At 48.5% G+C, this 1153433-nt stretch overlaps 2 protein-coding genes and 1 pseudogene across 3 annotated transcripts; 2 read left to right on the top strand and 1 right to left on the bottom strand.

Moving 5' to 3' along the window:
• Positions 1 to 285116: 285116 nt before the first annotated feature.
• LOC146808634 (NACHT, LRR and PYD domains-containing protein 3-like) lies at positions 285117 to 1137181 on the bottom strand (annotated as a pseudogene). Its single transcript, XR_014968038.1, has 10 exons — positions 1136683 to 1137181; positions 1106598 to 1108125; positions 708665 to 708676; positions 638421 to 638440; positions 600593 to 600748; positions 525499 to 525669; positions 518946 to 519116; positions 425224 to 425397; positions 338863 to 339036; positions 285117 to 290161 (listed from the first exon to the last, which is right to left on the bottom strand). The product of XR_014968038.1 is annotated as an NACHT, LRR and PYD domains-containing protein 3-like (transcript).
• Positions 319495 to 320394, top strand: LOC146808636 (uncharacterized). The gene has a single exon (XM_085620676.1). The coding sequence runs from the start codon at positions 319495 to 319497 to the stop codon at positions 320392 to 320394; it is 900 nt and encodes a 299-aa protein (XP_085476802.1).
• LOC146808635 (uncharacterized) lies at positions 566411 to 571543 on the top strand. Its single transcript, XM_085620675.1, has 3 exons — positions 566411 to 567746; positions 570108 to 570182; positions 570812 to 571543. The coding sequence occupies exons 1-3, from the start codon at positions 566538 to 566540 to the stop codon at positions 571541 to 571543; spliced, it is 2016 nt and encodes a 671-aa protein (XP_085476801.1). The 5' UTR covers positions 566411 to 566537.
• Positions 1137182 to 1153433: the final 16252 nt, after the last annotated feature.

Raw genomic sequence — 1153433 nt, 5'->3', positions numbered from 1 at the left:
TCATCGAGCCCTCGGACAGTCCCTGGGCCAGTCCGGTTGTATTGGTCCCCAAAGCCGCTGCCCCCGGCACCGCACCTGAACTGAGATTCTGCGTCGACTACCGGGGCTTGAACGCTGTCACCCGGACCGACGCTCATCCGATCCCCCGAGCAGACGAGCTGATCGACCGGCTGGGGGCCGCCCGCTACCTCAGTATCTTCGACCTAACAGCGGGCTACTGGCAGATCGGCCTCACACCCAGGGCTCAGGAACGGTCAGCCTTCTCTACCCCCGATGGCCACTACCAATTCAAGGTCATGCCCTTCGGCATGAAGAATGCCCCCGCCACGTTTCAACGCCTCGTGAACCAGGTCTTGGCGGGGCTCGAAGAGTTCAGCGCTGCCTACCTGGACGATATCGCTGTATACAGCCGCCACTGGCCCGACCACCTCCGTCACCTCCAAGAGGTCCTACAGGCCCTCCAGCGGGCCGGCCTCACAATTAAGGCCGGAAAGTGCCAAATTGGCCAAGGGTCTGTGACCTACCTTGGGCACCAAGTGGGAAGCGGGCTGGTGGCCCCGCTACAACTTAAGATTGCTGCCATCCAGTCCTGGCAGCCCCCCGTCACCCAGACCGAGGTCCGAGCCTTCTTGGGGCTCACCGGCTACTATCGGCGGTTCGTGAAGGACTACGGCAGCATCGTGGGGCCCCTCACGGGTCTCACGTCCAAGAACCAACCGAAGCGGATTAACTGGACCCCCGATTGTCAAGCGGCCTTCGAGAAGCTGAAGGCCGCCCTGTGCACCGCCCCTGTGCTCCAGGCCCCCGATTACAGTCGGGAATTCGTGGTACAGACCGACGCCTCCGACCACGGCATCGGAGCCGTCCTTTCTCAGTTAAACCCCGAAGGTCATGACCAGCCGGTGGCCTTCATCAGTCGACGTCTCCTGGCCCGAGAACAGCGCTGGAGCACCATCGAGAGGGAGGCCTTCGCAGTGGTGTGGGCCCTCAAAAAGCTCCGGCCCTATCTCTTCGGTACCCACTTCCGGGTACAAACCGACCATCGACCCCTGCAGTGGCTGATGCAGATGCGGGGGGAGAACCCAAAACTCTTGGACTTCACTGTGGAGCACCGACCAGGCCAAGACCACGCCAACGCGGATGGCCTGTCCCGCTTTTTCCGCCTCGACGAAGAGAGTCCCCAAGGAGATGGGTGACTCTCCCCGCCTTCAGCTGGGGGGGACGCATGTTGGACAGGCCACACGAAGGGCTTGCTCCCTCCCCGCACGACAGGGCCCGAGCTCCGGCCCACCAGGCATAACCCACGAAAAGCACCTGTACCCCGTCTCCCGACGGATCTTCTGCCCTCGGACCTCTACTCATCACGGGGCCCAGCCCCACCGGCTCCCCCGGCCGGTTCAAGCCGCCATCTTGGGCCCTGCACCACGAGGCCGCGTGGCCTCGCCCCGACCCTAACCCCGGGCCTGGCCGGCCCCGACATCCCGGCACCACCATCCACCCGGGAGGTGAGCGGACCACTTGGCAGGTCAATGGGAGGACGAAGTGTCAAGAGCTCTTCCCCCGCCAGGTGCCGATCGCCTCCAGCTCCCCCAGGCGCTGGCTCCACCCCCTGCTGGGTGTCTGGACACCTTCATCCCGGGCCCTCCGACCTCCAAGTGCGAGGGTCCGGACATCAAAGGGCGCCTGCCCTATAACTGGGGCAACTCCGGAGCAGGAAGGCAGTTGTATCCTGGAGTCGAGAGACACCGAGAGAACTCAGCCTTGACGGACTACTGGCGCTGCCGTAGCCCGCTCTTGTGAACCATCGTCCTGCCTGCTGGCGCTGCCGCGGCCTTCTACAACATCCATCCTAGTCGGGACCTGCTGGCGCTGCCGCGGCCCGTTGTAACGACCATCCTCACTGGGACCTGCTGGCGCTGCCGCGGACCGTACATCGACCATCTTTCCGGGACCTGCTGGTGCTACCGCGGACCGTGTACCGACCATCTCCACCGGGACCTGCTGGCGCTGCCGCGGCCCGTACCAACTAAGCTCGAGGATTGTGAGCTAACCATCATCTCATCCAAACTACCTGACTGGTAGACAGACTGTCCCGCTACCCCTTACCCTGCTTTGAGAGACTTGAATCGAGGGGACCCCTGAGTCCAGACCTCCTTGTACCATTCAACCGTACCCTAAGAAGTGCTTATAAAGAACCCTGAACCTTATCCGTGTGTGGTATCTGTCTGTGGGGGGGAAGTTACTTGTCTGTACGATCGCTGGAGACGGCTCTCCCCGGAGACCTCTCCTCCTGACCCCGGCCGACCCTCCCGGTCCGTCTACCCTTTCTAACTACGACTTAGTCGGCACGCTCACTCAGGCCGTCCTTGTCTGTACAGGGGATATGGATATGTCCCCTGACGCCAGTCCCAATACTTTGGGCAAATACAGACAGACACCTTTGATCAATGGAAAAGTGGCTCAGGCCTACAGGGACACTTGTGCCAGTGTCACCATGGTGACGCCTAACTTTGTGGACCCTGGACAGATCATGCTAGGTACCAGTTACCTAGTGACCAATGCCAGCAACGTCACTACCAATCACAGTATGGCAGTTGTTGATTTCTCCTGGGGAGGGGTAAGTGGCCCGAAAAAGGTTGTGGTTAGTTCAGACCTCCCCGTAGAATGTCTGTTGGGCAATGATTTGGAAACGTCACAATGGTCAGAAGTGGAGCAGAGGACTCACATGGAGATGTTAGGCTTGCCAGCACATGTCCTTGCTGTGACCAGGTCACAGGCCAAAAGATGCCCCACTGAACAGGTGCTGGATCCTGGAAGAACGGACCAGACACCTTCCAAGAAAAGGAGCAGTAAGGGTAAGGCTTCGCCTTCCCCCTTGCCCCAGGTCGTGGATCAGGTCTCCGAGGAGGCTGACCTTAAAGAACTGAGGGAAACTGAGCCGCAAGAGCTTGAACCTGGTCAGGTTGAGTTTCTGGGCTCAGGGGGACCCTCCAGGGAAGACCTGGGGAAGGCACAGTTAGACTGCCCCTCACTTGAACCCCTCAGACAGCAGGCTGCTGCTGAGGCTGCAGAGAACGCCACAGGTACCCACAAAGTGTACTGGGACGATGGACTCCTGTACTCTGAGGCAAGAGACCCCAAACCTGGTGCGACCAGGAGGCTGGTCATCCCCTTGTCTCTGAGAGGTTTCCTTCTCACCTTGGCCCACGAGATTCCCCTTGCAGGTCACTTAGGCCAGAATAAGACTTGGGACAGAATTGTTCCACACTTTCACTGGCCCCACATGTCCGAAGATACGAAGGAGTTTTGCCGCTCCTGTGTCACTTGCCAAGCCAGTGGTAAGTCAGGTGGCACGACAAAGGCCCCCCTCATACCACTACCGGTGGTGGGGGTACCCTTTGAACGAGTGGGGATCGACATTGTCGGACCAATGGAACCCCAGACAGCATCAGGGCACAAGTTTATACTGGTGGTGGTGGACCACGCCACCAGGTATCCTGAAGCTATTCCCCTTAGGACCACTACAGCACCTGTGGTGGCACGGGCCCTACTTGGAGTGTTCTCCAGAGTGGGCTTCCCTAAGGAGGTCGTCTCAGACAGAGGTGCAAACTTCATGTCGGGATATCTGACTGCTATGTGGAAGGAATGTGGTGTCAACTACAAATTCACCACACCCTATCACCCACAATGCAATGGGCTTGTTGAGAGATTCAACAGGACCCTAAAAGGGATGATTCATGGACTACCTGAAAAGCTTCGGCAGAGATGGGATGTCCTGATACCCTGCCTCTTGTTCGCCTACAGAGAGGTCCCGCAGAAGGGGGTTGGCTACAGCCCTTTTGAGCTTCTGTTCGGACATCCTGTAAGGGGACCCCTTTGTTTGGTAAAGGAAGGATGGGAGAGACCTCTCAGAAAGCCGGCATCGAACATTGTGGACTATGTACTCGGTCTCCGCTCGCGGATGGCGGAATACATGGAAAAGGCGTCTAAAAACCTTGAGGCGAGCCAAGAATTACAGAAAGCTTGGCACGACCAAAAGGCTGTCCTGACTGTGTACCAGCCTGGACAGAAGGTGTGGGTGCTGGAGCCAGTGGCCCCAGCAGCACTCAAAGACAAATGGTCTGGGCCCCACACGATCATTGAGCAAAAGGGAGAGGTCACCTACCTGGTAGACCTGGGAACTCCCCGGAGCCCACACAGGGTGCTCCATGTAAACAGGCTCAAGGCATATGTCGACAGGGAGGGCATGGGCTTGCTCATGGCCACAGATGAGGGACAGGAGGAGGAGAGTGACCCTCTCCCGGACCTGCTCTCTCAGAACCCTGACGATGGATCGGTAGATGGTGTTGTCTTTTGTGGCAGCCTCTCTGGACATCAACAAAAGGACTGTAAACAGGTTCTTCAATCCTTTCGACATATGTTCTCTCTGACACCCAGTCAGACCAATTGGTGTACCCATGAGGTCGACACTGGGGACAGTCTACCCGTAAAGAGTAAAATCTATCGGCAACCTGATCACGTCAGAGACTGCATCAAGACGGAGGTGCAGAAAATGTTGGAGCTGGGAGTCATTGAACCCACGGACAGCCCCTGGGCTAGTCCCGTAGTGCTCGTGCCGAAACCTCACACCCAGGGCGGTAAGAAAGAGATGAGGTTTTGCGTGGACTACAGAGGTCTCAATGCAGTCACTAAGACTGACGCCCACCCGATACCAAGAGCAGACGAACTTATCGACCGGTTGGCCTCGGCCAACTACTTAAGTACGTTTGACCTGACAGCTGGGTATTGGCAAATCAGGTTAGCTGAGGAGGCCAAGCCCAAAACCGCATTTTCTACCCCGGGTGGGCATTATCAGTTCGTGGTAATGCCCTTTGGTTTGAAAAATGCACCTGCCACCTTCCAAAGGCTGGTGAATCGAGTTCTCACTGGGTTGGACGACTTCTGTGCGGCGTATCTGGACGATATCGCTGTCTTTAGCTCCACCTGGGAGGATCACCTGGTCCACCTAAGGAAAGTGTTAGAGGCCCTGCAGAAGGCAGGCCTCACTATCAAGGCCACCAAGTGCCAGATAGGGCAGACACAGGTTGTATACCTGGGCCACCTTGTAGGAGGGGGTCAGGTTCAACCGTTGGAGAGCAAAATACAGGCCATACAGGACTGGGCTCCTCCAACCACCCAGACTCAGGTTCGAGCTTTCTTGGGCCTGACTGGTTATTACCGGAAATTTGTCAGAAATTATGGATCCATTGTGACCCCGCTAAACGACCTGACAAGTAAAAAGATGCCAAAAAAAGTTCAGTGGACAGCGAGCTGTCAGAAGGCATTCGATGACCTAAAGCAGGCCAGGTGCACAGCACCTATCCTAAAGAGTCCAGACTACTCCAGACCATTCATTGTCCAAACAGACGCTTCGGAGCTGGGTGTGGGAGCTGTTCTATCGCAACTGAATTTTGATGGTCATGACCAGCCCATAGCTTTTATTAGCAGGAGGCTGAACCCCAGAGAGAAGAATTGGTCAGCTATTGAGAGGGAGGCCTTTGCTGTGGTTTGGGCCCTGAAGAAGTTGAGGCCATACTTGTTTGGCACTCACTTCAAGATTCAGACCGACCATAAGCCCCTCTTGTGGCTAAATCAAATGAAGGGTGAAAACCCCAAACTACTTAGGTGGTCCATTTCCCTACAGGGGATGGACTTCACAGTGGAGCATAGACCTGGCACTGATCATGGCAATGCAGATGGGCTCTCCAGGTATTTCCACTTAGAGCAAGAAGACTCACCTGGTCAAGGTTAGCTTATTGTCCCAAAGTTTGGGGGGGGGTCATGTAGGAGAGTAGGGTCTGCAATCCTATGATCACCCAGATTTTTTGCTTTTGCTTCATTGGTTTACGACTTTCCCCGGCTGTGGGCCTGCCAATCAGACCCACAGCCTAGCTGTTCTCTCTCGAAATTAACACACATGTACATTAGGTGCATCCACTAATTGGAACTGGGCCGCCTTGTCAGTCCCTGTCTCAGCATACCACAGGTATCCAGGGCATCGGTGTACCCAGGGCCTACCAGGGGCTGCAGCATGTATTATGCCACCCCTGGAATGGCCGCCCAAATCTGACACAACTGGCTGCACGACAGCTGGGGCCACGTGGTGTAATCACCCGTTGCTGTAGGTGTAGTATTCCTACACCTAACCCTAAAATGGACACATGGATTCCTATCAGTCACTCCTATGGCAGGCCTTATCAATCCTGAAGGCAGAGTGCGGGGAGTCATGTGGGATGGTGCTCTGGCGCGAGCTGAGCCCGTCGACGGCTTGCGGAACCAAGTCCTAATAGCCGTTCCATGGTGACGCGGGCCAACTATTTGCTAACTTCGGCATCGCATCACCTACACATGTCGAGTAAGGTGTCATACGAATTGGAATACGAACCCCTCGCTAGTTCTGGCGACGGGGTTAGCATTCCCCCCTTCTAGAGGGGCACGACATGGAAGTAACCCTGAACCCCGGTTAAAGTGACTCAAGCCTCAGCATCACAAAATGGATGCTGCCACCAGACACAAGTCTGACCTCCTGCTGCTGGGAGACCTTCCAGCGAAGGGAGTTTGGACAAAGGGTTTCCTGTCGAGGGCGGTGTTAGCACCATCCCAGACAGGGTTTGTGTATTCCAGGTAGGCAGGGCTGAAAGGAAGGTGATTGCAAGTGGCACCCCGGTGCTCACTGTGCATAGCCCGGCTCAGACCAGTTTCGGGGGCCCACCAGCCCCTGAGCTGGCGCGAAGCCGGACAAAGGATAGGGGTGTAACCACCCCCCTCCTGGCTCCACCCATAGGTAGAACCTAGTCACGGGCCAACCCCTTTTTCTTAGAATAAAGGTAGGAGCGAGTCCCCTTCCCAAATTGGATAATCAGATAATCGGATAACTCCGAATCACGAACCACTTTCCACGAAAGGAACTCTTGACTATTTCTGAAGACTCTCCCTTGTGGCTAAGGAGTAGCCACCCTGCACCAGCAGGCACCACCTAAGCGCTTGCGGTTTGCTGTAAGTCTCTCCTACGGATCAAGACTGCCCAGCTCGACGAGACCCGAGTCCCTGCCATCTCTGACCTTTTACCTGCCTCATCAGCCCAGCTGAGAGTCGTAGGTGTGACGAGACCCGCGGGACCGGCCATCTTCAGAACCTGCACGACGCTTATCTAGCACGCCCACCGAGGGACCCTCGAGTGAGTGCACCTAGGGTTTGAGAAGCCCTAACCCTGAGCAGCTCCAGCATCGAAGTCTGCCTCCCCAGCATCCCCGAGATCTGCGTGGGGGCCCTTCCGCTCCTTGCTGTTCACCGCGTTGTTCGACCACTGGCTGATCGGCTTGTGGCCCTCTTCACGACGCACCCCGATTGTTCATCACTAGTCTGGTTGCTCCAGACTGGCTCTTGCTCCCCTCCAACAGAGGAGTACCACGGACTCTCCTAGTCCACTCCAGACGCCATCTTGACTCCACCACGTGGGCTTGCCCCTGCCAAGATCCGCTGCCCCATTCCTGGGCCCAGCATCATCGACAGCAGACACCTTCGTGGGACAGCTCGCCCTCCATCCTGGTCGCCGCCGCGCCTCCTGGTCCGAGGAACAGCCGAGTCCGACGTCATCCACTCACCTGGTCGAGGTGACTTCAGCCGGTACCCTCCTGGTACCCACACGATCGCTGGCTAGCGGTTGAGAACTGAGTCCCCTCTGCTTTCAGGTTTTCCTTATCACCGATCCAGGCTTGGATCTCGCTGAATATCGACACTGGTCGCCTGCCAGCAACTCTTCTTTCAGGCTCCTGAGACTACAACGAGGACTTCCGACATCTTGCCGAACCTTCTACAGCCGCAGCCTCCGGGCTAGGTAACACGAGCATTTCGGTGCTCCATCGCAGGTTCGCTTTACAAGTGTCCAGTTCCTTTTTCGTTTAAGTCCCACTGATCGGATCACTCCGGAATCAGTAACTTTAGACTTTCTAACCTCTCCCCTTCCACTTGCAGTGTAATGGTTTCGTGCCCTCGGGCATTTGTGTAAATTGTGCAACCAGAAGTATTTTCCTAAGAGTTTTGTATTGTGCTTAGCTCCCTGACTCATAAAGAGCCAGGGTAGTCTTGTTATAAATAAATATCCTTTATTTTCATAACAACTTGTGTGGTGTCCTTTCACTTGGTGTTCAAGGGGTATATGTGATGGTAAACAGCTGGCTTAACACGCCCTCTAGAGTTTAGCCTAAGACTGCTCGTATCCACGCTACTAGGATAGCTGGTCTATAAGGTTGACTTACAACCAATCATCAATAAGGGTCGTTTGGAATGATACACAGTGATCACTAGAATAGTGAGCACTACATATCAGGCCAACTTCTCACACCCGCTACCTCAGCATCTTCGACCTAACAGCGGGCTACTGGCAGATCGGTCTCACACCCCGGGCTCAGGAACGGTCCGCCTTCTCTACCCCCGATGGCCACTACCACTTCAAGGTCATGCCCTTCGGCATGAAGAATGCCCCCGCTACTTTTCAACGTCTAGTGAACCAGGTCTTGGCGGGGCTCGAAGAGTTCAGCGCCGCCTACCTGGACGATATCGCTGTGTACAGCCGCCACTGGTCCGACCACCTCCTCCCCCTCCAAGAGGTCCTGCAGGCCCTCCAGCGGGCCGGCCTCACGATTAAGGCCGGAAAATGCCAAATTGGCCAAGGGTCCGTGACCTACCTCGGGCACCAGGTGGGAAGCGCGCTGGTGGCCCCGCTGCAACTTAAAATTGCTGCCATCCAGTCCTGGCAGCCCCCCGTCACCCAGACCGAGGTCCGAGCCTTCTTGGGGCTCACCGGCTACTACCGGCGGTTCGTGAGGGACTACGGCAGCATTGTGGGGCCCCTCACGGGTCTCACGTCCAAAAATCAGCCGAAGCGGATTAACTGGACCCCCGACTGTCAAGCGGCCTTCGAAAAGCTGAAGGCCGCCCTGTGCACCGCCCCTGTGCTCCAGGCCCCCGATTACAGTCGGGAATTCATTGTACAGACAGACGCCTCCGACCACGGCATCGGAGCGGTTCTTTCCCAACTGAACCCCGAGGGTGATGACCAGCCGGTGGCCTTCATCAGCAGACGTCTCCTGGCCCGAGAACAGCGCTGGAGCACAATCGAGAGGGAGGCCTTCGCAGTGGTGTGGGCCCTCAAAAAGCTCCGGCCCTATCTCTTCGGTACCCACTTCCGGGTACAAACCGACCATCGACCCCTGCAGTGGCTGATGCAGATGCGGGGGGAGAACCCAAAACTATTGCGCTGGTCCATCTCCCTGCAGGGAATGGACTTCACCGTGGAACATCGACCGGGCCAAGACCACGCCAACGCAGATGGCCTGTCACGCTTTTTCCGCCTCGACGAGGAGAGTCCCCAGGAAGATGGGTGACTCTCCCCGCCTTCAGCTGGGGGGGACGCATGTTGGACAGGCCACACGAAGGGCTTGCTCCCTCCCCGCATGACAGGGCCCAAGCCCCGGCCCGCCAGGCGTGACCCACAAGAATCACCCGCACCCCGTCTCCCGACGGAACTCCTGCCCCCGGACCTCCATGTATCACGGGACCGAGCCACCACCGGCTCCCCCGGCCGGATCAAGCCGCCATCTTGGGCCCTGCGCCACGAGGCCGCGTGGCCTCCACCCGACCCTAACCCTGGGCCTGGCCGGCCCCGACATCCCGGCACCACCATCCACCCAGGAGGTGAGCGGACCACTTGGCAGGTCAATGGGAGAACGAAGCGTCAAGGGCTCTCCCCCGCCAGGTGCCGATCGCCTCCAGCTCCCCCAGGCGCTGGCTCCACCCCCTGCTGGGTGTCTGGACACCTTCATCCCAGGCCCTCCGACCTCCAAGTGCAAGGGTCCGGACATCAAAGGGCGCCAGACCTATAACTAGGGCAGCTCCGGAGCAGGACGGCAGTTGTATCCTGGAGTCGAGAGACACCGAGAGAACTCAGCCTTGACGGACTACTGGCGCTGCCGTAGCCCTACCTTGTGAACTATCGTCCTGCCTGCTGGCGCTGCCGCGGCCTTCTGCAACACCCATCCTCGTCGGGACCTGCTGGCGCTGCCGCGGCCCGTTGTAACGACCATCTTCACCGGGACCTGCTGGCGCTGCCGCGGACCGTGTATCGACCATCTTCCCGGGACCTGCTGGCGCTGCCGCGGACCGTGTATCGACCATCTTCACCGGGACCTGCTGGCGCTGCCGCGGCCCGTCCCAGCTAGAACACCGAGCTCGAGGATTGTGAGCTATCCACCATACCATCTCAACTACCAGACTGGTAACCAGACTGTCCCGCTACCCCCTTTTCCCCATCTTGAGAGACTTGAATCGAGGGGACCCCTGAGTCCAGACCTCCTTGTACCATCTCATCGTACCTTAAGAAATTGCCTATAAAGAACGCTAAATCTTCTCCTTGTGTGGTGTCTGTCTGTGGGGGGGAAGTTATTTATCTGTACGATCGCTGGAGACGGCTCTCCCCGGAGACCTCTCCCCTTGTCCTCGGCCGACCCTCCCGGTCCGTCTAACACCGGGGCTCGGGCCCTGTCATGCGGGGAGGGAGCAAGCCCTTCATGTGGCCTGTCCAACATGCGTGCCCCCCAGCTGAAGGCGGGGAGAGTCACCCATCCTCTTGGGGACTCTCCTCGTCGAGGCGGAAAAAGCGTGACAGGCCATCCGCGTTGGCGTGGTCTTGGCCAGGTCGATGTTCCACAGTGAAGTCCATCCCCTGCAGGGAGATGGACCAACGCAATAGTTTGGGGTTTTCCCCCCGCATCTGCATTAGCCACTGCAGGGGCCGATGATCTGTTTGCACCCGGAAGTGGGTACCGAAGAGATAGGGCCGGAGCTTTTTGAGGGCCCACACCACTGCGAAGGCCTCCCTCTCGATGGTACTCCAGCGCTGTTCTCGGGCCAGGAGGCGTCTGCTGATGAAGGCCACGGTAAATAATTTAATTACCGGGACTTAATTTGATACAGAAACATAATAAAAATAGCTCAGTAAATAAGAGGCAGAATCCGTGGTATTAGAGGTTCGGAATGGGCTTTATTCCAATGGTCGATTCGAATCGGTTGCTCCAAGTTCCATCACCTCGAAGGTTCAGGAAGTGAAGTACATACGTTATTGATAATTAATCACTTTTATACAATAGGCATTACAGTGAAGCAAATGCAAGAGGCGTAACAATTGATAGTGTGGATAATACATTCATGCGTAGCAAAAAGTAGGCGTAACTGGGAGTGACTAGGGAACGTCATCAGGTGTGACGTCATAATAGGGTAGTTCCATGAAAGAATTTCGCAATGTCAGCAGAAATACTTGGCAGAAATGCACGCGCAGCAGCATGACGTGTGATTGACGTGCAACTAGGGGGTGAAGGGGACTTGACTTTTAGCTCTACATGTGGCGACAGAAGTCTGGAGGGTCAAGTCAACCTAATCCCAAATCATATCTAACATCCTATGTTTAAAGAACTATGTTATCCAAAAGAGAGGTCTCTTAGAGTAGAATCTTATTCTATACTGACTATACTGACTGTTAGTGCGTGTACAAGCGTCTAAGTGTCTACACTAGATGCGAGGGCGGAAATCTTCCATAGTAATAGGGCTATGAATTACTTGCATAAAGACAGAGAAGCCGGGCCTTTGCTCGGTAGCTGGGAGAATGTTTACTTAAACTACTAGACAGGAATGCATTGGGCAGGGAACGGAGCAGATAATTTCGAAGGTGAAATACAGTTTTTGGCAGGCAACAGGCTGATGTCAGGCTTCGTGAGCCGCGCAGGGAATGAGACAAAGTTCATGGTCACAGATGCAGGCTCAGACTGGAGCTTTCAGAGGCAGAAGACAAGAAAAGTTTGATGACAGAATCAGGGCCTACTTGCCTGGACTGTAAAATGGCATAAGTGAACCATATAAAGCCGGTGGCCTTTCATACTTAGGAATGGAATATCCGGCCTATTCCTGGCGGATCTGAAAGAGGACATGTTGACGGTGGACGCACATGTGTTTGCGTCTTCATAACTGGAACTGGAGGGAACATACATGTACTTATGATTCATACATGAAACCGTTGGGGTCCAAGATAGGGGACATAACTGATCAGAAAAATCCATATTTCCACATTCCCTCCTTGTCCCCTACTTGCCCGTTAAGAGATATCAATCTTCATCAATCCGTTGATCTGTTCATATAACATCATTTGTTCTTCTTTCTTCTTCCGTGATGAATGAAATCTTGGTGGTGGAATACACGATGTGGCACACAGACCACAGATCGCTGGTCCACATTGTAGACATAGACAGCAACTGAATAGTATGAGAAGGCCAATACCTAGGAAGGATAGGACCTTCCATCCAAAGGTAGATAATACACTCCAAAACCAACCGGACCAAGTCCAGGTGCCTGGGTTCTGGTGTATCTGGCTTACAATCTTATGAAGGCGAGTTATGGCTTTATATACAGATGGCGAATTTTCTGGTATGAAAATGCAACAGCTTGATCCGATGACCCTACAAGCTCCGCCCCTATCGGCCAGGATGACGTCAAGGACAAGACGATTTTGAAGCACAACAACCGCATAGCAGACTGCTCTTCTGTTAAACTGCCTAAGGCGGAAATAGTTTCGTTCACTACTGCTTCAAGGGTTCTAGTTAATCTACGTATCAGCTTACTATTAGTAACGGTACCTATATAGGGAAAGAGACCTTTATTGAAATCTGTGTATTTTTCCCATGCTGTTTCAGTGTAATCGACTATTGGGAGATCTCTCCTTTCTCTATTGTGCACTAAATGAGTATTTCTGTGATAATCAGGAGGAGCTAGAAAAACTGGTGGCAAAAGGAATCCAATGTAGCAAGTACCATCCCAATCTAGAGGCAAACGTACATATGCCGTCTGACCACATATGAAATAGGAATGGCGGGAAGCTCTAAATGTAGACTTGCCTTGATCACTAAATTCTACTACAGTGGTGCATCTACTATGGCCCATATGTATGGAACCATTCTTTCTTACACATAATTCACCTTTTACTGGAAATATTGACATAGCGGGCAAAATTGGAGTAGTTTCGGATTCGACATTTAGGATCATAAGATTAAGCGTAAAATTACCTAATCCATACACTTCATTTTCTAGATCAGTTCCTGTTCTCTGGGGAAGTCCCTCCTTGTTAGGGTAGCAGACTTTAAGTAAAACTAAGTTCAAATTTCCCCATACCCAGTTATCTTGATAAACTGCAGAATTCGAATCTAGAGAATTAATTAAACTAAACCATGCTCCACAGGAGCCGTTGTGTGTGAACGGGTATGGAAAGAGAGGTAGAATTCCTTTATAATTCTGATAGGGAGGGAGTCGGCCACATATCCAACAATTTGTAGCATTGCTAACCTGATGGGAATGATGTAACATACTAATAAACGTGTTATTGCGCAGCGCAAATCTATAAGACAACTCAAGCGGAGGTAATTCACTAAAAGAATGTTCAGCAGTAATATTATAAACATGTCTAGAAATAGGATAATATATGTGCAACAATATACTTGCAGTAATTATTAAAAGACTTAAGAAAAACAAAATTAATAACGTCACTGTGCAATGACTACGCAGTGATTTACAGTACGCATGTCGTTTCAACATTTTTCGGGTGTGTTCTCTATTCAGGTCTAAGGGATACATGTCAGAGACAATTCAACCGCTTCACCTTGGAGAGGACTTAAACAATCAAATTGCTTGACTGATTAGACCTGAGTTTTAGTTTATAATGTTCGGAATTACTCTTTTCAACAAAAGGAAGTTTTGAGTCAATGGGTGAAGACACACGAGGTGTGGTATTCACATCCGATGGTAGTCCATGAAATTTCTTGATATGACTTGAATGAATCCAGCCTTTCCTGCCCTCGATCTTCACGGCTGTCCTTGTGGTGAGCAAGACCAGCTGCGGTGACTTCCACCTAGGTTCCAGCTGAGTCTTTCGATCAAAGTTCCTCACCAGGACCAGGTCTCCCGGAACTACGTCATGGGGTTTCACCTCAGTGTTGTCAGGAAAAGCTGCAGCTACCTGTGAACGACAAGATTGTAGTGCAGACATCAAGGAAGCCAAGTAATCTGTCAGCATATTACAGTCAATATCAGTTATTTTGCGTGGTATGGGCGTCCCCCACATATTTGGTGGTCTGCCAAAGATCACCTCATACGGGGATAGCCCTGTTCGAGAGTGTGCTACCATTCTCATGTAAAAGAGTGCAACTGGTAATGCTACTACCCAGTCGACACCTTTCTCTCTGCATATTTTGGACAATCTAATTTTCAGGATCTGATTATGTCTTTCTACGAGACCTGCTGCCTCGGGGTGTCGGACACAGTGGAATTTCCACTGATAGCCTAACAAAAGTGAAACGTGTTTCATTAATTCGGATGAGAACGGCTGGCCGTTATCTGAGTAGACAACACGTGGTAAACCGTATCGTGGGAAGAATTCTCGAACCAACTGTTTGGCAGTAGTCGGGGCAGTGTAATCTGAAACCGGGTATGCCTCTGTCCAACGGGAAAGAGCACAGACAACTACGAGAACATATTTGAATCCTCGACATCGTTCCATCTGGATATAATCCATCTGGAGGACTTCAAAAGGGTGATCAGGAGGATGAAATCCACCCTGTTCTACGGGAACGCTTTTTCCTGGGTTGAACTGACAACAGATCATACAGGTACGAACTTTTTGTTTAGCTGCTGCTCGTAAATGTTTATTGAACCAAATGTGTTGAATGCTATCTAGCATAGCTTTTTCTCCTAGATGTGCTGGACTATGTACAGTGTTAATTATAACCTGGACCATTGAATCAGGAAGGAACCACACAGACTTTTCCTTCATCATCCATCCTTGATCCGTTTGGATCCCTCCTAATTCAGTCCATTTCTTTATTTCGTCTGGTGTAGCATGTGTCTGTATATCAATTACATCAAGAGTAGGATCTTTAATCGTCATACAATGTGTTGGCGTCGGGACTATTGTCTTTGTCATGTCGGATGTTTGAGTTTGAGCAGTCTGTTTAGCTGTTCTGTCAGCTAGGTCATTGCCTTGAGAAATGATATCAGTAACTTTCCTATGAGCTTTACATTTCATAATTGATATTGCAGTGGGTAGATGTATTGCATCTAATAAGGCATGAATGAGGGGTCCGTGCTGAATGTGGGCACCGTGAGAAGTTAAATAACCTCTCTCTCGCCACAGCACGCCGAAGTCATGTACAACTCCGAATGCATAACGTGAATCAGTGTATATGTTGACTTTTTTATTAGTGGCTTGAATACAGGCTTGTGTCAGAGCGATGAGCTCTGCGGCTTGAGCTGACAAGGTATTTATGCAATTTGTTTCAATGATTTCAGTATCTGTTGTGACTGCGTAAGCGGCCACTAACTCTCCTGTACTTGTTCTCATACATGAACCATCTACATACAACGTCAGGTCTGGGTCTGACAATGGGACATCCGTCAAGTCTTGTCTGGGTTTCGTCGTGATTGTAATAACTTCAATACAGTCATGAGCTAGTGGGTCTGTTCCGTTTACAGGTAAAAGTGTGGCAGGATTCAATGTACTACAACGTCTGATTTCTATGTGTGGCTGAAACAATGTTAATTCGTAACCAGTGAGTCTTGCTATAGTCAAGTGTTGTGTTTGTGTGCGGTTCAAGAGAACCTCTACTGCGTGTGGTACTTGTACTGTCAATTGGTGTCCTAACACTATGGCATCGCTTTGTCTGATTGCTAAAGCTGTTGCTGCCACTGATTTTAGGCATGCAGGCAGAGCCTGATTACGGGATCTAATGTACTAGAAAAATAAGCACATGGTTTATGTGATCCTGCTTGTTCCTGTGTGAGTACTGACAAGGCAGTACCTTCGCGTTCTGTAACAAAGAGTGTAAACTGTTTTCTGTAACACGGCGTTGCTAAAACGGGTGCTTGACATAAAGGTTTCTTTAGGCTTTCAAAAGCTTGTGTGTGTTCCTGAGTCCAAGGGAGAACAGTCGGTGTGGCTGCCTCCTGTGTGGTTAACTGAATGAGTGGTTTTGCTAGAAATGCGTACTGAGGGATCCACTGCCTACAATATGAAGTGAGGCCTATGAAAGCCCGCACCTCCTTTTGTGTCTTGGGTATTGGCATGTTAGCTATTAACTGAATGCGGTCGGGTGTAAGCTGCCTTCCCTCCTTGGACAGCGAGTGTCCAAGATAAACAACTCGCTGGACACAGAATTGCAGCTTAGAAGGGGACACCTTGTGCCCCTTTTCGGCTAGAAATTGTAAAACTGTCAGTGATGCTTTCTCACATTCGGGTTCACTTCTAGCGGTGATCAGCAGATCATCGACATATTGAAGCAAGGCAGTGTTAACTGGCATGTGGATACTGTCGAGTTCTCGTTTCAGTGCTTGGCTATAGATGCTGGGGCTTTCTGTAAATCCTTGAGGTGCGCGTGAGAATTTAAAGCTGCGTCCATTTAAACTAAATCCGAACAAGTATTGGCTTTCCGGATCTATTGGGACGCTGAAAAAGGCATTCTTGAGATCAATTACAGTAAAGAATGTTGCTTCGGAATCAATAGCTGTCAGTAATGACGAGATATCTGGGACCACAGGAAATTGTGGCACAATGCACTTGTTCAATTCGCGCAGATCAATAACCAATCGATATACTGGCGGGGCCTTCGGATCTGTTCGTTTAAGAATCGGAATTATCGGGGAATTACATACATTGGAGTCTGTTTCCACAACCACTCCTTGGGCAATGAGCTCGTCAATGATTTGCAGTAAAGCCACTACAGCATCTGGTGGTAACTTGTATTGTCGCATTCGTGGTAGTACCACTCCTGCCTTTAGTGTAACTCGATATGGTGTAATGTTCATGCAACCAACATCAGTAGGGCCTTGTGCCCATAGATGTGTAGGTAAAGTCCGCAGTCGGGGATCCATATCTCTAGACACATAGTGACCTTTAAAATCACGTAAAAACAATCTTACTCCCTCCGGAGAACAACATATTATAGCTCCTAGAGCTTTCAGTTTTTTTATACCTAACAAGTTTTCTGGACATGATTTAGTAAGCAATAAATCTGTAGTTCGGGTCAAAGGTCCTATCGTAAGTGGAAGAGGCTGTGATACTTCATTAACAATAGGTTTTCCTGAAAAACCAAGGGAAATATTCTGTGAGCCTGAGAGGGGTGCCCCTGGAACTTCACTACGTTTTAAGGTTGTTCGACTTGCCCCTGTATCGAGTAAAAATTTTCTGTCTTGGCCTAATAATTCACTGTGTACATAAGGTCCTTCTTGGTCTACAGGGACCTCGATAAGGGGTAAGTCAACTTCCCTCTCTAGGCTGGTTCATGCGTATCGTTGATAATCAGGATAGTCGTACTGTGCGGTCTGGTACAGTTGTCGTGTCGTAGTTTGTGTGGCGGCAACAGGCAGCGCTGGTGCAGCTGGCACAAACTGTATAGACTGTGGTGGAGCTGGCATGGACTGTGCATGCTGCGGGGCTCCTTGTTCATTCTGATCCTGTCTAAGTGGCCGTGGTCTTTCTTGTGTTTTACCTGTGGCGATATTACGCTTCAGGACTGGGCAATCGTGTATGTAATGACCTGGCTGTTTACAATAGTTGCATGTCCCTTTTACAGGACCTGCTGAATCACCGGAATGTGTCGTACCCTTTTTATGTCCTTCAGCTGGAACTGTCTGGGAGACTAGCATTTTCATTTTCGTGTCTTTCATGCGTCTTTGTTCATGTTCTTGTTCCTCTCTAATTCTATTGTGATGGTACTGTAACATTTGCAACATTTGTGATGGGGTGTTACCTTGCCAGGTACTCTCGAATTTTAATACTCTATTCTTCACTTGGGGCAAGGAATTTTCAACCAATTTTGTCACAAACAGATGTGGGTATGATTCGCTACTTGCTTTTATGCCACTATTTATACCAAAACATTTTTCAAATCGGGCATAGAAATCACTAGTGTCTTCATCTTGCTTCTGTTTACAGGCTGAAATTGTACCCCAATCTTCCTTTTTCGTAGTTAATAAACGCGGCAGTACCTGTACTAGTAAACCTGGTAGTGCTTTAGTTTTATCCCCAAGTCCTGCTCCTGCAGTTCGGGCCTTTTCTTCTGCTTCTAATGCTGACCATTCTATCTTCTGGTCTCCCACCTCCCACTCTTTTTCCTTGAGTTTTTCGTAAATGCCAGCAGGCATCAATACCTTTAATATTGTCATAATGTCGGGATAGGTATACTCTCCCATGAGTAACATGTCTTTAATTTCTCGGTGAAAACCCGCTGGGTCTTTGTCATGACTGGGTACCACTTTCTTCATTTGTAACAATTCTATTTTCGATATGGGCGTATATACAAATACACGTTTAAACTCATTGTCCTCGCCTTTTATTGGGTGTACTTCTCGTAAGGGATTCTGTCTGTCCATGTAATACGTTGTTCTTTCCTTGATGGGCAGTGAGACATGTTCTGGGCATACAAAAAGAATGTACTGCTTTCTTGATTCTAGTATTTCTTTAATTAATTTAGTACCTGAACCTCTCCATCTATTTGTGAGTAATTCAGTCAATATATCAGGTAAGGGACCAGGATCTGAATGCTGACTCTGATATAGTATAAGGAGTTGTTGAATCATATAAATCCCAGCTAAACGCTGTTCATCTGGGGCGAGATTCAAAAATGTGTGTGCTACTGTATCATCACCATACTTTCCGGGACTGTCAACCCATTGAACGGCTGACCTGGCTAATTCTTGTTCATCCATAGAATCGAGAAAATGATAACCCCTTCGTTCTCTGAGTAATTTGTCAGCGGCTTGGAACGAATGCTCGGGGGACCTTATATTTATTATAGGTGTTTGGAAATTCCTGTTATTATCTGGACATATCGGACGCATCGGGTCAATAAAACATCTAGTACTATTACAAGATCTTCCTCTACCTACGTAGGCTATGGTGTCTGACTGTCCTGTGGGCAGTCCTGATCCTTCCTCCTCGCTTTGTTCGAACTGGTCTACCGCTAATCTCTCTTCGTGTAGGCGTTCTATTTCTTTACGGATCTTTCGGCACATGGCTATTATACAATTTTGCTTATCATGTCTCCCTTCTGATATATTCTGGCTCCATCTGGTAAGAATCTGCATTGCTTCCGGGTCTACCCCCGGTCGGTCTTGATTTCTGATCACACAATTTATGAGGAAACGTAACAGTTCCCCCTGTATCTCCACCTTCTGGTATTCCATAGCTCTGTTAATACATTCTGAATCTCGCCCTGTTTGGACAAAATTGTATATATTATCTAGATGCGCAGTCATTCCTGGTATCTTCCCTAGATACACCGCGGCTCGTCTGATACGTAATGATGCCATGATCATTTCGTCCTCTTTGCCGGGCACAGGGTCATATCTACAATCTATAAGAAGTTCCTTAAGCGTGCGGGCATTTATGAGTTTGGGGGTACGTGAATGTGCTGACTCTTGAAAGGTAAGTTTATTTACTCTGGGTGGCGTAGAAAAAATGTTGGTAGCACCTCCCGTAGCCCCGTCTGGGGTATCGGGCGTGAAAGGATTCGTTGAACGCGATACAGCAACTATAGGTGTGGACACAGCTATAGAAGTAGCTGTAGGAACAGATGTAGAAACAGATGTGCTTGCCGGAACTTGTGTCAGGATTTGTTGCTGTAGAGATACAGATACTGGATCTTGGCGTTGAACCTCCCTGGCAGGCGGTCTATGTGGGGCGGGATTAGCGTACTCGGGAGCTGCGTCATCTAAATATGAGGAAAGAAAAATATCTTCTGCTGTTCTAGGATGCCCCTTAGGATGCATTTTTATCGGAAACAATGGGGGTGGCAAGTCTTTTGGTATTTCCGGAGTAGCCTTAGGTAATCCCTCGGCCAGGAGGGGATACATACCATTCATAAGGGCATTTCTTTGTCTGTCTACTTGTTCTGATTTCACTCGGGTACCTTCTTCAATTAATAGATTTTCTCGGACCTTATTTGAATTCTCTCTATTTTTCTCTTCCTGTCGGAGTGCTTTTTCTGTACGTCTATGAGATTCTTTACGCCATAACTCAATGGCGTCTTTCTGTGACTGTCTGACTTTCCTTTTCCATAACTCTTCCTCTACTTTCATGATGCACTCTGCATCCCAGGTCCCAGCTGCGGGCCACCTCTGACTTTCTGGTAATTCCTTAGTGTAGTCTACCCATAAATCAATAAATAATATAGCGTCTAAGCCATGTTTATGATACATGAAGTACCCTGGAGTGTCCCTAGGAGGAATAGGAACGGCTTCTTCGAGTACCCCTTTTCTAGTTGTGATCTGTCTTAATTTCGAAAAGAGCGGCATATTGAGAACTGATCTGATACTTGATCTTGAACAAACTTAATACAGTAAACACAATAATGAACAGTCATTCATACCACAATATGCAGAACGTATTTAAAACATTTAACATTTAACATTTAACCGAGCAACAATGATGATGACGATCTAAGGAAAACTTAATCACTAAACATAATACTCGACATTAACTGAATTAATCTGAATTTATATACTTGATATACTAGATATACTGCTAAACAGTACAGATACACTGCTGAAACAGTGCAGACCGGATTTGTGTACCCAAACCCGTCTTGACCGGCACAACCTATGTGCACGTCAGAACGCCTCCCCAGTAATGGTACTCACCGGGTAGCTCGGAAACGGAAGGCCTCGGAAACTGAACTGAACTTGAACCGGACTGGACTCGACTCGGGACTTCGGAAACTGGACTCGACTCGGGACTTCGGAAACTGGTGGGCCTCTGTATACCTCGGATCTTGCTCTCTCAGCTAGGCTCTGGTCGGGATACTTCGCACTTCTCACCGCCTCGTCTGGGTGTTGATCGCAGCCTCAGTCGCCCCCGCTTGACCGGAGGGAGATACAGGAAATCCTGCTGGTACGCGTTGTTGTCCGTCCAGCTGTGGCAGGAGACCGGGCCTGCAACGCACCGCCGGCGCGTGAGATGAGAAAGTGTCCCTGTTCGGGCGCCATTCATGTGGTAAATAATTTAATTACCGGGACTTAATTTGATACAGAAACATAATAAAAATAGCTCAGTAAATAAGAGGCAGAATCCGTGGTATTAGAGGTTCGGAATGGGCTTTATTCCAATGGTCGATTCGAATCGGTTGCTCCAAGTTCCATCACCTCGAAGGTTCAGGAAGTGAAGTACATACGTTATTGATAATTAATCACTTTTATACAATAGGCATTACAGTGAAGCAAATGCAAGAGGCGTAACAATTGATAGTGTGGATAATACATTCATGCGTAGAAAAAAGTAGGCGTAACTGGGAGTGACTAGGGAACGTCATCAGGTGTGACGTCATAATAGGGTGGTTCCATGAAAGAATTTCGCAATGTCAGCAGAAATACTTGGCAGAAATGCGCGCGCAGCAGCATGACGTGTGATTGACGTGCAACTAGGGGGTGAAGGGGACTTGACTTTTAGCTCTACATGTGGCGACAGAAGTCTGGAGGGTCAAGTCAACCTAATCCCAAATCATATCTAACATCCTATGTTTAAAGAACTATGTTATCCAAAAGAGAGGTCTCTTAGAGTAGAATCTTATTCTATACTGACTATACTGACTGTTAGTGCGTGTACAAGCGTCTAAGTGTCTACACTAGATGCGAGGGCGGAAATCTTCCATAGTAATAGGGCTATGAATTACTTGCATAAAGACAGAGAAGCCGGGCCTTTGCTCGGTAGCTGGGAGAATGTTTACTTAAACTACTAGACAGGAATGCATTGGGCAGGGAACGGAGCAGATAATTTCGAAGGTGAAATACAGTTTTTGGCAGGCAACAGGCTGATGTCAGGCTTCGTGAGCCGCGCAGGGAATGAGACAAAGTTCATGGTCACAGATGCAGGCTCAGACTGGAGCTTTCAGAGGCAGAAGGCAAGAAAAGTTTGATGACAGAATCAGGGCCTACTTGCCTGGACTGTAAAATGGCATAAGTGAACCATATAAAGCCGGTGGCCTTTCATACTTAGGAATGGAATATCCGGCCTATTCCTGGCGGATCTGAAAGAGGACATGTTGACGGTGGACGCACATGTGTTTGCGTCTTCATAACTGGAACTGGAGGGAACATACATGTACTTATGATTCATACATGAAACCGTTGGGGTCCAAGATAGGGGACATAACTGATCAGAAAAATCCATATTTCCACAGGTTGGTCAAGTCCCTCGGAGTTCAACTGGGAGAGGACCGCCCCGATGCCATGGTCGGAGGCATCTGTTTGTACGATGAATTCCCGCCTGTAGTCGGGGGCCTGGAGCACAGGGGCAGTGCACATGGCGGCCTTCAGCTTCTCGAAGGCCGCTTGACAGTCTGGGGTCCAGTTGACCTTCTTCGGGTGGTTTTTGGATGTGAGTTCTGTGAGGGGCCCCACAATGCTGCCATAGTCCCTCACGAACCGCCGGTAGTAGCCGGTGAGCCCCAAGAAGGCTCGGACCTCGGTCTGCGTGACTGGAGGCTGCCAGGACTGGATGGCAGCGATCTTGAGTTGTAGAGGGGCCACCAGACCGCTTCCCACCTGGTGTCCGAGATAGGTCACGGACCCCTGACCAATTTGGCACTTGCTGGCCTTGATTGTGAGGCCGGCCCGTTGGAGGGCCTGCAGTACCTCTCGGAGGTGGTGGAGGTGGTCGGACCAGTGGCGGCTGTACACAGTGATATCGTCCAGGTAGGCGGCGCTGAACTCCTCGAGTCCGGCCAAGACCTGGTTCACCAGTCGCTGAAAAGTAGCTGGGGCATTCTTCATGCCGAATGGCATGACTTTGAAGTGGTAGTGGCCATCGGGGGTGGAAAAGGCGGATCGTTCTTGGGCCCGGGGTGTGAGACCGATCTGCCAGTAGCCCGCTGTCAGGTCGAAGATGCTGAGGTAGCGGGCAGCCCCCATGCGGTCGATCAGTTCATCCGCTCGGGGGATGGGATGAGCGTCGGTTCTGGTGACAGCATTCAAGCCCCGATAGCCGACGCAGAATCGGAGCTCAGGAGGGGTGCCGGGGGCAGCAGCTTTGGGGACCAGCACGACCGGGCTGGCCCAGGGGCTGTCCGAGGGCTCGATGACCCCGAGCGTGAGCATCTTTGACACCTCCTCTTGGATGCAGGCCCGTACCCGATCTGGTACGCGGTACGCCCGATGTCTGACAGGGGGACTGTCCCCAGTGTCCATGTCGTGCAAGCACCAGGGGGTGACCCCTGGGGTGAGGGAAAACAGGGTCGCAAACTGCAGCAGGAGGTCCCGGCAGCCTTGGCGCTGTTCCGGGGTGAGGGCATCTGAGAGTCGGACCCCGTCCACGGAACCATCTGTCTCACGAGTCTTTAGGAGATCAGGGAGAGGCTCGGAGTCTTCTTCCGCTCCACTGTCTGTAGCCATCAGGAGGCTGAGCTCCGAGCGCACAAAGTGGGGTTTGAGTCTGTTGGCGTGGAGGACCCGGAGGGGGTTCCGTGGAGATTCCATGTCGATGAGATAGGTGACGGGGCTCTTGCGCTCGACCACTTTGAAGGGCCCCGTCCACTTGTCCTGCAAGGCACATGGTTCGGTGGGGGCCATCACCCACACTTGTTGTCCAGGTTCGAATTCGATGGAGGAGGCATTTTAATCGTACCATTTTTTCATGTCCTCCTGACTGGCCTCAAGGTTCGCTTTCGCCATTTCTCTGAATCGCCTGGTCTGATTGCGTAGGGTCAGGAGGTACTTGAAGACGTCTGGGGGGGTCTTTAGGGGGGCCATCTCCCAACCTTCTTTGACTAGGCTGAGGGGCCCCCGCACAGGGTGTCCGTACAAGAGTTCGAAAGGGCTGAAGCCGAGGGACTTCTGGGGGACTTCTCGATATGCGAAGAGGAGGCACGGAAGTAGCACATCCCACTGGCGACGGAGGGGCTCTTCCAACCCCCCAATCATTCCCTTGAGCGTGCGGTTGAACCGCTCGACTAGTCCATTTCCTTGAGGGTGATAGGGGTTCGTGAATCGGTAGGTGACCCCGCACTGTTGCCAGAGGGACTTCATATATTTTGAAATAAAGTTTGTGCCTCTGTCGCTGACGACTTCTCGGGGGAAGCCCACCCGGGAGAAGATCCCCATTAAGGCCCGGCCGACCACCGGGGCTGTTACAGTTCGCAGGGGAACAGCCTCGGGGTAGCGGGTGGCGTGGTCCACCAGTACCAGGATGAACCGATGTCCTTGTGCTGTACGGGGGTCCAGGGGCCCCACAATGTCTATTCCCACCCTCTCGAACGGGGTGGTGACAACTGGGAAGGGTTGCAGAGGTGCTTTAAGTTTGCGGCCGCTCTTCCCGCTGGCCTGGCACGTGGGGCAGGACCGGCAGTGGTGGAGGACGTCGTTCCTCATCTTTGGCCAGAAAAAGTGGGTCACCAGGCGACTGTAGGTTTTGTCCTGGCCCAGGTGTCCAGCCAGAGGGACATCGTGGGCCAAATTTAACAAGAAGTCTCTAAAACGGAGGGGCACCACCAGCACTCGACTGGCCCCTAACTCCGCGATTCTCTGTTCACTGTACAACAGGTCGTTGTCCCAATAGATCCAATGGGCTCCGGTGGTGTCCCCTGCGCTCTGGGCGAGGGCTTGCTGGCGGAGTCCCTCGAGGGAGGGACAGGTCTTCTGCTCTTGACGGAACTGTTCCTGGGTAGGCCCCCCTTCTTGACGCCACTGAGCCAGGTCGGGAAGGTCCTGGGGCTGAGCGAGCCCTTCGGGGGTTTGCTCTGGGGGGTCGGTATGGTCGGTGTCCTCTACTGGAGCGATTGGGGGAGGAGGTGCTGGCCATTCTGGTTCTTCTGGTCGGGGGATGGCACGGGCGGCCATGGACCGGGTGGTTACACACGCCCAGTCCGGGAGGCCCAACATCCCCAGGTGCTCTCTTCTTTCTACGGCGGCCCACGGGGAACTCTCAAGATCATTCCCTAGGAGACAGTCCACGGGGGCATCATCTCGGACCGTCACCTTCAACATGCCGGAGACTCCTCCCCATTCACAGGGGACACAGGCCATCCGACATAGACTCTCCGAATTGTCGGCTGAACGGACGGGGCAGAGAATGTTCGGCAGGATCTGTTCTGGGGTCACCAGGTGACAGCGGACGGCCGTCACACTGGCCCCCGTGTCGCGTAGTGCTTCGGCCCTGCGTCCATTAATGTTCACCCACTGACTATATTTTCTGGTGTTGGCGGGTAGGCGAGCCCGCGGGACCATGTCTCTTCCCCCTAGGCACGCTAGAATCATGGCGGCCGGTTCCCACTCTTGTTGTTCTTGTTCGCATTCTTCCTGTTCTTTGGAGATTTGTTCTCCCCCCAGGGCGGCGGCAGCTACCTGGCGGGGTCTCGGAGTTTGGTTCTGTGGACAGTTCGGGTCATTGGCGTAGTGGCCGACTCGCTGGCATCGGTGACACGTGACATTGGCTCGGAACCCCGGGCGCATCGGGGGGTTGCCCCGGCTGGCCGGGGGCGGGGTGCTGGCAGCGGGAGCGGCCGGGACGGTGTCTCTTCCTCGTCCCTGGCCTCCTCCTCCTCGGGGACGGTGCTGACCTTGGTTGTTCCGGTTCTGTTCGTGCGGCCCCCTCCGGCCTACTCGGGTGCTTTCCCACCGGTCAGCTTCGGCGGCGAGCTGCCGTGGGTCAGTCAATTTACTGTCGAGGAGGTGCTGCCTGAGCTCGACGAAGCAGTTGTTAGAGAGGTGCTCCCACACCATGAGATTAAAAAGTTGCTCGTAGGTCGTTACGTGGCTTCCCTTGATCCAACCCTCGAAGGCTCGGCTGAAATAGTTTACATATTCCACCCAAGTTGTACCCGGGATCCGGGTGCAGTCTCTGAACCTCTGGCGGTACATTTCGGGTGTGAGCCCATATCGGGTGAGGAGGGCAGCCTTCATGTGGTCATAGGATGTCATCAGATGGTCTGGGAGCTGTAACAGGGCATCGCGGCCTTCATTGACGAACCTCCCCCATAGACCGGCTCCCCAGTCACCTCGATCGATCCGGTGGGAGGTCTTGGCGATCTCGTAGGCCTTGAACCACTGTTGTATGTCGTCATCTCGGACATACTCTCGAACGACATCCTTGGGGATGTGGACTTTCTTTTCTGTCGCTCCTGGGGTGCGCGGTTGCTCGGGCACCCCCAGTTCTTTGTTCTGCTTCCGTAGGTCTATTTCTGCCAGTTTGCGCTCGTGTTCGTACGCTAATCTCTTTTCTTCGATCTCTCTCTGCCTCTGTTTTTCTTCCCGTTCTTCTCGGAGCCGCAGATGTTCTACGTTCAGTTTTTGTTCGGCTAATTTTAGTTCACCGTCCATTTTGAGCCGTGCCATTTCTAACTCATGTAGTCTGCTTTTTTCTCTCTCTTGGATCTCTTCCTGCGAGAGACCCGTTCTTCGCTCCTCGGGAGCCGTGGTGTTCCTCTCTGATGCTCCAATGTTTTGGTCCGGGGGCCTGGCGGCCCCGGTTTCTGCCCACGACTCAATGGCGTGCTTGAAATCGTCTTTAGTACTCAGACCGGTGGTAGCAATGCCTAGTTCAATGCAGAATTGTTTCAACTCACGATGGCTGTACTCTTCCAATTTCTCCATCTGGAATTTCTCGGTGGATCCGCTCTCTTTGGTTGTCATTGTGGTTTCGTCGTGGGGTGAGCTACTCTCTGTACGGTTACGCGTTGATTCGGATCGCGCCGCTGGCCACCAATGTTAGACGGACCGGGAGGGTCGGCCGAGGACAAGGGGAGAGGTCTCCGGGGAGAGCCGTCTCCAGCGATCGTACAGACGAATAACTTCCCCCCCCACAGATGTGCACCACACAATGATAAGGTTTAACGTTCTTTATAAGCAATCTTTAGGTACGATAGAATGGTACAAGGAGGTCAGGACTCAGGGGTCCCCTCGATTCTAGTCTCTCGGTTGGGAAAGGGGGTAGCGGGACAGTCTTGTTACCGATCGGGTAGATGCGATGATATGATGGATAGCTCACAATCCTCGAGCTCGGCGTTCTAGAGGGACGGGCCGCGGCAGCGCCGGCAGGTCCCGAGAGGATCGTAGGTAGCGACGGTCCGCGGCGACGCCAGCAGGTCAAGGTGAAGGTGGTAGTTACAACGGTCCGCGGCAGCGCCAGCAGGTCCCTACGAGGATGGTAGTTACAACGGTCCGTGGCAGCGCCAGCAGGTCCCGACGAGGATGAAGGATGCAGAAGGTTGCGGCAGCGCCAGCAGGCAGGACGATAGTTCGCAAGGCAGGGCTACGGCAGCGCCAGTAGTCCGTCAAGGATGAGTTCTTCACGGTGTCTCTCGACTCCAGGATACAACTGCCTTCATGCTCTGGAGCTGCCCCAGTTATAGGTCTGGCGCCCTTTGATGTCCGGACCCTCGCACTTGGAGGTCGGGAGGTCCGGGATGAGGGAGTCCAGACACCCAGCAGGGGGGTGGAGCCAGCGCCCGGGGAAGCTGGGGGGCGATCGGCACCTGGCGGGGGGAGAGCCATCGACACTTCTTTCTCCCATTGACCTGGCAAGTGGTCCGTTCACCTCCTGGGTGGATGGTGGTGCCGGGATGTCGGGCCCTGGCCAGGCCCAGGGTTAGGGTCGAGCTGAGGCCACGCGGCCTCGTGGTGCCGTGTCCAAGATGGCGGCAGGGCCGGGCGAGGGAGCCGGTAGTGGTTCGGCCCCATGGTACAGAGATGTCCGGGGGCAGGAGTCCCGTATGAGACGGGGTGCGGGTTGCTTCTGTGGGTAACACCTGGAGGGCCGGGGCTCGGGCCCTGTCATGCGGGGAGGGAGCAAGCCCTTCATGTGGCCTGTCCAACAAAAAGAAAAAGGGCAAATGGGGAGATGCAAATATAATGTGGCTGGGGAGGATGCTGAAGCTGGGGAATAGGGTTCAGGTCTAACGGGAGGCTCAACATCCTGTGATTGGTGAGAGGGAGGACGGGGGAGCAGGCAGAATGGAGCAATGAAGAGAATACGGCATTATGACTAGAGAGGCCGACTTTGAAGCTCTGGAACCACGTTTGAGCCTGAGCTCTGATACCTTCCGAGTGGGGGACAAAAGTAAAAACAAACATGCAGTCGCCAAACACGCAAAATGAAGGGACTAATGCTGCATTAACATGCAAGCACAGCAAACAGTAACAGAGCAGGAACCAAGAAATAAATAGTCCCCCAAGGAGAAGATCATTAGCCATGGCATAATGATACCGTACGAAGTACCTGTGCCATGGGAAGAATGAAAGAGAACAAGCATTGGCATAGCCAATAGGTCTCGCTTTTGGGACCTTATAAGTATTTAGATAGGCAGCACAATATCCTTTGTGCAACAACATTAACTGTTGCATGGTTAAACACTTATAAGGCACCAAAGGCGAGACCTATTGTCTATGCCAATCCTTTTTATTTATTTGTAAAGGACAAGCAGTGCGATCAGGCTCCGGCTGCCACTTAGAGGTAGACAGAGAGAGGTGTGGAGAGAGAGAGAGGTGTGGAGAGAGAGAGAGGTGTGGAGAGAGAGAGAGAGAGGTGTGGAGAGAGAGAGAGAGGGGTGTGGAGAGAGAGAGAGAGGGGTGTGGAGAGAGAGAGAGAGGGGTGTGGAGAGAGAGAGAGAGGGGTGTGGAGAGAGAGAGAGGGGTGTGGAGAGAGAGAGAGGTGTGGAGAGAGAGAGGTGTGGAGAGAGAGAGAGAGGGGTGTGGAGAGAGAGAGAGAGAGGTGTGGAGAGAGAGAGGTGTGGAGACAGAGAGAGGTGTGGAGAGAGGTGTGGAGAGAGAGAGAGGTGTAGAGAGAGAGAGGGGTGTAGAGAGAGAGAGGGGTGGAGAGAGAGGGGTGTAGAGAGAGAGGGGTGTGTAGAGCGAGAGAGGGGTGTGTAGAGAGAGAGAGAGAGAGAGGTGTGTAGAGAGAGAGGGGTGTGTAGAGAGAGAGAGAGAGAGAGGTGTGGAGAGAGAGAGAGAGAGGTGTGGAGAGAGGTGTGGAGAGAGAGAGGTGTAGAGAGAGGTGTAGAGAGAGAGAGGGGTGTAGAGAGAGAGAGGGGTGTAGAGAGAGAGGGGGGTGTAGAGAGAGAGGGGTGTGTAGAGAGAGAGGTGTGTAGAGAGAGAGAGAGAGAGAGAGAGAGACAGGTGTGTAGAGAGAGAGGTGTGTAGAGAGAGAGAGAGAGAGAGACAGGTGTGTAGAGAGAGAGACAGGTGTGTAGAGAGAGAGAGAGAGGTGTTTAGAGAGCGAGGTGTAGAGGTAGACATGGACTGCAGGAGAATTAATTTCCTTGGATGCTGGGAGGCAAAGCATCCCACTATAAGTTGCAGAACTCAGTTTGCTATTGTCCCCAGTGACTCAGCCATCATGCGTATTCTTTTACTCCTTGAGGCAAGCCTACGTTTTAGCATCTGCGAAATTTTCATTTTGGCTTTTTCCTGAAAATATGAAAGTTTACCTGGCATAAGGGAACGCTTTTTAAGTACTTACAAAGAAAAAAAAACTCTGAAAAAATAGCAGCCTGTTCTAGTGAGCACTAATCTAGGGCCACCTGAATGTACTTGCATGTGCGGACCGTTAATTGGATAAAATATGAAAACTCAGCTTCAGACGAAACTCTTAACCAGCACATGCAACATCCACACAGAATAGTAAGGAGCTGTGAACTATGACACGCCACGCCGAGGAGGCCCAGGGTGAAGATGCAACCTTTCTGCGGCCTTCTGGGCCTGTGCGCTGTTATTTTCAGAGGCCACTGGTGAACTTTGTGGAGTAAGACGATCCATTTCATAGCACCAGTCCTAGATAACACCAATATTAGTGTGTACAGGTTCTTCTCGGGACCGTAAGTCCAAGGTAATATTTACATTGGGTGTTCCATTAAACAAAGACAGCTGTACCCTTCCTCACACGTGGTTAAATATTAGAAAATGCCATACCAGCACCATAAGTGAAGGTGCCCTTTGTAGTATTCTCTGTACCCTCCCTCGTGAGGCTGACGTCAGCTAGGCACTCTTCAGAGGGAGGCAACTTCACATGCCAGTGCAAAGACACCACACACTGGGAAGCTCACACCCTGGGGAGTGGAGGAGGCAGGCTATAAACAAAAGGCATTCGACGTCCAGCGTGATAATCACATCACCACCAAGTTGGACCCTGGGCACAGTCCAGCCAAATTTTTAAAGCAAGAATGAACTTAACCATTCCCAGAGACACCCAGCTTCCAAGGCTGAAACTAGACGGAGGACAGGACAGAGGAAGACATAGGCTTAAAGTAATGAAACTTACTGGTAAGACTTAAACACTCATTCAGCTGAAAACGCTTGACTTTGACGACTGTTAACCAGTGGCAACATCTATGATCCATGGCTTGCCTCTACTACCCATTGAACTATGCACTGTCCTCTCAACCCCCTCTCTCAGGAGTCATGAAGGCAGCAGTGAAAACATAAATAACCCGGATCTCAGTGCCTGAATACTCTCTGTAGCTTCCACTTACTGCAGTTTCTTCAACTCTCAGAAGCACAAGCAGGAAGTGGGATAAGGGAGGGGGTGGCAAATGGTGATCACTTTCGCGGCAGTTTTGATGTTCTCAGTGGCCTCGCGGCTCACTGAGAACATCAAAGCCGCCGCGAAAGTGATCAGCAGGCAGACAAATGGTGCGCGCGCCCGGCGCACATGCACTGTAGTTGCCGGCCTGTTTGCACTTCCAAATCTCGCTTTCTATAGCTCTCGCCAGAGCAGCGCTAAAGCGCTGGCTCAGGCGAGACCTAAAAAGGAGAGACAAGGAGGCAGGACTGGCAACTAGCAAGGAAGGATTTTTAAAGGATGCTGAAATAGACAAATGAAAAGCAATGTCAAGCAATAGGTGGAGTTGAACTCCACTAGGCATATACAACAGGTTGCTATGTGACAGTGCAAACGCTGTCTAGGTTTGACCTAAAAAAGGGGTCATTTCAGATAATCAGTTTTATTACATGTTCGTTACTGCACTGTTCCAGTGGGAAAAAGTGTCACGCTGTGTGTCACACTTAAACAACTTAAATGTCTCACAGAAGCATACAAAATCATGGAAATGTCACACACAACGCAACTGAAAGCTTGGTAGCTATGCAAACCCCTTCAGGGCTTAATACAGCTCTTGTCTGATACACACTATCAGTACAGTGATGGGCAAGGCCGCAACTAGACCCAAATTTCGGGGAAGCTAAGACTCCCAATCACGGCCGGCTCGATCACTGGTGGTGGCCGTTATGGCAGTCTTTTGTGGCACTCTCCTCCCCCATATCCTAATTCTCCATGAATTCGCACACTACCACTCTCCAACAGTGCACCTCATCTCTCCATAGCCTTTCTCTGATGTACATTAAAATTTTTATAGTGCTACTCAGAGTTCACTTACACTAAGTTCTGTGAACTGCATGGTACACATTTTGTGCAGCAGGCACATTAACCCTCCGTGCTACCTTACGATAAGCCAAAAATCCAACTAAACAAAATTATGAACAATAATCACCAGAGTTATCTTGCTATTTTAAATGAGGCCTGAAAACGCCCTGATGCACAAGGATGTAGATGTGCTTTTAAACCAAAAATATTTTTTTAACACTGTGCCGCCCCCCCCCCCCCCAACCAAGGTCAACGCCAGCTGCGGCTTCACCAGTCGCACTGCCCTAAAGCCTGTCCTACTCCTAGCAATGGAGCAGGAGAAGCATTTCCAGAAAGGGGTGATATCTAACCTCATATCCATTATATGAGGAACAAGATCTATTTGAGTGTTGGGGTGTAATACTCCCCCTAAATTCCATCAAGCAAAACAAGTTCACAGATTTCTTGTAGATGATTTAAGGGAAAGTAGACTTCTCCCCTGAGAACTTTTTGAAACCTTTGGGATCAAATTTGCTAAAATAATACGAAGACCCTTATGGGCTTTAATGAAATATTTGAGTACTATCATGGTGCACAAGGTAAACCTGGCCTTTCCTTGGAGTAGATCTTGTTTTTTTCAAATATCTTAAGTCAGAAATGAGTTCTACTATACAAAGGTCTTCATTTGTTCATGAGTGAGCCCCTTATGCCAAGGAGTACATTCAATATGAGAGTGCCAGAATTTTACCATTGATACTTCAGCCACAGCCATGGGTACCACTGAAAGATCCCACTAATGTACAGGGCTCCGCATTTTGCCATTCACAGCCCCTATAAAAGGATTACAGGAAATCTAATAGCAAGAGTTACCTCAAATATCACTTCCAACATTTTGCTATAGATCCACCTCATATGCTAAGAATTATGTGCATTATATCAGTGCCTTCGGCCAGGTGTGGTGGCGCGTGTTCTGTGTATCTGCCCTGGGTACGGCTGGGCTAGTGGCTTTCTCAGTAAGACAGTTTGAGTCCCCACAGCCAATGATGGTGTCTTCATAGAAGAATGTTAGGGCCTGCAGTTTGCCATAGGTAACACCTCCCATCCATATTCTACTAGTGCCCTTGTCCATAAGGCAAGAATGAACTCCAGTATGCAAGACCAATAGCACACGTGCACACATAACACACATGCACTGAAACACACATTCTCTTTCACACACATTCCCACTAAATCTCTTGCACTCTTTCGTACATTTGTTCTCTGTCACATTCACACACAGACACCCCGCCACTCACACTTACGTGAGTCAATCTGCTTTTATTGTGTTAGAAAAGCTTGCCCTGCTGCTTCTGCTATACCTGCCTTGCCTCTTAGTGAAGCTTAATAAAAATATATTCTCTATTCAAAAATAATATGTTGCCTTTTCAATGTTTGTTACAAGTATTATGTGAATTAAAATGACACTTCCTTAAAATTGCTGTATGGGGTTTATATGGGTTTCACGTGTGGGTCAAGCAGTTACAGTATTGGAAATTGTTAGACGGACCGGGAGGGTCGGCCGAGGACAAGGGGAGAGGTCTCCGGGGAGAGCCGTCTCCAGCGGTCGTACAGATAAATAACTTCCCCCCCACAGACAGACACCACACAAGGAGAAGATTTAGCGTTCTTTTATAGGCAATTTCTTAAGGTACGATGAAATGGTACAAGGAGGTCTGGACGCAGGGGTCCCCTCGATTCGAGTCTCTCAGGTTGGGGAAAGGGGGTAGCGGGACAGTCTGGTTACCAGTCTGGTAGCTGAGATGGTATGGTGGATAGCTCACAATCCTCGAGCTCGGTGTTCTAGCTTGGACGGGCCGCGGCAGCGCCAGCAGGTCCCGGTGAAGATGGTCGATACACGGTCCGCGGCAGCGCCAGCAGGTCCCGGTGAAGAAGGTCGTTACACGGTCCGCGGCAGCGCCAGCAGGTCCCGATGAAGATGGTCGTTACACGGTCCGCGGCAGCGCCAGCAGGTCCCGATGAAGGTGATCGTTACAACGGTCCGCGGCAGCGCCAGCAGGTCCTGACGAGGTTGGATGTTGCAGAAGGCCGCGGCAGCGCCAGCAGGCAGGACGATAGTTCACAAGGCAGGGCTACGGCAGCGCCAGTAGTCCGTCAAGGATGAGTTCTCTCGGTGTCTCTCGACTCCAGGATACAACTGCCTTCCTGCTCTGGAGCTGCCCTAGTTATAGGTCTGGTGCCCTTTGATGTCCGGACCCTCGCACTTGGAGGTCGGGGGGTCCGGGATGAGGGTGTCCAGACACCCAGCAGGGGGTGGAGCCAGCGCCTGGGGGAGCTGGAGGGCGATCGGCACCTGGCGGGGGAGAGCCAATGACGCTTCTTTCTCCCATTGACCTGCCAAGTGGTCCGTTCACCTCCTGGGTGGATGGTGGTGCCGGGATGTCGGGGCCGGCCAGGCCCAGGGTTAGGGTCGGGTGGAGGCCACGCGGCCTCGTGGCGCAGGGCCCGAGATGGCGGCTGATCCGGCCGGGGGAGCCGGTGGTGGTTCGGTCCCGTGATACATGGAGGTCCGGGGGCAGGAGTTCCGTTGGGAGACGGGGTGCGGGTGATTCTTGTGGATAACACCTGGCGGGCCGGGGCTTGGGCCCTGTCATGCGGGGAGGGAGCAAGCCCTTCGTGTGGCCTGTCCAACAGAAATGAACATATCCACATTCTACCATGTAATATCACAGCATCCAACTGATCTCATGAAATGAGTGACTTCTTTGGCAACCATAGACTCTATCCAGTAACACTTTGCATTTTGGTTTTTGAGACTCAACTTAAAAACTACAAGTTCCAGATTGAAGCATAGTGGTGAATGGAAAGCCAGGAATGGCTGAAGGTCTCACACAATCCTCAATCCATCGCCATACCACAAAACCTCTGCCCTAGTCTCTCTCCTTGCTCCATCCCATATTTTCTGTCCACTCTCCCCTCTTGCACCAGCCTCGTTGTTGCTGATGTAATTTAGTAGGCACATAGAACTACGGAACGAGCAGGTATTCTGTGGGTGCCTTTGTAGAAATAAGTGCATATTCATGAGAGTTGTGTAATTTTTATGACTGCAGAGTAAGAGGTGTGCTCATATAAGTGCTGGGTGATGATGAATAGTGTGAGTGCAGCATGAGTGGTGCAAGTGTAGGGTGAAAAATGTGCCAATGTAAGGGTCGGGAGAGCTGTATGAATGCAATGTGAGACGAGGGCCCATGTGAGTGTTGGGTGACAGGAGTGCGTACAGAGTGGGAGGAGTGAGTACAGGCTGTTGTGAGCACTGTAAATGCAGGGTGAGTGGTGTGCCTGTGTGCAGTGCAGGGTGAGCAGCGAGAGTGAAGGGTGATCTGTGAGAATGACTGGTGAGTGCATGGTAAGAGGAGTTAGTGCAGAGTGTGTGGTGTGTCCCTATGAGTTGCGGCAGACTATGGTCCTTGTGTGCAGGCTGGATGAACAGAGCGCGTGTTGAATGCAGGCTGAGAGGTTTGTCTGTGTGAGTGAAGGGTGAGTGGAGGAAGTTCAGAGTGAATGGTGTGACTCCTGTCTGAGTGCTGTGCTTGTGTGCGTGGTGTGAGTACTGTGCAAATGTGAGTGAAGAGTGAGCCTATGTGAGTGCAAAGTGAGCAATGTGACAGTGTGAGAATTGGGTGAGAGGGAGTGACTGCCGGGTGAGTGATGTGACATATGAGTTTGGGTACGGGTGAGAGTGCATAGTGGGAGGAATTAATGCATGGTGAGTGATATGCATGTTTGAGTGAGATTGCAGAGTGAGCAGTGAGAGTGACAGGTGAGTGAAGTATCATTTGAGTGTAAGGTGAGCAGTGTGCTCATGTAAGTGCAGGGTATAAAGCGTGAGTGCATGTAGGCCAACAGCTTCAGCGTCATCTTCGCGATGCGGGGCGTCGCAGTGGCATGCCCTGACGATGTTAGTACTTTGATCAAGGGCTTGTGGTCTGTCCTCAATCGGAATCTCGTTACCCATAAGAACTGACGGAGCTTGCCCATGGCCCATACTACTGCTAGCATCTCCTTCTCTATGACGCTGTACTTTTGTTCCGTGGGAGACAGCGATCGGGATGCGAAGCTGAGGGTGGCTAAACCTCCACCTTCCAATTCCTGCATAAGGACTGCTCCCAGACCCCGGTCACTGGCATCTGTCGTCAGGATTGTCCCGGCTCGGGGATCATATCCGCTCAGCGGGACGGCCGTGCTGATGTCTGCTTTTATCCTGCGGAACTCCTCTTGTGTTTCCTCAGTCCACTCAAATTTGGTTTTGTTTCTTATTAGCTGTCTCAAGTGGTGCGTCTTTGTGGCGAAGTGGGGAACAAATTTGCTATAGAACTCCGCCATGCCTAGGAACGATCTTACGTCTTCCTTCGACTTGGGTGGCGGAGCATCACATATCGCCTTGGCATTGGACTGCTTGGGGGTGATCCCCTGGTCGCTGATCACATGCCCCAGGTACGTAACTGACATCATCCCAAACCGGCATTTCTCCCACTCCGCAGTGATTCCATTGTGTTCCAACACATGGAGGACGGTGGATAACTTGGTGTCGTGGTCCGCCTTGTCCTTCCCCATTATTAGGATGTCGTCTTGGAAGTATTGCACCCCCTTGATCTTGTGAAATAGCCTGTGCATTAGCTTCTGGAATACGGCTGCTGCCGATGCTAGCCCAAACGGCATTCGGCGGAATTGGTACCACCCAAAGGGGGTTATAAAGGAGGTCAGCTTCTTACTGGAGTGGTGTAGCGCAATCTGGTGGTAGGCTGACGTGAGATCGATTGTCGAAAACCACTTTATTCCTTTGGTGTTGGCCAGCATCTCATCTATCCGTGGCAAGGGAAACCTTTCAACTATGATGTTTTTGTTCAGCTCCCTCAAGTCCACAATCAACCTTATTTTTCCGTTAGGCTTCATGGCGACCAACAATGGGGCTAACCACTCTGCACTCGTGATCGGTTCTATGATGCCGTTTTCTTCCAGTCTGTGGAGCTCCTGTTGCACTTGGTCTCGGACTGCCAAGGGGATGTTCCTCACTTTATGACATACCGGTCGGGCGTCCCCTCTGAGCTCGATTCTGTGCGTGAATTTTGTCAGTCTTCCTACTCTGCCTCCAAATATGTTGGGAAATTCTGCTTTCAGCCTCCCCACTTCAGGTCGTTGTTCGTCGCTGGTCATTAAGACTTGGGTGGTGCCGCTTGGGTCCAACTGTATTCAAAGGTCGCCTTGGTCTACCCAACCTAGGACCGATGGACCTTTCTCCGCAAAGTACAGCTTGCAACTGGCGTGCCGCTCCTTAAATTTAAACTCCAAGAGCCGGTATCCCACCATTGGGATGGGTTCTCCTGTAAAGGTGACGGGGCGGGTGTCTGGGGGCTCCAAGTGGTCTCTAATGTGGCCCTTAAACTGTTCTTCCCAGACGCTGCGTTGTATGATGGTAAACGGGGAACCGGAGTCGGCTACCATCTGAATTTGTACCCCTCCAATCGCCAGGTCACACTGCGGTTTCTTCGATCGGTTGCAGTTTATCCCCATCACGTGTTCGTCTATGCATAGCACGCTGTCATCATCCTCTTCATTCCCCTCGTCTTCCTCCACCTCTTGTGCGACGTATTTGACTACTCTCATCTTCAGCTTGCAGCGACACACTTTCTCATAGGGACCGATTAGTCCACAGAACAAGCATTTGGCCTTAAACACCGGACAGCGCTTGTCGTGTGCTGCCGCATCTGTAGCACATGCCCTTGCTTTCCGTGACTGGTTTCTTCCCCTGAGGCGGCCTGGGTGACCACTTGGCCTGTGTCCTCGTGTCTCCTGTGGCTCCTTTGCCTCTCTCCGGCGGTTCAGCCTCTGTGACTTTGTTCACCATGGGTTTCGGGGTGGCTCCCTTCTTTGCCGCTTCCGCGCATCTCTTCGATAGCTCCGCCTTCTTCACCATGGCTATCACTTCCTTTAACGTTGCATCGCCATTGACCCACAATTTATCTTGGATCGCCGAGTTGGTGGTGTGCATGACAATTTGGTCTTTTATAAATTCGTCGTGCAACGTGCCGAACTTACAGGTGATGGCCAATTTCCTCAATGCCGAACGTATTCATCTATGGGCTCTCCTTCCGATTGTTTCCTCTGCTGGAAGTTATATCTATCAATAGACGTGCATACCGCTGGTCTGTAGTGCTTGTTTAAGTCGTCTATCGCGTGTTGGACGACATCATCGTCTGCTGCTTGCCTCGGCGTGGGGGCAATGTTCTGAAACACCCTGATTCCTTCCGGGCCCAGGTTGTGCAACAGGATCCTTCTTTTCCTTTTGCTGGGGAATGCTTCCCCCGCTCCGTCCTCCAGGGCTTCCATGTAATTCATAAAGTATTCCCTCCAATCCTTCCATTTCATAAACGGTTCTCCCGGTTTGGGCAGGAATGGAATTGGCGTCGTAAGTGAGGATGGTTGGGCACACATTGCCGCTCTTCTCTCTGGCGACTCGTCTTCCCCCCTTGGGCTGCCTGGTGCGCTCTGTCTCTGCTGGCGTGGGGGGCTGTGGTGTGTGGCTGCTCCAGCGCCACTGCCGCGCTCTGCCTGATCCGCCAGGGCCTCCCTAGTACTGCTTGTGTTGGCCCAGTGCGTGCTTAGGGTCGTTGCGTGTCGGGCGCCTCCCAAACGTGCCTTGTAAGGGCCTGCGCCTCCCGCGGCGGCCTGAGAGGTTCACGGTCCTCCCTTCCCCTGCTTGCCACATGGGTTGCTCTCCCCGCGATTCCGACACTCGCGCCACTTTCCTCTTATGTGCCTTCCCCCTTGACTGGGGTTCTTGCCTGTGGCTCTGGGGTTCCTCTGTGCAGTCCGACTTGTGTACCTCCCTGGGCGGTGCTCAAGCCCCACCCAGGCTTCTCCTCTGCCGCGCTCTCCCTCTGGCGTACCTGTTGTCTCCTTTTGCTGGCCACATGTGCTCCTGTGCAGGCTTATGGGGTTTCCCTGCGTCGTTCGCCGGTCCCAGCCCTCGTCGCCATTTGTAGAAGTTAGCTTGCAGGGCAATGACTGCAGGGACACACAGGTAAGTGATAATTTGTGCTTTCTTTATTCGCTATAACACGCTAATTACTATCGGAGGGAGAGCGCCGGAGGCCGTCTTGCCGGTGCACAGACTCGGCGCTAATGAGCCCCAAAATGGCCGCTGCGCGCCTACGTCATCGCTGTAATGTTGGCGCAACGGACCAAACCATTGCCCGAGGGTCCGTGCGCGTGTGTCAGGGTCACGCCCCCCCTGTAGCGTGGCCGGAGTTGGGTGAGCCCGACGTCCCCTCGGACGGCACGCACGAACACTAATAAAAAGCCCAGGGCGCTGGGCGTGGCAGGTTTTGCACTGACCACTAACGTAACACCTGTGTGCCGCAGTGATTGTTTCCTAGGCCCGAGGCCCGACATTACACGAGGTGGTCTCGCCACCCCATCGCGCGATGTCGAACCCACGCTCTTGCCCAAGGAGCGGTTCGTACCACCGGCTGTTGGCCCGGCCCCCGCGCTGCCTCTGGCCCCCCTGGACGCCCTGCGAGGTCCCCCACTGGCCTCACCTGTTTGGCTGGGCTCCCGGCGGCTTCCCCGGGCCCCGAAGACTGCCTCCTCCCTCTCCGGCAGCCTGCCTCTTCTGCGGAGCCTGCGTGCGCGGATCGTTGGGACCCGCCTGCTGACTCTCACGCATCTCGCGTGCAACACGTGGCCCGGACCTGCCGTTCCTCACGCATCTCGCGTGAGGCCCGTTTTTGCAGTTTGGGACGTCCCTGTTCGACCCTGCATACTCCCCAGCGGCCCCTGGCCCTCAGCTCGACCTACCTGCCCACGGACGACGGCAGGGAGATTGGTGTGCCTCCCCGCAGTGAGTCTGTGACGCCCCCCTGCAGCCGCCCTCGGCGACCATGGCCAACGTGCCCCCCCTGGAGCCCTTCGAAGTCACCGGCACCCCGACGTCTCAAGCCGCACGCTGGAAGAAATGGGTGGAACGTTTGGAGAACTACTTCGTGGCGGCAGACATCGCGGTTGTGCGGAGGCGTGCCATGCTGCTACACCTGGGAGGTGAGGCGATCCATGACATTTCAAAAGACGTGGTAGAAGGTGGGCCGCCCATGACTTACGCCACGCTGCGCGACGCCATCACGGCATACTTTGAACCGTTCGCAAGCGCGGACTATGAACGATTCCTGCTCCGCCAGGCCCGCCAACTCCCAGAAGAGTCGGTGGACGTCTTCTACGCCAGGCTGAAAAAGCTAGCCAGCACGTGCACGCTCCCCGATGCGGACGACGAGATCCGCGCACAGTTCATCCAAGGCTGCGCTTCGTCCAAACTCCGCGAAAGGGCGTTGGAGGCGGACAACATGCCCATGCGCGACATCCTCACGCTAGGGCGCCCGAAGGAACTGTCCAAGGCCAGAGCCGCGCACATGGAGCCGAAGCCGGCGGTCGCAATCAAAACGGAGCCGGTGTGCGCCCTCAAAACGGAGGTAGCCGACACTCGCACGAAGCATCCCCAGCGGAGAAGCCCGAGACCAGTACAGCCATCCCCCGGCCGAGCCTGTGTGTGGTGCGGAGGAGTGACACCGCACAGAGGAGCATGCCCGGCCCAAGGCAAAATCTGCAGCGCATGTGGCAAAGCCAACCACTTCGCGAGTGTATGCCTGTCCACGTCAAGAAAGAAGCAAGGAGGCCCGCCTGGGAGGGTAAGACAGCTGGCACCCCTACCCAGCACCTCCGCTAACAGCGACATGGATGACGACGACGAGGCGGATGTAGCTTCGGTGCATGTCGTGCGGATGCTCAACACCCTGGCAGCGACGCCGTCGACCGGACCCGTGTGCACAATCACGGTACAGGACCAGGCCATAACCGCTCTGATCGACACCGGTGCGTCAATCAACCTGATGGCTGCCAGTGTGTACCGGACGCTGAGGAGCGCACCGCCACTCCATCCAACGAGGGTGCAAGTGTACGCCTACGGCACCCATCGCCCCCTACGCCTGTGCGGGGCCTTCAGGACAGATCTGTCCCACGACACCACTCGGCTGCCAACCAAAATATATGTGTCGCAGGAAGGAACGGGATTCCTATTGGGGTGCCGAACAGCCCAAGACCTGGGCCTGATCCCCTTTGCACTCACCGTCCAAACCCGCAACCTGGACCACCTGGTGCAGGAGCATGCTGCCCTGTTTGAAGGAATCGGGTGCCTCAAAGGACCCGCCATACACCTCCACATTGACAGGACAGTCGCCCCGGTGGCCCTCCGGCACCGACGCATTGCGTTCCACCTACGACCCAAAGTGGAAGCAGAACTACGGACACTTGAGCAGGCAGGAATTATCGAACGGGTGAGCGGACCCACCCCATGGGTGTCACCCATCGTGGTGGCGAAGAAGCCGAAACAGCCGGATGCAGTGCGGATCTGCGTTGACATGCGCATCCCCAACCTGGCCATCAGGCGCGAGCGCCACCTGACGCCGACCATTGACGACATAGTTGGGGAGCTATCGGGCTCAAGATGGTTTTCAAAAATGGACCTGAGATCAGGGTATCACCAGATCCCCTTGCACCCAGACTCCCGCCCAATCACCACCTTCTCCACGCATGCCGGCCTCTGGCGCTACACCCGGCTCAACTTTGGGATATTGAGCGCAGCTGAGGTGTTCCAGAACATTATCCAGAATGTCCTGCAAGGGCTGGACGGCGTCTTAAACGTCAGTGACGACATTCTAGTCCACGCCCTGAAGTACTCCAATTTTTGAGACTCCAGAGGTGCTAGGGGTAGCACCCTATGACTTCGAGTACTTCCTGATGTGGTATTATAAAAGTCTGCATGTCTTGATAATATCACAAAGAACTTGGCAACAGAAGCTGAAATATGAAAAGACATCTTTATTAAACTCAAATGAGTGAGACTACGTCGCACAGAAGCCTTAGCAACTGAATGAGGCAGTCTGCAGAACGAAAACCAGTGTTCGCTTTTATAATGCATATTATGTTCTGGGCAACACCGCCCTTCTCTTGCAGTTGGTCATTCACATATTTTACTTCAAAGAACAAACAGAGTCATGATTGCAATCTCACATTTCAGTTCAGCCAGCCCGCAATTATTTACCGAGCAAGGCTCAGATCCCACATCTGACCCCAATAAACATGAGCATCTCCTGTTTTGAGAAACAGGCCATAAAGCAGGAACAAGCAGGTGCGAAAGTGATTAGCCGGAGGCTTGTGTGCGATGAAAGGACTTTATGGTGTGTCAAGCCCTGATGCTAATCACAGGTGGCCGGAGGAAGGGGAGCTCGTGAGACCGGACTGACCTGGGGCAGCGGAGACCAGCTGCCCAGGTCATGGAGAAGTCAAGCAGAAAGTACATGTATTCTAAAGGCCCGTACTTGCTTATGTGTTTGTCTATGTGAGGGCAACTTATTAAGATGGCCATCGATCCAAGATGGAACCCACGGAGTCAATGTATAATAACGTATACATAGTGCATTTGGCAATGGGACGTTATGCAATGCGCTTGTAAATACCGCATTGACCAATCGCGGTTTGCTAATACATGAATAAACAGGGGTAGGGCCCTGTCTCCTACGTGGTCCCAAATACCAAAGTACGACAGACCCTCCTTTTGCCCTTACATAGGCAATCACTATACTCATACTGATCTTAGTCTAGGTCTATATTCACCAGATCATCAAGATGTTGCTGATGGAGCAAAATCCTAGTACTTGGACTCTCTCTCTGGACAGGTCTCCTTGAACACGAAGAAGCACAAAGGCCACATATGGCAGGCCAAAAAAAAGGAATACCTCTATCTAGTGATGTTCACTATTAACTAGTGTCGATGCAGAAGCTGTATAGAAGAATCGCTTACGAATTCTAATCTTTTAACCTGCTCATGTTCAGGAAAAGGGTGAAAAGAGTGAAAAAAAGACATAGGTTGGGAAGCGGGTGCAGAAGTCAATTGGGTAGAGAAAAACAATCCCACCCATAAATGACAACGTCATGTTTAAAACCCCCTAGAAAACACGTTATTAAGAATATTTAGACAACGGGAGAAAGTAGCGACCACTATTACAAATGAAATATTTAGTAATATTTTAGGGCTCCTATACATTTTGTATGTTCAGGTGAAACAGTGGTGACCCTCATCAATGCTCTGAGGTGAAAAGGGGGCACCTTTCCACAGAAAATGCATTTTATTCTGCTTATACTAGACAATGCCAGCAAAACAACCAGTCTTCGGACACCTAGTCTATACAATCACACGGAAACCTCTTGTGAAACCACCTATGCTCAGAGTCCGTTCAAAAAGCCTCTCTGGCAGGCTTCTATTGTCCATCAAATCTTCTTCTGTTGTTTTCTTTTGCATGGGCCTCTTCATTCAAGCCTCACATGAGAAAAGAAAGTACTGCTTAGTTGGAGTGCCCTCCTGGCAAACACTCACAGCTCACGGTCTCAATGTTTCAAGGCAGTGCACCAATATCTTTCCTTTGCGGCAGGCACTACAGGTAGTGTGCTCTCCATTGATCAAGGGCACAGGTCATCTCATGCCGATTCCGGACCATTCTCAGGATCCAACACTCATCATTCGGTGTCAGAGGACGCTCAGGCTGCTCTTTCATGGGCACTGGAATGTAGTGCCTTCTGTCAATCTTGGATCCGCCGGTGCACTGCACTTCCATTGAGGCAAAGGAACAGAGGGGGTATGTGTGGCCAAAAACTCAGGCCAAGGGGCTCAAGGGACTGCACACTGTCAGAGGTTACCAGCACATGACAGGCGCTCTTGTGTACTGAAATTCTGGTTCTTGGCAAAACCAGCTCCTTCTTCCTTTCTGATGTTGAACGCCTTCTGATGAAGCAAGTGCGATGCTTTAAACAGTTCGTTGTATAACAAGGGGACTGTGAACAGGTGGCCTGCGGTCCTTCAAAGGAGTGGCCACACGCCATGGGATAATTTTGGTCCAGAATACACTGTCTTTCTTAGGAAGCAATACAAATAAAAAAAGGCAGTAGGCAAAACAGTGCCTCTAAGATTTTCAATTGGGTTTCCGTGTGAGAGCCTCCATCATCTAAGGGTAGATAACTACACGAGAATTCTATCTAAAATGGATGTCTTCACATATGGTGGCATGGTCTAATAGGGCAAACACATTTTTTTCTGAATGATTACATATAAGTGTTTCTAAATTCCTTATCCAGGACATTTCAATAGAGAAATCACATGGTACAGATTATCATAGGCATGTAGAAACCTTTCATATCAGGTGCACTAGGCAATACACAGGCTAATAGTCAGATATGAAAACAAAAGACAAGAACTAGAGGGTCCTGATATTTGCATGATTAGAACACATCTGATCCCACCAAAAATTAAAGCAGCAGGAACAAAAAGGGTAAGAACCACCTTAAAAAATAGACATTGAAAATTCGTCATGTTCAAAAGGGTAAACGCAAGATATCTCCTATTGGTATGAAAAACTTGTCTTACTATAATATTGAGTCAGTTAGCCAGGCTATCGCTACCCTGACAGTCAGGCTGGAAAACATTGCAGCAGGCCTAAGGAAAATTCTTGGAAACCAGTCTGGTCATACAAAAGGGAATTGTACATAATATGGGGGTTCCTGGTGCATCACTGCAGTCTGGAAGTATGTACCTGAACAATACACCTACAATAATAAATGGGCTGACTGATGAAAGGAATACGGAAAAGGGAATTGGAACTAGGACACAACTAAAATCCCCAATCACTAAGCATAATGCGACATTGGGCAGGGAAGAAACAAAAGCAATAAAAAATAAAAATCTATAAGAAGGACAATAATTTACTTGGGTGGTAGTCAGGCATGTGACATCACCAAGAGTACGGGTGATACACAAAAGGCCAAAGTCACATACGTTTTAACTCTACCGCTGGCGACTACACCATATACGGTAATCTTAGGTAATGTTCCAGTTCCTTCTGCAGGGAAAAATGAAAACCTAGTTTCCTTTTAAGAAGCAAAGGCCATATGCTACTTAGGAGACAGGACACCATTACCTAATGTAATATAGAAATTAAGCCACCTTGAGTCACAGATCTATAATTTCATCCTTAGGTTCAATCAAGGATACATAAATGTAGGGCTGCCTGTTCCTTTAAGGGAAGGGCAGTATAACGTGACAGGTGACAGGTGACATACTTTGATCCTGTAGATCTTTTAGTTTTCTTTAATACCATTATAGCCAATTTAGACATGCACTGGTAAAGTGCTGCCTCTCATGTTCACAGCATGAAAATATCATTAGCTGTGGAATTTAGTAACCAGAACAAGTTCAACCAACTATTGCGTAGCGATGGGCATCGTCATGACTATCCCCATGCAATATAGGTAAACTTGTAATAGCATAAAAAGCAGCAACAAAAACAACGAAAACATGCAAAAAATAATAAAAACGCACAAAACATCAAGCCATCAGATATACTTGCTGTATATCAAGCACAAAAAGCATAGACAAAACAATAGCATATGTAAAAAGCGGTGACACACAACACCATGTCATGTACTTTATGCACTGTAAAACTGCAACCCAAAACCCAATATTTGGGCCTGTTTAATTTGTCAGGTTTAAAATACTTACCCTCCTTTTTGACAGTAGATCACCAGGCAATGGAAATCTGCTGTCAAACATAACTCTACTGTTTCTCTTCTAACATACAGGACCAACAAGAACAATTCATGATAGAACCAAATACACAAAAATAAATTGCATTACTTAACTGTTACCCTCTTGTCAGTCCTTTCAACATCCAGCCACTCAAGTTTTACATTTCTGGAAATAAAAAAATCGTTACACTGACTCTCCATAGTAATTTGGCACCTACAATTTCCACTGTGAAAAAGAAGTTTTAATTGGCAATGCATTCTCACGTAGGCATGTAGCCTTAAAGAAATTTTAGAAAAAGGCTGCATCTTGTTTTTTATCTAAGACTTAATGAACACTTCGTTTTCTGTTAAATAAGAGCAACTATAGCAGGCATCATTCTATTTTCTTTTTTCTTTAGAGCACCAATGTATCAGCAAAGCATTCAACATAATGTTTGGACTTTCAAAGAAAATCCCTTTTCCCGGTGGAATTAAGTTCTTTAGTTTTAGTGATGCTATGGAGAAACCAGAAACCCCACCTTTAGAGGCCCGTGTAGCAAGGTCATTCTGCATTCCACAGAGGCAAGGCCCTAATTTAAAAGGTCATAAATGTCAACGTGGCAGCCTACTCATTGTTTACACTAAAGATAGCATCTCAGCAGCCTGACCGAGCCAGCCTCTGCAGCTCCCAACCCCCAGCTTCTGACACTTTGAATTCGTCAAAGCCAGAAGGCCTTCCTAATCCCTCCTAACTTGCAATAATTCGCTCTATATTGAAAAATAATTTCTCCTTTTTAGGCGCTAAAAAATTATCCCTATTCCCAGATTGTTAAACTACATGTACTGTGAAAAATTCACAAGACTTAATACCACACATACCAGTTTTTAGAATAAATGCTTGTTGTAATCCTATGCAATGGTATACATTTCATCAACCTTAAGTGAATTGTATTCACAATGAGTTTTGATATTTTCTTCATCATTTAGTCATTTGCCTTTATTCGAGCTCTGTTCGTCCCTTTTACATTAGCATATGAAACTCAGTGCCTCCCGCCAGGTAATCACAATATTTTCACCCCTACTGCTAGAACCTGCAATCTCATCTTTCCTCTCCTACTTACTCAAACCGGTACCATATTCCTCTTTATTCCCTTCGTCAATACAACCTTCCTCATGCTACTCTTCATGTCTTTATTACTCCCCTTCATCATCTCTCTTCCCTCCACGGCATTGTATTTTCCCAATTGTTCTTCTCCTTCCTACGTATTACCCAGTTCCTATAACCGTAGTTCTACATTTCTCCACCCCTCTATCATTACTCACTTCATCACGTACCTGCTCACAAACATCCTCTTTTTCCTTCATCAAAAAACAATTCTCCATTTCTCTTTCTCTATGTGGGTGCTAACTCCATTAAGGCCGTTTTTTATTAACATCAAATAGTTGCGGGTTGCGACACCATATTTTATTTAATTTCCCCAAGTTCTTAACAAGGTCTTGTTTGTCATAGCGTGTTCAGTAGTATTGTGACAGACACAGCTAAAGTTAGAACCTTCAACCCTGATATTAAAACAAGCCTTTGTACTGGCACATTGACTCATTGAATCATAAGAAGGCACAACCTGTAAATATATATCAAAACCTAAACGTATGCATTTACTGAAGCCTGGGACACTTTAAACAGCACTCTGAATGAAAGAAAATGCAATTGAAACAGTCTTTTTTACCCAAATTCGACTTTGATATTTTAAGCATTAAAAAATGAATATCCTACAATTTTCTTGCATAATATGCATTACCAGAATGTCTATTACATAACCCATGAGTCAGGCATTGGAAATAATAACTTATACTTTATAAAAATGAGCTTGTTTGCGCCTGCGCCAAGGGAAAATTGTACGCGCGAATGCTTGTCATTTTAGTGATGCAACACAACTTAAATCAAATTTTAATGCTAGGAGGTCATAGTATGAGTATTAAGCTTTATAAATATCAAAAAACGATTTTGAAAAGCACTTATTTTTTAAAATAATTTTTCCCATGATTAATAATTTTCTTTTAAAAAAATCCCAATTATTCGTTTGTGATAATCCCATGTATAAAAAACAAGCTGCATCCCTTGCCTATAATTTTGGACACGTTTACTCACAAGCCTAAGCGCATAAGCCGAATTTGAAACGCGCCACATTTTTGCGCCACTTTCATTTAAAAGGACGGTTCTGCAAAATTCCACCCGTGTTTAACTGCAGCTGAAAAGTTTGCCTGTGAACATTTAATAAACTGCATCTAAGGAAAATGCTGTAAATTTATTTACTTTTGCAAAAATAGATAATTTCGTTTTTGGGGCCTGATTTATATCTATCGAATGTGTTTCTAATTTTATCCTTTAAGCATTTAACTGCAGTTTTGTATATGTGCACAATTGCTCATTCTATAAATTAAAGAGCAACACATAGCTATTGTAGCACATCACATTGTTCATTTCTGGATTTTTGTTTTAAGTTTCTACTTGATATTAATTAACCAGCAAACTACTTAACAGACTGGAAACATCAGAAGACCCACAAACACATATTGAGCTCATTTCAGACATAAACAGAAAGGGGTCAAACAGACAATACAGCGCGCTTTAGCCATTTTTCATAAATAGCGCCGTCGCAATTTACTTACAGAAGTTGCACTAATGAAAAAAACCACAGACATTTAAACACACAGTTGACTTACAAATCAATACGCATGACAGAAAGAAAGAACAGCTCACAGACTATACTTGAAACAAACCATTTGCAAATACTGTTGTAGGTCATATTTACAAGCAACGCTTTTCAATAGTGTTCCAAAAGGCTGCATGAACAGCCCCACAGACAGATGCATGTCCAAGAAGTAGTGAATGCGCTCAATTCACTAGCTCTGCCTAGCAGAACACCACACAAAATCGTTGTGCATATCTTCATTCGTGAAACTGCGCAGAACGAAGGATCCTTGTTTTGTATTATGTCATATTTTAATTCCCTGGGGATACAAAATCACCAAGGAAGAAATATGTTTTTAAATCTAACCTATTTAGATATTTCCCACACTATGGTACCTTTCAAAACAAAAAGCAACACATTTATCCATGTGAGCTTACAAACAGGCATGCCAAAAATATTGCGGAAAACGCAAGTATTATAATCAAAACCAAATGGAGAAATATCTCCTCATTACCTGCCTACACAAATTGCAATTCGCATATCCAAACTTATACAAACCAAAAGCTACATTTCCAAATTTGCTAAGATCAGGCATCGTATAGCTCACTAATCTAGCTCCAAACTTCAAGGGCTTATCTCTACCAATAAACTCGCAAATATGCGAGACCCTCGGTTTTGGTAATTGCAATGACCAAATCAGAAACCAAGAAACCAACCCCTCGGCTTTGGTAATTGCGATAACCAAATTAAAGACCCAAAGAACCAAATTGACTGGGAGCGACCCACTTATACTTAATTCTTATTCTTAATAATCAAAAGGTTATCCAAATTCTAATTGTCAAGTTCTACATGCCCAAACGTCTTTTATAATACTCACGCCAATTGGGTTCTTTTTCTCACCTTTTGAGTGACATCATGTGGAGGATCAAAATCGGGAAGAGCAGAAATATACCGGACTACATAATCAAAGAATCTCCAGAATCCCTGTGCACAGAGTACCTTCTTGGTAGAATCCCGTTCTGTCCTTCCAGTAGATTTCAGTCTCCTGACCAGATCACTCCCACAGAAAGTCACTTCTTTGATGAGGCCCTAGCTGGTGGGCGCCAACTGAAGTACTCCAATTTTTGAGACTCCAGAGGTGCTAGGGGTAGCACCCTATGACTTCGAGTACTTCCTGATGTGGTATTATAAAAGTCTGCATGTCTTGATAATATCACAAAGAACTTGGCAACAGAAGCTGAAATATGAAAAGACATCTTTATTAAACTCAAATGAGTGAGACTACGTCGCACAGAAGCCTTAGCAACTGAATGAGGCAGTCTGCAGAACGAAAACCAGTGTTCGCTTTTATAATGCATATTATGTTCTGGGCAACACCGCCCTTCTCTTGCAGTTGGTCATTCACATATTTTACTTCAAAGAACAAACAGAGTCATGATTGCAATCTCACATTTCAGTTCAGCCAGCCCGCAATTATTTACCGAGCAAGGCTCAGATCCCACATCTGACCCCAATAAACATGAGCATCTCCTGTTTTGAGAAACAGGCCATAAAGCAGGAACAAGCAGGTGCGAAAGTGATTAGCCGGAGGCTTGTGTGCGATGAAAGGACTTTATGGTGTGTCAAGCCCTGATGCTAATCACAGGTGGCCGGAGGAAGGGGAGCTCGTGAGACCGGACTGACCTGGGGCAGCGGAGACCAGCTGCCCAGGTCATGGAGAAGTCAAGCAGAAAGTACATGTATTCTAAAGGCCCGTACTTGCTTATGTGTTTGTCTATGTGAGGGCAACTTATTAAGATGGCCATCGATCCAAGATGGAACCCACGGAGTCAATGTATAATAACGTATACATAGTGCATTTGGCAATGGGACGTTATGCAATGCGCTTGTAAATACCGCATTGACCAATCGCGGTTTGCTAATACATGAATAAACAGGGGTAGGGCCCTGTCTCCTACGTGGTCCCAAATACCAAAGTACGACAGCCCCCACCCTGGACGAACATATCCGACGCCTCCGAGCAGTGTTCTCCCGGCTTCAGGAGCGAGGCCTAACCCTCCACAGAGATAAATGCGATTTTCTGCGTAAAGACATTAGCTTTTTTGGGTACGGATTCTCCGACCAAGGGATAGGCCCGGATCCGGATAAGGTCAAGGACATCCACGCGGCCCCCGCGCCTACCTCCGTGACGGCTGTCCGCAGTTTTCTTGGGATGGTCACATACTGCGGGAGGTTCATCAGAGACCTGTCAGACCTCACCGGGCCCCTCCGCGACCTCACCAAAGCCTCCGCCACCTGGGAGTGGGGCCCGGCACAGCAAGAGTCATTCCAGAGAACCAAGGAGGCGCTCTCAGCCGACACCACCCTGGCGTACTTCGACCCCCGGCTCGAGTCACAACTCATAGTAGACGCCAGCCCGACAGGCCTAGGGGCCGTGCTAGCCCAGCAGCAGAGGTGTGGAGAGTGGGCCCCCGTCGTGTACGCAAGCAGAACCCTCACGCCCACGGAGCAGCGGTACTCGCAGATCGAGAAGGAGGCCATCGCTATCCTGTGGGGGTGCCGCCACTTCCACATTTACCTGTATGGACACCCGTTCGTGGTGATCACTGATCACAAACCCCTAGTCCCGCTGTTCCAAGGCTCCTCATCACGCCCTCCTCTGCGGATAGAGAAATGGGTACTCCAGCTCCAAGAATTCCAATTCACAGTGGAGTATCGACCAGGCGCCCGAAACCCAGCCGATTTCCTGTCCAGGCATGCCCGCCCGGCCACGGACGTGGAAGCCACGGAGGCGGCCGCCACAGAGGAGTATGTCCGGATGATCGTGGAAAGGTCCCGACCCCTGCCGATGTCACTAGAGGAGGTAGCGCTGGCTACCAAAGAGGACGACTGTCTCCAGATGGCCATCCGAGCGGTCGCGTCAGGAAACTGGAAGCCGCTCCAAAGCCCGTCGTCCTTTCGCACGCCCGAGGCTCAAGCATCACTGAAGGCGCTCTACCTCGTCAGGAACGAACTGTCGGTGTCCCCTGAAGGCTGTCTCCTGAGAGGCCCCTGCCTGGTGCTGCCTAGCAGACTCACCCAACAAGCGGCCCTCCTGGCGCATGGCGCTCACCAAGGCATCGTCAAATCAAAAAATCGCCTCAGGTGCAAGCTCTGGTTCCCGGGACTTGACAAGATGATAGAGGACACGGTCCAGCGGTGCCCGGTGTGCTTGGCGACCAGCCTACCCGACCCCCCAGCTCCCGTAATCACTGAAGAAGGCCCTACCTCACCGTGGGTACGAGCCAGCGCTGACTTCGGCAGCTTACCTGGAGGGCGATACATGCTGGTAGTGGTAGACGATTACTCGCGGTACCCCGAGGTAGAGATCGTTCCCTCAACAGCCGCAGCGGAAGTGATCCCCAAGCTGGAGAAGATCATGGCCACCCATGGACTCATAGGTGAGCTGCGCACGGACAACGGTCCACCGTTCAACGGCACTGAGCTGGCCGAGTACCTGCAATCCCACCGCATCAAGCACCGACGCATAACCCCGAGGTGGCCGCAAGCAAATGGAGAGGTTGAGAGACTGATGAGGACTCTAAACAAAACTATTCAGATCGCCCTAGCAGATGGCCTCAACGTGGAACTAGCCCTCTACCAATTCCTGCGCGAGTACCGGTTGACGCCTCACTGCACCACAGTGCCTGTGTCTGGGCCGAGCGATCCGGGACACCATCCCGCACCACCCCGTGTGGGAGTCGTCACCGGACCCACCCAACCGCTCCACAGAAAGCCGAACAAAGACTAACCAGGAAGCCTCCCGGAGGAGGAGAGCGGCGGACAGTACGATCCAAGTCGGCGATCGGGTACTAGTGAAGGACCGCCACCCCGGGGGAAAATTCCGCCTGCCCTTCGAGCTAGCCCCGTGGACTGTCACCAACGTCCAAGAGACCCTGGTCACGGCAGTCAGAGGAGGTGAAGAGGTCACTAGAAACGTATCGTTCTTCAAGAGAGTCCCGCATGAAGTGGAGGAAGACCTTCCGGAGATAGAAGACTACTACCCAACGCCGTCTCCCGGCCCTCGGAATCCCACAGGAGCTGATGAGCCACGTGGGGCGGAGAGTGCAGGAACGGGTTCTTCCACGCCAACGGGGAGAGAAGAGGTGCCACAAGGGGCGCCGAGCCGCCCGGACACGGTGGAGGCGGACAGTTCAGAGGACATGTTTCTCACCCCACCGGACGGGTGCAGCCAGAGCAAGTACTATCTACGCCCGTGCCCGCGACCATCCCAGAGGTACAGAGACTTTGTGGCCCGCTGTCAACCATTGGAGTGAGGGAAGGCTGCACCTCCACCAAAGCCAAGTAAGACTGTTCCTGTTTGTTTTTCCATGAGACTTTTAGAGACTGTTAAACTGTTGGGTCGCGCCAGGCGACATATTTAGTTTGTTTTCATTTCTGGGTAAAGGAGGAATGTAATGTTGGCGCAACGGACCAAACCATTGCCCGAGGGTCCGTGCGCGTGTGTCAGGGTCACGCCCCCCCTGTAGCGTGGCCGGAGTTGGGTGAGCCCGACGTCCCCTCGGACGGCACGCACGAACACTAATAAAAAGTCCAGGGCGCTGGGCGTGGCAGGTTTTGCACTGACCACTAACGTAACACCTGTGTGCCGCAGTGATTGTTTCCTAGGCCCGAGGCCCGACATTACAATCGCGTAGGTGCAACGACTAGACCGCAACTCTACAGCTTTTCGGCCGAAAACGCCCGCAAAAGCGGCGATAATTTTTTATCGCCCGCTTGTAAATATGCCACTTATTGTCAGGGGGGTGGGGGGGGGCTTTGCAGACTCCATAAACAAATGGCCTGTATTTTTCTCTGCGAAAGGTGGCATCCCTACTCCAGATGGCTTTTCACGAAATGCATTCTCCCACTGTAGCAGTAAAAATAAAATACAAAGAGGAAACGTGATGTCACAAGCTGTCTGCAGTTCGAAGCCATCCTGAGAGCAGGGTTGAAAACGTATTGCCGAGGGCGGCCCTCTGTCGGCAATCAGTAGAATTGCAGTCTTTAGTCTGAAGGAAATCTTGAATAGAGGCCCTGGAAAAGAAGATATGGTAAATACAACCTACCCATAATGCATTGTATGCAAGACCAACAGCCGCCACACCCAACGATAGCTGTCTATAAGCATTGAACATACATTTTGTATCTGTTTCTTACCAAATGCCTGCCTTAGAATTTCCTTTCTCACGCTCCAAATCTTTAAATAATGCCGCTCTAATTGTCTTCTGTAAACATTTTTATAGCTAAATTCTTTTTCAGAAATATGTCAAAATTCTTTCGCGTGTGTTCCGTAGTCAGCTGCACTCCGTGTGGCGCTGATGAGGGAACGCTTGTTGAATTTTTGTAGGGTCTCTTCTGTGAGATCTCAATACGGTTGTTGAAAGCAGATAGAAATGTGGAGACCGCCTCTTAGCTCTGTATCGGTTTAGTATAATGAGTGAACATGGGCCGATGGAGTTGTGCATTAGAAAGAATATTCAGCGCCTACATTAGGCCCAGGTAATCACGTACCAATCAAATCTACATTCCCTGTCTTAAGTATCACTGACGGTCGGAATGAGTCAACAGCAAAGTACTAATACAAGCGCAAGTATTTATTCCGTATAACAAGGCCCACAGTCAGCTGGGAGGATGTGTGACCAGAGCAACAGCTGGCTAAGGAATGCGTACGTCACACGTGACGCTGGTAAAATAGGAGGAGCAGAATATAAGTGACTAGGAGGGAACTGACGAATGGGAGACCAAGGGTAAATTTATGATATCAGCAACAACCGGCGATAATTATCGCTAAACGCACTTAGCGCTAGGATAATTATCGCCAGCTAACGTAGATTTTTATCACTGAGATAGCGTGCTATTAGCAACGCTTATCGCAAAAGCGATAAAAATCCTAGCGCTAACTGCCTAACGTGAGATTATCGCTGGAAACCCAGCGATAATCTCACGAAATGTGGCGTTAGCTTGTTAATAGGGCTTCACAAACTTAGCCATGATATCCAACTTCCATAGGATATCGTGGCTAAATCAGTACTGAGGCAGGCGTAAGGAAAGTAGCGATAACAGGGGTTATCGCTACTTTTCTTGCCGCTATGCTTCATAACGTGGGGCTTGATGATAGCTGTCATGTTAGGTGAGGAACGCCCACAAAGCTGGGCGTTAAGAATTCGTGCGCTAATGCAAGGTTTCACGCGTAAGCGTGATCTTGCTAATTAGGCGATAAAATTATCGCCGCTTTTCGGCCGAAAACGGTCGCAAAAGCGGCGATAATTTTCTATCGCCACCTTGTAGATATGCCCCTAAGCTTACTAGCACCTCATCTACAACATCTCCCTTCTTTTACAATGAAGACATTAATACATAACATACTCTACATGTTGGGAAAACGAGATAACCTTCTCGAACTGGTACATTTGCCTTCATACAAATCTGTACATGATGCATTACTTCCAACTGCAACTTTGCGATCTGTGACATCAACAATAGGTAAATTGGCATTCTGAGTACTAGGGTGAACTGTACCTTGTCCATTATATTCAATAAGATTTTCAGCACGGGTCTTAGAAAAAGGAATTGATTTACTATTGGTGAATGATTCAACAGTGGGTCCAACATTTAAGGATTGGTCACAAGTTCTAAGATCCGCACTTTCACTGGGGCACGAATCAAACCAAAAGTAACTTTCTTCTGAGTCCACCATTTCATATCTGGACTCAACCATAAGATCTTTCTGTCCATGTTTAAAATTGATGACTCCTCCACCGTAGCTTATGCAAGCAAACTGAACTATCTGAAACTTTCACATCTTCACACGGTTCATAGTACTTGGATTCTCCTTTCCGCCTAACAAAAGGCTTTTTGACAATAACCCAATCACCTTTGTGGATAACTTTAAAGGTAGCTCTATGAATTTTGTCATGGTATTCCTTCGACTTTAGTTGGTGCTCTAGGATTCGTTCTTTTACTCTAAGTTGGTCATCATTTAGTTCAACAAATTGAGGGGCATATCTAAAAGGACGTCAATAAATAGACGCAAAGCGCCCTTAGCGCTTTTCTATTTATCGCCATCTATCGCTTGATTATATCGACCTGTTAGCGCGTTATTTACAACGCGTTTCCCCAGGGCGATATAATTACCAGCGATAGCGAGGAGATCGCAGTTTTGCAGGGAACATCACTGGTTTTCCAGCGGTGTTCCCTGCAAAACGGCGATAATCTTGCTGATACGACCCACAGGGTCGTATCAGCACAATCCACCCCCATTATAGCTATGCCTAAGTGTGCATTTTGGTACAAAAGGGGGTGGTGATGGACGGAGCATCAGAACCAATCAAACACTCACACCCAGTCAACAGATCTGGGTTTGATCCATCCATGATGAACATCCATAAATTGGCAGGGTATGCTCAGACGTGAGTCCCTTGCTCACTTTGCCACTGGATTCAAGCAAGCCTGGCTGAAGACGGCTGAAATGCCAGAAACCGGTCCTAGGAAGCCTTTTTCCGGTCCAGGGAAGGCATGGCTTGGCAGTTCGGGCTGAACTGTTTCCATGAGGCACAGGGTCAGACTGATTTGCATTTGGCCATGTCTGAACTGGGGTAGCAGAGTGGGCTAAAGAACGGTGATGGATCAAACCCAGATCTGTTGGCTGGGTGTGAGTGTTTGATTGGTTCTGATGCTCCGTCCATCACCACCCCCTTTTGTACCACTTTGTTCGCCATAAGTTGGCAGGGTATGCTCAGACTTGAGTCCCTTGCTCACTTTGCCACGGGATTCAAGCAAGCCTGGCTGAAGACGGCTAAAATGCCAGAAACCGCTCCTAGGAAGCTTCTTTCCGTCCAGGGAAGGCATGGCTTGGCAGTTATGGCTGGGCTGTTCCCATGAGGCACAGGGTCAGACTGATTTGCATATGGCCATGTCTGAACTGGGGTGGCAGAGTGGGCTAAAGAACAGTTGTGAGAAGTTGGCCTGGTATATGATGTTCACTAGTTAAAGTAACCACCTTGTACCATGCCAAGCAACCCTTATGGTGTGGTTGTAAGTCAACCTTTTCGGACCAGCTGCCCTAGTGGTAGCGTAGGCTAAGCGGTCTTTCAGGCTAAACTCGTTTTGGCATGTTAAGCAGCTGTTTTACCATATGTAACCCCCCTTTATACCAATGAAAGGACATCACACAGATATATATTCAAAATATATATGTATTTATTACTCAAAGTATCCCCTAGACTCTTTATGAGCACAGGAGCACAAATCGTCAAACAAGAAAGTATTACAATATACAGAAGTTGCACTTTATATGGATAGGCCCTGGTGGGCACTAGAACCATATACTAAAATAGTGGTATAAGAACCACGAGCAGGAAAGGTAGAAGGCCTAGGGCCTCTAGAATCGCTGGACCTACAAGGAGCTAACTTTAGTTAGTGACCAGGAGGTCCACGGGTCGCGTGTGCAGTGAGGAAAGTTACACGCTGGCTCCCATAGGTTTGCAATGGGTGCGTAAAAGTTCAAAAGTTACTGCTAGAAGGGTCTTCTGGATGAACTACGAACTCAAGACTTGAAACACAGACATTAGAGATGTTACTCTACACTTGTGCACCGGAGTGCCAGCTTTACCTCACCCACAGGAAGCGGGTGCATAGGGCTCGAAGTGCGTCGGGTTTCGTCTATCTGTTCAATGGAGCCTAACGACAAAGATGCTGCAGGCGGTCGGTCCAGAAGAGATGCGGTGGATCCAAGGATGGATCGGAAGTGTAGAAGACCTGTAAGCAGAGGGGACAGTGTTCACAATCACTAGCCAGTGACCGGCGTGGCACCAGGTAGGTACCAGGCGATGTCGGGTGCAAACAGGTGAAGAGGTGTAGCTTGTCTCCGCAGCCACGTGGTCCCTGAAGGTCGACGACGTCCAGGGGTCGATTCACGAGCTGTCCCACGCAGGCTTGCTGTCGTCGGTGTCGGCAACTCAGAAGAAGCAAACAAGCCTTGGCAAACGCAGGAGTCGCAGGAAGGGAAGAAAGCTGGTTGTTCTGACCAGCAAGGTCAGAGGGGCTGCTCCTTTGGAGGGCAGCAGGGGCTAGTCTGGGGCAACCAGACCAGCGGTGTAGTTGTGTAGATAGGTCGCCAAAATGGCCACTAGCCAACGGGCCAGGGACCGGGCAGGCGCGTCGAGTTGCAAAGTGCAGAGGGGCCCCACGCAGATCGTGGAGATGCTGGAGGGCTCACCTTTGATGTTGGGCTTCTCAGGACCCAAGGCACAACTCGGAGGAAGCCTCTGTTGTCGCGCTTGCAGCTTGTCGAGTGTCTTCCAAGATGGCTGGCTCCACGTGTCTCGGTGCCTCCACGGGTTCCTTCTTTGCAGGGACTGTGGATCGGGCTGTGAGAGGTCTGGAGGTCCAGTTCTTGTTGGTCTCTGGGCTCGGGCTCCGGCAGGAGGCGGCGGCAAAGCAGACGTCGATTCGCTGGTTGGTGCTTGCGTTAGCAAGATGGTCACTCCCTGACCATAGGGGAGATTTCCTTCAGTCTTCTGTGCAGCAGAACGTCGAAGTTCCCGTCTTCTTCTTCTTTTCAAGTTGATTCCAGGATGTCTGAAGTCTTAGGACACAGCTCCTACCTTTAAGCGGATTCTAGGGGCCAGACTACCTGCTAGGTCCCTCCCTAAGGGTGGGACCAGGAAGGGGGGTGGTTACACCCCCAATCCTTTGTCCAGCTCGCCCCAGGTCCGGGGCTGCTGTGCCCCAGGACCGGTTTGAACTGGCATATGCACCGAGGCTCCTTGTGAGCCTCAGGCATGTCTGCTTCTATTCAAGCCCTACCTGACCAATACACAAAATCCTGTCTGGGGTGGTGCTGGCACCTCCCCTGGCAGGAAACCCTTTGTCCACGTCTCCCAAGCTGGAAGGACTCCCAGCAGCAGGAGGGCAGACTTGTGTCTGTGGTGGCAGCGTCCATTTTGTGGAGCTGAGGCTATGTCTGATTTTACTCGGGTTTCAGGATCTGTACATGTCGTGTCCCTCTAGAAGGGTGGAATGCTAACCCCGTCGCCAGAATTGGCGAGGGGTTAGTATTCCAATTCGTATGACACCTTACTCGACATGTTTTGATAGAGCCAAACCAAAGTTAGCATTTAACCGCGAGGTTCGTAATGCACTTAAGAGTATATGGTATGGCAATATCTGGAAACGGTAGAAGGAAGTTGTTCCGACCACTGCAGACAGGCTCAGCTCATGCCAGAGCACCATCTCACATAAAACCAAGCACTCTGCCTTCAGGATTGTTAAGGCCTGCCATAGGAGTGACTTATAGGTTAACATGTGTCCCATTTAAGGTTAGGTATAGGTATACTACACCTAAGTAAGAGGTGGATACACCAACTTACCCCAGCTGAGTGATCAGCCAGATGTGTCAAATTGCTAGGCCAGGCCAGGGGTGGCATAATACATGTTTCAGCCCCTGGTAGGCCTCATATACACCAATGCCCTGGGTACCTAGTGTACACTGGTACAGGGGCTCACAGGGTGATCCAGTTCCAATTGGTTATGCACCTAAAGTGCATAGTGTCAATTTAGTAGAGAGAACAGCAGGCTGGGGGTCTGATTAGCAGGCCCACAGCCTCAATATATTAAAAACCAGTGAAGCAAAAAGCAAAAATTTGGGGTGACCATAGGATAGCAGACCCTACTCTCCTACACAACCCCCCCCCCCCCCAAACGCAGGGACATTAAGCTAACCTTGACCAGTTGTGTCTTCATGTCCTAAGTGGAAGTACCTGGAGAGACCATCTGCATTCCCATGGTCAGTACCTGTCCGGTGCTCCACTGTAAAGTCCATCCCCTGTAGGGAAATGGACCACCTAAGCAGTTTGGGGTTTTCACCCTTCATCTGATTTAGCCACAAGAGGGGCTTATGGTCGGTCTGAATCTTGAAGTGAGTGCCAAACAAGTATGGCCTCAGCTTCTTCAGGGCCCACACCACAGCAAAGGCCTCCCTCTCAATAGCTGACCAATTCTTCTCTCTGGGGGTCAACCTTCTGCTAATAAAAGCAATGGGTTGGTCTTGACCATCTACATTAAGTTGTGACAGCAGATCTCCCACACCCAACTCAGAAGCATCTGTTTGGACAATAAACTCTTTGGAGTAGTCAGGACTTTTCAGGATAGGTGCAGAGCACATGGCCTTCTTCAGGTCTTCAAATGCCTTTTGACAGCTTACTGTCCACTGAACCTTTTTGGGCATCTTCTTGGATGTCAGATCATTAAGAGGAGTCACAATGGACCCATAGTTCTTAACAAACTTCCTGTAGTACCCAGTCAAGCCCAAGAAAGCTCGAACTTGAGTCTGGGTGGTGGGAGGAGACCGGTCCTTGATGGATTGTATCTTACTCTCCAGTGGTTGAACTTGGCCCCCACCTACAAGGTGGCCCAAGTACACAACCTTACTCTGCCCTATCTTGCACTTAGTAGCCTTGATAGTGAGGCCTGCCTTTTGCAGAGCCTCAAGTACCTTCTTCAGGTGGATCAGGTGATCCTCCCAGGTGGAGCTAAAGACAGCAATGTCATCAAGATATGCTGCACAAAAGTCATCCAACCCAGTAAGGACTTGATTCACCAACCTTTGGAAGGTGGCAGGTGCATTCTTCAGACCAAAGGGCATCACCACAAATTGGTAGTGCCCTCCTGGGGTTGAAAATGCTGTTTTGGCCTTAGACTCCTCAGCTAACCTGATTTGCCAATAGCCAGCTGTCAAATCAAATGTGCTCAAAAACTTAGCAGAAGCCAGTTTATCTATTTGAGCTCATCTGCCCTTGGAATAGGATGTGCGTCTGTCCTGGTGACAGCATTGGGTCCTCTGTAATCCACACAGAACCTCATCTCTCTCTTGCCATCTTTGGTGTGAGGTTTGGGGACCAGAACCACTGGGCTAGCCCAGAGGCTCTCTGAGGGCTCAATGACACCCAACTCCAGCATCTTGTGTACCTCAGTCTTTATACAGTCCCTGACATGGTCAGGTTGTCTGTAAAGTTTGTTCTTCACAGGAAGACTGTCACCAGTGTCCACCACATGGGTACACCAGTCAGTTTGACTAGGTATCAGTGAGAACATATGCTGAAATGATTGTAGAACTTGTCTACATTCAATCTGCTGATGCTCAGTGAGGTTGCCTCCAAGGGTCACTCCTTCAACTGAACCATCTTCAGGGTGCTGAGATAACAGGTCTGGGAGAGGGTCACTCTCTTCCTCCTGTCCCTCATCTGTAGCCATGAGCAAGCCCATGTCTGCCCTGTCAACATATGCCTTTAACCTGTTTACATGGAGTATCCTATGGGGACTCCTGGGAGTGCCTAGGTCCACCAAGTAGGTAACCTCTCCCTTCTTTTCCAGGATTGTATGGGGTCCCGACCATTTGTCTTGGAGTGCTGCTGGGGCCACTGGCTCCAACACCCATACCTTCTGTCCTGGCTGAAACTCAACCAATTTGGGAAAAAGGGGGTGGTGATGGACAGAGTTTCTGAATGATGCAGAATACTCTTACCAAGTCAAGAGATCATGGTTTTAATCCATCACCGTTTTTTAGCTCACTGCACCATCCCAGCTCAGAACCTGGCTACATGCAAATTAGTCTGTACCTGTCCCAGTGCATGATGGGAACAGGACAAACCAAACTACCAAGCCAATTCTTATACTGGGAAGGAAACAAGCTTCCGGGGACCGGTTTCTGGCATCACAGCCTTCGTCGGCCCGGCTTGCCTGAATCCTGATGGTGCAATGAGCAAGGGACTCACGTCTGAGCATACCCTCCCACACTGAGTGTGGTTAAAAACGATTTGGGAAAAAGGGGGTGGTGATGGACAGAGTTTCTGAATGATGCAGAATACTCTTACCAAGTCAAGAGATCATGGTTTTAATCCATCACCGTTTTTTAGCTCACTGCACCATCCCAGCTCAGAACCTGGCTACATGCAAATTAGTCTGTACCTGTCCCAGTGCATGATGGGAACAGGACAAACCAAACTACCAAGCCAATTCTTATACTGGGAAGGAAACAAGCTTCCGGGGACCGGTTTCTGGCATCACAGCCTTCGTCGGCCCGGCTTGCCTGAATCCTGATGGTGCAATGAGCAAGGGACTCACGTCTGAGCATACCCTCCCACACTGAGTGTGGTTAAAAACGATTTGGGAAAAAGGGGGTGGTGATGGACAGAGTTTCTGAATGATGCAGAATACTCTTACCAAGTCAAGAGATCATGGTTTTAATCCATCACCGTTTTTTAGCTCACTGCACCATCCCAGCTCAGAACCTGGCTACATGCAAATTAGTCTGTACCTGTCCCAGTGCATGATGGGAACAGGACAAACCAAACTACCAAGCCAATTCTTATACTGGGAAGGAAACAAGCTTCCGGGAAACTCAACCAAGACAGCCTTTTGGTCATGCCAAGCTTTCTGTAAGGCCTGGCTTGCCTCAAGGTTTTTGGATGCCTTCTCCATGTACTCAGCCATCCTGGAGCGGAGACCAAGTACATAGTCCACTATGTCTTGTTTAGGCTTTTTGAGAGGTAACTCCCATCCTTCCTTCACTAAACACAGTGGGCCTCTCACAGGGTGCCCAAACAACAATTCAAAGGGTCTGTACCCAACTCCTTTTTGTGGGACCTCTCTGTAAGCAAACAGAAGGCAGGGTAGAAGGATGTCCCATCTTCGCCTGAGCTTTTCAGGTAATCCTTTGATCATACCCTTTAGGGTCTTGTTGAATCTCTCAACAAGCCCATTGCATTGTGGGTGATAAGGGGTGGTGAACTTGTAGTTGACACCACATTCCTTCCACATAGCTGTCAAGTATCCTGACATGAAGTTGGTACCTCTGTCAGAGATTACCTCCTTAGGAAACCCAACTCTGGAGAAGACTCCAAGCAGGGCCCTGGCCACAACAGGAGCTGTTGTGGTCCTAAGGGGAATTGCCTCTGGATACCTGGTGGCATGATCCACTACCACCAGTATAAATCTGTGCCCAGATGCAGTGGGGGGATCCATGGGACCCACTATATCTATCCCCACTCTTTCAAAGGGAACCTCCACCACCGGTAGTGGTATTAGGGGGGCCTTTGTTGTGCCACCTGATTTGCCACTGGCTTGGCAGGTTACACAGGAGCGACAAAACTCCTTGGTATCTTCATTCATGTGAGGCCAGTGAAAGTGAGGGACAAGCCTGTCCCAAGTCTTGTTCTGGCCTAAGTGTCCTGCTAGAGGAATATCATGGGTCAAGGTAAGAAGGAAGCCCCTAAATTGCAGAGGTATAACCAACCTCCTGGTTGCACCAGGTTTTGGGTCTCTAGCCTCTGAATAAAGGAGCCCATCATCCCAATACACTTTATGGGTACCTTGAGCATTCCCAGCAGCCTCAGCAGCAGCCAGCTGTCTGAGGGGTTCAAGAGATGGACAGGATAACTGAGCCTGCCCCAAGTCTGCCCTAGAAGGTCCCCCTGTCCCCAGAAACTCAACCTGGTCAGGTTCAAGCTCTTCAGGGACAGTTCCTTCAAGGGTCTCAAGATCACCTTCCTGGGAAGTCTGATCATCACTTGTAGGCAGGGGGGAAGGCACAGCCTTAACCCTCCTGTTCTTCTTCTTGGTAAGTGCTTGGTCCATTGTTCCAGGATCCAATACCTGAGGTTCAGTGAGGCACTTTTTGGCCTGAGACCTGGTCACAGCAAGGACATGTGGTGATATACCTAACATCTCTGCATGTGTCCTGCACTCCACTTCTGACCATAGAGAACTTTCTAGGTCATTGCCCAACAAACATTCTACTGGGAGGTCTGCACTAACCACAACCCTTTTAAGGCCAGTTACCCCTCCCCATGAGAAGTTAACAACAGCCACACTATGTGAAGTAGTGGCATTGCTGGCATTGGTCACCAGGTAATTCTCACCTGGTATGTACTGTCCAGGATCCACAAAGCCTGGTGTCACCATAGTGACACTGGCACATGTGTCCCTGTAGGCTTGAGCCACTTTTGCATTAATCAATGGAGTCTGTCTGTACTTGCCCAGGTTACTGGGGCTCACAGTTAGGGACAATTCCATGTCCCCATCACAGATCAAGACTGCCTGTGTAAGGGTTCTGTCTAGGTCAGAATCTCCTTCAGTTCCCATAGTGATTCCCACTACACCCTTTGTCTGGGGACCAACACTGCTAACAGTACTACTGGGAGCAGGTGCCTTAGGGGCAACAGTGTTGGGGGCTCCACCCTTCTTACAATCACTAGTCCAGTGAGTTGTATTCTTGCAAGATTTGCACCAGGGTTTCTTTGGACCTTCTTTCTTCTTTCCTTTAGATTGTTGGGACCCACCCTCATTAGTATTAGTTTGGGGCCCTGTTGAAGACTTCTTGTCTTTTGATTTCTGATCACCACCCTTTTGGTCTGTTTTCTTCTGATCACCCCCTTGGCCCTGGTTCTGGTTATTTTGCTTAACCCTGGTTCTGACCCATTTGTCTGCCTTCTTTCCCAATTCTTGGGGAGAGGTCAGATCTGAGTCAACCAAGTGTTGATGCAGTTGCTGGTTTTGACAGTTGTTTAAAATATGTTCTCTCATCATCAAATTGTACAATCCTGTAAAATCTGAAACCTTACTTTCCAGCAACCAACCCTCCAAAGCCTTAGTGGCACATTCAACATATTCAGACCAGTCCTGAGTCTGTGTCTTCTGGGTATCTCTGAACATTAACCTGTACTGTTCAGTGGTTAAGCCTAACCCATCAACCAGGACACTCTTCAGGACTCTGTAGTTTCTGACATCTTCTTCTCTAACAGTGAGGAGTCTATCTCTGCCTCTACCTTCAAAGGAGAGCCATAAGATTGCTGCCCACTGGTCCTCAGGAACCTGCTGTACTTTGCAGGCTCTCTCAAGAGCAGTCATCCATTTGTGGATGTCATCCCCACTTTTGTAGGGGGGCACAACCTTGGACAGGTTCCCATTATCAAAGACCCTATCTTTGTCCTTTGGGACAATGCTGCCACCAGTGGGTGTAGACCCACTCTCTCTAGGTTGCCTAGCCTTGTTCAGTTTCTCTTCCATCAGAGCTACTTCTAGCTCCTGTCTCCTGATCCTCAGCTGAGCTTCCTGCATTCTGGCCTCATGCTCCCTTCTCTGAGAGCTGGTCATCCTTCTTCTGGACTGACCCTGAGATCCTCTAGAGGTTTGAGAGGCATTAGAGCCACCTGAGTGATTCCTCTGTCTCCCAGACCCCTTGTTAAGTCCACTGGGGAAATTTAATGGGGGGAACCCATTGTCATTCCCTAACAGCCTTAAGTTAGCTGTGCCAAGTATAACACTTGGCACTGGGCTATTTCTCCCATCAGAATCACTACTACTATCAGTATCCCTGTCATTCTCATCCTCTGTAGCCTGATTCTCATCTGAGGGGTGACTATCAGGAAGGGGCACTTCAGTAGCATCTTCAGAAGGAGGGCCTCCTGTTCCAGTCCCTAATGGGCCTAACTGGGAAGCTTTCTTGAGAGCTCTCTGATCTTCATCAGTTTGCAAGAGTTCTCTGAGTTCAGCAGAGGTACGGTTCCTGGGCTGTTTAAGGCCCCTGGAATTAGCCAACTGCCTGAGCTCATTTTGGTTTAGGGTAGCAAAGATGGATGGTGCCCTCTGGGGGTCACTCTCGACAGAGATGGGTACCTTGGTCCCCTCTGCCCCAGCCATTGCTCTTAAGTGTGGGTGGAAGTGTTGCAACTACCTACACTTGGGTTTTCCTACTAAACCTATCTAGTAGTTGTAGTCAGGGTGTGCTACTCCCTTTGCTCTACAACAACTAAGTTCAGTAGAACTTCAGTATATAACTAACTTGTTTTATATGTACCTAAAGGTACCTGTATGATCTTTCAATTGGTAACAAAGAGATTACAGAGGTAAAACACAGCAAGCTCAAATCCAACCGCTGCTCACCAATGTGAGAAGTTGGCCTGGTATATGATGTTCACTAGTTAAAGTGACCACCTTGTACCATGCCAAGCAACCCTTATGGTGTGGTTGTAAGTCAACCTTTTCGGACCAGCTGCCCCAGTGGTAGCGTAGGCTAAGCAGTCTTTCAGGCTAAACTCGTTTTGGCATGTCAAGCAGCTGTTTTACCATATGTAACCCCCCTTTATACCAATGAAAGGACACCACACAGATGTATATTCAAAATATATATGTATTTATTACTCAAAGTATCCCCTAGACTCTTTATGAGCACAGGAGCACAAATCGTCAAACAAGAAAGTATTACAATATACAGAAGTTGCACTTTATATGGATAGGCCCTGGTGGCCACTAGAACCATATACTAAAATAGTGGTATAAGAACCACGAGCAGGAAAGGTAGAAGACCTAGGGCCTCTAGAATCGCTGGGCCTACAAGGAGCTAACTTTATTTAGTGACCAGGAGGTCCACGGGTCGCGTGTGCAGTGAGGAAAGTTACATGCGGGCTCAAGACTTGAAACACAGACATTAGAGATGTTACTCTACACTTGTGCACCGGAGTGCCAGCTTTACCTCACCCACAGGAAGCGGGTGCATTGGGCTCAAAGTGCGTCGGGTTTCGTCTATCTGTTCAATGGAGCCTGACGACAAAGATGCTGCAGGCGGCCGGTCCAGAAGAGATGCGGTGGATCCAAGGATGGATCGGAAGTGTAGAAGACCTGTAAGCAGAGGGGACAGTGTTCACAATCACTAGCCAGTGACCGGCGTGGCACCAGGTAGGTACCAGGCGATGTCGGGTGCAAACAGGTGAAGAGGTGTAGCTTGTCTCCACAGCCACGTGGTCCCTGAAGGTCGACGACGTCCAGGAGTCAATTCACGAGCTGTCCCACGCAGGCTCTCGCTGTCGGCCGTGTCGGCGACTCAGAAGAAGCAAACAAGCCTTGGCAAAAGCAGGAGTCGCAGGAAGGGAAGAAAGCTGGTTGTTCTGACCAGCAAGGTCAGAGGGGCTGCTCCTTTGAAGGGCAGCAGGGGCGAGTCTGGGGCAACCAGACCAGCAGTGTAGTTGTGTAGATAGGTCGCCAAAATGGCCACTAGCCAACGGGCCAGGGACCGGGCAGGCGCGTCGAGTTGCAAAGTGCAGTGGGGCCCCACGCAGATCGTGGAGATGCTGGAGGGCTCAACTTTGGTGCAGATGCTGCTTGGATGTTGGGCTTCTCAGGACCCAACTCGGAGGGAGCCTCTGTTGTCGCGCTTGCAGCTTGTCGAGTGTCTTCCAAGATGGCTGGCTCCACGTGTCTCGGTGCCTCCACGGGTTCCTTCTTTGCAGGGACTGTGGATCGGGCTGTGAGAGGTCTGGAGGTCCAGTTCATGTTGGTCTCTGGGCTCGGGCTCCGGCAGGAGGTGGCGGCAAAGCAGACGTCGATTCGCTGGTTGGTGCTTGCGTTAGCAAGATGGTCACTCCCTGACCATAGGGGAGATTTCCTTCAGTCTTCTGTGCAGCAGAACGTCGAAGTTCCCGTCTTCTTCTTCTTTTCAAGTTGACTCCAGGATGTCTGAAGTCTTAGGACACAGCTCCTACCTTTAAGCGGATTCTAGGGGCCGGACTACCTGCTAGGTCCCTCCCTAAGGGTGGGACCAGGAAGGGGGGTGGTTACACCCCCAATCCTTTGTCCAGCTCGCCCCAGGTCCGGGGCTGGTGTGCCCCAGGACCGGATTGAACTGGCATATGCACCGTGGCTCCTTGTGAGCCTCAGGCATGTCTGGTTTCTCTCAAGCCCTACCTGACCAATACACAAAATCCTGTCTGGGGTGGTGCTCGCACCTCCCCTGGCAGGAAACCCTTTGTCCACGTCTCCCAAGCTGGAAGGACTCCCTTAAGACAAAATCCTAACTTAAGACTGTCTTAAGTCTGTCTTAAGTCTGTCTTAAGTTTGTCTTAAGTCTGTCTTAAGTCTGTCTTAAGTCTGTCTTGAGTCTGTCTTAAGTTTGTCTTAAGACAAACTTAAGACAAAATCCTAACTTCTGTGAATACCAAAAGTAGTAAGTTTAGGATTTTGTCTTAAGTTAGTTCTGTGAATCGGGCCCCAAGTCTTCCTTTGCACAGCTCTCCACAGGCACTCAGCTTCCTGCTCTGGCTTCCTATGGGCACAGACTGCAACATGGAAAGAGTTACTTCCTGGTTGTGAGGTCATCAGGCTGCTTCCAATGTGACTCGGTAAAATTGCGATCTCGCAAATTAGGATTTTGTCTTAAGTTAGTTCTGTGAATCGGCCCCAGGATCTTTAGCCGGTAAGTATAGGTTTATTTAAACTTTGCACACGATTGCATTGGGAGGGCGCCGGGGAACGCCATCACGTAGTGCGTGACAACTAGAGCGCGACGCTACTATCTGCGAGGCCTGTCGATCCCACCCAGCCCCTCCCCCCAAAAGCCACTCACTAACACCAGCCAGGAGCGCCACCTCAGCCTCAGAAACTGGGAGCTTGGCGTGCCTTTGAGTGCACCTTGCCGTGGTCCAGTTTAATTAAAATCAATCACTTTTACAGCTCTTTGCCTGGCGCCTGGGACAGCGTCACACTCTCCATAAAAGTGCAACTGCTGCGGGATCACAGGCAGAGGTCTTCTTTTCATGTGCAGGGTCTGCCAAGGGGCTCTGCGCAAAGCCGGTGCCATTATCGAGCGCTAAAACGGAGCGGGGCTAGATAACGCCAACTCTGTGGAAGACATGCTTTTTTTGCATGTATGTCAGTAATGCCTTTTTTTGCATGTGTGTCAGTAATGCTTTGAAGTGTGCTCCCTATTTAAGAGGCGCTGCTTTGAACCGAGCCTTTATTGGGCGTGACGGTAGCGCACAGTTTCAAACCGATCCCCTCGGATACCTATGGCGGTAACAGGTTACTTGGCACGGTATTTAAGATGCATTAGTTTACACCGAGCCTTTGGCGCAGGTATTGTTACCTGGTTGATGCGCGCCTCATATTTAAGACACACTGGAGCTTATTTACAAGCCCCTTGCACCACTCGTACCTCACTATCCCCATATTAAAAGTTACGCACTGTCAGCGAAAGGGGCTTGTAAATAACCCCCACTGTTTTAAACCGAGCCTATCATACGTATTGTGTTACTCGCTGATGTGCACACTTTATTTAAGGCGTGCTCTTTTACTCTCCCCTCTGTGACATGTATGGCGGTAAAACAGTTTTTTTTTTCGCTATTTAAGAAGCTTTCCTCTAAAACGTGCCTCAATGGTTCTTAAGTTACCCTTACGGGAGAGAGGCGCAGCGTCAGGGGCGGGTGTGTGCCATGTCTGCAGAGGGTATTATACAACAAGATGCATGAATATATCAAAGGAGGGTCAAAGGGAGGCCTTTTTACCGACCACTAGAAAACGAATCCCTTTACTTCTAAGACTAACACCACAACAAAGAAATCTAGGGTCAAATCAAAAAAGATCAAGCAATTCATACATGTAAATTGTCTACACATGAAACGTGAGTCCCATCAGCCACCAAAATAGCAGCCCACATAATTTTGGATTCGATAGCCCTGTCTGAGCCATCAGGACGAACAAGGCTGCAATCAGTGCGAGCACCTCTCTATACATCTTGAGATGAGGTGTCTATCCAGTGATAGTGTGGCTGACAAACATACACAATGGTGACAAAAAGCAGTGCAAAAAAACAATACATTTTTAAAGAGAGTGATGTTAAAAATGCCCAATGGAAAGAAAAACTATTTATTAATGTCTATCCATGTGGCAACAGTTAAAAACAGTGTAGACGCAGTTTTAACAAAATAACTGCATAAGTCCAAAAAATTAGGTCAACATGTTTCAGCCGATGATGACTATTAATCCGGCTTTCATCAGGACCAAACAGAACTCTTGCTACTGCTGTATAATGGTGTGAAATCAAATTTAAACTAAATTTAACCCCAGTGCAAACCAAGTGGATTATTACAAATATCAAACCTCTCCTTACGATTTGTTAGGGGAGCGTCTTAATTTTAATCCTAAATGGTAAGAAGCAAAAAGAAGGGAAAAAACGTACATTTGAAGACAAATTGCTTGATCAAACTTGGATTTATTAATCCACAATTTTTTTAATTTATTACAAATACATGTGAATATCATGAAATAAGGGGGAAAACCATGCTTACCCATCTATAGTTTGGGATACCGCCTCACCTCACCTGGCATCCTGCTCAGATAAGAGTGGCCCCGCTCTATATGAAAAGACAAGTGGTGCAAATCCTTTAATCAGCCTCTTGTCTGTGATTAAAAACCAATTCTACTCATCTCCTAATAGGCATCCTACCCAATGCCACGACTAAGTGTGAACTAAAAGAAGCCTAGTACACATCGTGATAGAGCTCATCATGTTACAACAGGCATACTGTACTATACATCGTAACCAGTCTACACAAAACTTCTGTAGTGTGAAAATCACGTAGGCTATACTAACTCGATAATCTTCATGGTAACATCAATCGGCAATGTCAAGGCTTGACTTCTCAACACTCTAGCGGTAAACATGCACCACGTGTTAAAAACCTCGTAACTCAGATAGATAGCAAACATGTATATTCAGAGAGACATTGGCAATACACTAACCTGTCCGTCGGTACCACGGAGCATTAGAGAGTAGGACGGGAAGGTGCAAACGCTCCGGTGTTGATGGTTGAAATACACTTCCGATGTCCGCATCGGAGTGTGACGTCATCCGAGAGCGACTGAGCATCATGGGATATGTAGTTCCCGAATCTCATAATTGTGAATGCCAGGGCGCTATCTATCCTTGTATTATCTCAAAGCGTGGCAATGTCTTAACTGATTGAGATCAAGTTGTGAAACCCGCATAGATACGTGTCAACACTTCAAAACAATTGGGAAGCAGAGGACCTTTAGTCATGAGGTGTCACATGGTGCGCGAAGATGGAAACGATCATGAGTAAACACATCCCTCGTTCCACGTTCCCATGCCAACGGAACTAGTGTTCGGTAACATGCCGTCACGGAAGGTGAGAACAGAATCATGAATCGGCACCTAGGACAGCGTGATCCTAATGAGTTTAGTTGAAATTAGGGTATTGCCCAGTACATACAGGTGAGTTCTGACTAAGCCTTCAAATACTAATGAAGTGAGGGATTATTGTAGTGGGGGATTATTGTATCTCAACACTGCTGGCAAAAGCCGACAATCTCATAAATATGTTTCCATAATGTGACTCTACATTACGGATCTTTTGATCGTGTATATCGGCTAAATCTGAGTCAGCTTAATACAGACTCATAACATCCCTACATGTATAAAGAAGGAGTACAAACCAACTGTACGTGTTGAATGAAGGTTGTCTTGGTAAATCAATAAGCTCTCACCAGAATATTGAAAGAATGCACTGACCATGCTCAACATCTGACAGCTTGTCCCCCATATATAGTTATTATGGGACGTCATTATAGTGCTGTCCAAGGAATATCATCATTTAACCCTTGTGCGTCAGTACGGAGTCTATAAATCCATTTCTGTTCCCTTTTGAACAAAAATTGTGAAATGTCACTCACATGAGCAGGTATGTATGGCTGTTCAAGAACCGACCACTTGAGATCTTCCGCTTTATGATTGAACATCAGAAAGTGATTAGTTAAGCGAGTGGCCTGTTTTTTGCACCGAATAGTGCTGTTATGTTCACTGATTCGTAGCTTCACTTTGCGTATCGTCATACCAACGTACCTCAATGAACAAGGACAAGTAATGATATAAATTACTTTTTCAGAATTGCAGTTCGTGTGCTTTTTCAGAACCCAAGGTCTAGGGGTTCCTATGTCGATCTGTTTCACATGTTGTGTTTGAGGGCAAACAGAGCAAGAACCACAAGGGAAGTGGCCTTGTACCGGAGGAAGGTTCCATAAGGTGTTAGTTTGAGTCAATGTACCATTTCTTGGTCTAGTGTGGACCAACATGTCCTTCAAATTAGAACCTCTCTTATATGAAAACAACGGACTAGGTACAGTGTCAGGCCCTATGTTAAGGATCCGCCAGTGTTTGCGTATACTTTTTTGCACTTTGTTCGTCATAGTGTTAAAAGTATGCACAAATGTCAGTCTGTTTAAACGTTGTTTCATCACTGGGGGTTCCAATAGAGCCTCTCGGTTGTTATTAGAGGCTCACTTCCACGCTTTTTTGACCAGTCGCATCGGGTAGTGACGATGTTTCAATTGCACTGACAAATTTTTTGCATGTTTGTGAAATTTGACAGGATCAGAACAATTCCTCTTGATACGTAGGAACTGGCCTACTGGCAAGTTTCTCTCAGTGCTCTAGGGTGATGACTTTCAACAGTGAGCAATGAGTGTCTTGCCATCGGCTTTTTATATAACTCACTGCCAAGAAATCCATCTTGGGGATATATATAGATGTCTAGAAAGGGAAGTCGTTCTTTTGTGAATTCAACTGTGAATTTTAAAAAGGTATTCTGATGGTTCAGCCATTGATGAAAAACTTGAATGTCAGACGCTGTACCTCTATAGATGACAAAAATATCATCTATATATCTTTTCCACAACAATATATTGTTGCGGAAAGGATTAGTGGAGGTCAAGATGTGATCTTGTTCAAACTTGTGGACATACAGGTTGGCTAGCGAAGGTGCAAAAATACTCCCCATAGAAGTTCCCGAGATTTGAAGATAAATGTCATCTTCAAACCTGAAAAGATTCTCAGTCATAGCCAACCGTGCGCATTCCAGAATGAATGACACTGGTGTAATAGTGTCCAAATCTTGTAATCTAGCTTCTAAGAGCTCACGTACAGTATCTAGAGTTTCTATTTGTGGAATCGAGGTATATAACGATTCTATGTCAAATGAGACAAGATAATCCACATTTACATCAAATGATGTTGTTGGTAATAGTCTCAGAATATCTTGTGTATCTTGCAAAAAAGTTGGCATCAATCTCACCATAGGTTTCAGGAGAAAGTCGACAAAGGTGGATAATGGCTCCAGAAGGGACCCTATCCCTGAAATTATTGGGCGTCCCAGTGGAGGTCTTTGTGGTTTGTGGATTTTCGGCAAAGTATAAAACTGAGGCATGATAGGAAATTTGGATATCAAAAAATCAGCCTCATTAGGTGTACTCCATCCCTCAGTTTTAGCTTCTTCAATCAAAGTACCAATCTCTCTGGTAAGCCTAGGAGTGGGGTCAGTCTTTAAGAGACGATAAGAGCGTGAGTCACCCAGCTGGCGTAGACATTCTTGTCGATAGGATAAAGTATCTTGAATAACAATCGCTCCCCCTTTATCAGCAGGTTTGATTGTGATATCTGTGTCATCTGACAAAGTTTGTAAGGCCTGTTTCTCATTGGTCGGTAGATTGTAGTGAGGTCTATCTTGTGAGTCACAAATCGCCTTGATATCATGGGTGACAGCTTTCTCAAACGTTAACACTTGCTCCGGTACAAGGTGATGTGGTGGATTGAACTTGGAAGGTAATTTCAATTTTAACATCGCAGTCTCATTCTCTTTATTTTTGAAGAAGAAATGCAGGCGAATTTTCCTAAAAGAACGCGCCAATTCGCATCTCATAAGAAAGGGATCCCCAAGATTAGTCGGTACAAATCCTAATCCTCTGTCTAGGACCTTATTCTCATCAGCAGTGAGGATGCGTGAGCTCAAATTTACAACTAGACTGTCGTGTTCGAGCTGGTGCTCGGCTGTTGTAAGCCCTTCCTGCTCCGTGTGTTCGGGGGAGGTGGGTCGCCTTCCCAATGGACAAACTGTTGTCCTCTTCTCCTGCCTCTGTTTCTGGTTCTGTTTCTTCCATGGCCTTGTTCTAAAAAAGCCTGGTTCCCAAAGAATTGAGTAGGAGGAGGAAAAGGTGTCATAGAGGGGTGATATTGTGGATAACCCCATGGTGTCGGGGGCCACCACGGGCCTGATTCTTGATAAGGACCATGTCTCCCTCTTCTTCGATTAGGCTTTGAGTGAATGCTCATGCCTTGATTGTACTGTGCATCATAGTTTGATAATTCTGAATCGCTTGACAATGTGTCTGACCCTGAAGAGGAGTAATTAGAACCAGTTTTTCTACCCCTCTTGTTGAATTCTGGTGCCACATATCCTTCTTTGGTGTAAGGGTAAACTTTCTCAAGCGAGAAAAGTGCCAAATCCTTCTTGAATTTTTCTATCTTGTTTAAAAGCATAGAGTCTTTATATTCTTTGTTGGATTTATTTGTTTCTTCTAGATTCTTTTTATACACAGTATTTGTGATGGTGGTTTGGATTTGGCCTTCTAACACTTGAATCTCAATAAGGATTGGGATGCCTATTAGGAGATGAGTAGAATTGGTTTTTAATCACAGACAAGAGGCTGATTAAAGGATTTGCACCACTTGTCTTTTCATATAGAGCGGGGCCACTCTTATCTGAGCAGGATGCCAGGTGAGGTGAGGCGGTCTCCCATACTATAGATGGGTAAGCATGGTTTTCCCCCTTATTTCATGATATTCACATGTATTTGCAATAAATTAAAAAAATTGTGGATTAATAAGTCCAAGTATGATCAAGCAATTTGTCTTCACGTGTACGTTTTTCCCTTCTTTTTGCTTCTTACTATTTAGGATTAAAATTAAGACGCTCCCCTAACAAATCGTAAGGAGAGGTTTGATATTTGTAATAATCCACTTGGTTTGCACTGGGGTTAAATTTAGTTTAAATTTGATTTCACACCATTATACAGCAGTAGCAAGAGTTCTGTTTGGTCCTGACGAAAGCCGGATTAATAGTCATCATCGGCTGAAACATGTTGACCTAATTTTTTGGATTATGCAGTTATTTTGTTAAAACTGCGTCTACACTGTTTTTAACTGTTGCCACATGGATAGACATTAATAAATAGTTTTTCTTTCCATTGGGCATTTTTAACATCACTCTCTTTAAAAATGTATTGTTTTTTTGCACTGCTTTTTGTCACCATTGTGTATGTTTGTCAGCCACACTATCACTGGATAGACACCTCATCTCAAGATGTATAGAGAGGTGCTCGCACTGATTGCAGCATTGTTCGTCCTGATGGCTCAGACAGGGCTATCGAATCCCAAATGATGTGGGCTGCTATTTTGGTGGCTGATGGGACTCACGTTTCATGTGTAGACAATTTACATGTATGAATTGCTTGATCTTTTTTGATTTGACCCTAGATTTCTTTGTTGTGGTATTATGTCTGCAGAGGGCACACACATTGAAGGCAGACACCAAGCGGTGCATAAACACACTTTCGACTTATAGTCCTTGCTTATGCGAAGTAAGTTTGGCAGTAAAACAGGCACAGTTACTGCCAGCTTGGCCTCTTGTAAGCAACGACTATAAGTACAAAGTGCATGTTTGCGCACCACTTGTAGGTTTTCTAAACACATAAAATAAAGGCATTTCCATTTACAATGCCAATATCTCAAACTCTCGCGAATGCGAGACCTATTGCATTGCAAATGCTTGTTTTGGCTGATGCCCACAACAAATACTAAAGAGAGGCAAATTTGAGGATTGAAACTCTGAGGACGGCATGCTGCTTTCATACTGTGTATCCTCCAGTTATCAAACCAGCAGGTCCTGGAACGGGACAGCTAGACAAAGGTGATACAGCAGTGTTTGTAAGGTGCACGCCTCACACGATGATATAGGTACCACGCAGCACACACATCAGCGTGGTGGGTAAGCTGTTGTGGGGGGTAGCGTGTCCTTTGTGATGGAACTTTAACCTTGAGGGGTGTTCCCTTTTCAGTGCACAAGAGGTGGGGGGAGGTGCGAGTAAGGCGCTAGAAAGGGCATATGTTTTAATTGTCCTGGATGCAACCCAAGGCATGTGGGAAGCTGTTGAGTCTCACCAGGGGAGAGTTGTGGCAATGTTTACTTTTGAGGGAGTTGGGGGGTGTTGATGCCACTGGAAAGTTTCGAATGCAAAGGCATATTCTTCCTGCAGTGGTGGTGTGACGCAAAAATGATGGACATAACTCTGCCCAATTCTATCCAAGGATGCAGTCTAGCATAAGCCTTATTGCCTGCCACTTCTCACCTGCCCAGCTCTGCCCCATTTTTCTATTGAGTAACCCAGTCTAGTGTGAGCCTGATTGCGGTTCACTGTCCAGATATGCCTCTTCTACCAGGGCTGCAGTGTAGCGCCAGCCTTATTGTCTGGCACTGCTCACCTGCCCAGCTCTGCCCCATTGCTCTACCCAGGACTGCAGTATAGCATCCTGACTGCCTGGCACTGCTCACCTCTACCTCATTCTACCATATCTGCAGTCTAGTGTGAGCCTGACCACCTGGCACTCTCCTCATCTGTCTCATTCTACCAGATCTGCAGTCTAGCATCCTGACTGCCTGGCACTGCTCACCTCTACCTCATTCTACCATATCTGCAGTCTAGTGTGAGCCTGACCACCTGGCACTATCCTCATCTGTCTCATTCTACCAGGTCTGCAGTCTAGCATCCTGGCCGCCTGGCACTGCCCACCTCTGCCACATTCTACCAGGTCTGCAGTCTAGCATTCTATCATGTCTGCAGTCTAGTGTGAGCCTAACCGCCTGGCACTGCCCACCTCAGCCGCACTCTACCCGGTCTGCAGTCTAGCATTCTATCATGTCTGCAGTATAGTGTGAGCCTAACCGCCTGGCACTGCCCACCTCTGCCTCACTCTACCCGGTCTGCAGTCTAGCATTCTATCATGTCTGCAGTCTAGTGTGAGCCTAACCGCCTGGCACTGCCCTCCTCTGCCTCATTCTATCTAGGCGTGCAGTCTAGCATCCTGGCAGCCTGACACTGCCCACCAGCCCTCCACTTGCGGAGCCACTGCTACTAAGCTGAGCAGATGATGACACTGGTTTAACCCAGCTGCGTGCTTTCGTTCAGCGAGCCCAGTTGTGTACTAGAGCGGGTGGAACATGTAAACACCTCACACGTGCTGCATTAGCATGTTAATGTGTGCCACCTCCCTGCTGTAGAAAAGGAACGCTCTGCTCTAATAGATGTACACAGGGAGAGCCGTCCAGACATGCCTCCAATGCCGCAGGCAGAACTCAGGGAAGAAGGAATTAGAAACACTGGCTTGCATTTAGAACCCCAACTAAAATATAGCCTGCTGCAGCTGAGACCATCCCTCCCTCCATGCTTGCCATAAAGCACCGCCCGCCCTGCACCAGGAGGTGAAATCAGGGCCCTACTACAGCTGGAGTGTTTTTACTAGGCCAAAGATAGCAATGGCATGACGCGATGCCACACTGCACACTCAAATCAAGGAGAGGGCAAGAAATATCTGCCCCCTCCTGCTCCTCCTCCTGAGCCGCGACAGTGTAATCACATAGCAAAAGGTATAGGAGCACTTTGTTAGTGCTTATAGCTCAGATCAGATGTAACTCTCACTTCACACTATTTGTCTGTGTAATTTACAAAACTTATATCTTCTTCACTGCACTATTTATCACTACTTTGAAGACGTCATAGGCCGGTCTCTTCCTCTGATATTTACAATTTACAATCTAACAAGCAGTCGAGAAGGCCCTTTATTCCAATGCTATAGTCCCCGCATTTACGAGAGTTTAAGCTATTAGTATTGTAAATGACAATGCCTTTTATTTATGTTTTAAAACCCAAAACATAAATAAAACGCATTGTCATTTACAATACCAATAGCTCAAACTCGCGTGAAAGTGAGACCTATTGCATTGCAAATGCTTGTTCTGTTTAGGGCCAGCATTGGCAGTATTGCTTTTCCCATTTGGCTCCACTCCTCACCACGATTTTGCACAGCTTTCTTCTCAACTTGCCGAAGTGTTAGTTGCAGCCTTTCACTCAAATTCAATTCATAGGAGCCCTCTTGAGTTCGATACAGGGCGAGGTCTTCCTTCCATCGAAAAGAATTCTCTGCTTCAGCTCCTTTTGCAGAATGTCCTAGCTCAAGTATCAGCCAGTCTACATGAACGAATTGAAGTGTAGGATCATATGGTAGCCACTGTGTTTACAGTTCCCTGGGCAAGGTTGTATTTGCGTCCATTACTCTGGCATCTGCACAAGTTCATCGCCGATCCAGTCCTGAACTTGGAGATACGTGTGCCAGTCTTCCAGATAGTAATCCAGGAGCTGCAGTGGGGGTTCCATACTTCCAACCTCTAGAAGTCGATGGTTATTCACCCTTCTGCTCCCAAGATCCGGATGACAGATGCGTATTCTCTGGGTTGGGATGCCACTTTGGATGCCCTTTCTGTACAGGCCCATTGTAGGGCATTGGAAGCAAACAGACCACCCACTTGGAGGGAGCTATTTGCAGTGGAGAGAGCGCCATGTAGAGGGGTTCAATGTCATGGTCTGCTCAGACAATACTGTGACTGCTGCGAACATCAATCATCAGGACAGTACACACAGCCAGTCTCTGAATCTGGGGGCATGTTCATTGGCTTAGTGGGCGGAGATCCATCTCCTCTATCAGCAAACCATATCAGAGGCTTGTCCAATACGACTTCTGATGTGCTCAGTCGCAAGTGTCTATGTTTTCCCACTCTGCAGCTGGCCAAGAGGACCTTTCAGATGATCTGTAGGAGGTCATGTCATCCAGCTGTGGATCTCTTCGCATCCAAGGAGGATGCACTACCCCCGTTGTTCTGTTCGAGAGTGAGTGAAATGGGGGCTTAAGGTGTGGCTGCATTGACTCTGTCATTGTCTCCTCTTCTCCTGTATACTTTTCCTCTTATTCAGAGGTTTCTGGGGAAGGTCAGGCAGGAGAGGAAGCACGTGGTTGCAGTTTTTCTCTTCTGGCCCCGGAGGTGTTGACTTCCTCTTTTGAATAGTCTTGCGGTGTTGCCTCCATGGAGTCTGCCCTGGATTCTTTCACAGCTGGAGTCTCTGGACCTTCCATCCCTGGTTCCTCTTACCCTCGCGGTTTGGAGGTTGAATGGAGAGCCTTAGAGAGGTAAGGCCTTTCCTCATGTGGCTTCAGGGGTACAGGGGTCCTGGGGATCTCGTCCTATTCTAGGCACTGGCTAATTTTCATAAGTGGTGAATGTCTCATAATGTGTCTTTTGTCACTTGCCCTACTAAAGTTTTTCCACAGTTCTTTTTGGGTCTGGAAAGGTTACTCTTTTTCCACTTTAAATGGTAAATGGGCGGCAATTCCAGCTTTCTGCGATTCTGTCAGTCTCTCTGCTGACGCAATTCTTTTGGTATCCCAATTGTTTCAGTCTTTCTTTCTCTTCTCTGCCTGTGCCTCCTCCTATTTCTTCAAGGGATCTTCCTTTGATTCTCAAGATTCTTCAGTTTCCACCTTTTGAACCTTTGGAAACAGTGGATGTTAAGTTTTTGTCTTTTAAATCTGCCTTTTTGGGGGCTATTACTTCGACCTCGTGCTTGAATGAACTCTCTACCTTATGCTGTTACCCACTTTTTCTTGGTTTTCTAGAGGATGCTGTTGTTTTATACTTGGATCACGTTTTCCTTCCTATGGTTCGATAACAATTTCACTCTTCTCAAGAATTGATTCTTCCTACTCTCTGTCCTTCTCCTTCTTCTGAGGAATATTGTTGCACTCTCTGGATGTTAAGCGTGCCTTATCTGTTTATATCGGTAGTTATGCTACCTAGCGGACTTCAGATTCATTGTTTGTAACTTTTTGTTTGACTGGACGTGGCAAGAAGGCATCTAAGGTTACCATTAGTTGGTGGATCAAAGATTCTATTAAAATGGCGTATCAGGGTGCTGTTCTCCCTGTTACTGCCACTGTGCAACTTGTTGCACTGGGGGGTTTCTGCTTCATGGTCAAAACTCAAGGGTGTCCTTTGGAGGAGATCTGCCCGGCTGCCACCTGGGCTAATGAGCACACGTTCATAAGACATTATTGGTTGAATTGTGTTTAAGCAGGATTTAAGTACTTTTGTTCTGCTGTGCTACAGATGTTCATTCCAGATAACACTGTTTAAACTCTATTTCTTTTTGTATTTCTGAAATAACATTAAATGCCTTGGGTGTGTATTTCCTTGTTATGGTTAACAAAAAACGGGGGAAGAAGAGGTTTTTACAGGTTAGGTTCACCCTCCATTTATACAACTATCAAAAAGAACCTGAATGAACAGGTCAAAAAGAGCCTAACCTGGGGGTGTGGGAAAAACAGTATGTTTCCCCTAGTCACCTGAAGAAAAAAAAAAAGGGCAAGACTGTGCCTTTCTTGAGTCCCCTCACTCACCAGGGTTTCCCCTTGGTGACATGCTTCATCATTGGGGTCCTCCCAGTCCTCTACGGACTGAGGCGTGCTGCAACTTGCGAAGTTACGTAGGAGCACTTAAAGCAAGTACTATGTGTAGTGCAAGTGTTGTGAAGTGGAGTGGGATAAAGTGATTTAAAATAAACAACTAGTGGGCCAAATATACTTTATTCTTGCTCCTAGTTGAGTAATTAAAAACGGGGTAATATGCTAGAGGCCCTAACTGTAATGAGTAAGTGTGCCTAGCATACAGTCAACTAGTTTCGAGCTTCCCCTAGCTCTTCCTCAGGACCACACCGGGACCAGCCCAGTGTGAGAAACCACTCCTAGAAGACCTAAATAAGGTGACAAAAATTGTGAGTGAAACGCTGCAACTAATAAGCATGCGTTAAAATACATACGTAAGTATACGTCAGGATATATCTGTTGGATACAAAAACACCATTAAGGAATCCAAGGCAACAGTATGCAACAATAAAATCAATAGTGATCACACTATACACCAGTGCAGGGTACATCCAGACTCCTTAACGTGCCGCTAAGTGGATGTTCAAAAAAGCATTAATAAAAGCTTCCATGCAGGCGCTGTGCTACAAGGTGGGTAAAAAGATTATATGAATGCAATTGCTGTTCATACGTCAAACAAACATTAAAAAACATGCATCTGACATAACAAATAACACAAACAAGACTGACAAAAGAGTAGACCATTACATACAATTTTAAAGGCAAATGATAAGCCTCATGGTCAGCGGAGGGGGTGTGGAAATCTCGTACACCTAGAGAAAAATATATACGAGTTGGTTAATGGGCTCACGTGTCTTAATCAAATAGGGTCCATGCCCTATGGTGAACCTTCACGATTTTGGAGGAGAAGCGAAAAACGAAGTTGGAGCGAGACTCGAGATCGCCGTCATATTGGTGAGCATGATCGGCTTCCCCCAGGGCTTGTCACTTACTTGTACGTCGAAATCCGCACTCAGGGAAACCTACTAGCGCCCAGCCTCTCGGACCGCATGTTGTTTGGTCAAGCGCGGCTGTCTAATTTCTAGTACCATTTCCGCATGGAAAGTAAGGGCGGACTAGGCCGTGTAGGTCCTTCCTGTGGTGGCCATGTTGGAATGGGAAGGATCGGGAAAATAATGCCCATTGAGGATTATTAGAAGACCTATTTTGATCGTTCAGAGGAATATATGAGGGAAATTGTAGTTTCACGCCGAAGTGAAGGCTACCATTAATTATGTGCCGACTTTGTGGATTTTCTACACAAATAGCCTTAATATAGAAAAAATAGTGCCTTTAGCCAGGTATATTGATGGGATATTCGATCTCGTGTGATCCTTTTTGGAACAATGAAATAAACGAGAGAGAAATAGTGGAAAAAAAGTGCCCATCATAAGTTTGGGAGAGGAAGGTTTCTTAGGGATATAGGAGAGTCTCGCCTCGAGAAGGATTATTTATCAATAAAGTTACAGTAATTCAAAATCTAGAAACCCAGGTAAATATGTTTTTTTATGAAAACTTTTGATTTTGGTTGCTAAGTAAAGTCTCATAATTTCAAAGAATCAAATAAATTGTCCCCATGGTATATCATCATTAAGACCATTGGTATCGGACCGCAATTTGAAAACCCAACGTTGCTCTTTTTCATGTAGTATCCTTTCAATGTTGGGATAGTTGTCAACGTGTTCAATAATGACCCACCTGAAGTCATTGGGTGTGTGGTGGTGTTCAAGGAAATGTGTGGTCATTTTTGTATTGTTTCTTTTACACCTGAAATTGCTTCGGTGTTCGGTCATTCTGGTGTTTGCCTTTCTAGTGGTCATGCCCACATAGTGGAGATTGCACACACAAGTGATGAGGTACACTACACCTGTCGTGTTGCAGTTTGTGAATGATCTCAGGTTCCATGTTGTACCATTGTTGTAAAGGACTGTTTTGGTCGTGGTGGTAAGATGGCACACACTGCAGTTGCCACATGGGTGGTGTCCTACTGGTAATGGATGGAGTAGGCGTACTGGTCCAGTGATTTTTGCTGTGTTGGGTCTGGTATGCACCAGGTAATTCCTCAAGTTTTTTGCTTTTTTATGGCTGAACATGGGTTTTTGTAGGTCCAGTCCTCCACTGTTCAGAATACGCCAGTGTTTTTTTATTATTTTGGTTACTTTGTCTGAGGCGATGTTAAATGTGGTAATACAGATCTGTCTTCTGAGATTCTTTTCTGTATCCTTGGGTTTATGTTCGAGGAGGGCTTCCCTGTTATTGTTCGATGCTCTTTTTTGTGCCGTCGACACTAGGTGTTGTGGGTACTGTCGTTGGACTAGTTTCAGTGAGAGGTCCTTGGCCTGGATCTTATAATCTTGTCGAGTAGTACAATTTCGTCTCAGGCGCAGGAATTGTCCAAATGGGAGATTGTTCTTCAGACTTCGCGGGTGGAAACTGTCATATGTTAGAAGGCAGTTTCTTGCGGTAGGTTTGAAATGTGTGGTTGTGATAAGGCGACCTTCCTGTGCTGATATATTCAGGTCAAGGAAAACCAGCTTAGACCTACTCATAGTGTAGGTGAATTTCAAAAAGGGGTCTTGTTGGTTCAACCAGAGTTGGAATAATTCAAAATCCGCATCATCCCCTTCCCAGATGAGAAACACGTCATCAATATACCTTTTCCATAATTTAATATGGTCGATATATGGATTGTTTTCATGGAGGATCTTATGTTTCTCCAGGTGGTGTACATAGAGTCCCGCTACGCTCGGCGCGAAGGTACTCCCCATGCTGGTACCGTGCGTTTGTTTATACAGGGATTGATTGAATTGAAAAAAGTTTTCAGTTAGAGCCAAACGACAACATTCAAGGACCACATGTCTGGGTGTGTGGTAATCCCAGTTATTGAGAAAGAGTACTTCCTCCAGAATATCTAATGTGTCTTTGTGTGGTAAACTTGTGTATAGACTCTCCACATCCAGACTGATAAGTATCCTAGTTGTGGGATCGAATTCTAGATTTTGTAATAGACAAAGGACAGCTTTTGTGTCCTGCAAGTATGTTTCTGTGGCTTGGACCAATGGTCGCAAAAAAGCATCCGCAAATTTGGACAGAGGTTCCAGGATTGAACCTATCCCTGACACTATAGGTCTGCCGGGGGGTGTCACCATAGATTTATGTATTTTGGGGATGGTGTAAAAATAAGGAATTACTGGTTTTTTGTTTTCCAAGAAATCTGCTTCCTTCTTGCTTATCCAATCATTGATCAGTGATTCCTCAACCAGATTTGCTATCTCTATCCGTAGACGTTCTGTGGGGTCACTTGCGATAGGTTGATAGTTTCTTGTATCAGCTAACAGTCGGAGACATTCTGTCTGGTAGTCTGAAGTGTTTTGTAAGACTATCGCTCCTCCTTTATCCGCTGGTTTGATAATGAGATTTTTTTCGTTAGAAAGTTGATGGATCGCCTCCTGTTCAGTTTTACTCGTGTTGTGATACACTCTTATAGTTTTAGCATCCATTTCAGTGATTTCTTTCATTACTGCTTTTTCAAAAGCAAGTAATTCAATGGGAAGACTATGAGGTGGAGGAGTAAAGGTGGATTTCTTGTGTAATCCTGTATCCGTCGTAGATGTGGTGTTAGGTTCTTTATCTCTGAAGAAGACCTCCAATTTGATCCTGCGAATGAATTCTTTTAATTCACAGATCAATTTGAATTTGTCCAGTGTTGCTGTTGGGACAAACCCAAGTCCCTTCTCTAAGACATTTTTTTGAGTAGGTGTCAGAGTGTGGTCAGACAGGTTGACTACTAGGCTTGGTTGCTGCTGGTTGATGGCATGTTCGGAGGACCCATGCTCCGTGTATGACTCCTCTCTGTTTCTAGGGGTTGGGCCCATTGTACTTGTTGGCCTCGTCTCGTTTTTCCTTTTTGCGGGGCTTTTCCTCTCCCTAAAAAAGACTGGTTTTTTCCTTGGTTCTTGGCTTCCTCCCAAAATGGGTAAGGTTGTTGTGGGTATGGTTGATGGCATGATATCCGAGCCAGTTTGATGTATTTGGCATCTTTCAAACCAATCTCAAACTCCGTCATGGTTTGGTGCTCATTATAAAAACAGCTACGCGTCTATCAGAGGAGATGAAAATTGGCATCCATGATCTGGAAATACGCCTTAAAACTTACCAAAGCACAGCAGAATTGAAAAAACGATTGGAAGAACTCAATAAAACCATGACGGAGTTTGAGATTGGTTTGAAAGATGCCAAATACATCAAACTGAAGAAAGACCAAAAGAATTTCACACAAGAAAAAGTGTATCCCTACATTAGGGACGACTATATTCCTTCAAATCGCAATCCAGGTTACAACACGGACAGCGATGGTTCAGACACTGGCTCGGATATCTCGGATCCAGGTAGCAACCACAACTCTAGCAACAGGAACAGACGATCAAGAGGAGGACGTTTTAGAAACAGGGGAGGACCAAGGTTTGGCTGGTCGCCATATCAAAACATTCCACCATTTGCTCCCCCACCTCAGTTTTTCTACGGACCACCTCCGTTTCATCAACCATACCCACAACAACCTTACCCATTTTGGGAGGAAGCCCAGAACCAAGGAAAAAACCAGTCTTTTTTAGGGAGAGGAAAAGCCCCGCAAAAAGGAAAAACGAGACGAGGCCAACAAGTACAATGGGCCCAACCCCTAGAAACAGAGAGGAGTCATACACGGAGCATGGGTCCTCCGAACATGCCATCAACCAGCAGCAACCAAGCCTAGTAGTCAACCTGTCTGACCACACTCTGACACCTACTCAAAAAAATGTCTTAGAGAAGGGACTTGGGTTTGTCCCAACAGCAACACTGGACAAATTCAAATTGATCTGTGAATTAAAAGAATTCATTCGCAGGATCAAATTGGAGGTCTTCTTCAGAGATAAAGAACCTAACACCACATCTACGACGGATACAGGATTACACAAGAAATCCACCTTTACTCCTCCACCTCATAGTCTTCCCATTGAATTACTTGCTTTTGAAAAAGCAGTAATGAAAGAAATCACTGAAATGGATGCTAAAACTATAAGAGTGTATCACAACACGAGTAAAACTGAACAGGAGGCGATCCATCAACTTTCTAACGAAAAAAATCTCATTATCAAACCAGCGGATAAAGGAGGAGCGATAGTCTTACAAAACACTTCAGACTACCAGACAGAATGTCTCCGACTGTTAGCTGATACAAGAAACTATCAACCTATCGCAAGTGACCCCACAGAACGTCTACGGATAGAGATAGCAAATCTGGTTGAGGAATCACTGATCAATGATTGGATAAGCAAGAAGGAAGCAGATTTCTTGGAAAACAAAAAACCAGTAATTCCTTATTTTTACACCATCCCCAAAATACATAAATCTATGGTGACACCCCCCGGCAGACCTATAGTGTCAGGGATAGGTTCAATCCTGGAACCTCTGTCCAAATTTGCGGATGCTTTTTTGCGACCATTGGTCCAAGCCACAGAAACATACTTGCAGGACACAAAAGCTGTCCTTTGTCTATTACAAAATCTAGAATTCGATCCCACAACTAGGATACTTATCAGTCTGGATGTGGAGAGTCTATACACAAGTTTACCACACAAAGACACATTAGATATTCTGGAGGAAGTACTCTTTCTCAATAACTGGGATTACCACACACCCAGACATGTGGTCCTTGAATGTTGTCGTTTGGCTCTAACTGAAAACTTTTTTCAATTCAATCAATCCCTGTATAAACAAACGCACGGTACCAGCATGGGGAGTACCTTCGCGCCGAGCGTAGCGGGACTCTATGTACACCACCTGGAGAAACATAAGATCCTCCATGAAAACAATCCATATATCGACCATATTAAATTATGGAAAAGGTATATTGATGACGTGTTTCTCATCTGGGAAGGGGATGATGCGGATTTTGAATTATTCCAACTCTGGTTGAACCAACAAGACCCCTTTTTGAAATTCACCTACACTATGAGTAGGTCTAAGCTGGTTTTCCTTGACCTGAATATATCAGCACAGGAAGGTCGCCTTATCACAACCACACATTTCAAACCTACCGCAAGAAACTGCCTTCTAACATATGACAGTTTCCACCCGCGAAGTCTGAAGAACAATCTCCCATTTGGACAATTCCTGCGCCTGAGACGAAATTGTACTACTCGACAAGATTATAAGATCCAGGCCAAGGACCTCTCACTGAAACTAGTCCAACGACAGTACCCACAACACCTAGTGTCGACGGCACAAAAAAGAGCATCGAACAATAACAGGGAAGCCCTCCTCGAACATAAACCCAAGGATACAGAAAAGAATCTCAGAAGACAGATCTGTATTACCACATTTAACATCGCCTCAGACAAAGTAACCAAAATAATAAAAAAACACTGGCGTATTCTGAACAGTGGAGGACTGGACCTACAAAAACCCATGTTCAGCCATAAAAAAGCAAAAAACTTGAGGAATTACCTGGTGCATACCAGACCCAACACAGCAAAAATCACTGGACCAGTACGCCTACTCCATCCATTACCAGTAGGACACCACCCATGTGGCAACTGCAGTGTGTGCCATCTTACCACCACGACCAAAACAGTCCTTTACAACAATGGTACAACATGGAACCTGAGATCATTCACAAACTGCAACACGACAGGTGTAGTGTACCTCATCACTTGTGTGTGCAATCTCCACTATGTGGGCATGACCACTAGAAAGGCAAACACCAGAATGACCGAACACCGAAGCAATTTCAGGTGTAAAAGAAACAATACAAAAATGACCACACATTTCCTTGAACACCACCACACACCCAATGACTTCAGGTGGGTCATTATTGAACACGTTGACAACTATCCCAACATTGAAAGGATACTACATGAAAAAGAGCAACGTTGGGTTTTCAAATTGCGGTCCGATACCAATGGTCTTAATGATGATATACCATGGGGACAATTTATTTGATTCTTTGAAATTATGAGACTTTACTTAGCAACCAAAATCAAAAGTTTTCATAAAAAAACATATTTACCTGGGTTTCTAGATTTTGAATTACTGTAACTTTATTGATAAATAATCCTTCTCGAGGCGAGACTCTCCTATATCCCTAAGAAACCTTCCTCTCCCAAACTTATGATGGGCACTTTTTTTCCACTATTTCTCTCTCGTTTATTTCATTGTTCCAAAAAGGATCACACGAGATCGAATATCCCATCAATATACCTGGCTAAAGGCACTATTTTTTCTATATTAAGGCTATTTGTGTAGAAAATCCACAAAGTCGGCACATAATTAATGGTAGCCTTCACTTCGGCGTGAAACTACAATTTCCCTCATATATTCCTCTGAACGATCAAAATAGGTCTTCTAATAATCCTCAATGGGCATTATTTTCCCGATCCTTCCCATTCCAACATGGCCACCACAGGAAGGACCTACACGGCCTAGTCCGCCCTTACTTTCCATGCGGAAATGGTACTAGAAATTAGACAGCCGCGCTTGACCAAACAACATGCGGTCCGAGAGGCTGGGCGCTAGTAGGTTTCCCTGAGTGCGGATTTCGACGTACAAGTAAGTGACAAGCCCTGGGGGAAGCCGATCATGCTCACCAATATGACGGCGATCTCGAGTCTCGCTCCAACTTCGTTTTTCGCTTCTCCTCCAAAATCGTGAAGGTTCACCATAGGGCATGGACCCTATTTGATTAAGACACGTGAGCCCATTAACCAACTCGTATATATTTTTCTCTAGGTGTACGAGATTTCCACACCCCCTCCGCTGACCATGAGGCTTATCATTTGCCTTTAAAATTGTATGTAATGGTCTACTCTTTTGTCAGTCTTGTTTGTGTTATTTGTTATGTCAGATGCATGTTTTTTAATGTTTGTTTGACGTATGAACAGCAATTGCATTCATATAATCTTTTTACCCACCTTGTAGCACAGCGCCTGCATGGAAGCTTTTATTAATGCTTTTTTGAACATCCACTTAGCGGCACGTTAAGGAGTCTGGATGTACCCTGCACTGGTGTATAGTGTGATCACTATTGATTTTATTGTTGCATACTGTTGCCTTGGATTCCTTAATGGTGTTTTTGTATCCAACAGATATATCCTGACGTATACTTACGTATGTATTTTAACGCATGCTTATTAGTTGCAGCGTTTCACTCACAATTTTTGTCACCTTATTTAGGTCTTCTAGGAGTGGTTTCTCACACTGGGCTGGTCCCGGTGTGGTCCTGAGGAAGAGCTAGGGGAAGCTCGAAACTAGTTGACTGTATGCTAGGCACACTTACTCATTACAGTTAGGGCCTCTAGCATATTACCCCGTTTTTAATTACTCAACTAGGAGCAAGAATAAAGTATATTTGGCCCACTAGTTGTTTATTTTAAATCACTTTATCCCACTCCACTTCACAACACTTGCACTACACATAGTACTTGCTTTAAGTGCTCCTACGTAACTTCGCAAGTTGCAGCACGCCTCAGTCCGTAGAGGACTGGGAGGACCCCAATGATGAAGCATGTCACCAAGGGGAAACCCTGGTGAGTGAGGGGACTCAAGAAAGGCACAGTCTTGCCCTTTTTTTTTTCTTCAGGTGACTAGGGGAAACATACTGTTTTTCCCACACCCCCAGGTTAGGCTCTTTTTGACCTGTTCATTCAGGTTCTTTTTGATATTTCCTTGTTATGTCAGCTTTTCTTGGTTTAGATGTGGGTGGTGATAAAGGCCTTCATCTGGAAATACCTTTACTTTGGTATATCTCATTAGTGATGACTGGGCCGGGGACAAGGGGCGTGGAGGTAATCCCCTGATTACTTACTGGTAATCTTCATTACTCCTAGTGATGCAGCTCAGATTTCATCTGGACTCAGGCATTACTTTATTTTTGTGTTTCAGACAGACTGCATTTTAAAATGGCACTTTTGCTGCATGCAAAGTGCAAACACATGACACATGAATGAGGCCTAGTCAAGATGCTTTCAGTCTAAAGTGCTTTCACGTAAAAGACATGCTCAATAAATTAGACAGCCGTGTTTAAATGTGAATAATTGGGGTTTAATCTCACTATAGAATGTACATTAATATAGAAAATGTGCTTTTGCACTTTCTGAACTAACGTGTTTTTGCAGTATAGAAAAACTTGTGATTACAGTTTCCTTTAAAAGGCTCATTGTGGCCTCTTTAGCCTTGAAGATAATAATGGAATGTGTGTTCTCTCCTCCCAGCTTCTTTTCCTTGTAATCTACATCCCCTGTTCCCGTCTCAAGAGACCCTGGCCTTGATGCATATTTAGACAATGCATGTTCAGTTCATGACACATCTTTCTTACAATGTGTATTAATTAATCAACCATGCACCACCACTACACGTGGGGCAAACGCATTTTGCATGAAAAGCTATTTAAAACAATAGAGCATATTGCTACGAGTATGTATTAATTGTTTGCGCTTTGAAAATTTGCATTGGTGCATGTTTATGCTATGTTGTACATTGCACATTTTGCATGTTGTGTACAAAGCATAGAAAAGCTGCTTTAACCCCTTGCATGCCCGCCCCTTTCCCCGCCCAGTGCCGCGCCTTTCATTAGCGGGCGGAGTTCATGACGAGCTGGACTCATCATGGGCACAGCGCCACCGCAGCCCATGACGAGTCCAGCTCGTCATGGGCACTGAAGGGGTTAAACTAATAGCTTTTGCTAGGTAATAACTAATACAGGGTACTAGTATGGAGGGAGGTAAACATAATGGGTTTTATGTCATAAATTAATATTCTTTTGTGTTTGTTTTGCTTTTGGGCCCACAATAAAATGGCTGCCTAGGAATCCAGAATGGCTTAGAATTGTTAGTAGTGTTCTGATTGAGAGACGCATGCGCAGAAGATTGTTCCAGATGCATGAACTGCCACGTGCCTCAAGTGAAGACACATGGGTCAAGCCCACGGTGATCTGCACACTCTTGTCATCGTGCCAATGTACCAGTGTTTGTGGGAGAGTGTCATCCCTGTGTGCGATGTGAAAGCAAGGCGGAAATAGACTGATACATTTTGTTCGCTTAAATGTTGCAATATTGTGTAATTATTGGTGGTGATACATATGAATGTATTAAGCCTTAACGCTTCCTTTGTTATGGGTTGGATTTGTAATGAGAACAGGATGATGAGACCCCTATGTCACCTGTGCTAACCAATCACAGTGCGAGTTTCTACTGAAACTGCAGCATTTTTAGTGTAGTTAAGCAAGAATTAGGTTATAAATAATGACCCCTTAGGGGCCGTGTCAGAAGAGGAGAGAGAGACTTTGAGAAGAAGCAGATATGACCAGACATCATTTGGGTTAGGTACGTGAACATCGCGGGTGCAGCCTGGGAGGAGATTGCGTCCGAGGAGACACAGGGGGAGGAGGGGGCCTTACTCATATTTTTCAGAGAAGTGTAGGCTGGCCTAGCACATCATATTTTTGGCAAGACCGATTACATTCTTCTGTGGTCTTGTCAAGGAGCAGCCTCTCTGTCAGACATAGAGGGGAGAGACACACAGATGAACAGACCTGCGAAGAGTGCGCAGCTGAGAGATCAGGACAGTTTTTTTTATCTTATGTATTTATTCCTCTTTATGGGAGATTTTTGCTAATTATTCATTATTGATTAGCCTTGCAAAACTCACTTTTGAATTATATTTTTCCTGAAACTCTTTAAAGAGTTCTGACTGACATAGAATTAGGGGTTTCCCTTCCTTTATGGAATGCTTTCTATGCAACCTATAATATGTTCTGTATTAATTCTATTTTTCCTATTTTTCAATTCTGTAACCTGATTGAAAATTGACTAATGAATAAAGAATCAGAGAAACTTAACTTTTAACTAGAAAATAAAATCCTTTAAAACTATTCACAACTCTCATTATTGGCTTAAATATTAATTGCATTTTGACTTTTCATGTTTATGTAAAGTCTCCTGAAGGTGATACACTGTGGCAAAGGTCCATCACCTTTAAAGCGGTAAACTAGAGGTAAATTATGTTTTGCATTTAAAAATTACAGAGAAATTACCGCTGAATCCCTAGTACTACTCGTCCTCGAACCAGTCGTACTCCCACCAACCTTCCCAGTATCAGGCCTTTATGGTGCTTGGTAATACAGGAAGTGCTCAGGTGAGGCTATGTTCTTATAGTCCTAGCGGAAGGGTTGGTGGGGTTAGTTAAGTGTTCAAGTTCAAATATCTTTATTCGATTGTAATCTTTACAATCATAAAAGTTCATTTCACAAACATACAATCATAAACATGTTTCAGAACTATACAGTTAAAAAAAGACAAAACATTCAAGTCTGTTGTGAGACAGCACAGTTATGAGACAAGATAAGTTACTAAATTATTATGACACCAGAACAGCAGACAGAATAAACCAGTTAAGAATATAAATAAATGTACAAAGTTAAAAATGATTAAAAAGTGCAATGATAGAAGCAGCATAATTAACCCTCCATACTTTTCCTGAAAATAATGGCTAGTTTCAGAAAACTGCATATAAACAAGGTACAGTCGCAGTTCAAAAGTTGAAGGTAATAGAGAGCTGGTTTAGTCTGTGTAAAATTTAAAACTTTCAGACAAGGCTTTAGATATAACTTCCGCGGTACTGTATAATAAGAACAAATAAATAAAAAGTGCTCCAAATCTTGCGGAGACTTCCCGTCGCAGCCGCAAGCAGGTAGCACTTGACCTCGATGGGCCCCTCTCGGTATTGCCAGCAGGAGGTGAAATAAATCGAAGCGGAACCGTGTCAGTAAATATCGTTCATAGCCGGACATAGGCCATGATAGATATGGTTCCATACTTAGACATGTTTTGAGCAGGGCATGTTTCCTAACACTGTCTTTCAATAGTTCGCCCTCTTCCCGGGCAAAATACCTAATAGATGAAAATGATTTTTTCACAAAAATAACATCAGCTCTAGTTATGGAGTTTGGGGCTGAGAACAAATCTGGCCGTCCCAATTCAGTGAGACGGTCGTTGATATATCTTAGCCACGGGACCTTGAACCTGCCATCCCAAGTTAAGGATTCTTTTAATATATCATGAGTGAGAGGTATGTCTTTGTTTAGCCAGGAGTTCAGCCAGCATAATAGGGGATTTACTGCTAATCTGTCACTAAGAAAAGGTACACCTAGCTCCTCATGTATCGAAAAATTTCCGGTTCCCCTTGGCAGCCTCAGAACCTTTAAAAAATTATTTTCTGCGATCTCCAGGGCTCGCGTCTGGCTATATCCCCAGAGCTCGCTGCCATAACAGGCAGTGGCAACGCTCTTGCCCATTTTTCTAGCAAACCCAAGTATGGCTGCGTTGGTGTGTGTTACCTCGCCCTTCTTTTTTACAACAGCTGGGCCCCAGGTTAATTTATCATCGAGGAGAACCCCGAGGTATGAGAAGGTTTTAGAGTTTGGGATTTTTTCGCCATTTATGGTGAAAGAATTAGGTTTTCGCGACCCATGGCCTATTTTCATGACATAAGACTTTGAATTATTAATGCTTAAGTCTCGAGACCTCATTAATCATAAAATGAGTTTAGAAGTAACTGCAGGCCGATTGCTGTCCTTGAAATAAGGACGGCGTCATCCGCATAGAGCAGAACTGGGACGCCTTTTCGGCCGACATAGGGGTAATCCGCTCCTGTTCTTATCAGGTAATCCTCCAGCTCATTAATGTACAAATTGAACAAAAATGGTGCTAGAATACACCCTTGGCGGACTCCCCGATTAATTCTAATGTCACCTGTCACTTTCAAGTCTTGAGTGTAACGGACATTAGCTCTTGTATCTGAATGCAAGTCAGCCAATACATAAATTAGATTCTGATCGACGCCCATCTGTAGCATGATGTCCCATAGTTTACCTCTGTCCACACAATCAAAAGTGGACGATAGGTCCATAAAAGCCATGTGAATGGTTCCCTGCCGGGCCAAAGTATATTTGCCTACAATCAAGTATAAGTTCAGGCATTGAGTTATTGTTGAGTGGCCAGGTCTGAAACCATATTGTATTGAGGAAATAACATTGTTCTCTGACGCCCATGTTGTTAGCCTATTCAAAATTACACCACCTACCACTTTTGCTACAGAATTAATTAGGGATATTGGCCTGTAGCATAGCGGACTACTACGGTCGCCCTTTTTAAACACAGGAACTATGGTTGATTGTCCCCATGACTTTGGGCATCCGGAAGTTACAGCTGCATTTATCACCTTTGTGAGAACAGGGGCCCATAACGAGATACAAGATTTAAAAAGGTCCGGAGGCAAGCCATCCGGGCCTGGTGCCTTATTACCAGTTAACCCTTGGATAGCCTTTTCTATTTCATTAACTGAAAAGCATAAAGAATTCCCATTTGGTATTAAAAAGTCATATACTGTCTGTTGTTCATCACTTTTAAAAATTGTACTAAAATGAGTAACCCAATCTTCCTCTGAAATGTTTGTGCCTAATGCAGTATCACTCGGGTTGTCAAACAAAGGTTTGTTGACGATTTCCCAAAATTTACTGCTATTGCCCAGAACTGAGGGATCAAGCAGGGACTCCCAGGTGTGGGCTTTTATTTCCTTTTTCCGATTATCAAGGATTTTTTTATATATCAAACGGAGGTTTTTGATATGACTTGGGTCTCTGGGTTTAATTTTTAATGCCTTTTTTAAATTTCTACTTGCCAAGGAGCATGTATGATCAAACCATTTGGGGTTGTTTTTAACTTGCCCCTTCACTGAGACTGATAACATCGACCCTACTATTGTCACTATACCTTCGAAAATAGCTAAAATTTGCTCTGGGGGCGTACATGTTGATACACAATCCATTAGATCCCTGCCACATGTCTTATTAATTTCTTTGTAGAAATTTTCTTGGTTTACCAAATGCCATTTCAGGCGACGTTTACCATTTATACATTTTAAAATACCCGCATCTTCACAGTGTTTTCGCTGTTCAAATACACCCCCGTTCAATTTAATAGAAAGGGGGTTGTGATCGCTGTAGATGCTTGTTTGGATGGTAAAACTAGAAGCCTGATTGATAAGGTCGGCAGATAATAGTATATGATCTATAAATGATCCAGGACCGGAGCCTTTGAATGTTGGAACATCATGGACTTTGGTCTCAGGGACCAGTGACATAGCTACGAACAAATTGTTTTCGTTTAGCAAATCGTTTAAATGTGACCCATGCCTAGTATGACGGAAGTGGAATCCATCCATGCTGTTACACCCCAGGACACCCATAGGGGTGTCTCGAGGGTTACCGCAGGGATGTACGTTAAAATCTCCTACAATCAATACATTACATGGCAATGTGTCTAGTTCTTCTTTCAACAAATCATTCAGCAACAGTATATTACACTCCCCTTGGCTATTTATAGCATTATAAAAGTTAACTAGAGTTAGAGCATGTTTGCCTCTCTTCAGTACAAGCATTTGAATGTTACAATTTACAGTTTGTTGGCTAGTTATGTCACACAAAAGAGCCAAATTAACAAAGATAGCAAGACCCCCCTTTGCTCTGCCACTAGCTGAGGGGGCTGCTGGCCTAAGGAAGCTTTGATATCCTTCAATGAAGGCATTATTTCCTTCCATCCATGTCTCTTGGAGACATATAATTGCATATTTTTTAACAAAAGCAAGCCAGGCAGAATCACATATTTTGTCAGCCAGGCCTGCTACGTTCCAGGAGACTAGACTCACGTTACAAACGTCATCGTTCTCTATATTAATTGCAACCTCGATGATGGTGGGATCTAATGTCTGATTTGGATGTTCAGTATTTATAGCTCCCGCAGTTTCTACTGTAGGAGGTTGTGGGTCTACATGGATTGGTTGGGAGTTAAAAGCTTCGGGCTGATAATGCAATGTACTAATGTGCTCAGAATCAACTGGCAGAAAAGAAACTGGCCCTAGAGCAGCTACGGCTTCAAGAGGAGATCAAGGAGAAGAGACGACACCGGGAGTTGGAGGAGAAGAAACTGACTCTTGAGCACGAGCGCAGTCTCAAGGAGCTCGAGATCAAGGCCAAGAACGGAGGGACCAACACCCCCAGTACTGGAGACACTCTACCGCCTTCCGAGACCAAGGTACATATCCCGAAAGAGGTCGTCAAGGAGTATTACAAGAATGACGACATCCAAAAATGGTTCAAGGCCTACGAGGTGGCCATGACCTCTCATCGGGTGCCCCGAAAAGACTGGGGCGCGGGCCTGTGGGGGCGGTTCCTGAGTGAGGGTCGAGACACGCTGCTCCAGCTGCCGGAGGAGGTGATGACCTCCTATGATCACATGAAGGAGGCCTTGCTCACCCGCTACGGGCTAACCGCGGAAATGTACCGCCAGCGTTTCAGAGACTGCAAGAAAATCCCGGGTACCACATGGGTGGAATATGTGGACTTTTTCAGCCGGGCCCTAGAAGGGTGGATCAAAGGGAGCAAAGTAACCACCTACGGGCAGTTAGTCGACCTCATCGTGTGGGAACATCTCTCCAACAATTGCTTTGTGGAACTAAGACAGCACCTCCTCGACAGCAAAATGACCGACCCACGAAAACTCGCCGTCGAGGCCGATCGATGGGTCAACTCCCGGATCCCCCGGAACTCAATGGGGGAGTACCAGAGGAACCCCACCGGACCCCCCCGCCAGCGCGGTGGAGGGGGAGGGCCGAACAGGAACCGAGACCCTCCCGCCGGGGCACCCGGGAGCCCCCCTCGAGGGCAACCGCAGCAACAACTCTCCCCGAGCCTAGCCCGAAGGGGGGCGCCCCCGGCCAGACCCGGACCACGGCCACCAGTGATCTGCTACGGCTGCCAACAAACCGGACACTATGCCAGCGATCCGGTCTGCCCCCTGAACCGAAGAAACGGGGCCGGCGGGCCCCCGCCCCGACAGCTGGCAGCCGCCGCCCTGGGAGAAGGGGAAGAGGAAGAGGAGACCCTCGACCGAGGAAACACTGAGTGGGAGCCGGCAGCCATGTCTCTGGTCTGCCTGGGTAGCCGAGAAATGGTACCCTGCACCCCCATCCCAATCAACACCCAGAAGTACCGGCAGCAGGTCACGGTCAATGGACAACGGGCCGAAGCCCTTCGTGACACAGGCGCCAGTATCACCGCTGTCCGCTGCCACCTGGTGACCCCTGAACAGATTCTACCGAATGTCCTGTGCCCCGTACGGACGGCCGACAACAGTGAAAGCCTGTGCCAGATGGCCCTGGTCCCCTTCGAGTGGGGAGGGGTGACGGGCCTGCTGAAGGTGACGGTGCGCGACGACGCCCCTGTCGACTGTCTCCTGGGGAACGATTTGGAGAGTTCCCCCTGGGCTCAAGTGGAGCGACAAGAGCACCTCTGCATGTTGGGACTGGCTGACTGGGCCTGCGCCATCACCCGGTCCATGACCGCCCGGGCCCCCCACTCCTCCTCGACCTCCGGGGCCGCCCAAGCCGAGGGGCTCGCACCCTCTCCCACCAGCAGCGAGGAGGAGGCAGACACCGACCCTGGACCCAGCGAATCCTCCCCCGAAGAGATGGCGTGCCCGAGCGCCCTACCAGAACTGACACAATGGCGAGATGAAGGGGGCCCCACCCGAGAGCAGTTCCAGCAAGAACAGCAGTCCTGTCCCTCTCTCGAGGGGGTCCGACAACAGGCGACCGCGCAAGCCAACGGTGACCAGACCGGCACCCACTGGGTCTACTGGGCCGAGGGCCTATTGTACAGTGAACAGAAGGTGGCAGAACTCGGGGCCAGCCGCGTGTTGGTGGTCCCCCTCGGCGTCCGGGAGTTCCTTCTCAACCTGGCACATGATGTGCCCCTCGCCGGACACTTGGGGCAGCAGTGCGGGGTCACATACAAGTTCACGACCCCCTATCACCCTCAGGGGAACGTACTGGTTGAGCGGTTCAACCGAACATTAAAAGGGATGATCCAGGGCCTGGAAGAGCCCCTCCGGCGGAGATGGGATGTTCTGCTGCCGTGCCTCCTGTTTGCCTATCGGGAGGTCCCGCAGAAATCCCTGGGGTTCAGCCCGTTCGAGTTATTGTATGGACACCCGGTCCGCGGACCGCTCAGCCTGGTCAAGGAGGGTTGGGAGATGAAGCCCCAAGGCGCCCCTCCTGACATCTACCGATACCTCCTGACTCTCCGGAATCAGACCCGCAAGTTCCGTGCCATGGCCGAAACCCACCTCGAGGCCAGCCAGGAGGACATAAAGCGGTGGTACGATCGGAACTCCTCGACCATAGAATTCGAACCCGGACAGAAAGTATGGGTCATGGCCCCGGTCGAACCCGGCGCCCTCCAGGACAAATGGACCGGGCCCTTCAAGGTAGTGGAGAAGAAAAGTCCCGTCACTTACCTGGTCGACCTGGAGTCCCCCCGGAACCCCCTCCGGGTCTTACATGCGAACAGGCTAAAACCCCACTTTGCCCGGACCGAACTGAGCCTGCTGCTGGCGACCGACGAGGGGGGCGAGGACGACTCCGAACCCCTGCCCGACCTGTTGCAGTCCAACATTCATGGCGGATCGATCGAAGGGGTCCAACTCGCCTCTTCCCTGACTCCGGAACAGCGCAACGACTGCCAGCGACTGCTGCGGGACTACGCAGCCCTCTTCTCGCTCACCCCGGGGGTGACCCACTGGTGCGTCCACGACGTCGACACTGGGGAGAGCCCCCCCGTGCGACACAGAGCCTACCGGGTGCCTGACCGAGTGCGGGCCTGCATCCAGGCCGAAGTAGCGAAGATGCTGGCCCTGGGGGTCATCGAACCCTCCGACTGCCCGTGGGCCAGCCCTGTCGTCCTGGTACCCAAGGCCGCAGCTCCCGGTCACCCCCCGGAGTTGCGATTCTGCGTGGACTACCGAGCCCTGAATGCAGTAACCAAGACAGACGCACACCCGATACCCCGGGCCGACGAACTCATCGACCGCCTAGGGGCCGCTCGCTACTTGAGCACGCTGGACCTCACCGCCGGGTACTGGCAAATCCAGCTCACCCCCGGCGCCCAAGAAAGATCCGCCTTTTCGACCCCGGATGGGCATTACCACTTTCGGGTGATGCCCTTCGGAATGAAGAACGCCCCGGCCACCTTCCAAAGACTGGTGAACACGGTTTTGGCCGGGCTTGAGGCCTTCAGCGCGGCCTACCTAGATGACATTGCCGTGTACAGCAACCACTGGGCCGAGCACCTCCCCCACCTGAAAGCCATCCTGGCCGCCCTCCAGCGGGCCGGGCTCACAATCAAGGCCAGCAAATGTCAAGTTGGCCACGGATCCGTGACCTACCTGGGCCATCAAGTGGGGAGCGGGCAGGTGGCCCCCCCTCCAAGCGAAGATAGATGCCATCCAGACCTGGGAACCCCCCACTACCCAGACCGCTGTCCGGGCCTTCCTGGGCCTCACCGGATACTACCAGCGGTTTATCCGGGACTATGGGAGCATTGTTGGCCCCCTCACAGAGTTAACGTCCAAAAAGCAGCCCAAGAAGGTACACTGGACACCCCGCTGCCAAACTGCCTTCGACACCCTAAAGACAGCCATGTGTACTGCTCCGGTGCTGCAAGCCCCGGACTACCAGAAGGAGTTCGTGGTACAGACGGACGCCTCCGAGTATGGGATCGGGGCCGTCCTATCCCAAGCCGACGAAAAGGGGCTCGACCGACCAGTGGCCTTCATCAGCCGACGACTACTGCCCCGAGAGCAACGCTGGAGCACTATTGAGTGTGAGGCCTTCGCTGTGGTGTGGGCCCTCAAGAAGCTCCGGCCCTACCTCTTTGGCACCCACTTCCGGGTCCAGACCGACCACCGGCCCTTGCGGTGGTTAATGCAAATGCGGGGCGAGAACCCCAAGCTGCTGCGGTGGTCCATCTCGCTACAAGGGATGGACTTTGACGTCGAACACCGGCCCGGCAATGACCACGCCGACGGCCTGTCCCGCTTCTTCCGCCTTGACGAGGAGAATCCCCAAGGAGATGGGTGACTCTCCATGCCTTCGGCTGGGGGGGACGCCTGTTGGACCCGGCCTCGTGGCGTGGTCCTTAACCCCCTGGATTGTGCCCGTTCCCCGCCCCGGCCTTCACGGGCCACCCGTCTGAACTGCACCAAGGCCCTTCACCCGGAGCTGCACGTGGTCGCATACTCCTCGTGGCTCCGCCATCTTGTTGGCATCCACGTCACACCGTGCACCAGCCAGCGCGACCCCGCTCAACCCGGCCTCGACCCCAGCGAAGCCCCGACATCGAGGCACCACGAACTGGCCAGGGGGTGCCGCAGGAACCATTCATCGCCCCCGGCGGAGGACAGTATCGATGGGACCCCCAACTGTCCTCCCCTCTCGAGGTGTGATCGCCCTGCAACTCCCTTGGGCCTGGCGCCTCTCCTGCTGGGCGTCTGGCCACCTCCACCCGGCCACTCCGCCCCCTCGGGCGCATAGGTCCAGACATCAAAGGGCTCCAGACCTATATCTGGGGCGACCCCACCACAGATCGGCAGTTGAATCCCGGAGTCGAGAGCCCTGCTGATTGAATCGCGGCTGACCCTACGGAGAAGAACTCTTGTCGGAACCATCACGAGCCCTGCTGACTGCGTCGCGGCTCCCTCTTGTGAACAATCTGAACCACCTGGAACATCGGAGCCCTGCTGACGCTGTCGCGGCCCAACCTCGCTGAAACCTTCCTCGGAGCCCTGCTGACTGCGTCGCGGCTCCCTCTTGTGAACAATCTGAACCACCTGGAACATCGGAGCCCTGCTGACGCTGTCGCGGCCCAACCTCGCTGAAACCTTCCTCGGAGCCCTGCTGGCGACGTCGCGGCTCGAGCTGAGCAGAAACCATCTTGAGAGCCCTGCGGATTGAATCGCGGCTCTCCACGAACTGTACGCCAGAGCCCTGCTGACGCCGTCGCGGCTCGACCCCTCCGAGATCGGAGGTCCTCCAGCTTGAGGATAAGAACTGGGCCCCAGGTACCCTCGTACCGCATTCCTGCCAAAGACTGTCCCGCTACCCCTACCCTTCCAAAGAGACATTGAGACTGTTGGTAGATCCCTCGATCCCTCCGTGTAAATATTGAACTCGTAACCTTTTATTGCTGATAAAGAATTGCTTGTCGTAAAGACAACCTCCTTGAGTCCTGTGTAGTGGTGTTACTGTGCTAGTACGTGATAGGGGAAGGATCTCTCAGGAGACTTCTCGGCAGCGCTCGGCTACTTCGTGCAGTGTGAGGGCTCCCCTTGGTGGTCTCGCCGACTCCTCGGGGTCCGCCTTCCAACAGAGGGGATCTCTTGATTCCACCCACCAAGGTGAGGTAAAATTTAATTGAATTGGCTCACAATAGCCATTTAGGTTCCAGCATGACCAAGAAATTGTTAAAAACTTATTATTGGTGGCCTGGATTGGACTCAGATGTTAATTTATTTGTGGATAGATGTGTAGTTTGCTTAAAGTCTGACAAACACTGGAAGCCCAAAGTTCAGGAAATGCAGTTAGTTCACATTCCTAAGTCTTCTTGGATCAAGATTGCTATAGATTTTGCTGGTCCATTTAACATTTTAGATCATGATTCAAAGTTTTTAACTGTGATGAGTGACTATTATAGTAAATGGATGTATATCAAATGTGTGACAACTATTGATTCTAAATGTGCTATTGAATTTTTGGAAAATTGTTTTTCCTTAGAAGGTCTTCCGCAAATATTAGTATCTGACAATGGTAAACAACTTACCTCTAAGAAAATGGTTGCATTTTTAAAACGCAATGGCATACAGCAGGAAAAAACTCCCTTTTACTCACCAAAATCCAATGGACAAGTTGAAAGAGTCAATCGTTTCCTAAAAGAAGGTATTCAACTCGCTTTAGCTTCTGGTTTTCCAGTGAAAGAATTCACCCAGGAGTGAGTTGATACATACAACAACACAATCAACAGTATAACTGGACATTCTCCATTTTTTCTCATGAGAGGCAGACACAGTATCACTAATATCACTCCCAAATTTGTTATGTCCAAAGGAGAAAGGGGCATATCATCAACAACCGGCGATAATTATCGCTAAGCGCACTTAGCGCTAGGATAATTATCGCCGGCTATCGCTTGATTTTATCGTGGAGATAGTGCGCTATCAGCAATGCTTACCTCCAGAGCGATAAAAATACCCGAGTTAGCTGCCAAATGTGCAATTATCCCTGGGATTCCAGCGATAATCGCACAACGTTTGGCGCTGCGTTGTTGATAGGGCAGGGCATGTTTAACCATGATATCCACCTTCCATTGGATTTCATGGCTAAGTCAAACTAAAAGCAGGCGTGAGGAAAGTAGCGATAACCGCAGTTAGCGCTACTTTTCTTATCGCTATACTTGTTAGCGTGCCTATTGATAATTGGAGAAATGTCGGTTAGCGACATTTCTCCAGATATTTTGGGAAGGAACGCCCACTTTGCATCTCATTAGAGATGCAAAGTGAAGCATAGGGAAAAACGGTGCTAACATGCGATTTTGCATGTTAGCCCCCTCTTGTTGATAGGGCGATAGTTTTATCTCCGCTTTTTTGGCTTTTAAAACCAAAAAAGCAGAGATTTAAGTCCTTGCTGATATGCACCAAAGTTCTCAGGGGCATATTTCCAAGGGCTTTATCTCCGCTTTTTTCACTTTTAAAGCCAAAAAAGCGGAGATAAAATTATCGATCTATTCACAAGAGGGTGCTAACATGCAGTAGCGCATGTTAGCACCCTTTTACACAACGCCTCTCTTTGCATCTCTAATGAGATTCAAATTGGGTGTCACTGGGCAGGACAACCTTGTAAATATCGCTGATGTGCACATCGCGATATTCATAAGGCTGCCAACGCATTTTAGCATACGTTAATTTTGGGCGAAAACCGCTGTTTTCGCCAGAAACTAATGTCTGCTAAAATGCAGACTTAGCGGTACAAAAGGGGGTGGTGATGTACGGAGCATCAGAACCAATCAAACACTCACACCTGGTCAACAGATCTGGGTTTGATCCATCACTGTTGTAGGAGAGTAGGGTCTGCTATCCTATGGTCACCCCAAATTTTTGCTTTTTGCTTCACTGGTTTTTGACATATTGAGGCTGTGGGCCTGATAATCGGACCCCCAGCCTGCTGTTCTCTCTACTAAATTGACACTATGCACTTTAGGTGCATAACCAATTGGAACTGGATCACCCTGTGAGCCCCTGTACCAGTGTACACTAGGTACCCAGGGCATTGGTGTATCTGAGGCCTACCAGGGGCTGAAGCATGTATTATGCCACCCCTGGCCTGGCCTAGCAATTTGACACAACTGGTTGATCACTCAGCTGGGGTAAGTTGGTGTATCCACCTCTTACTTAGGTGTAGTATACCTATACGTAACCTTAAATGGGACACATGTTAACCTATAAGTCACTCCTATGGCAGGCCTTAACAATCCTGAAGGCAGAGTGATTGGTTTTATGTGAGATGGTGCTCTGGCATGAGCTGAGCCTGTCTGTAGTGGTCGGAACAACTTCCTTCTACCGTTTCCAGATATTGCCATACCATATACTCTTAAGTGCATTACGAACCTCGCGGTTAAATGCTAACTTTGGTTTGGCTCTATCAAAACGTGTCGAGTAAGGTGTCATACGAATTGGAATACTAACCCCTCGCCAATTCTGGCGACGGGGTTAGCATTCCACCCTTCTAGAGGGACACGACATGTACAGATCCTGAAACCCGGGTAAAATCAGACATAGCCTCAGCTCCACAAAATGGACGCTGCCACCACAGACACAAGTCTGCCCTCCTGCTGCTGGGAGTCCTTCCAGCTTGGGAGACGTGGACAAAGGGTTTCCTGCCAGGGGAGGTGCGAGTACCACCGCAGACAGGATTTTGTGTATTGGTCAGGTAGGGCTTGAATAGAAACAGACATGCCTGAGGCTCACAAGGAGCCTCTGTGCGTATGCCAGTTCAAACCGGTCCTGGGGCACACCAGCCCCAGACCTGGGGCGAGCTGGATAAAGGATTAGGGGTGTAACCACCCCCCTTCCTGGTCCCACCCTTAGGGAGGGACCTAGCAGGTAGTCCGGCCCCTAGAATCCGCTTAAAGGTAGGAGCTGTGTCCTAAAACTTCAGACATCCTGGAATCAACTTGAAAAGAAGAAGAAGAAGGGAACTTCGACGTTCTGCTGCACAGAAGACTGAAGGAAATCTCCCCTATGGTCAGGGAGTGACCATCTTGCTAACGCAAGCACCAACCAGCGAATCGACGTCTGCTTTGCCGCCGCCTCCCGCCGGAGCCCGAGCCCAGAGACCGTCAAGAACTGGACCTCCAGACCTCTCACAGCCCGATCCACAGTCCCTGCAAAGAAGGAACCCGTGGAGGCACCGAGACACGTGGAGCCAGCCATCTTGGAAGACACTCGACAAGCTGCAAGTGCAACAACAGAGGCTCCCTCCGAGTTGTGCCTTGGTTCCTGAGAAGCCCAACATCCGAGCAGCATCTGCACCAAAGGTGAGCCCTCCAGCATCTCCACGATCTGCGTGGGGCCCCTCTGCACTTTGCAACTCGACGCACCTGCCCGGTCCCTGGCCCGTTGGCTATTGGCCATTTTTGCGACCTATCTACACAACTACGCTGCTGGTCTGGTTGCCCCAGACTGGCCCCTGCTGCCCTTCAAAGGAGCAGCCCCTCTGACCTTGCTGGTCAGAACAACCAGCTTTCTTCCCTTCCTGCAACTCCTGCTTTTGCCAAGGCTTGTTTGCTTTTTCTGAGTCGCCGACACCGCCGAAAGCGAGAGCCTGCGTGGTACAGCTCGTGAATCGACTCCTGGACGTCGTCGACCTTCAGGGACCACGTGGCTGCGGAGACAAGCTACACCTCTTCACCTGTTTGCACCCGACATCGCCTGGTACCTACCTGGTGCCACGCCGGTCACTGGCTAGTGATTGTGAACACTGTCCCCTCTGCTTACAGGTCTTCTACACTTCCGATCCATCCTTGGATCCCCCGCATCTCTTCTGGACCGGCCGCCTGCAGCATCTTTGTCGTCAGGCTCTATTGAACAGATAGACGAAACCCGACGCACTTTGAGCCCTATGCACCCGCTTCCTGTGGGTGAGGTAAAGCTGGAACTCCGGTGCACAAGTGTAGAGTAACATCTCTAATGTCTGTGTTTCAAGTCTTGAGTTCGTAGTTCATCCAGAAGACCCTTCTAGCAGTAACTTTTGAACTTTTACGCACCCATTGCAAACCTATGGGAGCCCACGTGTAACTTTCCTCACTGCACACGCGACCCGTGGACCTCCTGGTCACTAACTAAAGTTAGCTCCTTGTAGGCCCAGCGATTCTAGAGGCCCTAGGTCTTCTACCTTTCCTGCTCGTGGTTCTTATACCACTATTTTAGTATATGGTTCTAGTGGCCACCAGGGCCTATCCATATAAAGTGCAACTTCTGTATATTGTAATACTTTCTTGTTTGACAATTTGTGCTCCTGTGCTCATAAAGAGTCTAGGGGATACTTTGAGTAATAAATACATATATATTTTGAATATACATCTGTGTGGTGTCCTTTCATTGGTATAAAGGGGGGTTACATATGGTAAAACAGCTGCTTAACATGCCAAAACGAGTTTAGCCTGAAAGACTGCTTAGCCTACGCTACCACTAGGGCAACTGGTCCGAAAAGGTTGGCTTACAACCACACCATAAGGGTTGCTTGGCATGGTACAAGGTGGTCACTTTAACTATTGAACATCATATACCAGGCCAACTTCTCACATTGGTGAGCAGCGGTTGGATTTGAGCTTGCTGTGTTTTACTTCTGTAATCTCTTTGTTACCAATTGAAAGATCATACAGGTACCTTTAGGTATATATAAAACAAGTTAGTTATATACTTAAGTTCTACTGAACTTAGTTGTTGTAGAGCAAAGGGAGTAGCACACCCTGACTACAACTACTAGATAGGTTTAGTAGGAAAACCCAAGTGTAGGTAGTTGCAACACTTCCACCCACACTTAAGAGCAATGGCTGGGGCAGAGGGGACCAAGGTACCCATCTCTGTCGAGAGTGACCCCCAGAGGGCACCATCCATCTTTGCTACCCTAAACCAGAATGAGCTCAGGCAGTTGGCTAATTCCAGGGGCCTTAAACAGCCCAGGAACCCTACCTCTGCTGAACTCAGAGAACTCTTGCAAACTGATGAAGATCAGAGAGCTCTCAAGAAAGCTTCCCAGTTAGGCCCATTGTTAGACGGACCGGGAGGGTCGGCCGAGGACAAGGGGAGAGGTCTCCGGGGAGAGCCGTCTCCAGCGGTCGTACAGATAAATAACTTCCCCCCCACAGACAGACACCACACAAGGAGAAGATTTAGCGTTCTTTTATAGGCAATTTCTTAAGGTACGATGAAATGGTACAAGGAGGTCTGGGCGCAGGGGTCCCCTCGATTCGAGTCTCTCAGGTTGGGGAAAGGGGGTAGCGGGACAGTCTGGTTACCAGTCTGGTAGCTGAGATGGAATGGTGGATAGCTCACAATCCTCGAGCTCGGTGTTCTAGCTTGGACGGGCCGCGGCAGCGCCAGCAGGTCCCGGTGAAGATGGTCGATACACGGTCCGCGGCAGCGCCAGCAGGTCCCGGTGAAGATGGTCGTTACACGGTCCGCGGCAGCGCCAGCAGGTCCCGATGAAGGTGGTCGTTACAACGGTCCGCGGCAGCGCCAGCAGGTCCCGACGAGGTTGGATGTTGCAGAAGGCCGCGGCAGCGCCAGCAGGCAGGACGATAGTTCACAAGGCAGGGCTACGGCAGCGCCAGTAGTCCGTCAAGGCTGAGTTCTCTCGGTGTCTCTCGACTCCAGGATACAACTGCCTTCCTGCTCTGGAGCTGCCCTAGTTATAGGTCTGGCGCCCTTTGATGTCCGGACCCTCGCACTTGGAGGTCGGGGGGTCCGGCATGAGGGTGTCCAGACACCCAGCAGGGGGTGGAGCCAGCGCCAGGGGGAGCTGGAGGGCGATCGGCACCTGGCGGGGGAGAGCCCTTGACGCTTCGTTCTCCCATTGACCTGCCAAGTGGTCCGTTCACCTCCTGGGTGGATGGTGGTGCCGGGATGTCGGGGCCGGCCAGGCCCAGGGTTAGGGTCGGGTGGAGGCCACGCGGCCTCGTGGCGCAGGGCCCAAGATGGCGGCTGATCCGGCCGGGGGAGCCGGTGGTGGTTCGGTCCCGTGATACATGGAGGTCCGGGGGCAGGAGTTCCGTTGGGAGACGGGGTGCGGGTGATTCTTGTGGATAACACCTGGCGGGCCGGGGCTTGGGCCCTGTCATGCGGGGAGGGAGCAAGCCCTTAGTGTGGCCTGTCCAACATGCGTCCCCCCCAGCTGAAGGCGGGGAGAGTCACCCATCCTCTTGGGGACTCTCCTCGTCGAGGCGGAAAAAGCGTGACAGGCCATCTGCGTTGGCGTGGTCTTGGCCCGGTCGATGTTCCACGGTGAAGTCCATTCCCTGCAGGGAGATGGACCAGCGCAATAGTTTTGGGTTCTCCCCCCGCATCTGCATCAGCCACTGCAGGGGTCGATGGTTGGTTTGCACCCGGAAGTGGGTACCGAAGAGATAGGGCCGGAGCTTTTTGAGGGCCCACACTACTGCGAAGGCCTCCCTCTCGATTGTGCTCCAGCGCTGTTCTCGGGCCAGGAGGCGTCTGCTGATGAAGGCCACCGGCTGGTCACGACCCTCGGGGTTCAGCTGGGAAAGAACTGCCCCGATGCCGTGGTCGGAGGCGTCTGTCTGTACAATGAATTCCCGACTGTAATCGGGGGCCTGGAGCACAGGGGCGGTGCACAGGGCGGCCTTCAGCTTCTCGAAGGCCGCTTGACAGACGGGGGTCCAGTTAATCCGCTTCGGGTGGTTTTTGGACGTGAGACCCGTGAGGGGCCCCACAATGCTGCCGTAGTCCCTCACGAACCGCCGGTAGTAGCCGGTGAGCCCCAAGAAGGCTCGGACCTCGGTCTGGGTGACGGGGGGCTGCCAGGACTGGATGGCAGCAATTTTAAGTTGCAGCGGGGCCACCAGACCGCTTCCCACCTGGTGTCCGAGGTAGGTCACGGACCCTTGACCAATTTGGCACTTGCCGGCCTTAATCGTGAGGCCGGCCCGCTGGAGGGCCTGCAGGACCTCTTGGAGGTGGTGGAGGTGGTCGGACCAGTGGCGGCTGTACACAGCGATATCGTCCAGGTAGGCGGCGCTGAATTCTTCGAGCCCCGCCAATACCTGGTTCACTAGACGTTGAAAAGTAGCGGGGGCATTCTTCATGCCGAAGGGCATGACCTTGAAGTGGTAGTGGCCATCGGGGGTAGAGAAGGCGGACCGTTCCTGGGCCCGGGGTGTGAGACCGATCTGCCAGTAGCCCGCTGTTAGGTCGAAGATGCTGAGGTAGCGAGCGGCCCCCAGGCGGTCGATCAATTCATCCGCTCGGGGGATAGGATGAGCGTCGGTCCGGGTGACAGCGTTCAAGCCCCGATAGTCGACGCAGAATCGCAGTTCAGGAGTGGTGCCGGGGGCAGCGGCTTTGGGGACCAGTACGACCGGGCTGGCCCAGGGGCTGTCCGAGGGCTCGATGACCCCGAGCGTGAGCATCTTGGACACTTCCTCTTGGATGCAGGCCCGTACCCGATCTGGCACGCGGTAGGCCCGGTGTCGGATAGGGGGACTGTCCCCGGTGTCCACGTCGTGCAAGCACCAAGGGGTGATCCCTGGGGTGAGGGAGAACAGTGTAGCGAACCGCAGCAGGAGGTCCCGGCAGCCCTGGCGTTGCTCTGGGGTGAGGGCATCGGAGAGCCGGACCCCGTCCACGGAACCGTCGTTCTCCTGGGTCTTCAGGAGATCAGGGAGGGGCTCGGAGTCTTCCTCTGCCCCACTCTCTGTAGCCATCAGGAGGCTGAGTTCCGAGCGCACAAAGTGTGGTTTGAGTCTGTTGGTGTGGAGGACCCGGAGGGGGTTCCGGGAGGACTCCATGTCGATGAGGTAAGTGACGGGGCTCTTGCGTTCGACCAATTTGAAGGGCCCCGTCCACTTATCTTGCAAGGCACATGGTTCGGTGGGGGACATCACCCACACTTGTTGACCAGGTTCGAATTCGACGGAGGAGGCATTCTGATCGTACCATTTTTTCATGTCCTCCTGACTGGCCTCGAGGTTCGCTTTTGCCATCTCCCTGAAGCGCCGGGTCTGATTGCGTAGTGCCAGGAGGTACTTGAAGACGTCTGGAGGGGTCTTTAGGGGGGCCATCTCCCAACCTTCTTTGACTAGGCTGAGGGGCCCTCGCACAGGGTGCCCGTACAGGAGTTCGAAAGGGCTAAAGCCGAGGGACTTCTGGGGAACTTCTAGATAGGCGAAGAGGAGGCACAGGAGTAGTACATCCCACTGGCGACGGAGGGTTTCTTCCAATCCCCCAATCATCCCCTTGAGTGTGCGGTTGAATCGCTCCACTAGTCCGTTCCCTTGAGGGTGATAGGGGGTCGTGAATCGGTAGGTGACCCCGCACTGTTGCCAGAGGGACTTCATATATTTCGAGATAAAGTTTGTGCCTCGGTCGCTGACGACTTCTCGGGGGAAGCCCACCCGGGAGAAGATCCCCATTAGGGCCCGGCCGACCACCGGAGCTGTTACAGTTCGCAGGGGCACAGCCTCGGGGTAGTGGGTGGCGTGGTCCACCAGTACCAGGATGAACCGATGTCCTTGTGCCGTGCGGGGTTCAGGGGCCCCACAATGTCTATTCCTACCCTCTCGAACGGGGTGGTGACCACTGGGAAGGGTTGCTGAGGGGCTTTGAGCTTACGGCCGCTCTTCCCACTGGCCTGGCACGTGGGGCAGGACCGGCAGTGGTTAAGGACGTCGTTCCGCATCTTCGGACAGAAAAAGTGGGTCACTAGGCGACTGTAGGTTTTGTCCTGGCCCAGGTGTCCAGCCAGGGGAACATCGTGGGCCAAAGTTAGTAGGAAGTCTCTGAAACGGAGGGGTACCACCAGCACTCGACTGGCCCCTAACTCCGCGATTCTTTGTTCACTGTATAGCAGGTCGTTATCCCAATAGACCCAATGAGTTCCGGTGGAGTCCCCTGCGCTCTGGGCGCTGGCTTGCTGGCGGAGTCCCTCGAGGGAGGGGCAGGTCTTTTGCTCCTGGCGGAACTGTTCCTGGGTGGGCCCCCCTTCTTGACGCCACTGAGCCAGGCCGGGAAGGTCCTGGGGTTGAGCGACCCCTTCGGGCGTTGGCTCTGGGGGGTCGGCATCGTCGTTGTCCTCTACTGGGGCGACCGGGGGAGGAGGTGCTGGCCATTCTGGTTCTTCTGGTCGGGGGACGGCACGGGCGGCCATGGACCGGGTGGTTACGCAGGCCCAGTCCGGGAGGCCCAGCATCCCCAGGTGCTCTCTTCTTTCGACGGCGGCCCACGGGGAACTCTCAAGGTCATTCCCCAGGAGGCAGTCCACGGGGGCATCATCCCGGACCGTCACCTTCAACAGGCCGGAGACCCCTCCCCATTCGAAGGGGACGCCGGCCATTTGACACAGAGTTTCGGAATTGTCGGCTGAGCGGACGGGGCAGAGAATGTTCGGCAGGATCTGCTCGGGTTTCACCAGGTGACAGCGGACGGCCGTCACACTGGCCCCTGTGTCACGTAAGGCTTCGGCCCGACGCCCATTAATGTTCACCCACTGGCCATATTTCCGGGTGTTGGTGGGTAGGGGAGCCCGCGGGACCATGTCTTTTCCCCCTAGGCACGCTAGAACCATGGCGGCCGGTTCCCACTCTTGCTGGGCCGGCTCATATTCTTCCTGTTCCTCTGATATTTGTTCTTCCCCCAGGGCGGCGGCCGCTACCTGGCGGGGCTTTGGTGTTTGGTTCTGCGGGCAGCTCGGGTCATTGGCCTAGTGGCCGACTCGCTGGCATCGGTGGCACGTGACGTTGGCTCGGAACCCCGGGCGCATCGGGGGGTTGCCCCGGCCGGCCGGGGGCGGGGTGCTGGCCGCGGGTGTGGCCGGGATGGTGTCTCTCCCTCGCCCCTGGCCTCCTCCTCCTCCTCGGGGACGGTGCTTACCTTGGTTGTTTCGGTTTTGCTCGTGTGGTCCTCTCCGGCCCACTCGGGTGCTTTCCCATCGGTCAGCTTCGGCGGCGAGTTGCCGTGGGTCAGTCAATTTACTGTCGAGGAGGTGCTGCCTGAGCTCGACGAAGCAGATTAAAGAGTTGCTCGTAGGTCGTTACGTGGCTCCCCTTGATCCAACCCTCGAAGGCTCGGCTGAAATAGTTGACGTATTCCACCCAAGTTGTACCCGGGATCCGGGTGCAGTCTCGGAACCTCTGGCGGTACATTTCGGGTGTGAGCCCATAGCGGGTGAGGAGGGCAGCCTTCATGTGGTCATAGGATGACATCTGATGATCTGGGAGCTGCAGTAGGGCATCGCGGCCTTCGTTGACGAACCTCCCCCATAGGCCGGCTCCCCAATCACTCCGGTCGATCCGGTGGGAGGTCATGGCGATCTCGTAGGCTTTGAACCACTGTTGTATGTCGTCCTCTCGGACATACTCTCGGACAACATCCTTGGGGATGTGGACTTTCTTCTCGGTTGCTCCCGGGGTGTGCGGTCGCTCAGGCACCCCCGGTTCTTTATTCTGTTTCCGAAGTTCTATTTCCGCCAGTTTGCGTTCGTGTTCGAGTGTTATTCTTTTTTCTTCGAGCTCTCTCTGCCTCTGTTTTTCTTCCCGTTCTTCTCGGAGCCGCAGATGTTCTAGATTTAGTTTTTGCTCGGCTAATTTTAGTTCACCGTCCACCTTGAGTCGTGCCATTTCCAACTCATGTAATCTGGTTCTTTCTCTTTCTTGAATCTCTTCCTGCGAGAGGCCCGTCCCTCGCTCCTCGGGAGCCGTGGCGTTCCCCCCTGGTGCTACACCGTTTTGGTCGGAGGATCCGGCGACCCCGGTTTCCGCCCACGACTCAAGGGCGTGCTTCAAATCGTCTTTGGTGCTCAGGCCGGTGGTAGCAATGCCTAGTTCCATGCAGAATTGTTTAAGTTCGCGGTGGCTATATTCTTCCAATTTATCCATTTGGAATTTCTCGGTGGAACCGCTATCTTTGGCTGACATCGTGGTTTTGTCGTGGGGTGAGCTACTCTCTGTACGATTACGCGTTGATTCGGATCGCGCCGCTGGCCACCAATGTTAGACGGACCGGGAGGGTCGGCCGAGGACAAGGGGAGAGGTCTCCGGGGAGAGCCGTCTCGAGCGGTCGTACAGATAAATAACTTCCCCCCCACAGACAGACACCACACAAGGAGAAGATTTAGCGTTCTTTTATAGGCAATTTCTTAAGGTACGATGAAATGGTACAAGGAGGTCTGGACGCAGGGGCCCCTCGATTCGAGTCTCTCAGGTTGGGGAAAGGGGGTAGCGGGACAGTCTGGTTACCAGTCTGGTAGCTGAGATGGAATGGTGGATAGCTCACAATCCTCGAGCTCGGTGTTCTAGCTTGGACGGGCCGCGGCAGCGCCAGCAGGTCCCGGTGAAGATGGTCGATACACGGTCCGCGGCAGCACCAGCAGGTCCCGGTGAAGATGGTCGTTACACGGTCCGCGGCAGCGCCAGCAGGTCCCGATGAAGTGGTCGTTACAACGGTCCGCGGCAGCGCCAGCAGGTCCCGACGAGGTTGGATGTTGCAGAAGGCCGCGGCAGCGCCAGCAGGCAGGACGATAGTTCACAAGGCAGGGCTACGGCAGCGCCAGTAGTCCGTCAAGGCTGAGTTCTCTCGGTGTCTCTCGACTCCAGGATACAACTGCCTTCCTGCTCTGGAGCTGCCCTAGTTATAGGTCTGGCGCCCTTTGATGTCCGGACCCTCGCACTTGGAGGTCGGGGGGTCCGGGATGAGGGTGTCCAGACACCCAGCAGGGGGTGGAGCCAGCGCCTGGGGGAGCTGGAGGGCGATCGGCACCTAGCGGGGGAGAGCCCTTGACGCTTCTTTCTCCCATTGACCTGCCAAGTGGTCCGTTCACCTCCTGGGTGGATGGTGGTGCCGGGATGTCGGGGCTGGCCAGGCCCAGGGTTAGGGTCGGGTGGAGGCCACGCGGCCTCGTGGCGCAGGGCCCAAGATGGCGGCTGATCCGGCCGGGGGAGCCGGTGGTGGTTCGGTCCCGTGATACATGGAGGTCCGGGGGCAGGAGTTCCGTTGGGAGACGGGGTGCGGGTGATTCTTGTGGATAACACCTGGCGGGCCGGGGCTTGGGCCCTGTCATGCGGGGAGGGAGCAAGCCCTTCGTGTGGCCTGTCCAACACCCATTAGGGACTGGAACAGGAGGCCCTCCTTCTGAAGATGCTACTGAAGCACCCCTTCCTGATAGTCACCCCTCAGATGAGAATCAGGCTACAGAGGATGAGAATGACAGGGATAGTGATAGTAGTAGTGATTCTGATGGGAGAAATAGCCCAGTGCCAAGTGTTATACTTGGCACAGCTAACTTAAGGATGTTAGGGAATGACAATGGGTTCCCCCCATTAAATTTCCCCAGTGGACTTAACCAGGGGTCTGGGAGACAGAGGAATCACTCAGGTGGCTCTAATGCCTCTCAAACCTCTAGAGGATCTCAGGGTCAGTCCAGAAGAAGGATGACCAGCTCTCAGAGAAGGGAGCATGAGGCCAGAATGCAGGAAGCTCAGCTGAGGATCAGGAGACAGGAGCTAGAAGTAGCTCTGATGGAAGAGAAACTGAACAAGGCTAGGCAACCTAGAGAGAGTGGGTCTACACCCACTGGTGGCAGCATTGTCCCAAAGGACAAAGATAGGGTTTTTGATAATGGGAACCTGTCCAAGGTTGTGCCCCCCTACAAAAGTGGGGATGACATCCACAAATGGATGACTGCTCTTGAGAGAGCCTGCAAAGTACAGCAGGTTCCTGAGGACCAGTGGGCAGCAATCTTATGGCTCTCCTTTGAAGGTAGAGGCAGAGATAGACTCCTCACTGTTAGAGAAGAAGATGTCAGAAACTACAGAGTCTTGAAGAGTGTCCTGGTTGATGGGTTAGGCTTAACCACTGAACAGTACAGGTTAATGTTCAGAGATACTCAGAAGACACAGACTCAGGACTGGTCTGAATATGTTGAATGTGCCACTAAGGCTTTGGAGGGCTGGTTGCTGGGAAGTAAGGTTTCAGATTTTACAGGATTGTACAATTTGATGATGAGAGAACATATTTTAAACAACTGTCAAAACCAGCAACTGCATCAACACTTGGTTGACTCAGATCTGACCTCTCCCCAAGAATTGGGAAAGAAGGCAGACAAATGGGTCAGAACCAGGGTTAAGCAAAAGAACCAGAACCAGGGCCAAGGGGGTGATCAGAAGAAAACTGACCAAAAGGGTGGTGATCAGAAATCAAAAGACCAGAAGTCTTCAACAGGGCCCCAAACTAATACTAATGAGGGTGGGTCCCAACAATCTAAAGGAAAGAAGAAAGAAGGTCCAAAGAAACCCTGGTGCAAATCTTGCAAGAATACAACTCACTGGACTAGTGATTGTAAGAAGGGTGGAGCCCCCAACACTGTTGCCCCTAAGGCACCTGCTCCCAGTAGTACTGTTAGCAGTGTTGGTCCCCAGACAAAGGATGTAGTGGGAATCACTATGGGAACTGAAGGAGATTCTGACCTAGACAGAACCCTTACACAGGCAGTCTTGATCTGTGATGGGGACATGGAATTGTCCCTAACTGTGAGCCCCAGTAACCTGGGCAAGTACAGACAGACTCCATTGATTAATGCAAAAGTGGCTCAAGCCTACAGGGACACATGTGCCAGTGTCACTATCGTGACACCAGGCTTTGTGGATCCTGGACAGTACATACCAGGTGAGAATTACCTGGTGACCAATGCCAGCAATGCCACTACTTCACATAGTGTGGCTGTTGTTAACTTCTCATGGGGAGGGGTAACTGGCCTTAAAAGGGTTGTGGTTAGTGCAGACCTCCCAGTAGAATGTTTGTTGGGCAATGACCTAGAGAGTTCTCTATGGTCAGAAGTGGAGTACAGGACACATGCAGAGATGTTAGGTATATCACCACATGTCCTTGCTGTGACCAGGTCACAGGCCAAAAAGTGCCTCACTGAACCTCAGGTATTGGATCCTGGAACAATGGACCAAGCACCTACCAAGAAGAAGAACAGGAGGGTTAAGGCTGTGCATGTAGGAGAGTAGGGTCTGCAATCCTATGATCACCCAGATTTTTTGCTTTTGCTTCATTGGTTTACGACTTTCTCCGGCTGTGGGCCTGCCAATCAGACCCACAGCCTAGCTGTTCTCTCTCGAAATTAACACACATGTACATTAGGTGCATCCACTAATTGGAACTGGGCCGCCTTGTCAGTCCCTGTCTCAGCATACCACAGGTATCCAGGGCATCGGTGTACCCAGGGCCTACCAGGGGCTGCAGCATGTATTATGCCACCCCCGGATGGCCGCCCAAATCTGACACAACTGGCTGCACGACAGCTGGGGCAGCGTGGTGTAATCACCCGTTGCTATAGGTGTAGTATTCCTACACCTAACCCTAAGATGGACACATGGATTCCTATCAGTCACTCCTATGGCAGGCTTTATCAATCCTGAAGGCAGAGTGCAGGGAATCATGTGGGACGGTGCTCTGGCGCGAGCTGAGCCCGTCGACGGCTTGCGGAACCAAGTCCTAAATAGCCGTTCCATGGTGACGCGGGCCAACTACTTTAACATGCAGTATAATCCTTGCGGTTATTTGCTAACTTTGGCATCGCATCACCTACACATGTCGAGTAAGGTGTCATACGAATTGGGATGCGAACCCCTCGCCAGTTCTGGCGACGAGGTTAGCATTCCCCCCTTTTAGAGGGGCACGACATGGAAGTAACCTTGAACCCCGGTTAAAGTTGACTCAAGCCTCAGCATCACAAAATGGATGCTGCCACCAAACACAAGTCTGACCTCCTGCTGCTGGGAGACCTTCCAGCGAGGGGAGCTTGGACAAAGGGTTTCCTGTCGAGGGCGGTGTTAGCACCATCCCAGACAGGGTTTGTGTATCCCAGGTAGGCAGGGCTGAAAGGAAGGTGATTGCAAGTGGCACCCCGGTGCTCACTGTGTATAGCCCGGCTCAAACCAGTTTCGGGGGCACACCAGCCCCTGAGCCGGGGCGAAGCCGGACAAAGGATAGGGGTGTAACCACCCCCCTCCTGGCTCCACCCATAGGTAGGACCTAGTCACGGGCCAGCCCCTTTTCTTAGAATAAAGGTAGGAGCGAGTCCCCTTCCCAAATTGGATAATCAGATAATCGGATAATTCTGAATCTTGAACTACTTTCCACGAAAGGAACTCTTGACTATTTCTGAAGACTCTCCCTTGTGGCTAAGGAGTAGCCACCCTGCACCAGCAGGCACCACCTAAGCGCTTGCGGTTTGCTGTACGTCTCTCCTACGGATCAAGACTGCCCAGCTCAACGAGACCCGAGTTCCCTGCCATCTCTGACCTTTTACCTACATCATCAGCCCAGCTGAGAGTCGTAGGTGTGACGAGACCTGCGGGACCGGCTATCTTCAGAACCTGCACGACGCTTATCTAGCACGCCCACCGAGGGACCCTCGAGTGAGTGCACCTAGGGTTTGAGAAGCCCTAACCCTGAGCAGCTCCAGCACCGAAGTCTGCCTCCCCAGCATCCACGAGATCTGTGTGGGGGCCCTTCTGCTCCTTGCTGTTCACCGCGTTGTCCGACCACTTGCCGACCGGCTTGTGGCCCTCTTCACAACGCACCAAGATTATTTCATCACTAGTCTGGTTGCTCCAGACTGGCTCTTGCTCCCCTTCAACAGAGGAGTACCACGGACCCCCCTGGTCCACTCCAGACGCCATCTTGACTCCCCCGCTTGGGTTGCCACTGCCAAGATCCGCTGCCCCATTCCTGGGCCTAGCATCATTGACAGCAGACACCTTCGTGGGACAACTCGCCCTCCATCCTGGTCGCCGCCGCGCCTCCTGGTCCGAGGAACAGCCGAGTCCGACGTCATGCACTCACCTGGTCGAGGTGACTTCAGCCGGCACCCTCCTGGTGCCCACACGATCGCTGGCTAGCGGTTGAGAACTGAGTCCCCTCTGCTTTCAGGTTTCCTTCATCACCGATCCAGGCTTGGATCTCGCTGAACATCGTCACTGGTCGCCTGCCAGAAGTTTCTTCTTTCAGGCTCCTGAGACTACAATGAGGACTCCTGACACCTTGCCGAACTTCACGCAGCCGCAGCCTCTGGGCTAGGTAACTCGAGCATTTCGGTGCTCCATCGCAGGTTCGCTCTACAAGTGTCCAGTTCCTTTTTCGTTTAGTCCCACTGATCGGATCACTCCGGAATCAGTACCTCCAGACTCTAACCATTCGCATTTCACTGTTAGTGTAGATGGTTTCTCGTGCCCCTCGGGCATTTGTGTAAATTGTGCAACTGAAGTATTTTCCAAAGAGTTTTGTAGTGTGCTTAGCTCCCTGACTCATAAAGAGCCAGGGTAGTCTTGTTATAAATAAATATCCTTTTATTTTCCTAACAACTTGTGTGGTGTCCTTTCACTTGGTGTTCAAGGGGTATATGTGATGGTAAACAGCTGGCTTAACACGCCCTCTAGAGTTTAGCCTAAGACTGCTCGTATCCACGCTACTAGGATAGCTGGTCTATAAGGTTGACTTACAACCAATCATCAATAAGGGTCGTTTGGAATGATACACAGTGATCACTAGAATAGTGAGCACTACATATCAGGCCAACTTCTCACATTGGTGGCAGCGGTGGGATTTGAGCTTGCTGTTGTTTTACCACACACGTATCCTAAGAATATCGAAGTGAAAGATCACATAAGTACCCAGGTACATATAACTTAACTTAGAATACTCCGAGTTCTACTGAACCGGCTGTTGTAGTGTAACAGGGCTTAGCACACCCTGACTACAACTCTTAGCAAGGGATCAGTAGGTAAACCCATAGTGTAGGTAGGTGCATCACTTACACCTCACTAGAAAAGCATGTCGGTCCACGGAGAGTCGGCAGAGACTCCCTTAGTGGTCAGTGACCCTCCACAGGTCGTGTCACGATATGCAGCTCTTAGCTTCAAGGAGATGAGACAACTGTGTGCCTCCAGGAAGCTAAACCAGGGTTCTAACCCTACCATCGCAATACTGATAGGTCTCTTAGAGGCGTACGATGCTAGGAGGTCCTCTAACGCAGGCCCCCCCAGTGCTGATGGGAACATGCCTCCCTTAGAGGGAACCCTCGGTGACCCAGACCTCGACCTCCACACAGAGGAGGAGGACGAGGAAGAGTTATCAGGAGAAGAGGCAGACAAAGGTCCAGTGGTAGTCGGCAGGCTTACAAGGACCAACTTAAGCAGGCATGAGAATGGAACTGGGGGAGCCCCGGGCCCACGCTCAAGCAGGCCTAACCTTGGGAACGGACGAGCTAGGTCTCTCTCCAGAGGCTCTGGCAGATCGGTTCATACACATGTCTCTCAGGCATCTTCTCAGAGAGGAATGACGTCCCCTCAGAGAAGGGAGCATGAAGCGAAGATGAGGGAAGTCAATCTGAGGATCGAGCGGGAAGAACTTGCCCTCGCCAAAGAAAGACTTGCCCTGGCCCGAGAGCAGAAATTAAGTGGGTTAGATCCCACTGGTGGCAGCATTCTCAATAGAGAGAAAGACAGGGGTATAGACACTAGACACCTGAGTAAAATAGTGCCCCCCTTTAAACAAGGGGACGACATCCACAAGTGGATAACTGCTTTGGAGAGGGCCTGCACTGTCCAGTGCGTCCCCCCAAGTCAGTGGGCAGCTATACTGTGGCTTTCCTTTGAAGGTAAAGGAAGGGACAAGCTCCTCACTACGAGAGCTGAGGATGCTAACAACTACCAAGTCCTGAAGAACACACTGATTGATGGGTTCGGCTTAACCACGGAACAGTACCGGGTGCTGTTCCGGGACACCCAGAAAATTCAGTCTCAGGATTGGACTGACTTTGTCGATTGTGCCACTAAGGCTTTGGAAGGCTGGTTGCTGGGCAGCAAGGTTACTGATTACACAGGATTGTACAATCTTATCACGCGAGAACAGATTTTAAACAACTGTCAGAACCAATTGTTGCATCAGCACCTTGTCGACTCGGATCTGACCTCTCCCCAAGAATTGGGAAAGAAGGCAGACAGATGGGTCAGAACAAGGGTCAAGCAGAACCAGAATCAGAACCAGGGTGGTCAGAAGAAAGCAGACCAGAAGGGTAGTAACAAGAATGAACAAAATGACCAGAAGTCTTCGACAGGTCCCCAACAAACCAAAGAGGGTGGGGGTCAGGCTTCACAGAAGAAGAAGACTCAAGAAGGCCAGTCAAAAAGGTGGTGCCAATACTGTAAAAGTAAGACTCACTGGTTTAGTGAGTGCACCAAGAAAGGAGGGCAAACTCCTGCCACTGCAGCCCCTAAGGCACCTGCACCCCCTAGTACAGTCAGCAGTGGTAGTGCGCCTCCCAAGGCATTAGTTGGGTTAACCTTGGGAACCGAGGGGAGTGACGACTTAGTCGGCACGCTCACTCAGGCCGTCCTTGTCTGTACAGGGGATATGGATATGTCCCCTGATGCCAGTCCCAATACTTTGGGCAAATACAGACAGACACCTTTGATCAATGGAAAAGTGGCTCAGGCCTACAGGGACACTTGTGCCAGTGTCACCATGGTGACGCCTAACTTTGTGGACTCTGGACAGATCATGCTAGGTGCCGATTACCTAGTGACCAATGCCAGCAACGTCACTACCAATCACAGTATGGCAGTTGTTGATTTCTCCTGGGGAGGGGTAAATGGCCCGAAAAAGGTTGTGGTTAGTTCAGACCTCCCCGTAGAATGTCTGTTGGGCAATGATTTGGAAACGTCACAATGGTCAGAAGTGGAGCAGAGGACTCACATGGAAATGTTAGGCTTGCCAGCACATGTCCTTGCTGTGACCAGGTCACCGGCCAAAAGATGCCCCACTGAACAGGTGCTGGATCCTGGAAGAACGGACCAGACACCTTCCAAGAAAAGGAGCAGTAAGGGTAAGGCTTCGCCTTCCCCCTTGCCCCAGGTCGTGGATCAAGTCTCCGAGGAGGCTGACCTTAAAGAACTGAGGGAAACTGAGCCGCAAGAGCTTGAACCTGGTCAGGTTGAGTTTCTGGGCTCAGGGGGACCCTCCAGGGAAGACCTGGGGAAGGCACAGTTAGACTGCCCCTCACTTGAACCCCTCAGACAGCAGGCTGCTGCTGAGGCTGCAGGGAACGCCACAGGTACCCACAAAGTGTGATGGGACGATGGACTCCTGTACTCCGAGGCAAGAGACCCCAAACCTGGCGCGACCAGGCGGCTGGTCATCCCCTTGTCTCTGAGAGGTTTCCTCCTTACCTTGGCCCACGAGATTCCCCTTGCAGGTCACTTAGGCCAGAATAAGACTTGGGACAGAATTGTTCCACACTTTCACTGGCCCCACATGTCCGAAGATACGAAGGAGTTTTGCCGCTCCTGTGTCACTTGCCAAGCCAGTGGTAAGTCAGGTGGCACAACAAAGGCCCCCCTCATACCACTACCGGTGGTGGGGGTACCCTTTGAACGAGTGGGGATCGACATTGTCGGACCAATGGAACCCCAGACAGCATCAGGGCACAAGTTTATACTGGTGGTGGTGGACCACGCCACCAGGTATCCTGAAGCTATTCCCCTTAGGACCACTACAGCACCTGTGGTGGCACGGGCCCTACTTGGAGTGTTCTCCAGAGTGGGCTTCCCTAAGGAGGTCGTCTCAGACAGAGGTGCAAACTTCATGTCGGGATATCTGACTGCTATGTGGAAGGAGTGTGGTGTCAACTACAAGTTCACCACACCCTATCACCCACAATGCAATGGGCTTGTTGAGAGATTCAACAGGACCCTAAAAGGGATGATTCACGGACTACCTGAAAAGCTTCGGCGGAGATGGGATGTCCTGATACCCTGCCTCTTGTTCGCCTACAGAGAGGTCCCGCAGAAGGGGGTTGGCTACAGCCCTTTTGAGCTTCTGTTCGGACATCCTGTAAGGGGACCCCTTTGTTTGGTAAAGGAAGGATGGGAGAGACCTCTCAGAAAGCCGGCATCAAACATTGTGGACTATGTGCTCGGTCTCCGCTCGCGGATGGCGGAGTACATGGAAAAGGCATCTAAAAACCTTGAGGCGAGCCAAGAATTACAAAAAGCTTGGCACGACCAAAAGGCTGTCCTGACTGTGTACCAGCCTGGACAGAAGGTGTGGGTGCTGGAGCCAGTGGCCCCAGCAGCACTCAAAGACAAATGGTCTGGGCCCCACACGATCATTGAGCAAAAGGGAGAGGTCACCTACCTGGTAGACCTGGGAACTCCCCGGAGCCCCCACAGGGTGCTCCATGTAAACAGGCTCAAGGCATATGTCGACAGGGAGGGCATGGGCTTGCTCATGGCCACAGATGAGGGACAGGAGGAGGAGAGTGACCCTCTCCCGGACCTGCTCTCTCAGAACCCTGACGATGGGTCAGTAGATGGTGTTGTCTTTTGTGGCAGCCTCTCTGGACATCAACAAAAGGATTGTAAACAGGTTCTTCAATCCTTTCGACATATGTTCTCTCTGACACCCAGTCAGACCAATTGGTGTACCCATGAGGTCGACACTGGGGACAGTCTGCCCGTAAAGAGTAAAATCTATCGGCAACCTGATCATGTCAGAGACTGCATCAAGACAGAGGTGCAGAAAATGTTGGAGCTGGGAGTCATTGAACCCTCGGACAGCCCCTGGGCTAGTCCCGTAGTTCTCGTGCCGAAACCTCACACCCAGGGCGGTAAGAAAGAGATGAGGTTTTGCGTGGACTACAGAGGTCTCAATGCAGTCACTAAGACTGACGCCCACCCGATACCAAGAGCAGACGAACTTATCGACCGGTTGGCTTCGGCCAACTACTTAAGTACGTTTGACCTGACAGCTGGGTATTGGCAAATCAGGTTAGCTGAGGAGGCCAAGCCCAAAACAGCATTTTCTACCCCGGGTGGGCATTATCAGTTCGTGGTAATGCCCTTTGGTTTGAAAAATGCACCTGCCACCTTCCAAAGGCTGGTGAATCGAGTTCTCACTGGGTTGGACGACTTCTGTGCGGCGTATCTGGACGATATCGCTGTCTTTAGCTCCACCTGGGAGGATCACCTGGTCCACCTGAGGAAAGTGTTAGAGGCCCTGCAAAAGGCAGGCCTCACTATCAAGGCCACTAAGTGCCAGATAGGGCAGACACAGGTTGTATACCTGGGCCACCTTGTAGGTGGAGGCCAGGTTCAGCCATTGGAGAGCAAAATACAGGCCATCCAGGACTGGGCTCCTCCAACCACCCAGACTCAGGTTCGAGCTTTCTTGGGCCTGACTGGTTATTACCGGAAATTTGTCCGAAATTATGGATCCATTGTGACCCCGCTAAACGACCTGAGAAGTAAGAAGATGCCAAAAAAAGTTCAGTGGACAGCAAGCTGTCAGAAGGCATTCGATGACCTAAAGCAGGCCATGTGCACAGCACCTATCCTAAAGAGTCCAGACTACTCCAAACCATTCATTGTCCAAACAGACGCTTCGGAGCTGGGTGTGGGAGCTGTTCTATCTCAACTGAATTTTGATGGTCATGACCAGCCCATAGCTTTTATTAGCAGGAGGCTGACCCCTAGAGAGAAGAATTGGTCAGCCATTGAGAGGGAGGCCTTTGCTGTGGTTTGAGCCCTGAAGAGGTTGAGGCCATACTTGTTTGGCACTCACTTCAAGATTCAGACCGACCATAAGCCCCTCTTGTAGCTAAATCAAATGAAGGGTGAAAACCCCAAACTACTTAGGTGGTCCATTTCCCTACAGGGGATGGACTTCACAGTGGAGCATAGACCTGGCACTGATCATGGCAATGCAGATGGGCTCTCCAGGTATTTCCACTTAGAGCAAGAAGACTCACCTGGTCAAGGTTAGCTTATTGCCCCAAAGTTTGGGGGGGGGGTCATGTAGGAGAGTAGGGTCTGCAATCCTATGATCACCCAGATTTTTTGCTTTTGCTTCATTGGTTTACGACTTTCTCCGGCTGTGGGCCTGCCAATCAGACCCACAGCCTAGCTGTTCTCTCTCGAAATTAACACACATGTACATTAGGTGCATCCACTAATTGGAACTGGGCCGCCTTGTCAGTCCCTGTCTCAGCATACCACAGGTATCCAGGGCATTGGTGTACCCAGGGCCTACCAGGGGCTGCAGCATGTATTATGCCACCCCCGGATGGCCGCCCAAATCTGACACAACTGGCTGCACGACAGCTGGGGCAGCGTGGTGTAATCACCCGTTGCTATAGGTGTAGTATTCCTACACCTAACCCTAAGATGGACACATGGATTCCTATCAGTCACTCCTATGGCAGGCTTTATCAATCCTGAAGGCAGAGTGCAGAGAATCATGTGGGACGGTGCTCTGGCGCGAGCTGAGCCCGTCGACGGCTTGCGGAACCAAGTCCTAAATAGCCGTTCCATGGTGACGCGGGCCAACTACTTTAACATGCAGTACAATCCTTGCGGTTATTTGCTAACTTTGGCATCGCATCACCTACACATGTCGAGTAAGGTGTCATACGAATTGGGATGCGAACCCCTCGCCAGTTCTGGCGACGAGGTTAGCATTCCCCCCTTTTAGAGGGGCACGACATAGAAGTAACCTTGAACCCCGGTTAAAGTTGACTCAAGCCTCAGCATCACAAAATGGATGCTGCCACCAGACACAAGTCTGACCTCCTGCTGCTGGGAGACCTTCCAGCGAGGGGAGCTTGGACAAAGGGTTTCCTGTCGAGGGCGGTGTTAGCACCATCCCAGACAGGGGTTGTGTATCCCAGGTAGGCAGGGCTGAAAGGAAGGTGATTGCAAGTGGCACCCCGGTGCTCACTGTGCATAGCCCGGCTCAAACCAGTTTCGGGGGCACACCAGCCCCTGAGCCGGGGCGAAGCCGGACAAAGGATAGGGGTGTAACCACCCCCCTCCTGGCTCCACCCATAGGTAGGACCTAGTCACTGGCCAGCCCCTTTTCTTAGAATAAAGGTAGGAGCGAGTCCCCTTCCCAAATTGGATAATAAGATAATCGGATAATTCTGAATCTTGAACTACTTTCCACGAAAGGAACTCTTGACTATTTCTGAAGACTCTCCCTTGTGGCTAAGGAGTAGCCACCCTGCACCAGCAGGCACCACCTAAGCGCTTGCGGTTTGCTGTACGTCTCTCCTACGGATCAAGACTGCCCAGCTCGACGAGACCCGAGTTCCCTGCCATCTCTGACCTTTTACCTACATCATCAGCCCAGCTGAGAGTCGTAGGTGTGACGAGACCTGCGGGACCGGCTATCTTCAGAACCTGCACGACGCTTATCTAGCACGCCCACCGAGGGACCCTCGAGTGAGTGCACCTAGGGTTTGAGAAGCCCTAACCCTGAGCAGCTCCAGCACCGAAGTCTGCCTCCCCAGCATCCACGAGATCTGTGTGGGGGCCCTTCCGCTCCTTGCTGTTCACCGCGTTGTCCGACCACTTGCCGACCGGCTTGTGGCCCTCTTCACAACGCACCAAGATTATTTCATCACTAGTCTGGTTGCTCCAGACTGGCTCTTGCTCCCCTTCAACAGAGGAGTACCACGGACCCCCCTGGTCCACTCCAGACGCCATCTTGACTCCCCCGCTTGGGTTGCCACTGCCAAGATCCGCTGCCCCATTCCTGGGCCCAGCATCATCGACAGCAGACACCTTCGTGGGACAGCTCGCCCTCCATCCTGGTCGCCGCCGCGCCTCCTGGTCCGAGGAACAGCCGAGTCCGACGTCATCCACTCACCTGGTCGAGGTGACTGCAGCCGGCACCTTCCTGGTGCCCACACGATCGCTGGCTAGCGGTTGAGAACTGAGTCCCCTCTGCTTTCAGGTTTCCTTCATCACCGATCCAGGCTTGGATCTCGCTGAACATCGTCACTGGTCGCCTGCCAGCAACTTCTTCTTTCAGGCTCCTGAGACTACAACGAGGACTCCCGACACCTTGCCGAACTTCACGCAGCCGCAGCCTCTGGGCTAGGTAACTCGAGCATTTCGGTGCTCCATTGCAGGTTCGCTCTACAAGTGTCCAGTTCCTTTTTCGTTTAGTCCCACTGATCGGATCACTCCGGAATCAGTACCTCCAGACTCTAACCATTCGCATTTCACTGTTAGTGTAGATGGTTTCTCGTGCCCCTCGGGCATTTGTGTAAATTGTGCAACTGAAGTATTTTCCAAAGAGTTTTGTAGTGTGCTTAGCTCCCTGACTCATAAAGAGCCAGGGTAGTCTTGTTATAAATAAATATCCTTTTATTTTCCTAACAACTTGTGTGGTGTCCTTTCACTTGGTGTTCAAGGGGTATATGTGATGGTAAACAGCTGGCTTAACACGCCCTCTAGAGTTTAGCCTAAGACTGCTCGTATCCAAGCTACTAGGATAGCTGGTCTATAAGGTTGACTTACAACCAATCATCAATAAGGGTCGTTTGGAATGATACACAGTGATCACTAGAATAGTGAGCACTACATATCAGGCCAACTTCTCACAGTGCCTTCCCCCCTGCCTACAAGTGATGATCAGACTTCCCAGGAAGGTGATCTTGAGACCCTTGAAGGAACTGTCCCTGAAGAGCTTGAACCTGACCAGGTTGAGTTTCTGGGGACAGGGGGACCTTCAAGGGCTGACTTGAGGCAGGCTCAGTTATCCTGTCCCTCTCTTGAACCCCTCAGACAGCTGGCTGCTGCTGAGGCTGCTGGGAATGCTCAAGGTACCCATAAAGTGTATTGGGATGAAGGGCTCCTTTATTCAGAGGCTAGAGACCCCAAGCCTGGTGCAACCAGGAGGTTGGTTATACCTCTGCAATTTAGGGGCTTCCTTCTTACCTTGGCCCATGATATTCCTTTAGCAGGACACCTAGGCCAGAACAAGACTTGGGACAGGCTTGTCCCTCACTTTCACTGGCCTCACATGAATGAAGATACCAAGGAGTTTTGTCGCTCCTGTGTAACCTGCCAAGCCAGTGGCAAATCAGGTGGCACAACAAAGGCCCCCCTAATACCACTACCGGTGGTGGGGGTTCCCTTTGAAAGAGTGGGGATAGATATAGTGGGTCCCATGGATCCCCCCACTGCATCTGGGCACAGATTTATACTGGTGGTAGTGGATCATGCCACCAGGTATCCAGAGGCAATTCCCCTTAGGACCACAACAGCTCCTGTTGTGGCCAGGGCCCTGCTTGGAGTCTTCTCCAGAGTTGGGTTTCCTAAGGAGGTAATCTCTGACAGAGGTACCAACTTCATGTCAGGATACTTGACAGCTATGTGGAAGGAATGTGGTGTCAACTACAAGTTCACCACCCCTTATCACCCACAATGCAATGGGCTTGTTGAGAGATTCAACAAGACCCTAAAGGGTATGATCAAAGGATTACCTGAAAAGCTCAGGCGAAGATGGGACATCCTTCTACCCTGCCTTCTGTTTGCTTACAGAGAGGTCCCACAAAAAGGAGTTGGGTACAGCCCCTTTGAATTGTTGTTTGGGCACCCTGTGAGAGGCCCACTGTGTTTAGTGAAGGACGGATGGGAATTACCTCTCAAAAAGCCTAAACAAGACATAGTGGACTATGTACTTGGTCTCCGCTCCAGGATGGCTGAGTACATGGAGAAGGCATCCAAAAACCTTGAGGCAAGCCAGGCCTTACAGAAAGCTTGGCATGACCAAAAGGCTGTCTTGGTTGAGTTTCAGTCAGGACAGAAGGTATGGGTGTTGGAGCCAGTGGCCCCAGCAGCACTCCAAGACAAATGGTCGGGACCCCATACAATCCTGGAAAAGAATGGAGAGGTTACCTACTTGGTGGACCTAGGCACTCCCAGGAGTCCCCATAGGATACTCCATGTAAACAGGTTAAAGGCATATGTTGACAGGGCAGACATGGGCTTGCTCATGGCTACAGATGAGGGACAGGAGGAAGAGAGTGACCCTCTCCCAGACCTGTTATCTCAGCACCCTGAAGATGGTTCCGTTGAAGGAGTGACCCTTGGAGGCAACCTCACTGAGCATCAGCAGATTGAATGTAGACAAGTTCTACAATCATTTCAGCATATGTTCTCACTGATACCTAGTCAAACTGACTGGTGTACCCATGTGGTGGACACTGGTGACAGTCTTCCTGTGAAGAACAAACTTTACAGACAACCTGACCATGTCAGGGACTGTATAAAGACTGAGGTACACAAGATGCTGGAGTTGGGTGTCATTGAGCCCTCAGAGAGCCCCTGGGCTAGCCCAGTGGTTCTGGTCCCCAAACCTCACACCAAAGATGGCAAGAGAGAGATGAGGTTCTGTGTGGATTACAGAGGACCCAATGCTGTCACCAGGACAGACGCACATCCTATTCCAAGGGCAGATGAGCTCATAGATAAACTGGCTTCTGCTAAGTTTTTGAGCACATTTGATTTGACAGCTGGCTATTGGCAAATCAGGTTAGCTGAGGAGCCTAAGGCCAAAACAGCATTTTCAACCCCAGGAGGGCACTACCAATTTGTGGTGATGCCCTTTGTTCTGAAGAATGCACCTGCCACCTTCCAAAGGTTTGTAAATCAAGTCCTTACTGGGTTGGATGACTTTTGTGCAGCATATCTTGATGACATTGCTGTCTTTAGCTCCACCTGGGAGGATCACCTGATCCACCTGAAGAAGGTACTTGAGGCTCTGCAAAAGGCAGGCCTCACTATCAAGGCTACTAAGTGCCAGATAGGGCAGAGTAAGGTTGTGTACTTGGGCCACCTTGTAGGTGGGGGCCAAGTTCAACCACTGGAGAGTAAGATACAATCCATCAAGGACCGGTCTCCTCCCACCACCCAGACTCAAGTTCGAGCTTTCTTGGGCTTGACTGGGTACTAAAGGAAGTTTGTTAAGAACTATGGGTCCATTGTGACTCCTCTTAATGATCTGACATCCAAGAAGATGCCCCAAAAAGGTTCAGTGGACAGTAAGCTGTCAAAAGGCATTTGATGACCTGAAGAAGGCCATGTGCTCTGCACCTATCCTGAAAAGTCCTGACTACTCCAAAGAGTTTATTGTCCAAACAGATGCTTCCGAGTTGGATGTGGGAGCTGTGCTGTCACAACTTAATGTAGATGGTCAAGACCAACCCATTGCTTTTATTAGCAGAAGGTTGACCCCCAGAGAGAAGAATTGGTCAGCTATTGAGAGGGAGGCCTTTGCTGTGGTGTGGGCCCTGAAGAAGCTGAGGCCATATTTGTTTGGCACTCACTTCAAGATTCAGACCGACCATAAGCCCCTCTTGTGGCTAAATCAGATGAAGGGTGAAAACCCCAAACTGCTTAGGTGGTCCATTTCCCTACAGGGGATGGACTTTACAGTGGAGCACCGGCCAGGTACTGACCATGGGAATGCAGATGGTCTCTCCAGGTACTTCCACTTAGGACATGAAGACACAAATGGTCAAGGTTAGCTTAATGTCCCTGCGTTTGGGGGGGGGGGTTGTGTAGGAGAGTAGGGTCTGCTATCCTATGGTCACCCCAAATTTTTGCTTTTTGCTTCACTGGTTTTTGACATATTGAGGCTGTGTGCCTGCTAATCAGACCCCCAGCCTGCTGTTCTCTCTACTAAATTGACACTATGCACTTTAGGTGCATAACCAATTGGAACTGGATCACCCTGTGAGCCCCTGTACCAGTGTACAATAGGTACCCAGGGCATTGGTGTATCTGAGGCCTACGAGGGGCTGAAACATGTATTATGCCACCCCTGGCCTGGCCTAGCAATTTGACACATCTGGCTGATCACTCAGCTGGGGTAAGGTGGTGTATCCACCTCTTACTTAGGTGTAGTATACCTATACCTAACCTTAAATGGAACACATGTTAACCTATAAGTCACTCCTATGGCAGGCCTTAACAATCCTGAAGGCAGAGTGCTTGGTTTTATGTGAGATGGTGCTCTGGCATGAGCTGAGCCTGTCTGCAGTGGTCGGAACAACTTCCTTCTACCGTTTCCAGATATTGCCATACCATATACTCTTAAGTGCAGTACGAACCTCGCGGTTAAATGCTAACTTTGGTTTGGCTCTATCAAAACATGTCGAGTAAGGTGTCATACGAATTGGAATACTAACCCCTCGCCAATTGTGGTGACGGGGTTAGCATTCCACCCTTCTAGAGGGACACGACATGTACAGATCCTGAAACCCGGGTAAAATCAGACATAGCCTCAGCTCCACAAAATGGACGCTGCCACCCCAGACACAAGTCTGCCCTCCTGCTGCTGGGAGTCCTTCCAGCTTGGGAGACGTGGACAAAGGGTTTCCTGCCAGGGGAGGTGCCAGCACCACCCCAGACAGGATTTTGTGTATTGGTCAGGTAGGGCTTGAATAGAAGCAGACATGCCTGAGGCTCACAAGGAGCCTCGGTGCATATGCCAGTTCAAACCGGTCCTGGGGCACACCAGCCCCGGACCTGGGGCGAGCTGGACAAAGGATTGGGGGTGTAACCACCCCCCTTCCTGGTCCCACCCTTAGGGAGGGACCTAGCAGGTTGTCTGGCCCCTAGAATCCGCTTAAAGGTAGGAGCTGTGTCCTAAGACTTCAGACATCCTGGAATCAACTTGCAAAGAAGAAGAAGACGGGAACTTCGACGTTCTGCTGCACAGAAGACTGAAGGAAATCTCCCCTATGGTCAGGGAGTGACCATCTTGCTAACGCAAGCACCAACCAGCTAATCGATGTCTGCTTTGCCGCCGCCTCCTGCCGGAGCCCGAGCCCAGAGACCAACAAGAACTGGACCTTCAGACCTCTCACAGCCCGATCCACAGTCCCTGCAAAGAAGGAACCCGTGGAGGCACCGAGACACGTGGAGCCAGCCATCTTGGAAGACACTCGACAAGCTGCAAGCGCAACAACAGAGGCTCCCTCCGAGTTGTGCCTTGGGTCCTGAGAAGCCCAACATCCGAGCAGCATCTGCACCAAAGGTGAGCCCTCCAGCATCTCCACGATCTGCGTGGGGCCCCTCTGCACTTTGCAACTCGACGCGCCTGCCCGGTCCCTGGCCCGTTGGCTAGTGGCCATTTTGGTGACCTATCTACACAACTACGCTGCTGGTCTGGTTGCCCCAGACTGGCCCCTGCTGCCCTCCAAAGGAGCAGCCCCTCTGACCTTGCTGGTCAGAACAACCAGCTTTCTTCCCTTCCTGCGACTCCTGCTTTTGCCAAGGCTTGTTTGCTTCTTCTGAGTCGCCGACACTGCCGACAGCGAGAGCCTGCGTGGGACAGCTCGGGAATCGACCCCTAGACGTCGTCGACCTTCAGGGACCACGTGGCTGCGGAGACAAGCTACACCTCTTCACCTGTTTGCACCCGACATCGCCTGGTACCTAGCTGGTGCCACGCTGGTCACTGGCTAGTGATTGTGAACACTGTCCCCTCTGCTTACAGGTCTTCTACACTTCTGATCCATCCTTGGATCCACCGCATCTCTTCTGGACCGGCCGCCTGCAGCATCTTTGTCGTCAGGCTCCATTGAATAGATAGACGAAACCTGACGCACTTTGAGCCCTATGCACCCGCTTCCTGTGGGTGAGGTAAAGCTGGCACTCCGGTGCACAAGTGTAGAGTAACATCTCTAATGTCTGTGTTTCAAGTCTTGAGTTCGTAGTTCATCCAGAAGACCCTTCTAGCAGTAACTTTTGAACTTTTACGCACCCATTGCAAACCTATGGGAGCCTGCGCGTAACTTTCCTCACTGCACACGCGACCCGTGGACCTCCTGGTCACTAACTAAAGTTAGCTCCTTGTAGGCCCAGCGATTCTAGAGGCCCTAGGCCTTCTACCTTTCCTGCTCGTGGTTCTTATACCACTATTTTAGTATATGGTTCTAGTGGCCACCAGGGCCTATCCATATAAAGTGCAACTTCTGTATATTGTAATACTTTCTTGTTTGACGATTTGTGCTCCTGTGCTCATAAAGAGTCTAGGGGATACTTTGAGTAATAAATACATATATATTTTGAATATATATCTGTGTGATGTCCTTTCATTGGTATAAAGGGGGGTTACATATGGTAAAACAGCTGCTTAACATGCCAAAACGAGTTTAGCCTGAAAGACTGCTTAGCCTACGCTACCACTAGGGTAGCTGGTCCGAAAAGGTTGACTTACAACCACACCATAAGGGTTGCTTGGCATGGTACAAGGTGGTCACTTTAACTAGTGAGCATCATATACCAGGCCAACTTCTCACAACTGTTCTTTAGCCCACTCTGCCACCCCAGTTCAGACATGGCCATATGCAAATCAGTCTGACCCCGTGCCTCATGGGAACAGCCCAGTCATAACTGCCAAGCCATGCCTTCCCTGGACGGAAAGAAGCTTCCTAGGACCGGTTTCTGGCATTTTAGCCGTCTTCAGCCAGGCTTGCTTGAATCCAGTGGCAAAGTGAGCAAGGGACTCAAGTCTGAGCATACCCTGCCAACTTATGGCGAACAAAGTGGTACAAAAGGGGGTGGTGATGGACGGAGCATCAGAACCAATCAAACACTCACACCCAGCCAACAGATCTGGGTTTGATCCATCACCGTTCTTTAGCCCACTCTGCTACCCCAGTTCAGACATGGCCAAATGCAAATCAGTCTGACCCTGTGCCTCATGGGAACAGTCCAGCCCGAACTGCCAAGCCATGCCTTCCCTGGACCGGAAAAAAGGCTTCCTAGGACCGGTTTCTGGCATTTCAGCCGTCTTCAGCCAGGCTTGCTTGAATCCAGTGGCAAAGTGAGCAAGGGACTCACGTCTGAGCATACCCTGCCAACTTATGGCGAACAAAGCGGTACAAAAGGGGGTGGTGATGGACGGAGCATCAGAACCAATCAAACACTCACACCCAGCCAACAGATCTGGGTTTGATCCATCATCATGGATGGATCAAACCCAGATCTGTTGACTGGGTGTGAGTGTTTGATTGGTTCTGATGCTCCGTCCATCACCACCCCCTTTTGTACCAAAATGCACACTTAGGCATAGCTATAATGGGGGTGGATTGATCAGCACGATTATCGCCGTTTTGCAGAGAACACCGCTGGAAAACCAGTGATGTTCCCTGCAAAACTGCGATCTCCTCGCTATCGCTGGTAATTATATCGCCCTGGGGAAACGCGTTGTAAATAACGCGCTAACAGGTCAATATAATCAAGCGATAGATGGCGATAAATAGAAAAGCGCTAAGGGCGCTTTGCGTCTATTTATTGACGTCCTTTTAGATGTGCCCCTCAATTTGTTGAACTAAATGATGACCAACTTAGAGTAAAAGAACGAATCCTAGAGCACCAACTAAAGTCGAAGGAATACCATGACAAAATTCATAGAGCTACCTTTAAAGTTATCCACAAAGGTGATTGGGTTATTGTCAAAAAGCCTTTTGTTAGGCGGAAAGGAGAATCCAAGTACTATGAACCGTGTGAAGATGTGAAAGTTTCAGATAGTTCAGTTTGCTTGCATAAGCTACGGTGGAGGAGTCATCAATTTTAAACATGGACAGAAAGATCTTATGGTTGAGTCCAGATATGAAATGGTGGACTCAGAAGAAAGTTACTTTTGGTTTGATTCGTGCCCCAGTGAAAGTGCGGATCTTAGAACTTGTGACCAATCCTTAAATGTTGGACCCACTGTTGATGAATCATTCACCAATAGTAAATCAATTCCTTTTTCTAAGACCCGTGCTGAAAATCTTATTGAATATAATGGACAAGGTACAGTTCACACTAGTACTCAGAATGCCAATTTACCTATTGTTAATGTCACAGATCGCAAAGTTGCAGTTGGAAGTAATGCATCATGTACAGATTTGTATGAAGGCAAATGTACCAGTTCGAGAAGGTTATCTCGTTTTCCCAACATGTAGAGTATGTTATGTATTAATGTCTTCATTGTAAAAGAAGGGAGATGTTGTAGATGAGGTGCTAGTAAGCTTAGGGGCATATCTACAAGGTGGCGATAGAAAATTATCGCCGCTTTTGCGACCGTTTTCGGCCGAAAAGCGGCGATAATTTTATCGCCTAATTAGCAAGATCACGCTTACGCGTGAAACCTTGCATTAGTGCACGAATTCTTAACGCCCAGCTTTGTGGGCGTTCCTCACCTAACATGACAGCTATCATCAAGCCCCACGTTATGAAGCATAGCGGCAAGAAAAGTAGCGATAACCCCTGTTATCGCTACTTTCCTTACGCCTGCCTCAGTACTGATTTAGCCACGATATCCTATGGAAGTTGGATATCATGGCTAAGTTTGTGAGGCCCTATTAACAAGCTAACGCCACATTTCGTGAGATTATCGCTGGGTTTCCAGCGATAATCTCACGTTAGGCAGTTAGCGCTAGGATTTTTATCGCTTTTGCGATAAGCGTTGCTAATAGCACGCTATCTCAGTGATAAAAATCTACGTTAGCTGGCGATAATTATCCTAGCGCTAAGTGCGTTTAGCGATAATTATCGCCGGTTGTTGCTGATATGCCCCTTAGTGCTTCATAAATTTACCCTTGGTCTCCCATTTGTCAGTTCCCTCCTAGTCACTTATATTCTGCTCCTCCTATTTAACCAGCGTCACGTGTGACGTACGCATTCCTTAGCCAGCTGTTGCTCTGGTCACACATTCTCCCAGCTGACTGTGGGCCTTGTTATACGGAATAAATACTTACGCTTGTATTAGTACTTTGCTGTTGACTCATTCCGACCGTCAGTGATACTTAAGACAGGGAATGTAGATTTGATTGGTACGTGATTACCTGGGCCTAATGTAGGCGCTGAATATTCTTTCTAATGCACAACTCCATCGGCCCATGTTCACTCATTATACTAAACCGATAAAGAGCTAAGAGGCGGTCTCCACATTACTATCTGCTTTCAACAACCGGATTGAGATCTCTGCAGAAGAGACCCTACAAAAATTTTACAAGCGTTCCCTCATCAGCGCCGTGATTACCTGGGCCTAATGTAGGCGCTGAATATTCTTTCTAATGCACAACTCCATCGGCCCATGTTCACTCATTATACTAAACCGATAAAGAGCTAAGAGGCGGTCTCCACATTACTATCTGCTTTCAACAACCGGATTGAGATCTCTGCAGAAGAGACCCTACAAAAATTTTACAAGCGTTCCCTCATCAGCGCCACACGGAGTGCAGCTGACTACGGAACCAGATGCACAAGAATTATTAGCTATACATGAAAAAGAATTTACCTATAAACATGTTTACATAAGACAATTAGAGCGGCATTATTTATAGATTTCGAGCGTGAGAAAGGAAATTCTAAGGCAGGCATTTGGTAAAAAACAGATACAAAATGTATGTTCAATGCTTATAGACAGCTATCATTGGGTGTGGCGGCTGTTGTACTTGCATACAATGCATTATGGGTAGGTTGTATTTACCATATCTTCTTTTCCAGGGCCTCTATTCGAGTTTTCCTTCAGACTAAAGACTGCAATTCTACTGATTGCCGACAGAGGGCCGCCCTCGGCAATACGTTTTCAACCCTGCTCTCAGGATGGCTTCGAACTGCAGACAGCTTGTGACATCACGTTTCCTCTTTGTATTTTATTTTTACTGCTACAGTGGGAGAATGCATTTCGTGAAAAGCCATCTGGAGTAGGGATGCCACCTTTCGCAGAGAAAAATACAGGCCATTTGTTTATGGAGTCTGCAAAGCCCCCCCCACCCCCTGACAATAAGGGGCATATTTACAAGCGGGCGATAAAAAATTATCGCCGCTTTTGCGGCCGTTTTCGGCCGAAAAGCTGTAGAGTTGCGGTCTAGTCGTTGCACCTACGCGATGACGTAGGCTCGCAGCGGCCATTTTGGGGCTCATTAGCGCCGAGTCTGTGCACCCGCAAGACGGCCCCCGGCGCTCTCCCTCCGATAGTAATTAGCGTGTTATAGCGAATAAAGAAAGCTCAAATTATCACTTACCTGTGTGTCCCTGCAGTCATTGCCCCGCAAGCTAACTTCTACAAATGGCGACGAGGGCTGGGACCGACGAACGACGCGGGGAAACCCCATAAGCCTGCACAGGAGCACACGTGGCCAGCAAAAGGAGACAACAGGTACGCCGGAGGGAGAGCGCGGCAGAGGGGAAGCCTGGGTGGGGCTTGAGCACCGCCCAGGGAGGTACACAAGTCGGACTGCACAGAGAAACCCCAGAGCCACAGGCAAGAACCCAAGTCAAGGGGGAAGGCACAGAAGAGGAAAGTGGCGCGAGTGCCGGAATCGCGGGGAGAGCAACCCATGTGGCAAGCAGGGGAAGGGAGGCCCGTGAACCTCTCAGGCCGCCGCGGGAGGCGCAGGCCCTTACAAGGCACGTTTGGGAGGCGCCCGACACGCAACGACCCTAAGCACGCACTGGGCCAACACAAGCAGTACTAGGGAGGCCCTGGCGGATCAGGCAGAGCGCGGCAGTGGCGCTGGAGCAGCCACACACCACAGCCCCCCACGCCAGCAGAGACGGAGCGCACCAGGCAGCCCAAGGGGGGAAGACGAGTCGCCAGAGAGAAGAGCGGCAATGTGTGCCCAACCATCCTCACTTACGACGCCAATTCCATTCCTGCCCAAACCGGGAGAACCGTCGATGAAATGGGAGGATTGGAGGGAATACTTTATGAATTACATGGAAGCCCTGGAGGACGGAGCGGGGGAAGCATTCCCCAGCAAAAGGAAAAGAAGGATCCTGTTGCACAACCTGGGCCCGGAAGGAATCAGGGTGTTTCAGAACATTGCCCCCACGCCGAGGCAAGCAGCAGACGATGATGTCTTCCAACACGCGATAGACGACTTAAACAAGCACTACAGACCAGCGGTATGCACGTCTATTGATAGATATAACTTCCAGCAGAGGAAACAATCGGAAGGAGAGCCCATAGATGAATACGTGGCGGCATTGAGGAAATTGGCCATCACCTGTAAGTTCGGCACGTTGCACGACGAATTTATAAAAGACCAAATTGTCATGCACACCACCAACTCGGCGATCCAAGATAAATTGTGGGTCAATGGCGATGCAACGTTAAAGGAAGTGATAGCCATGGTGAAGAAGGCGGAGCTATCGAAGAGATGCGCGGAAGCGGCAAAGAAGGGAGCCACCCCGAAACCCATGGTGAACAAAGTCACAGAGGCTGAACCGCCGGAGAGAGGCAAAGGAGCAACAGGAGACACGAGGACACAGGCCAAGTGGTCACCCAGGCCGCCTCAGGGGAAGAAACCAGTCACGGAAAGCAAGGGCATGTGCTACAGATGCGGCAGCAGGTCGCACCCAGCACACGACAAGCGCTGTCCGGCGTTTAAGGCCAAATGCTTGTTCTGTGGACTAATCGGTCACTACGAGAAAGTGTTTCGCCACAAGCGGAAGATGAGAGCAGTCAAATACGTCGCACAAGAGGTGGAGGAAGACGAGGGGAATGAAGAGGATGATGACAGCGTGCTATGCATAGACGAACACGTGATGGGGATAAACTACAACCGATCGAAGAAACCGCAGTGTGACCTGGCGATTGGAGGGGTACAAATTCAGATGGTAGCCGACTCCGGTTCCCCGATTACCATCATACAACGCAGCGTCTGGGAAGAACAGTTTAAGGGCCACATTAGAGACCACTTGGAGCCCCCAGACATCCGCCCCGTCACCTTTACAGGAGAACCCATCCCAATGGTGGGATACCGGCTCTTGGAGTTTAAATTTAAGGAGCGGCACGCCAGTTGCAAGCTGTACGTTGCGGAGAAAGGTCCATCGGTCCTAGGTTGGGTAGACCAAGGCGACCTTTGAATACAGTTGGACCCAAGCGGCACCACCCAAGTCTTAATGACCAGCGACGAACAACGACCTGAAGTGGGGAGGCTCAAAGCAGAATTTCCCAACGTATTTGGAGGCAGAGTAGGAAGACTGACAAAATTCACGCACAGAATCGAGCTCAGAGGGGACGCCCGACCGGTATGTCATAAAGTGAGGAACATCCCCTTGGCAGTCCGAGACCAAGTGCAACAGGAGCTCCACAGACTGGAAGAAAACGGCATCATAGAACCGATCACGAGTGCAGAGTGGTTAGCCCCATTGGTGGTCGCCATGAAGCCTAACGGAAAAGTAAGGTTGATTGTGGACTTGAGGGAGCTGAACAAAAACATCATAGTTGAAAGGTTTCCCTTGCCACGGATAGATGAGATGCTGGCCAACACCAAAGGAATAAAGTGGTTTTCGACAATCGATCTCACATCGGCCTACCACCAGATTGCGCTACACCACTCCAGTAAGAAGCTGACCTCCTTTATAACCCCCTTTGGGTGCTACCAATTCCGCCGAATGCCGTTTGGGCTAGCATCGGCAGCAGCCGTATTCCAGAACCTAATGCACAGGCTATTTCGCAAGATCAAGGGGGTGCAATACTTCCAAGACGACATCCTAATAATGGGGAAGGACAAGGCGGACCACGACACCAAGTTATCCACCGTCCTCCATGTGTTGGAACGCAATGGAATCACTGCGGAGTGGGAGAAATGCCGGTTTGGGATGACGTCAGTTACGTACCTGGGGCATGTGATCAGCGACCAGGGGATCACACCCAAGCAGTCCAATGCCAAGGTGATATGTGATGCTCCGCCACCCAAGTCGAAGGAAGACGTAAGATCGTTCCTAGGCATGGCGGAGTTCTATAGCAAATTTGTTCCCCACTTCGCCACAAAGACGCACCACTTGAGACAGCTAATAAGAAACAAAACCAAATTTGAGTGGACTGAGGAAACACAAGAGGAGTTCCGCAGGATAAAAGCAGACATCAGCACGGCCGTCCCGCTGAGCGGATATGATCCCCGAGCCGGGACAATCCTGACGACGGATGCCAGTGACCGGGGTCTGGGAGCAGTCCTTATGCAGGAATTGGAAGGTGGAGGTTTAGCCACCCTCAGCTTCGCATCCCGATCGCTGTCTCCCACGGAACAAAAGTACAGCGTCATAGAGAAGGAGATGCTAGCAGTAGTATGGGCCATGGGCAAGCTCCGTCAGTTCTTATGGGTAACGAGATTCCGATTGAGGACAGACCACAAGCCCTTGATCAAAGTACTAACATCGTCAGGGCATGCCACTGCGACGCCCCGCATCGCGAAGATGACGCTGAAGCTGTTGGCCTACATGCACTCACGCTTTTTACCCTGCACTTACATGAGCACACTGCTCACCTTACACTCAAATGATACTTCACACACCTGTCACTCTCACTGCTCGCTCTGCAATCTCACTCAAACATGCATATCACTCACCATGCATTAATTCCTCCCACTATGCACTCTCACCCGTACCCAAACTCATATGTCACATCACTCACCCGGCAGTCACTCCCTCTCACCCAATTCTCACACTGTCACATTGCTCTCTTTGCACTCACATAGGCTCACTCTTCACTCACATTTGCACAGTACTCACACCACGCACACAAGCACAGCACTCAGACAGGAGTCACACCATTCACTCTGAACTTCCTCCTCTCACCCTTCACTCACACAGACAAACCTCTCAGCCTGCATTCAACACGCACTCTGTTCATCCAGCCTGCACACAAGGACCATAGTCTGCCGCAACTCATAGGGACACACCACACACTCTGCACTAACTCCTCTTACCATGCACTCACCAGTCATTCTCACAGATCACCCTTCACTCTCGCTGCTCACCCTGCACTGCACACAGGCACACCACTCACCCTGCATTTACAGTGCTCACAACAGCCTGTACTCACTCCTCCCACTCTGTACGCACTCCTGTCACCCAACACTCACATGGGCCCTCGTCTCACATTGCATTCATACAGCTCTCCCGACCCTTACATTGGCACATTTTTCACCCTACACTTGCACCACTCATGCTGCACTCACACTATTCATCATCACCCAGCACTTATATGAGCACACCTCTTACTCTGCAGTCATAAAAATTACACAACTCTCATGAATATGCACATATTTCTACAAAGGCACCCACAGAATACCTGCTCGTTCTGTAGTTCTATGTGCCTACTAAATTACATCAGCAACAACGAGGCTGGTGCAAGAGGGGAGAGTGGACAGAAAATATGGGATGGAGCAAGGAGAGAGACTAGGGCAGAGGTTTTGTGGTATGGCGATGGATTGAGGATTGTGTGAGACCTTCAGCCATTCCTGGCTTTCCATTCACCACTATGCTTCAATCTGGAACTTGTAGTTTTTAAGTTGGGTCTCAAAAACCAAAATGCAAAGTGTTACTGGATAGAGTCTATGGTTCACAAAGAAGTCAATCATTTCATGAGATCAGTTGGATGCTGTGATATTACATGGTAGAATGTGGATATGTTCATTTCTGTTGGACAGGCCACACGAAGGGCTTGCTCCCTCCCCGCATGACAGGGCCCAAGCCCCGGCCCGCCAGGTGTTATCCACAAGAATCACCCGCACCCCGTCTCCCAACGGAACTCCTGCCCCCGGACCTCCATGTATCACGGGACCGAACCACCACCGGCTCCCCCGGCCGGATCAGCCGCCATCTCGGGCCCTGCGCCACGAGGCCGCGTGGCCTCCACCCGACCCTAACCCTGGGCCTGGCCGGCCCCGACATCCCGGCACCACCATCCACCCAGGAGGTGAACGGACCACTTGGCAGGTCAATGGGAGAAAGAAGCGTCATTGGCTCTCCCCCGCCAGGTGCCGATCGCCCTCCAGCTCCCCCAGGCGCTGGCTCCACCCCCTGCTGGGTGTCTGGACACCCTCATCCCGGACCCCCCGACCTCCAAGTGCGAGGGTCCGGACATCAAAGGGCACCAGACCTATAACTAGGGCAGCTCCAGAGCAGGAAGGCAGTTGTATCCTGGAGTCGAGAGACACCGAGAGAACTCATCCTTGACGGACTACTGGCGCTGCCGTAGCCCTGCCTTGTGAACTATCGTCCTGCCTGCTGGCGCTGCCGCGGCCTTCTGCAACATCCAACCTCGTCGGGACCTGCTGGCGCTGCCGCGGACCGTTGTAACGATCACCTTCATCGGGACCTGCTGGCGCTGCCGCGGACCGTGTAACGACCATCTTCACCGGGATCTGCTGGCGCTGCCGCGGACCGTGTATCGACCATCTTCACCGGGACCTGCTGGCGCTGCCGCGGCCCGTCCAAGCTAGAACACCGAGCTCGAGGATTGTGAGCTATCCACCATACCATCTCAGCTACCAGACTGGTAACCAGACTGTCCCGCTACCCCCTTTCCCCAACCTGAGAGACTCGAATCGAGGGGACCCCTGCGTCCAGACCTCCTTGTACCATTTCATCGTACCTTAAGAAATTGCCTATAAAAGAACGCTAAATCTTCTCCTTGTGTGGTGTCTGTCTGTGGGGGGGAAGTTATTTATCTTTACGACCGCTGGAGACGGCTCTCCCCGGAGACCTCTCCCCTTGTCCTCGGCCGACCCTCCCGGTCCGTCTAACATTGGTGGCCAGCGGCGCGATCCGAATCAACGCGTAATCGTACAGAGAGTAGCTCACCCCACGACAAAACCACGATGTCAGCCAAAGATAGCGGTTCCACTGAGAAATTCCAAATGGATAAATTGGAAGAATATAGCCACCGCGAACTTAAACAATTCTGCATGGAACTAGGCATTGCTACCACCGGCCTGAGCACCAAAGACGATTTGAAGCACGCCCTTGAGTCGTGGGCGGAAACCGGGGTCGCCGGATCCTCCGACCAAAACGGTGTAGCACCAGAGGGGAACGCCACGGCTCCCGAGGAGCGAGGGACGGGCCTCTCGCAGGAAGAGATTCAAGAAAGAGAAAGAACCAGATTACATGAGTTGGAAATGGCACGACTCAAGATGGACGGTGAACTAAAATTAGCCGAGCAAAAACTAAATCTAGAACATCTGCGGCTCCGAGAAGAACGGGAAGAAAAACAGAGGCAGAGAGAGCTCGAAGAAAAAAGAATAACACTCGAACACGAATGCAAACTGGCGGAAATAGAACTTCGGAAACAGAATAAAGAACCGGGGATGCCTGAGCGACCGCACACCCCGGGAGCAACCGAGAAGAAAGTCCACATCCCCAAGGATGTTGTCCGAGAGTATGTCCGAGAGGACGACATACAACAGTGGTTCAAAGCCTACGAGATCGCCATGACCTCCCACCGGATCGACCGGAGTGATTGGGGAGCCGGCCTATGGGGGAGGTTCGTCAACGAAGACCGCGATGCCCTACTGCAGCTCCCAGATCATCAGATGTCATCCTATGACCACATGAAGGCTGCCCTCCTCACCCGCTATGGGCTCACACCCGAAATGTACCGCCAGAGGTTCCGAGACTGCACCCGGATCCCGGGTACAACTTGGGTGGAATACGTCAACTATTTCAGCCGAGCCTTCGAGGGTTGGATCAAGGGGAGCCACGTAACGACCTACGAGCAACTCTTTAATCTTATGGTGTGGGAGCACCTGTCGAACAACTGCTTCGTCGAGCTCAGGCAGCACCTCCTCGACAGTAAATTGACTGACCCACGGCAACTCGCCGCCGAAGCTGACCGATGGGAAAGCACCCGAGTGGGCCGGAGAGGACCACACGAGCAAAACCGAAACAACCAAGGTCAGCACCGTCCCCGAGGAGGAGGAGGAGGCCAGGGGCGAGGGAGAGACACCATCCCGGCCACTCCCGCGGCCAGCACCCCGCCCCCGGCCAGCCGGGGCAACCCCCCGATGCGCCCGGGGTTCCGAGCCAACGTCACGTGCCACCGATGCCAGCGAGTCGGCCACTACACCAATGACCCGAGCTGCCCGCAGAACCAAACACCAAAGCCCCGCGAGGTAGCTGCCGCCGCCCTGGGGGAAGAACAGATATCCGAGGAACAGGAAGAATAAGAGCCGGCCCAGCAAGAGTGGGAACCGGCCGCCATGGTTCTAGCGTGCCTAGGGGGAAAAGACATGGTCCCGCGGGCTCCCCTACACGCCAACACCCGGAAATATGGCCAGTGGGTGAACATTAATGGGCGTCGGGCCGAAGCCTTACGTGACACAGGGGCCAGTGTGACGGCCGTCCGCTGTCACCTGGTGAAACCCGAGCAGATCCTGCCGAACATTCTCTGCCCCGTCCGCTCAGCCGACAATTCCGAAAGTCTGTGTCAAATGGCCTGCGTCCCCTTCGAATGGGGAGGGGTCTCCGGCCTGTTGAAGGTGACGGTCCGGGATGATGCCCCCGTGGACTGCCTCCTGGGGAAGGACCTTGAGAGTTCCCCGTGGGCCGCCGTCGAAAGAAGAGAGCACCTGGGGATGCTGGGCCTCCCGGACTGGGCCTGCGTAACCACCCGGTCCATGGACGCCCGTGCCGTCCCCCGACCAGAAGAACCAGAATGGCCAGCACCTCCTCCCCCGGTCGCCCCAGTAGAGGACAACGACGATGCCGACCCCCCAGAGCCAACGCCCGAAGGGGTCGCTCAACCCCAGGACCTTCCCGGCCTGGCTCAGTGGCGTCAAGAAGGGGGGCCCACCCAGGAACAGTTCCGCCAGGAGCAAAAGACCTGCCCCTCCCTCGAGGGACTCCGCCAGCAAGCCAGCGCCCAGAGCGCAGGGGACTCCACCGGAACTCATTGGGTCTATTGGGATAACGACCTGCTATACAGTGAACAAAGAATTGCGGAGTTAGGGGCCAGTCGAGTGCTGGTGGTACCCCTCCGTTTCAGAGACTTCCTACTAACTTTGGCCCACGATGTTCCCCTGGCTGGACACCTGGGCCAGGACAAAACCTACAGTCACCTAGTGACCCACTTTTTCTGGCCGAAGTTGCGGAACAACGTCCTTAACCACTGCCGGTCCTGCCCCACGTGCCAGGCCAGTGGGAAGAGCGGTCATAAGCTCAAAGCCCCTCTGCAACCCTTCCCAGTGGTCACCACCCCGTTCGAGAAGGTAGGAATAGACATTGTGGGGCCCTTGGACCCCCGCACGGCACAAGGACATCGGTTCATCCTGGTACTGGTGGACCACGCCACCCGCTACCCCGAGGCTGTGCCCCTGCGAACTGTAACAGCTCCGGTGGTCGGCCGGGCCCTAATGGGGATCTTCTCCCGGGTGGGCTTCCCCCGAGAAGTCGTCAGCGACCGAGGCGCAAACTTTATCTCGAAATATATGAAGTCCCTCTGGCAACAGTGCGGGGTCACCTACCGATTCACGACCCCCTATCAACCTCAAGGGAACGGACTAGTGGAGCGATTTAACCGCACACTCAAGGGGATGATTGGGGGATTGGAAGAGCCCCTCCGTCGCCAGTGGGATGTACTACTCCCGTGCCTCCTCTTCGCCTATCGAGAAGTTCCCCAGAAGTCCCTCGGCTTTAGCCCTTTCGAACTCCTGTACGGGCACCCTGTGCGAGGGCCCCTCAGCCTAGTCAAAGAAGGTTGGGAGATGGCCCCCCTAAAGACCCCTCCAGACGTCTTCAAGTACCTCCTGGCACTACGCAATCAGACCCGGCGCTTCAGGGAGATGGCAAAAGCGAACCTCGAGGCCAGTCAGGAGGACATGAAAAAATGGTACGATCAGAATGCCTCCTCCGTCGAATTCGAACCTGGTCAACAAGTGTGGGTGATGTCCCCCACCGAACCATGTGCCTTGCAAGATAAGTGGACGGGGCCCTTCAAAGTGGTCGAACGCAAGAGCCCCGTCACTTACCTCATCGACATGGAGTCCCCCCGGAACCCCCTCCGGGTCCTCCACACCAACAGACTCAAACCACACTTTGTGCGCTCGGAACTCAGCCTCCTGATGGCTACAGACAGTAGGGCAGAGGAAGACTCCGAGCCCCTCCCTGATCTCCTGAAGACCCAGGAGAACGACGGTTCCGTGGACGGGGTCCGGCTCTCCGATGCCCTCACCCCAGAGCAACGCCAGGGCTGCCGGGACCTCCTGCTGCGGTTCGCTACACTGTTCTCCCTCACCCCAGGGATCACCCCTTGGTGCTTGCACGACGTGGACACCGGGGACAGTCCCCCTATCCGACACCGGGCCTACCGCGTGCCAGATCGGGCACGGGCCTGCATCCAAGAGGAAGTGTCCAAGATGCTCACGCTCGGGGTCATCGAGCCCTCGGACAGCCCCTGGGCCAGCCCGGTCGTACTGGTCCCCAAAGCCGCTGCCCCCGGCACCACTCCTGAACTGCGATTCTGCGTCGACTATCGGGGCTTGAACGCTGTCACCCGGACCGACGCTCATCCTATCCCCCGAGCGGATGAATTGATCGACCGCCTGGGGGCCGCTCGCTACCTCAGCATCTTCGACCTAACAGCGGGCTACTGGCAGATCGGTCTCACACCCCGGGCCCAGGAACGGTCCGCCTTCTCTACCCCCGATGGCCACTACCACTTCAAGGTCATGCCCTTCGGCATGAAGAATGCCCCCGCTACTTTTCAACGTCTAGTGAACCAGGTCTTGGCGGGGCTCGAAGAATTCAGCGCGGCCTACCTGGACGATATCGCTGTGTACAGCCGCCACTGGTCCGACCACCTCCACCACCTCCAAGAGGTCCTGCAGGCCCTCTAGCGGGCCGGCCTCACGATTAAGGCTGGCAAGTGCCAAATTGGTCAAGGGTCCGTGACCTACCTCGGACACCAGGTGGGAAGCGGTCTGGTGGCCCCGCTGCAACTTAAAATTGCTGCCATCCAGTCCTGGCAGCCCCCCGTCACCCAGACCGAGGTCCGAGCCTTCTTGGGGCTCACCGGCTACTACCGGCGGTTCGTGAGGGACTACGGCAGCATTGTGGGGCCCCTCACGGGTCTCACGTCCAAAAACCACCCGAAGCGGATTAACTGGACCCCCGACTGTCAAGCGGCCTTCTAGAAGCTGAAGGCCGCCCTGTGCACCGCCCCTGTGCTCCAGGCCCCCGATTACAGTCGGGAATTCATTGTACAGACAGACGCCTCCGACCACGGCATCGGGGCGGTTCTTTCCCAGCTGAACCCCGAGGGTCGTGACCAGCCGGTGGCCTTCATCAGCAGACGCCTCCTGGCCCGAGAACAGCGCTGGAGCACAATCGAGAGGGAGGCCTTCGCAGTAGTGTGGGCCCTCAAAAAGCTCCGGCCCTATCTCTTCGGTACCCACTTCCGGGTGCAAACCGACCATCGACCCCTGCAGTGGCCGATGCAGATGCGGGAGGAGAACCCAAAACTATTGCGCTGGTCCATCTCCCTGCAGGGAATGGACTTCACCGTGGAACATCGACCGGGCCAAGACCACGCCAACGCAGATGGCCTGTCACGCTTTTTCCGCCTCGACGAGGAGAGTCCCCAAGAGGATGGGTGACTCTCCCCGCCTTCAGCTGGGGGGACGCATGTTGGACAGGCCACACGAAGGGCTTGCTCCCTCCCCGCATGACAGGGCCCAAGCCCCGGCCCGCCAGGTGTTATCCACAAGAATCACCCGCACCCCGTCTCCCAACGGAACTCCTGCCCCCGGACCTCCATGTATCACGGGACCGAACCACCACCGGCTCCCCTGGCCGGATCAGCCGCCATCTCGGGCCCTGTGCCACGAGGCCGCGTGGCCTCCACCCGACCCTAACCCTGGGCCTGGCCGGCCCCGACATCCCGGCACCACCATCCACCCAGGAGGTGAACGGACCACTTGGCAGGTCAATGGGAGAAAGAAGCGTCAAGGGCTCTCCCCCGCCAGGTGCCGATCGCCCTCCAGCTCCCCCAGGCGCTGGCTCCACCCCCTGCTGGGTGTCTGGACACCCTCATCCCGGACCCCCCGACCTCCAAGTGCGAGGGTCCGGACATCAAAGGGCGCCAGACCTATAACTAGGGCAGCTCCAGAGCAGGAAGGCAGTTGTATCCTGGAGTCGAGAGACACCGAGAGAACTCAGCCTTGACGGACTACTGGCGCTGCCGTAGCCCTGCCTTGTGAACTATCGTCCTGCCTGCTGGCGCTGCCGTGGCCTTCTGCAACATCCAACCTCGTCGGGACCTGCTGGCGCTGCCGCGGACCGTTGTAACGACCACCTTCATCGGGACCTGCTGGCGCTGCCGCGGACCGTGTAACGACCTTCTTCACCGGGACCTGCTGGCGCTGCCGCGGACCGTGTATCGACCATCTTCACCGGGACCTGCTGGCGCTGCCGCGGCCCGTCCAAGCTAGAACACCGAGCTCGAGGATTGTGAGCTATCCACCATACCATCTCAGCTACCAGACTGGTAACCAGACTGTCCCGCTACCCCCTTTCCCCAACCTGAGAGACTCGAATCGAGGGGACCCCTGCGTCCAGACCTCCTTGTACCATTTCATCGTACCTTAAGAAATTGCCTATAAAAGAACGCTAAATCTTCTCCTTGTGTGGTGTCTGTCTGTGGGGGGGAAGTTATTTATCTGTACGACCGCTGGAGACGGCTCTCCCCGGAGACCTCTCCCCTTGTCCTCGGCCGACCCTCCCGGTCCGTCTAACAATTTCCAATACTGTAACTGCTTGACCCACACGTGAAACCCATATAAACCCCATACAGCAATTTTAAGGAAGTGTCATTTTAATTCACATAAGACTTGTAACAAACATTGAAAAGGCAACATATTATTTTTGAATAGAGAATATATTTTTATTAAGCTTCACTAAGAGGCAAGGCAGGTATAGCAGAAGCAGCAGGGCAAGCTTTTCTAACACAATAAAAGCAGATTGACTCATGTAAGTGTGAGTGGCGGGGTGTCTGTGTGTGAATGTGACAGAGTACAAATGTACGAAAGAGTGCAAGAGATTTAGTGGGAATGTGTGTGAAAGAGAATGTGTGTTTCAGTGCATGTGTGTTATGTGTGCACGTGTGCTATTGGTCTTGCATACTGGAGTTCATTCTTGCCTTATGGACAAGGGCACTAGTAGAATATGGATGGGAGGTGTTACCTATGGCAAACTGCAAGCCCTAACATTCTTCTATGAAGACACCATCATTGGCTGTGGGGACTCGAACTGTCTTACTGAGAAAGCCACTAGCCCAGCCGTACCCAGGGCAGATACACAGAACACGTGCCACCACACCTGGCCGAAGGCACTGATATAATGCACATAATTCTTAGCATATGAGGTGGATCTATAGCAAAATGTTGGAAGTGATATTTGAGGTAACTCTTGCTATTAGATTTCCTGTAATCCTTTTAAAGGGGCTGTGAATGGCAAAATGCGGAGCCCTGTATATTAGTGGGATCTTTCAGTGGTACCCATGGCTGTGGCTGAAGTATCAATGGTAAAATTCTGGCACTCTCATATTGAATGTACTCCTTGGCATAAGGGGCTCACTCATGAACAAATGAAGACCTTTGTATAGTAGAACTCATTTCTGACTTAAGATATTTGAAAAAAACAAGATCTACTCCAAGGAAAGGCCAGGTTTACCTTGTGCACCATGATAGTACTCAAAAATTTCATTAAAGCCCATAAGGGTCTTCGTATTTTTTTAGCAAATTTGATCCCAAAGGTTTCAAAAAGTTCTCAGGGGAGAAGTCTACTTTCCCTTAAATCATCTACAAGAAATCTGTGAACTTGTTTTGCTTGATGGAATTTAGGGGGAGTATTACACCCCAACACTCAAATAGATCTTGTTCCTCATATAATGGGTATGAGGTTAGATATCACCCCTTTCTGGAAATGCTTCTCCTGCTCCATTGCTAGGAGTAGGACAGGTTTTATGGCAGTGCGACTGGTGCAGCCGCAGCTGGCGTTGACCTTGGTGGAGGGGGGGGGGGGGCGGCACAGTGATAAAAAAATATTTTTGGTTTAAAAGCACATCTACATCCTTGTGCATCAGGGCGTTTTCAGGCCTCAATAAAAATATCAAGATAACTCTGGTGATTATTGTTCATAATTTTGTTTAGTTGGATTTTTGGCTCATCGTAAGGTAGCACGGAGGGTTAATGTGCCTGCTGCACAAAATGTGTACCATGCAGTTCACAGAACTTAGTGTAAGTGAACTCTGAGTAGCACTATAAAAATTTTAATGTACATCAGAGAAAGGCTATGGAGAGATGAGGTGCACTGTTGGAGAGTGGTAGATATGGGGGAGGAGAGTGCCACAAAAGACTGCCATAACGGCCACCACCAGTGATCGAGCCGGCCGTGATTGGGAGTCTTAGCTCCCCCGAAATTTGGGTCTAGTTGCGGCCCTGCCCATCACTGTACTGATAGCGTGTATCAGACAAGAGCTGTATTAAGCCCTGAAGGGGTTTGTATAGCTACCAAGCTTTCAGTTGCGTTGTGTGTGACATTTCCATGTTTTTGTATGCTTCTGTGAGACATTTAAGTTGTTTAAGTGTGACACACTGGAAGAGTGCAGTAACGAACATGTAATAAAGCTGATTATCTGAAATGACCCCCTTTTTAGGTCAAACCTAGACAGCGTTTGCACTGTCACATAGCGACCTGTTGTATATGCCTAGTGGAGTTCAACTCCACCTATTGCTTGCCATTGCTTTTCATTTGTCTATTTCAGCATCCTTTAAAAATCCTTCCTTGCTAGTGGCCAGTCGTGCCTCCTTGTCTCTCCTTTTTCTCTTTCATTCCTCCCATGGCACAGGTACTTCGTACGGTATCATTATGCCATGGCTATTGATCTTCTCCTTGGGGGGACTCTTTATTTCTTGGTTCCTGCTCTGTTACTGTTTGCTGTGCTTGCATGTTAATGCAGCATTAGTCCCTTCATTTTGCGTGTTTGGCGACTGCATGTTTGTTTTTACTTTTGTCCCCCACTCGGAAGGTATCAGAGCTCAGGCTCAAACGTGGTTCCAGAGCTTCAAAGTCGGCCTCTCTCGTCATAACGCCGTATCCTCTTCATTGCTCCATTCTGCCTGCTCCCCCGTCCTCCCTCTCACCAATCACAGGATGTTGAGCCTCCCGTTAGACTTGAACCCTATTCCCCAGCTTCAGCATCCTCCCCAGCCACATTATATTTACATCTCCACATTTGCACTTTTACTTTTTTTACTCTTTTTACAATTTTTAATAAAGACCGTCAGTATGGACTTTTTTTGGTAGGATATTAATTTGGTTTTTGGCTTCCTTAGGAGGGTAATTGGGTTTGTTTTGCTTTGCCAATGATAACGCCGATCAACGAATTGACTGTAGCTTTGATGTTTTAAATGAAGCATGCTGGAAAAAACGGTATAGTTCACTTTACACAAAGTTTCTGGAAGTCATGATTTCTGCACTCATTCCCATTTAGGGTGTTTTACTGACTTCGAGTATATATACTGCTCATGTATTATTTTACCAATTAAAGATGGCCAGCCGATTCTCCCTTGTTTCTAAAATCGTGTTGGAAAACAGCCTCTCCTCCGTCTGTACTTGCTTTTTTGTCGTTCAAAGGTGGCTGCCAAGTTTGAATATCTGCGTTGATACACTTGACCTTCCTTCATTTTGACGGTTGGTGGCGGTTGGTGGTGCTGACCGACTAGACTGAGTCTCGCTTCCTGTTTGTTCTTGCCCATCTATCCGCATACCTTACGGCGGCCGTAACACGATACTATCACAGCAATTGCAAGTAGAGAGACTCCAAGGCAGAACCCAAGGATTGATGGTGTGAAGTCTAATGTTGTTTCCGGGTACGTTACATTGTGGAGGGGCAGTCCTGTACAGTTGCACATTTTTCAAACAGGTCTTGCTTTTAAACTACAGTTCATAGTCTATGAGAGACTTATAATTTTCCGTCCCATGTGTTGTAACTGCGCTTGCTACCCTCTCACAAGGCATTCACGCTCCTTACAGGGATTAGCATGCTACTCCGGCCCGGACCCCAAGGTTAGTGGATTGATTAAGTCGTTATTGGTATTAATTGTGTGCTCTAAAGAAAAACAGTCTGTTTGTTTACTTCCGATTCTTTGTTGTCAATTAGTTGTAGTTAGGTGTGCCCATTAGTGAGTCAATGCAAAACAAACAGGTGGGTAAAAGGTGCCTTTTGTTACCATTGTATCAAAGCTGCTCGTCTCCTAGCTGCAAGCAGCGTTGTGCCGGAATTGCAAATATGTGTGGGAGAGTGTAAATTGCTCCCACCTTGATCAGCTTGGTAGGAGTGCGCTATAATCACCTGTAGTCTACACTCACATGTATTTGTTGCTACTAATGTATTAATGAAGATGATGGTCTGACACTTTTAAAAGTATCCTCATCAATTATAACAATTGATACGTGTGTTTCGAATGTAACTAATATGGATTGTGATATTTACATATTAATAATCCATTTAAAAGAGTCTTAAATGTGTTACAATGGTAGATAATCTATTAGTGTGCCTACAAAAATTTTAATGTATATGTGTGTAGAATGTGAATTGAAAAACTATATTAATATATCATAGATTAATTCGCATTGATATTTGTGTTAACAATTTCTAATGATCGTATTGAGAAAATACATTTAAATGTGTAATAGATATGTGCACATAATGTAACCTGTGCAGAAGTTAACTTAGCTTTACTTATGGACCCAAATTTCATTATACTTGAAGTTCACGTTTTCAGCTAACACTTGAATTTACCTGTCATTCTTTGCCGTAGAAATGTTATGTGCATTTGTGTTCCCAGTGCAGGTGGACAAGACTTCATAATTGAGAGAAAGAGTCACTGTTCTTAGTAGATAGTTAGATATGTGAAGAAAAAGTTGTTATATTCCCGGGGACAGAAAATCAAATCAAAAATATAGAATTGCACAAATATAAAGTTAAAAATATTGTGGGTCAGAAATATCGACAGACAAATTCTTGTGGTCAAGAATGTTGATTTTAGGTACATAATATCGAAGTTAAAAATATCTTAGTGTAAAATATCGTTCGCAAAAATATAGGGCACCATTACGATGCTGCACGCCACCGTAACGGTACATGGGACCAACTGCCAGAGGTGCGGTGGTCCCGCTGTGCCCTTTAGGATGCGACCGTCACCGTGGCGGTCGCATCCCGCATATAGAACATTGTGGCGGGCAGTGCTTCAGACAGCACCCGCCACAATGTTCAATATGCATGTTTTGCATTGGCATGCACAACGTGACAGGCACCGTGTGGTGCCTGCCACCTTGTGTATGCCAATGAAGGGGCACATAGGTACCCTCCAAGTGTAGCCCCCCAACCCCTCAACCCCCCGGGGACCCGTAACGGGCCCCCAAAGAAAACTCCACCGGCCTTTCCATGGCGGCAACGCCGCCATGGGAAGGCCTTTCTGAATGCCCATGATAATATTGATGGCGGTGCCTGCAAGGCACCGCCACCATATTGTCTCCCCTTCTGCCTGGCCGGCAATCCAACCGGCGGAAAATCAGTGGACTGTCTTTCGGTCCGCCGCGGTGCCCCTTGTCATGCTAATATGGCGGGGGGTGCAACAGGGGCTTTTGGCGGGCGGATCGCCACCACCGTGGATCACCACCGCCGGCCCGGCGGTGGCGATCCGCCCACAATAATAATGACCCCCTTAGTTGTTAAAAATATTGATTTCTTATTGTTATGTATGTTAGTATATATTTTATATGTATGTGATGTGTTTATTTTGCATAATAATTGTTTGTATTTTTAATATATGCGTAACATTTTTAATAGTTATTAATTTTGTTTTATTTTATTTTGCTATTTCTAGTTCTGTAGTGGGTTGAGGGTTTATAGGGGAATAGGGTGGGAAGTAATTTAATTATATAAAATGTATTGATCATTTTTAGTAGTTATTAATATTTTTTTATTTGAATTTTGCATTTTTCGTTCCGTAGTGGGTTGTGTGTTTATAGGGAAATAGGGTGGAAAGTAATTTAATTATATTAAATTCATTGAATATTTTTTATTTATTAATATTTGTTTAATTGAGATATTATAGTGTTAAATGTGCAAAGTAATGTATTATTAATTAATGAATAATTGGTTGTAAAATAATTTTAATTAGTGAATTGGTAATTAATAATTGAAATTATATAATAAATATTAGGGTGCCGATTCCAATCCTGTAAAACCCGGGTACGATTCGTCAAGCGTTTTCTCCGTACGACTCGTACCCGGGAAGTCCACCTTACAATCCACCAAGAACGATTCGTACAGAAATACCATTTCCGTACGATTCGTACAAAACACCACACGGCTAAAAAATACCTACGAGTATGATCCTGGACAGTGCGTACGCAACGTCCGTACGGAGTCAGGAAGCGTTTTATGGACCAGCAAGTACGATTCGTCCCTACGTCATTCCGCACAGCAATTTTTTTTACGGCAGCCAAAAACTCCCGGAAAACTGAGTCCGACGCAAAAACGGAGCCCCGGTACGCGACGGACAGCCATGGACCCCATCCTACATGTCATCCCGGACCTCTTAGCCTACGACCTGGTCACCGAACCTGACGCAGACGCCGCAGAAGGTAAGCACAACACCCAGGGGCCAAGGTGGGGTGAGGGGCAGGAAACATACCCCATACCCAAATTTAAACCTACAATATTGAGGACATACATTACCTCCAGGGTCTGGTCACTTCGGGGGGCGTGTCCTCCAATCCCGGCGTCCGGCAACATCGGAAGTGGACGTGTACGCGTACCCCTACGGCAACACTACAATAGTGAGATGCACCGTTCTCACACATCCATAGCCCGTACGGCCCGTATCACTATTGTAGTGGTGCCATAGGGGTATGCGTGGTACGGACCGTACACACGCCCTGAGAGCGTGTGTACGACCCGTAACATGCTTGTAGTGGTGCCGTAGGGGTACGCGTGGTACGGACAGTACACACGCCCTGAGAGCGTGTGTACGGCCCGTATCATGCTTGTAGTGGTGCCATAGGGGTGCATGTGGTCCAGCCCGTACACACGCCCTGAGAGCGTGTGTACGGCCTGTATCACGCTTGTAGTGGTGCCGTAGGGGTACGCGTGGTACGGCCCATACACACGCCCTGAGAGCGTGTGTACGGATCGTACCACGCGTAATACTACGGCACCACTACTATAGTGATACGGGTCGTACCCACACATCCATAGCGTGGTTACGGGCCGTATCACTATTGGATTTGGGCCGTAGGGGTACGCGTGGTACGGACCGCACACACCCTATTAATGCGGTGGTACGGTCCGTATCACGCGTACCCCTTCGGCACCAGTACATTTGGGATACAAGGCGTACTGTTAGATCCTACCCAATCCACATGTCCCATAAACCATTAGGGACAGCAGGAGTGTGTACTTTCCCACAAAATACTGGGAAGCAGCAGCTGACTGGAATCAGGCTTATAAGCGAGCAGTAATGACTCCCAGGTGCTTGGCTTTGTTTCCTGGTGCTTGAGCCACGCCTTGCTCCCTGATCCTGTGAAGTGGATGTTCGTAGCACTTCTTCTTCCTAGGGAACGAAGAAATCTTGCTTTCCTGAACCCTGAGGCTATCGAGTGCTAGTACGCACTGTTTCTCTTCATGGCCGGTATAAGACTGATACTGAAGCGCGAGGACGCGCTGCTTGTTTCCTCAGTTTATTATTTTTTTTGTTTGGTGCTTTATTGAGACCGCTAGCGCGAAGTAGCGCTGAACTCATGGTAATAGTTGCCCTGTCTCCTGCCTGAACGGATTACGCTCGGACGCAAGGACCCGTTGTTCTGGATTGATTTGTCTTCGTTCAGCGCGAGGTCGCGCTACCCTGATAGAAACGCCTTGGTGAATCTGGACTTTCATTGATTTATATTGTGGTGCTGAGTGGGAAGTTTATCGGCACAGTTCTATGGCAGTTCTACACGAGCTCAGAGGCGCCTTCATTTGAGTAGCTGCACATCAACCGCAAGTACTGTTTCATTTGCTGGATTCACGCATTGTGTTTTTTGGAACTCGCTTCTAAGTTTCCAAGTCGTGTGAATACTTGGTCTATGTAGAGACTGCGGAGCATTAGTTCTTGTGCTTCATTTCTTTATTGGGCTCACTTGTTTTATTAATTCGTTCTGATACCCACAGATATACTTGCACCTGGTTACTTTTCATGAGGATGGTTGGCATGACATTCCATGTCAATATTGTGGAACATACAAGTACTAACTATTGGTTATAGTTGGAACGTTTATCTTGTGACAATACTCAAAATTACAACTTCCTCTGGAGAGTATGTGTAAGTGAGAAAGTACACACAATTGCTTTATTAGAAGGATTGCCATATAGACATAGATGCAGTTATATTTCTAACCTGTACCCTACATATGTTTTCTGTCTTGCTACAGGTTGTCGTTTCACATTGACCATCTCCCCTACACAACCCACAAGAACCTTCCTGGTGGCTCATTCCGGTCTCCCCACTCCTCTGATATTACTCACCTCTTTAGCTGTTTACTTAGCTGGGGTGAGTGGTCTTTGGGGAGAGGAGAGACATCATCTTCGCTCCCGTGGATTCTGGCCTGCTCTGTTCTGAGACACTCACGGTCCTCACACTTACACACGCCACGAATGTTGGCCTACGGCCTGGTGTTGCATATTACCGTCATATTGGTGTGTGTGTAGGCCCAGGACAGCAGTGTACTGCACCAAGGTGGTGGGTGACTGCATAGGAATCCCAGCAGTGGTCAGACATGTGATGTGTGGGTGCATATCACTCCCAGCAGTGGTCAGACATGTGAGGGGTGGGTGCAGAGGACTACCAGCAGTGGACAGACATGTGAGGGGTGGGTGCAGTGGACTCCCAGCAGTGGACAGACATGTGAGGGGTGAGTACAGAGGACTCCCAGCAGTGGACTGAGACATGGGGGTGGGTGCAGAGGACTCCAGCAGTGGACAGACATATGGGGGTGGGTGCAGAGGACTCCCAGCAGTGGTCAGACATGGGAGGGGTGGGTGCATATCACTCCCAGCAGTGGACAGACATATGGGGGTGGGTGCAGAGGACTCCCAGCAGTGTTCAGACATGTGAGGGGTGGGTGCAGAGGACTCCCAGCAGTGGACAGAGACATGGGGGTGGGTGCAGAGGACTCCCAGCAGTGGACAGACATATGGGGGTGGGTGCAGAGGACTCCCAGCAGTGGACAGACATTTGAGGGGTGGGTGCAGAGGACTCCCAGCAGTGGACAGAGACATGGTGGTGGGTGCAGAGGACTCCCAGCAATGGACAGAGATATGGGGGTGGGTGCAGAGGACTCCCAGCAGTGGTCAGACATGTGAGGAGTGGGTGCAGAGGACTCCCAGCAGTGGACAGACATGTGAGGGGTGGGTGCAGAGGACTCCCAGCAGTGGACAGAGACATGGGGGTGGGTGCAGAGGACTCCCAGCAGTGGACGGAGACATGGGGGTGGGTGCAGAGGACTCCCAGTAGTGGACAGAGACATGGGGTTGGGTGCAGAGTACTCCCAGCAGTGGACAGACATGTGAGGGGTGGGTGCAGAGGACTCCCAGCAGTGGACAGAGACATGGGGGATGGTGCAGAGGACTCCCAGCAGTGGACACACATGTGAGCGGTGGGTACATATCACTCGCAGCAGTGGACAGACATGTGGGGGGTGGGTGCAGAGGACTCCCAGCAGTGGACAGAGACATGGGGGTGGGTGCATATCACTACCAGCAGTGGACAGACATATGAGGGGTGGGTGCAGAGGACTCCCAGCAGTGGACAGAGACATGGGGGTGGGTGCAGAGGATTCCCAGCAGAGGACAGACATATGGGGGTGGGTGCAGAGGACTCCCAGCAGTGGACAGAGTCATGGGGTGGGTGCAGAGGACTCCCAGCAATGGATAGACATATGGGGGTGGGTGCAGAGGACTCCCAGCAGTGGACAGACATGTGAGGGGTGGGTGCAGAGGACGCCCAGAAGTGGACAGAGACATGGGGGTGGGTGCAGAGGACTCCCAACAGTGGACAGAGACATGGGGGTGGGTGCAGAGGACTCCCAGCAGTGGACAGACATATGGAGGTGGGTGCAGAGGACTCCCAGCAGTGGTCAGATATGTGAGGGGTGGGTGCATATCACTCCCAGCAGTGGACAGACATGTGAGGGGTGGGTGCAGAGGACTCCCAGCAGTGGACAGAGACATGGGGGTGGGTGCATATCACTACCAGCAGTGGACAGACATATGAGGGGTGGGTGCAGAGGACTCCCAGCAGTGGACAGAGACATGGGGGTGGGTGCATATCACTCCCAGCAGTGGACAGACATGTGAGGGGTGGGTGCAGAGGACTCCCAGCAGTGGACAGAGACATGGGGGTGGGTGCATATCACTACCAGCAGTGGACAGACATATGAGGGGTGGGTGCAGAGGACTCCCAGCAGTGGACAGAGACATGGGTGGGTGTACATCATTATCAGATGACCACAACTCCATTTGTGTATGTACGCATCCCTAACTTTGGACTATGATGATAGTGCCATAACAACACATCACTGACAGCAGTGTCCCACTCCCAGGAGGATGGATGTCTTTCCCCCACTGCATGGCACACCACATGTGGGTGTGAGGACAAATAACACATGCATACCCACCCCTGGCAGATGCAGCACAATACACACACTGAGATCATGCCACAAGACTGTATAGTCATGTCACTGCCTACTAAACTAAGAGAGCCAAAGGGAACACACACAGTCATGCACCTCCCCGGACTGATAGGAATGTACAGGTGCTGGGCCAGCCACCAAGACGTTGTCTCTCATGGAAGGAATAGGGTGGAGTTCCCACAGATACAATGCCCACAATTGTGAGTCAGGTGCCCAAATACCCTGCAGAACAAGTACCATATGCATGCTAGGCCGGGATTACACACATGCATAGTGCTGAAAAAGGAGAATTTCTCCATGAAGGCATTTCAACATACTCAATACACAAGAACAGTGACTAGCAAGGATGGCACAGACGATGCAGCCGGAGACATTGCTGAGCAGGCATGGCCATAGTTGAAGGGATCCATCACCAACGAAGGAAATGTAGACACAGGTCAGCACAACAATTGTGCAACTCTTTGCAGTGAAGATGTCAGGTGCCACACAGGAAGGAACACTCCTTGGGACAATGTCTCAAAACAAAAATAACACACACTACCAATGATTTGTTGCAGAGACCTTGTGATGGCACGCAGATACCATGGTCCACCTCATGACCAGCAGACTACAACATTTCCCAGAACCACCCCTTACCACAACACCAACTCCTGGACCCTCAGCACCAACATCAATACCTGAAATGCAATAGTGTTCAAACAAAAACTAAATTGCTTTATTCAGCATAAACCAAAGTTTGTAAAAGAACACTATTTACAAAGGCCAATGGCCAGTCCATAATAGAAGTTCTTGGGGGACACATGGGCACACGCCTCCCCTAGCTTGCCTGCCCAGTAGAACCCTCAGGTTCGTCGACCGGGGGGGGGCATCATGTGTCGAAGGACCGGGCACCGCAGGGACAAGAGTGGGAAGGGTAGGTGTGGTGGGTGCAGGGCTGAACGTCTCCACCACAGGGGGTGGGGCAGCGCCAAATGTGCAGGTGAGCTCGGCACTGCACACTTCTGCCAGGCCCTGCACCGGAAGAAACACCAGGGCCAACGGAGGGGGGGGGGCTGAGGGATGGGGAGCAGCGCTCTTGGAGGAGGGGGTGTACATAGGGGGGACTCAACTCCCCTGCCCGGGGACTTCCTTGCCCGCTTGCGGGGTGGTGTCACAGTGGGGGTGAGGGCCAGCTCAGCCATGTAGACCTTTTTGGGTGACAGGTTGGCAGGGGAGCCAAGGGGAGTGCTTTTGGAGGGACAGGGTTGTGAGGCCTGCGGACTCAGACTGTGGCTGCGTGTATGTCTCTTTGCCCCAGACCCAGTGGGTGTGCCTACTTCCCCCGGAGTGTGCATGCCAGGAAGTGTGCGCATGCCCTTCCTTGGTGGTGTGCTGCCTGTGTCTGGTGGGGTGCGTGCTTGGGAATGCCTGGGTGTGCATGGGACAGGTATGGGAGAGGGAAATGGGGATGGGGTATGGGGGGAAGCGCTGCAGGAGACTCACTGCTGCCGTCAGGGAAGAGTCCATGGACCGCAGAAACCTGCGTTGGTCAGACATCGCTGCTGACATGCCCTCCATGAACGACACCATCTGTGTCAGCAGTGTGGTGTGGCCATGGAGGACATTCAGCACCGATGCCTGCCCAACCTGCAACCGCCGCAGCATGTCCACAGACTCTGCAGTGAGGGCAGCAGGGGTGACAGGGGCAGGGGGTGCGGTGCCTGGCACGAAGGAGACATGGTGGTGCTCAGCACGGACAGAAGGGACCGTAGCAACTGGGAGGGCGGTGATGGGAATGGAGGAGGCGGTGACAGATGTTGTACTGCTGCCAGGTGTTGTAGCAGCCTCCGCCCCCTCGATGAGGTCAGCCTCGGACCCGTCTGCATCGTAGTTGGTCTCGCCACCAGACAGGTCCTCTGACTGACTCCCCTCGCCCTCTGTGCCACTGGCTCCCGCAGACTCGTCAGCACTGGTGGCACTGGTGCTGGGTCCCTCCTCAAGGTCCGTGCTGGTTTCTCCCTCAGCTTCCAACGATGATTCTGTGGGCAAGTTGAAGATGCAGAAAAACATCAGTCACCTGTATACATCTGACACATGAGTACAAAAACAATAGGTCACAGTGCATATCAGGCAATGCATCATGAGTAACAGCTAGATTACTCCGCACATATGTAAGCCCTGTACTCCCCAGTTGGTAGACCCACCATGCCACTTGAACACAAGGAAAAACAGGACACACCAGCCCAAAATGTGAATGAGAAATACAATGAGAAGCTAGTGTCTGGGAACAGGTGAGCACAGCAATACAATGAAGTCATGCCACCTCTTGTTTACCTTGAAAGAAACAGTAGTGGTGCACCCAAGGCAAACTAACAGACCTCAATACTAAAGGTGTCCCCACACTCAGAGACCTGTAAGTACTTTGGAACACAAAACGCAAATATATGGTCCCTTGTGAATCTCAATACTTTACACAAAACACATGTTCAGAATGTGGGAATGTGCCATTTTGTGAACACAGCACACATGTGCCTGTATCAAAGATGTCTCCCGAGGAGGTGCACACAAAACTACATTTACCCAGTCATTGAAGAAGCTGGCAGCCTTATTTAAAGAAGCCACTGTTAGAAATAAAAGGTGTTGCAGAAAGTACATGTACATAGGCCCACGGAGGTCTTGATGACTTGACACTCGTAAGTTGGTATCACCAACAACCAAGGACTTACCCAAATTCCAGAACACTGTGGGAACATGTATATGTCGAATCCAAAAAAGTCATATTAGAACAGTGTCTTCTTTTAAAATGTGCCAGTGTATACCCTGAAAGTGTAAAGGTGGTTTGTTGTGCACCTCCTTGGGAGACATCTGTCATGCAGGCACATTATTGTTCTTAACAACAAAACCTTCAACTAAAGCATTAAACACATTTAGACCTGTTGACAAGTGTTGTGGGTGCCAAGGTACTATACTTTTAGACTAACAACTTGAACTATGTCAGTTGTCACATGGCCATCCGTTACCTGATGACACAGTTGGCAACACATCTGACCCACTGCCTGTCATGCTGGAGTGGCACACATGTCCAAAACCACGACAATGCATATGCTAATGTGCCTGCAATTGTGTTGTAAAAAGGCATACCTGCACTGAGGAGACACCCTCATGGCAAGCCAGAATGTCCACACAGATGTCAGCTCACACAGACCAAACTACGAAGCATCTGGAGCACACACTGGTGCAAAAATATGTATGAGCAGGAATCGTGTATTTAAACAATTGACACATGCTGCAAAGCACAAACATTAAACCCTGCACAACATCACTGGGTCACTGCACGTTTAGTCTCTGTCCAGCCAATTATCACACACAGGTCAGACCTGGCAAGGAGACATAAGGTATGCCCATGTAGGCCTCGCACGCACAAACCCCCCATACCTGAGCCAATGTGATTGAGACAGATCAAGAAGTGACACCTCTTAATCAGGATTAACAAAAATGTGCAGCTTGAATGCAAAAATGTACTCAACATGACCTCGTGAGGCTGGCAACACATATTTGTGACAAACAACCATCCACAGATAGTTGTGAATAGACACACAGGCACTGCCCAGTGTGAGTATGCACAGGCTAATGGGGTCTCCCTGTCCAGTGGACACATGTAGCACACTTTGGATAAATACAAATGAGGCCAGGGAACAATGTCACAGAGGCCAACCTATGCTGCACACACAGAGAATGGGCACAGTGTTAGATGACACACATGATTACGAGGCAAGGGTGTCTCCGGGGACTGTAGTGGGCACACTGCTCCTTGTTCCTGGAATGATCTGACTGTAACATGAGCAACCGTCCTGGCACTATGCATATCTCCCACTCATGCACATCATGTCTGAGGCCACAACATTGGTCATGCATGCTGCAAGTGTGTTCATTTTAAACCTCACAATCCTATGTTGAGACTCATCATCAGTGCCAACAAATATGGACCCCCAACAGAGTGAACAGGACAGGGCACAGGCAAGGTACCAACACATGTCACAGACCACCCTCCCACATGATGCAGAAAGCAATGTGCACTTTGAGTAACTGGCAGCCTAGATGACCAAGTGCAATTGTGATTACACACAGACCAGGGGACACATGTCAAGGAGGGGAAGGGATGAATAAGAGCACCGGTTGACTTTGGGGAACAGAATATGCACTGCACATATAAACCCTGGCAGTGTATCCAGGCTCCAGAGCACTTCCAAAAGCTGGGGACACACAACACAACAAACAGACAGGTACCTACCCCCTCCATGCTGCTGTCCCTCCTGTAACTGCCTATCCAGGTCAGGGAAGACCACCGCCAGGACACGCTTCATGTGGGGGGTCAGGCGACGGCGCCCGCCGTGGGGGCGTGGAGGTGAGAGCTCCAGCTGGACCACCGGGTCCAGCACCGGATGTCCTGCCACTGTTTTCTGACTTGGGCTAGGCACCGACTGCGATCCCCCACCGATCTCACGGCCCTGACGATCTACTTCCAGATCCCCCCCTTCTCGTAGGCAGTTACCTATGAGGATGACAAAGTGAGACAAAATCACTACACCTGCTCCATGTCACAGAGACACACATTTGAACATCTTTGATATGTTGAACAGGGCATAGGATGCTGCCAAGGAAGTGCATCTTACTGATATAGACACTGGCCTCTGTGGAAGCCCCAATGCACTACATGGCATTGAAAGTACACAGGTGGCAGGAGGGGTGCGACACACTCCCTGATCATGGCACATGCAACACCAGGCTGATGGACATCACCTCAAAGCAGTTACATGCCCCAGGCCACTGACACAACATCAGCAGAGTACACATACACACACAAGCACAGATCGATCACCTGCCATTGGCCACAGTGGATACAAACCTCACTCTGCACATGTGCCACTTGCCTGTGGGGTATCACAGGTGTCGGGCTAGGTCAGCAAGTCAGACATACAGCACGGCTTACTTCTCACATCATATGAGTAGAGCTGTTGCCTCCTCCATGCAGCTGTGGTGCAACACTTCACCTAGACACTCATCCACATGACAAGGGACATTCACACACATCAATGTCCAGGAGGGCATACACATCACTTGGACACTCACACCACAGGTCCACTCAACTCACACACATCTGCGGGTACAGTCACCTGTCACACCGGGGGAACCACTGAATCACCTCAGGACAATAGCCACAAATATGCCACCAAGGATTTGCCAGGATGAATGTGTCATGCACTATGCAGTGAATGTCACAGTAAGCACAATGCAAGTGAGGAGTGCACACAGGAACTACAACATGCTCTCCATGGGAAACATAAGCCTTTCCCCCCCTGGGACCCACTCTAAACAACATTGCATGTCTGTCACACCTGGACACAATGCCAGAAGTGACAGTCACAAAAAAGGTGTACAGTCAAAGGTAGTGGAGTCAGCACTCACCTGCACCCCTTGTCCCCCATACAGCTTTGGGTACTGTGGGAGGAGGACATCCAGCAATGCCTCATTCTCCTCAAGTGTGAATGGCTGGGCCCTCTCCACAGTCCGCGACATGGTGCCAGAGGTAGCAGAGACAGCAGCAGTGTGGTCGACAAGAAAGTTGTGCAGGCAAGTGCCCTCTCATGGGTTCTGGCTGACTTATCTCTGTCTTGCTGGGGGCTTTCATTTACAGGAGTACAGAGTAATTGGTCAGACTCATTTGCATCCTACGTTTCATCCAATCCCTTTAAACATACACCAATGACACAAATTTGCATGGTTCAAATTTTGAGCATCATAGCAAGGCAAACACCACTTTGCAACATTGTAATTTTTGGCCCAACTGACTTTTCAGGCCCACCTGATGGCCACATTGCAACTGAAATCTCTGTATCTATGACAACCAGCATGCATTTTGGGCCTAATACTTGTCCCCTATGTAATTTTTGAATCCAAAAAACATGTACGGTGTGTTTCACACGTACCCGTACACGTATGGCACCACTACAATAGTGATACGCACCGTACACACTCTCCGAGAGCATGTGTAAGGTCCGTATAACTATTGTAGTGGTGCCGTAGGAGTACGTGTGTGTACGGTCCGTACCATGCGTACTCCTAGGGCACCACATTAGTGATACGCACCGTACACACGCTCTCAGAGCGTGTGTACGGTCCGTATCACTATTGTAGTGGTGCTTTAGGAGTACGCGTGTGTACGGTCCATACCACGCGTACTCCTAGGGCACCACTACCACAGGGATACGGGCCGTACACACGCTCGGAGGCCTTGTGTACGGTCCATACCACGCGTACTCCTAGGGCACCACAATAGTGATACGCACCGTACACACGCTCTCAGAGTGTATGTACGGTCCGTATCACTATTGTAGTGGTGCCGTAGGAGTACGCATGTGTACTGTCCGTACCACGCATACTCCTAGGGCACCAATACCACAGTGATACGGGCCATACACACGCTCGGAGGGCATGTGTACGGTCCGTACCACGCGTACTCCTAGGGCACCACAATAGTGATACGCACCGTACACACGTTCTCAGAGCGTGTGTACGGACCATACCACGCGTACTCCTAGGGTACCACAATAGTGATACGCACCGTACACACGCGGGGTGTTTCACACGCTTACACTGGTGATAGGAGGCGCACACGAAAGGAATGGAGGTCTCCGACTCGCACAAGGCTGTACATCAAGTCATTGTCATTGCGGGATTTCATGTGCAGGGGCTACGTGTGTCATGCAGTGATATTGCACATGTCTTCTCATGTAGTTGCACAATTGATGTGTGATGACCTGTGTACACATGTCATGTGTGACTGGGCACTATGTGGCATAGTTCCCCTTCCACTTTGCACATGTGTGCCTGTAGTCCAAACGTGTCAAGCACAGCAACACTGGTATGGCACAGTCACCACCACCCGCAACTGTCCCCTGATGCCAGGGACAGGGACAGTAACAACTGACATTTCACGATCAGCGTGCCCCTATGTGACTATGTCATGTGTGTGTCATGTGTTCACATGAGCTTGCTGTTAGTGTTCTGTCAACTACATCTGCTGTTGCTGCATCCAACATGTGTCTGTGTGGAGATGGGCATCTACGCACACCATGCCACATGTGGATTTCCACGTAAGCAGGGTCTGTATGCATCGGACATGATATTTTCACATGAGGACATATCTGCGTCGTCTCAATGTCTGTGTTTTCAGTTTTCACGTGTGGCCCTTCATCGCAATGTGTTTGATCTGTACATTTGACATTCCATGTGACCTGTGCGTCTAGCTTGCCGTCAGCTGTCTGCATGAGATGACATCCTTTCAATGTAGCTATGTGGATGTATGTCACTCCTGTGATGTCTCTGGCTGTTCACTCAGACTGGCACCCAGCTTGTTTCAGGCCATGTCATGTATACTTGCAAAACCACGGGTGTATCTTGCTTTCTTGTAGGAGTATCACCAAGCTGGCATACGTGTCCTGGATGTATTGCACAGACCAGCCTCTGTATTTAGCTGATGTGTAGTAGCAGTTTAGCATGTGCTCTGTACAATGACATTGGTGTTGTTATGCTCTCAATCTTCGTTATTCAATACAATTTTCTGCAGGGCACCTCCTGTCCCACGACCAATGCCAGACTTGGCTGCCATGAGGGAACGTGACTGCATCCGACGTTACAGATTCACCCAACAGTTGATTGAGGACTTGACCGACAAGCTGGCACCACTCCTCCAACCGTGATACAGGTATCTGACTGCGCTGACCCCCAAGATGAAGGTGATGGCAGTCCTACATTTTTTTGCCACAGGTACGTTTCTATTCACCATAGCTGATGTTGGTGGCATGTCACAGACAATGTTCAGCTGTGTCCTGTGTGATGTTTTCGCAGCCATGTTGGAGCACCTTGATGAATTCATCAAATTTCCGACTCCTGTTTAGTAAATGACCATGTATGCATATAAAAATTCTTTGAGGTGACTTCTTGTGTGTCTGTCATTCCCAGGTTCTCGCGCATGTTGACTGCTCATGTCATCGTTGTTCTCCTGCTATTCCTCATGAGGATCGCAACATGTGCTGAATCAGCGTTCCATGCACGGACATGGGGAAATTTCATTTTGGGTAAGGATTGCAGCAAGGCAGTTTGGGGGTGGTACATGTTTGGAATGTGTGGGGAATGCTTCTGTGCATGTTGTGTTACCATGCATACATGGCTACTCACCATGGGGCATATGACATGTAGCATGACTCCCATGAATTGATAGTCACCCTTCGTGACAGTCATCTGTCATGGATTTTTGATTCTGATGAAGGCATCAATGTGTGTAAAACTTCCCTCTGAAACATACGGGATGCTACCTGTGGACATAGTGTGGGACATCCCCATAACAGGCTCAATGGGGAATTGAAGCCTCTCCATGTGCAGCAGGAGGTGTTTGGCTCCTCGCCTTAACTTGTGTGCCAGTTCATTGGGGTTTACAACATCCGTGTCACGAAGGGGGTGTCCAGCGTAGGTCCCACATGTTCAGTCAAATGACCTGTGTGTGTGTTCATATTGATGCATTTCCCTTAGTGTGAGTTTGAGTAATAAAGGTGTTCCTCACCCTTAAAAGTGCCTCAGCTCTGTCAATGCAGGCCTCTTGCCACTTTGCATGCGTCATCTCTGGCATAATTGTCAAAGATTGTGCATATGAGTGTATGTGTAGTTCGGAAACATGCATGTAGTTCTTCATGGATAATGATCTCTATTTAGCATGGAGTCCATGGTTGTGTATGTATTTTGGCAGGTTGCTCCCCACAACGGGCCCTCAACGCCTGCTGAGGGTGTGTCTCCTGTGCACAGCTTGCCCTTCTTTTTCCTGATCCTGTGTCAGTCATCTTTGGTGATTGTTCATCCATTTGCTCGGGGTCAGCCATGAGTAACCTGACACCCCTTCCTTTACGTACGCATGTTGCAGTTGTCCATTCTGACCTCCTTGTCTTTGTGTGCTACTTTCGGCCTAGTTTCCAGTACATGCCGCCTGCTGCTGCGGCCCCTGCGGCAAGGGCCCACCAAGTTCCCGGATTCTGCAACCCACATGCCTCCAAGATGCTCCTCCCTTCCTCCCTCCACCCATTCATTTGGCTGTCATCAGCTTGTCTGTGCCACTATTGCGGCCATGCCATGCCAAAGGCTGGACCGTCAGCGCATGCACCGGGAACATCGCACGAGTCTCATGTCCTTGCATGACCCACATCACACAATAGTCTCATGTTGCTGCCAAACAATGTCCAACTGAATATCAACCTCCTGCTCTCAGGCATACCCTAAGCGCACACACGACACCTTCGCATGCTGAGTGTGCAACTCCAACTGCCTACACAGCGCTGCCCCGCCTCCCAGGCCCTGTCACGCCAACCAGGTCATGTCCCTCCTACTCCACACTGGCTTCGTCCAACAGCACGCCATTGGACTCTGTTACCTCCTCAACACAACAGGGCCACACATCACCTTCATGACAGTGACCTTGAAGAAAACATCTTCAGCACACAACTTCCTCATTGCCATCTCAGACGGATACAAGAGCACCCGCAGGGATGGCACTAACAATCACGGTGGATGAATTGATATCCATTCACAAGTACGCACTCAGGGTCATAAATCCGGTTTGGCACAAACCCCTGCAAACACGCTGAGTAACACTCCTCTACAGATCTCCAGGACTACATCCACATTTCCGCTAAGCCATCAACACGTCCATCTTCATGCACGCCCTCACATCCACAGGATACATGTGGCTGTGGTACAGGAACTTCTGGCTGGAGGAGAACCACACCAGCATCCATAATTGGTCCATCCACATTAGCATCCACGTCTACCAGGTGAGCAGCTGAGCCAATCCCTTGCAACTTTCTACCACTGCAAGTTCATGGACATACACACCAGCCTTGGCACACAGAGGCAGACAGCACAATTATAAGTGGGACCAACCCTCCTCGCTTTTTGGACTTCCAACGGCAGGAAATACAACACCCGGCTCATGTGCAACATCCCCTGGGGACCTCCATCAGGCCCCTTCCCACACAACATCTCAACGACATCATTCCCATCCTTGTAGCCCCCGTCCAGCACGTCATGGATGTATCGTTGGAGTTAGCCACATTCCATGGTAGATATATGCATGCAGTGACCCTGGACCTTCTTAGACAACGGACGGCAGGAACGCAGGCTCTCAAGGAGCATCACCGTGCTTCCCTAGCCAGCAAATGTCATCAGGAAGACATTCAATGAGCACCTGACAAACTTCCTCCAGGCAAAGATCTCCAGGCAACCTGCACCAGACCATCTTCCACAGTAATCACACCACTGCAACCGTCATCATTGCCACCAACCACGGCAACTTTGCCCTGCTCAAAAATGGTGAGGCCACCCCCCCTTGATCTCTCCACAGCATTATACACGATGTGCTCACACACTGTCAGCTCACACATCTCCAACACTGGTATCCAGAGGATGGACCAGGATGAAATCACCAAGTGGCTCACCAGCAAGGCCATGGGAGTCGGACTCAAGCCTTAAGCATGTAGTACAGTGGCGTCATCTGGCACATGGCCCAGGGCTCATCTCTCAGCGTGTCAATCTTCAATGTGTCCATGACCCCCCTCTCCACCACCACATGCGCACACAACCTCATCATCATCTCGTATGCCATTGACAGCCAGCTGCTCCTCACCCTCACCAAAGACACAGCCATTGACAGTTCAAACCTTCAAGAAGGCATGAGGTCCGTTGATGAATGGCTGAACATCAGACACCTGAGGCTGGACTTGGCCAGGACTGAGGTCATCATCTGCGGATTGTCCCCTTACAGCTGGCTCAACTCCGTGCATCCAACCTTGCCCTGGCCACCATTCTTCACATCCACAGAACTCCAGCATGCAGGAGATGGTTCTCCCACCTGGCCATACATACCTGGGACTCCCTCCCCGGGAAACTCCACATGGGCCTCTACGCCTCTACGCCTTAATGATATTCTTCCAAATAGGTCTGTCCGCACAGTATTGCAAGCCCCCCCCTCAGCAGCTTGAGGCCATCACAGGTGAGTATTGCGCTCCATGTCTGTATTGGATGATACATTGTGACCCATGTGTGTCCTGTACCGAACTCAGATCCCAGGGTATGGATGGCTGGAGTTAGTTCAAAAATCAGGCATAGTTTGACATTTCCCCACACGTATGTTGTGGACTGATGCAAAATGACTGCAACATCTAATTAATAATAATTTGTTTTATTCGGGGTGGGGGGCGTGTTTTGTGGGAGAAAACAGTAGGTGCTATACAGTGTGCCTAGAATCAAAAGTTCACAGGGGGGGATGAGATCCTTCGCAGTTGAAGTCATCAGAGTCCAGTACACGGTGTTTGTCATCATTGGTCAGACTGTGACCAGCAAGTTCATGTGGCAGAGAATGTCAGTGAATGAAGTGATGCTGTTGCGCATGAAGGCCAGGTGCCAGGCCAGGTGACCTCGGAGATGTGGATGGCCCGCTACCTCTCACGGTCTTTTCCGTGGATGACCCACCTTCCTTGGGGGACCCTCAGAGGCAGGCCTTGACGATGCTTGGGAGGCTCCGTCGGACAAATCCTCCTCCTCCTCCCTCCCTGTGGATGATGTTGGTCTTCGCCTGGTGGCACAGGGAGGGTTGCCCATGTTGTCGGCGATCCGACAGAGTGAACGGCTTATGTCCGTTTGCACCGCCAGGAGCTCAGCCAGTCTTGCCTCCATCCGTCCTTGGTGTTGTTGTTGACTGGCATGTTGCTCGGCCTGCTGGTTCTTGATCTCTGTGAGGGTCTCCACTATCTGGCAGATGGCCCTGGTGTCACGCCGGTATGCGTCCATGATGTTGCGTACGTGAGACATACCGGTCCCTTCAGCTGGCTGGTCAGGTTCTCGCCTCCACCTGCCTCCACTCCCACCACCCCTGCCCACACGAGCCTGGCCTGCCGTTGTGCGCACATCGGGTCTACGGGACCCCTGAGGGATGGCAGTTGCGGGGTTGTCTGCGGGGTGGGTGCCAAGGTACTATACTATACTTTTAGACTAACAACTTGAATTATGTCAGTTGTCACATGGCCATCCGTTACCTGATGACACAGTTGGCAACACATCTGACCCACTGCCTGTCATGCTGGAGTGGCACACATGTCCAAAACCACGACAATGCATATGCTAATGTGCCTGCAATTGTGTTGTAAAAAGGCATACCTGCACTGAGGAGACACCCTCATGGCAAGCCAGAATGTCCACACAGATGTCAGCTCACACAGACCAAACTACGTAGCATCTGGAGCACACACTGGTGCAAAAATATGTATGAGCAGGAATCGTGTATTTAAACAATTGACACATGCTGCAAAGCACAAACATTAAACCCTGCACAACATCACTGGGTCACTGCACGTTTAGTCTCTGTCCAGCCAATTATCACACACAGGTCAGACCTGGCAAGGAGACATAAGGTATGCCCATGTAGGCCTCGCACGCACAAACCCCCCATACCTGAGCCAATGTGATTGAGACAGATCAAGAAGTGACACCTCTTAATCAGGATTAACAAAAATGTGCAGCTTGAATGCAAAAATGTACTCAACATGACCTCGTGAGGCTGGCAACACATATTTGTGACAAACAACCATCCACAGATAGTTGTGAATAGACACACAGGCACTGCCCAGTGTGAGTATGCACAGGCTAATGGGGTCTCCCTGTCCAGTGGACACATGTAGCACACTTTGGAAAAATACAAATGAGGCCAGGGAACAATGTCACAGAGGCCAACCTATGCTGCACACACAGAGAATGGGCACAGTGTTAGATGACACACATGATTACGAGGCAAGGGTGTCTCCGGGGACTGTAGTGGGCACACTGCTCCTTGTTCCTGGAATGATCTGACTGTAACATGAGCAACCGTCCTGGCACTATGCATATCTCCCACTCATGCACATCATGTCTGAGGCCACAACATTGGTCATGCATGCTGCAAGTGTGTTCATTTTAAACCTCACAATCCTATGTTGAGACTCATCATCAGTGCCAACAAATATGGACCCCCAACAGAGTGAACAGGACAGGGCACAGGCAAGGTACCAACACATGTCACAGACCACCCTCCCACATGATGCAGAAAGCAATGTGCACTTTGAGTAACTGGCAGCCTAGATGACCAAGTGCAATTGTGATTACACACAGACCAGGGGACACATGTCAAGGAGGGGAAGGGATGAATAAGAGCACCGGTTGACTTTGGGGAACAGAATATGCACTGCACATATAAACCCTGGCAGTGTATCCAGGCTCCAGAGCACTTCCAAAAGCTGGGGACACACAACACAACAAACAGACAGGTACCTACCCCCTCCATGCTGCTGTCCCTCCTGTAACTGCCTATCCAGGTCAGGGAAGACCACCGCCAGGACACGCTTCATGTGGGGGGTCAGGCGACGGCGCCCGCCGTGGGGGCGTGGAGGTGAGAGCTCCAGCTGGACCACCGGGTCCAGCACCGGATGTCCTGCCACTGTTTTCTGACTGGGGCTAGGCACCGACTGCGATCCCCCACCGATCTCACGGCCCTGACGATCTACTTCCAGATCCCCCCCTTCTCGTAGGCAGTTACCTGTGAGGATGACAAAGTGAGACAAAATCACTACACCTGCTCCATGTCACAGAGACACACATTTGAACATCTTTGATATGTTGAACAGGGCATAGGATGCTGCCAAGGAAGTGCATCTTACTGATATAGACACTGGCCTCTGTGGAAGCCCCAATGCACTACATGGCATTGAAAGTACACAGGTGGCAGGAGGGGTGCGACACACTCCCTGATCATGGCACATGCAACACCAGGCTGATGGACATCACCTCCAAGCAGTTACATGCCCCAGGCCACTGACACAACATCAGCAGAGTACACATACACACACAAGCACAGATCGATCACCTGCCATTGGCCACAGTGGATACAAACCTCACTCTGCACATGTGCCACTTGCCTGTGGGGTATCACAGGTGTCGGGCTAGGTCAGCAAGTCAGACATACAGCACGGCTTACTTCTCACATCATATGAGTAGAGCTGTTGCCTCCTCCATGCAGCTGTGGTGCAACACTTCACCTAGACACTCATCCACATGACAAGGGACATTCACACACATCAATGTCCAGGAGGGCATACACATCACTTGGACACTCACACCACAGGTCCACTCAACTCACACACATCTGCGGGTACAGTCACCTGTCACACCGGGGGAACCACTGAATCACCTCAGGACAATAGCCACAAATATGCCACCAAGGATTTGCCAGGATGAATGTGTCATGCACTATGCAGTGAATGTCACAGTAAGCACAATGCAAGTGAGGAGTGCACACAGGAACTACAACATGCTCTCCATGGGAAACATAAGCCTTTCCCCCCCTGGGACCCACTCTAAACAACATTGCATGTCTGTCACACCTGGACACAATGCCAGAAGTGACAGTCACAAAAAAGGTGTACAGTCAAAGGTAGTGGAGTCAGCACTCACCTGCACCCCTCGTCCCCCATACAGCTTTGGGTACTGTGGGAGGAGGACATCCAGCAATGCCTCATTCTCCTCAAGTGTGAATGGCTGGGCCCTCTCCACAGTCCGCGACATGGTGCCAGAGGTAGCAGAGACAGCAGCAGTGTGGTCGACAAGAAAGTTGTGCAGGCAAGTGCCCTCTCATGGGTTCTGGCTGACTTATCTCTGTCTTGCTGGGGGCTTTCATTTACAGGAGTACAGAGTAATTGGTCAGACTCATTTGCATCCTACGTTTCATCCAATCCCTTTAAACATACACCAATGACACAAATTTGCATGGTTCAAATTTTGAGCATCATAGCAAGGCAAACACCACTTTGCAACATTGTAATTTTTGGCCCAACTGACTTTTCAGGCCCACCTGATGGCCACATTGCAACTGAAATCTCTGTATCTATGACAACCAGCATGCATTTTGGGCCTAATACTTGTCCCCTATGTAATTTTTGAATCCAAAAAACATGTACGGTGTGTTTCACACGTACCCGTACACGTATGGCACCACTACAATAGTGATACGCACCGTACACACTCTCCGAGAGCATGTGTAAGGTCCGTATAACTATTGTAGTGGTGCCGTAGGAGTACGTGTGTGTACGGTCCGTACCATGCGTACTCCTAGGGCACCACATTAGTGATACGCACCGTACACACGCTCTCAGAGCGTGTGTACGGTCCGTATCACTATTGTAGTGGTGCTTTAGGAGTACGCGTGTGTACGGTCCATACCACGCGTACTCCTAGGGCACCACTACCACAGGGATACGGGCCGTACACACGCTCGGAGGCCTTGTGTACGGTCCATACCACGCGTACTCCTAGGGCACCACAATAGTGATACGCACCGTACACACGCTCTCAGAGTGTATGTACGGTCCGTATCACTATTGTAGTGGTGCCGTAGGAGTACGCATGTGTACTGTCCGTACCACGCATACTCCTAGGGCACCAATACCACAGTGATACGGGCCATACACACGCTCGGAGGGCATGTGTACGGTCCGTACCACGCGTACTCCTAGGGCACCACAATAGTGATACGCACCGTACACACGTTCTCAGAGCGTATGTACGGACCATACCACGCGTACTCCTAGGGTACCACAATAGTGATACGCACCGTACACACGCGGGGTGTTTCACACGCTTACACTGGTGATAGGAGGCGCACACGAAAGGAATGGAGGTCTCCGACTCGCACAAGGCTGTACATCAAGTCATTGTCATTGCGGGATTTCATGTGCAGGGGCTACGTGTGTCATGCAGTGATATTGCACATGTCTTCTCATGTAGTTGCACAATTGATGTGTGATGACCTGTGTACACATGTCATGTGTGACTGGGCACTATGTGGCATAGTTCCCCTTCCACTTTGCACATGTGTGCCTGTAGTCCAAACGTGTCAAGCACAGCAACACTGGTATGGCACAGTCACCACCACCCGCAACTGTCCCCTGATGCCAGGGACAGGGACAGTAACAACTGACATTTCACGATCAGCGTGCCCCTATGTGACTATGTCATGTGTGTGTCATGTGTTCACATGAGCTTGCTGTTAGTGTTCTGTCAACTACATCTGCTGTTGCTGCATCCAACATGTGTCTGTGTGGAGATGGGCATCTACGCACACCATGCCACATGTGGATTTCCACGTAAGCAGGGTCTGTATGCATCGGACATGATATTTTCACATGAGGACATATCTGCGTCGTCTCAATGTCTGTGTTTTCAGTTTTCACGTGTGGCCCTTCATCGCAATGTGCTTGATCTGTACATTTGACATTCCATGTGACCTGTGCGTCTAGCTTGCCGTCAGCTGTCTGCATGAGATGACATCCTTTCAATGTAGCTATGTGGATGTATGTCACTCCTGTGATGTCTCTGGCTGTTCACTCAGACTGGCACCCAGCTTGTTTCAGGCCATGTCATGTATACTTGCAAAACCACGGGTGTATCTTGCTTTCTTGTAGGAGTATCACCAAGCTGGCATACGTGTCCTGGATGTATTGCACAGACCAGCCTCTGTATTTAGCTGATGTGTAGTAGCAGTTTAGCATGTGCTCTGTACAATGACATTGGTGTTGTTATGCTCTCAATCTTCGTTATTCAATACAATTTTCTGCAGGGCACCTCCTGTCCCACGACCAATGCCAGACTTGGCTGCCATGAGGGAACGTGACTGCATCCGACGTTACAGATTCACCCAACAGTTGATTGAGGACTTGACCGACAAGCTGGCACCACTCCTCCAACCGTGATACAGGTATCTGACTGCGCTGACCCCCAAGATGAAGGTGATGGCAGTAGGCCTGGGCAAAAATTTCGTTCCGTTCGCGGAAATTGCGATAATTTGACATTTTTGCGTTCCGCGGAGAGCGCGAAAATGTCAAAAATTCCGGTTTCCGCAGCTTGGCGATAATTTGTTTCTTGCTCGCGCTGTAAAATGATACATTCTCGCGCGCGCGCGATCGCCTTACCTGAATCCCTGCGTTCGCCGACAAGTTGGCCGCGCCCGCAAGCAGCCACATGGGTAAGTTGGCGACCCGCAACCATGCAGAAAATCGCGCGAACATGCCGGAAAAAAACTTCCGCATCTTCGCGATATTTCTGCTTGTTTGCGATAATTTTAAACATTCTCGCGATAATTTGCGAAGGTTAATTCCGCAAATTCCGCCCACCCCTAGATGGCAGTCCTACATTTTTTTGCCACAGGTACGTTTCTATTCACCATAGCTGATGTTGGTGGCATGTCACAGACAATGTTCAGCTGTGTCCTGTGTGATGTTTTCGCAGCCATGTTGGAGCACCTTGATGAATTCATCAAATTTCCGACTCCTGTTTAGTAAATGACCATGTATGCATATAAAAATTCTTTGAGGTGACTTCTTGTGTGTCTGTCATTCCCAGGTTCTCGCGCATGTTGACTGCTCATGTCATCGTTGTTCTCCTGCTATTCCTCATGAGGATCGCAACATGTGCTGAATCAGCGTTCCATGCACGGACATGGGGAAATTTCATTTTGGGTAAGGATTGCAGCAAGGCAGTTTGGGGGTGGTACATGTTTGGAATGTGTGGGGAATGCTTCTGTGCATGTTGTGTTACCATGCATACATGGCTACTCACCATGGGGCATATGACATGTAGCATGACTCCCATGAATTGATAGTCACCCTTCGTGACAGTCATCTGTCATGGATTTTTGATTCTGATGAAGGCATCAATGTGTGTAAAACTTCCCTCTGAAACATACGGGATGCTACCTGTGGACATAGTGTGGGACATCCCCATAACAGGCTCAATGGGGAATTGAAGCCTCTCCATGTGCAGCAGGAGGTGTTTGGCTCCTCGCCTTAACTTGTGTGCCAGTTCATTGGGGTTTACAACATCCGTGTCACGAAGGGGGTGTCCAGCGTAGGTCCCACATGTTCAGTCAAATGACCTGTGTGTGTGTTCATATTGATGCATTTCCCTTAGTGTGAGTTTGAGTAATAAAGGTGTTCCTCACCCTTAAAAGTGCCTCAGCTCTGTCAATGCAGGCCTCTTGCCACTTTGCATGCGTCATCTCTGGCATAATTGTCAAAGATTGTGCATATGAGTGTATGTGTAGTTCGGAAACATGCATGTAGTTCTTCATGGATAATGATCTCTATTTAGCATGGAGTCCATGGTTGTGTATGTATTTTGGCAGGTTGCTCCCCACAACGGGCCCTCAACGCCTGCTGAGGGTGTGTCTCCTGTGCACAGCTTGCCCTTCTTTTTCCTGATCCTGTGTCAGTCATCTTTGGTGATTGTTCATCCATTTGCTCGGGGTCAGCCATGAGTAACCTGACACCCCTTCCTTTACGTACGCATGTTGCAGTTGTCCATTCTGACCTCCTTGTCTTTGTGTGCTACTTTCGGCCTAGTTTCCAGTACATGCCGCCTGCTGCTGCGGCCCCTGCGGCAAGGGCCCACCAAGTTCCCGGATTCTGCAACCCACATGCCTCCAAGATGCTCCTCCCTTCCTCCCTCCACCCATTCATTTGGCTGTCATCAGCTTGTCTGTGCCACTATTGCGGCCATGCCATGCCAAAGGCTGGACCGTCAGCGCATGCACCGGGAACATCGCACGAGTCTCATGTCCTTGCATGACCCACATCACACAATAGTCTCATGTTGCTGCCAAACAATGTCCAACTGAATATCAACCTCCTGCTCTCAGGCATACCCTAAGCGCACACACGACACCTTCGCATGCTGAGTGTGCAACTCCAACTGCCTACACAGCGCTGCCCCGCCTCCCAGGCCCTGTCACGCCAACCAGGTCATGTCCCTCCTACTCCACACTGGCTTCGTCCAACAGCACGCCATTGGACTCTGTTACCTCCTCAACACAACAGGGCCACACATCACCTTCATGACAGTGACCTTGAAGAAAACATCTTCAGCACACAACTTCCTCATTGCCATCTCAGACGGATACAAGAGCACCCGCAGGGATGGCACTAACAATCACGGTGGATGAATTGATATCCATTCACAAGTACGCACTCAGGGTCATAAATCCGGTTTGGCACAAAACCCCTGCAAACACGCTGAGTAACACTCCTCTACAGATCTCCAGGACTACATCCACATTTCCGCTAAGCCATCAACACGTCCATCTTCATGCACGCCCTCACATCCACAGGATACATGTGGCTGTGGTACAGGAACTTCTGGCTGGAGGAGAACCACACCAGCATCCATAATTGGTCCATCCACATTAGCATCCACGTCTACCAGGTGAGCAGCTGAGCCAATCCCTTGCAACTTTCTACCACTGCAAGTTCATGGACATACACACCAGCCTTGGCACACAGAGGCAGACAGCACAATTATAAGTGGGACCAACCCTCCTCGCTTTTTGGACTTCCAACGGCAGGAAATACAACACCCGGCTCATGTGCAACATCCCCTGGGGACCTCCATCAGGCCCCTTCCCACACAACATCTCAACGACATCATTCCCATCCTTGTAGCCCCCGTCCAGCACGTCATGGATGTATCGTTGGAGTTAGCCACATTCCATGGTAGATATATGCATGCAGTGACCCTGGACCTTCTTAGACAACGGACGGCAGGAACGCAGGCTCTCAAGGAGCATCACCGTGCTTCCCTAGCCAGCAAATGTCATCAGGAAGACATTCAATGAGCACCTGACAAACTTCCTCCAGGCAAAGATCTCCAGGCAACCTGCACCAGACCATCTTCCACAGTAATCACACCACTGCAACCGTCATCATTGCCACCAACCACGGCAACTTTGCCCTGCTCAAAAATGGTGAGGCCACCCCCCCTTGATCTCTCCACAGCATTATACACGATGTGCTCACACACTGTCAGCTCACACATCTCCAACACTGGTATCCAGAGGATGGACCAGGATGAAATCACCAAGTGGCTCACCAGCAAGGCCATGGGAGTCGGACTCAAGCCTTAAGCATGTAGTACAGTGGCGTCATCTGGCACATGGCCCAGGGCTCATCTCTCAGCGTGTCAATCTTCAATGTGTCCATGACCCCCCTCTCCACCACCACATGCGCACACAACCTCATCATCATCTCGTATGCCATTGACAGCCAGCTGCTCCTCACCCTCACCAAAGACACAGCCATTGACAGTTCAAACCTTCAAGAAGGCATGAGGTCCGTTGATGAATGGCTGAACATCAGACACCTGAGGCTGGACTTGGCCAGGACTGAGGTCATCATCTGCGGATTGTCCCCTTACAGCTGGCTCAACTCCGTGCATCCAACCTTGCCCTGGCCACCATTCTTCACATCCACAGAACTCCAGCATGCAGGAGATGGTTCTCCCACCTGGCCATACATACCTGGGACTCCCTCCCCGGGAAACTCCACATGGGCCTCTACGCCTCTACGCCTTAATGATATTCTTCCAAATAGGTCTGTCCGCACAGTATTGCAAGCCCCCCCCTCAGCAGCTTGAGGCCATCACAGGTGAGTATTGCGCTCCATGTCTGTATTGGATGATACATTGTGACCCATGTGTGTCCTGTACCGAACTCAGATCCCAGGGTATGGATGGCTGGAGTTAGTTCAAAAATCAGGCATAGTTTGACATTTCCCCACACGTATGTTGTGGACTGATGCAAAATGACTGCAACATCTAATTAATAATAATTTGTTTTATTCGGGGTGGGGGGCGTGTTTTGTGGGAGAAAACAGTAGGTGCTATACAGTGTGCCTAGAATCAAAAGTTCACAGGGGGGGATGAGATCCTTCGCAGTTGAAGTCATCAGAGTCCAGTACACGGTGTTTGTCATCATTGGTCAGACTGTGACCAGCAAGTTCATGTGGCAGAGAATGTCAGTGAATGAAGTGATGCTGTTGCGCATGAAGGCCAGGTGCCAGGCCAGGTGACCTCGGAGATGTGGATGGCCCGCTACCTCTCACGGTCTTTTCCGTGGATGACCCACCTTCCTTGGGGGACCCTCAGAGGCAGGCCTTGACGATGCTTGGGAGGCTCTGTCGGACAAATCCTCCTCCTCCTCCCTCCCTGTGGATGATGTTGGTCTTCGCCTGGTGGCACAGGGAGGGTTGCCCATGTTGTCGGCGATCCGACAGAGTGAACGGCTTATGTCCGTTTGCACCGCCAGGAGCTCAGCCAGTCTTGCCTCCATCCGTCCTTGGTGTTGTTGTTGACTGGCATGTTGCTCGGCCTGCTGGTTCTTGATCTCTGTGAGGGTCTCCACTATCTGGCAGATGGCCCTGGTGTCACGCCGGTATGCGTCCATGATGTTGCGTACGTGAGACATACCGGTCCCTTCAGCTGGCTGGTCAGGTTCTCGCCTCCACCTGCCTCCACTCCCACCACCCCTGCCCACACGAGCCTGGCCTGCCGTTGTGCGCACATCGGGTCTACGGGACCCCTGAGGGATGGCAGTTGCGGGGTTGTCTGCCTCCTCCTGGGTGCCCGGTGAACCATGTCCCTCCAGGTCAGACTGGCTCAGTAGTTCAGTGTGGGCAGGGCTCCTGGGTGTCTCCTGGGATGTGGCAGGAATGGGGGTGGTGGTTGGCACAGATGTTCCTGGCGCAGGTGCTGCAACAGCTTGGACACCAGAGGGTCCAGGTGGGTTGGGGTCATCCGCGGAGTGTTGCGAGGCGTCGCTGCCGGTGGGCTCAGGTTCCTCCCGAGCCTGGGACTGTGATTCTTCCCCCCCATTGTTGGGGGGAGATCCATGAGGTTGCCCTGTGTGTGAGAGAGGGACAATGTTAATGCTGTTTCATGCGACATCCATGTTTCATACATATTCAAGTTGGCACAGTTCCTCCAGGTAGTTGTATGTGCCTAGCATTCTCCTCAATGTTCACTTGTGGATGAGTATGTTGCGGTGGACAGATTGATATGTTCTCCTGAGTGTTAGACATGTAGATTTTTGTATTGGATGCTTCTTTGGCTAGGGATTGATCTTGTTGTGTCACATGTCCATTGTGAGGGTGGGTAAATCCATTGGCTGCCCCGGGGGTGTGTGCTTGTGTAAGGGGTGTGTGTGACGGTGCCTGCTGGTGGGTGTAGTGTGATTTGGCAGTGGGTCTCCCAGGTGATGTATCTGTCCCCCCATGGAGCATGCTGCCATGTCAGTGAGTGTGAATTCCTGTCCTAGATATCTGAGCTTGTTGTGTTGGTGTTTGAGTTTGCAGTGGTCATAGGAGGGCCTTGTGCTGCCTACAACAGGGCCAAGTGTCAGCTACCTTGTCAGTACTTTGCCAGTCCCTGTGCATTGAGCATGGTGCATGGGTATGTACCTGGGTCATATGGGCTGAGGGCAATGTTGTCTGATTCAGAGTAGAACAATGCGTTTTGTGAACCCCCCCCCCCAGCATCCCGGACATCCAGTCTTGGGTTAGTGCTTCGTGTAGGCTGGGACATGGCATGGCCTTGCTTTGTGAATGGAGCATCCACATGTTAGAGGCATGAGCGTTGATTTTGAGTGTGGTTGTGTCAGGTGAGGGCTTGGGGGTAGTTGTGTGCATTTTGTGTAGTTGGGGTGTGGATGCCTTCCCCCCATGTTCCATGAGTTGCTTGTGTACTCACCAGGCTCTGGAGGTCCTTGCAGTCTGTGTACTCCCACCGGCAGAAGCCTGGCCATCACCTTCTCCTCCCAGGGATGGTAATGTACCGGTCTGCGGGGCAGCCCACCTCCAGTGATGTTTCTCTGGGCGTAGTCCTCGTTCATTTTCCGCTTGACTGCCCTCCGCAGATCGTAGCACCTGGCTTGGCATTCGTTCCTGGTCCTTCTGATGGGTGCAACAGCATTCACCCTATCGATGATCCTCTGCCACAGGTGTGATTTTTCGGCTATGCTGGTCTGTCTGACGAATGTTCCAAAGAGCTGTGGCTCGACTCGGATGACTCCGTTGACAAGGATGTCCAGCTCCTCCCTTGTGAACTTTGGATTCTTGTCTGTGGGTATGGTGTGGGGTGAGGGTGTGGATGGTTGTGGGTGTGTGGGTGTGAATGTGAAGGTGTGTGTGGGAATGTGAAGAAGGGGTATGTGTGAAGGAGTTTATGTGAAGGTGTATATGTTAAGGTGTATGGGTGCAGTTGTTGTGGTGTGCTCTGTAGCTGCAGTGAGTCTGTTGCAAAGGCTCATGGTTTGTGTGTGTGGACCCTTTTTATTGGTCAATTTGTGGGTGGGCCTGAGTTTGAAATTTTGGTGGGTGTGTTATAAGAGGTGGTTGTCAGTTTGGGCCTCTGTTTGCGCGGTTTGGATGTGCCAGGTCAGTCATTTTGATGTATTTTCTACTGTAGACGTGTTTTGTGGTGTTGTGCGAGTCGAATTGACCCTCCTTGTGCTGTTTTACAGTGTCCTTGTTCAGTACGAGTCGTTTTCGCGTATGTAAGGTGCGTACATACGCGAGGTTGTTGTACCGTGCTCGCATACGCTATGTTGTTGTGAGGTCCGTACATACGCGATGCTGGGGGACTTTGCTGTGGTACGGTGCGTCCAAGTATGGGGCTGTGGTACGGTGCTGGGGTACGGTGCGTACATGTACAGGACTAGGGTACGGTGCTAGGGTACGGTGCGTACAAGTACGGGACTGGGGTACGGTGCTGGGGCACGGTGTGTCCAAGTACGGCTGGGGTATGGTGCTGGGGTACGGTGCGTACAAGTACGGTGCTGGGGTACGGTGCGGCCAAGTACGGGGCTGGGGTACGGAGCTGGGGCACGGTGTGTCCAAGTACGGCTGGGGTATGGTGCTGGGGTACGGTGCGTACAAGTACGGTGCTGGGGTACGGTGCGGCCAAGTACGGGGCTGGGGTACAGTGCGTCCAAGTACGGGGCTGGGGTATGGTGCTGGGGTATGGTGCATCCAAGTACGGTGCTGGGGTATGGTGCGTCCAAGTACGGTGCTGGGGTACGGTGCGTCCAAGTACGGGGTTGGGGTACGGGGCTGGGGTACGGTGCGGACATGGGGGGGACGGTGTTGACATACGGAGGGATGGTGCTGACATACGGAGGTACGTGCGGACATACGCGGGGGGAGGGGGACTGTACGACTCGTATCCCGGGCACAAGTTTATCCGGGATACGAGTGGTACAGAGTTCGCTCCGTACGGGACGTTTTACATACGCTTGTGTATTCGGGAGGGCGGTATGGATCGTACTTGTGCGCTCGGACTTCAGTTTTACGATTTGTACGTAAAACAGTCTGGGTACGTCTCATAGACCTTTTTCCGATACGATTCGTATGTATTTTTCACGTACGAATCGTACTTCACCGGTGGGACGGATACGAGTCGTACGGGAAAATATGTTTACCCGATCGGAATCGGCACCTAGGTGTGTATTATGGAGTTTATAAGTGTATAGAGTGGGAAGGGTGGGAAGTAATTTATTTTGAATTGGTGGATTAATAATTATTTGTTAATTAATTGTAATTAATTTATTAGTAATTAATTATGGTAATTGTGTAATTAATTTTAGGTGTGTGTTGTGTTTATAGGAGTAAACAGTAGTAAGTAATTTGTGTTTAATAAATTAATATATAGTTGTTAATTAATGTTAATTATTTAATATTTATTTTGTGTAATTTATTTTTTGTGTGTTGTTTTTATTTTCAAAGGGATGAAAGGTGGGCAATAAATACATTGTAATTATTTAATTATTAGTTTTAGATAGTAATAGTTTTACTGTTAAAAATAATATTTAATTGTGTTTTATTTTTTATAGTTTAATTTAGGTGTGTGTTGTGGATATTATAGTGTTAAAGCATGTGTACTCAATGAATTTATTTTTATAAATAATATATTTTTAATTGATTATTAATTATGTTAATTATGGAAATAAATGTAATAAAAAATGTTGAAGTGTTTTGTTACTGGTGTGGTGTTATAGGGTAAGAAATAAAATAAATACAATTATGATTTAAATATTTGTTTGTTAATATTTGCTATCTTTAATTTAATATTTTGTATATATTGTTTATGTAATAATTTTTGTTTTTTTAATTGTTTAAGTGTTATTAGTAATTTTCCCCCTCCGCTATCCAACACTTTCCCTACTGTTGCACTCACTTCAGTGGGAATAGTAATTTTTACCCCTCCGCTATCAAACATTTTCCCTACCGTTGCCCTCGTTGGAGTGCTAATAGTAATTTTTATCCCTCCGCTATCTAATACTTTCCCTACTGTTGCACTTATTTGAGCGGAATAGTAATTTTTGCCCCTCCGCTATCCAACACTTTAGCTACTGTTGCACTCACTGGAGAGGGAATAGTAATTTTGCCCCTCCGTTATCAAACATTTTCCCTACTGGTGCACTCACTGGAGTTGGAATAGTAAATTTACTTTCTCGGCTATCGAACGCTTACCCTACTTTTCCACTCAGAGGAGTGGGAATAGTAAGTATTACCCCTCCGCTATCCAACACTTTCCCTACATTTGCACTCTTTGAAGTGGGAATAGTCATTTTTGCCCCTCCGCCATCCAACATTTTCCCTACTTTTGCATTCACTGGAGTTGGAATAGTATATTGAGGGGCATATCAGCAAGGGCCGCGTGTTATATTCTGCTCCAAAGGTTGTCCACCAGGTGAGCAGCACTCGATCAGCAGCTTTGTTTATGATAGGCATGGACGAGGATCCGCTTGTAGAAGCCGCTCCGTGGTGGAATTGCCTGACGCGTTTCGAAGCTCCATATGCTTCTCTTCAGAGGCTTTAACGGAGACGGTGTGTGCGAACGCTGAACCTACTTCGCCATTTTCATATTGCACTCCCACCAATGGGAAGCTCGAATGAGACTGTGCATTGTGGGAAATATGGTCCGGATAGCACACAAATCTTGTCCTGTATGGACCCTGCAAGTGGACTCGTCCTCAATCCTGTTTGCCGCTGCTGGCCCACATTACTGACATGATGGTTACCATGTCAGGTGGCCCCTGTAACATTGCGGGGTGGTGCAAGCTCCGCGGCAGGACGGCCGCGTGTTACATTCTGCTCCAAAGGTTGTCCACCAGGTGAGCAGCACTCGATCAGCAGCTTTGTTTATGATAGGCATGGACGAGGATCCGCTTGTAGAAGCCGCTCCGTAGTGGAATTGCCTGACGCGTTTCGAAGCTCCATATGCTTCTCTTCAGAGGCTTTCGGAAGGAACGCCTACTTTGCATCTCATTAGAGATGCAAAGGGAGGAGGAGGGAAAAAGGGTGCTAACATGCGATTTTGCATGTTAGCACCCTCTTGTTGATAGGGCGATAGTTTTATCTCTGCTTTTTTGCCTTTTAAAGCCAAAAAAGCGGAGATAAAGCCTTTGCTGATATGCCCCTCAATATACTATTCTAACTCCAGTGAATGCAAAAGTAGGGAAAATGTTGGATGGCGGAGGGGCAAAAATGACTATTCCCACTTCAAAGAGTGCAAATGTAGGGAAAGTGTTGGATAGCAGAGGGGTAATACTTACTATTCCCACTCCTCTGAGTGGAAAAGTAGGGTAAGCGTTCGATAGCCGAGAAAGTAAATTTACTATTCCAACTCCAGTGAGTGCACCAGTAGGGAAAATGTTTGATAACGGAGGGGCAAAATTACTATTCCCTCTCCAGTGAGTGCAACAGTAGGTAAAGTGTTGGATAGCGGAGGGGCAAAAATTACTATTCCGCTCCAATAAGTGCAACAGTAGGGAAAGTATTAGATAGCGGAGGGATACAAATTACTATTAGCACTCCAACGAGGGCAACGGTAGGGAAAATGTTTGATAGCGGAGGGGTAAAAATTACTATTCCCACTGAAGTGAGTGCAACAGTAGGGAAAGTGTTGGATAGCGAAGGAGGAAAATTACTAATAACACTTAAACAATTTAAAAAACAAAAATTATTACAAAATTAGAAATGTTATAATATTAAATAAACAATATATACAAAATATAAAATTAAAGATAGCAAATATTAACAAACAAATATTTAAATCATAAATGTATTTATTTTATTTCTTACCCTATAACACCACACCAGTAACAAAACACTTCAACATTTTTTATTACATTTATTTCCATAATTAACATAATTAATAATCAATTAAAAATATATTATTTATAGAAATAAATTCATTGAGTACACATGCTTTAACACTATAATATCCACAACACACACCTAAATTAAACTATCAAAAATAAAACACAATTAAATATTATTTTTAACAGTAAAACTATTACTATCTAAAACTAATAATTAAATAATTACAATGTATTTATTGCCCACCTTTCATCCCTTTGAAAATAAAAACAAAACACAAAAAATAAATTACACAAAATAAATATTAAATAATTAACATTAATTAACAACTATATATTAATTTATTAAACACAAATTACTTACTACTGTTTACTCCTATAAACACAACACACACCTAAAATTAAGTACACAATTACCATAATTAATTACTAATAAATTAATTACAATTAATTAACAAATAATTATTAATCCACCAATTCGAAATAAATTACTTCCCACCCTTCCCACACTATACACTTATAAACTCCACAATACACACCTAGGTGCAGATTCCGATCGGGTAAAATATTTTCCCGTACGACTCGTATCCGTCCCACCGGTGAAGTACGATTCGTACGTGAAAAATACATACGAATCGTATCGGAAAAAGGTCTATGAGACGTACCCAGACTGTTTTACGTACAAATCGTAAAACTGAAGTCCGAGCTCACAAGTACGATCCATACCGCCCTCCCGAATACACAAGCGTATGTAAAACGTCCCGTACGGAGCGAACTCTGTACCACTCGTATCCCGGATAAACTTGTGCCCGGGATACGAGTCGTACAGTCCCCCTCCCCCTGCGTATGTCCGCACGTACCTCTGTATGTCAGCACCATCCCCCCGTATGTCAACACCGTCCCCCCCATGTCTGCACCGTACCCCAGCCCCGTACCCCAACCACGTACTTGGACGCACCGTACCCCAGCACCGTACTTGGACGCACCATACCCCAGCCCCATACCTGGATGCACCGTACCCCAGCACCGTACCCCTGCCCCATACTTGGACGCACCGCACCCCAGCACCATACTTGGATGCACCGTACCCCAGCACCGTACCACAGCCCCGTACTTGGACGCACTGTACCCCAGCCCCGTACTTGGATGCACCGGACCCCAGCACCGTACTTGTACGCACCGTACCCCAGCACCATACCCCAGCCGTACTTGGACACACCATGCCCCAGCTCCGTACCCCAGCCCCGTACTTGGACGCACTGTATCCCAGCACCGTACTTGTACGCACCGTCCCCAGCACCGTACCCCAGTCCCGTACTTGTACGCACCGTACCCTAGCACCGTACCCTAGTCCTGTACATGTACGCACCGTACCCCAGCACCGTACCACAGCCCCATACTTGGACGCACCGTACCACAGCAAAGTCCCCCAGCATCGCGTATGTACGGACCTCACAACTACATAGCGTATGCAAGCACGGTACAACAACCTCGCGTATGTACGCACCTTACATACGCGAAAACGACTCGTACTGAACAAGGACACTGTAAAACAGCACAAGGAGGGTCAATTCGACTCGCACAACACCACAAAACACGTCTACAGTAGAAAATACATCAAAATGACTGACCTGGCACATCCAAACCGCGCAAACAGAGGCCCAAACTGACAACCACCTCTTATAACACACCCACCAAAATTTCAAACTCAGGCCCACCCACAAATTGACCAATAAAAAGGGTCCACACACACAAACCATGAGCCTTTGCAACAGACTCACTGCAGCTACAGAGCACACCACAACAACTGCACCCATACACCTTACCATATACACCTTCACATAAACCCCTTCACACATACCCCTTCTTCACATTCCCACACACACCTTCACATTCACACCCACACACCCACAACCATCCACACCCTCACCCCACACCATACCCACAGACAAGAATCCAAAGTTCACAAGGGAGGAGCTGGACATCCTTGTCAACGGAGTCATCCGAGTCGAGCCACAGCTCTTTGGAACATTCGTCAGACAGACCAGCATAGCCGAAAAATCACACCTGTGGCAGAGGATCATCGATAGGGTGAATGCTGTTGCACCCATCAGAAGGACCAGGAACGAATGCCAAGCCAGGTGGTACGATCTGCGGAGGGCAGTCAAGTGGAAAATGAACGAGGACTACGCCCAGAGCAACATCACTGGAGGTGGGCTGCCCCGCAGACCGGTACATTACCATCCCTGGGAGGAGAAGGTGATGGCCAGGCTTCTGCCGGTGGGAGTACACGGACTGCAAGGACCTCCAGAGCCTGGTGAGTACACAAGCAACTCATGGAACATGGGGGGAATGGCATCCACACCCCAACTACACAAAATGCACACAACTACCCCCAAGCCCTCACCTGACACAACCACACTCAAAATCAACGCTCATGCCACTAACATGTGGATGCTCCATTCACAAAGCAAGGCCATGCCATGTCCCAGCCTACACGAAGCACTAACCCAAGACTGGATGTCCGGGATGCTGGGGGGGGGGGGGTTCACAAAACGCATTGTTCTACTCTGAATCAGACAACATTGCCCTCAGCCCATATGACCCAGGTACATACCCATGCACCATACTCAATGCACAGGGACTGGCAAAGTACTGACAAGGTAGCTGACACTTGGCCCTGCTGTAGGCAGCACAAGGCCCTCCTATGACCACTGCAAACTCAAACACCAACACAACAAGCTCAGATATCTAGGACAGGAATTCACACTCACTGACATGGCAGCATGCTCCATGGGGGGACAGATACATCACCTGGGAGACCCACTGCCAAATCACACTACACCCACCAGCAGGCACCGTCACACACACCCCTTACACAAGCACACACCCCCGGGGCAGCCAATGGATTTACCCACCCTCACAATGGACATGTGACACAACAAGATCAATCCCTAGCCAAAGAAGCATCCAATACAAAAATCTACATGTCTAACACTCAGGAGAATATATCAATCTGTCCACCGCAACATACTCATCCACAAGTGAACATTGAGGAGAATGCTAGGCACATACAACTACCTGGAGGAACTGTGCCAACTTGAATATGTATGAAACATGGATGTCGCATGAAACAGCATTAACATTGTCCCTCTCTCACACACAGGGCAACCTCATGGATCTCCCCCCAACAATGGGGGGGAAGAATCACAGTCCCAGGATCAGGAGGAACCGGAGCCCACCGGCAGCGACGCCTCTCAACACTCCGCGGATGACCCCAACCCACCTGGACCCTCTGGTGTCCAAGCCGTTGCAGCACCTGCGCCAGGAACATCTGTGCCAACCACCACCCCCATTCCTGCCACATCCCAGGAGACACCCAGGAGCCCTGCCCACACTGAACTACTGAGCCAGTCTGACCTGGAGGGACATAGTTCACCGGGCACCCAGGAGGAGGCAGACAACCCCGCAACTGCCATCCCTCAGGGGTCCCGTAGACCCGATGTGCCCACAACGGCAGGCCAGGCTCGTGTGGGCAGGGGTGGTGGGAGTGGAGGCAGGCGGAGGCGAGAACCTGACCAGCCAGCTGAAGGGACCGGTATGCATCAGTCCACAACATACGTGTGGGGAAATGTCAAACTATGCCTGATTTTTGAACTAACTCCAGCCATCCATACCCTGGGATCTGAGTTCGGTACAGGACACACATGGGTCACAATGTATCATCCAATACAGACATGGAGCCCAAAACTCACCTGTGATGGCCTCAAGCTGCTGAGGGGGGGGCTTGCAATACTGTGCGGACAGACCTATTTGGAAGAATATCATTAAGGCGTAGAGGCGTAGAGGCCCATGTGGAGTTTCCCAGGGAGGGAGTCCCAGGTATGTATGGCCAGGTGGGAGAACCATCTCCTGCATGCTGGAGTTCTGTGGATGTGAAGAATGGTGGCCAGGGCAAGGTTGGATGCACGGAGTTGAGCCAGCTGTAAGGGGACAATCCGCAGATGATGACCTCAGTCCTGGCCAAGTCCAGCCTCAGGTGTCTGATGTTCAGCCATTCATCAACGGACCTCATGCCTTCTTGAAGGTTTGAACTGTCAATGGCTGTGTCTTTGGTGAGGGTGAGGAGCAGCTGGCTGTCAATGGCATACGAGATGATGATGAGGTTGTGTGCGCATGTGGTGGTGGAGAGGGGGGTCATGGACACATTGAAGATTGACACGCTGAGAGATGAGCCCTGGGCCATGTGGCAGATGACGCCACTTTACTACATGCTTAAGGCTTGAGTCTGACTCCCATGGCCTTGCTGGTGAGCCACTTGGTGATTTCATCCTGGTCCATCCTCTGGATACCAGTGTTGGAGATGTGTGAGCTGACAGTGTGTGAGCACATTGTGTATAATGATGTGGAGAGATCAAGGGGGGTGGCCTCACCATTTTTGAGCAGGGCTAAGTTGCTGTGGTTGGTGGCAATGATGACGGTTGCAGTGGTGTGATTACTGTGGAAGATGGTCTGGTGCAGGTTGCCTGGAGATCTTTGCCTGGAGGAAGTTTGTCAGGTGCTCATTGAATGTCTTCCTGATGACATTTGCTGGCTAGGGAAGCACGGTGATGTTCCTTGAGAGCCAGCGTTCCTGCCGTCCGTTGTCTAAGAAGGTCCAGGGTCACTGCATGCCTCTATCTACCATGGAATGTGGCTAACTCCAACGATACATCCATGACGTGCTGGTCGGGGGCTACCAGGATGGGGAATGATGTGGTTGAGATGTTGTGTGGGAAGGGGCCTTATGGAGGTCCCCAGGGGATGTTGCACATGAGCCGGGTGTTGTATTTCCTGCCGTTGGAAGTCCAAAAAGCGAGGAGGGTTGGTCCCGCGTATAATTGTGCTGTCTGCCTCTGTGTGCCAAGGCTGGTGTGTATGTCCATGAGCTTGCAGTGGTAGAAAGTTGCAAGGGATTGGCTCAGCCTTGCAAGGGTGGGGTGTCTTTTGGATGGAGAGCTGATGTCAGTGCACTCACAATGCTGATGAGCTCTTTGATGTCGTGCGTTTTTTGGCCTCGGCCCCATCTGAAGGAGCTCCAATTGTCCTTGCTGATGATATGTTGATGGCTGTGTGTGCAGTTTTCCAGGGTTGTAAGGCCACTGATGGTTATTTGTGTTGCAAGCTGTGCACAAGAGTCCGGATAGACGTGTATGAGTCCAGTAGGTCTGCCTTGTCCCAGGTGGCTTAATTGTTGTTGTGCGTCACAGAAAAGTCCATCAATGTGGCTAGATTGTTGGATCAGTTGCTGATCCAGTGTGTGAGGTTGCAGGGTGTGGCGGTGGTGTTGATTCCTGTGTCTCACACAGCATGTCTGTGTTGACTTACATCAAGCATCGTTGGGGGATTGTTAGCGGGGTATGTGGCAGTGTGTTGCACGTCGTAGACGTGGATGCTAATGTGGATGGACCAATTATGGATGCTGGTGTGGTTCTCATCCAGCCAGAATTTCCTGTACCACAGCCACATGTATCCTGTGGATGTGAGGGCGTGCATGAAGATGGACGTGTTGATGGCTTAGCGGAAATGTGGATGTAGTCCTGGAGATCTGTAGAGGAGTGTTACTCAGCGTGTTTGCAGGGGTTTTGTGCCAAACCGGATTTATGACCCTGAGTGCGTACTTGTGAATGGATATCAATTCATCCTCTGTGATTGTTAGATGGCAATGAGGAAGTTGTGTGCTGAAGATGTTTTCTTCAAGGTCACTGTCATGAAGGCGATGTGTGGCCCTGTTGTGTTGAGGAGGTAACAGAGTCCAATGGCGTGCTGTTGGACGGAGCCAGTGTGGAGTAGGATGGACATGACCTGGTAGGTGTGACAGGGCCTGGGAGGCGGGGCAGCGCTGTGTAGGCAGTTGGAGTTGCACACTCAGCATGCGAAGGTGTCGTGTGTGTGCTTAGGGTATGCCTGAGAGCAGGAGGTTGATATTCAGTTGGACATTGTTTGGCAGCAACATGAGACTATTGTGTGATGTGGGTCATGCAAGGACATGAGGCTCGTGCGATGTTCCCGGTGCATGCGCTGACGTTCCAGCCTTTGGCACGGCGTGGCTGCAATAGTGGCATAGACAAGCTGATGACAGCCAAATGAATGGGAGGAGGGAGGAAGGGAGGAGCATCTTGGAGGCATGTGGGTTGCAGAATCTGGGAACTTGGTGGGCCCTTGCCACAGGGGCCGCAGCAGCAGGCGGCATGTACTGGAAACTAGGCCGAAAGTAGCACACAAAGACAAGGAGGTCAGAGAGCACAACTGCAACATGCATACGTAAAGGAAGGGGTGTCAGGTTACTCATGGCTGACCCCGAGCAAATGGATGAACAATCACCAAAGATGACTGACACAGGATCAGGAAAAAGAAGGGCAAGCTGCGCACAGGAGACACACCCTCAGCAGGCGTTGAGGGCCCGTTGTGGGGAGCAACCTGCCAAAATACATACACAACCATGGACTCCATGCTAAATAGAGATCATTATCCATGAAGAACTACATACATGTTTCCGAACTACACATACACTCATATGCACAATCTTTGACAATTATGCCAGAGATGACGCATGCAAAGTGGCAAGAGGCCTGCATTGACAGAGCTGAGGCTCTTTTAAGGGTGAGGAACACCACGCCACGTGACCAAGCCCTTCATCCTCCACGGGTGGATGTTCCTGCTCCTCTTGCTCCAGGATGAGTGCCACTGCCTTCTCCACTGCCATGTTGTGCAGCATGCAGCACACGATGAAGATGCAGCAGACCTTCTCCGGTGCATATGGGAGGGACCCGCCTGTCTTGTGAAGGCACCGGAATCAGCTCTTCAGGAGGCCAAACGTCCTCTCAATCACTCGCCTGGTCTGCCCGTGTGCATTGTTGTACCGGTGATCTGCCGCTGATCTTGGGTTGCGGAGAGGTGTCATCAGCCTTGACATGTAGGGATATCCAGAGTCCCCTACATGGAAACATCATGTAAATCATTGGTTCAGGAGATGCCGTAAAAGCCAAAGATACCGCAACACACAGGAGAAACAGAGTGTACCCACCAACAAAAAATGCTTGTTCATTGTGCAGCCGCAGCATCATTTGTGGCACCTTGCTATGCCTCATGATGTAGGCATCGTGTGCTGAGCCTGGAAAGCGTGCACAGACATGGGAAATCAGCATGTTAGCAAGACACACCACAAGGGCATTTATAGAGTGGTAATGTTTACGGTTGCGATAGGCTACCTCCTGTGCCTGTGGTGGTACCAAAGCCACTTGTGTCCCATCAATGGACACAATGACATGGGGCATCTCTCCCAGGGCATATAAATCACCCTTGACACCTGTCAACTCCTCAGGAGTCGGAAATTTGATGAATTCATCAAGGTGCTCCAACATGGCTGCCAAAACATCACGCAGGACACGGCTGAACATTGTCTGTGACATGCCACCAACATCAGCTATGGTGAATTGAAACGTACCTGTGGCAAAAAAATGTAGGACTGCCATCACCTTCATCTTGGGGGTCAGCGCAGTCAGATACCTGTATCGCGGTTGGAGGAGTGGTGCCAGCTTGTCGGTCAAGTCCTCAATCAACTGTTGGGTGAATCTGTAACGTCGGATGCAGTCACGTTCCCTCATGGCAGCCAAGTCTGGCATTGGTCGTGGGACAGGCGGTGCCCTGCAGAAAATTGTATTGAATAACGAAGATTGAGAGCATAACAACACCAATGTCATTGTACAGAGCACATGCTAAACTGCTACTACACATCAGCTAAATACAGAGTCTGGTCTGTGCAATACATCCAGGACACGTATGCCAGCTTGGTGATACTCCTACAAGAAAGCAAGATACACCCGCGGTTTTGCAAGTATACATGACATGGCCTGAAACAAGCTGGGTGCCAGTCTGAGTGAACAGCCAGAGACATCACAGGAGTGACATACATCCACATAGCTACATTGAAAGGATGTCATCTCATGCAGACAGCTGACGGCAAGCTAGACGCACAGGTCACATGGAATGTCAAATGTACAGATCAAACACATTGCGATGAAGGGCCACACGTGAAAACTGAAAACACAGACATTGAGACGACGCAGATATGTCCTCATGTGAAAATATGATGCCGATGCATACAGACCCTGCTTACGTGGAAATCCACATGTGGCATGGTGTGCGTAGATGCCCATCTCCACACAGACACATGTTGGATGCAGCAACAGCAGATGTAGTTGACAGAACACTAACAGCAAGCTCATGTGAACACAAGACACACACATGACATAGTCACATAGGGGCACGCTGATCGTGAAATGTCAGTTGTTACTGTCCCTGTCCCTGGCATCCGGGGACAGTTGCGGGTGGTGGTGACTGTGCCATACCAGTGTTGCTGTGCTTGACACGTTTGGACTACAGGCACACATGTGCAAAGTGTGAAGGGGAACTATGCCACATAGTGCCCCGTCACACATGACATGTGTACACAGGTTATCACACATCAATTGTGCAACTACATGAGAAGACATGTGCAATATCACTGCCTGAAACACCTAGCCCCTGCACATGAAATCCCGCAACGACAATGACTTGATGTACAGCCTTGTGCGAGTCGGAGACCTCCATTCCTTTCGTGTGCGCCTCCTATCACCAGTGTAAGCGTGTGAAACGCCCCGTACACACGCTCTCAGAGCGTGTGTACGGTGCGTATCACTATTGTGGTGCCCTAGGAGTACGCGTGGTATGGTCCGTACACACGCTCTGAGAACGTGTGTACGGTGCGTATCACTATTGTGGTGCCCTAGGAGTACGCGTGGTACGGACCGTACACATGCCCTCCGAGCATGTGTATGGCCCGTATCACTGTGGTAGTGGTGCCCTAGGAGTACGCGTGGTACGGACAGTACACACGCGTACTCCTACGGCACGACTACAATAGTGATACGGACCGTACATACACTCTGAGAGCGTGTGTACGGTGCGTATCACTATTGTGGTGCCCTAGGAGTACGCGTGGTATGGACCGTACACAAGGCCTCCGAGCGTGTGTACGGCCCGTATCACTGTGGTAGTGGTGCCCTAGGAGTACGCGTGGTATGGACCGTACACACGCGTACTCCTACGGCACCACTACAATAGTTATACGGACCTTACACATGCTCTCGGAGAGTGTGTACGGTGCGTATCACTATTGTACTGGTGCCATACGTGTACGGGTACGTGTGAAACACACCGTACATGTTTTTTGGATTCAAAAATTACATAGGGGACAAGTATTAGGCCCAAAATGCATGCTGGTTGTCATAGATACAGAGATTTCAGTTGCAATGTGGCCATCAGGTGGGCCTGAAAAGTCAGTTGGGCCAAAAATTACAATGTTGCAAAGTGGTGTTTGCCTTGCTATGATGCTCAAAATTTGAACCATGCAAATTCGTGTCATTGGTGTATGTTTAAAGGGATTGGATGAAACGTAGGATGCAAATGAGTCTGACCAATTACTCTGTACTCCTGTAAATGAAAGCCCCCAGCAAGACAGATATAAGTCAGCCAGAACCCATGAGAGGGCACTTGCCTGCACAAGTTTCCTGTCGACCACACTGCTGCTGTCTCTGCTACCTCTGGCACCATGTCGCGGACTGTGGAGAGGGCCCAGCCATTCACACTTGAGGAGAATAACGCATTGATGGATGTCCTCCTCCCACAGTACCCAACGCTGTATGGGGGACGAGGGGTGCAGGTGAGTGCTGCCTCCACTACCTTTGACTGTACACCTTTTTTGTGACTGTCACTTCTGGCATTGTGTCCAGGTGTGACAGACATGCAATGTTGTTTAGAGTGGGTCCCAGGGGGGGAAAGGCTTATGTCTCCCATGGAGAGCATGTTGTAGTTCCTGTGTGCACTCCTCACTTGCATTGTGCTTACTGTGACATTCACTGCATAGTGCATGACACATTCATCCTGGCAAATCCTTGGTGGCATATTTGTGGCTATTGTCCTGAGGTGATTCAGTGGTTCCCCCGGTGTGACAGGTGACTGTACCCGCAGATGTGTGTGAGTTGAGTGGACCTGTGGTGTGAGTGTCCAAGTGATGTGTATGCCCTCCTGGACATTGATGTGTGTGAATGTCCCTTGTCATGTGGATGAGTGTCTAGGTGAAGTGTTGCACCACAGCTGCATGGAGGAGGCAACAGCTCTACTCATATGATGTGAGAAGTAAGCCGTGCTGTATGTCTGACTTGCTGAGCTAGCCCGACACCTGTGATACCCCACAGGCAAGTGGCACATGTGCAGAGTGAGGTTTGTATCCACTGTGGCCAATGGCAGGTGATCGATCTGTGCTTGTGTGTGTATGTGTACTCTGCTGATGTTGTGTCAGTGGCCTGGGGCATGTAACTGCTTGGAGGTGATGTCCATCAGCCTGGTGTTGCATGTGCCATGATCAGGGAGTGTGTCGCACCCCTCCTGCCACCTGTGTACTTTCAATGCCATGTAGTGCATTGGGGCTTCCACAGTGGCCATTGTCTATATCAGTAAGATGCACTTTCTTGGCAGCATCCTATGCCCTGTTCAACATATCAAAGATGTTCAAATGTGTGTCTCTGTGACATGGAGCAGGTGTAGTGATTTTGTCTCACTTTGTCATCCTCACAGGTAACTACCTACGAGAAGGGGGGGATCTGGAAGTAGATCGTCAGGGCCGTGAGATCGGCGGGGGATCGCAGTCGGCGCCTAGCCCAAGTCAGAAAACGGTGGCAGGACATCCGGTGCTGGACCCGGTGGTCCAGCTGGAGCTCTCACCTCCACGCCCCCACGGCGGGCACCGTCGCCTGACCCCCCACATGAAGCGTGTCCTGGCGGTGGTCTTCCCTGACCTGGATAGGCAGTTACAGGAGAGACTGCAGCAAGGAGGGGGTAGGTACATGTCTGTTTTATGTGTTGTGTGTCACCAGCTTTTGGAAGTGCTCTGGAGCCTAGATACACTGCCATGGTTTATATGTGCAGTGCATTTTCTGTTCCCCAAAGTCAACCGGTGCTCTTATTCATCCTTTCCCCTCCTTGACATGTGTCCCCTGGTCTGTGTGTAATCACAATTGCACTTGGTCATCTAGGCTGCCAGTTACTCAAAGTGCACATTGCTTTCTGCATCATGTGGGAGGGTGGTCTGTGACATGTGTTGGTACCTTGCCTGTGCCCTGTCCTGTTCACTCTGTTGGGGGTCCATATTTGTTGGCACTGATGCTGAGTCTCAACATAGGATTGTGAGGTTTAAAATGAACACACTTGCAGCATGCATGACCAATGTTGTGGCCTCAGACATAATGTGCATGAGTGGGAGATATGCATCGTGCCAGGACGGTTGCTCATGTTACAGTCAGATCATTCCAGGAACAAGGAGCAGTGTGCCCACTACAGTCCCCGGAGACACCCTTGCCTCGTAATCATGTGTGTCATCCAACACTGTGCCCATTCTCTGTGTGTTCAGCATAGGTTGGCCTCTGTGACATTGTTCCCTGGCCTCATTTGTATTTATCCTAAGTGTGCTACATGTGTCCACTGGACAGGGAGACCCCATTAGCTTGTGCATACTCACACTGGGCAGTGCCTGTGTGTCTATTCACAACTATCTGTGGATGGTTGTTTGTCACAAATATGTGTTGCCAGCCTCACGAGGTCATGTTGAGTACATTTTTGCATTCAAGCTGCACATTTTTGTTAATCCTGATTAAGAGGTGTCACTTCTTGATCTGTCTCAATCACATTGGCTCAGGTATGGGGGGTTTGTGCGTGCGAGGCCTACATGGGCATACCTTATGTCTCCTTGCCAGGTCTGACCCGTGTGTGATAATTGGCTGGACAGAGACTAAACGTGCAGTGACCCAGTGATGTTGTGCAGGGTTTAATGTTTGTGCTTTGCAGCATGTGTCAATTGTTTAAATACACGATTCCTGCTCATACATATTTTTGCACCAGTGTGTGCTCCAGATGCTACGTAGTTTGGTCTGTGTGTGCTGACATCTGTGTGGACATTCTGGCTTGCCATGAGGGTGTCTCCTCAGTGCAGGTATGCCTTTTTACAACACAATTGCAGGCACATTAGCTTATGCATTGTCGTGGTTTTGGACATGTGTGCCACTCCAGCGTGACAGGCAGTGGGTCAGATGTGTTGCCAACTGTGTCATCAGGTAACGGATGGCCATGTGACAACTGACATAGATCAAGTTGTTAGTCTAAAAGTATAGTACCTTGGCACCCACAACACTTGTCAACAGGTCTAAATGTGTTTAATGCTTTAGTTTGAGGTTTTGTTGTTAAGAACAATAATGTGCCTGCATGACAGATGTCTCCCAAGGAGGTGCACAACAAACCACCTTTACACTTTCAGGGTATACACTGGCACATTTTAAAAGAAGACACTGTTCTAATATGACTTTTTTGGATTCGACATATACATGTTCCCACAGTGTTTTGGAATTTGGGTAAGTCCTTGGTTGTTGGTGATACCAACTTACGAGTGTCAAGTCATCAAGACCTCCGTGGGCCCATGTACATGTACTTTCTGCAACACCTTTTATTTCTAACAGTGGCTTCTTTAAATAAGGCTGCCAGCGACTGGGTAAATGTAGTTTTGTGTGCACCTCCTTGGGAGACATCTTTGATACAGGCACATGTGTGCTGTGTTCACAAAATGGCACATTCCCACATTCTAAACATGTGTTTTGTGTAAAGTATTGAGATTCACAAGGGACCATATATTTGCGTTTTGTGTTCCAAAGTACTTACAGGTCTCTGAGTGTGGGGACACCTTTAGTATTGAGGTCTGTTAGTTTGCCTTGGGTGCACCACTACTGTTTCTTTCAGGGTAAACAAGAGGTGGCATGACTTCATTGTATTGCTGTGCTCACCTGTTCCCAGACACTAGCTTCTTATTGTATTTCTCATTCACATTTTGGGCTGGTGTGTCCTGTTTTTCCTTGTGTTCAAGTGGCATGGTGGGTCTACCAACTGGGGAGTACAGGGCTTACATATGTGCGGAGTAATCTAGCTGTTACTCATGATGCATTGCCTGATATGCACTGTGACCTATTGTTTTTGTACTCATGTGTCAGATGTATACAGGTGACTGATGTTTTTCTGTATCTTCACCTTGCCCACAGAATCATCATTGGAAGCTGAGGGAGAAACCAGCACGGACCTTGAGGAGGGACCCAGCACCAGTGCCACCAGTGCTGACGAGTCTGCGGGAGCCAGTGGCACAGAGGGCGAGGGGAGTCAGTCAGAGGACCTGTCTGGTGGCGAGACCAACTACGACGCAGAAGGGTCCGAGGCTGACCTCATCGAGGGGGCGGAGGCTGCTACAACACCTGGCAGCAGCACAACATCTGTCACTGCCTCCTCCATTCCCATCACCGCCCTCCCAGTTGCTACGGTCCCTTCTGTCCGTGCTGAGCACCACCATGTCTCCTTCGTGCCAGGCACCGCACCCCCTGCCACTGTCACCCCTGCTGCCCTCAGTGAAGAGTCTGTGGACATACTGCGGCGGTTGCAGGTTGGGCAGGCATCGGTGCTGAATGTCCTCCATGACCACACCACACTGCTGACACAGATGGTGTCATTCATGGAGGGCATGTCAGCAGCGATGTCTGACCAACGCAGGTTTCTGCGGTCCATGGACTCTTCCCTGACAGCAGCAGTGACTCTCCTGCAGCGCTTCTCCCATACCCCATCCCCATTTCCCTCTCCCATACCTGTCCCATGCACACCCAGACATTCCCAAGCACGCACCCCACCAGACACAGGCAGCACACCACCAAGGAAGGGCAAACGCACACTTCCTGGCATGCACACTCCGGGGGAAGTAGGCACACCCACTGGGTCTGGGGCAAAGAGACATACACGCAGCCACAGTCTGAGTCCGCAGGCCTCACAACCCAGTCCCTCCAAAAGTACTCCCCTTGGCTCCCCTGCCAAACTGTCACCCAAAGAGGTCTACATGGCTGAGCTGGCCCTCACCCCCACTGTGACACCACCCTGCAAGCGGGCAAGGAAGTCCCCGGGCAGGGGAGTTGAGTCCCCCCCATGTACACCCCCTCCTCCAAGAGCGCTGCTCCCCATCCCTCACCCCCCCACCCCCTCCGTTGGCCCTGGTGTTTCTTCCGGTGCAGGGCCTGGCAGAAGTGTGCAGTGCCGAGCTCACCTGCACATTTGGCGCTGCCCCACCCCCTGTGGTGGAGATGTTCAGCCCTGCACCCACCACACCTACCCTTCCCACTCCTGTCCCTGCGGTGCCTGGTCCTTTCCCACAGGATGCCCCCCCCCCCCGGTCGACGAACCTGAGGGTTCTACTGGGCAGGCAAGCTAGGGGAGACGCGTGCCCATGTGTCCCCCAAGGACTTCTATTATGGACTGGCCATTGGCCTTTGTAAATAGTGTTCTTTTACACACTTTGGTTTATGCTGAATAAAGCAATTTAGTTTTTGTTTGAACACTATTGCATTTCAGGTATTGATGTTGGTGCTGAGGGTCCAGGAGTTGGTTTTTTGGTAAGGGGTTATGGTTCTGGGAAATGTTGTAGTCTGCTGGTCATGAGGTGGACCATGGTATCTGCGTGCCATCACAAGGTCTCTGCAACAAATCATTGGTAGTGTGTGTTATTTTTGTTTTGAGACATTGTCCCAAGGAGTGTTCCTTCCTGTGTGGCACCTGACATCTTCACTGCAAAGAGTTGCACAATTGTTGTGCTGACCTGTCTACATTTCCTTTGTTAGAGACGGATCCCTTCAACTATGGCCATGCCTGCTCAGCAATGTCTCCGGCTGCATCGTCTGTGCCATCCTTGCTAGTCACTGTTCTTGTGTATTGAGTATGTTGAAATGCCTTCATGGAGAAATTCTCCCTTTTCAGCACTATGCATGTGTGTAATCCCGGCCTAGCATGCATATGGTACTTGTTCTGCAGGGTATTTGGGCACCTGACTCACAATTGTGGGCATTGTATCTGTGGGAACTCCACCCTATTCCTTCCATGAGAGACAACGTCTTGGTGGCTGGCCCAGCACCTGTACATTCCTATCAGTCTGGGGATGTGCATGACAGTGTGTGTTCCCTTTGGCTCTCTTAGTTTAGTAGGCAGTGACATGACTATACAGTCTTGTGGCATGATCTAAGTGTGTGTATTGTGCTGCATCCGCCAGGGGTGGGTATGCATGTGTCATTTGTCCTCACACCCACATGTGGTGTGCCATGCAGTGGGGGAAAGACATCCATCCTCCTGGGAGTGGGACACTGCTGTCAGTGATGTGTTGTTATGGCACCATCATCATAGTCCAAAGTTAGGGATGCGTACATACACAAATGGAGTTGTGGTCATCTGATAATGATGTACACCCACCCATGTCTCTGTCCACTGCTGGGAGTCCTCTGCACCCACCTCCATGTATCTGTCCACTGCTGGGAGTCCTCTGCACCCACCCCCATATGTCTATCCACTGCTGGGAGTCCTCTGCACCCACCCCCATGTCTCTGTCCACTGCTGGGAGTCCTCTGCACCCACCCCTCATATGTCTGTCCACTGCTGGTAGTGATATGCACCCACCCCCATGTCTCTGTCCACTGCTGGGAGTCCTCTGCACCCACCCCCCACATGTCTATCCACTGCTGGGAGTGATATGCACCCACCCCTCACATATCTGACCACTGCTGGGAGTCCTCTGCACCCACCCCCATGTCTCTGTCTACTGCTGGGAGTCCTCTGCACCCACCCCCATGTCTCTGTCCACTGCTGGGAGTCCTCTGCACCCACCCCTCATATGTCTGTCCACTGCTGGGAGTGATATGCACCCACCCCCATGTCTCTGTCCACTGCTGGGAGTCCTCTGCACCCACCCCTCACATGTCTATCCACTGCTGGGAGTGATATGCACCCACCCCCATGTCTCTGTCCACTGCTGGGAGTCCTCTGCACCCACCCCTCACATGTCTTACCACTGCTGGGAGTGATATGCACCCACCCCTCACATATCTGACCACTGCTGGGAGTCCTCTGCACCCACCTCCATATGTCTGTCCACTGCTGGGAGTCCTCTGCACCCACCCCCATGTCTCTGTCCATTGCTGTGAGTCCTCTGCACCCACCCCCATGTCTCTGTCCACTGCTGGGAGTCCTCTGCACCCACCCCTCACATGTCTGTCCACTGCTGGGAGTCCTCTGCACCCACTCCTCACATGTCTGTCCACTGCTGGGAGTCCTCTGCACCCACCCCCATGTCTCTGTCCACTGCTGGGAGTCCTCTGCACCCACCCCTCACATGTCTGTCCACTGCTGGGAGTCCTCTGCACCCACCCCTCACATGTCTGACCACTGCTGAGAGTTCTCTGCACCCACCCCCATATGTCTGTCCACTGCTGGGAGTGATATTCACCCGCCCCTCACATGTCTGAACACTGCTGGGAGTCCTCTGCACCCACCCCCATATGTCTGTCCACTGCTGGGAGTGATATGCACCCCCCTACAATAGTGATACGGGCCGTACCAACGCTATGGATGTGTGAGAAAGGTGCGTCTCACTATTGTAGTGTGCCGTAGAGGTACGCGTACACGTCCACTTCCGATGCTGCCGGATGCCGGGATTGGAGGACACGCCCCCCGAAGTGACCAGACCCTGGAGGTAATGTATGTCCTCAATATTGTAGGTTTAAATTTGGGTATGGGGTATGTTTCCTGCCCCTCACCCCACCTTGGCCCCTGGGTGTTGTGCTCACCTTCTGCGGCGTCTGCGTCAGGTTCGGTGACCAGGTCGTAGGCTAAGAGGTTCGGGATGACATGTAGGATGGGGTCCATGGCTGTCCGTCGCGTACCGGGGCTCCGTTTTTGCGTCGGACTCAGTTTTCCGGGAGTTTTTGGCTGCCGTAAAAAAAATTGCTGTGCGGAATGACGTAGGGACGAATCGTACTTGCTCGTCCGTAAAACGCTGCCTGACTCCGTACGGACGTTGCGTACGCGCTGTCCAGGATCATACTCGTAGGTATTTTTTAGCCGTGTGGTGTTTTGTACGAATCGTACGAAAATGGTATTTCTGTACGAGTCGTTCTTGGTGGATTGTAAGGTGGACTTCCCGGGTACGAGTCGTACGGAGAAAACGCTCGACGAATCGTACCCGGGTTTTACAGGATTGGAATCGGCACCCTAATATTTATTATATAATTTCAATTATTAATTACCAATTCACTAATTAAAATTATTTTACAACCAAATATTCATTAATTATTAATACATTACTTTGCACGTTTAACACTATAATATCTCAATTAAACAAATATTAATAAATAAAAAATATTCAATGAATTTAATATAATTAAATTACTTTCCACCCTATTTCCCTATAAACACACAACCCACTACGGAACTAAAAATGCAAAATTCAAATAAAAAAATATTAATAACTACTAAAAATGATCAATACATTTTATATAATTAAATTACTTCCCACCCTATTCCCCTATAAACCCTCAACCCACTACAGAACTAGAAATAGCAAAATAAAATAAAACAAAATTGATAACTATTAAAAATATTACGCATATATTAAAAATACAAACAATTATTATGCAAAATAAACACATCACATACATATAAAATATATAATAACATACATAACAATAACAAATCAATATTTTTAACAACTAAGGGGGTCATTATTATTGTGGGCTGATCGCCACCGCCGGGCCGGCGGTGGTGATCCACGGTGGTGGCGATCCGCCCGCCAAAAGCCCCTGTTGCACCCCCCGCCATATTAGCATGACGAGGGGCACCGCGGCGGACCGAAAGACAGTCCACCGATTTTCCACCGGTTGGATTGCCGGCCAGGCAGAAGGGGAGTCAATATGGTGGCGGTGCCTTGCAGGCACCGCCATCAATATTATCATGGGCATTCAGAAAGGCCTTCCCATGGTTGCCGCCATGGAAAGGCCGGTGGAGTTTGCTTTGGGGGCCCGTTACGGGTCCCCGGGGGGTTGAGGGGTTGGGGGGCTACACTTGGAGGGTACCTATGTGCCCCTTCATTGGCATACACATGGTGGCAGGCACCACACGGTGCCTGTCACGTTGTGCATGCCAATGCAAAACATGCATATTGAACATTGTGGCGGGTGCTGTCTGAAGCACCGCCCGCCACAATGTTCTATATGCGGGATGCGACCGCCACGGTGACGGTCGCATCCTAAAGGACACAGCGGGACCACCGCACCTCTGGCGGTTGGTCCCATGTACCGTTACGGTGGCGTGCAGCATCGTAATGGTGCCCTATATTTTTGCGAACGATATTTTACACTAAGATATTTTTAACTTCGATATTACGTACCTAAAATCAATATTCTTGACCACAAGAATTTGTCTGTCGATATTTCTGACCCACAATATTTTTAACTTGATATTTGTGCAATTCTATATTTTTGATTTGATTTTCTGTCCCCGGGAATATAACAACTTTTTCTTCACATATCTAACTATCTACTAAGAACAGTGACTCTTTCTCTCAATTATGAAGTCTTGTCCACCTGCACTGGGAACACAAATGCACATAACATTTCTACGGCAAAGAATGACAGGTAAATTCAAGTGTTAGCTGAAAACGTGAACTTCAAGTATAATGAAATTCGGGTCCATAAGTAAAGCTAAGTTAACTTCTGCACAGGTCACATTATGTGCACATATCTATTACACATTTAAATGTATTTTCTCAACACGATCATTAGAAATTGTTAACGCAAATATCAATACAAATTATTCTATTATATATTAATATAGTTTTTCAATTCACATTCTACACACATATACATTAAAATTTTTGTAGGCACAGTAATAGATTATCTACCATTGTAACACATTTAAGACTTTTAAATGGATTATTAATATGTAAATATCACAATCCATATTAGTTACATTCGAAACACACGTATCAATTGTTATAATTGATGAGGATACTTTTAAAAGTGTCAGACCATCATCTTCATTAATACATTAGTAGCAACAAATACATGTGAGTGTAGACTACAGGTGATTATAGCGCACTCCTACCAAGCTGATCAAGGTGGGAGCAATTTACACTCTCCCACACATATTTGCAATTCCGGCACAACGCTGCTTGCAGCTAGGAGACGAGCAGGTTTGATACAATGGTAACAAAAGGCACCTTTTACCCACCTGTTTGTTTTGCATTGACTCACTAATGGGCACACCTAACTACAACTAATTGACAACAAAGAATCGGAAGTAAACAAACAGACTGTTTTTCTTTAGAGCACACAATTAATACCAATAACGACTTAATCAATCCACTAACCTTGTGGTCCGGGCCGGAATAGCATGCTAATCCCAGTAAGGAGCGTGAATGCCTTGTGAGAGGGTAGCAAGCGCAGTTACAACACATGAGACGGAAAATTATAAGTCTCTCATAGACTATGAACTGTAGTTTAAAAGCAAGACCTGTTTGAAAAATGTGCAACTGTACAGGACCGCCCCTCCACAATGTAACGTACCCGGAAACAACATTAGACTTCACACCATCAATCCTTGGGTTCTGCCTTGGAGTCTCTCTACTTGCAATTGCTGTGATAGTATCGTGTTACGGCCGCCGTAAGGTATGCGGATAGATGGGCAAGAACAAACAGGAAGCGAGACCCAGTCTAGTCGGTCAGCACCACCAACTGCCACCAACCGTCAAAATGAAGGAAGGTCAAGTGTATCAACGCAGATATTCAAACTTGTCAGCCACCTTTGAACGACAAAAAAGCAAGTACAGATGGAGGAGAGGCTGTTTTCCAACACGATTTTAGAAACAAGGGAGAATCGGCTGGCCATCTTTAATTGGTAAAATAATACATGAGCAGTATATATACTCGAAGTCAGTAAAACACCCTAAATGGGAATGAGTGCAGAAATCATGACTTCCAGAAACTTTGTGTAAAGTGAACTATACCGTTTTTTCCAGCATGCTTCATTTAAAACATCAAAGCTACAGTCAATTCGTTGATCGGCGTTATCAGTGGCAAAGCAAAATAAACCCAATCACCCTCCTAAGGAAGCCAAAAACCAAATTAATATCCTACCAAAAAAAGTCCATACTGACGGTGTTTATTAAAAATTGTAAAAAGAGTAAAAAAAGTAAAAGTGCAAATGTGGAGATGTAAATATAATGTGGCTGGGGAGGATGCTGAAGCTGGGGAATAGGGTTCAAGTCTAACGGGAGGCTCAACATCCTGTGATTGGTGAGAGGGAGGACGGGGGAGCAGGCAGAATGGAGCAATGAAGAGGATACGGCGTTATGACTAGAGAGGCCGACTTTGAAGCTCTGGAACCACGTTTGAGCCTGAGCTCTGATACCTTCCGAGTGGGGGACAAAAGTAAAAACAAACATGCAGTCGCCAAACACGCAAAATGAAGGGACTAATGCTGCATTAACATGCAAGCACAGCAAACAGTAACAGCGCAGGAACCAAGAAATAAATAGTCCCCCAAGGAGAAGATCAATAGCCATGGCATAATGATACCGTACGAAGTACCTGCGCCATGGGAAGAATGAAAGAGAAAAAGGAGAGACAAAGAGGCAGGACTGGCCACTAGCAAGGAAGGATTTTTAAAGGATACTGAAATAGACAAATGAAAAGCAATGGCAAGCAATAGGTGGAGTTGAACTCCACTAGGCATATACAACAGGTCGCTATGTGACAGTGCAAACGCTGTCTAGGTTTGACCTAAAAAGGGGGTCATTTCAGATAATCAGCTTTATTACATGCTCGTTACTGCACTCTTCCAGTGGGAAAAAGTGTCACGCTGTGTGTCACACTTAAACAACTTAAATGTCATACAGAAGCATACAAAAACATGGAAATGTCACTCACAAGGCAACTGAAAGCTTGGTAGCTATGCAAACCTCTTCTGGGCTTAATACAGCTCTTGTCTGATACACACTATCAGTACAGTGATGGGCAGGGCCGCAACTAGACCCAAACTTCGGGGGAGCTAGGACTTCCAATCACGGCCGGCTCGAGCACTGGTGGTGGCTGTTATGGCAGTCTTTTGTGGCACTCTTCTCTCCCATATCCTAATTCTCCATGAATTCCCTCACTACCACTCTCCAACAGTGCACCTCATCTCTCCATAGCCTCTCTCTGGCGTATATTCAAATTTCTATAGTGCTACTCAGAGTTCACTTACACAAAGCTCTGTGAACTGCTTGGTACACATTTTGTGCAGCAGGCACATTAACCCTCCGTGCTACCTTACGATGAGCCAAAAATCCAACTCAACAAAATTATGAACTCTCACTAGTAGGAACAATAATCACCAGAGTTATCTTGATATTTTAATTGAGGCCTGAAAACGCCCTGATGCACAAGGATGTAGATGTGCTTTTAAACCAAAAATATTTTTTTAACACTGTGCCAGCCACCCCCCCCCCCCCACCCCCCCCAACCAAGGTCAACGCCAGCTGCGGCTGCACCAGTCGCACTGCCCTAAAGCCTGTCCTACTCCTAGCTATGAAGCAGGAGAAGCATTTCCAGAAAGGGGTGATATCTAACCTCATACCCATTATATGAGGAACAAGATCTATTTGAGTGTTGGGGTGTAATACTCCCCTAAATTCCATCAATCAAAACAAGTTCACAAATTTCTTGTAGATGATTTAACGGAAAGTAGACTTCTCCCCTGAGAACTTTTTGAAACCTTTGGGATCAAATTTGCTAAAAAAACGAAGACCCTTATGGGCTTTAATGAAATATTTGAGTACTATCATGGTGCACAAGGTAAACCTGGCCTTTCCTTGGAGTAGATCTTGTTTTTTTCAAATATCTTAAGTCAGAAATGAGTTCTACTATACAAAGGTCTTCATTTGTTCATGAGTGAGCCCCTTATGCCAAGGAGTACATTCAATATGAGAGTGCCAGAATTTTACCATTGATACTTCAGCCACAGCCATGGGTACCACTGAAAGATCCCACTAATATACAGGGCTCCGCATTTTGCCATTCACACCCCCTATAAAAGGATTCTAGGAAATCTAATAGCATGAGTTACCTCAAATATCACTTCCAACATTTTGCTATAGATCCACCTCATATGCTAAGAATTATGTGCATTATATCAGGGCCTTCGGCCAGGTGTGGTGGCGCGTGTTCTGTGTATCTGCCCTGGGTACGGCTGGGCTAGTGGCTTTCTCAGTAAGACAGTTCGAGTCCCCACAGCCAATGATGGTGTCTTCATAGAAGAATGTTAGGGCCTGCAGTTTGCCATAGGTAACACCTCCCATCCATATTCTACTAGTGCCCTTGTCCATAAGGCAAGAATGAACTCCAGTATGCAAGACCAATAGCACACGTGCACACATAACACACATGCACTGAAACACACATTGTCTTTCACACACATTCCCACTAAATCTCTTGCACTCTTTCGTACATTTGTTCTCTGTCACATTCACACACAGACACCCCACCACTCACACTTACATGAGTCAATCTGCTTTTATTGTGTTAGAAAAGCTTGCCCTGCTGCTTCTGCTATACCTGCCTTGCCTCTTAGTGAAGCTTAATAAAAATATATTCTCTATTCAAAAATAATATGTTGCCTTTTCAATGTTTGTTACAAGTCTTATGTGAATTAAAATGACACTTCCTTAAAATTGCTGTACGGGGTTTATATGGGTTTCACGTGTGGGTCAAGCAGTTACAGTATTGGACATGAACATATCCGCATTCTACCAGGCAATATCACAGCATCCAACTGATCTCATGAAATGATTGACTTCTTTGGCAACCATAGACTCTATCCAGTAACACTTTGCATTTTGGTTTTTGAGACCCAACTTAAAAACTACAAGTTCCAGATTGAAGCATAGTGGTGAATGGAAAGCCAGGAAGGGCTGAAGGTCTCACACAATCCTCAATCCATCGCCATACCCCAAAACCTCTGCCCTAGTCTCTCTCCTTGCTCCATCCCATATTTTCTGTCCACTCTCCCCTCTTGCACCAGCCTCGTTGTTGCTGATGTAATTTAGTAGGCACATAGAACTACGGAACGAGCAGGTATTCTGTGGGTGCCTTTGTAGAAATAAGTGCATATTCATGAGAGTTGTGTAATTTTTATGACTGCAGAGTAAGAGGTGTGCTCATATAAGTGCTGGGTGATGATGAATAGTGTGAGTGCAGCATGAGTGGTGCAAGTGTAGGGTGAAAAATGTGCCAATGTAAGGGTCGGGAGAGCTGTATGAATGCAATGTGAGACGAGGGCCCATGTGAGTGTTGGGTGACAGGAGTGCGTACAGAGTGGGAGGAGTGAGTACAGGCTGTTGTGAGCACTGTAAATGCAGGGTGAGTGGTGTGCCTGTGTGCAGTGCAGGGTGAGCAGCGAGAGTGAAGGGTGATCTGTGAGAATGACTGGTGAGTGCATGGTAAGAGGAGTTAGTGCAGAGTGTGTGGTGTGTCCCTATGAGTTGCGGCAGACTATGGTCCTTGTGTGCAGGCTGGATGAACAGAGTGCCTGTTGAATGCAGGCTGAGAGGTTTGTCTGTGTGAGTGAAGGGTGAGAGGAGGAAGTTCATGGTGCATGGTGAGTGATATGCATGTTTGAGTGAGATTGCAGAGTGAGCAGTGAGAGTGACAGGTGAGTGAAGTATCATTTGAGTGTAAGGTGAGCAGTGTGCTCATGTAAGTGCAGGGTAAAAAGCGTGAGTGCATGGTGAGTGGTGTGAGCGCAGTGTGATCACTGTGGGTGCAGGGTGAGAGGTATGCTCATGTGTCCGCAGGGTAATTGGAGGGAGAACAGCGTGAGTTCACGGCAAGGGGCATATGTGCAGTGTGGTCACTGTGAGTTCAGGGTGAATGGTGTGCTTGTGTGAGCACAGGGTAAGAGAAGGATGAACGGTGTGAGTGCAGGGTAACAGCGTGAGTGCAGTGTGATCTCTGTAAGTGTAGCATGAGCGGTGAAAATGACAAGTGAGTGGAGTGTCATGTGGTTGCAGAGTGAATTATGTCCTCATGTGAGTACAGGGTAGGAGGAGGGTGAGGAGCGTGAGTGCAGTATGATCGCTTTGAGTGCAGGGTGAACATGAAAGTGAAGGGTGAGCATTGAGATTGAGGAGGGTGTTGTCTGAATGCAGGATGTATTCCCAGACACCTGGGGACATATGTACAAGCCATAAATCCACCAGAGCATCGCTTTTTCCAACACTCCTGGGCAGTGGTCGAAGTGGGGAAAAAAAAGTAGGGGAACTGTGGGCGGAGAATCAGAGGGCGTGAATAACCCGAGAATGGGGTCAGTGGGCGGAGTTAGAGGTGTGGCCAGGATTGGCAAAACATCCCAATCTTTAGTATTTGTTTGGAATTTCACTGACCAGTTACAGCCTATTATGTTTTGTAATTCAACCAATGGTTACACATGATTATTTAACGATTAATATGAGTTATTGACATTAAAATAAATTCACAAAGAGGGATATGTTTCTAATCACAGAATGTCCCAAATATGCTTAAAAATGGAAGCACAAGCCATTTATTTCTGAGCCATGTATTTTCTGCCGTCAGCAATATACACAGCAACAATCAATTTTACGTGTGTAAATCACTGTATAGGAAATGTTACATAAGACAAAGGACTACAAGATGTAGGAGTCACATGACAACCATATTAATAGGCAGTATAGTTTAATAGTGACTGATCTGGCGAAACAAAAACTCAGAATTTAAAAGTTAGTACTATGATTGGGGGTTCTCTTTAATAATCATAATTGATTTATATCCAAATGAACACTTTTTGCAACATCAGTATAATCAAAGGCTTAGGGAAAAACCATAAAGCTCTAGTTTATACCTTGCAGTTTGTATGCAGCTCTAAGATGCAAGTTAATAGCTCACTGTTCTTTGTTAGGATTTTAACTTATAAACTGCAAGTAGCAAAAGGATCTTACTGACAAAAGCAGTAACCCACTGACCTATTTACAATATGTGCACTTTGTGATGGGCATGGTACATTTGCTTTGCAGCAGGCACATTAACCCTCTGTGCTATCTTTTCCTGAGTCAAAACTTCCACTAGACAAAACTCCGATCTCTCTCTAAGAAGAAGTTTATTCGCCGGAGTTATCATGACATTTTTATTATTGCCGAAAATTGCTGTAGGCCAGGAAGGAGGCAGCAGGTGCTTTTAAAACCATAATTTACAACGCCCCCACTCAAAGTCAGCACCCGTTGCCGTCGCACCACCCTTGAGCCAGCTCTTCTCAGGGGTCCTGTGACCTCAGTGACAGTCACTGTTGCTCTAGGGTCTGCTACTTTGTAGGCCTGCCCGCAAGACTGGAGATGAACTTTCAGTATGGATTGTGGTGGGCAAGCCTTCAAGGTGAACCCACACTTGCCACTGCCAGGGTCCACCTACTGGTGCTAAGACACCAGGGCTTTTCCGTTTTTGCAGGGCCTTCTAAGGTCTAGTATGGCAATGTGCTCTCTCAGGAGAGTGGTCTGGGGGACTGTTCATGACGGCTGAACCTGGTTCCCTAGTTCTAAATTCGGCAGCTCTGCCCCCAGTGCTACATCCACTCCCTCACTGAACACAGTTAGACCTGGCACCATTGGCGTGGGTCACCCTTCCATTTTTGTCTGCGCCTCAATGTATTTTTGTGCTGGTGTTAGCTGCTCAGGGCACTGTGCCACTGCCATCCAGTGCCACAGTGCAAGTGCTCCCTATGGGAAAATGTATTATGTGAATTGACTTCCATGTTTGGCTTATTTGGTTTACTGTCAGTCCCTAGTAGAGTGCACCAGGGGTGCCGAGGGCTTGTATATCCAAATGCTGCTAGTGGGCTAGCAGCACTGGTTGTGCCACCCACAGAAGCAGCCTGGTAAAATGTGTCTAAGGTCTGCCATTGCAGAACCTGCATGCAGTCTGGTACTGTCATGCTGACTGCGCAAGTGTCCCCACTTGCCAGTCCCTAAACCTTCCCTTACCTTCATGTTAGTCATCCCTATGGTAGGCCCTAGGGCAGGGTGCATTGTAAGGATAAGGTAGGACATGCCCTGAAGTGTGTGGCATGTCCTAATAGTGAATTACAGCCATTTTCGTTTTTCACTCTTGTAAGGCTACCTGCTCTCCATAGGCCAGAATGGGCTGCTAGATTATAACACTGTATAATCCTAGCAGGCTCAGGAAGCATGGTAGAAATTCATGTTTAGTATGCCTGAACTCAGAATAATAAAATATATCTTTTAGTAACGTTTATTTTAATATCCTGTGTTTGCAAATGCTACTTTTAGAAAGTTAGCCTTTGCGTGCCTAACCATTTCAGTCCGCCTCTGCTGGGAGGGGCTGTCTTCTTTGTGTGTAGCTTGAGTGACAGGGCTGGGAAGTTCCAGGAGACAGGCTGGGGCTGCCAGGTGGTGAATAGAGAGATTACACCAGGATGGGTGGGAGGAGTGCACCTTGACTCTGAATAGGGCAGTGCTCTTCCACCACAATGCTGGCTCCACCCCCTGGGGAGCGTCTGATGTCTCTGCCCTGCCTGCTGAAAGGAGAAGCCAGAGTCCCAACAACAAAGTGCTCCTCAAAGTACTCCTCACTGAAAGGAACTGGACTGGGATTAGGCAAAGGCCCCCCTGGCCTGTAAAGACAAAAGAAACTTGGTATAAATGTAGGAGCCCTGCTCCTAAGAACTCAGATCCTGATTGAACCACGAAGGAACTCTGCCTGACCAGAAGGACCTGGAAGAAGCTGAAGGAGGAGTAACTTTCCCTAACCTGGGGGAAGGCCTGCAGTTGGTGCCTGGCTGAGAAAGGAGAGGAAAAGACTAAGAGAGACTTTGCAACTTTGTTTCAACAATCTCCAAGGGCTTGGAAGAGAGCTTGCCCCCTGAACTGAGTCCCAGGACCATTGGACTCATTTGCCTTCCAAAATTGAGTTGTCTGGACAATTCTTTCTTGTTTCCTGCTGGATTTGGCCCCCAGTACGACCCGTACCCCATCCGCCGCGAAGCCGTGTCTTTGACGTCCGGCACCGTGTGTCTACGCTGATTTAAAAGCGTTAGTACGCACCGTATCCCTCCCGGCCGCATCGCACCTAACCTTCCACGCCGATTCGAGTCGTACAGCCCTGGCTGCCTAATCCTGTATGCCGGACACAAGCTTCGTTGTCTCGCAGGTACGGTCCGTACGCTGCTAAACATACTGCACTGTGCCGTGCTCAGAGCCGAGAAGCCGCATGGCACCGATCCTCCCGGTACGCAGTACGGCTCTCCGAGAAGTGTCGCCGCCTATCCGCACCGAAGGTACGGCTCGAACGCCGAACGACACAGACTCTGCAAGCTGATCCGGGCCATCCGCAACGTATCCCTGAAGGTCCCGTACCAACGCCGCGTCCCGACGCCGCGACCCAACCAGCATCCGAATACGCTGCGGAGCTACGACCCGGACCCGTCGACTTGTCCCGCACTGTCCGTCGCGGACCCTACGAAACCAAGGTACTTTGTTCTGTTCGCCCCGCAGCATGCTCGTCACGGACCCTGGAGTCCGCAACGATTGTTAGACTCGTACTTTCTGTATTTTTACCGCCAGCGAGTCGCACATCCAGGTACGAACCGTACAGAGCCTTGAAAGAAGCGTACTTATGTGAAAGAAGCGTGTTTAACTAAAAGAAGCCTATTTTTGTGTTTTAGGCCTTTCCACAAGAACATAGAACTTTAAAATAATACTGTGGTCATTTTCTCGTTATTCTGGTCTTGTGCTAAGCCTTATATAAAGAAAGCTATTTTTATACAACCTTGATTGGTGTCCATTTGTGGTGTGTCATTGTATTACTGTATGTGTTCACAAATGCTTAACCTATGACGCCCTGAGAATAGTCTTGACTGCTTGCGCCACACTACCCAAAGGGTGGGCAGGGGTTATTTGAAAGGGTGATCCCCTTATCCTGACTTAGAAGTAAGAGTCCCTGCTTGTCACAAGTGCATACCTGTGCCAACCAGAGGTTCCCAATTCTAACATTGGTGGTCAGCGGTGGGATTTGAATTTGCATTTGTGATTCATGTACAGTGATTGAGTGAACGCCACATAGAGAGTTCAGACCGATAACGTAGCCACACAGTATTGATTTTTTTTTTCTGAAGAATCTCCACTTTAAGAAACCATGCCTAGCTCAGTTGATGGAGGCAGGGCGTCCTCTATATTCTCTGGGGTTGATGACATAGATTGGGATGAGAAGGCACTGATGAGGTGCACAAGCGAAGTTTTGAAAGGATACCTCTCCAAGTACAGAATTAACCAAACTGGATTGAAAACAAGGATCAGTACACAAAGGCACTGAGTGCCTGGTACGAATCCAAGTTCCCAGAGAATGTGCTGGAGGTGATCCCCCCAGAAGGTGCTCCTGAGCCTGGCAGAGGCCTGTCGCCAGAGGAGATGGCCGACAAGAGTGCTGCAAGAGCACATGAAGTGGAGATGGCAAAACTGCAAATGGAAATGGAAAGACAAAGGCTGGCCATGGAGCATGAGGTAAAAATGAGGGAGTTGGATCTCAAGGCCAAGAGTTTAGACAACTCTCCCTCTGGTGGCAGCAAATTAACAGAGTCAAGGGTGCACATTCCTAAAAGTTTGGTGAAAGAGTATTACAAGCAGGATGATATTGGGCAGTGGTTCAGGGCCTATGAAGTAGCCATGTCCTCCCACCGGGTCCCTGAGAGAGATTGGGGAGCGGGGTTGTGGGGAAGGTTCCTGAGTGAGGGACGGGACACACTGCTAGATCTTCCCTCTGATGTCACCACATCCTATCCACACATGAAGGAAGCTCTGATGACAAGGTATGGGTTAACTCCTGAATTGTACAGGCAGAGATTTAGGGAATGCACCAAGAAGCCTGGTACCACTTATGTAGAATATGTGACCTTTTTTTCCAGAGCGCTAGATGGTTGGGTAAAGGGTGGCAAAGTAAATGATTACCAAGGGCTGTTTGATCTAATTGCATGAGAGCACTTGTCTGATAATTGTTTTCCTGAGCTACGCCAGCACCTGATCGATAGCAAGCTAACTAACCCTAGGAAGCTTGCTGAGGAGGCGGACCGCTGGATCAGCACCAGGGTCCACAAAGGTCACGTGGGAGGCCCTGCCAAAGGTGGTCAGGGTCCCCAGCAGAAGAGTGGGGGGGACAAGGGTAAACAGAGGGAGTTCTACAGACGGCCCCAAAGTAATTACCAGGGGAACCAAGGGAAAGGTTCTCAGCCACCCCCACCCCCGAAGCAGACCGGGGCCCGACAGGTAACCCTGTTCAAAGAGGGCCCCCCAGATGTTACAAGTGTAACAACCTGGGTCACTATTCCATGGATCCCAAGTGCCCCATGTTTGGTAAACCAGCACCCCCTGGTGCTCCACCCCCCAGGCAGATGGCTAGTGTAACCTTTGGGAGGAAGGTAGATGTCCAAGGGGAGGGGGATCCTGTACAGATGACCCTAGTCTCATTAGGAGACAGTGAGATGGTCGCTGAGGCCCAACTGCCCCCCAATACTCAAAAGTATGGGCAGTGGGTGACCATAAATGGCAAAAGTGTGGGGGCTCTTAGAGATACAGGAGCCAGTGTGACTGCTGTCAAGCAACACCTGGTGTCTCAAGAGCAGGTGGTCCCACACGCATTCTGCCGTGTTGTCAACGCCGACAACACAGAGAGTCAGTGTCCAATGGCTCAGGTTCCCTTTGAGTGGGGGGGGGTCTCTGGTACTCTGCAAGTGGCTGTGAGAGCGGCCATGCCTGTTGATTGTCTGCTGGGTAATGATTTGGAGAGCTCCCTGCGGATGGTGGGTTTACCTGATTGGGCATGCGTGACCACCCGGTCAATGGCAGCCAGTAGGGGTGTTGAAGGGACCCTGGAGCCTGAGGGAGAGGCCCAGGTACCGGCTTTAGGGAGAGGGCGCGGGAGGCACGGGAAACCGGCTCCTGAAGTTCCCACGGCCCAGGAGGAAGCAGACCTTGAGGGGGATGCCCTGGAGCCTACCGGGAACAGATAGCATAACTGGGGGACCTGCCTGAGCTGACCTATTGGCAGCAAGAAGGAGGCCCCACCAGGGAGGAGTTCCGCAGGGAGCAGAAAGAGTGCCCCTCTCTAGAGAGTATGCGGCAGCAGGCTGCAGCCCAGGCCAATGGTGATCAGTCCAGTACTCACTTAATCTACTGGGAGAACGACCTCCTGTACTCAGAGCCTAAGGATGCTGAACCTGGGTCAGCCCGTGCGCTGGTGGTACCCCAGAAGTTCAGAGCCTTCCTACTGGGGCTGGCTCACGATGTGCCGTTAGCAGGGCATTTGGGGCAGGACAAGACCTTTAAAAGGCTTGTCACCCACTTTTATCGGCCCCAAATGCGCAGGAGTTCTGACACTCACTGCAGGACATGCCAGACTTGCCAGGCAAGTGGTAAGAGTGGAGGGAAGCTGAGGGTTCCACTCCAACCTTTCCCTGTGGTCAGTACCCCATTCCAGCGAGTGGGGATTGACATTGTGGGGCCACTGGACCCCAAGACAGCCATGGGCAACGGGTTTATCCTGGTCTTGGTGGACCCTGCCACCCGGTACCCTGAAGCCATCCCTCTAAGGACAGTGACGGCCCCCGTGGTGGGACGGGCACTGATGTGAATTTTCTCACAAGTAGTATTCCTTCTAGAGGTGGTGTCTGACAGGGGGACCAATTTCATATCCAAATATATGAAATCCTTTTGGCAAGAGTGTGGTGTGACGTACAAGTTCACCACCTGTCCGGAATTCCCTACCGCACATGAATTCCCTCCCACGATGCCAATTCCGTGAACCTGGTGCGCTTGGAGGAGAGCGGACTACAACTCCCAGAATGCCCTCCGGCAACAATTGCCTTATGCAACTCAAGAGTTCTGGTTACATAACTGTTACATAACACCAAGGGTAACGCCTAGTTTTCGTGTTATGCAACTCAAGAGTCATGGTTATACAACGCCGAGAGTACTACTTAAGGAGAAGATCACTGGGACTCAGCGTCGGATATTCTGATCTTTGCCGGCGTACCTGGTTGAGGTACACGGACCCGTTGGAGAGTTGAGCGGCGGAAGGAACATTCTAAGGAGCGGAGGAGAGGTGCTGGCGTGCGCTTCCTGCCCGTGTCCTGTCCTGTTTTGAGAGCCGTATTCAACGTCATTGGGCACAAGTACCGTTGGTAGAGCCGAAGCTCCCAACGGCCTGACAATTTGGAGAAAACGAGGTTGGTGCGAGCCGAAGCTCCCAACCCTCGTTACTTGGGTAAACACACGCTTAGAGCTAAGACGCTCGCCAGGAGGGGTTTCCGCGTCTTAGCCATCGACACTAGTAGGAGAACTGGGATAGGTAGAGCGGCTGCTCCCATCCATTCTCTGCTCCACCTTGGGTATCATTACGTAAACCCTGATACAAGAGACGCCCACTAGGAGGTGTTCCCAGCGTCTTTGTGTTGTGGCAGTTCTCTGGGGGATACTGGTAGAGCGGCTGTTCCCAGGTGGTAGAGAGCCCGGCCGGGTGACGCCCACGAGCCCCCCGTAAATTCCACAACCTTGAAACTACCCTTCACAGCGGTCGAGTGGCATTGTCGGCCACTGCTTAGCACTGTGCCCTCCGTTGGAGCATACCGGGTCCGGTGTGCATGCGGAGGACGGTTAGGAGAGCTGTGAATGGGTATCGTACTTTAACTGGTGATTCCAGTCCCTTTATTCTTTGTTGTCTGTATTTGTTTCTCCGTTTATTAAACCATCTTTAACCTCCATTGCTCTGGTCCGTCGTCTGTTTGTCCCAACCCCGAGAAAGCCAGGACGTTACATAATATCCGACCTCTTCCATAACTATCTCCTGGTTGGGCGAATGACATGGCCACGCTTGAGGATGTGTTGGCCGCCTTACCCACGATGCTCACCGCATCCAGACAGGAAACAGCAGACGTTAAGGCTAGAATGGACGCTCTGCAGCGCGATCCGCTACAGGCGGATGCCTCTCACACGGCCAAGGCTCCTGCGGTTGTGGTAGAGATGCCCGTAGCCATTCCTTTGGCAACACCAGAGAGGTACAGCGGAGACCCCAACACAGTGCAGGTGTTCCTCACTCAAGTAGCACTGCATCTGTCCTGCAAACCAAGGGCCTTTCCTACCAGCCAAGCCAGAGTGGTTTTTCTGATCTCGTATCTTGCTGGGAACGCGGCGCAATGGGCAGTCCCACTGGTGAGCAGGGACGACCCTATCCTATGTGATTGGGGAGCCTTCCGTGAGGAATTCTTGAAGGTGTTTGATCGAAGGGCGGACTCGTATACTGCCGATCGAGAGATGTTGGAGCTGAGGCAAGGCAACAATGATCTGGTGCAGTACCTTAATGCTTTTCGGAGGCTAGTGGCCGAAACCAAGTGGCCCATAGCCAAACAAACCGCGCTATTTCACCAGGGCTTGAGCGAAGAGCTCAAAGATGTGGTAGCACAAATCGACCCCCAACCCAAGACATGTGAGGGCTTGATCAACCTGGTGCTACGGCTGGACCATAGATTGAACGAAAGAAAGGGCAATCACAAGAGGAAAAGGAAAGCGCTGCCATCGTATGTTTCGATGGGTGGCCCTGAGACCAACTCCTCCACCAGGACGGAACCCATGGACATAGGAACTATAAGGGCGAGCCTTACAGCCACTGAAAAAGAATCACGCCGCAAGCAAGGCCTTTGCCTTTACTGCGGAAAAAAGGGGCACTATGTACGCGAGTGTCCAGCCAAGCCAAAAACCTCACGATACCGAGCTAACAAAACGGTGACAGCAGTGGTGGACGCACCGGGGGAAAACTGAGGGACTCCAGGTCTAGGGAAGGGGCATCTTGGAGTCACACCCACATCCCTTCCATGTCGAGCCAGAATCAAGAAGGGTGAAGACATTTGTTTATCACCTTACACGTAGGAGTGCAGGACCAATGGATACCTGTGGTAGCCATGGTTGATTCAGGAGCCACAGGCATGTTCATGGACTACAATGAAGCACGGAGACTGGGTCTCACTCTCCTTTCCAAACAGATACCAGAGGAGGTGTATGCAGTGGATGGGATACGTCTGGTGACCGGACCTATCGGACAGCACACAGGAGATATACCGGTGAGGTTCGGAAAACTGCATAACGAACGTATCGATTTTAGCATAATCAGAGCCCCGCAGTACGGGGTCATATTGGCTCCAAAAACATAACCCAACGGTGGATTGGTCTACGCATCGCATTGAGATGACTTCCCCGTTTTGTGAAAAAAGGTGCGGCATGCGGCAGGACCCCCACGAAGGTGAGGTAGGCGAAGGTCACACGGTCGCCACGGCAGCAGAAAAGGCCGTAACGCTGCCCAGAATGTATCGCAGTTTTGGGGACGTCTTCGATGAAGTCCGAGGGGAGGTGCTCCCTCCACATAGACCTTTCGACTGCCAAATCGACCTGGTTCCGGGGGCTAGCGTTCCCAGCGGCAGACTGTTTGCGCTCACAGAACCCGAAAACGTATATCTACGGGGATATTTGGATAAGTTACTAGGGCTGGGGTTCATCAGGCCGTCGAAATCCCCTGCCGCATCGCCTCTCTTTTTCATCCCGAAAGCGAATGGCGAATTGAGGGCCTGCGTGGACTTTAGGGCCTTGAACGCTATAACCATAAAAAAACGGTACCCTCTGCCTCTCATAAGCGTTCTCCTGGAACAGGTAAAAAAGGCCCAAATCTACACCAAGCTCGATCTCAAGGGGGCATACCATCTTGTGCGCATGAGGGACGGCGACGAATGGAAAACCGCATTTAAGACCAGGTTCGGGCTCTTTGAGTAACTCGTCATGCCGTTCGGACTATGCAATGCCCCTGCCGCCTTCCAATAGTTCCTCAATGAGGTGTTCCGGGAGGTATTAGATATCTACGTGGTTGTTTATATAGACGACATACTCATCTACTCCAACTCAGAGGAAGAACACGTACAGCACGTATCCGCGGTTCTCAAAAAACTGAGGGAGAACATGCTATACTGCAAACTCAGCAAATGTGACTTCCACGTCACATCAGTGGAATTCCTTGGGGTGATGCTGAGCCCCAACGGATAGGAGATGGCGGAACGCAAGATCAGAGCGGTGGAGGAGTGGCCGGTGCCCCGAGGAGTAAAGGAAGTCCAGAGCTTCATAGGCTTCGCCAACTTTTATAGGCGTTTTATTGAGGGGTTTTCTGGCTTGGTTGCCCCGATCACGCAACTACTAAGGAAGTCTCAGGAGTTTGTGTAGGGACCGGAAGCACAAAAAGCATTTTTGGCCCTCAAGAAGGCCTTCAGCACCGCCCCGGTGCTAGCTCACTCGGATCCGGAATTACCCTATGTGGTAGAAGCGGACGCCTCTGATGTGGCGCTGGGTGCCATTCTATCCCAGAGGAATGAGGTGTCGGGTTTGCTCCATCCTGTGGCATACATGTCTCGTAAATTGAACGACGCGGAACGCAATTACCATATTGCGGAGAAGGAACTTCTCGCAATAAAGGACGCATTTGCTGAGTGGAGGCATTTGTTAATGGGGGCCAGACACGTGGTTACAGTGTATCCGGACCACAGAAACCTCCAGTTTATGACAGCGGCGCGGCATTTGTCTCCCCGTCAAATGAGGTGGATGATCTTTTTCTCCGGTTTCAATTTCCATATCACATACCGACCCGGTACGGAGAACAGGAAAGCTGACGCGCGTTCGAGGCAATCGAATGCCAGGGATCCGCAGCCGGTTGCCGAACATTCCATCATCCCTCCAGGAGTTGTGATAGGGGTGATTCAACCACAGACGTTCCTCAGGGGGGTCCAGAAGGGGACCCATACCTTCCTGTGGCGGAGGTGGCTTCACAGTCACAAGGAGTGGCAGATGAAGGACGGGATTCCGGTGAAAGGACGATGTATGTTGTTACCCACGCCTAGGCTTCGAAAACAGGCCTTCACCTGGTGCCACGTGTCTCCCTGTGCCGGACATCTGGGTGTCGAAAAGACGGTAGCGAGCCTAGGACGGCAGTTCTGGTGGCCTGCCATGAGAACAGACATCCGGAATTGGTGTTCATCATGTACCGTTTGTGCATCCATGAAATCAGACCACAGAAGATCGCAAGGACTCCTCCAACCCCTTCCTACACCAACCAAACCCTGGGAAAACATATCCTTAGACTTCATTGTCGGGCTACCAAAGGACCAAGGAAAGACGGCCATACTGGTGGTAGTGGACTATCTCACGAAGATGGGGCACTTCATCGCTTGCAAACAGGTACCTTCGGCAGGAGAGCTGGCGTCGTTGTTATTGAAGAATGTAGTGAGACTACATGGCCTACCCAATGTGATCGTGTCGGACAGGGGATCTCAGTTCACAGCACACTTCTGGAAAACTTGGTGTTCGGCGTTACACGTCAAGTCTGCCTTGTCCACGAGTTATCACCCGCAGACTGACGGCCAGACGGAGCGCCTGAACCAGTCGCTCAAACAATATCTACGTTGTTTTGAAGAGCAAGGGAAGGATGAGTGGGTGGACCTACTTTGGATCGCGGGAATCGCGTACAACAACGCCACACATTGTTCCACCAAGGCCTCCCCTTTTTATTGTAACTATGGCCATCATCGCCGGTTCTTGCCGTTTCTGCACCCGGTCAGGGAAGACAAATTGCCGACAACCGCCAAGAGGGTGGCCCGCATCAAGGAGGCCTTGATGCGTTCTCGAGTTGCCCTGGAGGGGGCAAAAGCCACGTATAAAGCCTTTTCTGATAGGAGAAGAAGGCCTGGACCGGTCTACAAACCTGGAGATTACGTCTGGGTCTCTACACGGCACATGAGATTCAAGAAAAGTAGCGTGTTCCATCCCCGCTTCATGGGCCCCTATAGGATCCTTCGATGCATCAGCCCGGTGAACATGAAAGTGTGCCTGCCCCAGTCCCTGCGGATCCATCCCGTGTTCCACGTTTCCCTCTTGAAACCCGCAAACGCGGTGAGGCCTCGTACGCCGGTGTCGGTGAATGTGGATTCGGAGGTGGAGTACGAGGTGGCTGGTATCTTGGATTCCAAATGGAGCAGGGGCAAACTATGGTATCTGGTGGCATGGAAAGGGTACGGACCCGAGGAGCAGTCATGGGAACCTGCGGCGGGGGTTCACGCTCCTCGTCTGGTGTCGTCGTTCCATCGTTGATATCCTTCCTGTGCAGGTCCTGATGGGGGGCGCTGATGGGAGGGGGATGTACTGTCAGGAATTCTCTACCGCACATGAATTCCCTCCCACGATGCCAATTCCGTGAACCTGGTGCGCTTGGAGGAGAGCGGACTACAACTCCCAGAATGCCCTCCGGCAACAATTGCCTTATGCAACTCAAGAGTTCTGGTTACATAACGGTTACATAACACCAAGGGTAACGCCTAGTTTTCGTGTTATGCAACTCAAGAGTCATGGTTATACAACGCCGAGAGTACTACTTAAGGAGAAGATCACTGGGACTCGGCGTCGGATATTCTGATCTTTGCCGGTGTACCTGGTTGAGGTACACGGACCCGTTGGAGAGTTGAGCGGCGGAAGGAACATTCTAAGGAGCGGAGGAGAGGTGCTGGCGTGCGCTTCCTGCCCGTGTCCTGTCCCGTTTTGAGAGCCGTATTCAACGTCATTGGGCACAAGTACCGTTGGTAGAACCGAAGATCCCAACGGCCTGACAATTTGGAGAAAACGAGGTTGGTGCGAGCCGAAGCTCCCAACCCTCGTTACTTGGGTAAACACACGCTTAGAGCTAAGACGCTCGCCAGGAGGTGTTTCCGCGTCTTAGTCATCGACACTAGTAGGAGAACTGGGATAGGTAGAGCGGCTGCTCCCATCCATTCTCTGCTCCACCTTGGGTATCATTACGTAAACCCTGATACAAGAGACGCCCACTAGGAGGTGTTCCCAGCGTCTTTATGTTGTGGCAGTTCTCTGGGGGATACTGGTAGAGCGGCTGTTCCCAGGTGGTAGAGAGCCCGGCCGGGTGACTCCCACGAGCCCCCCGTAAATTCCACAACCTTGGAACTACCCTTCACAGCGGTCGAGTGGCATTGTCGGCCACTGCTTAGCACTGTGTCCTCCGTTGGAGCATACCGGGTCCGGTGTGCATGCGGAGGATGGTTAGGAGAGCTGTGAATGGGTATCGTACTTTAACTGGTGATTCCAGTCCCTTTATTCTTTGTTGTCTGTATTTGTTTCTCCGTTTATTAAACCATCTTTAACCTCCATTGCTCTGGTCCGTCGTCTGTTTGTCCCAACCCCGAGAAAGCCAGGACGTTACACCACCCCTTACCACCCCAAGGAAACGGGTTGGTTGAGCGATTCAACCGGACCCTAAAGGGCATGATTATGGGTCTTGAGGAACCCATGAGGCGTAAGTGGGACGTCTTCTTACCATGCCTTCTCTTTGCGTACCGTGAGGTGCCACAAAAGTCTCTGGGGTTCAGTCCCTTTGAGCTTTTGTATGGACACCCCATGCGAGGACCTCTTAGTCTGGTCAAGGAAGGCTGGGAGCAATCTCCCAGGAAACCTCCCCAGAATGCATACAGTTACATGCTGGCTTTCCGGAACCAGACTAGGCGTTTCAGGCAACTTGCTGAGGCAAACCTGGAAGCCAGCCAGGAGGAAATGAAACGGTGGTACGACCAGAATGCCACTCTGGTTGAGCTTCAACCTGGTCAAAAGGTGTGGGTCCTGGCCCCTGTGGAGCCTTATGCACTCCAGGACAAGTGGACAGGACCCTTTGAGATTGTGGAGCGCAAGAGTTCCGTCACCTACTTGGTGGACTTGCAGTTTCCTAGGAACCCCTTAAGGGTCCTACATGTCAATCGACTGAAGCCCCTCTTGGAGAGGTCCAAAGTGGGCATGCTCTTGGCCACCGTTGATGGGACGGAAGAGGAGTCCGAGCCTCTTCCTGACCTCTTGGTAGCCACAGAGCGAGACGGGTCAGTGGATGGAGTTAACCTCTCACCCACCCTGACCCCTGAGCAACAGGATGACTGCCGCCAGCTGCTGGGGCAGTTTCCTGACCTGTTCTCCCTGGTTCCTGGTATCACAGATTGGTGCGTCCATGATGTGGATACAGGAGACAGCTTACCTGTGAAGCACAAAGCTTACAGGGTAACTGACAGGGTCAGAGCCTGCATCAAAGAGGAGGTCTCAAAGATGCTTGCTCTAGGGGTGGTTGAGTCCTCCAGCAGTCCTTGGGCCAGCCCAGTGGTCTTGGTTCCAAAGGCTGCAGCGCCGGGTGCCACACCCGAACTCCAGTTCTGTGTGGACTACAGAGGACTCAACTCAGTCACGAAGACTGATGCGCACCCCATCCCCAGAGCTGACGAGCTCATCGATCGGTTAGGGGCTGCACGGTACCTCAGCACGTTTGATTTAACGTCTGGGTACTGGCAGATCGCCTTGACTGATGGGGCCAAAGAGAGGTCCGCATTCTCCACACCAGGTGGGCATTTCCAGTTCCGGGTTATGCCATTTGGGATGAAGAATGCCCCTGCCACCTTCCAGAGGTTGGTCAACCAGGTGTTGGCTGTGCTGACCGAGTTCAACGACGCATACCTGGATGACATCGCAGTGTTCAGTGGCACATGGAAAGAACACCTGCAACATCTCTGGGAAGTGTTGATGGCACTGCGCAAGGCAGGCCTCACGATCAAGGCAAGCAAGTGTCAGATCGGGCAGGGTTCAGTGGTGTACCAAGTGGGGAGCTGCCAGGTGGCGCCCCTCCAACCCAAGATTGAAACCATCCTGGCTTGGGAGCCCCCAAAGACCCAGATAGAGGTGAGGGCCTTTTTAGGACTCACAGGGTACTACAGGAGGTTTGTCAAGGGGTATGGCAGCATCGTTGCCCCTTGACAGAGCTGACTTCGAAGAAGCAGCCCAGAAAAGTGATATGGACTGACACCTGTCAGAAGGCCTTTGACACCCTGAAGACTGCCATGTGCACGGCGCCCGTGCTCTTGGCTCCTGACTTCTCCAAAGAATTCCTAGTGCAGACAGACGCATCAGAGCATGGTGTAGGGGCTGTTCTCTCACAGATGACTGAGGAGGGCTGGGACCAACCTGTAGCCTTCATAAGTAGGAGGCTACTTCCACGGGAACAAAGGTGGAGTGCGATAGAGCGAGAAGCATTTGCTGTAGTCTGGGCGCTGAAGAAGCTAAGACCCTACTTGTTTGGGTCTCACTTCCGGGTTCAGACCGACCACAGGCCCCTCAGATGGTTGATGCAAATGAGGGGTGAGAACCCGAAACTGTTGAGGTGGGCCATCTCCCTACAGGGTATGGACTTTACGGTGGAGCATCGCCCTGGCACAGATCACGCCAATGCTGACGGTCTGTCCAGGTTTTTCCGCCTTAGTGAAGAGGAACTCCCTGGGGTAGGGTAGTTCCCCCCACATTTCAGCTGGAGGGGACACGTGTTAGACCCGGCACCATTGGCGTGGGTCACCCTTCCATTTTTGTCTGTGCCTCAATGTATTTTTGTGCTGGTGTTAGCTGCTCAGGGCACTGTGCCACTGCCATCCAGTGCCACAGTGCAAGTGCTCCCTATGGGAAAATGTATTATGTGAATTGACTTCCATGTTTGGCTTACTTGGTTTACTGTCAGTCCCTAGTAGAGTGCACCAGGGGTGCCGAGGGCTTGTATATCCAAATGCTGCTAGTGGGCTTGCAGCACTGGTTGTGCCACCCACAGAAGCAGCCTGGTAAAATGTGTCTAAGGTCTGCCATTGCAGAACCTGCATGCAGTCTGGTACTGTCATGCTGACTGCGCAAGTGTCCCCACTTGCCAGTCCCTAAACCTTCCCTTACCTTCATGTTAGTCATCCCTATGGTAGGCCCTAGGGCAGGGTGCATTGTAAGGATAAGGTAGGACATGCCCTGAAGTGTGTGGCATGTCCTAATAGTGAATTACAGCCATTTTCGTTTTTCACTCTTGTAAGGCTACCTGCTCTCCATAGGCCAGAATGGGCTGCTAGATTATAACACTCTATGATCCTAGCAGGCTCAGGAAGCATGGTAGAAATTCATGTTTAGTATGCCTGAACTCAGAATAATAAAATACATCTTTTAGTAAAGTTTATTTTAATATCCTGGGTTTGCAAATGCTACTTTTAGAAAGTTAGCCTTTGTGTGCCTAACCATTTCAGTCCGCCTCTGCTGGGAGGGGCTGTCTTCTTTGTGTGTAGCTTGAGTGACAGGGCTGGGAAGTTCCAGGAGACAGGCTGGGGCTGCCAGGTGGTGAATAGAGAGATTACAGCAGGATGGGTGGGAGGAGTGCACCTTGACTCTGAATAGGGCAGTGCTCTGCCACCACAATGCTGGCTCCACCCCCTGGGGAGCGTCTGATGTCTCTGCCCTGCCTGCTGAAAGAAGAAGCCAGAGTCCCAACAACAAAGTGCTCCTCACTGAAAGGAACTGGACTGGGATTAGGCAAAGGCCCCCCTGGCCTGTAAAGACAAAAGAAACTTGGTATAAATGTAGGAGCCCTGCTCCTAAGAACTCAGATCCTGACTGAACCACGAAGAAACTCTGCCTGACTAGAAGGACCTGGAAGAAGCTGAAGGAGGAGTAACTTTCCCTGACCTGGGGGATTGGCCTGCAGTTGGTGCCTTGCTGAGAAAGGAGAGGAAAAGACTAAGAGAGACTTTGCAACTTTGTTTCAACAATCTCCAAGGGCTTGGAAGAGAGCTTGCCCCCTGAACTGAGTCCCAGGACCATTGTACTCATTTGCCTTCCAAAATTGAGTTGCCTGGACAATTCTTGCTTGTTTCCTGCTGGATTTGGCCCCCAGTACGACCCGTACCCCATCCGCCGCGAAGCCGTATCTTTGCCGCCCGGCACCGCGTGTCTACGCTGATTTAAAAGCGTTAGTACGCACCGTATCCCTCCCGGCCGCATCGCACCTAACCTTCCCCGCCGATTCGAGTCGTACAGCCCTGGCTGCCTAATCCTGTACGCTGAACACAAGCTTCGTTGTCTCGCAGGTACGGTCCGTACGCTGCTAAACGTACTGCACTGTGCCGTGCTCAGAGCCGAAAAGCCGCATCGCACCGATTCTCCTCGTACGCAGTACGGCTCGCCGAGAAGTGTCGCCGCCTATCCGCACCGAAGGTACGGCTCGAACGCCGAACGACACGGACTCTGCAAGCCGATCCGGGCCATCCACAACGTATGCCTGAAGGTCCCGTACCAAAGCCGCTTCCCGACTCCGCGACCCGACCAGCATCCGAATACGCTGCCGAGCTACGACCCGGACCCATCGACTTGTCCCGCACTGTCCGTCGCGGACCCTACGAAACCAAGGTACTTTGTTCTGTTCGCCCCGCAGCATGCACGTCACGAACCCCGGAGTCCGCAACGATTGTTAGACTCGTACTTTCTGTATTTTTACCGCCAGCGAGTCGCACATCCAGGTACGAACCGTACAGAGCCTTGAAAGAAGTGTACTGATGTGAAAGAAGCGTGTTTAACTAAAAGAAGCCTATTTTTGTGTTTTAGGCCTTTCCACAAGAACATTGAACTTTAAAATAATACTGTGGTCATTTTCTCGTTATTCTGGTCTTGTGCTCAGCCTTATATAAAGAAAGCTGTTTTTATACAACCTTGATTGGTGTCCATTTGTGGTGTGTTATTGTATTACTGTATGTTTTCACAAATGCTTAACCTTTGACGCCCTGAGAATAGTCTTGACTGCTTGCGCCACACTACCTAAAGGGTGAGCAGGGGTTATTTGAAAGGGTGATCCCCTTATCCTGACTTAGAAGTAAGAGTCCCTGCTTGTCACCGGTGCATACCTGTGCCAACCAGAGGTTCCCAATTCTAACAAACACCATACTGCCTTCAACTACAATCTAATTTGACCTGCTATAAACAACTGGTTGTGACTCAATTCAAAGTACGCACTCGGCAAGAGCAATATACTGCCTAAAGGAAAAAGTAACAACATCCTGGAAAAAGCAAACACTCATAGGGAATGAAAGATTAAATAAAGCATGTGAAATGTAAGCAGAAACAACATGGTGAACTTAACGCTTTTACATTTATACAGAAATCAACGAGTATTTTTTGCCTGAACACTACAGGGCCCAGAAAGGACCTATTTCAATGTCCACTGCTTATATGCTTACAAGACGTAAGCAGAATGGTTTAAAAAGACCACGGGGTAGATTATCAAGGACGGCGTTAAAAATTATCGCCGGTTTAGCGGCAGAAAACTGCGGCTAAAGCTGCGATAATGGGCTTGATAATATGCCCTTGAGAATTCCCATAGAAGCCCAGGTTCTGGTGTGAACCTGGGCTTCTATTGGAATTCTCTGCGGCATATTATCAAGCCCATTATCACCGCTTTAGCGGCAGTTTTCTGCCGCTAAACCGGCGATAATTTTTAACGCCATCCTTGATAATCTACCCCGTGGTCTTTTTAAACCATTCTGCTTACGTCTTGTAAGCATATAAGCAGTGGACATTGAAATAGGTCCTTTCTGGGCCCTGTAGTGTTCAAGCAAAAAATACTCGTTGATTTCTGTATAAATGCCCCCCAATTCGTGAACACAAAGCCGCCGTACACATTTTGTTTTCCAATCCACCCATCAACCAGGTATCGCAGTACCTCCAGGTTTGGCGCACTTCCCCACCAGGGAAAACAGCGCTTCAATGGCAAACTCAGAAAAAGTGACACTAATGTTTTTGGGGTTTGAATAAAACCAATCTGGCCACTTTAAGAACACTCCGTCTTGTTTTTTTATTGATTTTTCATATTATGAACCTTTTATTTCCCAGGCTGCACTTTGGAATAGAAAAATGTCAAAACGCCATTTCCAGCAAAAGTAGTTTTCTTTTTTGCATCCATTTCACAGGCGAACAAATGAAGGACAGAAAGAAAGAGGGTGAGAATCATTTCTTGAGTCATGGTTTTCGGTAAGTGAGGAGGTTAGACAGACAGAGAGAGGGAATAGGAGTAAGAAAGAGAGGGGGGCAGCGCCAGCGTCAGATCAGAAGTGGACACTGTCCTTGTCTCGTCTGGGCAGGAAGCAAGAGACGAGACCTTTTCCTTCCCTGCTCCCCACCCGTCCCTGAACAGCCACTAATGTCGAGCCTTCTCTAAGGCCTGTGGGTATTTCTGACGTCCCGGGACGCATGTTCAAAATAAAAAAGTAGGGGAACGGAAGCTATATAATTAAAGAATCAGGGGCACACTGTGCCCTGCCGTTCCCGCCCACTTCGACCACAGCTCCTGGGGCGTTAACTACTACCTTAAACACACCAACATTGAGACGCACAAACACGCGCATTCTTGCATACACAAACACGCACCAACACACGCATGCCTGTACACACAATGCGCACTCAGACACACAGGCACACGTGAACAGACACAAATGTAGACACACACAACTTTACTTTCAATTTTGAGAAGCAAGGGATCCCGTCTCCCGTCTCCCGGCTGAGGAGAGGACGCAACTGCTCATATTTAATATTCCTATCCGGAGCGTCCACATCTTCCATATCAGCGCTTCCATCTTTAGCTGGAGGCCTGCTTTCACGCGCGGCACTCTTGATGACTTTTATGGCCGACATTGCAATCCTGGTTCAAAAAGATAATCCAGCCTGGCTTTCATTGTTTTTGTCTGTCGGTTCTGTTTTATTTTTATTTTATTTTTTCTCACCTGCCTCGTGGCTCCAGCACTGTCTGGGTGGTAATATGCAGTCTGGCTGCTTTGCCACCCTCTGCTTTCGAGTCCCTGGCTGCCTGCAAATCCGATGTGCTGCCTGTCTCAAAGTAAAAATAGCGGGCGAAGAAGATACTCTCGGGCAGATCTATATCGGAGATGCGCCACTTTTACGCCGCCGTTGCATCACTTTTGTGACGCAGCGGCGGTGTAAACCCTGCGCCACGTTGCGCCATATTTACATCGTGACGCATCTATGGAGATGCGTCACGATGTAAAGCCCTGCGCCACGTAAAACCTGCGTCAGGTTTCACGTGGGCATGTCGACAGAGGGGGGGGCGTTCCGTCGCAGGAACGCCCCTGAAAAGTGACTCAGTCAAATCTATAAGATTTGACTGAGTCACTTTCCCAACGCTGATGCGCCAAAACCCTGCGCCTGCTTGAAGCAGGCGTAAGGCTTGACGCACCATGTTAGGGATAGGGTTGGTTGGAACAGTGCTGGAGTTGCGTCGCGCTTGCGACGCAACTGAAGCACTGCGCCAACCTTACGCCATTGGATGCGTCACGCGTCTGTTTATTCCTGCGCCATGATGCGCCGCATTATAAATGCGGCGCATCATGTGTGGTGCAAGGGTAAACTTGCGTGACGCATCATTCCTGGCGCATCCTTGCTGATTTGCAGGGATGCGCCAGGCAACATAAATCTGCCCCTTTGATTCTGCGCCGTGTGTCTTCAAAATATGTGAAGATCTACAGCGCAGACTTGATTTCTCGCTTGCCACCAATAGTCTCTCCCCCCATTTCCAACCTGCCACAGGGTGGGGTAAGTGACATCACTGACCCCACCCCACACTGTGAGGAGTTTGGAAAGGGTGGGATGAAAATGCTTTCAGTCCCTGATTGACATGGAGCCCCTGGCGCTGCAGGGCTTGAACCTGAAGCGCCCGGGGCTAACTTCATATCCACGTCCTCAGGGGGTGGAGCTAAGCCTAGGAGGCAATGATTTTGTTGAGCTCGTGACCTTACAATCTTCAGGACTGTGAGATCGTCCGCTCGGCAGAAGCGTTTTAAGGCAGATGTCAAGTGACAGTCTGCGCATGTGCCAACACTACGAGCAGAGTGCTACAGCACGAACACTGCTCCACTTAAAGAAGCTTTCTGAAGCTTGGGGTGAAAAGTAAAGGGGGCAGAGCCCCAAAGCCCAAGTCAGTGGACCGCCACTGGCCACAGCACCGAAACAGCCATCACTCACATAGTTGATGACGCGTTTACCCTACTTGACGAACGACTCCTGCCTATTAATCCTACTCGACCTGTCATCAGTCTTTGATACGGTCAAACATGACAACCTCCTGAGCCTTCTGGAACATAGGATGGGACTGTCTGGTGCAGTACTAAAAAGGTTTGCCTCATTTCTCCTTAATGGAACACAGAGAATTAAGTCCAACCAATCCCTCCCCCATCCCAGTCCCTGCACCCTGGGGGTGCCCCAAGGCTCCTCGCTTTCACCCACTCTTTTTAACCTATTCATTGAACTCCTCACCGCAATCCTCAAAGCAACTAACATCTAATACCACATGTATGCAAACAACACCCAGCTGTACATGAAAATCTCCTCGCCTGACGACATCAAGTCACTCAACGGAATCGCCCTGATAGGACCGGAGTCTTGCCTACTTGATTCTCTCCAAGAATCCTCTCAGGCCGCCAGGATCTTTTTATCTGCTAAATAGTGTAGAGGGGAGGAAATTCAATTTTCAATACACAATCACCAGAATCAAACCCTATGTCAAACAGTACCACTGACTCCGAATCTAAAATTCGTAAGATTTTATTACAACCAAAAATAACTGCACATACAGACACCTCAGCACAAGTTGAACAAGATAAATGGGCACTAGAACAAACGCAAGTCTACGTAAGAGTCTCATACGACTCAGAACAAAAAGAATAACCAGCTCCAGGAGCATAAGAAATGCAATGGTCAGTCCAATATCTACATTAGGAATCATTAGCCTAAAAAGAAAAACAGTTAGTCTATCCCTACTCTAGCTCTAAGGTGACGTCCATACTTAGCATTTCCTTCCCAGGCAAGAGAGTAAAAAGGTGTCAGAAGTGAAGACCTCCTTAGAAGTACATTCACTTAGTCAGAGCTCGCTCTAAGATGCTCCTTCTAGCTTTCCGTCTAATCCTCATCTGCTCAACCCTCGGGGCACTGTTCCTAATACAAAATCCCAAAAACGTAGAACACGCCCTTCGGCATACCTCTGCAGCCAGGTCTTCTTCCAGTACTTTTCCAGTGAAACTTGTACTTCATCCAATGATGGTTAGCTTGACCTTGGGTGCCAGGCACCTTCTTCGCTGAAAGTATCATCCGTAAATTCCAATGTACTCCCCTGTTAGCTTCTCGTACCATCCTAACTCCTAAAACAAAGACCTAGTCTCTCTAACGAGCTAAATGTCCTTGCACCTGCAACAGAAACATGGGAACGAGAAAGTTTCACTTCTCTAACATTTTCCATCCTCCTGAAACCCAAAGCCTTTACCAAGGGAAATCATTTTCGGACTACAACATCAGCTAACATAAGAAATGAACAGGCCTTTCTCTGTAAACGTATATGCGATCAGGCCTTTTCACTGTTAAACACATTACTAAATCACACATTAAGCATTAGTTCATTATTTTTTTAAACGTAAATAAGCAGGCTGCACGTGCAACTTTTAACATGGCACTTGTTTAACTAACACGTTGCATTACATAAATCAAACATTATGCATTTACGAAAATACATTTGCAATGGTCTACGACATTATTCTTCATGAGAAGCATGGTTACATTTCTAATCACCTCTATGTTAAACGATTCTAGTAATACAATTTCTATGTCACCTCTAAACTAAATCGATTAATATGTGGGCGCGGACTAGCACTGATTATGATGCACCCCTACAAATTTCAGAATAACTTGGCGCTCTATCAGTTCCCGCCTTTGATGACAAATGTCATCACACCATCACACAATCAATTCCTTTGGAGAAAGAACCGACCTAAACAGTACTTGTCGCCATCTTCCCCCGTCGGAATCTTTCCATATTCTTAATATTCTGGTACTGACTGTCCTGCAGTCGGGCCATTCGCATTTCACTCGCTCTAAGAGCTCTTTCAATTCGGTTTCCTCTGTACCACTTATAAGCTCTGATGAGACCCCACAAACAGATCACACAAACCACAACAATGATAAGGGGTTTTAGCACAAATCCAAGGAACCCTTTTCTAGGCCTGGGCCAAAATTCAGTTCCGCTTGCGGAAATTGCGATATTTTGGCATTTTCGCGTTCCGCAGAAAGCGCGAAAATGTAAAAATTTCCACAATCCGCATCTTACCGGTAATTTTTTTCTTGCTCACACTGTAAAAATATACATTCTTGCGTGCTCGCGATCGCCTTACCTGAATCCCCGCGTTCGCCGACAAGTTTTCTCGACCCGGTCGCGTTCTCCACGAGATGTTGGATGTTGGTAGCCATTTTGCGCTGTCTCGCGACAGTTCGCGCCCGCATTAACGTCATTTGTCGCGCGAACACGTCATTTGTCGCGCGATCACGTCTTTCTTCTCGCGATCATGCACCGCGAGAGTATGAGAGGATTGAGATCTCGAACACGTCATTCTCCACCGCGAGCTAGAGCGTGAGGACGTGGGCACGTCATATCGAACGCGAAAGGGAGAAAGAGACCCCAAACACGTTATATCCAACGCGACAGGGAGCGAGAGAACGCGATCAAGTCATTTTGGACACGCCATCGACATCCGGTGGAAGTAATGTGAAGCTCGAGAACTGGAACATGTAAAATTTTCAATTTGGAGAAGAATATCAGCTCTAGCAGCATGAAACCTTCTGCAAATGATGATTTGGATGAAAACAACTCCTCAGATTGACATTTGGCTTTCCTTTTTTGGTCTCGCATAGGGCAGCGCATGCGCTGCCTCTCCGAGGCATTAAGTAATTTGTAAATGTGTTGAATCTCCGCCTACTGCAGCTCTTTGTCAGTAATTGGTTCCTGAGCTTGTCTGTTTTAGTGTGTTGGTTTCTGACAGGCTAATGCCCTTTGTCGATCAGCCTTTACTTTTTTAAGAACGCCCACGCAGCACCGCCTAACTACAGTAAACATGCTTTATGTGGCATGAAGTGTTCCAGTTGGAACTCTTTTGTTTCTTTTCGTGGCTATTGCTGAAAGAGTTTGCTGTGTTTAGTTTGAGGCATTGGAATGAAGTGATTGGGTCAGTAGCGTGTTTTATTATTATAGCTGTGTTTACTTTGAATTGGGTCCATAGCGTGTTTTATTAGCTGTGTTTTCTTTGAGGCATTGGAATGGAGTGAATTGGCTCCGTACTTTTAGTGTACGATGGTCCGTTTCTGCTATTTATTTTGTTTTCATTTTTTTTTCAGAACAGTTGCACTGTTATTTAGCGCGTTTTACTTATGTAACTAGAAGGGTTTAGCTGTGTTATTTTGCTGCATTGGAATGGAGTGATTTGGCTCGTAATTTTAGTGTACGATGTTCCTTTTTCTGCTTTTTTGCTTATTTTTATTTATTTTCCCGGGAGAGTTGCATTGCTATTTAGCGCGTTTTGATTTATTTTCCCGGGAGTTTGGCTGTTTTTTTACTTTGTGGCATTGGAATGGAAAAGACCTTTCGCATCACTCTGTGTCTTCATTTGCATGTCTTTGAAGCTGGGAACGAAGAGATTACAATCTATACTGCCCATCTTAATGTACTTCATTATCTTGGCCTGGTTTCGGTTCTCAGCTGTCACAAACAAGTTGACGCTTGACACCATACCAGACTTTCTGTCTTCCGATTTTTTTCCCCTTTTCACACATTATTCCCAAATGAAGGGCGCTGCGAAGTGGCTGTGTGCGCGTAGCGTGGATGCGGGTAGGAAACCCTTGAATAATAGTGTACATGGGCGCAATGCTTCAGCCTCTTTTATAGTTGTCCCTTGTGCCTTTATGAATATATAACAAATGGCACACCATGTACTGACTTCGTAAGGATAGCAGGATGATTTGATGTGTGAATGAAGTCCCGTAAATATACGATCATACTTGATATCAGCAGCGAGCGTGAAGCGTGTTGATGTGTAAAATGGTATACATTTGCCCAAAACAAACATTTCTTATTTACAACTGCGCTCGTGTTATAAGGAACATCACTTTAGCCTTTGGTGCTGTTTTGTTGTTGTAACCACATGGGCTCACTGTTTTCGGGTGTTTTATACTTGCAAGCTCTATCTTTGTTAATCCCTCTCGAATCTCATCCCATGTTCTAAGTATGTAAAGACGGCAGGATGATTTCATGTTACAATTTCGTGCTGTAACTATACTATCGCAGCTGATGTTAGCAGTGAGCGTGAAAATTCATCATTTTGTAGACAAGCACGCCGTCGTGCATAAAACTCAGCATTTGTATTTGAAACTATGCTTGTCTTATAGTGTATATGGGCTCAGTGCTGCAGGCAGTTTTTTTAGTTGTAACTTCTGCCCTTATTAATTCTCAATAAATATCACATTATATTCCAAGTGTGTAAGGATAGCAGGATGAGCTGAGATAACAATTACGTGCTGACATTACACTATCACACCTGATGTAATCTGCGAGTTTTGCGAGCATTGGAATGGAGTGATTTGGGTCGTAATTACTATCGCAGCTGATGTTAGCAGCGAGCGTGAAAATTCGTGATTTTGTAGACAAGCACGGCGTCGTGCTTAAAACTCAGCATTTGTATTTGAAAATATGCTCGTCTTATAGTGTATATGTGCTCAGTTCTGCAGGCAGTTTTTTTAGTTGTAACTTCTGCCCTTATTAATTCTCAATAAATGTCACATTATATTCCAAGTGTGTAAGGATAGCAGGATGAGCTGAGATAACAATTACGAGCTGACATTATACTATCACACCTCATGTAATCTGCGAGTTTTGCGAGCATTGGAATAGAGTTATTTGGGTCGTAATTACTATTGCAGCTGATGTTAGCAGCGAGCGTGAAAATTCCTGATTTTGTAGACAAGCACGGCGTCGTGCTTAAAACTCAGCATTTGTATTTGCAAATATGCTCGTCTTATAGTGTATATGGGCTCAGTGCTGCAGGCAGTTTTTTTAGTTGTAACTTCTGCCCGTAAAAATTCTGAATAAATGTCACATTATATTCCAAGTGTGTAAGTATAGCAGGATGAGCTGAGATAACAAATACGTGCTGACATTACACTATCACACCTGATGTAATCTTGGAGTTTTGCGAGCATTGGAATGGAGTGATTTGGGTCCGTAGTTTTAGTGTACGATGGTCCATTTCTGCTATTTATTTTGTTTTAATTTATTTTTCGGGAAAAGTTGTACTGCTATTTAGGTCGTTGTATTTATTTTACTAGAAGGGTTTAGCTGTCTTTATTTTGCGGCATTGGAATGGAGTGATTTGGCTCGTAATTACTATCGCAGCTGATGTTAGCAGCGAGCGTGAAAATTTCTGATTTTGTAGACAAGCACGCCGTCGTGCTTAAAACTCAGCATTTGTATTTGAAAATATGTTTGTCTTATAGTGTATATGGGCTCAGTGCTGCAGGCAGTTTTTTTAGTTGTAACTTCTGCCCTTATTAATTCTCAATAAATGTCACATTATATTCCAAGTGTGTAAGGATAGAAGGATGAGCTGAGATAACAATTACGTGCGGACATTACATTATCACACCTGATGTAATCTTGGAGTCTTGCGAGCATTGGAATGGAGTGATTTGGGTCCGTAGTTTTAGTGTACGATAGCTCTAAAATTTACAAATGCGAGACCTGTTGCATTGTAAATGCTTGTTTGTGCAAGGAGTCCTTTTTTAAAAAGGTGGGGAGAGGGAGGAAGTGCCACAGAATCTCCAACTTCCTGTTCCTGTCCAGCAGGCTCCTCCCAGTGCTTTGTCCATCTCCTGCTCATTCTGCCTTTGGATTTGTAGCTGGAAAGATCACTCTTTTTGTCGGCTGCATCATTGCAATTGGATTTGAGGATTTTTCATTTGGATATTTTACAAGTAAGTGGTTGTTGTGTCTGTTTGATTGGGGGCATTGCAGTTGTTGTAACTACAATTTATTTTTGGTAACCATCATCATTCCTTTTTTTTAAAAATGTTGTGGGTAGTAGTATTCAGTAGTAGTCCCGAGCTAGTCATGGCCTCATGGGTGTGTGCATGATGAAGCAACTGTTCCTTTGGTGTTTTTTGAATGTATTTCATTTTCATGCATCATTTAGGGCCTGGATGGCATTGGAATTAGTTGGGAAATGTGTTTTTTTGGGGTGGGCTTTCTTTTGTTGGGCCTGGCCTTGTGGCTGGTGGCCATTTTGAAGCCTAGGCCTGCAAGCTTGCCTGGCCTTGTCTGCCAACAGGCCTGCTTTCATCCACTGCTACCAGAGCAGGTAGCCACAGCTTTATTAATCAAGTGTTTCTGTGTGGTCTGTTGAATTTAAACATCATTTAGGGCATGGATGGCATTGGATTGAGTTGGGAAGTGTGTTTTTTTGGGGTGGGCTTTCTGATGTTGTTGGGCCTGGCTATGTGGCTGGTGGCCATTTTGAAGCCCAGCCCTGCAAGCTTGCCTGGCCTTGTCTGCCAACAACTGGCCTGCTTTCATCCAGTAGGCTCAGAGGCTGAGCAGGTAGCCACGGCTGTATTAATCAAGTGTTTCTGAGTGGTCTGTTGAATTTAGACATCATTTAGGGCATGGATGGCATTGGATTGAGTTGGGGAAGTGTGTTTTTTTGCGGTGGGCTTTCTGATGTTGTTGGGCCTGGCCATGTGGCTGGTGGCCATTTTGAAGCCTAGGCCTGCAAGCTTGCCTGGCCTTGTCCGCCAACAACTGGCCTGCTTTCATCCACTAGGCTCAGAGGCTGAGCAGGTAGCCACAGCTGTATTAATCAAGTGTTTCTGTGTGGTCTGTTGAATTTAGACTTCATTTAGGGCATGGACGGCATTGGATTGAGTTGCCAAGTGTGTTTTTTTGGGGTGGGCTTTCTGTTGTTGTTCTGCCTTGTTATAACTTATCACATGGTACATTCCGGCCACCCCCACATTCCACTGTACAGTTGTAACGTTCAGAATGTTGACAGGGAGGCAGCCTTGGAATGTTGACGAGGTTGCCTTCACTTGATGTGCAGGCCAGTAAGCTGAGGATGCCGTTACCTTACATCTTAATAAAGAGAAACTATAAGAAAATAATAAGTGTCTACTTACTTCAGATGGCGACGAGGATGACCGGAGCTGTGACAGGGACAGTGCTGCATTCTCCCCTGTAGTAATTCTGACTTACTGGCATGAAGTGGAGCGGAAGAAAACTCATGGAAGAAGAAGGTTCTTCAGGTAGCTTCACTGCTGGCTTCGCATATGGTGAGGAGTAAAAACGGGGGAGTGACAGAATATAATTTACCCCAAGTGAAACCAGAAGAAATACAGAGGAGTAAGGACTTACAGTGGCGTCATACCACCACAGAATGTCGGTGCATTGGTGAATTGAGGTTGAAGAAGGCGAATTAAGGTCAGCCGTCAGCCTGGTTCAGTCCCGGGTGAATCGTTGAGTGGCACCGGCAATTTGATTACATCGAGGGTGTGAAGCGAGTGGCCATGTGAAACGGAGCGACAGGCATGGCATGTTTATGGTAGCGATCTCTGAGGCAGCGCTGGCAACGGAGGCAGCGCGGTGTGTGGCGAGCGCACTGAAGCACAATTTGGCCAAGCACCGTAGTGGCACAGCGGCATACAAGGGGGACATTCAGCGGTAATCGTACCCCCTCCTCCTGCTTTCTTTTCCCCCCCGTTCCTTGCCCGTGGTCTACGCAGCAGCTGCCAAGGTCCTCGTCCACACGGAGTTCGCTGCGCGACGATCGTCTTGAGCTTCATCTTGTGGTGAGAGGTCTCCGGGTTCGGCGGTACGTAGCGTGCTGAGTGCAGTAGCGGTGAAAGGACTGATAGGATATCCCTCTCATCTGGGAGCTGTGCGTGTTTAAGGGGGAAGAGACACGGACATTGCTGGCCGCAGGACTAGCGTTCACCTCAGGAGAAAGGAATCCATCGAAGGCACGTTTTTCCCTCAGGCTGCCACAGGAAGGACCCGTCGGAGCACATCAAGGGGAATGGTGGGAAATACACCAAACATAAAAAGAGGACTGTTGTGGTGAAACTAAGGTTAAAAAAAAAGTATGAGGAAGTGATTTCAGGCCACTGCAGGTTCAGGTTAATGCCTAGGTGGGAAAGGAAAGAAAAAAAAAGAGAAACATTCTTTGTGCTTAATCTATAATTACAGTACAGTACACTGGGTCTAACAGTAAATATTTGTTTGCCTGCACTTGGGATTACCATATTTTTCAACATCATGGCAGGTGCAGGGATGAGTCAGCCGCCTCCATTTCTAAATGAGCTGGGGGAGCCAGAAATACCATGGAAAAGATGGGTAGGCATTTTCAAGTCATATCTAATAGCTATAGGAGGTGGGAATTTTTCTAACCTAAGGAAGCAACACATTCTGTTGCATAATTTGGGTATACATGGTAGGAAAGTTTTTGAGGATATTACAGGTAGACAGGTGGATGATGAAGGGAGCGAAGAAGATGAGGGAGTGGATGTGTATGAATATACTTTAAGGAAACTAGAAGCACATTTTAAGGTGAAAATAAATGTTGTGTTGGAAAGACACAAATTCTTTAAAAGGGCACAAAGAAAGGAAGAAAAGGTGTCATCTTACATAGCAGTGTTGAGGGGCATGGCAGCGACGTGTGAGTTTGGGCCACTTACAGATTCACTCATTAGAGACCAATTAGTGAGATGCACAAATGAGGAGAAGGTTCAGGAAGAACTACTTACTAGAAATCCAGACTTGGAGGAAGCAATTAGCATAGCTAAGGGGCTGGAACATACTGCACAGTGCATGAGAGAAATGAAAGTATCAGGGGGAGCCACAGGAAAAGAAGCAGGGAAAGACAGCACTAATGGGGAGGCAGTATGTAAAGTTGAGAATAGAATCAAAGAGAACGTAGGTAATAGAGGGGAAGGTCTGAAGTGTTTTAGGTGCGGAAATCATAATCACTTAGCAAACAATTGGCGCTGTCCAGCCCGCAATGTGATATGCAGGAAGTGCAATAGGAAAGGACATTTTTCTAAAGTGTGTAATGTGAGTTCAAATAAGGTCCATGTAGTAGAAAACAGAGAGAGGGATGAAGAGGAAGAGAAAAATTACATTTTTCAGGTGGATGATGAAAGCAAGGATGAACAAACACAGTATCCCACATGCGAAATAGGTTTGGATGGGGAAAGGTTTAAAGTGTTTGCTGACTCATGTTCCCCATTCACCCTGGTTGATAAAGACAGGTTCAATGAGAAATTTGCCAATCACAATCTAATACTTGAAACAGCTGACATCGCTCCCATGGGCTACAATAGGGTACCTATACCACTGGAGGGGATGATAAGGATAATAATCTCATTCAAAGACAGGCACACAGTGGGGAAGGTATATGTGACAAAGGAGGGGTCCAGTTTATTGGGGTGGAAACACCAAAAGGAATTGGGTATTAAACTCGACCCAAACAACCAGGAGCAGGTGTTGTTGATTGACCCCCCTGTGGTGGGATCCGAATTAGTGGGAAAATTCCCCGAAGTGTTCAGTGACAAGTTGGGGGTACTAAAAAATTACATGCATAAGATTGAATTGAAGGAGGGAGCGATACCGGTGGTGCACAAAACACGGTCAATTCCTTTGCTTATGAGGGAACCCTTGAGACTTGAATTGAGGAAGCTGGTTGAGCAAGGGGTTATACAGGAGATAGAATGTGCGGCATGGTTGGCGCCCATTGTTATCACGAGCAAGGAGGGTGGAAAGAGCATCCGTCTATGTGTGGATCTCAGGACATTGAATGCCAACATTGTGGTGGACAGACACCCTTTACCCAGGATACATGAAATGTTGAGCACACTGCAAGGGGCAAAATTTTTCAGTGTTCTGGACCTCTCATCGGCCTACCACCAAATCAAACTCCATCCTGAATCACAACCATTGACAGCGTTCACCACTCCATTTGGCAACTACAAATTCTTAAGAATGCCCTTTGGGCTGGCATCCGCAGCATCGGCATTCCAAAGGGTGATGCAACATGTTTTGAAGGATTGTCCCAAGTCAATGTGCTTTCAGGACGACATTCTTATTTACGGAGCAAATGAGAAAGAACATAATCTTAATGCCGAAAGAGTACTGAACAGATTAAAGGAGGTAGGGTTTACCACGAAAGAGAGCAAATGCAAAGTGGGTGTAACCGCTGTGGATTACCTTGGGCATACCATTTCGGAGGAGGGGATAAAACGCAAAATCGATCTAGTAGAAGCGGTTCGAAGAGCACCCACGCCGTCAAACAAAGAGGAAGTGCTATCGTTCTTAGGCTTGGCGGAATACATGGCCAAATTCATTAAGAACTTTGCAATGTTAGCAAATCCCCTAAGAGAGATCTTGAGGAAAGACATTCCATTTGCGTGGGAGAAGAGTCAGGAACAGGCGTTTGAGAACATAAAGGAAGCTATTATGACAGCACCATAAATAGGCAACTTTGATGTTACAAAAGATACCATAATCACTACGGATGCAAGTGGTAAGGGCATAGGCGCCATGCTCTCGCAAAGGAGGGGCAGCGAGACTAAAGTGGTGGCGTTTGCATCAAGGTCGCTATCTGGCTCTGAGTCCAACTACTCTACGATAGAGAAGGAGGCATTGGCAGTGTATTGGGCGATTAGACATTTTAGCTTCTACGTGTGGGGTTTGCCATTTGAAGTGTGCACGGATCATAAACCCTTAATCTTCTTGTTCGGCAACAAAGTTATGGAAAACATGACCCCCCGCATTGCAAAATGGATTCTAGGATTGCAGTGCTACAACTTCAGGACAGTGTATGTTCCAGGCCAACAGAACAAAGTTGCAGACTTTTTATCAAGATCCCCAGTAGGAAGCCCTGAGGAGGAGGACAAGAACAGTGAAGGGGTCCTCGAGGTCAAACTCCCAGCAATGACAAGAAATCAGTGGGATTACCACACGGAACAAGATAGCACTCTCAACAAGGAAAAATAATGGGTAAACAAAGGATGGCCCATGAAATGCAAAACTCTTCCAGAAGACATTCAACCGTACTGGAATGTAAGAAATGAACTGTCCATAGAGGGTGGATACCTCCTCAAGTCGGGCAGAATAGTTCCACCAGAGGGATTAAGAGAACAGATCATGGACCTCGCACATGAGGGGCACCTGGGAAGGAGCCTATGCAAGGCGAGACTGAGGTCGGAATATTGGTTCCCTGGGATGGATACGCACATGGAGGACAAGGTGAAGGAGTGCTACGCATGTGGCGAAAGTGACAAAACAAGATGTATCAGGCGTGCTCCACTTAGTCCTGTGGAAGTCCCACGGTCCCCATGGGACAAATTGGGATTTGACATCACTGGCCCCATAAGAGCTAAGGGGCCACAGCAATGGTACATTCTTGTACTCATAGACTACTATTCAAACTGGATAACACACAAATTTGTGAGTAACATCAACACAAGATCGCTAATTGAATTTTTGAACGAAGTGTTCTCAAAGGAGGGCATTCCCTCCACCCTAATCACGGACAATGGCGTCCAATTGGTATCGGAGGAGATGAGGGAGTATCTTAAGGACATGTCAATAACACACATACGCACCCCATTGTACTGTCCTAAAGCTAACGGGAAAGTGGAGAGGGCTAACCGTATGCTGAAAGAGTGCATACAACTAGCAGTGAAAGCGGGGACTCCTATTGAGGGGGCGTTGAGAGACATGCTTTGGTCCTACCACACCACACCTAGCCTCTCCACAGGACATTCGCCGTTTGAACTATTGAGGGGGAGGAAGGCAGGTACAAAACTCTCCCCCAACTGGATGATCCCCAAGGAACCAGTGGTGATTGATCTAGAGGGGATCAGTAAGAGAATTGACAACAGACAAAAGAAGTATAAAGAGTGGTACGACAGAAAATGGGGGGTGCAAGAAAGAACTTTCAGAGAGGGACAAAAGGTGATGATCAGAAAACCTATGAACCTAGGGGGCAAAGAGGAGAGGTACTATGACCCCGGGAAAATAAGAGAGGTTAAAAGAAATGTGGTCATCCTGGAAGATGGCAAAAAATGGAGCATGGACCGGGTGGCCGTAGGTCCGAGGGAAACAGACCAAGAGGAAGATGTCAGGGATCTTGCCCAGAGTTCCCGTACAGAGGGGGCACAAAGGGGTAGAGAACTCAGGGATCGCAATCCCCCAAGGTGGCACAAGGAATTTCAAATGGGGTAAAGACTCTAATTCTCAAGTTGTTGGTTATGTTATGTGGGGATCCCCCTTTACATCATTTTGCCACACCGTGGCCTGTTGCTCTACTATTGTTACTCTTTGTGTTAGTATGTATCTCCTTTGAGGAGGGAGATGTGTTATAACTTATCACATGGTACATTCCGGCCACCCCCACATTCCACTGTACAGTTGTAACGTTCAGAATGTTGACAGGGAGGCAGCCTTGGAATGTTGACGAGGTTGCCTTCACTTGATGTGCAGGCCAGTAAGCTGAGGATGCAGTTACCTTACATCTTAATAAAGAGAAACTATAAGAAAATAATAAGTGTCTACTTACTTCAGGCCTGGCCATGTGGCTGGTGGCCATTTTGAAGACTAGGCCTGCAAGCTTGTCTGGCCTTGTCTGCCAATAACAGGCCTGCTTTCATCCAGTAGGTTCAGAGGCTGAGCAGGTAGCCACAGCTGTATTAATCAAGTGTTTCTGTGTGGTCTGTTGAATTTAGACATCATTTAGGGCATGGATGGCATTGGATTGAGTTGGCAAGTGTGTTTTTTTGGGTTGGGCTTTCTGATGTTGTTGGGCCTGGCCATGTGGCTGGTGGCCATTTTGAAGCCTAGGCCTGCAAGCTTGCCTGACCTTGTCTGCCAACAGGCCTGCTTTCATCCAGTAGGATCAGAGCAGGTAGCCACAGCTGTATTACTCAAGTGTTTCTGTGTGGTCTGTTGAATTTAGACATCATTTAGGGCATGGATGGCATTGGATTGAGTTGGCAAGTGTGTTTTTTTGGGGTGGGCTTTCTGATCTTGGTTGTTTTAAGGACGTGCTTTTGTTGTGTGTGTCTGGTGTGTGTTGGTGTGCAATGCATGCACCCTGCAGACCTTTTTGGGGCCTGTGAATGTTCGTATTTGCATTTTGTTGCATTAAAAAGGCAGAGCAGTGTGCTATAGCATGCATCCTTTACCTGGCTTTTATAGGCCTTTTGTCAGCTCCTGGTCTTTTCCAGGCCCCCTGCTTGTTTGTGATTTGTGAGTGTCCATGTAGCTGGTGGCCTTTTTTTGTGGTGGGAGTTATTAGTGTCCTGCTTTTGCCATATATGCCTGCATGGTTTTCCTATTGGCTATTTGGCTTACTGCTTCCATTCATCCACCCCCTTTGTCAGCAGCAGCTCCATGGATGCTGAGATGCTCAAATAATTTAATGGCAAATAGGGTAAACCCACTTCCATTACATTTTTATTTTGGTGGTTCTTATTAACTTTCCTATCCTTCCTGAGAGTGTAGTGTGTGATTGTACACAGTGGTATAACATAGCCCTTGTTGAAAAAAAGTCATAAATGGCTAGACTATATCTTTTGTTTGCACTAGTACAGTAGTAAGTAACTGAACCACAACAACAAATGCAACATTTCACTGATGTTCTTCTGTTAGCTTATTTGCTTTTAGGTGCACAAAAGCCAGAGGAGGAGGTGTCATCAGAATCACCAGGCTATCCGTTGTACGGCCAGCCAGCCAGAAGTCCTTCTGCGCATCACATCCATGTGTGCCCAGAACAGGAGTCTCCAATCGGTCGATCGCGAGCTACTGGTAGCTCGCAGGTGCCCTCTCAGTAGCTCGCGATCCGACTTCCACTTTAGTAGAGTATCATTGTCGTTTTGTTTGTTTTTTAGGTCTTTTGTAGATGCTTCTCTCCCGCTGTAGGAAGCACCTGCTATTTGAGCCTATCTGGGGCGGGGTGAAGTGGTGACGTCAGCCAGCTCATGGGCAGTGTTTGCTGCTCTCGGAGAATCACTATGTGCGCCTTTTGCTGCATGTCTCCCTTCTATGATCCTGTGCACTTTTGCGGCCGGAGCGGCAGCCTTGGAGGCATAATTGGATCTCCATGCTGAAATACAGGAGATGCAGTGTCAGCCACCTTAAGCAGAACCAGACAGACAGCAGGTATGTGGGCAAGAGGCGCTTTATTTTTTTTTCAATAGATGCCTGTGCATACCGTTATTCAAGGCATCTAAAATAAATAAAATATGAGCAGTACTTCGAACAAGTAAATGTGGACAGAATTCCTTCTGAATGGCTTTGGCTGTTGAAAGTATGTAGCTCTTGTTGAGGTAAATTGTTCATTTTTAGCTCTGCTTTGCGGCCTTATTCTTAGGGTGATAAGACTGAGCATACTTTCTCCCCACGTGACTTTCCGCAAGGAGAAACGGAAAATCCAGATTCCTCTCGGGCTCGAGATCGCGGGGTGCCTTTTCGCAGTCTGTCCTACTCCTGACACGAGACGGGGATTTTCTGAAAGTGTCTTGTCAGCATCTTTCATTTTGTCGGGCGTGGGTCTCCTCGCTATATTTTATTCATTATACCCTTTGTTATCGTTTAATAATTTCCCAAGCCGAAAGCTCAGATCTGCTGCTTGGTGGCTCTTTGCTACCAGATAAAGCAAACTTTTCTTATGAAACCAATCAGAGCACGAGGGAAAGGCCAGCTTGCTGTGATTCCTGAACAGCAGCTGAGGAGCAAACAGCGAGTCCGCGGCTGTCTTCGCGGCGGTCCTACCTTGGGATGCGATGTGCGGGGTCTGTGAGCGGAGGGGAGAAGAGAGCCCCAGTCGTTGGCAGTTCTGCCTCCCCTGGCTTTCATTGGACAGGCAGCGCCTCTCTGCTGGGATGCAGCAGCCTCTGGGTCTGGCTGGGCTCACATTCCCTCCCACCTCCTTCCACGGCCACATAGGAGAGCGAGCCTGTCAGTGAGCACAGGGAGAGAGGGGCTGGGGCAGGAGATGTCACCTCCAGTGAGAGACCACACCACCACCTGCTGCTGTGAACAAGGCATAGAAAGGCGGCAGAAGCAGATTTTACAGCATTAACACACGGCTGCGGGGTTCTAGTGCTCAAAGATTCCCTCCGCAACTTTAGGTTCCTGCCGCTGGCACGGCGTGCTAGAAATAATTCTTTTTCAGAATCCGAGCATGGAAACTGATGATTTGTTGGGTCATTCAGAAACATTTCTACCCACACTGTGGACTGTGCGCATGGCGCCCATTGATACAGATGAAATATGCACAGTGTGCTGTGTAGCATTCAGATCACTTTCCGATCTATGCTGGGTCGTGCAGGTACATTCTTAGAGTAACTATGCACGTTACAAATTGCTGTCATCATCTCTCGTGTGCATGTTCCTACCCAACCTTCCCCAGCATATCCTGGTTCCTGTAATCCAGTCCTGACCGGGCCCCTCAGACCCCGCCGTTCTGTTCTGTTGTGTGTCCTGCGCTGTTATTTCGAGGGCCTCCTGCTACTATAAAAATCCTGTGTGTAAAACACAAAAGCGATTCTTCCACCTCGCCTCCAGCTTATCAAATTCACATAAAGTACATTTAAATCTAGTTTTTGCATCACTCACCCATGCATGGTTTACGTAGGCTCCCAGGTGTAAATTGCTTCTGTCTTAACATATGCCTGGAATATACATTTTATGTGAATCTGGCACTTAAAGTCACCTGAAGCAGTGTGTATTTCTTCGAATCCTGCATCAAACCTGCTAAGGTAGTTATAAACGTATTTTGGTGCCATGCCCATTCTGTCTTTGGCCTTTCTGCTAAGGTAGCTTTTTCATTTACAGAGGCAAACACTTGCCTATTGGTTACTGGAAACCCTAGATACCAATTCATTTCACACAGGTTTTCCAAATGTTTAGAGAAGAGAATAAATAAACGTAGACTTTTTTTTTATCATTCAAACTCTTTGTATCCCTGTCCTGTACTATTGTTCCACCCAGTCCCTATGTTCTTTTTTTCTATTAACTGATAAGTATCACAATTAGTCTTTGGTATATTATTACACTCTGTTCCGGAATGGTTATGGAGCAGTTTATTATCAGATGATGTGGAGTGGATTCAGGATTTCCGGCATCCCAGGTTCACAGTTATATTTTAGTGACCATTTTATTGCTCAAGAACCAACTTTTATAATCAAGCTGGTGAGTTGTTTGAAAACATTTTACCAAATGAAATTGAAATATGATTTAAAGTAAAATTTGATTCTGCGCCCAGGACCAGAAATCCTTAAGCAATATAATATATTTATTTGCAGTAATGTACACTGTTTCTGTCCATTTATTATTTGATGGGCGGAAAGTGGAGCTATGAGAGTTCAAGACAAATGCACCGCGTTTCGAATAGGAAGCATTTCATACAGCTGTTTGTTCAGGACTCTGGTGAGTGTCCTGTGATCCACTGACCAGGATTTGAAGATTAAGAGGCATTTTTAGAAGTAATAGCTTTTAATCATGAAATAATCATGGACTCCCACCATCATTGATGACAATTCTATGATAATGAACTAAGTGGCAAGTCATGTGAACCATACATGTGGAATAGGTTATTATTATATGGAACACATTTATGGTCTGTTAGGAGAGAATTTGTACAGTGCAAACCCTGAACTCACGCATTTCAAGGTCTAGTCATGTGATTAAGTAGAAAAAGAAGGTATGATGTAATAAAATATTTGTATTGCAGCATTTGTTACTTTATACTGCTTACTACCCTGCAAGCCGATCCATGTGTTGGGTTTGTGGTGGGAAAGGCGTTGTCTTTATTTTGTGAGCCTATGTGGGAAGTGTTCCATGTTGTGCATGATGACCACCGAGGTTCGAATACCGAGTTATGGAACGTACTAGTTTGGTGGATGAAAAAATGTGAGAGACAGATGTGCAGGTTATAATTTTTAGTATGATTGCAGCTTTGAACAGCACTGCACGTCCATATGGTTTCTTATGGTTGTAGTCTTCTTAGCTGGTTATGGCAGAGGTCAGGAGTATGCAGTTTGTTGAAGAGGAAAGCCAGGACTTATACCGGGCTCTCTGGTTTCATATTGTGCATTACAGACACTAAATGGGTATCTGTTTATCCCTCGTCAATGAAGCTGCACGTGAAGAGACTTTGGGAACGATTCACAAGTTGCTTGGCCTTTAGTAGCTCACAATCATTTTCACGGATCAGAAGTAGCTCTAACTGCAGAAAAGGTTGGAGACCCCTGGCCCAGAACTTGTTGTGCATCTCTGCATCCTGCCTGACATCTGAAGAAGATGGCCCCAAAGAAAAGTACCGGGTCCAGTACCAAGAAAGTTGCCGGTGAGAAGAAGGAACAGAAAAAGGAAGTGCCATTAACCACGACTGGTGTGCCGGCCAATGTTTTTTTTTGGCACCAAAAAAGTTACGCCTGCAGCAGCGTTGTCCGGGAACCAAGCTGGGAGCAGCACCTCAGCACCAGCGGTCCAACCCCACCAACCTAGGCCCAAGGGCTTTAGTGTCGCAGAGGTAGCCAGTCTACTAACGAGCAGCGATGTTGAAATGTCATTATCGCAAAGTAGTACACAATCAACGCAGGCGGAAACTCAGAAGATAAGTGTGCAGCCGCAACAAGAACAGCAGCTGCCGCAACAATAACAGCAGCAGCCGCAACAAGAACAGCAGCTGCCGCAACAATAACAGCAGCAGCCGCAACAAGAACAGCAGCTGCCGCAACAATAACAGCAGCAGCCGCAACAAGAACAGCAGCTGCCGCAACAATAACAGAAGCAGCCGCAACAAGAACAGCAGCAGCCGCAACAAGAACAGCAGCAGCCGCAACAAGAACAGCAGCAGCCGCAACAAGGGCCCACCATAGTAGTTGTTGCTCCTGACGTAGGGACATTTCAGGAAATCGAGCATCCTGCAGACAAAGTGGAGCAAACCACTGTTTCCGAAGATCTATTGTCTTCCAGACCACCAGCAAGGAAATGGAGGCTTAGTCCATCATCTTCTTCTTCAAGCCCCGCTTCTGATGATCGTGATGCCACTTGGCATCCACCAGCTCAGTCTGAGAGTGATGCACGCCACGAGACAATGCTTCTGAAAAGGAATGTCCCAGAAAAACTTAGAGTTATGGAGGTAGATGTAGAAGAGGGGGGTGATGTTGATGAAGACGAGCCAGTCATCACGAACATCACTCCCGCTCCAAAGGGATTGAAGACCAACATTCTCACCCTATCCAGAAAGGCTGCTACTGAGCGGGATGTTGCACGGATATCACCAACACAGGTTACACCACCACTACCTCCAGCTGCCATATTTTCCAAGGCCCAGCAGGGACCTACATCCAGCTCAACCATCTCAGTAGGTAGTGGTAGTAAAAGTCACAGTGTAATTGCACAGGGTCACATTCCAAGCACACCCTCCAGTTCATCTGGTATTGAAAGTGGCACATCCAGCAGTGCCAGAAAGTTCTCCTCCCGAGTTTCTTTTCTGTTAGCACCAAGGAGGAGAACGTTGCTATATGCTCAATTTGTCGACAAGGTGTTCGGAGGGGTAAGCTTGGTACTAACTATGGTACCGGAGGCCAAGCAAGTCATCTCAGATTACACCACACTATCGTGTGGTAGAATCACCTACCTCAGTTAAAAGAAAGTAGAAAAACTCAACCCATTGAAGTTGGTCAGGAAGAATCAGGGAGCGATATTATTGCGGTGGAAGGTGAAGAAGAGGGAGCCTAAGTGGGTTAATGAAAACTACAGCACCACAAAGGAAAGTAATCCAGCCTACCATTGAGAGCATGCTTAGGTTGGAGGGGCAGTTCCAACGCAACCACCCAACGGCACGGTTGTACAATGCGAAGCTGGCTAAAATGTTAGCGCTGGACCTTCTCCCTTTTTCATTTGTGGAAGGGGTGGGTTTACTTGAATTTGTGTCGGCCATCTGCCCTAAATGGAAGGTTCCCAGCCGGTCCTATTTCGCAAGAATTGCTGTTCCGGCACTACATCATGATGTGCTGGAATTGGTTGGACAAGCTTTGCAGCAGAGTGCTGTTCACAATATCCACCTGACAACAGACACGTGGACCAGTTGCCAAGTCACAGATTACATGTGCATCACTGCACACTGGGTCTCTTTTGTGGGGGTTACAGATAAGCTATCTGCACGAGGTGCTGTTGACACAGCTGCGATTTTTAAAGGTACTCGGAAACATGCAACTGTAGCCATGTTCGCCATGGAGAAATCTCATACGGCTGTAAACATTTTGCAAGAGTTTCAAAGCAAGGTTTTTGAATGGCTGCACCTAAGAGGGCTTAGTATTGGTTTTGTTGCCACAGACAATGGCAGTAATGTACTTAACCCTTTCGATGCTTGTGACGGAGCGGTTCCTTCATGCGCGTCGGTCGCGCTGTGCGCATGACGGAACTGCTCCGTCACGCCCCGCCAGCGCAACGAACCTTCAGCACGGCGTGGAAATCCGCGCCGCGCTGAAGGGGTTAAGGCCATGGATCTTGGTTCCTATTTCAGGGTTCCGTGTTTGGCGCACTGCATAAACATTATAGTTCAAGAATTTCTGAAAAAAGAACCCATAATCAGCAACTTACTGGCCATCTGCCGAAGAATATGCACTCATTTCAGCCATTCTTTTAAAGCTTGGAAGCAGCTGAGGATCATTCAACGTGAATATAGGATGCCAGTCAAAGCACTCAACCAGAAGGTGGCAACACGTTGGAACTCAACGTATTACATGCTTGATCGTCTGTTTGAGCAGTACAGGCCACTCAATGAATATGTCTGGAAAAGAGGGGATGCTACTGTTAAAGGCATGAACCTTCAGATGGAGCTATGGAGCCTAATTAAATGCCTGACTGAGATGATGTGTTCTTTTGAGGTCTTCACACGTGAAGTCAGCCAGGAGGACTGTACAATGGGCCAAGCGACCCCATTATTGCAAATGCTAGAGCATCAGCTGAAGAAGGTTTCTGAATCATACAAAGGTGTAGAGGACAAAAGGCAAGCCCATGACTTGGTGGCGAGCTTAGCACGTCGCTTAGCTGAAAATACAAGGATAGAAAATAAAATGTTGTCACAAGAACATTACATTTGTGCCACAATTCTGGATCCATGTGCAAAATTTGGACAGAAGACATTCTTTGCTTTTTCAGAGATTGATGTTGCCCGCTACAAACTTGTATAGCTGAGGCAGCCAGTAAGTTGGAAAACGAACAGTTACTAATTAAAAGCCCGCAAGATCAACCCACAAGAAGTACTGCAGCAGGGCATGCAGGATCAAGTGCAACTTCGTCGGCTGAGGGCAGTGCGTTTGGATCACAACACTCACCATCACTATCGACAGCAGCAACAATAACTGGACCATTAGGCCCAGTAGAATCGTTAGGCGATTGGTATGTACAGTTAGGCATTAATAAGCACAGTGCTGATGCACAGAGAAAAGAGCCCAAAAGCTTACCAGCAGCACCCCTGAACATTGAGCGGATGGTCCAGGCCTATCTGGACGACCCAACAGAGGTGTACATTGATCAAAACCCATTGCAGTATTGGTATAGGAAAAGGTCTGAATGGCCACTGCTCAGCAGGCTGGCGATAAGCTATCTGGCTTGCCCTGTCGCAAGTGTCTCTTCTGAACGTGTTTTCAGTGCTGCTGGTTCCATTGTAACATTGAGAAGGACCAGTCTCTCGCCCAAAAACGTGGAGAGGTTAACAATGATCAAAATGAATCAGCACTTCATACCACCGAATTACACAATACATGAAGCAATGGAGGAAGATGAGGACAGCGGCTCAGGTGACGGAAGTAGTGTGTCACATGATTACCTATTACTGGCTGAACCCCCAGAGTTTGAGGACGAGCTATACTTCCCTGACAATTAGGCTTGCACTTACTGTCTTCCTCCCTTTTTTTCCCCTTTATTTGTGTGTCTGTCGTTCCGGTTACAAACTTGTGAATCACAACAAATCCATTACCACCGTCTTCTACTCTTCTTATTTAATATACAAGTTTCAGGTGTCTGCAATTTGACAGTACAGTCCTCCGAATACAGCTCCTCCGCTCCATCATACTGAATCTCCCGCCTAAATTTATTGCCCTCATGAATGATGATTGGATGATGGAAAATAGAAGAAAAAATTAAAACTTTCCTAGTCCCGCCAAAAGAAGTGGAGCATGAATCAGATGACTACTATAGCTATCCTCCTTTCAGAGCCGAGAGAGACTGCCCATTAACTGAAAATAAGATGGAACAGGTAATGATTGATGCCATGCATTGGACGCAGAGTCATAGACTGAGTGATGTTGTTGTGTTTGTTGTGCATGAAGTTATGTCATTGTGAACTAATCATCTTTCTACAGTACACACTAAACGTAACTCAAGGTGAATTTTCCCCTTCTTGCAAATAAGAAATTTGTACTTCTCCTGCAGCTTGATATATTGCTTTTAATTCAATACAGGAAGGGGACTCAATCTGCGCACTGAGTATGATTGACAACAGCACCGTCCATGATGATGATGGCGAAAAAGACGGCCCGTTAACTTAAGATGAGAAGGAACAGGTAATGACAATTAATGGCATGCATTGGACACCTGACTCTGAGCGATTGGTGTTTGTTTTTTCGTTGTTTGTTTGCTGTGTACGTAGTGAAGTCAAAGTGTACTAGTAGTCTATCTTTCTGTACACACTAAAGAGTGACTCAAGTCAATAATATTTCTACTCTTGTTGTGTAATAACAAAATTTTACTTCTACTGCAGGCCGATCTTCACAGTCAGTACAAGTATCGGAGATGATTGATGGAATAATAACAAGTCAGGAGGATGTTTCATGAGTGGCATAAAAGCCTAAAGATAAACACGTCAACAACAACCACAGCAGACCCAAATGTCTGTGTAGAATTGGAGTCGAGTGTAGCGGTGGGATGACTGCGGTGCATTGATTTACTAACTTAAACTGTAAAATGCTATGTTTGGAATGGAATCATGGATAATGTGCTTTGCCTTTGTCCAACTCTTTAAAAAAAAAAAAAGTACTCTAAACGTAGGTTGTGCTACTGCTAAGCAACGTGCCGTCAGGCCTGTCACTGTGGGCCTGCTCTCTCCTGTTGTTGTCGAAGGTCAATGCTGGAAACAGACTAGAGTAGAGATTGTGCATACATGCCGCCTCGGAACGTGTTCTTGTTGCACTACACCATAACTTGTGCATTTGTTTCAACTTTGTTTCTCAATATCCCCTTTGTTTTTACATCTACAATTACAGGCCGGGCCTTGCCCTATACTTGGGAAAACATTACAATGCACACTTACCTTACCAATAAATCGACATTTTTTTCCAGCTGGGCAGTGGCGAGTGGCGACACCCAAGATTGATGGACAAGAGGACCAAGAGGAATGCCGAGATGCAAATCCAGTCCACATTTTTGACCAGGATAGCACAGTAACAGTATCAACTTTCATCTTCTTTTAAATAATTTTATTCATTTTTTTGTCTACAATCTTTACAACAGTGTGTTCTTGTTGTTGTTATTATCATCATTAGGTTTGCTCTCTGTTTACGATTCTTCCCGACCAATATTTAAAATTTTTATTTGCTATCTGTAAAAGTATTAAGGCCGGAACAACAGAACAAGAAGTGTATGTAATCCGGGTCTCTCATCATCATGCATGCATTTCCTTTTTCTCCCTTAATATATGGATATGGTAGTCTTCAAAGATTGTCATTTGTTTGTCCATGCATACTGTTTTGCACTGTCAAACCTTTCCCCAAACCCCCTTCCCATCCATTCAACAAACCCTAACACTCTTCCCCCGGGCTGTGTGACTTATTGTCGAGGTGTGACTAAATTAAATGTACACCAATACTTAATCACACGCTTGCTGGGGTGGATGTGGCGAAAGCAACAGTACTTCAATTTCAAGGCAGAGCGATGATCTTCTTCTGCTTGCCCACCCATGAGCAGTATATTTTGAAGGTGATTTTATTTAACAAAGGAACATATACCTCAGCATTAATTGCCGGCATTGATTGGATTTGTTGTCATTCCTCATACACAGCACTAACTGTTACGCTGTAGGCCTAGTCAAGTGACCCGACACAACTATAGTTTGTAACTCTGTCTAGTAGGCTATCCGAACCACCATTATGTTTTGTTGTAAAATATTTTAGCATATTATTGTTGCTCGGTAAGTTCTGTACTGTACTTCATTCTACTACTCCTCGAACAGTCTCTCAAAGGCGATTGACTGTCTCATTAGCTGTTTTTGCAAATGCTGCTGCCCTGCCAGTGTCTACTACTACTATTATACTACCACCACCACCCCAATCATGGCATATTAGAAAAAGGAAACCATCTTCACCATGCAGCCATTGCTGTGCCTAAGTTAAACATCAAGCAAAGGTAAAAGAAGTTTGGGGGAGGCAGAATTAATAATGGACATGTTTTCAATGAATTCAATTTCACACACCCCTTTGAGTCTAGATAAAGAATGCATAGACTAGAGGAGAGACTGAAAGTACTAATAGGACAAGTCAATCAGTGAGGGGTGTCGCATCTAACTGTTTGTGTCTTACACGGTCAGCCAATTGTTTAAATCAAACACTGGCTATGGGCGGGCCTGCCCCAGCAAGGAAACAGTGTGATGTAAAACAGTAACCCCACCTACAAAACATTAACAACATTGCATGTAACGTAGAAAAATATATTTAATTGACCCTAACAAAAATAAACTAAAAACCCACAAAAGCTGACCCACCCCCTCCCTTACCCCAACCAATGTCTGAAGGAAAGTCCAGAAAATACTAGTCCGAAAAGCAAAAACCCAACGCCCAAACCAGTTCCCACCCACCCAAACAAGAATTAAAAAAGGAGCAGAAGACAGGGACTAAGGTGTGGGGCGGGATTGCAGGAGGACACGCATCTGCTCCTCTAAACGGGCGGTGCGGCGTCTGAGGGCGCGGCAGTTGCAGCCACAGTGGGGGGGCACCAGAGATGGCATTGCGGTGGCGGCAAGCAGCCGCCAGACGGTGGCGCCGTACCGCTGGAGGGCAGTGGCTGGGGCCCGGGGCACTGGAGGAGGCTTCAAGTGCTGCTGCAGTCTCCTCATCCTCCTCTGCCAAGACCACCAGCCGCCGGTATTCCCGCTGGATTGCCTCCAGCTTCCGGTGCGGTGCCTTGGCGGCTAACTCCTTCCGATTGACTTTGGAAGGAGTAGCTGTATATCAAAAAGAAAAAAACAAGACAATTGTAAAATATACTCTTAGAAAAACAGTAAGACAAGTTAATTATTTATACACATAGTGGCATGGTAGAGTAGCACTATAAAGCACTGTAGTACATAACATTTTATATCTCGCCCGTCCTTCTTCCTTCCACCCGTCTTTCACTTTTTAGTTGAACAGTGCACCAGGTGCTCTTCTCTATAAAACTTTCAAAGCGGAGTTGAAATCAGATAGATGAGGCCATTGGTTACTCAATACTCCCGCCCCTATGCCAATTAAAGGGTGTCTAGTCTAGTTCACTCTTCAAACGTTCACAACAACTCATATTTACTTAGGACATCGGATGGCGGGCCGACTTTGTCCGCCCGCCATCCTCACGCTAAAAAGGGTGGGGGTCCCGTGGGGACAATTAGGAGGATGCACCCGGCACAGTGGCGGGCGCATCCTGTTTTTTTTACATTCTGGTGGGCGGTGCCGAAAGCAATGCTAAAAATACATGTTGTGCTTTTCCAAGCACAACATGACAGGCCCTGCGCGGAGCCTGTCACGTTTTGCTTTGAAAGGCAGGGGGGTACCATAGCATAGGTACCCTCCATGGGGGCCCCCAAGCATACTCTGCATGCCTTTCCGTGGTGGCCGGCAATGCTGCCACGCAAAGGCATTCCAAAATGCAGAATAAATGGCTGGCGGTGTGTTCAGAGAGACACCACCACCATATTGAACCCTTTTCAGCTTGGTCGACATATGGGGGGTCTGACTCTTTTCTACAGGGATGGCGGGAGCTTTGCCCCTGCGGGGTTGGCAGTGACTACCACCGGCCCGGCGGGGGCAATCCGCCTGCCATCCTAATGGGGCCCTAAGTCTCAACAGTACAGTATACATACAGTACACCCTGGCAGTGAGTGTACTGTCAACAATAGTTAAGGATTATGAATCTAACTTACCACCGCCCGCCACTGGTGCTGGCACTCCCCCTACCACTCCATCGTCGGTATCGGCAGCAACTGCCGCATCCTCTCCCTCCGTGTCGCCTTTGCTGGCCCCGGCAATGGTGGTCAGTAGTGCGCCTAGAAAACATTACACATTTATTAGGCGTCATATACACCTCCCCCTATTGGTCAGTAGCAAGATTGAAAAATGAGTTAATAGTATATAACATACATCACTAGTACAAATCAGGTAGTAGTAGAGTAGACACTAATAGTTATATATGGTCCCACCTAGGGTCATTCTAGCCTTTGCTTAGTTAGCCAGAGCCATGCAACCATTTTACCTTTGTGTCTTTTATTTTTGCACATGTGACGTTACCTTGCAGCTTTTTGTATAAGACACCTTTGAGCCCACATGACCTGCCTCACACTGCTACTGTCTACGCGCTGCATACAAGCGGTCAACAAAAACATTAACAAGCCACTTTTTTATGAAGTACTGGTGTACTGTTAGTCCATATTACTTATCCATAAATGCTACACTTTTTGGCACGGCTGAGAAATCCTTGCAAGTTGCAATATACTAACGCGCACCATTTCATTTTTTGCATTACAGACAGAAGATTCCCTTCTACGAACCAGAGCTTTGCACAGCTTATGAATGATGCAACAACTACCAGTACTAGGTTCTTCTAAGGTGAGGGGTCCCTTCACTCACATCTTCATTTATAAATTTATATAAACTAAATTCCTAGGGGATGGTGGTGTTGCCTTCCACCACTGTTCAGTTAACATGATTTAATTCCCAACTGTAAGTAAGTGTAACAATGTTTATTCTTTTAATGTTATTGATTTTCCGGTTGGTGCTGCATTATATAATAGAACAATGTACAGAGCTTCTCAATTCAAAATAAACATTTTGAACTTACATAGACTTGGTGGTATTTGGTGTGGACTTACATGAGTGAGCAAAGTAAAGTAAGGGTGTGCATGTGCATTGCTTCCACAACTGAGAGGTTGGGTGTGTTATGTTCTGGGTTGTCTACTTGTTGGGTATTGTGGGGAGAGGGTTCGGAGACCTAATAGTTATGACAAGACAGTACTATAGTCGGGAAGGAGATTGTGGTGTGTTCTGAATTTCTAATTGAGGTGTGTGAGGAAGGTCCAACCTACCATGACCAACATCCTATTTTCTTGTGCAAAGGTCTGTATGTGCAAGATCCCTACAACAGTAGTAGTATGTCCTATAGGCTATCATCAAAATAGTAATACATCTGGTTGGGCATTTGTTGCTGTGAATTGTCAAAGCCTCATGATTAACGAAGACTCAAGATCAATAAGACTAGAAGTAGTACAAGAGGACGACCCAAAGGACTGGACTCAATGGCTAGAGCTACTGGTGAATCTGAGTTTTATTTACAACCTTTCAAATAAAGAGTGGCACTGGCCAACTGGGCAAGCTTAGCTACTACAGTACAGACAGACTGATAGTAGTAGTAGTACAGAGAGTCATCATAGCAGAGGCAGGGATAACAGGATTTTTGAAACCGTACGGATCGAAGGATAATTGTTGGTAAAAATTAGCATTGGGAAACGGAAACAATAGTTTGTGAAAAATATGGTGCAGTAAAAGTTATGGAATAAGAAATATTATTAAAAACAAGAAGACTTACTGGGGCCAGCAGAGGAGCCCTCGTTGGTGTCCTCCTGGTGGTCGTGTTCTCCCGCCGACTGCCCACTCCCTGTCTGCCTGCCCCTGGGTGCTGATGAAAAGGAAAGATATAAGAAAGAGACAAACATTGATGGATGGTGTCAAACTAATACAATATTTTTAAAGAACGGTCAAAAAACACTTATATAAACAACAATTACAATAACTAAATTGACCGATCTCATCTGGTCAACAAGTAGTATCGGGGGATTTGCGGATCGACTACTTAAGTTACTATTTAGATGGTTTCTCTCTGCCCTTTCCTTTCTACATTTTTTGAGGGAATGGGATAACTGGAGAAGCACTTTACACACACACAGACACGACATAGGTTTTTCCAAAGAATTGAGTGACATCAGACCCTATCGAGGCACAACAAAAATTTTGGCCGCTCATGAGAAATCAAAACTAGGTAGTTTTGAATTTGCAAGGGATACTGACGAAAGTGAGTTCACTCTGTTTATTTTGCTGGGCAGGTACTGTTTTGTGAACAATCTTTAATAGGGCCATCAGGTGCCAGAGAGTGTAAACACTTAGGGGCCGATTCTAATCCTGGAAAAAGGCTGTACGAATCGTTGTACGGAGCGTTTTCTGCGTACGACTCGTACCCGGTAAACTTTCCGTACAACCTAGGAAGTACGATTCGTACAGAAAGCCTCTTTCCGTACGAATCGTACAAAAGACCGTACGGGTAAAAAAAAAAAACGATTCTGATCCGGAAAAGCCTGTACGCGACGTCCGGATGTATTTAAGCAGCGGTTTCTGGCCCAGCAAGTACGATTCGTCCCTACGGCACTCCGTATGGCTCTTTTCTCACGGGAGTCAAAAACAGCCGTAAAAGCAGAGTCCTACAAACGGAGCCCCAGTACGCGACGTACACGCCACGCGTTGTGTATGTACGGTGCGTACCCCCAAATTGCGTATGTACGGTGCGTACATACGCGATGTTGTTGTAAGGTGTGTACATATGCATGGGGGGGCCTGTACGACTCGTACCCCTGTACGACTCGCACCCCGGGACCAACTTTTACCGGGAAACGAGTCGTGCAAAGTTCGCTTCGTAGCGGGTAAAGTCATTCCCTGTGTACAGGACGTTTTGCATACGAATCGTAAATCGGAAAGCCGGTCCGGATCATACTTGTACGGTCGGACTGTATTTTTAGGATTCGTACGGAAAAGTGTCCGCGTCCGTCTCGTACAACTTTTCCCGATCCGATTCATACGGATCGGGCCGATCCGTATGTATTTTTCCCCTACGAATCGTACTTCATGGGTCGGATGGGACTTGTACGTTTCGTACGGAAATAATTACGGATACGAGTCGTACGGAAAAAAAAAATACAGGATCGGGATCGACCCCTTACTAAGTAGTCCCGTCCTGAAGATCTTAAGTTCCTCGCTAGAGTAATTTAATGGCTTTCTGGCTGATCCAAATACAAATAACGGTTTGACAACCAGAGGGTCTGAGGGTAAATGTTTATAAAGACCGCACAGGGTTTGTTCCCCCAAAAAACTGAATCAAAAACCAAGTGAAACCCTGGGGTCTATCAAAAGTTTAGAGAGTGTGATAAGCTGCTACATCACTAATGGATCAAATGTGAAAATGAAATACCACCTAACGACGAAAATGGCCATATCCCTCCGGCTTCAGGCTCATTGAGGCACCGGTGTACCGACGGACAGAGCGGTGCACTTTTCCTGAGCAGTTGCCAGTGAGAGGTGGGCTGACTTACCCAGTACTCACGGGTGGTCTTCACCAATGATGCACTTATTATAAGAACATGGACCTAGAGTATCCTTTACTTGGGTTCTTTTGCACGCAGTAGCTGATTCTAGTCCTGATGAAAGCCGTGCCCGATTTGAGGCTCTATGGCTGAAACATGTTGACACATTTCACTATCACCACGGTCTAAATAATTGTTGACTGCCGTTGCACTATTATTTTACTTCTAGCCAAGCACGTACTACGAATAAATCTGTGCTTCACGCTCTTGAGCTAGTTTTAATCTCACTTACACCCAAAATTATAAATATCAAAAATACTTTCTTTTGCGCTGCACCCTCACTCATACCATCAGCTCGTCATTGTGGATTTAGTACACCTCAGTATTTTGACCAACAAAACATCCTTGAGCTCCTCCCTCACAGTAAGGGAGTTGCAGCCCCCAGAGGAATTAGGGGTTTCCTCTGGGATGGAGAATCCCAATGATGAAGCATGTCACCTCTGGTGAGTGAGGGATTTCGTCCTTTCTGGCTGATCCACCAGGGGTCGTAGCCCCTGGGCCCGGCCAGGCGCGGACGGGCGCAGACGGGCTTGCCTTAGGCGCGCCTTCGGTGTGCCAGCGGCGCGTCCGCTGCTTGGTCGCGTCATCGGCGTTTATGAAGCCGAGGGGATACGTGACCTGCACAGATGAGTTAGTGCAAAGGCTAGAGCGCTAACCTCCAAATTAAAATTTATCCCGGTAAAACAATGTGCAAAGTAGCAAGAATTAAAATTGCAATTTTAAAAGCCCCTCAGGAGCATTGGGCACAGCTCCAAAACAGTCCCCAACACAGTGCAATGAGTAATCAGAACTTCATGAAAATCGCAATACTGGCTCAAAGAGCGCCGCTGCGCGGTCGCGTCATCGGCGTTTATGAAGCCGAAGGGGACGTGACCTGCGCAGATGAGTTAGTGCAAAGGCTAGAGCGCTAACCTCCAAATAAAATTTATCCCGGTAAAACAATGTGCAAAGTAGCAAGAATTAAAATTACAATTTTAAAAGCCCCCCAAGAGCATTGAATACAGCTCCAAAACAGTCCCCAACACAGTGCAATGAGTAATCGGAACTTCATGAAAATCGCAATACCGGCTCAAAGGGTCAGAGTGTGGTTTTTGGCTGAAACGTTTGGACTTTGAATTACGAAAATTTATGACTGCTTGGAATTAAAAATAAAGAAGAAATGGAACAGTCAACAGTCTGATTGGACTTTTGTAGTTCTTGGTGCACCAAATGTGTGTTCTCGCTTTATGTGCCGGTTGAATCCCAAACATGAATTTTAAATGGTTGCATAACGTCCATCCAAACAATTTTTCTTCTCTCTCCACCTGATGCAGCACGATTATCAGCTTGGGTTATTCATAAAACTACCATACTAACCTGGGCCCATAAAAACATTCATACATGAGCTGATAATCACCGCTGATGATCTGGACTTTATATTCACCTTGTGATAAATTTTACCTTTACACCATTTCTTACCAACCCTTATCACCTTGGTTCTTAATTTCCTCTGGTCAATAGATCAGGTTGTTAGCAGAATAGGTAGAAATGTCATTTACCTTTATTTCATTGAATAACCACAGACTGTTCGATCAGTAGCCCCCCCCGCGCCTTGAGACACTCACGGGGATGTAGTGCGCTCTACAAAGTATTGATTGATTGAGACTCGAGAGAGTTTTAAAAGCTTTATCTATGCAATAATTTTGTGAGTCAGATACCAATACATGTCAAACACCAACTTCCTTAAGGAAAATGATCAAAAAGTAGAACATAAAACTTAATAAATCTCATGACGTTGGTACCTGAGAAGGGTGGAAAAGTAAACAGTACAAGGACATACCACACAGAATTATATTTACCTAGAATGGTGTGAGGACCAACCCCTGGCCAAGGAGCTTGAAAAGGGACTCCCGAGTAGTCAGGAGCCAACAGTTCAGGACAGGATAGGTGACCTCTTCTAAGTGCAACGCCAGCGCCGCACCCCTCTCTGGTACTATTCTCCTCGATTCTTCCCCCTTCTGGGCGGACAGATTCTTCTACTTCAGCAAGATCTCCGACTCTTCTCTCTCTCCAGCTCTCTTCTGTGGATTCTTGTTCAGAGTGCTCGAGCAGCGTCTCTGACCTCCGTGGCATTCACCGTCATCTGCTTCGGTGATGGGTCTGTGACAGGTCGGTGACAAGTCTGACAATCTACCTGACTGAGCCTACCTTAGTTATACTATTCTAAGTGTATGTACCACCCCCCAATGTTTCAATATTCGTGAATCCCCTACTTCTGATTGGACAATAGGATGTGGAGAGGTCATCACACCATACTATGTAAGGCACTTCTTTTGGTTCATTGTTCAATATTCCCGCCCCTTATTTCCCAACCACATTTCATATTAATTTCATCTACAATGTATAAAAATGTTGACTTCTTCTCCTTCCCCTCTCCGGGTCAAGAGGTGGTGTTCTCAGGCGCTTCTCTTGTTAAAGTGTCCTTTGGTGGGTTTCAATGTCACACTGCGGAGTTTGACAGAGTCCGGTGTGCTTGCGCATAACCATGCAAGATGGAGATTTCAGTCACCCTCCAGGCCCAAATACGAACTAATAACAAAGTTAGAGAAAAACATGTTAGAATACAAAAATAAATGAATGCACTGTATACCACTTATTCCTACTCTAATCCCTTTAATTTATTTTAACTATTGCATTAGCAGTTTAGTAAGACATGCAAGGTTTAGTTTAAGCATAGCATGTGCATTAGCATGTGAGGTTCAAGCGGCCATTTTAAATAATACTGCGCAGCTGCAAAGATTTCCCACCAAAGCGAAAGACGTCATATTACGTGGATGCAGTAGAGGCATGCGCAGAAGATTCCCGCACTTTCGGCAGCCATTTTAAGCCACTCGGATTACTTTTTAGTAAAAACACATTGTCAAGCTTCCCCTAGATTATGTAAAATGAAGTGTAATGCAATTATTAGTATCCACAAACAGGTTGGTTGCATTATTACATGTTATTCGAGAGGATTGCGTCCGAGCAAGTTTCTTACGTACGAAACCTTGCTCCATCAATCCCCTCTATGATGGCATTCTATGCCATCACTAATTGCTAGACCAGATGCCAACTTTAGCAATTTCCCCTTTCAATTTCTTCAATTCTTTTAGAATTTCCCTTTACTTTCCTCTTTTGAAAACCCTTCATTCTTTTGTAAATTTCTTTTTTTATCTCTTCAAGCTGAATTTCTTCATATTTTCGTTTCCTTCCTTTTTCATTCACTCCATACCACTCCATACCATTTTCTTTTCCTGCAGCATTTGCACCAAACCATTATTGTTAAGAATAATAAAGTTATTCCCATTATTGACATCAGTATTTCAGTTTCAGTTTCAAAAACTTTATTCGATCATTAGTTAATAATCATAAAAGTACTTACATACATAGGTATTAAAACATGAGGATTCAGCAGATTATAAAGTAAACACATGTTTAAAAAGGACTGCTTTTCCTCAGACATATCGATTTTAAAATATATACAGCAGTAAAAAAACAGATGTCCTGTGAATTAAGGCCAAATAAAAGCCCCATGGCCGAAACAATATTGGATACATTATATTTTCTAAAAAGCGGTTTCAGATATACTTTTCGAAGATGGAGATAGAGAGGGCATAGCAATAAAAAATGCTCCGTACTTTGCTTTGTAATCCCATCGCACGGACAGGGGGCAGTAGTATAAGTCTTCATTACAGGGTACGCAACAAGCAAATGAACAATCCCCATCCGTAATCTTGTCAATACATATTGGTGGGATCGGATGGTAACCAATTTAAGGTATCCTGGGAGCCCCATTTCTTCCTTAATATATCTGTCATAAAAAACATGTGAGGAGAACTGAGCAGTAGCTACGTTACGCTTTACCATGCTAGCCCTCAGAAATTCATGTTTAATCTCACTCTTCGAGATATCTAAAACACAAGAAGGGTTGTCACACACCGTAACGTTAAAAACATCATTAAATGTTCGGGTAATATAATTAAGCCAGGGGATGCGGGAACAGTTATCCATGTAAAGACAGTCTAAAATTATCTTTCTTGTGAAACCAGTCTGTTCCTTAGACCATATAGATCTCCATACTAACAGGGGTCTTAGTCTGATCAAGTCAGATAGATGTTCTAGACCAGCCTCCTGATGGATCAGCTTTGTTGAGGAAGAGGATGGTAAACAAAGGAGTTTTTTGACAAATTTGTTTTCCTCAACCTGGAGCATGTTGTTATTACAATGGCCCCACACTCCTGAACCATATAGGGCCAGAGCAACACATTTATGGCGATATAAGTACAACATATCTGGTATCCGTCTTGAGCCTAGCTTGGATGCAAATCTAAATAAGCCAAAAGAACACTTGGCCATTTTGGCTCTTACATTAATCATTTCGGGAGTCCACATCCCCCGACTATTAAAAGTGATACCCAAATAACAAAATTTGTCCACCACTTTTATAGTTTGGTCCATAACTGTAAACGGTCTTAGGTTCTTAATTTTCTTCCCACAGGGCATTATAAAAGTTTTTGAATTATTAATTTTTAATTTTCTCCCCTTAATAAAATCAGCAAATTTATTCATAAGTTTTTGCAACCCTAAGGGGGTTTGTGAGAGCAGAACCGCGTCATCCGCGTAGAGCAATATTGGGATGGACAAACCTCCAGCAGTCGGTGCATCTGCGTTGGTGGACCGTAGTTCCGACTCAATTGCGTTAATAAAAAGGGAGAAAAGGAGAGGTGCAAGGACGCATCCCTGCCTAATTCCGGATCCTATTTTAACACTAGAAGTACACTCCCCCGATTGCCCGTATCGAATCTTAGCTGTCAGATTCCTATAAAGTTGGGCCAAGAAATAGATAATATCTTGAGGGGCACCCATGTCCAACAAGGTTGACCACAGAAGACCATGGTCAACCAAGTCAAAGGCACTGGACAGGTCGGCAAAGCAAAGAAACTACGAGCCTTGCTTGGCTCGTGTATATTTGCATATAATAAGGTCTAGATTAATGCACTGTTCTATAGTGCCTAACCCCTTGCGAAATCCATACTGAGAGTCTGCGAGGATCCCTTTTTCTTCTACCCATTCCTCCAAACGACTCAATAATACCCTACTCATAATTTTTAGGGAAGCAGTAAGGAGAGAGATCGGGCGATAGTTTTTTGCCTCACCCCTCTCCCCTTTTTTATACACCGGGATAATAGTTGATTCTCCCCAGGTTTGTGGGGCTGCAATCATAGCAGCAGCATTAAAAACCTTTGTTAACAATGGGCTCCAGATGGAAATCTCGGCTTTATAAAGGTCCACGGGTACCCCGTCAGGGCCCGGCGCCTTTCCCCCCTTACTGGCCCGGATGGCAGCATCCACCTCTAAGACTGTAATATTAAGAGGTATGGGGATATAAGCCAAGGTTTCCCTATCCCCCCCTACCGCTAGTCCTTCGGGGTTAAAAATACTGATAAAATGAGACACCCATTGTTCCTCAGATACCTGGGCTGACATTACAGGAACTTCTTCATTTTGGAGGAAGGGACTATTGACAGTGGACCAGAAAAGCTTGGTATCCTTAAGATCCACTGACGAAGTAGAACCACAACAAACATAGGTCAAATACTGACATCAGTATTTGACCTATAGTACTTCTCCCTATGTTAGAAAACCATCTACCCAGAGGAAATACTATTTGTTAGTTTCTATAATACACTGTCAACTTTCAGGTTTTTTTTTCAAATTTGTGATATTTTTGACATATCTCCCAATTTCAACACTTTTATCTGGAATGTAGTTACAACAATGTTGGGCCTTCAACATTTTACAGACTCCGCCCTCTTTTGCCAATAATATTTCAACAGCAAGTCGATTTTGTAAAACCATAGATATTACCGCAACTAGTTAGTTATTGATCAATAAAAATCCCCCAGCAGTGTCAGTTGATAAGCAATCAACCACTAGATAATTTACAAATTCTTTGTGTATTCAGAATTACTCCCACTGAAGGTATCAATGCACTAAATATATCTCCTACAATTTCTGAAATACTAGCCCTTTTCTTGCGTTTGTCCATTATTTTCTTCATTGCTTCCATTGATTCTTTTAAATGATAAACTTTAGGGAATACTATTCCAAAATAGCAACTCCCATACCAGTGGTCAGGCAGCTTAAAGTAACCCTTGTTTCCACATAGATAATAAACTCCAGAAAATACTGGATCTGTTCCACCCTTTAGTCCCCATCCCCCTATTATCAGAAAATTGTGTTCACATTCACTGGAACCAATAAATATATTGTTATATTCTGATTTTAACCCACGAAGACAGATTTTCCCTTTCTTTTCAAGGTCCAGGGACATAGCAGCATGAGGCTTGCCAGTTGTAATAAGGTCTTCTTTCTCAGCCCACTTAGGTATCTGACGTTTCGGTTCAGAGGCCATTCTATGGAAATCATGTCTCCATTTCTCTACGAAATTCAAAAATATCTTTTCTTCTTCATGTAACTTCAGCTATATCTATTGTTTTCATTGTGAGAAAATATTCACCCATGAATTGTGAATCTCTACTGCTGAGGACGAGGTTCATGCTTTTCTATAGAGGAACTTCAGAAAAAATCACATCTATGTTAGAATAATAGTATTGTAACTTTCCAGTTCTATAAAATAAACTAGCTAAAATACTACATGAAATACCATGTGTCAATGGTAAATGATGATATGTTACTTCTGCTACAGATCTCGGCAATTTCATACATACATAGCAATCGCTAACTTCCACTGTTTCTACATAGTGCACTAACAGCTTAGCAAAAACCTTTAACTCTGTATCATTTTTATACACGCTGTGATATAAAGCTGTCTCATCTGGTGCTTCTAATTCTACTCTGTTTTGCTTAATATTAGTTACCTTTCCATGTGCTTTAGTGTCATTTAGTTTGTTTACAGTCATCAGATAGGGAATAGCTATTGTCAGTACTAACCATACTATAAGTAGTAGAAATATGCTACATATACATATTTTACAGCATCTCTTTACACAGTTTCGTTTCGGTTTTCCAGCAGCTCTATTGTCAGCCATTTTAGACTAAGAAGATTTCTCCCCTCTTTTGAAATTTTGTACAGAATACAACCTGGGGAATTATTTTCTTCAAGTTGGTCCCACTTCCTCGTCAATTCGATCAGCATTTTTCTTCATCACTATCTCCACTCTTTTCCAGATTCTCAAAAACTTCAAGAATCACATATGTCCATTCTGGACCCTTGAATTTATTATTCAGTCTTTTCAATCGTGGACTTCTCCTTCTTGGGGTTTCTGTGGACGGTCCAGATTGTCTGGTTACTTCATTTACTTGGTCAGGTTCTTCACTTACTGTCTTAAGGCGATATTTCAGTCTCTTGATAATACTAGGCCAATTATCACCTTTTCTGACTCTTTTAGCTTGCACTGTGCTTTCAGTTTCTGCAAGAGCTCTCTTGTTTTCATTGATTTGTGGCACAAGTTGATTATTTCCATCTTCTGAATTCCTCTCTATCTGACCTTGTCCAGGGCTTATTACCTTAGCCGTTTCTGCCTGGGTGTATTCTTCTTTTCTAATCTGACCCTGTTCAGGACTTTGTTTGATTTGGTCTTCTTCTTCTTCCTGAACTTGTTTTTCTTTTCCTAACTGATCCTGCCCAGGTCTTAAATTTTCTTGATTTTCTTCTGCCTGGGCGTTTTCTCTAGGGCCTATCTGTCCCGGATGTATGACGTTACAACGCGTGCTGTTACAACGTAACTTTTACAACGCAAGTGGAGTTACAACGCATGCTTTTACAACGCAAGTCTTTACATCGACTTGCACTAGATGGCGTGCTAACATTAGAAAAGTGTAATTTACTATTCCAACTCCAGTCCACGTAACAGTAGGGAAGGTGTTTGGATAGTAAACTACACTATTTGTAATGTTAACACGCCATCTAGCGCAAGTCTATGTAAAGACTTGCGTTGTAATGGCATGCGTTGTAAATGCACTTGAGTTGTAAAAGTTTCATTGTAATGGTAGTGCGTTGTAAAAGTTGCGTTGTAAAGGGTGTTCCCCATCTGTCCCTCCTCAGACTCGTGGGTTTTGCTTTTATTTTCTTCTGTCTGAGTAAATTGTTCTTTCCTTATCTGGTTCTGCTCAGGTTCGATATTAGCTTGATTTTCTGTAATCTGAGCGCGTTCTTCTATTCCTGCGTCGTCCTCACTCTCATCCTGTCTTTCTAATTGAGTTTGACTTCTTGTTTTCACAGTCATTTCAAGTATGTCCACTACTGGGATCCAGTCATCCTGACTACTACTAGGTTGTTCTTTTTCAGCTACTTCAGGATCTGTTACTCGTGATCCTTCAGCTGTACAACCATCAGCCGCCTCAACTGCTTGAGTTTGTTGTGGTTCTACTTCGTCAGCTGCTGGTACTCTCTTTGTATGGCTTACATGAATCCAATTAGGCAAGCCTGCCCATTTTACAGCTGTTGTTGTAACCAATGTAACCTGATGTGGCTTTTCCCACCTTGGTGCTAGGCACGATTCTCGAGTATGATTTTTCACAACTACCCAGTCACCGGGATTCAGATCATGAGCTTGGTTTCGCTGCCTGGCAACAGCGTCTTCCCCAACCTTGTGAGAGACAGAACGCACTTGGGCAGCCAACTCTTTGCAATACTCCAGTACCAAATCATCAGATATATTCAACAGCTTGTGTCCTGGAATACATGCTTGCCTCATTGCCCTTCCCACGAGTATTTCATGGGGACTCAAACCTGTATTTTTGTCTGTGATACTTCTGAGTCCCATCAGGACAAGAGGTAAAGCATCAGGCCACTCCAGTGGGATGGATGCACACACTTTTCTCAGTCTTGACTTGATTGTGCCATTCATTTGCTCTACCACTCCAGAAGCCTCTGGGCGGTATGCACAGTGCAGTTTTTGTTCAATTTTAAATGCTTCACAAATTAATCAAATTATTTCATTATTAAAATGATACCCTCTGTCTGATTCAATAGTTACTGGAAAACCGAATCGAGGTATGAGTTCCCTCAATAGGAGTTTGGCCACTGTCAAGCTGTCATTCCTTCTGGTCGGGTATGCTTCTACCCACTTTGAAAATAAACAAACTATGACAAGTACATATTTCAGTCCTCGACAAACAGGTAACTGAATAAAATCAATTTGAAGTCTTACAAATGGATCCTCTGCTTTCCCAATTCTTCCTGTGCTAACTACAGTTTTCCTGCCTGGGTTCATTTGTTGACAAGTTAAGAACCTCTGGCAAAGACTCTCTGCAACATTCCTGAACCTTGCATTGAACCAATCTTGTCTGAAAATTCTAACCATACCATCTCTACCTATGTGAGTATCTCACTGATACATCCTAGCCATGGGTGCAAGCATACAGTCTGGCAACACGGGTCTTCCATCCAGGTAAATCCACACACCATCATCAGCCCTTCTCTTACAACCTATTTTCTCCCACTCCTCCTTTTCTTTTATGTCTGCTTCATCTTGTAAGTCTTTCACTTCCTCCCATGTTCCTACGCCCTCAAGTAGCATAAGTTGGCAGCTGAGTATATATGCTTCAATTTTCTTGTTTACTGCTATTTTGTACTCAGCACAATGTTGGGCCACTTGGTCAGCATAACGATTACTGGCTGTCACCGGATCATTTCCTGATTGGTGAGCAGCGCATTTGACCACGGCTACTTCTTTTGGCAATTGACTTGCTTCAATCAATTATTTTACAAAATTCCCATTTTAATAGTGATTCCCGAAGAAGTCATGAAATCCCTCTGCTTCCAAAGCTGGCAAAAGTCATGCACATCCCCATAACCATACTGACTGTCAGTGTAAATGGTTACGCTCCAATTTTTCCCAATTTTACACGCTTTAATTAAAGCTATCAATTCAGCTACTTGTGCAGACTTGACTCCTGATAAATAGGATGACTTGACTATACCAGCCAATGAGCACACAGCATAAGCAGCATTCAATCCTCCTTCCTCATGGCGCACACATGAGCCATCTACGAACAACTCATGTTCTGCAATCTTTAAGGGTACTTCCTTTATGTCTGGACGGGGTTTGGTACTTAGTTCAGTGACGTTGAGACATTCATGATCAACTTCATCTTTTACTTCTTCATGATATGGATCTGGCAACAAGGTTGCTGGGTTTAGGAGAGTACATCTGACTATCGTTACATTCTTAGCCCCTAATATGACTCACTCATATTTAGTCAGTCGACTAGGAGTAAGGTACTGAGTTTGTGTTCTTGTCAACAGAATTACAACTGAATATGGGACGTACACCTTTACAGGATGTCCCATTACAATTGATTCACTTTGTTTCAGACTCCTCATGCACGTGGCAGCTACAGCTTTTAGACACCCTGGCAATGTAAATGCCATTGGGTCCAAAGTAGCAGAAAAATATGCCACAGGACGTCGCATTAGGCCATGTCTCTGTGTTAGAACTGAAAGTGCACAATTATCTCTCTCATCACAGAATAACGCAAATTCCTTTGAATATTCTCGCATACCAAGAGCAGATGCTTCACACAGTTTCGTAATTTTACAAAAGCTGCCATACTTTCATCATCCCACTCTACTGGATCTTTTGCTCGTTTCTAGGTCATCTGTATCAAAGGTTTAGTCAGTATTGCAAATCCCACAATCCACTGCCTGCAATAACCTATAACTCCAGGAAACATCCTTATTTCATTTTGGGTCTATGGTAACTGCATGTGTCTTATTATTTTTATTCTTTCTGAAGTCACTTTTCTGACCCCTCTTTCTATTTGGTGTCCCAAATATTTGACCGAATGTTTGCAAAATTGTAATTTCTCTGGGGACACTTTATGTCCACCTTTAGCCAGTAATGCAATTGAATCAGTAACACAGTCACTTCGAGTTTTTGATGCGAATAATAAGTCGTCAATGTATTGCACCAAAACCTATTGTCTGGGCAAAACCAGAGATTCAAGTCATTTTTAAAAAATTTGGTTAAAAATGGAAGGACTTTCAGTGTACCCTTGTAGAACACGATTCCAAAGGTAGACATGCTAATCAAATTTGAAAGAAAATAAAAATTGACTATCAGGATGCAATGGAATGGAGAAAAAGGCATGGCATAAATTGATTACAGTAAACTATCCTGCTGTCCATGGTATCTGGGATAGAATTACTGCTGGATTTGGCACTATCGGACAACATGGTATGGCAATCTTGTTAATGTTTCTCAAATCTTGAACCACCCTATATTTTGCGTTAGGTTTCTTTATACCAATAATGGGCGAATTACAAGGGCTACTCGTTATTTCTTTCAGAATACCTTGCTCAACCAATCGATCAATTTCTGCTGCAACACCAGCTTTAATTTCCGGGCTCATTTTGTATTGTCGAGTATTTGGATGGACTGCACCTTCTTTCACTGTTACCGTTATCGGGTCTTCTTTTACAGTTACTTTTACTGGGTCTACATTTGCCATTAATCTTACTTCCTTTCTGGTAAAATCCCACACGTCAGGATTTACAGTAGTTTGGACCTCATCTGGTAACTCGTTTGGTATCATCATGGAAAACAATTAATTTACTTCTGTTATCTGTTTAGCTAACATGATCTTGTATACTCCGTCTTCATCAGGGGTCTGAATTGCAACACCATCCGGAGTGCAAAATATAGTGCAGTTCATTTTGCACAATAGATCCCTTCCTAGCAAGTTCAGGGGACTTGAGTCGCACACCACAAACTTGTGCATCTCTCTGAAATTGCCAATATACACCTCCATTGGTTTTGTAATTGGGGTCCTAATTTGTTTATTAGAAACGCCCACTACTTGGATTGCTTCTCCCGAGAAGGCTAGGTTTGGGATGTCTGTTGGTCTCACAGTAGAACGGGTAGCACCAGCATCCAATAAGAAGGTGATGTCATTTCGTTTAACCTTACCATCTAAATATGGACCTGACTGATCTACCGGCAAGGATGCGCCAAGTACAGACTCCTCCTCCTCCCCTCTCAGGCACCGTCATTGTATATCATTTTCAAAAAACGAATCCTGCAAAAGAAACTGTGGTGTTACAGAATTTTTCTTACCACTTCCCTCCTGGAATCCGGTGTCCACACTGTACTTGGCTTGACTCACAAAATTTGGCTTAGAGGCAGGTGGCAATTGACTCTGTAGATTTACAACCTGCTGGGGTTGCCTCATTAACACCTCATTCTGTGTCTGCGGATTTAAATTTTGATTTTGGGTATTATTATTCTGTATAAGATTACACTCGTTTTTTCAATGCCCCAATTTTCCCCACCCGTGACAGGGAAACGTTTTCTTTGCCTCTTCTCTGCTCATTCGCCTTCTTGGTTTGCCCCCACGTTTTCCGCCTTGGCCTTGCCCTTTGCCTTGGTTTTCTGCCTGATTACTTAGCTGGAGTTCTTGTTGCTCTGCTAATTTAACTTGGGCCCACATTACCTTTTCTTCAAAATTCTTTTGTCTGTTGTCGATTTCGCCCCTGCAATACTTTACGTACTTGAGGATTTCATCTATAGGTTTTGCTTGCCAGCATAACATGTGCTGTTTAATCATTTTTGATATTTTCAACCATAACCCAGACACAAAACGATACACAAATTGTGTGATGTCCTTGTTTTCAATATTCTCAAACCCACTGTACTGCATGAGCACCTGTAAAAGACCTTCATAATATGCATGTACTGACTCATCATTTTCTTGTGTTGTTCTGTCTATTTTTATCCAATCACTTTCTTTTGGGGGAATCTTTACTTTCAGGAAAGTGATTACCTAATTATATTTTTTCAATACTTCAGCTGACGGGGCTCCTGTCTTTGCATCTCTTGGGTACTCATCATTAGGCCAAACTATCGTAATTTTACATTCTGCCCACAAATCAGCAGGAACAACTATGTCAAATAAACCATCTAAATCTTTCAACAAAACTTTTGAAACCTTCACAAACCTTTTGACTTGCCTCTACCATTCTACGGGTTTTTCTCTAAGCTTTGGGAAATCATTGGTAAAAGATAAAATATCATGTCAGGTCCATGGGACATGTACATAAACTCCTCCCGGAACTTCTCTCATTGGGCACAACCTTTCAACCTTTCCTGTCTCTTTCAGTAAATACTCAGATGTCGTTCGTTCTGCCTGTGTTTCTTCCTTTTTCTTTGTCCATCTTTTTTTCCATTTATCCAAATCTCCCCATTTTTGCAACAATGTTAACAATTCTTTTATCTGTAATTTCCTTCCTGACACATTCATGTTCTCTAAATCTTTATCAGAAAATTGTGCTCTATATAGTTTCAGCAATACTTTGGATTTCCCTATGTCGATGCCCATTTCTGAAGCCAAATTCATTAATTTCTCATGAAATATTTTTGTATTTCGGGTAATGCTTCTGCATATAAATAACAACTCTTCTTCGCTGAACGTATTTAATCTTTCTACTCCTACATTTGCAACTATCATTTCTTCTAATTCTACTCTTAATTAAAATATATCCAATACCTTTGGCTGAGATTTAGCCTTTTCAATTTCTCGTGTCCACCTTTCCATTTCTTCTGGGGTTACTACAGTAGCACTCTTCGTCCCTGTAGATGTTTCAATTTGTACCTCTTTTGAGCATCCTGGTGTGACTTTTCTGAATGAATCAATTATTGGCTCTCTTATTGGTAGATCCATTAAGGAAATTATTGACTCGCACTCACTTGTCTGATCATCAATTACTATATTTTCTTTCTTGGTTGTATAATCGGTGTAGTCAGGACAGGTGTTTAGGACAATTTTGCTTCTCCCCATATAAGGGAACAACGGGACCTATAGTCACTATTATTGTTAGTGCTTCAGGATTTGTGTTCAGCTGTGTTATTTTCTGAATTAACTCGCTTCTATTTTTAATAATTGCTTCTCTTTCTTTTTCATGAAATACCCTTTCCATTGTAGTTTCATGTACAACCTGCGGGACTAAAGATGTTTTCAGAATCGGTGCACTATGGGTAATTCTATTTAATTCTTCTTGATATGGTGGAGGATTTTTCATTAAAATATCTTCAAAATAATCATCTTCTGAATCTCTACTACCAGTCACTAAATGTTTTGTTTTCTCTGTACATTTACTTCCTGTCGATTTTCCTGTGGTTAATACAGGATATAGGGCCATATGTAGAAAGCAAAATTGCGATCGCAAACGCCGAAATTCGCAGAATTTCGGCGTTTGCGATCGCAATTTTGCTAAGTGGTATGTAGGAAGGCAAATCTGCGTGCAAAATAAGGAATCGCTAAATTTGCGATTTCTTATTTTGCAATTGCATTTAAGGAACCGCAAATTTTGCGATTCCTTAAATGCAATGTAAGAAGCACCAAAAAAGTGCAATTTGGCCTTAAGGAATCGCAAATTACCACCAACTACAGGTTGGTGGTAATTTGCGATTTCTTTCAAAAATGCATATTTTTTGCATTTTTCAAAGTGGCATGTGGTGCACACACATGTCCTTAGGGCATGTATGTGTGCCACATGTGCACCCATGCTCATTTCAGGGGTGCAACAGGGTGTCCTTTTGACACCCTGGCACACTTGAAATTGCATTCTCAATTTGCGATTCTCTAATTGAGAATCGCAAATTGAGAATGTCTTCCTATTCATTCCTATGGGCCTCTAGGCCCATAGGAATGAATGGGGAGGTATTCCTTAATAGCGAATTGCACTTTGCAATTCACAATTAAGGAATATGTAGGATTCGCAAAATTATTTGCTAATCCTACCTACATTCCGTTTTGCAATTCTCTAATTGCGATTCCCTAAAAATTGCAATTAGAGAATCGCAAAACACGTTCTACCTACATATGGCCCATAATCTTTCCACTATCATGGCTTGTCTCCATTGTTTCATCTGACTATCTCGAGTTTCTCGAGGAAATTTAGGATACATTTTACTCATGTTACTGCTACTTTGTGATCAGTCTCGCTCAAAGGCCTCAGTCTCCCATTCTTCTAAAGCTTCGTACAGGGTCAATCTAGGTCTTGGTTCTAACTCATTCATGCAAGTTCGTAAATTGTGTAAAATTCTCCCATTAAATGTTCCGTACTCAGGAAATGCTAATACTCCATCATCTTTTGTGTATTCTATCCAATTTTCTAGCCATACACAGGTGTGATAGCCTCTCTCTATCATCATGTATGCTGCAGGCGTTTTCGGGAGAGGAATAATAATTCCTTCTCTAGTTTTAATGGGTTTATCCTTTTTAAAATATTTTTTAATTTTCTGCATAAATGACATTTTTCTTTTTTCTCTGTACATTTTACTTGGATTCCCTCTAATATACTGTTCGTGGGCAAATCCTAAAAATCTTCTGTCTGGACGAGTCCCTATTATAGTTGGATCATGTCTCCACATACAAATCCCACTGTCTATTATTACCGGGACTTCTATTTTGGTGACTAATGTAAATGTAAATCCAGTATTTGTAAAGCGCACAGCTACCCGTAGGCATCCCGGCGCTTTGGGCCGTCAGGAAGATTAAGCGAGCTATTGCCCAGAGTTACATGGTGCTGGGCTGATCTGCCACCGGTGCCGGGGATCGAACCGTGATCCCCAGCGTCCGGTGTCAGTCGCCCTGGCCGCTGCGCCACACTTCTTCCCAATCTAATGATCGCTTTTACTCTAATGCTTTTCCAATACCAGCACGTCTTTTATTTCTGGTGACCAATCAACTTTTGTTTTGCTTATTCACCTTAACCAATGCTTGCGCTGCTTTTTTGTGACGTCAGTTTCACTCCTTTCACTCACCCCTCCTTTACAATTTTACCTCCGCTACACACCCGCTGTCTCATCAATCCCAGCGTGGCTCTGAGTGACGTCAGTGCAGCACCCGCGACTGACCCCTCCCTTGCAAGGTAATGTGAAACTCAATTTTTTTCAACTTGACTTACACATTTCATTAATTAACAACGTAATAACATTCGCTACTGTGCCTGATTTACTAAATTCAAAGAAAAGTCTATTTCTTTCACTGCAAGTAAAACTTTTCCTTTTACCCCTCACACACAATGAGTAAACCTCTTCCACTTACTCTTCACTCAAGCATCAAAGAACCTGCTACTCCTTCAGTATTACCCTTTCTAGGTGATATAAGGACAAAGTTTCACCAGCAAACTCCTTTGCTACCAACCACTCTCTCTTTTATACAAGAAAATAATCCCTAACCAGTGCTTCAAGTTCTACCTAGCTTTCCACACTTTCTTCATCAAGGCAAGTAACCTCACTGCAGAGTGGCTTCCGTTTACCACCCGCTATTCAATATTCCCGGAAATTTCTGGACAACATAAAACAATACATATGGATTTTGGTTAATACATAAATCAATTTCAATATACAGTTCTCTACCTAACTAAAACCTAACCATAGCTCTGCTACCAAGAAAAACGGATGCAGCACGATTATCAGCTTAGGTTATTCATAAAACTACCGTACTCACCGGGGCCCATAAAAACATTCATACATAAGCTGATAATCACCACTGATGATCTGGACTTTATATTCACCTTGTGATAAATTTATCTTTACACCATTTCTTACCAACCCTTATCACCTTGGTTCTTAATTTCCTCTGGTCAATAGATCAGGTTGTTAGCAGAATAGGTAGAAATGTCATTTACCTTTATTTCATTGAATAACCACAGACTGTTCGATCAGTAGCCCCCCCCCCGCGCCTTGAGACCCTCACGGGGATGTAGTGCGCTCTACAAAGTATTGATTGATTGAGACTCGAGAGAGTTTTAAAAGCTTTATCTATGCAATAATTTTGTGAGTCAGATACCAATACATGTCAAACACCAACTTCCTTAAGGAAAATGATCAAAAAGTAGAACATAAAACTTAATAAATCTCATGACGTTGGTACCTGAGAAGGGTGGAAAAGTAAACAGTACAAGGACATACCACACAGAATTATATTTACCTAGAATGGTGTGAGGACCAACCCCTGGCCAAGGAGCTTGAAAAGGGACTCCCGAGTAGTCAGGAGCCAACAGTTCAGGACAGGATAGGTGACCTCTTCTAAGTGCAACGCCAGCGCCGCACCCCTCTCTGGTACTATTCTCCTCGATTCTTCCCCCTTCTGGGCGGACAGATTCTTCTACTTCAGCAAGATCTCTGACTCTTCTCTCTCTCCAGCTCTCTTCTGTGGATTCTTGTTCAGAGTGCTCGAGCAGCGTCTCTGACCTCCGTGGCATTCACCGTCATCTGCTTCGGTGATGGGTCTGTGACAGGTCGGTGACAAGTCTGACAATCTACCTGACTGAGCCTACCTTAGTTATACTATTCTAAGTGTATGTACCACCCCCCAATGTTTCAATATTCGTGAATCCCCTACTTCTGATTGGACAATAGGATGTGGAGAGGTCATCACACCATACTATGTAAGGCACTTCTTTTAGTTCATTGTTCAATATTCCCGCCCCTTAATTTTACTTTCCCATTCTTTATTTCCCAACCACAATTCATATTAATTTCGTCTACAATGTATACAAATGTTGACTTCTTCTCCTTCCCCTCTCCGGGTCAAGAGGTGGTGTTCTCAGGCGCTTCTCTTGTTAAAGTGTCCTTTGGTGGGTTTCAATGTCACACTGCGGAGTTTGACAGAGTCCGGTGTGCTTGCGCATAACCATGCAAGATGGAGATTTCAGTCACCCTCCAGGCCCAAATACGAACTAATAACAAAGTTAGAGAAAAACATGTTAGAATACAAAAATAAATGAATGCACTGTATACCACTTATTCCTACTCTAATCCCTTGAATTTATTGTAACTATTGCATTAGCAGTTTAGTAAGACATGCAAGGTTTAGTTTAAGCATAGCATGTGCATTAGCATGTGAGGTTCAAGCGGCCATTTTAAATACTACTGCGCAGCTGCAAAGATTTTCCACCAAAGCGAAAGACGTCATATTACGTGGATGCAGTAGACGCATGCGCAGAAGATTCCCGCATTTTTGGCAGCCATTTTAAGCCACTCTGATTACTTGTTAATAAAAACACAATGTCAAGCTTCCCCTAGAATATGTAAAATGAAGTGTAATGCAATTATTAGTATTCAATCAATCAATCAGTCATTTGTAAAGCGCACTACATAGCCACAAGGGTCTCAAGGCGCTGGGGGAGGGGGGGTCCGCTACTGATCGAACAGCCAGGTCTTGAGCATCGTCCTGAAGGTCAGCAGGTCTTGGGTCCGTCGTAGGCTCAGTGGGAGGATGTTCCATGTCTTGGCGGCGAGGTGGAAGAAGGATCTCCCGTCGGTGGTTGTTCTTCGGATGCGCGGGACAGTGGCGAATGAGAGGTCGGCGGAGCGTAGCTGGTGGTTGGGGATGTAGAAGGAGAGCTGTCTGTTGAGGTAGGCTGGGCCGGTCTTGTGGAGTGCCTTGTGTGCGTGGATGAGGAGCTTGAAGGATATCCTCTTGCTGACGGGGAGCCAGTGCAAGTCCCTCATGTGGGGGGTGATGTGGCCATGGCATGGTAAGTCGAGGATCAGTCGCGCCGAGGCGTTTTGGATGCGTTGTAGTCGTGATGAGCTTGGTCAGGGCTCCCGCGTAGAGGGCGTTTCCGTAGTCGAGTCGACTGCTGACGAGGGCCTGGGTGACTGTCTTTCTTGTATCTGTTGGGATCCATCTTGCGGAGCATGCAGAGGGTGTTGAAGCAGGAGGAGGAGACGGCGTTGACCTGCTTGGTCATTGAGAGCGTTGAGTCGAGGATGATTCCCAGGTTACATGCGTGGTCGGTGGGTGTCGGGGCTGCTCCCAGTGTCGTCGACCACCAGGAGTCGTCCCCGGCTGAAGGGTTGGAGCTGAGGATGAGGACCTCCGTCTTGTCCGAGTTCAGCTTCAGACGCTTGATCTTCATCCAGTCGGCGGCGGCCTTCATTCCTTCGTGGAGGTTGGCTTTGGCGGCGATGGGGTCCTTGGTGAGGGAGATGATCAGTTGAATGTCGTCAGCGTAGAAGATTATGTTGAGGTCGTGCTGTGGGGCGGAGTGTGCGAGCGGGGCCATGTAAATGTTGAACAGTGACGGGCTGAGGGAGGATCCCTGGGGTATGCCGCAGATGATCTCGGAGGCTTCGGACCGGAATGGGGGGAGGCGGATGCTCTGGGTTCTGCTGGAGAGGAAGGAGGTGGTCCATTCCAGAGCCTTGTCTCGGATCTCTGCAGCATGGAAGCGCGCGCGTAGTGTTCGGTGACAGACATTTTGAAGGCGGCGGAGAGGTCCAGGAGGATGAGGGCTGTGGTTTCGCCATTGTCCAGCAGGGTCCTGATGTCGTCGGTGGCGGCAATGAGGGTGGTCTCGATGCTGTGGTTGCTGCGGAACCCTGACTGAGAAGGGTCCAGGATTCTGTTTTCTTCGAGGTATCGGGTTAGCTGTCTGTTGATGATTTTCTCGATGACCTTGGCCGGGAAGGGGAGCAGAGAGATTCGCCGGAAGTTCTTGAGGTCTCTTGGGTTAGTCTTGGGTTTTTTCAGTAGGGTGTTGATCTCGGCGTGTTTCCAGCTCTCTGGGAAGTTCGCGGTCTCGAGGGAGAGATTGATGACGTTGCGCAGGTGGAGTGCGATGGAGCTTCTTGCTTTGTTGAGGACGTGGTGCGGGAAGGGATCTGACGGAGAGCTGGAGTGGATTGTGCTCATGGTGTTGATGGTGTCATCGATGCTCACGCTGGCCCAGGCTAGCAGGGGGTCGTGGTCGATGGTGTGAGGAGGGTCTGTTGTGTTGCTGTCTGTTGGGTCAGTCTGGGTGTTGAAGCTGTCGTGGATGTCTGCTATCTTACGGCATTCACAAACATGTTGGTTACATTATTACATGTTATTTGATAGGACTGCATCCGAGCAAGTTTCTTACGTACGAAACCTTGCTCCATCACACCCCATCACGGTGTGTCTTTAGCTCTTATTGGTAAAGCCATATAGTGAAAGCTGTGCTTCCTGAATCCACATTCCATAATCTCTCATTCCAAAGAGCGCCCTTTAATAGCGCCTTAGTGCCCTCCACTCTCATAACAAAAAAGTTGAACTTTCCACTTCACTTAGAAAATCCTTGAACTTTCAAACATTTCACAGCATCCTCATCGGTGGCAGCTGCAGCAACGAATAGCGTCCCCACCAAAAGATGGTAAGTAAAAGCATGTTTGTTTGCATCTATTCTCACGCCCTCTCCATGTATCGTACCTCTGTTCAGCATAAAAGTGGTCCTCTTAATGCCCACTTAATGCAAAAAAAAACATGAAAGAAAAGAAGCCGCAGCTCTTCCTTTGTTATTTCGGGGCACAAGAGTATTGTGGAGGTCCTTGTTCTCGGATTCTAACATTGCATTGAGACGTCATCTTGACCAAGTAGAGAGTAATTCCTGACCCTCTTTACGTGATCCTTTTTACCTCCTGCCATAACATGCTCAGGCCACCAATACTTGTCTCCAGACTTGTGAGGGTGTATGCCCTTGTGAAGACCCGACCACAACTCATATCCATCTGGGTTGAAACGTCGATTTCTACACGATCAAATCTTTGATTTATTGCAATTACAAATGAGCCTTAACATTGAGTTAACTGTTGGCCTGTGGATATTTAGTGTGCACCATTTATCAATAAGTTTTTGTAGTTTTCCTGCTCATTTAGTATTTGTCTGAATCATATCACATCACCTTCATGAGCGCTGTGCCGCATAGCTCATCCTTAGGAACACCCTTGTGTGATATATGTACCGTTTATGAAAATAGATTATTTGTCATTTAAAATTATGTGCCTTTCTTACCTTTCTTTTCTTTCTGGGCACTATGAGGTCTAAGTTTAGACTCTTCTCCAATAATAATTCATTGTATCCAATTATTCCCCGACAGAATCATCTTACGATATATATGTTATGTTATGTTAATCGTTTTTATAAGGCGCACAGCTGCCCCAGCCAAGGGGCGTCCCGGCGCCTGATCAGGGACCACAACACAACAGATCGATGCTCGTAAGGGAAAAGGAGGGAATCAGTCAGCGGTTGGAAACAAAAAAGTTTTTATGGCGCGCCTAAAGGAAGTAAGGCTATTCAGGGCTCGAATTTGGACAGGGAGGGAATTCCATAATCCTGCTGCTAATACTCGAAAAGAGCGACCTCCCATCCTACTCAGTCTAAACCGTGTATTGACCGCCAGATGGAGAGATTCCGATCTAAGAGACCGCGTAGGAACATAGTAGGAGACAAGCTTAGCGAGGGCTGGAGGGGAGGAAAGCTTCAAGATTTTAAATGTCAGGCAGAGAGCCTTAAATTTAATTCTCTGTCTAACCGGCAGCCAGTGGAGAGAGGTCAAAACTGCAGAGACAGAGCACTGTCTAGGGAGGCCAACGATGGCTCGCGCCGCGGCATTCTGCACCCTTTGCAATCTAGTAGCCTCCGCCTGATTCACTCCGAGCAGCAGCGCACTCCCTATATAAACTTAAGCCCAGATTCTGAAGCTTACTGAGTTTACCCTCTGTATGTATAATACCTCTGTGCAGCAACATGTTATCGTTATCATAATCTTTCCCTTCTGGGTATCCCATCTTCACAGGTTAATTATTTGTTTTGAAGCTGCAAATATGGAATAAACATTAATAAATTAAATTAAATAATTCTGTGGAGTGTGCTAATCAAGCTTGCTTGAATATATTTTCAGTATTTAGTCATAATTGAATTCTCTGCCATAAATAATTGTTTCTTAGTTGTGAAAACAATTTCATAGAAGTTGATAATTTCATTTCTCATTTGTTATCATCGTGTAGAGGAAAGTTACACAGAAGAAAATAAGCAAGAGCCTCAGGCCTTCCTTCTGCTAATTGTTTATAGTGAAAGATTAAGAGATTACCCGATAACGGTTTATAAATTAGGAAGAGAACATGAAGGGCTAGAGAACAACTTTGTGTCAGAAGGCTGAGACGAGCCATGAAGAATTGCTTCACCTTTTTCTACTGAAGGTCAACAGGGCACATTTATTCTTCACCTGCTGGGCTTATCACCCTGCCTTCCAGCACCGATGAGAATAGCAGACGATGCTAGTATCTGGAACAGAAACTCCAGCATTCAAAGCAGGTGTGTGAATGTGACCATCGTTGAAACTTGAATTAGTCTGAGTTTAGCTTTGTTAGTCTTGAAATCCCCACCCCTGCAAATCACTCGTCACATGACGTCACATATTGCATTAGGTTAATAGTGCGTGGTTAAATAGATACCATTTGGGTTCACGTTGTGCAACCCACTGAGTTATCCCTGTAATGCGCAGGCCCTGTTTAGCATTTGAGACTCCATTTTTACTTTGTGTAATCCTAGTTAGACTACGTGGACTAGGCCCGAGGTAGGCCGCAAAATGTTCATGTTGCTTGCCTCAGCAGAATACTGCATTTCGTTATTATTTTCTGTCTTCCCTCCCAAGGCTGTTTTCTAATGTACTAATGTATATGCCATACGGTATGCCATACTTATCTAAGTGTGTAGTTTCTGCTCCCATGTTAGGAGACGCTGAGACCCAACACCGTGACCTTGGGCCCTGATAGTGTGTATCCATCAGGCGAGGTGTGAGCTCATCCCACTGTACCTGCATTGTTCTATGTTCAGCCTGGGCTGGTAGTTTTACACTGTGGGTGTGTTTGGGGGGTTATTGGAAGGATAATTATGTATTACTGACCGTTGGGGAGCCAGTCCCTCAGCGAACACCACAGGGTGTGGGTCAGACTGGGCTCTCTCTGCAGAGATATACTAATAAAGTAAGTTTGCATTCTCCACTGTCTGACCGACTCTTCTCTTGGGAAGGCATAGTAGGTGGTTGTGTATATAACCCGCGGGGCCCTAGAGGGCCCTGTCCTTCAGTTGGCGCCCAAACAGGGACTCTACCATTGGGTGTCCGAGTATCCGCCCGTACCCGGGTGTGGGTGGGACGGGGTTGCGTCTGGTCGGATGGGCAGATCAGGGTACCCTGCACGATAGAGTCTTGCCTGTCTGATCGGGCGGCTCCTCGTGTAGTGGACACCTCGGCTGGAGTCCTGAGAAGGAGAAACCCTGGATTTGACTGTTTGGTCCGGAGAGTCGGCAGTGGAGAATAACTTGACTTAACCTGAGTGCACCAGGTGAGTGATTTGATTCTTGGGAAAATGGCACATTCTTGAACGGCACGGGCTTGCGGGCAGTGTCTTGATACATTCTCTGACTGTCTTGTAACTTGAACGGCACAAGCCGACGGGCGGTGTGTCTTGTAACTTGAACGGCACAAGCCGACAGGCTGTGTGTCTTGAAACTTGAATGGCACAAGCCGACAGGCTGTGTGTCTTGTAACAGTCTGCGGGCTGTCTTCTCTTGGACTTGGTGGGTCTGCGGATCCTTGAGGGACACAGAGTGCTTGCCAGCGGTCTACCGGGCCAACTGGTGATTGGCTTTGTTCCCGAAAAGGTCTGGGACCGTTCACAGGTAATCTGCCAGACCAACTGGTAATTTTATTTGTTTTCGAAAAGGTCTGGGGCTGAGGCCTGTCCTCTTGTATCGGTACAGTCTTCGGGCTGTCTTGGGTGCAGTTTGCGAACTGCCTTGCTTTAATGACACGAGTCGATGGGCTGTGTCTTGGTTTAGTCTTCGGACTACCTTGGAAAAGACACAGAGTGTTTGTGAACAGCTGGCCTGGCCAACTGGAAATTTGGCCCGTGCTCGAAAAGGTCTGGGGCTGTTTGCAGACAATATGCCAAGCCAACTGGAAATTCGGTCTATGCTTGAAAAAGTCTGGGGCTAGAGCCTGTCTTCTTGAACTTGATACAGTCCACGGACAGTAGAGTGCGGTCTTCGGACTGCTTCGGTTTGGTTTTCAGACAGTTGGTTGGTTGGGGTTTTATCCGTCCTTTTGGGACAGTGTATGTGTCTTATGTTAAGATGCCTTGTTTAAGTAAATGTATGTGTTTTGGATGTCGATGTTGTTCTACCGATGCTCGATTGGAGGAGAATCAGCCTGCACCTCCGGAGGGTACCCCAAATTTCGATGTCTACGTCAAGCATGGCATTGGCCCTATTATGTTTAGCACACTGTTGCATAAGGATACAAGGGACAATACTGACCTGCAATGACCACCTATCGGCTCATTTGATGAACAAAAATTGGTTTTCTTGGAAGACAAATTGTTTGCTAAAAGAAGCAGGCAATCAATGTTTGATTCTCTGAGGGTGTGGCAAAAGGAAGCGAAACAACGGCATATGAGAGCAGAAAAGGAGGCTCAGAAGAGACAGACACAAACAATTACGCAGAAAGCAATGGCATATGAGAGAGAGAAGATGGAGAAAGGAATAGAATGTGAAGACAGAAAGTTTCGGTGACAGGCAGAGAAATGCTATGTTACCAGGGAAGGAAGATATGATTTTCTTGACGTGGTATTGGATTCTCACCCACCACCCACTTATGCACCTGAACGGATATATCCTACAGTCTCTGATGCCGCCCCCTCCGGCGCTCCTGTATCTAGTTCTATTGCTTCAGCCCCGGGTGCACTTGCCCTCCCCCCGCACATTCAGGCAGCCAGAGCGGGAGCTCTCTTGTACTTATCCCCTGTCTTGTCTAGTGATTCTGCTTCAGCCGCTACTCTCCCTTTCACCCCTGCAACGCTATCTCCACACGCAATGGTACCAGTCTCTGCATCTGCTCTTTCCTATTTGAATGTGACACCCCAGACATTGTTAAATGTGGATATGCCTGTGTGTGGGATGTTTGAATGGAATTGGGCAGCAGCGCAAGACCACATGGAGAAAGTACTGGTGCACTCTGCTGTGGGTACTCAGGAAAGGACGATGGTGGCGAATCAAGCGGCCCAGTGGGGTCGGAATGCGATTTATACTGTGGAAGATGTGTGGGGTGTGATGAAAGATTACGAGCCCTTTTGCAGCAGCTTGCTCTTAAGCACATGTCCACCACATTGATAGCATTGTAGGAACAGTGCTTTCGGACTGTTGCACCGCAGGTTATCTATGACATACGAGACTAAGTGTATGCTGCAGGTATGGCTCCGAATGAAGTTTTTAACAATGTGATGACATTAGTGGGTTATCAAGGCAGACTGCTCCAAAAGATTTCGACGGTGGGGGCGCAGCACCCTATGAGGGAAGTTCATCCCATATACCATCCCGAAATCCCAGAGCTGCACAACTCCACAGACACAGTAATTAGACAACGGTGGATGCTCGGCTTCAGGAACAGTGGGTCTATATTCCTTGGAAAAGGAGTGAGGTCCTGCCCTGAAAAGCCTGCTGCCGGACCCCAGAAAGAACCCCACTGCATATTACAAGGAGTTGACGGAGACGGCCTCCTCCACAGTCATGACGCTAGCTGACATAGAGTTATTTTTCGGCCTGTTGGTGCCGGTAGACACCTGGCGACAGGTGCATACACAGGATCATGCGCTGGAGCTGGAGGGCACATGGGAGGAGATAAGAACATGGGATAAGGTGCGCAAGCCCGGCGACAAGCTGAAGACAGAGTTGTTAGCATTACCAGGCCGGATTATAACATACAAGCACTCCCTTATCCCGCCGAAGAAAGTGGATAGGGTTAAGTTGTCTGCATGTCGCCAGAAAAAGGATGAGAGCGTATCAGATTTCTTTACTAGATTTGAGGGGGTGTTTATAGATTTTAGTGGTCAGGACTTGTCTTTGGACGGTGATGTTCATTTGTTTGTTAACAGGTTCGTCACTAATTTGCTTCCTGAGATTGCAACACGGTTGCAGGCTTCGGAAAGTACTTGGACGACAGCATCCCCGTTCGTGATTTTGAGTATGGCTCAGTATTATGAGCACAGAGAAAATGAGGATAAAGAGAAGGCGGAGAAAGGCGAAAGACTTGAAGACGAGGGTGCTGTTGCAGCAGGTTGCGAGGGGCAGAGGGAGGGGCTCGGGACCAGCCCAGAGACCACCTCACTTGAACAGGGGTGGGTCCGGTAGGGGCGGGGGTTCTGACGCACCAATTGGGTACAACCAATGTGCGCATTGTAAAAAGGAGGGGCACTGGCGGAATGAGTGCCCGGACTTGTGGCAGAAAGAAGCAGGGTACCCTGATCTGCCCATCCGACCAGACGCAACCCCGTCGCACTCACACCCGGGTACGGACGGATACTCGGACACCCAATGGTGGAGTCCCTGTTCGGGTGCCAACTGAATGCCACAGTTTTAGAGGACGGGGTGGAGGCGGAGGAGGTCGGAGAGGGATGTAGCCAGAGGATGCCTCACTGAATAGACAGAGTGGGAACTATTTTGATGACCCGCAGAGCAGGCAGTATTGCCATGAGGACTACGACATGGACGAGGTGACAGGGCTGTCTCACAGCTAGAACAGCCAGGGGCAGGGTGAGGGACCAGTTCCGGTGCCTGTTGATCAGTGCAGACCATTCGTCATGGCTGATTTGCATGGCACCACTAAGAAATTCCTAGTTGATACGGGGGCTATGAATAGCTCTGTTTCCCATTCGCAGCTTTCTCAGGTGTGCCAGTTGTTAGCCCCATTTCTAAACCTCTTACTTTGACTGTTGGGCCCTTTACAATTGACTCACCATTTTTGTTGACGACAAATTGTGGAGAAAATTTGATGGGACTGGATTTGTTAAAAACACTGCATGCAACGATATATTGCTTCCCAGACGGTGTTTTTATGACAATTGGGCCGAAGGTGGCCCATGTAAGACAATGCCTTTCAAAGGATGCACCCCTCCCGGCAGAATTTAAAGATGTACCACATACTCTGTGGGCAACAGGGTATACAGACGTGGGGTTGCTCCAGATGCCACCGGTCTCCATCCGTATCAAAGACAATGCTAAATTACCACACATTCCCCAGTATAAGATCTCCCAAGCAGGGAAGAAGGCCCTACTGCAAATTATAAAGGATTTGATTAAAACAGGTGTGGTTGAAGAGACAGTGTCTAATGTATGCAATAGTCCTAATCTTCCTAGCCTTAAAAAGGCCCCCTTGGACTCTTCTGATACTCATCCAGACGTGTACCGTTTTGTGATTGACCTGAGAGAGGTCAATAAGATTGTGATTCCTCAATACCCTGTGGTTCCAGACATTTCTGCGATTTTGACAATGATTCCCCCAATGGCAAAATGATTTTCTGTCATTGATTTAAAGAATGCTTTCTTCAGCATACCAATACATGCAAACAGCATGTCACTTTTTGGATTCGCAATAGCTGGTTGGAGTTTTAGATTCTCTCGTGCTCCACAAGGCTATACAGAAAGCCCTAGCATTCACAGTCTAGCCCTGAAAGACCAATTGGATTCCCTGGAGTTTCCCCCTGGTAATGTGCTGCTTCAGTATGTTGATGACCTTCTAGTGGCCTCAGACACTGAGGACGGTTGCAAAGAGCCCACAGTTAAATTACTACTACATTTGGCACATCACGGACACGAGATGTCCCATTCGAAATTCCAGTATTGTCGACAGGAGGTCACCTACTTAGGTCACCTACTGTCGAAGGAGAGTCGCAGACTACCACCTGAACGCATAGCTGCTATAACTAACATGGATGTTCCTAAGACCAAACGTGAGGTACGCACGTTTATTGGGATAACATCGTATTGTCGGCACTGGATTCTTAACTATTCCCTACTAACAAAACCCCTTCTTTACCTGAACACCAAAGCGTTGCATGATCCCCTACCCTGGACATCTGCATGCCCCCAAGCTTTTGAACAATTAAAAGTTGCGCTGTGCTCTGCTCCTGTGCTTGGCACCCTGATTACGAAAAGCCTTTTGTGCTTTACATGCATGAGTCAAACGGTTGCGTGCTTTCTGTTCTAACACAGGGTTTCCGTGGTAAGCAGAGACCCTGCGCTTACTTTTCTGCAATGCTCGATAACGTTGGCAGAGCTCTCCCGAGCTGTCTGAGAGCTGCTGCGGCAGCGGCAGTTTCTATCAGGCAATCGGCAGGGATCGTCCTTTATACTGATTTCACAGTAAAGGTACCCCATGCTGTAGATACGCTTTTGAATAAGACGAAGACACAGCACCTCACCAGTGCGCGTCTGACTGGATAGCAAGCCAAAGAGATGAGGGATGGTTTGTTATAAAGTTACACAGTCAATAGGTTGCAACATTTTCTGAAATTCACATCACTGGTAAATTGTGTAGCTACTATTCTGTTTATAAAAGTTACTACACTCATTGTGTGCACTTGGACAGGATTAGGACTTTAAAATAAATTGTCAAAATAGACCCATTGTTTCCTAGTGTTCTTGAGTGTGTCTTTCTAATATGAACGAGGGTTTGGATTCCTGTAATTATCTGTCGGGTACCCCACAAGACTTACTTTACTTGCGAAGTGATTCCGCAGAGACGACAGGAACACCCGTCCCTGCCCCCACCTGACCTCTCCCGGGATCAGGACCCAACAGGGATGAGATGGGCGCAAGGAAAGGAGCCAGAAAACGGGAATGAGGTGGGAATGCGTGGAAGGTGCTGCGCAGGATATCCCCGGGGCAACTGGAAAACAGAACAAGAATGAAATTAAGTAAGATTCCCTGTTTCCGCCCCTTATCAAGCCTTCCCTAAAACACACACAAGCGTTATCCTGCCAGGACTCACCGGTGTGTCTACTGCTCCAGGCCTTCAACTTGCTTAAGACGGATTTGAATACTCCAGGGGCGTTCCCCAGCATGGACCCCCTTGTGAAGGTTCGAGGAACTGATGGATGACTCGCTCCTGCGCTAGTCACTATAGAAGAAGGATTGCGCAAGGTTCTGACTCCCTATAACTTAAGAGGTGGCGCTTCTGCGCTGTTGGGAAAAGAGAAAACAAGCCTGTTGGTGTTTCCAGTGCGGAAACCAAAATACACAAGGTCAGCGCTCCAGCGCGGTGAGACGAAACAAAGTGATTGGCGCTCCAGCGCGGTAGCGAAGACAAACAATATCCGCTATTCAGCGCGGTGAACTAATACTCAAAAAGCTATAACAAGATATGCGCTCCAGCGCGGTGTACAGGAAACCGCAGGTGTTACCGCTACAGCGCGGTAACCCGGAACACAAGGTAACGCTCCTACGCGTTCAGCAACTGTAGACTGGTGCTCACACAACGGTAGGTAACAGGAATACTCCCACTCGACGTGAGCCTCTGGCGAAATCTGAAGCACAGAGCCGGCGGGAAGCGCCGGCTAAAAGCGTTTCCCCCGGAAGTGCTTCAGTGGTCTGCAAGAACTAGACCGGGGCTCGTCTTCCAACCGGAAGTGAGTCTCCCGGCAGTCTTGTGTGTGTTTTCAGGATGTCGGGGGAACGGCAACCGCTGTGACCCCGACATTATCCCTGTGATTTTTTATTGAATTGATTGTTACTTGAAACGCATCTCACCCCGGTGCTGCTCAGTGGGTTCCAGGCGGTTGCAGTCCAAGTGGGTTTCTATCTCGTGTTGTCACAGTGACAAAGTCCTCAGTACCAGGGGGTCTGGAAAGTCTATTTCTGTGCTGGGTTGTAGAGGGCCGAGAACATATCAATTGTTCAATGTGCCACGCTTCCACTACAGTCGAACATTATGTACCTCACAAACCCGTCCCATGTTGGACAAATCACAAAAAAGCAACCTTACAACAATGAGCTCCGAAGGGCTTCTAGGAACTTGAAGATAATTGTAGCACTTCATGACCTCTTCAGAGGCATGAAGTGCTATTTAAATACATTTCGACCATCCAGAAAGCACTTTTAGCCTTCCATGGCATTGGAAAGCGCTATAGAAATACCAATACAGTACAAATAATTCATGTTTATGTGCTGCCTGTAAACCAAATGTTTGTATTTTTGAACACATGAGGCCACATTTTGTTTTTAAAGGTTTGTTTATTGAATTTTCAGTAAGTGCAGATAACAGAGCATTGCAGACCCTTTAGTGCAGTCGATTCACAAGCAGAACATCTTCTATTTTACCCTTGCCCCCCCCCTCCCCCAGCCAGCCTTCCCTTTATTCGATAAACCTACATTTAGAAAAGTTTTAGATCTTTCAAGTGTGAAAGGATGAATGTAGGCAGCCTCCTTTACTCCCACTACCAGCATAACCCCCGACTTGGGCCCTGATAATAATGATTTGTGTGTTTTTTTATAAATGTCTCACATGTTCGTGGGGAACTAACGTGCTTGAAGAGCAACTTACATAGGGGCATATTTACAAGCAGGCGATAACAAATTATCGCCGCTTCTGCGGCCGTTTTCGGCTGAAAAGCAGCGATAATTTTATCGCCTAATTAGCAAGGTCACGCTAACGCGTGAAACCTTGCTTTAGCGTGGGAATTCCTAATGCCCAGCTTTGCATCTCTAATGAGATGCAAAGTGGGCGTTCCTGACCTAACATGACAGGAGAAATGTCGCTAAGCGACATTTCTCCTATCATCAAGCCCCACGCTATGAAGCATAGCGGCACGAAAAGTAGCGATAACACCTGTTATCGCTACTTTCCTTACACCTGCTTCAGGACTGACTTAGCCATGATATCCTATGGAAGGTGGATATCATGGCTAAGTTTGTGAGTCCCTATCAACAAGCTAACGCCACATTGCGTGAGATTATCGCTGGGTTTCCAGCGATAATCTCACGTTAGGCAGTTAGCATGAGGATTTTTATCGCTAAGGAGATAAGCGTTGCTAATAGCACTCAATCTCAGCGATAAAAATACACGCTAGCCGGCGATAATTATCCTCACGCTAAGAGCGCTGAGCGATAATTATCGCCGGGTGTTGCTGATATGCCCCATAGTCTTACTCATTCCTCGTTGAGGCTTCTGAGGCGTGATAGGGAGGGAACAGGCGAGCAGGACTGATTAACTGAGTGAGTGGAGGCCTGGAAGGATGGACAGGTAGGGGTCAGGTTAAGGGACAGATGACGGGGAGAGACTACAGCAAAGAGGGAGAGCCGGGAGTAGTGAGAACCACTGCAGCAAAGAGAGATGGACAAGAACAAGGGTGGAGGGGAAAAGACTAACAGTGCTGAAATCTGCTGCCCGAGGAATGAAAACCAAAGGGTTCCAGTGAGACGCAAAAGGAAAAGTAGTCCCAGGACAATAGCAACAGAAGACTACAACTCAACCAATCAAAACACTGCAAGACCAAAAGGCTCATTGTGCAGAACAAATACAAGAAAAGTGATGAAAGCCATCAAATCAGAACCAGGGAAGGTAAATAGACCAGAAATCAATACACTCAAGACCACGGGCCGATCCAAAGATCACTCAATTTATTATATTCTACTCAATAGGTCTTCAGCTGAAACTCTCTATTCATAACCTAAAAAGAGAATTACCTTTTCAACAAGGGCAGGTCTCAATACAGAGTGTGGTGACAGCCTGAGGCTGTGTCTGCCATGGAGAAAGCCATCTCCCCTGTCCTACAGCAGTCGGCCTCCTTTCCAAGCCTTATCCACCAGACCCTAATGGGCTTGTAGAGCAACAATGAGCGGAGTCTGAGTCACCAACGAAAACAGAAGAGAGACAACTGAAACAAGTTGGATTTCTTGCACATGCCCCTTACTGAGTGAGGCCCTCATCACAGTGAACACGTGTGAGGGCCGTTTTGGGGTCAGGCAGGTGAGTGAGAGCAATTCACGCCCAGCACTGCTCTCAGCTCAAAGCGTCAGCTCCGACCATGGCAGGTCCCCAGCAGAATGAATATATGTGGAGGTCGTTTGGAGTCACCAAAAGCTGTATTAACTCATTCTTTTGGTACTTGGACCAGGAAAGTCAGTTTGAAATTCTTATTTTTTATTGGGTTGCAGTGGTATATACCGTAAAATGTAACAATAACTTTGGGCACCCACTTTTGCTCAAAGCTCCACTGATCTCTAACTAGGTTCATGGTCTACAAGTACCTGTTCACGCACACACTGGAGCGATGATGTCTGCAAATTGTTCCTGACATAGATTTTGTGGGTCAAGGCTGATGTGGATGTAAGACTGGGAAGTGGATCAACTGGTCAATACAATGTGGGACAAACATATGATGAGGCCCAGATTGGCAAAGATGAGATTGAGAATGTTGCCTGTGGTGCGTCTAGGATGGGAGGGAGGCTGTTGTAAATATTCAATCAATTCTAAATTTTCTAGCATGCCACAAGATTTAAACTTGGCATTGCCTAAGTCAAGACTGAACTCCCTGTTAGTATATTTTTGCCAGATTTCATTTTAAGCAATAGCACATATTTCAATTGAAGGGGATGGCACTCGCCTGGATAAAGTCCTATCTCAGCGATCGCACACAAAGCGTCATATTACAGCCTTTTAAATCTGAAGATAAACCCCTCTGGTGTGGGGTACCGCAGGGCTTGGCACTGAGCGCTCTACCTTTTAATATCTATTTGGCTCCATTATGTGCTGTTATTTCGAAATGGGGAATAGAAACCATCTCCTATGCAGACGACACACAGTTGGTGTTTTCTTCTAAGGACCATACGGCAAACTCTTTTGAGAGGTCGAGGGGCTGCCTGTGTGACGTTTCCAGCTGGATGAATAATAATAAGCTAAAACTGATTGCAGAGAAAACCGAGGTCTTGTTTTTTGGCAAGAATCCCCCACCGACGCCTGGTCTATGGTGGCCGGAGGAAATGGGCTCCTCACCCTGTCCGACTTCTATGGCAAAAAATGTGGGCATAAAATGGGACTCTGATATGACATTTGCATCCCAAATATGGTCCATTACATCCACCTGCTTCAGAATTCTGAAGAGGCTGAGGAAATTTCTATATTTACTTCCTGAGAGTTGTCGAAAATTAGTTGGATGAGTGTCGTCTGACTTGGCATTTGTCAGCACACACATTAGCCAGGAGTTAACGCTTCGACTGGAGTGCATCTGAAACTGATGAGCTTATACAAGCTGGCTCATTTGGAATGAAAGCTGGTGCTCTGAATAGGGGGGCCGATATTGGCATTAACAAAGTGTGCTGGTTTTTGGAATTTCTTGGGGGAGCATAACCATGAAAAGTTACTTGGAGAGTTCTGTGGGTGTTACATGGGCTAAAGAGAAGCTCCAGAGATACAACCAGGATTATCTAGTAGACAAGCTCACCACATCTGGTGGGCCTCGGCACACCCACAGCCAGGACACCACCAGACAGCAGACGAAGACGTGTCCAAAGGGAAAACAAGACATCAGGCCTTTTTAATCCATGCACCCAGGATCTGGACCCTGTATCCATCCGGACCGTCTCAACGCTGATCCGATTTAGAAAAGAGCAGGAGACAAAACTCTTTAAAGCACCTTACATCACAATGCAATAACCGTCCACAACCCAGCTACCTCACCCTTCACTCATTGACTTTAGGCTTGTCTTTGACCCTTCACAGCGGTGTGCTGTCTTTAGGCTATGTTTGCGCTATAGAAATACTATATACACAAATATATATTGGGCTGTGCTCTCTTGTTCGGTAGACAAACTGAACATGAAAACTTGTTATTCTTGACCCCAAATAATATGTCCTAGACATTACGATATATCAATGCCACACCCCTGCAACGACCACACACACTCAAAAGACACCGCGCTCACAAAAATACTGCTCGTCAATCCCTGTGTGAATAGCAAAAAAAGGGTAAACTTACACCTTTGTGAATCAGGCCCTCAGTGTCCTGAGTGAGGGCTCAATGATGACGCACGCCACTGGAGTGTTCTAGTGAGCGAGAGTCCTTTTAAAAACAATAAAAGATTCCCAGGTGAGGAGAGGCGTCACCCTGCTTCCATTACTTTTTGATTTTATTGGTAGTTAAATGATCAAACAGTTGCCATATTTGAATGTCTTCATCTTAAATGTACATTTTTTATTGGTGAATTCTATTGTCAACAAGTGTTTTGCTGCATATTCTAATCGCTTTCCCAAGGCCACACGTCTGTGTCGGTTTCCACGCCGGAATGTAACTACGCAGGTAAAGTCAGTGATTCTGTCACCATCTAACTTACTCTGCTTTGTACAGAATCCTCTGTGAAATGCTTTGATACTTTCGGCCTTCATACGCACTTTAGAAAAACTCCCAAGAAATCAATAACACATAAAATAGTGATCGGCGTACAAAAAATTTAAAAATGAATCGTACACAAATAGCCATTTATTAACTAATAAGGGGCAGATTTATTAAGCCCTTGAGTTGCCCTTGTGTCAGGCAACACAAGGCAGCATAAGGGCCGAAGTGAGATTTATTAAGCCACGGAAAGCCACAGTGTGTGGCTTAATAAATCCAGAGTGACGCAAGATATCACAAATCGCTGCCTTGTGTTACTCTCCATTGGGAAGGCGTTCCATGGGGGGAACATTGGCGTTCCTGTGCATCCACCCATGGATTCTGGTGCATTCCCAGATATACAAAGACTCGTAAACCTGGGAATGCGTCAAAATAGTGAGCCCAGCCGACAGAGGAGTAACAAGGAGAAATGTCTTTATTCTCCTCGTTATTTCCTCTTTTGGGTGTAATTCATTCTGTGGCACACGTAGAAAGAGGACAATGCATTTAAGATTGTTTTTGTGCAATAAAGTGTCCCTTCCTGCACAAAAGCAATCCTACCTACAACTCAGTCACCCTGCACTATGGCACAGGGGTCCCTTCGTTGGCGCTAGGCTGCACTCAGTGCGCCAGCGCAGGGGGAGAGAGCAGGAATGCGTCGTATTGTGGTAGATACAGCGCATTTCTGCTCTGTCCCTGTCATGCAGCGCAGCAAACTGCCTCATTGCATTGTGTTGCATGACGTTTTGTTAAATATGCCCCTGACATCAATATCAGCATCACAATATCCATCTAATAGATTGATTAAGTGAAATCAACCAAACCACCAGTAAAGCAAAATAAATGTATTTAAACGTTGAGTTGATATCTGTGAGTTTGCAGCTCCTCTGATTCGTCACTCGAGTCTGAAAGAGAAACAAGTTACAATTACACAGAGGGAGAGGAAGAGTGTAAGAAACAAGTTACAATTACACAGAGGGAGAGGAAGAGTGTAAGAAACAAGTTACAATTACACGGAGGGAGAGCAAGAGTGTAAGAAACAAGTTACAATTACACGGAGGGAGAGCAAGAGTGTAAGAAACAAGTTACAATTACACGGAGGGAGAGGAAGTGTGTAAGAAACAAGTTACAATTACATGGAGGGAGAGGAAGAGTGTAAGAAGAAAGTTACAATTACAAGGAGGGAGAGCAAGAGTGTAAGAAACAAGTTACAATTACACGGAGGAAGAGGAAGAGTGTAAGAAACAAGTTACAATTACACGGAGGGAGAGGAAGAGTGTAAGAAACAAGTTACAATTACATGGAGGGAGAGGAAGAGTGTAAGAAACAAGTTACAATTACATGGAGGGAGAGGAAGAGTGTAAGAAACAAGTTACAATTACATGGAGGGAGAGGAAGAGTGTAAGAAACAAGTTACAATTACACGGAGGGAGAGGAAGTGTGTAAGAAACAAGTTACAATTACATGGAGGGAGAGGAAGAGTGTAAGAAGAAAGTTACAATTACAAGGAGGGAGAGCAAGAGTGTAAGAAACAAGTTACAATTGCATGGAGGGAGAGGAAGAGTGTAAGAAACAAGTTACAATTACACGGAGGGAGAGCAAGAGTGTAAGAAACAAGTTACAATTACACGGAGGGAGAGGAAGAGTGTAAGAAACAAGTTACAATTACACGGAGGGAGAGGAAGAGTGTAAGAAACAAGTTACAATTACATGGAGAGCAAGAGTGTAAGAAACAAGTTACAATTACATGGAGGGAGAGCAAGAGTGTAAGAAACAAGTTACAATTACACGGAGGGAAAGCAAGAGTGTAAGAAACAAGTTACAATTACACGGAGGGAGAGGAAAAGAGTGTAAGAAACAAGATACAATTACACGGAGGGAGAGGAAGAGTGTAAGAAACAAGTTACAATTACACGGAGGGAGAGGAAGAGTGTAAGAAACAAGTTACAATTACACGGAGGGAGAGGAAGAGTGTAAGAAACAAGTTACAATTACACGGAGGGAAAGCAAGAGTGTAAGAAACAAGTTACAATTACATAGAGGGAGAGCAAGAGTGTAAGAAACAAGTTACAATTACACGGAGGGAGAGGAAGAGTGTAAGAAACAAGTTACAATTACATGGAGGGAGAGCAAGAGTGTAAGAAACAAGTTACAATTACACGGAGGGAGAGGAAGAGTGTAAGAAACAAGTTACAATTACACGGAGGGAGAGCAAGAGTGTAAGAAACAAGTTACAATTACACGGAGGGAGAGGAAGAGTGTAAGAAACAAGTTACAATTACACGGAGGGAGAGGAAGAGTGTAAGAAACAAGTTACAATTACAAGGAGGGAGAGGAAGAGTGTAAGAAACAAGTTACAATTACACGGAGGGAGAGGAAGAGTGTAAGAAACATCTGATATCCGTAGCAAAATACATCATTTATTTTTTACTATTTTAAAAATATGTATTTCTCTGAATGCACCCAAAAAAGTCTCCACATTCTTTAGCTACGGCTGATTTTCATCATCTGGAATTCATCATCATCAAATGTTTTTTCAGCCAATCTTGACCCTCAAAGTGCATATAAACATTCTTAAAATTCATAACATTTATAAATCCATGTAAAGTGCAGTGTGCAAAACAAAGCTTATAACACGAAAGGTAATTTAAGCACAAAATATAGGAACGACGGGATAGTTGCTATCTCAGGAGGTTACACAACTTGTAACTGACAACAAAAACCTAAGTGTGGGTCCGCTCCGTTCACAGGGATGTTTGGATCCAACTCATAACCCAACATATTGTCCATCAAGATACATGAATAGATTCCATATCAATTAATTGTATGTCTGCTGTCTTAAATATTCTACCATTATCTCTTGTTGCCCAAGTAATCAATCAAAGTAGCCTAAAAACATGCAAAGTGGAATAAAACCATAAAATGCACCATTCACCTAGATAAACATGTCAGGAACTTCTAAAACTATCCATACCATTAAAATTCTGTGCATCAATAAAACCCCTTTTACTAAGAAAACATGCGGGCAACCTTAGGGTTCTCGATGTGACGGGAAATGAATGAATGTCGCCCTCAGTGGGTCCTACGGACACTGAAATATAATCTAAGCAGAATTGTAACATCCTTATAGCTGCTGGCCTCACGCCTTCTGGTTAACCACGCACAGTATAGGTATCTGCTCACAGCAGACACAATTGGCCGGGAAGTATTGTTCTGTATAATCCCTAAAGTGGGCAGATACTAGCAGGAACCCAGGTGAAGGCCAATAGGAAAAATCCATGTCGCCCTCACTGTTAAATATGCAGGGAAAAAAGTAGATGTTCTATATTCTCAAATGCCAGGCAATGACAAAATGGAAAATGTATATTAGAGGAATGTGGAAGTGACCATCTAGATGTAAAACTCTTCATGTGAAGTGTTCCATACCGAAGTCTCCTGTGCAATGTCTTTGCTAAAGGTGCACAAATTTCAGTAGAGATATCTCAAAGTGAGGTGATGGTTTATGCTCCAAATACTTTGAGGTAAGACTCCCCTCTGAGGTATTCACTTGAACCTAGCCCACAATGGAGGCACAATATGATTTTTTGAGAACAACCTTAGCCAAGGGGGGTAGAGACACTGGATCATTCCACCAACTTTCTTACCCTGCGGTTACCAGCCATTTTGTACATGACAGAGCTGAGGTATAGTATTGAGTGCACAAGATTTCAATATTTCAGAGAGAAATGCCTTATGTGAAGCTAATTCGTCAGTGGTCCATGTAGGAGAGTAGGATCTGCCTCTTGCAGTTACCCCCACTTTTTTGCTGATGTTTCACTTGTTTTCAACTTTAGTCTGGCTGGGGCCCTGCTATTCAGAACCCCAGCCTAGCTACTTCCTCTCTAAATTGATTGCCTGTACTTTGGGAACACTCCAGATTGGATTCTCGGGTAACCTTATGAGTCCCTAGTATATGGTACCTTAGGTACCAAGGGCATAGGTACCCCGAAGGCCTCTTAGGGGCTGCAGCACGTATTGTGCCACCCCTGAGAGGCCATCTAAACTGACACCAACAGTGTGCTACTGCCCACTGTGTAAGCTGGTGCTTGCACCACTTACAGAGATATAGTATCACTATATCTCATTTAAATCACTACTCACTTAAATCACTACACATATAAACCAATCAGTCACCTCTATAGCAGGCCTTATCGATCCTGAAGGAAGGGTGCTGGGTTTTGTGTGAGAGGGTGGCAATGATTGAGCAGAGCACTCCTGCAGCCTTCGGAATCTATCCTCCGGGGTTGTTAGTGATACAGCCAGACCATATACTTTTAAACGCCTTTAATCCTCGTGGTAAAATGCAACTTTGGAATGGCTGCTCCAAAACATGTTGTGTTTGGTGTCAAACACCTTGGAATCATGCCTCCACCCCAGGACTGGAGTGGGAGGCATGATTCCTCCCTTCCACGGTGACATGCGTGGGCTACTGGTATACCCGGTACCAGCTTTCCTTAGCCCTGGCATCACAAAATGGATGCTGCCACCTCAGACACAAGTCTGGCCTCCTGCTGCTAACAAAAACTCCGGCAGGGGAGGCCTGGATAATAGGTTTCCGGTCGTAGGGAGGTGTGACCACCTCCCAGACAGGCTTTAGTGTATTGGGGCTGGGTGGGAGCACTCTCAGAGTGCCTGAAAGTCTGCACTCGGGGCACATTTGGTGTCCCTGTGCATAGTCCAGTTCAAACCGGTTGCAGGGGCTACCTGCCCCTGCTCTGGCATGTAACTGGACAAAGGGAATGGGTGTAGCCACCCTTCTTCCCTGACCCTCCCATAGTAGGGTCCCCAGAGTTAATCCAACTCCTTCCTTGGGTATAAAGTAGGAACCCCTGGCTACAGGACTTTAGATTACACCTGGATGAAGCTCTGAAACTGAATCCTGGAACTTCAACGCTCTACTCAAGACTAGAGGATGGAAGAATCTCCCTTGGAGTCAAGGAGTGACTCCCCTGCTTGGCAGGCACCAACAATGCATCTCGACGGTTTGCAGCTCCGAAGCTCCTGAGCACTCCAAAGCACCCTGCAACACAGGAGATGGGTTCCCAAGGTCTGTGAAGTCGATCCATGCCCACAGCAAGTCTGAGGCCCGAATCCTTCCCCGAGACTGTGCAACCGAAACCCCTGGACACAGCAACGATTTGCAGATGCCTCAGCTTTCTGGCACTCCCCAAAGCTATGCTTCGGGTTACTTGTAGCCCTGACCCCGAGCAGCATTTGCACTGAAGATTGTGGGACTACACTACACGAATGTTCCATGGGCCTGATTTTCGTAATTGCTCCTGAGGTCCCCTCACGATCACTGGTCCGTCGACCGGTGGGATCTACGGTGGGCTTCCATTGTTGCCCTGATGCCCTCTCGAAGTAGGAGTCCCCTGGACCTTGCTGGTCCACACCAAAGCCTTTTTCTCCTTACTGCGTGGGTTGCGGTTGCCAAGGCTTGTTGGCTCCAATCCGTGAGCTTACACCTCAGCACATGACGCTCCTTCGTGGGACAGCTTGCCTGCAGCTCCTGACCATCTTCGGCGCTCCTGGTACTTGTGGCAGCAGAGGCAATCTTCACCTCTTCACGCCTGAAGCACCCGACACCGGTGGGCATTCGACTATCGTGCCCCTGGTCACTGGCTAGTGACCTAGACTCTGTCCCCTCTGCTTTCAGGTTCTTCACATCCACGATCCAGGCTTGGATCTCTTCAGACACTTCGCCTCTTCACGGCAGCAGAACTTTGCGCGGCCCAACACCAAAAGACACCTATGCACCCGGCTTCCCTGGGTGAGGTTACTCGAGTACTCCGGTGCTCCCGTGTGTGATGGCCCTAGAACCCCTTAAGTCTGAAGGGGTTTGCTCAAAGAACGATTCTAAGTGTCCTAAACCTTTAAAACTGCAACCGCGACTTTCGCATAGCATTGTACGTGCCTCGCGCCTGTGTTCACACACTGCACGCGTCTCCCGTGGGTCTCCTGTGTCACTACCTTGGGTGGTTCTGAAGAGTCCTAGCAATTCTACGTGCTCTAGGCACTGTGTCTAGTCAAGTCGTGCTTCTTATACCACTTATTTAGTATATGGTTTTGTCCGCCCCTGCGGCCTATTGTATAGTGTGCTAATTTACTGTTCGAAATAGATTGTAACGTGTGTTCTTCGATTTATAAAGAGATTAGTGGAGAGTATTTAGTAATAAATACATATATTTTACATATACTTGGTGTGGTTCTCCTTTCATTTGGTCGCTCACGAGATTATAGACTGGTAAAACAAGCTGCTTTACATTCCTTCAAGTCTTAGCCTGAAGGCTGCTCCCCATAGCTACCACTAGGATAGCTTTCACATAAGGTTGTTTTCAAACTATCATCAATAAAGTCGATTGGACTGGTGCAAGGTGCCCAAGAGAATAGTGGACAGCATATGCCAGGCCAACTTCTCACAGTCCATATTCGTACCCAGAAAAGAAAGTGGATCAGAACACCCAGAAGGCTCAACTCTGTGCAGCCCTATATCAAAGAACAATGGAATTAAGGGAGTGCCTTGCTGGAAATGAAAAAGTGTTCTAGCAAAATAATTTTCTGCAGCTGTTGATTTGGATGTATTTACATAACCCCGTGTCTCAGCCCCATAAAGGGCTGCTGACTGAACCTTCGCTCTTTAGATCTCCAGAGCTGGGGACACAGGTCTAGAGATTATTCTGCGTTGAAACTTTAAAAGGTGTCTTCCCTGAGGTGCAGAATAGATCGACTCTTCTCTATTAGTGACCCTCACAGTAATTGAACTACCTACCCTTACACCAAAATAGTCAAAGCTCTCCACTTTTTCCCGTTGTGTGGTATCTAAACAGATGTTTCCCTTGAAGGACCTGTGGGGGTTTAGGGCCATATATTTAGTTTTTGTAATATTAATTCCAAGGCCCTTGTGATCAGAATATTTTTTAAACTTGGAGAAAGGTTTCTCAATCAATCAATCAATCAGATAATTTGTAAAGCGCACTACATACCCGCAAGGGTTTCAATGCGCTGAAGGGTGGGGAGGAAGGGGGTGCTATTGCTACTGGTCGAACAGCCAGGTCTTGAGTTGTCTCCTGAAGGTTAGAAGGTCTTCGGTTTGTCGTAGGATGAGGGGGAGGGTGTTCCAGGTCTTGGCGGAGCGATGGGAGAAGGATTTGCCTTCGGCTGTGGTTCTACAGATGCGTGGGATGGTAGCCAGGGAGAGGTCTGCGGAGCGGAGTTTCCTGTTGGGTACATAGAAGGAGAGTCGACTGTTGAGATAGGCTGGGCCGGTCTTGTGGAGTGCCTTGTGTGCGTGGATCAGGAGCTTGAAGGAGATTCTTTTGTCGACAGGGAGCCAGTGCAGGTTTCTCAGGTGGGGGGTGATGTGGTCACGGCACGGGGCGTCGAGGATCAGGCGTACAGAGGCATTCTGGATTCTTTGCAGTCTGTTGATGAGCTTGGTCGGGGCTCCGGCGTAGAGGGCGTTTCCGTAGTCGAGTCTGCCACTGACGAGGGCCTGGGTGACTGTTTTCCTTGTGTCTGTCGGGATCCATCTGTAGATTTTGCGGAGCATACGGAGGGTGTTGAAGCAGGTGGAGGAGACAGCGTTGACTTGTTTGGTCATGGTGAGTTTCGAGTTGAGGATGACTCCCAGGTTGCGTGCGTGGTTGGTGGGTGCGGGTGGTGTCCCCAGTGATGCAGGCCACCAGGAGTCGTCCCATGCTGAGGGGTTGGGCCCGAGGATGAGGAACTCCGTCTTGTCTGTGTTCAGTTTAAGGCAGCTATTCTCCATCCAGTCGGCGACAGCCTTCATTCCCTGGTGGAGGTTGGATTTGGCAGTGACGGGGTCCTTGGTGAGCGAGAGGATCAGTTGCGTGTCGTCGGCGTAGAAGATTATGTTGAGGTCGTGATGTCAGGCGATGCGTGCGAGAAGCGCCATGTAGACATTGAACAGCGTCGGACTGAGGGAGGATCCCTGCAGGTCGCCGCAGATGATCTCGGAGGCTTTGGATCGGAATGGGGGGAGGCGGACTCTCTGGGTTCTGCCGGAGAGGAAGGAGGAGGTCCAGTCCAGGGCCTTGTCTTGGATCCCTGCGTCATGGAGTCGTGTGCGTAGTGTGCAGTGGCAGACGGTGTCGAAGGCAGCAGAGAGATCCAGGAGGATGAGGGCCGCTGTCTCGCCGTTGTCCAGTAGGATCCTGATGTCGTCTGTGGCCGCGATGAGGGCGGTCTTGGTGCTGTGGTTGCTGCGGGAACCTGACTGTGAGGGGTTCAGGATGCTGTTGTCTTCGAAGTAGCGGATGAGCTGGATGTTGACTATCTTCTCGATGACCTTAGCTGGGAACGGAAGCAGGGAGATGGGCCGGAAGTTTTTCAGTTTGCTCGGGTCCGCCTTGGGTTTCTTCAGGCATTCTTGATAAAAGAAGGGTGTTATCTGCAAAACAGGGATTAGGTCTAGAAAAATCATTCAATTTATGTGAGTCGTGGGAGCAGTCCAGCAAAACTGTGAAAAAATCATTAACGGAGAGAAAAGAGAACAGGGGCAAGAACACGCCTCGCTTAACCCCCTCTTTTCACTGGTACGTGCTCAGTGAGCCCCTCCTGTTATCTCCAGCGGACCTGGTCGTAATTGTTCTCACGAAGTCTGATGATGACCGACAATATCGAGGCAGGAACACTCATTTGTTTAAGCAATGCCCAGAGTAAGGATCTTGCACCAAATAAAAAGCTGACCACAGATCAATAAAAGCAGTTTACAAATGACCCTTAAGATTAATGACTTATTTCCATTCAATGAGTGGAAAGCGAAAGGTTCAGTCAATTGTACATAATTTTGCTCTATAACCTCTCGGAAAGGGGACAGGAAGTTACTGTTGAACATCCAGTCTTCAAGTTTATTCAAAACTTGTCTAGTGAAGGTCTTATGGCGATTATCCACTAGACCTATGTGTCTGTAGATCCCTGGAGTTGCTCTGTCCCCTTCTTTGTATATAGGAACATTTTCAGCCCCACCCCTTGAGTCAGGATCTCCGCCCCATTAATTATAGCATTATTATTATTTATTATTTATTATTTCTGATTTTGTATAGCGCCTGGTTACACTGTCAGTGTGTCCCCGCGCTGTCAGAAGAGCTAGTTGCTCCGTCAGATTTATATAAGAGCACCACAGCTGTGTATCATAAAGAAAGAGACCCCCAGGGGTCTTATCAGGGCCCAGGGCTTCACCTGGTGTTATCGTATCTATGGCAGCGTAAGTGATAGCCGTGGAAAGGAACTGAAATGTCTCAGACGCAGAACCTGGCAGCCTGGGAAAAGCATTAATATCAATCATCGGGTTAGCATCTGAAACAATTACAGGAAATGAGAGTCTCTCAAAGTGTGAAAACCTCTCTGAGGGTTGTATTGAATAGTCAATAGATTGACTGCCCTGTCTGCAAGCCTTAGCAATTATGTGCCAAAAGGTTGACACATCTTTGGTCCTTGAGGCCACCAAGAGATATCTCCACTCAGCCTCATCCCAGTCCCTTTTGCTTTTATTAAGGATGGGCCTGTAATCTGATCTGCTTTCTTAATAGTAAATTGAATACATGATTTAATTGCTTTAACAAGAGAAGATTTTGCTTTGCGACAATCACTATTAAACCATAAATGACATTTTTTACTATCAACCAAGGCTGAGGGTGGGGCATGAATTGGCTGTTGGAAGAACTTCCTTAGGTGGTCAAATAGTTGTCATGAATGTTACAACGAATGCCATATTGTTGAACCAAACTACGGATGTGACATGTAAATTAACAACAATAAAGTGCCTATGCAGAAAGAATCATAGCAGCATGTCATTGTTTCTAAAGAAGGCGATTGCACATAAAACGCACGCGCTGCATTCAAAGATTTGCAAACAGTACAAAGTCCGGTCAGTTCAAGAGATCCTCACGAATTAATGCATCACAGAAAAAAGGGCTGACCTTGAGATATAGCAAAGTGTTGGTGGGAAAACCCAACATGTTGTTGTAGGGATTCTGCACATACACAGAACTATGCACAAGAGAGCAGGACCTCAGAGAATGTAGTGTAGTTCCTATATCCCTAATAGGCTCTGCGCATTGGAATAATATACACTCTAGTTGTGGCATAGGACTGAGGTCAGTATGCCTCTATCGAGTACATTATACTTAATTACTTGTGTGTGTCAGCTAGCTCAGAGGTCACTAGAAACTTCTCGAATACACAAGAAGGGATTAGTTTCTGACAAACCGCATAAATATGACAACTTTGTTTCCCTTAGAATCGGAACAGTCTCAGAATTGTGGAAACAATAGATAACAGTTTCACTCAGTCAATCGTGCATGCTTCGTTTTTACAGAGTTTACACAGAAATAGGTAGACCGGCGTTTCAATAAAAAGGGTTTATTGAACAGTCTTATTTCTCGTGCAAGACATATGAACTGCTACAATAGTAAGACAGAATGCAAAGTATAATACGTACAGCGTTAGCAGTAAGATAAAATAATACTGCAATAGCATGGTTTGTAGCTATGACATATCTTCATAAAAATACATAGATAAATAACACAGGCTAAAATGTGAATACTCATCTGGTGCTTCTAGCTAGTTCTACCCCAGTGTACCTAACCTAAGTGGAGTACGAGGTAAGAAGAAGGTTCTGTTTTTCTATAGTCTAGTTCAGCTATAGTTTAGATTGGTGTCGCCAAGATTTGCCAAAAGTCCTTCTAGGTTCTAGTCTGCTCCATACCTTAGAATGAGAGAGGTTGGAATCTCTTTCCAGGTCTCGATCTATAACAACCAGCAAGGGGAGTTAGAAACACTGGAGCTGGATTCTCTGCGAGGAGGATGACAGCGTCTGGTCAGTGCATCAGGCGGGGACTTGACTTCCTTCCGAACTTGCCGTGGCGAGCCGTGCAAGTATACAGTAGAGCCGTGCCGTGGTTTGCCATGGCAAGTGAAGGTATATTTATACCTTGAAGGTGTTTAGGAATACCAGTATTGACGTTAAAGTCGGGCAGAGGAACGTCATGAATTAACCCCTAAGGAATAGATGTTCATGCATAATAAATGAGTTGTTGGAGAAATCAATAATCCAAGCAAGGGGAAGTCCTAAATGTTTAAGAGTCTGGTTTTTCAAAAACTCGACATGGATGGACGGATGTAGGTGGCAATGCCGGTATTCGGTTAGCATGGATAATGCCTAAATAAGGGTAGGATTTCTATGCCTATATAAGGGCAATGTGAATTGTGCCTATATAAGGGTGTAAATCGGGAAACCTATCCACTCCAGTATCGTATGAACGACATTACTAAATTCTAAACATGCTAAACATATCTAAAATATCGCTACACATGAATTGCTAGAAAACATTTCTAAAATACATTGTAAAAATGCATTAAAACTTTTGCTATGCATAAAAAATGCAATGGTGCTGTACATATTAAAGCAATATTTCATTCTAAGCATAAGTTTGCAGTGAATTCTAAATGAATGAACATAAATATATATACACACATGATGAAATGGCTCGTAAATACAGAAGAAAAAAGCCGAAACCATTTCATGGCAAGTTACATAAAACAATTGTTATTGACAAGGTGACATAATGTTTCTGAAAGTGTTTCAAAGAATTCTGTTCTCTATGAATAGTTCTACTATAAGCAGATTACTTTGCCAAAAAAGAAAAATTCAAATTTGGAAACAAAAAATTAATCATAGGAAAAAGTTCCAGGTTTAGTCTTTTGTTTTGAAAAATGAAGGCCAAATTGAGAGTCTTCCCGGTACACTGTGTGCTGAATCAAAAGTCAGTGTATGGGGATGGAGAAAACATGAAATCTTCTAATCCTGTAGACAAAAAGTCGTCTATCGTTGTAGGTGAAAGTTGGATTACCTCATTTAGAAGATTAACCGCACATAGATGAGGAGCATCGCCGTCAGCATTGGTCGCATCAGCAATGTTCGTATCGGATGTTACCTGCGTGCCTGTTTCCTCTCGTACCTCAGCAGTAGCAATTTGCGTCTGTGAGATCTCAATGAATGCCGTCATCAGGATTTGTAGCCGCTGGGGACAACACAGAGCATGGGCCGTTACTGGGTCCAGCAGAGTATCGATATCCATAGGCATGACTGATGGGAGTGTTAGACAGATGTATAGCACGTATTCTTCACCGCAAAGCAGGCAGCGTAGAACAGGTAAGATGCAATCTTGCCAGATTGGTCTGTATGACAGAAACCATGTGGTATTTAATTCTCGGAGATGAGGTAAACCTAAAATTTGGACGATGCGCTCACGACACTTCATCTCCAATAGAGCTCTCTCTATGGTGCTTGGAGTGGCGCTGGTGATTTGGCTTATCGTAGTAGTAGGAGCAAAAACAGGATCCCTGCAACGAGTGCTAAAAGTAGTGGCAGTCCGCCAAACACAGAGTGCACAAAGTTGGGATGTATTCCGAGGACAGCTTAAAAAGGTGCTAACAGTACTGAACACACGTTCGTAAATACATGTACTATACCACTCGTATCAGACATGTTTAAGATACGTTCCAACATTTCTGAGAACTGTATAGGGCAGTTTGTATTCAAAAGGGCTTGTATCTCGGCTGAAGTCCTTGCGACTTGTAGATCATAGGTTTCTTTGGCCGAGGTCAGAGGCAATGTTTGTTGTAAAAGAATGGCTTTCATTCTGCTTAGAGTATCAATTCATATAGAAGAGATGTTCAGTGAAGGCCATAAAGGCGACTCCCTGACTGTGTCTATTTGGGGAACAAGACTTGCATACAGCAAGTGACCCTGGATGTAACCGTTACTAGATATGGGATATCTGGCAACATGCCACAGCAGCTGTGATCATTCAACATAATGTAACTTCCATTCGAAAGTTGTCCAAACATTGGATTAATCACTGCAGCCGGGGAACCTTGCAGGTGGCAGGATAAGTTTGAAGTGGAACCGTCACAGGCCCTGTGTAAATTAATACCCTGGCATAGGAGAGAACCGCTTAGTGCGTTTTCACAGTTTGTACCGCTAAGAAACACTTCACGCCCCCCACTCCAACATCTGTGTGTGTAAGGTAAATCCCAGGATGTCTTTTTGTATCCTTTACCCAACCTTTCATATTTGCCTGCTTGTATATGTTTTAGGCAATACTGGTAAAATGGAAAGTTGTAACAGGCAGAGTCATTTTACCATGTATGATCCACTCAGTAGCTGGTTTTTCTGCCACTGTGAATGCTGATTTTTCCAGTTTTTCAATGCTCAGCACCGTGTAGTCTGCTCCCCTTTGTGCCAGTTTGATCTGTTTATCAGTAAGATTGAATTCTGAAAACAGTGACGTAGTGTTGATTAAACGCCAAGGCACATAGCCTGCATGCACGTTTTGTAGCGTCCAGCCTTATAGCATGATAAAACGTAGTTGAGACTGACCATGTTACAACATGAACAAGTCTTGTTCTATGATGTCTATGGCAGAAGACACAATGCTGTCCAATGAATATATCCTGGACGACAGAGTTGTTAACCCATTGTCTACTACAGCGAGAGATTTTTCTAAATTAATACGATCATTTTCTCGTATTCTTTCTGCAGTTTCTGCTTGGGTAACCTGCCATATTTCATTATAAGCAGCGTAGATACCGGCATATATGAAACGTTTTTGAAGTGGTTTTCTTGGTCATAGCAAGAATTCCCTAAGGTCTGCGCCTTTTTGAAGTAAAGTTAAGTGTTGTTTTACATCCTCTAGTGTAGCTTTCTGTGGCCAATCAAGGCAAAGTTTCCCTACACTGTATGTTGTTACTACCCCTGGTGTCTTTGAACATAGCGTGGTCGACATGTTTCGCGCCCCTGTGGCATTTCTGTCCATCTCTGGTTCGTACCCAGTTTTATCTATTCATTCTTTTTTTGATTATAGGACACATTCCGGGGCAAGGCGACTTTCCCCTGCCCCCACAAAACCCTGACACAGTATCCTTTTCTCCCTTCTTTTGTTGTCATTTTCTACCTAGGCAGTATCCAGGAGCAATCTTACTCTAACAAATTAGAGCATAGGGTTATTTAGGCCTTGGACGCCCGGATACACACTGTGGGTAATATCCCGCAGATCACACTCACTCACACTTCACGTTTCATTTGGTCCTGAGGAACCGCCACGGATCCGGCAGGATCACAGGGGCGTGAAACATGTCGACCACATTGTAGTTACCTTTGGGACATTGAATCCACCAAGGTAATACCTAACCTACGGGTTTTTTATCCTGTCAAGGGTGCCACCACCTTTTATTAAAAATATTCTTTGAGCAACCCTTAGACATTTTTAGAACTCACGTTGCACACACCACTGCACCACAATTGTTTTTAGGACCCATACCACACACCCGCATGCACCATACGGCGTTTTGTCTCAAAAGATCTCCGCCAAAGTGACCCTTCGGGGGACCCGTAGGGCATTGCAGCGCCGGCCCGACGAGGAGCAAAATGCCCGATGATGAAGCATGACACCTCCCGGGGTGTGTGAGGGCAACAAGAGACAAGCTCTGCTTTTCCCTTCGACACTTGGGTCTGTTTTAGCCTAGGACCCACTTTATATACCTTTTTTTCTCCTTCCTACTCTAATGGAACAGTGTCTCCTTATTTGATTGACATAGTTGATACACGGAGCACAGGCACTGGACCACAACTAGCTCCTGGTCCCCCCCCCTCTCTTCTCTAGATGTCTGTAAGAAGGCCAAAATTCCTTCTTGTCTGCGATCTTTTCTCTGACTAGATCACCAAGCTTTGGGATGCAGACAGGCCTTGCTGGGACATCCGGATTTTCCCCAGTGATGGTTGGCTTCAGGAACACGTCGCTTTTTTTCGATCTTAGTTCATTTAAGTCCTGTATAAGCCAAACGATCTTTGATATCAAATTTCTTATCTTCCACCACTGTGCCTTTCATGTCAAGGTCCGGTACCAACATTCTAGTCCCTAATAGAACCTCATATGGAGCAACACCCCCTAGAGAACTTCTTGGCAAATTATTTAATGAACATTGGACCCCATAAAGATGTTTGACCCACCCATCACCCGGACCGAATAACCTAGCTGTTATAGACTGCTTTATGTCCGTTTTTTTTCTTTCCACAACAGAATTTCCCTCAGGATGGAATGGAGAAGAATACCTCAATGCTATGCCCAAACTGGCCATGGCTTCTTTGTGAGATTGAGAGCTAAATGCAGGGCCCTGGTCAGAGTGTAGTGTGCCAATTGCGTATGTGCCGATAAAGACTCGCAAATCTTTTATAAGAGTTCGAGCGTCAGCCGAGCCCTGAGACCACATCCATAGGAACCTTGATTTAGTGTTTGTGGGATTGCATTAGTCCAAGAGGACGCCTGCTCATAGATAGTCTAATGCTGTCTAATAATGGTGTCTGAACTGGGCTGGCTATGTTGTTGTCAGGTGTCTGGTGGCGTTCTGTACTGCGATCTCTATTGCAGTCTATGCAGTTATTGATGAAGATATGAATCAGTGTATTCATTTCTGGCCACCAGTACATCTCTTTTAGTTTAAAAATTGTTTTTGAGATCCCCTGATTTGTCAGACCCTCTCCCAGATGAGCTTCGTAAATCAAAGCTGCTCTTCGTTCCATGTTTGGTATTACCCTATCCCCCACTCCAGGGATTCGAGCAAATGGAACGTTGTTCGCATAAATTATATAGGAGTATTTGAGTGGAAACTTTTTAGGTAACGCTGCACCGCTGCCTTTGCTTGAAGCATTGACAGCCAGTATTATTTCACTGTCTATTTTTGTTTTTGAACGTGTGATTGCAGCTACGGAAGCCGTTTGCACAGCCCCCTTCGCGGCTTCATCAGCCAATGAATTCCCTTCAACGTGAATGCCATCACGTTGATGACTCAGCATATGTATCACGTGAGTGTTTTGTAGTCCGTTTCACAACTGAACTACTTGTTCCCAAAGCAATTTGTGCTTGATTGTGCCACCTTTTGCATCTTTGAAACGATTTTGAAGCCAATTCTGTTAATATTCATTATAAGACTGAACACAGTAAAAGGAATCGCACACTATGAGTGTGGGGAATTCGCGATCCGTATTTTCAAGTTCCATTTTGAATGCTTGTAGTTCTGCTCGCTGAGCTGTACAATCTCCTAGAGATTGTGTTTTTTGTGCCCATTGGTCTGAATTTGCCATCGCGCATATGACCTTTAACGATCACGTATGCTTCATCATAAGCTTGCTTACCCCCCTTAGCGGGTTGTGCAGATCCGTCAGTATAAATTATAAATTCGTATTGATCAAGAGGGAGAATTTCAGCAGGCAGAGGACATTTGTGTTCGCATTGCAGTAATGTTTGTGTTTTCAAATAAGGATCAAAAACATATTCAACATCAGTTGCAGCAAGAGAATTAACCCATTGTATCCATCTCGGATGTCAATCTTTTGCATTCAGAATGCTAGCCTTTATAACTGCCTCTAGGGCTGGTACAGGAGTCGCGACCATAATGCGTTTCCCCTGTGCTAGGGCTCTTTCTTTTGCTACAGCGGTTTGAACAGCTGTCAGAATTTTTTCTGTAGAAGTGAATTTCTTTTCTGCTTGTGTATACAAGTGTGATTTGTATGCAATTGGTATTTTTTCACCTTCATTAAAAGTTAAGTAGGTGAATTCTGCATTGACCTGGAATGAATCGGATCACTAAGTTGCGTACGTTTATGCGTGTTTGTAAGTGTTTTGTTGCTAACATGTCAGCTTGAAGAAAACGCAGGATTTCTGTGTGTTCTTGTGTCCAATTTGTGATTTTGAAATCAGGTTTGATTAATTCGTAGAGAGGTTTAACCCTTTCTGCATAGTTTAGAATGTATGTTCTTCCAAAATTCAGGAAACCTAGAATCAACTAAGTTTTTCAGCGTTTTTGGAGGTTTGAGCAGCGCACACTTTTCTAAAAAGTTGGCTGCCAGGCTTTTGCCTTCACTTGATAGTTCATATCTTAGAAAAAGGACATTTAGATAGGCAATTCTTGATTTTTGGAAATTGAATTTATAACCCTCAGAGACGAAGCCCAATATAATGGTGTTCACCCTGTTCAAGTGCCTGTCCAGGCCATCGTCTGTCAGATAGAGAAGGAACATCTTCGGCAGTATAGAACTGGCTGTACGCAAGTATAGTATGCAAAGCGAAAAGTCAACGTGTAACTGACGCCAAGCATTGCCAATGACAGGCAACCGAAAGCATGATGTAAGGGTTCACGATACATTTGGAGTTGGACGGGTAGGTGTAGTGCCACAAGGCGAACAGCCACTATGGAGCACTATTACGAGAATCAGGACACTAGCACCAAGCGCCAGAATCAATGGTAATCCGCCGAAAGCGCTGGAAAAGATGGAATGAATAAAAGCTGGTATCACCCCCAAATATACCCTGAAAGGAAAAGACCAGGCCAGATCTCACACATTTAAAAAAGTGTGCTAGGCCCGTTGTGTCAGAAGCATTGAATATTTGGTGAATTAATTCCCCAAAATGTAGTGGGAGGTTAGTATTTAAAAGGGCCTGTATCTCACTCGAGGTCCGAGCCACCTGCAGTTGGAATGTTTCGCGTGCGTAAGTCAGGGCCACCTCCTGGTGGAATAATAGAGCTTTTAGTCTGCTCAACTTGTTGAACTCTGCTTTCAAAGTCGGATTGGAAGGCCAAAGTGAACTATCTCGAGAGTCACGTGGGGGATGGAAAAGGGACATTGCTGCAGTGTATTGTAGTTCCTATTTTCCCTAAATAGGTTCTGTGCTTTGAATAACATACACTATAGGTTTGGCATAGGACGAAGTCAGCATGCCCCTATCGCGTACACTAACCTTGTTTACCAGCTAGCTCACAGGGCCACTAGAAAGGTCTTGGAGGCCAGAAGGGAATAGCTTCTGGCAACCATATCACATACCAACCCTGACTCCTCAAAATCGTGGAAACAAGAGATAACGTTTCGCTTAGCTAATCGTGCATGCTTAGGTTTCTCAGAGTTACACAGAAATAACAGACGGGCGTTTCAATAAGTATTTATTGAACAGTCGTTTTTCTCGTGTAAGAGATATGTGCTGTTACAATCGTAAGACAGTATGCGAGATATAAAATGTCCAGCGTAATCAGCATAAAGAAATAGTATTGCTCTAACATTGTTCAATACTTATGGAAATACATTAGTATATGTAAAACAGATTGTTAAAAGTACGAGTACTCACCAGATGCGCTCCTAACTAGTTCTACCCGAATGTACCTACCCTACGTGTAGGACAGGTGAGAAGTAGGTGTGGTATTCTATAGGATAGTTATTCTATAGATTGTTATGCCAAGAATCCCTCTAGGTTCTAATCAGCTCCATACCTTAGAATGAGAGAGTTGTGGAATCTCTGCCCTGGTCTCAAAGTCTAACAGACCACGAGGGAAGTTAGAACGCTGGGAGCTGAAGTCTCTGCATGCAGGGATGACAGTGTCTCTGGTCAGTGCATTAGCGTGTCAGGCCGGGAATCTCGGGTTCCTCTGGAATCGAGGTCTCCTCTAATTTGCTTCAGCAGAGGGGGGAATATTTATACCAAACAGGTGCTAAGGTTTTCTGGTATTGACGTAATGTCGGACAGAGGAAGACGTCAGTAAGATGAGTTCTTGGAGAAATCAATAGTCCTGTGTTGGGGAAAATCCCTAGAGCTTAAGGGTCTGTTTCTAAGAACTCGTTGTGACGTTTGAGGTGGACGGATGTAGGTGAACGACCATGCCTGTATTTGGTGTGCGTGGCTCTTGCCTAAATAAGGACTGGGAAATATATGCCTAAATAAGGGTAACATGAGTTGTGCCTATATAATGGCATGTTTTAAGTAAAGCCGATATTAGGGCACCTATACGGGATACAACAGCAGCAGGTTACGCGCTGGGAAACAGTTACTAAGTACAGAATTCTGGCTTTTAAACCACAGCAGTCTTGACTGTTTAAAATAAGGTAACTGTGTAGTAACTTGGTCCAGACTGGTAATGGTATTTCAGTAGTATTTATTGAAGGAGTCATATGTCCAGTAGAAGAGCCCCACCAGGAGCAGCCAGCATGCTGCTCAGACCCATCATAACTGTCCCTTTCCAGTAGAGACACAACATTCTATATCACATCATCAAGCTGTAAGATTCTAGAGGCAGGGCATAAGATGAATAAAGATATACAGGCATAGACAGTAGTGTACAATACTACATACTGCCATTGGTAAGCAGAGTGAACATGGGAACGATGGCAGGCACTGGAGTCCTTCAAAGATAGCTAGCAAGATTGGGCGCTGACATATTGCAAGAGCCATGCAACTTAACGTGTTTGCACACAAGGGAGTGCCCTAAAGTGGAATCACAGTCCTCCCCAGTAAGAAAAACTTTTTTACCCTCGTGTAAGCAATGAAAAGTAAAAGGTAAAGACCATAGTTCATGCAGAAAAGCAATGCCTAAGGATTCATAGCGGCCAGCTGGAAAGTGTTGCATGCACGATTTAAACTGAAAAAGCGAGAGAGGTAAAGATATTACACCATGAATTAACCAAACTGCAGAATCCGTTTCGGCTACAGAGAATGGCAACGGTTCCAATTGTTCAATATGCAAGAGTGTATACACAGCATCCTTCATGGACATAGACTTTTGTTTATCAGATAAGTTGAAAGGCAAAAAAACAAAGCAGTAGCATTTTAATCGTCCCAAGGCACTTTACCCATTTTCAGTGTTTGAAGAGTCCAAGCAAATTGCATGACAGATCGCAACTGATGTTGACCATGATATAATATAGAAACATCACTCTGAACAATATCAATGACAGACGAAACAATATTATCTAATGTGTAAATGCGGGAAGAAAGTGTGTTGATACTATTGTCTACCACAGCAAGCACTTTTTCTAAATTAGCTTGATCAATTTGGTGCAGACTAAAGGCTGCTTCCATCTGTGAAAGTTTCCAAATTTCATTGTAAGCAGCATGAACAAATGTCTTGGCCCTCGGATTATGCTGTCCCAAGAGAAAATCATCCAAATCGATATCATCAGACAAAAGGGAAAGGTGTTGTTTCACAGGGGATAATGTGGAATGTTCTAACCATTGTTGGCACAGTTTACCCACAGAATATGTTGTAACAGAATGTTGAAGTGAATATCTAGGGTCAGGTCGAGATAAAATGAAACCATGCGTCAAAATATAAAAACGCAGTTGGCATGCATTAGCAGTATTAGGCCACACCAACCACCCGGATGGATCAAGGCTAGAGATATTAAAAGACTTGTTGACAAGCAAAGCTTGCAGTTCAACAATTGTGAAGTTCGCAAGAGCTTGCCAATCATCATATTCCACTAGGGACAGAATAGAGGGAGTATTCAAATTTTTAACAGAAGCTAGGCTGAAACAGGTAGTTTGGTAAATGTAATCATTTAAAAATAAAAGTTGACTGGGTATCAAGCAGGCACGATGTAATGCTTCAGTGCCCTGAATCTGCCAAGACCTAGTGCCCCAAATCGATTTCAAATCTATAGAGTCCTTCCATTGATCATAACCCTTTTTAGCCAACTCAGTTCTAAAAGAGTTGACGTAAACCAATTTAGTGTGAGTTAACATAAATTTAGTATGTTTAGATGTTTGAAGTTTAAAGAAATATGAACCTGGATTTTGAGGGTCATAATTTGTGAAATAAGTGAACTTATTCCTAAGTGTTTTAGAACTCCCTTCTATGGGAGTAGGACCGTGTTCCCAATGGGCATAATTAAACACAGGTCTTATTGAGTTTGTTTTATGTAAAAAATTATGGCCATAATGCTGATAGCAAAATAGGTCACCATAGTTGGCCCAATAGAAGTACAAATCTTCAATATTAAAAGCTGCATGGTACTTTAAATCAGAAAACAATGCATGAACAGCTTTAACATCCCAATCATCAGAATGTTTTGCAGAGGTAACCACATCTCCTAATGAGACGTGAAACAAATACGGAACTTTGATTTCCTCTGTCGGACCATGCACTTCGTAAGGAACCTTATCCCAGACGATGCCATCAGCAACAGGAAAAGCCAAAATGTTCACATGGGTATTGGCACGTTTCCTCACATGGGACGATGTATGAGGGGCCAAAGTTCCGTCTATCCGTCGAACCGCAGAACGTTCAGGGAGGTAATGACCATTGATGAGTAAAAAGAACACTGTCACAAATCCAATTGACATGAAGAGAAAAATCAGGATAATCACAAGCCAAACATAGGTCCAAGGGGGAACAAGGTAAGTCTCCTTTAACCATGAGTAAAGGATACAGAACTTGGATGGGGCAGCAGCCAAGCTGGATGTCGGGGAAGTGGGACTAGAAAAAACTGTAGTTTGGACATTGTTGTAGGCACTCAGGGAACGACCACGCAAAGGTGATGACACTGGATCAGCTAGATGTACCTGGAGTTTGGAAGTCAGCTCAATCTCGGATGTTACATCTGGTATTGTACAACGGACATCCATAGCAGAGGCTGTATGCTGAACATCAATTACGGTGTCCATCATAGGTGAAGATAGACGTGGGTTAACAGAGGACATATAGGTCAGAGAGGGCAATGAAATGGCATTGCTCTTAGACACAGGAGTAACACTATTCAGGATCGGCCAGATGGTGTAACTTGACATTGTCCACTGAAATGTATCTGTTGTCTTTGCGACCAGGCAAGGGTGATAAAATGACTGTACGAGTACCTTGCAGTCCAAGCACTGAAACAGGAGCATGATAAGAGGTACCGAATTCTTTCTTATTGTCGATCTTCTCACGCACCGGATCACCAACTTTAGGAAGACAGCCGGCAACTGGAATCAGTGCAGCAGGAACAGCAGAGGGCAAACTTTCAGAAGCAAGGGAATCACAAGTCTTTTGTAGTTCTTTTAACAGAGCAGAATGATTATCTACATCAAACGTTGCGGCAGCTGCCGCAATGTCCAGACCATCAAGGTCAGCAACATACATACGAATCCCAAAGAGCATTTCGTAAGGGGTCTGCCCACCCAGAGATCTTCGAGAGAGATTATTCAAAGCAAGTTGGACCCCATACAAGTGGGCCAGCCAGTTCCTGACAGTACCTAGGACTCTCGCTGTCAATGAGTGCTTTAAGTCTCGGTTCATTCGCTCCACAACTGAATTGCCCTCAGGCCGGTACGGACATGAAAACTGTACCCGGACCCCCAATGACTTCATCGCATCCTTGTAAGCCTTTGAGGCAATCACTGGACCTTCATCAGAATGGAAGGTTCCACAGGCAAACATCCCGATAAAGAAACGCAAATCCCTGATGACAGTTCGAGAGTCAGCACTGCGTTGTGGCCAGACCCAGAGGAATCGTGTGCAAGAATCAACTGCTACCAAAATGTATTTGTACGCAGTATTCGAACAAAGTGGACCGCAGTGATCAAGATAGATACAGCCAAAAGGTTTATTAGAAAAACACAGCTTAGTTTGTGGAGGACGTGGGACCGTAGAAGGCTTGATTTGTTGACAAACATCACAGCAAAGAACATAATTACGAGTCTGTTTATATAATCCACACCAAGGATACTGCGTGGAAAACAATCCTCTCCATAACCAGGTAACCTATTTAACCTCTTTGTAAATAATAATGTAAAATAAACCATTTTATATGGTGTAACTGGGTATATGAGGGAAGCTTGCACATGGATAAACCTTTGTCTCAACTTTGTCTCTTAAAATGGCTGCCTAACGGGAATTTCGAAGTGCGCATGCGTCTATGGCATGACGTCACTCTTTTTTGGTGGGAAACCTTTGCAGCTGTGCAGAAGCATCTAAGATGGCCGCTAACACTTGCGCACGGCCAGGCGCACGCTAGCTATGTTTTACTAATTGTCATTTATATTAATAAGCGCTAATGCTATGGAATTAATAGTTATATGGAGATGGAATAGAAACCAGCGGCATATTGTGATTGCATTTGTTTGTTATTCTGACATTTCTTCTCTTTGACTTTCCTATTAGTTCATAAACGGGCCTGAACCTGGGCAACCTATGCGAAATCACGTGCTTTATTTCATCATGCACAGTTGGTGAAGAAAATCGCCATCTTTGACCATCCCGCCTCCATCCAAGGCCAAGCCCGGCAGTACGCTGTGGGAACCAGGATGTGTCCGGCAAAGAACCCCAAGAATCTGCAACAATTTGTGCAACAGTTTAAAGCTTAATGCATGGGACATGGGTGGGAATAAAACTTGAAGAAACATTTTAAGGGGCAGGAGCCTTTAGACAATAAGGCTTTAGAATTATGTAGAAATTCATGTGGTGTGATGCTCATCTCTACCTTCCTTGTCCAATCAGAATTAGTGGTCCCACAAAGTTGAAACATTTGGGGGTGGTTCATAGGTGCAGAAAGAGTATAATAGATGTAGGTTTAGCCAATTAGTACACACCATCCCTATCTTCTTCCCGTATCCTGGCCACGTTGAGCAGAGAAGAGAGAGCAGAGAAGATGCATAGCCAAGCAGTATCGAGAATCCTGAGATCGAGGGAAAGGAATGCTGACCCTGAGGGAGAGAAGAGACCCTGAGACATCAATTTAGAGAACCTGAGAAGAGTCTAACGCTGGCGCTAGACTCAGAGAGAGAGAGAAGAATCTGTCCTCAGAGGGGAGTCTGTCCTGAGAATCCGTCCTGAGAGGGTAGTCTGTCCTGAGATCTGTCCTGAGAGTCCGTCCAGAGAGGGGAATATATCCTGAGGTCCGTCCTGAGAGTCCGTCCAGAGAGGGGAGTCTGTCCTGAGGTCCGTCCTAAGAGTCCGTCCAGAGAGGGGAGTCTGTCCTGATGTCCGTCCTGAGAGTCCGTCCAGAAAGGGGAGTCTGTCCTGAGGTCTGTCCTGGTATCCAGTCCAGTGGGCCACCTAAGTCGTCTATCCTGAGTCATGAGTCTGGGTTTGGAGATCCTGCTCGTCATCACCCCTGTGGGTTGCTGTCTATATATATATATATAGGTAAATATGAGCACACGCACACACACTGAATGCATATATTGTTGCATTTTAATCAAAGTTTTCCTTTCCAGGCGCTATTTTGGATGAATAAGAGTGCCTACTTTATGAATTTATCCCTGTTGATTTACATATTAAACCTCAGTATTGGGATTTTGTTATTTACACTATGCAAATTCTTATATAAAAATCTCTTAAACTTCTCGTGGTTGTGATTATTTAGTCAGACAGACAAGAGTAGCTCAAAATAAAGTCATTTGTCTTAAAATAGTTAATCGCTCTGATCCATGATAGAGATTCGGTAAGAACCTAATAAAGGTAAATTCACATTATTGATCAGCGCAGGTTCTCTGGTGCAAGGTGTTATGGGCCCGTAAGTGAAAATGAGTAAGTGAGGTGAAACTGGTGAACCACGCGTGCCATCACCACCAATAACGTTGCTGCAGAATAGTGACTGTTGTCGACACACCAGCATGTGCAGTCGCAATGCCTTCGTGTGCGGCCTTGATCAAATCAGGTCTGCGATCTAAGTTGGGAATCAGCCGATCCCCAACAGAAGGAATTGTAGCATAAGCAGCCTGTTCAGGAGACACGATGTAATGCTTCAGTGCCCTGAATCTGCCAAGACCTAGTGCCCCAAATCGATTTCAAATCTATAGAGTCCTTCCATTGATCATAACCCTTTTTAGCCAACTCAGTTCTAAAAGAGTTGACGTAAACCAATTTAGTGTGAGTTAACATAAATTTAGTATGTTTAGATGTTTGAAGTTTGAAGAAATATGAACCTGGATTTTGAGGGCCATAATTTGTGAAATAAGTGAACTTATTCCTAAGTGTTTTAGAACTCCCTTCTATGGGAGTAGGACCGTGTTCCCAATGGGCATAATTAAACACAGGTCTTATTGAGTTTGTCTTATGTAAAAAATTATGGCCATAATGCTGATAGCAAAATAGGTCACCATAGTTGGCCCAATAGAAGTACAAATCTTCAGTATTAAAAGCTGCATGGTACTTTAAATCAGAAAACAATGCATGAACAGCTTTAACATCCCAATCATCAGAATGTTTTGCAGAGGTAACCACATCTCCTAATGAGATGTGAAACAAATACGGAACTTTGATTTCCTCTGTCGGACCATGCACTTCGTAAGGAACCTCATCCCAGACGATGCCATCAGCAACAGGAAAAGCCAAAATGTTCACATGGGTATTGGCACGTTTCATCACATGGGACGATGTATAAGGGGCCAAAGTTCCATCTATCCGTCGAACCGCAGAACGTTCAGGGAGGTAATGACCATTGATGAGTAAAAAGAACACTGTCACAAATCCAATTGACATGAAGAGAAAAATCAGGATAATCACAAGCCAAACATAGGTCCAAGGGGGAACAAGGTAAGTCTCCTTTAACCATGAGTAAAGGATACAGAACTTGGATGGGACAGCAGCCAAGCTGGATGTCGGGGAAGTGGGACTAGAAAAAACTGTAGTTTGGACATTGTTGTAGGCACTCAGGGGACGACCACGCAAAGGTGATGACACTGGATCAGCTAGATGTACCTGGAGTTTGGAAGTCAGCTCAATCTCGGATGTTACATCTGGTATTGTACAACGGACATCCATAGCAGAGGCTGTATGCTGAACATCAATTACGGTGTCCATCATAGGTGAAGATAGACGTGGGTTAACCGAGGACATATAGGTCAGAGAGTGCAATGAAATGGCATTGCTCTTAGACACAGGAGTAACACTATTCAGGATCGGCCAGATGGTGTAACTTGACATTGTCCACTGAAATGTATCTGTTGTCTTTGCGACCAGGCAAGGGTGATAAAATGACTGTACGAGTACCTTGCAGTCCAAGCACTGAAACAGGAGCATGATAAGAGGTACCGAATTCTTTCTTATTGTCGATCTTCTCACGCACCAGATCACCAGCTTTAGGAAGACAGCCGGCAACTGGAATCAGTGCAGCAGGAACAGCAGAGGGCAAACTTTCAGAAGCAAGGGAATCACAAGTCTTTTGTAGTTCTTTTAACAGAGCAGAATGATTATCTACATCAAACGTTGCGGCAGCTGCCGCAATGTCCAGACCATCAAGGTCAGCAACATACATACGAATGCCAAAGAGCATTTCGTAAGGGGTCTGCCCACCCAGAGATCTTCGAGAGAGATTATTCAAAGCAAGTTGGACCCCATACAAGTGGGCCAGCCAGTTCCTGCCAGTACCTAGGACTCTCGCTGTCAATGAGTGCTTTAAGTCTCGGTTCATTCGCTCCACAACTGAATTGCCCTCAGGCCGGTACGGAGATGAAAACTGTACCCGGACCCCCAATGACTTCATCGCATCCTTGTAAGCCTTCGAGGCAATCACTGGACCTTCATCAGAATGGAAGGTTCCATAGGCAAACATCCCGATAAAGAAACGCAAATCCCTGATGACAGTTCGAGAGTCAGCACTGCGTTGTGGCCAGACCCAGAGGAATCGTGTGCAAGAATCAACTGCTACCAAAATGTATTTGTACGCAGTATTCGAACAAAGTGGACCGCAGTGATCAAGATAAATACAGCCAAAAGGTTTATTAGAAAAACACAGCTTAGTTTGTGGAGGACGTGGGACCGTAGAAGGCTTGATTTGTTGACAAACATCACAGCAAAGAACATAATTACGAGTCTGTTTATATAATCCACACCAAGGATACTGCGTGGAAAACAATCCTCTCCATAACCAGGTAACCTATTTAACCTCTTTGTAAATAATAATGTAAAATAAACCATTTTATATGGTTTAACTGGGTATATGAGGGAAGCTTGCACATGGATAAACCTTCGTCTCAACTTTGTCTCTTAAAATGGCTGCCTAACGGGAATTTCGAAGTGCGCATGCGTCTATGGCATGACGTCACTCTTTTTTGGTGGGAAACCTTTGCAGCTGCGCAGAAGCATCTAAGATGGCCGCTAACACTTGCGCACGGCCAGGCGCACGCTAGCTATGTTTTACTAATTGTCATTTATATTAATAAGTGCTAATGCTATGGAATTAATAGTTATATGGAGATGGAATAGAAACCAGCGGCATATTGTGATTGCATTTGTTTGTGATTCTGACATTTCTTCTCTTTGACTTTCCTATTAGTTCATAAACGGGCCTGAACCTGGCCAAGCTATGCGAAATCACGTGCTTTATTTCATCATGCACAGTTGGTGAAGAAAATCGCCATCTTTGACCATCCCGCCTCCATCCAAGGCCAAGCCCGGCAGTACGCTGTGGGAACCAGGATGTGTCCGGCAAAGAACCCCAAGAATCTGCAACAATTTGTGCAACAGTTTAAAGCTTAATGCATGGGACATGGGTGGGAATAAAACTTGAAGAAACATTTTAAGGGGCGGGAGCCTTTAGACAATAAGGCTTTAGAATTATGTAGAAATTCATGTGGTGTGATGCTCATCTCTACCTTCCTTGTCCAATCAGAATTAGTGGTCCCACAAAGTTGAAACATTTGGGGGTGGTTCATAGGTGCAGAAAGAGTATAATAGATGTAGGTTTAGCCAATTAGTACACACCATCCCTATCTTCTTCCCGTATCCTGGCTACGTTGAGCAGAGAAGAGAGAGCAGAGAAGACGCATAGCCAAGCAGTATCGAGAATCCTGAGATCGAGGGAAAGGAATGCTGACCCTGAGGGAGAGAAGAGACCCTGAGACATCAATTTAGAGAACCTGAGAAGAGGCTAACGCTGGCGCTAGACTCAGAGAGAGAGAGAAGAATCTGTCCTGAGAGGGGAGTCTGTCCTGAGAATCCGTCCTGAGAGGGTAGTCTGTCCTGAGATCCGTCCTGAGAGTCCGTCCAGAGAGGGGAATATATCCTGAGGTCCGTCCTGAGAGTCCGTCCAGAGAGGGGAGTCTGTCCTGAGGTCCGTCCTAAGAGTCCATCCAGAGAGGGGAGTCTGTCCTGATGTCCGTCCTGAGAGTCCGTCCAGAAAGGGGAGTCTGTCCTGAGGTCTGTCCTGGTATCCAGTCCAGTGGGCCACCTAAGTCGTCTATCCTGGGTATCTATCCTGAGTCATGAGTCTGGGTTTGGAGATCCTGCTCGTCATCACCCTTGTGGGTTGCTGTCTATATATATATATATAGGTAAATATGAGCACACGCACACACACTGAATGCATATATTGTTGCATTTTAATCAAAGTTTTCCTTTCCAGGCGCTATTTTGGATGAATAAGAGTGCCTACTTTATGAATTTATCCCTGTTGATTTACATATTAAACCTCAGTATTGGGATTTTGTTATTTACACTATGCAAATTCTTATATAAAAATCTCTTAAACTTCTCGTGGTTGTGATTATTTAGTCAGACAGAGAAGAGTAGCTCAAAATAAAGTCATTTGTCTTAAAATAGTTAATCGCTCTGATCCATGATAAAGATTCGGTAAGAACCTAATAAAGGTAAATTCACATTATTGATCAGCGCAGGTTCTCTGGTGCAAGGTGTTATGGGCCCGTAAGTGAAAATGAGTAAGTGAGGTGAAACTGGTGAACCACGCGCGCCATCACCACCAATAACGTTGCTGCAGAATAGTGACTGTTGTCGACACACCAGCATGTGCAGTCGCAATGCCTTCGTGTGCGGCCTTGATCAAATCAGGTCTGCGATCTAAGTTGGGAATCAGCCGATCCCCAACAGAAGGAATTGTAGCATAAGCAGCCTGTTCAGGAGCTATGTAGTAAGAGTATTTAGAAGGGAAACCTTGAGGATAAGGAGAGCCCTCCCTAGTTGCAGCAACTGCTGCCAAAATGTCATCATCTATTTTAAACTTGGCTCTAGTGACTGCTGCTACTTGTATTACATTTGCCATTTTACACGTTACACGTGCTAAACTGCATATTGACCTCGATTCCATGTGATGCTCTGGTCTTCCATTTTGTTGTATTGCATTTCCATTTTGTGCTACTTTGACCTGTAGTTACACTTCAGCAGTAACAAACATGTTTTTCATGTAAACCAGTACGAGCTGGTGCAAGACATACCTCGTGAGGTTATTTTGTGCCTTGAGCTTGTTTTTGTGCATTCTATGCTTATCTCTAGGACATAGGGAGGATGCGCTGTGCAAGGCTCTCCAAGGCCGGAGATAGGGAAAGGAATGTCTTTTGCCTCGGCGCACCCAAGCAGAATCTGGCCAGGTCTGTATGGGTGGGTCTGACACAGAGATGTGGCCAGCACCTATGATGGATAGATGGGCGAGAGCGCCTGCTAGAGGGTTCTCAAACGTGTTGATTTAACTATAAAAAGCAGTGTCCGTGAGGTGTAGCTCAGGAACTCAGTCTTGGCGTGGACGCACTCGCGGGACGACTTTGGTGCCCGGAGAGATTAGTTCCTGTGCCCCAGTCTCTACAGGGTTCCCGACTTGGTGTTTTCGGTGCTTGGCCAGGGATGTTGAAGACTCCGGTGCAGACGCAGCTGGTGAGGTGCTTTGTACATTAACTGTTTATATATCTACATTCCGGATCTCATATTTGTATATATATATAGTGTGGTGTATTCATTGTTTCACTTGGTGCCTAAGAACTTACTAGCTTCAGTGACTTATTGCCCTTGGCTACGATACTAATAAAGCTAATTTTACCTCCAGAGGAGTGTTGGAGTTTCTGTGTAAGTAAGTGGTGTGCGTAAGTTTAGATTACGCAAGTGGGAAAGGCAATACATTTTGGCGTAGTCGTGGCAGGATTCGTAAATTACGCGGGTAGGAACATGTTTAAAAAGACGAAAGGTGGTTTTGGTTCCTTGGCACCAAGTGAAATTCCTTTTGCCCCCAAGCAAATTCCTGGATGGGAGGCGACGCCATACTCCGTGCTGGCGCGTGAGTATTCTAAAAGCACCGGATTAAGTGAGAGCTGGTTTGACTGTTTGGGCGAAGCAACACCAGAAGATGTTTTAAATTGTTTACGGAAAGTGCCTGTCGAAAAAGGTAAAGAATTATATACAGTAAGCCGCAGAGGTTGGGCTCTGTTGCATGCCTACCATCAAGTTTTTGACAAATGCTTATCTCTGCAGCAGGAACAGTTGAGCTTAGAAAAACAACTCGTTGAAGCTAAGAATATGTCTACGATGCTTTCCTGTCAGAATAAGCTATTACAAGACAAATTAGAAACATATCACACTATAGCAGAACGGGCTGCAGTCCGTGTCGCTGAATACAGATACAAGAAAAGGAGGGGTCCGGGAGGGCCCGGGTATGCCGAAGGGGATCAACCGCCCGAGTCGGATGACAGCATTGCTGCAGCAACCAGATAACATCTGGACCTACTTGGCCGAGAATGTGCTGAACACTTCCCACTTCTGTATGAGAAATCTTCAGAGTATAGCTGATATGATATCCACTTGTCTTGTTGCCGTACCTACCCCTGCACGTGTGCTTCTGCACATCTTCAACCAAACTAACTTTGATGGGGTAGTGGAGGAAACTGGTGTTCAAACACATCTGAGTCTTTATGAGTACTGTCGTTTATGCCCGGAGCTTACAGATAATCTCTGGAGGAACATGACCAGTATTGTTACCTACAACATCACTACTGGAGACGTTTGCTATCAACTAACTTGTGACCCTGCCAAAATTGGCAAGTGTGGCCAATTGAAACTAGAGAAAAGCTCACAATTGACCACTGATCAACAAACATTATGTCAGTCACGACATGACAGCTTTTGCAGTAATGTTACGAATCATATGGTCTGTAATCATACAGTATTAACCGCTAGCCATGTTAACCATGTGAAATTATCGAAGGGATGGCTGTTCTCGTGTGGCAATATTTCATACACCTACATACCAGCTAATATAACTGGAGGACCTTGTGCCTTATCACGTTTAAGTCTTATGCTTTTTCCCATGCAGTCTATCACACATATTCGCTCCCCTAGAGCTGCTGTTCAATTACCTGAGGATTGTGATTCCAATATTGACATGCTTTCAAGGGCAGAGTTTACTAGTTTGGCTATTTCCATTGTAGGAGTGCCAGGACTGTCCGTTTATAATGCAAGAACTATTGCTAAGCTTGCCTGTTTAATTGCGAAGAAGCTCAATCATACTTCTGCCGCTTTAGCTTCAAGGAACGAGAAAAGCTGTTTTGCAAAATAGGGCAGCTGTGGATTATTTGTTGTTGAAACACAACCACGGTTGCGAGGACTTTGATGGACTCTGTTGTTTCAATTTATCTGATCATTCTACATCTATCCATGCACATATTAATGCTTTAAAAGATTTAGTGAAAGGGGTTACCCGAAATGTTGATCAAGGATGGTGAGATTGGTTGTTTGGGTGGCTACCTAATTTTGGACAGCTTCGTTATATCCTGGGTGTTATCGTAGTAATTATTTGTGTTTCTATTTCATTATGTTGTTGTATTCAATGTATTCCTAATCTTCTCTCCCTTCTTCGTCCCAGATCCATAGTATTTAGGCCAATGGGACATGATGGGTGAATCGAGGGTCAAGGGGTGGAATTTATTGCATTTGCCATTTTACACGTTACACGTGCTAAACTGCATATTGACCTCGATTCCATGTGATGCTCTGGTCTTCCATTTTGTTGTATTGCATTTCCATTTAGTGCTGCTTTGACCTGTAGTTACACTTTCACGTAAACCAGTACGAGCTGGTGCAAGACATACCTCGTGAGGTTATTTTGTGCCTTGAGCTTGTTTTTGTGCATTCTATGCTTATCTCTAGGACATAGGGAGGATGCGCTGTGCAAGGCTGTCCAAGGCCGGAGGTAGGGAAAGGAATGTCTTTTGCCTCGGCGCACCCAAGCAGAATCTGGCCAGGTCTGTATGGGTGGGTCTGAGGCAGAGATGTGGCCAGCACCTATGATGGATAGATGGGCGAGAACGCCTGCTAGAGGGTTCTCGAACGTGTTGATTTAACTATAAAAAGCGGTGTCTGTGAGGTGTAGCTCAGGAACTCAGTCTTGGAGTGGACGCACTCGCAGGACGACTTTGGTGCCCGGAGAGATTACTTCCTGTGCCCCAGTCTCTACAGGGTTCCCGACTTGGTGTTTTCGGTGCTTGGCCAGGGATGTTGAAGACTCCGGTGCAGACGCATCTGGTGAGGTGCTTTGTACATTAACTGTTTATATATCTACATTCCGCATCTCATATTTGTATATAAATATAGTGTGGTGTATTCATTGTTTCACTTGGTGCCTAAGAACTTACTAGCTTCAGCGACTTATTGCCCTTGGCTACGATACTAATAAAGCTAATTTTACCTCCAGAGGAGTGTTGGAGTTTCTGTGTAAGTAAGTGGTGTGCGTAAGTTTAGATTACGCAAGTGGGCAAGGCAATACACTACTGAATAAGTGGCTACGGCAGATTTCGCTGCTTCATCAGCCAAAGATTTGCCTAGAGCATGTGCTCCAATATGCTGATGACCAAGCGTATGAATTACAAGAGTGAGAGGCAGACACTGTTTAAGATCTGCAACTCGAACCCAAAGCGTTTTCTGCTTGATCGCGCTGCCTTTGGAATCACAATAGTCATTTTTAGACCAAAACAACAAGTTGTCATTGTAAGACTGTACACAGTAATAGGAATCGCACACAATTAGAGTATTCACATTAGGGTCAGCAAACTCGAGTGCGAGAACAAGAGCATGCAGCGCTGCCAATTCTGCAGCACAATCCCCTAGGCACTGTGTGTGAACAATAGAAACACTCCATCAACCATGGAACCAGCGGGCGTGGCTTAGCCGCGGAACGAAATGGCAGCCACTTGAGCGAGCTCCGTGAAACAACGACCGCTTTTAAATATCCGACTAACTGATCCGGTGCCTTTGGCCAGGAAAGGCAACCTGAACCTGCCCAGCAGCCGCAACACCAAAAGGCACACTCGATCGACCGCCGGACGGCAGAGAAACAGGGGTTTGGAATTGAGGCCTGTGATGCCCCAGAGGCCGGGAGCTGCCGCAGTGTGTGAGGTGGGCATGGCGAATTCAGATCCGGTCACAAGAGTACACGAGGCGGCGGAAGCAAGGGGGCTTGGGCCTTGGCCGGAGGAAACAACGGCCCTGACGTGGAATCCTGTGCCAGGAGGGTGCAGCATAGACCGGACTGCCCGCGGCTGTGGTGTAGATACACTGGCGAGGCCAGGAGTGTGGTGACCCGCGGAGCCCGCGGCAAGCAGCGGCAACGACAGAGGCCCCGGTCGGCAGCCTGACCCGGTGCCACTCTATGCTCCGGTGTGTCACCCGACCAGCAGAGGCAAGGTAGGAGACGGAGTGGGGGCCACTGTAGGTGATACATCAATGGCGGAGAGGGGGCTGGCATAGGAAAAAGACCCATATTGTCTGAGGGTGCAACTGTGAGGGCCTCCTGGAGCCCGTCTGAGGGGCTGGGATACTGTGGGAGAAACCACTGACCACTGCCCCTCCGCGGTTCCAGACAGACATGACCAGAGCGGAGACACAGGGAGCAGGTGACTGTAGGAGAGTAGGTTCTGCCTCTTGCAGTTACCCCTACTTTTTGCTGATGCTTCACTGGTTTTCGACTTTAGTCTGGCTGGGGCCTTGCTATTCAGAACCCCAGCCTAGCTGTTTCTTCTCTAAATTGATTACATGTACTTTAGGTACACTCCAGATTGGATTCTGTGGTACCCTAATGAGTCCCTAGTATATGGTATACCAGCTACCAAGGGCATAGGTACCCCAGGGGCCTCTCAGGGGCTGCAGCATGTATTATGCCACCCCTGGGAGCCCGTGCAAACTGACACCAACAGTGTGCTACTGCACGCTGTATAAGCTGGTGCTTGCACCACTTACAGAGATATAGCATGACTATATCGCACTTAAATTGTAGAAGCCATCTTTCTTTATGTGATACCAAATTCTGTAAGCCTCTAGGCCTTGTTAAGTTGACATGTCATTCAGCTTTAGTAGTGCAAGGCTTGCTCAAAACAGATACGTGGCAAAGGAAGATGCTCGCTTACGCACAGAACATTTCAGCATATCTCATTCCGCAATATGTTTCTGGTCATTATTATGATGTTGCAATTATTAACTGGAAAAGCACCAGACCTATATCTTACATTACAGTTGAAAGTCCCAGAAACTGCCCACTTGGGTCACGTGGTCAACAACAGTACATTTCGGACCTTAAAAGGTATAGCGCAGCGTAGACTCTTGCTAAATGGTCAAATTAACTATGCTTAATTTGTACCACGTATGTTATGATGCTACATCCTTTGTGGTTTGGGCCTATAAAGACTGTCAGACACGTCCCCTCTTCGGACATTCAGTGACTTTGCTGATGTCTCCGTGCCGCACGTTAATCCTCTGTTTGTTGGTCTCCAATAAACTTGCCTATATTTTGTGCTGACAGAGAGTCGTATGTGTGGTATTATTTCTTATTTCTTATTTCAGCTTCTACATTTGGTGGAGAATGCAGCGTCCAGACCACTGACGATTTCACGGACTGGCTGCTGGACTCCAGCTTCCACCAGGGTTCGGAGACCTGAGGTTCGATACATTTTACATTTGTCTTTCTCTCACCTCCGCCTCCCTTGGATGCTGCGGGACTGTCTGCCCGTAAGTTGACTTCATCTTGTCTCTGGTTCCTGCTTCTTTTCCCCTCTCTCAGCACATTTGTATGGTCCCCTGTTAACGGTCCTCCGTCGCTCTACGCTCTCCCTCTCCATCTGCCTTTCCTCTTCTCATGCCAGGGGTAATTTGCCTGTGCCCTGGCGATGTATATATGGTATGTTTCCCCAACTTGTGGGACATACCAATGGCTATAATTGCAGCTAAACTTATCACTTTCTTCTGTGCCCTTTTCGTGGCTCTAATTTATTTCTCGGTCTGTCATCATTCGATGAAGACTCTACTCCTGCCTAGCGTCTGTACTCGTTGACGGGTGCCGACAGGCTTTCTCCTCTGGTTCTGTGCGTGGCTCTTGATCTCTGACATTGCTGCTGGTCTCTGCCAGAATTCTTTACATGTGCAATTTTGCTCTATCATTCAGCACCTGGTCCGGATACCCTCCCCACCTGGCCAGTGACGGCGTCCTTCTGCGAGTTCCCTGCACGCAGTGACTCCCTGGTGCCAGGCAGCACCTAGCTGATGGCGTACCGAGGAGGGCGACCTACTGCACCCCCCTGTCTGGCCAGCAGAAAGTCCCCGGCTGATGGGGGTGAAGGACCTACACAGATTCTTCCCATTGACTGGAGCAGAGGTCGGTATGCTTTGCCAGAATCGACAGACACCGGTAAGTCTTGATTAGGGGTGTTGAATACTCCAGGTTGGGTTGTAGCGGGTAGCCCCTTGTTTTAGAGCTGTGGCAGTTTTGCTCCCAGGTTCAGGTGGTGGGGGTAATTGCAGCCCTGTCATTGCACATCCTACTTGTGCTGGAACGATATCGTGGAGGCTGGGGTCAGTTGGGCTGCTCCTCTTGTGATTGCAACAGTTTTTCAGGGCACCAGTTCTTAGGGTCCATGAACTCAGGTCTGAGTCCAGCTGACTCACCTCAGCGCCGCTGGACCCAGGTACCCAGTGGGGCGCTGCCTCCTACTGGACGCCAGAGGTGGTCTCCAGCTGTGCCCAGGGAGTTTCCTAGGCACAGAGAGGAGGGAGTATCAGTTGTCCTGTTGTCTGTTATTGTTGGGTTCCTTGCATTTTTCTATTGTTGTATTGTTATATGCCTCTCATATATTGTGGCAAAGTATAGTTAGGGTTGTAGAGTATTGTTAGTATCTGTCAGACATAATTTTTTCTTTTGGGTATTGCGAAGCTACATGACTGACATTTGACTCTGCAAACTGTCTGACAATATAATAAGCTCCCTTCCAATACTTACTGCCACCATACAAATGTCTCCTAACATTACCGCCCCTTTCCCATGCACTGGCAGGCTGGCTTATTAATATTTGCCGTATACTGTACAATACCTCCCTTTGCGTCTTGGTCCTGATGTCCTTAGAGCTACCAATAATAGTGTTCCTATTTCCCCTCTTACTATAACACTGCACATAGTCACAGCACACAGACTCTCAGACAGCGCTGCTGCGTACGGTCGCCAGAGTTCGTTTTATGTTCCATGTGTGCCTGAACTGTACGAAGAGTCACCATTCTGCACTATCTGCTTGATTGCCTGGGCCCCCTGGTGTACTCCAGGGTGCCTTCAATTCCGCCTAGCCGCCCCTCTCCGCCCGATTATGGGATAAACGGGAGATTGCAAGGAGACGGAAACACTAATCTTTCTTCTCAAATACTTTCCTGTCACTCTTTATTTCTGTCCATGGGACGCCAGTAATTAGCACCCACGACACCTTCTCTGGCTCCGACTTGTGAATGCTTTGGTGAACTTGCATCACTTGACCTGTCTGTCTGCATGACGAGTGGCTTCCCCTGCTCTTGTGACAGCTGGAGTGTGGCTGGAACAAGCACATGATGACGTTCGTTTACCCACTGTGCTGTCTATTCGTATTAGAGCGCGAAACTAGGGCGCGAAAACCACCCAGCTGTCTGGTGTGTCTGAATTGTCCCTGATCTGCAAGGCAGGTTAGCACTCGCGCCTCACACACGTTCCACTCTCATCTCTCACAATGGGAAACACACTAAGTAAAAATAATTTAGACAGCAGTCAGCCTGCACCCCCAAAAGACTCCCCGGCATACCATGTGGCTCTACGCCAAGGACTGCACTTCATACTATTCATACACAAGTCGCATGACCCGACAGCTAGAAGACCGGACTTACAATTTCCATGTCAGGGGACGTATGATATCAATAAGTTGTCATATTTGAGACAAATGTTGAAATTAAAAGGAAAAAAGATAAGGCCAGTAGAATGGGAATCATTTTTTGAGTGAGATCTGGTCCTCCGCGACATGCGCGCTACTAATGACGTAAAATCGAAGGTTCATAAAGAATTATTAGAGGTAAAGAACAAAGTTCTAAATGAAATAAGCAAGCAGAAAGAGAAAGAGAACTGGAGAAAAGTACAGATGGATGTGGTAGGGTTATACCCCTGCATCCAGGTAGAGACAGAAAAACAGGGAGGTAAGGAAGACAAGGCCGACGAGGACAGAGTCCTAGAAGACCTTCTATTGGGGGCGAATAAGATCCACAACAGTCTCACCCTCTGCTCCCACAGAAAAACCCCCTGAGCTAACTCCACAACAAAATACAGACGCTGTAGCTCTTACACGCAAGCTTACCACGGAACAGGCTAACAAGATAGACCTGGACACCGTCCAAGACATTGCTGTGCTGCAGCTAATGAGGACAGAGGCAGTCCACGCCGCCAGCGAATATAATGATAAGAAAAAAGAACTGCAGAGTCGATGTACACAAAGCCACATAACGCACCCAAAATTAATAGACCGCAAATAGCTACAACAATTCAGCGACACGTCAGCAGATGACACTATGTCATTAACTCAGTGGCAGGGCCTGGTTTGGGACGCTTGTACATATGTATTGCAGCCGGTCCATGACATTGGACTATTAGAACAAGCAATAACAGGGACTTCACAGCCTTACTAAAACAACTAGTGCTAACTCACAGGCTTCGCCCGCCCCACAAAGGAGACTATTGAAATGAGACACAAGTAAGTGCCAGGATTTACTACAACAGATGGTGGGAGGAACACTAGCAGTAGACGCCTTCACGCAACACCACAACAGATCATACTTAGAAAAGGTCCTGTCACTAGCACAAGCACAACTAATGGAAAAGAGCACCCAAGCACACAATGCTTATTTCCAGAGAGCAAAGAAAACAGGTCCAGATACTACAGGTGTAGTCCCACCGCTACCTGCACAATATGACTGGGACATAGCGAAGTTCAGCTTCACAGACTCGGACCTGCAAACATACAAAGAGGAAGACATGACAGACAGACTGCAATATGCGGTAGACAAATTGCAACAGTGGAAGCAGCTGTCGCACACATTTGCAGTGTTGGGAGAAGTACAGACCCTCACCCCTCACACGGGAACACCAGCACCATCTATGGCTGCCTCACCAGCACTAATAATGCCCCTTCGAGAAATACCACCTCCACCAGGTGGTAAAGATAACGAATTAGCATATGTCCATGTCCCCTGGTCTAGACAAGATATTATGGGCTGTACTAGAGACTTTCCCAAGCTCAGAGAAGAGCCAAGGAAATGGTACACTGAGCTAGACAGAATGGCGGCTTTGGGAGGACTGTTATGGAGAGATTTGGACACCTTATTTAATATAATAGTTCCAAAGGATCGGTGGGAAGATTGTAAAGGGAAAGTGGATTGGCCAAAAGGGGAGCCAGGAGATGAAGTAGATGAAAAGTACAAAGAAGTAGTGAAATATTTAAAAGAAAAAATACCAGAAGACAAGGTAGATTGGAACAAAATCACACACACTAAACAAGAAAAAGATGAGAGCGTGAAATCATATTTTGACCGCCTTCTGCAAATATATCAGCAAAACAGCGGGCTCAAAAACCCAATGGGAGAAGCCATGCCAGCGTTTGTCACCACCTTTGTCCAAGGTCTGAGGTCACCTATTGAAATACACCTGCAGGCATCGTTTGTCTGCTGGCAACAAGAACCTATTGAAAAGGTGCTGGCAGCAGCAAGATAATGCTCTGATTATCAGTCCAATGTACAAACAATGGAAGCAGAGAAGATAAAGAAAGAAAAAGTAAGGCTAATGGTAGCCCAAGAAAGGTTCTACACAAGCCAGCCAGGAAGGGGAAGGGTCCGAGGCAGGGGGAAGGGTGCAGGAAGACCACAGAATGTCAGGTCAGCTTCCCTACCGCCTCCAGGTACAGCTTGCTTCTACTATAAGGACCCCACCCACTGGAAAGCAGACTGCCCCATATTAAAAAAAAAAATGCTGAAGGCAGGCCCACACAGAATAGGGGACAGGACCAACAACAATACCAGCATAATACCCAGCGCACAGAGTGTAGAAACAATGAACAGCAGGGGTACATGTCCAACAACATGCCTCCAACACGGCAGGACTGGGCAGGGAGGGACGGGTGGGGACAGCAGGACAATAGCTTCCCAGCGCCACCCCTAGATCTATTCTAGGGATGCCCGAAAGTGGAAGACTGCCTAATAGCTCCAGCCATAGCAGTGGATGAATCAGGTCCATATGTAGAAGGGACAGTTTGGGGCAAAATTGTGACCTTCCTGATAGACACAGGAGCCCAAATATCAATGCTAAAGGCGTCAGTGACGCCAGAGGCACCACTTTTGGGAACAAAGGTTACGGCAGTCGGGATGACAGGACAACCTATAGATGAATATCTTACACAGCCACTACAACTAAGGGTGGGCACCATAATGGTCTACCACCAGTTTATCCTCAGCAGATTCTGCCCAGTGAATTAACTAGGAAGGATTTACTGTGTAAATTGCAATGCACAATACACTGCTCACCAACATGAGTCTTTCTAGAAAGCAGACCTAATGGTCTGATGCTACAAGCCTTCATGACCTGTACTGACCCCGTCATACCCTCAGAGCTGCGTAGCTGTGTGCCACCCCAAGTTTGGGCCACCAGCGCAAATTACGTAGGGCAGGTGTTAAATTACCCACCAGTTCAGATTAAATTGAAGCCTGGAGATCCCCTCCCGAAAGTGCCACAATACAAAACTTCAAAGGAAGGGGAAGAGGGTATAGCACCTGTAATACAGGACCTCCTGAAACGGTGAAAACTGAGGGAGTTACGATCTAGCCAATGCAATACACCAATACTCCCGATCAAGAAAGCATCTAAGGGACGGATAGGCCCCCGTATACCACTTCACACAAGACCTGAGGGCCCTGAATAAAATAGTAATACCTTCCTTCCCCGTGGTTCCAAACCCAGCAACAATATTGTCCAACATCCCAGTCACAGTCACACACTTCACAGTGCTGGATTTGAGATCCGCCTTCTTTACCATCCCCTTGCACCCAGACAGCCAGTATCTTTTCAGTTTGAGCTATAAGGGGAGGAGACTAACATGGATGAGGCCCCCACAAGGCTTTACAGAATACCGCTCCATCTTCATGAATGCTCTAAAGACGGACCTAGACCCCCTGGTACTAAAGGGAGGTTCAACTCTTATCCAGTACATAGATGATTTACTACTGGCCTCACCTTCAAGGGAGGCTTGCGTACAGGACACTATTGCTGTCCTGTGCCATCTAGCAATGAAAGGTTACAAGGTTTCCTCAAAGAAATTACAGTTCTGCCTCACAGCTGTGAGGTATCTAGGCCACGAACTGTCCGAAGGGACCAGGAGATTACTACCTGACAGGATATCAACCATCACCCACTTTCCCCGACCACGCACACAAAAAGAGGTTTGGGCAGTTCTGGGGGTGGCGGGATACTGTCGTCACTGGATCCCAAATTTCTCCCTCATTGCAAAGCGATTACAAACACTGACACACAAAGAGGTCCCGGACGTGGTACCTTGGCCACCGGATTGTGACAAGGCATTCAACAGACTCAAAAGCGAACTGAGTGGAGCCCCAGCGCTAGGCCTCCCAGATTACAGCAAAGATTTCCACCTGTTCTGCCATGAGAAGGGAGGGTGCTCACTGGGGGTACTAAGTCAAAAGCACGGATATTAATACCGCCCAGTGGCATACTACTCAGCCACACTAGACCCAGTGGCCTCTGCGCTCCTGCCTTGTCTTCGAGCTGTGGCTGCAGCAGCACTAGCAGTAGAACAGTCAGAGAGCATAGTGCTGGCATACACCATGATTTTGCACGTTCCCCATGCAGTGGACACACTACTCACGTCCACAAAGACTCAGCACCTGACAAATGCACGACTTACTAGGTATGGACTGATATTGCTAGCACCACACATTGTCATCAGGAGATGCATCACTTTGAACCCAGCATGCCTTTTGCCAACAGACCACGAGCTGGATGATCTAGAATGAGATGATGCCTTTCACGATTGTGTACTAGCCATTGACAGACACACGAAGGTGCGCCCAGACTTGAAAGACACACCACTTCCCGATGCACAAGGTGACTTGTTTGTAGATCGGTCATGTCTTCTGGATGAACTTTCATGGGTAGATGCACTACCACTAGCCCTGCTGGCAATGAGGAGCACACCAGATAGGGTAACAAAGCTCAGCCCCCACGAAATAGTATTTGGCCGCCCCATTAACATTGCAGGCCATATGTCCACAGCCCCACTATCAGTAACAGATGATCTGCTTTTATGTTATTGCAAGAAATTAACAGAGACTTTACGTTATCTTCACCGCCAGGTTCTGCAGGCTCTTCCAGAAGCAGCAACACCACCGCCACATGACCTGCAGCCTGGTGATTGGATCTGGGTAAAGGCCCACACCCGACGGCACTGCCTTCAGCCAAGGTGGAAAGGACCTCACCAGATTATCCTAACTACAGCGACAGCAGTCAAATGCCAAGGTTTGACATCTTGGATCCACAGCTTCCACACCAAGAAAGCAGCAGGACCGGACAGCAGAGAATCAGCACCACCAGCACCACCGATGACGTCTGAGGCACCTCACAGGTACAACCATCGATCCACCACGCATGACAAGACCAACGAGGAAATAAGAGGCAGACACCTGCTCGGGGCGGGCTAGGCCTCCAACAGAAAACAAAAGACACCAGAGGCAGTCACCTACTGCGCACAACAAGCCCAGGCCTCTGGGTATCCCCCCTCCACAGACGTCTGTACCAGCTGCCTTCCAAGGGAGTGCCAACTGTCATGTGCTAGTAACCTCTGACGGTACACCATCAAGGCACCAACGTTTTCTTCTAAATGGTTGACTGGTGTCTGCACCAATAGACCCCTAGGAGGTGCAGAGCCCGCTAGTTAGAGTTGCTGGTGATGCTCCAATAACACACATAGCGGTGCATCACCCGCTAGTTAAATATCAAAGACAAAAATTGGGAACATCAAAGAACTAAATTGAACGCTTGGTTAAGGGTATGCCAACACCTAAGTAGACCACATTTACGACAAATGCCAGCAAACAGATCTGGAAGGCTTAGGTCTATAAAGGTGAGAGTAGAAGAGTCACAACTAATAATTCATATAAGATTGTTGTGTCCTGGAAGAATCACTGCACATATAAACCTATCAGTCACCCCTATAGCAGGCCTTATCGATCCTGAAGGCAGGGTGCTGGCTTTTGTGTGAGAGGGTGCCCATGCATGAGCTTGGCCCCTCTGCAGCCTTAGGAATCTACACACATTCTGTCTCACAGACCTACACACATTCGGTCTCGCAGAGCTGCCTACTCTCTGTCTCACAGACCTACCCACATCCTGTCTCACAGACCTACAAACAATTTGTCTCAAATACCTTCACACATTTTGTCTCACAGACTTACCCACATTCTGTCTCAGAGACATATACATAGTCTGTTTCACATACCTACACATTCTGTAATACAGATCTACATGATTTAATCTCACAGACCTATACACATTCTTTCTCACAGACCTACACACAATTAGCCTCACAGACCTACACACATTCTGTCTAACAGACCTACTTGCATTCTGTATCACAGACCTATCAATCAATCAATCAATCAAGCCATTTATAAAGCGCACTACTCACCCGGAGGGTCTCAAAGCGCTTGTGGGGGGGGGGGGGGGTGCCGCTACTGCTCGAACAGCCAGGTCTTGAGCTTCTTCCTGAAGGAGAGGTGGTCTTGGGTCAGGCGCAGGTCGGTCAGGAGGGAGTTCCAGGACTTGGCGGCCAGGTAGGAGAAGGACCTTCCTCCTGTTGTCGCTCTTCGGATGCGGGGGACGGCGGCGAGGGCGTGGCTGGTTGATCGGAGATGGCGTTTGGGGGCGTAGAAGTTGAGGCGGTTGTTGAGGTAGCTCGGGCCTTGGTCGTGTAGGGCTTTGTGTGCGTGGGTGAGGAGACGGAAGGTGATTCTCTTGTTGACGGGGAGCCAGTGTAGGTCTCTCAGATGTCCGGAGATGTGGCTGCTTCGGGGGATGTCGAGGATGAGTCTGGCTGAGGCGTTCTGTATCCGCTGGAGTCTCTTCTGGAGCTTGGCGGTGGTTCCGGCGTAGAGGGCGTTGCCGTAGTCCAGTCGGCTGGTGACAAGGGCCTGGGTGACCGTCTTCCTGGTCTCGGTGGGGATCCACCGGAAGATCTTCCGTAGCATGCGCAGGATGTTGAAGCAGGATGAGGAGACGGCGTTGACTTGTCTGGTCATGGAGAGGGAGGAGTCCAGGATGAAGCCCAGGTTTCGTGCGTGGTCTGTCGGTTTGGGTGCGGTGCCCAGGGCGGGGGGCCACCAGGAGTCGTCCCAGGCGGAGGGCGAGGAGCCCAGGATGAGGACTTCCGTCTTGTCTGAGTTCAGTTTCAGGCGGCTGGTCATCATCCACTCGGCTACGTCTTTCATCCCTTCGTGGAGGTTGGCTCTGGCGGCGGCGGGGTCGTTGGTCAGGGAGAGGATCAGCTGGGTGTCGTCTGCGTAGGAGATGATGTTGAGGTTGTGTTGGCGTGCGATGGTCGCAAGGGGGCTCATGTAGACGTTGAAGAGGGTGGGGCTCAGTGATGATCCTTGGGGGATGCCGCAGATGACTCTGGTGGCCTCTGACTTGTACAGTGGTAGGCGGACTCTCTGTGTTCTTCCGTCGAGGAAGGAGATGATCCATTCCAGTGCCTTCTCCTGGATTCCGACGTTGCTGAGGCGCTGCACTAGGGTGCGGTGGCAGACAGTGTTGAATGCCGCGGAGAGGTCTAGGAGGATGAGGGCCGCTGTTTCTCCGTTGTCCAGCAGGGCTCGGATGTCATCGGTGGCAGCGATGAGGGCGGTTTCGGTGCTGTGGTTGGCTCGGAAGCCAGACTGTGCGGGGTCGAGGGATCCATTCGTCTCGAGGAAGGCGGCCAGCTGCTTGTTGACGGTCTTCTCGATGACTTTGGCTGGAAACGGGAGGAGCGAGATGGGGCGGTAGTTCTTGAGTTCGGTGGGGTCTGCTGTTGGTTTCTTTAGTAGAGCGCTGAGTTCGGCATGCTTCCAGCTCTCAGGGAAGGTGGCGGCGTCGAAGGAAGTGTTGATGATGTCCCGCAGGTGGGGTGCGATGACAGCGTCGGCCTTGTTGAATACGTGGTGAGGGCAGGGGTCGGTCGGAGAACCGGAGTGGATAGAGTTCATCGTGCGGATGGTGTCTTCTGTGTTGATCGGGGTCCAGGCGCTGAGGGTGGTGGTGGGGGGCGTTGGTGCGGTCGTGGGGGGCGTTGTTTGTGGGATGAAGCTGTTGTGTATGTCCGCGATCTTGTTGTGGAAGTAGGAGGCGAGGGAGTTGCAGAGGTCTTGCGACGGGGTGATGTCGTTGTTTCCGGCGTTGGGGTTGGAGAGCTCTTTCACGATGTTGAAGAGTTCCTTGCAGTTGTGTGCGTTGTTATCCAGCCGGTCCTTGAATGCAGTTTTCTTGGTGGCGTGGATCAGTTGATGGTGCTTCCGGATGGCGAGCTTGAGGTTGGTCATGTTGTCCGGTGTTGGCTCCCTTCTCCAGGCTTTCTCGAGGGCTCGGCAGTTCTTCTTGGAGCTCTTGAGTTCGTCGGTGAACCATGGGGCCTTCTTGCTGCCGGGTCTGCTGGGCGAGGTCCTCAGTGGGGCGAGTTCGTCCGCGCAGGTGCTGATCCACTTCGTGAGGATGTCGGCGGCCTGGCTAGGGTTCGCTGAGCTGGCTGGAGGGTGCTGGCTCAGGGAAGCGGCGAGCTGGTCGGCTGTGATCTTGTTCCAGCTTCTTCGAGCATCCTGTTGCTGGTGGTGGTGGATCGTGGTTCTTCTGAAGGTGAAGTGGACGCAGCTGTTGTCCGTCCAGTGGAGTCCAGTGGCGTGGCTGAAGGCGATGTCTTTGCTGGCTGAGAAGACGGCGTCGAGTGTGTGTCCGGCGAGGTGGGTGGGGTGGACACCAGCTGCTTGAGTCCGAGGTTGGCGAGGTTGTCAAGCAGGGTGGTGGTGTTGCGGTCGTTGTTGTTCTCCAGGTGGAAGTTGATGTCCCCCAGGAGGATGTAGTCAGCGGAGGGGAGGGCGTGTGGGCTGATGAAGTCGGCGATGTCTTCACTGAATGGTGTGCGTGGTCCCGGGGGTCGGTAGATCAGGGTGCCTCTGAGGGTGGTCTTGGGGTCGGTGTGGATCTGGAAGTGTAGGTGTTCGGCGGTAGTCAGGGTGTCGTCGGTGTTGGTCGTGATGCGGATGGTGGTCTTGTGGACGATGGCGATGCCTCCTCCAGTCTGGTTGTCGCGATCCCTCCGGGTGATCTTGTATCCCTCTGGGATGGCGATGGCGATGTCGGGTGCTGAGGAGTCGTTCATCCAGGTTTCCGTGAGGAAGGCAACGTCTGGAGATGTGGTGTCGAGGAGGTTCCAGAGTTCGATGGCTTGTCTGTGGACGGAGCAGGTGTTGAGCAGGATGCACTTGAGGTGGTTGCTGCTGGTGTTCGGCTTGGCGGGCGCTGGTGTGGGGCAGGTCCGGATGCAGGTGAACTTGCAGGTGAGGCAGCTGAAGGGTCCGTGGGTGCGTCTCGGGGTGGCTCGGTGGCATCCCGGGGTTCGGCCGGTGTTGAGTGCGTTGAGGGTGGCGGCGTCGTACGTCTGGCGGGTGGGCTGGGGTCCCCGGGGGCCAGGGGTACGGGCGCTGGGCACGGGCCAGGCACGGACGGGCGCAGACGGGCTTACCTTTGGGGCACCTTTGGCGCACAATCGGCGCGCCCGCTGCGCGTCAACGCTGCGCGTATGCACGGTCGCCATTTATGGTGAAGTGGGAGGGAGGGCGGAGCAGCTGGAAGGTGGGAGCGGGGAGGGCACAGAAGGTAAGGGGGCGTGGCCGCACGCAGGCGGCGGGAAGCGGGGAGCGGGAAGCGGGTGGGGGGGCACAGAGAGCGGCGCTAAAACAATGCAGGCACAGAAAAAATAGGATAAAAAATCAGGGCACAGACCAGAAGGGCAAAACGATACAGGCAGCACAGAATGGAGAAAGCACGCACCAAATGTGACGACGGGGGGCGGGGTCGACGGGGCGGGCTCAGTGAGGCTGAGGACAGTAGCGAGGGGACGCACACGCTACAGCTGGTGGCCGTGCAGCGCGGGGGTGTCCTGACCTACTTGCATTCTATCTTACAGACATACACACATTCTGTCTCACAGACCTACACACATCCTATCTCACAGGCTTACTCACATTCTGTCTTACAGACCCACCCATATTCTCTCACTGACATGCACACAATCTGTCTCACAGACCCACAGACATTCTGTCTCATAGACCCCACACATTCTGCCTCACAGACCCCCACATGTTCTGTCTCAGAGACATGCACACATTCCGTCTAACGGACCTGCATACATTTTGTCTCACAGACATACCCACATTCTGTTTCACAGACCTACCCATATTCTGTTTCACAGACTTACCCACATTGTCTAACAGACCTACCCACATCCTGCCTCACAGACTTGCATACAATTTGTATCATATACCTACACACATTCTGTCTCACAGACCTACACACATTTTGTCTCACATACCTACACACATTTTGTCTCATAGACCTACACACATTCTGTCTCACATACATTCCCACATTCTGTCTCAGAGACCTTCACACATTCTGTCAGACAGACCTACACACATTCTATCTCCCAGAACTACCCACATTCTGTCTCACAGAAGTACACACTGTCTGTCTCAAAGACCTACACATATTCTGTCTCACAGACCTACTCACATTCTAGCTCACAGACCTACTCATATTCTGTCTCACAGACCTACACATATTTTGCCACACAGACCTACATACATTCTGCCAAACAGACCTACTCGCATTCTGTCTCACAGACATGCACACATTCTGTCTCACAGACCCCCCACAAATTTTATCACTGACATGCACACAATCTGTCTCACAGACCCATAAATATTCTGTCTCACAGACCCACACACATTCTGTCTCATAGACCCCCACACATTCTGTCTCACAGAAATGCACACATTCCATCTAACAGACCTGCACACATTCTGTCTCACAGACATACCCACATTCTGATTCACAGACCTACCAACATTCTGTTTCACAGATATGCCCAAATTCTGTCTCACAGATCTACCCACATCCTGTCTCACAGACCTACACACAATTTGGATCATATAACTACACACATTCTGTCTCGCAGACATACACAAATTCTACTTCACAAACATACCTACATTCTGTATCACAAACCTACCTACATTCTGTCTCATAGACCTATACACACACTTTCCCACAGACCTACACACATTCTGTCTCAAAGACCTATACACATTCGGTCTCACAGACCTATACACATTCGGTCTCACTGACCTACCCACATCCTGTCTCACAGACCTACACACAATTTGTATCAAATACCTACACACATTTTGTCTCACAGAATTACCCACATTCTGTCTCACAGACCTACACATTCTGTATCACTGATCTACACACATTTTATCTCACAGACCTACTCACATTCTGTCTCACAGACCTACACACATTTTGCCTCACATACCTACTCGCATTCAGTCTGACAAACCTACTTGTATTCTGTCTCACATACCTACACACAGTCTGTCTCTCAGACCTACACACATTCTGTCTCACAGACCTACACACATCATATCTCACAGACCTACTCACATTCTGTCTCATAGATCTACACACATTTTGACTCACAAAGCTACACACTTTCTGTCTAACAGACCTACTTGCGTTCTGTCTCACAGACCTTCACACATTCTGTCTCACAGATCTTCTTGCATTCTGCCTCACAGACGTGCACTCATTTTATTTCACAGACATACCAACATTCTGTGTTACAGACCTACACACATTCTGTCTCACAGATGTTCACACATTCTATCTCACAGAACAACTCACATTCTGCCTCTCATACCTACTCACATTCTGCCACACAGACCTACCCACATTCTGTCTCACAGACCTACTCACATTCAGTCTCAAAGATCTAAACTCATTCTGTCTCACAGACTGTGAGAAGTTGGCCTGGCATATGCTGGTCACTATTTATAGTGGCCACCTTGCACCAGTCCAATTCGACTAGATAGGTTTAAGTCAACCTTTTAAAGAAAGCTATCCTAGTGGTAGCTGTGGAGAGCAGCCTTCAGGCTAAGTCTCTGAGGAATGTAAAGCAGCTTGTTTTACCTTATAATCTCTTGAATTACCAAATCAAAGGACACCACACAGGTATACATATCAAATATATATGTATTTATTTCTAGACACACTCTACTAATCTCTTTATGAGATTTGAAGCCAGGAACACATTCAAATATCAACGTTTCACAATAAGTTAAGCACAAATATGGCTGGGGCCCTAGGGGCGTACCAGACCATATACTAAAAAAGAGGTTTAGGAAAGTCGGCCTGCAGAATGACAAGGACTAGGACCTGTAGAATCGCTGGGGCTTCACTAATGCAGTAAAAGCAGGTAAGTAAACGACCCACGGGAGACGCATGCAGTGTGAGAACACAGCCGCGGGTTCCCTATTGATTACAATGGAGCAAGTCGTGGTTTGATTTTTAAAGTTATGGGGTACTTCGAGAAAGTCTACAAGCAAGCCACTTACAAGGTAAGTAATTTGAGGGCCAACACACACTAGGGCACCGGAGTGCACGAGTTACCTCACCCAGGGAAGCCGGGTGCATAGGTGTCTTTTGGTGTTGGGTCGCGTCGCTGTTTTCTATGGAGACCGAAGAAGATTTGCTGCTTGCGAAGATTGAAGAAGTGTCCGGTGGAATCCAAGGGTAGATTCGAGATGCAGATGACCTGATATACACACAGTCTGTCTCACAGACCTACACACATTCTGTCTAACAGACCGTCTTGTATTCTGTCTCACAGACCTACACACAGTCTGTCTCACAGACCTACACACATTCTGTCTCACAGACCTACACACAATATATCTTACAGATCTACTCACATTCTGTCTCACAGACCTACACACATTTTGCCTCACAGACCTACGCACATTCTGTCTAACAGACCAACTCGCATTTTGTCTAGCAGACCTACACGCATTCTTTCTCACAGACCTACTTGCATTCTGCCTCACAGACATGAACTCATTCTATCTCACAGACATGCCAACATTCTGTCTCACAGACCTACACACATTCTGGGGCCGATTCACAGAACGAACTTAAGACAAAATCATAAACTTACTACTTTTGGTAGGCATTTAGTAGTCTTAAATAAGGATTGTGTCTTAAATTAGGATTTTGTCTTAAATTAGGATTTTGTTTTAGGATTTTGTCTTAAATTACGATTTTTTCTTAAGTTACGATTTTGTCTTAAGTTAAACTTAAGTTTAACTTAAGTTTGTCTTAAGTTTAATTTAAGACAAAATCGTAATTTAAGACAAAATCGTAATTTAAGACAAAATCGTAATTTAAGACAAAATCCTAATTTAAGACTACTAAATGCCTTCTGTGAATACCAAAAGTAGTAAGTTTATCATTTTGTCTTAAGTTACTTCTGTGAATCGGCCCCAATATGAATGAGCCCCACCTAAATGTATATGTAGAAATCTATGACGTGATAAGAGCTGCACAGCTCTGTACCTCAGTGTCTGTAGTTTGCAGCCAAGATGTTTTAGGCCTTCAAACAACTTCTTCACTTCGGCGTCTCCCAAATCTCTATTGCCAGCCAGGCTGAGCTCTCTGAGACATGTGTTTGTTTTAAGGACGGAGACGAGGTCTTCGCAGCATGAACTGGTGAGGGAGCATTGCTCCAACCTGCAGGACAGAAGAGATATGGAGAGGAGTAAAGCAGAGCACAGACAGAGGTGTCACAACTTCAGTTTTACCTTCATTTCCTCCCCGTCCTTTAGTTACTCCCCTCTAGTGACACATCCCCACCTTACACATCCAACCACGCCCTGTTTATATAGGAATGTCAAGAGGGGAGTTTTCAGACTAACAGAGGCACAACTAAATGTACATATCTATAAATATATTAATACATGTTTTTTGCTGGAGACCCTCAGTTGTGGTGTGAATGGTCAATTCACAACTTTAGCAGTTGTTGCAGCTTGTTGTATAATTACACGGGTATGATGCACATAGAGATCTTTTCGTCAGAGGTCCCTATGGGATGAAGTGTTTACTCTGCGGTGTTCACACAGAAGAGCGCTGCGCCCTCCAAGGATGGTGTTGGTTTGTCCTGCAGTTCTTCTCTGAACACAAGATGGCAGACTTGAGCCTCCAACTGCTTTCCAACTTACAGCCATTAACTTCCTAATTTACACATTATCTTTTCGCGGCCAAGATACAGCTCATTAAGCTTGAAGTCGCAAGTTTTGCCCAGCAGTGCCCCCTGTGTCCCGGAAGTTGTCCTTTACTTCCCTCCTACAAGCCCTGATGGTGTTAAACGGGGTTTGTGGTGAAAGAGGCCTCTGGTGTCCTGAGTTTATGAAGTGACAATCCTTGACAAGGCCTCACACACAGATCCGCCTCTGGGGGTGTCACAGACATGCACACAACCCTTCAGAGTGATACTGGCTCATGGTCACCTGTGACACTTTCAGGAAGTGCGGGTGAAAGCTGTTCCCCACCTGCTGCTGAGATCCAAGTGCAACATTCAGGACAGAAACCATGTGAGGTAGCTCAGCTGGTTAATGCACATGCAGTGGCGGCGCCTCCGCTATGGCAGAGGAGCGTCGCTCCACTGCTTCACAGCAGTGCCAACTTTAAAAACATAAAATGATGATAACTCAGTTATTATCATTTTATGCTTCGTGTCCGTCTGCGCTGCGGGCAGGTGGGCAGTGCTGCTCTGCGCTGGAAGCAGGGGAGGAGTGGTTTGCCCACTCCTAAGTGTGCAATGACTGTTTGGTCAGCCCTCTTGGGCCCCCCCAACCAGTCATGCGCACTTCCCTGTTCTCCATGCAGGCTGCATTGCAGCCTGCGTGGAGAACATGCCCACCCCTCCAGGCCCTGGCTGAGTGCCGTGTCACAACGCTCAGACTAATCACAATGCCACATTGCAGCGTTGTGATTGGCTTAGGGGAGGGAGCCTGGCTGCCTGCTTCCTGTTCCAGGATCGGAGACAGGAGAGCAGGAGCAGAGACGCGGGACTCAGCCTGAAGGTAAGTTTAATTTCTTTTTTGTTCCTCCCCATCCCCCCTTGAGACACCCCATGACCCCCCCCCGCGGCCCTCCCTCATGACCTCTGTGCCCGCCCCCCCACACATAGGCCATTCTGACCGCCCCTGTGCACGTGTCCGAGTTCTTTGGGTAACCTGCAGCCAATCATTTGAGGCTGTCCGCGACTCACGCAGTGGGCCACCTCAAAAGGACGGCCACCTTAGTGCCTCATTAGGCACGCCGCCGCCCCTCGAGCTGAGGGGACCTTGGGGAGGAGTCCCCAAGCCTGGCATGCCTGCCATATCAGTTCCAGCCCGCGGATGGTAGGGCCGAGGTATTTATACCTGCCCCACCCATCCGGCGCCCTCTTTGGCTCTGGACACGCCGTTGTTCGGGGGTCGCATCGTGCATTTCCGGGCAGGAGCTTCTGGTGGAGTCAGGAGAGTTGGAGGTGAATTGGCCTGTGCCCCCCCTACCTTCTTTGTGTCCCCAGTCTCTTGCAGACAGGACAATTTGCCCCTACAGCCACAGCTCTGCAGCTGTTGCATGCACATGAGATGCGAGGGAGCGGCACCGTGGCTCGGGTCGGGGCTGTTGATACGGGGGGTTGGCCACAATTCCGATCTCCCGAATACAAATTGTAATTCTCTCCAATACATTCCCCTCTTCCCAGCCTCCCAGGATATCCGCTGTAGTATCCTGCTGGATACAGTCTTGTGTTCCTACTGCCTGTAAACCCACACTGTAGGTGTGCAGCGGTGGGATTCAAGGTTGCCATTGTTTTACCAGATAACAAATTGAATTTCTAAAATGAAAGCCACTTTGGTACTAAAGGTACATATAAATTCAGCTTAGAATACAATAAGTTCTACTGAACTTAGAGTTGTGTGTAGAGGGCTTAGCACACCTTGACTACAACTCAAGAGAGGGTTCAGTAGGCCACACTTAGTGTAGGTAGATGCAACACTCCACTACACTAGAAATGTCTTCAGCACCAGGAGCCAGTAATGCCCTGGAAGGACCCCAAAGGGTCCCTGTCAGCAGGTATGACAATCTCACTTTTGCTGAGCTAAGGGAGATGTGCACTGCTAGACATTTGAAGACAACCAAAGGTGCCAACACACAACGTCTCAGAAAAATACTGCTCATTGCAGACTTCAAGCAGACTCTAGTGTCTGATTGGGTAGACCGGTTGGGTGGGCATCCCACAGAAGAGGACACCCAGGTGGTGGACTCTGATGAGGGCCAGGAAGAGGACAATGAACTCGACCTGGAAGAACCAAACCACTCACTACATGGAGGTGGAGACCCAAGGGGCACTCCCTCCATCCCTAATGGGAGAGTGGTGGATCCATACAGTAGGAACAGATCACCCTCAGGGGGGTCTGACCATTCTGGGAGATCCAAAAGGACCTCTGCCTCTTCTCAGAGAAGAACTTCCTCTGAAGAGAGGAAATGCAGACTGATCCAGTTTGAGCAAGCCAAGCTTCAGCTCAGAAGAGAACAGCTAGCATTAGACAGGGAGTCCCTGGAGCTTCAGAAAGCTTCCAAAAAGATGGGGTCTAGAGACCCCTGGTGGCAGTAATAATACCCCTAGAGTTAGAGAGAAAGCTCCTGACAATAGAAACCTGCATAAGATTGTGCCCCCTTATCAGACAGGGGATGACATCCACAAATGGATCACTGCACTTGAAAGGGCCTGTAAAGTTCAAAGGGTCCCAGTAGAGCAGTGGGCAGCAATCTTATGGCTCTCCTTTGCTGACAAAGGAAGAGACAAGCTCCTCTCTGTTAGAGAAGAGGATGCTGATGATTACTATATCTTGAGAAATGCTTTGATAGATGGGTTTGGTCTAACCACTGATCAATACAGGTTAAAGTTCAGAGATACCCAGAAAGCACAAACTCAAGATTGGGTGGACTTTGTAGATTGTGCTACCAAGGCTCTGGAGGGTTGGTTAAATGGCAGTAAAGTAAATGATTATCAAGGATTGTACAAGCTCATCATGAGGGAACAGATCCTTGCATCAGCACCTGGTGGACTCAGATCTGGCCTCTCCCCAAGAATTGGGAAAGAAGGCAGACAAATGGGTCAGAACCAGGATCTAGCAACAGGTCCAGCCCTTGGGGGGTGCAACTAAAAAGGAAGATGCCAAAACCTCTGAGAAGGGTGGGGAAAAGGGAAAAGACCAGAAGTCTTCAACAGGCCCCCAAAAAGCAGCATCTGAGAATTCCCAATCTAACAAGGAAGCCATTGTGTAAAATCTGTAAGCAGAAAACCCATTGGACTTCAGATTGTAACAAGGCCAAAGACTCCACAGCTACCACCACACCTGCCCCTAAGGCATCTGTTACCCCTAGTCCAGGTATAGGTGGTGGTACACAGAACAAGGGTTTAGTAGGGTTGACCCTGGGATCTGGAGAGGACTCTGGCCTAGTCAGAGTACCTACTCAGGCTGTGCTGGTTTGTGATGGGGACCTGTCCCTGTTTGTGAGTCCCAGTGGTCTGGGCAAATACAAACAACAGCCTAGGATAAATGGAAGGGAGTCTCTAGCATACAGAGACACAGGGGCTAGTGTCCCCATGGTGACTAAGGACCTTGTGGATTCTAGCCAAATCATACTTGGAGAAACCTACCGAGTGACCAATGCGAGCAATGTCAGTACTAACCATGTTCTGGCAGTTGTTAAATTCTCTTGGGGAGGGGTAACTGGCCTAAAGAAGGTTGTGGTAAGTGCAGACCTACCAGTAGAATGTTTGCTAGGAAATGATTTGGAGACCTCAGCATGGGCTGAGGTGGAGCTGACTACCCATGCAGCAATGCTGGGTATCCCTGCAGAAGTGTTTGCCCTGACAGGGTCAAAAGCTAAGCTGACAGAAACTGAACAGGACTTGGATCCTGGAAGAATGGACCAAGGATCTCCCAAGAGGAGGAGCATCAGGGGTAAGGCAGTGTCTCCCCCCCAGGATCAGTCTGAAGAGACTCTTGTAGCAGAAGAGGATCTGACCCCTGAAGAAGGAACTGTCTCAGATGAACTTGAGCCTGATCAGGTTGAGTTCTTGGGGACAGGGGGACCTTCTAGGGTTAGACTTGAGCCTGGAGCAGCAAAGCTGCCCCACTCTTGAACCCCTCAGACAGCAGGCTGCTGCTGAGGCTGCTGGGAATGCTAGTGGAACCCATAAAATATATTATGATGATGGACTCCTTTACTCTGAGGGTAGAGACCCCAAGCCTGGTACAGCCAGGAGGTTGGTCATACCTCAGAAGTTTAGGGGTTTCCTGCTCACACTAGCCCATGATATTCCCTTGGCAGGACACCTAGGCCAAAATAAGACTTGGGACAGGCTTGTCCCTCACTTTCATTGGCCTCAAATGAGTGAGGACTGCAAGAGTTTTTGTAGCTCTTGTATTACATGCCAGGCCAGTGGAAAGGCAGGTAAGTCCACAAAGGCCCCCCTGATACCACTACCTGTGGTGGGGGTTCCCTTTGAAAGGGTAGGGATTGACATTGTTGGTCCCCTTGACCCACAAACAGCATCTGGGCACAGGTTTATTCTAGTGGTAGTGGATCATGCCACCAGATACCCAGAAGCTATTCCCCGTAGAACCATCACAGCACCTGTGGTGGCAAGAGCCCTGATGGGAATATTTTCCAGGGTGGGTTTCCCTAAGGAGTTGTTGTCTGATAGAGAAACACACTTTATGAGTAGTTACCTCAAGGCAATGTGGAAGGAGTGTGGTGTCAACTACAAGTTCACCACCCCTTATCATCCTCAATGCAATGGGCTTGTTGAAAGGTTTAACAAGACCGTCAAGGGTATGATCAAAGGGCTCCCAGAAAAGCTCAGGTGAAAATGGGAGGTGCCACAGAAGGGGGTTGGTTACAGCCCTTTTGAACTTTTGTTTTTCCACCCTGTCAGAGGGCCACTCTGTCTAGTGAAGGAGGGATGGGAGTTACCTCTCAAACCCCCTAAACAGGATATTGTGGACTATGTACTTGGTCCCCGCTCCAGGATGGCTGAGTACATGAAGAAGGCAACAAAAAACCTTGAGGCAAGTCAGGAATTACAGAAAGCCTGGCATGACCAAAAGGCTGTACTGGTGGTTTACCAGCCAGGACAGAAGGTATGGGTGTTGGAGCCAGTGGCCCCAGCAGCTCTCCAAGACAAATGGAGTGGACCCCATACCATATTGGAACAGAAGGGAGAGGTCACCTACTTGGTGGACCTTGGCACTCCCAGAAGTCCCCACAGGGTTCTTCACGTAAATAGACTGAAACCATATGTGGACAGGGCTGACACGGGCTTGCTCATGGCAACTGATGAGGGACAGGAGGAGAAGAGTGACCCTCTCCCAGACCTGCTCTCTCACAACCCTGATGATGGGTCAGTAGATGGTGTAGCCTTGGCAGGCAGCCTCACTGCCCACCAACAGTCTGACTGCAGACAAGTTCTCCAGTCATTCAGACATATGTTTTCACTGACTCCAAGTCAGACCACCTGGTGCACTCATGAAGTGGACACTGGGGACAGTCTGCCTGTGAAGAATAAGATCTACAGGCAACCTGATCATGTCAGGGACTGCATAAGGACAGAGGTCCAAAAGATGTTGGAATTGGGAGTTATTGAGCCCTCAGATAGCCCTTGGTCTAGCCCAGTAGTCCTGGTACCCAAACCTCATACCCAGGGTGGCAAGAAAGAGATTAGGTTTTTTGTAGAATACAGAGGACTCAATGCAGTCAGTAGGACCGATGCACATCCCATTCCCAGTGCAGATGAGCTCATAGATAAATTGGCCCCAGCCAAATATCTGAGCACATTTGATCTGACAGCTGGCTACTGGCAGATAAGGTTAGCTGAATCTGCAAAAGCCAAAACAGCATTTTCAACCCCTGGTGGGCATTATCAATTTTATTTTATACGTTGGGTTACGAGTTAGGACTGAAGGAACGAGACTCCGCCCCCCGGAGGGAAGACTGCAGTGGATCGTGTGGAGCAAAGAGGGCAAAGGCGACCGTGGAGAACGCGAGCTGAAACTCTCCTGAAAGTTTGAAATACGGGACGCGAAAGTGCTCGGCGTTCAGCGGCCGCCCAAGTCAGCGTCGAGGCGTCCAGGCTAACATCGAGTGCCGCGGATTGATGGGAATCACTGCCTTAATACCAGGAGCTAACCGGCCGTAACATTACATCTCTTGCGACCGGTAAGAGCGGATCTAAGGTGTTAGCGCCGAAGCGTCTATAACAGCAGGCAGCAGCATATTGGATGAAATTTAACACTGCTCCGTGCAAATAATCCTCTTCTCTTGCTCATTAAAGGTCACAAATAGAATTGAAATATTTTAGAAACCCAAATACAAATACAAATATAAATATTGAGCTGTGGCAGAAGTGTGACGTTAAGACTTTTGTCTGACATTTGATATTTGGTGAAATCAATCAGCACAAGGAGGAGGAGTTGCGGCTCCGTGGTGTGCTGTGGCCACGATCCTTGATTCCGCGGATCGGAGGGTGAGCTGTGCACTCCTGGGCCTGGTGGGCCGTGGGCCTAGCAGGGGATTGAAGCCGGGCGGGCCTGTCGCTGCTGTCTAAGCTGTGGCCCTGCCGATCAGCTGTGAATTGGTCCCCTGCCGAATTGGACCAGTCGACGGAAGTGCATCAGTCCCAAAGAGTCCCGTGAGTGTAGCGGTGGCGCTAATTATTGGACTTGGTGGGACTTGTTAAGACGCAATCTCCTGCGGTTCTGTCTCCTGAATTCTCGGACTTTGGCCATTGACTTTGCCATTGCTGCTGTTGCTGGTTTCACAGTGGGAGAGGTGTTCCTCCCTCCCGTTTGTCATGCTTTCTCTTGCGGAGCATTGGGGGGTAATTACATTGCCTAAACGCGGTTTTTGGAGCCAATTTGTCGCATTTTGGACTTGCGGAGCACTTGGAGGATATTACATGTGTGTTCCTGCTGCCTGGTCCCCCCCGCTGTCGCACTCCATACCGCGACCGCAGAGCGGGGGGACTACAGGCCCCACAATCCTTTGTGGCTCCGCCCCCCCTGACACCAGCGCCCGCGCCCGGAGGCGCAGAAAAGGAGCGGCACTTCTCCCGGACGCGGGATCGCGCGCGGGGGCTAAGCCCGGGCAAAGGGCGGGCCCTCTGTGACCCTCAGAGGTTGAAGTAGGCTGGGCTGGGCCTACTTATTTATAATTTTTATTTTATTTGTACTTGAACTTCTTCATTTGCTTAGTGTTTCATATTTCGCGTCGTATTCTGACGGTATAAACATTGTCTCTCTGGCCAGGAACTCATCGTAACTTACCTCCAAATATTCAATTTTTTTAACTGTTATTAATTGTATTCATCGGGGTTACGGTCTCCCCTGCTCTCCACGTATAAGGATGACGGCTAAAAAGTTACGTTCGGGGAGACTATTGGGGGGAAGGTCTTGTACGAAGACAAGATCCAACCCCTTTAGAAACAAGGCTGTTAGTAATTTGTTATTAAAGGGTCAATGCCAGCTGCTGCAATTTTGGGAAAAACCCAAGGATAAGGAATTGTTAAATGTTGCAAATAAAGCCTTTGACATAGCTTCTCCATCTGGCACAGCCCTTATGGTGCTCAAGAAGGTCCCTCCTTTGGTGAATGAATAATATTCGGGCTCTCTGATTACTGAGGAATCTTGCCCAGTGCCCCCTGAAATGACTAGTGACATTAAGTTTTCTGCTCCTAATTCTGAGGGTGGGCAACAAAATAATGTGTCTGCAAGCCATAAAGTGTTTTTATCCAATGATCCCATGGGAGGTTTACAGCCAAAGGGGGACGGTAAGGGGGACTCTCAGTTGTCGAGTATTGACCTGGAGCTTTGTGGTCGATACCTAAATGACGGTACTCTGAAATCATCTGAAGCTTTTAAGTCCCCGATCGGCGCTACTCCATCTGGTCTTCTGCTTTATAGCAGTACCCCCTCCTTAAAATCGCTAGATATCTCCTCACAGTATAACATCTCAAAGAGCCCACTGCTTAATATATCTGGCATTGGTCCCATGGGTCCCCTAGGTTTTGATAAATCGGAAAAACCGATTTCTGAATCCCTGATTGCATTGGAACATTTGCTGGCATCTATTTTACAGTTACTGGTTAAATTTGTGGGAAGCTCTGATTGTATTTTGGAATCAGTCACTCAGATACTAAATGTCTTACTGTTAAAGCTCCCGGAAAAGGTCCCTGACTTAGTTCCTAAGGTAGGATTGCAGGGGCCTGAGTCGGGTAGTGACCATCTAGCTGGAAATGTTAATTCAGTTCAAAATAAACCTGTGGCTATCCTTAAAAATGAGCCATCTTTAGTACCCACACTTCCCGTATCTAACTGTGTAAGGAATTCTGACCTCGAAATTGATGAAGAAAGTGTTGATGTTACTGCTCCAAAATCTGAAAAAGAGCTATTCTCTATTTTTGTGCCTGAAATGAAGGGGATAGGGGGGGGGAAGAAAAAGAAAAAACTGGAAAACAAAGAAAGAACAAAGGAAAAAAGGGGAAACCAATCCGCAGATACAGGAAGAAAAAGGCAGAGACAAATAATTTTTGAGGATTCCCAAGTTCCTGATATCAATGATCCTAACACTGGAGAATCTGTAAATGGGTCCTTGAGTCAGGAAGCGGCCACTCATATTTCCGATAATTTGAATCCCTCTGCATTAGGCATTAAAATTTCTTCCAATTGTTCAATCTCTCCCGTGGGAGGCCCCCTATTAGATGTAGGAGGATTGACGATTCCTCTCCCAGTAGCAGAGATGTCCAGGTCAGTCCCTATTGTATCTGTGGCTCTTAAACCTCCTGCTCCTATTTTTCATGCCGCAGGTGATGGTGTTGTATGGCCTCATCATCTACCTATAAGAGTACCAGAAGTTTTTGTAGATACATTGACTGTGGACTTTCTATCGTTATTTGACTCTGATCTGCCCTTAAATAGAGCATGGTTACTTAAGTATTTCAAAGACATAGAGAGTCTAAGGTTAATCCAATCTAACGATATTGATTTAGTCTCCCTATCAGGAACAGTTGCCGCGCCCTATGTCAGGGTAAAGTTCTATTCCAAACTTATAGTAAATCTTATATTGCAACAGGCTGAGAACTTCCAGTGTAGGGGAATTGATGTATTACCTGTTTTGTCTTCTGGAAGAGATAGTTTCCCTCATAATAGACTCTCTCAGCAGGGCACTGGCCAAGATGGTCCCCCTCCCTCATTTGATGATTTAAAGATTTGGGTTTCGAAAAGCACACGTTTGGTGACGCATGTAATGCCTGCCCCGTTAATTCAGAATTCCCTCCCAATAGAAGATATCCAGTTGTGGAATTGGCTGCCCGGTGCTCTGTCTAGTAAATCCATGGACAACCCCAAACTTTTTCGACAGCTTTAGCAGTGATTTAAAAGTTCTCTCTTGGAATGCTGCCGGGATAAATAATAGTCCCGAGAAATTACAGTACTTGTTCTCTCTGAACGCTAGTGTGATTTGCATCCAAGAGACCTGGTGTGCTAGTAGATTGTGTGTAGGGAGCGATTATTTTGTCCTTGAGGCAATGGCCTCTCCTTCGAAGAAAGGGCATGCAAAAGGGGGAATTGCGTGCCTTCTGTCCAACAGATTAAAGTGGAACTTCACCCATTATGCTGACCCAAGCAACCTCTTTCAGGCGGTGACCCTTTGTAGTTTAACCAGTAGGGGAAACAATAATCCTCTGGTAATAATAAATGTATACATCCCCCCGGATGAATGTTTTAATATTCTATTGAAGCAAGTCTTTTCGTACATTAAACAGATTAAAGAGTTAGAACCTCCCCCCTATGTGTTGTTAGTAGGTGATTTTAATTGTAAAGTTTCTAACTCTAGCATAGAGCTATTTAGAAACAAATCTAAAGAAGAAGCCTATCTTATTCCTCAATCTCTCCTCCCTAATAAAATTAAAACAAATAAGAGAGGGAAGCTGTTGCTAGAAGAACTTTCAGCGGCGGAGGGGCTAATAGTGAACGGTAGGCTTCCCTCTGATGTCCCTGCAAAATATACTCATAGATCCTTCCAAAGTGAGTCAATTCTGGACTATGTAATCACCGACTATTGTACTTTTTCCTTAGTGAAGGATTTGGTGGTCTCTCCGACATCATTTAGTGACCACAATGTGATTACTATAAGCCTCTTATTACAACCTCCTAATTCCGATTCATGGTCCCTTAACAGTGATGTAGTTAACTTTCATAAGGACTCTGTAAGATGTTTTTGGAATTTTAAAGCCAAGAAGAGCTTGGAGTGTATTTTAGGTAAAACAATTCTAGAATTGAAGGATTGGCAGGGTTCTGAAATAATTCACTTTGAGAATTTTATGAAGGAGGTCATTCGTGTTGCCAAAAGGTCCAGCTCTTCTGTAAATAAGATTTATGTTTCTAGACCGATTACCCTCCTAAATAAGGAAATAAATAAATTAGTGCGGGAGCAATTTTTGCGTAGATCTATTGAAATAAATAATAAAATATACTTGTTAAAAAGAAGGAGAAGCAGAATTAGGAAGAAACTTAAAAAAGAAGATTCACTCTGGATAAGTCTACGGGAGGCCGCAGTTCATGGCAAAGTTAGACAATTCTGGTCACTCATTGGGGAGGGTTGTGGAGCAAGAGTTATTCCCTCCCTATTCCCATTGCTGAATTGTCATGGGTCACTTTCATCTCCAACCTGTATGCTGGGAACGGCGTAAGGGTGGAATGTAAGGGGTCTACTAAAGAAGATGAGTTTTCTATTGACGCCCCTTCGGAGAAAACCATTGAAATGGCCATTAAGGACATGCGTTCCTCTGGAGCAATGGGGCCTGATGAACTTCCCATATCGGTATTGAAGCAGGATCCTGTCTTATGGAGCAAGATTCTTTTTCCTTTATTTAGATCTTGCTTCATTAGTAAAGCTGTGCCCTCTTCTTGGAAGGGGAGCATATTGGTTCCATTATTCAAGAAGGGCGATAGGGATAAGCCAATGAATTATCGCCAGATAGCCCTTCTCGATGCCATTGGAAAAGTCTTTTCCAAATGTCTCCTGTCGCTAATTACTGATTGGGTTGATGCGAATCAGATATTACCCCTTGAACAAACCGGCTTCCGTAAGGGGCATGGCACATTGGATAACCTCACAGCCCTTCAGGTTATTTCGGACAAATATATAAGAGTTCGGGGAGGAGGAGTGTATGCGGCTTTCATTGATTTCTCCACATCATTCGACAAAGTTGATCGTCCCTTGCTGTGGAGAAAGCTATCTGACTTGGGCATGCCCCCTCTTCTATTAGATCTGGTGCGGTCTTTACACACGGACACTTGGTGCAGAGTGTTACAAGGTGGAGAAAGGGGTTTATCGCGGGTTATTCTCTCCATTAATGGATTAAAGCAGGGTTGTCTACTGGCCCCATTACTGTTCTCCCTGTACATTGCTGACCTTCCTGCTTCGCTTTCATCTTGTGCTGGCATAGCCCCGGTAGTGGGGGGATCTTCTATTTCCTGCCTTCTATATGCAGACGATATCCTTATCCTAGATTTAACACCTAGGGGATTAGCTAATCGTCTGCAGGCTTTACATCTTTTTGCAGAGAACCACTACATGAGGATAAATGCCACAAAAAGCAAAATTATGTGCATTACAGGGAAGAAAAAATCTAAATCAGAGAATTTTGGTTGGTCAGTTGGTGGTCAGAAATTGGAGGTGGTTAAGACATATACCTTCTTAGGAAAAATAATTTCGGCCAACCTGAGTGAGAAGCCTCATATCGATAATAATTCTCGTAAAGCCCTGTCCCAAGGCAAAAGTCTGAGCGCCCTTTATTCCGCCACAGGGAGAAGACATTTTGCTTGTTTACTGGAGGTCTTTAGGGCAAAAATTCCATCAACCCTCTTGTACGGAATGGAACTGGTTGACTTAAAGCACTCGGGTTTTCTACAGACGGTAGAAGGAAAATTATTAAGGTCTATAACTTCTCTCAACCCCGCCTGTTCTGTGGCTGCCTGTAGACTTGAATTCGGTCTCCGTAGTAGTTGGGCGCAGGGCCTGTCCGCTCTAGTACGATGGGTTGCCAGCCTGGCTAGAGGAGAAACGGGGACTTTGAGATCCCTTCTCAAGGGGGAATTGCTGGGTAGTTTAAGAGAGTACTCCCAAATTGTTAAGAATTTTAGAAAGGCTGTGGCACTTCTTGAATTGGAAGAGAGTACCCTTTTTACTATTTCCCCTTCCCAGCTAAAATCACTTTTGAAACAGGCTTCTTGGGCTCTTTGCTTCATGCTAGTAAAGAGGGGAGGTGATCTCCTTGCAAACACATTCTCAATGAAGCTTGCTCAACCCTATGTCACCTGGAACCTACCACATGGTGTTCGGAGATTTCGGTTCCTTCTAAGGCAGGACTTGCTGCCCCTAAATACTCTTTTGGCAAAATGGCATGGGTCTTCTCCCACATGTAACTTTTGTGATATGTCTGCTCAGGATCGTTCTCACGTACTGTTTATATGTCCTGCATTGCGTCCACTTCGTTCGAAGTGGTTAAGACCAATATGCTTGCAATTGGGTATCCTCAATGTGAATTCTTTTTTGCAGGCCTTATATATTCCTCCAAATGAAATGTTTTGCTTCAATATTTTTAACTTTTTTAAAGGTTTTTTAGATATTTATTGATGAAATATGGAGGTATGTGTCGCTGATTATCTTGTTCAGTGGAAAATGCTGTAGCTGTCAATTTTACTTTGAGAATGTGTATTTGTATTTGTGTATCTTGTTTTATGTGGACCTCTTTGGAGTGCCAAAACATAATAAAATAAATTGAATTGTTGGGATGCCCTTTAGTTTGAAAAATGCACCTGCCACTTTTCAAAGGTTGGTGAACCAAGTCCTCACAGGCCTGGATGACTTTAGTGCAGCATATCTAGATGATATTGCTGTCTTTAGCTCAACCTGGGAGGATCACCTGGTCCACCTAAGGAATGTTTTGGAGGCCCTGCAAAAGACAGGAGTCACTATCAAGGCTATCAAGTGCCAGATAGGGCAGAGTCAGGTTGTGTACCTGGGCCACCTTGTGGGTGGAGGCCAGGTTCAACCATTGGAGAGCAAAATCCAGACCATCATGGACTGGGTTGCTCCAACCACCCAGACTCAGGTCAGAGCCTCCTTAGGCCTGACCGGGTACTACAGAAGATTTGTAAAGCGATATGGATCCATTGTGACCCCCCTAAATGACTTAACCTCTAAGAGGATGCCCAAGAAAGTTCAGTGGACTGTCAGCTGTCAGAAACCTTTTGATGAACTAAAACAGGCCATGTGCTCTGCTCCAGTGCTACAAAGCCCCAACTACTCCAAATTATTAATAGTTCAAACTGATGCATCTGAGGTGGGGGTAGGTGCTGTATTATCACAACTGAATGAAGAGGGCCAGGATCAACCAGTAGCTTTTATAAGCAGAAGGTTGACCCCCAGAGAGAAACTTTGGTCAGCTATAGAGAGGGAGGCCTTTGCTGTGGTCTGGGCCTTGAAGAAGTTGAGGCCATACTTGTTTTGCACTCACTTCATTGTTCAAACCGACCATAAGCCCCTCCTATGGCTAAAACAGATGAAGGGTGAAAACCCAAAACTACTCAGGTGATCCATTTCCCTACAGGGGATGGACTATACAGTGGAACATAGACCTGGGAGTAACCATGCCAATGAGGATGGCCTCTCCAGATATTTCCACTTAGAACATGAAGACTCAACTGGTCAAGGTTAGTTTAATGTCCCTGCGTTTGGGGGGAGGGTTGTGTAGGAGATTGGCATCGACTGCATAGTTGCCCCCAACGTTTTGCTGATGTTTTCACTGTTTTTTTACTCTAGCCAGGCTGTGGCCCTGCTATCCAGGACCCCAGCCTATCTGCTTCCTCTCTAAACCGATGTGAGTACCCTAGGTACATACCAATTGGATACTGAGGACACCCTGTGAGCCCCTTGTAGATGGTATCCTAGGTACCCAGGGCATGGGTCCCTCAGAGGCCTACTAGGGGCTGAAGCACTTATTTTGCCACCCCTGCGACCGCCATACAAACTGACACCACCAGACCACTACTGTAGTCTGGGGAAGGTGGTGCTTGCACCCCTTACAGGGAGATAGGTAGCCTGTATCCCACCTAAGTACAACACATATATCCTCATAAATCACCCCTAAGGCAGGCCTTTCTAATCCTACAAGGCAGGGTGCTGAGACATGTGTGAGGGGGGACCCCTACCTGAGTAGGGCCCCTCTGCGACTTTCGTTAAAACGATTTCGAGGTTGTTTGTAGTGCAGCCATACCATATACTCTTAAGCGCATTATAATCAATCGCGGTAGAATGCTAACTTGAGAATGGCTGCACAGAACCATGTCGTGTTTGGAGTCAAACACCTTGGAATCATACCCCCCTCTCCAGTAACTGGAGGGGGGGTATGATTCCACCTCGCTAGAGTGGTGATATGGTAAAAGCGGTTGATTTTAAACACCAATTTAAAAGAGCACATGTAGTACAAAATGGATGCTATCAGCCACCCACACAATTCTGGCTGCCTGTTGCTGGGCAGAATTCCAGCCAAGGCAGCTGGACAATAGGGATCCTGTTGCAGGGAGGTGTCCTCACCTCCCCAGACAGGCTATGTGGATTGTAACTGGGTGGGTGCACTTTAGGATTCCTTTCAAACTTGCACGTAGGCCCCTCTTGGAGCCTACTTCTGCATACACCGCTTCAAACCGGTTCAGGGGCATCCTGTCCCCTGCTCTGGCGTGAAACTCAACAAAGGGGAGAGGGTGTAGCCACCCTTTCCCGCCTGAACTCCTATTGGTGGCCCCTGGTTTAGTCACTCCCCTAATTCTTGGATAAAGGTGGGTGCAGGGTCCCCAGAGCTTCGGATCAATCTTGGACAAGAACTCTGCTTCTAAAACTTGAACCTTCGACGAGCTGCTGCCCAGCTGATGGAAGAAATCTCCCTTGGGGTAAAGGAGTTACCCCCCTGCTTGGCAGGCACCTGAAACCCTGCAACTGACCCGGTTGGCACTCTGCTCCTCCTACGGACATCGAAGACTCCTCTCTACCCTGAGGTGGTTTCCCAAGCATCCCAGAGGCCAGTGAGTGTGCACAGCAAGGCTGAGCACCGTGGACCCCGTGGGTGCCGAGATACCCAATACCCCAGGACACCGGCCACCTCTTGCACAGCACACGAACCTGACGAGTGGGGAAGTTGTGCTTTGGCCTATCTTTGGGCCAACCTCTCAGCATCACCTGTGCCAAAGATCGACGCTCCAGCCCGCTACAGCGACCCGTGGGCGCACCTTTACACACGCCATTTTGCTGCCTCCCGCAGTCCCTGGGCTCTCGACTGGTGGGCCCAGGCGCAGGTCAATCTTCACTTTAATGAGCTCCCCTGGTTACTCCAGGTCTGCTCTTCAGTCTCCTCGCTAGAGACCTCGCCCAGACCTTGAGGGTCTGCACCGTTGCTGTTTCGTCATCCTTGCGTGGGTTGCAGTTGCCAAGGCTTAGTGGATCCAATCCGGACACTAACACTGCAGTGGCCTTCATCCTTCGTGGGATAGTCACCCTCCAGCAGCTGGCCTTCCTTGATGCCTCCTGGACTCCGTGGCTGCTGATCCAAGCTGCACTTCTTCGACCCAGAAGCACCCGACATTGAAGGGCTCTCTCCCCTGAGGCCCCTGGTCACTGGCTAGTGACCCAGACTCTGTTCCCTCTCCTTTCAGGTCCTCTTCTTCAAGATCTTCATCTTCAACCTGCACGACATCGACAACTCTTCTCTCCAGCAGCAGTTCTTCACGTTTTCCCATAGAAAACTCGACTTCGACCCGACACCGAAAACGACCTATGCACCCGGCTTCCCTGGGGCAGGTAACAGTGGTACCTCGGTACTATCGTGGGTGTGGGTCCTCCAAGAGCCTAACTTAAACCTCCTGAACTCGAACTCTTGCTTGAAGTGTCTAGATTCCTGCATTTTTCAACCGCGACATTCCCATAGGGTTTAACGGAGATTCCTGCCTTAGTTCAACTACTGCACAAGTTCCCCGTGGGTCCCCTTCCTCACTACCTTGGGTGGTTTTGTAAGGGGCCAGCGATCCTAAGTGGCCTAGGCACTGCCTGCAAAACTGTCGTGGTTCTTATGCCACTTTTTTGACATATGGTTTGGTCCCCCCCGGGGCCCTGTGATTCCAGTGTTATTTATTGTAGCTATCAATGCTTTATTGAATTGTATCTTTACCTTTAGCCTCATAAAGAGACTAGTGGGATTTGTTCTTAGAATAAATACATATATTTTGAATATAAACCTGTGTGGACTACTCTTTCGTCTGCTCTCCACAGCTACCACTAGGATAGCTTTCTTTAAAGGTTGTCTTTTAACCCATCACCTTAAGAGTCGAATTGGACTGGTGCAAGGTGTTCACTATAACTAGTGAACAGCATATGGGAGCGAGCGCGTGAAAACATTTGCGTTCTGGGATATGAACTAGAATTCTGTCCTTAGCTTGAGGATCTCCATCTTTCCTGGCGTCTTTGCTGCTGGACGGGTCTCCCTCCCGCCGCCACGTTTGTGACTCTCGCGGCCGCAGTGTGGAGGGGAGACCACAACTCCCAGACTCCTTTGGCCCCTAACACCGGAAGCTGTCACACCGGCAGTCGCGCCTGGAGGCGCCTTAAAAGCCCATACATTCCCGGTGGAGCGGGTGGAGCGGGCGCGTGAGAACATTTGCGTTCTGGGATATGAACTAGAATTCTGTCCTTACCTTGAGGATCTCCATCTTTCCTGGCGTCTTTGCTGCTGGACGGGTCTCCCTCCCGCCGCCGCGTTTGTGACTCTCGTGGCCGCAGTGTGGAGGGGAGACCACAACTCCCATACTCCTTTGGCCCCTAACACCGGAAGCTGTCACACCGGCAGTCACGCCTGGAGGCGCCTTAAAAGCACATACATTCCCGGTGGAGCGGGCGCGTGAAAACATTTGCGTTCTGGGATATGAACTAGAATTCTGTCCTTACCTTGAGGATCTCCATCTTTCCTGGCGTCTTTGCTGCTGGACTGGGCTTTTCCCTATGCGGCTGCGCCCTGATGCCAACTTCCCTTGGCACGCGAGCAACAACAGTAAGCTGACTTGATCACAGACTTTTTGCAGGCTGTTACGTATATTCTCAACTGTTTATTTATATGTGGTAGTTGTGGTTAATCTTTGACTCTACACTCAATTCGCTTTTCTTGATGCATTATTTGTAATTTCCATCATGAGTTTGCCTGTTACAAAAGAGAAACCATCGGGGAGAGGATTTGTCAATCGAGGGACATTGGACACTTTTATTATCAGACCTATCACAGAAATAGATAGGGACATAGTTCTCGATGAGCTACGGGCCGAGAGACGACGCTCTGTTGACTATGTAAAAAACAGCCGTCTATCTCTGGCCCCCTCGCAGCTAGTGATGTCATCGCAACTTAGTATGTCTCATGGAAGTGGCGGCCATGACGCTTCCTTTGGTGATGGCACGCCCTTACTCCTCCGAGACATTACTCCTCCACCTGATCTAGATAACGAGCAAATTGTTACCTTATCCCCTTTTTTGAATAATACCATATTTGAAACGAATGTTTTATCGGACGATGTACTATCTTCCGTGCAGATTGTCCAAAATACTACTAATATTCCGAAAAGCTCTCGATTACAAGGTTCCCCACTAAAAAAAAGGAGGAAGAGAGGGACCTTAGTAAAGAAAGATAAGACCAAAAATAACACCAAATCTGGTAATTCAAAGAACCTCACAACAAAAGTGCCCACACCAGATACATTGGTTACTCCTTTACACCCTGTTTCAATTGACACATTAGTCACCAATTTACTGGAGAACATTGAGAAATTGATCAGATCCCTTACGTTGCCATTAACAGAAAAACTAAAAATAATAGCCCGACAATTGGGGAACGTAGAACAAGCAATTGGGGAGATTAAGGAGGGAACCAAGGAGTTAGCAAAGTCTTTGCCAGTCCCTCCACCTATTGTATCGACTTTAAGTACCAATAATCAAGAGGGATCGTCTGTTAGAGCCAGCAGCCAGGTAAAATCAAAAATTCTGTATGTGCCTTCTCCCCAAAAAACTTGTACAAATGCTCAAGTTAAAGATAACGAGGCGGAGGCGGCTAGGAAATCAAGTACTCAACTAAATTCTCAACAAATCACTATAACACGAACTGAGTGTGAAGATCCTGTAAGGACTCTTGCCCCAAAAATTCCTAATGTAGATCTTCCTCCGGAAGCAGCTCCTCTTGTGGTGGTCCTCACTGGAGTTCCTCCCTTAGAGGACGGAAAAAGAGAAGACCACAGCCAACTAAAAAACAAAGTCATATTTTGGCTTAGGCAGAATCGTCCTCTTCCCCCAGAGATAAATGGAGAAATCCTCTCTGTTAGGCGTCTTTCTTGGTTAGGATGCAGGACAAAAGATATCATGGGTGATATCATAATAATTAATTTTAGAGATAAAAGAGCAGTGAGATATATCCTAAATTGGTCTTCTCTCAATGCTTTTAATTCTTCTAACTCAATTGAGGTACGTGACCTGATCTACTTTTATCCCAGAGTTCATTTCCCTGTTAAAAATAACCCGAATTTATTAACTCAAAACCAGGACGATCGCAATAGTTTTTTATTTCAACGTCAGGACGCCCACCCTAGGCGCTCATATAATTGTCAAGTTGACCGTGCCACTTACATATCTCAACATCCGGAGGATTGCCCAAGGCCCCCCTTCCTAGGCCAGAGAGAATATTATAATTCTTCCTATCAACATAGGAATAACGCTACATGGCCTTTTATCCAAATTCATAAACTTCGCTCCGCACCACAATTTTACCCTCAGCCTGATTGTTCTTTTACTCCAATTCACTATCAGTCTGGTCATTCAAGGTTTTTATTCCAACATCAGGAGCATCGTCCTGGCCCTTCACTTTGTTACCAGGACGATTACTTCTTACCTCTTTACAATCGTTATGCAGAATTAACAGACTTAGAAGGAGTGGATTGACTGAATTTATGTGGAGTCGAAAAAAATGATATTGACAGATCTCAAAAGGTGCCCTCCACCAGTATGGAAGTTAATTTTAACCCCATTTCGCATACTTCTCAGGTCTCTAATTTAAAGCGTAACCAGAATCCTTTGTCACCTACTGATTTACCGTGCAAGCCCATAACTTTAAAACAATCTGACCAAATCTTGCATATAGAACAGGACCCAAATGTCAATCCCACATTGAATTTGCAGAAAGGTTTAGGGGAGGGGATAAAACCTCAGATTCTAGTATTATTTTGGAACATAGCAGGCCAACGTTCAAAGGTCACTAATGATATATGGAGGGATTTTAGTCCTAAATTCGATGTCCTAGCACTTCAAGAGACCTGGGCCATTGATCCGATTCATATGGAAGGTTTCAAAACTTATTTTTCACCTGCTCAACCTTCCATCTCAGGTAGAGCGAAAGGAGGTCTAGCAATTTATATTTCAAATCTCCTTAATATAAAGAAAGTAGTCCCCATGACCCTGGACCTAAACCTCCAGATTCTCAGGCTGATTTTAAGTAATAGGTATAGCTACTTTATAGTGAACTTTTATAATAACCTCCCTGAGATTGAAGCGATTATAGTGGTATCTCAGATGCGGTCTATACTAAAAACCAAAATTACGAAGACAACGAGCGAAGAGGTAATCATCTCAGGGGGGGGATTTTAACTTGGGTCCATGTCACTTTAGAAACAATAAGAACACTTGTGGTATTTTGGACGAATTTGATAATCCAATTCCCCATTTTAGACACTCTGCCCTAGGTAATTACCTAAATGAAACCTTATTTGATCTAGACCTGGTTCAGGCAAATACCCGGAACGATAAGAAACAAATTCCGGCTCCCACTTTTCATGGGAGAGGACATTCGACAACTATAGATTACATTTTGGTTTCAAATAACGAGAGGACCCAAGATGCTGGTTTTACCAGACATTTAATCCCGCTTAGTGACCATTATCCCCTTAGTATTTCTCTCTCTCTGACTTATAAGTCGAAGAGAGGCCTGGGAACCATTTTATCACAAAATAACCTAGTCCTTAGCAGATTGAATGGTTACGCACTTAAATGGGGGAAAGTAGACCCTATGGAGACAACTAAGCAAGTGATTAAGAGGGCTAATTCATCCATCATGAAACGTCTTAATCCATATACCACTCACTCAGAGGTTATTACAAGCTTCGAACTGATTGTCAGGGCGATCAACGAAGTCCTATGGGTGGAAACAAATCATACTTCAAAAAGGCAGAAAGGTTGGTTTAATCACGACTGCACGGTTGCATATTCAAATTTAAAAATGGCGTTGAGAAAACGATTAGGGTTCCACATGAGATATCAACATTAAGGAAAGCCTATAACCTTGCACTAAGAACTAGGTAAAAAGAACTAAAAACTCAGCTCTGGGAGCAATTGCATGAAACCTGCTCCCAAAAAAATATGGCACCTTTTTGGCAAGTGGTAAAGTCTCCTTTCCTAACTGATAACACTCATCATGCTAAGTTAGACCCAGCAATTGAAGAAAAGGAATGGGTTCTTTGCTTTTCTAAGATTTTCTCAGCTGATAGGGAGTCATTCGAATTGCAGGATTTAGTTCATCTGAATCTTAACTCATCGAATGCTTTAGTTACCATCTACCCTATTGACCTACAGTATACTCTGGAACAAACTGCCTCAGCCCTGAATGCAAGTAAGAACGGGAAGGCTCCGGGCCCAGACGGTGTACCCATTGATCTATTTAAAAACCAAGTGGACCTCTGGAACCCTATTTTAACCAGAGTCCTGAATGCATCTTGCAAAATAGGTCTATTTTCATCATGGTCAAAATCCGTGCTAGTCCCCATCTTCAAGAAAGGTGATCGGGACTCAGTATCCTGCTATCGTCCAATCTCTCTTTTAGACTCCCTGGGCAAGATGGCAGGTAGAGTCAATTTAGAGCAGTTACAAGACTGGGCGGACGATGGCAGGATTATTTCAGATTTACAGTACGGGTTTCGCCAGGGCCTGGGGACCATCGAGCAGGCCCTAAACCTCTCACTTTTGATTGATAAGTATGTGCACATTAAAAAAGGAGACCTGTATATGGTTTATGTGGATTTATCAGCCGCGTTTGATTGTGTCTCCCACTCTAAACTCTGGGCTATATTGGCTGATATGGGGGCTCCCTCGAACTTGCTTATGTTTGTTAGGGAACTTTACGCTAATGCCACTGCAAGAGTGCGCTATGGGGTCGGGGGAGAGTTGATGGACGCTTTTCCAGTAGAAAAAGGGGTTAGGCAAGGATGTGTCCTAGCCCCTTTTCTGTTTACATTGTACACAAATGGCCTGGAAAAAGAGATGTTGAAGGGATCCCAGGACCTCCCGATGGTAAATAAGCACCCTATACCTGCATTACTTTATGCAGACGGCTCGGTCATATTGGCTCGTACCCCCCGTGAACTCCAAAACAAATCGAATAGATACTCCACATTTATGGCAAGTCTTGACCTGAAGATAAATATAAGTACAACTTTTGTCATGAGGGCAAGTTCTTGCCACAAAAATACAACTAAAATGAGGGGCATCTATCTGAAACAACAAAAAATAGCCACCACTCAGACATACTCTTATCTAGACATAACAATGGATCATAAATTATCCTGGAAATCGGCAGTAGAAACCCGAAAACTTCTCTTTCTAAGAACAGTCACAGCCCTTCTCAACTTCACTAGGAAACTGGGAAATAGAGCTCCAACTGAAGCCATCCAGAGTTACAAAGCTGAATGTGTATCTGTGGCTTCATATGGGGCCGGCCTTTGGGGGTTTGTGAGTACGGCCAGCATCCAGAAAGTTGAAAATTCATTTTTGAGGTTTCTCCTTTCAGTTCCTGGGAGTACGGGAACCTTTGCATGTCACTTAGAGCTGGGTCTCGCACATGTGGCGGACCTAGCTAAAGTGGAGCCACTTTTGTTATGGCGTAAAATATGGACATCAGACAAAGCTACCCTCTCCCAGTCTCTCCTGTCTGATTGCTTCACCATGGATAGCGTTCATAGGTCTAAGGGCGGCGGTACATTGCAACTTTTCTTCATGATTTGGGCTGGGATAAATACCTTCATAATCCTCCATCAATATGTGAGGTTTCAAGAAAGATCCTAAAAACTAAAGCACTTGCCCATCTGGAGGAAATGAGACTTTTGAGTGAAGTTGGCAAATCGTCTGTCACTCATGGTCTAATGATTCAATTGGTGCCCACAATACGGCCCTATCTTACTTTTAATATCACAAGCTATGAGCGCCATCTTTTGGTAAGACTCAGGATGAACGTTTCCCATCGAATAGTCGCATTTCCAGTGCAAAACAACTGGGCCAAAACTCTTTCTCTTTGTCCTTGTGATCTTATTTCCCCACAATCTACACTCCACACTGTTCTCTTCTGTAAATTTTTTGAGGCGCACCGGCCACAGACAATGTCGTCCAGCTTTACTCTTTCTACAGATGTTGGAGGGAGAGCTGTTGGTATTTACAGTAGTTAGCTTCCAGAAATCTATTGTTCGTTATCGTAAGACCTTAGAACAAAGAACTATTGAGTTCACTTAATGTTACTATTGCGATAACTCCAATGATTTTGGTTGTGATTATAGAAAATTTTCTTAAGATAGAGATGTTCTTTTTAAATTGTAAATAATCATGTTCTTTTTTAAGATTGGTAATTTTATTGAATGTTACTGTTTTTATCAATAATTACATTTTTTATTGTATGCTTTTTATGATTTATAACAAAAATCGAAATAAAGTAAGATTGAATTGAATTGAAGAGCATATGCCAGGCCAACTTCTCACACACACTAAACACCCACCCACCACAGGCGTCACCAGTCAGGTGACCCTGATAATAAAAGGGGCCGAGCGCACGTGCTCCTGGCCAGTTAACCACTATATCTGCAGTGTCTGTGTGGTCTTTCATAAAGTATGCGGGCCTAGCGCCCCCACCACTTTACAATGGCGACGAGTGGGTCTTATCCCACGTGTGCGGAGGCCTCACTTCCCCGGTTCCTGGTGGGGGAAGTGTGAGCCGATAAAGACGGTGACCGGGAGCCCACCCCGCACCGTCGCGAAGACCTGCGGGCGTGCAAAGTGCCCCAGAGAGAAAGCGAGGTGACCGGGAGCCCACCCCACACCTCATGCGCCTTCTGAAATCAACCCCCGCGTGGAAGTGCCGTGGGGGAATAGTACAAGCCGAGCGGAACCCACCCGCATCGGCCGTGACGCTGTGACCCCCGCATGAGGAAGTCGGGTGCCCACCCCGACCCCGTCGAGCCTGCCGCTGCGCTCCCTGTGGTGAAGTGCGAGCCGAGCCGAGCCCACCCGCATCGGCCGCGACGAGGTGACCCCCCTGCAAGTGACGTGAGCCACGCGGAGCCCACCCGCGTCGATGAAAAGGCCTGATGCGCGGGGCCGAGAGCACCAAGGGGCGGTGTGCGCCCACTGCCGCCTAAAGCGCGAGCGAAGGGACAGGAATGTGAGGCCTGCAGCGTGGGTGAAGCGGTTTTGGCCATCGGAGCGCTGCTGGGCGTGTCAACAATTGCAGCAGTGAAGTGCCCCAATCATGTGTGTACCAGCGAAGAATTAATGCAAGCGGACACACTTCAAAAAAATAAAGAAATCAAAGCGCCTACCTGGCTGTGAGTACCTGTGCCCAGGGTAAGGTAATGTGGCGGAGCCGAGCGAGGTCACGAGAAGCCGGTACCGGCATTCCTCCGAAAGAAGTGAGAAGGCATTGCGAGGACTCAGAGAGAAGGAAGAGCCGGAACAGCACTGGAAACAAGGCAACGCTGCCATCTAGTGGCCAAAGTGGTACTACACCCACTGAATGGAATACTATACAGCATGCAAGGGACTCCTGGAGAGACTGCCAGGGAGCATTGACAATGCCTAGGGCGAAGTAGATCCAAGTAGTCCAATGGGAAAAGAGAAAGAGTAGAAGGCACAACAGAGCCAGGGAAATACCCGCAACAACACAGGATCAGCTGTTTGCGGCACAACATAATGGAGTGACAAAGACAATTAGCAGAAGGAAAAGTAAGGCAATCCTGGACAGTGGGGACCGCCAAGTGCCTAAGGAGTGCGCAGTAAAGCTGTCATGCCAGAGTGGCGCCAAGCCATCACACTGCCTTTGAGGATGAAGAGCAGCGGTACCTAGTGGCCACAGGTTGTCACTGCAGCTGTAGGAAGAAGAAGGAGCACCACCAGACAAGCGAACGAGGATTCAGGAGCTCAGCACCCGGCAAAGTGCGAAGACGTGCAAGAACAGCAGACACTGCTCCAGGAACAAAGGAGGTAGAGGAACGCGCAGCGAGTGCATCCAGGATGGTAATGGAAGAGCACCATCAGAAGCGCGCCGCAGCAACGTGATTGCGGAGAAGAAGAGGTGGTTGCGAGAGCCACCAGAAGCACCTAGACCCGGGAAAGGGAGAAGAAGCCGACCAGCCAGATGGTCGCCAGCGAAGAGAAGAAGCCGACCAAGCCAGATGGTCGTCAGCGAAGAGAAGAGGCCGACCAGCCAGATGGTCGCCAGCGAAGCGGAGAAGCCGACCAGTCAGATGGTCACCAGCGAACAGGAGAAGCCGACCAGCCAGATGGTCGCCAGCGAAGAGGAGAAGCCAACCAGCCAGATGGCCGCCAGCGAAGAGAAGAAGCCGACCAGCCAGATGGTCGCCAGCGAAGAGAAGAAGCTGACCAACCAGATGGTCGCCAGTGAGGAGAAGAAGCCGACCAGCCAGACGATCGCCAGAAGAGAGAAGAAACCGACCAGCCAGATGGTCGCCAAAGAAAAGAAGCGGACCAGCCAGATGGTCGTCAAAGAGGAGAGGCCTGACAAGAGGTCTGATCATAAGAATGGAGAAGAAGTCTGTGATGTAAGGGATGAAGAGGATGAAGAGGATGTCCGCGAAGAGGACCGTAAAGAGACGGACGAGAAGTTCAACATCAGAAACTAGAAGTTAGAATGAATCAAAAGAAGAAGGCCGCGACGACAGTCCAGTCACATAGTGGAAAGAAGACAGTGTCCCAGTGCTGGGACAAGACCAGAGGGAAACGTGTAGAGTGCACGCTACACAGAGAAGCCTGGTTAGGAGGAGAAAGAATGCGAGAGGACCAGACCGCGTCGCAAAGGAAGGAAAGAAGAGAAGGAGAGTGAGTGGCAAGACGCCATGAAGAAAGAAGAGGATGACAGGATGTCAGCCTGCAAAGGAGGAAGGTACAGTGGCACCGCGCCATGGGCAGACAACCAACACAGGCGTGCGAGGGACAATGAGGCGAAGTGACCGGGCAGAGTACTCGCATCATCACCAAAGAGAACACCCTGAGACATCGGACCGCCGCCTACTGCCCCATCAAAGAATAATGGTGAAGTCATAAACACCATCAAGGAGCAGCTCAACACCTAAGGGAATCCTTGCACTGACCGCGTTGGTAAAACCTCCACTTCCCAAAAACACCTGGGTCAGGAAATGGGGAAAAACGGATATGCCCTCTCTCTGTTCAACCCTGGCGAAAACTTGTCCTGATCTTGCAGACCTCGCTGCTACCTCCCAACTGGTCGCCATTGACAACTGGCTGACCCTGGCGGGTGATGAGTTCGCCCCTTTGAGGCGACTCACTGTTAAGCGGGCCCATGCAGCCAATCGATGGTTTACCTCAGACCTAAAAGAACAGAAATTAGCAGCAAGGAGAGCCGAGCGAACTTGGAGGAAAACCTACAGTCCAGAGCTAAAGACAATTTATTTGTCTGTTTTAAAAACTTATAAAAAGGGCATTCTTGCGGCTAAAACTGAATTCTATACCAGCAGGATCATGGCAGCTGAGTCTCGCTCAAAGGAAATTTTCACCACGGTCCATGAACTAGCACTATCCAGTAGAACCACGGCTACCATTCCCCCCTCTCAGTCCCTCTGCAACTCGCTCAATGAGTTTTTTATTGACAAAGTAGCCAAAATTAAACTTAACATTCCCCCCCCCCACATTTGTCAATCCTTCCCCCCCGCCCACTGCCCCCAAACTCAATTTTATTCCACTACTAACCAAGGATACATTCTTCCCACTACTTTACAGAGTCAAATCTGGTTCTCCCCTAGATTTTGCCCCAGCCCATATTCTTAGGGAAATTTACTTAACCTCCCCCACTCCTCCCCTGACCCTTCTTAATGATTCGATAAGGAAAGGAAATGTTCCTAGCCTACACAAATCAGCGGTCGTAATACCTATCATTAAAAAACCTGACGCTGATCCTTCCCCCCCCTCCAATTATCGTCCCATATCCCTTCTGCCTTATTTAGCAAAAATCCTGGAAACTCACGTCACAACCATCTTAAGCACCCATGTAGAAATCAATCATTGTCTTTCCTCTCGTCAAGCTGGCTTTCGCCCCTTGCACTCCACCGAGAAAGTGGTGATTTCGGTTATGGATGTGCTACGCGAAGGCATCGACACCAACCTCCCGCAAGCCTTGATCTTATTAGACTTGTCCGCCGCCTTTGATACGGTGGATCATTCCATCCTCCTTAATCGTGTCAGGGCGGCGGGCATAGAAGGCCTAGCCTTCTCGTGGATTGAGTCCTTCCTTACAGGGAGGGCCCAAGCAGTCCATTTGGCCAATTTTACCGCTGTCTCCCGTAAGGTGGAGTGCGGGGTTCCTCAGGGCTCATCACTTTCCCCCCTCTTATTTAATCTATACATTTACCCCCTCATTTTTTCATTACAGCAGATGGAGGTCACGGTGTTTAATTACGCCGATGACCTCCAGCTAATCTTTAATCTTTCTAATTCCTCTTCATCCGCTTCTAATGTTCGGACAGTAATGACATTTATCCAGGACTGGATGAACTGCAACCACCTCAAACTCAATCCGGACAAGACTGAGTTAGTCCTGACCGGAGGTGGTTGCAATCCATGGGCCCCCTCTCACTGGCCCCTGTCACTTGGTGTTCCCCCTCTTCCTGTCCCTAAGGTCAAAACTCTCGGGATTTTTCTAAACTCACAACTTTCTATCCACTCACAAGTTGGTTCAGTGGTCTCCGCTTGTTTCTTTTCATTAAGACTAATTAGGAAAGTATCTCGTTTTTTCTCCCTTTCTGCGTTAAAAATCATTGTGTTGGCCATGGTACTATCACAAATTGATTATGGCAATATCATCTACAATGGAGCCCCTGCCTATGCGACCCATCGCTTGCAGCTGATACAGAATCAAGCGGCCCGCTTGATTCATGGCTTACCCAAATACCACCGAGCCACTCCCCTGCTTAAAGCTTTGCATTGGCTCCCGGTGAGAGAGCGTGCCCTTTTTAAACTTGGTTGCCTCACCTTCCAGGCTAGATCGGGAACAGCTCCCGAGTTTATACGCTCTGCCATAAAATCGTATCTTCCGGGCCGCGAACTCCGCTCTGCCCACATGGCTCTCCTGACCATTCCTCGCTTCAAGAAAAAGAAATCTGGCGGAGCGAAGTTCGCTGTTCTCGCCCCGCTCTTTTGGAATTCTCTTCCTGCCGCTCTCCGTACCTCTCCTTCCTACATACTATTTCGGAAGGATCTAAAAACCTTGTTATTCGAGCGAGCCTACAATGCCTAGCCTTCGACCGCCGACTGCTACTGCATCACTTAAAGCGCCATGAAACCGCATGGTATAAGTGTGATTAATAAATGCTTTTAAATTCAAAAAATTTAAATTCAAAATTCAAATCCACACACTCCAGGCAACCGGAGTCCAAGAAGGCAGGCCGTTCAGGAACCGTCTGTGCACCCCTGTCAGCCTGCAGCATACGGAAGTAGAGCATAACTGAACATTTGAAGATCCACCCCTTGGGATAAAGCAAGACTAGGCCGTGGCCCTGTTGGGAGTTGTGAAGCGACCCCTACACGCAGCCTACATGAAGGCCCGCACAGCCTACACGGTCAAGTGGAAATCCAGGGGCAAGGGGCCTCGGCGGAATTCCAGTGAAGTTGGAGTCCGAGTGGGAGAGATGTTCGGCAGCAGCTCCTCGACATGCGCATGATGCACGGAGGCCACAGCCGGAGACTGGTTGCACTGCGACCCGTAGAGGAAGACACCGAACCGGATTCCTGATGGCGAAGACACCGAGATGGATCATCACCCTTGGCGAACACATGAGCGACTAGGCTGTGAGTCCAGTTGGCAGTTCGGAAGCGACGCCTTAGCGTGGACCATGCGGAGCCCGCACGGTCCACACGGTCCCATGACCGCCCAGCAGGAAAGCCCACACGGAGGCGCCGGTGAGAGAGGTGCCCAAGTGAGAGAGGCAAGTCGGACACATCTTGGCCGTCAAGATACTGGAACAGCTAGCACGTCACCTCCAGGCAGAAACCTCATGCCAAGAATCATCAGAGTGGATCTCATCACAGCTTCCAGTATCCTGATGAAGGACTCTTGTATAGAGACATTGTTACTGATAGACCAGGTCGGTCTCAGGTAGTTTGCCAAGACGAACCCGAACGTCACGAACAATGGTGGTCCAAGAAAACCAACACCGCCGGACTGCGGCCTGAAGTTAAGGCTACTTGTGGTTTATTTTGGGTGTCTGTGTTCCTTTACAGGTTGGACTTAGAATATTTATTTTTATCCAAAGTTGTGAGGGATGTAGTATCCTGCTGGATACAGTCTAGTGTTCCTACTGCCTGTAAACCCACACTAAACACTCACCCACCACAGGCGTCACCAGTCAGGTGACCCTGATAATAAAAGGGGCCGAGTGCACGTGCTCCTGGCCAGTTAACCACTATATCTGCAGTGTCTGTGTGGTCTTTCATAAAGTATGCGGGTCTAATGCCCCCCCACTTTACACCCGCCACGAAATGCGTGAATGGTCCGCTGGGCGGCGCTATGTTACGGGCCTGGGGAACGGGGAGAGATTTGCCCGGCCATAATCTTCTGCCGCATGGCAAGGGGGCTGTACACCAGCTCCTCCTGGCGAGTCTAATCTGCACAACATCCTCCCAGAAGGTGTTCTCCTGGGTCGAGCCAGCCCCGGGGGGTGGTTAGGTCTCGCCTGACCCAGCAGCCGCTTTGAAGTTTGATCGTGATCGCGATCACTTTCGCGGCCGCACGGCCGCTTGTTACTGATGATTTGACACCTCTTGATCACATCGGACCTGTGCATGTCTAAAAGCAGTATAATCTACAATGCTTCTCAGAATGGAGTTACGCTGGTGTTTAAGACTGGCATAATTCGGTTTTACGAAAGACAGATTTCCCGAAATAGACTTTTCTTTGTCCTTAATTTTGTAATGCGTTCAAAAAAATTCCACTGTCTTCCAAGTTTATAAGTGGTCATTTAACACTCTTAATGATGAACTCTTTAGTTTAGGAGCAGTGTCAATTGTCTACTTGCTAAATGTATGTGTCGGAGGTCATTTTAACAATCGTTGATTTTCCTCTGCTCCAAACACGGAATAACTGATGGAGCTCCAGCTCCGACATTGGTACCAGCGATGCTTGCGTTGATGATTGAGGTCTGCAGACGAGCAATCGGCAGAAAGACTACTTTACTTACACATTGTTTCTACTTCAGTAGCATATTCTCTTAACGAGCAGTGCAGTCCAATATTTGTGTGTCTGATTCTGTCGTGGTCAGTGTGGACTCGGGTCACATCCCCAACACTGACATGTTCAGCTGGCCTGGTCCAAGCAGAATAAGAGAATTGGTACCAGGCTTGTTTACCGACGGTATGGAAGAGTGATAGTTTGTGTATCGATTCCATGCATCTAACCTATCATAAGGGAAACTTTTAGTTTCTGCCAAAATAATTTTTATTTCTGTTGCTTCTGCTAAAGAGGCACTACATTAATCACATGTGGAGCATGTTTCCTATTGTATTTTGCATACATTAAAGAATTACAGAATGTAACCCGAAAAAGCACATGCAATGGCTCGTTGTCAGTTCTGTGATTATGATGTGTTCAACACACACAGCTGGCCACACACTCAGACTTGCACTCACATTATATATAGAATCCTCGAATTTGATAGCACAATTACAGGTCTCTCTTTACCACTGCATTATCTGCCTCATTCATTCAGACCTTTTTAGGTCTCGCCTGACGCAGCGCATGCGCTGGTCTGGCGAGACTTTTAGTGAGGGCTCAAAAAATGCTACTGTGGCCAGCCTAGAGCTACAGTGAATGTGCGCGGGCGCGCGCTTAGGAGCAGAGGCACCATATGGCAAACCTCGTCATGCTCATTAAGCTCCCGCGATCACTTTCACTTTTGCCCGCGATCACTTTCGCGGCACCCCTTTGAAGTTCTCTTTCAAAGAACATCAAACATCAAAGAACATGTTGTTGTGTTAATGCTTTGATGCACCCGTTTAACTTACAATGTGCTTTCCCTTTCCACAAACTCGATGTTTGTGTTCCTTTATTTAGAGATGCTTTTAGTAATACTGTGTTGTAACTTAGGGAACATTAAGGAAATGTTGTGTGGTTGTGGTTGTGTGTGTGGTTGTGTGTGTGACAGTAATACTAAAAGCATCTCAAAATAAAGGAACACAAACATCGGGTTTGTGGAAAGAGAAAGAACGTTTTAAGACTAACGGGCGCAGCAAAGCATTAACACAACAACAAAAACAAAACAAGATCACGTAGCGAAGACTGAGTGCTGATAATGGACACACAGCCCATCATCTTAAGAGTTCGATTGCAACCATTGTGCACTCAAACCTGCCCCCTCCTTGTGAGTCGCACCCCCTATTTCATGAGTTGTAACTGCTGCGCCCACAGTAGCGCTTTGAGATCTCAAGCGCTACATAGGTCTAGTCGATTAACCAGTCGCCAACATGCTGTGCTTTTAAAGAGAATGTGCCAAAAGTTTCTAGCTTCCTCATCATGTCCTCATGAAAGCGCCAACGAAAGGACTCCCTGAATGGTGCAACGGACATGAAGCAGCCGCTGCGATCAGAAATAAACGCTGTGAACTCGTTGTCCGTAACGTCCCGGGCCTTTTTGTCCAAATAAAACAGTTTTTAGAAAAATGGTCCCTTATCGCTAACAGATGTTCTCATGACGTAATGATTCTAATAGTAGAGAGAGCCAGAGTGTTCTTTCAGGCTCTAGGGGTGGAGGCGACCACACTAGAAGACAAAATCAAACTATGTGATGCGGGAGAGGAAGCGAAAAAGAAACTGGAAGAAATGAATCCAGAAGTAACACCATATTCAGATTATTTAACAAAAGAAAATCAGAGAAGCTGAAAAAGGACAGAGAAACCGTCTCCATATTTGAAGGAACACTTCTATACCCAGAGTGAGCTCACAGGGTCGGAGAACTGTGGCAGGCACAGCATAGGCAGCAAAGGACAACCTTTGACCCATCGGACTCTGACCATGAACAGAGCCCACAGCACGTCAGCCTGGATGGGGACCGACCCCCGAACCGGCCAGCCTTGTTTAGGGAGACGAGGACCGCACAGAGGCCGGTGGAAACCAAGGAACCAACCGAGGGTTCGGGGCAATTTCAATCCCAGCAACTTTCAGAGCAGAACCCAGAGCTGGAGAACAGAGGGGAAATACCGATTCAATCTATCCCAAAACACTAGACACTATTACAACTACGTTACTATGAAAAGGCCTTCCCTTTGTACCCCACACAGGAGCTGCTACAGTTGGAATATTCCAGGACATTGTTGCATTCTTCCGCAAAATTCTTTGAAACTCTCTTAGCAGAGGGGTAGCTGAAGCTAACAGGTCAGGATTACGCCTTGGATCGACATTCACACCTACCCCGGAACAAGTGGGCCCAGAAGTGACCATATGTGAAGCTGCAGTAATGGCCAAACTCAAAGCAGCCACAAAATATATCCTACGTCCTGTTCCAACCTCCAGAAGGAAGAACTTGCTGCCCCTGTCGAATTAAAAAAGAGCAAAGACCTCACAGTGAGAAACTGTGACAAAGGGGGCGGTATTGTGGTAATGGAGACTGGGACGTCTAGTACCAATATGCAAATCTTCTCAGTAATGCAGTCCACTATCTCCCAGTTAAAATGGACCCCACTGCTAGAGTCCAGAGAAAAAGCTTAAGTTTCACAAAGAGGGCATTGGAAGAAGGCGTTCTTCGCCAACATGAATATGAATTCATTCACGTCATTAATCCACAGATGGCAAGTGTATGAGGGGTACCAAAGATACGTAGGGATAGTGGCAATCCCCCATACCGACCCATTGTGACTGCAATAGGGTCAGCCACCGAACCCCTCTCTAAATACATTGAGAAAATCTTGCGTCCATATACACCGAAAACTACATCACACATTAGGAACACGAAAGAAATTATTTAAAAAAGTAGAGGGCCTCCCTGCCCCTTTCCAGACCAGCAGAGACACTCCTGTCACAATAGGGCCCCCCTACAGCAACATTCCGCTGGAGGAGCTCTAACAGCAGTGGAATGGCCTATCTCCCACCATCAAATAGACTGTGAGGTGCCGTTCATGTTATGTTATGTTATGTTATTGAGTCTTGTAACGCGCACGGCTAGTCCGAGGAGTGTCCCGGCGAGAGAGGACGAAGGAGGAGAGAGCTATGCAAACAGATGTGCCTTCAGCTTTTTCTTGAATCGGCGGAGGGCTTCAATGCTCCGCAAATCTAGGGGAAGCACACTCCAAAAGCAAGCTGCGTTGACAGCAAGAGCCCCGCCTCCTGATCTGGTAAGCCGAAAGCGGGGAATGCAGGCCAACCTTTGAGAGGCTGGCCGCAGAGATCTGACCGGAAGGTAGAGGCAGAACCGCTTCTGTAAATAGATGGGGCCACTGGCATGCAAAGCACAATGGACCAGAGTCAGGGCTTTGAACTGGACACGTTCGAGCACTGGTAGCCAGTGGAGTGGCCGCTTCTGCTGCCTGGCGCTACATCTCGCGGGCATGTTAAAGATGAGTCTGACAGCGGCATACTGAACGTCCTGCAGATTGTTTAGAAGGGTAAGCAGTCAAAATATCAAACATTAAATATCGACCTGGACTAATATCGAGTTGATAATATCGAAGGGACAGAATATCGATGTTAAGAATATCGATGGACAGAATATCGACCCTTAGGTAAGTAATATAATTTTTTTATCTCGATGTAAGGAATATCGTAGTAAGTAATATCGATATCAAATATATCGATATTACTAATATCGATGTTACTAATATCGATATTTATATTATTGTTATTTATTTTAATATGTATTTAATGTGTATGTGTTATATGTTTTTTGTTGTGTTCTACTGGTTTTAAAATATATGTATACAATTTTTATATATTAATAATGTATTTTTAAGTCAATTTTGTGTTTTAGTACCATAGCAGGTTGTGGGTTTATAGGGGAATAGGGTGGGAAGTAATTTCATTATACTAAATTAATTATTAATTTTTAGGAATTATAAATTAATTTTAATTAATTCTTGGGTTTAAGTTCTGTAGCTGGTTGTGGGTTTATAGGGGAATAGGGAGGGAAGTAATTTAATTGTAATTAAGTAAGAATTTACCTTCATCTATTGGTATTGATAATTATATTATTGTTAATTAATAATTAATTGGTAATACATTTTTCTTAATTGGTAATTAATTTTTCTTAATTGTTTAATTGATAATTATGTTAAGTGTATTGTTTTATTATTGGAGTGTGTTGTGCGTTTATAGGGGAATAGTGTTGGAAGTAATTGAAATCTAATTAAGTAATTGTTAAATTTATTGTTGGGTATTGATAATTAATTTATTGGACAGTAATTATTAATTGGTAAATGTTTTAAATGATAATTTTCTGTTTATGAAAATTAGTTTATTGTTGATTAATCATTAATTAGTAAGTAAATATTATTTATCGATATTTTTAATTAATATATTAAAAAGTAATTATTAATTGGTAATTTATGTTTAATGATTATTTTTTGGTATAAAAAATGATTTAATTGTTCAATATTTTTTAATTGGTAATAGCTTTTTAATAATGAATATGTTTTTGTTATGGAAAATATTTTATTGTTCAATATTTATTATGAGGTAATTAATATTTATTATTTATTATTTATTGGTATTTATTATTAATTTACGCCTGGACACAGTGCCTGCCTGCATCTTTGTTGAACCGCCCGAACCACCTGGAGTGGACTACATTCCCCAGGGGACCCTGCAAGAGGAACCACGCACTTAGCGCGCCATCCAGCGCTTAAATAGCAGAGGGACATCCCGCGACGCGGGAGGCGCGCGGGCTCGCCCGGGTGAAGACCGGGCCAATGGCGGGCCCGTCCTTGGCCGTCAGTGGCCGGAAGAGGCTGGGCAGGGCTCCCCCCTTGAGACGTGACGCTTGGGAAGTAGTCACCAAGATCTGTTTGGTAGTGTGAGTACCGTTTATAGTGATTACAATTCCATAGAATGTCTAAACGGAAAGGGAACAGCGTAATACCTAAACAAAAGGGGGCTGGCCAGCAATCACTTTTGACATACCTCACAGGGGCTATGGGACAAATTGAAGAACAGATTCACATGGTGGAAGAAACATTAACTAATGGGGGGGGGGAGATGTAATTACTATGGAGAAAGGGAATACCACCTGCCCCAAAGCTGTACGAAAGGAGGGTACTCAAGGGACTTTGTATAACGGTTGTATAAAGACCACGAATGACTTAATAACTCTAAGTGATCACAGCGGGATGGGCGAGGCCCCTTCCCCCCCCCCACAAAGCGTAGCAAGACATCTATACGTTTAGAAGGCTGCCAGTCAAGTGATGTAGTTGATCAAGACACGGACATTGGACGGATTGATAAAGGGGGAAAAAAGAGAAAAAATGTACAGAGAAAAACGGTTTTTAAACCTAAGGTGTCTAGAATGAACCACAATGTGGGTAATAACTCGATCATGGCAATATTGGAGGGTCAGAAAAGTATAATGGAAAGTCTACAGAATATAATAGCTACCCTTCAAACCCACCTTATAGATGGTATGGGTGCATTATCAGACAGAATGGTGGCTATTGAAACTAGTATAAAAGCTCCCTCAGGAAAGTGCACACAATAATGGAGGGAGTCGGCAGGATTGTATTACAAATACTCCCGTAAATTTAACAAACCTAGACTGCGTGCCTAGAGTTCTCAAAAATAAATTATTGGCGCAAGGTATGGGTGGAGAGGGGGAAGAAGGCAAGAGCGTGAAGGAACAAAAGGTATTTACTGATAATAATAAAGTTACATGCAGGACCCGAGAACGCTACACAAGAGGGCAACCTTGCCTTAACTTACCCCCGGCAGCCGACCCTTATGTGGTCATACTAGCAAATGTCCCAGAGCTGGCCCAACCCGACCAGGAAACGTGGAGGGAACTACGTAACAAGTAGTTGCACTGGCTGGGAAATCGGGTCGGCCTGTGTGACCCTCTATTTAAGCATTTTAAAATGGCCAGACGTGTTCCATGGGTTGGGAATGGCAGAAAGGAACTTAAGGGGGATTGCATAGTTCTGACCTTTAGTGACCCTAGATTGATAAGGGAGATCCTGTGCAGGGCAGGGATCAACTGCCAGGTTGACACAGAAATTGCTATTTTACCCCTAGGCTCCTTTTATCCATCAGATAAGATCGGACTAACTAGTGCAATGAGCATTGCCGACAATGCCCCCGCTGGAGGAGAGTCAGCAGCGACCCCATCACAAACTGGCCACATCCTAATCGTTATGAACTCTTGTCACGGTTGGATGATCAGGATTGACAGCTCGATAATCAGGAGAGGAAAAAAGAAATCCATGCGAGTTGTGTGACCCACAGACGGTGGGAGGTTGGCAGTGCTATTAGGGATCCGAACACTGGTAATACCCAGGATACTGAAGGGACTTCACTGGAGACAGATAGCACCCACTGTGATAATGTGGGCACTGAGAACCACTTGGGCACCTTTGCTAATACAGCTGATATTGGTCAGCTAAGTACATCCCAAATGGACCTGAATAAGGAAAATATGAGGCAGATGGAAGAAGTAAGCTCCTGTAATATTCTGAGCTGGAATATAGCAGGCTTAGAATCTAAAATACATGATACTGACTGGATACTCTATATTGAAAAGTATGATATAATATGTTTACAAGAGACATGGCTGGAGAGGGAAACCCAAATTCAGGGTTTTAGTACATTTCACACTCCAGCAGTTGTCACTAATTTTGGTCGTAACAAGGGAGGGCTGTGTATCTATATTTCAGTCGAGGCCGGGGCATCTAACGTGAGGATTAGGCATTCTTCTGAGTTCTTTCAGATTTTGACTTTGAGGTTAAAGTGGAATAAGGAGGTGGTTCTAGTGAATTTTTATAATAATGTCCCAACAGACCGCAAAGAGATCATCTTCAGGGAACTAAGCAATATTTTAAAAAACATAGATGATGTTATGATAGGGGATATGCCCCTGCTATGGGTAAGGAACTTTAACTGTCCTCTTTGTGTGCACAGTGAACTGAGTATTTGTGGCCTGGGGGAAGAAAAAGAGGATAATCCCTCACATTTTATGCATAATAAATGCGGGGAGATGTTTAATGATATATTATATCAATTCGACCTAGGTTTCGCCAATGAGCTATGTTCTAATCCTACACCTTTCTGTGCAACTTTTAATGGGAGAGCTTTTTCCTCAACGATTGACTTTGTCGTGCTCTCCAAGCGATATGCTTCTAGTATCCTGGAATGCATCACGGAGGAAATTTCTATGAGTGACCACTATCCTATTATACCCTAAGGTTGTCTGCTCAGACAAATTGTATAAAGAGTAAGATCCAGGCACAATATGATCATGGGGTGCGTCTGGTGACAAAAAATGGGTATTCCCTAAAATGGGAGAGAGTAGAATCTGATGCATTTTTGCACTGTTTAATTATTCAAACTCAGGCTGAATGGGATATATGCCTTACACAGGGGAGTGCCGCTACAGATGTCTATTCCGTCTTTTTAAAGATATCAGAGGAAGCCCACAGACTCCTTAGGAGGGAAAATAATTGTGGGAGATTGAAAGCAAAGAGCTGGTTTGATAGTGACTGCTCAAGAGCTCATACCCACCTTAAAAGGACCCTACACATAGCACCCAAATGTAAGGAGAGCATAAGAAAGGCGAGGAATGTTTGCCACCTAGCCCGGAAAAAGCGTAAAAGCCAGCTAAAGAAAGAAGCCTGGGAAGAACTACACCAGGCCAGTCTAAGGAGGGACAACACTAGCTTCTGGAAGGCTGTAAACGCTCCTTTCTACCAAGATAGAGAGGAAGATGCTATAGACGTGGCGATTACAGGTGAAAGGTGGGTGGAATTCTTTGGGGATTTTTATAAATCCACGGGAGCTGTTTTGGATAACCGAGTTGCGGACGCACAGGATGTTTTTCCTCTGGGTCTGAATTTTACCCTGGAGGAGGTGATAAGGGCAATTAGGGAGAGTGCGGCAGGGAAGGCTCCAGGCCCGGATGGGGTCCCTGTGGATGTCTACAGATCAAACATTGACCTGTGGGCTCCACTACTAACAATGGTTTTAAATAGTTGTTCTACTTTTAAACTTATCCCCACGTGGTCAGAAGCGATAGTGGTACCCATTTTTAAGAAGGGGAACAGGAACGAGCCTACTTGCTGTCGGCCCATTTCACTCCTGGATGCCTTATTGAAAATTGCTGGGAGAATAATTCTTAATAGACTTCAAACCTGGGCGATTGAGGCAGGTTTCTTAACAAAACTACAATATGGCTTTCGTTCAGGCATGGGAACCATTGAACAGGGATTGAATCTAGCTCTGATCATAGACAAATATACTAAAGCGAAGAGGGGGAAACTTCTTCTTACCTTCGTAGACCTGAGTTCAGCTTTCGATGGGGTTGATCATGGTGTGTTGTGGAACACCTTAGAAGATCTTAAAGCAGACAGGGTTTTAATACTGTTTATAAAAGAAATGTACAGAAATGCGGGGGCAAGGGTGCGCTACGGGAAAAAGGGGGAGTGTTCGGAAAAATTGCCAATTGAAAAGGGTGTCAGACAGGGGTGTATACTGGCCCCTTTTCTTTTTACACTTTATATCAATAGTCTGGGACAATATCTCAACAGAGATCAAAATGATTATCCGACTATTGGGGTAAGCCCGTCCCTGTTTTACTCTATGCCGATGACGCGGTGATTATGTCAAGGACTCAACTAGGCCTCCAAAGAGCGGTAAACAGCTTTGTTATTTACATGAGAGAGAGGGGTCTAAGAGTGAACATAACAAAGACATTCACTATGGTTTGTGGCATTAGCAGAGGCATGACATGTAATATTTTTATTGATAACAGAAAGGTAGAAAATATCGGCTCCTTCTGTTACTTAGGTATTACCTTTGATGAAAAGGGAACATGGAAACCAGCTATCAAAGCTAGAAAATTGAATTTTAGTAGAGCTCTGGGGGCAGTTATTAATTTTGCTAAAAAACATAGGAGGAAGACCTGTCCCAGAACTCTTGAAAGTTTACAAGGCCAAATGTGTTTCCACGGGGTTGTATGGGGCCGGTCTATGGGGCATTGAAGAACCAGACACTATACAAATTTGTGAAAATGGTTTTATCCTCTATCTTTTGGGAGTCCCTATTTCTTCTGCCACGTACAGTTGCCATCAGGAATTGGGACTCTCCTATATATCAGATACTATCAAGATAGCGCCACTATTATTGTGGCATAAGGTGTGGGTTACAGATGAGACAGGTTTTAATAGAGAAGTAATCATGGATTGCCTTAAATTGGAGAGAGCTAAAGATATGGCGTGGCTTAATTATATAAAAACGATAACTAACGCCATGGGGCATCCTGCATATTTTACAGACCCTAGCACCTTGGTGGAAATTTCCAGGAAAGATTTGAAGATACTTTGCATGAAATATTTTGAAGAACAAAGATGGTCCCAAGAGAGTGTAAAGTATTCTGTTATGGCGAGTCACCTGATCTTGAACGGCCCGGGTCTTCAACAATATTTGTTGCTAGTTCAAGATAGCTTTAGCCGTACGCTCTTGGCCCGTTTTTGACTTGGTTCTTTTTACAGAATGGTTTTATTTCCGGTGATAAATGTCTGGTCATCTCAAGTTTCTGTTTGCCCCTGTGATGATGTGTCACCACAATCAACAATGCACTGCACTTTATTCTGTAAATACTTTTCTATACCCAGGCAGCGGTATCTTAGACCGATCCTTAACCCCTTCGATGCTGCGCAGATTCCGCCGCTGTGCTGGCGGAATCTTGCGCGGGCGGGTTCATGACGGAATGGTTCCGTCATGAGCACAGCTCAACCGTGGGTCATGACGGAACCATTCCGTCATGAGCACCGAAGGGGTTAAAAGTTGGAACATAAGATACTGCAGGGTAGCATTCCTGAGATTACAGATGCTGGAAACACCGGACACGACCTTGGCGGTCAAAACGTATTTGAAAGCAATTATTAGGTGACGGGCTACAATGTAACTCTGGTAAATTGTTTTTTTTTAACACATTTTAATATTTTAACTCTTTTAGTGGGTATTTGTAAATAGAACATTGCGATGAAGTGTTTTTCCTTCCATAGTAATATAACTTGTGTACCAGATTACTGTTAATATGCCTATGTACATGATGTTATTCTGAACTTTTATGATTTCCTTGTGATGAAATCGAATAAAGTAATTTTGATTGATTGAATTTATTGTTAATTAATTATTCATTGGTAAATATGTTTTTCATAATTATTTATTGGTATTTGTAAATAATTTAGAGTTATTTAAAAATTAAATCATTAAATATTTTTAAAAATTATTTTATTTATAAGTATGTTATTTTTAACTTCTACGCTATCCAACACTTTCCCTACTGCTGCACCCTCTGGAGTTGGAATAGTAATTTTTACCCCTCCACTATCCAACACTTTCCCTACTGTTGCACACTCTGGAGTGGAAATAGTAATTTTTACCCCTACGCTATCCAATGCTTTCCCTACTGTTGCAATCTTTGGAGTGGGAATAGTAATTTTTACCCCTATGCTATCCATCACTTTCCCTACTGTTCCACCCTCTGGAGTTGGAATAGTAATTTTTACCCCTACGCTATCCAACACTTTCCCCACTGTTCCACCCTCTGGAGTTGGAATAGTAATTTTTCCCCTACGCTATCCAACACTTTCCCTACTGTTCCACCCTCTGGAGTTGGAATAGTAATTTTTCCCCTACGCTATCCAACACTTTCCCTACTGTTGCATTCTCTGGAGTGGGAATAGTAATTTTAAGCCCTACGCTATCCAACATTTTCCTTGCAGTTTTATTCCCTCCGCTATTTAATATTTTTTTAATTATTTTCGCTAAGGTAGTATATAATTAATTTTAAAAATATTCAAAGTAAATTTTTTTTTAAAATTTGTTATACATAATTATTTAATTTTTATTTATGTTATTGTTTTATGTGTCTAGATGTATTTTCAATTTATAATATTTTTAAATAATTTATAAGTTATTAAAATAATTATTTAAACTGATTATTAAGGTGCCGATTCCGATCCTGTAAAACCCGGGTACGAACCGTCGTACGGAGCGTTTTCTCCGTCCGACTCGTACCCGGGAAAACCACCTTACAAACCCGCAAGTACGATTCGTACTGAAATACCATCTCCGTACGATTCGTACAAAACACCGACCGGCTAAAATATACCCACAATTCCGATCCGGGACACTGCGTACGTGACGTCCGGACGGAGTCAGGCAGCGTTTTACGAACCAGCAAGTACGATTCGTGCCTACGTCACTTCGCACGTAGCATTTTTTACGGGAGCCAAAAACTGCCGGGAAATTGAGGAGGACGCGAGGAAGGAGCACCTGTACACGACGGACAGCCATGGACCCCATCCTACGTGTCATCCCGGCCTCATAGCCTACGACCTTGTGTACAGAAAACGACGTAGACGCCGCAGAAGGTCAGAACAACCCCCAGGGGCAAAGGGGGGAGGGCAAGGGGCAAGAAACATAACCCACACCACACAAAAAACATATATATCCTGCACATTAATTACCTCCATGGTCTGGTCACTTCGGGGGGCGTGTCCACCAATCCTATGTCCCGCCACAACGGAAGTGGACGTGGACGCATACCCGTCACCACCACAATGGTGGTACGGGACGTACCCACGCCCCCCCAGAGCGTGGGTACGGTCCGTACCACCATTGCAGTGGTGATGTAGGGGTACACGTGTACGGACCGTACCCGCGCCCCCCAGAGCGTGGGTACGGTCCGTACACGCGTACCCCTACATCACCACTACAATGGTGGTACGGACTGTACCCACGCCCCCCAGAGCGTGGGTACGGTCCGTACCACCATTGCAGTGGTGATGTAGGGGTACGCGTGTACGGACCGTACCCACACCCCCCCAGAGCGTGGGTATGTCCCGTACACGCGTACCCCTACATCACCACTACAATGGTGGTACGGACCGTACCCACGCTCTGAGGGGCGTGGGTACGGTCCGTACACGCGTACCCCTACATCACCACTACAATGGTGGTACGGGACGTACCCATGCACCTCAGAGTGTGGGTACGGTCCGTACCACCATTGCAGTGGTGATGCAGAGGAATACCAGCAGTGGACACAGACATGGGGGTGGGTGCCTATCACTCCCAGCAGTGGACACAGACATGTGAGGGGTGGGTGCCTATCACTCCCAGCAGTGGACACAGACATGGGGGTGGGTGCCTATCACTCCCAGCAGTGGACACAGACATGTGAGGGGTGGGTGCCTATCACTCCCAGCAGTGGACACAGACATGTGAGGGGTGGGTGCCTATCACTCCCAGCAGTGGACACAGACATGGGGGTGGGTGCAGAGGAATACCAGCAGTGGACACAGATTTATGAGGGGTGGGTGCAGAGGAATACCAGCAGTGGACACAGACATGGGGGTGGGTACATCCTTATCAGATGATCCCAACTCCATGGATGTACGTACGCATCCCGATATTTGGACTATGTTGATGGTGCCATAACAACACATCACTGACAGCAGTGTCCCACTACCATGAGGATGGATGTCTTTCCCCCACTGCATGACACACCACATGTGGGTGTGAGGACAAATCACACATGCATACCCACCCCTGGCGGATGCAGCACAATACACACACAGAGATCATGCCACAAGACTGTATGGTCATGTCAATGCCTACTAAACTAAGAGAGACAAAGGGAACACACACTGTCACGCACATCCCAGGACTGATAGGAATGTACAGGTGCTGGGACAGCCACCAAGATGTTGTCTGTCATGGAAGGAATAGGGTGGAGTTCCCACAGATACAATGCCCACAATTGTGAGTCAGGTGTTCAAATACCCGGCAGAACAAGTACCATATGTGTGCTAGGCTGGGATTACACACATGCATTGTGCTGAAAAGGGACAATTTCTCCATGAAGGCATGGCAAAATACTCTATACACAAGTACAGTGAGTACCAAGGATGGCACAGACGATGCAGCCGGAGACATTGCTGAGCAGGCATGGCCAGAGTTGAAGGGATCCATCACCAACAAAGGAAATGTAGACACAGGGCAACACAACAATTGTGCAACCCTCTGCAGGGGAGATGTCAGGTGCCACAGAGGAAGGAACACTCCTAGAGACAATGTCTCCAAACACAAAGAGCAGACACGACCAAAGATTCTTTGCAGAGACCTTGTGAGGGCATGCAGATACCAGGTTCCACCCCATGAGATGCAGACTACAACATTTCCATGAAACATAACACATTCCCACAACCCCAACTCCTGGAGCCTCAGCATCAACCTCAATACATGAAATGCAAGACTTTTCAAAACGGAAAAGAAAATGCTTTATTCAGCATGAAAAAATAAGATGTAGTAAATAACACTATGTACAAAGGCCAATGGCCAGTCCAGATATGAAGTCCTTGGGGGGGACACATGGCCACGCGTCTCCCCTAGCTTGCCTGCACATCAGAATCTTCTGGCTAGTCGACTGGGGGGGGCATCATGTGTTGAAGGACCAGGCACCGCAGGGACAGGAGGGGGAAGGGTAGGTGTGGTGGGTGCAGGGACGGACGACTCCACCACAGGGGGTGGGGCAGCGCCAAAGGTGGAGGTGAGCTCGGCGCTGCACACTTCGGCCAGATCTTCAAGCGTCTCCCCTGCACCCGGAGAAACAACAGGCCCCAAGGAGGGGGGGGGGGGGTTGGAGGGATGGGCTGCAGCGCTACTGGGGGAGGTGGTGGACAGGCTGGGGGACCTAACTCCCCTACCCGTGGAGTGCCTTGACCGTTTGCGCCCAGGTGAACTAGTGGGGACGAGGCCCAGCCCAGCGAAGTAGGCCTCCTTCTCCGATTCTGGGGCAGGGGAGCCAAGGGGAGTGACATCGGAGGGACTGGAGAGTGAGTCATGTGGACGAGTACTGTGGCTGCGTGCCTGCCTGTGTGCCCCAGACCCAGTGGGTGTGCCTGCTTCCCCCTGAGTGTGCGTGTCAGGAGGTGTGCGCTTGCCCTTACGTGGTGGTGTGCTGCTTCTGTCTGGTGGGGTGCGTGCGTGTGGATGTCTTGGTGTGCATGGGACAGGCATGGGTGTGGGACTTGTGGATGGTGCAGGGGTAGGGGGGGGACGCAGCGCTGCAGGTGACTCACTGCTGCCGCCAGTGACGAGTCCAGGGACCTCAGCAACATCCGTTGGTCAGACATCGCTGATGACATGCCCTCCATGTACGACACCATCTGGGTCAGCAGTCTGGTGTGGCCATGGAGGACAGTCAGGATCGTTGTCTGCCCAACTTGCAACTGCCGCAGAATGTCCACAGACTCGGCAGTGAGGGCAGCAGGGGGGTCAGGGGCAGGGGGTGCGGTGCCTGGCACGAAAGAGACACGGTGTTGCCTAGCACGGACAGAAGGGACCTGAGCAAGTGGGAGTGCGGTGATGGGAATGGAGGGGGCGGTGACGCATGGAGTGCTGCTGCCAGCTGTTGGAGCAGCCTCCGCACCCTCAGGGAGTTCAGCCTCGGACCCGTCAGCCTCGTAGTCAGTGTTGGTACTGGGCAGGTCCTCCGCCTCACTCCCCTCGCCCTCCGTGCCACTTGATTCCGCTGACTCCTCAGCAGTGGTGGCACCAGTGCTCGATCCCTCCTCCACGTCCGTGCCGGTGTCTCCCTCAGTGTCCTCTGATGATGCTGTGGGCAAGGTGAAGAGACAGGAAAAAATCAGTCACCTGTATACATCTGACACATGAGTCCAAACAAAATAGGCAACAGTGCATATCAGGAAAGGCATCATGAGTAACATCTAGAATACTTCCCACATATGTAGGCCCTGCACTCCCCAGTTGGTTGACCCACCATGCCACTTGGAAAAATTGAAAATTGGGACACAACAGGAAATAACTTGAAATCCAAAGATCCTGAGAAGCTAGTGTCTGGGATCAGTTGAGCACAGCAAGACTATGAAGGCATGCCACCTCTTGTTCACTGTGAACCCAACAGTAATGTCGCACCCAAGGCCAAATACCACATGCCAATGCAGAAGGTGTCCCCACACTCAGAGACCTGTGAGTACTTAGGAAACCCCAAAGAAATACATTGTGATTCCTGGAGAATGACAACCCTTCACACAATGGACATGTCTAGAATGTGTGAATGTGCCACTTTGTGAACAGAACACACATGTGTCTGTATAACAGAAGTCACACAAGGAGGTGCACACCAAACTACATGTACACAGTCATTGTCTGAGCTGCCAGACTCATTCAAATAAGCCACTGTTAGGCAGAAATGGGGTATCAGTAAGTACATATACATGGCACCACGGTGGTCTGGATGACTTGACACTCGTAAGTTGGTATCAGCAACAACCAAGGACTAACCCAAATGCAAACACACTGGGAACATGTATATGTATGAACTCTAAACAAGTTTTGTTCAAACTGTGCCTTACTTTAAAATGTGCCAGCGGGTCCCTGGAAAGTGCAAAGGTGGTGTCTTGTGCACTTCCTTGGGAGACATCTGTCATGCAGGCACATTATTGTCCTTCACAACAAAACAACAAGGTCAGGCATATGAAACATTGAGACATTTTAACAGGTGTAGTGATTGGCAAGGGACAATATCTCTGAGTAACAACTTGAATAATGTAATTTGTCACATGGCTATCCGTCACCTGATTACACAGTTGGCTACACATATGACCTACTGACTGTCATCTAGAGTGGCACACATGTGTGCACCCAGGACAATGCATAAGCTAATGGGCCAGCAATTGTTTTGTAAAAAAGCCTAGCTGTACTGTGGGGACACCCTCATGGCAAGCCAGAATGTACCCACAGATGTCAGCACACAAAGTCACAACTGTGTAGCATCTGAACCACACACAGGTGCAAAAAATGTAAAAAGGCTACGAAGCACAAACATTAAGCACTGGCCAACATCACGGGGGCACTGCACGGTGACTTTCTGTACTGCGAATTATCACACACAAGTCAGAACTGGCAATGAAAAATCAGGGTTGAACATGTACGCCCCTCCCGCACACACCCACCCATACCTGAGTCAATGTGACTGATACCAATCAAGAGGTGAAAGCTCTTATTCATTGTTACAATAACTGTGCTTGAAAACTAGCTTCATTAACACAACATCACCTTGTAGGGCTGCCAAAACATATTTGTCACAAACAACCAGCAACAGATTGTTGTGAATAGCCACACAGGCACTGCCCAGTGTGAGTATGCACAAGCAAACTGGTGTATCCCTGTCCAGTGGACACATGTAGCACACATGTGAAAAATACAACCTAGGCCAGGGAACAATGCCACAGAGGCAGGGCCATGATGAACCCACAGTGAATGTGCACAGTGTTGGATGACACACATGAGTAGGAGGGCAGGCTGTGTCAGGGGACTGTAGTGTGCACACTGCTTCATGGTCCTGGAATGAGCTGACTGTAACAGGAGCAACCGTGCCGGCACTATGCATATCTCCCACTCATGCATATCATGTCTGAGGCCACAACATCGGTCATGCATGCTGCAAGTCTGTTCTTTTGAAACCTCACACTCCTATGTTGAGACTTAGCATCAGTGCCAACAATTATGCATCCCCAAATGACTGAACAGGACAGGGCACAGGCAGACCACCCCCACACATGATGCTGAAAGCAGTGTGCACCTTGATAAACTGGCAGCCTAGATGACCATGTGCAATAGTGATAACACACAGACCAGGTAACACATGTCAAGGAGGGGAAGGGAGGAAGAACAGCACAGGTTGACTTGGGGGAACAGGATATGCACTGCACATATATACCCTGGCAGTGTCTCCAGGCGACTGAGCAGCAACAAAAGCTGGCGACACACAACAAACACACATGTACCTACCCCTTTCCTGCTGCTGTAACTCTCGTATCCGCCTATCCAGGTCAGGAAAGACCACCGCCAGGACACGCTTCATTTGGTGGGTCAGGCGCCGGCGCCCGCCATGCTTGCGGGGAGCCTCCTCCTTCAGCATGACCCGGGCGATCCTCCGGGTCCAGCACCGGATGTCCTGCCATCTCTTCCTCACTTGTGGCAGGCGCCGACTGAGACCCTCCACCGATTGAACGGCCTTGATGGCCTCCTTCCAGATCTTTCCCTTCTGGTAGGCGGTTACCTGTGAGGATGACAAAGTGGGACAACATCACTACACCTGCACCATGTCACAGAGACACACATTTGAACATCTTTGATTTGTAGAACAGGGCATAGTATGCTGGCAAGTAATAGCACCCTAGTCATAGGGACATTTGCCACTGTGGACACACCAATGCACTACATGGCATAGTAAGTACACAGGTGGCATGAGGGGTGTGAACCAATCCCTGATCATGGCACACACTGTGCATCCCAAGCAACACAAGGCTGATGGACAGCACCGCAAAGCAGTCACATGCCCCAGGCCACTGACGAAACCTCAGCAGAGTACACAGACACACACAGGCACAGATCAATAACCTGCCATTGTCAACAGCGGATACAAAGCTCACTCTGCACATGTGCCACTTGCCAGGGGGGTGTCACAGGTGTGGGGCTATCTCAGCAAGTCAGACACACAGCACGGCTTCCTTCTCACATCAGATGGGTCGAGCAGTTGCCTCCTCTATGCGGCTCTGGTGCAACACTCCACATAGACACTCACCCACACGGCAAGGAACATTCATACACATCAATGTCCAGGGGGCGTACACATCATTTGGACACTCTCACCACTCTCACCACAGCTCCACTCAACTCACACACATCTGTGGGTGCAGTCACCTGTCACACCGGGGTGACCACTGAATCACCGCAGGACAATAGAACAAGAATGCCCAAGAGGATTAGCCAGGCTGAATGCGCCATGCACTATGCAGTGAATGTCACAGTAAGCACAATGCAAGTGAGGAGTGCACACATGAACTACATCAAGCCCTGCATGAGAGACATAAGCCATCCACCCCCCCGGGACCCACTCCGACCAACATTGCATGTCTGTCACACCTGGACACAATGCCAGAAGTGACAGACACAAAAAAGGTGCACAGGCAAAGGTAGTGGAGTCAGCACTCACCTGCTCCCCTGGTCGACCATACAGCATGGGGTACCGTGGGAAGATCACATCCAGCAGGGCCTCACTCTCCTCCTGGGTGAAAGGCTGGGCCCTCTCCACAGTCCTTGACATGGTGCCAGAGGGAGACAATACAGCAGCAGTGGTATCGACTGACATGTTGTGCAGGCAAGTGCCCTCTCATGGGTTCTGCCTGCCTTATATCTGCCTTGCTGGCCTATTTCATTTACAGGGGTACAGAGTGATTGGTCAGACTCATTTGCATCCTACGTTTCCTCCAATCCCTTTAAACATACACCAGTGACAGCCTTAGTTTTTTTCGAATTTGCAGCATCATGTCAAGTCAACAACCACTTTGCAACAATGTATAATGTGGCCAACTGCTTTTTCCAAACCACATGATGTAAAGTTTTGAACTTGAAACTCGGTATCCATGACAACCAGCATGCATTTATGCCCTAATACTTGTCCCTCATGTGTCCCCATTGTAATTTTTAAATCCCCGCACAGGTACGGCGCGTTTCACACGTACCCCTAGGGCACCATCACTACAGTGATACGGCCCGTACTCACGCGTGTACGGGCCGTACACGTGTGAGTACGGCCCCTATCACTATAGTTGTGTTACCGTAGGCCATAGTGATAGGGGCCGTACTCACGCGTGTAAGGGCCGTACACGCGTGAGTACGGCCCCTATCACTATAGTTGTGTTACCGTAGGCCATAGTGATAGAGGCCGTACTCACGCGTGTACTGCCCGTACACGCGCGTGTACGGGCCGTACTCATGTGTGTACGGGCTGTACACACGTGAGTACGGCCCCTATCACTATAGATGTGTTACCGTAGGCCATAGTGATAGGGGACGTACTCACGCGTGTACGGGCCATACACACGGCCTCAGAGCGTGTGTACTGCGTTTCACAGCTTACACTGGTGATAGGAGGTGCACACGAAAGGAATGGAGGTGTCAGACTCGCACAAGGCTGTACATCAAGTCATTGTCAGTGCAGTCCTTCATGTGCAGGTCCTAGGTGTGTCAGGCAGTGATGTGGCACATGTCTCCTCATGTTGTGGCACAATAGATGTGTGATGAGCTGTTTACACATCTCATGTGTGATGGGGCACTACGTGGCACGCTTCCCCTTCACACTTTGCACATGTGTGCATGTAGTACAAACGTGTGAAGCACTGCATCACTGGGATGGCACAGTCACCGACACCCGCAACTGTCCCCTGATGCCAGGTACACGGATAATTACACCTGACATGTGACTACCAGCGTGCCACGATATGACTATGTCTTGACCTGTTAAATCATGAGCTATTTATTTTTAAAATGTATATATTGTTGTTTTATGGCTTTTATGATTTTAAAAATCGAATAAAGTGTATTTTGACTGACTTTTGACTGACTGACTATGTCATGTGTTCCCATGAGCTTGCAGTTGGTGTTCCGTCAACTCCATCTGCTGTTGCAGCATCCAACATGTGTCTGTGTGCATATGTGCATGGCACACAATTACGCACACCATGCCACATGTGGGATCCCACGTGACATGTGTCTGCATGCATCGAACATGGTATTGCCACCTGAGGACATATCTGCGTTGTCTGAATGTCTGGGTTATCAGCATTTGACATGTACCCCTTCATGGAAAGGTGTGTGCTCTGCCCTTATTAAATGACATGTGACCTGTGCGTCTAGCTTCCCGCCAGCTGTCTGTATGAGATTACATCCTTCAAATGCAGATATGTGGATGTCTGTCACTCCTGTAATGTGTCTGGCTGTTCACTAACACTGGCACACAGCTCGTTTCATGGCATGTCACGTCGACCTTGCAAATAAACTATTGTAGCTGGCTCTTCGTAGGAGTATCACCTTGCTGGCATACGTGTGCTGGATGTATTGCAGACCAGTCTCTGTATTTCGCAGATGTGTATTAGCTGTTGAACGTGTGCTCGTTTCATTGACATTAGTGTTGTGATGTACTCACTCTTCGTTATTCCTTCCAAATCTCTGCAGGACATCGACTCTCCTCTGACCAATGCCAGACCTGGGTGCCATGCGTGAACATGACTGCATCCGAAGATACCGCTTCGCGCAAGAGTTGATTGAGCGCTTGACCACCCGGCTGGAACCACACCTCCAACCGCGACACAGGTATCCTACTGCTCTGACCCCCAAGATGAAGGTGATGGCAGCCCTACATTTTTTTGCCACCGGTACCTTTCAATTCACCATAGCTGATGTCGGTGGCATGTCCCAGACAATGTTCAGCCGTGTCCTGCATGATGTTTTAGAAGCCATGTTGGAGCACCTGGATGAATTCATCCATTTTCCCACTCGTGAGCAGTTGACAGGTGTCAAGGGTGAGTTCTATGCCCTGGGAGGGATGCCTCATGTAATTGGGGCCATTGATGGGACACATGTAGCTTTGGTACCACCACAGGCACAGGAGGTAGCCTTTAGGAACCGCAAACATTATCACTCTATTAATGCCCTTGTGGTGTGTCTACCTAACATGAGGATTTCCCATGTCTGTGCCCGTTTTCCAGTGTCAGCACACGATGCCTACATCATGAGGCGTAGCAGGGTGCCAGAAATGATGCTGCGGCTGCATGACGAACGAGCATGTCTTGTTGGTGGGTATACTCTGTTTGTCCTCTGTTTAGCGGTATCTTTGTATCTTACGGCATCTCCTGACCCACTTCTTCACATGATGTTTCCATGTAGGGGACTCTGGCTATCCCAACATGCCATGGCTGATGACGCCTCTCCGCAATCCCAGAACAGCCGCAGAACACCGTTACAACGACGCCCATGGGCAGACCAGGCACGTGATTGAGAGGACATTTGGCCTCCTGAAGAGTCGATTCCGGTGCCTCCACAAGACCGGCGGGTCCCTCCCATATGCCCCGGTGAAGGTCTGCAAAATCTTCCTTGTGTGCTGCATGCTGCACAACATGGCAGTGGAGAAGGCAGTGCCACTCATCCTGGATCCCGATGAGCAGGAACATCCACCTGTGGAGGATGAAGGGCTTGGGCACGAGGAAAGTGAGGAGGAGGAGGAGGAGGAGGACATCCGGAGTCAGCTCATCCGCAACTTCTTCTCATAATGGTGAGTCCCTGTGTCTGAATGTGCACGCTTTGAGCCTTGTGTGGCATGTGTTGCAATGTGTGTGTCCAGCTGACTGTGTGCTAAGTGACTTGGAGGTGTGTTCTGATGTGTCATTCAAGTGATGATGTAATTCCACACATTTTAGCTGGGACACTAATTTGTTAAATTAGCATGGTGACAACATCATTCCTGTAGAGTACATGTCCATGTCTGCCGATAACTAGCTCTTTGCTGACTTGTGGTGTGTCTGTCATCCACAGTGTCTTGCGCCTGTTGTCTGCTCGTGTCATCGTTGGCCTCCAGCTATTCCTCATGAGTATTGCAACGTGTGCTGAATCAGCGTTCCATGCACAGTGCAGCAAGGCATTTTGTGGGTGGTACGTGTTTGGTTTATGTTGGGACTGCTCCTGTGCATGTTGTGTTACCATGCATACCTGTCGACTCACCATGGGGCACATGACATGTGGCATGGCTCCCATGACTTGATATTCACCCTTCCTGACAGTGGCATGGCTGCCATGACTTGATATTCACCCTTCCTGACAGTCATCTGTAATATTTTGTGGAATGTGATGGAGGCATCAATGTGTGTAAAACGTCCCTCAGGAACAAACGGGATGCTGATGGTGGATATAGTGTGGGACATCCCCATAAGAGGCTCAATGGTGAATTGCAGACTCTCCGTGTGGAGCAAGGGGTGTTTGGCTCACCCACTTCTCTTGTGTGCCAGTTCAATAGGATTTACCACATCTGTGTGGTGAAGGGGGTGTTCAGTGTAGGTCCCACATGTTCTGCCAAATGACCTGTGAGTCTGTTCATATTGATGCATTTCCCTTAGTGTGGGCCTGAGTAATAAAGGTGTTCCTCACACTCCAAGGTGCCTCATCTCTGTCAATGCTGGTCTCTTGCCACTTTGCATGCGGCATCTCTGGCATGGTTGTGAAAGATTGTGCATAGGAGTCCATGTGTAGTTTAACAACATGCATGCAGTTCCTCATGGATAATGATCCCTATTGTGCATGAAGTCCATGGTTGTGTATGTATTTTGGCATGTTGGACCACACAATGGGCCATCAACACCTGCTGAGGGTGTGTCTCCTGTGCGCAGCTCGGCCTTCAGTTTCCTGATCCGGTGTCATTCATCTTTGGTGTTTGTGCATGCATTGTCTCTGGGTGTGCCATGTAAAACGGGACACTCCTTCCTTTACACACGCCTGTTGCAGTTGTCCTTCTGACATCCTAGTCTTTGTGTGCAAGTTGTGGAATATTTTCAAGGAGATGCCACCTGCTGCTGCGGCCCCTGCAGCAAGGGCCCACAGAGTATCCTGATTTGGCAACACACACGTCTCAAAGATGCTCCTCACTTCCTCCCTTCACCCATTCATTTGGCTGTCCTCAGCTTGTCTATGCCACAGTTGGCGCCACGCGGTGGCAAAGGCTGGACCATCAGCACATGCAAGGTGCACATTGCACGGCCCTCATGTCCTTGCATAACCCACATCACACTACAGTCTGATGTAGCAGCCACACTCCGAGCTATGTCCATCCGCACATCTACCGCCTGCTGTCAGACATACCCTAAGCGCACACACGACACGTTTGCATGCTGAGTGTGCAACTCCAACTGCCTACACAGCGCTGCCACGCCTTCCAGGCCCTGTCACACCAACCAGGTCATGTCCCTCCTACTCCCCACCGGCTCTGTACCCCAGCAAGGCCATGGGAGTGGGACTCAAGGCTTCAGCATGTAGTATGGTGTCATCGTCTGGCACATGGCACAGGTATCATCTCTCAGCGTGTCAATCTACAATGTGTTCAGAACCCCCCTCTCCACCATCACATGCGCACACAACCTCATCATCATCTCGTATGCCATTGACAGCCAGGTGCTCCTCACCCTCACCAAAGACGCAGACATTGCCAGTTCCATTATTCCTGAATGCATGAGATCCATGAATGGCTGTACATGAGCCACCTGAGGCTGGACTTGTACAGGACTGAGGTGATCATCTGAGGATTGTCCCCTTACAGCTGGGTCAAGTGCTTGTGTCCCACCCGCAAGAGCCCTGCACAAGCACCCAGTGGACACACACACAAGATGGTGTGCATGATGTATTGCTCGCCCACATTTGCCATGTCAGTCCACAGCATCTGTACCTCATGCTGCAACGCCCTCTGCATTATGCACATGATCCACAGATAGATCCACTCCAAGGAAAGACAGACCATCCCCCATGTCCACGACAACATCCGTGTCAAATACTGCCCTGCCCTCTACGGAGCACGTACATGCAAACTCCCGGGAAACTTGTCCACATCCAGGGTGCATCTGCACACCTCAGCTTCAACATCCTGCGCCCCAGCCACATCACCGTCCACCATAGATAGCTGCAATGGATCACTGTCTGCTGCAGGATGACCTCAACACTCCCCACCCCCACTCAGGAGGCAGTCCACAACTCCGACACAAAACCAACCTTGTACGTCTTGTCATACGAGACCCCGTTGGGCCATCTCCGTGCATCCGACCTTGTCCTGGCCACCATTCTTCACATCAACCGTACTCCAGCATACAGGACATAGTTCTCCCACCTGCCCACACATACCTGGGACTCCCTCCCCGGGAACCTTCACATGAGCCATGACCTCAACGCCTTAATGATAATCTTCCAAATAGGTCTGTCCGCATAGTATTGCAAGCCCCCCCTCAGCAGCTTGTGGCCATCACAGGTGAGGGTTCAGCTCCATGCCTGCTTTGAATGATACCTTGTGACCCATGTGTGTCCTGTACCAGACTCAGATCCCAGGGTATGGCTGGCTGGAGTTAGTTCAACACTCAGGCATAGTTTGACATTTACACACACATATGTTGTGTAGTTAAGCTACATGACAGCAACGTCTCATGAACCAAATAATATATTTATTTGTGGCGGGGTATGTGTTTTGGTAGGTGAAATTAGGTGCTCTACCGGGGGAATAGAATCCAAAGTTCACAGGGGGAGATGGTATTCTTGGCATTGGAAGTCATCAGAGTCCAGAGCACAGTGTTGTTCATCATTGGTCAGACTGTGACCAGCAAGTCCATGTGCCAGAGAATGTCATTAGATGAGGTGCTGCTGTTGCGCCAGAGGGCCAGGTGCCAGGCCAGGTGATCTGGGAGATGTTGATGGTCCGCTGACTCTCACGGTCTTTTCTGTGGACGACCCACCTTCCTCGCGGGACCCTCAGATGCAGGCCTTGACGATGTTTGGGACGCTCCGTCGGATGAATCCTCCTCCTCCTCCCTCCCTGTGGCTGGTGCTGGTCTGCGCCTGCTGTCACAGGGAGGGTTGCCCATGTTGTCGGCAATCCGACGGAGTGAATGGCTTATGTTTCTTTGAACCGCCAGGAGCTCAGCCTGTCTTGCCTCCATCCGTCCTTGGTGTTGTTGTTGACTGGCATGTTGCTCGGCCTGCATGTTCTTGATCTCGTTGAGGGTCCCCTGCATCTCTGTGAGTCTTGACACTACCTGGCTGATGCCCCTGGTGTCACGCCGGTATGTGTCCAGGATGTGGCGTAACATACCGGTTCCCTCAGCTGGCTGGTCAGGTTCGCGCCTCCGCCTGCCTCCACTCCCACCACCCCTGCCCACTTGAGCCTGGCCTACCCTTGTGGGCACATCGGGTCTACGGGACCCCTGAGGGATGGCATTTGCAGGGTTGCCTGCCTCCTCCTGGGTGCCCGGAGAACCTTGTCCCTCCTGGTCAGACTGGCTCTGTTGTTCAGTGCGAGCAGGGCTCCTGGGTGTGTCCTGGGATGTGGCAGGAATGGGGGGGGGGTGGTTGGCACAGATGTACATGACGCAGGTGCTGCAGGGGCTTGGGCACCAGAGGGTCCAGGTTGGTCAGGGTCATCCACGGAGTGGTGAGAGTCGTCGCTGCCGGTGGGATTATCTTCACGCGGAGCCTGGGACTGTGATTCTTTCCCCCCAGTGTTGGGGGGAGATCGACGACGTTGCCCTGTGTGTGAGAGAGAGACAATGTAAATGGTGTTTCATGCGACATCTATGTTTCATACATATTCAAGTTGACACAGTTCCTCCAGGTAGTTGGATGTGCCTAGCATTCCTCTCAATGTCCACTCGGGGATGGGTATGTTGCGGGGGACAGATTGGGATGTTCTCCTGAGTGTTTGACCTGTAGATTGTTGGCTATGATGCTTATTTGGCTATGGATTGGTCTTGTTGTGTCTCATGTCCATTGTGGGAGTGTGTAAATCCGTTGCCTGCCCCGGGGGTGTGTGCTTGTGTTGGGGGGGGGTGTGTGACCGGGCCTGCTGTTGTGTGTAGTGTGAGTTGTCATTGGGTCTCCCAGGTGATGTGTCTGTCCCCTCATGGTGCATGCTGGCATGACAGTGAGTGTGAGTTCCTGTGCTAGATACCTGTGCTTGTGGAGTTGGTGTTTGAGTGTACAGTGGTCCCAGGAGGGCCTTGTGCTGCATACAGCAGGGCCAAGTGTCGGCTACCTTGTCAGTACTTTGCCAGTCCCTGTGCATTGTGCATGGGTATGTACCTATGCCATATGGGCTGAGGGCATTGGTGTCTGCTTCTCATTTTCACAATGTGTTGTGTGAGGCCCACCCTCCCAGCCTCCCGGACATCCAGTCTTGGGTTTGTGGTTGGTGTAGCCTGGGACATGGCATTGGCTTGATTTGTGAATGGTGCATGGAGACGTTGGTGGCATGAGCGTGGTTTTTGAGTGTGGTTGTGTGCGGTGAGGGCTTGGGGGAAGTTGCGTGCATTTAGTGTATTTGTGGTGTGGATGGCATTCCCCCCATGTTACGTGAGTTGTTTGTGTACTCACCAGGCTCTGCGACTCCTTGGACTCCGTGTACTCCCACCGGCGGAAGCGTGGCCATCACCTTCTCCTCCCAGGGATGGTAGTGTACGGGTCTGCGGGGCAGCCCGCCTCCAGTGATGTTACTCTGGGCGTATTCCTCATTCATCTTCCTCTTGACTGCCCTGTGCAGATCGTACCACCTGGCTTGGCATTCATGCCTGGTCCTTCGGATGGGCGCAACAGCATTCACCTTATCGACGATCCTCTGCCACAGGCTGGTTTTTTGGGATATGCTGGTCTGTCTGACCAATGTTCCAAACAGCTGTGGCTCGACTCTGATGACTTCGTTGACAAGGAGCTCCAGCTCCGCCGTTGTGAACTTTGGATTCTTGTCTGTGGGCATGGTGTGGGGTGTGGGTGTGGATGGTTGTGGGTGTGTGGGTGTGAATGTGACAGTGTGTGTGTGTGAATGTGAGTGGGGGTGTTTGTGAAGGAGGTTGTGTGAAGGTGTGTGAGTTAAGGTGTAGTTAAGGGCTCAGTAAGGTGAAGTTGTTTGTGTGTGGGGTCTGGCAGCAGTGGGTCTGTTGCAAAGGCTCATGGGTTGTGTGTGTGGGCCCTTTTTATTGGTCCATTTTTGGGTGTGGCTGTGTTTGAATTTTGGTGGGTGTGTTATAAGAGGTGGTTGTGAGTTTGGGCCTCTGTTTGCCTGTTTGGATGTGCCAGGTCAGTCTTTGAGATGTATTTAGTCATGTAGACGTGTTTTGTGGTGTTGTGCGAGTCGAATTGATTGTGCTGTTTTAGTGTCCTCGTTCTGTACGATTATTTTTCGCGTAGGTACGGTCCGTACATACGCGATGCTGGTTGAGGGTGCTGGGGTATGGGGTTGGGGTGCTGCGTGTACATGTGGTGGGGGTACGGCACATACAGGTGCAGGCCTGGGGAGGTGGGGGTACGGCGCGTACAGGTGCGGGCCTGGGGTACCCGCGTACATGGGGGGTACGGTGCGTACATGTGGGGGTACGGCGCGTACAGGTGCGGGCCTAGGGCGGTGGGGGTATGGCGCGTACAGGTGCGGGCCTGGGGTGGTGGTGGTACGGCACGTACAGGTGCGGGTCTGGGGTACCCGTGTACATGGGGGGTACGGCGCGTACATGCGGGGTACGGCGCGTACAGGTGCGGGCCTGGAGTACCCGCGTACATGGGGGGGTAGGGCGCGCACATGCGGGGGTACGGCGCGTACTGGAGGGTACGGCACGTACAGGTGCGGGCCTGGAGTACCCGCGTACATGGGGGGGGTACAGCACGTACATGCAGGTGTATGGCGCGTACTGGGGGTACGGCATGTACAGGTGTGGGCCTGGGGTACCCGCGTACATGGGGGGGTACGGCGCATACATGCGGGGATACGGCACGTACAGGTGCGAGCCTGGAGTACCCGCATACATGGGGGGTACGGCCCGTACATGCAGGGGTACGGCGCGTACTGGGGCGGGTATGGCGCGTACAGGTGCGGGCCTGGGGTACAGTGCGGACAGGGGGGTGTACGGTGCTGACATATTGGGGGTGGGGGAGCTGTACGGCTCGTACATGGGCACAAGTTTACCCGTGTACATGTGTGATACTGCGTTACATGCGGTTGTGTATTTGGACGGGCGGTACGAATCGTACTTGCGCGCTCGGACTTTTGTTTTACGATTTGCACGTAAAAATGTCCGGCTCCCTCTCGTACACTTTTCACGAGGCCATTTGGACGTAAGAAATTCCGACTCCCTCTCGTAGATATTTCCCGACGCTATTCATAGGTATTTTTCACGTCCAAATCGTACTTGGCCCGTTTGTACGATACTTGTACGATTCGTACGTGAAAAAATACGGATACGAGTCGTGCGCAAATTTTTTTACAGGATCGGCATTGGCACCTAAGTAAGTAAATATATTATATGTATATGTTTAATTCATGCCTTATTAATATATATATTACTTAATAATTTTAAACATTATAAAATATTGTTAACTATGTTTATTTTATTTATAAGTATTATTTAGATTATTTTACATATTTTTTTAACTAAAAAAACGATATTTAAAATAACGATATTTTTGACGTTGATATTTTTTTCTCTCGATATTTTTGTACTTACTATGTTGTAGATAGGATGTCGATATTCTTGAGATCGATATTCTTGCTCCGATATTTTTGTAGGTCGATTTTTTGACCTTCGATATTTTGTCAGTGATCTGTTTAGAAGATACCCTGGCAGACCGACATACAAAGCGTTAGCGTAGAGAGATTTCAAAATCCCAAAACAGTGTCCTGCCAACTTCTTGATCTGGGTGGAGAAAGAAAGATCCTCCTTGTACCATATTCCCAAGTTTTTTCCCAGTTGTCCCAAAAGGATCGGCATAGGGAATTCTGTTGGCCAAAGGGCTTCCCTGAACTGGTCAGGAAACCTTCCGTAGAGGAGAATTTCAGACTTTCCTTAATTGCACTTCAATTGTGCTGCAGAAAGCCATTTAAAAACTTCAGACAAGTATTTCCTAGCCTGCAATGTAGAATTTTCTGATTTACCCCAGGTGAATAGGAGTTGGGTATCGTCGGCGTATGCAACGATCTTGGCTCCCAACTCCTTTGCCAGATATATCAGGGGGGTTACAGAAAGATTGAAGAGCAGGGGGCTCAGGGAGGACCCCTGGGGCACTCCAGTTAAAACCACCTGGGCAGATGAGGAAAATGGGGTAAGCCAGACCTGTTGGGTGCGCTCTCCCAAAAAAGATTTCAACCAACCCAGGGCAGAGCCAGAGATCCCGCAATCTGCAAGCTGCGTGAGCAGCAGCATGTGGGGCACCGTATCAAAGGCCGCTGTAAGGTCGAGCAGGATAAGGGCCGCTCTGCCACCTACATCCAAACACTTCCGAATGGCTTCAGAGACTTCAACTAAAGCCGACTATGTGAAGTTCTTAACCCAGACTGGGCAGGATGAAGGAGGCCAGCCCTTTCCACATAGTCTGTGAGTTGTTTATTGACTATTTTTTCGCTAGTTTTGGACAATATGGGGAGAAGAGAAATGGGGCGATAGTTGGCTGGTTTAAGAGGGTACAGTGAAGGTTTTTTGATAGGGGCAGTATTTTAGCCTGCTTCCAGGCTATAGGAACGTGGGCCTCATGTAGAGACAAGTTGATAAGTCTCTTGACTTCTGGATTGACCAATTCAGCAACTGAGGTCAGTAGTCTCGTGGCACAGGGATCAGGCGGGGACCCGGACTTCAAGGCTTTAAGAACCCGCAAAGACTCTGGTAAGTCAATGGATAGAAAAGCAGATAGAGAAGGAGACTCAGCGTGAGGCGCCTTTAAAGGCAGAGGACAGATCAGTTGCGAATTCTTGAGATCAAAGGAATCTGGAAGGGTGCGGATTTTGGAAGTAAAATAGTTGGCGATCTCCTCACACTATGCTTTAGATACAGGGAGTGATGAGACTTGAGCTCTAGGAGCCATAAAACTTTGAACAATTGAAAAAATCTCTTCCGAGTTATTCTTAGCTGACTCAATGCGGTCAGCATAATAGTGGCCCTTGACCTGGGTAATGGCAGAATAGTAGAGCTTCTGTGCTTGTCGCGGATTGAGCTACGTCACAGGACAATAAGCTAACCGCCATATGCGTTCTAGTTTTTTACAATGCCGTTTCTGGACCTTAAGCTCAGGCGAGAACCATGGCTTAGAAGGGGTGTCCCTAGCTAGCTTAGCAGGTGCCGGTGGAGCGACCTGGTCAATTGCTTTCTTGATCCAGCCAGTGAAGTTATCAAGCTCCACTATCAGATTATTGGAGGGAGCAAGTCTGGACTTAAGTAGAGCCTCCTTAAAAGAACTGAGGTCAATTTTTGCAAAGGTTGGGCTCTGACCTAACTCGTTAGGCAGAATATTGCCGCCGGAATTACAGGAGAAATAAGACAGGAAATGGTTGGACCATGTCACTGGCAAGGGGTCCTCCACCGAGATAGGAACATTTGGGCAAATAGGGTCAAGGATATGGCCACCTTTATGTGTAGGAACCCTGATTCATTGTGTAAGTTGGGCAAGGGCAAGCAAATCTGCAAAGTCTCTTACTTCCCCGGCGTCTTCTTTATCCAGATGGATGTAGAGGTCCCCCAAAAATAACTAGTGAGTAAACCACAAGGCCCATGGAATAATGACATCAGGTAGCTTTTTCAAGAAATTGCGAGGAGGCACAGGTGGCCTTGTGGACCAAAGTCCCACCCACTGGAGCATGTGGGGAAATAGTGATACTGAAGTCAAGCCCCTCCCCTTCTCCCTGCCGTAGAGGCTCCTTCATCTTACGCATAGTTCTTGAGGAAAACACCATCGAATTCAAAGGGAACCTGTTCAAAGAAGTGAAGGGGGTAAAGCATGGGGGCCTCTTGTGCACCGACGGTGGCTAATATTTATATGTCCCTTTTGAACATTACTTCATATACTTCATATATAACGAAGTTGCCCCTTTCTACGAATCCATCAGATATTGGTTGCGATATATCAACAACATCTTCTTTGTATGGAGCGGAGAACCAGAAGCTCTTACGGAATTCCTAGAGTGGATTAACTTGTGCGACGTAAATCTTCGCTTTACAGCTAATGTAGGAAATCACAAAACAGATTTCTTTGACATAGAAATCAGAGAGAGTGACTCAAAACTGGAAGTAGATCCTTATGTAAAGCCCACGGCAAGAAACTCCTTGTTACATTTGTAGGAAGGTGGAATCTGACTATATGGTTGCCCCTAATTTTTTCCTGGTGTTTTGCTGGTTTTTGACTTTAGTCTGGCTGGGGCCCTGCTATTCAGAACCCCAGCCTAGCTGCTTTCTCTCTAAATGGATTCCAAGTACCTTAGTTACACTCCAGATTGGATTCTGGGGTGCCTTTATAAGTCCCTAGTGTATGGTATACTATGTACCAAGGGCATAGGTACCGCAGAGGCCTACCAGTGGCTGCAGCATGTATTGTGCCACACCTAGGAAACTGTACAAACTGACACCACCAGTGTGCTACTGCACACTGGGTAAGCTGGTTCTTGCACCACTTACTACAATATAGTATACCTATATTGCTACTTAAATCACTACACATATAAACCTATCAGTCACCCCTATAGCAGGCCTTACCACTCCTGAAGGCAGTGTGCTGGGTTTTGTGTGAGAGGGTGCTCCTGCATGAGCAGGGCCCCTCTGTGGCCTTCAGAACCTATTCTCTGGGGTCGTTCTGTGATACAGCCACCATATACTTTTAAACGCATTATATCCTCGAGGTAAAATGCAACTTTGGACTGGCTGCTCCAAAACATGTTGTGTTTGGTGTCAAACACCTTGGAATCATGCCTCCATCCCAGGACTGGGGTGGGAGGCATGATTCCTCCCTTCCACGAAGACATGCGTGGGCCACAGGTATACCCGGTACCAGCTTTCCTTAACCCAGGCATCACAAAATGGAGGCTGCAGCCACAAACACAAGTCTGGCCTCCTGCTGCTGACCGAAACTCCAGCAGGGGAGGCCTGGACAATAGGTGTCCTGTAGTAGAGAGGTGTGACCACCTCCCAGACAGGCTTTAGTGTATTGGGGCTGGGTGGATGCACTCTGAGAGTGCCTGAAAGTCTGCACTCCGGGCTCATTTGGTGTCCCTGTGCATTTCCAAGTTCAAACCGGTTGCAGGGGCTGCCTGCCCCTGCTCTGGTGCGAAACTGGACAAAGGGAAGTGGGTGTAGCCACCCCTCTTCCCTGACCCTCCCATATGTGGGTCCCCAGAGTTTGTCCCACCCCTTCCTTGGGTACAAAGTAGGAACCCCTGGCAACAGGACTTTAAATTTACCTGCACGAAACTCTGAAACATAATCCTGGACATTTGACGCTCTACGACAAGATTTGAGTACTGAAGAATCTCCCTTGGAGTCAAGGAGGGACTCCCCTGCTAAGCAGGCACCTAAACCTCGACTGTTTGCATCTCCAAAGCTCTAAAGGACTCTGAAGAAAAAGCAACTCAGGAGGTGGGTTCCCAAGGTCTCTGAGGTCGATCAGTGCCCACAGCTAGTCTGAGGCCCGTATCTCTTGCCGAGACTGTGCAACCTGGACCCCTGGGTACCGTGATGATTTGCAGCTCCATCAGCTTCCCGGCATTCCCCGAGGCTGTGCTTTCGGTTACTTGTAGCCCTGACCCTGAGCAGCTTTTGCACTGAAGATTGTGGGCCTACACTCCACGAGTGTTCCGTGGGCCTGCTTTTTGTAATTGCTCTTGAGGTCCCTTCTTGATCCCTTGTCTCTTGACTTGCGGGTCCCTACAAAGGGCAACTTTGATTTCAACAGGCTTCCCTGGTTGCTCCAGGCCTGCCCTGACTCCCACTCAAAGAAGGAGTTCCCTGGACTTTGCTGGTCTACACCGAAGCCACTTTTCTCCTAACTGCGTGGCTTGCAGTGGCCAAGGCTTGTTTGCTCTAATTTGTGGCCAGCACTCGACCATCCTGCATGGGACAGCTCGTCTAAAGATCCTGACAACCCTTGATGCTCCTGGTCCTCGTGGCAGCGGAGTCAAGCATCACCTCTTCACACCTGAAGCACCCGACAGCGGTGAGCATTCGCCTTTTGTGCCCCTGGTCACTTGCTAGTGACCTAGACTCTGTCCCCTCTGCTTTCAGGTTCTTCACATCTTCGATCCAGGCTTGGATAACCATGGACACTTCTCCTTTTCACAGCAGCAGCACTTTGCAGCAGATCGCCATTGAAAAAGACGACGCGGCCCGACACCATTTGACACCTATGCACCCGGCTTCCCTGGGTGAGGTTATTCGAGTACTCCGGTGCTCCCATGGGTGTTGGCCCTAGAACCCCTTAAGTCTAAAGAGGTTTGCTCAAAGAACTCTCCTAAGTGTCCTTAATCTTTCAAACGACAACTGCGACTTTCGCATAGCATTGTACGGGGTTTGTGCCTGTGTTCACACACTGCATACGTCCCCCGTGGGACTCCTGAGTCATTACCTCGGGTGGTTCCGAAGGGTCCTAGCAATTCTACGTGCTCTAGGCACTGTGTCTAGCTCAGCCGTGGTTCTTATACCACTTACTTAGTATATGGTTTGGTCCGCCCCTGTGGCCTACTGTACATTGTGCTAATTTACTGTGCTTACTTGATTGTTTTTGATGTGCTTTGACTTCTAATCTCATAAAGAGATTAGTAGAGAGTGTTTAGTAATAAATACATATATTTTATATATATACCTGGTGTGGTTGTCCTTTCATTTGGTCATTCAAGAGATTACAGACTGGTAAAGCAAGCTGCTTTACATTCCTTCAAGACTTAGCCTGAAGGCAGCTCGTCATAGCTACCACTAGGATAGCTTTCAATAAAGGTTGTCTTTAACCTATCAGCAATAAGGGTCGATTGTACTGGTGCAAGGTGCCCCCTTTAATTAGTGGACAGCATATACCAGGCGAACTTCTCACAACATTTCAACAGTTATCCCCCCCCCTAGGTGAAGGGTCTTTCAGATACGGAGTCTGTTTGTATTTCTTGCCAATATGGTTTTTTTTAATACTGATTTTTTGCCATCAAATAGGAGAGACGGTATACATTGTTGTACATTTATTGTTTTCAGATAGTACCTTCATCTGAGGTGGCTTTTCCTGAAGAAGGCCTTTTGGTAGGACGAAACGCGCGTAGAAACCACCCGGGATTCACTTTCACTTCAAGACACAGATACACGCTGTTTAATAGAAGCCTATTATCATGGCCCACTTTTGAAGACAAAACGGTCTTGAATCAATTTTTTATGTACTTTTCTGTGTTTGTCAGTAATTAAATATAGACAATTATGAATGAGCAGGATGTATGAATAGATGAATGTGGTGTGTATGAGGTCTGTCAATATTTTATATTGTGTTTAAAATTATCAAGGTTGTCAATAAACAATACTTTTTGTACTTTCTTATCACTTTTGTCTCTCCCAATGTTTATTTGATGGTTTATAACAAAAATAGATTTTGAAGTTGCCCTAGGATTTTTAGAGTATGTATTATTTCCCTGCCTAGTGGAGCTTCTCATTGGTAGCAGGGGGCGCTGTACTCTTTACAAGGTACAGACATTATACCGGGACATCCAGGCCATCCTGGCAAATGACAAAGCATCCTTGGGTGCAATTCAGACCCTCTTAGGCAAACTAAATTTTACAGCCAGAGTGAGCCCAGCGGGCAGGGTTTTTGCTGGAAGGCGAGCCAGGGCCACAGCCAAAGTAAAGAAGAAACATCACATGGTCAGACGGAGCAAAGGTTTAAAAGAGGACCTCAAAATGTAGGCAGAATTCTTGGTGGATTTCAATGTCACCGTGATATGGAGATCACCGTGGGCGGGCAGCCCTGATCTGTGCTTATTTACAGATGCGTCAGGCAGGGAGGGCTTTGGTGCCATAATGGGGAGTGAGTGGTGTGCGGAGAAATGGCCGAATGCTTGGCGGAGAAAGAGAATCACTGCAAATGTCACGGTACTGGAACTGTTTCCCTCAGTGGCAACCCTTCACCTATGGCCTGAAGCTTTAGCATCCAAGTAAGTTCTGTTTTGGTCAGATAACATGGCAGTGGTGCAGGCCATCAATGGGCAAGCTGCGAAGTTCCCTCTGGTACTTTGCTTCCTAAGGGAGCAAGTGAGGGCTTGTCTGCACAACAATGTTGGGTTCCGGGCGAGGCACATTCAGGGAGTCAAGAACGTGTCCGCTGACGCTCTCTTTCATTTTCAGTGGCTCCGTTTCCGGGAGGCATGGCCACGAGCGTGGGCGGAGATGACCCTTTCGCCTGCACACCTCTGGCATCTTCTCCAGTGGAACAGCGATTAAAGAAACTGGGTGAACTTTCCCTCGCACTGGGGACCAGGAGGCGGTACAAGTCTTGTGTCTCCACTTTCTGGAAGGTCTCTGAAGTGCGGGGTCAGGACACGACCTCGCTGGAGCATAGGGTACAAGGATTCATCCTATGGACTAAGGATCAGGGCAAGAGCCATTCTTGGACCACAAGCCACTTAGCCGCTGTGAGTCATCACGCGAAACTCATGGGGTTACAGGATCCAGCCAGGACTTTCCTCATTCGGTCTGCACTTAAGGGATGGGCTAGAGAGGAGATAAAGGTACCAGACTCCAGGTCACCAATTGAATCCCACACATTGCAGGGCGTGATAGACGCTGTTCACAAGGCCACATATTCACCTTTCGAGGCCAGTCTCTTTGTGGCTGCATCCAGCCTGGCATTTTTTGGGGCCTTCAGAATCAGTGAACTGGTATCTAGGTCGAAAAAGGATGGGTCAGAGGACGCTTTATGCAGCCAGGATGTCTAGTTGATAAGTAACTCTCTAAGGATACACATCAGAAGATCCAAAACTGGCCAGGCGGGGCGAGGGAAAGAAGTAGTGTTACTGCCCCTGGGGGACAGAAGGTATTGCCCAGTTGGGCTGGTCAGCGATTATATAGCCATCCGCCCTAGCTCAGCAGGGTATATCTTAATGCATGCAGACCAGGTGCCCCTCAGCAAATTCCAGGTGGAACGGATTATGAGGTCTTGCCTGGTGTCATCAGGACACGCTGGCCCAGGTAAACAATTTTCGAGTAATTCGAGTCATACATTTCAAATAAGAGCGGCCACCTCGGCTTTCAAGGTTGGCATCCCAGCTGAGCGCATCAAAAAGGTGGGTCGTTGGGACTCATGGTGTTATGAGCGCTACATTCACCTGTGATGGTTTTAACAGAACATGGGGGGATGGCAAGGTGAACCAGTTGGGCTTTTCGTAAGTGTCATCGCACTGTTTTGTGTATTTTGCAGTGTTGTTTGCAGTGTTATAGGGTGTATACTCGAGTTTGGCATGTGTAATATGTAAACAATATTAAATAGTGTGTGCAAATTTGCATCCCTTTATTTTCGCCAGGGTTCAAGGTGTGGGTAATCAGACACTGGTACATCGCCAGGATGGCACAATGGGCCTAAAACAGGACTTGAAAGCATGGGTTCTCCCAGACACAGATAGACTGGTTGGGGTACCCCGGCATGCGATGGCACAGCTTGCTCAACAAACTGCAGCAGAGACTAGCTTAGGGGGAGTCCCCCCGAACATTTTGGTCAACCACTTCGGAGGCAACGACCTCACAGTTATGGGGAGAGGGGCATTGTTACAGGAAATGAAGGCTGATAATCAGCAAATACATCGGACAATGTGAGCTATGGTGGTCAGAGATAGTCCCGCATAGGGTCTGGCAGGGTGGCAGGTCGGGGGAGGCTATTGAACATTCCCGAAGAAGGGTAAACAGCGCCATGTGCAATTTCATGGAGCAGAGGGATTTTGGCTTCATCAGACATGGGCTAATACATGCCAACACCAAAGTGTATTTTGAGGAGGAGGGGGTGGACCTGTCTAAGGTGGGTATGGATCTGTTCTTGTTAGATCTGGGAGAGGCGCTGGAAACAGCTGGTTGAAAGTGTAGTAAACTGCTGGCCTTGGTGGGGGGGCTCTGGAGGCAACGGTGGCCCCCATCCAGAGCATTGTCGGAGTTACAGGGCGGAAGTGGAAGGGTACCTCTTCGGGAGCACAATAGGGGTGCCAGTGCCAAACCCAATGAGTCTTTACGGCTGGACCATGGAGGAAACATCGTCGGCGCCCCACTAGTCCTTTGGGCGGTTGTAAGCCTGAGCAACCGGTGGCTTGCCTTGCAGCGCTCCGCCCTAAAAGGGCATGAGCAAAGTGGTGGACCGGTGGTTCGCGGTATTCAAGGGGTGAATCCCCTCATAACTGGTAGCACCGATTGGATTGGCAAAGGTGCATTGGCTCATCAGGCGGGCAGGGCAGTTTAAGTCAGTCACCGCTGCCTGCCCATGGATCGCCCGCAAGTTAACCCACCACGTTGGCATACTTTGAATGGAGTAAACCTACAGCAGACTTTTCCCAAAAATATTGTGTTGCGTGATGATTTATTCCAATTGCATGCTAAGTTCTGCAAGGGTGGGGAGGGTTGCCTATGTAGACACTATGAATGCTGTGTGTTTTCAGTGGCCACGCAGCCGTGGGAGGGGCCCAAAAGGCAGAGGAGTTTGAACACGGAATTATATCCAGCGCTTCCCCCGACGGCTGGGTGCTCTTGCGCAAGGAAGAAGGGGTGGCAGACAGCAGAAGTTCTCGCGTGCAGGGAAGGGGCGCCCGCAGATGGAGGGCAGATGTGCTCACAGGGTGCTGGGGGAGACTGTGGGTGCAGTGGTAGCAGCAGAACAGCGCTGGCAGTGTGCTGAGGATGTAGGGAAGCAGTGGTGGCAGACAGCAGAAGGTGTAGAGTGCACGGGGGTGCATACAGATGTAGGACAGCTGTGCCAAGAGGGTGTTGGTTGGGGGAGAGTAAGGATGCAGCGGTGTCAGGACAACAGTACTGGTGGTGTGCTGTGGATACAGGGGAGCAGTAGTGAGAGACAGCAGAAGCTGTAGAGTGCACGGGGGTGCATACAGATGTAGGACAGCTGTGCTGACAGGGTGTTGGTTGGGGAGACTGCAGATGCAGCGGTGTCAGGAGAGCAGGGCTGGTGGTGTGCTGAAGATACAGGGGAGCAGTGGTGGCAGACAGCAGAAGGTGTAGAGTGCACGGGGGTGCATACAGATGTAGGACAGCTGTGCCAAGAGGGTGTTGGTTGGGGGAGAGTAAGGATGCAGCGGTGTCAGGACAACAGTACTGGTGGTGTGCTGTGGCTACAGGGGAGCAGTGGTGGGAGACAGCAGAAGCTGTAGAGTGCACGGGGGTGCATACAGATGTAGGACAGCTGTGCTGACAGGGTGTTGGTTGGGGAGACTGCAGATGCAGCGGTGTCAGGAGAGCAGGGCTGGTGGTGTGCTGAAGATACAGGGGAGCAGTGGTGGCAGACAGCAGAAGTTGTAGAGTGCAGAGGGTGCTCACAGATGTAGGGCAGCTGTGCTGAGAGGGTGTTGAGGGAGACTGCGGATGCAGCGGTGTCAGGAGATCAGGACTGGTGGTGTGCTGTGGATACAGGGGAGCAGTGGTGGGAGACAGCAGAAGTTGTAGTATGCGGGGGCGCTCACAGATGTAGAACAGCTGTGCTGAGAGGGTGTTGAGGGACAGTGTGGATGCAGTGTTGGCAGCAGAACAGCGCTGGCGGTGTGCTGCGGATGCAGGGGAGCTGTGGGTCAGATAGCAGAAGTTGTAGAGTGCACGGGGGGCACCCAAAGGTGTAGGACAGCTGTGCTGACAGGGTGTTGGTTGGGGGAGTCTGCGGATGCAGCGGTGTCAGGAGATCAGGGCTAGTGGTGTGCTGTGGATACAGGGGAGCAGGGGTGGGAGACAGCAGAAGCTGTAGAGTGCACGGGGTGCATACAGATGTAGGACAGCTGTGCTGACAGGGTGTTGGTTGGGGGAGACTGCAGATGCAGCGGTGTCAGGAGAGCAGGGCTGGTGGTGTGCTGCGGATACAGGGGAGCAGTGGCTCATGCAGGGGAGTGGCGTTGATGGCTGCCGGTGAATTGTGGAATAAACTAGGGGTGCCTCTGTAGAACATCTTGAGCTCCAAGGACGTAGGATGTGACCACGGAAAATATCCCGCTCGATGGGTGAAAGTCAATTCCTAATCCCCCTGCATGCGAAGGTGTGTCCTAAGAGATAAAATATGTCTGTTAGCGATATATTCCGTCTTCCAAAAGTACGTGCCACACGCTTGTGTCCCTGGACGTTGAAACTATTTTTTCATGTGGGTTCCCGGATCCCTCGCTGCCATAGGTGTTGTTTCATCCCGGTTTATATACATATTCACCCTTTTAAGGTTTTTACTTTTGAGTGTTTCCGCCCACGGGTCGTTAAAGCCCACGCTGCGTTGCAGGATATTCCTGCTGCAGGGAGTGCGGCTGTCACTCTGTCAGAGCAGCAGGGGGGCTTCACGGTTCACCAGACCTAGCGTCACGTGTGGTGATGGTGTAAATTCTTGGGGCTGAGACGCTGGAATGAAACACACTCTGACACCATAGATGCTGACTGGGCCGGAAGTCCCGTGCGACCTCCTACCCCTTTATTTATGCTCTCTGGCCACGCCTGGCAAGAGAGTGATACATTGTGTGTGGGCCCTTCTGGGCCATGATCGGGAACATGCAAACAAAGGGGGAACAACTAGACTGCTACATCCCTTCCCAAATCAGTGTCCAACTGGAATGTTAGCCAAAAGTCAACTTACGAAATCTGCTAGTCGCTGACTCGCCCTGGGATTTGGCCTTAGGTTGTACTGGTTCTGCGTGTCACGTTGACTTCGTGGCGGACTGGCAGCTGGCGCAGCTTCGGAGATGTTGGGTTGGCTGCTGTCCGGAGCTGGCTGGCTAGATTCATGATTCTGAAACGGAGCGTCATCAGGATGCGGTGACGGACTCTCGTTGGAAGAGTGATCATCGTAGGGGCCACGAGGAGGTGACTGGTTCACCTCGTCTGGTGGTACTTGCTTGAACCAGGAGATGTTTCGGGTGATGGTTTCTCCTCCTTTCGTGGCAGTGAGCTCCGTACCGTTGACTTTTGTGACTGTCCATAGCCCTGGCTCATATGGTGGGCAAAATTTTACTTCGCCACGACGGTGGCGCACCAGGACGGTGCATCCGGGTGTCATAACTCGGGCCTGGGCTCTTCTATAGCTGCTTGCCCAGGTATTTGTTGTAAGTCTTCGAGATTGCGTGTTGATGGGGTTGTAGGGTTCCGGCTCCCAGTTGTCAGCCACAGGAAGGGTGTCTCGCCGGGGACCAGCTAGCATGAGAGTCCATGGCGACCGTTGGGTGGCACAGTGTGGGGTACTGCGATACTCTCTTAGGAACCGGTGAAGAGCTACTTCGGGATCAGCTTGTTCAGCTATCGCGATGCGGAGGACTTTGTTAAGTGTTCGCATGAAGCGCTCTGCTTCCCCGTTGGCTTGGGGCCATTGGGGTGTGATGCGGTGATGCTTGACTCCCAGTTGTGAGAGTAATTCTTTGAATTCTCCCCCTCGGAACGGTGGCCCATTGTCTGTCTTAACTATCTGGGGCAGACCAAATAGGGCGAACGCCTTCGCTAGCACTGGTTGTAGATGAGTGAACGATGTGGGTGGTATAACGTCTACCAGCGGAAACTTCGTGTAGCTATCAACAAGGACCGCAGTTACCCGCCCGTCGGGGAAGCTCCCAAAGTCTAGGATCACCCATGACCATGGGGAGGGTGCTGGGTCTTCAGTTATCACGGGCGCTGGTGCCTCTGTGCTGCTGGTGAGTTGGCACGCTCGGCAGTTCCTTACGACGTCCTCTCCCGCTGCTTCCAGGCCAGGGAACCACACTTTTCTCTCATCCAAGATTTCATTCTCACGGTTCCTTGATGGCCCTTGTGGGCTAATATGGTTGCCTGTGCTTGGAGGGCTGCCAGGATAACTATTTATGATCCTCGGAGTATCAGTTCGGTGTCGGTGGTGCACAGTTCATCGCGGATCCTCAACATGCTTCCTAGCCGGGTTCGGTCCACTTCGTTCCAGCCTGTTGTGTTGTGGAGAAACCCTTCCCACAATCCTCGGTGTAGGGCTTCTAGTGTTTTCTGCAGTACCGAGTCTTTGTCGGTCTCGGTCTTGATGTCTTCCAGGGTGAGTGCTCATGGACACGTTCATTGGGACAGCATGTGCACGTATTCTTCGGTGCGCTGTTCTTGATCTCCTTCTCCTGGAGCTGACTCTGGTGGATGACGGAACAGAAAGTCGGCTGGATTCTTGGCTCCTGGCCTGTATTCTATTTCCATATGGTAGTGTTATAGCTGTATTGCCCAGCGTTCAATCCTGGGGCGCGGATGTGGTGCGGTACCTCTAAACAGAGGGACAAGTGGTTGGTGATCGGTCACGATTTTGAAGGGGTGTCCAGTGATGTAGAGGTGGAAGTGGTTACACGCCCATTTTATGGCTAATGCTTCCCGTTCTATCTGGGAATAACGAGCTTCTGTTGCTGTGAGTGCTTTACTTGCAAAGGCTAGGGGAGCCCACTTGCCAGGCTCGACCTCTTGGGTGAGAAGTGCTCCTAGCCCTACAGGGCTGACGTCCACTAGTATTTCCGTCCGGCGTGTGGTGTCGAAGTATGCCATGGTAGTTTTACTTAGCAAAGCTTCTTTCACCTTCAGAAACACCTCTGCCTCCTTTTTTCCCCATGTCCAGGTGACATCTTGTTTCGTGAGCGCCCTCAGCGGTTCTGCTATGGTGGCAAGGTGAGGTATGAATTTCCCACAATACGTGGCCATGCCCAGGAAACTCCGGACTTCTTACGCGGTGTCGGGCGCCGGTGCTTGCTGGATGGCCTGTGATTTTCTGGGGTCGACCTGCACGCCATCTTGACTGAACACGTAGCCAAAGAATTCGAAGGATCTCTGGAAGAATTGACATTTGTCTTTGTGAAGTGTCACTCCATGGTCTACGAGGCATCGAAGTGTGGCGTGGAGATGGCGGTGGTTTTCTTCTAGTGTGGCTGAGTGTATGAGAATATCGTCGCTCACGTTGAGGACACCTTGAAGCCCTGTTAGCATTTCTCGGACAGCATTTTGGAATATCTCAGCTGCTGAAGAGATACCGAAGTTGAGCCTTTTGTATCGTCGCATACCTAGGTGGGTTGAGCACGTTGTTGTATATCGACTCTCCTCTGCTAGTCTTAATTGGTGGTAGCCAGCGTTTATGTCCAATTTCGAGAACCACCTGGAGCCATTGAGGTCTGCTAGTATGTCATCAACAGTCGGCGTGAGGTGTCGTTCACGTCTTATGACTTGGTTGGGCATGCGCATGTCTATGCAGAGTCATATCTTTCCAGGCTGTTTCGGCTTTTCCGCAATAACCATGGGTGATACCCATGGCGTCTGTCCGGTGACTTTTTCTATCACGCCTTGCTGTTCCAAGTTCATTAGCTCTTGCTCAATGAGCGGTTGGAGGTGGAAAGGTATGCGACAGTGTCGCAGGGCAACTGGTTTCACAGCTGTGTCGATGTGCAGTATTACTGGTGGCCTCTTCATGCTCCCTAGGTCTTGAAAAGTTGAGAGAACAGTTCTAGTATGTCTTCAGTTTGCAGCGTTTTGACTGCGTTGGCAAATGCAACTAGGCCTAGATCCTCCGCGGTGTGACTGCTTAGTAGGATTTCCGCCTCTCGATCTATGACATGAAATGTCATGGTGTAAGACTCTACTTGTACTGTCATTTTTCTTTTGAGAGGTAGGGGCTTTTTGATTCCATAGGTCAGGATCTTTACGTTCGACGGGACCAGCTCCAGTCTCGGTTTCAGTTGTTTGTAGAGTTGGCTGCCCATCACATTGACTGATGCTCCGGTGTCAATCAAAGCTGAAACTGCCATTCCGGAGATCTTGATGGCACATGTGGGCTGGGGCCTTCTCCTCCTTTTGAGATCGCTTGCAAACGATATTAGATATGTTTCCGCTTCGTCGTCTGTAGACGAGTACTCTAGATACTGCCTCCGACTGGCCGGTGTCTTCATGGACTTGGGGTTTTCCGTTTCATCCAGAGATAGCTGTCGTATTGCTTTGGATGGTGGTCATCTTCCGCGAGCTCCTCTGCTTCGGGTTCCTCCTCTGCAGACACTAGCATAGTGGTTGGGGATGCCGCATTTGGAGCATGGTCTTCCTCAAGCGGGGCATTCTTCTGGAGGGTGCTCTTCGTTTCTGCAATAGGCGCAGCGTGGTCCTCGTACGGTTTTGTTCGGCCATCTTCCTCGAGTGCCCCTTGGTGTTGTGCGCACCTCACGGCTCTTTCAGTCTTTACCAATATTGTTTTCTCACTTTGCTGGGTCAGTGCGGCATCCATGACGGTGGCCCTGGCGTCTGAGAGTTCATGTGGTCTTGCTAGAATGAGGATCTCCTCCAAGGTGATCGCTGGTTGCCGCAATATGAGGGTTCGCAGCTGTTCGTTGTGACACCCTTGGGTGGCTTGTGCTCTTACTTCTTTATTCTGGTCATCATCGTTGCAAGTACTAGCTAGTTCTCTCAGGTGTGCATGGAATACGTCCATCGTTTCGCCCTCCCTCTGTCGTGCCTGACGGAGCTTGAAACGTTCGTAGTCAGGGTTGAGTTGGGGATCGAAATGGGCATTGAGCGCCCTGACGGCGGCCTCATAGTCTGTGGGCGCACCAGTGTTCTGCAGGTGAGCAAACAGTTTGTATATCTCTTGTCCGCCAAAATGCAGCAGGAGAAACCTTTTTACTGCTCCGTCTGTTTCGTGAGTCACGGTGAAGTAATTATCGAGCCTGCCAACCCAGATTGTCCATCTTGGCGAGGCTGTTGCGGGGTCGATGAGCGCGCTGAACAGGGGTAGCGCTGTGATCTGGGAGTGCTGAGATGTGGGCTGCACCATTGGCGGGGCGGGTGACCTACCCTGTTGTTGCGCAGGTGGTGCATCTTGTTGGGCTGCTGCGCCTTGTAAGGAAATGGTCTCTGGTGGGCAACTGGAGGGCAGCTGGTGACTTAGGGGCAAGCGGCAGCACGCCAGGCAGAAGTGGGTTCACTGAGTTGGTCTGGAAACCCTGTGTTATGTATACTGTTTCTTTACTTTCTCTGATTTCCTATGGGTTTTTTTTCTTACCGTTTTGTCCTTGATTTATGCCAGATGAGACCCACACACTCAGGTGCACCACATGTGAGTTTATTTTCACTGCCTTGTTTCAGTTATGCTGAACCCCGGGGGAAATCGTGCTTTTCTTCAGTTTGCCTAGCTGCTTAGATTACCACTTGCGCATTAATTAGCAAGCTAGAACTTGTAAAGGAGAGTGTCCCTGCTAGATGTTGCATGAAATGAGCTGCAAGAAGGTGCTGCGTGTTTGGGAATGTCCCCCGTAGCGATGAGGTCTCTCTCTCTCATCAGGGGTAGCCGACCCAGGACAGCCTGGGACCGGTAAAGCCACTGCTATGCTGCCCTTGTCTGCTCGTTATACCCGGCTTCTTACCCGTGAAGAGGATCCTGTGACCGGGGGTGCTGGGTAGCGAGAGGCGGAGGGGGACAGCATAGATGCCGGAGGCTTTCTTAAGTTTCTTGTGCCGCGGCATGGAGACTGGCCCGGGTCGGGAGCTGGCAGCAAGAATGCGGAATGGGAGACTGCACCACCGAGCTGCTTGCCAAGGACGCTCTGTTACCGAGGGTCACCTCCGCTGCATTATTTAATAATGCGTCCACTTGTGACCTTTCAGAGCCGGCACAATGACTTCCCGGGAGTTCTTTCTGTGTGTTCTCGCGGCCGCAGTGGGTCAACAGAAGGGAGAGGCCGAGTAAAGAATAAAGGGGCATATCAGCAAGGGCTTTATCTAATGAGATGCAAGGTGGGCGTTCCTGACATTCACTACATGTCAGAACATCAATAACGCGGCTTCGCGCTATCAGCAAGCATGCCCCAGCATTTTAGCAGAAGTTAGTTTTTGGAGAAAACTGCTGTTTTCTCCAAAAACTAACGTCAGTTAAAATCCTGACTTAGCCACCCCTAACATAGGGGGTGGATTCTGCTGATACGACCCCAGGGTCGTATCAGCAAGGTTATCGCCGTTTTGCAGGGAACATCGCTGGAAAACCAGCGATGTTCCCTGCAAATCGGCGATTTATCCGCTATCGCAGGAATTTTTATCGCCTTGGAGATACGCGTTGCTAATAACGTGATATCTCGGCGATAAAAGACCTGAGATAGCGAGCGTTAAGAAAAGGAGCGCTAAGCACGCTTTGCGATTGTTATCGCAAAGCGTTGCTTATATGCCCCGATAAGCACTGCGTGGGGCAGGCTCCGTCCTCTCCTCAGGCAGACACAAATACATGTTTACAAGGAAAATCTTTTTATATTACCATTTTTTGGCTCAGTAAAGTAAGAATGCAGCGAAGTACTTCATATATGAAGTTAAACAAGCAATGGCCGTGAAAGTGAAAGTAATTAGGCCAGCAATGCGGAAGAAGAGATAAGAAAGGTAGATGGTGGCATGCACGCGAGCGTACACGCAAGCTTTATGCCAGGAAAAGCTTGTGGGTAGCACTTTGAAAAGCCCCTTACTAAAAGTTGGGCAGCAGCGTGACAGGTGTCATAGACATAGAAGTAGGACTGACAGAAGTACCCATGGGTTTAAGTGGGATGGAACAACAGGGGGGGGTCTCTCAACAGCCGTGGCCGATGTAATTAAGGACGTGGCTTAAAACACATAAGCTTGGGCGTCTGAAAGACAGCTCACATCTTCAGAGTATTTTAGCTCAGGTGGCCGAGCGATACTCTGCCCGCACGCGGAACTCCCCAGAATTTGGCAGAACTTTTCAGTAATTCCGCGGAGTGAAACTCCATGAGCTCCGCCCACGCCCAGGTCTTCATCCATTGGTCTGTTAAATTGTCATTCACATTTTGCTTCTACTCACTATTGCCTATAGCCTGGGGGCACGGGCCAGCCTCCTTTACGCATTGGCTCCCTTTATTCTGAGTGACTGGACAGAGCTTCTGCACATTTTTGACTTCCTCCTAAAAATCGTTTTTTGCGAACACTTTGGATGCCACTCTATATACTGATGTATTCTTGGGCTCATTTTTAGAGTTAGTAAGCGTTGCATGATACGAAGCCTTGCGCGTGCGCAGTAGTGGTCTGCTCAAAGACTGCGGATCCGTAAGATGTAGAAAGCGTTCTATTTTTAAAAAGCGCCAGAACAGTATTTTCTAGATTAAATATATCAATGATGAACAATCCCTTACAAGTCAGTATTAAGGTGAGTAACGTGCTGTGAGCAGAGTATTCTGAAGTACTTACCTCTATGTGAATTCTGTCACACAGAACTACACTATTTAAATAAATAGTTTACGCTGCATTGACGCAAGCCCTGAAGAAGCAGGTAGGTCCACGAAGCACGAGTTTGTAAGTGAAAGCAATCATCTCAAGCCACAAGGACGTCCATTTATACTTTGATGCAAGAGTTTCACAGATTGAATGGACCTCAGATCTGCTCCTTCTAGCCTGTCCTTTAAGCTGAAGGACATTCATTCATGGTAACTGAGTGCAGTTCGGTCCAAGGAATAGCACAGGAGGGTTCTTGCCGTATTGACTCAAGGGTTTGGTTTTAATTATAAAAGTTCCTTTTTTTAAACTTAAAGGAAATCTGGTGATATTGACAAACTGAACATTGTTTTCAGTCTTGTGAATGTTCTGCTGAAATTGAAAAATAAGTTTGATCACCAAAACAGTAACTTAAATAACTAACATGCTGGATGAATCCTGGTATATATTTGTATGAGAAGTGCAGGGCTGCCCAAGTCTGTAAAAATCAGATGATGCGTTGTAGAGTGAACAGGGCGGTCGGCAGCGCGTGGAGGTCAATATTTCAACACTAAAGCAATGGAAGAGCCTCTGTGCACAAACTTTTGTGCAGATAAAAGTTCACTGTTTAGGAGACGGATTTTGAATACATCATAAAAGTTCAAAATATATTTTCAAATGAAAAGAAGCGTTAAATGGATATTTAAACAGGTTTTTAAAAGACCTTATTATACTAGCATAAAACAGTGTGAAACGACAAGGCCCTTCACTTGCATTATATTTCCTTCACTCGCGTTACATTTCCTCCACTTGCGCTACATTTCCTTCGCTTGCGTTACATTTCCTTCGCTTGCGTTACATTTCCTTCACTTGCGTTACATTTTCTTCGCTTACGTTACATTTCCTTCACTTGCGTTACATTTGCTTCACTCGCGTTACATTTCCTTCACTTGCATTACATTTCCTTCACTTGCATTACATTTCCTTCACTTGCATTACATTTCCTTCACTTGCATTAGATTTGCTTCACTCACGTTACATTTCCTTTACTTGTGTTACATTTCCTTCACTTGCGTTATATTTCCTTCACTTGCGTTATATTTCCTTCACTTGCGTTACATTTGCTTCACTCGCGTTGCATTTCCTTCGCTTGCGTTACATTTCCTTCACTTGTGTTACATTTCCTTCGCTTGCATTATATTTCCTTCGCTTGCGTTACATTTCCTTCACTTGTGTTACATTTCCTTCACTTGTGTTACATATCCTTCGCTTGCGTTACATTTCCTTCGCTTGCGCTATATTTCCTTCGCTTGCGTTACATTTCCTTCACTTGTGTTACATTTCCTTCACTTGTGTTACATATCCTTCGCTTGCGTTACATTTCCTTCGCTTGCGTTACATTTCCTTTACTTGCATTACATTTCCTTCACTTGCATTAGATTTGCTTCACTCACGTTACATTTCCTTTACTTGTGTTACATTTCCTTCACTTGCGTTATATTTCCTTCACTTGCTTTATATTTACTTCACTTGTGTTACATTTGCATCACTCGCGTTGCATTTCCTTCGCTTGCGTTACATTTCCTTCACTTGTGTTACATTTCCTTCACTTGCGTTACATTTCCTTCACTTGTGTTACATTTCCTTCACTTGCATTACATCTCCTTCGCTTGCGTTACATTTCCTTCACTTGTGTTACATTTCCTTCACTTGTGTTACATATCCTTCACTTGCGTTACATATCCTTCGCTTGCGTTACATTTCCTTCGCTTGCGTTATATTTCCTTTGCTTGCGTTACATTTTCTTCACTTGTGTTACATTTCCTTCACTTGTGTTACATATCCTTCGCTTGCGTTACATTTCCTTCGCTTGCGTTATATTTCCTTCACTTGCGTTACATTTCCTTCGCTTGCGTTACATTTCCTTCTATGATTTTGGCCCTACACAAAATCCTGTTATACTCATACACAGCTCCCCATAGCTCATTTCTCTTAAAAACTGAAAGAGCGATTGGAGATGTTGGAATGGGAGTTTCTACATACTTTGCTGTATATTTATGAGTGAGGTTGCCTCACGCTTGCATCACGCAACGTGGTGAATGCGCGACGCAGGCGCAAAATGTGATTAGTGCTTGTCCCTGAGTGGCTTCACAAGTCCAAAGTAACGCAACGAGGCACAAATGGGTGCTTTACTCTGCACCAGGGAGGCGTTCCATGGGTGTTTTGTGGGTGTTCTCTTACATTATTTGAAGCACTTCATTCAAAATTCTCGGCTCAACCATTTTATCCATCACAGATGCAATTCCTTCCTCTGCTTCACTAGTGAGCCTGTACTGAGGAGTACAGAGATATTTTGCATTCAGTTTTACACTGATCTGCAGTGGGTTTGCACTTTTAATCAATCCAATTCCTTTTCCTGTAAAATCCGCTTTTGACTAAATGGGCCCCTTTAGCCAGGGGGAGTCATACCTGAGTACACTGTGCTGGGATCATCACAGCCCGTCACCACTGCACGGGCCCAGGGTCGGCTGTAAAATAGAGCAGTGATCGATGGGAGACTAGCTGCGAGAAAGTCTGTTGAAAGCCTGGCTGTGGAGTGCTCACCCATACACATATATCTCATTCATGCACACACATGTTCATACATCTCCACAGACCGCCGCCGCATTCACACACATGCAGTGCTCACCCATGCACATATCTCTCATTCATACACACACATTTTTATACATCTCCACAGTATATAAACAAAAAAAGTCCACTTGTGACTGTCCTATCAATGGGATAGTAGGTTTTATCAGAGAAAATGATTTGTTTTCTCTGATAAAACCTACTATCCCATTGATAGGACAGTCACAAGTAGACTTTTTTTGTTTATATACCTATGACAGTAGGCCGAGTCCACCTTGTACCTTACTCTCCCTCCCCCCTTTGGTCTACATCATACATCTCCACAGACCACACTCTCATTGTCGCATATCGCAGCCCTGTCATAGCACCCTTGGTTCAAACCGTAGTATCCTGCTCTATGGACATTAGCCTTAGAGTCAGTGAAGCCGGGCGTGGGGGTGTCTGGAGATAATGCGCAAGTGGCTTGTCCTTCAGAAGGTCACAATGATTTTCCAGATGAGAAGTAGTTCGCACTAAAGAAAAGGTTGGAGATCCCTCTTCTGATTGAAACTAAAAGCATTCAACACCGACGTCTGCTTCATGTAGAGGACGGATGTTTGGGTCCAGAACGCCACTTGGAGCTTTGCTCTTTGGGGTGTGAACCCCAAATATCTTCATTTGCTTGTCGGTTCACTGGGGCCATTCAGGCAAGCATTTTGAATGACTGTCAGGGGCCCGCGGCACCAGCAGGGAAATCAAATTTTATGAGATGACTTGGAGGCTAGCATTCTGCAAATCTCCTTTATTGCCAACTCACAGCAGCAACAATTGAAGAAAACAGAACTTCAAGTAACATTCTAAGACGCTGTGAAGTCCATCGACGCGCGGCCACCTTCCTTCTTTGTTGCTGCTGCTCAGAAGATAAGTTCCTCTCATTTACTTCGAGTCCTCTTATGTACGGTGTAGTGTTACTTTGAATATTGCATACCTGGGTCTTATAGAGAGTACCATGCCGCTTTGTATACTGTCCTGTAATGCGGGGGTTACATTTGCTTACTTTCTCTTACTTTTATCTCAGCCATATCTTTACTTTACTGCGGGGGACCCATAAACCTAACTGTAGTGAATTAAATGATGAGCGAGGCAGCTGAAACTTGCAGGAAGAAGGAACACAATCAATTCCCTTGGGTAAAACAACGCAGAGCGAGAAGGAACTTGGTCAGCATAAAACAGCTGAGGCGCGATGTGTGCCCCCGAAAACCATTTTACTAAAACTGCTCGTCTTGGCAGAGATCACAAAGGAGTCTGTTAAGTGTAAGGATCCAGAAGAGAGGCACTTACAGCAGAGAAAAACTGAAAAATGCTGTGAGAAACTGGACTTTGTAGGATTTAGGTAACAGGACTGTACAGCATCGACTGGCCTGTTGAGATGAGGACGGCCAGTAGAGTGGAATGGTCACTGTTTGTTTTGTTGTTTTTTTTTAACGTGCCAGTATGCGTAAGAGTAAGTAAGAAGAGAAAATTATTCACCTTGAAGTTCAAAAGTCCATTGTTGTAGTAAACAGATGTGCCCAAATCATCGCCAAATCTGTGGTGAAGTAAATGATGATCAAGTCCACGTAGGTTCTTGTAAGAATAGGTATTTATTCAGTAAGATGGTACAAGGTAGTAAGTCATAAATATAAAGATATTACTAAGAATAAAACCCCACCAGGAGCTGTCTCCTTTCAGCTCGGTCCCAAGCTCCCAACTGAACTCACAGAGCGAGGAACCAACATTCTAATATGTCATCATGGATACCAACATTCCACATGGTGACAGCAGAAGATGAGAAAGAAAGAAGAGTTGAAGACACTACACTAACCCACTCTCCCCCGGGGTTTTTTCTTACCCCCTCAGGATTCCTTCCGACCTCCCTCTCCCCCGCACCCCCCGCCACACCTCAACCACTGCCTTTGATTTCAAAATGAATCGGATCGGCTTTACATTCAAAAGCTGCCTGCACGTTACCTGGTAACGCGTCCCCGCTGCGAGCTTTGCCCGACAAACTCTGGCTAACGGCTCTGGCGTATTCTCTCCGCAGGATCCGACTCTGACTGGAAGCGCGTACCGCGACACCTCCAGCTGCTCAAATCGCCCATTAACTGTATGGGTTTCCTCCAGACTCCCTCCCACGACAATGCGGTACGTAACGTCCGCACCGCCGCTAACTAAATAACAAAAAAAAGGAGGTTAACAAGAGCAAGACGAGCCCTTAGAGGAAAGCACACAACAGGAGTCACGCATGACGATTAAGTGCGTGACTCCCATCTTCTCCAATTGGGATTACATAGGCCAAATCAACAAGGGGGCCATATTTACATCATTGATCTCTGTTGCTTAGCAATGGTGACAGTTTCAAACTGACAACTCCTTCCACATGACGCAGGAGAAACGATCAGCTGTTAAAATCTCTTTAGGTTAATTTATCCGGAAAAGAATAACCATATTCATCTGCCAATGTAATTAAGATAGAAAGGGGAAAAGATTTAATAACAACCTATTACCCCCTTGTCTGTCTGACCATGTCAATATCAACCCCCAAACTAAACCTAGAGGGAAAGTTGGAACTTTTAGTTAATAAGGCACTAGATAAAGTCATTGGGTCCCTTGATGACACCATCAATAAAAAACTAGAAAACATCTCTAAGAGTTGGCCCAATACAGACTCGCATCACGCCGAGGGGTCACATGGGGCAACCAAGGCCCCAAGAAAAAGGGCCGCAGCTGGACCCCTTCAAAAAAGGGCAAAAAAGACAAAGAAAACACAAGCGGGCCCCTCATCCTTTCCAGGCGGTGGCAAGATTGATGCCCAGGCATCGCAGACGGGCAAGAAACAGGCCCCGAGCTCCCTCTCCCCATGGATAGGGATGAGGCAGTTAAAGCAGAAATCGACTTTTCATACTCCTCTGAATTCGATACCGATATCGAGGAACTGGAGGTTAAACGAATGGGAAGCTCTGACGAGGCAGGTTAGGCCTCAGGATCTACGATGGGCATTGAGGACCCATTTAGGGAAGACATGTTTGACCCCCTCCTAATTAAACACCCCTTATCACCAGAGTGGGCACCCTCACCGCACGCCACGGATTACCCCTCCTTCTGGCTGAGAAAGGAAATCCCCAAGACAGTAAGGTCCAGGTTACGATCTGAATGTCCACGCCCGTCCCTCCCCGACAAGGTAGCCATGACACTTCAGCTGGACCCTAAAGTGGTAACCTTTATAGCCAAGGGCGCAAAAGACCCCAGAAAGGGAATAGATAAAGGTCTAAGATCCTGCCAAGACCGCCTCCTAGACATAACTAACATTTTCAAAATGGTGGAAAATGCCTATATTGGCAAAACACCAATCGGTCCCAAAAACTAATGGCCTCGATGGGTCCAACACACCATCTGTGTCCTAGGTAACGCAAACACTGCAATCTCCACTGAAAGGAGGAAGAGTGTCCTACTAAAAATAGACCCCAAACTAGTAGAATTGGCAAATAAGGACGGAGGATCCAACTCCTAAGGACTCCTCTTTGGGGAAGATTTCATAAGAAAAATGGCTAAGTACGTTGGAGCACTTAGCTCCATCCAGAAATCCCAAAGAGACATAAAAAAATTGTTCAAAGACAGGATGTTTGGCAGGGCCGGGAGAATGTGGAGTCGGTTCCCTGGCCATGGCCAAATGACAACAAGACCCTTCCTGGGCCGTGGCTCCAGGTTTTCAACCTTTACTTCCCACCAACGTTTCTACCCGCAAAGACAGCGAACCCGCGGAAGAGGTTTTAGGAGTGAACGAAGACAGAGAGCATTTACCACAGGTAAGAATCTCGAAATTCCCTTCAGATACACTTACAAAGGTGGGAGGCAGGCTGGCCCTCTTCTCTGGGAATTGTAACCTAGTGACACAAGGCCCCTGGGTCCTACGTACAGTCAGGGGATACAAGATAGAATTCCTGAATACCCCCACCCAAGTGAAGGGACCACAGGAAACGTCTTTCTCACATGAAGACAAGAAACTAGTGTCCCAAGAGTTAAAGGATTTAATAGCAAAAGGAGCAATAAGAGAGAGCTCAGAGATGGGGTTTGTCACCAATATCTTCCTCGTGGAGCAGAAGGACAAAGGGTTGAGACCTGTAATAAACTTAAAGGACCTAAAGGAACGGGTAGCGTACCACCACTCCAAAATGGAATGGAGCCACCTTATAAGGGACGCTCTGAGAAAAGGGGACTGGATAACAAGACTAGACCTAAAAGATGCCCACCTCACCGTCCCGATTTGGCCCCCACATCAAAAACTTCTACAATTCACATGGGAAGGAAAACGTTGGGAGTTCTGCACTCTTCTCTTCGGTCTATCGTCGGCCCCTTGGTGCTTTATCAGAATCCAACGTCCTGTAGAGGCCTGGCTCAGGGAAAGAGGGGTAAGATTGATAATATTCCTGGTCGATATCCTACTAATGGCTCAGTCCAAGCTGGTAGTCACCCGTCACACAGAGCTCTACGTCATACACTTACTAGAACACATAGGTTTCATTAGAAACACAGAGAAATCATGTCTAATACCGAACCAAGAAACACAATTCCCGGGTTTTGTTGTAAACACAATAGGAACAGATTTAAAACTGCCAGGGGAAAAGGTAAGGAAACTCCGCAAAGAACTCAGGAAGATATTAGCCAAAAAGGAATTCCCTTTGAGGTTTCTAGCGAGAATCCTGGGTCTCCTATCCTCAACGACTCAAGCTATTTTCCCAGGCCCGTTACACTATTGAGCTCTACAGAGACTCAAAGCAAGGACACTGAAAGCAACGCAATCATACTCCCAAATGACATCCCTAGACCAAGACTCAAGGAAGGAATTACTGTGGTGGCTGAAAAATGCGGAAGCATGGAATGGCAGAACCATCTTTGGGGAGGAACCAGAGTTAATAATAGAATCGGAGGCGAGTTTAGAAGGATGGGGTGCAAAATATGGCAACTCATCAACAGGAGGTCGCTGGACAGATCAAGAGAAGGAACTGCACATCAACTGCTTAGAATTACTAGCAGGTTCATTTGCAGTTTGTTGCTTCACCCAGAATTCGATGAAATGCTGTGTGATGCTACGCATGGACAATGTGTTAGTAGTGAGGTATGTCAACAAATTGGGGGGACCTCACTCCAAAGGCCTTACAGATCTAGCGAAAGGTTTCTGGGGATATTGCTTGAACAAAGGACTTTCAGTCATAGCAGAACATATTCCTGGTTTAAGCAATGGTGAGGCAGACTGGTTCTCCAGGAATTTCAGGGACTCCAGCAATTGGAGACTAGAGAGGGGGACATTCCTGACTATCCAAGCCAATTGGGGTCCCTTCAGGACAGACCTCTTTGCGGACATACTGAACACACAGTTGAAGAACTTCTTCAGCTGGAGACCGGACCCTCAAGCTCAGGGGGTAGCCGCTTTGTTACAACACTGGAAGGGTTTAAGGCCCTATGCTTTCCCTCCATTTGTCATGCTACCGCGACTACTCGTGCATGCACAACGATGCGCAGAGAGTCTGGTAGTAGTAACTCTCCTTTGGAGATCACAGGCCTGGTTCCCAATCATCCTAGAAATGAGCACAGACTTCCCCACCCTAATACAGTCTTTCAGGGAAATACTCTTAGGCCCTCGTGGAAGAAGGACTACTACTACTGATGGTCTGGAAGATTTCAGGAGACAATGGCAAATCCCAGGGCTTTCGCCAGATGATTTTCGACTCGTATCTGAATCATGGGCCTCTGGAACAAGAGAAGCCCATCAGCCGGCTTGGAACAAATGGGTTCGCTGGTGCTTCTAACGACACTACGATCCCCTTTCAACTGATCGAGTACACGTGGTAAATTTCCTTTCAGAACTATTCACATCAGGCCTTCGCTACAGAACAGTCCATGTTTACAGATCAGCCATAGCTGCAGGACTCTCCTTAGTGGACAGCATCTCTGTGGGACAAATCATGCTGACCAAGAAAGTAGTGAGGAGTATGCGGGTACTAAACCCTCCAACTGCAAAATATACTGCCCTGTGGGACGTTCCAAACGTTCTACGGGTTGTAATTTCCTGGGGCGACAACTCAAACCTGTCTCTTAAACGTATCTCCTATAAACTTACTGTACTACTCTGCCTGGTGTCTTTCAGGAGGACTTGAGACATAAGGGCCTTAAACGTCACCAGCAGGATGTATCAACCTGAAGGTGTTTGCTTCTATCTCAAAAAGAAAACTAAAACGATGTCATCTCCTATCTTTTAACCTTTCTTCCCACAGAATTAAAGACCGAGCGTTGTGAGATGCCTGAAAGAGTATGAAGAGAACTGTAACCTTGAGACGAGACGCAACTCAATTACTAGTTTCTCACCAACGGCCACATAAGGCAGTTTCTTCTCCTACACTGGCGAGATGGGTGAAAGAAGTCATGAGCGAAAGTGGCGTGAATGCTTCTATTCTCTGAGCACACACCCTCAGGGCTGCATCAGCTTCCAAAGCTTTCATATCGGGTGGAGGCCTCCAGGATATTCTTAGAGCTGCAGACTGGTCAAATGAAAATTGGTATTTCAGACCAATAACAAACGTGATTGACAATGTTTTAAGTACACTTTAAACTTGCATAATGTTAGCCTACGTGTCATGCCATAAAATTTAGATTTTTCACAGCCTGGTGGGCAGAAAATCTTGATTTTATTAAAGACACAGACGCTAATATTATCCCTCCACATGTCACTATGACCCTCCGCAGGGATGATAAAGATGTTATCTACTCTTGGTTTTTTTTCAGATTAAGAAGTGCCCTCTGGGGTGGCTTGGTAGAGTTGAACAACAACTTTTCATCGAAGTTTACATTTTTTTCGCCTACAAGTTATCTCGTTTGCAGCTTCTGGAAAGAAGGAAGATGGCCACGCGTAGATGGACCTTATAGTGTGTTAGAATATTACTTGAAGTTCTATATTCTTCAATTGTTGCTGCTGTGAGCTGGCAGCAAAGGAGATTTGCACAATCTTAGCCTCCTGTCTTTAATAAAATCCAGATTTTCTGCCCACCAGGATGTGAAAAATCTAAATGTTCCTACTGCTGTGCTTGCTGCCACATGCCACCCACTCACAAACACGCAGGCACACAGACATACACACAGGTAAACACAGCCACACACACACACACACACAAACTCACAGCCACACACAGACACAGCTGCAGACACACAGACACAGACACACAGACAATGGTTCACGCACCCACACACACATGCTAGGGGAAATCTCACACTTCCAGCAGTGATGTCATATGACAGTGACGACCTCCTGTCATTGGGCTGTCAAGAGGATGAGACCTAACTTTGAGAAATTATTAGGGGGTGTTCCACCTCCTGCACCCCCTTCAAGTTACGTCCCTGACTGTACACAGTCAGATGTACTTTCCTCATTGTTCTGTCCATGTCCATCTTTAAAGTGGAAGTTTAAGGCCAGCAGCGGATCTGTTAATGGGCCGAGCGTCTAGTTGGAGAAGGTGCCCAGGGCAGTTATGGACAGATCTGTGCCGTTGTTGACATTTTAGTCCAAATACCTGAAAAACAAGCTTTAAAGTGTGCCCTTCTGAGCCAATAGAGGGGCTTGTTCCAAACTCAATTCTTGGACGTGGGCACCTTCACAAACCTCACTTATTGCACACATTTTATTGTCAACGAATAGATGTGCCATTCCCCACAAGTTTATAAAATGTATATGTGAGCCCCCACATATGATGTATATTTTAGAAATCAATGACGTGATAAGAAATGCACAGCTCTGTACCATAGCTTCTGCAGTTTGCAGTTTGGATGTTTTAGGCCTTTACACAACTTCTTCACTCCAGTGTCTCTCAGATCATTATTGTAGTTCAGGTCGAGCTCTATGAGAGGTGTGTTTGTTTCCAGGACAGAGGCGAGGTCTTCGCAGCATGAATCTGTGAGGGAGCAGTCCCACAACCTGCAGGAGAGAAGAGATATGGAGAGGAGTAAAGCAGAGCACAGACAGGGGCGTCACAGCTTCAGTTTTATCTTAATTTCTTTCCTCTCCTTGACTTACTCCCCTCTAGTGACACATCCCCACCTTACACATCCAACCACGCACTGTTTATGGGAACCTCATGAGGGGAGTTCTCAGACTAGCAGAGGCGGAGCTAAATGTACATATTTATAAATATATTAATATGTGCTTTATGCTGGAGACCCTCGCCGTGGTGCGAATGCTGAAGTCACAATTTTAGCAGTTGTTGCAGCCAGTTGTATATTTACACGGGTATGATGCACACAGAGATCTTTTCGTCAGAGGTCCCTGTGGGACGAGGTGTTTACTCTGCGGTGTTCATACAGAAGAGCACTGCGCCCTCCAAGGATGGTGGCGTTTGTCCTGCAGTTCTTCTCTGAACACAAGAGGGCAGCCTTGAGCCTTCCACAGCTTTTCATTTTACAGCCGTTAAATTCCTAATTTACACATTTATTTAATGCATTTTTATATAGCGTAGACTTTACCCGAAGGTGTCAGAGCGCTGTACAATAGAACCAGTTACGTTACATGAGGAAAATGTTACAAATTAGAATGTTACAAAAATAAACAGGAGACTAGAAAAGGTAGGGTAAAACCATAGAAGGCAAAAACACAATATCAAACACAGCAAGCAAGGGTGAGGAATGTGCAAGAAAATAAAACAAATTTACAATGATGAACGAACCTCCTTGAGGGGCCTGAGAATGAAAGTATTAGGTCTGAAAGTGTCTTTGGAAGAGAAGAGATTTGAGGTCAGCTTTGAAGATCCGGGTAGAGGAGGTGGAATGGAGCACTGGAGGCAGCGAGTTTCAGATTCTCACCGCATTACCTGAGAAGGATTGAGCCATCGATCTTTCCCTTTAAAAGGAGGGGGGCTCAAGCAGAAACTTTTCCCCATTCCGAGAGGGTCTCAAGCCTCCAGACATTTTCAGTTTATTCGCCAGGTAACGAGGGGAGGAAGGGTGCAAGGCTTTGTGGGTGATGCAGGCAGTTTTGTAAATAGATCTTACCTCGATGAGAGGTCATCAGAGAGAAGACAGGATAGGAGTGAGGTGGTCATTTCGTTTGGACCCCGAAATAAAGCGAACTGCTGAATGGAGCACGTATTTGAGAAGAGAGAGGTGGGATTTGGGTAGGCCCGTCAGAAGAGAATTGCAATAATCCAGTCTAGAGAGAACCAGCGATTGGACCTCGGTTTTTAGGTCTTTCTCCGAGAAGAACCGACGAATCCCCCAGAGAAGGCACAGCTGGTAACGTGCTTTCTTAGCAATGGAGTTGATGTGGGAGATTAGGTTGAGTCTTTTGTCAAGTATGACACCTAGGGACTCAGCGCTGTCGACAATGATGGGTTTACTGTGAACCGCTTGCCTGCGACAGGAATTCCAGCCCAGTGCTGGACATTCCAATCGCAGGTGCGGTCATGACAGAACCATGCCGTCATGAGCACAGGCCCATCATGACTCATGACGGCATGGTTCCATCATGAGCATCAAAGGGGTTAAGTAAATTAAGCCGATCCATCCAAGATTGAACAGGAGGAGGGGAGAGAGCGGTAAATAGGAGGAGAAATTCAGTTTTGGAGGGATTTAGAATGAGTCGGTGAGCTAAGATCCAGTTGTGAATAGAGTTGAGAGTAGAGTTGAGTAGTGAGAGATCTTGTGCGGAAGACACCTTGAGGTAGATTTGAGTGTCATCCACATAGAGATGGTAGAGGATCCCAGATTTGCTTAGGAGGTTCCCTAATGGTTCCAGATAGAGATTAAACAGAGTGGGTGCAAGGATAGAACCTTGAGGGACGCCTTGACCAGTCACCAGTGGAGACGAAAGACTGTTCGCTATCTTGATCATTTGGGACCTCTCCGAGAGGAATGAGGCAAACCATTTAAGCACAGTGCCTTCCACGCCCATTCTCTGTTGAAGAGTGTTCAGGAGGGTGCTGTGATTAACAGTGTCAAAGGCTGCAGAGAGGTCAAGAAGAATCAGAAGGCACGATTGCCCAGAGCCGAGTATATGCAGCGCATCATCAATCACTTGCAGCAGGGCTGTTTCAGTGCTGCAGTTTTGAATGAAGCCAGACCGAAAAACGTCAAGAAGATATTGTCCATAATATGTAGGGAAAGTTGTTTTGCAACACATTTTTCTGTGATTTTCGAATGAAAAGGGAGGTTGGTGATGGGGTGGAAGTTGTTGAGGTCGTTCGCATCAGCTGAGGTTTTTTTTAGAAGAGGGGTAATCTGTCCTGTTTTGAGGGCAACAGGGAGGGAGCCTTGACTAAGGAAGAGGTTAACCAGCCTGGTCCAGTAAGAGAGAGTATGGGTGTTGAAATCAATGGCGATGTCACTAGGGATGGGTTCAGAAGAATGGTTGGAGGGTTTAGTTTCGAGGATGCATTTGAGGAGGTCATCTTCCAAGATGACGGCAAAGTTCTATACAAGACCAATAACAATTAAAAAAACACGATACTGAAAAATAGGATTACTCTTGAAAAGCTGTAAAAATAGTTCAAAGTGTGCAAATAGGAGTTCAGTTCAAAGCGACCCTTTTACTTACAAAGTACCTGGATTTCATAGCAAAACAACCAAAATGTTGCAAACAAGCTGTAGCGATGATTTTCCTCACGCAAGACCAGCGATGCGTTGAATCCTTGCCACAAGGGAGGATGATGCGCTGATCTGCAGATGCGTGCGGGACAAAGCAACAAACTTCTCCACACTAAGCCGGCGATGCGTTGAATCCTTGCCGCAAGGGAGGATGTTGTGCCGAACTTGGTGCTTGTGCGACTCTGTTGCGATGAGAAGAAATGGCTCTCCGCGAGGGAGCAACGATCCGGGTGTGATGCGATGAAAATGGTGGACGCACGGCACCCGCACTGCGATGTCGTGATGCGATGATCTCGATGCGATGATCCGGGGTTAGCGAGCACTCGACAGCCCGCAAACGTGCAATACGAGGATCTTTGGGTGTTTAGCAAGCACTTTGTGGCCCGCAAGCGTGCGATGCGATGATTTTTGGTTTGCGAGCGCTCGGCAGCAGTGGTGCGATGATTTTCCGTACGCTATTCAGCTGCGGCGGCTCGCAAACGGGCACTAACGACAATTTCAGCACTCTCTTCTCTGAAGTAGAACTAGAGGCCCTGGAACTCATAGGAGCCTCACCTGCAGATAGAAATCCTCGCTGGGAGGAATCAGAAGGCTGGTGGTGGAGTCTGATGTGCCTGAGACTCCAGCAGGAGGCTAGCTCTCTTCTAGCCCATGGGTGATTGCTTTAGCAAGTTGAAATAAAAGTTCTCTCAAAATCCTTTTCCCTCTACTTCCAAGTCCAGTGAAAACTATTGCAGGCAAATCCAAGAAACAGCACACAAGCACAAGGACAGTCACCTCCTGCAGATTCCTTCAGTTACACGGACAGAGGTTCGTCTTGATATCCAGGAGCAATACAAAATGAAGGGGTTTGAGCACAGATATTTATACCCCCAAAGTCTTTGTTCTAAAAAGTCACTAGTCACTGTACCCAGCCAGAACCAGTTCTGCCCAGCCCTGGAGCACTTTGTTGATCAGGCTGCATCCTTCCTTTCAGAAAGAGGGGGTCTGCCATCAGACGCACAGTGGGAGGTGGAGCCAGCATTCACCTTGCCAGGCACAGCCCTATTCAGGTCAGGGAACCACCCCTCCCCACTACTCCAATGCAGATCTCTCTATTCAACCCAGGTCTGCCTCAGCCTACCTTGCCCCTCTAAACCCAGACAGCCAATACACATAACAGCAGAGCACACTGGAAGGCTTAGGCAAGAAAATACCTTCTTTCTAAAAGTGGTAGTTTCAAACACAGTATGTTAAAACCAACTTCACTAAAATATGTATTTTATCATTCTGAGTTCAAACATACTAAACTCGAATTTCTACCATGTTCCTTGGGTCAATTAGGATTATAAAATGTAATAATCAGACCTACCCATTCTAGCCTATGGAGAACAGGTAGCCTTGCGGTAGTGAAAAACAAAATGGGGTGAAATTCACTACCGAGACATGCTACACATACCAAGCCATGTCCTACCTTACACGCACAATGCACCCAACCATAGGGGTGACTTATATGATGCCAAGGGAAGGTTTAGGGGCTGGGAAGTGTGGGCACTTCACAGTCAAGATGGCAGTTCTGGACTGCGCACAGACTCTGCAGTGGCAGGTCTGAGACACACTTTACAAGCTGCTTCTGTGGGTGGCGCAAACCAGCCCTGCAGGCCCACCAGCAGCATTTGGGTTACAAGCCCTGGGCACACACAGGCCACGCTACTAGGGACTAACAGGTAAACCAAATAAGCCAATCAGAGATATATCAATTCACAGTCATATTTACACAGGGAGAGCATATGCACTTTAGCACTGGCCAGCAGTGGTAAAGTGCCCAGAGTCATAAAAACAACAAAAACAGGTCAGTAAAAATACAGGAGGGAGGCAACAAGTTTAGGGATGACCCTGCAAAAAGGGCCAAGTCCAACAAATCCTCAGGCTTGAGGGGAGAGTAGTTTGGGTTTTTGATGAGGTCAAAACGTTTTTGGGATTAACAAAGAAAAGAACAAACGGCTGACCAAGGTCAAGCACATCACATTCCAATGTGAAGTAGATTAATCAGTGGTGCAAACACTTCCTGCACCCGCCGCGCGGAGATGCAAATACTGGCAAAATTGTTACAGAAGAAGAAGGAAGGTGCACTCGATGTGAAGTAAGTCAAGCCAACCAAATATGTTCCAAAATTGCTTCTTTATTGGATTGAATCTTTAAAACTGTCAAACATCCAACGAGTTTCATCCCCATAGGGGACTTCGTAAGGGCTCCAAGAAAAATCCAACAAAATAGTTCGATTTAATGCAGTTGCAAAGAGGAAGATATGTGTAGATAACCTCTTAGGGGCAAATATAAGCCTTTAACGGATAAGTCGATAAAATATTAACTTGCAGGTTATCATGCCATTACGCAGGACCATCTACTGCTTCAGATTTTACAATTGGTACTCCTAATTTGGATGCACCTTCACATACAAGATATCATTAGCTTGCTTTTATTATTCCTTTTCGACTGTGGATATCAACAGCATCCTGATGTTAATATTTTATCGACTTATCCGTTAAAGGGGACGAAACGCGTTGACTGTTTGCCAGTTTTAAAGATTCAATCCAATAAAGAAGTAATTTTGGAACATATTTGGTTGGATTGACTTACTTCACATCGAGTGCACCTTCCTTCTTCTTCTGTAACAAAAAGTTTTTTGGGTCTGTTTTTGGCTGAGTCGAGGAGGGATCTGAAATGTGATGCTTTTTCATGGAAGATGTGATTGAGGTATTTGGATCTTGCTGAACGAAAAAGAGAGAGATTGGTGGTGGATGGAGATTGTCTCCAGTGTTTCTCCAAGATTCTAAGGTTCTTCCTTTCATCATAGAGAGCTTTATTGAACCAAAGTGCTGAGGGGCGGGTCTTTTCCTTTTGCTTTGGAGTGGAGCGACATTATAGTTTTCGACTGCAAGGACTGAGAGGCAATGGGAGGTGAGATCATTGACATCCATGTTAGGGTCTAGCCTAGGAAGTGAACGCATAGCAGAATCACACAGAGTGTCAAGATCAATGTTTTTACTGTTGCGTAACCAGGTAGAAGCCCTTTTAGGTTTGCTAAGAGTTACAACATGCGATAGGTGAAAACGTAAGGGAATGAGGAAGTGGTCTGACCAGTCTACATGGATAGGGGGAGCAATAGTCAGCAGGTCTGAATTAGATATAACAAGGTCCAGAATTGAGCCCTTAGAGTGTGTAATTTCTGAGCAATGTTGTATAGGATCATTAGCTGTGAGAAAGGTGGCAAGCTTGTTGGCAGCCGAGTCTTCCAAAGAGGCCCAGTGAAGATTGAAGTCACCCAGGAAGATCTGTCTGTCACTTTGAGAATGTTGATCATTGATGGAGTCGGTGAGTTCCTCAACAAAGGAAGAGCAGTTACCGTCGGGTGGTAGATGGCATGGAACCTGATGGGTGAGCCGTGATGTACCTGAAGTTCGAGGGCTAGGCATTCGAATGTACGGAAGAAGGTGGTAGGAAAGGCTTTAATTTGAAGGGAGTTTCTGAAGATGATAGCCACATTCCCCCAATTTTGTCAGTTCTGTCATTTCTGAGGATAGAGTAGTCAGTGGGTACCAGAAGATCAAACAAAGTGTGAGAGGAGTCATTAAATCAGGTCTCAGTGAGGAAGAGCATGTCGAGATTGTGGTGGGCGATAGTGTCAGAGATTTCCAGTTTGTGTTTGGTTGCAGATCTGCAGTTGTGGAGCATACAGTGTAGCTCTGACGCAACTGTGTTGGTGATGGGGGTGTTTGGGCTGTTAAGGGAGATAGGGATAAGATTCTTGTATGAGGGTGCCAGGGAAGAAGAAGGATGATTAGTTCTGACAGAAGAAATGGTCTGAATGGTGAACTGAGTAGAATTATTTGTAGAGGAAAGTGGAGGGGGATTGACGTTGGTAGTCTTGTAGCCAGTAAGTTGGCGATGTCTGCAGAGGACAGATTGTGGTTGGCTTTATAGGGGCGCGGGAGCAGGGAACTCCTCAGGAGGTTGTTAGGGAAAGGGGATATGTTGGCCCTTCAAAGTGAGATGGACGCTTCAAGTTGGGAAATTGAAGAGATGAGAGAATCTAGTTTATTTTCCAGGGAGAGGAGGGCTGAGCATGGAATGTTGGGTGGCTCGACGGATAAGGGAGGGAGTGGAGTAGGCGAGCGAAGGACAGGGAGAGGAGGGGGAACGGGGGTATTGGGGTGCAAGGGGAGAAGGTGGGAAAAGATAGTTGGAAGAAAGGAGTGTATGGTGTTACAGTGGTGGAAAGAGATATTTTTACTGGTGTTGAACAGAGGGGAAGAGTAGAGATCATAAATACGAGAGACAGTTGAGGAGTAGAGAGGGAGAGTGGGGTGGGGGAGGAGGGGGGCAAAGGAAGGCCAGAGGTATGGGGAGAAGAGAGGAGAGGGGGCTGTACAGGGAGAGGAAGGAGGGGGGTCAAAGGAAGGCCAGAGTTACGGGGAGAAGAGAGGAGAAGGGGCTGGACAGGTACTCTAGGCTATGAACGGTGAATGTAGGGGGACAGGCACCAGGCAGAGCGGGGGGGATTGGGCTAGAAGGTAATTGGGGCAGCAGAATGGGACTGTAAGGTCATAGAGAAGGAAGAGGGAGGAATTACCGAGAGGGGAGACAGGGTTGTGAAGCATAGGAGGAGGAAGGGAAGGTTGAAGAGAGATGGGAGGTGTAAGAGAAGAGTTTAGGGTACGAGGGAAGGGGGAGAGTGGAAAGGGATGAGGAGAAGGGGGAATGAAAGGTGGAAGGTAAGGAAAGTTGATCGGTAGACCAGGTTGTAAGAAAGGTGGATTAAGTAGGGGGGAGGTGGGTAGGATTAGGGAGATTAGGTGGGAGGAGATAGCATTGGAATATCAGGAAGAGGCAGGATGGGGAGGGGGAGTGGAAGCCGGAGGTAAGGCAGATGAGATAGGGGGAAGATCATATTGGGAGGGGGTAAGAATGGGAGAGGAGGGAGCAAGGGACAGGAGGGACAAAGGGTAGGCCTGTGTCTCCCGAGAGAGCGGCCTGATGGAATATAGGGGGGGGTCAGGGGGGGAGAAAGGGAGAAAGGAGAGGAGATAGAAGAAGAATCAAGGGAGATCATAGGCGCATGGGTGGGATGAAGGGAGTGGAAGAGGTGGTCAAAGAGAGAGAAACAGGAGTCTGTAGCTAGAACGTTATCATGCGCTGGGACTGTTAGGACGATTTATAATTACTTTTGAGATGGATGTATTATTACTATATATGCATATCGTTTGACTTTACTTTTGGTCACGTACTGTTTTGATTCCTAAGATTTCTGTGATTGTAGCCATCTACATTGTGTGGACTTTCAACTACATCTATGCTTATTTTTCTATATTTGACTTTGGACTCCATCTTTTTACACCTTCAATTGATAGCCTTGAGAAAGTCTACAGTACTGACTAGTACTGACGAAACACGTGTTGGCTGTGCTCTATCTTGGATATTGAATTTTCAAAGAAATAAAAGAACATCTTCTACTGACATCAAGCGGACCTTTCATCACATTTTGTTGAATCTTGGACATGATCTTTTTGATGTTTGAAAATGCTCATTTAATTTTTGAATGACGATAGGTCCCCATTACTTGTTATTCAGCCGGAGCTTCACACAGGATTTGTGGATGTGCTGCATTAGCTTTTGCTTTTCATTTCTAAATTGGCAGGCTGTTTCTATATCTGCCTAATAAGCCCCCCCGCTAGATACACAACATTTCTCCACTTGACTGTTTCACGCCGTTAACTTTCCTCTTTATACTTACTTCTATATTGATGTGCAGGTTTTTCCCATTTGGGAACACTGCTACCACCATAAGGGGTTGTTTGGACTGATACAAGGTGCCCACTAGAACTAGTGGACAGCATATATCAGGCCACCTTCTCACATTGGTGTGCAGCGTGTGGGATTCCAGCTTGCTATTGTTTTACCAGATAATCTCTATTGAATTGATCAATTGAAAACCACTAAAGGTACCTGAGGTACATATAATATCAAGTTTAGCTACAGTAAGTTCTCCTGAACTTAGAGTTGTGTGTTAAGGGATAGCACACCCTTTCTACAACTCGAGAGAGTTTAGTAGGCCACACTAGTGTAGGTAGTCTAATACACCACACCACATTAGTAATGTCTAACCAGCCAGGAACCAGTGGGTCCCTACCAGGAACCAGTGAGCTCCTTCCCTATAAATATGAGGATCTCTCCTTTGCTCAGCTTATGGCCTTATGCACCATTAGGAAGCTGAAGACAGGCAAAAGCCCATCCACCCGGCATCTCATAAAGATACTGAAACTGGATGATATCACAGGGCCTAGCGGACCTAATAATGAAGACAGTGTGGGAGGGGCAGCACCAGAGGGTGGGTCCAGGAGTGGAAACTCCCCTGACCCTAACTCTGATGCTGAACAGACTAGTGACAATGACCAGACTCTGGTGAACACAGACCATCAGGATGAGGATGAGGAGGATGACAACAATGCCACTTCCTTTATTCCTCCTGGTAGGCCTGAACACAGGGCTAGAAGGGATAGATCTCTGTCAAGGGGATCTATTCAGTCTAACTCCTCTATAGGTGATGAATACAAGCCCCAGCTAGGCCCGCAAGAGACAAGGGTTCGCTCTTCTGTAACGAAATCTATAAGGAAGTTGGCACGGAAACTGCAAAGTACAAAAACAACGTTTATTAACCCTTAAGGGTGGTCCTACAATCCACACAACACTCTTCAGTATTGCAAGGAGTAGCACAAAGAACTTGCATACACAGTCCCCTTTTATACACAGCGAAGGGGCTCATGAGTGGGTGGATACCACAGAGTTGAAGAACATTACCATTTAGGGTCATTCTCGATACCGAATCAATACATGGGCGGAGCTAACACACTCCTTGGGCCCGCGAAAACACATGGTCAAGCAAAGCTAATTATAACAGATGTGGTCAAGTCTGGGCATGCGCCAGACGGACAAGGGAGAGCTATTTATAACCTATTGCTAGGCAGATTACAAGAGCAACTAACACAGAGGTCGGACTCTCCTCGTGGTGAACACATGGCAGCATGTCAATACAAAATGGAGTCCGGACTTCGGCCAACATAATGGGGAAAACACAATAAAAGGGAAACACTAATGTTTTCAGTAAATGCTTAATCACATTCTGTCCTTAATTTACAACAGACGACCCTTTCAGCATTTACTGAAGACATCTGGCTTCCAAGAATAATCATCGTATATATCAATTATCATCATTCCTTTAACCTCTTTAGCTAAACCCTTCTGGCGGGCAACATCGGCAATAGCTCTCTTATCTGGAATGCAGAATGAAATGCATACAGAACAGCACAATGGTCCACATTGAATACACATACAGAGAAAGAACAGAATTGCTATAATAATACAGAGACCAGTTAAGACCTTCCATCCCCAGGCAGTAACCAATGCCCAAAACCATCCAGAAAAGGACCAAGTGCCGTTTTCTGTGTGGATTTCAGCTGCTATTTTATGCAGCTTATTAATGGCGTTATAAACGGATGGCGTATGATCAGGAATGAACACACAGCAGCTACTTCCAATAATTTTACAGGCTCCTCCTCGATCAGCTAGCATTACATCCAATACCATACGGTTCTGCAATGCAACAATTCTGGTAATCTGCAACTCTTCCGTAAGATTCCCAAGAGCAGCAGCAGTCTGATTTGTCACAGCTTCTACCACTCTTGTTAATCTTCGGATCTTCCTACTATTCAAAGCGGCTCCGACAAAGAAAAACAGTCCTAAATTAAAATCAATATACTGTTGCAAACTGGTATCAGTTTGATCCACATCATCAATCGATAAAGTACGTTTATACCTATTTACAGTCACATTATTCAACAATTTCAAGTCTTTATGATACGATGCAGGTGCTAGGAATACAGGAGGTAATAGGAATGATACATAGCATACCCCAGACCACCCAGCCGGCAGACGGTAATAACCTTTATTTCCACATACAAAGTAGGTATTATGGGATGCTAGGAAGGTGCTATTGTTCAACCCATCAATGTTTAAAACAGTTATACAATCACTGACACCAACAGGGATAAAACCCACACTCTGGACACACAAGTCCGCTTGAGCTTGTGCTACTTGAATTACAAATTTATCTCTTCCCGCAGTGTCTCTGGTGTTCGTGAAGATATAGGGAATGGATTCATTGTCCGGTCGATATTCTTCCCATTCCCAAATTGTCCCATTCGCTTGTGGATATCCATTCTTGTCCTGATGGCATTCTTTATTAAGTCTAAAAAGCAGTCGTCCCACTGTCGGTTTTCGAGTGGCAAACAACAGAGTGTACCATGCTCTACAAGAGCCATTATGAGAGAAAGGAAGTGGTATGAATGGCGTACCTCCTTTCTTCTGATGGGCTGGCATCATCCCACATATCCAACAGTTCGTAGCGTTTGTAGCAACGTGGGTGTGATGCAGCATCTGAATGAAAGTGTTATTCAAATAGGATTGCCGATGCTTCAACTCTTGGTATGGCAATGTGTAAAAATAGTGCTCCGCAGGCACTGGAGTCGTCAACACAAGCGTCTTTCGAGCAGGAGTTGCCTCCTCCACAAACCATGTGGTTATACCAACGATGGCTACTGTTAGCATGAACCCCAACGCACAAAGAATTTTCTTCTTCTCCATGTCAAAGGAAATAATACCCTGATATCTTCCTGAAACTAAAAGTCTGTCAGAACTCTTCCCCTTGGGCAGCGGTTGATTTCTTCACCAGCGGGCCAAGACGGGTGTCGCTACACTAATGCAGGGCTGATCCCCCCCCCTTGCCTCATCGGCTCTCCGTTTCACTAACCCAAGGGCCGTTCTGACAGTATGTCCCGGTACTGGAAGCCTCACTTCCTTGGTCGCAGATGATATCGCCTTCCTCCCGAAGTCGTATGGTCCGGAAAAAACTCCTCAGTGTCGTTTGGCTCTGCAGCACGGCCTGTCTCTGCTGCTAGGATGTCTCGTTGATCGGTCAGCACGGCAGACTCCACCAATCCGGGCGGTACCTTTCGACAGTGCAAGGAATGGATCCAATTCTTCCTGTTCGAGACTCGCACTGCCGTCCTCGTTGCAAGAAGGACTTGCTCAGGTCCGACCCATCTCGGCTCCAAACTGTTCGTCCTGTCGAAGACCTTCAGCATGACATGATCCCCAGGGCGGAGACCATGTCCTTTACCGGTAGACCGATCAGGGAGCGCCTCTCGGACCTGTTGATGAATAGAAACCAAGTTATCCGTTAACTGTGCCAGATAATCACTCATCATCACACAAGGTACATCATACACAGCCTTAGGCCTTGGTGGACCCCAAATATTCATTGGGCGTCCAAATACAATCTCATAAGGTGTAAGGCCGGTTCGAGAGTGTGGCACCGACCTAATTGACAATAACGCCAGTGGCAAGGCGTCTGGCCAAGTCAAAGATGTTGAAGCTTGAATTTTGGCGATCTTAAGCTTCAGTGTACCATTATACTTCTCGACTAGTCCTGCAGACTGAGGATGGAACACGGCGTGGAACTTCTGGGTGATGCCTAGGCCCTTCAAGACATACTTTATAACATCTGCTACAAAGTGAGGGCCATTATCACTCCACAGAAGTCTACAGACGCCGTATCGGGGGAAAAACTCTTTCAGCAATAGCTTCGCTGTAGTCATTGCAGTATTGTCTTTCGCAGGGTACGCCTCAACCCACTTACTGAAGGCGCAAACCACTACTAGAACATACTTCAAATTGTTACAGCGCTCAAGCTGGATGTAATCCATCTGCAGAACCTCAAAGGGTGCAGTGGGTGTCGCAAATCCTCCTGCTGGAGTTCGCGTGCCTTTCCCTGGGTTGTACTTCAGACAAATCATACAGGTCTGCACCACCCTCTTTGCTGTGCTAGCAATCTCTGGATGCTCCCAGACTTGGGTAAGCAATTTCACAATTGCGGAAGCTCCAACATGTGCTAGCCCATGTGCCATCTGGACCATAGGTTGTACAAAAGCCGTGGGTAACTTCCATCTATCCATCTGCTTATTTCTCCAGCAACCCTCGTCATCCAGTTCTCCTTCGCTAGCCCATTGTTCCCGCTCTTTGTCAGAAGCGGTCTTTTGTATTTCTCGCACTTCCTCCTTCGCATCATGCCATCTCTCCACCTGTGACTTCACTACGTACATGGCAGTAGTACCGGGCTGCATCGCAGTCTCCCGTGCTACTCGATCCGCTAACGCATTTCCTTCTCCAACCTTATCAACCACTTTCCTATGGGCACTACACTTAACAATGGCAATTTTCTTTGGGTATGTCAATGCAGTTAAAAGATTGTGGACTAACTCCCCATGCATTATCTGTACCCCATGTGACGTTAGAAACCCTCTCTCCTTCCAGAGTAGGCCGAAATCGTGCGCTACTCCGAAGGCATAGCGGCTGTCTGTGTAAACATTCACACACAATCCTGTACTGAGCTCACACGCTCGTGTCAACGCTATCAGTTCCGCCGCTTGAGCTGATTTCTGTGGTATGCGTGCTGTCTCCACTATTGTTTGTAGTGTGGTAATTGCATACGCTGCTGAAGTCGTACCATCTGGTAGCTTCAGGCATGATCCATCTACCCACAACTCTCCATCTACATCTGAAAAGGGCGTATCCTGGAGATCAATACGACCCTTTGTTTGTTCCTCAGTCACAAGAATACAATCATGCGCTTTCTGTGCCTCAGGCTGGGTCTCGGGGTATGGCAACAATGTGGCCGGGTTTAATGTCACGCACCTTTTTAACGTAATGTGAGGAGCTAAAAGCGTCAACTCATATCCCGTTAAACGGGCACTGGTCAAATGCTGCGTCTTTGTTTGATTAAGCAGGGCATCAACAGCGTGGGGAACTAACACCAACAGTTTATGGGACAATACAATTCCTTCACTCTGCCGTATTGACACAGCTGTCGCCGCAACCGAGCGAAAACACCCTGGTAATGCTCGGGCGACAGGATCAAGCACAGCCGAAAAGTATGCACAAGGGCGCTGCTTATCGCCGTGCATCTGCACTAAGACTGATAATGCACATCCATCTTTCTCATGCACATACAACGAAAAGGGTTTTGCATAATCAGGGGTCCCTAACACTGGTGCTGAACAAAGGGCCTGTCTTAATTGCTGAAAAGCAGCGTCACATTCATCTGACCAGGGGATCGGGATGGGCGTGTCTTTTGTCAAGAGCGCTAGTAATGGCTTAGCTATGTGTGAAAACCCCAATATCCACTGTCTACAAAAAGAAACAAGACCCAAAAATGCACGCACATCCTTCTGCGTGGATGGCCTTGGTGTGTCCAAAATTTCTTGGATACGATCTAGTGTGAGTGCACGCCCCTCCTTAGACAAAAGGTGACCCAAATAAGTCACCTTTGGTCTACAGAATTGCAATTTCTTCCTAGAGACCTTATGATTGTGGGATGCTAAAAAGGAAAGTAAGGATAACGTGCTTTTTTCACACAACTCCAGGGTGTCAGCCGCCAACAAGATGTCATCGACATATTGAATGAGGGCGACCCCCTCGAGTAAAACAAAGGAATCCAACTGTCGCTTCAAAGCCTGACTGTAAATACTAGGGCTTTCTGTATAGCCTTGGGGAATTCTACAAAAACGATAAGATCTATTGTTTAATGTGAACCCAAAAAGAAATCGGCTATCAGGGTGAATGGGAATAGAAAAGAAGGCATTTTTCAAATCAATCACTGAGAACACGGTCGCCGTAGGCGGGACCAAGGTGAGCAACGTCGTGATATCGGAAACCACCGGGTACTGAGGTATCACGATCTTGTTCACCTCCCTCAAATCAATTATGAACCGATAAACCTTTGCATCCGTGTCCTTTTTCAGAATAGGGAGAATCGGACTGTTACAGATATTATAGGGAACTTCTTCCACTACCCCCACTGCGATCAAGTCTTGCACAATCTGTATGAGAGCCTCCTCGCCCTCCTGGGAAATACGATACTGTGGGAGGCGCGGTAATACCGCCCCCTCCTGGACACTAATGTGGACCGGAGGAATCACCATTTGTCCGACATCTGTGTCCGATGTTGCCCATAAAGTTTGGGGGAGGGTAGCCAACAACGCATCCTCTGAGATCGTACACATCCGCCCAGATCGGGGGTAGTTGTCATTTAATATCACCCTCACACCCTCAGGAGAACAGCGAATTGTAGCCCTAAAATGCTTTAACATATCAAGGCCCATAATGTTATCCGGTGTGTACGGAGCAAGCAGAAACGGACAAGGCGCAGAAAAACAATCAACTTTAAATGCAAGGGGCTGTGAAAGAGGGCTTCGGGAAAGTGTACCGTCAAACCCTACCGATGTAACTATTGAGCCGGATGGGGGAGCCCCCGGAACCAAGTACCTAGACAATGCACTACGTGTCGCTCCTGTATCCACTAGGAACTGATCAGTAGAACCTAAAACCTCAGCCGATACATAAGGACCCGTCTGATCGACCGGCACCTCAACTGATTCGGACCCCCATCCTACGCATTCCTATGCATGCTGAGAATCGTGATATCCCAATCGATCGCTGTCCGATACATGATACTGGTGCTGGCGATCGAAAACATTTGAGCTATCTCGGTGCTGTCCGGCAGTATCGAAACGGACATTATCGTTGGAATTCCCTCTAAAGTTCGAGAAGCCCCCTCTACCTCTCGGCCCACCCGGAGTGTGCCCCTGACGCGAAGCACGCAACGCTGGGCAATCCCTGGCCCAATGGCCCAACTGCTTGCAATACGCACACTGGTTCCTATTCAAATCAGATCGGCCCGAAGGGGGACCATAAGATCCGCCCCTTCCCCTATTATTATTACCCCGGCGGGGCGGGCCATATACTTGTGCTAACATCACTTTGGTTTTAAGATCTTTCGATTTCTTCTCCTCCTGGCCCTTCGCCTCGTGCTCCTGACGCTCATAATACTGGGCGATGGTCAGAAGGGCCGTCGGTGTCGCGGAGGACCAAGAACTCTCACTCGCTTTTAACCGGGCCGCAACTGCTGGCAGCAGATTAGCCACATATTTGTCCGCGAAAAGGTGGCGGCCCGTGTCGTCAGTGAGCGACTGGCCACTAAAATCATGGAACGTTTCCTCAAAACGCGTAAAGAAGTCCGCGACTGACTCGTCAACTTTCTGTTTACATGCTGCTAACATATTCCAGTCAATCTTTTTAGGGGGGATAATCGTCTTCAATTTAGCCACAATAGCCGCAGGGAGATCTAAAATATTCTGGGGTGGTTTCTGTGCGGGCTTCCGTTCCCTATCCTCATCCTCAAGGTCAGACCACCGGGCCTTGAAGGCAACCGCATCATCTACCTTCCGGACAGAGCGCCACGTATCCGGCGGTAGGATAAGGCCAAAGAACAGGTCTATATCCGCCAGGGTCATAATGCAAGAATTCAAGGCCCCCTCGACTTCTTCATAGAAGGCCGCTGGATTCTTGCGGGGGTCAGGCAGCGCATTCTTTAATGCCATAACATCGGCCCTATGCCATGGAGTATAAACCCAGTTATATACAAAATATCCCCTTGCATCGGCGGAGTTAACATCCGAGCTAGTCCCCGCTCCTTTAGGAGGAACATACAAAGGCGCCGCCTCTCGCATTGGTTTAGCATGCACTATGTCATCCTTATCTGACTGGGAGGCGGATGGGTGGCCCCCTGCTGCAGACGAATCCGACTGCTTCTCCTCCTCCGTTTGTTGACGTGCTTTCTCTCTAAGGGCCAGTACCTCGTCCCGCAAAGCGAACAGCCGCCGAGCCGCCTCAGAAGCCTTAGGGGGAGAAAAAACACCATTACGTAATGCTCCGGCATCCAAAGACACGTCGTCAGGCTCAAAGACACTAGAATATTTTCGGAAAGCTGCAATTACTTCTTCTGAAAAATGAGACAGAAAATACACCCTCTCTCTATCTTGCCACGACCCCCAAGCATGGAACAATTCATCCATAGACATCTTGCCCTTAAGTGCACGAAGGGAAAGTTTCCGGAGCTCAGCCATATGCTCGGCCGATAACATGGACCGTGTGTCGACCTTACCCGGAGCCGGGCCAGAATCTTGCGGCCGTGGAGCAGATGCGCCAACATAAGGGGGCGGAGAGCGATCTAGTAAATAAAAATCGTCATCAGGATTATTAAGGACAGGATAAAGCGGCTGACGAACAACATATTGACCCGAAACTTGTAGCCTACGCTCTTTCTCTTGTCTGTCCGTTTGCTCTTTGTCCTCCCGACGCTTCGCTTCCTGCGCTCGCACATGATCATTCTTTCGCTGCTCCTTCTCAAACAGCGCTTTCTCACGTTTCTCTCGCTCACGCACTTCCTTCACCCATAATCGCACACACTCAAACATATCCTGACGAGCACGTCGCTTACACATACACTGTTCCACATACTCAATCTTACGTATATCAAACGATCCATACAAAGGCCATCGCAACTCAGGATCCTTCCTAGTATATTTCCTCCATAACGTGCTGTACATTATGGAAGAAAGACCATGCTTCACGTACATATCCCTATTAGGAGTCCCCTCTGGGGGAGCTGGAGCAGATTCCTCGAGGTTCAACCGGTTCCCAAGACAGCAACACCACTTACGGAGTGCGCTGAAAGCAGGCATGCTAGGAATAATGCAAAATATGCAGTATTTATCAAAAATGGCACTTAATCGTTGCGCCGTTCAAAGTTTACACAGCTCCGGAGAAATTTCTCCACATTACCTGCCTATATGTGTTGCAACGCATATATTTTCACAAAGACAAATTCAAAATATGACTAGTCACCATCAATCAAACTCAAATAGCCAGACCAGGCTTCAAAACTCGGAGCAAGTACCGTACAACGGTTCTTACCAATCAAGAGTCCAGGTTCCAACTGCCAAGCTCCACAATCGCCCAAACGGCTCTCACGGCAGGACCGACAGAAGAGGTCTCAGTCGATGACCGGCGCCACCCAGATGGTCAGCTCGGAAGGGAAGGAAGAAAAACCTCGGGATGCCAAGGCTAAGACGCCGCTGGCAGTGATCACGTCCCTGGCCAAACTCCTCACCTTCGTCGCGACCAGTCCTTCGAGCATCCGAGTCGCCGATGAGCCCCACGTGACGGGCGCCAATTGATGAATACAAGCCCCAGCTAGGCCCGCAAGAGACAAGGGTTCGCTCTTCTGTAACGAAATCTATAAGGAAGTTGGCACGGAAACTGCAAAGTACAAAAACAACGTTTATTAACCCTTAAGGGTGGTCCTACAATCCACACAACACTCTTCAGTATTGCAAGGAGTAGCACAAAGAACTTGCATACACAGTCCCCTTTTATACACAGCGAAGGGGCTCATGAGTGGGTGGATACCACAGAGTTGAAGAACATTACCATTTAGGGTCATTCTCGATACCGAATCAATACATGGGCGGAGCTAACACACTCCTTGGGCCCGCGAAAACACATGGTCAAGCAAAGCTAATTATAACAGATGTGGTCAAGTCTGGGCATGCGCCAGACGGACAAGGGAGAGCTATTTATAACCTATTGCTAGGCAGATTACAAGAGCAACTAACACAGAGGTCGGACTCTCCTCGTGGTGAACACATGGCAGCATGTCAATACAAAATGGAGTCCGGACTTCGGCCAACATAATGGGGAAAACACAATAAAAGGGAAACACTAATGTTTTCAGTAAATGCTTAATCACATTCTGTCCTTAATTTACAACATAGGGACCTCTACCTCTTCTCACAGAGGGAGGGAGACCTCCCAGGAGAGGAGAGAGAGACTGCTGAAGTATGAGCAAGACAAGTTCAACCTCAGAAAACAGCAGATGACCCTAGATAAGGAAGCCCTAGAGCTCTACAGAGCTAGTAAAAAGGAGGGACTAGAGTCCCTTGGTGGCAGCAATTTCCCTAGAGATAGGGAGAGGTCTTATAGAAACCTAAGTAAGATTGTCCCTCCCTACCGGAGTGGGGATGACATCCACAAATGGATAACTGCCTTGGAGAGGGCCTGTAGAGTACAGAAGGTCCCTCAAGGTCAGTGGGCAGCAATCTTATGGCTCTCCTTTGCAGACAAAGGTAAAGACAAGCTCCTCACTGTAAGAGAAGAGGATGCTGATGATTACAAAGTCTTGAAAAGTGCTCTGATAGATGGGTTTGGCCTAACCACTGAACAATACAGGTTAAAGTTCAGAGACACCCAAAAGGCACAAAATCAGGACTGGGTTGACTTTGTTGACTGTGCTGCTAAGGCTCTGGAAGGTTGGTTATTGGGCAGTAAAGTGTGTGACTTTATAGGATTGTACAATCTGATAATGAGGGAGCAGAATCTTAATAACTGTCAAAATCAGCTGTTGCACTAGTACCTGGAGGACTCGGATCTGACCTCTCCCCAAGAATTGGGAAAGAAGGCAGACAAATGGGTCAGAACGAGGGTAAGTCAGAAAGTTCAGAACCAAGGTGGGGACCCTAAGAAGCAAGATTCCAAAAACTCTGATAAGGGTGGGGACAAGGGTAAAGACCAGAAGTCTTCACAAGGGCCCCAAATATCTTCTTCAGGTGGGCATTCACAGGCTAACAAAGGGAAAGGCCAAAAGAAACCTTGGTGCACAATCTGTAAACAGAAAACTCACTGGACTAGTGACTGCACCAAGGCTAAAGAAAATACTCCAACCACCACCAATGCCCCTAAGGCACCTGCTCCCCCTAGTGTAGTTAAAATTGGTGGTGGGAATACACAGAATAAGGGTGTAGTAGGGTTGACCCTGGATTCTGAGAAGGACTCTGGCCTAGTCAGAGTACCAACTCAGGCTGTGCTTGTCAGTGATGGGGGCATGGATATGTCCCCCTTTGTGAGCCCCAGTAACCTGGGAAAATACAGACAACAGCCTTTAATTAATGGAGTAGAAGCTTGGGCATTCAGGGACACGGGAACAAGTGTCACAATGGTGACAAAAGATCTTGTGGATCCTGGGCAGATTATATTTGGTGAAATGTACTAAGTGACCAATGCTAGCAATGTCAGAACAGACCATTCTCTGGCAGTTGTTAACTTCTCCTGGGGAGGGGTAACTGGCCTTAAGAAGGTTGTGGTAAGTGCACACCTACCAGTACAGTGCTTGCTTGGCAATGATCTGGAAACTTCAGCTTGGGCTGAAGTGGAGCTCAGGACACATGCAGACATGTTAGGGATCCCTGCACATGTCTTTGCTGTGACCAGGCAAATGCTGGACAGGCCCTGCATTCTGGAATAATGGACCAGGTGCCTCACAAGAGGAGAAGCAGTAGGGTTAAGGCAGAGCCTTCCCACCTGTCTCAGGATACTGATCAGTCTCCTCAGGGAGATGAAGGGCCCCCTGTCCCCAAGAACTCAACCTGATCAGGTTCAAGTTCCTATGAGACAGTACCTTCACAGGGACTGGGTTCATCTCCCTAAGGAGAGTGATCCTCACTCTGAGGCAGGGGGGAAGACACTGCCTTACCCCTATTGCCCCTTCTCTTGGAAGGCACCTGGTCCATTGTTCCAGTATTCAGGGCCTGTTCAGTGGAAGACATTTTTGCCTGTGACCTAGTCACTGCAAACACATGGACGTGAATGCCCAGCATTTCTGCATGTGTCCTGAGTTCCACTTCAGCCCAAGCTGAAGTCTCCAAACCATTGCCCAAACCTCGAAGTAAATATCGAATCCTAAATATCGTTGTTAATAATATAGTTTGCTAACTTATTGACTTTTTTAAATGTCTTAAAAGTAATATAAAATTAATTAATTAATAAATATATTTAAGAAAAACATACTTAAAAATAATTTAAAAAGGTTGCAATTATTAAATATTACATGTATTGTAAAAAAAAATAATCATGCTTTTTTATTTTTTTATATATATTAACTTAATATTATTAAAAAATAATTAATATTTTTTATTATAAAATGTTAAAAACATAATTTAAAATATAATTACATATATATATATATATATATATATATATTACCTACTGGCGGTCGCCAGTAGGTAGTTATAGTTAGGACCCTGTTTCCATAGGAAATCCGCAACATTCTATTTGGAATAACTTTGGCGCCGGTCGACGAATCCTCGCGAAATTTTCAAAATAGGTGGGGCGCTCCGCTCCGCTCCTACCCTGAAAGTCTCGGGGGGATTCGTCAAGCAGGGGCCGAGAAAAAAGGGGGGTCCCAAAACGCGTTTTCCCCATGCATTTTTCCATAGGACCTTTAGACACAGCTACAGCCTGAACGGCTGAACAGAATTACTTGAAATTTGGCAGAGAGGTAGCCATAAGGTCAAGGAAGTGCCTTTTGCAGGTCTGGTGTAAATCTGTTCAGTATTTCCTGAGAAAATAGCATTTAAAAGCATATATATATGTGGGCGGAGCCTAACCACACATCTCATCCTGAGATCTGATTGGCTGTCAGCACTTCATCCAAGAAGTGTTGGCAGCCATCTTGGGACCAATATACATGATAGCACCTCATTAAAAAGCATTGCAGTTAATAGAAGGTTTTAAGACTTTAGTTACATTATAAATCATTTGTTGATGGTACCATACTCATTTTAGGAATTGTGGTATGTTCTAAGGTGATTTCACCATGTGAAAAAGCCTTCTGCTGGGATATCATGATTGAGAGAAAAATATTTTCTCATGCTTTTACCACAGAGGTTTGGAAGGTGATCTATAGGCTAAACTGAGAGCTTATTTTCTGTAAATTCACATTATCTTTCTCAGTCATGTGAGAATGAAGTCTGACATTCTCAGTAAAACATGTACATCCAACAAGGGCAGAGACTGTCAGTTGATTCCTTTGTGTTCTACTGCAGCTTCCCAGAGTGTTCCAAAGAACTACTAGAGCGCTAACAGTCCTACTTATGATAAACGTATGGCACACCTGAAGCCATCTTGCTTGGATTAAAGTGGTAACTCTTAAAACATTTAATTTAAAAAGGAACAAAATGAGGGGGTTCATTTTTCCATAAAAAGTATGATTAGTGCTGCAGAAAGAAAAATTAGGGCACATTTTGAGTGACTTCTCAAATCCTCTTCTATTTCATTAAAAAATTCTGACATGCAGACTGAAACATGCACTTTCAATACCAGCAGCAGTTTTCCCTGGTGAGCAGTAGTTTTACTACAGTGATCTAATTAGCAAAAAGAGTGCTAACATTCTGAATTTATGGCAAATGTGTGACATATCTGAATACCTTCATGATGGAATCAAAGTAAAAAACTGAAAGCATTTCCTACTGAGGAGACTGCAGTACATGAGGAAATTAGGAAACTTCATAACAAATAAATCTCCCAAGATGGCCACCGGAGACAAAAGAGCCCAAATGTAGCCCAAAATCACCCAGATGTAGCCCAAATATAGCCCAATGACAGAAGTGTGCAAAACACTTATTATTTTGTGTTTTTGCAGTGTTATATAGTGCAGACTTGTCAGGTATTGGAGTGCTTTACATGAGCATTGGTTACATCACACAAGAACAAATTCATTTTGGTTGTAGACATGGGGAGACTAAGTGATTTGACCAGAATCACAGAATGTCGAGCTGAAGCAGAAACTTCAACCTGGTTCCCCAGTTGCAAAGTCTGCAGTTCTGGAAGTAACACCACATCCTCTCCCCTAAGTGCAACATTTAATCAAGTGGTCAACTGGATAAAAAAACATAAAGATAACAAATAATTTAAAAGTGCTTTGTCGCTATTTGAAAACTCAGAAAATATGTCCTTATTTTAGTCTTTTAGAGCACTAACCATAATTTTGATGCCAATAAGACCCTCTCATATATGTAATTTCTAAAGGAAATGCTCTAGGTATTACAGTTTTGATTACATCAAGATGATGTCAGGCGTTCCACACTTTTGTAATAAATATAGAATGTTAGCAATCTAGTTGTTCATTAGGATACTGTTGAGAGGCAGAGGCCAGGGGCAGGGACTCTGAAAATTGAAGGCAGGTAGGAGGGTGCAAAGGCAACAATTTAACCACACTGAGCAGGCAGGAAGGGCCGTGGAAGCACAACAGACTATGGAGGGCAGTGGAAAGGGGGGCAGGGGCAACAAACCAACAATACAGGACTTGCAAGAGAGGCTGTTGGAGGGAAGATCTATTACGGGTCAAGGAAGCTAGGGGCGGTCCCCAGATCCCCGGGAGCCACCAGAGAACTGAGCAGGAGAGTGAGTCAGGAACAAAAGGGGCACCTTAATTTGAGCCGGGGTGCCTAGGAACGCTTGCTCCAAAAATGAAGAAAACAGACATATGAGACATGGAATTGGAGGCAGAATACAATGGCAGTTTAATGAGAAGATGCAACTTCAAAGAAACCGCAGAATAGAGACATAAAGTACAAAATACAGAATCCAGATAATCATACAGCTGTCATAATATTCTCTGTATCTCAATTAATGTACTGACAGAGAGAGAGAGAAAACACATCTATAAATGCATCATGAGAAACAAGTTACACCAAGGAAAATGTTACCTAGGAACACTCACGTTTACTCTTAGAGCAAGCATTCCTGCAATTACAATACAAAATCTTTTAAATGCAAAAGTAAAGAGAACAATGGTTAAACATAACATGACATTTCATATAGGTAAAATAGAATAAGATACTTCAAGCAAAGCAGAGCAAGACATTTTAAGCAAAGGAAGACAAGAGCTCCCAGCTCTTGGGGAAAACCTGCACTGCCTGTTAACCTACATACAGACGGCGAGGTAGTCCGTCGATATCTGTGGGTGCTCCCTTTTTATATCATTTTGTGGGCTCCTTTGCACGCTACATCTACCTACGTATGCTACCCAAAAGCTTCGTCTGCAGATTTTACCAGACATTTCGTCATTTACCCACTTAATGCTGACAATGGACTGGGTGAAAAGGTCAGTCTCTCAGGCCAATCGCTTATCGTAAGTTCCATAGAGCAAGCAGAAAATAATGGGTATTGTACGGGAATTCAATATATTCATGTATAAAATCTCCTCAGTTCTCCTAACTTGACGCTCTGCGGTTGCCACTTCCTTAAAAGCGGGAAACCTGCCCAGGAAGCAAGTACCAGTCCAGGATGCAGCCTACTGTATGTCGACAGCTTCAGGGGGATGTTGAACTTTGATACCGAGCACGGAGCACTCGGGTAGGGTGGGGGCTACTAGTTTGGATCAGAAGGCCTTGCAGACCTGCCTTCAGACTGCTATACACTAAAATTGCAGAGCTATGGTCAATTTAACAAAGAGGCCTACATATTGAACAGAAGGGCCTACACAGGGGTTTTATGCTGGCTGAGTGGTAAGGATGTCTCAGGATAATTATATAGCAACACAGGACCCGCTGGTCAATTTATTACGGCCTACAAATGCAGCTGGCAGGGCAAGGACAAGGGTCTCATACTTCAGGTGTGGACAGAACGGGCCAGGGGCCCCCTGTGATACAAAATCTACCCTCCTTCAAGGCTGTGGCAATGTAATAGACCATTGTGGGCAGAAGGAAGAGGCAATGGTAGTACAACCATACATGCCAACAGACCCGATTCAGCCAGGAAACGTCCAATGTTTTTAAGCTCAAATGGGCTTTATTTGATCTGTCTCCTGTCTACAATATCCTCTTTTTCAATGTAACTCAAAGGGGAAAATCAATACCCCAGTTTTTTTTTCAAAATCTCCCTCTTACCAAGTTCAAAATGTTCGCAAGTATGGTACATTGGATCATGGAAGGAAATGGGATAGGGACATGGACTTGGATAACAGAGGACAGTAGGGACATGGAGAGGTGCACCAAACTGACCCTGCAGGGCAGGCATCAGGGTTTGCAGCAGCACAATACACCACACAGGGCATGCAGGACAGGAGTGCAGCACAACAATCCATAGAAAGCAAGAGGGAGGGGACAGGACCATGCACATGGACAACAGAGAACAGAGGGGCAAGAGGCAATGGTAGCTAGCTGACCATAATGGACAGACAGGAGAGAAAGCTGCAGTATAACAGACCATAAAGGGCAGGAGGGACGGATCAGGGGCATTACAATGGAACAGACAAGCCAGGAGGGAGGGAGTAGGGCTGGGGGCAAGGGGGCAGGGCAGGAGCAGCAAGATAGCCATGGAGGTCAGGCAGGATGGGCACTAGAAGCAAGACACACCATGAAGAGCAACAGTGAGACTGTGATGGCATACACACAGACCATGGAGGGAAGGTGGGAGGGGGTCAGGGGCAGCTAACTGACCACACAGGGAAGGTGGGAGGGGCCATGGCAGCACAGAAGACCATGCATGGCAAGTGGGAGGGTTAGTGGCAGCACAATGGCTATGATGGGCAAGAAGGAGGGTGGAGGGGCATGCACAAAGGACGATGGAGGATAGAAGGAAGGGTCAGGACCTGTGCACAGACAAGAAAGTTCAGGGGAAGGGACCTCACAACAGACCACACGGGGCAGGCAGGAGGAGCAGTTGCAGCACAACAGACCAGGGAGGGCAGAAGGGTGTGGCAGTACAATGGACCATGTAGGACAGGAGGAAGAGGATAGGGGCATGGCATGTGGACAGGCAGGGTGGAGGTGGCAGGGACAGGTTACAGTCATCTGACAATGCTAGGCAGGTGGGAGGGGAGTGGCAGCTCAACAGAGCACTCAGAGTAGATAGGAGTGGCAGGTCCATGGGACATGGTGGGCAAAAAGGATGGAGCAGGGGCATGCACAAAGACATCGGAGGGCAGGGGGAAGGAGAATAGGGGCAGCAAGCTAAGCACAGAGTTTAAGCAGGAGGTCAATGATGGGGCATAGAATTGGGCAATGGAGGGCAGGAGGAGTGGACTGGTACATCATACTAAATTGAGGGCAGTGGCAGCACATCAGACCATGCATGGCAGGAGGGAGGAGGCTAGTCCATGGATTCACACAACAGAGGATAGGGAGGAAGGGGATGGGGCAGCAAGCTAACTGTTCAGAGAAGGCGGGTATTAGGAACTTTATTGTTTTTAAAACATTGTGTCTGTGCGAACTACTTAAAATATGAACAAGTATGCAGCATAATCTCACTTTTATTCAGGAAGAAGAGGACGTTTGTGACTGTGACTCCGGGCTCACTTGGCAGAAACACCCCCTGACCCTCCACCCCCTATCTCAAAATGTAATGCCCGTGAAAAGGGTAGGTGAACACAGTGTTATATAGAACATAGTCCTGAGAGCACGATTGAAAATGAAAACTAGATATAGTGTATGGTATAAACTATGCACCAAAAAGTGTGATATAAGATGAACCGGGCGTGAAATATAATATGCAATACATTGTGCGCAATGACAGATTCATTGGAGAGCGCGAGATAGCACAGGCACTAGCGCGTGCTATGCGATATGCGCCTTGGAGTGTAATATGCACAGGGCAGTGTTGTGTAACCTAACTAGTCTCTAAAGTTGTAATATAAAATATGTGCTGGGGAGTGTAACGTTGCATATGCACTGTGACAAAGATATGGATCCCAGATTGTAATATGTATGGCATAGCACTGTGCGTTATAACATAGGCATCGAGAAAGGCACGTTAGATGGGGCAATATAACCCGTGCGAAGACAAGTGTGGCATGACATATTCACGGGGTGGTGTTACAGTGCACATGGGCTAGAGAGTGTCATAGCATATGCACTAGCTAGTGGAATACAACACAGAGGTGTGTGGCACTCGGCAGGCAATGGTGGGTGTAACACAGCATTGGGCTCTGTCAGGAGCACGCTGTGACTCTCAAGTGATGTTCGTCCCCTTTCCAGAGAGTAAAATAAAAAGTATTACACATCCGGCAGTGGATGTGTGTTTTATTAACCGTGAGGGGGGTTTCTTGCATAGTTTTGGTCGAATTTTTGTCGAATCCCCTTTGAATGGCTTGGTGTGCATGTGTATTAAATGTGCCCGTCAATAGCTACCCATGTTTGTATAAATAAACGACAAGGGTGTCTACCAGGATTAGGCACGGTAGGGCATCAGACATGTCAGAGCTTCACTAGTGGTGTAAATACATTCCACGTGGATTCATTGCATGCATAGTCGCCTTTTAATGAATATCACGCAAATCGTCATGGTGATAGGTACGTACGGTTTGTCCAGCATGTCCTAGGTGTGTCTATAAATATATATTTTTTAAAAATAATAAAAAACAGTGGCCGGCCCTGGGGATTGGGGTCAAAAAAATATAATTAGGAGACTGGCCCTGGGGGATGGGGTCATCAGGGCCAATAAATTAGAATAAGAAGGGGAACCAAACAGCCCCCCTTCTTAAAAAACTAAAATAAATAAAAGACTGGCATCGTGCCGGAGGCCATGCCCCCTCCGTGCAGCACTCTGCAAACACGCCCCCAACAGGCATCTCCAGTATGCGCCACGGAGCTGCGCTGCAGCCAGGTGTTCTGAGGCCAAGCCCCTTTTTACACCTCTCTGCAACGCAGCTCTGTGGAGCTTACTGAGGTACCTAGTGGTCTAGTTTGACCCTAGGGACCCTTAGAATTCAGGGGGACTTAATCTCTCAACTTAGAACAGCCACAGGGCGTGTTTACACAGTGGTGAAGGGAGGGGACGGGGCCTGAGGTGACGTGTGCAAACACGCACTATGGCACGTTTTAAATTGGGGATATAATTTCCCTTCAATACTGAGGGCCCCTGGGGGCTAACTAGCCCACCAAGTGCTTCCAGTAAGCGCCACTGAGCTGCATTGCAGAGAGGTGGTCCAGGCCGTGCCACTTTTTACACCTCTCTGCAACGCAGCTCTGTGGCACTTACTGGAGGTACCTAGTGGGCTAGTTGGACCCTAGGGACCCTCAGGATTCAAATGAACTTAATCTCCCAACTAAATATGGACACAGGGCGTGTTTACACAGTGGTGAAGGGAGGGGACGGGGCCTGAGTTAACGTGTGCAAAAACGCCCTGTGGCCTGTTTTAAGAGGTAGTTTTAATCCCCATGCCCTATTATACACTAGGGGCTTACAGAGGAGGTCATGCTAATCACAGGGGGACCCCAACGCATAATGTTCCCTAGTGTATGTAGGTGTTTTCACTGTATTCTAAGTGTCTTTTAACATAGCACTGGCTCTAGGACTGGTTAGTCAGACTCAGTTACCACCAGTATCCGTCTGAAAAAGTTGAGGGTACAGGATGATTTTGCAACAAGGCTTCTTTCTGCTCTTCTTTTTGTTCTTTCTGCACGTTATCCTTCTTCCTGCACTTATCTTCGTATTTGAGGACTTCTGTTGCTTCTTTCTGCACTTCTTTTGTTTCTTTCTGTGCATTTTTTCTTCTTTCTTCACATGTCCTATCTCTGTAGGCATAGTTAGAAATTAGCATTTAAAAAACCTTTGAAATTCACAGAAAAAACCATAGGTTTCAGGCACGTTATAGTTAGGAATTAGCATTTAAAAAACCTCAGAAATTCACTGAAAAAACCATAGGTTTCAGGGGTGTTATAGTTAGCTGGACTTTTCACTTGTACAAAACCATTGAAATTCCCCCGTTATAGTTAGTTCAGCTAACTATAACTCGCGCGCCCGCAATGCACTGCTGATGACGTCACATATTACATCACTCATGACATGGTCAGTGACATCACTCATGACATCACTGATGACATCTCAAATGACATCACTGATGACATCACTGATGACATCATCCTTGTGATAGAGTGGCAGACCTCCTCTCACCCTAATATAACCTTTGATACACACATTCAAAAATAGAGACTAAAATTTTCAAAACAATGGACATACCAATACCAGTTACAACAACCTCTTCAGTAATTCTAAGATCCACATACACATCCACTCATTCACCAACAGTCCTATACAGTCACTCATACATGTACTCACTCATCATATGTACTCATACACCTATACATCCTGTTACACAATGCCACTCATCCATAGAGTTACTCACACACATAGTCACTCATGCTAATAAAGAATCAAACATACATTTACTTGCATATACAGTTATACACACACCACCATACTTACTTCTACGGAAACTTACACATACTTAGTCTTTTAAACAATCACTTATAGAAACACATACTTATTCATACAGGAACTCTTTCAATCTCTCACTCTCACATATACTCACATATATACACCAATAGTCACATATACTAGTTTAAAACATATGTAGTTACTCATAAAGACACTATTGAGACAGTCATTCACTCACTAACACACCCATACACACACTCATCCACCCATACAGTCCTGCACACATGCTGTGTTCAACACATACAAACAGTGAGTCACTCATTCATGCACCTATGCACTACGTAATACCCCCCACCGAACCATGCAGACACTCAGACTGATACTCAAAAAACCAACTAATAACCTATATAGACACCCATGTAGCTACTCACCAACCCATGCAGCCACTTATACACAAAGTGAGAGACTGATACAGATATTTACATATTTAAACATTACTCACTAAGCCATGTATTCACTATGATACACTTAATCAGTCAGTTACACAATCAATTTTTCAAAAACAAATCATCCATTTAGACACTTATATACCCATTTATTCTTCCATCGACCTTGAGATATACATATATAAAACCTATTTAATTTTCAGAAAAACACACATTCACTGGATGATGTCATCAGTGATGTCATCAGTGATGTCATTTGAGATGTCATCAGTGATGTCATGAGTGATGTCACTGACCATGTCATGAGTGATGTAATATGTGACGTCATCAGCAGTGCATTGCGGGCGCGCGAGTTATAGTTAGCTGAACTAACTATAACGGGGGAATTTCAATGGTTTTGTACAAGTGAAAAGTCCAGCTAACTATAACACCCCTGAAACCTATGGTTTTTTCAGTGAATATATATATATATATATATATATATATATATATATATGAATAAACCTATAATATAAATAAATTATATACACTAAGTTAAAACATTAAAATAAATATAATTTTTTCAAATAATATTTTACACTGCATTAAATATAACAATCCTGAAAACGTTGCATAACGTAGGGGATAAAAATACTATTCCCACTCCAGCGAGTGGCACAGTAGGGAAAGTGTTGGATAGCGGGAGGGTAACATTTACTATTCCCACTCCAGTGAGTGTAACAGTAGGGAAAGTGTTGGATAGCCTAGGGGTAAAAACTACTATTCCCACTCCAGTGAGTGCACCAGTAGGGAAAGTGTTGGATAGCGGGAGGGTAAAATTTACTATTCCCACTCCAGTGAGTGCAACAATAGGGAAAGTGTTGGATAGCGTAGGGGTAAAAATTACTATTCCCACTCCAGCGAGTGGAACAGTAGGGAAAGTGTTGGATAGCGGTAGGGTAAAAATTACTATTCCCACTCCAGAGAGTGCAACAGTAGGGCAAGTTTTGGATAGTGTAGGGGTGCAAATTACTATTCCCACTCCAGAGAGTGCAACAGTAGGGAAATTGTTGGATAGCGTTGGGGTAAAAATTACTATTCCCACTCCAAAGAGTGCAACAGTAGAGAAAGTGTTGGATAGCGTAGGGGTAAAAATCATGTTACTTCTCAAAAGAGTGCAACAGTAGGGAAAGCGTTGAATAGCGTAGGGGTTAAAAATAAGATACTTATAAATTAAATATGTTTTGTAATTAAATAATGAATTATTGATGAATTAACAATAAATTAAATAAAATTACCAATAAATAAAAATGAATAATTACTTTAATAACATTAAATTACTTCCTACCCTATTCCCCTATAAACCCACAATGCACTCCAATAATAATTAATACAATTAATATAATTATCAATTAATCTATTAATACAAATTAATTACCAATTAATAATTAATTAACAATAAATTAATTATCAATACCAATAAATACAAATTAATAATTACTTAATTAAAATTAAACTACTTCCCACCCTATTCCCCTATAAACCCACAACACGCTCCAATAATAATTAATACAATTAATATAATTATCAATTAATCTAATACAAATTAATTACCAATTAATAATTAACAATAAAATATTTATCAATACCAATGAATAAAACTTAATAATTATAATTAAATTACTTTCCACCCTATTCCCCTATAAATCCACAACCCACTTAACATATAAACATATAAACAAATTAATTAATAAAAATGTATATCAAATTAATAACAACTTAATACTTTTTTTACACAATAAACATAATTACCAATAAATAATTAATTATCATTAATCAATTTTTAATAATTAATAATTAATTAGCACAATTAACAATATAAATAATTAAATACAACATTATTAATTAATTCATTTATTAATTAATTAATTTAAAATAAATTACTCCCCACCCTATTCCCCTATAAACCCACAACCCACTACGGAATAAAATTACACAAAAATTAATTAACATAAAATTAATTAATTAATTCAAAAAAAATCTTAATTAATATATTATAATTAAATTACTTCCCACCCTATTCCCCTATAAAACCACAACCCGTTACGGAACTAAAATACGCAAAAATAATTTAACATAAAATTGATTACTTTAAAAAAATTCCAACATACATTACAAATATAATATACACTTTTAACACATATACTAACACCTAAAACACAAAAAACCCGATATTTTTATCAACTATATTATGACTGTCGATATTACTAACTTTGATGTTATAAAAAACAATATTTCTTACCTGCATTTCGATATTCTGCACCACTATATTTTTGCAAGTCGATATTTTGCCAACTCGATATTATAAATTCTATATTTTGGCAACTCGATATTCAAAATTCGATATTTATCTGAGGTTTTCACATCATGCTTCTGAGCTTTCTTCTTCACCCTGGTTCTGACCCATTTGTCTGCCTTCTTTCCCAATTCTTGGGGAGAAATCAGATCAGAGTCAACCAGGTACTGATGCAACAACTGAATTTGGCAATTATTAAGGATCTGCTCCCTCATAATTAAGCTGTACACATTTTCAAAATCATTCACCTTACTGCCAAGTAACCAGCCTTCCAGAGCCTTAGTAGCACAGTCTACAAATTCCACCCAGTCCTTAGTCTGTGCTTTCTGGGTGTCTCTGAACTTAATCCTGTATTGCTCAGTGGTTAAGCCAAACCCATCAATGCGAGCACTCTTCAGGACTGAATAATTGTCAGCATCCTCTTCTCTAACAGTGAGGAGCTTGTCTCCACCTTTGTCAGCAAAGGAGAGCCACAAGATAGCCACCCTCTGTACTTTACAGGCCCTCTCCAGTTCAGATATCCATTTGTGGATGTCATCCCCACTCTGGGAGGGAGGGACTATCTTGTTCAGGTTCATATGGTCATGGGAGTACTCCCTCATCCTAGGGACACTGTAGCTGCCACCATGGGACTCTAGTCTCAACTTCTTCTTAGCCTTCAGGATCTCTTGGTCCTGTTGGTCCAGTGCCAGTTGCTCTTGTCTGAGCCTAAGTCTGACTTTCTCAAACTCTAGAGACTGGCGCTGTCTGTCATAAGAGATAGGTCTCTTATTTGACTTGGAAGTCCCTACAGAATCTCTAGAATGGTTAGATTCTACCGAAGGAGACCTTTGTCCCAAGGGAAACTTTGTAGTTGATCAGGGGGAGTAAAGAGAGGGCCCTCTAGGCCGTCTCCCTTCTCTTCCTGGGCATGGTTGTCCAGGTTGGAATCCTCAGGATCCTCCTCGTCAAGATTGGATTCTTGGTCATAGAAGTGTTCACTTCCTGGCCTTTCCTCTTCCCCTGCCCCACCCACTCTCTCATCTGACCCTGGAGTCTTCCTCTCCCTCACCAAGGACCCGGCCACCGCCAAATCCACCCTCAAGGAGGGAATGAAGGCCGTCACAGAGTGGATGAAGACCAGACGTCTGAAACTGAACTTTGACAAGATGGAGGTCCTCATCCTCGGCTCCACCCCCTCCACATGGGACGACTCCTGGTGGCCGGCCACGCTGGGTGCTGCCCCGACACCCACCAACCACGCACGCAACCTGGGTTTCATCCTGGACTCAACGCTCTCCATGACCCAGCAAGTCAACGCTGTCGCCTCCTCCTGCTTCAACACCCTCCGTATGCTCCGCAAAGTCTACAGATAGATCCCCACCGAAACCAGAAGGATAGTCACGCAGGCCCTTGTCAGCAGCAGGCTGGACTACGGCAACGCCCTCTATGCGGGAACCACGGCCAAACTCCAGAAAAGACTCCAACGCATACAAAACACCTCCGCACGCCTCATCCTTGGAATCCCTTGCCACAGCCACATCACAGAGACCTGCACTGGCACCCGGTCAACAAGAGGATCATCTTCAAGCTCCTCACCCACGCCCACAAAGCACTTCCCAGCGCCGTACCAGCATACCTCAACGAACGACTCGCCTTCTACACCCCAAACCGCCAGCTTTGCTCAGCAGACCTCGCCCTCGCCACCATCCCACGCATTTTTTGAACTACCACCGGCGGCAGATCATTCTCCCACCTCACTGCCAAGACATGGAACACCCTCCCCATCCACCTGCGACAGACCCAGGACCTGCTGACCTTTAGGAGATTCCTTAAGACCTGGCTATTCGATCAGTTGCTGCTGCATCCCCCCCCCCCCAGCGCCTTGACACCCTCACGGGTGAGTAGCGCGCTCTATAAATGTTTTGATTGGTTGATTGATAAGGTCATTGTTAGAAATGGGGGCCTCCGGTTGGCAGCTTTATATAAACTTCACACGATTTCAAAGCACTCAAGAAATCACAATGCACTCAAATAGAAATTCACTCAAAATGCGGTACAGGCACTCAAAGCATGCACAACGGCCTTCGTGAAGGCAAGGGTCTCCGCGACTCGGTTACGAACAATGTACCTGAGATTCAAGGGGGCACTGCACCCAGCTTCGTACAGAAGCGGGGATGATGACAGTCGGACTCGCAGCGGCCATAGCTCCCGGCTGCAGCGGTCCGCAAGGTGCGCTCACAATGATTCTGGGACAACAGTAAAAAGGCGGGCTCCCAGTAACAACAGCTCTACGCTACTGTGGCCCACAAGCAGCGATTATTCTGAGTAGGTGCGACAAGCACGGCGGGCTCTCAGCGCCGACAGCTCTGCGCTGCTGCAGCCCACAAGTAGCGATGATCCTTTAGTAAATGCGACAACCCTGCGGGCTCTTGGCGGCAACAGCTCTGCACTGCAGCGGCCCACAAGGAACGATACTTCTTAGTAGATGAGACACACACTGCGGGCTCTGAGCAGCAACAGCTCTGCGCTGCGGCGGACCGCAAGGAACAATACTTCTTAGTAGATGAAACACACACTGCGGGCTCTCAGCAGCAACAGCTCTGCGCTGCGGGGGCCCACGAGGAACGATACTTCTTAGTAGATGCGACACACACTGCGGGCTCTCAGTGGCAACAGCTCTGCGCTGCGGTGGCCCACAAAGAACGATACTTCTTAGTAGATGCGACACACACTATGGGCTGTCAGCGGCAACAGCTCTGCGCTGCGGCGGCCCACAGGGAACAATATTTCTTGGTAGATACGCTGGACACTGCGGGCTCTCGGCGGCAACAGCTCTACACTGCAGCGGCCCACATGTAGCGGTGAACACTGTAGATACGACAAGTACTGCGGGCTCTCAGCGGCAACAGCTCTACGCTGAGGCAGCCCACAAGTAGCGGTGAACACTCTGTAGATACGACAAGTACTGCAGGCTCTCCGCTGCAACAGCTCTACGCTGCGGCGGCCCACAACTAGCGATGAACAATCTGTAAATACGACAAGTATTGCGGGCTCTCAGCAGCAACAGCTCTACGCTGTGGCGTCCCACAAGTAGAGATGCAATGTCTTTCAGCCCCCGTTCCCCACAGTAGTTCAGAGGCCCTTGAATACTCGACAGTGGCCTCACCTGCGGGTAGAATCCCTCTCAGTCGAAATTCAGAAGGCTGATGGATGAAGTCTTATGTCCCCGAGACTTCGGCGGGAGGCAAGCTCAGTTCAGGCCCTTGGGTAGTTGCTTCAGCAACATGGATAAAAGTTTCAAAGTCCTTTCCCTCTAGTTACACAGACAGAGGTTTGTCTTGATATCCAGAAGTAACACATGCGTAGGGGTTTCAGCACAGATCTTTATACCCCAAAAGTCTTTGTTCTTCAAAAGTCACAAATCACTGAACCCAGCCAGAACCAGTTTGGTGTCGTCCTGGAGCATTTTTTATTACTGGGCTGCATCCTCCCTTTGAGGAAGAGGGGGTCTGCTATCAGGTGCCCAGTGGGAGGTGGAGCCATCATTCACCTTGCCAGGCACAGCCCTGCTCAGATCAAGGGGTTACCCCTCCCCACATTCCAACGGCTGATCTCTCTACTCGACCCAGGTCGGCTCCGCCTGCCCCTCTAAAACCAGACAATCAATACACATGACAGCAGAGCCCACAGGAAGACTTGGGCACAAAAAATACCTACTTTCTGAAAGTAGTGCTTCTAAACACAGGATGATAAAATAGACGTTCCTAACAGATGTACCTGAGCGTCCTGAGCTCAGGCGTACTAAACTCGAGTTTCCTAACTTGTTCCTTGGGGCAGTTATAGACTGTGCACAGATTCTGTAATGGCATACAGTCTATTTAAATAGGGAACATTCGCGCTGTGACCTTGAATGGCAGGGGTGCAGCGCCCAGAGCATCTAACGCCAGCAAAAACATAGGAGGCAGAACGAAAAAATGGAAGGGAGACCCACGCCAATGGTGCCAGACCATCAACATTGGCGTGTTCTGTACCAGGGCCGTATTCCACCGTGAAGTCCATTCCCTATAGGGAAATGGACCACCTCAACAACTTTGGATTCTCTCCCCTCATCTGCATCATCCATCTGAGGGGCCTGAGGTCCGTCTGAACCCGGAAGTGAGCCCAAAACAGGTAAGGTCTCAGCTTCTTCATTGCCCAGACCACAGCAAATGCCTCACGTTCAATTGCACTCCACCTCTGTTCCCGTTTAGGTAACCTCCTACTAAGGAAGGCTACAGGTTGGTCTAGGCCCTCCTCATTAATCTGTGACAGAACAGCCCCCACACTATGCTCGGAAGTGTCCGTCTGGACAATAAATTCTTTGGAAAAGTCGGGCGCCCGAAGGACGGGTGCGGTGCACATGGCAGTCTTCAGAGCATCAAAAGCCACCTTACAGGTGTCAGTCCAGTTCACCTTCTTTGGCTGCTTCTTAGAATTCAGCTCAGTCAAGGGCGCAACAATGCTGCCATACCCCTTGACAAACCTCCTGTAATAGCCCGTGAGTACTAAAAAGGCCCTCACCTGTGTCTAGGTCTTTGGGGGTTCCCAAGCCCGGATGGTTTCAATCTTGGGTTGAAGGGGCGCCACCTGTCCGCTCCCCACCTAGTGTCCCAATTACACCACAGAACCCTGCCCAATCTGGCACTTACTTGCCTTGATTGTGAGGCCTGCCCTCCGCAGCGCCATCAACACTTCCCAGAGGTGGCGCAGGTGGTCCTCCCATGAGGAACTAAACACTGCAATGTCATCCAGGTAGGCGGCACTAAAATCTTCCAGCTCAACCAAAACCCTGTTGACCAACCTCTGAAAGGTGGCAGGGGCATTCTTCATCCCAAAGGGAATCACCCTGAACTGGTAGTGCCCATCTGGTGTGGAGAATGCTGACCTCTCCTTTGCCCCATTCGTCAAGGCGATCTGCCAATACCCAGACGTCAAATCAAACGTGCCGAGGTACTGCGCAGCCCCTAGCCGATCTATGAGCTCATCAGCTCTGGGGATGGAGTGCGCGTCAGTCTTCATGACGGAATTGAGACCTCAGTAGTCCACGCAGAACCGAAGTTCTGGGGTGGCACCAGGCGCTGCAGCTTTTGGTACCAAGACCACGGGGCTGGACCAAGGGCTGCTAGAGGACTCAATCACCCCTAAAGCAAACATTTTGGAGACCTCCTCCTTAATGCAGGCCCTAACCCGGTGAGTTATTCGGTAAGCCTTGTGCTTGACAGGAGGACTGTCCCCAGTGTCTACTTCATGGACGCACCAATCAGTGACACCAGGCACCAGGGAGAACAGATCACTGAATTGCCCCAACATTTGGCGGCAATCACTCTGCTGCTCAGTGGTCAGTGTGGTGGAGAGGACCACACCCTCCACTGACCCATCGATCTCCTGGGCACACAGGAGGTCAGGAAGAGGCTCACTCTCCTCCTCCATTCCCGCATCTGTGTCCAGAAGCATGCCCACTTCAGACCTCTCAAAGTGGGGCTTCAGGCGGTTAACATGCAAGACCTGCAGGGGGTTCCTGGGAGACCGCAAGTCCACCATGTAGGTAACAGGACTTTTGCGCTCCATCACCTCAAAGGGGCCGGTCCACTTATCCTGGAGCGCGCAGGGCTCCACGGGGACCATGACCCAAACCTTTTGACCAGGCTGAAACTCGATCAGAGTGGCATTCTGATCGTGCCAACGTTTAATCTATTCCTGGCTGGCTTCCAGATTTGCCTCAGTAAGCTTTCTGAAACGACGAGTCTGGTTCCTGAAGGCCAGAATGTAACTAAATACATCCTGAGGAGGTTTCCTGGGAGATTGCTCCCAGCCTTCTTTGACCAGACTCAGAGGCCCTCTTACCGGGTGACCATAGAGCAGCTTAAAGGGACTGAACCCTAGGGACTTCTGGGGCACCTCACGGTAAGCAAACAGCAGGCATGGCAAGAGGACGTCCCACTTAAGCCTCACCGGCTCTTCTAGGCCCATAATCATGCCCTTAAGGGTCTGGTTGAACCTCTCAACCAGCCCATTACCTTGGGGTTAGTAAGTAGTAGTAAGCTTGTAAGTTACTCCACACTCTTCCCACAGAGACTTCATGTATTTTGAAATGAAGTTGGTTCCCCTATCGGACACCACCTCTCGGGAGAAAACCCCCATTAGTGCCCGTCCTACCACAGGGGCCATCACTGTCCGGAGAGGGATAGCTTCAGGGTACCAGGTGGCATGATCCACCAAGACCAGGATGAACCTGTTGCCCATGGCTGTCTTGGGGTCCAGAGGCCCCACAATGTCAATGCCCACTCGCTCGAATGGGGTACTCACAACTGGAAAGGGCTGGAGTGGGGCCTTGATATTCCCCCCACTCTTCTTGCCTGGCAAGTTTCACATGCCCTGCAGTGAGCATCTGAGCACCTGCGCATCCTGGGCCAAAGAAAATGGGTGACCAGCCTCTCAAAGGTCTTGGTCTGCCCCAGATGTCCTGCCAATGGCACATCATGGGGCCAACCCCTGTAGGAAGGTTCTATAGCACTGGGGTACCACCAGCACACGGGCTGACCCAGGCTCAGCCGCCTTAGGCTCGCTGTAAAGGAGGTCATTCTCCCAATAAATCAGATGTGACCCTGACTGATCACCTGCTGCCTGGGCTTCAGCCTGTCGCCGCAGCCCCTAAAGAGAAGGGCACGTTCTCTGCTGTTCACAAAATTCCTCCCTGGCGGGCCCTCCTTCCTGCTGCCAATGGTTCAGCTCAGGCAGGTCCCCTAGTTCGGCTATCTGTTCCCCTGTAGCTCCAGGGCATTCCCCTCAAGGTCTGCTCCCTCCTGGACCGTGCGAACCACGGGGACGGTTTCCCGCGCCCCTCTTCCCCTCTCTTTAAGGCAGGGGCCTGGGACATACTTTCAGGCTCCAGGTCCTTCTGATCACTCTAACTGGCTGCCATGGACCGAGTGGTCGCGCACGCCCACTCAGGCAAACCCAACATTTCCAAGTGTGATTTCCTCTCCACCGTAGCCCACGGGGAGTTCTCCAAATCATTGCCCAACAGACAGTGTACTGGCATGGCGGGCCTCACAGCTACCTGAAGAGTTCCTGAGACCCTCCCCCACTCAAAGGAAACTTGAGCCACCTCACACTGGCTCTCAGAGTTGTCCGCTGACACTACTTGGCAGAATGCATGGGGGACAACCTGCTCTTTGGACACTAATCGGGAGCTGACAGCAGTCACACTAGCTCCTGTGTCCCTCAGAACCTCCACCCTCTGGCCATTGATGGTCATCCACTGCCTGTACTTCTTAGTGTTATCAGGCAACATGGGGTTAGGAACCTTCTCAAAGTCTCCTAGCGAAACAAGGGTCAATTCTATGGGATCCCACCCACCTTGGGCACCCATCTCCTCCCCTCCCAGGGCTACACTAGCAATCTGGCAGGGTGGTGCATGGGGTGGAGCAATGGGGTCCCTGTGGGGACACTGGGGATCATAATACTGGTGGCCCACTTGACCACACTTTAAACAAGTAAGAGGCCCCCTATGAACAGGCCTACTTGTCGGGGACACTGACTTTTTCTCAGGAGGAGACTAGGACACCATTCCTTGGTTCCCTTGGGAATTACTTTGGGGCCCTCTCTGGAACTCCCTCTGTTTACCTCTGTCCCCCCACTTCTCTGCTGGGGACCCTGCCCACCTTTGGCGATGTCTCCCATAGGACCCTTGTGAACCCGGGTGCTCACCCAATGGTCCGCCTCCTCAGCAAGCTTCCTAGGGTTAGTCAGGTTGCTATCAACAAGGTGCAGGCGTAGCTCTGGAAAACAGTTACTAGATAAATGCTCCCATGCAAACAAATCATACAATTGCTCAAAAGTTTCCACTTTGCTACCCTTTACCCAGCGCTCCATTGCTCTACAAAAAAAGACACATATTCAACCCAAGTGGTACCCTCTAACTTCTCACAGGTTCTAAATCTCTGCCTGTACATTTCTGGGGTCAAACCATACCGTGTCATCAAGGCCTCTTTCATATGGGCATACACCATCCTGCTCTCCTCAGGCAGGTCCAACAGGGTATCCCTTCCATCACTCATAAAGCGTCCCCACAACCCCGCTCCCCGATCCTTCTCAGGGACCCGGTGGGACACCATGGCTATCTCACATGCGGCAAACCATTGCCCAATATCCTCACTCTTATGGAAATCCTTGATGACATCCTTGGGGATATAAACTCTACTCTCGGTAGGTACAAAAGGTATGCTGCCACCAGAGGGCGAGACCGGTAACTTCCTAGTCCAGATCTCCATCTCCCTCAACATTCTCTCATGTTCCAATTTCATCTTCTCAAGTTCAAAAGACAACTGATTATTCTCAATATCCAATTTCTTACTCTCAAGGTCCTTCTGACCTTCTAATTTAGCCATCTCCACTTTATGCCTTCTATCTATCTCCGTGTCTTTCAGCTCTTCTAGAGACAGGCTCCCTTGTGATACACTAGTACCTGGATTGGAAGGTGCTTTCCCTCCCCCTAGATCCACTTCGTCATCCCGCTGCCCTCCAGCATTCCCTTCCTCATTCCAGAGGACTCTCTAGCTTCTAACCAGGCCTTAAGGGCCTTTTGATACTCCTCCTTCCTAGAGAGACCTGCCACAGGGACTGCGAATTGCTTACAAAACGATTTTAGCTGTTTGGCAGTGTAGGTTTCTAATTTATCTTCTTCAAAGGTGAGATCCTCCGAGGCATAGGAGGTTAGCTTTCCCATTGTAACAACAACTGGCAAATGCAATCAATACTTAAAACAAAAATCTAACACGTGCGTAGCTGCCCTTTAGCCTGCACTCACTAGTGGTGTGTACCAGTTAATGCGCGTGTGGATCATCAATGCAAGTCCGATTCCTCACCGCTGGTCGCCAATGTTAGAAATGGGGGCCTCCTGTTGGCAGAGGCTGACGCAACTCTCCAAATGGGGACCCTTCTTCCTAAGTCAGGGCAAGAGGGCTGCACCCTTCTATAACCCCTGCTCAACCCTGGGGTAACGTACCACGAGCAGACAGGCATATCTCCGAGGCAGTGTGTAAAGCATTTATAACCATACGCTATTACGCAGTAAAAGACACCACAAAGGGACACAACACGAGTGATTATCAGAAATAATTAGCTTTATATAAACTTCACACAATTTCAAAGCACTCAAGAAATCACAATACAAGATCACAGCCGACCAGCTCGCCGCTTCCCTGAGCCAGCACCCGCCTACCAGCTCAGCGAACCCCAGCCAGGCCGCCGACAACCTCACGAAGTGGATGAGCAACTGCGCGGACGAACTCGCCCCTCTGAGGACCCCGCCCAGCAGACCCACCAGCAAGAAAGCCCCATGGTTCACCGACGAACTCAAGAGCTCCAAGAAGAACTGCAGAGCCCTCGAGAAAGTCTGGAGAAGGGAACCAACACCAGACAACATGACCACCCTCAAGATGGCCACCCGGAAGCACGACCAACTGATCCGCGCCGCCAAGAAAACTGCATTCAAGGACCGGCTGGACAACAACGCACACAACTGCAAGGAACTCTTCAACATCGTGAAAGAGCTCTCCAACCCCAATGCCGGAAACAACGACATCACCCCATCGCAAGACCTCTGCAACTCCCTCGCCTCCTACTTCCACAACAAGATCGCGGACATACACAACAGCTTCAGCTGTCAACCGACGCACGCCACGACCACAGCAACGCCGCCCACCACCACCCTCCGCGCCTGGACTCCGATCAGCACCGAAGACACCGTCCGCATGATGAACTCCGTCCACTCCGGATCTCCGACCGACCCCTGCCCTCACCACGTTTTCAACAAGGCCGACGCTGTCATCGCACCCCACCTGCGGGACATTATCAACACCTCCTTTGACACCGCCACCTTCCCTGAGAGCTGGAAGCACGCCGAACTTAGCGCTCTACTCAAGAAACCTACAGCGGACCCCACCGATCTCAAGAACTACCGCCCCATCTCGCTCCTCCCGTTTCCAGCCAAAGTCATCGAGAAGACCGTCAACAAACAGCTGGCCGCCTTCCTCGAGACGAATGGGTCCTCGACCCCTCACAGTCTGGCTTCCGAGCCAATCACAGCACAGAGACCGCCCTCATCGCCGCCACCGACGACATCCGAGCCCTGATGGACAACGGAGAAACAGCGGCCCTCATCCTCCTAGACCTCTCCGCAGCTTTCGACACGGTCTGCCACCGCACCCTAGTGCAGCGCCTCAGCAACATCGGAATCCAGGAGAAGGCACTGGATTGGATCGTCTCCTTCCTCGACGGAAGAACACAGAGAATCCGCCTACCACCGTACAAGTCAGAGGCCACCGAAGTCATCTGCGGCGTCCCTCAAGGATCCTCGCTGAGCCCCACCCTCTTCAACGTCTACATGAGCCCCCTCGCGGCCATCGCACGCCAACACAACCTCAACATAATCTCCTACGCCGACGACACCCAGCTGATCCTCTCCCTGACCAACGACCCCGCCGCCGCCAGAGCCAACCTGCACGATGGGATGAAAGATGTAGCCGAGTGGATGACGACCAGCCGCCTGAAACTGAACTCAGACAAGACGGAGGTCCTAATCCTGGGCTCCTCGCCCTCCGCATGGGACGACTCCTGGTGGCCCCCCGCCCTGGGCACCGCACCCAAACCGACGGACCACGCACGCAACCTGGGCTTCATCCTGGACTCCTCCCTCTCCATGACCAGACAAGTCAACGCCGTCTCCTCGTCGTGCTTCAACATCCTGCGCATGCTACGGAAGATCTTCTGGTGGATCCCCACGGAGACCAGGAAGACGGTCACCCAGGCCCTCGTCACCAGCCGACTGGACTACGGCAACGCCCTCTACGCCGGAACCACCGCCAAGCTCCAGCAGAGACTCCAGCGGATCCAGAACGCCTCAGCCAGACTCATCCTCGACATCCCACGTAACAGCCACATCTCCGGACATCTGAGAGACCTGCATTGGCTCCCCGTCAACAAAAGAATCACCTTCCGTCTCCTCACCCACGCACACAAAGCCCTTCACGATCAAGGCCCGAGCTACCTCAACAACCGAGTCAACTTCTACGCTCCCAAACGCCACCTCCGATCAGCCAGCCACGCCCTCGCCGCCGTCCCCCGCATCCGAAGAGCGACAACAGGAGGAAGGTCCTTCTCCTACCTGGCCGCCAAGACCTGGAACTCCCTCCCGACCGACCTGCGCTTGACCCAAGACCACCTCTCCTTCAGGAAGAAGCTCAAGACTTGGCTGTTCGAGCAGTAACGGCACCCCACCCCCCAAAGCGCCTTGAGACCCTACGGGTAAGTAGTGCGCTCTATAAATGTCTTTGATTGATTGATTGAATACACTCAAATAGAAATTCACTGAAAATGCAGTACAGGCACTCAAAGCGTGCGCAACGGCCTTCGTGAAGGCAAGGGTCTCCGCGACCCGGTTACGAACAATGTACCTGAGATTCAAGGGGGCAGTGCGCCCAGCTTTGTGCAGAAGTGGGATGATGACAGGCGGACTCGCAGCGGCCACAGCTTCCGGCTGCAGCGGTCCGCAAAGTGCGCTCACAATGATTCCGGGACAACAGTAAAAAGGTGGGCTCCCTGCAGCAACAGCTCTATGCTGCTGCGGCCCACAAGCAGCGATAATTCTGAGTAGGTAAGACAAGTACGGCGGGCTCTCAGCGGCGACAGCTCTGTGCTGCGGCAGCCCACAAGTAGCGATGATCCTTTAGTAAATGGGACAACCCTGCGGACTCTCGGCCGCAACAGCTCTGTGCTGCGGGGGCCCACAAGGAACGATACTTCCTAGTAGATGCGACACACAATGCGGGCTCTCAGTGGCAACAGCTCTGCGCTGCGGTGGCCCACAAGGAACGATACTTCCTAGTAGATGCAAAACACACTGCGGGCTCTCAGCGGCAACAGCTCTGCGCTGCGGTGGCCCACAAGGAACGATACTTCCTAGTAGATGCAAAACACACTGCGGGCTCTCAGTGGCAACAGCTCTGCGCTGCGGTGGCCCACAAGGAACGATACTTCCTAGTAGATGCGACACACACTGCGGGCTCTCAGTGGCAACAGCTCTGCGCTGCGGTGGCCCACAAGGAACGATACTTCCTAGTAGATGCAAAACACACTGCGGGCTCTCAGTGGCAACAGCTCTGCGCTGCGGTGGCCCACAAGGAACTATACTTCCTAGTTGATGCAAAACACACTGCGGGCTCTCAGCGGCAACAGCTCTGTGCTGTGGCAGCCCACAGGGAACAATATTTCTTGGTAGATACGCTGGACACTGCGGGCTCTCGGCGGTAACAGCTCTACGCTGCGGTGGCCCACAAGTAGCGATGAACACTCTGTAGATCCGACAAACTCTGCGGGCTCCGAGCGGCAACAGCTCTATGCTGTGGCGGCCCACAAGTAGCGATGAACACTCTGTAGATACCACATGTACTGCGGGCTCTCAGCGACAACAGCCCTACGCTGCGGCGGTCCACAAATAGCGATGAACACTCTGTAAATACGACAAGTACTGCGGGCTTTCTGTAGCAACAGCTTTACGCTGCGGCGGCCAACAAGTAGAGATGCAATGTCTTTCAGCCCGCGTTCCCCACAGTAGTCCAGAGGCCCTTGAATACTCAACAGTGGCCTCACCTGCGGAGGACAGCAGAGCACACTGGAAGACTTGGGCACGAAAATACCTACTTTCTGAAAGTAGTGCTTCTAAACACAGGATGATAAAATAGACGTTCCTAACAGATGTACCTGAGCATCCTGAGCTCAGGCGTACTAAACTCGAGTTTCCTAACATGGTCCTTGGGGCCGTTCTAGATGCGCACAGATTCTGCAATGGGACACAGTCTATTTAAATAGGGAGCATTCGCGATGCGGCCCTGAATGGCAGGGGCACAGTGCCCAGAGCATCTAACGCCAGCAAAAACAGAGGAGACAGAACGAAAAAATGGAAGGGAGACCCACGCCAATGGTACCAGGTCTAATAGTCATCTAAGACTAACACCTCAATGAGACGTTGAGCACTGGGGTTTCTCCCTGCTCTCAGCTTTCTAGAGACACACATGGCTTCTAATTCTGGGAATCCCAAGCCAATGCCACTGGCAGGCAGAGAGCCACTGGCTTCTCCTTTAGAAGACATTACTAGTGAGGTGTGGTGTATGCACCTACCTATCCTAGTGGGATCTAAACTCTCTAAGGTTGGAGAAAGGGTGTACTAGACCCTTAACTTGCCCAACCCCAAGTTCAGCAGAACTTACTTATTCTAGTCTTGATTTTAGTGGTTTTTAGTTAATGAGATGTATCTGGTAAAACAATGGCAAGCTTGAATCCCAACCGCTGCCACCAATGTGAGACGTTGGCCTGGTATATGCTGTCCACTAATTAAAGTGGGCACCTTGCACCAGTCCAAACGACCCTTATGATGTTCGAGGTCAAAGTTAACTTTTATTGAAAGTTATCCTAGTGGTAGCTATGGAGAGCAGCCTTCAGGCTTAATCTTGAATCTTGTTTTACCAGAATATCACCTCCTGAATGACTAAATGAAAGGAGAACCACAAAGTGTTTCTATAAAAATATGTATTTATTTCTAAAACACGATCATGAGAATAGAACACAAAGCACACAAAACAATATCAATAGAACAGTTGTAAGTAGCATAATACACAGCAGGCTCCAGGGGAGACCGAACCATATACTAAAAAAATGGTATGACATTTACGACTTCAATAGACAAAGTGCCTAGAGCACGTAGAATCGCTGGGACCCCAAGGAACCACCCCAGGTGAGTAGATCGGGACCCCACGGAGGACGGGTGCAGTGTGTAAACACGAGCGCGGGCTCCGTACAATTCTATGGGAAAGTCGCGGTTAAAGTTTTACAGTTTAAGAACACTTTGGAGAGGACTTCAAGCAAGACCTTCGAGAATTAAGAGGTTCTAAGGCCAACCCATCTGTGGATACCAAGGTACCTGAGTTACCTATCCCAGAGGAGCCAGGTGCATAGGGTTCAAGTGGTGTCGGAAATCTCTGTTGTTTTCAATGGTGTGCCGAGAAGAAGTACTGCTGCTGTGGAAGTGGAAAGTGTACGGTGGAATCCAAGTCTGAATTCGCGGTGAGAGGAGCCTGAAAGCAGAGGGGACAGAGTCTGGGCCACTTCACGTGACCAGTGGCTGGGTAGTCGAATGCCCACCGTTGTTGGGTGCTTCAGGTGAGATGAGGGGATGCTTGACTCTTCAGCCAGGAGGACCAGGATGCGTTGAGGATGACCAGGAGCCGGAGGTGAGCTGCACCAAGAAGGATGTCGAGTGCTGAGGGTCGGTGTCCGGCTGGAGCACCAACAAGTCTTGGCAAATGCAACCCATGCAGAAAGAGTAAACAGGTTACGGTGTGGACCAGCAAGGTCCAGGGGACTCTCAAAGCAATGGAGAGTCAGGGCACATCTGGAGCAACCAGGTAAGCACAAGAACAATCAAGGTGACCCTCCCCAGGACCCAGTGGACAACGGACCAGGGATCGCGAGGAGACCTCAAGCAGGATTAAGAAAGTGCAGGCCCATGGAGCACACGTGTGAGGAGGCCGGAGATCTTCAGTGGAAATACTGCTTGGGTTGGGACTACTCGGAGTCCAATGCACAAGCTCAGGAAACAACAACCAGCTGGTGCAAATGCAAATGGACGCAGTGCACAGGAATTCGGGTTGCGTGGTCCCCACGAGGGATACTGGCCTCAGCTTCACTGGAAGGGCAGATCGATCTCAGAGACCTTCAGGAACCCACCTCCTGTGTTGCAGAAATCTTCGGAGTCTGCAGGAGCTCAGGAGATGCAAGCCGGCCAGTTGCGCTTAGGTGCCTGCTTTTGCAGGGGAGTAACTCCTTTTCTCCAAGGGAGATTCTTCAGTCATCCAGCATCGTGCAGCTCGTCAAATAACTTGGTTTCTTCTTTGTAGAATTTTGTCCAGGTAAAATCTAAAGTCCTGTTGCCAGGGAAGCCCTCTTATACCCAAATAAGGAGCAGGACAGATTCAGGGTTCCCTCCTATGGGAGGGGCAGGACAGAGGGGTGGTTACACCCATGTACTTTGTTCAGTTTCGCACCAGGACAGGAGCCAATGGCTCCCAGAACTGGTTCTAGCTGAACTATGCACGGGGACACCAAATGTGCTCAGTGTAGACTTTCTGGCACTCGCAGAGTGCACCCACCCAGCCCCAATACACTTAAGCCTGTCTCAGAGGTGGTCACACCTCCCTGTGACAGGATACCTATTGTCATGACTTCCTCTGCTCGAGCTTGGCTCAGCAGCGGGAGGGCAGATGCATGTCTGTGGCTGGCAGCACCCATTTTGTGCTGCCTAGGTTTGTGAAAGCTGGTACCAGTGAGACCGGTGACCCACTGAAGCGTGCTCCAGCGGGGAGGAATCATACCTCCTACCCCAGTACTGGGGTGGAGGTATGATTCAAAGGTGTTTGACACCAAACACGACATATTTCCGTGCAGTTGTTTTAAAGATAGCATTTACCGCAAGGTTATAATGCACCTTTATCTATATCTCCGGCTGCACCACATACAGCCCGGGAGATTGGTCTCTGAAGGCTGCAGAGGGGCCCTACTAATGCAGGGGCACCCTCTCACGTAAAACCCCGCACCCTGCCTTCAGGATTGATAAGGCCTGCCATAGGGGTGACTGATAGGTTTTAAGTGTAGTGGTATGTGTCGAAATATAGGGAACCTATATCTAAGTAAGAGGTGCAAGCACCATCTTACACAGGTTGCAGTAGCAGACCTGTTGTGTCAGTTTGAATGTCCTCTCATGGGTGGCATAATACATGCTGCAGCCCATGGGAGGCCTCTGGGGTACCTATGCCCTTGGTACCTGTGTACCATATACTAGGGACTGATAAGGGTACCCCAGAATCCAATCTGGAGTGTACCTAATGTACAGGCCTACCAATTTAAGGGACAAAGCAGACTGGGGTCCTGAATAGCAGGATCCCAGCCAGACTAGTCAAAAACAGTGAGACATCAGCAAAAAAGTGGGGGTACCCATAGGAAGCAGATCCTACTTTCCTGCAGGTTGCCCCCCACTTTTTGCCTGATGTTGATGCTCTTTGACTGAGTGTTCCCTGGGTTCCTGCCAATCAGGAACCCAGGGCCTATGTTCTTTCCCTAAAACTGTACTGTGTACCCCCAAATTGGCTCCTCTCCGGCCACATGTAAGCCCCTTGTAAAAGGTACCCTAGGTACCCAGGGCACTGTGACCAGAGAAGGCCTCTAAGGGCCGCAGCACGTATTGTGCCACCCTCAGAGTTCCTGCACCCTGACACACACACACTGCCATTGCAGGCTGAGTGTTTTGGTGCAGAGAAAAGTGAAGAGTCGACATGGCACACATCCCTGTGTGCAATGCCTACAATCCACTGCCCTGGCATAGGTAAGTCACCCCTCTAGTTAGGTGCACTATACCAGTGGTGCGGGTACAAGTGCTTAAGCCCTGTACCCCTACAGTGTCTAAGTCCATTCTTAAACATTGTAAGTGCAGTAAAGCCATAAAGAGTATATGGTCTGGGAGTTTGTCATTATGAACTCCACAGCTCCATAATGGCTTTACTGAAAACTGGGAAGTTTGATATCAAACTTCTCAGCACATTAAATCCACACTGATGCCAGTGTGGGATTTTATGGAAAATGCACTCAGAGGGCATCTTAGAGATGCCCCCTGAAAAATGACGTAACACAAGTTTCTTGGCTGACTGGCTGCTCACCTGTTGCCACCCCCAGACATGTTTCTGGACCCCCGGGTCGAGAGCCTCCCGCTCTCGGGGTCCTGAAACAAAGCACAACCTGGGGAGAGGTACCAAGCCTCCTCCCCCAGGATGGGCAGGGTCCACAAAGGGGAATCTTCAAAGTCTTGCCGCCTTTGTGAGCTGACCCAACCATTTTCTGCTCCCAGCAACTGGTCCTCACCAGTTCTGAACCCACTTTGGCAGGAGAATCGGAGCAAAAACCAAGATAGGAAGAGAGGTGTGCTCACCTTGACCAACCCCACCCCTCGGGGGGGGGGGGTGAGGTGAAGCACAACTCTCAGTCCCTGCCATCCTGAAGATGGGGGCACCCAACCAACCAGATTGAGACTTATGCCCCCTTCCCACCAGAGGGTGGCATACTAGGGGGTGTACCCACCCCAAGCAAAAGACACATTGGTCCCGAACTGTACCTACCTGAAATGCCCCTAAATTTTGTATTTAAGGGCACCCCGAACCTTGCCTCCTCAGACCAGAGCAGACAAGAAGAAACAAGAAGAAGAAGGACCGAACAGCCGGCCTGAGAGAAGAAGAGGAGGACACCAACTGACTTGGCCCCAGCCCTACTGGCCTGTCTCCAACAGCAAAACCCTGGTGTGTCCTGCAGCCAGCAGCCCTCAAGAACCCGGAGGACCTGCCCTGCCTTCGCAACCAAAAGACTCTGCCTCCTGTGACCATCGGACTTGCTCAAAAGCAACTGACTCAACACCCGGCGCCCCTTAGCCTGAGTGTCCCAATACCCTAAAGAGGTGCCCCCGGCAATCCTAACTCTGGATCCGGTGATCCCTCAACACCCACAAGCTTCTAACCCGTGCCTGCAGCCATTATCTGGAAGGTCCTCCCAGACCAAGACCGAAGGCGGTACCCCGACCGTCTCTCTGACCGAAGTGGTCCAAGAAGTCTGCTCGACCGACTCTGTCTGCGACCGCTTGCAGTCACAAGTCTTCAACTCCCAAAGACCCCATCTTTCAGTCGTTGACCACCTCCCAGGAATCCCTGACTGAATCTGCAGCTTGGACCAAGACCGACGGTCTCCACTGAGAAACACTGGGATCGCCGATGACCGCATCCTGCACCTGGCCGCCTCTGTGCCACTGGCGGTGTAGTTCTTGTGCTGGCCATTGGGCCTTTCAGTGCTGACCTCAACCCAAGGAGCTTTTTGTTCAACCAACCAGGTGGCCTGCTGGTCCGCAGTCCCAAACCAACAACTTCACTTAGTCCGTTGGCTAACGTACGATCACTGCACTCCGCACCCGGTCACCTCTGTGCCGCTGGCGGTGTGACCCGAGTGCCCATCTGACCGAGCACTACTCACGGACCCTTAACCTCATTTCTGTTCTCCCAGAACTAAGGGGCCGATTACGATGGCGGGCGGACAAAGTCTACCTGCCATCGCATCTACAGAAGGGACCCCCCACCATAGTTGCAGCGGTCCCACTATACGAATTATGATGCGCCCGCCACACTGGCGGGTGCATCCTGTATATTTTACATTGCGACGGGCGGTGCTGCAAGCAGCACCCACCGCAATGTAAAATATACATGCAGTGCTTTTACATGCACAATGTGACAGGCACCGCACGGTGCCTGCCACATCGTACATGCAAACGCAGGGGGGTACCATAGGTACCCCCCATGGGCACCCCCCACCCGCCTAACACCATGGAGCAGGAACCGCCAGCTTTTCCATTGGGGCAATGCAGCCATGGAAAAGCTGCTCACGGCCTGCATCATAATATGGATGGCGGTGTCTTCCAGACACTGTCACCATATTAAACCAGTTTTCCGCCGGTCAACGAGTCGACCGGCGGAAAAGCGGTGGACGGTCTTTCCATCTGCCGCGGACCCCCCAGCCATCATAATGTGGCGGGGGGGTCTTTGCAGTCATGATGGCGTGCAGATCGCCCCTGCCAGGCCGGCGGTGACCACCGCCCGCCATCGTAATCGGTCCCTAATAATGTTTTGTGAGTAATACTGCAAAACTGTAAATGTATTTCAAAATGCATGACCTTCTTTGCTTTCTCTTAGGAAATGTACCAGCGTGACATCTAGGGGTACCTCACTGAGTAAGAAAAGTAACTGTAAAGTAATTTTGACCGTTTTGCCACAGTTTACAAATCTGTACCAAAACCAACTTAATGTCGAATGCATAATTGTGATGTCTTGCCTTTGAAAGTACGATTCTGCTTATGATTTGGTTCTAGCAATAAATACCACAAAAAGAAATATTCTTAAACAAACAAAATTGACCTGAGTTTAGTCTTTGAGTGTGTGTAATCATTTCTTGCCTAAGTGTGCACAATAAATGCTTAGCATTACCCTCTGATAAAGCCTTACTGCTCGCCCTCACTAACACATATGGAGTAAGGTACAATCTACTTTTACCTCTGCCTACCTTTTTGGGATCCACTGGACTCTGTACACACTATACCTTACTTTGGTATAGTATATACACAGCCAGCTTCCTACATTGTGGATCAGCGGTGGGATATACAACTTTGCATTTTTTGGACACCTGATCACACAACAGAACTCCTAAATTGTCTTTAGATTTCTGAATTTTTGAATTGACAATTTTGTTTCCAAATTTCTAAAAGGCTGTTAGGGCCTTTGTTTAAGTCTCTTTAGTATTTTTTAGAAAAATAAAAACTCACTATAGTTAGGGGTAAGAGGATTTAGATTCTTTTTTGTAGAATCTCTCCTAACAAGAACCCAGATACTAATGAAAATATAACCAATGACATAGAGAACACGGTTGAGGAGCTCGACCTCACCCCTTACCTCTATTCAGGGATGGGTGAGTGAAGGTCTCTATGTAAACTCAAAAAGATTTCTATGGGGTCCCATCCTACCAAGACTACATTAAAGGAGCTCTTGGCAGGAAGTGCCAAGGACCACTCTTCTGAGGGGGAAGATCTCCACTCAGAAGATGTTAGTGATGTGGAGAGGACAACCCCTCACCTCTCGCACTAAACAGGGAGACCAGGGTCCCTGTGCCACTGACTCCAAGGATAGTAACCACAGCGCCTAGATCCCACACAGGTGGGTCAGGTCTGGAGGGAATCACTGAGGACAGCCTCAATGAAAAGGACATCCTGCTAGCCAGGATGACCAGACTCCTGGCTCTAGATAGGGAAAGAGCAGAGAAGGGTCTAGCTCCCATCGGTGGTGGCAGCAACTTAATAAATTGGGACAGAGAGCAATCTTATCATCCCAAAATCCCCAAAGGGATTGTCCCCAAATTTGAGGAAGGTGATTACATCACCAAATGGTTCACAGCCTTTGAGAGGGCCTGTGAAATGAGAAAAGTGAAGAACTCGCACTGGGGGCTCTCCTTTTGGAACTGTTCACTGGTAACTGCAGGGACAGGCTCCGGACCCTTACTGCGGAAGAAGATGAGTCTTATGACCTCATGAAGAACACTCTGATTGAGGGCTTTGGGCTCACAACTGAGGAATATAGGATTAGATTCAGGGGGGCACACCAAACCCAAAACCAATCCTGGGTCGACTTCATAGACTACTCAGTTAAGACACTAAATGGACGGTTGACTGGAAATTATGTGCATGATTTCAATGGTCTTTACAATATTTTTTCTGAAAGAACATATTTTGAGTAATTTCACTAATGAAAAGTAAGCCTGGGCGGAGTTTCACGGAGTTCCGCCGCGAAGTGCAAAAAAACCTCTGCCGCACTACTTGGAGCTCTGCAAGCGGCGGAGTGCGTTAGATAAATGCTGTCCGCAGAGATTTTCAGTGCTGAGTGTGTGTCCACACTGTGCAATCATTGCGAATGGCGCCATGCACAGTGCAAGCGGGTACTGCTTTCCTTTCTGCTGCTTGAGTAGATTTTTACTCGACGTGAACGGACGGTTTCTCAACGCGAGCGGTCGCAAGCATACGCAACCACTCGCAATGAGAAATCCGACCACCCGCGTTGAGAAATCTTGCCAGGAGGTTGATTTTCTATGCTTGCGCTCGCCAACTTGACATTGACAATCGCGAACGAGGAAAAATTTCACCGGAAGGTGGATTTTCCTCGCTCGCACTCGCCAACTTGATGTTGATGAGCACGAGCGAGGAAAAATCTCTGCTCCGCCACACGGAGCGGAGTTTTCCGGAGCTCCGCGTAATGCGGAGTGCGAAAACTCCACAAACTCCGCGAGGGGGGTGGAGTTCACCGCCCAGACTTAATGAAAATTTGCATCAACATCTGGTAGACCTAGGTCTAAATTCTCCCCAAGAATTGGGAAGGAAGGCAGACCACTGGGTCAAGACTAGGTTAACAAAAACAGCTACTGGGGGTGACCAAAAGAAAGGGGTTACAAAACCTCCCCAGGGGAAAGGGGGTGAGTACCCCAAAGACAAAAACAAAGAGTCTTCAAAAGGGCCCCTTAAAACCTGCTCAGGGTGGTGGGTCCCAAAACTCTTCCCAGTCCAATGGTAGGTACAAAGGGAAGAACTCTGATCCCCAGAAGGCCTGGTGTTTCAACTGTAAGAATTTGGGACACTTAACTGGAGATGCTACTTGTCCTAACAAGAAGCCCCCTAGTCCTCCTCCAGTTAGTACTGGTGTAGCCAATCTCCAGATGGGATCAACAGGGTGTCCAGAGCAAATCAGGGTTCACACTGAAGCAGTTCTAGTCACTGAGGGTGAAGTTGAGTTTGCCACTTTGTCTGTGTGGCCTCCTAACTTAAAGAAGTATTTGCAATACCCCTGGGTGAATGGGACTAGGATCGGAGGCCTGAGGGATACAGGTGCCAGTGTCACCATGGTGAGAGACACACTGGTATCCCCAGAGCAATACCTGATTGGATAATCATTTCCAGTCACAAATGCTTACAGTGTTACTACTAACCATGCCATGGCTATGGTAACATTAGGTTGGGGGGGTTACTGGCCTGAAACAGGTAGTGGTGTCTCCAAAACTTCCAGCTGCCTCTCTGCTTGGAAACGACCTGGAAACCTCTGCATGAGCGGAGGTAGAATTGAAAACCCATGCAGCAATGCTGGACATCCCTGAGACTATGTGTGTCAAGACTAGATCACAGAGCCGAGTATAGGGTGACAAAGAAGTGTTGGAGCCTGAAAGAATGACCCAACCTTCCAAGAGGAAAGACAAGAACACTGGGAAACCAGCTTCCGGACAGCAAAAGAATCAGGACCCCTCTCCTCAGGGAGAGAACTTGTCAGCCTCAGAGGGACCTGAGCCCATGGAACTTGACCCTTACCTGGTTGAGGTCTTAGGCCCAGGGGGACCAACTAGGGAACAGCTGTGCCTTGGCCAGCAGACCTGTCCAACTCTTGAAGGGCTGAGGCAGCAAGCTGCTGCACAGGAAAGGGGAGATGTCAGTGGAACCCATGGAGTCTATTGGGAAGAGGGACCCCTGTATACTGATGCCAGAGACCCCAATCCTGGAGCTACTGGGAGGGTGGTAGTGCCTCAGATATACAGGGAGTCTTTACTCACATTGGCTCATGTTATCCCACTAGCTGGGCACCTGGGCCAGACCAAACTTTGGGAACGGCTTGTCAGTCACTTCTACTGGCCCCAGGTGTCCCAGAAAGTAAAGGAGTTTGGCAGCTTCTGTTCCATCTGGCAAGCCAGTGGCAAAACAGGTGGACACCCAAAGGCCTCCTTAATTTCACTACCAGTGGTTGGGGTTCCCTTTAAAAGGGTAGGTTGGTCATAGTGGGTCCAGTTGAACCTCTTACAGCTTCAGGAAACAAGTTTATACTGGTGGTAGTGGATCATGCCACCTGGTATCCTGCAGCAATTCCCCTTAGGACTACTACAGCTCCTGCAGTAGCCAAGGCCGTCATTGGTGTCTTCACCAGGGTTGGGTTTCCTAAGGAGGTGGTATCAGACAGAGGTTCAAACTTCATGTCTGCAAACCTCAAACACATGTGGAAGGAGCGTGGGGTGCAGTACAAATTTACCACACCCTACCATCCACAAACCAATGGTCTTGTGGAAAGGTTTAACAAGACATTGAAAGGCATGATCATGGGGCTCCCTGAAAAACTCAAAAGAAGGTGGGATGTCCTGTTACCATGCTTGCTTTTCGCCTACAGGGAGGTGCCTCAGAAGGGAGTAAGGTTTTCCCCCTTTGAACTTCTGTTTGGCCATCCTGTTAGGGGACCACTCTGCTTTGTTAAAGAGGGTTGGGAGAAGCCTCTCCAAGAACCCAAACAGGATATTGTGGACTATATACTAGGCCTAAGGTCCAGAATGGCAGGGTACATGGAAAAAGCTTCCAAAAATATTGAGGCCAGCCAAGAGCTCCAGAAGCACTGGTATGACCAAAAAGCTGCACTGGTGGAATTCCAACCAGGGCAAAAGGTGTGGGTTTTGGAGCCTTTGGCACCAAGGGCCCTCCAGGACAAATGGAGTGGCCCTTACCCCATCATAGAAAAGAAAAGTGAGGTCATCTACTTGGTGGACCTGGGCACAAGCAGGACACCCAAAAGGGTGATCCATGTGAACCGCCTAAAGCTTTTCCATGACAGGGCTGAAATAGCCATGCTGATGGTTATTGATGAGGATCCGGAGACAGAGAGTGAGCCTCTCCCTGACCTCCTCTCTTATAGCCTCAAAGATGGGTGAGTGGATGGAGTTGTCTTTTCAGACACCCTCTCTGCCCAACAGTAGGCTGACTGCAAGCAAGTCTTGCAGCAGTATGCTAAGCTCTTCTCCATGACTCCTGGTCAGACACACTGGTGCACCCATGATGTGGACACTGGTGAACCCTCTGAGAGCCCCTGGGCAGCCCAGTGGTTCTAGTCCCCAAACCTCATCCACAGGGCAGAGAGAGAGAAATTAGGTTCTGTGTGGACTATAGAGGGCTCAACTCTGTCACCAAGACAGATGCTCACCCCATACCAAGGGCTGATGAGTTGATAGATAAATTTGGTGCCGCCAAATACCTCAGTACCTATGACTTAACTGCAGGGTACTGGCAGATTGGCATGGCCTCAGGAGCCAAAGAGAAAACCGCATTCTCCATACCTGATGGGCATTACCAGTCTACTGTTATGCCCTTTGGTTTAAAGAATGCCCCTGCCACCTTCCAGAGGTTGGTGAATCAAGTCCTTGCTGGATTGGAGGCCTTTAGTGCAGCATATCTTGATGATATTGCTGTCGTTAGCTCCACCTGGCAGGATCACCTGATCCACCTTGGGAAGGCTTTAGAGGCCCTGCAAACTGCAGGTATAACTATCAAGGCATTCAAATGCCAGATAGGGCAGGGCACCATTGTATACTTGGGCCACCTTGTTGTTGGAGGCCAGGTACAACCCTTACAGCCCAAGATCCAGGCCATCCTGGACTGGGAAGCTCCAACAACCCAGACTCAAGTCAGGGCATTCCTTGGCTTGACTGGGTACTACAGGAGGTTTGTGAAGGGATATGGGTCCATTGTGACTCCCCTCACAGAACTCACCTCCAAGAAAATGCCCAAAAAGGTTAACTGAACAGTTAGCTGTTGACACCCTGAAAGAGGTAATGTGCTCAGCATCAATTCTCAAAGCTACAGATTACACCAAGCAGTCCATTGTGCAGACGGATGCCTCTGAGCTAGGGATAGGAGCGTTCTTATCCCAGACCAATGATGATGGCCAAGAACAGCCTGTTGATTTTATAAGCAGGAGGTCACTCCCCATGGAGCAGCGTTGGAGTGCCATTGAGAGGAAGGCCTTTTCTGTGGTTTGGTCCCTGAAAAAGTTGAGACCATGCTTGTTTGGTACTCACTTCACAGTTCATACTGACCACAGACCTCTCAAATGGCTTATGCAAATGTAAGGTGAAAAGCCCAAACTTTTGAGGTGGTCCATCTCCCTACAGGGACTGGACTTTACAGTGGAACATAGAGCTGGGACTGCCCATGCCAATGCAGATGGACTTTCCAGGTTCTTCCACTTAGACAATGAAGACTCTCTTGGGAAAGGTTAGTCTCCTCCTCTTTCGTTTTGGGGGGGGGGGCGGTTGTGTAGGAAAGTGCCCCTGTTTGCATGGTTGCCCCCCACTTTTTGCCTGATGTTGATGCTCTTTGACTGAGTGTGGCCTGGGTTCCTGCCAACCAGGTACCCAGTGCCTATGTCCTTTCCCTAAAGCTGTACTGTGTACCCCCAAATTGACACCTCTCTGGCCACATGTAAGTCTCTTGTAAAAGGTACCCTAGGTACTAGGGGCCCTGTGACCAGATAAGGCCTCTAAGGGCTGCAGCACTAATTGTGCCACCCTTAGAGGTCCTGTACCTTAACACCCACACATTGCCATTGCAGGCTGAGTGTTTTGGTGCAGAGAAAAGTGAAGAGGCAACATGTCACGCATCCCTGTGTGCCATGCCTACAATCCACTGCCCTGGCATAGATCAGTCACCCCTCTAGCTGGGTGCACTATACCAGTGGTGAGGGTACAGGTGTATATGCCCATATACAGAGACAGTATTGAAATTGGCATGTCGTGATTGGCAGTGTAATATAGCCATGAATTAACCATCCTGTGTAAGGTGACTCAGTCACAGTGAAATGTAATTGGCCCAATTTTTCAATGTGCAACATGGTATATTTTGCATCTCTGCATGCCATAACCATCTGTCTTTCCATTAGATTGTATATGGAGAACAGAGCTGTGCTGTTGATATAATGCCAGGGCACGTGGCCAGAACGCAAGGATTGTAGCGTCCAGCTTAGTAGCATAATGGAGCGTAACTGAGATAGTCTGTGCTGTAAAATAGACAAATCCTGTTCCATTATATCTATTGCCGAGGATACCATGTTTCCCAGTGAAAAAATTCTGGATGATAGTGTGGTCATGCCATTGTCGACCCCAGCCAAAGCCTTTTCAATGTTAACCCCATCTATCTTACGAAGTCTCTCCACAGCTTCCTGTTGGGAGATTTTCCATAGCTCGTTGTAAATAGCGTATAGGAAGCGCTTCTTGGGACCTAGCAAAATATCCCGAGATCCATATCTTCAGAGAGAAGGGGCACGTTTTGTTTCACTTGGGACAGCGTTGAAGTTCTAAGCCACTCTAGGCATAACTTCCCAGCACTGTAGGATGTCACCACCCCCGGGTCTTCTGACTGTACACAGCGTGAGTCAGGCCTATGGATACTAAACCCATCGGTGGTACCCCTGAACCTTGACTGACACTTATTTGTGTCGATAGGCCAAACCAACCATCCCTTCTAATTGGCGTCTGATGAATTGTATGTACCATTTTGTAGTAGGGCCTCTAATGTATCCTCACTGGTCAGTGTGTCATCTTGCCTACTCTCAAGGTGTGTAGGTGAGGGAATACGTGGTGTTTTCAGGTCCTTTATCTTGGCTTGCCCAAGACAGGAAGTCTGTTGCACCATTCTGTTCTGGAAAATCATCTGCGATGGTATGAGGCATGCGGTAAATAGGGCCTCAGTTCCCTGAACTTGCCAATCTTTAGTCCCCCAGACAGAGTTTGTGTCAATAGTGTCCTTCCAAAAGTCGAAACCGTGTACAGACAGTTGGAAGATAAAGGATGCAGAGTATATCAGCTTAGTGTCTGGTAACATATTTTTCTTTGCAGGTGTTGGTGCATGCCTATAGTAATATGGGGCTGGTTCTGATGTTTCAAAACCTGAAAAATACCAAACTTCTGTGCAAAAATATTTTATTTGCAATTGATGGTGTAGATGCAAGCCTATAGTAATATGAGGCCAGGTCTGAAGTGTTAAACCCAGAAAAATAAGCAAACTTTTGTGCAAATGTTGGAGAACTACCTTGTGGTGGTGTTGGGCAATGGTCCCATTGATGGTAAGTTTTAGCAGTACGTGGGATACTTGCTTTGTGCAAAAAATGGTGACCAAAATGCTGGTAACAAAACATGGTGTCAAAATCAGATGTGCCATCATACAATTCAAAGGTTACCATACAAGTTAGGTGTAACCTATGGAATATAACACTTGGCTTCTTCCTGCGTCCCCTCCTCCCTGACTCATCCCCCTCTTACAAATGAGTCCCTCTTGTGGCCTAAGCTCTCGCTCTGGAGGTTGAGCGGGAGGGAGTTCTCTCCAGAAGAGCATGAAGAAACAAGGCGTACAATCGCCACTGGTTGTGCTTTAGTTCTTGGTGCCCCTCAAGATCCATAGCTTCGGCTCCAGCCATATTGCAACTTTTACAGGATGGCTTTGAAAAGAAGCTTGCAATAGCTACGTTTAGATTTCAGTGGACAGCAATAAGATCTTTCAGAGAGCCCAGGAGGGACCTTTGTAGCGTTCAACCCTTAGGCCCAAATGTATTAAGGTTTTCAATCGCCCTTGCGCCACGCAAGAAGATGCAAGGTGAAGCAAATCCTATAATGAAATTTACCAAGTCACGCAAGGCTCGCTTGCCTGCCCCTGTGTAACTTGGTAAATCTGGAGTAACGCAGTGAAGCGCAAGTCGCTGGCTTGCATAACTCTGCGTGGTGGGGGCATTTCATGGGTGGAGTGTGGGTATTCCCAAGCATCCACCCATGTATTCTGAAGCATCCCTAGATTTACCAACACTGGTAGACCTACGAATGCTTCAGAATTACATACCTTCCCAGCGGAGGTGTAATGAGGGGAAATGTGTTTATTTCTCCTCGTTTCTGCAGCACACATACAAAGAGGAAAAAGCCTCCGATTATTGTTTTTGTGCAGGACGGTGTCCCTTCCTGCACAAAAACAATCCTGCCTGCAAAGCAGGCACCCTTGCACCATGGAGCAAGGGTGCCTGCGTTGGCGCAAGGTAGCACATAGTGCGTCAGCGCAAGGAGAGCAAAGGATATAATGTTAAACATAGTGCATTCTTGCCCTCTCTCTGTCACGCCACGCAGTGCAGCAAGGTTTCTTGGAGCGCAGCGTTGCGTGACATTTTGATTTATCTGCCCCTTAGTGTCAAAGTTCTTTGAAGGATTTTCTGTCTTACAGCCTATGATATGGGATTGTTTCCATCTTTGGATCTATCCTTGGTGTTCTCAAACCTTCAGGCTTCACCTTTTGAGCCCCTGGACTCAATTTGTGAGACTACCTTAAAAGTACTTTACCTTGTAGCAGTCACTACTGCTAGGAGAATTGGGAGCGCAGGGCTCTAGTTTGTTGCCACCATGGGCGTCCGCAGAAATTTTTCCAGGGGGGGGGGGCAAAATGTTAAAGTCATCACCATCCTCCGACATGATGTGTGCCAGGTGGGGCACAAGAAACACTGGGGCGCAGGAGGAGCCATGTAGCTCTGAATGCCCCCTTGCTATTTTCCAAGCTCGCTGCACTTCCTAGGTCATTCCTGTCCACGTGACAGACAGGCGACCTCGATGGCACTGCTGAGCTACACAAGTATTCTTCATCTATAGATATTCTGTGTAATATGTACACCATGTGCACTCGTGTCTATCTGGGTGTGTGCAAAGAGCCACAGAGACTGCTTCTGGGTAGTTTCCAATTCGGCGCCAAGAGACCTTGGGTGTACGTGCGCTCAATAAATTCCCTTTAAAATAACAATAAACTTATACAAAGAGGCTGAGGCAATAGAGCATCGCACCTAACAAACAGTCCATGCACAGTCGTGTGTATGCAGCGCACATTTAAATAAATAAAATAAATAAAAACAAAATAACAGCGGGTTGGTCATCAGAGTCGAGAGTGGTGTGGAAATAGTAAAAGGGTGGATGGGAGAAAGGCAGGTGGATGGGAGTTTGCAGGCAGGTGGATAGTAGGTTAAAGGCAGGCAAGAGGGTGGGAGGTTAGAAGAGGCAGGTGAATGGGAGACAGGCAGGTGGATAGCAGGTTAGAGGCAGGTGGTGGGAGCTTAGAGGAGGCAGCAGGATGGGAGCTTAGACGCAGGCAGGTGGATGGGAGAAAGGCAGGTGGATAGTAGGTTACAGAGGCAGGTGGATGGGAGCTTAGAGGAGGCAGGTGGATGGGAGGGTAGAGGCAGACAGGTGGATGGGAGCTTAGAGGCAGGCAGGCAGGTGGCATGGATGGATCCTACCAGGACGTGATAGTGGTGGCTGCCTATCAAGTATAATGTCCTGACATACTCAAATGCGTTCAAACTTCCCCAGACAGTGTGGTATATTTTTTTTCCCTCCACAGGACACTGTTGGAGTCAGGTGGAGCAGGGGCTGGCCCTGTGCCCTTAAGTGGCCGGCGACTGCTCCATACTACGGGGTGAACTTTTCTCCCACACACCTTTGGTTGCAAGGCCCTGTTTGTGCACAGCACTATAGTTAGTACTTTTGGTTGTCCCTTTCCTTGCTTTTCCTGTTCTCAAGTTGGTCCAGGTCTCACACGCATCATCTCCTAAGGGTGCTAGGGGCAGGTGCCCCCTATCCCCGTCACCCCCTCGTGTCCAGGTCTGTTTGTTGCTGAAGCTGCTCTGAGCAGGCCTCATCCTGGCCTCCTGTCCTCTGAGGTTGGAATGCCTGTCACACACACTGCACCATCTACAGGGGGTGCCACGGGCTTGTGTCTCCCCTCACTCAACCCCCACCCCCCTCCAGACCCTCTGGTTCAGGACTGTGGTAGGAGCTCAAAGCACACACTTTCCAGGCCTCCTACCCCCTGAGGTGGAAGCGTTCCTCACACAGGTGTCTGTCCCCTCTCAGTACCAGGGCATTAGCTGGCTGGAGCTCTGAGTAGGCCCCTTCCTGGGCGCTCCTTGCCTCTCTCGGATCTGGCCCTCACACACAGCCCCAACGGACGAGAGCCGAGGTCAGGTGCCCACCCCCTCAGTGCACCACGCCTTAGCCTCGAAGGCCCGTCCGTGCCACGGCTTAAAATACGCATTACTGTAGCCCCGACCACCAGGGGGTAAGGGTGAAAGCCAGGGTGCTGGGTCTCCAGCCTCCCGTGACCATGGGGATGTCTAGGCGTATTGGCTCCGAAGCCTTCACGTCCCCAAGTGCACCTGGCCACTGTGGTGCTGCTCTGTGTGGGACCGAGGCACATTCAGAGCCGAACTCCGTCCTTTTACAATGCAAGCGCTGCTTGTTCCAAGGACTCCGGTTAAAACACTCACATAGATCAAAAAGATTCACCTAAGTGCCATTAAAGCAAAATATTTACATATCGTATGGTGTACGGGAGAGAGTGCTGTAGAGAGTATTCTATGAAGCAGGTGTGACTGCCACATACATAGCACACCTCTGCTCTGAGAGTACCTTCTCAAAGCGGAATCCCTATATAGGTGTCCAGCGGGCAGGTATTTTTATAAATAAGAAGTGTCTGCTGTAGTGGGTGCACATAGATCGTGCTAACGTCCATTCCGATGCTGCACTTTGGATTAGAAAATGTCAGAAAAAGACAGTCCCAAAAAAAACCATTGCTTCCTTTTTAGATCGATTTCACAGGGGAGCGAATGAAGCAAATGAGAGGAAAGAGAGGGTAAGAGGCAGTTCTTGCAGACGAGTCACAGTTTTCAGCAAGTGAGGAGCTAGACAGAGAAAGAAAACAGGAGAGGTTATGACTTACTTTGAGCTGGGGGTGCAGGCAGGCCCGGACCTTCTCTGTTGATCAGGCCGAACAGCAGCAGTTTTCCTGCTCATCAAACAGGGCCTGCTGCAGACAGGCAACACTGTGGGGGGCTGTCATTGACCTTATGCGCGGTTCTTTAGAGCGTGGGCCGGGTGATGATCCAGGGGAGGGCAAGCGCCCCTCCTTGCCCCTCCCTGCGGACGCCCATGGTTGCCACCCTTACCTGAGGGTATTTGAGGGCAGGATAGTTTTATTCTAAGATCCTAAATTCCTGCCAAAGGTGAACACTAAATTGCGGATGTATGATGTTACTACGCATGCTTTTACAACGCATGCTGTTACAACAAAATTTTTACAATGCAAATGCAGTGACAACGCAAGTCTTTACAACGCAAGTCTTTACATCGACTTGCACTAGATGGCGTGCTAACATTAAAAAAGTGTAATTTACTATTCTAACTCCAGTCCACGTAACAGTAGGGAAGGTGCTTGGATAGTAAACTACACTATTTTTAATGTTAGCACGCCATCTAGTGCAAGTCGATGTAAAGACTTGCGTTGTAATGGCATGCGTTGTCAATGCATTTGCGTTGTAACAGTTTCGTTGTAATGGCAGTGCGTTGTAAAAGTTGCGTTGTAAAGGTTGTTCCCCCTAAATTGCACAGAGAGCAAGAGATAATCCTTCCAGCCTTAAAGGTGAATGCAGATGATCAGGCTTTGCTGTATCACCCTCAGATGTCGTCAGGACAATAGCAGTGTCCATAAAGAGATCCATTCAATACAGATGATCAGGCTTTGCTGTATCCCCCTTAGACGTCGTCAGGACAATACCAGTGTCCATAAAGAGACCCACTGAATACAGATGACCGGGCTTTGCCGTATCACCCTTAGACGTCTTCAGGACAATAGCAGTGTCCATAAAGAGATCCACTGAATACAGATGATCAGTCTTAGGCGTATCACCCTCAGACGTCGTCAGGACAATAGCAGTGTCCATAAAGAGACCCACTGAATACAGATGATCAGTCTTTGCCGTATCACCCATAGACGTCGTCAGGACAATAGCAGTGTCCATAAATAGATCCACTGAATACAGATGACTGGGCTTTGCCGTATCACCCTTAGACGTCGTAAGGACAATAGCAGTGTCCATAAAGAGATCCATTCAATACAGATGATCAGGCTTTGCCGTATCACCCTTAGACTTCATCAGGACATAGCAGTGTCCATAAAGAGATCCACTGAATACAGATGACCGGGCTTTGCCGTATCACCCTTAGACGTCATCAGGACAATAGCAGTGTCCATACAGAGATCCACTGAATACAGATGAACAGGCTTTGCCGTATCACCCTCAGACGTCGTCAGGACAATAGCAGTGTCCATGAAGAGACCCACTGAATACAGATGATCAGTCTTAGGCGTATCACCCTCAGACGTCGTCAGGACAATAGCAGTGTCCATACAGAGAATCACTGAATACAGATGATCAGTCTTAGGCGTATCACCCTTAGACGTCGTCAGGACATAGCAGTGTCCATAAAGAGATCCACTGAATACAGATGAACAGGCTTTGCCGTATCACCCTTAGACGTCGCCAGGACAATAGCAGTGTCCATGAAGAGACCCACTGAATACAGAGAATCAGACAATCTTATTTTTAATGTTGCTCCTTCTGGAGGAGGGGAAGAGCCATTCTCTTACACCTTGTCCAGATGTTTTAGGGCAGCTATAGCCACAGCTTACTAGGGCAGTGCTAGGGAGGTTCCTGGTTCTATTAAGGCACATTCCACTAGAGGACGGGCACATCTTGCGCATAGTGTATGGGGGTCTCCATAGCTGACATATGTAAGGCAGCCACTTGGGCTGCGCCTTTGTATGTTCATTTCTCATTACAGACTAGAAGTGGCGCCGCAGCCTGAGGTACGCTTTAGGTACATTAGTCATAAGGGAGCAGTAGCAGGGAAGTAGTTACCCTTTCTGTTCTTTTTTTGGTTGTTCCTTGTTTATGTTTTCTGTATTCTTGCAGAGAGATATGGAAAGATTGGTAAATGGTTACAATGTTGGTATCTTTCTCGTATATCTGGGTGCACGTTCATTTGATTTCTTACTGATGAGGAACGGTAGCTTGGATACACCCCAATGAAGTCAGGAAAGGCACGAGTGAGGCGAAGAGTAGGCAATGGCTGGATTACTTCCCAGTAATCTTTTTTTTTTTAAACACAATTTTTTATTGAGTTTCATTTTGCAAATATGCGTACACATTCAGTAAGTTATCGAGTACATGGCATTGTGATAAACACAAGATATGAGAGGCAACGCGAGAGTGAATTGGCTAGTACAGTGTGATACTACACAGTTTTTATAATACACACAGAGCTAGTAAATTTTTCAGGTTTTTTCTTTATTACAATGATGTTGTCATATCCACAGCCAACGCGTTTTGCCCAAGCATGGGCTTCTTCAAGGCTGTTAAAAATCATACAAAAAGTCATATCAGATTTATTCATATTAAAAACATATTAGGTGAACAGACAACAGTGAACCTGTATTAGCGAAGGATCGATACATGAGCATCAAACCGAGGTACTTGATTTAACGTAGAACCCAAAACCTACCCATAACGAATAACGTAATAACGTGAATGGAAAAGGTCAGAGTGACTTAAGAAATTTTTAGAAAGTAACGCTAGATGCTTTGTCACCGAAAATAGTGTTGGTAAAGACAGAACTACTCCAATGTGAAAAAAGAGTAATGAAAAGTGAAACCAAGAAACAAAACTGTGTCCTAATACACAAGTCGCTTACCAAAGAATCAAGCTGTCGAACTGAGTAGCGCAGAGATATTCAGTTACAGCAATGCAGAAGGTTCCCGATCTAAAAAGTCTAAAGAGCGTAAAAAGAGATATAGATGATATTCCTGCGTTGATCGAAATGCAGAAATTGCAAAAAAAGGAATAGTTTTATCTAGTCAGTCCACAGTTCCTGACCTTTAAAAAGAAAACTAGCATGTCATCTATGTAGTGAAGTATCTCCACCAATAAAGCCCTTCCGTTTTTCAGAGTGTTGGTATCGGAGTTATCTGAAATGTGATTGAAATGTTAGGCACTCAAAGCGAGACAAAGTGTGCACATACAGTCACACAGTTGCTTAGAAACCTACATACAGCCTCAATGCTTGATGTCCTTACCGAAATGTTATGATAAGGCCGGTGAACAAACGTAGACGATGACAAGAGATTCAAAACACTAGTTTTTCAGAAAAGTCCAAACTGTATTGTTCCAACAGTAAAAAAACCCGGATAGACACCGAAGTAAAATTCCAAAAAATAAAGAGAAACAAATTTTTAGTTTAGACGTGGACATCAAATAACGCACATGTCAGCCGTAACAATCACATAACTCAGCCTCTCAATCCTAATGATAAAGAAACCGGATAGGCCCTCAAGTATGATACCATAAACAACTAAAATTAGTGTATTTGACTATAGGGATCTTAAACCCACATGTCCGTAGTAATGGTCGCAAAATTCAGCCACCCAATCCTGCATACTGTCGTGATAAACCAGCAAACAGGTGTTAGTCCAAACAACAGCATATAAACGCTGCAAAAATGAAAAAACACATTATGTGTATGAAAAGTAATATAGCAATAACACTAAGGACAGCGGACCACTGGGACGTGAATCCCTAAGTTAAAAGCCTTTTTCTATACGTAAAATGTACGTTAGTGCAATCCTATGACATAGTTGATTTCCAAGTTCCATAGTATAAATCAAAACGCAAGTGCAAAGAGTGTGTCATAGGCATGTAAACCCTCACAATCTAGCGCCAAAAAGTTGGCGTGCAAATGCCCACTACTGAATCCAATGTGCCTCGGCTGAATCCCAAAATACCTTTCTCTGTAGAGAGCGTGACTCCAAATCCGTTTGCAGGAGTCGTCAGCGTAGTAGCGAACACCGTCGTTTAGGAGCAGTGATCAATCAGTTTCAAATGCCGCCCGTATTTATATGTGTTTAAGTGGCATTCTAAGGAGATCCCCGATAACCGGAAATGACGTCAATGCGTGAGAGCGTATTCTAGCCCAATCTCCGCCATCTTGGACTAGTTCCGATTCCTATGATTATTAAGAACATTACACACGGCACCTGTCTTCTGATAACATGATTGCTCAAATATCTTGGACAATACGAATAATCTATCCTTCGCTAATACAGGTTCACTGTTGTCTGTTCACCTAATATGTTTTAATATGAATAAATCTGATATGACTTTTTGTATGATTTTTAACAGCCTTGAAGAAGCCCATGCTTGGGCGAAACGCGTTGGCTGTGGATATGACAACATCATTGTAATAAAGAAAAAACCTGAAAAATTTACTAGCTCTGTGTGTATTATAAAAACTGTGTAGTATCACACTGTACTAGCCAATTCACTCTCGCGTTGCCTCTCATATCTTGTGTTTATCATTATTGTTTATGGTCTTTTAAGCGGCTGGCCATTTGAGGTGGGCAACGCACGCATTACTCAAAAGTGACATGTTCAGGCAGTGCAAATGTGCTTAACCTAGCTGCTTATTTCTCAAATTTCTAATTACATGGCATTGTGACATCTCGGTACACCTTGCCAAACAGGTATATCTGTCCCTGCCCACGCCTGGCCATCTAAGCAAGAAGCAAAACTCGGGTTTTCTTTATAAGTGAACCACAGAGCATAGAAAAAAAGCAACAAAAGGGAAACCCCACACAAAAACACCCCCCTCCCCACCCTGGTCCATTAGTCCACACAATACAATATGGTTTAGGAAATGGAAAAAATGGGGGGGTTATGTACACCGTCGCAATTATAATAGGAGTTTAACGTGGGAATCAAACTCCAACAGGTGGAACAGGCAGTAACATGCATTCCTGGGCATCAGCAATAAATTATAATAAATTACTACGCAGTGTCAAGCGATTCAGTCACAGGGGAGGGGGGTACAGATGATGATATGGGCTCAGGCGGCGACACCGGGTGGTGGGGTGAGTGAGACAAGGGCCTTAAGCGCCTCTAGCATTTGATCCCAATCCACAGCAATGGGGGTTTTGTGGTGGCCTCGATATTCTTCCTGTCTAATGACAGCGCTTTCTGGGGCACCCCACCTGATCAATTCCGCCTGCCCGGCCACTGCTGTGGGGGGGCGGGCAGATTTCCACCTCATGGAGATGGCCCGTTTCGCAAGAAGCACGGGCGGGTCTGCGAATTTATATTGCACTTTCAATGTCTTGGGGCGTTTATGCAGACCTAGTAGACAGCTATCCGCAGCCGTCTAGTCGGCCGTGCCCGTGACCTCTCGGACCCTGTAAGCTATTGTTTGCCAATAAGTTCGCCAGCGTGGACAAGACCACAGCACGTGGATGAGATCAGCATCCACTTCTTGACATCTAGGGCAGGAAAGTTGGGCGTCTGGGTAGATGCAGTTCAGTCGGTGTGGGGTCAGATAGGCCCTGTGTAAGATCATGTGTTGTATATATTTAAATTTAGCGTTTCGGGAGACTTTCTTGGGGAACTCCAATATAGTTGCCCAGCCCCTGTCCGTGAGTTCTTTTCCCAGTCCCGCCTCCCATTTCAACCGGAGCGGATCCAGAGACGTCCCTGAGTGAGCGCTGATCCCCCTATAAAGCCATTGGGTAAGATGTCGACCAGCACCCATCAAGTATGTAGCGTACACAAGTTCATGTTTTTGGCGTTCTACCCCATCGGGGGACCAGTGGCGCTTGATGTAGTGAGTAATGGGGTCGTGGAGGAGGAACAGTGTCGAAGGGACCCTCTGTGCACGGGTGAAGTTGTCATGGTCGGTCAGAGTGCCGTCTACAAACAGCGCTCCAACAGTGGATACCCCTTCCTGCTCCCAAGAAAACACAGTCCGCTTTGTTATTAAGCCATATGCGCCAGTGATCCCAAGGAAGGGAATGTTTGGAGAGTAAGGGAGGGTTCGTCGTGTGTAGTTAAGGGACTTCTTCCAGTACGCCAGCGCGGTTCTAAGCAAGGGGGGGCGTTGGCGGGACTTTAGCCCGCGGCAGAAGTAAAGCATGTAATGTACCCTGAGCAAGGAGGCGATTGGTGTACCCAATCTCAAGAGTGTGCTTTCCTGCCAGCCAATAGGACAGCCACTGTAGTTGACCGGCCATACAGTATGCCCGAAAGTCTGGCGCCCCCAGGCCTCCCTCAGCAGGTCTAAGCTGCAACTTCGCCAGTCCCACTCTTCTGCGTCCCTTTCCCCAAATATGGTCTAACAATAGGGAGTCCAATGTCTTGAATATGCTGGGCGGGATACAACTGTTATGTTAGTAAAAAAAATATAAAAGGCGGGGGAGCATCACCATTTTGGAGATGGCTATCCTGCCCATCACAGACAGTGGCAATGAAGTCCAGAAGGAGACCTGGCACTGGAGAGACCGTATCGTCTTCTGTAGATTACCCTCAATCAGATCCTGGGGAGTTTGATACATTTGAATACCTAGGTATTTGAAAGTGTCTGGGGCGGTCTTCAACAGGAGATCGCCCAAGGGTATCGGGTCAGGGGACTCCCTATGTCGCATAAAGAAAGCATGGGATTTCTGGGCATTAATCGTCAAACCTGATATCAGTCCAAAAGTAGAGTTGGGACGGGTTCCAGACTGGCCGTGAGGTCTTTAAAATAGAGGATAATGTCGTTGGCGTATGCAGACGCCATATGTGTTGTGTTAGACACGGGTATTCCCAGTCCCCCGGCCTCCTTTCGGATCTTGAGTTGAAGGGGTTCCAGCGCCAGGACAAATAATATTGGTGACAGGGGGCAGCCTTCTCGCGTCCCCCTGGCCACTGGGTAAGCAGCCAAGATGGACGTGCCTGTCCGAGCCCAGGCCGTGGGAGAGGAGTACAGTAGTTTGACCCATCGCCGGTACCCCGTGGGATGCCAAATCTCTTAAGGGAGGACAACATATATGTCCAGTCCAGGGTGTCAAATGCTTGTCGCATATCTAGAGAGATGCACCCAGCGGTGTCGGAGTGAGTGGCAGTGGGTTCCATCAGATTGTGGAGGCGCCTGATATTGAGAGAAGTGCTACGGCCCGGGACGAAACCGCACTGGTTCGTGTGAATACGTCTGGGGAGATAGGGAAGCTGACCCTGCGCTAGTATTTTACACTCGGTAGCTAACATGGAGAGAGGGCAGTCTCCCGATATGTCTCGAGGGTCTCTGTTGGGCTTGGGGAGGGAAACAACCAGTGCTTGCATAGATGTTACGGGAAGTGTGCGTTTTTCCAGTGCCGTCTTGTAAAGAGTCAACAGGCGTGGAGTGAGTTGTTCAGCATAAGTCAAATAAAACTCCAGTGGGAGGGAGGCTCTTAAGGGCTCCGATAATTTGTGCTCTAGTGATAGGGGCCTCCAAGTCCGATTCTGCATCTGCCCTCAGTTCGGGGAAGGTGAGATCGTCCAGGAAATTAGTCAGGAGATCCTGGGGCATAGCGGGCGGGGCAGCATAGAGGGACTTATAATAGGTGCAAAACGCCATGTTAATATCAGCCTGGGTATTAGCCACAGTGCCATTCGGGAGGAATACCTCCAATATAGGGTGCGCGGGCGGGGTATCGCGGATGAGACGGGCCAGAAGAGTCCCTGATTTGTCAGCCTCTTTATGACTCTATTGGGTGTACATACTGTAATCGATTAGACGGAGTCGTTCAAGGAGCTCTGCATATTGAATCCTGGCGTCTTGCAGTGGCGCCTGCCGGGTAGGGTCAGCAAGAGCCTCTGTTTCCGGTGTGTTCAGGGAGTCCTCCACGGGGACGAGCCTGTCATGTAGCTCGTGCCAGGCCCCAACAATGGTCCCTATGGCCACCCACCTAATGACTGACTTAAACGCATCCCATTCAACTTGACAGGAGGATGCCGAACCTGTATTTTCTGTGAAGTAATTGGTGATAGCGGGACCCAGAGTGTCCCTGAACACCTTATCTTCTAGTGTGAGCGGCCATAGTCTCCAAGTCGGGACTGGGGGGAGGGCCCTCCCCCATTTGAGCAGCACCTCCAGTGGACTGTGGTCGGATAAAGTTTTCCCGAGGTACGTGGATTCAAGCACCTGGGATTAGGGTGACCAACTGGCATTGGTGCAAATTCAGGACGGTGAGTGTAAAAATTCAGGACAAAGGGTCAAAATTCAGGACACAAATTCAGGACAGGAGGTCAAAATTCAGGACAAAACTTCAGGAAAATAGGTAAGTTTTACAGACACATCAGAGGAGGCCGCGCAATAGTATATAAGTAAGCCCAGCCATATCCAAACATATTCAACCGTTTGCAAACCTATCCATCATGTATCCATCCATCATGTATCCTTCCATCTATCATTTCACTCATCCATCCCTTCATCCATCCTTTCACTCATCTATCCATTATCCATCCATCCACCCTTTCACCCTATCCATATGTACACTCATCCATCCACTCTTCTACCCATCCATTCACTCATCCATCCAGCCATTTACCCTTTCACCCATCCAGCCATCCTTTCACTTACTCATCCATCCATCCACCCAGTCACTCATCCTTTCACCTATCCACCCTTTCAGTCATCCATCCATCCATCCTCCCTTTCTCTTTCCATCGACCCTTTCACTTAGCCATCCTTTCTTCCATCCATCCACCCACCCATCTACTCATCCAGCCTTTCTCTCATCCATGTATCCTTTCACTCCTTTACTCATCTATTCATACTTTTGTCCATCTACCCTCCCTTTCACTCACTCATCCATCCTTACATCCACCCTTTCACTCATCCGTCCATCCATTCACCCTGCACTTATCAATTCATCAATCCATCCATCATTTCACTCATCCATCCACCCACTCACTCATCATCCACCTTTTCACTCATCCATCCTTTCACTCATCCGTCCACCCTTTTACCCATCCAGCTACCCTTCCACCCATACATCCAGCTATTTACCTTTTCTCTCATCCATCCTTCCACTCACTCATCAATCCATCCTCTCTCATTATCCATCTATTCAATCTTTCATTCATCCATTCACCCTTTCACTAATTCATCCAGCCATCCACCCATCCCTTCACTTACTCACTCGCCCACCTTTTCATATTAATTTGAGCTGAGCCTTTTTGAGAAGAGGCCCATCAAGAACTTCACCCTCGCTGCAGGAGCCATTCCAGGACTGGGACAGAAGCCACCCAGTGCAGAGACACGATCCACCACAGGGGGGACAGTAGCCATCACAGGCGGGGGGGGGGGGGGGGGGGGACAGCAGCCATCACAGGCGGGGGGGGGGGGACAGCAGCCACCACATGGGACAGGAGCCATCACTGGGGGTGGGGGGCAGGAGCCATCACAGGAGGGGGAACAGGATCCACCAGGGTGGGCACAGGGGTGGACATGCAGTATTCTAGTATCATCTTGGTCTCTTCCAGGGTGGGGTAGAGCTCCTCACCCCCTCCTAGCTCACTTTCCAAAATGTTAGTTTTGCCATCCCCACTGTGATGTACAGTACTTAAAGGAGATACTCCAAGAGAGCTGATTTAACTGATTGTCCTCCATACTTTGTTAATCAGTGTGGGTGCGATTGTGCCATTTCTTTATTTTATTACATTACATACTGCATGTTTGAAGAACCGAGGTTTGCTTACAATTTGGTGACAGTAATAAACTCTGTGAAGAGAACCATGTGCTGCCTTGGTGTAATCAGGGCCGGTCCTAGGATGTTTGGGGCCCTGGGCAGAAAGGGAATGTGTGAGGCCCCTCTAAATTGCAGAGACATGACGCATTCAGGGCTGTTTGCATCTGAATAGATGCCCCTGCGCCTGAAGCTGTAGCCCCTCCCTCTCAGTCACCTTCAAGCACCTCTTAACAGCTCATCAAGGGCTGAAGGTTGTAGGGTTGGTGGCAGCCGACCAAGGGGTGGAGAGGCCTATGGGGGAGAGGACACAAAAGGGACACAACAGCAGGGGTCACTGGAGTGGGCCGAAGACCTCGAGCGGTCTCGCGCCCTTTTATTTATACCGTAGGGCGTGCCCGCCCTCCGGGTGCGTGGGTGCGTGTGTAGCGTGCTGGAACGGGCCGGGTGGCTCCGTTACCACATCCCTCCAATCTTTCAGATACAGAGATCATTTATCGCCAAACCATTCAGTTCTTGTGCACACCACGCAAAGTCTCTCAGTCTCTTACTTGGGGCCGGGTTTGGCCGAAGTCCATATGGCCGGCTCCCGGGAGCGTCTCCTCGGCCTGTACCTCCTGCCCCACAGACACTGGGCACCGCTGTCTCGGCAGAGGGCCCGCTTTCTCGATCGCCCGCCCCGGGCAGTGGGGTTGCGCTCTGCAACGGGCTCGCCGGTGTTCCTGGTGAGCCGCACCCCTCCGGGGCTTCCAACTCTTCCTCCTCCGGGTCGGTCTCGGGGACGCCAGATGTTATTCGTTTGAACCAAGACGCATTTCGCGTTACTGTCCGTGTCCCTCTCCTGGCGGACACCATGGTGCCCCGCACTCCGGTCACTTCCCACACCTCCGGTTCAAACGGGGTACGATACTTCCAATTCGGGTACCGGTCCTTCAGGATGACCCCGTCTCCCACCTGGAGACTCCTCCCCCGGGCTCTCCTCTTCAGACTGGCTTTCTCGTTGGAGGTCCGCCTTCTCCCTTGCGCCGCCTCTTGGTCTAGCGGCGTGGGCAGCCATACATGACTCGCCGGGATATTGTCCCTGGGGGCCTTCTTGAACAGAAGGTGCGCTGGCGCACACCTGGTGGTACAGTGGGGGGTCCGCCGGTAGGCACTTAGGAACTGTGAGAGGCACTGATCCGCATCTTCTCCTTGCTCGACTCCAATTCTCAGCGCCCGGTTCATCGTGCGCATGAAACGCTCCACCTCCCCATTCGCCTGGGGCCACTGCGGGGTAATCTTCCTGTGTCTGACTCCCCGAGCCGCAAGGTATTCCTGGAACTCTCGCCCTTGGAACGGGGGCCCGTTGTCCGATCGGACTTCCTCCGGCAGGCCCATCATGGCAAATATGCGATCAAGCGCCGCTCTCACCTGGCTGAACGCCGTTGATGACACTACTTCCACCACCGGGAACTTGGAGTGTGAGTCCACCACCACTAAGGTGTGTCGCCCATCCGGGAACGAACCAAAGTCTATACTCAGCTTGGACCAGGGTTCCAGACAGGGCTCCTCCGTGATCACTGGGTGAGGCGTCGGCTCCCCCCCCGTGATGTTGCACGAGTGACAGCTGCGGATGGCTTCCTCAACCAGCGCGTCCATCCGCGGGAACCACACCTTGCTCCGCAGCCTTGCCTTGGTCTTGGAGATGCCTTGATGCCCTTGGTGTGCCAACCTGACCACCTCTCCTTGGAGACTCATCGGGATGACGAGGGTTGCTCCTCGCAGGACCACGCCGTGCGGCCCCTCGCTGAGTTCACTCCGCGCGTTCCACACCTGCTGTCGATACACTTTCTCCTCTTCGGTGAGGGCCTGCACTCCATCCAGGAAGTTCCGCCAGTGGTGGGTCGCCAGCGTGCGCTTCACCTTCACGAGGCAGTCGTCCAGTTCCGTGGCTTTGCCGATGTCTTCCAACGTGAGTGCCACCGGGCATGCAGCTTGCGACACTAGTCGGACGAACTCCTCCGTCTCCGCCTCATCCGCCTGATCAGGGCGCACCGGCTTAGGGTGGCGGGACAGGAAGTCCGCTGGGTTGCTGGCCCCGGGTCGGAACACGACCTCAAATCGGTACGCTTGTAGCTGGACTGCCCATCTCTCGATCCTCGGGGGCCCTAGCCTCGCCGTGCCAGCGAAAAGCGGAACCAGGGGCTTGTGGTCGGTGACCACCCGGAAGTCGTGCCCATACAGGTAAAGATGGAAATGTTGGCAGGCCCACTTGATGGCCAGCGCCTCCCGCTCGATCTGCGCGTACCTCATCTCCGTAGCCGTCAGAGCCCTGCTGGCATACGCGGTCGGGACCCATTCTTTCGCCTCCGTCTCCTGCATCAGGACCGCGCCCAGCCCCACGGGGCTCGCGTCCACCACCACCTCTGTCCGCCGGTGGGGCCTGAAGTACGCCATCACCTTGTCATCGATCAGCGCGTCCTTGACCGCTTGGAACGCCATATCTTCCTTGGCCGTCCAGGCCCACGGGTGACCACTCTTCGTGAGAAGCCGGAGCGGCTCCGACAGGGACGCCAGATTGGGAATGAACCGCCCGCAGTAGGTTGCCATCCCCAGGAAGCTCCTGACCTCGGTGGCCGATGTGGGCCTCGGAGCAGCGCGGATCGCTACCGCTTTCTTCGGATCCACTCTCAGGCCGTCCCTCGAGAAAATGTAACCGAAGAATTCGACCGACTCCTGGTAGAAGGAGCATTTGGCCTCGTGCAGGGTGAGTCCACTATCCGCTAGTCGCTGTAGCGTGTCACGCAGATGCCGATGGTGTTCTTCCAGAGTGCGCGAGAACACCAGAATGTCGTCACTTAGGTTGATGACTCCCTGGAGACCCGAAAGAGTCTCCCGTATGGCGTTTTGGAAAACTTCAGCCGCTGACGAGATCCCGAAGCTCAGCCGCTTATACCTCCGCAGGCCAACGTGGGTGGAGAAGGTGGTTATGTTGCGGCTGTCGGGGTGGAGTTCAAGCTGGTGGTACCCCGCGTTGAGGTCCAATTTCGTGAACCACTGCGCGCCGTTGAGGTCGGCCACAATGTCGTCCATGGTGGGCGTGAGGTGCCTTTCGCGCTTGACTGCCTTGTTTGGGAGGCGCATGTCTACGCACAGTCGGATGGCGCCGGGCTGCTTGGGTTTGGGCGCCACGACCAGGGGGGACACCCACGGGGTCGGACCCGATACCTTCTCAATCACCCCCAAGTCTTCCAATTTTTGCAACTCCTCTTCTACCTGTGGTCGCAGGAGGAATGGTATTCTCCGGTGACGCAGCGCCATGGGCCGGACCGTCGGGTCCACGTGTAGTCTGAACTGCTTTCCGCGGAGGCATCCTAGACCTTGAAACAGCATCGGAAAGTCCTTCAGTATCTCCCTTGCATGCAGCTCGTGCACCTGATTTGCAAAGAATACCAGCGCTAGATCTTCGGCGGTGTGGCAGCTCAGCAGGGTGCCCCTCTTACCTTCCGCCACGTGGAAGGTCGTGGCCAACTTCCGGCCTTCGCTGACGACTTCAACGTCAATCACCCCTCGCAGGGACAGTGGCCGGTCACTGTCGTACGTGTAGATGAGGGCTTTGGAGGGTCTCAGGGGTGGCCGTGGCGACAACCTCTCATACTGGCAGCTGTCCATGACGTTCACCGACGCCCCCGTGTCGATGAGAGCACTCACCGGGGACCCAGCCACCAGGATGTCACACATGGGCGGCGGTCTTCTCTTCGTGCCTTCCCGGCCTACAAACGACACGAAGAACACTTCCTCTTCTTCTTCCCCATCTCCCTCGAACTGTGGCGTGGAGTTTTCGCGCAGGGCGGCGGATTCTTCCACCGTCAGTTGGTGTACGCGCGCCGGAGCCCCACGTGGGCCGGAAGCGCCTCCGCGCCCCCTGCGGCTGCTCCTGCAGACCTTCGCAAAATGGTTCGCTCGGCCGCACTTCAGACATGTTTGTCCCATGGCGACGCACCGGCCGCCAGGTGGGTGACCTAGGCCGCAGTTGCCACATGCGCTGCCCTGCGGAGCCCTTGCGGCTCCTCGCTGACTGGTCGGTCGCTTCTGCAGCGCGTCCACTCTCTCTTCCTTGATCGCTGGCGGCTTCTGGGCAGCCGCAGGCCGGTTGAGGGCCGCCTCCATTGCATCCGCACGAGCATTGGACAGCTCGTGAGACCGGCCTAGGACCAGGATGTTGTCGAGGGAGATGCCTGGCTCTCGCAGGATGAGACGCCGCAGCGGGACCGATCTGCACCCTTGAATGAGCTGAGCCCGGATCTCCGCCCTTTGGTCTGGCAGCTCACAGGACAGGGAGAGTTTCCGCAGGCGTGCATAGAAGACGTCAATGCTTTCATTTTCTTCCTGTCGCGCCTGGCGCAGCTTAAACCACTCGAAATCGGGGTTCGTTTGGGGATCAAAGTGGCGGTTCAGGGCCCTTATGGCGCCCGCATAGTCGTCGTCGTTCCCCCTGTCCGGTAGAGTTTCGAACAGGTCATACAGTTCTTCGCCCCCGTAGCACATGAGGAGAGATCTCTTGACCGTGTTGTCCGTCTCCCGCACTCCGACAAAGTAGTGCTCCAGCCGTCCGATCCATGAGCGCCACCGCACCGCCGCCGTGGAGGGGTCTGACAGTTCGCTGAATGGCGGCAGCGGGGCCACCGCCCCGTGTCCAGGCGCGGCGGCCGCGGGCTGCGCGGCGGCCGCGGGCAGCGCGGCTGCCTGCTGAGGCGGTTGCGCCGTGCCACTTCCGCTGGCGGCAGGGCCCGACATGTTCGGCACCTCTCACTGTGCACGTTCTCCGACCGTGGCTGCTTGGCTGGTATCCAGGCGAGACCTACTTTCCCTCTGCTGGTGCTGCGCGTGGGCGAGACCTGTGCTGCTGATAGTTTTGCCCGTAGGCGAGACCTGCTGGAGCTGCGCGTGGGCGAGACCTGCTGATGATGCTGCTCATACGCGTAGGCGAGACCTGCTTCCCCACCGATCTGTTCCTTTTTTTTTTTTTGACTACTTTATTGTCCGTTTAGTCCCCTCAGGCACTGCTGAGGACGCCCCCTGCAGCAACCGGCTGTCGGGGCCTTCACCGGCAGAATCCAGGCCAGCCAAGACCCCCAGACGCCCAGGCAGCTCACGAGGGTCGATTTCCCCCTCCGACGGAGCTCACCTGCCAAGGACCGGCTTCGGGTCTTCCAGCGCGAGGACGCGCGCGCGGCGAGGTCCTCCCTGTTCCGCCTCTGCGGAGAGCGCCGGGCACCCCCAGGCAAGTGCGATGAGCGTCGGAGAGGCGAGGCGCGGGTAGGCTCCGCCCTCGTCGCCAATGTAGGGTTGGTGGCAGCCGACCAAGGGGTGGAGAGGCCTATGGGGGAGAGGACACAAAAGGGACACAACAGCAGGGGTCACTGGAGTGGGCCGAAGACCTCGAGCGGTCTCGCGCCCTTTTATTTATACCGTAGGGCGTGCCCGCCCTCCGGGTGCGTGGGTGCGTGTGTAGCGTGCTGGAACGGGCCGGGTGGCTCCGTTACCACAAAGGTGTGAGGGCTGCCATCCCGCTGTGCCTCTGCTGGGTATCTGAGCTTTGGTACTGCATCGGAGTCAAGAAGGGTGGTGGGTGGAAGCTGTGCCGGCTTTAGGGTGGTGCGGTCGGTGCCCGGTTAAAATTACGGACAAATAGCGTCCGTTAAAGAATCCTTCACGGACAACGGACAGACGGCCGAAATTACGGACTGTCCGTGAAATTTACGGACGGTTGGTCACCCTACCTGGGATGATAGGGACAGGGAGCAGAAAATCCTGTCTATTCGCGCGTGCAGTTGGTGCGGGGGGAGTAAAATTAATACGGGTGTTGTGTGCGTCATATGTCAGTGATCCCCCAACCCACCACCACGGCATGTAGGAACTCCACTATTTTAGTAGGAACTGCGCCCTGCACTGGGGGATGAGAGCGGTCTAAATCCCCCCTAAGAACCCAGGGGCACTGTACCCAGTCCATTAAAACCGCATCGAGGCCAGTCAGATAAGCAGTCTGTCTGTTCATAGTTCAGGGCGTACAGGCTGGCCAAAACAATTGGGGTTCCGTCCAGCCTGCCCCGCAGGAGAACATAGAGCCCTGCAGTGTCCACCCTCCGTTCCAGCAGCTCAAATGGCACCCCATTCCTCACCCAAATAAGCGACCCACATGCAAAGGCAGATTAGGATGTATTATATATTTGCCCCTTCCATTTCCGCTGCAGTTTAGCAACCTCCGAGTCAGTCATGTGCGTTTCCTGGAGAAAGGCTATGTGGGCCTCGCGCCTGTTCAATTGAGCATAAATGCGACGTCGCTTATGCACGGATCCCATTCCCCGCACATTCCATGTCGGTATTTTATACTTAGCCAGAACAGCCATGCATCAACATTTCTGGAAAGAAGGGCGACCCAGGGTGACATCGTGTACACAACACAATAAAGAATAGGGTGTGGACCAGGAACCAAATAAACAACCCCTGAAGACACGATCCCCAATACTAGGGCAGCCATCAAACTGTGCTGGTCCAAAATCTGGTTAACAAACATTGAGTCCAAACGGTTATACCATGCAGTGAATGCAACCGCAGGGGGGGCGGGCCCAGCACCAAACACTCGCCGCATAAGTACTCCCAAGAGCACCTCCCGCCGGGACCGTGTAGGATGATGACCCATGAGGTATGCCGAACCCGGGAGAAAAAGGTTAATCAAGTGGAAAGCTGTTTCCACGCCACACAAATTATATCAACATCTTGCTGAGTCTAAATCATAGTTACGAAAGTGTCGTAGAGGACAGGCCTCCACCTCAGCCAAATAGGTCCTTGACCACCTGGGGAGGGATCGAGGGGAACAAGTTATCGTGTCGCGGTGGTGAAGTACGACAGGAGTCAGTGTCCGTGTTCAGGTACCTTTATTTGTTCTTACAGCATATGCTCACGGGGTCCTGCTTCGTCCCTGGTCTTCCCTTGTCTGTCTGTCCCCCACCCCCTGACCGGAAGTGGTGTCCGGTTCCCTGTCCATTTCCCACACAGTCGGGTCCAGGGTCCTAGTGCCCTGTGCCCTGTGCCCTGTGCCCAGGTCACGACATCTCCCCCTTTGTCGCAGAAAAGACAGAGATATAGTTGAGAGCGAGAGAGAGAGAGAGAGAGAGAGAGCCCTCCTTACATTTCTTCAATCAGTCTCTTTGGTCTTTTGCCCTCTCTTCTTTGGCGTGTTTCTCCTTTGTCCATCTGCTCCTCTTCATCCTGTCTCATGCCTGCGTCTCCTGTTGCAACATCCTTTCCGTCTTCGTCCATGATCTTTAGTTCCTTGAAGTGTGAGCTGTTTCGTGTGATATGGTAACGTCCTGCTGATGCTGTTACCATGGGCCCTTTTACCTCTGTCACCGTCAATGGCTCCTTTGAGAACGGGCTGTCCGATTTTCTTAACTGTCGCTGCCGCACCACAACAGTATCGCCTTGCTTGAGGTGTGCAGGAGTGGCATGTCTCCTTGCGTCGGCATATGTCTTCATTTTATCCTTGGCCTCTTTGTCTTTGATGGCGACGCTGCTGTGTTCTGGCATTGTTGTTGCTTCCATCTGCGGTAGCCTCGTCTTGCTTGATCTGCCGAGAACTAGCTCCGCGGGACACCGTCCTGTGGAGCTGTGAGGAGTGTTCCGATAGTCCCTTAGTACTTGACACAGAGCCTGTCCTATTGATATCTGCGCCAGCTTTGCTCTTTGGACAGCCTTCTTTATGTTCCCCATAAATCTTTCCACCATGCCATTGGCTTGTGGCCACAGCGGCGTTATTTTCCTGTGGTGGATCCCTAAATAGTCCATGAATTTTCGAAATTCTTCTCCTGAGAATGGTGGACCATTGTCTGTCTTTAATGTTTGTGGGGATCCCCACGCCGCAAATATGTCGTCCAGAGTGGGCAGCGTTGCGCTTGCTGATGTTGACGATACTTGTCGCACGATGGGAAATCTGGAGAATTCATCAATTATCACGAGCAGGTAGTTGCCCGTTTCCAGAGGCCCATAGAAGTCTGCTGCCAGTTCTGTCCACACTGCCTGCGGTAGTTTTGACATTTGTAATGGTTCTGGTTTTGCTGGCTGCCCCGTCGTTTGGCAGATGTGGCAGTTTGTGATGGTGGCCTCCACCATATTGTCCAAACCCGGGAACCACACTTTCTCCCGTAGTAGTTTCTTTGTTGCCACCATGCCTCTGTGTTATTCGTGCGCTAAGTTTACAGTCTGTCTCCGCAGAGCTCTTGGTATCACTATTCTTGTTCCTCGCATTATTATGCCATTTTTTGTCTCTGATAGCTCTTCATTAATCTTTTTGAACGCCAACATTTCTTCTTTTATCACTCCGTTTTCCATGATGCTGTTGTTGTTGACATGCCTCCATCTCTGTTGTCTAGTTACCATTTTGACCGCCTGCATTGTGGTGTCCCGCCCTGTTTCGAGCTCCAACTCTGCCATCGTTATTGATCCTGGCGTGTTTTGTTTAAGTACAAAGTTCAGGTATTCTTCCGCTATTGATGTTGTTTCAGTTGTCTGTGGCAACGGGTGCCTCGACATGTAGTCTGCCGGGTTATGCTCTTTCCCTGGTTTGTGCACAATCTTGAAGTTGTAGTCCATGAGCCTTATGCCCCATCTTTCTATTCTAGGTGGTATTTTCGCGTTGGGATTTCCATAGATCGTTACTAGGGCCTGATGATCCGTTATGATGGTGAATAGTTTCCCATATATGAACATGTGATAGTGTTCGCATGCCCATACTACTGCGAGACTTTCTTTTTCTGGCTGTGAGCATGCCTTCTCGATTTCAGACAGGCTTTTGCTTGCGTATGCCACTATGTTTCTTGGGGACTCTTTACCTGGTCTATGTTGTGCCAGGATCGCTCCTAACCCCACCGGGCTGGCGTCCACCGTCAGTTCTGTGCACAGCAGGGGGTCGAAGTATGCCAGATGGTCCACCGCTGCCACTGCATGTCTGATGGCCTCAAATGCTTTGTTGCAGTCTTCGGTCCACATGAATGTCTGGCCTTGTTTCGTTAATTCTCTCAATGGTGTGCTTACCGTGGCAAAGTCTTTAATGTACCTCGCACAGTAACTGGCAAGCCCCAGAAATGACCTCACTTCTGCAACATCGCTCGGAGGTTTTGCTTTTTCCAGCGTCTCCACTTTGCTGCGATCTGGTCGCATCCCTTTTTTTGAGAAGATGTGTCCGAAGAACACCAGTTAATTTCTTCCTATTTCGCACTTGTCTTCGTTCAGTGTTAGACCTGACTGTTGCAGTTCGGAGCATACGTCCCGCAATGCTTTGTCATGCTCGTCATCTGTTCGACCAAATACCAAAATGTCATCACTGTAGTTGAGGCTGTTTTTTACTGGCCTTATGACTTGCCGTATTGTTTCTTGAAATATTTCTGCCGCCGATGAGATGCCAAAACTCAGCCGCTTGTACCGAAATAGACCCATGCGTGTGGAGAATGTCGTAATGTATCTTGACTGTGGGTCAAGCTCTAGCTGATGATATCCTTTGCACAGGTCCAGCTTTGAGAATCGGCATGTGCCAGTGAGGCAGCTGATCATGTCATTTAGGTGTGGTCCAGGGTGTCTTTCTCGTTCAATTGCTGTGTTTGGTATCCTCATGTCTACACAGATGCAAATTTTTGATGTGTTCTTTTTTGGGACTGCCACTATCGGGGACACCCATGGCGTTGGTCCGTCCGCCGGCTCTATGATGTCCTGATTTAGTAATGCTTGTATTTCTTCCTCGACTTACGGTTGCAGGTGTATCGGTACTCGCCTGTGATGTTGAGCTACTGGTTTTACTGCTTCATTGATGTGCAGTGTTATTTGTCGTCCTTTCAGTTTTCCTAGTCCATGTAGGATCCTTGGATAGTCTCTCAGGATGTTTTTCTTCTCTGACATGTGGTATGTCATTGCGAGGAGACCCATCATCTGTGCTGTAACGTTACTTAGTAAGCATGGTGCTGGTACGTCACCTTTCAGTACATGTATGTCTTCTTTTCTTGATCTGTCTTTGTATATGAGTGTCTCTGTGAATTTCCCCATGTTGATCACTGGTTTTTTTGATCCCCACGTGTATACGTCAACCGTGGATGGCACTAGCGCCGGCTTTATCTCCATCTTTTCATATTCTGATGCACACATGATGTTGCACGTGGCGCCGCTGTCTAACACGAAGCATGTTTTGTGTTGTCCCACATCTATGTTCACCGTTGCTGTCTTTTGTACTTGATCTTTCTTTATTAGGTGGATGCTTTCTCGCCCTTTGTCTTCTTCAGCAGAGGCACCTTCAGACATCAAGTATAGTCGTCCTACGTTTTCTTGCACCACCTCTCCATCAGATTCAGTTGACGAGCTGCGGTTTGCCGTCTCCATGTGCCTGGCATATCTGTTTGTCGTCATTCGTTGTCTTCCCGGTCATCCTCTCTCACTTCTGAACTCACTTCTGAATTGTGTGCCCAGACACGCGCTAGCAAAATGATTGCTCCTATTGCATTTTCTGCATGTCTGACCCATTGCCGGGCACACGCCGGTGTGTGGGAACTCAAGTCCGCATCTGTAGCATGTTTTTTCATGTTGTTTCCTTGGCGGTTGCTCATTGTTCTCTTTCTTCCAATTGTTCGCACGGCTGCTTCCGACCATGCGGTTTGCTTGCTCCATTCGCCTCTCTTTGCCAAGCTCCATCTGCTTTGCTTGTGCCGTCGCCCTCGCTTCCGCCCTGGCCATCGTTAGAATTTTCTCCAGCGAAGTCGGCTCCTTCAGAATTCGTGTGCGAAATTCCATTGACCTACATCCCTCAATGATGCGCAAACGAATTGCTTGTTCGTTGTCGAACTTGTCGAATTCGCAGTGTGTGACCAGTTTGCGCAGTCTTGTCGCGAAGTCATCAAGGGACTCGTCTGTGTGTTGAAATGCAATTGCGAAGGTGTATCTTTCGAAATCAATGTTTCTTTGTGGATCAAATCTGTCTGAGAGGCACTTTATTAGCCCTTTGTATGTTGCCGTTTGGTCATCAGGGAATGTGACTAGTAGGTCATCTACTTCGTCCCCTACGAGATTTAAAAATAGATCCAGCTGCTTAGCGTCTGTTACGTCCGTGGCGCGCATGTATCGTTCGAATTTGCGAACCCATCGCTCCCATCTTATGCCTACTTGTGGTTCTGAAAGGTTGAATGGAAGCGGTCTACGGTATTGAGCGCTAGGTTTGTCACTCGCTTGTTCAGACATTATTGTCTCTTTGTTTTTCGCAGCTTTTCTTCTTCTTTCTGCTTTCTTTCTGCGGTTGCCGCACTTTTACTTCTTTTCTGTACTTTGTTTTACTCTAAATTGCTTTATTCCCCTTTTTCTTTATCTATTTCCTTTGTTGATGCACTTTTTCTTCTTCTTTAGTCCTTACAATCTCTTTTCCCACTTTATTTTCTGTTTTTTCGTTTATTTCCTGACTTTAAAATGGCTGCCAAGCCTTTCTCGCTCCTTATTCGTTTATTTTGCCTGTTTTCAAAATAGCCGCCAGGTCTCGCGAGAACCTTGTGAGTTTCCGCCTGACTCTAAGATGGCCGCCGGGCCTTCCGCGGCGCTGATTGGCCGCTTTCGCCTGACTCTGAAATGGCTGCCTTCTCGCGAGATCTCGCGCGAGATTTTCATACGTTTGCTCACACGCGCGCTTCTTGTTGTTGTCCTTACCAGCTTGCAGTCACGGCCGGGTCACTTCTTTCTTTCCGCTATTTGTTACGGCCGGGGTGGGCTCCCGCGCCGTTTCTCCGCAATCTTTATTGTTGCATTTGACTCAGGGTGGGCTCCTGGCGTCTTCTCGTCGCTCCTGGGCGCAATGGACTCACGCGCCGATGATCGCACCTTCTGTCGCCAGTTATCGTGTCGCGGTGGTGAAGTACGACAGGAGTCAGTGTCCGTGTTCAGGTACCTTTATTTGTTCTTACAGCATATGCTCACGCGTCCTGCTTCGTCCCTGGTCTTCCCTTGTCTGTCTGTCCCCCACCCCCTGACCGGAAGTGGTGTCCGGTTCCCTGTCCATTTCCCACACAGTCGGGTCCAGGGTCCTAGTACCCTGTGCCCTGTGCCCTGTGCCCAGGTCACGACACAAGGGTCGTTGCTACCAGAGTCCTGCGGCATCGCGTCATCCTCCGGAGGGGAAGAGGTCTGTGTAGGGTCCTTCATGGCAGCTTCCACTTCCAGCGCCGATTCCTGCTCCATCACGGCTTGATCCAGGGTTGGTTTCCGTGCAGAAGGGAGAGATCGCAGAGTGCCGTCAAGATGGGGTCTGAGCTGGTTGGACTGCGCCAGCGCCCCACGCTCCCGCCGGTCGATGCCATCCAGAGACTGAGCGGGCATGGTGTGTTCAAGCCAGTCGCTCGCCGCTTCGGGGTAAACATAGAAATGGGCCTTCCGATTGTAGATGATTTTTAAACGTGCGGGGAACAGCAGAGCGTATTTCAGATTGAGGGCTTGGAGCTTCTAGGAGGCCCTCTGGCGCTGTACCTGCACAGTATAATCCGGATACAGTGAAATTCGGGCATTTTTGAATAATATCTGGGCATTTTCCCATTCTTTCTGCAAGAGGAGATCACGGTCTCTGTAATTGAGAATGCGGGCAATAAGTGGTCTGGGCGGCCAGCCGGCAGTCGGCCTACCCGTAGGGATACGGTGCGCTTGTTCCACGCAGAAGAAGGCAGAAAGACCCTCCGGGGCCACCTTCTCTCTGAGCCACTGCTCAGCAAACTGCATTGCGTCAGCACCTTCGGAGCGCTCCGGCAGCCCAATAATGTGGATGTTGTGAGAAGTTGGCCTGATGTATGATGTCACTAGTTCTAGTGTACACCTTATATCAGTACAAACAACCCTTATGGTGATTGGTTGTAAAGTCAACCTTATAGACCAGCTATCCTAGTGGTAGCATGGACAAGAGCAGTCTTAGGCTAAACTCTGAATGGCATGTGAAGCCAGCTGTTATACCATTTGTAACCCCTTGAATACCAAATGAAACGACACCACAACAGATATATATATAAAATAAAGTGTATTTATTCTAAGCAAACCCTCAGCACTCTTTATGAGATTAGAGGTAAGTACAACACAGTCTTATTTATGCATACAGTAAGTCACACAGGTAAGTAATACAGTTAGGCCCTAGGGGCCACGCAAACCATATACTAAGTAAGTGGTATAAGAACCACTGTCACGGAAATAGAATAGGCCTAGGCCTAGGGAATCGCTGGGGCTACACTACACTAGCGTTAGTTAGGAAGTGGGAGGCCCACGGGATTCGTGTGCAGAGTGGAAACACTCACGCGTAATGCGTAAAAGTCAATAGCAATGTTACAGTTTAGAAATAGATAGATTTAGGACACTTCCGGAGTAGCTAGGAAGTTGAGACTTGAAACTTAGACACTAGGATAGTCACTATCCTGATGAGCACCGGAGTACCCAAGTTACCTAGCCCACAGGCTGCGGGTGCATAGGGGTGAAGATGCGTCGTTTTCGTCGTCGACTCCTATGGATGCCTGAAGAAAGATGCTGACAGGCAGTCAGGGGAGAGTGTCCGGTGGATCCCAAGCCTGGGATCAAGAAGAGAAGAAACCTGCAAGCAGAGGGGACAGAGTCAAGGTCACTAGCCAGTGACCACGTGGAACCAGGAAGGAACCAGGCGATGTCGTGAAGAGTTGCAGGTGAAGGTGAAGCTTGTCGCTGCAGCCAGGAGGACCAGGAAGCGTCGAGGACGACCAGGACCAGGAGGCGAGCTGTCCCACGAAGGCTCTTGCTGTCGGCGGCGTCGAAGTTGGACTAGGACTCACTAAGCCTTGGCAAGCGGAACCCACGAAGAACAAGGGACTTGCTTCTGGTGCAGACCAGGAAGGTCTGGGGTGCTTCTTCTTTGCAGAGAAGCGGGAGCCAGTCTGGAGGAGCCAAACCAGCGCAGAAGATTTCAGGGAGCGTCGTCACAGAGGCCACTAGCCAGCGGGCAAGCAACCGGACAGACGCGGCAAGCAGGAAAATGCTGAAGGGCCCCACGCAGGACTCGTGGAGTGTGGGGGGCTGGTCTTCGGTGCAGATGGTGCTTGGGGTTGGGGCTTCTCAATCCCCGGTGCACAACTTCGAGGGTACCTCAGAAGCTGCGCTGTAAGTTACTAGCCACTTTTCCCAGGTAGCCGGTCCCACGTCGCTCGTCGCCTCCACGGATCTCAGCTCTGCTGCAGATGTGGATGAGGGTCGGAGAAGTCTGGAAATCAAGGCTCTGGTCGGGCTCTGCAATCGGTTCCTCGTCGAACGTTTCACAAAGCAAAGGGTAGTCACTTGATGGTGCCTGTTTGCACAGGGTAGCCACTCCTTGGCTACAAGGGAGATTCTTCAGTCTTCTTCTTTCGTTGAATGTCGAAGGTCCAGAGTTTCTGTTCAGTTTTGCAGGTTCAGGATAATCTAAAGTCTTGAGGCCCAACTCCCACTCTTATACTAATCTGGGGGGCTGGGATACCTGCTAGGTCACGCCTTATGGGTGGGACCTGGGAGGGGGTGGTTACACCCACTTCCCTTTGTCCAGTTTCGCGCCAGAGCTGGGGCTGGAGTGCCCCAGCGCCGGTTTGAACTGGACTATGCAAGGAACACCTTGTGTGCCCCAGGCATGTCTCATTCCTTTCAGCCCACCCTGCCCCAATACACTAAAGGCTGTCTGGGGAGGTGCTAGCACCTCCCCAAGCAGGAAACCTATTGTCCAGGCCTCCCTGGCTGGGATCACTCCCAGCAGCAGGAGGTCAGACTTGTATCTGTGGCAGCAGCATCCATTTTGTGATGCTGAGGCTTTGGTTAGAGATAAACAGCAAAGTAGGATTTTAACATGTCTCTCCCTCTAGAAGGGAGGAATAATATCCTCATCACCAGAAATGGTATGGGGGTATTATTCCAAAGTGTTAGACACCTTACACGACATGTTTTGATACAGCCCAACCATAGTGTCCGGTGGATCCCAAGCCTGGGATCAAGAAGGAAGGATACCTGCAAGCAGAAGGGACAGAGTCTGGGTCACTAGCCAGTGACCACGTGGAACCAGGAAGGAACCAGGCGTTGTCGTGAAGCTTGCAGTGAAGGGGTGAAGCTTGTCGCAGCCGCCACGGGTACCAGAAGACGTCGAGGACGACCAGGACCAGGAGGCGAGCTGTCCCACGAAGGCTCTTGCTGTCGGTGGCGTTGAAGTCGAACTAGGACTCACCAAGTCTTGGCAAGCGGAACCCACGCAGGAAGGAGGACTTGCTTCTGGTGCAGACCAGGAAGGTCTGGGGTGCTTCTCTTTCAGAGAGGAGTGAGTGCCAGTCTGGAGGAGCCGGACCAGCAAGTCGAAAGTAAAGGTTCGTCGTCGCAGAGGCTACTAGCCAGCGGGCCAGCAACCGGACAACAAGTCGAGCAACACAGGTGCAGAAGGGCCCCACGCAGAACACGTGAATTGTGGGGAGCTGGTCTTCATTGCAGATGGTGCTCGGGAGTGGGGCTTCTCAATTCCCCAAGCACAGCCTCGAGGAAGCCTCAGAAGTTGCGGTAGTCAGTTACTAACCACTTTTCCCAAGTCGCCGGTCCCACGTTCCTCGTCGCCTCCACGGGTCTCAGCTTCGCTGGAGATGTGGATCTGGTTCAGAGGTGTCTGGAAGTCTTGGCGCTGATCAGTCTCTGCAGTCGTCCCTCGTAGGATTCAGTTGCAAAGCAAGCAGCGGTCGCCGGATGGTGCCTGGTTGCCCAGGGTGGTCACTCCTTGGCCACAAGGGAGATTCCTTCAGTCTTCTTCCTGAGGTCGAATGTCGAAGGTCCAGAGTTTCTGTTCAAGTTGCAGGTTCAGGATAATCTAATTTAGTAGTGCCCAACTAGCTACTAATATACTGGGCTAGTGGGCTGGGCTACCTGCAAGGTCCCTCCTATGGGTGGGACCAGGAAGGGGAGTGGCTACACCCCCTTTCCTTTGTCCAGTTTCACGCCAGAGCTGGGGCTGGAGTGCCCCAGCACCGGTTTGAACTGGACTATGCATGGAGCACCTTGTGTGCCCCAGGCATGTCTCATTCCTTTCAGCCCTCCCTACCCCAATACACTAAAGCCCGTCTGGGGAGGTGCTAGCACCTCCCCAAGCAGGAAACCTATTGTCCAGGCCTCCCGCGCTGGGAGGGCTCCCAGCAGCAGGAGGTCAGACTTGTGTCTGTGGCAGCAGCATCCATTTTGTGATGCTGAGGCTTTGGTGAGAGTTAAACAGCAAAGTAGGATTTTAACATGTCTCTCCCTCTAGAAGGGAGGAATAATATCCTCATCACCAGAAATGGTATGGGGGTATTATTCCAAAGTGTTAGACACCTTACACGACATGTTTTGATAAAGCCAAACCATAGTTACCATAACCGTTTAAGATTATAAGGCACTTTAAGAGTATATGGTAGGCTATATCATAGAACAGCTATAAGGACATGGTTCCGAAAGCTGCAGACAGGCTCAGCTCATGCTAGAGTACCATCTCACATGTTACCAAGCACTCTGCCTCCAGGATTGTTAAGGCCTGCCATAGGAGTGGCTGATAGGTACACATGTGTCTATATATAAGGTAGGTATAGGAATACTACACCTAAGCAAGGGGTGATTACACAACCTTGCCCCAGCTGAGTGATCAGCCAGTTGTGTCTGATTGGAAGGCCAGGCCAGGGGTGGCATAATACATGCTGCAGCCCCTGGTAGGCCTAGGGTACACCTATGCCCTGGGTACCTAAGGTACACTATACAGGGTCTAATAAGGTGATCCCTACCAATTGGGTATGTACCTAGGGTACATGGAGTCCATTTTAAAGAGAGAGCAGACAGCCTGAGACCCTGAATGGCAGGATCTCAGGCCAACTAAGTCGAAAAACTAGCTAGACACTAGGCAAAAAGTTGGGGGTAACCATAGTCAGATATCCACCTTCCTACACAACCCCCCCCCCCCCAAACGAAGGGAGATAAGGCTGTCCTTGACCAGGTAAGCCTATATTGCCTAAGCGGCCATATAAGGAGGAACCAGCACTGGCATGGTTACCCCCTGTCTCATGGTCCACTAAGCAATCCCTCATCCTAAAGGTATCATAGGGTCTCCACCATAGGGAATCTCTACCTTTGGTGTGTCTTTGCAAAGTAAAAGGCTGGTGTTGAGATGGAGTACTGAAGTGAGTGTCCTCAAAGTGAGGCCTCAGCTTCCTCCAATCATCCTCCACCATGGATGCCTTTCTTTCCTTAACTGAGTTGCACTGTGCTCTCAGGGTCAGCCTCTGGCTACCTAAAGCTGGAGGCTGGGTCCCTTTTGTGGGCTTACTGGAGGGACAGGTCAGGTTTGGGGCCCTAAGGTCCCATGTTTGCCTGTGCCCAACAGAATCCCTCTCGGGGAGGTCCCTAACTACCTGTGAAGGGGATCCCTCAGGACTGTTGTTAACCATCACCTGGCTAGGGCTACTAGCCAGGCAATCCTCATTCTTTTGATGGGGGGGTTCTTGTGGACAGGGGCCCTCTTGGGGTCCACTGGCCTCCCTGACCTCTGCAGCCCTGGGCTGACTGAGGCAGGGTAGAGAGAGGCAGGCTACCTGCACCAGACTGGGTCCCACCTTGGAAGGGGCCACTGACATCAGAGGCTCTGCCAGGCCAGGCCTGGCTACCTCTGGGGCAGTTTCTTCACAAGGGGTGAGGTCAGATCCCTGAGGAGGCTGACCTTTTCCTAATGTCTGGGGAGAGGGAGACTTTTCTTCCTCCCCACTACTCTCTGTTTGTGTGGAGTGATCCATAGTTTCAGGCTTCACTGCACCTAGGTCAGTCTGAGTATGGACTGAGACCATTACAGCCTTGCCAACCTTTTCAGGGGGGCACTCAGTTTGTGTTTGAGCTGTGACTGTCACAGCTCTGCCAATCTCTACAGGGAAGTCTGTCTTTGCCTGGGCTGTGGCTACCACTGCCCTTCCAACCTTTTCAGGGAGGAAATCTACTTGGACAGGGGTTGTGGCTGGCACAACCCCACTACCCTTTTGTGAAAGGCCTACCATTTTAGAATGGGTGTCTTGTTCAACTCCAGCCCAAGCTGAGAGTTCTAAGTCATTCCCCAGTAAGCAGTCCACAGGCAAGGTTGGAGACACCGCCACCCTTTTAGGGCCAGTGACCCCTCCCCAGTTGAGACATACCTCTGCCATGGGATGACTGTTCTGTTTGCCATCAATGTTGGTCACCTGGTATGAGAAACCAGGCAAAAGCTGCTCAGAGGGAACTAGCCTATGGGCCACCATAGTGATGCTAGCTCCAGTGTCTCTGTAGGCCTCAGCTTTTGTACCATTGATGTAGGGCTCCTGTCTGTACCTACCCAAAGTGTTGGGACAGTGAAGTTGGCAAACCCCATGCCACCATCACAGACAAGAGTAGTTGCTGTAGGGGAATTGGCTAAGCCAGGGTCCCCCTGTGTTCCCCAAGAAAACCCAACCAAATTTTTGGGGGCACTCCCACCACCTGGGGGATTACTGCTGACAGTAATAGGTGGTGTGACAGGAGTAGTTGGAGGAACAGTTTTGTTTTTAGCCTTTGGGCAACTGATGTCAGTTTTCCAATGCCCAGGTGTTTTACACACATGGCAGTAAGGCTTTTTAACTGTGGTAGAGGAGGGAGCTTGGGACCCACCACCCTGTGTGGAGTTTTGGGGCCCTGAGGAAGATTTCTCTTTTGCTTTATCCCCACCCTTCTCTTGAGGCTTGGTGGTATCTTTCTTTTGGTCACCACCCTGATTTTTAGGCCTAATCCTGGTCCTGACCCTTTTATCTGCCCTCTTTCCCAATTATTGGGGAGAGGTCAAATCTGAGTCTACCAGGTGTTGATGGAGAAGCTGGTTCTGACAATTACTAAGGATCTGCTCCCTCATAATCAAGTTGTACAATCCTGTATAGTCCTGCACTTTGCTGCCAGTTAACCAACCTTCCAAAGCCTTAGTGGCACAATCCACAAAATCAGACCAGTCCTGTGTCTGTGTCTTCTGGGTGTCTCTGAACAACAACCTATATTGCTCAGTGGTTAAGCCAAACCCATCTATCAGAGCACTCTTCAGGACTTTGTAATTGTTTGCATCCTCATCACTGACTGTGAGGAGCTTGTCTCTACCTTTGTCAGAAAAGGAGAGCCACAAGTTAGCTGCCCACTGACTTTGGGGTACCTGCTGTACTTTGCAGGCCCTCTCCAAAGCAGTCATCCACTTGTGGATGTCATCCCCATTCTGATATGGGGGGACTATCTTGCTTAGGTTTCTATGGTCATAAAACCTATCCCTATCTCTAGGAATGTTGCTGCCACCAGTGGGTTCTGACCCACTTAACTGTTGCTCTCTGGCCAGAGCAAGCTTCTCCTTGGCAAGGGCAAGTTCTTCCCTTTCAATCCTCAGTTTGGCTTCCTTCATTCTGGCCTCATGCTCTCTCCTCTGGGGGGAAGTCATCCCAGGTTACCCACCACTAGTACCTGCTGTTATTCATAGTGCGCCACAGGTAGCGCCAGGATACCCTCCCGGGTGATAGTGCGCTCGCTCTACAGATTTGACAACATCACTATAATCCTGTCGCGTGCAACAGGCCTGACGAGGTTCCCAGGTCCATTCGTGATTAGGTGCTCAAACTCAGGTTTATAATTTGCATTTTGGGACTTGTACTCTTGTTTCTCCCATTATCAAACTAGAACTACAAGTCCCAGAATGCAAACAATGAACCTGCACAGAGCAGCTCGCAATGCATTGACCTTTGAAATTTGGCTGCTTTGATAAAACACTAATATAGAAAGTAATTATTTCTATGTCAGCTTTTGGCTAGACGGGCCCCTTTGTCCAGGGGGAGTTATACCTGAAACGCAGTGCTGGTATTATCGCAGCCCATCACCACCACACAGACCCTGGGTCGGCTGTAAAATAGAGCAGGGATCGATGGGTGACACGCTGCGAGAAGGTCTGTCGAAAACCTGGCTGCGCAGTTGTCACCCATACACATATATCTCATTCATGCACACACATGTTCATACATGTCCACAGACCGCCCTAGCAGTCACACACATGCAGTGCTCACCCATACACATATATCTCATTCATGCACACACATGTTCATACATGTCCACAGACCGCCCTAGCAGTCACACACATGCAGTGCTCACCCATACACATATATCTCATTCATGCACACACATGTTCATACATGTCCACAGACTGCCCTCGCATTTACACATATGCAGTGCTCACCCATACAGGTATATCTCATTCATGCACACACATGTTCATACATGTCCACAGACCACGCTCTCGCTCAGACACATGCAGTGCTAGGGGGATTCGTAATCTCATGTATAGTATCTGATTCAGGAGTCTCCAACCAATCGATCGCGAGCTAGTGGTATCTTGCCGACACCTTCAGAGTAGCTCGCGGCCTTGAGTCCATTTGTAAATAGGGCTGGGTCCATGAAGTCTGGCATCTGCCACTTACAGTGAATGAACCTTCTGTGTATTTCAGTCAGGCCCCTTCGGCCACAGTCAGCCAGACCTGGTAAGGATCAGTGCCCAACTCTGATGTATGACCCCGGCTGGGGCACAGAGGGGAAGAGATGAAGGACTGATGGATTCAACTCAAATAAAAGTTGATGTCAACTCAGTAACAGAGCGGAGCGCAAGAACAAAATGTTTCTGAATGCTTTTAAAGGGGAAAAAATGAAATAGAGCTGTTAACTTAATGATTGAGTTAACTCTTCATCTTAATGTTCTCCCATTTCAAGGTGTTGCGTTTACACACAGCAGGCATCTCGCTCTCAGTGGCTGGCAGACATGAGATATTTATATCTGAAATATATAGCAATTTGGGATAAATGTAAAATGCACAAAAATGTTCCATATTGTGAACGACTTTTCTGCCTCAATATTTTTACAAACTATATAAAATAGTTGCACGTTTGTGTTATACATGTAAAAGTGCCCCATATGGTGAAAGGTATGTCCTGTTCATCAAGTACATATGACGCAGCCTCTCAGTCACCCACACACATATCTCATTCATACACACACATGTTCATATAGCTCCACAAACCACGCTCTCATTGACACACGTGGCAGCCCTGAGAACCTTAGTTCAAGTATTTTGTTCAAACCGTAGTATCTGCTTCTCTGGACATTAGGCTCAGAGTCAGTGAAGCCGGGCGTGGGGTGTCTGGTAACAATGCGTGAGTTGCTTCGCCTTCAGTAGCTCTCACTCCAGAAAAGGTTGGAGACCCCTGGTCTGACTGAAACTAAAAGCATGCAACACCAACATCTGCTGATGCATGTAGAGGGTGGATGTTTGGGTGAAGGTCGTCATTGGGGGCCACAACACCACTTGGAGCATTGCTTTTCAGGGTGTGAATCCTAAATGTCTTCATTTGCTTCTCGGTTCAGTGGGTCATCCAGACAAGCATTGTGTATGACTGTCAGCGGCCCGCGGCACCAGCAGGAAAATTAAATGCCCGACTGCTGTGCTTGCTGCCTGCATGCCACCCACTCACAAACACACAGACACACACACACACAGCCACACACACACATACACACACTCAGCCACACACAGACACATACACACTAGGGGATATATCACACATCCAGCAGTTATGTCATATGACAGTGACAACCACCTGTTATTGGGCTGTCAAGAGGCTGAGACCCGACTTTAAGAAATTATTAAGGAGGTTCCACCTCCTGCACCCCTTCAAGTTACGCCCCTGACTATATACGGTCAGATGTTCTTTCCTCATTGTTCTGTCCATGCCCATCTTTAATATGGAAGTTTAAGGCCAGCAGCAGATCTGTTAATGGGCGGAGCGTCTAGTGGGAGAAGGTGCCCGGGCACTTGTGGGCAGATCTGCGCCGTTGTTGGCATTTTAGTCCAAATACCTGAAAAACAAGCTTTAAACTGTGCTCTTCTGCACCGTTAGGGGGCTTGTTCCAAACTCACTTCTCAGACTTGGGTACCCCCACTTCACAAACCTCACTTATTGCACAGATTTTATTGTCATGGAATGGATGTGCCTTTCCCACAACATTATAAAATATCTGTGTGAGCCCCGCCTACAATGTATATTTAAGAAATCAATGACGTGATAAGAAACACACAGCTCCGTACCCCAATTTCTGTAGTTTGCAACCAGGATGTTTTAGGCCTTCACACAACTTCTTCACTCCAGTGTCTCCCAGTTTATTGCCGCTGATGTGGAGGTCTGTGAGAGATTTCTTTGTTTTAAGGACAGAGGCGAGGTCTCCGCAGCATGAACCGGTGAGGGAGCAGCGATTCAACCTGCAGGAGAGAAGAGACATGGAGAGGAGTAAAGCAGAGCACAGACACGGGCGTCGCAACTTCAGTTTTATCTTCATTTCCTCCCGTGCTTGACTTACCCCCCTCTAGTGACACATCCGACCTTACACATCCGACCACGCCCTGTTTATATATGAGTCTCATGAGGGGAGCTCTCAGACTAGCAGAGGCGGAGCTAAATGTACATATTTATAAATACATTAATACATGTTTTATACTTTTATACTGGACACCCTCTGTTGCAGTGTGAATTGTCACAACTTTAGCGGTTGTTGCAGCTAGTTGTATATTTACATGGGTTGTGATGCACATAGAGACAGAGGCGCAACTAGAGCCACATTTCGGGGGGGCTACTAAAAATCTTTTGGGGGGCGGGCTGATTCTTCCAGCAAAATGCAGAGTGGCGATGCAGGGGCTCTAAGAAGGGGAGAAAACACAACAAAGCCTCGTTAGCAAATGAATGGTCTTTTAAAGACCTGAGAAGTACTCGGGTGCGGCGGTGTGTGCACCCAGGAAGCTGTCTCAGCCCAGACTGACACACACGACAGGGGGGGGGGGGGGTGAAGCCCTTTGAGCACTATGGGCGTTGCGTGCCTGCACAGAGAGATCTTTACGTCAGAGGTCCCTTTGGGACGAGGTGTTTACTCTGCGGTGTTCATACAGAAGAGCACTGCGCCCTCCAAGGATGGTAGCGTTTGTCCTGCAGTTCTTCTCTGAACACAAGAGGGCAGCCTCGAGCCTTCTACAACTTTTCATTTTACAGCCATTGCATTTCTAATTTACACATTATCTTTTAGCGGCCAAGATATGGCTAATTAAGCTTGAAGTCCCAAGGTGTGCCCAGCAGCGCCCCCTGTGTCCCGGAAGTTGTCATTTACTTCCCTCCTATGAGCCGTGATGGTGTTAAACGGGGGCTGCGGTGAAAGAGGCCTCTGTTGTCATGAGTTTATTAAGTGACAATCCTTGATCACACACAGATCCGCCTCTGGGGGTGTCACAGACATGCACACAACCCTTCAGTGTGACCCTGGCTCATGGTCACCTGTGACACTTCCAGGAAGTGCGGGTGCAAACTGTTCCCACCTGCTGCTGAGATCCAAGTGCAACATTCAGGACAGAAACCATGTGAGGTAGCTCAGTTGGTTAATGCACGTGTCAGAGTCCTTTGGGTGACCTGCAGCCATTCATTTCAAAGCTGTGTGTTTTCAGTGGCCCTGCAGCCTTGGGAGGGGCCCAAAAGGCAGAGGAGTGTGAACGCAGAATTATTCCCAGCGCTTCCCCCGACGGCTGGATGCTGCTGCGCACATCCATCCCTCCCTCCTGCGGGGCTCTGCGATGCTCTCCTACAGAACAGAAGCATCAGCCCCTCAGCAGCGACGCGGGGCCACGAGCAGCCCAGGGCCCTCTCCAGGGGAGGGGGACTCCCCGTCACCCTGCAAAGGCCCATCAGAGATGCACAGAACTGCCTGATGGGGTCGCTTGTTTACAGTGCAGTACTGACAGGGTGCAGTGTGACTGCAGTGTGCAGTGGGTCAGTGATGCGTTGGCTATAAGGATGGAGGGAAGGAGAGCAGTGGTGGCAGTGTGCTGGGGATACAGGGGAGCACTGGTGGGAGACAGCAGAAGCTGTAGAGTGCAGGGGGTGCATACAGATGTAGGACAGCTGTGCTGAGAGGGTGTGAGGTAGACTGCGGATGCAGCGGTGTCAGGAGAACAGTACGGGTGGTGTGCTGAGGATACAGGGGAGCAGTGGTGGCAGACAGCAGAAGCTGTAGGATGCTCACAGATGTAGGACAGCTGTGCTGACAGGGTGTTGGTTGGGGGAGACTGCGGATGCAGCGGTGTCAGGAGATCCGGGCTGGTGGTGTGCTGTGGATACAGGGGAGCAGTAGTGGGAGACAGCAGAAGCTATAGAGTGCACAGGGGTGCATACAGATGTAGGACAGCTGTGCTGAGAGGGTGTTGGTTGGGGAGACTGCGGATGCAGCGGTGTCAGGAGAACAGTACTGGTGGTGTGCTGTGGCTACAGGGGAGCAGTGGTGGGAGAAAGCATAAGCTGTAGAGTGCACAGGGGTGCTCACAGATGTAGGACAGCTGTGCTGACAGGGTGTTGGTTGAGGAGACTGCGGATGTAGCGGTGTCAGGAGAACAGTACTGGTGGTGTGCTGTGGATACAGGGGAGCAGTGGTGGCAGACAGCAGAAGTTGTAGAGTGCAGAGGGTGCTCACAGATGTAGGACAGCTGTGCCGAGAGGGTGTGAGGGAGTCTACAGATGCAGCGGTGTCAGGAGATCAGGGCTGGTGGTGTGCTGAGGATACAGGGGAGCAGTGGTGGCAGGCAGCAGAAACTGTAGAGTCCCATGGGATGCTCACAGATGTAGGACAGCTGTGCTGAGAGGGTGTTGGTTGGGGAGACTGCGGATGCAGCGGTGTCAGGAGAACAGTACTGGTGGTGTGCTGTGGATACAGGGGAGCAGTGGTGGCAGGCAGCAGAAACTGTAGAGTGCACAGGGGTGCATACAGATGTAGGACAGCTGTGCTGACAGGGTGTTGAAGGAGACTACGGATGCAGCGGTGTCAGGAGAACAGTACTGGTGGTGTGCTGTGGATACAGGGGAGCAGTGGTGGGAAACAGCAGAAGTTGTAGAGTGCAGAGGGTGCTCACAGATGTAGGACAGCTGTGCTGACAGGGTGTTGGTTGGGGAGACTGCGGATGCAGCGGTGTCAGGAGATCAGTACTGGTGGTGTGCTGCGGATGCAGGGGAGCTGTGGGTCAGACAGCAGAAGTTGTAGAGTGCACAGGGGTGCTCACAGATGTAGGGCAGTTGTGCCGAGAGGGTGTGAGGGAGACTGCGGATGCAGCGGTGTCAGGAGAGCAGGGCTGGTGGTGTGCTGTGGATACAGGGGAGCAGTAGTGAGAGACAGCAGAAGCTGTAGAGTGCACAGGGTGCATACAGATGTAGGACAGCTGTGCTAACAGGGTGTTGGTTGGGGAGACTGCAGATGCAGCGGTGTCAGGAGAACAGTACTGGTGGTGTGCTTTGGATACAGGGGAGCAGTAGTGAGAGACAGCAGTTGTAGAGTGCACGGGGGTGCACACAGATGTAGGACAGCTGTGCTGAGAGGGTGTTGAGGGAGACTGCGGATGCAGCGGTGTCAGGAGAACAGTACTGGTGGTGTGCTGTGGATACAGGGGAGCAGTGGTGGCAGACAGCAGAAGCTGTAGAGTGCACGGGGGTGCATACAGATGTAGGACAGCTGTGCTGACAGGGTGTTGGTTGGGGAGACTGCGGATGCAGCGGTGTCAGGAGAACAGTACTGGTGGTGTGCTGAGTATACAGGGGAGCAGTGGTGGCAGACAGCAGAAGCTTTAGAGTGCACAGGGGTGCATACAGATGTAGGACAGCTGTGCTGACAGGGTGTTGGTTGGGGAGACTGCGGATGCAGCGGTGTCAGGAGATCAGGGCTGGTGGTGTGCTGTGGATACAGGGGAGCTGTGGGTCAGATAGCAGAAGTTGTAGAGTGCACGGGGGGCACCCAAAGGTGTAGGACAGCTGTGCTGACAGGGTGTTGAGGGAGACTACAGATGCAGTGGTGTCAGGAGAAGTGTACTGGTGGTGTGCTGTGGATACAGGGGAGCAGTGGTGGGAGACAGCAGAAGCTGTAGAGTGCACGGGTGCATACAGATGTAGGACAGCTGTGCTGACAGGGTGTTGGTTGGGGGAGACTGCAGATGCAGCGGTGTCAGGAGAGCAGGGCTGGTGGTGTGCTGCGGATACAGGGGAGCAGTGGCTCATGCAGGGGAGTGGCGTTGATGGCTGCCGGTGAATTGTGGAATAAACTAGGGGTGCCTCTGTAGAACATCTTGAGCTCCAAGGACGTAGGATGTGACCACGGAAAATATCCCGCTCGATGGGTGAAAGTCAATTCCTAATCCCCCTGCATGCGAAGGTGTGTCCTAAGAGATAAAATATGTCTGTTAGCGATATATTCCGTCTTCCAAAAGTACATGCCACACGCTTGTGTCCCTGGACGTTGAAACTATTTTTTCATGTGGGTTCCCGGATCCCTCGCTGCCATAGGTGTTGTTTCATCCCGGTTTATATACATATTCACCCTTTTAAGGTTTTTACTTTTGAGTGTTTCCGCCCACGGGTCGTTAAAGCCCACGCTGCGTTGCAGGATATTCCTGCTGCAGGGAGTGCGGCTGTCACTCTGTCAGAGCAGCAGGGGGGCTTCACGGTTCACCAGACCTAGCGTCACGTGTGGTGATGGTGTAAATTCTTGGGGCTGAGACGCTGGAATGAAACACACTCTGACACCATAGATGCTGACTGGGCCGGAAGTCCCGTGCGACCTCCTACCCCTTTATTTATGCTCTCTGGCCACGCCTGGCAAGAGAGTGATACATTTTATTTTATTTTTTATTTTATTTTATTTAATGCGTTTTTATATAGCGCGGACTTTACCCGAAGGTGTCAGAGCGCTTCACAATAGGTGCAGAAATTATACATAAGGAGAAAAATTACAAGTGACATGTTACAAAATCAAACGTTACGGTCCATGAGGCAATAGTGACATTAGTGCAAGTATCAGGAGGAAACAACATACAAGAGGGAGCAAACGATACGTTACAAAAGAAAAAAAGTGACGTGTGCAGGTTACAAGAGCATACAAAGTACACAGAGGTCAATAAATGGCAGACACTCAAAACACTAAAACAAAAGTTACGTTACACGAGGCAGTGGTGGCCGTTGTGCGTGTATCAAAAGCAAACAAAATACAAGAGGTAGCAAACGATACGTTACAAAGGAAAGGAGACGTCTGCATGTTACACAAGAGTACAAAGTACAAGTAGAGGTATACTACTGCACTAAATGGCAGACCCTCAACACACAAAAACACACTGGGAAGGCACTTCTATAGGCATGTGTGTAGGCCCTTCCGGGCAATGATTGGGGGCATGCAAACAAAGGGGGAACAACTAGACTGCTACATCACGCACGTATAGAGAGCACCGTCACCCCGTGCGTGACACGAGAGAGTCCCAGAGGTCTGGTGTGACAAGAGCACAACTGTTATCATTCCGTGCATGCTCCCCCTCACAGTCACAAGATATAGTGCAGACTTCAGCACGGGGTGCACTATTATTATTTTGCGCTTTGCCCCGTAAGGGGGTTCCTTTCCTTCCTGCTCGGGCGCTGTTGCTCTGACAAGGCCCAGAGGCCGCATGGTTTCGCGGTGTCTGGCTTGGTGGTAGCCCTGGCGGGGCCTGTGCCCGGCCGTCTCTCATCACATGCTTCAGACCTCTAGCGGCGGCGGGATTGCAATTTGCCACAAAGCGCTTGGGCGTCTGAACGACAGCTCACATCTTCAGAGTATTTTAGCTCAGGCGGCACGCGGAACTCCCCGGAATTTGGCGGAGATTTTCAATTCCGCGGGGTGAAACTCCATGAGCTCCGCCCACGCCCAGGTCTTCATCCATTGGTCTGTTAAATTGTCATTCACATTTTGTTTGTACTCACTATTGCCTATAGCCTGGGGGCACGGGCCAGCCTCCTTTACGCATTGGCTCCCTTCATTCTGAGTAACTGGACAGAGCTTCTGCACATTTTTCACTTCCTCCTAAAAATCGATCCTTTCTTCTCAGTGGCAACATTGATTTAAGGTATTTTTTAAAGTTGTATTTATTTTTATGTACACTTTAAACATCATTTTTTTTTGCGAACACTTCGGATGCCATGCTAAATACTGATGTATTCTTGGGCTCATTTTTAGAGTTAGTAAGCGTTCCATGATACGAAGCCTTGCGCGTGCGCAGTAGTGGTCTGCTCGAAGACTGCGGATCCGTAAGATGTAGAAAGCATTCTGGTTTTAAAAAAGCTCCAGAACAATATTTTCTAGATTAAATATATCAATAATTAACATTCCTTTACAAGTCAGTATTAAGGTGAGTAACGTGCTGTGAGCAGAGTATTCTGAAGTACTTACCTCTATGTGAATTCTGTCACACAGAACTACACTATTTAAATAAATAGTTTACGCTACATTAACACAAGCCCTGAGGCAGGTAGGTATTCTTTAATTGCGAATCTCAATTTGCGATTCGCAAATAAGGAATATGTAGGATTCGCAAAATATTTAGCAAATCCTACGTACATTGCATTTTGCAATTCTCTAATTGTGATTCGCTAAAAATCGCAATTTGATAATCGCAAAAATCGCATTTGATACATATGGCCCTTGCACTCTGGCACTCGCACTTCATAAGCCTCACGCATGCACGAGAAAGGCTGTACCCTTCCCAAAACAAACAGAAAAAATACAATAATTTATAATGTGTTAAGAAACGCACAGCTCTGTACCTCAGTTTCTGTAGTTTGCAGCCAGGATGTTTTAGGCCTTCACACAACTTCTTCACTCCAGTGTCTCGCAGATTATTCTCACGCACGTCGAGCTCTGTGAGAGATGTGTTTGTCTCCAGGACAGAGGCGAGGTCTTCACAGCATGAAGGGGTGAGGGAGCAGTTATACAACCTGCAGGACAGAAGAGATATGGAGAGGAATAAGGCAGAGAACAGAAGGGATGTAACAGTTAGTTTTATCTTTATTTCTCTTCTGTCGTTGACTTACTCCCTCTAGTGACACATCCCCACGTCAAACATCCAACCACGCCCTGTTTAAATAGGAATCTCATAACGGGAGTTCTCAGACTAGCAGAGGCCGAGCTAAATGGACATATTTATAAATATAATAATGCATGTTTAATGCTGGAGACCCTCTGCTGTGGTGTGAATAGTCCACGGATAACTGGTTGTTATCCATACATAGAGCAGGTTTGGGAAGGGGTCTTCATCTATTGGTCTCTTAAAATGTCATTCACATTTGTGTTCCGCCCACCTGGAGAGCCCTCCTTTCCTAGTCCTACCGGAGGAGCAACACTGTGCAGGAGTGTGTTATGGAGTTGGGAAAGAAGGGTCTGGCAGAGGCTGTGAGCGACCCCCGCACAGGGACCTCCGGACCCCCCTGCACTCGCATTGGTACATGCACATACTGTGGTAAATAAAAATTCCTTTACCTGGACTGAATTTGATACATAATCATAATAAAATAGCTCAGTAAAATGAGAGGCAGAATCCGTGATATTAGAGTTTCTGAATGGGCTTTATTCCAATAATCGATTATAATCGGATGCTTCAAGTTCCATCACCACGGGGTTCAGGAAGTGAAGTACATACTTTATTGACAAGAAGTAACTTTTATAGTACATACGTTATAATGAAGCAAGTACAGTAGGCGTAATAATTGATAAGGAACTTGACGTGGTACCTGCGTAACCGAAAATGGGTGTTTACAAGGAGTAAAAAGACACATGATTGGTTATGATATCATGCATAGGTGGATCTATAAGATAATACTTGACATAGATGCGCGCGCAGCAGCATGACGTGTAATTGACGTGTAACTAGGGGGTGAAGGGAACTTGACATTAGCTCTACATGTGGAGACGAAAAGTCTGGGGGTCAGATCAACCTAATCCCAAATCATATCTAACATCCTATGTTTAAAGAACTATGTTATCCATAAAGAAGGACTCTCGGACAGAATCTATTCTATACTGACTGTGCGTGTGTGTACAAGCGTCTAAGTGTCTACACTGAATGCGAGGGGATAGGAATATTCCATGGTGACAGGGCTATGAATTACTTGCATGAGGGCAGAGAAGCCGGGCCTTTTGCTTGGTAACTGGAAGAATGTTTACTTAAGCTACTAGGCAGGAATGCATCGGCTGAGGGGGAAGCAGATAATTCGAAGGTGAAATACAGCTCTTGGCAGAGAATAGGCTGATGTCAGGCTTCGTGAGCCGCGCAGAGAATGAGACAGAGTTCATGGTCACAGATGCAGGCTCAGACTGGAGCTTTCAGAGGCAGAAGGCAAAAGGAGTTTGATGACAGAATCAGGGCCTACTTGCCTGGACTGTAAAATGGCATAAGTGAACCATATAAAGCCGGTGGCCTTTCATATTTAGGAATGGAATATCCGGCATATTCATGGCGGATCTGACAGAGGACATGTTGACGGTGGATGCACATGTATTTGCGTCTTCATAACTGGAACTGGAGGGAACATACATGTACTTGTGACATGCACATAGAACCGTTGGGGTCCAAGATAGGGGACATAACTGACCAGGAAAATCCACATTTCCACATTCCCTCCTTGTCCCCCTACTTGCCCTTCAAGAGATATCGATCTTCATCAATCCATCGATCTGTTCACATAGCATCATTTGTTCTTCTTTCTTCTTCCGGGATCTTGAATGAAATCTTGGTGGTGGAATACACGATGTGGCACACAGACCACAAATCGCTGGTCCACATTGTAGACATAGACAGCAACTGAATAGTATGAGAAAGCCAATACCTAGGAAGGATAAAACTCTCCATCCCCAGGCTGATATCACACTCCAAAACCAACTGGACCAAGTCCAAGTGCCTGGGTTCTGGTGTATCTGGTTTACAATCTTATGAAGGCGAGTGATGGCTTTATATACAGATGGCGAATTTTCTGGTATGAATACGCAGCAACTTGATCCGATGACCCTACAAGCTCCGCCCCTATCAGCCAGGATGACGTCAAGGACAAGACGATTTTGAAGCACAACAATCCGCATAGCAGACTGCTCTTCTGTTAAATTGCCTAAGGCGGAAATAGTCTCATTCACTACTGCTTCAAGGGTTCTGGTTAATCTACGTATCAGCTTACTATTAGTAACAGTACCTATATAGGGAAAGATGCCTTTATTAAAATCTACATACTTGTCCCATGCCGTTTCAGTGTAATCGACAATGGGGAGATCTCTCCGCTTTCTGTTGTGTACTAAATGAATATTTCTGTAGTAATCAGGAGGAGCTAGAAAAACAGGTGGCAAAAGGAATGCAATGTAGCAGGTACCATCCCAATCTGGAGGTAGACGCATATATGCAGTCTGACCACATATGAAGTAGGAGTGGCGAGAAGCTCTAAATGAAGATTTGCCTTGATCACGGAATTCTACTATAGTATTGCATTTACTATGGCCCATAGGTATGGAACCAACCTTTCTTACACACAATTCACCCTTCGCTGGGAATACTGACATGGTGGGCAAGACTAGTTCAACTTCGGATACGACATTTAGAATCATGAATTAGGTGTAAAATTACCTAATCCATATACTTCATTTTCTAGATCAGTTCCTGTTCTTTTGGGGCGACCCTCCTTGTCAGGGTAGCAGACCTTGAGTAAGACTAGGTTCAGGTTTCCCCATATCCAATGATCTTGGTAAACTGCTGTGTCTGAGTCTATGGAATTGATTAAACTAAACCATGCTCCACAGGAGCCATTATGTGTGAATGGATGTGGAAAGAAAGGCAGGACTCCTTCATAATTCTGATAGGGAGGGAGTCGGCCACACACCCAACAATTGGTGGCATTACTAGTCTGATGGGAATGATGTAACATACTAATGAATGTGTTATTGCGCAGCGCAAGTCTATAAGATAATTCATGCGGAGGTAAGTCACTAAAAGAATGTTCAGTAGTAACATTATAAACATGTCTAGAAATAGGGTAATATATGTGCAACAACATACTCGTAATAATTATTAAAAGACTCAATAAAAACAGAATTAATAATGTCCCCATACAGTAGCTACGCAGTGATTTACAATACGCCTGTCGTTTCAACATTTTCCGGGTATTTTCTCTACTCAGGTCCAAGGGATACATGTCAGAGACAATTCAACCGCTTCACCTTGGAGAGGACTTAAACAATCAAATTGCTCGACTGTTTGGGCCTAAGCTTTAGTTTGTAGTTCTTAGAGTCATTTGGTTCAACAAAGGGAAGTTCTGAATCAGTCTGTGAGGGAGTGCAGGGCACAATGTCTATATCCGAGGATAGTCCATGAAATTTCTTGACGTGGCTTGAATGAATCCAGCCCTTGCGGCCCTCGATCTTCACGGCTGTCCTCGTGGTCAACAGGACCAACTTGGGTGCTTTCCACCTGGGCTCCAGCTGGGTCTTTCGGTCGAAATTCCTCACAAACACCAAATCACCCGGAACAACGTCATGGGGTTTCACCTCGGTGTTGTCGGGAAAGGCTGCAGCTACCTGTGAACGACAAGATTGTAGTGCAGACATCAAGGAAGCCAAGTAATCTGTCAGCATATTACAGTCAACATCAGTTATTTTGTGAGGTATAGGCGTCCCCCACATATTCGGTGGTCTGCCGAAGATCACCTCATACGGGGATAGCCCTGTTCGAGAGTGTGCTACCATTCTCATGTAAAAGAGTGCAACGGGTAGCGCTACTACCCAGTCGACACCTTTTTCTCTGCATATTTTGGACATTCTGATTTTCAGGATCTGGTTATGTCTTTCTACGAGGCCTGCTGCCTCGGGGTGTCGGACACAGTGGAATTTCCACTGATATCCTAACAGAAGTGAAACGTGTCTCATTAATTCGGATGAGAACGGCTGGCCGTTATCTGAGTAAACAGCACGTGGTAAACCGTATCGTGGGAAGAATTCTCGAACCAACTGTTTGGCAGTAGTCGGGGCAGTGTAATCTGAAACCGGGTATGCCTCTGTCCAACGGGACAGAGCGCAGACAACTACAAGAACATATTTGAATCCTCGACATCGTTCCATCTGGATATAGTCCATCTGGAGTACTTCAAAAGGATGGTTAGGAGTATGAAATCCACCCTGTCCTACGGGAACGCTTTTTCCTGGGTTAAACTGACAACAGATCATACAGGTACGGACCTTTTGTTTTGCTGCTGCTCGTAAATGTTTATTGAACCAAATGTGTTGAATGCTATCTAGCATAGCTTTTTCTCCTAGATGTGCTGGACTATGTATAGTGTTGATTATAACTTGGACCATTGAGTCAGGAAGGAACCATACAGACTTTTCCTTCATCATCCATCCTTGGTCCGTTTGGATCCCCCCTAATTCAGTCCATTTCTTTATTTCATCTGGTGTAGCATGTGTCTGTATGTCAATTACGTCAAGAGTAGGATCTTTAACTGTCATGCAATGTGTCGGGACTATTGTCTTTGTCACGTCGGGGATTTGAGTATGAGCAGTCTGTTTAGCTGTTCTGTCGGCTAGATCATTGCCTTGAGAAATGACATCAGTAACCTTCGTATGAGCCTTGCATTTCATAATTGATATCGCAGTGGGTAGATGTATTGCATCTAATAAGGCATGAATGAGGGGTCCGTGCTGAATGTGGGCACCGTGGGAAGTTAAATAACCTCTCTCTCGCCACAGCACGCCGAAGTCGTGTACAACTCCGAATGCATAACGTGAGTCAGTGTATATGTTGACTTTTTTATTCGTGGCTTGAATACAGGCTTGTGTCAGAGCGATGAGTTCTGCGGCTTGAGCTGACAAGGTATTTATGCAATTAGTTTCAATGACTTCAGTATCTGTTGTGACTGCGTAAGCGGCCACTAACTCTCCTGTACTTGTTCTCATGCATGAACCATCTACATACAATGTCAGGTCTGGGTCTGATAATGGGACATCGGTTAAGTCTTGTCTGGGTTTCGTTGTTATCGTAATAACTTCAATACAGTCATGGGCTAGTGGGTCTGTTCCTATTACAGGTAGAAGTGTGGCAGGATTCAATGTGTTACAGCGTCTGATTTCTATATGTGGCTGAAACAATGTAAGCTCATATCCTGTAAGTCTGGCTATGGTCAAGTGTTGTGTTTGCGTTCTATTCACAAGAACCTCTACTGCGTGTGGTACTTGAACTGTCAATGGATGTCCTAACACTATAGCATCGCTTTGTCTGATTGCTAAAGCTGTCGCTGCTACTGATTTCAGACATGCAGGTAAAGCCTGAGCTACAGGATCTAATGTACTAGAAAAATAAGCACATGGTTTGTGTGCTCCTGCTTGTTCCTGTGTGAGTACTGACAAGGCAGTACCTTCGCGTTCTGTAACAAAGAGTGTAAACTGTTTTCTGTAACATGGCGTTGCTAAAACGGGTGCTTGACATAAAGCTTTCTTTAAGCTTTCAAAAGCTTGTGTGTGTTCCTGAGTCCAAGGGAGAACAGTCGGTGTGGCTGCCTCCTGTGTGGTTAACTGAATGAGTGGTTTTGCTAGAAATGCGTACTGAGGGATCCACTGTCTGCAATATGACGTGAGGCCTATGAAAGCTCGTACTTCCTTTTGTGTCTTGGGTATTGGCATGTTAGCTATTAACTGAATGCGGTCGGGTGTAAGCTGCCTTCCCTCCTTGGACAGCGAGTGTCCAAGGTAAACAACTCGCTGGACACAGAATTGCAGCTTAGAAGGGGACACCTTGTGCCCCTTTTCGGCTAGGAATTGTAAAACCGTCAGCGATGCTTTTTCACATTCAGGTTCGCTTCTTGCGGTGATCAGCAGATCATCGACGTATTGAAGCAGAGCGGTGTTAACTGGCATGTGGATACTGTCAAGTTCTCGTTTCAGTGCTTGGCTATAGATGCTGGGGCTTTCTGTAAATCCTTGAGGTGCGCGTGAGAATTTAAAACTGCGCCCATTTAAACTGAATCCGAACAAATATTGACTTTCCGGATCTATTGGGACGCTGAAAAAGGCATTTTTGAGATCAATTACAGTAAAGAATGTTGCTTCGGAATCAATAGCTGTCAATAATGACGAGATATCTGGGACCACAGGGAATTGTGGCACAATGCATTTGTTTAACTCGCGCAGATCAATAACCAATCGATATACTGGCGGGGCTGTAGGATCTGTTCGTTTAAGAATCGGAATTATCGGTGAATTACATACATTGGAGTCTGTTTCTACAACTACTCCTTGGGCAATTAGCTCGTCAATGATTTGTAGTAAAGCCACTACAGCATCTGGTGGTAACTTGTATTGTCGCATTCGTGGTAGCACCACTCCTGTCTTGAGTGTGACTCGATATGGTGTAATATTCATGCAACCAACATCAGTAGGGCCTTGTGCCCATAGATGTGTAGGTAAAGTCTGTAGTCGGGGATCCATGTCTCTAGACACATAGTGACCTTTAAAATCACGTAAAAACAACCTTACTCCTTCCGGAGAACAACATATTATGGCTCCTAGGGCTTTCAGAGTTTTAATTCCTAACAGATTTTCTGGGCATGATTTAGTAAGCAATAAATCTGTAGTTCGTGTCAAAGGTCCTATCGTAAGTGGAAGAGGCTGTGATACTTCATTAACAATAGGTTTTCCTGAAAAACCAAGGGAGATATTCTGAGAGCCTGAGAGGGGTGCCCCTGGAACTTCACTACGTTTTATAGTTGTTCGACTTGCCCCTGTATCGAGTAAAAATTTTCTATCTTGACCTAATAATTCACTATGTACATAAGGTCCTTCTTGATCTACAGGAATCTCGATAAGGGGTAAGTCAACTTCCCTCTCTAGGCTAGTTCATACGTAACGCTGATACTCAGGATATTCATACTGTGCAGTCTGATACATTTGTCGTGTTGTGGTCTGTGTGGCAGCAGCAGGCAACGGTGGTGCAGCTGGCACAAACTGTATTGGCTGTTGTGCGGCTGGCATGGCCTGGGCATGCTGCATAGCTCCTTGTTCATTCTGATCTTGTCTGAGTGGCAGTGGTCTTTCTTGTGTTTTACCTATGGCGATATTATGTTTTAAAACTGGACAATCGTGTACGTAATGACCTGGCTTCTTACAATAATTGCATGTCCCTTTTACCGGTCCTGCTGAATCGGAATGTGTCATACCCCTTTTATGTCCTTCAGCTGGTACTGTCTGGGCAACTAGCATTTTCATTTTTGTGTCTTTCATGCGTCTGTGTTCATGTTCCTGTTCCTCTTTAATTCTATTGTGATGGTACTGTAACATTTGTAACATTTGTGTTGGAGTGTTACCCTGCCAGGTACTCTCGAATTTTAATACTCTATTCTTTACCGGGGACAGAGCATTTTCTACTAATTTTGTTACAAACAGATGCGGGTATGATTCGCTACTTGCTTTTATGCCACTATTTATACCAAAACATTTTTCAAATCGGGCATAGTAATCACTAGTGTCTTCATCTTGCTTCTGTTTACAGGCTGAAATTGTACCCCAATCTTCCTTTTTCGTAGTTAATAAACGTGGCAGTACCTGTACTAGCAAACCTGGTAGTGCTTTAGTTTTATCCCCGAGTCCTGCTCCTGCAGTTCGGGCCTTTTCTTCCGCTTCTAACACTGACCATTCTATCTTTTGGTCTCCTACCTCCCACTCCTTTTCCTTGAGTTTCTCATAAATGCCAGCAGGCATCAACACCTTTAATATCGTCATAATGTCGGGATAGGTATACTCTCCCATGAGTAACATGTCTTTAATTTCTCGGTGGAAACCCGCTGGGTCTTTGTCATGACTAGGTACCACTTTCTTCATTTCTAACAGTTCTATTTTTGATATGGGCGTATATACAAATACGCGCCTAAACTCGTCGCCCTCGCCTTTTATTGGGTGTACTTCTCGTAAGGGATTCTGTCTATCCATGTGATACGTTGTTCTTTCCTTGCTGGGCAATGAGGTATGCTCTGAGCATATAAAAAGAATATACTGCTTTCTTGACATTAGAATTTCTTTAATTAATTCAGTACCTGGACCTCTCCATTTATTTGTAAGCAATTCAGTCAATATGTCAGGTAACGGACCAGGGTCCGAATGCTGACTCCGATATAGTATAATGAGTTGTTGAATCATATAAATCCCAGCCAACCTCTGTTCATCTGGGGTGAGATTCAAAAATGTGCGTACTACTGTAGCATCACTATATTTTCCGGGACTGTCCACCCAATGGACAGCTGCCCTGGCTAAATCTTGTTCATCCATAGAATCGAGAAAATGATAACCCCTTCGTTCTCGGAGTAGTTTGTCAGCAGTTTGGAACGAATGCTCGTTAGACCTTATATTAATTATAGGTATTTGGAAATTCCTGTTATTATCTGGACATATCGGACGCATTGAGTCAATATGACATCTAGTCTGATCCCTATTACAAGATCTTCCTCTACCTACATAGGCTATGGTGTCTGACTGTCCTGCGGGCGGTCCTGACCCTTCTTCCTCGCTTTGTTCGAACTCGTCTGTCTGTAATCTCTCTTCGTGTATCCGTTCTATTTCTTTACGGATCTTTCGGCACATGGCTATTATACAATTTTGCTTATCGTGTCTTCCTTCTGATATATTCTGGCTCCATTTTGTAAGAATATGCATTGCATCCGGGTCTACCCCCGGTCGGTCTTGATTTCTGATCACACAGTTTATGAGGAAACGTAGCAGTTCCCCTTGTATCTCTACTTTCTGGAATTCCATAGCTCTGTTAATACATTCTGGATCTCGCCCTGTTTGCACAAAATGATATATTTTATCTAGATGCGCAGTCATTCCTGGTAACTTCGCTAAATACCCTGCGGCTCGTCTGATACGTAATGATGCCAGGACCATTTCGTCCTCTTTACCGACCACCGGGTCATATCTACAATCTATAAGAAGTTCCTTAAGCGCACGTTCACTTACGAATTTGGGTGTACGTGAATGCGCTGACTCTTGAAAAACAAGTTTATTTATTCTAGGTGGCGTAAAAGTATTGCTAGCACCTCCCGTGGCCCCATCTGGGGCGTCGGGTGTGAAAGGATTCGTCGAACGTGACACAGCAACTATAGGTGTGGACACCACTGTAGAATCGATTGCGGAGACAGATGCGGAAACAGATGTGCTTGCCGAAGCTAGTGTCGGGACTTGCTGTTGCACAGGGACAGATACCTGATCCTGACGTTGAACCCCCCCGCCAGACGGTCTATGTGGTGCGGGGTTAGCATACTCGGGAGCTGCGTCATCTAGATATGAGGAAAGAAAAACATCTTCTGCGGTTCTGGGATGTCCTTTAGGATGTACCTTAATTGGAAATAATGGGGGTGGCAAGTCTTTTGGCATCTCTGGAGCAGCCTTAGGTAATCCTTCGGCTAGAAGAGGATACATACCATTCATAAGGGCATTTCTTTGTCTATCTACTTGTTCCGATTTCACTCGGATACCTTCCTCAATTAATAGATTTTCTTGAACTTTATTTGAACTTTCTTTACTCTTCTCTTCCTGTCTACGTGCTTTTTCTGTACGTCTATGAGATTCTTTACGCCATAACTCAACAGCGTCTTTCTGTGACTGTCTGACTTTTCTTTTCCATAATTCTTCCTCGACTTTCATGATGCACTCTGCATCCCAGGTTCCCGCTGCGGGCCACCTCTGACTTTCCGGCAATCCCTTGGTATAATCTACCCATAAATCAAGAAATAATATGGCATCTAAGCCATGCTTGTGATACATAAAGTGCCCTGGAGTATCCCTAGGAGGAATAGGGACGGCTTCTTCAAGTACCCCTTTCCTAGTAGTGATCTGTCTTAATTTCGAAAAGAGCGGCATATTGACAACTGATCCGATACTTAATTTTGAACACACTTAATACAAAAAGCACACTAATGGACAACCATTCATACCACAATATGCAAGACGTTTAACACATTTAACATTAAAACATTAAACCTTTAACTGAAACAACAATGATGATCGTCTGCATAACTAAATCACCATGCTTAATTCTTGACACTTACTAGATACTTCGGAATACTTGATATACTGCTAAACAGTACAGATACACTGCTAAAACAGTGCAGACCGGATTTGTGTACCCAAACCCGTCTTGACCGGCACAACCTATGTGCACGTCAGAAATGCCTCCCCAGAAATGGTACTCACCGGGTAGCTTCGGAAACGGAAGGCCTCAGTAACTTGAACTTGAACCGGACTGGACTCGACTCGACTCGTCGGGAACTGGGCTAGACTTCGAACTGGTGGGTCTCGATATACCTCGGATCTTGCTCTCTCAGCTAGGCTCTGGTCGGGATACTTCGCACTTCTCACCGCCTCGTCTGGGTGTTGATCGTAGTCTCAGTCGCCCCCGCTTGACCGGAGGGAGATACAGGAAATCCTGCTGGTACGCGTAATTGTCCGTCCAGCTGTGGCAGGAGACCGGGCCTACAACTCACCGCCGGCGCGTGAGATGAGAAAGTGTCCCTGTTCGGGCGCCATCATGTGGTAAATAAAAATTCCTTTACCTGGACTGAATTTGATACATAATCATAATAAAATAGCTCAGTAAAATGAGAGGCAGAATCCGTGATATTAGAGTTTCTGAATGGGCTTTATTCCAATAATCGATTATAATCGGATGCTTCAAGTTCCATCACCACGGGGTTCAGGAAGTGAAGTACATACTTTATTGACAAGAAGTAACTTTTATAGTACATACGTTATAATGAAGCAAGTACAGTAGGCGTAATAATTGATAAGGAACTTGACGTGGTACCTGCGTAACCGAAAATGGGTGTTTACAAGGAGTAAAAAGACACATGATTGGTTATGATATCATGCATAGGTGGATCTATAAGATAATACTTGACATAGATGCGCGCGCAGCAGCATGACGTGTAATTGACGTGTAACTAGGGGGTGAAGGGAACTTGACATTAGCTCTACATGTGGAGACGAAAAGTCTGGGGGTCAGATCAACCTAATCCCAAATCATATCTAACATCCTATGTTTAAAGAACTATGTTATCCATAAAGAAGGACTCTCGGACAGAATCTATTCTATACTGACTGTGCGTGTGTGTACAAGCGTCTAAGTGTCTACACTGAATGCGAGGGGATAGGAATATTCCATGGTGACAGGGCTATGAATTACTTGCATGAGGGCAGAGAAGCCGGGCCTTTTGCTTGGTAACTGGAAGAATGTTTACTTAAGCTACTAGGCAGGAATGCATCGGCTGAGGGGGAAGCAGATAATTCGAAGGTGAAATACAGCTCTTGGCAGAGAATAGGCTGATGTCAGGCTTCGTGAGCCGCGCAGAGAATGAGACAGAGTTCATGGTCACAGATGCAGGCTCAGACTGGAGCTTTCAGAGGCAGAAGGCAAAAGGAGTTTGATGACAGAATCAGGGCCTACTTGCCTGGACTGTAAAATGGCATAAGTGAACCATATAAAGCCGGTGGCCTTTCATATTTAGGAATGGAATATCCGGCATATTCATGGCGGATCTGACAGAGGACATGTTGACGGTGGACGCACATGTATTTGCGTCTTCATAACTGGAACTGGAGGGAACATACATGTACTTGTGACATGCACATAGAACCGTTGGGGTCCAAGATAGGGGACATAACTGACCAGGAAAATCCACATTTCCACATTACGCTTGCCCTGTTTTACTCCTCTTAAGCAGCAGAACCATGAGCGATCACAGGACGCCTAATGATCCCACTTACAAAGATGCCTCATGTCATGTATCAACCGCACCCATCTCTGGTATCTCATCCCACCAGGCTCACAGGTCCAGACTTGTAATGGAAAGAGACCTGCAGGCTCCTGCCTGTGAGGGGCGGGGGAGGGTAAAGAGCCTGGCCCCCCTGAGGGCATCTCACAAGGCGAGAAGCCTCCCAGATGCTGTGAGCGACAGAACTGTGGCTTTCAGAACATGGTCTAGTGATTGTTTAAAGGTAAACACAGCCTATGTCAGTTCTCTCCCTCACAGATGGAGGTGAGAATAAAAAGGTTGAGTTACTCACCCCCATCCCCCATAAATCGCCCCTGTACCCCACATATCACACAAGCTAAGTTTTATCTCTCCGTCACTAGGGCGCAGACTGACATGTGACCCATCACTGTGAGCTCAACAACAAGCACATGTACAGACCATGGGGTCATTAAATAGTTATTTGAAGCCGAATTATATATAAACCATTATTGAGAATAGCTTTGCAAAGGTGGTTCTTTGTACCTTAGACATGCAATTAATATATATTTTGCAAATAACCATCCATTTGCCTTTCTAATGAGACTCCAGATCAGGAATTGCAAATCGTGACTTTTAAGGTTTTTAGGTCTGGCATTAGCCAATACCTTATGAATTTACTAAAATATGTAAAATATATTCATATATACTGGGTCTTTCAGCCACCTCTCTTCATCCATTGGTCTGTTGCTGTGTCATTCACATTTTGCTTCCTCCCACTACAGCAAACAGCATGGGGCAGTGGGTCAGCCCACTTAAGCCACGGAATAACTTCAATTTGACTGACTGCATTTTGCTTTCTCACAAGGAGCACATCCACACACAAGGTGGTCCCCTTCAGTGCCGGGATTTTTGTTCTTACTTTATAATCACTTTAGTGCTATCTTTGAGTTTAGAGCCTGATGTGATAGCAAGACACTTCTGATGTGAACACATGGCCCATTCCATCCTTATCAGATCCCATCTCCTGCCAATGCTGTTGTAAACTCTTTTTGGGGTGTTTGCTTTTCTGACTGCTGCTATGTCACAGCATACCAGAGTGTGTCCATTTGAAAGGGTTCTGTAGTAGGTTATTTTCTTTCTTTCTTTCTTTCTTTCTTTCTTTCTTTCTTTCTTTCTTTCTTTCTTTCTTTCTTTCTTTCTTTCTTTCTCTTTCTTTCTCTTTCTTTCTTTCTTTCTCCTTCCATCATTCATTCTTGCCTTATTTCATTCTTGCCTGTTTTCATTTCTTTCTTTCTTTCTTTCTTTCTTTCTCTTTCTTTCTTTCTTTCTTTCTTTCTTTCTTTCTTTCTTTCTCTTTCTTTCTCTTTCTTTCTTTCTTTCTTTCTCCTTCCATCATTCATTCTTGCCTTATTTCATTCTTGCCTGTTTTCATTTCTTTCTTTCTTTCTTTCTTTCTTTCTTTCTTTCTTTCTTTCTTTCTTTCTTTCTTTCTTTCTTTCTTTCTTTCTTTCTTTCTTCTTTTTCCTTCTTTCTATTCTTCTTTATTCCTCTTTAATTGTTTTCTTCTCTTCTTTATGCTTCCATTGTTCGTTCTTGCCTTCTTTTATTCTTGCCTTCGTTCCTTCTATTCCTTTTTTTCTTTCTTTCACCTTCTTTCCTTTTTCTTTCTCGCTTTCTTCTTTTTATGCATAAACACAATCACCCTACAACGCAGACACCCTTGCACCACGGTGCAAGGGTGCCTGCATTGGTGCATGGCAGCCCGTTGTGAGCCAGTGCAGGGCCAAAGGATAGGAATGCGCTGTATCTCATGGATACGCCACAATCCTGCCCTTTTCTTTTGACACAGGGCAGCGTAGCAAGATTCCTTGCGGTGCTGCCCAGCCCCACAACATTGTAAATGAGGCGCCCACTGTAGTCACTTCCATGTTACCTTTGCCCCAATACTTGTGTGTGCATTAAAGTGCACATCGTCAACCTTCTTGGAGCTGGTCTTCTTCAATAGAAAAGCCTATACAAGATAGATGGCCATGCACAGGTATGCCGTTAGCAACAATCGTTAGTAAACACATTAGCTTGGCTTTCTACAATCAAGACCTACTGATTTTGCCAGTGCTTGTTTTATGTTTTTGTTTGATTTGTTTTAAGCCAATAGATCTGGGCTTCATGTGCTAATTGTGCTAATGCACACAGGCATGTAAAAATGTGCACAGATTACTTTTGCCGGGTATCATTGCCTCTTACACGTCTGTGGCCTGTTATATTTTATTCAAACAAGGCACAGACATAGGAGGCACAGAAACAGGCAAGCTGTACAGATGTAATATAGTCTGAGCACATCTGTGCGCACCTCTGTCTCATCTATCAAACATTAAAACCTGTGGCAGTGCCTGGGAGGGTAGCATCTCCAAGCTTTTCTGTGGTGAGAGATGTGTCTGCTCTAGGAAAGTCCTCCAGAGCTAAGAGCACATTATATCACTGTGAAACAGTGACCACATATCAACATTCCCCAATGAACACCCTAAGCACAATTATCACTAGTGACCACACACGCACTTCAGGCGAGGTTACCAGCAGAAACAGGATAACGCTTATCGATATTAAAAGCCTCCACCTGACTAATGAAAGCCAAACATTCACATGCCCTCTGGCACAAAGGACAGAACCACAGCACTAGGTCTCCCCAACTCTGTTTGAATTATCATTCAACTCTCAGCTTTACATGTGTTTCGGCATTGCAACCTTTGGTCTTCATCAGGATATCAGTGTCTTAAAATACACCTACTGTTCTCTCAAATACCGCCTTCCAATGGTGCTGTTTACAGTGCACTGAGGCTTGAGCTTCCCTAAAATGTTATTTAAGTGTCAGCAGAGGATCCTTAAATACTGGGCCTGTCTTACTAAAGCAGCTGATGGATCTCTGAGGCAGTTAAGTAAAGACGCACCTGTACTGTTTTGCCTGCTACTGTCCTACCTGCCCATAAGCCCAGAGGGAAACGGCCAGCGAGGGTGCCCAACAGCTCTCCTTCCGCATCCTGTAACTTGCAACCCGCCGTGAGGGGAACGGCCTGGAAAGACTACATCTCCCAGCAGCCCCGCGGCGCGTGCCTTTGATGACAACAGGCAGCACCGGGGGTCCATAAAGCCGCTCACTGTGCCCCGCTGCGCGGGACGCGCCTGTACTGTTTTGCCTGCTACTGTCCTACCTGCCCATAAGCCGTGAGGGAAACGGCCAGCAAGGGTGCCCAACAGCTCTCCTTCCGCATCCTGTAACTTGCAACCCGCCGTGAGGGGAATGCCTGGAAAGACTACATCTCCCAGCAGCCCCGCGGCACGTGCCTTTGATGACAACAGGCAGCGCCGGGTGTCCATAAAGCCGCTCACTGTGCCCCGCAGCGTGGGACGCGCCCGGGCGGTGCCCGGGCCAAGCCCAGGCCAAGGGCGGGCCCGTCCTTGCCCGTCAGGGGCCGGAGGAGGCCAGGACGGGCCACCTCCCTAACATCGTTATTGGTCACCCTAATGGACTGGTTATTCGCCCAAAAGGTACTGTTTTCATCATTTATTACCTATTGCTTGGGCTGTATAACTAAGGACTTGTTGATCAGGTCTGTGATTGTAGTTAATCTCTACAATGGGTAAAAACCAAAAGACCGTAACTTCCCGCCCTGCGACGAGACAACAGGTGGCCATGGCACCTCCCCTTCCTTCGCTTACGGCTATCGACAAGATGCTCCAAAAAACCATCGGGGTTGTGGTAAATGCCATCGAAAACACAGAACGAAGGCTGTTTATTACCCCTGTGGCACCACTGGTAGAGCAGGTTGGGGACTACTCTACAATTGTAACAAACCCTCTAGATGTAAGCTCTTTTCTCACTCCATCATTTGCCGATTTACCCTGCTCCCAGGTCCCTACAGACACTATAGTCAGCCATGTATCCCCAAGCCTATCTCCTTCTCCCCCAAACACTATTGTAATAAATAAACCGGGCCTTAGAGGCAAGAAAAGGAAACTTGTAAAGAAGCCAACTAAAAATATAGGCCAAAAGTATGATCCTCTACTAACTACTACAGGCCCTTCCCCAGCAAACACGCTAGCTCCGCTGTGGGTTACTAGTTTAGTAGCTGACTTCCAGTCTCTCTTAGAACAGACTATTGGTAAACATATCAAACCCCTGGTAACTAGGATTGATAGATTAGTTTCTACCCTTAATAATAGGGGTTTGGGGAAAATGCCTCCAACGGCCCCACACGGGAAACCTGCCCCTAGTGGAGCAGGTGATAGTGCTACTGAAGTAGGGAGCGCTTTAGTAGTTGATAGTGCTACTGGGAACAAAGGCATACGACTGGCCCATAATAACAATGAGTCTGCTTTGGAAACAGATAGCTCTCCCCTAAGTTCATCTATAGTCGCTGATGGCTCCCATGTAGCTGTAATCTCGGCCTTGGCTTCTGCAAATGCAGAGGCCACTTCCAGGGAAGAGAAGATAGGATGTGAAAGTCATAGGCTGGAAAGGGGGCCCCCCGATGTTCTGGCTCCAACAAATATTAATCCATCTTCTATAGCTACTGCTTCGGAGTTACAAATTATCAACCATCCCCCAGAGTCCTTACCGTATGTAGTAGTTTTAACGGGGGTTCCACCTTTAACCCTGGGTAAAAACGAAAGCAATATTGAGTTAAGAAATAAGTGTATACAGTGGCTTAATGTAAATAGACCTCTCCCCTCCTACATTTCTGGGGAAATCCTTTCTGTAAGACGCATAGATTGGATTGGGAAGGGCCCCAAAACTATCTCAGGGAATTGTGTGATAATAAACTTTAGGGACACTGCTGCTGTTGAGCTTATCTGTGGTTTGTCCCCCTCCACATTAAATTCTCAAAACCTCCCCCTTCACTTGTCATACTTTTACCCTGTGCCTCATTTGATACCAGTTCATTGCAAAACTGCTAAATATGACGAGGGTCGAAATGGTTGTCCACCTGGAGTGCATCAGGGACATGTAAATTGGGTAGATTTCCATGCCTATAATCCCCCTCTGTTTCCCTCTGTGCACAGAAATAGGTTTAGTGTATTGAACCAGGTTGATTGACGCCCACACGACAAGGAGCTAGTTTCGAACAACACTAGTGAAACATCTACCCCTTCAACTGCACTGGAGGGAAATATTAAAATCCCTATCTCTGCAGTGGGTACACCTTCTGGTAGTGTGCGCAGGGTGGGTGGGTGTGACTTGGGGGATATGGGGCTCCCGAGTGGAGTTTCTGTTGTAGGGGGGAAGCACCTTGTATAGATAAAACAGAGAGGAGACCTCATCTAGAGTCCCCCATTTGTGATAGTACCTCAACCATGGCATTAGGAACTCCAAAAGCCATTGGTAAGGCAGCCGACGGTACTATAAAAATCCTTTCGTGGAACGTTGCCGGTTTAAAAAACAAACTATCTAATCCTGACTGGGGCTCTTTTATGGCAGCACATGACATCTGCCTGATCCAGGAAACCTGGGCCTTAGAGGAGAGTGTTAGCCCCGGTTATGCAACTTTTCACATTCTGGCAGTATCTGGTGGCAGAGGCCGCCCATCTGGTGGCCTGTCAATTTGGATAGGCATCCATTTGGGCGCCAAAGCTACCCAAATGCAAACCAACTCCCCTGATGTCCAATGTGTGTTATTGACACCCCCCAACACACCAAAAATAGCCATAATAAATATCTATTCTAGGCCAGTTAGGAGTGGGCTGGAGTCAGACACGATAAAAGCATTAGGTCTCTTTATCCAGACTCTTGACCCCTCTGTTATAATTATTGTCGGTGGGGATTTTAACTGTCAATTGGAGCCCTTGGCAAATCTAGATCCGGATGAGCAGGACGATGAAGACCTGCTCTGGTGTATTCCGGAACCAAAGATCCTTCCTGTTAAGGCATGGACTCGGTTGGTCCTCCAAATGAAATCATTTTCACTTGCTACGTCCCTGCGAGCGCGTAATGGGAGAATGGACCCTGATCGTCCAGGGTCTCCCACATTTAACAGGGTAGCGCAAAAGTCCATCATTGACTACATCATGATGGAAGTAAGACATTGGGACAGGCTTCTAGAATTTAGAGTGTATCCGAGACATGACAGTGACCACAATGCCCTAGTCCTTACACTCAAGCCAGGGAGTTTTGGGTTGACTAAACCTGAAGCCGGCTCTACTATTAATATGACCTTGCCTCTGCTGGTTTCGAATAACCGTCGTAGGGTTAACTGGCCCTACTTTCAGAACTTCCCGTCTAGGCTGGGTGAAATATACCAGCTTGTCATTCCATGGTTAGCTGCGATGGCCGACTTGCCATCAAATGGCCATGCTGTAAACATCCATAGACAGTTGGCCAGTGTGCCAGTGTGCTGGGGGATGTTTTTTGCACTCTAAGTAGGCCTAGACGAGGTGGGGCTAAGATCCTGGTACAATGCCATATGCAGGAAAGCTAAGAAGGATCTCCTTACTGCAAATAAAGCCAGGGACAGCCTAAAAATTAGATCATTCCGATTGCTTTATAAGAAGGCAATCGAGGGAGCCAAGAGGGACTGGGAGGAAGCTAGGTGGGAAGAGCTGAGAAATGCGCTCCTGATTAAGGACGCAAAGACATTTTGGGCTATTGTTAGTTCAGGCTCTAAGTGATGAGGGCAAGCTACTTTCCCAAATATTGCGCCCTCAGTGTGGGAAGCGCATTTTGGGGCTTTATATGCATGTCCGGACTATGATGAACTAATGTGGCCAGTTTCCAACCCGGCCCTTGGATCAAATCAGGAGGGAATTGCGACGCCCGCCCGGCCCCCTACCACAGACCCCCGTCACGAGTGTCGACTGACGTGGGCCTCGGCGGAGAGTAGGGATCGAGCGTGCACCCCTCTAACCCCCTAGAGAATATTACTCTGAAGGAGGTAGAATCCGCCATAGCCAGATTGCTCCCAAACAAAGCTCCTGGCCTCGATAAACTGCCGGGGGACCTGTTTCGATCCCAGCTTAAAATATGGGCTCCCTACCTCCTTATGGGGTCTGATCTACCGGACACTTGGCTCGGGGCTGAGATTGTCCCTATTTACAAAAAAGGTTGCCCACTTATCCCTTCAAACTATAGGCCCATCAGTTTGTTAGATACAACACAAAAACTAATGGGTAGAATTATATTGGGCAGGATACAAGCCTGGATGGAGGAACGGGAATTATTGTCCACCCTCCAGGCTGGATTTAGGTCCGGCATCTCAACCTTGGACCAAATCTTTCGGCTCCAGGTCCTCTTTTGGAAAACCACAAGGGTCGAGGGTGGCAGCCTCAACCTTGTCTTTGTGGACCTGCGGGCTGCTTTTGAAAAAATTGTGGGAGGTATTGGCTGATTTGGGCCTTCCGCCCTATCTGCTCAATATCCTGATCCGTTTTCACGTTGGAAATTATGGACAGGTCAGGTGTGGGAGACACGGGGCCCTTTCGGACCGTTTTCCTGTCTCTAGGGGCGTTCGGCAGGGGTGCGTTCTGGCCCCTACCCTTTTTAGTCTATTCATTAATGGTCTTGTCGATACTCTGAACGAAGTAAAGGACAATGATGCCACTCGGTTGGCGTCTGGCCGGGTGCCTGCTTTAATATTCGCGGATGACACCTTGTTGTTATCCCGAACATCTTCGGGCATCCAGCGTGTCCTGGATGGTTTCGTGAGCTTTTGCGCCTCGCGGGGTTTGGAGATTAACCTGGACAAAATCAGGTTTATGATCTTTAATCCCCCGAGGCGCACGCGCCCGAACCCTCTTTTGAACGGTGTTCCGTTGGAACGAGTTAAAACCTTCGTATACCTTGGGATCATATTGACAGAGGATTTTGGCTGGGGCCACCAGATTGCCAAATCTGCTCTTAGACTCTCACAAATAGCAGGGGGTATTGGCAAGCTACAGAGAGCATCAATATCTAAACCGGTCGCGCCCGCCCTCGAGATCTATGGCCTCCAGGCTCGGACTGCTTCTCTTTATGGTGCTGAACTCTGGGGCCACAAGAGTGCAACAAGCCTCCTGAGGGTTGAACAGGCCTTTATGAGAAATTTGGTGGGCCTACCGACAAGTACACCCCTCATCCCCTTGCGAATGGATTTGGGTTTGGAGTCCATTGAGAATTTGGCAGAACTGCGTCCCTTGCTCTACTGGAGGAGGCTCTGGTCAGTACCCGAGCTGGTATCCTTTAGAGTCGAATTTCGGGAGGCCTGGGAACAGTTAAAAAACAAAAATATCCCTTGGTTCTCCCATATTAAGGCCTTTTCATCAAAAATAGGTTTGCCCCAGGTATGGGGGTCCCCTGAGCTGAGTTGCCCAAGGATATCCAGGTCCCAGTTGCTAAATTTGGTGAGACAGCAAATTCTACGTGCACTACAATGTTCAACTTCCTATGGAAGGCTTTCTACTGAGTTTCTTACATTTAAATTCGAAATGAGGTGGGAGAAATTTTTGGATCTTGTCCAACCCCCTCCCGCCAGGAAACTATATGTCCAATTAAGGCATGGTTCTTTGCCCATCAGGGCATTCACCTCGAAATGGGCAAAAACTGAAAACGGAAACTGTCTAGCATGTAACCATATCAGAGAAGATGTTATCCATGTCTTATTTTTTTGCCCAGCATACAGTAACATACACAAAACTTGGCTTATTCCAATATGTAGAAATTTGTGTTTTAGACACTGTGTGCAGGCGTGTAGAGTTCTTAAATATGACGCTTCTCCGCCCATTGTATTTGCTGTCTCCCGTTTCCTCTATGGTATGTGGCGCCGAAGGACAAGTTTTAAACCATTTTAAATCATTGAAACAGCTTTGATACCTACTGTTTAATTCTCTTTATAAGAACATATCTATATTTATTTTTTTATTGAATGATCTATGTATGTATGTATTTTATCTCCACTTTTATGGTCTCTGACCGAAATAAAGTTATCAATGATGAGTAAAGATTACATATCGCAGCTCCATGGAGCACTCATTTGCACAATACCAAGGATAGACTGAATATCCTCCCATCACTCGATATCCACTGCCAATGAAAGAGGGTCATAAAATGTGTGCTTAGAGACAAATCTATGAATTGTGATCTAGAAGAAGTGGACAAAAGAAACAAGTTGCTTCACTTAGGGGCAGATTCTGATCCGGGTCGGAAGGGCACCGAACACGATCCGGCTGGAAAAACTACGAGCCTTACGCGTGTTTTCCGCCCGACTCGTACAGCTGTATGAGCGAGCCAGTTCGATGCGAGCTACATGAAATTCACCGACTGAGTCGTTTCTGGATCCGAACCGCTCCGTACGTAAGCTAACCATGGCGTGCAATGGATGCGATTCACGAGCGAGCCAGTACGATGCATGCGTCGGACAGCCTGTGCGAGCCGGAGTGTCCGGCTCACAAAAGCTACCGGAGTCAGACTTCGGGGGTCCATGTCGGACCCCCCCCGAAACCCACAGCCGTATGACTCGCACACAGGGGGAGACCCATGGGTCTCCCCCACACAGGCATGTACAGCGCGGATGGCACCGACGTGTACCCACTGTAGGGGGCGCACTTTTTCGAGACGTACCCATTCAGTCAATGGGAGCGCATGTACGCGTCGTACAACTGGCTCCCATTGACTTCTATGGGAGTCCGACCGAACCGAGTCCGACAGCATACGTGCGCATCGTACTCGCTCGGTCAGACCGTAGGGGTCTGGCTCAGTCGGAAAACACTCCGGATCTGACTCAGTCGGAGTGCTTTCTGACCCGGATCGGAATCGGCACCTTAGTTGAGCCCGATTATAGGGGCGCTGCACAGTCTTGTTTCTGTGATGTAAAGAGCGCCTGTGCGAGAAGATGGTCAGTGCAGGTTAGGCTGAGACAGGTGCGGCCTTTACACAGAGGAGGATGACTCAACAGGAAAGTGCAAACATTCCTCATTGCCCTCTTAGCAAACAGTTCCCATTGACACTCGCTCACTCATTAGTTTTTTGTGTAACCTTTGTCGTCAGAGACAGTAAAAGTTTGTTACTCCCGATTTTTGGAGCTTTATTGGTACAGGCCGTTGAGGATGTTTTAAAAATAATCTTGCCATAATATGAGATTATGTTATAGTATAGGAAAATTTGCATCTATTGTACCAGAACTATTAAATAAATTGACTGATATGTTTTTATAAAAATGAATATCCAACTGTTTTAATTGGTTTTTATGACCTTGAATGGGCTATATTTAAGAAACATAATATTTGATAATTATTTTGTTATTCCTCGATTGTTAGTGAATTGTTTTATGTGATAATTTGGAATGTTTTGCTATATTAGTGGAGTGAATTGCCACTTTTTATAGAATGTGTTTTATGTATTGAAATGTACGTAATTAATTTCGAAGGCTTTTACTTGTTTGGTGTATTCATGTGTAATGTTTGTGTTGCTTTGTTGGCACGATATCAAGCAAATAAACGCAAACACAAAACACACTTTCCATTTTGGACAAACAAACTCAGTCGTCCAGAAGAAAAATCTTTTCTGTAAAAACATAAATCTGGCCATTAGTTTTCATTTTTGAGAAATCTTGAAACCCTGTAGCAACTAGGTTCTGCCCATTTAGTCCACCATGATTCTTCGCTTCTGCCTACCCAGTTTCCGTGCCTCTCTCACAGTAAACTCACGGTAATTGGACTGAGCGTCTCTACCCTCACTGTCCTCCTTTTACGATAAGACAGCTGCTGCGCAGCTAGGGTACGGGACACTAGGCTGGTTACACATCTACATCTGTGCACATGCGTGTGCGCAGATGTGTGGGCTGCTCAGGTGAGACTGGCGTTATGTGCAGCTCAGTAACTACACATAGCTAGCCTGACCCAGAAGCGTCTCTGCACAAATTGGTGATGACCTGGGTAGACTTTATATTGTTAGTGGGCATTCATAGGTAGGTCAGTCAGCATGTCGCGCTTTCATTGTATTATTCAGGGAGGCGAAATCTACCTTAAAATTCAGTTCCGCTCCACTTAGACCTACACAGTCCGGAAAGGTCTCAAACTGAGGTAGAGCATGCAAGCTGAGTTAGATTTTCTGCAGTCAGATTAATCACACGCATGACCAGTTGGTACCAATGAAAAAACAAAAAATTAGGGGTAAACCATCAGCCCCATGGTACAATGAAGAACTAAAAGTACAAAGGAAAATTTGTAAACAGGCAGAGAGAAAATGGCGGAAACTTTACCAGGAAAAGGACAAAATAGCCTTGAGAAAAGAATTGAACACTTATAAAGCAACAACTGCTAAAGCTAAAGCCGAGTATTATGGGAAGATCATCTTACAGGCACCTGATAGGGTTAGAACCCTTTTTAACATAGTGAAGGATCAATCCAAACCCGACAGCTCGAAAAATAAGATTGTAGCCACACAAGAGCTATGTGATGACCTGGCTGTGTTTTTTGAGGAGAAAGTTAACCAAATTATTGATGGCCTGGAACATAACAAGGATGTCGGGATAAATGGTTTATCGGAATCAGTGACAATAGAGAAGCAGAATGAGGAAATAGACAAAGATATGCAGGCAATCCCGGACCAGGTCCCTGCACAGGAAGAGTTCAATAAAACAGCTCTACGCGGCTCCTCGGGATCGCCAGTGGAGCCCCTTCCGCATAGGCTGCGGAAAGAGTTTAATCTTGAACTATTTCCTCAGCTTTATCAAATCTGCTGTCAGTTACTGAGCAGTGGTACGGTCCCTGGATGTTGGAAGAATATGGTGGTGAGCCCCTTACTGAAAAAAGCTACACTTGACCCCCTCTGCCCAGCCAACTACAGAGCAATCTTTCTGCTGCCTTATCCAGTAAAGATCGTGGAACGACTAGTTAGCAGGGCTCTCTCACAATTTTTTAGAAGAAAACCATCTATTAGATGAAGTCCAATTCGGGTTTCGGCATGAGAATGCGTGCGGACACTAGCCAGGTGGTTATACTAGTACTTCTGGACATGTCAGCCGCATTCGATACAGTAAATCATAAGATTTTACTCGAAAGGCTTAGGGATTTTGGAATCGGAGGGATGGCGCTCAATTGGTTTCAGTCGTACTTGTCAGATAGACAGCAGGCAGTGGCTATTGCACCATTCGTCTCCAGAAATGACTCTATAAAGTGCGGAGTCCCTCAGGGGTCAGCAATAAGCCAGATCCTATTTAACATCTACCTGCACCCTCTTATCTCAATTATTAAATCTTTTGGAATTGAAGTAGTGAATTATGCTGATGATACAAAGCTTATCTTCTCACTAGAAGGCTCTAAGGCAGTATCTCTGGAACGATTCCATGATTGTATGCTAAAAACCTCAAAATGGCTAAAGGATAATTCTCTACAATTTAATGGAGGAAAAACAGGAATTGTATACTGTACAGCGAACAAGATACCTCGCCCCCTCCCTGCTGATTTCTGGCCTCTCTCAACAGACAACCCACTGATCCCATCTAAGACAGTACGCAACTTCGGGGTACTGTTTGATAGTAGTCTCCAATTAGACTCGCAGGTAAATAGAACAATTGGCACTTGCATGTCGTTGATTAGAGCCCTACGGGAAATAATTTTGCTGCTGCCACCCTCTGCCAGGGCACAGGTGGTGAGGAGTGTCGTTATGAGTAGGCTGGACTACTGCAATGCCACACTACTGGAAGCACCACTGTTTCTGAATAGAAAGTTGCAGAGGATCCAAACAGTAGCAGCTAAGCTAACGTTAAAGAGACAACGTAGGTCCTCTGCGTTCTCATCATTGAAGGATCTCCACTGGCTGCCGATTGTGCAGAGAGTACAAATTAAATCGCTCTGCATTGTCTATAAAGCAGTAAACACAGTGGGACCCAGACCACTGCAGAGCACATTCTTCTGGTAAATCCCAGCCAGAATTCTCCGCTCATCATTTGCAAAACTGGTGTGCACAGCCAAATAAAAAAAAAAAACCTGGATGGCGGCAGATCTTTTAGCTCTTCAGCCTCGCGTCTGTGGAACAAATTACCATTTGAACTCAGACAAACGGAGAAGCTGCTGACCTTCAGAAAGAAGCTGCAAACATGGCTCTTTCGAAGGACTAATGTTGCCCAGTTACAGTTGTATTCAGTTTTTTTCTGCAGGCATGTACAGCGTGTAGGGTAATCTCAGCGGCGGGATACCCGTTGGGTGAATGAGCGCTATACATATTCCAAATAGAATGCAATACAATTTTGTAGTTCCTAACACTAAATCCACATCTTATGGGATGTCAAGAATTGCCATATTTCTTTATTTCAGTCATAATCAGATTCCAGGTCTTAGTTCCGCCTACTGGGAAAAGTTGATTATTCTGCTCCTCAGAGGAGGGAACAAAGGTTTCCTCAGACAAAAGTGATTAACCCCGTTCTGGGAGAGGAAAGCACTTTGGGGAAATCTGCATCTGATAATTAGCTTCTCACACTGCAACCGGGTTGGTAGAGGCCGGGCCCACTAGAACAAAAGAGGAAGGCTAGGCCTCTAGAGCCAACGCAGTAGGGGCTCACCTTTGGAGGTTTTGTAGGGAAGGGTTCTGACAGCGATGGCAGCTTGGGGCGGAGCTGAGGCCCTCAGAGGACCAATTAAAGAAAAAACTTGAGAGTACCATTTCGGACTGTCCCAAAATGCTTTGGAAGAGGGTTGGGACAGGGATGATGGGATGATATGGCATCCTAGGATTGGCCCTGGGTGCCTTGCGTCTAGTACTTTCAGCCCCCACTTAAAAGTACCTGCAAAATGGAGAGAAAATGGACAAGACCCTGGAACTGGGAGGTGATAACAACACAGGAATGGTCAGCTGAAAATAAAGCAACCTGATGTACCGCCAAGCTGGACTAAAGGCGTGGTCATTAGCTGGCCCCAAGGACTAGGACTCTCGAGGGCCAGTGGTGCTGGCCCCTTTATGCTCCCTGAGGGTCAGTAGGTGGAAGACCTGAACTTCACTGCCCCTGCCCCACAGCTCTGAAAGATGGCCAGAAGGCCATGGGGCTTGGGGAGTGCAGGCAGGAGGGTGTTTTGCTGGCTTGTGGTGAAGAGGCTACGCAAGATGACGCCACAAGCTGAAGAGCAGCACCAGAAGAAAAGGCAGGCACACAAAGCCTACAAATCTTGCTCCCTGCAGAATATGCCCCTCTAGAGGCCAGGAGAAATGTTAAAAATGCTCCTTGTGTCTTGAGCTCACAAGCAAAACTTGCCAAAAATGAAAGGAATCGAACCAGCAGGGCCCAAGATTGCAGCCGAAAATAAAGCTGAGCGCATGGCACTCTGCCTACTCTTTGAAAGTACCCCAGGGGTGGGCCAGGGCATGGGGGTTTGTGCAGTGTTGAGCATTTCATTACTTTGGGTAGCGGGCATGTGTGGGGGCATGTGGGGGGCCCCTCCTCTGAATGCTACTTGCCCCTGGTGGACCCTATCTCACCGGGGTGGACATAAGTCCTGCCCGTCTGCGCTCGTCCGCGTCGAGGCAGCGCAAGGCTGGGCAGGCTCGGTTTCTCGTCGTGGTGTTGTATCGCCGATTCCGGTAGGTATGGTGTTTTACACACGGTCCGAGCTGCTGTCCATAAGGCGATTGTCCAGAGGAAGTGCCTGCAAGCCTGTGGACCCTCTAGTCGGCCCTTATAGCTGTGCCTGCAAAGGCTGGTCTCTTAAGAGCCCTACTAAAATCCGTTCCCTGGAAGATGCTATTCCTGTCACGCGACCGTGTGTTGCATCTCGAGATCTTCGTATTTGGTGCTTAAACATTAGGTCGCTGGTAAAACATCACCTGTCCATTTATGATCTGCTAGAGAAAGAGGACCCCGATGTCTTTCTAATGACAGAAACCTGGCTGCAGGATTCGGATTCTGCCATATTGAATCTTGCATTCCCTCAGAACTATACCGTCTTCACTTCCAATAGAACCACAAGAGGAGGTGGTATTGCCATGGCAGTCAAATCCTGTTTTCCAGCTGATTGGAAACCGTCGGGGCTACCTGCATGTGAAAGTGCTATTTTTAAAGTTGCTTTTTCCCACCAATTCACTTTCAGTGGTATGCTTATTTATCGTCCTCCGGGCAATGATTCTGTCTTCAGGTCCGCACTGGCCGATATGATCGGTCCTATAGCACTTGATTGTGCCAATTTCAACATCGTGGGGGACCTTAACATCCATTTTGATAATGGGTCATCCACTACGGTGAGCACTCTGCTGGCGAACCTCGAAGCTCTTCAACTCACTCAGCTCGTCACCCTTCCAACCCACTCAGGGGGCCATATTTTGGACCCCTTTTTTTCCACACTTGAGGGGGTAAGGTTGTCAGATCCGAAGCTGATGGGGTGGACTGATCATCTGCTTATAGAAGCCTTTTGTCCGGTTCACGATAAGCCTTTTAAAGCTGTTGACAGACCTATTCTAAAAAGGCCTTGGCATAAGCTTAGGCTTGAGGAGTTTTATAGCATACTGGAACAGAAACCTCTGAGCATCTTTTTTAATGTGGAACAAGGTTACCAACAGTTCTGCGCCTGGATCACCGATGCCTTGGACTCTCTCATACCTTTACGGTGGTCGAAAGGCCGGACAAAAACACCTAGTCCTTGGTATAATGACTCACTCGCAGAACTAAAAAAAGCCTGCCGAAAAACAGAGAGGGAATGGAGAAGATCCTACAGCCCTGCTCTGAAAACTCGGTATTTTACTGAGCTGAAGCTCTATCATAGAGCTATTTGCAGAACACGAGCCGCATTTTACGCTCAAGAATTTGCCACCAGCCCTAACCCTTCAAAACTGATTTTTAAGATACTGAAGGATCTTATGAAAAACAGATCCACCTCAGAGGTGATTTGCACAGATTCCCACTGTGATAAGCTGGCCTCCTTTTTTGTGGAGAAAGTGGAAACAATCTACCAAAGCTTTGACACACTCCACCAGAACCGAGAGGTTACTGTCCCCGATACGTTGGGATATGAGACTCTTGCAATGCTACCTGAACTGACTATTGAGACCTTTGATAGGCTTAGCCTCAGGGTCAAGTCAGGTTCTCCCTCGGACCCGTTAAAGCCAGCCTTAATTAACACACTTTCCCCACTCTGCCGTGACCCCATATTGAATCTTATCAATATGTCATTGTCCAGCGGAATGGTACCCACGGCTTGGAAACAGGCAGTGGTTACTCCTATACTAAAAAAAGCCAACTCTGACCCCCGGCTGCCAGAGAATTATCGACCCATATCCCTGCTGCCTTGGATTGCCAAAGTAACAGAAGCCCACGTCAACTCTGTTCTGTCTGAGCATCTGGCTCGCAACCAGATATTGGATTCCAGTCAGAACGGCTTCCGGTCGGGACACAGTACCGAGACGGCATTACTCTACATCACGGAACATCTTCGCCAGGTTCTGGATTCAGGTCGCACTGCAGCGCTTTTACTATTAGATCTAAGCGCTGCCTTCGATACTGTGTCCCACCACATACTGATCCAACGCTTACAGGAGGCGGGAGTGACGGATCTCGCCCTCCAGTGGTTTCGGTCTTTTCTATCAGATCGTTCTTTTAAAGTGGCCATACCACCTGGCCAATCTGCCACTTATCCCCTGGAGCTGGGGGTACCACAGGGATCCTCGTTGAGCCCTACTATGTTCAACCTCTATGTGAAGCCGTTGGCTGGTGTCGTTAAACAGTGGGGTCTTACGATGGCCTCATATGCGGACGACACACAGCTAGCGGTGACACTTAGTGGAGACCCTGAGGTGGAGGCCCCCAAATTTCGAGCGGGTTTGTTGGCAGTAGCAAGCTGGCTTCGCACCAACTGCCTTCAGTTAAATGCCACCAAAACAGAGGTGTTGGTATTAGGGAAGCATGCTGAGCTATGGGGTAACCAGTGGTGGCCATCAGAGTTGGGTGTCACTCCCATTCCAGCTTCTGGAGTGAGAAATTTAGGCATCTGGTTGGACTCTGCGCTCACCTTCAAGGACCACACTAAGAAGGTGGCTGCCACGTGCTATGGCATTCTGCGGGGAATAAGGCCGGTCTTAAAGTATTTTGATCCCCCCACCAGACAGCTTGTGGTCCAGGCCTCTATACTATCTCGGCTGGACTACGGCAGTTCACTGCTGTTAGGGGTGAATCAAGAGGAGGCCTCTAGGCTCCAAAGGGTGCAAAATGCCGCGGCTCGGGCCATTGTGGGCCTCCCTAGACATTGCTCAGTGTCTGGTACCATCGCGGCCTTACATTGGCTCCCGGTCAGACAGCGAATTCAGTTCAAAGCGCTATGCCTGACCTTTAAAATTTTGAAATCTTCTTCGCCCCCGGCACTTGCTAACCTACTCTCGCCCTATGTTCCTTTGAGATCCTTGAGATCGGAGAGGCTTCACCTGGCGGTCTGTCCGCGCTTTAAATTGAGTAGAATGGGTGGCCGCTCCTTTAGGGTGCTCGCGGCAGGTTTGTGGAACTCGCTCCCGGTACACATCCGAGCTCTTGAAGACCTGCTCGCCTTCAGGCAGGCGATTAAAACTTTACTGTTTCCCGTGTCTGGTTAATTTCCTTTTCTTTTATTGTGTGTTATGTTGTAGCATCTGTCACAGCGCCAGGACGCCCCTTTGCTGGGGCAGCTGTGCGCTATAAAAATATAAATAACATAACATAACATAACATAAAGGAAGCCTGAAGTGCTAGTACAATAATCGAGGGAACCAGGACTCCATTCCTGGGCCTCGAGACCCAGGACAAGAATAGCTGACCATTGGCACACTGTTGCACTCTTTACTGTGCTCCTGTGAGGCCCAGGCACCTTTTTAATATATATAGGTTATCCCTAAGCAAAATGTGTGAAAAAGGTGACTTTTTCAGCTAACTTTGAGGTTTGCAGGGCATTCTGGGTAAGGAAACGTTGGGGGATCCATGCAAGCCATACCTCCCTGGAAGCCGCCGGGTGTCTAGTTTTCAGAAATGTGTGGGTTTGGTAGTTTTCCCTAGGTGGCCGCCGCGCACCGGGCCAAAAACCAAAGTGACCCCCCTTGCAAAACCAGGTCGTTTTGAGATAGGCCATTTTGATGTCGCCTCACTACGTTTTGGGCCCTTGCCTGCCGCGGGTACTTGGGCCTCCCACACAAGTGAGGCACCATTTTCACCGGGAGACCCAGGGGAACGCTGGGAGGTGGGAAATTTGAGTGAGCCCGGTGATGCCACAACTTTCCCACACAAAAATGTGTGAAAAAGGTGACTTTTTCAGCTAACTTTGAGGTTTGCAGGGCATTCTGGGTAAGGAAACGTTGAGGGGATCCATGCAAGCCATACCTCCTTGGAATCCCCCGGGTGTCTAGTTTTCAGAAATGTGTGGGTTTGGTAGGTTTCCCTAGGTGCCGGCAGAGCTAGGGTTAAAAAACTACAGCTAGGCACTTTGCCAAAAAAGTGTCATTTTTCACTGCGAAATTGAGGAGTGCCCACGATGCGTTTTGCACCGTTTCCTGTCGCGGGCACTAGGCCGACCCACACAAGTGAAGTACCATTTTTCTCGGAAGACTTTGGGGAACACGGGGTTGGTGGAAATTTGTGGATGCACGCAGATTCCAGAACTTTCCACCACAGAAATCTGGGGAAAATGTGTTTTTTTTTAGCAATTTTTTAGGTTTGCAAGGGATTCTGGGTAACAGAACCTGGTGGGAGGCAGTCAAGTCACCCCATCCTGGATTCCCCTGGGTGTCTAATTTTCAAAAATGTATAGGTTTGCTAGGTTTCCCTAGGTGCCGACAGAGCTATGGTTCAAAAACTACAGCTAGGCACTTTGCCAAAAAAGGCTCATCTTTCACTGCGAAATTGAGGTGTGACCACGTTACGTTTTGCGCCGTTTCCTGTAGCGGGCACTAGGCCGACCCACACAAGTGAGGTACCATTTTTCTCGGAAGACTTTGGGGAACGCGGGGTGGGTGGAAATTTGTGGATCCACGCAGATTCCAGAACTTTCCACCACAGAAATGTGGGGAAAAAGTGTTTTTTTTGGCAATTTTTTAGTTTTGCAAGGGATTCTGGGTAACACAACCTGGTGGGAGGCATTCAAGGCACCCCATCCTGGATACCCCTGGGTGTCTAGTTTTCTCAAAAATGTATAGGCTTGTTAGGTTTCCCTAGATGCCGGCAAAGCTATGGTTCAAAAACTACAGCTAGGCACTTTGCCAAAAAAGGGTCATTTTTCACAGCAAAATTGAGGTGTGTCCACGTTGCGTTTTGTGCCGTTTTCTGTCGCGGGCACTAGGCTGACCCACACAAATGAGGTACTATTTTTCTCTGAAGACTTTGGGGAACACTGGGTGGGTGAAAATGTGTGGATCCAGGCAGATTCCAGAACTTTCCACCACAGAAATGTGGGGCAAATTTATTTTTTGGGCAATATTTTAGGTTTGCAAGGGATTCTGGGTAATAGAACCTGATGAGAGGCAGTCAAGTCACCCCATCCTGGATTCCCCTGGATGTCTAGGTTTAAAAAATTTATAGGTTTGCTAGGTTTCCCTAGGTGCCGGCAGAGCTAGGGTTAAAAAACTACAGCTAGGCACTTTGCTAAAAATGGGTAATTTCGCATTGTGAAAATGTGGTGTGTTCACGTTGGGTTTTGCGCCGTTTCCTGTCGTGGGCACTATGCCTACCCCTACAAGTGAGGTACCATTTTTATCGGGAGACTTGGGGTAATTCAGATTTGTAAAGGAACTGTTATTACCTATTGACTTTCGATGCATTTCTGCCTTCCAAATGAAAGACACTGTGTAAAAAAGAAGTCATTCTAAAAAATGACTGATAATTCTCATGCTAGTATGAGTATTTCCAATTTCGGAAATGTGCAAATATCTACTGTTTCTAAACCCTATATTTTGTTCCCATTTCAGAAATACATAGGTGTCTTTCATACCGATTTTTCCATGTACACATTTTTACAGAATAATTACTATATGCCCGGTACATAATAAAAAACCATTGCAAGTTGCTGCTCAGTTTTTGGCTCTGGGTTCGTCGGGTTCTTGGTGAACCTACAAGTCCTATATATCCCCACAACCAGTAATGTCCAGCGGATGCAACGGTATATTGCTTTCAAAGATCTGTCATAAATAGTAGAAGTTACAGGTGAAAACGTTGACACAAAAGGCTTTTTTTTTTCAACGAATTTTCAATTTATCCTATATTTAACTGTTAGTTTCTATAAAGAAACCTTGATGGATCTACACAAATGACCCCTTGCTGAATTCAGAATTTTGTCTACCTCTCTAAAATGTATAGCTTTCCAGGATCCATTATTGCTTTTGTACCCATTTCTACCATTAACTGGAAGGAGGTCGAAAGCACAAAAAATAGCAAAAATAGGCTATGTCCCAGAAAAATGCCAAAACTGTGTAAAAAATGTTGGTTTTCTGACAAAAGTCTGTCATTCCCTAAAAGCTGGGAAAATGGTGATTTCAACCCCACAAACCCTTTTTTGATAACATTTACAGGGAAAAACCCAGATGCTTTCATTTGCAGCTCGTTTTCCCAATTGTTCCCAAAAAAAACAAAATGTTGCTGTATTTTGGCTCATTTCTGTGACCCCTCCAGGGGAATCCACAAACTCTGAGTACCCTCAGAATCCCCATGATGTTGGAAGAAAAGGACGCAAATTTGGCGTGGATACCTTATGTGGTCAAAAAGTTACAGGGGCCTCACTGTGCACTACCCCAAATAGCCAAACAAAAGGCGTGGCACAGGAGGGGAAAAGGCCTGGCAGCGAAGGGGTTATACCAGCAAAATTAAAAATGTTATGGGTGGGCAGAATTCAGTTTTTTCCAAGATGCAGGAAGCTAGGAAATGTCTCTCAAATGTAGATCAGGATCTGAGAAGGGCTAGTCCTCTGGATGAGAAATAGTTTATGTGGAGAGGACCGATGGATGAAACCACCTTAGGTGTTAATTTGGAAGGGAAGCCCTCGCCATCGGGGGCTGGGCGCTTCTCAGGGGGCACGAGTGCTTTGTAGGGTTAGTGGGGGGTTATGGGATGCTACAACAGGGAGGGAGGAGGTGCAGGTATTTGGAGGGTGTAGGTGGTGGGGGGATGGGAGGGGCAGGCGGGGAAGGGTACGGGTTTTTTGTGCTGGAAAACAGTGCTTGACAAGATACACACGCGGTTTGTGGAGAGGAGTGGTGAAAGGGTTCGAAGGGACACAGCGGACTGACCATGGTTTTGCAATCTGTATATTCAGCAATGGGAGGTTTGTCAGTAATGAGCCTTAGTGGAAATGGCCTGAATAATAGAATGAAAAGGGAGGCCATATTCGCCTGGTGTAGACAATCCATCCCAAGTAGCATTACAAGAAACTCATTGGATAAAGGGAACAGAGGTAAATAAGGTGAAGCATTTGCACCAATGGGAGGGATTGTTTATCCTCGGCTAAATCTACTCAAGGGGGGGGGGGCTGCAATTTTGATTAAATAGGGGATGTTAGGGAAATACTCCCCACTAATTGCAAACGGTGAGGGCTACTGGGCGATACTTCCAAGAGAGATTATTAACCGAAAAATGAATATGCCTCATATTACGGCCCAGTAAGCGATGACCGAAGCTGCTTAAAAAAGCTCGAATCTGAACTAGGTAATCTACAGGGAGAAGTTTAATAGGGGTAGACCTTAATTTTGCTCCTAATATTGGTTTTGATTCCTCTAATCCTCGGAGGCAGCGGGGGAAGAGAAAGACGGAAAACCTTTTGAGGAACGGAAGATATTTAGAGGAGAAAGAATGAAAGAGGGAGATCTCATACTTATTATTCGAAACAGAATAATTCTGCTTCTAGAATCGATATATTTTTAGGGTCCCCCTCCTTCCCCATTCAGGAAATCTCTCATCACGCTAGAGGATCATCTGGGGTGTTTTTGAGATGTATTTATTTATTTACTTATGCATTTTTATATAGCACGGAAGTAGTATATTCTGATACCATCGATCATCATGCGTGTCCTTAAAAGTGACAGGTCCCCCTTTTGTTGCCCCCGCCCCTCGCTGTGTCCTTAAAAGTGACATGTGTGTCTGCAAAAGTGACGTGTGTGTGTGTGTCCTTAAAAGTGATGTGTGGCTGCAAAAGTGACAGGTCTGCGAGTCCTTGAAAGTGCCAGCTGCTTGTCCTTAAAAGTGACAGGCATCAAGCCCGTGGAAATACAAGTATGTTGCATGGGTTTGTGTCAGAGGGTGAGCATGTGTTGAAGCTGGTGTTAGGTTTAAAAGCAGCATATGGTTAGGGTAGTGTAAATTTTGTGACATGACAGTGTACGCAAAACTGCCTGTGTCTAGGAGGGGCATGCCAGGGTTTGTTCAAGACATGACAAAAAAAGAGAGAGCCGGGCCATGAATGTCACTGCAGTGGGGATTTGTGAAAAACGCAGGCAGACAGCCCCCAGCCCCTTGGTGACACAGCTCAGAGGGGAGTTTTAAAAGAAGAGTTTGTGAAAAGTAATTAAACACAGATGGAACTGCAAAAGGGTCAAACAAGGAAGCATCTTAAAGTCCTGAAATGTAATTAGCCACATATGTATGGTCAAGGGTCAGGCAGCCCTAAAAAGGTGCCGGTCCTGATTAGCAGATGGTTCCGGATAAGATGAACACAAAAGGATGACCCCTGGGACCAGCGAAACGACCTTAAGTGCAGATGCTGCTGCCGCCTAACCCCACCACCCAAAAAAAAAAGAGACGTCGTGCATGACAGTAGAGGCCGGTGTACAAGATGATCCCAAAGGTAAGCTCTAAGGACCTGGGGTTGGGAAATGAAACCTCAAATCAATGCACTATCACCCATTAGGAGCCCACTCCCCAAAGGACAGCTTGTATAATTAGCATACCATTCAAAGTATAAAACCCCACAAGCACGTATCTCAAGAACAAAGCACATACAGAGACCACACTTCTGGAACGTTGTATTGGGGAATTGCCGTGGTACAGACTCAGCCAAGGACTTTAAAGGGAATAATGGATCAGAGCAACTTGTCACAGATTGACGCTGCATGCAACAGTTTAAGGGAGGTATGTAAATAAGGTGCTGGATCAAAGATGCAAGCTTATGTTATTTAATGAGTTGGGGGATGTATTTAAGTGAACAAAGCTGCATTTTAAAAGGGGTTTTGGAGCTATGTAGGGCGTTGTTTATGTGGTTTTAAATAATGTTTAAGACACAGTGATATGTTGTTTAATGTGAATAATGGGGGCTGTGAAACACGGCTACAATTTTGAATCTTTTAAAAGACGCAAAGCACAATGCATTTAATGTGAACAATGGTGTATTTTTAAAAAGATACTTAACGCTATGTATGCTGGTGTTTACGCTGTCTTAATTAATGTTAAATAAGGGTGTTGGTAGGATGCTTAATGTTCTTAACGATGGGTGTAAAGTATGTTTGGAATGTCAAGTTTTAACAATGTCTAGAAGCATTTTTACATAGTTACCCATTGATTTAGAGGCCCCAGAGTCCGCAAAATCAAACCCCTCAAACAATTTAATATAAATAAAAACTGTTTAGGTACTCACCCAATGGGCGCTGTGTTGATAGTTATCCAAGACCGATAGGTGTGCAATCCAAAATGCCACAAGGCCACGGAGGTGTTCTGGCAGGCACTGTAGGGTTGCTGAGGCTGTGGGGGGCTCGAGCCCCCGTAAGATATAATAAAGGCCACTTAGCCCGCTTACGGCCGGCGCTGCTGGGGGGTCTGGTAAGGGCTGGAGGGTTGCTGGTGGGGTGTGTGGGCCTCGAGACCCCGGGAGATAAAAATAATTGTCCCCGAGTCCGCTTGTGTCCCGTGAGCGCTCTGGGGTGTGTGACAACGACGGGCGATGTCTCGCGGCCCCGTTTAAAAAAATAGAAGGCACCCCGAACCCCGGAGTCCGCTCTGATCCATACAGAGCTGCGGAGTCTGTGAGGCCTGGGGTGAGTGTCCAACGGCTCCTAGGGGAGGCGTGCACAAGGCCCGACTTGTTTTAAAAAATTGAAGCCCCGGAGCCCGCAGGGCGCCATGCGAAGCGCCGGGGGTAGGCCATGGCTGGGGACACACCTGGGGGCGATGGCACAAGGCCGCCACTGTTTTAAAACTAAAGACCCCGGAGTCCCCCTCTGCTCCATACAGAGCTCTGGGGGTTTGTGAGGCATGGGATGGGTGATCATGTGGCTCCCTGGGGGTCGCGGGCGCGAGGCCTCCGTTGTTTTTTAAATTTAAGCCCCCGGAGCCCGCTGTGCTCCATGCGGAGCTCCGGGGTAAGTGTGTGCCTGTTTGGGGCTCCGACGGCGCCTTGGAGGCGTGGGCGCTGCGACACAGTTTTTTTAAATATTGAATCCCCTAGAGCACGCTTGGGTACGGCGTTGCTCTGGGGGGTTTTTGCGCAGGCGTGGTGGGGGTATCAGAGGCATCGGGGGCCAATGGGCAGTGCGGGGCGCGAGGCCCCGAAGTATACAAAACATAACCCCCCCCCCCCATGGAGGCCATGTGGGCTGGTGGTGTTCGAGTGCTGCTGCAGCCCCTGAGTCCCAGCCCCTTATGTACCGTGAGGGCGCGCTGGGGTTTGTGGCAGCCGTTGTGCAGTGCTCGCGGCCCACCAGGCAAAAATAAATAAATAAGTGCCCCAGAGCCGTCTTAACAAGGGCCCGGCTCTGGGTCTGGTCAGGCGGTGGGGGGCGCTTCATGAGCCCCATCCACGGGGATCCAATTGGCGGCGGTGGTGTCATGGCCGACGGGAGTTCCTTCGAGGCATTTGCGAGGGTCCTCCGCGACGTCCGGGGTGTCCCCTGTGATGACATCACGGAGGGGCGGTCTCGGCCTTCGCAAACGCCTGGTGGAAGCTACCGTGACACACCCCTCCCCCCTCCATTCCCATCTCAGGGCGTTTACAGATAGTTTTTTTATTTAATTGCGTTTTTATATAGCGCGGACTTTACCCGTAGGTGTCAGAGCGCTTCACAGTATGAACAGTGATGACACATGAGAAGATAAATTACTAGTGAGCATGTTACAAAAGCAAACGTTATGTTACATGAGGCAATAGTGACAAATGTGCAAGTATCACGAGCAAACAATATACACGCCGGAGCTGCTGCTTATTTAGCTTATGCAACTAGCAGCCAGTGACAAAGCCTATAGGCTGACCTTATGCAATTAACAACCATTGACAAAGCCAATAGGCCTACCTTATGCAACTAACAGCCCGTGACAAAGCCAATAGTCCTGACAATGTTACTTGTTGTATCATATAGCAGGACACACTGTCAGAAACAGTACTTGCAAAAAATAAATAAATAAATGAATATATATATATATATTTTAAAAACATGAATGGCCGCCCATAGCTTAGGGGTTATTTATTATAAATGCATCAGATACCCTGATTATTGTTTCCGCTGCTTCAAGGTTAAAATGAAATAAATAAATAAATGTCCGGGGTAACCACGGTGATTAATACTCATTTTAGAGAGGGTTATATCATTTTATCTAGTGTAAAGAATGTTTACAATACCATAAATGCGCAGGTTTTGTTTTCAATTTTGTTTTTTATGCTTTTCCCAAACTTTAACCAGCCCTTTTAGCTAAGGGCCTGACCTGTCATGCCTACAGGTTGTCCACCCCTAAACATTGGAACATATTCCTAGATGTTTTACATATACCAGGTGTAAGAATGCGTGTCTCTATGTGATGTGTATTTTGGGTTTTCTAAGCTGCATGTAACTGTAATATCCTGCTTATGAGGTGTGGTTTTAAAACAGCCGTTTTTATATTCAACCCAGATGCAGGATCTGCCAGAATGAATCCTCACAGACGAGGAAATGCACGCCCTACAGACAGGTATATGTATTTAGAGATGTCTACTTCGGAGTAGTTTCTTACACCTGTGTCTTAGACGCTCTGCTTTTCCAATGGTAGTTCTCATGTATGTGTGTTTTTTATAGGTCTGGATCCCGAACTACAAAAGATTCTTGAGGATGCACATCGACGCGGGTGGTCTCAAGACATGTCTCTGAATGTGCCGGGTAACCCTGTACTTACAGGTAAATCAGAAAAAATAAATAAAAATAAAGGCCCTCATTCTTTCAAAGGCCTAAGACTTGGGAAAACACAAACGTGAACTATAGGAACACTCCACAGCGGAGCATGCTGTGGTCGGTTTATACTACAAATATGCTTATTTTTTTCCCTTTACAGGGTCCCCTGATGTCGTGTTTGTGCAAGAGACGTCGCAGCACCCAAAAGAAAGGCCGGGGGAAAGAAAAGCCGCCGCATCTAAAGACGGACCCGTGACAAAGAAAGGAGTTGGGAAAAGCCATATAAAAGGTGTGTTTTTACTTAAAAAAAAAAAAGTGTGGAAAACGATCTCTCGGGGTTGTATTCTCTCAAACAATGGGGGCCACCGGCATGTAGTACCCGGTGTACTACGATGGGTAGGGTAAACATCTTATATGGGATCCTTATTGTTCTAATATATATTTTTTATGTTACATTCTAGGAGCCGTGCAAAAGAACAGTGTTGAAGATGCGTATAAGGCTGAGAGGTCAACAAAAACGCTGGCTGATATAACAAAGACTGTCCTGAACACCCCGCCTGCGGCAAAAGGTGTGAGTAGGCGTGTACGCCAGAATAAGATCTACACATACTACACAAACATACGGAAGAGAACCGACGCATCCGTTATGTATCTGAACCCTCTCAAGCCCTCAAAAGGGAACCCCCTCTCAAGCAAACCGGCCCTTAAGAAGAAACAGTCGAACTCAGTAACCCAGGCAGGTCCTTTAAACCTCAAGAAGAAGTCGCTGGTCATGGAGTCCCTAGCAGACCCTTTAGACCTCAGCAAGAAACCTCTGGCCCCCGAACCCCTAAAGACTCCATTAGATCTCTCATTAAAAAATGTTGTTAAGCAGGTGAATGAACCAGATACACCCGAACTCTCTAAGGAACCATCGTTTGTAACGACACCTGCAGAAGCCCTTTTACAACCCCAAACCCATAAAGTCAACCGGCTCTCAAGAAAATATCTTAAGAATAAACAAGGGGTCCAGGCGTTACAAGTAGAAGCATCGGAAGGGTCCTTAGTCAATCCTGTTACACCGCAGCATCCATCCCACCCTCTGAAGACCTCTATAGCTTCAAAAATAAAACGGGTGGCGCCTGTAGAGGAATGCCCCATAACCCAAACCCTGGAACCATCTGTAGTAGCGCCTTCTGAGTTTAGGGACAATGTGTCTGACAAGGGGCAGCCTTTAGGAGCCCCTTATACCGGCAGCATGGGGTGCCCCTTGACAATGACATCCTCTGTAGACACATTTGTTAGACCGTCAGAAGCAGCGTCCGGGGGGCTCTCTAACACAGACACCGGGGTTTTGCAGCCAACATTTACACATACGCCAGACAACCTCACGGCCACTGTCTTAGACGGTAGCACCCTTGATTATTACGACAGGCATTTACACTCACCGTGCCCCATGTCACCTGCAACCCCGGAGGGTGCATACGACCCAACAAGCCCCTCGGGGTGTGTAAACCCTGTATCCCCCCCAACTATATACACCCATAGCAGTACGGGTTGCAGTACGGGTTGGGATGATTGGTCAAATCAGAGTATGGAGGTGTCATATAGCGAGGTCCCTTCACCCAATGGTCCAGGGTGCTCGCACTGGGATCCTGTTTCTATGATACCCCCAGGACCTCAGTTACAGATGGTTGCTGGGGATGCAGTCAGTAGAGAAGACCCTGGTTTGTTAAAGGTTGTTATACAACCAAACACGGTATTCAGCCCTCACCCCCCAAAATATGACTCTGTAAACCCTAAACCGGTACTAGACGCGCATGTAAAGGATATACAAATGGCGGTCAGGAAGTTAAAACGCCAAGCGAACACCGCAACCTTAAAATTGGGGTTGGGTGGTAGTGGTGCCAGGGTCATGGTGGAGGCTCAGCAGAAAATACTGCAAAGGGTTGACCTCTGTAAAAGGGTAATCCTCCAAACGTGTCAGGAAGCGGGATCGGACATATTGCGTATACAGACGTGACTAGGTCAGCTACACACCCTGAAGAATGTCAGGGCCTCTGGTTTTAATAAAAGAACCCTCACATCAAAATACCTCGGTAAAGTACAAACACTCCTGACAAAGTCCCTACACTTCTTACGGCTACTCAGGCGTAAAAAGTACATAGAACACCGTCACACCGTTTCACAAGCTACGCCTGAACAACAACCAACACTCCGTCATAAGGAACGCATAGATGACCCTCGGGGTGGGTCTGTAACAGAGGACGCCTTGAGTCCAGAGCCCCTAGGCGCAGCCCAGACTGTTCAAATAGGAGGGGGTCGGCTACCTCGAAAAGCATGGACCCGTAAAAAACAAAAATGGGCTAATAGCGCTAAGCAGCGACGGCTTTTAATAAGTAAACTGAAGAAAGCCAGAATATGTGCTACAAGGGTGGTTAAAAGGGCCCCTAAGCCCATACTGGACCAGAATCCCCAATACGATACAGCAACAAGCTCCCCAGCAAGTCAAATACCTCAAGATGAGGATTCAGAGGTAGTATATTTAGAGAGCGTTAGAAGCTACAGGCGTGATGTAGAGAGATTTAATGCCGTCGAGCACTACGAGGAGTTTAGGTTTGCTAACCTTCACCAGATAAGGTCCTCCGATCAGGGTATTTTAGCTATACACCAGGCGGTGCAAACGCTCATAGAAAGGTTGTTACGCGCTGTGGGTCCTAATGATTTTTTCCAACTACGTTTCCAGGGACAAGGTTTTGACAGTCCTTTGTTCACCAAAAAGAGGTCCTGAGATGTGTTTGACGCTGTGGAATTTTTAGAAAATCTTTCGAGGCTTTTACAGAGTAAGACTGAACTAGTCGCCTATGGCACTTTCCGCGTCATAGCCCTCATTGTCCGGGGTCGTGAGGGGGGTGTTACCAGACCTTTAAAGAGCGTGCTATACAGTAAGATAATTGGTAAGAAACAACGTTGGCTGCTCGACTTTAACAACGATACAAACAACACGTGTCTGGCGGCCAGCATCGTAGGCCTACTGTTGGGTCGCAACACCACCGACGCGGTCATCATGTCTAGAGCGGCTGAAGCCCATGAGGTTCTTGAAATACCTCCCGACCGCATGGTCGGCTTTGGCGATATAGGTCTTTTTGAGAACTATTTCGCTGTGACGGTGAAAGTTCTTTATCACAATGGCTCTTGGAAGTACTTTACAACTGGCAGCCCGGTGAGGAACAAGACCGTATATGTGCTTCACCACGAAAATCACTTTTACGGGATCTTAAACCTTAAAGGTTTTCTGGGTGTCAAGTATGTGTGCACCCATTGCGACCATATATACAGCACTAAGGACCGTCATCAGTGTGAAATGCACTGTAAGATGTGCCAGAGGGATGGTTGCTTCGTAGATACCGCCCTGAAGGTGAGGTGTCGCACCTGTAAGCTGTTTTGTCGCTCTCAAGACTGTTTGACCATCCACAAGAAAGCTGTTAAATGCACCCCTAAAATGGATTGTTTTGAGTGTGGTCGGTATGTGGCATCTGATCACAAATGCAAAGGTATGAAATGCCCCCGATGCCATACGGCTTATGCGGCGGGTACCAACCATCGTTGCTACATGGTTAAAGGCCAGCCCCAGACCAAAACCGAAGCCTACATAGTGTTTGATATAGAGTGCACACAGGAGACGGGTGTACACCAACCTAACTATATTTACGCACACCATCTAACTTCCGACGACAGCTGGGAGTTTGAAGGCCGAACGTGCGTTGGTGATTTCCTTAACACTTTCATTCAAACCAAATTCAAAGGGTATACTATGCTGGCCCACAACTCAAAAGCCTACGACTCATTCTTTATTTTACAAAATATGATTCGTGAAAAGGTGCAAGTAGAACTCATTACTCAGGGTTCAAAGCTGATGTTGTTAACAGTCGGACATTTACAAATAAGGTTTATAGACACTCTGAATTTCCTACCCATGAAATTGAGTAAGCTGCCAAAAGCCTTTGGTTTCCCAGGGTGTAAGGGTTATTTTCCACACTTTTTTAACACATGGGCGAACCAGAATTATGTGGGGCCCATGCCATCTCCTGACAGTTACGGGGTTCAATATATGATGCCAGCCGAGAAAGAGAGCTTTCTACAATGGTACTCTGAAAACCGTGAAAAAGAGTTTCATTTTCAAACAGAGTTGAAAGCTTATTGTCAGGCTGATGTAATGATCCTGCGTCAAGCGTGTAACCTCTTCAGAGACGCTGTGGTGGTGATGACTAAGAAAGTCAGAATGCTGAAGCCTAAGAAACCTCAAATGACAAAGAAAAGTCGGGTCTTGAAACCGAAGATGGCTCCACTGATAAAAGAGGTCGCATACATAGACCCTTTTCAAAACATCACTTTGGCATCCATGTGTATGTCCATCTACAAACACATGTTTTTAAGACCTCAAAGTATCGCTCTAGTGCCGCCAGACCTCTATAACGGTAAACAGAAACGTTATTCAACCCCCTCGATCCGGTGGCTCATGTACATCTCTGAGAAGGAAGACGTACATATTCAACACGCCCTGCAGGGTGGTGAATACCGGGTGGGGCCCTATTACCTGGACGGGTACGCTGTAATTAACGGGGTGGCGACGGCCTTTGAATACAACGGCTGTTTTTACCACGGCTGCCCTCAGTGTTACAAGCCCCACGAGTTTAACAAACTTCTGGGTGCCAAATTTGAGCACTTACACAGACATACTCTGCTGAAGGCCCAGTATGTTGAAAAATGTGGCTTTGCTATGAGGGTTCTATGGGAGCACGAGTGGTTAGGGATGTTAACAACCGACACCGAGCTCATCTCTTACCTTCAGAGTCGTGATTTACCAGAACCCTTGGAACCCCGCGATGCCTTATTCGGAGGCCGTACAAACGCCATACAACTGTACAGGGCCACGGATGAGGGTGAGAAAATACACTACTATGATTTCACCAGCCTGTACCCCTTTGTAAACAAAATGAAGGTATACCCCCTAGGACATCCTACCATCATATATAGAGACTTTAAGCCCCTTTCGGAATACTTTGGGTTAGTTAAATGTGAAATCTATCCGCCAAGGCGGCTTTACTTTCCAGTGTTACCCTACAGAGTCGATGGTAAGCTGCTGTTCCCCCTATGTCGAACATGCGCATTGCTTAAAGAGACCGGTGGTTGCAGGCACACCGATGAACAAAGGATGCTCACAGGGACCTGGTGCAGTATCGAGGTCGAAGTGGCGCTAGAGAAAGGTTACAGGCTCGGAAGGATACACGAGGTGTGGCATTTTAAGAGGACTACGACCCAGCTCTTTGCCCCGTACATTAATCTGTTTCTCAGAGACAAACAGGAGGCCTCAGGGTATCCCGAATGGTGTACTAGTCAGGATGCAAAGCAGAAATACATCGATGACTACTATGCTCACGAGGGTATACATTTACGCCCCCATATGATAGAGGTCAACCCGGCCCGTCGCCAGTTAGCTAAACTCTGCCTCAACTCCTTATGGGGAAAATTCGCACAGCGTACAAACCTATCAAATACGACCTTAATAACAGATCCGGACGAGCTGTTTAAGTACCTATTTGCCCCCTGTTATGAGGTGTCCAGCTGCAATTTTATCGATGACGAGACAGCGGCAGTGTGTTGGAAATACACAAAAGCATACCCCACAACGTGTAACAACATAAATATCTTCATAGCCTGTTTCACTACAGCCCACGCCCGTCTAGAGCTCTACAGGGTTATGGATAAACTCCAGGACCGTTGTCTGTATCATGATACCGACTCGGTGATTTTTCTGAGTAAACCAGGGGATGAAGACCCACCTCTTGGGGATTATCTGGGTGATTTGACCAGCGAGCTCGATAAGGGTGAGCATATAATAGAATACGTATCATCAGGACCTAAGACCTACACCTACCGCACAAACATGAATAAAGTGTGTATGAAGGTCAAAGGTATAACCTTAAATGTCAGCAACACCCTAAAAATCAATTTTGACAGTCTAAAGAATCTGGTGCACGAATACGCTGCATCAGCCGGTTGTGAAACTGCTAAAACCATAGTTGTGAACCAACCCTGCATAGTCAGATCCAAAAAGAAGTGGGAAATTACAACGCAGCCCTTACATAAAACCCTGCGCGTTGTTTTTGATAAAAGGATCCTGACAGCGGACTATAAAACAATCCCTTATGGTTATTAGAGCCATTAGAGAGACACCCCCCACACCATGGACACCCGTTTGCAACATCCCTTCTCCTGCGTGTTAGCAGGCCCCTCAAACTGTGGTAAGAGCTATTTTATAAAAAAGCTCTTAGAAAATGCGCCCTCTGTTTTATCCCAAACCCCTAATAACATTGTGTGGCTATATTCCTGCTGGCAGCCTCTTTATACAGCCCTGTCCCGTAGTTTCCCACATATCCGTTTTATAGAGGGTATACCAGATAATCTCAACGATGATGAGCTACTGCCACCGTCCCATATAAACATGATCATTGTCGATGACCTTATGCGTGAAGGGGGTGATCATCCGGAGTTAGAGAGAGCTTTTACGCAATATTCACATCATCGCAATCTAAGCATACGCTACATTGTACTGAACTTGTTTTACAAGGGCAAGAACAGTCGGTCTATAGCTCTCAACGCTTTATACCTTGTTTTATTTAAAAACCCCCGGGACAAACAACAAATAGCAGTCATAGCTAAACAGATGTACCCCGGAAACACACACTTCTTCATGGAGGCCTTTAGCGACGCTACGGCAAAACCCCATGGCTGCCTGCTGGTCGACTTAAAAAATGAAACTCTAGAAGACTATAGACTGAGGGCTGATATTTTTCCCCCCGAGCTACCAGTCGCCTACACTCCAAAGACCAGACCACGGCCCCATAAAAAGAAGCTTTGACGTGTTTTAGAGACATTTACACACGGACCTTTATAATATAAGGTGGTGACCATGTCTGCCCGGCTACGCCGCAATCTAGCTCTCCTGAAACTGCTTGTTACAGCCAGTCCTCAACACAGAAAAGCCATCCTGTGCGCTGCTTCTGACGACTTAGTGGCTGCCATTTCAGAAATAGCCCTAAACACCCTAAAAGGCAACGTCCCTATATCAGGGAGTCAGTTACAGGTGCTGAAGAAGAAGAGGAGTCTTATCAAGAAGCTCAGTAATAAAAGGGCCTCACGCATTACAAAGAAGAAACTGGTGAAACAATCTGGGGGTTTTATAGGTAACCTGCTGGGGATTGCTATACCGGTAATTACAAGCCTCCTCTCGGGACAGTAATGGAGCATGCCACAAAGATGTATTTGGTTCCTAAACAGCAAATGGACCACCTGGGTTCTTCCACAGACAACGCGTGGGATATACGCAGAAATGAGACTCTACGCCTGGATGCTGAAATTAAAGACATTTTGAACCGCACTGATCTAAACCCCTACGACAAGGCAAACCTTTACACCAGCACCCTTAAAAACTTTTTAAGTTACTACAACCAGTGGAATACTGAGAAAAACAAGCTGACTCTATATACCCCGGACTCTGAACAACCTGCAGCCCCTGCGAATACCCCTCAACCCCTACAACCACCGCCAGACCTTGCGTCAGCCCCAGATCCCTTTGTTGATGAACTCTTAAAAAATATAAGTCAAAGACATAGAGGTGCAGCGCAAATGCTGATGAGTAAACTGGCAACTTCTAAAGACCTCGCATCCTGGAATGAACGAGGCAAATTTCTCTACAAGGGCCAGCCGGTTGTAGGGTCGCACATGTACGACCTGGTTAAAGGGCTCACGCACCCGAAAATGCTAACGTCTCAAAATGCACCGCGTGGTTGGGATCATTTTCTGCGAGCCGCTGCTGAACTCAACATCCCTTCTACGCTCATTGGTAATAACGATCATCGCCGTATGTTTGAAAGTTTAAAGACAACCCTCCCACCATCGCCACCCGCCTCTGAAGGCCTACGGATATCTCCCTCTTGGACTACCCCTATGACACCATCTACACGGCGAAAAAAGCCTTTGTCCATACCCCGTACATGGATTCATCCATAATTTTTAAATGTACCTATTATGTGTATAAGCGTGTCTGATTTTCTTCATATATTTCTTCAGCAAAGTTTGTCAGTGTAATGCACAACTGTAATAAACACTTTTATAACTTTACAACCGTCTCAAGCGTCTTTTTAAACCTTTTTTAAAAATAAAAAATAAAATATGATGCATGAATAAGCAGTGAAATACAAAGTCTGAATGCTTGCTTTTTAAAAACAATGTCTTTTATTGTAGACGTTCATCATTAAGCACATACAAGTTATAAACCCTTACAATTTTGACAAGCTACATATTCGGTTCTAGCAGGTCTGACCGAGGCCCTTGTGTTTTCTTTTACATATTTCGTAACTAGACTATCGTTGTTAACAAGGTCCCTCGAGTATAGATTTAAGAAATTTCTAAATGAAATACCCTCTGACATTTTACTGATAAAATAAATACAGTGTTCACCGCATGTCATGGCTACCGAATCCTGGACCCTCAGTTTATTAAACACCACTCGCTCCGCAACTTTTTTCACAAACTTGAATATGGGCTGTGTATATATACGGTGTTCAGGGAACTCTGCTGTACTGTCAAACACGGTAACCGTGTCGCTATCTATAAACACGGCGGCCCAATGTGTTCCACTCTTGTAATGCGGATCGGTGTTAAAGACCAGGGTGCATGGTCTTTCTGAGCCTATTTCAGCCGGTAGCCCATCGCTAGGGAAAACACCTAAAAAGTATTTCCGAGCGTATTTATGCCGACTTAGGAAGTCCCGTATCTGCACAGTGTCCATTTCACAACTGTTTTAAAGATAGTCAAACAAAATCTGTCTGGCGTGGTTGATCTGGATGAGGCTGTCGAACACTGAGAATACGATCATGTTCACATTCGCAGGTAGAGGGTTAGTAAATCGTATTTCAGCTTTTAGATTGCCATTTTTGACCAGGTTGTAGTGCCCACCATCTTCCATGTCGGGTGTCAGGTCGAATGCGAACAGAGTGTATCCGGTCCCATAGCCTTCACGTGACACGGCTACACCGCAGTCCCTTAGATGTTTCCCTGTTATTGAAACCAAACCCTGATATTCCCGGATATAGTTGGAGGTTATAAAACTGGGTGTGTAGGGTTTTGCAGGAATCACATTGCCCTCATGGACCAGCGCGGCGTAGTTGATGCTGTAGTGTTTAAAATTGAAAGGGTTTGAGGCATAGGTGCCGCTAAAAGCTGTATTGTCCACGAATCCGATGATGATGAGTTTGGGAAGTTGCCCCAGAAATAAATTCTGCTGTTGGGTTAAGCGAGTCCCTGCTGGAATACTAAACACCTTCAAACCCACTCTTTCAACAGCGTACTTGGCATTCGATATTTGTAAAGCGTCGGCGTGCGCTAACCTGACACTAGGTGACACTTTCACTCTCTTTACAAACAGGCTCGCTGATAGTATGTCCAGTTTGTACTGTTCCGCATCACCACTGATGAGGCAGAATGAGTCCTTGTTGCGAGTGAGTTTGATCTTAAGATCAATTCCGTTGATGAGCAGTTTATCTTGGAAGAAGAGGTCTGAATGTATGCGCCCCAGGAGGTCAAAGGGGCCACTGCCGGCTGCAAACCCCGCCCGTTTTACAAAACCCCTATTGGCACCGTCCAGAGCCGTGACTTCGAACTGTGCGTGTGTATCCCTGTAGAAGAGCCCAGTTGAAAGCTGCGTGTCAAGGGCGTCGCTGCTGTAATTTAGAATGCTCTCGAGGTAGGCTCTGTAGGCGTACATGTTATCGTTCTGTGTGATGATTCGATCGCCCAGGGTGATGTCCACCTGGTTAAACATGGTCGCTAGGGGATAAGCGATCGTCGCCACTCTAGCGGCTGCTGCTATGTCGGACCCATCCGCTTTTACGATTTTACACACAAGATGCAACAGTGTGTTGTTGAGATCCAAATACATATCCGTGGACCCCGACACACAAAACTCTATAGGGGCCAGAGGTGTCAATGCTGCTAAAGGTGATACCTCCATGAAGAAGCTGTTTTCGATGCTCGTCTGCGTTGGTTTTAGAGTGAACAAGTCTAGTTCGGATTTGGTGCACTCACCAGATGCACAGTGTACGAAGGCCATGGTTTAGTTTACGATGCTTTAAAAAATATTTACTTTAGAGCCGTTTCTCTTCTTCTTCGCAGCTCTCTTCCGTCTTGGAGCTCTTCTTTTCTGAGTGCGTTTTGAAGAGCTCCGTCTTTTTTTATAGGGGGCCGGAGGGCCGCGTAGTCTCGAAGCACGACGCTTCCTTTTAACACTCGCGCGTGGTGTGTACAGCAACCCCGCTCCTTCTTGCGGCTGTTTGTTCATGCGCTCTGCAACAGCCGTAGTAACAGAACCAACCACATCCTGGGCAATGCTCGAAGCCGCTGCCTTAACATGTGGTTTTGCAATTTCATAACCTCTTCTCAAGAATGGCATAGCTCTTCTAAACAGACTCCTGAAGAATCCCCCTAAACCAGCCCCGTACATAACAGGCGACCCTTGAAAGTACGAGGGCCCTCCATAACCGGCTTGGTTTCTGTAATAGTCCCTGTACATAGACGGGTCCCCGTATGTTTTCACGACCACCATGATGCCTGATTAATAGCCGCTGTCGCGTCTCGGTCTTAAATGAAGCTTAACAATAACTTTCCCGTATTTAAAGGCCACCGGCTCAGACTGATCATCGTAGATCATAATTGAAATAGTGTCAAAATGGTTTTTAGAAACTGCGACGTAGTCGGGTTTATTAAATTGAATATTGACCATCGTATTATTTTCACCCTGTACGTGGACCCATCTTAGCAGCGGCGCGTAACTATCCCCGGTCCTCTGGGCCTCTACTATATCGCTATACACATAGAGCGTGTAGAAGCCTCCGTTAATATCGGGACACGTGTGATCCTGTTCCGCCAGACTTTTCGCATGCAACACGGTGCCTAAGACCCTTTTTAATTTACCGGTGGTGTTAAACGTGGTGCCTCGACTCGGGGCTTTAAGAAACACCTTCCTTCTGACGTTATCTAGAGACAGATGAATATTCGCATATGATTCGATGCCGGCTATGGATTTGTTGATTGCATCGACAACACTTGCAACGGTAGGGTAGTAACCGTAGGGTATGCCAGCGTGCATGTTCACATTGTCCTGATCACGCTTTATGTAAAACTTAGCTTCACTAGCTGTAAATGTATTCCAGGTTCTAGGGTATTGGATTTCTGTTAGGGCCACCTCCCAATCCCCTTTCAGGTCCACCGGCTTAGCCAATTTCACAGTGTATTTAGAGATCTGATTATCGGGGAACATGGCCTTAGAAGCGTTGGATGGTAGGGTAATATAAAAGGGCGTTGTCTCCATCTTATCAGCTGTTTTTTTTTAGGCGGTCCTTAGCTCACACACCTTTCAGGGTGCTGGACAGTACCCAACTGTTAAATTTATCAGGCCATCCCCTCCATTTGACATACGCCTGGCTGTTAACACCTCGACCTTTCCTCTTCAGAACCTTTTCAACCCTGTACACACGGTTCGGATCCTCAGGTATCAATTGTAACTCTTCCTTGTAAAAGATCCCCGACACCGCTTCCCCTGCGTAGTCCTTTAACCTGTAAATATACAGCCCTTCTTTAAGCTCCACACGTTCCACTATAAATATTTCATCGCTAAAAGTTTGTTGGTAGCCCTTCGTGAAGATACCATTCAATTTTGAAATCCTCACGTGATCACCTTTTTTAAAAATGGGTTTCTTCACCTTTGTAACAAAATTACGTCCATACACGGTCCTCCAAACAGCTAAGGAATTACTAGGGGTGACCTCTACGGGGGATGTTTTGATGGTCCTGTGATAACTGGCATTATATACATCTAAAAATGCTTGTAGAACATCCACGTATCTGTAGGTGTTATGGGCTGTAAAATACCGCCACATCTTAGACTTTAAAGTTCTGTTAAACCGTTCTACAACTGCTGCTTTTACCTCCGTGTGGGTTACAAAATGTTGAACACCATGGTGGTTTAATAATTTCTGAAATGTCTTGTTTAAGAATTCTTTACCAGCGTCTGTTTGTAGTTTTTGAGGAATTCGACCCTTCCCGAAGATGACTTTAAAAGCGGCCGTGACACTAGCACCACTTTTATCGCGTAGCGCTTCTGCGTAGGCGTACTTGGACAGCACGTCTATGACTGTTAATATATAACAGGAGCCGTTGTTATGTTTTGCGACATCTTGAAGGCTGATTATGTCCGCTTGCCACTGATAATCTATTTGCGCATTAACGATTGTGGGGCGTCTCTTAAAGCGTCTTCGGGCCTGTTTATGGAGTGAATACGCCTCTTCTCCCGATAGCCACGTCTTCACAAGGTCTCTGCTTACCGGTTCATTTTCATCTACAGCCCTTCTGTATAGAGCTTCGACGCCTCCATAGCAACCAACACCCCTTGCATCATAATAAAGTTTTCTTAACCGAGCCCTCGACATGATAGCATCTGTTACAACAAATGAAATGAAAGACGCTTGTTTTGTGTAAGATCGTTTTATTTAAAAAACAATACTGTCAAGACCTGTGCAAAAGATACTTTACATTTTCACAGTAATTGTCATAAGTAAGGATTAAAACATAGCCATCTTAAGGTGCGACACTCCACTAGTTTCTTCGAAATACACGCTATCATTTCACCTTACATAAGACCTTAGTTAAACAGTCTCCGGGGGGCCAAAGACCCTATTGTTCTATTTTTTTTATAAATATTACACATACGTCTTTCTATGAGTCTTTCTATCAACTTTCTATCAAAAGCAGGACACAGCTCATACATAGCAGGCAGTTTTACGCTCGGGGCATAACCATGTCGGATATCATTGAGTGCCGCTGTCAGGATCCTCAACATATCGGGGTGTACATATTTCCTTTCCGGGTGCATACCGTACACCACCCTTAGCAGTTTATACACCTTGTACGGGTCTAGCAAACCACAAATATAGCGTATTGTTCTTGTTCTGTATGATTCGCACAAACATTCGTGAGCGGCCTGCTGGGGATCATTAATTTGATGTCCGTGACAAAGGCTGTAATAGTCACGCTTGACACAGTTTAGTATCACAGCCGCTGCAAAACCCTTAACTTCTCGCCTCTCATAGTAGGACACACCGTCATCGTCCTTATCACAGGCATCGCTCTTAGAGCCGCAAACACACTTGTCGCAACCCTCACGGTTTTGACATGTGGAGCTTTCAGCCTGTTTTGAGCACCACAGACAATTGAAGATTACATTGCTCGCTTTTGCAGGCCTCCACTCTGCCGCCGGTCCTTTTGGAGTTTCGCTCTAAGGTTCAAAAGTAGAAATGACAGTCCATTAGTCGCAGAAACAAAATACTGCAATTATGTAGTTGACTGCTCATAAGCTTTTCCTACTAACCTCCGTATGTGCACAACCCTCGGCGAAGGCTCTGAAATCTTGAGAGTCGCTAATGTCCTGCGATGCCCCCTCATCCTCGACGCTTGTACCAGGCTGCTGCAGAACAACCTCCTCAGCAGCCATATCCTCCTGAGGACCCATGTCTTCATAGACGTTCGTGCGAGGAGATGGTTCAACTTCTTCACCATAGTGCTTTATAAAGTATGTGCATACAGCTGGTTTTGTTCTCTAGGGGGTCAAAAAAAAAGAAGGACGCTTGACATGCCCGCAGTTGAAGACATAAAAATACATCATTTTGTAACGGATTGTGCATAACATTTTTTATTTTTTTTGTTTTTTTTGACTAACCTCCGCATTTTCACCGTCCTCGGCGACGGCTCGGAAATCTTGAGAGTCGCTAATGTCCATCGATGGCCCGTCATCTTCGACGCTTGTACCCGGATGATGCAGAACAACCTCCTCAGGCTTCGTATCCTCCTGTAGATCCAGGTCTTCATAGACGTCTGTGTTAGGAGGTGCTACAGCTTCTTCAACTTCCTCCATGTCCGCGAAACTAAGGCCAGCAAACACGCTGCCGCTACATGAGACCTCACTCTCGCTGCCGGCGTCCTTAATCGGCGACATCCTGCATAAACACTCCTTGAGACTGAGTTTTTGCACCCCACGACAAACGTCAGTACCAAAACCAGTAACGTCGCAGCACATATCCTGAGGGGTTTCTGGTTGAGCATTCTCGTCCATTACCAGGGGTGCTACGCTATGGTAATATCTATCGATAGTGGGCTGGGAGCCACCCCACATGGGGCTTTTCACGAGCGGGTTGTATCTCTTCATACTGCTGTGGGAACCTTTTCGGCTTCAGGGGGCTGGTTGCTGTACAAGGTTCTTAAGGAGGCCTTATATGTATCCTAATCAGCTCCTAAAAGGGCGTGCCCCTCTACACCACAACAAGGACATACAAGCCTCATAGGTCTCTGGTTCGCTGATGTCTACATAAGAAGACACACCCCTAGGCGGACCCATGGGCCGGTTGAACGCCTACATCTCACGTTGCAGCCACACATGTCACTTTTGCAGTCACACATGTCACTTTCAAGGACTCGCAGACCTGTCACTTTTGCAGCCACACGTCACTTTTAAGGACACACACACACACGTCACTTTTGCAGACACACATGTCACTTTTAAGGACACAGCGAGGGGCGGGGGCAACAAAAGGGGGACCTGTCACTTTTAAGGACACGCATGATGATCGATGGTATCAGAATATACTACTCACGGACTTTACCCGAAGGTGTCAGAGCGCTTCACAATAGGAACAGTGATGGTATTGGATATTGGATATTGGATAGGTATTTATAGAGCGCAAACGTTCGCTCCGAAGGGAGCATCTTGGCGCTGTGCAAGAGGTACAAGAGGAGAAATTACAAGTGAGCATGTTACAAAAGCAAACGTTACGTTACATGAGGCAATAGTGACAAATGTGCAAGTATCAGGAGCAAACAAAATACAAGAGGCAGCAAACGATACGTTACAAGAGGAAAAAGTGACGTGTGCAGGTTACAAAAGAGTACAAAGTACAAGTCGAAGGTAAAATACTGCAATACATGGCAGACACTCAAAACACAAGAACACACTGGGAAGGCACTTCTACAGGCATGGAGAAAATAATTTCCTATAATGGAAGGACTTCCTTCAGATAATAGAGAGGGCGTGAATTAAATTTGGAAGTGTCTTTGAAGGAGGAGAGCTTTGAGGTCAGTTTTGAAGGCCTGGGAAGAGGTGGTGGTCCGGAGCTGAGGCGGAAGTGAGTTCCAGATATTCACCGCGTTGCCTGAAAAGGATTTGGCCATCGATCTTTCCTTCTTGAAAGTGGGAGGTTCAAGCAATACATTTTCCGCATATGTGATGGCCTAGAGCCTCCAGAGAGTTTCAGTTTGTTCGCCAGGTAGCGAGGGGAGGAAGGGTGCAAGGCTTTGTGGGTGATACAGGCAGTCTTGTAGATAGATCTTGCCTCGATGGGAAGCCAACAGAGGGGGGATAAAATTGGTGTGATGTGGTCGCTTCTTTTGGCCCCATATATGAAACGAGCTGCTGAATGGAGAACATATTTAAGGGGGGACAGGTGGGATTTGGGGAGGCCAGTAAGAAGAGACTTGCAGTAGTCCAATCTAGAGAGAACCAGCAATTGGACCAGGGTTGAAAGGTCTTGCTCCGGGAAGAAGCGACGAATCCCCTAAAGAAGGCGCAGTTGGTATCGAGCAGACTTTGCAATGGAATCGATGTGGGAGAGTAGATTGAGTTTTTTGTCGAGTGTGACACCAAGGGATTTTGCGCTGTCGACAATGATGGGTTTATTGCTAAGTAGATTCATCCGATCCATCCATGATTGAACCGGGGAGGAGAAAGTGAGGAGGAGAGGAGGAGGAATTCAGTTTTGGAGGGATTAAGAATCAGTTGATGAGTTAATATCCAGTTTTGAATGGAGTCAAGAGTAGAGCTTAGGATGGAGAGATCGTAAGTGGAGGCCACCTTAAGGTAGATTTGAGTGTCGTCAGTATAGAGATGATAGAGGATCCCGGATTTACTTAGGAGATCTCCCAATGGTTCTAAATAGAGATTGAACAATGTGGGTGCAAGTATAGAGCCTTGAGGAACACCTTGACCGACTGCCAAAGGAGATGAAGGACTACCAACTGACACTCAGAGGTGGGTGCTGGATAGAACAATTCTATTGGAGCAGCATATTATTGAGTAATCATTTTGGAAATAGTGAGCGTTCGTACTGCTGAGTCCTTTGCGTACATCTCTACTGTCTGGGAGGCATTTAAATGCAGCATTCAGGGGTCCTGGTTTCCATAGAGGCAAACAGGATACAGGAGGAAGAGAATGAGGGAGGAACTCGGCTCCTCCCAGGAGGAAGCGGATAGGGCCTATCAAACATTAGGATTGAATGATAGAGTGCATTAATAATAATAATAGCTTTATTGTACAGTTAATTAAAACTTACAATGTTAATACCATCCGTCATAAGAATCATTAAGCATGTCTTACACATGTACTTTAGGGTAAAAGGATGAAGGTATATTAAGTCCTATAAAATCTTCCGTCTCTGTTACGTTTTCTACATTGTCCATCTCTGAATATGAAAGGTCAGTGTGAATCTGTGTACTGGTAAATGATTAGGCTTGGACAGACCTTTGACAGACTAAACCATTATTTCAATGGACGAGCTGTTCCATGCTGTTTCTCGCTGTGAGAGATGGCTAGCTCTTTAGTCTTCTGGCCACTATGCCAAAGTGCTTTGTTAGTTTGCAGTTTAGCTGGACCTCTTCAGGATGAAAGCATATCTTCACAGCCTGCCTGCAGCTTGTTAAGCCCTTTTGGTTCCATAATGTTCGGAGTAGGGCACGACTTATGTCCATCAGGTTTGGGCAGATACAGATTATGTGTATTAAGTCCTCCTTCCCTGTTCTGCAAAGACGGCACAGGTGTTCTTCCCCCCTTTTCCAAGGTGCCAAGTGAGGGAGGATTGGTAAAATGCCGAGGCGCAGGTTTAGACATTTATTTTTTGTCTTCCACGTGAGACCCATTGTCAGGTAATCCTGCGGTTTAAGAGCTTTGTAGTCATTCAGCACGGCCCATCCATGTGCCCTTTTGGCCAGAGTTTCTTTCTCCTCTATGGATGATATCATTTTAGTCACTTTTGTTACCACCTTTTTGAGGCTTTTGTTGTCTATGGATGACTCCCAGAGGTTAGTTAGTTCCAGGTATTCAAGTGATTCTTGTAGGTACTTCTTGGCGGGGGATTTCATTCGAGTTGACAGTTCAGTCCAACGATGGGCTTTTAAGGATCCTTGCTCCGCCTCTCTGATTTTGCGCCAGCTTTTTATGTCGGCGCCTCTTCTCTCCACCGTTTGTCTCTGGAGACCAAATTCGAGACGGATTTGGGCGGGGGACACATGGATTGGCAGATAGAAAATTGCCCTGTATGCCCGGCTGACTATTTTATCTAGAGTGGTCGCGTCTTTCCCTTGCACAGATTCACTGCCGTATGTGAGCATCGGCTGTAGACGGGCTCTGATCACCTGTAGAAGGGGATCCAGTCATCGAACGGGGATAACTTTTTTCAGGGGCTTTATTGAGAAGTAGAATGTTGTACCCTTCCGTCGGATGGCCTCTTGTTGGGGTTTAAATGAGCCTCTGCTGTCTAGTAGTACACCTAGGTATTTGTAGTTGATGACTCGTTCTAGCCTCTGTCCGTCCAGGAACCATGCAAATTGTCTTTGTTTTATTATAATTCACTGACATAATTTAGGATTTATTTAAGTTGATCTTTAATCCGTTGTTTATTGAAAATGTGTTAGTGGTGTCCAGAAGATGTTGTAGTCCTATAGGGGACCGAATAATTAAGACCAAGACGTCTGCATATAGGAGATTTGATAGCGAAATGTCTCCCAACCGTGGGGCGTGCAAATTGGCTTTATCCAATTCTCCGAGTAAGTCTGCGAGAAAAAGGTTAAACAGGGGGGGGACTATGACGCATCCTTGTTTTAGACCTTTTGTGGTGTTGATTTGTCTTGAAAGGTGCGTTGCAGATCCCAGTTTAAAACTGACCCAAGTGTTGGTGTGCAGTAATATCAGCTGTTTCAGGAGTGGCCCAAACATTAGGATTGAATGATATGGAAGTTACGGTAGAGAGGGGTGTAATGCCAAGGAGCAGATAAGAGATTTCGATAGTCATCAGGAAATATTTAACAATAGGACTTTTCATCAACAGATGCATGAAAAAGGTGATTTATAAGCCAGTTTTTAGCTGGGCAGGCTAAAGTGAGGGCTGATCAAAACTTGATTTTTAAAATCTGAGACCCCAAAAATCAGTCAATATACAGAAAAGTTAGCAGAAATTAAACAAGTTTTTTAAAATTATTATTTGAATTCTTATAACGATGAAAAAGTAGGGAACTATGCGCTGGAGCAGCAAACTGTAGATTTCGTTAAGGATTTACAGGTGGCTGCTCTGACGGATAGAGTTGCTTCTATTTTATTAGAGCCTATAGTGGGGAAGGAGGGGGTAGACATCAAAAGGCTGCTTCGAATGGTAAAGTTCCAGGAGAAGACGGGTTTGGCCCAGAGTTTTATAAGGCTTTTGTCTCCATTCTTAGTGCCCCTGGTGCTGTACTGCCCAGGGGGTAGGGGACAGGTCCTGGATTCTTTTTTTTTAGAAAGGGGTTTAGGTAATTTTTTTAAAGCTAGGAAAATCATGAACAGATCCATGGTCTTATAGACTAGTGGGGCACATCGTCAAGCACGGCGTTAAAATTATCGCTGCTTTAGCGGCAATAATGGGTTTGACAATATGCCCTTGAGAATTCCCATAGAAGCTCATGTTCTGGTGTCAACATGGGCTTCTATTGGAATTCTCAAGGGCATATTACTCCAAGATTTACACAAAAATGTTAGCAAATTGAATGAATAAGGTAGACCCCTTGCTTATAGCCCGGGGCCAGAATGTTTTTTTTGGTGGGCAGAGTCTCTACACTCGTGTGTATTTTATGGATGAGTTACTTTACTCGGTGCCGGCAGCTGCTCTTCCAACGGTGATTTTGTCGATCGACGCCGAGAAGGCTTTTGATCTTGTAAACCGGAGGGGCTTCGCCCCAATTTTAGATTCATTTCAGTTTCAATCCAGTGAGAGAGATGTCTCCAGTTACTGCCCCAAAGAGCCTCTGCGCAGCGAGTCATTAATATCTCCATGGCTGAACTTGCCTGAATCGTGGCACTCGTCAAGCGGTGCCCCTGCTCCCTCATTACTTTGTCCTTTTAATTGACCCCGTGACGCAATATATGCGCCTCCGCCTCGACACTATCACCTCTGCTCTGCGCGGATGATCCGGCTCTGTTCTTAACCCCGACTCCACGTGACATTAAGAATGCTTTACAAACTATACAACCTTTTATGAGTTTGGGGGACGGTGAAGAAAAATACAGCGCTGCTTATTTAACGCCGCTGCTCTCTGGAAGTCTCTGAAGTGATTAAAATGCTCTGGACGCTGGAGGAAAGGCAGTCCTGGTACTGTTGGACCTGTCCGCTGCTTTTGACACTGTTCCCCATTCCAGGCTGCTCGCTCCTCTCAGGATAGCGGCATCGGACTGAAGGGGATGAAACCTTTCCTATTAGACAGAGGCAAGGACGTCTGGACGCTCCCTTCTTTGTCAGGCCGCAGAGGTGTCTCAGAGGAGAGCCACAGGGCTCGGCCCTCAGCCCCACGCTGTTCAACGTCTAAGCGGCCCGGCTTGCAGCGTTGGTCGGGTCTTTCGGGCCAAGGTAATCTCTCATGCTGAGCACACAGCTTGTGTTTCACTAAATATTAGAAGTACTTTCATTCTACATCGGATTTGGGAAGTCCATCTTAATCCCCACGTCACATAAAAAAGTTAGATGCCAGCCTCTAAACAATATTTGTTTTGTAAAAGATACATTATTTCATACATATGGAATTCTCAGAGTAAATCCCTGGACTCCATGGAGATATTGTGAGTTTCTCTCCCCTGGTTTGACCGATGCAACAATCGGTTAATGGGCGGGTTTATCGGTTCTCAAGGTAGGGGGCTCGTTTGATGGCGCCACCATGAACCGCCCAAGCCCTGTCCTCGGGAACAAAACCCCATGAGCACCTACACTTTTTTCTTTCTCCAAATGAGGGTGTTTTCAATAATTTGCCGGGGCTGGAATTGGATTCCTCTTGGGACCGAGTTCGACAGATGTTCAGGGCAGATAAACTAAATATAACTTTGAGTTATTGCTACAGAGAGCTCCATAGGGGATCAGAAGTGATTGTTGGAAAGATAAGCGTGGAATACGAAAGGGACTCTGGGATGAAGATAAATAAAAACAATCGGGAAAATACTTTGATTATTTCAGCTATTTTGGTTTTCGGGGGCCATTTTACATCGAATGCCCTTTTTAATGGCTGGATACTGTACTATACAACTCGGTTTTTAAATAATATATTTCCAGCAGCCTCTACAATTGTCCTCAGTGCGACGATGAAGGGGCGGGTACATGTGGTTTGGTCTTGGGATCAGTTAGAGACATTCTGGAGAGGGGCGGTTTGGGGAGGAGGAAAGACAGTTGGCTTCGATATCTCCAAAGACGGCTCCTATGGGATCACTGGAGGACAAGAGACCACAATATCATGGCCCTGAGCACTTTATCTATGTATTGCAAAGTCAGCAGCCCTCGAATGATGGGATCACTAGAGGATGAGAGACAACAATACCATGGCACTGAGCACTTTATCTATATATAGCAGTGTTAGCAGCCCTCGAATGATGGGATCTCTGGAGGATGAGAGACCACAATACCATGGCACTGAGCACTTTAAATATAGCAATGTTAGCTGCCCTCGAATGATGGGATCTCTGGAGGATGAGAGACCACAATACCATGGCACTGAGCACTTTATCTATATATACTAATGTTAGCTGCCCTCGAATGATGAGATCTCTTGAGGATGAGAGATCACAATACCGTGGCACTGAGCACTTTATCTATATATAGCAATGTTAGCAGCCCTCGAATGATGGGATCTCTGGAGGATGAGAGACCACAATAGCATGGCACTAAGCACTTTATATATTGCAATGTCAGCAACCCTTGAATGATGGGATCTCTGGAGGATGAGAGACCACCATACCATGGCACTGAGCACTTTATCTATATATTGCAATGTCAGCAGCCCTCGAATGATGGGATCACTGAAAGATCACAGATCACAATACCATGGCAGTGAGCACTTTATCTATATATAGCAATGTTAGCAGCCCTCAAATAATGGATCACTGGAGGATGAGAGACCACAATACCATGGCACTGAGCACTTGATCTATATATTGCAATGTTAGCAGCCCTCGAATGATGGGATTGTTGTAAATTGAAACAGCGATGTGATTAAGCATTTGCTAAAGACATTAAACCTTTCCCTTTAGATCATGTTTTCTCCGCTATGTTGACCGAAGTTTGGACTCCATTTTGTATTGTCATGCTGCCACGTGTTCGCCACGAGGAGAGTCCGACCTCTGTGTTAGTTGCTCTTGTAATCTGCCTAGTAACAGTTTATAAATAGCTCTCTTGTCCATCTGGCGCATGCCCAGACTTGACCACATCTGTTATAATTAGCCTTGCTTGACCATGTGTTCGCGGGCTCAAGGAGTGTGTTGGCTCCGCCCATGTATTGATTCAGTATCGAGAATGACCATAAATGGTAATGTTCTTCGGCCTCATGTTGTATCCACCCACTTATGAGCCCCTCTATTGTGTATAAAAGGGGACTGTGTACGCAAGTTCTTTGTGCTACTCCATGCAATACTGAAGAGTGTTGTGTGGATTGTAGGACCACCCTTAAGGGTTAATAAATGCTGTTTTTGTACTTTGCAGTTTCCGTGCCAACTTCCTTATAGATTCCGTTACAGGAGAGCGAACCCTTGTGCCTTGCGGGCCTAGCTGGGGCCTGTATTCATCAATTGGCGCCCGTCACGTGGGGCTCATCGGCGACTCGGATGCTCGAAGGATTGGTCGCGACGAAGGTGAGGAGTTTGGCCGGGGACGTGATCACTGCCAGCGGCGTCTTAGCCCTGGCATCCCGAGGTTTTTCTTCCTTCCCTTCCGAGCTGACCGTCTGGGTGGCGCCGGTCATCGACTGAGACCTCTTCTGTCGGTCCTGCCGTGAGAGCCGTTTGGGCGATTGTGGAGCTTGGCAGTTGGAATCTGGACTCTTGATTGGTAAGAACCGTTGTACGGTACTTGCTCCGAGTTTTTGAAGCCTGGTTTGGCTATTTGAGTTTGATTGGTGATGACTAGTCATATTTTGTATTTGTCTTTGTGAAAATATATGCGTTGCAACACATATAGGCAGGTAATGTGGAGAGATTTCTCCGGAGCTGTGTAAACTTTGAACGGCGCAACGATTAAGTGCCATTTTCTTAATAATATTGCATATTTTGCATTATTCCTAAGCATGCCTGCTTTTAGCGCACTCCGTAAGTGGTGTTGCTGCTTTGGAAACCGGTTGAACCTCGAGGAATCTGCTCCAGCTCCCCCAGAGGGGACTCCTAATAGGGATATGTATGTGAAGCATGGTCTTTCTTCCATAATGTACAGCACAGTATGGAGGAAATACACAAAAAAGGATCCTGAGTTGCGATGGCCTTTGTATGGATCGTTTGATATACGTAAGATTGAGTATGTGGAACAGTGTATGTGTAAGCGACGTGCTCGTCAGGATATGTTTGAGTGTGTGCGATTATGGGTGAAGGAAGTGCGTGAGCGAGAGAAGCGTGAGAAAGCGCTGTTTGATAAAGAACAACGGAAGAATGATCATGTGCGAGCGCAGGAAGCGAAGCGTCGGGAGGACAGAGAGCAGACGGACAGACAAGAGAAAGAGCGTAGGCTACAAGTTTCGGGTCAATATGTTGTTCGGCAGCCACTTTATCCTGTCCTTAATAATACTGATGATGATTTTTATTTGCTAGATCGCTCTCCGCCCCCTTATGTTGGCGCATCCGCTCCGCGGCCGCAAGATTCTGACCCGGCTTCGGGTAAGGTAGACACACGGTCCATGCTGTCGGCCGAGCAGATGGCTGAGCTTCGGCAAATTTCCTTCCGTGCACTTAAGGGCAAGGTATCCATGGAGGAATTATTCCGAACTTGGGGGTCGTGGCAGGAGAGAGATAAAGTGTATTTTCTGGGTCATTTCGCGGATGAAGTGATTGCTGCTTTCCGAAAATATTCTAGTGTCTTTGAGCCTGCCGAAGTGTCTTCGGATGCCAAAGCATTGCGTAACGGTGTTTTTTCTCCCCCTAAGGCTCCTGAGGCGGCTCGGCGGCTGTTCGCCTTGCGGGACGAGGTGCTGGCCCTTAGAGAGAAAGCACGCCAACCAACGGAGGAGGAGAAGCAGTCGGATTCGTTTGCAGCAGGGGGCCACTCATCCACCTCCCAGTCAGATAAGGATGACGTAGTACATGTTAAACCAATGCGAGAGGCGGCGCCTTTGTATGTTCCTCCTAAAGGGGCGGGGACTAGCTCGGATATTAACTCCGCCGATGCTAAGGGATATTTTGTGTATAATTGGGTTTATACTCCGTGGCATAGGGCTGATGTTATGGCATTAAAGAATGCATTGCCTGACCCCCGCAAGAATCCAGCGGCCTTCTACGAAGAAGTCGAGGGGGCCCTGAATTCTTGCATCATGACCTTAGCGGATATAGACCTGTTCTTTGGCCTTATCCTACCGCCGGATACGTGGCGATCTGTCCGAAGAGTAGATGATACAGTTGCCTTCAAGGCCCGGTGGTCTGAGCTTGAGGATGAGGATAGGGAACGGAAGCCTGCACAGAAACCACCCCAGAGTATTTTAGATCTCCCTGCTGCCATTGTGGCTAAGTTGAAAACAATTATTCCCCCTAAAAAAATTGACTGGAATATGTTAGCTGCATGTAAACAGAAAGTTGACGAGTCAGTTGCAGATTTCTTCACACGCTTTGAAGAAACGTTTCATGACTTTAGTGGCCAGTCGCTTACTGACGAAACGGGCCGCCACCTTTTCGCGGACAAATATGTGGCTAATCTGCTACCGGCAGTTGCGGCCCGTTTAAAAGCAAGCGAGAGTTCTTGGTCCTCCGCGACACCGACGGCCCTTCTGACTATCGCTCAGTATTATGAGCGTCAGGAGCACGAGGCGAAGGGCCAGGAGGAGAAGAAATCGAAAGATCTCAAGACTAAGGTAATGTTGGCACAAGTATATGGCCCGCCCCGACGGGGTAATAATAGAGGAAGGGGAGGATCTTATGGTCCCCCTTCGGGCAGATCTGATTTGAATAGGAATCAGTGTGCGTATTGTAAGCAATCGGGCCATTGGGCCAGGGATTGCCCAGTGTTGCGTGCTTCGCGCCAGGGGCATACTCCGGGTGGCCCGAGAGGTAGAGGGGGTTTCTCGAGTTCTAGAGGGAATTCTAACGATAATGTCCGTTTCGATACTGCTGGGCAGCACCGAGATAGCTCAAATGTTTTCGATCGCCAGCATCAGTATCACGTATCGGAGATTGATCGATCGGGATATCACGATTCTCAGCATGCATAGGAATGCGTTGGATGGGGGTCCGAATCAGTTGAGGTGCCGGTCGATCAGACGGGTCCTTATGTATCGGCTGAGGTTTTAGGTTCTACTGATCAGTTCCTAGTGGATACAGGAGCGACACGTAGTGCATTGTCTAGGTACTTGGTTCCGGGGGCTCCCCCATCCGGCTCAATGGTTACATCGGTAGGGTTTGACGGTACACTCTCCCGAAGCCCTCTTTCACAGCCCCTTACATTTAAGGTTGATTCTTTTTCTGCGCCCTGTCCGTTTCTGCTTGCTCCATATACACCGGATAACATTATGGGCCTTGATATGTTAAAGCACTTTAGGGCTACGATCCGCTGCTCCCCTGAGGGTGTGAGGGTGATCTTAAATGACAACTACCCCCGGTCTGGGCGGATGTGTACGATATCAGAGGATGCGTTGTTGGCTACCCTCCCTCGTGCTTTATGGGCGACTTCGGACACAGATGTGGGACAAATGGTGATTCCTCCGGTCCACATTAGTGTCCAGGAGGGGGCGGTGTTACCACGCCTCCCGCAGTATCGTATTTCCCAGGAGGGCGAGGAGGCTCTCATACAGATTGTGCAAGACTTGATCGCAGTAGGAGTAGTGGAAGAAGTTCCCTATAATATCTGTAACAGTCCGATTCTCCCTATTCTGAAAAAGGACACGGATGCTAAGGTCTATCGGTTCATAATTGATTTGAGGGAGGTAAACAAGATCGTGATACCTCAGTACCCGGTGGTTTCCGATATCACGACGTTGCTTACCTTGGTCCCGCCTACGGCGACCATGTTCTCAGTGATTGATTTGAAAAATGCCTTCTTCTCAATTCCCATTCACCCCGATAGCCGATTTCTTTTTGGGTTCACATTAAATAATAGATCTTATCGTTTTTGTAGAATTCCCCAGGGCTACACAGAAAGCCCTAGTATTTACAGTCAGGCTTTGAAACGACAGTTGGATTCCTTTGCTTTACTCGAGGGGGTCGCCCTCATTCAATATGTCGATGACATCTTGTTGGCGGCTGACACCCTGGAGTTGTGTGAGAAAAGCATGTTATCCTTACTTTCCTTTTTAGCATCCCACAATCATAAGGTATCTAGGAAGAAATTGCAATTCTGTAGACCAAAGGTGACTTATTTGGGTCACCTTTTGTCTAAGGAGGGGCGTGCACTCACACCAGATCGTATCCAAGTAATTTTGGACACACCGAGACCATCCACGCAGAAGGATGTGCGTGCATTTTTGGGCCTTGTTTCTTTTTGTATACAGTGGATATTGGGGTTTTCACACATAGCTAAGCCATTACTAGCTCTCTTGACAAAAGACACGCCTATCCCAATCCCTTGGTCAGATGAGTGTGATGCTGCGTTTCAGCAATTACGACAGGCCCTTTGTTCAGCACCAGTGTTAGGGACCCCTGATTATGCAAAACCCTTTTCGCTGTATGTGCATGAGAAAGATGGATGTGCATTATCAGTTTTAGTGCAGATGCATGGCGATAAGCAACGCCCTTGTGCATACTTTTCGGCTGTGCTTGATCCTGTCGCCCGAGCATTACCAGGGTGTTTTCGCTCGGTTGCGGCGACAGCTGTGTCAATACGCCAAAGTGAAGGAATTGTGTTGTCCCATAAGCTGTTGGTGTTAGTTCCCCATGCTGTTGATGCCCTGCTTAATCAAACAAAGACGCAGCATTTGACCAGTGCCCGCTTAACGGGATATGAGCTGACGCTTCTGGCTCCTCATATTACGTTAAAAAGGTGCGTGACATTAAACCCGGCCACATTGTTGCCATACCCCGAGACCCAGCCTGAGGCACAGAAAGCGCATGATTGTATTCTTGTGACTGAGGAACAAACAAAGGGTCGTATTGATCTCCAGGATACGCCCTTTCCAGATGTAGATGGAGAACTGTGGGTAGACGGATCATGCCTGAAGCTACCAGATGGTACGACTTCAGCAGCGTATGCAATTACCACGTTGCAAACGATAGTGGAGACAGCACGTATACCACAGAAATCAGCTCAAGCAGCGGAACTGATAGCATTAACACGAGCATGTGAGCTCAGTACAGGATTGTGTGTGAATGTTTATACAGATAGCCGCTATGCCTTCGGAGTAGCGCACGATTTCGGCCTACTCTGGAAGGAGAGAGGGTTTCTAACGTCACATGGGGTACAGATAATGCATGGAGAGTTAGTTCACAATCTTTTAACCGCATTGACATACCCAAAGAAAATTGCCATCGTTAAGTGTAGCGCCCATAGGAAAGTAGTTGATAAAGTTGGAGAAGGGAATGCGTTAGCAGACCGAGTAGCACGGGAGACTGCGATGCAACCCGGTGCTACTGCCATGTATGTAGTAAAGTCACAGGTGGAAAGATGGCGTGATGCGAAGGAGGAAGTGCGAGAAATGCAACGGACCGCTTCTGATAAAGAGCGGGAGCAATGGGCTAGTGAGGGAGAGTTGGATGATGAAGGCTGCTGGAGAAATAAGCAGATGGATAGATGGAAATTACCCACGGCTTTCGTACAACCTATGGTTCAGATGGCACATGGGCTAGCACATGTTGGAGCTTCCGCAATTGTGAAATTGCTCACCCAAGTCTGGGAGCATCCAGAGATTGCTAGCACGGCAAAGAGGGTGGTGCAGACCTGTATGATCTGTCTGAAGTATAACCCAGGAAAGGGTACTCGAACTCCAGCAGGAGGATTTGCGACGCCCACTGCACCCTTTGAGGTTCTGCAGATGGATTATATCCAGCTTGAGCGCTGTAACAATTTGAAGTATGTTCTAGTAGTGGTTTGCGCCTTCAGTAAATGGGTTGAGGCGTACCCTACGAAAGACAATACTGCAATGACTACGGCGAAGCTACTGCTAAAAGAGTTTTTCCCTCGATACGGCGTCTGTAGACTTCTGTGGAGTGATAATGGGCCTCACTTTGTAGCGGATGTTATAAAGTATGTCTTGAAGGGCCTAGGCATCACTCAGAAGTTCCACGCCGTGTTCCACCCTCAGTCCGCAGGACTAGTCGAGAAGTATAATGGTACACTGAAGCTTAAGATCGCAAAAATTCAAGCTTCAACGTCTTTGACTTGGCCAGACGCCCTGCCACTGGCGTTACTGTCAATTAGATCAGTGCCACACTCTCGAACTGGCCTTACGCCATATGAGATTGTATTTGGACGCCCAATGAACATTTGGGGTCCACCAAGGCCTAAGGCTGTGTATGACGTACCTTGTGTAATGATGAGTGATTATCTGGCACAGTTAACGGATAACTTGGTTTCTATTCATCAACAGGTCCGAGAGGCGCTCCCTGATCGGTCTACCGGTGAAGGACATGGTCTCCGGCCTGGTGACCATGTGATGGTGAAAGTCTTCGACAGAACGAACAGTTTGGAGCCGAGATGGGTGGGCCCTGAGCAGGTCCTCCTTGCGACGAGGACGGCTGTGCGAGTCTCGAACAGGAAGAATTGGATCCATTCCCTGCACTGTCGAAAGGTACCGCCCGGATTGGTGGAGTCTGCCGTGCTGACCGATCAACGAGAAATCCTGGCAGCAGAGACAGGCCGTGCTGCGGAGCCGGGTGACACTGAGGAGCTCTTTCCGGACCACGCGACTTCTGGAGGAAGGCGATATCATCTTCGACCGAGGAAGTGAGGTTTCCAGTACCGGGACATACTGTCAGAACGGCCCTTGGGTTAGTGAAACGGAGAGCCGATGAGGCAAGGGGGGGGATCAGCCCTGCATTAGTGTAGTGACACCCGTCTTGGCCCGCTGGTGAAGAAATCAACCGCTGCCCAAGGGGAAGAGTTCTGACAGACCTTTTAGTTTCAGGAAGATATCAGGGTATTGTTTCCTTTGACATGGAGAAGAAGAAAATCCTTTGTGCGTTGGGGTTCATGCTAACAGTAGCTATTGTTGGAATAACAACATGGTTTGTAGAGGAGGTAACCCCTGCTCGGAAAACACTTGTGTTGACGACTCCGGTGCCTGCGGAGCACTACTTCTATACATTGCCGTATCAGGAGTTGAAGCATCGACAGTCTTATTTGAATAACACTTTCATTCAGATGCTGCATCATACCCACGTTGCTACGAATGCCACAAACTGCTGGATATGTGGGATGATGCCAGCCCATCAGAAGAAAGGAGGTACGCCATTCATACCACTTCCTTTCTCTCATAATGGCTCTTGTAGAGCATGGTACACTTTGCTGTTTGCCACTCGGAAACCGACAGTGGGACGATTGCTTTTCAGACTTAATAAAGAATGTCACCAGGATAAAAATGGATATCCGCAAGCGAATGGGACAATTTGGGAATGGGAAGAGTACCGACCAGACAATGAATCCATTCCCTATATCTTTACGAACACCAGAGACACTGTGGGGAAGGACAAATTTGTGATCCAAGTGGCACAAGCTCAAGCGGACCTGTGTGTCCAGAGTGTGGGTTTTATCCCTGTTGGTGTTAGTGATTGCATCACTGTCTTGAACATTGATGGATTGAATAATAGTACTTTCCTAGCGTCCCATAATACCTACTTTGTGTGTGGAAATAAAGGTTATTACCGTTTGCCGGCTGGGTGGTCTGGGGTATGCTATGTATCATTCCTATTACCTCCTGTATTCCTAGCACCCGCATTGTATCATAAAGATCTGAAATTGTTGAATAATGTGACTGTAAACAGGTATAAACGTACTCTATCGATTGATGATGTGGATCAGACTGATACCAGCTTGCAACAGTATATTGATTTTAACTTAGGACTGTTTTTCTTTGTTGGAGCCGCCTTGAATAGTAGGAAGATCCGAAGATTAACAAGAGTGGTAGAAGCTGTGACAAATCAGACTGCTGCTGCTCTTGGGAATCTTACAGAAGAGTTACAAATCACTAGGATTGTTGCATTGCAGAATCGTATGGTATTAGATGTAATGTTAGCTGATCGAGGTGGAGCTTGTAAAATTATTGGAAGTAGCTGCTGTGTGTTCATCCCTGATCATACGCCATCCGTTTATAACGCCATCAATAAGCTGCATAAAATAGCAGCTGAAATCCACACAGAAAACGGCACTTGGTCCTTTTCTGGATGGTTTTGGGCATTGGTTACTGCCTGGGGATGGAAGGTCTTAACTGGTCTCTGTATTATTATATCAATTCTGTTCTTTTTCTGTATGTGTGTTCAATGTGGACCATTGTTCTGTTCCGTATGCATTTCATTCTGCATCCCAGATAAGAAAGCTATTGCCGAAGTTGCTCACCAGAAGCGTCTAGCTAAAGAGGTTGAAGGAATGATGACAATTGACATATATGGCGATGATTCTTGTAAACCGGATGTCTTCAGTAAATGCTGAAAGGGTCGTCTGTTGTAAATTGAAACAGCGATGTGATTAAGCATTTGCTAAAGACATTAAACCTTTCCCTTTAGATCATGTTTTCTCCGCTATGTTGACCGAAGTTTGGAATCCATTTTGTATTGTCATGCTGCCACGTGTTCGCCACGAGGAGAGTCCGACCTCTGTGTTAGTTGCTCTTGTAATCTGCCTAGTAACAGTTTATAAATAGCTCTCTTGTCCATCTGGCGCATGCCCAGACTTGACCACATCTGTTATAATTAGCCTTGCTTGACCATGTGTTCGCGGGCTCAAGGAGTGTGTTGGCTCTGCCCATGTATTGATTCAGTATCGAGAATGACCATAAATGGTAATGTTCTTCGGCCTCATGTTGTATCCACCCACTTATGAGCCCCTCTATTGTGTATAAAAGGGGACTGTGTACGCAAGTTCTTTGTGCTACTCCATGCAATACTGAAGAGTGTTGTGTGGATTGTAGGACCACCCTTAAGGGTTAATAAATGCTGTTTTTGTACTTTGCAGTTTCCGTGCCAACTTCCTTATAGATTCCGTTACAGGAGAGCGAACCCTTGTGCCTTGCGGGCCTAGCTGGGGCCTGTATTCATCAGGATCTCTTGAGGATGAGAGACCACAATACTATGGCAACGAGCACTTTATTTATATATTGCAATGTCATCAGCCCTCGAAATATGGGATCACTGGAGGATGAGAGACCACAATACCACGGCACTGAGCGCTTTCTCTATATATAGCAATGTCAGCAGCCCTCGAATGATGGGATCACTGGAAGATCAGAGACCACAATACCATGGCAGTGAGCACTTTATCTATATATAGCAATGTTAGCAGCCCTCGTATGATGGGATCTCTGGAGGATGAGAGACTACAATACCATGGCACTGAACACTTTATCTATATATACTAATGTTAGCAACCCTCGAATAATGGGATCTCTTGAGAATGAGAGACCACAATTCTGTGGCACTGAACACTTTATCTATATATACTAATGTTAGCAACCCTCGAATAATGGGATCTCTTGAGGATGAGAGACCACAATTCTGTGGCACTGAGCACTTTATTTATATATAGCAATGTCAGCCGCCCTAGAATGATGGGATCTCTTGAGGATGAGAGATCACAATACCGTGGCACTGAGCCCTTTAAATATAGCAATGTTAGCTGCCCTCGAATGATGGGATCTCTGGAGGATGAGAGACCACAATTCTGTGGCACTGAGCACTTTATTTATATATAGCAATGTCAGCAGCCCTAGAATGATGGGATCTCTTGAGGATGAGAGATCACAATACCGTGGCACTGAGCACTTTAAATATAGCAATGTTAGCTGCCCTCTAATGATGGGATCTCTGGAGGATGAGAGACCACAATACCATGGCACTGAGCACTTTATCTATATATACTAATGTTAGCAGCCCTCGAATGATGGGATCTCTTGAGGATGAGAGACCACAATACCATGGCACTGAGCACTTTATCTATATATTGCAATGTCATCAGCCCTCGAAATATGGGATCACTGGAGGATGAGAGACCACAATGCCATGGCACTGAGCACTTTATCTATATATAGCAATGTCAGCAGCCCTCGTATGATGGGATCTCTGGAGGATGAGAGACCACAATAGCATGGCACTAAGCACTTTACATATTGCAATGTCAGCAGCCCTTGAATGATGGGATCTCTGGAGGATGAGAGACCACAATACCATGGCACTGAGCACTTTATCTATATATACTAATATTAGCAACCCTCGAATGATGGGATCTCTTGAGGATGAGAGACCACAATACCATGGCACTGAGCACTTTATCTATATATAGCAATGTTAGCAGCTCTTGAATGATGGGATCTCTTGAGGTTGAGAGACCACAATAAAATGGCAGTGAGCACTTTATCTATATATACTAATGTTAGCAGCCCTCGAATGATGGGATCTCTTGAGGATGAGAGACCACAATACCGTGGCACTGAGCACTTTATCTATATATTGCAATGTCAGCAGCCCTCGAATGATGGGATCACTGGAAGATCAGAGACCACAATACCATGGCAGTGAGCACTTTATCTATATATAGCAATGTCAGCAGCCCTCGAATGATGAGATCATTGGAGGATGAGAGACCACAATACCATGGCACTGAGCGCTTTATTATAGCAATATTAGCTGCCCTCGAATGATGAGATCTCTTGAGAATGAGAGACCACAATACCATGGTACTGAGCACTTTATCTATATATTGCAATGTCAGCAGCCCTCGAATGATGGGATCTCTGGAGGATGAGTGACCACAATACCATGGCACTGAGCACTTTATTTATATATAGCAATGTTAGCAGCCCTCAAATGATGGGATCTCTTGAGGATGAGAGACCACAATACCATGGCACTGAGCACTTTATCTATATATTGCCATGTCAGCAGCCCTCGAATGATGGGATCTCTGGAGGATGAGTGACAACAATACTATGGCACTGAGCACTTTATCTATATATAGCAATGTCAGCAGCCCTCGAATGATGGGATCACTGGAAGATCAGAGACCACAATACCATGGCAGTGAGCACTTTATCTATATATAGCAATGTTAGTAGCCCTCGAATGATGGGATCTCTGGAGGAAGAGAGACCACAATACCATGGCACTGAGCACTTTATCTACATATAGCAATGTTAGCAGCCCTCGAATGATGGGATCTCTTGAGGATGAGAGACCACAATACCATGACACTGAGCACTTTATCTATATATTGCAATGTCAGCAGCCCTCGAATGATGGGATCTCTGGAGGATGAGATACCACAATATCATGGCACTGAGCACTTTATCTATATACACTAATGTTAGCAGCCCTCGAATGATGGGATCTCTTGAGGATGAGAGACCACAATACCATGGCACTGAGCACTTTATCTATATATGGCAATGTTAGCAGCCCTCTAATGATGGGATCTCGTGAGGATGAGAGACCACAATACCATGGTACTGAGCACTTTATCTATATATTGCAATGTTAGCAGCCCTCTAATGATGGGATCTCGTGAGGATGAGAGACCACAATACCGTGGCACTGAGCACTTTATCTATATATAGCAATGTCAGCAGCCCTCGAATGATGGGATCTCTGGAGGATGAGAGATCACAATACCACGGCACTGAGCACTTTATCATTATAGAGCAATGTTAGCAGACCTCGAATGATGGGATCACTGGAGGATGAGAGACCACAAGACCATGGCACTGAGCACTTTATCTATACATAGCAATGTCAGCAGCCCTCGAATGATGGGATCACTGGAGGATGAGAGACCACAAGACCATGGCACTGAGCACTTTATCTATATATAGCAATGTCAGCAGCCCTCGAATGATGGATCACTGGAGGATGAGAGACCACAATACCATGGCACTGAGCACTTTATCTATATATTGCAATGTTAGCAGGCCTCGAATGATGGGATCTCTTTAGGATGAGAGACCACAATACTATGGCAATGAGTACTTTATTTATATATAGCAATGTCAGCAGCCCTCGAATGATGAGATCTCTTGAGAATGAGAGACCGCAATACCGTGGCACTGAGCACTTTATCTATATATTGCAATGTCAGCAGCCCTCGAATGATGGGATCACTGGAAGATGAGAGACCAGAAAACCATGGCAGTGAGCACTTTATATATAGCATTGTTAGCAGCCCTCACATGATGGATCACTGGAGGATGAGAGACCACAATACCATGGCACTGAGCACTTTATCTATATATTGCAATGTTAGCAGCCCTCGAATGATGGGATCACTGGAGGATGAGAGAGCACAATACCGTGGCACTGAGCACTTCATCTATATATAGCGATGTTAGCAGCCCTCGAATGATGGGATCTCTTGAGGGTGAGAGACCACAATTTTATGGCACTGAGCACTTTATCTATATATAGCAATGTTAGCAGCCCTCGAATGATGGAATCTCTGGAGGATGAGAGACAACAATACCATGGCACTGAGCACTTTATCTATATATAGCAATGTCAGCAGCCTTCGAATGATGAGATCTCTGGAGGATGAGAGACCACAATACCGTGGCACTGAGCACTTTATCTATATATAGCAATGTCAGCAGCCCTCAAATGATGAGACCACTGGAGGATGAGAGACCACAAAACTATGGCACTGAGCACTTTATCTATATATAGCAATGTTAGCAGCCCTCAAATGATGAGACCACTGGAGGATGAGAGACCACAAGACCATAGCATTGAGCACTTTATCTATATATAGCAATGTTAGTAGCCCTCGAATGATGGGATCTCTTGAGGATGAGAAACCACAATACTATGGCACTGAGCACTTTATCTATATATAGCAATGTCAGCAGCTCTCGAATGATGGGATCTCTGGAGGATGAGAGACCACAATACCATGGCACTGAGCACTTTATCTGTATATAGCAATGTTAGTAGCCCTCGAATGATGGGATCTCTGGAGGATGAGAGATCACAATACCGTGGCACTGAGCACTTTATCTATATATTGCAATGTTAGCAGCCCTCGAATGATGGGATCTCTGGAGGATGAGAGACCACAATACCGTGACACTGAGCACTTTATCTATATATTGCAATGTCAGCAGCCCTCGAAGGATGGGATCTCTTGAGGGCGAGAGACTCCAATTCTATGGCACTGAGCACTTTATCTATATATAGCAATGTCAGCAACGCTCGAATGATGGGATCTCTTGAGGATGAGAGATCACAATACCGTGGCACTGAGCACTTTATCTATATATAGCAATGTTAGCAGCCCTCGAATGATGGGATCTCTGGAGGATGAGAGACCACTGTGCCCTGCTCCGTATTCACAAGGGCGTTGCACCGCTGGAGCACTGTGCCCTGCTCCATATTCACAAGGGCGTAGCGCCGCCTGAACACTGTGCCCTGCTCCATATTTACAAGGGCGTAGCACCGCCTGAACACTGTGCCCTGCTCCATATTTACAAGTGCGTAGCGCCACCTGAACACTGTGCCCTGCTCCATATTTACAAGGGCATAGCACCGCCGGAGCACTGTGCCCTGCTACATATTTATAAGGGCGTAGCGCCGCCGGAGCAGTGTGCCCTGCTCCATATTTACAAGGGCATAGCACCGCCGGAGCACTGTGCCCTGCTCCATATTTACAAAGAGGTGCTGCCTTCTAGATATGGCCCCTTTTCACGCAGTATTCTGCGTCAAATGGGCACATTATGGGTGTTGCTATGGACGTTCCACTGCAACACCCATTGCTTTTGACGCTGCCCCAGGTTTACAAGGATCTGTAACTCTGAGCCAGTGCCAAAAACGAACGCCATTCAAAAGCAGGCGTTAGAGTGGAGCAAAGAGGAGAAATACTTTTATTTGTCCTCGTGTTTTGCTCTTTCTATGTGTGCTGCATTCCGCAGCACCCATAGAAGGAGCTAATTGCCTTTAATGATTGTTCATGTGCAGGAAGGTGTCCCTTCCTGCTCATAAACAATCATTTCCTGCAGTGCAGGCACTCTTGCACCATGGCCCAAGGGCGCCTGCACTGGCGCTGTTTAAGCACCAGTGCAGGCACTCTTGTACCGTGGCCCAAGGGTGCCTGCACTGGCGCTACGCAGCTGTTTAAGCACCAGTGCAGGCACTCTCGCACCATGGCCCAAGGGCGCCTGCACTGGCGTTGTTTAAGCACCAGTGCAGGCACTCTCGCACCATGGCCCAAGGGCGCCTGCACTGGAGCTGTTTAAGCACCAGTGCAGGCACTCTTGCACCGTGGCCCAAGGGTGCCTGCACTGGCGCTACGCAGCTGTTTAAGCGCCAGTGCAGGCACTCTCGCACCATGGCCCAAGGGCGCCTGCACTGGCGCTACGCAGCTGTTTAAGCGCCAGTGCAGGCACTCTTGCACCGTGGCCCAAGGGTGCCTGCACTGACGCTACGCAGCTGTTTAAGCGCCAGTGCAAGGGAAAACACAGGGTGCGCTGTATTCCTGTAATTACGGCACATGCCTGTGTTTTTGAAATGCCGCCGCGCTGCTCTATTGCGTGCTGTGGTGCAGTGTTCCCTTGTACATACGCCCCAATGTGCTCTGTAATGGATTCTCCTTCCCTGGGATGCTCTAAAAAACCAACCTTTCCTTAACCTTTTTTCAGATCAGTATAAATGAGACATTGGGCCCGATTCACAGAACTAACTTAAGACAACATTCTAAACTTACTACCATTTTGGTATTCACAGAAGGCACTTACTCATTTCGGTATTCACAGAAGTTAGGACTCCTAAATGCCTTCTGTGAATACCGAAAGTCTTAAAATTAGGATTTTTCTCAGTTTAGTAGTAGTAAAGTTAGGACTCCTAAAGCAAGGTCCAGATTCACAAAGGTAACTCACACTTTTGAGTAATTTACTACTTTTCGGCTATTCACAAAATCATATCATAACTTGCCTTTCATTTCCTTTCACTACCTTTCAGCTGCCCCCCTCCCCTGCTGTGGTCCCCCCTCCCCTGCTGTGGTCCCCCCATCCCTGCTGCGGTCCCCCCATCCCTGCTGCGGTCCCCCACCACACACATTTAACGCACGCTTAGAGCAAATGGTAAATGTGCGCATTATGTCAGACAAAACTGGGAATGCCACATTTAAATCCATTCCGCACTGTAATCCCCTATTCCATGGGGATTAACTCATCATAACATGATTTCCATGGGGAAATGGCGCCCCCTAGTACTGAATCTGGACACTACAACTTTCTCTATGGAATCCCTCTAAACTCCTATTGGGACTACGGGGCCTCGACAAGGCAGTGTGCGAAATATGAATTTGCTCCACAGAAGGTGAGCTGTGCCCCTCACTCACAGCAGCACAGGGGGTGACACAGTCACTGCAGCCACAGAAGTGCCATGAAACAAAGTGCCGAGCGCGGCACAGCGCTGCGCAATACAAGATAACGCCGAGCGCACCCACAAACTCAATGCCCCACCAAGGGTACAATGTGATTTCCCGTGTTTTATGCTGCGCATCCCTGACAGGCTGTCCCATGCTACCATTTTTAAAAACGTTTACTCTAAAACACAGATTTTGAAATATGTGAAATTGAGAGACTTACGTAAGTGCGGAACATTTCATTAAAAGTGGCTTCAGCGCTCTGACGTCCTCTCGACTCACGGTAACGTCCTGCAGCTCAATGGTCTCGACTTCTGAATACTTTAAACAGAATGCGAGGGCTCTGAAGTCCACGGAAGTCATCTCTCGCTTCATCGCACTGTGTGTTACACGTATGTGCTTCACACATTCAGGCCCCTTTTTCACAAACTCTTCGTCTTGGGTCTCGTACAAACAGTGCAGTACGTCCATGGTGCGGCTGCTGAGGTCAGTTCTTTCTTGTTTCAGTAATTCCATTATCCACGCCCGTTTGATTTTCATCCCCTTCAGTGTCACTGTATTGAGAAGGGCGAACAGAAAGCGCACGGTCAGCATCGAGGGATCATATTCCGACTCTGAGACTCCAGTCCATGCACAAAACTCTTGTTTGTGAGGGATTGGATTTTAACCTTAAACTCATAATTAAAGCCATCGTCTAGTGATTACTCTCACACTCTCACGCCGACTGCTATATAAGATTCCAGACACAATCATTGCTCTTCACAAACACATGAATGGAATGAACACACAGACTGCAAGATCATGCACATCCGAGTCAGCTTCTAAATCCCGGTTAACGTTCGGCCCATCCCAAAACAAACCCTTTAGAACCAACAACAACTGCAAGATACAGATGACAAACATCTGTGACGCTCTGTGTGAAAAACTCAGTTTTTATTTTTATTTTTTGTGCGAGTGGAGCGGGAGCACAATGTACTTACCTTCAGTAAAGCTCTCTCTGGTGGACACTCTATCTAACCACAGACTCCTCATCTTAGAATACTCCCCCGGCGCCAGACCGGACCTGGAGACTTTTCAGAGCTAGTCCGCATGGTACAGCTCATCGCTGGATTCATACCCCCCCAGAAGTGACGGAGCAGCGCCGTATGAGCCCCGCTTTCTGCACCCTCAGACTTGGAGCAACAACAATGGTTGGAAACAGTGTGCTGGACTCCATTAGCCTCTTATTAGATTTTAAAAAGAGACCAGGCCTCAGACGGAGAGGTGGGAAGGCAAGGAGGAGTCCGCAGTTAGTGTGCACCAGAAAGAGGATTAGAAAAGGTTTAAGGCCTGATTTGGAGTGCAGCGGTGGTCCGTCCACCGCATTACGACTCTATTTAAAAGTCGTGGTGGTGGAGGACCACCGGCTGCGCCAGGGAACTGCCGTTCCCTAGCAGTGGAGGAGCTGCGCCACAATGTAATATGTTCAACAGGCCTGGCGAAGTCCTGCTGAACATATTAAGAGTTCCTGCACTGCCAGTGATTTCATGGCGGGAGCCCTGCCATGAAAAGGCTGGTGGTGCAGGAACAAAGGGGGCCCAACAGGGCCCCCTTTGCCCTCCCCCCATGGGGATACATTCAGGGGGAACAACATGTATCTCTCGGGCTGTATTCCCCCAAAGCTCCAGCAAGGCATGGACGTCACCGTCCATGCCTTGCTGGAACTTTTTTGCCCTTCCCATTTCCGTGCATGTTTTCCAGGCACCACCATGGGAAAGGCAAAGGACCGTCTGCCTTACACAAGTTCAACTTGTAATAAGGCGGGCGGTCCTTGCGCTGCTATTGTCAGTGCTGTGTCAGCAGAGAGCCGGCGCAGCACCGCCAAATCTTAATGTGGCCCTAATAGAATAGAAAGACATTTGTAGAGCGCATGGCTACCCAGAAGCATCCCAGCGCTAATAAATGACACAGGGGAAATAGAGAGCTACAGGAGCTAAGGAAAAAGCATGGTTTTTAGTTGCTTCCAGAAAGCCAGATGGTCAGGGATTTTACGAAGGTGGAGAGGCAGGGAATTCCAGAGTTTGGACGCATTATGGGGAAAAAGCCTACCGCCACTCCTAGACTTTTTGATCATAGGGATCTCTGCTAGATGCAGATCGTCTGATCGAAGATTCCGGCTAGCTTTATATGGACGAATCATGGAAGAAATAACAGGTGGGCCGAGTCCCATCCTTGCCTTATGTATTAGGCACAAGGCCTTGAACTTAATCCGTTCCTGAACCGGAAGCCACTGGAGGGAACGGAGGGCCTGTTTGGCTGAAATTCTGTTAGTGGTTCCCATCAGGAGCCTCGCAGCGCTGTTCTGTACTGTTTGGAGCTTTTTGACTGCGGCGAATGGGGCACCCAGATACAAAGCATTTCCGTAGTCCAATCACGAGAGTGTTAATGACTGGACCAGAACTTTCCTGGCCTTTAAAGGAAGGAGAGGCAGGACCTTTCGGGCTGTTCTATGAAGGCCCAAGCAGAGAGCTGCCATTTTCCTGGCCTGAGCCTTAAGGCTCAGGTCCTGGTCCAGCCATACACCAAGACTCTTAATTTCAGCTTTCGGCACAGGGGCTGGACCCATGCTAGGGGGCCACAACAAGCTGGGATTAAAACTGAGAGTGTTACCCAAGATCATAATTTCAGTTTTTCCTCCATTGAGCTTGAGCGGGTAGGCGTCCATCCAGTTCGAGATGTCATTTAAGCAGGAGTAGAGGGCATGAGTAGTTGAATCTGTTTGATCGAGCCCGACCACCAATTGAGTGTCGTCGGCATAGGTAATTATCCGGATTCCATAGGGAGCTACTATGGCTGCTAAGGGGGACATATAGACATTAAAAAGGGTCGGCTGAGTGAGGAGCCCTGTGGCACACCACTCAGCAGACAGGTGGGGGAGGATACAGTGTTTCCTTCAAAAACTTGAAAGGTTCTCCCCTCCATAAAGGAGGATAAACAGCCAAGCGCCTTGCCATCTACTCCTATACAACTGAGTCGCCGGATCAGAATTAAATGATTCACCGTGTCAAATGCGGCGCTCAGGTCTAGGTGTAGAATGGCCGCCGAACCTCCTGAGTCCAGGATTTTCCTACTCTCCTCTACTACCGCCAATAAGGCAGTTTCAGTGCTTTGGCCTGGGCGGAACCCGGTTTGGGAGGAGTGAAGTAGGTTGTGACTTTCAAGAAACTCTGAAAGAGATCGGTTGACGTGTTTCTCTGTTACCTTGCTTATGGCAGGCAAAAGGGATATAGGGCGGTAGTTGCCCAGTTCTACCGGATCCAGATTAGGCTTTTTGAGCAGCGCTTTAACTCTCGCCCCTTTCCATTTGGTGGGGACTATTCCAGAGGCCAGTGAAGCATTGATCAAATGTATCACATTGGGAGCTATTATTGGGGTGACCCGTTTTAAAATGTTTAGTGGCGCTGGGTCAGTGGGAGAGCCACTTTTTACCGAATCCCACAGAGAAATAAAGGTCTCCTGGGACACGGGAGGTGAAACCTCAAGGGTGTGGTCAGGAGGGTCTGAGGGGGCATCCGTCTGAGGGTGAGGGAATTTCTCATCCTCCCCTGTAGATGGAAGAGATTCCAGGATGTGCTGGACTTTGGTGTTAAAAACTCAGCTAATTTAATACAACGTTTACCGTTGGTGTCCGGGGCCATTGTCGGGGTGGGAGCTTTAAGTAGTTTTTTTATAATGTTAAATGTTTCTTTGGGTGAGTTGGATGCTGCTAAAATTCTGCTCTCATAATAGGAGGCTTGAGATTTCCTTAATTCAATTTTGTAGGCAAGAATGGCTAACCTATAATCTTGTTTTTTAGAAGGATGAAAATCTTTCCTCCAGTGTCTTTCCTTCACTTTACATTGCTGCTTTAAAGTGCGCAATTCTGGCGAGAACCATTGGGTGTTATAAGACCCCACCATTTATTTAATCTTAATTTTTGGGAGGACAGTATTGAGAGACTCCTCTATCCAGTCGAGGACGTCCTTGTTAGCTTTAATCGGGCAGGGATTTAGGCTGGGTTTTGTCTTTTACTAAGTTACTTGTTCTTCTAATGGATACTTTTAACATCAGATTCTTCAGCTGGGAATAGATATCAAAGCAGTAACTCCTAAAGGTGGAGTGTCTGTGTAGTGGACTCAAGACAAAAAGTCTTGCAGAACGGAGCTGGGGCTTAAGTGTCCCACCTGCTGAGCTAGGCCATCCAGGCTTGCACAGTGGATAGGCGTTTGAAGCAGTTCACGTGCTAAGGCCTGGCTCAGTGCATGAGTACTTGGGTACTGACTGAATGTTTAGAGTACTGCAAGGAGAGTGCCTGGGTGAATTTATAAGTGTTTGGGTTTTGGCGCAGTGAATGGATTAGCACATGGTGCTGAATGGGTCACTGGAGGAGTGCAAGGGGAGTGACAGGGTGTTTTCTAGAAGTGTATGGATACTGACTGGGGAATTGAAGGTGTGAAAGACAAGTGTGTAGGTGGTTAGAGGACTGCCTGCATAGTGGATAGGGGGTTGAAGCAGTCCACGTGCTAAGGCCTGGGTCAGTGCATGAGTACTTGGGTATTGACTGAATGATTAGAGTACTGCAAGGAGAGAGCCTGGGGGAATTTATAAGTGTTTGGGTTTTGGCACAGTGAATGGATTAGTACTTGGTGCTGAATGGGTCACTCGAGGACTGCAAGGGGAGTGACAGGGTGTTTGCTGGAAGTGTATGGATACTGACTGGGTAATTGAAGGTGTGAAAGAGAAGTGTGTAGGTGGTTAGAGGACTGCATGCATAGCTGATAGGCATTTGAAGCAGTCCATGTGCTAAGGCCTGGCTCACTGCATGAGTATTTGAGTACTGCAAGGAGAGTGCCTGGGTGAATTTATATGTGTTTGGGTTTTGGCACAGTGAATGGATTAGCACATGGTGCTGAATGGGTCACTAGAGGGGTGCAAGGGGAGTGACAGGGTGTTTGCTGGAGTGTATAGATAATGACTGGGGAATTAAAGGTGTGGAAGACAACTGTGTAGGTGGTTAGAGGACTGCATGCATAGCTGATAGGCATATGAAGCAGTCCATGTGCTAAGGCCTGGCTCAGTGCATGAGTACTTGGGTACTGACTGAATGTTTAGAGTACTGCAAGGAGAGTGTCTGCGTGAATTTATAAGTGTTTGGGTTTTGGTGCAGTGAATGGATCAGCACATGGTGCTAAATGAGTCACTAGAGGAGTGCAAGGGGAGTGATGAAGTACTGGGTTTTTAGAACCCAGCGGTGCCAGGGAACACACCCTAAGACTTTGAGTCCTTCCTGTTTCAGACTACAGAAACACAGAGTCTTCTTGGTGAAGTCAAAGATTTTGTTTATTGGCTGCAGCCAGTGCAACAGATATCCTAGAAGTACAACACGGTGTATATTCTCAGGAGACTGCCCCTTTACAAAGCCAACCTTCTCTTTTTATACAAAATATTATGCTTTAGGCAAACATCCCTTATTTTACAGTTGACCATTCACGTATTTTCACTACAAAGAAAAAGCAGAGTCATGATGACAAGCCCATATTTCAGTTCGTCCAGCCCTCAATCAATTACCTGGCAGGCTCAGTACTTTCATCAGATATCGACGGACCCCAATATAAACAGGCACCTCCTCCTCGTAAAGCAAGTCATAAAGAAAGAAACAGGGACAGGTGTGTGTGTAAGATTAGGCATGGTTTGTGTGTGATGAAAGGTTTTATGATATGTCGTGCCTTGATACTAATCTCATTCGGCCACTGGGAAAGGAAGAAGCCAAACAGGTTTGGCTTCAGGCATTGGAGTCAGCTTGCCCAGGTCACAGAGGAGTCAGCAAAGGTGAACGAGTCCTTCAGACTCGTTTTTGGCTTTAGTCATTGGCCTATGTGAGGGCAATCACAAAATGGCTGCCGTTTAAATGGAACCCGAGGGTTCAGGACGGGAAACTCTCATTTCAGGGTGATTGTGTCACCCGAATATGAATACTATGCTTGAGCATAGTATTCTAATCATTCTCGGTCTGCTGATACCAAAATCGTTGTGAAAAGACGATGTTGATAACACGGGTCCAGAATTTTCAGTACCACAGACCCTCCTTTTGCCCTTATATAGGCAATAACCTATACTCACGCTAATCTGAGTCCAGGTCTATATTCATAAAGTCGTTGAGATGTTGCTGTAGCATCATCCTATTACTTAGCTCGTCTTTTGATACAGGTTTCCTTATACACGATGTAGCACAGATGCCACATATTGCAGGAGCACACTGTACACACAGACAGGACAGGAAAACAATGGCTAAGATCATCCCAATGACCACCAGAATCTTCCATCCCCAGGCGGATATCAGTTCCCAGAACCACCCCATTAATGACCAATCTCCTTTATCCACGTGAATAGATTCGGAGATCTTATGCAGTTTGGAAATGGCCTGGTAGACTGTCGGAGCGTTATCTGGAATGAAAACACAGCAACTTGATTGGATCACTTTACATACCCTACCTCGGTCTGCAAGTATGACGTCTAATGTGACCCTGTTCTGAAGAGTCATAAGGCGATCCGACTGGAGCTCAGCAGTCAAATTACTAAGGGCACCGTCGGTTTCAACTACCGTGGATTAAACCACCCTTGTCAATTGCCTTATGTTCCTGCTGTTCACCATAGGACCCCAAAACGGCAGAAGACCCTTTACGAAATCTCCAAATTCTTGTCCTGTAGTGTCATCTTTACTGATGACACCTCTAACTAGCCTTGTTTTATGGTAATCTGCCGCGGCCGTGTAGGTGGGAGGCAACAGGAACGAAACAAAACATGTGCCTGAGAAGTCAGGGGGCAACCATGTATAGGCTCTATTATGGCAGACGAAATAGGTACCCTTAGCTGCTAAGAACGAAGGGGAAGTCTGAGACGCAAAAACATATGTTTCAGTGCAGATACTTTTCCCCAACTGAGCTCTGAGATTCTTGCCATTACCTTGCAGACATAGGTGACCCTGATGGGGTACAATACAAATCGGGGAGGATCTCTTTGCTCGCTGGTTCTCACTCAGAGTAACTCCATATCCGGTTATGTTCCATCCAATATATGCTAGTGTCTCATCTCTCGGAATAGTCTCATAGGAAATATCTTCCCTAATCATATCTACTATACCCTTAGCTAGAGCACTATTCTTAGGATTATCTTTCACAGGACGTAGGGGGTTGGCTTCATAAGCGTATATGGACACCGTTCTATATGCCCACACAGAACCATTATGGCTGAAAGGCAGGGCCAGATAAGGGATACCTTTATCAGTAGTATGAGGCATAAGACCACACACCCAACAGTTAGTTGTGTTTATTACTAAATGGTGTTGGTGTAGAAGCTGAATGAATGAATTATTGACAAATTCTAATCTTCTAGCGGACTCGTGTTCAGGCAGGGGGTGAAAAGAATGCGAGGAAACAGTAGAAGGAGGTATGTGCTGTGTAGTGGGTGCAAATGTCACTTGAAAAGAGAATAAGACATACCCTATTAAAAACGTCATTGCACTAAGCAACATGAAAATACATAATATCAAAAATCGTTTCTTTGTCATCATTATACACATTCTGGCTTTAAAGTCCATCTGTTTGGCAGGTCTCTCATTCTCGAAAAACTCCATCCTCTCTAATTGCTGCTCGTGGTGGTAGGGTGTTCTATGCTAGGGAATGCTTCTGTCAGTCCAGGGCAACTCCCTTAGACCGACCAGAACTGTCGACCTAACGTCTTCAGCTGCACTCCAAAGACTTGGGCAACCACGACCCTACAGCTGAACCCGGATGGCGGTTCGAAAAAACAAGAATAAGAAAGTTTCTCAGATGAGAGAGCTGCACTTTCAAAAATAGCAGAGAAAAGAAGAATTTTTTATTTGTCCATAGTTCTCGGCCTCAAATTATAACGGCTTTTTCCAGGTACTGTCTGGTTCTGGAACAAGAGTTCAGGCTCTGTAGTGTTCAATCGAATTGACGGTGGCACAGCTTCTTGCAAAATATTGTCACTTTCTCGTTCAGAAATTGTTCCTTTTACACGTGCATCGCTAAATGGCAGAAAGCGAGGCACAGTCTCAGTCTCAGAGTCAGCGATCCCCTCCTGGACCCACCGGTCGTACGGTAGAGGCAAAGGGACCCTCTTGCAGTGTACGCCTTGGATCCAGTTCTTTTTTCCTTCCACTCGAACAGCTGATCTTGTTGAGAGAAGGACGAGGTGGGGGCCGGTCCAACGGGGCTGGTCATTCTTTGTCCGCTGGAACTTCTTGACCAGCACCCATGATCCAGGATTGATAAGATGTCCTGGAGCTTCCGAGACCTGAGGCAGAGTATCGTGAACCTGTTGGTGTAGAACACGCAATTTAGCCGTAAATTCATACAAATAATCAAGCAGTACAGGGTGTTCGATCTTACTGAATTTTGTCGGCCGTGGCACTCCCCATCTGTTGGCCGGGCGGCCGAACACAATTTCATAGGGACTAAGTCCCACTCGTGAATGCACAGTCATTCTTGTTGATAGGAGTGCTAAAGGCAGAGCGTCAGGCCATTTAAGACCCGAGCTCGCTTGTATCTTTGCCAACTTCAGTTTTAGCGTGCCATTATAGCACTCTACTAGTCCAGCTGATTGGGGGTGATTTGCAGCGTGGAATTTTTGCTTGATACCTAGCCCCTCACATACTTTTTTCATCACTCGACCCACAAATTCACTCCCATTATCACTCCAGACCATTCTCGGCATTCCAAACCTAGGGAAGAATTCTTTGGCAAGGGCTTTAGCTGTGGATAAGGCAGTGTTGTCTATTAAGGGATATGCTTCTACCCATCTTGAAAAGGCACAAACAACAACGAGTACGTATTTCAAATTGTTGCACCTTTCCATGTGGATGAAATCTAGCTGCAAAACCTCGAACGGATACGTTGGAGGCGCAAAATGACCAGCTGGAGTTGGGGTTCCCCTACCAGGATTGTATTTCAGACACACCATGCAATTCTTGACCACATTCTCTGCACATTTAGGAATTCTAGCATTTTGCCATACTGGAGCCAACAACTTACAAATCCCTTTCACACTGATATGGGCCATTCCATGAGCCATTGTCACCACTGCAAGCACATACGCATCGGGTAACAACCATCGCTGATGTTCTGACAAGTCAATCCATTAACCATTTTCATCCAATTTACCCGTACTTTCTTTCCACATATTCAACTCTTTCTCTGAAGCATCAGCTTGAAGAGACTTCACACCCTTATCGTATCTTCACACATTCCAACGTCACCAACCCATCTTGCGAGGCCTGCAACATACATTCGATTCATCACATCTTTTGCTGTTTCTTTTGCAATTTCGTCAGCAAATGCATTGCCACGACCAACATCATCAGTAACCTTCTTGTGTGCACTGCATTTCACAATCGCAACTTGTAACGGCAAGGTCAGTGACTCAAGAAGCTCATTCACCAACTGACCATGCTTTATTTTAGTTCCATGCGAAGTCAGGAACCCACGTTCTCTCCACAATCGTCCAAAACTATGGGCCACACCAAACGCATACTGGCTGTCGGTATATATGGTCACTTTCATTCCTTTCGATAACACACACGCTCTCGTAAGTGCAATCAGCTCTGCTGCTTGAGCTGAATTATGTGGTATACGTGCAGCTTCAACAATCGTATGCAAAGTCGTGACAGCATATGCTGCAGTCGTATCACCATTCGGAAGCTTGAAGCATGAACCATCCATCCATAAGGTACCATCGCACTTTACAAGAGGAGTATCTTTAAGATCTACTCTCCCCTTCGTTTCTTCTTCTGTCCTGAGAAAACAATCATGCTGTTCAACATCATCTGTCTCTACTGAAACCGGCAATAACGTGGCTGGATTCAACGTATTGCACCTCTTTATGTGCACATGACTTGCTAACAGTGTCAACTCGTAACCTGACAATCGAGCACTAGTTAAGTGCTGTGTCTTGGTCCTGTTTAACAACGTGTCCACTGCATGTGGAACCATCACAATCAACATATTATTCATCACTAACCCAGCAGACTGTCGAATAGAAACAGCTGCTGATGCTGTGGCTCTCAAGCAACTCGGCAATGCTTTAGCTACCGGATCCAAAGTCGACGAAAAATACGCGCATGGACGCTGCTTGTCTCCAAAAGACTGTGTCAGCACTGACAATGCACAACCCTCTTTCTCATGGACATACAATGTAAAGAGCTTACTGTAGTCGGGGGTACCCAACACAGGAGCCAAACACAATGCATTATGCAATTCGGAAAAACTTTTCTGACAATCTTCAGACCACGGTACGGGGTCCGGTGTATCTTTACAGGTCAATGCTACCAAAGGTTTGGCCAGCAAAGAAAAATTCGGTATCCATTGTCTGCAATATGATGTAATGCCCAAAAAAGCACGTACTTCTCTCTGTGTCCTTGGCACACTCAATTTTGCAATTGCCTGAATTCTTTCTGGGGTCAGTTTCCTTCCCTCCTTCGATAAGAGATGACCTAAGTAGGTCACTTCTTGTCGACAATATTGCAGTTTAGAAAGGGACACTTTCTGGCACATGCATCAACAAAGACTTTTGCGATTCCTTAATTGCGATTTTTAAGGAATCGCAATTAAGGAATTGCAAGAGCCTATGCATGTAGGAATCCCTATAAAAATAGCGATTCCTACAAATTCCTTAATTGCGATTCGCAAATTGCGAGTCGCAATTAAGGCATGCCGTCCCATTCATTCCTATGGGCTGTGGAAATGTGGATTTTCCTGGTCAGTTATGTCCCCTATCTTGGACCCCAACGGTTCTATGTGCATGTCACAAGTACATGTATGTTCCCTCCAGTTCCAGTTATGAAGACGCAAATACATGTGCGTCCACCGTCAACATGTCCTTTGTCAGATCCGCCGTGAATAGGCCGGATATTCCATTCCTAAATATGAAAGGCCACCGGCTTTATATGGTTCACTTATGCCACTTTACAGTCCAGGCAAGTAGGCCCTGATTCTGTCATCAAACTCCTCTTGCCTTCTGCCTCTGAAAGCTCCAGTCCGAGCCTGCATCTGTGACCATGAACTTTGTCTCATTCTCTGCGCGGCTCACGAAGCCTGACATCAGCCTATTCTCTGCCAAGAACTGTATTTCACCTTCGAATTATCTGCCTCTCCCTCAGCCGATGCATTCCTGCCTAATAGTTTAAGTAAACATTCTTCCAGTTACCAAGCAAAAAGGCCCATCTTCTCTGTCCTCATGCAAGTAATTCATAGCCCTGTTACTAGGGAATATTCCTACCCCCTCGCATTCAGTGTAGACACTTAGACGCTTGTACACGCACGCACAGTCAGTATAGAATAGATTCTGTCCGAAAGTCCTTCTTTTGTGGATAACATAGTTCTTTAAACATAGGATGTTAGATATGATTTGGGATTAGGTTGACTTGACCCCCCAGACTTCTCGTCTCCACATATAGAGCTAAATGTCAAGTCCTCATCACCCCCTAGTTACACGTCAATTACACGTCATACTGCTGCGCGCGCATCTATGCCAAGTATTATCTTATAGATCCACCTATACATGACATCATAACCAATCATGTTCCTTTTTACTCATTATTACACCCATTTTCGGTTACGCAGCCCAAACGTCAATGTCCTTATCAATTGTTACGCCTACTGTATTCACTTCATTATAATGTATGTACTATAAAAGTTACTTCTTGTCAATAAAGTATGTACTTCACTTCCTGAACCCCCGTGGTGATGGAACTTGAAGCATCCGATTATAATCGATTATTGGAATAAAGCCCATTCAGAAACTCTAATATCACGGATTCTGCCTCTCATTTTTATTGAGCTATTTTATAATGTTTCTGTATCAAATTCAGTCCCGGTAAAGGAATTTTTATTTACCACATGATGGCGCCCGAATAGGGACACTTTCTCATCTCACGCGCCGGCGGTGAGTAGCAGGCCCGGTCTCCTGCCACAGCTGGACGGACAATTACGCGTACCAACAGGATTTCCTGTATCTCCCTCCGGTCAAGCGGGGGCGACTGAGACTGCGATCAACACCCAGACGAGGCGGTGAGAAGTGCGAAGTATCCCGACCAGAGCCTAGCTGAGAGAGCAAGATCCGAGGTATACAGAGACCCACCAGTTCGAAGTCAAGCCCAGTTTCCGACGAGGCGAGTCGAGTCCAGTCCGGTTCAAGTTCAAGTTACCGAGGCCTTCTGTTTCCGAAGCTACCCGGTGAGTACCATTACTGGGGAGGCATTTCTGACGTGCACATAGGTTGTGCCGGTCAAGACGGGTTTGGGTACACAAATCCGGTCTGCACTGTTTTAGCAGTGTATCTGTACTGTTTAGCAGTATATCAAGTATTCCGAAGTATCTAGTAAGTGTCAAGAATTAAGCATGGTGATTTAGTTATGCAGACGATCATCATTGTTGTTTCAGTTAAAGGTTTCATGTTTTAATGTTTAATGTGTTAAACGTCCTGCATATTGTGGTATGAATGGTTGTTCATTATTGTGCTTTTGTATTTAGTGTGTTCAAGATTAAGTATCAGATCAGATTGTCAATATGCCGCTCTTTTCGAAATTAAGACAGATCACTACTAGAAAAGGGGTACTTGAAGAAGCCGTCCCTATTCCTCCTAGGGATACTCCAGGGCACTTCATGTATCACAAACATGGCTTAGACGCTATATTGTTTCTTGATTTATGGGTAGATTACACCAAGGGATTACCAGAAAGTCAGAGATGGCCCGCAGCGGGAACCTGGGATGCAGAGTGCATCATGAAAGTCGAGGAAGAATTATGGAAAAGAAAGGTCAGACAGTCACAGAAAGACGCTGTTGAGTTATGGCGTAAAGAATCTCATAGACGCACAGAAAAAGCACGTAGACAGGAAGAGAAGAGTAAAGAAAGTTCAAGCAAGGTTCAAGAAAATCTATTAATTGAGGAAGGTATCCGAGTGAAATCAGAACAAGTAGACAGACAAAGAAATGCCCTTATGAATGGTATGTATCCCCTTCTAGCCGAAGGATTACCTAAGGCTACTCCAGAGATACCGAAAGACTTGCCACCCCCATTATTCCCAATCAAGGTACATCCTAAGGGGCATCCTAGAACCGCAGAAGATGTTTTTCTTTCCTCATATTTAGATGACGCAGCTCCCGAGTATGCTAATTCTGCCCCACGTAGACCGCGTACCAGGGAGGTCCAACGCCAAGATCCAGCACCCGTATCCCTACAGCAACAAATCGAGTCACAAGTTCAGGCAAGCACATCTGTTTCTGCATCTGTTCCTACAGGTGCTTCCATAGCTGAGTCCACACCTATAGTTGCTGTGTCACGTTCGACGAATCCATTCACACCCGACGCCCCAGATGGGGCCACGGGAGGTGCTACCAATATTTTTTCTACGCCACCTAGAATAAATAAACTTATTTTTCAAGAGTCAGCGCATTCACGTACACCCAAATTCGTAAGTGATCGTACGCTTAAGGAACTTCTTATAGATTGTAGATATGACCCGGTGCTCGGTAAAGAGGACGAAATGATCCTGGCATCATTACGTATCAGACGAGCCGCAGGGTATTTAGCAAAGCTACCAGGAATGACTGCGCATCTAGATAAAATATATCATTTTGTTCAAACAGGGCGAGATCCAGAATGTATTAACAGAGCTATGGAATACCAGAAAGTAGAGATACAGGGGGAACTGTTACGTTTCCTCATAAACTGTGTGATCAGAAATCAAGACCGACCGGGGGTAGATCCGGAAGCAATGAAAATTCTTACAAAATGGAGCCAGAATATATCAGAAGGGAGACACGATAAGCAAAATTGTATAATAGCCATGTGCCGAAAGATCCGTAAAGAAATAGAACGCCTACACGAGGAGAGATTAGAGACAGACGAGTTCGAACAAAGCGAGGAAGAAGGGTCAGGACTGCCCGCAGGACAGCCGGACACCATAGCCTATGTAGGTAGAGGAAGATCTTGTAATAGGAATCAGACTAGATGTCATACTGACTCAATACGTCCAATATGTCTAGATAATGACAGGAATTTCCAAATACCTATAATTAACATAAGGTCTAACGAGCATTCGTTCCAAACCGCCGACAAACTACTCCGAGAACGAAGGGGTTATCATTTTCTCGATTCTATGGATGAACAAGATTTAGCAAGGGCAGCTGTCCACTGGGTGGACAGTCCCGGAAAATATAGTGATGAGACAGTAGTACGCACATTTTTGAATCTCACCCCAGATGAGCAGAGGTTAGCTGGGATTTATATGATTCAACAACTCATTATACTATATCAGAGTCAGCATTCGGACCCTGGTCCTTTACCTGACATATTAACTGAATTGCTTATGAATAAATGGAGAGGTCCAGGTACTAAATTAATTAAAGAAATTCTAGTATCAAGAAAGCAGTATATTCTTTTTGTATGCTCAGAGCATGTCTCATTGCCTGTCAAGGAAAGAACAACGTATCACATGGATAGACAGAATCCCTTACGAGAAGTACACCCAATAAAAGGCGAGGACGATCAGTTTAAACGTGTATTTGTATATACGCCCATATCGAAAATAGAATTGTTAGAAATGAAGAAAGTGGTACCCAGTCATGACAAAGACCCAGCGGGTTTTCACCGAGAAATTAAAGACATGTTACTCATGGGAGAGTATACCTACCCCGACATTATGACAATATTAAAGGTGTTGATGCCTGCTGGCATTTATGAGAAACTCAAGGAAAAAGAGTGGGAGGTAGGAGATCAAAAGATAGAATGGTCAGCATTAGAAGCAGAAGAAAGGGCCCGAGGTCCAGGTTCGGGGCTTGGGGATAAAACTAAAGCACTACCAGGTTTACTAGTACAGGTACTGCCACGTTTATTAACTATGAAAAAGGAAGATTGGGGTACAATTTCAGCCTGTAAACAGAAGCAAGATGAAGACACTAGCGATTACTATGCCCGATTCGAGAAATGTTTTGGTATAAATAGTGGCATAAAAGCAAGTAGTGAATCATACCCGCATCTGTTTGTAACAAAATTAGTGGAAAATGCCCTGCCCCCAGTAAAGAATAGAGTATTAAAATTCGAGAGTACCTGGCAAGGTAACACTCCAACACAAATGTTACAAATGTTACAGTACCACCACAATAGAATTAAAGAGGAACAGGAACATGAACACAGACGCATGAAAGACACGAAAATGAAAATGCTAGTTTCCCAGACAGTTCCAGCTGAAGGACATAAAAAGGGTATGACACATTCCGATTCAACCGGACCTGTAAAAGGGACATGCAATTATTGTAAAAAGCCAGGTCATTACGTACACGATTGTCCAGTTTTAAAACATAATATCGCCATAGGTAAAACACAAGAAAGATCACGGCCACTAAGACAAGATCAGAATGAACAAGGAGCTATGCAGCATGCCCAGGCCATGCCAGCCGCACAACAGCCAATACAGTTTGTGCCAGCTGCACCACCGTTGCCCGCTGCTGCCACACAGACAACAACACGACAAATGTATCAGACTGCACAGTATGAATATCCTGAGTATCAACGTTACGCATGAACTAGCCTAGAGAGGGAAGTTGACTTACCCCTTATCGAGATTCCTGTAGATCAAGAAGGACCTTATGTACATAGTGAATTATTAGGTCAAGATAGAAAATTTTTACTCGATACAGGGGCAAGTCGAACAACTATAAAACGTAGTGAAGTTCCAGGGGCACCCCTCTCAGGCTCTCAGAATATTTCCCTTGGTTTTTCAGGAAAACCTATTGTTAATGAAGTATCACAGCCTCTTCCACTTACGATAGGGCCCCTGACCCGAACTACAGATTTATTGCTTACTAAATCATGTCCAGAAAACTTGCTAGGGATAAAAACTCTGAAAGCCCTAGGAGCCATAATATGTTGTTCTCCGGAAGGAGTAAGGTTGTTTTTACGTGATTTTAAAGGTCACTATGTATCTAGAGACATGGATCCTCGACTGCAGACTTTACCTACACATCTATGGGCACAAGGCCCTACTGATGTTGGTTGCATGAATATTACACCATATCGAGTCACACTCAAGGCAGGAGTGGTGCTACCACGAATGCGACAATACAAGTTACCACCAGATGCTGTAGTGGCTTTACTACAAATCATTGACGAGCTAATTGCCCAAGGAGTAGTTGTAGAAACAGACTCCAATGTATGTAATTCACCGATAATTCCGATTCTTAAACGAACAGATCCAACAGCTCCGCCAGTATATCGATTGGTTATTGATCTGCGCGAGTTAAACAAATGCATTGTGCCACAATTTCCTGTGGTCCCAGATATCTCGTCATTATTGACAGCTATTGATTCCGAAGCAACATTCTTTACTGTAATTGACCTCAAGAATGCCTTTTTCAGTGTCCCAATAGATCCGGAAAGCCAATATTTGTTCGGATTTAGTTTAAATGGGCGTAGCTTTAAATTCTCCCGCGCACCTCAAGGATTTACAGAAAGCCCCAGCATCTATAGCCAAGCACTGAAACGAGAACTTGACAGTATCCACATGCCAGTACGTATGCCAATACGTCGATGATCTGCTGATCACCGCGAGAAGCGAACCGGAATGTGAAAAGGCATCACTGACAGTTTTACAATTTCTAGCCGAAAAGGGGCACAAGGTATCCCCTTCTAAGCTGCAATTCTGTGTCCAGCGAGTTATTTATCTTGGACACTCGCTGTCCAAGGAGGGAAGGCAGCTTACACCCGACCGCATTCAGTTAATAGCTAACATGCCAATACCCAAGACACAAAAGGAAGTACGAGCTTTCATAGGCCTCACTTCATATTGTAGGCAGTGGATCCCTCAATATGCATTTCTAGCAAAACCACTCATTCAGTTAACCACACAGGAGGCAGCCACATCGACTGTTCTCCCTTGGACTCAGGAACACACACAAGCTTTTGAAAGCTTAAAGAAAGCTTTATGTCAAGCACCCGTTTTAGCAACGCCATGTTACAGAAAACAGTTTACACTCTTTGTTACAGAACGCGAAGGTACTGCCTTGTCAGTACTCACACAGGAACAAGCAGGAGCACACAAACCATGTGCTTATTTTTCTAGTACATTAGATCCCGTAGCTCAGGCTTTGCCTGCGTGCCTGAAATCAGTAGCAGCGACAGCTTTAGCAATCAGACAAAGCGATGCTATAGTGTTAGGACATCCATTGACAGTTCAAGTACCACACGCAGTAGAGGTTCTTGTGAATAGAACGCAAACACAACACTTGACCATAGCAAGACTTACAGGATATGAACTTACATTGTTTCAGCCACATATAGAAATCAGACGCTGTAACACCTTGAATCCTGGCACACTTTTACCTGTAATCGGAACAGACCCACTAGCTCACGACTGTATTGAAGTTATTACAATAACAACAAAACCCAGACAAGACTTAACCGATGTCCCATTGTCAGATCCAGACCTGACCTTGTATGTAGATGGTTCATGCATGAGAACAAGTACAGGAGAGTTAGTAGCCGCCTACGCAGTCACAACAGATACTGAAGTCATTGAAACTAATCGTATAAATACTTTGTCAGCTCAAGCCGCAGAACTTATCGCTCTGACACAAGCCTGTATTCAAGCCATGAATAAAAAAGTCAACATATACACTGACTCACGTTATGCATTCGGAGTTGTACATGACTTCGGCGTGCTGTGGCGAGAGAGAGGTTATTTAACTTCTCACGGTGCCCACATTCAGCACGGACCCCTCATTCATGCCTTATTAGATGCAATACATCTACCCACTGCAATATCAATTATGAAATGTAAGGCTCATACGAAGGTTACTGATATCATTTCTCAAGGCAATGATCTAGCCGACAGAACAGCTAAACTGACCGCTCAAACTCAAACCCCCGACATGACAAAGACAATAGTCCTGACACCGACACATTGTATGACAGTTAAAGATCCTACTCTTGACGTAATTGACATACAGACACATGCTACACCAGACGAAATAAAGAAATGGACTGAATTAGGAGGGATCCAAACGGACCAAGGATGGATGATGAAGGAAAAGTCTGTATGGTTCCTTCCTGATTCAATGGTCCAAGTTATAATTAACACTATACATAGTCCAGCACATCTAGGAGAAAAAGCTATGCTAGACAGCATTCAACACATTTGGTTCAATAAACATTTACGAGCAGCAGCAAAACAAAAGGTCCGTACCTGTATGATCTGTTGTCAGTTCAACCCAGGAAAAAGCGTCCCCGTAGAACAGGGTGGATTTCATACTCCTAATCATCCTTTTGAAGTACTCCAGATGGACTATATCCAGATGGAACGATGTCGAGGATTCAAATATGTTCTCGTAGTTGTTTGCGCTCTGTCCCGTTGGACGGAGGCATACCCGGTTTCAGATTACACTGCCCCGACTACTGCCAAACAGTTGGTTCGAGAATTTTTCCCACGATACGGTTTACCACGTGCTGTTTACTCAGATAACGGCCAGCCGTTCTCATCAGAATTAATGAAACATGTTTCACTTCTGTTAGGATATCAGTGGAAATTCCACTGTGTCCGACACCCCGAGGCAGCAGGTCTCGTAGAAAGACATAACCAGATACTGAAAATCAGAATGTCCAAAATATGCAGAGAGAAAGGTGTCGACTGGGTAGTAGCGTTACCAGTTGCACTATTTTACATGAGAATGGTAGCACACTCTCGAACAGGGCTATCCCCGTATGAGGTGATCTTCGGTAGACCACCAAATATGTGGGGGACGCCTATACCACGCAAAATAACTGATATTGACTGTAATATGCTGACAGATTACTTGGCTTCCTTGATGTCTGCACTACAATCTTCTCGTTCACAGGTAGCTGCAGCCTTTCCCGACAACACTGAGGTGAAACCCCATGACGTTGTTCCGGGTAATCTTGTCTTTGTGAGGAATTTCGACCGAAAGACTCAGCTGGAGCCCAGGTGGAAAGCACCCAAGTTGGTCCTGTTGACCACAAGAACAGCCGTGAAGATCGAGGGCCGCAAGGGCTGGATTCATTCAAGCCATATTAAGAAATTTCACGGACTATCCTCGGATATAGACACTGTGCCCTGCACTACCTCACAGACTGATACAAAGCTTCCTTTTGTTGAACCGAACAATTCTGAAAAGTACAAACTAAAGCTTAGGCCCAACCAGTCGAGCAATTTGATTGTTTAAGTCCTCTCCAAGGTGAAGCGGTTGAATTGTCTCTGACATGTATCCCTTGGACCTGAGTAGAGAAAATACCCGTAAAATGTTGAAACGACAGGCGTATTGTAAATCACTGCGTAGCCACTGTATAGTGATATTATTAATTCTGTTTTTATTAAGTCTTTTAATAATTATTACAAGTATGTTGTTGCACATATATTACCCTATTTCTAGACATGTTTATAATGTTGCTGCTGAACATTCTTTTAGTGACTTACCTCCGCATGAATTGTCTTATAGACTTGCGCTGCGCAATAACACTTTCATCAGTATGTTACATCATTCCCATCAGACTAGTAATGCCACCAATTGTTGGGTGTGTGGCCGACTCCCTCCCTATCAGAATTATGAAGGAGTCCTGCCTTTCTTTCCGCATCCATTTACACATAATGGCTCCTGTGGAGCATGGTTTAGTTTAATCAATTCCATAGACTCAGACACAGCAGTTTACCAAGATCATTGGGTATGGGGAAACCTGAACCTAGCTTTACTCAAGGTCTGCTACCCTGACAGGGAGGGTCGCCCCAAAAGAACAGGAACTGATCTAGAAAATGAAGTATATGGATTAGGTAATTTTACACCTAATCTCATGATTCTAAATGTTGTATCCGAAGTTGAACTAGTCTTACCCACCATGTCAGTATTCCCAGCGAAGGGTGAATTGTGTGTAAGAAAGGTTGGTTCCATACATATGGGCCATAGTAAATGCACTACTATAGTAGAATTCAGTGATCAAGGAAAATCTTCATTTAGAGCTTCTCGCCACTCCTACTTTATATGTGGTCAGACGGCATATATGCGTCTACCCCTAGAATGGGATGGTACCTGCTACATTGCATTCCTTTTGCCACCTGTTTTCCTAGCTCCTCCTGATTATTACAGAAATATTCATTTAGTACACAACAGAGAACGGAGAGATCTCCCCATTGTCGATTACACTGAGACGGCATGGGACAAGTATGTAGATTTTAATAAAGGCATCTTTCCCTATATAGGTACTGTTACTAATAGTAAGCTGATACGTAGATTAACTAGAACCCTTGAAGCAGTAGTGAATGAGACTATTTCCGCCTTAGGCAATTTAACGGAAGAGCAGTCTGCTATGCGGATTGTTGTGCTTCAAAATCGTCTTGTCCTTGACGTCATCCTGGCTGATAGGGGCGGAGCTTGTAGGGTCATCGGATCAAGCTGCTGCGTATTCATACCAGAAAATTCGCCATCTGTATATAAAGCCATCACTCGCCTTCATAAGATTGTAAGCCAGATACACCAGAACCCAGGCACTTGGACTTGGTCCAGTTGGTTTTGGAATGCGGTATCAGCCTGGGGATGGAGAGTTTTATCCTTCCTAGGTATTGGCCTTCTCATACTATTCAGTTGCTGTCTATGTCTACAATGTGGACCAGCGATTTGTGGTCTGTGTGCCACATCGTGTATTCCACCACCAAGATTTCATTCAAGATCACGGAAGAAGAAAGAAGAACAAATGATGCTATATGAACAGATCAATGGATTGATGAAGATCGATATCTCTTGAAGGGCAAGTAGGGGGACAAGGAGGGAATGTGGAAATGTGGATTTTCCTGGTCAGTTATGTCCCCTATCTTGGACCCCAACGGTTCTATGTGCATGTCACAAGTACATGTATGTTCCCTCCAGTTCCAGTTATGAAGACGCAAATACATGTGCGTCCACCGTCAACATGTCCTTTGTCAGATCCGCCGTGAATAGGCCGGATATTCCATTCCTAAATATGAAAGGCCACCGGCTTTATATGGTTCACTTATGCCACTTTACAGTCCAGGCAAGTAGGCCCTGATTCTGTCATCAAACTCCTCTTGCCTTCTGCCTCTGAAAGCTCCAGTCCGAGCCTGCATCTGTGACCATGAACTTTGTCTCATTCTCTGCGCGGCTCACGAAGCCTGACATCAGCCTATTCTCTGCCAAGAACTGTATTTCACCTTCGAATTATCTGCCTCTCCCTCAGCCGATGCATTCCTGCCTAATAGTTTAAGTAAACATTCTTCCAGTTACCAAGCAAAAAGGCCCATCTTCTCTGTCCTCATGCAAGTAATTCATAGCCCTGTTACTAGGGAATATTCCTACCCCCTCGCATTCAGTGTAGACACTTAGACGCTTGTACACGCACGCACAGTCAGTATAGAATAGATTCTGTCCGAAAGTCCTTCTTTTGTGGATAACATAGTTCTTTAAACATAGGATGTTAGATATGATTTGGGATTAGGTTGACTTGACCCCCCAGACTTCTTGTCTCCACATATAGAGCTAAATGTCAAGTCCTCGTCACCCCCTAGTTACACGTCAATTACACGTCATACTGCTGCGCGCGCATCTATGCCAAGTATTATCTTATAGATCCACCTATACATGACATCATAACCAATCATGTTCCTTTTTACTCATTATTACACCCATTTTCGGTTACGCAGCCCAAACGTCAATGTCCTTATCAATTGTTACGCCTACTGTATTCACTTCATTATAATGTATGTACTATAAAAGTTACTTCTTGTCAATAAAGTATGTACTTCACTTCCTGAACCCCCGTGGTGATGGAACTTGAAGCATCCGATTATAATCGATTATTGGAATAAAGCCCATTCAGAAACTCTAATATCACGGATTCTGCCTCTCATTTTTATTGAGCTATTTTATAATGTTTCTGTATCAAATTCAGTCCCGGTAAAGGAATTTTTATTTACCACAGGGCCTCCAGGCCCATAGGAATAAATTGGACAGTGCATGAGCAATTTGCGAGTACCATTAGGTACACGCAAATAGCTCATGCAATTTCAAGGGTGCAAGGGTGTCAAAATGACACCCTATTGCACCCCTGAAATTGATCTGTGCACATATGTTGCACACACACATGCTCTAAGGGCATGTGTGTGCGCAACATGAAACTTTGAAAAATGCACAAAAGTGCATTTTTCAAAGTTTTTGCAAATTACCAAGAAGTTCAACTTCATGGTAATTTGCTCCCCCTATTAGCAAAATCGCTAATTTTTTCACTTTCATGCATTGCATTTAAGTAATCTCAATTTGAGATTCCTTAAATGCAATCGCAATTTAAGGAATCGCAATTTAGAGATTCCTTAAATTGCGAATTTTGCATTTGGGATGATGCATCTCAAATGCAAAAATACCGGTCGCAAAGGGGCAGATTCTGAGAATCTGCCCGTTTGCGACCGGTTTTTACATTGATGCATGTGCCTGTTTGTGATGTAAATCAGACAAATGATGCAACAACGACAAGGTGGCTTCTTTACAAATCTCTTTAGTATCTGCAGCGATTAGCAAATCATCGACGTACTGAATGAGGGTAGCGCCATCAGGTAAAACGATTGCATCAAGCTGTGTTTTTAAAGCCTGACTGTATATTGATGGACTTTCACAGTAGCCTTGAGGAGCGCGTTTGAAGCGGAAGCTTCGGCCTCCTAAACTGAAGCCAAAAATATCCCTGCTCTCCTCGGCAATCGGGATGCTGAAGAAAGCATTCTTTAAGTCAATCACCGAAAACCAGGCGGCGGAAGCTGGAATCATAGTCAATAGGGCAGTGATATCAGGAACAACTAGGAACTGTGGCACAACTATTTTATTGACCTCTCTAAGATCAATCACGAACCTGTAAACAGGTGGCTGAGAGGGGTCAGTACGTTTCAAAACAGGCAGAACAGGACTATTACAAACGTTGCCTCTTGTCTCTTCAATTACATCCTTTTCAATCAAATCATAAATGATCGCTAGCAACACCTTTTCACCTTCACTAGAGATCTTGTATTGCGGAATGCGTGGTAATTTAACATTGGCTTTCAATGTCACAACATATGGCGGTATTTCCAAAAGACCCACATCATTAGGACCAGTAGCCCAAAGGATATCAGGAAGAAACGACAATTCGGTCGGAAGTTTATCCTTCGACAAATACATTGGGGAGACCACTTTCCTACCCAGTGTAAGTTGTACTCCCGAAGGAGAACAATATAATGTCGCATACAATCTTTTCAACAAATCCAATCCTAACAGGTTTTCACCACAACCTGTCGTCAGAATAAGGGGTGCTTCCAATTCACAATGTCCAACAGAAAGGGACATAGGACTAGAAATCGGGTTCCTAACCGGGGCGCCAGAAAAACCTACTGAAACATTCATCTCGCCAGACAAAGGTGCACCAGGGAGTTTTGAGAGCATAATAGAACTCTTTGTAGCACCAGTATCCAACAGAAAAGGCTCTGACACACCTGATGTAATCACCTTAACATAAGGTCCACTCTGATCTACTGGAACTGAAACAACTCCCTCTCTTTGTCTATGGCTGTCCTAACAATCATTACCTTCCATATTCTCATCTTCTGCATAGTAGTCGTCAGCATAGTACTGAGCCGTCCTACCAGACGCGTTATGTTGCTGGTCAAAGCTATTCATTGAATTTTGAGACGGAAAGGGACGCGCGTTCTGGGGGAAACTTCCACGTCCTCTACCTCTAGGAGTTTGTTGAACACCTCGACCTCTTGCGCCAGAAGCACCATTCGTACGCTGTAACAAGATAGGACAACTATACTTGAAATGACCCTCTTCTTTACAATATGAACACTGATTGGAACCTACGGGAACACGTGGTTGAGAGAACTCGAACCTTTGCGAGTTTCTCTGAAACTGTTGAGGTTGCTGATAGTTACTCTGACCACCACGTGGCGGATACGCCTGTAGTAAAAGGACCTTCGTTTTTAATTCTTTAGTTTTCTTGTCTGCTCTATCCTTCTCATCTTTATCCCTATTTTCGTAGTACTGTGCAGTAGCCAATATTTGTGCTGAAGAGGAAACGGCCCAAGAACTCTCTGAATCTTTCAATTTCTTACACAGCTCGGGAAGCAAATTGTGTACAAACTTGTCGACGAACAACCGTTGACCTCCTTCTGTACTCATATCTTGACCACTGTGGTCGATAAACGTTTCCTCAAACCTGGTGAAGAAATCAGACACTGACATCTTTCTTCTGCTTACAAGCAGACAATTTATCCCAATTCACACGCATCGCAGGCATTAAAGTCTTCATGTAAGTAATGATCCTAGCAGGGAGTTCTGCTACCAAAGGCTCAGGCTTGGCACCACCAACTTGTCTATCATTTGCAGTACTAATATTAGCCCATGAGTCACCTAACTCTTGCGCATGATCTGCATGGCGAATCAATCCCCACAAAGGCTGTGGAACAACATTCCCAAATAACATGTCTATGTCGGCTAAATTTATAATGCATGAGTCTGCAGTTTGTGATAATTCCTTATAATACCCTGCAGGGTTTTTACGGGGGTCAGGCAAAGTCTGCTTAAGGGCTAAAACTTCAGCTCGCTTCCACGGAACATGTACCCAGACACGCTGAAAATGAGCTGGAACAGCAGCAATTTGATTAGCGACATCAGCCGCAACGGCGTCCTTCCATACCGGAGGGACTTCTCTCATTGGGTACTGTCGCACCTTTTTTTTAACAGAGGAGTCATGTTCAAACAGTGACTGAGAAGGATCCTTATTCCTAAAGGACAACAACGTCGCAACTGCTTTCTCAACATCGGAACCCACAATCGTGCCCTTTGAAAACTCAAACCGTACACGGCACAAATCAGGCGGATTTGTTTCCAAATCATTATCTTCCAACTCCTCACAAAGGAAAGCACACATTTTCTCAAAAACGTATCTTTGTTTCGATGCTTCCCATTGACGGAAGACATCCATAACAGACTCCACATTATATCTTAAAGGGTAAGCAACCCATTTACGCGCCATACGGTCAAACACTTCTCTCTCTAGAGAATTAGGCAGTTGACTACGCGACTGCTTACGCTCCGAATCAGGGGTCACACCAGATGACCCAAAGAGAGGAAATATAAGGCTGGCAACAGTATCTATCATTCTCTGTCGGACAGAAGGAGAAGTTGACGAAAGAACAGGAGAAAAAACAAAGGGAGGCAAGGCAGACGCAGATGCAGACGTAGAGGCAGTATCAGGAAGAACACCAGAAGAGGCAGTTGATGTAGTACATAAAGTCGTAGGAAGTACAGATGGAGCAGGTAGCGAAGTCGGCGGCCCTTGAGGGGGCTGCGCCATAGGATTAGGAGACAACTGAAGACGAGCTGGCAGCTGTGGAAGAACCTGAGGTACAATAACCGGAGGTTGCACAACTAAAGGCTGCGGGGGTGCTGTAGCATTCTGCGCATAAGGGGGTGGCGAACTCAACAAGTGTGACATTAAAGGATCTTTCTCAAGTTCTTTTGCTGCATCTTGCTGAAAAAGCGGCAAAACTCGATAACATTTATCGGTCACCATTTTACGTTGCCTGTGCAACTGCTCACTCATTTGTTCCTCTTCATTATCTTTAAACTGTATAGCAGCTTGCATTATCGAGATACCCTTTTCTTTCTTATTTCTCTTTGCTAATTTAATTTCCTTCTGTTTGGCTTCTTTACGTCATACATCGCCGGCCGGGCTTTCTTTTTAAAAAGTTTAACCTCCAGATTATCCAGAATCTCTGTGTCAAAACTACCATATTGGGGCTATTTTAAAACACCATCTATCCTGATGTATCGTATCCATACTTCATTATATGTGAGGGGGCCTATGCCATGTTTCACATACAGTTCATAGGTTGGAGTTCCAATCGGAGGAACCGGACACGAGTCCTCCAATCGGGAATCCCTATTACAACCAAGACAAAACAAATTTCCAAGTCTGCTAAGACCAGGCATCTTCGCTCTCCAGTCTAGCTTCAAACTTCAAAGGATTATCGAATACGATAGTCTCGTGAATACACGAATCCCTCGGCTTTGGTACTTGCAAGTTCCAAATCAAAGATCCCAAGGGGATACCAAACTAAGAACCAAACTAAGGACTGGGTGACGCTCCACTTATACTTAACTGAGGTATCGATGACGTCACCAAAAGACTCGTTTATCGTTTCGCTCTACCAATCATCAAGGGTCCAAAACAGGGCGATAGTCAGGGCAGCAGTCCTTCGTAGCCGTCGGGAAGCGGGGAACCTCGCAGCAAAGACTTTCGGACCACGTCGACATACAGGGGTCGATGAGGTGGCGGCCTTCCTCCAGAATTTTCACACGAAGCTCCTCACAAACCTCTGGCTTGGACCGGTACCGCTGAAATCGCCCAACGTGGGCGCCAACTGAAGTACTGGGTTTTTAGAACCCAGGGGTGCCAGGGAACACACCCTAAGACTTCGAGTCCTTCCTGTTTCAGACTACAGAAACACAGAGTCTTCTTGGTGAAGTCAAAGATTTTGTTTATTGGCTGCAGCCAGTGCAACAGATATCCTAGAAGTACAACACGGTGTATTTTCTCAGGAGACTGCCCCTTTACAAAGCCAACCTTCTCTTTTTATACAAAATATTATGCTTTAGGCAAACATCCCTTATTTTACAGTTGACCATTCACGTATTTTCACTACAAAGAAAAAGCAGAGTCATGATGACAAGCCCATATTTCAGTTCGTCCAGCCCTCAATCAATTACCCGGCAAGGCTCAGTACTTTCATCAGATATCGACGGACCCCCAATATAAACAGGCACCTCCTCCTCGTAAATCAAGTCATAAAGAAAGAAACAGGGACAGGTGTGTGTGTAAGATTAGGCATGGTTTGTGTGTGATGAAAGGTTTTATGATATGTCGTGCCTTGATACTAATCTCATTCGGCCACTGGGAAAGGAAGAAGCCAAACAGGTTTGGCTTCAGGCAGTGGAGTCAGCATGCCCAGGTCACAGAGGAGTCAGCAAAGGTGAACGAGTCCTTCAGACTCGTTTTTGGCTTTAGTCATTGGCCTATGTGAGGGCAATCACAAAATGGCTGCCGTTTAAATGGAACCCGAGGGTTCAGGACGGGAAACTCTCATTTCAGAGTGATTTCGTCACCCGAATATGAATACTATGCTTGAGCATAGTATTCTAATCATTCTCGGTCTGCTGATACCAAAATCGTTGTGAAAAGACGATATTGATAACACGGGTCCAGAATTTTCAGTACCACAGTGACAGGGTGTTTGCTCTAAGTGTATGGATACTGACTGTAGAATTGAAGGTGTGAAAGACAAGTGTGTAGGTGGTTAGAGGACTGCATGCATAGTGGATAGGCGTTTGAAGCAGTCCATATGCTAAGGCCTGGCTCAGTGCATGAGTACTTGGGTACTGACTGAATGATTAGTGTACTGCAAGGAGAGTGCCTGGGTGACTTTATAAGTGTTTGGGTTTTTGCACAGTGAATGGATTAGCACATGGTGCTGAATGGGTCACTAGAGGAGTGCAAGGGGAGTGATCGGGTGTTTGCTGGAAGTATATAGATACTGACTGGGGAATTGAAGGTGTGAAAGACAAGTGTGTAGGTGGTTAGAGGACTGCATGCATAGTGGATAGGCATTTGAAGCAGTCCATGTGCTAAGGCCTGGTTCACTGCATGAGTACTTGTGTAGTGACTGAATGATTAGAGTACTGCAAGGAGAGTGCCTGGGTGAATTTTTAAGTGTTTGGGTTTTGGCGCAGTGAATGGATTAGTACATGGTGCTGAATGGGTAATTAAACGAGTGCAAGGGGATTTATAGGGTGTTTGCTGAATGTGTATGGATACTGATTGTGGAATTGAAGGTGTGAGAGACAAGTGTGTAGGTGGTTAGAGGACTGCATGCATTGTGGATAGGCATTTGAAGCAGTCCATGTGCTAAGGCCTGGCTCAGTGCATGAGTACTTGGGTACTGACTGAATGATTAGAGTACTGCAAGGAGAGTGCTTGGGTGAATTTATAAGTGTTCGGGTTTTGGCGCAGTAAATGGATTAGTACATGGTGCTGAATGGGTCACTGGAGGAGTGCAAGAGGAGTTATAGGGTGTTTCCTGGAAGTGTATGGATACTGACTGGGGAATTGAAGGTGTGAAAGATAAGTGTGTAGGTGGTTAGAGGGCTGCATGCATAGTGGATAGGCGTTAGAAGCAGTCCATGTGCTAAGGCCTGACTAACTGCATGAGTACTTGGGTACTGACTGAATGTTTAGAGTACTGCAAGGAGAGTGCCTGCGTGAATTTATAAGTGTTTGGGTTTTGGCGCAGTGAATGGATCAGCACATGGTGCTAAATGAGTCACTAGAGGAATGCAAGGGGAGTGACAGGGTGTTTGCTCTAAGTGTATGGATACTGATTGTGGAATTGAAGGTGTGAAAGACAAGTGTGTAGGTGGTTAGAGGACTGCATGCATAGCTGATAGGCGTTTGAAGCAGTCCATGTGCTAAGGCCTGGCTCACCGCATGAGTACTTGGGTACTGACTGAATGATTAGAGTACTGCAAGCAGAGTGCCTGGGTGAATGTATAAATGGTTGGGTTTTGGCGCAGTGAATGGATTAGCACATGATGCTGAATGGGTCACTAGAGGAGTGCAAGGGGAGTGACAGGGTGTTTGCTGGAAGTGTATGGATACTGACTGGGGAATTGAAGGTGTGAAAGACAAGTGTGTAGGTGGTTAGAGGACTGCATGCGTTGTGGATAGGCATTTGAAGCAGTCCATGTGCTAAGGCATGGCTAACTGCATGAGTACTTGGGTACTGACTGAGTGATTAGAGTACCTCAAGGAGAGTGCCTGGGTGAATTTATAAGTGGTTGGGTTTTGGCGCGGTCAATGGATTAGTACATGGTGCTGAATGGGTCACTAGATGAGTGCAAGGGGAGTGACAGGGTGTTTGCTGGAAATGTATGGATACTGACTGGGGAATTGAAGGTGTGAAAGATAAGTGTGTAGGTGGTTAGAGGACTGCATGCATAGTGGATAGGCATTTGAAGCAGTCCATGTGCTAAGGCCTTGCTCACTGCATGAGTACTTGGGTACTGACTGAATGATTAGAGTACTGCAAGGAGAGTGCCTGCAGAGAGGTGTAAAAAAGGGAACGGCCTGGACCACCTCTGTGCAACGCAGTGCAGTGGCACTTACTGGAAGCACCTGGTGGGCTAGTTAGCCTCCAGGGGCCCTCAGGATTGAAGTGGAATTATTTCCCCAACTTAAATCGTGCCACAAGGCATGTTTGCACACGTCACCTCAGGCCCCATCCCCTCCCTTTACCGCTGTGTAAACGCGCCCTGTGGCTGTTTTAAGTTAGGAGATAAAGTCACCTTGAATCCTGAGTGTCCCTTGGGTCCAACTAGGAAACTAGGTCACTAGGTACATCCAGTAAGCGCAACAGACCTGTGTTGCAGAGAGGTGTAAAAAGGGGCATGGCCTGGGCCACCTCTCTGAAACACAGCGCAGTGGCTCTTATTGGAAGCACCTGGTGGGCTAGTTGGCCCCCTTGGCCTCTCAGAATTGAAGGGGAATTATTTCCCCAAATTACAACGTGCCACAGGGCGTGTTTTCACATGTCACCTCAGGCCCCATCCCCTCCCTTCACCACTGTGTAAACGCACCCTGTGGCCATTTTAAGTTGGGAGATTAAGTCCCCTTGAATCCTGAGGGTCCCTAGGGTCAAACTAGCCCACTAGGTGCCTCCAGTAAGCGCCACAGAGCTGCGTTGCAGAGAGGTGTAAAAAGGGGCATGGCCCCTGAACACCTGTCTGCAACGCAGCTCCCTGACGCTTACTGGAGATACCTGCTGGTCTAGTTAGCCCTCAGGGACCCTCAGTATTGAAAGAGAATGAATTCCCCAACTTATAACTCGCCACGGGGCGTGTTTGCACAATGGTGAAGGAAGGGGGCTTGGCCTGAGGTGACATGTCTGCAAACACGCCCTGTGGCGCGTTTTAAGTTGGAGAATTAATTACTCCAGGGGGCGCGTTTGCAGAGTGCTGCAAGTAGGGGGCATGGCCTCCGGCGCGATGCCTGTCTTTAATTTTATTTATTTTTTAGAAAGTGGAGCTGTGTAGCCCCCCTTCTTTTTCTAATTTACGGGCCCTGAGGACCCCATCCCCCAGGGCCTGCCCCCTAGTATATTTTTTAAAAACAAAAATTCGGGAAGGGGGTCGCATGGCCTCCCCTCCCGAGGCCATAATCGGCCCAGGGGACCCCATTCCCCGGGGCATGGATCTTTTTTTTATCTATGTTATTGAAGGGGGTACTGCCTTGCACCCCTCCTTAGGCCATTTATGGCCCCGGGGACCCCATCCCCCGGGGTCGGCGTTTTTAAAAAAAATATATTTTTTTTTAATATTTGAGGAAGGGGGCCGCGGGGCCCCCCTCCCGGGCCACTAATAGCCCCAGGGACCTCATCCACCGGGTCTGGCCCTCTCCGTTGGGGACTGTGGGGGTCCCCAATCCCCCCACAGTCCCACCAGCTCCCCGCATCCTGCGGGAGCCAGCATTGCTTTTCCACACGGGGAGCTGCTAAGATGCAGCTCCCCCTGTGGAAAACCAATTTGCTTTGGTATTTGGAAGAGAGAGCAGGTTTCCTGCTCTCTCTTCCAAATACCAAAGCAGTTTACTATCGAGGCTCCCGCCCTGCCATAGCAAACTACAGTGTCCCGGGGGTGGGCACCCCGGGACACTGCAGGAGCCGGCCCTGGGGGGTGCCGGTCCCCAGGGCCATAACAGGGCTCCAGGAGCGGGGCCGTGTGGCCCCCTCCCAACATTTCGAAAGCCCCGGGGCGGTCGCCAGTAGGTAGTTATAGTTAGGACGTCTTATCCATAGGAAATCCGCAACATTCTATTTGGAATAACTTTGGCGCCGGTTGATGAATCTTCGTGAAATTTACAAAACTGGTGGGGCGCTCCGGTCCGCTCCTATCCTGAAAGTCTTCGGGTGAGTCGTCAAGCAGGGGCAGAGAAAAAAGGGGAGTCTCAAAACATGTTTTCCCCATGCAATTTTCCATAGGAACCTTTCATCGCAGCTACAGCCCGAACTGCTGAACGGAATTACACCATATTCGGCAAAGAGGTAGCTCTTGGTTCACACTCATGCCTTTTGGTTAAATTGTGTAAATCCGTTCAGTAGTTTTTTTAGATATTAAAGGAAAAAAATTCATATATATTTGGGCGGAGCATAAACACACATCTCATAGTGAGATCTGATTGGCTGTCAGCACTTCATCCAAGAAGTGTTGGCAGCCATCTTGGGACCAATATACATGATAGCACCTCATTAAAAAGCATTGCAGTTAATAGAAGGTTTTAAGACTTTAGTTACATTATAAATCATTTGTTGATGGTACCATACTCATTTTAGGAATTGTGATGTGTTCTAAGGTGATTTTACCATGTGAAAAAGCCTTCTGCTGGGATATTATGAATCATGTTTGAGAGAAAACTATTTTCTCATGTTTTTCCCACAGAGGTTTGGAAGGTGATCTATAAGCTAAACTGAGAGCATATTTTCTGTAAATTCACATTATCTTTCTCAGTCATGTGAGAATGAAGTCTGACATTCTCAGTAAAACATGTACATCCAACAAGGGCAGAGACTGTCAGTTGATTCCTTTGTGTTCTACTGCAGCTTCCCAGAGTGTTCTAAAGAACAACTAGAGCGCTAACAGTATTACTCATGACAAAAGTATGGCTCACAAGAAGCCATCTTAATTGGAATAAAGTGGTAACTCTTAAAACATTTAATTTAAAAAGGAACAAAATGAGGGGGTTCATTTCGCCATAGAAAGTATGATTAGTGCTGCAGAAAGAAAAATTAGGGCACATTTTGAGTGACTTCTCAAATCCTCTTCTATTTCATTAAAAAATTCTGACATGCAGACTAAAGCATGCACTTTGAATACCAGCAGCAGACTTCCCTGGTGAGGAGTAGTTTTACTACAGTGATCTAATAAGCAACTAGAGTGCTAACATTACGAATTTATGGCAAATGTGTGACATATCTGAATGCCTTCTTGATGGAATCAAAGTAAAAAACTGAAAGTATTTCCTACTGAGGAGACTGTTGGAAATGAGGAAATGAGGAAACTTCATAACAAATAAGTCTCTCAAGATGGCCACCAGAGACAAAAGAGCCCAAATTTAGCACAAATATCACCCAGATATAGCCCAAGTATAGCCCAATGACAGAATGTCCCAGAGTGTCCTAAAGAACAACTAGAGCGCTAACAGTCTTACTTATGACAAAAGTATGGCACACCTGAAGCCATCTTGATTGGAATAAAGTGGTAACACTTAAAACATTTAATTTGCAAAGGAACAAAATGAGGGGGTTCATTTTGCCATAGAAATTATGATTAGTGCTGTAGAAAGAAAAATTAGGGCACAATTTGACTTCTCAAATCCTCTTCTATTTCATTAAAAAATTCTGACATGCAGACTGAAACATGCAGTTTGAATACCAGCAGCAGACTTCCCTGGTGAACAGTAGCTTTACTACAGTGATCTAATGAGCAACTAGAGTGCTAACATTCAGAATTTATGGCAAATGTGTCACACATCTGAATGCCTTCTTGATGGAACCAAAGTAAACAAGCATTGAAAATGCATTAGGTCTCGCCCTCGTTTAAGTTAAAGCAAATATGTTTGTAATTAGGTGGCTTTTTAGCTTTGCTCGTATTAGTGTTTTTTTCAAACTTTCATGTACATGACATGCATATGTATGCATATATGAATCTGTATATGTATGCATGCATTTATATTTGTATTTATATAGATATGCAGATTATATATATGTTTATATATGTCAAGGCTCATTGGGGTGACCAAAAGGCAAGCAGCACTCGAACACGACACTCTTTTCCCCAGTAAAAGCATTTATTTGGTATGCTCAGCTTCGCTTCTCAGTGTATTAGCATACGACTGCCACCTGACGCGTTTCGTAGTCCACTTCCTCAGAGGCACCGCAGTCGAAGGAAGCAAGCCGGGCTACATCCTCCTTTTTAATCCAATCGTCCGCTGATATGCAGCTGCTCTAGATGAGACAAAACGCAATGATTAATGGGAGATGTAGTCCGTAATTACTTGTCCATAGATGGTTGCTTCCTTAATAATTGCCCAGTTCATAGCTCTACATTGAGCCCCAAGGAGTGAAGCCGTGCTCAATCCATGCGCCGTGCTCCACATTGAGCCCCGTACTTCGGAACTCGTGGCCCCCTTCACATGGGATGGTGCTCGCTCAGCGGCTGGCCTGCCGCTTGTTACATCAAGGCTCATTGGGGTAACTATAACTCGCGCGACCGCAATGCACTGCTGATGACGTCACATATTACATCACTCATGACATGGTCAGTGACATCACTCATGAAATCAATGATAACATTTGAAATGACACATTGTGGATTGCGGTCGCGCAAGTTATAGTTACCTGAACTAACTATAACGGGGGAATTTCATAGGTTTTTTACGAGTGAAATGTCCATCTAACTATAACATGTGTGAAACCTATGGTTTTTTAAGTGAATTTGCAAGGTTTTTAAATGCTAATTCCTAACTATAACGTGTGTGAAACCTATGGTTTTGTCAGTGAATTTGTACGGTTTTTTAAATATATATATATATATATATATATATATATATATATATACATATATATATATATATATATTTTTAGAGCCCCCTAATATCTAAACACTTAAATGTGATTTTTATTTCTTTTTTTTAATGTTTTTTTTCTGCCGTGCGTGTACGGTAAGCTTACCGTACGCGCACTCCGCGATTTTTAAAAAAAAATATAAAATGTATTTTTCATACTTTTGGGTCCGTCTTGGACCCCCTGACAAACGCTAGGGGGTCTGCAACTCTCTTCGTTGCCCCCTTTTCACGTTCTCCACCTTTGTTTATCAGTGCGAGACACACAAAATGGCGGCCGACACTTCCTGATTTCGACCGATTCGAATGTTTACAGTCATGTAACCACCAATCAGAATTGAGCTCGCGCACGGCAGCGTGCGCGTACGGTAAGCTTACCGTACGCGCTCGGAGCGCGCTTATAGATATATATATGCTTTTAAATGCTATTTTCTCAGGAACTACTGAACAGATTTACACCAGACCTGCAAAAGGCACATCCCTGACCTGAGGACTACCTCTCTGCCAAATTTCAAGTAATTCTGTTCAGCCATTCGGGCTGTAGCTTGGACTAAAGGTCCTATGGGAAAATGCATGGGGAAAACGCATTTTGGGACCCCCCTTTTTTCTCAGCCCCCGCTTGACGAATCCCCCCGAGACTTTCAGGGTAGGAGCGGAGCGGAGCGCCCCACCTATTTTGAAAATTTCACGAGGATTCGTCAACCGGCGCCAAAGTTATTCCAAATAGAATGTTGCAGATTTCCTATGGAAACACGGTCCTAACTAGAACTATCTACTGGCGACCGCCAGTAGATAATATATATACCCACATACATATATATAAATGCCTATGCATATATATGCATATATATGTGTGAGTGTAGAGAGAGGTAGAGAGAGGTAGAGAGGTAGAGGTGTAGAGGTAGAGAGGTGGAGATAGAGATGTAGAGGTAGAAAGGTAGAGAGGTAGAGAGTAGTCGAGAGAGAGGTAGAGAGAGGTAGAGAGGTAGAGAGTAGAGAGTGAGTAATAGAGAGTAGAGAGTGAGTAGTAGAGAGTAGTAGATAGTAGTAGAGAGTAGCAGAGAGTGAGTAGTAGAGTGAGTAGTAGAGAGTGAGTAGCGTAGAGTGCGTAGTAGAGAGTAGTAGAGTGAGTAGTAGAGATTAGTAGAGAGTGAGTAGTAGAGAGTGAGTAGTAGAGAGTGAATAGCAGAGAGATTAGTAGAGAGTAGTAGAGAGTGAGTAGTAGAGTGTGTAGTAAAGAGTAGTAGAGAGAGAGTAGTAGAGAGAGAGTAGTAGAGAGTAGTAGAGAATGATTAGTAGAGTAAGTAGTAGAGTGAGTAGTAGAGAGTGAGTAGTAGAGAGTAGTAGAGAGAGAGTAGTAGAGAGTGAGTAGTAGAGAGTGAGTAATAAAGAGTAGTAGAGAGTGAGTAGTAGAGAGTGAGTAGTAGAGAGTGAGTAGTAGAGGGAGAGTAGTAGAGAGAGAGTAGTAGAGAGTAGTGGAGTAGTGGAGAGTGAGTAATAGAGAGTGAGTAGTAGAGTGAGTAGTAGAGAGTGGTAGAGAGTGAGTAGTAGAGAGTGTATAGTAGAGAGTGAGTAGAAGAGAGTAGCAGAGAGTGAGTAGTAGAGAGAGTAGTAGAGAGTGAGAAGTAGAGAGAGTATTAGAGAGTAGTAGAGTAGTAGAGAGTGAGTAGTAGAGTGAGTAGTAGATTGTAGTAGAGAATGAGTAGCAGAGAGTGAGTAGTAGAGAGTGAGTAGTAGAGAGAGTAGTAGAGAGTGAGTAGTAGAGAGTAGTAGAGTGAGTAGTAGAGAGTGAGTAGTAGAGAGAGAGTAGTAGAGAGTGAGTAGTAGAGTAGTAGAGAGTGAGTGGTAGAGAGTAGTAGAGAGTAGTAGAGTGAGTAGTAGAGAGTAGTAGAGAGTGAGTAGTAGAGAGTAGTAGAGAGTGAGTAGTGGAGAGAGTAGTAGAGAGGAGTAGTAGAGAGTGAGTAGTAGAGAGAGTAGTAGAGAATAGTAGAGTAGTAGAGAGTGAGTAGTAGAGAGTGAGTAGTAGAGAGTAGTAGAGAGTGAGTAGTAGATAGTGAGTAGTAGAGAGTGAGTAGTAGAGAGTGAATAGTAGAGAGTGAACAGTAGAGAGTGAGTAGTAGAGAGTAGTAGAGAGTGAGTAGTAGAGAGTGAGTAGTAGAGAGTAGTAGAGTGAGTAGTAGAGAGTGAGTAGTAGAGAGAGAGTGAGTAGAAGAGTAGTAGAGAGTGAGTGGTAGAGAGTAGTAAAGTGAATAGTAGAGAGTAGTAGAGAGTGAGTAGTAGAGAGTGAGTAGTAGAGAGTAGTAGAGAGTGAGTAGTATAGAGTGAGTAGTTGAGAGTAGTAGAGAGTGAGTAGAAGAGAGTAGTAGAGAGAGAGTAGTAGAGAGTAAGTAGTAGAGTAGTAGAGAGTAGTCAGTCAGTGTCAGTCAGTGCCAGTCAATCAGTGTCAGTCAGTGTCAGTCAGTCAGTGTCAGTCAATCAGTGTCAGTCAGTGTCAGTCAGTCAGTGTCAGTCAGTCTCAGTCAATCAGTGTCAGTCAGTGTCAGTGTCAGTCAGTATCAGTCAATCAGTGTCAGTCAGTGTCAGTGTCAGTCAATCAGTGTCAGTCAATGTCAATCAGTCAGTGTCAGTCAGCCAGTGTCAGTCAGTCAGTGTCAGCTAGAGCAGCTCCTCTGACTTGGATCTCTGGCTCTAAAGCAACTCTGCTGACCTGGTTCTCTGGCTCTAAAGCAGGTCTGCTGACCTGGTTCTCTGGCTCTAGAGCAGCTCTGCTGATCTGGTTCTCTGGCTCAACAACAGCTCTGCTGATCTGGTTCTCTGGCTATACAACAGCTCTGCTGACCTGGTTCTCTGGCTCTAAAGCAGCTCTGCTGACCCGGTTCTATGGCTCTAAAGCAGTTCTGCTGACATGGTTCTCTGGCTCTAGAGCAGCTCTGCTGACCTGGTTCTCTCCCTCTAGAGCAGCTCTGCTGACATGGTTCTCTCCCTCTAAAGCAGCTCTACTGACCTGGTTTCTCTGGCTCTAGAGCAGCTCTGCTGACCTGGTTCTTAGGCTCTAGAGCAGCTCTGCTGACCTGGTTCTTAGGCTCTAGAGCAGCTCTGTTGACCTGGTTCTCTGGCTCCAAAGCAGCTCTGCTGACCTGGTACTTTGGCTCTAAAGCAGCTCTGCTGACCTGGTTCTCTAGCTCTAGAGCAGCTCTGCTGGCCTGGTTCTCTGGCTCTAAAGCAGCTCTGCTGACCTGGTTCTCTCGCTCTAAAGCAGCTCTACTGACCTGCTTTCTCTGGCTCTACAGCAGCTCTGCTGACCTGGTTCTCTGGCTCTAGAGCTTCTCTGCTGACCTGGTTCTTAGGCTCTAGAGCAGCTCTGCTGACCTGGTTCTCTGGCTCTAAAGCGGCTCTGCTGACCTGGTTCTATGGCTCTAAAGCAGCTATGCTGACCTTGTTCTCTGGCTCTAGTGCAGCTCTGCTGACCTGGTTCTCTGGCTCTAAAGCAGCTCTGCTGACCTGGTTCTCTCCCTCTAAAGAGCTCTGCTGACCTGGTTCTCTGGATCTAAAGCAGTTCTGCTGACTTGGTTCTCTGCCTCTAGAGCAGCTCTGCTTGCTGACCTGGTTCTCTGGCTCTAAAGCAGTTCTGCTGACCTGGTTCTCTCCCTGTAAAGCAGCTTTGCTGACCTGGTTTCTCTGGCTCTACAGCAGCTCTGCTGACCTTCTTCTTAGGCTCTAGAGCAGCTCTGCTGACCTGGTTCTCTAGCTCTAAAATGGCTCTGCTGACCTGGTTTCTCTGGCTCTACAGCAGCTCTGCGGACCTGGTTCTTAGGCTCTAGAGCAGCTCTGCTGACCTTCTTCTTAGGCTCTAGAGCAGCTCTGCTGACCTGGTTCTCTAGCTCTACAACGGCTCTGCAGACCTGGGTTTCTCTGGCTCTACAGCCGCTCTGCTGAACTGGTTCTCTGCGCTCACGATGCACTCACCTGACTTCGCGAAAATATATTTAAAAATAATATAAGTTTATTATAAGTACAAATATATTATTTTTATGAAGATTTTAGATAATCTCTTGCCCTAATATGTATATTAAAGACACATACATATCATTTTGGAACATACATTTCTTTTGCGGGAGTCGCGCACCCAGCGCGCCCCAGCACGTATATGAAATCACACTGGACCCGCCACCGTGCAAGCGTCTTGTACCGTAATGCACATGTGTCGCGAATGCACGGGAGCAGGAGTCGCGGACTGGTCGCACACCGTACGCAGATCCTTCACGACTTTTCTAAAATGGCGGCTAGAATCCGCGCACCCACTGTGTACGCTTTGAGTGCGCAACTCCGGAAAAAAATTTGAAATTTTTTATGTAAAAAAAAACAAAAGAAAATAATATAACTATATTTTAAAAAAAAAGAACAAAAAAAAGAATCTATATTTCAGTTTTATTTATTTTTTATATTTTTTGCAATTTTCAGAAAAATATAAAATGTTATTTAATGAATAAAATATTTATAAATAAACAGTTAAAAAACTGCAGAAAATCAGTACAAAAAATAGGTATAACAACTATCACACTTAAAAATTAGCATTTAAAAAACCTCTGAAATTCACTGACAAAAACCATAAGTTTCAGAGATGTTATAGTTAGAAATTAGCATTTAAAAAAGCTTTGAAATTCACTGAAAAAAACATAGGGCCCGATTCACAGAACTAACTTAAGACAAAATCCTAAACTTACTACCATTTTGGTATTCACAGAAGGCACTTACTCATTTTGGTATTCACAGAAGACACTTACTCATTTCGGTATTCACAGAAGTTATGAGTCCTAACTTTAGGACTCCTAAATGCCTTCTGTGAATACCGAAAGTCTTAAATTAAGGATTTTTCTCACATTAGTAGTAGTATAGTTAGAACTCATAACTTTAGGACTCCTAAATGCCTTCTGTGAATACCGAAAGTCTTAAAATTAGGATTTTTCTCAATTTAGTAGTCCTAAGTTTAGACTTAGGACTACTAAATTGAGAAAAATCCTAATTTTAAGACTTTCAGGTATTCACAGTAGGCATTTAGGAGTCCTAAAGTTAGGAGTCCTAACTATACTACTACTAAACTGAGAAAAATCCTAATTTTAAGACTTTCGGTATTCACAGAAGGCATTTAGGAGTCCTAAAGTTAGGACTCCTAACTTCTGTGAATACCGAAATGAGTAAGTGCCTTCTGTGAATACCAAAATGGTAGTAAGTTTAGGATTTTGTCTTAAGTTAGTTCTGTGAATCGGGCCCATAGGTTTCAGAGACGTTATAGTTAGAAATTAGCATTTAAGAAACCTTACAAATTCAGAGAAAAAACCATAGGTTTCAGGGGTGTTATAGTTAGCTGGCCATTTCACTCGTACAAAACCATAGAAATTCCTCTGTTATAGTTAGTTCTGTTAACTATAACTTGCGCGCCCGCAATGCACTGCTGATGATGTCACATATTGCATCATTCATGACATGGTCAGTGACATCACTGATGACATCACTGATGACATCTCAAATGACATCACTGATGACATCATCCATGTGACAATCTGATACACCTCATCAGACACTAGTATAACCTTTCATCACTCACTGTAAAATACAGAGTACCATATTTGAAACCATTGACACACCAATACCAGTTACTACAAACCCACTCACTGATTTCTAAGTCTACACACACAACTCCCCATTCAACAACAGAATCATTTATACATGCAGTCACTAATTAATAGAACACTATCAAATGCACTTATAGTGAGAGAGAAGGATGTGCATTATCAGTTCTGATCCAAAAGCATCGAAAATTGAGGAGACCCATTGCATATTTTTCAGCAGTGTTGGATCCAGTAGCAAAAGCATTGCCCGGATGTCTGAATGTAGTAGCTGCAACAAGTATGAGTCTGGAGCAGAGTGAAGGCATTGTGATGGGTTTTCCAGTAAAGGTAAATGTGCCCCGTTCAGTTGAAATACTTTTGACCCATACCAAGACTGAGTACATAACAAACAACCGTCTGAACAAGTATGAAAGAGTGATTTTGGGTGCAGATAATGTGTCAGTTGCAAGGTGTGTCAATGTGAATCCTTCCACGTTGTTACCTGATACTCTGGATGTGGAAGTAAAAGATGACGTTGATCACAAATGTTTGGATGTGCTTGAATACTGTACCAAACCGAGACCTGATATCAAAGATGAACATCTGGAAGAATCAGATTATGTGCTATTTGCAGATCGTTACTGTTTGAGAACAGAGGAAGGAACATTGAGTGCTGCGTATGCTGTATGTACAGTAGCTGATGTGATGGAAGCATCTTGTCTGAAAGGAATACGAATAGATGGATAAAATCAGGTTGTAGACAAAGAGAAGAAGATGAAATTTGGGTATACAAAGATGAGAGACCTGTTATGCCTGATAGCATGGTCTCAAATATGGCCCGAATGTACCATGGTCAAGCTCACATAGGTAGGGATTCGATGATTAGAATGTTCAAACAGACTTGGTATAATCCGAAGTTTAGGATTATTGCCGAGAGCCTTTGTCAAAGATGTCTGACATGTCAGCAATTGAATCCAGGAAGAAAAACTGTTGTGAGTTTGGGAACCATAGGACGGGAGGGTGGTCCATTCACACGCATGCAGTTGGACTTCATTGAAATGCCACCGTGCAATAGGTTGAGGTATGTTTTACTGATTATCTGTTTGTTCTCAAGATGGGTTGAGGCCTTCCCTACAAAGCGTAATGATGGATTAACTGTAGCAAAACTTTTATTAAGAGAGGTAATTCCCAGGTATGGATTTCCAGTGACAAACGAATTGGACAGAGGGAGACTTTTCCAGAATGAAATGATTCAGCTAATCTGTGAAGCACTGGACATTCGTCAGAAACTACTTTGTGCTTACAGACCTGAAGCATCTGGGGTAGTTGAACAAGTGAATGGGACAATTAAGAATAGAATTGGCAAAATGTGTTTGGCCACATGACTGAAATGGCCTGATGCTTTGCTACTTGTTCTAATGACATTGAGAAGTATCCCAGACAGGAAAACTGGTTTGAGTCCACATGAAATACTGATGGGAAGAGTGATGAGACAAGCATTTGTACCTGTCGACAAATAGCTAGCTATAAATGATGATATCATATTGGATTACTGCAAGGGTCTATCTGATACAGTCAATTCTGTGTTTCACTAGGTTGGAACTGATGCATATGCTTGAGAAAAGCACTCAACTCATGATCTAAGTCCTGGAGACTGGGTTCGAATTAAAATACACAGAAGGAGAAATTGCCTGGTTCCTCACTGGGATAGGCCAAGGCAAGTCATTTTGGTCAGCACTACTGCAGTGAAGTGTGCAGGTGTTAAAAGGTGGGTTCACGCAAGCCATACTATCCGTGTTCCAAAACCAGATAATCTACAAATGCAAGAAGAAGAGATTAGTTCAGATTCTGAAGAAGAAGAAGTAACAAACAGAGTTCCAGATAAGAAAGATCAACCTGTGGGGTGACATCTGGAAATATCAGACACAAGCTCAGAATCCGAAGCAGAAACTGAAATAATTGAAATTCCAGATCTTGAAGATCGACCTGTAAGTCGACATCTGAAAAAAAGCAAAAACCAGTTTGGACATTGAAAAGAAAGAAAAGAAAACTGGTGAAAGTGAAAAGTCTGGGAGTCAAATAGAAAGTTTTGAAAGAAGGAATATTGATCATGAAACTGGAGAAAAGGAAATAACTCATGATAAGGAGGAGATTCCAAGTACCAGTTATGAAGAAATTCCTCGTAAAATAACTGATTTGACTAAAGAAGGACTAGACTCAAAAATTGAACCAGAAATAATAAAGTTCAGAATAAAAGGAAGTGAAAAAGAGATTGAGATCAATTCTGATGAAAGTGATGAAGAATATACTTTGAGAAGGAGTTCAAGGAATAGAGCTTGGAGAGTGGAACGTGAAACAAGTGAACCAGTGATCAAAAGGCCTAAAAAGGGAGATAATTGGCCTACAGAATTTAAAGGACTGAAATTCAAGCTAATAAATGTAAACGGAGAAAGACAAGAATAAGTGAACGAGATTTCTAGCCAAGAAGGCCAAAAGGGAAAGGAGAACAATAAAGAGATTTTGCAAAGACCCAAAAGAGTAAAACGACCAAATCAAAAGTACAAGTCACCTGAGTGGGTATACGTTTCATTACCAGATATACCAGAAGTTGAAAGTAATGTTGAAGAGCAAAGTGACTCTGGTGAGTGAGAAAGATAAAGCAAAAAGGAAGAATATTGGGTTTCAAGGAAATAAAAGACAAAAAAGTGGCAAAACTGAAAGGAAAAAAAAAAAAAGGTCAAATGAAATAAATTCAGTAAGGACCTAGTAAATAAATGGACACATAGAATTGTGTGAGAAATAGCAAAGAGACATTGTTGTGGAAAAGAAATAAGAGACTTTGAAAAAAAAGAAGACAAATAAAAAGCCTGCTAAAAGCACATCTAATTGTGGAATATTTAGAAAATGTTGTAGAATATGGTTGATTTGTACTGCATTATTAATGTTAGTATGGATTATTTAGCAATATTAATTTCATTTCATTCAAGTTTTGAACGTTCGTATAATAACAAATGTATTGACAAAAGTGAAAAAGAACATAATGAAAATAACAAAGTACAATTAGTAGATAACACTGAATTACATAAGGATCGATCAATTAATGATTTTTCCAAAAATATGTTTTCTAGATTGTTAAAAGAGTATGTAGAGTCTATGGATGTGCAAGACTGCTACGTCTGCATGCAATTGCCCGCATCTGTTTCAGAAGGGGTGACCTATCACCATCTTCCTTTGACTTATGGAATGGCATGTAGTGTAATAGCTAGTTTATTTTATCAGACTGGAAAACTAGAGTATTATTATTCAGATATTGATGACATTTTTGCAAAAGTTCCTGTAGTGAATAGAATAAACAAAGTGAAACTTGCTAAAGTGTTGGGTGAATTTTTCTTAGAAATTAATGAACTGACAATAGAATATGCATTTAGAAATAATACATGCAAATTGAAAAAGACAGAAAAGGTATTTTTAGAAATGGCAGAAGAAAGAAGATTAGCTTACCAAAGAAAAGCTACAGCAATTAAATTGAAACCTTCCACATGGAATTGTGATGAAGAAAAATTTGTAAAGAGTGAAACAAATGTTGCTTTAGTACTAGATCTTCCCCAACATGGAAAATTGTGCATTAGAAGAGATAATACAGTATATGACAACTATTTGGTAGGGGCAAGTGATTGTAAAGACACTTATAGAATCATTGGGGGCTGGGAATTTAAAGGTGAAAAAGATCCTGTTTTTCCTGGGTTGTACTTTATATGCGGAAACAAAGCTTATTATAGATTGCCTGACCACTGGTACGGAACATGTTATATAGGTATAGTCTATCCTAAAATCTTTCAAGTAGATAGAGAAACTAATGGAATTCATGAAATAGGTAAACCATTATCTCGTAGAAGAAGAGAAACTTTCTTGGAAATAATAGGTGATGTTTTTGGAGCATTGATACCAGCAGTGGGAATATCGTTTAATGCAAACAGAATTAGGAAATTGTCAACGATAGTAGATCGTTTATCAACCAGTACAGCTGGAGGATTTTTAATGGAAAATATTGAAATGGTTGCCATGAGAGCTACGGTAATGCAAAATAGACTTGCTCTTGATATTGTATTGGCAAAAGAAGGTGGAGTCTGTGGAATATTGAAAGTGCAACATTGTTGTACTCATATTCCTGATAAAAGACAGAATATTCAAAGATATATAAAAAAATATTACAAGTTTGCATAAAGAAATTGTCCCACTGGAGGTTGATGGTGTTCTAGAGAAACTTGGTAAGAGTTTGTCTAAAGTAAAGAATTGCTTTGCTGAAATAGGTAATTCACTAATAGGGAAAATACTAATACCTGTAACAATAATAATAATGATAGCTTTTATGATAAGATTAGGATGTATTTGTATTAAAAGAAAGAGAGCGGAAAGAAAGATGAGCTCAAATATGAAGAGTATCAAACAAAGAGAAAGAGAAATGAATGAAATTGAGATGGAAGAATTTAAAGAAAAGTTGTTCAGAGATACAAGATGTCAAATTTTGAAAGATACTAAAGTCTAAAACTGAAAGAGCATGAAACATGTTCTTAAACAAATTTTGGTGGGATGTTGTTTTGGTGATAAATCACCAAAGGGGTGAGTTGATGGAGCAGGGCCGAGACAACATTTTTTGTGTACCCATTTTGAAATTATACTCCCATAACCATAATTGAATTAACAGTATGAAGCATGTATAAACTAATCAACGAGAATGCGCATAGACATATTACATGACACACGGGAAACTAATGGCTCTTTTTCAAAATAATATATTAATAATTGTGAATGAGTCCTACCAATATAGAGCTATAATATGCGTATTTAGTAAATGAGCATGCATGTTTGTGCTTTTAGAAAGTAAATATATGTAGTCGCAAAGAAAAGAAAATACACTTGGTAAGTAAAAAGGTGCTTTTTAAATTGCTTATGCTAGGTACTAACTAATTGGGAAATTAGAATGGTGGGGGGTAAACATAAGGGTTCTGTTAGACCTGGCACCTTGGCGTGAGTTTCCCTTCCACTTTTTGATGGTGTGCCTCGACTGTTTTGCTGGTGTTGTCCGCTCAGGGCACTGCGCCACGGCTAATCCGTGCCGCAGTGCAAGTGCTCCCTAAGTAAAGTGTACCTGTAATTGATGTCCATGATTGGGTTATTGGATTCACTGTCAGTCCCCAGTAAAATGCACCAGGGGTGCCAGGGCTTGTGAATGCCAATGCTGCTGGTGGGCTTGCAGCGCTGGTTGCGCCACCCACGGAAGCGGCCTTGTAAAGTGTGTCTAGGGCCTGCCACCGCAGACCCTGTGCACGGTCCGGGACCGTCGCGCTGACTGCGCAAGTGCCCCCACTTGCCAGTCCCTAAACCTTCCCTTACCTACATATCAGCCACCCCTCTGGTAGGCCCAAGGGCAGGGTGCATTGTAGGCATAAGGTAGGACATGCCCTGATGTGGGTGGCATGTCTTAGTAGTGAATTACAGCCCTTGTCGTTTTTCACTATTGAAGGCTACCTGCTCTCCATAGGCCAGACTGGGCTGCCGGGATCACGCCAACGCTGTGACCCCAGTGGACTCAGAGAGCATGGTAGAAGTGTCAAGTTTAGTATGCCTGAACTCAGAATAATAAAATACTTCTTGTAGTCAAGTTTATTTTAATATCCTGGGTTTGTAAATACTACTTTTAGAAAGTTAGTATTTACTGACCTGACCATCTCAGTCCGCCTCTGCTGTGTGTATGTGTTCTGCCTGGCAACAGTAAGGAGCAGGGTTGGGGAATCCCCAGAGACAGGTTGGCTGCCAGGTGGTGGGTAGAGAGATTACACCTGGATGGGTGGGAGGAGTACACCTTGACTCTTGAATAGACCTGTGCTCTGCCACCACAAAGCGGGCGCCACCCCCTGTGGGGCGGCTGATGTCTCTGCCCTGCTGCTGAAAGGAAAGAGCAGAGTCACCATAACAAAGTGCTCCAGAACTGGACTGAGCCAGGCCTAGGCCCCCTGGCGCTAAAGAACAAAAGAATCATGGTATAAAAGTAGGAGCCTGGCTCCTAAGAAATCAGAATCCTGTTTACCACAAAGAACCTCTGCCCGACTAGAAGGAGAAGAAGACGCCGGAGGAGCTGGCCTGCTGCTTGCCTTGCTGAGAGAGGAGAGGAAGAGACTTACTGAAAAGACTTTGCTACTTTGTGCTTGAACATTCTCCAAGGGCTTGATCTGAGCTTGCCCCCTGAACTGAACCCCAGGAACAGTGGGTTCTCTGTGCTTCTTGCTCGTCCTCCAATTCGAGCCGTGTGTGCATCCCGCCGGAAAAGAGACTGCGCCCCTCATCGCCCCTCCTAGGGCCGTGACACCCAGAAGCTCGCCTGCCTCAAACCCGTGAGAGCCCCGCTCCGTCCCGAGCCGCTCTCTGTCCCCGGGCCAGGCCGCCTGCATCCCTGTCACCGCCTGCCATTGGAGTGCGCTGAACGCGCTATCACCCCTCCTGCCGGAAGCCGTCCGACGACTGTGATCTACGCCGGGTCATCCAGCTGCACTGACTGTGCCCTGTGACCCCGCTTCGCTATCCTCGGACATCTCAGGCCGCGCCGCCCCCGCTGTGGAGACCCTCCTGCACCGCCGTGCTAAAGGGTCGCGGGCCGCACCTGCCTACTTGCCCACACCTGCTGATTGAGGACCCAAGAACACTTCCCAAGCTGAGAGTCGCACCGACCTGTGCCGATTCTCCACATCACGAAAGAAGTTCCAGCATCGGGCTCGGGGCCCGCAACGCCTTATTTCCCCGTTCGCAGGAACCGATCTCTGTGAGTACTGGAACTACAAGTAAAGAGACTACAAAGTATCCATTTGAAACTACGAACCAAGAACATTTGCCTGCTGTATAACCTGGTGGCCTAGCGAAAACGTTATTGGTCTTGTGATAAGTCTGCTGAGATATATATCCTTATTTTTACATAAAGAAGCGTATTTTTATATATATCCAAGTCTGGTGTCCGTTTCTGGGGGGATTGATGTATTTACTGTGTGTGTGATTGTAAGTGCTTAACCAACAACGCCTGAGGAATCGCCTTGGCTGCTCACGCCACGCACCTAGAGGGTGAGCAAGGGTCATTCGCGAGGGGTTATCCTGCGCCCTGACGTGGAGGAGAGGGTTCCTGCTTGACACAAGGGCAACCTTGCGCCAACCAGAGATCCCCGACTCTAACATTGGTGGCAGCGGCTGGGATTTCGGATTTGCACTTGTAATTTGCATACAGTGAATTATTAATCACCAGATAGTGAGAGCAGACCAAATAACGCAGCCACAGGTTTGTAATTGTTGAACTTTGTTGAGACATCTGCCATTACTGCAACCATGCCTGGCTCACACTCCGCTGGGAGAGCACTCTCTGTGATTTCTGGAATCGATGAGGTGGATTGGGAGAGACTGGAAGGTTACACAACGGAGCAATTGAAAGGCTACAGTGTAAAATTCAGAGTTCCCCATGCTGGATTCAGGAAGAAGAACCAGTACCTCAAGGCGCTGAGAGCCTGGAAGGAGTCACGAGACCCACGGAATGCGGGGGACATCGTTCCACCCGACAATCTTGAGGAGCCCAGCAGAGTCCGGTCGCCAGAGGAGCTGGCAGACAGGGCAGCAGACAGGGCGCATGCAATGGAGATGGCAAAGTTGGCAGGACAAATGGAAATGGAAAAGCAGAAGTTGGCCCTGGAGGCACAACAACGCCAAATGGATCATGATATCAGATTGAAGGAGTTGGAGCTGAAGGCGAAAAGTTTGGACACCACTCCTTCTGGTGGCAGCACTCCACCAGCGCAGGTAGAGTCCAAGGTGTACATCCCCAAAGATGTAGTAAAGGAGTATTTCAGAAAGGATGACATAGGGCAGTGGTTTAGGGCCTACGAGGTGGCCATGTCCTCACACCGGGTCCCTGAGAAAGACTGGGGAGCGGGGTTGTGGGGAAGGTTCCTTGCTGAAGGGCGTGACACCCTGTTAGATTTACCCTTAGATCTCCAAACCTCATACCCCATATGAAGGAAGCTTTAATGACCAGGTATGGGTTAACTCCGGAGCTATATCGACAGAGGTTCAGGGAGACCAAGAAGATCCCTGAGAGTACGTATGTGGAATATGTGACCTTTTTCTGCAGAGCGCTGGATGGTTGGGTGAAGGGTAGCAAAGTGAATGATTATCAAGGGCTGCTTGATTTAATTGCATGGGAGCACTTGTCCAGTCAATGTTTTCCTGAGCTACGCCAGCACCTGATTGATAGCAAGCTGTCCAACCCGAGGAAGCTTGCTGAGGAGGCGGACCGCTGGCTCAGCACCAGGGTCCACAAGGGTCAAGTGGGAGACTCCGCCAAAGGTGGGCAGGGTCCCCAGCAGAAGAGTGGGGGGGACAAGGGTAAACAGAAGGGGTTCCAAAAAGGCCCCCAAAGTAATTCCCAAGGGAACCAGCAGAAGGGTTCTCAGCCTCCCCCACCCCCGCAGCAGAACGGGGCCCCGACAGGTAGACCTGTTCCAAAGGGGCCCTTCAATTGTTATAAGTGTGGTGATCCGGGTCACATTGCCTCTGATCCTAAGTGTCGCCTGTTTGGTAAGACCGCACCCACTGGTGCTCCCCCCCGGCAAGTAGCTAGTGTTAACTTTGGGGAGGAAGTAGCAGTCCAGGAGGGTGGGGGTCCCGGGCAGATGACCCTAGTCTCGCTAGGAGACAGTGAGATGGTCCCTGTAACCTACCTACCCTCTAACACTAAGAAATATGGGCAGGTGGTGACCATTAATGGAAAGAAGGTTGAGGCTCTTAGAGATACAGGAGCCAGCGTGACCTCGGTGAGGCAACACCTGGTGTCTCAAGAGCAAATTGTACCCAATGCCTACTGTAGGGTTGTCAATGCTGACAACGTAGAGAGTCGTTGTCCAATGGCTCAAGTTCCCTTTGAGTGGGGGGAGGTCTCTGGTACTCTACAAGTCGCTGTGAGAACTGACATGCCTGTAGACTGTCTGCTAGGGAACGACCTGGAGAGTTCCCCTTGGGAAAAGGTGGAGAAGACCACGCATCTGAGGATGGTGGGTCTACCCGACTGGGCGTGCGTGACCACCCGGTCCATGGCAGCCAGTAGGGGTGTTGAGAGGGCCCTGGAGCCTGAGGGAGAGGTCCAGGAACCGGCCTTAGGGAGAAGGCGCAGGAGGCGCGGGAAACCGGCCCCCGAAGTTCCCACGGCCCAGGAGGAAGTAGACCCTGAGGGGGATACTCTGGAGCCTACCGGGGAACAGATTGCCGAACTGGGAGATCTGCCTGAGCTGACCCATTGGCAGCAAGAAGGAGGTCCCTCCAGGGAGGAATTCTGCAGGGAGCAGAAAGAATGCCCTTCTCTCGTAGGTATGCGGCAACAGGCTGCAGGCCAGGCCAAGGGTGTTCAGGCCAAAACACACTACGTGTACTGGGAGAGTGACCTCCTGTATTCCGAGCCTAAGGCTGCTGAACCTGGGTCAGCCCGTGTGCTGGTGGTACCCCAGAAGTTCAGAACCTTCCTACTGGGGCTGGCTCATGATGTGCCGTTAGCAGGACATTTGGGGATGGACAAGACCTATGACAGGCTTGTCACCCACTTTTACTGGCCCCAAATGCATAAGAATTCCGATTCCTACTGCAGAGCCTGTCAGACTTGCCAGGCAAGTGGTAAGAGCGGAGGGAAGCACAAGGCTCCTCTGCAACCTTTCCCTGTGGTCGGTACGCCATTCCAACGAGTGGGTATTGATATTGTGGGGCCTCTGGATCCCAAGACAGCCCTGGGCAACAGGTTCATCCTGGTCTTGGTGGACCATGCCACCCGGTACCCTGAAGCCATCCCTCTGAGGACAGTGACGGCCCCCGTGGTGGGACGGGCACTGATGGGAATTTTCTCCCGAGTGGGATTCCCTCTAGAGGTGGTGAGCGACAGGGGGACCAATTTCATATCCACATATATGAAATCCCTGTGGAAGGAGTGTGGGGTAACGTACAAGTTCACCACTCCTTACCATCCCCAAGGAAATGGGTTGGTTGAGAGATTCAACCGAACCCTCAAAGGCATGATCATGGGCCTGGACGGTCCAATGAGGCGTAAGTGGGACGTCCTCTTGCCATGCCTGCTCTTCGCTTACCGAGAGGTGCCACAGAAGTCTCTAGGATTCAGCCCCTTTGAGCTTCTGTATGGTCACCCGGTAAGAGGACCTCTGAGTTTGGTAAAGGAAGGCTGGGAGCAATCTCCCAGGAAACCTCCCCAGAATGTATATAGTTACATGCTGGCCTTCCGAAACCAGACTCGGCGTTTCAGGCAACTTGCTGAGGCAAATCTGGAAGCCAGCCAGGAGGAGATGAAGCGGTGGTACGACCGGAATGCCACTCTGGTAGAGCTTCAACCTGGACAAAAGGTGTGGGTCTTGGCCCCAGTGGAGCCTTGTGCACTTCAGGATAAGTGGACAGGTCCATTTGAGGTTGTGGAGCGCAAAAGTCCTATCACCTACTTGGTGGACATGCAGACTCCCAGGAACCCTTTGAGGGTCCTACATGTTAACCGCCTTAAGCCCCACTTAGAGAGGACCGAAGTGGGCATGCTGCTGGCCACTGATGATGGAATGGAAGAGGAGACCGAGCCTCTTCCTGACCTCTTAGTGGCCTCTGAGAAAGATGGGTCAGTGGATGGAGTTAACCTCTCACCCACCCTGACGCCCGAACAACAGGAAGATTGCCGCCACTTGCTGGGACAATTTTCCGACCGATTCTCCCTGGTTCCTGGTGTCACAGATTGGTGCGTCCATGATGTGGACACCGGAGACAGCTTACCTGTGAAGCACAAGGCTTACAGGGTAACTGACAGGGTCAGAGCTTGCATTAAGGAGGAGGTCTCCAAAATGCTTGCGCTAGGGGTGGTTGAGTCCTCCAGCAGTCCTTGGTCCAGCCCCGTGGTCTTGGTCCCAAAGGCTGCTGCGCCGGGAGCCACACCTGAACTCCGGTTCTGTGTGGACTACAGAGGACTCAATTCAGTCACGAAGACTGACGCGCACCCCATCCCCAGAGCTGATGAGCTCATTGATCGGCTGGGGGCTGCCCGGTTCCTCAGTACGTTTGATTTAACGTCTGGGTACTGGCAGATCGCCTTGACCGATGGGGCCAAAGAGAGGTCAGCATTCTCTACACCAGATGGGCACTTCCAGTTCCGAGTCATGCCATTTGGGATGAAGAATGCCCCTGCCACCTTTCAGAGGTTGGTCAACCAGGTACTGGTTGGGCTGGATGCGTTCAGTGCCGCCTACCTGGATGACATCGCAGTGTTCAGTGCCACCTGGCCTGAACACCTGCGCCACCTCTGGGAAGTGTTGATGGCGCTGCGCCGAGCAGGCCTCACGATCAAGGCAAGCAAGTGCCAGATCGGGCAGGGTTCCGTGGTGTACTTGGGACACCAAGTGGGGAGTGGCAAGGTGGCACCCTTGCAACCCAAAATTGAAACCATCCTGGCTTGGGAACCCCCCAAGACGCAGACCGCAGTGAGGGCCTTCCTGGGGCTCACTGGGTACTACAGGAGGTTTGTCAAGGGCTATGGAACGATCGTTGCCCCCTTGACAGAGCTGACTTCGAAGAAGCAGCCCAGGAACGTGATTTGGACGGACACCTGTCAGAAAGCTTTCGACACCCTGAAGACTGCCATGTGCACGGCGCCCGTGCTCTTGGTCCCTGACTTCTCCAAGGAATTCCTAGTCCAGACAGACGCTTCAGAGCATGGTGTGGGGGCTGTTCTTTCACAGATGACTGAGGAGGGCTGGGACCAACCCGTAGCCTTCATCAGTAGGAGGTTACTTCCACGGGAAAGTAGGTGGAGTGCAATTGAGCGAGAAGCATTTGCTGTGGTCTGGGCGCTGAAGAAGCTAAGACCCTACTTGTTTGGGTCTCACTTCCGGGTTCAGACGGACCACAGGCCCCTCAGATGGTTGATGCAAATGAGGGGTGAAAACCCGAAGCTGTTGAGGTGGTCCATCTCCCTACAGGGTATGGACTTTACGGTGGAACACCGTCCTGGTACAGATCACGCCAACGCTGACGGTCTGTCCAGGTATTTCCGCCTTAGTGACGAGGAACCCCCTGGGCAAGGGTAGTTCTCCCCACATTTCAGCTGGAGGGGACACGTGTTAGACCTGGCACCTTGGCGTGAGTTTCCCTTCCACTTTTTGATGGTGTGCCTCGACTGTTTTGCTGGTGTTGTCCGCTCAGGGCACTGCGCCACGGCTAATCCGTGCCGCAGTGCAAGTGCTCCCTAAGTAAAGTGTACCTGTAATTGATGTCCATGATTGGGTTATTGGATTCACTGTCAGTCCCCAGTAAAATGCACCAGGGGTGCCAGGGCTTGTGAATGCCAATGCTGCTGGTGGGCTTGCAGCGCTGGTTGCGCCACCCACGGAAGCGGCCTTGTAAAGTGTGTCTAGGGCCTGCCACCGCAGACCCTGTGCACGGTCCGGGACTGTCGCGCTGACTGCGCAAGTGCCCCCACTTGCCAGTCCCTAAACCTTCCCTTACCTACATATCAGCCACCCCTCTGGTAGGCCCAAGGGCAGGGTGCATTGTAGGCATAAGGTAGGACATGCCCTGATGTGGGTGGCATGTCTTAGTAGTGAATTACAGCCCTTGTCGTTTTTCACTATTGAAGGCTACCTGCTCTCCATAGGCCAGAATGGGCTGCCGGGATCACGCCAACGCTGTGACCCCAGTGGACTCAGAGAGCATGGTAGAAGTGTCAAGTTTAGTATGCCTGAACTCAGAATAATAAAATACTTCTTGTAGTCAAGTTTATTTTAATATCCTGGGTTTGTAAATACTACTTTTAGAAAGTTAGTATTTACTGACCTGACCATCTCAGTCCGCCTCTGCTGTGTGTATGTGTTCTGCCTGGCAACAGTAAGGAGCAGGGTTGGGGAATCCCCAGAGACAGGTTGGCTGCCAGGTGGTGGGTAGAGAGATTACACCTGGATGGGTGGGAGGAGTACACCTTGACTCTTGAATAGACCTGTGCTCTGCCACCACAAAGCCGGCGCCACCCCCTGTGGGGCGGCTGATGTCTCTGCCCTGCTGCTGAAAGGAAAGAGCAGAGTCACCATAACAAAGTGCTCCAGAACTGGACTGAGCCAGGCCTAGGCCCCCTGGCGCTAAAGAACAAAAGAATCATGGTATAAAAGTAGGAGCCTGGCTCCTAAGAAATCAGAATCCTGTTTACCACAAAGAACCTCTGCCCGACTAGAAGGAGAAGAAGACGCCGGAGGAGCTGGCCTGCTGCTTGCCTTGCTGAGAGAGGAGAGGAAGAGACTTACTGAAAAGACTTTGCTACTTTGTGCTTGAACATTCTCCAAGGGCTTGATCTGAGCTTGCCCCCTGAACTGAACCCCAGGAACAGTGGGTTCTCTGTGCTTCTTGCTCGTCCTCCAATTCGAGCCGTGTGTGCATCCCGCCGGAAAAGAGACTGCGCCCCTCATCGCCCCTCCTAGGGCCGTGACACCCAGAAGCTCGCCTGCCTCAAACCCGTGAGAGCCCCGCTCCGTCCCGAGCCGCTCTCTGTCCCCGGGCCAGGCCGCCTGCATCCCTGTCACCGCCTGCCATTGGAGTGCGCTGAACGCGCTATCACCCCTCCTGCCGGAAGCCGTCCGACGACTGTGATCTACGCCGGGTCATCCAGCTGCACTGACTGTGCCCTGTGACCCCGCTTCGCTATCCTCGGACATCTCAGGCCGCGCCGCCCCCGCTGTGGAGACCCTCCTGCACCGCCGTGCTAAAGGGTCGCGGGCCGCGCCTGCCTACTTGCCCACACCTGCTGATTGAGGACCCAAGAACACTTCCCAAGCTGAGAGTCGCACCGACCTGTGCCGATTCTCCACATCACGAAAGAAGTTCCAGCATCGGGCTCGGGGCCCGCAACGCCTTATTTCCCCGTTCGCAGGAACCGATCTCTGTGAGTACTGGAACTACAAGTAAAGAGACTACAAAGTATCCATTTGAAACTACGAACCAAGAACATTTGCCTGCTGTATAACCTGGTGGCCTAGCGAAAACGTTATTGGTCTTGTGATAAGTCTGCTGAGATATATATCCTTATTTTTACATAAAGAAGCGTATTTTTATATATATCCAAGTCTGGTGTCCGTTTCTGGGGGGATTGATGTATTTACTGTGTGTGTGATTGTAAGTGCTTAACCAACAACGCCTGAGGAATCGCCTTGGCTGCTCACGCCACGCACCTAGAGGGTGAGCAAGGGTCATTCGCGAGGGGTTATCCTGCGCCCTGACGTGGAGGAGAGGGTTCCTGCTTGACACAAGGGCAACCTTGCGCCAACCAGAGATCCCCGACTCTAACAGGTTCTATTTCTAAACTTAACTTCTGCTGTGTTTGTTTTACATTAGTTCTCAGTTGAGGCCTATGCAGTCTATCTGCGAGAATGATGAAAAATGGCTAATGACTGAAATATTGGCATGAGTCGTGAATGAGGTTTCTACGCATGCGAGAGAAGGGAAAGCCGAGTAAGCAGAAAGGCTTGAGCGCAAAGCGAGTGATGTCAAGGCCAGCCTGGCCCACAGTTTGAACTCTGCCATGGGATGTTTGCTCCTGTGACACTGTGAGAACGGAACAATGACAGAGAACATTGTCGTACTTTGCAATTTGGGACCGCGTAGGAGGCAGGGCCCTACCCCTGTCTACCCCGGTATCAGCGAACCGCAAATGGTCAATGCGGTATGTACAAGTGCTTTGTGTAACGTTTTAGCTATGAATGCACTGTGTATATGTTATTATACATCACTACGTGGGTTCCATCTTAGAGCAGTGGCCATCTTATGGTTGCCCTCACATAGGCTACATATCATGAAGCAAATACGGGCCTTTTAGAGCACATGTGCTTTCCTTTGACTTTTCTGTGACCTGGGCAGCTTGGCTCCGCTGCCCCAGGTCAGTCCGGTCTCACGAGCTCCCCGTCCTCCGGCCACCTGTGATTAGCATCAGGGCTTGACACACCATAAAGTCTTTTCATCCTACACGAGCCTCCAGCTAATCTCTTTCACACCTGACTGTTCCTGCTTTATGGCTTGTTTTTCAAACAGGAGATGCTCATGTTTATTGGGGCCTATTGATATCTGATGTGGGATCTGAGCCTTGCTGGGTAAATAATTGCGGGCTGGCTTAACTGGAATGTGGGATGGTCATCATGACTCTGCCTTTTCGTTTGTAATGTATACCTTTATATGGCCATATCGTAAACCAAGGAATGTGTGCCTGAAGCATGATATTTTGTATTTAAGGAGAAGCCCGTTTCTGTAATTTTTAGCAGTCTCCTGAGAACATACACGCTGTTGTACTTCTAGGATACCTGTAATTGGTCTGCAGCCAATCAACTGATCTTTGACTTCACCCAGAAGACTCTGTGTTTCTGTAGGTCTGAAACAGGAAGAACCCGAAGTCATAGGGTGTGTTCCCCTGCACCGCTGGGCTTAAAATTCCCAGTACTTCAGTTGGCGCCCAACGTAGGGCGATTTCAGCGGTACCGGTCCAAGCCAGAGGTTCGTGAGGAGCTTCGTGTGGAAATTCTGGAGGAAGGCCGCCACTTCATCGACCCCTGCATGTCGACGTCGTCCGAAAGTCTTTTATGCGAGGTTCTCCACATCCCGACGGCTACGAAGGACTGCTGCCCTGATTAATTGCCCTGTTTTGGACCCTTGACGATTTTGGTAGAGCGAAACAACCGAGAGAGTCTTCTGGTGACGCCATTGATCATCGATATTCAGTTAAGTATAAGTGGAGCGTCTCCCAGTTTGAATTTGGTATCCTTCGGGATTATTTTGATTTGGAGTTTGCAAACCCCAAAGCCAGAGGACTCGTGTATTCACGAGACTATCGTAATCGATAATCCTTTGAAGTTTGGAACTAGACTAGTGAGCGAAGATGCCTGGTACTAGTGTATTTGGAAGATTATTTTGTTTGAGTTGTGGAAGGGATTTCCAGTTAGAGGATTCATGTCCGGTTCCTCCAATTGGAACTCCAACTTATGAGCTTTATGTAAAACATGGCGTGGGCCACATTGCATACAATGAAGTATGGATCCGATACACCAGAAAGGACGGTGTTTTAAAATGGCCCCAAAATGGTAGTTTCGATACAGATATCTTAGATAATTTGGAAGTGAAATTGTTTAAAAAGAAAGCCCGGCCGGCGATGTTTGATTCTTTCCGCCTATGGCGAAAGGAAGCCAAACAGAAGGAAATTAAGCTAGCAAAAAGAAATAAGAGAGAAAGAGGTATGTCAGTGATGCAAGCAGCTGTGCAATTTAAAGATAATGAGGAGGAACAAATTAATGAGCAATTGCACAGACAGCGCAAACTAGGGATTGAGAAATGTTACCCTGTTTTGTCACCCCTTGTGCAAGATGAGACAAAAGAGAAAGAGAAAGTTTCCCTAATGTCCCATTTGCTAAGTTCGCCACCCCCATATGCGCAAAATGCCACAGCACCTCCACAGCTTGTAAATGTGCAGCCTCCAGTGAATATGCCGCAAGCCTTCCCGCAGCCGCCAGCTCCTCTTCAGCTGGCTCCTATCCCTGCAGTGCAGCCCTCTCAAGGGCCGCCAGTTTTGTTACCTGTTACCCCCGCGCTTCCTGCAACTTTGCCTAGCACGCCAGCGGCTTCCCCTGGCGCTCCTTCTTACACTACCCCGGTACCTGTATCTGAATCTGTTTTTCTTCCCTCTGTCTATCCCCCCGTTTTCGCCTCAACTTCTCCTTCAGCACGACAACGACTAGCTAATGTAGTTACTAGTTTAATGTCGCCTCTCTTTGGATCATCCAGTGCGACTCCTGGCTTACAGCGTAAGCAATTGCGCAGTCAGCTGCCTGGTCCCGACGAGAAAGAGGTGTTAGATCATCTGGCGCGTAGGTGGATTGGTTTCCCTTCACTCTATGATGTGGAATCTGTTGTTAGCGTTTTTCACCAATGGGATGCCCCAAAACAGAGGTATGTCTTTGATAAAATGTGTGAATTCCTCTGTGAGGAATTGGAGGATAATGGTGCAAACCCAAACCCACCGGAATTGTGTCGAGTGCGATTTGATTTTGAAACAGGTATAATTGTGGGCCCTAATGTAGATAAAGCAGTTGCGACTTTACTGTCCCTCAGAAATGGGGATTGTCAGCAATCATTGTTTGAACAGGAACTCCCTGTGTGGAAAAAGGTAAAAGCGCGCCAATATCCAATGCGTGAGGTTCCTCCAGTTTGGAGACCTGGTGATTTAGCTGCTAACCCACCTGTTCAGCTATATTTTCAGCGTGTTTGGGTGCATGTCCCATGGAAGCGATCTGAGGTGTTAGCGCTTAAGCAGACATTGCCTGACCCCCGTAAAAACCCTACCAGATATTACAAGGAGTTATCACAAACTGCAGAATCATGTGTAATGAATTTGGCTGACATAGATATGTTGTTTGGGAATGTTGTTCCACAGCCTTTATGGGGATCCATTCGTAATGTAGATCACGCTGCAGAATTGGGTAACACATGGGCTAATATCATTGCTGCAGATGCTGGACAAGTTGGTGGCGCGAAACCTGACCCTTTAGTAGCAGACCTCCCTGGTAGAATTATTACCTACATGAAAACTATAATGCCCGCGATGCGCGTAAATTGGGATAAACTATCCGCATGTAAGCAGAAGAAAGATGAGACAGTGTCCGATTTCTTTACCAGGTTTGAAGAAACGTTTATCGACCACAGTGGTCAAGACATGAGCACTGAAGGTGGCCAACGGTTATTTGTTGATAAATTTGTGCAGAATCTACTTCCCGAGTTGTGTAAGAAATTAAAAGACTCAGAAAGTTCCTGGGCTGTTTCCTCTTCAGCGCAAATACTGGCTACTGCACAGTATTATGAAAATAGAGATAAAGACGAGAAGGATAGAACAGATAAGAAAACGAAAGAACTGAAAACAAAGGTCCTCTTGCAGCAGGCCTATCCACCACGTGGAGGATAGAATAATTATAGGCAAACACAAGGTATCTATCAGCAGCCCCAACAGTTTCAGAATAATCAGCAAATAAACGGGTATTATCAACCAGGAATCCCTGTAGGTCCCAACCAATGTTCATATTGCAAAGAGGAAGGTCATTTTAAATATAGTTGCCCTAAATTAATGCAGCGTAACAGTAATGCGTATGGCACAAGAGGTAGAGGTGGTCAGCAAGCTCCTAGAGGTAGAGGGCGTGGAAATGTTCCCCAGAACGCGCGTCCTCTTCCGCCTCAAAATACCATATATAGCTTTGATCAGCAAGCCAACGCGACTGGTAATACAGCTCAGTACTACAATAATGATTATTATGCAGAAGATGACAATGTAGAAGATAATGATTACTAGGACAGCCGTAGACAGAGAGAGGGAGTTGTTTCAGTGCCAGTGGATCAGAGTGGACCCTATGTTAAAGTAACTACAGCAAATGTAACGGAGCCCTTTCTGCTGGATACTGGTGCTGCAAAGAGTTCAATCATGCATTCAAAACTCCCTGGCGCGCCTTTGTCTGGCGAAATGAATGTTTCAGTAGGTTTTTCTGGCGCCCCAGTTAGGAACCCGATTTCTGGTCCTATGTCACTTTCTGTTGGACCTTGTGAGCTAAAAGCACCCCTCATCCTAACGACAGGTTGTGGTGAAAATTTGCTAGGCTTAGATTTGCTAAAAAGATTGCATGCAACGCTATATTGTTCTCCCTCAGGAGTACAACTTACATTAGGCAAGAAAGTGATTTTCCCGATGTATTTGTCTAAAAATGCAATGCCACCTGAATTGTCATCCCTTCCGGATGTCCTTTGGGCTACTGGTCCCAATGATGTGGGTCTTTTGGAAATACCGCCATATGTGGTCACTTTAAAAGCCAATGTCAGATTGCCACGTATTCCCCAGTACAAGATCTCAAATGAAGGTCAGAAAGCATTGTTAGCAATTGTCAGTGATTTGATTAAAAAGGGTGTAATTGAAGAGACAAGAGGCAACGTTTGCAATAGTCCTGTTTTACCTGTCTTAAAACGAACGGACCCTTCACAGCCACCTGTTTACAGATTTGTGATTGATCTGAGAGAGGTTAATAAGATTGTTGTACCACAGTTTCCAGTTGTCCCTGATATAACTGCCTTGTTAACCATGATTCCAGCTTCCAGCTTCCGCTGCATGGTTCTCAGTGATCGATCTGAAGAATGCCTTCTTTAGCATCCCAATTGCAGAGGAGAGCAGAGACATTTTTGGCTTTAGTTTAGGAGGTCGCAGCTTCCGCTTTAAACGCGCTCCCCAGGGCTACTGTGAGAGTCCATCAATATACAGTCAGGCTTTAAAAGCGCAGCTTGATGCACTGGTTTTACCCAGTGGCGCTATCCTTATTCAGTACGTTGACGATTTACTAATCGCCGCGGATACTGAAAAGATTTGCATACACGCTACCTTGTCATTGTTGCGTCATTTGTCTGCCTTCCATCACAAAGTGTCTCTCTCAAAGCTGCAATATTGTCGACAAGAAGTGACCTACTTAGGTCATCTCTTATCTAAGGAGGGAAGGAAACTGACCCCAGAAAGAATTCAAGCCATTGCACAATTGAGTGTGCCAAGAACACAGAGAGAAGTACGTGCTTTCTTGGGCATTACTTCATACTGTAGGCATTGGATTCCCAATTTTTCCTTGTTGGCAAAACCTTTGTTGGCATTAACATGCAAAGACACACCGAATCCTATCCCATGGTCTGAAGAGTGTCAGAAAAGTTTTTTGGAATTGCGCAATGCATTGTGTTCAGCTCCTGTGTTGGGTACCCCTGACTACAGCAAGCCTTTTACATTGTATGTTCATGAAAAAGATGGTTGCGCATTATCAGTGTTAACACAGCCTTTTGGCGATAGACCGCGCCCATGCGCATATTTTTCGTCAACCTTGGACCCGGTAGCGAGGGCATTGCCAAGTTGTCTGAGAGCCACAGCCACTGCAGCTATGTCTATTCGACAGTCTGCTGGCCTAGTAATGGATCATACATTGATTGTTATGGTTCCACATGTGGACACATTGTTAAACAGGACCAAGACACAACACTTAACTAGTGCGCGATTATCTGGATATGAGCTGACACTGTTAGCAAACCATATACACATAAAGAGATGCAACACGTTGAATCCAGCTACATTATTACCAGTTCCAGCAGACCTAGATGAGATTGAGCAACATGATTGTCTGTTCAGAACAGAAGAAGAGACGAAAGGGAGAGTAGATCTTAAAGATACTCCCCTGACTGAGTGTGATGGTACTTTATGGGTGGATGGTTCGTGTTTTAAGCTTCCGAATGGTGATACGACTGCTGCATATGCTATCACGACTTTGCACACGATTGTGGAAACTGCACGTGTGCCACATAATTCGGCTCAAGCAGCAGAATTGATTGCCCTTACGAGAGCATGCGTGTTGTCTGAAGGAATGAAAGTGAACATATATACGGATAGCCAGTACGCCTTTGGCGTGGCTCATAGTTGTGGGCGATTGTGGAAAGAACGTGGGTTCCTGACCTCGCATGGAGCTAAGATTCAGAATGGCAAGTTGGTGAATGATCTCCTTGAGTCGCTGACCCTACCGTTACAAGTTGCGATTATGAAATGCAGTGCGCACAAGAAAATCATTGATGATGTTGGTAGTGGTAATGCGTTTGCTGATGAAGTCGCGAAAGAAACAGCAAAAGATGTGAAGACTCGAATGTATGTTGCAGGCCCTGCCAGATGGGTTAGTGATGTTGGAATGTGTGAAAACACAATAGAAAGTGTAAAGTCCCTTCAAGCTGAAGCCACAGAGAAAGAGTTGAGCAAGTGGAGAGAAAGTATGGGTAAGTTGGATGAGAATGGTTGTTGGATTGATCTGTCAGAACATAGGCGATGGTTGTTACCTGATGCATATGTGCTTCCAGTGGTTACTATGGCACATGGAATGGCACATATCAGTACGAAAGGAATCTGTAAGTTGTTGGCTCCAGTATGGCAGAATGCTGGAATTCCCAAGTGTGCAGAGAATGTGGTCAAGAATTGTATGGTATGCTTGAAGTACAACCCTGGTAGGGGAACCCCAACTCCAGCTGGTCATTTTGCGCCTCCATCATATCCATTTGAAGTTTTGCAGCTAGATTTTATCCACATGGAAAGGTGCAACAACCTGAAATATGTGTTGGTGGTTGTCTGCGCTTTTTCAAAATGGATAGAGGCCTATCCCCTAAAGGACAACACTGCTCTATCCACAGCCAAAGCCCTTGTGAAGGAATTTTTCCCTAGGTTTGGAATGCCAAGAATGGTGTGGAGTGATAATGGGAGTGAATTTGTGGGTCAAGTGATGAAGAATGTGTGTGAGGGATTAGGGGTTAAGCAGAAATTCCCGGCTGCAAATCACCCCCAATCAGCTGGTTTAGTAGAACGCTACAATGGCGCTCTAAAACTCAAGCTGGCCAAAATCCAAGCGAGCTCAGGTCTTAAATGGCCTGACGCTCTGTCTCTAGCACTCCTGTCCACCAGAATGACTGTGCATTCACGAGTGGGACTTAGTCCCTACGAGGTCGTTTTTGGCCGCCCGGCTAATGTATGGGGTGTGCCAAGACCGGCGAAATTCAGTGAAATCGAACATCCAGTACTGCTTGATTACTTGTACGAATTGACGGCTAAATTGCGTGTTTTACACCAACAGGTGCACGATACTCTTCCCCAGGCCTCTGAAGCTCCAGGACACCCTATCGCCCCTGGCAAGTGGGTTCTGGTGAAAAATTTCCAGCGCAAGAGCAACGATGAGCCTCGTTGGATCGGCCCTCATCTCGTACTTCTGTCTACAAGATCAGCTGTTCGAGTAAAGGGGAAGAAGAACTGGATCCACGGCGCCCACGTTAAAAGGATACCTTTGCCTCTGCCGTATGACCAGTGGGTCCAGGAGGGTATCGCAGACTCTGAAACAGACACTGTACCTCATTTTGTGCCGTTCAGTGATGCACGCATAAAAGGCACAACTTCAGCAAAACAGAGTGACGATGTTTTGCAAGAAGCTGTGCCACCGTCAATTCGATTGGACACCACAGAGCCTGAACTCTTGTTTCAAGATCAGACAGTTCCTGCCCGTTTTCATTATAATCTAAGACCAAGGCCTATGGACAAATAAATATTCTTTTTCTTTTACCTTTTTATGTTTTTCGAACCACCATCCGGGTTCAGCCGCAGGGTCGCGGTGCCAAGACTTTAGGGTACAGGCCGAAGACGTTAGGTCAACGGTTCTGGTTGTTCTAGGGCGTTCCCTGGACTGACAGGCGTACTCCTTAGCAGAAGATACCCACCCGCCGCGAGCGGCACGATTAGAGGATGGAGTTTTTCAAGATGGAGAGACCCGCTGAGGAAATGAACTTTAACGCAAGAATGTGTAAAATAACGAAGAGCAAACGTTTTGTATTTTTATGCCTGTTTGTATTATGTAGTATGGTAGTGTTTACTGTAGGATTTGTATTCTTCTCCTCTCAAGAGCCCATTGCACCCACTGTACAGCCTATACCTCCTCCTACTGTCTCCTCACACTCTTTTCACCCTCTGCCTGAACATGAACAAGCTAGATGGACTGAGTTTGTAAACAACTCGTTTATTCAGCTCCTGCACCAGCACCAACTAGTCATGAATACAACCAATTGCTGGGTGTGTGGTTTAATGCCACATACCATTAATAAGGGTATTCCCTATCTAGTGCTGCCGTTTAGTTACAATGGATCGTCATGGGCATTCCAGACCATGTTTCTCTTTGCATTAGATGCCTACTCCCCGCGACAACCGCGTTCCATCAGACCTAGCACCAATAACAAAGCTTTAATGAAAGGAGTTGCCGATATGAGCAGAGATATCGACGCATACTCATCTATTCCCAAAGAAGAGTTGAGAGCTTATGTAGGGTGGAACGCGACGGGGTATAGTATTAGTCTGGGTGAAAGACAGCGAAAAATCTCATCCCAAATCTGGGTCGTACCCCACATAGGTCGGTTCTGTTTACAAGGTAATGGTCAGAATCCAAGAGCTCAACTGGGAAGAAGTGACTGTACTGAAACGTACACTTTTTCGTCACAGTTTTCCCCTGCGTTTTTGGCTGCCAAGGGTACATATTTTATCTGCAATGACCGAGCATATACATGGTTGCCCCCTGACTTCTCGGGCACATGTTATATTGCAAATTTGCTACCGCCAACATTCACTGCTGCCTCCGACTATCACAAGACCAGAGTTGTGAGAGGCGTGATTAGTAAGGAGGATACTGCCGGTCAGGAAGCGGGAGACTTCTTTTTGGGTTTCCTGCCGTTTTGGGGACCTATGGTCAATAGTAGGAACCTGAGACAACTGACTCGTTTGGTTGAATCCACTGTTAATGTTACGGCTGGTGCCCTTGGTAATTTGACAGCTGAGCTCCAAGCGGATCGCCTCATGACTTTGCAGAACCGCATGGTTCTAGACGTCATACTTGCAGACCGCGGTGGGGTATGTAAGGTTATCCAATCTAGTTGTTGCATTTTCATACCAGATAACGCTCCAACAGTTTATCAAGCCATCTCCAAACTACATAAAATATCTGAGTCTATACACGTGGATAAAGGAGATTGGTCACTGGTGGGGTGGTTCTGGGAACTGATATCTGCCTGGGGTTGGAAAATTCTGATGGTCATTGGAATGATCTTAGCCATCCTTTTCCTGTTCTGTCTGTGCATACAGTGTGCTCCTGTAATATGTGGCCTCTGTGCTACATTATGTGTAAGGAAACCTGTATCGAGGGACGAGCTAAGTAATAGGATGATGCTACAGCAACACCTCCATGACTTCATGAATATTGACCTAGACTCGGATTGAAATGAGTGTAGTTATTGCCTATGTCAGGGCAAAAGGAGGGTTTGTCGTACTTTGCAATTTAGGACCACGTAGGAGGCAGGGCCCTACCCCTGTCTATCCCGGTATTAGCGAACCGCAAATGGTCAATGCGGTATGTACAAGTGCTTTGTGTAACGTTTTAGCTATGAATGCACTGTGTATACGTTATTATACATCACTACGTGGGTTCCATCTTAGAGCAGTGGCCATCTTATGGTTGCCCTCACATAGTCATGCTTTCCTTTGGCTTTTCTGTGACCTAGGCAGCTTGGCTCCGCTGCCCCAGGTCAGTCCGGTCTCACGAGCTCCCCGTCCTTCGGCCACCTGTGATTAGCATCAGGGCTTGACACACCATAAAGTCTTTTCATCCTACACGAGTCTCCAGCTAATCTCTTTCACACCTGACTGTTCCTGCTTTATGGCTTGTTTTCCAAACAGGAGATGCTCGTGTTTATTGGGGCCTATCGATATCTGATGTGGGATCTGAGCCTTGCTGGGTAAATAGTTACGGGCTGGCTTAACTGGAATGTGGGATGGTCATCATGACTCTGCCTTTTCGTTTGTAATGTATACATGTAATGGCCATATCGTAAACTAAGGAATGTATGCCTGAAGCATGATATTTTGTATTTAAGAAGAAGCCCGTTTCTGTGATTTTCAGCAGTCTCCTGAGAACATACACGCTGTTGTACTTCTAGGATACCTGTCATTGGTCTGCAGCCAATAAACCATCTTTGACTTCACCCAGAAGACTCTGTGTTTCTGTAGGTCTGAAACAGGAAGAACCCGAAGTCATAGGGTGTGTTCCCCTGCACCGCTGGGCTTAAAATTCCCAGTACTTCAACATGTTGCGGAAATTGTAGCGAAATGACGAGCGTAATTTGGCGATGGATGCCTTGGAAACTTGATGAGGGTGACTTTGCTAAAATGAACTGGTTTGAACAGAAATGAATGAGGTGATCTTCACCACCCCTCGAATGGACCAATCAGAATGAACTGTGGACCCTAAATGTAACACCTTAGAATTAGATAGTTAGAGAAAAAGGGTATAAAAGAGTGTGCTCAAAAAGTGAAAAGGGAGGCTTGCTCCACGGACTTAATTGCACCACGATATGCTGTCGGTTTGAACTCTTTTTATGGTGCTAAAGACTTTGAATTAGATGACTGAATGCAGGGTCTGGATGGGAGGCTTTGAGGAGAATAGAGAGACAGATTGAGAACCTGTTTGTTTCTGTTGTTCTATACAACAGAGGGTAATGTATTTTCTTAAATTTCTTTACTTTTAACCTGTGTTAATAGATGTCACTCTTGCTTGTCTAAATAAATCGTAATATTCTTTCTTCAAATGAGTTAGATAAATGCAATATAAAATTTAAACTCGAGTTCTTGTTTTTATTTTTAAGAAATGTCATGACAAGTTAAAATGCTAATGTTATAGGTTTACTGCGATTAAGCTGGTCTTAGTCTCCATCAACTACGCTTTTACTAGATGATCCATTGACCAAATAGTGGAGTGCCTTGATGTAGAGTTTACAGATAACATGATAGCATTTTATTGAAAGTGTACATAAAATGTATATATGTTTATAGAAGATAGGTACCCCGCTAACCAGCGGCTCACCTTCTTTGTCACTGAATCCAGGAGTAAGTTTGTGAATGTGTGTGTGTGACTCGCAGCGCAATGGGCCCCGCCGATGAGTAAAGTGGTATTGCTCCTGGGTTGGGTGAGACGAGTATTAAAGGCTTTTGGAGAGCTCCGCTGCATCAGATTTCTTGCGCGTTTCATGCAGGAGTGAACTTGTTTCTTAGGGTATTGTCTCTTCAGTAGATTCTCAGCCAGTACCTCTGCTTCAATTTTGAAGTCTTCTGTAGAACTACAATTTCTTCTAATTCTTAGAAATTGTCTGAAAGGAAGACTATTTCTCAGTGTAGCAGGGTGATAGCTGCTATACAAAAGCAAGCTGTTTCTGTCGGTAGGCTTTTTGTATAAGGATGTCATGATTCTACCCTCGTATAGTCTGATGGTGAGATCTAGGCAGGCAATGCTCGTCGGTGAAATCGTATGGGTGAATTTAAGGTGCTGGTTTCTTGTGTTGATCCACTCACAGAATTCAGTGCATCTCTGTATGTCCCCCTGCCAGAAGAGGAGTATGTCATCTATGTACCTCTTCCACAGTCTCAGGTTAGCTCCGAAGGGGTTGCTCGCATGTTGAATGGTCTCTTGTTCAAATGCTGCCATATACAAACATGCCACACTGGGAGCGAAGGTACTCCCCATCGAACCCTGAGACTGGTGGAAGAGTTGGCCCTCAAACTCAAAAAAGTTTTCTGTTAAGGCAAAAGTGGCACATTGCATGATAAATGAAATAGGTGTCGCTGCTGTCCATTCACTCCCACTAAGTGCAGATTCTAATACTGCCAATGTCTCTCGCTGTGGGATATTGGTGTATAGTTGTTCCACATCCAGGGTTGGTCAAGCAGACACCATCATACGTAAGGGACACAACAGTTATCCTCTGTGTTATAGGTGAAACGGAAAACACAGGTGATATTGACCTCCTGGTCACCCTGGATGTGGAACAACTATATACCAATATCTCACAGCGAGAGACATTGGCAGTAATAGAGCACCATTAACTAGTCTGTCAGATATAAAACAATTGTTCGCTAAATGAACGAACGAGTATATCCGCTAGGGACTGTGCACAATTCCCTCACCCATCATTACATCTAAGCCACATGATATTGACATCATGACATCAGGCTAGGCAGACATGAGGATTAAGCCTTGTTGGGACGATATACTTTAAAAAGCAACAATAGAGTACCAGACTACACTCCAAGGTGGCCGACATATGAATCACACAACCGCCAGCCACCAACAACTACCATTGTGATGATTGATGAATATCTTATGACATATATTATTACCTATAGAGGAATGTGACTTAACCCCTCAGTACATTTGATTAGGGCTCCGCGGTGATACTCAGAAATAGACCTGGTATCGCGGTGATACTCCTATGTAAGAATAAACATGAATGTGAATTAAGCACAACGACGCGAACATTTTGCACCATAAACGTTTGTGTTCACTTTATTTACACAACCGTGTTACTCCTCTCTTAATTTAAAGCCCTTGACGGTTGCTCACTTTAATGTATAAGTGAGAACTACAGACACAAAACACACTCTAGGATGGCCGCCATAGCTACACTGAAAGTGATGTCACACGGACACCACCTTACTACGTGCCAGGTGCAACTGATTTACCATGCTCAGCGGCACCGATGGAGGGTATTTAAGACGGGACCCGTCTACCTGTCTTTTCCTTCCTGATGCGGCAGGGCGGGTAGGTGAGCCGGACTGCTCTGAGCGGGAACAGGTGAGTATGGCTTACCGCGTTGAGACTATGCCCAGCCACAAGCTTATGAGGTAAGAGGTGCTGGGTACGGCTGGCAAGTGACCGCTGGTCTTTGGGAAGAGTACGTTGACTCTATTGTTCGGTAAAGCTTTGCACTGTGGCGTGACTGGAGCGCTGTGGGCGCTCACTATGCGTCGCACGATTACCTTAGTGTCTGAGCGTGATGTGAGGGCGCCTACAAGTAAAACAGGCAGGTCTGGGGCACCCTTTATTATGTTGAACAAACTTTACTTTGGTGCTAGTTTCACGACTATGGGCTCACTCCAACCTGAACCATGCCCACTTTTAACCATTAAGCTATAGAGCCAAGGCGTTAGCGACTATACGAGGTACCTACAAGCTGAATCCCAGTACACTGTTATTTGTTCTTTCCTTTACCCAACAGCGACACTACGTTGAGTGTCCACATACTCCGCTGCGGTCTGATGAAGCAGCACTTGAATCCATGATCGGAGAGCTCGTATACACTCACCATGATGTACAACAACTCTATCTGGTTACACAGAGGTTTTAAAGTTTTCTTTAAAAATATAAAAGAGGGCACACATAGAACTAGAGATGCATGAAAGCATTGTGTGTTTATTACTTGTATATATACAAAGAGGTTGTGTACGATGTGACACACCTACTGGAATTAATAGGATCATGTACCAATATTTCTATTTGGGTGTTTTGATCCTTTCTGTTTGTACTCTAGGTTGGCTGCTTTTCTCCGGGGCAATTTCCCACAGAGAGAAGAAGTGGTCTGTGGAACCACACCACACACTGCAGATAGCTTTTACTTAATCACTTGGTCCTGAGGAATCGCCAACTGGTCCATTAGGGACATTTACAGGCGAGAAACATGTTGACCACTAAGGGGTAGAGCGTCTTTTTTGTTAGATTAAAACAAAATAGTCGCCCTCCTTTTCTTTTTACTTTTTAATCAGGTTGTGACCTCTCCAGAATAAAAATAATTATAGAGGATTCCCCTACCTGTTTTAACCTAGACACCACATCTGCATCTCACTAGGCCCCTCACACCCACGGCACCGATACGAGAAGGGACAAAAGATCTCCGATGAAGAGCCCCTTTATGGGTGCCCGTCGAGCATTGCAGCGCCGGCTCGACGAGGAGCAGACCCATATGATGAAGCATGACACCTAGCTTGCAGGGTGTGAGGGTCCTAGTTCCGAAAGGAGGTATTCCCCACCTCCCCACAACTCTGAGTACTCACCGGGTGGTGTACTTGCCACCTAGGAACACCGCACCTCTCTAGTCTTCTAGCTTTACCCAGGGCAAGTACGGTGGACCTTTATCAAGCCTTTATTGTCCCCTTTGTTGTTGACTAATAAATTGGATTATCATAAAAGTCGACAAAATAAAGCCAGTCCAGTGAAGTTGTGAGCGAATGGGTATTTGGAAATGACGTTTGTTTGTAACCGTTGATTGGTTTCTTTCTTGCAAGCGCCCATCACCTTTGCAATCCTCCAGCTTGGAAAGGCTTTTCGATTCAGCTCATTAAGTGTGATGCAATAGTTTGTCAATAGTCATAGCAAGGTTATCTTTTCTGGCACAAGTTGGGTAAAACTAATATGTTGTTGAGAACGTAGATTAGATTTGTGGTCTGCTGAGAAAGCAGGAGCTGCTTGATAAGAGCAAGGGATGCACAGGTGATGCACAGGTGATGCACAGGGGATGCACAGGTGATGCACAGGGGATGCACAGGGGATGCACAGGGGATGCACAGGGGATGCACAGGGGATGCACAGGGGATGCACAGGGGATGCACAGGTGATGCACAGGTGATGCACAGGGGATGCACAGGGGATGCACAGGGGATGCACAGGGGATGCACAGGTGATGCACAGGGGATGCACAGGTGATGCCAAGGTGATGCACAGGTGATGCGCAGGCGATACACAGGGGATGCACAGGTGATGCACAGGTGATGCAAAGGTGATGCCCAGGTGATGCACAGGCGATACACAGGGGATGCACAGGTGATGCAAAGGTGATGCAGAGGTGATGCCGAGGTGATGCACAGGTGATGCACAGGGCATGCACAGGTGATGCAAAGGTGATGCAGAAGTGATGCCCAGGTGATGCACAGGGCATGCAGAGGTGATGCAGAGGTGATGCAGAGGGGATGCGCAGGTGATGCACAGGTGATGCACAGGTGATGCACAGGTGATGCACAGGTGATGCACAGGTGATGCACAGGTGATGCACAAGTGATGCGCAGGGGATGCGCAGGTGATGCACAGGTGATGCACAGGTGATGCGCAGGGGATGCACAGGTGATGCACAGGTGATGCACAGGTGATGCACAGGTGATGCACAGGTGATGCACAGGGGATGCACAGGGGATGCACAGGGGATGCACAGGGGATGCACAGGGGATGCACAGGGCATGCACAGGTGATGCAAAGGTGATGCAGAAGTGATGCAGAAGTGATGCACAGGTGATGCCGAGGTGATGCACAGGTGATGCACAGGGGATGCACAGTGGATGCACAGTGGATGTGCAGGGGATGCACAGGTGATGCCGAGGTGATGCACAGGGGATGCACAGGGGATGCACAGGGGATGCACAGGGGATGCACAGGTGATGCACAGGTGATGCACAGGTGATGCACAGGTGATGCACAGGTGATGCGCAGGCGATACACAGGGGATGCACAGGTGATGCACAGGTGATGCAAAGGTGATGCCCAGGTGATGCACAGGCGATACACAGGGGATGCACAGGTGATGCACAGGTGATGCAAAGGTGATGCAAAGGTGATGCAGAGGTGATGCCGAGGTGATGCACAGGTGATGCACAGGGCATGCACAGGTGATGCAAAGATGATGCAGAAGTGATGCCCAGGTTATGCACAGGGCATGCAGAGGTGATGCAGAGGTGATGCAGAGGGGATGCGCAGGTGATGCACAGGTGATGCACAGGTGATGCACAGGTGATGCGCAGGTGATGCACAGGTGATGCACAGGTGATGCGCAGGGGATGCGCAGGGGATGCACAGGGGATGCACAGGGGATGCACAGGTGATGCAGAGGTGATGCACAGGGGATGCACAGGGGATGCACAGGGGATGCAGAGGTGATGCACAGGGCATGCACAGGTGATGCAAAGGTGATGCAGAAGTGATGCACAGGTGATGCCGAGGTGATGCCGAGGTGATGCACAGGTGATGCAGAGGTGATGCACAGGGGATGCACAGGGGATGCACAGCGGATGCACAGCGGATGCAGAGGTGATGCACAGGGCATGCACAGGTGATGCAAAGGTGATGCAGAAGTGATGCACAGGTGATGCCGAGGTGATGCCGAGGTGATGCACAGGTGATGCACAGGGGATGCACAGTGGATGCACAGTGGATGCACAGGGGATGCACAGGTGATGCCGAGGTGATGCACAGGTGATGCAAGGTGATGCACAGGGAATGCACAGGTGATGCACAGGTGATGCAGAGGGGATGCACAGGGGATGCACAGGGGATGCACAGGTGATGCCGAGGTGATGCCGAGGTGATGCACAGGTGATGCACAGGTGATGCACAGGGGATGCACAGGGGATGCACAGTGCATGCGCAGGAGATGCACAGGGGATGCTTCCCTGGTTCACGGGGGGCAGGTTGCACAGTGCACGGAAGTGCTAACAATTCTATCAATGCTGGTGCACTAATGCAATCCTGCCCTGCGCATTAGAGTATTATGTAGATTAGATATACATTGGATGAATGGATTGAACAATGACAATGGTCACAGGTGGCAGGTATGGAAAACTGTCCCATACAGACAACAAATCCCTACAGAAAGCTGAAACAGAGTCAATGAAGTGGCGAGAGAAGGCCACACTCCAGCTATAGACTTGGAGCCGTAGAGAGAATGACTTGTCTTAACATAGTCCAGCAGAACGGCATGCAATTCAGGAAGCCAGCTATATTCCTGTGAGCTGGTCAGAACACAAACAAGACGCACACTATACCCTATTCTGCTTGAGTGACATTCACCCATCAAACACCTTCCATGCTGCCTGATAACATGAGCTTAGTCTGTTTCCACCCACACCTCAATGCATTAAAAGAGCCGCCCTGCTCATGAGGCAGAAATAAATACCAACATTCAGCTATGGACTTCTTTGCCTGACACAGGTCCAGGAATTGCAAATCACTTATGAATTCCCCCCCCACAAAATTGTAAAGGAACCCAGTAGTTGCAGGAACTTTGAAGTGCAAAAGGTAAAACTCTCTGCAGTACTTTTTCAGGTACTTATATATGCCTTTGTGAATCAAAACCTCAATCCCTCTAAAAGGGGAAAAATTGAACACTGATAAACACAGAGCAAATAGAAAGGAGTCGGCTCTCATTGCACTTAGCGACATTTTGGGACCAGTGCACCAAGGTGTGTAAGATGTAACATAGTACTGCTGAAACACTACTTCCTTTTTTTTATAAACTTTTTTATTGGTCATCAGATACAGAAACAAACGAGTCAATGTAACAAAATCACTTCAAAAAAGAGAAAGAAAAAACAAGCCCATATCTGAGGCCAAAATGTTCCACCAATTGATAAGCCCACCCTCCCCCCACCCGCGGTGGATCCGACTTAGGGAAGATAAACCAGAAGCTAATACTGACACAACAGACTGAGGGCACATCCAGTCATATTAACAATTACTTCTTATTCAGCCATTTAGTTAAAGAGTCCCAGATCTTTTCACCTTTGGCTCTTGCCCTACTCCCCCTTCTTCTAAATACAGATATCTCCCAGTTATAGATAAATAATAATTTGCTAAACCAGACATGTATCGAGGGAGGGTTTGGGTCCAGCCAAACCGTAGCCAAACAAAGCCGAAACACTGACATTGCCATATACACCATTTTCCGATCTGCTTCCTCCATTTCTTGATTGGAGATCCCTAACATAATAACCTGTGGAGTCAATAATACTGCATAGCCCAATATAGATTCCAGACGGTGTTCGATTTTAACCACCAATTGAGAAAGACCACAACAGGTGGCGAACACATGGATACTATCTACAGCCAACAACACGCACCGGGGACAATGCATCCCCGAAGTCCCCCCCCCAACGGTGAATACTCGCCGGAGTAATATATAAATTGCACCAAGTCTTAAAGCATTGCACCTGCAGATTGGCGGAGATGCAGGTAGTTTGGCTGAACAAAAGGGAGTCTTCACACTCACCTTGCCCGGCCTGGAAGCTAGTTTGCCATCTCTCAAAGTGCTTGGCCAAATCATCCCCCATCTTATCATTAATACATTTATATAAAGTAGATCGGCCACCAATGATTAAATCTAATAAAGGGACTCGGACACGATTATTGAGTTTTTTAGCAAAAAATTCCCTTATCTGTAAGTATTTAAAAAAGTGTTTATTCTCAATCCCGAATTTTTCTTTGATAGCCTCGAAAGGAAGCGTTTTAGCATTCAGAATGAGATCTCCTATACATTGAATGCCTTTCTCCAACCACTTCTTAAAATGGAGATCTTGAAATATAGACGGGAGTAGGGTATTATTAAATAAAGGAGAGTAAAGATGAATCCGCCCAATCGCAAACTTCTTCCTGATCGTAGTCCAGACCCGATAAGCACCTAATAGAACCTTGAATTTAACCCTCTTGTAATAGGCAAAATCTATTTGACGCAGAAGAAGACCTCTTGCTTCTGCCCCATAAATTAAATGATAGATGGAGATATCCGAACATTCTGAGTAGGCACCATTTAGCAACTCCCCCATCTGTTTAAGCACAGTTGCCCAGTAATAATTTTGAAAATTAGGGACGGACCATTCACCTCTCTCTCTAGGTAGAGTCATAAATCTGAGAGCCCTTCTGGGACGTTGCCCAGCCCACCTGATCGAGCTTTGTAAACCAAACTATATGTATATCTAGCAGGATTGCTCTAAAGCAGTATAAGATTTTGGGCAAAAAGATCATTTTTAAGACATTATTTCTCCCAACTAATGTTAAATACAAGTTGTTCATTCTACGAGAATCTAGGTTGATTTTCTGAAGTAATGGCTTAAGGTTAATATCCACAATATCTTCAGGTTTAGAGCTAATTTCTATACCAAGATATCTGGCCATTGAAACTATCCGATGATCGACTAATGTGACCTTATCATTAGCGACAATTTGAGTCTTGCTATCATTCAAATGATAACCGGAAATCTTACCGAATTGTAATGTTAAAATAATTATTTCTTCTAGAGCCTGGCGGGGAGCAGGCGTTGTGATGGCTAAGTCATCTGCATAGCCCAGGATTTTTACCTCTCCCCCTCTAGCGCAGATAGGTTGAATTAATTGATTCTCCTGGATCTTTCTAATTAGAGGATCGATACAGATGGCAAATAATAAGGGGGAGCACGGGCATCCTCGTCTAGTTCCACGCAGTATGTTAATCTCCCCCCGACTGGGCCCCCATCAGAGCAATTTTAGCCACTGGATCTTTATACATACTTTGAATAGCTTTAGAAAACCCATCCCCAATCCCATAATGCTTCAGGGAAGTCCATAAAAAAGGCCAGGAGACCCTATCAAATGCCTTTTCAGCATCTAAAAGGATTAATGCCATAGGGTCTCCTGTAACCTTAGTGTAGTCGAATAATGTTATTACCCGTCGAATATGATCTATGGTTTCCCGGCCAGGGACAAATCCATGCTGCTGTGGAGATACCATCTTTTTAATGACTAAGGCCAGTCTGTTTGCAATAATCTTAGAATAAATCTTGATATCGCTGTTTATTAATGTGATAGGCCGATATGCCCCCGGGTCAGTCGCCTCTTTCCCTTTTTTTAAAAATACAACTATCTTAGCATTCCGCCACGAAACTGGGGGTAACTCTCCACTCTGAACTATACGAAACATTTCCAGCATTATAGGTGCCAGCTGCGTCTGAAAAATCTTGAGAAATTCGCCAGGAAGAAGATCAGGGCCTGAGGGTAATGAGTCTAGTGCCCGGGTTATTTCCCCCAGACTGATCGGGGCATCCAGAGCATCCCGATCTAGCAGAGATAATACATCTACTATAACTTCTTCAAGATATCTCTTAATTTCCCCGTGTACCCTATAATTATCACTAATATCTTCAGAATACAACTTCTGATAAAATTTCTGAAACACCGAGAGAATTTCCCCGGGATCAGTTACTAAACCTATGTCTGGGTCTTTGATGCCGATAATCCGATTTTGTATTTCTTTTTCTCTGATCCGCAGCGCTAGCATATGGCCCACCCTCTCATTGCTCTCATAAAGCTTGGACCGCCACGCCAGATATCTGCCCGCGGATTTGGCCAAGGAAATCTCAGTTATAGTGGATTTGGCGATTAAAATCTCGGTTTGGGCCAATTCGGCATCCCCGCCTTCTGATAGAGCCTTCACCAAATGATTCTCAGCTTTGGCCAGTATATCATACAGTTCCTTGATCCGAATCCTCTCTTTTTTCTGCAGCTCCCATCCAAACTGTGTGGTCTCGCCCCTAATCCCAGCTTTCAGAGTATCCCAGATATTTTGTAAGCCCATGCTTCCCCTATTTTCATTAAGAAACCTAATGATCCACATGTTCATGTGTTCTATATACAAATTATCGCTTAATAAGGCCCTATTAGAATTCCAGCTAATTACCTGTTTCTGCCTTTTAATGTTCACTTCCAATACCAAAGGGTTGTGGCCGGACACCCTGCGAAATTTTGAAATTTTACTACACTGCACCAAACAACGAGAAATACAAAAATAATCCAGCCTTGCATGTGACCTATGCGGAGCCGAGAAATAAGTAAACCCTGGATCATTCCCTTCGGCCAATGCCCACATGTCTACCAACCCATGCAGCTCCTTTAATTGACTTAGCGATCTAAAAACTTTAGGTTTCCGCCCTTGATATATTATTTCTGGATGAATAGATATTGCACAACCCAGATTAATATTAAAATCCCCACAGAGTATAAACGGGGAGGGCCAGCCCACAAGTTCTAGACCCAGCCAATTATACATTTCGGGGTCGTCGAGTACCGGTCCATAAATAGAGCATAATGTAAACATACTACTATCAATGGTACATTGCGTAATTGCCCACCTCCCATATTTATCGGAGATAGAGCGAGTAAAATTTGCCATACCCCGACGTGCAAATATAGCCACACCTTTGGTCTTAACCTCTTGTTTAGTTCACAAAATCAATTGAAACCCATGCAACTCCATGATTTTATTCCTACTGGCTTCTACGTGAGTTTCTTGGAGTCAGATAATATCTGCCCTCAGAATTCGGATATCTTCCCTTATTCTACGTCGTTTGGCAGGGTTATTAAGTCCACAAATATTCACAGAAGCTATCCTAACACACCCCATTATAAATAGTGGACGACACGCAATTCAGTATAACTCTAAGCATCAGAGAAAATAATCACATACCCCAACAGATAAATCCCTGTACCCCCACAAATTCCAACTGTCCCTAGTAGGATCCACCTCCCCAGCCACGCTCTGTCCCCCCCACACCCCTTAATTGGGCAAAAAAGGTCCTCAGACCCTTGTGATGCCTCCTGCATGGACATGCACCCCAAGTCACTCTCCAACCTGCCGATAAAGGCAAACCAAACCCCAATCAATGATAAACGAGCGACCAAGCCCCGCCCAGAGCCGAGATCACAATAACCAAAAAGAAAGGAAATCCACACAGCGCGAATTACATATTTCCCAATGACAGCCAAACCTTGGCTATATCAAACATCCCCCTTAGTGAAAAAAAGAAGAAAAAAAAGGGGAAAGGGGAGGAAGTCCCAAGAGTCTCAAAGTCAGTCAACCATCAGCCAGCTCCTTTATGTACTTCTCAGCTAGGATCTCTGATGTAAATACCCTGACCTGCCCCTGGTAGATCACTTTCAGCCGGGCAGGATTCATCAGATAGACTTCACATCCGAGTATTTGAAAAGGGCTGATCAGCTGCCGTAGACGCCACCTTCTCTCCACAGTAATGTGGCAGAAGTCAGGCCGAACAAAAAAGGTCTGCCCCTCTGCAGATTTTTTGGCGTCTGGTCTAGCCTTTTCGAATATCGCTTGTCGCAGTAAGAAGTTACCAAAGAATATTAAAATTGCTCGAGGCTTTGGGTTGGGGCCGGGATTGCTTTTAGCCATTAGGGGGAATGTATGTGCCCGCTGAATCTCAGCTTCCCAATTCCAGTGAGATAATTCTGTAAACGCCGATTGAAAAAGCTTGAGCACAAAGCCACGCACATCTGCTTTTTCTTCGATTCCCAACAAGCGTAGATTATTCCTTCGCTGTCTATTTTCGGATTCCTCCAATTTCCAGAGAATGTCCATCATTCTTGCATCGTTAGCTGATGTTTTTTGCTCAGTGCTTTCCAAACCAGCCTCCAACCCTACGACACGCTCTTCAAGGGCGGTCGTTCTTGCTACCACCTCTGAGCAGGCTTTAGTTGTCTTGTGAATCGCGCCCTGAATTTTCCTAGTTGCCAATTGTGCCCTTTTATGCTCCTGCCGAGCTTCGATTTGCATTGCCTTAAGAGTTGAATATATTAAACTGATAGAGGGGACAGGCTCCCCTTTTTTTAACTACGACACTTGGGTTTTCCTCCTGAAATCCGGACCCAGGCCCCCCCTCGGCCTCCAAGTTAATAGTAGAATAGTCCCATTGAAGATGGTCATTGGAGTCTGAGTGAGAACTACCCTGCAAAAGACTCGCAGAGGTTTTCTTTCTAGGTCGATTAGCAGCCCTTCTTAATGTATCAGCAGTCGTGGGAGGACTATCGCTGTCATCCCCTGAGGCGTCTATATCCGTAGTCTCAGGGTCAGTAGCATTGTTTAAATCTGACTCTTCTGCCAGCGAAAATAAATTTTCCCTATCTGGGGTGCCTGGCACCAAGTCTCCATTTTCTTGGGGATCACAGATGCCCCCGTTAGAAGTTATTCTAAGTCCGGCCCCCCCCCCAACTGTCCTTTACTGATCAATGCCACGTCTGACCCTGATATTTGAATTGAGTAGCAGCTGGAATATCATGCACCCTTTCCGTCTCTCTGGAAATGAGGGGGTCTGGTGTAGCCCACTCAGCTGAGGTAGTTACAATATTGCCGTTTTGAATAGTAACAGTAGCAGTGGCAGGAACAGATGACGTCCCATCGCTGGTGCCTAAGCTAGGAGTTTTCACCAGGTGTGAGTTAGGCTGTTTACTCCGCTTCCCGCTTACCGATTGGCTTGTAAACATCCCAGGAACAGTGGGGGTCTTTTTCCGAGCACTCTCCTCCGGCAGAGATCGATCCGAATCAGAAGCCCCTTTCCTGCTCACCGCCTTCTCCGCTTTGCTCTGGAGCGGTGTGACCGCCGCATCAGGCCCCCTTCCTGCAGGCAGTTCCTGGACGCCACAACCACTTTCGCGCCAGCGGCTCCCTCCTTCGGTGCAGCTCTCCGTGGAGCCATCCCGGACGTACGTGTAATTCCCCCCAGCAGCTTGTCAGCCAGCCATACCCGCCAAGCAGCCAGGCACGTACGGGTGCTTACAGCGCGAAGACGGGATACCCCGCGCGTTGGAAAAAATTACTCAGGCTAATCATTCAACACAAAGGGAATTTTTGCGCTGTTCATGAGGCTCAGCAGGGCGCTAGTGGCTCGTCATCGCGCACAATGTCCGGACCGGTCGGGGAGTGACCATGTAAGGCTGCCCGGGGGGGGGTTGCGCAGCGGCCCGCCCCTTTGAGGGCGGCCGCCTTAGTGCCACAGGAAGGCACAGGGGTGGGAGGTCGTGTCCCTGGGATGGACCAAGGGAGACCCCAGCAGATAGCTGCTTCCGGCGGGGAGGAGCCAGGGGGGTACATATTCTGTCTCCGCCCCCTCCTCGCCCTCTTGTCCGCTCGTTCGCCTTCTGGTTCTCGCCGTCTCGCCTGTGGTCGCCGGAGTCTACACCGCGGACATCGAGGTTAGTTTGCACCCCTACTCCCCATCTCCATTGTTGCGGTGATCCTATCGCAGTATGGGTCGAGTCCTCCCACTATCATGTGCGGGGGGTTGGGGCAGACAGCGCGGCAAAAAATGTTGAACTCCCAGCGGGCTCTCGGTAATCAGCTACGCCGCTCTAGAAGGGCCTAGCTGCACATCTCGGATGTGGTGCGTCGGCTTAACCGGACGACTCCCGTTGGGTATTTAGGGTCCCCTCGGCGCAGAAGGCGGCGCGCGGCAACTGCTGCTCGGCACATCTGCCGTATACTCACTCGAGTCTCGAGGGCAAGTCCTCACCCGGGAGCTGGGGATTATCACGCCCCCCCCCCCCCCCCCCCCCCGGCAAAAGCCTTGGGTGCGGGGTTCGGGCAGCTAGTTAAGGCCTGGGCGAGCACATCGTCCCGCCCCCCCCCCCCCGCACTAGGGGGGATGGGCCTGGGTGTGGGCCGGCGGCTCAACTTGCCGAGTTCGGTGCCAGGGCGCGTCCACATCTTTGGGAGCCGGGGCTTAAGCACGCACACACCCGTGTCAGACTCATGATTGTTTCCCGATGCCCACGTATAGCGCTCCAATCATGTGTAATGCTTTCATGGGCCTAGGTGCAGCGCTCCGATCTTGAGCAATAGTAATTATGCGGTGTTGAAATATAAGGCCCAACCCTGTGCAATGTTTCACGGGTGCTCAGAGGGACTTGCATATTGTAAAAGGGGGGGATCCGGTGGCCTTTTGAGAATAGTTGACTGGGGAAACGGGAGACTCGAGTTCTAATCCCGACTTCACCACTTCACAGGCAGTGTGGTCCGGGGTGAATCATTCATCTTAATGTGCCCCGGTACAACTTCACGGGGCGCATGTACAGCGCTCCATCTCCGGCACTGCTACGGTGCTCATGTATAGCGTCACACGACCGTTCCTGAGGGTCATTGTTCCCGAGGAGGAGAGGGGGGGGGGGGTCAGCGAGTTCCTCGCGGGCTCCCTCTGGGGCGAATCAGAGCTTTCTGGGAGGACGGGACAGGGGGCAGCGGGTTCCTCGCGGGCTTCCCCTGGGGTTAAGTCTCTGGTCCAGGGGCAGGGCAGGGAGTCCGGCCCAGCAATGTTTCCGATGTGCTGGGGCGCAGCGCCCGGACTGCAGGCAGACAAGCAGGCACCGCAGTGGGGGACCGCAACGGCCTGAACGAGGTAGCTACGCTGCCGGAGGTTGCAAGTCAGAAATTATGTTCCACTGCATCCAGTGGGCTCTGGGTGCGATGTGCGTTCCCTGCTAGTAGAAGCACAGTGTGCCTTTAGTGAGCACAGTGTGCCTTTAGTGAGGCCATTGTGTCGAGTTATGTTAGCAGGCGTGTGCACGAGCCCTGGCTGCCTAACAGCCAGGCTGCCGTCTTTGGTGCTGGAATCCAGGGCTCGAGCCTCGAGGTTGCGTCCTCACCCGTGATTCTAGGCAAATCTTTCCTTCGCCACTTGGCCCCAAATGGCATGTCAGAAGTAGACATGCACAAGCACACCTCACCTGAGATGGAGAACCAACAGTAGATTATAATATGCCACATTTAGGCGGTGAACATGTAATTCCATAGCATGTGACGTGTGTGAACTGTCCCCTAACATATATGAAAGTAGTTCACACGATGACCCAAAAAAAAAAAAAAAAAAAAAAAAAAAATGAAAAACGCTGTACAATGACGCCGATGTGGCAGGGGGGGGATGACTGAGGGAGTCTCAGCCCTTACTTGTAGAGATGAGTGCGTCGCATTGGGCCTGTCAAATGTATGCTCCTTTGGCACCATATTGCAATCCAAATCGCCTCACTGCCGCCTCTGGGGCAGGAACCAGGGTTCGAGCCTCGTGGGCGTCCACTTTCTGTGATTTACGACATATCACTTACCTCCCCGTTCATGAATTGTGATGTACGGCTATGTAAGCCCTCCAATACCTCCGGTATCATGTAACTCATTGGCTGTTACCATGAGCCACATTTCGTGCAAGCCTGTCCACGGCCAACGCGCGCTGGCCTGCCTCCTCCACGGGCTGCTCTGTGGGGGAGCGTAGGGTGGCGGGGTAGATCAGGTTGTGCGGGCGGTACTCCGGCGGGAGCGGCTGGGGGCCTCCCTGGTTCGGGGGCCCGCACGACAGTCGCCTCTCCCGGTGGCGAGAGGAGGTTTATCTGAGACCCTCAATAGACGGTGCTCTTGCACAGCGCTCCTATCCTGCGGGTCGAGTTTGCGCTATATGACACCCGTGGCTCGCTCCTTGCGACCACGGAGTCATGTTAGCATTCTCACAGTAGAGAGGACTGGCACTGTGAGGTCCGCATTGCCTCGTTTGCGGGGCGACGCTCACCTCGGCCTCCCTGGGTCGCCAGACATCCCGGGTTGATGGAGGCGCTATGTCGGCTGTGGGGGGTGTGGAGCGCCTCGTTTGTGCAGGGCCCTGAGGCTCAGGCTGCTTACTTTGGTGCAGGATACCAGGGCCCGAGCCTCGAGGTCGCGTCCACATCCTGTGATTCAGGGCAAATCACCTAATATCCCCGTGACTGAGCATGTAATGTAATTACGGTGCTCATGCACACCGCTCCTATCCTTCGGGCTGAGTTCGCGCTATATAACAGATGCCAATGTTAAGAGTACATTCATTCATTTCAGAATAGAGTATAGTATTTCTATTGGATATTGAATACGGCAGGAGGAGGGACTTAATTTTGGGTGCTTTCAGTCTTGTTACACTTCTGATGTGCATCACTTACAAGCCTTGTCCACTGTACGGGCACAATTAGGACATTTGGAACTACATGATTATCCTGCTAGGACATGCACTTCCCATAGATCACCCAGCTTACTATTTTCATTGATAGCTTGTTCCATCAGTAGTCCTCTCTTCCCTCAGGCCTCTCCAGTGGCGCATTTCTGGGCTAGGCCTTCACGTTGCTGCACTCACTTGGACACGAATGTAACCAATGATACCCAGATAGTCGGTCCTTGGGCCACACAGCACGCTCCGTGATGCTAAGGTTATTGTTATGTAATTCATGTGCGCAGCTGTGGTCGGGTCACCAGTGCCGCTGCGATTCCGCCAGCAGTCCGGCAGGTGCACAGGCCAGGTCACGTTCACCAATATATTTTGCTAGCGAAGTACCTTGAGCCGGGGGAAGACGGACAACTTCTATTAACTTATTGTAATGGTGCAAGGGAAGTGAATCTCACAGCTACGCTGGAACTGTGGCAGTAAGCGGGTTTCTATGAAATGCTTTGCCATGCCCGCTCATTACCTTTTAATCTACATACAGAGTGCAGTTCTTTTACGTGGCTCAGCAGCTCGGGCCGGTTGAGAGTAACCAGCAACCGTGCCTCAGAGGCAAGGTTCTCAGCATTGGGTGCGACTAGTCCCTCCAAATCAGGGTTCAAGGCCAAGCAGGGAGGGCAAGATCTCCTCACTATGAGGACCTTGTTACTTCCAGAGATGGTGCGATGCTGTTAAAAGTGATTGTGTCCAGAAAGGGCGTATTTAATATAGGGATGCATGACATGTGCTCAGTATTTATGGGTTAGGCAGTGGAACCGAGACCACAGTGTTTTGTTCATTGTAACTGAGACTGTGTGGCCTTGGCTTGTTCTTATTTGGGGGTCTGGGGCTCTGGTGGAGCGCAAGAGCAAGGAGTGGGGGCGGCTAGCTCTCGGTTGCCTGCAACTGAGCTATAATGTGGCTTCTCACCTTATGCAAATAGAAGCACTGATTAGCAATAGATGGGCTTGTTGTAGGTATTGCCTTTTGTAGTAAATATAGGGATGCAATGACACGTGCCTGTATATCATGTAACTGGAGCTCATGTTTTACGTTTCAACTCCTTTACGTTCACATACATTTACATTTGTATAACTTGAGATGTATTTCTCAATGCGCGTTCGATTAACGCTAGGATTGTCGATCAGCTAGGCTTCTCAGTGAGCTGAACACCTAGTAGCTGCGCGGCGTGCTAGTGGCCGGTCTGACCCCTTACGCATTGCCTGAGCAAAGCTGGGTAGTTGTGATGTTCTATGTTTACAGCACAGCAGGAGCTAAGTGTGGACCTAACTGATGGGGCCGCTTTGGTGAGTCCTGGTTAGAGTTACACAACTGTCCTGCTGTAGGGAGCAGTGAGTAGGCAGGGGGGGCCTATATGGGGCTTGGGAAGTTCACAGGACGGTGCGGTCATTGAAGGCCAAGGTGATTCACCAAGGAGGTGACAGAATATTATTTGCAGTAATATCAGTGAGCCGCGGCTGTCTTTCTATGTTGAAAACACTATCCCAGAATATTGAGGAAACACAATTCGCACTTGGCCAGAGTGCTCGTGCAGTACCAGCATGTGCGGGAACTTTGGATAACGGCGCAAGATAATTACTACTTAAGGTCCCGGCCAGTTTTTGGTCAATTACCAGCAGAAACTTTTGGAGGGAGGCGGTTGATTGGCCCTAGCATTGTTTGCCTTGTCTCTCGGCCAGTGATGTTCCTTTCTGGGTTTTGGTGAACACTTCATCCTTCGCTGGCGGTCGTAGAACGTAGATTATGTGTTGGATGTAGCATTTCATGTCCTGGGACACTGAGCGTTACGCCGGCTAGCAGTAGGAAGAAAGCTTCGTTAGTAAGGGAACCCCCTGGGTGAGGCGCGCACGGCTAGGATCTGAGGGCATCCAGCAAAGGCTTGCTTCCAAGGTTTGGGAAGTGGTTGAGGGGCCAAGCTGTGCGGCAGTGCACCATGTACCTAGGGCACGTACATCAGGCAGTGACATGTGAACTGGGACCATGTGTACTAGAATATGCAGGAGTGGTTCCCACCACGGTCGGTCAGATGGGAAGTTGTCATCTTGATTCTCACTGGATACCCTCACTCCACCACGCCTATTGTAAGCCGAGGACGCCTGTTGACGCTGTTAGACCTGCTATTAGTTAGTACCTCACTGCTGTGCCTTGGCCCGGTTTGTCTCGCATCAGGGCCAGCTTGGGGGTACCGGCGAGTTGTTTGCTCCTCGGCTGAAGCGGGCGCTGCTAGAACAGGGCAAGATTGATGAGGCCAGGCAGCATGACAAAGGTCTTTTCGGCACTGGCAGAATGGTGCAGGCGGCGAAGTAGTGCCATTACAGAACATGGATTTGTCAACATTCAGCTAGGAAATGATTAGCAGCAGGAAGGTATTAAACCAGGGTGAGCAATTGGTTTTGGTTTCGTGCTCAACAGGAGCAAGGGAATTGCATTCTGTCCCATCAGGGTACGGGGACCGTCTATAGCACCAGATACTGTAATGCTGCCATCTTCGCCCTGGGCTGGGGGGTCAATGTCTTCCAACTTTTACAGCCAGACTCTGAGCAGGCAAAGGCATACTTGCGATGGTGCAATGGGCACTCAGCAGTAGAGTTAGATGGGTCATCATACCCCGGTATGACGCAGTGATGAAACATAGGTTATGGCCTCACACGACCAGGCACTCGAGGGCAGCTGTGGCGGGGGTGTGCCAGTGCCAAGAGGGTGCGGGTTGGCTGAGTAGGGCTGCTGGCTTGGAGGGAGCACTACTCTGATCGCCACAAGGGCACGTTTGTTTCATAGAAGGCTGAATTGTTACTTTTATGGCATGGTGCCAGTTGCTTTAGTTATGCGCATGTTTCTTGGCAGTGTCAGAAACATTCAGAACGCAATGCTGGTGGTTAGCCTGTTGTCAGGCTGTTCTGAGGTATTTTAGCTCAGGCATGGCCAAGCATGGGTTATAGGCCGGTGGTCTGCCCTGGGATTCGTGTTAACAGGCAGGTGAAGCAGCAGAACTTGGAGGGGCTTGGGTTTGACCTCTGGGTACTGGGGCAGAGTCTGGTTGCTCACTTAGTAGCACGCCCTTGAGTTTGACGAAACAGGTACCTTTGCGAGCATCAGTACCGGGTAACTTCGCCCGCCCTCCAGCACTGGCTGGCAGCTATGCAGGTTGTGGAAGTGGCCTTCCAACTGGGGCCTATGGTCCATATGATTAAGGGAAGCACCGGGGGAACACTTTAAGCTATAAATCTGTTGGAGACCAATTGGCTTTTCCAGTATTCAAATAGAGAAGCATTTTACACGTTGTTCTCCTCGGTGGTCACTCTGACCTGTCTCTCCCTGGTATACTAGCAGAATTTTGGGAGGGCAAGGCTTTACATTTGGTGGTGACTGATGGAATACGATGGGCGTACTCCAACGGAGTGAAAGAGGAAGGAAGGCAGGCTGGGCACTGCCAGGCAGGAGTGTCTTGGCAAAGGGATTGTTATTTAGCCATGCGAAGGCAACTTTGGACCATCGCCTATTTAGGTTTAAGGTCATTTCAGTCAAATCCACGGAGGAGTTTAGAAAGGTTGGGGGAACCTGTCCTGATGGTGCACGCTGGCCGCCGGCCCGGTTGGGCGTAGACTTGTTTTGACTGGACCTGGGAGAAGCCCGGTATCAGTATGCTGTAGGTATGATGGCCTACCAGGAGCCATGCGCAGTTGCGCAGAGCAAAGAGGTCTTGGCTTCATCAGGCATGGTCTTATACACGCCAAGTCCACAGGGTGCCGGGAGGGAGATGGGGTGCACCTCCCTAGTTTAGGCACGGTTCTTTTCCTACTGGACCTAGGGGAAGCTTTGGCTGCAGCAGGTTGTTAGTAATAGGCTACCTTGGCAAGGAGCCCGCTCAGGAGAAGCCATTGAGGTGTCAAGGAGAAAAGTTAATAGCGCCATGTGCAAGTTCACTGAGCTAAGAGGCTTTGGCTTCATCAGGCATGGCCTTTTACACGCCAAATCAACAGGGTGTCTGGAGGGTGATGGGGTGCGCCTCTCCACGCTAGGCATGAATTTAATTTTACTTGACCTTGGTGAAGCCTTGGCAGCTGCGGGTTGCGAATAGACTGGACCTACTGGGCCTAGGGGAAGCTTTGGCTGCAGCAGGTTGTAAGGAAATAGGTCTACCTTGGTGGGGGGCCCTGGTAGTGACGGTGGCCACTCCCAAGGCTGTGGAGGAGTTACAGGGCGATCCAGGGTCTGCACATACCAAGGGGTATAGCATGCAGCAGCACCGTGTGGTGCTAAGCCAGGATACCCAGGGATCTTTAGCGTGTCCACTGGAAGACCGACGGCGCCCCGCTAACCGACAGGCGGTTGTGGGTCTGAGCAACCGGGGGCTGCCATGTATGCTCCGCCCACCCATCACGGGGGGGCGTGTGTAGCAAGTGGACTGGTGGTCCACAGGTGGGAGGGGGGGACCCTCCCAACATTAGGTATACACCAATTGGCGTTGCCATGGTGACTCTAGGCTTATCAGACGGGCAGGCGGCATAGGGGCTGGCCTGCCCTGGGATCGCCCGTAAGATAACCCACCATGTTTGCATATTGCTTATGCTAATAAACCTGCAGCAATATTTCTCCACTTACATTCAGTGTCGTGTGTTTTATTTATGTACTTATGTGTGTTGTGATAACTGTTGCCGATATTGGCACTATGTAAGGCTGCCCGGGGGGGGTTGCGCAGCGGCCCGCCCCTTTGAGGGCGGCCGCCTTAGTGCCACAGGAAGGCACAGGGGTGGGAGGTCGTGTCCCTGGGATGGACCAAGGGAGACCCCAGCAGATAGCTGCTTCCGGCGGGGAGGAGCCAGGGGGGTACATATTCTGTCTCCGCCCCCTCCTCGCCCTCTTGTCCGCTCGTTCGCCTTGCCCGCCCATCCGCTTACCCGGCGTCCGGAGGGACAATGGGGGGGCCAGGTTTTCTAACAATTCTCACTTTGTGTTGCAGGAGGAGTTACAGGGCGATCCAGGGTCTGCACATACCAAGGGGTATAGCATGCAGCAGCACCGTGTGGTGCTAAGCCAGGATACCCAGGGATCTTTAGCGTGTCCACTGGAAGACCGACGGCGCCCCGCTAACCGACAGGCGGTTGTGGGTCTGAGCAACCGGGGGCTGCCATGTATGCTCCGCCCACCCATCACGGGGGGGCGTGTGTAGCAAGTGGACTGGTGGTCCACAGGTGGGAGGGGGGGACCCTCCCAACATTAGGTATACACCAATTGGCGTTGCCATGGTGACTCTAGGCTTATCAGACGGGCAGGCGGCATAGGGGCTGGCCTGCCCTGGGATCGCCCGTAAGATAACCCACCATGTTTGCATATTGCTTATGCTAATAAACCTGCAGCAATATTTCTCCACTTACATTCAGTGTCGTGTGTTTTATTTATGTACTTATGTGTGTTGTGATAACTGTTGCCGATATTGGCACTATCGCATCACTCACGCAGCCGCCATCTTGCTCACTACTTCCTGTACATATAAATAACTTCCTGTACTTAAAGCGTCCAAAACAGCAAAAGAAGAAAAGAGGAGTGCCTAGAAAAGCACACAACCTAATAGACAATGCAGGAATAAAAGTGTGCACTCTTGAATAGCCCTTCCCCACCCTTCCCAGAAACAACTACGGAAGACAAAAGGACAGAAGGACAGAAATGAGTGGAAGTGGGTGTCCGTGAGTTGGAAGCTAATGTGTCCAAGTGAGGAAGAGTGGGGTTACTGGTGGGATTGAGAGTTGTGATTACTAGCAGCAAGACACCTAGCAGCATCCAGGGTAGTTGTGGTTATAAGGGGCCTTACCCAAGTAAAGGGTCGAATTCACATTGAAAGGCAGTACATCTGGGCATGTCAATTGGATTCAAAAGTACTAGAAAAACATGCAGTTATAAGGAAGAGTGTTTAGAGACTAAAATTAGACAAGCAGGTAAGGGGGTACAATTCTGAATGGAAGTATGAGGCTCTATGTTTAGCGCGGTGTGGGTTCTGCGTTAAATATTAGCGTCATGACCAATAGAGCACGGCATGATCCGTGAGCACTGCATAGCGACTAATGCTGTTTCTAACGACTAGATGTCCACCCACATATGTCTAAAAGTGGCATTTTCAGAATTGTAATTTAAAACCCGACTTCACCATAAATTGGGATTTTAAATTAGGATTCCAGAGACACCAAACATGAGCCAGTTACATCTTCCAATTTGGAAATTACACTTATAAAGTGTAATAAATTAATCTCATTTTTTTCCTATAGGAGATAGAGGCCTTGCAGTGGTGAAAAATGAATTTAGGAGTTTTCCACTACCACGACATGTACAACTTAAAGGTACATGTCCTGCTTTCTAAATACATTACATGCTGTACTTTGGGCTGTCCAGGGCCTACCCTAGAGGTGACTTATATGTATTAAAAAGGGAGGTTCGGGCCTGACAATAGGTTTATCATTTCAGGTTGACAAGGCAGGTTAAAACTGCACATACTGGCTCCGCAGTGGCAGGCCTGAGACATGTTTGAAACTGGGTGGCGCAATCAGTGCTGGAGGCCCACTGGAAGGGCTCTACTAGGGGGTTAAGAGTAAATTAAATATATGCCAATTAGGGGTATGCCAATCAAATCATGTTTAGGGAAGGGAGCCCAAGCACTTTAGCACGGGTTAGCAGACATAAAGTGCACAGATTCCTAAGGCCAACAGATGCAAAAGGGCAGCAAAATGTGAGGCAAGCAGGTAAAAAGTTTGGGGGAGGACCATTCCTAGCAAGCTGGCTTGCAATGTGTAAGACGTGACACATGAACACACATGTGTGGCCAAGAGCACAGCCAATGCACAGCGCCCGCACACCCATCCTAGGCACTAGGATACACAATCAATATTAAGGGCCTTGTTATGAGTACCACGGTCCTAGGACCGCTATACTCATGGTGGCGGTCTGACCACCGCCACCACTGTGGGTCCACTTGGCGTATTTTGAGTGTGGTGGTTGGCCCGCCACAGGACCGCCGTGTCTGGCGGGATCCAGGATTGCGTGGCGGTGGCGCAGCGGAAAGGTGCAGGAATATGCTGGTGGTGCCGCCGCAGCACCGTCGAGCATATTCCAAGTTGCATTTCCACCACCCATTTCATGGCGGTGAGCCCACCATGAAAAGGGCGGCGGAGATGCAACTAAGGGGGCCCTAACAGGTCGCTTCTGGGCCTGGGGGTGCTTCCGGAGGACACATGTTGTGCCACCCTAGAATTGCACCCTGGTTCCTGCACGACATAGTGCATTCCTCACTGTGCAGGAACGTGTTTCAGGCACTGTCACTGCTGAGGTCTGCTGTTAAAGCTCTTCTATAGGCCTAACACAGCCACTGCCGTGAGACCACCACCGCACCGCCCGCCCTAGATTCAACTCAGAATCCAGGCGGGCAGTCGCACCACGGGCTTGGCGGTCCTCCTGCCAGCACAGCGGTGCCGGTGCTGCTGGAGGACCACCAATCACGTAATAAGGCTCTAAAACTAGAAGTGCTTATTTTAATCCTTTTACAGCTAAGGACGTAGAAGCCTACCAACAGCTCTTGATTGTCACGAGGCTACATGCGCCTGATACGCTTACCCAAAGGACATTATGGGGGGTCTACAGTCGCCAAGGAAACACAAGAGACTCCACAACTTTTAGGATGCCGGCATTCATGGAGTTGACCAGCTACACTGAGATGGGACCAAGTTCGGGCAGTACACGAGCCTTTTCGTCTGCTATAATGAGATCAATGGGATATTTCTGATACAAAACTGATTATGCACCTCAGAAATTAATACAAAGGAGAGGAACACTTTGGGAATGGCTGCAATTAAGGCCACACTGATTTTCTGGAGAAGAGTTAATATGTAAGAAATGGGACAGCATTTTGCCAGAAATAGGTGGACCAAAATTATGACAAGTAGGCAGATATGGGCAGGGTTCACTAATTATAAATATTTGGCTATATTTTGAATATGATTGTGGGGAAATCCATTCTGGGGGTGTCTGTTTCTAAAGACCATTTCCAGTCAGTTAATGCGAAGTTACTATTAATAACCCTGGGTGGAGTTCGCAGATTTGCCTTACGCGGAACTCCACGAAGTGGGAAAAAAACTCCGCTGCACTATGCGGAGTCCTGGAAGTGGCAGAGTTTGATAGAAAAATGTGCTGTTCGCGGTGATTGCACAGTGCTGGATGCCCTGTGCAATCATCACGAACAGCACCATACACAGCGCAAGCAAGCGCTGCTTTCCTTTCTGCCGCTCGAGTAGATTTTTACTCGAGTGGCAGCGTTCTGAGCGCGAACGGGCAGTTTCTCAACGCGAGCGGTCGCGAGCATATGCGACCACTCGCAATGAGAAACCTGACCCGCCCGCATTGAGAAATCTCGCAGGGATATTTAATTCCACGCTCACGCTCGTCAACTTAATTTTAACGATCGCGAACGAGGAAAAATCTCGCCGGGAGGTTGATTTTCTACGCTTGCGGTCGCCAACTGACGTTGACGAACGCGAGCGAGGATAAAAACTCCACTCCGCAACGCGGAGCAGAGTTTTTGGGAACTCCGCAAGCTCCGCCTAACGCAGAGTGCGGAAAACTCCGCAAACTCAGCGAGCGGAGCGGAGTTCACCGCCCAGGGTTAACTATTAAATGAGAAATTGCATTCCGAGGCCAAACAAACTCTGAATGTGTGCGCAAGGGTGTTCAGCTTACTTCTCTCAGTCAGTCTGTCCTGCTGTGCAGTCTGCTCAGAAGCTCCAGAGGTCTCCACTCTCATGATGTCACCTAAGGGTCACACCATGAATTAAAAGAGTATTTCATCTGAGAAACAGCACAGACAGGGAAACATGACATCTTAATTCTGACTTGTGTTGTGATCATGATTGACGGGTGTGAAAGGGTGTCTCAGGAGAACACGTCACATGCTCCTTTCAGTGCCAAAATGCTTGAATTTCCTGCTAAACATAACACTATACAACTGTAGCAGTCTGGGCATCCCTCACCATAACACACTAAAAAAAATAAGTCTATCTTGAACGCCCAGAAAGCTGCTGTAAAATGGGATACACAACAGGTACAAAACACACAGATCTGATCATAACAGATAGGAAACATGCCTAAGTGAAACATCATAATATAAAGTCAAGCCTCCAAGGCTGCTAAGTCTTCATGCTAAGTTATCCGAAAAAACATGACGTGATCTCAGCCATGGTGCCTTCTTCTGTGTGCGTCGTTCCTCGGTGGGCAGAACGCGCGTTGGTGGTCTTTTTGGGGCAGATCTACAAGAAAGTGCCGCAGCGCGGTACCACAAGCCCTTTAGCTGCGGCACTTTCAGAGCACAGGAATGCGACATATCTACAATGATATGTCACATTCCTGTGCTCTCCCCTGCGCTGGCACAGAAACAGCTGCCATGCGCCGGTGCAGACACCTTTGCACCATAGTGCAAGGATGCCTGCGACATGGGAATATTGCTTTTGTGCACAAAAGCAATCACTGCAGGCATTTTCCTCTTTCAATGTGTGCTGTAGAATGCAGCACGCTTTGAAAGAGGAAAAAAACGAGGAGAAATGAAAAAATGTCTCCTCGTTTCGCTTGGCTATGCCACCCCTATGGTGGCGCAGCAAACGGACGCATTTCCAGGTTTACGATTTCTCGTAAATCTGGAAATGCATCAGTGGACATGGGTGTTGCGTAGGAACACCCACAGCAACACCCATGTCCCGCCCCTAACACGCAAAGTGTTGCGTGAACAGGGGCGATATTTACAAGCACAGGTTAAGTCACGCAGGGTGACTTTACCTGCGCTTGTAACTATCCTTTAGCAGGCTGCGCCACCGGTGCGTCACGCAACGTGATGCACCGGCGGCGCATGGGGCTTGTAAATCTGCCTCGTTGTCTCTAGGTCCGCTTTATATGAGCGGTATGCTTCGCTTTCGCGTTCGGTTTCCCTGTGACTGAAGTAACGTTTCAGCCCCTCCCACCCCGGAAGCGGTCGTGCCGTGGCCTACATTCCGTCTGGTATTCCCTTGCGATAGTGTATCCCCTGCTCTTCGGCACTTATCGGAAATGAAACTCAGCCCAGGCAGGTTCAGACAGAAGCAGCTGATCTCTGGGGCTGAGTGCGGGGATACACGATTCAACAGGACACCTAACTCGGCTCTGGCGTTGAATCACCTGAAACTTGTGCACGAAAAGAGACAGACAGAAAGCGCAATAAATACAGAGAAGGGATCGTGATAAAAATAGCAATTACGTTATTAAACAGTGTGAAAGCAAGGCAACTATTGCTGAAACATATGGAATCATAACCAAATAAACATGAGGGGAAGAGAATAGAAACAACGGCAGGGGTTCAAATAAGGGAAAACTAGTTTCAAAATGTGAGAAACATTAAAGGGTGAAGGTAAAAAAAAGACAATGAAAAAAGCAAAGTGTTAAAATGGGGAAATAAAGTGTTTTGATTTATATACAATGAATATGTTACAATGTGTTAATGACAAACTTATAACTTGCACAGTAAGTTGAATAACTGCATGTTTGGTTAGTCTCATACAACATACTTGGCATTTTACCAGTCTGCCCTATATTTTTTTGTCCATGCTAATTAAACAAGCATTTGCAACACAATCAGTCTCTTACTTGTGTGAAAGTTAGAGCTATTGGCGTTGTAAATGACAATGTTTTTTACTTATTTTTTAGGTCGAGCCAGGGCAGCGCATGCGCTACTTTGTGGCATGATGTATTGGAGTATGGAATAGAATAGCCGCCCACTCTCCGCCTATATTTGCCATTGGCTTGTGCCATTGTCCTTCATAAATGCTGGCTTCTGATTCGTTAATAGGCATGTTAATCCCTCCTTAGTAGCGCCTTGTCTTTATTTGTAACCTCCCATGAGGACTGGGCCTTTTACTTTGGTTGTTACACGGCACGTCTTTTTTAGTCTGTAAGCACTCTTTTCTTTAATGAGTTTCTCCTACTTCAGGCACAACATGCTTTCCTGCAACACTCAGTGCGCCATGTGTGCTTTCACTTTCCAAGCAGCCCGGGATAATAGCGGCCGCTTCTTTAAATAGGTCTCGCATTCACAAGAGTTTGAGCTGTTGGCATTGTAAATGATGATGCATTTTATTTATGTGTTAATTAGTAAAACATATAAATAAAAGGCATTGTCATTTACCATGCCAATAGCTTAAACTCTCGTAAATGCGAGACCTATCACATTGCAAATGCTTGTCATACATGGCTCCTGGTACACACTGGTGGCGCACATTCTAATGTGCGTTTCTCACATTGCTGGTTTTCGTACGCAGACACTGGTGCACGCTCGTATCTCAGGCTGCACAGCACACATTCTGGGACTAGTTCCCTTACTGCCTTTGTTCGTACACAGATCCTAGTGCACGCTGGTGGCTCACGGCACAAATTCTGGTGCTGGCTTCCTACGTGGCAGGTTTTCGTACCGGAATTCTGGTTCACGCTCATGTCACTTGCTGCACAGCACACTCTAGTGCTGGTTTTCCTCATAGCAGGGCAGGTTTTCCCACACAAATCCTGGTGCACACTTGTGTCGCATGCTGCACAGCACACTCTAATGCTACTTTTCCACATGTCTGGTTTTCATGCACAGATTCTGGTGCACGCTCGTGTCTCACGTGGCACTGCACACATTTTGATGCTGGCTTTCATACATGGATTCTGGTGCGTGCTCGTGTCTCACACTTCACAGCACACACTAATGATGGTTTACCACAGGGCTGGTTTTAATGCACGGGTCCTGGTGAACGCTGCACAACAAACTCTAAAGCTAGTTTCCCATACTGCTGGTTTTCGCGCACGGATCCTGGTGCATGCTCATGCTTCACGTTGCACAGCAAACTCTAATGCTAGTTTTTCACACTGCTGGTTTTCACACACAGATCCTGGTGCACCCTCATGCCTCACGCTGCACAGCACACTCTAATGCTGGTTTTCACGCATGGATCCTGGTGCACGCTCCTGCCTCACGCTGCAAAGCACACACTAATGATAGTTTTTATACACGGTCCCTGGTGCACGCTCATGTCTCACACGCACAGCCCACTCTAGTGCTGGTTTTCCATAATGCTGTTTTTAATGCACAGGTCCTTGTGCACACTTGTGTCTCACGCTGCACAGCACACTCTAATTCTGGTTTCCCACATGGCTGGTTTTCACACACTGATCCTGGTGCACGCTATTGCCTCACGCTGCACAACATAATCTAATGCAGGTCTTCAAATGAGTTTCTCCTACTGCAGGCAGAACAGGCTTTCCTGCAACATTCAGCGCGCCATGCGCGCTTTCACTTTCCAGGCAGCTCGGGACAATGGCGGCCACTTCTTTGCAAGGAAATAGGTCTCGTATTTACAAGAGTTTGAGCTATTAGTATTATAAATGACTATGTTTTTATTTATGTGTTAATTATCAAAACAGATAAATAAAAGGCATTGTCATTTGCAATGCCAATAGCTTAAACTCTCGCAAATGCGAGACCTATCGCATTGCAAATGCTTGGTTTTGTTTGCAGTGAAGTAATCAGTTAGAAAACGAGAGTTAGAGCTATTGGTGTTGTAAATGTAAATACTTATGTGTTATAGAGTAGAGTGGGTGTATGTGGTGTGTAGTGGAATTATGTGGCTATCATCCAGATAATGTGAGCATTTAACCGCTTCCGTGCGTCGGTGGGCGTGGGCGTCGGAAGGCTCCCAGCCGACCTAGCACTCACCCACGGTGGAAGCACTGGCACTCCCCCCATGGGCCGCTCATCTACGTGCCCCCACCAGGGAAGGCAGGGGAAGCCCTTCCCCTGCCTCCCCCCACCCCCCTCCCATGTCACCAATGACGTCAGCGCGCGAGGCGCACTGACGTCATTGGAGGTTTCCCGACGCGCTGGAAGCCATTTGCTTCCAGTGTGTCGTACGGAGAAGAGGTGAGTTTCTCCTGGTGGGGGGAGGGGGCGGCCATTTAAACGAAAGAGGCATCAGGGGAAAGAAAAGGGTTTTCCTTTCCCCTGATGCCTTATTTGTGCATTCCTGCTGCACGATCGTGCAATCGTGCAGCTGGGATGCCCACTAGACCCCAGGGATTTACTGTTTGGGGGGAGCGGCCCCTTAGGGAAGGGTCACTCCCCTTTTGGGAACAGTGTTTTTTGGCATTGTCTGCCCCCCATAGGGACAGATTTCGCCATTTCTTTTTAACTGGCCCACTGGACCACCAGGAAATATCTTGTGGGGAGTGGCCCCTGGGCAAGGGTCGCTCACATTTGGGGGCAATGTTATTGGCTGTCTGCCCCCATGGGAGGGCAGATATCGCCGTTTTTTTTATATATATATAGGGCCCACTAGACCACCAGGGATTTATTTGAGGGGAGTGACCCCTTGGGCAAGGGTCGCTCTCCTTTGGGGGCAATGTTTGTGGCTGTCTGCCTCCCAGGCTGGCAGATCTCGCCTTTTTTTTAATATAGGGCCCACTAGACCACCAGGGATTTGTTTGTGGGGAGTTGCCCCTTGGGCAAGGGTCGCTCCCCTTTGGGAAGCATTAATTTGCCGTTTCTGCCCCCTGGGGGGCAAATCGGCTGATTTTTTTTTGTTTGGCCACTAGGCCACCAGGTTTTTTTATGTTGAGTAGCGGCCCTTGCACAAGAGTCGCTTCCCTTTATGGGAGGATGATTGTGGCCAATTCTGCCCTCTTTGGGTGGCAGATTAGCAGTATGTTTTTAAGGCCTATCTGCCTCCAAGGAGGGCAGAAGCCACTAGACACCAGGGGTTTTTAAATTTTTGTGTTGGGGAGTGGCCGCAAGTATTGCGCCCCTTTTACAGGGGTGAATATTTTATTTATACTCTTAGGCCCACCTACCCTTTAGCTTGGCTGGTGGATTGTGTGTGGACTGGTGCATTATTTGCATATGTCATTGTTTGTTTTAAAACAAAATATCTTTATTCAGTTTTTGCCAACAATTATCAGCCCCCCCAAACCCTCCTGGTCAGACAAGTATACATACATCTTCATTATTCACTTTGTATCGTAGCCTTCAGGTACAGTTGTTCCATAATACATTACATTCAATAGAAGGGAAACGCCCACAAACAGATCCCCAGTAAACATTAGTATTCAGCTATACACAGCCTTGGGATTGACACCATTCGACCAGAGGGGTCCAGATCTTCAACCCTCTTTTACGCCGCTTCCTGCCCTTCCGTTTATAAATGGCAACCTCCATATGAGAGATTGCTAATAGCCTAGCTAGCCACTGTTGGAACGACGGTGCGTTAGCGTCCAGCCACGCTGAGGCTATGCACATTCTAAAAACTGCCACAGTTCATGGCCTACTCTAGCATTACTAGGATCAGCCGCCCCTAATAAAATGACATCGCTCGACAGCGCTGTATCACTGCGGTCAAAAACGTCTCTATCTCTTGCTTTAAAGATGTTAATCCTTCACATGTAGAGACGATGTGTACACAATCAGCGGTATATAACATACATCTTGGACAACAGGTTCCCTTGCCGCTCCCCCATTTGGCAATTTTGTCAGGCTTATAATATTAAAAAAAAAAGTTTATTAAAATTGTGCTTGTAATTTCGTGGACATGAGGATTGTTTGTGACATTAGGTAAGCATAGTTAAATTTGTCAATGGACATTCCGACTTTTTCCTGCCACTTCTGTGAGGTGTTCTCCATATCATCCGGAAACAGTGCATTAATAAGGGAATATATACCCCCAATAGTGCTTTTTTTAATGTGAATTAGTGTTTCTACTATAGTAACTTTTTCCAGCAATACCCTTCTCCCCACCTTTCTTGACAGAAAGTCTCTAAATTGAAGGTATTTAAAAAAGTCCAGCCAGTCCAATCGGAAATCTCTTTTAAGTTCTTCAAAGGATTGTATCCCTGTAGAGGAGAGGAGGCAGCCTATCTGGACAATTCCCGCTTCATTCCATTTATGTATACATCTGTCACTGAAGATTTCCGGGAGAGTTGGGTTATCCCTTAGGGGAGTGTAGAAAGAAATTTGCCCTATACCAAGCATTTTTATAACAGCCTTCCATACCTTAAACCCACTATAGAGCGTTTTAAATTTAACTTTTTAGGTCTCGCCTTGACAGCGCATGCTCTGCATGCGCTCTCTCAGCGAGACATAAAGTAATTAGTATGTTGGGTGAAATTTCATGTTATTAGTTTTCCTGCTTGCTATTGGCTTAGTTGTGGTAGTGTTTTTGTAATGTCCTTTTTCATTGGCTGTTGGTGTTTTTCTAACTTCTGTGTAGTCCCGATTCAGCGGTGCCTAAATACAGTGTTCTTTCACTTTGCTTGCACTTCTTTGTTATCTGGTTAGCACGCTGTAGCCTGCCTTTATAATTGGAGACCTTAATGCATGCTGTTTATTTACTTTCGTTTTATTACCGTTAGAGGTTGAAGTCTGTTCGAGCACGGTGGCTCTGAACTGTTATGTGTGCCTCGGCATTTTGTATGATTACAAGACTGTAGCGGGCAGATTTTTTACCGCGTTATAAGTTTGATCTTTATTATTGCCGTGTTTTGAGCACGCTGGCTCTGAACTGTTTTGTTTGCCCCAGCATTTTTTTGTATTACAACACTGTAGCGGGAGGACTTTTTACCGCGTTATTATTGCTCTCTTTTGATCACGGTGGCTCTGAACGGTACACTATGCTAAACACTGGTTTTGAGCTTACGTCTAGCGCTGTGATTAGACCCAGCTTTCTGCAAACTTTAAAGCCGGAAACGTTTGCCTTATGCTAGAAATTTGCCCGTAAGGACTAGACTGTTTTTATTAATAATACAGTAACTCTTTATTTTGCAGTTAATTATTTATGTGGGAACAGCTACTATTATTTGCGAATGCTTTCTATATGCTTAATTGTTGTTAGCACTACACTTTACTTACTGCTTTAAGTGGGCCGGGTCCAAGCAGGTACTGCAACGGGGGCCAATGGGGCTGTGCGTTTTTACCGTTATAGGTGACTATATTACGTGACTTGGCTGTCATATGAGCTGCAGCAATGCAGAGCCACTAAGAGCCCTTCTGTATTTTGTAATTTGCTTGGCATTGGATTAATAATTTGTGAATAGTATCAGTGGCGTCCACATTATGTACCAGTGCCTAATTAGATAGACGAGAGGGAGATGCATGTTAACAAGCGCTCCGGTAATTTGGAACATGAGTGTTCCAAAAACAGCCACGCTTGTCTTACTAAGAGGCTGCTGGAGACAGAATCTGCTCCAAGCGGGCGAGTAAGCTCTTGAAAATTAAAATAATACAGAAGGGGAAACTTTAAACAGTGGTTAATTCGCAAAAATAAAATAGTTGTGTATGCTTTCTATTTGTTAAAATATTATTAGCATTACACTTTACTTAGGACTTCTAAGTGGGCCGGGTCCAAGCAGGTGTTGCAACGGGTGTATTGGGCTCTCTTTGTTCCTTAGTTGTAGGGGAAAAATTAATGGTACTTTTGCAGCATTTTATGGTTCTTAAAATTTTGGGGTTTTGGGCCATTTTATCAAGCGCTAAATTAGACGTAAAATATTGCATCGTTTTACATAGCCACTAGTTACATTGCAGAAACATAAAATGTACGTTTTTTTGGAAGCCAGGCTATGACTATAACCTACTTGGGTGCTGTAAGAGGATTTGCAAAATACCAGTTAGGCGGTATACTATGGTGAACAGAAATTTTTACCTTCAGCGTTTTAATCTATGACGCTTATTTTTTGCGTATGCCTGACACATGTTTAAACTTTAGTTTTTTATTTAGAAAAAACAACGTTTATGCTTATTTCTGTTGCCACAGTGATCGCGCCTTTATACACAATTTATGAATGGTGAGCCAGCGCTCAGACTTGAACCTGCTTCCCGCAAACTCCAAAGCCGGGAACATTTGACTTATGCTACAAATGTGCCGTAAAGAACTAAAGCATTTTCATTTGTATAGCAAACGTTCAAGTATTTAACCCTTATTTGTATTAGAGCAACTATTGACAAAGCCAATAGTCATGGCTGCTTGTAGGTATATTTTTATTCCTGTTATATATATGGCTGCGGTGACCGGAGTAGAAATATACTAGTTTGGCGCCACAGTATGCTAAGATCTATTTTTTGTGTTATTGGTGTTTTGAAAGTGTTTATTTTTGTTGCGTATGTTTTGTATATGAAAAAATTTTATTATTACCACTACACTTTACTTAGGGCTTGAAGTGGACCGGGTCCATGCAGGTGCTGCAACCGGCGCCAATCGGGCTCGCATTTTTCACTGTCATCTGAGGCGAATAAAGATATGTTACCTTTGCAGCATTTCATGGTTTTAAATTTAAAATCGCATTTTAGCCATTGTACTTAGCCCTAGAGTCACTCCGCTCGGCCTCATTGCGCTTTTCACCCCGCCGCCGCAGCTTCACCTTAAATACGCTGCGCGGTGGGGTGTCGGCGCTGTTGCCGGTCACTGCGGGTGGGCACCGCTTTATTTCTTTATTTAAGGCTGGCGACCCCCGTCATTGAGGGACGCCTGGGCCGACATCTCGGCCGGCCTCAGTCACGTTAGCTGCGGGTGGGCTCTGCTTCGGCTCGTGTTTCACATTGGCTGCGCAGGGGGGGTGCTGGTGCAGACCGGATGCCGCCATCACGTTCTTCTGCCCCACCGCTGCAGCCTCACACTACACGCTGCGCTGCGGTGGGGAAAGGCCACTTAATGCTTTCCGCCTTCGCGGCGGGGTGGGCTCCCGTTCGCTTCTCTCGCAGGGGGCTCCTCCTCACTCACGGATGCAGGGTGGGCTCCCGCTGGCTTCCCTTTTAGTTTCTCTCTCGCAGGGCCCCTCACCTTCGACCGGTGGGCCCTTTCACCCACGCGGGTGGGCTCCGCGTGGTCCTTCATGCTTGCGGGGCTCGCCCTTCAGCACCGGGCATGGCGGCAGGCTCGACGGGGTCGGGGTGGGCACCCGACTTCCTCTTGCAGGGTCACGACGTCGCGGCCGATGCGGGTGGGCTCCGCTCGGCCTGCTCTACTCCCCACGGCGCTTTCACGCAGGGGTCGGATTACTGCCTGCACATGAGGTGTGGGGTGGGCTCCCAGTCACCTCGCTTCACGCCGGGGCTCTTCACACACCCGTAGGCGATCAAGTGCTGTTCTCGCCTGCTCGGGGGGGGTGGTGCCCTTCGCGCGGGCAGCTCTCTCCCCTTTTCCCTCATCTGCTGGGCTGCTGCACGCACGGGCACAGCCCCTCATCGCCATTGTAGTGCTTGAGCCTTAGGCCAACATGCAGAGGAAGGATGGACTAAGCACTCGGCCCCTTTTATTGCCAAGGTCACCTGACTCGTGACGCCTGTGGTGGGTGGGTGTTCAGTGTGTGTTACAACATGCTGAACACTAGAATGCTGACCGGTCACTACTTGCTTGTTTCGCATCCCACAGATGCTGCCTACGAGTAGATTTCCATCTGTCTTTCTCTGCTTGTTAGCGCTTCATTAGCCTGCCCTTGTTTCCTTTCTAAAGTGTCGATTTTCACTCCACAACATCACACAATCGCAGACTCTCGGTCTGCTTTTGGCCGCCCAAACCCACGTTTTCAGACGGAACACTTTAGGCTTTTCTACGCATAGGAAATAATTAGTAGGTTAACTTGAGGTGCGATACACATTGTTTTTGTTTGGTATTTTTGTTTTAGTGTTTTGCACAGCGACATTTAGCATATACGCAAAGCACTGTTACTATTCATTTACTTGTAGTCTAATGTATTCAGCTTGACCACATATATATGTGTATGAGTTTATAATATTAGGAATTATATATGTATAGATATAAAAATATATACATACATATATATACATTTAATTTATTTATACATATAAATATATGCATTTATAATTTCATATGTATATTTACATATATTGTATATTTTTAAATATAGGGTGATTAATGTATATGCATATGTATATATGTGCACATTTTAATATATAAAAATGTATAGATATGCACATAAGTATGTATGCATATTTATAAAAATATGTATGCTTTTCAAGATATGTGCAAAGAGACAGATATATATTAAGTGTATATTTGTGCATATATAAAAGCACAAATAAATGCATACAAACAAATGCATATATATCTGCTTACAAATGCATACTTATCAATAGATTTAGCAAACAATGCACAAATATACACCTATATATATCTGTGCACATATCTATAAAAGCATACAAAATAATATAAATATGCATACGTACTCACGTACATATATATACATCTAAGGGGCCGATTCCGATCCTGTATTTTTTTTCCGGTACGACTCGTATCGGTAATTTTTTCCATACAAATCGTACAAGTCTCGTCCGACCCGTGAAGTATGATTCGTACGGGAAAAATACAACTTTTCCTGATCCGATTTGTACGGATCGGCTCGATCCGTACAAATCGGATCGGGAAAAGTTGTACGAGACGGACCCGGACACTTTTCCGTACAAATTGTAAAAATGCAGTCCGACCGTACTAGTACGATCCGGACCGGCTTTCCGATTTACGATTTGTACGGAAAACGTCCCGTACACGGGGAATGCCATTACCCGCTACGAAGCAAACTTTGTACGACTCATATCCCGGGAAAAGTTGTTCCCGGGGTGCGAGTTGTACAGGGGTACGAGTCGTACAGGCATACACCCCGTGCATTGTGTATGTACGGTGCGTACCCCCAGTGCGCATGTACTGTGCGTACCCCCAACATCGCATTCCCCAACATCGCATACCCCCAACATCGCATACCCCAACATCGTGTACCCCAACATCGCGTACCCCAACATCGCGTACCCCAACATCGCATACCCCAACATCGCGTATCCCAACATCACGTATGTACGGTGCTTACATACGCGATGTTGGGGTACGCGATGTTGGGTTACGCACCATACATTCACAACGCACGGGGGTGTATGCCTGTACGACTCGTACCCCTGGGGACTCTGCTTTTACGGCTGTTTCTGGCTCCCGTAAGAAAAGAGCCGTACGAAGTGCCGTAGGGACGAATCGTACTTGCTGGACCGGAAACGGCTGCTTAAATATGTACAAACGTCACGTACAAGCTGTTCCGGATCAGAATCGTTGGTTTATTTTAGCCGTCTGGTCTTTAGTATGATTTGTATGGAAAGAGGCTTTCTGTACGAATCATACTTCCTAGGTTGGAAGAAAAGCTTACCTGGTACGAGTCGTACGGGAAAAACGCTCCATACAACGATTTGTACAGCCTTTTTCCAGGATTGGAATCGGCCCCTAAATGTATACAAAAAATGCAAATATATACAAATACATGTATATCAATAAACTTATATTTCAAAATGTACATATATATCAAAATATATATTATTATATACACTATTAAAAATGCTTATAATTAAAAATGTATATATATATATATATGTATGTATATATATATAGTTTAATATCCATACATAAATACTTATAGTACAAACTATATACATCTGCATATATATATAAAGGCACATATAAATGCATTCAAACAAATGCATATATAACTGCACACATATGCATATTTCAATAAATATAAAAATAAATACACTAATATACTCATATATATATTTGTGTATCTGTGCACATATTTATAAAGGCATACAAATTTATATAAATATGCATACCTATTTACATGCATATATATATATATATGATAAAAAGTTCCCCTCGCTTCTCCTCCAAATGTCGAAGGTACGTCGTCGATAAGAATCACAGCACCACAAAGCACAATCCAGTGATATTTATTTATAAATGGAACAGGGCATACGCAAGAGACGGTCTACGCGTTTCGGCACTCGGCCTTCGACTGGACCATAGAGTCTCGAGGCCCAGAGTGTCAATTTAAGGTGTTGATACAAATTAACACCTTAAATACGCAAGAGACGGTCTACGCGTTTCGGCACTCGGCCTTCGACTGGACCATAGAGTCTCGAGGCCCAGAGTGTCAATTTAAGGTGTTGATACAAATTAACAAGTAGAAAGTGAAAACATACTGGGCATGGTCGACAAAACGTTTTTTTAAAGTAAACAGTGATTTTGCTTTTAATTGCTACAATTCATCCACAATTACAAATGGTTGATTGGATAAATGAGTATTAGTATTTTGCTAACGGTTTTTAAGATAACTAAAAATCAAGGTGAAGTACCGATTTGAAGAAGGGGGAGGGGGGAACATAATTGCGAAAAGGAGTGATTCCAATTGATGTTGACTTCAACTCTGTCAATAAGTAATATATATATATACATAATCTTTGCAGTAAATTTCTAATAGTATCTACATATAATGTCATATATATATACACATATTTATGTATAAAAAATACACATATAAACATATATCCACATACATATAAATGTATATTTGTTTATTTATATATATATAGGTGAATATTTGTACATTTTTTGCTAAGTATAGCAATATATTTATATTTGTATGCAAATATATCTGCATTTGTTTATATGCATTTAGATATGCATTTATAAATATATGCAAATATAAATAGTTTATAATATAAGTAATTACATATGTATAAATATAAAAATATATACATATATATATATATATACACATTTAATTTATTTATACATATAAATATATGCATTTATAATTGCATATATATATTTACATATATTTGTATATATTTAAATATAGGGTGATTCATGTATATGCATATGTACATATGCGCATATTTTAATATATATATAAATGCACATAAGTACGTATGCATATTTATAAAAATATGTATGCTTTTAAACATATATGCAAAAAGACAGATATATATGTATATTTGTGCATATATAAATGCACATATAAATGCAAACAAACAAATGCATATATATCTGCTTACAAATGCATATATATCAATATATTTAGCAATAAATGCACAAATATACACCTATATATTATCTGTATATATGGGCACATATCTATAAAAGCATACCAATTTAAAAATATATCGATACTTACTTACGGGCATATATACAGCTATATTTAAAAAATTATGCACATATATATCATTTGCAATGCAAAAAGTCTCACATTTCCAACAGTTTCAGCTATTGCCAGTTTAAATAACAATACCTTTTATTTATGTGGTTTAAAAAACTGCAAAACGTGCGTATACACGCACTTTGTACTTAGTCATTGCTTACAAAAAGCAAAGCTAGCAGTAACTGTGCCTCTTTTACTCCCAGCCTTGGTTGTTGTAAGCAACAACTATAATTAGTGCGTGTTTACGCACTGCTTGCAGCCTTTCAAAACACATCAATAAAAGGCATTGCCATTTACAATGCCAATTGCTCAAAGTCTAGCAAATGCGAGACCTATTGCATTGCAAATGCTTGTTTATGATAGCTGTCATGCAAGTGTCGCCAGAAGTATCATCTACTCTTACTGCCAAGAACTAGTTCAAAGATAGATGGCATGCTGCCCCCGAGCGCCTCCGTTTCCCCGCTGTTCTGTAAAAGCTCTCGCCTATATAATAACACGGATGCCCAATAATAAGCCTTTAAGTTTGGGAGGGCTAATCCGCCTCTATCCTTGGGAAGAGTAAGGAATTTATAAGCCCGCCGGGGTTGCGAATATGCCCAAATAAAACTTGAAAACATACGTTCTATTGATTTAAGCCACTAAATTGGAAATTCTAGGCATATTGCTCTGAATAAATATAACATTTTGGGGAAAAAGACCTTTTTCACAGCATTAACTTTACCAATAATAGAAAGGTGTAGATTGTCTAGGCGTTGGAGGTCGTTCTGCATTGAGTCCGTCAATGGCTTTAGATTTAAAAATTAACCAGATTTTCAAGATTAGATGATATACAAACTCCTAAATATATAGCCTTTTCTCTACTCGGGAATCACTCATTTAACTTTTATTGTTCAGTACAATCTGAGTTTTCCCTTGGTTAAGTGCATATCCGGATACTAGTCCGAAGTTATTAGCCTCCCTTTCAATAGTAGTCATGGCCGTGTTAGGATCAGGTGTTACAATAGCGTAAGCCAAGGACTTGGTAGAATAATCCTGTGACCAAATTGATTCAATTCCTCTATTTCCTTCTAATCTACGAATGAAGGGGTAGATGTAAATTGCGAAAATCAACGGTGAACAAGGGCAGCCCTTTCGTGTTCCACGAGATATTATAAATTCTTTAGTTAAGCTGCCGTTTACCATAACTGCTGCCCTGGGGTTGACATACAATTTTTGCGCTGCCTGGATATAGCCTTCCTTTATTCCAACCCTGGACATAGCTGCCCAAAGAAATTGCCAGGAGACCTTATCAAAGGCCTTCTCCGCCTCAAGAAGAACCAGAGCCATAGGGTCTCCGGCAACATCCACGCTATCAAATAAAATGATCACTCTCTGAATGTGGTCAATAGTGGATCTCCCTGGCACGAAACCGTGTTGACATTTAGCAATTACTTTATAAATAATAGGAGCAATTTTATTAGCCAAAACCTTCGAATATATCTCTGAGTCCGCGTTAATAAGAGTAATCGGAAGGTATGAGCCTAGCTGTTCTGGAGCTTTTTAGGAAAAATGACTATCTTCACTCTGGACCAAGAGTTTGGAGGTTGGCCACCTTTAAAAAGGTGTATACTAAGGTCTGTTAAAATGCTTTTGATTTGATCTAGAAAGGATACATAGAATTCCGAGGGGATACTATCCAATCCAGTTGCTTTCCCTTTTGGCAGGTTTTTGATTGTAATCAAAATTTCTTCTGAATTGGGGGTCTCCTCTAAAATAGCCAGATCTTTATCATCAAATTTATCATGCACTGCCTTATCTAAGTATCTTTCAATATTTACTGGTCACCCCCCCCCTGCCTCCGTATACAAGTAACGATAAAACCGTCAGAAGGCTTCTCTCATAAATTCTGGGTCTGATATATGGCCTCCCGGAGGATCACATATATCGCGAATCAAATTTGATGAGGCCTGCGGCCTCATACGTGCGGCAAGCTGCTGTCTGATTTGCTCGTTCACTTCATAAAGCATTTCTTTTTGTGAAAGCGCTTTTTTTACAGCTTTGTTGATAAAAATATTTGTGATTGCGGCCTTTGCAATTGCCACCTGGCTTTGTATTTTTATTAATTCTTCTCCCCTGTTGTTCCCTAATGTCACCCTTATCAGATCTTCCTCGGCCAGCCTCAGGTTTTCCTGAAGCACCTTCATAGATTCCCTAGCCCGTTTGTTGGCATTTAATGAGTATTGCAGCGTCTCTTCTCAAACCCCTGCTTTTAGGGCATCCCATAAACTTCAATTGAAGTGCTCCCGATATTATTTGTTAGAAAGTTTGGGATCCACTCTCTCATGTAAGCGCAATAATTGTCGTCTAAAAGCAGGTATTTCTCAAAAGTCCAGGATCTGGGTGTTTTATTTCCTATTCCTATTTCTACGGTACAGATTAGAGGGTTATGGTCCGATAGGACTCTAGGCAGGTTCTCAATTTGGCAATTAGCTTTGAGTGAATTAGACAATAATATATAATCTAATCTTACATGGGTAAGATGTGGGTTGGATAAAAGGTATACCCTGGATCATTAGGTTTTAAAGTCTGCCAGCCATCCACTAACCCCTGCGTATAACACAAATGTCTCAATGCCTTAAACACTTTAGGTTTGCGGAAAACATTTTGCCAACCATCCTTCATGGACCAATCATTGGGAAGGTTGATATTGAAATCCCCGGAGATCATTAAAGGTAGTGGCCAATGTGTGAGATCATTTGAGATCTCGTCAAAGACCGACGGATCATCACTATTGCTTCCATCAATAGCACAGAGGGTTTTCTTTTGTCCATTTCCATATTGGCATTCTGTGATCGCCCAGCGGCCAAATTTGTCTTCTTTAGAGTGACTAAAAACATACCCGCTACCCTTGGCTAAAATAACAACCCCCCGCACCCTAGCTCCCTGTGTTGTTGCCCAAACCCCGGTGTTTTTAAAATGTGTGTTTGTGAACCCTCTATGTGCGTTTCTTGTAAGCAGATAATATTAGTGCCCAACGCCTGTAATCCTACCGCTACTGTTTGCCTTTTATTAATGTCATTTAAACCACAAATATTCATAGATAGAACTCTTAGCAATCCCATCTCGTTACATTGTATATTCCGGATGTTTGTCCGAAGTTTTGCATGGCCCATTTAATGCACCGTCTCCTGGTATTGCCATCATACCAGTTTAGCCTATCGAAATTCCTCTTACAATTTTTCATAACCTGTCTGACCCGCCAGCCCCCCCCTCCCTCTCCCACCCACCCCCTCCACCCTCCACCACCTTTGGAGACTATCTGGCCACAGCCGGGCCAGGGGTTTGACTTACGACGTGCAGAGCCCCACGCACCCGCTGAGACTCCCCCCCACAAAAAAATATGCAATAATTATCATCAAAAAAGAGAGAGAGAAATAAAAAGGAAAAACAGATGAAAGAGAACCCTAAGATAATTGTCTGTTTTCCAACACAATACAACTGTTTAACTGCCGAGTTGCAAAGGAGTTACCATTACTATAAACATTGCGTACTCTACTTGTGTCCGGAAACTTCCTCTAGATACTTTGCGGCTTGGATTTCTGAAATGAAACTACATGTGGCCCCTTTATATACAATTTTCAGCCTGGCCGGATTCTGAAGGGACACCTCAGCTCCTAGTTTCTGGAACAGGTCAAAGAGCTGTCTGAGTCTCCACCTGCGCTCAACTGTGACATGCGCAAAGGTCTGGTGAAAAGGGTTATTCCGTCAAAGGTCCGCTTGTTTGTAGGTCTGGCCAAGTCATAGAGAGTTTGACGGAGTAGGAAATTACCAAAAAAAAAAAGCATGGCACGAGAATGTTGCGGTGCCGGGGTGTGTTTAGCGGGAGACAGAGGGAATCTATGAGCTCGCTGAATTTGTTTATCCAGCTCCCAGGAATGTAGCTCTGGAAAAGCCCCTTTGAGAAGCGTAATCATGAATTTCCTGGGGTCATCTTTTTCGACACCTTCCGGAATTCCTAGGAAACGGAGATTGTTGCGCCTCTGCCAGTTTTCCCGCTCCTCCATCTTCCACATAAGATCTTTAACCACACCCTCATGCTCATCACTGTGTTTTAAGCGTGGCAACATCTTTTTTTAGTTGGTCCGTCCTTTTCTCCACCGAAGCCATTCGATCTGCGATTTCGGCGCAGGTTTTGCCGACCTTCCTGACTGCCCCTTGCAGTTTTTTTGCAGCCAGGCGTGATCTGCGACTATCTGCCTTGATTTCCTCCTGGAAGCTCTGGATGGATAGCAGAATATCTGCCAAAGCTGGTTCGCTTCTAAGAACTCCTTGGTCTCCACCTTTGTCACTACCAATGATTGTTTGCTTACCATCAGAGGCTGCCGTGGAATAGAGAATATCGTAAGTGGGGCGTCATTGTAGTCCCACTTTAGGTCCGTAGCATCTTCTTTGTCGGATATGTCACAATTCTTTTTATAGCGGCCTCTGCTTTTCTTCTCTTGCAGTTTTAGGTGTTAGGGCTGCCCTACCACTTATTTCCTTCCTCCCCGCTTGACAAAGAGATGCTTATGTCTGAAATCTCTGAATCGTCTGTTAGGGAGTAGAACTTGTCTTGATTATCAGGCGTTTTCAATATATGATCTGGCATCACCTTATTAGCCGCTTGCAATGTTAGAGAGCTCACAGTGTCTTGAATGGTATTTGAGCTGCCGCTTGGAGTACTGATCTTATTACTAAAACTGGCGGTATTATCCACTAAAACACCTTCTATCGACTGAATTGAAGGTGCTGCGACACTTGCTTTATCTGCAGGGGAGGGGGTGTCTGAAAGCAGTGATTCACACAGTACCCCTGGTGAGGTGTCAACGGTCACTCCTCCTTCAATCTTACCCGTCATCACATTTGCCACAGCAGGAATCTCTACTGGAAGTTTTCCACCCCTCTACCCGTGCCAGCGAAAGAAATAGCTATTGATGAGTCTTTGGTCCTGTTCAAGGGCCGTTTGGTTTTTAGGCAGTACATTCCCAACAAGAGGGCACGTTATGGAATTAAGATGTATATGTTGTCTGAGAGAAGGACAGGATATGTCTATAATTTCCGGGTGTACACTGGTAAGGATTCCACTATTGAACCCCCTGGTTTTCCGTCCACTTTTGGAGTTTCAAAGAAAATTGTGTGGGATCTTGCTAGAGGACTGTTTAACAGAGGCCACCATTTGTACCTTGATAACTTCTACACTGACGTGCAATTGTTTAAGGAATTGTTCATTGTGGACACTTTGGCTTCTGGCACAATCTGCTCTAACCGTAAAGGTTTACCCAAATTACCTTGTTTGCAGAAAACTTCAGAGGGGACAGTGCAGTGCCTTGCGTAGTGAGGAACTGCTAGCTGTGAAATTTCTGGACAGGAGGGATGTGTACATGCTGACTACCATCCATGATGAGAGTACTTCACCTGTGACTGTGTGGGGTCAGGTTGCTGAAGTGCGCAAACCTGTGTGCATTGTAGACTACAACATGGGTGGTGTCAATAGAGTAGATCAGAGGTTGGAACCTTACACTGCTGTTCGTAAGGCTTACATTTGGTATAAGAAGTTGGCCATCCATCTCTTCAATTTAGCAACTTTCAATGGCTTTGTTGTGTTCAAGGAGTGTTCTCCTGCGTCAAAGATGACTTTTGTTCAGTTTCAGGAGTCTGCGATAGGCAACCTTGTTGTTGTGGAACAGGCAAGTGTTCCTAGAGTTGGAGTGGTGGAGGATGTGGCTAGATTGAAAGATCGCCACTTTCCTGATGCAATTCCTCCCACGCGCAAAAAAAACAATCCCTGTAAGAGATGTAGAGTCTGTTTGCGAAGAGGTGTGTGGAAGGAGAGTCGTATGCACTGTACTGATTGTCCTTCTAATTCTGGGCTCTGTGTGCCCACATGTTTCAGATTGTATAACACTCAAAAGAGTTTTTGGGAGCAACCGTGAGTCAAATAGTGTACTGCCTGGTGTGTATGGTTTTATATAGTTGTTGTTCAGTTTCACTGTTGGCATTAGAATGATGTCTTTAGTTACTGCTGTTGTTTTTGTAGTTATAGTTTTGTATCTAGTTACAATTGGTTTGTGTTTTTATTCTTGTTAAAAACAAATTGATGGCGGTGTGCGTGGATTGGCGCTTGGCTGACAGTGTGCGTGGACTGACTCTTGGCTGACTGTGTGCGTGGACTGGCGCTTGGCTGACTGTGTGCATGGACTGGCGCTTGGCTGGCGATGTGCGTGGACTGGCACTTGGCTGGTGGTGTGCGTGGACTGGCGCTTGGCTGGAGGTGTGCGTGGGCTGGCGCTTGGCTGGCGGGGAGCATGGACAGGTGCTTGGCTGGCGGTGTGTGTGTGTGAACTGGCACTTGGCTGGCAGTGTGCGTGGACTTGCGCTTGGCTGGCAGTGTGCATGGACTGGCGCTTGGCTGGCGGTGTGCGCAGACTGGTGCTTGGCTGGCGGTGTGCGTGGACTGGCGCTTGGCTGGTGGTGTGCATGGACTGGCGCTTGGCTGGCGGTGTGCATGGACTGGCGCTTGGCTGGCGGTGTGCATGGTCTGGCGCTTGGCTGGTGGTGTGCGTGGACTGGTGCTTGGCTGGAGGTGTGCGTGAACTGGCGCTTGGCTGGTGGTGTGCATGCACTGGCGCTTGGCTGGCGGTGTACATGGACTGGCGGTGTGCGTGAACTGGCACTTGGCTGGCAGTGTGCGTGGACTTGCGCTTTGCTGGCAGTGTGCCTGGGCTGGCGCTTGGCTGGCGGTGTGCGCAGACTGGTGCTTGGCTGGCGGTGTGCATGAACTGGCACTTGGCTGGACGTGTGCGTGGACTGGTGCTTGGCTGGCGGTGTAGGTGGGCTGGTGCTTGGCTGGTTGTGTGTGTCGGCTGGCATTTGGCTGGCAGTGTGAGAGTAGTGACTTGCTGCTGGTCATTACACACTCTGCTAGTCAAACGCCACTGCTGACACTGTCAACCACCAGCCGGTGTGATTTCTATGTCAGTTATGTGGGCGTATGAAAGTGATTGGCCCTTGAATGGCGCTGTCTGTTGATGTGAATGTTGTAATGTGCTGGGCCCACGGCTGGCGATGTGAATGGTCTTGTGTTTCACGTATGAAAGGTGTGTGAATGGCCTGTAAAGCGGTTGGTGCCTTGCCGTGGCTTTACAGCTCACGAGCTGTGAGTCATCGGTTCAGGTAACCTTTTAAATATTAACAGTGCATTTCATTTTTGTAAAATCTCTTGTTAATAGAATTTTATGCTCTGAACCTTCACTCACCCTCATGCCAAATCCAACCAGCATGTGTAAGTACTTAACGAATTGATCATTTTGACGGAATATTTGTTTTTCTGTCTCTCTCTGCCAGGGTGTACATTGTCTCCACATTGTCTGTGGATGTGTTTGTTGTAATGTGGTGGGGCCGCAGCTGGTGGTGTGAAAGTGTGTGTCAAGTATGAAAGGTGTGTGAATGGCCTGTAAAGAGGTTGGTGCCTTGCTGTGGCTTTACAGCTCACGAGCTGCGAGTCATTGGTTCAGATTGTTAACCTTTTAATTATTAACAGTACATTTCCTTTTTGTGAAATCTCTTGTTAATAAAATATACATTTTGAACCTTTCACTCACCCTCGTGCCAAATCCAGCCAGTATGTGTGTGTGCTTGAGGAGCAGGTGGATAGGCAGTCTGATTTGTCTCATCTGTCTTTCTGTGCTAAGGTGTAGTCTGTCTCTAGGGAAAATTTACCAACTCATGAGTTTTTGGCCCTGGACTCGGTGGCCATCTAGGGAAACCTACCAAACCCATACATTTCTGAAAAGTAGACACCCGGGCAAGTCTAGCGAGGTATGGCTTGCGTTAGTCGCCCAATGTTTTCCTACCCAGAATCCCCTGTGAACCTCAAATTTAGCTGAAAAAATCACTTTTTCCACATATTTTTGTGTGGGGAAGTTCTGGAATCTACGTGGATCCACAAATTTCCTCCCACCCAGCGTTCCCCCAGGTCTCCCAATAAAAATGGTACCTCAATCGCATGGGTGGGTCAAGTACCCACGACAGGCAAGGGCCCAAAACCTATTGAAGCGACATCAAAATTACCTATCACAAAACAACCTGGTTTTGCAAGGGGGGTACAAGAGTTTTTGGCCCAAGGCTCGGCGGCCATCTAGGGAAACCTACCAAACCCATACATTTCTGAAAGCTAGACACCCGGGGGAATCCAGCGAGTTATGGCTTGCGTGGGTCCCCTAATATTTTCCTACCCAGAATCCCCTACAAACCTCAAATTTAGCTAAAAAAATCACTTTTTCCACATATTTCTGTGTGGAATCACCATGCCGGCACAAACGTCCTATCCCGCAGCATTCCCCTCAGTCTCCCGAGTAAAATGATACCTCACTTGTGTGGGTGGGGCAAGGGCCTGTGGCTGGGAAGAGTCCAAAACATAGGGATTAAGGGTAATGCACTGAGAATTCTAAGCGCTACATTTTTTTTAAAATAAGTTTTTAGCCAATTCTGCATTGGACACCCACGCAAGTGAGGTACCATTTTACTCAGGACACTAAGGAGAACGCTATGGGGTAGGACATTGGTGCCGGCACGGTGATTACACACAAAAATATGTGGAAAATGTGTTTTTTTCCAGCTATATTTGAGGTTTGCAAGGTATTCTGGGTAGGGAAACGATAGGGGATCCACGCAAGCCATACCTCATTGGACTCCCCAGGGTGTCTAGTTTTCATAAATGTGTGGGTTTGGTAGGTTTTCCTAGATGGCAGCGAGCCAGGGCCAAAACCCCAGGTGCCACCCCCAAAACCAGGTAGTTTTGTTATAGGTAATTTTGAAGTCTCCGCAGTACGATTTGGGCCATTTCCTGTTGCAGCCACTATGCCTACCCATACAAGTGAGGTACCATTTTTATTGGGAGACCTGGGGGAATGCTGGGTGGGAGGAAATTTATGGATCCACATACATTCCAGAACATTCCCACACAGACATTTGAGAAAAAATTGATTTTTCAGCTAAATTTGAGGTTTGCAGGGGATTCTGGGTAGGAAAACGTTGGGGGACCCACTCAAGCCATACCTTGCTGGACTCCTCCAGGTGTCTCGTTTTCAGAAATGTGTGGGTTTGGTTGGTTTCCCTAGATGGCCGCTGAGCCCGGGGCCAAAAACTCATGGGACCCCCTTGGCAAAACCAGGTTGTTTTGTGATAGGTAATTTTAATGTCGCCTCAATAGGTTTTGGGCCCTTGCCTGATGCGGGCACTAGGCCCACCCACGCAAGTGAGGTACCATTTTTCTCAGAAGGCTTTGGGGAACGTGGGGTGGGTGGAATTTTGTGGATCCACGCAGATTCCAGAACTTTCCACCACAGAAATGTGAGGACAATGTGTATTTTTGGGCACATTTTTAGGTTTGCAGGGGATTCTGGGTAACAGAACCTGGTGAGAGCCAGTCAAGTCACCCCATCCTGAATTCCCCTGGGTGTCTAGTTTTCAAAAATGTATAGGTTTGCTAGGTTTTAGCTGTTTGGCAGTGGTTTCTAACCTCTCTTCCTCAAAGGTGAGATCCTCCGAGGCATTGGAGGTTGGCTTTCCCATTGTAACAATAACTGAAAAATGCAATCAACAATAGAACAAAGATCGAAAATGTGAGTGGTTGCGCTTTGGTCTGCACTCACTAGTGGTGTATACCAGTTATTGTATGTGGATCATAAATGCAAGTCCTGATCCCCACCGCTGACCGTCAATGTTAGAAATGGGGGTCTCTAGTTGGCAATGGCTGGCGCCAATGTCCAAATAGGGACCCTTGTTCCTAAGTCAGAGTAAGGGGGCTACACCCTTTGATAACCCCTGCGCAACCCTGTGGTAATGTAGCACGAGCAGACAGGCCTATCTCAGAGGCAGTGTGTGAAGCATTTATGACCATACACAACAACACATTAAAGACGCCACAAATAGACACAACACGAGTAGTTATCAAAAATAAGTATCTTTATATAGGCTTAACACAAGACTCAAAAGCGATCAAAAGCCACAATGCACGTAAATAGAAATTCACTTCAAAATCAGTAAAAGCATTCAAAAGCTTGTGAAATGAACTTAGTTCGAGGTCGGGGCCTACGCGGCCCGGTTCTGCACAATGTACCTGAGGTTTAAAGGGACACGGCAGGCGGCTTCGCGAAGAAGCTGCGATGATGACAGGCAGGCTCGCAGTGGCCACAGCTTTCAGCTGCAGCGGTACATGGTGTGCACCCACGATGATCTGGGGCCGTTGATTAAAGGGCGGGCCCTCAACGCCGCAGCGTGCGGCTGCGGCGGCCCACGCAGGCGATTATGATGATCCTCGAGGTGGTGACAAATGCGGGCTCCCAGCGGCTCAGCTCCTCAGCTGCAGCGGCCCACAGTAACAATAGCAATGGTTTTTCGTAACACAGACAAATGCAGACTCTCAGCGGCACACCTCTTTAGCTGCAGTGGCCCACAATAGCGATTGCGGTGATTCTCTGTAACACAGACAGATGCGGGCTCTCAGTGGCACAAGCTCCTCAGCTGTAGCGGCCCACAATAGCGATTGCGGTAATCCTTCATAACACAGGCAAATGCGGGCTCTCAGCAGCACAGCTCCTCAGCTGTAGCGGCCCACAATAGCGATTGCGGTGACTCTTCATAGCACAAACAAGTGCAGGCTCTCAGCGGCAACAGCTTTTCAGTGGCAGCGGCCCACAGAAGCAATTGCAATGGTTCCTCATAACACAAACAAATGCGGGCTCTCAGCAGCAACAGCTTTTCAGCGGCAGCGGCCCACCATAGCAATAGGTTTCAGCCTGCGTTCCCCGCAGTAGAACCAGAGGCTCTGGAGTTCTCGACAGAAGCCTCACCTGCAAGTAGAATTACCCTCAATAGGAATTCTGAAGGCTGATGGGTGAAGTCTAATATCCCTGAGACTTCAGCAGGAGACAAGCTCAATTCAGGCCCTTTGGTAATTGCTTCAGCAAGATGGATGAAAGTTTCAAAGTCCTTTCCCTCTAGTTACATGGACAGAGGTTCGTCTTGATGTTAAAGATTGCAGGAATCGCTGTTAGCATGAGCTGAAAGACATTTTGTACTTGGCAACCATCGTAGTTAGCCATGTCTTGCCATGTGCTTTCTCCCTCTTCCAGAACCTTGCACATGCTCAGAAAGGCCTAGCTGATAGAATGCACCTGCTCCTAGTATAGAACTATCAGGCTTTCTTGCTGATGTAAGGAGAAATGTCTCTCCTCCCACTTTGTTGAGCAAGAAAATGTTGTATACCCTTATTAGTCAATTTGTATTCTTTTACGTGCCAGGACCTCCCCTTGGTTTTATGCTGACTAATGTAACCTATGAATATATAAGGCCCCTCTTCTCTGTACTCCTTAGAATGCCTCCTACAGTGGCCTGAGGGTACCGTATGACGCAATCTCCCTCATCTGAGGTTAATAAACATGTTAATTTTATGTTGCAGCTTCTGTGCCAATTTCTTCTTTGTTGGTTAAAAGGACCAGGTGTATCAGTGAACCCCTTAGGAGGTTTTTATTTCTTCAAATGGCGCCCGACGTGGACCTCATCAGAGAAGCGGCTATCCAATGGAGTGGTCTTGACAGGAGACAGGAATCTACCGAGGAGGACAGGACAGGACTCCTCGAAGAAGGTACCCTGCGCACTGAGATTCTCTGTCTCTGCAGCCCAGTATATTTCTGGTCTTCCCTGATCTGGCGCTCCAGGAGGTAGCCGCTCCCGACTGAGAACCTTTTTGGCGTGAGTATTCTAAAAACGATTGTTAGGTCACTCAGAACTTGGCAGTGATAGGCTGGAGATTTGTGCTTGGAAAGGTCATCGACATGTGCTTGACTTGTATTGGCCGAAAATGTGATTATCGTGATTTATGTGATTATATGTAAATTGCAATTTATGTAGGCAGGTAATGAGGAGATTGTTCTCTAAATTGTGAATACTTGAACGGCACACTCTAAGCTAAGTGCTACTTTGTGTATAATATTGTATATGCTACAATATTCTTGGCATGCCTGTTCTTAGCACACATCGTAGAATGTGTTGCTTTCTGGGAGGTACCATTGTGAATCTTGAATGAACTCAGCCGGCTCCCCTAGAGGGGATACCTAAATAGGTTTAGGTATAAAAAAGGTATTTCTTCCTTGGTGACTCATTACCCCATGGAATTAAAATATGTACATAAAAAGGATCCTATTCTGCGCACTTTTATAAGTGGAGATATGCAGAGCGTTTTTTTTGGGGTGTTCTGCCAGTCAAAACTAGCGAATTCGGTGTATTTTGGCTTCTTGAACATGGAACAGTCTTTGGGCTGTTTTTTGTTCAGTCTTTTGGGCTAGTTTTGAGAGCTTTTATTGTAAATATGACTTACAACTAATATTTACATATGGTTTGGTTTCAGTACAGTCTGTGGGCTGTCTCTTGGTTCTGTCCTAAGTGTTGATTTGTGGGTTAATTATGTGTTTAAATGTCTATGTGGTTTGTGGTTTGACATCGGTGGTACTTGTGTGAGTAAGTAGCGATTGCGCTCTTTGTGTAAGAATGGCTAGCCTTAAGCCTGCTGTATTGTGTGTTCTTAGTGTATGACCCCCTTCTGAAAATGTCTGGAATGAGCTCAATGTGTTTTTTTTGTCATCATTGTTATGCAAAATGTCATTAAATTAAATATTAAATAAAAAAATCCAGAAATGAATTATATAACATATGCTAAATAGCTGTATGTTACTATTAAATTGACAAAGTAAGAAACTATACATATGTGCAAATTGCCATAATGCTAAAGATAAGATTAGAATTCACATTCAATAGGAATAAAATAGGCCTCAAAAACGAAATTGTGTACTTTGCAATAACTATAACTAAAATACAAAATGTTACAGCATTTTCCTTAGATACATTGTATTAGATATTAAAAGGCATTCACATCATCTGAGTGAATTGGTTGTTGCTGAAATTAACACAACATTATCAAAACAATAGATTTTGACTGCCTTGAAATGTCTGACTTTTAAATAGACTGTCACCGTGCTTACATTTCAACACTAGAAAAAAAGCTTTCCAACAGCTAGGTTTTAACTGTCTCACTGAGAAGAAGCTGGTTGACACAACAAATGGGGATGTAACTCTGTCAGGGTATTACAAATACAGAAAAAGGGTTTTTTTCTCCTGAGCAAGGTGTGAGAATTTGACGCCTGCTGGTCACAGCAACAGCTGCGTCAATAGCACATGGCTATTCCTGACCGCAAGCCACAAGAAAACTGCTGAGTCAACTAGATTTTAAGTCAGTGCAAACCTGGTATAGAGGCCCGCATGCTTTTAAAAAGTTACACAAAATAGTTTCTTTATTTAGGATAACAGAAAAAAATTGAAAGTAGGGATTTTCCTTTCTTAATGCCTTTTTACATAAGCACATCCGTGGTTTTGATGTTAAATAATAACTGCCCTTTAAAAAGTGGAGCAGAATTTTCATGTTTCAAGTAAGGCTTCTGTGCTTAGAGTTATAAATGAATACATTTTGAAGGCAAGAAGGAATGAAGCTTGCTTTTCATATGTGCAACCATCAAAAGGGTTGGTGTTATTAGGAAAAAAAAGAAAAAGGGGGAATTTTGATTATATGAAAAAAAGAAATGTTATTAAAAATGAGTGCACTAAATTCGTTTTTTGATCTCTATACTGCCTAATTATCATACTGTGAACTCCTAGCCTCAAAGTCAAATTTAAGCAGCGCTGTACCGCAATGGGGGAAACTACCAGGCGAAATGTCACTTTACCCAGGAGGACATTCTGGGGATGACTAATATTTCAAAACATTGTAGGTTATTCATTTTTAAGTGCCCCAAACACCAAAGTCGAAATTGGGCAAAATTCACTGTTTAAAAGCAGTTCTGCCACTCAGAGCCGTTTTCAAGCTGATCTCAGACTTCAGTAAATGCACACACGCAAGAATAGAACAAGCAGCCGACCTCTATACTGCTAGGAAAGCACACCGCACACCGCACACTGCACACACATGAAACTAAATATAAAAAAAACAGCAGAAGTTATTAAGCGTACCTCTAAATTACTGGAAAACAGGAATGAGCAGGACTGCCTCTCAGCTGTGATTCTTCATAGTTGCTTTGAATAGGGAAAGCCGCATGGAAAGCCTTGCACACAAAATAGAACAGCTGGTAAAGGGTTAAAGGCCAAAGTCTGTTTTTAGAACTAACCAACTGAACGTGCAATTTCCATGTAGGGAGCCACTGTGACAGTGCGTGATTTCTGTGTATTACTTAAATATCCTGATCCTCGCACTGTAGGGTAAAGCACTATAAGTAATGTTTTAGATAACATCAGCTAAAGGAAATATTGCATATTCTGTTAGGAGCACACAGGGATATCACTGTTTTCTTGAGATATAATACAAGTGTAGGAAATGTGCAGGTGGGGTTTATCCTATTGAATACCATTATCAAGGGATAGCAGCGTCTGTATGTTATATGCAGAGATAGCTCTGCCATGTATATAGCACTAATGCTTTTAGTTTGAAGATTAGACCGCAATGGGATTTAGTTTGAATTCACGCGCCCTCATGTTACACTAGTACAATTGCTAAAGGAATTGGTAGTTGGTTATTAAAGTTTTGTAGCTACTTAAATGTGCTATTTACCTCCTACAAGTGTATTTGTGCCCATCAGCCACAAATAGAAGTAGATAGTGTCGACAGAAGTGAAACCTGTTTCAGGTTTCCTACTGTCGAAATAGGGGAAGGAGGCTAGCTCTTCTACAAATTAAGGGTAGGCAAATTTATATTTCAATCTCTTTTGAGCCTGTCTAAGCTGTGTGTGAAACAGCCATGAGACATTTAATTGGCTATTCAGTAATACTGTTTTAAAAATTGTTAGCATTAATAAAAATGAATAAATAAATATGCTAAGTTAATGCTCATCCTGTCTGATGTTTTTATGAAATGATGAGTAGTCTAGATTGCTGTTCCCTTATTTGACCTTTAAGGGGAACTAGATGTGGGTAGTTTTTGTTCTACAATTCTCAGGTGATAACACCATTATTATTAGCTAGTCAGTGTAAATAAACTGACAGTCCTTATTAGAGCTGATGCATAGTTTGGATCGTGAAAAGTAGAATGCAGGAAAGGCGCCCATGTGATCCTCAGCAAACATTTTTGAAAAGGAAATATTGTTTTATAGGAGTTTGTTTGTCACAACATGTTCTGCTGGAGAAATGTATGTACCCACTGTGAGAAAGCCCCGGACATTACCCTAGCCACACCCCTCCCCCGCACCCGCAAGCAGACCTTACCCGGGGAGACCGGCCTTGAACACTCCCGCAGCCGGGTTACACCTTTACGGACACTGGGTCCGCCCCCTCACACTCAGGCCTGGCCGGGTTGGGGCACCGCCAGGAGGAACCCGGAAGGGGGAGGGACTAAACCCGGATGTGATTCTCCACCACAAGTGAAGAGAGCCGCCGAGAGAGAGGAAGGGAGCTCTTGTGCCGGAGAGGCGAAGGAGAAAGGCGAAGCGGAGAAGGACGAGCAGAAGAAAGAAAGCATCGAAGGGAAGGAGGAACAGCGGGACGAGGAACCGAAGAGGAGCGGAACGGAACCGGAGCAACGCGGAGCGAGCACGGAGAGGCGGAGCCCGGACGAAGAAGAGGAAGTCCAGGACGAGACGTGGTGTGAGGACTGGTGGAACCCACAGGAGGAGGCTGGAGAGTGGCCGCAACCCGGGAGAGTTGCGGCGGGGCCGGTGAGTGGCTAAACCACGGGGAAAATGGGACCGGGAGGTGGGCGGTAGAAGAAGGTGAAGGGGAGGCAGGTGGTTACGGGGACAGCGTTTCTTTTCCTTTCTCCCCTTTTTGCATATTTATCTTCTTTGTGGTGGTGGCCCCTTCCGTCCCTTCACAAACCCTGAGAGAGCACACTCGGCGCACAGAAGGGGAGAGTTCTGGTGGTTGGGGTCGATACTCGGTCTGAAGACTCCGATACCCTCACTTACATAAAAAGCCCTGCACTTCCCCTGAAACCACTACCGGGTGCTGTGACGGAACTCTGTGTACCATTAGTAAAGACAGGACAGAGTCCCTGACGGCCTCTTCTTTGTTTTCTTGTCCCTCTCATGAGCCTCTCTGGGGAAACCACCGCGACCATCCCAGGACAACCCGACAAAGGAGAAGAGGACAGTCTAGACCCAACCGAACACGAAGAGACCCGTAGACCAAGCCAGGATACCCTGAGATCCGCCCAGACAGCCACCCCTTCTACTTTATCAATAAAGAAATACCCACTGGCTCATTACATTCAGCCTCCGCGTCTGTTTATCCGGCCCGCGCTCCCACAAGTGGTGTCAGAAGTGGGATCAGCCGGAGACATGGAGGCTGTAATCGCCCGAATGGCGGAGAACCAAGAAAGCCTGGGGAAAGCCATGGAAAAGCTCCTCACCATTGTAGAGGAAGATCGGGGAAAGCTGCAACAGGCCCTCTCGGACCAAGGACAGACCCATGATGCCGCGATGTGGAAAATCGCAGACGTTCTGGGACAACAAAGGGGTCCGAGTACTCTTCCATCAGTGATATTGCAGAAATATGTTGCCTGAGAAGATCCCGAATACTTCTTCAATAACTTTGAACGCATGGCCTTGGCCGCAGCATGGCCAGCCGATAAGTGGGGGCAATATTTGGGACCCCTATTATCGGGAGAACTACAAGCATCCTATCAAGCGGCCAACATCCTGGGTACGACCCCCGATGCTGACATAAAGCAGTGCATTATGGAATGCTTAGGAGTAGATGACGAGACCTATAGGATACGACTCCGTCAAATAAAGGAAGGACCCCAAGAAACACCTAGGGCCTTATACTTCCGCGTACGAGACATGGCTGATCGCTGGTTGAAGCCCGCTAACGCCACCAAGGAGGACATCATGGCCAAAGTATACTTGGAGCAGTATCTGGCTTCCCTCCACCCACCCATCCAGAGATGGGTAAGACAGCATGCTCACCTGACACTAGATACTGCCGTGGAAATCGCAAGTGCCTACAGTAGAGCACAAGAAGTCCAAAAGGGACGAGAGGAGACCACCTGGAAGTCCGGCCCGAGCGGGACCCATCGCTCTCCCCGACCGTTACTCGTCCGGAAACCAGATCCCATTACTGTGATCCCCGGACCCCCTGTCTTCCGAGCACCGGGTCCCCCCCTGATGAGATCCCCTACCCCCGGGCCACAATGTTACGGGTGTGGAGGCCTTGGACACATAGCCCAGTTTTGCCCACAGAAGGAGGAACCAATGGATATTGGCATGACGAGGAACTTTTATTGCCTTCCCCCGACACTGACACCCCCTCCTTATCGTTGTGAAGTGGCTGTCAACGGACAACGGATGACAGCCCTTGCGGATACTGGTTGTAGACAGAGCGTGGTACAGCCACAAGATTTGGCGACCCAGATCGGACCAATGGAAGGGACTGTGAATATCTAATGCGTTCATGGGGATACCAAAACCTATCCCACTACCCATGTACGCGTACAAACTTCCACAGATCCCGGGTCAGCGTTGAAAGTGGGTCTCATACAGCGCCTCCCGGAACAGATCATCTTGGGGAACGACTATCCCCATTTACCGGCCTTGCTGCAAGAAGCCCCGAACCTTGACCGTGAATGGTTGAACACAGCCCCCTTTGCCCAGGAAGAGAATCCCGACTGGCCCCCTTTCAAACCCAGGAGATCTAGAAATCAAAAAAGAAAGGAGAAAGGGAAACCATCACCCGTCTTCCCCGCTACCCCAATCGAAAACCCATGGGAACATGATCACCATTTCCATACGACCCAACGGGAAGACCCGGTACTACAGGAAGCCTGGAGTAAAGCCCTGAACCAGGAAGACCCGACACACGTATGTCCCTATTTCTTTGTCAAAAACAGTCTGCTCTATCGGAAGGCAGACCCCAACAGCAAACCCCAGTTACTGATCCCTTCCCTTTTTCAGGATAAAGTCCTCCATCTCGCCCATAGTCATCTCCTGGGTGGGCATTTCGGGGAGGAAAAAACCGAACAGTTGATAATTAAACAGTTCTACTGGCCGGGCATTTATAAAAAAGTGAAGGTATATTGTCGTGAATGCCCGGTTTGCCAAAAAAACAGCAGATACAGGCCTCCCCACGCTCCCTTACATCCCCTACCCATTCTCGAAGAACCCTTCTACAGGATAGGAATGGACATCATAGGTCCCCTCATCCCCTCCCGAAGCGGGTGTCGGTATGTGCTGGTCCTCGTGGATTATGCTACACGGTTCCCGGAGGCCATCACTTTACGACACCCGAACGCCACTGCCATAGCAAAAGCCATGATTACAGTGTTTTCACGGGTGGGTTTCCCAAAAGAGGTCCTGACTGATCAAGGGACCCTGTTTATGTCGAAAGTCATGAAGCAGGTGTGTACACAGCTAGGGATCAAACAAATAAGACTCCCCTCTGGCTGGCTGTACAGCGGCTTCAATTTCCCAAGGACTTCTTTTTTGTTAATAATGTACCCCTTTGGATGTCCCATTTTTGAGGAGGAGCAGCCCTTTGCGGCTCCTCGTCCTAATTCCTATGACCCTGTCTGGTCCTCCTGGTCCCTTGGAGCCAGGATTGTTTTTGTAATAATATGTCTGACTGATTTAATATTTGTATTAGGTATAATGTTTTTTTGCAAGAGAAACATTCTTCTGAGCAGTTAACAAATGCGACTTTGCCCTCCTCCTAAAAGTATAATGATTTATTCTCTAGCCCTTATAAAAGGAACACTGGGAAAGTCTATTGAAAATGTTTTTATTAGATATGTGCTGTTGGCTATTCTGAAATTGAAATGGATGGTCACTGAAATGCATAGGAGCCCTGAAAATGTTTTTACTAGATGGTTCTAGGATTTTCTTTTTGCTTAAGGCTAGAAAATTGATAATTCTGTTTGTGATAATAGTCATTACTCTCTCCTGCTATCTGTATGACCCAATGCTCTGTTCCCTTTCCACTCCTGCTTATACCTTACATATACACGCGTAATGAAATGTTTAGAATGAAAAATGCCCACCTAACAATGGATTAGAATATTGATGAATTTATGAGAATAAATGTGCAAAATATTTTCTGTGTTCCTGCTAGATCATAGGAATGTCTTTAGCTCATGCTAAAAGGACCATCTGTTACAGATTGCAGGGATCTGTTAGCATGAGCTGAAAGCCATTTTGTACTTGGCAGACATATTAGTTAGCCATGTCTTGCCATGTGCTTTCTCCCTCTTCCAGAGCCTTGCACATGATCAGAAAGGCCTAGCTGATAGAATGCACCTGCTCCTAGTATAGAGCTTTCAGGCTTTCTTGCTGATGTAAGGAGAAATGTCTCTCCTCCCACTTTGTTGAGCAAGCTAATTTTGTATACCAATATTAGTCAATTTGTATTCTTGTATGTGCCAGGACCTCCCCATGGTTTTATGCTGACTAATGTAACCTATCATATATAAGGCCCCTGTTCTCTGTACTCCTTAGAATGCCTCCTACAGTGGCTCGAGGGTACTGTGTGATGCAATCTCCCTCATCTGAGGTTAATAAACACGTTATTTTTATATTACAGCTTCTGTGCCAATCTCTTCTTTGTTGGTTAAAAGAATCAGGTGTATCAGTGAACCCCTTAGGAGGTTTATATTTCTTCACTGACATCCAGAAGTAGCACACTTTGGGGGGGGGGGGGGGGGGGGGGAGGGGTTGGGCACAGATATTTATACCCCAAAAGTCTTTGTTCTCAAAAGTCACAAGTCACTGAACCCAGCCAGAACCAGTCCTGTGGGGTCCTGGGGCACTTTTATTACCATCCAACAAAATAGCTCAGCACACTTGTGAATATTATATATGGATAATCCACAATAAGATACTTCTACAGTACAGTTGTTTTCCCAAAAAGGAGTCGATATGTTCTGTTGGTATTGAAATTTATCCTTTATTCACAAATTTTTGCAACCACCAACGCGTTTCGTCCTCAATCGGACTTCTGCAGGGCTCACAGTATAGACTTTATCAATTTTCAAGTGTCAATTTCCCGTATATTTGATCAATAGATTTGAAGGTAAGTATATCCAGACACTGTACATCTACAGTTTCCAAAGAGCGCCCAACTACAAGTATATACTTATCATCAGCAGACGCCGTCAGTGAATGCAGCTACTGTCAAGTCTGCGTGTAAGAATTGCTCTCATGTTTTCCTCGCGGCTTGCTGAGATCAGATGAGCGCGATGGAGTGAGAAGCCCTCTTTCCAATCTTCAACCAGAGGAAAACAGACAGCAATTCTTACACGCAGACTTGACATAAGTGAACACCCAATGCATTTACACCAGGGCGCCGTGCTGGGTGCGTGACTGCTAATTTTACCGTAATTTTTTTTTAGCACCTACCACTAATTTCTATTCTACCCGGGGACCCTATCCCCCGGGGCCTATACACAACATTAGAGACCGTGGGAGAGCCCCAATGCCCCCATGGTCCCACCAGCTCCCCGCGTCCTTCAGGAGCCGGCTTTGCTTTTCCACATGGGGAGCTGCTAACATGCGGAACTTGTGGAAAAGCAATCGGGTTTGCATTTTGAAAGAGAGAGCAGGTTTCCCTGCTCTCTGTTTCAAATTCCAAACCACAGTTTGCTATGGCAAGGCAGGAGCCACGAGGCTCCCACCCTGCCATAGCAAACAGCAGTGTCCCGGGGGTGGGCACCCCGGGACACTGCAGGAGCCTTTGAGCCCCACACCCATCTATTTTGGCTGTGAGTCCCCCCACACATATTTCATAAAAGCCCCGGGGGGGTGGCAGTCACCAGGCCTGAGGGGCCCCTCTGGGCCCCCCATTACATTAATAATTATGAAAGAAGTGCGGGAGCCCGCGCTTCGTTTTTTTTTTCACATCAGGATCCGCACACCCTGCACGGATTTTGCCATTTAAAAAATAAATAAATGTTGCCCTGGGTGTCCTTGTGGGACCCCCTAAGCAGGCCTAGGAGTTTCTACCCTGCCCCCTTTTTACGTTTTGCACACTTGTTGCACTGATTTCTTGTGCCTCAGTTCTACCGAGGCACAAAATGGCTGCCAACACTTCCTGGTTTGGAGTGTTGACAGCCAGTTGACAGCCAATTAGCATGCAGCTCGTGATCGGGAGGGTGCACGCAGGGTGCGCACCGGGTGCGCGGATCCACCACGGCCATAGATATATAAGTGATTTTACTTTCGATTTTCTCAGCAACTACTGAACGGATTTTCACCATTTAACCAAAAGGCACGAGTCTGAACCAAGGGCTACCTCTTTGCCAAATTTGGTGTAATTCCGTTCAGCAGTTCGAGCTGTAGCTGCGGCTAAAGGTTCCTATGGAAAATTACATGGGGAAAACATGTTTTGGGACCCCCTTTTTTTCTCAGTCCCCGCTTGACAAATCACCCCGAGACTTTCAGGATAGGAGCGGACTGGAGCTGGCAATACGTTTTGAAAATTTTGCGATGATTCGGCAACCGGCGCCAAAGTTGTTGCAAATAGAATGTTGCAGATTTCCTATGGAAAATAGGTCCTAACTATAACTACCTACTGACGACCATGCCATTCACTGAAAAAACCATAGGTTTCAGGGACGTTATAGTTAGTTGGACATTTCACTCGTACAAAACCAATGAAATTCGGCTGTTATAGTTAGTTGAGCAAACTATAACTCAGCGCTCGCAATGCTACTTTTACATCACTTATGACATGATCAGTGACATCACTGATGACATCACTGATGACATCTCAAATGACATCACTGATGACATCATCCAGTGAATGTGTGTTTCTGTAAAATTTAAATATGTTTTATATCTGTATATACCAAGGTCGATAGAAAAATGAGTGGATATATAAGTGTCTGAGTGGATGATTTTATTTGTGTGAAACTTATTGTATAACTGACTGATTAAGCGTATCAAGTGCACAAGTACCAGAAGAGTATCATTACAAATACTTCTGTAAAATTTAAATATGTTTTATATATGTATATACCAAGGTCGATAGAAGAATGAGTGGGTATATAAGTGTCTGAATGGATGATTTTGTTTGTGTGAAACTTTTTGTATAACTGACTGATTAAGCGTATCTTAGCGAATGCATGGGTTAGTGAGTAATCTGTAAATATCTGTATCAGTCTCTCAGTTTGTGTATAAGTGGCTGCATGGGTTGGTGAGTAGCTACATAAGTATCTATATGGGTTTTTAGTTGGTTTTCTGAGTATCAGTATGGGTGACTGAGTGTCTGTGGGGTTGGGTGGGGGTATGACTTAGTGCATAGATGAATGAGTGACTGATTCACTGTTTGTATCTGTTGAACACAGCATGTGTGCAGGACTGTATGGGTGGATGAGTGTATGTATGGGTGTGTTGGTGAGTGAATGGATGTCTCAGTAGTGTTTGTTTGATTAATTACATATGTTATCAACTAGTATATGTGAATATTAGTGTATATAAGTGAGTATATGTGAGAGTTAGAGATTGGAAGAGTACCAGTATAAATGAGTGTGTGTTTGTATAAGTGATTGTTTTAGAGAGTAAGTATGTGTTAGTTTCTGTACAAGTAAGTGCGGTGGTGTATGTATGACTGTATACGCAAGTAAATGGATGTTTGATTCTTTCTCTTCATGTCTGACTAGATGTGTGAGTAACTCTAAGGCTGGGTGGTGGTGTGTTGAGTGTATGTATAGGTGTATGAGTACATATGATTAGTGAGTGCATGTATGAGTGACTGTATAGGACTGTTGGTGAATGAGTGGATATGTGTGTAGATCTTCGGATTAGTGAATTGGTATGTTGTAACTGGTATTGGTGTGTCCATTGTTTTGAAAATGGTAGTTTGTATTTTAGAATGTGTGTATCAAAGGTTATATTAGGGTGAGAGGAGGTCTGCCACTCTATCACAAGGATGATGTCATCAGTGATGTAATTTGAGATGTCATGAGTGATGTCATGAGTGATGTCACTAACCATGTCATGAGTGATGTAATATGTGACGTCATCAGCAGTGCATTGCGGGCGTGCGTGTTATAGTTAGCTCAACTAACTATAACGGCTGAATTGCACTGGTTTTGTACGAGTGAAACGTCCAACTAACTATAACGTCCCTGAAACCTATGGTTTTTTCAGTGACTTTCAAAGGTTTTTTAAATGCTAATTTCTAACTAAAACGTCCATCAAACCTATGGTTTTTTCAGTAAATTTCTAAGGTTTTTTAAATGCTAATTTCCAACTATAACGTCCCTGAAACCTATGGTTGCGGCGATAAAGGGATTGATAATATGCTCTATAGAATTCCAATAGAAACCCAGGTTAGATGTCTAACCTGGGTTTCTATTGGAAATCTATAGAGAATATTATCAAGCGCCTTATTGCCGCTTTAGCAGCAGTTTTCTGCCGATAAAGCGGTGATAATTTTATTGCGTTTCTTGATAATATGCCCCTGAGTTATTGTATAAATGGATGGATAATGCGTGGATGATTGTATTAGTATATAATTGGTGCTGAGTAATTGAAAGAGTGTATCACTAGTGATTGGGTGATTGCATAAGTGCATCAGTACTGTCTGGGTTATTAAATGACTACCTATGTAGTGCTTGAGTGACGAAAAGAGTGCATGGATAGGGCTAGGGTAATTGTATGAGGGTATTTGTGGTACGTAGCTGGTTCCATGTGTGCATGGGTAATGTCTTTGTGATTACATAAATGCATAGTAATCTGTGAGTGATTACACAAATGCATAGGTTGTGTTTTACAGATTCAAACAGTTGATGGATAATGTCTGGGTGATTGCATGAATGCATTAGTAGTATGTATATTCTTCTATGAATGTATAGGTACTGCCAGCATGATTGTACAAGTGCATGGTAATCCCTCTTTTATTCCATAAGTGAATAGGTAATGCCTGTGTGATTTATTACTATATAGGCAGTGGTAGAATGATTAAAGTAGTATATTTATAGTGATTCAGGGCCATATTATCAAGAGAGGAGAAACCATTATTGCCGCTTTAGCTTCAGAAAACTGCAGCTAAAGCGGCGATAATGGGTTTGATAATATCATCTATGAAATTCCAATTCAAGCCCAGGTTAAATGTCCTTCACATCTAACCTGGGCGTCAATTGGAATTCCATAGAGCATATTATCAAGCCCATTAGCATCGTTTTTAGCAGCAGTTTTGTGCTGCTAAACCTGCGATAATTTTGTCAACTCTCTTGATAATATGGCCCTGAGTGATTGCATGACTGCACAGAAGTGCGTAGGTTACTGAATGAGTGCATCACTAGTGCATGGGTTATTGCATGAGTGCATCAGTAAGATTTACACGTTTGCATAAGTGTATGAGTATTGCCTACATAATTCAATTAGTGTATATATAATGCCTGGATTATTGTAAAAGTTGGAGAAAAGTGTGTATTGATTTTCTAAGCACTTTGTTCTGAATTGTTGTACTGTTTGCTTAACTGTATGGGTCATATTCTCAAGAACGGCAACAATATTATTGCCGCTTTAGCTGCAGAAAACTGCTGCTAAAGCGTCAATAAGGCCCCTTGTTGCCGCTTTAGCAGCAGTTTTCTGCCGCTAAAGCAACAATAATGTTATCGCCATTTTTGAGAATATGACCCTATAAGTAGTACCTTAGGGATTAGAGGAGCACGTGGATAGTCTACACTTGAAGAGAACACTGTATGGATAATTTTTGACTTATTACATCAGTGAATGAACAATGTCTAACTGATTAGAGAAGTGCTTTTGTAAGGCCTGGGTAAATTTGTTAGTGTATAGTGAATGCTTAGCTGATTACGTTTGTTTATAGGTAATACCTGGATGATTACATTACTGTATAACTACTGCCTACGTGATTATATGAATGAATATATAGTGCCTGGGTGATTGGTGAACTGCAGAGTTACTGACTGGGTAATTGAAGGAGTGAATGAATAGCATCTAGTAGATTAGATGAGTGCACAGGTAATTCATGGGTGATTGGAGCAGTGTATACAGACTACATGAGTTATTGCATGAGTGAATGAGTAGTTCTTTACTAATGAGACAACTGAATGGGTAAATCTTAAATCCAGTGGGACTTACTATGAACCCTTGTATCACTTTTGCGCTGCCAATGCGTCACTTTTTGTAACACACCAACGGCGAAAAAATGCATTATGTTGCATCATATTTACAAAATTACACATCAAGGTAGATGCATCACTTTGTAAACCCCTGTGCCACATTATAATTCTACCAAGTGTAATATATGCAGGGTGGGCGTTCCAACACAAATAAGCCTTGTAGAAGTGAGGCAGAGAAATCTATGAGATTTCACTGCGCCACTTCTAGGACGCAAATGTGTCAATATCTTACACCTGCTTCAGAGCACGCGTAAGACTGATACACGCACATTTCAAATGAGACTTGCCCATGTGAAACGACCCATTGCTGGACTTGCGTCATTTTTGTGACACACTCCGGCAATGTGTCATTTTTGCGCCAACAGATACACCAGAAACACTAACGTTTCTGTAACTCCTTGCGACGTGACGCGTCATACTGTAAATATGACGCATCATTGGTGTTGCAAGGAGGGTTCAAAGAAAAGTGAGGCATTGCTGTTTTGACACAGAATGTGTCACTTTTCATAAATGAGGCCCAGTATTTGTAAAGTGAACAACTTACCCGTACGAATGTCACCCCACTAGGAGCTGTCATGGAAATTAAGTGAGCTATTGCCCACACTCACATACTGCACTGTTTTAAAACATTTTTTCATCTTATCTTGTGTATTGACGTAGATTTCAAAGTCACTAAAACTAGTTTATAGTTCTCTCATTTTAAACTGAATTTAAAATATTTTACTTTCTGTAAAAGACAAGAAAATTATTATTCCCAATAATAATATACATTAACCACACAACATAATTTAATAGTTACTTAGCATAGTCTGGTTTATTTTTTGCTGTTATCAGATTCTATTGAATTTCACTACACATAGTGAGTTCAATCTTGATCATCATAAAACAGCGGGCCGAAAAAATACAATCAGTAAGTTTGTAAAGAAAAAACAAATCTCTCTTCAAAATATTTACAACATGATTAAGTATCTACTTACATTTTCTCAAATAAACACCCTTATTTACGTTGCGTATGGTCCAAACACCACATATATAAACTACTTCTTTTGTGTCATAATGTTCAAATTGCAACATGAATCAACTGAAACGAAAAAATAAACACATCATTGCTGTATCTTTCTAATAGGCTAAAAGATATTTCCAAAACCTCTTTCTATTTAAGTGATTCTGAATAAACTTGTTAATTCATGTTGGCATCTTCCCAATAGGCCGAATGATATTTCCGAATTAATTTCCATTAAAAATATAAAAACTGAAGGGGCTCATTTATGAGCCCCTGCGTCACTGGTGCGTCACTTTTTGTGATGCACCAATGGCGTAAAAAATGCGCCATGTTGCACCATATTTACGAAGTGACGCATCTAGGTAGATGCGTCACTTCCTAGACCCTTGCGCTACATTATACCTGTGTCAGGTATAATGTATGCAGGGTGGGCGTAACCCCGCAAGAAAGGGTCGTAGGAGTGGCGCAGCAAAATTTATGAGATTTCGCTGCGCCACTTCTAGGACTACAATGCGTCAAAACCTTACGTCTGCCTCATGGCAGGCGTAAGGGTGACGCAGGCCCTTTCACATGTGAAAGGAACATTGCTGGGGTTGCGTCAGTCTTCTGACGCAACTCCAGCAATGCGCCACTTTTTGTGCTGGCAGATACGTCAGTTTTACAGACATATCTGTCCTTCCTTGCGACATGATGCGTCATATTATAAATATGACGCATCATTGGTGTCGCAAGGAGGGCGCACTGAGAAGTGGTGCATCACTGCTTTCACGCAGCGATGCTCCACTTCTCGTAAATGAGGCCCGAAGTCATTAACTCATGTTGACATCTTCCCAATAGGTCAAATGATGTTTCAGATTTCGTTCCTGTCGAAAATATTAAAACTTATCTCACTAATTCATGTTAACATCTTCCCAATAGGCCGAATAATGTTTTCAGAACTTCGGTAGTAAAAATATTATATAAGAATTTGGTAGTTGTGTGGTAAATAAAATTCCTTTACCGGGACTTAATTTGATACAGAAACATAATAAAATAGCTCAGTAAAATGAGAGGCAGAATCCGTGGTATTAGAGGTTCGGAATGGGCTTTATTCCAATGGACGATTATAATCGGTTGCTCCAAGTTCCATCACCACGGGGGTTCAGGAAGTGAAGTACATACTTTATTGACAAGAAATGATTTTTATAGAACATACATTACAATGAAGCGAATGCAGTAGGCGTAACAATTGATAAGGAAAATGACGATTCATATGCGTAACCGAAAATGGGTGTAATAAGGAGTAAAAAGGCACATAATTGGTTATGATGTCACATATAGGTGGATCTATAAGATAATACTTGGCATAGATGCGCGCGCAGCAGCATGACGTGTAATTGACGTGCAACTAGGGGGTGAAGGGGACTTGACATTTAGCTCTACATGTGGAGACGAAAAGTCTGGGGGGTCAAGTCAACCTAATCCCAAATCATATCTAACATCCTATGTTTAAAGAACTATGTTATCCACAAAAGAAGGACTCTCGGACAGAATCTATTCTATACTGACGGTGCGTGCGTGTACAAGCGTCTAAGTGTCTACACTAAATGCGAGGGGGTAGTAATTTTCCATGGTAACGGGGCTATGAATTACTTGCATGAGGACAGAGAAGCCGAGCCTTTGCTCAGTAGCTGGAAGAATGTTTACTTAATTTGCTAGACAGGAATGCATCGGCTAAGGAGTGAAGCAGATAATTCGAAGGTGAAATACAGTTCTTGGCAGAGAATAGGCTGATGTCAGGCTTCGTGAGCCGCGCAGAGAATGAGACAAAGTTCATGGTCACAGATGCAGGCTCAGACTCGAGTTTTCAGAGACAGAAGGCAAGAGGAGTTTGATGACAGAATCAGGGCCTACTTGCCTGGACTGTAAAATGGCATAAGTGAACCATACAAAGCCGGTGGCCTTTCATACTTAGGAATGGAATATCTGGCCTATTCATGGCGGATCTGACAGAGGACATGTTGACGGTGGACGCACATGTATTTGCGTCTTCATAACTGGAACTGGAGGGAACATACATGTACTTGTGACATGCACACAGAACCGTTGGGGTCCAAGATAGGGGACATAACTGATCAGAAAAATCCATATTTCCACATTCCCTCCTTGTCCCCTACTTGCCCGTTAAGAGATATCAATCTTCATCAATCCATTGATCTGTTCATATAACATCATTTGTTCTTCTTTCTTCTTCCGTGACGAATGAAATCTTGGTGGTGGAATACACGATGTGGCACACAGACCACAAATCGCTGGTCCACATTGTAGGCATAAGCAGCAACTGAATAGTATGAGAAAGCCAATACCTAGGAAGGATAAAACTCTCCATCCCCAGGCTGATATTGCACTCCAAAACCAACCGGACCACGTCCAAGTGCCTGGGTTCTGGTGTATCTGGCTTACAATCTTATGAAGGCGAGTTATGGCTTTATATACAGATGGCGAATTTTCTGGTATGAATACGCAGCAGCTTGATCCGATGACCCTACAAGCTCCGCCCCTATCAGCTAGGATGACGTCAAGGACAAGACGATTTTGAAGCACAACAATCCGCATAGCAGACTGCTCTTCTGTTAAATTGCCTAAGGCGGAAATAGTCTCATTCACTACTGCTTCAAGGGTTCTAGTTAATGTACGTATCAGCTTACTATTAGTAACAGTACCTATATAGGGAAAGATGCCTTTATTGAAATCTACATACTTGTCCCATGCCGTCTCAGTATAATCGACAATTGGGAGATCTCTCCGCTCTCTATTGTGTACTAAATGAATATTTCTGTAATAATCAGGAGGAGCTAGGAAAACAGGTGGCAAAAGGAATGCAATGTAGCAGGTACCATCCCAATCTAGAGGTAGACGCATATATGCAGTCTGACCACATATAAAGTAGGAGTGGCGATAAGCTCTAAATGAAGATTTGCCTTGATCACTGAATTCTACTATAGTAGTGCATTTACTATGGCCCATATGTATGGAACCAACCTTTCTTACACATAATTCACCCTTTACTGGGAATACTGACATGGTGGGCAAAATTAGTTCAACTTCGGATTCGACATTCAGAATCATGAGATTAGGTGTAAAATTACCTAATCCATATACTTCATTTTCTAGATCAGTTCCTGTTCTTTTGGGGCGACCCTCCTTGTCAGGGTAGCAGACCTTGAGTAAAACTAGGTTCAGGTTTCCCCATACCCAATGATCTTGGTAAACTGCTGTGTCTGAGTCTATGGAATTGATTAAACTAAACCATGCTCCACAGGAGCCATTATGTGTAAACGGATGTGGAAAGAAAGGCAGGACTCCTTCATAATTCTGATAGGGAGGGAGCCGGCCACACACCCAACAATTAGTGGCATTACTAGTCTGATGGGAATGATGTAACATACTAATGAAAGTGTTATTGCGCAGCGCAAGTCTATAAGACAATTCATGCGGAGGTAAGTCACTAAAAGAATGTTCAGCAGTAACATTGTAAACATTTCTGGCAATAGGGTAATATATGTGCAACAATATACTTGCAGTAATTATTAAAAGACTCAAGAAAAACAAGATTAATAATGTCACTATGCAGTGGCTACGCAGTGATTTACAATACGCCTGTCGTTTCAACATTTTCCGGGTGTTTTCTCTACTCAGGTCCAAGGGATACATGTCAGAGACAATTCAACCGCTTCACCTTGGAGAGGACTTAAACAATCAAATTGCTCGACTGGTTGGGCCTAAGCTTTAGTTTATAGTGTTCAGAGTTGCTCTGTTCAACAAAAGGAAGTTTTGAGTCAATGGGTGAAGACACACGAGGTGGGCTGTTTACATCTGCAGGAAGTCCATGAAATTTCTTGATATGACTTGAATGAATCCAGCCTTTCCTGCCTTCAATCTTCACGGCTGTTCTTGTGGTCAGCAGGACCAACTTGGGTGACTTCCACCTGGGCTCCAGCTGAGTCTTTCGGTCGAAATTCCTCACAAGTACGAGGTCCCCCGGAACTACGTCATGGGGTTTCACCTCAGTGTTGTCGGGAAAGGCTGCAGCTACCTGTGAACGACAAGATTGTAGTGCAGACATCAAGGAAGCCAGGTAATCTGTCAGCATATTACAGTCAATATCAGTTATTTTGCGTGGTATGGGCGTCCCCCACATATTTGGTGGTCTGCCGAAGATCACCTCATACGGGGATAGCCCTGTTCGAGAGTGTGCTACCATTCTCATGTAAAAGAGTGCAACGGGTAACGCTACTACCCAGTCGACACCTTTCTCTCTGCATATTTTGGACAATCTGATTTTCAGTATCTGGTTATGTCTTTCTACGAGACCTGCTGCCTCGGGGTGTCGGACACAGTGGAATTTCCACTGATATCCTAACAGAAGTGAAACATGTTTCATTAATTCGGATGAGAACGGCTGGCCGTTATCTGAGTGAACAACACGTGGTAAACCGTATCGTGGGAAGAATTCTCGAACCAACTGTTTGGCAGTAGTCGGGGCAGTGTAATCTGAAACCGGGTATGCCTCCGTCCAACGAGACAGAGCGCAGACAACTACGAGAACATATTTGAATCCTCGACATCGTTCCATCTGGATATAATCCATCTGGAGGACTTCAAAAGGGTGATTAGGAGGATGAAATCCACCCTGTTCTACGGGAACACTTTTTCCTGGGTTGAACTGGCAACAGATCATACAGGTACGGACCTTTTGTTTGGCTGCTGCTCGCAAATGTTTATTGAACCAAATGTGTTGAATGCTGTCTAGCATAGCTTTTTCTCCGAGATGTGCTGGACTATGTGTAGTGTTAATTATAACTTGGACCATTGAATCAGGAAGGAACCATACAGACTTTTCCTTCATCATCCATCCTTGGTCCGTTCGGATCCCTCCTAATTCAGTCCATTTCTTTATTTCGTCTGGTGTAGCATGTGTCTGTATGTCAATTACGTCAAGAGTAGGATCTTTAACTGTCATACAATGTGTCGGTATCGGGACTATTGTCTTTGTCATGTCGGGGGTTTGAGTTTGAGCAGTCTGTTTAGCTGTTCTGTCGGCTAGATCATTGCCTTGGGAAATGATATCAGTAACCTTCGTATGAGCCTTACATTTCATAATCGATATTGCAGTGGGTAGATGTATTGCATCTAATAAGGCATGAATGAGGGGTCCGTGCTGAATGTGGGCACCGTGGGAAGTTAAATAACCTCTCTCTCGCCACAGCACGCCGAAGTCATGTACAACTCCGAATGCATAACGTGAATCAGTGTATATGTTGACTTTTTTATTTGTGGCTTGAATACAGGCTTGTGTCAGAGCGATGAGCTCTGCGGCTTGAGCTGACAAAGTATTTATACGATTAGTTTCAATGACTTCAGTATCTGTTGTGACTGCGTAAGCAGCCACTAACTCTCCTGTACTTGTTCTCATACATGAACCGTCTACATACTACGTCAGGTCTGGATCTGACAATGGGACATCGGTTAAGTCTTGTCTGGGTTTTGTCGTTATAGTAATAACTTCAATACAGTCATGAGCTAGTGGGTCTGTTCCGGTTACTGGCAAAAGTGTGGCAGGATTCAATGTGTTACAGCGTCTGATTTCTATATGTGGCTGAAACAATGTAAGTTCGTACCCTGTAAGTCGCGCTATAGTCAAGTGTTGTGTTTGCGTTCTATTTACAAGAACCTCTACTGCGTGTGGTACTTGAACTGTCAATGGATGTCCTAACACTATGGCATCGCTTTGTCTGATTGCTAAAGCTGTCGCTGCCACTGATTTTAGGCATGCAGGCAAAGCCTGAGCTACGGGATCTAATGTACTAGAAAAATAAGCACATGGTTTGTGTGCTCCTGCTTGTTCCTGTGTGAGTACTGACAAGGCAGTACCTTCGCGTTCTGTAACAAAAAGTGTAAACTGTTTTCTGTAACATGGCGTTGCTAAAACAGGTGCTTGACATAAAGCTTTCTTTAGGCTTTCAAAAGCTTGTGTATGTTCCTGAGTCCAAGGGAGAACAGTCGATGTGGCTGCCTCCTGTGTTGTCAACTGAATGAGTGGTTTTGCTAGAAATGCATACTGAGGGATCCACTGCCTACAATATGAAGTGACGCCTATGAAAGCCCGCACCTCCTTTTGCGTCTTGGGTATTGGCATGTTAGCTATTAACTGAATGCGGTCGGGTGTAAGCTGCCTTCCCTCCTTGGACAGCGAGTGTCCAAGATAAATAACTCGCTGGACACAGAATTGCAGCTTAGAAGGGGACACCTTGTGCCCCTTTTCGGCCAGAAATTGTAAAACTGTCAGTGATGCTTTTTCACATTCCGGTTCGCTTCTCGCGGTGATCAGCAGATCATCGACATATTGAAGCAGAGCAGTGTTAACTGGCATGTGGATACTGTCTAGTTCTCGTTTCAGGGCTTGGCTATAGATGCTGGGGCTTTCTGTAAATCCTTGAGGTGCGCGTGAGAATTTAAAGCTACGCCCATTTAAACTAAATCCGAACAAATATTGGCTTTCCGGATCTATTGGGACGCTGAAAAAGGCATTCTTGAGATCAATTACAGTAAAGAATGTTGCTTCGGAATCAATAGCTGTCAGTAATGACGAGATATCTGGGACCACAGGGAATTGTGGCACAATGCATTTGTTTAACTCGCGCAGATCAATAACCAATCGATAGACTGGCGGGGCCTTCGGATCTGTTCGTTTAAGAATCGGAATTATCGGTGAATTACATACATTGGAGTCTGTTTCCACAACTACTCCTTGGGCAATGAGCTCGTCAATGATTTGCAGTAAGGCCACTACAGCATCTGGTGGTAACTTGTATTGTCGCATTCGTGGTAGCACCACTCCTGCCTTTAATGTGACTCGATATGGTGTAATATTCATGCATCCAACATCAGTAGGGCCTTGTGCCCATAGATGTGTAGGTAAAGTCTGCAGTCGGGGATCCATGTCTCTGGATACATAGTGACCTTTAAAATCACGTAAAAACAACCTTACTCCTTCCGGAGAACAACATATTATGGCTCCTAGAGCTTTCAGTGTTTTTATTCCTAACAGATTTTCTGGACATGATTTAGTAAGCAATAGATCTGTAGTTCGTGTCAGAGGTCCTATCGTAAGTGGAAGGGGCTGTGATACTTCATTAACAATAGGTTTTCCTGAAAAACCAAGGGAAATATTCTGAGAGCCTGAGAGGGGTGCCCCTGGAACTTCACTACGTTTTATAGTTGTTCGATTTGCCCCTGTATCAAGTAAAAATTTTCTATCTTGGCCTAATAATTCACTATGTACATAAGGTCCTTCTTGATCTACTGGGATTTCAATAAGGGGTAAGTCAACTTCCCTCTCTAGGCTTTTTCATGCGTAACGCTGATACTCAGGATATTCATACTGTGCGGTCTGATACATTTGTCGTGTTGTTGTCTGTGTGGCAGCAACAGGCAGCGCTGGTGCAGCTGGCACAAACTGTATAGACTGTTGTGCGGCTGGCATGGCCTGTGCATGCTGCGGAGCTCCTTGTTCATTCTGATCTTGTCTAAGTGGCCGTGGTCTTTCTTGTGTTTTACCTATGGCGATATTATGTTTTAAAACTGGACAATCGTGTACGTAATGACCTGGCTTTTTACAATAATTACATGTCCCTTTTACAGGTCCTGCTGAATCGGAATGTGTCATACCCTTTTTATGTCCTTCAGCTGGAACTGTCTGGGAAACTAGCATTTTCATTTTCGTGTCTTTCATGCGTCTGTGTTCATGTTCTTGTTCCTCTCTAATTCTATTGTGATGGTACTGTAACATTTGTAACATTTGTGATGGAGTGTTACCTTGCCAGGTACTCTCGAATTTTAATACTCTATTCTTTACTTGGGGCAGGGCATTTTCTACTAATTTTGTTACCAACAGATGCGGGTATGATTCGCTACTTGCTTTTATGCCACTATTTATACCAAAACATTTTTCAAATCGGGCATAGTAATCACTAGTGTCTTCATCTTGCTTCTGCTTACAGGCTGAAATTGTTCCCCAATCTTCCTTTTTCGTAGTTAATAAACGTGGCAGTACCTGTACTAGCAAACCTGGTAGTGCTTTAGTTTCATCCCCAAGTCCTGCTCCTGCAGTTCGGGCCTTTTCTTCTGCTTCTAATACTGACCATTCTATCTTTTGGTCTCCTACCTCCCACTCTTTTTCCCTGAGTTTTTCATAAATGCCAGCAGGCATCAATACCTTTAATATTGTCATAATGTCGGGATAGGTATACTCTCCCATGAGTAACATGTCTTTAATTTCTCGGTGAAAACCCGCTGGGTCTTTGTCATGACTGGGTACCACTTTCTTCATTTCTAACAATTCTATTTTCGATATGGGCGTATATACAAATACGCGCTTAAACTCGTTGTCCTCGCCTTTTATTGGGTGCACTTCTCGTAAAGGATTCTGTCTATCCATGTGATACGTGGTTCTTTCCTTAATGGGTAATGAAACATGTTCTGAACATACAAAAAGAATATATTGCTTTCTTGATTCTAGAATTTCTTTAATTAATTTAGTACCTGAACCTCTCCATTTATTCATAAGTAATTCAGTCAATATGTCAGGTAAGGGACCAGGGTCCGAATGCTGACTCCGATATAGTATAATGAGTTGTTGAATCATATAAATCCCAGCTAACCTCTGTTCATCTGGGGTGAGATTCAAAAATGTGCGTGTTACTGTATCATCACTATATTTTCCGGGACTGTCCACCCAATGGACAGCTGCCCTGGCTAAATCTTGTTCATCCATAGAATTGAGAAAATGATAACCCCTTCGTTCTCGGAGTAGTTTGTCGGCGGTTTGGAACGAATGCTCGTTAGACCTTATATTAATTATAGGTATTTGGAAATTCCTGTTATTATCTGGACATATCGGACGTATCGGGTCAATAATGCCTCTATTACTATTACAAGATCTTCCTCTTCCTACATAGGCTATGGTGTCTGACTGTCCTGCGGGCAGTCCAGACCCTTCCTCCTCGTTTTGTTCGAACTCGTCTACCGCTAATCTTTCTTCGTGTAGGCGTTCTATTTCTTTACGGATCTTTCGGCACATGGCTATTATACAATTTTGTTTATCATGTCTACCTTCTGATATATTCTGGCTCCATCTAGTAAGGATTTGCATTGCTTCCGGGTCTACCCCCGGTCGGTCTTCATTTCTGATCACACAATTTATGAGGAAACGTAACAGTTCCCCCTGTATCTCCACTTTCTGGTATTCCATAGCTCTGTTAATACATTCTGAATCTCGCCCTGTTTGGACAAAATGATATATTTTATCTAGATGCGCAGTCATTCCTGGTAACTTCCTTAAATACACTGCGGCTCGTCTGATACGCAATGATGCCAAGGTCATTTCGTCCTCTTTGCCGGGCACAGGGTCATATCTACAATCTATAAGAAGTTCCTTAAGCGTACGGGCATTTACGAGTTTGGGGGTACGTGAATGTGCTGACTCTTGAAAAGTAAGTTTATTTATTCTGGGTGGCGTAGAAAAAGTATTGGTAGCACCTCCCGCAGCCCCATCTGGGATGTCGGGTGTGAAAGGATTCGTTGAACGTGACACAGCAACTATAGGTGTGGACACAGCTATAGAAGTAGCTGTAGGAACAGATGCAGAAACAGATGTGCTTGCCGGAACTTGTGACTCGATCTGTTGCTGTAGAGATACTGGTACTGGGTCTTGGCGTTGAACCTCCCTGGCATGCGGTCTATGTGGGGCGGAATTAGCATATTCGGGAGCTGCGTCATCTAAATACGAGGAAAGAAAAACATCTTCTGCGGTTCTAGGATGCCCCTTAGGATGTACCTTTATTGGGAATAACGGGGGTGGCAAGTCTTTCGGTATCTCTGGAGTAGCCTTAGGTAATCCTTCGGCTAGGAGGGGATACATACCATTCATAAGGGCATTTCTTTGTCTGTCTACCTGTTCTGATTTCACTCGGATACCTTCCTCAATTAATAGATTTTCTCGAACTTTATTTGAACTCTCTTTATTCTTTTCTTCCTGTCGGAGTGCTTTTTCTGTACGTCTATGAGATTCTTTACGCCATAACTCAACGGCGTCTTTCTGTGACTGTCTGACTTTCCTTTTCCATAACTCTTCCTCGACTTTCATGATGCACTCTGCATCCCAGGTCCCCGCTGTGGGCCACCTCTGACTTTCTGGTAATTCCTTGGTATAGTCTACCCATAAATCAAGGAATAATATAGCGTCTAAGCCATGTTTGTGATACATGAAGTGCCCTGGAGTGTCCCTAGGAGGAATAGGGACGGCTTCTTCGAGTACCCCTTTTCTAGTAGTGATCTGTCTTAATTTCGAAAAGAGCGGCATATTGACTACTGATCCGATACTTAATCTTGAACACACTTAATACAAAAGCACAATAATGAACAACCATTCATACCACAATATGCAGGACGTTTAACACATTAAACATTAAACATTAAAACATTTTTAACCTTTAAAATAACCAACAATGATGATCGTCTGCATAACTAATCACCAAGCATAATTCTTGACAATAACTAGATACTTCGGAATACTTGATATACTGCTAAACAGTACAGATACACTGCTAAAACAGTGCAGACCGGATTTGTGTACCCAAACCCGTCTTGACCGGCACAACCTATGTGCACGTCAGAAATGCCTCCCCAGTAATGGTACTCACCGGGTAGCTTCGGAAACGGAAGGCCTCGGCAAACTGAACTTGAACCGGACTGGACTCGACTCGACTCGTCGGAAACTGGACTCGACTTCGAACTGGTGGGCCTCTGTATACCTCGGATCTTGCTCTCTCAGCTAGGCTCTGGTCGGGATACTTCGCACTTCTCACCGCCTCGTCTGGGTGTTGATCGCAGCCTCAGTCGCCCCCGCTTGACCGGAGGGAGATACAGGAAATCCTGCTGGTACGCGTTATTGTCCGTCCAGCTGTGGCAGGAGACCGGGCCTGCAACTCACCGCCGGCGCGTGAGATGAGAAAGTGTCCCTGTTCGGGCGCCATTCATGTGGTAAATAAAATTCCTTTACCGGGACTTAATTTGATACAGAAACATAATAAAATAGCTCAGTAAAATGAGAGGCAGAATCCGTGGTATTAGAGGTTCGGAATGGGCTTTATTCCAATGGACGATTATAATCGGTTGCTCCAAGTTCCATCACCACGGGGGTTCAGGAAGTGAAGTACATACTTTATTGACAAGAAATGATTTTTATAGAACATACATTACAATGAAGCGAATGCAGTAGGCGTAACAATTGATAAGGAAAATGACGATTCATATGCGTAACCGAAAATGGGTGTAATAAGGAGTAAAAAGGCACATAATTGGTTATGATGTCACATATAGGTGGATCTATAAGATAATACTTGGCATAGATGCGCGCGCAGCAGCATGACGTGTAATTGACGTGCAACTAGGGGGTGAAGGGGACTTGACATTTAGCTCTACATGTGGAGACGAAAAGTCTGGGGGGTCAAGTCAACCTAATCCCAAATCATATCTAACATCCTATGTTTAAAGAACTATGTTATCCACAAAAGAAGGACTCTCGGACAGAATCTATTCTATACTGACGGTGCGTGCGTGTACAAGCGTCTAAGTGTCTACACTAAATGCGAGGGGGTAGTAATTTTCCATGGTAACGGGGCTATGAATTACTTGCATGAGGACAGAGAAGCCGAGCCTTTGCTCAGTAGCTGGAAGAATGTTTACTTAATTTGCTAGACAGGAATGCATCGGCTAAGGAGTGAAGCAGATAATTCGAAGGTGAAATACAGTTCTTGGCAGAGAATAGGCTGATGTCAGGCTTCGTGAGCCGCGCAGAGAATGAGACAAAGTTCATGGTCACAGATGCAGGCTCAGACTCGAGTTTTCAGAGACAGAAGGCAAGAGGAGTTTGATGACCGAATCAGGGCCTACTTGCCTGGACTGTAAAATGGCATAAGTGAACCATACAAAGCCGGTGGCCTTTCATACTTAGGAATGGAATATCTGGCCTATTCATGGCGGATCTGACAGAGGACATGTTGACGGTGGACGCACATGTATTTGCGTCTTCATAACTGGAACTGGAGGGAACATACATGTACTTGTGACATGCACACAGAACCGTTGGGGTCCAAGATAGGGGACATAACTGATCAGAAAAATCCATATTTCCACAGTTGATTAGGCAACAGAAATTTAAATTCCGAATGGGCATCATTACAGTGCGTCCAGCCTTTATTGCATCTTAAATACACAGTATAATGTCAAGATGTTGTTGCTCCGTGATGGAAAATAATAGCTACTACTATGTTCTTCCTGAAATTGACAGTTGACCTGCCACAAAACTTTTAATGTTGGTTTCCAATTTTATTCAATCTGCTCTACAACGTTGTAGCATTAAAATTACATATTGTCCACATTTTTCTAAAAATAATGTTGACAGCATGCCTGATTTGCACTGAGTACATTTCATGTCTTGATTAGCTTCTTTTATTAATTGTTTAAAAGACACTGTTTTGCAATCAGGTGATGTCAAAAATATAAATCGCTCAGTGTCTATTCCAGTGGTAGATAAAAAGGAACAGACCTCACATTTATGTGCCCATCTGTAAGATAGTCCAAACAAATTTTCAATTTGCATACCTTCATCTTCCAATACTGCAAGCATAGTAATTAAAAATTCTTGAGAATCTTGCTGTACATTATATGAAAATTGTAAGAACCACTACATATATCCAAAAGTCGCCATATGCCAAAAACACTAAGGATGTTAATTTTATCAGTTTTCAACTTTTGTAAAAAATTATACAATCCAGAACAAAATCTTTTTTCTTGTTTTTCAACAATTTGATCCTGTAGATTTTCTAAAAAAATACAACATTAATAATTACATTATCATATCAGTTGATACCAGAGCTATTTTCTAACTGATATCCTACAATATCATCAACCATCTCCTTTTTCCTTCTCTTTCCATCTTTATCATCTCTTCACTTTTTTTTTCTCTACATCGTCCTTAGTAATGTTCTCATGTTTTCGTTTGGGACACAGTATACGTTTTTCATAGATAGGATATTCACCTAAATCAGCAGTCCTCTTAACCTATTATACTCTTTTAAACAATTTATATCTGCACTAATCTTTTCATAATCAAAATTGTTGGAAGGAGGACCACCGGGGAGTCGGAGGGACTGCTCCGGCCACCTTCCTTCCGCAAAGTTATAGCCGAGCACCGCTGAGAAGCCTCTGAGGAGAGGTCCTTCTCCTGAGATCGTACTAGGCCCAGTAACACCACCACACAGGACTCTGTATCAGTTGCTTATCTTGGTTCTTTATCAAAGGTAGCACATTCAATATTTACAGGGGGATCGAGTGATCCAAAAAGAGTCTCAATGTCTTTAGGGGGATAGGGTAGCGGGTCAGTCTCAGTACCAGCCAGGTACGGGGAGGCTCTGCGCCAGACCTTGCGTGCTGGCCTCAAAGTAGCTCGGACGTGGAGAGCCGCGACGGCGTCTGCAGGGCTCGGGTGGTCGTTCCGCTTGGGTCGAGCCGCGACACAGTCAGCAGGGCTCCGGTGGTAGGTCCGCTTCGGTCGAGCCGCGACGAGGTCAGCTGGGCTCTGATGGCAAGTTCAACAAGGTCGGGCCGCGACAGCGTCAGCAGGGCCCCAAAGGTTCGTGAAGGTCTTTAAGCACGGTGGAGCCGCGACGTCGTCAGCAGGGCTCAGGGTGTAGTTTCAGGATGAGTCTTTCTCCATAGGGTCAGCCGCGATCCGATCAGCAGGGCTCTTGACTCCGGGATACAACTGTCGTCTTGTTGCCGGGTCGCCCCAGATATAGGTCTGGAGCCCTTTGATGTCCGGACCCTTGCGCACGGGGGGGGCGGAGAGGCCGGGTAGGGAGCGGCCAGACGCCCAGCAGGAGAGGCGCCAGGCCCCAGAGAACTGTGGGGCGATCGCACCTAGGTGTGGACGGACGGTTGGGGGTCCCATCGATACTGCCCTCCACCGGGAGTGGGAAGGGTTCACGTGGTATCCCCCGGGCCAGGGGTTGGCGCCTTGATGTCGGGCCTCGCTGGGACCGAGGCCGGGTGGAGCGGGGTCACGGAGGTGGTCACGTGGAGTGACGTATAATCCAAAATGGAGGAGCCCCGAGGTGCATGGGACCTCGTGCGGCTTAGCGAGGGGGAACAGGACCACGCCACGAGGCCGGCTCCAACACGCGTCCCCCCCAGCTGAAGGCAGGGAGAGTCACCCATCTCTTTGGGAGTTCTCCTCGCCGAGGCGGAAGAATCTGGACAGGCCATCAGCATTGGCGTGGTCGTTGCCGGGCCGGTGCTCCACGGTGAAGTCCATCCCTTGCAGCGAGATGGACCATCGCAACAGCTTGGGGTTCTCGCCCCGCATTTGCATTAGCCACCGCAAGGGCCGGTGGTAAGTTTGGACTCTGAAGTGGGTGCCGAAAAGGTAGGGCCGGAGCTTCTTGAGAGCCCATACCACAGCGAAGGCTTCCCGCTCGATGGTGCTCCACCTCTGTTCCCGTGGCAGCAGTCGGCGGCTGATAAAGGCCACAGGTCGGTCGAGGCCCTCGGCGTCCATCTGGGAGAGGACCGCCCCGACCCCGTACTCTGATGCATCGGTCTGAACCACAAATTCCTTACTGTAGTCAGGGGCCTGTAGCACAGGGGCAGCACACATGGCCGCCTTGAGGGCTTCAAAAGCGGTCTGACAGCGGGGCGTCCAGTGCACCGCCTTGGGCTGTTTCTTGGAAGTGAGCTCCGTAAGGGGCCCCACAATGCTGCCATAATCTTTAATAAACCGCCGGTAGTAGCCTGTGAGGCCTAAGAAGGCCCGGAGAGCGGTTTGGGTTGCGGGGGGTTCCCACGCCTGGATGGCATCGACCTTTAACTGGAGGGGCGCCACCTGGCCACTCCCCACCTGGTGGCCCAGATAGGTCACAGATCCTTGACCGATCTGGCATTTGCTGGCCTTAATCGTGAGCCCGGCCCTTTGGAGAGCGGCCAGGACTTCTCCGAGGTGTCCTAGGTGCGTTGCTGAAGACGGCAATGTCGTCGAGGTAGGCCGCGCTGAAAGCTTCTAGCCCGGCCAGGACCTTGTTCACCAGCCTCTGGAAGGTCGCTGGGGCGTTCTTCATACCGAAGGGCATCACCCGAAAGTGGTAGTGCCCATCGGGGGTGGAAAAGGCGGACCGTTCCTGGGCGCCGGGAGTGAGCTTGATCTGCCAGTACCCAGCGGTGAGATCAAAGGTGCTTAGGTAGCGAGCGGCCCCTAAGCGATCGATCAGCTCGTCGGCCCATGGCAGGGGGTGGGCATCGGTCTTGGTGACTGCGTTGAGGCCCCGGTAGTCTACACAAAATCTGAGTTCCGGGGAGGTGCCGGGGGCAGCGGCCTTCGGCACCAAGACCACTGGGCTGGCCCACGGGCTGTCTGATGGCTCGATGACTCCGAGGGCGAGCATCTTGGAGACCTCGGTCTGTATGCAGGCTCGGACTCGGTCGGGTACTCTGTAGGCGCGGTGCCGCACCGGGGGGCTGTCCCCGGTGTCCACGTCGTGGACGCACCAGGGGGTCACCCCGGGCGTGAGAGAGAAGAGGGCAGCGAAGGGTTGCAGCAGCTTCCGGCAGTCATGGCGCTGTTCTGGGGTCAGGGTGGCGGAGAGGTGGACGCCCTCCAAGGAGCCGTCTTGGCCCGAGGACCCCAGGAGGTCTGGAAGGGGCTCGGAGTCACTTTCGCCCCCATCGTCGGCAGCCAGCAGCAGGCTTAGTTCAGTTCGGGCAAAGTGGGGCTTGAGCCGGTTGGCGTGTAGGACCCGGAGGGGGTTCCTCGGGGCCTCCATGTCGACCAGGTAGGTGACGGGGCTCTTCCTCTCAACCACCTTGAAGGGCCCGGTCCACTTGTCCTGCAGGGCGCAGGGGTCCACGGGCGACATGACCCAGACTTGCTGGCCCGGCTCGAACTCGATGGTCGAGGCATTTTCGTCATACCAGCGTTTCATGTCTTCTTGGCTGGCTTCGAGGTTGGCTTCTGCCAGGGCCCGGAACTTCCGAGTCTGGTTCCGCAGGGTCAGGAGGTACCGGTAGACGTCGGGGGGGGCATCTTGGACGTTCGCCTCCCAGCCCTCCTTGACCAGGCTGAGGGGCCCTCGGACGGGGTGCCCATTAAATAGTTCGAAGGGGCTGAAGCCCAGGGATTTCTGTGGTACCTCTCGATAGGCGAACAGGAGGCAGTGCAGCAGGACGTCCCATCTCTTCCTCAGGGGCTCTTCCAGACCCTTGATCATTCCCTTCAGGGTTCTGTTGAACCGCTCGACCAGTCCGTTCCCCTGGGGGTGGTAAGGGGTGGTGAATTTGTAGGTGACCCCACATTGTTGCCAGAGGGATTTCATGTATTTTGAAATAAAGTTCGTACCCCTGTCACTCACCACTTCTCGGGGGAACCCCACTCTGGAGAAGATGCCCATCAGGGCCCGGCCCACCACTGGAGCTGTCACAGTGCGGAGTGGGATGGCCTCGGGGTATCGGGTGGCGTGGTCGACCAGTACCAGGATGAAGCGGTGTCCCAGGGCGGTCCGGGGGTCGAGGGGCCCCACGATGTCGATCCCTACTCGTTCGAACGGGGTGTGGATGGCTGGAAATGGTTGGAGGGGGGCCTTAACTCGACCCCCAGTCTTTCCGCTAGCCTGGCAGGTCTGGCAGGACCGGCAGTGATGGTCCACGTCTCTCCGCATTCGGGCCAATAGAAATGGGTCACTAGGCGGCTGTAAGTTTTGTCTCGCCCGAGGTGTCCGGCGAGGGGCACGTCATACGCCAAGTTCAGGAGGAACTCCCGGAATCGGAGGGGAACCACCAACACCCGGCCGGCTCCCAGTTCGGCGATTTTCTGCTCGCTATACAATAAGTCATTGTCCCAATAGATCCAGTGGGTTCCTGTGGGGTCCCCCGAGGCCTGGGCGGCCGCTTGCTGTCGGGCCCCCTCGAGGGACGGGCAGGCCTTTTGCTCTTGCTGGAATTGTTCGCGGGTGGGGCCCCCGTCGTGGCGCCACTGGGCCAGCTCGGGGATCTCGCTGAGGGAGGCGGCCTCATCGGGAGGAAGCTCGGATGGCCCGGCCTCATCGTCAGGTTCCTCCGTGCCGGAGGAGGGTGGTAGTTCTGGGCCCGTAGGCCTGTCGGGAGCCGCGGCAGCGGCAGGTTATGCGGTCATGGACCGGGTGGTGGCGCAGGCCCACTCGGGTAGTCCTAGCATCCCCAGATGCTCTCGGCGCTCCACCTGGGCCCAGGGGGAGCTCTCTAGGTCATTCCCCAGGAGGCAGTCCACCGGGGCGTCATCGAGGACAGTCACTTTGAGGGTGCCTGACACTCCTCCCCACTCGAAGGGGATCCTGGCCATCCGGCACATGCTTTCGGTGTTGTCCGCGGTCCGGACAGGGCATAGGACATGCGGCAGGATTTGTTCAGGGGTCACCAGGTGGCAGCGGACAGCGGTCACACTGGCCCCAGTGTCCCAGAGAGCTTCGGCCCGTTGTCCATTGATGGTGACCCACTGCTGGTACTTCTGGGTGTTGCTTGGGATGGCAGGCCGGGGCACCATTTCTCGGGGGCCCAGGCATACGAGTGACATGGCAGCTGGTTCCCACTCGGGGGACCCGTCCCCGTGGTTTTTCTCCTCTTCCTCTCCTTCCCCCAGGGCTGCGGTGGCTATTTGTCGGGGAGGGGGCCCAGCGGTCCCGCTCCGCCGGTTCACAGGGCAGGCCGGGTCACTCGCATAGTGGCCGGTCTGTTGGCAGCCGAAGCAGGTCACTGTTGGTCGGGGTCCAGGCCTGGCGATGGGGGTCCCCCTTCGGACCAGGGTCGGGGACGTGTGGTTGGCGGCTTGGCCTCGTGGCGGGCTTCTGGGCGGCCCGGTCGGGAAGTCTCGACTGCGGTGGGACCCTCCTCCTCCGCCCCGCTGGCGAGGAGGTCCCGTGGTACTCCGTTGGTAGTCCCCCACGGGGTTCCGGGGGACCCGGGTGTTGACCCATCGGTCGGCTTCGGCGGCGAGCTTCCGGGGCTCGGTCAGCTTACTGTCCAGGAGGTGTTGCCTTATTTCCACAAAGCAGTTGTTGGCGAGGTGCTCCCAGACAATGAGGTCGAACAGTTCGTTGTACGAGGTGACCTTGCTCCCTTTTATCCACCCTTCAAAGGCCCGGCTGAAGAAGTCCACGTATTCAACCCATGTGGTGCCGGGGAGCTTCTTACAGTCCCGGAAGCGCTGCCGGTACATCTCGGCTGATAGTCCGTAGCGTGTGAGTAGGGCTTCTTTCATGTAGTCATATGAGGTCATCACCGCGTCGGGGAGTTGCAGCAGGGTATCCCGGCCCTCGCTGAGGAACCTCCCCCATAGGCCGGCACCCCAATCCTTCCGGGGTACCCGATGGGAGGTCATGGCTACCTCGTAGGCTCGGAACCACTGCTGGATGTCGTCGTTTTTGTAGTATTCCTTGACGACATCCTTGGGGATATGAACCTTCGGCTCGGTTGGTGGCGGAGCGTCCCGGGCCCCGGGGGTGCCGGTCTCCCCCGTTTTGGATTTCAGTTTGAGTGCCTTGAGGCCCCTCTCGTGCTCGAGGGTTAGCCGTTTCTCTTCTATTTCCCGCTGCATTCACACTCATTCTTTTCATGCAGTAATCCATGTTGAATGTCTTCTATTACTTGCTGATATATCTCTTTCTGTTTATTATTTAGTTGTTTTTCTAACTTTTCCAAATCAATAGCATCCTGTTGTGCTTGTTGCGTTGCTGTTTCCACTTCAGTCATGGCTATTGCTGCTTCATGTTCATGAATGGGTTCTCCTAGTGGATCCTGACTTAGTGGACCAGAACTCTGACTATCTTGAGAGCTGTCTTTAGCTAATTCATCTGCAATCATATTCTCTTGATTAAGCTCTTCATTCAACATTTTTAGATAATTTGAGAAGATTGCATGCATTGAAGGAATCTTCATAGCACTCAAAATCTCCAATTAATTCGATTTCAGTCCGCCAAGGCTTGAAGAGTTGAAGAAGTGCAAAGTAGAAAAATCCCTTTTTATCTGAACTATCGAAACTAAGCTTCCTGTGATTTATAAGATTTCCTTTGGCATGTTTTACCAAACATCCTTCCATTCCAATCACTCCATATTTTCCTTCATTTATGTTTTCTGTGACATTTTTCTTAAAGCTGTAGTGTTGCAGTACTTCATACAAAAATATATTTTCCAGCTGTGGGCTCCTGTTAGGATAGTCCGTATCCAACATATTTTTTTTAACAATATCTGTACTATCCGGTTCATTCAATGCCAAGTATTCCATTTTTTGTACAGATTTCGAAACTCGGTTCCGTGCTGCAGCAAGTCCTAGACTCACCCAAATGATTCCTCTTGACTTTGAATGTAAACTCGCAGAAGTCAACCTATTTGAACATTCATAGGATCCAATTTCTCGATGTGAAAGCATCTTCAAAATGCAGCTGTACATTTTTTGACTGAGACTCTTCTCTTGTGAAATTTCGTCCCACATTCTTTCAACTCTGTCTTTTCTGATTTTGTTATATATGATGTAACGTAGCGAGCAACAGCAATGGAATTATCTGTAACATACTGGATGTCCATATTTGCATTCCACATTGTCAGGATCACTGGATTGTTGTCATTAATATATTATGACTCTTAATATATTTTCATATTGTAACTATTCCTTGGAGATTTTCGGGTGATAGTATGCCTCACTGCTGACATAAAACTGTTGACTCTTCCTTTGGAAATGACTGGACGTGGAAATTCAAATTGACATTTTGTATAAAACTTTCCCTTTGACTTGTATTTTCGTCGACAATATTTTCCACATCGATGAGTTTGAAACCGTAAAACTTGCTGTCTTAATGTATTTTCTCCTTTCCTTTTTGGAATCGCACAGGTGACAGGTATCAAAATCCTCTTTAGCGATTCTCATATAGCGATATTTTGTGAATCGCTATTTGAGAATTGCAAAATGCTATGTATGTAGGATTTGCAATACATTTTGTGAATCCTACATATTCCTTAATTGCGAATCTCAAATTGCAATTCACAATTAAGGAATACCTCCCAATTCATTCCTATGGGCCTAGAGGCCCATAGGAATGAATGGGAAGAGAAAAACAAGATGGCCGACGCGCATATGGTTTTAATCACTTGCACTCCGGAATGAATGGGAAGACAATCAAAATTTGCGATAGCAATTAGAGAATCGCAAATTGAGAATACAATTTAAAGGGTGCAAGGGTGTCAAAAGGACACCCTGTTGCACCCCTGAAATAGGCATGGGTGCACATGTGGCACACATACATGTTCTAAGGCACTAAGGCCCACAGGAATGAATGAGAAGACATTCTCAATTTGCGATTAGCAATTAGAGAATCGCAAATTGAGAATGCAATTTCAAGGGTGCAAGGGTGTCAAAAGGACACCCTGTTGCACCCGTGAAATAAGCATGGGTGCACATGTGGCACACATACATGCCCTAAGGGCACGTATGTGCTTCACATTGCACTTTGAAAAATGCAAAAAAGTGCATTTTTCAAAGAAATCGCAAATTACCACCAACTTGAAGTTGGTGGTAATTTGCAATTCCTTAAGGCCAAATTGCACTTTTTTGGTGCTTCTTACATTGCATTTAAGGAATCGCAAAATTTGCGATTCCTTAAATGCAATTGCAAAATAAACGCCGAAATTCTGCGAATTTCAGCATTTGCGATCGCAATTTTGCTTGATACATATGGACCATAGTCTTCAATGAAAGATAAAACAGTCTCATCAGAATCAGTTAAAAATTTAGGAGCATCCTTGATCCATAATACCATATGTATATGTGGAGCACCTCTGGATTGATACTCCTTTCTCCAAAAGAAATCAATAACTTCTCCAAGAGGTGGGTTGTTTTTATTGCAGATAAAAGACATCATAGCTTGAACCCTATGATTAAAATATCTGCACACATTAACAGGATCCAAGGAACACAGTTCTCCAGGTCTCTTAAACTCAATGTTCTTTACGTTTGAATTTGCTTCTCGTAGAAAATCAAGTAAATCGTCCCATGCGTATTCAGCACAGCTTAGCGTAACAAACCATGTAGGAGTTCCTAAATTCCTTAACGTACATTTCAGTTGTCCGTGACGACGATACCAGTACTCATTAGTACCACGTTGAAGTGCCATTAGATTAATCAACTGAGATTCTAAATGATCGTCTCTTTGTTCTACTTTGTCCATGAATTCTTTTGCAGAAAGATGTGTGAGGTGCGCTCCTGTTTTTAATATGTGGTTGCCTACATACGAAAGTGCAGACACGTCACTTTCAAACAAAAGGTGAAATATATATGGAATACATTGTCTAAATCTTGCGTCTTCTGAGTACAATTTTGTTGTACGATATTCTGAAGCTGGAATTTGCACAGGTCGTTCATCATACCGACCACCTTTTCCAGTAGGGACCAGCTGTGGAAAACAACATGCTTCTAAACTTCGTTCCCAAACACTCATAGGAGTTCCCTTAGCTTTCTTCATTTGGAATAATTCAATAGCATTTCCAATCACTTCTTTTGAATTTAAAGGATGTATACTGTAATGTTCATAAATTTCTTCCGCTCTGGAGACATCAACTTTTTCAATTTGGCCAGTTGAAATTTCTGTCTCATCTCTTAATGATATTTCTTCTTCTTCCACAGGTATGCCTTTATAATAAATGTTGTTTTCTGTTAGATACAATGTAGCATTTTTAAGTTTGGTCACATCTACTAACACTTGCCATATTTTCCAACCCCTTCACTGCCAGGCCTTTTCCCCTCCTGTGCCATGCCCTTTTTTGGCTATTTGGGGTAGTGCGCACTGAGGCCCCTGTAACTTTTTGACCACATAAGGTATCCACGCCAAATTTGCGTCCTTTTCTTCCCACATCATGGGGATTCTAAAGGTACTCAGGGTTTGTGGATTCTCCTAGAGGGGTTACAGAAATGAGCCAAAATACAGCAAAATGTTGGGTTTTTTTTTGGAAAAATGGGAAAATCGGGCTGCAAATGAAAGCATCTGGGTTTTTCCCTGCAAATGTTATCAAAAAAGGATTTGTGGGGTTGAAATCAACATTTTTCCAGCTTTTCGGGGATACCAGACTTTTGTCAGAAACCCAACATTTTTTACACAGTTTTGGCATTTTTCTGGGACATAGCCTATTTTTGCTAATTTTGTGCTTTTGACCTCCTTCCAGTTAATGGCAGAAATGGGTACAAAAGCAATAATGGATCCTGAAAAGCTATACATTTATGAGAAGAAGACAAAATTCTGAATTCAGCAAGGGGTCATTTGTGTAGATCCATCAAGGTTTTTTTTATAGAAACTAACAGTTAAATATAGGATACATTGAAAATTAGATGAAAAAAACAGCATTTTGTGTCAACATTTTCACCTGTAACTTCTTCTAATTATGACAGCTCTTTGAAAGCAATATACCATTACATTCGCTGGACATTACTGGTTGTGGGGATATATAGAACTTGTAGGTTCACCAAGAACCCGACGAACCCAGAGCCAAAAACTGAGCAGCAACTTGCAATTGTTTTTATTATGTACCGGGTATATAGTAATTATTCTGTAAAAATGTGTACATGGAAAAATCGGTATGAAAGACACCTATGTATTTCTGAAATGGGAACAAAATATAGAGTTTAGAAACAGTAGATATTTGCACATTTCTGAAATTGAGAATACTCATACTAGCATGAGAATTATCAGTCATTTTTTAGAATGACTTCTTTTTTACACAATATCATTCATTTGGAAGGCAGAAATGCATCGAAAGTCAATAGATAATCACAGTTCCTTTACAAACCTGAATTACCCTAAGTCTCCCGATAAAAATGGTACCTCACTTGTGTGGTTAGGCATAGTGCCCGTGACAGGAAACGGCGCAAAACGCAACGTGGTCACAACTCAATATCGCAGTGAAAATTTACCCTTTTTTGGCAAAATGCCTAGCTCTAGTTTTTGAGCCCTAGCTCTGCGGGCACCTTGGGAAACCTAGCAAACCTATACATTTTTGAAAACTAGACACCCAGGGGAATCCAGGATGGGGTGACTTGACTGCCTCCCACCAGGGTCTGTTACCCAGAATCCCTTGCAAACCTAAAAAATTGTCAAAAAAACCACATTTTCCCCACATTTCTGTGGTGGAAAGTTGCGGAATATGCGTGGATCCACAAATTTCCACCCACCCTGCTTTCCCCAAAGTCTTACGAGAAAAACGGTACCTCACTTGTGTGGGTCGGCCTAGTGCCCGCGACAGGAAACGGCGCAAAACGCAACGTGGTCACACCTCAATTTCGCAGTGAAAAATGACCCTTTTTTGGCAAAATGTCTAGCTGTAGTTTTTGAACCCTAGCTCTGCGGGCACCTTGGGAAACCTAGCAAACCTATACATTTTTTAAAACTAGACACCCGTGTGCTTCCAGGGAGGCATGGCTTGCGTGGATCCCCCAACAATTCCTTACCCAGAATCCCCTGCAAACCTCAATTTTAGCTGAAAAAAATCACATTTTTCACACATTTTTGTGTAGGAAAGTTGTGGCATCACTGGGCTCACTCAAATTTCCCACCACCCAGCATCCCCCTGGGTCTCCCGGTAAAAATGGTGCCTCACTTGTGTGGGAGGCCCAAGTACCCGCGACAGGCAAGGGCCCAAAACGCAGTGAGGCGACATCAAAATTGCCTATCTCAAAACCACCTGGTTTTGCAAGGGGGGTCACTTGGTTTTTTGGCCCGGTGCTCGGCGGCCATCTAGAGAAACCTACCAAACCCATACATTTCTGAAAACAAGACACCCGGGGGCTTCCAGGGAGGTATGGCTTCCGTGGATCCCCCAACGTTTCCTTGCCCAGAATCCCCTGCAAACCTCAATTTTAGCTGAAAAAAACACATTTTTGTGTGGGAAAGTTGTGGCATCACCGGGCTCACTCAAATTTCCCACCACCCAGTGTTCCCCCGGGTCTCCCGGTAAAAATGGTGCCTCACTCGTGTGGGAGGCCCAAGTACCCGCGACAGGCAAGGGCCCAAAACGTATTGAGGCGACATGAAAATTGCCTACATCAAAACGACCTGGTTTTGCAAGGGGGGTCACCTGGGTTTTTGGCCCGGTGCTCGGCGGCCACCTAGGGGAACCTACCAAACCCACACATTTCTGAAAACTAGACACTCGGGGGATTCCAGGGAGGTATGGCTTGCATGGATTCCCCAACGTTTCCATACCCAGAATGCCCTGCAAACCTCAAATTGAGCTAAAACATTTACCTTTTTCACACATTTTCGTGTGGGAAAGTTGTGGCATCACCGGGCTGACACAAATTTCCTACCACCCAGCGTTCCCCCAGGTCTCCCGATGCCGCACTCGTGTGGGAGGCCCAAGTACCCGCGACAGGCAAGGGCCCAAAACGTAGTGAGGCGCACTACATTTAGGACCCTTGCCTTTTGAGGCGCACTAAGTTTTGGACCCTTACCTGTCTCGGGTACTTATGGCGAACAAAGCAAAACCAAAGGAAATGATGGACGGAGTGTTGAACATTGCAAGCAAGCTTTGTTCGCCATAAGTTGGCAGGGTATGCTCAGACGTGAGTCCCTTGCTCACTTTGCCACTGGATTCAAGCAAGCCTGGCTGAAGACGGCTGAAATGCCAGAAACCGGTCCTAGGAAGCTTGTTTCAGGTCCAGGGAAGGCATGGCTTGGCAGTTCGGGCTGGACTGTTCCCATGAGGCACAGGGTCAGACTGATTTGCATATGGCCATGTCTGAACTGGGGTGGCAGAGTTGGCTAAAGAACGGTGATGGATCAAACCCAGATCTGTTGACTGGGTGTGAGCGTTTGATTGGTTCTGATGCTCTGTCCATCACCACCCCCTTTTGTACCGCTTTGTTCGCCATAAGTTGGCAGGGTATGCTCAGACGTGAGTCCCTTGCTCACTTTGCCACTGGATTCCAGCAAGCCTGGCTGAAGACGGCTGAAATGCCAGAAACCGGTCCTAGGAAGCTTGTTTCCGGTCCAGGGAAGGCATGGGTTGGCAGTTCAGGCTGGACTGTTCCCATGAGGCACAGGGTCAGACTGATTTGCATATGGCCATGTCTGAACTGGGGTGGCAGAGTGGGCTAAAGAACGGTGATGGATCAAACCCAGATCTGTTGACTCGGTGTGAGCGTTTGATTGGTTCTGATGCTCCGTCCATCACCACCCCCTTTTGTACTGCTTTGTTCGCCATAAGTTGACAGGGTATTGTCAGACGTGAGTCCCTTGCTCACTTTGCCACTGGATTCAAGCAAGCCTGGCTGAAGACGGCTGAAATGCCAGAAACCGGTCCTAGGAAGCTTGTTTCCGGTCCAGGGAAGGCATGGCTTGGCAGTTCGGGCTGGACTTTTCCCATGAGGCACAGGGTCAGACTGATTTGCATATGGCCATGTCTGAACTGGGGTGGCAGAGTGTGCTAAAGAACTGTGATGAATCAAACCCAGATCTGTTGACTGGGTGTGAGCGTGTGATTGGTTCTGATGCTCCGTCCATCACCACCCCCTTTTGTACTGTCTCGGGTACTTGGGCCTCCCACACGAGTGAGGCACCGTTTTTATCGGGAGACCCGGGGGAACGCTAGGTGGTAGGAAATTTGGTCAGCCCGGTGATGCCACAACTTTCCCACACAAAAATGTGTGAAAAAGGTGATTTTTTCAGCTAAATTTGAGGTTTGCAGGGCATTCTGGGTAAGGAAACGTTGGGGGATCCACGCAAGCCATACCTCCCTGGAATCCCCCGGGTGCCTAGTTTTTAGAAATGTGTGGGTTTGGGAGGATCCCCTTGGTGGCCGCCGAGCACCGGCCAAAAACCCAGGTGACCCCCCTTGCAAAACCAGGTCGTTTTGATGTAGGCAATTTTCATGTCGCCTCAATACGTTTTGGGCCCTTGCCTGTCGCGGGTACTTGGGCCTCCCACACGAGTGAGGCACTGTTTTTATCGGGAGACCCGGGGGAACGCTGGGTGGTAGGAAATTTGTGTCAGCCCAGTGATGCCACAACTTTCCCACACAAAAATGTGTGAAAAATGTGATTTTTTCAGATAAATTTGAGGTTTGCTGGGCATTCTGGGTAAGGAAACGTTGGGGGATCCACGCAAGCCATACCTCCCTGGAATCCCCCTGGTGTCTAGTTTTCAGAAATGTGTGGGTTTGGTAGGTTCCCCTAGGTGGCCGCCAAGCCCGGGGCCAAAAACTCATAGACCCCCTTTGCAAAACCAGGTTCATTTGTGAGAGGTAATTTTGATGTCTCCTCAATATGTTTTGGGCCCTTGCCTGACGCGGGCACTAGGCCTACCCACGCAAGTGAGGTACCATTTTTCTCTGAAGACTTTGGGGAATGCAGGGTGGGTGGAATTTTGTGGACCCACGCAGATTTCAGAACTTTCCACCACAGAAAGGTGAGGAAAATGTGTTATTTTGGACACATTTTTAGGTTTGCAATGGATTCTGGGTAACAGAACCTGGTGAGAGCCAGTGAAGTCACCCCATCCAGGATTCCCCTCGGTGTCTAGTTTTAAAGAATGTACAGGTTTGCTAGGTTTGCCTACGTGCCAACTGCGCTAGGGCCCAAAATCCACAGGTATGCACATTGCTAAAAAAAATTCAGAGCCCAGTGGGCTTTCTGCCGCCCTGGGGGGGAATCGGGGAAGGGGGTTTCATCCTGATATGCCCCTAAAGGGGCAGAAAGACTGTGGCTATTTTTTGTGGGGGTGGGGGCATTGGTATGACCATTTTGGGCAGCCCCCACCCCCACGCATAAAAAAAGCCTGCGTACTCGCTGGCACCTAGTGGGCTTTCTGCCCCCCCAGGGGGCAGATCAGGGGCCACTGCCACCATCTGCCCTCCCGGGGGGCAGAAAGACTGGAATTTCTCTGGGGGTGGGGTGGGGTATTGTCATGCCCATTTTGGGGAGCCCCTACCCCTACACTAATAAAACAAAAAAATCCATGGTTTCTAGTGGGCATTCTGCGCCCCCAGGGGGGGCCAGATTGGGGGCTACAGCTCCCATCTGTCTCCTGGGGGGCAGAAAGACTGTCATTTTTGTGGTGGGGAGGTTGGGGGCATTGGCGTGCCCGTTTCGGGCAGCCCACACCCTAAAAACAATTGCGCTAAAAAAAATCCCTGGTGTTTAGTGGGCTTTCTGCCTCCCCCCCCGAAGTGGCAGATTAGGGGCCAATGCCCCATCTGCCCCCCGGGGGGGGGCAGAAAGACTGTAATAATTGGGGGGTGGGGTGGGAGCATGGGCCTGCCCGTTTTGGGCAGCCCCCACCCCTATTTTTATTTTTTTTGTAAATTCCCTGGTGTCTAGTGGTCTTTTTGCCTCCCCGGGGGGGCAGATTGAGGGCAAATGCCCCATCTTCCCCCCAGGGGGGGCAGAAAGGCTGTAATGGTGGTGGGTGGGTGAGGGCATTGGCATGCCCATTTCGGGCAGTCCCCACCCTAAAAAAGACTGAAAAAAAATCCCTGGTGTATAGTGGGCTTTCTGCCCCCCCGAAGGGGCAGATTAGGGGCCAATGCCCCATCTGCCCCTCGGGGGGCAGAAATACTGTAGTAATTGGGGGGTGGGGTGGGGGCATGGGCCTGCCCGTTTTGGGCAGCCCCCACCCCTATTTTTTTATTTTTATTCCCTGGTGTCTAGTGGTCTTTTTACCCCCCCGGGGGGGCAGATTGGGGAAATGCCCCATATGCCCCCCAGGGGAGGCAGAAAGGCTATAATGGTGGTGGGTGGGTGGGGGCATTGGCGTGCCCGTTGCGGGCAGCCCCCACCCTAAAAAAAAACCAAAAAACGAATCCCTGGTTTTTAGTGGGCTTTCTGCCCCCCCGAAGGGGCAGATTAGGGGCCAATGCCCCATCGGCCCCCCGGGGGGGGCAGAAAGACTGTAGTAATTGGGGGGTGGGGTGGGGGCATGAACCTGCTCGTTTTGGGCAGCCCCCACCCCTATTTCTATTTTAAAAAAAAATCCCTGGTGTCTAGTGGGCTTTTGCCACCCCGGGGGGCAGATTGGGGGCTACTGCCCCCATCTGCCCCCCAGGGGGGACAAAAAGACTAAATTTGGCCAAAATAATTTGGGGGGAGCAAAGGCCCTTGCCCAAGGGGCCGCTCCCCCCTCCCTGGTGTCTAGTGGGTGGATCCCTGCTTGGTGATCGCCCTCCTGTTGCAATCCCCAAGCAGGGATCCACTGGGGAGGGGTACCATTGGAAAGGGGAGATTCTCCCCTTTCCAACGATACCTCTCCCGTCTTTCTACGTGCTCAGGGGGCTGAGATAGCCCCCTGAGCACGTAGAAAGTGAAACTGAAATGAGCCTCTTGGCTCATTTCAGTTTCATTTTCACTGTAATGACGTCGGCGCGACGTGCGCGCCGATCATCATTACAGTGAAAGGGGGGGGGGGGGCCTCGGGAGCTGGGGAAGCTCTTCCCCAGCTCCCGAGGCTATTTGCAGTAAAAGGGAATCCCTCTGGTGCCCGCACCAGAGGGATTCCCCAGGGTATGCCTCATGACGAGCTGGACTCGTCATGGGCACAGCGCGACTGTGCTCCATGACGAGTCCAGCTCGTCATGGGCACAGAAGGGGTTAAACCTCTTAGAAAATCTGTAGGTGCATGCTTACCTGCTTTAGGCTCCATACAAACAATAACCTGAAATGGGTGCACAGATTGAATCAAAATAGATTCATACGTATTTAAATCTACTAGTTCCGCAGGAATAACTACCAGCTCTAGATTATTAAGTACAGCTCTAGCTGGCAATTTATTCTCTTCTAGTTTGCTATACCAATATTTACAAATACATTGATAAGTAGCCAAGTCAAAACGACCTTCCATCAACAAATAAGCACTAAATTGCTGCCACTTATCATTATTTTCCTTTTTACTTTTCAAATACACATCAACATTCCTAGTTCTTATAGTGACAACGTCGACAACAGATACAAACATAGTTTGGTTTTTCAGAACGAACTAGCTTAAACTTTGTAATTTCCTCTGTAAATGTGTGAGTACTACTATCTTCCACCTCTCCTTCAACGCCTGCACTTATGAAACTCTCACTTTCTCTACACTCCTCTTCAGGACTAAAAAAACGAAACTGTATCTCATCACAAACTTTTTTTACATCAGATACTGAACCATGTAAAAGAGCAGTGTTTATTTCACTTAAAAATAATGCAGGAGTCTTTACGTAGTACAATCTTCTTACTAATTTACGCATTGCAGAGTGATGTACTGCTAACATTCTAAAGTGATGAAAAATACTCTGACACACTTTTCTAGAAAGACAAGCCAAAGAGTGACCATGCAAGCCAGTATTTTCTCGCACTTTGCAAGCATCTAGTCCTTGCAACATCTTAATCTTTTGTTTAATGCTCTTTAACCTGTAGTCTCGTAAGAATTTACATAATTTATCAATAGATTCCTTCAAATACTACTACAATCCCATGTATACACTGGAGCTTGTGAACGCCTCCCTTAAACTTCTTCTGAAATTACTTCTTCTATATTTTTTGAAACAATTTTTTCTTTCTGAATAGCACAACCATTCTTAACTTCATAATCACTACCCCTGGTATCAACTGCATGATGTAATATATTATCTTGTAAATAAGCCTCCTCATTAAAAAATGGTTCTGAACTTGAAGTGTATTTCCATTCACCAGAAAAAAACTTGCAAAAGTTAGTTCTGTTAATCAACTCTTCCTTTTACTTTTTTCCTTCATAGAATACATTGGTTTATCCAATAATCGCATTCGGTTTGAAACTAATATAAACAATTTTCTTTTCAAATCCAAAGCATTTTCCACTATACTTTCAATATGTTGTTTCTTTTTCAGAAATGCAGATCTTTGTCTATATTTTCTCACATCTTTTAATAAATGTTGCAGTACTCTACTTTTAAACATCCTTTTCTAATCTCTCTGTATTGATTCATCCTTTTTTCATCACATTTTTTTTTCCAGAATCTGATTTCCTATTAATATCTCCTTTTTAGTTTTCTTCTGAATTGTTGTATGAGTTTTCCTTTTGGTGCATCCATTGTCAACTTTCAATATGTTATTGAAAACTCTTTTAATAAATTATTTGGTTCTCTGTTGCACTTCTTCTAATTTCTGCTTTTCTTTCTGTTTTAAATATTTCTTTTTTCTTTGTTCTTTTATCTTTTGCTGTTTTCCGGGAATACTAAATGCAAAATATGTATAAAAAATAAAATTAGACATGAATTAAAAGTATTAAAATATTTATATAGAAATATTATTACCTTTTAGTAAAGAAACAATATCTATTTAAAATATACAAATGAATTCATATATAGCTTTTGAAATGTAGTGAGACTTACACCTGACCCAAAATTAAAAGAAGATGTGTCCAAAAATAGATGGGTTTATAAATAGCATGTAAAGGCATAGATGAGTTATTAACTAGTACCTAGATGAATGGATGAGTGCAACCGTACGGCCTGCATGCTACTATGAGTGCAAGAGTACTGTGTGGATTATTACATAAATACATAGATTCATCCTCTATTATTGCACAACAGCAGAAGTAGTACATAACTAGTATATGCGTGATTGCACCACTGCAGGGGTATTACATAACTAAACCCTGGATGATTGTATGACTGCAGCAGTAATAACAGGGGGATTACTGGAATACATAGCAAGTGATTGGGTGACTTTATAAGACCATGAGTACTGCCCGGGTGATTAGAGAAACAGTATGTCACTGCCTAACTGATTAGAGGAGAGCACAGGCCACTACCTGCCTGATTTTACAAGTGCACAAGTACCAGCAGAGTGATGACATAAGTACAAGAGTAATGTGTGGGTGATTGTAACAGTTTAAGGATAGTGCTTGGGTGATAGAAGCAATATATAGCTAATGCGTTGGTTACTGCATAACTACAGAGTTAATGTCTAGTGGATGAAAGGAGTACAATATTTCTGGCCTATAATAAAACCTAGAAACCAACACATATAATAGATCTGCTTCAATAATTACACAACACCATAGGCAGTGCTTGGGACATTGTATGACAACAAAGATAGTCACTTAGTAATTGCATAAGAAGATGGATAATACTCTAAATAGGTTAATTGCAAGACTAGAAACATATATGTTCAATGCACAGATAACTATATAAATACAAACTGAAACCATACACGATCCATCAACTATTGTCTCAATTACTATAGAAATGCAACAGTACAGCTTGGGTGATTCTATCACTACACGGATAGTGTGTGGATTATTTCATACGTGCATTGCTACAGCCTGCATGATCAAATAACTGAGGGGTATAACACAACTAAAGCCTCAGTAATTTTTAGACTGCAGGGGTTCTAACATGAGAATTACAAATACATAGCAAGTCAGTTGATCACTTTATAACGCCATGAGTGCTGCCTGGGTGATTACAGAACTAGTAAGACACTGCCTAACTGATTACAGGAGTGCAAACCTACTGTCTACCAAGTTGAAACAAACCTATTTTATAACATTTTATGTAAACATCTCTTTCACCAAACTTCTTCAGTCCATCTTCCCAATCCTAATAATACTCTCAGTATGTACATTGCCACACAAAAAATAACAACACCTGTTTCTTATTCATCATGCTCCTTTAAAAAAATAACACAGATAAAAATATATGTACAAATAAAAATGTTAAAATAAGGCCAATACAAATTATACCACACTAATTTTTAACTCCCCTTCAAATGTCACCTGTACAATATAAAATTCTAAAAGTTAGTATTGATTTTCTTTTCCAGATTATAAATGCAATGCATTGTTCTCAGCAACGCAAAACCAGTAATGGCAAGGTTTCCCTCTCTTTCACCACACAAATACATGTAAGTAACAAATCACATTGCTCCTGGTTAATTTCAAAATCTAAAACACATTTCTATTGGTTAGTCATCTTTACCCTTACCAACTGACTTCTAACATGGCTCAAAGTGGCCCTGGAATATTTTTTGGAGTCGCGACCCCATTGCGCAAAACCGCGACGGATCTGTGGATCCGCACGGGAGTTCAAAAATATATTACAAATAAAAAAAACACTGTTTTAAAAATACACACCACCTCTATACACAGTAGTGACTTGGGAAAACTTACTGGGTAATAAAAAATCTCTTTTATATAGCTGAGAATTTCACATTTAAAATACACAATTTACTTTCAACCCTTCCCCCTTTGTACTGTATGCCTGTTCCCATAGTAACAGTCCATGGAATCTTCAACTGAACACACAGGTCACAAGTTCACCACACAATGTTACAAATGCAAACAGCAGGTTTGGTTGACATTTCAAAATATGAACTTATCCTATCTAATGTAGCTTTCTAAAAAAAAAATAATTCTAACCAATAAAAACACACTTTTTAAATATAGTAACATGCACCCTATCTTTCAGTGTACAAAGTTATTAAACAGTCAATGAATTCTCCTCTCTTTTTAAAAAACAGCATCTTGACCACCATTTTAGAAACTTCTCATTCTACCAACTGACTACCTCAGCTAAAGACATCTTTTCTTTGACTCCAGACATCACTTCAAGATGCTTTCTGTGTGGATTGTTGGACGCAGCTATGTTTTCTGGTGCAAAAGGTATGCTGAACGCAGTGGTATTGCCAAAGACCTAGCTTTACAAAATGTGGACATTAAATGGATTGCACAGAGAGGATTGAAGTGGCACCAATTAATGCGTTTGGTTAAAGCCTTTTTGCATCTACAAAGTCCTGACGTCCTGATAGTGCACTGTGGTGGAAATGACCTAGGCACATTGACTGGGGTAGCTCTGGAATTAGCAATGAAGGACACCTTTGCAGAATTAATGTCACTTTTACCTCAAACTGTATTTGTATATTCCAACATATGTCAAAGACAGAAATGGAAGTGGTCAGATCAATTTTGTCCACAAATTGAAAAAGCTAGGAAAAATGTCAATAAAGCTGTTTCTGCATACCTTTGAGATCATAGAATGGGGTCCATCTACAATAACAATCTCCATTTTAATATGGATGGGATCTACAGTACAGAAGTAATGGAGTACACTTCACAGATAAAGGGAACAGAGTCTTTCTCATGAACCTGAAGCTCTGTATCCACACTTACATGTAGCTACAACAATCTCCCAAAAAAAACAACAGCTCTTTTTAGAGCCACTCAATAATCAACATATAGCCTTACTTTTTTTTAAAATATCAAAATAGTTTTTGCTTGGAGTCGCGCACCCATCGCGCTGAGAGTCGCACACCTATCGCGTTCACACTAAGGGGTCGCGCTGAGTGCAGCAAACCCATCGCGTTCACACTAGGGGGCCGCCCTGAGCACCGCGAACCCATCACATTTGCACTAGGGGGCCGCGCTGAGCGCTGTGTCAGGGTCGCAACTCCAAACTTTTGCAAAAAAATACCGGTTCATTCCCAATGTTTTATAATAGCCCACGGGGACCCCTTATCATTGGGCAACGTGTGAGGGGGCCCAATACCCCCACTGTCCCGCCGGCACCACACCTCCTGCGGGAGCCGGCATTGCTTTTGGGCAAGGGGAGCTGCTAACATGCAGCTCCCCTTGCCCAAAAGCAATATGCTTTGGTTCATTAAAGTGAGAGCAGGTTTCCCTGCGCTCGCTTCAATGAAGCAAACCAATGTTTGCTATGACAGGGTGGGAGCCGTGCTCCCAACCTGCCACAGCAAACATCAGTGTTCCGGGGGTGGGCACCCCGGGACACTGCAGGAGCCGGCCCTGGGGGGTGGCGGTCCCCAGGGCCATCATGGGTTCCCCTCCCATGTGTTTAAAGCCCTGGTGAGGTGGTGGTCCCCGGGGCTTGGGGGGGGGGCACCAAAGCCCTCCCACCCAATTAACCTTAACCAAACTTTTTTTTCCCGTCTGGAGTCGCACACCCAGCGTGACTTCGTTCATTTTAAAAAAAATATTATATATATTTTAAAACCTGGGGGTCCTTGTGGGACCACCTAAGCATGCCTAGGGGATCAGGGTGTTTCTACCCTGCCCCCTTTTCTTCTTTTTTCATTTTTTCCTCCTGTTTTCTTGTGCCTCGGTTAACAAGGCACAGGATGGCTGCCAACAGTTCCTGGTTTGGACTGTTGACAGCCAATAAGCATTGAGCTTGTGCACTGAAGGGTCCGGGAACCCTCCTCGGAGCTCAGATATCGAAAGTTTTTCTTTTTTCAATATCTCAAGAACTGCTGAACAGATTTACACCAGTTAAAAAAAGGTTTTCTTTCTGAACCAAAGGCTACCTTTCTGCCAAATTTGGTGTAATTATGTTCAGTAGTTTGAGCGCTAGCCTCGGGCAAAATTTCCTATGGAGAAAACATGTTTTGGGACTCCCCTTTTTTCTCAGGCCCCACTTGAGGAATCACCCCAAAACTTTGAAAGTCAGGAACAGAAGTGACCAAAGAATTAGTTTGGCAAATTCGCGAAGATTCGTTAAACGGCGCCAAAGATATTGGCAAAAGAAAAAACGTTCTTCCTTTGTAAACTAGGTCCTAACTATAACTATCTACTGGCGACCACCAGTAGATTATATGTATATATATAATTATTCACAAACCTAATGAAAAAGGAACAGCAGTGAATAATTGTATACACCAGATGGCAAATATTAGTCAAAAATGGCCGCTGTGTTTAGAAGTGTTGCAGGACTATCCAAATGAAGTCCTCTTTCCCTGCCATGTATTTGAAAGTATATACATAACTTTACCCCACACTTCAGTGTGTGAGCAAGCCTGCTGTGACAGGCGAAATGCATTACTGGAATTAAATTAGATGTGGTGGTGAGATTACCCTCCTGTGTGATCGTCTACTTTGCTGTTTGGGGAGAATTTCAATGCCGGCACGCTCCGCTGACATCCGACTATCAGCCTGCCATGGGCGGGGGGTGACAGAAGGAGCAACCTGTATATATATATATATTTGTAAATTTTTAGATAAGTTTAAAATGATAAAATAATTGAAAATTAATAGTTTATTAATTGTTTTAAAGTAAATATACATTAATTATTATATATGTGTGTTTTAATTACGTTTGTTATATTTGTTGAAATTTGTATTAAATCTACTTTCTTTTTTATATTAATTTTATTATTAAACATATTTAATATTATCTTATTTTATATATATAAAAATCGATATTTTGTGCAACTATATTTTTTTCGCGATATTTTTATACTTTCCTGTTTAAGTATAGGGAGTCGATATTTTTGCATTCTATATTTTTTCATCGATATTTTTTACTTCTATATTTTATACATCGATATTCTGTCAGTGAACAGTTCACAGCTGCTGCTCAAATGTGCGGGTGGGCACCGTAGCAATCTATTCCACACAAGCTTCGGGCCTTGACATGTGGGGAGCTGGGAAAAGGGGTTACACACCATGAAGAAACTCCAAGAGATTATGGCCAGGGTGATCCACTACAGGGGCTTATGCGACTAGACCTGTAACTCTGCATGCTTGAGACCAGGTGTACTGGGGTTCCAAGATCCATGTCCCCTAAGGGCTTCTGCCCCATTTAAACCTTCACAAAGAGACTTTTATACATTCAAACCCCTTCCAACCCCTCATCCCTCCTCTCACCCTGCTCCCTGGGTTCACTCTACGTCCTCTCCAACTAGTACCAATCTTCCAGTTCAGCCTTCACCTTATTCTTGCTGTCATGAGTGACAATTGCTCCTCCGCAGATTCCAACTCCCTGTGCTACTGGGGGTAACAAAGGTGTGTCCTCCTACCCAAGACTCTAGACTCATCTTCCCAGACAGATTGGGTTCTGGTTCCTGGTTCACTTCACGTTAACGACTGGACCTCACCCTCTCTTTATGACCCTGAGAGCCCTGAGGAAGCCTCAGGCATACAGGGATATAGGGGCGAAACACGTGTGGGCTGGGCGCAGTCCAGAAGGTTCCACATGCGGAAAGTACATCTAATAACAGCAACAACAAGAGGTTGAAGATTTCAACATTAGTTCATGGACTATTAAGCAAACAACAACCTGCTCAAGGCTCCTCAATTGAAGAGGGATAAACAAACAATACTGTTATATTTGATATGAAATAAAAGCTTTCTATTTTACTGAGTACTGTTACATCTGTTCATTATTTTTTTCTGTTGAATATATGAAGGCTTTGCTTATCTATTTGTTTTGCTTATTTATTTTTGTCATCTGGGTGGCCTTACCTGTACGGTCACATCAAACATAGTGCCAGGTATCCAAATCACTGAGTGACCCACTGGGACTAAGACACTTATGAATACCAGCCACACGTAACATACATGTCCCATTCTAGAGCAGCATGGAGGGACACACGGGCCTTGGTGTAAACACTATACTATATTTCAGGTGAAAAGTAGTGTTTATTCTCTGTCTCCGCCCATCTCTGCTTTGGATCCACATAGAGTAAATAATATCCCTCTGCTATTGATCCGGTCGACGGGCGGCTAATGAACAGTAAAACGTCTTAGCTAACAGCAGATAAATCGCCGCCCCCCCACGACCCCTTCATCTTGTCATGTCATTGACATGCTGAACTCTTGTGAAGTGAACTTTACCCAGGCTCATCACTTCTGAGGTGAGGAGTTACAAACACACTTTACACAACTAGATGAAACAACACAACACAACATAACGTAATATAACACAACCTCACACATGACACAACGGTTGTGCTCCACCTGAGAATGCCTTGTTGCTTCTTGCTGCTGGTGTAATTTGCTCTTAGGAAGGTTCAATGGGAGAAAAGCCCCAACGTGCCCCTGAACACGGGATTTCAAGTCACACATTTTGTATTCTGAGCTCGACAGGAACGCATTGCTGAGCTCCGAGACACACAGTACAACAAACGGGTACTTACATCTCTGCACGAGGTCGTTTCTAGGGATTTTCTTCAATACATGTTGTGTGATCTCAGTGGCTGTTTTATCCCTGTAATATTGAATCATAGTCTTTGCCGTATCCATGCGCTCGGCGTTTTCAAGCCGTGATCTTGGGATCTTCACCTGTCCAGGTTCCACAGTGGAGTCTTGGAGCCACGTTTTGAAGAGCTTGAACTCTTGGCTAGTCAGTTCTTCTAAACAATGATAGATAACATCCCTGGCTGTCTCTGGGCTGCTTCCATGAGCCATTATACAGCATGAGCATCAGCGGCTGCAATGAAAAATGCATCTGTCAGTTGAATTTAGCTCAGACCTGTCACAGTTAGTTTATGTTATGGAGGTCTGATTGGGTTAACAACAGTATGAGCCCCTGTATAGGGCGAAGGAGACCTGGAAACCTAATATCATTAAATGTAAAGACAGAGCCCAGCCATATTCAGAGTCCTACATTTATTGATCAAGCCATGGCATAGTGATAACCGGTGGCGGCTCCTCAGCTAAGGCGGAGGAGCGTCTCCCCACTGCTCATTGAGCAGTGGAAAAACAAATGATAATAACAAGAAGTTGGTATCATTTTATTTTCCTTTGCCACTACTGACGGGGCAGTGCTGGCTCGCCGCAGAGGAAACATGAGTGGTTTGCACTCCCTCCCTAAGTGCGCATGATGCTTTGACTGGCCCTCTAGGGCCGACCAGACAGTCATGCGTAGTTGGCATGTTCTCTATTGGGCTGTGTTGCACAGCACCGTAGAGAACATGCCCAGCCCCCCCGGCACTCCCTGAGCAGTCAAACAGCCCTCTCAGACCAATCTCGACACTGCTCCTGCAGCATCGTGATTGGCTGCCAGAACCCGGAAGCCTGGGTGCTTCCGGTGCAGGCTGCAGGCATCAACCGGGAAGAAGACAAGAAGACGGAGGAGAGGCGTGCGGTGGAGGCGGCAGCAAAGCAGGTAAGTTGATTTTGAGTTTTTTTCAGCCCTTTTCCCACCCCAGCACCTCCGTTCAGGTGCAGCCGCCACAGCTGATAACCCTACATAGAGTGACAGAGCCCTCCCTATTTGGAGCCTTACATTTATCAACGGGGCCCTGACCTACTTATATACTTGATATACTAACAGAACCTGCCATATTCAGAGCTTTACGTGGTGCCACAAAGCACTCGCATTTTCACAGACTTACATCTATTGATGTAGGCCTGACACACTCAGGGCCATATTTACAAGCCCCTATCGCCACGGGAACATCACATATTTGGACACTGTGGTGGTGATACGGGCTTTGCCTTATTACAATGTGGCATTAAGACACTTAACGTGGCTTAATGCCACCTTGTAAATAAGGCACCCTTTCACGCTGTATTTAGCGTGAAAGGGGAGGGCAATGGGTGTTGCTGTGGGCGTTCCACCACAACACCGCAACACCCATTGATTCTGACGCTGCTTAAATATAGGGCATTAAGCAGCACACATAGAAGTTACAAAACACTATTTAAAGATTGGAGACCTTCCTGCACATAAACAATCTTCCCCTGCAACGCAGACACCCTTGCACTGTGGTGCTTGGCAGTTCGGACTGGACTGTTCCCATGAGGCACAGGGTCAGACTGATTTGCATATGGCCATGTCTGAACTGGGGTGGTGGAGTGAGCTAAAGAATGATGATGGATTAAACCCCGATCAGTTGACTGGGGGTGAATGTTTGATTTGCTCAAACGCTCCGTCCATCATCTAATTTGGTATCGCTTTGCGTTGGCGCTAGGCAGCTAAATTTAGTGCCAGAGCAAGGGGAAATGTTCAGAGCCTTGAGTAGAGCGATAGAGCCCTACAATGTTCAGAGCCTTGAGCAGAGCGATAGAACCCTCTCACCTTGACAGCCTTGAGTAGAGCAATAGAGCTATGCCAGATTCAGAGCCTTGAGTAGAGTGATAGAGCCCTCCTACATTAAGAGCCTTGAGTAGAGCGATAGAGCCCTGCCATGTTCAGACCCTTGATTAGAGCGATAGAGCCCTGCCATGTTCAGACCCTTGAGTAGAGCGATAGAGCCCTGCCATGTTCAGACCCTTGAGTAGAGCGATAGAGCCCTGCCATGTTCAGACCCTTGAGTAGAGCGATAGAGCCCTGCCATGTTCAGACCCTTGAGTAGAGCGATAGAGCCCTGCCATGTTCAGAACCTTGAGTAGAGCGATAGAGCCCTGCCATGTTCAGACCCTTGAGTAGAGCGATAGAGCCCTGCCATGTTCAGACCCTTGAGTAGAGCGATAGAGCCCTGCCATGTACAGACCCTTGAGTAGAGCGATAGAGCCCTGCCATGTTCAGACCCTTGAGTAGAGCGATAGAGCCCTGCCATGTTCAGACCCTTGAGTAGAGCGATAGAGCCCTGCCATATTCAGAGCCTTGAGTAGAGTGATAGAGCCCTCCTACATTAAGAGCCTTGAGTAGAGCGATAGAGCCCTGCCATGTTCAGACCCTTGAGTAGAGCGATAGAGCCCTGCCATGTTCAGACCCTTGAGTAGAGCGATAGAGCCCTGCCATGTTCAGAACCTTGAGTAGAGCGATAGAGCCCTCCCACGTTCAGAGCCTTGAGTAGAGCGATAGAGCCCTGCCATGTTCAGACCCTTGAGTAGAGCGATAGAGCCCTGCCATGTTCAGACCCTTGAGTAGAGCGATAGAGCCCTGCCATGTTCAGACCCTTGAGTAGAGCGATAGAGCCCTGCCACGTTCTGAGCTTTGAGTAGAGCGATAGAGCCCTGCCATATTCAGAGCCTTGAGTAGAGTGATCGAGCCCTGCCCTGTTCAGACCCTTGAGTAGAGTGATAGAGCCCTGCCACGTTCTGAGCTTTGAGTAGAGTGATCGAGCCCGGCCATATTCAGAGCCTTGAGTAGAGCGATAGAGCCCTGCCATGTTCAGACCCTTGAGTAGAGCGATAGAGCCCTGCCATGTTTAGACCCTTGAGTAGAGCGATAGAGCCTTGCCATGTTCAGACCCTTGAGTAGAGCGATAGAGCCCTCCCACGTTCAGAGCCTTGAGTAGAGTGATCGAGCCCTGCCATGTTCAGACCCTTGAGTAGAGCGATAGAGCCCTGCCATGTTCAGACCCTTGAGTAGAGCGATAGAGCCCTGCCACGTTCTGAGCTTTGAGTAGAGCGATAGAGCCCTGCCATGTTCAGACCCTTGAGTAGAGCGATAGAGCCCTGCCATGTTCAGACCCTTGAGTAGAGTGATAGAGCCCTGCCATGTTCAGAGCTTTGAGTAGAGCGATAGAGCCCTGCCATATTCAGAGCCTTGAGTAGAGTGATCGAGCCCTGCCCTGTTCAGACCCTTGAGTAGAGTGATAGAGCCCTGCCACGTTCTGAGCTTTGAGTAGAGTGATCGAGCCCGGCCATATTCAGAGCCTTGAGTAGAGCGATAGAGCCCTGCCATGTTCAGACCCTTGAGTAGAGCGATAGAGCCCTGCCATATTCAGAGCCTTGAGTAGAGTGATCGAGCCCTGCCCTGTTCAGAGCTTTGAGTAGAGTGATAAAGCCCTGCATTGTTCAGTGCTTTGCATACGGTATGCAGGTGCCCTCAAAAGGCTTGCAGATAGTGCTAGAGCTGCGGCATAGTCAAAGACCTGTACACAGCACTTGTGACCTGGTATTTTCAAAAAATTATATATATAGTAACAAAGTCCTGGTATAATAGGGCAGAGCCCTGCCTTACAGTAAAAGAGATAGGAGATACAGTAACAGAGTCCTGCTATCACAACGACAGAGTTTGATGTTGTAGTGAAAGAGTCCTGAGATTATAGTGACAGTGTTGAAGGACAAAGAAGCAGAGTCCTGACACAACAGAGACAGAGTGATTGAGACTGCCCGACAAGTATTCAGCAGTCTCACCCACCCTATTTTGATAAAAACTTTGGTGTAGGCGGTTGGAAACTGCCTTTTTCTACTACAGCTTGTGCTGCGGCCCACAAAAGGGCCGCAGCACAAGCCGCAGTAGAAAAAGGCATGTTTTCAAACATCACTATATCAACAAAGACCTGTTTGTGGTCGGACAGAAAATGTTTGAGGGTCCTACAGGCAGGGTAGTAACATCTCTGCCCAAAAGCTGGCCTCAGAAGAATGCCAAAAGCAACCGGACCTCGGTGTCCAAATTTCAGTGTTTGTCAATCCACCACACTTGTACCCCCACTGATTATTGTATACAAGAAAAAAATTGTGCCCGCGGTCAGAAAGTACCTCACATAAGCATCACCAAGGGAGCTGCTGGTAGGTACTCACCAGTTTGCTCATGTTTTTTCATCATCGGTGACTTTCATGATCGTGAAAACTGAAATAAGTGTCAAATATGAGTTTAAGAAGTGAGGAAAAGAAAAGTGGTGAAATGTGAACAAAAGCACGCACAGTACTTATTTTGTGCACTCCTCTTGGACCCCGTAGTGAGAGAAAGGTAAACTCGCTTCTCCAAACTACAATGAGTTGGGACTCACTGGCAAAAAAGCCTACTTTATTAGATGCATGAGCCCACTCAAATTAAACAAGCATTTGCAATGCAATCGGTCTCGCATTTGTGAAAGTTAGAGCTTTTGTCGTTGTAAACAACATTGTGTTTATTTATGTGTGTTTGTTTGTAGTGGAGTAGTGGTATGTTGTTTGTAGTGGGATTATGTGGCACACAATATACTATATGGATGAGTGAAACGGAGGGTGGATGGATGAACAGATGAGTGAAAGCATGGATGAATGAGCGAGTGAGTGGATGGATGAATGGTTGAGTGGATGGATGAATGGTTGGGTGGCTGGATGAAAGAGTGAAAGAATGGATGGATGGCTGAGTGGATAGATGGATGAGTTAAAGGGGTGATGGATGGATGAAGTGCTGTGATGGAGTGAAAGGGTGGATGGACAGATGAATGACTGAAAGGATGAATGAGTGAAAGGGTGGATTGTGAGATGATGAGTGAAAGGAAGGGTGGATATATAGATGGATCGAGATGGATGCATAGGTTTGAATATAGAATGGGGTTATGTACGGAATGGTGAAAGACTGACTCAAAGATTGAGTAAAAATGACTGTTTTTAAATGATTTATGTGGATGTGCAGTGTTGCATTAAACTAAAAACAACCTGACTAAAAATAGGGAAAAAGCATGGCAAAACAGTACTTAACTTGCAGTCCTAAAATCACTCTGCGGCTTTATTGAATATTTGGCAAAAGGTTCTAGCCCCTCAGCAGAGAAGATAGTAAACCTGTGGGTGTCTGGGTGTGGAACGGGTAGAGTGGGAAGCTGTGAGGTGGAGTGGGGGAGGGGGGGTTGGAGTGATGCCACCCTGGGTTTCCCAGCCATACAAAATGGGTAGCATGGTTTTACCAATCAACTGGAAAAAGATAGAAACAGTCAATAAAAATGCATATTGTTATTCCTGATGAACTCTGGAGCTTCCCACAAAAAAATAAATCTATTTATAATTAGCTGTTTTTTATAATTTCAATATAGCTCCAACTTGGCCGCCCAAACGGTAATTTTTAGCATTTTACATGAACATTAGACTACAGTGCACACAGGCAGCTGTTTAAATTATTTGAATGGGGAGATTAAGTGATTTGCCCTGAATTACAAGATCTTAAGTAGACGCTAGGAAGCGAACCAGGCTCCCCAGTTCCAAAGTCACCAAGTCCTGTCAATAGGCAACATCGCCTTTCCTAGGTGCTCATGATTTATTCTCCTGAGTAAATTTGTCATATTTTATTGCTAAAAAAAAAGAAAACGTAAATTGACTTTCCCGGCTCACATTGGCACCTAATCTGCCTCAAACAAATGTTAAAGTGTGAAGACGATTGTTTGGGCGAGTGTAAAGTGGAAGGAGAGATTTCAGATGAGCTTTGCAGAGGGGTCATTAGCAAGCTGTCGCACTCTGTGTGGTCGTCATCACCGTCGTCATGTAGTGCAAAGAGCGAGTGCTAACTCCTCCCAACTCTCCAGGCTAGCTTGAGTTCATGTTGAATGTTACTAGGCAACAGAGCACATGGAGGCTGCAGGATCTCAGCTTACACATTAGCCTGTGCCTAACTATTCACGTAGGAGCTGTACTGACGGCCTCCTTGTCTGACCGACGCTGGAGCACCCCAGTAAACAGCTCTTCAGCCTGAACTCTCGTTCTGTATGCAGAAGCCACAGGCATTGTCACGGCTTCCTGAAGGGGTTAAACATCAATAAATCCTGCTCAGCAGACTGCAATTCACCCTTGCACCAAGCCGGACGCTGACCACGCTCTGTCTGTAGCCACACTAAACCAGAAAGAAAGTAGTGTAGCACCAGGTAGAATAAAAGAAAATCCTCCAGAAGCGGCTGCCATGATTTAAGATTTAGCGCAGCGGCTGTGAGGCCGACGCCGTGCTGATCTTAAACAAAAAGTAACAAGACCATCAATGCTGGGCTGCCAGCCCTCCATGCAGCGCATTCTAATTGTGGGTGTACTTTTTGGTACAGCTTACAGAGAAGGCATTGCTTTTGTTGTAATTGCAGCCGGAGTAGGCCCGCGTTGTGACTGCACCTCTGCTCTGAAGTACAAAGCAACTAGTATTGTGCTGTTGGAAGTAAAGATGCATGCACTCTGCAGCACTTCCTTAGCAGCGTTATACTTTAGCGTTTTAAAAAATGCCCTTTAATTTCAAAGTGCGAAATAGCCCTGAAAACACCCAACTCTTTTGGGGAACACAAGGACAGCTGCTACTGATAGGGACAGGTTAGCTCTTCTAGGGGCATTCGGCGCTGCGAGGCACGATTAATTAGAACACATTGCTCCGGAAATATCTGTTAAATTGTTCTTGCAGTGTTCGCCAAGCATGCCTAGTTGACACGTGAATGCTCTGGGCGTAAACTGAAAAAAATACAAAAACGGTGACAAATGAAACAAGAAAGTGAACGAGTGGTGTGCACTCCAGCGAAGCCACGAAAGTGAAAGCATTTGTAACCTGACCCACAACAGATGGCAAGCTGCGCACGCTGCTGAAGCGGCTCACTTTGGAGCTGGATAACAGGGTTCGAGCCTCGGCGTGGGCTGCATTATTTAATTATTTAAAAATAAACAGCGATCTCAGAGTGGGGGTGGAGAGAGACAAATTAAAAAAATAATACACATGGAGGGGGAGACAGTTATAATAAAAAAAAAAAAACACGGTTGAGATGAACAATGTAGCATCTGAAACCAAGTATAACAATCGGTGCGAGGAGGTGGCTCAACAAATAACGCTGCTGACTTTGGAGCAGGAAAAAAGGGTTCGATCCTCAGCCTGAGCTGCATCATTTAAGTGTGATTTCATTATGAATAAATTAAACGTAAATAAATACATCGGGTCGGGTAAGTGCAGGAAGCTGCTAGATGTGGAAATGAGAGCAGTAAAGAAAAAAAATAGTCCCTAATTAAAAAGATAACAGCCAGCAGCGTAAGTTAACTGTAGTTGGTCGATGCTGCTTCCTCCAGAAAGGGAAGAAAAAGGAAGTGATGTATGGGACCACATGCCAACAAAGAGCAAGATAAGAACAGCAGTGCAAGATTCCCCCAATGGCAAGCGACAAAACAAAGACAAATGCAATGGGTGGAGTTTCAGTAGTAATACTGTTTACTTGATGCCTCGTAGAGGCAGCGCATGCGCTGCTCTATGCGAGACCTAAAAAGGAAACAAAATGTTGCGGAGCACTTCGGTGATGACAAGGCCAACATGTTTCATTGCCAAATACCTTGCGGCAATTTCATCAGGGCTCGGGACGGTCTTCACCTCACTAAAGTTTCAATCTGAGCCTGGATTGACTGACAAACATAAAAAAAGAGACAAGGACAATGCCAAACGGTGAGGACATCTTAAAAACATTAAAATGTTACCAGGCATCTTTGCCCAAAGGGTAACATATGTTACTTAGCCGTCATGGTATATTTACCAGTGGTTGCCATCAGCATTCGTACCGGTAAACCACCGCCTAGGGGGTATTCTCCAACCGTTAGCCGCATACCCCTGTATTCACATGCAGTTGCAGCCCGTCAACCTGTAATGACATGAAATGCCAGCATTTGTAAAGCGCACAGCTACCTCCAGAGAGGTGTTCTTGGAGAAGCGAGTTTACCTTTCTCTCACTACAGGGTCCAAGAGGGATAGCACAAAATAAGTACTGTTTGTGCTTTTGTTCACATTTCTTTGCTCTTTTCTTTTATGCTTCTCATTTTGTTCTTCACTTTATATTTTCTTTTAATCACTTCGTGTTCCTCCTCTTGCCCCTTTTCCTTTGCCCATTTAAATCTTTTGTTGACTTTTTGACTTTTCTTTTTCTTCTCCAAAGTCTAATCTTCTGAACCCTCGTTTATTTCCTTCCTCTTTTTTATCATGTTTCCCTACTTCTTCCTTCAAGCTGTTTGTTTTGTTTCTTTCCTTCTCTTTTTTTTCTGATCGGATGCAGAAGGTCCCCTGCATGGCTTTGGAGAGGACGCACCGCTGCCTCCAGGTTCCCATATTGAGTTCCTGGTGATTTAAGCCATTGACCTATCACCTTCCAGGAAGCGTTGCATGTCTGTCAGTCGTCTGTAGCAGTGTCCTTCCGTCCATCCATGTGGGACATGGGCAACGTATGAGTGTTTGACATATGTGTAAGCTGTGGGATGTTCATGGAACATGGATGCTACATGTGTCTGTGGTTGCCCAGGAATCCATTTCATTTCCTGATCTAGAGTGGAATTCAGTAGGAGAGACCCTCTGTCAGCCATGTGACTCACAAGGATTCTTCAAAGTGGGGGCGTGGTTACGGCGCACTGCGAGATGGCTGCCTGGTGAAGGAGCTCCGCAGGCCAGGCGCCGATATCCTGGAAATACCATTGACCGAATGTATCCCGGCTCGCTAAAACCTGGGATACCAACGGCCAGGCTCTTCCAGAGTGCCCGATCGCGGTCTGGTTGATAGAAATGTGCAGAAATCTGCTCGAACAGGAGAAGCCGAAACGTGGAGAAGACGGAAGAAAAATGTCCGCCGGAATCTGAGTGAACTGAGCCAGAAGCGGAGAGCGACTACACCTGCTGGGCTGTTACTGAGGGTGTGGAGCCACATGAAAAAGAGAGGAATTGCAGGGGGCAGGCTGCGCTCCATGTAGTGCTTGGTGGTGGACGGCCGCGCGAGGGGCTGGAAGGCGCAGCTCACTATCAGCAGCCGTTGGGCGGTGACCGGAGCTCAGTGCCTGATCCCTGGAGCGATCTAATCCCTCAGTGATTGCTGTGAGGAGACCGGTGGCTGCGGTGAGAGGGTGATGGCGACCGTTGGTGCAGAGGATAAACGCCAGGGAAGAGGTGAGTGAGGTGGGGCCTACTCGCTGGTGTGGGCGGTGCTGACCTATGCGGCGCGACCCGGGCCTCAACTAGCACTGGTGCCGTAGGGCGCACAGGCATGGTGGCGTGGGCCGGCTGGCCCTTGCTGGGATATTGGGCTTTGCCTGCTCCTTCCACCTGGGGGGCTCCTCACTGTGCCAATCGGTGTGGGGGGATGTGATTTGGAGCAGGCCGCGGGTGGCGTCTTGCTTCTCCTCGCAACCAAGGTGGGGTGCTGCCTTGGCGCTGTGCGGGCCTGCTGGGTCTCCTCTCTTTTGCGTTGTGGTGTGATCTGGGTCCCCTGCGCTGTCACCCCTGGGCAGAGTGAGGACACTTTGGATCCTGGAGGTGCCTATCAATGCTGGACAATGTTAGGGCGGGAGAGGGATCACGCAGTAATAACGGTGAATGCAGGTGCGAGGGGGACGCTGTGTATCATCTACCACTATAGGCGGAGGCCTACTGTGAGGAGCTGAGGGTGAGATCTGACTCGGATGCCGGACTATATTGGTGCGCCAACTCCTTTCTGCCACGCTCTCATACCAAACTCATCATGACATAGTGGGAGAGTGCTGGGGTACTAACCAACTGAGTTGCTCCAGCTATTGTGCCACATACCTTGGTATAGAGTGGAGGAGCTGTCTTCCATAATTCAGGACAACTCCACACAGGACAGGGGTCTCAGGGGTTCTCACCTGGAGTCAAAGCTGGGCTGATACACGCGACACAGAGCAGAGTGGGGTGACATATTGCACAGAGAGGCACATCTGCCTACGCCACCGGTGTTTCAAGACCATGGGGAACACTGATCCCAAGCAACCCAAGATTCCATTTGAGAGTAAGCGACAAACAAGCACCATGGACTCGTCGTCGGAGACGGGTGCTGCTCAAGCCCCTGGCGACACAGTGGACAACTCTGAAGAAGCTATGAGATCTATATTACTAGAGGTGTGCTCTGGACTTAAAACTATTGATGGTAAGATAGATGCCCTCACTACCAGCCTTGATGCTGTTAAGAAAAAAGGTGGATGTCTATTAAACTTGGCTCGATGTTCTGGAGAATAGGCTGTCTGATACACAGGACTCTCAGGCGGAGTCGAGATCGCAAATCCTTAGTATGGAGAAGGTTCTTGCTTTAATTAGGGTGAAAAATGAAGACTTGGAGGCGCGGTCCCAAAGGAATAACCTCCGAATTCTTGGCCTTCTAGAATCGACTGCTATCTCTGGCGGGCAGTGTGCAGCACATGCTGCAGAGGGTAGGAGTGTGGATGTTAGTACTTGTGTTGTTACTATCATTGGTGGCGCTGGCTGGGGCAGTTTGCGGCACAAGCTGCAGAGGGTAGGACTGTGGATGTTAGTACTTCAGCCTGGGATGACTCCTGGTGGCCGACAACACTAGGAACAGCCCCGACACCCACCGACCACGCACGCAACCTAGGGGTCATCCTCGACTCCACCCTCTCCTTGACTAAGCAGGTCAACGCCGTCTCCTCATCCTGATTCAACACCCTGTGAATGCTTCGCAGGATATTCAAGTGGATCCCCACCGAAACGAGAAGAACAGTCACCCAGGCCCTCGTCACCAGCAGGCTGAACTACGGAAACACCCTCTGCGCAGGACCGTCGGCCAAGCTCCTAAGACGACTGCAATGCATCCAGAATGCCTCGGCACATCTGATCCTCGACATCCCCCACCGCAGCCACATCTCACCACACCTGAGAGACCTGCACTGGCTTCCCACCAACAAGAGGATAACCTTTAAGCTCCTCATCCACGCACACAGAGCTCTCCACAACACCGGCCCAGCATACCTCAACAGACGACTCAGCTTCTACACCCCCACCTGCAAGCTCCGCTCCACCGGCCTTGCCCTCGCCACAGTCCCCCGCATCCAAAGAAAGATGGCCGATGTAGACTGAGCTTTTTGTGGGCCCCGGAGGTTTGGGATCGCCATCGTCGTAAATCCTGAGTAAACCCTGGAAATCGAGGAAATCGAGCCTATCAAACTAAGCTACTTGCTTCATATTACTAAAATATGATATAATATTATAATATTAATATAATGTAATTGCTCCCCCACAGACTATTGTTTTTGGATTTTATCTTTTGCTTTTTGAGGTTTGTGTTTGTTTACCTATTTAATTTGCTCCAATTTTGTGATGTAATCTGTTTTGCTACCTAATCTGCTCTTGATATTCAATTCCTCCCTTGTTTATCCTACTCCCCTATTTTATCGTGTTTGTTTACCTATTTAATGTGATCCATATTAGCACTGGAATCTGCTTTTACTATCTTATCTGCGCCTGACTGTATTTCCTCGCTTATTTGCCCCCTTGCTTGATTAATCAGATCTACCATGCTTGTTTTACCTTTTCTAACCTACTGAACATCAGTGATGTAATTTGTTTTGCTATCGAATTTGCTCCTGATTTTATTCCTCTCTTGCTTAACACAACCTCCTTATCATGCCCCCTATTTTTCAAAACACTCTCCCAGCGCCCCCTCCCCCTTGGCTCCCAATCCTCCTCTCCTACCCTACACCCACCTCCTTTAATTTCCTTCTCTTCACTCTGTCTCCCTCTCATGTCTACCCAACATGCCCTTTCACAGCACTGACCATCATCCTCAGGACCATACCCTGTCTAAACACGGCCCCAACTCCTGGACCATTCTCTACCCAGCAAATCTATCCAAACACGCAAGGAAAAATTTCAAACATAAACTCCTCATCCGCAACCCTGAAACACTCATTGTCGATAACTACCTCAGCCTCACCTCCCCCATTATTACCAACTACATCTTCTACTCCAAGCGCCCTTCCAAATGGAAGAGCATCTTCCTCCAACACCTCCCCATCTCTAAATAAACCAAAATACTATATGGATTTAAAATATTCACCGCTCCCTCCACAGCCTTTCATGGTGTTATTGATATCTCCATCAGGTAACATCCTCATACAAGCCTCGCCATCCCACCTCTCTGTCTTTGAACACCACTTTAGCACTATGTCTCTCCTCCTTAACTACTCAGCGCCTAACACTCCTCCTCCCCAAACTAACAGAACCCCTCAAACCTCTTCCTCCCCCCTCCCCCCACTCTACCTCTACTCTCAACCTCCAAAAATTGACCTCACCATCTCCCTCCCTGGACCCCCCCTATTGATAATGACTACCCTATCCCCAATTACCTACTTCTCATCCCCCACTTATCTCCCTCTCTCCCCCTAACCCCCTTAACCCTTAATCCTCGGACCCTAACTGAATAACGGTAGCCCCAAACTCCTGTCACCTACTTATCATTCCCCTCCCATGACCCGCCCTCCCCCTGTTCCCCGAACCTCCCTCCCCCTGACCCAACCACTCACTTACTCCACCGTCTTTTCCCCGCAATCACCTATCACAACCCCTCACCCCCCTACTCCTACCAAACCCGTACACTCTCTGCTCCTCGCCTTCCTCTCTTCCCTCCCCCCTCAGGCTCTACCTACCCAACCCCCCAACCCCTCACCTCAACCCCCAATAAACACCCATCTCCCTCACACCCCCTCACCCCAACCCTCAATAATCAGACATCTCCATCACACCAATATACTCGCTTCATGCCCTTTTATCCTCTCTGACCACATCACCTGAAAATTTCTGCCCGCTGTAGAACCTAACCCCTCCACTCACACTTAACAGCTCCACCACCCATCACTCCATAACTACTACCCCCTCACACAGCAGGCCTCCATCCGCAACTAATCACGACCAATCCCTATCCCCAGACCATTCTCCTCCCACCTCCTACGCCCCTTCATTCCTTCCCTGTACCCGAATACCCCAAGCCTACACAACACTGTACTCGTCCTACCTACTTTAACTTCCGAACCCCTCACTCCTCCCAGCCCCGTCACCCCTCACCCCACACCATCTACCACATCTCCCCCCTCACACATTAGTCACCCTCTACAAATAACACAGACCATGCACTCCCGATACCTCCCCTCTCCTCAATTGCCCAGATCCTACACAACATTGAATGTGACCTATCTAATTTAACTACGGAATTTACCCAACTCAGAAAAGACTTCTTCATCCACAGTACCAGAACCCTCCCTCACCATAAAACCACCATCCTCCCTCCCTCAAACATCCCCAATAACAAACACAACCTTTGGAGATCACTCCCTCTCTAATGCCGTAAGCATAGAACTCTCCGCACCTCGAACCATCTCTCACCGTCCGACCTCGCCGACCTATGTAACTCCTACCTTCCTAATCTGCCAACCACCAACCCTCCACTCCCCTATGCCCCCATCCCTGTTATCATAGGGACAAATAGAACCCCCTCCTCCCCCGCTTCCCCAGACCACCACCCCAACTTACGCTGATCCACTCTTGCCCACCTTCCATACCCAACCCCACACCACTGAAGTGCATGCTTGTTAACTGTCGCTCCGCGGTCCTACACGCCACGGAAATCTTGGAAACCATCCTGAGTGAATCCATTGATATTGCATTCCTCACTGAAACCTGGCTAAATGACCACTCAACAAGCATACTTGACCTTCTCTCCCCCCCGGGACACTCTATTCTTAGAAAAGACAGACCTAACAGAGTTGGGGGAGGGCTAGCCATTATCTTCAAAAAGGAACTTAAGATTTCCCTTGTCACTAACCCAGGCTACTCCTCATGCGAATACCTGGAAGCAGAACTGTTAACTCAAAACTCCCTCCCAATTCATCTACACAACATCTATTGCCCCCGGGACCACCACAGCTCTTCATTGAGGCCTTATCAGATCTACTGGCGCAATCAGCATTATCCAACTCAAAAAATCTCTTTCTTGGGGATCTTAACCTCCATTGGAATGATACCAATGACCCCACCATCTCCCTCCTCACTACACTTCTTGAAATCAATGAACTCAAACAACTCTGCCAATCTTCAACTCACACTAAAGGATCCATACTTGACGTCATTCTATCCAGCGAAGATCTGACCTCCATTACCAATATCATCCCCACTGACAGGTCCGACCATCACCTTATACTGTTCACCATTGCTACCTCAGCAAACCTCCCTGCCCCTAAAACTACCAGACCTAAGAAATTGACCAGAAACCTAAAAGGCATCCCCCAGGTGTTCTACAATCGAAACTCAAAGCTCAACTTCTTCTCATTCCCCCCTCCCAAAATGCGAATGAGCTCACTGAACTATTTAACAATACTGTTACAGATATTCTTGACCAACTAGCCCCCCTAAACTCAAAAACCAAAGAAACACCCCCTCAAACTCTTGGTTTAATACAGAGATAAATAATGAGAGACAGGCACTCAGACTGTCGGAAAGAACCTGGAGACACCATCCCTCACCCTCCCATCTTGCACTTCTCAGACGTGCTAGATCCACTTACAAAAAACACATCCTCAAGGAAAAGGCATCTTTTTTCCGCACTCAACTTGATTGTGCCAAAAACAGACCCAGGGAACTCTTCAAAATCATCCGAAACCAAACTTCCCCCGCACCTCCAAATATGACAGCCTCATCAGACAGATGTGAATGTTGGAAGGCGGACCCCGAGGAGTCGGTGAGACCACCAAGGGGGGGCCCTCGCACTGCACGAAGTAGCCGAGCGCTGCCGAGAAGTCTCCTGAGAGATCCTTCTCCTATCACGTACTAGCACAGTAACACCACCACACCGGACTCAAGGAGGTTGTCTCAAGACAAGCAATTCTTTATCATCAATAAAAGGTTACGAGTTCAATATTTACACGAAGGGATCGAGGGATCCACCAAAAGTCTCAATGTCTCTTTAGAAGGGTAGGGGTAGCGGGACAGTCTTTGGCAGGAATGTGGTACGGGGGTACCTGGGGCCCAGTTCGTATCCTCAAGCTGGAGGACCTCCGATCTCGGAGGGGTCGAGCCGCGACGGCGTCAGCAGGGCTCTGGCGTACAGTTCGTGGAGAGCCGCGATTCAATCAGCAGGGCTCTCAAGATGGTTTCTGCTCAGCTCGAGCCGCGACGTCGTCAGCAGGGCTCCGAGGAAGGTCTCAGCGAGGTGGGGCCGCGACGGCGTCTGCAGGGCTCCGATGTTCCAGGTGGTTCAGGAAAGGTTCACAAGAGGGAGCCGCGACGCAGTCAGCAGGGCTCGTGATGGTTCCGACAAGAGTTCTTCTCCGTAGGGTCAGCCGCGATTCGATCAGCAGGGCTCTCGACTCCGGGATACAACTGCCGAGCTGTGGTGGGGTCGCCCCAGATATAGGTCTGGAGCCCTTTGATGTCCGGACCCTTGCGCCCGAGGGGGCGGAGTGGCCGGGTGGAGGTGGCCAGACGCCCAGCAGGAGAGGCGCCAGGCCCATGGGAGTTTGCAGGGCGATCACACCTCGAGAGGGGAGGACAGTTGGGGGTCCCAACGAGACCGTCCTCCGCCGGGGGCGATGAATGGTTCCTGCGGCACCCCCTGGCCAGTCCGTGGTGCCTCGATGTCGGGGCTTCGCTGGGGTCGAGGCCGGGTTGAGCGGGGTCGCGCCGGCTGGTGTACGGGGTGACGTAGATGCCAACAAGATGGCGGAGCCCTGAGGAGCATGCGACCACGTGCAGTTCCAGGTGAAGGGCCTTGGAGCAGTTCAGACGGGTGGCCCGTGAAGGCCGGGGCGGGGAACGGCCACAGTCCAGGGGGGTTAAGGACCACGCCACGAGGCCGGGTCCAACAGGCGTCCCCCCCCAGCCGAAGGCATGGAGAGTCACCCATCTCCTTGGGGATTCTCCTCGTCAAGGCGGAAGAAGCGGGACAGGCCGTCGGCGTTGGCGTGGTCATTGCCGGGCCGGTGTTCGACGTCAAAGTCCATCCCTTGTAGCGAGATGGACCATCGCAGCAGTTTGGGGTTCTCGCCCCGCATTCGCATTAACCATTGCAAGGGCCGGTGGTCGGTCTGGACCCGGAAGTGGGCGCCAAAGAGGTAGGGCCGGAGCTTCTTGAGGGCCCACACCACAGCGAAGGCCTCGCGCTCAATAGTGCTCCAGCGTTGCTCCCGGGGCAGTAGTCGCCGGCTGATGAAGGCCACTGGTCGGTCGAGCCCCTTTTCGTCAGTTTGGGAGAGAACGGCCCCGATCCCATACTCGGAGGCGTCCGTCTGTACCACGAACTCCTTCTGGTAGTCCGGGGCCTGCAGCACCGGAGCAGTACACATGGCTGTTTTGAGGGTGTCGAAGGCTGTTTGGCAGCGGGGTGTCCAGTGTACCTTCTTGGGCTGCTTTTTGGACGTTAACTCTGTGAGGGGGCCGACAATGCTCCCATAGTCCCGGATAAACCGTCGGTAGTATCCGGTGAGGCCCAGGAAGGCCCGGACAGCGGTCTGGGTAGTGGGGGGTTCCCAGGTCTGGATGGCATCTATCTTTGCTTGGAGGGGGGCCACCTGCCCGCTCCCCACTTGATGGCCCAGGTAGGTCACGGATCCGTGGCCGATTTGGCATTTGCTGGCCTTGATTGTGAGCCCGGCCCGCTGGAGGGCGGCCAGGACGGCCTTTAGGTGGAGGAGGTGCTCGGCCCAGTGGTTGCTGTACACGGCAATGTCATCTAAGTAGGCCGCGCTGAAGGCCTCAAGCCCGGCCAAAACCTTGTTCACCAGTCGCTGGAAGGTGGCCGGGGCGTTCTTCATTCCGAAGGGCATCACCCGAAAGGGGTAATGCCCATCCGGAGTCGAAAAGGCGGATCTTTCTTGGGCGCCGGGGGTGAGCTGGATTTGCCAGTACCCGGCGGTGAGGTCCAGCGTGCTCAGGTAGCGAGCGGCCCCTAGGCGGTCGATGAGTTCGTCGGCCCGGGGTATCGGGTGTGCGTCTGTCTTGGTTACTACATTCAGGGCTCGGTAGTCCACGCAGAATCGCAACTCCGGGGGGTGGCCGGGAGCTGCGGCCTTGGGCACCAGGACGACAGGGCTGGCCCACGGGCTGTCGGAAGGCTCGATGACCCCCAGGGCCAGCATCTTCGCTACTTCGGCCTGGATGCAGGCCCGCACTCGGTCAGGCACCCGGTAGGCTCTGTGTCGTATGGGGGGGTTCTCCCCGGTGTCGACGTCGTGGACGCACCAGTGGGTCACCAGACGACTGTACGTTTTGTCTTGCCCCAAGTGTCCGGCGAGGGGCACATCATGGGCCAGGTTGAGAAGAAACTCCCGGAAGCGGAGGGGGACCACCAACACGCGGCTGGCCCCGAGTTCTGCTACTTTCTGTTCGCTGTACAACAGGCCCTCGGCCCAGTAGATCCAGTGGGTGCCGGTCTGGTCACCGTTGGCTTGCGCGGTCGCCTGCTGCCGGACCCCTTCGAGAGAGGGACAGGACTGTTGCTCTTGCTGGAACTGCTCTCGGGTGGGGCCCCCTTCATGTTGCCATTGCGTCAGTTCTGGTAGGGCGCTCGGAGAAGCCATCTCTTCGGGGGAGGATTCGCTGGGCCCGGGGTCGGTGTCCGCCTCCTCCTCGCTGCTGGCGGGAGGGGGTGTGAGCCCCTCGGGTCGGGCAGTCCCAGAGGTCGAGGATGAGCGGGGGGCCTGGGCGGTCATGGACCGGGTGATGGCGCAGGCCCAATCAGCCAGTCCCAACATTCGGAGGTGCTCTCGTCGTTCTACTTGAGCCCAGGGGGAACTCTCCAAGTCGTTCCCCAGGAGGCAGTCGACCGGGGCGTCGTCGCGCACTGTCACCTTCAGCAGGCCCGTCACCCCTCCCCACTCGAAGGGGACCAGGGCCATCTGGCATAGGCTTTCACTGTTGTCGGCCGTCCGGACAGGGCACAGCACATTCGGTAGAATCTGTTCCGGGGTCACCAGGTGGCAGCGGACAGCGGTGATACTGGCGCCGGTGTCGCGAAGGGCTTCGGCCCGTTGTCCGTTGACCGTGACCTGCTGCCGGTACTTCTGGGTGTTGGTTGGGATGGGGGTGCAGGGTACCATCTCCCGGCTACCCAGGCAGACCAGGGACATGGCTGCCGGCTCCCACTCAGTGTTTTCTTGGTCGAGGGCCTCTTCTTCCTCTTCTCCTCCCCCCAAGGCGGCGGCTGTCAGCTGCCGGGGCGGGGGCCCGCCGGCCCCGTTTCTTCAGTTCAGAGGGCAGGCCGGGTCGCTGGCAAAGTGTCCGGTTTGTTGGCAGCCATAGCAGGTCACTGGTGGCCGTGGTCCGGGTCGGGCCGGGCCCACCCTTCGTGCTAGGCTCGGGGAGAGATGTGGCTGCGGTGGCCCTCGAGGGGGGCTCCTGGGGGCCCCAGCGGGAGGGTCTCGGTTCCTGTTCGGCCCTCCCCCCCCACCGCGCTGGCGTGGGGGTCCGTTGGGGTTCCTCTGGTACTCCCCCATTGAGCTCCGGGGGACCCGGGAGTTGACCCATCGATCGGCCTCGACGGCCAGTTTCCGCGGGTCGGTCATTTTGCTGTCGAGGAGGTGCTGTCTCAGCTCCACGAAGCAATTGTTGGAAAGATGTTCCCACACGATGAGGTCGACCAGCTGCCCGTAGGTGGTTACTTTGCTGCCTTTGATCCACCCTTCTAGGGCCCGACTAAAAAAGTCCACATATTCCACCCATGTGGTACCCGGGATTTTCTTGCAGTCTCGGAACCGCTGGCGGTACATCTCCGCTGTTAGCCCGTAGCGGGTGAGCAGGGCCTCCTTCATGTGATCGTAGGAGGTCATCACTTCCTCCGGTAGCTGGAGCAGCGTGTCCCGCCCTTCACTCAGGAATCGCCCCCACAGGCCTGCGCCCCAGTCTTTTCGGGGCACTCGATGGGAGGTCATGGCCACCTCATAGGCCTTGAACCATTGTTGGATATCGTCATTCTTGTAATACTCTTTGACGACCTCCTTCGGGATATGTACTTTGGCCTCGGCAGGCGGTAGAGTGTCTCTCGTACTGGGGGTGTTGGTCCCTCCGTTCTTGGCCTTGATCTCGAGCTCCTTGAGGCTGCGCTCGTGCTCAAGGGTGAGCTTCTTTTCCTCCAACTCCCGGTGTCGTCTCTTCTCCTCTATCTCTTCTTGAAGGCGTAGCTGCTCGAGGGCCAGTTTCTTTTCTGCCAGCTGGAGTTCGCCGTCCAGTCGCAGTCGGGCGAGCTCTAGCTCGTGGCTCCGGACCTTTTCCCGCTCTCGTATTTCTTCTTCGGAGAGGCCGGTTTCTAGGCTCTTTCGTCCTCCGGTTGCCGGGGTCAGTGCGGTTGCTGTGGTCTCCGTCAGGGGCAAGGGCCCTTCTTCCTGGGAGGGGCCTGCCCCGGCCTCCAGCCATGTCCTCAGAGCTTTCTGCATCTCTTCCTTGGTACCGAGGCTGGTGGTTGCAATGCCTTTGTCTCTGCAGAACTGTTTTAATTCTTTGTGCGTATATTCTTCCAGCCGTTCGGGCTGGAACTCCATTGTCGCGTTGTTTTCCTGGCTGCTCATGATGCTATTCGTTTGGATGGGTAGCTAGTGGGTACTGGCTGGTACGTACTGCGTTCGGCTCGGATCCCACCGCTGCCACCAAATGTTGGAAGGCGGACCCCGAGGAGTCGGTGAGACCACCAAGGGGGGGCCCTCGCACTGCACGAAGTAGCCGAGCGCTGCCGAGAAGTCTCCTGAGAGATCCTTCTCCTATCACGTACTAGCACAGTAACACCACCACACCGGACTCAAGGAGGTTGTCTCAAGACAAGCAATTCTTTATCATCAATAAAAGGTTACGAGTTCAATATTTACACGAAGGGATCGAGGGATCCACCAAAAGTCTCAATGTCTCTTTAGAAGGGTAGGGGTAGCGGGACAGTCTTTGGCAGGAATGTGGTACGGGGGTACCTGGGGCCCAGTTCGTATCCTCAAGCTGGAGGACCTCCGATCTCGGAGGGGTCGAGCCGCGACGGCGTCAGCAGGGCTCTGGCGTACAGTTCGTGGAGAGCCGCGATTCAATCAGCAGGGCTCTCAAGATGGTTTCTGCTCAGCTCGAGCCGCGACGTCGTCAGCAGGGCTCCGAGGAAGGTCTCAGCGAGGTGGGGCCGCGACGGCGTCTGCAGGGCTCCGATGTTCCAGGTGGTTCAGGAAAGGTTCACAAGAGGTAGCCGCGACGCTGTCAGCAGGGCTCGTGATGGTTCCGACAAGAGTTCTTCTCCGTAGGGTCAGCCGCGATTCGATCAGCAGGGCTCTCGACTCCGGGATACAACTGCCGAGCTGTGGTGGGGTCGCCCCAGATATAGGTCTGGAGCCCTTTGATGTCCGGACCCTTGCGCCCGAGGGGGCGGAGTGGCCGGGTGGAGGTGGCCAGACGCCCAGCAGGAGAGGCGCCAGGCCCATGGGAGTTTGCAGGGCGATCACACCTCGAGAGGGGAGGACAGTTGGGGGTCCCAACGAGACCGTCCTCCGCCGGGGGCGATGAATGGTTCCTGCGGCACCCCCTGGCCAGTCCGTGGTGCCTCGATGTCGGGGCTTCGCTGGGGTCGAGGCCGGGTTGAGCGGGGTCGCGCCGGCTGGTGTACGGGGTGACGTAGATGCCAACAAGATGGCGGAGCCCTGAGGAGCATGCGACCACGTGCAGTTCCAGGTGAAGGGCCTTGGAGCAGTTCAGACGGGTGGCCCGTGAAGGCCGGGGCGGGGAACGGCCACAGTCCAGGGGGGTTAAGGACCACGCCACGAGGCCGGGTCCAACAGTGAAGAAATTGCCCTCTTCTTCTTGGAAAAAATTGCCAAAATTGATCAATCCTTCCTTCCCACACAACTATCCTCCAACTCCCAATCCAATCTTGTCCTCACCTCTAATACCTACTCCACATCGCCCCTTCCAGACGACACACACTCTCCTCTGCCCTCTATCCTACCGCTCCCCAGCGAGCCTCCGCACCCACCCATTTCCATACCCCCCCATCACTCCACAGGCCTCTCACCTTCCACATCTCCAGTAACCAACTCCCCTAAATCTCAACTTAAGAACAATGCCTCCTTCCTCAACTTTCTCTCCGTCACTGAGCTTGAAGTCCTCAATATAATTGGCAATCTAAAACCGTCCTCCCACACAAAAGACCCAATACCCTCCAACCTTGTCCCTGCCCTTAAGCACATCATCACCCCATTCTGGACCAAAATCATCAACACCTCTCTCTCCACAGGCTGTGTCCCCTCCTCCCTTCAGCTTGGTCAAATCTCGCCCATAATCAAAAACCCCAATGCTGACCCCAATGACCTAAATAATCTCCGCCCCATCACTAACCTCCCCCTTCTCTCAAAGGTACTTGAAAAATGTGTCCTACTACAATTAGACCAACACCTACAAAATGTCAACCTTCTCGACCCCTTTCAATCTGGCTTCAGAAAAGGCTGCAGCACCGAAACGGCAATGCTCAATGTCATAGATGACATCCATCAATCACTTCACAATGGCGAGACCTGCCTTCTTATACTTCTTGATCTCTCCGCAGCATTCGATACAGTCAACCATTAAGCCCTACTTAATGTGCTTAAAACCCGTTTCGGCCTTAATGGCACCGCCTACAAATGGTTCATCTCTTATCTACAACACCGCACTCAGCAAATCAAAATTCAAAACTGTCTCTCTACCCCCACTCCTCTCTCCCTTGGAGTCCCCCAAGGATCTATTCTCTCTCCCTCCCTCTTTAACCTCTTTATGGAACCACTCACCCTCCTTCTTAACCAAGCAGGCATAAATTACCACCTCTACGCTGATGACACCCAAATCTATTACAAGATTAAAACTCATGCTGACATCTTACACCTGAACAACACCCTTACCAAGATCCAAACCTGGTTCCATTCCAATCATCTCAAACTCAACCCTAACAAAACCGAAATCATTCTCTTCTCCCCCAAAAATAACCCTCTACCCGTTCAATCATGGATCCCTGACCTCAATGCACTCAATTGCTCACTCACCCTGTCCAACTCCGTCAAATCTCTTGGCATCACTATCGACAACACCCTAACCCTTAATGTTCACATCAAAAACTCGGCCAAAGGAGCCCTCTTCACTCTCCGTCACCTCAAGAAAATGAAACCATTCATACCCACCGATGATTTCAAACTCATAGTTCAGTCACTTGTTCTGTCACGTATTGATTGTGGTAATACCATCCTTAATGGAATCAACAAAGGTACACCTAGCTCCAATCAAAGCTGTGCTCAACCTTGCTGCCAGGCTCATCACGGACTGCAAACGCCTCGATCATATATCCCCGGCTCTCAAATCTCTTAAATGGCTCCCTATCGAAGGCAGATCTGCCTACAAAACCGCATGCATTACTCATAAAGTCCTCCACCAAAACACTCCGCAGTACCTCTCAAAGAAACTCCACATTGCGGGCTCCACTCGACCTCTGAGAAGCACCAACACCCTACTCCTAATCCCACCTCTGCATAAAAAGAAAGCTACACAATCTCGCCCCTTCTCTGGCAATGTCCCTATTATCTGGAATGCCCTCCCAAAAAACCTGCGCTGTAATCCCTCCTATTCTAGTTTAAAAAAAGACCTCAAAACCCACCTCCTCAATTATTATTGGGGTTCCTAACCTGTGTCCTACTCCTGATCTCTTATCAATCATACTATATTTCTTCAGTAATATATACCCTGTTCTCCTGTTCACCATTTACCTAATTACTTAAATGTATAGCTCCTGCCCCTGTTTATTTATCTTGATTTGTATAATGCTCTAGTTGTTTGTACTTTGTATAGTTCAAATTTTTGTTGCGCTACGTTTCATATGCTTTTATACCATATGTGCCTTATACTATCCTTATCTTGTAAAGCGCTCTGATACCTCTGGGTCTAGTCAGCGCTATATAAAACCTTCAAAATAAAATAAATAAATAAATAAATAAAATAAACGACCGTCGGCAGCAGATCATTCTCCCACCTAGCCGCCAAGACCTGGAACACCCTCCCCACCAACCTAAGGCAGACCCAAGACCTACTGGCCTTCAGAAGAGTCCTCAAGACGTGGCTCTTCGATCAGTAGAAGCACCCCCCCAGTGCCGTGAGACCCTCACGGGTATGTACTGCGCTTTACAAGTTTATTGATTGATTGATTGATTGATTACTTGTGTTGTTACTATCATTGGTGGCGCTGGCGGGGGCAGTTTGTGGCACAAGCTGCAGAGGGTAGGAGTGTGAATGTTAGTGCTTCTGTTGTTAATATCATTGGCGGTGCCCGCAGGGCAGTGTGTTGCCCAAGCTGCAGAGGATAGGAGTGTGAATGTTAGTGCTTGTGTTGTTACTATCATTGGCGGTGCCGGCAGGGCAGTGTGTGGCCCAAGCTGCAGAGTAAAGGAGTGTGAACGTTAGTACTTGTGTTTTTACTATCATTGGCGGGGCAGTGTGTGGCACAAGCTGCAGAGGATAGGAGTGTGAACGTCAGTACTTGTGTTGTTACTATCATTGGTGGCACTTGCGGGGCAGTATGTGGCACAAGCTGCAGAGGGTAGGAGTGTGAATGTTAGTACTTGTGTTGTTACTAATAATGGCGGTGCTGGCGGGGGCAGTGTGCGCACATGCTGCAGAGGCTAGGAGTGTGAATATTAGTACTTGTGTTGTTACTATCATTGACGGCGCTGGCGGGGGCAGTGTGCGGCATAAGCTGTAGAGGGTAGATGTGTGAACGTTAGTACTTGTGTTGTTGCTATCATTGGCGGTGATGGCTGGCAGTGTGCGGCACAAACTGCAGAGGGTAGGAGTGTGAACGTTAGTTCTTGTGTTGTTACTATCATTCACGGCGCTGGTGGGGCAGTGTGCGGCACAAGCTGCAGGAGGTAGGAGTGTGAATGTTAGTACTTGTGTTGTTACTATCATTGGCGGCGCTGACAGGGGCAGTGTGCGGCACAAGCTGCAGAGGGTAGGAGTGTGGATGTTAGTACTTGTGTTGTTACTATCATTGGCGGCGCTGACATGGGCAGTGTGCGCACATGCTGCAGAGGATAGGAGTGTGAACGTTAGTACTTGTGTTGTTACTGGCAGTGGTGGCACTGGCAGGAGCATTGTGCGGCACAAGCTGCAGAGGGTAGGAGTGTGAATGTTAGTATTTGTGTTGTTACTATCATTGGCAGCTCTGGCAGGGCAGTGTGCGGCACAAGCTAGAGAGGGTAGGAGTGTGAACTTTAGTACTTCTGTTTTTACTATCATTGGCAGCGCCGGCTGGGCAGTCTGTGGCACAAGTTGCAGAGGGTAGGAGTGTGAACGTTAGTACTTGTGTTGTTACTATCATTGGTGGCACTGGCGGGGCAGTATGTGGCACGAGCTGCAGAGGGTAGGAGTGTGAATGTTAGTACTTGTGTTGTTACTAATAATGGCGGTGCTGGCGGGGGCAGTGTGTGGCACAAGCTGCAGAGGGTAGGAGTGTGAACGTTAGTACTTGTGTTGTTACTATCATTAGCAGAGCTGGCAGGGGCAGTTTGTGGCACAAGCTGCAGAGGCTAGGAGTGTGAATATTAGTACTTGTGTTGTTACTATCATTGACGGTGCTGGCTGGGGCAGTGTGCGGCAGAAGCTGTAGAGGGTAGATGTGTGAACGTTAGTACTTGTGTTGTTGCGATCATTGGGGGTGATGGCTGGCAGTGTGCGGCACAAGCTGCAGAGGGTAGGACTGTGAACGTTAGTTCTTGTGTTGTTACTATAATTGACGGCACTGGCGGGGCAGTGTGCGGTACAAGCTGCAGGGGGTAGGAGTGTGAATGTTAGTACTTGTGTTGTTACTATCATTGGCGGCGCTGACGGGGCAGTGTGCGGCACAAGCCGCAGAGGGTAAGAGTGTGAATGTTAGTACTTGTGTTGTTACTATCATTGGCAGTGCTGGCGGGGGCAGTGTGCGGCACATGCTCCAGAGGGTAGAGTGTGAACGTTAGTACTTGTGTTGTTACTGTCATTGGTGGCACTGGCGGGAGAATTGTGTGGCACAAGCTGCAGAGGGTAGGAGTGTGAATGTTAGTATTTGTGTTGTTACTATCATTGGCAGCTCTGGCAGGGCAGTGTGCGGCACAAGCTAGAGAGGGTAGGAGTGTGAACTTTAGTACTTGTGTTTTTACTATCATTGGCAGCGCCGGGTGGACAGTGTGCGGCACAAGCTGCAGAGGATTGAATTGTGAATGTTAGTACTTATGGTGTTACTATCATTGGTGGTGCTGGCGGGGGCAGCGTGTGCATAAGCTGCAGATGGTAGTAGTGTGAATGTTAGTACTTTTGTAGGTACTATCATTGGTGGCGCTGGTGGGGGCAGTGTGTGGCACAAACTGCAGATGCTAGGAGTGTGAATGTTAGTAATTGTGTTGTTACTATCATTGGATGCGCTGGCAGGGGACAGTGTGTGCCACAAGCTGCCGAGGGTGGCGTGTGAATGTTAGTACTTGTGTTGTTACTATCATTGGCGGCGCTTGCGGGGGCAGTGTGCTGCACAAGCTGCAGAGGGTAGGAGTGTGAATGTTAGTGCTTTTGTTGTTACTATCATTGGCGGTGCCGGCAGGGCAGTGTGTGGCCCAAGCTGCAGAGGGTAGGAGTGTGAATGTTAGTACTTGTATTGTTACTTTCATTGGTGGTGCCGGAGGAGCAATGTGTGGCACAAGCTGCAGAGGGTAGGAGTATGAACGTTAGTACTTGTGTTTTTACTATCATTGGCGGGGCCGCTGGGGCAGTGTGTGGCTTAAGCTGCAGAGGGTAGGAGTGTGAATGTTAGTACTTGTGTTGTTACTATCATTGGTGGCACTGGCGGGGCAGTATGTGGCACAAGCTGCAGAGGGTGGGAGTGTGAACTTTAGTACTTGTGTTGTTACTATCATTAGCAGAGCTGGCAGGGGCAGTTTGTGGCACAAGCTGCAGAGGCTAGGAGTGTGAATATTAGTACTTGTGTTGTTACTATCATTGACGGCGCTGGCGGGGGCAGTGTGCGGCATAAGCTGTAGAGGGTAGATGTGTGAACGTTAGTTCTTGTGTTGTTACTATCATTGACGGTGCTGGCGGGATAGTGTGCGGCACAAGCTGCAGGGGGTAGGAGTGTGAACGTGAGTTCTTGTGTTGTTACTATCATTGACGGTGCTGGCGGGATAGTGTGCGGCACAAGCTGCAGGGGGTAGGAGTGTGAATGTTAGTACTTGTGTTGTTACTATCATTGGCGGCACTGGCGGGGCAGTGAGCGGCACAAGCTGCAGAGGGTGGAGTGTGAATGTTAGTACTTGTGTTGTTACTATCATTGGTGGCGCTGATGGGGACAGTGTGCGGCACAAGCTGCAGAGGGTAGGAGTGTGAATGTTAGTAATTGTGTTGTTACTATCATTGGATGCGCTGGCAGGGGACAGTGTGTGCCACAAGCTGCCGAGGGTGGCGTGTGAATGTTAGTACTTGTGTTGTTACTATCATTGGCGGCGCTTGCGGGGGCAGTGTGCTGCACAAGCTGCAGAGGGTAGGAGTGTGAATGTTAGTGCTTGTGTTGTTACTATCAGTGGCGGTGCCGGCAGGGCAGTGTGTGGCCCAAGCTAGAGAGGGTAGGAGTGTGAATGTTAATGCTTGTGATGTTACTATCATTGGTGGTGCCGGCAGGGCAGTGTGTGGCCCAAGCTGCAGAGGGTAGGAGTGTGAATGTTAGTACTTGTATTGTTACTTTCATTGGTGATGCCGGAGGAGCAGTGTGTGGCACAAGCTGCAGAGGGTAGGAGTGTGAACGTTAGTACTTGTGTTTTTACTATCATTGGCGGGGCCGGTGGGGCAGTGTGTGGCACAAGCTGCAGAGGGTAGGAGTGTGAATGTTAGTACTTGTGTTGTTATTATCATTGGTGGCACTGGCGGGGCAGTATGTGGCACAAGCTGCAGAGGGTAGGAGTGTGAATGTTAGTACTTGTGTTGTTACTAATAATGGCGGTGCTGGCGGGGGCAGTGTGTGGCACAAGCTGCAGAGGGTAGGAGTGTGAACGTTAGTACTTGTGTTGTTGCTATCATTGGCGGTGATGGCTGGCAGTGTGCGGCACAAACTGCAGAGGGTAGGAGTGTGAACGTTAGTTCTTGTGTTGTTACTATCATTCACGGCGCTGGTGGGGCAGTGTGCGGCACAAGCTGCAGGAGGTAGGAGTGTGAATGTTAGTACTTGTGTTGTTACTATCATTGGCGGCGCTGACGGGGGCAGTGTGCGGCACAAGCTGCAGAGGGTAGGAGTGTGGATGTTAGTACTTGTGTTGTTACTATCATTGGCGGCGCTGACGTGGGCAGTGTGCGCACATGCTGCAGAGGATAGGAGTGTGAACGTTAGTACTTGTGTTGTTACTGGCATTGGTGGCACTGGCAGGAGCATTGTGCGGCACAAGCTGCAGAGGGTAGGAGTGTGAATGTTAGTATTTGTGTTGTTACTATCATTGGCAGCACTGGCAGGGCAGTGTGCGGCACAAGCTAGAGAGGGTAGGAGTGTGAACTTTAGTACTTGTGTTTTTACTATCATTTGCAGCGCCGGCTGGGCAGTCTGTGGCACAAGTTGCAGAGGGTAGGAGTGTGAACGTTAGTACTTGTGTTGTTACTATCATTGGTGGCACTGGCGGGGCAGTATGTGGCACAAACTGCAGAGGGTAGGAGTGTGAATGTTAGTACTTGTGCTGTTACTAATAATGGCGATGCTGGCGGGGGCAGTGTGTGGCACAAGCTGCAGAGGGTAGGAGTGTGAACGTTAGTACTTGTGTTGTTACTATCATTAGCAGAGCTGGCAGGGGCAGTTTGTGGCACAAGCTGCAGAGGCTAGGAGTGTGAATATTAGTACTTGTGTTGTTACTATCATTGACGGTGCTGGCGGGGGCAGTGTGCGGCATAAGCTGTAGAGGGTAGATGTGTGAACGTTAGTACTAGTGTTGTTGCTATCATTGGCGGTGATGGCTGGCAGTGTGCGGCACAAGCTGCAGAGGGTAGGAGTGTGAACGTTAGTTCTTGTGTTGTTACTATCATTGACGGCGCTGGCGGGGCAGTGTGAGGCACAAGCTGCAGGGGGTAGGAGTGTGAATGTTAGTACTTGTGTTGTTACTATCATTGGCGGCGCTGATGGGGCAGTGTGCGGCACAAGCTGCAGAGGGTAGGAGTGTGAATGTTAGTACTTGTGTTCTTACTATCATTGGCGGCGCTGGCGGGGGCAGTGTGTGCACAAGCTGCAGAGGGTAGGAGTGTGAATGTTAGTACTTGTGTTGTTACTATCATTGGCGGCGCTGGCAGTGTTCGGCACATGCTGCTGAGGGTAGGAGTGTGAACGTTAGTACTTGTGTTGTTACTGTCATTGGTGGCACTGGCGGGAGCATTGTGCGGCACAAGCTGCAGAGGGTAGGAGTGTGAATGTTAGAATTTGTGTTTTTACTATCATTGGCAGCGCCGGCTGGGCAGTGTGCGGAACAAGCTGCAGAGGATAGGAGTGTGAACGTTAGTACTTGTGTTGTTACTATCATTGGTGGCACTGGTGGGGCAGTGTGTGGCACAAGCTGCAGAGGGTAGGAGTGTGAACGTTAGTACTTGTGTTGTTACTATCATTAGCAGAGCTGGCAGGGGCAGTTTGTGGCACAAGCTGCAGAGGCTAGGAGTGTGAATATTAGTACTTGTGTTGTTACTATCATTGACGGTGCTGGCGGGGGCAGTGTGCGGCATAAGCTGTAGAGGGTAGATGTGTGAACGTTAGTACTTGTGTTGTTGCTATCATTGGCGGTGATGGCTGGCAGTGTGCGGCACAAGCTGCAGAGGGTAGGAGTGTGAACGTTAGTTCTTGTGTTGTTACTATCATTGGCGGCGCTGACGGGGCAGTGTGCGGCACAAGCTGCAGAGGGTAGGAGTGTGGATGTTAGTACTTGTGTTGTTACTATCATTGGCGGCGCTGGCGGGGGCAGTGTGTGCACAAGCTGCAGAGGGTAGGAGTGTGAAAGTTAGTACTTGTGTTGTTACTATCACTGGCGGCGCTGGCGTGGGCAGTGTGCGCACAAGCTGCAGAGGGTAGGAGTTTGAATGTTAGTACTTGTGTTGTTACTATCATTGGCGGTGCTGGCAGTGTGCGGCACATGCTGCAGAGGGTAGGAGTGTGAACGTTAGTACTTGTGTTGTTACTGTCATTGGTGGCACTGGCAGGAGCATTGTGCGGCACAAGCTGCAGAGGGTAGGAGTGTGAATGTTAGTATTTGTGTTGTTACTATCATTGGCAGCTCTGTCAGGGCAGTGTGCGGCACCAGCTAGAGAGGGTAGGAGTGTGAACTTTAGTACTTGTGTTTTTACTATCATTGGCAGCGCCGGCTGGGCAGTGTGCGGCACAAGCTGCAGAGGGTAGAATTGTGAACGTTATTGCTTGTGTTGTTACTATCATTGGTGGCGCTGGCGGGGCTGTGTGTAGCACAAGCTGCAGACGGTAGGAGTGTGAACGTTAGTACTTGTGTTGTTAATATCATTGGTGGTGCTGACAGGGCAGTGAGAGGCACAAGCTGCAGAGTGTATGAGTGTGAATGTTAGTACTTGTGTTGTTACTATCATTGGCGGCACTGGCGTGGCAGTGTGCAGCACAAGCAGCAGAGGGTAGGAGTGTGAAAGTTAGTACCTGTGTTGTTACTATCATTGGCGGCGTTGGCAGGGGAAGTGTGCGGCACAAGCTGCAGAGGGTTGGAGTGTGAAGGTTAGTACATGTGTTGTTACTATCATTGGCGGCGCTGGCGTGGGCACTGTCCGGCACAAGCTGCAGAGGGTAGGAGTGTGAATGTTAGTGCTTGTATTGTTACTATCATTGGCGCGATGACGGGGGCAGTGTGTGGCACAAGCTGCAGAGGGTAGGAGTGTGAATGTTAATGCTTGTGTTGTTACTATCATTGGCGGTGCTGCGGGGGCAGTGTGCGGCACAAGCTGCAGAGGGTGGGAGTGTGAACGTTAGTTCTTGTGTTGTTACTGTCATTGGTGGTGTTGGCGGTGCAGTGTGCGGCACAAGCAGCAGAGGGTAGGAGTGAGAACGTTAGTACTTGTGTTGTTAGTATCATTGCCGGCGCTGGTGGGGGCAGTGTATGGCACAAGCTGAAGAGGGTAGGAGTGTGAATGTTAGTGCTTGTGTTGTTACTATCAGTGGCGGCACCGGCGGGACAGTGTGAGACACAAGCTGCAGAGGGTATGAGTCTGAATGTTAGTACTTGTGTTGTTACTATTTTTTGCGTCACTGGCTGAGGCAGTATGTGGCACAAGATGCAGAGGGTAGGAGTGTAAACGTTAATACTTGTGTTGTTACTATCATTAGCGGCACTGACGGGGAAGTGTGTGCCACAAGCTGCAGAGAGTAGGAGTGTGAAGGTTGATACTTGTATTGTTACTAATAGTTGGCGGCGCTGGCGGGGCAGTGTGTGGCACAAGCTGCAGAGGGCAGGAGTGTGAACGTTAGTACTTGAGTTGTTACTATCATTGGTGGCAGTGGCATGGCTGTGAGAGGCACAAGCTGCAGAGGGTAGGAGTGTGAATGTTAGTACTTGTGTTGTTACTATAATGGGCGGCGCTGGTGTGGCAGTGTGTGGCACAAGCTGCAGAGTGTAGGAGTGTGAACGTTAGTACTTGTGTTGTTACTATCTGTAGGAAGGTGGAATCTGACTAATGGTTGCCCCAACTTTTTGCCTGGTATTTGAGTGGTTTTTAACTAGTCTGGCTGGGATCCTGCTATCCAGGACCCCAGCCTATCTGCTTTCTCCCTTAAAACTGATGTGAGTACCCTAGGTACAAACCCATTGGATGCTGAGGATACCCTGGCAGTCCCTTGTAGATGGTACCCTAGGTACCCAGGGCATGGGTCCCTCAGTAGACCTACCAGGGCTGCAGCACTTATTGTGGCACCCTGGGACAGCCATACAAACTGACACCACCAGACTACTACTGTAGTCTGGGTAAGGTGCTGCTAGCACCCCTTACAGGGATATAGGTACCCTGTATCCCACCCCATTACAACACATATACTCTCATAGGTCATCCCTATAGCAGGCCTTGGTAATCCTACAAGGCAGGGTGCTGGGGTATGTGTGAGGGGGGACCCCTACCTGAGTAGGGCCCCTCTGCAACCTTCGTAAAATCATTGCTGGGTTGTTTGTAGTGTAGCCATACCATATACTCTTAACCGCATTATAAGTCTATCGCTAAAGTCTGATAACTTGAGAATGGCTACACAGAACCATATCGTGTTTGGTGTCAAACATGTAGGAATCATACCCCCAGTCCAGCCATGGGCATGAGGGTATGATTCCCCCCTGCTAGAGGGGCGATATGGGAAAAGCGGCAGAATTTAGACACCAATTTAAAAGTGCACACGTAGTACAAAATGGCTACTACCTACCCACCACCCACACGACTCTGGCTGGCTGTTGCTGGGGAAAATCCCAGCCTCGCCAGCTGGACAATAGGGCTCCTGTGGCAGGGCCCCAGACAGGATATGTGGATTGGAACTGGGTGGGTGCACCTTAGGATGCCTTTCAGAGTTGCACGTAGGCTGCTACAGCGCTTACATTCTGCATACACCGCCTCAAACCAGTTCAGGGGCATCCTGCCCCTCGCCCAGGCGGGAAACACACAAAGGGGAGAGGGTGTAGCCACCCTTTCCCGCCTCACCTCTCATTGGTGGACACTGATCTGGACACTCCCCTAATCTTGGGGATAAAGGTGAATAACGTGGCCCCAGAGCCTCAGATTAATCTTGGACTTCACAGACTTGACCTTTGATGAGTTGCTGCCCAGCTGACTGAAGAAATCTCCCTTGGGATAAAGGAGTTATCCCCCTGCTTGGCAGGCACCTGAAACACTGCAAGTGACCCGGTTGGAACTTCGCTGCTCCTATGGACTTTGACGACTTCCAGCAACCTTGAGGTGGGTTTCCTGAGCATCCCAGAGGACAGTGAGTGTGCATAGCAAGTCTGAGCACCGTGGACCGAATGGGGGCCGAGATCTCTAATACCCCAGGACACCAGCCCCCTCTTGCATAGCACACGACCCTGACCAGTGGGGGAGTTGTGCTTTGGCCCATTATTGAGCCAACCATCTAGCAGCAATTGTGCCAAAGATCAGCACCCTAGCCCCCTCCGGTGGCCCGTGGGCTCCCTTTTACGCACTCCAAAATTGCCGCCTCCCACGGTCCCTTGTCTCGCGACTTGTGGGCCCCAGCAGAGGTCAATCTCGACATTTAAGAGTTCCCCTGGTTGCTCCAGGCCTGCTCTACAGTCTCTCCAAAGGAGACCTTTCACACACCTCGTGGGTCTGCACCAGTAGCTGATTTGTTCATCTTGCATGGGTTGCGGTTGCCAAGGCTTAGTGGATCCAATCCGGACACTAATACCGCAGCGACCCTCATCCGTTGTGGGACAGTCGCCCTCCAGAAGCTGGCCTTCCTTGAAGCCTCCCGGAGCCCGTGGCTGCAGACCCAATCTACACCTCTTTCCACTTGAAGCACCCGACATTGAAGGGCTCTTTCCTTTGAGCTCCTTGGTCACTGTGCCGTGACCCAGACTCTGTCCCCTCTGCTTTCAGGTTCTTCTCTACAAACTCTACAACTTCATTCTTCACGGCATCATCGACGCTTTTGGCTAGCAGCAGTTTTGCACATTTTCCCGTTGATAATCAGACCGCGACCCGACATCGAAAATGACCGATGCACCCGGCTTCCCTGGGGCAGGTAACACTGGTACCTCGGTACTCTCGTGGTAATGGGCTCCTCAAAAGCTTGACTCTAAGTTTTTAACTTTGATCTCCTTCTAGAAGTGTCTTTAATCTGTTCAAATCAAACCGCGACATTATCCATAGGATATAATCAAGATCCCTATAGCAGCTATTTCCACTGCACGCGCCTCCCGTGGGTCCCCTTCCTCATAACCTGGGGTGGATTCTTAAGGGGCCAGCGATCCTAAATGCCCTAGGCATTGTCTGTAGAATTGTCGTGGTTCTTATACCACTTTTTTTATATATGGTTTGGTCCCCCCGTGGGGCCCTGTGATTCCAGTGCTATTTATTGTATCTATCAATGCTTGTTTGAATTGTAACTTTGCCTCTAGCCTCATAAAGAGACTTGTGGGATTCATATATTTTATATATATACCTGTGTGGACTACTCTTTCATTTGGTCATTCAAGAGGTTATCTATGGTAAAACAATAAGCTTAACACTCCTTCAAGACTTAGCATGAAGGCTGCTCTCCATAGCTACCACTAGGATAGCTTTCTTTAAAGGTTGTCTTTTAAACCTATCACCTTAGGAGTCGAATTGGACTGGTGCAAGGTGGCCACTATAACTAGTGACCGGCATATGCCAGGCCAACTTCTCACACTATCATTGGCGGCGCTGGCGTGGCAGTGTGCAGCACAAGCTGCATAGGGTAGGAGTGTGAAAGTTAGTACTTGTGTTGTTACTATCATTGGCGACGTTGGATGGGGCCTTGTGCGGCACAAGCTGCAGAGGTTTGGAGTGTGAAGGTTAGCATTTGTGTTGTTACTATCATTGGCGGTGCTGGCGGGGCCAGTGTGCAGCACAAGCTGCAGAGGGTAGGAGTGTGAATGTTAGTGCTTGTTTTGTTACTATCATTGGCGGCATTAGCGGGGGCAGTGTGTAGCACAAGCCTCAGAGGGGTGAAGTGTGAATGTTAGTACTTGTGTTGTTATTATCATTGGCGCTGCTGCGGGGGCAGTGTGTGGCACAATCTCCAGAGGGTAGGAGTGTGAACGTTAGTACTTGTGTTGTTACTGTCATTGGTGGTCTTGGCGGGGCAGTGTGCAGCACAAGCTGCAGAGGGTAGGAGTGTGAACGTTAGTACTTGTGTTGTTACTATCAGTCGCTGCACTGGCGGGGCAGTGTGGGGGCACAAGCTGCCGAGGTTTGAGTGTGAATGTTAGAACTTGTGTTGTTACTGTCATTGGCTGCGCCGGTGGGGGCAGTGTGTGCCATAACCTGCCGAGTGTGGAGTGTGAATGTTAGTACTTGTGTTGTTACTGCCCTTGGTGACGCTGCCAGGGCACTGTGTGGCACAAGCTGCAGAGAGTAGGAGTGTGAATGTTAGTACTTGTGTTGTTACTGTCATTGGTGGTCTTGGCGGGGCAGTGTGCAGCACAAGCTGCAGAGGGTAGGAGTGTGGAACGTTAGTACTTGTTTTGTTAGTATCATTGTCGACGCTAACGGAGGCAGGGTGTGGCACAAGCTGCAAAGGGTAGGAGTGTGATTGTTAGTACATGTGTTGTTACTATCATTGGCGGCGGCAGTTGAGCATTGTGTGGAACAGAGGCAGAGGGTAGGAGTGTGAATGTTAGTGCTTGTGTTGTGACTATCATTGGCGGTGCCGGCGGGGCATTGTGTGGCACAAGCTGCAGAGGGTAGGAGAGTGAACGTTAGTACTTGTGTTGTTACTGTCATTGGTGGTCTTGGCGGGGCAGTGTGCAGCACAAGCTGCAGAGGGTAGGAGTGTGAACGTTAGTACTTGTTTTGTTAGTATCATTGTCGACGCTAACGGAGGCAGGGTGTGGCACAAGCTGCAAAGGGTAGGAGTGTGATTGTTAGTACATGTGTTGTTACTATCATTGGCGGCGGCAGTTGAGCATTGTGTGGAACAGAGGCAGAGGGTAGGAGTGTGGATGCTAGTACTTGTGTTGTTACTATCATTGGTGGTGCTGGCGGGGCAGTGTGTGGCACAAGCTGCAGAGGGTAGGAGTGTGGATGTTAGCACTTGTGTTGTAACTATCATTGGTGGTGCTGGCGGGAAAGTGAGAGGCACAAGCTGCAGAGGGTAGGAGTGTGAATGTTAGTACTTGTGTTGTTACTATCATTGGTGGTGCTGGCGGGGCAGTGTGTGGCACAAACTGCAGAGGGTAGGAGTGTGGATGTTAGTACTTGTGTTGCAACTATCATTGGTGGTGCTGACGGGAAAGTGAGAGGCACAAGCTGCAGAGGGTAGGAGTGTGAATGTTAGTGCTTGTGTTGTTACTATCATTGGCGGCGCTGGCAGGGGCACTGTGCGGCACAAGCTGCAGAGGGTAGGAGTGTGAATGTTAGTACTTGTGGTGTTACTATCATTGGCAGTGCTGCGGGGGCAGTGTGCGGCACAAGCTGCAGAGGGTAAGAGTGTTAACATTAGTATTCGTGTTGTTGGTATCATTGCCGGAGCTGGCGAAGGCAGGGTGTGGCACAAGCTGCAGAGGGTAGGAGTGTGAAAGTTAGTACTTGTGTTGTTAATATTATTGGCTGCTCTGGCAGGGGCAGTGTGGACGCACAAGCTGCCGAGGTTTGAGTGTGAATGTTAGAACTTGTGTTGTTACTATCATTGGCTGCACCGGTGGGAGCAGTGTGTGCCACAAGCTGCCCATGGTGGAGTGTGAATATTAGTACTCAATCAATCAATCAATCATAGGCATTTATAAAGCGCACTACTCACCCGGAGGGTCTCAAGGCGCTTGGCGGCCCTGTGGCGGCTGGGGCGGCGCTCGGCGGCCCTGTGGTGGCTCAGGCGGCAGGCGGCAGCAGGAGGTCCAGCAGGTAAGGAGCAGGCGGGAGGTGTGTGAGCGACCAGGCCGAGGGCACAGTGGTCACACCTGGGACGGGGGAGAGGGTCCCCTTAAGAGGGGAGCCGGGAGGGAGGGTCTGCGGGGAGGCGGGGAGCGCGGGAACCAATCGGCGGGCGGGGGGGCGGGGTCTCGTGGGCAGCGGCGGGAACCAGGGGGCTCGGTGGCGGCGCTTGGCGGCCCTGTGGCGGCTGGGGCGGCGCTCGGCGGCCCTGTGGTGGCTCAGGCGGCAGGCGGCAGCAGGAGGTCCAGCAGGTAAGGAGCAGGCGGGAGGTGTGTGAGCGACCAGGCCGAGGGCACAGTACTTGTGTTGTTACGGTCCTTGGCGGCGCTGCCGGGGCACTGTGTGGCACAAGCTGCAGAGGGTAGGAGTGTGAATGTTAGTGCTTGTGTTGTTACTATCACCGGCGGCGCTGGCGGGGCAGTGAGTGGCACAAGTTGCAGAGGGTAGGAGTGTGAATGTTAGTACTTGTATTGTTACTATCATTGGTGTTGCCGGAGGGGCATTGTGTTGCACAAGCTCAGATTGTAGGAGAGTGAACGTTAGTACTTGTTTTGTTATTATCATTGGCTGCACTGGCGGTGGCAATGTGTGGCACAAGCTGCAGAGGGTAGGAGTGTGAACGTTAGTACTTGTGTTGTTTCTATCATTGGCAGCTCTGGCAGGGCAGTGTGTGGCACAAGCTGCGGAGGGTAGGAGTGTGAATGTTAGTGCTTGTGTTGTTACTATCATTGGAGGCGCTGGCGGGGGCAGTGTGCGACACAAGCTGCAGAAGGTAGGAGTGTCAACGTCAGTACTTGTGTTGTTACTATCATTTGCGTTGGCGGCTGGGCAGTGTGCGGCACAAGCTGCAGAGGCTAGGAGTGTGAATGTTAGTACTTGTTTTGTTACTATTATTGGCAGTGCTGGCGGGGGCAGTATGCAGCACAGCTGCAGAGGGTAGGAGTGTGAATGTTAGTACTTGTGTTGTTACTATCCTTGGTGGCACTAGCGGGGCAGTGTGCGGTACAAGCTGCAGAGGGTAGGACTGTGAACGTTAGTACTTGTGTTGTTACTATCATTGGCGGCGCTAGCAGGGGCAGTGTGCGGTACAAGCTGCAGAGGGTAGGACTGTGAACGTTAGTACTTGTGTTGTTACTATCATTGGCGGCGCTAGCGGGGGCAGTGTGTGGCACAAGCTGCAGAGGGTTGGAGTGTGAATATTAGTTATTGTATTGTTACTATCATTGGCTGTGCTGGCTGGGGCAGTGTGCGTCACAAGCTGCAGAAGGTAGGAGTGTAGATGTTAGTACTTGTGTTGTTACTATCATTGGCGGCGCTAGCGGGGGCAGTGTGTGGCACAAGCTGCAGAGGGTTGGAGTGTGAATATTAGTTATTGTATTGTTACTATCATTGGCGGCGCTAGCGGGGGCAGTGTGTGGCACAAGCTGCAGAGGGTAGGAGTGTGAATGTTAGTGCGTGGGTTGTTACTATCATTGGTGGCGCTGGCAGTGCAGTGTGTGGCACAAGCTGCAGAGGGTAGGAGTGTGAACGTTAGTACTTGTGTTGTTAGTATAATTGGCGGCGCTTGCGGGGGCAGTGTGTGGCACAAGCTGCAGAGGGTAGGAGTGTGAACGTTAGTTCTTGTATTGTTACTATCATTGGAGGCGCTGGCGGGGCAGTGTGGCACAAGCTGCAGATTGTAGGAGTGTGAATGTTTGTACTTGTGTTGTTACAATCATTGGTGGCGCTGGCGGGGGCAGTGTGCGGCACAAGCTGCAGAGGGTAGGAGTGTGAATGTTAGTACTTGTGTTGTTACTATCATTGACGGCGCTGGCGGGGCAGTGTGCGGCACAAGCTGCAGGAGGTAGGAGTGTGAATGTTAGTACTTGTGTTGTTACTATCATTGGCGGCGCTGACGGGGGCAGTGTGCGGCACAAGCTGCAGAGGGTAGGAGTGTGGATGTTAGTACTTGTGTTGTTACTATCATTGGCGGCGCTGACGTGGGCAGTGTGCGCACATGCTGCAGAGGATAGGAGTGTGAACGTTAGTACTTGTGTTGTTACTGGCATTGGTGGCACTGGCAGGAGCATTGTGCGGCACAAGCTGCAGAGGGTAGGAGTGTGAATGTTAGTGCTTGTGTTGTTACTATCATTTGCGTTGCCGGCTGGGCAGTGTGCGGCACAAGCTGCAGAGGCTAGGAGTGTGAATGTTAGTACTTGTTTTGTTACTATTATTGGCAGTGCTGGCGGGGGCAGTATGCAGCACAGCTGCAGAGGGTAGGAGTGTGAATGTTAGTACTTGTGTTGTTACTATCCTTGGTGGCACTAGCGGGGCAGTGTGCGGTACAAGCTGCAGAGGGTAGGACTGTGAACGTTAGTACTTGTGTTGTTACTATCATTGGCGGCGCTAGCGGGGGCAGTGTGCGGTACAAGCTGCAGAGGGTAGGACTGTGAACGTTAGTACTTGTGTTGTTACTATCATTGGCGGCGCTAGTGGGGGCAGTGTGTGGCACAAGCTGCAGAGGGTTGGAGTGTGAATATTAGTTATTGTATTGTTACTATCATTGGCTGTGCTGGCTGGGGCAGTGTGCGTCACAAGCTGCAGAGGGTAGGAGTGTAGATGTTAGTACTTGTGTTGTTACTATCATTGGCGGCGCTAGCGGGGGCAGTGTGTGGCACAAGCTGCAGAGGGTTGGAGTGTGAATATTAGTTATTGTATTGTTACTATCATTGGCGGCGCTAGCGGGGGCAGTGTGTGGCACAAGCTGCAGAGGGTAGGAGTGTGAATGTTAGTGCGTGGGTTGTTACTATCATTGGTGGCGCTGGCAGTGCAGTGTGTGGCACAAGCTGCAGAGGGTAGGAGTGTGAACGTTAGTACTTGTGTTGTTAGTATAATTGGCGGCGCTTGCGGGGGCAGTGTGTGGCACAAGCTGCAGAGGGTAGGAGTGTGAACGTTAGTTCTTGTATTGTTACTATCATTGGAGGCGCTGGCAGGGCAGTGTGGCACAAGCTGCAGATTGTAGGAGTGTGAATGTTTGTGCTTGTGTTGTTACAATCATTGGTGGCGCTGGCGGGGGCAGTGTGCGGCACAAGCTGCAGAGGGTAGGAGTGTGAATGTTAGTACTTGTGTTGTTACTATCATTGGCGGTATTGGCGGGGCAGTGTGTGGCACAATCTGCAGAGGGTAGGAGTGTGCACGTTAGTACTTGTGGTGTTACTATCATTGGTGGTGCTGGCGGGGGCAGTGTGTGCATAAGCTGCAGATGGTAGTAGTGTGAATGTTAGTACTTTTGTTGGTACTATCATTGGACGCGCTGGCGGCGGCTGTGTATGCCACAAGCTGCCGAGGGTGGAGTGTGAATGTTAGTACTTGTGTTGTTACTATCATTGGCGGAGCCGGCGGGGCAGTGTGTGGCACAAGCTGCAGAGGGTAGGAGTGTGAACATTAGTACTTGTGTTGTTACTATCATTGGTGGCACTGGCGGGGCAGTGAGCGGCACAAGCTGCAGAGGGTGGAGTGTGAATGTTAGTACTTGTGTTGTTACTATCATTGGTGGCGCTGGTGGGGGCAGTGTGTGGCACAAGCTGCAGAGGGTAGGAGTGTGAATGTTAGTAATTGTGTTGTTACTATCATTGGATGCACTGGCAGGGGACAGTGTGTGCCACAAGCTGCCGAGGGTGGCTTGTGAATGTTAGTACTTGTGTTGTTACTATCATTGGCGGCGCTTGCGGGGGCAGTGTGCGGCACAAGCTGCAGAGGGTAGGAGTGTGAATGTTAGTGCTTGTGTTGTTACTATCATTGGCGGTGCCGGCAGGGCAGTGTGTGACCCAAGCTGCAGAGGATAGGAGTGTGAATGTTAGTGCTTGTGTTGTTACTATCATTGGCGGTGCCGGCAGGGCAGTGTGTGACCCAAGCTGCAGAGGGTAGGAGTGTGAATGTTAGTACTTGTATTGTTACTTTCATTGGTGGTGCCTGAGGAGCAGTGTGTGGCACAAGCTGCAGAGGGTAGGAGTGTGAACATTAGTACTTGTGTTGTTACTATCATTGGTGGCGCTGGCGGGGGCAGTGTGCGGCACAAGCTGCAGAGGGTAGGAGTGTGAATGTTAGTACTTGTGTTGTTACTATCATTGGCGGTATTGGCGGGGCAGTGTGTGGCACAATCTGCAGAGGGTAGGAGTGTGCATGTTAGTACTTGTGGTGTTACTATCATTGGTGGTGCTGGCGGGGGCAGTGTGTGCATAAGCTGCAGATGGTAGTAGTGTGAATGTTAGTACTTTTGTTGGTACTATCATTGGACGCGCTGGCGGCGGCTGTGTATGCCACAAGCTGCCGAGGGTGGAGTGTGAATGTTAGTACTTGTGTTGTTACTATCATTGGCGGAGCCGGCGGGGCAGTGTGTGGCACAAGCTGCAGAGGGTAGGAGTGTGAACATTAGTACTTGTGTTGTTACTATCATTGGTGGCACTGGCGGGGCAGTGAGCGGCACAAGCTGCAGAGGGTGGAGTGTGAATGTTAGTACTTGTGTTGTTACTATCATTGGTGGCGCTGGTGGGGGCAGTGTGTGGCACAAGCTGCAGAGGGTAGGAGTGTGAATGTTAGTAATTGTGTTGTTACTATCATTGGATGCACTGGCAGGGGACAGTGTGTGCCACAAGCTGCCGAGGGTGGCTTGTGAATGTTAGTACTTGTGTTGTTACTATCATTGGCGGCGCTTGCGGGGGCAGTGTGCGGCACAAGCTGCAGAGGGTAGGAGTGTGAATGTTAGTGCTTGTGTTGTTACTATCATTGGCGGTGCCGGCAGGGCAGTGTGTGACCCAAGCTGCAGAGGATAGGAGTGTGAATGTTAGTGCTTGTGTTGTTACTATCATTGGCGGTGCCGGCAGGGCAGTGTGTGACCCAAGCTGCAGAGGGTAGGAGTGTGAATGTTAGTACTTGTATTGTTACTTTCATTGGTGGTGCCTGAGGAGCAGTGTGTGGCACAAGCTGCAGAGGGTAGGAGTGTGAACATTAGTACTTGTGTTGTTACTATCATTGGTGGCGCTGGCGGGGGCAGTGTGCGGCACAAGCTGCAGAGGGTAGGAGTGTGAATGTTAGTACTTGTGTTGTTACTATCATTGGCGGTATTGGCGGGGCAGTGTGTGGCACAATCTGCAGAGGGTAGGAGTGTGCATGTTAGTACTTGTGGTGTTACTATCATTGGTGGTGCTGGCGGGGGCAGTGTGTGCATAAGCTGCAGATGGTAGTAGTGTGAATGTTAGTACTTTTGTTGGTACTATCATTGGACGCGCTGGCGGCGGCTGTGTATGCCACAAGCTGCCGAGGGTGGAGTGTGAATGTTAGTACTTGTGTTGTTACTATCATTGGCGGAGCCGGCGGGGCAGTGTGTGGCACAAGCTGCAGAGGGTAGGAGTGTGAACATTAGTACTTGTGTTGTTACTATCATTGGTGGCACTGGCGGGGCAGTGAGCGGCACAAGCTGCAGAGGGTGGAGTGTGAATGTTAGTACTTGTGTTGTTACTATCATTGGTGGCGCTGGTGGGGGCAGTGTGTGGCACAAGCTGCAGAGGGTAGGAGTGTGAATGTTAGTAATTGTGTTGTTACTATCATTGGATGCACTGGCAGGGGACAGTGTGTGCCACAAGCTGCCGAGGGTGGCTTGTGAATGTTAGTACTTGTGTTGTTACTATCATTGGCGGCGCTTGCGGGGGCAGTGTGCGGCACAAGCTGCAGAGGGTAGGAGTGTGAATGTTAGTGCTTGTGTTGTTACTATCATTGGCGGTGCCGGCAGGGCAGTGTGTGACCCAAGCTGCAGAGGATAGGAGTGTGAATGTTAGTGCTTGTGTTGTTACTATCATTGGCGGTGCCGGCAGGGCAGTGTGTGACCCAAGCTGCAGAGGGTAGGAGTGTGAATGTTAGTACTTGTATTGTTACTTTCATTGGTGGTGCCTGAGGAGCAGTGTGTGGCACAAGCTGCAGAGGGTAGGAGTGTGAACATTAGTACTTGTGTTGTTACTATCATTGGTGGCACTGGCGGGGCAGTATGTGGCACAAGCTGCAGAGGGTAGGAGTGTGAATGTTAGTACTTGTGTTGTTACTAATAATGGTGGTGCTGGCGTGGGCAGTGTGTGGCACAAGCTGCAGAGGTTAGGAGGGTGAACGTTAGTACTTGTGTTGTTACTATCATTAGCAGAGCTGGCAGGGGCAGTTTGTGGCACAAGCTGCAGAGGGTAGATGTGTGAACGTTGGTACCTGTGTTGTTGCTATCATTGGCGGTGATGGCTGGCAGTGTGCGGCACAAACTGCAGAGGGTAGGAGTGTGAACGTTAGTTCTTGTGTTGTTACTATCATTGACGGCGCTGGCGGGGCAGTGTGCGGCACAAGCTGCAGGGGGTAGGAGTGTGAATGTTAGTACTTGTGTTGTTACTATCATTGGCGGCGCTGACGGGGGCAGTGTGCGGCACAAGCTGCAGAGGGTAGTAGTGTGGATGTTAGTACTTGTGTTGTTACTATCATTGGTGGCACTGGCGGGGCAGTATGTGGCACAAGCTGCAGAGGGTAGGAGTTTGAATGTTAGTACTTGTGTTGTTACTAATAATGGTGGTGCTGGCGTGGGCAGTGTGTGGCACAAGCTGCAGAGGTTAGGAGGGTGAACGTTAGTACTTGTGTTGTTACTATCATTGGTGGCACTGGCAGGGCAGTATGTGGCACAAGCTGCAGAGGACAGGAGTGTGAACGTTAGTACTTGTGTTGTTACTATCATTGGTGGCACTGGCGGGGCAGTATGTGGCACAAGCTGCAGAGGGTAGGAGTGTGAATGTTAGTACTTGTGTTGTTACTAATAATGGTGGTGCTGGCGTGGGCAGTGTGTGGCACAAGCTGCAGAGGTTAGGAGGGTGAACGTTAGTACTTGTGTTGTTACTATCATTAGCAGAGCTGGCAGGGGCAGTTTGTGGCACAAGCTGCAGAGGGTAGATGTGTGAACGTTAGTACTTGTGTTGTTGCTATCATTGGCGGTGATGGCTGGCAGTGTGCGGCACAAACTGCAGAGGGTAGGAGTGTGAACGTTAGTTCTTGTGTTGTTACTATCATTGACGGTGCCGGCAGGGCAGTGTGCGGCACAAGCTGCAGGGGGTAGTAGTGTGAATGTTAGTACTTGTGTTGTTACTTTCATTGGTGGTGCCTGAGGAGCAGTGTGTGGCACAAGCTGCAGAGGGTAGGAGTGTGAACATTAGTACTTGTGTTGTTACTATCATTGGTGGCGCTGGCGGGGGCAGTGTGCGGCACAAGCTGCAGAGGGTAGGAGTGTGAATGTTAGTACTTGTGTTGTTACTATCATTGGCGGTATTGGCGGGGCAGTGTGTGGCACAATCTGCAGAGGGTAGGAGTGTGCATGTTAGTACTTGTGGTGTTACTATCATTGGTGGTGCTGGCGGGGGCAGTGTGTGCATAAGCTGCAGATGGTAGTAGTGTGAATGTTAGTACTTTTGTTGGTACTATCATTGGACGCGCTGGCGGCGGCTGTGTATGCCACAAGCTGCCGAGGGTGGAGTGTGAATGTTAGTACTTGTGTTGTTACTATCATTGGCGGAGCCGGCGGGGCAGTGTGTGGCACAAGCTGCAGAGGGTAGGAGTGTGAACATTAGTACTTGTGTTGTTACTATCATTGGTGGCACTGGCGGGGCAGTGAGCGGCACAAGCTGCAGAGGGTGGAGTGTGAATGTTAGTACTTGTGTTGTTACTATCATTGGTGGCGCTGGTGGGGGCAGTGTGTGGCACAAGCTGCAGAGGGTAGGAGTGTGAATGTTAGTAATTGTGTTGTTACTATCATTGGATGCACTGGCAGGGGACAGTGTGTGCCACAAGCTGCCGAGGGTGGCTTGTGAATGTTAGTACTTGTGTTGTTACTATCATTGGCGGCGCTTGCGGGGGCAGTGTGCGGCACAAGCTGCAGAGGGTAGGAGTGTGAATGTTAGTGCTTGTGTTGTTACTATCATTGGCGGTGCCGGCAGGGCAGTGTGTGACCCAAGCTGCAGAGGATAGGAGTGTGAATGTTAGTGCTTGTGTTGTTACTATCATTGGCGGTGCCGGCAGGGCAGTGTGTGACCCAAGCTGCAGAGGGTAGGAGTGTGAATGTTAGTACTTGTATTGTTACTTTCATTGGTGGTGCCTGAGGAGCAGTGTGTGGCACAAGCTGCAGAGGGTAGGAGTGTGAACATTAGTACTTGTGTTGTTACTATCATTGGTGGCACTGGCGGGGCAGTATGTGGCACAAGCTGCAGAGGGTAGGAGTGTGAATGTTAGTACTTGTGTTGTTACTAATAATGGTGGTGCTGGCGTGGGCAGTGTGTGGCACAAGCTGCAGAGGTTAGGAGGGTGAACGTTAGTACTTGTGTTGTTACTATCATTAGCAGAGCTGGCAGGGGCAGTTTGTGGCACAAGCTGCAGAGGGTAGATGTGTGAACGTTGGTACCTGTGTTGTTGCTATCATTGGCGGTGATGGCTGGCAGTGTGCGGCACAAACTGCAGAGGGTAGGAGTGTGAACGTTAGTTCTTGTGTTGTTACTATCATTGACGGCGCTGGCGGGGCAGTGTGCGGCACAAGCTGCAGGGGGTAGGAGTGTGAATGTTAGTACTTGTGTTGTTACTATCATTGGCGGCGCTGACGGGGGCAGTGTGCGGCACAAGCTGCAGAGGGTAGTAGTGTGGATGTTAGTACTTGTGTTGTTACTATCATTGGTGGCACTGGCGGGGCAGTATGTGGCACAAGCTGCAGAGGGTAGGAGTTTGAATGTTAGTACTTGTGTTGTTACTAATAATGGTGGTGCTGGCGTGGGCAGTGTGTGGCACAAGCTGCAGAGGTTAGGAGGGTGAACGTTAGTACTTGTGTTGTTACTATCATTGGTGGCACTGGCAGGGCAGTATGTGGCACAAGCTGCAGAGGACAGGAGTGTGAACGTTAGTACTTGTGTTGTTACTATCATTGGTGGCACTGGCGGGGCAGTATGTGGCACAAGCTGCAGAGGGTAGGAGTGTGAATGTTAGTACTTGTGTTGTTACTAATAATGGTGGTGCTGGCGTGGGCAGTGTGTGGCACAAGCTGCAGAGGTTAGGAGGGTGAACGTTAGTACTTGTGTTGTTACTATCATTAGCAGAGCTGGCAGGGGCAGTTTGTGGCACAAGCTGCAGAGGGTAGATGTGTGAACGTTAGTACTTGTGTTGTTGCTATCATTGGCGGTGATGGCTGGCAGTGTGCGGCACAAACTGCAGAGGGTAGGAGTGTGAACGTTAGTTCTTGTGTTGTTACTATCATTGACGGCGCTGGCGGGGCAGTGTGCGGCACAAGCTGCAGGGGGTAGGAGTGTGAATGTTAGTACTTGTGTTGTTACTATCATTGGCGGCGCTGACGGGGGCAGTGTGCGGCACAAGCTGCAGAGGGTAGTAGTGTGGATGTTAGTACTTGTGTTGTTACTATCATTGGTGGCACTGGCGGGGCAGTATGTGGCACAAGCTGCAGAGGGTAGGAGTTTGAATGTTAGTACTTGTGTTGTTACTAATAATGGTGGTGCTGGCGTGGGCAGTGTGTGGCACAAGCTGCAGAGGTTAGGAGGGTGAACGTTAGTACTTGTGTTGTTACTATCATTGGTGGCACTGGCAGGGCAGTATGTGGCACAAGCTGCAGAGGACAGGAGTGTGAACGTTAGTACTTGTGTTGTTACTATCATTGGTGGCACTGGCGGGGCAGTATGTGGCACAAGCTGCAGAGGGTAGGAGTGTGAATGTTAGTACTTGTGTTGTTACTAATAATGGTGGTGCTGGCGTGGGCAGTGTGTGGCACAAGCTGCAGAGGTTAGGAGGGTGAACGTTAGTACTTGTGTTGTTACTATCATTAGCAGAGCTGGCAGGGGCAGTTTGTGGCACAAGCTGCAGAGGGTAGATGTGTGAACGTTAGTACTTGTGTTGTTGCTATCATTGGCGGTGATGGCTGGCAGTGTGCGGCACAAACTGCAGAGGGTAGGAGTGTGAACGTTAGTTCTTGTGTTGTTACTATCATTGACGGCGCTGGCGGGGCAGTGTGCGGCACAAGCTGCAGGGGGTAGTAGTGTGAATGTTAGTACTTGTGTTGTTACTATCATTGGCGGCGCTGGGGGGGGAGTGTGTGCACAAGCTGCAGAGGGTAGGAGTGTGAAAGTTAGTACTTGTGTTGTTACTATCACTGGCGGCGCTGGCGTGGGCCGTGTGCGCACATGCTGCAGAGGGTAGGAGTGTGAATGGTAGTACTTGTGTTGTTACTATCATTGGTGGCGCTGGCGGGGACAGTGTGCGGCACATGCTGCAGAGGGTAGGAGTGTGAACGTTAGTACTTGTGTTGTTACTGGCATTGGTGGCACTGTCGGGAGCATTGTGCGGCACAAGCTGCAGAGGGTAGGAGTGTGAATGTTAGTATTTGTGTTGTTACTATCATTAGCAGCTCTGGCAGGGCAGTGTGCAGCACAAGCTAGAGAGGGTAGGAGTGTGAACTTTAGTACTTGTGTTTTTACTATCATTGGCAGCGCCGGCTGGGCAGTGTGTGGCACAAGCTGCAGAGGGTAGGAGTATGAACGTTAGTACTTGTGTTGTTACTATCATTGGTGGCACAGGCGGGGCAGTATGTGGCACAAGCTGCAGAGGGTAGGAGTGTGAATGTTAGTACTTGTGTTGTTACTAATAATGGCGGTGCTGGCGGGGGCAGTGTGTGGCACAAGCTGCAGAGGGTAGGAGTGTGAATGTTAGTACTTGTGTTGTTACTATCATTAGCAGAGCTGGCAGGGGCAGTTTGTGGCACAAGCTGCAGAGGGGCTGGGAGTGTGAATATTAGTACTTGTGTTGTTACTATCATTGACGGCGCTGGCTGGGGCAGTGTGCGGCATAAGCTGTAGAGGGTAGATGTGTGAATGTTAGTACTTGTGTTGTTGCTATCATTGGCGGTAATGGCTGGCAGTGTGCGGCACAAGCTGCAGAGGGTAGGACTGTGAACGTTAGTTCTTGCGTTGTTACTATAATTGACGGCGCTGGCGGGGCAGTGTGCGGCACAAGCTGCAGGGGGTAGGAGTGTGAATGTTAGTACTTGTGTTGTTACTATCATTGGCAGCGCTGACGGGGCAGTGTGCGGCACAAGCTGCAGAGGGTATGAGTGTGAATGTTAGTACTTGTGTTGTTACTATCATTGGCGGTACCGGCAGGGCAGTGTGTGGCCCAAGCTGCAGAGGGTAGGAGTGTGAATGCTAGTACTTGTGTTGTTACTATCATTGGCGGTGCTGGCGGGGCATTGTGCGGCTCATGGTGCAGAGGGTAGGATTGTGAACGTTAGTACTTGTGTTGTTACTGTCATTGGTGGCACTGGTGGGAGAATTGTGCGGCACAAGCTGCAGAGGGTAGGAGTGTGAATGTTAGTATTTGTGTTGTTACTATCATTGGCAGCTCTGGCAGGGCAGTGTGCGGCACAAGCTAGAGAGGGTAGGAGTGTGAACTTTAGTACTTGTTTTTTTACTATCATTGGCATCGCCGGCTGGGCAGTGTGCGGCACAAGCTGCAGAGGGTTGAATTGTGAATGTTAGTACTTGTGGTGTTCCTATCATTGGTGGTGCTGGCGGGGGCAGCGTGTGCATAAGCTGCAGATGGTAGTAGTGTGAATGTTAGTACTTTTGTTGGTACTATCATTGGATGCGCTGGCGGCGGCTGTGTGTGCCACAAGCTTCCGAAGGTGGAGTGTGAATGTTAGTACTTGTGTTGTTACTTTCATTGGCGGAGCCGGCGGGGCAGAGAGCGGCACAAGCTGCAGAGGGTGGAGTATGAATGTTAGTACTTTTGTTGTAACTATCATTGGATGCGCTGGCAGGGGACAGTGTGTGCCACAAGCTGCCGAGGGTGGCGTGTGAATGTTAGTACTTGTGTTGTTACTATCATTGGCGGCGCTTGCGGGGGCAGTGTGCGGCACAAGCTGCAGAAGGTAGGAGTGTGAATGTTAGTGCTTGTGTTGTTACTATCATTGGCGGTGCCGGCAGGGCAATGTGTGGCCCAAGCTGCAGAGGGTAGGAGTGTGAATGTTAGTGCTTGTGGTATTACTATCATTGGTGGTGCTGGCGGGGGCAGTGTGTGCATAAGCTGCAGATGGTAGTAGGGTGAATGTTAGTACTTTTGTTGGTACTATCATTGGACGCACTGGCGGCGGCTGTGTGTGCCACAAGCTGCCGAGGGTGCAGTGTGAATGTTAGTACTTGTGTTGTTACTATCATTGGTGGCACTGGCGGGGCAGTGAGCGGCACAAGCTGCAGAGAGTGGAGTGTGAATGTTAGTACTTGTGTTGTTACTATCATTGGTGGCGCTGGTGGGGGCAGTTTGTGGCACAAGCTGCAGAGGGTAGGAGTGTGAATGTTAGTAATTGTGTTGTTACTATCATTGGATGTGCTGGCAGGGGACAGTGTGTGCCACAAGCTGCCGAGAGTGGCTTGTGAATGTTAGTACTTGTGTTGTTACTATCATTGGCGGCACTTGCGGGGGCAGTGTGCGGCACAAGCTGCAGAGGGTAGGAGTGTGAATGTTAGTGCTTGTGTTGTTACTATCATTGGCGGTGCCGGCAGGGCAGTGTGTGGCCCAAGCTGCAGAGGGTAGGAGTGTGAATGTTAGTACTTGTATTGTTACTTTCATTGGTGGTGCCGGAGAAGTAGTGTGTGGCACAAGCTGCAGAGGGTAGGACTGTGAACGTTAGTACTTGTGTTGTTATTATCATTGGCTGCGCTGGCGGTGGCAATGCGTAGCACAAGCTGCAGAGGGTAGGAGTGTGAACGTTAGTACTTGTGTTGTTTCTATCATTGGCAGCTCTGGCAGGGCAGTGTGTGGCACAAGCTGTGGAGGGTAGGAGTGTGAATGTTAGTGCTTGTGTTGTTACTATCATTGGAGGCGCTGGCGGGGGCAGTGTGCTACACAAGCTGCAGAAGGTAGGAGTGTCAACGTCAGTACTTGTGTTGTTACTATCATTTGCGTTGCCGGCTGGGCAGTGTGCGGCACAAGCTGCAGTGGGTAGGAGTGTTAATGTTAGTACTTGTTTTGTTACTATTATTGGCAGTGCTGGCGGGGGCAGTGTGCAGCACAGCTGCAGAGGGTAGGAGTGTGAATGTTAATAGTTGTGTTGTTACTATCCTTGGTGGCACTGGCGGGGCAGTGTGCGGTACAAGCTGCAGACGGTAGGACTGTGAACGTTAGTACTTGTGTTGTTACTATCATTGGCGGCGCTAGCGGGGGCAGTGTGTGGCACAAGCTGCAGAGGGTTGGAGTGTGAAGATTAGTTCTTGTGTTGTTACTATCATTGGCTGTGCTGGCTGGGTCAGTGTGCGTCACAAGCTGCAGAGGGTAGGAGTGTAGATGTTAGTACTTGTGTTGTTACTATCATTTTCGGTGCTGGTGGGGGCAGTGTGTTCCACAAGCTGCAGAGGGTAGGAGTGTGAATGTTAGTGCGTGGGTTGTAACTATCATTGGTGGTGCTGGCAGTGCAGTGTGTGGCACAAGCTGCAGAGGGTAGGAGTGTGAACGTTAATACTTGTGTTGTTAGTATAGTTGCCGGCGCTTGCGGGGGCAGTGTGCGGCACAAGCTGCAGAGGGTAGGAGTGTGAACGTTAGTTCTTGTATTGTTACTGTCATTGGCGGTGCTGGCGGGGCAGTGTGGCTCAAGCTGCAGATTGTAGGAGTGTGAATGTTTGTACTTGTGTTGTTACAATCATTGGTGGCGCTTGCGGGGGCAGTGTGCGGCACAAGCTGCAGAGGGTAGGAGTGTGAATGTTAGTACTTGTGTTGTTACTATCATTGGCGGTGTTGGCGGGGCAGTGTGTGGCACAATCTGCAGAGGGTAGGAGTGTGAACGTTAGTACTTGTGGTGTTACTATCATTGGTGGTGCTGGCGGGGGCAGTGTGTGCATAAGCTGCAGATGGTAGTACTGTGAATGTTAGTACTTTTGTTGGTACTATCATTGGACGCGCTGGCGGTGGCTGTGTGTGCCACAAGCTACCGAGGGTGGAGTGTGAATGTTAGTACTTGTGTTGTTACTATCATTGGCGGAGCCGGCGGGGCAGTGTGTGGCACAAGCTGCAGAGGGTAGGAGTGTGAACATTAGTACTTGTGTTGTTACTATCATTGGTGGCACTGGCGGGGCAGTGAGCGGCACAAGCTGCAGAGGGTAGGAGTGTGAATGTTAGTAATTGTGTTGTTACTATCATTGGATGCGCTGGCAGGGGAGAGTGTGTGCCACAAGCTGCCGAGGGTGGCTTGTGAATGTTAGTACTTGTGTTGTTACTATCATTGGCGGCGCTTGCGGGGGCAGTGTGTGGTACAAGCTGCAGGGGGTAGGAGTGTGAATGTTAGTACTTGTGTTGTTACTATCATTGGCGGCGCTGACGGCGGCAGTGTGCGGCACAAGCTGCAGAGGGTAGGAGTGTGGATGTTAGTACTTGTGTTGTTACTATCATTGGCGGCGCTGGCGGGGGCAGTGTGTGCACAAGCTGCAGAGGGTAGGAGTGTGAATGTTAGTAATTGTGTTGTTACTATCATTGGATGCGCTGGCAGGGGAGAGTGTGTGCCACAAGCTGCCGAGGGTGGCTTGTGAATGTTAGTACTTGTGTTGTTACTATCATTGGCGGCGCTTGCGGGGGCAGTGTGCGGCACAAGCTGCAGAGGGTAGGAGTGTGAATGTTAGTAATTGTGTTGTTACTATCATTGGATGCGCTGGCAGGGGACAGTGTGTGCCACAAGCTGTCGAGGGTGGCTTGTGAATGTTAGTACTTGTGTTGTTACTATCATTGGCGGCGCTTGCGGGGGCAGTGTGCGGCACAAGCTGCAGAGGGTAGGAGTGTGAATGTTAGTGCTTGTGTTGTTACTATCATTGGCGGTGCCGGCAAGGCAGTGTGTGGCCCAAGCTGCAGAGGATAGGAGTGTGAATGTTAGTGCTTGTGTTGTTACTATCATTGGCGGTGCCGGCAGGGCAGTGTGTGGCCCAAGCTGCAGAGGGTAGGAGTGTGAATGTTAGTACTTGTATTGTTACTTTCATTGCTGGTGCCGGAGGAGCAGTGTGTGGCACAAGCTGCAGAGGGTATTAGTGTGAATGTTAGTACTTGTGTTTTTACTATCATTGGTGGGGCAGTGTGTGGCACAAGCTGCAGAGGATAGGAGTGTGAACGTTAATACTTGTGTTGTTACTATCATTGGTGGCACTGGCGGGGCAGTATGTGGCACAAGCTGCAGAGGGTAGGAGTGTGAATGTTAGTACTTGTGTTGTTACTAATAATGGCGGTGCTGGCGGGGGCAGTGTGTGGCACAAGCTGCAGAGGGTAGGAGTGTGAACGTTAGTACTTGTGTTGTTACTATCATTAACAGAGCTGGCAGGGGCAGTTTGTGGCACAAGCTGCAGAGGCTAGGAGTGTAAATATTAGTACTTGTGTTGTTGCTATCATTGACGGCGCTGGCGGGGGCAGTGTGCGGCATAAGCTGTAGAGGGTAGATGTGTGAACGTTAGTACTTGTGTTGTTTCTATCATTGGCGGTGATGGCTGGCAGTGTGCGGCACAAACTGCAGAGGGTAGGAGTGTGAACGTTAGTTCTTGTGTTGTTACTATCATTGACGGCGCTGGCGGGGCAGTGTGCGGCACAAGCTGCAGGGGGTAGGAGTGTGAATGTTAGTACTTGTGTTGTTACTATCATTGGCGGCGCTGACGGGGGCAGTGTGTGGAACAAGCTGCAGAGGGTAGGAGTGTGGATGTTAGTACTTGTGTTGTTACTATCATTAGTGGCGCTGGCGGGGGCAGTGTGTGCACAAGCTGCAGAGGGTAGGAGTGTGAAAGTTAGTACTTGTGTTGTTACTATAACTGGCGGCGCTGGCGTGAGCAGTGTGCGCACAAGCTGCAGAGGGTAGGAGTGTGAATGTTAGTATTTGTGTTGTTACTATCATTGGTGGCGCTGGCGGGGGCAGTGTGCGGCACATGCTGCAGTGGGTAGGAGTGTGAACGTTAGTACTTGTGTTGTTACTGGCATTGGTGGCACTGGCGGGAGCATTGTGCGGCACAAGCTGCAGAGGGTAGGAGTGTAAATGTTAGTATTTGTGTTGTTACTATCATTGGCAGCTCTTGGAATGGCAGTGTTCAGCACAAGCTAGAGAGGGTAGGAGTGCGAACTATAGTACTTGTGTTTTTACTATCATTGGCAGCGCCGGCTGGGCAGTGTGTGGCACAAGCTGCAGAGGGTAGGAGTGTGAACGTTAGTACTTGTGTTGTTACTATCATTGGTGGCACTGGCGGGGCAGTATGTGGCACAAGCTGCAGAGGGTAGGAGTGTGAATGTTAGTACTTGTGTTGTTACTAATAATGGCGGTGCTGGCGGGGGCAGTGTGTGGCACAAGCTGCAGAGGGTAGGAGTGTGAATATTAGTACTTGTGTTGTTACTATCATTGACGGCGCTGGCTGGGGCAGTGTGCGGCATAAGCTGTAGAGGGTAGATGTGTGAACGTTAGTACTTGTGTTGTTGCTATCATTGGTGGTGATGGCTGGCAGTGTGCGGCACAAGCTGCAGAGGGTAGGACTGTGAACGTTAGTTCTTGTGTTTTTACTATAATTGACGGCGCTGGCGGGGCAATGTGCGGCACAAGCTGCAGGGGGTAGGAGTGTCAATGTTAGTACTTGTGTTGTTACTATCATTGGCGGCGCTGACGGGGCAGTGTGCGGCACAAGCTGCAGAGGGTAGGAGTGTGAATGTTAGTACTTGTGTTGTTACTATCATTGGTGGTGCTGGCCGGGGCATTGTGCGGCTCATGCTGCAGAGGGTAGGAGTGTAAATATTAGTACTTGTGTTGTTGCTATCATTGACGGCGCTGGCGGGGGCAGTGTGCGGCATAAGCTGTAGAGGGTAGATGTGTGAACGTTAGTACTTGTGTTGTTTCTATCATTGGCGGTGATGGCTGGCAGTGTGCGGCACAAACTGCAGAGGGTAGGAGTGTGAACGTTAGTTCTTGTGTTGTTACTATCATTGACGGCGCTGGCGGGGCAGTGTGCGGCACAAGCTGCAGGGGGTAGGAGTGTGAATGTTAGTACTTGTGTTGTTACTATCATTGGCGGCGCTGACGGGGGCAGTGTGTGGAACAAGCTGCAGAGGGTAGGAGTGTGGATGTTAGTACTTGTGTTGTTACTATCATTGGTGGCGCTGGCGGGGGCAGTGTGTGCACAAGCTGCAGAGGGTAGGAGTGTGAAAGTTAGTACTTGTGTTGTTACTATAACTGGCGGCGCTGGCGTGAGCAGTGTGCGCACAAGCTGCAGAGGGTAGGAGTGTGAATGTTAGTATTTGTGTTGTTACTATCATTGGTGGCGCTGGCGGGGGCAGTGTGCGGCACATGCTGCAGTGGGTAGGAGTGTGAACGTTAGTACTTGTGTTGTTACTGGCATTGGTGGCACTGGCGGGAGCATTGTGCGGCACAAGCTGCAGAGGGTAGGAGTGTAAATGTTAGTATTTGTGTTGTTACTATCATTGGCAGCTCTTGGAATGGCAGTGTTCAGCACAAGCTAGAGAGGGTAGGAGTGCGAACTATAGTACTTGTGTTTTTACTATCATTGGCAGCGCCGGCTGGGCAGTGTGTGGCACAAGCTGCAGAGGGTAGGAGTGTGAACGTTAGTACTTGTGTTGTTACTATCATTGGTGGCACTGGCGGGGCAGTATGTGGCACAAGCTGCAGAGGGTAGGAGTGTGAATGTTAGTACTTGTGTTGTTACTAATAATGGCGGTGCTGGCGGGGGCAGTGTGTGGCACAAGCTGCAGAGGGTAGGAGTGTGAATATTAGTACTTGTGTTGTTACTATCATTGACGGCGCTGGCTGGGGCAGTGTGCGGCATAAGCTGTAGAGGGTAGATGTGTGAACGTTAGTACTTGTGTTGTTGCTATCATTGGTGGTGATGGCTGGCAGTGTGCGGCACAAGCTGCAGGGGGTAGGACTGTGAACGTTAGTTCTTGTGTTTTTACTATAATTGACGGCGCTGGCGGGGCAATGTGCGGCACAAGCTGCAGGGGGTAGGAGTGTCAATGTTAGTACTTGTGTTGTTACTATCATTGGCGGCGCTGACGGGGCAGTGTGCGGCACAAGCTGCAGAGGGTAGGAGTGTGAATGTTAGTACTTGTGTTGTTACTATCATTGGTGGTGCTGGCCGGGGCATTGTGCGGCTCATGCTGCAGAGGGTAGGAGTGTGAACGTTAGTACTTGTGTTGTTACTGTCATTGGTGGCACTGGCGGGAGAATTGTGCGGCACAAGCTGCAGAGGGTAGGAGTGTGAATGTTAGTAATTGTGTTGCTACTATCATTGGATGCGCTGGCAGGGAACAGTGTGTGCCACAAGCTGCCGAGGGTGGTGTGTGAATGTTAGTACTTGTGTTGTTACTATCATTGGCGGCGCTTGTGAGGGCAGTGTGCGGCACAAGCTGCAGAGGGTTGGAGTGTGAATGTTAGTGCTTGTGTTGTTACTATCAGTAGCGGTGCCGGCAGGGCAGTGTGTGGCCCAAGCTGCAGAGGGTAGGAGTGTGAATGTTAGTGCTTGTGTTGTTACTATCATTGGCGGTGCCGGCAGGGCAGTGTGTGGCCCAAGCTGCAGAGGGTAGGAGTGTGAATGTTAGTACTTGTGTTTTTACTATCATTGGCGGGGCCGGCGGGGCCGGTGGGGCAGAGTGTGGCACAAGCTGCAGAGGGTAGGAGTGTGAATGTTAGTACTTGTGTTGTTACTATCATTGATGGCACTGGCTGGGCAGTTTGTGGCACAAGCTGCAGAGGGTAGGACTGTGAATATTACTACTTGTGTTGTTACTAATAATGGCGGTGCTGGCGGGGGCAGTGTGTGGCACAAGCTGCAGAGGGTAGGAGTGTGAACATTAGTACTTGTGTTGTTACTATCATTAGCAGAGCTGGCAGGGGCAGTTTGTGGCACAAGCTGCAGAGGCTAGGAGTGTGAATATTAGTACTTGTGATGTTACTATCATTGACGGCGCTGGCGGGGGCCGTGTGCGGCATAAGCTGTAGAGGGTAGATGTGTGAACGTTAGTACTTGTGTTATTGCTATCATTGGCGGTGATGGCTGGCAGTGTGCGGCACAAGCTGCAGAGGGTAGGAGAGTGAACGTTAGTTCTTGTGTTGTTACTATCATTGACGGCGCTGGCGGGATAGTGTGCGGCACAAGCTGCAGGGGGTAGGAGTGTGAATGTTAGTACTTGTGTTGTTACTCTCATTGGCGGCGCTGACGGGGGCAGTGTGCGGCACAAGCTGCAGAGGGTAGGAGTGTGGATGTTAGTACTTGTGTTGTTACTATCATTGGTGGCGCTGGTGGGGGCAGTGTGTGCACAAGCTGCAGAGGGTAGGCGTGTGAAAGTTAGTACTTGTGTTGTTACTATCACTGGCGGCGCTGGCGTGGGCATTGTGCGCACAAGCTGCAGAGGGTAGGAGTGTGAATGTTAGTACTTGTGTTGTTACTATCATTGGCGGCGCTGGCGGGGGCAGTGTTCGGCACATGCTGCAGAGGGTAGGAGTGTGAATGTTAGTACTTGTGTTCTTACTATCATTGGTGGGGCAGTGTGTGGCACAAGCTGCAGAGGATAGGAGTGTGAACGTTAATACTTGTGTTGTTACTATCATTGGTGGCACTGGCGGGGCAGTATGTGGCACAAGCTGCAGAGGGTAGGAGTGTGAATGTTAGTACTTGTGTTGTTACTAATAATGGCGGTGCTGGCGGGGGCAGTGTGTGGCACAAGCTGCAGAGGGTAGGAGTGTGAACGTTAGTACTTGTGTTGTTACTATCATTAACAGAGCTGGCAGGGGCAGTTTGTGGCACAAGCTGCAGAGGCTAGGAGTGTAAATATTAGTACTTGTGTTGTTGCTATCATTGACGGCGCTGGCGGGGGCAGTGTGCGGCATAAGCTGTAGAGGGTAGATGTGTGAACGTTAGTACTTGTGTTGTTTCTATCATTGGCGGTGATGGCTGGCAGTGTGCGGCACAAACTGCAGAGGGTAGGAGTGTGAACGTTAGTTCTTGTGTTGTTACTATCATTGACGGCGCTGGCGGGGCAGTGTGCGGCACAAGCTGCAGGGGGTAGGAGTGTGAATGTTAGTACTTGTGTTGTTACTATCATTGGCGGCGCTGACGGGGGCAGTGTGTGGAACAAGCTGCAGAGGGTAGGAGTGTGGATGTTAGTACTTGTGTTGTTACTATCATTGGTGGCGCTGGCGGGGGCAGTGTGTGCACAAGCTGCAGAGGGTAGGAGTGTGAAAGTTAGTACTTGTGTTGTTACTATAACTGGCGGCGCTGGCGTGAGCAGTGTGCGCACAAGCTGCAGAGGGTAGGAGTGTGAATGTTAGTATTTGTGTTGTTACTATCATTGGTGGCGCTGGCGGGGGCAGTGTGCGGCACATGCTGCAGTGGGTAGGAGTGTGAACGTTAGTACTTGTGTTGTTACTGGCATTGGTGGCACTGGCGGGAGCATTGTGCGGCACAAGCTGCAGAGGGTAGGAGTGTAAATGTTAGTATTTGTGTTGTTACTATCATTGGCAGCTCTTGGAATGGCAGTGTTCAGCACAAGCTAGAGAGGGTAGGAGTGCGAACTATAGTACTTGTGTTTTTACTATCATTGGCAGCGCCGGCTGGGCAGTGTGTGGCACAAGCTGCAGAGGGTAGGAGTGTGAACGTTAGTACTTGTGTTGTTACTATCATTGGTGGCACTGGTGGGGCAGTATGTGGCACAAGCTGCAGAGGGTAGGAGTGTGAATGTTAGTACTTGTGTTGTTACTAATAATGGCGGTGCTGGCGGGGGCAGTGTGTGGCACAAGCTGCAGAGGGTAGGAGTGTGAATATTAGTACTTGTGTTGTTACTATCATTGACGGCGCTGGCTGGGGCAGTGTGCGGCATAAGCTGTAGAGGGTAGATGTGTGAACGTTAGTACTTGTGTTGTTGCTATCATTGGTGGTGATGGCTGGCAGTGTGCGGCACAAGCTGCAGAGGGTAGGACTGTGAACGTTAGTTCTTGTGTTTTTACTATAATTGACGGCGCTGGCGGGGCAATGTGCGGCACAAGCTGCAGGGGGTAGGAGTGTCAATGTTAGTACTTGTGTTGTTACTATCATTGGCGGCGCTGACGGGGCAGTGTGCGGCACAAGCTGCAGAGGGTAGGAGTGTGAATGTTAGTACTTGTGTTGTTACTATCATTGGTGGTGCTGGCCGGGGCATTGTGCGGCTCATGCTGCAGAGGGTAGGAGTGTGAACGTTAGTACTTGTGTTGTTACTGTCATTGGTGGCACTGGCGGGAGAATTGTGCGGCACAAGCTGCAGAGGGTAGGAGTGTGAATGTTAGTAATTGTGTTGCTACTATCATTGGATGCGCTGGCAGGGAACAGTGTGTGCCACAAGCTGCCGAATGTGGTGTGTGAATGTTAGTACTTGTGTTGTTACTATCATTGGCGGCGCTTGTGAGGGCAGTGTGCGGCACAAGCTGCAGAGGGTTGGAGTGTGAATGTTAGTGCTTGTGTTGTTACTATCATTGGCGGTGCCGGCAGGGCAGTGTGTGGCCCAAGCTGCAGAGGGTAGGAGTGTGAATGTTAGTACTTGTGTTTTTACTATCATTGGCGGGGCCGGCGGGGCCGGTGGGGCAGAGTGTGGCACAAGCTGCAGAGGGTAGGAGTGTGAATGTTAGTACTTGTGTTGTTACTATCATTGATGGCACTGGCTGGGCAGTATGTGGCACAAGCTGCAGAGGGTAGGACTGTGAATATTACTACTTGTGTTGTTACTAATAATGGCGGTGCTGGCGGGGGCAGTGTGTGGCACAAGCTGCAGAGGGTAGGAGTGTGAACATTAGTACTTGTGTTGTTACTATCATTAGCAGAGCTGGCAGGGGCAGTTTGTGGCACAAGCTGCAGAGGCTAGGAGTGTGAATATTAGTACTTGTGATGTTACTATCATTGACGGCGCTGGCGGGGGCCGTGTGCGGCATAAGCTGTAGAGGGTAGATGTGTGAACGTTAGTACTTGTGTTATTGCTATCATTGGCGGTGATGGCTGGCAGTGTGCGGCACAAGCTGCAGAGGGTAGGAGAGTGAACGTTAGTTCTTGTGTTGTTACTATCATTGACGGCGCTGGCGGGATAGTGTGCGGCACAAGCTGCAGGGGGTAGGAGTGTGAATGTTAGTACTTGTGTTGTTACTCTCATTGGCGGCGCTGACGGGGGCAGTGTGCGGCACAAGCTGCAGAGGGTAGGAGTGTGGATGTTAGTACTTGTGTTGTTACTATCATTGGTGGCGCTGGTGGGGGCAGTGTGTGCACAAGCTGCAGAGGGTAGGCGTGTGAAAGTTAGTACTTGTGTTGTTACTATCACTGGCGGCGCTGGCGTGGGCATTGTGCGCACAAGCTGCAGAGGGTAGGAGTGTGAATGTTAGTACTTGTGTTGTTACTATCATTGGCGGCGCTGGCGGGGGCAGTGTTCGGCACATGCTGCAGAGGGTAGGAGTGTGAACGTTAGTACTTGTGTTGTTACTGTCATTGGTGGCACTGGCGGGAGCATTGTGCGGCACAAGCTGCAGAGGGTAGGAGTGTGAATGTTAGTATTTGTGTTGTTACTATCATTGGCAGCTCTGGCAGGGCAGTGTGCGGCACAAGCTAGAGAGGGTAGGAGTGTGAACTTTAGTACTTGTGTTTTTACTATCAGTGGCAGCGCCGGCTGGGCAGTGTGCGGAACAAGCTGCAGAGGGTAGGAGTGTGAACGTCAGTACTTGTGTTCTTACTATCATTGGTGGCACTGGCGGGGCAGTATGTGGCACAAGCTGCAGAGGGTAGGAGTGTGAATGTTAGTACTTGTGTTGTTACTATCATTGACGGTGCTGTCGGGGGCAGTGTGCGGCATAAGCTGTAGAGGGTAGATGTGTGAACGTTAGTACTTGTGTTGTTGCTATCATTGGCAGTGATGGATGGCAGTGTGCAGCACAAGCTGCAGAGGGTAGGAGTGTGAACGTTAGCTCTTGTGTTGTTACTATCATTGACGCCGCTGGCCGGGCAGTGTGCGGCACAAGCTGCAGGGGGTAGGAGTGTGAATGTTAGTACTTGTGTTGTTACTATCATTGGCGGCGCTGACGGGGGCAGTGTGCGGCACAAGCTGCAGAGGGTAGGAGTGTGGATGTTAGTACTTGTGTTGTTACTATCATTGGCGGCGCTGGGGGGGCAGTGTGTGCACAAGCTGCAGAGGGTAGGAGTGTGATAGTTAGTACTTGTGTTGTTACTATCACTGGCGGCGCTGACGTGGGCAGTGTGCGCACAAGCTGCAGAGGGTAGGAGTGTGAATGTTAGTATTTGTGTTGTTACTATCATTCGCAGCTCTGGCAGGGCAGTGTGGCAGAAGCAGCAGAGGGTAGGAGTGTGAAAGTTAGTACTCGTGTTGTAACTATCATTGGCGGCGCTGGTGGGGGCACTGTCCGGCACAAGCTGCAGAGGGTAGGAGTGTGAATGTTAGTGCTTGTATTGTTACTATCATTGGCGCGATGACGGGGCAGTGTGTGGCACAAGCTGCAGAGGGTAGGAGTGTGAATGTTAATGCTTGTGTTGTTACTATCATTGGTGGTGCTGCGGGGGCAGTGTGTGGCACAAGCTGCAGAGGGTAGGAGTGTGAATGTTAATGCTTGTGTTGTTACTATCATTGGCGGTGCTGCGGGGGCAGTGTACTGCACAAGCTGCAGAGGGTAGGAGTGAGTTAGTACTTGTGTTGCTAGTATCATTGCCGGCACTGGTGGGGGCAGTGTATGGCACAAGCTGAAGAGGGTAGGAGTGTGAATGTTAGTGCTTGTGTTGTTACTAATTTTTTGCGTCACTGGCTGAGGCAGTATTTGGCACAAGATGCAGAGGGTAGGAGTGTAAACGTTAATACTTGTGTTGTTACTATCATTAGCGGCACTGACGGGGCAGTGTGTGCCACAAGCTGCAGAGAGTAGGAGTGTGAAGGTTGATGCTTGTATTGTTACTAATAATTGGCGGCGCTGGTGGGGCAGTGTGTGGCACAAGCTGCAGAGGGCAGGAGTGTGAACGTTAGTACTTGCTTTGTTACTATCATTGGTGGCAGTGGCGTGGCAGTGAGAGGCACAACCTGCAGAGGGTAGGAGTGTGAATGTTAGTACTTCTGTTGTTACTATAATTGGCGGCGCTGGTGTGGCAGTGTGTGGCACAAGCTGCAGAGTGTAGGAGTGTGAACGTTAGTACTTGTGTTGTTACAATCTGTAGGAAGGTGGAATCTGACTAATGGTTGCCCCCAACTTTTTGCCTGGTATTTGAGTGGTTTTTGACTAGTCTGACTGGGATCCTGCTATCCAGGACCCCAGCCTATCTGCTTTCTCCCTTAAAACTGATGTGAGTACCCTAGGTACAAACCCATTGGATGCTGAGGATACCCTGGCAGTCCCTTGTAGATGGTACCCTAGGTACCCAGGGCATGGGTCCCTCAGTAGGCCTACCAGGGCTGCAGCACTTATTGTGCCACCCTGGGACAGCCATACAAACTGACACCACCAGACTATTACTGTAGTCTGGGTAAGGTGGTGCTAGCACCCCTTACAGGTATATAGGTACCCTGTATCCCACCCCATTACAACACATATACTCTCATAGGTCAGCCCTATAGCAGGCCTTGGTAATCCTACAAGGCAGGGTGCTGAGGTATGTGTGAGGGGGGACCCCTACCTGAGTAGGGCCCCTCTGCAACCTTCGTAAAATCATTGCTGGGTTGTTTGTAGTGTAGCCATACCATATAATCTTAACCGCATTACAAGTCTATCGGGATAGCGTGATAACTTGAGAATGGCTACACAGAACCATATCGTGTTTGGTGTCAAACATGTAGGAATCATACCCCGAGTCCAGCCATGGGCATGAGGGTATGATTCCCCCCTGCTAGAGAGGCGATATGGGAAAAGCGGCAGAATTTAGACACCAATTTAAAAGTGCACACGTAGTACAAAATGGCTACTACCCGCCACCCACACGACTCTGGCTGGCTGTTGCTGGGGAAAATCCCAGCCTCGCCAGCTGGACTATAGGGCTCCTGTGGCAGGGAGGTGCTAGCACCTCACCAGACAGGATATGTGGATTGAAACTGGGTGGATGCACCTTAGGATGCCTTTTAGAGTTGCACGAAGGCTGCTACAGCGCTTACATTCTGCATACACCGCCTAGAACCAGTTCAGGGGCATCCTGCCCCTCGCCCAGGCGGGAAACACACAAAGGGGAGAGGGTGTAGCCACCCTTTCCCGCCTCACCTCTCATTGGTGGACACTGATCTGGACACTCCCCTAATCTTGGGGATAAAGGTGAATAACGTGGCCCCAGAGCCTCAGATTAATCTTGGACTTCACAGACTTGACCTTTGATGAGTTGCTGCCCAGCTGACTGAAGAAATCTCCCTTGGGATAAAGGAGTTATCCCCCTGCTTGGCAGGCACCTGAAACACTGCAAGTGACCCGGTTGGAACTTTGCTGCTCCTATGGACTTCGACGACTTCCAGCAACCTTGAGGTGGGTTTCCTGAGCATCCCAGAGGACAGTGAGTGTGCATAGCAAGTCTGAGCACCGTGGACCGCGTGGGTGCCGAGATCTCCAATACCCCAGGACACCAGCCACCTCTTGCATAGCACACGACCCTGACGAGTGGGGAAGTTGTGCTTTGGCCCATTGTTGAGCCAACCATCAAGCAGCAATTGTGATAAAGATCAGCACCCTAGCCCCCTCCGGTGGCCCGTGGGCTCCCTTTTATGCACTCCAAATTGCTGCCTCCCGCGGTCCCTTGTCTCTCGACTTGTGGGCCCCAGCGGAGGTCAATCTCGACATTTAAGAGTTCCCATGGTTTTTCCAGGCCGGCTCTACAGTCTCTCCAAAGGAGACCTCTCACAGACCTCGTGGGTTTGCACCAGTAGCTGATTTGTTCATCTTGCGTGGGTTGCAGTTGCCAAGGCTTAGTAGATCCAATCCGGACACTAATACCGCAGCGACCCTCATCCATTGTGGGACAGTTGCCATCCAGAAGCTGGTCTTCCTTGAAACCTCCCGGAGCCCGTGGCTGCAGATCCAATCTACACCTCTTTCCACTTGAAGCACCCGACATTGAAGGGCTCTTTCCTTTGAGCTCCCTGGTCACTGTGCCGTGACCCAGACTCTGTCCCCTCTGCTTTCAGGTTCTTCTCTACAAACTCTACAACTTCATTCTTCACGGCATCATCGACGCTTTTGGCTAGCAACAGTTTTGTACATTTTCCCGTTGATAATCAGACCGCGTCCCGACATCGAAAATGACCTATGCACCCGGCTTCCCTGGGGCAGGTAACACTGGTACCTCGGTACTCTCGTGGTAGTGGGCTCCTCAAAAGCTTAACTCTAAGTTTTTAACTTTGAACTCCTTCTAGAAGTGTCTTTAATCTGTTTAAATCAAACCGCGACATTCTCCATAGGATATAATCAAGATCCCGATAGCAGCTATTTCCGCTGCACGCGCCTCCCGTGGGTCCCCTTCCTCATAACCTGGGGTGGATTCTTAAGGGGCCAGCGTTCCTAAATGCCCTAGGCATTGTCTGTAGAATTGTCGTGGTTCTTATACCACTTTTTTGATATATGGTTTCGTCCCCCCGTGGGGCCCTGTGATTCCAGTGCTATTTATTGTATCTATCAATGCTTGTTTGAATTGTAACTTTGCCTCTAGCCTCATAAAGAGACTTGTGGGATTCTGTTTAAAATAAATACATATATTTTATATATATACCTGTGTGGACTACTCTTTCATTTGGTCATTCAAGAGGTTATCTATGGTAAAACAATAAGCTTAACACTCCTTCAAGACTTAGCATGAAGGCTGCTCTCCACAGCTACAACTAGGATAGCTTTCTTTAAAGGTTGTCTTTTAAACCTATCACCTTAAGAGTCGAATTGGACTGGTGCAAGGTGGCCACTATAACTAGTGACCAGCATATGCCAGGCCAACTTCTCACACTATCATTGGCGGCGCTGGCGTGGCAGTGTGCAGCACAAGCGGCATAGGGTAGGAGTGTGAAAGTTAGTACTTGTGTTGTTACTATCATTGGCTGTGCTGGCTGGGGCCGTGTGTGGCACAAGCTGCAGAGGGTTGGAGTGTGAAGGTTAGCATTTGTGTTGTTACTATCATTGGCGGTGCTGGCAGGGCCAGTCTGCAGCACAAGCTGCAGAGGGTAGGAGTGTGAATGTTAGTGCTTGTTTTGTTACTATCATTGGTGGCGCTAGTGGGGGCAGTGTGTAGCACAAACCTCAGAGGGGTGAAGTGTGAATGTTAGTACTTGTGTTGTTATTATCATTGGCGCTGCTGCGGGGGCAGTGTGTGGCACTAGCTCCAGAGGGTAGGAGTGTGAACGTTAGTATTTGTGTTGTTACTGTCATTGGTGGTGTTGGCGGGGCAGTGTGCAGCACAAGCTGCAGAGGGTAGGAGTGTGAACGTTAGTACTTGTGTTGTTAGTATCATTGTCTGCGCTAACGGAGGCAGGGTGTGGCACAAGCTGCAGAGGGTAGCAGTGTGATTGTTAGTACTTGTGTTGTTACTATCATTCGCTGCACTGGCGGGGCAGTGTGGGGGCACAAGCTGCCGAGGTTTGAGTGTGAATGTTAGAACTTGTGTTGTTACTGTCATTGGCTGCACCGGTGGGGGCAGTGTGTGCCATAACCTGCCGAGTGTGGAGTGTGAATGTTAGTACTTGTGTTGTTACTGTCCTTGGTGACGCTTCCAGGGCACTGTGTGGCACAAGCTGCAGAGAGTAGGAGTCTGAATGTTAGTACATGTGTTGTTACTACCATTGGCGGCGGCAGTGGAGCATTGTGTGGAACAGAGGCAGAGGGTAGGAGTGTGAATGTTAGTGATTGTGTTGTTGGTATCATTGCCGGAGCTGGCGGAGGCAGGGTGTGGCACAAGCTGCAGAGGGTAGGAGTGTGAAAGTTAGTACTTGTGTTGTTAATATTATTGGCTGCTCTGGCAGGGGCAGTGTGGGGGCACAAGCTGCCGAGGTTTGAGTGTGAATGTTAGAACTTGTGTTGTTACTATCATTGGCTGCACCGGTGGGAGCAGTGTGTGCCACAAGCTGCCAATGGTGGAGTGTGAATATTAGTACTTGTGTTGTTACTGTCCTTGGCGGCGCTGCCGGGGCACTGTGTGGCACAAGCTGCAGAGGGTAGGAGTGTGAATGTTAGTGCTTGTGTTGTTACTATCACAGGCGGCGCCGGCGGGGCAGTGAGTGGCACAAGTTGCAGAGGGTAGGAGTGTGAATGTTAGTACTTGTATTGTTACTATCATTGGTGTTGCCGGAGGGGCATTGTGTTGCACAAGCTCAGAGGGTAGGAGAGTGAACGTTAGTACTTGTGTTGTTACTATCATTGGCGGCGCAGGCGGGGGCAGTCTGCAGCACAAGCTGCAGAGGGTAGGAGTGTGGATGTTACTACTTGTGTTGTTACTATCATTGGAGGCTCTGGGGCGGCACTTTGTGGAACAAGCTGCAGAGGGTAGGAGTGTGAAAGTTAGTACTTGTATTGTTATTATCATTGGCTGCGCTGGCGGGGGCAATGTGTGGCACAAGCTGCAGAGGGTAGGAGTGTGAATGTTAGTACTTGTTTTGTTACTGTTATTGGCAGTGATGGTGGGGGCAGTGTGCAGCACAGCTGCAGAGGGTAGGAGTGTGAATGTTAGTACTTGTGTTGTTACTATCATTGGCGGCGCTAGCGGGGGCAGTGTGTGGCACAAGCTGCAGAGGGTTGGAGTGTGAAGATTAGTTCTTGTGTTGTTACTATCATTGGCTGTGCTGGCTGGGGCAGTGTGCGTCACAAGCTGCAGAGGGTAGGAGTGTGAATGTTAGTGCGTGGGTTGTTACTATCATTGGTGGTGCTGGCAGTGCAGTGTGTGGCACAAGCTGCAGAGGGTAGGAGTGTGAACGTTAGTACTTGTGTTGTTAATATAATTGGCGGCGCTTGCGGGGGCAGTGTGCGGCACAAGCTGCAGAGGGTAGGGGTGTGAACGTTAGTTCTTGTATTGTTACTATCATTGGCGGCGCTGGCGGGGCAGTGTGGCACAAGCTGCAGATTGTAGGAGTGTGAATGTTTGTACTTGTGTTGTTACAATCATTGGTGGCGCTGGCGGGGGCAGTGTGCGGCACAAGCTGCAGAGGGTAGGAGTGTGAATGTTAGTACTTGTGTTGTTACTATCATTGGCGGTGTTGGTGGGGCAGTGTGTTGCACAAGCTGCAGAGGTTATGAGTGTGAATGTTAGTTCTTGTGTTGTTACTATCATTGGCTGTGCTGGCTGGGGCAGTGTGCGTCACAAGCTGCAGAGGGTAGGAGTGTGAACGTTAGTACTTGTGTTGTTAGTATAATTGGTGGCGCTCATGGGGGCAGTGTGTGGCACAAACTGCAGAGGGTAGGCGTGTGAACGTTAGTTCTTGTATTGTTACTATAATTGGCGGCGCTGGCGGGGCAGTGTGTGGCACAAGCTGCAGATTGTAGGAGTGTGAATGTTAGTACTTGTGTTGTTACAATCAATGGCGGCGCTGGCGGGGGCAGTGTGCGGCACAAGCTGCAGAGGGTAGGAGTGTGAATGTTAGTACTTGTGTTGTTACTATCATTGGCGGTGCTGGTGGGGGCAGTTTGCAGCACAAGCTGCAGAGGGTAGGAGTGTGAATGTTAGTGCTTGTTTTGTTACTATCATTGGCGGCGCTAGCGGGGGCAGTGTGTAGCACAAGCCTCAGAGGGGTGAAGTGTGAATGTTAGTACTTGTGTTGTTATTATCATTGGCGCTGCTGCGGGGGCAGTGTGTGGCACAAGCTCCAGAGGGTAGGAGTGTGAACGTTAGTACTTGTGTTGTTACTGTCATTGGTGGTGTTGGCGGGGCAGTGTGCAGCACAAGCTGCAGAGGGTAGGAGTGTGAACGTTAGTACTTGTGTTGTTAGTATCATTGTCGGCGCTAACGGAGGCAGGGTGAGGCACAAGCTGCAGAGGGTAGGAGTGTGATTGTTAGTACTTGTGTTGTTACTATCATTCGCTGCACTGGCGGGGCAGTGTGGGGGCACAAGCTGCCGAGGTTTGAGTGTGAATGTTAGAACTTGAGTTGTTACTGTCATTGGCTGCGCCGGTGGGGGCAGTGTGTGCCATAACCTGCCGAGTGTGGAGTGTGAATGTTAGTACTTGTGTTGTTACTGTCCTTGGTGACGCTGCCAGGGCACTGTGTGGCACAAGCTGCAGAGAGTAGGAGTGTGAATGTTAGTACATGTGTTGTTACTATCATTGGCGGCGGCAGTGGAGCATTGTGTGGAACAGAGGCAGCATGTAGGAGTGTGAATGTTAGTGCTTGTGTTGTTGGTATCATTGCTGGAGCTGGCAGAGGCAGGGTGTGGCACAAGCTGCAGAGGGTAGGAGTGTGAAAGTTAGTACTTGTGTTGTTAATATTATTGCCTGCTCTGGCAGGGGCAGTTTGGGGGCACAAGCTGCCGAGGTTTGAGTGTGAATGTTAAAACTTGTGTTGTTACTATCATTTGCTGCACCGGTGGGAGCAGTGTGTGCCACAAGCTGCCGATGGTGGAGTGTGAATATTAGTACTTGTGTTGTTACTGTCCTTGGCGGCGCTGCCGCGGCACTGTGTGGCACAAGCTGCAGAGGGTAGGAGTGTGAATGTTAGTGCTTGTGTTGTTACTATCACTGGCGGCGCCGGCGGGGCAGTGAGTGGCACAAGTTGCAGAGGGTAGGAGTGTGAATGTTAGTACTTGTATTGTTACTATCATTGGTGTTGCCGGAGGGGCATTGTGTTGCACAAGCTCAGAGGGTAGGAGAGTGAACGTTAGTACTTGTGTTGTTGTTACTATCATTGGCGGCGCAGGCGGGGGCAGTGTGCAGCACAAGCTGCAGAGGGTAGGAGTGTGGATGTTACTATTTGTGTTGTTACTATCATTGGAGGCGCTGGGGCGGCACTTTGTGGAACAAGCTGCAGAGGGTAGGAGTGTGAAAGTTAGTACTTGTGTTGTTATTATCATTGGCTGCGCTGGCGGTGGCAATGTGTGGCACAAGCTGCAGAGGGTAGGAGTGTGAATGTTAGTGCTTGTGTTGTTACTATCATTGGAGGCGCTGGCGGGGGCAGTGTGCGACACAAGCTGCAGAAGGTAGGAGTGTCAACGTCAGTACTTGTTTGTTACTATCATTTGCGTTGCCGGCTGGGCAGTGTGCGGCACAAGCTGCAGAGGGTAGGAGTGTGAATGTTAGTACTTGTTTTGTTACTATTATTGACAGTGCTGGCGGGGGCAGTGTGCAGCACAGCTGCAGAGGGTAGGAGTGTGAATGTTAGTACTTGTGTTGTTACTATCCTTGGTGGCACTGGCGGGGCAGTGTGCGGTACAAGCTGCAGAGGGTAGGACTGTGAACGTTAGTACTTGTGTTGTTACTATCATTGGCGGCGCGAGCGGGGGCAATGTGTGGCACAAGCTGCAGAGGGTTGGAGTGTGAAGATTAGTTCTGTCCAAGGTTGTTCCTCCCTACCAGAGTGGGGATGATATCCATAAATGGATAACTGTCATGGAGAGGGCCTGTAAAGTGCAACAGGTCCCCCAGAAACAGTGGGCAGCAATCGTGTGGCTCTCCTTTTCAGACAAAGGGAGAGACAAGCTCCTCACTGTTAGAGAAGAGGATGTGTTTGACTTGGCCCTTTTTGCAGGGTCATCCCTAAACTTTTTGCCTTCCTCCAGTACTTTTTCTGACCTGTTGTTGGCTGTTTTATGACTCTGGGCACCTTACCACTGCTGATCAGTGCTAAGGTGCATATGCTCTCCCTATGGTAAAATGTATACATTGATTGGTGTCCATGTTTGGCTTATTCGGTTTACTATTAGCCCCTAGTAAAGTGCACCAGGAGTGCCAGGGTAGAATATCAAGTTTAGTATGCCTGAACTCAGAATAATAAAATACTTCTTGTAGTCAAGTTTATTTTAGTATCCTGGGTTTGTAAATACTACTTTTAGAAAGTTAGTATTTACTTACCTGGCCATTTCAGTCCGCCTCTGCTGTGTGTGTGTGTTCTGCCTAGCAACAGTAAGGAGCAGGGTTGGGGAATCCCCAGAGACAGGTTGGCTGCCAGGTGGTGGGTAGAGAGATGACACCAGGATGGGTGGGAGGAGTACACCTTGACTCTTGAATAGACCTACGCTCTGCCACCACAAAGCCGGCGCCGCTCCCTGTGGAGCGGCTGATGTCTCTGCCCTGCTGCTGAAAGGAAAGAGCAGAGTCACCATAACAAAGTGCTCCAGAACGGGACTGGGCCCGACCCAGGCCCCCTGGCGCTAAGGAACAAAAGAATCACGGTATAAAAGTAGGAGCCTGGCTCCTAAGAAATCAGAATCCTGTTTTACCACAAAGAACCTCTGCCCGACTAGAAGGAGAAGAAGACTCTGGAAGGACTGGCCTGCTGCTTGCCTTGCTGAGAAAGGAGAGGAAGAGACTTGCTGAAAAGACTTTGCTGCTTTGTGCTTTAAACATTCTCCAAGGGCTTGATCTGAGCTTGCCCCCTGAACAGAACCCCAGGACCAGTGGGTTCTTTGTGCCTTTGCTCGTTCTGAACTCGAGCCGTGTGTGTACCCTGCTTGAGGAAGACTGCGCCCCTCTTCGCCCCTCCTAGGGCCGTGACACTCGGGAGCCTGCCTGCCTTTGCCCCCTTGAGAGCCTCGCTCCGACCGGAGTCGCTCTCTACCCCGGGCTAGGCCGCCGGCACCTCTGCCACCGCCTGCTATTGGAGCGCGCTGAAGCGCTATCGCCCCTCCCGCCGGAATTCTTGTCCGACGATCGTGATCCCTGCCGGGTCCCCAGCTGCACGGACCGTGCCCTGTGACCCCGCTTCGCGATCTCGACCTGAGATCAGGCCGCGCCGCCCCCGCTGAGGAGACCCCCGCACTGCCGTGCTGAGGGTCGTGGGCCGCGCCTGCCTGACTACCCGCACCCGCTCAAGAGGATCCAAAGGTGCCCCCATCCTTGCTGAGTCGCACCCTCCCATGCCGACTCCCAAAAGCAACTACACGTTCTTAAGAATTCCAGTATCGGGCTCGGGGCCCGCAACGCCTTATTTCCCCGTTCGCAGGAGCCGATCTCTGTAAGTACTGGAACCACAAGTAACATTTGCGAGAGACTACAAAGTATCTAACTTGAACCTGCAAACAAAGAACATTTGCCTGCTTTACAACCTGGTGGCATAGCGAAAACGTTATTGGTCTTGTGATAAGTCTACTGAGATATATATACCTATTTTTACATAAAGAAGCGTATTTTTCTACATATCCAAGTCTGGTGTCCGTTTCTGGGGGGATTGATGTATTTACTGTGTGTGCGATTGTAAGTGCTTAACCAACAACGCCTGAGGAATCGCCTTGGCTGCTCACGCCACGCACCTAGAGGGTGAGCAAGGGTCATTCATGAGGGGTTATCCTGCGCCCTGACATAGAGGAGAGGGTTCCTGCTTGACACAAGGACAACCTTGCGCCAACCAGAGACCCCAAGTCTAACATTGTTGGCAGTGGGTGGGATTTCGGATTTGCATTTGTAATTTGCATACAGTGAATTATTAATCACCAGATAGTGAGAGCAGACCAGGTAACGCAGCCACAGGTTTACATTTTCTGAACTTTGTTGAGACATCGACCATTGCGACAGCCATGCCTGGCTCACTCCCTGCTGGAAGAGCACTCTCTGTGATTTCTGGAATAGATGAGGTGGATTGGGAGGAACTGGAGGGATACACAGTAGAGCAATTGAAAGGCTACAGTGTAAAACTCCGAGTTCCCCATGCTGGATTCAAGAGGAAGGTCCAGTACACCAAGGCGTTGAGAGCCTGGAAGGAGTCAAGAGACCCACAGAATGCGGGGGACATCGTTCCACCCGACAACCTTGGGAAGCCCAGCAGAGTCCTGTCGCCAGAGGAGCTGGCAGACAGGGCAGCAGACAGGGCGCATGCAATGGAGATGGCAAAGTTGGCAGGAAAAATGGAAATGGAAAAGCAGAAGTTGGCCTTGGAGGCACAACAACGCCAAATGGATCATGACCTAAAAATGAGGGAGTTGGATCTCAAGATCAAGAGTTTAGACCGCTCTCCCTCTGGTGGCAGCAATATTGAGTTTTGCAGTGCTGAGAGAGTAGTACGCACGTCCAGAGATGTGGCGCCTGACTTGAAGGAGGGGGTTAACATACACCAGGAGGTTCAAGGGCATGAGGTAGCTCCAGTAGTGCACAGTGTCCCTGAAGGGAATAGGGTAACTGGCGCAGGGGTTCATAGTCCTAGTGGCGGGAGGGACACTCTACTGACTGTAGCTGAGAGGTACAGGGAGAGGGGTTCCCCCAAAATTGAAGTCCTGGTGGGTGAGTGTGAAGACCGCCCAGAAGAGTGTGGGTTGTGGGACAGAGACAGTCAGATACTGTCTTGCCAGTCTCAGGAGAGTGGCGTGGAGTACGTGTGTGAGGCACTGGATGGTAAGGTGAAGGATAGTTTGGTTAACCCTGCTAGGGGGCTGTGTGATCCAATTGTGGGAGAGCATATTGTAAGTCCCTGTTTTCCAGAGCTATGCCAACACCTGTGTGAGGGTGAGGTCTCTGACCGCAGAGAGCCCACATTGGAGGCAGACCTTTTGGTGGATTCCAGAGGGTCTGGAGAGGCATTGGAGAGTGACCCTGTGGGGAGTGGCTCAGGTATCTTCCAACCCAGAGTGGTGGAAGTGGTGCAGAGTAGCCCAGCTAGGTCCCGTGGTAGTGGGAGGGGTGTAGGGGCTCACGTCCTGTCTCAGTGGAGAAGGAGTGAGTGTGGGGCTGCGTGCCCCCAGGTGCCCGAAACCCAGTCTCAGAGCCTGGATGGTTCTTTAAGGGAACACCAGGCGGGGAGCCTAGGCTGTCCTGATGGTCCACCCGCTGAGGGGGATCCCCTAGTGTCTGGTGAGCTGGGAGTGTCTGTAAACAGGCCTCCATAACTTCTGGTGTCTGTCAGTACCGCTCCAGTTGGGAGGGTGCAGAGGTCCAGATTGAGGGGTGAGAGGGGGAAAGAGTCCCCAGTGGAAGAACCAGTGGGTCAGGGGTCAGCCAGAAGGGCTGCATCCCCCGTGAGTGACCATGGTGACACCACTTCTGTCCTGGGGGATCTTCAGGCACTGTCAGATGGACAAGGGTCGGGAGATCAGCGCCAGGCAGACTGTCACACGACACATGAGTTATGTGTCACCCTCAGGGGGGGCATGCGTGCTCCCCGGGAAGTCCTGGTGCGCCAGGCGAGCGTTCAACCGCATGGGTTGGTCCCAGGGTTGGGAAGCCAGGTTCAGGTGTTGTCTGACCTGGAGGGTGGGATTACTGTAATCAGTTTCCTGACCCATGTTGCTTCTGGGGGTACCACGCCAGTTGGGAGTGGGCAGTACTCTGGAAGGGGGTGCAGAGGGAGTGAGTCCTCGCCTCTGTCCCCGGCTCAACTGAAGGGTTTAGACCCTAGGTTGGAGGGCCAGGTTCAGGTTGTCCCCCCGGACCTGGACGCCCAGTTGCAGGATAGGACACCTGAACTGGTGGGCGAATTGCGCAGGACACCTGCCCCAGGTGCCCTGGCAATTCTGGAAGGGGGTACCACTCCAGGTGGGAGGGTACAGAGCCCCAAGGAGACGGACCGGGTGTGGGAGAGGCCACCCCAGTCTTGGGTCCAGCCGCCGGGTACAGCCCTGGGGCTGGTGGGTCAGTGCCAGGATGTCATACCTGACCTGACAAGGGGGAGAATAGACAAAGGATGCCAAGCACCTGGGGCTACTGCCCCCCGCTCCCTGGCGCCACAGAGGATGGAGAGCCCTGAGAGGCATACGGCCTGGGTCTCATCCCTGACTACTGTCAGTGGCCACTGTAGCATTTTGCTGTCTGTCTGTTGGGACACACCTGTGGGCCAGTTAAGGTTAGGTGTTGCACAGCTGGTGTTCACAGGTGAGGAGAAGTGTACCCCATGGATTGGCTTGGTGGGCCCTGAGAGTATGGACAGAGGGATTCCAATAGGTTCAGATTGGCATAGAACTGGAGTCTGCCCCTGCAGTTGCGGGCCAGGTCCTTGTTCTATCGCCCCAAGCAGTGAAGACCTTCACGGTGGTGATTGGTCTACCCTGCGTTTTGGCTGGAAGGGGGTTGTGTTGGACTTGGCCCTTTTTGCAGGGTCATCCCTAAACTTTTTGCCTTCCTCCAGTACTTTTTCTGACCTGTTGTTGGCTGTTTTATGACTCTGGGCACCTTATCACTGCTGACCAGTGCTAAGGTGCATATGCTCTCCCTATGGTAAAATGTATACATTGATTGGTGTCCATGTTTGGCTTATTCGGTTTACTATCAGCCCCTAGTAAAGTGCACCAGGAGTGCCAGGGCTTGTAAATGCGAATGCTGCTGGTGGGCCTGCAGCACTGGTTGTGCCACCCACAGAAGCGGCCTAGTAAAATATGTCTAAGGTCTGCCACTGCAGAACCTGCATGCAGTCTGGTACTGTCATGCTGGCTGGGCAAGTGCACACACTTGCCAGCCTCCAAACCTTCCCTTTGCCTCATGTTAGTCACCCCTATGGTAGGCCCACGGGCAGGGTGCATTGTAGGTGTAAGGTAGGACAAGCCCTGAGTGTGTGGCATGTCCTAATAGTGAATTACAGCCATTTTCGTTTTTCACTATTGAAGGCTACCTGCTCTCCATAGGCCAGAATGGGCTGCTGGAGTCACTACACGCTGTGACCCCAGTGGACTCATAGAGCATGGTAGAATATCAAGTTTAGTATGCCTGAACTCAGAATAATAAAATACTTCTTGTAGTCAAGTTTATTTTAGTATCCTGGGTTTGTAAATACTACTTTTAGAAAGTTAGTATTTACTGACCTGGCCATTTCAGTCCGTCTCTGCTGTGTGTGTGTGTTCTGCCTAGCAACAGTAAGGAGCAGGGTTGGGGAATCCCCAGAGACAGGTTGGCTGCCAGGTGGTGGGTAGAGAGATGCCACCAGGATGGGTGGGAGGAGTACACCTTGACTCTTGAATAGACCTACGCTCTGCCACCACAAAGCCGGCGCCGCCCCCTGTGGAGCGGCTGATGTCTCTGCCCTGCTGCTGAAAGGAAAGAGCAGAGTCACCATAACAAAGTGCTCCAGAACTGGACTGGGCCCGGCCCAGACCCCCTGGCGCTAAGGAACAAAAGAATCACGGTATAAAAGTAGGAGCTTGGCTCCTAAGAAATCAGAATCCTGTTTTACCACAAAGAACCTCTGCCCGACTAGAAGGAGAAGAAGACGCTGGAAGGACTGGCCTGCTGCTTGCCTTGCTGAGAAAGGAGAGGAAGAGACTTGCTGAAAAGACTTTGCTGCTTTGTGCTTTAAACATTCTCCAAGGGCTTGATCTGAGCTTGCCCCTGAACAGAACCCCAGGACCAGTGGGTTCTTTGTGCCTTTGCTCGTCCTGAACTCGAGCCGTGTGTGTACCCCGCTTGAGGAAGACTGCGCCCCTCATCGCCCCTCCTAGGGCCGTGACACTCGGGAGCCTGCCTGCCTTTGCCCCCTTGAGAGCCTCGCTCCGACCGGAGTCGCTCTCTACCCCGGGCTAGGCCGCCGGCACCTCTGCCACCGCCTGCTATTGGAGCGCGCTGAAGCGCTATCGCCCCTCCCGCCGGAATTCTTGTCCGACGATCGTGATCCCTGCCGGGTCCCCAGCTGCACAGACCGTGCCCTGTGACCCCGCTTCGCGATCTCGACCTGAGATCAGGCCGCGCCGCCCCCGCTGAGGAGACCCCCGCACTGCCGTGCTGAGGGTCGTGGGCCGCGCCTGCCTGACTACCCGCACCCGCTCAAGAGGATCCAAAGGTGCCCCCATCCTTGCTGAGTCGCACCCTCCCGTGCCGACTCCCAAAAGCAACTACACGTTCTTAAGAATTCCAGTATCGGGCTCGGGGCCCGCAACGCCTTATTTCCACGTTCGCAGGAGCCGATCTCTGTAAGTACTGGAACCACAAGTAACATTTGCGAGAGACTACAAAGTATCTAACTTGAACCTGCAAACAAAGAACATTTGCCTGCTTTACAACCTGGTGGCATAGCGAAAACGTTATTGGTCTTGTGATAAGTCTGCTGAGATATATATACCTATTTTTACATAAAGAAGCGTATTTTTCTACATATCCAAGTCTGGTGTCCGTTTCTGGGGGGATTGATGTATTTACTGTGTGTGCGATTGTAAGTGCTTAACCAACAACGCCTGAGGAATCGCCTTGGCTGCTCACGCCACGCACCTAGAGGGTGAGCAAGGGTCATTCACGAGGGGTTATCCTGCGCCCTGACATAGAGGAGAGGGTTCCTGCTTGACACAAGGACAACCTTGCGCCAACCAGAGACCCCCAAGTCTAACAGGATGCTAATGATTATGAAGCCCTGAAGAGTGCTTTGATAGATGGGTTTGGCTTAACCACTGAACAGTACAGGTTGAAGTTCAGAGACACCCGGAAAGCACAGACTCAGGATTGGACTGACTTTGTTGATTGTGCAACCAAGGCTCTAGAAGGTTGGCTGGTGGGTAGTAGAGTAACTGATTTTAAGGGATTGTATAATCTTATCATGAGAGAACAGATCCTTAATAACTGCCAGAACCAGTTGTTGCATCAGTACCCGGTGGACTCTGATCTGACCTCTCCCCAAGAATTGGGAAAGAAGGCAGACAAATGGGTCAGAACCAGGGTGAGGCAGAAAAACCAGAACCAAGGTGGTGACACTAAGAAGCAAGATCCTAAAGGCTCAGATAAGGGTGGGGACACTCCTACCTTCCCTCTGCAGCTTGTGTCGCACACTGCCCCTGCCAGCACCTCCAATGACAGTAACAACACAAGCACTAACATTCACACTCCTATCCTCCGCAGCTTGTGCCACACACTGCCCTGCCAGAGCTGCCAATGATAGAAACAACACAAGTACTAATGTTCACACTCCTACCCTCTGCAGCTTGTGCCACACACTGCCCCGCCAGCGCCGCCAATGATAGTAACAATACAAGAACTAACGTTCACACCCCTACCCTCTGCAGCTTGTGCCACACACTGCACTGCCAGCGCCACCAATGATAGTAACAACACAAGTACTAACATTCTCACTCCTTACCCTCTGCAGCTTGTACCACACACTGCCCCGCCCGCGCCGCCAATGATAGAAACAACACAAGTACTAACATCCACACTCCTACCCTCTGCAGCTTGTGCCGCACACTGCCCCCGCTTGCGCCGCCAATGATAGTAACAACACAAGTACTAACGTTCATACTCCTACCCTCTGCAGCTTGTGCCGCACACTGCCCGCCATCACCGCCAATGATAGCAACGACACAAGTACTAACGTTCATACTTCTGCCCTCTGCAGCTTGTGCCGCACACTGCCCCGCCAGCGCCGTCAATGATAGTAACAACACAAGTACTAACATCCACACTTCTACGCTCTGCAGCTTGTGCCACACACTGCCCCGCCGGCGTAGCCAATGACAGTAACAACACAAGTACTAACGTTCACACTCCTACCCTCTGCAGCATGTGCCACACACTGCCCCGCCGGCACCACCAATGATAGTAACAAATCAAGTACTGACATTCACACTCCTACCCTCTGCAGCTTGTGCCACACACTGCCCCGCCGGCGCCGTCAATGATAGTAACAATATAAGCACTAACATTCACACTGCTACCCTCTGCCTCTGTTCCACACACTGCTCCACTGCCGCCGCCAATGATAGTAACAACACACCTACTAACATTCACACTCCTACCCTCTGCAGCTAGTGCCACACAGTGGCCCGGCAGAGCCACCAAGGACAGGTATAACACAAGTACTAACATTCACACTCCTCCCTCGGCAGCTTGTGGCACACACTGCCCCCGCCAGCACCGCCAATGATAGTAACAACACAAGTTTTTTTCTTTTTAAGCACCAATACTCTCTACTCCAAATCAGCCTTAAGAGGATGTCCAAATCGGCAGCCATCTTATAACCGCTATTTACTTGTGCATTCTATACCTAATGCATCATCATTAGTTTTAGCCCCTGCGCAATGGCCACCATCCCTCTCAACCACTTTCGTATCACAATCTACCATAGCATGGCGGAACCTAACATGATACAGGAGATAAACAGCGCGTTCTCTATTCAATACCCCCCTAACCTCTCGAAAAATGCCTCTAAAACTTTCAGGCACAAGGTGCTCCAAATAACCCAGATACCCTGTTCCTAGATCCCTCCTTTAATGCCAAAAAAGGTACTATTCTAAATAACCTCATATTCTTCACAAGAAAAATAGCTAAATGGCGAGTGACCTTCTCCAAGTTATTAAATATCCAGGAACATAAAAACATCCCATATGGAACTAAGATTACTACGTTGCCTTCTCATAACCTCAGAGCTTCACTGAACATAACATCCTACAAAAATGGCTCCGTGCTCATTCAAGCAGCTAACAAGGACCTTGAACAATTCGACAGATACTTTGTCATCCTCAAAACATACACCATCACCACTTGTAACATCTCACAGGACCTTACCACGCCTATCACCCCTTCATCCCCTGTGGGTCAACAACCCCCTACCCCTCTTAGAATGGCTGAAAAAATCATTACCAATTATCCGCAGCCTTGTGCGCTAAAAAGCCATTCCTTCAAGCTACACACGGTACCTCAGGGCATATCCTCCCCCTCCGCCCCAGCAGCGCTTCCTGAGGAGCATGGTCCTCTCACCCCGCCTAGAACTGGCGATAGCAGTATTAACAACTCCCATCAGCTCCTTATCGCAAGAAAACAGTCCTTCAACTGCCCTAGGGTTCCTACTGACCCTTCGTCTTCGGCCATCACATCAACCCCTCAGGAAGATACACGACCTTTGCCTCACCCTATATTCGCTTCAAGAAGCGTTAACAAAACTTCCCCGGTCTCACACACAACCGTGATTCCCGCACCTAGTTTTGGCAAGATCTGTAACAACAACCCCTCCCCTTCCACTTCCACACACACCTGTAGTTCCCCCCCGCCCTACCAAGATCTTCCCCACACACATCCCCTCACCACTGTCCCTAAGCTACAAAACGTTATCCATGAAATCAGACAGGTCCTTCAGCTTGTTGAAAACTCCCGCTCGACACTCAAACACCTGGAAAAGTCCCTTACATCACTTGAGAAAGGGATAAAAACTATCCCCTTACCTCTGACTGAGCGATTCTTGCGCACATACAGACGTGCCAACAATATATCGTACAGTGAAACCCAAACGCTGCTAGAGATATATGAAACTACAGCAGGCACTACCACTAACAACGGTGAATATGCGATACTCCCAATCCCTAGTGACCCAAGCAGAACCTCACATCCTAAACCTAGAGGAATTAATCTGAAAAACATTCAATCACTAACCGCTCACACAGAAAACCCAGAACCAACTGTAAAGAATGCCGCAAATGCGCTTTCCTGCCTTTTATTAAATTGCCGCTCAGCATCCAAACACGCCTCCGACATCGCCGACCTTGCTCTCAACAGAAAAGCGGATATAATCATCCTCACTGAAACATGGCTGAATGACTCTTCCTCCCCATGTCTTGACCTTCTAGTCCCCCAGACTACAACATCATTAGATTAGACTGAACACACAAGTCAGGCGGGGATATAGCCTGCTTACATCGTTCCGACCTCTCCATCTCGAAATTTCACTCAGATCCCTTAGGCTCTTGTGAATATCTGGGGATTACCGTTAAAACGTCTAATATCCTCTCATACAAACTACATATACTCTACCATCCTTCAGGTTCGAACGTTGAATTCACAAAACAGCTTATGGAAATCATTACCTTAAACTCTTCCTCTCACTCTAAAGACATATTCCTGGGTGATTTCAATCTCCATTGGGACAACCCCCTGGACAAGCAGGTTAACGCCCTCAAAACCTTCTTAGAAGACCTTTTCATGACCCAAGTTATCTCAATGCCAACTCACTCTAAAGGTGCCACCCTTGACTGGATCATTGCTAAATACGATACAATTGAATCTCTCTCGGTCACTCCCTGTGACTGGTCAGACCATTACATTATCTCCTTCCAAATTCCTTCAAGTTACAAGAAAACTTTCTCGCAACAAAGAAAGCAAAAACACTGGATAAGAGACACAAAAAACATTGAGTGGAACAACTTGGCTTCCCAGTGTGAGAAGGTTCTCACTCTCCCCTCGAACGTGGCAGATGTCAATGACCTGACTGCTCACTATAACTCCTCAATGTCCGAAATCTTTGATCAAGCTGCGCCTCTAAAACTTAAAAGAATTTCAGATAAAGACAAAAAACCCATGGTTCAGCGAAGCCTTAAATGAAGAGAGACGCAAACTCAGATTAACGGAACGGAACTGGAGGCAACAGCCCTCCCCCAATCACCTCAAACTTCTCCGTAAATCGAGGCATTCCTACAATAAAAGCATTCTACAATCGAAAAAAACTTTTTCAGATCAGAACTAGACAATGCCAAAAACAGACCAAAAAAACTCTTCGAAATTCTGAAACAACAATCCAACAAATTAGCCAAATCCTCAAGCCTAACATCAAAATCTCAGCTGAGTAGCGTAGAATTTTCATTATTTTTCACCGCTAAACCTACTCCCTGCAACTTGAACTCAGTGAGGTAGCAAACATCTCAGCCTCAACAAAGAGCAGTCTAGCCATAACTCCGGCAATGCAAGAACTTCCACTACCTAAAAACAACTCGCACTGGGACGCGTTTAGACTCTACGATCTCAATGACATCACCAATATCCTAGCAACGACCAAACTCAACAACCATTTTAACAACTGTGAGACCGGCCTCGTGGCGTGGGCCCTCCCGACCAGCAAGCCACCTGCAACCGCACCGATCCTCGAGGTCACAGACTTCCGGCCACCATGGCCCAACATCCCGATGGCCGGCCAGACCCCCAACACGCATGACCGGCCTAGGCAGAGAGAAACCCCCCAAGCCAGACCGAGAGGCGCCGACCCTGTCACACCTCTGGTCTCTTCCCCAAGGGAGGTTTCGATCGACCACCAGGCCCCCGGTGAGCGGCCGCCTCGCCTGCTGGGTGTCTGGAGTCCCTCCCGGACCCCCCTGAACAGATCAAAGGGCCGAGCGACAGGAAGCCCCGATACACCGCCCCCAGGCACCAAGACCCCTCTCGGCGAGGACTCCGGACTTCAAAGAGAAGGGGGAGTATAACAAGGGGTGCGGAAGGGACGGAAAGGAGAGAAGACCTGGACTGATGAGAGCCGGCTGACCTGGTTGCGGCTCGTTCGCTCCCCGAACCGAAGAATGCTACCCGAACGCTGAACCATCTGAGCCCTGCTGACGCTGTCGCGGCTCCCCGAACTCTGAACCATCTGAGCCCTGCTGACGCTGTCGCGGCTCCCCGAACTCTGAACTATCTGAGCCCTGCTGACGCTGTCGCGGCTCCCCGAACTCTGAACTATCTGAGCCCTGCTGACGCTGTCGCGGCTCCCCGAACTCTGAACTATCTGAGCCCTGCTGACGCTGTCGCGGCTCCCCAAACTCTGAACCATCTGAGCCCTGCTGACGATGTCGCGGCTCCCCGAACTCTGAACTATCTGAGCCCTGCTGCCGCTGTCGCGGCTCCCCGTACTGCGAACCTCCTGTGCCTGCTGAGAGACTCACGGCACCCTCCTCCAAGAGAATCGGCAGAGATTGCCGAGAGAAACAACATCCCCTCAGCTCGAGGATTGAGAGCTGTGCGCCGGATACTCCGCAGAGACACTGACTCAAAGACTGTCCCGCTACCCCCATACCCCCATCACGAGATCGCCACCGCTTGTGGCACTAATTCTGTATCTGCCTTCCGGATCATAAAGATCCCTTACAACTACCGATAAAGTATATTGTCGTACGAAGAACTACTGTGTGGTGTCCCTCTATCAGAAGAGAGTAAGCGCAGCGTGTGCGATCCTAGCTACGAGACCCTTCCAGGAAGGGCCTCCCCGCTCTTGCTTGGCCTAACTCTGGGAAAGGTGGATCTCCGGGTGGTCAGGAACGCACTCCGCAGCCTCCCCGGTGAACGCCTTCCAACATTTGGTGGCAGACGACGGGATCCGAGCCAACACCTAGAGATCGTGCAGTAAACGGCTGACGCACTACCAAGAAGAAATGGAAGGAGAAACCTCCCTAGGTGCCGCACCAACACGAGCACGACATTCCGAGAGGACCAGTTGGAATCTTATACGCACCGAGAACTGAAACAATTTTGCAAAGACCTTGGAATCGCTACCACCGGACTAAGCACGAAAGAGGACTTCCAGGGGGCATTAAAAACCTGGGTCGAGGCAGGAGCTCCCCGTACACAAACAGAAGGAGAGCCGCCTAACGAACAACGAAGCACCCCAGGGAGGAACGGCGCCCCCGTAGGGGGCCTATCCCCAGAGGAGCTAGCGGACCGAGAAAGAGGTCGCAACCACGAACTAGAACTAGCAAAATTAAAAATCGAGGGAGAGCTAAAACTGGCCGAAAAGAAGCTGGTGGTAGAACAGTTACTCCTACAAGGAGAACTCGAGGAAAAGAAACGACAGAGAGAGCACGAAGAAAGAAAACTCCAACTGGAGCACGAACGTAGCCTGAAAGAGATCGAGCTCAAGGCTAAGAATGCGGAGGCCAGACCCTCGGAAGCTCAACCACTCTCCTCCGTCGTGGAACCAAAGGTTCACATCCCCAAGGATGTGGTGAAGGAATACTATAAGAACGATGACATCCAGCAATGGTTCAAGGCCTACGAAGTCGCCATGACCTCCCACCGAGTCCCGCAGATAGACTGGGGGGCTGGTTTGTGGGGCCGGTTCCTGAGCGAGGGGAGAGATACCCTGCTAGATCTGCCCTCCTCGGTGCTGAACTCCTACAGCCACATGAAAGAGGCCCTAGTAGCCAGATATGGACTCACCCCTGAAATGTACCAGCAACGATTTAGAGACTGCAAGAAGATACCCAGTACCACATGGGTGGAGTACGTGAACTTTTACAGCCGGGCCTTGGACGGGTGGATCAAGGGCAGCAAGGTCACCACCTTTGAGGAGCTGTTCGACCTAATCGCATGGGAACACTTGTCCGCCAATTGCTTTGTGGAGTTGCGCCAGCACCTCCTGGACAGCAAACTCACGGACCCTCGAAAACTGGCCGTCGAGGCTGACCGATGGGTGAACACCCGGGCCTCCCGGGGTCCCGTGGGAGACTACGGTCGCCACAGTCAGGGACCCCCCCACCAGAGGAGCGGAGGGAATCAAGGCCGGCCAAGAGAACTCCCAGGGGGATACCAGCACAGCCCCCCCAGAGGACAACCTCCACCCTTTCCAGCCCCACCTCCGGCCAGCACCGGGCCACCGGGGAGGTCGGGGCCCCGAGTGAGGATCACCTGTTTTCGCTGCCAACAGACCGGACACTATGCCAGCGACCCTCAATGTCCCATGTACCAACGACCCGCCACGACAACCCCGCCGGCTCGACAAATGGCCTCCGTAGCCCTGGGGGAAGAGATGGAAGACTCCGAAGAATGGGAACCAGCCGCCATGGCCTTGGTCTCCCTAGGGGACCGAGAGATGGTCCCCGGAACACCCCTGCCCGCCAACACGAAGAAGTACCGACAGCAGGTGACGGTCAACGGTCACCGCGTCGAGGGCCTCCGCGACACCGGGGCGAGTGTCACAGCGGTCCACTGCCACCTGGTCTCCGAATACCAGATCCTGCCCGACGCCTTTTGTCCAGTCATATCTTCGGACAACTCCGAGAGCCTATGCCGGATGGCCCTGGTCCCCTTCGAATGGGGGGGAGTCACCGGCAAGTTGAGGGTGGCAGTCCGAACCTCCCAGCCCGTAGACTGCCTCCTGGGCAACGACCTTGAGAATTCCCCATGGGGACAAGTGGAACGAAGAGCCCATCTCGAGATGATGGGCCTACCCGAATGGGTATGCGCCACCACGCGCTCGATGACTCTCAGATTGCCTTCCTCCGAGGGAGGGGAGGCCATGCCGCTGAACACCGCCACAATCCCCGAAGTCCGGGATGCACTACCCGAGCCCGACGACCCCCTTCCGGACGAAGCGACCGTTCCCGACGAGGGGTCCGTGCCTCCAGATCCCGAACCCCTGACCAAGCTCGGGGACCTGCCAGAAATGGCCCAGTGGCACTGCGAGGGAGGCCCCTCCCGAGAAGAATTCTGCCAAGAACAATCCACCTGCCCTTCTCTCATCGGACCCCGACAGCAGGCCGAGGCCCAAGCCGCAGGCGACCGGACCGGAACCCACTGGGTATACTGGGAAAACGGCCTCCTGTACAGCGAACAGAAGTCAGCCGAGTTGGGATCGGCCCGAGTACTGGTGGTACCCCTGCGCTTCCGAAGTCTCCTCCTGGGCCTGGCCCATGATGTACCCCTGGCCGGACACTTAGGCCAAGATAAGACCTACCAGCGACTCGTCACCCACTTCTATTGGCCCAAGATGCGAGCGAATGTGGAGGCCCACTGCAAGTCCTGCCTCACGTGCCAGTCCAGCGGAAAGAGTGGGGGGAAGCGCAAGGCTCCGCTACAACCCTTCCCAGTCGTCAGTACCCCTTTTGAGCGGGTAGGAATCGACATCGTGGGACCGCTGGACCCCAAGACCGCCCAGGGCCACTGGTTCATCCTCGTCCTGGTGGACCATGCCACCCGCTACCCCGAAGCCATTCCCCTCCGCACCGTGACGGCCCCCGTGATTGGCCTTGATTGGGGATCTTCTCCCGCGTGGGGTTCCCCCGCGAAGTCGTGAGTGATCGGGGCACGAACTTTATCTCCAAATACATGAGGTCCCTATGGCAGCAGTGCGGAGTATCGTACAAATTCACCACCCCATACCACCCTCAAGGGAATGGCCTAGTTGAGCGATTTAACAGGACACTGAAAGGAATGATCATGGGCCTCGAAGAACCTCTACGCCGGAGATGGGACGTCCTCCTCCCTTGCCTCCTATTCGACTACCGAGAGGTTCCACAAAAATCTCTGGGGTTCAGCCCGTTCGAACTACTATACGGACACCCCGTCCGGGGACCCCTGAGCCTGGTCAAGGAGGGTTGGGAAACGACTCTCCCGGGGACCCCTCCGGATGTGTTCCGATACATCTTGGCGCTCCGCAACCAGACCCGGAGATTCCGAGAACTCGCAGAGGCGAACCTCGAGGCTAGCCAGGAAGAGATGAAGCGCTGGTATGACCAGAATGCTATGCTGGTCGAGTTTCAGCCGGGCCAACAAGTCTGGGTCATGGCCCCGGTGAAACCCTGTGCCCTCCAAGACAAATGGACTGGACCCCTCAGGGTGGTCGAGCGAAAGAGCCAAGTCACCTATCTCGTCGATGTGCAGTCCCCGCGGAACCCCCTCCGAGTCCTCCACGTGAACCGCCTCAAACCCCACTTTGTGAGGACGGAGTTGAGCTTACTCCTGGCCACCGACGATGGGGCTGAAGAAGACACCGAGCCCCTTCCAGGCCCCCTGTGGGCTAAAGAGACCGATGGTTCCGTGGAGGGGGTGAGACTGTCAACCGCCCTCACAGTCCAACAGTCCGACGACTGCCGCCAGCTACTAAGGCAGTTCGCGGACCTCTTCTCCCTAACCCCTGGGGTCACCGACTGGTGCGTCCACGACGTGAACACCGGCGACAGCCCGCCAGTGAGACACCGGGCCTACCGGGTCCCTGATCGGGTCCGAACCTGCATCCAGACCGAGGTAGCGAAGATGTTGGCCCTCGGGGTGATTGAACCCTCCGACAGCCCCTGGGCCAGCCCAGTAGTCCTGGTTCCGAAAGCGGCTGCCCCTGGTGTCGCCCCCGAGCTGAGGTTTTGTGTGGACTACCGAGGACTTAATGCGGTCACCCGAGCGGACGCTCACCCTATCCCCCGCGCAGACGAGCTCATCAACCGCCTCTGGGCCAGTCGCTACCTCAGCACCTTCGACCTAACTTGTGGGTACTGGCAGATTGCCCTCACCGAGGGAGCCAAGGAGCGCTCCGCCTTCTCCACCCCGGATGGGCACTACCGCTTTAAGGTGATGCCGTTTGGAATGAAGAATGCCCCGGCCACCTTCCAGCGGCTGGTGTACAGGGTCCTGTCCGGCCTAGAGGGGTTTAGCGCAGCATACCTCGACGATATAGCGGTATTCAGCACTCAATGGACCGAGCACCTCCAGCACCTCCGACAAGTCCTGCTGGCTCTGCGCCAGGCCGGCCTCACCATCAAAGCCAGCAAATGTCAAATTGGACAAGGCTCCGTAACCTATCTGGGGCACCAGGTGGGAAGCGGGCAGGTCGCCCCCCTCCAGCCAAAGATCGACGCCATCTTGTCCTGGGAACCCCCAACGACCCAAACGGAAGTCCGGGCCTTCCTGGGCCTCACCGGTTACTACCGGAGGTTTATTAAGAACTATGGCAGCCTCGCAGGCCCCCTCACCGAACTAACCTCCAAACAATGCCCCAAGAAAGTACAATGGACTCCCCCATGCCAGAAAGCGTTCGACGCCTTGAAAGCCGCTATATGCACTGCTCCGGTGCTTAAAGCCCCCGACTACGCCCAGGAGTTTGTGGTCCAGACGGACGCCTCGGAACACGGCATCGGGGCAGTCCTCTCACAGTTCGACGACAAAGGCATAGATCAGCCCATAGCCTTCATCAGCCGAAGGTTGCTGCCCCGAGAACAGCGGTGGAGCACAATTGAAAGGGAGAACTTCGCAGTAGTCTGGGCCCTCAAAAAGCTACGGCCCTACCTGTTCGGAACCCACTTCCGAGTTCAAACAGATCACCGACCCTTGCGGAGGTTGATGCAGATGCGAGGGGAAAACCCCAAGCTGCTACGCTGGTCCATCTCCCTCCAGGGGATGGATTTCACTGTGGAGCATTGCCCCGGGACAGACCACGCCAACGCGGACGGCCTGTCCCGATTCTTCCGCTTCAGCGAGGAGAACCCCCAAGTGGATGGGTAGTTCTCCCCGCCCTTCAGCTGGGGGGGGCACGTGTGAGACCGGCCTCGTGGCGTGGGCCCTCCCGACCAGCAAGCCACCTGCAACCGCACCGATCCTCGAGGTCACAGACTTCCGGCCACCATGGCCCAACATCCCGATGGCCGGCCAGACCCCCAACACGCATGACCCCCCAAGCCAGACCGAGAGGCGCCGACCCTGTCACACCTCTGGTCTCTTCCCCAAGGGAGGTTTCGATCGACCACCAGGCCCCCGGTGAGCGGCCGCCTCGCCTGCTGGGTGTCTGGAGTCCCTCCCGGACCCCCCTGAACAGATCAAAGGACCGAGCGACAGGAAGCCCCGACACACCGCCCCCAGGCACCAAGACCCCTCTCGGCGAGGACTCCGGACTTCAAAGAGGAGGGGGAGTATAACAAGGGGTGCGGAAGGGACGGAAAGGAGAGAAGACCTGGACTGACGAGAGCCGGCTGACCTGGTCGCGGCTCGATCGCTCCCCGAACCGAAGAACGCTACCCGAACGCTGAACCATCTGAGCCCTGCTGACGCTGTCGCGGCTCCCCGAACTCTGAACCATCTGAGCCCTGCTGACGCTGTCGCGGCTCCCCGAACTCTGAACTATCTGAGCCCTGCTGACGCTGTCGCGGCTCCCCGAACTCTGAACTATCTGAGCCCTGCTGACGCTGTCGCGGCTCCCCGAACTCTGAACCATCTGAGCCCTGCTGACGCTGTCGTGGCTCCCCGAACTCTGAACTATCTGAGCCCTGCTGACGCTGTCGCGGCTCCCCGCACTGCGAACCTCCTGTGCCTGCTGAGAGACTCGCGGCACCCTCCTCCAAGAGAATCGGCAGAGATTGCCGAGAGAAACAACATCCCCTCAGCTCGAGGATTGAGAGCTGTGCGCCGGATACTCCGCAGAGACACTGACTCAAAGACTGTCCCGCTACCCCCATACCCCCATCACGAGATCGCCGCCGCTTTTGGCACTAATTCTGTATCTGCCTTCCGGATCATAAAGATCCCTTACAACTACCGATAAAGTATATTGTCGTACGAAGAACTACTGTGTGGTGTCCCTCTATCAGAAGAGAGTAAGCGCAGCGTGTGCGATCCTAGGTACGAGACCCTTCCAGGAAGGGCCTCCCCGCTCTTGCTCGGCCTAACTCTGGGAAAGGTGGGTCTCCGGGTGGTCAGGAACGCACTCTGCAGCCTCCCCGGTGAACGCCTTCCAACAACAACCCTATGCCCTCCAATTGTTTACCGCACCTCTTCCATATCATCGCACCACTCTGGACCAAAATCATCAATGCCTCTCTTTCACAAGGCCACATCCCAGATTGCCTAAAAACAGGCCAAGTCACCCCTATCTTGAAAAAACCAACAGCAGATAACTCCGACCCCAACAATTTCCGTCCTATAACCAACATCCCTATGCTAGCTAAGGTCCTAATAAAAATATGTGCAGCAACAACTAAACCAACACATCTCGCACTTCAACCTTCCGAACACTCACCAATCGGGTTTCAGACATAGCACAGAAACAGCCATCCTACACGTAGTAGATGATGCCATGCAAGCTTTGGACCACAACAAAACATGCCTGCTAGTCCTACTTGACCTCTCATGGGCCTTCGATACGGTTAATCATGACAAACTTCTAAGAAGACTAGAAAACAGGATGGGTTTTTCAGGTAAAGTCCTTCTATGGTTCAAATCTTTTCTGGAAAACAGAACACAATCATACCTGATCAACAACAATCTCTCCGTCTCCTCCTTGAAATTGTTGGGAGTTCCTCAGGGCTCCACACTATCTCCCATGTTATTCAACCTCTACGTTGAACAGCTCACCGCAGGAGAACATCTCCTTCCACATGTACGCGGATGACACCCAATTGTACATCAAGATCTCTTCGATCGAAGAAATAAAGTTAATGAACCAAGCTTTTGAAAAGACTGTTCAATGGCTGTCAACTAACTTCCTCAAGCTTAACTCTCAAAAGACAAAGTTTCTCCTAATCTCTCCCCCAAGAACTCCACGGAGACAAAGGAATGGATCAAAACTATCACTGCATTGAAGTGCACGCCAATTGTAGTAGACTCCTCCTGACTAAAAACGCCCGCTTCCACCTCAGTTATCACAGAAAAATGAAACCTTATTTCGAGATTTCTGACCTCAAATCCAGTCCTTACTTATCTCCAGGCTTGAATACGGTTGCACCACCCTCGCTGGACTTCCCAAAATCTCTACCGAACCTCTAAAAGCCTGTCTTAATGCAGCAGCAAGACTCATAACAGGGTCAAGGAAATTTGACCACATATCACCACATCTGAAAGCTCTCAACTGGTTAAGTCAGGTGGCACAACAAAGTCCCCCCTGATACCAATACCTGTGGTGGGGGTAGCCTTTGAAAGGGTAGGGATTGACATTGTTGGTTCCCTTGACCCTCCAACTGCATCTGGGCACAGATTTATAATGGTGATAGTGGATCATGCCACCAGGTACCCAGAGGCAATTCCCCTGAGGACCACCACAGCCCCTGTGATGGCAAGAGCCCTCATTGGAGTTTTTTCCAGAGTGGGTTTCCCAAAGGAGGTTATATCTGACAGCGGAACCAACTTCATGTCAGGGTATCTAAAAGCAATGTGGAAGGAGTGTGGTGTACCTTATAAATTATAATGCACTTGAGTATATGCTCTGGCTGTATCACAGAACAGGCATAAGGAAGTATTTCCGAATGCTGCCGAGGGGCTCAGCTCATGCTTGGGCATCCGCTTACATAAACCCAAGCACTAAGCCTTCAGGATTGTCAAGGCCTGTCATAAAAGTGGCTTATAGGTTTATATGTGTCTGCATAGGTTAGTGATATAGGTAGTCTATACCACAGTATATGGTACTGTAAATTTCGGAACCATGTTGGAGGCATGGTCCCACCATGCCGATTTTGGTATCAGCGAACCGCAAATGACTAATGCGGTATGTATGAGTGTTTTCGTCATGTTTCACCGATGAATTCACCGTGTATACAATACTACATATCGAACCCTCGGGTTCCATTTTAGAACGGTAACCTCTGCCCTCACATAGGCAGCGGTTTAAGGCCATGTCTAGGCCTAAAAGACACGCGCACCTTCTGTGCCTTTTTTGTGACCCGTGCAACCTGACTCCACTGCCCGAGGTCAGTCCTGTTCGGCCGGTTCCTTTTACTGCGGCCAAATGGGATTAGCATCAGGGCTTGACCCACCATAAAGTCGTTCTTCCCACACGAACCCTGACTAATCTCTTTCACACCTGACTCTGTTTCCTACTTTATGGCTTGCTTTACGAGGAGGAGGTGCCCATTTTATTGGGGTCCGCTGAAATCTGATGAGGGTTCTGAGCCTCGCTGGGTAAATAATTGTGAGCTGACCGAGCTGAAATGTGGGATTATCATCATGACTTTGCTGTTTCTTTGAAGCGAAAATATGTGAATGACCACTTGTAAAATAGGGGCGGTGTTGCCCAGAGCGTAATATTTTGTATATAAGAAAAGACTGGTTTTTGGTTGGGAGCAGTCTCCTGAGAACATACATCGTGTTGTAGTTCTCGGATACCTGTGATTGGTCTGCAGCCAATAAATACGATCTTTGACTTCACCTAGAAGACTCTGTGTTTCTGTGGTCTGAGACAGGAAGAACTCGAAGTCTTCGGGTGTGTTCCCTGGCACCGCTGGGTTGGTTCTGAAAAACCCAGTACTTCATTCGGCGCCCAACGTGGGGCGATTTCAGCGGTACCGGTCCAAGCCAGAGGTTCGTGGGGAGCTTCGTGTGAAAATTCTGGAGGAAGGCCGCCACTTCATCGACCCCTGCATGTCGACGTGGTCCGAAAGTCTTTACTGCGAGGTTCTTCGCGTCCCGACGGCTACAAAGGACTGCTGCCCTGACTATCGCCCTGTTTTGGACCCTTGATGATTTGGTAGAGCGAAACGATCAAACGAGTCTTCTGGTGACGTCATCGATGCCTCAGTTAAGTATAAGTGGAGCGTCTCCCAGTTCTTAGTTTGGTTCTTAGTTTGGTATCCCTTCGGGATCGCTTTGATTTGGAACTTGCAAGTGCCAAAGCCGAAGGACTCGTGTATTCACGAGACTATCGTATTCGATAATCCTTTGAAGTTTGAAACTAGACTAGTGAGCGACGATGCCTGGTTCTAGTATATTTGGAAATTTGTTTTGTTTGGGTTGTAACAGGGACTCCCGATTAGAGGATTCGTGTCCGGTTCCTCCAATTAGAACTCCAACGTATGAGCTTTATGTGAAACATGGCGTGGGCCCCATTGCGTATAATGAAGTATGGATCCGATACACCAGGAAGGATGGTGTTTTAAAATAGCCCCAAAATGGTAGTTTCGACACAGAAATCTTAGATAACTTAGAAGTTAAATTATTTAAAAAGAAAGCCCGGCCGGCGATGTTTGATTGTTTCCGCCTATGGCGAAAGGAAGCCAAACAGAAAGAAATTAAATTAGCAAAGAAAAATAAAAGAGAGAAAGGTATGTCGATAATGCAAGCAGCTTTGTAGTTTAAAGATAATGAAGAAGAAGAAATGAATGAGCAGTTGCGCAGGCAACGTGAACTAGTGATCGATAAATGTTACCCAGTTTTGCCGCCCCTTCAGCAAGATGCGTCAAAAGACAAGGAGAAAGATCCCCTAATGTCACATTTGCTGAGTTCGCCACCCCCGTATGCGCAGAGTGCTACAGCGCCCCCGCAACCTTTAAATGTACAGCCTCTAGTTAATTTGCCGCAAGCTTTCCCGCAGCCGTCAGCTTCTCCTCAGCCGGCTCCTATGCCAACGGCGCAGCCCTCTCAAGGGCTGCCGGTTTTGCTACCTATCTCTTCTGCGCTTCCTGCGACTTTACCTAGTACATCAGCTGCCTCCCTCGGCGCTCTTCCTGATACGAACCCTGTACCTGTACCTGCACCCGTTTTTCTTCCCTCTGTCTTTCCCCCTGTTCTTGCCTCAACTTCTCCTTCTACACGACAACGAATAGCTAGTGCGGTCACTAGTTTTATATCGCCTCTCTTTGGGTCATCTAGTACGACCCCAGGTTCCCAACGTAAGCAGTTGCGTAGTCAGCTGCCTGGTTCTGGAGAGAAAGAAGTATTAGACCGCATGGCACGTAGATGGATTGTTTATCCTTCAAGATATGATGTAGAGTCTGTTGTAAATGTTTTTCATCAATGGGAAGCACCAAAACAGAGATACGTTTTTGAGAAAATGTGCGAATTCCTCTGTGAGGAATTGGAAGATCATGGTTTAGACTTAAGCCCGCAGGAGTTGTGTCATGTACGGTTTGAATTTGGAAAAGGTACGATTGTGGGTCCCGATGTTGAGAAAGCAGTTGCAACATTATTGTCTTTTAGGATCGAGGGTCCTTCTCAGTCACTGTTTGAACATGACTCCTCTGATAGGAAGGTTAAACAATACCCTATGAGAGAAGTCCCTCCAGTATGGAAGGACGCAGTTGCAGCTGATGCCGCTCGAGGTATCGCTGCTATGCCAGCTCATTTTCAGCGTGTTTGGGTACATGTTCCTTGGAAGCGATCAGAAGTTTTAGCCCTTAAGCAGACATTGCCTGACCCCCGTAAAAACCCTGCAGGATATTATAAGGAGTTATCACAGACTGCAGAATCGTGTGTCATGAACCTAGCTGACATAGATATGTTGTTCGGGAATGTCGTTCCACAGCCTTTATGGGGGTTGATTCGTAATACAGATCATGCTGCAGAACTAGGTGGCACATGGGCTAATATCATTGCTACAGACACTAGACAAGTTGGTGGTGCGAAACCTGAGCCCTTAGTAGCAGAACTCCCTGGTAGAATTATTACCTACATGAAAACTTTAATGCCGGCGATGCGTGTGAATTGGGATAAATTATCCGCATGCAAACAAAAGAAAGACGAAACAGTGTCTGATTTCTTTACCAGGTTTGGCGAAGCATTTATCGACCACAGTGGTCAAGACATGAGTACGGAAGGTGGTCAACGGTTATTTGTTGATAAATTTGTGCATAATTTGCTTCCCGAGTTGTGTAAGAAATTAAAAGATTCAGAGAGTTCTTCGGCTGTATCCTCATCAGCGCAAATACTGGCTACTGCACAGTATTACGAAAATAGGGATAAAGATGAGAAGGATAGAGCAGACAAGAAAACAAAAGAATTAAAGACGAAGGTTCTTTTACAGCAGGCTTACCCGCCACGTGGAGATCAGAGTAACTATAAGCAAGGTCAGAGTAACTACCAACAACCCCAACAGTTTCAGAGTAACTCGCAAAGGTTCGGGTATTCCCAACCGCGTGTTCCTGTGTGCCCCAATCAGTGTTCGCATTGCAAAGAAGAAGGTCATTTTAAGTATAGTTGTCCTATATTGTTGCAGCGCACGAATAATGCTTATGGCGCGAGAGGTAGAGGTGGTCAGCAAGCTCCTAGAGGTAGAGGGCGTGGGAATGTTCCCCAGAACGCGCGTCCTCTTCCGCCTCAAAATACGATGAACAGTTTTGATCACCAGGCCAATGTAACTGGTGGGACAGCTCAGTACTATAATAATGACTATTATGCAGAAGATGAAAATGCGGAAGGTAATGATTACTAGGACAGCCGTAGACAAAGAGAGGGAGTTGTTTCAGTGCCAGTGGACCAGAGTGGACCGTATGTCAAGGTGACTACAGCGGGCGTGTCAGAGCCATTTCTGTTGGATACTGGTGCTGCAAAGAGTTCAATTATGCACTCAAAACTCCCTGGCGCACCTTTGTCTGGCGAAATGAATGTTTCGGTAGGTTTTTCTAGCGCCCCGGTTAGAAACCCCATCTCTAGTCCTATGCCCCTTTCTGTTGGACCTTGTGAGCTGAAAGCACCCCTTATCCTAACCACAGGTTGTGGTGAAAACCTGTTAGGATTGGATTTGTTAAAGAGATTACATGCGACATTATATTGTTCCCCCTCGGGAGTACAACTTACGCTGGGTAAGGAAGTGATTTCTCCAATGTATTTGTCGAAGAATAAACTGCCAGCTGAATTGTTGTCTCTTCCGGATGTCCTTTGGGCTACTGGTCCTAATGATGTGGGTCTCTTGGAAATACCGCCATATGTGGTCACTTCGAAAGCCAATGTTAAATTGCCACGCATTCCCCAGTACAAGATCTCTAATGAAGATGAGAAAGCGTTGTTAGCGATTATCTATGATTTGATTGAAAAGGATGTAATTGAAGAGACAAGAGGCAACGTTTGCAATAGTCCTGTTTTGCCTGTTTTAAAACGTACTGACCCTTCTCAGCCACCTGTTTACAGATTTGTGATCGATCTTAGGGAGGTCAATAAGATAGTTGTGCCACAGTTTCCAGTTGTCCCTGATATAACTGCCTTGTTAACTATGATTCCAGCTTCCGCTGCTTGGTTCTCAGTGATTGATTTAAAGAATGCTTTCTTTAGCATCCCGATTGCAGAGGAGAGTAGGGATATTTTTGGTTTTAGTTTAGGAGGTCGCAGCTTCCGCTTTAAACGTGCTCCACAGGGCTACTGTGAAAGTCCATCAATATACAGTCAGGTTTTAAAAGCGCAGCTTGATGCAATTGTTTTACCTAGTGGTGCTACCCTTATTCAGTATGTTGACGATTTACTAATCGCCGCGGATACTGAGGAGATTTGTAAGGAAGCTACATTGTCATTGTTGCGTCATTTGTCTTCCTTTCATCACAAAGTGTCTCTCTCAAAACTGCAATATTGTCGACAAGAAGTGACCTATTTAGGTCATCTCTTGTCGAAGGAGGGAAGGAAACTGACCCCAGAAAGAATTCAGGTCATTGCACAATTGAGCGTGCCAAGAACACAGAGAGAAGTGCGTGCTTTCTTGGGTATTACTTCATACTGTAGGGAGTGGATCCCGAGTTTTTCTTTGCTGGCAAAACCTTTGATAGCATTAACATGCAAAGATACACCGAATCCCGTCCCATGGTCTGAAGAGTGTCTGAAAAGTTCTTCGGAATTACGTGAGGCATTATGTTCAGCTCCTGTGTTGGGTACCCCCGACTACAGTAAGCCCTTTACGTTGTACGTTCACGAGAAAGAAGGTTGTGCATTGTCAGTGCTGACACAGTCTTTTGGAGACAGACAGCGTCCGTGCGCGTATTTTTCGTCGACTTTGGATCCAGTAGCTAAGGCATTGCCAAGTTGCTTGAGAGCCACAGTGGCAGCAGCTGTGTCTATTCGACAGTCTGCTGGGTTAGTAATGAATAACACGTTGATTGTAATGGTTCCACATGCAGTGGACACATTGTTAAACAGGACCAAGACACAGCACTTAACTAGTGCTCGATTGTCAGGGTACGAGTTGACACTGCTAGCGAGTCATGTGCACATAAAGAGGTGCAATACGTTGAATCCAGCTACATTATTACCGATTTCAGCAGACACAGATGAGATTGAACAGCATGATTGTCTGTTCAGAACAGAAGAAGAAACAAAAGGGAGAGTGGATCTTAAAGATACTCCCCTGGTTGAGTGTGATGGTACCTTATGGGTGGATGGTTCGTGCTTCAAGCTTCCGAATGGTGATACGACTGCTGCATATGCTATCACGACTTTGCACACGATTGTTGAAACTGCACGTATACCACATAATTCGGCTCAAGCAGCCGAATTAATTGCACTTACAAGAGCATGCGTGTTGTCGAAAGGAATGAAAGTGAACATATATACTGACAGTCAGTATGCCTTTGGCGTGGCCCACAGTTTTGGGCGCTTGTGGAAAGAACGTGGGTTCCTGACTTCGCATGGAACTCAGATTCAGAATGGTCAGTTGGTGAATGATCTCCTTGAATCACTGACCTTACCGTTACAAGTCGCGATTGTGAAATGCAGTGCACACAAGAAGGTTATTGATGATGTTGGTCGTGGTAATGCATTTGCTGACGAAATCGTGAAAGAAACAGCAAAAGATGTGACGAATCGAATGTATGTTGCAGGCCCTGCAAGATGGGTTGGTGATGTTGGAATGTGTGAAGACACGATAGAGAGTGTGAAGTCCCTTCAAGCTGAAGCCACAGAGAAAGAATTGAGCATGTGGAAAGAAAGTAAGGGTAAATTGGATGAAAATGGTTGTTTGATTGATTTGTCAGAGCACCGGCGATGGTTGTTACCTGATGCATATGTGCTTCCAGTGGTTATGATGGCACATGGAATGGTGCATATCAGTGTGAAAGGGATTTGTAAGTTGTTGGCTCCAGTATGGCAGAATGCTGGAATTCCCAAGTGTGCAGAGAATGTGGTCAAAAAGTGCATGGTATGTTTGAAATACAATCCTGGTAGGGGAACCCCAACTCCAGCTGGTCATTTTGCGCGTCCAACGTATCCGTTCGAGGTTTTGCAGCTAGACTTCATCCACATGGAAAGGTGCAACAATTTGAAATATGTACTTGTTGTTGTTTGCGCTTTTTCAAGGTGGATAGAAGCATATCCCCTAAAAGACAACACTGCCTTATCCACAGCTAAAGCCCTTGTCAAGGAATTCTTCCCTAGGTTTGGAATGCCGAGAATGGTCTGGAGTGATAATGGGAGTGAATTTGTGGGTCGAGTGATGAAGAATGTATGTGAGGGACTAGGTATTAAGCAAAAATTTAACGCTGCAAATCACCCCCAATCAGCTGGACTAGTAGAGTGCTATAATGGCACATTGAAGCTCAAATTAGCCAAGATCCAAGCGAGTTCTGGTATTAAATGGCCTGACGCTCTGCCCTTAGCACACCTATCAACAAGAATGACTGTGCATTCACGAGTGGGACTTAGTCCGTATGAGATTGTGTTTGGCCGCCCGGCCAATATATGGGGAGTGCCAAGGCCGACAAAATTCAGTGAGATCGAACATCCAGTACTGCTTGATTATCTGTATGAATTGACGGCTAAATTGCGTGTCTTACACCAACAGGTCCACGATACTCTGCCTCAGGCCTCTGAAGCTCCAGGACATCCTATCAATCCTGGATCGTGGGTGCTGGTCAAAAATTTCAAAAGGACGAAAAATGATGAGCCCCGTTGGACCGGCCCCCATCTCGTCCTTCTCTCGACAAGATCAGCTGTTCGAGTGAAAGGGAAAAAGAACTGGATTCACGGCGTACATTGTAAAAGGGTCCCTTTGCCTCTGCCGTATGACCGGTGGGTCCAGGAGGGTATCGCTGATTCTGAGACTGACACTGTGCCCCGTTTCGTGCCGTTTAGCGATGCACGTGTAAAAGGAGCAATTTCAGAACAAGAAAACGACGATATTCTGCAAGAAGCTGTGCCACCATCAAATCGATTGGACACCACAGAGCCTGAACTCTTGTTAAAAGACCAGACAGTACCTACAAGAAGCCGTTACAATTTGAGGCCGAGACCTATGGACAAATAAAAATTCCTTTCCTTTGGTATATTTTTTTTTAGATAGTGCAGCTCTCTCATCTAAGAAACTTTTTATTTTTTGTTTTTCGAACCACCATCCGGGTTCAGCTGTAGGGTCGCGGTGCCAAGACTTTGGGGTACAAGCCAGAGACGTTAGGTCAACGGTTCTGGTTGGTCTAGGGCTTTCCCTGGGCTGACAAGTGTACTCCTTAGCAGAAGACACTCATCCGCCGCGAACAGCACGATTAGAGGATGGAGTTTTTCGAGATGGAGAGACCCATTGAGGAAATAAATTTTAAGAACAGAGTATGTAAAGTAATGAATAGCAAACGTTTTGTAATATTATGCCTGTTTGTACTATTTAGTATGGTGATGTTTTCTGTAGGTTATGTATCATTGTCTTTTCAAGTGTCATTTGCACCCACTATACAGCCCATACCTCCTCCTACTGTTTCCTCACACTCTTTCCACCCTTTGCCTGAACACGAACAAGCTAGACGTTCTGAGTTCGTAAACAATTCGTTTATTCAACTTCTGCACCAGCACCAACTAGTTATGAATACGACAAATTGCTGGGTGTGTGGTTTGATGCCACATACCATTAATAAGGGTATCCCATATCTAGTGCTGCCGTTTAGCTATAATGGGTCATCATGGGCATTCCAGACTATGTTTCTTTTTGCGCTTGAAACCTACTCCCCGCAACCACCGCGTTCCACTAGACCTAGCACGAACAATAAGGCCTTGATGAAAGGAGTTGCTGATATGAGCAGAGATATCGATGCATATTCATCTATTCCCAAGGATGAGTTGCGAGCTTATGTAGGTTGGAACGCGACGGGGTATAGCATTAGTCTGGGCGAGAAACAGCGTAAACGTTCATCCCCAATTTGGGTCGTACCCCACATAGGTCGGTTTTGTTTACAAGGCAATGGTCAGAATCCAAGAGCTCAACTAGGGAAGAGTGCCTGTACTGAAACGTACATTTTTCCATCACAGTTTTCCCCTGCGTTTTTGGCTGCCAAGGGTACATACTTTGTTTGCAATGACCGAGCATATACATGGTTGCCCCCTGATTTCTCGGGCACATGTTATGTTGCAAATTTGCTACCGCCGACATTTACTGCTGCCTCTGATTATCACAAGACCAGAGTTGTGAGAGGCGTTGCTAGTGAGGAGGATACTGCCGGTCAGGAAGCGGGAGACTTCTTCTTGGGTTTCCTGCCGTTTTGGAGACTAATGGTCAATAGTATGAACCTGAGACAACTGACTCATGTAGTTGAATCCACCGTTAATGTTACGGCTGGTGCCCTTGGTAATTTGACAGCTGAGCTCCAAGCGGATCGCCTCATGACGTTGCAGAACCGTATGGTTCTAGATGTAATACTTGCAGACCGTGGCGGGGTATGTAAGGTTATCCAATCAAGCTGCTGTATTTTCATACCAGATAATGCTCCGACAGTCTATCAAGCCATCTTCAAACTGCATAAGATTTCCGAATCCATTCACGTGGATAAAGGAGATTGGTCGATGATCGGGTGGTTCTGGGGACTGATATCAGCTTGGGGATGGAAGATTCTAATAGTCACTGGGACGATCTTAGCCATTCTTTTCCTGTTCTGTCTATGTGTACAGTGTGCTCCTGTAATGTGTAGCCTCTGTGTTACATCATGTGTAAGGAGACCTGTATCAAGAGACGAGCTGAGCAATAGGATGATGCTACTTCAACTACAGCAACATCTCCGTGGCCTTATGAATATAGACCTGACTCAGATTAGTATGAGTATAGTTATTGCCTATGTAAGGGCAAAAGGAGGGTCTGTGGTACTGTAAATTTCGGAACCATGTTGGAGGCATGGTCCCACCATGCCGATTTTGGTATCAGCGAACCGCAAATGACTAATGCGGTATGTATGAGTGTTTTCGTCATGTTTCACCGATTAATTCACCGTGTATACGATACTACATATCGAACCCTCGGGTTCCATTTTAGAACGGTAACCATTCTGTGGTTGCCCTCACATAGGCAGCGGTTTAAGGCCATGCCTAGGCCTAAAGGACACGCACACCTTCTGTGCCTTCTTTGTGACCTGTGCAACCTGACTCCACTGCCCGAGGTCAGTCTTGTTCGGCCGGTTCCTTTTACTGCGGCCAAATGGGATTAGCATCAGGGCTTGACCCACCATAAAGTCGTTCTTCCCACACGAACCCTGACTAATCTCTTTCACACCTGACTCTGTTTCCTACTTTATGGCTTGCTTTACGAGGAGGAGGTGCCCGTTTTATTGGGGTCCGCTGAAATCTGATGAGGGTTCTGAGCCTCGCTGGGTAAATAATTGTGGGCTGACCGAGCTGAAATGTGGGATTATCATCATGACTTTGCTGTTTCTTTGAAGCGAAAATATGTGAATGACCACTTGTAAAATAGGGGAGGTGTTGCCCAGAGCGTAATATTTTGTATATAAGAAAAGACTGGTTTTTGGTTCGGGAGCAGTGTCCTGAGAACATACATCGTGTTGTACTTCTCGGATACCTGTGATTGGTCTGCAGCCAATAAATACGATCTTTGACTTCACCTAGAAGACTGTGTTTCTGTGGTCTGAGACAGGAAGAACTCGAAGTCTTCGGGTGTGTTCCCTGGCACTGGGTTGGTTCTGAAAAACCCAGTACTTCAAGTAAGGGGTGCAAGCAGGCCCTTACCCAGGCTGCAGTAGCAGACCTGTGGTGTCATTTTGGAGTGCTTCCCAGGGGTGGCATAATTCATGCTGCAGCCCCTGGTAGGCCTCTGAGGTACCTATGCCCTAGGTACATAGTATACCATATACTAGGGCCTTATAAGGCACTCCAGAATCCAATTAGATATTTACCTAATGTACATGGAAACCATTTTACAGAGAAAGCAGATAGACTGGGGCCCTGAATAGCAGGATCCCAGTCCAACTAAGTCATAAACCAGCAACACACCAGGAAAAAAGTGGGGGCAACCATATAGTCAGATTCCACCTTCCTACATAACCCCCCCAAACAAAAGGCTAACCTTGGGCAGTTGAGCCTTTACTTACTAAGTGGCCATATAAGGAAGCACCTGCACTAGCATGATTGCCCCCTGTCTTGTGGTCCACTATGCTATTCCTCTCCCTAAGGGCATTAGAGGATCTCGACGATGGGATGGGGAATTACTACCTGTGGTGTGTTTTGGCAAAGTAGAAGGCTGGTGAGGTGGCTGAGTAGAGAAGTGAGGCCCTAATAAAGTTGGCCTCAGCTTCCTCATATCACTTGTCGCCATGCATGCCTTACTTTCCATGACTGAGTTGTACTATGCTCTAAGGGTCAACCTCTGGCTGCCTACAGCTGGGGATTGGGTCCCTTTGGTTGGAACCCTGAAGGGGCTGGGCAGGTTTGGAACCTTTGGGTCCCATGTTTGTCCTTGCCAAACAGAGTCTTGCTGGGGGAGGTCCCTACACAATGGTAATGGGGATCCCTCAGTGTGTTGAGGAATTCTCACCTGGCTAGGGCTACTAGACTGGGTGCCCCTAATCTGCTGATGGGTGGGGTCCTCTGGACAGGGGGCCCTATGGGGTCCACTGATCTTACTGACCTCTTCTGCCCTGGCCTGACAGAGGCAGGGTAGAGAGGGGCATGTTACCTTCTCCAGACTGGGTACCACCTTGGAAGTTTCCACTGCCATCAGGGGTGTTGCCAGGCCAGGCCTGACTACCTCTGGGGCAGTCCCTTCACAAGGGGTAGGATCAGCTCCCTGAGGAGGCTGACCATTACCTATTGTCTGGGGGGAAGAAGACTTTTCTTCAACCCGTGTGCTCTCTTGTGGAGGAGAGTGGGACATTTTTTCAGGATCCATCACTCCAAACGTTTTCTGGGTTTGGGCTGTGGCCATCACAGCCCCACTATCTCTTTTAGGGATGCCCAGCATTCTTAGATGAGTTTGGTGTTCAATTTCAGCCCAGGCTGAAATTTCCAGATCATTGCCCATCAGGCAATCTACAGGCAAGTTTGGGGACACTGCCACTCTTTTTGGGCCTTTGACCCCTCCCCAGCTGAGATTGACTATGGCCATGGGATGATCTGTTCTGACACCATCAATGTTGGTCACCTGGTATTTAAACTCAGGTAAAAGCTGCTGAGGGGGGACTAGTTTCCCTGTCACCATGGTGACACTAGCCCCTGTGTCCCTGAAGGCCACAGCTTTCTGACCATTAATCAGTGGCTCCAATCTGTACCTGCCCAATGCCTTGGGAGCTATGGTAAAAGTGGCAAATCCCATGCCAACATCAGAGTCAGAGGAGTCAGGTGAGGAGGCCCTTCCTAAATTGTGGCCTACCTCTGTTCCACTTGCAAAAGCACCTAACTTTTTGGGTGCAATACTACCACCTGGGGGATTACTACTAGTAGTACCAGGAGGAATGGTAGTATTTGTGGGAGGAACATTTTCTATATTGCCAAACCTGGGGCAACTGGGATCATTTTTCCAGTGCCCAGGCTTTTTACAGACATGGTAATATGTTTTTTTTTCAGGAGAGGAAGGAGTTTGGGATCCACCCCCAGAAGAGGACTTTTGGGGCCCTGTAGTGTCATTATCTTTAGATTTTTCCCACCTTTCTCTTGGGGCTTGGTAGAATCTTTCTTCTGGTCACCCTCCTGATTCTTAGGCCTTACCCTGGTTCTGACCCATTTGTCTGCCTTCTTTCCCAATTCTTGGGGAGAGGTCAGATCAGAGTCCACCAGGTACTGGTGTAAAAGCTGGTTTTGACAATTACTAAGGAACTGCTCCCTCATAATCAAATTGTACAATCCTTTGAAGTCATGCACTTTGCTGTCAAGTATCCAACCTTCCAGAGCCTTAGTAGCACAATCAACAAAGCCTACCCAGTCTTGAGTCTGAGCTTCTTGGGTGTCTCTGAACTTCAACCTATACTATTCAGTGGTTAGGCCAAAACCATCAATCAGAGCACTCTTCAAGGCCTTGTAATCATCAGCATCCTCTTCTCTTACAGTGAGGAGCTTGTCTCTACCTTTGTCTGGAAAGGAAAGCCATACGATTGCTGCCCACTGACCTTGAGGGACCTTCTGTACTTTACAGGCCTCTCCAAGGCAGTTATCCATTTGTGGATGTCATCCCCACTCTGGTAGGGAGGGACAATCTTACTTAGGTTTCTATGGTCATAAGACCTCTCACTATCTCTAGGGAAATTGCTGCCACCAAGGGATTCTAGTCCCTCCTTTTTACTAGCTCTGTAGAGCTCAAGGGCTTCCCTATCTAAGGCCATCTGCTGTTTTCTGAGGTTGGACTTATCTTGCTCATACTTCAGCAGTCTCTCGCTCTTCTCCTGGGAGGTTTCACTCCCTCTGTGAGAAGAAACAGAGGTTCCAATAGAGGAGTTAGACTGGATAGATCCCCTTGACAGAGATCTATCCCTTCTAGCCCTGTGCTCAGGCCTACCAGGAGGAATGAAGGAAGAAGCATTATTGTCATCATCCTCATCCTGTTGGTCTGTGTTCACCAGAGTCTGGTCATTGTCACCAGTCTGGTCAGCATCAGAGTTAGGGTCAGGGGAGTTTTCTACCCCTGGACCCACCCTCAGGTGCTGCCCCACCCACCATGTCTCCATCTACAGGCCCACTAGGACTTGTGATATAATCCAGTTTCAGTATCTTTATGAGATGCTGGGTGGATGGACTTTTGCCTGTCTTCAGCTTCCTAATGGTACATAAGGCCCTAAGCTGAGCAAAGGAGAGATCCTCATACATATAGGGAAGGAGCTCACTGGTTCCAGGTAGGGACTCCGTGGTTCCTGGCTGGTTAGACATTACTAATGTGGTGTGGTGTATTGCACTACCTACACTAGTGTGGCCTACTAAACTCTCTTGAGTTGTAGAAAGGGTGTGCTATCCCTTAACACACAACTCTAAGTTCATTTGAACTTACTGTAGCTAAACTTGATATTATATGTACTTCAGGTACCTTTAGTGGTTTTCAGTTGATCAATTCAATTGAGATTATCTGGTAAAACAATAGCAAGCTGGAATCCCACACCCTGCACACCAATGTGAGAAGGTGGTCTGATATGTGCTGTCCACTAGTTCTAGTGGGCACCTTGTATCAGTCCAAACAACCCCTTATGGTGAATGGTTAAAGACACCCATATATGAAAGCTACGGAGAGCAGCCTTCAGGCTAAGTCTTGAAGGAATGTAAAGCAGCTTGTTTTACCAGTCTAAAATCTCTTGAATGATCAAATGAAAAGACAACCCCACCAGGTATATATTCAAAATATATGTATTTAAGATAACACACACCACTCTAGTCTCTTCATGAGACTGGAGTTCAAAGTACTTTAGTTACAAGTGTTTAAGCATCAGTAAAAGCACAAATACACGATTGGGCCCTAGGGCCTTACCAAACCATATACTAAAAAAGTGGTACAAGAACCACGACTGTAATAGGCACTAGGCCTATTGCCTCTAGAATCGCTGGGACCCCAAGGAACCACCCAAGGTAGTGACACAGGGGACCCACGGGAACTGTATGCAGTGTGGAAACACAACCGCGGGTTCCTATTATCTTCTAAGGGGAATGTCGCGGTTGGAATTTTAAAGATTAGGGACACTTCTAATCGAGTCAGGACCAAATCCTTTTGGACTTAGACAGTTCTAGGGTTAGCACCCACGAGAGCACTGGAGTACTCGAGTTACCTCACCCAGGGAAGCCGGGTGCATAGGTGTCTTTTGGTGTCGGGTCGCGTTGTTGATTCCAATGGAAGCCTGCAAAGAACTGCTGCTGCCGTGAAGAGGAGAAGTGTCCGAAGAGATCCAAGCCTGGATCTAGGATGTAAGAAAACAGAAAGCAGAGGGGACAGAGTCTGGGTCACTTGCCAGTGACCTAGGGCAGGATGGACCAATGCCCACAGATGTCTGGTGCTTCAGGTGAGTTGACGGGTGTCTTGACTCTTCAGCCACGAGGTCCAGGAGGTGTCAATGAAGTCCACAAGCCGGATTCGAGCTGTCCCATGAAGTCTGTCGAGTGCTGCGGTGTCGTCGACCAGAAAGGACCCAACAAGCCTTGGCAACAGCAAGTCTCAGGAAAGCAGAGAAAGGACTGCGGTGCAGACCAGCAAGGTCTGATGGACTCACCCAGCAAGGGTAAGTAAGAGCAAGTCTGGAGCAATCAGAAAAGCCCAAACAGAAGTGGAGTTGCCTTCATGGGGACCTGCTAGCCAATGGGCTAGTGGTCGCGAAGGAGCCTCAAGCGGTCGCACTGGAAGCTGGCCCAAGGGTCACTTGTGGAGTGGAGGCCAACAATCTTCAGTGCAGGAGGTGCTCAAGGCTAAGGCCACCTGGAGCCCAAAGCACAACTTCGAGGATGACCAGGAAGGTGTTGTTGCTTCAAAAGTTCACAGTGTCTAGGGGTCAGGGTTCCACATTACCCACGATAGCCACGGGCCTCAGCTTTGTTGTGGAGTCAGGGTAGCCTTGGTAAAGTCTGGAAATCTACCTCTGGTGATGCAGAGACTTCGGCATCCGGCAGGAGCTTCAACAATGCAGACCAGTCAGTTGCTTCTTTGGTGCCTGCCAAGCAGGGGAGTCACTCCTTGACCCCAAGGGAGATTTCTTCCATCTTCTAGTCGTGATAGAAAGTCGTAGGTCCAGGATATATGTTTCAGAGGTTCGTCCAGGGTAAACTAAAGTCCTTGGGACTGGATTCCTATACTTATACTAAGTTTAGGGGATGGACTAACTCCAAGGCCCCACCTATGGGTGGGCCTGTGGTGGGGGTGATTACACCCCTTCCCCTTTGTCCAGTTTCATGCCAGAGCAGGGGCTGAGTGCCCCTGCAACTGGTTTGTACTGGGCTATGCACAGGGACACCTTGTGTGCCCCAGGCAGTGTCTCAAAAGCATTCTCTGAATGCACCCACCCTGCCCCAATACACATCTGCCTGTCTGGGGAGGTGGTTACACCTCCCTGTGACAGGAAACCTATTGTCCAGGCCTCCCCTGCCGGAGTTTCCCTCAGCAGCAGGAGGCCAGACCCGTGTCTGTGGCAGTGGCATCCATGTTGTGATGCCCGGGCTTTGGAAAGTTTTAACCGGGTTTAGCCAGTGTGAACATGTCTTTCCCTCTAGAAGGGTGGAATGCTACCCCCGCCACCAGAACTGGCGGGGGTTAGCATTCCAAAGCGTTTGACACCAAACACGACATGTTTTGATGCAGCCATTCCAAAGTTCGCATTTACTGTGAGGTTATAATGCACTTAAGAGTATATGGTATGGCTGTATCACCGAACAGCCATAAGGAAGTATTTCTGAATGCTGCAGAGGGGCTCAGCTCATGCTTGGGCACCCTCTCACATAAAACCAAGCACTCTGCCTTCAGGATTGTCAAGGCCTGCCATAGGAGTGGCTTATAGGTTTATATGTGTGTGTATAGGGTAGTGATATAGGTAGCCTATACCACCGTAAGGGGTGCAAGCACACCCTTACCCAGGCTGCAGTAGTAGACCTGTGGTGTCAGTTTGGAGTGCTTCCCAGGGGTGGCATAATACATGCTGCAGCCCCTGGTAGGCCTCTGAGGTACCTATGCCCTAGGTACATAGTATACCATATACTAGGGACTTATAAGGGCACCCCAGAATCCAATTAAGGATGTACCTAATGTACATGGAAACCATTTTACAGAGAAAGCAGATAGACTGGGGCCCTGAATAGCAGGATCCCAGTCCAACTAAGTCATAAACCAGCATAACACCAGGAAAAAAGTGGGGGCAACCATATAGTCAGATTCCACCTTCCAACACTTGTGTTGTTACTATCATTGGCAGCGCTGGCTGGGGAAGTGTGCGGCACAAGATGCAGAGGGTAGGAGTGTGAACGTTAGTGCTTGTGTTGTTACTATCATTGGTGGCGCTGGCAGGGGCAGTGTGTGGCACAAGCTGCAGAGGATAGGAATGGGAACGTTAGTACTTGTGTTGTAACTATCATTGGTGGCGCTGGCGTGGTAGTGTGCAGCACAAGCTGCAGAGGGTAGGAGTGTGAACATTAGTACTTGTCTTGTTACTATCACTGGCGGCGCTGGCGGGGGCAGTGTGTGGCACAAGCTGCAGAGGGTAGATGTGTGAACATTAGTACTTGTGTTGTTACTATCATTGGTGGCGCTGGCAGGGGCAGTGTGTGGCACAAGCTGCAGAGGATAGGAATGTGAACGTTAGTACTTGTGTTGTAACTATCATTGGTGGCGCTGGTGTGGTAGTGTGCAGCACAAGCTGCAGAGGGTAGGAGTGTGAACATTAGTACTTGTGTTGTTACTATCACTGGCGGCGCTGGCGGGGGCAGTGTGTGGCACAAGCTGCAGAGGGTAGATGTGTGAACATTCGTTCTTGTGTTGTTACTATCATTGGTGGCGCTGGCAGGGGCAGTGTGTGGCACAAGCTGCAGAGGATAGGAATGTGAACGTTAGTACTTGTGTTGTAACTATCATTGGTGGCGCTGGTGTGGTAGTGTGCAGCACAAGCTGCAGAGGGTAGGAGTGTGAACATTAGTACTTGTGTTGTTACTATCACTGGTGGCGCTGGCGGGGGCAGTGTGTGGCACAAGCTGCAGAGGGTAGGAGTGTGAATGTTAGTACTTGTGTTGTTATTATCATTGGCGGCGCTGGCGGGGCGGTGTGCGGCACAAGCTGCACAGGGTTGGACTGTGAATGTTAGTACTTGTGTTGTTACTATCATTGGCAGCGCTGGCGGGGGCCGTGTGTGGCACAAGCTGCAGAGGGTAGGAGTGTGAACGTTAGTACTTGTGTTGTTACTATCATAGGGGGCGCTGGCGGGGCAGTGTGTGGCACAAGCTGCAGAGGGTAGGAGTGTGAACGTTAGTACTTGTGTTTTTACTATCATTGGGGGCGCTGGCTGGGGCAGTGTGTGGCACAATCTGCAGAGGCCTCCTGACGAGAGCCCTGACACTTATTTTTTGCACGTTAAGCACTGACCTAGAACAATATTCAGTCTAGAACATCCCTCCCACCGAAGTATCGTAATGGTAAATTGTTAGACCTGGCACCTTGGCGTGAGTTTCCCTTCCACTTTTTTGATGGTGTGCCTCAACTGTTTTGCTGGTGTTGTCCGCTCAGGGCACTGCGCCACGGCTAATCCGTGCCGCAGTGCAAGTGCTCCCTAGGTAAAGTGTACCTGTAATTGATGTTCATGATTGGTTTATTGGATTTACTGTCAGTCCCCAGTAAAGTGCACCAGGGGTGCCAGGGCTTGTGAATGCCAATGCTGCTGGTGGGCTTGCAGCGCTGGTTGCGCCACCCACAGAAAGCGGCTTTGTAAGATGTGTCTAGGGTCTGCCACCGCAGACCCTGCGTGCAGTCTGGGACTGTCGCGCTGACTGCGCAAGTGCCCCCACTTGCCAGTCCCTAAACCTTCCCTTACCTACATATTAGCCACCCCTCTGGTAGGCCCAAGGGCAGGGTGCATTGTAGGCATAAGGTAGGACATGCCCTGATGTGTGTGGCATGTCTTAGTAGTGAATTACAGCCATTTTCGTTTTTCACTATTGAAGGCTACCTGCTCTCCATAGGCCAGAATGGGCTGCTGGAGTCACTACACGCTGTGACCCCAGTGGACTCATAGAGCATGGTAGAATGTCAAGTTTAGTTTGCCTGAACTCAGAATAATAAAATACTTCTTGTAGTCAAGTTTATTTTAGTATTCTGGGTTTGTAAATACTACTTTTAGAAAGTTAGTATTAACTGACCTGGCCATTTCAGTCCGCCTCTGCTGTGTGTGTGTTCTGCCTAGCAACAGTAAGGAGCAGGGTTGGGGAATCCCCAGAGACAGGCTGGCTGCCAGGTGGTGGGTAGAGAGATTACACCAGGATGGGTGGGAGGAGTACACCTTGACTCTTGAATAGACCTGTGCTCTGCCACCACAAAGCCGGCGCCGCCCCCTGTGGAGCGGCTGATGTCTCTGCCCTGCTGCTGAAGTGCTCCAGAACTGGACTGAGCCAGGCCTAGGCCCCCTGGCGCTAAAGAACAAAAGAATCATGGTATAAAAGTAGGAGCCTGGCTCCTAAGAAATCAGAATCCTGTTTTACCACAAAGAACCTCTGCCCGACTAGAAGGAGAAGAAGACGCCGGAAGGACTGGCCTGCTGCTTGCCTTGCTGAGAAAGGAGAGGAAGAGACTTGCTGAAAAGACTTTGCTGCTTTGTGCTCTAAACATTCTCCAAGGGCTTGATCTGAGCTTGCCCCCTGAACTGAACCCCAGGACCAGTGGGTTCTTTGTGCCTTTGCTCGTCCTGAAACTCGAGCCGTGTGTGTATCCCGCTTGAGGAAGACTGCGCCCCTCATCGCCCCTCCTAGGGCTGTGACACTCGGGAGCCTGCCTGCCTTTGCCCCCCCCTTGAGAGCCTCGCTCCGACCGGAGTCGCCCTCTACCCCGGGCTAGGCCGCCAGCACCTCTGCCACCGCCTGCTATTGGAGCGCGATGAAGCGCTATCGCCCCTCCCGCCAGAATTCTTGTCCGACGATCGTGATCCCCGCCGGGTCCCCAGCTGCACGGACCGTGCCCTGTGACCCCGCTTCGCGATCTCGACCTGAGATCAGGCCGCGCCGCCCCCGCTGAGGAGGCCCCCGCACTGCCGTGCTGAGGGTCGTGGGCTGCGCCTGCCTGACTACCCGCACCCGCTCAAGAGGATCCAAAGGTGCCCCCATCCTTACTGAGTCGCACCCTCCCGTGCCGACTCCCAAAAGCAACTACACGTTCTTAAGAATTCCAGTATCGGGCTCGGGGCCCACAACGCCTTATTTCCCCGTTCGCAGGAGCCGATCTCTGTAAGTACTGGAACCACAAGTAACATTTGCGAGAGACTACAAAGTATCTAATTTGAACCTGCAAACAAAGAACATTTGCCTGCTTTACAACCTGGTGGCATAGAGAAAACGTGATTGGTCTTGTGATAAGTCTGCTGAGATATATACCTACTTTTACATAAAGAAGCGTATTTTTCTACATATCCAAGTCTGCTGTCCGTTTCTGGGGGGGATTGATGTATTTACTGTGTGTGCGATTGTAAGTGCTTAACCAACAACGCCTGAGGAATCGCCTTGGCTGCTCACGCCACGCACCTAGAGGGTGAGCAAGGGTCATTCACGAGGGGTTATCCTGCGCCCTGACGTAGAGGAGAGGGTTCCTGCTTGACACAAGGACAACCTTGCGCCAACCAGAGACCCCCAAGTCTAACATTGTTGGCAGCGGCTGGGATTTCGGATTTGCATTTATAGTTTGCATACAGTGAATTATTAATCACCAGATAGTGAGAGCAGACCAAGTAACGCAGCCACAGGTTTTCATTTTTGAACTGTTGAGACATCGACCATTACTGCAACCATGCCTGGCTCACTCCCTGCTGGAAGAGCACTCTCTGTGATTTCTGGAATGAATGAGGTGGATTGGGAGAGACTGGAAGGTTACACAGCGGAGCAATTGAAAGGCTACAGTGTAAAATTCAGAGTTCCCCATGCTGGATTCAAGAAGAAGGTCCAGTACACCAAGGCGTTGAGAGCCTGGAAGGAGTCAAGAGACCCACAGAATGCGGGGGACATAATTCCACCCGACAACCTTGGGGAGCCCAGCAGAGTCCTGTCGCCAGAGGAGCTGGCAGACAGGGCAGCAGACAGGGCGCATGCAATGGAGATGGCAAAGTTGGCAGGACAAATGGAAATGGAAAAGCAGAAGTTGGCCTTGGAGGCACAACAACGCCAAATGGATCATGATATAAGATTGAACGAGTTGGAGCTGAAGGCGAAAAGTTTGGACACCGCTCCTTCTGGTGGCAGCACTCCACCGGTGCAGGTAGAGTCCAAGGTGTACATCCCCAAAGATGTAGTAAAGGAGTATTTTAGAAAGGATGACATAGGGCAGTGGTTTAGAGCCTATGAGGTGGCCATGTCCTCACACCGGGTCCCTGAGAAAGACTGGGGAGCGGGGTTGTGGGGAAGGTTCCTTGCTGAAGGGCGGGACACACTGTTAGATTTGCCCCTAGAAGTCCAGACCTCATACCCCCATATGAAGGAAGCTTTAATGACCAGATATGGGTTAACTCCTGAGCTATATAGACAGAGGTTCAGGGAGACTAAGAAGATCCCTGAGAGTACGTATGTGGAGTATGTAACTTTTTTCTGCAGAGCACTGGATGGTTGGGTGAAGGGTAGCAAAGTGAATGATTATCAAGGGCTGCTTGATTTAATTGCATGGGAGCACTTGTCCAGTCAATGTTTTCCTGAGCTACGCCAGCACCTGATTGATAGCAAGCTGTCCAACCCGAGGAAGCTTGCTGAGGAGGCGGACCGCTGGCTCAGCACCAGGGTCCACAAGGGTCAAGTGGGAGACTCCGCCAAAGGTGGGCAGGGTCCCCAGCAGAAGAGTGGGGGGGACAAGGGTAAACAGAAAGGGTTCCAAAAAGGCCCCCAAAGTAATCCCCAAGGGAACCAGCAGAAGGGTTCTCAGCCTCCCCCACCCCCGCAGCAGAACGGGGCCCCGACAGGTAGGCCTGTTCCAAAGGGGCCCTTCAATTGTTACAGGTGTAGTGATCCGGGTCACATTGCCTCTGATCCTAAGTGTCGCCTGTTTGGTAAGACAGCACCCACTGGTGCTCCGCCCCGGCAAGTAGCTAATGTTAATTTTGGGGAGGAGGTAGCAGTCCAGGGGGGTGGGGGTCCTGCGCATATGACCCTAGTCTCGCTAGGAGACAGTGAGATGGTCCCTGAAACCTACTTACCCTCTAACACTAAGAAATATGGGCAAGTAGTGACCATCAATGGAAAGAAGGTTGAGGCTCTTAGAGATACAGGAGCCAGCGTGACCTCGGTGAGGCAACACCTGGTGTCTCAAGAGCAGATTGTACCCAATGCCTACTGTAGGGTTGTCAATGCTGACAACATGGAGAGTCGTTGTCCAATGGCTCAAGTTCCCTTTGAGTGGGGGGAGGTCTCTGGTACTCTACAAGTCGCTGTGAGAACTGACATGCCTGTAGACTGTCTGCTAGGGAACGACCTGGAGAGCTCCCCTTGGGAAAAGGTGGAGAAGACCACGCATCTGAGGATGGTGGGTCTACCCGACTGGGCGTGCGTGACCACCCGGTCCATGGCAGCCAGTAAGGGTGTTGAGAGGGTCCTGGAGCCTGAGGGAGAGGTCCAGGAACCGGCCTTAGGGAGAAGGCACAGGAGGCGCGGGAAACCGGCCCCCGAAGTTCCCATGGCCCGGGAGGAAGCAGACCCTGAGGGGGATGCTCTGGAGCCTACCGGGGAACAGATTGCCGAACTGGGAGACCTGCCTGAGCTGACCCATTGGCAGCAGGAAGGAGGTCCCTCCAGGGAGGAATTCTGCAGGGAGCAGAAAGAATGCCCTTCTCTCGTGGGTATGCGGCAGCAGGCTGCAGACCAGGCCAATGGTGTTCAGGCCAAGACACACTACGTGTACTGGGAGAGTGACCTCCTGTATTCCGAGCCTAAGGCTGCTGAACCTGGGTCAGCCTGTGTGCTGGTGGTACCCCAGAAGTTCAGAGCCTTCCTACTGGGGCTGGCTCATGATGTGCCTTTAGCAGGACATTTGGGGATGGACAAGACCTATGACAGGCTTGTCACCCACTTTTACTGGCCCCAAATGCACAAGAATTCAGATTCCTACTGCCGAACCTGTCAGACTTGCCAGGCAAGTGGTAAGAGCGAAGGGAAGCACAAGGCTCCTCTGCAGCCCTTCCCCGTGGTCGGTACGCCATTCCAGCGAGTGGGTATTGATATTGTGGGGCTCTGGACCCCAAGACAGCCCTGGGCAACAGGTTCATCCTGGTCTTGGTGGACCATGCCACCCGGTACCCTGAAGCCATCCCTCTGAGGACAGTGACGGCCCCCGTGGTGGGACGAGCACTGATGGGAATTTTCTCCCGAGTGGGATTCCCTCTAGAGGTGGTGAGCGACAGGGGGACCAATTTCATATCCACATATATGAAATCCCTGTGGAAGGAGTGTGGGGTAACTTACAAGTTCACCACTCCTTACCACCCCCAAGGAAATGGGTTGGTTGAGAGATTCAACCGAACCCTCAAAGGCATGATCATGGGCCTAGACGGTCCAATGAGGCGTAAGTGGGACGTCTTCTTGCCATTCCTGCTCTTTGCTTACCGAGAGGTGCCACAGAAGTCTCTAGGGTTCAGCCCCTTTGAGCTTCTGTATGGTCACCCGGTAAGAGGACCTCTGAGTTTGGTAAAGGAAGGCTGGGAGCAATCTCCCAGGAAACCTCCCCAGAATGTATACAGTTACATGCTGGCCTTCCGAAACCAGACTAGGCGTTTCAGGCAACTTGCTGAGGCAAATCTGGAAGCCAGCCAGGAGGAGATGAAGCGGTGGTACGACCGGAATGCCACTCTGGTAGAGCTTCAACCTGGACAAAAGGTGTGGGTCTTGGCCCCAGTGGAGCCTTGTGCACTTCAGGATAAGTGGACAGGTCCATTTGAGGTTGTGGAGCGCAAAAGTCCTATCACCTACTTGGTGGACATGCAATCTCCCAGGAACCCTTTGAGGGTCCTACATGTTAACCGCCTTAAGCCCCACTTAGAGAGGACCGAAGTGGGCATGCTGCTGGCCACTGATGATGGAATGGAAGAGGAGACCGAGCCTCTTCCTGACCTCTTAGTAGCCTCCGAGAAAGATGGGTCAGTGGATGGAGTTAACCTCTCACCCACCCTGACGCCCGAACAACAGGAAGATTGCCGCCACTTGCTGGGGCAGTTTCCAGATAGGTTCTCCCTGGTTCCTGGTGTCACAGATTGGTGCGTCCATGATGTGGACACAGGAGACAGCTTACCTGTGAAGCACAAGGCTTACAGGGTAACTGACAGGGTCAGAGCTTGCATCAAGGAGGAGGTCTCCAAAATGCTTGCGCTAGGGGTGGTTGAGTCCTCCAGCAGTCCTTGGTCCAGCCCCGTGGTCTTGGTCCCCAAAGCTGCTGCGCCGGGAGCCACACCTGAACTCCGGTTCTGTGTGGACTACAGAGGACTCAATTCAGTAACTAAGACTGACGCGCACCCCATCCCCAGAGCTGATGAGCTCATTGATCGGCTGGGGGCTGCCCGGTTCCTCAGCACGTTTGATTTAACGTCTGGGTACTGGCAGATCGCCTTGACCGATGGGGCCAAAGAGAGGTCAGCAATCTCTACACCAGATGGGCACTTCCAGTTCCGAGTCATGCCATTTGGAATGAAGAATGCCCCTGCCACCTTTCAGAGGTTGGTCAACCAGGTACTGGTTGGGCTGGATGAGTTCAGTGCCGCCTACCTGGATGACATCGCAGTGTTCAGTGCCACCTGGCCCGAACACCTGCGCCACCTCTGGGAAGTGTTGATGGCTCTGCGCCGAGCAGGCCTCACGATCAAGGCAAGCAAGTGCCAGATCGGGCAGGGTTCCGTGGTGTACTTGGGACACCAAGTGGGGAGTGGCAAGGTGGCACCCTTGCAACCCAAAATTGAGACCATCCTGGCTTGGGAGCCCCCCAAGACGCAGACCGCAGTGAGGGCCTTCCTGGGGCTCACTGGGTACTACAGGAAGTTTGTCAAGGGCTATGGAACGATTGTTGCCCCCTTGACAGAGCTGACTTCCAAGAAGCAGCCCAGGAACGTGATCTGGACTGACATCTGTCAGAAAGCTTTCGACACCCTGAAGACTGCCATGTGCACGGCGCCCGTGCTCTTGGCCCCTGACTTCTCCAAGGAGTTCCTAGTGCAGACAGACGCTTCAGAGCATGGTGTAGGGGCTGTTCTCTCACAGATGACTGAGGAGGGCTGGGACCAACCCGTAGCCTTCATCAGTAGGAGGTTACTTCCACGGGAAAGTAGGTGGAGTGCAATTGAGCGAGAAGCATTTGCTGTGGTCTGGGCGCTGAAGAAGCTAAGACCCTACTTGTTTGGGTCTCACTTCCGGGTTCAGACGGACCACAGGCCCCTCAGATGGTTGATGCAAATGAGGGGTGAAAACCCAAAGCTGTTGAGGTGGTCCATCTCCCTACAGGGTATGGATTTCACGGTGGAACACCGTCCTGGTACAGATCACGCCAACGCTGACGGTCTGTCCAGGTGTTTCCGCCTTAGTGACGAGGAACCCCCTGGGCAAGGGTAGCTCTCCCCACATTTCAGCTGGAGGGGACACGTGTTAGACCTGGCACCTTGGCGTGAGTTTCCCTTCCACTTTTTTTATGGTGTGCCTCAACTGTTTTGCTGGTGTTGTCCGCTCAGGGCACTGCGCCACGGCTAATCCGTGCCGCAGTGCAAGTGCTCCCTAGGTAAAGTGTACCTGTAATTGATGTTCATGATTGGTTTATTGGATTTACTGTCAGTCCCCAGTAAAGTGCACCGGGGGTGCCAGGGCTTGTGAATGCCAATGCTGCTGGTGGGCTTGCAGCGCTGGTTGCGCCACCCACAGAAAGCGGCCTTGAAAAATGTGTCTAGGGTCTGCCACCGCAGACCCCGCGTGCAGTCTGGGACTGTCGCGCTGACTGCGCAAGTGCCCCCACTTGCCAGTCCCTAAACCTTCCCTTACCTACATATTAGCCACCCCTCTGGTAGGCCCAAGGGCAGGGTGCATTGTAGGCATAAGGTAGGACATGCCCTGATGTGTGTGGCATGTCTTAGTAGTGAATTACAGCCATTTTCGTTTTTCACTATTGAAGGCTACCTGCTCTCCATAGGCCAGAATGAGCTGCTGGAGTCACTACACGCTGTGACCCCAGTGGACTCGGAGAGCATGGTAGAATGTCAAGTTTAGTATGCCTGAACTCAGAATAATAAAATACTCCTTGTAGTCAAGTTTATTTTAATATCCTGTGTTTGTAAATACTACTTTTAGAAAGTTAGTATTTACTGACCTGGCCATTTCAGTCCGCCTCTGCTGTGTGTGTGTGTTCTGCCTAGCAACAGTAAGGAGCAGGGTTGGGGAATCCCCAGAGACAGGTTGGCTGCCAGGTGGTGGGTAGAGAGATGACACCAGGATGGGTGGGAGTACACCTTGACTCTTGAATAGACCTGTGCTCTGCCACCACAAAGCCGGCGCCGCCCCCTGTGGAGCGGCTGATGTCTCTGCCCTGCTGCTGAAAGGAAAGAGCAGAGTCACCATAACAAAGTGCTCCAGAACTGGACTGGGCCCGGCCCAGGCCCCCTGGCGCTAAAGAACAAAAGAATCACGGTATAAAAGTAGGAGCCTGGCTCCTAAGAAATCAGAATCCTGTTTTACCACAAAGAACCTCTGCCCGACTAGAAGGAGAAGAAGACGCTGGAAGGACTGGCCTGCTGCTTGCCTTGCTGAGAAAGGAGAGGAAGAGACTTGCTGAAAAGACTTTGCTGCTTTGTGCTCTAAACATTCTCCAAGGGCTTGATCTGAGCTTGCCCCCTGAACATAACCCCAGGACCAGTGGGTTCTTTGTGCCTTTGCTCGTCCTGAACTCGAGCCGTGTGTGTACCCCGCTTGAGGAAGACTGCGCCCCTCATCGCCCCTCCTAGGGCCGTGACACTCGGGAGCCTGCCTGCCTTTGCCCCCTTGAGAGCCTCGCTCCGACCAAAGTCGCTCTCTACCCCGGGCTAGGCCGCCGGCACCTCTGCCACCGCCTGCTATTGGAGCGCGCTGAAGCGCTATCGCCCCTCCCGCCGGAATTCTTGTCCGACGATCGTGATCCCCGCCGGGTCCCCAGCTGCACGGACCGTGGCCTGTGACCCCGCTTCGCGATCTCGACCTGAGATCAGGCCGCGCCGCCCCCGCTGAGGAGGCCCCCGCACTGCCGTGCTGAGGGTCGTGGGCTGCGCCTGCCTGACTACACGCACCTGCTCAAGAGGATCCAAAGGTGCCCCATCACTGCTGAGTCGCACCCTCCCGTGCCGACTCCCAAAAGCAACTACACGTTCTTAAGAATTCCAGTATCGAGCTCGGGGCCTGCAACGCCTTATTTCCCCATTCGCAGGAGCCGATTTCTGTAAGTACTGGAACCACAAGTAACATTTGCGAGAGACTACAAAGTATCTAATTTGAACCTGCAAACAAAGAACATTTGCCTGCTTTACAACCTGGTGGCATAGCGAAAACGTGATTGGTCTTGTGATAAGTCTGCTGAGATATATACCTATTTTTACATAAAGAAGCGTATTTTTCTACATATCCAAGTCTGGTGTCCGTTTCTGTGGGGATTGATGTATTTACTGTGTGTGCGATTGTAAGTGCTTAACCAACAACGCCTGAGGAATCGCCTTGGCTGCTCACGCCACGCACCTAGAGGGTGAGCAAGGGTCATTCACAAGGGGTTATCCTGCGCCCTGACGTAGAGGAGAGGGTTCCTGCTTGACACAAGGGCAACCTTGCGCCAACCAGAGACCCCCAAGTCTAACATAAATATACAGAGGTAAGTCTGGATTTAGTATCGTAAAGGTAAATATACAGAGGTAAGTCTGGATTTACGACGGACAGCACGTCCACGTACCCGGGTGAGGTATATACATTCAAGGTTCACAGCTGTGTTCAGGATATTAAATCTATTCTTATTTATATATCCGTTGTTAGAAATGTCGATTTCTGGTTGGCTAGGGCTTGCGCCAAAGCCAGGCAGAAACCACCACTCTAGTCAGGGCTGGGGAGTTACACGCCAAAGATAACCCCTGCTCACCCCCTTGGTAGCTTGGCACGAGCAGTCAGGCTTATCCCGGAGGCAATGTGTAAAGCGTTTGCGCGCGCACCCAGCAACAACACCCAAGGCCCACCACAAAGGAAACTCCACACAAGGTATTATATAAAAATAGCCTTTGTATTGTACCAAAACACATTAGATAAAGACACACACACTTTACAATGTGCCAACAGGCACGGGCAGAATTTACAAGGGATTATATGTACCGGGGACAGGGCCACATGGACCACTGTCAGGAATTAGCACTTTTAGAACATAGCACTTAACCAGTAACTACTGGTAACAGGTAAGTACCACCGACGCAACCCTAACCACCTTAGGAGAATATCGCGCAGGGAACTAGGACCTCACTAGCACCACCTGTACTAGGAGAAAACAACCACCTAAGTATCACAATACCTGTAGGGGTCTAAGCACATTACACATGATGCATCGCAACACATTCAGAGGTGTAGGGAAGGAAAACACATGATGCATAAAAACACATTCAGCGGTGTAAGAATAAGGCACATGACACATAAAAACACATTAGAGTCCAGGTCGCGCCAGAACCTAAACGTAGCAGCTGCCCACTACTTGCTGGGCAGCTGGGGACAAGAACAGGGCCTAAACACTGCAGCTGGCACTAAGTGCTGCACAGCTGTGAAGGAAAATAGTAGGCCTGGGCTCTCACTAGCCCCTGAAACAATATCCACAACGTTGGAGCCACCTAGGCTTGAAAATAACAATTCCCCATGGAGCGCACGGGCTCCTGAAATAATTGTGTGCCAATATGCTGAAGCCCCCTTGGGCTCTGTAAACAACTATGCCCCTTTGGACCCACGAGGCTCTGGAATACTGCTGCCCAGCGTTGGAGCGGCCCGCTGCCAGACAGGGCCGCTCTGAAGATAGGCACGGATCTCACCTCCCCCCCCTGGGGCGCACGGGAGCTTCATTCAAATCATGCCCCCACTGGAGCGCACGGGCGCTTGTGCCTCGAACAGGCACACAGGGAGCTCCCCTTCTCACCTGCATTCTTCTTCGCACCCAGTCCCTTGGACTCCTCGGGACACAGCAGGCGGGAGCAGCTGCACTCTTCTCGTGGCGCGGGGCTTCCCTGCACTCCTGGGTGCCCCGCGCTGCCATCGTCCGCCTCGGTCGCCTGCTCTTCTCACTGGCGGGGCTTCCCTGCTCCTGCGAGGAAGCCCCGCCCACGGGAACAGTCTTTCTCTCCTTCCGGGTCGCCCTGGGCAGCGGCCCGGAAGAGGTTCCATTGCGGCCCGGCCGCGGCGGTGATTTCCTATCCGATGTTGGCGGCGATGCGGGGTAGGCACCCGCGAGTCAAACTCAGATACCGGCGGGGTGGGCACCCGCCGGGATGGCCAGTGAACGGGATAGGCACCCGCCAGGACGGACAACAAGCGGGGTGGGCACCCGCGAAAGGTACCAAGATGCGGGGTGGGCACCCGCCGAATTCAACAGCAATCATGTGGCACCAAAGCGGGGTGGGCACCCGCGACACAAGGAAAAATGCGGGGTAGGCACCCGCTGCCATAAGAACAACGGGGGAATCCCTACGATGGGGATTCCCTCCTAGAGGGGCTGCAGCGCAGTGCTTCGCAGCCCCTAGGCTCTCCCTCTCCTCCAGGCAAAGCCAGGGCAAAGCGCTCACAGGGCGCAGAAGTCAGAAAAAAGTCCTGAAGATCCTTGGGGATAAGAAGGACAATGCAAAAGGGTTCCCAGAAGTCTTCCAGGTAGCCAGGGGCTGGGCAGGGCCCAGGGAGGCAAGCCTTCCCCTGGGCCCCAGCAGCAGCACGCCCCTGGTAGATTCGAGTCAGAGCAAGAACATATTGTAAGGGGACACAGTCCCTTTTTATACACAGGTTCCTTTGTTTCCAAAGGTGCAGGGGAGGGGCGAACCAGATGCAACTGGTTCTTGAGCACTTTGTTTTGCTCAGCCCCTCTCCCTATTCACAGGACAGGCCAGGGACATCAGACGCACCACATGGGGTGGAGCCAGCATTGTGGAGGGAGAGCCCAGCCCTATTCAGGTCCCAGGTGTACTCCTCCCACCCATCTAGCTGCTGATCTCTCTATTCACCACTGGGTGACTCCTCCTGACTCTGGGGATTCCCTAGCCCGTCACCTGACCTCAGGCAGCCAATCGCCAGACAAGGCACTCATTTCACACTGCACACAGAAGTGCCCACTTCTTGAAGTGGTAAAAAAGGGGGTGGTGATGGACAGAGCATCAGAACCAATCAAACACTCACACCCAGTCAACAGATCTGGGTTTGATCCATCACTGTTCTTTAGCCCACTCTGCCACCCCAGTTCAGACATAGCCATATGCAAATCAGTCTGACCCTGTGCCTCATGGGAACAGTCCAGCCCAAACTGCCAAGCTATGCCTTCCCTGGAACGGAAACAAGCTTCCTAGGACCGGTTTCTGTCATTTCAGCTGTCTTCAGCCAGGCTTGCTTGAATCCAGTGGCAAAGTGAGCAAGGGACTCACGTCTGAGCATACCCTGCCATTTTATGGCGAACAAAGCGGTACAAAAGGGGGTGGTGATGGACGGAGCATCAGAACCAATCAAACACTCACACCCAGTCAACAGATCTGGGTTTGATCCATCACCGTTCTTTAGCCCACTCTGCCACCCCAGTTCAGACATGGCCATATGCAAATCAGTCTGACCCTGTGCCTCAAGCAAGCCTGGCTGAAGACGGCTGAAATGCTAGAAACCGGTCCTAGGAAGCTTGTTTCCGGTCCAGGGAAGGCATGGCTTGGCAGTTCGGGCTGGACTGTTCCCATGAGGCACAGGGTCAGACTGATTTGCATATGGCCATGTCTGAACTGGGGTGGCAGAGTGGGCTAAAGAATGGTGATGGATCAAACCCAGATCTGTTGACTGGGTGTGAGTGTTTGATTGGTTCTGATGCTCCGTCCATCACCTCCGTCCATCACCACCCCCTTTTGTACTGCTCACTTCTAGAAGTGGCACTTCCACAGTAGATACATGCACGCCGCACACATCATCGCGCAGCATTCAATCACACGAGTCCGCACATACCAAACTCGGGCCTGCACACCCCATGCATCAGGAACTACCAGGGACACACACATTCCCCCATGCATTCCTATGGGAGGGCAGGTCAGTCTCACTACACGCACTCAGAGCGCACGCGCTTTCCACTGGGACACAGTGTGAAAGCGCCTAGAGGCCTAAAACCACTAACACCAGGTCACAATAAAAAGCAAAAAGTTCAGGGGTGAACCTGCCAGAAGGGCCAAGTCCAACATCCGTTTTCACAGTTTCCTGGTGGTCCATGTTCTGCCGTCAGTAACCCTTGACTTTGATATTTGTGACCCCAATATCCTGACACCCCTCCCCCCCCCGGAGTAGTTTACACTTGTGTAGTGTTCGCCCTTGTGAGAGTCCGGCTCATAGTGCCAATATCGGCCACACTCACCAGTCCTCCCGCAGCAACATACAGGTATCATAAATAAGCAGACAAGACAACTTTTTGGTGGAGAAAATTGCTGCAGGTTTATTAGCAAACCAGAGGCAAGCCGCCCCTCGCGGCCTACCACCTGATGGGCCAACTTGCATCGTGGTCTTAGACAATCGGTGCTTAGCGGTTGTGGTGAGGGGATAGCCCCTCCCACTTCTGGTGAACCATCGGTCCACCCCCTTACTCACGCCCCCCCATACGAGGGGCGGAGCGTTCAAGCGACCCCCGGTTGTACAGGTTTCCAACCGCCCGTAGGACAACAGCGTCGGGGTGAAGGGCCAAAGAGGCCGCCAGGTGGGTGGGGGAGGAATTTATACCTCTCCCCGTCCCCCACCCCAGCCGGAAGTGACGAGCAGGACACCAAAGGGGTCTCTGGACACTAGGCTGCCCAGTGTGCCATCCTGTGGCACTAAAGGGGCCGCTCTCTTATGAGGGTCCCCTGCGGGGACGTCGTCAGTCAGCCCACAGAACTGACCTCCGGCTCGTGACACACACGAGCACCGTGTGAATCTGGACTTCACAAGCACATGCTGCACGTCTCACATGTGTCACTGTGACGTATGCTGCACGTCTCACATGTGTCACTGTGACGTATGCGTGTACAATGTTATCTGACACGTGACTTACCTCAGCTCGGGCAGGATGGAGGAAGTACAGGACTCTGTGCGCAGAGGACGCTCTATGAATGTATGTAGCCTACGTCATCACCCCCCCCCCCCCTCCCCCCAGGGGGCTCCTCTTATCAGGTCTGACTCCTGAGTGCATCACACGAGGTGTAATTAACTTGTCAAGTTTTTATTTAATCCTCCTCCAAATACATATATTCCCATCTCATACCAGTCTCAAAAGGCTTGTCAACTTTGTACCCCGTTTATAAACATATATGTTCTGAAATTTCGAAAGCGTTAGAAGGGGTCGCGGCAAAGAGTTTATAAATCTGGGAAGTTAAGAAACAATTGTCGTAGGTTTTAATCCCAACCCCCTGCGCAATCAGAAGTATCTTAAAATCATGTCATAAAATGTCTCCACTCTGCAGCCAGACGCATCTAAAAGGTGACGCGCATGAAACGATGCATTGGAATTTTATACCTCTCTAAAGGTTCAGCGCCCTCTCCCCTGTTCATCTGGGAGGGGGGGGGGGCGGGTGTGGGACTGAAGTCTCTACACAATCGGATCTCAGTCGTGGGCCCCCTCGGCACGTCATCATTACCCCAGTGACGTCAGGACCAGGTGACCCCACCCAGAATGGGTGTGGGGTGTCCTACCTGCCAATGCAGCCAGTGGAGGCCAGCCTAGGCCTCGGTGCCACTGCACCAGTCGCACCGCCGATAACTGGGCCCCTGGAATAAAGGAACGCGGAGCTTGCATTTTATGGGGGAGTATACAAACCTCCAACCTATTTCCAAACCTGACATAAAGAGAGCCTGTGCACGGATGAAACAATCAATCCGTGGCATAAGGAGAGCCCGTGCAGGGAAGTAGCAACAAAGCCCTGGCATAAGGAGAGCCCGTAAAGGGATGTAGCAATAGAGCCCTGGCATAAGGAAAGGCGAGCCCATGCAGGATGTAATAGCAGAGCCCTGGCATAAGGAGAACCTGTGCAGGGCTGTACCAATAGAGCCCTGTCATAAGAAGTGCCGATGAAGGGATGTAGCAGCCATGCCCTGGCATAAGGAGAGCACATGCAGGGAAGTAGCAACAAAGCCCTGGCATAAGGAGAGCCCGTGCAAGGATGCAGTAACAGATCCCTGGCATAAGGAGAGCCAGTGCCGGGATGTAGCAGCCGTGCCCTGGCATGAGGAGAGCCCGTGCAGGGCTGTAGCGGCGGTGCCCTGGCATAAGGAGCGCCCGTGCAGGGATGTAGCAGCAGAGCCCTGGCATATTAAGACACCCTACATAAGTCATTCTTCAGCCGCTGGTATCCCTGTAATCAGACCCTTGGTGCCCCTTGCCCTGGTGCCAGCAGACCCTCAGCAGCTGGTGACGTAGCCCTGGCACCACAATGAGGCACAGAGAGGCCCTGGCACTAGTGGAGACTGAGGAGGGCACAGAGAGGCCCTGGCACGTGTTGAGGGTGAGGAGGGCACAGAGAGGTCCTGGCAGGAGTCGAGGGTGAGGAGGGCACAGAGAGGCCCTGGCAGGTGAGGGTGAGGAGGGCACAGAGAGGTCCTGGCAGGAGTCGAGGGTGAGGAGGGCACAGAGAGACATTGGCAGTAGTGGAGGGTGGGGATGGCACAGAGGGGCCCTGGGAGGGGAGGGTGAGGAGGGCACAGAGAGGCCCTGGCGGTAGTGGAGGGTGAGGCGGGCACAGATGCATTGGCAGTAGTGAAGGGTGGGGGGTCCACTCCAAACTAGAGCAGTCAGTCTTACCGTCCCCAGGGTCGGAGGGTGATGCTGAGGGAATGAGTTCTCCTCCAGGTGCGCTCCGTGCTGCAGCCTTCTCTTCCAGGCGCTATATGACAGTAGTGCTTTCACTTTCACGTGTTGCCTCTAGAGCTCTCCCGCTCCCGAATCTACCTGTCCCTCCTTCCCTCCAGGGCGGCCCCGTACCGGGCTCTCACCTGTCCTCGGCTGACTGAGGGGCTCACTCTCACCCCCCCCCCCCTTCTCTCTCTGCCGTTAATGCTTCCACTGGAGAAGCCGACACTGGAGGGTACGTGTTTTGGGTGGGGGGTCTGTGTCAGCTGCAGGTGTCCTCTATTTGTCTATTCCCGGACACGCCCCCTTTTGATACTCAGCATCTTCTGTGGGTGTTCCAAGGCTCCGCACTTATTTACTTCCGGACGAGGGCGGGTGCACCGGACTAACCCGTGCGTCCAGTTAGTTGTTTTTTTTCTTTTTTACATTTTTAGTTTTAGTTTTACAGCGCCAACATGTGCCAAGGCCATAAGAGCGCTTTACAAGAGAACCGTGCGGGAGCCTTGGCAACGCTTTGTGTGAGCTGCAGGGTGAGCGGCTTTTCAATGCCTCAGAATCTCAGGGCGGTGATATTTGGATATATTACAAGCATTATGTCACAGTTTTTTGTAATTTGTATTACCCCATGAGGTAAGCAATGGGCTATAATGATTGGTTTTCTGTGGAAAAAGCAGGAGTGGATGAATGAAGGCGGAAAGACTGCGCACACTTAAAAGAGAGGCGCTCTGCGTCCTTCAAAACAAATTCAGACTGGAGGAGGAGGGGGAGACTGGAGGAGGGAGAGCCTGGAGGAGGGAGAGACTGGAGGAGGGAGAGACAGGAGGTGGGAGAGACTGGAGGAGGGAGAGACTGGAGGAGGGAGAGCCTGGAGGAGGGAGAGACTGGAGGAGGGAGAGACAAGAGGTGGGAGAGCCTGGAGGAGGGAGAGACTGGAGGAGGGAGAGACAGGAGGTGGGAGAGACTGGAGGAGAGAGAGACAGGAGGAGGAGGAGGAGTAGAGAGACTGGAGGAGGGAGAGACTGGAGGAGGAGAGACTGGAGGAGGGAGAGACTGGAGGAGGGAGAGACTGGAGGAGGAGAGACTGGAGGAGGGGGAGACTTGAGGAGGGGGAGACTGGAGGAGGGAGAGACTGGAGGAGGAAGATACTGGGGGAGGAGAGACTGGAGGAGGGAGAGACTGGAGAGAGGAGGAGAGACTGGAGGAAGAGACTGGAGAAGGAGAGACTGGGGGAGGAGAGACTGTAGGCAGGAGAGACAGGAGGAGGGAGAGAGTGGAGAAGGGAGAGACTGGAGGCGGGAGAGCCTGGAGGAGGGAGAGACTGGAGGAGGAGAGACTGGAGGTGGGAGAGACTGGAGTAGGAGAGACTGGAGATGGGGAGACTGGAGGCAGGAGGACTGGAGGAGGAAGAGACTGGAGAGACTGGAGGAGGAGAGACTGGAGGAGGGAGAGACTGGAGGAGGGAGAGACTGGAGGAGGAGAGACTGGAGGAGGGGGAGACTTGAGGAGGAGAGAGAGGAGGAGAGGGAGAGACTGGAGAAGGAGAGACTGGGGGAGGAGAGACTGTAGGCGGGAGAGACAGGAGGAGGGAGAGAGTGGAGGAGGGAGAGACTGGAGGCGTGAGAGAGTGGAGGAGGGAGAGACTGGAGGCGTGAGAGAGTGGAGGAGGGAGAGACTGGAGGCGGGAAGCTTTAGCTTGCATGGGTAATCAATTCAAAGATGAGCCCTCCATAATGGTTGAAAGACGTGTTTTTTAAACGGAAGCAGTCATCAGAAGAATCTATAGAGGATTATTTGGCAACGTTAAGGGTTTTGGCTGCAAAATGTGATTTTGGTTCCTATTTAGATACTGCACTCAGGGATCAATTAGTATTTAACTGTTTCAACAAAAAAATACAGGAACGCATTTTGATTTGTAAAAACCCAACCTTGGATGAAGTTATTATTATTGCAAAGAGTATCGAGTGCTCTGTTACATCGCAAAGAATTTTATCGGAGACTGCTAGTGCACCAAACAACACCAATGCTATGAGCTTATCATCTGACAATAGTAACCAAATGGAGATTAATGCTGTAAAAAATCGTTTTAAAGATAAAAAAATGTTTGAGCGTAAACCTAACATTTTTTGTTACAGGTTTGGTTCAAAATTTCATGTGGGTAATTATCCCAATTGCCCAGCTCAAGGCAAAAGGTGCAATAATTGTAAAAGAATCGGTCATTTTTTTACTATGTGTAGGGCACCTAAAGACAAAAACAGAGTGAATTATGTGTACACAGAAGATGACATTTGCGAAGCTTTAAATGTTTCTTCTTTATTGGTACATATTAATTCACTGGATGATAAAAAAGTTAGAGGTCCCAATTGCAAGGTTTTGATTGGTCAAATTGACATTGATGTAATGGCTGATTCGGGTTTGCCAATCACCATTCTAGATGAGAAGACATTTTACAGGTTATGGCCAAATACTGAATTGATTTTTACTGATGTGAATCCCAAAGCGTTTGGTGAATATGACATAATCATGCGTGGGTACTTTAATGACACCATTAATTTTAAAGGTCGGGTTATTGACGCTAAAATTTATGTTGCTTTGGATGGAAGGGACATTTTGGGTTGGCGTGACCAAGCAGGGTTAGGTAGATTTTTGAAACCTGGTCATCCTGAACCTGTTGTCCTTGGTGATTTTCCTGTTCTATCTGTTGATGAAAATACAACACAGGATTCTATTCTTAGGGGTTTGGTTGAAAAATACAGGTCTGTGTTTAGTTCAGAGATTGGTTTAGTCAAAAACTTTGAACACACCATAAAATTGAAGGAGCAGGTTTGTCCCGTTATTCAAAAAGTACGTCCTGTCCCACTCTCGGTTAGAGATGATCTCAAGAAACATCTTGATGAGCTGTGTTCCCAGGATATTATTTGTCCTGTGGAGTCGTCTGAGTGGGTTTCGGCTGCGGTGGTGGCACGTGAGCACTCTGGCGATATTCGTCTATGTGCGGATTTGAGGGTTCTCAATCGCAACATTGTGGTGGATGCACATCCTTTACCCAAAATTCATGACATGCTTGCAAAGTTGGGTCGTAGCAAATTTTTTTCTACTATTGATTTGCGCTCCGCGTATCAACAGATTCCTTTGTCAGCTAAGTCTCAGCCTTTAACTACTTTTGTAACTCCGTTTGGGGTTTATATGTATAAGAGACTTCCATTTGGGTTAGCTTCAGCTGCTAGTATATTTCAGAGATTGATGGATACAATTTTTGATAACTGTCCTGGTATTCAGGCGTTTCAGGATGATATATTAGTGCATTCTGAGTCGTTAGAGCAACATTACATTTTAATTGAAAAGGTGTTGAAGGATTTACAAACACATGGCATGACTGTCAACATGAAGAAGTGTAATTTTCTTGCTCAGAATGTGGATTACTTGGGTCACAATCTATCTAGTGCGGGTATCAAGCCTAAAAATTCATTATTAGATGCTATAAAAAATGCACCAGCTCCCTCTGATAAGGATTCTTTACGAGCATTTCTTGGTTTAACCCCTTCAGTGCCCGCCCCTTTCCTCGCCCAGTGCCGCGCTTTGCATTAGCGGGCGGAGTTCATGACGAGCTGGACTCGTCATGGGCACAGCGCCACCGCAGCCCATGACGAGTCCAGCTCGTCATGGGCACTGAAGGGGTTAAGTGAGTACTATGCTCGCTTCGTTCAGGGATATGCTCTTGTTGTGAAACCCCTTAGGAGTTTGTTGAAAAAACATGCAAAGTTTGACTGGTCTTCAGATGTTGATGAAGCTTTCACATCAGTTAAAAGGTTAATTCTCAATGCACCTGCTATTAAACCATTCACATATGGAGTTCAAAGCATCATAACTGTTGATGCTAGCGCAAAAGGTCTTGGGGCTGGTTTGAGTCAGATTGTGAATGGTCAAGAGTCCACGATAGCTTTTGCTTCTCGTACATTGACCTCTGCTGAACTCAACTATAGCACCATTGAGCGTGAGGCATTAGCTTGTACTTGGTCAGTGGAAAAGTTTCGCATGTATATTTGGGGAACTAGGTTTCAGCTTTTTACTGATCATAAACCGTTAAGGTACATGCTTGGTGACAGTTCTTCCAACAAAGCATCTTCTCGGCTGGTGAGGTTGTTAGCTAAACTTCAGGAGTTTAACTTTGAGATCAAATATATTACTGGGGGCAAAAATGTTAGGGCTGATTGTCTTTCACGCATTCCTCTTCCTCACTGTCAAACAACCATTGATTCTGATGATGAGCTTGAATGTGTCTTTTTAGTTGAATACGTTGTTCAAAGTTACAAAATCACGCAGGAGGATTGGATAAAGAGTTTTGAGTGTGATGATTGCTTGCAGAATGTTAAAAAGTTTTTAGTTAAGGGTTGGGCTTCGGACAGGAGTCTATCTGTGGAGGAAAGACATTTTTCACAAATCGCTTCTGAATTGTCCTTTTCTAGTGATATTTTGATACGACAGGATAAATTTGTTCCTCCTAGGGGTATTCGGGACAAGATTATTTTGCTTGCACATGAGGGACATCCTGGTACCACTGCTACAGTTAACAAAATTAAGCAGATGTACTGGTGGCCTGGTATTGACAATCAAGTCAAAACTCATATTAATCAATGTCCTCAATGTCTTTGTTCTGACAAGCATTGGAAGTCTGCTAATTCTCCCCTGTGTCCTGTTCAATGGCCTTCTGCAGCGTGGAAGAAAATTGGGTTAGATTATTCTGGTCCATTTTCTATTTTCAATTCAGATAAAACGTATCTTATTGTCGCTGTTGATTATTTTTCGAAGTGGATTTATTTTTCTTTTGTCAAAAATGCAGATTCTGGTACGGCTATTTTATTTTTGCAGCGTTTGTTTTACACTGAAGGAACACCTGATGATGTGGTTACGGATAATGGTTCTCATTTTACTGCTAATGATTTTAACTTGTTCTTAAAATAATTTGATGTTAAACATACCTTAGCTCCTTTGTACAGCCCAGCTACTAATGGTCTGGTTGAGCGTGCTAACAGGGTGTTGAAAGATGCTGTACAAACAGCTGCTAGTAATGGTTTAAACATTCCTTCTTTCTTGTTTCAGAGAGTGTGGAACTATAATACCACACCACACACTACCACAGGTGTTTCACCGTTCATGTTGTTGAGAGGCCGCATACCTACCTCTAAACTTAATCCGTCATGGTTATTGGAGAAAACTTCTAATGATCCACTTGATGTAAACAAAATCAGAGAGAATGTAATCAAAAAACAAGAGAACTATAAGCAAGATTATGATAAACGTATGCATGTTACTGATCAACCTTTATATCCTGGTGATTGGGTCTTGATCCGGAAACCAATTAGAGTTTCTAAAGGTCATTCTAAATTTTCATCTCCTGTGCAGGTTTTAAAAGTTTCTCGTATGTGTGTTCTTTTGCAAGATCGGGGCTGGTGGAATAGAAATGCACTGATTAAAATAACCTGTAAACAAGCTGATATTATTCGTAGTAACAAGCTTAACACTGATGTAACTGAAAATTTGAATTCTGATTGGTTTGGTGTCTGTGACGATATTGGTAGTCGTTCACGGAGTCTCTCATCTCCTGGAGATTCAGGTCCATCTGATAGAGGGGATTCTAATTTCACTTTATCTCATCAAATCTCACCTTCTTTTACACCTCAAAAAGGAGAAGGTGATAGTAGTGGAGTAAGGTCAGTTCCTGGCATTTCTGTTAGTTCAAGGGTTAGGTCAGCTCCTCTTCGTTTCCGTGATTATGTTATGACTTAGTTTATTTATTTAGTTATTTAGGAATCCTTATCAGCAGGAGCTGGTGCATTTTTTATAGCATCTAATAATGAATTTTTAGGCTTGATACCCTCACAAGATAGATTGTGACCCAAGTAATCTACATTTTGAGCAAGAAAATTACACTTCTTCATGTTGACAGTCATGCCATGTGTTTGTAACCCCTTAAACACCTTTTCAATTAAAATGTAATGTTGCTCTAAAGACTCAGAATGCACTAATATATCATCCTGGAACGCCTGAATACCAGGACAGTTACCAAAAATTGTATCCATCAACCTCTGGAATATACTAGCAGCTGAAGCTAACCCAAATGGAAGTCTCTTATACATATAAACCCCAAAAGGAGTAACAAAAGTAGTCAAAGGCTGAGATTTAACTGACAACGGAATCTGGTGATACGCAGAGCGCAAATCAATAGTAGAAAAAAATTTACTGCGACCCAACTTTGCAAGCATGTCATGAATTTTAGGTAGAGGATGCGCATCAACCACAATGTTGCGATTGAGAACCCTCAAATCCGCACACAGACGAATATCGCCAGAGGGCTTACGTGCCACAACCGCAGCCGAAACCCACTCAGACGACTCCACAGGACAAATAATATCTTGGGAACACAGCTCATCAAGATGTTTCTTGAGATCATCTCTAACCGAGAGTGGGACAGGACGTACCTTTTGAATGACGGGACAGACCTGCTCCTTCAATTTTATGGTGTGTTCAAAGTTTTTAACTAAGCCAATTTCTGAACTAAACACAGACCTGTATTTTTCAATCAATCCAGCCAGAATAGAATCTTGTGTTGTATTATCATCAACAAATAGAACAGGAAAATCACCCAGAACAACAGGTTCAGGATGACCAGGTTTCAAAAATATACCTAACCCTGCTTGGTCACGCCAACCCAAGATATCCCTTCCATCCAAAGCTACATAAATTTTTGTGTCAATAACCCGTCCTTTAAAATTAATGGTGTCATTAAAGTACCCGCGCATGATGATATCGTATTCACCAAACGCTTTGGGATTCACATCAGTAAAAATTAACTCAGTATTTGGCCACAACCTGTAAAATGTCTTCTCATCTAGAATGGTGATTGGCGAACCCGAATCAGCCATTACATCAATATCAATTTGACCTATCAAAACCTTGCAATTGGGACCTTTAACTTTTTTATCATCTAGTGAATTAATATGTACCAATAAAGAAGAAACATTTAAGGCTTCGCAAATTTCATCCTCTGTGTACACATAATTCACTGTGTTTTTGTCTTTAGGTGCCCTACACATAGTAAAAAAATGACCAATCTTTTTACAATTGTTGCATCTTTTGCCTTGAGCTGGGCAATTAGGAAAATTTCCCACATGAAATTTTGAACCACACCTGTAACAAAAAATGTTAGGTCTACGCTCATACACTTTTTTATCTTTAAAACGATTTTTTACAGCATTAATCTCAATTTGGTTACTATTATCAGACGATAAACTCATAACATTGGCGTTATTTGGTGCACAAGCAGTCTCGGATAAAATTCTTTGTGATGTAACAGAGCACTCAATACTTTTTGCAATAACCACAACTTCATCCAAGGTTGGGTTTTTACAAGTCAAAATGCGCTCCTGTATTTTTTTGTTGAAACAGTTAAACACTAATTGATCCCTGAGTGCAGTATCTAAATAGGATCCAAAATCACATTTTGTAGCCAAAACCCTTAACGTTGCCAAATAATCCTCTATAGATTCTTCTGATGACTGCTTTCGTTTAAAAAAAACATGTCTCTCAACCATTATGGAGGGCTCATCTTTGAATTGATTACCCATGCGAGCTAAAGCTTCCGAATATACATTCCAAGAGTCATCAGAGGTCGGATGTTGAACAGAAGGTAGGCTATCAAATAATTGTTGGCCGGCATCACCAAGATGATTAAATAAAATAGCTCTTTTCCTTGAAGAAGAGTACTCAAGAGCATCAATTGCTTCCAAATAATTAGTGAACACCCTTAACCACTTGTGCCAAGGTGTAGGTGGCTTACCTGCAACCTTCAAAAAAGCTGGTGGAGCCACAATGCTCTCATTGGAATTAGGCATTGTGAAAACTAAAGGTTTCTTTTTTTTTTTTTTTTTTTAAACTGTTCTTTCACAGACTGTGTCCGGAAATATGCAGAGAAAGAAAAAAAAAACGAGAAGAAAAAAAACGATCAAAAAGTATGACGTGGCTCCAATGCTTTCCAATACAAACTATCCCAATCCAACAAAATGGCCGCCCAAACGTGATGATGTAATCACGCGTTGCCGTGTCACAGACGTTCGACGTGAAGCAGGAAAGCAGGCTTTCGAAGAATCAGCTGGAATTAGAATACCAGCGCGGACCACACAGCAGCATGCGCACAGAATCCAGGGAGCAATTCAAATCATGCCCAATCAACCAACAGGCACGAAGTAAGCCGTTGAATTAAAAAGACGGGTGAGTGAAATAATCGTACTCACAAGTGTCAAGTTGCATTAAATGCCAAAATACACAGGATGCATCGGTCGGTGGGTCTTTTATCCTCTTCTTTGTAAATTTGGATGTGAAAATCGGTTAAACGCTTCCTTGAATCGACAGCGTTCTTGCCAAATGAATCCCAATCCTAGCGTCGCCAAAATATGTAGTATGCGTCTTCCCGCAGTAAAGATAATAAAGAACTCCAGGAACACAGGAAGACGTTAAAATGTTAGGAGGTTTAATCCAAGTACAGCAGACCCACGACGTGCTCTATTCGCAACCAAGTCTTCATCTGGATGTCACACACCGACATTCCAGAATCATACTAAGTCACACAGAACACTCACATGAATTCCACATCTTAAAGCAACAACAACCATAATAAATGAATTACATTAAATACACACTTACTACAGTACCTCAAGGTATTCTATGTAATACATGTTTAGAATGTTTGGGACAGAGGCTGGAATTGCTTCCCCAGCAGTTGGAGCAACCACCTTGAGCCCTCTACACCTGTATACCTGTGTATCCTGTGTACTACAATAAATCTACTCAATGAATGAAGACTCCTGGTCTATTTGAAGTCCTGCACAACTTTATTGAAGACAACTCACTTCAGGAGAGCCTGGAGGAGGAGAGACTGGAGGAGGAGAGACTGGAGGAGGAGAGACTGGTGGGAGAGACTGGAGGAGGAGAGACTGGAGGTGGGAGAGACTGGAGGAGGAGAGACTGGAAGTGGGAGAGACTGGCGGAGGGAGAGACTGGAGGAGGGGAGACTGGAGGCAGGAGAGACTGGAGGAGTGAGGTACTGGAGGAGGGAGAGACTGGAGGGGGGAGAGACTGGAGGAGGGAGAGTCTGGAGGAAGGAGAGACTGGAGGAGGAGATACTGGAGGAGGAGAAGGAGGAGGAGAGACTGGAGGAGGAGAAGGAGAGGCTGGAGGAGGGAGAGGCAGGAGGAGAGGGTGACTGGAGGAAGAGAGACTGGAGGAGGAGAGACTGGAAGAGGGAGAGACTGGAGGAGAGGGTGACTGGAGGAGGGAGAGACTGGAGGAGGAGAGCCTGGAGGCGGGAGAGACTGGAGGAGGGAGAGACTGGAGGCGGGACAGCCTGGAGGAGGGAGAGACTGGAGGAGGGAGAGACTGGAGGTCGGAGAGACTGGAGGTCGGAGAGACTGGAGGAGGAGAGACAGGAGGTGGGAAAGACTGGAGGCGGGAGAGACTGGAGGAGGGAGAGACTGGAGGAGGGAGAGACTGGAGGAGGAGGAGGAGAGACTGGAGGAGAAGAGACTGGAGGAGGAGAGACTGGAGGAGGAGGAGGAGAGACTGGAGGAGGGGAGACTGGAGGCAGGAGAGACTGGAGGAGGGAGAGACTGGAGGCGGGAGAGACTGGAGGAGGGAGAGTCTGGAGGAAGGAGAGACTGGAGGAGGAGATATTGGAGGAGGAGGAGGAGAGACTGGAGGAAGAGAGACTGGAGGAGGAGGAGGAGAGACTGGAGGAGGAGAGATTGGAGGAGGAGAGACTGGAAAAGGAGAGACTGGGGGGGAGACTGGAGGAGGAGGAGAGACGGGAGGAGGGAGAGACTGGAGGAGGGAGAGACTGGAGGAGGGAGAGTCTGGAGGAGGGAGAGACGGGAGGAGGGAGAGACTGGAGGAGGAGACACTGGAGGAGGAGAGACTGGAGGGGGAGGAGAGACTGGAGGAGGGAGAGACTGGAGGAGGAGAGACTGAAGGAGAGACGAGGAGGAGGAGGAGGAGGAGAGACTGGAGGCGGGAGAGACTGGAGAGACTGGAGGAGGAGAGACTGGAGGAGGGGAGACTGGAGGCAGGAGAGACTGGAGGAGGGAGAGACTGAAGGCGGGAGAGACTGCAGGCGGGAGAGACTGGAGGAGAGAGAGTCTGGAGGAAGAAAGCCTGGAGGAGGGAGGGACTGGAGGAGGTAGACCCTGGAGGAGGGAGAGCCTGGAGGAGGGGGAGACTGGAGGAGGAGAGACTGGAGGAGAGACTGGAGGAGGAGGAGGAGAGACTGGAGGAGCAGAGACTGGAGGAGGAGAGACTGGTGGAGGAGAGACTGGAGGAGAGACTGGAGGAGGAGGAGGAGAGACTGGAGGAGGAGAGACTGGAGGAGGGAGAGACTGGAGGAGGAGAGACTGGAGGAGGGGGAGACTTGAGGAGGGGGAGACTGGAGGAGGGAGAGACTGGAGGAGGGAGAGACTGGAGGAGGAAGATACTGGGGGAGGAGAGACTGGAGGAGGGAGAGACTGGAGAGAGGAGGAGAGACTGGAGGAAGAGACTGGAGAAGGAGAGACTGGGGGAGGAGAGACTGGAGGCGGGAGAGACAGGAGGAGGGAGAGAGTGGAGGAGGGAGAGACTGGAGGCGTGAGAGAGTGGAGGAGGGAGAGACTGGAGGTGGGAGAGACTGGAGGAGGAGAGACTGGAGGTGGGAGAGACTGGAGTAGGAGAGACTGGAGGAGGGGAGACTGGAGGCAGGAGAGACTGGAGGAGGAAGAGACTGGAGAGACTGGAGGAGGAGAGACTGGAGGAGGGTGAAACAGGATCAGAATCACACAGGAAGGCGTGATCGGTAATTTAAGAAGTAGTTTATTGTTCATCCATCCACCCGTTACACGGAGCGTCCAGCCGTACAGCCATCCAGATCCTTAACTGATTTTCCCCGAACCCTGTATCGGCGGTGCTCCATACCAGAACCCTAATGACATTCTCATATCTAAACAAACCTTACAGCAGAACCAGTATCACGCGCTGGTCGCGAGGGAAACCACCAACAGCGTGTGAGTTAGTCCAGCCATTACAACACCTTCCCCCTTAACGGCAAACACAGGAAAACTTATTGAAAGTAAATACAACGTTTTTCAAATAACAAGATAATACACATACTAAAATGAAGATGAACACAATTAATATCTGATATAATCCTCAAACCTTTTCGGAGCATTTATAACGCGGCCCCTTGAAGAATTCGTCCCCCCTTTTTCTTTCACAGATAAAGAAGAGGAGCCAGCCGCTAACTGACTGTTACACGCCACCTGAAAAGGCTGGACCATATTGCCGGGACCGGCAGAACTTCCAGAGACCAACCAGTGATCCCAATCGAGATCATCCTCACACTTTCTTTGTCTCCCTTGTAAAATTCTAACTTGGTCAGGCGAAACTTTAACAAGTTGTCTTTTGTTCCACCACCCCTTATTTTGAACAAAAGCAGCTCCTCTGCTAACTTTGAATACCTGTTCTGGGGACGAGAACTTTGACTCCCCTTTTTTAACCAAGGTGGGTTTCTTAATCAAGACCCAATCACCCCCCATCACGTCCTCACCATTCCACCGGCATTTCTTGTCAAAGCTCTCTTTCATAAGTAACTGCTTGGCATGCACTCTCTGGCAAACGTCCTCGAAATTAATTCTAGGCTTGGTTGACCTATCACTTAACCAAGTTGGACACAACGAAGTTTTAGCCTCCCTACCCCTCAACAATGTAAAAGGTGATACCCCAGTTGTGCAATGAGGTGATGTATTATAACTCCAAACCTTTTCAATCATAAATTCTCTAACGTCCAATCCTGAAGCTAGAGCGGTTTGGATACCTTCTTTCACTACCTTATTGCCCCTTTCAACTAACCCATTTGAAGTGGGGGAGTAAAGGGCCACTTTAAGATGCTTTATGTCTAGCTCGTTGAGAAATTTACACATTCTATCAGAAACGAAATGTGTGCCATTATCAGTTACGATTATCTTAGGTGGGCCTTCTGACGAAAATATTTTCTTTAAAAATGAAATTGTTGAATTTGTATCAGGGGACCTAACAAAACAATGATACATCCATTTCGAAAAATAATCAACTGCTAATATAACATACCTCTTCTCATGGTCTAGAATGGAATAAGGACCAGAAAAATCTAATCCTATTTTCTCCCATGGGCCTTTTGGAAACTCTGTAGGGTGCAAAGGCGTTTTCAGTGTTCGCCAATGCTTGTCTGATAAGAGACACTCCGGACTATTATCAATGACACTCTTGACCTGTGAATCCAAAGAAGGCCACCAATAGTGAAGCTTAACCTTCATTATAGTCTTGGTGGACCCTAGATGTCCCATGTGTGCCTTGTTGATGATTAAAGGCCGTACCCCTGCCGGTGGAACAAACTTATCCCCCCGACAAACAATACCATTCTCCACCGACAATTCGTCCGAAACTTGAGCGAAAACACGCAAATCACCATTCAGACATCTAGCTTCAGGCCAAACCTGTGTCGAGTACTCTAATACTTTTTTCAAAATGCCATCCTTCTCGCAAGCTGCTTTCCAATCACTCTCAGACAACACGGAATCGTATTCATGAACTGCGTCAATTACCGCCACACATTCAACATCCTCCAATGCAAAATCCTCATCATCATCTTTGTCCATCAGTAACCTAGACAGACAGTCTGCCCTGAAATTCCTTCCCCCTTGAATGTGTTTAACCACAAAGTTATACTCTTGCAGTTTAGATACCAGTCTCATCAACCTTGCAGACATATTGGCAGAGTTAACCTTGTTGAAAATATATACCAGGGGTTTATGATCGGTTATTAATTCAAATTTGCGTCCCCATATATACATTTTAAATTTCTGGACAGCCCACGCGCACGCTAAAGCTTCACGCTCTATTGTGCTGTATTGCTGTTCGAAATGTTTGAGGGCTCTAGAAGCGAATGCCACGGTGAGCTCACGTCCATCTACCCTTTGACTGAGCACCGCACCGAGACCACTCATGCTAGCATCTACTGTAATCATGGACATACAGTCATCCCTGAACGCGTGAAGTGCTTGTGCTGAAACAATCAATTTTTTTACATTCTTAAAAGCAACTTCCAAATCCTCAGACCATACAAAATTTTGGCCCTTTCTAAGCAACACCCTCAGAGGTTCCACGGCTTGAGCGTAACACGGCACAAATCTCGCATAATATTCCGCCAAGCCGAGGAAGGAGCGTAAGGAGTCTTTATCCTTAGGTGCTTTAGCATCTTCAATAGCTCGTATCACAGAGTATTTAGGCTTAATCCCTTGATTAGAGACATTATGACCTAAGTACTCGAGCTCTTGTACTGCAAATTTACATTTATCAGGTCTCACAGTCATTTCTTTAGATTTTAAGATTGTTAGCACTCGTTTGAGTATCTCATTGTGTTCCTCAAATGACTCAGCGAAAATAAGGATATCGTCCAAATACGCTTGGACCCCCTTAACATCATGAAACAGCGTATCCATCAATTTTTGGAACACACTACCGGCTGACGCCAACCCAAATGGAAGCCGGAGAAACTTGTACGCACCAAAAGGGGTGACAAATGTAGTCAACTCTTGAGACTCTTTTGAAAGAGACACCTGGTGGTATGCTGATCGTAGATCAATTAAGGAGAACCATTTAGCCCCCCCTATATTCGCCAGGAGTTCATGGATTCTTGGCAGTGGGTGGCAATCCACCAAAATATTCTTATTTAGCGACCGCAAGTCGGCGCAAAGTCTGACCTCGCCAGACTTTTTCCGCGCGACTACGATGGGAGCCACCCACTGGGAGGAATCTGTGGTTTCAATAATGCCTTGTTCGCTTAAATTCTTTAAAGTAAGTTTGAGCTCTTCTCTTACGCTCATAGGGATTGCACGTACCTTATGCGAGACAGGCTGTGCGTTCGGAACTAACTTGATACGATGTTCCACACCTTTAACTTTACCTACTTTGTCACTAAACACAGGTTTAAATTCGGTAATTATTTCCTCAACCATCTTCACATTGGTAATAGAGTCAGCATAATCAACATTGCAAACAGGTAGCTCCCCCACTTTTATCGGATTCTCATCCCCTGGGACTAAATATAGACCCATACGTGCTAAGTCCTTCCACCCAATAATGTTTTTCCCTTTTTCAGCCACATAAATTTTTGTTGAGGTCTCTCTACCAAGACATTGTACCATCCCAAGGAAATATCCAATCATATTAATGTCTTTCTCGCCAAAGGCTTTTGGGTATACATCTGAATGCAGTAATTGTTTATCCTTCCACAAATCATAGAATGTGGAATCCCGTAGAATAGTGATCGGCGAGCCGGAATCTGCCATGACCTGTAAACCAATGTTGTCGACGATTGCGTGACACAGAGGACCTTTTATAGATATAGCATCCCCTTCACAGTCTAAAGTGACAACGATATTATTTAATGAGTCAGAGCAAGATTCCACCTCCGTGTCAACGTATCGGATGTTCTAGCATTCCTGCATACCCCCTGAAAATGACCGATTTTCTTACAAATAACACAGCGCTTATTTAAGGCTGGACAACCAGGGTGATTCCCAATATGATTTTTTGAGCCACATCTGTAGCAGAATAGAGGTTGTTTTTTCAGAGGAAACTTGGATGGTCTACTCTTGACGTTTACAGCTGCCAGGGAGTTCTCGTGATCATTGTCGATCGGAGCTATAGAATTGACTGTGGATTTATCCTCTTGTATAACTTTACTTGAGATTGTAGAGCGTTCAATACTCAACGCTAAGTCAATTACTTCAGACAAAGGTGGATTTTTGCAGCTTAGAATTCTCTGCCTGATTTTCTTGGCTGCACAGTTAAATACAAACTGGTCTCTGATATAATTATCCGTGAGTGGACCGAATCCGCAAGTAGTCGCCAGTACTCTAAGAGCTGAAATATATTCTTCCACTTTCTCGTCTTCTTTTTGCTTTCGCTTGTAAAAGTTGTATCGCTCCAGCATGATGTTAGGTTCATCAGAAAATTGTTTTTTAAGACGAGCAACGGCTTCCAAGTACACATTCCATTGGCTGTCACCAGATTGAGAAGCTGGAGGAGGTATTGGAACATTACTGTCGAAAATTCTCTGTGCAGCTTGCCCCAGACAACCAAATAATAAAGCAAACTTGCGGGCTGCTGGATAGCCTACAGCGTCTATTGCCACTAAGTAGTTCTCGAACAGCCTGAACCATTCGTTCCAAATGATAGGTGGGCTGCCTGGTTTGCTTAAAAAGGGAGGAGGCTGAGTGATGGGGTTACTATTAGATGCCATAGCTAATCAATAGGTCCCAGAAGATTGCTGACTGTAATCCTTCAGATGATTGGAAGCGTGCGCACCGCTGAACTGTGGCTTGATGCGCTTTGATTTCACTTAAAAAAAAAATAATAATTCACTTTAACTTTACTTAAATCGTGAATGTATTCACTTGCAACTGTAATCATAGACTTTAAACTCCTTTAAACTAGGTCAAATGACCTGCTTCACGCTAAAATCATATGAAATCTAATTTTCAATAATTGAAAATGACGTGCGCATCGTCGTGATCAATTGCTGATAATGTGCATATGAAATTGACCAGACGTGCGTATCGTCGATGAACAGTTGACAACACGCGTGTGAAATTACCCAAGACGTGCGTGTCGTCGATGTGGTTTGCGCATGTATAAGAAACTGACGAGTGTCATTTGCAGATACACGGAGCTCAAATGTAGAATAGTCAATTGCTTTACTTGTACGCGAGCCCAATCCAAGATGGCGTCGCGTACAGTAACGTGATGACGATCGCAATGACGCAGAGGCTCCGATTAAAATTATCGCAGGCGAATGAAAGTATGCGTTGGCAACCACCATTAGTCCAGCCATTACAACAGAGGGGAGACTGGAGGCAGGAGAGACTGGAGGAGGGAGAGACTGAAGGCAGGAGAGACTGCAGGCGGGAGAGACTGGAGGAGGGAGAGTCTAGAGGAGGAAAGCCTGGAGGAGGGAGGGACTGGAGGAGGGAGACCCTGGAGGAGGGAGAACCTGGAGGAGGAAGAGACTGGAGGAGGGAGAGACTGGAGGAGAGACTGGAGGAGGAGGAGGAGAGACTGGAGGAGGAGAGACTGGAGGAGGAGAGACTGGTGGAGGAGAGACTGGAGGAGAGACTGGAGGAGGAGGAGAGACTGAAGGAGGAGGAGAGATTGGAGGAGGAGCGACTGGAGGACGAGAGACTGGAGGAGTGAGAGACTGAGGAGGGAGAGACTGGAGGAGGAGAGACTGGAGGAGGCAGAGACTGGAGGAGGAGAGACTGGAGGAGGGGGAGACTGGAGGAGGGGGACACTGGAGGGGGAGAGACTGGAGGAGGAGAGACTGGAGGGGGAGACTGGAGGGGGAGACTGGAGGAGGAGAGACTGGAGGAGGAGAGACTGGAGGCATGAGAAACTGGAGGCAGGAGAGACAGGAGGAGGGAGAGAGTGGAGGAGGGAGAGACTGGAGGCGGGAGAGACTGGAGGAGGGAGAGAGTGGAGGAGGGAGAGACTAGAGGCGGGAGACACTGGAGGAGCAGAGACTGGAGGAGGGAGAGCCTGGAGGAGGGAGAGGCTGGAGGAGGGAGAGGCTGGAGGAGTAGAGACTGGAGAAGGGAGAGACTGGAGGAGGGAGAGACTGGAGGTGGGAGAGAGTGGAGGAGTAGAGACTGGAGGAGGGGAGACTGGAGGCAGGAGAGACTGGAGGAGGGAGAGACTGGAGGCGGGAGAGACTGGAGGCGGAAGAGACTGGAGGAGAAGAGACTGGAGGAGGGAGAGTCTGGAGAAGGAAAGCATGGAGGAGGGAGAGACTGGAGGAGGGAGAGACTGGCAGAGGGAGAGACTGGAGGAGGGAGAGCCTGGATGAGGAGAGGCTGGAGGTGGAGAGACTGGAGGAGGAGAGACTGGAGGTGGGATAGACTGGAGGAGGAGAGACTGGAAGTGGGAGAGACTGGAGGAGGGAGTGACTGGAGGAAGAGAGAGACTGGAGGTGGTAGAGACTGGATTAGGAGAGACTGGAGGAGGGGAAACTGGAGGTAGGAGAGACTGGAGGAGGGAGAGACTGGAGGAGGGAGAGTCTGGAGGAGGGAGAGACTGGAGCAGGGAGAGACTGGAGGAGGTAGAGACTGAAGGAGGGAGAGACAGGAGGAGTAGAGACTGGAGGCGGGAGAGTCTGGAGGAGGAGAGCCTGGAGGAGGGAGAGGCTGGAGGAGGGAGAGGCTGGAGGAGGGAGAGGCTGGAGGAGGAGAGCCTGGAGGAGGGAGAGGCTGGAGGAGGGAGAGGCTGGAGGAGGGAGAGACTGGAGAAAGGAGAGACTGGAGGAGGGAGAGACTGGAGGTGGGAGAGACTGGAGGAGTAGAGACTGGAGGAGGGGAGACTGGAGGCAGGAGAGACTAGCTCTAGGACACCCCCGCGCCGCACGGCCACCAGCTGCTGCGTGTGCTCTCCCTCCCTGCCTGACTGCCTCGCTACCGGCGCGTGACCACGCCCCCGGCCCCCGAGCGGCGTGGTCCCTGCTCTCTTAACCTGCCCCTGCTGTTTTTGCCTTGTCATTCTGCTTTTGTTAAATTGTATTGCCTGTTTTTTTTTCCTGTATTGTGTATTTCCTTCCTGTTTGCCGCTGTTTTCGCCGCCGTTCACCCTCCCTCCCCGCTTCCCGCCACCGCCGCGAAACCCCGCCCCTTTTGCCTTCTGTACCCTCCCCGCTCCCGCCTCCCAGCTGCTCCGCCCCCCCGCGCACTTGGCCATATATGGCGACCGTGCGACGCAGGTGAGTGTGACCTAGCTCTAGGACACCCCCGCGCCGCACGGCCACCAGCTGCTGCGTGTGCTCTCCCTCCCTGCCTGACTGCCTCGCTACCGGCACGTGACCACGCCCCCGGCCCCCGAGCGGCGTGGTCCCTGCTCTCTTAACCTGCCCCTGCTGTTTTTGCCTTGTCATTCTGCTTTTGTTAAATTGTATTGCCTGTTTTTTTTTTCCTGTATTGTGTATTTCCTTCCTGTTTGCCGCTGTTTTCGCCGCCGTTCACCCTCCCTCCCCGCTTCCCGCCACCGCCGCGAAACCCCGCCCCTTTTGCCTTCTGTACCCTCCCCGCTCCCGCCTTCCAGCTGCTCCGCCCCCCCGCGCACTTGGCCATATATGGCGACCGTGCGACGTAGGTGAGTGTGACCTAGCTCTAGGACACCCCCGCGCCGCACGGCCACCAGCTGCTGCGTGTGCTCTCCCTCCCTGCCTGACTGCCTCGCTACCGGCACGCGACCACGCCCCCGGCCCCCGAGCGGCGTGGTCCCTGCTCTCTTAACCTGCCCCTGCTGTTTTTGCCTTGTCATTCTGCTTTTGTTAAATTGTATTGCCTGTTTTTTTTTCCTGTATTGTGTATTTCCTTCCTGTTTGCCGCTGTTTTCGCCGCCGTTCACCCTCCCTCCCCGCTTCCCGCCACCGCCGCGAAACCCCGCCCCTTTTGCCTTCTGTACCCTCCCCGCTCCCGCCTCCCAGCTGCTCCGCCCCCCGCGCACTTCGCCATATATGGCGACCGTGCGAACGCGCAGCGGTCACGCGCAGCGGGCGCGCCGATTGTGCGCCGAAGGTGCGCCAAAGGTAAGCCCGTCTGCGCCCGTCCGAGCCTGGCCCGCGCCCAGCGCCCGAACCCCTGGCTCCCGAAGACCCCAGCCCACCCGCCAGACGTACGACGCCGCCACCCTCAACGCACTCAACACCGGCCGAACCCCGGGATGCCACCAAGCCACCCCGAGACACACCCACGGACCCTTCAGCTGCCACGCCTGCAAGTTCACCTGCATCCGGACCTGCCTCGCACCAGCATCCGCCAAGTCGAACACCAGCAGCACCCTCCTCAAGTGCATCCTGCTCAACACCCGCTCCGTCCACAGACACGCCATCGAACTCTGGAACCTCCTCGACACCACAGCCCCTGACGTTGCCTTCCTCACGGAGACCTGGATGAACGCCTCCTCAGCTCCCGACATCGCCATCGCCATCCCAGAGGGCTACAAGATCACCCGGAGGGATCGCACCGCCAACCAGATGGGAGGAGGCATCGCCATCATCCACAGGAACACCATCCGAATCACGACTAGCACCGACAACACCCTGACCACCGCCGAACACCTGCATTTCCAGATCCACACCGACCCGAAGACCACCCTAAGAGGCACCCTGATCTACCGACCTCCGGGACCACGCACCCAATTCAGCGAGGACATCGCCGACTTCGTCAGCCCGCATGCCCTCCCCTCCGCTGACTACATCCTCCTAGGGGACCTCAACTTCCACCTGGAGAACAACAACGACCGCAACACCAGCACCCTGCTCGACAACCTCGCCAATCTTGGACTCAAGCAGCTGGTGTCCACCCCCACCCACCTTGCCGGACACACACTCGACGCAGTCTTCTCATCCAGCACAGACATCGACTTCAGCCACGCCACAGAGCTTCAATGGACGGACCACAGCTGCGTCCACTTCACCTTCAAAAGAAGAACGACCCACCACCACCAGCAACAGGCTGCCCGCAGAAGCTGGAACAAGATCACAGCCGACCAGCTAGCCACCTCCCTGAGCCAGCACCCTCCTGCCAGCTCAGCGAACCCCAGCCAGGCCGCCGACAACCTCACGAAGTGGATCAGCAACTGCGCGGACAATCTCGCCCCGCTGAGGACCCCGCCCAGCAGACCCGGCAGCAAGAAAGCCCCATGGTTCACCGACGAACTCAAGAGCTCCAAGAAGAACTGCCGAGCCCTCGAGAAAGTCTGGAGAAGGGAACCAACACCGGACAACAGGACCACCTTCAAGCTTGCCACCCGGAAGCACCATCAGCTGATCCGCGCCGCCAAGAAAACTGCATTCAAGGACCGGCTGGACAACAACGCACACAACTGCAAGGAACTCTTCAACATCGTGAAAGAGCTTTCCAACCCCAGCGCAGGAAGCAATGACATCACCCCATCGCAAGACCTCTGCAACTCCCTCGCCTCATACTTCCACAACAAGATCAAGGACATACACAACAGCTTCAACAACCAACCAACGCACACCACGACCGAACAACCACCCCCCACCACCACCCTCAACGCCTGGACTCCGATCAGCACCGAAGACACCATCCGCACGATGAACTCCATCCACTCCGGATCGCCAACCGACCCCTGCCCTCACCACGTCTTCAACAAGGCCGACGCTGTCATCGCACCCCACCTGCGAGACATCATCAACACATCCTTCGACACCGCCACCTTCCCTGAGAGCTGGAAGCACGCCGAACTCAGCGCTCTACTCAAGAAACCCACAGCGGACCCCACCGAACTCAAGAATTACCGCCCCATCTCGCTCCTCCCGTTTCCAGCCAAAGTCATCGAGAAGACCGTCAACAAGCAGCTGGCCGCCTTCCTTGAGACGAATGGATCCCTCGACCCCTCACAGTCTGGCTTCCGAGCCAACCACAGCACCGAGACCGCCCTCATCGCCGCCACCGATGACATCCGAGCCCTGATGGACAACTGAGAAACAGCGGCCCTCATCCTCCTAGACCTCTCCGCGGCATTCGACACTGTCTGCCACCGCACCCTAGTACAGCGCCTCAGCAACGTCGGAATCCAGGAGAAGGCTCTGGAATGGATCATCTCCTTCCTCAACGGAAGAACACAGAGAGTCCGCCTACCACCGTACAAGTCAGAGGCCACCGAAGTCATCTGCGGCGTCCCTCAAGGATCCTCGCTGAGCCCCACCCTCTTCAACGTCTACATGAGCCCCCTCGCGGCCATCGCACGCCAACACAACCTCAGCATAATCTCCTACGCGGACGACACCCAGCCGATCCTCTCCCTGACCAACGACCCCGCCGCCGCCAGAGCCAACCTGCACGAAGGGGTGAAAGAGGTAGCCGAGTGGATGACGACCAGCCGCCTGAAACTGAACTCAGACAAGACGGAGGTCCTCATCCTGGGCTCTTCACCCTCCGCCTGGGACGACTCCTGGTGGCCTCCCGCCCTGGGCACCGCACCCAAACCGACAGACCACGCACGCAACCTGGGCTTCATCCTGGACTCCTCCCTCTCCATGACCAGGCAAGTCAACAACGTCTCCTCGGCGTGCTTCAACATCCTACGCATGCTACGGAAGATCTTCTGGTGGATCCCCACCGAGACCAGAAAACCGTCACCCAGGCCCTCGTCACTAGTCGACTGGACTACGGCAACGCCCTCTACGCCGGTACCACCGCCAAGCTCCAGAAGAGACTCCAGCGGATCCAGAACGCCTCAGCCAGACTCATCCTCGACATCCCACGAACCAGCCACATCTCCGCACATCTGAGAGACCTACATTGGCTCCCCGTCAACAAAAGAATCACCTTCCGCCTCCTCACCCACGCACACAAAGCCCTACACGACCAAGGCCCGAGCTACCTCAACAACCGAATCAACTTCTACGCTCCCAAACGCCACCTCCGATCAGCCAACCACGCCCTCGCCGCCGTCCCCCGCATACGAAGAGCGACTACAGGAGGAAGGTCCTTCTCCTACCTGGCCGCCAAGACCTGGAACTCCCTCCCGACCGACCTGCGCCTGACCCAAGACCACCTCTCCTTCAGGAAGAAGCTGAAGACCTGGCTGTTCGAGCAGTAGCGGCACCCCCCTCCCCCCAGCGCCTTGAGACCCTACGGGTAAGTAGTGCGCTCTATAAATATCTTTGATTGATTGATTGATTGAGACTGGAGGAGGTAGAGACTGGAGGCGGTAGAGACTGGAGGAGAAGAGACTGGAGGAAGGAGAGTCTGGAGAAGGAAAGCATGGAGGAGGTAGAGACTGGAGGAGGGAGAGACTGGCGGAGGGAGAGACTGGAGGAGGGAGAGCCTGGATGAGGAGAGACTGGAGGTGGAGAGACTGGAGGAGGAGAGACTGGAGGTGGGAGAGACTAGAGGAGGAGAGACTGGAAGTGGGAGAGACTGGAGGAGGGAGTGACTGGAGGAGGAGAGAGACTGGAGGCGTGAGAGAGTGGAGGAGGGAGAGACTGGAGGTGGGAGAGACTGGAGGAGGAGAGACTGGAGGTGGGAGAGACTGGAGTAGGAGAGACTGGAGGAGGGGAGACTGGAGGCAGGAGGACTGGAGGAGGAAGAGACTGGAGAGACTGGAGGAGGAGAGACTGGAGGAGGTAGAGACTGGAGGAGGGAGAGCCTGGAGGAGGAGAGACTGGAGGAGGGAGAGACTGGAGGAGGGAAAGACTGGAGGAGGGAGGGACTGCAGGAGGAGAGACTGGAGGGTGAGACTGGAGGAGGGAGAGACTGCAGGAGGAGAGACTGGAGGGTGAGACTGGAGGAGAGGGGGAGACTGGAGGCGAGGGTGACTGGAGGAGGAGAGACTGGAGGAGGGAGAGACTGGAGGAGGAGAGACTGGAGGAGGAGAGACTGGAGGAGAGGGTGACTGGAGGAGGAGAGATTGGAGGAGGGAGAGACTGGAGGAGGAGAGACTGGAGGAGGGAGAGACTGGAGGAGGAGAGACTGGAAGTGGGAGAGACTGGAGGAGGGAGTGACTGAAGGAGGAGAGAGACTGGAGGTGGTAGAGACTGGATTAGGAGAGACTGGAGGAGGGGAGACTGGAGGCAGGAGAGGCTGGAGGAGGGAGAGGCTGGAGGAGGGAGAGACTGGAGGAGGGAGAGTCTGGAGGAGGAAAGCCTGGAGGAGGGAGAGTCTGGAGGAGGGAGAGACTGGAGCAGGGAGAGACTGGAGGAGGTAGAGACTGAAGGAGGGAGAGACTGGAGGAGTAGAGACTGGAGACGGGAGAGTCTGGAGGAGGAGAGCCTGGAGGAGGGAGAGGCTGGAGGAGGGAGAGGCTGGAGAAGGGAGAGACTGGAGGAGTAGAGACTGGAGAAGGGAGAGACTGGAGGAGGGAGAGACTGGAGGTGGGAGAGACTGGAGGAGTAGAGACTGGAGGAGGGGAGACTGGAGGCAGGAGAGACTGGAGGAGGTAGAGACTGGAGGCGGTAGAGACTGGAGGCGGCAGAGACTGGAGGAGAAGAGACTGGAGGAGGGAGAGTCTGGAGAAGGAAAGCATGGAGGAGGTAGAGACTGGAGGAGGGAGAGACTGGCGGAGGGAGAGACTGGAGGAGGGAGAGCCTGGATGAGGAGAGACTGGAGGTGGAGAGACTGGAGGAGGAGAGACTGGAGGTGGGAGAGACTGGAGGAGGAGAGACTGGAAGTGGGAGAGACTGGAGGAGGGAGTGACTGGAGGAGGAGAGAGACTGGAGGCGTGAGAGAGTGGAGGAGGGAGAGACTGGAGGTGGGAGAGACTGGAGGTGGGAGAGACTGGAGTAGGAGAGACTGGAGGAGGGGAGACTGGAGGCAGGAGAGACTGGAGGAGGAAGAGACTGGAGAGACTGGAGGAGGAGAGACTGGAGGAGGTAGAGACTGGAGGAGGGAGAGACTGGAGGAGGGAGAGACTGGAGGAGGAGAGCCTGGAGTTGGGAGAGCCTGGAGGAGGAGAGACTGGAGGAGGGAGAGACTGGAGGAGGGAAAGACTGGAGGAGGAGAGACTGGAGGGAGAGACTGGAGTCGGAGAGACTGTAGGAGGGAGAGACTGCAGGAGGAGAGACTGGAGGGTGAGACTGGAGGAGAGGGAGAGACTGGAGGAGAGGGTGACTGGAGGAGGAGAGACTGGAGGAGGAGAGACTGGAGGAGGGAGAGACTGGAGGAGGAGAGACTAGAGGAGGAGAGACTGGAGGAGAGGGTGACTGGAGGAGGAGAGATTGGAGGAGAGAGAGACTGGAGGAGGAGAGACTGGAGGAGGGAGAGACTGGAGGAGAGTATGACTGGAGTAGGAGAGACTGGAGGAGGGAGAGACTGGAGAAGGGTGAGACTGGAGGGGGAGAGACTGGAGGAGGGAGAGACTGGAGGAGAGGGTGACTGGAGGAGGGAGAGACTAGAGGAGGGGGAGACTGGAGGAGGAGACACTGGAGGAGGAGGAAGAGGAGAGAGAGACTGGAGGAGGGAGAGACTGGAAGGGGAGAATATGAAGGAGGGAGAGACTGGAGGCGGGAGAGACTGGAGGAGGAGAGACTGGAGGAGGGAGAGCCTGGAGGAAGAGAGACTGGAGGAGGGAGAGACTGGAGGAGGGAGAGACTGGAGGAGGGAGTGACTGGAGGAGGGAGAGACTGGAGGAGGGAGTGACTGGAGGAGTGAGACTGGAGGAGGGAGATACTGGACGAGGGAGAGACTGGAGGAGGGAGTGACTGGAGGAAGTAGAGCTTGGAGGAGGGAGAGACTGGAGGGGGCGAGCCTGGAGGAGGGAGAGCCTGGAGGAGGATAGACTGGAGGAGGGAGAGACTGGAGGAGGGAGTGACTGGAGGAGGGAGAGACTGGAGGTGGGAGAGACTGGAGGTGGGAGAGACTGGAGTAGGAGAGACTGGAGGAGGGGAGACTGGAGGCAGGAGAGACTGGAGGAGGAAGAGACTGGAGAGACTGGAGGAGGAGAGACTGGAGGAGGTAGAGACTGGAGGAGGGAGAGACTGGAGGAGGGAGAGACTGGAGGAGGAGAGCCTGGAGTTGGGAGAGCCTGGAGGAGGAGAGACTGGAGGAGGGAGAGACTGGAGGAGGGAAAGACTGGAGGAGGAGAGACTGGAGGGAGAGACAGGAGTCTGAGAGACTGGAGGAGGGAGAGACTGCAGGAGGAGAGACTGGAGGGTGAGACTGGAGGAGAGGGAGAGACTGGAGGAGAGGGTGACTGGAGGAGGAGAGACTGGAGGAGGAGAGACTGGAGGAGGGAGAGACTGGAGGAGGAGAGACTAGAGGAGGAGAGACTGGAGGAGAGGGTGACTGGAGGAGGAGAGATTGGAGGAGAGAGAGACTGGAGGAGGAGAGACTGGAGGAGGGAGAGACTGGAGGAGAGTATGACTGGAGTAGGAGAGACTGGAGGAGGGAGAGACTGGAGAAGGGTGAGACTGGAGGGGGAGAGACTGGAGGAGGGAGAGACTGGAGGAGAGGGTGACTGGAGGAGGGAGAGACTGGAGGAGGGGGAGACTGGAGGAGGAGACACTGGAGGAGGAGGAAGAGGAGAGAGAGACTGGAGGAGGGAGAGACTGGAAGGGGAGAATATGAAGGAGGGAGAGACTGGAGGCGGGAGAGACTGGAGGAGGAGAGACTGGAGGAGGGAGAGCCTGGAGGAAGAGAGACTGGAGGAGGGAGAGACTGGAGGAGGGAGAGACTGGAGGAGGGAGTGACTGGAGGAGTGAGACTGGAGGAGGGAGATACTGGACGAGGGAGAGACTGGAGGAGGGAGTGACTGGAGGAAGTAGAGCTTGGAGGAGGGAGAGACTGGAGGGGGCGAGCCTGGAGGAGGGAGAGCCTGGAGGAGGATAGACTGGAGGAGGGAGAGACTGGAGGAGGGAGTGACTGGAGGAGGGAGAGACTGGAGGAAGGAGAGACTGGAGGAGGGAGTGACTGGAGGAGGGAGAGTCTGGAGGAGGAGTGACTGGAGGAGGAGAGACTGGAGGAGGGAGAGACAGGAGAAGGGAGAGACTGGAGGAGGGAGAGACTGGAAGAGGAGAGGTTGGAGGAGGGAGAATCTGGAGGCGGGAGAGACTGGAGGAGGAGGAGGAGAGAGAGACTGGAGGAGAGGGTGACTGGAGGAGGGAGAGACTGGAGGAGAGGGTGACTGGAGGAGGGAGAGACTGGAGAAGGGAGATACTGGACGAGGGAGAGACTGGAGGAGGGAGTGACTGGAGGAAGTAGAGGTTGGAGGAGGGAGAGACTGGAGGAGGGAGAGACTGGAGGAGGAGAGCCTGGAGGAGGGAGAGCCTGGAGGAGGATAGACTGGAGGAGGGAGAGACTGGAGGAGGGAGTGACTGGAGGAGGGAGAGACTGGAGGAAGGAGAGACTGGAGGAGGGAGTGACTGGAGGAGGGAGAGTCTGGAGGAGGAGTGACTGGAGGAGGGAGAGACTGGAGGAGGGAGAGACAGGAGAATGGAGAGACTGGAGGAAGGAGAGACTGGAAGAGGAGAGGTTGGAGGAGGGAGAATCTGGAGGCGGGAGAGACTGGAGGAGGAGGAGGAGAGAGAGACTGGAGGAGAGGGTGACTGGAGGAGGGAGAGACTGGAGGAGAGGGTGACTGGAGGAGGGAGAGACTGGAGAAGGGAGAGACTGGAGGAGGAGAGAGACTGGAGGAGGGAGTGACTGGAGGAGGGGGAGACTGGAGGAGGGAGAGACTGGAGGAGGGAGAGCCTGGAGGAGGAGAGACTGGAGGATGAGAGACTGGAGGAGGGAGTGACAGGAGGAGGGAGTGACAGGAGGAGGGAGAGACTGGAGGAGGGAGAGACTGGAGGAGGGGGAGACTGAAGGCGAGAGAGATTGGAGGAGGGAGAGACTGGAGGAGGGAGCGCCTGGAGGAGGGTGCGCCTGGAGGAGGGAGAGCCTGGAGGAGGGAGAGACTGGAGGAGGAGGAGGAGAAGGGAGAGACTGGAGGAGGGGGAGACTTTTAGGCGGAGAGACTGGAGGAGGGAGAGGCTGGAGGAGGAAGAGCCTGAAGGAGGAGAGACTGGAGGAGGAGAGACCGGAGGAGGGAGAGACTGGAGGAGGGAGATACTGAAGGAGGGAGAGCCTGGAGGAGGAGAGGCTGGAGGAGGAGAGTTTGAGAAGGTGGCCTGATATATGCTATCCACTAGTTCTAGTGGGCACCTTGTATCAGTCCAAACAACCCCTTATGGTGAATGGTTAAGACAACCTTATATGAAAGCTAGTGGTAGCCATGGAGAGCAGCCTTCAGGCTGAGTCTTGAAGGAATGTAAAGCAGCTTGTTTTTCCAGTCTGTAATCTCTTGTATTACCAAATGAGAGGACAACCACACCAGGTGTATTTTTAAAAGATATGTATTTAAGATAAAACACACCCCTCTAGTCTCTTTATGAGACTGGAGTTCGAAGTACTTTGTTTACATGTGAGCAAGCATCAGTAATAGCACAAATACCCGTTTGGGCCCTAGGGGCGTACCAAACCATATACCAAAAAAGTAGTATAAGAACCATGACTGGAATAGACACTAGGCCTATTGCCTCTAGAATCGCTGGGACCCCAAGGAACCACCCAAGGTAGTGACACAGGGGACCCACGGGGACTGTATGCAGTGTGTAAACACAATCGCGGGTTTCTATTATCTTCTATGGGCAATGTCGCGGTTGGAAATTTAAAGATTAGGGACACTTCTAATCGAGTCCGGACCAAACCCTTTTGGACTTAAGAAGTTCTAGGGCTAGCACCCACATGAGCACCGGAGTACTTGAGTTACCTCACCCAGGGAAGCCGGGTGCATAGGTGTCTTTTGGTGTTGGGTCGCGTCGTTGATTCCAATCGAAGCCTGCAAAGAAATGCTGCTGCGGTGAAGAGGAGAAGTGTCCAAAGAGATCCAAGCCTTGATCTAGGATGTAAGGAACCTGAAAGCAGAGGGGACAGAGTCTGGGTCACAAGCCAGTGACCGAGGGCAGGATGGACCAATGCCCACAGATGTTCGGTGCTTCAGGTGAGTTTGCGGGTGTCTTGACTCTTCAGCCACAAGGTCCAGGAGGCGTCGACGAAGTCCACGAGCCGGATTCGAGCTGTCCCACAAAGTCTGTCGAGTGCTGCCATGTCGGAGACCAGACGGGACCCAACAAGTCTTGGCAACGGCAAGTCTCAGGAATGCAGAGAAAGGACTGCAGTGCAGACCAGCAAGGGTAAGTAAGGACTAGTCTGGAGCAACCAGAAAAGCCCAAGCAGAAGTGGAGTTGCCTTCGTGGGGACCTGCTAGCCAACCGGCTAGTGATCGCGAAGGAGCCTCAAGCGGTCGCACTGGAAGCTGGCCCACGGGTCACTCGTGGAGTGGTAGCCAACAATCTTTGGTGCAGGAGGTGCACAAGGCTGGGGATACTCGGAGCCCAAAGCACAACTTCAAGGAGGACCAGGAAGATAGAGTTGCTGCAAAAGTTCACGGTGCCCAAGGGTCATGGTTCCACATCACCCACGATAGCCACGGGCCTCAGCTTTGCTGAGGGCTCAGGGTTGCCTCGGGGTCGTCTGGAAATCTACCTCTGGTGATGCAAAGACTTCAGCATCCGACGGGAGCTTCAGCGATGCAGACCAGTCAGTTGCTTCTTTGGTGCCTGCCAAGCAGGGGAGTCACTCCTTGACCCCAAAGGAGATTTCTTCAGTCTTCTAGTTAGGATGAACGTCGATGGTCCAGGATGTACGTTGCAGAGTTTCATCTAGTGCAATCTAAAGTCCTAGGAACTGGATTCCTATACTTCTACTAAGTTTAGGGGATGGACTAACTCTAAGGCCCCACCTATGGGTGGGTCTGGAAAGAGGGGTGGTTACATCCATTTCCTTTGTCCAGTTTCGCACCAGAGCAGGGGCAGGTAGCCCCTGCAACCGGTTTGAACTGGGCTATGCACAGGGACACCAAACGTGCCCCCAGTTTAGGACTTCAAAGCACCAGAGAGTGCTTCCGCCCAGCCCCAATACACATCTGCCTGTCTGGGGAGGTGGTTACACCTCTCTTCGACAGGAAACCTATTGTCCAGGCCTCCCCTGCCGGAGTTTCGGTCAGCAGCAGGAGGCCAGACCCGTGTCTGTGGCAGAGGCATCCATTTTGTGATGCCAGGGCTCAGGAAAGTCCTACTGGGTTCAACCAGTGTGAACATGTCTCTCCCTCTAGAAGGGTGGAATGCTACCCCCGCCACCAGAATTGGTGAGGGGGTAGTATTCCAAAGCATTTGACACCAAACACGACATGTTTTGATGCAGCCATCCCAAAGTTAGCATATAATGCACTTAAGAGTATATGGTATGGTTGTATCACAGAACATAGGTGAATGCACGTTCCTAGGTCAGGTGTGTGTCTCCCATTTTGCACTCACAGTTTGAAATTAATCCTGTACTTAAATGAATCAGTAGTCCTTAGGGTTATTCCAAAATTACTTCAGTTTATTGGACGTTCAAATGAGAACATTTCCGGATACACCGCAAACATCCTGAACGTAGTGTTTACTGACGAAAGAATCTCAGAACTGTAAGTGTACACTCGCATTTTTTCTTTCTTTTACACTTTTTTGTTCAGCTTTACAACTTGCTGACTAACTGTATTCGTACATGACCTATTCACCAAGGTTTCTGGTTGTCCTTCACAGATACCAGACACCTGGATACCTTCATTATGTGAGTATTTCATTACTCATATTGACTGGTGTCACGCTGTTCACCAACACGTTATTTACCGATACGGTGTTCTCAATATCACGTCCTTTATACCGATTCACAAACGTTTTGTCGCACACCATCTTTTTATTTTTTATGATTCACGATGCCGAAGCGATAAACTCTCACTTGGGTACGACCTGCACTAATCCTATTTTTTCACATTCTTTTGAGACATTGCCTGGGGCACACAAGTGTCCCTGTGCATAGCCCAGTTCAAACCAGTTGCAGGGGCACTCAGCCCCTGCTCTGGCGTGAAACTGGACAAAGGGGAAGAGGTGTAACCACCCCCTCCCCAGGCCCACCCATAGGTGGGGCCTTAGAGTTAGTCCATCCCCTAAACTTAGTATAGGAATCCAGTCCCTAGGACTTTAGATTACCCTGGACGAACCTCTGAAACATATATCCTGGACCTTCGACTTTTTATCACGGCTAGAAGACGGACGAAATCTCCCTTGGGGTCAAGGAGTGAATCCCCTGCTTGGCAGGCACCAAAGAAGCAACTGACCGGTCTGCATTGCAGAAGCTCCCGGCGGACGCTGAAGTCTCTGCATCCCCAGACATAGATTTACAAACTTCTCCGAGGCTACCCTGAGTCCACAGCAAGGCTGAGGCCCGTGGCTATTGTGCGTAACGTGGAACCGTGACCCCTGGACACCATGAACTTTTGCAGCAACAACACCTTCCTAGTCATCCTCGAAGTTGTGCTTTGGGCTCCGAGTAGCCCCAGCCTTGAGCACCTACTGCACAGAAGATTGTTGGCCTCCACTCCACGAGTGACCCATGGGCCAGCTCCAAGTGCGACCGCTTGAGGCTCCTTCGCGATCACTATCTTGTTGGCTAGCAGGTCCCCACGAAGGCAACTCCACTTCTACTTGTGCTTTTCTGGTTGCTCCAGACTTGCTCTTACTTACCCTTGCTGGGTGAGTCCATCAGACCTTGCTGGTCTGCACCGCAGTCCTTTCTCTGATTTCCTGAGACTTGCCGTTGCCAAGGCTTGTTGGGTCCTTCCTGGTCGCCGACACTGCAGCACTTGATAGACTTTGTGGTGTTAAATGGTAGCGGCAGTTTCAGTCGATAACCTTTCAAGTATTGCCCGGCGGTAATCGCCTCTCATACCACTCGATAATTTACCAATGAAAGAGGCAGGCGCCGGAGACTGGAAGGCAGGAAACAAAGTTTTATTCCGTCGGAGCAGAACACATCAGATCAGACAGCAAGGTATCGTCACGAGGTGCTCTAACTGCATCTCTGAGACCTGGTCTCTTATACACAGGTTTATTGCTTTATTACACATAGTACATTCTTGAGATTCCCTTGATGCATGAGAGAACATCCCCTGAAGCCCCGGCTCAGATCCGATCCCACACATAGCTACAGTAGAAGTTCCCACCTTACCCGCAGTAGGAGATGGCTATCGCGCAGCAGGGTATTCCGCCAATTCCCGGGGGTGTGTGTGACCGGTCGGGTCTCAGGGGATAGGGGCTTTGATCTACTGTAATCCCTTTGATGTGGGGTGTTTCCCTTACAGTAGGGGCAATAAACTGCATCCGCAGGGCTAGGTGATGGCCTGGGACCAGTTCGGACAATGGGGCGCAGAGGAAGGGGGTTATCAAAGAGGGGCATGACCATGTATGGGATGTCGGTCGGGTGTGGGATGTGGTTCCATGGCAGGGTCGCGCTGAATGAGAGGGTTTATGGCCCGTGTATGAGAGAGCGGGGGTGGCCGGCGCGCGGGGGATGCTCGCAGCGCCAGGGGAAAGCGCTGGCGATCGAGAATGAGCGGGGAGAGAGTGGGGTGCCTAAAATGGCGGCCGTGCATTCGCTGTGCGTGGCGCTGGGGAGAGGCAAGATGGCGCAGATAATGTTCAGTTTGCAAGCTAAATTTCCACAGTCCTCCCTTTTAACATATCTCGCCAGCTTGCCTGGCCGACGTTTATCTTCGTTAACCTTCAGCTATAATATCGTTAATGTCTTTCGTACATTCCTTAAAGATACAGAGTTTTTAGGGCAGGCAGGAGTAATCTGACACATTTGCTTATAGTTACATACAGGTGATAAAGTAGGCGAGGAGGTAGTACATACAGAGTTACATCAGCTGTGCCGCATGTCAGGCCCAGGGACAGGAGGAGGGGAGTTTGTTTGAGCACAAATAGGATACTGTAAAGCAAACAGGATGTTTCTGGCAAAACAAGGGATATTTCATACATTACTTAAGGCCCAGACTTCGTGTGGATCGAAAATAGTCAGTATAGTCGTGTACACGGCTGGTGTTGTATGAATGTTACTATACAAAGTTACATTTTCTTAACTTCTCAGTGTACAGTCGGAAGTGATTGATGCAACATCATGAAAACTTGATAAGAAGATAGTTAATATAAAAAGGTGGTTGGGAGAGGATTTTCAACTTTGACATGGGTTCTTCTTTCCAGTGTCCTTTTTTATAAAGAGCCATCACTGGTAAGCTCTCATTGTCGTTCTTCTTTCGTTGGCACTGTTGAGCACCGGCGGTGGAGCTAAGGTCCAGCTCAAATCCAATTTCTCACGTTGCAGGGTGTGACCATTCACTGTTCTCCGATCACAGCCCCGTTCCTTAACACAGTTACCCATAGGTACTTTGAGACAGGGTACTTGCTTTTTGTTCTTCTGTAGGTAAGTCAGATTCATAATCCATATAAAAGAGGGTGAGAGAGAGAATGGTGTGACGTGCTTCGGGATGCCGAGGGAAGAGGGGGTGGAGTGGGGTCGGATCAAAAATGTGGACCAAGGGGAGCAGAATCTTCCAGCACTGGGCCCATCAATCGGGCCCGACGGGTTGAGACTTCAGGCACGCTGGTCAGTGAGCAGGGGGGCCTCGATGTAGCCCTTCGCGCTTATCATCCTGAAAATGGTGTCTCGTCTCACGCCCTTTTTGCTTCGTAGCCTCCCCCTTGGTCGATGCCATAGATGTTCCATGGTCTGCAGCCAGGCTGTGCGCCACGTCCGATCCCTCCCTTCCGATGGCAGCACGTTATCTTTAAATGGGTACAAGAAACAAGAAATCTTAGAGAGTTGGCAGGGAAGACATTTACATACTTCATCCTCTCCCCCAACCACCGAGTAGTTGCGGACATGCTTTTATCGGTTGCTGTATGATTGGTGTCTGTTAACTCTGATGTTAGTGTGTGCGTTACTAATCTATTAATCATTGCTGTGGTGCAAGTTTCTGTGGGTGTCCCTGTCCATCGTCTGGCCTTCTAGGTGCCGATTCCTGCGCCCGATACTGGTTGCAGGAAGCCTGACATCTGTCAACCTTCTAGTCTATTAAAAATTCGAACCGGCTTCTCCGGCAGAGGCTCGTTCGTCTCAACACAAGTTTTGTTATTACATATTTCCTTCCGAGGACTGCTAAGTTTATGAAAAGAAAGTGCGAGGTGCTACTGTCACGGGTTCACGAGTATCCATAAGCTAAGCATTATTTTTGCTGGCGACAATAGGTAACCCTTTATCAGTTTAGGCGATGTATTATTAGTGAATAAGGTCATCAGCTGTTTCGTTCGAAATACTCTGAGGTGGCTAGTATAGGGCTGGGGTTATCTTGGGAGAACGGGGTGCTTTAGACATTCTATTTCGGGGTAATTGGGCGGGGGTAATTCTGGGCGGTGGAGATGGTGTTGTTAAAGCTCTGAAAAAACGGAAACCACTGACATATAGTCCCCGTGATGAGGGCCAAATTGGGAGACATCAGTCGTCTTACCTGTCCTTTCTTTTCTCAGCCAATTAAGCTCAATATTTGTAGAAAGGAGAGGTAGTAACGTGGCAAAGTACGGTCGTTTTGTTTCAGTCAATTTGTTCGAACACCACCGTGCTCCAGGCCAATTATACACTTACCGAGGAGGTATGTGTCGTTAATTTATTCAAACAGAAAAGAGGGTAAGAAGGCTTTTTAGTGAGGGAGGGAGTGAGAGAGAGAGAGAGAGAGAGAGAGAGAGAGAGAGAGAGAGAAAGAGAGAGAGAGAGAGAGAGAGAGAGAGAGGGAGAGAGAGAGAGAGAGAGAGAGAGAGAGAGAGAGAGAGGTGTGCATCAAGTAGGCTATTTGGCATACATACGACACAAAACGAGAGAGACATGGGTAAGATAATAGGCCACTTGGTGCACACACAACATGGAGCAGCATGGGTCTGTTCCATGTAAGAAAACACAAGCGGGGAAAAGACATAAATTCGGTGATCACGTATACACAAATGCCGGATAGGGTGTGACAGTACATGCATCAAGCGCAGAAACTTAAGATGGAGACTCAGGGCTACGTTGAGCATCGGGACCTCTCCTTTCCTGTCCTCCTTTCCTATGCATGCTGCGTACTTTCAGTATTTTGTAGTTTATCCTAGGGGGTGTCGGACCCTTTATTCTCCTCCCTTTGATCGATGGCGAGCATTTCAATCATACAGTGACGCTCTCTTCAAGTGACCTAAGCATGAGATGCACACACATTCATACCGTGTAATCATAGCACACACGCACAATCATGCCATACAGTTTCTTATGTTCTCAATGGCGGTCTGCACTTCACGCACTATCTCACAACGTTTGTCTAAATTTTCCCTGATATTGAACTCGGTACGGTCCATGTCCACTTCATTCTTCAGTCGGAGCTTCGTCGTGACCTATAGAGGGGAAAAAGAGGGGAGGGGATGTGCAGCATTCAAAGTACCCTAGCGCGCGCAGACACGAAAAAGTTCTACTTACCACGTACCAGGCTAGTCGCAGGAATGGGTGATACCACAGACCTATTATTCCTTTTGTCCGGGACAAAGATGCTCTAATTTATTTCATTTCCTAAATTCGGGTTCCCTTGTCATACATGCATTTCTCAATCGGTCGTGTATTAAGGTGCAAGATACCATACCTTGCGTTCGGCATATACCCTGAGCTATGGTTGACCATTGTTTAACAACTCTTGGAAAAAGATAGGTGTGATGGGTACAAATTCCGTTAATCAAAAAGATTCAGGCAAATGGGGACTGCATTACCTGTTTTCTATTGCTTGGGAGTAACAATCATTTATTCAAAAGAAGAAATCTTTATCAACCTATGTGATTAGTCATGACACTGATTCCGTAATTCCTTCAAGAGGCCCTTTATTTAAAACAATGTCAGTATACAAGATACGGGCCTACAACCGTTCAGGCCGGCCACGGCGTGAGAGGCGTCGAGTGTCATGAGCAACGCTACTACGGCATAAAATCGGTTCCCTCCCCGCCCCTCCCCGACCATCATGTGTGGAAGCATCGCATATATATATATATATCTCTTTTTAACACAAATGTCACGTGACTGGGACGCCACAAGGGTTTGTAGGCCTCTCCTACATCGGCGCCATCTTGGGGCGAGGTCGGGCCAGAGTACAGTCTAAGTCTTTCCATGAATTAGCTGTTGGACCAGAATCCCTTTCAGTAGTTCGAGAACTTTCGTTAGCGTCAACTTTGCGTCAGCATGGCGTCACTGCGACCCCGTAGAAATGCCATGGTTCGTTCTTGGGGCGGGGCAGCAGGCGGGTTCTTCCGCCGACGCTTCGAACCAGTCTTTCTCACTGCACCAAGCGGAGGCAAGGTGGCTGTCGTCCGGGGCAAAGAGCAATGGCGGCGGTTTTGTCCTTACCGGAAGTACGCGGGAGTCAAGTGTCAAATGACTCCAGCCGATTCTGCAAGGCTGAGGGGAGCATTTTGTCAAGGGTGGGGCCCACGCCCAAGCAGACAAGCTTTCGAGTCCAGAATTGTCTCACGGTGGGCCTTAGGCCTGGATCCGGAGGAGCCGACCGCCGGAGTTCAAGGGCAGCAGTAGCAGCAGCTCTTCGGTACAGCCACCGGAGAGGAGCCAGCAGCAGTAACAACGGCAGTTCGGATGGTACTGCCACCGGGGTGATTCCAGTAGCAGTGACGACAGCAGTTTGGATGGTATCGCCACCGGGGTGGGTCCCCGATTACTTGGCTGCGGGGGCCCACTCCTCGCGTCGGGAGCTAGTGGCGATCCTGGTGAACCCGTGCTTGGGCGGTTGTCCGGTGGTCGCGTGCAGCGGCAGGGTGCAGCTCAGCTGGCCGGTGAGTCAAAGACGGTTGGGTGCAGCTTAGCTGGCCGACGAGTCAAAGACGGTTGGGGTGCCCTCATCTGCTGGCGAGCCTCCACCTGGGGAGGTGGGGGAGGTCCGTCCGCGTCGCCTCCCCCCTGCCAGGGCACCCTAGCCGTTATTGAAGGAAGAAGAGAATGGGAGGATCCACACGACGTGGCAGGGTGCGATTCAACAGACCGATGAAAAAGACGGCTGGGGCGTCCTCATCTGCTGGTGAGCCTCCACCTGGGGAGGCGGGGGAGGCCCGTCCGCGTCGCCTCCCCCCGTCAGGGCATCAGCCATTATTGAAGAAAGAAGAAAGAAAACGGGAAGGCCCGCACAGCGTGGCGGACTCCGCCTTGGTGTTGCCAGAACTTCGGCGCTTCGTATAGCCTCCGGCCTATTCGCACAGTCGTCCGCCACTGATGTCAATGGATTTTTGCATGGCTTTTATAGCCCAAAGTCAACTAAAAAGACCGCCCAAAACAGGCCAATGTTGCAATTTCGAGGAAGGAGAGGCGAGGACGGTGTCACGTGGACGTTAAGGCTTTGGGATGGAGGTTGCAGCAGACTGTCATGTAAATAGTTGTTTTAAAACGTGTTTTCTTATAAGTTATTAAAAATGTTATAACTATACTACTTCGTTGGAGTGTTTGTACATATTTGCAATCTGGTGACGAGCACAAGGAGGTTACTGTGCAATCGGAAAAATAACATAGCCCAATTGTGCGCGATCTAGCCCTAGTTTGGTGACGTCGATGGTGGGTGTCAGCAGGCTTCCGTTTGTGCAGGATTTTGTCATGCTTATTGGGCGGGGTGGGCAGTAGGGCAGACATGTTTAGGTAGCGAGAGTAATGGAGTCGGGCTACCTCGTGGCCGTCTCGACCGTGAGCTTGGCTCCTTCCCTTGGTTTCATATGTCCCACAAAGGGCTAACTCCTAGCGTTACTTTAGTTTTTGTAAGGTCAAAAAGGGATCCCACCAGTGCCTTTACTATTTTGTCGATTCCTGTTCGTTCATCCTTCGTTAGTCGATTCATTCTGGTGGAATCTTTCTTTCTCATCTCAGGGTCACCCAACGTTATTGCCGACGTTGTGTTCAGTACAGGAGGCTCGGCCGGCGCGGAGGCCGTGGGGACCGAGGCCCCTGTACTGCTTTCGTTCGTGTTTGGGGGTTGTGGGTGTTGCACTATTGATTGGGAGGGTGCGTATGGAGGGGGCATGTAAATGATCGGGGGACCTAATAGTAATTCATCATTCGTTCGCTGTTTAGAGGACAACTCAGGGTAGAGCAAAGAAGGGGTCCTAACAGCGTACTGGCCTGATGTTTCGGGCTCCTGTCTTAGTTTAGTTTCCCTTCTCTCCTTTATTTCTTCTTCTAACTTTCTAGCGGCAAGGTGGGCTGCCTTTCGTAATTCCTTTTCTGCTTTTACTTCTTCCCTCTTTTTCCGTTGCGTTGCTTCTTTGCGCCACATGCCGATACTGTCAAGCATAGTAGGCGTCGTCTTATTGCTACGCAGAGCTACTTCTAGCGCTTCTATCTTATGGTCGTCGAAGGATCCCATCAGTGGCCACTGACTCTCGGGGTCCTTCTTGGTATATTTATGCCATAGCTTGGTATAAGCTACGGCGACTAGTCCATATTTAGTGAACATGTCCTTATTAGGGGTGCCTTCCAGTGGAGCCGGATGGTCCACCTCTAATAAGCGGTCCGGGCAGAACCAACTACCAATCAGTGGGGAGAAGATAGGCATGACGGGTTTCAACGGGGACAAAAGTCAGCACTACCTATCTTTTCACTGCTTGCAAAGACTAGACAGAATATCTCTATTCCTCGTTATTTGTAAGCAGAGAATACCTCCAAAGAACCAATATCGAACAACTAGTGTTCGGACAATCAATCAATCAATCAATGGGGAGATAAAGATAGGCACGACGGGTTTCAACGGGGACAAAAGTCTGCGTTACCTACCCTTCACTATTTGCAAAGACTAGACAGAATATTTCTATTCTACGTTATTTGCAAACAGAGAATATCTCAAAGAGCACTATTCTTCAAAACAATCAATGTTCGGACAATCAATCAGTGGGGAGATAAAGATAGGCACGACGGGTTTCAACGGGGACAAAAGTCTGTGTTACCTACCCTTCACTATCTGCAAAGGGAGAGAGAGAGAGAGTATTTCTACTCCTCCCCGTTTGTAGACAGCGAATAGTGGAGAGGTGTGGCTCACTAGTTAGAGGCGGCAGACCCGTAAGCAGAGAATTGGCCAGGGACCAGGGTTCAATTCCCGACGCGGCAGGGTTGTGGACCAGGGTCAAAACGGACTTGATAATTCTCGCCTCGGTACCTACTCTAACCAGGAACACACTCGGCAACTCTGGGCATTAAGCTTGCCTCATCTCTACAACGGCCCCCCACAGACGCCGGGGATGCCTGGTTTCACCTTGGAGATACCCAGAAAGGGACCATCTCACAGGGATAGCCAGGACGGGTTCCTCAGCGGTCTACAGCGCCGGGACACCCCGTTGCTGGGGTAGCTGTGCGCTTTACAAGTCTACAACATTTACAACATTTATATCTCAAAGAGAACAATCAATGAGCACAATCAATGAGCAATACTAGTATTCCAAAGCTTCAAACAATCAATCAATTGTTTCGCAATTTGTCGTGTATCACGACCTTACCCGGACCGCGTGGACAGTTTCTCGTCTTCCGCCTCCAGCGCCCGATCGTCCTCTACTCTCCGTATTTGCCGCGGCACTCCTGATGGTTCCCAGTCAGGACCGTAGATCACTCGAGAGAGGTCTGCTCGGAACCAGTGAAGTTCGGATGATCGGCTGCCAGACAAGGGTCTATTGGGCAGGAGCTCTCCCGATCGTTGCAGTCGTTCACTCTGTCGTCGGGACCTCTCCCACTGGATCCACGTGTCGCTGATGGGCCCCACGTTTGGGACGCCAATTGTTAAATGGTAGCGGCAGTTTCAGTCGATAACCTTTCAAGTATTGCCCGGCGGTAATTGCCTCTCATACCACTCGATAATTTACCAATGAAAGAGGCAGGCGCCGGAGACTGGAAGGCAGGAAACAAAGTTTTATTCCGTCGGAGCAGAACACATCAGATCAGACAGCAAGGTATCGTCACGAGGTGCTCTAACTGCATCTCTGAGACCTGGTCTCTTATACACAGGTCTATTGCTTTATTACACATAGTACATTCTTGAGATTCCCTTGATGCATGAGAGAACATCCCCTGAAGCCCCGGCTCAGATCCGATCCCACACATAGCTACAGTAGAAGTTCCCACCTTACCCGCAGTAGGAGATGGCTATCGCGCAGCAGGGTATTCCGCCAATTCCCGGGGGTGTGTGTGACCGGTCGGGTCTCAGGGGGTAGGGGCTTTGATCTACTGTAATCCCTTTGATGTGGGGTGTTTCCCTTACAGTAGGGGCAATAAACTGCATCCGCAGGGCTAGGTGATGGCCTGGGACCAGTTCGGACAATGGGGCGCAGAGGAAGGGGGTTATCAAAGAGGGGCATGACCATGTATGGGATGTCGGTCGGGTGTGGGATGTGGTTCCATGGCAGGGTCGCGCTGAATGAGAGGGTTTATGGCCCGTGTATGAGAGAGCGGGGGTGGCCGGCGCGCGGGGGATGCTCGCAGCGCCAGGGGAAAGCGCTGGCGATCGAGAATGAGCGGGGAGAGAGTGGGGTGCCTAAAATGGCGGCCGTGCATTCGCTGTGCGTGGCGCTGGGGAGAGGCAAGATGGCGCAGATAATGTTCAGTTTACAAGCTAAATTTCCACAGTGGGACCGCTCGAATCCGGCTCGTGGACTTCGTCGACGCCTCCTGGACCTCGTGGCTGAAGAGTCAAGACACCCGCAAACTCACCTGCAGCACCCAACATCTGTGGGCATTGGTCCATCCTGCCCTAGGTCACTGGCAAGTGACCCAGACTCTGTCCCCTCTGCTTTCAGGTTCCTTACATCCTAGATCCAGGCTTGGATCTCTCTGGACACTTCTCCTCTTCTCGGCAGCAGCAGTTCTTTGCAGGGTTCCATTGGAATCGACAACGTGACCCGACGCCAAAGACAACTATGCACCCGGCTTCCCTGGATGAGGTAACTCAAGTTCTCCAGTACTCTTGAGGGTGCTAGCCCTAGAACTGTCTAAGTCCAAATGGGTTTGGTCCTAGCTCGATTAGAAGTGTCCCCAATCCTTAAAATTCCAACCGTGACATTCCCCATAAAAAGTGAAAGGAACCCGCGGTTGTGTTTCCACATGTAACGCCCTGAACGTCTCAGGATCGTTTAACAGACACGACAATGAGGACGCAACCACTTGTGAAGGGTTAGTTCTTTTAATGAAGGCAAATAAAATACAAAGAACAAACAAAAGTTATAGTCACTGGAATCCTCCAGGCTAAGTACGTTACCAGCCCACAGCACGGATGGTCCTAACCGTCCTCTGCATATACGCCGATCCCGGCGTATGCCAACAGAGGGCAGAAATGAAATGGCCGACAATGCCAATCGGTAGGCTGTGAGGGGCACGAAGAGTGTTGGGGAGAATCGAGGAGTCAGGGAAACACCCAGCCGGGGTCTCTACCTGAAGGGAGCAGCCGCTCAACCTCTTCCTCCGACTGCACCGGGACGCGGAGTCACCTCCTGGTGATGCGTCACCGATACCCCAATCACAAGCAAGAAGACTGAACCGAGAGCAGCCGCTCGATCGATCCTGTGGACTTCCGAGTCTGTAACGCGGCAAACACCTCCTGGTGTGCGTTACAGCTGGCAGTCCCTGTGTCTCTGGTTGGGCTGGGAGTTACGACTCCAACCAGCAAAAGCGCCACTGCGCTTGGACTCAGCCGAGTCAAAAAGCGAAGCTCAATGGTTGACCGGTAGAGCTTCCGGGTCCTTCACAGGTGACGATGGGGCAAGACACGGCCCAGGGAGTAACGACTCGACCTACCTCCGTTCTTGCCTTACTGGAGCACCACTCCGGAACACTGCTCTTCACGAAGCAGGTACGTCGGTGTAAACACAATATCCGACAGCCTTGTACCTCCCGGTTCCTCCCTTTATAGGGCGTGTTTTCCTTGAGTTATGTAACAGCTCTCCTGTTTACATAAGGGCGTGTTTCCCTTGAGTTATGTAACAGCTCTCCTGTTTACATAAGGGCGTGTTTCCCTTGAGTTATGTAACAGCTCTCCTGTTTACATAAGGGCGTGTTTCCCTTGTATGACAGGAATTCTTGACAGTACATCCTCCCTCTCAGCGGCTCCCCACGGGTCCAGCGCTGGCAGGAAAACGCCGATGGAACAAGGAGACCAAGCGCGGAGCATGAACCCCTTCAGCCGGTTCCCATGAATGCTCCTCCGGGCCATAGCCTTTCCACGCAACCAGGTACCACAGCTTCCCCCTGCGCCATTTGGACGCCCGTATGCCCGACACTTCATACTCCACCTCCGACTCCACGCATACCGGCCTAGGTGTCCCAGACGGCTTGGAGGGTGCTGGTTTGAGCAATGATACATGAAAGACAGGGTGTATCCGCAATGACTGGGGCAAGCACACCTTCACGTTCACGGGACCCATACACTTGGTAATTCGATAGGGGCCCATGTACTTGGGATGGAACACACTGTTCTTTCGAAACCTCATGTTTCTTGTGGATATCCAGACGTAGTCTCCAGTGCGGTACAGTGGCCCGGGCCTTCTCTTCCTATCTGCCGCAGCCTTGTATCTTCTCTTGGCCTCTATTAGGACAGCCCTTGAGCGCATCAACGTGTCTTTTATGTGTGCCACCCTGTCCGCTGTGGCGGGAATCCTGTCCTCTCTGAACGGATGTAGAAATGGCAAGAACCTGGGATGTTGGCCATAGTTGCTATAGAACGGAGATGACTGTGTGGAGCTGTGAGTGGCGTTGTTATAGGCTATCTCTGCAACCCATAGCAAGTCGACCCATTCTTCCCTGCCCTGGTCCACAAAACATCGCAGATACTGTTTGAGCGTTTGGTTCAGGCGCTCGGTTTGGCCGTCCGTTTGAGGGTGGTAGCTGGTGGACAGGGCGGTCTTAACATGCAGCGCAGTGCACCAAGTCTTCCAGAATTGCGCAGTAAACTGCGACCCCCGGTCCGACACGATCACCCCAGGTAATCCATGCAGTCGTACCACATTCTTTAGGAGTAGTGACGCCAATTCCCCGGCCGTAGGGACTCTCTTGCAGGGGATGAAGTGCCCCATTTTCGTCAAGTAATCCACCACCACCAGTATTGCCGTCATCCCCTGGTCTACCGGTAGGCCCACCACGAAGTCCAGTGATATGCTATCCCATGGTCTATCCGGGGTCGGAAGTGGATGTAAGAGCCCTTGGGTTCGGCCATGGTCGGCCTTCATGGTAGCACACGTAGGACACTCCTGTCCCCACCTCCTGACATCCACTCTCATGGTTGGCCACCAGAAATGCCGTCCCATGCTAGCCACCGTTTTTTCAAAGCCCAAATGACCTGCGCATGGAGAGTCATGGCACCAGATGAATGCTTGTTTCCTTAGCCTAGGCGTGGGTATCAATAGGCACCTGCCCTTCAGGGGTATCCCGTCCTTCAGCTGCCATTCTCTGTGACTGAGGAGCCACCTCCGCCATGCGAATGACCTGATCCCTCTCTTTATTCCCCTCAGGAAAGTATCCGGTTGGATAACCCCCAATACCATCCTCGGGGAAATGATGGAACGCTCGGTTGCAGGCAATGGTTCCTTAACTGCAGATTGACGGGACAGGGCGTCCGCCTTCCGGTTTTCCGTCCCCGGCCGATATGTGATGCGGAAGTTGAACCCCGCAAAGAAGATCATCCACCGCAGCTGCCTGGGAGAAAGGTGTCTAGTGGCCGTCATGAACTGTAGGTTCCGATGGTCCGTGTACACCGATACCACATGTCTTGCCCCCATCAACCAATGCCTCCATTCGGTGAAGGCGTCCTTGATTGCGAGAAGCTCCTTCTCCGCAATATGGTAGTTGCGTTCGGCGTCGTTGAGTTTGCGGGACATGTACGCAACGGGATGAAGCACCCCTGTGTCGTGGTTGCGTTGGGACAAGATAGCCCCCAGCGCCACATCCGACGCGTCCGCTTCCACCACGTAGGGGAGATCCGGATCGGGGTGAGCCAACACCGGCGCCTTACCAAAGGCGCTTTTCAGGGCCTCAAAGGCTTTGTTCGCTTCAGGGGACCAGACAAACTCCTTGGACTTCCTCAGTAGCTGTGTGATTGGGGCCACCACTCCTGAAAATCCATCTATAAACCGCCTGTAAAAGTTGGCGAAGCCAATGAAACTTTGGACGTCCTTCACGCTTTGGGGCACCGGCCATTCTTTCACCGCCTTGATCTTTCGTTCTGCCATCTCCTGTCCCTCTGGACTCAGCATCACTCCGAGGAATTCCACGGATGTGACGTGGAAGTCACACTTGCTGAGTTTACAAAACAGCATGTTTTCCCTCAGCTTTTGGAGCACAGCTTTGACGTGGTGTACGTGCTCCTCCACACTGGACGAATAGATGAGGATGTCGTCGATATATACGACCACGTAGATATCCAACTCCTCTCTGAATACCTCATTCAAAAAGTACTGAAAGGCTGCCGGGGCGTTGCACAGACCGAACGGCATGACGAGGTACTCAAAAAGGCCGAACCTGGTCTTAAAGGCGGTCTTCCACTCGTCTCCGTCCCTCATGCGCACCAGATGGTATGCCCCTTTCAAATCCAACTTGGTGTAGATACGAGCTTTCTTGACCTGTTCCAGAAGTACACTGATGAGAGGCAAGGGGTACCGATTTTTTATGGTTATCGCATTCAATGCCCTAAAGTCCACACAGGCTCTCAGCTCCCCATTAGCCTTCGGGATGAAGAAGAGTGGCGAGGCGGCCGGAGACTTGGACGGGCGGATGAATCCTAGCTTGAGGAGTTTATCCAGGTACCCCCGGAGATGCACGTTTTCAGGCTCCGTCAGGGCATACAGCCTGCCGCTGGGAACGCTGGCCCCTGGCACCAGGTCGATCTGGCAGTCAAACTGTCTATGTGGTGGTAGCACTTCCGCCTTCACCTCATCAAATACATCCTCAAAACTGTGATAAGCCTGGGGGAGAGCCACATCTTTTTCTGCCGCTGTAGCCACCGTCTGACTCCCGCTCTCATCTGCGTCAAGGGATTCCGTTCTTATTCCACAATGCAGGATGCAATACGGTGACGTCATTTCGATGCGATGTGTTGGCCAATCCACAAAGGGGTTGTGTTTCTGTAGCCACGGCAATCCCAATATGACGCCATATTGGGGCGCTCGGATGATGTTAAAATCGATTTGTTCCAAATGGTTCCTCCCATATCTCATCGGAAGGACCCCCGTGTGCTGTCCGATGGGCCCCGTGACCAATCGCCTTCCGTCTACCGCATAGACGTCTTCGGGTACTGCTTTGGGAAGAAGCACTAGCCCTAGCCTGCATGCCTCGTTGTGGTCCATAAACATGCCAGTGGCCCCTGAATCCACCATGGCCACAACGGGTATCCACTGGTCATGCACTCCCACGTGCACCGTGATAAACAGGTGTCGTTGTCCCTTAGTGACCGAGTTGGAAAGTGAAGGGATGGATGAGTGACTCCGAGATGCCCCTTCTCTGGTCTTGGAGTCCTCTAGTTTTCCGCCGGTATGTCCACCACGGCTGTTACCGACCGGTTGGCCCGATAACGTGACGTCTTCGGTTTGGCAGGGCATTCACGTACGTAGTGGCCTTTTTTGCCTTTCCGTCCCCTGCATATACGCCGATCCCGGCGTATGCCAACAGAGGGCAGAAATGAAATGGCCGACAATGCCAATCGGTAGGCTGTGAGGGGCACGAAGAGTGTTGGGGAGAATCGAGGAGTCAGGGAAACACCCAGCCGGGGTCTCTACCTGAAGGGAGCAGCCGCTCAACCTCTTCCTCCGACTGCACCGGGACGCGGAGTCACCTCCTGGTGATGCGTCACCGATACCCCAATCACAAGCAAGAAGACTGAACCGAGAGCAGCCGCTCGATCGATCCTGTGGACTTCCGAGTCTGTAACGCGGCAAACACCTCCTGGTGTGCGTTACAGCTGGCAGTCCCTGTGTCTCTGGTTGGGCTGGGAGTTACGACTCCAACCAGCAAAAGCGCCACTGCGCTTGGACTCAGCCGAGTCAAAAAGCGAAGCTCAATGGTTGACCGGTAGAGCTTCCGGGTCCTTCACAGGTGACGATGGGGCAAGACACGGCCCAGGGAGTAACGACTCGACCTACCTCCGTTCTTGCCTTACTGGAGCACCACTCCGGAACACTGCTCTTCACGAAGCAGGTACGTCGGTGTAAACACAATATCCGACAGCCTTGTACCTCCCGGTTCCTCCCTTTATAGGGCGTGTTTTCCTTGAGTTATGTAACAGCTCTCCTGTTTACATAAGGGCGTGCTTCCCTTGAGTTATGTAACAGCTCTCCTGTTTACATAAGGGCGTGTTTCCCTTGAGTTATGTAACAGCTCTCCTGTTTACATAAGGGCGTGTTTCCCTTGTATGACAGGAATTCTTGACACCACACTGCAAACGGCTCCCCTGGGTCCCCTGTGTCACTAACTTGGGTGGTTCGTTGGGGTCCCAGTGATTCTAGAGGCAATAGGCACACTGCCTATTACAGTCATGGTTCTTATACCACTTTTTTAGTATATGGTTTGGTACGCCCCTGGGGCCCAAACGTGTATTTGTGGTTTTACTGATGCTTAAACACTTGTAACTAAAGTACTTCGAACTCCAGTCTCATAAAGAGACTAGAGGGGTGTGTATGATCTTAAATACATATATTTTGAATATTAGCCTTGTGTGGTTGTCTTTTCATTTGATCATTCAAGAGATTATAGACTGGTAAAACAAGCTGCTTTACATTCCTTCAAGACTTAGCCTGAAGGCTGCTCTCCATTGCTACAACTAGGATAGCTTTCACATAAGGTTGTCTTTTACCTGTCACCATAAGGGGTTGTTTGGACTGATACAAGGTGCCCACTAGAACTAGTGGACAGCATATATCAGGCCACCTTCTCACAACCATCGTTAATGATTCTGGTGCTGAGTTTTGTACGTGCATATGTGATTTGACTTGTCGGTGTTTCACATGTTGACATGGATTGGGCACGGTAGCACTCTGGCTTTTCAATGTTCATGACAGTGAGGGCCATTGGTGTGTGTGTTGCAGTTTGGCTGCTGTGAGTAGCATGTCTCCTCCAATGCTGTCCATGTTTGACCTTGTGTCTACAGTGTCTATGTCAGTGAGTGGTGTGTTGTGTGAAGGATGCCTGTGTTTCAGCACGATCTAGGGGTGGAATGCAGCTCACAACAGCACCGAGTGTGAATGTGACCATGCTATGGTGTCTGCCATATTGGTGTGTACATTCCATTCACTGTCAGATGTCCCCTGTCAATGATGTATATGTGAATTCCTGTGTGTTTTGTACAATGTACCATATATATGTCTCTCCACATTGGTCATCTGCAAGACACACCTCCCCTGCACGACCAGGGGGCACCCCTGGACACTGCATCCCCAGACAATGATTTTGAATATATGGTTGCAATGGCTGTGTGTGCGACCGGGTTTTGTTTGGTCAGTGCATATGTGTGATTGTCAGCCACATCATTTGTCAGGCCCAGTGTCAGACATCTTGAAAGTCCATTCCCACTCAGTGTGAGGTGAGCATGTATCAGTGTGAGCTTGCTGGGCCATGTGGGTGGGTGTAGATTGACTGTGACTGCAACTCCCATCATGCTCTTGGCTACACCACCTTCCCAGCATGCCCATACTTCCTCCCTCTTGACTCTGCTTCCCTGTGAGGGGGTGTGACAGCAATGGCAAGATAGCTGACTGTGAAGCCCTGGTGTTTGTTGTTGCCCAGTTTCCAGCAGAGCCTTGTGCCTCCCACAACAGAGCCCTGTGTCAGACATCTGGTCAGTCCCTTCCCACTCCTTGTGAGATGAGCATGTATCAGTGTGAGCTTGCTGGGCCATGTGGGTGAGGGTTGATTGTCTGTGACTGCAACTCCCATCATGCTCTTGGGTACACCCCCCTTCCCAGCATGCCCATACTTCCTCCCTCTTGACTCTGTTTCCCTGTGAGGGGGTGTGACAGCAATGGCAAGATGGCTGACTGTAAAGTCCTGGTGTTTGTTGTTGCCCAGTTCCCAGCAGGGCCTTGTGCTCCCCACATCAGAGCCCAGTGTCAGACATCTTGTCAGTCCCTTTCCACTCCCTGTGAGGCGAGCATGGTTCAGTGTGAGCTTGCTGGGCCATGTGGGTGGGTGTGGATTGTCTGTGACTGCAACTCCCATCATGCTCTTGGCTACACCCCCCTTCCCAGCATGTCCATACTTCCTCCCTCTTGACTCTGCTTCCCTGTGAGGGGGTGTGATAGCAATGGCAGGATGGCTGACTGTGAAGTCCTGGTGTTTGTTTGGCTACAAGTCCAAAGAGAGCCCCTGTGCCTCACACAGCAGCACCCAGTACGGGGTATCTTTTGCTGATATTTCACTGAGGTGTGGGTCAATGCATTCTACCCGGTGAGTTGTGTGGAGTTTGTGTTGAGGGGTTGTGTGTGTCTCCACATGCTGGTAAGTATGGTCAGAGCTGTCAGTCCTCCTTCCCACCCGGCCAGACATCCCACCATGAAACGTGCTTCCATTGGAGGGCGTGCAAGTTGTCTTTCAGTGTTGGACTTGGCCCTTTTTGCAGGGTCATCCCTAAACTTTTTGCCTTCCTCCAGTATTTTTTTCTGACCTGTTGTTGGCTGTTTTATGACTCTGGGCACCTTACCACTGCTGACCAGTGCTAAGGTGCATATGCTCTCCCTATGGTAAAATGTATACATTGATTGGTTTCCATGTTTGGCTTATTCGGTTTACTATCAGCCCCTAGTAAAGTGCACCAGGAGTGCCAGGGCTTGTAAATGCGAATGCTGCTGGTGGGCCTGCAGCGCTGGTTGCGCCACCCACAGAAGCGGCCTTGTAAAATGTGTCTAGGGTCTGCCACTGCAGAACCTGCGTGCAGTCTGGTACTGTCATGCTGGCTGGGCAAGTGCACACACTTGCCAGCCTCCAAACCTTCCCTTTGCCTCATGTTAGTCACCCCTATGGTAGGCCCACGGGCAGGGTGCATTGTAGGTGTAAGGTAGGACAAGCCCTGAGTGTGTGGCATGTCCTAATAGTGAATTACAGCCATTTTCGTTTTTCACTATTGAAGGCTACCTGCTCTCCATTGGCCAGAATGGGCTGCTGGAGTCACTACACGCTGTGACCCCAGTGGACTCATAGAGCATGGTAGAATGTCAAGTTTAGTATGCCTGAACTCAGAATAATAAAATACTTCTTTTAGTAAAGTTTATTTTAATATCCTGCGTTTGTAAATACTACTTTTAGAAAGTTAGTATTTACTGACCTGGCCATCTCAGTCCGCCTCTGCTGTGTGTGTGTGTTCTGCCTAGTTACAGTGGGGAGCAGGGCTGGGGAATTCCAGGAGACAGGCTGGCTGCCAGGTGGTGGGTAGAGAGATTACACCAGGATGGGTGGGAGGAGTACACCTTGACTCTTGAATAGACCTGTGCTCTGCCACCACAAAGCCGGCTCCGCCCCCTGTGGAGCGGCTGATGTCTCTGCCCTGCTGCTGAAAGGAAAGAGCAGAGTCACCATAACAAAGTGCTCCAGAACTGGACTGGGCCAAGCCCAGGCCCCCTGGCGCTAAAGAACAAAAGAATCACGGTATAAAAGTAGGCGCCTGGCTCCTAAGAAATCAGAATCCTGTTTTACCACAAAGAACCTCTGCCCGACTAGAAGGAGAAGAAGACGCTGGAGGAGCTGGCCTGCTGCTTGCCTTGCTGAGAAAGGAGAGGAAGAGACTTACTGAAAAGACTTTGCTGCTTTGTGCTTTAAACATTCTCCAAGGGCTTGATCTGAGCTTGCCCCCTGAACAGAACCCCAGGACCAGTGGGTTCTTTGTGCCTTTGCTCGTCCTGAAACTCGAGCCGTGTGTGTATCCCGCTTGAGGAAGACTGCGCCCCTCATCGCCCCTCCTAGGGCTGTGACACTCGGGAGCCTGCCTGCCTTTGCCCCCCTTGAGAGCCTCGCTCCGACCGGAGTCGCTCTCTACCCCGGGCTAGGCTGCCGGCACCTCTGCCACCGCCTGCTATTGGAGCGCGCTGAAGCGCTATCGCCCCTCCCGCCGGAGTCCTTGTCCGACGATCGTGATCCCCGCCGGGTCCCCAGCTGCACGGACCGTGCCCTGTGACCCCGCTTCGCGATCTCGCCCTGTGGTCAGGCCGCGCCACCCCCGCTGAAGAGACCCCCGCACTGCCGTGCTGAGGGTCGTGGGCCGCGCCTGCCTGACTACACGCACCTTTTCAAGAGGATCCAAAGGTGCCCCATCACTGCTGAGTCGCACCCTCCCGTGCCGACTCCCAACAGCAACTACACGTTCTTAAGAATTCCAGTATCGGGCTAGGGGCCCGCAACGCCTTATTTCCCCGTTCGCCGGAGCCGATCTCTGTAAGTACTGGAACCACAAGTAACATTTGCGAGAGACTACAAAGTATCTAATTTGAACCTGCAAACAAAGAACATTTGCCTGCTTTACAACCTGGTGGCATAGCGAAAACGTTATTGGTCTTGTGATAAGTCTGCTGACATATATATACCTATTTTTACATAAAGAAGCGTATTTTTCTACATATCCAAGTCTGGTGTCTGTTTCTGGGTGGATTGATGTATTTACTGTGTGTGCGATTGTAAGTGCTTAACCAACAACGCCTGAGGAATCGCCTTGGCTGCTCACGCCACGCACCTAGAGGGTGAGCAAGGGTCATTCACGAAGGGTTATCCTGCGCCCTGACGTAGAGGAGAGGGTTCCTGCTTGACACAAGGACAACCTTGCGCCAACCAGAGATCCCCGACTCTAACATTGTTGGCAGCGGCTGGGATTTCGGATTTGCATTTGTAATTTGCATACAGTGAATTATTAATCACCAGATAGTGAGAGCAGACCAAGTAACGCAGCCACAGGTTTTCATTTTTGAACTTTGTTGAGACATCTGCCATTGCGACAGCCATGCCTGGCTCACTCCCTGCTGGAAGAGCACTCTCTGTGATTTCTGGAATGGATGAGGTGGATTGGGAGGAACTGGAGGGATACACAGTAGAGCAATTGAAAGGCTACAGTGTAAAACTCCGAGTTCCCCATGCTGGATTCAAGAGGAAGGTCCAGTACACCAAGGCGTTGAGAGCCTGGAAGGAGTCAAGAGACCCACAGAATGCGGGGGACATCGTTCCACCCGACAACCTTGGGAAGCCCAGCAGAGTCCTGTCGCCAGAGGAGCTGGCAGACAGGGCAGCAGACAGGGCGCATGCAATGGAGATGGCAAAGTTGGCAGGAAAAATGGAAATGGAAAAGCAGAAGTTGGCCTTGGAGGCACAACAACGCCAAATGGATCATGACCTAAAAATGAGGGAGTTGGATCTCAAGATCAAGAGTTTAGACCGCTCTCCCTCTGGTGGCAGCAATATTGAGTTTTACAGTGCTGAGAGAGTAGTACGCACACCCAGAGAAGTGGCGCCTGACTTGAAGGAGGGGGTTAACATACACCAGGAGGTTCAAGGGCATGAGGCAGCTCCAGTAGTGCGCAGTCTCCCTGAAGGGAATAGGGTAACTGGCGCAGGGGTTCATAGTCCTAGTGGAGGGAGGGACACTCTACTGACTCTAGCTGAGAGGTACAGGGAGAGGGGTTCCCCCAACAGTGAAGTCCTGGTGGGTGAGTGTGAAGACCGCCCAGAAGAGTGTGGGTTGTGGGACAGGGACAGTCAGATACTGTCTTGCCAGTCTCAGGAGAGTGGCGTGGAGTACGTGTGTGAGGCACTGGATGGTAAGGTGAAGGATAGTTTGGTTAACCCTGCTAGGGGGCTGTGTGATCCAATTGTGGGAGAGCATATTGTAAGTCCCTGTTTTCCAGAGCTATGCCAACACCTGTGTGAGGGTGAGTTCTCTGACCGCAGAGAGCCCACATTGGAGGCAGACCTTTTGGTGGATTCCAGAGGGTCTGGAGAGGCATTGGGGAGTGACCCTGTGGGGAGTGGCTCAGGTATCTTCCAACCAAGAGTGGTGGAAGTGGTGCAGAGTAGCCCAGCTAGGTCCCATGATAGTGGGAGGGGTGTAGGGGCTCACGTCCTGTCTCAGTTGAGAAGGAGTGAGTGTGGGGCTGCGTGCCCCCAGGTGCCCGAAACCCAGTCTCAGAGCCTGGATGGTTCTTTAAGGAAACACCAGGCGGGGAGCCTAGGCTGTCCTGATGGGCCGCCCATTGAGGGGGATCCCCTAGTGTCTGGTGAGCTGGGAGTGTCTGTAAGCAGGCCTCCATCAGTTCTGGTGTCTGGCAGTACCGCTCCAGTTGGGAGGGTGCAGAGGTCCAGATTGAGGGGTGAGAGGGGGAGAGAGTCCCCAGTGGAAGAAGCAGTGGGTCAGGGGCCATCCAGAAGGGCTGCGTCCCCCGTGAGTGACCATGGTGACACCACTTCTGTCCTGGGGGATCTTCAGGCACTGTCAGATGGACAGGGGTCGGGAGATCAGCGCCAGGCAGACTGTCACACGACACATGAGTTATGTGTCACCCTCAGGGGGGGCATGCGTGCTCCCCGGGAAGTCCTGGTGCGCCAGGCGAGCGTTCAACCGCATGGGTTGGTCCCAGGGTTGGGAAGCCAGGTTCAGGTGTTGTCTGGCCTGGAGGGTGGGACTACTGTAATCAGCGTCCTGACCCATGTTGCTTCTGGGGGTACCACGCCAGTTGGGCGTGGGCAGTACTCTGGAAGGGGGTGCAGAGGGAGGGAGTCCTCGCCTCTGACCCCGGCTCAACTGAAGGGTTTAGACCCTAGGTTGGAGGGCCAGGTTCAGGGTGTCCCCCCTGACCTGGACGCCCAGTTGCAGGATAGAACACCTGAACTGGTGGGCGAATTGCGCAGGACACCTGCCCCAGGTGCCCTGGCAATTCTGGAAGGGGGTACCACTCCAGGTGGGAGGGTACAGAGCCCCAAGGAGAAGGACCGGGTGTGGGAGAGGCCACCCCAGTCTTGGGTCCAGCCGCCGGGTACAGGCCTGGGGCTGGTGGGTCAGTGCCAGGATGCCATACCTGACCTGACAGGAGGGAGAATGGACAAAGGTTGCCAAGCACCTGGGGCTACTGCCCCCCCGCTCCCTGGTGCCACAGAGGATTGAGGGCCCTGAGAGGCATACGGCCTGGGTCTCATCCCTGACTACTGTCAGTGGCCACTGTAGCATTTTGCTGTCTGTCTGTTGGGACACACCTGAGGGCCAGTTAAGGTTAGGTGCTGCACAGGTGGTGTCCACAGGTGAGGAGAAGGGTTCCCCATGGATTGGCTTGGTGGGCCCTGAGAGTATGGACAGAGGGAGTCCGATAGGTTCAGATTGGCGTAGAAATGGAGTCTACCTCTGCAGTTGCGGGCCAGGTCCTTGTTCTATCGCCCCAAGCAGGGAAGACCATCACGGTGGTGATTGGTCTACCCTGCGTTTTGGCTGGAAGGGGGTTGTGTTGGACTTGGCCCTTTTTGCAGGGTCATCCCTAAACTTTTTGCCTTCCTCCGGTATTTTTTCTGACCTGTTGTTGGCTGTTTTATGACTCTGGGCACCTTACCACTGCTGACCAGTGCTAAGGTGCATATGCTCTCCCTATGGTAAAATGTATACATTGATTGGTGTCCATGTTTGGCTTATTCGGTTTACTATTAGCCCCTAGTAAAGTGCACCAGGAGTGCCAGGGCTTGTAAATGCGAATGCTGCTGGTGGGCCTGCAGCGCTGGTTGCGCCACCCACAGAAGCGGCCTTGTAAAATGTGTCTAGGGTCTGCCACTGCAGAACCTGCGTGCAGTCTGGTACTGTCATGCTGGCTGGGCAAGTGCACACACTTGCCAGCCTCCAAACCTTCCCTTTGCCTCATGTTAGTCACCCCTATGGTAGGCCCACGGGCAGGGTGCATTGTAGGTGTAAGGTAGGACAAGCCCTGAGTGTGTGGCATGTCCTAATAGTGAATTACAGCCATTTTCGTTTTTCACTATTGAAGGCTACCTGCTCTCCATAGGCCAGAATGGGCTGCTGGAGTCACTACACGCTGTGACCCCAGTGGACTCATAGAGCATGGTAGAATGTCAAGTTTAGTATGCCTGAACTCAGAATAATAAAATACTTATTTTAGTAAAGTTTATTTTAATATCCTGCGTTTGTAAATACTACTTTTAGAAAGTTAGTATTTACTGACCTGGCCATTTCAGTCCGCCTCTGCTGTGTGTGTGTGTTCTGCCTAGCAACAGTAAGGAGCAGGGTTGGGAATCCCCAGAGACAGGCTGGCTGCCAGGTGGTGGGTAGAGAGATTACACCAGGATGGGTGGGAGGAGTACACCTTGACTCTTGAATAGACCTGTGCTCTGCCACCACAAAGCCGGCTCCGCCCCCTGTGGAGCGGCTGATGTCTCTGCCCTGCTGCTGAAAGGAAAGAGCAGAGTCACCATAACAAAGTACTCCAGAACTGGACTGAGCCAGGCCCAGGCCCCCTGGCGCTAAAGAACAAAAGAAACACTGTATAAAAGTAGGAGCCTGGCTCCTAAGAAATCAGAATCCTGTTTTACCACAAAGAACCTCTGCCCGACTAGAAGGAGAAGAAGACGCTGGAGGAGCTGGCCTGCTGCTTGCCTTGCTGAGAAAGGAGAGGAAGAGACTTACTGAAAAGACTTTGCTGCTTTGTGCTTTAAACATTCTCCAAGGGCTTGATCTGAGCTTGCCCCCTGAACAGAACCCCAGGACCAGTGGGTTCTTTGTGCCTTTGCTCGTCCTGAAACTCGAGCCGTGTGTGTATCCCGCTTGAGGAAGACTGCGCCCCTCATCGCCCCTCCTAGGGCTGTGACACTCGGGAGCCTGCCTGCCTTTGCCCCCCTTGAGAGCCTCGCTCCGACCGGAGTCGCTCTCTACCCCGGGCTAGGCCGCCGGCACCTCTGCCACCGCCTGCTATTGGAGCGCGCTGAAGCGCTATCGCCCCTCCCGCCGGAATCCTTGTCCGACGATCGTGATCCCCGCCGGGTCCCCAGCTGCACGGACCGTGCCCTGTGACCCCGCTTCGCGATCTCGCCCTGAGATCAGGCCGCGCCGCCCCCGCTGAAGAGACCCCCGCACTGCCATGCTGAGGGTCGTGGGCCGCGCCTGCCTGACTACACGCACCTGCGCAAGAGGATCCAAAGGTGCCCCATCACTGCTGAGTCGCACCCTCCCGTGCCGACTCCCAAAAGCAACTACACGTTCTTAAGAATTCCAGTATCGGGCTCGGGGCCCGCAACGCCTTATTTCCCCGTTCGCCGGAGCCGATCTCTGTAAGTACTGGAACCACAAGTAACATTTGGGAGAGACTACAAGGTATCTAATTTGAACCTGCAAACAAAGAACATTTGCCTGCTTTACAACCTGGTGGCATAGCGAAAACGTTATTCGTCTTGTGATAAGTCTGCTGAGATATATATACCTATTTTTACATAAAGAAGCGTATTTTTCTACATATCCAAGTCTGGTGTCCGTTTCTGGGGGGATTGATGTATTTACTGTGTGTGCGATTGTAAGTGCTTAACCAACAACGCCTGAGGAATCGCCTTGGCTGCTCACGCCACGCACCTAGAGGGTGAGCAAGGGTCATTCTGATGTGCACACAACCCCTAGCAGGGCCTTGTGCTCCCCACAGCAGGACCCAGTGTCAGTCATTTTCCACTTCCTGTGATGTGGGCATGCATGGTTCAGGGAGGTCTTGATGGGCCAATCAGGAGGGGGAGCATTATCTGTGACTACAACCCCCATCATGCTTTTGGATACACTCACTTCACCTGCATCCCCACTATTCCTTCCTGTCAGTCAGCTGCACTGTGAGGTAGTGTGTTTGTGGTGGCAAACTGTCTGGCAGTGTTTATTTAGCTTTGTGCCACTGCCTTGCTCTATTTGTTTGTAGGTTGGTACATTTCATGACACATTTCCAAGTCACTCTGAGATGGCAGGTATTGTGTTTGTCTGACTAGCATACACATCTTGGGATGATTATCTATTGGTTACTGTGGCTTTGCTTGTGGTGCATAGTTTCACTGTCCCCTTGCCACACAATATTGGGTATGTTGTTTGTGTACTCACCAGGCTCTGGTATGTCTGTTAGACCATGGACGCTCTCTGGTGGTAGGATGTCCTGCACCTTCTCCTCCCAGGTCCTGAAGTAGACTGGTTTGGCAGGAGGGCCACTGTGTGATCTTTCTTGATGAGTTTCTTGACCCTCCTGCGCACGTCATACCACCTGTTCTGGATATCGTCCTTGGTGCGCAACGTTGGTGCTTGTGCGTTCACCTTGTCCACAATCCCCGCCCACATCTTTGTTTTCTGTGACATGGGGGTCCTTTGGACCAATGTACCAAACAAATGTGGCTCTACTCTGATGATCTCGTCTACCAGCACTTCTAACTCACTATCTGCGAACTTTGGATTCTTCTTTGGGGGCATGGTGATGGGTGGTGGTGGTGAGTGATGTGTGTGTGAGGGTGCAAGTGAGGGTGGGTTAGTGTTGGTTTTGCTAGCTGTATGTGTGTGTGCTTTTGGTGAGGTGCTGATGGTGTGTGAGTTGTGTGATGGGTGAGTTGTGGTTGTGTCTGTGGTTGCTGTGTGTTGGTGTTTGCTGCTGGCTGTGTCTCCTATTTGCAAGGGATCATGGTAGTTATTGCAGTCCTTTATATAGTTGGAGTTGTGTGTGTGTCTTTGTTCCAGGTTTTTTTTTTATTTGATATTTATTGGCTTTGTCATTGCTTGTTTGGTCCTTTTTTTGTCTTTTTTCCTTTGGGTTTTGTAGGCATGAAGGAGACGTTCTTCTGACAGAAACGGACGCTGATGTTGGCTCTTGTGGGCTTCTCCGCCTCGTTCACGCTGACTATCTTCTGTGTTTCATAGGCGTCGGTCGCGGAGGTCTCTATTACTTGTGGGCCAGGTTTTCTATGCGTGTCAGTCGTGCGGCTTGGTCTCCGTGCGAGTCGGTCTGGTTTTACACACATTGCATCGTACTGCGCGTGTCGGATGTCGTGGGTACGTGTCAGTCGGGTTCATTCCGGGCTCGTATCGGTCAGTGAAACTCGCGTCGGTTTTCAGGCCGGATCACTGTTTTCCCTACGGTTCAGTCGTGCGGCTTGTATTCTGTACGTGTCGGTTGTAATTTACACGCGTTGCATCATACTGAACGGGTCGTACGGCGCTGGTCCCTGTCGGTCGGTCTCCGTTCCAGGTCCGTGTCGGTCGGTTCATCTTGCGGCCGGAATCAGAATCGGCCCCAGAGTCTCCGGTACCGCATTAGTTTGCGCAAATTTGCCATGGGGCATCAAAGTCACATCTAAAAGAGGTCCCCAACAGTAGTCATCCCCGCTTGTGTCCAGCCCCGCACCCGAACAGTAGACAAAACGCAACGGCGGGTAGGCAAACCACAAAGGGGAATGTTGGGAGCATATGGATTTAGTACTTTAGCATATTTTAGAGCTTGCTTCCAATAGCGTAATGCAATAAACAAGAGAAAGGGATGGTCACGCATCTTGTCGGCCCCGGGACACAGCAATGCAAGTAGCGTCCCTTGCTGTAATTGCGCAGGGGTGTAACCTATTTCAAATAAGTTATGACCCGCCAACCAGTACGCCAACCACTGTAACTGCCCAACAATACAGTACAGCCCCCATGCCACCTGCAGTGCTCGGGAGCTGCATCGTGGACAGTACTAGTCTATGTTTCCCTTTTCCCCATAACAAGGATGTTAACAAGGTGTCTAATGTCCTAAAAATCCAGGCCGGCATAACTACAGGAATGTTCACGAACTGGTATAAGAGTGTGGGTAACATGACCATTTTGGACACTGCTAAGCGGCCTGCCATTGATAACGGCAGGGTGTTCCAAAAGGTCACCTGCGAACGGAGCGAGTTCATAGTCCTCACCACATTCCCGTCAATAGTGTCAGTGGAAGACCTATAAATTTGTATCTCAAGATACTTAAAAGTTGTGAGTTCTACCCTGAACTGTAACTGACCAAATTACAAGTGGGTTCCCTCATAGGTGTTAGAGAAGGAGTATGTCACTGACTTCATGACATTAAGATGTAGGCCAGAGATGTCACCGAAGTGAAAGAACACTGTAGCTAGGAGCTGCATATCCATGCCAAGGTCTTTAAAATATAACAGCATATCGTCAGCGTTAAGTGAAACTGAGTGGATTACGGTACGAATCGGGATACCATATGGGGCCATCGCGCAACGTAGTCGTTGCGCCAGTGGCTCCAACGCTAACACAAACAATAGGGGGGACAAGGGGCACCCTTGGTGAGTTCCCTGAGAAATATGATACGTGAGTGATATGATCGCTCCCGTCTTGGCGGGGGCCGTGGGGTTAGTATAAAGCAACTGAATCCATTTACAATATTCGGGGGGTATTCCAAACTTTGCTAGTACTGCAAGCATGTATGACCAACTAAACATGTCGAACGCTTGCCGTATATCTAGAGACAAGCAGCCCACCAACGGTAGAGTCCCTGCCACTGCATGCATCAGGGTATCAGTACCTAAATATCGAGGGACAGAATATCGACTGCCCACAATATCGAGGCCAAAATATCGAGGGACAGTATATCGACTCCCTATCTACAAACAGGTAAGAGCCAAAATATCGAGTCTAAAATATCGAAGTTAAAAATAAAGGTAAATAAAATATCGATTTCTTTAAATGTATTAAAAGTAATATACAAATAATTAAATAATAAACACAATTAAGTAAAACATAGTTAAAATAATGTAAACAAGGTTAATATTTAAAAATAATTAATGTAATGTAAAAAAAACATAAATTTGTATATTGTTTTTTACATATATATTAACTTTATAATACTAAAAATAAATTATTATTCTGAATTATAAAATATTAAAAACATAATTTAAAATATAGGTACATATATATATATATATATATATATATTATAAAAATAAATAATATATAATAATTTAAAACATTAAAAAAATGAATTTTTGTAAAATTAATATTTTACACTACATTAAATATAACAATAGTGAAAACGTTGCATAGCGTACAGGATAAAATTAGTAGTCACACTGCAGCAAGTGCAATAGTAGGGAAAGTGTTGGATAGCGGGTGGGAATAATTTACTATTCCCACTCCACCAACTATAAAAGTAAGGAAAGTGTTGGATAGCAGGAGGGTAAAAATTACTATTCCCACTCCAGTGAGTGCACCAGTAGGGAAAGTGTTGGATAGCGGGTGGGAATGATTTACTATTCCCACTCCAGCGGGTGCAACAGTAGGGAAACTGTTGGATAGCGGGTGGGAATAATTAACTATTCCCACTCCACCTAGGTGCCGATTCCGATCCGTTAAAAATAATTTGCGTACGACCCGCATCCGTATTTTTTTACGTACGAGTCGCACAAGTACCGTACAAACTGGCAAGTACGATTGGGACGTGAAAAATAACTACGAATAGTGTTGGGAAAAGTCTACGAGCGCGCGTCGGAAAGTGTCCACGTCCGAATATCTTCGGGAAAAGTGTACGAAAGTGATCCGGACAGTTTCACTTACTAATCGTAAAACACAAGTCCGAGCGCGCAAGTACGATCCCGACCGCCCGTCCGAATACACAATCGCACATAAAAAGGCCTGTACGGAGCCAACGCAGTAGCACACATGTACACGGGTAAACTCATGCCCGTGTACGAGCCGTACAGCCCCCCCCCACCCCCAAATATGTCAGCACCGTACACCACCCTGTCCGCACTGTACCCCAGCCCCGCAACTGTACGTGCCGTACCGCCCCATGTACGCGCCGTACCCCCCATGTACGCGCAGTACCACCGCATGTACGTACTGTACCCCCAGCCCCCACCGCATGTACGCACTGTACCCCCAGCCCCCCACCGCATGTACGCACTGTACCCCCAGCCCCCCACCGCATGTACGCACCGCACCCCCAGCCCCCCCACCGCATGTACGCACTGTACCCCTAGCCCCCCACCGCATGTACGCACTGTCCCCCCAGCCTCCCCACCGCATGTAGGCACCCAACCCCTGCACCGCATGTACGCGCTGCACACCAACACCGTACCCCAGCCCCCTCACCCAGCATCGCGTATGTATGGATCGTACCTACGCGAAAAATACTCTTACAGAACCTGGACACTGTAAAACAGCACAAGGAGGGCCAATTCGACTCGCACAACAACACAAAACACGTCGACATGACAAAATACATCTCAAAGACTGACCTGGCACATCCAAACAGGCAAACAGAGGCCCAAAATCATAACCACCACTGATAACACACCCACCAAAATTCAAACACAGCCACACCCAAAAATGGACCAATAAAAAGGGCCCACACACAAACCCCATGAGCCTTTGCAACAGACCCACTGCTGCCAGACCCCACGGACAAACAACCCCACACAACTCATACCTTTGCCACACCTTCACTCACACACCTTCACACAACCACCTCCACAAACATCCCCCTCTTCACATTCACACACACACACACACAACCATCCACACCCACACCCACACCCCACACCATGCCCACAGACAAGAATCCAAAGTTCACCATGGCGTAGCTGGAGCTCCTTGTCAACGAAGTCATCAGAGTCAAGCCACAGCTGTTTGGAACATTGGTCAGACAGACCAGCATAGCTGCAAAATCTGCCATGTGGCAGAGGATTGTCGACAAGGTGAATGCTGTTGCGCCCGTCCGAAGGACCAGGCATGAATGCCAAGCCAGGTGGTACGATCTGCGCAGGGCGTTCAAGAGGAAGATGAATGAAGAACATGCCCAGACCAACATCACTGGAGGTGGGCCGCCCCGCAGACCCGTACACTACCATCCCTGGGAGGAGAAGGTGATGGCCATGCTACCGCCGGTGGGACTACACGGAGTGGAAGGAGTCGCAGAGCCTGGTGAGTACACAAACAACTCATGTAACTTGGGGGGAATGGCATTCACACCCCAACCACCAGAGGCGCAACTAGAGCAAAATTTCGGGGGAGGCTAAGAAAAACTTTCGTGGGGGGATGAATTTTGTAAGCCATAGGCAGAGTGGAGCTGCAGGGGCTGTTAAAGGGGTGAAACAACAGCGAGGCCTCATTAACATGCAAATGGCCTGTTAAAGACCTGTGAAGTGCTCGGGTGCGGCTGTGAGTGCGCCGGGAAGCTGTCTCATCCCGGGCTGCCACACACGACGGGGGGGGGCTGAAGCCCTGTGAGTCCAATGGGTGTTGCGCGCCTGCCAACCACAACAAATGCACGCACCTACCCCCAAGCACTCACCGCACACAACCACACCCAGAAACCACGCCCATGCCACGAACGTCACCATTCACCCATCACAAATCAAGGCAAGGCCATGTCCAAGGCTACAGCAACCACAAACACAAGACTGGATGTCCGGGAGGCTGGGAGGGTGGGCCCCACACAACACATTGTCAAAATGAGACGCAGACAACAATGTCATCAGCCCATATGGCATAGGTACATGCCCATGCACAATGCACAGGGACTGGCAAAGTACTGAGAAGGTAGATGACACTGGGCCCTGCTGTATGCAGCACAAGGCCCTCCTGGGACCACTGTTCACCCAAACACCAACTCCACAAGCACAGGTATCTAGCACAGGAACTCACACTCACTGTCATGCCAGCATGCACCATGAGGGGACACACACATCACCTGGGAGACCCCATGACAACTCACACTACACACAACACCAGGCCCGGTCACAACCCCCCCCCCCTAACACAAGCACACACCCCCGGGGCAGGCTACGGATTTACACACTCCCACAATGGACATGTGACACAACAAGACCAATCCATAGCCAAATTAGCATTAGAGCCAACAATCTACACTCAGGATAACATCCCAATCTGGCCCCCGCAACATGCCCATCCCCAAGTGGACACTGAGAGGAATGCTAGGGACATCCAACTACCTGGGTGGACTGTGTCAAATAGAATATGTATGAAACATGGATGTGGCATGAAACAGCATTAACATTGTCTCTCTCTCACACACAGGGCAACGTCGACGATCTCCCCCCAACACGGGGGGGGAAGAATCACAGTCCCAGGCACCGCGTGAAGACGATCCCACCCGCAGCAACGACTCTCACCACTCCGTGGATGACCCCAACCAACCTGGCCCCTCTGGTGTACAAGCCCCTGCAGCACCTGCGTCAGGTACATCTGTGCCAACCACCACCCCCATTCCTGCCACATCCCAGGAGACACCCAGGTGCCCTGCTCGCACTGAACAACACAGCCAGTCTGACCAGGAGGGACAAGGTTCTCCAGGCACCCAGGAGGAGGCAGGCAACCCTGCAAATGCCATCCCTCAGGGGTCCCGGAGACCCGATGTACCCACAACGGCAGGCCAGGCTCGTGTGGGCAGGGGTGGTGGGAGTGGAGGCAGGCGGAGGCGCGAACCTGACCAGCCAGCTCAGGACCCCGGTATGACACACATACGCAACATCCTGGACTCATACCGGCGTGACACCAGAGGCATGGACCAGGTCGTGTCCAGACTTTCCGGGATGCAGGGGGCCCTCGATGAGATCAAGAACCTGCAGGTCGAGCATCATGCCAGTCATCAACAACACCAAGGACGGATGGAGGCAAGACTGGCTGAGCTCCTGGCGGTGCACAGGGACGTGGGACAATCACTCCGTCAGATCGCCCAAAGCCTGGCAAACCCTCCCTGTACCACCAGGCGTAGACCAGCACCAGACACAGGGAGGGACGAGGAGGAGGAGGAGGATTCGTCTGACGGAGCGTCCCTGACATCGTCAAGGCCTGCATCTGAGGGTCCCCGGAGGAAGATGGGTCGTCCACGTAAGAGACCGTGAGAGTTACCGGACCATCACCATCTCCCAGGTCACCTGGCCTGGCACCTGGCCCTCTGGCGCAACAGCAGCACCTCACCCAATGACATTCTCTGCCACATGGACTTGCTGGTCACAGTCTGACCAATGATGACCAACACTGTGGTCTGGACTCTGATGACTCCAACTGACAAGGATGCCATCTCCCCCTGTGAACTTTGGATTCTATTCCCCCGGTAGAGCACCTTGGCACATCTACCAAAAGACTCACCCCACCAAAAATAAATTCACATTGTTCTGCACATGAGATGTTGCTGTCATTTTGCATTATTCAACGACATATGTGTGTGGAAATGTCTAACTATGCCTGAGTGTTGAACTAACTCCAGCCATCCATACGCTGGGAGCAGAGTCTGGTACAGGACACACATGGGTCACAATGTATCATTCAATGTAGGCATTGAGCACAACACTCACCTGTGATGGCCTCTGGCTGCTGAGGGGGGGCTTGCTAAACTGTGTGGACACACCCATTTGGGAGATCATCATCAAGGCGTAGAGGTCATGGCCCATGTGGAGGTACCCGGGGAGGGAGTCCCAGGTATGTGTTGCCAGGTGGGAGAACAATGTCCTGTATGCTGGAGTACGGTGGATGTTAAGAACGGTGGCCAGGGCAAGGTTGGATGCACGGAGATGGCCCAACGGGATCTAGGATGACAGACGCACAAGGTATGTTTGGGATCGGGGTTTTGGACTGCCTCCTGAGTGTGGGTGGGGAGTGTGGAGGTCATCCTGCAGCAGACAGTGATCCATTGCAGCTATCTATGGTGGACGGTGAGGTGGCTGGGGCGCAGGGTGTAGAAGCTGAGGTGTGCAGATGCCCCTTGGAAGTGGACCAGGTTCCTGGGAGTGCGGATGTACTTGCACCGTAGAGGGCAGGGCAGTATATGAGACGGATGTTGTCATGGACCTGGGGGATGGTTTGTCGTAACTTGGAGTGGATCTATCTGTGGATCATGTGCATGATGCAGAGGGTGTTGCAGCATGAGGCACAGATGCTGTGGACTAGCATGGCATATGTGAGCGAGCCAAACATGATGCACACCATCTCGTGTGTGTGGCCACTGGGCGCTTGTGCAGGGCCCGCAGCAGCAGGCGCCATCTCCCTGAAAAAAGCCCCATTTTGCACACAAAGACTAGGATGTCAGAGGGACAACTGCAACAGGCACGTGTGTAAAGTAAGGAGTGTCCAGTGTCACATGGCACACCCAGAGACAATGCATGCACAATCACCAAAGAGCCATTACACCGGATCAGGCAACTGAAGGGCGACCTGCGCACAGGAGACACATCCTCAGCAGCTGGTGATGGCCCATTGTGTGGTCGACCTTGCTAAAAAACATACACGACCATGTACTTCGTGCCCAATAGAGAGCCTAATCCATGAGCAACTGCATGCATGTCGCTAGACTACACATGGACTCCTATGCATTATCGACAGCAAGTATGCCAGAGATGCCGCATGCCAAGTGGCAAGAAACCTGCATTGACAGAGACGAGGCACCTTGGAGTGTGACGAACACCTTTATTACTCAGCCTCACACAAATGGAATTGCATCCATTGGAACAGTATCACAGGTCATTCGGAAGACCATGTGTGACCTACACTGGACACCCCCTGCAACACACAGATGTGGAACATCCTACTGAGCTGGCACACAAGTGAAGGGGTTGAGCCTCACACCCCTTGCTGCACACGGAGAGTGTACAATTCCCCATTGAGCCTCATATGGGGATGTCCCACACCATGTCCACCATTGGCATCCCGTATGTTCCTGAGGGATGTTATACACACATTGATGCCTTCATCAGAATCCACAATCCATGACAGATGACTGTCAGGAAGGGTGACTATCAATTCATGGGAGCCATGCAACACGTCAGGTGGCCCATGTTGAGTCGACATGTAAGCAGGATAACACAACATGCACAGGAGCAGTCCCCACATATCACAAACACGTACCACCCACAAAACGCCTTGCTGCACTCCTTACCCAAAATGACTTTTCACCATGTCTGTGCATGTAACTCTGCTCCAGCCCACGTTGCGATACTCATGAGGAATAGCAGGATTGCAATGATGACATGAGCAGATGACAGCCGCAGGAAGCTGGGGAGGACAGACACACAACAAGTCAGCGAAGAGCTAGTAATCCGCAGACATGTACATGCACTGTACAGGATTTATGTTGTCACCATGCTAATTATGAAATATGTGTACCCGCTGAAATTTGGGGAATGACATCATGACTTGAATGACACATCAGAATCCACCTCCAAGTCACTTAGCACACAGTCAGCTCGACACACACATTGCAACACATGCCACACAAGGCCCTAAGCGTGCACACTCCGACACAGGGACTCACCATCATAAGAAGTTGCGGATAAGCTGACTCCGGATGTCCTCATCCTCATCCTCATCCTCACTTGCCCCGTGCCCGAGCCCCTCATCCTCCACGGGTGGATTATCCTGTTCATCCAGATCCAGGATGAGTGGCACGGCCTTCTCCACTGCCATGTTGTGCAGCATGCAGCACACAAGGAAGATTTTGCAGACCTTCACCGGGGCATATGGGAGTGCACCGCCGGTCTTGTGGAGGCACCAGAATCTGCTCTTCAGGAGTCCAAACGTCCTCTCAATCACGCGCCTCGTCTGCCCATGGGTGTCGTTGTACCGGTGTTCTGCGGCTGTTCTGGGGTTGCGGAGCGGCGTCATCAGCCATGGCATGTTGGGATAGCCAGCGTCCCCTACATGGAAACATCATGGCCAGAAGTGGGTCAGGAGAAGCAGTAAGATATTAAGATACCGCTGAATACAGGACTAACAGAGTATACCCACCAACAAGACATGCACGTTCGTTGTGCAGCTGCAGCATCATTTCAGGCACCCTGCTATGCCTCATGATGTAGGCATCGTGTGCTGATCCTGGAAAACGGGCACAGACATGGGATATCATCATGTTAGCAAGACATACCACAAGGGCATTGGTGGAGTGGTAATGTTTGCGGTTACGGAAGGCTACCTCCTGTGCGTGTGGTGGTACCAACGCCACATGTGTCCCATCAATGGCCCCAATGATGTGGGGCATCTCTCCCAGGGCATAGAACTCACCCTTGACACCTGTCAACTGCTCACGAGTCGGGAAATGTATGAATTCATCCAGGTGTACCAACATGGCCTCTAACACATCATGCAGGACACGGCTGAACATGGTCTGGGACATGCCACCTACATCAGCTATGGTCAATTGAAACGTACCCGTGGCAAAGAAATGTAGGGCTGCCATCACCTTCATCTTGGCTGTCAGTGCAGTAGGATACCTGTGTAGCGGTTGGAGGTGTGGTTCCAGCCTTGTGGTCAAGTTGTCAATCAACGGTTGGGAGAAGCGGTAGCGGCATATACAGTCACGTTCCCTCATGGCAGCCAAGTCTGGCATTGGTCGGGGGAGAGGCGGTGCCCTGCAGAAATTTGGAAGAAATAACGAAGATTGAGTACAGCACTACACCACTGTCAATGAACTGAGCACATGTTGAACAGCTAATACACATCTGCCACATACAGAGTCTGTACTGTGCAATGCATCCAGGACACGTATGCCAGCCAGGTGACACCCCTGCCAACAGTTAGCTACACATGTGTGTGCTCAAGGTCAACATGACATGCCATGGAACTAGCTGTGGGCCAGTGTAAGTGAACAGGCAGACGCATTACAGGAGTGACAGACAACCACATATGTGCATGAGAAGGATGTTTCATCATACAGACCAGTTGCGGAACACCAGAGGCACAGGTCACATGTCCTTGAAATAGGACAGTTCACACACCTTGCCATGAAGGGGTACATGTCAGGAATGTTCACACATACATTGAGACTACGCAGATATGTCCTTGTCTCGCAAGGCCATGTGCGATGCATGCATACACCCGTTACGTCTGATTCCACATGTGGCCTGGTGTGCGTAATAGTGTGTCATGCCCATCCACAAGCACACACATGTTGGATGCAGCAACTGCAGATGCATGTCACGGAACAACTACAGCAAGCTCAAGGGAACATTTGACACACACATGACATAGTCACATCGTGCAACGCCGGTAGTTACATGTCATGTGTCATTCTCCGTGTACCTGGCATCAGGGGACAGTTGCGGGTGTAGGTGACTGTGCCATGCAGTGATGCCGTGCCCGACTGTCCACAGAGGGTAGCTCCTCTGTATCAATTGATATCAAGTAAATTTGCTGTTGTGTCATGCTCCCCATTGTTTCACAGTGGCATGGTGGGTAAACCAACTGTGTGGTGCAGGGCCTACATATGTTTGTGGTATTGTAGATGTCACTCATGTTGCTGTTCATGCTATGCGCTATGTCCTATGTAGTTTGGACTCATGTGTCATATGTCTACAGGTGTTTGATCATTTCCTGTCTCTTCACCTTGACCACAGCATCGTCGGGGGAAACCGAGGGAGACACTGGCACGGACGTGGGGGAGGGATCCAGCACCGGGGCCACCAGTGCTGGGGAGTCTGGCGCAGCAGGTGGCACGGAGGCCGAGGGGAGTCAGGCGGAGGACCTGTCCAGTCCCATCACCGCCCTCCCACTTGCTCGGGTCCCTTGTGTCCGTGCTAGGCGACAACAGGTGCGTGAGAGGCGGCAAGGAGGTGTATTTAAAAGGTGAAGGGTGCACTTCCACTCCGGATCATTCTGTGGTGTGTAGGCAGATTCAATTGCATGGTGCATGTCATATGCACGCTCATGATTTAGCTTGTATTTTGAGGTGGATTCGTGTGCCAGTCATGACCCCATCTTGTGCGCTGCTTGATAATGGTAATTATGTGCTGTTCAATGAAGAAGCTTGCTGTGGGATGCTTCCGGGAATTGCTCACATCGTGACTGTATCACTACGAGTGGTTTTCTGTCATTACGTCCTTTTCCCACCCCCACATGGCCGGCTGGATATATCCATCTGGCCTTCCATTCCAACCTTGAAAGCAGAGTTCAACAAGATGTGCAGAATAAGGGCTCTATTGTTTCAAAAACAAGTCATGTTGACTTCATACCGTGAAACATTTGTCCTTCACGTAGCTCACACGCGCACAGAGGTGCAAGCGCTTTTGGACACTGCTCTCCCACTACATATTTGGGACTCGGATTCAGACTATCTTTCATGCCTCGTCAACAGGTGGCCTGGATGTTTTTTTCAGAATTGTGTGCTCTGGCCTCGTGACCTCCTTCCATACTCTGTTTGGCGTTATCCCCGCATTTCATCATTTGATTTGTTCTTGCTTCTTCGGAAGTCTCCCTTTGCTTCTCACACTCGTGGCTAGGGTGCTATTGTTGATCTGCGTACTACGCTGTGGCTTCACAACTTGCGTTAGAAGACAGCATGCACCGGCCGCTCCAACTTCGGAAACAGATGCTTGAATTCTACGGCACTCTGCCGCTGGCGACCTTAAGCAGTGCCTATGGATTGTCCTTCCGTTTTTTTCTTCTTTATCTGCGTGCAACCTGTCTTTCATTGCCTAGATTGTCCATTCGAATGGTCTCCGGATTTGTGCCTGTGTAACTCGGTGTCTCCTAACCCGGATTATGATCGACTGATGGGCCCCTTAGTGGCTCATGAGTTGGACTGTTCTGGCGTCAGGATCATGGCCTGTGCTGCAGCACATGGAGTCCTTGGGAATTGGGACATCGGAACCGCTGCAACTGAATTCTTATCCAGAAGTTATCTTGATGTCCCCACCTGTTGTCCACAAATGGTGCTGGATGCCCCGATTGTTGAGGAACACGTGTGTTCTTTCCCCCTGCTGAACTGGATGGCAGATAATTTTGCGGAACGTTCGAATGATTTCCTCTTGGAAGCTGTTGCGACTTATTGTGCTTACACCTTGATGGACTGACTTTAGCCCTGCTCATTTCATGGTGCATCCATCGATGTTATGTTTTTCCCCTTTTACATGGTTCATTTCCCATTGACATTTCTTTTCTGACTTTTTCGCTTCCCTTCTATGGACTTTCAGTTCATGCCCTTGGTTCCGTTGTATCAGACTTGAACTCTGCGTTCTCGATTTAGAGCCCCTAGTGGTTAGTGGTACGAACAAGGGGGGGTGTAGTCATGATTACTATCTCCCTATGTACAATGCTAAGTTGGCACCACCGCGTTAGTTGTTAGTGAGCCATCTTGCCAATTTTGCTGCTTTTGCACGCGACACTGTAGTTGCGTGTAATCATTTTAAAAATGCCTACTCGAGTTAGCTTCACATGAGGACTGTCAGTTGTGTGACATCCTTCACAGTGAGCAGTGAACTTGTACTGTACATTGTGTACACAAACATTCTGGGTGACTAGACGGTGCATGTTGTTGTGTGAAGGTTGCTCGCCCCACTATTTAGCCATAACATGCACGCAGCTGCAGATACCTGATAGACGAATGCTTGCCATATTGTAGTGCAGCACGTTTGAGTTTCATTGTGATGGGGAACTTTCGCAGGAGAAGAGACTAGCTGATCCTGTGATGTGGTACCACTGAGCTGATCGGTAGGGTGGGGGGTCCCCCGTTCAAGCCTAGAGACCTTCTATTAGTCGAATGATACTACTATTGGTTTACTAGCGACAGGAAGATTGCTGTTTCCACTGTCATTTACTCATGATTGCTCCTTTCATTGTCTATGATATTGCAACTTTGATGATGCTTCTGAACTTAACCATTTGTCTGCTTATGTTAGCCACAGTACTGCATCTTAGGACGCGAGGTTCATTGAATGAACTCTTTCAACTTTACCGTGTCTGTGTATATTCTGTTGTGGACTTATCTGAGAATAATGACGTACAGGTATGTCTGATTCCCACCATTCGTGAGAATATTGTAATGCGCTTGTTCTGGGTTGCCTATACATTGGGACCGCCGAGCTCAACCTCGGCTAACGAATGGGACACTAAGCGAGTCGAATGAGGGGTTCTGGGTTCTGAGGGGAGTTTGTGGTACACCAAACATGTCTCCTTCATGCCAGGCACCGCACCCCCTGCCCCTGTCTCCCCTGCTGCCGTCCATGCAGAGTCTGTGGACATTCAGCGCCAGTTGCAGGTTGGTCAGACATGGCTCCTGCGTGTCCTCCATGGCCACACCAGACTGCTGACACGGATGGTGTTGTACATGGAGGGCATGTCTTCAGCGATGTCTGACCAACGGATGTTGCTGAGGTCCATGGACTCGTCACTGATGGCAGCAGTGGGTCTCCTGCAGCGCTCCATCCCCCCTACCCCGGCACCATCCGCACTTCCCACTCCCATGCCTGTCCCATACACACCCAGACGTCCCCATGCTCGCACCACACCAGACACAGGCAGCACACCACCAGGGGAGGCCAAGCGCACACCTCCTGTCACGCACACACAGGGGTGAGAAGGCACAGGCACTGGGTCGGGGGAATACAGCAGCCACGCTGTCACAGTAGGAGTCCGCAGTCCTCATGCGCCACTACCTCCGAACCCACTCCCCTTGGCTCTCCTGCTCAACAGTCGGACAGGGAGTCCTTCATGGCCAGTCCGTTCCCTGCCCCAGTGTGACACCACCCCGCAAGCTTTTGAGGGATTCCCCGGGCAGGGTAGTTGATTCTCCCCCCTGTCCACACCCTCCCCCAGTTGCGCTGCGACCCATCCCTCTGACCCCCCCCCCTCCTTGGGGCCTGTGGTTCCTTCGGGTGCAGGGGAGACACTGGAAGAGCTTGCTGCCGTGTGCAGCGCCATACTGACCTCCTCCTTTGACGCTGCCCCACCCCCTGTGGTGGAGTCGTCCGTCCCTGCACCCACGACCTACCCGTGCCCCTCCTTTCCCTGCGGTGCCTGGTTCTTCCCCCCCACATGATGCCCCCCACTCTGTGGCTGATATGGTACAGTGCACTGTGCAGGCAAGCTAGGGGAGACGCGTCCCGACGTGTTTCCCCCCAGGACTTCGCATCTGGCGTGGCCCATGGGCTTGGTGAAGAGTGTACTTAGCTACTTTTCTTCGAAATGCTGATTGTGGTTTTTTGTTTTTCCTTTGCACACAAATGTTTTTCTGGTATTGCTGTTGGTGCTGCTGCTCCCTGAGTTGGGGTGGTGATGATGTGTTGTGTGTCTGGGAAATGTTGTGGTGTGCTGCTCATGGGGTGGACCCTGGTATCTGCATGCCGTCACAAGGTGACTGCATGTATTCTTAGGTGATGTTCGCTCTTACTGCATGGTGACATTGTCCCAAGGTGTGTTCCTTACTCTGTGGCACCTGACATCATCCCTGCAGGGTGTTTCCCAATTGTTGTGCTGAGCTGTGTCAATATTTCCTGGGTGTGTGACACGTCCCTTCGACTTTCGCCATGCATGCTCTGCTATGTCTCCACCTGCATCGTTTGTGGCATCCTTGCTGGACACTGTACTTGTGTATGGAATGTATTGACATGACTTCATGTGGACATTTTCCCTTTTCCGCACTATGCATGTGTGTACTCCCTGCCTCACACACATGTGTTACGTGTTCTGCAGGGTATTTGGGCACCTGACTGACAATTGTGGGCATTGTATCTGTGTGTACTCCACCCTTTTCCTTCCATGGGAGGCTACAACTTGTTGGCTGCCCCGGCACCTGTGCATTTCTATCATTCCTGGTATGTGGGTGACAGTGTGTGTTCCCTTAGGCTCTCTTACTTTAGTGGTGTTTGACATGAGGATACTGTCTTGTTGCATGATCTCAGTGTGTGTATTGTGCTGCGTCCGCCAGGGGTGGGTATGCATGTGTAATTTGTCATCACACCCACATGTGGTGTGTCATGCTGTGGGGGAAGGATATCCATCCTCATGGGAGTGGGACACTGCAGTCAGTGATTTGTTGTCATGGCACTCTCAACATTGTCGCACATTGTGTATGCCTTCATGCACCCATGGAGTTTGGCTCATCGGAGGGTGATGTACACACCCCCATGGCTCTGTCCACTGCTGGGGGTCCTCTACACCCACCCCTCATATGTCTGGGCAGTGCTGGGAGTGATAGGCACCCACCCCTCATATGTCTGGGCAGTGCTGGGAGTGATAGGCATCCACCCCTCATATGTCTGGGCAGTGCTGACAGTAATAGGCACCCACGCCTCATATGTCTGGACAGTGCTGGAAGTGATAGGCACCCACCCCTCATATGTCTGGGCACTGCTGACAGTGATAGGCACCCACCCCTCATATGTCTGGGCAGTGCTGACAGTGATAGGCACCCACGCCTCATATGTCTGGACAGTGCTGGAAGTGATAGGCACCCACCCCTCATATGTCTGGGCACTGCTGACAGTGATAGGCACCCACCCCTCATATGTCTATGCAGTGCTGGGAGTGATAGGCACCCACCCCTCATATGTCTGGCCACTGCTGAGAGTGATAGGCACCCACCCCTCATATGTCTGGGCACTGCTGGGAGTCCTCTGCACCCACCCCTCATATGTCTGGGCACTGCTGGGAGTGATGGGCACCCACCCCTATGTATGAGTCCACTGTCGTGGGATGAGCCATACCCACGCGCTGATGTCCTGGGTACGGCCCGTACCCCTGCGGCACCCCAACTTTGGGGGTGCAGCCCGTACCCATGCCTTTGGGACGTGGGTACCGGCCGTGCTGCCATTGTTGGTGTGACGTAGGGGTGGGCGTGGTATGTGCCGCACCGACTCGCTGATGCCCTGGGTACGGCCCGTACCCCTACGGCACCCCAACTTTGGGGGTGCGGCCCGTACCCATGCCTTTGGGACGTGGGTACCGGCCGAGCCGCCTTTGTTGGTGTGACGTAGGGGTGGACGTGGTATGTGCCGTACCCACGCGCTGATGCCCTGGGTATGGGCCGTACCCCTACGGCACCCCAACTTTGGGGGTGCGGCCCGTACCCATGCTTTTGGGACGTATGTACCGGCCGTGCCGCCATTGTTGGTGTGACGTAGGGGTAGGCGTGGTACGGTCCGTACCCACGCTCTGGGGGGCGTGGGGACGTCCCGTACCACCATTGTGGTGGTGACGGGTACGCGTCCACATCCACTTCCGTTGTGGTGGGATGTGTGATTGGTGGACACGCCCCCCGTAGTGGCCAGGCTATGGAGGTAATTATTGTGCAGGTTGTATTTGTATTTTGTGGGGTGTGGGTTATGTTTCTTGCCCCTTGCACCCCACCCGCCCGTTTGCCCCTGGGGTTGTTCTGACCTTCTGCGGCATCTGCGTCGGTTTCTGTACATGAGGTGGTAGGCTATGAGGGCTGGGATGACGCGTAGGTTGGGGTCCATGGCTGTCCGTCGCGTACCGGTACTCCTTGTTCGCGTCGTCCTCAATTTACTGGCAGTTTTTGGCTCCCGTAAAAACTGCTGCGTGCGGAGTGACGTCGGCACGAATCATACTTGCTGGTCCGTAGAACGCTGCCTGACTCCGTCCGGACGTCGCGTATCCGCCATCCAGATTCAGAATTGTATGTATTTTTTTGCCGGTCGGTGTTTTGTACGACTCGTACGGAAATGGTGTTTCTGTGCGAATCGTACTTGCGAGTTTGTAAGGTGTTTTTCCCGGTTACGAGTCGGACGGAAAAAACGCTCCGTCCGACCATTCGTACCCGGGTTTTACAGGATCGGAATCGCCACCCAAGTGTAACAGCAGGGAAAGTGTTGGATAGCGTAGGGGAATAATTTAGTATACCCACTCCTACAATATAATTATCATTATTTAACAATTAATTAATTAACTAATAACACTTAACAATGACATTATTAACCATCAAATCTATTTTAAGTCACACAATTAACACTATAAAATAACTTTAAATAAATATTATATAAAATGTATTAAAAATGTAATTAAAATTAAATTACTTCCTACCCTACTCACCTATCAACACTCAAACCACTCTTAAAAAAGTTAAACAATTAAGATATTTACAAATTATTTTTTAATAATTATTATCCAATTAATTACTAATTAATACTGTTTTCACTCAATTTACATAATGAAACAAACAATTATTAATTTGTATTAATCAATTTATAATTAATGAATAAATTAATTAACTAAATTAACAAAATACAATATAAAATAGTAAATTATTAATTAATAAATAAATTAAATATTTATTATCAATTACATTTCTTCCCACCTTGTTCACCTATAAACCCACAACCCGCTCATAAAAAAGTTTTAAAAAAATAACACATTTACTAATTAATTGTTAATAATTAATATCTAATTATTTACTAATTGATACATTTTTTTCACACAAATTACATAATTAACAATTAATTATTTTTTATTAACCAATTCATGTATTAATAATAAATTAATTAGCTCAATTAGCAATATAAATTCTTAAATAATAAATTATGAATTAATAAAATAATTAAATATTTAATTGCAATTAAATTACTTCCTACCCTTTTCCCCTATAAACCCACAACCCGCTACAGAATTAAATAACGCAAACATTAATTAACATATAATTAATAAATTCTAAATATTATAAAATTAATATAATATAATTATATTACTTCCCACCCTATTCCCCTATAAACCCACAACCCGCTACGGAACTAAATACGCAAAAATTATTTAATATAAAATTCATAACTTAAAAAAAATGAAACATACATTACAAAAATATTATATACTTTTCACATATACTAACATAAACAACACTTTAAAAAAATTGATATTAATGATAACGATATAATGACAATCAATATTACTTACCTGCATTTCGATATTATTTACCACTATATTATGTCTAGTCGAAATTATGTCCTCTCGATATTTTTGACTCGATATTCTGTCCTCCGATATTAAAAAGTCGATATTTAGTCTATTTACCTGCATCACCGATGGATATTAAGAGAGGTGCTACACTTGGGAATAAAACCACATTGGTCCGTGTGTATTAATTTGGGCAACAGGGGAAGTAATCTAGACGCTAAAATTTTACTTAGGATTTTATATTCTGTGTTGAGTATCGACAAAGGCCGATAAGACGCCAAGTCAGTGGGGGCCTTATCCGGTTTCAATAGGGATGTGACTATTGCCTCTCTAGTAGTGGGGGGCAGTGTACCCTCTTCAAGCGAGTTGACATACAATTACAACAGCTTTGGTGCTAGCGCGTCCACATAGTTGGAATAAAATTCAACGGGCCGGCCATCCGAGCCTGGGGTCTTATTATGTGCCAACACTTTTATTGCAACACAGATCTCTGCTGTGGTAATCTGGGCTGCCAACAACGTAGCAGATGAGTCCGGTACAGTGGTAAGGTCTATTCCCTCTAGAAATTGCGCAGTCGCATCTGTCACATCTAGGGGAGGAGCCATGTAAAGATTTGTATAATGTTCTTGGAAAGTCTTACTTATTAAATTCGCTCTGGGACGGAAGCAGCATGTGGTGTGCATTATATATCGCTAAAGTAGGAGTGGGAATCAATGGGGGTGCATTCAGCTGCGCTATAGCGTGCCAGCCCTGTCCGCTTCGGCGTGTGTGCGCAATGTGTAAGCATGTAAATCAACTATCTGCAGCCGCTCCAACAGCTCAGCGTACCTGATCCTAGCTTCCTGCAGTTGCTCCGCTCCCATTACATTTGCCTGAGCTGCCACTTCCAACGCATGCGGTTTATCTTCCAACTCCGCTAAGTCCCTTGTCACCTCTCTTCTGACCCCCACCAAGTTTCCCATAGAGACCCCCCGTATTGTTATTTTAATGGCCTCCCACTCAACTGATCTAGTCATGGCCGTGCCTTCATTTTTGGCAAAATATGTAGTAATGGTGTCAACTAGCTTGGCGCGAAATACCTGATCTTCTAAGGTCAAAGGCTGCAGTCGCCATGTTAGTGTAGGCATAGGGACCCGTCCACAGTGCAATGTCAGTTCTATAGAGTTATGGTCAGAGATGGTTTTACCTAGGAAAGTACTCTGATGAATGGCAGGGGAGAAATCTGGGGTACAAGAAAATGATCCAATCGGGTATGTAGGCTATGTGGGTGGGAGTAGAAGGAATATTCCCGCATATTCATGTGTTGTGACTGCCAGACATCAAAAAGATTCCACCCCGTGCCCATCTAGTCAGTGTAGCAGCTTGGGTCACAGCGGTAGTGCTCGGTAAGGGGGGATGGGATCGATCTCAGTGTATGTCAAACACAGCGTTGAAGTCCCCACCCAGTAACCATGGGTACTGCACCCAATCTGAGAGTGCCTGAGTTAACCGTGATAAAAAGGCATCTTGATCTATGTTCGGAGCACAGATGGAGCCTAATACTACCTGCTTACCATCTAGGGCCCCACGAATCAAAACATACCTGCCTTGGTCATCTATTCTAGACTCCCTATGAGCAAAGGGGATTCCCGCCCGTATCCATATTGCAGCCACTCTAGAAAAGGCGGAGTACACTATTGCATAAAATTGCCCCCCCCCCACCTTCTCTGCAGTTTACCCATTTCTGATGTAATAAGTGCGTCTCTTGAAGATATGCTATTTGAGCCTTGTGTCAATGTAGCTGGGCCACTATTTGTCTCTTCTGGACCGACCCCATCCCCCGGACAGTCCAGGATGTAACAGTATACAGTTTATCAACCGACATCACTAGTTGTCAATCTAAAAGACCCTCCTGACCCACCCCATCCCAACGACCCCGACCCCGATTCCCCCATCAGAATGTGCGGCAACAATTAAAACAATACGAACAAACCCCAGTACTGGGTCCAACGATGGAACCTCGCCCGACCAAACTGTCCAAAACAAGATTAACATTATACACTTAGAACTCTTGCTTTCGCTTGTAGGGTAAGCTGCGTGCTCAATACGCAAGTTTCTTAATTTATAATAAGAATACATGCCCAAGTCGGCCCAGGCCGTCACACTACCATAAGAAAACCCCTTTCATGTGTATACAGTAGTAAAACCAAAAAATTTGCAATAGAGGCTGGTTAGGAATGCACGAAGGTTCGACATGGTATAACTGCTGAAGTGGGTGTGTATGTTTCATGTAATTAGCGACAGTGTTCTTTCAAAGACCTTCCAGGTTCAGCCCAACGGATCATGACTATGTTGAGTAGATTCAGACGGGAATAATGCCACTCTACCCCCGAATCAGAGTCCGTGTGTGCCTCATCTGAAGGGCTAGTACTGATCGGCGGCCTTGGAACTCGGAGTGCCCCAGCAGTCCGGAGGGCCTCCTGCCTTGCCTCCATCACTTGCTGATGCTGCGGGGGAGTAGATCCCGCCCTCTGTGTGACCAGGCCCTTCCTGCGCCGTCGGGGGACCAGCTGAGATTTTGGTTGCATTGAGTCCAATCGCCGTTCCAATAGTACATCAGGGAAGTTCCTGTCCAACCATTCCCAAGCACAGTCAGGGGTATCAAAGAACAACAAACAATGGTTGTAGTTAATCTTGAGCTTGGCCGGGAAAAGCAATGCAAATATCAAGCCCGCCGCTCGTACTCTTGTTTTGACTTCCAGAAATGAGAAGCGCTTCTGCTGAACAGCCAATGTGTAGTCCGGAAATATAGAAATCCTCGCATTCTGCACGTGTAACTGGGCCTGATCCCTCGCCGCCTGCAGCACATGATCTCGATCTCTATAATTCAATATTCTTGCCATTATTCGACGTGGGTTCGATCCAGGTATAGGCTGACGCGTGGGCACGCGGTGGGCACGTTCCACGGTAAAGTGCGGAGACAGGCCCATGGGGGCCACTACAGTTTTCAGCCACTCCATGATGTAAATCGTTGGGTTGGCGCCCTCTGTTCCTTCAGGTAGACTCACAATCCTACGGTTGTTGCTTCGCGTCCGCCCTTCCACATCATCAGCATGGGCTTGCAAGGATTCAATCTGTTGACTCATCTGCTTCAGCTGGCCATCATGCTCAGTTACTTGAGGCCCCATTGTGTCCAGTAGTTGCTCAGTGTTCTTGACTTTATCGGATAATTTTCGGTGGTCATCTTTAAGTAAGTTCAATTTCACTGATATTGTACCCAACTGGCTTTCAATTGCAAAGTGTGAATCCCGAATTTCCTGCAGGATCATGTCCAATTTTTCCCGGTCAGGGCGGATGTGGCCCCCATCTCCGTCTGATGAGATCTACCAGATGAGCACTCCGAGGGCGGTGAGCGAGAACCCCCTCTGCCGGAGCTCGAGGTGGTCCTTGACTTCTCTCTGCCCATGTTTACTACAGCTCAGGAAGACCAAGTACCGAGCAGTAAGGCGCCAGCTTTGCGCTGCGTTCCGAATCCAGCAGCTGATTATTTGGGAGGGGTGAGTTCCCCAAAGACTGTCCCTGCGTTGTGACTAGCATTCTTATACCTCCAACGGGCCACTCAGCAAGTATTGTCCCCTTTACCCCACACTGTGAGTCTAGTACCCCAACTCCTGTGGATCCAGGCTATCATGCAGCCCAGGGAGGTTCTCCAGTCGCCTGTCCAGTGTCGTGACAAGGAACACCCACTTTGAGGGATTGAAATAGCAAGGGCCCTTTACCCACTGGAGAAAGAGCACTGGCGGTGGGGATCATAGAACTGGTCGTTACGACTGCCGAGTGTGCGTCAAGTCAGCCCCCGGTGGGTACACTGGTTTCAACTTCCATGGAGGGTGACTCCTGAGCCAACACTGAGACACCGACACGGGTGGTGGTTCTTCAAGGCCCCACTCAGGATCTAAGCCCCCCGGGGCCACCGCCTCAGGAGTACCTTCCCAGTCAAGCCAGGGAGGGGACAATCACTTCTGCTGGGGGGGGGGGGGGGGGGAGAAGAGCTGCTGGTCTCGGCAATCCTGGATATAGCCCAGTGTGGGTTGAGAAAGGGGGAGGGATCTCTGTAGAGGTCTAAGCAATCCTGCTTCAGGGGACTTACTTGTGGCAACAATAGGGGTTCTTGACCCCCAATGACCCTCAGCAAACAAGGGGAGATCATCCCCCAACCACTAGTGTGGCAGGTGGTGCGTTTGCAGAGTGGTTGAGAAAGGGGCGGGACCTCCAACGAAGTCTCAGTAATCCCGCTGTGGGGGAGTTACTTGTGGCAGCAACAGGGGTTCTTGGTCACCAACTGCTCTCAGCATCCAAGGGAACGTTCTGTAACTCCGCGGAATTCCCTGGTGTAAAACTCCATGACCTCTGCCCGGGCCAACCAAAATCTAGCTTCCTGCCAAACTTGTTCAGCAGTTTTTACTGTAGCCTTGTCTAAAGAAGTCTATGGAAAATGCATCTGGATTTTGTTTTTTGGGACCCCATTTTTCTTAGCCACTGCATGACGGATCACCCTGAAACTTTCCGCACCCAAACTAGTCAAAAAGCAGCACTTTTTCAGATGGTTCTGTGAAGATTTGTCAAACGGCACCAAAGTTATCAGCAAAACAAAAAAGGCGTTTCCTGATGCTGACTTAACTATAACTATACTTGTGCCCGAACAGTTTTTTCATCTATAATTTTATGGTAAACAATGCAGTGATATTATCAATGATGTCATAGAAGATGTAAGGACAGATGTGCTCTGTGGGGTAATCAGCAGCGCGTGGCGAGAGTTATAGTTACATTAGGACGCCTGCCACATTTTTTAGGGGAGGGTGTACATGGCCCCCTCGCTGGGCTATTTTCTAGCCCTGGGGACCCCATCTGCCGTGGCTCACCCATTTTTACAAGGGGGGCACGCAGCCCTAGCTGCCCGGCCAATATTGGCCCCAGGGATCCCATCCGCATTGACGCACTCTATGACTGATTGGGGGAGATTTCGGCCCGGGCACCCCATCCCCCAGGGCACAGCCATATTTTGAAGAGGGAGTGGGCAGCCAGTAAACAGTGGGTGCCTTGGAGCCCACCCAGGGCAACCACTGCTTCTATGTCGGGGGCCGTGGGGGGAGCCCCACTGCCCCCAGATTTTCTGGGAGATCTGATTCCCTGGAAATTATTTTTTATGGTGAGGTGATGCCATCATGATATGAAGTTGGTTTTCAGGTTTTCGCAATTTTGGGTATGTGGTCTTGAGAGATTAAGTAAAATTCAGACCAAACGGTGGAGTCAGAGGAAAGAAGAATGTCTGACAAGCTGAGAGATGATGGTAGGATTCATGTTCTTAGGGAGTACATTTCGTTGACAAAGAACATTTGACATTCCTCACATTTAGGGGCATATTTACAAGGCGGCGATAATAAATTATCGCTGCTTTTGCGGCCGTTTTCGTCCGAAAAGTGGCGATAATTTTATCGCCTAATTAGCAAGGTCACGCTAACGCGTGAAACCTTGCTTTAGCGCCGGAAATCTTAACGCCCAGCTTTGCATCTCTAATGAGATGCAAAGTGGGCATTCCTGACATGACAGGAGAAATGTTGCTAAGTGACATTTCTCCTATCATCAAGCCCCACGCTATGAAGCATACCGGCAAGAAAAGTAGCGATAACCCCTGTTATCGCTACTTTCCTTACGCCTGCTTCAGGACTGACTTAGCCATGATATCCTATAGAAGGTGGATATCATGGCTAAGTTTGTGGGGCCCTATCAACAAGCTAACACCACATTTCGTGAGATTATTGCTCGGTTTCCAGCGATAATCTCACGTTAGGCAGTAAGCGCTAGGATTTTTATCGCTTTTGAGATAAGCGTTGGTAATAGCACGCTATCTCAGCGATAAAAATCCACGCTAGCCGGCGATAATTATCCTCACGCTAAGAGCGCTGAGCGATAATTATTGCCGGGTGTTGCTGATATGCCCCTTAGTCTTAGTTACCTTAAGGTGAGGGCTGAACTCAGGTTTGAAGTTCAGATTGATAAAATGGGTGAATCATTTTTGTTTAAGTGCCTTGTACATTTTTACTTGGAAGAAGGTAGCTCTGGAGGTGATGTCAGTTTTGTGTTTTTCCTGGCAACCTTCAGAGTGAAGTGGGAAGTCTCAGTCTTCACCCTTCTCCGTGGTCTGTCAAGTTTCTGAGTTCCTTTTATCAAAAAGAGGCATCGTAAACAAGCATTGACAACGTTTCCTGGTTTTTGTTTAACTTGAGCAATGGCATTTTGTTGGTGACTCTGACGAGGCTTCTCTCGCACTGCATGAAAAGCCAGTTGTTCTTGCCTCTGAAAGGGGGGCTCTTGGAAGACTATAGAACAATGGATGACTGGATGACTGGACGAAGGCAAGAGCAATCGCTAACGGGCAGACAGGTCTTGACATTTGAGTTGTGGAAGAACAAATATGCAAGGAATATCTAGATACAGGGGCTGGACAGAAAATATAAGGGTGGGCAGGGCAGAAAGCGTTCAAGGCATGCCTGAGAAAACAGAGAAGGTGCAAGTTATGACCAGGTGGCAAAGAAAGTACAGGACTGTCCTAGGAGAGAGAAGGGAACAAGCATTTGCAATGCAATAGGTCTCGCATTTGCGAGAGTTTAAGCTTTTGGCATTGTAAATGATAATGCCTTGAATTCATCTGTTTAGAAAACTGACACATAAATAAAAAGCATTGTCGTTTACAATGCCAATAGCTTAAACTCTCGACCTTGGAAGGGTGGTGGGGGAGGGGGGGGGCAAGTGAAAGGGGTGAGATGGTGTTCGGCATAGGACGGGAAATCGGGGAGTACGCCTTTATGTGCAAAATGCATGCCTTCCCACTCCAGGTGTGCGGCCGCCATTGGCTAGTACTCCCATGAACAGAAAAGATGGCTGCCACTATAGTTAAAGCAGACCGCCGTGGCAAAGTAAAGAAAGAAAGGAGCATGGCTGCTAAAGTCAAAGCGGATGCGCTGACAACGTAAATAAAGAAATGAGCGTGGCCACTATAGTGTAAGTTGACTGCAATACCCAAAAATGTAAATATCGATTAAAAGGTGCACGCTGGTTTTGTAAATATGACGCGGCCACCATTACTAAAAAAATATTAATATGTGCTGCGTTACAGGAAAACATGTCATGGGTGGAATAGGAGAAATCATTTAAGGAAATAGTACTCACAGACTAAATAAAACATACAGAGCAACAACACAAGTATAAAGGCCAGTCCCAGTCTTCACAGGAAGTTACAAATGCAGACAATGCGGTACTCAGGAGGGACTACAAACCCTATTTATAAAAAAAAAGCCACCATTTTAAAGGACAGTAACAGGAGCCAATTGAAAATATGAAAAGAGAGTGGGCGGAGCTTCAAGTCCATACCTAAATACAGCAGGCTTCACAAAGCAGCGCATGCACTGCCCAGGATTGACCTAAAAAGACTTCTCTATGACTTGATGATAAATGCATCCTTAAGCACCATGCAAAAATAACTGAGCTGTTGTCATTGTTATTCACCATGCATGAAGGGTACCATCGGCCATTAGCATGGCACCACAATGCTTTTCCGAGATAACTTCCAAATGGGCCAGAGACATCCATAGTAGGCGCAATAGGTTTGTGGAAGTAGGCTGTCAGTAGGGTAAGGAATGTGCCTCTTTTAGGAGAATGTGGCAGATTTTGGCCCCTATTAGAAGTCGCCTAGTCATCCATTTTTGGTTAAAACGGTTTACAGTGTATTCCTGGATCCTGTAAAACTGCATGGAATTCTCAGCACATGACTGCTAAAAGCATGGCTCGCGTTATGGGTTTACATATGAAAATCGGTGCAGTGACATTGATTTTATAATGTTAGTGCAAATGTTCATGACCGTATGACGTATTACCTCAGTTTCCCGATCATAGCACAGCGTTGGAATTTGCAAGAAAGACAATAAAAGTTAGAGTGAAAAAGAAGAGAGATAAAGGAAGGGAGAGCAGAAAATGAGATGTAGGATGAAAGATGAGACCGTATGAAAGCTTAGCTTTTGCTGCATAACTTAAAACTAAGTAATCAAAGTAACCAAAGTTAACTTTGCATATGCACTATACATTTGTGAATGGCCAAGGTGGTGGAAAGACTGAACAGGCAACTGAGCTGCTGGGTGCCAAGTGTGGAGTTCACAGCTTCTTGCTGAGAGACAGTGTGAACCTGAGCAAATTACTTAACCTATTTCTACTAGGTTTAATCAATCATGCAAAGTGCTTAGAATTTTCCAGTTTCACAGTTGAATAGCTCTAGCCATTAACATAATTCTGCTGTCTGAAGTCTGAGCTTTTAATTTGGTGTCAACTAAGAGTGGTGTGCCTATCGGAGGCGTGGCCCAGTAAGCGTCCCTGTTAGATATGCTATCTATTGTCAAAGCCTGTATGTTCAGTTTCACCTGTAAGATGGCTCTGTCTAAAGCAAACACAAGTACAAGTACAATGTGTGAAACTTGTGAGACAGCGCTGCTGTCTAAACCAAGTTCTGTGCCTTATGTGGGATGATGTAGCCTGCCGTATGGGCCTTTGTGAAACCGAAGCTATAACTCACCTCTCTAAAACTGTACCAACAAAGTGTCCATATGGCTCCATGTCATCCAAGACACTATATCACGCTTTTCCTCTACTAATCAGGGTATTTTGCCTTTTACAAACAAATGAATGCAATGGAAGCAAACAAGACTACAGAACTTAGAATGCAATTGATGCCGGTTAAGTAACAGCCCAGAACTGGAACGGGGTGCCTCGGATGAGCTCGAGTGGAGTATGTAAAACGTGGCTAACCTGAGAGATGGCTGTGCGGTCTAAATGTCTGTAAGAGCGTTGTCATCCGACTAGAAATCTCTCCCTTGTGATGCTGGGTAACTAGGCTGTGTGTCTTCTGGGATAGAGCGTGTCCCCAAAGCCTCTGGGTTGTGTAACTAGTTAACTATGTTTTTGTTTTTTTTGCATCTTTTATATAGCGCGAACTCGACCCGAAGGTATTGGAGCGCTTTACATAGCACCGTATTTACATTACATATTTAGGCACGGGGAGATTAAGTGATTTGCCCAGAATCACAGGATGTGGTCGCGACCCCGAAGCTCGAACCCTGGTTTCCAGCACCCAAGTTGGCAGTTTAGCCGACGGACCACATACCTCTCCCCTGAAACTGACTTTGGTGCTGGAAACCAGGGTTCGAGCCTCGGGGTCGCGTCATATGATGTTTGTTTGTGCAGGTTTAACCATACTGCAAACATAACTGTGAGATTTAATTTCTCCTGCACGTGGGATTCACAACGAAGTGTGACGTTTGCTTTTCTTCTCTGCTGGGAATGTTTACAAAAAATACAAACGCTGTAGTTTTCCATTAAGAGCAGGGGTGAGACATTTAGGTCAGTGTGTGGAAAATACTCATCGGCTGGTTTTAATTTAAATCAAGACATACGAGCCGCTCCAGAGGAGTGGCCCTGCGTGCATTTACAAGGAAGGGCGAGGAAGGCTAGACACAGTCCCTGGACCTTCATCCTTACACAGCCGATCAAAGTCAGACACCTCCGTTTTCTGTGCACGAGTATTCAACCAGGACGGTGCAGCTCCTAGGTTCCCGTGCACTGGTGCTCACCGGCCTCACCACAGAGCGGAGCAGCACCCTGCCTCCCGCGCACCAGTGCTCACCCCAAAGGGGTACAGGATGCTGCCTCAGTTGCACTAGTGACCACGGCAGTTCGTCACCCTGGACCCCGTGCAATAATGACCAGCGCACAGCAGTCAGCACACTCAGGGTTTGAGCCTCGGGGTCGCGTCCACATCCTGTGATCCAGAGTAAATCACTTAATCTCCCCGTGCCTGAATGTGTCATGTAAATACGGTGCTCATGTACAGCGCTCCAATACCTTCGGGTCGAGTTCGCGCTATATAAAAGATTCACAAAAAGAAAAGTCAGCCACACGGTAATGCTGTATGCGTCGTCCGTGCACTAATTCCTACCACACACGAATCAGCCCCCTTAGCCACTGTGCACAAGTATCCACCCTAGAACACTCCAGCACCCTGTTCCGGTGCACAAATGTCAGCTTCAGAGCAGTGCAGCAACATCACTACGTGCTTTAGTGTCCAGCCCAAAGTAGTGCTGCACATGGCTTCCGCGCACTAATGTCCACCACAGAGCATGTTAGTACACTGGCACCGGTGCACTAGTGTCCACTGCAGATTGATGCAGCACCCTGATCATCGTACACTAGTTTTACCATAAGGACAGTGCACCAATGTGAATCTGTACTCTGGTGCCTACTCCAGAGCTGAGTAGCACCGTGACTCTGGTGCACTAGTGTCCACTGCAGATCGATGCAGCACCCCGATTCTGGTTATTAGTTTCACAATAAGGACAGTGCCCCAAAGCGAATGTGTGCTCTGGTGCCTACTCCAGAGCTGAGTAGTAGTGACCAACCGAGAATAGTGTACACGTCCCCAGCCGTAATGAAGAGATAGAAAGAGACTGTAAATAAACCAGGAGATAGAGAGAGAGGAAGTCAGGAATCAGCAGAAAATACCACAGAATGCAGTACGTAAGAAACGAGAATACATCACATAATTACCGAACCCTACGCCCGACTGCTGGAGTCTGTTGTTCCGCTTCAGTTTGTGAAGAGCGGAGACTGGTGTTAAAAGGAGATTCCGCAAACAGACAGAGGAGAAACACGACGCCTGATAATTAACACGGTGAAAGATACTGTTAATGAAGAAATAGAGAGAGACAGTAAATAAACCAGGAGGTAGAGAGAGAAAGTCAGGAATTAGCAGAAAATACCACAGAATGCAGTATGTAACAAACGAAAATAAATCACACAATTACCGAGACATAAACATGATTGATTGAAATGGAGGGGGGAGGGAGAGTGGTGGGGTGGAGGAGCAGGGTAAATAAATACAAGAATGAAAGCAGAACCAGGGCAGCGCTCATGAAAGGGAGCCATGCTGATAACAAGAAGGGGGTGGCAAATGGTGTGCACTTTGATGTCCTCAGTGGCCCCGCGGCTCACTGAGGACATCAAAGCAAGTGATCAGGCAGTGCTTTTCAGGCTGCCAAATGGTGCGCGCGCCCGGCGCACATGCACTGTATTTGGAGGCCTGGAAAGCACTGTTTGCACTTCCAAAACTCGCTTACTATAAGTCTCGCCAGAACAGCGCTAAAGCGCTGTCTCAGACGAGACCTAAAAAAGGGTGACTGGGAGACAAAGAGGCCACAGGGATAGTAGATGGACAGACACGAGGTGCAATATATTGCAAAGGGCACAAAAAGTAAGCTATAGGCCTGACAAAGGAATGATCAAGAGGGGGGATGTGGGTAAAAGAGGAGAATAGGGAAATGTAGATTTCAGCAAGAATAAAAGTAACAAAAGAGCTGACAAGAGGTCAGAAACGATGGACAGGTGGGCAGAGGGCAGAAGGGAAGGAAAAGTGCCAGAGAGAGTGCAGAAGAGATGGCGACCAAGAACCTAAAGTGTACGAGAGGTGGCAAGGTGGGGTGAACAGCTATGAAGGAGGTACATGCTATGAAAGATGTGAAAGAACAGAAAGAAGGCATGGGGTAAAGAACTGGGAGGATCAGAGAGGACTTGGCAGGGTGGAAGGGGTCAGAGTGCAAGAAGAAGGCCACGGAAAGTGGTGTCAATGAGGGCATCAAAAAGCCACAAAAGAGGGCACGGGATAGAAAAGGACAAAGGTGTCGCAAACCTGGGAGAGGAAAAGGGCACACAAGCCTCAAAGGGTGGCATGGCTGCAGTGGATGTGTGGCATAAATGCCTCCACTCCAGATGTGGCCATACCAGGTCTAGACTGGAGACACAAGCCCTGACCGAGGCTGTCTCCAGAGGCCACAAGGCTGGGCTTTAATTGCAAATATCTTTTTTCCTGGATGGAAACACTAGCATTGCACTGTGTGAGTGGGTGGCATCTGGAGCATTTGGAAATGAGCTGAGAGTATTCATATAATGAGGGGGAGTGGCTTGTGCAGCCAAGATGGGGGTGGTCGCTCTCTAGCAGAGCTCAGCTCCATGCGCTTTGTCTTTCGCTCATCCTGCACCCCACACCCCTACTGGAGCCGCCAAGAACAGCCAGACATCCACGACGTGCTTGAGCCGCTGTCCGGGGGGTGCTGACCGACGGGCCTCCAACACAGAGCCCATTCCAGCATGAACGTATTTGACTGGGTACCCCGACTCATCAGAGTGAGGTGCATTAATGGCTCAATAAACATGTGGCGCCTTCCAGTCCCATCAACAAAACATAACGACCCTCAGAGTCAACAACCGCTGCTTCTACTGTGAAGGGAACGCGCGCCTTGATCCGCGCATGTGGAGAATACCGGACCATGCCAGCGCCCCTGAAATCTCGCTACCTCGGTCAGCGTCAAGTATAGTTCAATGTATGTGGAGCGGTGGCGTAAATATGAGTAAACGGCTTATCGGCATGAGGGAGTGTGCATTCCCCTGACATTCCACCTAAGTGTGTTTTTGTTAGCCATGACGCTCGGTGCTGCAAGTAGGAGGGTTGGGCACCGCTGCAAGGGGAATGTGCCATCCACTCCACGGTGCCCAGCAAGAGCGGGCACGGACAGTGAAACACACACGAGCTGGGACCCATGTGGTAAACATGTCAGCCAATGGTGGCCTGCTGTCCAAAGGGGTGGGTTTGGCATACGAGAGGTAGGGGTGAACGAGCCCCTATTCGACCCAGCCACAGTACAACCAACCATGTGCTACCAATGCACTAAAGGTGAGCAGAAAAATATAGCAATGTGTCCATGACATCAGATTAAGCAGCTCATACTGTCATATATTCCGGCTATAGCGTGACTCCGCACGGGCGCGGAGTACGCACAGGCTTATCGCCCGATTAAAACTACATTTCCCAGGAGCGTTCCTGGGTAGGCGCGCGCGCTGTGTAATGACGCGCTACCCAGCAATCTTTTTTTTTTTTTTTTTTTTGGAACACCTTTATTACAGTTTCAGAGACATACAAATATGGGCCTACAACCAACAGGCCGGCCGCTAACGCACAGTGTAAACCTAGGCACAGCTTTACATTCACATCGATGAAGCAACAAAAGAGCTACTGGGGTGCTAATCAACTCCGCCGGCCGCAGCCGTAGTCCATAAATAAGCAAAGAAAGGTTTCATATTTTGAAAAAACAAAAAACATCACACACACAAGGCAGAGGGGGTTAATGGCAATAACATGTGCTCCCCGCATCGAAGGAGTAAACAAACCCAAGGAGACAGAGGGGGGGGGGGCAGGCAGAAGAAACCAAAGTCGCATATCGCAGGAGCATATAGGAATGCGCGGGCTAGGGAGACAGAGCAGCATCCATCTCACGCGTCTGGGGTGGGGCGCAAATACCTCCACGATAGGAGTTCCAGGGACCCCACACCTTGATCCACTTCCCAGGCTTGCCTCTCGCCACATACACCGTTTTCTCTCTGAACATACACCAGTCCATGTGTTCCTTCCACGCTGAGACCGTTGGCGGCCCCTGGGCGCCCCACAGTTGTGCAATGTCCCGCTTCGCTACCATATAGCCCAGAGTCACCCACTGCGTCTGCATCACATTGTAATCAGTCGGCTCCCAGACATTCAGCAAACATCTCCGTGCCTCCGGCAACAAGGCAACATGCGTGACTTCTTCTAACACCGCATGCACTCTACACCAAAACCGAGTCACTTCCGGACATTCCCACAGGATATGGAGGAAAGTCCCCAGTAATCCACAGCCTCGCTTACACAGACCATCCACCGAGTACCCCATACGCATCAAACCAGGCCCCGTGACGTACACTCTGTGAAGTATCTTAAGCTGGACGAAACTCAAACGGGCCGGGATAGCCACCTCTTTCGGGGAGGCCACCGCTGACACCCAATCCTCGTCGTCAAGTTCCAAGCCGTCGGCAGTCCATGTCTCTCGCAATGAGGTCAGCAAACCCATTCGATCATTGATAAGCTTCTTATAAATCAGCGAAATGGTGCTATCCGGCACATAGCCGTCCAATACTCTGTCTTCCAACGGGGAATACTCTGGAATAGCCGCGACGTCCGGGAACACGGAACACAAGGCATGGTGAACCTGAGCATACCGAAAGTATTCCCTATCGTTCAGCTGATATTCAGTTTTCAGCATGTCGAACGTCTTAAATTTCCCTTTCGTCCAGAGATCCCCTACCTTGCTGATACCAATCATATCCCATTTCTCAAAGCCTTTCTTAGTACACAGATAACCCAAACGCTGGGAAGCGTACAATGGCGTTGCCCGAGTCAAGCGATCCCTCCACCCCATCGCCGCATTTGCTGCATGCCACACCTGCACCGCGACCCGCGTCGGGCCAGTCAACCGCGCATCAAGGGACCCCGAGTATAATGCTCGGTTATAATCCCCGCTGGGCAATAACAATTTGTCCATCTCAAAAGCCGGGTTCAAAGCAGGCCCATACATCCCGTGATTGATAGCAGCCAACTGGGAGGCCCAATAATATCTTTTAATGTCAGGGAGAGCGATCCCCCCATCATACCACGGTAGGGTTAGTTTAGCGAGAGCAATCCGCGGCCGCCCATCCCAGAACAATCGACGCTGAAGACACTCCACCTCCCGAAAATAGCGGGCCGGCACTGCGTCCATAGTGTTCTGCAGGGCGTACAAAAAGCGCGGCAGCGACATCATTTTGAACAACGCCGCCCGGCTGAGCGGCGAGAGCGGCAGCCGCCGCCAACCCGCTACATCCGCCCTGAGGCGCTGAAGGGGGGGGAGAAGATTCCGTTCATACCGGGCCACCGGGTCCAGGGTTATAAAGATTCCCAGATACGTGAACCCCGACTGCGCAACCTGGATAGGGCACCCCCGCGGAAGGGGGGGGGCCTCCCTGGAGAGAACGTACACACAAGACTTAGCCCAGTTAATGACCAATCCGGAGTTGCGACCAAAGGAGCTCAACACATCCACCAATACAATAAGCGATTTGCGCGGAGATGCAAGATACAAGAGGATATCGTCCGCATATAGGGAGACACGATCCTCATACTCCGGCGTCCATCGAAGGCCACGCATCGAGGGGTGCCACCGCAGCCACCCCGCAAGGGGCTCCAAACAAAGCGCAAAGAGAAGAGGCGACAGCGGACATCCCTGTCGGGTGCCCCTACCCAAAACAAAGGGAGCCGACACCCGTCCGTTGACCACCACCTGTGCCAGTGGGTTATCATAAAGCAATTTCACCCAACCGATAAACCCCGGGCCAAACCCAAACTTCGCCAATGCTGCCCAAATATACGGCCATTCCAAGGTGTCAAACGCCATGGTAGCGTCAAGGGACGCCAAAATGGCCGGCTCACGGATGAATGGCGCTCTAGCGAGGACGCCATGCAGTCGCCGTAGGTTCAAAGCGGTATTGCGATGGGGTATAAAACCGGATTGATCTTGATGAATCAGGTCGCCCACAACCCGAAACAGGCGATTGGCCAGTACCTTGGCAAGGATTTTGGGCTCCGCGTTTAACAAAGAGATAGGCCTGTAAGAAGTACACCTATCCCGCGGCTTCCCTTCTTATGGATAACAACAATAGTAGCAAGACGTTGGTCAGGGGGGAGGGAACCCGCTGCCAGAGCCTCAAGGAGCATGTCCCGGAGATACGGCGCAATCTTATCTGGGCGCAACTTATATAATTCGATGGGAAGGCCATTAGGACCCATGGCCTTACCAGAGGCAATAGAGCGAATGGCCAAAGCAATCTCATCCGGCGACGGGGCCGCATCCATCAATAATTTATCCTCATCAGATAGAGATGGCAGAGCAATGTCTCGAAGCAGTAGTCGAGAGTCTTCCTCTGATCGCTCTGAGACCGGAGAGTACACCCCGTGAAAATACTCCGCAAAGCAATCAACAATATCACCGGGGTCCGTCACCCGCACACCATCCACCCTCTCAACATCCGGCACAACTCGACTCGCTCTCTCCCTCTTATCCAACCAAGCAATCAACTTCCCGGCCTTATCACCCATATCGTACAAACGCCCCTGTTGCTCCCTGCTCATACTCCTAGCAGATTCGGTAACCAGCGCCTTGTAGTCGGCCTGTTTAAGTGCCAACACATGCAGTCTGTCATCCGTAACACCTTGCTCCAAATCAATCTCCAACTTGGTGATCTCATTTTCTAGCCGAACAACCTCCTGCGCCGCGCATTTTTTGGTATGGGAAATGAGAGACAGAGCCTGGCCCCGGAGCACCGTCTTAAAGGCCTCCCAAAGGGAGATGGCGGAAGACACCGACCCCATGTTGTCATTAAAATAGTGTTCCAGGGACTTAACCAGGTCTGCACGGATCGTGGGGTTTCGTAGGTACCAGGGGTTGATCGGCGCCACCCTCCCCTCCGCCCTCAAGGCGATATCTAGGTGTAGCAAAAGAGGGGAGTGATCAGATATACCGCGTGCCAAGTGTCGCACTTCCCCGATCATCCCAGCTTGGGCCACAGGCACTAGCATATAGTCAAGCCTCGAAAGACTACCGTGGGCCCCAGAGTGGAAGGTATATTGCGCCTGTCCAGGGTGTTTCAACCGCCAGCAGTCCATCAGTCCCAGGGTATCCAGAAAGCCCCCCAGCCAGTTCTGGGCCCAAGGGAGGTCCCTAGGGGGGTGTCGATCCTCAACTCCGGAAACCACCGCGTTAAAATCCCCCCCCAAGACCAACACCCCCCCCGGAAGCCCAAGTAGCAGGCGCCCCAAATCAGCAAAGGTGGCCATCTGCAGGCCCGGCGTCACGTAAACCGTGACCAGCGAAATCAGCTTACCCTCCCACCTCCCCACCAGCGCAGTGTACCGCCCTCTGTCGTCATGGAGCACCTCATCCACCACCAACGGGAGAGAGGTCCTGACTAAAATGCCCACTCCTCTCGAGCCAGAGGTGAAACCAGAATGGGCCAGAAGGCGATACCCACGTCTGTTCATGGCGTGGAAAGAGTTCCCTATGAGGTGTGTTTCCTGCAGAAACACGATGTCAGGCGAAATACGTTTCAAGAACTGCAGGACTACCCCCCGCTTTATCCTGTCCCCCAGTCCGTTCACATTCCATGAAAGAAGTCTCAGCCCCTTACCCCCCATCCCTCCCAGCACAAACTATCCCCCTCCCGGAGAGCACAATCATAATAGCACAGCAAAAAACATTACCCCGCCTTGTGAAACAAACAAACAAACCCCAACCCCACCCCATCAACCCCAACAGAACTCCCCCCACCCTGCACCCCTGCGTGAGCCCGATCAGCCCCCCCAACATGCAGTGTGCCTGTCGCCCCAATATGGAACTCACTACAGAAAGGACAAAAAAAGGGGGGAAAAGAAAAAAAAAACCCTGAAGGAGGAAAGGGCCCCAGCTAGCCCCCCGAAACCTCCAAATACCACGGGGCAAAGAGTTACAAACTGGAGTCCAGTGCAGCCACAGGTGCAAAACGTTACCAGTCCAGTCCATCGACAGGGTCACAGTTCCATTCCTACGCCGTCAAACCCTCTCCGCTCTCCGCCATCCGACCTTCCCGACCTCGACTCCTGGGTAGGGCGTCCAGCCACTCTCCCACCGCCTCCGGCCGGTCGAAGAAGTGTGAGCGACCATCTAACTCGACCTGCAGCTTAGCCAGGAATAGCATCGCATACTTCAACTCCATGTCTCTCAAGCGCCGTTTGATGGCCGAGAATCCCATCCGTTGCTTTTGAACCGCTTGCGTGAAGTCTGGGTAAAAGCTAACATTAGAATTCTCAAATTTTACTGGCCCAGTCACCCTCGATGCCTGAAGGATAGCGTCTCTATCCCGAAAATTAAAAAGTCGGGCAATGATAGGCCGCGGGGGGGCACCCACCTTCGGTGCACCCCCTGGAATCCTGTGGGCCCGTTCCACGGCGAAGAACTTGCTCAGCCCTTTGGGTGCTAGATGAGTCACCACTAGATCCTCCACAAAAAGATCCACAGCAGACTCCTCCGATCGTTCGGGCACCCCAATAATACGGACGTTATTCCGCCTGGCCCTGCTTTCGGTGTCCTCAAGGCGACGATCAGTCAGGTCACTGGCGAGCTGCAACCTCCGCACCGTCGTCTGCAAAGCGGCCACATCTACCGTTAGGCTCGACGCCGCTTGAGTCAATGAGTCGACCCGGTCATTAGTTTTGGACAGGTCTGCTCTGACCAAAGTGACATCAATCAACACCGAGTCCAATTTATTAGCCAAGGTATCAAATTGCTGGTTCACAGTCGCCTTCATCTCCTCAATGGCCCCCATGACATCCAGCAGAGTCAATTCGGATGATGCGCCCGAGGCCTCCTTGGGCGGCTCAGGCGATTTACGTGATCCACTGGGGGATCCCTTTGGCTGCGCATAGCGGTCCATATTGTTGGCCTGGGAATAGGCTCCCCTCCGGGTAGACTTGGGTTTCAGCTTATCGCCGTCCACTCTAGTCGTCATCGTCGGCGACCACCAAGGTCAGCACCCTCCAGCACCCGGAGGAAGGCCAGGAGACCAGGGCCACCAACTGAAATAGGCCCGTTTACAGTTCAAGAATCAGGCTATGCACCCCGTCCTCGGCGCTGCTCACCCAATGTCCCGACGTCAGTTTCCGCAGATCAACACGAAACCGAAAGTGAAAGCACGGGGTCCGGGGCTGGGCCAACCTGGCATGCCGCTGTTGTTCACTTCGCACCCGGACACTTCACCAACTCGAGTTCGGGACCAAGGCCGAAGAAGGCCGCAAACTTCAGATCGCCACAAAACCGGTTCCCAGAGTCCAATTTCGATTTAAAAAACGAGTGGCACCTTAGCGCAAGATCATAAACAGAAGCCCATCGAGAAAACCAGGATTATGACAGGATAGACGTGGGAGGTTGCGGAGGCCCCCGGGAGCCACAAGCCTACGCGGCCATCTTGGTTGCACGCTAGGCTCCTTACCCAGCATTCTTTTAGAGAAATCATTTTTATTGATTTTCATAACAACAATATCAGTGCACAGGTATAACCATACAATAACTAGGAACTGCCGAGTGCCCCCTGGCCATACGTGTCCATATCATGCCCCCTAGGTGGTTCAGCTGCTTCATGTCCGACCAATGGGAAGCACCCCCTGCCCCTCCCGTATCCCCACCTCCCCCCCCCCCCCCGCCGCCCCCTCCCACCCCCCCCCCCTGCGGCAACTGCAAAGCGTCCAAAGAAAAAAGTCAACAGTAGTTTGGGGAGCACCGCGACCCCCCCGGATCACCCTCAGTGTTGCTGCGGCGCCCTGCCCCTCCCCTCGCCCGGCGTCTGTCAGGTCTGGAAGAGACGCAAAGCCCTCAGAGTGGGCGGATAGACCGCTACCGATAGGCCCTTAGATAGGAAAGCCAGCAAGGCGCCCCATGACTCCTCGAAAGCGGAGGGATCATCCGGAAAGCACACCGCCAGGCGCTCCATCGAGAGCAAGCGCCACAGGCGGGCGTGCCACAGTGACATCGCGGGAGTACCCTGTTTCTTCCAAGCCGCTGCCACTGTGAGCTTAGCCGCCCCCACGCAGAGCCACCAGATAGCCTTATCCCCTTTGGACACCCCCTCCCAATCCGCCCCCCGCAAACCCAGGATCACATGAGCGATCTCTCCCGGGGGTGTAAAGCCCAGAATCTCTTTAATCTGCGCTAAAATTTCGGCCCAGAAAAGTTGAATGCCGGGGCAGTCCCACCATATGTGTTTGAAATCCCCGAGGAGGCCACAACCCCGCCAGCAGAGTGCAGAAGTCCCCGGAAAGATCCTAGCCAATTTTGTGGGGTAGAGATACCAATCAAAAATAGTTTTGTAGTGCGCCTCCCTCAGACCCACCGACAAGTTATGTCGGGGTATATCCCGCCACAATCCCTTCCATTCCGCCTCTGATATCTCTCTCCCCAAGAGGTGCTCCCAGAAATCCATATATCTGCCCCTAGGTGTATGCAGTGTGTTCAGCAGCATCCTATAGAGCGTCGAGATCGCCCCTTTCATTGATCCCGCCCGCGTTAGAACCAGTTTCTCCATGTCAGTGAGGCCCCGGCATCCCGCCTCCCTGAGCGGAGTCGCCGTGGCCCAATGCTTTAGCTGCAAATAGCGGAAGTGCTCACCGTTGGGAACTCCAAACTCACTTTTACAATTCTGAAACGTGCGGAACTCCCCCTTATCGAATAGGTCCGACAGCTTGAGGCACCCCCCGTCCCGCCATCCATCAAAAGGACCCTCGTCCCTGGCGGGTGGGAAGGCCGGATTGAAATGTATCGGGGTGTAGGGCGAAGGGAATGTCGTCCATCCCTCCCTCCTCGTGACCCTGTCCCAAGCCTCTAGCGTAGTGCGCGTCGGCGTGCTAAGATATACATTCGGCGGTCTGTCTCTCCTCGGTTTCCACAAAAGATCCCAAATCGACCTACCGGCTATCGCTCGGTCCATATGAAGCCAATGCTTCTCCGATTCCCGCGCCGTCCATTCCAATGTGACCCTCAGTTGGGCCGCTTGATAGTAAAGCTCAAAGTCCGGCAGTCCCAACCCTCCGTCCGCCCCCTGCTTCCGAAGCACTGTAAAAGGGAGCCGTGCCCTCCTCCCCTGCCACACGAACTTAGTGATCATCGTCTTCAACTGCGGGAGAAATGTTCTCTCTAGCGGGATCGGCAAGGCCTGAAACAAGTATAGGACCTGAGGCAGCACCATCATCTTCACTGCATTGATGCGCCCCAACCAGGATATATACAAAGGTTTCCACCTACGCAGCTCCTGCCGCAAGTGCGGCAAAACTGTGGTGTAGTTGGCTCCATAGAGCCCCGAAACCGTTGGCGTGAGCTGCACCCCTAAATATTGTAGCGAGTGCTGCGCCCAGGAAAGCGTCGTCTCTGATTTCAGCGAGGCGACCTCCGCTCTCGAGAGAGTAAGATTGAGTATATAGGACTTGGACATATTGACCTTGAAGCCCGCCACCTCCTCGAAGTCCCGCAGTTCCCCCCGCACCGCGGGGAGAGAGACCCGTGGCTCCCCCAGGGTTAGCAGGACATCATCCGCGAAGAGGGAGATTTTGTGATCCTCCCCGCCAAATCGTATCCCTTGAATGAATGCATTCTCTCTCACCCGAATGGCAAGTGGCTCGATGCTGAGGGCGAAGAGCAGAGGGGACAGCGGGCACCCCTGTCTGGTACCTCTAGTCAAATGGAAGGGCTCGGAAGGAGTCCCGTTGACCACCACTCTCGCGGAAGGATGGCAGTAGTTGGCACGCACCATCTCTATAAAGGCGTCCCCGAACCCAAATTTTCGCAAGGTCAAGAAGAGGAAGGACCAATCCACGCGGTCAAACGCTTTTTCAGCGTCTAACCCGACCAGCACCGCTGGAATCTTAACCGAGTTGTTTTTTCTATAATGTGGATTGTACGCCGTATATTGTCGTGGGTCTGGCGCCCCTTAATGAAGCCCGACTGATCCGGGTGTATCAATCGGGGCAGCAGGTCATCCAAGCGTCGAGCTAAGATCATGGAGTAGAGCTTGGCGTCCAGGTTCAGAAGGGCTATGGGGCTATAGGACGCGCACAACTGCGGATCCTTGCCCGGCTTCGGCAGCACCGTAATCACCGCCTCCGCCATAGACAGGGAGACCCGGGCCTCCTTCGCCACCGCCCGAAACAGCGCCGTTAGGTGCAGGGTTAGTTCGTCTACAAAATGCTTATAGAAATGTGCGGTATAACCGTCCGGGCCCGGCGCCTTGTAGAGCTTGAGCCGCTTGATAGCATTCCGCACTTCCTCCCCCGAAATGGGGTCTTCCAGTCGCTCCCTGTCTGGCGCTGAAAGCTGGGGGCAGTCCACCCCATCTAAATACGCCTTTTGGAGGTCCTGCGCAAGCGAGTCCCCCCTATACAGCTCACCATAAAAATCCCGGAAGGCTCTGGTCTTTGCTGCTTCCTCGTGCATGACCCGCGCTGGACCCGCACGAATGCCTCCCACATATGATTTCGCACGCTGGACTCTAAGCTTACGCGCCAACTGCGAGCCTACTTTGTCCCCTTGTTCATACCCGGTGCGTCGAAGCCTCAGCAAGGTATATTCTGCCCTGGCGCTGTAAATCGCCCGCAATTTACCCCGCAACGCCGTAAGTCGTCGCTGTAAGTCCATCTACCACGTCCCTGTCCCTGCACTCCCCAGTTCAGCTCCAAGAGAACCATCCCATGATCTGAGACCGAAATGGGGAGAATCTGCGCCCCCGTCGCCTTCCCTACTAATGCTTGGCTTAGGAAAATGTAGTCTATACGAGTATAAGTCCGGTGCACGTGGGAATAGAAAGTATAGTCCTTCGCTGTCTCGTGTAAGGCCCGCCACCCATCCCGTAGACCCAGGGAGTCGAAGCGTTCCTTGATACGCTTGGGAAACACAGATGTCCTGACCCCCGCAGTGTGGGAGCCATCAAGGAGTCCATCCCACACGCAATTAAAGTCCCCCATCAGGATCACGGAGCCTTCCGCAAACCCGCCTAGAGACTCCAACATACGCGCCGTGAACCCCGCCTGGCCCGTGTTCGGAGCATACACCACCGCAATCGTGCATAGTTGGCCCTGCAGCCGCCCCTTGAGCATGAGCCACCTCCCCTCCTTATCCCTGTGGGTGTCCACCACCTGAAATGGCGTGGAGCTGTGGAACATTACCGCCACCCCATTGTGTTTGGTGTTGGCCGCTGAATGAAAAATCTGCGGATACGCCCTGTGTTTGAGCCGACCCACATCCTCCTTTTGAAGGTGCGTTTCCTGCAGCGCGACCACCCTAACCTGCCTGTCCGCAATGTATTTTAGGACCTGATGTCTCTTCTGAGGCGCGTTCAAGCCCTTCACATTCCATGTAGCCCACGTCACCATCTTAAGTGGCCATCCCCCGCCCCGCTCTGCATTTGTGTATTAGAAACCCCCCCCTCCGCCATGTGTTGCGGAACCCACTCGTGCCAGACCGAAGTGTCCCCCCGCTCCTGTCCCGCCACGCCGCCCCTCTCAAATCCCTTACCGTGTCGCCGTTGCAGCCTGCCGCAGTCCCCCCCCCTCCCCAACCCATCCCCCCCCCTCCCGCCCTCCCCCAGCAAACCAACCCGACCATGGAACCCCACAACCCTTGGGCAGTTCCATGGAAAGTAACCAAGACCCCACCCCATCGAACTCCAAACCTCACCAGCGTGCTCCGCAACCGGCGGAGCCGCAACATCATGTGTACTAGACACAGGGCTCTAGAACAAAAACAAAAACCTCAGTGTCTATGGAATCGCGGCTTTCCCGCGGAGACAACCGCAACTCTCGCTGGGCTCGTCGCATTCCTGGCACCATCACCTGGTGCCGCCGCGCGGGCATTCGAGCCCCGCCCGTCCGGGGGGCCCCCCACTGCCGCGTCTGACCAGCATCCCGTTGAATCCTGTCAAGAATTCCTGTCATACGAGGGGAGGAAAACGGTAACCAGCGAAAACGGACTACATCTCCCAGGATGCTTAGCGGTTGAGAGGTTATGTAAACAGGAGAGCTGTTACATAACTCAAGGAAAACACGCCCTTATGTAAACAGGAGAGCTGTTACATAACTCAAGGAAAACACGCCCTTATGTAAACAGGAGAGCTGTTACATAACTCAAGGGAAACACGCCCTTATGTAAACAGGAGAGCTGTTACATAACTCAAGGGAAACACGCCCTTATGTAAAAAGGAGAGCTGTTACATAACCCAAGGGAAACACGCCCTTATGTAAACAGGAGAGCTGTTACATAACTCAAGGGAAACACGCCCTTATGTAAACAGGAGAGCTGTTACATAACTCAAGGAAAACACGCCCTATAAAGGGAGGAACCGGGAGGTACAAGGCTGTCGGATATTGTGTTTACACCGACGTACCTGCTTCGTGAAGAGCAGTGTTCCGGAGTGGTGCTCCAGTAAGGCAAGAACGGAGGTAGGTCGAGTCGTTACTCCCTGGGCCGTGTCTTGCCCCATCGTCACCTGTGAAGGACCCGGAAGCTCTACCGGTCAACCATTGAGCTTCGCTTTTTGACTCGGCTGAGTCCAAGCGCAGTGGCGCTTTTGCTGGTTGGAGTCGTAACTCCCAGCCCGACCAGAGACACAGGGACTGCCAGCTGTAACGCACACCAGGAGGTGTTTGCCGCGTTACAGACTCGGAAGTCCACAGGATCGATCGAGCGGCTGCTCTCGGTTCAGTCTTCTTGCTTGTGATTGGGGTATCGGTGACGCATCACCAGGAGGTGACTCCGCGTCCCGGTGCAGTCTGAGGAAGAGGTTGAGCGGCTGCTCCCTTCAGGTAGAGACCCCGGCTGGGTGTTTCCCTGACTCCTCGATTCTCCCCAACACTCTTCGTGCCCCTCACAGCCTACCGATTGGCATTGTCGGCCATTTCATTTCTGCCCTCTGTTGGCATACGCCGGGATCGGCGTATATGCAGAGGACGGTTAGGACCATCCGTGCTGTGGGCTGGTAACGTACTTAGCCTGGAGGATTCCAGTGACTATAACTTTTGTTTGTTCTTTGTATTTTATTTGCCTTCATTAAAAGAACTAACCCTTCACAAGTGGTTGCGTCCTCATTGTCGTGTCTGTTAAACGATCCTGAGACGTTCAGGGCGTTACAAATCCCGTGGCACCTCCACGCAGCCTCTACTCACGACTGGGCCCTCCTCGCTGGCGCTGTGCCCTGCGCCACTGTTCCTCCCGTGATCCAACTGCCAGTGTTCCGGACTTCTCGGGGCCTCCGCCCTCCTCTGGTTCAGCGGGAAGGCCCAGGATACGCAACCCCTCCTTCAGCTCCGTGATGTGGTGTCTCTTATTTTGCAGCTCGAAGCTGAGCCCAAAGGGGTATGTCCAGCGATAGCGCACATTGTCCTCCCTGAGTTTGCCAGTCACCGGGCGGAGCTGTTGCCTCCGCACGAGAGTGGCCTGCGACAAGTCCTGGAATAGCGAACAACTGTGGCCCTGGAACTTGACCTCCTTCTTCTTCCTAGCTGCTTCCAGGATGGCCTCCTTGACCGGGAAAGCGTGCAGCTTCGCCGGGACGTCCCGCGGTCTCCTGCGGTCTCCATGAGCCGGTGGTCCGGCCCTGTGCACCCGCTCCAGCTTTATTTTCAGGTCCGGTCGGTTCACCACCTCCCCAAAAAGGCCAATGATGAACGCCTCCAGGTCCGGACCCTCCGCGCCCTCTTCCAGGTCTCTCACCCGTATATTCTCCCTCCGGGTACGGTTCTCCAAATCCTCCAGCTTCAGGGTAGACTGCACCAACTGAGCGCGAAGCTCAGCGCACTCCGCCCGGGAGGCCAGGGAGGCGCTGTCCAGGGCCTGCACCTTCTCCTCCACCTCCAAGACTCGAGACCCCACGGCGTCCACGTCGCGGCGCAGATCGCCGAGCTTCTCCGTTAGGTCCCCCCGCAATTGGTCCAGGCCCGCGTGGAGGTCCCGTTTCATCTCGGCACAGAGATCCTTCTTAAAGTCCCGGAGCGTGGCCACCAGGTCGTCCTTCGTCAAGGCCATGCCGTCTCTTCCGCCTGCACCTCCCTCGTCGGTGGGACCAGAGAGCGCCTGGAAGTACTTCGCCACGCGGTTGTCCTGCGGCTTCGGCGCCTGTTTTGTCGTGGGCGCGCGGGACGTCCTCCCCATCAGACCGTCCCCACTGTGCCACGAGCCGTTTCCACCACCAGTCGGGCGGCCTCGCCGCGACAGACCACCGCTCCTCGCCCAGCTGAACCCCGGAAGCTGAATCAGGGACTGACCAGTCGCCGCCAGTACACTCCGTCACTCGCCTCACTGCTGTCCACATGGGCAGTGCGGTCGCTCAGTCCACCTCAGCACCGCCCCTTCCCTTCATCGCCTCGAGTCCACAAGGCCCTGCGTGCCAGGAGGCCAGTGCATCGTCAGCATCCCCGACGCTCAGCAGAGGTCACACTTGGCCGCCATCTTGGGGTCAGGCAGCGCCCCGGTCCAAGCCGCGCGAAGACCTCCCTCGGCGTATCCACTCCCCTGAGCCGGCAGTGTCCGTCGCCAAGGAGCACAACTCGTCTCTAAGCCACCAGTGTTCGCAGCGGAGGGCACGGACCCCGCCTCCCCGCGAGGGTCCTATGGTGCCGTTACTCGGTGAGCTGTCCCTTCTCTCGGCGCCGTCCTGGTCATCAGCTCCCCAGGGGTCGCGGTCACTCCCGACTTGCGGCCAGAGCGTCCAGCTTCAGGTTATGCCCCCCAGCCCGGGGGGGTCCGCCGCTCAGCGAACGGCCGCCGCCCGTCGCCGCCATGTTGCCTTCTCAGTGCTCCCGGGGCAGAGCTCGACCGCCGGCTACACCGGAGTCGCCACACCCTCACCGCCTCGCCATCAGCCTCTACAGGCGTTCCGCCCGCGGTTCCTCCGCAGTGCGCCGGTCCAGAACCCCCGTCCAGCCGTTGCTAGGAGTTCGTGGGGCCGGAGCTGACTCGGTGCACTACCAGTCAGCCATCTTACTTGGCCACGCCCCCCTTACCCAGCATTCTTAAGGAAGGGCGGTGGCAGCGATCAGTGCTGCGAATTTAGAACATCGTGGAAGCGCTGCTGGAACACCCACAAGAGAATCCTAAAGTCGTGGACTCCAAATGAAGGGCGGTAAGGGTGACATGGTCACCGCCTGCAGCGAGTAGGGAAAGCTAAACTTTCCGAACATTACGGGGGCAATTACCGGCATGGGTGCAAATGCTCAATCCTTGATTCGGATAAGTAAGGCTTTCATGGATGTTGAAGTCAGCGCGTAACGTTGCTTCTGTTACTAAAGGCATTTATTGACGCTAGGAGCAAGGGCACAACTTGTTTCTACATTACGGAGGTGGGACGCGCTCCCTCCAACTTGGGCATGATTCAGTGACGTTAAACATATATTACGAAAGGCTGTGTCATGTGTATGGATGAAACGTTCATGTCAATTTCTCTGTGCTGCATCAACAGAGGAGTACTTAGTATATTCAAATGGGCTGTTGCAACCAAACGAAGCGCTGGGCATGATGATAATGCCAGTTTTCACTTGTTCTATTTGTTATGAATATTGCTATCAACTACTGTATAAGTTCTTGTGCGCCTTCGCTCTTCTAGCAGGGGCTGTGGTGTGAAGTAGGTTCAACCCCCCTCTGCGATGCAAGTAGATACTTTCCAAGTGGTGGGTACAGTGTATGCACTAGCAGGTGTGAGTGTGTGTGTGTAAGTGATTACGGTTAGTGTGTGTTAACAACTCACCTGGACCATTTTGTCTCCTTATATTGCATAGTAAAAGTCTGCTTACAGGAGGCACCTTCCTCAACAGCTTGGTTATGAAAACGCACATGTTATTTTCCTTTACAGGTAGTTATTGCTCAAGTGTATGTTGTGGGTTCTTGGTTTTGAACTATTAGACGTAGAATAGGCCGGTAATTGTGTTTTATCTTGTTTTGTAGATCTCCCTCCCTGCTGTCCCCATCCTTTCCTTCCCTCGCTTAATCATTCCTACCCTCTGCACTATTATAGCATCAGAGGGTGGAGCGATTGAGAGGTGGACCCATTTGAGCAACGCACCGATCCCGGGAGTTTGGAATAAAGACTTGACAGAATTCGCAGCCCAAGAATTTATTCTCTCCTGATCGGTGATTAGCTGATGATGGCCACTTTGGAGGATGTTATGGCGGCCTTAGTAATAGTGCAGCAAGAATTCGCTGCGTCAAGGGCAGAAACAGCTGCGTTACATGATAGAGTGGATAAGTTGCAAAGGAACCCGTTTGATGTAGGCACCAGTAAAGGTGGCGGTGCCACGTGGTCCTCATGTTCCTTCACTGGAGTAGCGCAACCGCTTTCGGGGGAATTTTCCACACCAATACCTTTAGCAGCTCCTGAAAGGTTTACAGGGGATGAGAGTAAGGTACAAGTGTTTATGACGCACGTGTTGTTGCATTTTACATGTAAGCCCAGGGCCTTCCTTACTAATCAGGCAAAGGTGGCTTTCCTTATTTCGTACCTTGCGGGAGATGCTGCCTTGTGGGCTGTCCCGTTGGTTCGTAATGATGATCCATTGTTGTACGATTGGGATGGGTTTCGAACTGAGTTTGAGAAGATCTTTGATAGACGTGCCCATAGCTTCTTAGCAGATAGGGAGTTATTGGAGCTCAGGCAAGGCAATAAGGAGTTAGTAGTGTATTTGAATACTTTTCAGAGGTTGATTTCGGAGACAGGGTGGCCGGAGGAAAAGAGAGCTGCCTTGTTTCACCAGGGTTTACGAGAGGAGCTAAAGGACGTGATAGCTCAAATTGACCCCCAACCAGACACGTGCACTGATCTTATTAATTTGGCCTTGAGGTTAGACAGTAGGATGAATGATCGCAAGGGTGACAGGAAGAGACCTGATAGGGTTTTTTTGAGATACGACAAATCAAGGTTCTCCAAACCTAGTCTGGGTGGTGGGCCTGAACCTATGGAAATAGGGACGGTCAGGGCTCCTTTGTCACAGGAGGAGCGAGAGCAAAGACGTAAGAATGGGTTGTGTTTGTATTATGGCAAGAAGGGACACTTTGTAAGGGATTGTCTTGTTAAACCCAAGAACGAACCCAGGTTTGGGGGCGTAAGTGTACCCGCATCTTCCGTTTCGGGAAACTAGAACACTCAAGGGTAAACAAGGGGGGCTTTTTGAGCAGTTTAGTGATCCCTTCCACTCAGGATATACATGCATGCGTGTCTAAACATTTTAGGATTCCACTCAGTATTCAGGTGGCTAACGGGTGGAGAGACTTGGAAGCTATGATAGACTCCGGGGCCACGGGGTTATTTATGGATGAGACCTTGGCCAAAACATTACGGTTGCCTTTAGTTAAGAAAGAAGTACCTGAACTCGTTCTGGCCATAGATGGGAGGGAATTGAGCACGGGACCCATTGATCACTCTACCAGAGCCTTATCTGTTCGCTATGCGTCTTCACATGTAGAGTCCCTGACCTTCCATATCATTCGAGCACCACAATATGGCATCATTTTAGGATTACCTTGGTTGGTCAAACACAATCCTGTCATAGATTGGGTTGCTAGAACTATTCGTTTCAACAATTCGGAAAGTACAGAGCAGGACAGCCATGATTCATGTGCCGTTTCTACCAATTGTGTAGCCTCTCTTCTGCATGTAGCTACCACAGCAGAGCAGGACATTGCTTTACCGGTACAGTACGAACAATATAGGGATGTGTTCAATGAACATCAAGCCAATGTGTTACCCCCTCATAGGGATTATGACTGTCAAATCGATTTAGTACCAGGGGCGGTGGTACCCTGTAGCAGAATATATGCTCTCACAGACTCAGAAAACGAGCATCTTAAAACGTACTTAAAGCAGTACTTGGCAAATGGTTTTATAAGATGTTCGAAGTCCCCTGCAGCCTCTCCTTTGTTTTTCATTTTGAAAGCCAACGGGGAAAAACGCGCGTGTATCGATATTAGAGCTCTCAATCATGTTACCATCAAGAATAGATATCCCTTACCCCTCATCCCTATTCTGTTGGATCAGGTGAAAACAGCTCAAATATATATACGCCTGGATTTAAGAGGAGCCTATCATCTAGTCAGGGTGATTTATTCGGACTCAGTGAATCAACATTACCAGCACGTATGTTTGATTCTGCAAGCTCTGCGGGACAGTGGATTGTTCTGAAAGTTATGTAAATGTGAATTCCATGTTCAGAGGGTGGAGTTTTTAGGTGTAATCATAATGCCCCAGGGATTGGAGATGTCGGAACGTAAAATAAGAGCTGTAAAAGACTGGCCACAACCAAGCAATGTGAAGGACGTCCAATGCTTTTTGGGCTTCGCCAATTTTTATAGACGGTTTATACCCCAGTTTTCAAAAGTGGTTACACCGATAACGAAACTCTTAAGAAAAAACGGTCCTTTTGAATGGACTACAGAAACGGAATCCTCCTTTTCTAAGTTAAAAGAAGCTTTTACTTCAGCCCCGGTCTTGGCTCATCCTGATCCTGAGAAGCCGTTTGTAGTGGAAGCAGACGCGTCTGACAAAGCGGTGGGTGCAATACTTTCACAAAGGAATGCACAGACAGGACAGCTACATCCGATAGCGTACATGTCTCGCAAACTCAATGAGGCAGAAATCAGGTACACCATCGCGGAAAAGGAGTTGATGGCCATTAAGGATGCCTTCTCTACATGGAGGCACCATCTGATGGGGGCCAAACATGTAGTGACTGTATACACGGATCACCGTAACCTACAGTTTATGCGGTCTGCCCGCTTATTGTGTCCCCGGCAAATGCGTTGGATTCTTTTTTTTTCTGAATTTCATTATATTGTTACTTACAGGCCAGGTGCAGAAAATAAAAAGGCGGATGCCCTTACTAGACAGGAAACAGGGAATGGGTCAGAGAAGAAACAAACCCTGTCAATATTGGCCCCAGAACAGGTCATAGGGGTGGTACATTCGGAGCAGTTTTTAAGTTCTGTGGCTCGGGCCAGTCAGACTTCTTTATGGAGAAAATGGGTCAAAAAACATCCTCAATGGAAAATGAGACAAGGCGTGCCAATCAGAAACAAACAAATGTTAATACCCTCTAAAACTTTACAAAAAAGGGTACTCCACTGGTGTCACACTGTTCCCAGTGCAGAACACAACAGCATCAACAAAACATTGGTCAGGATTCTAAGGTACTTTTGGTGGCCTTCAGTTAAGAATGATGTGACGCTTTTTGTGAGGAAATGCGAAACCTGTGCTAAAGCTAAAACCGATCACAGAAAAGCTCAAGGGTTATTGCATCCGTTACCTACTCCTTCAACCCCATGGAACACTATCTCCATAGACTTTATAGTAGGATTACCAAAAGACCAAGGGCACACTGTAATCATGGCGGTGGTAGACAGTCTCACAAAAATGGGGCACTTCATAGCCTGCAAAACGTTACCAACTTCAGGGCAGTTGGCCACACTCCTCCTAAGTCACATCGTTCGTTTACATGGAATGCCCTCCACTATTGTAACCAATAGAGGGTCTCTATTCACGGCGCATTTCTGGAAAAAGTGGTGTGAGGCTTTGAACATTGAATCGGCAACATCCACAAGTTTCCATCCGCAAACGGATGGACAGACTGAACGGCTAAATCAGACGCTGAAACAGTATCTGCGATGCTATGTACAAGCAAACACGGATAAATGGGTGGATCTGTTGTGGGTGGCAGAAACAGCTTACAATAGTGCGACCCATCAGTCCACCAAGTACACCCCGTATTATAGCAACTACGGGTTTTATCATAGATTTGTGCCCTTAGTTCATCCGGGGATGGAGCACCAGTTACCTGAAGTAAGGAATCGAGTGAAACATATACAACATACTGTCAAAGCAACACAGTTGAATCTGCAGAAAGCAAAAACAAAGTACAAGAAATATGCGGATGTTCGCTGTAGGGAAAGTCCTCTTTACAAGCCAGGAGACGTGGTCTGGTTGTCCACGAGGAACATCAGATTTCGCCGATATAGCGTTTTTAACCCACGCTACCTAGGGCCCTACAAGGTAGTAAAAAGGGTCAATCCTGTCTCAGTCCGTTTAGCCCTGCCAAAATCTATGCGAATCCACCCGGTGTTTCATGTCTCTTTGTTGAAACCATCTTATACACCGGTTAAGAAAGGGCCCCCTCCTGTGGTGGTGGGTGGAGAACCTGAATACGAGGTTTATAAGATACTGGACTCCAAAATAAGGGGTTCCTCCTTATGGTATCTAATTTCCTGGAAAGGATACAGCGTGGAGGAAAATTCCTGGGAACCAGCGAGGAGTGTTCATGCTCCCAGATTGATACGCGACTTCCATAGACGGTTTCCTAATAAACTGCGTCTTCGTCGACCCCTGTAGGGAGGGGGGATGTACTGTCATATATTCCGGCTATAGCGTGACTTCGCACGGGCGCGGAGTACGCACGGGCTTATCGCCCGATTAAAACTACATTTCCCAGGAGCGTTCCTGGGTAGGCGCACGCGCTGTGTAATGACGCGTTACCCAGCATTCTTAAGGAAGGGCGGTGGCAGTGATCAGTGCTGCGAATTTAGAACATCGTGGAAGCGCTGCTGGAACACCCACAAGAGAGTCCTAAAGTCGTGGACTCCAAATGAAGGGCAGTAAGGGTGACATGGTCACCGCCTGCAGCGAGTAGGGAAAGCTAAACGTTCCGAACATTACGGGGGCAATTACCGGCATGGGTGCAAACGCTCAATCCTTGATTCGGATAATTAAGGCTTTCATGGATGTTGAAGTCAGCTCGTAACGTTGCTTCTGTTACTAAAGGCATTTATTGACGCTAGGAGCAAGGGCACAACTTGTTTCTACATTATGGAGGTGGGACGCGCTCCCTCCAACTTGGGCATGATTCAGTGACATTGAACATATATTACGAAAGGCTGCGTCATGTGTATGGATGAAACGTTCATGTCAATTTCTCTGTACTGCATCAACAGAGGAGTACTTAGTATATTCAAATGGGCTGTTGCAACCAAACGAAGCGCTGGGCATGATGATAATGCCAGTTTTCACTTGTTCTATTTGTTATGAATATTGCTATCAACTACTGTATAAGTTCTTGTGCGCCTTCTCTCTTCTAGCAGGGGCTGTGGTGTGAAGTAGGTTCAACCCCCCTCTGCGATGCAAGTAGATACTTTCCAAGTGGTGGGTACAGTGTATGCACTAGCAGGTGTGAGTGTGTGTGTGTAAGTGATTACGGTTAGTGTGTGTTAACAACTCACCTGGACCATTTTGTCTCCTTATATTGCATAGTAAAAGTCTGCTTACAGGAGGCACCTTCCTCAAGAGCTTGGTTATGAAAACGCACATGTTATTTTCCTTTACAGGTAGTTATTGCTCAAGTGTATGTTGTGGGTTCTTGGTTTTGAACTATTAGACGTAGAATAGGATGGTAATTGTGTTTTATCTTGTTTTGTAGGTCTCCCTCCCTGCTGTCCCCATCCTTTCCTTCCCTCGCTTAATCATTCCTACCCTCTGCACTATTATAGCATCAGAGGGTGGAGCGATTGAGAGGTGGACCCATTTGAGCAACGCACCGATCCCGGGAGTTTGGAATAAAGACTTGACACATACATATTAAATGTGCATTGTCATTTAAAAGAAAGAGAAAAAAGGGGGGTAGGACGAGGGGAGTAGGGAGTATGAACCATTAATCATGTTACGAGTTAGGTATACATATACACAACAATCACAGTAATCCAATGTTACGTGTCAGGATTGGAGCTGAAAGGGCTAGTTTTCCCCGGTTGAGGCAACAATCTCATAGCCAGGCTAGGCTGGTCCGAGGGAGGCGTAGATGCGTATCTGTAAGATCGCTCTCCGTCTTCCTACGGTCATTAGTAGTTTAGGCACATTTCTTCCCCTTCCTTCCAAGATGGCCGCTGGTTGGTCCGCTTCTTCCCTCCCACTGTTCCACTGGCTGTGGTGCAGTGTTTCTATTTTGAAGTTGTGCGCGCGCTTCCAATTCGCGGCAAACTTCAACTGTCTAAACTTGTGGAGTGGCGGTGTTCTCTCGAGCTCCGTCGTCTCCCGGGTAGTTTCTAGTCAGAGTTTTGGACTTCTATAGATTAATTTGTTGCCTTATTAGAGAACCTTCACTCGGTCCCGCAGAGGGATATTATTTCGAGTAAACCTGCTGTTTCTACGAAGGAGTTCGATGGGAGTTCAGAAGAGAGGTGGGCAACTCGTACACGACTTAAGGTCAAGTTCTTCACGAGCAAGGAGGGTGAGAGGCTAGGCGTGAGAGCTGGGCATTTTGAGAAGTAAGTGTGCCTTTTTTCTCTCACGTTCTCGGAGCGACTACTTTCCAGTGAACTTCATTCAGTGACTTGAGACTCTGTGGGTCAGTAAGCTTTTAAGTGTCCGCTTATGATTCACGTCTTCCAGCAACAGTATTTCTTCAGTATAGAGTCGTCAGTCAGAATCAATTCAGTTTACCAGTGGATAGAAAAGAAAAGAAAAGAGACTGAAATAAGAGACAGAAGGAGGAGTAGTTTGAGTCAATAAAAGACTTCCCGCAGCTTGAACTCAATGATGCAATTGTAAATATATATATATATATTTATTTAAGAGCATTCACCTACCAGCATCATCTTCGGTGTGCAGAGTCCAGCAAGAAGATTAGCCAACTTTCCTCTACCACATATACCAGCTCATCATTAAGATAAAGAAAAACCTCTTGTTGGGAGACAGGTAAAGGTGGAAGGAGAGAGTCGGGGTGGAGGGGGCTTAAGGAAGAAACAGGGTGTTACATGTGAATTTTCATTACAGGATTTGCTGCACGCCAACTGTACAGTCCCTCTTTCCCAATGGGATACTCAGCTGAATGAGTATAGAGAGTAGCTACCCACTGTGTCAGGACAGGTATAGTGTGGAATATTTACATTTGGAATTTCAAAGGGGAGTAGTTGTGGAGCAGTTGTTTATTAACTCTCGTTACAGGGATCTAGACGAAGGAGTTTCGAGACCAGTCCAGAAAGAAGACACAGTGCAGTCTCTCTTGTCTGTCCAATTCCCCTTTCCCCCTACTCGCTGTTCGTGAGCCTCTGAGTTCGCGGCAGCGGAGTCGGGGAGTGGAGATCCAGCATCTGCTCCTGTGGAAACCGAATTTCAGCTTGAGGTACTTGACAGTTACGTTTGTTCACTGTTTAATGCCGATCAGATGCCCAGCCAAATCGGATTTTCTACTCGCAAGTCTAAGGATTTTGTCGGCGTACTCGCTGCCCTGAAGTTGCACGCACTACCAGTGTACTCATTGGTGGTACTGACCACCCCACATTTTGATGCCCATTCCTTTGGAGATACTCACCCACAGCAGCCGGGATGGAAGTAATACCGGCGGAGAGATAGATCCCCTCCCAGCCCATCGGCCCAATAGCCCTGAAGAAGTCGTGGGTCCAATCCCCTGACGAAACACGTGTTGGCTGGGCATCTGATCGACATTAAACAGAGAACAAACGCATCATTGGATTACTGTGATTGTTGTGTATCTGTATACCTGTACTCTAGACTCGCAGGAATCGCTCTGCCTTTATAAATCACGTGTGCACAGGCCGCTTGTATCAATCGTTCAGAGACCTTGTGTCTACCTTGGGGGTTTGCGGTTATCCCCCTGCCTGTGGCACTGTTTCCAACTGACTTTTTCCGCACACGTACGTACACACGAGCAGGCGCCAACGCATACTGCATCACTTGAAACCCGTTTTTGATTGTCTATGTTACCAGTTAGAAACACAAGTCGTTATGAAATAGGAGACAAATAGCAAAAAGTGTACCATACAGTCTAGAGCAGAACTCAGCCAAGGTCATCGGAAGCTTGTCGGAGTTACTTGGGGTAGTGTGGAGTCTAACTTGGAAAGCCAGGTCATCGAGGAGAAAATATCACTAGAGTGCATGGACATCTCATCCAGGTCACATAAGGGGTTAGGGTCTTCAATTGTCGAAGCCGCTTTAAGGCCATTTGTCTCTCGTGAATCATCTGTTCCAGAACCGAGTGTTGCGTGGCCGTGGGGAGCGGTCTTGGCCACATGTCAATGTCCCTTTTAGGTCTCGCCTAGGCAGCACGCATGCGCTGTCTCTCCGAGACATCCAGTAATCAGTATCAGTGGTGAAACTCCACCCATTGCCTTTCTATTGGTTTTGTCGCTTGCCAAGATGGAGCAGGTGGTCGCTCTTGGTTACCTCTGTTCTTATCTCGCTTATTGTTGGCTGGTGATCCGATACGTCACTTCCGTTTTTGGAGGAAGCAGCACCGACCAACTACAGTTTAGTTACGCTGCTGGCTGTTATCTTTTCATTTAGGGACTACTTGTTTTCTTTGCTGCTCGCAAAGTTTGCACAGTGCCGCCGCTGACACATCTGCCAGCTTCCTGCCCTCACCTGACGCCTTGCTCCACAGCTCTCTACCCGGGACCGATGCTTCGCCACTCCCTGCGCTACTCCCGGACAGCCGCCATTTACATAACTTGTTTTTCACGTTACACACGCTTTACCTTTAGCCATGTTAAGCTAAAGCGCGGATTCCACGATTGTTGAAGAAGTAAACAAATAGAAAAAAAGAGTGGCCCACCCTTTATCTCTATTTGTTAACTCTAGCATTGTAAATGCTTGTTCTTTACACAGTTTCCTCACCACTTGTGGGTGCACGGCACTGCCTCCAGAGCCAGTTCCCTTAATCTCCCCATGCCTTCCCCCAACACCTCTGCTTGTGGCTTCGGAAGCATCTGTTCTTAATTGTTCAACATTTTAAAGGAGCATGGGTGAGCACCGCTAAATTGGACAGAATTTGTGTTGCGTTTTGACTGTTAAGGTATCAGAGCGCTTTACATGCACACCGATGACATTACCTAAGTTTACATTCATTTTTGGGGAGGGAGATTACGTGTTCCCTTACTCACACTGTCGGTGTTACTTTGAAGCACTGTGTGCCTCTCTGCACCCCGGCGCTTCACTTCACAGTTTGCCCTCTGTTTTTTATGGCGCCGGTGGCTTCCAGCTGCTGGAGCCTGGGCACGGGGGCTGTGCGCATGGCTGCGACTAGGACAATGAGCTGCAGCCCAGAGCTCGACCTGCTGCTGCTACTGCTCCGCATCCTCCACATAGGGATTGGAGCTGGGCTGCTGCCTTCAACAGCTATCAGAAAGTGCAGGACACCCTAACCTCCACAGGACCCCGGCAGCGCCAGTTTGCTGCCCCCCATTCCTTGCATGTATTAAAGATGAACATGTTTATGCCGACATTTATTTTTGCACTAATTTAAATAGGGCAACCTCAAACCGACCCAAAGGTATCGTAGCGCTTTATGTTGCGTGCCAGTTACATTACATATGTTTACCTGATTTGCCAAGAGGATATTGCGTGTTTTTCAGTGGCCTCCCTTTTATGCTTTCCTTCATCACACTCTCTGTGTTACTTTTAAGCACCTTGTGCTTTTCTGCACCCCAGCGCACCTATTTAATGTTTCCCATCACACAAATGAATAAAAAAAAACGCACAACTCATAGTTGTCTGTTTATAACCGCTGTTGAAGTACTGACGCATTTTGTGCAAAGCTTCCCTCTTTTCCCTAAGGGATTGTTTTAGTGTTACTGTACAGTTGTAAAAATGAGCTTTTTACGTACCAGCCCTTCTAAGAAACATTGTTGCCTATTTCATACACACTATCCCATTTTTCAGTGTTTTTTTAATTGTTATATATTTGTTTTTTTATTAAAACATACTTCCCTCTTTGAAAACGTGTGCTACATTATAATAGCACGTCATCTGCCACAGTAAACACACAAACATTAAAAAACAAATCTTAATTTCGCTGCAAGAGTAGTACGACAATAATCATAAAACTAGAAACAAAATGTAAGTTAATTTTTTTAAAAATAAGGTCGTTCAGTCGTACATAATGTCTTCTTGGTTCTATATAAAGTAACAAAAATGTTTATAACACTTTTTTATTCTAACTTTTCAACATGCTACACAGCAGCCACAATGCTCTACAACATAGCTTGAACACAATGGCAAAACCAATAGCTCTGGCTAGACGTTTATAAGGTTCCAAAGGCGAGACCTATTGGCTATGCCAATGCTTGTTTTCCGAGAGTGGCTGCGGCCATGGTCACCTGTCAAATGTCAAGGGTCCATGAAGAAAGATGTCTTGTTATCTCGTATTATGCAAAGTCGAGCCGGGGAAAGGAGAGAGTATCTGACTTCCAGCATCACAAAGTTACTGTTTAACTGCGAGGAAGGCGTTCCACTGGCATTGCTCCTCCAGGGTGTAACATGTAACTATCATGACCCATGCGTTGTCAACTGCTAGTTCCGGGAACCCGTGGGCTTCTTGCCTTATTAAATTGCAATCCTGATAACAGGCGGCTCTATGGGGTTCGCTCCAGGTGAAGTACGTGTTGAGGCTGGTTTGCCACGAAATACAGGAGAAGAGGGCGTGTAGGAGAAATAGTTTATTCCCAGAAAAACCTGGCGTCGGTCCACCTCAAGGAGTCAGGAGCAACTGACTCACTTGGAGTGTTCTGCACCTCACATCCTCATGGTAGAATACAGAACAGGGATACATCCATATAGAACAGGGATACATCAATATAGAACAGGTATATATCCATATAGAACAGAGATACATCAATACAGAACAAAGATACATCCATATAGAACAGAGATGCATCATGTAGATGCAACATCAATGCCCCACCAGGAGCAGACTCCTGCTTCTCAGCTTGCTCACTCCAACTGATCTCTCAAGCATACATAAACATTCTAACACTATGACATCACTCTCACTCCAACTGATCTCTCAAGCAGACATAAACATTCTAACACTATGACATCACGCTCACTCCAACTGATCTCTCAAGCAGATATAAACATTCTAACACTATGACATCACGCTCACTCCAACTGATCTCTCAAGCGTACATAAACATTTTAACGCTATGACATCACGCTCACTCCAACTGATCTCTCAAGCAGAGATAAACATTCTAACACTGAGACATCACCCTCAATCCAACTGATCCCACAAGCAGATATAAACATTCTAAGACTATGACATCGCGCTCACTACAACTGATCTCTCAAGCAGACATAACCATTCTAACACTATGACATCACCCTCACTCCAACTGATCTCTCAAGCAGACATAAACATTCTAACACTATGACATCACGCTCACTCCAACTGATCTCTCAAGCAGATATAAACATTCTAACGCTATGACGTCACGCTCACTCCAACTGATCTCTCAAGCAGAGATTAAAATTCTAACACTATGACATCACGCTCACTCCAACTGATCCCACAAGCAGATATAAACCTTCTAACGCTATGACATCATGCTCAATCCAACTGATCTCTCAAGCAGACATAAACATTCAAACACTATGACATCACGCTCACTCCAACTGATCCCACAAGCAGGTATAAATATTCCAACGCTGACATCATGCTCAATCCAACTGATCTCTCAAGCAGATATAAACATTCTAACACTATGACATCACGCTCTCTCCAACTGATCTCTCAAGCAGACATAAACATTCTAACACTATGACATCACGCTCACTGCAACTGATCTCTCAAGCAGACATAACCATTTTAACACTATGACATCACGCACACTCCAACTGATCTCTCAAGAAGAGATAAACATTCTAACACTATGACATCATGCTCACTCCAACTGATCCCACAAGAAGATATAACCATTCTAACGCTATGACATCACGCTCACTCCAACTGATCCCACAAGCAGATATAAACATTCTAACACTGAGACATCCCCCTCAATCCAACTGATCCCACAAGCAGATATAAACATTCTAAGACTATGACATCGCGCTCACTACAACTGATCTCTCAAGCAGACATAACCATTCTAACACTATGACATCACCCTCACTCCAACTGATCTCTCAAGCAGACATAAACATTCTAACACTATGACATCACGCTCACTCCAACTGATCTCTCAAGCAGATATGAACATTCTAACGCTATGACGTCACGCTCACTCCAACTGATCTCTCAAGCAGACATAAACATTCTAACACTATGACATCACGCTCACTCCAACTGATCTCTCAAACAGAGATAAACATTCTAACACTATGACATCACGGTCACTCCAACTGATCTCTCAAGCAGATATAAACACTATGACATCACGCTCACTCCAACTGATATCTCAAGCGGACATAAACATTTTAACACTATGACATCACACTTACTCCAACTGATCTCTCAAGCAGACATAAACATTCTAAGGCTATGACATCGAGCTCACTCCAACTGATCTCTCAAGCAGATAAAAACATTCTAACGCTATGACATCACTCTCACTCCAACTGATCTCTCAAGCAGACATAAACATTCTAACGCTATGACATCACGCTCACTCCAACTGATCTCTCAAGCAGACATAAACATTCAAACACTATGACATCACGCTCACTCCAACTGATCTCTCAAGCAGACATAAATATTCTAACACTATGACATCATGCTCAATCCAACTGATCTCTCAAGCAGATATAAACATTCTAACACTATGACATCACTCTCACTCCAACTGATCTGTCAAGCGGACATAAACATTCTAAGACTATGACATTGCGCTCACTACAACTGATCTCTCAAGCAGACATAACCATTCTAACACTATGACATCACCCTCACTCCAACTGATCTCTCAAGCAGACATAAACATTCTAACACTATGACATCACACTCACTCCAACTGATCTCTCAAGCAGACATAAATATTCTAACACTATGACATCACGCTCACTCCAATTGATTTCTCAAGCATACATAAACATTCTAACATTATGACATCACGCTCACTCCAACTGATCTCTCAAGCAGACATAAACATTCTAACACTATGACATCACGCTCACTCCAACTGATCTCTCAAGCAGATATAAACATTCTAACACTATGACATCACACTCACTCAACTGATCTCTCAAGCATACATAAACATTCTAACACTATGACATCACGCTCACTCCAACTGATCTCTCAAGCATACATAAACATTCAAACACTATGACATCACACTCACTCCAACTGATCTCTCAAGCAGACATAAATATTCTAACGCTATGACATCATGCTCAATCCAACTGATCTCTCAAGCAGATATAAACATTCTAACACTATGACATCACGCTCTCTCCAACTGATCTCTCAAGCAGACATAAACATTCTAACACTATGACATCACGCTCACTGCAACTGATCTCTCAAGCAGACATAACCATTTTAACACTATGACATCACGCACACTCCAACTGATCTCTCAAGAAGAGATAAACATTCTAACACTATGACATCATGCTCACTCCAACTGATCCCACAAGAAGATATAACCATTCTAACGCTATGACATCACGCTCACTCCAACTGATCCCACAAGCAGATATAAACATTCTAACACTGAGACATCCCCCTCAATCCAACTGATCCCACAAGCAGATATAAACATTCTAAGACTATGACATCGCGCTCACTACAACTGATCTCTCAAGCAGACATAACCATTCTAACACTATGACATCACCCTCACTCCAACTGATCTCTCAAGCAGACATAAACATTCTAACACTATGACATCACGCTCACTCCAACTGATCTCTCAAGCAGATATAAACATTCTAACGCTATGACGTCACGCTCACTCCAACTGATCTCTCAAGCAGACATAAACATTCTAACACTATGACATCACGCTCACTCCAACTGATCTCTCAAACAGAGATAAACATTCTAACACTATGACATCACGGTCACTCCAACTGATCTCTCAAGCAGATATAAACACTATGACATCACGCTCACTCCAACTGATATCTCAAGCGGACATAAACATTCTAACACTATGACATCACACTTACTCCAACTGATCTCTCAAGCAGACATAAACATTCTAAGGCTATGACATCGAGCTCACTCCAACTGATCTCTCAAGCAGATAAAAACATTCTAACGCTATGACATCACTCTCACTCCAACTGATCTCTCAAGCAGACATAAACATTCAAACACTATGACATCACGCTCACTCCAACTGATCTCTCAAGCAGACATAAATATTCTAACACTATGACATCATGCTCAATCCAACTGATCTCTCAAGCAGATATAAACATTCTAACACTATGACATCACTCTCACTCCAACTGATCTGTCAAGCGGACATAAACATTCTAAGACTATGACATCGCGCTCACTACAACTGATCTCTCAAGCAGACATAACCATTCTAACACTATGACATCACCCTCACTCCAACTGATCTCTCAAGCAGACATAAACATTCTAACACTATGACATCACACTCACTCCAACTGATCTCTCAAGCAGACATAAATATTCTAACACTATGACATCACGCTCACTCCAATTGATTTCTCAAGCATACATAAACATTCTAACATTATGACATCACGCTCACTCCAACTGATCTCTCAAGCAGACATAAACATTCTAACACTATGACATCACGCTCACTCCAACTGATCTCTCAAGCAGATATAAACATTCTAACACTATGACATCACACTCACTCAACTGATCTCTCAAGCATACATAAACATTCTAACACTATGACATCACGCTCACTCCAACTGATCTCTCAAGCATACATAAACATTCAAACACTATGACATCACACTCACTCCAACTGATCTCTCAAGCAGACATAAATATTCTAACGCTATGACATCATGCTCAATCCAACTGATCTCTCAAGCAGACATAAACATTCAAACACTATGACATCACACTCACTCCAACTGATCTCTCAAGCAGACATAAATATTCTAACGCTATGACATCATGCTCAATCCAACTGATCTCTCAAGCAGATATAAACATTCTAATACTTTGACATCACGCTCACTCCAACTGATCTCTCAAGCAGAAATAAATATTCTAACACTATGACATCACGCTCACAACAACTGATCTCTCAAGCAGACATAACCATTCTAACACTATGACATCACGCACACTCCAACTGATCTCTCAAGCAGACATAAACATTCTAACACTATGACATCACGCTCACTCCAACTGATCCCACAAGCAGATATAAACATTCTAACGCTATGACATCACGCTCACTCCAACTGATCCCACAAGCAGACATAAACATTCTAACACTATGACATCATGCTCACTCCAACTGATCCCACAAGCAGACATAAACATTCTAACACTATGACATCACGCTCACTCCAAGTGATCCCACAAACAGATATAAACATTCTAACAATATGACATCACGCTCACTCCAACTGATCTCTCAAGCAGAGATAAACATTCTAACACTATGACATCATGCTCACTCCAACTGATCTCTCAAGCAGATATAAACATTCTAACACTATGACATCACGCTCACTCCAACTGATCTCTCAAGCACACATAAACATTCTAACACTATGACATCACGCTTACTCCAACTGATCTCTCAAGCAGACATAAATATTCTAACACTATGACATCACGCTCAATCCAACTGATTTCTCAAGCAGACATAAATATTCTAACACTATGATATCACGCTCACTACAACTGATCTCTCAAGCAGACATAAATATTCTAACACTATGACATCACGCTCAATCCAACTGATTTCTCAAGCAGACATAAAAATTCTAACACTATGATATCACGCTCACTACAACTGATCTCTCAAGCAGACATATATATTCTAACACTATGATATCACGCTCAATCCAACTGATTTCTCAAGCAGACATAAACATTCTAACACTATGACATCACGCTCACTCCAACTGATCTCTCAAACAGAGATAAACATTCTAACACTATGACATCACGCTCACTCCAACTGATCTCTCAAGCAGATATAAACACTATGACATCACGCTCACTCCAACTGATATCTCAAGCGGACATAAACATTCTAACACTATGACATCACACTTACTCCAACTGATCTCTCAAGCAGACATAAACATTCTAAGGCTATGACATCGAGCTCACTCCAACTGATCTCTCAAGCAGATAAAAACATTCTAACGCTATGACATCACTCTCACTCCAACTGATCTCTCAAGCAGACATAAACATTCTAACGCTATGACATCACGCTCACTCCAACTGATCTCTCAAGCAGACATAAACATTCAAACACTATGACATCACGCTCACTCCAACTGATCTCTCAAGCAGACATAAACATTCAAACACTATGACATCACGCTCACTCCAACTGATCTCTCAAGCAGACATAAATATTCTAACACTATGACATCATGCTCAATCCAACTGATCTCTCAAGCAGATATAAACATTCTAACACTATGACATCACTCTCACTCCAACTGATCTGTCAAGCAGACATAAACATTCTAAGACTATGACATCCCGCTCACTACAACTGATCTCTCAAGCAGACATAACCATTCTAACACTATGACATCACCCTCACTCCAACTGATCTCTCAAGCAGACATAAACATTCTAACACTATGACATCACACTCACTCCAACTGATATCTCAAGCAGACATAAACATTCTAACAATATGACATTACACACACACACACACACACACACACTCTGGCTGAGCAGCAGGTACCAGAGCACTAAGGAGAGAATACATCATGCCTTGAAGACATGACAAGCACCTTGGATCGTCCCGATCTCCTTTTTAGGTCAAGGTAGAAAGTGCATGTGCTGTCTCATCGAGACCTGTTGTAAGTAGACTGTGGGCATCAAGTCTATCCCCTTTCTTGACATTGCTTTTCAATTGTCTATGTCAGTGTCCTTTAAAAATCCTTGCTTGCCATGGGTAAGTCCTGCCTCTTTGTCCATCCTTTGTCTCGTGTGTTCATCCTACAGAGCAGGGGCTTATTCCTGTCTTATTCCACTCTGAGTTTTTTTCTGTTAATTGGGGGACTATTTTCTTCTTAGGTTTCCTGCTCTGTTGCTGTTTGTCTGTGTTCAACTTCAGCTCCCTATCTGCTTACATTAATTTAAATATGGAATTCTTCCTCCTATCGCCTCTTAGTGCCATAGTTGTGTTACTGCTGCCTACCCTGCCGTGCCTCCCACTCCAGTGTTTCTTTTTTTAGGTCGAGCTTACAGTGCTTGTAAAACATGTCTTAAGTCCTTACATTTGTTGTGCATTTAAAGATGGAGGCCAAATGCTACCGGCAATTTTCGAGTGGCCTCTTTCCTTGCACTGTTGCTGGGTCTTTAAAGCACACTGCGATCAGAGTAAACTTCGTGGCAGGCATGAACACTGCCTTGGCTGTGGGAGGGAGTTCACTTCAACGCTGACATATTTACATCGAGACAACACACAAGATGATGGACGGAATGTTGCACATTGGCAAAACATTCACCCCCAGTCACAGATCTGGGTTTAATCCATCGTTATTTTGCTCACCACGCCACCCCAGTTCAGACATTGCCATATGCAAATCAGTCTTGACCCTGTGCCTCAAGGGAACAGTCCAGCCCAAACTGCCAAGCCATGTCTTCCCTGGACCGGAATCAAGCATCCTAGGAATGTTTTCGGGGTTTCACCCCTCTTCAGCCAGGATAGCTTGACTCCAGTGGCGTAGTGAGCACGGGACCCACGTCTGGGCATGCCCTTCACATATATGGCAAACAGCAAAACACACATTGCATTTATTTACATCGAGCACTTCTTAGAAGTGCAGAGTTGTTAAATCCTGGCTGGAAGCTTTGGTTGAGTGTGCATGCACGCACATGTCTGCATTTTCCCCAGGCCATCTGATCTACCACCACCTCCCGCCCTTTGCTGGTTGTTTACTTTAGTCATCAGTCCCTCTCTTCCCCCTCTCACAACTGTGCTTTTAACTCCAACCATGTCTCCTTGAGTTGCTGCTCACTCACACCCCACATCCACCAAAACCACGCCCTTGCTGGTGCAATGATTCTGCCCTGTACTGTGCCCTTGGCAGTTCTTCATGTGGATGGCCTGTGAATACACATACACAATCACCGAGCACACATGTGTGCCCCTGGCTGCTTCTTACGCTAAACCCCTGCTCCCCCCGACCCTGCTTTCACCATTTTTGCTGTAAGCGTTCGTGGGCTCGTGCTACCAACGGCCCTGTAAGTCTTTACTTTCTAATCTCCTTTAAGTCATTTTATCTTCCAATCCTCCTTATTATCATTTGTGCCGCTAGCACAGCTGACACTTAAGTGCGTTGATGAAGAGCGGCATGGAAACAGTATCTTTGAGGCTGCCCTCGGCACACACAGTGTGCCCGCTCAAGAGGGCTGTGAGAAGGTGGCCTGGTATATGCTGTCCACTAATTAAAGTAGGCACCTTGCACCAGTCCAAATGACCCTCATTGATAATTAGGTTAAAGACAACCTTTATTGAAAGCTATCCTAGTGGTAGCTATGGAGAGCAGCCTTCAGGCTAAGTCTCGAAGGAATGTAAAGCAGCTTGTTTTACCAGATCAGAAGCTCCTGAATGATTAAATGAAAGGAGAACCACAAAAGTGTTATAAAAAAAATGTATTTATTACTAAACACTCTCTACTAATCTCTTTATGAGATTAGAGTACAAAGTGCACAATATTAAATCAATAGAACAACAGTAAATATCACAATAGACAGTGGGCTCCAGGGGGAGACCAAACCATATACTAAGAAAGCGGTATAACAACAACGACTTCAATAGACACAGTGCCTAGAACCCGTAGAATCGCTGGGTCCCCAATGAACCACACAAAGTAGTGACCCAGGGGACCCAGGGAGGATGTGTGAAGTGTGAGAACACAGACATGAGCTCCATACAACTCTATGGGAAAGTCGCAGTTGGAAAATTAGAGTTTAAGGACACTTCGGATAGGACTTCGAGCAAACCCTTTTAAACATAGAAGGTTCTAAGGCCAGCACCCTTGTGAGTACTCAGATACCCAGGTTACCCTCGTCGTTTTCAATGGCGTGATGCGAAGAAGTGATTCACCTGGAAGATGAAAAGTGTCCGGTGTGATCGAAGCCTGAATCCGAGATAAGAAGAACCTGAAAGCAGAGGGAACAGAGTCTGGGTCACTTCAGGGTGACCAGGGGCACGATAGACGAATGCCCACCAATGTCGGGTGCTTCAGGTGAGAAGATTGGATGCTTGACTCTGCAGCCACGGGGACCAGAAGATGCCAACGATGACCAAAGTTCGGAGGTGAGCTGTCCCCTGATGTATGTCGAGTGCTGCGGGGTCAGTGTCCGGATTGAAAACCAACAAGCCTTGGCAACTGCAACCCACACAGGCAGAGGAAATCAGCTTCAGTGAGGACCAGCAAGGTCCTGGGGACTCTTCAAGCTATGGAGAGTCAGGACACATCTGGAGCAACCAAAGAAGCCCAAAGAAAGTCAAAGTTACCTTCACAGGGACCCACAGGTCAACGGACCAGAGATCGCGAAGGGACCTTGAGAGGAATCACAAAATACCAGCCACGGAACACTTGTGGAGTGTAGGCCAGAAATCTTTGGTGGAATTACTGCTCGGGGTCAAGACTACAAGTAGCCCAAAGCACAGCCTCAGGGATTGCCAAAAAGAATATGCTGCTGCAAAAGAGCACGGTGCGCAGGGGTCGGGTTGCACGGTCCCCACGAGGGATAGTGGTCTCAGAATTGCTGAGAGAGCAGATCAACCTCAGGGACCTCGCGAACCGACCTCCTGTGTTGCAGAAATCTTCGGAGTACTCCAGAGCTCGGGAGATGCAAACCGGTCAGATGTGTTTAGGTGCCTGCTGCTGCAGGGGAGTAACTCCTTTACTCCAAGGGAGATTCTTCTGTCGTCCAGCGAAGTGCAGACCATTGAAGTACTTGGTTTTTTCTTTCAGAGTTTAGTCCAGGTAAATCCAAAGTCCTGTAGTCAGGGTTCCTTCTTCATACCCAAGGAAGGGGTTGGTCAAACTCTAGGGACCCACCTATGGAAGGGTCAGGACACCCATGTCCTTATTCCAGTTTTGCGCCAGAGCAGGAGCAAATGGCTCCTGCAACCGGTTTGAACTGGACTATGCACAGGGACACCAAATGTGCGCCCCCATTGCAGACTTTCAAACACCCTATCAGTGCACCCATCCAGCCCCAATACACTAAATCCTGTCTGGGAGGTGGTCACACGTCCCTGTGACAGAAAACCTATTGTCAAGCCTTCCCCTGCTCAAGCTCAGCTCGGCTCAGCAGCAGGAGGGCAGACTCGTGTCTGTGGCTGACAGCATCCATTTTGTGATGCCCAGTGTTGGAAACCGGGCAACCGGGTTAGCAGTCACCAGGTTCCCAGCACAGTGGTAGCTTGGCTCGAGCGGTCAGGGGTCAGGCACCGTGTTAAGCGTACGTCACACCCTAACAATAACCATGCGTTCATCCATGCCAAAAACGACACTACACCGTAAAAATTATGAAAGAAAGTAGTTTGTCTTTATCTTATTTTCTCTTAGTTGCAGGTTTCAAAACATACATACAATACCATAAGACTTTTCCTGAAAATAGCAGGTCAAATAAATAATACCACAGTGGGGTTTCAATAAATAGGATCAGGTCATAAATAAGCAAGGAATAAATAGGGGTGCAATAAATACAGAGGGCAAATAAATACTGTCAGACAATAAATACAATGCAGGAATAAATACAGTCAGACAATAAATAAAACGCCTTCAATAAATAATATAAGCAATCAATAACAATTGCAAATCAGATCACATTTATGAGGTAGTTTGGTTTTACTATGCCCAAGTACAGCTTGTGGTCACTGGGGTGGCCTGGGGATGTCCCACCTAGAGTGGTCAAGGCTGGGGCCTAAGCTGAGGTAGAATGAGGGTAACCTAAGGTTCTGGCTCTCCCAACTACACAGTCCCTCACACAGGTCCCTGCACCAGTCTCAGTTCACCCCCTAGCACTCCCAGGCTGGTCCTAACACCCCTCTAGCCCCTAGAATGGTCTTTTAGGGCTCCACAGGACCTCAGATGCCCTTTCTACCACTTACTGTCCCTTCTGCGAATGTCGGCTCCGCTGGCGCCGAGTCGACGCTGTGAGACGGTTCCGGTTCGATGTCGCGTCGATCTGTTCCACTTGACGCCGTGTCGATGCCGTCTGGCGGTTCCGGTTCGATGTCGCTGGGCGGCCTCGGTTCGATGTCGCGTCGATCTGCTTTACCTGACGCCGGGTCGGTGCCGTGAGACGGCTCCGGATCGATGTCACTGGGCGGCCTTGGCTCGATGTCGTGTTCCGGCGTCACAGGGTCACGGTCTCCCCGCTTCCGGGTGTCTCCGGAGTGCGACCTCCACTCCCGACCTCCGTCGGCTCCACCTCGGGTTCCGGCGACTCCGGAGTGCGATCTCCACTCCCGACCTCCTGCGCGCTTCACCTCGACCTCAGGCGACTCCGGAGTGCGACCTCCACTCCCGACCTCCTGCGCGCTTCACCTTGGTTTCCGGCGACTCCGGAGGGCGGACTTCACTCCCCCGTCGACGCCTCACCTCGACCTCAGGTGACCTCCTACTCGACCTCCGGTGACTCTCCACGACCTCCGTCGGCGCCCTCTCTCGACCTCTGGCGGCTCCGGGTACGACGTCTGCTTTCTGTCAGCGCCGCTTCTCCACCTCGGGCTCCAGGTCTCCAGGCTTCTCGACATCAGGACTCCAGGAGGACACTGCTGTACAGGTCAGGAACTTGCTGTTCTTCATTTGTAAGGCCTGTTCCAAATGTTCAGGTCCTTAAGATGGTTTTTCTGGTCTTGGTCCCACACAGGGCTCTAGGCTGGGCTTGGTCAGTAGGGACTAGCATCAAGGGTGGGTTTCTGGACCCCACTCCAAGCACTGGTTTCCACCCCTGCTGCCTCACTCCTTCCTCCTTCTGAATCTCTTTCCTCTCTCCTCTCCAGTCAGGTGCCAACTGCCAACTGCCAACTGCCTCCCTGAGATAGCTTCTCAACATTCTAAACTGCCTCCCTCTATCCCAGGGTTCTAGAATGTTGGAGAAGGTTCTAGTAGGTTCCAGTGAGTTCTGGCTATTTCTCAGGTGACAATGGGTGGCCACCATTTTGTGTCTCAGGCCCTCAGACAGAAGTTCCAGGGGTAGGGAAAATGGCTCCCCGACCCTGCATCAACACTAAAAAGTCTGGTGGTTCCCAAAAAGGAAAAATTACAACAGGGTTTGAGGCAGAAAGGGGACAAAATAAATAATGATGAGGAGGGACCACCCAAAGGGCTGACAGGTCTAACACCCAGGTTCAAGAAAACTGGTACTGGGTATACCGGTGTACACATAAGTCCCTCTAGTAGGGTGGAATCATACCTCCCATGCCAGTTACTGGCGGGGAGGTATGATTCCAAGGTTTTTGACACCAAACACCACATATTTCTAAGCAGCCGTTTTAAAGTTAGCATTTACCGCGAGGTTATAATGCACTTAAACATATATGGTTGGCTGCATCACAGACAACCCCGGAAGAAAGGTTCCGAAGACTGCAGAGGGGCTCTGCACATGCATGGACACCCTCTCACATAAAACCCAACACTCTGCCTTCAGGATTGATAAGGACTGCCATAGGGGTGACTGATAGGTTTATATGTGTAGTGATTTAGAATAGATATAGGTAACCTATATTTAAGTAAGGGGTGCATGTACCACCTTACACAAGGTGCTGTAGCAGACCTGTGGTGTCATTTTGGATGGCCTCTCAGGGGTGGCATAACACATGCTGCAGCCCCTGGGAGGCCTCTGGGGTACCTTTGCCCTGGGTACATGGTGTACCATATACTAGGGACTTATAAGGGTACCCCAGAAGGGAGACAGTGTTTACAATTCTGGTAATACCACGCAGGGAGGTAAAAAACGAGGACGCTACATCGTCCGTGTTACCACGCATGCTATTACATCGCAAATCGGTTCAACGCCTTGCACTAGGTGGCCTGCAACACCAGGGAATGTGTTGGATTTTAAATCCAACACCTTCCCAACTGTTGCGCTAACTGGAGTAGGAATAGTAATTTGTACTATTCCTAAGTCCATCTAGCTCAAGTCGTTGAAATGACTTGCGATGTAATGCCATGCGTGGTAACACATTTATTTATTTATAAGGTTTTATATAGCACGATCGTGACCCACGAGGGTATCAGAGCGCTAAACAGTATATAGTTATAAAGACATAAGAAATGAGGTAGTATACACGCATTTGATATTCGTCATTACTTACAAAAAAGGTAAATAGTATAAGATAACATAGGTGACCAGTGGATAACACACGATGAACCAAAGGGCAACAGAACACTACACTATATACAGTTATTGAGCATTAGGTCAGTATTGTGGAAATAAACAAACATATGATGTTCTCTTTCAATCCACAAGAGGTAGCCAGTGATATGAGGATCGTATCAGTGACTCGATGTCAGCCTAGAATCAAGTCTTAGGACATGAATTTGTTCATTAGGAGTATTTTTACCTCTTTTTTGAAGGCGGTAAAGGAAGAGATTCCTCATACCACTGGAGGTAAGGAGTTCCAAATCTTTGGCGCGATCCCTGAAAAAGCTCTGCAAACAGTTCTCTTTTTATGAAAGGATTGTAGTTGTCTGCATCCTCCGGATCGTTCTAGCTTCAGAGCTAGGTAACTGTGTGTATTGTTATGTAGTGCTTATGGGTCATGCAGGCAACCTTTAGTTGTATTCTTGCCTCATAGGGCAGCCAGTTCAGAGCTTTCAAGGATGGAGAAATGTGGCTATTTCTTTAAGATCCTGATAGCAATTTGCCGCAGCGTTAAGTGAAGCCCTCAGCGGAGCCAGCTTGTATTTTGGGAGACCGCAAAGAGTGGTGCTTCCATAGTCTAATCTTGGTTAACCCTGGGTGTAGTTCACATAGTAGCGCTACGCGTAGCTACGTGAAGTGCACTTCGCACTATGCGAGCTACGTGTAAGCTACGAATTGCGTTGCGGCAAAATGCTGTTCGCGCTGATTGCACAGTGCCGGATGCTTGTCCGCACTGTGCAATCAGTGCAAACTGCATCTTGCACATTGCAAGAGGTCGTATTCTGTCACTCGAGTCGATTTCTTCTTGAGCGGCAGCTTTCTCAACGCGGACTGGTAGTTTCTCATCGCGAGTGATCGTGAGCATACGCGAGCACTCGCAATGAAAAACCTGACCTCCCCGCATTGAGAATCTCACCGGGAGGTTCATTTTCCACGCTCGCGATCGGCAACTTGATGTTGCTGATCGCAAATAAGGAAAAAGTCTTGCCGGGATGTCATTTTGCTCACTCACGGTCGCCAACTTGATGTTGAGGACCGCGAGCAAGCAAAAAATGACCGCTACACTACGCGTGTTTGCACTGTGCTACGTGCAATTCGCGTAGTGCAAAGTAGCGCAAACTTCGCAAACTTCGCGAGCGTAGCATAGTACTTCACCCGGGGTTAATCTTGGTAGCACTAAGGCTTGCACTGCCATTTTTAGGTCGGTCTGAGGGAGGAAGGGTTTAAGTTTCCTTAGTTAACTCATCTGGTGATTGGCTCCCTTGGTGGCATTAGTGATGTGCGACTGCATATTCAGGTGTTTGTTTATGGTGACTCCCAAGGATTTCGCAGAGTCAATGATGAGGGGAGCACAGTCAATGGAGGTTAGGTGTTTCAACCATTGCTCTATCTTTGGTGTGTGATTGGGTGGGGAGATGAGAATGAATTCTGGGTTTTTTTTTGTATTAAGCATGAGGTGGTTGTTAGTGAGCCAACTTTGCGTGTTCTGTAGACTAGCGTTGAGGGAAATTAAGTCTACTGGAGTGGAGATTTTCAGATACAGTTGGGTGTTGTCCACACACAGGTGATATAGGATATTCGCTGATATCAATGCGTTCTCTAGGGGTTCCATTAGTAGTTTGAAAAAAATAGGTGATAGGGCTGAGCCCTGGGGAACACTTATGTTGACCCCGGAGGGCTGAGAGAGTGAATTCTTCATCTTGGTTCGTTGTGTTCTGTTATTAAGGAAGGAGCAGAACCATTGTAACACTGTGTACCAGAGGCCCATCCTTCCTTCCAATAGGGACAGTAGGTTGTCATGTTTAACCGTGTCAAAGGCGGAGGATAGGTCAAGCAGTATCATTAGGCAAGATTTGTTGCGGTCAAGCATTTTTAGAATGTCATCAAATATGTGGGTGAGTGCAGATTCTGTGCTGTGACCTTGGCAGAAACCAGATTGGTGATTGTCCAGGAGGTTGTAGTTCTCAATATGGTTGCATAATTGTATTTGTACACATTTCTCCAGCAGTTTCGCCAAGGTGGGGATGTTAGATATAGGGCGGTAATTGTTGAGATCTGATGGTATGGTGCCGGATTTCTGTAGTATAGGTGTAACCTGCCCTATTTTAAGACTGGATTGGAGCCTTGTTTCAGAGAGGCGTTTACAATTTTTGCCCATAATGGTTGGATGGATGTTTTCATCATTTTGAATAGGGCCGGAGGAATGGGGTCAGAGAAGTGATTGGAGGGATTGATTGCTAGAAGAGTGTTAGAGATTTTTTTGTTCATAGATTGGCGCAAAGGTGTTCCAGGAGGCATTGTTTTTTGTGAATTCCACTGGAGAACTGAAAAGGACCTTGAGTTGTGAGTAACCGTTAGCATCCTGGGCCAAAGGTTGTGGGAGGGCCTTCTTAGATTGGATGCCAAGCTTGATGGCCTTTGTCTTTTCACGGAAGAAGTTTACAAGCTCGACGCAGGAAGGTGTAGTCAGGTCGTTTTGATACGTAGAGTTAGCCTTGTTGCGAGCTTGTTGCTTGACGATTTCCAAAAGTTTTTGGGACGGTTGATTGCTTGGATCCGCTTGGTTCTGAAAAAGTTCAGGGAGTCATTGAACCAAGATTTGGAAATTTTGGAGGAAACATTTTTTTCTTGGAGGGGAGTTATAGAGTCCAAGATTTCAAGCATCGTGGAATTGTAAAAGGCTGTGAGATCATGGACATCCTCCATGTCAGCTGTTGCATCAGTTTACCAGGGTGATGGGGTTGATATTCTGTAAGTTCCTTGTCATCATTTTGGTTTCTATGGTTGACTCCTTTTTGGAATTACCTCGATATTGATGGAGAAGAAGATGCTGTGATGGTCAGTCCAGTCGCAAGGAGTGATGGATTATAATGAGATGGTGCTCGTTTTTGCTATGATGAGGTCCAGTGTCTCTCCCTTGTTGTGAGTTGGACAGTCACGGAATTGGGATAAATCCTGGTCTGCCAGAAACGCTTTAAGACATCCTACAAAATGATCGTTTGCAGTGTTCCAGTGGAGATTAAAGTCACCCAGGAAAATTTGTGGTATTTGTGAGTTGACGTTGGATGAAATGACTTCCATTACCTCATCGATGAAAGTCAGTTTATCCCTCGGGGGTGGTAAAATAAGTGCAGCTTGCTGGCGAGGCGCTTATCATCAGAGATATTGACACAGAGATATTTGCAGGAGGATAGAACAATGGAGTCTGCTTGCTTGACTGAGATTGTGCGATATATGCGATAAATGCAGGCTAACCCACCTCCAGGCTTCACGTTTCTGTCTAGGCGGATTAGGTCATGACTAGGAGGAACCAATAGATCAAGGATGGGAGAGGAGGAGCTATTTAACCATGTTTCGGTGAGGACGATGTCTAAATCATTCTCTAGGATGAGGTTGAATATGTCAGGCGCATGCTTGATCTTGTTAATATAGTGGGTTGGGGTTGTCTGCTCTATGTTGATATTTGTGAGATTATCTCTATTTACGGATCTGTTGTTGTGGGAAGGTTCTCTGAAGGGGTTGGTTTGAATGGATTGGATAGTGCCACATTGTTATCTATTGCTCAGGCATAAGATATGAGGAGGTCGTCTATGTCGCTATTGGATAGTTCATCGTTTGCCCTCCTAGGCCAGGAGGGGGAAGGTAACTTAGTCTGAGTATTTTTGTCAGGGTGGAAGATCTTGGGGATATATCTACCAATTAGTGACCTGATTTGGTTACTCTGACTAGTTTTCTCGTGGTGTGAATTCTTGGGGAAGTATCTACTAGTTTGGAGACTGATTTGGTTCACGGTGGCGTTGGTGGCTCTGTGCACATTTAGAAGTTCATTGGTGATGGTTGATAGGTTAAGCATCTCGGCCTTGAGATGGGCTAGGCCTGTGGCTAACTCATTGAATCGTACAAACCAAACGGAGTTGGGAAGGTTGGAAGTATGTGTAGGTGTGTGTTCTTTTATGGAGGGCGATATGCAGGTAGGGTCTGTATGTGTGAACGCGTTCTCCGGTTGCATGGGGATATCCTCATTAGGGATCGGAGTGGTAAGTTGAAGGAGGTTTGTTGTGAGGTCCAAGTCGGTGTGTGGACTTGTCATTGTGTGTTGTGTTCGGAAGGGTTGGAATGAGTATTGAGGGTGTTAGTGTCCGATCAGATGTCGTGGTAGACAGTAGGTCAGGGGGATCTTTGTAATCTAACTTAGATGAGAGTGGGGATAGAAGCAAGACGTGGGTGGAGTCCGGGTTGGTGGCTTCATTCATGGTCGGCAGGGATAACATTGATGAATCTGCAATGCAGCGATCGGTAGCTAAGAACAACCCTGGCCCTTCTGGTCCGGGGGATGCAGGTGTGGAAGCGACCGATGTGACTGGGGGGTAGGAATTGTAGGAGAGTAGGATCTGCTTCACATTGGTACCCCCACTTTTTGCTGGTGTTTCATTGTTTTTCGACCTTACTCTGGCTGTGGCCCTGCTAATCAGGACCACAGCCTAGCTGCTTCCTTTCTAAAATGGTTTCCATGTACATTAGGTACATATCTAATTGGATTCTGGAGTGCCTTATAAGCCCCTAGTATATGGTATACTATGTACCTAGGGCATACGGACCTCAGAGGCCTACCAGGGGCTGCAGCATGTATTATGCCACCCCTGGGGAGCACTCCAAAATGACACCACAGGCCTGCTACTGCAGCCTGGGTAAGGGTGTGCTTGCACTCCTTACTGTGGTATAGGCTACCTATAGCACTACCTTATACAGACACATATAAACCTATAAGCCACTCCTATGGCAGGCCTTGACAACCCTGAAGGCAGAGTGCTTGGTTTTATGTGAGAGGGTGCCCAAGCATGAGCTGAGTCCCTCTGCAGCTTTCGGAAATACTTCTGTATGACTGTTCTGTGATACAGCCATACAATATACTCTTAAGTGCATTATAACCTCGCGGTAAATGCTAACTTGGCTGCATCAAAACATGTTGTGTTTGGTGTCAAACGCTTTGGAATACTACCCCCCCCCCACCAGTTCTGGTCGCGGGGGTAGCATTCCACCCTTCTAGAGGGAGAGACATGTTCACACTGGTTAAACCCGGTTAAATCTTTCCAAAGCCCTGGCATCACAAAATGGATGCCACAGGCACGGGTCTGGCCTCCTGCTGATGTTGGAAACTCCGTCAGGGGAGGCCTGGACGATAGGTTTCCTGTCACAGGGAGGTGTAACCACCTTCCCAGACAGGCTGATGTGTATTGGGGCAGGGTGGGTGCATTCAGAGAATGCTTTTGAGACACTGCCTGGGGCACACAAGTGTCCCTGTGCATAGCCCAGTTCAAACCGGTTGCAGGGGCACTCAGCCCCTGCTCTGGCATGAAACTGGAGAAAGGGGAAGGGGTGTAACCCCCCCACCCCAGGCCCACCCATAGGTGGGGCCTTAGAGTTAGTCCATCCCCTAAACTTAGTATAAGTATAGGAATCCAGTCCCTAGGACTTTAGATTACCCTGGACGAACCTCTGAAACATATATCCTGGACCTTTGACTTTCTATCACGACTAGAAGACGGAAGAAATCTCCCTTGGGGTCAAGGAGTGACTCCCTTGCTTCGCAGGCACCAAAGAAGCAACTGACTGGTCTACAATTCTGAAGCTCCCGCCGGACGCCGAAGTCTCTGCATCCCCAGAGATAGATTTTCATACTTCACCAAGGCTACCCTGAGTCCACAGCAAAGCTGAGGCCCGTGGCTATCGTGGGTGACATGGAACCATGACACCTGGAGACCGTAAACTTTTGCAGCAACTCTATCTTCCTGGTCATCCTTGAAGTTGTGCTTTGGGCTCCAAGTAGCGCCAGCCTTGAGCACTTTTTGCACCGAAGATTGTTGGCCTCCACTCCACGAGTGACCCGTGGGCCAGCTTCAGGTACGACCGCTCAAGGCTCCTTCGTGATCACTAGCCCGTTGGCAAGCAGGTCCCCACAAAGGCAACTCCTTTTCTAATTGGGCGTTCCTGGTAGGTCCAGACGTGCCCTGACTTACCCTCGCTGAGTGAGTCTCTCAGACCTTGCTGGTCTGCACCGCAGTCCTTTCTCTGCATTCCTGTGACTTGCCGTTGCCAAGGCTTGTTGGGTCCTTTCTGGTCGTTGACACTGCAGCACTCGACAGACTTTGTGGGACAGCCCGAATCCGGCTCATGGACTTCGTCGACACCTCCTGGACCTCGTGGCTGAAGAGTCAAGACACCCATCAACTGACCTGAAGCACCGACATCTGTGGGCATTGGTCCATCCCGCCCTAGGTCACTGGCAAGTGACCCAGACTCTGTCCGCTCTGCTTGCAGGTTCCTTACATCCTAGATCCAGGCTTGGATCTCTACGGACACCTCTCCTCTTCACGGCAGCAGCAGTTCTTTGCCGGCTTCCATTGGAATCGACGACGCGACCCGACACCAAAAGACACCTATGCACCCGGCTTCCCTGGGTGAGTTAACTCGAGTACTCCGGTGCTCTCGTGGGTGCTAGCCCTAGAACTGCCTAAGTCCAAAAGGGTTTGGTCCTGACTCGATTAGAAGTGTCCCTAATCTTTAAAATTCCAACCGCGACATTCCCCGTAGAAGATAATAGGAACCTGCGGGTTGTGTTTCCACACTGCATACAGTTCCCGTGGGTCCCCTGTATCACTACCTTGGGTGGTTCCTTGGGGTCCCAGCGATCCTAGAGGCAATAGGCCTAGTGCCTATTACAGTCGTGGTTCTTATACCCCTTTTTAAGTATATGGTTTGGTACGCCCCTAGGGCCCAAACGTGTATTTGTGCTTTTACTGATGCTTAAACACTTGTAACTGAAGTACTTCGAACTCCAGTCTCATAAAGAGACTAGAGGGGTGTGATTTATCTTATATATTTTGAATATATACCTGGTTGTGGTTCTCTTTTCATTTGGTCATTCAAGAGATTATAGACTGGTAAAACAAGCTGCTTTACATTACTTCAAGACTTAGCCTGAAGGCTGCTCTCCATAGCTACCACTAGGATAGCTTTCATAAAAGGTTGTCTTTAACCATTCACCATAAGGGGTTGTTTGGACTGATACAAGGTGCCCACTAGAACTAGTGGACAGTATATATCAGGCCACCTTCTCACACTTGTGCCACCACGGGAGATCACTCTTTGATGCTTGTGCCACCACGGGAGACCACTCTTTGATGCTTGTGCCACCACGGGAGATCACACTTTGTCTTTATTCACTTTATGGAAGGAATGCTGCCACTGTACAAACACTTCGATGCTTGTGCCACTACGGGAGATAACACTTTGTCTTTAATCACTTTATGGAAGGAATGCTGGCACTGTACAAACACTTTGATGTGTGTGCCACCACGGGAGATCACACTTCGATGTGTGTGCCACCATGGGAGATCACTCTTTCATGCTTGTGCCACCATGGGAGACCACTCTTTGATGCTTGTGGCACCATGGGAGATCACTCTTTGATGCTTGTGCCACTACGGGAGACCACTCTTTGATGCTTGCGCCACCACGGGAGATCACACTTTGTCTTTATTCACTTTATGGAAGGAATGCTGCCACTGTACAAACACTCCGATGCTTGTGCCACCACGGGAGATCACACTTTGTCTTTATTCACTTTATGGAAGGAATGCTGCCACTGTACAAACACTTCGATGCGTGTGCCTCCACGGGAGATCACACTTTGATGCTTGTGCCACCATGGGAGATCACACTTTGATGCTTGTGCCACATCGGGAGACCACTCTTTGATGATTGTGCCACCACACTTTGTCTTTATTCACTTTATGGAAGGAATGCTGTCACGGTGCAAACACTTCAATGCGTGTGCCACCACGGGAGATCACACTTTGTCTTTATTCACTTTATGGAAGGAATGCTGCCACTGTACAAACACTTCGATGCATGTGCCACCATGGGAGATCACACTTTGATGCTTGTGCCACCATGGGAGATCACTCTTTGATGCTTGTGCCACCACAGGAGATCACTCTTTGATGATAGTGCCATCACGGGAGATCACACTTTGATGCTTGTGCCACCACGGGAGATCACTCTTTGATGCTTGTGCCACCACGGGAGATCACTCTTTAATGCGTGTGCCACCACGGGAGACCACTCTTTGATGTTTGTGCCACCACGGGAGGTCACACTTTAATAATTGTGCCACCACAGGAGATCACTCTTTGATGCTTGTGCCACCAGAGGAGATCACACTTTGATGCTTGTGCCACCACGCAAGACCACTCTTTGATGCTTGTGCCCCCACGGGAGATCACACTTTGTCTTTATTCACTTTATGGAAGGAATGCTGCCACTGTACAAACACTTCGATGCTTGTGTGACAACGGGAGATCACACTTTGTCTTTATTCACTTTATGGAAGGAATGCTGCCACTGTACAAACACTTCGCACATGTGCCACCACGGGAGATCCCACTTCGATGCGTGTGCCACCACAGGAGATCACACTTTGATGCTTGTGCCACCATGGGAGATCACACTTTGATGCTTGTGCCACCACGGGAGATCACTCTTTGATGCTTGTTCCACCACGGGAGACCACTCTTTGATGCTTGTGCCACCACGGGAGATCACTCTTTGATGCTTGTGCCACCATGGGAGACCACTCTTTGATGCTTGTGCCACCACGGGAGATCACATTTCGATGCTTGTGCCACCACGGGCGATCACTCTTTGATGCTTGTGCCACCATGGGAGACCACTCTTTGATGCTTGTACCACCAAGGGAGATCACTCTTTGATGCTTGTACCACCACGGGAGACCACACTTTGATGCTTGTGCCACCATGGGAGATCACATTTCGATGCTTGTGCCACCACGGGCGATCACTCTTTGATGCTTGTGCCACCATGGGAGACTACTCTTTGATGCTTGTACCACCACGGGAGATCACTCTTTGATGCTTTTTCCACCACAGGAGACCACTCTTTGATGCTTGTGCCACCACGGGAGATCACTCTTTCATGCTTGTGCCACCACGGGAGATCACACTTTGTCTTTATTCACTTTATGGAAGGAATGCTGCCACTGTACAAACACTTCGATGTGTGTGCCACCACGGGAGATCACACTTTGTCTTTATTCACTTTATGGAAGGAATGCTGCCGCTGTACAAACACTTCGATGCGTGTGCCACCACGGGAGATCACACTTTGACTTTATGGAAGGAATGCTGCCACTGTACAACACTTTGATGCGTGTGCCACCACGGGAGATCACACTTTGTCTTTATTTACTTTAAGGAAGTTATGCTGTCACTGTACAAACACTTCAATGCATGTGCCACCACGGGAGAGCACACTTTGATGCTTGTGCCACCACGGGAGACCACTCTTTGATGCTTGTGCCACCACGGGAGATCACACTTTGATGCTTGTGCCACCACAGGAGATCACTCTTTGATGCTTGTGCCACCACGGGAGACCACTCTTTGATGCTTGTGCCACCACGGGAGATCACATTTCGATGCGTGTGCCACCACGGGAGATCACACTTTGTCTTTTTCAATTTATGGAAGGAATGCTGCCACTGTACAAACACTTCGATGTGTGTGCCACCACGGGGGATCACACTTTGTCTTTATTCACTTTATGGAAGGAATGCTGCCACTGTACAAACACTTCAATGCTTCTGCCACCACGGTATATCCCACTTTGTCTTTATTCACTTTATGAAAGGAATGCTGCCACTGTACAAGCACTTCAATGCTTGTGCCACCATGGGAGATCACACTTCGATGCGTGTGCCACCACAGGAGATCACACTTTGTCTTTATTCACTTTATGGAAGGAATGCTGTCACGGTGCAAACACTTCAATGCGTGTGCCACCACAGGAGATCACACTTTGTCTTTATTCACTTTATGGAAGGAATGCTGCCACTGTACAAACACTTCGATGCATGTGCCACCACGGGAGATCACACTTTGATGCTTGTGCCACCATGGGAGATCACACTTTGATGCTTGTGCCACCACGGGAGATCACTCTTTGATGCTTGTTCCACCACGGGAGACCACTCTTTGATGCTTGTGCCACCACGGGAGATCACTCTTTGATGCTTGTGCCACCATGGGAGACCACACTTTGATGCTTGTGCCACCACGGGAGATCACATTTCGATGCTTGTGCCACCATGGGCGATCACTCTTTGATGCTTGTGCCACCATGGGAGACCACTCTTTGATGCTTGTACCACCACGGGAGATCACTCTTTGATGCTTGTACCACCATAGGAGACCACACTTTGATGCTTGTGCCACCATGGGAGATCACATTTCGATGCTTGTGCCACCACGGGCGATCACTCTTTGATGCTTGTGCCACCATGGGAGACCACTCTTTGATGCTTGTACCACCACGGGAGATCACTCTTTGATGCTTGTTCCACCACGGGAGATCACACTTTGTCTTTATTCACTTTATGGAAGGAATGCTGCCACTGTACAAACACTTCGATGTGTGTGCCACCACGGGAGATCACACTTTGTCTTTATTCACTTTATGGAAGGAATGCTGCCGCTGTACAAACACTTCAATGCGTGTGCCACCACGGGAGATCACACTTTGACTTTATTCACTTTATGGAACGAATGCTGCCACTGTACAACACTTTGATGCATGTGCCACCACGGGAGATCACACTTTGATGCTTGTGCCACCATGGGAGTTCACTCTTTGATGCTTGTGCCACCACAGGAGATCACACTTTGATGCTTGTGCCACCACGGGAGATCACTCTTTGATGCTTGTGCCACCACGGGAGACCACTCTTTGATGCTTGTGCCACCATGGGAGATCACACTTTGATGCTTGTGCCACATCGGGAGACCACTCTTTGATGATTGTGCCACCACAGGAGATCAAACTTTGTCTTTATTCACTTTATGGAAGGAATGCTGTCACGGTGCAAACACTTCAATGCGTGTGCCACCACGGGAGATCACACTTTGTCTTTTTCAATTTATGGAAGGAATGCTGCCACTGTACAAACACTTCGATGCGTGTGCCTCCACGGGAGATCACACTTTGATGCTTGTGCCACCATGGGAGATCACACTTTGATGCTTGTGCCACATCGGGAGACCACTCTTTGATGATTGTGCCACCACAGGAGATCACACTTTGTCTTTATTCACTTTATGGAAGGAATGCTGTCACGGTGCAAACACTTCAATGCGTGTGCCACCACGGGAGATCACACTTTGTCTTTATTCACTTTATGGAAGGAATGCTGCCACTGTACAAACACTTCGATGCATGTGCCACCACGGGAGATCACACTTTGATGCTTGTGCCACCATGGGAGATCACTCTTTGATGCTTGTGCCACCACAGGAGATCACGCTTTGATGCTTGTGCCACCACGGGAGATCACACTTTGATGCTTGTGCCACCATGGGAGATCACTCTTTGATGCTTGTGCCACCACGGGAGATCACTCTTTAATGCGTGTGCCACCACAGGAGACCACTCTTTGATGTTTGTGCTACCACGGGAGGTCACACTTTAATAATTGTGCCACCACAGGAGATCACTCTTTGATGCTTGTGCCACCATAGGAGATCACTCTTTGATGCTTGTGCCACCACGCGAGACCACTCTTTGATGCTTGTGCCCCCACGGGAGATCACACTTTGTCTTTATTCACTTTATGGAAGGAATGCTGCCACTGTACAAACACTTCGATGCTTGTGTGACAACGGGAGATCACACTTTGTCTTTATTCACTTTATGGAAGGAATGCTGCCACTGTACAAACACTTTGCACGTGTGCCACCACGGGAGATCCCACTTCAATGCGTGTGCCACCACGGGAGATCGCACTTTGATGCTTGTGCCACCATGGGAGATCACACTTTGATGCTTGTGCCACCACGGGAGATCACTCTTTGATGCTTGTTCTACCACGGGAGACCACTCTTTGATGCTTGTGCCACCACGGGAGATCACTCTTTGATGCTTGTGCCACCATGGGAGACCACTCTTTGATGCTTGTGCCACCACGGGAGATCACATTTCGATGCTTGTGCCACCACGGGCGATCACTCTTTGATGCTTGTGCCACCATGGGAGACCACTCTTTGATGCTTGTACCACCACGGGAGATCACTCTTTGATGCTTGTACCACCACGGGAGACCACACTTTGTGCTTGTGCCACCATGGGAGATCACATTTCGATGCTTGTGCCACCAAGGGCGATCACTCTTTGATGCTTGTGCCACCATGGGAGACCACTCTTTGATGCTTGTACCACCACGGGAGATCACTCTTTGATGCTTGTTCCACCACAGGAGACCACTCTTTGATGCTTGTGCCACCACGGGAGATCACTCTTTCATGCTTGTGCCACCACGGGAGATCACACTTTGTCTTTATTCACTTTATGGAAGGAATGCTGCCACTGTACAAACACTTCGATGTGTGTGCCACCACGGGAGATCACACTTTGTCTTTATTCACTTTATGGAAGGAATGCTGCCGCTGTACAAACACTTCGATGCGTGTGCCACCACGGGAGATCACACTTTGACTTTATGGAAGGAATGCTGCCACTGTACAAAACTTTGATGCGTGTGCCACCACGGGAGATCACACTTTGTCTTTATTTACTTTAAGGAAGGAATGCTGTCACTGTACAAACACTTCAATGCATGTGCCACCACGGGAGATCACACTTTGATGCTTGTGCCACCACGGGAGACCACTCTTTGATGCTTGTGCCACCACGGGAGATCACACTTTGATGCTTGTGCCACCACGGGAGATCACTCTTTGATGCTTGTGCCACCACGGGAGACCACTCTTTGATGCTTGTGCCACCACGGGAGATCACATTTCGATGCGTGTGCCACCACGGGAGATCACACTTTGTCTTTTTCAATTTATGGAAGGAATGCTGCCACTGTACAAACACTTTGATGTGTGTGCCACCACGGGGGATCACACTTTGTCTTTATTCACTTTATGGAAGGAATGCTGCCACTGTACAAACACTTCAATGCTTCTGCCACCACGGTATATCCCACTTTGTCTTTATTCACTTTATGAAAGGAATGCTGCCACTGTACAAGCACTTCAATGCTTGTGCCACCATGGGAGATCACACTTCGATGCGTGTGCCACCACAGGAGATCACACTTTGTCTTTATTCACTTTATGGAAGGAATGCTGTCACGGTGCAAACACTTCAATGCGTGTGCCACCACAGGAGATCACACTTTGTCTTTATTCACTTTATGGAAGGAATGCTGCCACTGTACAAACACTTCGATGCATGTGCCACCACGAGAGATCACACTTTGATGCTTGTGCCACCATGGGAGATCACACTTTGATGCTTGTGCCACCACGGGAGATCACTCTTTGATGCTTGTTCCACCATGGGAGACCACTCTTTGATGCTTGTGCCACCACGGGAGATCACTCTTTGATGCTTGTGCCACCATGGGAGACCACACTTTGATGCTTGTGCCACCATGGGAGATCACATTTCGATGCTTGTGCCACCATGGGCGATCACTCTTTGATGCTTGTGCCACCATGGGAGACCACTCTTTGATGCTTGTACCACCACGGGAGATCACTCTTTGATGCTTGTACCACCACAGGAGACCACACTTTGATGCTTGTGCCACCATGGGAGATCACATTTCGATGCTTGCGCCACCACGGGCGATCACTCTTTGATGATTGTGCCACCATGGGAGACCACTCTTTGATGCTTGTACCACCACGGGAGATCACTCTTTGATGCTTGTTCCACCACGGGAGATCACACTTTGCCTTTATTCACTTTATGGAAGGAATGCTGCCACTGTACAAACACTTCGATGTGTGTGCCACCACGGGAGATCACACTTTGTCTTTATTCACTTTATGGAAGGAATGCTGCCGCTGTACAAACACTTCAATGCGTGTGCCACCACGGGAGATCACACTTTGACTTTATTCACTTTATGGAACGAATGCTGCCACTGTACTACACTTTGATGCATGTGCCACCACGGGAGATCACACTTTGATGCTTGTGCCACCATGGGAGTTCACTCTTTGATGCTTGTGCCACCACAGGAGATCACACTTTGATGCTTGTGCCACCATGGGAGATCACTCTTTGATGCTTGTGCCACCACGGGAGACCACTCTTTGATGCTTGTGCCACCACGGGAGATCACATTTCGATGCGTGTGCCACCACGGGAGATCACACTTTGTCTTTTTCAATTTATGGAAGGAATGCTGCCACTGTACAAACACTTCGATGCGTGTGCCTCCACGGGAGATCACACTTTGATGCTTGTGCCACCATGGGAGATCACACTTTGATGCTTGTGCCACATCGGGAGACCACTCTTTGATGATTGTGCCACCACAGGAGATCACACTTTGTCTTTATTCACTTTATGGAAGGAATGCTGTCACGGTGCAAACACTTCAATGCGTGTGCCACCACGGGAGATCACACTTTGTCTTTATTCACTTTATGGAAGGAATGCTGCCACTGTACAAACACTTCGATGCATGTGCCACCATGGGAGATCACACTTTGATGCTTGTGCCACCATGGGAGATCACTCTTTGATGCTTGTGCCACCACAGGAGATCACTCTTTGATGATTGTGCCATCACGGGAGATCACACTTTGATGCTTGTGCCACCACGGGAGATCACTCTTTGATGCTTGTGCCACCACGGGAGATCACTCTTTAATGTGTGTGCCACCACGGGAGACCACTCTTTGATGTTTGTGCCACCACGGGAGGTCACACTTTAATAATTGTGCCACCACAGGAGATCACTCTTTGATGATTGTGCCACCAGAGGAGATCACACTTTGATGCTTGTGCCACCACGCAAGACCACTCTTTGATGGTTGTGCCCCCACGGGAGATCACACTTTGTCTTTATTCACTTTATGGAAGGAATGCTGCCACTGTACAAACACTTCGATGCTTGTGTGACAACGGGAGATCACACTTTGTCTTTATTCACTTTATGGAAGGAATGCTGCCACTGTACAAACACTTCGCACGTGTGCCACCACGGGAGATCCCACTTCGATGCGTGTGCCACCACGGGAGATCACACTTTGATGCTTGTGCCACCATGGGAGATCACACTTTGATGCTTGTGCCACCACGGGAGATCACTCTTTGATGCTTGTTCCACCACGGGAGACCACTCTTTGATGCTTGTGCCACCACGGGAGATCACTCTTTGATGCTTGTGCCACCATGGGAGACCACTCTTTGATGCTTGTGCCACCACGGGAGATCACATTTCGATGCTTGTGCCACCACGGGCGATCACTCTTTGATGCTTGTGCCACCATGGGAGACCACTCTTTGATGCTTGTACCACCAAGGGACATCACTCTTTGATGCTTGTACCACCACGGGAGACCACACTTTGATGCTTGTGCCACCATGGGAGATCACATTTCGATGCTTGTGCCACCACGGGCGATCACTCTTTGATGCTTGTGCCACCATGGGAGACCACTCTTTGATGCTTGTACCACCACGGGAGATCACTCTTTGATGCTTGTTCCACCACAGGAGACCACTCTTTGATGCTTGTGCCACCACGGGAGATCACTCTTTCATGCTTGTGCCACCACGGGAGATCACACTTTGTCTTTATTCACTTTATGGAAGGAATGCTGCCACTGTACAAACACTTCGATGTGTGTGCCACCACGGGAGATCACACTTTGTCTTTATTCACTTTATGGAAGGAATGCTGCCGCTGTACAAACACTTCGATGCGTGTGCCACCACGGGAGATCACACTTTGACTTTATGGAAGGAATGCTGCCACTGTACAACACTTTGATGCGTGTGCCACCACGGGAGATCACACTTTGTCTTTATTTACTTTAAGGAAGGAATGCTGTCACTGTACAAACACTTCAATGCATGTGCCACCACGGGAGATCACACTTTGATGCTTGTGCCACCACGGGAGACCACTCTTTGATGCTTGTGCCACCACGGGAGATCACACTTTGATGCTTGTGCCACCACGGGAGATCACTCTTTGATGCTTGTGCCACCACGGGAGACCACTCTTTGATGCTTGTGCCACCACGGGAGATCACATTTCGATGCGTGTGCCACCATGGGAGATCACACTTTGTCTTTTTCAATTTATGGAAGGAATGCTGCCACTGTACAAACACTTCGATGTGTGTGCCACCACGGGGGATCACACTTTGTCTTTATTCACTTTATGGAAGGAATGCTGCCACTGTACAAACACTTCAATGCTTCTGCCACCACGGTATATCCCACTTTGTCTTTATTCACTTTATGAAAGGAATGCTGCCACTGTACAAGCACTTCAATGCTTGTGCCACCATGGGAGATCACACTTCGATGCATGTGCCACCACAGGAGATCACACTTTGTCTTTATTCACTTTATGGAAGGAATGCTGTCACGGTGCAAACACTTCAATGCGTGTGCCACCACAGGAGATCACACTTTGTCTTTATTCACTTTATGGAAGGAATGTTGCCACTGTACAAACACTTCGATGCATGTGCCACCACGGGAGATCACACTTTGATGCTTGTGCCACCATGGGAGATCACACTTTGATGCTTGTGCCACCACGGGAGATCACTCTTTGATGCTTGTTCCAGCGCGGGAGACCACTCTTTGATGCTTGTGCCACCACGGGAGATCACTCTTTGATGCTTGTGCCACCATGAGAGACCACACTTTGATGCTTGTGCCACCACGGGAGATCACATTTCGATGCTTGTGCCACCATGGGCGATCACTCTTTGATGCTTGTGCCACCATGGGAGACCACTCTTTGATGCTTGTACCACCACGGGAGATCACTCTTTGATGCTTGTACCACCATAGGAGACCACACTTTGATGCTTGTGCCACCATGGGAGATCACATTTCGATGCTTGTGCCACCACGGGCGATCACTCTTTGATGCTTGTGCCACCATGGGAGACCACTCTTTGATGCTTGTACCACCACGGGAGATCACTCTTTGATGCTTGTTCCACCACGGGAGATCACACTTTGTCTTTATTCACTTTATGGAAGGAATGCTGCCACTGTACAAACACTTCGATGTGTGTGCCACCACGGGAGATCACACTTTGTCTTTATTCACTTTATGGAAGGAATGCTGCCGCTGTACAAACACTTCAATGCGTGTGCCACCACGGGAGATCACACTTTGACTTTATTCACTTTATGGAACGAATGCTGCCACTGTACAACACTTTGATGCATGTGCCACCACGGGAGATCACACTTTGATGCTTGTGCCACCATGGGAGTTCACTCTTTGATGCTTGTGCCACCACAGGAGATCACACTTTGATGCTTGTGCCACCACGGGAGATCACTCTTTGATGCTTGTGCCACCACGGGAGACCACTCTTTGATGCTTGTGCCACCATGGGAGATCACACTTTGATGCTTGTGCCACATCGGGAGACCACTCTTTGATGATTGTGCCACCACAGGAGATCACACTTTGTCTTTATTCACTTTATGGAAGGAATGCTGTCACGGTGCAAACACTTCAATGCGTGTGCCACCACGGGAGATCACACTTTGTCTTTATTCACTTTATGGAAGGAATGCTGCCACTGTACACACACTTCGATGCATGTGCCACCACGGGAGATCACACTTTGATGCTTGTGCCACCATGGGAGATCACTCTTTGATGCTTGTGCCACCACAGGAGATCACGCTTTGATGCTTGTGCCACCACGGGAGATCACACTTTGATGCTTGTGCCACCATGGGAGATCACTCTTTGATGCTTGTGCCACCACGGGAGATCACTCTTTAATGCGTGTGCCACCACGGGAGACCACTCTTTGATGTTTGTGCTACCACGGGAGGTCACACTTTAATAATTGTGCCACCACAGGAGATCACTCTTTGATGCTTGTGCCACCATAGGAGATCACTCTTTGATGCTTGTGCCACCACGCGAGACCACTCTTTGATGCTTGTGCCCCCACGGGAGATCACACTTTGTCTTTATTCACTTTATGGAAGGAATGCTGCCACTGTACAAACACTTCGATGCTTGTGTGACAACGGGAGATCACACTTTGTCTTTATTCACTTTATGGAAGGAATGCTGCCACTGTACAAACACTTCGCACGTGTGCCACCACGGGAGATCCCACTTCAATGCGTGTGCCACCACGGGAGATCGCACTTTGATGCTTGTGCCACCATGGGAGATCACTCTTTGATGCTTGTTCCACCACGGGAGACCACTCTTTCATGCTTGTGCCACCACGGGAGATCACTCTTTGATGCTTGTGCCACCATGGGAGACCACTCTTTGATGCTTGTGCCACCACGGGAGATCACATTTCGATGCTTGTGCCACCACGGGCGATCACTCTTTGATGCTTGTGCCACCATGGGAGACCACTCTTTGATGCTTGTACCACCACGGGAGATCACTCTTTGATGCTTGTACCACCACGGGAGACCACACTTTGTGCTTGTGCCACCATGGGAGATCACATTTCGATGCTTGTGCCACCAAGGGCGATCACTCTTTGATGCTTGTGCCACCATAGGAGACCACTCTTTGATGCTTGTACCACCACGGGAGATCACTCTTTGATGCTTGTTCCACCACAGGAGACCACTCTTTGATGCTTGTGCCACCACGGGAGATCACTCTTTCATGCTTGTGCCACCACGGGAGATCACACTTTGTCTTTATTCACTTTATGGAAGGAATGCTGCCACTGTACAAACACTTCGATGTGTGTGCCACCACGGGAGATCACACTTTGTCTTTATTCACTTTATGGAAGGAATGCTGCCGCTGTTCAAACACTTCGATGCGTGTGCCACCACGGGAGATCACACTTTGACTTTATGGAAGGAATGCTGCCACTGTACAAAACTTTGATGCGTGTGCCACCACGGGAGATCACACTTTGTCTTTATTTACTTTAAGGAAGGAATGCTGTCACTGTACAAACACTTCAATGCATGTGCCACCACGGGAGATCACACTTTGATGCTTGTGCCACCACGGGAGACCACTCTTTGATGCTTGTGCCACCACGGGAGATCACACTTTGATGCTTGTGCCACCACGGGAGATCACTCTTTGATGCTTGTGCCACCACGGGAGACCACTCTTTGATGCTTGTGCCACCACGGGAGATCACATTTCGATGCGTGTGCCACCACGGGAGATCACACTTTGTCTTTTTCAATTTATGGAAGGAATGCTGCCACTGTACAAACACTTCGATGTGTGTGCCACCACGGGGGATCACACTTTGTCTTTATTCACTTTATGGAAGGAATGCTGCCACTGTACAAACACTTCAATGCTTCTGCCACCACGGTATATCCCACTTTGTCTTTATTCACTTTATGAAAGGAATGCTGCCACTGTACAAGCACTTCAATGCTTGTGCCACCATGGGAGATCACACTTCGATGCGTGTGCCACCACAGGAGATCACACTTTGTCTTTATTCACTTTATGGAAGGAATGCTGTCACGGTGCAAACACTTCAATGCGTGTGCCACCACAGGAGATCACACTTTGTCTTTATTCACTTTATGGAAGGAATGCTGCCACTGTACAAACACTTCGATGCATGTGCCACCACGAGAGATCACACTTTGATGCTTGTGCCACCATGGGAGATCACACTTTGATGCTTGTGCCACCACGGGAGATCACTCTTTGATGCTTGTTCCACCACGGGAGACCACTCTTTGATGCTTGTGCCACCACGGGAGATCACTCTTTGATGCTTGTGCCACCATGGGAGACCACACTTTGATGCTTGTGCCACCATGGGAGATCACATTTCGATGCTTGTGCCACCATGGGCGATCACTCTTTGATGCTTGTGCCACCATGGGAGACCACTCTTTGATGCTTGTACCACCACGGGAGATCACTCTTTGATGCTTGTACCACCACAGGAGACCACACTTTGATGCTTGTGCCACCATGGGAGATCACATTTCGATGCTTGTGCCACCACGGGCAATCACTCTTTGATGCTTGTGCCACCATGGGAGACCACTCTTTGATGCTTGTACCACCACGGGAGATCACTCTTTGATGCTTGTTCCACCACGGGAGATCACACTTTGTCTTTATTCACTTTATGGAAGGAATGCTGCCACTGTACAAACACTTCGATGTGTGTGCCACCACGGGAGATCACACTTTGTCTTTATTCACTTTATGGAAGGAATGCTGCCGCTGTACAAACACTTCAATGCGTGTGCCACCACGGGAGATCACACTTTGACTTTATTCACTTTATGGAACGAATGCTGCCACTGTACTACACTTTGATGCATGTGCCACCACGGGAGATCACACTTTGATGCTTGTGCCACCATGGGAGTTCACTCTTTGATGCTTGTGCCACCACAGGAGATCACACTTTGATGCTTGTGCCACCATGGGAGATCACTCTTTGATGCTTGTGCCACCACGGGAGACCACTCTTTGATGCTTGTGCCACCACGGGAGATCACATTTCGATGCGTGTGCCACCACGGGAGATCACACTTTGTCTTTTTCAATTTATGGAAGGAATGCTGCCACTGTACAAACACTTCGATGCGTCTGCCTCCACGGGAGATCACACTTTGATGCTTGTGCCACCATGGGAGATCACACTTTGATGCTTGTGCCACATCGGGAGACCACTCTTTGATGATTGTGCCACCACAGGAGATCAAACTTTGTCTTTATTCACTTTATGGAAGGAATGCTGTCACGGTGCAAACACTTCAATGCGTGTGCCACCACGGGAGATCACACTTTGTCTTTATTCACTTTATGGAAGGAATGCTGCCACTGTACAAACACTTCGATGCATGTGCCACCACGGGAGATCACACTTTGATGCTTGTGCCACCATGGGAGATCACTCTTTGATGCTTGTGCCACCACAGGAGATCACGCTTTGATGCTTGTGCCACCACGGGAGATCACACTTTGATGCTTGTGCCACCACGAGAGATCACTCTTTGATGCTTGTGCCACCACGGGAGATCACTCTTTAATGCGTGTGCCACCACGGGAGACCACTCTTTGATGTTGGTGCCACCACGGGAGGTCACACTTTAATAATTGTGCCACCACAGGAGATCACTCTTTGATGCTTGTGCCACCAGAGGAGATCACTCTTTGATGCTTGTGCCACCACGCGAGACCACTCTTTGATGCTTGTGCCCCCACGGGAGATCACACTTTGTCTTTATTCACTTTATGGAAGGAATGCTGCCACTGTACAAACACTTCGATGCTTGTGTGACAACGGGAGATCACACTTTGTCTTTATTCACTTTATGGAAGGAATGCTGCCACTGTACAAACACTTCGCACGTGTGCCACCACGGGAGATCCCACTTCAATGCGTGTGCCACCACGGGCGATCACACTTTGATGCTTGTGCCACCATGGGAGATCACACTTTGATGCTTGTGCCACCACGGGAGATCACTCTTTGATGCTTGTTCCACCACGGGAGACCACTCTTTGATGCTTGTGCCACCACGGGAGATCACTCTTTGATGCTTGTGCCACCATGGGAGACCACTCTTTGATGCTTGTGCCACCACGGGAGATCACATTTCGATGCTTGTGCCACCACGGGCGATCACTCTTTGATGCTTGTGCCACCATGGGAGACCACTCTTTGATGCTTGTACCACCACGGGAGATCACTCTTTGATGCTTGTACCACCACGGGAGACCACACTTTGTGCTTGTGCCACCATGGGAGATCACATTTCGATGCTTGTGCCACCACGGGCGATCACTCTTTGATGCTTGTGCCACCATGGGAGACCACTCTTTGATGCTTGTACCACCACGGGAGATCACTCTTTGATGCTTGTTCCACCACAGGAGACCACTCTTTGATGCTTGTGCCACCACGGGAGATCACTCTTTCATGCTTGTGCCACCACGGGAGATCACACTTTGTCTTTATTCACTTTATGGAAGGAATGCTGCCACTGTACAAACACTTCGATGTGTGTGCCACCACGGGAGATCACACTTTGTCTTTATTCACTTTATGGAAGGAATGCTGCCGCTGTACAAACACTTCGATGCGTGTGCCACCACGGGAGATCACACTTTGACTTTATGGAAGGAATGCTGCCACTGTACAACACTTTGATGCGTGTGCCACCACGGGAGATCACACTTTGTCTTTATTTACTTTAAGGAAGGAATGCTGTCACTGTACAAACACTTCAATGCATGTGCCTCCACGGGAGATCACAATTTGATGCTTGTGCCACCACGGGAGACCACTCTTTGATGCTTGTGCCACCACGGGAGATCACACTTTGATGCTTGTGCCACCACGGGAGATCACTCTTTGATGCTTGTGCCACCACGGGAGACCACTCTTTGATGCTTGTGCCACCACGGGAGATCACATTTCGATGCGTGTGCCACCACGGGAGATCACACTTTGTCTTTTTCAATTTATGGAAGGAATGCTGCCACTGTACAAACACTTCGATGTGTTTGCCACCACGGGGGATCACACTTTGTCTTTATTCACTTTATGGAAGGAATGCTGCCACTGTACAAACACTTCAATGCTTCTGCCACCACGGTATATCCCACTTTGTCTTTATTCACTTTATGAAAGGAATGCTGCCACTGTACAAGCACTTCAATGCTTGTGCCACCATGGGAGATCACACTTCGATGCGTGTGCCACCACAGGAGATCACACTTTGTCTTTATTCACTTTATGGAAGGAATGCTGTCACGTTGCAAACACTTCAATGCGTGTGCCACCACAGGAGATCACACTTTGTCTTTATTCACTTTATGGAAGGAATGCTGCCACTGTACAAACACTTCGATGCATGTGCCACCACGGGAGATCACACTTTGATGCTTGTGCCACCATGGGAGATCACACTTTGATGCTTGTGCCACCACGGGAGATCACTCTTTGATGCTTGTTCCACCACGGGAGACCACTCTTTGATGCTTGTGCCACCACGGGAGATCACTCTTTGATGCTTGTGCCACCATGGGAGACCACACTTTGATGCTTGTGCCACCACGGGAGATCACATTTCGATGCTTGTGCCACCATGGGCGATCACTCTTTGATGCTTGTGCCACCATGGGAGACCACTCTTTGATGCTTGTACCACCACAGGAGATCACTCTTTGATGCTTGTACCACCACAGGAGACCACACTTTGATGCTTGTGCCACCATGGGAGATCACATTTCGATGCTTGTGCCACCACGGGCGATCACTCTTTCATGCTTGTGCCACCACGGGAGATCACACTTTGTCTTTATTCACTTTATGGAAGGAATGCTGCCACTGTACAAACACTTCGATGTGTGTGCCACCACGGGAGATCACACTTTGTCTTTATTCACTTTATGGAAGGAATGCTGCCGCTGTACAAACACTTCAATGCGTGTGCCACCACGGGAGATCACACTTTGACTTTATTCACTTTATGGAACGAATGCTGCCACTGTACAACACTTTGATGCATGTGCCACCACGGGAGATCACACTTTGATGCTTGTGCCACCATGGGAGTTCACTCTTTGATGCTTGTGCCACCACAGGAGATCACACTTTGATGCTTGTGCCACCACGGGAGATCACTCTTTGATGCTTGTGCCACCACGGAAGACCACTCTTTGATGCTTGTGCCACCACGGGAGATCACATTTCGATGCGTGTGCCACCACGGGAGATCACACTTTGTCTTTTTCAATTTATGGAAGGAATGCTGCCACTGTACAAACACTTCGATGTGTGTGCCACCACGGGTGATCACACTTTGTCTTTATTCACTTTATGGAAGGAATGCTGCCACTGTACAAACACTTCAATGCTTCTGCCACCACGGTATATCCCACTTTGTCTTTATTCACTTTATGAAAGGAATGCTGCCACTGAACAAACACTTCAATGCTTGTGCCACCGTGGGAGATCACACTTCGATGTGTGTGCCACCACAGGAGATCACACTTTTTCTTTATTCACTTTATGGAAGGAATGCTGCCACTGTACAAACACTTCGATGCATGTGCCACCACGGGAGATCACACTTTGATGCTTGTGCCACCATGGGAGATCACACTTTGATGCTTGTGCCACCACGGGAGATCACTCTTTGATGCTTGTTCCACCACGGGAGACCACTCTTTGATGCTTGTGCCACCACGGGAGATCACTCTTTGATGCTTGTGCCACCATGGGAGACCACACTTTGATGCTTGTGCCACCACGGGAGATCACATTTCGATGCTTGTGCCACCATGGGCGATCACTCTTTGATGCTTGTGCCACCATGGGAGACCACTCTTTGATGCTTGTACCACCACGGGAGATCACTCTTTGATGCTTGTACCACCACAGGAGACCACACTTTGATGCTTGTGCCACCATGGGAGATCACATTTCGATGCTTGTGCCACCACGGGCGATCACTCTTTGATGATTGTGCCACCATGGGAGACCACTCTTTGATGCTTGTTCCACCACGGGAGATCACACTTTGTCTTTATTCACTTTATGGAAGGAATGCTGCCACTGTACAAACACTTCGATGTGTGTGCCACCACGGGAGATCACACTTTGTCTTTATTCACTTTATGGAAGGAATGCTGCCGCTGTACAAACACTTCAATGCGTGTGCCACCACGGGAGATCACACTTTGACTTTATTCACTTTATGGAACGAATGCTGCCACTGTACTACACTTTGATGCATATGCCACCACGGGAGATCACACTTTGATGCTTGTGCCACCATGGGAGTTCACTCTTTGATGCTTGTGCCACCACAGGAGATCACACTTTGATGCTTGTGCCACCATGGGAGATCACTCTTTGATGCTTGTGCCACCACGGGAGACCACTCTTTGATGCTTGTGCCACCACGGGAGATCACATTTCGATGCGTGTGCCACCACGGGAGATCACACTTTGTCTTTTTCAATTTATGGAAGGAATGCTGCCACTGTACAAACACTTCGATGCGTGTGCCTCCACGGGAGATCACACTTTGATGCTTGCGCCACCATGGGAGATCACACTTTGATTCTTGTGCCACATCGGGAGACCACTCTTTGATGATTGTGCCACCACAGGAGATCACACTTTGTCTTTATTCACTTTATGGAAGGAATGCTGTCACGGTGCAAACACTTCAATGCGTGTGCCACCACGGGAGATCACACTTTGTCTTTATTCACTTTATGGAAGGAATGCTGCCACTGTACAAACACTTCGATGCATGTGCCACCATGGGAGATCACACTTTGATGCTTGTGCCACCATGGGAGATCACTCTTTGATGCTTGTGCCACCACAGGAGATCACTCTTTGATGATTGTGCCATCACGGGAGATCACACTTTGATGCTTGTGCCACCACGGGAGATCACTCTTTGATGCTTGTGCCACCACGGGAGATCACTCTTTAATGCGTGTGCCACCACGGGAGACCACTCTTTGATGTTTGTGCCACCACGGGAGGTCACACTTTAATAATTGTGCCACCACAGGAGATCACTCTTTGATGCTTGTGCCACCAGAGGAGATCACACTTTGATGCTTGTGCCACCACGCAAGACCACTCTTTGATGCTTGTGCCCCCACGGGAGATCACACTTTGTCTTTATTCACTTTATGGAAGGAATGCTGCCACTGTACAAACACTTCGATGCTTGTGTGACAACGGGAGATCACACTTTGTCTTTATTCACTTTATGGAAGGAATGCTGCCACTGTACAAACACTTCGCACGTGTGCCACCACGGGAGATCCCACTTCGATGCGTGTGCCACCACGGGAGATCACACTTTGATGCTTGTGCCACCATGGGAGATCACACTTTGATGCTTGTGCCACCACGGGAGATCACTCTTTGATGCTTGTTCCACCACGGGAGACCACTCTTTGATGCTTGTGCCACCACGGGAGATCACTCTTTGATGCTTGTGCCACCATGGGAGACCACTCTTTGATGCTTGTGCCACCACGGGAGATCACATTTCGATGCTTGTGCCACCACGGGCGATCACTCTTTGATGCTTGTGCCACCATGGGAGACCACTCTTTGATGCTTGTACCACCAAGGGAGATCACTCTTTGATGCTTGTACCACCACGGGAGACCACACTTTGATGCTTGTGCCACCATGGGAGATCACATTTCGATGCTTGTGCCACCACGGGCGATCACTCTTTGATGCTTGTGCCACCATGGGAGACCACTCTTTGATGCTTGTACCACCACGGGAGATCACTCTTTGATGCTTGTTCCACCACAGGAGACCACTCTTTGATGCTTGTGCCACCACGGGAGATCACTCTTTCATGCTTGTGCCACCACGGGAGATCACACTTTGTCTTTATTCACTTTATGGAAGGAATGCTGCCACTGTACAAACACTTCGATGTGTGTGCCACCACGGGAGATCACACTTTGTCTTTATTCACTTTATGGAAGGAATGCTGCCGCTGTACAAACACTTTGATGCGTGTGCCACCACGGGAGATCACACTTTGACTTTATGGAAGGAATGCTGCCACTGTACAACACTTTGATGCGTGTGCCACCACGGGAGATCACACTTTGTCTTTATTTACTTTAAGGAAGGAATGCTGTCACTGTACAAACACTTCAATGCATGTGCCACCACGGGAGATCACACTTTGATGCTTGTGCCACCACGGGAGACCACTCTTTGATGCTTGTGCCACCACGGGAGATCACACTTTGATGCTTGTGCCACCACGGGAGATCACTCTTTGATGCTTGTGCCACCACGGGAGACCACTCTTTGATGCTTGTGCCACCACGGGAGATCACATTTCGATGCGTGTGCCATCACGGGAGATCACACTTTGCCTTTTTCAATTTATGGAAGGAATGCTGCCACTGTACAAACACTTCGATGTGTGTGCCACCACGGGGGATCACACTTTGTCTTTATTCACTTTATGGAAGGAATGCTGCCACTGTACAAACACTTCAATGCTTCTGCCACCACGGTATATCCCACTTTGTCTTTATTCACTTTATGAAAGGAATGCTGCCACTGTACAAGCACTTCAATGCTTGTGCCACCATGGGAGATCACACTTCGATGCGTGTGCCACCACAGGAGATCACACTTTGTCTTTATTCACTTTATGGAAGGAATGCTGTCACGGTGCAAACACTTCAATGCGTGTGCCACCACAGGAGATCACACTTTGTCTTTATTCACTTTATGGAAGGAATGCTGCCACTGTACAAACACTTCGATGCATGTGCCACCACGGGAGATCACACTTTGATGCTTGTGCCACCATGGGAGATCACACTTTGATGCTTGTGCCACCACGGGAGACCACTCTTTGATGCTTGTGCCACCACGGGAGATCACATTTCGATGCGTGTGCCACCACGGGAGATCACACTTTGCCTTTTTCAATTTATGGAAGGAATGCTGCCACTGTACAAACACTTCGATGTGTGTGCCACCACGGGGGATCACACTTTGTCTTTATTCACTTTATGGAAGGAATGCTGCCACTGTACAAACACTTCAATGCTTCTGCCACCACGGTATATCCCACTTTGTCTTTATTCACTTTATGAAAGGAATGCTGCCACTGAACAAACACTTCAATGCTTGTGCCACCATGGGAGATCACACTTCGATGTGTGTGCCACCACAGGAGATCACACTTTTTCTTTATTCACTTTATGGAAGGAATGCTGCCACTGTACAAACACTTCAATGCATGTGCCACCACGGGAGATCACACTTTGATGCTTGTGCCACCATGGGAGATCACACTTTGATGCTTGTGCCACCACGGGAGATCACTCTTTGATGCTTGTTCCACCACGGGAGACCACTCTTTGATGCTTGTGCCACCACGGGAGATCACTCTTTGATGCTTGTGCCACCATGGGAGACCACACTTTGATGCTTGTGCCACCACGGGAGATCACATTTCGATGCTTGTGCCACCATGGGCGATCACTCTTTGATGCTTGTGCCACCATGGGAGACCACTCTTTGATGCTTGTACCACCACGGGAGATCACTCTTTGATGCTTGTACCACCACAGGAGACCACACTTTGATGCTTGTGCCACCATGGGAGATCACATTTCGATGCTTGTGCCACCACGGGCGATCACTCTTTGATGATTGTGCCACCATGGGAGACCACTCTTTGATGCTTGTTCCACCACGGGAGATCACACTTTGTCTTTATTCACTTTATGGAAGGAATGCTGCCACTGTACAAACACTTCGATGTGTGTGCCACCACGGGAGATCACACTTTGTCTTTATTCACTTTATGGAAGGAATGCTGCCGCTGTACAAACACTTCAATGCGTGTGCCACCACGGGAGATCACACTTTGACTTTATTCACTTTATGGAACGAATGCTGCCACTGTACTACACTTTGATGCATGTGCCACCACGGGAGATCACACTTTGATGCTTGTGCCACCATGGGAGTTCACTCTTTGATGCTTGTGCCACCACAGGAGATCACACTTTGATGCTTGTGCCACCATGGGAGATCACTCTTTGATGCTTGTGCCACCACGGGAGACCACTCTTTGATGCTTGTGCCACCACGGGAGATCACATTTCGATGCGTGTGCCACCACGGGAGATCACACTTTGTCTTTTTCAATTTATGGAAGGAATGCTGCCACTGTACAAACACTTCGATGCGTGTGCCTCCACGGGAGATCACACTTTGATGCTTGTGCCACCATGGGAGATCACACTTTGATTCTTGTGCCACATCGGGAGACCACTCTTTGATGATTGTGCCACCACAGGAGATCACACTTTGTCTTTATTCACTTTATGGAAGGAATGCTGTCACGGTGCAAACACTTCAATGCGTGTGCCACCACGGGAGATCACACTTTGTCTTTATTCACTTTATGGAAGGAATGCTGCCACTGTACAAACACTTCGATGCATGTGCCACCATGGGAGATCACACTTTGATGCTTGTGCCACCATGGGAGATCACTCTTTGATGCTTGTGCCACCACAGGAGATCACTCTTTGATGATTGTGCCATCACGGGAGATCACACTTTGATGCTTGTGCCACCACGGGAGATCACTCTTTGATGCTTGTGCCACCACGGGAGATCACTCTTTAATGCGTGTGCCACCACGGGAGACCACTCTTTGATGTTTGTGCCACCACGGGAGGTCACACTTTAATAATTGTGCCACCACAGGAGATCACTCTTTGATGCTTGTGCCACCAGAGGAGATCACACTTTGATGCTTGTGCCACCACGCAAGACCACTCTTTGATGCTTGTGCCCCCACGGGAGATCACACTTTGTCTTTATTCACTTTATGGAAGGAATGCTGCCACTGTACAAACACTTCGATGCTTGTGTGACAACGGGAGATCACACTTTGTCTTTATTCACTTTATGGAAGGAATGCTGCCACTGTACAAACACTTAGCACGTGTGCCACCACTGGAGATCCCACTTCGATGCGTGTGCCACCACGGGAGATCACACTTTGATGCTTGTGCCACCATGGGAGATCACACTTTGATGCTTGTGCCACCACGGGAGATCACTCTTTGATGCTTGTTCCACCACGGGAGACCACTCTTTGATGCTTGTGCCACCACGGGAGATCACTCTTTGATGCTTGTGCCACCATGGGAGACCACTCTTTGATGCTTGTGCCACCACGGGAGATCACATTTCGATGCTTGTGCCACCACGGGCGATCACTCTTTGATGCTTGTGCCACCATGGGAGACCACTCTTTGATGCTTGTACCACCAAGGGAGATCACTCTTTGATGCTTGTACCACCACGGGAGACCACACTTTGATGCTTGTGCCACCATGGGAGATCACATTTCGATGCTTGTGCCACCACGGGCGATCACTCTTTGATGCTTGTGCCACCATGGGAGACCACTCTTTGATGCTTGTACCACCACGGGAGATCACTCTTTGATGCTTGTTCCACCACAGGAGACCACTCTTTGATGCTTGTGCCACCACGGGAGATCACTCTTTCATGCTTGTGCCACCACGGGAGATCACACTTTGTCTTTATTCACTTTATGGAAGGAATGCTGCCACTGTACAAACACTTCGATGTGTGTGCCACCACGGGAGATCACACTTTGTCTTTATTCACTTTATGGAAGGAATGCTGCCGCTGTACAAACACTTCGATGCGTGTGCCACCACGGGAGATCACACTTTGACTTTATGGAAGGAATGCTGCCACTGTACAACACTTTGATGCGTGTGCCACCACGAGAGATCACACTTTGTCTTTATTTACTTTAAGGAAGGAATGCTGTCACTGTCCAAACACTTCAATGCATGTGCCACCACGGGAGATCACACTTTGATGCTTGTGCCACCACGGGAGACCACTCTTTGATGCTTGTGCCACCACGGGAGATCACACTTTGATGCTTGTGCCACCACGGGAGATCACTCTTTGATGCTTGTGCCACCACGGGAGACCACTCTTTGATGCTTGTGCCACCACGGGAGATCACATTTCGATGCGTGTGCCACCACGGGAGATCACACTTTGCCTTTTTCAATTTATGGAAGGAATGCTGCCACTGTACAAACACTTCGATGTGTGTGCCACCACGGGGGATCACACTTTGTCTTTATTCACTTTATGGAAGGAATGCTGCCACTGTACAAACACTTCAATGCTTCTGCCACCACGGTATATCCCACTTTGTCTTTATTCACTTTATGAAAGGAATGCTGCCACTGTACAAGCACTTCAATGCTTGTGCCACCATGGGAGATCACACTTCGATGCGTGTGCCACCACAGGAGATCACACTTTGTCTTTATTCACTTTATGGAAGGAATGCTGTCACGGTGCAAACACTTCAATGCGTGTGCCACCACAGGAGATCACACTTTGTCTTTATTCACTTTATGGAAGAAATGCTGCCACTGTACAAACACTTCGATGCATGTGCCACCACGGGAGATCACACTTTGATGCTTGTGCCACCATGGGAGATCACACTTTGATGCTTGTGCCACCACGGGAGATCACTCTTTGATGCTTGTTCCACCACGGGAGACCACTCTTTGATGCTTGTGCCACCACGGGAGATCACTCTTTGATGCTTGTGCCACCATGGGAGACCACACTTTGATGCTTGTGCCACCACGGGAGATCACATTTCGATGCTTGTGCCACCATGGGCGATCACTCTTTGATGCTTGTGCCACCATGGGAGACCACTCTTTGATGCTTGTACCACCACGGGAGATCACTCTTTGATGCTTGTACCACCATAGGAGACCACACTTTGATGCTTGTGCCACCATGGGAGATCACATTTCGATGCTTGTGCCACCACGGGCGATCACTCTTTGATGCTTGTGCCACCATGGGAGACCACTCTTTGATGCTTGTACCACCACGGGAGATCACTCTTTGATGCTTGTTCCACCACGGGAGATCACACTTTGTCTTTATTCACTTTATGGAAGGAATGCTGCCACTGTACAAACACTTCGATGTGTGTGCCACCACGGGAGATCACACTTTGTCTTTATTCACTTTATGGAAGGAATGCTGAAGCTGTACAAACACTTCAATGCGTGTGCCACCACGGGAGATCACACTTTGACTTTATTCACTTTATGGAACGAATGCTGCCACTGTACAACACTTTGATGCATGTGCCACCACGGGAGATCACACTTTGATGCTTGTGCCACCATGGGAGTTCACTCTTTGATGCTTGTGCCACCACAGGAGATCACACTTTGATGCTTGTGCCACCACGGGAGATCACTCTTTGATGCTTGTGCCACCACGGGAGACCACTCTTTGATGCTTGTGCCACCATGGGAGATCACACTTTGATGCTTGTGCCACATCGGGAGACCACTCTTTGATGATTGTGCCACCACAGGAGATCACACTTTGTCTTTATTCACTTTATGGAAGGAATGCTGTCATGGTGCAAACACTTCAATGCGTGTGCCACCACGGGAGATCACGCTTTGTCTTTTTCAATTTATGGAAGGAATGCTGCCTGTTGGACTTGGCCCTTTTTCCAGAAATGTTTCGCTTTTCTGGGAAAATAAATGTGTAAATGGAAAGATTGAATGTGTGCAGACTGCGTTTCCCCATTTTAAAAATGTAATTTAAGATGGATGCCAAAGCTGTGTGGTTGCGCCGTTTGACTGAGCTGGGTTGTCAGTCTAGGCATTATTTCCCAGCAGCCCCAGCTTTTGGAGGGAAGCCTGGCACCCAGGGTGCTCTACCCCTCCCCCTAGGCCAGTTAGAGCCAGTTTCCCCAGACGCTTCTAGAAGCTTCTGGCACTGTCTGGAAGGTGAGGTGAGGGGCGTCTAAAGGGCGGAGCTGGGCTGCCATGCAGTCAGTCAGAGGGTGGACCTGGGAGAGAGGGGACCTGCTGCCAGGGGTTACCGCCACCTGGGCCTGTGTGCTGGGCCCTGAGCCTACCTACCCCCCCCCTACTGTCCACAGGGCGAGGGAAAGATATAGTTGGGGCAACGCAAACCTGGAGAAGCCCTCGCAGGAGATTTAGGCGGTAGGATCAGTCAGGGACCTATGCCTCTGAAGGTGACAGGGTTTAGGCACTGCCCTTTAAGTGAGTGAGGGATCCTGAACTACCCACTGATCTGGCCCGGCGAGAGGAGAATCCAGGGACGACAGGCAGAGACTGAGTAGTCCGCCTGCAGCCACCAACGCAACTTCCCCCCCCTCAAGAAACCCTCAATCAAGGGGCAGGGACCAGGAAACGCTATCTACAAGCTCCCTGGAAGGAGAGCGCTATTCCCCAGCTCCCTGGAAGGAGAGCGCTAAATCTGGGGAGCGCTACACTGAAACGGATGGTGCTCGGCTGGTGAGTGTGGTAACCCAGCTGCCTGATGCCCCTGGAGCTGAGGAGGCTGCCTAGCGCCTGGGAAGCGCCCGTGCTACGGCCCCAGTAGCGCTGTTTGGAGGGAAGGACTGGTTCGCGTGGAAGCGCCGCGTGGGGGCCACCCCGGAACGCCTACAAAGCCAGCGGGAGGCCACCCCGTGACTCGGGCACATTTGAACGTATGTAAAGCGGAGCGGGAGCCCACCCCGCGTGTGTGCCGCCTGTGAATGCTGTGTACAGCGGGTGCCTACCCCGCGTAATGGCGGCGCGTTACCTGCTGTGTACCTAAGCGGGTGCCCACCCCGCACTTTGCCGCCGCCGAAATCACCGCCGCGGCCCAGGGAGAGCCGCCGCGGCTTCAGTGAAGGCCGTGCTAGGCCTGAGGCACGCGAGCAGGTGTTGCCCGGCAACCAGGGCGCCGGCCGTGTCAGTGGCCGCGCCCCCGGGAAGCCGCGACAGGATTGGCTGACGGGCTCAGGCCCGAGAAGAAGAACGAGGAGCCGGCGAGAAGAGGAGCTGCGGCCCGGGGGTCTCTCCATGCACTGAGGAGAGCCCCCGGTGCAGCCGAAGTCGTCGTGAGCCTCGCGGGCTCCGTGTTGCCGCCCCGGGTCCCAGGAGGGGGCCCGGGTGAAGCGGGAGGAAGCGCGGATGTGGTCGGGGCTCTCCTGCGCTGAAGAGAGCCCCGTGGGGTTAGCAGAGAGGCGGAAGGTCAGGGGGGCCCGAGGCGCATTGTCGGCGCCTGCCCCCACCGCCCGTGTGAAGGCCAAGAGGTCCGGAAAGAGCGGGGGACAGTCGAGGCACGCCTCGGTGCCTGCCCCCGCCAGGAGAGTGCCGGTGAGTGCTGCCCGGGTGAAGCCGGCGCGAGGTGTCGTCTAGCAACCTCGATTGCAGGGAGGAGGCGAAACGCGCACACCGGAAGCCCTCGAGCGTCCAGGAGGAGGGCAGAAGAGGCCGAGAGCCACACCGGAGCAGGCCGAAGAGTCCTGGTGAGTGGGGCCACTGAGGAGTGGGGGGAGTGTCGGGGCACGTTGCCGGTGCTCGCCCCCAGGGTCCGTTATCTTCCGTGGGGCCTTGGTCCGCGCTTGCCTTGGTGGGGAGGGGCTAAGTCGGGGCACATAGTCGGTGCCCGCCCCGGTGAATGCCCGGAGGGCCCCGTGGGGCCCATACTTACTGTAGGGACACCCCCTGCCTTCCAGGTCCTGGCAGGGACCTCCACCTCGCCAGAACTGGCTGGACTCGGTACAGCTGCCCCGACTGGCAGTGGGCAGCTGCCACGTGTGCCTAATCGGCCCGGGGAACTCTTCAGTAAGCCGGTGAGGGGGAAGATAATGCCGAGGGATAGGGGGTGAATTCGGGGTACATTGCCGGTGCCCGCCCCCAGTGTCCCTTCCTCATCACAACCTGGGATGCCCTGACCTACTGGACTGCCGGGGACTATAATTAAATGCATTTCTGGCCTAATGTTATGCTATGTGCAGCGCCAGATTTACAGGCCATGTTTGAAGCGCTATTGATTGGCAAGAAGCAGCGCTATGTTCATATGTCCTGGTTTTAAGGCGCTATTGAATTGATATGGGCAGCGCTAGGGTAAATGCCTGATTTAAAATGTGATTCAATTGCCCCATGCAGCGCTATGCTTAGTTGCCATGCCCTGCGCGCTAAGGCCTTGTTTTAACGCGCTATCGCCGTGAAAGGTGCAGCGCTATCTTTGAATGTCCTGTGCTTAAGTGCTATGTTAATGGTTATGTCTAAATGCCAGGTTAATGTATTGATGCTCTGCCTAACCTAATTTCCTGCTTCAGGGGATGCCCAGGACGGTCATGTTTATTGTGATGCTGTGAGATTTCCGTTACAGGTGTTCCGGCCTAATGTCTCACGTCATGCCCTGATGTATTTTATTGCAGGATTAATGTGGATGGATGGGAGCTTTATTTCTCACGTACAATTATTTTATCTGTAAATCGCAATGACTCCGGCAGGGGCCCGATTGGCCCTGCCCTGTACATAATTCCCCCCTGTAAATTGGAACCGAGCGCCAGTTGGCGCAGTGTAGAGATTACCTGACACCTAGTGGTTTTGACAATACAAAAGTTATTTCTACCGAAACTGGTGTAGTGTCTCTTTTTGTAGTGTGCCTTGTGTGTCGCATGTGTGTACTGCGTGGATGCTTTGCACATTTCCTCCGGAGTTTGGCCCGCCCGCTCTGCACCACGCTACCCGTTTCCAACATTGGTGTTCAGCGGTGGGATAGGACTTGTGTTTGCGCAGTACCGCAGCGACCACGGGTTGCACTGCAAACTGAGTGTGTAATGTAATCTCAGGTTTTGGGGAATTATTGTTTTTTCCATAATTGTGATTTCCTCCTGGAAGTGTTTTTAAATTGTGTCCCCTTGTTGCACTGTGGGTGGTGTGTCCTGGGTGTACCTTGCCAGGATGGGGTTGACCTACAACGAAGGTGATCTTGGGGAGTACACGGAGCAGGAAGTGATTTATTTCTGCAGGGAGAGAGGGATACCCCCAGTAGGCAACACACGCAGGAAGCTATTTCTCTATGAGGCCCTCAAGAGGGGGGAACCCTTAGAGATTGGTGGGGACCTGTCAGATTACCCCTCCGCATATTTAAAGGGTGGATTTAGTGGAGACCCGGAGGAGGACCTCCAGTGTAGGGAGGACTCCGAGAGTGAGGGGGCCCAGTCCATAACCCAGGAGGTAGGTGACACTGACGAGGAGGAGGAAGATGACCGGGGGGAGACGCCAGTAGCGAGTAAGGACACCAGAGTTAGGGAGTCCAGCGCTGGGTCCAGTCCCGGGGGCACTGCCCCGTCCCTTTCCCTGTCCCCAGAAGAGTGGGTAGATAGGAGGGAAGAGAGGGAGCATCAGCTGGCGCTGGGAAGGCTCAAGGTGGAGCTAGCGCGGCTGAGTGTGCAGGAGAAGAGGCTAGAGATGGAGAAGGTCCTAGCGCAGGAGAGGATGGCGGAGGCAGAGAGGGCCTTTGCCAGGGATAGACCAGCTCGGGAGGGTAGGTTGTCCCCTGAGAGTGGTTTTTGTGGTCTGGATTCACCAGTAAGGGTGGGATCCAGTGGTGGCAGCGAGAGTGGATCCAATGTAGGGTGTCCCACTCCCAGAGCCCAGGAGATGGTGCCTGATTCCCAGGAAGAGGGGGACAGGTTAGAGTTCAGGGGCAGGGGAAAACTGTCCCACCAGTCCTGGGGGGAGTTTGTGGAGGTGTGTGGGACTGCATTGGAGGATTGGGTGGTGAGGAGTGCAGTGAATGAGTGGGAAGGGCTGTGCCAGGTACTCATCCGGGAGCACATGCTCAGAAATTGTTCCCCCAGGTTGCGTCACCACCTAGTACAGTGTGGGTTCTCCGACCCAAGGGAGCTTGCACAGGAGGCAGACCTCTGGGTGAGGGCCAGGGTGTCTGAGGAGGCATTAGGGAGTGACCCTGAAGAGGGTGGTGCAGGGATCTTCCAACCCAGCGAGGTGGGAGAGATGGCGAATAGCCCAGCTAGGTCCCCGGGAAAAGAGAGGGTTGTAGGGCCTCACGACCTATCCATAGGAAGGAGTGAGACGGGGAGGTGTCCCGAGGTGCCCCAACCGCAGTCTCAGGGCCTGGAGAGTTCCGTAAGGGAGCCCCAGGTTGGGAGCCTAGGCTGTCCTGATGTGCCGCCCGGTGAGGGGGAGCCCCTAGTGTCAGGAGGACCCGGGGCATCTGTAATCAGAGCTCCTGAGGTTCTGGGGTTGGCCCAGTTGCAGGGTTTAGATCCTGGGCTGGGATGCCAGGTTCAGGGGTTGCCTGACCTGGCGGGTGGGGCATCTGTTACCAGTGTCCCCCCAGAAGTGTCTTCCAGGGGTACTTCTCCTGTTGGGAGGGTGCGGAACTCTGGGAGGGGGTGCAGGGGGAGGAAGGTCTCACCTCGGGCACCGGCTCAGCCACAGGGCTTAGATCCTGGGTTGGGAGGCCAGGGATGGGTACTGCCTGACCTGGCGGGTGGGACATCTGTTAGCAGTGTCCCCCCAGAATTGTCTTCCAGGGGTGCTACTCCCGTTGGGAGGGTGCGGAACTCTGGGAGGGGGTGCAGGGGGAGGGAGGTCTCACCCCTGGCACCGGTGCAGCCTCAGGGTTTAGACCCTAGGCTGGGGAACCAGTTGAAGGGTCAAGGCCCTGGACTGGGGAGAGAGTGGTGGTCTGAGGGTGCCTCGCATGGGAGTAGGGTGAGGAACCCCAGAAGGAGAGGTAGGGGGAGGAGAGCCTCGCCCCTGAGGGATGGTCAGCCTGAGGGTGCGGACCCCAGGTGGGAAGACCAGTGGCAGTTCGGAGCTGCAAGGAGGAGGAGGAGAGTGGTCAACGGGTACTACGGGCCTGGGGTTACTGCCCCCCACTCTGTGAGACCGCAAGGGCCAGAGACATCTGGGTGGCCTAGGGGCCAGTCCTGGCCACAACCAGCTAGGGGACCCCCGGGTGGTGGCTCAGTCGGTCGAGGAAGGTTTGAGAGAGGGAACCTTCGGGTTCCAGAGTGGAGGAGAACCTGCGGGTGCTCCTGCAGTTGCGGGCCTGCGTCCACCTTTTCTCGCCCTAAGCAGGGAAGCCCATCAAGGCATTGATCGGTCTACCCTGGCTTTTGGCTGGAAGGGGGTTGTGTTGGACTTGGCCCTTTTTCCAGAAATGTTTCGCTTTTCTGGGAAAATAAATGTGTAAATGGAAAGATTGAATGTGTGCAGACTGCGTTTCCCCATTTTAAAAATGTAATTTAAGATGGATGCCAAAGCTGTGTGGTTGCGCCGTTTGACTGAGCTGGGTTGTCAGTCTAGGCATTATTTCCCAGCAGCCCCAGCTTTTGGAGGGAAGCCTGGCACCCAGGGTGCTCTACCCCTCCCCCTAGGTCAGTTAGAGCCAGTTTCCCCAGACGCTTCTAGAAGCTTCTGGCACTGTCTGGAAGGTGAGGTGAGGGGCGTCTAAAGGGCGGAGCTGGGCTGCCATGCAGTCAGTCAGAGGGTGGACCTGGGAGAGAGGGGACCTGCTGCCAGGGGTTACCGCCACCTGGGCCTGTGTGCTGGGCCCTGAGCCTACCTACCCCCCCCCTACTGTCCACAGGGCGAGGGAAAGATATAGTTGGGGCAACGCAAACCTGGAGAAGCCCTCGCAGGAGATTTAGGCGGTAGGATCAGTCAGGGACCTATGCCTCTGAAGGTGACAGGGTTTAGGCACTGCCCTTTAAGTGAGTGAGGGATCCTGAACTACCCACTGATCTGGCCCGGCGAGAGGAGAATCCAGGGACGACAGGCAGAGACTGAGTAGTCCGCCTGCAGCCACCAACGCAACTTCCCCCCCCTCAAGAAACCCTCAATCAAGGGGCAGGGACCAGGAAACGCTATCTACAAGCTCCCTGGAAGGAGAGCGCTATTCCCCAGCTCCCTGGAAGGAGAGCGCTAAATCTGGGGAGCGCTACACTGAAACGGATGGTGCTCGGCTGGTGAGTGTGGTAACCCAGCTGCCTGATGCCCCTGGAGCTGAGGAGGCTGCCTAGCGCCTGGGAAGCGCCCGTGCTACGGCCCCAGTAGCGCTGTTTGGAGGGAAGGACTGGTTCGCGTGGAAGCGCCGCGTGGGGGCCACCCCGGAACGCCTACAAAGCCAGCGGGAGGCCACCCCGTGACTCGGGCACATTTGAACGTATGTAAAGCGGAGCGGGAGCCCACCCCGCGTGTGTGCCGCCTGTGAATGCTGTGTACAGCGGGTGCCTACCCCGCGTAATGGCGGCGCGTTACCTGCTGTGTACCTAAGCGGGTGCCCACCCCGCACTTTGCCGCCGCCGAAATCACCGCCGCGGCCCAGGGAGAGCCGCCGCGGCTTCAGTGAAGGCCGTGCTAGGCCTGAGGCACGCGAGCAGGTGTTGCCCGGCAACCAGGGCGCCGGCCGTGTCAGTGGCCGCGCCCCCGGGAAGCCGCGACAGGATTGGCTGACGGGCTCAGGCCCGAGAAGAAGAACGAGGAGCCGGCGAGAAGAGGAGCTGCGGCCCGGGGGTCTCTCCATGCACTGAGGAGAGCCCCCGGTGCAGCCGAAGTCGTCGTGAGCCTCGCGGGCTCCGTGTTGCCGCCCCGGGTCCCAGGAGGGGGCCCGGGTGAAGCGGGAGGAAGCGCGGATGTGGTCGGGGCTCTCCTGCGCTGAAGAGAGCCCCGTGGGGTTAGCAGAGAGGCGGAAGGTCAGGGGGGCCCGAGGCGCATTGTCGGCGCCTGCCCCCACCGCCCGTGTGAAGGCCAAGAGGTCCGGAAAGAGCGGGGGACAGTCGAGGCACGCCTCGGTGCCTGCCCCCGCCAGGAGAGTGCCGGTGAGTGCTGCCCGGGTGAAGCCGGCGCGAGGTGTCGTCTAGCAACCTCGATTGCAGGGAGGAGGCGAAACGCGCACACCGGAAGCCCTCGAGCGTCCAGGAGGAGGGCAGAAGAGGCCGAGAGCCACACCGGAGCAGGCCGAAGAGTCCTGGTGAGTGGGGCCACTGAGGAGTGGGGGGAGTGTCGGGGCACGTTGCCGGTGCTCGCCCCCAGGGTCCGTTATCTTCCGTGGGGCCTTGGTCCGCGCTTGCCTTGGTGGGGAGGGGCTAAGTCGGGGCACATAGTCGGTGCCCGCCCCGGTGAATGCCCGGAGGGCCCCGTGGGGCCCATACTTACTGTAGGGACACCCCCTGCCTTCCAGGTCCTGGCAGGGACCTCCACCTCGCCAGAACTGGCTGGACTCGGTACAGCTGCCCCGACTGGCAGTGGGCAGCTGCCACGTGTGCCTAATCGGCCCGGGGAACTCTTCAGTAAGCCGGTGAGGGGGAAGATAATGCCGAGGGATAGGGGGTGAATTCGGGGTACATTGCCGGTGCCCGCCCCCAGTGTCCCTTCCTCATCACAACCTGGGATGCCCTGACCTACTGGACTGCCGGGGACTATAATTAAATGCATTTCTGGCCTAATGTTATGCTATGTGCAGCGCCAGATTTACAGGCCATGTTTGAAGCGCTATTGATTGGCAAGAAGCAGCGCTATGTTCATATGTCCTGGTTTTAAGGCGCTATTGAATTGATATGGGCAGCGCTAGGGTAAATGCCTGATTTAAAATGCGATTCAATTGCCCCATGCAGCGCTATGCTTAGTTGCCATGCCCTGCGCGCTAAGGCCTTGTTTTAACGCGCTATCGCCGTGAAAGGTGCAGCGCTATCTTTGAATGTCCTGTGCTTAAGTGCTATGTTAATGGTTATGTCTAAATGCCAGGTTAATGTATTGATGCTCTGCCTAACCTAATTTCCTGCTTCAGGGGATGCCCAGGACGGTCATGTTTATTGTGATGCTGTGAGATTTCCGTTACAGGTGTTCCGGCCTAATGTCTCACGTCATGCCCTGATGTATTTTATTGCAGGATTAATGTGGATGGATGGGAGCTTTATTTCTCACGTACAATTATTTTATCTGTAAATCGCAATGACTCCGGCAGGGGCCCGATTGGCCCTGCCCTGTACATAATTCCCCCCTGTAAATTGGAACCGAGCGCCAGTTGGCGCAGTGTAGAGATTACCTGACACCTAGTGGTTTTGACAATACAAAAGTTATTTCTACCGAAACTGGTGTAGTGTCTCTTTTTGTAGTGTGCCTTGTGTGTCGCATGTGTGTACTGCGTGGATGCTTTGCACATTTCCTCCGGAGTTTGGCCCGCCCGCTCTGCACCACGCTACCCGTTTCCAACACTGCCACTGTACAAACACTTCGATGCGTGTGCCTCCACGGGAGATCACACTTTGATGCTTGTGCCACCATGGGAGATCACACTTTGATGCTTGTGCCACATCGGGAGACCACTCTTTGATGATTGTGCCACCACAGGAGATCACACTTTGTCTTTATTCACTTTATGGAAGGAATGCTGTCACGGTGCAAACACTTCAATGCGTGTGCCACCACGGGAGATCACACTTTGTCTTTATTCACTTTATGGAAGGAATGCTGCCACTGTACAAACACTTCGATGCATGTGCCACCACGGGAGATCACACTTTGATGCTTGTGCCACCATGGGAGATCACTCTTTGATGCTTGTGCCACCACAGGAGATCACGCTTTGATGCTTGTGCCACCACGGGAGATCACACTTTGATGCTTGTGCCACCATGGGAGATCACTCTTTGATGCTTGTGCCACCACGGAAGATCACTCTTTAATGCGTGTGCCACCACGGGAGACCACTCTTTGATGTTTGTGCTACCACGGGAGGTCACACTTTAATAATTGTGCCACCACAGGAGATCACTCTTTGATGCTTGTGCCACCATAGGAGATCACTCTTTGATGCTTGTGCCACCACGCGAGACCACTCTTTGATGCTTGTGCCCCCACGGGAGATCACACTTTGTCTTTATTCACTTTATGGAAGGAATGCTGCCACTGTACAAACACTTCGATGCTTGTGTGACAACGGGAGATCACACTTTGTCTTTATTCACTTTATGGAAGGAATGCTGCCACTGTACAAACACTTCGCACGTGTGCCACCACGGGAGATCCCACTTCAATGCGTGTGCCACCACGGGAGATCGCACTTTGATGCTTGTGCCACCATGGGAGATCACACTTTGATGCTTGTGCCACCACGGGAGATCACTCTTTGATGCTTGTTCCACCACGGGAGACCACTCTTTCATGCTTGTGCCACCACGGGAGATCACTCTTTGATGCTTGTGCCACCATGGGAGACCACTCTTTGATGCTTGTGCCACCACGGGAGATCACATTTCGATGCTTGTGCCACCACGGGCGATCACTCTTTGATGCTTGTGCCACCATGGGAGACCACTCTTTGATGCTTGTACCACAACGGGAGATCACTCTTTGATGCTTGTACCACCACGGGAGACCACACTTTGTGCTTGTGCCACCATGGGAGATCACATTTCGATGCTTGTGCCACCAAGGGCGATCACTCTTTGATGCTTGTGCCACCATGGGAGACCACTCTTTGATGCTTGTACCACCACGGGAGATCACTCTTTGATGCTTGTTCCACCACAGGAGACCACTCTTTGATGCTTGTGCCACCACGGGAGATCACTCTTTCATGCTTGTGCCACCACGGGAGATCACACTTTGTCTTTATTCACTTTATGGAAGGAATGCTGCCACTGTACAAACACTTCGATGTGTGTGCCACCACGGGAGATCACACTTTGTCTTTATTCACTTTATGGAAGGAATGCTGCCGCTGTACAAACACTTCGATGCGTGTGCCACCACGGGAGATCACACTTTGACTTTATGGAAGGAATGCTGCCACTGTACAAAACTTTGATGCGTGTGCCACCACGGGAGATCACACTTTGTCTTTATTTACTTTAAGGAAGGAATGCTGTCACTGTACAAACACTTCAATGCATGTGCCACCACGGGAGATCACACTTTGATGCTTGTGCCACCACGGGAGACCACTCTTTGATGCTTGTGCCACCACGGGAGATCACACTTTGATGCTTGTGCCACCACGGGAGATCACTCTTTGATGCTTGTGCCACCACGGGAGACCACTCTTTGATGCTTGTGCCACCACGGGAGATCACATTTCGATGCGTGTGCCACCACGGGAGATCACACTTTGTCTTTTTCAATTTATGGAAGGAATGCTGCCACTGTACAAACACTTCGATGTGTGTGCCACCACGGGGGATCACACTTTGTCTTTATTCACTTTATGGAAGGAATGCTGCCACTGTACAAACACTTCAATGCTTCTGCCACCACGGTATATCCCACTTTGTCTTTATTCACTTTATGAAAGGAATGCTGCCACTGTACAAGCACTTCAATGCTTGTGCCACCATGGGAGATCACACTTCGATGCGTGTGCCACCACAGGAGATCACACTTTGTCTTTATTCACTTTATGGAAGGAATGCTGTCACGGTGCAAACACTTCAATGCGTGTGCCACCACAGGAGATCACACTTTGTCTTTATTCACTTTATGGAAGGAATGCTGCCACTGTGCAAACACTTCGATGCATGTGCCACCACGAGAGATCACACTTTGATGCTTGTGCCACCATGGGAGATCACAATTTGATGCTTGTGCCACCACGGGAGATCACTCTTTGATGCTTGTTCCACCACGGGAGACCACTCTTTGATGCTTGTGCCACCACGGGAGATCACTCTTTGATGCTTGTGCCACCATGGGAGACCACACTTTGATGCTTGTGCCACCATGGGAGATCACATTTCGATGCTTGTGCCACCATGGGCGATCACTCTTTGATGCTTGTGCCACCATGGGAGACCACTCTTTGATGCTTGTACCACCACGGGAGATCACTCTTTGATGCTTGTACCACCACAGGAGACCACACTTTGATGCTTGTGCCACCACGGGAGATCACTCTTTCATGCTTGTGCCACCACGGGAGATCACACTTTGTCTTTATTCACTTTATGGAAGGAATGCTGCCACTGTACAAACACTTCGACGCTTGTGTGACAACGGGAGATCACACTTTGTCTTTATTCACTTTATGGAAGGAATGCTGCCACTGTACAAACATTTTGCACGTGTGCCACCACGGGAGATCCCACTTCGATGCGTGTGCCACCACGGGAGATCACACTTTGATGCTTGTGCCACCATGGGAGATCACACTTTGATGCTTGTGCCACCACGGGAGATCACTCTTTGATGCTTGTTCCACCACGGGAGACCACTCTTTGATGCTTGTGCCACCACGGGAGATCACTCTTTGATGCTTGTGCCACCATGGGAGATCACACTTTGATGCTTGTGCCACCATGGGAGATCACTCTTTGATGCTTGTTCCACCACGGGAGACCACTCTTTGATGCTTGTGCCACCATGGGAGATCACTCTTTGATGGTTGTGCCACCACGGGAGATCACATTTCGATGCTTGTGCCACCACGGGCGATCACTCTTTGATGCTTGTGCCACCATGGGAGACCACTCTTTGATGCTTGTACCACCAAGGGAGATCACTCTTTGATGCTTGTTCCACCATGGGAGACCACTCTTTGATGCTTGTGCCACCACGGGAGATCACTCTTTCATGCTTGTGCCACCACGGGAGATCACACTTTGTCTTTTTTCACTTTATGGAAGGAATGCTGCCACTGTACAAACACTTCGATGTGTGTGCCACCACAGGAGATCACACTTTGATGCTTGTGCCACCACGGGAGACCACTCTATGATGCTTGTGCCACCACGGGAGATCACACTTCGATGCGTGTGCCACCTCGGGAGATCACACTTTGAGGCTTGTGCCACCATGGGAGATCACACTTTGATGCTTGTGCCACCACGGGAGATCACTCTTTGATGCTTGTTCCACCATGGGAGACCACTCTTTGATGCCTGTGCCACCACGGGAGACCACTCTTTGATGCTTGTGCCACCACGGGAGATCACAATTCGATGCTTGTGCCACCACGGGCGATCACTTTTTGATGCTTGTGCCACCATGGGAGACCACTCTTTGATGCTTGTACCACCACGGGAGATCACTCTTTGATGCTTGTTCCACCACGGGCGACCACTCTTTGATGCTTGTGCCACCACGGGAGATCACTCTTTGATGCTTGTGCCACCATGGGAGACCACTCTTTGATGCTTGTGCCACCACGGGAGATCACATTTCAATGCTTGTGCCACCACGGGCGATCACTCTTTGATGCTTGTGCCACCATGGGAGACCACTCTTTGATGCTTGTACCACCACGGGAGATCACTCTTTGATGCTTGTTCCACCACGGGAGACCACTCTTTGATGCTTGTGCCACCACGAGAGATCACTCTTTCATGCTTGTGCCACCACGGGAGATCACACTTTGTCTTTATTCACTTTATGGAAGGAATGCTGCCACTGTACAAACACTTCGACGCTTGTGTGACAACGGGAGATCACACTTTGTCTTTATTCACTTTATGGAAGGAATGCTGCCACTGTACAAACACTTTGCACGTGTGCCACCACGGGAGATCCCACTTCGATGCGTGTGCCACCACGGGAGATCACACTTTGATGCTTGTGCCACCATGGGAGATCACACTTTGATGCTTGTGCCACCACGGGAGATCACTCTTTGATGCTTGTTCCACCACGGGAGACTACTCTTTGATGCTTGTGCCACCACGGGAGATCACTCTTTGATGCTTGTGCCACCATGGGAGACCACACTTTGATGCTTGTGCCACCACGGGAGATCACATTTCGATGCTTGTGCCACCATGGGCGATCACTCTTTGATGCTTGTGCCACCATGGGAGACCACTCTTTGATGCTTGTACCACCACGGGAGATCACTCTTTGATGCTTGTACCACCACGTGAGACCACACTTTGATGCTTGTGCCACCACAGGAGATCACATTTCGATGCTTGTGCCACCACGGGCGATCACTCTTTGATGCTTGTGCCACCATGGGAGACAACTCTTTGATGCTTGTACCACCAAGGGAGATCACTCTTTGATGCTTGTTCCACCATGGGAGACCACTCTTTGATGCTTGTGCCACCACGGGAGATCACTCTTTCATGCTTGTACCACCACGGGAGATCACACTTTGTCTTAATTCACTTTATGGAAGGAATGCTGCCACTGTACAAACACTTCGATGTGTGTGCCACCACGGGAGATCACACTTTGATGCTTGTGCCACCACGGGAGACCACCCTATGATGCTTGTTCCACCACGGGAGATCACACTTCGATGCGTGTGCCACCACGGGAGATCACACTTTGAGGCTTGTGCCACCATGGGAGATCACACTTTGATGCTTGTGCCACCACGGGAGATCACTCTTTGATGCTTGTTCCACCACGGGAGACCACTCTTTGATGCTTGTGCCACCACGGGAGACCACTCTTTGATGCTTGTGCCACCACGGGAGATCACATTTCGATGCTTGTGCCACCACGGGCGATCACTTTTTGATGCTTGTGCCACCATGGGAGACCACTCTTTGATGCTTGTACCACCACGGGAGATCACTCTTTGATGCTTGTTCCACCACGGGCGACCACTCTTTGATGCTTGTGCCACCACGGGAGATCACTCTTTGATGCTTGTGCCACCATGGGAGACCACTCTTTGATGCTTGTGCCACCACGGGAGATCACATTTCAATGATTGTGCCACCATGGGTGATCACTCTTTGATGCTTGTGCCACCATGGGAGACCACTCTTTGATGCTTGTACCACCACGGGAGATCACTCTTTGATGCTTGTTCCACCACGGGAGACCACTCTTTGATGCTGGTGCCGCCACGGGAGATCACTCTTTCATGCTTGTGCCACCACGGGAGATCACACTTTGTCTTTATTCACTTTATGGAAGGAATGCTGCCACTGTACAAACACTTCGATGTGTGTGCCACCACGGGTGATCACACTTTGTCTTTATTCACTTTATGGAAGGAATGCTGCCACTGTACAAACACTTCAATGCTTCTGCCACCACGGTATATCCCACTTTGTCTTTATTCACTTTATGAAAGGAATGCTGCCACTGTACAAACACTTCAATGCTTGTGCCACCACGGGAGATCACACTTTGTCTTTATTCACTTTATGGAAGGAATGCTGCCACTGTACAAACACTTCTATGCATGTGCCACCACGGGAGATCCCACTTCGATGCGTGTGCCACCACGGGAGATCACTCTTTGATGCTTGTTCCACCACGGGAGACCACTCTTTGATGCTTGTGCCACCACGGGAGATCACATTTCAATGCTTGTGCCACCATGGGCGATCACTCTTTGATGCTTGTGCCACCATGGGAGACCACTCTTTGATGCTTGTACCACCACGGGAGATCACTCTTTGATGCTTGTTCCACCACGGGAGACCACTCTTTGATGCTGGTGCCGCCACGGGAGATCACTCTTTCATGCTTGTGCCACCACGGGAGATCACACTTTGTCTTTATTCACTTTATGGAAGGAATGCTGCCACTGTACAAACACTTCGATGTGTGTGCCACCACGGGAGATCACACTTTGTCTTTATTCACTTTATGGAAGGAATGCTGCCGCTGTACAAACACTTCGATGCGTGTGCCACCACGGGAGATCACACTTTGACTTTATTCACTTTATGGAAAGAATGCTGCCACTGTACAACACTTTGATGCGTGTGCCACAATGGGAGATCACACTTTGTCTTTATTTACTTTAAGGAAGGAATGCTGTCACTGTACAAACACTTCAATGCATGTGCCACCACAGGAGATCACACTTTGATGCTTGTGCCACCACGGGAGACCACTCTTTGATGCTTGTGCCACCACGGGAGATCACATTTTGATGCTTGTGCCACTACGGGAGATCACTCTTTGATGCTTGTGCCACCACGGGAGACCACTCTTTGATGCTTGTGCCACCACGGGAGATCACATTTCGATGCGTGTGCCACCACGGGAGATCACACTTTGTCTTTTTTAATTTATGGAAGAAATGCTGCCACTGTACAAACACTTTGATGTGTGTGCCACCACGGGTGATCACACTTTGTCTTTATTCACTTTATGGAAGGAATGCCTCCACTGTACAAACACTTCAATTGCTTCTGCCACCACGGTATATCCCACTTTGTCTTTATTCACTTTATGAAAGGAATGCTGCCACTGTACAAACACTTCAATGCTTATGCCACCATGGGAGATCACACTTTGTCTTTATTCACTTTATGGAAGGAATGCAGCCACTGTACAAACACTTCGATGCGTGTGCCACCACGGGATATCCCACTTCGATGCGTTTGCCACCACGTGAGATCACACTTTGATGCTTGTGCCACCATGGGAGATCACACTTTGATGCTTGTGCCACCACGGGAGATCACTCTTTGATGCTTGTTCCACCACGAGAGACCACTCTTTGATGCTTGTGCTACCACGGGAGATCACTCATAGGTGCTTGTGCCACCATGGGAGACCACTCTTTGATGCTTGTGCCACCACGGGAGATCACATTTCGATGCTTGTGCCACCACGGGCGATCACTCTTTGATGCTTGTGCCACCATGGGAGACCACTCTTTGATGCTTGTGCCACCACGGGAGACCACTCTTTGATGCTTGTGCCACCACGGGAGATCACAATTCGATGCTTGTGCCACCACGGGCGATCACTTTTTGATGCTTGTGCCACCATGGGAGACCACTCTTTGATGCTTGTACCACCACGGGAGATCACTCTTTGATGCTTGTTCCACCACGGGCGACCACTCTTTGATGCTTGTGCCACCACGGGAGATCACTCTTTGATGCTTGTGCCACCATGGGAGACCACTCTTTGATGCTTGTGCCACCACGGGAGATCACATTTCAATGCTTGTGCCACCACGGGCGATCACTCTTTGATGCTTGTGCCACCATGGGAGACCACTCTTTGATGCTTGTACCACCACGGGAGATCACTCTTTGATGCTTGTTCCACCACGGGAGACCACTCTTTGATGCTTGTGCCACCACGAGAGATCACTCTTTCATGCTTGTGCCACCACGGGAGATCACACTTTGTCTTTATTCACTTTATGGAAGGAATGCTGCCACTGTACAAACACTTCGACGCTTGTGTGACAACGGGAGATCACACTTTGTCTTTATTCACTTTATGGAAGGAATGCTGCCACTGTACAAACACTTTGCACGTGTGCCACCACGGGAGATCCCACTTCGATGCGTGTGCCACCACGGGAGATCACACTTTGATGCTTGTGCCACCATGGGAGATCACACTTTGATGCTTGTGCCACCACGGGAGATCACTCTTTGATGCTTGTTCCACCACGGGAGACTACTCTTTGATGCTTGTGCCACCACGGGAGATCACTCTTTGATGCTTGTGCCACCATGGGAGACCACACTTTGATGCTTGTGCCACCACGGGAGATCACATTTCGATGCTTGTGCCACCATGGGCGATCACTCTTTGATGCTTGTGCCACCATGGGAGACCACTCTTTGATGCTTGTACCACCACGGGAGATCACTCTTTGATGCTTGTACCACCACGTGAGACCACACTTTGATGCTTGTGCCACCACAGGAGATCACATTGCGATGCTTGTGCCACCACGGGCGATCACTCTTTGATGCTTGTGCCACCATGGGAGACAACTCTTTGATGCTTGTACCACCAAGGGAGATCACTCTTTGATGCTTGTTCCACCATGGGAGACCACTCTTTGATGCTTGTGCCACCACGGGAGATCACTCTTTCATGCTTGTGCCACCACGGGAGATCACACTTTGTCTTAATTCACTTTATGGAAGGAATGCTGCCACTGTACAAACACTTCGATGTGTGTGCCACCACGGGAGATCACACTTTGATGCTTGTGCCACCACGGGAGACCACCCTATGATGCTTGTTCCACCACGGGAGATCACACTTCGATGCGTGTGCCACCACGGGAGATCACACTTTGAGGCTTGTGCCACCATGGGAGATCACACTTTGATGCTTGTGCCACCACGGGAGATCACTCTTTGATGCTTGTTCCACCACGGGAGACCACTCTTTGATGCTTGTGCCACCACGGGAGACCACTCTTTGATGCTTGTGCCACCACGGGAGATCACATTTCGATGCTTGTGCCACCACGGGCGATCACTTTTTGATGCTTGTGCCACCATGGGAGACCACTCTTTGATGCTTGTACCACCACGGGAGATCACTCTTTGATGCTTGTTCCACCACGGGCGACCACTCTTTGATGCTTGTGCCACCACGGGAGATCACTCTTTGATGCTTGTGCCACCATGGGAGACCACTCTTTGATGCTTGTGCCACCACGGGAGATCACATTTCAATGATTGTGCCACCATGGGCGATCACTCTTTGATGCTTGTGCCACCATGGGAGACCACTCTTTGATGCTTGTACCACCACGGGAGATCACTCTTTGATGCTTGTTCCACCACGGGAGACCACTCTTTGATGCTGGTGCCGCCACGGGAGATCACTCTTTCATGCTTGTGCCACCACGGGAGATCACACTTTGTCTTTATTCACTTTATGGAAGGAATGCTGCCACTGTGCAAACACTTCGATGTGTGTGCCACCACGGGTGATCACACTTTGTCTTTATTCACTTTATGGAAGGAATGCTGCCACTGTACAAACACTTCAATGCTTCTGCCTCCACGGTATATCCCACTTTGTCTTTATTCACTTTATGAAAGGAATGCTGCCACTGTACAAACACTTCAATGCTTGTGCCACCACGGGAGATCACACTTTGTCTTTATTCACTTTATGGAAGGAATGCTGCCACTGTACAAACACTTCGATGCATGTGCCACCACGGGAGATCCCACTTCGATGCCTGTGCCACCACGGGAGATCACTCTTTGATGCTTGTTCCACCACGGGAGACCACTCTTTGATGCTTGTGCCACCACGGGAGATCACATTTCAATGCTTGTGCCACCATGGGCGATCACTCTTTGATGCTTGTGCCACCATGGGAGACCACTCTTTGATGCTTGTACCACCACGGGAGATCACTCTTTGATGCTTGTTCCACCACGGGAGACCACTCTTTGATGCTGGTGCCGCCACGGGAGATCACTCTTTCATGCTTGTGCCACCACGGGAGATCACACTTTGTCTTTATTCACTTTATGGAAGGAATGCTGCCACTGTACAAACACTTCGATGTGTGTGCCACCACGGGAGATCACACTTTGTCTTTATTCACTTTATGGAAGGAATGCTGCCGCTGTACAAACACTTCGATGCGTGTGCCACCACGGGAGATCACACTTTGACTTTATTCACTTTATGGAAAGAATGCTGCCACTGTACAACACTTTGATGCGTGTGCCACAATGGGAGATCACACTTTGTCTTTATTTACTTTAAGGAAGGAATGCTGTCACTGTACAAACACTTCAATGCATGTGCCACCACAGGAGATCACACTTTGATGCTTGTGCCACCACGGGAGACCACTCTTTGATGCTTGTGCCACCACGGGAGATCACATTTTGATGCTTGTGCCACTACGGGAGATCACTCTTTGATAATTGTGCCACCACGGGAGACCACTCTTTGATGCTTGTGCCACCACGGGAGATCACATTTCGATGCGTGTGCCACCACGGGAGATCACACTTTGTCTTTTTTAATTTATGGAAGGAATGCTGCCACTGTACAAACACTTTGATGTGTGTGCCACCACGGGTGATCACACTTTGTCTTTATTCACTTTATGGAAGGAATGCCTCCACTGTACAAACGCTTCAATGCTTCTGCCACCACGGTATATCCCACTTTGTCTTTATTCACTTTATGAAAGGAATGCTGCCACTGTACAAACACTTCAATGCTTGTGCCACCATGGGAGATCACACTTTGTCTTTATTCACTTTATGGAAGGAATGCAGCCACTGTACAAACACTTCGATGCGTGTGCCACCACGGGATATCCCACTTCGATGCGTTTGCCACCACGGGAGATCACACTTTGATGCTTGTGCCACCATGGGAGATCACACTTTGATGCTTGTGCCACCACGGGAGATCACTCTTTGATGCTTGTTCCACCACGAGAGACCACTCTTTGATGCTTGTGCTACCACGGGAGATCACTCTTAGGTGCTTGTGCCACCATGGGAGACCACTCTTTGATGCTTGTGCCACCACGGGAGATCACATTTCGATGCTTGTGCCACCACGGGCGATCACTCTTTGATGCTTGTGCCACCATGGGAGACCACTCTTTGATGCTTGTACCACCACGGGAGATCACTCTTTGATGCTTGTACCACCACGGGAGACCACACTTTGATGCTTGTGCCACCACGGGAGATCACATTTTGATGCTTGTGCCACCACGGGCGATCACTCTTTGATGCTTGTGCCACCATGGGAGACCACTCTTTGATGCCTGTACCACCACGGGAGATCACTCTTTGATGCTTGTTCCACCATGGGAGACCACTCTTTGATGCTTGTGCCACCACGGGAGATCACTCTTTCATGCTTGTGCCACCACGGGAGATCACACTTTGACTTTATTCACTTTATGGAAAGAATGCTGCCACTGTACAACACTTTGATGCGTGTGCCACAACGGGAGATCACACTTTGTCTTTATTTACTTTAAGGAAGGAATGCTGTCACTGTACAAACACTTCAATGCATGTGCCACCACGGGAGATCACACTTTGATGCTTGTGCCACCACGGGAGACCACTCTATGATGCTTGTGCCACCACGGGAGATCACACTTCGATGCGTGTGCCACCACGGGAGATCACACATTGATGCTTGTGCCACCATGGGAGATCACAATTTGATGCTTGTGCCACCACGGGAGATCACTCTTTGATGCTTGTTCCACCACGGGAGACCACTCTTTGATGCTTGTGCCACCACGGGAGATCACTCTTTGATGCTTGTGCCACCATGGGAGACCACTCTTTGATGCTTGTGCCACCACGGGAGATCACATTTCAAAGCTTGTGCCACCATGGGCGATCACTCTTTCATGCTTGTGCCACCATGGGAGAACACACTTTGATGCTTGTACCACCACGGGAGATCACTCTTTGATGCTTGTACCACCACGGGAGACCAAACTTTGATGCTTGTGCCACCACGGGAGATCACATTTAGATGCTTGTGCCACCACGGGCGATCACTCTTTGATGCTTGTGCCACCATGGGAGACCACTCTTTGATGCTTGTACCACCACGGGAGATCACTCTTTGATGCTTGTTCCACCACGGGAGACCACTCTTTGATGCTTGTGCCACCACGGGAGATCACTCTTTCAAGCTTGTGCCACCATGGGAGATCACACTTTGTCTTTATTCACTTTATGGAAGGAATGCTGCCACTGTACAAACACTTCGATGTGTGTGCCACCACGGGAGATCACACTTTGTCTTTATTCCCTTTATGGAAGGAATGCTGCCACTGTACAAACACTTCGATGCGTGTGCCACCACGGGAGATCACACTTTGACTTTATTCACTTCATGGAAGGAATGCTGCCACTGTACAACACTTTGATGCGTGTGCCACCACGGGAGATCACACTTTGTCTTTATTTGCTTTAAGGAAGGAATGCTGTCACTGTACAAACACTTCAATGCATGTGCCACCACGGGAGATCACACTTTGATGCTTGTGCCACCACGGGAGACCACTCTTTGATGCTTGTGCCACCACGGGCGATCACTCTTTGATGCTTGTGCCACCATGGGAGACCACTCTTTGATGCTTGTACCACCACGGGAGATCACTCTTTGATGCTTGTACCACCACGGGAGACCACTCTTTGATGCTTGTGCCACCACGGGAGATCACATTTCAATGCTTGTGCCACCATGGGCGATCACTCTTTGATGCTTGTGCCACCATGGGAGACCACTCTTTGATGCTTGTACCACCACGGGAGATCACTCTTTGATGCTTGTTCCACCACGGGAGACCACTCTTTGATGCTGGTGCCGCCACGGGAGATCACTCTTTCATGCTTGTGCCACCACGGGAGATCACACTTTGTCTTTATTCACTTTATGGAAGGAATGCTGCCACTGTACAAACACTTCGATGTGTGTGCCACCACGGGAGATCACACTTTGTCTTTATTCACTTTATGGAAGGAATGCTGCCGCTGTACAAACACTTCGATGCGTGTGCCACCACGGGAGATCACACTTTGACTTTATTCACTTTATGGAAAGAATGCTGCCACTGTACAACACTTTGATGCGTGTGCCACAATGGGAGATCACACTTTGTCTTTATTTACTTTAAGGAAGGAATGCTGTCACTGTACAAACACTTCAATGCATGTGCCACCACAGGAGATCACACTTTGATGCTTGTGCCACCACGGGAGACCACTCTTTGATGCTTGTGCCACCACGGGAGATCACATTTTGATGCTTGTGCCACTACGGGAGATCACTCTTTGATGCTTGTGCCACCACGGGAGACCACTCTTTGATGCTTGTGCCACCACGGGAGATCACATTTCGATGCGTGTGCCACCACGGGAGATCACACTTTGTCTTTTTTAATTTATGGAAGGAATGCTGCCACTGTACAAACACTTTGATGTGTGTGCCACCACGGGTGATCACACTTTGTCTTTATTCACTTTATGGAAGGAATGCCTCCACTGTACAAACACTTCAATGCTTCTGCCACCACGGTATATCCCACTTTGTCTTTATTCACTTTATGAAAGGAATGCTGCCACTGTACAAACACTTCAATGCTTGTGCCACCATGGGAGATCACACTTTGTCTTTATTCACTTTATGGAAGGAATGCAGCCACTGTACAAACACTTCGATGCGTGTGCCACCACGGGATATCCCACTTCGATGCGTTTGCCACCACGGGAGATCACACTTTGATGCTTGTGCCACCATGGGAGATCACACTTTGATGCTTGTGCCACCACGGGAGATCACTCTTTGATGCTTGTTCCACCACGAGAGACCACTCTTTGATGCTTGTGCTACCACGGGAGATCACTCTTAGGTGCTTTTGCCACCATGGGAGACCACTCTTTGATGCTTGTGCCACCACGGGAGATCACATTTCGATGCTTGTGCCACCACGGGCGATCACTCTTTGATGCTTGTGCCACCATGGGAGACCACTCTTTGATGCTTGTACCACCACGGGAGATCACTCTTTGATGCTTGTACCACCACGGGAGACCACACTTTGATGCTTGTGCCACCACGGGAGATCACATTTTGATGCTTGTGCCACCACGGGCGATCACTCTTTGATGCTTGTGCCACCATGGGAGACCACTCTTTGATGCCTGTACCACCACGGGAGATCACTCTTTGATGCTTGTTACACCATGGGAGACCACTCTTTGATGCTTGTGCCACCACGGGAGATCACTCTTTCATGCTTGTGCCACCACGGGAGATCACACTTTGACTTTATTCACTTTATGGAAAGAATGCTGCCACTGTACAACACTTTGATGCCTGTGCCACAACGGGAGATCACACTTTGTCTTTATTTACTTTAAGGAAGGAATGCTGTCACTGTACAAACACTTCAATGCATGTGCCACCACGGGAGATCACACTTTGATGCTTGTGCCACCACGGGAGACCACTCTATGATGCTTGTGCCACCACGGGAGATCACACTTCGATGCGTGTGCCACCACGGGAGATCACACTTTGATGCTTGTGCCACCATGGGAGATCACAATTTGATGCTTGTGCCACCACGGGAGATCACTCTTTGATGCTTGTTCCACCACGGGAGACCACTCTTTGATGCTTGTGCCACCACGGGAGATCACTCTTTGATGCTTGTGCCACCATGGGAGACCACTCTTTGATGCTTGTGCCACCACGGGAGATCACATTTCAAAGCTTGTGCCACCATGGGCGATCACTCTTTCATGCTTGTGCCACCATGGGAGACCACACTTTGATGCTTGTACCACCACGGGAGATCACTCTTTGATGCTTGTACCACCACGGGAGACCAAACTTTGATGCTTGTGCCACCACGGGAGATCACATTTAGATGCTTGTGCCACCACGGGCGATCACTCTTTGATGCTTGTGCCACCATGGGAGACCACTCTTTGATGCTTGTACCACCACGGGAGATCACTCTTTGATGCTTGTTCCACCACGGGAGACCACTCTTTGATGCTTGTGCCACCACGGGAGATCACTCTTTCAAGCTTGTGCCACCATGGGAGATCACACTTTGTCTTTATTCACTTTATGGAAGGAATGCTGCCACTGTACAAACACTTCGATGTGTGTGCCACCACGGGAGATCACACTTTGTCTTTATTCCCTTTATGGAAGGAATGCTGCCACTGTACAAACACTTCGATGCGTGTGCCACCACGGGAGATCACACTTTGACTTTATTCACTTCATGGAAGGAATGCTGCCACTGTACAACACTTTGATGCGTGTGCCACCACGGGAGATCACACTTTGTCTTTATTTGCTTTAAGGAAGGAATGCTGTCACTGTACAAACACTTCAATGCATGTGCCACCACGGGAGATCACACTTTGATGCTTGTGCCACCACGGGAGACCACTCTTTGATGCTTGTGCCACCACGGGCGATCACTCTTTGATGCTTGTGCCACCATGGGAGACCACTCTTTGATGCTTGTACCACCACGGGAGATCACTCTTTGATGCTTGTACCACCACGGGAGACCACACTTTGATGCTTGTGCCACCACGGGAGATCACATTTCGATGCTTGTGCCACCACGGGCGATCACTCTTTGATGCTTGTGCCACCATGGGAGACCACTCTTTGATGCTTGTACCACCACGGGAGATCACTCTTTGATGCTTGTTCCACCATGGGAGACCACTCTTTGATGCTTATGCCACCACGGGAGATCACTCTTTCATGCTTGTGCCACCACGGGAGATCACACTTTGTCTTTATTCACTTTATGGAAGGAATGCTGCCACTGTACAAACACTTCGATGTGTGTGCCACCACGGGAGATCACACTTTGTCTTTATTCACTTTATGGAAGGAATGCTGCCGCTGTACAAACACTTCGATGCGTGTGCCACCACGGGAGATCACACTTTGTCTTTATTCACTTTATGGAAGGAATGCTGCCGCTGTACAAACACTTTGATGCGTGTGCCACCACGGGATATCACACTTTGATGCTTGTGCCACCACAAGAGACCACTCTATGATGCTTGTGCCACCACGGGAGATCACACTTTGATGCTTGTGCCACCACGGAAATCACTCTTTGATGCTTGTGCCACCACGGGAGACCACTCTTTGATGCTTGTGCCACCACGGTAGATCACATTTCGATGCGTGTGCCACCACGGGAGATCACTCTTTGATGCTTGTACCACCACAGGAGATCACACTTTGTCTTTATTCACTTTATGGAAGGAATGCTGCCACTGTACAAACACCTCGATGCTTCTGCCAACACGGTATATCCCACTTTGTCTTTATTCACTTTATGAAAGGAATGCTGCCACTGTACAAACACTTCAATGCTTGTGCCACCATGGGAGATCAAACTTTGTCTTTATTCACTTTATGGAAGGAATGCTGCTACTGTACAAACACTTCGATGCTTGTGCCACCACGGGTGATCACACTTTGATGCTTGTGCCACAACGGGAGATCACACTTTGATGCTTGTGCAACCACGGGTGATCACACTTTGATGCATGTGCCACTACGGGAGATCACACTTTGTCTTTTTTCACTTTATTGAAGGAATGCTGCCATGGTGCAAACACTTCGAAGCGTGTGCCACCACGGGAGAGCACACTTTGTCTTTAATCACTTTATAGAGGGTATGCTGCCACTGTACAGATGTGGCAATGCGTTAATTGCTGTGAGCAGGAGGGCCTTCGAGAAGGGATGAATCCTTCTCGCCTTGGGGGTTATGCCTCGTGATCAGGATATGTGAAAGGATTGGTTTTCAGACCCTTACTTTAAGTCCAAGTAGCATTATTTTGGAGCGAGATTGAAGAGCGCTGAAGTTAACAACTCTTGTCTTGTGCAGGCTAAAAGCCTGCAGTGTGCTTATTTCAAAAGAGTTCCTATTGTGAAATGAAGCAGTCTTCACCACTTTCTGAATTTGGAAAAATTATAAAGTGATGGCGCAACTCAGACAGTTCAGTCAGAAATTCATTCCTGTTCGGAAACTTTGCATTCTTGATGGGCACAATGGATTCGAAGGCTTCCGTCACCCTATTATTACACTTTTACCATTGTTGCTGGGTGTCTTTCTTGAGTGACATGCAAGTGCGTTAAGTGAGAAGTGTCTAGGTTACTCTTAGTGAGGCCCCGGGGTCCTTGCAGGACCCACAGTATGGGGGGCTGCATTAGAACATGAACTGGGAATCTTAGATTCCAACATTGATGTCATTGGTCTCTTACACTGTTAATATTTATACAGCCGGGGAGTGTGAGCAGATTGTACATTATTTGCGGCACGTGAGAGGGCAACTCCACCACAGCAGACAACAGTCGGACATGCCACCCGCACTAGCTTCCGTCTTAGTTCAATTGGGGTCACTTATCATCCATACTCGGTTCTGTTTGATGCTTTTGCTCTGCTCACACAAATTGATGTAAGGCGACTAGCTTAATTTTGATCGACATAGTCCAAAATGTTTCACATTTAGAGAACGTGTGAAAATATCAATTGCCTGTGCATAGTTTGATTCATATACACTGTATTAAATTAAGTTAAATTATCACTTTAATAAATAGTGAAACCAGCGGACGCTAACGCACCGAGGCATCTGCACCGGTAAGTGTTGCGGTGCTGTAAGGTTATGAAAGTTAAATAGGATTAACAAAGCAAAACCAAAGGGGATGGTGGACGGAGTGTTGAACATTTCAAGCACTCACCCCCAGTCAACGGATCTGGGTTTAATCCATCATCATTCTTTAGCTCACTCCGCCAACCCAGTTCAGACATGGCCATATGCAAATCAGTCTGACCCTGTGCCTCATGGGAACAGTCCGGCCCGAACTGCCAAGTCATTTCTTCCCTGGACCGGAAACAAGCATCCTGGGACTGGTTTCTGGCTAATCAGCGGTCATCGGCCAGGCTAGCTTGAATCCAGTGGCAAAGTGTGCAAGGGACCCACGTCTGGGCATACACTGCCAACTTATGGCGAACAAAGCAAAACCAAAGGGGATGATGGACGGAGTGTTGAACAATGCAAGCACTCACCCCCAGTCAACTGATCTGGGTTTAATCCATCGTTCTTTTGCCCACTACGCCGCCCCAGTTCAGACATGGCCATATGCAAATCAGTCTGATCCTGTGCCTCATGGGAACAGTCCAGCCCGAACAGCCAAGCCATGTCTTCCCTGGACCGGTAACAAGCATCCTGGGACTGGTTTCTGGCTAATCAGCCGTCATCAGCCAGGCTAGCTTAAATCCAGTGGCAAAGTGAGCAAGGGAAACCATGTCTGGGCATACCCTGCCAACTTAGGGCAAACAAAGCAAAACCAAAGGGGATGATGGACGGAGTGTTGAACATTTCAAGCCCTCACCCCCAGTCAACTGACCTGGGTTTTATCTATCATCATTCATTAGCTCACTCTGCCACCCCAGTTCAGACATGGCTACATGCAAATCAGTCTGACCCTGTGCCTCATGCGAACAGTCCAGCCCGAAATGCCAAGCCATGCCTTCCCTGGACCGGAAACAAGCATCCTGCGACCGGTTTCTGGCTAATCAGCCAGGCTAGCTTGAATCCAGTTGCAAAGTGAGCAAGGAACCCACGTCTGGGCATACCCTGCCAACTTAGGGCGAACAAAGCAAAACCAAAGGGGATGATGGACGGAGTGTTGAACATTGCAAGCACTCACCCCCAGTCAACTGATATCTGGGTTAAATCCATCATCATTCTTTAGCCCACTCTGCCACCCCAGTTCCAACATATGCAAATCAGTCTGACCCTGTGCCTCATGGGAACAGTCCAGCCCGAATTGCTAAGCCATGTCTTCCCTGGACCGGAAACAAGCATCCTGGGACTGGTTTATGGCATTTCAGCCGTCCATCAACTGTTGTTTTTGCGGTTAAATAGGATTGGCAGGTCACGCTGGTGTCAGCCAAATGGCCACTTGCGGTTAAAGGGTGATTTCAGAGGGCACAGGAGGGGTCATGGCAATGGCAAAGAAATTCTGGACTGATTTATCTACTGGGTCTGGTGGTGGGTTCAATCAACATTTCATCCTCCTGAGGTTGTTAAAATGAGTATCAGTGTGCGGGGTAACAAATATCTCTTATTCAGCAGCAATATGCCTACAGGAGCAATTGCACTTCACACATTTACAAGTGTTCTGTTATGGTCCAGCAAGCGTTATACACAGATAACTGATGAGCGGAAAGTAAGGCGGGCTGGATAGAACTGGTACTTTTCCGTGCACTGGCACATCGTGTCAGGAGTTGCTTTGGCAAAGGTTTCGCACTACAGCCGGGCACGTTGGCAACCCATCCACACCAAGCTGATTGTTTCAGTTCATCCTGGGCCGCGTACACACAGCCCGGTAACAGGCCCCTGCGGTTGTGCCAGGAATGACTAAATTACAGCTGAATAGGAGCAGATGGGTAGCCCAGCGAGCAGAGGTGTCACAAGATGGAACTATGGGCACATGATGGGTTTTCTTGCCGCATGGTCCTCGCTGCTGACAGCATCAGGGATTTACTACAAATTACTACTGAGAAGGAGTAATTTAGGCATCACAGGCAGAAGATCCAGTTAGGTATCCCAGCTGGAGAGGTCGAATGGGAGGACATGCCCAGACACACACGGCTTTAAATTCCAATTAATTCAACACTGGGGGCGGGGCCACCACTCCTCCCAGGGTGCAGTCTGAGAAGGAAAAGAAAGGGTACAGAAACCGCAAGATTTGAATACGTTTAAACTAATCAAAGGACCGATTTAGTGATGCACAAAAGACAAGTTCCCACTGGTACTGTATTATGACACATTATTGGTTCAATAGTGTTGCATCAAAAAACAGGTACAGTGCAAACTTAGTGGCCAGTTAACAGGGATGTTCCCTCAGCATGACCAGTGCGTACCAGAGGACGCTTCACTTAAAGTTAGAGAGGGCCTGCCGGAGGGTTGGTACAGCCAGGCGGATATGAGCGGTTGCCCTGGAAAGATGGCAGGGTTTTCACGGCAGCGGTGAACACTGGTTTGGAGGAGAATGGCTGACAAGTGTATTAAAGCAAGTCACATCTCCATAACTTAGGAGAGGGCAGGCAAGATTTGAGCAGTCACGTACCCATCGTTTTTTCCAGCAAAAGCTTCCTCGTTGTCTGCATTCCGTATCAGAATTCAGGTGCTGGGCAAAGCATGCCAGGGGGGCATCAGTACGGCAGCACAGCACTCATCAAAAGTCCGCAGGTAGACTGGGGTTGGATTCTGTACATACGGTTCCCCTCCCAGGAGTGTTTCCCTTGTCTGCAACCTGGCACTGTTGGCAGCCGCCTGGCACTGGGCGGCTCAAGCTGCGGTGGGGACCTCGGCAGGGCGACCCGGCATCTAAACGCAGTCAGACGGTGACGGGCTTGTAGCCGATGATGACATGAATAGATGCAGAATACAGTGGACACAGCCTCTTCCCTGGCCTATCTCATTTCTGAAGTGGTCATTACTCAAACTGGACATATGCCCACGACAAAACGCCTCAATACGTAGAATGAAAGGTGGGAATGGGCGAATGATGGCGTTCTGTCGGGGGATATTATCATTTGCTTCTAAGTCAAGAGAAGCCAAGAATGGTCTTTTGTAAACTGAAATGATATCAGGACTTTTTCGTATTTATAAATGTTTTTGTGAAAAAAAATATGACAATATAGAAATATACATAAAAATTAAAAAATATTTTTGATATATAAACAAAATAAAAAAAAAAGAAAGCAGTTTGTATGGAGACGTGTTGTGGTGGGGATGTGTCCAGTTTGAGTAATGACCCCTGCAGAAATGAGATGGGCCAGGGAAGGGGCTGTGTCCACTGTATTCATTCCCTTCCCCTCCTCTTAGGCCTCAAAGTAATTGGGGGATACCTTTGTGCATACATGAATAGATGCAGAATACTGTAAAGATGGGTGGGTAAAGGGTCCTTGCAGTGAAGCTAAACATGACTGTCATGGGTACATATGCTGAAGCCGACATTCAGCCAGGCGGCCTGCGTTCGACTGTCAGTCCAAAAGGTGTGCAGCGCCTCCAGTAGGGTTGAAAGAGATTGGTTTGGAGCACAAATGCCAGCGCCCCCCTTGCATTCATATTTAATAAGGCACAGGTAAACTGGCGCATGTGTTTTACTCCACGTCATCAAATCCAAAAGCATTGGTAAACCTTCTGGGCACTCTGATATACCTTTAGCAAGAGCTACACGCGCTGGGGTGGGGACACCATTATGGCGACGCAGCGTCTGAAGATGGCGGTCAGACCCGTGGCTTTGGAGGCAATGTGTGGCAGGATATTAGGAGTGACCTTCACGGGCCTCAGGCCTCATTCCGGGGGTGAGATCTACCTTTGTCTTCGGTTAGGTGAGGAGGCTCACCTGCCGTCCTCCTAAGCACACGAATCAGCTTAAACTCGATACGTCATCGCACTCCGATGGATGAGCAGCCATGCCTAAGGCGCTAGCTCTGGCAGGGGGCGCCATCGGTCACAAGAGTCCACCCTGTCCCCGCCCAATGACCCTCTCCAGGGGTCCATAAGTCACTTCCTGTGCAGCACATGGTTATCATTTTGAACCCTCTAATTTGGGATTCGCCAAGAAGGGGGGGAACAATGACTTAGTCAACCCCAAGATGTAATTCCACATAATTGCACACAGTGTACAATGGAACTGTGGTCACGAAGAGAGCAGTGGTTTTAAATTCCTTATGGTGTATTATTTCTTGCCAACGCTGTACTCATACAACTGTAGGTCAGCGGGCAGAGATATGGGTATTGTGTTAGCCACAAACAATGACTTGTTATTAAATATACTGATGGCCTTGGAGATTAGCTCCACTCTGCCAACCAAGGAATCCGGAAATCAGGGCCTGGGTGTGGAGGGGTAAATTCAGGGCACAGCCTACCCCTCATCAGAAGGCAGCATTGGCATGAGACATACACTAATACATGCCCACGCCCTGGGGTATTTGGAGGAGGAGGGGTCCACCTGTCAAAGGTGAGCAGGGACTGGGCGAAGCTCTGGTAACAGTGGGTTGTAAGTGAAGAAAGTTGCCTGCCTTGGTGGGGGGGGGCCCAGATAGGACCGCAGCCACATTCAGGGCTATGGCGGAGGACGGCGCCCCGCTAGTCCTTCGGGCGGTTGTAAGCCTGGGCAACCGGGGCTTGCCTGGGGACGCTCCGCCCCTAAAAAGATGTGAGTAAAGGGATGGGCTGGTGGTCCACGGTATTTAAGGCGGATAATCTACACTAAATGGTGGCACCGATTGGGTTGGCCACGGTGCAGTTGCCTCATCAGGCCGGCAGGGCAGCTTAGGTCAGTCACCGCTGCCCACCCTTGGATCGCCCGTAAGTTAACCCACCACGTTGGCATATTTCTGGTATGAAATAAAACCTGCAGCAAGATGTTTGCCAACAAACACGTCTTGTGTGTTTATTTATTGATGCGCTTGCTATGTTCTTCTTGTTGGGTGAGTTGCCGATATTGGCACAATGGTGCTTTATACCGCCGAGCGCCACCCGTCGTGTACACACTCGGCAGGTTTACATGTAAGTTAGATCTGTCGATGGACACTCAGCTGCACTGCAGGCTGGCATGAGGAGAGCGTCGCTCCAGCAGGAAGGAGGACAATGTTAGACATATATACAGTGTTTCCACATAAGATAGCCTTGAAATCACTTTTATTTGTTCTGTGTGGAAAGTTGTGGCATTATTTGTGCACATTGCTCTTTGCATGAAAATTAACACTGACCCATGTGAGTGAGGACGTTGTGCAACATAAAGCACAGCAACGTCCCATACATCTGCACAAGCTCTGGTGCATGTGTGCAATGTGGCACACCCCGAATTGTATTAATTGAAAATGGCGCTCTCTCCCTGTCTATATACGAGAAAATGTGGTCCGTTGAGGATTCGGATCTTGGCTTCTAAACTTTCCCTGTTCTGCCTAAAATGTGGGTCACAGACCAAACACGAATCAACCCCCTTGTATCACAGCGCCACGATCTTCACAAACCACAGCTCCTAAAAGTGCAGTTATAAACAACCAAGCACCCTGCATGTTCATGAAGCGCTATTCAATGATTCACTTCCTGCTGTGGCACTACACACTGCTCACTCGGCGCTGTTATAACAGACTTTCCTTTAGAGACGTCACAATTATCTTTATTGCTTTCTTCCAAAATACTGTGGGGCAGATCTACAAGGAAGTGCGTCAGCGTGGCACCGCAAGCCCTTCGGCTGCGCCGCGCTGCGGCACTTCCGAAGAACAGGAATGCGACATATTTACAACAATATGTCGCATTCCTGTGTTTCCCCCTGATCTGGCGCACAGACAGCTGCCATGCACCGGAGCAGGCACCCTTGCACCATGGTGCAAGGATGCCGGCGTCATGGGCAGATTGTTTTTGTGCAGGAAGGAGCACCTTCCTGCACAAAAACAATCACTACAGGCATTTTACTCTTTCAATGCATGCTGTAGAATGCAACATGCATTGAAAGAGGAAAAAACGAGGAGAAAGCAAAACATTTTTCCTCGTTGCGCCTTTCTACGCCTCCCCTGGGGAGGCGTAGCATTGGCACGCATCTCCAGATTTACGATTTCTCATAAATCTGGAAATGTGTCTCGTTGCATGGGTGTTGCGTGGGAACACCCACAGCAACACCCATGGAACGCCCTTTCCACGCAAAGTGCTGCGTGTGAAGGGGCCGTATTTACAAGGACAGGAAAACTCACGCAGGGCGGCTTTTCCTGTTCTTGTAAATATGGAGAAGTGAAATGTGCCTCAAGTACGTCTGAAAAAGTGACGTTCTGGTGGCACAGGGGGGTTGTAGCTCTGCCCCTTTCTCTGTTTCTAGTTCAGCTGCATCTGACATAGCGACACGAGGGACATTTGCAGGATAGCACAAGGGGGCATATTATCAAGCCCGTATCGCCACCACATCACTTTCAGTGACGTAGTATTGGCGATAGGAGCCTCACCTTCTTAACAAGGCAGCGTTAAGCCACTTAACGTGGCTTAACGCTGCCTTGTTAATAAGGCCCCCTTTCACGATGTGCTTAGCATGAAAGGGGCTTGCAGTGGGTGTTGCGGTGGGCGTTCCACCGCAACACTCATTGTATTTGACACTGCCACCTATTAACAAGGGCGGCGTAAATAGGAGGCAGTGCCAAAATTAAGACCAGGGAAATCCTGGTCTTAAGATAGCGAAAAGAGGAGAAATGCTTTATTTCTCCTCGTTTTTGCTTTTTCCATGTGTGCTGCCTTGGGTTTGCCTTGTGTGCCTTATGCAGCACATATGGAAAAAGCAAAATGCCATGGTTTGTTCATGTACAGGAAAATGTCCCTTCCTGCACATACACAAATCTTTTTGAAAATGCCATTTTGTAACTTACATGTGTGCTGCACCAAGCAGCACACATGAAAGTTACAAAATGGTATTTTAGGATTGTTTATGTGCAGGAAGGGACACCTTCCTGTACATAAACAACCCTCCCCTGCACACAGACACCCTTGCACTCTTGTGCAAGGCAGCCTGTGTTTGGGCTAAGTTGTGAAACTAAGCGCCATCGCTGGGGGAACGCCAGGCTGCACTGTATCTTTGATAATATGGTGCAGCCTCGTGTTCCCGAAGTTGCGGAGAGAGGCGTTAAGCCAAGAAGACTAACGCCTCTCTCCGCCACTTCCTTGATAATATGCCCCTAAAAACATTAAGGATTCCCATTTACATTAAGGCCCATCCTGTCGGAGTCCTAAAGAGCTGGTGCTCATAGACAGTCGTGTCCCAAACCATGCTTGTGTTCAGGCAGCAGCTCACCCCTCCCCTCCCCCACAAGCTCCTGACCGGCCTTCCTGTGGAGCAGGCCCTGCATGGGTCAATCTGAGCTGTAATCATGCTCAGAGCCTCTCAGGGCAGACAGGCACAGACTGGAACACCTCAGCCTCTATAAGGATTGCTTCCACTTTCACAAAATCCACTGGCGCCCAGTGTTTTGTCCTTTATTTTCTACAGTTGACTAACAGAACTGGCTTCTCCTTTCTCCAGTACTTGTGTGGTTGTGAATATAGAATATAGAACATAAAGGAGCCTTCTACATGTAAAATACATTTCTACTAGTAAAATAAAAGTAAAACAAATCTAATGTGCAACAACAGACACCAAACTACAGTGTGAAGATGGATCTGGAATCAATGGGGTTTATCCTTCGCGGCCCTTTAGCTGACCACAATCCCATAAAGCATATATGTCTGCAAACAAATCCAGCAAGAAACCTTTACAGTTGGCCGACTGGAATGTACACCAGACTGAGCCCTGCTGAAGCCGCTCACAGGCAGCCCTTCAGGCATCTCAAAATGAAAGGCAGGCCAACCAATGCAAGCAAACACTTGCCGGCACCCTCCCGGTGCGTTGCACCCAGCCAGGCCAGCGCTGCGGGCACTCAGCGCACTGTGGGGCATATCAGCAACAACCGGCGATAATTATCGCTGCGTGCACTCAGCGCGCTGTGTGTGTCTGCTGAGGCTGAGCGCTGTACATGGACTCATCTCAGTAGGCAATGAACCGCAAGTCATGAGAGATCGGTGGGATGCAATAGAAAACGTGTTATGACAACATTTGTGCAGGAAACAACAATACAACCCCAAGAATCAATTGGCGCTTGTTGGAAAAATAAAAATAAATATAATGCATGGAGAAAATCCGGGCCTTGAATACTGTTCATGCACCATTTTGTAGCAAGTGTAAAACTACTTCAGAAAATGCAGCTTTCCGAGTTTATTACCTATATGGGCTCCACTCTTTTCTCTGACCAACAGCTTGAACCTTTGCTGTGCTAGTTACATCCAGGGCAGGGGACTAGGGTAGACAGAGTCCTCCCATTACATGTAGAGGAGGCCTCATCGCCTTCAGAACAAGGCCCAGGAAGGATGAGAAGTGCTTGTTGTGTCACATTGTACACTCGCTTTTTCTGCTCTATGGTATGCCATAAAGTTCAAATGGGATTTGTCCCAACTGGAGGTCGACTTTGGAGCGCCTAAATCTTGCCCCCCTCCCCCCCCCATCTCCATAATAGATTTATTTAGCTGTAAAGCCCACATTTGGAGAAACAGGTATTGGGGAGAGGCAGCGGAGCAGAAGGTCCTACAATTGTACACTTTCTCATCAATGTAATTGCAAACAGTAGGGGCCGATTCACAGAACTAACTTAAGACAAAATCCTAAACTTACTACTTTTGGTATTCACAGAAGGCATTTAGTAGTAATAAAGTTAGGATTTTGTGTTAAATTTGACTTAAGACAAACTTAAGACAGACTTAAGACAAACTTAAGTCAAACTTAAGACAAAATCCTAACTTTACTACTACTAAATGCCTTCTGTGAATACCAAAAGTAGTAAGTTTAGGATTTTGTCTTAAGTTAGTTCTGTGAATCGGGCCCTAGTTGTTCAGGGCTGTGGACTTAGGGGGATTGTGGGAGCCGGCCTCGTGGCGTGGTCCTGTTCCCCCTCGCTAAGCCGCACGAGGTCCCATGCACATCGGGACTCCTCCATCTTGGATTGCACGTCACTCCACGTGACCATCTGTATGACCCTGCTCTACCCGGCCTCGGTCCCAGCGAGGCCCGACATCGAGACGCCAACCCCTGGCCCGGGGGATACCACGTGAGCCCTTCCCACTCCCGGCGGAGGGCAGTATCGATGGGACCCCCAACCGTCTCTCCACACCTGGGTGTGACCGCCCCACAGCTCTCTGGGGCCTGGAGCCTCTCCTGCTGGGCGTCTGGCCGCTCCCTACCCGGCCTCTCCGCCCCCTCCGGGCGCAAGGGTCCGGACATCAAAGGGCTCCCGTCCTATATCTGGGGCGACCCGACAACAGGGCAGTAGTTGTATCCTGGAGTCAAGAGCCCTGCTGATCGGATCGCGGCTGACCCTACGGAAGAAGACTCACCCTGAACCACCACTTGAGCCCTGCTGACGACGTCGCGGCTCCCCTGTGCTTAAAGACCTTCACGAACCTTTGGGGCCCTGCTGACGCTGTCGCGGCCCGACCTTGTTGAACCTTACCACCTGAGCCCAGCTGACCTCGTCGCGGCTCGACCGAAGCGGACCTACCACCAGAGCCCTGCTGACCGTGTCGCGGCTCGACCTAAGCGGAACTACCATCCGAGCCCTGCAGACGCCGTCGCGGCTCTCCACGTCCGAGCCGCTCTGAGACCAGCATCCAAGGTCTGGCACGGAGCCCTCCCGTACCTGGTTGGTACTAAGACTGTCCCGCTACCCTATCCTCTTAACGAACATTGAGACTCTGATAGGATCCCTCGATCCCTCTGTAAATATTGCCCGTATTACTGCCGATAAAGAATCTAATCTTGCAACTGCTATTGAGTCCTGTGTGGTGGTGTTACTGGGCCTAGTACGATCATAGGAGAAGGACCTCCCCGAGGGGGCTTCCCAGCGGCGCTCGGCTATAACTTTGCGGTAGGAAGGTGCCCGGAATAGTCTCCCCGACTACCCGGTGGGCCTCCCTCCAACATTTGGTAGCCAACGACGGGATCCGAGCCAGACGCAATCGTACAAGCAAGTAACGCAACCACTACCGGACCAGACGGGAAAAGAAAACCATGGATGGCCAAGAAGCAACCGTGGCCGCAACCTTCCAGGTGGAGAAACTGGAGGAATACACCCACAAAGAACTCAAACAGTTCTGCAAGGACAAAGGGATCCCAACCACAGGATTGGGCACCCAGGAAGATATGCAGAGAGCCCTGAAAGCCTGGGCAGAACTCGAGACCCCTCCACCCCGAGCCGAAGGGACCTCGGCCCGGGACGGAAACCTGCCAACCACGACCCCGACAAACGGGGAGCGAACCGTCCCGGACACCAGCCTTTCCCACAAAGAGATACGAGAACGGGAAAGGGCACGGACACACGAAATGGACCTTGCCCGACTCCGGCTGGACGGTGAGCTCCTACTGGCGGAGAAAAAGATAGCCCTGGAGCAACTACGGCTGCAAGAGGAAATCGAGGAGAAGAAAAGGCATCGGGAGCTAGAGGAGAGACGGCTAACCCTCGAGCACGAGAGGAGCCTTAAAGAACTTGAACTAAAAGCTAAAACTGGGGAGACCAGCAACCCCGGAGCCCGGGACGCTCTGCCCCTGACCGAGCCAAAGGTTCACATCCCCAAGGATGTCGTCAAGGAGTACTATAAAAATGACGACATCCAGCAATGGTTCCGAGCGTACGAGGTAGCCATGACCTCCCATCGGGTACCCCGGAAGGATTGGGGCGCCGGCCTATGGGGGAGGTTCCTCAGCGAGGGGCGGGATACCCTGCTGCAACTCCCCGACGCCGTAATGACCTCGTACGACCACATGAAGGAAGCCCTACTCACACGCTACGGACTATCGGCCGAGATGTACCGGCAACGCTTCCGGGACTGCAAGAAGATCCCCAGTACCACATGGGTCGAATACGTGGACTTCTTCAGCCGAGCGTTGGAAGGATGGATAAAAGGGAGCAAGGTCACCTCATATAATGAACTGTTCGACCTCATTGTCTGGGAGCACCTCGCCAACAACTGCTTTGTGGAACTAAGGCAACACCTCCTGGACAGTAAACTGACCGAGCCCCGGAAGCTCGCCGCCGAAGCGGACCGATGGGTCAACACCCGGGTCCCCCGGAACCCTGTGGGGGACTACACCCGGAGTACCACGGGACCTCCCCGCCAGCGAGGCGGAGGAGGGGGTCCCACCGCAGTCGAGAATTCCCAGCCGGGCCGCCCAGAAGTCCGCCACGAGGGCAAGCAACCAACCCCGCTTCCCCGACCCAGGGCCGAAGAGGGACCCCTATCGCCCGGTCTGGACCACGACCGACAGTGACCTGCTTCGGATGTCAGCAGACCGGCCATTATGCAAGCGACCCGGCTTGCCCCATGAACCGACGGAACGGGACCACGGGGCCACCTCCCCGACAAATAGCCGCCGCAGCCCTGGGGGAGAGAGAGGACGAGGAGGAAAACCACGACGACGGGTCCCCCGAGTGGGAACCAGCCGCCATGTCGCTTGTATGCCTAGGCTCCCGAGAAATGGTGCCCCGAGCCACCATCCCAAGCAACACCCAGAAGTACAAACAGTGGGTCACCATCAACGGGCGACGGGCCGAGGCCCTCCGGGACACTGGGGCCAGTGTGACCGCTGTCCGCTGCCATCTGGTGACCCCCAAACAGATCCTGCCACACGTCCTCTGCCCTGTCCGGACCGCAGACAACACCGAGAGCATGTGCCGGATGGCCCGAATCCCCTTCGAGTGGGGAGGAGTGTCCGGCACCCTAAAAGTAACTGTCCGCGACGACGCCCCGGTGGACTGCCTCCTGGGGAACGACCTAGAGAGCTCCCCCTGGGCCCAGGTGTAGCGCCGAGAGCATCTGGGGATGCTAGGACTACCCGAGTGGGCCTGCGCCACCACTCGGTCCATGACCACCCAGCCAGCCGCGGCCCCGGCCCCCGACAAGCAGGCGGGCCCCGAACAATCCACCTCCTCCGGCCCGGAGGAACCTGACGAGGAGGCCGGGCCGTGCGAACTTTCTTCCAACGAGGCCGCTCCCCTCAGCGAGATCCCCAAGCTGGCCCAGTGGCAACACGACGGGGGCCCCACCCGCGAACAATTCCAGCAAGAGCAGAAGGGCTGCCCGTCCCTCGAGGGGGCCCAACAGCAGGCGGCCGCGCAGGCTGCGGGGGACCCCACGGGAACCCACTGGGTCTATTGGGACAATGACTTATTGTATAGCGAGCAGAAAGTCGCCGAACTAGGGGCCGGCCGGGTGCTGGTGGTCCCCCACCGATTTCGAGAGTTCCTCTTGAACCTGGCACATGACGTGCCCCTCGCCGGACACCTAGGGCGGGACAAGACCTACAGCCGCCTAGTGACCCATTTCTATTGGCCCCGAATGAGACGAGACGTGGACCAGCACTGCCGGTCCTGCCCGACCTGCCAAGCTAGCGGGAAGACTGGGGGACGAGTGAAAGCCCCCCTACAACCATTTCCAGCCGTCCACACCCCGTTCGAACGAGTGGGGATCGACATCGTGGGGCCCCTCGACCCCCGAACCGCCCTGGGCCACCGCTTCATCCTGGTAATGGCCGACCACGCCACCCGATACCCAGAAGCTGTCCCCCTCCGAACTGTGACAGCTCCAGTGGTGGGCCGGGCCCTGATGGGCATCTTCTCCAGGGTGGGGTTCCCCCGAGAAGTAGTGAGCGACAGGGGGACGAACTTTATCTCGAAGTACATGAGATCCCTCTGGCAACAATGTGGGGTCACCTATAAATTCACAACCCCTTACCACCCCCAGGGGAACGGACTGGTCGAGCGGTTCAACCGAACCCTGAAGGGGATGATCAAGGGCCTGGAAGAGCCCCTCAGGAGGAGATGGGATGTCCTGTTGCCCTGCCTCCTGTTCGCCTACCGGGAGGTACCACAGAAGTCCCTGGGCTTCAGCCCCTTCGAACTGTTGTATGGGCACCCCGTCCGAGGGCCCCTCAGCCTGGTCAAGGAGGGTTGGGAGGCGAACGTCCAAAGTGCCCCGCCCGACGTCTACCGGTACCTCCTGACCCTGCGGAACCAGACTCGGAAGTTCCGGGCCCTGGCAGAAGCCAACCTTGAAGCCAGCCAAGAAGACATGAAACGCTGGTATGACGAGAATGCCTCAGCCGTCGAGTTTGAGCCGGGCCAGAAGGTCTGGGTCATGTCACCCGTGGACCCCTGCGCCCTGCAGGACAAGTGGACCGGGCCCTTCAAGGTAGTTGAGAGGAAGAGCCCCGTCACGTACCTGGTCGACATGGAGTCTCCGAGGAACCCCCTCCGGGTCCTGCACGCCAACCGGCTCAAGCCCCACTTTGCCCGAACTGAACTAAGCTTACTGCTGGCTTCTGACGATGGGGGTGAAAGTGACTCCGAGCCCCTACCAGACCTCCTGGGGTCCTCGAGCCAAGACGGCTCCTTGGAGGGCGTCCGCCTCTCCGCCACCCTGACACCAGAACAGCGCCATGACTGCCAGAAGCTGCTGCAACCCTTCGCTGCCCTCTTCTCTCTCACGCCCGGGGTGACCCCCTGGTGCGTCCACGACGTGGACACGGGGGATAGCCCCCCTGTACGACACCGCGCTTATAGAGTGCCTGACCGAGTCCGAGCCTGCATAAAGACCGAGGTCGCCAAGATGCTCGCCCTCGGAGTCATCGAGCCTTCCGACAGCCCGTGGGCCAGCCTGGTAGTCTTGGTACCAAAGGCCGCCGCCCCCGGCACGGCCCCCGAACTCAGATTTTGTGTCGACTACCGGGGCCTGAACGCAGTTACCAAGACCGATGCCCACCTTTTGCCACGAGCCGATGAGCTGATTGATCGCTTAGGGGCCGCCCGCTACCTAAGCACCTTTGATCTCACCGCTGGGTACTGGCAGATCAAGCTCACTCCCGGCGCACAAGAACGATCAGCTTTCTCTACCCCCGATGGCCACTACCACTTCCGGGTGATGCCCTTCGGCATGAAGAACGCCCCAGCGACCTTTCAGAGGCTGGTAAACAAGGTCCTGGCCGGTCTCGAAGCCTTCAGCGCGGCCTACCTCGATGACATTGCTATCTTCAGCGACCACTGGGCCGCGCACCTAGGACACCTTGGGGAAGTCCTGGCCGCTCTCCAAAGAGCCGGGCTCACCATTAAAGCCAGTAAATGCCAGATCGGTCAAGGCTCTGTGACCTATCTGGGCCACCAGGTGGGGAGTGGCCAGGTGGCCCCCCTCCAGTTAAAAGTCGACGCCATCCAGGCGTGGGAGCCTCCCGCCACCCAAACCGCTGTCCGGGCCTTCTTAGGCCTCACAGGTTACTACCGACACTTCATAAAGGATTATGGCAGCATGGTGGGCCCCCTTACGGAACTCACTTCAAAGAAGCGGCCCAAGACGGTGCACTGGACGCCCCGCTGCCAGACCGCGTTTGATGCTCTCAAGGCGGCCATGTGCGCTGCCCCTGTGCTACAGGACCCCGACTACAGCAAGGAATTTGTAGTCCAGACCGATGCATCGGAGTACGGGGTCGGGGCAGTCCTCTCCCAGCTGGACGCCAAGGGCCTCGACCGACCGGTGGCCTTTATCAGCCGCCGACTGCTGCCGCGAGAACAGAGGTGGAGCACCATCGAGCGGGAGGCCTTCGCTGTGGTATGGGCTCTCAAGAAGCTCCGGCCCTACCGTTTCGGTACCCACTTCAGGGTCCAGACTGACCACCGGCACTTGCGGTGGCTCATGCAAATGCGGGGCGAGAACCCCAAGCTGTTGCGCTGGTCCATCTCACTGCAAGGGATGGACTTCACTGTAGAACACCGGCCCGGCAACGACCACGCCAATGCTGACGGCCTGTCCCGATTCTTCCGCCTCGGCCAGGAGAACCCCCAAGAAGATGGGTGACTCTCCCTGCCTTCAGCTGGGGGGGACGCGTGTGGGAGCCGGCCTCGTGGCGTGGTCCTGTTTCCCCGCGCTAAGCCGCACGAGGTCCCATGCACATCGGGACTCCTCCATCTTGGATTGCACGTCACTCCACGTGACCATCTGTATGACCCTGCTCTACCCGGCCTCGGTTCCAGCGAGGCCCGACATCGAGACGCCAACCCCTGGCCCGGGGGATACCACGTGAGCCCTTCCCACTCCCGGCGGAGGGCAGTATCGATGGGACCCCCAACCGTCTCTCCACACCTGGGTGTGACCGCCCCACAGCTCTCTGGGGCCTGGCGCCTCTCCTGCTGGGCATCTGGCCGCTCCCTACCCAGCCTCTCCGCCCCCTCCGGGCGCAAGGGTCCGGACATCAAAGGGCTCCCGTCCTATATCTGGGGCGACCCGACAACAGGGCAGTAGTTGTATCCTGGAGTCAAGAGCCCTGCTGATCGGATCGCGGCTGACCCTACGGAAGAAGACTCACCCTGAACCACCACTTGAGCCCTGCTGACGACGTCGCGGCTCCCCTGTGCTTAAAGACCTTCACGAACCTTTGGGGCCCTGCTGACGCTGTCGCGGCCCGACCTTGTTGAACCTTACCACCTGAGCCCAGCTGACCTCGTCGCGGCTCGACCGAAGCGGACCTACCACCAGAGCCCTGCTGACCGTGTCGCGGCTCGACCTAAGCGGAACTACCATCCGAGCCCTGCAAACGCCGTCGCGGCTCTCCACGTCCGAGCCGCTCTGAGACCAGCATCCAAGGTCTGGCACGGAGCCCTCCCGTACCTGGTTGGTACTAAGACTGTCCCGCTACCCTATCCTCTTAACGAACATTGAGACTCTGATAGGATCCCTCGATCCCTCTGTAAATATTGCCCGTATTACTGCCGATAAAGAATCTAATCTTGCAACTACTATTGAGTCCTGTGTGGTGGTGTTACTGGGCCTAGTACGATCATAGGAGAAGGACCTCCCCGAGGGGGCTTCTCAGCGGCGCTCGGCTATAACTTTGCGGTAGGAAGGTGCCCGGAATAGTCTCCCCGACTACCCGGTGGGCCTCTCTCCAACAGGGATATTCTCAAGAACGGGTGATAAGTATAGCAAAATTAGCTTAACGCAACTTTTCACATCGCAGTCTATCGCAGGAAAATAAAGTTGTGTTAACATGGTATTCTCAACACGGCGGTACCATGCGATAGTATCACGAGAACGCGACAAATGACAGGGTACAAAATAACGCGATGCTGAAAAAATGCGAAATACATACGCGCAAAAAGTTTCGAAGTGGCCAACCGCGATAAAAAACTCAGTGAGAACCAGCGACAGGCCTGCAATTCCGATGCGTCATGCGGAAAAATGCACTATAAAAGCCCCCCAAAAAATACACATAAAATAAAATAAACTGCGTAGCACCACGGATGCACCCAGACCAAGTGCAGAGGACAACTCGAACCCCACAAGCCCCACGGATGACCAGCCAGGACCCCGGGGTCGGGGAAAGGCAAGGAGAAGATGAAGACGGGGTTCAGTCCGCAGGAAAACCGGATCATCGTCACTGAGGTGAAATAACTCTACCAACAACTGTTTGTTACCTCCACTGTGTCATTGGCAACACAACCGGAAATATGGCAGTCCATTGTGAACAACATGAATGCAGTCGGAGTATTGAGGAGGTCAATGGAGGAGGTCAACAGGCGCTGGCATGATGTTAAAAGACAAACCAAGCAGAAACTCGCTGCCAACCTGAAGGCAGCAATGGCGACTGGAGGTGGGAGTCCAGCGCCACAGGAGGAGCTGGATGAGCAGGAAGAAATGGTGCCCACAGTCATCAGTGTGGAGATGGTGCAAGGAGATGAGGGTCCGGACACTGCTCGATATGACCTGACCCAACAGCAACAGAGTGAGTAACGACCAGGGACTGGGGAGACGGGAGAGATGGGCACAATGGCACACCAGCACCCCCTGATGTGTCAGTGGCACACAGTGATGTATGCAGCCATAACACCACCACACACACCTAACACACCTGACACAGAAGACATATCAGAGGACGAAGATGTGGATGGTAATGACTCTGTGTCAGAAAGGAGGTTGTAGCATTCATTCCCGCCATATGGCCTGTTCCTGCCTGGTTCCACCCTCTGCATCATGCCCTGGAACAACACCCTCCACTGACCCCCCGAACACTCTGCGACATTCACCTGGACCCCGACGTGGACTGCCATATCTGCTGTGGTACCAATGACACAGCAATCTGACTGCGGACTGAACTCTTCCTCTTCAGATTAACTTGTCATTCCATAAAGGACTCTGGCTGGCCCTCCACTGGGCAACCACGTAATGTGGGGTTTGCATGGCCATGTACTACTCCAGCTACGACACTCCACTGAATGGGAATAAAACACTCCAAATCACACAGATGTGTCATGTCTATGTTCAATCAAGTATGAAAGTATGGCTGAATGTAGGGACATTGATAGCACAAAAAGGTACACCCTGGTGAATGACATCAATGTGCATGTTTGACCGTGACCCACATGGCCAATGAGATGACTGTGAAGGTGTGAACTAGCTGTGGCCACATTGCGCATGAACAACAATCTCGCAACCCCCCAACGTAGACACACGTCTATAAATCAGATAGGGCTGTGTGTAAAAATGTCAAAGTCGGCAGCAGACCTAAAGTAGTGTCCCCCATCACATGTGACAACAGAACCTCTCTTCGCATACCTGCTCACACTCAACTGGGTGGACAACGCCTGTTTTGATGGATCACATTGATCCACATGGCAAGAAGTTGGACACCATACTCACATTGCAGAAGTCACGTAGGAGCACAGGTCTACCAGCAACGATCACAACCACAATGTCTGGCTCACAGAGGTGGAGCTGGCAATAGGGACTCGCCCCTAAGTGAAATGTGTCAGTCAGTCCCTCCCTGTGTACAGACAATGCTCATTAAGGCACACGATTTATCATTTTAATCAACACTCATCACAATTGAACACTAGTGAAGTTGCGTATAATTCATTAGAATGTGGGTGTCAGTACGGGCATGACAAGCGCCACAACATGCAGACCAATGCATTAGACACTGTCAGTCAACATAGGAACATGTAGAGGTGCAAGAAATGGGGAGGCAAAAATTTACACCAATCATTACGGATGCCAATGGTCTCAGCCCACCTTGCCTTGCTGGACGAGTCATGTGATGTTTGGCGTCTACTCGTTGCCCCGTGTCAGGGGACACGACTTACAGCCCATGGGATCTGCATAGTGCTGTACTACCGGACTGCGCTGACTGTCTGCTCTGCTGACAGTGAGCAGGTGAAAGGGTCCAACAAGATCACATGTAGTACAACATTGCCATGTGTGTACTCTCCCTCCAGCAGTATGTCAGAATTAGGAACGTAGCCAAGCGACGCTGTGCAGCTCCAGCCATGGGACTGCCTCACCTTTGGACAGGTGTGTGTCAACCCGCATTGTTGCACACACATGCATTCTGAGTCCAGACGAACGCAGCCCTCCGGGTGATGCAACATTGTCGATTGCGGGCCGCCGACACTGCAACAAAGACACACGCATCAGTTGGTTTCCTGTCCAGCTCAGAAATGAACCACGCCCAGAGCCCAGGGATAATTATTCACACCCCTACGCTGGCCTGGCATATGCCAACCCAGCCCACTTGGCTTACGTATAAAGGGGGGGACGCTACATGTCCCAGTTCTTCCCCACTGCCTGAGGGAACATGGCTGCGTCCGCCTGGTATATCACAAGACTCGACAGATAGGGTCTATGACTTGTGTTTCACCGAGTTCATGGCACTGGATACACTGCGGGCGGTATGGGCCTACCGCCACGGGACGGTGACTTTCGGTGCACTGAGGTAGGAGCACCTAAAGTGCTGAGCTGGTGCGCAGCCTGGGATGATGGCGTGTCCTGGCAGGTCCATACTCAATTTTGGTTGTGTGAGGCCTGCCGGACCCCATTGTAGGCCTCAGCCAGTGCGGGCCTACGGCCACGTGGCGTTGACTCGTGGTGCACAGAGTTGGTTGCACCTCTAGTGCTGAGCGGGTGTGCAGCCTGCAATGATTCCGTGTGCAATATGATGTCTGCGATAGTGAAATCAAAACTCTGTTTCCGTTGATGGACCTGCTGGACCGCAGTCTTGGTCGTGGACCCCAGGGTCGGAGGTTGTACCGGCACGTGGTTGGAGACACACCTGTGGCGGCAAGTGAGCAGTGAGGCCTGGGTGCGCAGGGGCGGGCAATCAACGGTGGGCAGCGGGAGGGGCTGGCGCGCAGCCGCCTCTGTGCACAGGGGCAGGCAAGCGGTGATGCAGTGTGCAATTATATGAACTCTGCCATTATTAATTTTGGATTCTGTTTCAGATAATGGACCTGGTGGACTGCAGTGTATACCGGCACGTTGTTGAAGACACACCGGTGGCGGCAGGTGAGCAGTGAGGCCTGGGTGCGGAGTGTCGGCACTCTCTCTCCCTCGCCCTTTCCCTCTCTTCCTTTTACTGTCCCTCTCTCTCCCTCTCTTTCTCTCTCTTTCTCTCTCTCTCCCTCTATTACTCTTTCTCTCCTTCTCCCTCTCTTCCTTTCACTGTCTCTCTCTCTCCCTCTTTCTCTCTCTCTCCTTCTCCCTCTCTTCCTTTCACTGTCTCTCTCTCTCTCTCCCTCTGTTTCGCTCTCTCTCCTTCTCAATCTCTCCCCCTTTCTCTCTTTCCCTCTCTCTCCCTCTCTTTCGCTCTCTCTCTCTCCCTTTCTTTCTCTATCTCTCTGTCCTTTGATGAGTGCATGACACACCTTCTTATCTCTGTCCTTTGATGAGTGCATGACACACCTTCTTATCTTGAATTTTGTCTTGCAGGCTGTGACTTACAGATTGTCCAGAGAAGACCCGCCATGACTCTTCCAAATTGTTGTTTTGAGTTACATATAAATAAAATATTTTGTTTGGAAATTCTAAGATGAATGAATGCTTCTCCTTTTTCTGACCACACATGAATGTTAATTGTTGTAATTGTGCGACATCAGGTGATTTTTAGTGTACATGTTTATTTATGTTGATGAAAATTGCTTTGTCCAGGAAGGGGGAGAGCCCGGGGGGCCTGGGGGTGGTGCTGGCGGGTGGTATGTTCCTCTTGGCTCTCCGAGCTGCATGATCAGTGGCTCCATGGCATCTGTTGTTCTTCAGGTGTGGCTGTGGGCTGGCCTCCCTTTTATGGTGCAGGTTATCGTCCGATTAATACCAGGTCGGAGCAGGTGTGAAATCCCTGCTGCTAACACACCTTATCGCATGTTTTTGGATGTCATCGCCGTTCTGGCTGGTCGTTGAGATTCTTGCGAAGTGGTGTTATCGTGTGTTTTTGCACGGGAACGCCTACTCCACATATCATTCGCGTTAGTTGCCGCTGTCATCCGTGGCAATGTTTTTTGCGGCTGCTATAGCAGGAAAACTGGTGATGTCAGCTGTTAGCACCAGCTTGTGAATCGGGCGATAAATCTATCACCACTGGCTGCGATAAAGTGCAGCTAATTCGGCGATAAGTCCTTGAGAATATGCCCCTTAATGTGCTAGTGTGATCAGAAGCCCTTCCAAGAATTCTTGATAACTCAATCTGCTGTGGTGAGACACTAGTTGTCTATTCCAAAATAGATCTGTGGCCAGACCAAGATTGTGTGCGAAGAGCACAAAACACTGCTTTACTCCAGGATAATTCGTAGAATATATTTTAAGGAGGCTCTCTCTTTCTGCTCACAGTCGTAGCCTTCTCTATCTGTCACCCGCCTTCTATCTCTCTCTGTCACCCACCTCCCCTCTCTCTCTCCACTTAGACTGTCTTTTTCTTTCACTATCTCAACACCAGCTCTTCCTTTGTCTAATCTCTTCATCCTGCCCTCTCTCTCTGTCTTCCACTTCTCTTTTTCTCCTGCTGCTTTACTGTCATCCCTTCCCTTCTTCTTTCATTCCTTCTAACCTACAACTGGTGCCTCTGGTGAGGTGCTACGGTTCCTCAACATACATCCACTACACTCCAAACCAGAATACATAGGTAAACAACATTCTCATTTACAGCGTCAATAGCTCTAACTCTCGCAAATGCGAGACCTATTGCATTGCAAATGCTTGTTTAAAGCTGGACATAATAGTGCTATCGCTCCATGTTGTAGGGAAGTGACCATGTGCTGCAGCATTACATACCTGGGTTAATCTGGGAATCCATGAAGATTCAACAGATTTAAAAATATCAACAGGTACCCCCATCAGGCCCTGACGCTTTTCCCAGGGCACTATTTTTGAGTGCGATGGTACCCTCTTCGACACTAATCTGTTCCAAGGTTTCAAAACCCACCACAGTAAATGGGGGCTGGGTGAGGCCCATGTCAACATTATTGTGGTTAAAAATTGCTTCGAAGAGGCTCTTCCACTCTTCGGGCGTAACTGAGACCTCAAGGGTCGACATTAAATTGTCTCTCAGAAAAGGGGAGCTGATGGTCTTCCAGAACAAGGTTCTCTCCCCAGTATCTGCTGCCCTTTCTGTATTGTTCCAGGCCTGCTCCTGCAGCTCTGCTTTCCATTAGGAGGAACCCATTGATAATTTCTTGTTAGTTCTTGAATGTGCCCCTATTTCTTGGGCATTTCTGTAACGCTTTCCTTCACTCTGTCCTGGCTCCAGTGCAATAGCTGTCAAACCAGCCACGAGCCATACTATTTTTACGATGGTGCTTGAAAGGGACACTCGATGTGTCACCGCAGCTGCGATATTCTGGAAGACTACTGGAAGTCTTTCACAGTTAACACTGCACTCAGTACAAATGGCAAAGGCTTCGGACATTTCCTTGACCACAGATTCTAGTGACCTGATTCCACTAGTGTCCGCCCATTTTACGCTGAACCCACATTTTCCTGCTACTGTAAGTGATGATTCTTGATTAGCGCCTTCATCTTGCTATTGTTTCGAATGATGATATTGAGTGTAGGGTGTAGCACCGGGGGAATACACTACATCCAAGGAAGGAGTTTCAATGAGGCCAAACTGAATGAGCTCAAAGTGTCCTTTATTTAATGCTCTTCCCAGGGAGGGAGTGTCCCAACAGACTTCATCAGAAATCAGGGGTTTTTCATTACCTCCTCGTATGTCTTCCTCGCCACCAGAGTTACAAAGTGAGCTTCAGCTCCACACCAGAACCCTCCAAACCAAAAGTTAGCCTCCCATGCCTCCCATCCCTTCCCAACATGGCCGACCCATATAACCCTTGACCTCTATAAGAGGAGGGCCGGCTAAACCCCCAGCCAGTTTTCTTGGTTCTGCGCTGCAGATTCACCAGAGCTGTAGCAGGAGCGTGGGTCCCTGGTTCGTGGCCCTGCGCTAGCGGGCCCTTGTGCTTTTGGGACCCTCCCCCTTCCTTCCCTGTTGTCCTGTCTGGGGCCGGTCAGACTCTGCCATAGCGAGCCAAGGGTTAACAGGGGGGCAGCCATGGAGGTCTGGGGCTGTGTCTAGTAGCCCTATCTGACCCCGACCTCGGCCGTATGTGCAGGTCAATGTTTTTTTCACTTTCCTGCTCGCGGGTCACAGGGGGAGTCAGAGACGGTTTTCTGAACTAGAGGGTGACGTACTCTCCCTCAGCTGATCGGGGATAACCTGTGTTCAGGTGCAAGCCTTCAGCAGCGTTCTTTAAAACCCCCTTAAAATGACTTAATTCTGCAATTATGAATCTGCATTCTCTGGGGGGCCGATTCACAGAACTAAATTAAGATAAAATCCTAAACTTCCTACGTTTGGTATTTACAGAAGGCATTTAGTAGTAGTAAAGTTAGGATTTTGACTTAAGACAGACTCAAGACAGACTCAAGACAGACTCAAAACAGACTCAAGACAGACTCAAGACAGACTCAAGACAGACTCAAGACAGACTTAAGACATAACAGACCACATTGTTGGTCTCATGGATCCCCAAACAGCCTCTGGGCACAGGTTTATACTGGTGGTAGTGGATCATGCCACCAGGTATCCAGAAGCAATTCCCCTAAGGACCACTACAGCACCTGTAGTGGCAAGAGCTCTTTTGAGTGTGTTCTCAAGAGTAGGTTTTCCAAAGGAGGTAGTATCTGACAGAGATGCAAACTTTATGTCAAGTTACTTAACTGCTATGTGGAAAGAGTGTGGAGTGATTTACAAATTCACCACACCCTATATCCCACAACGCAGTGGTTTAGTTGAAAGGTTCAACAAAACCTTAAAGGGCATGATCAAAGGACTCCCAGAGAAGTTTAGGCAAAAATGGGACCTGCTCTTGCCCTGCCTTTTATTTGCATACAGGGAGGTGCCTCAGAAGGGGGTTGGCTACAGCCCATTTGAACTTCTGTTTGGTCACCTATTCAGGGGTCCATTGTGTTTGGTGAAGGAAGGATGGGAGTTACCTCTCAAGCCCCCAAAGCAAGACATAGTGGACTATGTACTTGGTCTCCGCTCCCGGATGGCTGAGTACATGAAAAAGGCAAACAAAAACCTTGAGGCTAGCCAGGGAATGCAAAAAGCCTGGCATGACCAAAAGGCTGTACTGACTGTTTATCAGCCAGGACAGAAAGTGTGGGTGTTGGAGCCTGTGGCCCCAGCAGCCCTCCAGGACAAATGGAGTGGCCCCCATACAATTGTTGAATAGAAAGGGGAGGTTACCTACTTGGTAAATGTACAGTTAGGAATAGGTCTTGTGGAATTAGGTTCAGGAGAACTATGAGTAACAACATTTTGAGGGTCAATAGGAAATGATGACCTTGATATGGAATCTCCTGAAAAATCATTGCTAAATGACATTGACGAATCTGGTGAAGTAGAGCCATCTAAAAAGTATGAAAAATGTAAATCATCTTGAAGAACATTTCTTTTTTTGACCAAAATTTCACTTGCTTGATGCGGAGTTAATTTGATTAACATTCTCTTACTCCACCAACCTTTATGACCAAGAAACACCGAACCTTTAGATAATTTGAGAATTTGTACAGGAAGAGATAGTTTTGAAAGACCCTTCTTGACTTTCTTAGGAGATTTAGAGCCATATGTAGGTAATTTCTATTTACCGATTCCTAAATACCGAATTTTACCGATTCGGTAAATAGAATGTAGGTAAAAAAATCGGTACATTTTACCGATTCGGTAATATTCGTTATTACCGAATCGGTATTTACCGAATCGGTAATAAGGAATACCTTCCCATTCATTCCTATGGGCCTGGAGGCCCTTTGGAATGAATGGGAAGCCATTCACTATTACCGATTCGGTAAATACCGAATCGGTAATAGGGGGAGCATATTCAAGGGTGGCAGGGTGTCACATTGACACCCTGTTGCACCCCTGAATCGTGCATGTGTGCACATGTGGCGCACATGTGGCGCACATACATGCCTAAGGGCATGTATGTCTGCCACATGGCACTTTTAAAAAAGCACAAAATTGCTTTTGAAAAGGTATTCGGTATTTACCATCAACTTGTAGTTGGTGGTAAATAACAAATCCTTAAACCAAAAATGCACTCACTTGAGTGCTCCCTACAAAGGATTTAAGGATTCGGTAATTTACCGATTCTGTATTTTACCGATTTCTTAAAATACCGAATTGGTAAATTACCGAATCCTTAAAGCCAGCCTCCTACATCTCAATTGCCTAAATACCGGTCGGTAACGGGAAATTTACCGATTTTCGGCTGTTACCGACCGGTATTTAGCTACCTACATATGGCCCTTAATCATGACCCAGTCTCCAATTATAAAATCATTAGTATAGTTACAAGCTCTGGTATCGAAGTTTTTCTTTTGTACAGCTTGTTGAACTGCAACCTTTTTAAGCATGTTTTGTTTATCTTTGCAAACCAAACATGAATTATCATTCTTCTTCAAGATTCTAATCCATAATGGAGAAAAAAATCTCCATTAAATTTGAAGTAAAGTGGGAACCATTGTCTGTGACTAATTCTCTTGGAAATCCTTCAGAAAGAAAAATTCTAGAGAGAAAATTAACCACAGATGACGTGCTAGGGGAAGAACCAAATTCAACCTCCACCCATTTTGAATAATAATCTATTAATACTAATATGTATTTTCTGTCATTAGAAAGTACTTCAAATGGGCCTGGAAAATCCAAAGCTAATTTTGTCCATGCCTCTTCTGGAACTGGAACATTATGCAAAGGTGTTTTTACCGTTTTTACCGTTTTCCAGTGTTTGTCAGATACTAGACAAGTTGCACAAGAATGTATCCACTTGGTAACATCTGAATCTAAACCAGGCCACCAAAAATTTTCTTTCAACCTCCTTGAGGTGGCACCTATACCCAGATGCCCTTCATGTGCGATTTAAAAAAAATATTTCGCAAAGATGTTGGAGGGATTGCAAGATCGCCACGCAAGACCAAACCTTCAACTAGGGAAAGTTCTTGATTAATTTGTGCGAAGGACTTTAAAGGAGAGGGAAGAGAACGTTCTTTAGGCCAACCTGACACGATCATGTTTTTTACTGCCAAAAGAATGGAATCTTCCTCAGACGCTTTCACCCAGTCATCTTGGGTTATATGAGGCAAGTCATTGACAAAATCCTCAATAGAAGCTACCACACATTCTACGTCATCCAATCTGGAACATGAAGAGGTATCTTTTAATGATAACCTAGAGAGGCCATCAGCTCTTGAATTACGACCACCAGGTATGTGTTTATAACAAAGTTATATTCATGTAAGCGTGACAATAAACAAACAAGTCTCGAGGAAGCTTTTCCTGTACCATTTCCATTTAGCAGATGTATTAATGGCTTGTGATCAGAAAAGATTTCAAATTGGGTACCCTAAATGAAAGTTTTAACCTCTTCAGTGCCCATGACGAGATAGTCTCGTCATGGAGCACGGTTGCGCTGTGCCCATGACGAGACTATCTCGTCATGAACCCCACCCACTAGTGCAACGCCCGGCACAGGAGGGGGAAAGGGCGTGGCACTGAAGGGGTTAAATGTTTCCACAGCCCATGTACAAGCAAGAGCTTCTCTCTCAATTGTACTGTAGTTTGACTCTGCAGTAGAGAGAGATCTGGACGAAAAAGCCACTGTATTTTCCTTGCCGTTGACCCATTGACAGAGAACAGCGCCTAAGCCATTTTGACTCGCATCAACAGATAAAGTACATTTTTCACCAGGTGAGAATGGAGAAAGAGCAGGAGCTTGAATAATGAGTTTTTTAATTAATTCAAAAGCTTGTTGTGCTTCAATTCCCCACGCAAAACATGCGTTTTTTTTTAACAAGACACGTAGGAGCTGGACAACCCGAGCATAATTTGAAATGAACTTCGAGTAGTATTCCGTCATGCCCAAAAATGACCTTAACAGGTCTTTATTTTTGGGTACAATGACTTCATCAATAGCTTGAGTGAGGGAAAACTTAGGCTTGATTCCTGAAGCAGAAATAGTGTGCCCTAAGTCACACCAACACACGGAATTGATGCCGCCAGGCCGCTCGGACGCTTCGCTTCTACTATAATGGATGTTACTTACTTGCCTTGACGAACACGTTGACAGACTACTAATTTCGTGAATCTCTCCCTTAAAGACAATTTTTATGTACTTTGGATTTTCACGCGACTGGCGGTACGAAGTTAGTTTTGAACGTGGCTGCTTTATTTTGAAGAGACAGTACTATTCTGTGCAGTCCGACTGACCCTTTATTGACCCTACCGGGTTGGAATTATCACCGGTAGTGGGCATCTACTGCTAGTTTGGCATTAGCTTCAGCCCTGAAGATTCGTGGTTCACACTTCCCACGATGAAACACGTGTCGGCTGGTTATGCTCATTAAACGGAAATTTCTAACCATTTATGAATGTTTTCTTTGTTGCATTGCTCTTACCTGTATCGACCAGTGACTATATAATTGTATGTGTGCACAGGACCGGTCTTTCAGTGTGCCCTAAGTAGTCAATGGATTTCAACCATGAATTTACATTTATCTGTACCTAAAGTGAACCCATATTCTTTGAGTTTATTAAGAACTTTCCTGAGAGTAGATAAATGCTCAAACCTATTTTTTGAAAAAATTAAAACATCGTCCTGAAAAGCTTGGACTGAGTCAATACCCCTTAACATGTGATCCATAAATCTTTGAAATACGCTCGCAGCTGATGCTAAACCAAAAGGGAGTCTAAGATATTTAAATGCACCAAAAGGTGTTACAGATGTGGTAAGGTCAGTGGAGGATCTAGATAATGGTATTTGATGATACGCTGACCTTAAATCCAGAATGGTAAAACAGGTTGCACCAGCTATGTTGGATAACAAATCCTGAATTTTTGGTAAAGGATGACAATCCACTATAATACTCTTATTAAGTGTGCGTAAGTCGGCACACAGACGAATAGAATTGTCCTTTTTTCTTACTATTACAATTGGACTAACCCATTCTGACGATTCTGTAGATTGAATAATACCTTCTTTGACCAGCTTATCTAGCAGTATCTTAAGGTCATCTCTGACAGTTAAAGGAACTGGTCTAGCTTTATGAGAAATTGGTATAGCATTTTCTTTTAGCTTGATGACATGCTCTACCTTTTTGACTTTACCAATGTTTGGGGTGAACACCTCAGGAAATTCTGTAAACATGGTTTCAGCAATATTCGTAAAATCAAGCAAATTATTATAATTATTACCATGAATAGAAGAAATTGATATTTGATTGATATTGATATTAATTTGAATAGTATTTTCAGAGCCAGGAACAAGTTTCAGGCCCATCCTAGCTAAATCCTGCGGTCCAATAATATTCTTCCCTTTAGGAGCTACATATACTTTTGTAAACATTTTGCGATCTAAACAAGTAATGAATTCCATGAAATACCCATGCATGTCGATTATATGACCACCATAGGCTTTTGGAATAATGTCCAAAGCTAGTAAGGGATTCTTAAAAGGCCACCACTCTTCAAAGAGAGTGTCCGCAACAATAGTGACTGGTGCTCCAGAGTCAGTCATCATATCAACCTTAACATTTCCAATAGTGACTTCACATAATGGTTCCTTAACTTTCTGAGTGGAAGATGTCAAATCTAGAGAATCAACAGAAAGCATGAGTCTTTCAAGATTATCATCAAGTGAATGAATAGATTCAACATTAACTTTTCTAGAAGTCTCATCAGTGTCTAAATTACTAACCCTGACTATTTTCTTGCTTCTACAAACCGTATAAAAATGACCCAGTTTCCCACATTTGGTACATTTCTGACCTAGTGCCATACAAACAGGACTATCACCTAAATGTGATTTTGAACCACCCCTAAAACAAAAAGAGTTCGTTTTGACCTGCTTTTGTGAAAAAGGTTTTACAAATTTTGGCTTGAAAGAAATATTGTTAATGTGAGGATCATTTTGAATCATGTTAACTGGTGAAACATTGTCATTGCTTAAACATTTTGACGTTATAATAGATCTCTCAATTCCTTTTGCAATGTCAATAACCCAAGGATCTCTGCAGCTGAGAAGACGTTCCTGAATTTTTTTGTGAAAACAGCTGTAAACAAACTGATCCCATATTTAGGAATCTAGTTCAGCCCCAAAGTTACAATTCGCCGCCAAGTTTCTTAAAACTGATATGTAATCTTCAATGGATTCATCTGAATTCTGCTTTCTTTTCATAAAGTTAAGTCTCTCAAGCATCACACTTGGTTGCTCTAAAAACTTTTTGTTCAATCTGTTGACAGCATCAGTGTAAATGTTCCATCCATCTCCTTCACCTGGTGGTGGGATGGTGACCGGTAAATTGTCAAAGGTTTCACGCCCAGCACTGCCTGCATTTGGGTGAATATTCCTCAGCATCAAAAACATGAATAGAGTATATTACAGGTCCCCTCTACCCCTGCTGCCGTCCCCCTACCACTGCTGCCGTCCACCTACCCCTGCTGGATCCTCCTACCCCTGCTGAGGGCCTCCTACCCCTGCTGCGGTCCCCCCTACCCCTGCTGCGGCCCCCTACCCCTGCCGCAGCCCCCCTACCCCTGCTGTGGCCCCCCTACCCCTGCTGTGCCCCCCCTACCTCTGCTGCCGTCCCCCTACCCCTGCTGTGGCCCCCCTACCCCTGCTGCGGTCCCCCTACCTCTGCCGCGGTCCCCTACCTCTGCTGCGGTCCCCCTACCACACACATTTAACGCACGCTTAGAGCAAATGGTTAATGTGCGCATTATGTCAGACAGAAGTGGGAATGCCATGTGTAATTCCCTATTCCATGGGATTAACTCATGACAGAAGGAATTCCATTGTCGTAAATTGGCTGCGATTAAATTAGCGTTAGCAGAATCCATCTGGTATTTACAGGCTATCCCGTACATTTTGTGGAATCCATTTTGTATCTCTGGAAGCCATTTTGTCTTCCCTTGTGCTCTGTTTAAAGGACTGGCTATACTTAGACGCTGCTACCCTGCACATGCGCAGGAATATCTAACTGTCCATGCATCTGTTTTTAGTCTGTAACTATCAGGTTGTTTCTACCAGAGTCAGCAACTGCTAGCTCCTCCTTTACTGTCGACTGTGCATTTCTGTATGACCATCTATGTATGTAACTCTTCTCATGTATGCTTGTACCACCCTTTTCCTGAGCCCCTGTGTGGGTATAAAAGACCCATGGTTCTTCTACTCTGTGTGCTACCTTCATTCAGCACCACAGGGTGCTGGGTGAATGTGGTTCCACTTCATGAAGGTTTATTAAACTATGTATTTTCTATTTCAGTTTCTGTGCCAACTTCTTTCTAATAGTCTGAGGACTCTGTGCAGAGAAGGGCGAACCCCTTGCACTGGTAGGCCTAGCTGAGGCCTATTTTCTACAATTGGCGCCTCAACTTGGGGCTCATCGGTGACTCGGATGCCCAAAGGATTGGTCGCGACGAAGGATTGGAATCTCGCTCTGGACGTGATCACTGCCCGATAAGACCAGAGTCTTGGCATCCACGGCGGCTTTTCCTTTCTTTCTGATCTGACCATCCAGGTGGCACCGGTCCTCGACTGAGATCTCTTCTGTTGATTCGCCGTGCAGTGACCATTTGGTCGATTTTAGAACTTGGCAGGATTAATCTGGACACCAAGTGATTGGTAAGTGTCCTTCTGCGGCGCTTGCTGTTGGTTTTGATGCCTGGGATTGGTAAGGTAGTTTAGTAACACTTACTGTGGCTTTGAGTATGGTATATTTTGTGTTGGCCAACTTGGTTTGTTTTGACATATGTGACTTGCAATTCACATAGGCAGGTAATGAGGAGAATTTTCTCTAACTGAATTGATTTGAACGGCACATCGTACTAAAGGTACCTTAAGTGCTACTTTGATTATAATATTGCATATTCTGCACTATTTTTGGCATGCTTGTCTTTAGCACACTTCAAAAGATGTGTTGCTTTTGGAGTGGTACCTTGAATCTTGATGAAGCACAACTGCCCCCCCCCCCCCCGGAGGGGACGCCTAATAGGGATATGTATATTAAGTATGGTCTTTCTTCTATAATGTACAGCGCATTATGGAATAAAAATACTTGTAAGTGGTGACTAGTACCCTGAGGAACTAAATATGTACATAAAAGGATCCTGGTCTGTGCACTTAGTAACATTCATAAGTGATGAGATGCAGAGCGTTTGTTTTGGTGTTCTGCCAGCCAAATCTGGTGAATATGACTTGCAACTAGTATTTACAAATGGTTTGGTTTAAGTACAGTCTGTGGGCTGTCTTTTGTTTCTGTCTTAAGTGTTGATCTGTGGGTTAAATGTGTGTTTACATGTTATGGTGTGGTAAATTGTGTTTTGGATGTTGCTAGCACTGGAAAAAGCGTGTGATTGAATGACTGTGAATATGTGAAAGAATTCTGAGAAGTGAAATTGTTAAGGAGTAAATTTAATTTGGTCTCATCACCATCAATAAGTCGCAAAAGGAAATTGAGAGGGGTGTAGCAAGAGAAAGAGCAACCCCTGTGATTTGATGACACCCTTAATGTACAAAAGTATTAATGAAGAGTAATTAGGGACCCGTTAAAAGTTTAGCTTGAAAAAATTGTGGGTATTTCGAATTTGCAAATTGTTCCTATGCAGCTTTGTGTTCTTGGTGGTTCAGTGAGCCAATGTGCTGGGTCCACAGGGTTGTAGGTTCTAATTTAAGATGAACCTGCTAATCTGAGAATTGAACCTAAATTTATGACCCTTGAAAAGAAATTGTATATTAAAATAAATGTTTCCATAGGGCAAATTATTGCAGTTTAGATAACATTAGGAAGGCTTTTTGTCTTTGACAGCTTCAGGGCTGTGCAAGGCAGATGTTGACCTTGCAGCTTGTAAGGTGGGGGCTAAAAATAGAGGAGTGAACCAGGAGGTGAAATCACTGCTTAGAAAGCTTCACTGACATGAAAATGTGTAATGCTTGCAGCAGGACAGCCTTGGAGAAAGGTGGGGGCCAGGAGTACTCGCTGTGGCCCGGTTCTGCGCTGAGGTTTAGCTTCTCTGATGAGACAGGGCAGCTGAGGAACGAAACCCAAGGAGCCTTCCTCGGCCCTATTTTGTGCAAAGACCAGTCAGACTTTCCATAGAAAACTGTTTTTATTTTTTTTTAAAAACTGTTGCATTAATCCTACACAAAAAGTAAAATGATGCTCTTGCTTGAAATTTTAAGGGCTATATGCCTATATAAAAACGATTTTCCAATTGAGAATTAATTTTCTCAGTGGAAATTGTGGCGCAAAATTAACATGGATTATCGGATAAGAGTTTTACCTTTAGAAAGTTAAAATTAAGATGACCTGTGTAAAGAGAAAAACGAAATTGTGTGTTTTACAATAGACTAAATTCAGATACAAAATGTCACAGCATTTATCTTTTGTATAGGGTATTCAAAGGCATTCACATTATACAGCACGACAGATTTGTGTTGGCTTGAAGGGTTGACTTGCAAGGCGTGTGAATTTCGACACCTTTACGTGTTAAACAGCTGTGTCAACAAGACCATTTCTATCTCGGACTCCGGCTACAGAGAATAGTTGAAGTCAAAAACACGGAGTAAAATTCTGCATTTCAGACTGCTGTTTCCAAAGTTAGAAATGTAGTTTCATTATTTTTGCAGATTGACAGTAGGGATTTCTTTTGTTAATGCCTTTTTTTAAAATAAGGATAAGAGTGGTTTTTGATGTTAAATAATAATGGCTGTCCTTCATTTGAAAGTGGCGCAGACTTAAGATGTTTCAAGATAAGCTTCTGTGCTTAGGGCTAAGAATTAATGTGTTTCAATATAATAGGCAAGGGATGCAGCTCGCTTGTCATATGTAGACTCATCAAAAAAATATATTTTGATTATATAAAAAAAAAATGTTATTTCAAATAGGTGCAAAAACAAATTCGTTTTTTACTATTTATAATGCCTAATAATGATACTGTGACCTCCTAGCATCCAAATTGCATTTAAGCCGTGCTATACAGCAATAGGGGGTCAATTACATGTGAAACTGTTACTTTACCCAGGCGTACAAAACTCATTTTTATAAGGGTATACATTATACATTTTTGATGCCACATCTCTGGGATATGTAGAGGACATTCTGGGGATGACTATTATGCAAAAACATTTTAGGATATTAATTTTTAAGTGCCCTGAAAATCAAAGTCGAAATTGAGTAAAAATTCACTATTTAAATGAGTTTTCTCCAGTCAGATCAGTTTTTAAACTGCCTTACGCCCCAGTAAATGCACATATGTAAGCATAGACCATCTATACTGCTAGACAAACGCTTGGCACACTGCTTATACATATCAATGTACAAAAATTGGCAGAAGTTATTAAGCTTACCTCTGAAATTGCTGGTAGACACACAGAGTGGGTTTTGCTGCTCTGTCTTCGGTCTTTAGGGTCACTTTGACTTGGAAGCACCACATGAAAACCTTGCATGCATGCTGGGACAGCTGCATAGGTTATAGGTCAAAGTCCTACATTTAGAAGCCTGTAGGGCTCAGCACAACGTTGCTTTGACATTTCGACATTTGAAAGACGAAATGGCAGGGGAAGAAAGAGGTTTTTGCTTACCCTTTTTTTTTTTGGTAAAAGCAAGTTTTTGTGTGCACTCAATGCACATAGTATATGTGACCTCTCTTTAAAGGACAATGGCTCTGCCATATATATATAGTATAAATGTTTTTAGGGTTGAATTCAGGAAGCAATGGGATTCAGTTTGACTTCATGCGGCCTCATGTTGCACTAGTACATTTGCTAAAGGAATATGTTCTTTGGCTAGCTGAAATGTGCTATTTCGCTCCTCAGAGTTTGTTTATGCCCAGTTGCTACAAATTGGGGTTGATAGTGTTGACAGAATGAAACCTGGTACAGGTTTCTTACTGTCAAAACTGGGGAAAGGGGGCTAGCTCCTCTACAAATTAAGGATAGGCAGATTTATGTATTCTCTCTCTTTTTCTTAATTTTTTTTTCGAGCCTGTCTAAACTGTCTGTGAAATAACCATGAGACATTTAATTGGCTATTCAGTAATACTGTTTTCAACATTATTAGCATTAATAAAACGAATAAATATATTTTGCTATGTTACTACCCATCCTCTCTGATGGAATTATGAGAGGGTGAGTAGTCTAGGTTGCTGCTTCCTTATTTGATATTTAAGGGGAACTAGCTGTGGGTAGTTTTTGTTTGAAAATTCTCAGGTGACAACACCACTATTGTTTGTTTATTCTCATGCTACATACAGTTTTGCAAGGGCATTGTTAGTTTTATTAGCTAGTTTGTGTAAATAAACTGACAGTCCTTACTAGAACTAATGTTGCATAGTTTGGATTGTGAAAATGTAGAATGCAGGGAAGAGGTCTATGTGATCCTTAGCAAACATTTTTGAGGAAAATATTGTTTTATAGGAGTCTGTTAGTCACAAGATGTTCCGCTGGAGAACATGTACCCATTATGTTGAAGTTTTTTAGTTCTGTATGTAATAGGAATCCCTGTTAAATTAGCAGTGTTAGATTTTCCTGTTGCTCCTACAACATGAGAGCCTGGTCCTAAGCATACAGTGTAGGTGCTTTAATTAAGAAAAATCATTTTAGAAGTGTCTGCAGTCCTGTACAAATAATGCAATGTTTAGGAGTAAAACGTGTATAACATTTCCTTTTTCTTGAGGGTCTTTAGAAATGAACACAGACTTCCTTGACTGCTTGGCATTGGGTGACGTATTACTCTTGTCAGTTCACTAAAGAGTTCCTTTTATACTTGCCAATAGGTCCAGACTGTTGTTTTATTTACTCTCACATATATGAAAGTGGTTGCAGGGTGCCTTGTTAATATATGGGGCGTCCCTGGACTAGGAAATATTCTGAGACTATCCTCTCTGTTGATAGATTATTTCTGTGCCTTGTCTAAAGACCTTTTGTTCTGTCCACCAATAGATATTTGCTGCTTTACAACCATTGCCAGAGGGGCGCGGACATCAGATCCAGCTTGAGGAGTCAGCACCAGTCCAGCTTGAAGTCAAAGTGAAGGTAACCAGCACAGGCGTTGCTGGCAACCAGGACCTCAGTGAAGGTAGAAGGCCGGAAGCATTGTGATGAGAGTACCCCTGCTACTATCTTGGGCGAAGGACGGGGTCACAAATCAGAAAGGAGAAATCGTGGATCAAGCTTTTGATGCCCAGCTGAGAGTCACAGACCGACCAGGAAGGGAAGAAGGTTTTTGCTTGAGGTGACCCCCTTTGAAACAAGGGTTGCTTCAGAGATCCTAGCATCAGGCCTCTGAATCCTGGTCCCAAAGTGGCTGTAAAGGAGATACCTGGGCACACTGAATGCAATCCATGGCCCCAACGAAAGAGCAGTGTGCCAGCAGAGCAATACAGGAGTTAGGGAAGGACTTGAGTTCAGGGTACAGGTGCTGTGTCTCTGGTGCCTGTTAGATTGAAATGAAGAAAACTGGTGCACTGCCTGAGACACTGGACAGGATCGCTGAGAGCATTTGCCCTGGTGGGTGATTGCCCTATCCTGAAAGAAGAAACTTTCCCCTTGAAACTAGGCCATGATTCCTGAGTTGCGAGTTGTGCAGCTCCACCGTGGGAACAACAAGAGCCTGCCTGTGAGGCTCAAACGGACACAGGGAGAAGACTCCCTCTGGTTGGTTGTACAGCGGCTTTAATTTCCCAAGGACTTCTTTTTCTTTTTGTTGAAAATGTACCCCATTGATCGTCCCATTTTTGAGGAGGAGCAACCCTTTGCAGCTCTTCATCCTAATTCTCATGGTCCTGTGTAGTTCTCCTGGTCCCCTGGATCCAGGATCATTTTTGTAAATAATATGTCTGACTGCTTTAATGTTTGTATTGGGTATAATGATCGATACACTAGCCCTCATAAAGGAAACACTGGAAAAGTCTAGCGAAAATGTTTTTATTAGATATGTACTGTTGGATACTTTGATATTGAAATTGATGGTAACTGAAATGCATAGGAGCCTTGAAAATGTTTTTACTGGATGGTTCTAGGATTTGCTTAGGACTAGAAAGCTAATAATTCTGTTTCTGATAATAGTAATTACTCTCTCCTGCTATCTGTATGACCCAATTCTCTGTTCCCTTTGTACTTCTGTTTATACCTCATACATACCCGCTTAACAATATTTAGAATGAGAAATGCCCACCTAGCAATGAATTTGTAAATTTATGAAAAAAAAAAAAAAATTATTAAAAATTAATATGCATATTTTTCATTTTTTATGGGAGATGTCTTCAGCTAACGCTAAAAGGGTCGTCTGTCGTAAATTGGCTGCGATTAAATTAGCGTTAGCAGAATCCATCTGGTATTTACAGGCTATCCTGTACATATTGTGGAATCCATTTTGTATCTCTGGCAGCCATTTTGTCTTCCCTTGTGCTCTGTTTAAAGGACTGGCTATACTTAGACTCTGCTACCCTGCACATGCGCAGGAATATCTAACTGTCCATGCATCTGTTTTTAGTCTGTAACTATCAGGTTGTTTCTACCTGAGTCAGCAACTGCTAGCTCCTCCTATACTATTTACGGTGCATTTCTGTATGACCATCTATGTATATAACTCTTCTCATGTATGCTTGCATCGTCCTTTTCCTGAGCCCCTGTGTGGGTATAAAAGACCCATGGTTCTTCTACTCTGTGTGCTACCTTCATTCAGCACCACAGGGTGCTGGGTGAATGTGGTTCCACCTCCTGAGGTTTAATAAACTATGTATTTTCTATTTCAGTTTCTGTGCCAACTTCTTTCTAATAGTCTGAGGACTCTGTGCAGAGAAGGGCGAACCCCTTGCACTGGTAGGCCTAGCTGAAGCCTATTTTCTACACCATAACGGAGTGAAACTCCGAGCTCTAAATCTGGACACTGCAAATTTCTACTGGGACTACGGGGCCTAGACAAGGCAGTTTCTGAAATATGAATTTGCTCCACAGAAGCTGAGCCGTGCCCCTCGCTCACAGCAGCACAGGGGGTGACACAGTCACTGCAGCCACAGAAGTGCCATGAAACAAAGTGCCGAGCGTGGCGCATGCACTGTGCAATACAAGATAACGCCAAGCAGACCCACAAACTCAATGCTCCACCAAGGGTACAATGTGATTTCCTGTGTTTTATGCTGTGCATCCCTGACCGGAAGTAACATTCTACCCTTTTTATTTTTACTCTAAGACACAGGCGTTGTGAAATATACACAATTGAGAGACTTACCAAAGGTGGAACATTTCATTAAAAGCGGCTTCAGCGCTCTGACATCCTCGGGCCTCACTGTAATGGTCTGTAGATCAATGCTCTCGACTCCTGTATACTTTAAAGAGAATGCGAGGGCTCTGAAATCCACAGAACTCATATCACGGGAAACATCCTTTACCACGAAACCATTACAACGCGGTATGGTTACATCGTGGTTTTAACAACGAAAGTCGTTACACCGACTTGCACTGGAGGGCGCTCTAGACTAAGGAATAGTGTGAATTACTATTCCAACACCTTCCCTACTGTACGTAGACTGGAGTTGGAATAGTAATTCACACTATTCCTAAATCCAGCGCCCTCCAACTGAAGTTGATGTAACGACTTGCGTTGTCAAAACCGCGATGTAACATACCGCGTTGTGATGGTACGCGTTGCATCATCATACATCCCATATCACGCTTGAGCGTACTTTGTGTTATATGTATGTATTTCACACATACAGGTTCTGTTTTCACAAACTCTTCATCTTGGGTCTCGTACAAACAGTGGAATAAGTCCATGGTGCGGCTGCTGAGTTCGTCTCCTTCTTGTTTTAGTTTTTCTCTTATCCAAGCCCATAGCGCAGGGTTAATTTCTGGTGAAACCTTCCACTGGTATTTCCTGTTTATCGTATCCAGTCTCTCTGTGTTGAGAAGGCCGAACAGAAAGCGCACGGTCAGCATCAAGTGTTTCCCAGCTCTGTGTATTCCTTCAGTAAGCGGGTCACGCCTCGCTGCTGAGACTCTGTGCTCTGTGCGGCTGCATCCTTACCATCTAGGATGTAAAAGAGCGCAGCAAAAAACTCCTGGAAGCTCAAGTGGATGAAGCTGTAGAGGCTGACCTTATCAGTACATTCTTTAAAAATATTCATGTTCAGGAAGAGGGATTGTAGGGCCGGGATGTCTACACCATGATTAATGATGTCATGTTCTTCAAATAGGATTTTCTGCTGATAGACGCCTTCCTCAGCCAAGGCACACAGTCTCTTCAAGCTACTGGTAATGTTTTGCTGCACAAAGTCTTTACTCTGCTGCTTCAATAAATTGAAAAGAAAAAGCAAGTAGACAAAAGTAATTGTTCTCAGATCACGCAAAGAATCCTCCTCATCTTCCATCTGCCCCTTGATGACAGTGCAGACAATCCAGCACACGATGGGCACAAAACACATGGTGTAGAGGATTTCATTTTCTTTTACTATTCTGATAGCGTCTGCAGCTTGTATTTCATCTCCAAAGAACCTTGTAAAATATTCTTTCCTACCAGCTTCAGAAAACCCAAGTATCTCTGCGAGGCGTTCGCCCTTCACGCACTTTTCAAGGGCGTCCAAAGCAGTTGGTCTGGTGGTGATTATTTTATATGAATCCTTTAGATACCTTTTCCTTAATAAACTGAAGATTGTTTTACCCTTTTGAGATTTTTTATCAGGATCATCGGACAGCAAATCTTCAGTGATTTTAAGTTCATCGAAGCCGTCGATGATGAAGAGCGTCCTTTCGGGGTTGGCTTCGATCTCACTCATTGAAAGGCGCGGCCCCCCTTTAATGTGGGGTACGATGAGGTCAGCGATCGGCCTCTGTGCAATCAGCTGGTTATATTCCCTGCAGTGGATGTAAAACACATACTCAAATCTGTCCCGGAAGAGGTTGCCCGATGCCCAGTCAAACATGATCTTTCGGGCAGTCATCGTCTTTCCGATCCCGGCCACTCCCTGGAGCACCACAGTCCTGGGGATGTGTCCATCCTCTTCAGGGGAAAATAAATCTTGGATGCTAGAGTATGAATCTGCAGCTCTTTCTGCCATAAGCTGCAGATGTCTCTCTCCACATGACATTATTTCATGTTCTTTATCTTTCCTTTTACGGTGGTTCTTTAAAATGAGGAGCTTTGTATACCTTTCTTCTAAAGTCACAGATTCACCTATTCTACCGTCATTATCTTTAATTTCTCTGAATTCATCTTTAATATATTCCTGGTACTTCTTCTTGGGATCTGTTTAAAAATAGAGACAGCATATGAAACGTGTACTTAGGAATAAAGTGCGAGTTAGAAGCGATACAGTTTAATTTAACTGCGCAGTCACAATGAACATGAAACATTTCAGACTTATTTATAGTTGCAGCTACGATGGGTTCTTGTTTGGTGATATCGAAGAGAATAAGATATTACAAGGTGAGATCTTAACATCGGGGATTCTTTGTTGTCCTGAAATGACAGACTTTGGATTGAAATAAACAGGGCAGGACGATCAACGACATCATTCCCAAGAAAGAAGACTATTATAGGAAATGGAGTCTCAGTTATAACCACATTTATTTCCTGAAAACGTCTATCAGCAAAAAAGAAAAAAATCACAGGTTCATCAAACAAGGAAGCCAAAATACTTAAGATAAACAACAAAGTTATCAGTTCAGTGTCTCCCTTCCACAGATGTCCTCAGCCCACCAGTCCTCGTGCAGGCCGCCCTTTAAATGCCGCGTCCTCCACTACAATGTCTGTAATGGAATCTACACCCCTGAAACAGTCGTGTGGGAGACTCTACATTCATCAAGAGAGTCGCATCGCTGATGACGAGTGAAGATCACACGAGGAGCCATTGGCTGCCACAGTCCAGGAGTGGATCTCCACACACTGCCAATTTCAAAGTAAATGCCCAACCACAAGTGCCCTGGTAATGAGTGAGGTGTGTGCTGATCCCGGTACATACCGTTACCCCAGGCTGAGCATTCATCAGAAACCGTATATACATGCTAATCTGAGCTTCCGTGTGAAAATGGAATTTACATGCAGAATCTCTTTCAACATGTCCGGCATTTTAAACCACTCATTATTCCCTGATAACTTTTGACAGGATTATCCTTGTGAAATCCATCAAGGGGGAGTTGCGGGGGAGCATTATTTCCAACAAAAACTTAAATTCCAGTCCATGCATAAACTCTTGTTTGTGAGGGATTGGGTTTTACCCTTAAACTCATAATTAAAGCCACTGTTGAGGGGTCACTCCCACATTTTCATACCGACTGCTGTATAAGATCACAGAAATAACCAGCGCTCGTCACAAACACGTGAATGGAACCAACACAAAAATACTGCAAGAACGTCCACGTCCCAGTCAATATCAGAATCCCAGTTAACGTTTGTCCCATCCAAAACAAACTATTTACAATTAAAAAACATGCAAGATACAGATGAGACACGTCTGTGAAGTTCTGGGTGAAAAACTCAGTTGAAAAATGAAAAAGATGAAATCTGACATTTTATTTTTTGTGCGAGTGGAGCAAGAGAACAATGTACTTACCTTCAGTAAAGCTCTTTCTGGTGGACACTCTATCTAACCACAGACTCCTCATCATAGAATACTCACCCGGCACCAGATATGACCTGGAGACTTTTCAAAGCTAGTTTGCATCGTACAGCTCATCGCTGGATTCATACCGCCCCAGAACTGACGAAGCAGCACCGTATGAGCCCCCCTTTCTGCACCCTCAGACGAGGAGCAACAACAATTGTAAGAAACAGTGTGCTGGACTCGAACTTGGAGCCTTTTATTAGATTTTAAAAAGAAACCAGGCGGGCCAAGCTGCCTTTATGTGCAGGTCTGTGATGCAGACGCACGCAGCGGGTGCACCGCTGATATGCCGGAAGCACACCAGAGGCAAGCCTGTCTGCGCCCATCCACGTCCGTTCCATGGCCTGCGGTAGCCGCTACGCCCGAACTTCCAAGGTAAAGTCCTAACATCTAACTTTTTTGAGGAGCTTTAGGCCCAGCCCAAATCCTATCTGTCACACCTAGAACCCAAGCCACATATTGGTTCGGTTGCCTGCTACATGTGTCCAATAGAGATTGGGGTCACCAACGATCGAGCCAGTCTTATGCCACCTAAATCTATCACATCCCCTTGTTCCTTAGAGGGAGGACTAAATAATATTCATTCGCTAAGTAAACATGCTCAGGAAGTACAGGACTTAATCATCGACAACCAACGGGATGTCTTATTTATAACAGAGGCATGGTTAAAACCTTGTGTGATAAAGATGCGAGGGTGTGCAGTTCCTGGAAAAAGGAAAATGTACTAGTCGTCTATCAGGTCAGTGGAATATCCTCCAATTGGAGTACGTGCCCTCACACACCCCGAGAGGTGTCATGCTTCATCATCTGGGCGTGCTCCTCGTCGGGCCGGCGCTGCAATGCCCGCCGGGCACCCGCATAGGGGCTCTTTGCCAGAGATTTTTTGATTGTTGCCGTTTGATGAGTGTGGGTGTGTGGGGTGTGGTGAGTAGTGTATGAAAAGCGTGATTAAAAAAGGTTTATTGATGCTAGGTTTGAGTCAACTTTATTAATGGAGCTCACTAACCTAATTAAAACCAGTGTTGCTCGTGTGGGAGGCGATGGTTCTAGAAAGCAGTCGTGATAGGTTTTAAAGCTGTGTGGTCAACATGTTTCTTGCCATTTGAAGCCCCAAAGGGGTCTAATGGAAATTCCTCAGGACCTAGAAAGAATATCTTACACTACTGCGTGACTGATTGTTTTGAGTGTGCAGATAATTCAAGTAACCAGTCACGCTGCATGATGATAAGGCATGATTCGACCTTGTATATTAAAATGACCCGAAAGAAACGAGGGACAGACGAAACATAGAACACAGTTTGTGTAGAAATTCTGGTAAGAAAGTTGAGAGTGCTTGGTTATAGCGAGTTGCCATTTCTTTTGTAAATCACCTCATTCTATTTCATAACGTATTACAAGGTGACAATTGCTAGAAAACACGTATGTAGCATCACCGGTGTGCACAAAGCTTTTTTTAACACTAACATGGACTTCTTCCAGTAGACCGTGGCCGTATGGCGTCAGGGTTTACCTTAGCTTGGCCTAATTCATCACCAGTCATACTTAAACAAAATTGTTGACGAGCCTGTGTTCGTGTTTGCTAGACCTTTGATCAACAATATTTGTTTTGTGACAATAGGCCGTTAGGTGCATTGCTTCAACACACACATCCGTTTCCTCAGTGATTTTTAGGGTTCAATTACTCACCCTTTTTGGCCTCGATATCGTCCGTATGTATCGTGACCTGGAAATTTATAAGTATACCGGGAAGGTTAAGGATGATCATGCGCTTTACCCCGGGAGTGTCCTCGACAGTCAGTACTCATATGTTTGTAGTGCTGCGTGCGCCTATTGTATTGTAATTGCATTTATATAGAGCTTACTACCCCTCACGAGGCATCAAAGTACTTTTTTCGGCGAGTAGTACGCTACTCCGGGACCCATAGAGGATTAGTGTTGAATTAGTATAGTGAAACATGAAAGTAAATTTTAAGTGGTGGATAATAGTCAGTTATTTGGAGTGAGAAGGGTAGCGGAGGGATAAAAGGAAAGAAAGGTTTGCATTCATGTAGCACCTGTTACCCCTGATGGGTGTTGAAGCGCTTTACTGGCGAGTAGCACTCTACTCCGGAACCCATAAAGGATTAGTGTTGAAGATTAGTATAGTGAAGTATGAAGTAATTTGAGGGGTGGATATGTTATTTAGTTATTTGGATAGAGAATGGTAGGTTGCGGGATAGAAGACGGAAAGAGGTTTGTATTTGTATAGCGCTTGCTACCCCTAGATGGGGTTTTGAAGCGCTTTATTGGCGAGTCGCATACTACTCTGGAACCCATAAGGATTACTGTTGAATTAGTATGTCGAAATGTGAAAGTAATTTGAGTGGTGGATATGTGAGTCAGTTATTTGGATTGAGAAGGGTAGGTGGCGGGATAGAAAAGGGAAAAAGGTTTGCGTTTATATAGAGCTTGTAACCCTCATGGGGTGTTGAGACGTTTTATTGGCGAGTAGCACCCTACTCTGGAACCCATAAAGGATTAGTGGTGAATTAGTTCAGTGGAATATGGAAATTGAGAAGTGAACATGTTAGTCTGTTGTTTTGATTGAAAAGGATACTGGAGGGACAGAAGACTGAGAATCTTTTGTTTTAAGGTCATAGCGGTAGGAGGAGGCTTTTGGACGAGTAAAAAGGGTTTTTGAGGGGAAGAGTCAGAGGGAAGAGTTTAGAAAGGTTTGTTATGGGGGGTCAGTATAGTAAAAAGAGGTGTCAGATGATGAAAGGAGGGGTAAAGTAAGAGAAAGTCTAGAAAGGGTTATTTTGGGGATCATAGTAGTGGTATGGGGTTTGGGATAAATGAGAGAGTGGATATAGAGGATATGAGACAGGGTAGTGCACTGGAAAGAGTAGTAGAAAGAAGTTTGAGATGAGTCAGAAGGTTGGGCTAGAAGATATATTGAGAGAAATATATGCTGAGAAATAGGGTAGTGCATTGGAAATGCTAAATTAGAAGAACGTGATAAATATATAGATCCATAAGTACATTGAAAGTATATAGATGCATAGAGGAGGTGAGTATATGTAGATTAAAGATATGGATAGAGGCACAGGGTGAGGAATAGGGTAGTGCATTGGATATGCTTTTTCAGGAGAAAAGTAACAGACACACAGATCGAAGTACATGGAAGGTACATAGATGCACAATGGAAGCAAGTACATGTAGACCAAAGATGATTTTTATGTATTTATTCATCTACGACAACATAATAATTCTAAATGTAAGCAATACACAAAGATAGGTACAAATCTATGGTGAAAATTAATTCTTATATACAGAGGCATATGCTGTAAATTTCTGTTTGCGTTTGGTGCTTATGTGGGGAAGAGCCAATTCTTGAGTAGTTTTCTGAAGATAAGGTGGTTGTCGGTGGATCTTATGTTGTGGGGTAAATAGTTCCATCTTTTTGCTGCTTGAACAGAGAAGGATGTGCCACCCATTGTTTTTTTCTTGGATCTTGGGATTTTGAGGCGAGATGCCCCTTTAGAGCGTAGGTTCCTTTGTTGAATGTGTTTGGTGATTTTATTCCTGATGAAGAGCGGACCCATTCCATGTATTCTTTTGTGGGTGATACAAAGCAGCTTCAAAGTGGATCTTCTGGCAACCGGTAACCAATGCAGGGCCTTCAAGGCAGGTGAGATGTGGTCTTGCGGTTTGATATGCAAGAGTAGTCTGGCAGTCGAGTTCTGAAACCTTTGTAGTCTTTTCATGGTCCTTGAAGGTGATCCATGGTAGAGACAATTGGTGTAATCGAGTTTGGACAGAACAAGGGAGATGGTAGCTTGGACCTTGTGTGGAAATCCCAAATGAGTGAAAATTTGTCGCAGCGCTGGGAGTTAAGTGCTGTTCCTCACTCTTTGCTTCTTAAACAATGCTCTGGATGCTGCTTGTTGTATTATAGAAACTGTCACCGTGTTTTTAAATTCACGCATAGCTGAACGCTCACCTTCTCATCTTGGACGCCTCTGTTTCACCGCTTACAACAGCTAGACCACCTCCTTTTTTGCCTATACGATTTTGAGTGATCATTTGATAGCCTAGAGGAATGGCTTCATGCAGGACTGGCGTCGTATCATCTCCCAACCATGATTCCGCTATGAATAGTATGTCTGGTTTTGCATCTGTGAGAAGGTCGTAGATGTGATGTTTGTTTTTAGAGAGGGATCGAGCATTTATTAGTAGACAGTTTAGAGAATGGCCTTTTGTGATAGTGAGACTTTGTTTTGTAGAAAAGTGATCAGTATTGTGTGGGGTTGTAGCAGGTGTGTTTTTAGTGCTGGCATTAGCTGTATTAGGATAGCAATTGTGTACCTGTTCTGTATCATGTTCCTCATCCAGCATGCTAAGAAGGCATTTTGATGGGTGTGTGTGTGTATGTGGTGGAGATGGTGTTTGAGAGTTGGTGTGCTGTGTTGTTTTCGTGGTGTAACATTGTTGTGCAGTAGACATGGGGAAGCAAAGTTGTGAGATGTGGCACGCCGCTTATGTTGTTTGCGTGTGTTTATGGCGGAAGGTGTACGAGTCAGGGGTGGTGGTGCAGCATGTGGGTCATTTAGTAAGGTTCTAAATTGTCCAATGGATGTATCTGTGTTAGGTGTGGTGGAAGAGAGAACGCTTGGCATTGGAGTTTTCTCCTTTGTGTGGTTTGAAAGGTGGGTGTATGTTTGTATTTTGTGATGGTAAGTATTTTGTGGTGTTGCGCTCTGAAGATCATGTTATTCTGGTGTGTGTGGTATGTTTTGTTTTTGAGGAGTAGTGAAAAGGGGTGCTGGTGTATTTGTTTCATGCAATGGATTTTGTTGTCTAGTATTGTTTGTGAGAGGAGGTTGTAAGGTAGAGGGGGTGGTGATGTGTTTATGAGTAGAATGTATGTTGTGTGTAGGAGGGAATGAAGTAGAGGTAAGAGTGTTTGTCTTAGACTGGTTTGTTGCAAGAGTTAAAAAGTATGGTGGTGTGCAGTGTGTGCGTTGTGCGTTAGTGTTATTATTGTAGTAGGGAGAGGAGGATGTTGGTTGGACAAATTATGGAAGGCTGAATATATGTTTGTTACTGATGAAAGGTGGTTTGTTAGGTCTAATTAGAGCAGGGGGCGTGTGTCTGGATGGGATGTAGTTATGTATGGTGTTGAATGGGGTTGTGTTAGTGATGAGTGGATTGGTTAGTGGTATAGGATAGAGTTGTGTACTGTTTGTAGGTGATGGTGGGTATGTGTGGTAGTTGGGATAGAAGGGTGTATAGATGTGGTTTGGTTGGGTTTGTAGTGCATGCTGGTACATTGGTCCATGCATAGGGTTGTGTGTGGTGTACATTTGGTGTGAATGTCTTACTATGTTTGTGGATGGTGTGGGGTGGCTATTACTGATGCGAACATGGGCAGCATTTCTGGCCCTAGTCCTGACCAGTCTTGAACAGGCTCAAACAGGTAATGGCCCTTGTCCTCTCCCCCCCCCCCCTTAGCCTCATCGCCTGGGCTGAGATGCCCTAAGCCTCGGTCTTTTATAGTCCTAGTAATCAGGTGACCCCTTTAGCCAATGGGAATCCTAGCCCTAACCCTATCCAATCACAACACTAGCCCTAAAATCTAGAACCAATAGGAGACCAGGAATTTACAGCCAATCTCAGCCCAAGTCCAAGCACCCAATAACTTTCAAAAACCCTGATCTGTCCGTCCAAAGAGGCCCTAGCTCTACCAGTAGTCCCAACCCAAGTCCAAGCAACCAATGGCACAGGAAGCCCTAGTCCCTACTTCCAGTAGAAAGCCTAACCCTACTCTTAGTCCCACACCTCATCCAGCAAACAATCACACCAGAAGCCCTAATTGCTACTTCCAATTAAAGGCCTAACCCTAGCCCTAGTCCCACCCTAGTCCCAACAACCAATAACACAGGAAGCCCTAGTCCCTACTTCCAATTGAAATCCTAACACTAGCCCTAGTCCCAACCCTACATTGATTGAATCACAGACCCAGAAGCCAATCAGAACCCTCAAATACCCAACCAATGAGGACACTAACCCTAATCCAGTAGAAACATCAGATACAACCACCTTTCAGTGTACACATGTACCAACCACTAGCAGACTATATAAGGTTCCAGCGACCTCAGACAAGGTTTGCTGGCCAGGGAGTTGGGAGCGGCTTCTCTTGTTTAAAATCTCCTAGGAGACAGACAGGCTCAATCCAAACTTTTGACTTCTGCAGGTAAGGGCCTAACTTGTTCTCTGACAATCGTGTTTGTATAAAACTTTACTCTCCTCTTGGCCAAAAAACAAAGTGCACAGTCCCTATTAAACACATGCCTATGCACCCACCCCAGCTCTGTCTCCCGTCCCGATGCTCAACCTTAACTTTCCCGGGATACTATTAAATTTCCAGGTCGTGTCTGAGCAATTGGCTCTGTTGTAAGTCCCGTACGGACGATATCGACACCAACATGGGAGAGTGATTAAACCCTAAAAATCCCTTAGGAAACCAATAACTGATGACCATTCTTGAGAATTCCGATCTACTCCACACCCGGCAGTCAGGTTTTAGTTCCAAACATTCCACAGAATTTGCACTCATTGAAGTGAAATGATTAAAATGACCATAGACTCAGTGAATAGTGTGGTGCTGACTCTATTGGACCTATCGGCTGCATTTGATACCATCTCCCGCGCCATTCTAATGCAGCGGATTCAGAACATCGGAATCTCACACACGGCCCTTGTTTGGCGAAACTCTTTCCGACCAACAGAAGGCAAGGGGTCGCCCTTGGACAATTTGAGTCACCAGAAAGAAAAGTCACTATGGGAGCACCACAGGGCTCTTTGTTGAGCCCAGCTCAAGTCACTATGGGAGTACCACAGGGCTCTTTGTTGAGCCCAGCTCAAGTCGCTATGGGAGTATCACAGGGCTCTTTGTTGAGCCCAGCTCAAGTGGCTATGGGAGTACCACAGGGCTCTTTGTTGAGACCAGCTTAAGTCCCTATGGGAGTACCACAGGGCTCTTTGTTGAGCCCAGCTCAAGTCGCTATGGGAGTACCACAGGGCTCTTTGTTGAGCCCAGCTCAAGTCGCTATGGGAGTACCACAGGGCTCTTTGTTGAGCCCAGCTCAAGTCGCTATGGGAGTACCACAGGGGTCTTTGTTGAGCCCAGCTCAAGTCACTATGGGAGTACCACAGGGCTCTTTGTTAATCCCAGCTCAAGTCACCATGGGAGTACCACAGGGCTCTTTGTTGATCCCAGCCCAAGTCGCTATGGGAGCACCACAGGACTCTTTGTTGAGCCCAGCTCAAGTCGCTATGTGAGTACCACAGGGGTCTTTGTTGAGCCCAGCTCAAGTCGCTATGGGAGTACCACAGGGCTCTTTGTTGAGCCCAGCTCAAGTCACTATGGGAGTACCACAGGGCTCTTTGTTGAGCCCAGCTCAAGTCGCTGTGGGAGTACCACAGGGCTCTTTGTTGAGCCCGGCACTTTTTAATATCTATATGACTACCCTGGTCTCCTTAATTTCTTCATATGGGTTGCTACTACATCCTATGCAGATGATACCCAACTGATCCTGTCTTTGGACAGAAACTCATTCAAGTCAGAAACAATTTTCAGAACTGCTTGTCTGACACCATTCAGTGGATGCAAGATAACCACCTCAAATGCAATTCTTTTAAGACAGAAATACTCCTCTTTGAAAAATCCAAGTTTTTCCCCTATGAAATTGGGGCCAAATTCTGTCCCTCAATCACTACCACAGCCAAGATCGCAAAAATAGTGGGGTAAAATTTGTCACTGATCCATCCTTTCTTCCGCAAGCATCGGCCGTTGCCGGCATGTGCTTTAATCTTGTGAAATCACTGAAAACCTTCTTAAATCTCCTGCCCCTGGCTGCCAGGAAAACCATTGCCTTTGCGCTAATCTCGTCAAGATTGGACTATTGCGACAGCCAGTATGCCGGCTGCACAAACATATCATCCACAACCGTCCGATGGTACAGAACTCAGCCGCTAGACTGGTTCTAAAACTGTCCAGGAGACGTTCTGCATTAACTGCACTCAAACTGCGCTGACTTCCAATCCATAAGAGGGCCCTTTTTAAATTACTTTTGCTTGTTTATAGAGCCTTCAATCGTTTTAACCCAAAATACCTCAATGACCGGTTCTGCCACTATTTGCCTCAATGAACTCTAAGATCATGTTCCATATAGGTTCCCCAATATCGGCTCAGGTAATGAATGCACCTTTCACCTACATCCCCTGATATTACACTGCATAACGGTTCTTAGTACTGACATTTTACCTAGTTACTTTAATGCCTAAAGAGGACATGAGGTTTTCTCCGAAAAGCTTAAGCCTAATTCATTATGCATGAGGATTCTTGGAATCACAGCAGGCCGACCATCTCCTGCAAAATAACTATGTATAAGGGTAATTCCTTCCATCATCCTAGTCCGACATGACACAGCAAGGTATATCCCCTGGGGGTACCACTTTGGGTATATATACACCATATCTTGCTGAGGTAGTCAGAGGAGAAAAGGGCTTCCATGCCGACACACTGAGAGACGCAGAGGATCCTGCACGCAGACACTCCAGCTCGCAGTGGTCTGACATCCCTTGCGGGGTGTCAATCTCGAGACCAAGACGGGGTCCCAAAGTCTCTCACTTCAGGTAATGGGGTTGACTTGATCCTAGAGGGATTCTTGGCTTTACACCCACAAACATGCTAGGTACACTTAGGTACATCTAGTTAGGGTGACATCGTAGGAGTATGCATTTATTACTGTCATGTATTTTATATACTTGCCTGTATTCATTGTTTTAGCATGATGGTAGAAATCTACCATCCTTTTACGCTGTTAGTGCTTATAATCATTTATATCTGTTACTGTCTAATGGTCGTTTCAGCACCCCTATTTTACATTAGAATGACGCTGGTTCAATAAATGCTTATTGAAAAACATTCCCATGGTTTATTCTGTGTATCTCTCTCAGACAAAGTGAGCACGAGTGACTGAGCGAAAAGTATCGCACTGTTTCCACGATCCCTCAGGGGTCAGGGTTGTCAAGTTCGATAGTTGCCAGGAACTACTCTCTCCTTGGTAAGAGGGTTTCTCGTGGCACTGTGAGTTCGCTGGTAACAGGCCAACATACTTGGTAGGGGTGTCTAGAATCATTCCGGACACCAATCCTACAGTGTATGTTGTCTAAACACGCAGATCCTATATCGGTTTATAGGAAGTACACGACATGGTGCTCAACGTTGGTTTGGTACTTATTTAACAGTCAAATCTGAGTAGTTCAGTCGTGCTTCTCTCAGAGACCCCTACTTACATTTTACCCAGAGACGTCTGGAGTGGGAAGAAAAGTATGCGCCACAGCTGGGTAGACAAAATTCTTATTTATTGGCTGTAGGATTATAAAGCTTGAAGGACAAGCAGTTCCTATTTGTGCATAAAACCTTATCTCAGTTTCCTTGAAACTCTTTCTTGAGAAACTGAATGACTGAAGAGGACGCCACTGTGCGAGCACAACGTGCAATAGTTGAGGAAGAACTTGAAGGGAAATTTAACATTTCAGAAAATGTTAGAACTGCCCTTACCTTAAGACTAGCAGACTATGGAGTCACAACTAGGGGTGGGGCAGTAACATTCGTGATTGAGGCTCACGAGTCATATAGAATAGAGGTATTGTATTTATGAGTTAAATTCTCACCAGCAGATGCACAATCAAATACATTTCATTCTTACACTGAAGATGAAACACCACTTGAACACTGTCCGTATGAGGCCATTGAAGTTCCGCTCACCTACCAGGAGCACATAAACTGGTTTAAAGGCACCCTCCCCCACACAAAAGAAAAAGTAAGACTAGGTCCACTCGGAAGAGATGGAGCCACTTGGCCACTCTTAGCGGCTTAAACACCGCATCCAGAGATTGTCACAATGCCAGTAGCAGACTTATGCCCACTTCATGAAGGAGTCATAAAACTTTACAGAAACCTGACACAATTTGTGATGAAAACATTCACACTTCAGCCAACAAGGGCTACAGAAACAGGACAAGCTCTGGGATCTACAACTAAAATTACACCACAAATGCTAGACGCAGTTATGGGTAAAATTCCCACTAAACGTGAGCAAATGCCTTTCTGGATAGCTCAAAACACAGCTGGAGGCAGTTTTCCCACACACAAGTCCTCAAGAAAAACACAGAATGCTAACAATCTGCTTGCCAATGGGGATAGCGCCCCAGATAGAGCATTGTACCACTTGTGCCATATATACCAGAACTCATGGTATCCCGTCATTAGCAGTAATACTGGACGTATTAAGACAAATACAGACTGAATATGGAGCAGAACCTGCTCTGAACTTAGGTATGAAATTATTAGGTAATTCTGCCCAGGTATCAGCTATTGTATTAGCAAATATAAAAGGGGAGGCAGCAGCAGTGGCAATACGCCAACGCCTGAGGGATTTCACTCCTTTACAACAGGAACGTGAATTACCTAAAATTATTGAAGACACCCATGCTGAATTAGGTACAGATAGTTTGAGAGCTTGAGCAATAAAAATCCCCAACTCATGGGCAGTCCTGAAAAGGATAACACAAAGAAAGCACCTGATTCTTCCAAGAAGAAATGGGATAATCACATTAAAAAACAAAAGAATACATCTCAATGAAGGAGTGGGTCTCCTCAACTGGAGCCCTTCGAAAGGAGGTACAACCTTAGGAATAGAGGTAACATAAAAAAACCTGACAGGTATCAAGAAACTGATACACATTCCTTTTGTTCCTTTCAGGGTTCACTAAGAAACTCCGAGAGGGAAGGATGGTCAGAACACAGACAAGAAGAGCGTACAAAGTCCAGAGACACGCAACGCGCTTCAGACTACACTTCTAAAAAAGAAGACAAGCCAAAATCAAAACCTCAATTTAAAAAGATGAAGGTAGCAGGTCTTAAAGTTATACATGCCCAGAATTCTGAGGACTCAACTTCTGAATGGGGAATGTGCTCAGACTATGCTAGACAGTGCAGCAGAAGTAACAATAGCTCGCCAGAACCTGATGGAATTTCTGGTGACAGCAGAGTTGAATGAGCATATCACTGTGGAGACACCTGATACAAGTTTAAGTGTCCCACAAAGGTTACATGAAATAACACTCCAAATGGAGGAGGACATACCTAGACAAATTAAAGGTCTCTTTTTGGAGAACCTGATTTACGGCTATGACATCCTTTTAGCTGAAAAAGATTGGCCGCCTGCAATTGTTATGGATTGCCCATAGGGAGAAACGGTAATTTTACCAGCCTTTTCCGACCTAGTTATGATTTACTTAAAACATACATATGCGCAGGTGTGGACGATAGCCCTTGCTCCAGCACTTTATCGCAACCATGTTGGGTGGGATGCTGAGTCACCTCACCATATAATCCCAGTAAAAACTACTCCAACTCCACAGAGACAGTACCCAATAAAACAAGAAGCGCAAAAACAGGTCAGGGAGATCTTAGATCAACTTGAATACCAGGGTGTAATAGAAACTTGCACCTCGTCAATGAATAATCCTTTGTTTCCCGTAATGAAACCTTATAATTCATATTGTTTAGTTTTAGACTGTAGACATCTGAACACATGCACTAAAACATCCCCAGTACAGAATGCACACAGCGCCGCATTAATGAATAACATTGTGCGGAAAAAATACAAAACAACACTAGATATCTCCAATGGATTTTTCTGCCAGAATATAGCGCTTGAAAGCAGGTATTTAACAGCATGTTCCGCGCTAGGTTCACACATTCAATTTTTTCGACTCCCCCAAGGGTATAGGAATAACCCTGGGTAGTTTATCGCTAGGGTAACAGAGTTACTTCATAATTTAGATGGAGGAGGCATTGTTCTATGTAGATGATATTTATCTGATGGATGATAATTTAAAGGAACACTTGACCAGGGTGAGCAACATCATTTTGGGGTTGTTCTGCTTGGGTTTTCGGATCAGATAGAACCCGCTCAACAGAGCCTCTCTAACCCAGCCAGAACGTTACCCCCCCCTCCCTAGGGCCTATTCACAATAAGTAACCACATATATATACCACCTAAGGACAGGGAATTCCTACTATATATACCAAGACCTCTTATAATACAAGTGGCGGCCTCGCGATCCCAGACGGACCCAGGACTTCCTACCCAGACGGCAGCCTTAGCCTCGCGGTCCCAGACGGACCCAGGGCTTCCTACCCAGACGGCAGCCTTAGCCTCGCGGTCCCAAACGGACCCAGGACTTCCTACCCAGACGGCAGCCTTAGCCTCGCGGTCCCACACGGACCCAGGACTTCCTGCCCAGACGGCAGCCTTAGCCTCGCGGTCCCAAACGGACCCAGGACTTCCTACCCAGACGGCAGCCTTAGCCTCGCGGTCCCAAACGGACCCAGGGCTTCCTACCCAGACGGCAGCCTCAGCCTCGCGGTCCTAGATGGACCCAGGACTTCCTACCCAGACGGCAGCCTCAGCCTCGCGGTCCTAGATGGACCCAGGACTTCCTACCCAGACGGCAGCCTCAGCCTCGCGGTCCTAGATGGACCCAGGACTTCCTACCCAGACGGCAGCCTTAGCACGAGTTCATCCTATGATTACCATAATATACAACAAGGGAATCAGTGTTACTATTTATCAGATCACACAAGAACTGCCAGTTAGAACACAACTTGTCCTCTGGTTCGAGGGGCTCCTTCCTCCCTTATTCAGCTACCACTTACCTGATCAGGGTTAACATCTGTTCATATCAAGTCACAGCTGACTAGAAGAATAGGCTACCCTCTCATGCAAGAATACATAGCACATGTTGGTTCACTACAAACTGGATACTTTATTTATTCATTACATACACGATCATATAACATAATCATATAACATATAACCTGCAAAGAAAAAGTGAAAGATTAGGTTGTACACTCTAATAAAAAGGGGTCGACATCACCTTAGTCGTATGTAGCCTGCACTCAATGGTCATCTAGGTTCCCTTCTCGTCGGTGCCTCGGTTTCGCCTGGAAGTCACACCTCCGCAGTCACGGATCTACTCCCTTCTCTTTTCTCCGAGTCACTGGGACCTCTTCCTCATCGGCTACTCTCTTCTCTTTGGCTATTGTGTTAGAAGAATATCTGTCTCTCTGTTTTTCTCCACCTTCAAGGTTGTCATCTGTCTTCCCTGGAATAAGTAGTAGCTTTACTGCTAACGGCCAGGTGCCGCCTACGGACTGAAGCAAGTGCCAGTATCTGCCTCAGACTTTCACTAATATAGAGGTGCATTTTTTCATGGAAAATTCCAGCCCGTAACCTGCCGCCCACCAAATTCTTGTACCTCCCCGTGCCAAGGACACGTTCCCAGCCGGCCGGCCTGATGTAGTGTCTTCGGCATGAAGAAAAATACAATCCTTCGATAAGGGCCGGCCTGAACCGGTTCTCTCCAAGCGAATAACACCTCCTAACTAAAACACTGCCTATGACCTAGAAGCATCCCAAGCTGCCGGAGCAGGAAGAAAGATGGAGTCTCTCCCGTTTAAGGCCTACCAGGCCTGAATTCAGCACGGCTCCATGAAATACCCTCACTATAGAACAGATTACCCCTAATACTAACGAATCTATCCCCTAGGATATGTGTGCAAACCCTGATCTATGGGGAAGAACACAGGATCATGTCGAAGTGCCTAATAAATAGGCTCTATACACTACTCTAACCCTTAGACTTGGATGGAAAGAGACTGAAGTCACACTAGTTATTCTTTAACACAAGAAAAGGCCGGAAAAATCGAGCAGTACAGGGGTTCACCTGTGAGGGCTGGAAATTCAACTTTAAAAAATCAAATATAGTCCACCTCAATGTCCTATTTTTGGGATACGATCTATCGAGTGAAGGTAAAAGCCTGGCAGCTAACTTTTTAGAAACGTGCGCGCTGCTCCAACCTCCTAAACCTTTGAAAAACTTACAATTCATATTGGGATTTTTAAACTTTGGCAGAACATACATTTTGGATTACGCAGAAAAAGTAAGACATTTCTACGACTTAATCAGACCTGATTTTTCAGTTAGGCATTGGACACAGGAACACACAGATATCCTTCGTTCCCTACAAGCTGACATGATAGCTTCAAAACACCTACAGACACACGTAAATGTCTGCAACTTGGTGATCCATGTTTTAGCGGGTCAATCTGGTTTTACTTACCCATTGCATACAAATCACACTTGTACACAAACGCTGAAATGCGCTTTGCTTCTACAGAAAAAATACTGACAGCAGTACAGACCACTGTAGTAAGAGAAAGAGCACTGGCTCAGGGGAAACAAATATTTGTCATAAGTCCAGTACTAGCCTTAGAGGCTGCGACAAAGGCAAGCGTTCCTAATGCTAAAGCCTTACATGCAAGATGGATACAATGGGCTAATTATCTCACTGTAACGGATGTCGAATACAGATATGACCCTAGTCTAAAAACACAAGAATTCCTGCAATATGAACAAGAATATCCTCTACCAAATGAAATAATGCCTCTAGATCAGTATGAATACATTATTTACACTGACGGATCTGCACAGCCGGCCATAGGAAGTAAGCAGCAATACAGCGCCACATGTGCGATTGTAAAGGGTAATATGCAGGATGGCAAGTTCTATCCAGCGATACGTAGACACAGTCTCTAGGAGACTGCACGGCTCAGCTGGCAGAACTAAAAGCCCTATTACTGGTGCTAATAAATACGGATCGAGAATTCCCCGCACTGATTGTGTGCAATTCTTTTTATTGTGTCCTGTCATATAACAAATATCTCCACTACTGGGGTCAAAATCGGTTTAAGGACTCAAAAGTTGGCACAATTACGCATAAAATGATATGGGAACAGGTAGCTGAGTTGAAAAACGAACTACCAAGAGCTCATGTGATACACACGCTGAGTCATCAACGTGATGGCGTTCACGTTGAAGGGAATTCCTTGGCTGATGAAGGTGCGAAAGGGGCAGTACGAACAGCTGCCGTAGCTGCAATCACTCGTTCAAAAATGAGAATAGAAGGACAGATAATGGTAGCTGTCATTGCTTCATGCAAAAACAGCACAGACTTACCAAAACGTTTTCAACTTAAATACTCCTACAAATTAGATACAAACAACATTCGTTGTTCTCAAATTCTAGAGTGGGATAGAGTAATACCAAACATGGATCGCAGATTAGGCTTAATTCTAGCTGCACACAAGGGTCTAGGTTCTGCACACGCAGAAATTACCATGACAGTTTCATTACTAAAACAACACTATTGGTGGCCCAGGTTAACTAAACAGGCAAAGAATTTTGTCCTAAATTGCGACATCTGCCAGCAGATGAGGGGTTCCACCGTGGCACGTCCAGCGCAGACACCATAACTAATATCAGACAGACCACTCGCATGTGTCTATTTGGACCACTGTGGCCCCTTACTCTCAGATGGGGCTTACAATTATATCTTGTTGGCAGTGGATTCATGCTCAAGATTCCTATGGGTATGGCCTCAGCGCTTGGCTGACGCTCGAACTGTTATAAAAGATTTGCGAGTCTTTATAGGGACATATGTAGTTGGCACATTACATTCCGACTGTGGCCCTGCGTTTAGTTCTAGGGCTTACAAGGAAGTTTGGGTGTAGCATTGCAGTACTCCTCTCGGTACCATCACCAGGGAAATTTTGTTGTGGAGAGGAAAAACCGAGACTTAAAGCAATCTTTAACAGCAAGAGAATTAGGTTCGGGTGGTAGTTGGGTCAATCACTTATATGGGGACGTGCTTGCAGTTACCGGGGGCGAGAGCCAGCCACAATATTTAGCACAGACTCCCTTTCTCAGGCTCCCCCCACCTCTGACATGCCACTCAGTGCCCTAAGGCGCTTAAAACAAATGGAGGCATCCCGCAGCACGGGACGTGCTTTAAGTTACTGGGGGTGAGAGCAAGCCACAGGAGTTAGCATGGACTCCATTTCCCAGGCTCCCCCCCCCCCCCCACCACCTCTGACACACCACTCAGCGCCCGGCGGCGCTTATAACAAACATATGCGCCCGTCAGAGGCCGGAAAAGGCCGGGCTGGGCCAGGTCTCTTGGCTCATCTTTTCAGGATCCCTGTGGTCAGGCCGGCTTTTTCCAAGAGCACGGTTCATTGGACTGAAGCCCTTAAGGGCAGGCACAAGGTACTTGTATGACTCCTTTTAATGGTGATCGGTGACTGTGTTCCCCTTAGTGTCATCTTTAGCCCCTATGATTTAAGCCCAAGAAAAGCTTCCTGATCGCCTTATTTTGAAGCTGAAATGTTTAGAACTTGTATTGCGGGTTTATTTAAGTCAAAGCTACTCTTCACTGATTAGTTATGGGCAAAAGGAAATTAGCCATTGGGGGCCCTCCAGGCACAAATGTTGCAGGGTCAGTAGGGACAATAGACTCCTTTCTAACCAGAGCGGCTAACGTCATTATGAAGGAGAAAGCTCGGACTCAGAAAAGGCTCTCTATGGAGACTGAGAAATTAGCATTGGGCTCTGTTGGGCATGAATAACCACAGGAGGAAATCAGGGTCCCAGTAGGAGAAAGGTGTTCCACTATACCTCCAGCCATATCGACGGAAGGCCTACTAGGTGATCTGGATTCACTTACTTGTACCACTGCAGCCACATTGATCTAGACTGCCCCCCCCCCACCAAGAGAAAACAACCCGGTGGTAGCAGAGCCCTGAGAAAGTCTCAGCGGACAAAAATAACCATGCCACCAGCTGAATTTAATCTGGAACTGCTGCTGGATAGCCTCTTTGTAAGGCTAGAGACATTGACCAAAGATTTGTTAGCACCTGTAATTTCTAAGCTGGAAGTGATTGAGTTAAAACTTAATTATCTTGCCTCCATACATAATAACTGTCTTTTAGGGCATGATATAGCAGTCGGAGGGAGGGGGGGGGCTCTTGTCAGGCATCTGGCGGCTCGGCCCATGACCCCCAGGCGAGCAGCACCCAAGTCCACCGGGTAATCAGTACTCAGGCCCCAGTGGGTGTGTCTCATCCTAGCAATATTGATACTAACCACATTCCAGGGGCGGCGGTCATTGTATCTCAGGTGGCTTATCGGAAAGGGCAGGTATGTCAGGCGGCCCATAGGGAAGGGCAGGAAACTGCCAATGAGGATCCACTACTTACACATACCCCTTCCCACCATAAAATGGTCATGATTGAAAACAAATAGGGGCGTGGCCAGGGCTCGACTGCAGGTGGACGTGTGAGCCTGCTGCTCTGCCGGAGCCCAGCCGAAAATCCTGACATAAGAGCCGAAAACGGCACCCCTGAACAGCGTTCTTCGGAACACTGGGCTGGCATCGAATAGGGGGGCACCCTGATGTGCGACGGAGGGTTGCTGAAGGCTGCGGAGCGAGACTCGGCTGAGAACTGCAACGCGCCACCGTAGGGAGACAAGATGGCGGCTGCGGAGCTCCTCGGAGCCTGATCGGGCGGTCGCTGCTCCACGCGTCTGCGGACGATGAGGGATAAGGACGGTGGTAGGCGTGAACCGCTCCAGAGCTGAGAAGAACTGAGGCGCCACTGAGAGGAAGTATCCGGGCGACAACAAGAGCCGAGAGGAGCTCGGGCGTAGAGTGCAGGCCTGCGGCGGAAACTGAGAGGCTGGTTACTGAGGTGGCTTGGGCTCCGGAGCTGGACGACAGAGCTGCTCGTGGAGGTCAGTGATGTGCGAGGGGGGATGGCTCTGAGAGGTGTCTGTACAGCATATCCTGGAGACGGAGCCGAAGCTTGTGTAGGCCCTATGCGGAACACTTCCTCTTCCCCACTGGCCCTGGAGAAAGGCGCGACAGTCGACAAAGGGGAACTGGCGTTGTAGCTGACTGGAGAGAAGCAGCAGCGGGGAAGAGGCTGCAACTATAGACAGCGAGGGGGGGATTCCTGGCTCGGAACACATCTCACCGAGGAGCGGGGAGGAACCTCTGTTGCACCGGAGGCCCTGATCGGAGCCCAACCCCGCGCACAAGAAAATGGGGCTGGCAGTATGGGGGAAGCTCTGAAGAACTCGGAAACGCTCGCCAGGGAGCGGTGACAAGCTGCTACTTGGGCCTAGACAGCTCGGCGGAACCAGGTAGCGAACTTATTGCGAATAGCGCAGAGGGAGATGGCTAAACTTAGAATATTGAGTCACGCAGAGTGAATAGGCCCGAGCGAGATTCGCCTACTGACTGTACGGCGATGAGTGGGTCTGGACGGCAATAAGAGGAGAGGGTTCCCAAGGGCATGATGGGGAAAACCCGACACAAACAGGGCGGGGGGCAGTCGGCCCGGGACAAAGAGGCGAGCCCGTCGGCAGCGCAAGTAATACAGCCGCCACCAACTGATTGCCTCCCGCAACAGCAAGTCGACCAGATCTTGCAGGCTATAACAGCCACGCGAGATACACTGCAGGCGGATATAGCACAAGTAACGCAGAGCTTGGGACTACTTAGAGCGGATCACATTTAGTTGGCAGACAGAGTGAAAACGGCTGAAACTGCCCTGGAAGGCATGGAACCGACTACCAAGAAGTTAATGGCCCAAATGAAAGAAGTGCAGAATCGGATACATACACTGGAACAGAGAGCGGAAGATGCAGAAGGGAGAAATCGGCGAAGTAACATTCGCGTGGTGGGTTTGCCAGAAGGAGTAGAGGGAAAGAGCATGCTGGACTATTTGAAAACCTGGCTGAAAACTGTAGTAGCTCCGGAAGGCCTGACCCCCTGCTACACGCTGGAAAGAGCGCTTAGAGTACCGACGAGACCGCTAGCGCCGGGGCGCCCACCCAGACCGGTGATCGCTAAATTGCTGCATTATAAAGAGAGAGACTGGCTATTGGCCCAGGCGCGCAAGAAGGGGCCGTACAAAGTGGACAATGCTTCTGTAACAATATTCCCGGACTATACATGGGAAGTTCAACGCAAAAGAGCATCATACCTGGCGGTCAAAAAGGCGCTGCGTGAAGAGGGACTGCAGTATGCCCTAATCCGACTCCAAAGTATTGGAGTCGACGAACGAGATCTCCACGGCCGACGTTGCGACAAGCGGAAAAGGAGAGATCAGCAGCGGTAGAGGCGGTAGCGGCGCTATCCAAGACAGGGATGGATTCGCAGAGTGACAAAGGGGAATCGGAGCTGGGCACAGACGGATCGGACACAGATGCTTCACAGGCGGACAGTGTGCAGCTGCCACATGTGACGGCGAGGACGGCTGATGAGCTGGTGGACTTGTGATTAGCTACTCCTGAACATTTGAGGCTGACTCCTGCTGAAATGGTCTGTATATTGCTGGATGGGGAGGGCATAGCTTACTAAAGGCTGGGTTTCGGCGGGTGCGGGGCAAACTGGGCCTCTTTGGACCTTTGCGCCAACCCCCATTGTTATAGGGTGTTTGAGATTCCTTGGGGGTCTGAGCACTCTGGTTACTTCATTAGTTTGGATGGGTGTTCAGTTTGGGGCATCTGTCCTGGGGAGGGGGAGTTGGGGTGTGTTTAGTTTTGTTCAAGGATATCAAAGGGGAACCAGTGTGCTCCAGATGACGCTGAAGATAGATGGGGATAGGAGATAAGATAATGGCCTCCATCTCTGCCTTTAAGTGCATAACCTGGAATGTCCGGGGACTCCACACTATTGCCAGGCGCCATCAGGTGCATGCCTACTTGGTGCGCAGGGGAGCACATGTTGCTCTCTTACAAGAGACGCACCTCACGTTGGCAGAGGGATGTCATGATAGGGAGTATATACGCTCCAAATGTTGAACAAGGAAGTTTCTTTGACCGCCTGTCTGGAGCCATGGCTGCGCACACGCCGGGCTCGCTGCGTTTGGGGGGTGATTTCAACTCTGTGCTGGATGTAACCATAGACAGGTCTCACCCACCACTGCCTGAGTCGGCGAGTGCGAGACTTGCGGATAAGAGGCGGAGATGGCAGTCCAATTGGAACTTAGTAGATATATGGCGGGAGCAGCACCAGCAAGAGCGAGATTATTCATATTATTCTGGTCTGCATGATTTGCATGTTAGGTTGGATGCGATGCTGGGAACGTCTGATGTCTGTATTAAAGTGCAACACAGTGAATACTTGGCCAAAACATTGTCAGATCATAACCCCCTGCTGATCCACTTGGGATGGCACAAAGAGCGGGCGTTGATTCCAACTTGGAGATTGTGCCCTGAAATACTAGAAAACCCAGTATTACGGGAAGAGCTCCAACAGGGGATCACCCACTATTTTAATGAGAATGAAAATACAGCGACAACAATAGCGATAGAATGGGAGGCATTCAAGTCAGTGGTCTGAGGGATATGTATTTCTAAGAAGGTGGGGGTACGGAAAACCTTACTAGATGATATACAAAGGGCGGACGAGCGGTTGCGAGAAGCAGAGAGGCGTAGTCATACATTGGAGAGGGATCAAAAAGAGGTGATGGGAGCGAGAGAGGAAGTAGCGCGGCAAGTTGAGAGGCTCAGGGCGTTTGATTATAAAGCATATAATGCGCGAATGCATGACGAGGGGGACAAAACGGGTAAGCTCCTTATAATAGAGGAACGCCAATCTTGGGGCTTCGGACTTCGGCAGCTACGATGGAATATACCCAACGGGGAATAAACGATATGTTCACGTGCTATTATGCAACGCTGTATCGTAGCATGGGGGCAGCAGATGCTGAAGAAATGGAGAGTTATTTTGGTGGGTTGGTTTGGCCCCAGTTGGAACACTCACTAGCATTGGGACAAGAGATATCGTTAGGCGAAATCCGGTCAGCAATTAAGCACATGGCCCGAAATAAGACCCCGGGAGTTGATGGGCTACCAATAGAGTTCTATGCCACTTTTGTAGACATACTGGCGCCCCGGCTGCAAGCACTGTATAAACATGCCTGGATGGCGGGAACACTGCCAACCACGACCCGGGAGGCCATTATAATTCCCATTCTAAAACCAGGCAAAGACCCCGCTGAGCTAGCAGTGTATAGGCCGCTGTCAATGTTAACGGTGGATTATAAAATATTAACCAGGATACTGCCGACGCGACTGCTCCCTTATATGACATCCCTAGTCCACGGGGATCAGGGGGGGTTTATCCCCAAACGAAATACGGCCGGCAATATTAGACGCCTCCTGCGTGTCTTAGAGGAACAGCGAGACACTAAAACGGGAGCAGCGGTGCTGGCTGTAGATATTGAAAAGGCCTTTGATAGCCTAGAATGGTCTTTTTTATATTATGTGATGGGGAAAATGGGAATAGGGGAAGACTATGCGAGATGGACGCGGATCCTCTATAATGAGGCCACGGCTAGAGTGCGAACAGGCACGACAATCTCTCGGACGTGTAACGTAGAGCGAGGGACGAGACAGGGCTGCTCTCTCTCCCCGCTGCTATTTGCAATAGCAATAGAACCATTAGCCATGCTAGCGCGCACGGGAGAGCAATACCGGGGCCTAGCACTGCAGGAGGATGTGCAATACATCTCGCTGTATGCAGACGATCTATTAATGTTTTTGGAGGACACCGGAGAGGCTCTAACAGCGGCGAAACAGTTGCTGACCGGATATGGGAATAGATCGGGGCTGCGTGTCAATTGGTTGAAGACTTGTCTATTCCCGGTGAGACCGAACCTGCCGGCGCCGCCCCAGGTGCAAGGGGTCCGATGGGAGGCACAGTGCCTGCCCTATTTGGGAATACTCATTTATCATACTCAGGACGGGCTCCTGGAAGGCAACATTAGTCGGGCAATCCGAGGAGTCAAGGGGAGTATGGAGTTCTGGACCACCCTGAAGATGTCGGTAGCAGGGAGGGTGGCATTGTTAAAAATGGTAGTGTTACCGAGACTGCTATACTATTTTAGGACCCTCCCAATATGGATACCTGGGGCGATGTTCCGGCAGCTAAAAGCGATGGTGGGAGATTTCTTATGGGGGAATGGTAGGAGACGGGTTGTTCTGGATACAATGATGCGCCCCAGGGCGGCGGGAGGTTGGGCAGCGCCTGACTTTGAAAGGTACTATCTGGCAGCCCAGCTCCAGTGGCTCACACAGGCAGTGGCAGCGACGTTTCGAGGGCCATACCCAGGCAACAACTGCTGGATGCCACGGCATGTGCTCTCCTATATCTTGCTGGGGCAGAAGCTGCGTAGAGACACCATTACGAATGAAGGGAGAACGCTGCAGCGTTGCTGGGTTAGGAGTCATAAAAAGCATGGCGTGGAGCACCCCTACTCGCCCGAGCTCCCGATAGGGGCGTGCACAGCGTTACCCCACAGAGGAGACTGGTCAGCTCTGGGGGATTGGAAGGAGAAGGGAGTATTTATGGTGGGCGACCTCTATGAAGACGGTGCCTTACTGCCGTTCTCGAGTTTACGAGACAGATATGACCTGCCGCGGGGACACTACTTATTACACGCGGCACTGGTGGCGGCTATCCAACGCAGGTGGAAGACAGGGCTAACAGAACCAGAGACGTCATTAACCAGCCAATATGTAGCTATGGCGGCTGGCACGTTTAAGGCCATCACATGCCTTAATAGGAGAATGGAACAAGAGGGGAGGCAACCGATGGATCGACTAAAAGGGAAGTGGGAGCAAGACTTAGAGAGGGACATCCCGGAAGCTACTTGGCCTAAACTAGTGGAAAGAGCATGGAAGAGTACACGGAACGCTAGGTTCCAGCTAATACAATTTTACGTGTTACATAGGGCATATATGACCCCGAAGCATATTAAGCAGATCTTTAGGGTGGAAACGGCTGGCTGCCCTAGATGTGGGACAGAAGGTGCAGACTTTCGGCATAGGCTGTGGTCCTGCCTGAATCTGACAGTATATTGGGGAGAAGTAATTACGGCACTGGAGTTGGTAACGGAGCGAAAACTTAACAAAGACATGGGGGTGCGTTTATTGCATTGGTTTCCGCATACAAAACACAACAAAGTGACCAGCAAATTTATAGATTTGGGACCGATATTAGCTAAAAGGGACATAACCAGCCATTGGAAACACAACCAGGGGCCTAGGGTGCAGAGATGGAAGCATGAACTTCTTAAGTGGGCAGCGAGCGAAAGCGTGATTAAACTACGGCTGGCGCATAGGTTGCAGAAGGAAAAGATGTTGGAAATGGCGCGGGCCTGGGAGGCGCTAGTTGAGGCATTGCGCAGGACCGACAGAGACCTGGAAGATGAACCAGACCCTCCTCTAGACGGCGGACCATTGGGGGCTGTGGGGGGGACGCGGGGATTGGAAGTGCTATAGACAGGGAGAGTAGCAGATACCATGGGGATGGAGGTCATCCCACAGAGATGGCATATTTTAGGCAAAATACCTATAGATTAGATTACATTGGAAATTGTACACTGAAGTGGAGCACACTGGAGGGTGGGGTAGGGGTGGGAAGGGGAAGTAGTTATGTTGTTGGGGATGGATGAGCAACATAGGTACTAGTATGCAGTAATTGTTGATATGCCACGAGAAACTGTAAATGGCTGCCCAGATAACAATATGTAATACTATGTTTGGAATAGATAACTACTCTGAAATTTACGGGCAGCATGCAGTTAGTAACCATGTAATATATGCCAAAATATGAGGATGTTACGATGATGATGAATGCAAATAAAAACAAATTTTTTTTTTTAAATGATTGAAAACAAATGTACACTTGATCTCCCTCCCCAATCAGCGCCTTGAGTTGCTGTTTTATTGGGGCTTCCTCCACTCACATTGGGCATTCAGGAAACTTCCTTGGACCTTATCCACAAGACCACTCACTGGTGTACTAATAATGTGATCAATGACTCTAATATATCTCCTGACATCATCATGGCCAGAAGAGTGGGCTGGATTGGCCATGAGACTAGGAAAAACGTTGAGGGGGTCTGCATAATTATTAACTTTAGACACTCCACGCAGGCTAAAGCGCAAGTAGGTTGCCAATACAAGAATGTCACCAAAACTAAAATTAGAACAGTCTCCCTACAGTCTTTTTATCCTTTTAAACATCCCCTTGCAAGTCGCGAATGGCAGTTGCCGTTTAAGCTGGTTCAATCCCCTCAAGATAGAAACTTGAACCCTATATTATCTTTAACAAATTGATACCTACTGCTAGCTAACCCCCAGGGGCTTGACGCAAACGACTGACTAGTGATGGTGGCAGGGACATCACAGGCTAAGAAGCCGCCATCTAAGGCTCTTACCGAGCCAACTGTACCTGCTCCCATATTCAAACTCCTGCTGGTTAACCCTCCAAATCCCATCCCTACCTCAGCTATCCCAGACGATGCTCCAACGAAGGTATTGTCCTGGAATATAGCTGGCCTTAGGTCAAAGAAGGGCGATAAATCTAGGGAACAGTTTCTTGCTACACATCATATCATTGCTTTACAAGAAACGTGGCAGCCCAATGATTGTTTCTATCTGGATGGCTTTATTTCATTCTGCAAACATGCAATCCCGTCGAACATGGGTAGAGCTAGGAGGGGTCTTCTTTTAATGTTCACTCTTAAAATTTCCTACCAAGCCAAATTGATTGACTCCCGTTCACCCCATGTGCTAGCAGTGGAACTGTCAGGAAAGAATCTCCCCACTTTGTTAATGGTACATTTTTAAAATTCCTTCTCCAGAACTCATGAGACCAAACATCTTCTAGCCTTAGAGGATTTTCTGGAAAGTTATGGGGAAGGAAGACAAGCCTATTATGACACGTTAATCTTAGGGGATTTTAACACCCGCCAATGCTGCCTTCATTGCTTCTCAATGTTGGAGGAGGAGGATGGCTTGCAGGTGTCAAACAAGTTCTATGTACATCATACAGGTGATGAATCCAACTGCGTCCTGAATCTAATACTGTAGCTGTTAAGGACTGCTGTAAGTCACAGTTTTTCCGTTCCACTACTGAATTTCCCTAAGGATGATAGGGGACGGTATAATGCACAGCAACACCCAGGGTGCCCATACTGTCCTGGTATGCCTTAGAGGTGAAAGCCAGGCCCTGGTCCGAGTGCTACTGCATATGTAACCGATAAAGACTTGCAAAACCTTAACAACAGTTTGGGAGTCAGCGATCACTCTGGCCACACCCATAGAAATTGAGAACAAGAATCAACTGCAACTAGGATATATTTGAAGGCACCATCTGTATGAACTGGGCTACAATGATCTAAATAGACACATTGTAATGTTTATTTGAAACTAAAAGCGGTGTTTGTGGTTGGACCCTTTAATTTGTTGACAAATATCACAGCAAAGTACACATTTTCTGGTCTGCTGATAAAAACCCTACCACCTGTATCGTTTCAGCAATAAAGAAACAGTAACCGCCACACCTGCATGGGTAGATGCCAAACCCTCATGAGCTGCTATTATTAACACTAACCTGCAGTCCTGGTTGGGTATCACTTGATCATCCACCCCGGTAATACGGGCAAAGAGAACATTTTGAGCACTCAATAAATAGTTCTTCGCCGAATAGCCTTTAGGTGAGGGCTCGCCACTAGCCAAGGCTGTGACCGCTGCCATTATGTCATCATCTATTCTCGTATGTGAACAAATAATTGCAGCCCCAAATACAGTCTAAACAGCCACATGGGCAACTTCATCAGCCAATGAATTCCCTGCAACATGTATACCAACATGTTGATGACTTAATGTTTGGATCACATGAGCCCATGGCAAAGCATCTTCAGAGCTCTCACTTTCCCCCAAAGAAGCTTATGCGTGAAAGAATTTCCTTTCAAAACTCGAATCCATTCAAGCGCTAATAAGGTAAATTGTCGCTAAAGGACGTGACGCACTAATAGGATTCACACGCTATAAGTGTGTGGAATTCTGAATCTTTTAATTCAACCAGCTAAGCGGTACAGTCACCTCAAGTTTTTCTATAAGTTCTTTGTGCCTGGAAAACTCCATCCTTCACCACACCCTTAACTGCAGCATATGCACCTGAGTACTTGCACTTTGCACCCGCCACCAGCTGGGCTGAACCATCAGTATAGATTATAAAAAAAGCATATTCATCTAGAGGCAAAATTTCACTAGACATGAGGTATCCCGTGTTCATACTAGAGATATTCCTGTGTTCTCAAATTAGGGTGACAAACATAATCTAATTTGAATATGATTTATAAGCAATCCGCAATGTTTCTCCTTCATTAAATAAAACATATTTGTAATCTCTAGAACCCACAATTATGTGGATTACTAAATTAGGAGAGTTAACATGTATATGTAAGGGTATAGACTCAAGCTTGTCTGCTTGTAAATTTTGGAGAATACAAAAATGTTCAGCAGTCCAATGCTTATTGGAAAAATCAGGACAAATTAAATATTACAATGGTCTAACTTGTTGTTCAGAATTTGGTATGTATAGTCTACCAAAATTCAGAAATCCCAAAAGCGATTGAAGCGTTTGTTAATCATTAGGTGGTTGCAATAAAGCACATTTTTCTAAGAAATGCGATGCCAGACTTTTCCCTTCACTAGATAACTCATACCCTAAAAATAGGACTCAGACAAAGGCAATTTTAGTCTTCTGAAATGTACATTTCTAGCCATATTTAGTGAACCCCGGAATAATTTGATACACTCTGGCCAAATGCACCTGTAAATGATTGTCCATGATGTAAATGTCATCAATGTAAGACAATGCTTTTGAGTCAATTTCTTGTAAAACTGACATAACCCGGGAACTAAACATACCTGGACTGTTCTTACGGCCCTTTGGGAGTCGACAGTCTTCGTTTTGCTTCCAATGCAGAGAAAGCAGTCAAATTCCGTCCTTCAGGTGCCACATTTTGACAGAAAAAAACACTGGAAATGTCCAATCTAGTTTTGTATTTTGTACAAACTAGATTATTTATCAAGCTCGTGGGAATTCTGTACAGAAAAAGTCAGTGTGTGACTATTTAAATTTCGATAGTACAAGACTATACGATAAGAATGATCAGGTTTAAGTACTGGAAATAACGGATTTTTCATAGGGAAGACATAAGGCTCAAGCACACCTTTATGTTCTAATTGTGATAGAATCTCCCTAACTGGGTACTTAGCTTCATGTTTAATAGGATATTGTGCTTGCATCTGAGGACTGAACCTTATAGGTATAAAGTGATAACATGAGCCTTTATCCCAATCCGCTTGATTACAATATAAATCTGGGGCCTGCACAAGAGCCCATTCTGCAGCATATGCTGCTTTCACCTCTCCCAGGACAAGAACGGAAAAGAAAGGCATTATTACATCTTTCCCTTGTGGAACATTTCGAACAAACTCCAAATCATAAATTCTAGCCAGAGGGCTAAGCCGCTGATCTGGAGTTTCAACCTGTACATAGTCATCACTGGATTTTGCCACCAGACACCCTCGAAGAGTCAGGTGAACTATTGTGGCCTCTGCTGCACTGTCAAGAAGAGTGCTCGCCCACATCTTGTTCCGAGGAAGAGTTTTGAGCATTTGTGGCATTTGCAGAAATTCCCGCCACCTCTTTTTAAATTGCGTTTTTTGTTGTGGAAGTTTCTCTTCCTCTTTTATACTGATGTCAGAGGAGCGTTGTGAGTCCATCTGTACTCCGCCGGGCTGCGATCGCTTCAACCCTGTCTCTCTGATTTCTTGTCTGGAGAGTCCTGCAAGGAACGAGAAGGACATGTATCAGAATACTGAAACCTATCAGACTCTTTAATTTTATCGAGGTCATGCAAATTAAAATGGTTCCCGGAAGACTCCGATTTTTGAGATCCAGACCGTATTTTAGTTCTAATGTTTTTTTTATTTTTATCCCAGCGTTTTTTTAGAAGACTCAGGTGTCTGCCTGCCAGTATTGGCTTCTAACTTGCCTTTAATTTGTGGCTTATTAGTCCTGGTTTCCAAACTAGCTCGACCTATATAAGAATAGGTTTCAGAAATTATTTTAGGCAGCTCACGTTCCGGATCTACAGCGGGAACTAAAGCAAGCCATTGGCGCATCATCAAAGAAGCTGCCTCGCCCCGGAATATTACTTAAAACACTTGAGGACACTGTGGTAAAGTTGCCAATTAGTTTCATCCGCATATCTAGGGCAGGGGCTGCTTCATGTTCAGTCTGAATTTGTTTAAACACTTCAGCCAAAACAGAAATTGAAGAAGTACCATGAGTAATGGTGTAGATGGAAGCAACCCTACATTTTACACTCCTCCACTGGGGGAACCATACCAAGTGGAAGACGCATAGTGAGAATTCTAAACTTTTCTTGTGGTCCCGTATGGGGAAATAACGCCACAAGCTGATTCATTTTTTACGCTATCCAAAACGCAATCTCATCACATTTGGCTTGGATCTTACCCATATTAACATTAATGGTAATTGGACTATTTGCAGTCACAGCTAACTGTGCAGGGGCAGTGTTTAAGGTAAGCATTATGAACTGCATCAGACATCACATACAGTCTAACCAAATGGTTTAACAGAGCAAGCTGTTCTTGCTGTGTTAATTGATTTGCATTCAGAAATGTTGTATAGCCTGCTACAAGCAGCCAGGTCACCCTATCATTACTGAGAGGGCCCAGTCTTACATTCTGATGGGTATTTGGGAGGGTGCCTTGGAATCAATTGTGTTATTCCTGGAATGTTAATGGGATTTCTAAATAGTGATAAGGACTATATGCAGCTGGAACTGCAGCCTCAGTATATATGTGCAATGTCTGTGAATTTGCATCGACTGCAGGAAAATTAACCCAGAAATAAAACATTTCACAACAATAGTCTTTGAGATCCTCAACCGTGAAGGTAACATGTCCATTGCCATTGACAAGCCCATATCTATTTAAATGGAGCTGTTTTTGCTGGTCTACAATTAAGGCATGGCTTGGCAGTTCGGGCTGGACTGTTCCCATGAGGCACAGGGTCAGACTGATTTGCATATGGCCATGTCTGAACTGGGGTGGCAGAGTGGGCTAAAGAACGGTGATGGATCAAACCCAGATCTGTTGGCTGGGTGTGAGTGTTTGATTGGTTCTGATGCTCCGTCCATCACCACCCTCTTTTGTACCGCTTTGTTCGCTATAAGTTGGCAGGGTATGCTCAGACGTGATTCCCTTGCTCACTTTGCCACTGGATTCAAGCAAGCCTGGCTGAAAACGGCTGAAATGCCAGAAACCGGTCCTAGGAAGCTTGTTTCCGGTCCAGGGAAGGCATGGCTTGGCAGTTCGGGCTGGACTGTTCCCATGAGGCACAGGGTCAGACTGATTTGCATATGGCCATGTCTGAACTGGGGTGGCAGAGTGGGCTAAAGAACGGTGATGGATCAAACCCGGATCTGTTGACTGGATGTGAGTGTTTTTCATTGGTTCTGATGCTCCGTCCATCACCACCCTCTTTTGTACCGCTTTGGTCTACAATTAACAGCAATATTCTCTGGTTGCGCTGTCATAATGATGAATGGAACCTGCAGAAAGGAAACACTACAGGGGACTATCCTTTTAAAAGACCAAGCTTTAAGAACCTCCAAAAATAAACAGGTACTTCCCATTAAACCTGAGAATAATAAACCCTTATTACCAGGGACGTCTCTGCATAAAGGCAATAAAGGAGCCTTGGGCACACTCAAGCAACTACTCTGTCTATCACTAATTCTCCTACACTAGTGAGAGCGTTGTGGGAGTACCTTTCTGGCAGATCCAGTTGGAATCATCTAACCCCATACTTTGGTTTAATGCCTCAGGAAGCTGACCTCAGTGCATTAATGAATGCACTCCGAATGAGTGTTTAAGCATATATATTTCTCTGCTTGCGCAGTTATCTTCCTTATTAGAATGAATGTCAGGGCCTGTGGAGCTGCATCCCATTCACAGCTCTCTGCAGCATTCATCATAACTCTGGTGTAAAATGTCTCCTGCTTCTATTCAAAACTGACGCTGTCTGAATAGTAACACACGGGCCTTATCTTATTCTGCAGGAGACGAAGAAAACATCTTTACGTAATCTGGGTAAAAGAGTTGTCTCCTACATGCACAAAATAAAGCAAGGACATTGCGTTCTAGCATGTGTTCCTGAAACTAACAGTGCAGACTACAAAACAACAATGTCTAACTATAATAAATGACTGAGTGGCATTTTGTCGTGTTAGTGAAAATCATGTTCAAACCACCATCTTAAAAAGATGCTAAATTAGAAGGGAAAACTAAAAGGGAGACTAAATGTAATCCCCATAACAATTCTCCTGCCTTAGCAACCTCTGATTCTGGTGAATCCTTAAACACAGTTTAACTCATTGATTGAATCAGGACATCTTCATATCATGGACACGAAAATGTCTGTGAATGATGGAAAGTCCCTGGCATTCCATTAAAGGCTTCTCATTGCAACAACCAACTTTGGGCCACGGGTGCAAAAAACAAGATATGCTTCCACTTGATTTTGGTTGGCATATTGGCGTAATGAGCAGAGTTTGGATCCCATATGCTCATTCAGAGAAGGTTATCAACTTCTTGGTGAAATTGCTGGCAAATGGTTTAATCTTTAGGATAGCGAAGTCTTACAGATCAGCAGTGGCGGCTCCTCCATACGGGCGTTTGGGCGCCGCCCTCCTGCTTTCTCGCAGTGCGAGAAGGCAGAAACATAAATGGTAATAACTACCATTTATGTTTCTGCCTTCTCGCACTGCGAGAAAGCAGATGTGCCTGATCGGGGGTGGGCGGTCCTGCTTGAGGGCAGGGGGGAGTGGCTTGCCCAGTGTTGTGCATAGGGACTGTTTGGCCGGCCCTGGGGCCGATCAAACAGTCCGTATGCACAACACTGGGCAAGCCACTCCCCCCATGCCCTCGAGCAGCACCGCCCACGGCGCCCACTCTACATAGCGAAAATGGTCCCGGCTGGGGCGCTCTCTACTGCGCCTCAGCGTTGTGATTGGCAGAGCGGAGGGAGGGAGGCTGCCTTTCATTCATGACGACATGACGACGAGAGCTTCAGGACGGCGGGAGCGGCAGTTTGGATGCATCCAGAAGCTGCGGTGTTGCAGGACGGAGCGGGAGTTGGAACGCATCCAGAAGATGTTGCAGGACAAGGATGGTAAGTGTTTTATAATATTCTTTCATTTACCCACCCGCCTCCACCCCCCCCGTGACGACCCCCACCCCCATCATGCCGGCCGTTACTGTGAAGTTATGAATGTACAAAACTATTTTAGGCCCTCCTTAGGCCTAAAATAGTTATGTACATTCATTACTATTTTAGACCCTCCGGTGCCGTATCAATGCCAGTCAGGGCCGGCTTTAGTGCGGTGCGATCGGTGCCACCGCACCGGGTGCTGGAATCCTGGGGGCGCCGTGTTTGAAAGTTTATTATGCCTTTGAAGCACCTGCTGCAGCGTTTCTTTCACCCCGCAATTACCAGGCCTCACATAAATGTCAAGATAACTCGTGTGATTAATTATCTTCCTGGAGAGAAAGATCAGCATTTTGTATAGTTGTGGTTTTGACTTAGGTGAAGTTAGTGCAGAGGGTTAATATGCCTGCTGCAGAGAACGTGTACCATGTAGATTACAGATGTTAACCGATCAGCAGGTTACTTGCAATGTATAATTTAAAGTCCTTAGTCCTAATATAGAATAGTGAGGTATTAACTTTCATCCTAGAACTGCATACACGCTGCAAAGTACAGAACATTGATCAATGTTGCAAAAAGGGTTAATTTGGCTAGAAATCGATTCTTATTATTAAAGAAAACTCCCAACTATGCTGTTTCTTTTTCGACTCTGAGTTTGTGCTTCTCCACACCAAGCACTCTTAAACTATGCTGCCTACCAGTATGGATGACATGTGACTCCTACACTTTTAGTCCTTTGGCTTACGTAACATTTCCTACACAGTGATTTACACATGTATGATTGAATGTCTGTGTGTAATATGCGTGTGATGCAAAGTGCTCAGACACCCTGCACTGGTATGAGTGGCGCTATATAACTAATTCAATGCATCTGAGAGAGTGTGGTTATGGAGACTTGGTCACTGTTTTCGCCACCCAATCTTTGGCCCTACTGGAGACCTGAGGTGACATATAGTTCATCTTTCTTTGGCAATAAGGTCAGGCGGCTAACGCCAATGTTCCCTATTCTTTTAAAATAATGCAGTCAGGCTAAATGGATGGCACGGGTGCAAGCAGGAATGAAGCACGATATGGGACAGTTTTAAATGTGTTTAATTATTTCAAGTCTACATATCCTACCTACTTTTATAAATATTCTTGCTTTCTGAAATGTGGTTTAACCTGCATCCTTTGGGCCTTTTTTTTTTGTTCTTCAAAATTTCCTTGGCGTGAGGGTCCTGCAGTTCCCTTTTAGTCAATCAGGCTCGCTATGACACAAAACACATTTAGACCCTTTTTTTACGCCCCACCACTTTCAAATGTCACCAGCCACCACTGCAGATCAGCGATCCCTGCTGGTTATTTAGCAATTGCCAATTCTTTAATGTAGTCATATTCTGTGATAAAACAACTTATGATGGTGTTTTGTGACAGCCCTATCTGAGCCAACTTATTCTTCAGTTTGATATGTTATTGTGGTAATATTTGTTTGCAGTTATTCCCCTGTGATTCAGATGTGTCAAGGAAACATTGGCCATGTAGTTATGTGTGGTCTCTTACCAGAGATTCTCAAATATCAAACCCTTAGCTTTGGATGGTAGAATGTTTATTCCTCACTGAATTACTGTTCTGATTGCTAGAAGTACAAAAACTTCAAACAGATCAGTCTCCTAGCCATACCTTTCATCACAAACTTTGTGTGGCTCAGTGTCTTAAAGGGTACAAATGTAGAATGAGAGAATATAAACATTCTAGGGTTACACATCTTGTTTCTTTCTGCAGTCATGGCCTAACGGCTAGAGCGGTTGACCTCGAAGCTAGGGAATCGGGCTTGAATCTCGGCAGGCCCGCTCAACATTCTGTGTTTCTGGGGAAATCACTGTATCTGCCTAACAAAAAAAATGAATGTGTCCATCTGTAACGCAACTGGTGCTCATGTAAAGCGCTCTGATATCTTCGGGTCGAGTTTGCGCTCTATAAAACTCCCACCCAAAAAAAGAAACAGCTTTCTTGTACATTGGCCATGTTTTGTCTGCTCTCTTTGAGGAACTTCGATTTCTGATCGCGATCGAATCGACCCGCCATTTTGTGCTCCGCCGCCATTTTATGCTCCGCCGCCATTTTGTGTTGCCATCACTCAGGCAGCACGGCGAGCAAAGTCTATTCTGCTTTTTCTGCAACCTGGTGTCAAAATACGCCTTCTGCCTCTATTTACAAAGCTGGTGTTAGGACTGGCCGAGTACACTAATCGCTGTCTGGCTTTCCTAATTCCCGTCTCAACTATCTATTGATTCTATTGGTGTACTTCTAGGATAACTGTACTAGCTGCAGCTAAATAAATCTGAGTCCCGTGTCTCTGTGTAGCTGAGCAGGAGAACTCAGGAGACTTGGGCGTACCCTGCGCCGCCAGACCCAAAGAGTTCTGGTTCTTCAACTGGCGCCCAACGTAGGGCAGCTTCAGTGGTACCGGTTCTGCCTGAAGGTCGTGAGGAACCCCGCAAGAAAATTCCGGAGGGTTCGCAAACCACATTAAGCGACCCCTGTATGTCGAAAGTGGTCCGAAGGTCTTTTGCAGCGCAGTTACTCCTTGCTGACGGCTACTGACGACCGCTGCCCTGACTGCCGCCCTGCTTTGGCCCTTCCTTTGATGATGTATGGTAAGGCGAGACGATAGACGGGCCTCTGTTGGTGGGAGAAGACGTCCTTAGTTAAGTATTTTCGTGGGCCACAATTTTGGTTCTTTGTTTTTCTTTGGTTCTTAGATTTGTCTATTGCAATAAACAAAGCCGAGGTTAAGTGCAATTGTGCTGCGTAAACTAAGTTTTACTTCCTTGAAGTTTGTGAACAGAAAGGAAATATCGTGAGATGCCTGGTCTGACTAAGTTTGGAAGAATTTGTGGTCTTGGTTGTAATAGGGATTCCCGACTTGAGGACTCCTGTCCGATTCCTTCGGTTGGAACTCCCACATATGAGCTCTATTCAAAACATGGTATTGGCCCCATTGCCTTTAACGAGACATGGACCCGATACACAAAGAAAGATGGTTTTCTGAAATGGCCAGAAAATGGTAGCTTTGATCCTGATGTGTTAGATAATTTGGAAGCAGTACTATTTAAAAGAAAAGCCCGGCCGGCAATGTTTGACTCTTTCCGCCTTTGGCGAAAGGAAGCCAAACAGAAAGAAATTAAACAAGCAAAACGAGATGGAAAAGCACAGGGTATGACGATTATACAGGCTGCTCAACAGTTCAAAGATGATGAAATTGATAAAGTAACTGAAATTTCAGAAAGACAGCATCGTATGGCAATAGATAAATGCTATCCGGTGTTACCTGATAACCCCTCTGAAAATAAGAAAGATATAGAAGAAGATCCCCTAATGTCCCATTTATTGAGGTTTCCTCCGCCCTATGCACAAAGTGCCAATGCACCTCAGCCTTTACAGCCTGTCCAGCCGCCAGCGGTACCTCCGCCTGTTCCGGCTCTTCCGCATTTGCCTCCTCCAATATTACCGCCCTTGCCGGTTTTACCATTAACTTTGACTTCTTTGCCCTCATCTTCTGATCTTAGATCTCCTTTGCCTTCTGCTCCTCCTGCAATTATCAGTTCTTCTCCTGTCAGTTCTCTTAATACTTTGTCTCCAATTCTCATGTCTAATTCTCCGTCTGTGCGTAAGCGCCTCACAGACACTGTTACTGGTATTCTATCTCCTTTCTTTGAAGCTTTAAATGTGTCTCCGGCTTTTGCTCGAAGACAATCCCGTAGTCAGTTCCCAGATTTTGAGGAACGGGAGAGGTTGGACTCTCTTGCACGGAAATGGATCAAGAAGGGTCCACAATACAGTGTGCTTGATATTATGCCCACCTTCTCGCAATGGAATGCGCCTACGCAAAGATATGTTTTTAATGCAATGTGCGACACTCTCATTAAAGAATGTGAGAATGTGAGTTCGAGTCAGATCCCACAAGACCTGTTAGATGTTCAGGCGGATATTGCTAAAGGACTTGTTGTGGGTTCTAAGGTTGAGAAAGCTATAAGGACACTTATTTCTTATTGATCCATATTGTACTCTCAGGCTTTCCTTGATTCTGATCCGTCGGTTAGACTGACGTCGAAAAATTATCCCATGAGAGAGGTTCCTCCAGTATGGAAGGAAGAGGTTGCGGGAGTAGGTGCTAATGCAGCTATTCCTGCTCATTTTCAGCGTATATGGGTACATGTTCCATGGAAACGATCTGAAGTCTTGGCTCTTAAGCAGACTCTACCGGATCCTCGTAAAAACCCTGCAGGTTATTACAAAGAATTATCACAGACACTTGATGCTTGCATCATGAATTTAGCTGATATCGACATGTTGATGGGAAATGTAGTCCCACAGACAACATGGGCTAAGATTCGTAGAGAGGATCACACGCAGGAACTAGGTGCTACTTGGGATGTTATAACTACTACAGACAGAGACCAAGTGGGTGGTGCAAAGCCTGAAGCTTTGATTTCGGAACTCCCTGGTAGGATTATTACATTAATGAAAACTATGATGCCTGCCTTGAGAGTTAACTGGGATAAACTAGCAGCATGCAAGCAAAAGAAAGATGAAAGTGTCTCTGACTTCTTCACTCGTTTCGAAGAGACCTTTATTGATCACAGTGGTCAAGACATGGCTACAGAGGGTGGACAGCGATTATTTATGGACAAATTCGTATTCAATTTGCTTCCCGAGCTGTCACACAAATTAAAAGATTCAGAAAGTTCATGGGCTGTTTCTTCTTCTGCCCAGATATTGGCTACTGCGCAATATTATGAGAATAGGGATAAAGAAGAAAAAGAAAAGCAAGAGAAAAAGATGAAAGAATTAAAAATGAAGGTTCTCTTGCAACAAGCCTATCCTCCTCGCTATGTTCAGCCTCAGTTTCAACAGACTCCACAGTTTCAGAGGTTGTATCAAAAACCTGAGCCATACATTCCGCGACCTTTGTTAGGTCCTAATCAATGTGCCTATTGTAGAGAGGAAGGTCATTTTAAGAATAATTGTCCGGTTTTATTGCAGCGCAATGGAGCATTATCTGCTCCACAAGGTCCTGCTGGCCTTCAGTCAGCAAACAGAGGTAGAGGTCGAAATGTGTTGACTCAAGAACAGCGTACCCTTCCTTCTCCCAATTCTGTGAACTGTTTTGATCAGCAAAATGTTAGGTCTACGCAATATTATAATGAAGATTATTATGTTAAAAACGGAAATGAGAGTCTTCATGCCAACTAGGACAGCCATAGACAAAGTAAGGGAGTTGTGTCGATTCCAGTAGATTAGAATGGACCTTATGTTAACGTCACTACAATGGGTGTTTCAGAGCCATTTCTTTTAGATACTGGGGCGACGAGAAGTTCTATCATTCATTCTAAACTCCTTGGGGCACCTTTGTCTGGCTTAACAAATGTTTCTGTAGGATTTTCTGGCGCCCCTGTTCGCAACCCAGTTTCTTGCCCTTTGCCTATTTCAGTTGGCCCTTATGATTTGGAAGCTCCACTCCTGTTGACGAATGGTTGCGGTGAGAATCTGTTGGGTCTAGACCTATTGAAAAGAATGCATGCTACGATATATTGTTCCCCTTCTGGTGTACATCTTACTCTAGGACAGAAATTAATCTCCCCAATGTATTTGTCCAAAGATCAGTTTCCACCTGAATTACTTTCTCTTCCAGCAGCTCTTTGGGCCACGGGTCCGAACGATGTGGGTTGTCTTGAGATTCTACCTTATGTTATCACCCTCAAGCCCAATGTTGAATTACCGCGTATCCCGCAGTATAAATTTCCACTGAAGGTGAAAAAGCGCTTTTGGAAATTATTCATGATTTAATCCAGAAAAGTGTGGTTGAGGAAACAAGGTTAACGCATGCAATAGTCCTATTCTTCCTGTTCTCAAACGCACTGATCCTTCTCAACCACCTGTATATCGTTTCGTAATTGATCTGCGGGAGGTAAACAAAATTGTTGTCCCACAATTTCCTGTTGTTCCAGATATCACTGCTCTGTTGATGATGATACCTTCCACAGCGACTTGGTTCTCTGTTATCGATCTAAAGAAAGCCTCTTTAGTATTCTCATTGCAGAAGAGAGTAGGGATATTTTTGGCTTCTCTCTTGGAGGCCGAAGCTTCCGGTTTAAGCGCGCACCTCAAGGGTATTGTGAAAGTCCCTCTATTTACAGGCAAGCTTTAAAATGTCATCTTGATACTTTTCATTTGCCGTCTGGTGCTGCTCTTATCCAGTATATGGACGACCTGTTAGTAGCCGCTGATTCAGAAGAGATTTGTAGAGATGTCACTGTTGCGTTATTACGCCATTTGTTTAATCTGAATTCACCTTCCAAATTACAATATGTTTGTCAAGAGGTTACTTATTTGAGTCATCTCCTATCAAAGGAGGGACGGCGACTAACGCCAGAACGAATGCAGGCAATTATGCAAATGTCTGTGCCATCCACACAAAGGGAGGTACGTGCCTTTCTAGGTATCACCTCTTATTGTAGACAGTGGATCCCTAACTTCTCTCTGATAGCCAAACCTCTGTTGGCACTCGCTTTAAAAGATACGCCTCAGCCCCTTCCTTGGACTGATGAGTGCCAAAAGAGTTTCACTGATTTACGTACCGCTCTGTGTTCTGCTCCTGTACTAGGCACCCCCGATTACACTAAGCCTTTTACGCTCTATGTTCATGAGAGTGAAGGTTGTGCATTGTCAGTTCTAACACAACAATTTGGAGACAAACAGCGGCCATGTGCCTATTTTTCGGCTACGTTAGATCCTGTAGCTAAAGCATTGCCCAGTTGTCTCAAAGCGACAGCAGCAGCAGCAATTTCTATCCGACAGTCTGCTGGAGTAGTGTTGGATAACACTCTCATTGTCATGGTGCCACATGCAGTGGATACCTTACTAAATAGAACGAAAACGCAGCATCTTACGAGTGCACGCCTAACTGGATACGAGCTGACGCTGTTGGCTAGTCACGTACACATCAAACGATGTAATACCCTAAATCCAGCCACTCTGTTGCCCCTTCCAGATGAGGAAAGTGTTAAAGAACGGCATGATTGTTTCTTTCGTACTGAAGAAGAGACGAAAGGAAGAATTGACCTGAAAGATACACCATTAGAGAATCTGGATGGAACTCTATGGGTAGACGGTTCTTGTTTTAAAATGCCTAATGGAAATACAGTTTCAGCCTATGCTGTGACTACTTTGCACACAGTGGTGGAAGCTGCACGTACTAGGCATAATTCAGCACAAGCAGCAGAATGGATAGCTTTAACGAGAGCCTGTGTATTATCGAAAGGGAAAAGAGTGAACGTGTACACTGACAGCCAATATGCTTTTGGTGTAGCGTTCAACTTTGGGCGTCTCTGGAAGGAAAGGGGTTTTCTCACCTCACATGGCACCAAAATACAACATGGTTAGTTAGTGACTGATCTCCTCGAATCACTTGCCTTACCCACCCAAATAGCAATCGTGAAGTGTAGTGCACACAAAAAGATTACAGATGATGTTGGTCGAGAAATGCATTTGCAGATGAAATAGCGAAAAAGACAGCAAGAGATTCTACAAGTCGAATGTAGGTGGCAGGTCCTGCGAATTGGGTCAGAGAGAGAGGAATGTATGAGAATACAGTAGAAAGTGTAAAAGCGATTCAGAAAGAGGCTTCAGAAAGGGAGTTGAGCAAGTGGAAAGAAAGTACTGGAATGTTAGATGAGATGGGTTGTTGGATAGAATTATCTGAACACCAACGTTGGCTGTTACCAGATGCCTATGTACTCCCAGTGGTAACTATGGCACATGGTCCAGCTCACTTAAGTGCGAAAGGTATATGCAAGCTTCTGGCTCCAGTGTGGCAAAATGACAAAATCCCAAAATGCGCAGACAATGTAGTAAAACATTGTATTGTTTGTCTGATGTACAACCCGGGAAAGGGAACCCCAACTCCAGCAGGTCACTATGCCCCTCCGACATATCCATTTGAGGTGTTGCAGATCGATTATATTCACATGGAATGATGCAACAACCTCAAATATGTTCTGGTGGTAGTATGCGCCTTTTCAAGATGGATAGAAGCATAAACCCTAAAGGATAACACAGCCTTATCCACAGCTAAAGTTCTACTAAAATAATTTTTCCCCAGGTTTGGTTTGCCGCGCATTGTCTGGAGTGACAATAGGAGCGAATTTGTTGGCCAAGTTATGCAGAAAGTTTGTGCAGGTCTTGGTATCAAGCAAAAGTTTCATGCGGCAAATCATCCCCAGTCAGCGGGTTTAGTAGAATGTTATAACGGAACCTTGAAGTTGAAACTAGCAAAGGTTCAAGCGAGTACAGGACTCAATTGGCCCGATGCTTTGTCATTAGCCTTGCTATCCACCAGAACTGCAGTACACTCACGTTTGGGACTTAGCCCTTACGAAGTGGTTTTTGGATGCCCAGCTAATGTATGGGGAGTCCCTCGTCTTAAGAAATACTCAGACTTACCGTATCCAATGTTGATTGACTATCTGCATGATCTTACGACTAAATTGCGTGTTCTCCATCAACAGGGTCAGAGTGCTCTGCCGGAGGCTTCCACAGACCCAGGTCATTCCATCCGACCAGGTGACTGGGTCTGCATCAAAAATTTCCAGAAGTCAAGAAATTTGGAGCCCAGATGGCGGGAGCCCCGGATGGTCTTGCTGACCACGAGGACAGCAGTTAAAGTCGAAGGGAAGAAAAATTGGATTCACGGTGTGCATTGCAAGAAAGTGCCTTTGCCTTTGCCCTTTGATCAGTGGGTTCGCAGAGGTCTTGGTGACTGTGAAAGTGTAAAGACTCCACGATTCGTGCCTTTTAGTGATGCACACCTGAATGAGACTTTGTCTGAGAAAGAGGACGACGACGTTTTGCAGGAAGCAATACCACCACATCGTCGCTTGGATACGACTAATCCACGAACATTGTTCCAAGACCAAAGTGTACCTGGGAAGGAACGATACAATTTAAGACCTAGACCAAAGAACATTTAAGACTTTTCTCTCTTGTGTAGTATTCTGTCCCGGTTGCAGGGTCACGGTAGGAGTCTGAATCACGACCTGAGCAGTGGCATTAGGCCTGCAGGACCTACAGTGTCATAGGACGGTAGATCATCGTGATTTAGCGATTGAGGAAGATTGCCGTGAGCATCCATTAGTAAGATGGAAACTACACTAGGAAAAAGAGAGCGAAAAGAAGAAATAAAGAAAGAATCCTGTAAAATAATGCACAGTCGTTTCAGTATAACTTTATGTGTTATTATATTATTGTGTATTGTTTTGGCATTTATAGGTTGGATTATTTATGCTCTGCAGCCAAAAGTTGTCTCTCCTTCTTCTTTTTCGTCTTCTTCAACTGTCTCTCCACATCTTTTTCATACTCTTCCTCAACATGAACTCATTAGAAGAACTGAATATTATAACAATTCCTTTATCCAGTTATTACATCAGCATCAGTTAGTGATCAATACGACTGATTGTTGGGTGTGTGGACTTATGCCACACACCGCGGAGAAAGGAATGCCATAATTAGTTCTCCCGTTTTCTTATGAGGGTTCTGCTTGGGCTTACTTCGTCATCTTCTCCAATGCTTATCAAAGCAAATTCAGACGATCTGTTAGTTTACATGTTAGCGATCCGGATTTTAGTCATAGTTCTTTGATTAAGGGAATGGTAGCTATGGCTAAAATCATGGAAAATAGTAAAATCTCCATTGACGAAAGAAAGGCATACACTAATTGGAATGTCACTCAATATATGTCTAGTCTTAGTGATAAAGTTAAGAAAGGAAAGTCTTCACCGATTTGGACTATACCACATCAGGGCAACTTCTGCTTACAGATAAACGATCGCTCTTCTGACACTACACAAAAGAATAACTGCTCCTACACGAACGTTTATTCCTCTCAGAACTCGCCCCCTCTAGTGCCGTCTCAGGGCACCTATTTCATTTGCTATAACAGAGCTTATACATGGTTACCAACGGGTTTCTCTGGTACTTGTTATATAGTCTTTCTTCTTCCCCCTACTTACACCGCTTCCGCAAACCATCATCGAACCAGATACGGCAGAGGGATTATTGATTCGAAGGACACAGCAGGACAAGAGGGAGGAGATTTCCTCAAAGGATTTCTTCCTTTTTGGGGTCCAATGGACAACAGCAGAAATATAAGGCAACTGGTTTGTGTAGTAGAGACCACAATAGACATCACTGTAGGTGCCTTAAGTAACATCACGGCGGAACTACAAGCGGACCGTCTTACGACATTACAAAACCAGGTTGCCTTAGATTTTGTTCTCGCAGATCGTGGTGGAGTGTGCAAATTGATCGGGTCAAGTTACTGTATTTTCATACCTAATGACGCTCCGACAGTATACCAAGCTATCTCCAAGTTGCACATAATCTCTGAGTCTATTCACCAGGACGAAGGAGATTGGTCTTTTACGGAATGGTTTTGGGGACTACTGTCCAAATGGGGTTGGAAAGCATTGACATTTCTTGGTATAATTCTGACCATTATTTTCTCCTGTTGCCTTTGTATGCACTGTGGTCCCGCTATCTGTGACCTTTGTGCTACTATGTGCATCCCAAAACCCAAACCACAAGTAACAGAAAACATAAGAATGATGTTACAGCAACAACTCAATGACCTCATGACTATCGACATTGACTCAGATTAGCATGAGTCTATCTTGCCTGAGTTCTGGCAAAAGGAGGGTCTGAGGAACTTCGATTTCTGATCGCGATCGAATCGACAAGCCATTTTGTGCTCCGCCGCCATTTTGTGTTGCCATCACTCAGGCAGCACGGCGAGCAAAATCTATTCTGCTTTTTCTGCAACCTGGTGTCAAAATACGCCTTCTGCCTCTATTTACAAAGCTGGTGTTAGGACTGGCCGAGTACACTAATCCCTGTCTGGCTTTCCTAATCCCCGTCTCAACTATCTATTGATTCACACCATTCTTTCCTGACTTTATCTTATCCCCTGGCCTTCACTGTCTTCTGCTAGCATTCTTGTTGAAATGATAAATAGTAGTAAGTTCCAGACGAAGCCTTGAGGTATATTTTAAGGAGGTTTATTGGTTGGTTACCAGATGGTACAAGGTAGTTCAGTAGATGACATGATTAGTCTAGATGATGGCCCCACCAGGAGCAGCATGGTTGCTGCTCAGCCCACTCTCTCCAACTGTCACTCTCTCCACGCAAGCAGGCACACCAACATTCCACTCTCTCTCTCATCAGGCATTCCAACATTCCACGCATCCATCACATTCATTCTGGCTGAGCAGCTAAGAGGGAAATGCACTTAAGGGAATTAAGGTACAACAATTCTCTCGTTTCACAACTGTCCTCCAACACACACAAACGTATATTTCCACCTGCAAGTTAGTTATGAATCTGTTAATGAATTACCTTGAGGGAGGGGTGAAAAACATAGTTGAAGAGAGGTTTCTTCGAGTCATCTGACACTTTTGTTTTCCAATCTCTCCTATTGGTTCTATCCTGTTTTCTAACTTTCCTTATTGGCTCTTTCTTGTGTGTTCTGGGAGGGTTTTGGGTCAATATGTCTGAACCTTGTATAGTATAAAACCCTGTGCGCCACAGAGTGAAGTGGCAGTCTCCTGAGAACTTACTTTGTGTACTTCTAGGATAACTGTACTAGCTGCAGCTAAATAAATCTGATCTTCTAACGCCGACAGAGTGTCCCGTGTCTCTGTGTAGCTGAGCAGGAGTACTCCGGAGACTTGGGCGTACCCTGCGCCGCCAGACCCAAAGAGTTCTGGTTCTTCATCTTGCACGAGATTCTCAGATGTCAAAGCCTTCGATTTGTATGGTAATATGTTTACTGCTGATGGGGTGACTGTTCTGATTCTTAAAAGGACAAAAGTTCAAAAAGAAGAGTTTCCTATCCAGCATTTACCTATCATCACAAACTCTGCGTGGTTCAGTGTTTTAAAAAGTACAAATGTAGAAAGAAAGAATTTAGACCTTCTAGGGTAAAGCAACTTTTAATTTATTTTACGTGGCCTTTTTCACCGTTTCTAGAACAAATACGCTCATTGGGTGAAATGGAATTTGTCTCAGCCCAGTGTTAATATGGACAATTTCTGTGTTCATTGTGTAAGGGGAGCAATGGCTACTAAGTCATTGTCAGCTGGCGTCAGACATGAAGATATCATGACAGCAGACAACTGTCTTTGAGATTCTAGTTTTAAAGAAATTCTGTTGTAAACCAGACTCTTACATTTCAGGTGGTATTGAAGTTTTAAGCGGGCGTAATCCTTGCCTATCATAGAATTTAAAATGTCTTAGCTTTCGCATCTGAAAGTCTTATAACTATTAAAGACTGACACGAGGATGAAATATGAAGACAGATCATGGATAATTCGTGTGGCAGCAACAAAAGAGAGCATTGCCCAGTGAGTTTATACATTTGATTGTTTATTCATTGGTTATTTTAACTACACGTTTATGTTGCAAACTATAGTTTGTATTTAAGGTTCATGGGATGCTCTATTTAAAGTACAGGAATGGAATAGCACAACACTTGCTCTTGTTTCCTTAATAGAATGCATACTTTAAGAAATGAAAGCCAGAAAATTGTGCATGCCCACTGTTCCTTTATGACAAGTAAAAGATTTTAAGTTATCTCTGAAACATGGTCTGGCTTTTACCATATTTAGGACTTTTTCCTTCCACTGGAATTTGCTGTTTATTTACAGGTTGCATATCTATAAAACCACGACAAATCTTCTGGGGCTGCCTTTAAGATTTTGGAGTGAAGCAAAATAATACATGAAA

Source organism: Triturus cristatus, chromosome 8 (assembly GCF_964204655.1).
Source record: "Triturus cristatus chromosome 8, aTriCri1.1, whole genome shotgun sequence".
NCBI lineage: Eukaryota > Metazoa > Chordata > Amphibia > Caudata > Salamandridae > Triturus > Triturus cristatus.
Note: the sequence above shows the minus strand (reverse complement) of the source record. Positions and strands in the feature narration are given on the sequence as shown.

Coding starts and splice junctions, on each gene's coding strand:
- LOC146808636 (XM_085620676.1), top strand. CDS start 319,495: ATGCCGAAGGGGATCAACCGCCCGAGTCGGATGACAGCATTGCTGCAG.
- LOC146808635 (XM_085620675.1), top strand. CDS start 566,538: ATGTCTAGAGCGGCTGAAGCCCATGAGGTTCTTGAAATACCTCCCGAC. Junction 567,747..570,107: donor TGGTGGTGATGACTAAGAAA/GTCAGAATGCTG, acceptor TACAAGGGCAAG/AACAGTCGGTCTATAGCTCT. Junction 570,183..570,811: donor GGGACAAACAACAAATAGCA/GTCATAGCTAAA, acceptor GTTCCTAAACAG/CAAATGGACCACCTGGGTTC.